Below are 1,100,740 nucleotides of genomic sequence, written 5' to 3'. Positions count from 1 at the left end.
GAATGTCTTCCTTAGCGATTTTATATTCTATTTTCCTTAATGCAGTGGGAGTCAGATGGCAGGTATTCCTGCCATCAGGAATCCTGAGGAAGTTCCTCAGGATTGAGTATAGAATGATAGAATCATTAAGTTTGGAAAAGACCTCCCAGATCATCTGGTCCAACCATCCCCCTACCACCAATGTCACCCACTAAACCATGTCCCTAAGCACCAGGTCCAACCTTTCCTTGAACATCCCCAGGGACGGTGACACCACCACTTCCCTGGGCAACCCGTTCCAATGCCTAACTACCATTTCTGAGAAGAAATGTCTCCTAATTTCCAACCTAAACTTCCCCTGGCGCATTTTGTGGCCATTCCCTCTAGTCTTATCACTAGTTATCTGTGAGAAGAGGCCAACCCCTAGCTCCCCACACCTTCCTTTCAGGCAGTTGCAGAGAGCAATAAGGTCTCCCCTGAGCCTTCTCTTCTCCAGACTGAACAACCCCAGTTCCCTCAGCTGCTCCTCACAGGACTTGTGTTCCAGGCCCTTCAGCAGCTTCGTAGCCCTTCTCTGGACACGCTCCATGGCCTCGATGTCCTTCTTGTGGTGAGGGGCCCAAAGCTGATCACAGTACTCAAGGTGCGGCCTCACCAGAGCTGAGTACAGGGGGATGATTGCTTCCCTGGTCCGGCTGGCTATGCTATTCCTGATACAAACCAGGATGCTGTTGGCCTTCTTGGCCACCTGGGCACACTGCCAGCTCGTGTTCAGGCGAGCATCAACCAACACTCCCAGATCCTTTTCCTCTGCACAGCTTTCCAGCCACTCTCCCCCAAGCCTGTAGCACTGCATGGGGTTGTTGTGGCCAAAGTGCAGGACCCAGCACTTAGCCATGTTGAACCGCATCCCATTGGCCTCTGACCATCAACCCAACCTGTCCAGGGCCCTCTGCAGGGCCTTTCTACCCTCCAGCAGATCGACACTTCCCCCCAACTTGGTGTCAACTGCAAACTTACTGAGGGTGTACTCGATTCCCTCATCCAAGTGATCAGTAAAGATATTAAAGAGGATGGGCCCCAACACCGACCCCTAGGGAACACCATTGGTGATCAGTCGCCAGCTGGATTTCACTCTGTTCACCACCACTTTCTGGGCCCAGCCTTCCAGCCAGTTTTAACCCATCAGAGAGTGTACAAGTCCAAGCCATGGGCTGCGAGCTTCTCCAGGAGAATACAGGTATCTCATTGATTAATAACTGAGTTTATCCTTTAAAAGCTCGATAATTTCCTGCAATACTTCTAATTGTGCTTGAAAGCTTTTGAAACCAGATTTTTACAAATTGTGTCAAGCTTCATGGTCTTAGAAACATACTGCATACATTTCTACCAATTCTATAAACTGTTTATGTCTATAAGATCATAAAGAGGAGACAAAATGATCATACATATGTAGCTTCTGCAGTAGATCTGTAAAAGTATTGTCGGATCTAAAGGGAACTGAGGTACAGCTTCTTACATTGATTTATTGCAGGTACTTGGATGCAAAGAACTTTTGAAATGTAGACCTTTCTTCAGTGTTTGCTAGATACAGACACAACAGCCTGCGTATAAGCATCTATTTCAAAAAAAAAAAAAACTTGCTCAGAACATTTTGAAATCAAATTTGGTTGTTTCAAGAATCTAAATTTATCTAACACTTCAGTCTAAAAGTTCATGGGAAACCATTTGTAAGTTTTTAATTGGTTCTTGCTCTGAATTGAATTAGAAATACTGCAAAGAAAACTTCTTGGTCTTTTCCCATGCCACAACTACTGTAAGAAAATAAATATAAAGAAACAGCAAGCTGCAGTCTTTGGAAAAGGTTTTAGTTCATTTCATCCAAAAGATGAATACTTCCCTAAATGTGAGGAGTGTACAAACTAGTGCATGCTAACTGTAATACTGAATCCAAGAGCCTTTCTGTATATACAATCCATCCTGTAATTCTTTACCTAAGACTTATTTTTACAGTAGAAATAAAAACTCCTCTAACTGCAGATTTCAGAGGAATTCTGCCATCTGCCTCACTAAGCTGAGTCTTGTGATCTGCCTGTATACAAATTTACAGTTAGTACTGGCTTTGCTTTTCTCTTCAATGATTTTTGAATCTTTCACCTGGCAAAATTCACCTTCCATCTAACCTTATGGAAAAGACTCCTTGCACACTTATGCATGTTTCTAGCTTTCAGTTTGAGAAATTGTTTTATATAAAAGTCCATATGAAAGGTATAGAAAGAATGTCAGGCAAGTGGCTAGATATGCTAAACATAGCTGTCTACCACATGGAAGATTTACATACCCAAAGAACCAATTGCTTGATTGTTGAATGAAAGGAGGGCATTGTCTGTAATTTTAATGTCTGAAGGTCAGTTTAAGTATATATACAATTACCAAATACAATACAATACCAAAATTTTAAATATATAAATATATACACCAAATACCAAATACAATTAGTTCCATTCACAAATGTAATACCCATAGTTAAAATAATTTTATTGATTATAAAATTTTGAAGTAAAGAGTTGCTTCTCCTCACTTCTTCTTTTCCACCTGTGCATTCTTCTGCAGTTTTGTACTACTCCTGTGCTATTCATGGCCTTTTAACACCTGACTTGCTGAATGCTAGAGGACTTACGTTTGCCGATGTCCAGGACAATTAAGCCTAGACTTCATGTGGCTTCTCTGTAAACATCAGTAACGCTAAATAGTTAATCACCTGAAGGGAAAGAAAAAAAAAATGAAAAAATCAGGTGTATGGTCTTATAACAAGTGTTATTAGAATTCTGAGTTCCTGAATATGCTGTTTTCACAATATTTGAAGTGACTTCTGCTTCCATTCATTTTTATTTTATTTTCCAAATGCAAATGCTAGTCATATAATTTTCTTGAACGGTTTTAAATCATTTTAGACTATTTTTTATGTAATCTATTGTAACTTATTTCTCACAATAAATTTAGATGGTGCTATTGAGGGAAATAAATAAAGTACCTGGATGCAAAGCTATTCTCACAAATTGACAGTTCCAGCTCTTTGGAAGACATTTTTGGATAATAAAGTATCAAATCACTTAACCAGGTGCCATTCTGTAAGATTTTATTAAATGCAGAAATTTGGGCCACAATGAACAGCTGTGATGTCTGTTAAAACACTGGCTTTAATTTGAAGTATACATTCTGTGGTGGTCATTATTTTGTGGAAACTAGATCTGCCCATTACCTTTTAAAACCTGTCTCAGGCTGTTACTTGCTCTCAGCTCTTTACTGCGTCTCTTGTACTTTCATGTTCCCAATTTCCTTCTTTCATATTTGATGTCAAAATTAAGGCCACAGCTAAGCCAGAAATTCAAAACACCAGTTTCTTTTTCTAATTTGTTTCTTGTCAGCCATCAGATTCTTACAAATGTGAACCAGGACAAGCTGCTTTAAGATTTCACAGCCCAAATTGTATTTGATGTGTTTTGGATCACTTCTTTAGCATATCTGATTTCATGCTTTTCAGGCTAACCCCTTGTTTCCTTGTGGTAATGCTGAAAATACTTGAACCTGTTCCAGCTGATTTGAAATCAGTGGTAGCTTTGAACTAGTCTTTAAACATTAAATTATGGCACATCTACTGAAAATCTGTTACCTCTCTGACTTTACTGGGAGCCAGGCTGCTGCTCAAATTACAGTGTAATATGGAGATTATTGATGTATTTATATGCTTCTGAGAACCATCCAATCAATATTTTCTCCATCTCTGTCACACTCTCAAGCCTGTGTCTTAATTTAGCTTTCCATTAGCTCATATAGGATACCTATTTTGCGTCAGTCTATGTTAATTATTTTTTATGTTAACATCTCTGTCTTCTTCTGGTTAGTTAATTCTGTCATTTGAAATGCCATCCCATACTTCTCACAGGTTCGAAGCCAATTACAACTGAAAATCTGAAGCAGCCCTAACCTTTGCAGATTCCTCTGCAGGTTTCCGGCATCTTTTCCTATAGATACCTTGGAGTATGGTCATGAATATGACAGCTGAAGGAGGCAGACTCTCTTTATAAAGATTTCTAATCACAATTGCTCTTTAGAGCGTGTCAGAATAATTTTCTAAATAAAAAGTAAAATCCTAGAGTAATTTCCTTGTTTTGCCTTCTCATCGCTTGTAATGTTACCTTAGCTTAAGTTAGAGTCCATCATAACGTCAAGAATTTTCCTGTTACAACAAGGCTTTTTCTACTGATACAAAGAGGTCCACTTCTGTGGAGAAGTGCTCGTTGCCTCATTGCTGATAAATGTTACAAAGAAATGTGTAAGGGAAAGGTATTCAGCACCAACCAACTGATCATCCATAGAGCATTTCTATTTTGGAAAATGAATATATATTTGTACCGACTATTTTCAGGTACCTGTAGATTTAGAAGACTTTCCTAGTTAGATTTTTGTTTTTCAAAGCAGTCAGTCGAGAGATGTAGGTTACATGAAATGCCTTCTAGAGTGCTTTCTGGAGTCTGTAGTAGAGGAGATTGACATGTTCCTCGAAACTGTCATCCTTATGCCATTTTGCTGACAAATCTGCAGGATCATCTCCATACGTGAAAATTCTTGTCTTGCATTTCAGTAGTAAGTATGATTTTTTCTCCATGACCTACTAAATTAAGCAAGGAGACACAACTCCAAATCCTATTAGCTAGAGTTTCCAAACTGGAATGCGAACTGAATCTATGGATCATTGCCACTGTGAATGAAGAATGGAAAATCTAAGAAAGGGAAAGATATAATTAACAACAACATCAGTTCATATCTACTTCAGAAATGGGGATTAATATAGGATATTAATCTTTGTTGCTGTTTTTGACAGATATAAGCTATCTGCTTAGTTCATCGTTGCCTTTTTTGGTACTAAGACAAGTCCTGGATAAATATATATATAAATGTCTCTCCCTATTCAGAGAATTGTGTCCAAACCTTTCTTTTAGATTAATAGAATACCCTTCAGGTTTGTCTTCTGATAGTTTAGAAATATCGTTGGTAAATCTAAGAAATAGAAAATAATGAGCTGAAAAGTGAACTACCTGAACTGAAGAAATAAAAATCTTATGAAAAGAAGTTGTGTCTTAAAACTGTTCAAATCGTAGATTGTTAAATGGATCATCTTAGTCTAGGTCTCTTAATTTAACAATGTTGTTGATATCTAACAACAATGTGCATACTAAGCCTAAGGAACTCAGGTAGCCTGGAATATCCTTGTTTTACATGTTATAATATTAAAAAGCTATATTTATATTTCTCTCCTGAGGGTGATGTCAGAATAAAAAGCCAGAATGGTATTCACTTGCATTTTTAAAATGCCAGATTTTTAAACATGAAGAGTCTTCTGTTAACAATTGGGCTCTAAAATCCAAATGAACAAAATGTTTAACATGAAACTCAGCAGTTTCACATTAATAGATCCTGGCTGACAGTATGAAACTTGGACATTATTGATTACAGTTCCAATGAGATGTACTAACTTTAATACAGTGTACTAGCAACATGTGCAGGCAAGCCAGATGCAAAACTGAAACATTATCTAAACAGAGTTGATTTCAAATGTTTCAAATGTAAATAACCCACTGGGTGGTCCTTGAGACTGTCAGCAGTCATTACTTTCTGCAGCATAAACAGGGCTGTCAACTAGGATTTCTGTCACGAAGATAAAAAGTCATTCTTCCCTAGTAAAGCCTAGGCTGTTGTTTTTAACTCAATTCATGCACCTCCATGATAGATGAAGAGTTCCTTTCTGGATTTTACTAAAAGTATTTTCTAAGCTGCTGTGAAGAAAACAGAGTAGATGTCAGAACAATGTAGACTGGGAGATAAGTAAAGGTTAATAGAAATAGCAGAGGAACAAGTCTTAAAATTCTGCATATTTTGGAATGCGTTATGGAATATAAAAATTGCAAATATGGAATATACGTTATGGAATGCATAATTTCCATAGATATGTTGTGTTTATTTTTTGAAGTTTTCTTCAGGTCGCAAAAGTTTAAGAAAGAAAATAGGTAATAACAGATAAGAAACCTATACCCTTGGATGAAAAAAATCACTGTACTTTTGAGCCTACTCTTTGAATTAAAAATACGAACAGTATCAGTTTAAGTGATCTAAAGTATTAGTTGATTGTAGGGATTTTTGGAATGGCTTTAAATCCTCTAATCTGATTCAGATTTTTCAGAGGAATATTATTACAGTGCCTGCCTCTGCTTAGTTCAATGGCAGCTGAGTAATTAAAACATCTTTACAAATCTGGTGTGTTGTCTCTAATAACAAAATTGTTTATATAGCACTATCTTCTGTATTAACAGTCACATCTTTTTTTTATCCTCTGAAATCTACAGGACCATTGACATTGGCTTCCATGGAAACATGGCTTTGCACAGTGGAACACAACAAAGTTTATTTCTGAAGTTGTTAAAGATTTCCAATTGATTTCCCAAAAGTAAACAAAATTTATAGATTCTCTTCAAGACCTCTTTCAGATTTCCTCCTGAAAATGGATTATTAAGTGTCTATATCTCCCTTCTGCAATTGTCCCGTGTAGTGCTCAAAAACAAGAGAACTTCATGCTCTAGTAAACTGCAAAGATGTGTTCTTCCTATGCAGGTATTTTCCTTATGCCTAAAGAACTGAATACAGATTTGACATTCCATGAAAAAGTAATCCTTTTTAGCCTGTATTTATGCTTGCTTACACGGTGCAATGAAAGACAATATGAGTCTTATCAACTGAAAACATTAACAATGTGGCTAATCCCTCCTGGTGCATTGACTCCTAAATTGGTATTGTGTCCCTTAGTAATTTTTGACTGAGGAAGAAAGGGAATTCTTCCTCTGGAGTGTGACCTTAAACCTGAACATCTGAGGAAACTATTGTACTTTTTAATGTGATAATGAAAATAGTGGAAAGCATTTGTCAGGGCTCCAGGGTAAGTCTGCTCTCTCATCCTTTTGTAATTGGGAATATCGTCACAGTTCCTTTAATCTTAAACTGGTCCCGTGGTTGTGCTTTTTTGTTTCCAGTTGGAAAGACATCTAACTAAGCTCTATTTGACACTGCAAAAAATATCCCTTCATCTAAGAACCTATGACCAGTGATGCACAGTTAGCTTTCTTCAAAGTCTCTTATTCAGTAAGAGATAAATGCAGAGAAAGTTTTAAAAAGCAAGAAAACTTTAATCATCTCTTTTTATTCTTTATTTGAATGTTCTGTAAATTCTGTGTAGCATTGTTTTTGTGCTTGTCAGATTGCCTACATACCTCTTTTCTTTTTCCTTCCCCACCCTCCTCTTTCAATATGCTCCCCATTTCATCTCAATCAGCCACGAGATATTCACTTCACCTTTCTTTCCCCAAAATATTTTATATGGTCCTTTTGACCCTTGTGTTTCTGTCTTGGAAAAATACCTGTACAATACGACTGGCATCCTGAAACAGCATTTTCTTATTTAAATTGAGCACTGGTACTTTGTCAAGTTTTCTATAGCAGGTTATCGTATTTTGTGCCGTTATCTTTTTCTTGCTACAAAAACTTTCAATTTGCATAACTGTATAAAATAATTCTTTCTATAGCCCTGTATAAAATAATTCTTTCTATAGCCCAGTACATTCTAGTGCTGAAAGGAATTCAATGGCCAAGTCTGAATGAGATCAATAAATTAGAGATGCCTAAGATAGTGCAGTGTCATTTATTGCATATTTTTATTTTTGTGTCAAAATTAACTTTAGTTCTAATGTCAATATATTTTAAATGGATCCTTAGTTCTGCAGATTACATCAGCACATTCTCTGAGGGCAAGGAAGCTGTAAGTATCCCATACAAGTTTCAGTAGGTACCAAAAAAAAAACAAAAAAAAAAAAACAGCCTTTAGTGAAGTGAGATGAAATCTTCCCAAATATCACTCAAATAATGGCCAAACTTAACTGAGAAGAATCTATTGCAAGACTTTGTACCAGAACAAGAAGACCTTAAGGAAGTATTGCACACATTGCAGTGAACATTGAAGGACTGCAATGGTATCTATGCTTTGTGAAACAAGTGAATATATGTTAGTGAAATGCCTATAAAATTCCCCTATTTATGTGGGAAAGGTGCATATATTAATTAATGTTTATTCGTATCTAGTTTTTCCAGGTTGTGATTTTCAGTTTAACGGCTATACAATTATAAAATCAGCGTACTATAAACATTTACATTAACCATCCACAGATTTTTTCCTTACATCACATCTTTACTTGAGCTCTGTCCCAAACTTACAGCTATGTGCATACTATGCGCAGACGTAAATAGCTAAAATGATGGAAGCAAGGGGCTCATCCTTGCATAAATACAAAGTGTTTAGAGGCCATTGTCCCACTTTCTGTGTCCTGAAAGGGGAATGTGCTCATTTCTTGGTGTGTGTTCTTTTCTGATTCTTTGAATCAGATCTGTCATTTTTGGTTTTTACAAAATTTTTCAACAGACTGAAATTTTCCATGAACTACTCCCTTTCACAAGAATTGCCCGTTTTTAAAACTACTTAAAATAGAATGTGTTTAGATTTACTTTTTTTTTTTTCAAAAATGTGAAAAAAGATTGAAGGATAATTTCAATAAAAACAGGGGAAAATAAAATTTTCTTTATTCAGAGGGTGGTGAGGCACTGGCACAGGCTGCCCAGAGAAACTGTGGATGCCCCATCCCTGGAGGTGTTCAAGGCCAGGCTGGATGGGGCTTTGGGCAACCTGGTCTGGTGGAAGGTGTCCCTGCCCATGGCAGGTGGTTGGAACTAGGTGATTTTTAAGGTCCTTTCCAACCCAAATCATTCAGTGTTTCTATGATTCTATGATTCTTCAAGTGTATATCAAATGTTCCAGCTCCCTGAGACTTCTTTTACTGTTCTCAGTTCAACAACATTTTATAGCTTAACTTCCCATCTATAAATTAACTCTGTTATCCTTGTCATTCAGTAATTTTCTTACATATTGCTTTTAGATTTGCGTTTATGCATTTCATGGACATTCAGAGCAAAGAAACATAAATAATCGTATAGAAAGGGATTGAAATCCCTGCAACAGAATGAGTATGTCATGAAATCTGTAAATGTGCTCTTTATAATTACACACCTTTCACTCTTTTTTTGTTCACCTGGCATTATTATTTCAGTACAGTACAGAAGCCCATTAATTGTCTATAGTCAAGAAAATTCTAACTTTCTCCTATGCACTACTGTTCTGATGTGTCCGTCTTGAATGTTAATGAAAAATACACTGAAGTAAGCTGAAACTGTGATTGCTGAGAAAGAAGATTTTTTTCAAATCCCATTCTTCAGTATCTTTATTATAAATATTCTTTGACTTTATTAAATTAGTGCCAGAAGTCTTTACTGCATAAGGAGGTAATAAAGTGGAAGGACTGGACAAGCTAAGGGTATATTCTATGTAGCAGTTTTTATTAGTGCCTCTGTGTGTGTGTGCATCTATATGTAGTAAGTGTTGAGGAGATAATGCTGGACTGAACCTCTTTCATTGGATTATATTGAGTCTTGCCCTTTCTATCATTATTATATTATTAGATGATGTTTATTTTAATAACCGTGCTTTCACTAAATCTGTAATAAATAAATAAATACATAAATTATAAAATAAAATAAAATAAAGAGCCTGCTTTGAAGTTCAGGATTACATTGTGCTGGGAATAGTACTTAGAAATTGGCTGAAATACAACAGAAGAGAGAAGGGGCTGAGCATGGGAATTCTAAGGCTGAGAGAATCAAAAGCCATAGATACTGTGAAGATCTGGTCTTGTGACCTTTAATAACATAGCTTCTCTTCCCTTGCACTCCACAAGCATGATTTACTTGCATGAATAAGATTTAAAGGATCAAAACTCTAACTTGATGCTGTTGGACATCTTGGCATCATTTGGTTTTGTCTACCGTAAGATCTAATTTTGCTTTGATTCTAAAGAGAAAAATTAGAAAACCAAAATCCCTACATAGTCACTGGAGAGGGGTAAGTGCTTCCAGGGAGGGCCACTTTGATAGTGTTAGTAAAATGGCTAAAGAAGACAAGGTAGATAATGTACTTGTTAAATATAACCATGCCATGGGGTTCTTGCCAGAGACTTGGGTGCATGTTAAAATTAGTCAAAGAAAGATAAACTCATGGTGGAGATCTTGCTAGTTTCATTTGGAATGTTAATAGCCCAAATTAAACATTGTAGAGTACTCCAAATACCAGAGCAATGAAAAAGTTTACAGCAATGATATCAACATTTGGAATATCCGTATTTTTTTCAATCTGTTCATTTCCCATGACTTTCAAAATACTTGCACATTGCCAAGTATAACACAGGGTGCAGATATGATTTAGGCTTGATTTTAATTTGAGCGCCTGGGTATAATTCCTTCACTGATGTTACCCCACGAATCCAAAATAGAACCAAAACAATATTGCTTTCAATTATAAAAAAGTGTATATGCCTGTAGATGAAACAAACTTCCAGGTTACTGTACACAGCAAGAAGGCCAAAGACTGAATTTGTACAGAAAAATTGTCCCTTTAAGAATAGTGATTTGGTAACATCAACATAGAAATTTGTAACCCCTGTTAAACTTGTATCTTCTTTGGGCAAATGGTAGGTAAGTTTGTTCTCAAAGATTGCCAACCTGTCCTTTTCGTCTACTGAATTCAGGTTTTATATGCAGCATTCACATCAGAGATAGTGGTACGAGATGAAGTGTAATCTCTTTAAGATCAAATCACACCTTTTTCATAAACAGAAGTGATCGAGAACCAGAAAGCCAAGACTGAGAAAATGGCAAAGCATCAAGGAGAGAGAAAAGTCTGGGAATTTGTGTCCAGTTCATGAATCTGCCATTTGTCAGATACAATCCCTTGTTTCAGCCAACCTTGCTACTCAGTCTTCCCCAAAAGCAATGTTAGGAACATGCTGTTTTTCAAACACTTCAAGGACTAATACATGAAAGAAATTGAGTGTAGGCACATTTAAAATATAGAAGTCTCTTTCTACAACACTCTTCTGTAGACACTCTTCTACATTCTCTGTGTTAGTAACTTGGTAGTAATGGTCAACTTGATACTTGAGTGCATTGCGTTTACAGGTGGTTCTGTGCTAGTAACTTCTTTAGGGCAGAGGACAGTAACACAATGAGCTCCTTGTAGTCTCCATGGTGTTGACAAAAGCAAAAACAAATGAGTCTATTCTAAGTTGTCCTCTGCAGTCAGGTTATGGAAGTAACTTTGACACTGAACTTCAAAACTGCGAGGACATCTACTGAAAGTGGTACAGGAGTACCACTCTTACTGCTGCACTAACTGAGCACATACTGGCAGACCTAAATTTCACAGGAAGTTAATTTCAAAGTTACAAAAGTTGTTATCTTACTATGCACCCACAGAATAACTGATACTCTATCCTAGAGAAGACTTGCCATCTTGGGTAAACCCCAGCTGTCCATCACTCCAAAAGCAACCCTTTGGCCCCTTTATATTTTCATAATTATATGAATGTTATCAAAAAGAAGCAAGAACATGGGAAAGGAAAAGTAAGTTTAAAATAAGCATTGGAACTGTGGGAACATGGTAGGGGAATAGTAGTGAAGGCAGTAGATCTCTTCCACAGCAGCACTGAGCACTGTGCAAGGTTGTGTCATGTACATGATGATTTTGTTATGAAAGGCACTATCACTTGGTTTATGTGAAAGACAACAGGAGCTACAAAAATAGGTCTTTCTTAGAGACTCCCAAAATGACCATAGTTTAGTGATTATTGGGTCCAAGGCCAAGAGAAGGCCAAGCCACGCAAATGCACCTTATAGTTTAGCAAGCTTGGGTGCTCACTGTTTGCTGGAGGGAACGATTCCTATTGTTGTTACACAAAAGCATCCTATCTTTGAGCTTAGAGAGACCTAACCTGAAACATCTGTGGAAAGCAGATTATTACATGAATCAAGTATTACATGAATGTGAAATCTAGATAGGAGGTCCTCTTCATACACACGTACACACACACACACAAAAAAAAAGGCTAGAAAGAAGCAGCTCATTTTTATTCCTTTTCCATTGTGGTCCTTAGAAGTCTTTTAGTGAATACTGAAATGCAAAAAAAGAGTAGAAACTAGATTAGAATAGCTCATACACTGAAAAGGTTTGATCCAATTGCTCTTGAAATCACTAGGAATCTTTTCATTAACTTTATATTGAACGCCTAAGGATATTTTTTCTTTTAAGAAATGAGCTGCCTCACTGAACTTATTTGAAGAGTTTGGGGTAAAGTAAAGGGCATTTAATTTACAGAGCTGTTGGCTAATGTGTTAACATCCATAGAGTTAGAACAGTCACAGCCCCAGGCAAATCACAGATGAAAAGATAGCATCAATGTCAGCAAGAACAGTGGTGGACTCTGTTAGCTCAAGAGTATAGGTTGTACCCATGTTTACCATCCACTTATCTTCTGCTCTGTTGGTGGTGTGGTGGTTTTTTTTTTTTTTTTCCTTTCTTTGATTTTGTTGTTTCTTTGTTTTGTTGTTTCTTTGTTTTGTTGTTTCTTTGTTTTGTTGTTTCTTTGTTTAATCCTTTAAATGTTCTAAATTAAATCAATATCATTGGTACAATGTGGGAAGCTGATGAAAGCTTCTTGAGATGTCTTTGTGAGACATACAAGATACTACTTCCCAAAGTGCCAGTTTCCTCACACACATTGAGCAGGAGGAGGCAAAGCCAAAGCTGTGTGGGACAATGGGAAAGGGGTAAGGGATATGGTACTACTGGAAGAAGTTCTTGTGGTTCCAGACAAACAGAGAAGATAAATAGTATCTAAGTAGCTAACACAGTTTTACTGGTCTGCTTCAGTCTGGTCTGCTGCCAAGGAGCTGCTGTCTTACTATCAGATGTCACTGGGACTTTTACACCAAAAATGTGTACCAATGTTTTGCAGTTGTTTTGTCAGTCTCATTTTATTTGGGGAGTTTTCTTTCAGATCTAGGAGGAAGACAACAAAAAAAAAAAAATGAAAAGTCCATTTTCTTCCATAAATGAAGGATAAACTAGAAATCTGTTGTTTTATGTACTTTCTAGTGATACTAAACATTCTTTTATTTCTCCTCATCCCCTTCCCACAAATCCAAAAGCGTATACACTACATTTGGTACAATACAGAGATTAGCAACCCCCCCCCCCAAAAAAAAAAAAAAAAAAAAGGCAAAGATTACACAGAAATCTGTGAAGACAGAAAAACTGTTAAAACTTGGGAACCCTGTCAAGAAAAATGACACCTCACATGAGGCGGTTTATAATTTTTGATAGCAAAACTTTCCCTCCCACAGATTATTAATGGCTGCCCCAATTGCTGGTTAGGGTGAGCCTGCCATGATAACAGAATGAACAGTAAATAGACAACATTTGGGTGTGAGCAAACATGTAGGCAATGGGCTGTACAAATCTCAGTGAATCAGTTCTCCTTTTGACCTTCACACATCTATCCCTAATGTGTGTGATTTACAGACTTCACCTGACCTAAATAAAAAAAAAATATTTCTTCATGTTTGCTGTTCTGGATTTTTTTCCCCTTGCTTTGGTACACCAGATTTCTTCCTTGCACAATCAAAGAAAAATGGGCTTTAAGCTCAGCACAAAATTCATCACATAGGCAAGAGATAGAAAGAGACATTTATTATTACTTTTCTTCTTATATACTTCTGCAGCACAGGACAGCTATGATTACAAGAAACATACCTAGATAATTATTTTTTTTTTACTTGCTTGTTTGTTTGTTTTAAGGAAAAGCACAAAGAATATCTCAAAATCTCAGATGATTCTTAAGTTACAGAAAATTGATGCAAATCATTTAAATGCATGTGTTTAAATTTATGTGATGTCACAATGGTGATGTTGGTGTAAGCTTCATAGATTTTAATATGCTTTTAATTTTTTTATCACATCATTAACTGAGTATCTGGGCCTCACAATATGGAATAAAGTTTACAAAGGAAATAATACGCAGAAGGGATAAAGTCTTCATAAAAGAAGCATATTTTGAGTATAGTTTGGCTGCCATTCAAAAATGCAGAATTCTGATGGCTCAGTTCATTTCAGTGGGAGCCTTGTTCTCAGACAGTCTAAACTTTGCGATCGTGGCAACCAGCAGAGCAATACCTAACTTGTCTTTTGATAGATGGAGCTTCTCGTTAGCCAGTTGGGTTAATGAACAGTTTTGAAAGGATTTTTTTATTCCTTGTTACATTGACAATACTTTCCATCATTGAAAGTTTGAATTAGAAAAGAATCCTGCATCTTCATGTTTGTATTCATACATTGCATTTAAAATAGGGTATTTTGGTTTTGATTCCTTTCATTTTCGTTGATCTAACACTTGTAATTTTTCTTTACCTTTGAACATACCATGTTCAAAACATGAAATGTTTTAGGATGACTAGTTGTTAAGTTTTTGCTGTTTATCACGAAGGTAAATATGTATCAACGAGAAAGGTTACAAGACAGTGACCTCTCTTGATCTTTGGATTATGTCCTGAGTGCTAACACCTAGCATCTGAAACAGGGAGAAGTAAATAAAGAAGGGTGTCTTGTTCACATTGGAGTCAAAAAAGCCAAGTTGATAGCAGAGTGAAGGTTGCTACACACTGGCAGTGTCAGCTGAAAACACACAATCTCATTCTGTATAGGTGAAACATGCATAGATATATAAGATTTCTCATTAGAAATATATTTAATGTGTGCTTAAGTCACAGTGGAATTCAACAAATATTTTATTTTATAGGGTACTTCAGTTTCTTTGATGAACTAGGGCATAATGAAGTAGTTTTATTTAAAAAAAAAAAGGTAGTCTTTCCTAGTCTTGATATTTTTTCAACTCTAATTGTCATATGGGAAAAATACACACACACACAATACTTAAAACAGAAATGGGGAGAACAAACGAAATGGCAAAATTTAGAACAAGAAATCACTGCTTATTTCCCATTTCTCCCTTTAGCTTTTAAAAGGTAAGCACTGTAGAGTGTGAAAACAGGAAGGATTAAAACGAATCAGGAGAGTGCATAAGGTTAGCAAGCAAATAAATTACCAAAAACAGCAGACTTGTACTGGTCCTTCAGAATGACATGTTGAAAAAATTAAGGGACCAGATGGACAAGAATGTTGAACTGGAAAAAATATTGAAGATAGGACCAAGAAAGTCATCAGCCTTTATTTTAAGTCAGTTAAGACTTTTTTTTTCTGCCGCTGTGGTATAAACCTAAAGAAAGTACTGACTGCCCTCACATTAATTTTTATAAATGATGTTTTTTTTTAGAGGTAGAACATTTTCAACTTGATCACACACAGTGTTTATGGAAATATTTGCTAGGAGAAAAGATAACTTTATCAGGTTACTTTTCATAGAGTTTTTTCTGCAGATCTACTAGGAACTCCTAGGTGTTCAGCATTGCTGAAAGATTTGGGGTGAAATCATGGCCAATGGGAATTTTGCCATCAACTTCAAAAGAGTAAGATTTCATTCTAGATATTATTTGTCTAGCAAGAAGGAGCTTATTTTTCTATTCTTTCTGTGTGTGTGTGTGTGTATGTGTGTGTGTGTGCAGGCTGTCAGCATTACATGAGAAAAACCATCCTTATTTCCAGAGGGCCTTTCAAAAGCCGGGTGATTGCCAAAATTGCAAATCCAATTTGTTCACAGATTGACCAGTGTGTGATCATTCCAATTATATTTGGCACATGTCAAGTGGAAGAATCAAACCTCCCTCTTTTTGGATCACTTATAAACACTTCAAAAAATAAACTCCTGATATAATTAGCTGTCAAAATGCTTGGCAGGTTGCCCTCAAAAAAATCCCCACCAGAAGGAAACACCCTCCTTTGATTCTTCCTGAGCATGTTCTTCAATAAACCACTCAGACCTTGTCCCCTGCACCTGTTTTGATTAGTGCAAGCCTCCCCACTGTCTGTGGATACCCCCAAACACTAGTTTTCCCACAAGTGACGTCCAGGAGCCGTGTTGCATGAGACCTTGACAATGTGGCAAGATCATTCACCCTCCCATTTTTACCCTACACAAGCTGCTGCTTAATCCCAGTTTCAATCTGAATGTATGCAGCAGCACTTGTTGGAACTCTAATCCTTCAATAACTCTGTTACTGGTAGATGTTGAGGTTTTTGGACATCAGTGAAAGGGCATGGCCCTACCTGTCTGAAATCCTGCATAGGAGCTATATTTTGTAACAAATGTCTGCCTTTTACCCCTTAAAAATCCTTGTCTTCTGCCTTTTGCATAATCCCACCAAAAGGAAAATGAAAAATCAGCAAGCAGGTCACTCATTTTTGCTGCTATCTTGAAACACAAGAGCCCTCACTCTTATTTCTTTATGGTTTTCATTTTCCTTCCCATTGTCATGAGAATAGCTTCAAAACAATCAGAAGCTCAGAAACAGAAAAAAAAATGCTACTGAAAAAAGGAAAGCAGAATAGCAGGTAAATATATAATGAAATGCAAGCTTATTTAGCAAAAAACGCATTTCTAAGAACAATTTGGCAAGAGAGAAAATTTTCTTTTGGACTTTTTAAAGTCAGTTTTTACTTTAGTCAGAACACTGGGGACCTTCTACTGGTCAAGCTTTAAAATACAGTACTTCTGAAAGCAATTCATACTCTTCTTGTGCTCCAACTTCCAGTCTGTGCTGTTAACTCCCACCCTATTTCTATAAATTCAGGTCTCAAGATCATCCAGATCTTGACCCTTTTTTGTGCTTGTAATGTTTCTTAATGTTCTGCCTTTTTAGCAAAGTTCATAAATACCCATTTTGTGTGCCAAGATCACCACTAAAAGTATTAAATCAGACTTATTTTATGACCAATCTCTGCCAAAAAAAAAAAAAAAGGAAAAAAAAAAAAACTTTTCATCTCCATAGATACCTGCTCAAAGCAACACATCACTTCTTCCCTATTAAGTATTTCCTTCCTGATCATCACTTTCCATTTACTTCATCTTCTCTATCTCAGTTTAGTTCTCATGTAGAAAATGATCAAAGGTTGCATCAAGTGTTTTAGACAAGTCCAGACAGATTGCCTTTGGTCCATCACCCTTTTCCAGGAATAGCTTATCGCAAAAGCAGATAGATAAGCCTTGCATAATCCATATTTGGTAAATATTGTTGCACTTCTTCCACATGTTTACTTGTGTTTTTCTTCAAAATGGTTCAAAAATCATGAATACTGACAAATGAATTGTTTGATGCCAGGTTCATGTTTTTCTTTCATTAAATATAGTTAGCAAGTTTATTGTTCTGTAGTCAAAAGCTACCACAATCAGTGTGATGTATGTATTTATAAGTTTCTACTAGACTTCAAGCTCCATGAGCCAGTTTTCTAACTGTTCTGGGATCATCTGATCCCTCCAGATGAACAGTGGTAAGCTAATTAAGACTGTCAGCCGTCTTGTACACAATAATGTTCATATCCATAAATCATCTCTCCCCATTTTATATCTACACAATCTTTCCATTGAAGACTGGTAAACCACTTTATTTTAGAAATATCTCAACAAGGGAAAATCAAATTTTGAATTTAAGTTCATGTACTCCATCTCAGTAAATTATATGAGATCACTACCCAAAGACTGTACTTTTGAGAAAAAAATAATTACACCTATAAGTATATGTAAAGCCTACAAGTTTTATGAAAATAGCTTTCAGTAATCCTTATACCTACTAAAATAATGAGATCCCCCTCACTCCTTTTCATTTAAGGAAAAGAACTACTTCCAAAGCAACAGGCTAAAAACTGATTCTTAACATCCTCTAGAAGACTGAGGGTTTTTTATATTTCTGCTTTTTAAGGCAGTGTAGCAATCCCCACTTGTATGAACGGTGTTGAGACACTCTGCCTTTCCTGTACAAACCTGCATTTCTAGATGTTTGTAAATCAGCCCCTCAGATCGTTCCAGGCAGAAACTTGGCTTCCAGACTCTCAACACAAAAGAAAAGATTCTTCTTTTCTTCCTGCATTTGACAAAACTAGATTTGATAGCATGTAAGCCATGCCACCGGAATGCAGTAAATAAATAAGCATTTAAAAGAGATATTAGCAGCCTCAATTAGTTTGTTTACCTAGTTTTAACTCAAGTGACCTCAGGTTAAGGCACAGTTCAGTTATTTAGCTGTACTGTGACTTCCAGAATCCTGCCCCCTCACTGAGGAAAGGACTTTGAGCAAAGAGCTTCATAACATCTAGGAGTAGGCAGGAACGGCAGAAACAGAGAAGCACCAAAACATCAGGACTATGTATCAGAGTTTGTATTGAATCCCACATGCCCGAATCCCACGTATTTCTGGTGAAGCTTTGCCAATGGTTCCTGAGTGCAGCGGGTACTATAGACGCTGCTTACACTTATGCAGAGTGAAGTACTGGGCAAGGAGACCTAAATCTCCCCATCCCAGAAGGTAAGCCACTGCTGTTCCATTTTCATACCATTTCCATAAGTGGGGGGAAATACAGAACATGGAGAAAGAAGGTAATAGACCCAAAATTCAAGAAATTCCCAATTATTCCCTCCTTTCAGGGGTCTAAAGCATCAGCATTGCATTTCAGGCCATAAAGTTCTCTGAGTACTATTGCTGAGTAACAGGGAGTATCTTCCATCAGAGTCCCTCCTGGGGTCAGTGCTATGAATATCCCTTCCAGCAGAGCAAGCCGAGGCAGGCAGCAGCCACAGATGGCATTTGGCTTGGAGAATGTTGAGTTATGTGAACATCAGCTTTCGCAATCTGATTCATAGCCTGAATGAAGGCTGCAAGTTTGCAGGCTGGTATGCAAACACATTCAATGGTAGGTTGCAGCCTTAGTAGCACTCATTTAATCTGGAGAGATTCATATTACAATGAACATAAAAGGCCTTAAGAATCCCCATTCCACTTAAATTTCAACCCTTCCTCCCCATTCCCTGTTCTTTTCCAGAAGGGTTTGGGAGTCCAAGTTTTAGAAAGGTAGTAAAGGAAAAACAAATAGTTGTGTATCGGTTGGACTTCCATGGCCTCATTAAATTGATTACTTCAATTCCCTGTGGAAGGAAAATACTGTCTGCTACTAACTACAAAGTTAATCAAGAGTCTTGAAGAAAAAGTCTTGTTGTAGAAGAGGGAAAAAATACCCAAACCCTATGCTCTCTTCTCTTCTAACTTCAACACTAAGATAGAGTCATCCAGCTTTGCTTGGACTTGTAAGTGAGACATCTGAGTCCCCTCCATGGTCAGACAAGGAAATGGATATCTCTAGGGGGTCATACTGGTAGCCTCACAGCATCTCAAGACATCAGGTTCTTAGTTCAGCTGATCGCCTAAAGTAAATTGAGGACACAGCTTAATGGAAGTGAAGGTGTGGAAAAGACTCAAAAGTCTTCTTAGTGAAGGTATAGGTAAATAAAGACTTCAACTACTTAAAAATTATAGAAGAAATCTAGTAGACAAGGCCACCATTCTGATCGAAACAACACAGACATTTTTCAGAAGGTCAGCACAGGGCAATAAGCAGTTTTTCCTCACTGGACCACCCCTAAAGCATCTTTCTGAGCTTTAATGACCGCCAGGGCAGCAGCCTCTTAAAGCAAGTTTCCCAGTTGTGCTGCTTCTGTTGACAACAATACAAATGATACATGTGGAAAAAGTCCCATAACTGCACTTCAAGCTGCAAAGCAAGCCAGAAAGCTCCCACGGTTTCGTGTAACTATGCTAAAAGCTAAAGAAGTCTAAATGTAGGTGGAATCACATTTTGCTTTGCCTGTGTTAGGCAGAATGAACAAAGGTTAGTGGTTGTATCTGAAAATACTTGGGTTTGTTCTCTTGTGTTATAGGCAATAGAAAATCTTGTTCCTACTAAACTTTCTCTTCCAATTATGTTAAACTTTTGTCTTTCTTTCCTTTCACTCCACTGGGACTAACAACCTTATTACTTATTCTCTTCTAAAATCTCCAACTCTTTACTTCTTTCTCTCAAATTGTGTAATTCATTAAAATAATTAACTCAGAGCAGTTGTTTTTTCTTAGCTTTTTTGTATCTGTTAATTATCTTAACTTCAAGTTTGCTGCTTCTAACTCAGACACCAAGAAGGGTTAATCATCCCAAGCATGCTCGTCTCACTTGCATAAAGGTTTGCAAAGTACCACACAACAAAGACCAGTACATTTTTTTCGATGAATGTCATTATTTTAATGGTACATGTTGAACAGACCTCTTGAATTATAAGAAAGATGTAATAAACAATATTAGCTCCTGTAATATATACTCTTGTTTTTCTTTCTTTTTTTTTTTCTTTTTTTTTTCTTTTTTTTTTTTTTTTGGCAGAACTGCCATCAAGTAGACAAAGTGATATTTTATGTCCTTAATCACAATACTGCTTCATTAAGGCAATTAAAAATTTTGCACCTTCTGTCACTGATTTTCAAAGATCTGGTCATGTGTTACATTATATGCAAAAATTGGTCATCTCCTCTTTTCAAATGAAGTCCTGTGTTTCCAAACTGCTTGTTTCATGCAGCATGAAAGCCTTTAGAGAAACTTTTCCCAGGACTTGATCTTCTATACTTTTTTAAGCCTGTAAATACAGATTTTTTTTCTCAAGTTGTATCCTTGCTTACTTTTGCACTTGTCATTTTTATTTATGTGTTTCTGTTATAATTACCTAGTTAAGACACTGGTTCTGATTTACTTTTTCTCTAAAAAATTCATAATCAAGCCCTCTTCAATTTGCTTCTTTATTTAAATTCTAATTACATTGTCACTATTTTGGAATATAAGAATTATGTCTATGTGCATAATTCATAACTTGGTTTAGTAGCTGACCTCTGAAATATGGGCTAATAAAAGTTTATGGCAAGCCTAAAGTGATTATTAATTCGGAGGTGTAAATGTTGGCAGACTTTTTAAAAACTGCTTTTGCTCAAACTAAGCATGAATCCAACCCAAAGCGATTTAATTCGTTTCAAATTATCCAGGTTTTATTATGATTGCATTTTCAATTGTAGTCAAATTTGAATTCATCAAAGTGCACCAAACTGGTATTCTAGATGTCATCTTACTGGAGCAACACTATAAATATAATATTTTGTTTTAAAGATGCATATTTGTGCTGCCATCTGAGACCAATGCTGTTAGCTGATTGGGCAGCCAAGGGCAGGAGTGATAGCCAGCTTGTCCTCGTTGTGTTGGAGCAACAGAAGCAGCTTCTTCTGCCACGAGATATTTTCCATCCAATTTGAAGCTGAAGACCTTACCTAGGACTCAAGTGGGTTGAACACAGTGTATAAGGAATTAGATCACTCACTTCCATGCTCTGGGAATCACCTTAATGGTTAGAGGCATATTACAGGACCTAGGATAGTCTGTACCAGACCAAAAATCGAATATTTGGCAGTGCTGTTATAGCTTTGGGGTCTCTGTGTCAAATAGATCCATGGGTGTAATTAGGCTTCCCTGTATTTTAGCTGTTCTCTCTGTTCTGAAACCAAACATTTTTCCTTGATAAACAAATAGAAAAGACTTCATCATGACTATTAACATATCCTGAACAGTATGAATTGCAGGTGTGATTTTCAAAAGCATTCTTTGTTACTCTAACTGTGACTTTGGAAATCAAAATGTTCTGCACCACTATTATTGATTTCAATGAAGCCACTTAAAAAACCTTTTTTTTTTTTTTCAGGCTACTGGCATTATGCCCTGGATCTGAAGTTAAAATTATGTTCATATTATTTTCCCAGACAGAGACCAGTCTAAGCATTTTTGAATCAATAATTTTCCTATCCTTCCCACATATAAAATGGTTCTGTTTTCTCTTTAGTTTCTCCATAAGTCTTAAGATACTGTCAAAATACAACACGATTTATATTCATTGTGCTTCATGTATGTTTCCCAAAGGTGCCAAAACAATAAACCCTGGATAATAGATATAAGCTATTGCTGATAACTCAACCAAGAAATATATGACAACTGTGATAGCATGGTTTGTTCTTAGCAATTATTTGTATTTTCTGAGAGATGGAAACTATTCCAGAGCTTGGGAGCATAAAGCCTCTAATCCCGCCATTAGGAAGAGAAGAAAGTCACTGCACGTGTAGGCTACGGAGATTGCTCATCTCTTTGTCACTGCATAGGGGCAAAGGCAATTATTTCTGTTGAGCCAGGGCACGGGTTTCTCTCTGAAGGAAACTCAGACTGGGAGCACTTAACTTCTCCAGGGAGAAACATAATTTATCCTATTCATAAGCAAGTAAGTAGGTTAGCAATTAACATAAAACAAGCCTGTATAAAGAAGATGGTGGAAGGCAAAAGAGCTGGAACCTCAAGTGTCTGCCAAACAACAAGACAAGGGCACGTGGATCAGTGCAGGCAGCCTCATGCCCTCTCCGTCTCCATCCAAGGTCAACCAGGCACAAGCTGCTTCACCAATGAAGGTAGAAGACAAGAGCTGTGTGGAGCAGAAGCATAATGTAGCCACTCTCAGTGGGGCTGTTGATGGAGCAGCAGGAGCTCAGGAAGGTGTGCACAACCACCTGGACCCATGGTGTAAGTGCTACTTAGGCAAGCAGTTCAGGAGAGCGACCACTGAAAGGTGGAGAAACCCTCTGAAGATGTGTGATATGAAATGTAAAATTGAACACTGTTATTCTATCAGCAAAATGTTTTTAGTACGAATGGCTCTTATAAGCACTTGAAGTAAATGCTCTCCAGAGACTAGCAGAGAAACTGTGGACCTGAATATCTCATGGAATGAAAGTCACTCGGTTTTCTCCCAGCAGCATAGTGTTACAGGCAACATTCAGAAAACATGTCTGAGTTTAAAAATAAAGCAAATAAACAAGCAAGAGCATTGCCCTCCACCACTCCCCAGCACAGATATCTTCCTGAGAAATGAACTGGCAGCAGAACTAGTTCTTGAGATTGCCAAACCTGCAACGTAGGCCAAAATTCATGCATTTTTTTTCCAGCTCACCTGAGCTCCCTTGATATTCAGAAGAAAGGCTGCCTCCCAAACATCCAAATCATGTTCTGGAGGAAACTATTCCACAACTGAGAACCACTGAAATGTTCTGAAACTTATCACTAATTTTGGGAAAGGGGTTAGATACGGACTCTACTGCTTAGTGCTAGGTCCTTTCGTGCATCTTCTCATCCTTTTTTCTATTTAACTAGTAAACTTCCTAGCAGGAACCGGTTCTTGCACTGTTACTGGGATCGTAGGTGCTGGCAATACAATTACTCTGACAGTGCAAGGTCCCACCATGTCAACACAGCTCATGCTGCTATTTAATCACAGAATGGCTGAGGTTGGAAGGCTCTAAAGATCACCTAGTCCAACCTCCCTGCCGAGCAGGATCACCTACAACACCTTGTGCAAGATGGCATCCAGGCAGGTCTTGAGTATCTCCAGAGAAGGAGACTCCACAACCTCTCTGGGCAACACGTGCCAGTGCTCTGTCACCCTCACAGTAAAGAAGTGCCCTCTCATATTCGGATGTAACTTTTTGTGCTTCAGTTTTTGCCTGTTGCACAATCCACCCTCATCTTCCTCCTTTCCCAGTAGGAGATAAGACCTACCCCTGAGCATGGACACATTTGCATTTACAGCACAGCTGGCTTCTTCACAAATTAATCCTAATTTTGGAAGAACCCTGTTATGAGAACTAAATCTCCAGAGTATTTTTTGTGCAGAGGAGTTTGACCAAAGTCTCTCTGGTTTTTGGTTTTTTGTTTGTTCGTTTTTCCATTCATTTCTGTAATCCCATGTGGGTAGGTAGAGGGGAAGATAAGAGGAAATTTTGGTAGAGGTGTTTTAGTTTGAACATACCTTGTGAAGAACACACCGTTGAAGACTTGGTCCTCAAGCTCAGCAGCTGCATCCCAAACGCCTGATGTCTAGAAGTACCAAAGGCAGGAAAGCAGCGGTGCCAGGTCACAGCAGATCAGCCACCACATACTTTCTCAGAGTTGTGGCAGGGGACTTGAAGGGTGAATTGAATTAAAAGCAAGGGTCAGATCAGGTGCCACCACTGACATATGCCCAGGCTGCCCATGCCCCCTTGCAGTTTGCAGTCAGCAGAGCTGCTGGACCAAAACAGATGGAGGTCCTGTTCTGCTCTGCACTGCACTGGGCTGGCTCTGGTTTACTGACACCAGGGTAAATAAGAGCAGCATTAGATAAAAATGTTTAATATAGACATACAGCAAAATCACTGGTGGTGCTGAGGTTAAATCCAAGGGTTAGTGGTCTTTATTATGTCCACAGAAAGAGATTGCTACTCTTAAAAAATCTTTTTTTTTTTTTTTAAATAAGCACTGTGTAAGTTTAATATAGATTGAATTCTTATTAATCCTTACAACATAGTACCACCAGTGTCTATATAGCAATGTTTTCCTAGTTTCTAACATCTACTTCATATTGCAGAATAGCAATTATTATTACTACAGGAATAACTGTAAATAGAATTTCCATGTAAAAGCAAGGCATTCGTGATAGTGACTATCTATAGGCATGTTCTATAAGCAAATACTTGGACATGAAATCTTAGCCCAGCAGCATGCACATGAAGCCCCAAATTCTTCTGCTAGCTGTGTTAACTTTAGAAGAAGATAATTCATCAGCCACAGAACTGTAATGTTTTATGAGTGGTGGTTTATTTCTATATTGAATAAATAAATAAATAAATTCAGTACTACTTTTGTCATAATACCCTAATATTTTAATGGCACTTTTTTGAAAATAAACCACAAATGCTGCATAGTGTGCAGTTCATGGGAGAAAAATGGTGTAAGCAGAGTTACAGAAATTTTCTTCTATTCCAGTCATAAACTGCAGTATCTCAGTAACTCAGAATGTTTCATTTCAAGTATAAAGTAATGCCTCAGCATTTATTTACGTCCACAGACCATGACCTATTGCATTTTTCAGTCACTGAGAAGATGAAAATGTCTATCTGCAGACTTCAGTGTTTACCACCATGGCTGAAAACCATGGTTGAGAGTTCAAACCTCGGATTGCTGGTTGGAGACACACGGAGATGCATGGTTTCCAGAAAATGCACTACTCGAAAATAGTCCCTAGATGTCACTAAATACCACGGCTGGTTTAAACACAAACCGAGAAGTTTTACACCAGATTTGTATTCTCACTCTGAAGATGCAATGTATTCCTACTGGATGGAAACTTATAGGTTTCAAAAACATTATATACATATATATATATACATATATATTTTAGAACTTCCATAGCAGTGGTGAAATAATTGCATATTGAAAATTATGGGAGTTGGAGTATAACAAGCTGCTCGAGCTGACAGGACGGGTGGCAGGACGGCTGGGTTTGCTCCTGAGCTGTCAGACCTCCCAGGTGGTTTGTGTCTCCTTCTGGAGGTGACATGGGGCTCAGTCCAGCAGCTTCTCATCTGAGAGGGAAAAATCCTGCTGCTTTATAGGGACAAAGTTAAGCCAGTGTTAAGTGCATCTGACAATCTCTCTTTTCTCCTGTATGAAATTACTTTTCCACTGCAGCCTGTTCACAACACATACACTGGTCCTTTTTCTTCCCAGAGGTGCCCTGAACCATAAGAGCCCCCCAGCTATTATGGGGTGGTGTGCATGGGACATGGCCTGTTTTTATCATTTTAAACCAGTTTAGGTGAGTTTTACACTCTCTTCATGACTGTGGTCATCTGATGCTCATCACTATTATAATGCGGAATTTTTTTCACCTCCTTTATTTCTGAAACAACAGTTCAGATATAACTCAATATAGGAAACATCTCAGTAACCAAAGTACTCTTTGTGGATTGTTACTGTTAGTCTTATTATGTGACGGATACAGCTTTCTACACTGTCTCCACGTCACTGAATTACACATGCTGGGACCACTCTCTGGCGCTGAAGCCACCCAGCATGGAGCAGCCCATGCCTGTACTTTCTGCTCTCTCCAAAACACTCTAAGTGCATGCAAGCTGCCTGCTGCCAGCAGCCTCTCAGCCTTTCCTGAAAATTATTTGGAATATTTCTGGTTGATCTTGGCCAAAATTATGTTAGACCATTCTAAAATATTATCAGCATAGGTAATTACATTGCTGTTTATGAGATTGTAACTTGGTGCTGTTACTTGTGTGGCTGTGGAAATGTCGTTTCCTTGTACTCTCTAAAAAAGAAATACATAAAATAGGGGGAGGAACGTTTGAATTATTTAAAATGTCAATTAAAGTTTTAAAGCCTTTCATTGTTTGGCATTTTAAGGACTTTGCATAACCATGCATGTTCATTATTCATATGTTTTCCATGTGTGTTCTCAACATTTCCTTTATTCAACAGCTAATCCTTGGTCTTTTGTGGTAACACTTCTTTTTTTTTTTAAAAAAAAAAAAAAAGCATGCTATGCTATCCTAGCTTAATTACATTCGCTGCGGAACTGCATCTGTATATGTTCTGCAGAGATCTCCTTGTTGTACCAAGAATTTTGGTTAAAAGGCTGCCTTTGACAAACAGCAGGACTATGGGGAAGGTTTTCAAAGGTAGGTATGGCAGGTGGTATTTTTGATCATCTGCCTTTACTTTGCATTACAGTAAACTGTGTGATACAGTGGTATAATCTACACTTAGTGATGTCTACCATTTCCCTGAACTCCCAAAGGGGAGTGATCTTTGTAGGATGAAAGGTATTAGTCAAGTGACACTTTTTCCTTACAGAAATGAAAAATACTTGCAAACATTAAAAACCCTCCCAAGTGGAAAAGAGACTCCACTAAAGGTGGAATAAAGAAGTTCTTTTTAATATGGAAAGTGAAAAGAGATTACATCTAAAGTAAGAAAGAAAAGCAACAAAAAAGTCTCATGTGGTTTGTGGTTGCAGAAGAGAGGCTGTAAAGCAGAAACCTGCTCCACCAGCAAACCCAGGCAGGTGTTGCTGTTGCTGCTACAAATAGCACTAGACAAATAGCTCTGCCTTGCAGCAGGAAAAACACCCGATTCTGAGGATTTATTCTCATGGACAGGACATCTGGCAACTTTCTATATGGTACATTAAATCATACCCGAAGTTATACTCTCCTGACTACTAAAGTGTTCTGTTCAGTGTACCGGGATGGCACAAGTTTAGCTCTATTTTAGCCTTTCTTCTTCATCCCTCATGGTAATTCAGTTATCTCTGATTGTGCTTATTTGGCACTGCTGAAGCAAATCCTTTGGGTTGTCTCTGCTAAGTCTGGGTCTAGATGGACAAAATTAGAGCAATTTAATATAGTTCTTGTATTATTTTGGTATTAAATTGAAAGAAGGCAATACAACAAACCACTGGAAAGAAGCAGGCATCAGGTGTACCACAGGAAATCAATGCTGCTAACATACATAGCTGTGGATTTACTGTAAACATCAGCACTATAAGACTGCACAAAAAATGTGACCCTGCTCGATGGCTCTCATGCTGTCTGTCATTCATTGGCACACTCTATTGTTAACACCATTCGTGATTGTTACAGTGATTGTGCCTAAGAACCAAGTCACAAGACTCAGCTGGTCTGTGTGCTCTATAAATAAAGGACAAAAAACAGTCTGAACCAATAAGCTCTGAGGCTTCCCAGAGGGGAAGAGAAAAGCAGGTGAGCAGACAAGGGGACACCACTCACCACTTTACTTCTCAGCACTGCAGCTGCTGTTAACACTGACAATGCACTGCTGTCACTGGTTTGTTCCTGGAACAACACTCACAAGGCATCTGAGGAGCAACATCTGAGGACAAGTGTGAGGGTGTTTCTAAAGGGTCTTGCTAAGGTGTGATGGAGACATCACAGGAGAAAGTAAGTCAGTGTTTGCTTTAACAGTACAAAAATCAGGTGTGATCCCCAACACTCTCTGGGTTTGTAAGCAACAAATCTCAGAGGGTGTTTTTCCTAGTCAGCTCTCTTAATATCTGTAACAAGAAGTTATCATCGAGGTGTTTTAGGAATCTCCTGGACAGATTTGTATCTGCTGTGTGGTATTCTCTGTTCATGTCTGGCAAAGTTGAAATCACCCAAAAGGATAAGGGCACTTAATCTAGAGGTATCTCTTAGTTCCTTATAGAATAATTTATTGGTGTCATCGTCCTGGCTGGGTGGTCTATAGTAGAACTCCACAATGATATCTACTTTATTTGTATTTCCCTTAATCTTCACCCAGAGGCTCTCAACTGTGTCATCACCAACTGCAAAATCCTGGAGAGTGATCTGAAAAGACCACCAGGCATTTGCAGTGGTCACCCTGGCATGTGTACATCTAGTTCTCTGACGACAGCCAGTCCACTTGAGTATGGGTGGAGACTTCCTTCTCATCCCCAGAACCGTTCAGTCTTTTACTTACTAAAAAAGACATCTTTTTTTAATTATTAAAAAAATGAATTATTAAAAATTATTAATTATTTATTTAAAAAAAAAAGGAAGATTAATCCTTGTTCTTTCATTGTCTTCTTTTGTTGTTATGTTGCACATAGAATCATAGAATATCCCGAGTTGGAAGGAACCCATAAGGATCATCAAGTCCAACTCCTGGCACCGCACAGGTCTGCCCAAAAGTTTAGACCATGTGACTAAGCGCACAGTCCAATCGCTTCTTAAATTCAGACAGGCTTGGTGCAGTGACTACTTCACTGGGGAGCCTGTTCCAGTGTGCAACCACCCTCTCAGTGAAGAACCTCTTCCTGATGTCCAGCTTATACTTCCCCTGCCTCAGCTTAACACTGTTCCCGTGGGTCATAATTCAGGATGCAAAAAAAATCAAGAAGTGTCCAAAATTGTTTTTTTCTAGCAGGTAATACACAAATATAAATATATTTCATATTTTAAATGTGGTACAATGAAAAAATAAACAAGGATGCAATATAGTTATGGCATAGAAAATGCACTGGATATAATTATGAAAATATGCAAATGATTATTGTATAGATAATTAATGAAGGTAAGTATAAATGTAAGAAGAAAAATAGATATTAAAAAAAAAGACAAAGGTTATTTTAATAAAGTGTTATTGGGGCAAGAGATCTTACCTCACTTGTGTAACTTTATGGATTTACAGCATCTTTAGATAACTGTATGAACAGTGCTGCAAAGTCAGCACTGGACCTTCTTTTTATTGCCTTATAGAGTAATATAAAATTATCTTAGTCTGCGTAATGTAAGTGGATATGATAATATTGTAAATCACTCCAAAGAAGTGAAAATCATATTGGTTGGCTATTTAAATATCAACTTGTTTTTCTGACTTGTTGCTCATAAAAAGCCCCAGATGATTTCTGCCTCTTATAGAATTCCCATGACAGCTCACTTCCTATTAACCTAACTAAAGCTATGATGGCACAAGATGCTTGCAGTGTTTGCCCACAGTAGCTGAATTACTGCTCATACTGTTACCTTATTTTAGCACTAATATTGCTTCCTCTGTTACCTCAAGGTGAATACTACACTTAAGTGTACTAAGAGTAAGATGAAATGCTGTGTCCACAACTTTTGCTGAGGTCTGGATGAAAAATCACCAAGGACAAGTAGCTACTATTATACCTGACTAATATTTAAGAGATATTATTTGAAATTTCAGCTGAATAAAGGCAAAATCACAATTCTTCATTCTTACATATTTTTGTCACTGTCTCCTTTCTGCACCTGACCAACATTTTCAATGAGCGTTTTCCAAAGAGCTATTTCCAAATCACTCTCTCTCATGCTACTAGGGAAGAGGGAATGAGGTATCTGACCTTAGGGATCAATAACACATCCTAGGAAGTATTTGTATGAAGCCCAAAGGCAAATTTCAGGTCCTGAACTGACACAGACATTGCCAGCTCCACAAATATAAGCGTAGCAATATATTACTATGCAGCAGTCCTACAAAAACAGAGCAGAGGTTTTAGCAGCAAACAGACCCAAGACAGTGGTGTCTTGCCATTGTAGGAAAAGCATACTCCTGCTTGGACAGGAGATTCAATGTACATCCAGGACATTGTACAATGTACATCCTCCAAAAGATTCAATGTACATCCAGGCCTCATCTGCAATGCTGGGTTGAAAGTTTAACTGTTGCACTTGGAGATAGTCTGTCCTTGGATATGGTCCAGAGAAAAGTGGTAAAAATGATGAAAAGTCTGGAAACCTATGCCCTATGAAAAAAAAAAAAAAAGAAAAAAAAAAGAAAAAAAAAAAGAAAAAAAAAGGTGGACTGTTTGGAATGAAAAGATACAACAACAAAAACAACAAAATCCATACTAATAAAGCCTTATTAGATTGTTACTTTAAATGGTAGTTCAAAACTTAGAATTCTAATTAGTTCCCTCATTTCAAAAACAAACAAGCGTACACACAAACAAAAAGCCTACACACCTTATCTGTTACAGTTATTATCTTTCCTCTTTTTCTACAAACAGGCATTTTCAGTGCTGCAACTTCCATTGATGTGTGGCAGTGAATTTAATGCTGGACTCCAAGTCCTCAAATGAAAACTGACTTTCTATGGGCAAGCTCAGCCATGACACTTTATGCCTGCTGATGCTGTGGGATCAAAGGCAAAGCAATGTGCTACCTTTACACCTGATTGCTAGAGCGACAAATCAGATTTGCCTTTCAGTCCCAAATTTACCATGCAAAGTGCACCAACATAATAAAAATTTCATTAAGCAGCTTTATTTTTTCCATATAACAAACTTCAAAGGAAACAAGAACTTGGAAGAAAATGTGTATGATAGAAGAAAAAAATATTCAACTCCAAAGAAATGATACCACAGAAAACTAGCAGGTTCCTTTGCATAAGTATTGAACGCTTGCAGCTGAAAATGATTCCACAGCACTGAAAATCAGACCAGCATTATTTAACCAAGATGAGCCATTTTCCACATATCATTTATCAGCACTAATGTGTAATAACCTTAGCAAAGAGTAACTAAGTGTGGAGTTTGGCCTTAAATATTCTGTTGCAATAATTTCTTCTTTTTATGGAGAAGCTATGTTTCCTTCATGATATTAAGTTGACACGAGTCCCTAATTCCTAATGGGATTGAATGATGGCAGAGATTAATTTGAAAGGAGATCATCTTGGAGCATTGCCAAGAATGACTGAATTTTTTTTAGATGCTAACACCCTTTAGTTTCCCATCAGTACATTACACGTGGTGAGGCGTCCCAAGAACTGCTCAGCCCCATCAAACCCTCCAGATGAACTCAGCTTAGTCTTTATGACTTTATAGGCATAATATTTACACTGATGTGTGCAATTTCTTTAAATCATGTAATGGTAGACTGATTTTAGTAAATAATTAGATTTCATCATATTCCAAATTGACAAAGGGCTCAAAATCTGAAATCCCTATTTATTCCGTAGTGTGTTTCATAGTGTAATGGCTATATCGAAAATTTTGTGCTCTAGAGGTTTTATTTTGCTTCACTTTCTATTTGAAAGTGAAGCAAAATAAACTTTCACACTTCCATATGAGAATATGCCATGCAGGCAAGTCCTGATCACTTATTCTCGATCAGTGACATATAAATTACAATTTATAAAATTATCCTTTTTCGGTTTAAGGGATATATTTTTTTTTTTGCATTGAAATAGGAAGCAATGTTTTGTTCTTCAATGTAATTTCCAGTGCATTTGTTCCACATGATTTCATGCATATTGAACAACTCAGAGTCTGTCTTGTAACCAGTAAAAAGAAGAAAACAAAACTAAGATTAAAAAAAAAAAAAAGAAAGAAAGAAAAAAGAAAAAAACAAGGTTAAACAAGCAAACAAACAAAGGAAAACAGACAGTATTTTCCAAAGTTTCCTCTCAAAAAGGGTAGTAGCTAATGAATATTGGTCCATATAATAACCTAAATCCTGTCTTTCTTGTCAGGACTGGCTTCTAGAAACAAATTAGATTCCAGTTAGCCTTTTTATATTTTTATAGTTTTGAAATAAGACATAAATAAAAGAAAGAAACAAGGTTTCATTTGCATTTTCACACTTCACTATTATTGCCTATACCTATTGCAAATCCATAGAATAACCATCTAAGGTTCATAACCATTGAACTTCCATCAAATATGGCATTTAAACTTCTGATTTTCCCCTGCTAAAATATTCACTTGATACAAAAACACAACTAAATATAAAGTATGACAAGGGTGGAAAAACTTGTGGCCTTGAGGCCTGAAAACAACCCATGACTTAATTTTACAAGACATGCGACTGCATGCTTCTTTCATACTATTACTTGTTAAACAATTGTGGTTAATATTTGGTCTAAAAATGAATTTGAAAGACCTAGTCAGCATTTGGCAAGGGCAAGTTTCCCCACCCTGAATACATTATATTCAAGTGATACTTTTTTTAGTATTCAGAAGCCCTGTTACCAAAAACTGTAAAAGAAAGCTTGTGTATTGCACAAGGAGTATCCATGATATATCTGATCACAAGATAGAAGAGAAGCAGCAGAATCCTAGACCCAAGAGATGAGTTAGAGTCATATATGGTTGCAAAATGTCTAGAGATACTATTGATCTTGTACTGGCCAGTGCAAGAGCTCTCTACAATGAAATCAACGTACCTTGCTTGCAGTTCAGGTTGGCACTTTGGATATCAATTTCTTTTACATATATAAAATAGAAGGCTTATGTTACATATAATACACATGGAGTGTAGTATTTACATATTACTTCATTTAGTGTTCCTGGTGAAAAAAAAATCACCTCTATGGTAATTACATGGGTTTCCAAGAATTTTGACCAAGCGTGAATTTTGTTCATTCAGCTTATTTTAAACATTGCAAACAGTAGTTTATGCATTCTAGTAGTATGAAGGAATTTGCGTTACCTCATCCATGAGATGATGTTGATACTTAGATTACATTTGGCCATTAGGAAATCTGATGTTCAGTCAGTAGCTTTTCCCTAAACATTGTTCTGACATGTGCAATACATTTTCTGCCATGCAACTCATGCGTCCAGTACAAGATAAGGAATCAGTTTTATACAAATTGGTTCCGGTCTGGTGAAAGTTTCAGTCTCAGTCAGTCAGGTAAGCTTGATTTTTAGTCAAATGTTATCCTTTTGGACTGTTGTCAGCCCCAAAGTTTCAAAAGTCAAGCTTTCCACCAAAAATAAAATGATCGATTTAACTAGGAGACTTTTACCAAGCAAAAGGTTATGGATTTGTTCTTTCTTCAATTTTTAGAGTGTATTTTGGTCTTATTTTCTTGTTTTTCTTTTAGGACTGTCTTAAACATTTCTGTTTTTTAATGAATGTTTTCTTCATAATCCTGTGACTTCTGGAGTTGAGGTTTAAGAAAGCTATCAAGTATCAGGAAACTTAAGATAAATTTACAAGAGTTGTTACCACTTCAGCTGCGTGTACAAAGAGGGACACAAGCTTGTCATGGATGACTGACTTCCAATTTTTCTAAAACTCTATTCCAAATTGACACCATATAGTTGCCTTTCAAACTTATCCAAAAGAATTATTTAGTATGGCCAGTCACCTGTAAGAACCATATTTGTTATGGGGTAATTAGTAGACTATCCATGAGATTGGCTCCTATCCTAAGACTGGCTAGAAGAAAGGGTAAATCAGAATTTTTCCTTTATGGATATTTTTATTTTATTCCACCTGGAAACTCCATGGTTTTACATTTTCATATGGGCTTCTAAGTTTGGGTCACCCATTCCTGTCTATATCTTCACTTTAGAGAGTTCATTTCTCCCTGCACAGTTCATGCTGACCTTGACATTTTGAACCTAACAATAGTTTACACTTTCTGCTGTTTGTTTTGTTGTTTCATTTAATTTTTTTTTCTTTCTGAAGTTCTTAAAAGTATTTTGCAACAATCATAGTGCTTCACTTTCCTGTATGAGCAGCAATTTAGTTGAATTCAGTATCATAACTGATAAGGCTAAGGAAGAAGAAAAGCTAGAAAAAAATATATCATCCCTTTCATGTGGATTGCTTCTTTTACAGATGTTCTTATGTTAATCATTTCCTTTAAAGCAATCCCTGGACCCAACAAAAATTGTCCTGCTGTGCAGCTTTGAAGAGATATATGGAGCAGTGGCACCCATCTCACATTCAGAGGATGGAGAAATGTGCCAAGTCTGGGGAGAGATCATTGGTGGTATGAGGAAGAGAGATCCCTTTTCCTTGAGAGGACTGCGGCCACCACGATCTCAAGGCTGCATTGTCCTTAAAAAATTTCAAAGGCATTCAGATGCCATTAATGCAGTGCCAGTTTCAAGTCATCTGCGTGCTCCAGAAAGAGATTCATGGCTGCAAGACAGCTAAACTTATGTCGTTAATAAAATGAGTGGCAATTGGGGGCAAAGAAAACATAACAGATACCACCTTTGGCCAGAATAAAAAATACTTTGAGAAACAATGGACTTCAAGGTCACTGCCCCTTGCCCTAACCAGCACAGCTACCAGATCATATAAGGAGTACAAGCCATACTGCTTAGATGTAGAAGAAATACTAACCAACACTGACAGCCCTGGTACCACACTACACATTGAGGAAATCTGTTCTTGTTGTTAACACAACTTTCTGAAACTCTGAGAGGACTTTCCACCCGAAGCTTTATATACTTCAGATTGTGAGTGCACCATAACATGAACAAGCCTTCAGGTCTTGCTCCACCTAAGAGGCAAGGTGGAATGGCTTCCTCTCCTCCAACCCAGGCAGTGATGGAGGGACAAACATTATTCTGCACGAAAGAAGCAGTAGCCTCCCAACTATTCAGACATTTGTTATGTTCAGAACAAAGGAACTATGAGGGTCATCTCACAGGGTTAGATGAGACTAGTTCTGTCATATTCTTCCTGAGATGGCATGATAAGAAATATGTGAAGAATTCATGATGGAAAGTGCCACAATGAATGTTTCTGTTTCATTCTTTTCTAATAATGCCTAATATGAAGCGTGCCTTTGCAATCACAGCTTAGCAGTGGGCTGAAATCTCAGGGGAGATAACCACAACATTTCCAAAACTTTATTTTCTGAGCAGTAGGAGCTCATTCAGAATCCACCACAATGCTTGTGTAGTTATTGATATTTTTCCCCATGTGAACTCCTTTGCATTTGCTGACATTTAATTTCATCCGTCATTTTGTCATTTAATATTGTGAGCTTCTTCAGTAGAGTTCTGCATTCGGCTTTAATTTTGAATCCCCTGAACAGTTTTGTATCCTTTTTGTATCCTGTTTTTGTATCATAAACATTCACCTCCCTATCAATGCCTATATTCCAGGCTAATTCTGAATGTGTTGAATGTTATAAAATTCAACAGTGATCCTCAGAGGTTTCTCCTCAGAGTAGTGATCTTGCCCTTTTTTTTTTTTTTTTGATTCTTATCCTCTCTGCTCTGAAAATTTTCTGCTGGCTCCCATTTTAGGTATTTGTAGATGTTTCTGCTCCATGGTTATCTTGTTATCTTCTGTGCTATTGTAGGAGAGCCTCTTTTGCAATGCTGCTTCTGAAATTCTTCCTGGTTTAATTCTGCCACTTCTCAAATAGCTTCATAAAAGTAGTGTTAAGAAAAACTATTTGCTCTCTGATTGAGAAATTGTATATCGTCTGATTGCATAGCATATTTTTACAACTACATTTTTAAAAATCAGAATAATAAGTTCACAATGATACTGCTGATAGAACTTTCAGTGCTGAAGCAGTAGGAAAGGCTGTTATGGGATAAGATATATAAAAACTTCAGATAAATAAAAGATTAACTTCTCTATGTGAGACTAGAATACAGATAAATGAAGTAATAAGAATGAACTGAACCTGAAACACATTTTTATTCCTCCAACTTGTCTGATATAGGGAAAATACTAAAGATCAAAAGATCAATATGATCAGTTTCAAGAATACTGCAGGGTATTTCTGATAAGCCTCTCAAATAAATTACTACTTTTTCGCTTCTTTTCAACTAAACTTTGCCTCCCACTTGGTGCCATTAGCCATGCTGATCCAATACTGCTTAGCTTACTTGCAGGAGTACTCTAAGCAACCATTTCAAACGATGTCCCAGTGGATTATCTGAACAATTTCCCATTGAAGGCAGTGAGTAACCACTGAGTGCTGAGGTAATATAATTTTAATAAATCAGCTCCGTCTGAAATGTCAGATAATGGCCAAACTAGATAATGGAAAATGGAATTCAGCCATATCCCTTTGTAGAACGCCAGTTTAATGTGGAATAAAAGCCATTCATCTGTCCCACTCCCTGAGTCATATTAGTTGAACCAAAGAAGAAATTTGTCAATGCTGAAATTAGGGTGAAGGCATAGATTCAAGGAAGGACGTGACTAACAGCAAGTTGGGTGGTGTGATACCTGAACCCTGAAGGGAATATGGATTACCTCTTTCCCACACATAGAGTATGGCCACTGCTCAGTAGTCTGAAAGATGTTGGCCCACTTATTTAGATATTGGTTTAATGGCTTAAATCATAACCATTGATTTAAATATCCAGTCTCTCCCCTTCCTTTTTCACTATGAGTAGAGGTCAAATAAGTCGTGTCGAACCCAAATCTCTGGCCTTCAAAGGGAATTCCATAAGCATCTGGTTGCAGTGTAGAAAACAGGGGTGAAGAGGCTTTCTCCTCTTCCTCGTGACAACTGTTATCACTGTCCAGTGAAGAGCACAAACTGCACAAAGAGGACAGAGTTATCAGAGGACTCCCTAACCTAGGGCTGTGTTAGGACACATCTTGGGAAGTGCTGGGTGCTGATGTGAGCCACCTCAGGTGTTGGAAAACATTAGCTGTACCCTCTCCAAGGCAAACAGCTGGGTCATAAGCTGCAACTGGACATGAGGTCGTGGCAGGAAAGTTTGGGAACCACTTCATGACACTAAGAGGACACACCTGCTCTCCCCTTCATCCAGTGTGGTAAAACATGGTTGGCTAAGGGCCAAGATCTGTCAGTGAGGGGCCTCCCAAAGAAATTATATTGGACAATATCTGCTTTGGGAGAAGGGGAAAAGAGAGTTGAAGATCTGCTCAAATGAGACATTTCAGAGCACTTGCAGAAATGAAAAAGAGTAATGAGCCCTCTGGGTGCTGTGTGGTCATCTTAGGTGTCTTTAGGTGTAGGGGCTTCGAAGTAGGGGTGAAGAATGAGGAAGGAAAATAGATTTGTGGTTCACAGGCTATAATTTAGGTATCTGAAAGCTGCGTAAGTGCTAGTTTGGCTCTCAACCCAAGCTATGCTGTGAATAACAATCAGGTTTGAAAGCTTAACACAGGACTTCAAGGCCTGAGATGACAAGAAATGATCTCTGTGGAGGCTAGAAGCCAAAGCAACATTTCAAGGCAAGAGACAGTGTTAGAAGTGTAGAGAATGACTATTTTGGTGGTACTCAGATGAGTAAGTATGAAGTATAAGGAAGAGACTGCAGTGTTCAAGCTGAGAGATCCATTTTGGCAGTAAGGATAAATGAGAAGAAACAGCTTTCAAGCTGAGGTTGGAAAAAAACATGACCAATATTTGACAAAGTCTTTTCTGTGGTGGGGAAAAAGAGACAACAGGCTTATAACAGTGATAACATTATTGTTACCTAATATGATCTCTCCTCTGTGAATATAGATGTTTGGAAAGAACAGCCCCATTATTTCCTAAGAGACATTAAAAACCTACTCAGGTAAAAAAAAGGAAAAAAAAAAAAGATTAGATTTAAAAAGTAAGATGATGTCTAACATTAAAATGAACATTCATTCAGACATCTTCTCATGTGTATAAAACAGGGAAAGGTTCAGTCTTGCAAGCTGATCTTGCCTGGAAAACACGATGATTCAGATAACACCATGGCTAATAATACAAAGTGGTCAAGGGAGCAGTGAGGGGATCTGTCATTAGGATAAACTCAAAGAGATTAACCCTCTGCCCTCAATACATTTTTAAGCACACAAAAGCCTCATTTTGCCAACTCAATGTATGGTTACAGACCTTTGTGCCATCGATTGCCCATTGATTGAGCTGGGATGTAACATGTACACTAGTGTAGCATTAGCTGTAAGAACTTAAGGGATTCAATCAGTGCCATCATTATTGGCTTAAAGTCAAATATGAATACGTGTTAGCTTGGAAGAGTAAACCAGGCATTTCAATATGCACAGGATGAAACTGCTCCCTCTGAAATTGCTCTGTGGGGAAGGCCGCAGCAGAACAAGGGAGCTTTCTGCAGTAGGAGGCATTGGTGGGTGGAAGGTTCCTATAGAGCATTCCAAATCCCACTCAGCTGCTTTTTCTTTACACCGTGGTGCAGAGGCTAATACTGTGTCAGATCCTGTAGCTTGAGTCAAAAATGTGCATGGCTGGAGCCAGAGTCTTGAAATCAGTATAAAAAAGTTTGTAGAGATGAATGAAAGCAGAATTTAACTTTACATCAGAGCTTTATGAACATTCCTCTTTAACACTTGTGTATTCTTAGCAAACTAATTGTTAGCCAAGAAAACAGGAAGTTCAGAAAATGAGAAGCACTAATCACAATAATTGATTTTAATGCATCTAAAAATAATAGACATAGTACTGCATTCAGATATAACATCTGAGAAACTGATTCATTGCACTTAATATAAAGGTAAAATACTGAATTAATTCTCAATGAGAAATGGGGCTAGGGAGGGGCATAGCCAAAAGCAGGCAGGATGATTGTAGCTTCAGGATGGCTGGGAGAACTGGACTTCTGTAGCACTGAAATTCTGCAATTAGTTGTGTTGTGTGTGTTCTTGATGTATTTGTTTGATGTTTCTACTGCTTGTGTGTTCCTCCAGCTCAGAGGCTAATTCAAGCTGCCCTTGGTTTTTCCACTTTTCCTTTCTGACAAAGGACAGACTAAAAGGGGTGTTAATTTTATTGCATCCCTAACTGTCAAGTGTCATGACATTCAATTACTTAAAAATGTTGACTAAAGGATTCTTAGAAACCTTTTCACCTCAAGTCACTAATGGAACAATGAAAAGGTCTTATTAATTCAGTGTTACCTGATTTTCTTCTGATACTTAAGTCTTACATATCAGCATGTTAATTCTCATTCAGCACAATCAATAATTATCTTCTGAAAACAAAATAAAACAAAAACAAACAAAACAAACAAAAAAAACCCATGCAAATGTTTAAGATGTCAATTAATCATTATGACAGTCTTCGGTATATGATTATTTCCTTCTTTTTCCTTCTCTCAGTGGAATTATGTCCTACATTTGGGATATAAAGAAAAAAATTAGATTTATAGAAAAAACTAGGTTGGAATAGACTTCTGGATGTCACCTGTTCAAGGCAGACTTTAACTTCAAAGCTAAATTGGGTTGTTCAGGGTCTTGAGTATTGAAAGGTTCTGGAAATCAGTGGATCACTTTTCTTCTCCCAAAATCTTCAGTACTGAAGGGGATCCCTGAAGTACTGAAATCAGATTTGAGAAAATTTGTAGGTGTATTCCAAAAGAATGCTGGACTGCCAGTGCAGGTAAAACCATAGAATATGTTACTTTGGATTCTATCAACAAATAATTAAAACTAAAATTGTAATTCAGAACAGTCAGTATGGCTTTGCAGAAGGTAAATCCAATGAAAAAGTCTTGTCTTTTTTGGTGCAGTAGGTTGTTAAAGAGAAGACAACTCATTTTTGCAATCTAATTTTATTCCTACAGCATAATATTTTAACCAAAAAGCTTGCATTATGTGGAATTAACAGCACAGACATCACATAAATAGAAAACATGCTCAGTGACAGACCTCAGAAAATAAATAGTGGATGGAGAGGCTAGCCAGACAGTTACTAGCAGAGTATCAGTTCCCTATCTAAAGATGTTTATATGACTGAGGTGATCTAAAATCATTGCTGGTGTGTTTGCAAATTACACAAAAATTGGCAAGGTAGTAAATAATAAGAATAAATTTCTGTTATATAAGGGTAAGAACTGTACAGTCAAATATTTCAAATTCCACAAAATGAATTTCAATTCAGTTATATGCAAGGTAATATCAAGAATATCTACAGTTTGGAAGACTGTTTTAGAAAGTATTGTTTCAGAGAATGATTGGATGTCATCTCAGATAACTGATCAGGGAGAGAAGCAATCTTGCCTCACACACAATAAAGCTATTCCTAGAATATTTCTTCCTGGTTTGTTTTTTGTGCTCTATGAATGATGTGAAAATAATGGAGGGAGTTCAAAGGAAGACTTCAAAATAATTCAGGGGCTCAAAAACTGATGTGGAAGAAAACACGTTACCTTTATCAGGAAAAAAAAAAAAAAAGCTGGATTGTGACTTAATAGGTAGGAGCATTGGAACAAAATCAGATTCTGGGGGAAAGAGCTTTTTGATCTGAAAAGCAGAAGCACGGTAAAATTATTTTTTGGCAGCTGACATTAAACAATTCATCGCCAGTGTTCCTAGATGAGAAAGTCATTAAGCACTGCAACACGTTGGCTGGAGGGATGGTAAGACTCTGGGGAGTTTGCAGAGGACCACAGCTATCTCCCTCCCCATGGATGAGTGACAGCCAGGAAGGCTCAGCTTTGCAGGAATTTCTGACAAATAAGTTTGGAGGGACATAGGAGACTCTTTTGTTTGCCTCTGCAGCTTGGTTCATGGATCCATGAGTTTCTCAGGTCTGCTCAACATCTGAACATCATGGCCAGCTCCCTGACAGTGCAGGGACTACAAACACCCATGAGGGTTTCCTTCCATTTTCTTATTTCTTAGTGGCTATGAGAATAGAAATACACTTGCTTAAGTCACAGAGGTCAATATAAATATTTGCCTGAAATTCAGTGACTCATAATAATTAAAAGCTCACACTGGATAATACAATAGTGCATTCTGGTCTTAAACTGCATGAAAACAGAGGCTAAAAGACGATGCCCCCTTAAGCATAGTATTTCCTTGTTCTTTCAGGAAGATATGATATTTCCTCAACACCGCTATTCCGCAGCCAGCTGTGGCCCTGCACAGAGTATTCCACTGCATTCACGGGTGCAAGTACCTCTCATTACATTGGGATTTGGTACTCTGTACTGTCACAGAGCAGCAGCTCGTTCCTCCATGTCCCACTGCCAAATGGGATCAACACCTGATGTTTCAGGAAAATATTTTTTAAAGAAAAAAAAAACAGACAAACAAACAAAAAAAAACCACACGTCTAACAAAGCAGCCGACCTGTTATGCTGAAGAAGCAGCAAAGAGGTTCACTATGGGAGATACCTTCTCCATGATCCAGAAGCAGAAGAGCCTTTTCATAACTGTCTTAATGACTCATGGGGAATAGAAAAAAGGCAGATTTCTCTATGCTATAAGGCCAGAGGAGGGGTCTGGGATCTGCACTCTTACTCCAGTGCCCGAATTGGGACTTCAGGTCTAGGCAAACCAGGTACAATGCCAGGAAATGGTGCTTTGAAATGGTTCTGTGTTTGATCAGAGTAAAAATGACTTCTTCTTGCTGAGGAAGCTCCAACTCTTGCACAGGGCTGGGAATAAGTAGAGCAAACCCACTGCAGGTTCCTTCCTCGGTGTGGGAGCAGGAGAGGTAAATGTCATGGTCCTAGACAGCCTCCTGGGCTCCCCTCTCTCTTCCTTCTCTCTCCTCTGTGAACTGAAGACACTATGTGTGCACTTTCCAAACACCAAAGTCACTCCCTTTGCTACTTCACTTTCAATCTTTTCCATAAGGAACAACCAAAGTACTGCTGCCTCTGTTTTCCTTCTGAAGTCATAGGGTTTCTCACAACCCTTTCCTCACCCTAAATGCTTTCTGGCCTCTGTCCTTGTTGTGTTTTGAGATCAGGGCACAAAGGCAGGGCTGTCTTTCATAAATCCACCAACTGGAAAAGCAATCCTGAAGTCTTCAAAATAGCTTTGAGCCTACCTTAAGGATTCCTGGTGTATGTTGCAGTTATACTTGCCCTTTGTTTTTATGCTGGATTAAAAATGAGATCCCTTCTCTCCCTTACTGAACGCTGAAATTGGGCAGAGGAAAATGCCTGTAAATCTATAGATGTTAAACGACAGTGAAGTTATATAAGAAGTTGTAATTTAGGAGGGTTGCATTTGCTGAAAGATTAGATGTCCTATAGTTTGTTCTCTGAATTGAGTGAAATATAATTGTCATGTTCTTAAAGAGACAAAAAGAAAAAAAAAAAATCCCTCCTTTTTCATAGCCAATGCTTTTGCTTGAGCATTATCCATTAGCTGATCAATGTGAAAGAAATTGAGAAAGATGCAAAATGGAAACATCCAGAGTACAGTCTTGGTGAACTAAAGCTGATGTTGACATTTAATTCTGTAGCATTTTTCAAACCATTCCAATTAAGAACCAAATCCTACGTTACCACATGTGTGTCAGTTGTGGATGTCCAAGTAGAAACACTGGGTTTTGCTGTTTTTAAGCCCTACTGTGTCCTTACAAAAGAAATGAAAATAATTAAAATAACTGAAAACTTGAATAATTTTGGCTGGACACTGCAAAATGGAGATGGCACAGATTAGTGTATTCCATAAAAAACTGTAGCCTGTAGGTGTGATTTTAGCACATACATCAAATTCCATAGAGAGAATAGCTTGTGGTTTTTTACCCTTATCTCTGGTAACATATAACTTCGGGTCATGCTCCAAGTTCCTACTACTTAAAACCCCAAATCATATGATAGTGGTACATAAAGTAGTGCAGAGTTAAAAGTTACTGCAGATAAAATCCTAATATTAATGAAGTTCTGATCACTTTAGACAACTTGATAAAAACAGATCTAAATTCCATATCAAAATTCAAATTTATTGACTATTCTGTTACATGTTGCTATTTGTGAAGCTCATGGAGTGCCATCAGCTGGTTTTTTTCCCTTAGTTTTGACAAGAACTTTCTTCAACATCTAAGAAAAGTAAATTATAGTAAATTATAGTCTGAAGTGATTTCCAGTAATCATAGTTTAATGATTTTTCTGTTAAAATCTGCTCTCTTTCCCCTTGGCTTCACCCCATTTCCTGTTGCTATAAACGGAATATCAGATCTTCTGAAAATGTATTTAAATGGGATTTGGATAACTCATATCCAAAAGTTTGACTGGGCTATGTTGATTATTATTTTGTTTTTTGACCCTGTGGTCCAGAGCACTTTAGGGAAGTATTTAGGGAAACATTTCAAACCAAGCAGCTGTTCACATTTGCTATGTAGAAAAAGAAAGTCCTTTGCTTTCTCTAACCATTCCTACTGGCTAATACTTAGCTAGTGAGAGTAGTCTGAGAGAACACAGGTATATATATTTTTTCAACTTCAGTTTTATACATAGCAGGTTTAACTGATCCACAGATCAGTTTTGATTTATTCTAAGCATTCATGGAAAGAGATGAATGACTTCCACCTCAGTACCACAAGTTTAAATAAGCCATAAATCACTTTTTGTTGGGGTTTAGATACACAATAGGTCAAACTGTCTTAATGTTTGTGTCAGTCTGTCATAAAAGCACTTACAAAAATCTGGAACCTTTACATACGTTTTCCCCATCCAAAATCTATATTTACTCAATAACCTTTTGTTCTTCTATTTGTTGCTTGCCCTTGTGATACAAAACATACGCAACATCTATTTTTAGCTCAGCCTTTGATAGAGCACAGTTTAAATTTGAAATGTTTAAATCAAGTCATGATGTCTATAGAAAGACTTAAATGCAAAGTGAATCTAAGGGATTTTTAGAACCAAGCAGTGAATGAATAATTTCAACTTTTACAGTATTTGGCAGTGTAAAGCCATGTGGATGGAGTCCATTGTCCATGGAAATACAAATATACTTTTTCCAGAGTTTTGTCGCCTTATAATTTTTATGAGATTTACTGGGTTAGGTAGCTGTGTAATAAAAATAAATGCCTGAAATTAGTAGTATTTATTTTGCTGTAAAGCTGTTTCAACTGTATGCAACTTTACCTTCAAAATACTTCTGAATTAACTGTTGGTTAAGAACTTGTTACCTATTATTTTTTTACAAATATTTTCTGTTTCACATTGTTAATGTAGTAAGTACAAATGTTTATTGCTTTGCTCCAGGTCTACAATGTGTAGCCCAGCTCACAAAACCTTTTTCTGACTTCAACTTGATTTCTGTTTGATGGAGAATAGTGAATTTGGCCATTAGGCAGATTTTTAGGATCAGGTGATTGCAAGACAGTACAATAACTTCTAGCAAAAATGTGTCTTTTTGATTAAAAAAAAAAAAAAGTTGCAATTGTTATGGTCTATATATATATGGTCTATCTATATGGTCCTATATATATATGGATTTAATTTTGTAAACAGTATATGGCAGACCAGCTCCTAGCACATTTTAGGAGTTCAAAGTTCAAGTTGGGAAATGTCTGTCAGCCTAGCATGCATGGAGACAGAAAGTGGAAACCTGGTTGTTGATGGGTAATAATCTTCCTCTTATTTTTTTTCTGAAAGAAAGCTGTGGTTAAATATATCATAGCTGCTGATGTCCCAAGCAAATGGAAAATATATCTTGAGGTATCTATACCTCCAGAGACAACGATTTTTTTTATTTGATCTTTCTTTTTTTGATGGAGATCAAGCAAAGTGGCTAAGGGGAATACCTGTCCCTCATGCCACTGAAGATGTGAATAATGGGCCAAACTTTATAAAGAAAGCTTCTCACTTATTGTGTAAAGAGAAGACCAAGATGAGCAATGAAGAGATTTGTTGATTGAATAAAGTTCCACAGGAGGAACTTAGAAAACAGATTTTGTTTCTAAAAACAGCCTGCACAGAGCTGACAGCTCCTGGGGCAAGGAACCAGTTTTCCCTCATTTTCTGTCCAATATGGCTCACCCTGTACCTATGACTACAGATTGATATATGGCCAGCATAAGTGTGTGCAATCCTTGCGTGAGCAGACCATCTCCTGTACATCACATGCCTTGACAGATCAGTTATGTGCAGTTCAACCCAATGACTCCACATTTTTGTGGTGTCATTCTTCCCTGATAGCCAGGCATGCGCCATGTTGCATCTCATGGTATCACAGCAACCCCCATCTTGTAGGACAAAAAATGTGAAGATCCTGGGATTTCAATAATGCTTTGATATCTTAATTTCTGTCAATGAAAAGATCATCTTCTGGTCTTACAGACCATTTTCCAACAAAAATAGAATTTGGTAATAACATATTTCTAATTTAAGAAAAAATAAATATTTATTGCACATACAATTTAATACAAATATATAATACAAATATATAATACAAAATAATATATTTAATAAAGAAGTGGTAGAATAAACATTGTTTACACTGTTTCTCTAAATAGATTTTTACAAGATTCCTTTCTACATTAAAACTGGGACCAGAATCTGTTTTGAAGACTTATTTTACTGACATGCACACACAGAGTTTAGCCAGGATATGAAGTCTATCTACATCGTGAAGACCTTTCTAACATACAGCCTTAAAATTTAAAACAACGGCAGAAAATACAGATAACACATAAAAGAAAAAAAAAAAAATACTGATTGGGCCCTACTAAATATATTATTTTGTTTGCTTGTGTCTGTCATTTATATGTATGTAGGATAAGAAAAAAAAGCCAAATCACTTTCTCTATTATGTCATTTCATAATATTGTTTCATATGTTGTACTATAATATATCCTGTGCTAGTTTCGGAATAACAATTAGTGCTGCATAGTACCTTAATTACTTTTCAGAGAACATTGCATATTTCATTTCAATAAAAACAATCATTTTGGTCCCAAGCAAGGTCACAAAAGATCAAAAAAAATTGATTTCAGGATAACTCAGACAGATTATATTGAATCTGGCCCTTAGTTATATATCTAACATTGTTAAGACAATAACAGTGTCATGGTGTGGCCTGTGTAAAATTCATGAGTAAACCAAACACCAGGTAGTGACGGCTTCTTCTCAGAGGTACAGCCAGTATTTGTTTGCTCATGGTGGAACTCCAAATGTGCTAGATGCTACCCAAAAAAGAAATATACCTGGAAGGTTTCTTAAGTTCACTAAAGTGGAGCTGAGAGAAGGAGGGGGAAGAGGCTGAACAACATAGTTGGGGTGATCGACATTTTGAGTAAGCAGATGAAAACCTATGATGGCCTGAAACTCAGATAAACCTTCAGAAGGAAAGAGGTTTAGAAGCCTGCATACCATGAAACCTGCCTCAGGTAAAGTCAGAAGCGCAAAGTCAGAAAAGTCAGAAGGTTCAAATTTGAACCTTGCATTTGCTGGCTTTGATTTTGTAAGGCAGACCTTTAAAAAACAACACTTGAGGATGACGTTCTCAAAAGGAAGTGTAAGTTCCTACGGATGCACCCCTGCCAGTTCTCACCTCATTGTACAGAAAGCCTGGGATGGAAAGACAAAAAGCATCCCATCATAGGTGCTTACAGTTACATGGGAGAAAGTTGTACCCCTTTTAGAGAAATTATAGGAAAAAAGACATAAATTTATTTTGTTTCCAGTCCAATCAATAAATATATCCATTTTACACAACTTGTTGACTTCATGCTAAGTGATACATCCAGAAAATCTGCATGTTTCCGATCCTGTGAAGTACAGGATGTCTGAGTTCATCTTTGAATGAGTGCCCAACCCCATACGTGACTTTGAGGTATAACAGAAAAAAAGAGATGAGTCAATTTTTTTTCAAACCAGTTTCCTCGCTGGGAAAATGTTCCTCCAGGTCACCCAGTCAGTGAGTACATATTTACTCAGTAATTACTATGACTAACATTTACAACCATGTCATTAATAACAGTGATTGACAAAGAACTTCCTCAAAACTCTTTAATCTCCAGACAAACATGATATATGTGTGACAGAGTACATTACAAATTTAGAGCCAAACACATACATTTGAAGTGGGGCTGGGTAGGGAGAGGTGGAAAAACTCATGAAGAACAATTCCTCATCTTTTTTCTTTTTTTTTTTTTTTTCCCTGCAGTCAGTATATGGGGCTCACTCATTCTTATTTTGAGTTCTTGTGTATTTGTTTCATTGCTTGCTGAGTGCCCTTTTTATGTCTTAAAAGATGAAACAGAAAGCAACTCCTAATTTGGGAAACTTGGGCAATTCTCTAAGCTAGAATTTGCTGATGATACATCCATTATTTTGTCTGTACTGAACAAATTAGATCATAGTTCTGATTGCTTTTGATTAAGGATCATTTTAATTTTCCATATTGTCTGAATGCATCCACTCCAAGTATACCCTACAGGAATTGTGAAGGGGAAAGGGAGACCTTGGCAGAAATAAATGCAATTGCTCCAGTGCTCCTTTTTATTGAAGCTATTTTGTATTTCAAGACTCTCTGCTGTTTGTGCCTTGTAATGGCTGTAGGAGTTTATATATATTAGTACCATACAGTTGGTGGTCTTCTTTTTAATAAAATGGTTTCCAGTTATAAAATGAACTTGTGTCCAAGGAGAGAATTTTCCTACTTAATTTGGAAAAAATAATCAGAACTAAATACATTTATTTTTCTTTTCAAATATTGGAGTTTTTCATTTATTTTATCATTTAGATTTTTTTCTTCATTTTGTACCATATATGGGTATGTCTTATACTATACTTCATGTTATGTAATTCTGACATTAATATTGACTGAAAAATTATTGACTAATGACTGAGAAATTTTATTCCAAGAAGACATAAGACATCTTATCCAAATTCTAAAAAAAATAAAAATAAAAATAAAATTGGAATGTAACTTACTTTTTCTGGCCATCGTTAATCCTTTCTTACTGTTGTTTGCAGCTGCTAGATCTAATAGATATTTGCAGAGAGAGAAGAAATAATTATAAATGTATATATGAATAAATATATATAAATATATATATATGAACTCCAGAGGCCTTCAGAAGCACCAGCCTCTTTCTTGATTGCCTATACAGAGAATTTGTGGACTTTTTTGTTTGTTTGTTTTTCATTTTGTTTTTTGTGTGTGTGTATTTTTGTTTACCTTTAGAGGTGAATTGCTTGATTAGGCATGTACAGTTTAAGTGAAAACTGAATTAAACAGTCAAATTCTGGCCAGCGACTGCAGTACAGACCTTGAAAACATGCTCTGAATGTGCAAAGGTTCTAAAGAGGAAGGCAAAACCAGCTTTAGGAATAAATCCCAGGACTGTGCCAACTTTGTGACTTTGAGGGTCTGGCTCCTGCTGTTTGAATACGTGGATTTGACAATGATGCAGAAATTAGCCATATATTTGCATCTTGCTGCATGCCTGGATTTCCTTCAGCTTTGCTTTTAGCAAAGCCAGCCCTCCATCAGTGGAAACACACTGGAGAGGCTCTTGACAAAGAGCAATATTTGAGCACACTGCAGATGTTGCTGCAGTCCATCAGGAGAAGCCACCTACTGCAGCTCTGGCCGGGGGACCAGGTACCCCCTCCCATAGAGCCGAGGTATGGTCAGAGTGGCCCAAGTGGCCCACATGTGGACATATAGCGTGTCCACCTTGAGGAACAATTATTCAAACTGTACCTGCACTTGAGGCCTTACAGGTGACAGGGTGATGGAAGTGTACAGAAACAAGTAGAGAAGTGGAGAAGAGGTGGGACGGGGGAACAAGAAATGGCTGGAGGGACATATCTGGAGGTGGGGAGTGGGACCCAGATCTTCTACTTGCACTTGGTGATCAGTCAATTGCACGATGCTGTTCTCTGGAAAATAAAAATGAAAAATGAAGCTCCGCGGGAGCCAGTGGCAATGCGCTGGAGAGCCACTAGATGTAGATACAGCGTTAGACTGTCACCGGTCCTGGGAAACGTGCTAGCTATCTTCAAGGGAAACTTACTTTCCAGTGCCAAGAGAGGGGGCAGGTGCTTCTGAACAGGGATTTAAAACCTTTTAAGTATTATACCGACCTTAGGATTCATGACAATGACAACAAGCAATGCGATGGCTAAGGGTCTTCTAATAACATCTTTATCTTGTCTTTGCTCTGCCGCATTACGTCCAAATGCTACCAAATTATCTCCCTAATATCACCGCCACCCCCCCCTGCTGCCCTCCAAAGCCCCTCTGCTCCATGCAGCATGATCACAGAGATTTGTTTTTCAGCTAAGCAGGGCAGTGCGCAGGGCTGTTCGTGCTGCAGGAGGCATTAGTATGCTCTTGGGGAGAGCAAAATATTGAGAAATAAACAGTAGATAAATAATAGCTCTGTCCTAAGGTAATGAGGCTCTTTTTCTGAATGCAGATGAGGAATTCATCAAAACGAGAAGGCTAATGTAAACTCCTAAATGTTTAAATCATCTAAATGGTGCATGAGAAAGGCTGCCTAGTTGTACTCTGCCTCAGGCACTAGGTCGGAGCATCAGTTCATATGAATCTGCCCGAGCTACTCAGGGTACACCAGCAAGTCTGTTTGCACGGGGCTGCCATGCTCAAGGAAAATGTCCCATAGAAAAAGCACTCTGCTTGCAGCAGGCTGGTAAAAAAGAGTGAAAGGTCTCGTTACAGCCTGGTGCACTCTGTTGGGGGAGCCACAAGTTATTCATATTCTCCATTTATTTTCCAGCGTGGTACAAAGTCAGTGTAGCAGGGTTACCCTGCAGCACTCTCCTAGCATCTGAAGAGCAGCACAAAAGAATGTCCAGAGGGGGATAAAAAATAAAGTCATTGGCCAGCTGGTAATGTCTTAAAGATAAGAGAGGGAACAAAGAAGCCAGGCTGCCTGCAGGCTGCAGTGTGCTTGGGAGAAATTGAGCATTTGGAGAGGCTCAGAATGAAGAAAATTGGTAATTTTCAAAGAAAGACAAATGTCAGATCCAACAGATAACAATGAAGCATCAAACCAAAATGCAATTAAAGTAGAACCTAATAAATAACTATTGAAGGGCATTTTTCAGTTTCCTTGCTCCTGTTAACACCTTCTGTCTCAGGTAGTCCTTCCTATCACACAAATATCAGGGTGTTTTAGGCTGTACCCACACTGCCAGCTAGACCAAGGCCAGGAGGCAGGTTTGAGCACTGGCCCACTGATTATACACAGTGTTTAACTGTTCACACCCTCCAGGCATGGTTTTGGTGTGTGCCAGACAAAACTCTCCCAGGTCCTGCCTGGGCGAGTTCTGGGCAGGCAGCATGGATGTGACTGCATCAAGCTGGCTCCTGCTGCTCCCTCCTCCAGCCCGTGCTGGGGCTTTGCTCCCACAAATGTCTCCACGCCACAGGTTCTGCACAACTTACCACCAGCCTCCTACTGCAGGGAAGAAAAAATTAGTTGAAAAAAACCTCAAATTTTTCAGTCATCTTTAGCTGAAAAAAATTATTCCTATAGAATAATCCTGGTGGCAGAGGGGCACTAGATGAGATGCTGAGGAGATACGGGTCCATTGCTGTGTGTAGTGCCCATGTTGCCTCTCAGCCTCTGGGCTGAAGACTGGTTTCCAAACGTGTTTTAATTTTACTTTGCAGTACAGGCAGAGCCTTAAATCCCAATGAAGGGATTTATTGCTGTTCTGTAAATGCCCCTTTGGAAATAAAACAATGCACATGAGTAAGTTGAGCTCTGTGCCACTGGCTACAAAGCAGAGGAAAAGAGTCAGGATTTCAGTAAGGTAGGTGAGTCTCTCTGCCTTGGGATGGTGGGGATGGTCTGTCCAACACCTGGCCACATTCAAGCAGCTGTCTGGCTGCAACACATTCATGGAGTGGAAACCTTTCCTCAGGCCTTGATTGAAGCTCTGCATGACACAGGTTGAAGGGCAATGTCTGGCTGAGATGAATGCACGGCGAAAGCCAGTTGGCATTTCCTCAGTAAGCGATTTTGGCAGGAATGGCTTTTTCACTCAACAAAACTCTTTGCAAGAGAGTAATAAGGTTTTTCTTATCTTGTAAGAGTGTTGAGATGCTTTGTTTTCATCTAATGTTTTGATGTACCGTTACCAAAATAGGTGCTAAAATATTTATATACTATAATTTCAATCACTGACAGATCAACGCAAAATAAATTAAGAAATATTATCACAAAATCATCACAAAACAAAAAAAAAAATACACAAAGAGAATAATAACTGTGATTAATGACAATTTAAGAGAAATCAGAGAACATAATTCATTTTGAAATGTTCGGTATTTTTGCACTTAACTCCTAACTACAGTGTCATTTTTTGACCAGCTCTCCTCAGACCTGCTTAAGGAGTCATCCACATGCTCAGTGTTCACTGTTGTTTTCAGAGATTATAATCACATTCATGCAGAGACTCATCTTGCCTGTTTGAAAAGCACTTGCACAACTTTGAATGCTACTAAAGTCAGAAATGGCATAGCCATCAACACCAAGATAATGCAGAAGATATGAAAGAAAAAGAATCAGTCTTCAAACTGCATGTGAGTGAAAATATGTTTCCAAAAAGGAATGAGATAGATAATATAATCTAAGATCCACGTAATGGTATAACTGAGTGTCTCAGCAAGCTCCAGGCCAGCTGTGCACCAGCATATTGTGCCTGTGCTTCTACCTGTGTGACTGCAGCATGTGGGCATTGCCCTGAGCCAGCTTTCCTCTGCATGCTGTGGGTCCATCACAGCAAGGAGGCAGCGGTCCAGCCCTATATGCTCTCCCTGGGGTGCTCAGGGTTCTGGCATTACCCAGAGCCCCTGCCACTGTGCTTTCCTTGCTCGTGCTGCCTGGGCTAAACAGTTTAAAGTCAGAACACTGCCTGCGGGTTGCTCCCTGAATAAGAAATAAAAACATAAAAAAGGTTTTCTCTGATGTAATGCACTTACTGCAGTGCATTTTGACCTGTATGTGCACCGCAGGAGGTGGGTAAGGGAAGGACGTTCACAGACACAAAACCTATGTTTGTGACATTTGTGAAGTTGTCTACGCCTTTTCCAAAATGTTTCAGGGGTCCAAAAATGAGAAAAGTTACAAACACCGGTAACAGGGTACATGTGTATGGCTCAGTGCTGTGTCAAGCAAGTGTATCAAAGAACTAAAAAGCACTAAAGCTGTATTAATGTCATACTGCACTTGGACTGATGCACCCTGTATCTCACAGAGGCTGGAAGCTAACTGGGCTACCTTGGTACCAGGAGCCAGGGAAGGGAAAAATATGATTTGCTTGGGACCAGAAGAGTACCAGTGGCACAGCCAGTCTCTCAAATGGCATCCGGATGACCCATACACTCTCTGCCTGTGTGTAAAATGTGGAGGGAGAAGAGGTCAGCAAAGCACCCAGCAGAGGTGACGAATAGATTTGATACCTGCTCTAAAAATTAAATAGAAATCACAGATACTAGAAAACAATGCCAATAATTTGATGAAGATCTGCTCAGTGCTCTGAACCCCTTCACAGATGTCATCCTTGGTGAGACCTTTTAAATCTGATGGCAAACATGTAGGGCAATTCAATTTGTAATTTCCTTTTGCTAACAAAATCCAGCACATACAGATCCCTCAGTAAGTGCTGGGAAAAAGTCCCTACACTTGTCAGTCATGTGAGATATACCAATGTCTTATCCAATACTCACAGCAGAAAGCATCCAAATGTCATTAAAGCTTTCCTTATTGTCCAGGGATAAGCATTTAATGGAGCAGGTCATAGAGACAGAAAGAGCTTGTAGAAATTGCCAGGCAAACAGCCAGGGATCTGATACTGAAGACAAATTTCAACTTGTGGTGTAAGGCATGCACAACAGTAGAGATTTACTAGTTTTGCTGAGACAAATAAAAAAGATACAAGGGATAAAAGTAAGGACTTCAGCAGAAGATACAGAGCAGAAGTCCAGAAGTGACTTGGTTTGGGCTACCAAGTCTGGGCAGAGGTATCTGCATGTGGTGGGTACTGCAGTCCCCAGCCCCTGGCTCTGGCTCAGCAGCCAGAGTTGAAATGAGTTTTTTGAGGTGAGGGCACGGTGTAAACCTCCTTCCACAGCTACACAGCAAGACCAGCTGCCGCGAGGAAGAGTGGGAAGTGCTGTTATTTTTCCCTGTGCCAGAGCTCATGCGGGGTGCCCCAAGCAAAGGAGAGGTGCAAGGTGTGCTGCAGAGAGATAGACAAGCTGCTGGCACCCACCTAAATGCTGCAAAGTGCCTCTTCACCAGGTGCTCGCACATTGTCACCTCATCACGTTTCAGAAAAACAATTTCCAGCTTGCTTTCTCCTCTGCCATGCCACAGCCTTCTAACCCCAGGAGTTCCACTTCCACAGGCAGTGTCATATGGACATGCGTTCACACCTCTGAGCTCAGCAAGCTGACAGGAACAATCTGTCTTTGGGCTGAGGTTTTTTTTTTTCTGTTTTGGAAATTTCACAGTGCTCTTCAGAGAGTGGCTTTTTCAAAAGCATGAAGGATACAAGGACTGGGTTATATCCACTGCAACCTACCACTGCTAAATGCAATTGACCTCTCCCACTCACTCCAGTTCCAAAACACACACATCCTGTTAGTTAGTATTTTATTTTATTTTTTGGCATACCATATAACAGATGTGGTATATAGACAAAAAAAAACACAGGGATTCAGCTTTTCCTGGAGATATTTCACATGTGGTGAGGCTGCCACAAGTCAGGTATTTAAAACAAACCCAACAAACTAATGCCAAGGTGGAAGAAAAATGACTTAATCCAGCCCTCCTCATGCCCCCAGAATGCTTGGACCTTCCCTCACGACCTTCACTGCTGCCTTCCTTCCATCTCCCCTTATGCCTACCCATCCTTGCTTTTCTTCATGTTGCCATTTTTTTTCTCTCCCTTTCCTGCATGATCTCTCCATGCTCTCCTTCATAGTGTCTCTCTTTCCAGTGCTCACTGTTCAGCACATGGAAAAAAGATGTGTGGGAAAACCCTGAAAGCAGAAGAAGCGACTGTGGACTGAAAGCTACAGGAACCTGCTGAAGCCACCAAGTCCTGCAAGCTGCCTCCACTAGTCTTAGCCACTTAATGGGAATCTTGGAGTAAACAGAGATTGGGTTTTCTAGGATCCTGTTTGCAGGTGAGAGTCCTTGTGTGTGTTCAAAATGCTGTTTTACCAAGTTGTACAGTACACTGAACAATGTGAGCAAACTGATTCTGGGTAGCGGGGACTGGCATCCTGAGAGCCAACACTACTAGTCACCAAGGTGTTAGGAATCACCAGGAATCACCACTACTGCAAAAAACACCACCAGAACAAATTGTTTACATTGCTCAAAAGAGAGAGAGAGAACACACAGGTGGATATAAAGAGAAAATAAACATTGTCATTCTACTGCCAAAAACTGTCTGGCACGTACTGTTTAATAAGTGCATTTTCCTTTGGATGAATGTGGCCATAAGTTCCCTAAAATGTTCCTGCATAAGATGAAACCATAACATGCAACACAGCGTGTTGCAGATGTATTAAAGATATTTTCTATGTTCCCCTTCTGTAGACAGTGTTTGTTTAACCTATCCTTAAAATAATTAACTGTTGCTGTTGTTATTCTTTTTAGCACCAATTAAAAGCTGTTCCGTTCTTCCTTGCCCATATATTTTTAACCAGCTCAGTGCTTAATACAAGCTGGTAACCTGCAGGCTCAAGTCCTGGGGAGACTTGTGCACATGAATAATTTATAAACTGAGGAATGGTGGCTATTAACATAAGTAAAACTACTAGAAAGAGAAAAGTAGCAGATACTTAAATTCTTTGAGGGAATTGACCTCAATTTGCTTTTCAGATTTAGACTGCTCTATTAGCAAGCTATCTTGTCTGTTTTTATGTATTTTATACAGGTGGGAAACACAGATTTTTTAAAAAGTCTCTAAACTCTATAAATCTTTGAAGTTAGACCAAACTTTCATGGAGGCTGTAACACTTCAGACAGCATTATAAACCAAAGGGTTCCTGCACCTCCCTCATTACCTTGATGTTCAGTAGTTGCTCTATGACTTGGAGGAGGTAGACGGGATGACTCAAATACCATTAACATTTACAAGATGGTTCTGCAAATCCTTAAAAGTAGGCACTGATTTCATTGGGGCTCAGTTGTCATCCTTTGCACTTGCTGCAGCATTTGCAGTGTAAAAAACAAATCCCTGAAAAAATAGTTACTTAGATTGTCTTTAAACAGAGAAGAAGCATTGAAAATTATAAAGGGCAATGAAACTGATACCAGCTGTCACATTCACAAAGTGTCTTACGTTCATCTTGCTCTTAAAAACTGTAGGAAAAAAAAAATCTAATAAGAGCAAAGCTCTTCCTGCTTACAAAGTAAGGAAAGAAATATATAACTTGGCTTACTTGTCACATCAGGGTGTTCAGCCTTATGATGAGTTTTGGTCATTTTACTCCAGAAAACGTACACAAATTTCACTGTATTCAAGTTGTACAAGTAGTGGTGAGGTGACATAGACTAAGGACTCTTTGACTTGCTGCATAGTAGAGAAGCATAGAAAAAAAGATGAACATTGTCCTCAGAAGTTAAAAATTTGCCAGTTGTGGTTGTGGCCTGCAATGTTTTAAGAGAAATCAGAACTAAAAGAATTTTGAAACCTTGTGTTTTTTTCTTGAGTCATCTACCTTCCACTTACCACTGTGAGTTGCCTGTGCACAGGGGAGCAAGACTTGTAACATTTACTGGTTGCATCATGAACACCCCTCCCCCTCTCCTGGAGTCGACAATTCATTAGCAGCTGGTAATTCCTGCTATTTTCACAGTTGCGGGGGACTACCTCCAATGACTGGATCATTGTTTATCAGCTCCACCTTACAACAGACTTGTGAGCCCTCTGAAATTTTTATGGTCTCCTCCTCTTAAAATGGCAATCCCATAATTTTTGATACACAAGCAACAAACATGGGATTCAAGGAACAAAAAGCACGTTTGGGACCTAGATCAATGTCTTAGATGCAGATTAAGAAATGTCATGTATTGATTGATGCATTCTTGCACTTCAGCCCCAAAACTCATAGAATCATACAATGATTTGGAAACTAACTCACTTAGCTTCTGATGGGGAAGAATATTCCTCACTCTCCAATACAGAAGATGTAACATTGGCAAACTCTACACAGCTCTGTCCATGCACATTTGAGGATTTTGCATCTTCATCTGTGTTGTGTGGAAGAAGCACTGTATGGTACATATTTGAAACTAACAGACCCAAATTATTTATTTTCTCTGTTTGTCTCAAATGTTTATTTGTAAACATTGCAGAAAACAAGAATGCAGCTTTACTTTTGTCTGTACCTTATTGAGGTGTCCTGGCCACTAAACTATTTTACTTTTCTGTCTGCGCAGTGGTCCTCGTTCAGCAGGACAAGAGAAGGGACAGATCTTCTCCCTGGGACAGCCAGCAGGGATTACCATGATGCTCAAAGGTGTAAAAGGTGCTTTCCACTGTCACCAGGCTCTTGTGGCCATTCCGGCTCTTCAGGACATTTTTCTTCTGTAGTACCAGCCTGGCATGATACAACGTAAAGGCACTGCTTAATCACATTTCAGAATAAGTCTTTTTCCTTCAGCTCACATGGCTTTAATGATCATTACTCTTTGTAGGCTAATAGTAGTTGTGCCTACATTGTACGCAGTCTGTAGCCATGTCTCAGGTTTTGGAAGAGATCCACACAATCTCTTTTCAGTATAATTAGGAGGTTTTCAAAATAAAATCTAGTCTAGCAGTAGTTTTTGAGTCAAGCAAGCCATTATTATTTTGAGTTTTGATCATACCAACACTTATAAAAGCCTTTTGGAGGCTGGATCCCACAGGGATGAAGGTACTTATAGTGAAACCCTGATTCAGGCTCCTAGTCAGTTATGGTACTCCTGCCCTATAAGAATTGTCCCTAGATGGCTTCTTACTGCATAAGTTTGCAGAAATTTTAGCATGTGCTGTAAATGCATCCTCAACACCCAGTTCAGCTAGTAGAGAACATGTTTTTGGAGCCAGACAGGACTGATGGTGAAGAGAGAGCAGAGCTTGCAGCCCCTGACTTACAGGTCCCTGGGGTCTTGCTATCCACTTGTTCTGTGCTCTTCTAGTGCAAACCTGACCTTTGGAAGCTTCCCTCTCCCTCTGTGCCTCTCCCTTCTGTCCCTCTGTGCCCCTCCCTCTGTCCCTCTCCATTCTATTTCAAACAGCACCACTACACTGCAAGAAGCAGGTGGGGTAGCCTTGTAAACACGAACCATCGGAGCATAGGTACCTTGAATAAACAAACTACAAGGAGATAAATGAATCCAGACTGACTTCTTGCATCTCTTGACGAATGTAGTATGTGCTGGCAGCCTGCACGTATCACGGCTCCGGAGGGATTAGTATGGTGTTTACCTGCTCGTTCCCAGGCTGGGCAAACTCTTGATCTTGCTCATGTGTTTTTGACAGTTGCCATAGCACAATGAAAACCTTCCCTTCTCTGTCATCATTTGTAACCTTTGAGAACTAACCAGCCAGGCTTTCTTACGGCACCAGAAATGCAGCTTTATTTAAATTAACTTCCAGGGCAAAAAGCTTTGATTACAAATGCAATTTGGTCACTTGCTGACTGTGTCAGATAATTGTCTGTCAGCAGGCTTCAGCTTTTTCTGCTCCCAGAGCACAGGGAGCTGGCTGGCTCTTGGGGAGCTCCATGAAAAGAGAAGGAACAGGAGGAGGTGGCACCCATGTGTGTGTGCCCAGGCAGGAGGAACTGGGAAACACTTCCCTCTTGTGTGGGAATCTAAGTTCACTATTATTTTATGTGTGATACTTAATACTTGCCTTCTGGCAGTGACTAATGCTCCATTGTGCTCCCGGGCACTTTGTATAAGGTGATATTTAAAACCACAATAAAAGAAAGATGCTGCCAAGAACACCCAGTGGCAGTGCGCAGAACAAAGTTAGGAAAGTTTCCTGGGACTTCACAGCTGGAATAGGGGTACACTTACTGCACCAAACAATGCATCATCACAAGCAAGTCACATCAAGGTCCTCAGTCTCAAATACACATGTCCACAGTAGTGATGTTTGTATCATCCTTTTTCTTCTTCACTGTATCTTAATTATGTCCGTTTTCCTTCATATACTTGAATAGGCATATACTAAATGGGATTTATATGGTTTAGATAGCACAACTAATGTCAGCTGATGTGATGGTTCAGCAGAAGTCATGTACTGTGGTCAAATGCCTTCTAGTAGTTCACACCACCTGCAGTATCAGGCTTGCAATATATGGATAGCAAATTCAATGAGTGAAAAGAGGTGCAGCCTGGAGAGCCCTCTGGGACCATGTGGTACTCCTTCTGTCACTGTGAGATGTGACCTCTGCTTAGAAAGCATGTCAGAAAATTAGAATTGTTGAATGAAATAGATCTTTGTTACCATTTTCACAATTTGAAGTGATAATTGTAAAGAATGAATAATGTAAAAAAAAAAAAAAAGGTAAATAAAAAATGTCCATGTGCTATTTTCAGTAAATGGTGCTGTCATTAAAATAACAGCAACACTGAAAGAGGAAACAGAAATTCACCAGCAGTAGTAACTCATGCTTTAAATGCTTCCACTTACCTGGATCTTATTTTGGCTTCACACTGTTGGTGTTGCTTTATTTCTCAAATACTAGCATCAGCACTTAAAGTTATCAGTCTCGAAGGACTATCTATTGAGATAAACTCAGCCTACCCAAAATGACAACATTAACAGCATTGATGGAGCCTCAAACAGAATTAGCAACTCCTTCCTAGCACTAAATAAAGTAACAAAAAGAAAGTTCACATCATGTCTGGTCATTCCCCATGCAAACAAACCAATTCCCCATGCAGGCCCTGAAAGGTTGGATAAATGGGAAACAAAAATATATGTCCCTGTTCTGTCACAGTTAACAGTCATGACATGGCTTAATATCTACCCTCACCCCTCACTCCCCCCAGCTCCCCCTTCAAAAATTCTGACATTCATTTTCTTAATTTGGGAGAGAAAAAAGGAGGGGAGACAGAGATAAGAATTGCTTCTGTTCCTAGTCTTTAATTTCCCTCTGGTTATAACATTGCCACTACCTCTCTGCCTTTCCACAACTGAGTTAAAATCCTAAATGAGAAGGAAGCCAGATGATGCTGGTTATTCTGTGATTTATCCAGAGGTACAAGCTGAGCCTAAGAGACCTCTCTGGGTCTTGCTGGGTGCCATTGGTCAGTTGGAGGGTACAATCTCTGGCCCATTTTGTTTTTCAGGTTATACTTTTGCTCTAAGGCTTTTATATTTGTTTGTCACTTTGGAAATTGTAAGATACAAAACAGGAATGAGAGATTCATTATATTCATGAAGGTAAGAGGAGAAGCAGGATTTCTCCTTTTCCCCTGGATTCCTAGAGAGCTCTACATTTCTTGAAGGAGTTGCCTGTCCTAGTCTCAGTTAATCATTGTATTCATAGCAACGTGCAGTCTACCTCACCTGGAACAGTGCTGTCCGTAGATATCCCATAAATACCTTACCAAGTAGCAAGTATCCAAACTGGCCAAGCCACCTTCTTATGAGCCATCTTATCATTGCCTGTGGCCCTGATACCAAAAGAAATGAATAAATTATTTAAACAGCACAACAGTGTTGCAAAAGCTGACAACGCTATCTGACTAGCTGACTTATCACTATATAAAACTGGATTCATATTCCTGTAGATGGTTCAAAAATACTGCCCTGGCTTAAAACTGGAACTGATCATATCATGTATTTTCTATAGTACTTGATTAAATTAGTTTCTTTTCTTGCTTCTGAGACACTCACAAAGGACTCCTGTTTTCTCTCAGTCTGACTTTTGTCCAGCTGCCAAATAACTTACAAAAACTAACCTGTTCGTGAACTGTTGATTTAGACTGGCAAACTAAGCTGCATGGCCTAGTTCCAAGCTGCTGACTGGAAACTTCTTATACAAGTCTTCTGTGACAAATAATAAATAACACACTGACATTCATGTGCATATGCTCAGACAATGACCAATATCTCATTTCATGACTGCAGAGTGAACCTGCCACTTGGACCTTCCTATGCTAGATAGGCTGTGCCAGCGGGGCCATTGTGAAAGTACTAGCTGTACTTTCACTTGATTTTATAGCTGACTTCTACAGCTTGCTCTAAAATAAACTACCAGTGCGCAACCTGTATGCTTTTTCCAACTTTGTCTTTTGCTAGCATAACTTTTTTTGAACTGAGATCTTATCCTCTAGGAGTCTGCAGTGAACATTTCTACTACAGACAAGGTTAGAAAACTCATTTACTGACACACCTTTTACCTTGTCTGGCTTCAATGAAGTAACATGTCAAAACAATAAATATTAAAAGGCTTGATGGGAGAGGAGAGATTTTTTCATAAGCAATCATTAGAAAGCATTCATAGAGAAAGGACTCCTCTTGAACTCTATGTCTCAATGACTATGAATTTTAACTTCTGAAATAACACCAGAAGATTGGTAGAGGCTCCTGTAGACACCTGTTATTTGTCAGAAGAACAAATAAAAAGGAAGGAAGGAAAGTAAGGGCATAGTAATGATTAGTGAAACAGCAGAAGCAGAACTGGGAGAAAGAATGCTTCTTGTAAAAGTCATCAGATAGATAGTTAAGAAGTTTCCACATAGGAGACTAGAAGATACCAGTGAGAAACAACTGAGAAAATTATGTACAAGAAGTCCAAGTAGTCCAGGCAACAAAATCTGGGAATTAAAAGTAGATAAAGATCTCCTTAAAATCAAGGACTGATATTAACAATTTGGAAAGATAAATCCTATAAAAAACAATATTATTAAGGAATGCTTTCAGCTTCCAAATACCAATCAGAGATCTAATTCAGCTATAAAAGTGAGGCCTAGATATCTAGTCTGGTAGCCAAGAAACTTGCTCATCAGTTTGTCAATTGAAAGACAAATTCCTGAACAGGAAAGAATTTGTCTTTGATCTAGTTAGAATATGCAGCTATTGTAAAATGCTGTCCACAGAAGGTAGCCTTGTTTCACGGGATGTTAAATTAACTGGAAGGATCCACAAACAGAGCCTGCATCAAAGATTTTCCAGTTTCAGAAGGGGAATCTTTAAGAAACAGGAAGTCCTAATGAGTGAAGTCACTGGCACAAAAATTGAATGACCTGGATGTTAAAGAGAGAAAACCAAACCAACCAACCAACCAACCAAACAAACAAACAAAGTGACTTAGAGCTTCATGCCAAGTAAAGGAGAAAATTGTGAAGAAGGGTCCTAGACTTGTTTACGTAAATAGTTACCTAAAAATTATGTTAGAAGTAAGTAAAAAAATATTAACACATGGAAAATGAGCTTTATCAGAATTCAAGGTTACTTAGGGATAAATCCAAAAGCTGAATTGGTAGCTCTATTTAACTGTTCTGCAGTGCTCATCACTACATTACATGAAGTCTACAGGTACCTTATAATTTCATTGTGATCTTTAATTCATTTAATGGATTTTCTGCTTTTCTCTTTTCCTGGATGACAGAAAATTTTACTGGGTGATTAAATACATCATAGACTCATTTTCACCTTACAAAACTTATTCAAATTGTTTGAGATGTTTCTTAGTTCTGTAGCTTCCCTTCTCTTTCATCCAATGGATGTTGGACAGAGCTCACATTCATTGCTAGGTATGACGGTAGAGCATACTGGTGTTTACAGCTTGTCTCAGCCATCCTTAACAAGCTATGATGGCATTCTCCCTCAACCAAAATGGGAAGAGAGAAAACAGATAAAAAGATGTAAGAAGCCAATACAGCTACAAGCTCAGGTGTAACTAAGTGGAACCTTCCATATTCCCTTTAAGACCTTTTTCTTTTCTTTGATATGTTGCCTTCTTCTCTCTTTACTATGTAATAAGGATCCTACTGTCTTTAAATATTACAGGTTTCTGTTGCTCTTTCAACAGTGCCCTGAAATTACAGAACAGGAGGATCACAGTAGCAATTTATGCAGACTGTGGAAGTGCAGGCTATAGTCCCCATTTTCTTTCATTTTCACTCATTGTTCAATAATTCATGTATATTCAAGATTTCAAATTACTTTCAAGTTCTATGACTAATTGGGTGTGGAGCTGAATGTACTCACATGAATGTTTCATAACTTCCTTTCCAGTAAATTTGGAGAAGGTATCTCAAAACCTCAATTCCCTATCATTTTGACAGGGCTTGGTGGTTGAGCTGAAATTTTACCTGAATTTAGCATGTAAGTTCTGTCCATCTGCAAAAGTAAAGAGATTGCATTGCCATTTCACTTATCATTACATTCCACTTACAAGAAGTGCTTCAGATGCATTTGGATAGGCTCCCAGTGCAAAGAAGGGCAAAATATAGGATGTGAAGCATCAATTATTAAAACACAATATTCATTACAATGGATATAGTCATAGGAAAGGCTAATGTTCTGAGAGATACATGTTGGTCTTGATTTATAGATATTAAGTCATGTACTGATATTTAGACAGGAGTTTTAGGTAGACAAGGAGTGGTATAAAAAAGCCCTCACTAAGGTTCAATGAAAAAAAAAAAAAAGGGATATATTAATATTTTATTTTCTGCCATTAGGGCTGCAAGTTTGAAAATCCAGCTCTTAGATTTTATCAGAAAGCCTTACCACTTTTGGCTTGTACCATCTAAATATGTGTATCCTTTCCAAAGTTTATTCTCCCTCCTTTTCTCCAGCTACTCCCATACTTCCATCCTCCTGTTCCCTGCCTAGAGTGGCCCTCCCCTTCCCAGAAAGACACCCTTTTGCTGTCACCATTCCACAGACTTGTGCATAATCACAGCAACATCAGCCCTGCTCTCTGGGTGGAACAGACACCTTACAACTTTTTCGGAAAGGCTGTGGTTGCCAGAGTTTATGTTATTCATGTGCACAAATCCCAAAATGCACGCAACCTATCCACACCCTTCACCAGCTGATGCAAAACCTCCCTGATTTCTCCAGCCTCTCACAGCTCTTACCCATGAAGACAGAGAAACACTTTGAAAGGCAGCAACACATGGGATGTTTTATCTTGTGTAGCTTTACGATAACTAGCTACAAGTCAGCATGTGAATGGCATTTCTCCATAGTTGCTGCAATGAAAGACAAACCCTGGGACCCAGCATATGCAGCCCAGTTCCCAGAAGAGATTGCCTAAGGAAGTGAAGGAACCACCAGCATTGTTTTTGTAAGAACAGGCTGGGTAAATAACTAACTGGATTGACAGAGGCAGAGATAAATAACCCTGCCTTTGGGCACAGGGAGGGATTTGAAGACACAGTACACTCCCTTTCTGCTCTGCTTTCTATCATTTGTGTAGGTACACTGATGTTGGGCACCTTTCCTAAGGCTTCCTGTCATGCCCACGCTAATTTGGATGATGGACCTGCAGAGATGTGCTGGAACAGGAATCAGGATGTGCAGGGCATGTTTTATTTTTTGGTATTGCCTTGCTGTTTGATCTTGAGCTTCTCACATTGCACATGATAGCCAAGACTGTGCATTTGTAAATAGATACCATAGCAATTTATCTGTTTCAGAGTTTTAAGATGATGACACTCAATATGCAAAAAATAATTTTTTATGTTAAAAGATTAATCACATGAAATACAAAGAAAATTTCTAACTTCTGTGAACAATTACTACAGCAAAATGTGAAGAACAGTCATAGAAATGTATGCTTACGCTGCTTAAAAACTGTCTGGGCTTGACATTTTGTATTTTCTAATGGAGACACTAACATTTTTTCCCATAAACTTTACTTTTGTTGGAGTAATCTGCAAAACACCTTCCAGAAATAGCTGGAAGACTCACAAGTACTAGTGAACAAACACCATCTCCATTAAATCACCTCACCTTGCAGTTAGCACTTCTGAAAAGCAAACTCAGAAAGCCTAAGTGGGAATCAGCTAATGAATTAGAATGAGAGAATTTCCATTCTGGGGTCTGAGCTTGAGCTCAGTTGGCCCCACTCTTGTGTCCTTTGCTGTTGTCATTCCCAAGTAAGCCCGCAGTAACTGTGACACCTCCTCCTTCAGTAGCTATTTCATTTAGTCTTCACTCATAGAATCAGAGAACATCACAAGTTGGAAGGGACCCACAAGGATCATCGAGTCCAACTCCTGGGTCCCCAAAAGCACCACCCAAATGAGTCCTAAATCCAAATTGTTTATGAAAACATTGAAGAGTATTGGTCCTAAAAAGGAGCCCTGGGGAACCCCACTAGTGACAGGATGCCATCCCAATGTAACCCCATTTACAAAAACCCTCTGGGCCCAACCCATCAGCCAATTGTTTACCCATCTTATTATGCTTTTATCTAACTGTATTCTGGTCATTTTCTCCAAAAGGATACTGTGAGAGACAGTATTGAAAGCTTTACTGAAATACAGAAAGATTACATCCTTTTGGTCAACTAGATGGGTGATCTTGTCGTAAAAAGAAATGAGGTTTGTTAAACATGACCTTCCCCTTGTGAACCCATGTTGGCTGAAGTATCTCCTGAGCATCAAGACTGTGTAGAGCAAGGAACCTTGATAGTGCAGTAACATTGAAAAGTGACTGACTTTTCCACATTGACTTCTCAAGATAAGGACTAAAATATCTTTGAAGGTAACATACTTCCCAGTGGAGAGACAATATCTTACTCCACAAGAGAAAAATGTTGACGACCTGGGGGAATTAAAAAGAAAAAAATACAACAAAACAACAACAACAACAAAAAAAACAGACATATAAATCACTTTTGGATGAAAATCCTGCTATTGGCAGCCTTGGCAAAAAGCAGGACTAGCAATCAGTAAGCAGAAATGTAAATTCAATAAACATGTCTGTGTGTACAAGCTGATAAAGAAGAACTGCTGTAACCTGGCTGTAAACAACAAGATTGTGCTTCAGGCTGAGTTAAGGGCAGAAGCAACTTATTTGCATTACTTTCTTACCACATAACCACACATAACCCTTCCATGTTCAAAAAAAATTACAGCCTAACAGGCTGAAATATATGTAGTGGTCCCAAAAACTGCACAAGGAGAAAATGTGGTTATAAGGATTTGTGGAAAACTGGACTTACCCAAAGTAATTTCCTTTATACATCTTCCTACATGTATTAATTTATACAGACACTCCCCTCCTCCTAGCATGGACCTGGCATACCACTGCGCACTGGCCCATTGCTAGCCTCCAAAGCCCTCATTCCCCTCTCCTTCCTCCGTATTGGAAAGGATCCCACTCAAAAAATGTGCAGATATAGTGAAAATAAGAGTGTTTCCAAGTGGAAAATGAAAAATGTGTAAACATCTGCCACAGCAGGAGCTCCGAAACCCATGAGGTCTTCACTGATTTCCATCCATTCGTGTCAGCTGCAGACCTGTCCCAGGCTGTCCGCTAGCAAGCTTCTACTAAAGTAGGATTAAGAAGTATATTTATATTGTAGTGTCATGTTATAAAGTGGAAACTTGGCTTGATTATTTTTTCAGAGCCAAATTTTGTATGTAGGTACTTTAGACTCAACATCTTTTCACAGCAGGGTTGAACAGAGGACACTAGCTTTTACTGTGTCACTTTTAATACCTCAAAGATATATTAAGTGCGAATGAAAATCATGACAAGCAGTGTGAACACCATTCACTCCAAAAGTCAGTATTTAAAGGAAGTACATTTTGCTGTTGGTCAGTAGCTCCAACACCCCCTACTTGCAAGGCTAAAAGTCAGATATGGAGTTTACCTGTTTTATCAGCTACATTTGAGGTACATATCTCCAACCACATAAGAATTTATGCTATTGAAACACTTGCAGTAAAACCAAAGGGTATGTTTGGAGCAGAGAGCTGATATATGCCCCATGTATATTCAGATGGTATGGAAATCTAAAAACATTAATATATTATCAAACTTTAAAACAGTTACAATACAGAATGGAAGGTGTACAAATTAAATATTCAACAACTACATAAAGTGCTATCTGTGTACAAATCTCCTTGTCAGGGAGACAGAAACTCACAAGTCAGTGTATTGAGCAGCTGTGAGCAGCAGCCTCCAGATACGGAGCCTTCACAGGTCCTGGCGTTTCTGTCACAGACATTTTAGTGGGCTCAGATTGTTCTTGGTACCGCTTGACCTGCCGAATTGAGATGCCCAGATAAAGCACAGCCTGTCTGCTGTGACACAGCTTGTCGTGCACATGTGAAAGCCATGGAGCTGCCCCATAGTACTGACCTGCCTATCTTTCTTATAAGGTGGAAGAAAAAGGGAAAAGTGACCATACCAAAGTTTTCTCCACGATAAAGATTTTTTTTTTCCTGAAAATTGCTTTGAGAAAAATAATAAAACTTAGCAACTAGAAATCACAGAGATTTTAGAGTTTGGCAAATGATCTGTTTCTTCTATAAATAAATAAATAAATAAATAAAAGAGAGAGACTGGAAGATATCTGTTCATAAAGGACACACTGACCCTGAGGGGATGTAGAGGGACCTGAAACTGTTTGGATTACCTTGAGGTTTACCTCTGGGTAAGACCAACATGGCTGGAGATCTTTCTTCTCCTTATGCTTCCTTTATTCTGTTCAAATTAGAAGATTCTTTGGTGTGACAAAATGAACTGTTTTCTTTCATTGTTCACCTTCATTTCTGCATTTCCAAAACCCAGTGTCAAGGTCTGATGGACCTGTAACCAGAGTGGATAAGGAAGGTGCTGGAGCCTCATGTGCAATATAATTAAGCACTTGTTTGTCAAGATTTTTCTTGCATATTAATCTTCAGCCTGGTTATTTTAATGTTGAAGGACAGAGAATGTTTAAAAATTTAGCGGTGGAAAATTTATTAATTGTGTCTTGAAATATCCCAAGGAATAAAGCACGCAAAAAAAAAAAAAAAGTTCATACTGTTGCACTGAATAAGCTATTTCTTGTCTGTTAAAGGAAGGAATAAAAAGCAAAGCTGGGGAGTAATGATTATTAAACAACTACTTTTCACCTTACCATCAGTCCTTTTGTGGTTTTGAAAAAGCACAGACATTTTCAATCCAAATTTCTTTACATACATCTTCTGAGATGCAAAAGCAATGCAAATACAATTCCAGAATTTGAATTTTGCATTGTGTTAAATAACTGGATCTGTCTTCGAGGCCCTGGTTTTATGTTCTTTTATTGTTGTTGTTTCTCTATAAATCCTGATGCTTATTCAAGCATAACTACTGAACTCTGTTTTCCTTTTGGTGTTTATAATATGTTAATCCAGTGACCATCTGCAAATGTAAGTCCTCCATGGTTCCTTTTACATCTCTCCTCTCTTTGGTCCCTCATTTCAATACGTGAAGCCTAGAAAATTTCCCTTCTGAAATAGAAATAAAGATATCAATTTAATTTGATTTGTCAAAATGATGGACTAGAAATAGACACCAGAAAATGTGTGATTTTCAGGTAATTTCTCTTCCCTAGAATAATTCAGTCTCATTTAAAACATTTGTTTAAAGCAAAAGTCTGATGGTGCAGACCATATTGTACATAGTATACTGGGCTGAAAGTGACTCTCTTAACTAACAAGAGGCAACAAACACGTCTGTCAGAAATCAATTTGTTGTTGATGCCTAGATATTCTGTAGCCTTAATGCAGCAACACATCACACTACAGGTAAATACTCCTATTTAAATGAGGAAATTCATAATGGAGTGTATAATTATTAAATACGCATAGGAACAAAGAAACATACTGACATTTTTTTTCAAGTTCTTGTGTGTAGGCATAATCCTACTGCTGATGTTTCTTTACCCATGCACGAATAGCCTAAGAGATTTTTTTTTATTTGCAAGAGCTGTTGGAGAACATTCAATTCCCTCTCCATTCACCTGGATCTCCTAAAAGCATTAGAGTGATGGCTGATCCTGGGATGGTTCTCAGACTGAAGCAAGCATGTTTATCCTTTGTAATGGCTTTCTCAGTAATTGCAGGAGGAGTTCTATTAAATATATATATATATATTTGGCCAAATAGAACAGATTTTCATCTGGGTGTAAATGTAGTTCAAAATTTTCTTTTGGAGCATGATTACTTAATCAAAGGTGTCAACCTACTTTCCACAACTGAAGGAAACTTTTATCTATACACAAAATGAAGATTTTTCAGCATTCTCTCATCTTACTGTATTGTGACCCAGCTGAGGAGAGTTTTCAGTGTTTCCTTTTTCCTCTGGAAGCTGACTCCCCAGCAGGACTTAATCTCCTTCTTCTACCTTTCATTACCAGGGATTTGATTCTGTGCATCCTGTGCATCCTGTTCTTTCCTTTAGCTATCAAAGAACAAAGTTTTTTTGATAGCAGTTTTCAGGGAAAGGATGTAAGATTCTCAGAGTGACCCACAGTGTGAGTGTAAGGATAATCACATGAAAGAGAGAGTTTCATACCTGCAACTGCTCTCCTTGATGTGGTCCTGATGTGCACAGTTACAGCCCGTGCTCCTTCTTTCAGATCATGATGGAGTTTATGATTCTCTATCTGGAGGAACTGCCAGGAGTGCCATGATGTACCTCTTTGACAGCCCTGGGAGGTAGATGTAGAGAAGATCCAGCCTCAGGCATGGATCTGCAGTTACTGTCAGGTACAAATTTCTCCAATTTACAATATCACAGGAAAGATCCCCTGCTGTGTGAGTGCACATATCACCAGCACATCTCAAAGGATAGGTAAAGTAACTCTTCTTTGGTGGACAATTTTATTCAACTTTCTTCATCAAGGACTGAAGATATAGCATGAATACACGTGAAGGTAGCATCAACGTAACAAGCTGAACATAGACTTGCTTTAGTGAGATGAATGTCGTCGTTTGGTTATGTTCAGTCATCACTCTCTAACCTTTCTAACCTTCTCTTCACATCTCTAGTTGCTACCATACAATATCACATTTACTTTCACGTGCTCCCCCCTACTCTCAGCTTTCCAGGTTGCTTTGTAATTTGTTTTAATCTTCCTGTAGGTGAATCATCCATCATGCTGGTGTCTTTTGCCAGAAATGATTTTTGGGTCCTAGTGCATTTTATTGAGCTGTGTTCTTCTAGACAGTTACTGATGACCCTAGTAAAACACAGAAGTGGTTTACAACCAGTAGGAAGTTTTATGTGACAGAGAAATAACTTCAAGCTCCATGACAGTTTTGGAGGACTCTAATGAATACAGTTTAAGAACCAAACAACTTGGGAAAAAACATGTAATACAAATATTATGAGTGTCTTCAATGTCACTTGTACTCATGGGGTATTTCTGGGAACGGTGCCAGCCAATGGTGGCATATACACCTATCACAGCTATGAGTGGAGTGCCAAGTGACTCCAGCTGGGGCTAGCTCAAGAGCTATAGCTCCTGCCAAATACCTTCTGAATAAAGAGATGGCTTGGATCAGGACAAACATCACTAGAAGATTCTGTGCAGGACTGGCATCAGAGAAAACTGTTGGAGTGACACAAGTAACAGCGCTTTTCTAGTTTTGCCTTTTTGCTGTAAAAGCCTTCTCTTCCAGTGACCATTTAAGTGCACTGTTCTCACAGGGAAGAAGTGGCATCAAGGCACAGATCCTGTTTGGGCTTTGCTCAGAACCAGGTCAAATTCCCCTGGAAAGACTGTCTGGGCCAGAACCAGACATATTGGCTGTGAAATCAATGTCCTGCAACTGATTCACGTGCAGTTAAGTGACAGCAAGCTGCATGAAGAATACTGCTCCCAGTGGGCCTGTACTAATGCAGTCTGCTCTCTGGAGATGAGTTCTTAGCTTGGGGTGGGTTGGGCAATGAATGACTTTAACTAAGCAGTGGTATTTACTCCTGATGGGGAGAAATGGTAAAGCACAATGCAGTGCTTTAGATGTGGGGTCATGGTCCTACTGACTGCAGGAGTTATGGGAGAAAGTCACTCCTAGACTCACTGAGCAATGGCACACGATAATAGGTTTTCTCTGTAGACTTAGAATTCTTGGATACTGCAGAAAACTGCAGTTAATCTAAAGAGCCCATAATATGGGATTCAGCCCACTTTCTCATTGGAATCCATAGCAGTGCTCAAATACTTGCTAAAAGATTCCCATTATTGTGAACCAGCCCTGAGAGGATGAAAGGCATGAAAAGTCCAGAGGTCTCTGGATACAAGCAGGAGAAATACCCACAGACTTGAGGTATCACAGAGCACCTCTTATTTTCCCCTTTTCCCTGAAGCTAAGTTCCTTTTAAAGTATTATTTTACATTTTTAAAGAGAGTGAGTTATGAATGACATTTTTATTAATTTTATCCATTGCCTAATTTAACATGCTAATTGAACATGACACTCATTGTGCGTACAAATAATCCAGTTAATGTGGTAAAAAAACAAGTCCATAGCTCATGTGAATCAATGGAACTAGATTGATCCCCCCTGTGCTGGAGAGCTTGCTGTACACTGCATGAACACTGCTGTCCTCCACCTCTCATACTGGTGGGCAAACAGTTAACAGCCACCTCAGATGTACCTGGAGCAGGAGCTGCATTTGAAAGTCTTCAAACAATAGTAAATTATATCATGCTATCATGCTTTAAGCTGTAAAGAGCTTCTGCTTTTCTTTTTTTTGAATGTCAAAATATAAAAAGCAATCGGATAGTCTTTGTATAGAGGAGTGGGTTATAAATAGAGCTGTGCTGAAGTGTTGACTCATACAGCTTTTAAATATTTTTTGTTTACCATCAGAAGATAATCTATAGAATAGACATTATTGTGACAAGACTTTCTTCAGTGTTGTAACTAGCAAAGCTATTTCAAGGATTGCACACTTGGAACTCTATCAACACAGGATGATCTTGTCCCTGTTTCAGAAGCTTACAGAGAAAAAAATGAAACAACAGGGTAAAGCTTTTGGGAAGTACTGGCGTATCAATAAGGTGCAGTTATTATGATATACAATGCACAGTGTGCTACAATGAACAGGCTGTCTTGCTGTTTATCTCACTTAGGGCCTCTCTACAATAATTGTTTCTTGGTAAATGGCATCTCCATAATCTTTATTATAACTGTTATCATATACAATTTTTTCCCATCTTCACCATTTAGCTGTTCTAGCCAATTCCACTTTAGATATGTGCATGTAATGCAATGTAACAGTGCTGCAAGAAGTTTTTTAACTATGTAAATCCCCGTATTGTACCGTGTCCTTCAGCTGACTAGCTTTGGAGCTGTTTCTGTCTTAAACAATGGCTTATTCCAGAACCAACTTTTTCTTTTTCTTTTCCAGTAATGTTTTGTCTCTACCTTTTGGGTACTATGCACATGCACATTTTCATTCCTGCCCTTGAGTAGCTTGGCATTCTAAGCATGCAGGAGCGGAGGAGTAGCTATCTCTTATTCTGTTTCTCTGATTCCTCCTCTAATGTTTTCATGAATAAACATATGAAACACTTTCAAAAGATGAGCTAAGAACTGAAATTCATAAAGTCATGCATTGACAGAGAGTTGTTTTTAATAGCACACTGCAGTATCCCTCTTCCTGCCCCCATTAACCTTCCCCTCTTCCTTAGGCACTGCATTACGTTTGTTGGTTTTGTTTTCTTTTCTTTCAGTGAGTGATAATCACCATCTTATCTAACATCCCCCATGCTACTCCAGAGGCTCACACTACCCAGCTACTCTCAGCTGTCCAAAATGATTTACATTTCTAATTAAATACAGAGAAACGAGGATTTAGCTCTGAAGCTTGCTGCTTCTGTTTTATATCCAAAGAAGGGCTTGTGTGCCTGAAAGCTTATCTACATCTTTAAAATACAGAAGTTGTTCTACTAGAAGATTACCCCTTATCCACCAGCCTTGTCATGCTAAATGTTTACAGTGGTAACAGGATGCAGAGGACAGAGATGAGAGCCAGAAGGAAGGTTCAGAGAAAGGAAAAGGCACATGAGGTCTCTGATGGGATGGGGTACTGCAGTGGCAATGCTTTTACTCACACTTTGCTTGATTATATGGTTACAATTAGCTCTGATAAAATTACTCATCTAGTTTGTGAGGGATCATAAAATGTCAAAAGTGAAGAATAACAATCAAGCAGCTCAGTCTAGGATTCTTCTCCTCACAGGTTTTTATCTGATGTTAACAAAGCTTTAAAACTCCAAGTTTATGAACTTTCCCCAGCAGAAAAATGTATATTTTTATAATGTTGACATCAGAATTCCTTCTTTAAGTGACTCAACTCCCATGTCTGAAGTTTGAGGGAGATAAAGAAAATGTTCCTTTGCAAATGCCTATTAGGCATGCTTAAAGGACTTCTGTTTTCTTTACCCCAAGAAAATGTCCATATTCCATGGAAGAACAAGATAAACTTTTCAAGGTGAAGATTATTTATGAATAGGCAAAAAAAAAAAAAAATGATTTTAGGCAGAGATCCTTTAAACTAAAAAAAAAAAAAAAAAAAGTGTTTCAGCCAACATGCTCATGTGATAAATATTGTACAATTTCCCTGTAAGAAACTGAATATCTGCAGTAGTTATTGACTTTATTTTGTGTGTGCAGCAACAACAAGAATCAGGTTTACATTTGCTGCATAAAATGGCGGGCTGAATGACCATAGATAAGTATGGATAAAAAAAGACTGCAAAAACAAAACCACATGCACACACTTAGACACAAGCTTTAAAAGCTTATTCTCACAAATTAGCTACAAAAACAGCCACTTGAAAATGACTACTTTTTATTTTTTTATACTTTAAAAATATTTGCATGGGACTACTGTCCCATGATGACATGATGTGTCCTGTGATGTCCCAAGAAAATGGAGTGGAAGATACATGAGTGCTTAACTAGCAAATCTTTATCCATTAAACATACAGCCTTCCAGGTCCAGTAAAATTTCAACAGTATCAGAGAGTGGCCATAGTCAAAGGGGAAGCAGGGCAAAAAACATGTTTGGGACCCTGCAAATTGAAATATCTCCAGTTAAGAACAGAGGGATTATAAATTTTAAGGCAAGATTTCAGATGATGGATGCAACAGAAAACAAGTGTTTACTCCTCTCCTTAAAGTTAATGGCAAAACTGATATGAACAAATAAATAATAATTTGTTTCCTGAAACAGAGTGAATCAAGCAGTGCTGGTTCTTATATTAAACCTCCACCCCTGCGCAGCACTTTGTATTCAGCAGGAACTCCATGATGTGTGAGCAGAGCAGAACAGGGTAATTAAGTGGCTCTTTCCTTTGCCAGAAAAGAAACAGCTCACTGTTCATATTTAAAGCTTCCTATTGCCTCCTTCCAGAAGCTGTGATATCTTCTTAAACACCCTGGTACAGGTGAAATTAAAGCGCTGGAGACTAAAATAATCTTTAGTTCCATATTTATTTCCAGCGTTTGATGCACTATATCCTGGGGCTGCTTACTTGGTTGTCAAAGAAAGGAAAAAGACTGTGTGCCTCCTCCTCTGCTTCCTCTGTCCCCTTCCTTCGGAAATCACTATTGCATCTCATATTTTTCCTATAACCAGTTCGAATGGTTTATTCCTAGTTTTCAAGATCAGTTGTTGGCTAGGGTTCAAATATACCAACAGCAATATTTTTGCTAGTGCAGTTTCCCAGAGCTTTGTTTCCCGCTACCCAACACTCCCTCAACAGCAAGGTCTTGCATCTCCCTTCCCTCCACCATGACCCCACCCTCCTCATCTCTCTTTTCCAGTCTCACACAATCCATTATCCATACTCAACAAAGTCCTCTGCTCTCCAGACATCAGCATGGCAAAAGGCAGCTCATGCTGTGCCTGGGTGTGAGGCCAGCGTGGGCCAGCTGGTTGTCTGATCCATACATGGAGATTTCTCACCCTCTGTTATAATTCAGTGGTCAAACAGCAGTAAGAAAGTGTCGTTTTCATTGGTTTATTTTCCTTTAGAAGCCAACCTAGAGGCAGGTTCTGATTTGAAGAGTCTACAGTGAGAATGCAGGAAAATGATCTGTGCAGGAACCATTCACAGTATCGAAATTAAAATGCCTGCCATTAGTTTCCGGAGTTAATAACCCACTGCAATAAATGGGAGAGGTATCATCTTGCAGAGTGACTGCGTATAAATACTTACGTGAGATTTCAGAAAAAAAAGCTGGTTTGACCTATTTTGTAAAAGGTAAGAGTAGCAACATGTGGCCAGACCAAAAAACAAAAACAAACAAACAAAATATATATATATACATTAAAGCTGACATAGAATATACATAAAAAGAAGACATAACAAAAACCTGAGAAATGCTGTGACATAAAAACAAGACAGTTTTACCATAATTACATAAATTATACACAAGGTGACTTTTATTTTGTGATCTGCCTTGGAGTAAGAAAGCCATGTGACTCAAACTGTTGGATCATTCTGCAGTCTTCAGATGTCCTATTCACTATCACATATTTGTTACATGTGATATATATTTATTCACTCAGAAAGTGAAAAAATGCTCATAAAGATGAGGTACCCTTTTTCTTGATTACGAGTTCTATGCAAACTTAAAAGGCTCCAGTCAGAACAGGCCATGGACACTGAATTTTGAGTTTCAGGAAAAACAAAATTAGTAAACTGGTGACTCTTATTTCTTAATAAAAATAATTTCATACAAAAGTAATTTTTGTATCCTCATATTTAAATGGAAATATATTTCTGATAAAAAACAAAAACAAAAACATTTGAAAAGTAAAGGTCTACAGTACCTTGGAAAAAATACAACAAAAATCACATTTTCAATTAGTATATAGATCTTTTAAAAACTTTTAAGTCTAGATAATTCAAATTTCCTTGATTTTTGAAATGAAAACAGTTTTTAAAACAGCTCTTAAGACCTTCTACATCTTTCTTGATATTTTGACATAAACTGTGTTTTCCCATTCTCTTTATTTCTTTCTACAGTGAATATAGAGAGTTATGCATATGCCCTAAGCAAACTAAAGCCTAGCCCAATTGAATAAAAAAATATACATAAATCAATAGATCTTTGTGATATGTATGTATCCAAAGCAGCCTGCAAAAATATAATAGCAACTTCCGTTGGCAAGCATCATTAGAAATACCTGAAGACAAATATGAACTTATTTTTATCCCTATCTATTATTTTGGAATATGAAAATCAGGAAGAATTGCATGTGGTTGTATGTTTGTTTCTGCATGATTCACATTTCCAGATTAAGAATTTGAAAGCCTTACTCAGTTTCCAATTCCCCTTGTCTAAGTATTACGCAATCCCAATGCAGCTCCTACCCTGAAAAATTCAAAGGCAAGAAGACTGATGATATAAGATGGCGAGAGCACATAATCCTGTGAATGTCTCTTTCATTTACCGAATGAAATATCAGGTTTCACAGCTAAGTAAATTATTACTACATTTTAATCCATCAAAGCAACATGAGTTTGAAAGCTGCAGCGTTCAATGTGTGGATGGGTTGCTAGAGCAGGGCTGTTGCAGGGCAGGACACCTTGCTCTGCCCTCAGTGCGGCAACTCGTTCCACCAAGAGCTGGCAACTTAATCAGAGTGAAGCTCTGACTGATAAGCTTGGGGGTTATCCAGGAGCATATCCTGTGCCTAGGTGCACAGTGGACATAGAGGACAAGGGATGCTTGCTCTGTTCAGATTTCTGTCCATAATTCATGGTACTCATTTTGGCCTTAGCAGCACAGGTGTGAGTGGTGGGCAATGAATCCCAGAGCAGAAGTATGCTGCTGGTAGCCTCTGGCAGAAAATCGAAGAGGCGGAGGGAGGGGCAACCAGTTAGATCAGCAGTGGCTTGTGAATTTGATGCTGAAAAGGCAGTGCAATATACAGAGGCTGGGTGCTGCATTATGTTTGATGATCCTGGGACCTTTCTTCTACATTAACCTGGATCTGTTGTGCCACTTGGAGTAAACATCTTTCTTTTCCCTTTCATTTCACACTAAATTCTTCAGTGCGCTTCCTCTTTGTCATTGGGTATCTGCACAGAGCCAAAGACAACAGGTCTCGGATCTCCTCCTGGCCTGTCTCAGCCATCACCACCTTGGCCTGCAGGTACCAGCAGGTCTGGGCAGCCACGCAATACTTCCACAGCCTTTACTTCTTCTCCCACCACACCACGAAGATTAAACACTTGTGACCTGCTGAGGCAGCAAAGGATTCATACACGAAGAAATTTTAATGGGCATAAAACCATACAAGTGCAAATCACAGAAAAAGCAACCTGTGGAAATACAAATTCATTTTGGAACCCAGAACACACACATACAAACAATAGTAGCATTAGCACAAAATGCTTCTCCAACCTTTTCTGAGGTTTCTCTTTCAACAGTGTATGCCATGTACAGTCATTTACTAACATTTGTTGAAAATCTGTAGGGAAACGTAAAATTAAAATTCACTTGGACTGGTATGCACCGATGAGAAAACAAGCTTTTGAATTTCAAATAAAGCTTGTAGGACTACAGAAGGCTCTCATAAACAATTCCCATATTAGAGGGCATCTTCCAGGAAAGCAATTAACATTCCACCTCCTGTATCGCCTCCACTGGAGAATCTGGATGCTGACAACTGTTGACATCTGCTCACTTACTTCATTTCCCTCTTGCACATTCAGCTCCCAAAGATGAGTGCTGTTTTCTTAACTCCAACCCTTTTATTAGTGATAATAACAATGCTTCAGCGAGAGCAATTACAAAGCAGCCTCTTGAGAGACTTGGCAGTCATTTCCCCTCATGCTAAATATGTCAGGATCTGTGTCACCAACAATTTGACCAAAAATAGTCTAAAAACTTTCCCACAGTGATATATTGTTCTGTCTATACCAATTAGCAGCCAACAGGATAGTGATAATGCTGAACGTTACTGGGTTTTTGCTGTAGGCCACCTAACTAAAGCTACCACTGTCCCTAACCACAAGACACATAACAAGAGTAGCTCATTTTCCCATCTGTGCTGTATTACACATTTCTAATTTACAGTGTAGGAAAACATTTGCACCCAGGAGAAAAGAGCAAAGGGGGAAACTTCCAAAATGCTACAGTCACTGGCAAATAGTTTTGCCTCTATGGGGAACTCTTACCCAACTGATCTCAAAATCTTTTTTATTAAACTAAGGAAAGAGAGGAGAGGATCATGCATCATTGCATTGTGTGTCAGTGGGTAGGTGTCAGCCACATGGGCTGTGGGGCTCCTCTGTGAGGAGAGGCTGGGGATGCCCCATGTCAGACACAGTTCCAGACAGCTCCAACAGCCCCACCGCAGGGCATGGCTGGGCCCAGCAGCCAAGATGGTGGCGACTCTGGGAAACACATTTAAGGAAGCATAAAAAATTATATGAGAGCGAGGAGTGAGAAAATGTGAGAGAAGCAGCCCTGCAGATCCCCAGGTCAGTGCAGAAGGAGGGCTGCAGGTGGAGTAGAAGTCCCCAGCCCGTGGAGGAGCCCCCCACACGGTGGAGCAGGTGGATGTGGCCTGGAGGAGGCTGCGGCCCATGGAGAGCCCCCGCAGGAGCAGGCCCCGGGCCGGAGCTGCAGCCCGTGGAGAGGAGCCCACGCAGGAGCAGGGGGTCTGGGGGGAGCTGCCGCCCACATGTGGGGGACCCGTGCTGGAGCAGTTTGCTCCTGGGGGATGGACCCCGTGGTACGGAGCCATGTGGGAGCAGTTCTGAAGAGCTGCTGCCTGTGGGCAGCCCCCGCAGGCTCAGTTTGGGAAGGACGGCATCCCGTGGGAGGGACCCCACGTGGAGCAGGGGCAGAGAGTGACCGTGAAGGAGTGGCGGAGACGAAGCTTCATAGACTGACCGCAGCCCCCATTGCCCATTCCCCTGCCCCATTGCCCATTCCCCTGCGCCACTCAGGGGGAGGAGGTGGAAGAACTGAGATTGAAGTTGAAGTCGGGAAGAAGAGGGGTGGGAGGAAAGTGTTTTTAATTTTGTTTTTCTCTCTATCCTACTCAGTGGTTAACTGGCAATAAACTAATCTTCCCCACACTGAATAAGTTTTGCCCATGATGGTAACTGGTGAGCGATCTCACTGTCCTTATCTTAACCAACAAGTTTTTTTAATTGTATTTTTTCTCCCTATCTTGCTGAGGAGGGGGAGTGAGAGAGTGACAGGATGGGCACCTGGAAGTTAGCCCAGGTCAGACCACCAAAATCATTTTATTTCTGAACATGTTCATTAGCAGAACATACATTTTCCTGGTCAATGGTAATTTTTCCTGGTCAATTTTCCTGAATAAAATGCAAGGCCTGGTGTTGAATAACAATTTACTGGAAAGATCTCTCCAAATAAACAAATCCAATGAGCATGGTAAAGTACAATTTTAGTTAGCTGAATAAATTTGTACATACCAGTTACATTTTTCCTTTGATTCTTAAAAAGAGCTACTCTCTCAAAAATTGTTTCAGTAAGAAAAAGGATTTGACTCTCAAATCCTAGGCTATATTGCAGATTTATAGGGATACTTGACCAAGACACAGCTATTATTTTGAGAAAAAATTCATCTTCTACAGTACTTAGCATTCTTGTACTTGTAGCAGGTTCCTTCCTTGTCCTTCTCTCCCTCCTTCCCTAAACACAGCTTCTTCCCTTAAAACATCACTAATCATTTTAATTAAGTTGCCAAGGTTTTTCCTTTTCTTTTCTCTAAACTCTGCTATGTGAATCAGCTCACACAGGATCAGATTAAGCAGCAGAATGTTTTAGTAAACAGAATTTATTCTTGACCTTCAGCTCCCCATCCACTGTTACAAACCAATTCTTCATTCCCTTAAGGCAGCATCTGAGCAAAAAGCCTCTGTATAAAAGACTTTCAGCTCATGCATACTCCAAGGGATAAGCTGTCAAAACAATGCACTGAAGAGGTTACATCCCATAATACTCATGCCTGTTCACACCACAGCAAAGTTTAGATTCTACACACAGCTCACATGCCAATTCTGAATGTTTTTTTGTTTTGTTTTGTTTTGTTTTTTCTTTTAAAAAACAGAATTTAGCTATTGTAACTCATTATTTGATGACACTTTAGGATATAATTTTAGCTACCAGGAAAATGAATTGGTATAAGCACCCATAAATTCAATAAGAGGTTCAGAGACTGCTGTGATATCCTTTATCATCCTCAGCAGATCAAGCAGTTATCTGCACTGAAATCTGACTCCTTTGCACCTCAAAGATCAATAGGGCTGTTTCACCCATGTTTAACAGCAAGAGTTTGGCCTTGTTCCCTTCTTACCACCACAAAGCTGTGCACTGTCTTTTATGTGCTATCATAATGGGGACAAATTGCCAAAAAAAAAAAAAATAGAAGCCAGGTCGACTAATAACATTTTTATGAGCTAGCATAGTGTAGGGGCATTCTGCCCTGATTTTGTATGTATCTGTGGTTTTCCTACAAGACAGGATGGGAAGTTATCCTTTGCTTGATTAACTTCTGAAAACCAAACAGAACCAACTCTAAGTCATCAGAGACACTAGCAAGTTAATCTATTACGGTCATATACAGACCAAAGTACCTTAGCATTGCCCTCACCAGAGTCCTTTCCCACATACATACTGTGGTTATCAATACCACAAATGTGGCAAATTATGAATGTGGTCCTTGTGGCTGGGAGGACAGCAAGTTCAGCTCCATGCATACGTGCTGCCTTAGCTGGTCAGCCTCGATGCTGGAAATAGGACACGTTTAGTTTGCTGGAATAGATGAAGCCCGTGAGTCTAAATCTCTTCTCTCTGGTTTTATATCCATATAACTCAATATATGAGATTATGATATGACACACAGAAAGTTCAGATTCTTCCAGCCCACTGGAACAACTCCAGTGTCTCACTTCCACGTAACAGTTCAACCATGTGCACAGGGAAGTTGTATCCTGAAAACTTGTTAGCCCGAGCCACTAAAATATTCTGCAGCTTTATCTTGTAGGGTTAGTCAACTTCCAGCAACAATGGGTATAAAAACAGCATCACTCCCAGGCTGTACAAAACTAATCCCTTATGCAGACCACAATTTAGGCTCTAAACTTCAATGAATTGATTCATATTGATACATACAAAGGGAACTGAGAAGGAGGAGGCCTCTCCCTTTGGTATTCCCCACAACACTTATTATTACTTATAATATTCCTTACAACTCTGGGGAATCCAGAGTGAAGAAGCCATCAAAGGAAAGGATGTTTCATGTAGTAACCTGAGCTGCCTTGTTCCACTGAACACTGGGCCCAGGACCACTGGTTGTGCTCCGACTGATCCACAGGACCTGCTGAAACAGACCTAGACCTGTAACTCCCCCATGCCCAGCACTGCCCATCTCTCCCCACCCCAGTATCCTCACTGAAGGTGGTAAATCTGTTTCCTGTAAAATCAATCTTCTCCTTTCACAGCTGTTCAAAAAGATATATATATATTTTTAATACTGAAGCTTTTATTTATTTATACAAAAGAAAGATGATCTCATTGAGCTGTAGAGTTCCTGAGGGCACGTAATGATATACTGATGACTGCAACCTGTGAAAGTGCCTATACTTGTTTAATTTCAACCACATGAACTGTCCTGCTGAAGTCAACACTGTGGGTAAATTTAAGTTCATCTGTTTTTTCAGGGAGAGGTAATACATTTGGAGCATGCACACTCATTTAGATGAGAGAAAATTAATATTTTCCTGCCATAGAGCAAAATATCTTGTGTGCCCAGGTACAATAAAACCATTGTTTTTGTAATGAGTATTCTCAGTTGATCTTTAAAGCTGGTTGTTCAATATAATACAAAAGTTCAAAACGGGTGGCAGCAAGTTATATAACACTAGGGAAAGGAGCAGAAGACAAGCATAGCCCTTCTACCATGACTCATTTTGGAGTCACCACCACCCAGAGAGGTGGACCTGAGGACATTTTCCATACTCAGAGGAGTGCAGAGATTATAATTGTTCCTGCAGCCTCTTCAAAAATAATAATAATAATTAAAAAAAATAATAATTAAAAAAAATCCATAACATTTAGGACGGGTTAGTTTAACTCCGTGGGTGCAAACTGACTAAAAATAAGAACCCTGAGGTGTGAGCACTTCCAAATTTCCTAAAGCAAATAACTTTTTTTCCCTGTGTATTGCTATCACATCCAGATATGGAAAATAATACAACACCTTCTTTGAATGTAGCAAAGATGGCAACAAAAATACATTGGCTCCTCAATCCAGACATCATTGTATATTGCACAGATTTTGTTCTCTGTATAAGCTCTGAGAAAGCTGAGAAAGCTTACTCAAGTAAGCTACAGTGGTACTTTTTGTTGTCATATACTGTTGTCCAGATCTTCTGGATGTCATGTAAATATAGTTTGAGTTATCCATTCCAGCTTTTCATTTAAATAGTGTAGAAATTGAGTACTGTGGGCATTTTTTTACAGTAGCAACTGTAAAATGACAACATCTTGCTATATATTGTTATTGCTCCATTTACCATCCTCAAAATGATTTCCAGTTTTATACAATCATTCAAGTTTTATGACCCTGGTGCCATTGTAAAACACACTGGTGTTTTCTCATATGCATTATTTCTAGAAAATGAAATAACCAGCAGTTAGGTGGTCCTTTTCCAGTGTTGGTCCTTTCTTATAAATTTTTTCTAAAATTCTACAGCAAAAAAAATCCTGTCAAGTACTTAATTACAACCCAGAAAGTAGTGTTGATCTAGTTAAAGGTACTACACACTTGGAAGTGTTAGTAATAGACAACAGTCAGTAAACATACATGCCACTTTTGCAGCAGAAATTTCATGCTGTACTAATACATATTTTATTAAAGCTCACAGATAAAATTTCACATCTTAAGTGTCAAATTATTGGAATTCTATATTAATGTCAAATCCCCACCATCCTACACTCCACAGCATAAAGACCTTGCCTTCTGCAATATTTATGTGCATCCCATAAGACTTTCTCTAAAATCTCTATTTAAGGAGTTATTACACATATTTCTCACCTATAGTTACATTGTTGTTTTGTTTTTTCCCCCCTCATATATATATATATAATTATTTTTGCTCATCTGATTAAAAATAGTGCTGCTTGGAAGAATTTCTGAAAGTTTCATTAAAATAAATAAATAAATAAATAAATAGATCCAGTTAAAGAAAAGCACAATGCAGGCAATCTGGAAATTAAAGAAAATGACCTATCCCAGCATCTGTGCCAGGTTCCTATGTGTGCATCCATTACTGGCCCCTGCCACCAGCAGGACACTGGGCTACTTGGATATTTTTTTTCCAATCAAGTACTGTCCTTCATATGTTTTTATTATTTATTTATATATATATATATATTATATATATAATTTATTATTTATATTTTATGTAATTTCCAGCTGCTGCTTCTCCTACAACCCATCCTTCTCCTGTATTCATTAAATGAAGCCTCCTACTTTCATGCAAATAATCACTTATGTGTAACTTATACCACCATTATATCGTTGTATATGACACCTATGAATTTGGCTGAGAAAGAAGCCTGGTTTTCATCCTACTTAATTATGAGATATATCATACATCAATTTTAAGCAACTTCTAGGAAAAATAGGGAAAGCTCTTTAAATATCTGACATCATGATATGATTTATGTATCTGCACCCTATTTAAAGGTGTATTTTGCCTTTGTATGTAAGAAAAGAATAAATGGATTCTCAGCGGTCATATCTAGTTAGGCTTCAGCTAAAGTAAAGTGAGGAATTAACTACCCAAAGAATGTCATTAACAATGCTGCTCAAATAAACCACGATTAGCAAACTGACAGCTCCTGGCATTCTTCTTTACTTTCTTGTGGTGTACATTCATTCAAAATGTCTAGGAAGATATTAATTGCCTCAGCCTTTTACCACCCAAATCTAAATTCAAAGAATTGTGGAGAGTTGCAAATGGTATGGTATGTGAAGAAAAGGACACCATGCTGACAGCACTTTAGGATCATTAACACATCATTACGAGACCCAGCTAAACAAATGGCCAGACATAAACGATCAGCTATCTTGTTGAGAAATGTAATTTCTCTTACATAGAGAAACCATGAAGACAGGAATTAATAGCTTAAGGAAGCAAGATGTAATAATGCATTTTATATCACATAGTACATATTGTAATCAGCATGATATGGACTTCTGAAAGAGTTTTAGCAGTATCTAGGATCAAACTAGCCTGAAGAGAAAATGTTATGCTTGAGCTCAAGGCAAAAGGTAAAATTATCATTGACTGTCCAAACACTCAGCATATTCAGGCAGCTATAATCTATCCTGTATTAAAGAGTAGAGTCCTATTAGGTATATGAGCAAACCTAAAAGGATAAAACATTGCTGTAACAAGGGGAAGTTGCAATAGTTATTGCTCAGTAATGTCAGCCACAATATTTTGCTTTGGTTCTGATGTATTTATCCTGTGCTACTGGTACTTGCTGTTAGGAATATCCCAAGTTTCTCAGCTAGGTTACTGATAAGAAGTGCTAGATTTAGGCTGTACTGTACTGCACTACCAAATCTCAAACCTTTAATAGTTATCAGTGATCTGTATAAGTATATATATATTATATAAAAATATAATTCTCCTGTGTTTGAAAACATGAGCACCAAATCATGGCAATCTATCCCTTTCTGGGTAGATTATGAAATCGATTGAGGTGTTTCAGCCCTAAAATAATAATTAATTAATTAATAATAATAATAATTATTACTGTTATTGTTATTGCTATTCTCCTTCATGTGCACAAAACTAAGTAGTGACACAATTAAAAGCAATAGCCCCTGGACTCTCACTTCCTCCAACTACCGATTTTAATTTTTTTTTTAATGTATTTGAAGCAAACGTGGATGAGAACACTGTGCCACTATAACTGCCATGTGGATAATACCACAAGCAAGAAAATTGCTGGTCACTCAGTAGTTGAAAGAGGGATGGCCGATGGGGCCATCATAGTGTTAGCAGCACCACTTTTTGAGGTTGAGTAGCCCTGCTGCTCTTGAACCCATCTCATGATGAAACTGAATAAGAAGGTGGAAGAAAGCCCATTCAGCATACAAGGGCAAAGAGAAAGAAATTAAGTCTTGGTGGTGGAGACGTAACAGACAGAAGAGAGATAGTTCTGTACTCACTGTCAGCGCAACATATTTAAAATATGCGTAACCCAAATACACACCGAGATTGTGATTCTTCAAAGCCTGCCATAGGTCTAGGCAGAGGAATACAAACTTCTCTTACATTTGCTGTCAGGCCCTCGCGATGAATAAGAAGGAATACCTCAAGCCCTTTTTCATGTTCACAAAATTGTTGACCATGGATCAGTTAGTCCTAAAGAAAAGTTATGCAGGAGCAGTCTTTTGACTGCCCCTTCATTTCTGAGACAGACACTGAATAAAGAAAACAAAATAGAAAATTTTCTTAGAAAAATTTTGATTTGGCCATTCAGGTTTTTGTCGTTGTAGTTTCTTTCTTTCCTTCTTTCTTTGTTTTTCCAATGACCTTGGCTTCTTGTTATTCCTACAAAAAGAGCATGATCCTTATAAATTCTCAAACACAGTTTTATTTTCTCTGAGGAGTCCTGTATGTCACTGACCACTAAGCAGAGTGACAGATATCTTGCAGAAGCACAAAGCCTGAAGATTTATTAGCAGCACCTCTCTTTATGAGGAGGTGGTCCAGAGTGATATATTTGTGCAGATTCTCAGGTGGACAATTAGCTCAAAAAGTTCTTTGTCTCATTTAGCATAGTGAATTTTGGAAATGAGTGAATATGTGCAAAGCTCACAGAATACATCCACACAGACTGGCACCTTAGCTCAGGCTCAGTACCTCAATAACATGCTTACACAAATTCCAGAGAAGAGCTAGTCTATGTCTGCCCTAAGCAAGTACAGACAGAGGGAACGAGGTGCCCACTGATCCCATCAGTTCAGACATGCACAGCATAGGGAACAAAATTGTGCAAATGGAGACACCCTTACTGTGCTATTCACACTCTAAATTCACACCTTGGTTTTCCATAGATAGCCTTTTCCATGCAGGCATAACCTTTAGATGGAGAAAAAAAAACACTAGAGGACTTCTATGCTGGTCAGCCATGGCTGGAAACACAGGGTGGAGATGGATATAGGCAGTAGATTTGAAAGGCCTCAGCTAAACGTTACTATTTTAATACTGACAAAGTCCATGGGCTGCAAGACTGTGTAAGAACTCAAAATGTCACTCCTTCTGTTTTAAACTCTGGATAACCCAGGACAAATATATATATATATATATATATATATATATATCCTCAACCATCATAATACTGTTGTTATGGTTATGTGCTGAATCTTACAGTCCCTGAATATATATATATATATACACATATATATATATATATATTTTTTTTTTTTCAGCAATTCATGGCAGGAGTGTACTAACCATGCCTGTGCCACACCCTGAGTGAACATGGCAGCATTATTAGTTGAGGACGTACAACAAAATTGCTAAAAGTCCTGGCCAAAGGGCAAAGTGTGGTTACATTACAGGAGAGTAGTGTGAGAGCAGGGTGTGACTCTGAGAGACTTCCTGGCACAACACCAGGGCTGCACCCAGCATTACCTTCTGCAGATTTCTGCACACATTCTTCTAAAGCAGGCGTATTCACACAAAAAGCTGCAGATATTTGCATACAAGCCCATCACCTGGGCACCTACGTTGCAGTGAAAGAGGTATTCCAAAATACATGTACTAATCAATTGTTTCAGACTATCCCACTCTGTCTGAAGGCTCACTGGAATACCATGGAGATATAGACAAAGACTAAGGTATGTATTTGCCCCTTAGTTTACATGCCAAGTTTTGCAGATCTAAGATCAAACATGCATCCCCTGTTCAGAAAGAGCTAGTTTGCACATCTGGCTTGACAACACAATATAACTTAAGTGGGTTTTGCACAAGTCCATCAGATATCACTTCTACTGGTTGCATTCCAGCAGAGCATACCACATGGATAAATAACGCATTGTTCAAAAGAGAATTAAGCACCTTCTGCTAACCTCAGCTATTTTGATAACAGTTAAGTGATAATCTAAATAAATTCAATTGCAATATTTTAACATTAAAAAAAAAAAAAGTGGCAGCAGACTTTTACACTTACTCCCTCTTTTACACTTAGTCCTTTCCAACTCACACCCTTGGGACAACTCTTTGTACTTGACAAAAATGCATTATTTCTTCTGGCTCACAAGGAAGCTGGGATCGGGCCATAATGCAAAGCGTTGAGAGAACCTGTGTCTGTGTCCTTGGTGACCACACAGCAAATGTCCCCCATGTGCTCTACAAACTGCACTAGAGGCTAAGGATGATCAACTTAAATATCCTCTGCTTGATGGTTGGACTTGATGATCTTGTGGATCTTTTCCAACTTAAGTAACTCTATAATTCTAAAACTTCCCATGCCATGTTTTTATAGCAGATCTGTTCCCTGGAATGAACAATCTGACAGAACTGAGTAAAGAAACCATCCTGAGGATGAACTCCATTGCAGCTGCCTTGAATGAGATGTTCCTGGCAGCATCCATCAAGTAGAGTTGGAACTGAGCTGCGGTGGTGTCTGGGAAGGATCTAAGATGCACACACACACAAACACATGTTTGGACAAAAGAGGACAAGCTCTGTCAGGAAGCCTGAAATTAGAGGCTGAAATTCATTTTTTTACTACCATCTTGGGGAAAGTCAGGCTAAGAACGTGCTGCTCCAGGGGACATTAGGGTAAGGTTAGTGAATAGGACATATACAGACCTGCCATCCACACTGGACCCGGTCCCATTGTCTTCCCATTAGTAGCTGGGATGTATTGTGCTCAAGTCTAGTTTTATCAAAAGGATGTAGTCAGGAAATCTAAGATCACTCTGCAATATGTATCAATGTGCAATAAAAGGAGATGATCAGGAGGAGATTTGGCTGAAAAACCCATATCTGAACTGCATTAAAATTGATGTAGACGCAGCAAAGCATTAGCACTGCTAACTGAGCTGTGTGGGCATGTGAGGGCACTAGCAAGAGGATATGGCTCTTTTCAGTCTGTGTGTTACTATTTTAAAATGAAAAAGCCGTTTTCGTAGCTGTCTTAGTTCTTTGCACTATTCTGCATATATTTTTCGATATAGTTATTGTCTGTTCCTTAAGGGTTCCTGTTTCAGACGCCACAACCAGGACACATCTGCGTGTTTTTGTTCCAAGAGACACAATGCAGGACGAGACTCTCCCTGCAAAGGATTCAGGTCAAGGACTCCAAGTGTCCCGGCCGCTTGGCACTGAGCACAAGCTGCTCCGTGACATGGCAGCGATAGCGGCCGGCTCTTCTCCACAGGGGAGCTGGATGAACATCTGCTCTCCTCCTGGAAAGAGCCGAGAGACACAGAAACGGGAGAGTGAGCCAGAGTCCCAGCTGGGAAGCCATACGCCACAGGAGAGCACGGAGGGGAAAGCAAATGCCTCTCATCAGGCCCCAATTAGCACAAGTGTGATGGGGGAGGCTGCTGGCCCTGCGGGCTCCTAAAGGCTTGGCAAAGGACAGTGGAGAGGCAGCGGCAGGGGGAAGAGAGGAAAAGCATCAACAGAGAGGGGAAGAAGAGACAGAGAAGGGAGTGGGAAAGATGGACAGTGCGGTTTATGTGCTCTGACATAGATAAAATCACCAGTGGCAGTAAAAGCATTTCAGCCTTCCCTGGCGCAAAGCTGTCATCCGATGACTTTGCCAATAATCTAATAGTCCTTACCTCTGCAGCCACACAGTGCAAACCCAGGGATGAATAGTGTTACTGGCAAAGAAAGCAAAACCCCGCTGCTGTTGTGTTAGTGAATGCAGCCCCCATTTCCATGAGCACTGCCATCATTTCTCGTGTTGAGCTACAAAGAACTATGCACTGTGTAAACTGTGGTCTCAGTCCAGGTTTCCAGCATGTGCCGTGTACACCATGGCTCTCAGTTAGGACAGAAATATTTCATGTATAGGGTCTGGGTATAAAGTGAAGGGGAAGGAAAATTCACATTCATGTTGGAGAAAATGCATTCTTCAGTGTAGAGGTCAGAGGTGCAGAGGTGGTTTTGGTGGCATTTAAGCCCAGTTTGGAAAGTAAGGTGAGACTGATGTGGTTCAGTGCCTTCATGTTCTGCCTTCTCAAAGAGGTAATTTTCATTAACGCTGTATTTATACACACTGACTGCAAATAACGAGATCCGAACTAGATAAAAGCACTTGATAGCAGAAGGATTTGGAACTGTCACCACTTCAGATTATGTGTAAAATGATTTAAGTGTTCATTAAGAACATTGCCTATTACCTTACTTCTTTGTCTGGAAAAGGAAAGATTTTGTATCTTTTTATTCTTTGCATACTCTGTGCAGCAGTATGGAATTGAAAGTTGATCTTGCCAGCAGACATCCTTGCCAATCACCCCTTTTCAATCCCCAAAATCCTTTAAAACATGTTAGGACAACTAGGTGAATGATGTCTAATCTCAGCCTTTTCAAAGAACATCATGGAAGCATGAAAGAAAGAAAGTTGACATTAAAGCTCAGAGAGGTAACCTAACTCTTTGATATCCATTTACATATTCAGTGTTAGAAATGCTTAGATAATATTTTCAAAATACAGACATCTCTCAAATAAGACAACGGTAAACCAATGTGTGCATTCTTTGTCTACAATATTTTAAAGCTTCTAAAAAGGTTGCATTGAGATTAAATTATTCTTTAATAATTCATTTAGTTTAAGTTATTTTAGAATATAAAATAATTACAATTAGTTAAGTGATAAATTAAGCTCTTTACAATACTGGTCTCCTTCCAAGCACCTTTGTAAAGGTTCAATGGGCATTGATATTTTTGGATAGCTTAACAGGATGCAAGTTATTTTTATTTCTGGAGTGATTGTATCTCTGAGCAAACAAACTGGCATGGTGCTACACGTCCTTATCTCTGACTGAAGACAGTAGGGAATGGAGATGTTGATAACATAAGAGCATGAAACGATACTTCGCAAAGTCCTCATTTTTAGAGGAAAAGCTATGAGGAGAACACACTGTAATTTTACACCATCTATAGCCTTTCTCTTCATCCCTGCCATGATCATATATTTTAACTTGGCTGAAGCAGCAGGCCCAAGAAGGAAGGAAAAGAAAACCCAGAAACATTTTGGTCTTGCAGATCACTTTGTGTTCTCAGCAAGTCTGTGCAAGTGTCAAGTGATTCACAAATGGTTCACCAAATGCTGGCTCTGCCGCAATCAGATCAGAGGGCAGTTCCAAGCGCCACAGGGAAGCACACGAAGCAAGAGCCAGGGCTGGATTTGCAGGGCTCTTCCTTCCTCCTGTACTCTGCAGGTGCCTGGCCCTGCAGCCCTGCTGACACATACCCTGGGCAGCAGTCACGTTCCCCTTCCTGACAGCTGGCACCCTCCGAGAAAATGGGTGCAACTGTTGGACTTTGCTGTTCCATCCTCAAAGGGGTTAAGCTCAGGAAAAGAGATGTTGCTAACCTGAGTACTGCACCATGCATCAGGAACTACAGCAGCAGATGCAAAGGGACGCTCAAATGTTGCATGATCAAGTGTGTCAGCACCCATCTACACACCATCTCTCCCCCCTTGGGAAAATGCTTTAGTTCAATGTGGATGGATGCTCTGACATTGATACAAGACTGGGAGGATCAAACTTGCTCTGTAAGTAGGGGTCATTGGGAGAATCCCACACAATGTGCATGAAGCTGCATGTTACAAGATCACAGAATCAGAGTGGTTGAGGTTGGCAGGACCTCTGGAGGCATCTGGTCCAACCCCTGCTCAAGCAGGCCCATGTCCAGGTGGCTTTTGAAGATCTCCAAGGAGGAGACTCCACAGCCCCTCTAGGCAACTTATGCCATTGGTTTGTCACCTACACAGCACAGAAATGCTGCCTGGTGTTCAGGTGGAACCTCCTGTGTTAAGCTTGTGCCCATTGCTTCTTGGCCAGGAAATTTAATTCAGGGCTTTGGGATTTTTTATTTTTTCCCCCTGATAATCTGAAATTCAAATAATGAGAAGGTTGGACATGGTGATCTTTCAAGGTCCCTTCCAACATGGGCTGTTCTATGATTCTATGAAAACTGCCAGTTCATTTATTACTTAGTACTGGTCTTAAACCAAAGGATTAAGAATTTTTCTATAACATGCTACATCAGATGAGCTTGTTTATTAATCCTTATTTTCTTCACTTTCCTAAGAAGTTGGATACAGATTCTGAACAAGTGATTGGATTAATTAAAATTTATTCTTGTTGTGTGAGAGGAAAAAAACAGTTTAATCATTACAGTACTTTAATGTGGTTTCCTTAGGGGGGGTGAGTTTTTTGAGAGGGTTAGAAAATGTACTTATGGAAGCTATTTTTGAAGAAGAAATTTTGTAATTTGCAGTTACTCTTTAACTTTTAATAGCAAGAAATGAGTTCTACTTGGCCTACATTATGGATCTCCTTCTTAACTTCAGTTGATACTAAAATAATTGAGATCTTCTATTCAAAACCAAAGAACAATAAACAGAGGTTATTTTTCTCTCCAGTGAAGGCTGACTTGCACTGGGGAGAAATAATTACTTTAGACTGTGAAAGTGGTATATCACATTTCTTTGAAAGTCAGTTGATTTTAATATTGCTATCATTTCTTTATTTTATGCCGAAAGACATTTTAGGTATTTTGCAAACCAATTTAGTATACAATGCGGAAACCTATAATTAAATTTAGAAAAATATAAGAAAGAAAAAAAAAGGATCATGGTAAAAATGAAAATGAAAAAGGAGCTGTTCAAGACCATCTCAAGTTATCAGGTATTAATTTTTTTTTGACTTATCCTTATTTTTCTGCAAAATCTGAATGGTCTTTGTATAATCTTCCCTTGCAATACTATTTTTATTTCTAGGCCATGACCTGCTCTGATCTCACAGCTGCCCCTGCTTTGAGCAAGAGCTTGGACTAGAGACCTCCTGACATCACTTCCAAACTGAATTTCCCTGCAATCTTATGATCTGTGCAAATTCCACTCTTTCTCCTTTTTTGAGCCTCCGTATGCTTGTAGGCTACATCTCTGCCAGTGAATCCCTCAGTTCACGGGGTTGTCCCCAGCAGCCAAGGCAAGAAGGTCTGTGCACCACCGAGCGCAAGGCAGACTTCCTGCACCCCCACTACATTTAAAGGCAGACAATCTATGCCTGTGCCATGTCCTCCACTCATTTGTGTGAGCAGAAGAGGGGTCATTTAGTCCAAAATATCTGAAAAGTGAGGGTCGTACTGTAGTCCCCCACGGTGAACTAGCCCTGCTTGACAGCACACCTCCAAGGGTGCAACGTGCAGGGCACCGAAGCCAGAGGGCAGAAGGAACCAGACCTGGTGCAACCCTGGCTGTGCACCCTCCAGCCAGCCTCTGGGAGTGAAATCTCCTTAGCAGAATCCAGGAGAAATGCCAGTCCTGGAGAAGAGCAGCTGTAGGCCCCTGAGATGAAGCCAACGTGGGGATGAGGCTTGAGCCAGCAGGTCACAGCACATCCCTTGTTCTACCTCTCCACTACCTTCAGCCTCTTTAATATTAGCTCATCATGCTGTGAGGCACATGCCTGCCCATAGCCCTTCCTCCTTCACAGCAGCCTTCACAGAAATCACTCTGTATCTGAGGCTTGATGCAGTGAAATTTCACTCAGTTTTAGATTAAGAGATCCAACAGACTTTCCCCCTGTGCCCTCTCTAACATGCAGCTCAGAGCCTAGTAAGACTCCAAAAGCCTTTGGCATCTACTTTAGAAAACTAGAAAGCTTTTCACTTTTTGCTTTTCTCTAAAAGTATGTATCTTAGAAACTCTTAAACATATGGACTTTTTTATAGAAAGAAGGCCATAAGTAAAGCTCCTGTGCCAACAGCACTTGCAAGATAGAAAATGATAAGAAATAGGTAGAAGTCTATTTCCTGGCAGGTAAATTCCTGGTTGGATACTGAATAGTCACATGGGATAAACAATTTAAATCTCTAATGCTTCCAGTTCCTTTCTGTGTATTGAATCTTCTGTCTCGGGGAAGGAGATAAGGTTCATGTGTGAATCCTCACAGCTCAGCAGTCCCCAGGCTTGCAGGACCTGCACTTTCCGTGAACTTTGGTCGTTACCACTCATGCTCACCGGGCAGCACGGGAGTGTTACAGGAGGAAGCAGCAGCCAGGTGTTTGCCTAACTTTCCCAGAGAAGTGCTTTCCTTTTGTTCCTGCCAGAAATCTGAAGTAGACATATCCCAGCTTAAGCCAGGGATGAACATCTTGATAGCACATGAGTTAATGTTTGTGGGTTAGGGGTGGATCTGTTTGCTAAATAAATTTGGACCACTGATTCCCACAAAACCCCTGCTGTATGAATAACTGTGTGAGCCTGTCCAGAGCAGTCGCTTCGACACCAGCATGATAAGAGCTGACTGAATCTGTAATTTTGTTTAATGTGGCTGTTACAACATAAACCTAACGAAGCTTGAATACTGGGGCTTATGTTTATTTGTTTTGTATAGCTTTGGAATTAATATAATTATACAGAACGGCTAAGCCATTTTGCTTTCATTATCCAAGATGTTATTTAATCTTCAATCAGATTAGAAGAAATCTGTTATCGCTTTCAAGATAAATTCCTGTAAATCAAGACTCTGTAGTCAGGTCATTTCAAGAGTGTTGGGAATCTTCTTCTGTTATTATTCAGAGCTCAGCTGATGCTGGATTGTATTTAGAAGGACTCTGAAATGCAAAGGGAAGGGCATTCATGAGCTTTGTTGCACATGGCCTGATTTCACAATGTGAAAAACTGTGTCAGAGAGCCCAATTACATCTATGGTCTCAGATTGACTGTCTGCTCACAAGACTAAAACAGACATGATTTGACCAAATCTACACTGTTTATCTCTCTTGTTAGCCAAACAAGATAGTTGGGAATGGTAAATTGCCTGTACTAACTCCCAAAGTTAGGCAAAGGAAACACAGCCTATATATCCTCTCTGTACATACATACAGATCAGACTGCAGGCTCCCCTTTAAGCTTGGAAAATATTTGGCCGTTATGTCTGCACTGAACAAAAACCCTTAGAAAATGAAAGGACAAAACACCACACCTTCAGAGACATCGTGACTGATGGCCATTCAATGCATAGGTTTGTCTTTGGCAAGGGAAATCTTGATAAATTAGTTCATTTTTCCCATCTAAGCTCCACAAGGAGCTCTTAAGTCAGAGAATTCAAGGAGCCCAGAAAAGTTGCAAGAACACAAGCACATTTATCAGCTCTCCTAGATTTGCATACTTCTTGTGCATACTACACTAAAAAGCAATCACCCTCTGGCGCCGTTAGATAGCCTGTACTTTAGCAGTCTCCTTTAGCTATCACAAGTCCATCAAAAACTGAACAGCTTACCCATATATTAAGGGAAAGACTTTAAGCTCTTTAAAAACATAGAAAAATGCCAAGCATTTTAGCAATGGCTACTTCTGTGGAAAGGTGACATACAGACCTTCCTTGGCCAGTAACTCTGCTAGAGAGATCATGCAAAATCTCTTCCAATTCTAAATTAATATATAGAAAGTACAGGTACAAAATTGTCTTCAGTCATGTCTTCATAGATTACATAAGGAAAGGGTCTAACGTTTCCAATCACTGATAAGAAAGATTGAGAGATTGCTAGCTACGTCTACAGATTAAGTATTGCATAGACACATAAAATTATCATCCAAATTATTATTATTAAAATCATAGTAAGAAGATGACAGATGTCACGTTACATATGCTCATATGGTACAAGTTCTACCTCTGCAGGTAATAGCAGTAGTATTTTGGTGTTTATCTGATAGATGCATTTCTTTAAATGTTAGGAGCTGTGCTCCTGTGAGATAGACACATTTATTCAGTTATGTATAAAAGAAGATCGATGTTTGGCTGTGGCTTTTTGTGTGTGTTGCTGTCTTCCTGCAACCAGACAGACCATGAGAAGCTGTCCAGCCCAAAGCACTGCTGGAGGTTATTAGATACTGAAAATGTAGAGTGTCTGCTGCCTTCTCAGAGATCCGTATGGTCATTTATGAGTCTCTTCCCCTGGAACTGGGAAGAGGACCTATGCTCAGCTGTGGTGGGAAATACTGCAGTGCCAAGGCTCCCGTGACCATTCTGTTAAGAAAAATGTGTCAAAACGTAGGCCTTAATATAAATATTTTGGGCTTAATCACCTGTTACTATAAAACTTTTCATATATTGTATAGAAAATGAATGACAAAAATAAGGCAAGGCATGGGATTTCCAGCAGTCAGTGTCTGAGCGAGGGAACACGCACATAAGCTGGTAGGATATGTTCAGATGTCCTGTAAAGCTTAGACTGAAATGGAGATTGTAGAATTCCTGTGTGTCATTAGGATTTTCAAACATGAATATTATCCTGTTGTTTGATTTCTAAATTTGAGCTTTTATCATGGAAAATGAGACTAGGAGAGACTATAACAGCCTGCAAAGTAGAAGAGCTGAGGTTGTATTGTGATTTGAACCCACATCTCCAGAGAAGACTTTGACCATTGTTGAAAGAGAGACTTTTTCAACCTTCCCTGCTTAGATACTTACACTTTGCATGAGTAATTGAAAATTCACTGGGGATCTCCCTCTTCCTAGATGCATGAGCTTAGGTTTTATAATTAATATCTTCTACTTACTATCTTTAGTAATTTTTAATTAGGCAAGCAGAACAGTTTTCAACAGCAGAATTGGAATGATAATGGGCTAGAGTAGCCATGTTATGGCTACTATGTTGGGAAGCAGGAAATCTCATTTCACGTCTTGGCTCCACCTCTGGGAGGAGAAAATGGCCTCTCACGCTTGCCAGCCGAGTACCCCAACTAGCAGGATGCAGATTATATATTACAGACACCTGCCAATCCTCTGTCGGACATCCAGTAAATCAATGACCTTTCATATTCTTCCTAATCTGGTATGTGCACTCATAGAGAGCCCAAGTGTTAGAAAAAGCAGAGGAAGACATGGGATGCAAGTATGTGCTGAGTCTCTCAAATTCTTGACCACACACAGCAAGAGATGTATGACAGTGTTAGTGTCATTGCTAGACGTGATGCACTGTAACAACAGAAATTTTGTACTGGTTATTTTAGGCATCTACATGGCAAGGAAACAGCAGAGAGGGTTTTGGTGATCCCAGTGACACGTACATGCTGGAAGTTCCCCAGAACATCAGGAGCTGTACAGCATTAAAACCTGTATGGGGTTTAGCCTTAGATAATATGTAAGGGATTTCCCATGAGTATGAGACCAGTCTAACACTACTTCCCTATAGGAAAACTGTACACGTAAATATGTTGATGAGTGAGAGATATTGCAGCAATGCTGCCTATACCTTAATTACTTAGAGAAGAGCACGGACCCATCCCTGTGTGGGGTGAAGTAGGAGCTGTGTAGGAGTTCAATTGGTTTGTAAAGGGTTTTGCAACCACTGAGGGATGCAGTTTCATAACTGCAAGCTATGACAGTGGTTACAGAAGAGTGTGGGAACATTTATCCCACTTACACGGGACAGAAGCAACGGTAGGAGACTTTTGCTGAGTGCAAAGTTTATTTTAACAGGTGTAGCATGCATTCATAAAGGCTTCCCTCTGCAACATGGTATCTGTATTTCATTGTGGATATTATAGCTTTTCCACATCCTTGTATACAGTACTCAGTGATTTTGATTCCTCAAACAATAAGTCATTTTTTTTAAATCAATATATTCAATCTCAACATTTTAACACGCAAGCATATTAGATACCAAACTTGGGGTTGGATTTTTTATTTTTGCATGTGTTAGTCATGCCAGAGGTGTCTGAAAGGTGTCTGCTGGTCTAGGCTCAGTTGCACTGCAGGGCCAAAAGGACATGAGAGGGGAAGCGAGCATGTCATGGCTTGTGTCTTCCCCATTAACACTGCCTGGTGTAGTATATGCTGCATTTGTCCTTCCTTTTGTCTTTTGCTCTCATTCTGCTATTCCATTACTTTTTTTTTTTTTTTTAAAGAGCTTTAAAAAGCTCTTTGTTTTTAATAAGTTTCCCCATACATTCAAATGAATTGATATGCTATTAATTGCACAGTCCTATTAACATTTGTAATGGTTCTTCAACCTAGCAAGTGGTCTATATAGGGTATCAAAAATAATTCTACTTAAATACAAAGACCACTAGTAACAATAGTGAACAAGCTGGATTGATTTTAGAAGGATGTTGTTTTCTGGCCAAGATGCTAGATTGTTTAATGAACCAACCAACCAGGAATTACAGGAGTGGGAAAAGATGCTAAGTGAGCTGGGACTGGCAGGAGAAGCTAAAACCCAGAACACAGGAGTGATGCAGGACCGTCTCTACCAAAATCTTTGCTGTCCTGGGACACAGCTGTCTAGAGGCATCTCCAAAGCTGGAGCATCCCATTTCTCTAGGATCTTGAGCTCCCCCTTCTTGTGACCTGTCTTCTCCTTGTTTTTTACCGCCCATTGCCGTTCTGTTACTGCCAGCTTCGTTTTTGCCCTTTGACCACTACAAAGGGTCAAAGGTGTGTCACTGCCACTGGGAACTGGGTGCGAGCAGTAGACAGCAATGACCTAAGCATTGCACGCATTATAGTTTTTACCTGCAGTCATATTGCTGCAGCTCGGATTTACTGCCTTTCCACTTGCCCGCAGCAGGAAAATGTGTCCTGCACACTTTTATTATTCATACAAGCAGAGAATTGGCTTGTGTTACCCCCCACAAAAAGACAAATTCAACTGCTTTGCATTTAGCAATAACTTTAATTGACATCTGACTTAGTGTTTTGTAAAACTTCCACTGAGTGGGGAAACTCTTGCTGTCAGATAAGGGTTAGGGTGTGCAGGATTTATTTATTTTTTTGCTTCTCTTGCCTTTGCTTAATGTATCACTGCCAAAGAGACAGGATGGCAGCTGACAGGCTGAGGGAAGGGGGCTGCCGTTTGCTTCCATTTTAGTGTCTCTATGCCTCTGCTGGGCCAGGGGCAAAGCTTGTTTGCTTGAGGCTCTTATAATGCACAACATCTTACTCCACGTTGCAGAAGGAAGGAACACAATGGCTCTCTCTTCTTTGAACACTGTGAGAGTGTATCCATAAATATAACAGCTAACTTCAAGATATTTAAATATTTCAAATAATCTTAACAATTTTTAAAGATCATAAACACGACCTAAACATATTTGAAATAACACATAGCTGTCTAGCTGCTATACTGATGTACCTTATCAAAGGGGAGACAAGCTCAAACAATTTTGTTGCTCACAATATTTCCTGGCCTTTGAAAGACTCTTCTCCCACTTTAAATGTCTTTATCACCATCTAGGATTCACAGCATGCAGGGAAAAGTATTTCACTTATGAAGAAAGGTGAAAAAGGAATAAGACATTTCTTGTGATGTGCACTTTTTGGAAAATCAAAACTCGCATTTCACTTATTTTCAGGCAGAGGGAGAGGAAATTCCTTGAAAGTAAAAAATGTTTCATCCAAAATATCCTGGCTTGTTTCTCATGTTCAAAACCTAAACTAAGCAAAATAAAAGGAAAATTTTCCCTTTTTTTATGTTTAAAAAACTCTTTTTCATCCAAAGCAGTCAATATTTTTCAATTGTGTTTTGTATGTCAATTCTAAACACAGAGCTATTGTCCAAGGACAAAAATGTGTAATATCTGCTTTTGCTAGTGGCTTTTGCATATAGCCAGTAGAGCACAGCAGAGTTTTAATAAAATCATGAATTGGAATTGCTTAATAAGACCACTTTTACTGATACTCATGTATATTCATTCTTCTCATTATTTCAAATAAATGCAAACGAATCAACAGTCTGAGATTTGTTGTAAGTTCTTAAAGCTCAGAGATACAAGGTACAAGAAATTGGTAAAAGAAGAAAAATAAACACCAAGATGTATGGAGGAATGTGAAATTATGTCGTTTCATTATATAGTCTTTGAACTTCAAATGAAGGAAAGAAAATAAGACAAAATTTGTCAATATGGGGACAGGAATGAAAGTTTAATCTCATTAATAAATTCATCACATCTTTTGGCTTCCTGCTAAGGTTCATTGTCAGAAGAAATAGCCTTCTCCATAAGCGCAGCCTTCCATGAAGCATTTAAATATGTAACAATATTAAACACACTCTTGCACATTTTTGCATGAGCTGCTTTAATAGTGAAGGGCTCCTTAGTAATCAGCTGTGCTTATACCATCATTACTGCCTCTTACTGTTGAGAACATTAATTTTTAGGCATGCTGGTCTGTGAGGCAGCTCTACCTGTATATGCTCATTCTGTATATCCATGAGAACTACTCTCAAAGCGATGTCAAAGTACAACATGAGTTTCAGTCATGCTTATGGCAGGCGTCTTTTCTGGGATTGTTGCCGGGAATAGGAAGAAGTTTGTGTTATGAGGCTTCCTGCGTTCAGATCCGCGTGTCTAGGGTCAATGAGGATGTAAAACAAATGTATGGAAGTTGCAAAAGCAGGTGCAGAGCCATGTTGGAGAGGGAATATTTCTGTTCACTGCTACTTCGAGCAGGTCTTCACTGAAGTGTTAGCCTGGGCTCCTACCCCAGGGCAACCCTTCCCTTGTCACAGTGGGAACATCTCACCAAAGCCTGCTGGCCTTGTCCAGGGCATTGGGCTAAAATGGGAGCAATGCTTTCAGCATGACTGGTGACTCGTCGCTTTGCATTGAGGGCACGGATGAAACCACTCCACTCCTAACACTCAAAAATTAGCATACATTTCCTGCACTGCCTTAGGGAAGTTGGACCGTGACTTAGGTGGTCCCTTGACTGACAGTCATGGTGTGGTTCCAATACTGCGCAGAAACTATGGGTATATCCCCAGAAAAGCCAGACATGCCCAGAGGAGTGCCGCTCCACTGAAAACACAGCTGCTCAGGTCACAGTTTAGTACCTCATAGTGGTTTATGCTTGAAGGAGGATAATGTTAGTGCCAGCCACATGGCTCGACCCTTTGGTGATGACACAGTTTCTGGGCACAGCCATCAGAGCGGGGCTCCATTTGTATAACACTTGTTTTTGTTGTTGTAAGCACAAAGGCTATTTCTTTCCCACCCCAAAGCAAAGCAGCCCCCTGTACCAGAGGTGCCCAGATCCCTGCTGTCTGCTTCCACTGGGTGCAGGAGGCATCCATACCCAACTCTTCACCTACGCTTCCTTGACATAAAGGGTGCCTAGTACTTCTTTTTTTTTCTGTATTCCATCTTTCCCTTTGCATTTCCAACATTTGGTGAGTGTAAATACTGAATATGAGTTGATCACCACAAAAGCATCCTGATATTATAATCCCAAAGGATTAATAGGCAATTTAGAATCATAGAACCATAGAATCATTAAGGTTGGAAAAGCCCTCCAAGATCACCTGGTCCGACCATCCCCCTACCACCAATATCACCCACTAAGCCTTGTCCCTAAGCACCACGTCCAACCTTTCCTCGAACACCCCCAGGGACGGTGACTCCACCACTTCCCTGGGTAACTTGTTCCAATGCCTGACGACTCTTTCCAAGAAGAAATTTAAAAAACAAATGGAAACAAAAAAAAAGGAAAAAGAAAACGAAAAGGAATAAAGAAGCTCTCTCTGAAAGCTCTCTCCGACTCGGTTACGAGCGACCACAGGGCAGACCCATCTCCCACCGGGCTCCACGAGGACGAGCCGTGCCCCCAGCCCGCCCCAGGTGACGGCCTCCACTTTCGCATATTTAAATCACAGCAAGCAGCTGCCCTGCCCGCTGGGAGCCGCCGGCACGGGGCGGGCGGGGGGGGGGGAACCCTGCCCTGTACTTCTGAAGGGCAAAGCAGCGCCGGAGCCTCTCGCCGCCGCGTCGCCGCGTCGCCTTATCGCTGACAGCCCCCCGACGGCACCGCGCACACCGGCCCCAGCCTCGTGGGGTCCCCCCACTGCCCCCGTCGGGGCCCTGCCCCGGGGCCGCCGCCGGGGCCGTGCCGAGCGCCGCTCCCCGGCGCGGCGGGGCCGGGATTGGCTGCGGGGGCCGGGGGGGGCCGGGCACGGCCGCGGGTGGGGGCGCGGGGGAGGCTGCGTGGGGAGGCGCAGCGAGAGCCCGCGGCGGCGGCCGGGGGGAGCCCACGGAGGGTGCGGAGCCTCAGGGTGGGTTTGGGGGGGGGGATTATTGTTATATTTTTTATACTTTTCATTTTATTTTGTTTTATTGGTGGTGGTGGTGGTTTTGTATTTTATTTCTTCTTTGGTGCCTCGCCCACGCAGGACGGGAGGCGGGGAGCCTCGCAGCTGCTATGCCCGCCGAGCCGCTCAGCCGGGCCGTGAAGATGCACGCCATCCCCGACCTGCACTCGTCGCTCACCGTGCGGCTCCTCAGCAAGGGGCCCGAGTACCTGCGCAGGCAGATGGGGGCCGGCACCCCCAGCAGGAGAAGTGCGGTGGAGAGGCTGGCGGCCGACAAGGCCAAGTACGTGAAAAGCCAGCAGGTGATCGGCACGAAGCAGGAACCCGTCACGGTGCTCAGCTCGGCCTCGGAGAGCGGCAGCGAGGCGTGCTCGGTGGAGAGCGAGAAGACCAACAGGGACTTGGGGAGAGGGAAGGGCGCGAAGCCGCCGGAGCGGGCGAAGGTGACGTGCTCGTGCCGTGCCCCCCTGCAGCACGGCCCCCCCATAGCCAGGCGCAGCACCCCCAGGAGGCAGGTGCGGCCAGACTCGCTGGTGATCTACCGGCAGAAATGTGAGCTGGGGAGAGGCCAGAGCCAGGACGGCTCACGAGGGAGTTTGGTGAGGAGGTTCTTCCAAGGGCCTGGAAAGGAGAAGCAGCTGGCCTCCCCCGAGATGCCCAGAGTCATTATGGAGGACGCTGCAAGCACAGAGAGCAAAGAGCCGCCCGTGGCAAAGCACAGTGACCACAAGCCAAGCAGCCATGGGGCTGAGCAGACTGCTGCTGCGAGCACCAAAACCCCGGGGCTGTGTACAACAGAGCTTGAGAGACCCTCAACATTGACTGTAGCTGCTGAAGAGGTCAAGGAGGTGAAGAGGAGAGGTCTCCATCGCTCCCAGTCAGACATCAGCTCTCGCTACTCCAAGTCTTTCGCTGAGTTTGATACGTTTTTTAAGTACTGTGGCCTGGAGCAGGAGGTCATTGAGGATCTGGGGAGAGAGAACTTCTCGGTGGTGTCTGACAATGTCTCCTTCAAGATTCGCAGCATCAGCGTGGCGACATCCGAGAGCGACTTCACAAGGCACAGCGGGGACGAGGGGCTGCTGGAGGACGAACTTACCGAGCAGGTCCCGAGCAGCACCTCCGTGATCGAGCGCAACGCTCGGATAATCAAGTGGCTGTACACGTGTAAGAAAGCCAAGGAGACTAACAAGGCGATCCAGGAGTTGGCATGAAGGCTTCTTTCAGCGTGCATTGCAGCCTGGCAAACTCAAGGTGTGTGCAAAGCCTCGCCCTGTTGATTTATACATTTATCTTTCCTCTTTAGCGAGCACTAGACTTTTCATAATTTATTTTAGTCTTTTTATGAACGGTGGTGGGAACCTGTATTTTGTAGACTACTTGTCACAGTACAGCATTTTTTCAAAGCAGAAATCTGGGGCATTGCAAAGAACAAAATGCAAACAAACAAATGAGTACAGCTCGCCAGACTGAGATCAGACCCCCTATGAGAAATCAAAGTGTCGGTGTCAATGAGGGCTGTCTGTCTTTTGCAGACTTCTACTTTGTAAATAGTTTGTTTTCTGCATTTCTGTTACATTAAGTGCTGAAAAAAAAAACTTAGAAAAGTATTCAACCCTTAATTACAGCAGCTTATATAACAGACTGAACTGAAACTATTAACAATTAGGAGTACACTTTATTTATACCGTAGTGCTACAGCTTCCCCTCCTTACTTTCCCTCACTCTCTCCTTGTTCCCTTCTTTTGCTTATATATAGGCACCCCCAAGTATCAGGCAAGCAAAGCAGAGCCAGTACTACTGCTATCAGTCTTCTTGCTGTGCGGACCATATAAGTTTGCTCCAGGTGATCCCCTAGCATATGTTATCTGTCCTGTTTGATTGTAGTGGATTTGGCTCTTCTGAAGTGGGCTTTGCCGTGTGGCTTGGTACCGGTGGCAAGAAATGAGTTGTGTGGTTTCTTTTGTATAGAGGGGTACTTGGCTGTGTTAAACTAAAGATAAGTTATACAAATGTGTGGCGTCGGGGTTTGGGAAACAATTACTTCACACGCAGAAGTAGAACAAATTTAGCCCTAGCGAAATCTGATATCCTGGTTTTAGTCAAAGCTGTGTTTATTTTGCATCTGATCTCAAAGAGCTGTGTTCCTGGGGCCTTTGGTACTGATGGTCTAGTAGACAGTTTTTTCTCCTTCCAATACGCGAAGCCCTTAGGACAAGTACCACAGTATGGTCTTTAAAAATTGCATGAACAATTCTCGATGTGAAAGATTACATGTATGTTTTCTGACAGTTTGTAATTGGTGCGTGAGAAGAGCATCGCTTAGTGCAGGTACAGCTGTTGAGGGTGAGTGTGGGCCTTATGAACGGGGAGCAATGACATGCTCGAGCCTCTTTCTTATGTGGGTGTGGGGCTGTCACTCCAGATTCCTGTAATCTATAAAATGCAGAAATCCATGTATTTACTTAAAATAGTTTTAATTCTGTGAAAAGTGGATAATTTTTAAAATTTGTATTTTTCTTGAAAGGATATTTTAGTCCTGCAAGTAGAGCAAGGAAGGAGGGAGAGACATTTTTGCACCACCATTTCAAGCTGCTTTAGATAAGAGCAGTTGTCAGGTGTCCGCCTGACAACTTAAAGAAGCGTTGTTATGTGACAGATCTTTTCCCAAATTACGTCAGAGAGAAGAAAGGGCTCTTCTGATCATTCCTCCTTGCTCATATCTCTGTGATAAAAGGCAAGGGAGACACACAAAACAAAACGGTGCAGGTGGCCAGTTGTGATGCTTGCTGCCACTGCTGGCCTCACAAAACACTGAGGACGGATGGCACAGCTCGCTCTCCTCCACTGCAAGCAGGAGCCACGTAACAAAACCAACCAAATTTCCATGAAGGGAAGCAAAATAAAAACCTGTCTGCTTCTGCATGGCCTTGCCAGCAGTAGGCACCAGGGCCAGAACAGCAGTCGTCACCACAGGACGCCAGAGCCTTCTCAGGAGGGAGCAGTTGGGCCTTTCCCCATCCATTTGCATGGTGCTGAGGATGTCCAGCACCGCAGCTGAGACAGGAGATGTTGGTGACCACCTCAAGGAGCATGCAGTCTTCAGAGGCTGAGGACAAGAGGGTGCTTCACCAGGGCAAAAGCCAGGGCAGGAAGGGGAAAGTTGTTATCCAGGGGCTGAGCTGGTGCAACTTCACAAAGGCTTGGTCGATGTCTATTTATTTATTTTTTTTTTAACACCTAAGACAAAATAACCATTCAGAAAGAGTGCTAGCCTAACAGTGTGGTAAAAAGACCTCCATGAAGTTCAAGGGACAAATATGAGCATTCTGCAGTAATTTTAATTTCTAGAAACCACATGTTCTAGGACAGATTTTCCTTTAGCTGTTCTGTACCCCTAGCAATGGTGCAGTCTCCCATTTAAAGTGAAATCAGAGTAGAGCACAAGGGAATGCTTTATACTGGCAGCAATTTTCTTTGGCACCAAAATTCTGGCAGTCTAGGAAACATTAATCCACAAGGTTCATATTATAAACCTAATTTTAAACATAATACTAGAGCTGACTCTCGGCTGATACACCTCAGTAGTAGGGCTATGATTGTTTTCAGGTTAATTTCTGGACGCTTTCTGAAAAAGAAAATACCAGTTAGGCCACAGCACCAGAAAAAGTTCAGAGAGCTCAGCTAAAAATACCAGGGCACAACACCTGGAATAAGGGACAGGAGTCACCAAGTTTTACCATATGTTAAATATTACAGTTACCAGGCAAAATTTAAGCTATCTTCATGTGATCTCAGGTTGAGTCCTCTAGTTATGGTGTTTACATTAATGTATACTCAAATGTTCATCTTTTCATTCAGTTCTACATTTTCTCTGACAATGCAGCATCAAGTTAGATACATACATTTTTTACAATATCCACATATTTGGCTTTGTGGCTCTGAGACACATTCTTGAAGGCACCTCATTTTACACAGAGGCTTGAAAAGTGTTACAGCTTCTTTGGAGAAAGAAGCAAAAGCTTGTTTTCCTAAAATCTAGCTTTTATTACATGTAAAACACCTCTTGAGAACCGCATAGCTTGTATGGGCCGGTGAGCACCTCATTCATATTTTATGTTCTCCATTTAATTTTTCATGAGCTCTCTGGAGCCTGGTGGGACACTGCATAAGTAAAACAACTACCTGAAGTCAGGTTCCCTGACACGTCTCATCAGAGTGATGAGTGCAGAGTCTGAACATGGGCTGTGGGCTTCAAAACACAAATTTCCTCAGTGAGATGGGCATTGCTGTTTCACAGTATGCCTGAACTGTTTCACAGTTGCCTGAATTCACCTCTGCAGTTCACTTCTGCTGGCTCCTCTCGCTGTCAGCCCTGCTTGACTCCAAGAAAGGGGTTCACAGGACATCCTCCTTCTTGGCTTGAATCAGGATTATTCAGCCTTGTGTTTCAGCATCATTCTTACATGAATGTTCATTATTCAAGTGGAGATCTCATGGGAGGGGAATTTACTATGTTGGCAATAACTGTAAGCAGCTGGACAAAAGCCTTGGAGTATCACCTAATGCTGTTTGATATGATAAATAATAAATTGCACTTTTTTTTTTTTTCTCTTTCATCAGAATCCTTGACTTGGAAGTTGAACAAAACCAGACACAGGAAGAAACTCTTCCCTCATCTGGCTCATGGCTATTTGGTCCAAGTATAGCATTTTCTTCTTGCCTCCTTCCCTCACCCCCATCCCCTGGCAGCCTCACTCTTGTCACAAGCACAAAGGGTGTCCGAGAGCATGACAACGAGCTGAAATCGTGAACTGTGCCACGGCGAGGAAGCAGGAAATGAAAGCTCCTGGCAAAGCAGAGCATGCTGTTGGCAGAAATATCCAGCATCAAGTCACCGCCCCAGGATGTCGCTCCAGGATGTGGCAGAAGGTCCGTGTCGTGCACCCGTCTCTCCCCAGCAAAGAGTTTGCCACCAGGGATGGGAGGAGAAAGTGGGGATGAAGTGGCAATGAGCCCCAGGTCAGACCTCGCCCTGCAGGCCGGCTGGCTCCACCCAGCCGCTCAGAGGCCCTGTCCCACCGGGGCTGTTTGACCAGGGCTCATCCTGACATCAGGAGACATTGTTTGCCTTGTTGGTGAGGACTGTGGCAGCTTTATCTGGTGTGCTTGGCAAACATGCTGTAAGCTAAATCCCTGCCAAGCCTCTCTTTAAGGCTGTTCATTGCACACTGGAGTACCTTTTGTCCATCTAGCTTGCTCAGTCGCACAGCCTCCTCAGCCAACAGGGAGGAATAGCTTCTAAAATACTGCCTGAGTTTTTTTCAGAAGTGCAGTTCTAAGAAACAGGTAGTCAAAAATTAGAGAGGGTTTGACATTGTTTTTGCCGTGCTGCAGAATTGTACAATTCACATTTACATGGGCTCCTCCACTGTGCTTGCAACCTATTTCTGACTCTACCAGAGAGGGTTTCGTTCCAGTGCTTGGCGGCTGGTGGCTCAATACCTTTTGTTTTATGCACCATGAGTGGGCTTACAGAACCACAGTAGGAAACTATCCTAGGCTATGCAAGGCCACACTTCCCTAGTGTGGGTCTGGAGTAGAGCTGTACTCAGGATGTGCAGGCCAGCATCCTTGCACTGTGACATCTCGCAAGAGGATGTGCTACGGCACAGGCACAACCATGCTAGTTGGATGTTCTGATGGGAAAAGATCCAGTGTAGACAGCACCTCACTCAATATCACCATTAAAATGCTTCATTTGAACTGGCCAAGAGAAACGTGTTTCAAAATCTGATAAAAAGTACTTTGGATCATCAGTGTAGGGAATGGTGCCTTCTGCAATAACTCATGGACCTTGCTGGCTATGTCCCAGATACTTAATGCAATCTGTCGTTACTTAATAGAGAATGTTTGAGACCAAAGCATTTCTTTGTGGATATTACAAACCACAAAGTAAAATAGAAACCAATGTAGGCCCATTGCCCTTTCAGTCACACCAAGGCCTATCTGACAGCTGCACAGCAAGGACTCCGATGGGGCGTACTGCAGAGGTTAGACATGTGTTGCCACAGGCATGGTGTCCTGCTTGCAGCGCCAGACTTCACCTGGCCCTTAGACCTGAGCTGTGAGGAGTCCAGAAAAAGGAGCTGTCATTCTCTGCATTCCTCTCTGCTGGCACACCGGCAGCTCTCGAGGTGCCTCTTCTGGCCCAAAACGGCTGCCAGCACAGCTGGGTGGAAGCAGAGCCCAAATGAGCACTTGAGCTGCATTTTTAAAGTGTTTGTTGCTCTTGGTAAATAAACCTGTAGGAGAGGAAAGGGCAAGAGTGAGCAGCAGTACTCCTAGAAAACATCCGATGTGGGAGGCCCAGTTTCCCATTTGAACTTACACAAACTCAGCACGCTGACAGAGTCACCCCTGAAGCCCTCATCAAGTGCTGCAGCTGACAGCAGTTAAATTCACAACAAGATGGCTGGGTTGCATTTACATATGTTTTAAATGTGCTTGTCAGTCACTGGATAGTTAGTTCTCAATTACAGCAACAGTTTGAGAATGCAAGGCATTTGTCTTCTTTTTCTAGTGTCATATACTAAGGACTGCGTGTCTGAAGTTGTCTAGATAGGCAGATAACGCTTACCAATACAGTAATTTTTGAACCTTTTTTAAACTTAGGAGGAAACCAAATAGTTTGCATGAGTGAGCTTCTGCAAATTTAGAAAGAAGCTAGCGCACAGGGATATCCTTGTTAAATAATGAGATTTCTGTGTGCTTCTGTTACATTATTATTTAAGGATGATTCTCAGAGAACTACAACCCAAGATGCTGCTAATATGATTTATGCACTGAAAGTGCAATTTTTAAAGGGACACAGACTAGGTTTATTAGTCCTGAACATAACCTGCTGTATCTGTTCTTTTCATGCTCACTTTGCAAAGTGTTCAGGTGCTTTTGTCAGAGATTGATACCTGCTTGCCTTTGAAAATATGAATTGACTGTAGATGGTTCAGAGCCCAGGAAAAATCTTTTGCATTACAAATCGGTGCCCCACCACAACACAAGGGAATTATTTTATTTGGTATCCAAGGAAGATTTTTAGTTTCATTTTCAAACTTCTGTTTGTTTTCACTTTTTCAGATGAGCGGCTCTCAACTTTGAAGTTAAGATTATAATGCTAGGAAAAAAAATAGAAGATGCATTGGTAGTGTGCTTTCAACGGTAGAAATGTTCAATTGGCTTGAAGGTACTGAACATCAGCTTTTGTCAAAATCAATGAATGTTTCTTGGCACAGATTAGTGAAACCAGAATTCGCCCCATTCTGAATATTTTTTTAATTCCTTATTTTTATCTTTGTGGACAGTTTAATGTGGTCGTGATGACTTTCCACATATATATGTGGCAAAATTTCCCTTGCTTTGTTCAAGCTTTGATAGGAACCCTGAGCCCTCTGAGATATCATTTATTCCCGAGAAGATGTGGACCTAACTAAGATCTTACCCTGGTAAGCTATGGATTCCCTTTATTTAAAAATATCTTCTGGATAAGCTAATAACCTACTTTTCCCAGTATGCCAAGAAAGGCAGCAGATGACAATCATTCTTTCTCCGTACCTCTTCTGAATGGATGATTTGGTGCTTATACCAAAGATTGGTACTTCATTCAGCTCCTGTTACTGTTACATGGGATGGCTTTTTCTTCCATCTGTTGGGTGTTTCACTCATATCCATCAAAATGAGAAAAAAATGCTACTGTTAGCCACTACCTGTCTTTTCCCAAAAGAAGTCTTCAAGATGTTTTTACTACTTTGCTATAAAAGACAAGATTTGGAAGGGCTGTTTTTTTCAACTTTAGTGATAAAGTGAGGTAAAGCAGGCCATTGAGGTAAATCAGAAGTTTGGAAATGGGTTTCTGTTCTTTTGGGAAACCTAAAACTGGGGCTGAGGACAAAGACAAATCATAAATTGAATGATTTTGTCAAATGGAGTGCAAGTGTGCAGTGCTAACTGCTATTTACACCCAAGTGTTTCAATGTGCTCCAACCATGTGATGGGACAATATCCGCAGCTGTAGCATAACGTGAAAGGTACAAAGTCTGATTTTTATGGCCTAAACGTTAATATTTGCAATAAAGACATCCAGTAGAGACTGTAATCCTTGCAATATATTGTAAATATTACTGTACAGAGATCTATATGTATCAAATACAGATTGTTCTATTATACATGTATTACTTTTCAAAGGGAGATAGCCCTCGTGTTTTGTGAATTTGGAGAAACATTACAACGATGGGCATTAAGCAGAAGCTTCCCTGGATGGAGGCTGACCTGTCATTGCCTCATATGAAGTTTCTTACATCTTTTGAATCTTGTGAAATAGAGTACTGGTCAGATTTGGTATGCAAGTTCCTACGTTTCTGTATTTATAGCCATATAAATATATTGTGTACTATTGAGTGCATACAAATAAAAATAACACACTGAGAGTTAATTTTGTTTTTTGTTTGTTTGTTTGTTTTTTCTTGAAGAAGTATCCTTTTATTTTCCTTTTTCCATTAGTGTACCATTATTTTAAAGCTAGTATCTCACTACCCAATTACTTTCTCTGAGTGAGGCTACAGGTGTGCTATACCAAGATCCCTGGCTGAGAACCAAGGGTTCTTGGTAAATTTGAAATACATGAGGCCAGGGTTGTTTCACAGTAATTTAATATTTTCATTCTAGAATATGGCTAAAAGATGCACCGTTTGTTTCTGAAGGGCAGTATTTTTTTCCAGACTTTGATAATATATTTGATTTTCCTCACTGTCAAAAACTATCGTGTGCTGCAGGCAATACCACATCCATCCCAAGCAAGCATGGCCAGTGCCCAAGTAGTGAGTCTGAAGTTCTGCTTAGAAAAAAAACATATCTCCAGAACCTTAACAGGTTTTCCTTTGACTGCATTCCGTAGGAAGAATTCAATGTATGTGATGTTAATTCCCTGTGCATGCATTCTGTGAAGAAAGCAGCAGAAATAATGATTGCATACAGTGAGCTTTTACCAGAGACCAGTATATTCCAGCTGTGTAATTATCATTTTGGCATGGCCTAACCTGCTCAGGTGGAAGTGTTTCATTGACAAGAGTTTGAATGCAACTGGAGGTAGAGCTAACTGATGCTCACTGTGTAGATTAAGCTCTTCCACAAAAAAAAAAAAAAAAAGGGGGGGGGGGGGGGGCGTGCATCATTGACATAGAGCCTTCACAGCATAAACCCTGTCTGACCTTTGTCAGTACAGGATAAAAAGCAAGTCTAGAAAAGGGAGACAATTTGTGCCTACCCCTTTCTATGTGGGTTAACCTCCCTTAGCAAGCCTTTGCCAGTATTGCTGCCTTTGGAAGGAAGGAGTCATCATAGCCCGTGAATATCACAGAAATCACAGCATGATTTGGGTTGAAAGAGACCTTAAGGATCACCCAGTTCCAACCTCTCTGCCATGGGCAGGAAAACCTCCTACTAGACCAGGTTGCTCAAAGCCCCATCCTGCCTGGCCTTGAACATCTCCAGGGATGGGGCATCCACAGCTTCTCTGGGCATCCTGTTCCCATGCCTCATCACCATTACAGTAAAGAATTTCTTCCTTATATCTAATCTAAATCTACTTTCTTTTAGTTTAAAACCATTACTCTTTGTCCTATCACTACAGTCTGATAAAGAGTCTCTCCTGTAGTCTCATGTACAGTCTCATCTTTCCTGTAGGTCCCCTCTAAGTACTGGAAGGCTGCTATAAGGTATCCTTGAAGCTTTTTTTTGCTAAGCTAAATAACCCCAACTCTCAGCTTGTCTTCATAGGAGAGGTGCTCCAGCCCTCTGATCATCTTTGTGGCCATCGTCTGGACCTGCTTTTAACATGTCCATGTTTTTCTTGCACAGGGGACTCAAAACCAAATGCAGTGCACCAAGTGGGGTCTCACGAGAGCAGAGCAGAGTGGGAGGATCACCTCCCTCCACCTGCTGGCCACGCTTTTTTGATGCAGCCCAGGATTCTTTTTCTGGTCTTCAAGTGCAAATTGCCAGCTCACGTTGAACTTTTTATCCACCAGTACCAGTATCCTTGGGCTACAGCCAAGCTTAAGAACATTGTTATTAAATGAAGACCCCTTCTACAGTCCTTTTTTACATAGGGCGTTTGTACCACATTTTGTGATGTCCAGTGGATTTCTTCGAGAAATAAGGATTTGCAAGCTCCTGTTCTTGGAGTGTCTGGTGTAAGTAACCTCTTAAAGTCCACAGCTTACTGATTCACTGCTTCTCTTTTGATTCATCTGTCAGTAGTAAACAGGTGTTAGGAAGAAGCTCTGCAAAGACTTAGAGACTGGAAAAAAGCCTCTCCAGGTGTCTTGTAGATGTTGGTGCATTCTGAACACACAACTGTAACCGTATCTGCAAGAGCTTTTGACAAAGAACTGTCTGTGTCAATGGCATCCAAACAAGCAAATATAGTGCTTAGCATTACCCTCAAAGAGATGCCTCTGAATACTGGAGGGGTTTAGTTATATTTACCCTAGATTTATCCTGATGGAGTAAAGGGTAATAGATCAATTGACCTAAGTGTAACATTGCAAAATGAGATTAGAAATGACCACTCTTCTCATCTGCAGGTAATGATGTAAGAGGCAGTTAAGTCCAGGGAGGTCTTCATGACAAAAGGCATTGAGAACTTTGATAATTTACACTCGCCAATAGAAATGGTGATATACCAGGGGAAAAAAAATAAATAAATAAACAAATAAAAAGCAAGCAAGCAAACAAACAAACAAAAACAGTTTCAAAGACAAAACAACTTCTGGATCAAAATAAGTCACATACATCTATATCCAGAAATCAGTTTAACTCCTCAAAGAATATAAAATCCTGTGAAATTAGTTTGCTTATTTGTAGGGGTGTTGGATTGCCTCAGTGATTAATATGTTTTAAAAAAAAATCTAAGAGCTTTGGTTGTTTGTATTTCACAGTTTGCCAGCCAACAGTCCCATGGGTGTACCAATTTTATATTCTTTTTCATTGGCTACAGCAAGAGGCAGAGGGTGGTAATCACTGTCAGCCAGCCACAAAAACACATTATTATTCATCAGATGATGATCAGCATAAAACAGTGCTGAACCAACCAGAGCCAAGATGTAACCCCTCGTACAAAGATACAGGCACAACTGAGCAAACTAATGGGAATGCTGGTCTTACTCCTTCCTGTCAACCCAACCTCTTCTTGCATCACTGTTTTTCTCCCTGGTGAGTAGGAGTCTTAGCAACTTCCACAGTTACTCACCAGTTCGTATTGCTCATCGTGTGCCTTCTGTGACGGTCCCTTTCTGTGTTTACTTTTCCACTGCTCTCATTCATGTGTTGATTATGTTACCCAAGGCACTATTCTATCTATCCTCATTCTTGTAGTCTTTTTTTTCTGAATAATGTTTCCAGTTACAATCTTCTGTTCAATCTTTATTTGCCCCTACCCCAAGGAACAGGAAACTAAACATGCAAACAGATGAGAAGTGAATAAGGTGCATAGTTAAGCAGCAACTTACTATGTTAGAGGCCAAGTCTGCCATCCATTTTCATGTACACAGCCCTTCTTGCGTAACTTGGCATATCTTTTCTTCATTATTTTCCCTCTTTTCGTCTTTGACATCTGTTTGTAACATCACCCTTGGCTTGTCTTTAGCTCACTTAAATAAGTTTCTCAGAGCTGTTGTGTGACATTTTATTTGTCTGCAAAGAGCTCTGAGTGCACCTACTGCAAAAGCAAATGGCAAATCACAAAACTTTTCAAGGTAAAATGTAGTCTAAACTTTCTAGGAACTTCAGTGTGGCCAAATAAAAATAAAAATAATAATTAGAAAAAAAAATCAGTCCAGTTCTGGCAAACTGGACAGGCTTTGCAAGAGTAGGACTGAAAGCATAAATGAACCTGAAGTGGTTCTGTTTGGGACCCAGTTGCAAGGTATCTTCTGAACTTGCTGGAAAGACACAGCTTGCCTCTCAGCAAAACAAGTGCTGACCAAGGACTCCTGATTTTAATCAACATTATTTTATGTATCTATCAGGGGAAAAAAATCACCTCTAATCTTTTGATGAAAACCTTTTTCATGGTTCTCTAAACAAAGTTATGATCCAGATCAAAACTATCCAAACATTTTCAACCGGTTCAGATACTGAATCTGGACAAGAAACAGAAGGATGCCAGTTGTCCACTTTACATTTTGCTTCAAGTCTGGTCTTCATCCAAGTTCATGGTTCAGTGGAGGATGCATGAGTGTTTCAAAGGACTTAGAGCACGTGGTGTGTCTGGCCATGGGCAAGTACTGTGTTTTGTTGTAGGTGTATATAGTATGTAGCATGATAAGGTCCTGGGCATGACAGCAAAACAAAAACATTGCTCAGTACAAATATCCTCTTTATTAAGAACCCCATGATGTTCATTTCCTGCAGCTTTCTCTTGTGCTTCTTTTTGTTGTGACTGAACTCGAAGACGTAGCTGGGGACAATCTATTGGTGGATGAATAATCAGGGTTACAACTTTGCCACTATGACAAAGTATGAAACATAAAGCGAAGAAAACAAATTCCATCAGAGGAGGAAGTAAATATGGGCAGTTCTGAGTGAAATCAAATGGAGAAAAGATGACAAACAGGAAACACAAAATATTCAACCAAGTGGATGTTGTCCATAGGGAGAAGTGTTCAGCGTAGCACCAAATCCATCAGAAGTAAGAGAAAAGACAGCGTAGATGAACAAGAAGGTGAAAACGAAATCAGTTCAATAAGAATTCTCAAACAGTTAAAAACACAAGGAATGAGGTGAACCAGGAAGCTCCCAGACTGTGGAAAGAATAAGACGTAGTTGTGGTGATGGGATTTTCAGTTGTGTGGGAGGATACAAGAAAAGTGCATCAGGGATAAAGCGAGAGGTCAGCTGGACTATTTGAATTCATTATAGATAGTCACGATGGGTCTGCTATTGTGCATGCGTTTGATGAGCTTCTGAGATAAAACAGAGCTGACGTGAGAAACCATTTTAATGAAGTCATAGGGACTAGACATTGCCTTTATATGATGTTTTGCTTCTCAGGCTCAAAGGTTTCCAGTGTGATTCACTAATTAATTAATGGTGGTACCTGCAGTTAGAAAGAGCCACATGTTACTGTGGCCAAGAGGAGGGCCGCTACAGTATTTGGTAATAGCCTGAGCTCTTTGAAATGGTGTAACATTTCAAAAGCACTCACAACCTTGCAGTCGTAACTCTCTTTATCGGAAGTATCTCAGAGCCACTTTTACAAACAGATGCTGGTACTGAGGGTTCAACCACATGACGAGGCCTCAGCAGTGCAACGTGCCAGCTCTTGTCCTTGAGCTGCCGTGACTGTCCAGGTGCTCCCATCGAGGAGTGATGCAGCCTAGCCTGTAGGCAGTTTACAGTTAAGGCGTGTTGCTTTGTTACTGGGGCAGGCTAACACAAACAATATCCAGCAGCACAACACATCTCACCTGTCTTTAACCCCCTGGCCTAGGCTACTCACCCCAGCCCTTTCTACAGTCAGTGACACATCCCATCTATCTAAAGATTAGGAATACTATTAGGAATGAATCATTTCTGGAGCTACCTATGTTTCATTGCTGATTGCATCAGGGGTCTAGATGACTAGATTAGACTACACTACTATCCTTTGGCAAGTTAACGTTAGACGAGAGGAATCCTACCCTCAAACGACATTCATAACTTAAGAGGTCATCATGAATTCAGTGTCTGAAGCCATAATGCTACTGGGATTTTTAGGGAGGGGTTGTGATTTGTTTTTTTCAGTCATTTATTGATATATAACTTTTTGGTCATAGTGGCTACTGTTTCTGAAAATCCCCATCAACGTGTGACTGGAAGTAGCCTGAGTATGGTGAACCCAAAATATTTCAAATCCAGAGTTCCCCAGAAGAAACACTGCAGAAACAGCATATTAATTAGCAGAACATCCCCATGTGGGAAAAGAAGTTGGGTTCCTCCCAGCTAGATGGGGCTTAGGATATGTGGGATAACAGTTGTACTTTGATGTGGAGAGGAAGTGTAAAATGCATGTGTACTTCCTTAGGAATAGACATGTTAGTTAAAGATAAACTCAACGTTTGGTGCATTGATTAACTTACAGAGAGTGTGGCTGTCTAGTACAACTTCTTCACTGCTGCTTTCAGTCTCTTTTCTTAAGGTCATTTTAAACTCTCAACCTGCATTTTAAGATGGTGCTAACTGAGCCGTGGTGACATTTGGTATATCCCTTTGATACAGCACAACACAGGAGACAAATCTGAAAGATCAAGTGGTTTGCTACTATCTCAAAAAAAGACCTGGGCCTTAAGCCAAAAAACAAAGCTATTGTTGGAAAGGCAAGGAAAGTCAAGGCAAGGATTGATTACAACCGTCTTTGTATTTTTCAGAATGAAAGAGGAAAGAGCCATTTGTGAAAACAATAGTAAAGGTGTTGAAAATCAGCAGGGGAAGGATGTGTGAGTCATTAGTGTACATAAATGTAGATATCAAAATGGTAAGGCTGATAAAAAAATCTTCCAACAGAAGTATTTCATTAAAAAATGTGAGTTGTACTGAGTTCATGTTTTTCACAAAAGTACTGAATAAATTTTCCCACCAAATTTTTTGATTCTTTCCCCTAAGTTACAAATCTGTGCAATCAATATATATTTGCCAGGAGGAACAACTGCAGGTCAAAACAAAACATCACAGTACATAGTGGAGGAAGCAGTACACCCAGAGTACATCCACCCCAAAGAGAAATACATTAATTTAGAACAGTTTAGAATGACGACAACAAAAACAAATCCCATTGAAAAGTTGAACATAATTTGTTATTACTTTTTCAAGTGAACTTCAAAGAACAATAAATATTTTGAAGGGGCATCCAATGTGTAACATTTTTTAATTTTTTTTTTTTAAGATAAGGACCAGAACTGCTGTGACAAGGGTTTTAGAGAGCTCTCATTTTCTCATTAATGCAAAAGACTGTACTACTGAGTGTAGGCACATTACCCCATTAGTCTTAAAACCTCAACATATGAATATACATTCTGTAGTCTGTTAATAATAAAGTTTAATATCTGTTAACATTCCAGTCAGAGAAATAACTTATAAGCCATTGGAGTGCTATATAAAGATTCATTTATTTGTCTCCGGGAAAATTTTATACTGCTAATTTCAGTGGTAATGCATTGAAAAGGAAGCTTTCATATTAACTCTAAAATTGGATAATATCTTAATATGTGAATGTACAACTACCACAGCTATTAATGTGTAACGAAGTGAAAGACACTTTGGAACAAAAGTCTTAAACTGTTTGCAGTTTTCACAATTGTACTATAGTCAAAAGGAAAGAAAAAAAAAAAAAGACAGGTCTTGTGATTTACATGTGCCATGATAAAACATGGTAGACACAGCTTGCATCAGACAGGGAAGTAAAGGCAATTTCACCTGTAGATATCTTTTTTTTTTCTAACAGGTATAACTCCTCTCCATAACTATTGCTTTATCCCTGCTTTTATGTCTGTCATGAAACACTCTTAAATCATCCAGGAACTTTTTAACTTCCCATCAGACTATTAGGAAACACTATCTTCATTTCCAGGTGGAAAACTGAGGCAAAAAGAAATGAAAACTACATCAAAATGGGGAAATCACATGCAGATGCTAAAGGGAAAATATTTGTATCCGCAAAAGAAATGTAAGGAAAAATAGGGGAAGAAAGAAAGTTAGAAACAAACAAAAAGCAACACTGAGAAGAAGGGAGAGAAGGGAGGGAGGCAATATCAGGCAATATCAGGCTGAAATAAAAGTGGCTAGAAAATAAAAATCCATAAAATTCTTTAAAACAAAGCCCATGACTTGTTGGTAGCTCAAGGGGTGTCATATATCCCGTTATCCTCTCTGGCAAATTGTACTCTTCTGTTAACATTTCCTAAAGTCTTACTTACATGATTTTCATAAACTGTTTATGAATCAGTTATTTTATGCTTTGCTCCTGAATTTGTCTTCCCCCAGCAGTCTTTTCCCTTGGATTATTTCATTGGGTTTATTATGAAAATAAAGCTGTTAGCAACATTATGCAATGCTCCCCATGGAAATGCTAGGCGCACCTGAAAGTCATGCACTGTATTTGCCTGAGGTATTAACTGCTCCTCCCATAAAGGGGCAGAGATTGCATCTGTTTGCAGATGAAATCTATATTATTGATTTCCAGCCACCAAGGTTCATGCTGTTTGTTGAAACCCCAAGGCAATGTATGAATTGCAGCACCAGAGAGACACCAGACAATTTTGCTTGCTTCTGCCTCTTCCTTGCACTAGCATATATATCTTTTATTTTGACTTTCTGCTTTGGAGATATGCCTACCTTGCATTTCATATAAATATGTTTTGTGTTCTGAGATTTCTCCTGCTCTTCTCAATGTAGTAGTGCACCTTGCTGTAGCAGTCGGTCAAAGGTGATCAAAGGAGCTGAGAGGAGATAATTTTAAAAGGGAGTTGCTGATCAAAGGAGTAGAGAAAAACATTTTGACATATGTGACATTATGTCATGTGAGGATTGGTACAGACAGAAGAATGGTCTATTTTATTAGAGAAATAAAGGCTTGTAATAATAATAGGCTATTAAAAATCAGTCTAATTCCTTGTATTATTGTCTAATAAGAATTAACCAGTGGCTTTCTGAGAGCTTTTCAGCTCTTTTCCTCCGCTCTTCAGACCTAAGGTTTCTTCTCTCTTTATTACAAATTTAATTATTTCTCTGAAGTCTTTTGAACTGGTTAATTTTGTAGTTTTCTTTTGTTGGCTTTAGAAAACCCATGCACTTTCTGAGGAAGAGAAATCAACTAAATTGGCAAAGATTAAAAGCTGTGAAGGACAAGACGTGTAACTGCAACAGCTTTCAATACTTTTGTGAATTAACCAGGCAGCCATCTACTTTGCACCAGGCTTTGTGCTGTGGCTAACATGTAAACAAAACTCAGATTACACCCAAAGCTGTAGGTTGCTGCTCTCTGCACCATGCATGCCTTGAAACCCCATGTCCAGAAGTACCCATGCTACTTGATGTTGCACAAATATGAAATAAAAATATATTTGCAGTGAAAGCAGTTTGTGTTCTATGAGATATAAAGTAATGACAGATAGCTACAGTAAAGCGAACAAGCACCAAGTTAAAACAAAGCCAACACTTTCAAATTACAGCTAGATACCTTAATCTGTAGTTGCGCAACTTAATTTCTCAACCATAGCCCTCATAAAAGGCATGAACTGTTGTGAAAGTTCTTCCAGTCCTGAAAAAAAAAAAAAAAAAAAAAAAAGGAAGGGTCATATTTTAGTGCCTCAATACAAGTGTGCGACAAAGATTTTTGAAAGTTAGCAGAGATTCGTAATACATGTGGTTGAGAAAGGCCAAATTCAGAGGCATCCGATGGCTCATTTTTTTGCAGAAATAAAGGATAGGACTCCTCCTTCTTGCAGTCTCTCTCTTGTAGCTGGTAGTTCAAAATCCTGAGAATTTTGGTTTGGATTCCTGATCATAAATACCATATGTGAATCTATAGCCTTAGATGCATTCAATATTTAATATTCTGGGCAGGCTTTCACTATTCTTTCAATGCTTCTGTATTAGCAGTGCTGGAGGGAAAGTACGCTATGTCACCAAACGGTTATATGGATTTGAACATAGCTTAAAAAAAAAAAAAATCAATAAGAGCACAGTTCACAATGACAAATATTTCCAGTCTCCTTCTGAAAAGATTCGTTCTTTGAAGAGATCCAAGCATGTAACAGAATTATGAAATGCATCAACATTTCTCCCCTTTTCCTTTATTACCTTTCATTTGTTTATTCTTTTTGGCAGACCCATTTGTGAACATGCATCCCTCATCCAATTTCTGATCTATCAACCAATAAAAAAATCATGCAATCTAAAAATACTGTAAAGAACCTGAAACAAAACACAGCCACATGCAGACTCTATTCCCTTCTCCAGAACTAGGAATACCTGTCACTTTGTTGCGGAGCAATATGGGATTGTGAAAGAATAGACAGACAGAGAGACAGACCGATAGATAATATTAAAACATGAATCACTTTCTAAATCATTAAATGATGCTTTTATCATGACTTTATAATATCTCTATCCATTCCATTGTACGCATGGCTCAGTAGGAGCAATTTATCTTCAGAATTCCTCAGTGACTTTCCTAGGAGAGTTTCACCACCATAAGAGAAAAGCAGACAGACCTATTACAGTATCATGGATTTCCCCTAATTAGCACTGTCTAGTTAGCAATTAAAATGAATATCAGTGACACAAACATTTCTGGGGATTGCAGATATTAATGATTTAATAATCACTTTGATATGTATAGCCACTTCCACGTGTTTACATAACAGAAGCACCAAAGCCAGCTGATGTGGAAGATGATCAGAGGAATGTTCCTAATTAGGCAGCAAGCCAAAGAGAAAGGTCACACTGATGAACTCTTCACAGTATTCATGTTCTTCTTAAATTACAAATAATCACAGGATTGCTAACTATTTGTATGGGATACATCACACTGGCAAGACAGTCAACACTTTTATATCAGAAAATAAAATATTCATCTTAGGAAAAGAAAATTTTCACCATGGATATTGAATGGATATGAACGGATTTTTATATTTTGTACAACATCAAAAAGCTAGAAACACTGAAATGTTTAGTTTCAATGATTTTGAAAGAATTGTCAATTTACAATCTAAAAAGTAGCAGCAGAGTCTGTGTCCACAGAGGCTGCTAACCCCACTTTATCACTTCAGCCAAAGGAGAAGTAGGACCACAATTTGATTTTTTTCCAAGAGAAATAAAAATAAATGCAAAAACCGCTCTCTGGAAGGGACAAAAATGACCATGACTAGGTGGCCTAATATTGGATTTTGCATTGTAGGGATCCCCTCGGTGTCCCATGAACTCAAATGAATTCTACACACTCACCAGCTGGGATGCTGGAAACAAAATGTTCAAAGGTCTTTTCTAGAGTCACACAAGCCATAGACCTAGCTAACAGTGCTCTTCTGAGGATGACTGATTTTGCTACAGCTGAGCTACCACGATTCTAAGAACACTAAGCTGTACAAACAGGTGCCAATCCTTAGTCTTTGGTTAGGGCAGAAAACGTGAAATGGGAATACAGCGTTTTAACTCCACATTTACTTGGTTGACAACTTCCCCAGTCCCTGGAAGGTGTCATCAAAATTCTTTTTTTCTCTTCTGAAGGGCTGTGGGATTTGATGTGCCCTTATCACAGCAAAATAAATAAATAAATAAATAAATAAATTCCCTGGTATAATAGGAAATGCATCTAAATGTCTGAGAATTTTGGTGTTTTTTTTGTTTGTTTGTTTTGAGAATTTAGGACATTCCAAAATACACTGCCAGTATCTCAAAATGATGTTTAAAAAATCCCTTTACTCCTTGGCATTTTTCTTAACCATTTAAAGGCGTCATATGTATATTGACTGTAAACAAGAAAAAACAACTATAGTACAAAACCTAGGTGCAAAGCCATACAGTGCTTGCTTACTATGTTAGATGCAATCATGTTTTCCTTTGAATTTTTAACTAAGAGGCGATATATCCTGATCTAACTACAACAGTCACTACATTTTGTATCCTTTGGGTGCAGAAAATTCTTCCAAAAACTTGAAACATGATGATCCATCACATTATCAGTGAAAATTCAGGATGCTCAGAACTTTCTGGCCTGTTCTTTCAATGCAGCTGCTCTGCTTCTGCTGATGCTGGGGGCCAGGGGCTGCCGGCAGGTATATGGCACAGCGAGCGAGCTGTGGCTGCATGTACCTGGAGCACATGGTGACTGTTACTGCAAACCTTTTGGTATGAAACAGTTGAGAAAATGTCCATTGGCAGAGGGCAAACACAACTAGGAAATATTTCCTTCAGCAAGATGATGGAGTTCTTGCTCAATCCTCTTGTTTTTCAGTAAAGTAGCCCTTCAGAGAAGGGATTTTTTTACTCCATTCCTGTGAGAAACTGGAAATATACAAATTCACCATACCCCACAGCAAACCTGGAGTCCATGTTATTTCGTTGGAGCCATTTTTAGCTACCACAAGGGAAAACATGATTTCATAATGCCTTCACTTATTCACTCTCTCTTAGCAGCCACGGCTCGTGAAGCAATTTAGGTCACCCAGATAGCTGCACTCAATCTCTCCATCAGCAGAGCTGGTGTTCAGGAAGAGCTCACCGTTAATCATGCCATGTATTATTCAGGTATGTGCGTGTTACAGTGCAGTCAGTGCAGTCCACAAACATGTGCAAACTAGTCATGGCTAACTAATAGGAGGCATGTAAGATAATTAAGAAATAAAATACGAGGCATTCAAATGTGATCAATGATATTTTGGAGTGTTTTGCATAATCTGGAAGAAATGACAGAGCCTTGAACAACATAGGGAGTGCAATGCTATTCAGAAGTTGCACTGTTAAATCATCTTTCATACCTTAGATAGAAAAGGATAAACGTAACAATTATGATCACGGTTATACACCTGTACTGATCTCTTAGCTGAGCTCCATGGACTGCACTGGACCCACAGGGACCCTGTACTGCCAGGCCTGCAGGTATCCCAGATCAGTTGCATGTTTCATTGGGTCCCCAAGCAGGAAAACCACACTTGCCCCAAAGATGTAAGCAGGGAGTAAAAGCTTTTTCCTCCACACAATTCAAAGCCTGAGAACTGGGGAGAACATCTTACATTACTGCCCCTGTGCCATGCCCTTTGCAGAAAGCACGTCACTTGTTGTGCTGGCACACAGAAGGAGACAAGCATGACTTCAGCCAGGGCACAGAGGGCATCCCCAAAACATAAATGACTCAGTAGGGCATGCGGGTCTGTGTCTGAGTGCCTCTGTGAGAAACGTGGCCAACCAGCGAGAACTACTGCCCCTGTAACATCCTCATCACAGCAGGATTGCTTCACCAAGGGTCTGGCAGTGAGTGCAGTTCAGGAATTTAGGTCAGGCAAACTACACAACCAGAAATTTATTTCCACATAGGCAGGTGTTTTTGATGAGAGTTGATATTAAGCAAAGACTCAAAAGTATGTTCACTCTATGTTATGGCACTGGATGGGGAAATCAACTGTCTTCAGTTACGGAGAGAGGACAGAAAAGTTGAGAACTGTTTGACAGTTGGGAAAAGTAGCTTGAAAGAGGTTGGAAAAGAATGGCAAGGAGGAAGGACTGAGTCTCAAGCTCATGTAGAAATACCAGTGTTAACAGGTGTAACGTGGTAACTTCTGTCTTGGAGTATGAGGGAAGCAAGGTGACTTCTGTGATGTACACCTAGATAGCACTGGTTGTCATCCGTAATGGACTATTCAATGCCCATCTCTTGCAGTACTCAGTTTGGAAAGCCTCTATGGTGTCCTCGGAGAGTTTTCTTCAATTGGTGTACACATTCTGCGTGGGGCAGAGAACCAGATGCAAGTCTGTGTCCTCTTCCTCAGACAATCTCAGCATCCATCACGAGTTTATTTCTGGAAACTAGCTTTTTGCATCTTATAGTTCCATAACAAAGATTGAATTGATCCAACAAGTGAAAGCCTCCAGAATTTCAAATGTGCTCTCAGTGTATTAGTATTGGTCCCTGACATAAGCACTGCAAAGGTCCTGGGATGTCAGATTTGTCTGTTCCCTTACCTAAAGGTCTTCAAAACAGCTGTGCTGTGTCTCACCCTTTCCCAGCTTTGCAAGTTCCTGTTACACAGGGCAGTTTGTGAAGCAAGCACCTGGGGCATGGGGCCAGTGCCAGAACAACTTTACTGGGAGTGCCAGAGTGGCTTTCAGAAAAAGCTTCATACCATGCACAGGCAACATGAATTATGCAATATTTTGCACCACTGTGCTGGATCCTTGAAACAAGACCCGAGGCAGGGAGTAAGGAATGTGGAGGAATCTACCATGCCTTCACCTTGCCTCCCTATCTGTGACCAGTGCCTGTAAGGTTTGCCTCATCGTCCTTTTCTGGGACTTCCCAGCAGAGATCTCGCTGCCTTTGCCCACTGAGGATTATGCAGTTCAGAAACAAGAGCTGAGGAAGGGAGGTGTTATTCTGGACCTCATGCTTACACAAGTGGAAAAAATACTTAGGAATGTGAAGGCCACGTGCAGCCTCGGTTATGTGATCATGAAATGGTGGAGTTCTGGATACTGAGAGGAGGAAGCGAGACAAAAAGGATCACAACTTAGGGATGCTGCTGGAGCATGCAGGGATGGGGTTAGGAAAGCCAAAGCTCACCTAGAGCTAAATCTGGTGGGGAATATACAAGGCAACAAGAAGGTCTTCTACGGGTATATCAGCAGCAGAAGGAAGACTAGGAAACATGTGGGCCTTCTGCTGAATGGGGCAGGGCAGCTGGTGACAGAGGGCATGATAGTCAACAGGATGAGATACTGAATCTCTTCTTCACTTTGGTCTTTACTGGTATTAGCTTTCAGCGATTCCAGGGCCCTGAGACTGGAGAAAAAGGATAAGCTTTCCCTTGCTGGAGGAGGATCATTTAGGAAACATGTAAACACACTAGACAGACACAAGTCCATGGGCTCTGATGGGATGCACCCACAAGGAAGCTGGCCAATGTTGCTCTAAGGCCACTTTCAATTGTTATCTTAGATAACTTGTCATTATCTTTCAAATGTCATTGCAATTGGGAAAGGTTCCTGAGGACTGAAAGAGAGCAAAAATATTACTGTCTTCAAGAAGGGTGAGAAGGAAGGTATAGGGAGCTACAGCCCAGTCAACCTCACCTTAATCACAGGAAAGGTGATGGAGCAAATAATCCTGGAAAATGTTTCCAAACATACAAAAAACAGGAAAGTGGCTGGGAGTAATCCACATGGATTTGCAAAGAGGAAATTGTGCTTGACTTGATAGCCTTCTACAATAAAAGAAATGTCATGGTGGTTGAGGAGGTAGCAGTGGGTGTTTATCTTGACTTTAGCAGGACTTTACACACTATCTCACACATCATTAATGACCCAGATCTTGGGACAGAGTGAACATTCAGAAATACTGAAGGAGGAAATGTTGATAGCAGTGTTGCCAGCAGACTGAGAGAGGTGATCCTTCCCCTCTGCTCATCACTGGTGACACCACATCTGAGCAGCGTGTCATTTTCTGGTCTCCTCAGTACGAGAGAGAAATGGACACACCAAAGAGAGTCCAATAAAGGGCCATGAAGATGATAAAAAGAGCATGTGCCCTAGAAGGAGAGGCTGAGAAGGCTGAGACCATTCAGGCTGGAGAACGGAAGGTTCAGAGGGATCTTATCAATGTATATAAATAGCTGATGGGAGGGTGCAAAGAAGTGGGAGGTCAAGCTACACACCTCCAGAGGTTCCTTCCAACTCATCTGTTCTGTGATCCAGAAGGAGAAAGCAAGTGCAATTTTTAGTCTGTCCACCTGGAAAATAAGAAATTAGAATTCCAGTTTTCATGGTAATGTCTAGCCAATTAGTTCATCCATTGATTTTAGCGTAATGCTCAGAAGAACATGTTTGGCCCATCATTCTCAGAAAAGTATTGACTGTCACTTCAGATCTCTCAGGCCTTTCCACTGCTATAATGGAAATGACACCACTGAAGTGGATGTGACTATAAAATAACTGGTGGTGTGCTGCTCTGCATGGAGGAAAATAAAGCAGTATTTTAAAGAATAATGCCACTGAAAGCTGTGATAATAAAATTGAAAATACTTTTTATAAGAAACATATTTGAAGAGAATGCCAAAGAGGGGCTAAAAATGCTCACTTAAATAAGTCTTGTCTCACTCTGTGGTATTTATCACCTGTGTCATCCAGTGCATCATTATACACTCTGAAGGTCAAACTTCAAAGTCCTGCTTTAGGTTCTTTCATGTGCTCAGAAGTGTCTGGTCTCTATACCCTCTCTAGAATTCCCTCCTGCAGAAGTTTTATCAAGCATTTATGAAATTTATATTTGGCCTGTAATTTTTCTTTTCTAAAGCTGAGGGAGATATGAAAGTCATCTAATTTTGATTAGTACTTTAAATGGGTCATTATCATATCTGAAATATCTGAATGAGGTTCTTGGAGCTGGCACATCTTCTCAGAGGGTGGCATATTCAGATGCTTTACATGACGTGGTTACAATGAAAGAGCGAGCTCTATAATTTTTCCCAAGCTGGTGTAATGCAGAAGGCTGCATATTAGATGAGAACTCCCAGGGGAGATCCTACTGAGGAAGAAAGTGCCTATCACGTCCACGCATTGCAAAGATACTTATGTTTCTTCGCTAAATATGCAGAGTGTCAACAAAAGATAAATAAATAAGAGGACAGAGGCTTGGACTTGTGCCTCCCGCCAGAGGCTAAGACAGAGCTCTGTTGATCTCCTTTGCAGCCACCAGGAAGGAGAAGCAGTCGCCCCAGTTTGTTGCAGAGGCACAACTGAAGTCCTAGCCACCTCCTTCCAAAAATGACTTCTTATTACCAGTAACATACAGCAGTGAATAAACCCTAAAGGAAGCAGCCCTAATAGCCTTTTCGTATTCCTCCTGCACATTGCATGTGTTTTTCTTCTGCTCCTTTTGGCCTTTTCGTGGTGTTTGGTCTTTCTCACCTTCCTGCTCTCTGTAGAGAGTTAATTTTCTGTGCCAGCCTTTGCTGAGGGTTGGACTGCTTTTCAAAGTCCTCCTTCAAACACCAGGCAGTAAGCAAGCAGCATCAAGGCTGATGGTTATGCCTTCCTAACATAGCCTGTGATGTCCCTTTGGGAAGCTAGATCCTTGCACTCTATTTTTTTTTTTTTTTTTGCCCATGTCGGATCCCCAGCTATGCAGCCAAGAAGGGTTAAAAATGAATGGGGAGACTCGGTATCAGTGTAGAAAACCTTCCGCTGCTTGACTCCTGCCAGGTCATTTCGTTAAATGAACAGTGCGTTATCCCCCCATGGTCTTACAATATTCTGCAAAGAACAAGTAATTTTTAGGTACAAGAACTTATCTCATGTTTAATTACTGGGTGGCAACCTCCAATATAATGTGTTGCCCCTGATAACACAGGCCAGCAAGGCTGCATACAGACAAGAGTAAATAGTCTGCTTAGTACAGTCCCCTGCAGCTCCCTGATAAAAGGAAACGAGAGCAGAGCTGCACCTTGACCAGCTGGAAGCTCGCAATGTGTTTGCAGGAGCTCAGGTTGCAGCCTGCATAAAAGCTTTTCTTGTGTGGTGCTTAGATCGAGCACCAGTGGTTCACTGGTGCATGTGAAATTAAAGCTAGTGACAGGTTAAAAAAAAAAAAAAAAAAGAGAGAGAGAGAGAGAGAAAACACATGGGACAGAGCAAGGAACAAGGGCGCTGTTGATGTTATCTCTCAGCTGGCAAACAGCAGGACTGGGAGAGGGGGAGGGCTGCTCGTCCTGGTTAATTCAGTGCGCTGCAGATTCAGAGAAGCTCTGCTTTCCTTTTAACTCCAGTTCCCAGAACAGTGAAACAAGGAAGAAAAACAAATGGAAGAGAATTGGAGGTGAGCAAGGCAAAATACAGCAACGGCAGAGTGTCCTAAGTGAGTGAGGAGAGGAAGCCATAAAGCATGCTTTTACTCAAAACAGATGGTCCATTTTTTGCCTTGGACAGCAATTACCTGTTTCTTTCAAAACAAGTTTAGTGGCATTCATGTTAGGGGTGGTATCACCTTCAGCTTTCTCCACATTTACCTGATTTAGAATATACAAGACTAAATAGTAATTAAGATTTCAAACCTGAACCCAGCAAAGCACTTAAACACAGCCTTAAGTTGAGGCACATCATCAGTCCCACCAAAGTCAACAAGCTGTTGATTTAATTTAAATTTCTCAGGTACTTGAATGCTCTGCTAGACCGAGATCTCCCAGACACTTTTATTTACTGATTCCCCAAGGTGCTTAACAAGTCACACGCCGTGTCCTCCTCCCAGGCAGGGTCTGCCTGCTGATCCGTGTTCAGGCTCTGTGAGACATCACGCACCTATATCCGTACACCTCACTACGGGAACACATCCTCACCTGGGGGTTATTGCCCTCTCACATCATGCCCGTGAGAGCTCCCTTCTACCTATCACAGCTGAAATGAGCCAGGGTTGACCCGACCAGTTTAAATACAGAAAGGGCCTTGGTGAACCAGCTCACTTTGACTAATTGAGGTCACAGACTCAGCACTGAGCTAACAGATTAAGGAGGATGGCAGCAGCTTCTGTCTTGGCAAGGGTGCTGGAGGTGCCAGCATCTCCATCCCATGGGTCTGAGCCAGCAGGGGATGAGCCCCAGGGAGGGCCGTGTGAGCTGCCAGACTGAAAACATCTGTGGAAATATTTAATGTTTGTTTGATCTGAAGGTCATGGGAACAAAACACAGATCATTCTTTCTCGTGGGTAGAGAGCGCCTTCACCCTGCCTCATAATTTGTTTTGTGTCACAAATTGGCAGTAGCTCCTAAAGCACAGAAAGGGGATGTGGGTGCCCCCTCTGCAGGTGTACAAGCAGGAAAAAATCTCCCCTGTCAGAAATCTCCCCTTTGGAGTTAAGCCATGAAACAGAGCCATTATTTCTGTTTCTTCTGAGATATTTTAATGCTCACATATAACAAACAAATAAAAAAAAAAAGGAACATTCCCCAACCACAAGAAAATTACTGTAGGTGCGGACAGAAACTGTGAGTCCCATTAATTCACAAGGCTGCCTGTGTATAACTAAGCTGTACGGTCCCCTTAAGCTATGGGTGTCCTGAGCTTCAAAGCACATGCAAGATACACACCTACAAAAACACATGGGTTTCTGAAGCCTCAGGTTACATATGTAATACATGGCTTATTGACTTGGCGTATTATGCTCAGTCTAGTAATTCTGTACCATGCTATGCAATTAAAAATGTCAAGCTGATAGGGGAAATCTAAACTATCCTTCCCAAAACAGTACTCACACTGTGACTCAGAACTGGCTTTGGGTAGGGGCAAAGTAGGAAAGAAGACTGCTGGGGAGGTAAATCAGGGGTAGTTTAGCCATGTATATAAACCAGACTTGAAAAATCCTTAAATATGGGCTGAATTTTAGATGTTTTGGTTAGGGTGAATGAATCCAATCTTACAGCAGATGTCATAATTACTTGTCTCCAGTGACTATACACGGATCTGGGTTCTGGCACTCTGGGCAAATCTCTCAGCTCTCTGCTAAGCTCAGGCACCCCAAATTGCACTGCGTACATCTGTCTTGTGGAAGGTGTGAAAAATTGCTGTTGAGGGTGTGAGGATGTGGTAAGCCATATTTGTAACTTTTTTCAAGTAAGCAATCAAACAGAAAAAAAAATATCGGTAGTTTACTATGAAACTGTTGAGAAAATCTGGATTGTTTCTCTCTTTGGCTGTTAAACTTGATTAATATGGTCGAGCAGAAGCAAAAACAGCAGTAAAGTGTTTAAAAAGTACTGTTCTCCTTCTCTGTCATTTTCCAAATTACTTTCTTCCTTTCCGATTGTATTACTCATTAGAGTGTATTTCAAAGACCACTAATCAGCCTAAGTGCCTGTGGCTTGCCCGGAGAGACGCGGTGTAGGAAGCACACGGTGTACAAATACATTTCAACAGGGAGATGAGGTGGGGCATTCCAGGTGTGAGCACATCCATGGCTCCTCAACAAAAAACACATGCGTTTCTTTACATGCTTACTTTAGAGCACTTGCACAAGGCTTTTTGGCAGGCAGAAAAGGCAATCCTGGACCTCATGGCTGTTCCTTCTCAAATCAGACGCTGCCAGGATTAGAGGTGGGATTGAAGAGAGCACAAAGGGGAGTACGGACCTATCTTTGCCCACCAGCCCCGTGGTCTCTAACCTCACCGTTGCTGTTGTGCCATCATTCATTCAGTGGTCCAGTTCCCATAGCAGCAGGTGCTATAAAGGTAGAGGTGTGTCAGGGATGTACAGAAATATGAATCAAGACAGCTTCTTTAGCTTTTTTCTTGCAAGTCATATCATGATACAAACCATTGTGGAGCAGACACACACGGAAGGAAGGGTGACCTTCAGCCAGATGCCGCTCAGTCTGTTGCTTGCAGAAACAAATGCAAAGAGGGTTTGCTTGATGTTAGCTGTTTGCTTACCCAGGAGCTGTCAAGAACTGTTTGGACTGTCCTGTCTGACTGAAGTAGCCGTGTGCTCTGCAGGGCAAGATACATTAATCTTCAGCACTTCTAGGGTGCTCAACATTTTACTGTCGCTTCACAAATATGAGCTGAAATGCCGTCATAACATTGATATGTGAAGCAGCGAGCTGAAAGCAAGGTAAGATAGCCAGCGCTGCTTTCCCCTTTATACAGATTGATAACACGGACTGACTCAGAAACAACAGTATCAAAACAAGTCTCCCTGATCATAAATCTTGACAGTGGTCTGAATGCAGCATAATGGTTCTTTTTCTCTGGTAAAAGTCCCTTGGGAATAACAACAGAAACATGACTGTCTGTGGGTAAAATGACCTTGAAAAACAGAAGCCCAGTGGGTGCAGAGGAATATATCTCCCGAAATGCTTGCAGGATCATATCAGCCACGGTACAGCAACAAATGGAAGAGAATAGAAAGGCAGAGAGAAGTTCAGTCCTGCAAAGATATATGATGCACACTGGGGCTGGGGCTCTTCAAAGCTCCACAAAGGTGACTACGTCTGAATTTATCCAGCTTCTGCAAGATGTTATGTGACAGCCTGGCTATTCAGATGCAATTGTCGTAGGGCAGGAGCTAGGGTAGCCTCCTGAAGACCACAATGGCTAAAGGGACGCATGAATGAGAAAGGCTGAAAGATGAGAGTAAACACACTTCTGGAGGGTGCTAATGGGGACAGCAATGTGAGATAGATAGGTCCTTTGGGCCTCTCTCGGTAAATTCATACCTGCAGAATAAGCAGGAGCTGTAATGCCCACAAACAACCTGTCAGATGCGAAAGCAGAGAGAACTAGCTTAAATTTTGTGTTTTATTATTGATTAAAATAGCAATTTAATCATCATCTGAAAAATAAATATTTATTGTAGGCTTACTCTTTTCCTAATTTTAAGGGTATACATTTTTAAAGCTTTACTGTAAAACCATTTGACTAAGATATCTCCAGTAGCTCTGAAGAAACCCCAAAAGATATAGAATGAGGCAGACGAGAACATTATTGTAGAGCACAGTTAAAATCATTCTCCCCATGTCTGTGATACTGAACACTGCAGCAAGAACAGAGCACTTTATTGTCACTAAGTACACAAAAAGTCACGCTGCTCAGTAAAGCAGGCTGCCTATCCATCACACAGATCAGAAGGGATGCATCACATCTGCGTTTTGCTAGGATGGAGGTTTAATCTGACTCCTCTAAGAATGTCTAAATAAGCTTCTTTTTACTTGTTTGTTTACACTGCAAATGGAATATTCTTGTGTCAACTCAATTAATCCTTCTGTAAGTAAGTGTAGGATTCATCAAGTAGTCACTATGATCTGGTAGTGATTAAGTCCTGTGCCAGGCTCCTCATGAAATTAATCCCCAGTTCCTTAGGAGTTTCCAGATAGGATTTTGCTTCTGTTTTTTCTCATAGCAATGCTGGGCTGATAGGAAGCGAACAGGCACCAGTTCTTTATCTAAATCACATTACCGCTGCACCAGCATGCAAGGGAATAGTACTTGCTCAAATCAGACAAGCAGGCCAATTAAACCAGTAGATATTCCTACTTGGCAAAAGCTGTTACCAAAATTATTTCTTTAAGTCACAAGGCTATGTGCTAAGCGAGATAAGTCCGTCTAGGCAGTGGGTCTGCTTGTCCTGTTGAGATATCGGTATGTTGCTGTGAAAGCACGGGACATGGGTTCTTTTTAGCTCTTTTTAGCTCATTTTTCGCTTTGTCTCTTCCCTCACATGTAAGACCACTTCACTTTACTTGCTGGAGCATGCACTAGCTCTCTTGCAATTCTTGCGAAGGAAATAGTGTTGTCAGATAGCATGAACGGTATCACAATATTTAATGCTGTACTTAAAAACCCAATCCTCAAGTGATTGTGGAAATCTCAGCTCATTTAAAAAATAAATATTAGCTTAATCAGCCCTCACTGTTGTGAATGAAGGCTTGAAAATGATTACCCTAAAATTCAAAAACCAGGAAATAAGTAAAAATAATTCAGTCTGTGCTAGCTTGTGCTTTTTAAAAAAAGTATAAATCAAACCCAAAATCTCCATAATAAAAATGCATGCATTAATTTTTCATTTTCGAAGAAACCTCTTGAAATGCAAAAGTGACTGAGCCTAAAAACATGAAATACTGTTTTGTTTTAATTGCAAACTAGTAAGAGTGTCACGTGTATTCTTACACTGGTATTGCTACTCTTGATTAAGAAGTGAGGTGTGGCACTGGAAAAACAAATATCCACTAAAATGTTTAATGTTCTATTTTTTCCTTTCTTACACTTCAAAAAATCAGTTTATTTTATGCATATGTCTAGATTTTTTTCTCAAAAAATTAATTCAACTATCTTTTTTTTTTTTTTAATCCTGCAATTTAATACCATTTCCACTTTTGAAAAAAAATATTATTGTTCTTTATGGATACTCTGTTTCAGGGGACACAAGGAACTCTTTCTAGCTCTCTGTACAGAGAAGTTTGAAAGAGGCAAGAGCTGCCACAAGAAAAGGCAGGAGGGGCACATCTGTCCACATGCAGCTGTTCTCTGCTATGCCCTTTTGCCAGTTTACCTGGTAGAGATCCTGCCTTCAGTTTCAAATCTTTTTTCTTTTTTTTTTTTTTCCATATAGAGAGGTGTGACCATAGAAATGAAATACCTCTTACCAGAACTTATTACAAATCTTTTCTTCTACAGTATATTTTTCTCCAGACCTGACTCTGCAAATTTTAACTTTTTTTTTCTCCTTTGTTTCTTCCAGCCCTCTCACCCAGCACTTTTCACACATTTTAACATTGCCCAGTAGTAGCTGTCATCACAGTTCATTGGGCCCATCATGAGTCTTTAATTTAACATGGCCAAACTGCCTGCTTTGTGACTCCCTTTGTAGCCTTAGGAGCTCACATTTGCTGGTACCTGGAGCACATGGAAAAGAAGGCCGAAATCTTGTACTCAGTGTTAAACCTTTGATTAGTAACTTAGCTGGTTACTTGTGTTTAACGAGCCTGAGATATATATTGACAGTTGCCTTCCACAGCTGGTACCTTGACAAAAATGCACCTCAGGGCTGCTTTTAAAACTGCCTATATTTGGAAGGACACTAAAGGTGAGTGCAGTTATTAAATTCATTCTACATGGGCATCGTACCAAGGCATTTTGTTTTCTTACAACCACGGGTGACAAGTCAGCTCCAACAGCAGGTGACAACAGAAGACCATCAGGGAATGAAAACCGTATCACAAGGCTCAAAAAAAAAAGACAAGTGTAAAAAGGCATATGGTTGTCTGGGGAGGACCTTTCACACTCTCCTAAAATCCTGTAAAACTTGAACATAAATAACACGAATTCAACATCGTTGACATTCTGAGACAGAAAGTCACGCTAGTGATGCTAATCTCTTTTAAGGAGTTCCTGTTCTTTTTCCTCCCTGTTCCTTTGGTTTCACATAAAGATGTCTAGCCTAGGCAGGCCACAATTACCTTTAATGGGTGTCTTAGCTGCAGTTTTGTAAAAAGTACTCAGATAATTTAACACAGAGGTCAGCTTTAATAATGAATCAGTATGTCTGCAGAACAGTGAAATATTTGTGGTGAAAACCTGTTGTGGTTTGTAGTGGAAACTCTAGCAGAAATCCTGTTACGTCCTGCTCAGCTGCACATATGCTGTCCCTGCAGCAGGCCGATATATCTGTTGATCTCACTGAAAGCAAAACATGGGTTCCTTGTCCCTGATAAGGGTTCCTCATCCCCAAAATAGGCAGACTGTCTCCAGGTAAGTTTTTCCAAGCAATTATCAAGACTGGTTTGAAATAACATAAAATAATAATAATTAATAATAATAATAATAATAATAATAATAATAATAATAAATTTTTTAAAAAAAACACTTTTCCACAGAATTTCTTCCTCTTAAGGACTGCAGGTAGCCTCTCACCTCTTACCACTCTTACACAGTGATTTGTTCCAAGAGGGTCTCTTCTGCATGCTTACTTCTCCAACTCAGAGATGTCACCTGGGCAGAATGCAAAGATTCATTGCTTTTGTCCATGACTTCTGGCTGGCCCACCATACAGAAACCACAGAGAGGCTCTTATGGGAGGAAGGTTGCTCTTCAGTACTCATTCAAAAGTCTGTTTCTTTGGGTAGAGGGGTGATTTTAGTGCATGGACTTCACAGACAATCAGTGTTTCTGCTGTATATTTGACATGCTCAGAATGTCTAGCTCAAAAAGAAGAATCAGTGCCTGGTGCTGTAGGTTTGATACTTCCCAGATGTATTCAGGCCATTAAGTACATACTGCACAGAAGCCTACAGATATTTATGTCAAGAAAATCCACAGTCCTTTCTCTGGCACCCAGCACTTTCTCACAGGTCAGAGGCAAAATCACCTGAGAAAGCTGTCTCCACTGGGAGAGATGCTGAAGGCCTCACAGCAATTTTAACATGCTGGGAGGTAAGCAGGAGCCCTCCAGAGTTGTGTCACATTCTCCCCACCCTGTCCACCAAATGGGGGCAGCTGGGCAGAGAAAAAAGGGGTTTTACTCAGGTGCTGTCCTGAATAGCTTCATGAGGTGCCACGTCATTTTCAGCAGGCAAAACAAACCTGGCTAACCACAAGGTCTGTATAAAAATAATAATAATTAAAAAAAAAAAAAGGCAGACAAATGTCCTGGATTCTGGAGAGTTGATTAAATCACATGCCCTGTAATCTCTTATTATTATAATCACTTCTGATATGCACTTTGAAACACTCACCTGGCTTTCATCCTTACCTCTGTCTGTTGTTTGTGTCTGAAGAACAAGTGACATTTATTCTGGGCTAAAAGACAGCTTTGTTCCAGACCAGATGTCTCATTCACTGCACATATGTCAGCCCTGCAGGTGCTACAGCAGACTCAAGAAACAGCAAGTTCCGTAGCAATTTTCAAATAACAATGTAGTGTCAAGATATTACTTAGACAAAATAATAAAACACTTTCTGTGCCTCAGTCATAGCACTTTTTTCTTCCCAGACACTGAATTAGATTGTGCTTTCTTTTACATTGCTATAAATGAGAATAACTCCACTGACTTCAGAAGACAGTTTCATGTCTGTGCCACTAAGGGAAATTTTAAACTGGTACGTAGTTATTCTGCATGTCTGAGAGATTTGGCTGGTTTAGCACTTTTTTTTTTTTTCTTCAGGGACTTGGCTTCAGATTTTTCTGTCCCTGTTACAGTGAAATCAAATAAAAGCTTTCAGTGAGTAATTAATGATTCTCAGCATTTGGGAGACAATTTTTCCTCCAGGGTTTCACATGACCATTATATCATCTAGATATAAACAGCAAAAAGTGTCCTTCTATGGTTAATCCAGCTGTTACATCACATAGCATAATATATCTAGGCATACTGCTCACAGAGCAGATTATTCCTCTTCGTAACGTGTGTGACTGTGCCTGGGGCACTGTGGCAGGGTCCAGTACAGGAAAGAAATCAGTGAACTGGTGTGAGTTCAGCCCATGATGGCTGGGTAATGGAGTGCTTGTTCTGGGAGGAGAGACTGAGGTAGCTGAGCACGTTTATCCTGGTTGAGAGGTGGAAAAAGGAAATCTTGTTGCTGTCTGCAGCTATCTAATGCCAGGTTATAGAGAAAAGTAAACCAAACTTCTCAGAAGTGCACACTGATTGCACAATAGACATCAAGCACAAGTTGCTGAAAGGAAAATTCTTGTTAGAAAATTATTTATAGTAGAGAAAAAAGAAATCACCATTGCAGTGGTCAGTCACTGGAGCAGGTTGCCCAAAGAGGCTGTGAAACCTCTACTCTTGTTATTATTCACAATTCAGACGGACCAGGCCCTATGCTATGTGAGTCACAGCTGGTCCTGTTTTGAGTGGGAAGTTGGACTAGATGATCTTGAAAGGTCCCAGACATCCTCAGTTATTCCATGATTCAATAAAGTTCACAACTTATGAAGATCTAAGTTTTTCATGCCTGTGTCATGCCACGGCTTCATGTATAATTTTTATAGCTCCAAACCAAGTGCTAGTAGTTTGGAAAGTTCCACACCAGTAAACAGCACTGATGGTCCCAAACATGGTCCAAAGTATAAAAACCCATTTTCAAATGCCTGGCTGAGATGAAAAACCTTAAGCAAGCTTGGACAAAGTAAATCTTACAGTGAACTACTTATCTGTAGCCTATATTTTAGTACATTTCGGCTCTTGGTTGGCTCAAGGGAGCACTTAAACAATTAGAATGTACCTTATGATCGATAACTGGACAACGAGATCACCTCAAACTACCGAGTGATCAGGACTTGAAGAGCAGTTGAGCTTGGAAAGATTTAAAGATCTTCCTTGTGCCTTTTCCCTCTCACCCATCACAAAAGAACTGTAAGATACTGTCACCAACCCTGGAGGTCTTTAAAAGACATTTAGATGTAGAGCTTAGTGATGTGGTTTAGTGGAGGACTTGTTAGTGTTAGGTCAGAGGTTGGACTAGGTGATCTTGGAAGTCTCTCCCAACCCAGATGATTCTGTGATTCTGTGATTCCGTGATCCTCCTCTTTGCTTTATTAAGACATTTCAGATACCTGATGATTTTTTTTAACAGTGACAGCTTACTGTCATTGCAAATATGGGTACTTCTCAAATGTCAATTGCAAGTGATCCACTTGAATTTCTTTAGAAGTGGGAACTGTAAAAATCTTTGTTTATGGATCTGAGGCACAGGACAAAACAGTGCCCCTTTATAGCTGTGTTGCTGGCCCTGTGCTAGATGGAAAGTAAGATTTCTCTTTAAAAAGTTTTGTCTCCAAAATAACCATTACAGAACAACAAAAAAAAAAAAAGTCAAGAAAAAAATCCCCAAGCCCTGCCACCCACCCCAAAAGCCATAAAAACTCATAATTTATTGTTATCCTCTCCAAAGTGTTTTCCTCTTGACACAGAAGAGCAAACTGCTAATATTGGGCAATAAATCCCAGTCACAAACAGCTTTTATGGGTTTTTCTTTGGTTTGTAATCTGTTTCCACAGTATGTAAGTGGAAGAAGCAGATAAAACATTTTTAAGAAACCACAAATAAGTTTTTTTTTTTTTTTTAAGGCTTTAAAAAACAATCAGACTCCTGTTTTCTTCTGTGTGCTTATGTTTTAATTTTTTTGATCTCTCTTCACTTTATCTTTGACTACCAGTTTCGGGGAGCACATGGTGTTTGAAAAGTTAAGCCAAGAGAAACTCATTATGTGATACCCAGCACACAAATTCACAAGCCAAAAAAATGTGTCCACAGCCCAAACCAAGGAAGAGTTTATTTTTTGTCTTTCATACAAATGTTTAAAGAACATTTTACTTCACACATCATTAAATTAACAGAAATGTTGAAATATGAGTACAAACATATCATTTAGAAGTAGTTCACTTTTCTGAAATATGTACGTGGAGCTGGGATCTGCTGCCGGCATGGATCAGATTCTTCTGCCTCTGTTTCTCTCCAGTGGAAAATGAGGACATGTTCAGCCAAACAGTTATGTCCATAACTTTAAATTTTGACACATGAAAGAAAAAAGTATATAGCACAGTGAAGAGTGGACATACTTGTGCTGCCTTTAAACTAAATAACAAGGGAAAGCAGTAATACAGCCACTGGAGGAAATAAGGAGGAAAATATGTCATGTTCAATGACCACAGATGGTTTGTATTCTGTTTGCTAGTCCATACCACATTTTTACAGTTATCTTCTCTTCTCCTAGTAAAAGTAACTTCACTGGTGATTACCTTTAATTTAGATTGTCACCTTCATTTGCTGTGTAGTAGCCGTAGTAGATTAAGGCACGTGCAGAATGAAGTCTTTTCTGAATTAACACACCTGTGTAAGTAACTTGCTATGCACCCCCTGAATTATCTGAGTATCTGTCTATTCGTGCACTATGTTGAGATTTTTATCTCTAAACCATGTCTTTAAAATCATTGGGACACTTATTGCAAACAGGTACAATTTCAGAAATTCATGACTGCTATGCAGAGAAACAGCAATAGCTTTGAGTTACCCTTTAGTAGTGTTAAGGAGACATTTTATCCTCCACTGTGGATTAACAAATTATATAGCTCAAGAAATAGATAAATACCTACAGTTCTAGGGCTTCTAGTCATTTCCCATAGTGCAGATAGTCTCCACAGTCTGACAATCAGACCATTTCTTATTTCCAGGATTTTTTTACAGTGTTACTTACTCAAAAATTGATGAAAGATTATTTAGAAAGGACAACAGCATTATAGTTTGGAGACAGAATGCTTTCTGGACATTTTATTCCTTCTTTTAGGTACTTTATTTTCCTGTTCTTAGGAAACTTTATTTAGGTATTTTATTTCCTGGCTGAAAATGTCAAGGTGCAGAATGGTTGGTTAAAAATTCAACATGATGCAGAAATATTAAGAGTGTTTCTTAGAAAACATAACTACCTATTAACAACCTAAGATACCCACCTCTCCTGGAAAAACTAATTATTTCTGATTTTAATTAACAATTCTAAAACCAGCATTAAACATCCTAAATCAGCACACATTAAGATGAACAGTACATACAATTAGTTCAAATTCAAGCTGCAGAGCTGTAGGTCACACATATTCTTTATACATCCTTTATCCTATATATGTCTATAATCAGATGAAGGTCAAGGGGATCTGTACAAATCAGAACTTGCTAGAGCACAGCTTCGGGTTTTATATTCCTTGTACAACATGTATAAGACTTGCCACGTGTAATTACCTATAGTCTTAGTGGTTCAAAATGAGAGACGTAGTCATATAACTTTCATAACCTCCCAAAGTTGTGTGTAAATGAATAATTGGTACAATTGCCATGACACTAGCAAGTGATTCTGTTTCTGAATCTGGTATGATCCTGCTCTTCATGGGTTGGTAATTAACCAAACAAGCTTCCCACATGAAAGGTGAAATTCTAGCTGTACTGCAGTAAATGCCAAAACTGATGTCAGGATGGCCAGGATTTTATCTAGAAAATTGAATTTACTTTCTTAAAAGAGAACATATTAAATTTCCTTTCTTAAAAAACAAACAAACAAACAAACAAAAATTTACAGTACAAAAGTTATGTAACATGTAATATCCCATTCATCAAGACCTACCTGGGGCTACCTTACCAAATAAATACTTTTAAGAGGAAGGAAAGAGCTGAAAGCAACCCTTTGTTTGTGATGACTGTGCAACTGGAACAAGAATTAACAGAACACAGGGAAGAAAAACAAACAAATCTTCAGGCACATGACTGCTCAGGTACAGTCTGGGTCACTGAAAACTAGTTTTCATACTAAATCAGTCAAATAGAAGATAATGTTTCTCCCTATGAACCTTGACAGACTCATAACCTTAGACCATCAAAGCTTCTACTAAATACTGATAATAAAATTCATTGGTGTGTTACCCAAAGGTTGACTTAGACAAGGGAAGAAAAGTAAAAACAAAGAAAGAAAACACAAAACTTGTCACATAATACTTATAGGTTTCATCACATATATTTTAATGGAGTTCATTCACAGAGTGATAAAATTGTCTGGGGTATTTGTGTCAAAAAAACAAAACAAAACAAAACAAAAAAAAACACCTTCAGATTTTCAACCCCACTTGAATTTTCAGTGAATACACAACATGATGTTTATAGATAGGCACTTTGATGTGAGCTACAGACTGTATGTTTTTAACTAACTGCTAATGCTAGCCTTCCCTTCCCCCAAAATGTCACCAGCAAGAAAAGATATAGTCTCACTTCATGGCAAATAGTTATGTCTATTGCTTAATTTTGGTGGCATGCAATGGGCTTATCAACAAAATTCATACAAAAAATGAGAATTTCTCCTGATTTTAATTATTAGTTATGTTTCATTTAGATATTCCTATTGTTGGATAAACAAATATAAAATTTTAAAGTCTGCATAAAACACAGTTAAAATTATTGTCTTAGGAACAAAAGAAAGGTAAGAACAAACATCATCCATCAGTTAGTACTAAACAATGCAAGAGTCCAGGTCCTCTCCATCTCATCTTCAGAAGAAGAAACATACTACCAAATAGAAATGGCAATCCTTCTTTTTTTTTTTTTTTTTTTTTTTTCCACTGAAGGTACAGCTTCTTCTTACTTTGTCTGTCTAAGGTCCATTGACTGCTGAAAAGCATTTATCTTCTCAGGTAGGCTCAGTAAAGCCTCACATATTTCCTTTCACTCAGTCTCTAGGTAACCATGAAAAAACCTGTATACTTGACACTGCACCAGAGTTGTTTCAACTGCAGTGGAACACATTTTGTGCCATCTAAATTCTGTAGCATATCACATCTTGGAGGAAAAGGTGATTTCAGAGCTACAGGCCAAAAGTGTGGAACGATTTTCTGTAACAAGCCTCTACAGAAATTAACTCAGGGTCCAATACTGAAGAAAGAAGAAAGCTGAATTTCAGTGCATGCTACTGCAATTAGGATCAGGCTTTCTGTGCCTCCACAAGCAAACCAAAACTTTCTGCTTAATTTACAGAGTTCAGATCCAGCATTGATGAAATTAACAAGAGATGAAAGAAAACATTTTGGCAATTTCTAAAGCAAACAAGAAGTCACGGTTTGCTCTAGGAGGCAGACATACCCTCTTACTTTCACAACAACTTTACTCAAGGGAGAAGCCTTATGTAGCCAAATATGCGATCATACATGTTCTTTCCCATGCCTCATTCCAAAGTAACTGTGTATTAGATACATTTCCAAGTTGATACAAAGAGGCCTCATTTCAATTTCAGTGTTTTTATGAAAAATTGCCCTAACTTTTTTGGCAACATATGGCAATGAAGCATTTTCTTTTTTATTTTATTTTATTTTATTTTAATTTTAATTTATTTTATTTATTTTATTTTATTTATTTATTTATTTTATTATTTTTTTTTTTTAATATTTTTTATTTTTCCTCTTCCCTTCTCCTTTGCTCTTACCCAAAGTCACTGTATGTTGACAAATCCAAGCATTAGTGGTACTTTAGCTTGGAGAGAAAGCAGGTATTGGAGTACACTGACGAAAGCTGCTGCACAGGATTCAAATAACTTGGAAATGCACATATCAGGTTTATATTTACAAGGTATCACCAACTGAGGTGAGTATTTTTTTAAGTAAATAGACCACCACTGGGACTATGTCAGCACCACATCTGAAGTGGTTTCCACTTTGCATTATCGGACGCCACCATTCCCCTGTGTCTGAGTCTGATCCTTTCTTCTGCACTCCATGTCATCTGGACCAGAAATCAGGAAACAAGGGACAAAAATGAACTCAGGTTTCCTCACAGAGCACAAAATAATCCCTTTTGGGCCAACATTTAATGGAATTCATTTTACACAGTTTAAGTCATTTCTGTGAAGACCAATTTCCTCAATTATGTTAATAATAATCATCTAGAGTTCTGAGATGCAAAAAAGTGACTTTAATTTCTCCTTCATGGAGAAGACACTTTGGGGTTTGTTTGTTTTGTTTTGCTTTTGTCTCCTCTGGATTTTTTCAAAAGCTGAAAATTTAGCTGACTTGAAAATGCGTAAAGGTAAAGACTTTTAAAATACTGTTTTGACCAAAAAATAAGTGCATTCATCCTCAGTTATAAACACTAGCTTGCTACTAGTCATTACTCAGTGACATAAAGCAGTATTAACATTTCAACCTGGCCTCAGTACAATGCTGGTCAAGCAGCAATTACACTACAGTATAAAGTTACCATCAGGAGAAATACGGAGAGACGAAAAGAAAAGGTAAGAATATAAGACAAACTGCTTGACCTTGAGAGATCAAGCTGGAAAACATGTGCAGGAATGCTTTGAAAGTATTTCAAATGCTGGAGAACATTAATGATGCCAATATTTCTAAATGTATGGTATGACATGGCACCCTTTCCTTTGTATTGCAGCATAAATACTTGAAAGTTCTTATGGGCTGTGCTCTGTACACCAACACAATTCCACCAATGTTTGAACAAGATTTATTTCACTTCATCTTAGCTATCTAACCTGTCAACTACTTCAACCACCTAAAGTTCCTCTTCTGGAGAGACAAAGTCTTTCTGTAGTGGAAGGTGACAAATACTCATCCACCACCTATACTAGACAAGATGAGATCATCATTTTCTGGAGGTCATTATTCTTCTTTTTTGACTTTAAGAGGTTGCCTGCTTTTCTAGAGTAGATATTTCTCTCCATTGCATATAAAGGGAGCTTAGACAGCCAGCTAGGGGGAGATGACTGAACTATGTGAAGTTTCATCTTTTCATGTGAATCCCATCCTCTGTGCCTCACATCAGAGCTGTGTGACTGACCAGCGGCAGCTATCTGAGATTGACCAGGTGATATTCCTCCTCTAATGCCCAATCCATTTACTGAAAAAGTATTACAACACCATGGGAAAGCTTGCTGATATTTGCCCAAATAGTTCTTTTTGCTGCAATTTTCAGTGCTGATTCCCAGATATTCTTTCTGCTGTAATATTTATTTCTAGGGAAAAGGTTTCCTATAGATTTCCCATCTGTACCATTATCTAGGCTTGCAGCCATTATACTGCAACTGTCCTACTCTTGATAAAATTGCTCAAGGACAGCAAGAGTGTGAAAATTTTCAGAGAGGTCATCAAACAGTTTACAGTCAAATATTGGATTGTGCTTAAATGCTTAAACTTAAAAATAAGCCATTTTATAATTATCTTCTGCTTTTCCATATCCAAAATATTTTCTAGGTACACCATTTCCAGAGGGCCCTCATTAGATCATATAAATCAGCTTCATTCTGTATGCTCAACTTTGAGCAGCTAACAGCTGTTCTTTTGTTTAGTAGTCATAAAACCTGACTTTTTATCTTTAAGAGAAGGACAGATTGACTGTATCATAAAATATTATCATGATCACAAATTTCATTACTTCAATCTGTGCATATATTGTTGAATTTATAGTTAAATTTCTCTGACAAACAATTCATTACCATACAACCGACCACAAAAATCAAGCCATCTACATAAAACAATCTGCACTATTACAGTTAAATTGTGCAGCAGCTGGGAATGAAGGCAATTTAGATTGCCTAACAAATGGACAAATTTAATTAGTACAATAGCAATGGAACAATACCTAAAAAAAAAAAAAAAAAAAAGGAAGAACAGCAACAACAAAGCAGTTGTAATTCTTTCCATAAAGAACTCGCATTAAAGACAGTCTGCTCGGGAGTTTTGCATCCCTTTAAGCAGAGTCCTTTTGTGAAGTGCTGAGCAACCCCAGTTTTCAGTGAAAGCAGGAGGGGGCTCATGGAGCAGCATGGCTTAAAGTTCCCGTTGACTGCAAACACACACAGGTGCTCAGTCTGCTGTGGAGAAGAGCCAAAACGTATTTCTTTCTCTGGTAACCAGGAAGAATGGAAGAATATCTGCTGAGTTGTGGATTCACAATCAACTACAGCAGGACAAATGGCAAAGATTTTAATTCACAGACAGGACACAGCAATGGCAACATAAAATGCAACATGTGGAGATGTAGTTGAAATCCAGCCAGGCTGATATATAAAGCAGTGGCATCACAAATCAGCACCATTCAACTTGTACTGACAGGAGTGAAGTGATGAAAGGCAAAAGACGGTATAAATTTAACCATACATTACCCTTTTGCTTAAAAGATCAAATGCAAGAGTCAGTTCCCTAATTTGTACACAGTGTAAAGTCAAGCTGTGGGCTTTTGTCTTTTCGACCTTGTTCTTCTGCTAATATCCTTGGTTACTGAAGGGATCCATGAAGAGGCTTTAGCTAAGTTTAGACTCATTGAAAGCAGCTCATTAGCTGTGCTCATCCCTCACTGTGAATTCCCAAAGCACAAAAAAAATCACTCTGCTAAATTTCAGAGGTGTTAAAGATAATCCAGCCAGCCTAAGAGGCATTTTTCTTTCCGTAGAATAAAACAATGCAGTATAGCTTTTGTTGCTATGTAATTTATGGCAAAGCTACAGACTGACTCTGATTGCAAGGGAGGTCCTCACAAAGGGCACTCTTTTGCCAGCCATTATTGCCTTGCCCAGGACATGCTGCACCTGCAGTACACAAAGCATGGCAGGTAGTTCCTTAAAAAGGGTGCAGGCTTTCTACAGGGCTTCTGGAAGAAAAGGTATCATTCAGATCCAGCATAAAACTGCTCACAGCCTAAGCATTTATTACAAAATAAACCTCTAAAATCTAAGGCTACAAAGGCTCTTGGGCAGCTCTGTTGTTAGAGTACTGAAGCTAAAGTATCCTGCCGATATTCTTGCTTCTCTGGCTGTATGAGGAAAAGGGATCAGATGTTTGGCATCTCCAGCTTTGTCTGTATCGGTGAGTATGATGGGCCAGGGACTGTGGGCCCTGGGGCTAACTGGCAGGGCACACCTTGCATCCTTTGCTCAAAGAGTTTTTTAGGAACAGTCTCTGGCAGATGCTGTCGTCCAGATTGTGCCTGGGCGTTCCTTGGGGGAGAGCTAGTTGGTGCATGCCAAAACCATGCCAGGGGTTATGCGAACAGCAAGTTTGGGCAGTCATGTGCCAGTGCTGAAACTTGTGCCCTAGCCCTGTTTTATTTACCATTATAGCCTTAGTCTCCGTTTCTCACTGCCAACTCAATAATTGTGGATGCTGTTCTCTCCTCTAAATGGGATGAACCCTTTAGCAGATGGAAGACAGAGATCACAGGGTACAGCGCCAATTCTGTGACTAAATAAAACTAAAATCAGACTGTGAGTCAGTGCCAGGGAGGAGTGGGTACGATCTCCAAAAGCAGAAGGAGGCACCTGTGGCCTCGGCTGTAACACAGTCACCCGAGGCACAGAGCTGAGTTGTCTGGTTCCAAGTCTGCTCTTCAGACAGGGCAACCATAACTTTCTGGAGGTAATTTCAAAGCTCCTTCCCCTTCAGACATTTAATGTCTGCAAGCACTTGGGCAGAGTAGTGACAGCGAAGGCGTCAGTGCAGCATGACTGTCTGGAGCTTGTAGCTGCCAGAGCAAAGCAAACACAAGGCTACCACTGGACTGTCACCATTCAAAATCAGACCTTTCAGTAGGAAAAACAAAAAACAAAACAAACAAACAAAAAAAAAACACCTTTCACTGATTTCACTGAAATCAGAATCCCATCCCTCCAACAAGCCCTGAGCAACTGATACTTGAATACTCTTTTGTAAATAAGCAATCTGTTTATTGTCCAAATAAAACCATGGCTTGGTTGTTACTTTTTGAGCACCCAAGACCATGAGCTGGAGCAAGTTATAGCAGCTCACTAATTAAGGTATAATTATTTCAGACTACAATTACTTTAATGAGGGGATCACACTGCTCTTCTCCTCGCAGCAGTGCATCACAGCCATTAGTTTAGAGCTGCAAAAAGGCTGGTTCGGCAGCTCCTGATGCCCTGGGGACTTTGCACCATTTTGCAGTGCTGCGCTCAGCCCAGCTGAACCACCTGATGACAAGCAACAGGCACCGACAGTGAGCGGGCCTGCAGGGCATCCTGGCTTGTATCAGGAATTGTGTAGATGGCAGGACCAGGGAGGTGATCGTCCCCCTGTACTCTGCTCTGGTGAGGCCGCACCTCAAGTACTGTGTTCAGCTTTGGGCCCCACAGTACAGGATTCAAGGACATCAAGGCCCAGGATCATGTCCAGAGAAGGGCTACACAGCTAGTGGAGGGCCTGGAACATAAGTCCTATGAGGAGCAGCTGAGGGAACTGGGGTAGTTTGGTCTGGGGAAGAAGAGGCTCAGGGGAGACCTTATTGCTCTCTACAACTACCTGAAAGGGAGTTGTGGGGAGCTGGGGGTCGGCCTCTTCTCGCAGATAACCAGTGATAGGACAAGAGGGAATGGCCTCAAGTTGCTCCATGGGAGGTTCAGGTTGGAAATTAGGAGACATTTCTTCTCAGAAAGAGCAGTCAGGCATTGGGATGGGTTGCTCAGGGAGGAGGTGGAGTCACTGTTCCTTGGGGTGTTTAAGAAAAGGTTGGACCTGGTGCTTAGGGACATGGTTTAGTGGGTAATATAGGTGGTAGGAGGACAGTTAGATGAGATGATCTTGAAGGTCTTTTCCAACCTTAATGATTCTGTGATTCTATGATCCCATGTGCCGAATCCCAAGCCTACGTCACGGGCATGGTGGTGACAGCCCGACAGGGCATGTTTCACAAACTCACAGTAAAACTGTTAAGTTCATCTACTTGGCAGATCCTGTCTTGTTCACAGACGAGTGCGGATAACTCTGAGGTCTTTGGGCTTGAAGCTGAGCTGATGCTTGTGAATACTGCAGGCTGCCTCACTTGCTGCTCAGCACAAGACCAAGCCTAGGGCAGCAACCATGCAAACTTCAGAAGCAGAGCTTAAATATTTCATCCCCAGTAGCAGAGAGAGCAACCCATGGCACTGAGGACATGCAAGCAGACATTGCTTGCCACACAGCCGAGCTGGAATCTTTGAAGCAGAGCACTACCTTTGAAAGGCAAAGGATTCCAACTCCCTCGAGCATATTATCCTTCAGCTGGAAAACTACAGCCTGCTCAGTCATTTAGAGACTGCCAGCAGCTGCCTTAGCACACACACAGCGTTGCAGGCCCCTGCTCTCAGCCATATATGCTTATCACCACCTACCTGCTCTTGGCTGCTCCCCACTTTTTTTTGTCCTGAAAGGATGTGGGGTGGCCACACAAGCTAACCAAATTTAGGGTTCATATTCTCAGGTGAAAATCACCCGCTGTGACAGCTTAACCCCTGATTTTCCTAGCGCCCACCTGCATGCATTGTTATTGCTGCGGCAGCACCATCCTGAGGCTGAGCCATTTCATAAAGGTCATCCTGTCCGTTTGGCTAGTGAATTATTGCTATCATATCTTTCCTGGCACAAAACCTGCCTTTGGAACATGTTCTAATAACAAAGCAGCAACCAATCTTCAGAAAATCCCACTGCTAACATTTCTGTATGCCTAATTTAAGTTGCTGCATCCATATATAGTCGGTAAAATGAAATGGCCTGATTTTCAGAGATGCTCAGCTCCTCCATGTAAGTGCCTTTGCAAGACAGATGATTTACAAGGCTGTGCTGTAAAGCTTGTTAGCTGGTGGCTCTAAAGTTTAGAAGACTAATCTAACCTGACAGAAATAGGAGTTCTGTGGAGGGACCATCTCAGAAATATTTTATATGAATACACACCTCATGTAGAGAGAGATTGTTACCTGTCCTGGACTTTCGTTTTTGTCCAGGGTTTGGAGTCCTACAGATGGTTTCTACTGGACAGAGAAATTGATAAAGAAGCCAGACACTTCTTATATGTGGTCCCATTTATTCTCAACAGCAACAACAAAAATGCAAGCACAACATTGATTTAGCAGGGAAGCTAACAGACGTACAGTCCTCTTTCCAGTAGCCCCATCCAGTAAAACATGACCTCCCTACGACTCCAGAGGAGGAACTGCTCATTCCCCTCCATCACAACTTTGTCTGCTTTGGAGCCACATGTGTGAGGGGAACAAAGCTTCTTTTTCCTTGGCATCAAGCTTCTTTCCTGCCTGCTAGTAAGCCTTGCATATCTCTTTTTCATAGTGTCATACAATATATGCCTTTTTCTTGTCTTTTCTCTTTTTGATTTTCTTCTGCTTTTTTCTCACATAATCAAATATGTATCAGCATGTACTCTCTTTTTTTTTTTTTTTTTCCTGGAAACTGTTTATTTCCACTCTTATCTGTGCTCAGATCATAATTATTTGCTATCTGAAATGAGTGGTGCCCTTCTGCCCACAGAAATCATAAGAAAGGTTCTCACAAGCTTTTCTGTGCCCTAGATGAAGACCTCCTTCCAGAGTCTTCCTTTGTGTGAGATGCCCTTCTCCCACAGATTTCACAGGAAATAAATAAATAAATAAATATTCCGTAGCAGCTGTGAAACTGATTCAGGACCCAAAATCAGTGTAAAAACATAATTTTCTGATGAAGCAAGAATTGGGGAAAATATCATAAATCATTCAAAATTTCCATTTTGGACAAACTCTCTAAATCAGAGGGGAACGTAATAAAAAATATGGCTTGAGTGGGGTATTTATTTTTTCTTAACAGCTAGGTGCAGAGACTGATGTTGACTTTGTGATAAGGAACATTCAACAAAATACTGATTTTAGTTACTGATGTTACTGATGAGTACCTATTCAATACTGTACTTGCATGCTCTTCAAAATTTTAATTATTCCTGAGTAGACAGAATATAATTTACTCTTCCCATGAGACAGAAAATGAGCAAAAGACAGACAGCAAGCTCTGTTCTTATAATTCATTAATTCATTAATCTAGTAATCTACATCCCACATTTTTGCAAATCAAATTTTTCCTGTATAGTAAATATAGCCTGGCTAGACTTCGCTTGAGTATATGTGATTTTACAAATCTCCTTTCAGAAATCCTAGACTACTCTGCTTTTTTTCCAAACATCAAAGCAGAGATCATGGCAGCTGCCTTTTTTCTTTGCTAGGCTGGAACTGAAAAATCCCATGAGTATATGCAGTGAAATAGAGATGCTGATCTGACAGATTTTGAGATCCTGTAGCCACTGGAAATCTGGCAGCTCACATGGAATCTGTATTGCAGATCTCTCTCATAACCTCATTTTGGGGTGTATAATAATATCTTCCATACACATCCTTCATTAATTTGGTGGGGTTTATGTTTTTTACTTCCTTTGAGTCCCCTCTACAAACTATAATATCAGCCATTTACTAATGTTTTCAGACTTGTTAAGCTTCTAAATTTTCTAATAATCTAATGTGCATTCAGTGACAGTTCTTTCCCTCTGTTCATCCCATTATCCCATTAATGCTACACTTTTTTTGGGGGGGAGAAAAAAAAAAAAGTAAAGCCATTTTAAGGAAAAGTGCAGTTTCTTGCACTGCTGGTTATAGGAAACCTTGCAGCAATTGCTTGTGAACCCAAAAGCCTTTTCTTTTCAGTAGCAGCACACGTTTATTAGCAAAAGAGGCATTATGTTTGCCTGTATTCAGTGTTTTTAATCTGCTTATTCAGGAGCACAAATTGGCAAAAGAGCTTCCCATCAACTCAAAGAATAATATAGCACGTGTCAGGGTTAGGACACTGAGTATGACCCAGAGCTCCTACTGTAGATGTTCTGTGACTGCTGTGGTCACTGTAATTTAAACTACTTTAAACACAGCTTCAAATCACGCCAAAAATCCATTCACAGTCCAAACAAAATCAAGCCTTATACAGCCACATAAAAGCATTTCTTTTCAATTGAAGGCTCCATTTTTCTGCGTATGCATTGAAAGCACTACACATTTTCATAAACTGTCATCTAGGGAATATGCTATGTAGCTGGGTAGCTGATTATAATTAGCCAGCTATTTCTGCTGTGTTACACACTGCTCTTTAATCTTACTGTTTCACCTGTGTTTGGTATAGCTTAGCAGCAAATGTGCAGATTTAAGAATAGTAACTCTATTTTGTTACACAAGATGACTTCTCAATCAAACAAGAAACTTCAGACAGGACACTCATATAGTCAGAGGAAGCTGTTCAGTATGTCAAAAACTGAAATCAACCTTGGCCACAACATTTGTCTACAGACAATAATTGATTCAAACTTCTTTACAACTTACCATGTTTTTTCTACATTTCAGCTGCTAGGTTAACAGGACAACAACACATGCAAAACTCCCAAAGTGATATGAGCTTCCACGTATTTCATTTTGTATATTTCAAACACATCTTTAATAAAACTTCTTTTGGTGGCTTTCAATTTCTGAAAACAAAATTATTACAAAATAATAATAATAATACAGTATTATTAAAACAGATTAACTCAATCAGGTTCCATGTTAAGATAATCTAGAAAATTATGATTTCTGGACCTATTTTCAGAACTAGACAAAGACAAGAAGTTTATATTTCAGCCAGTGTTCAAAGCCCATGTGTTTACCATTTTTAGAGCCCTCCATACCTGACTTGCATTTGAATTCTTGTAATCAAGCAAGATGGGAGTAGTTATATGCTTATAGCATCTAACATATTGTGGAAATTGTCTACAAGCCATATGGAAAAGTTATATTCATGAAATAAGTAAAAGAAAAAATCTGCAAAATTCAAGATCCATGTGTTGACCCAGAGCCTAAGATATTTTCTGGCATAATGACTTCGTACTAGGAAGTTTTTCAATCCTCCTATTTATGAAATTTCTAGATGACTTTTCTTTATCATTGTATATATGCAGAAGTGTTAACACTGTTTGTTTATTTCATCTCCTGGTCTGCATTCAGCTTCTTCCAATATATCCTAACCACATGTACGATAGTTAAAAGGCTCGTGTGGATTAGCATTTCTTTAGACCATACAGTTGATGGGCTAAGGCAACAAACGCATGTAAATATATAAAGAATAACTCATATTGTAGTGTACCTTAGTTATTCTGCTTTAAATAATTCATCAGCTTTCAGCCTTCATAGGGGACTTCTCACCCATTAAAAAAAATATACTTTTTACCATATCTCACATTGGGCACCAACAGCAGCAGGCTCTCCGTGTAGGTAGAACTGGATAAAAGCTGGACTAGATTAGATTTAAAAGATAAAACAAGAATGGGAAGAAAGAGAGGAAAGATTAAAGGATCTAAAAAAGATACCATGGTAACTTGGGCAGAGAAGGTACCAGAGGTATTTTTGGCTTGTTTCATGTAAGTGTGAAAGTCAGAATAAGTCTCAGTTGATATATTCTTCCAAATAATATTTTGAAGTGGCCAGAACACCTCAAAACTCACAGAGAAGATGGATCTCTTAAAGGTCCTCCCGTCCTTCCCACTTTCCTTTCACTGTCATTCTTCTTCTCTTTCTTTCTACATCATATTCAGTTCAAAGTACAGATTTAGGTTCCAATTCAACTTCTGCTCATCAAATACAGAAAATGAGCAAACGTGTGCACTTTATTAGTCCTAATTTGAACAAGGATAACTATCTGATTTAGGACTGTGAATCCCTTGTGGAAAAAGGTATACTGGTATAAATCCACCTAAGGAAGAATTAGCATTAGCTATGTTGGTATAAGCAGTTTTAAATAAATATGCTAGTCTTTACTTGGACAAAATTACTGCAAGGAAACAAAACTGAAGTGAGGAAGCCTATTGATTTCAATGGCATTGCTTATGCGAGTAAGCTACTAAATGAGAAAACAGTGGAGCAACCTGTTGTTCAAAATGGTACTGCTTTCTTCTGACTAAAAAGAAATCATTGACTGAGTAGAAGGGTAATCATACTCACAAGCTGTCCTAATTTTTAAGATGTTAATGAAGTATCCTTAAAAATAAGGTAATGTCTCAAAGAAAATCCACTAGTGCTCTTTCTCTGCAAAACAGAACTGGATTATCTGATTGCTTTTCTGCTGCACTCTTAGCTCTTCTAATTCTAAATGAATACAGTTGTCTCCTGCACAGCAGCTATATGTCCTTGTGTTCCTAGCAGAAGCCAACACATTGCACTTAGAAAGTAGGTAATTAGAGTGAGTAAAAATATTCCCGGGAAGGTGGGGGATAAAGGGGGCACGATACACCACATATTTATCTGGATTTCAGTTGTTGTAAGCAATATTTTTATTTCCAGAAGTGTTATATGTGGTAGCTTATAACAAACAAATCACAATACCCAATATGATGGACTGTATGTAAAATAAACCAAAATGGAGGTACTGGCAAATTTCATGCCACTAATAGAAATATGTCTAGTGAATGTCAGGGTATTTCAGTTAAATTTGGATATAAGAAATAGTTTTCATGAATAGAAAACACTGTAATGTCACAGACAAGCAGAAACAGCAGTACTTATCAAGTGAAATGTCAGCATGTAAAGCATATTAGAATCATGGAATGGTTTGGGTTGGAAGGGACCTTAGAGATCATCTAGTTCCAACACATGTTCTATATGTACTGTGAACATTTATCTTAGAGGGTATCCATCCTGTTTAGATTAAGTATCTGGTGTTTGATTTGTGGAAGAAGATCACGTCAATAAAGATGTAAAAGCTTTCTACCATTTGTTCACATAACATTTTACTCCTCGTTGTCAAATTCTGGGATCATTATTTATAGATAAGGGAATCCTGGATTATCACACAAGAAGGAGAGAGTTCTTCATCTGTTCATAATTTATTCTAGTCCTGCTGCTAGTTTTGGCAGTTCAACCATTAGACACAGTCAGACAATAAAAGCTCACAGCACGGTGCATATCTGTAGAGTTTTGCTCTGTTTTTGCAATCTTGGCAATAACATTCTTCTGTTAAGTAGGGGCAAAATCCTGCGTACCCTGCAAACATGTTTCTAGGTCAGCTATGTGCATTACCTGTTGTTGAAACAAATATGAGCCACATATAACCAATGACAGAATCTGGTGTTTTATCTCCAAAAAGTTTATTTTTATTCAGCTTCAGAATAGTGTTCAGATATGAGATAATAAGCAAAACAAAATCCAACTTTTAAAAGACTAAATGTGTTCTACTCTCACATATTTTGTCATTTTATCCTTATAATCACAGCTATGCCTACAGATCCAAAAGATAATTAACTATGTATGTTAACCGACACTCTGACTAGGAGCTGACAGAAGTTATTGATTAACAGAAGTCATCACATATGCACAGAGGTTAACTTTGCCCTGTGGTTCTGTTGATCAGTCTACTTTTCCAGTTCCTTTCCTAGCAAAGGATTTACAGGGAAATTTTGACAAACTCTTTGACTGCCTCTGCTAAAACCAAGTAATTCCCATTTCCCATCTTCAAAAAAAAAAATCCGTGGTTTTTACCTAAGTCCCCAGACAATTTTTTTTCAATGGAGGGAGCGCAGCCTGATCCATCCCACTGAACAAAGGGATGGCAATGCAGATCTCAACGCACTACCTGACCGTGAGTACCGAGGCCTTGTGTCTGGGTGCTACCCATTACACTTAAAAAATGCAGAGCACTTTCAACACTAAATGAGAAATGCAACTTCTCTTCAGTGTTTACACACTCTTTAAAGTGGTCTAGAAATGTAGAATGCATGGGCAGGCTTGAAAAGTGCATCAAACTTTCATATGCAGCTTTTCCCAGGGGGGAAAAAATCTATCATTTTTGTTGGGACTTCTGCTGAGCGAGGCTAATCCTGCTGTGATGAACTTAAATGGCAGCAAGAAAAAAAGATTCTATTAGGCATTAGGGCAAACTTTTTAATGACAGGGATAGTAAAGCACTAGACGGATTGTCAGGGACATTGTTGAGTATCCATGATGAGAAATCTTTGAAAAACAAAAATCTGATGCCATGGCTGATGATGTCTTGGGGCAGGCAGCTTAAATAGATAATATTTTGAGGTTACCTCCATGATCCTCTGTTCCTTAACTTACTATGAGGACTGTGAGCAGAACAGGTCCCCTCAGCCTGGTTTAAGCATGTCCTTTGCATCTGACCATGTGCTGTGGACAGCATCACAAAACAGACTGCAGCAGTAATTGAGATGAGGTCCCCACAGGGACCTCAAGCAGACATGCAAAAAGTGTTGCAAGTCAAGATAGCTAAGGTGAATCTTCACACTAATGAGCGTGAGGCACAAGACACAGGGACAGATACAATTAGAGTTTAACAGAAGAAGAATTATGTGAGAGTCCCCTTTCTCAATCTCAAAAGGGGGGAAAAAAAGGACTGCCTGTAAGTTTTATAAGAAAGCCATTTACTTACTGTTAGCAAATGTTCTCTTTCTACACTTTCTGCACAGCCAGAGCGCAAAAGAGCTCTAGACTTTGTTTGTTTTTCCATCAGTTTCTTGCTGGCCTTATTCTAAAGAGGATATAGAATTAAATAGGAACAGCAGGGTGGAAGACATCTATTAGGACTGAAGAGAAGTGTTGACATTTTTAGGAGGAAGTGTGAGAAAAGCTTTGTAGGATGCCATGAATGAGTGGAAAGCCTGCATCATCCTGTGCGTTCTTCAAAACAGGCTTCAGAAAGTGCTTATTACATTTAAATATAATCATGAAGATGGCAACAGTCTTTAATTCAATACCTTTAGATACAATGCAGGTGACAAGTGGTCACTATCATGTTGAGAATATTTAGTCCTCTTCATGAATTACAATAACATGCATAATTCCTACTATTTGTGTATTTATATCCTGAACAGATGGATTTCCTTGCCAGTCAAACTGGTAATCTCAGTTAGGATGCCAAGATTGGAAAGAGCCCTGCTAGGACAAGTGAGTATCGCTGGTTGTTTGTTTGTTTGTTTGTTTTCATTTCTGCTCCAAGTATAATTTAAAAACAAATAAACAAACAAACAACAACAAAAACAGGCTGGTGTACATTTCAAATGGAATGAAAAGTAGAGGAGAGGAAATAATGTTTTTTCCACATGTGCTGCAAAAGAGAGACAAATAGATAGGGAGAAATATCATCAAATTTACATTGCCAAGACTAGACAGTAAAAACTTTTACAAACCCTGTGATACAGAACCAAAGATATTCTATAACTAATCTAATTTAGGCATCTAACATCTGAAGGGATAACAGTTTAATGCATTCTAGTTTGAATAGTGTTTGATTCAGACTATGGAAGGCACAGATGGGAGTTTTCAGTTTCTTTTCCAAGGCAGGGTTTCTGACCTGTCCAATGACTGATCCCAAGATAAAAGAAAGGATAGTGAAACAAGGACTGGAGTTGCATTTTACAAAAAGTGAAGGAAATTCTCAACACTAGCAGAATGCATCTTCACTGACCAAGACAGCAATACAGCTGTGCAGTGAAAGACTCATTAATGTATCAATAGCCACAGCATGTGGTTGGTTTGGTTTGGTTTGGTTTTGTTTTCCTCTTTGCTCCTTGTATCAGTAATGAAGCTTAAAAAGTACATTTCAATAAAAAGACAGAAAGCAAACATCTTTCAGTGTACTATATTCACTTTGGGAGGCCTGTAACCTTCCTGTCTTCAAGGTCAGCAGTCTCATTAGCTTTGCAGCGGCTGAGCTGCAGTGAATAAGCCAACTACACAAAGCCCTCTGAAAATGCAGCTGGGTACAGTACTTCAACACTTAAAAAAAAAAAAAAAAATTGATCAATAATTACTACTCCCACAGTAAGACAGCCATGAATTATTCTAAACTAACTAGAGTGCACTCAACTTAAATATTTATTTTTGCTGCATTCCTTTTGAAGCATCTAGAAGTTGTGTTGTTGAACAGAATTGGTTTATCTATTTTAGACTAAAAAAAAGCAAGAGAGAGAAAAAAAAGCCAACAAAGCATAATATATTATTTCTCACAGACTGCCTAAATTTCTCAGTTAGACAAATAAGTCATAAAGCTGTGTATTTTTGCTTTTAGGATTAGAGTTTTCTTTATGAACATGTGCGTGAAAGTACATTCATGCCTGTGATATTGATATATTCAGTTATACATGGACAACGAATAGAGATATATGACCTTAATTAGAAATGATGTAAGTCTAAATAAGTGGACATAATCTGATGTCAGCTGAGATCATGAAGATGCAGAGAAAAAAAAAATATCAGAAAAGATGGCAGAAAGTAGATCTAGAAATCTGGACTGATGGAGCAAAGTCTACTTGACATCGTGGACATCTTTTCTGCTATAATTTTATCCTTGTAATCCATATGGATGCAAACTTCATGAATGTACATCCTTATAGCCTTACTGGAACATACTATTTTTTTCATGCAGAGTTAACATCACTATTTTCTCTCATAATTTTCTTTTTGTTAAAGAATAGTGCAGTAGTGATAACCAGATAGCTTTCCAAACTTGTTCTCCAAAAAATTGTACAAGCAATTTTTCATGCCCCCCTAATAATAATCAAGAAATTTAAAGTCATCTTTAGCCTTCTCTTCTTATGTTTTCTCCTTTTTTCTCCCACCTTAGTTAACCCTTCCTCAAAGCCTTGTCTCTGCCTAAGTTGGTGCTGAGCCTGTCCTCCAAGTCTATGGCAGAGTGAGTCAGAGGAGATCTCTGCAGATCCTCTGCACTTGCACTGATGCTGACTCAGCAGAGATTTCTGCACAGCTAGGCTGCAAGACTTAAAATTCCATAAAATGCAGCAGAATATATCACTTCACAGCAACATTTTAATAAGAGTTTTAGAAATAGGCTAATAAACTGAGCTCCTAATGAAAAGAAGAGAGAGAGAAGAGGATAAAATTATATAAAAATTATCTTTAAATTTACTGCTTAATCATATGTTCAGCTGTTCATTAATCTGCTGTAATAATATATCGGACCTTTTCTGTTATTAATTCATGTACTTTATCAATGACAATGGTTATTGTCCATCATTATATGTACACATACAAATGAATAGAGAGATAGGGATTTTCTCTTTTTTTTTCATTTTGAGTTCTCAAGGCTTATAGAGACTGCAGTTTTCCAAAGACTGAGTTTTCAGCACTTTCAGCAGTAAGCATTCCTATCAGCGAAGGCTCAGAAAATGAGGGACTGTTATCTTTCAATGTCAGATCAACTTCTGTGGGCAAAACATTTTAGTCTAGAGCACAAGAAAGAATTATCGTGTAAAACTCACAAAGGAGTATGCAGGTGCTCCAACTCACTCTGCTAAATGCACATCCTTCATCAAGAGGAGGAGAAGGAATGACATCCTAGAAGAGTGATTGTATGGGAGACACCTGAGAGTGCATCACTAGAAGTTAGCTTCATGTTGTCTGGCCATACCTACAAATCAGCCAGGAAAAGCTGCATTATCCTGCTAGAACTGGAGAGGGATTCTCTGAATACGATTTCAAAAGATGATTTACTGAACTTGATACTGGATAATTTTCAGCCCCACTTTAACTCCTGTAAGACAAAACTCAATTTTGTGTCTGAAACACAGGAATGGAAGTGCAGAGATCAGGAAGTTCCTCCTGGATGAGCACCAAGGCTTTTGTGAAAATGACAAATATGGACATCTCAGGTGGAGTAAGAGCATTCATTCTTAAGATACCACAAAGAATTCATATGAGCTTCTACCATGGCAGAAGTTTTGCCTCTCTCTGTTCTCCACACTCAGCATATTAGCTCATGGGATGCGTGGCAAAGAATCCTGATAAAATCACATTGATTTTTTATGTACTAAGGTTGCCAAACACTAATCTGCAAAGTCTTTACAAGGGCATATAGTGATAGGACAAGGGCTAATGGCTTTAAATTGAAAGACATTAGATTTAGATTAAATATAAGGAAAAAATTCTTCATGATGAAGGAGGTGAGGCACTAGAACAGGTTTTCCAGAGAAGCTGTGGATGCCCCATCCCTAGAAGTGTTTAAGGCCAGGTTGGATGGGGCTTTGAGCAACCTGGTCTGGTGGGAGGTGTCCCTGCCCATGGCAGGGGGTTGGAGCTAGGTGGTCTTTAAGGTCTTCCGACCCAAACCATTCTGTGAGTCTACGAATCTTGGGATAGCATTACTTTCTTCTGCCAAAGCACTTAATCTAAATGCTGCTATAATTTAATGAAGAAAATGTCACTTTGAAGGGTGCCTGGAAAAGGGATATGTATAAATATTTATTCCATGAATCAGAGAGATAACAGTATGACAAAGCTATTCCAATAAAATAACTGCCAATTGTGCAACCATTTTTCCCCCAGTGGGATGTCTTGGAATCAGTAGAAAAATCCGCCCAGCTCAACATCAGGTAAGAAAATATGAAATCTTTAATTACAAAATTCCTCCTTTAGCATTTTGCTGAAATTCTTAAGGGATTTCTGTGAACTGCAGTTGTTTTCTTTGGCATGCAACCTGGATCTGGAGGTTTTATACTTCTTGATGCAAGTGGCTGTTGAAATCAGGGCAGAAATAATGAGGACTAAAGCACACAAGCTGTGGCAGGCCTTTTATTATTTCACTGAAAAATGAAGGGGGAGGCAGGGAATATATTATAAGTAATGTGTTTCTCAAGTTTTAAGAGTAAAAAAATAAAATAAAAATACTAGAAATATGGTGGGAAACACCATGGAAGATCACATCAGAATTATGAAAGCCACACAGCATTCTATTTTGGGGCACAGAAGAAAAAGTCTAGCTGAAAATAAAGAAAACTGCAAAATTCAGGTCCAATGACCCAATGGTAACAGCACAATCCAGAATGTCTGCTTTTTAGTACTGCCTGGTTTCTCATGCCAGCTGGGCTGAGAGGTGCACGAAGCTCCCCAGAACTATGAACGCTTTTTCTACTAAGCAAGACAGTACCCGGCAATGGTCCATTCGTGCACAGAAGCTGGTAGAAAAATGCAGTTCTGCTCCTGCAAGGCCTCTGTATGTGCCCAGGTCACACAACTTCAGATTGTCTTTATTTTTAACTTCCTTTATCTGTGCTGACCTGATTGTGTTCCTGCTTATATGCTGTCTTTGTCATAAGGCTGGAGGCTACTCTTCGTCTTACTCTGCCCCTGCCTGGATCCACCTCCCACCACCATCTCCCTTGCATGGAAGTTAGAGCACTATCTTGGGAAGAGGAACTACAGCTCATAAATGTCTCAGAAATAGATTTTTCAGTCCCTGGTGACAGTTCAAAACCCACCACCTCCCTCAACAGCTCCTTTTCAACAGGAGGGAGCCTCAGCCCCATAGGTATTCACCCTCCTTGAGAAGCCTTCAGCATCTAGCTCTTGCCCAGGCAGCAGCCCTGCATGCATTTGGCATGCAGGCTCTTGACAGAAGCAGGGCTTGTAGAATAACTTAGGTTGGAAAAGACCTTTAAGACCATCAATTCCAATCATCCACTACCAGGTCCATCACTGAACCATGTCCCTAAGCACCACATCCACACATCTCTTAAATTCCTCCAGGGACGTTGACTTCACCACCTCCCCAGGCAGCATATTCCAATGCCTACCCACCCCTTCTGTGAAGAAATCCTTCCTGATATCAAATCTAAACTTCTCCTGGTGCAACTTGAGGCCATTTCCTCATGCCCTATCACTTCTCACCTCCGAAAAGAGACCAACCCCATTCATACTTCAGAACAGTCCTTTCTAGTAGTTTCTTTATCCTGTGCTCATGATAAGTAGCGTTATTGAGTAATATATCTTTCAAGATTTCCAAACCTCCTGTACTGCCATCACTTCCCAACATTTTTGCAACCTTTAACTGAAACTTAATGGAAAATGCATTAAGGTAATGTTGTTCTTTGGTTTATATGTAGGCCTTCAGCCATGGCCTTGCAGACTTATTGAAGGTGGCAGTTTGGGAAGTCTTTTTTATTTTCTTGCAAGTTTTTAAATGAAGATTTATTCTTTCACGATTTCCCTGTATCACAGAGAGCAGCATGACTGGAAAGCCTGTAGTGTAATGTCTTAAAATTGAAATCAAATATAGCAGAAAATGAGAAGAGGGACACAGAAATCACAGCCCTGGCCGGTGGGCAGACAGTCACTTCCTGAGTAATGGCTGCTCTTAGGTCAGCCCTTTTCTTGCAGTCAGAAACTCCTGGATCAATGTGAGCAGCTTCACACCTCCTGTCAACAATGACTTTTTTCCACAGACAAATGTCTCTGCTAGAAGATGGGGCAGCTCAGCAACATCAAGCAGACCGGTAGAGAGCAGCAGCAGCCCTTTCAGGAGCATATGGTAGAAGCAGCTGAAGGCAGCATTTCAGCTGCTTGGCTGTGTGAGCCGTATCTCCATGGAGAGAAAATCAGTCACCCTCTAAGATTAGATCCACCTCTGCTAAGTATTCCTTGCACACCCTCTGGTGAACACACACACAAGGTGGCAAATTCCACGTGCTGAATTCACACACTCCTGTTTGAAAATAAGGAGACCGGGAATTGGGTGCACATGCTGACAGTGTTTATGGAGAACAGAGATACCATACAGAGATGACTGGGGAGTTCATCCATACACCAAACCATGGACAAGGGAGCACCTGCCCAGGAAAGCAGGAGCTTAGCGGTCCATGCCTCCTGGGATGCTTCTCTTCCAAGGCATGGGGACAAGAACATTTGGAAAGGCTACAGAGCAAAATAAAGGTGCAGAACAAGAACTGGCAGGTCCTGGTGATCTATAAGGACATCTAATTCTTTTAGTGTTCGTACTGCATGTGTTCTGCAGGCACCAGAATCACTCAGAAACACAAGGCTAGCAATCTCCACCACGACTAAGTACAACAATAGGAGACTTTCTGCTTTGCGGATTTTCCACACTGTTAACCAAACCTGTACAAAGTGATGCTGTTAACAAGTAGTTAAGTGTGTATTCTCCCCATTGAATGTCAGCTTCCCCCATAATTGCAATTGCTACAAAGCCTGCAACTTTAAGAGGTGCTATTCACTGTGCACAGTAGAGGTCAAACCTTACCCAAAATGATTTTCTTACCACTTTGTCTAAACCACCACTCTTCACTTCCCTTTACAGACTTGCTCTTTTATTGATGAGAAAGAAAACTCTCATTTTTAGAGTGACAACAGAACTATTTTTCACCCATTTACTGTAGTATTAACCTGGAGAAACTATTGACATCAATAATGCCGAACGTCAAAAGAGGAAAATCAGGCCCCAGTGGCTCACAAAGGATTTAAAGGGATCACTGGTTCTGAAAATGAGTAATTGAGTTTTCTGTGTCACCAGTGGTTTTACTTTTCCATCAGAAATGCAAGCTTCTTTTTCAAGACTGTTTTTCAAAATGTCTCTAAAAGGTCAGTATACTCTATGTTCAGCCATCTCCTGGTGGGTGCTAGTTAGCAGACACTTTAAGTCAAGCAAAAGATGTAAGGCAAATAATTTTGTCTTCTCATCTCCATTTTAAGAAAGGCCACTTAATTAAAGCTCTACTTATGAGATTCTGAGCAATCTGTAGATCACTAAATGCATGATTCTTTGGTCTGCTTATTTATGCAAAATCCTACTGATGGATTTCATGTGCTTAAGCAAAACCTTCCAATGGAACATTTTTAAACTGCTGTTCATATGTAAAAGTATTTCATGAGGAAAAAAAAGTAAGTTTTCTGGTTCACAGCATGCACTTGAACTCTGTTCTGAACTGCAGACTTTACAATAAATACTGTCCAGAAACACAGAAAAATTCCCAATAATTCCAGAATGAACAACACGCTGAAATAAACCCAGAGCTTCAAGAGCTGATATTAGTCATGTGTATTCTGAACAGCTGTCATATAAATCATTCCAAAACTTTAATCTTTAGTCCCACATTTTGTTCCTTTCTAGTTATTATTTTTTCCCGTTGTTCAAATTCCCAATAATAAAACCAAACAAACACGTCTTCTTTCTTATCAAAGCCAATAAATTTCTTGGCTTCTTGCTTCACATCTCAGCTGCCATATCACCATTTAACTTCACTCAGCCAATTCTAAATCATATAAGAAATTCATGACTGTTAAAGTTGTCTTAAGTTATTTATTGGAAGTGATATATTTACTGTGTGACTGGTTAATTTTTTTTATTTTTTTTTAACAATGTGATCACAAGCAGATATCAATTTTAAAAAATGTTTCCTGTTCATAAGCATTTGCCTTAAAAATGTATTAAAAGAACTTCTAATCTACTGGCCATTCACTAGCAAGGTACTTTGGCTATTTATTAGATACTATTCATATTAAAGGATCAGTTCCACAACTCATATTGCAATGTAACTTGGCTACCTACTGGCTAATTGGAATCCTTTCAAGAATATTAACCCTGAAGCTCAGGATATTCATATCAGCTTTTAGCTGCATGACATGTGTGCAACTAAACAGGCCAAATATAACTGTAGCATAAGAACTATGCTCTGAAATTTGTTTGACGTTTAGGATATAGTTTATTGACATATCTTTTAGGAAATATTTTTAAGCTTGATCATAATCCAGTTCATAATCAATCAATATGTTTATAGCATAGACTTGCAAACCAAAGTGCAAATCTACAGACCTCCAGCAAGCCATTATGTAAAATGGGATATATTCCAGCAGAATTTCTTTTTCATTTATGGTGCCATGCTCTACTCAAAGAAATCAGGTCCCTTTGGTTTCTGCATATTTAACCTCAGAATTTAGCTACTAATGTACTGAGAAAAAAATATCAAAATGTTAATGAGAAACCTTTTATCTTTTGGAACAGTAATTGTCCTAAAGGGTACAGAAACACTTGGGCTACTAGATCATTATACCAAAACTGTCACAATGTTTTTAGCTCCACAAAAAAAAACAAACAAACAAACAAACAAAAAAAAAACACTGATCTAATTACATGGTCTTTTTTTTGTGCTGTGGTGGTTTTCATTAGTGACTGTGCCAGGACTAAATGTATCTACATCTATCCACATATAAACCTGCTTGATCCTGTCAAAGGGTGCATAAATATCCAATCACTTAAGAATGAGAACAAGTGGTAAAAATAATAAAATGCCTGCTCTAGCAGAGGGGAATGGACCCAATAGATTGTTTTCTTCTATAGCCTTGAGCAAAAGCCATAAAACACTTTGAACTTCAGAATAACTTCCTGAAAAGGGACCCTCCCCTTCCAACCTGGTATTTCATAATGCCTCACTAAAGGAAGTATCCACCCAGTACTTCCCAGGCAAACGCCCACTGCGGCGGTCCTCACATTCTTCTGTCACTCACCCACACTTCAGGATGCAACACGGGTCTCCTGCACGCTATCTCAGGGCCTCTGGTTTAGACTCCCCTCTGCATACCTGCCTACATGCACACAAAGCCCACTGCCTCCTGCTCACATTAGGGGCAGAAAGCACACAACAGCCACCCTGTCCCTACAGAAGTACCTGCGTTTGCCCCTCTGTCATGGGCAGTCTGGAGGTGTTTGCATGGCAGCCAGAGCTCAGGCCGTGCTTCCCAGCCCCTGGTGGTTCATCCTGACCTCCTCACCTGCATGGGGTTACAATTTCTCCCCCCAATAGGGAGCACTAGCTCTTGGAAACACCCGTCTTTATCTTGAAAGGTATTGGAGTTGGTTCTGTTTCCCCCTTCAATAAATTTTGAGGCCTTTTTGTTATTTAACAGAGGCTGGGATTCAGTTTCACATCAAGAGATGCAAATATATGGGTGTTCAGCCAGCAGAGAGGCTCTCAGGACAGTCACTGTGGCCAGTGGACTCCAGCATCAGTCCAAACTGAGCAGGCCCTGTGTGTGTCCTTTGCAATACCCTGCAGAATCCAGACCCCTGCATGGGACTGGGACAGACATGACACAGGACTCACATGAGATCCACACATCCCTGGGGAAACAAGCGCTCAGCCAGGGCACAACACGATGTTTAAAATGACACTAAATATTTACACTTCTGCAGTTAAATTCTGCTTGAACTGTTTTGAGGGTTAGACGAGACATTCTTTAGGCTCTGCTGACTGAACTAACTACATCTTTCTTGACTATACTAGAGACTTTACAGACTTTGTGATATTGTACATATGTACAGGTATAACCCTATTTATAGATGTCTTAATGTCTGTACTGAATCCCAGTGTGAATACTTAGGAATAAAGTTTTGAGCCAAAGCAGTCCGATAATTATCTTAATTTATACCACTGAGGCCATTGACAAAAGCAGAATTTACCTTTAATTACTCTATTTCTGTAATGTGTTCTGAGATACTTTGAACATGTATAAAGAAATGCAGAACGCTTCTCACTCTTATTGTTGGAAATAAAATAAAATAAAATAAAATAAAATAAAATAAAATAAAATAAAATAAAATAAAATAAAATAAAATAAAATAAAATAAAGATCTAGGCCAAAAGCAACAGATTCACCCTACTTTTGTAAGGCAGCTATGCTAAGACCATGCTAAGAAAATAACCATGTTGTGCTTTGTGGTAAAGAACGGCCAGTAGAAAATGTCCAGATTTCCCATCCCTCCTGTATGAGTTGTAGGAGGTTACCTGAGAACACCTGCGCTCCTCCTCTAGAGTGTGTGGTTGTTGCTTGTCCTTGCTACAGCTGACCAAGGTATGTACCTTCAGGCAGATAAAATGTGAGTGATCTGCAACCTCCTCTGGCCCTCCCTTCCAAATGCTGCCTGAGATGGTGCCAGCAAGTCGGACTGCATCTCACATACTCTCACATACTCTCACTTCTTTCCTGATGAAACCAATTAAAGACCAAGCCCCAGCTTGCCAATGAAACCCAAAACAAAAGGCTTCACTTTATTTGGGCAGGAGCTGCAGCTGCTGTCAGTTAGGGAGCCAGTCGGCCGAGAGGGCTAGCCTTCAGCCCTTGGTGCCATTTGTGTTTACAGGAGAAGTCTGGAGGGAGACGCCGGTGGAGCCAGCCCTAGCCTGCCACATGTGCTTCGGGAAACAGAGCCCAGGCGTACACATTCAGATCTGACTGGTCTGGCAGAAAGCTTTCCATGACAGGACTGTTCTCTTCTGGGAATCTGCATCTCCTTTCCTTACAAAAGTTGATCAAAGGAACCATGATTCACTTAAGGTTTGTTCCACTGTAAATAAACCCAAAGCCATAACCACAAACACTTCACATGTGCTATTTAGCAGTATGTGAGCTATATTGCAGTCCCTTCTGGCTTTTTGCAACTAGTCCAGGATTCATTTATTACCATCCTGAGTGTCTAACTCTATCCTGCTGATCTATAGAAAAAGAAAAATAGTAATAAGCAACAACTGAATATTATAAAAGGCTCCCACTTTTGCTGTTTCATGCATTATCTGACTCATATATCTTTACATTACCACAAGGTTTCTGGAAATTAAAGTGTTGGAATGTGACTGGCATGGTACATGAGATTTTCTGGTAGGTTTACAAGATATCAAAGGATCAGCTCAAATTTGTATAAATTGTAAGTCTAATAAGTGGAAAAATGGATGTGTGGTTGTGTAACTGTTGACAGCTGGCACAGGCATGCCCTAATTTCACGTACAAGCACTTTGCATACTGCTGTCTCAGAAAAAGTAAACATTTGTCCTGTTTAATCTTAAGGGACAGTTCTAAACAGTCAAGTATCCAAACAAACAAGATGCAAAGAGAGCATTTAGCACTTCAGCATTCCATAAATTGGGCTGATCTGTAAGCAGACCTTAAATTTCAGTCACAGAAGCCAAGGTGTGAAGCAGAAAACTGCCAGGGCAAGAGGCTTCAGCTCCATGCCCACAGCCATGGCACCTGCTGCTGCCATCTTCACACATCATGCAGGAGCAGCAGGGCAGCATTTGCCAGATCTGCAAAGGAGAGTTGCCCGTAACCCCTACAAAACCCCTACAAAACTGGTGAACTATGTTCCAACGAGGTACACTTGATTTTGGAAGTAACTGCCAACCTACAGATAACGCTGAGGTCAAAGGTAAAAGATTTGCTACACTGTGATTTAAAATGTTTGGGGAATAATTTAAAAAGAGGCATTGAGTAATCAAATTTCCATTCTCCTTTTTTCTTTAGATTTTGTCATTACTAATTAATTAGAAACAAGTAATAAAAAAAAATCAATCGGTATTCTAATTCATTAAAAAAACAGAATTAAGTAAAGCCTTTAGAGCATCAACAAGAACGCCAGGATGCATCACATTGCATTTTAAGTAAAATGAATGCTAGAGTAAACTATTCAAAAGTGTGATGGCAATTTTACATCCTCAAAGGGATATCACTCAAGATCAATTAAATTTTCTAAAGATATCCTTGTGACAAATAAAAAGAAAATAGAGATTGGAATTTGGCATTTTGGGGAGCCATTCCAACAAATAACATAACATTGCTTTATCACAGAAAATTCTGGCTTACAAAATTATTATTTATGAAAAATTAAAAGATGATTCAAAATTAATGCTTTAAAATAAAATATTTAGCTGTTTCAAAGACAGTCTTAATGGATAGATTTGGGAAGAAGCAGGATGCTGTACACATGAGGAACTGAAGTACTTTCTCTAGTTTTAGTTACTAGAGGTACCTGTAAGGGACAAACAGACAAAACCAGCAAGCTTCATAACTCCTGCCTAGAAATCTGGAATACTTGCCTAAAGAAGTCTTAATCTTTCTGATGTTATTTTTCAATAAATCTTAGAACTCTGGAGAAATTCCAGACAACTGGGTGTCATCAGGAGTCAGGTACAAAAAAGGACTGACAAAGAAAGTAGACTACTGCTTCAGAGTAACGTAGATAATTGACATGGTGTTTTTTAATCAACACTTCAAAGTACATAGTTGAGCTTCTCAGGTGAATTTTAACATTTCTCTAATTTTATGATCCCCTTTTACCATTCTGTCTAGTATACTATCATCTTCAGATCTGAAATGATTTTTTTAAAGGGTAGGAAAACCAATCTTACAAATCTGGTCTTGACAATGAAGATGACTATTGGCCAATTTAAGCAGTTACCTGTAGCAGTGACTAATTAATTCACTCTGACAAGGGGGAAAAAATGATGTGTCTGAATCTTACCGCACTTATGTAATGTTGCCATGGTGCTTCTGCGCCCTGAAAACCAAATCTGGGGGAGTGATCTCATCCCAAACATACCATCAGTCCAAACCTGATTTACTGTCATCACTTCGAGACTCTGTCAATAACTAGTAATAAGGTGTTTTCATAATTCTCCTTTCCATGTTTATATTCAACATATTTCTGATGCATATGATATAAAGGATTGCACATTGAGGTTTATACCACTCCTTCACAGTCTGCAAAGAACATTTCACTCACAACAGTTAAATGATCTGTATATTGCCAAGTATCAAGCTACTGATTAGGCGTTGTCACTAATGAATGTTTTGTCTGGCCAAATGCTAACTCTCTCTGATATGCCCTGGGGACATCAGCTTTTCTAAATCATTTTGAAATCCACAACTTTTTGGAAGATGGCTTAAAACTGTTACTTTGCTTGTTAGAAGACAACCATGGGAACACATTCAATTTTGGGTGGAGTCCCCAGAGAAAAGGCTCAAAACAAAAAGGCATGATCTCAGATGACATTCTAATCCAGCCAATGTGATTGTGATAGTGGATGTTTTAAAAAGTCTGGGTCCCAGCTGGCAGAGCTGCATGACTATCAATCTTTTTGCCTAATGGAGGAGAGAATACCTTGGAGTTATTAAGCGAAGCACCAATTGCTAGAAGCACGAGGTTGTCTTCTGTGTACTTGCTTCAGATATACCAAGCATTTTGTGAAGTTTTATAATTTAACATGATAAACAGGTCATTTTGCTTTTACTTATGCTTTAAAAGCATTATCTATGTGGCACCTGACAGGCCACAGAAATTGCATTTGCAACAGAAACTGTCAGATGGGAATGACCCTTCCCATGTGACATTTGTTGACCAGTACCCTCTTCACATTGGTAATAATTTTAGGAAAAAAAAATAATAATAATTTTGATCTCCTTTAAATTTAAACAGGCATAAAATCCTGATGTTTGTCTGTTTATACCCAGCTACTTAAAGTCATAAGAAGCATGATGAAGTACCTGGGTGAGGAGTTTTAAAATCTTGGTATTATCAAAATAGTACTTTGTTTCTTATTTTGTTCTATTTGCTATCTGAATTTTGAAACTTGAGACATATAATTGAAACATTTCCCATGCAAGAGCTGGAAATATGCTCTCTTCAGTGTCACATATTCATGTGAACAGACGTTCTGACTTGGTTGGTGCATTTAAGGTTATGATATTCAAATAGATTTAATGAGGTGGGTTATTTTGTTTGTTTTGTTTAATTTATCATTATTATTTTGAAAACTTTTGACAGATTCTCTGTGAAAAATCTTTTCCTTGCTCTAAATCTTCTCTCCAAATGGACACCTCACTATTGTTCAATGGTGCCACGAAACATGCTGGGAGTTCTGTGGACTCTTAACCCCTCTTTTTGTTCAGAGTCCTTATGTATAGCTTAAGCATAAGAAACACTTAAGGCATCTTCTATGTTTCCACCTCCAGACTGCTGTTTTTTCATTTGTGCCAAGTTTTGCTTTCTGCTATATGTAATAAAAGAGACATTCTTACTGTAGTCTCTGGTGGAGCTTTTATTTTCTTTCATGTCACTTTCCTTAATTGAAATTAAAGAACCCGTAGCTTGCAAGAGCGTGATTTGTTCCTCGTGCATCAAAACATAATGCCCTTCTAGATTATCTCAGTGGGGTGCACTATGACTGCAATGCGCCAAAAACATTCTGAAAGTAAAAGTAAATAAACCAGCTGGTTTCCTGTTAAACAAAACAATGGAAAATTCCTATTAATATAAAAGAGATAGCTTGCATAAAAGATATGTTCCTTGTTCTTTGCCAGACTCACCACTTTCTTTTCTGCTCAGCAAGAAAAGAAGCACTGTGTTGCTTTTTCCTGATCAGTGACCGTGTTATCATAATGATGCTTTCTTTCCTACAATCATAAAATGTTAAAAACAAATAACTTAGAAAATTGGTAATATTACAGCTGCTCCTTGCAGTTGCATTCGTATCAGGATATATTGCTATTAGCCACTTAACTCAGCCTCAGTGTTATAGTGGAAATAGCACTTGCCTGAAATTATTACAAAAGTTTTCCTGGTAAAAGAGATATTTTCATCTCCCATAGCTGAAATCAATGTGATCACTGACTGTGACCAATAAAATGATCATTTCAACTTCAGCTGTAAACCTTTGGTAACAGGAAAAAGCTAGTATAATCCATTTACCTTCAAAGTGCCAACATGGACATCACAGCCATAAATCAGGGCTCTCATTGTACAAATAAAGAACAAAAATGATGATCCTTGCCTCTTTTTCTAAGTTCCTTGTACTAAGTATAGACATTACTTAGTGATGACAAATGTCAGGATGGCTTCCTATGTTCTGTATGTGATGCTCTCTAAAATATATAAGCATGCAACAGTGACAGAAACCACACCTGTCTTCAACAGGAAGCTCCTAACGTAGAAGATTAAATGCCTCAAGATTTTCTTGGAATCCCCACTGTTCCACCTGTGATTATTCCAGCAAGCTGAAAAAGAATGAAGATAAAATATATCACTTCCATTTATTTAAATCTCGAAAATTACCCCAAAATACATTTAGATGACTGGAGGGATTCAGAACTTCCATGCTGTTTAACCAGGGGCTTGCTAGTTAATCAAAACCCTATTTTCTTGACAAAGAAAGTGTGTTATCTGGAAGTTAGCACATGGAAGTTAGCACACACATGTTCTCTACCTTTATAGATTGGTTCAATGTCTTGAGAAAGTCCCGAGAAGCCTCAGATTTGGAAAATATTTTGCAGTCTAGGCCAGGCCAAGTCCTGCTGCAGTTCTGAAGGAATTGCAATGGCAATGGTAAAGGTAAGGGAATTCGGAATGAAGGCAGAAGTATTGCACATCACATTCACACCAGCATATGGAACATTCTTCCACCTAACTGTTCTTGTGTAGCTAATCCAGTGCCTCATTCTACAAATAAATAGAAAGCCTTATTGTACTTGGACGCATAAAGGGAAGGTTTCTTATCTTTGTAGTTTGCAGTTCAGCTTGCTTTCACCTAATGAGCCTTGGTAAAGTTTGCACCCTGAAAGAACTGAGTTAAAAATAGCAATAAAATACAGAAATGCTTGCTGAAATGCCAGGAGTTAATCTGTGCTTGCAGTATTTCTTATGAGAGGTTATCTCGCCGATCCTCCCTCTGACTTCTTTGACACCTGGTTGTGGCTGCAACAAATTCTTGAGCTGCACTTCAACATGCAAAAGGAATGCAGGGACCCAGCACTCCCAAGGGTGCCATAGCAACAAAAACACAATCCAAAAACACATTTTTGTGTAAGTTTCTTACCAGTGTGAATACTCTTAAATATAGTGTGGAAGGTGCTTCGTCTCCAGATAAGGACTGAAGAGAACTAGTCCCTGAGGCTGAGCACCAGGGAAATGACGGCCAAGTCCTCCTGCAAATCTCACTATAACTATATGAATTTCTTTTAGCAGTTACATCACATCTGGGCTGTCACAAATGTTTTAATGAAGTGCCTGCCTTACCAGAATCATTTCAATTTCTACATGCAGAGAAGTCAATTTTCATTAACCCTGGGCAAACAAATAAACCTTCTCAAAAGTGAAGTAATTCCCCGTGTTTGGCAGTCTGCTTCCCTGAAGAGTGATTGAACTATTTGGTGAGACGTAGAAGCCTCTTGTATATTGGGGAAGTGCACCAAATGTTGAACTAAGATAATTAAACAGGTTTAATGAGCCCAGTATTCTAACTCAGTCTAAAGTTCAATGCCAATTTATATTCCAAGGTAACTATGTCTATGTTAGATACTTAAACATGACTTAACATGCCTGAAACAAAAGAAGACATCTGTGCTAGTTAGAAAAATGAGTCCAGAGACAAAACCATACAGCAAGCCTTGCACCCACATACAGACATTCTCTTTCAGTTCAAAATGGGGTCTTAGCTGCCGGGCTGGACTGGGCTGTGGTGCTCCCTGAACTACACCCAACCACTGTTTGGGAAAGGGTTAGATGACCCAGGTCAAAACCACACCAGAGACACATTGAGAGTTAAACTATGTATGACAGAGCTGTGTACTGGCTTTGTACAGCTTACTAACACAGATGCAGTATATAATTTCAGGAAGTTCATTTTTAAATGAATCAGTCTGTTCATAGTGTTAATGCATAGCCACAGTATATGTTTAAGGCTTTCCTAGTTTAAGGTGTTTTACGCTGTGAAGCATGTATCCAGGACTCTTCTGTGGCTGTAAGTACCTCCAGCCTATGTCTATATTACTAAACTCTCTTACCCTCCAAAACACAAAGCCCTCATACAAATTTCTAACTTTGAACGAGCTGTGCTAACTCCTAAATTGTGCCCAGGAACTGTTTGAGAGAGCGCCGCTTGGCCTGGGTCAAATCTGGCCAAAAACATTCCAACAATCTGACATTAGAAGGAATCTAGTTCCCATATCCAAGGTTATCCTCTGATATAGCTTAGATGTAGTTAGAGTTTGCTTTTGTCCACAGGTATGTCAGTACTAACTACAGGCAGTAAAACATTACACAAGGCAGGCCTTCCTTCAGTAATCTTGGGCCATGTCCTACGTTCAAATCCTATAGAACCACTCGATCCAAGAATTAACTCTATTAAAAAACAGAGAATATCAACTTTTTCTACACATGTAGTTTTTATACCCAAGACTTTGTATTTACAGTGGCAAAATGACATCGTTTGTCTTTTTAAAAGCTAAATATTTTCTTGAACTTAAAAAAAAAAAAGAAAAAAAGAATCGTGTATGTGACATCTATCACAATAAAATATTTTGAATTCACTAACATATGAAAAGAACATAATTAACATTTGGAGGCTGCAAATTGAAGTCTAATGAAATCTGTGGGAAGATTGCTACATACTTCAGTAAATGTAGCTTGCAGTTCCAGCAATGTTAAATTTCCAGTAACTCTATTAACTAAGTGGGAATTCCTCCAGATTTGCAGAAATATGACTGAAAGCCAAATTCAGTCTAAAATATTTTTTAAATTCCACATTAACTATGTGGAGTCCTTTCCTTCCTTATTCCTGCCCTTAATCTTACTATCAGAGGAGGTAGCCATGCATTCTGTTTCTCATTGTATTGTTTTGTGCTTTAACACACAAAATGGCATTCGCTTGGCCTTATTTTATATATTTATCATTTTTGTCCAAGAAAACACATAAAGCACCTTTCTAGCCTGTCTTTAGCATGTGCCTTTCGTAGACTACAAACTGCAGTTCCAGAGGGCATGTTTCTCCCACAGTTTGTGTGTCATATATACAATGTAGAAGTAGAATAAAAAATTCCTGTGTGATCAGCAACCTAGTTTTGCGTTCATCTGCCCTATTTCCCAAGGAGGAAACCTCCTCCTCAGCCTGTTACTCATGTCTTGGATAATTTGGAGGTAGGTCACTCCACCTAAGTAACCCAGCTGTGAAACTGCTTCATGGTCCGTAAGAAATACAAATTATGATACTTCCTCTAGAGTGCAGACTTTGACTGAAGTGACTGTTTGTTTAGACCTGAGCTAGTCTAGAACTAACACAGGTCTATGGATATCAAGAGGTTGCTCTGATTAACCCCACTGGAAGGTCTGGCCAAAACAAAAGGAAAATAAAAATGACTTACAGGGTTTCTAAAACCTTAGGCTATAAACTATTTTGTTTGTGTTAGCAGTGCTAAGAAAAGAATTGTTTGTTACCATCTCTTAAAAACATTTCTTGTAGCACAGAAGCTTCTAGTTAGCTTTATGCATGGCCTTTATTTTGTGTTTTAATTTTGTGCTTTAAATTTAAAATATCTGGCACAAAAAGACTCAAGAAAAAGGAATTTCCTACCATTTGTTTAAAATGCTATATACCCTGAGTATAAGAGCATCTTACATAGTCTTTGGTTTTGGCATATCCAATTTTGTCCTGAGATTTTTAATAATTTTAATAATAAAAATATACAGTTTTTAGGCCAACCCATTTGTATACCATGTTGTATCAGTGAAGAGGCAAAAAATAAAGATATAAATTACAGAGTCTTGTTTACACATTTTGAAGTTTTCTGTAATAAATATTGTGGACTGAGAAGGGGTGCTGAAAGAGTCATTGGATCTCCTGACCCAGTAGAGTAAAACAGGTGAGAATTTACAAATTAAGAGATTAAACTGTACTGCATAATTGCAGAATTGTAAAGGTTACTCCTGTAATCCAAAAGAAACCAGATTATAATATACTACAGAATAATTCAAACACTGCAGTCACTAAAGGGGGTAGTAATCAATAATCACTTTCAAAATAAGAGGATGTATTGAATAAAACCTTGAAGCACTCTTTTCTGACTCTAGTTCTCTTCTGCATATGCCTCCTGGATATGCAGACTTCATAAAGCAGAATAATTTTATTTCAGGACAAAGCTGTAATCCAAAATGAATTTGACAAACTGCAGAAGTGATCTCAAAACACAGGTATAAGTGCAGAACATTACTTTTCAGGTGTAATAATCATTTGCAAAAATACAGATATGGGGATAAATGAATACATATTCTTTCAGTAAAAGGTTTGGCACTGAAGCCGATATTAAAATGAATAAGAGTTAGAAGTGTCAGGCTAGTGTGAGGAAAACCATAAAGGCATATATAAACTCAAATACAGAATTAAAGACATAATGAAATAATATTTCTGTTCTATTCTGTTTGGGGAGGACTTCAGTTGGATAACTGAATCTAATTCAGGTACATGCATTATAATAAAACACAACAAAAGCATACCGTAAAAGCTTTCCACTCTAGTTGCTCCACTGAGCTGTTTTTGTTTGTTTTTGAGTGTGATACTTAACTCTTTTTATTACCTTTATTTCATAGATATTTGCATGGAGGCTGAAGAAGGATGTTAAGAACACTCATTGTGTCAGTAATATTTACTTCTGTTCACCTCTTTTTGTTAGTGAGAGAAATAGTATAAACAGATAAACTTTGTTCACCAAGTACTTAGTCTTGAATTGACTAGATAATGTGCTGCCTTCAACAGGATAAGGCTAGAGCTAAAAAGGAAGTAGACCTCAAAACTGCTTTCATTAGCACCCAAACCCCAAATCCTCGAGAAACTTCCAACAGAACAATCAACATGAACTATGTTGCAAGTTCTCCTCAGCTGAACTCACTGCCCATCTTAATTTTTTATGTTCGCTTGTTATGCTTCCTTCAATAATTCATATTAAAATAGCAATAAATAAATAAATAATGCAGTTCCTTTGAATCCTGTTTCCGACATGAGCCGGATTTACCATTCTGCTTGGTAAACGAGCAGGTTTCTGATGGCTTTTTCTTTGTTCTGGGCTCTGAAGCACCCTTGATCCCTGGGGCAGGGATAAGAGACTCCACATTCTTACCTTTTGCTCCGTGGACCTTTGACAGCTTGCAGAGAGCTGGTTACAATGGAAAACACGTGTCAGAGCACTGAACAACTCTCTCTGTTGTACCCTCTTGAACAAGCCAATTCACTTGGTGTACAGATGTGTACAAAGGCAAGAACCATACTGTGTTATTAGATGGGCACAATTTTCTTCTGGCTTCAAATCTTCAGTAATGCTGTAAATGTCATTAAACAGCAGACAACTACTTCAATGAAGGCCAACTTTACTGATGAAGAAACACATCCACTGTGTGTTTGAGATGGAAATGCAGAGAAATACTAAGCTCTCTTCAGGTGAAGAGGAAGATTATTTGCCTCAGCTGCTGTCTCTTTGTTGGGAGTTTATGGATGCTTGGCATTTTTCAGGTTTTTGTCCACTAACGGAATGAATTGTGTAAATACGGTTCAGCGTCATGCCCATATTTGTTATGCTTTGTGTCTGAACATTAGACACACGGGAATCAGTGAACTCTGTGATGGCAGATTGTAACAGAATAAAATATGGTGTCATATGTATTCATTTCTCCTTTCTCTTTTTCTTGGTATTTAAATCAGCATAATAAAAGGACAAATTCTCCCTGCACTCTCGTACTTTTGCTAATGCATTAGCAGTTATAGAATCACAATAGTCATTCTTTTCTCACCATACACCTTTACAGGCAGATTTATTCAAAGCAAAACCAAATTCTGCCCTAAAATTCTCCAAAGCCACTCTGCCCCTAACTGCCTCTTCAAAGCGATGGGCTTGGCAGTGTGCCCTGGAGGCTAGAACTCTTGGATGTTTTGAACCAAGTAGCTTTTCCTGCTCACAAGATCCTAACTTATCTGGCAGTGCAATGACCTGAATGTTCTCATTGATACTGGCCAGACCCGCGCCACTGTCTTATGTAAACCGTTCCCACTGGAGTTAGAGGAAATGGTTACTAACCACTTGTTATTAAAACCTTAGCAAAGTGTAGGGTGTTTCACAAAAAGATGATAATCCATTAAGCTTACAAGTACATGGAAAGGCCATCATTTGCACATTTTGCGGAATGACGAATGTGAAGGGCAGAGTTTCAAAGTAATAAGCACAGAGGTTCACACACTCCCTATTTCTTTATATATATACATATATATATATAGGCTGATGTATGTGTATATATATATATTGGCAGGTGGATGGATATAAAGGCAAATTGCAGCCTTGCCACGCACACAAGTTAGATCTCTTAGGCTTGTTTAGTGCAATCCCCAGGCTCAGTCATATGGGAAATACTAGGATGCCTTGCAGTACCCTGAGCTTAATTGTGGCCACACGCAGCCTTGAATTATTTCCACCGCTGCATATATAAATCAAATACAGACACATACTGGACTATATTAGCAGGAGTATACCCAGCAGGTCGAGGCAAGTGATTATTCTCTTGTACTCAGTACTTGTGCAGCTGCATCTGTAGTTATAGAGCTCTGTGGTTTTGCTTTTAGTGCCCAGCACAGCAGTGATAAGGACAATTCAGAGCAAGGCCATCAACAGACTGCTGATACGGCTGAAGATCTGGAGCACTTGATGCTGAAGGAACCGCATTTGTTTAGCTTGGAGAGGAAAAGGCTGCAGGAGGGACCTAGTAGCAGTCTTCCATTTCTTCCATTTCTGAATTATAGATAAGATGGATATATAGATAAGATGGCTTATAGATAAGATGGAACCAGACTCTTCTTAGAGCTACACAGTGAAAAGACAAAAGAGGGTGTAAGCTGAAGTAAGGGAAAATTCCTATCAGATATGAGGAAAAAAATGACAGCAAGAGTAACTGGAGCAGGCTGCCCAGAGAAGTATGGAAACTCCACCCTTGGAGATAGACAGACACAGCCCTGCACAAACCTGACCTACCTTCATAGACAGCTCTTCTTTGAGTAAGAGTCTGAACTAGACAACCTGCAAGTTTCCCTTCCAGAATGTGCCTTCCTATGTGTCTCTGATTATAAATATTTACCGTGAAAATAGGCACAAGCCTAACAGCTCATTTGACTGAGCTACTGTGCAAAATACCTGAAGCAGAGGTCAGCAGAAGTCCTTAAAATTAATGAGGACAGGACAGAAGACAAAAAAAAAAAAAAAAAAAATTGGGAGCAGGTCCCCAGGGGAAGGGGACCAGGAGATGGGGCAGGTCCCCAAGGGGAGGCAAGCCGAGAGCCAAAGGCAAAGCACAGTCCTACAGCATCTGTGCCACAGTGCTAGCATTAGGGGGCATGGACAGTCTTGGACAAGGTGAGGAGGTGAATCAGGTCCATCCAGAAACCATCAGGAGATGAGGACAGAAATGGTGTTGGAGGCAAGGCTGCAGCAAAATTCCAAGATTCATGAGGTAAGAGTGGTTAGGGCCATTAAAGCCAGTTAATGCACTCAGAACCCTGACAAATTCATGCGTTACATGCACATCTTTCCTAAACCTACATGGCACCTGTCTGAAATTATCAAATCTTGTCAAGAAAAAATGCTTAGCAACTCTGAAGACCATTTTCCACAATGCAACACAAAGTGAAACATATTTATTCTCAACAGAAAAATAATGACTAAGTGTGATACGATCAAACAAGCTTTCCTACTGCTTAATAATAAATCAAACCATTGCGTCTAGGTTTAACAAGATTCCTAAATTCCTTTGTATTCCTTAGTACTAATGCCTACTGCATTAATAGTGTTATCTCACAGGTCAGACCTATAATATTAGACACCATTTGACATTCTGACTTTTTTTCTCTATTCCAGATTTTGCAGTGTGGTCACATTTCAGGAGAAATTGAAAATGCTGTCTGAGCCAGATTCATTTCACTGAAGCACACACAGGATAAACTTGACCAGCAGACATAGATTTTTCAACTTATTTTAGAATAACTTCAACAATGTTAAATAAGCTTCCTCAGAAACTGGAAACCAATTGTTATACTTAATATCAAGATTAAATGCTGAGTGCCAGCTTTGGAACTGTTTGGAAATGTGACTCTTACAGTAACCCCTACACGTCAAAAAATATGTCACTTGTACGTGCATGTAGGGAATTGGATGGGGAAGGCAGTGTGGGTTGCTCCTGCATTGGGAAAAGGCAAACCCACTCGTGGGATTGTCTTCATCCAAGGACCTGGGTACACTTGGTAGGTGATGCAAAAGGATGGGGATATCAGGTGCGTGCCTCAAGGAGATTTAACCTTGGGAGAAACTAACCTGTAATCTGAGTTATAGGAAGACACCGCAGAACCAATGACAGGTCATCTTCACAAGGAACCATGCAAGTGCAGCAACAACTTGAGCTAAGCTGGTACTGGTGTCCAGATATTGTGTTCCGCCAGTCCCGAGTGAACGCTTTGGCAGATGAGGCCTAAATCATCCATAGTTCTTATGGACATTCTGGAAGAGGCCTATAGAATGAAAAGCAGTACCTATAGATATATCTGTTAAAGGACAGGGAACGGTGGTGGTAAGAATACCAATACACTGAAGTATATAGAACCTGAGTGTGACACAAATGTTATGGAATAAGGGGTGGAGCTGTGTGCTGGGTCGGGCTGGGATGGATTTAACTTTCCCTGCAGCGGCCCATACAGTGCTGTGCTCTGCACTTGTAGCTAGAGCACTCAGCAATAAAAGGTGGGAAAGGGGAAGGAGAGGGGGGGCTCTCGTTATGAAGATATCTGTCCTCCCAAGTAACTGCTAGACATACTGAGGCCCTGCTTCCTGGGGCATGGCTGAACATAACTCATTGATGGGAAGTAGAGAATAATCCTCTCTTTGCTTCCATGCAACCTTTATTTGTTTTTCCTCTTCCTTTTCCCTTTAATGAAATTATCTTTATCTCAACCCACAAGCCTTTTTCTTTCCATCATATTCCCCACACACACGCCTTTCAGGAGAGTGAGTGAGAGAGTGCTAGAGTGTTGTGGTGGAGTTTATCTCCACATCAGGGTAAAACCACCACAGTGACGTATGTTAAATGCATCCTTCCTAGTGGTAGGAAATTCCTCCTGCCCCTCCATATGATACATAGATTTTCATAATCAGCGGGTACCTGAATCTGGTCTTCCAACGAGCAAAGCACTTCTCACTTTTTATTGACACCCTTGAAATTTGTGCATGCTAAGAATTTCCATGAAACAGGCTCAAACCTCTATTTTTATGCATGGTTCCTAGATATTACAAAATCAGTGACAGCACTCTCCCAAGATGTCCTGAAAAAAAATAATGAAAATTTGTTAGTTTGAGTCTATGCAAAACTTTTTGCCATGAACATAAAGCAATGCTTCCCAACGTAAGATAAAGTTATTGCCAATAAGAGTGCGCATATGGGTAATGAGCTCAGAACTGCTTGAAGTCTCCGCTTACATTTTAGCAACAGCTTTTGTATTGTTTTCTTTCAGCAAAGCTCACAAACTGAACCAAGTCTTCTGTGTTCTCAGCAAATAGGAAAACTAGTTTGTCACTTCCTACCTACTTAGGGTACTTAGGGCTCCACTCCACTGACTGCTGTTATTGTTGTTATTACCACCCCATGGAGCTGTGTGGCATACCACTGTTTTTCATCTCGAAGGTAGGTATGCTACTGATCTAGGGAGGGGAGAAGTCTGTGTTCACAGCGGGAGCCAGTGCTCCTGTTGAGTTTCTCCAGGTACCACAGAGCACGCTGGTTCTAGAGCCCCAGTGTCACAACTGCACAAGATCATTAATCAGGTGTCTGGAGTATGGTGCCTCCATGTCAGGCAGGAATCTGTTGACAGCGTGTCTGTCTGCGGGGTTTCCAGCCCCTCCTGGATCTCAGCAGCCAGCTGAAACTGTGGCAGAAGCTCTTCTCCGCTGGGAACGCTACACGCTGGTGCCGCTGCTGCTTTTCCTTCTGGGCTTCCAATACATCAACACGATATTCATTCACTAAAACACAGGGAGTTTGCAGCAGTGCAGCACAAGCCAAGCTGGCTTTTAATTGCTTAGTTTCTTGTGAACTGAAATCACTGTCTTTTGTGCAAAATCATTTTTCACTCATGCTTCCTTTGGGACGCTTTTTTTTCCTCAGTGCCAGCATGTTGTCCTTCTATGGTACTGGTATGCTGGAATCTTAATATCTACATTTATTTGCAAGAGCATTTGCAGTTTCCTAAGATCAGAACCCAAAGACAAATGGCCAGTACCAAGGGAAGGAGTCGTCATCCACTCTGACCTGGTTTCAACAAGGCAGCTATTCTTTGACTTCCTTCCCTAGAAAAGAAACACCTTATCTCAGTGTTACCCAGCCTTCTGAGTTTCTTTCCTGGTTCCTTAGAAATGGGTTTGTCAAATTTAAGCTTTTTTTCCAATAAAATCTTGGCTTATCTCTTGGAGAAATTTGTTTTCCTAGCATCGGGAACTGTCTGGAAAGCACAAATGAAGTCTACAAAAATCAAACAAATGCATTATTATTGTTACTGGTCTGACAGATTCATAGCAATTACAAAAGACCTTAAGTTCCTCTGTTCCACCCTTCTATACCATAGCAGGATCACCTGCACCTTGATTATTTCTGACAGACAACTCTCTAACCTCTTCCTGAAGTTCTTCAAAGACAGATATATGGCGACCTTCCCCAGGCAGCTTTTCAACTTTCCAGCTTTTCCATTTTCGAGTAAAGCTTTTCCAGCTTTACTATTCTTACTGTTAGAATACTTCCATGGTGTCTAACCTGGATTTTCTGATGTAATTTAAGCCCTTACATCTTGTCACATATATATATGTATAAATATATATATATATCATAGGGAGCAAAATATTTCCTTGATCCTCACTGAAGCCCTTTTCGTATTTGAAATCTGGCACTCCTTTCCCTGTCTTTTTCCCCTGACAGTCCTCCCTTGTTTTGTCTAAATAACCCTAGCTTGTTCAGGCTTCCCTCACAGGTCATGTTTTCCAGACCTCTGGCTCTTTTTGTTGATCTCCTCCTGAATATCTTCTTTTCCTCTTCCACAAGCTGAAAACCTCTGCTTCCCCAAAAACCTCACTAATGCTGAGTAAAGAATAAGGATTACTTGCTACAGCTTGCAAGCTGTATTTCGTCTTCATCTGAATGAGATATATTAAATATTTAAGTATTATCTGTGTGTGCAAGCAAATAGCAGAATAACAAGACACTTCACCGGTCTTCTTTCATTAGATCTTTCTTAGCCCTGGGTTTTTCTAACATTCCATCATTTGAATTATGAAAGAAAAACAGAGTGAAGCCCTGGACAAATTCCAGTAAATATAAGACAAATTGTAGCACTTGGTATTAATACAATTGTCAGAGGTTATTCTAAAGCCAGTACCAAGGAGACATGGAGAGGTCTGAATTACAAAGACACATTCATAACTTCAATTTTTGGCTTAAAAACATATGAAATTTAAGTCTTAAAGGTGCCTGTTCTCTTCTGGCTATGTGAGAACTACATGCATGCAGTTCTTCTAGGAAGGTACTAAATCATTACAGCTCCAAATGAAATTTACTGGACTGTGCACCTGGCTTAGGCCCTTTATTCCAGTTCATAAGAAGGGGAGTTACCTGAACACATCATTCCCATGTGACTAGAAAAGTAAGCCCTTAAGATCTGGTAGACCAAAAGAAATATTGCTAATGGGACTAAATAACCAACAGTAATGACAGAATTTTTGGCAGCAGTTGAATACAATTTGCAAAATGAATGTTACAAAAAAAAAAACACATATCTGGCATTATTTTTGCCAACTTTTTAATTAAAAATGTGAGTCATACTTCATGTAAATGTGCTTCCCAATTTTACTGACTCACTGGATTCTGTGAGAAGGAAAAGAAACCCGTTATCTGAAAAGTGCACAGACTCTTACACTTTGGTCCAAGGCCCATGGGCCATACTCAACAATGGATACTGGAACCTAAACATTTGATAGCAGGTCCTGGAAATGGGAACCCACATTTTACATTTTGATTCTTTATGTAGAGAGCTAAATGTTTATAAAGGGGATTTAAAATGAAATGCAATTGCCTACAGCTAATCAATAGGACTCTGCTGGAGCAGATTTTACGTCTCCCCTTTTCTGGAATTGGATTCTTGGTTGAGAACCACAGGGATGTAGTACCAGCAATCCACAGCTCAGTACTGTCTCCTAAACATAAGCATTTTTCAACTACAAAGCAGTATTTACTAGGCAGTTTTCTTTCGAAGCAAAACCAAAGGAGGAAGGACCCGATGATAGGGCCCATGTGCCCGGAGATAGGACAAGGGGGAATGGGTTAAACTTGCACCAGGGAAATTTAGGTTGGATATTAGGAAAAACTTCTTTACCGAAAGGGTTTTTAGGCATTGGAATGGGTTGCCCGGGGAAGTGGTTGAGTCACCATCCCTGGAGGTCTTTAAAAGACGTTTAGATGTAGAGCTTAGCGATATGGTTTAGTGGAGGACTTGTTAGTGTTAAGTCAGAGGTTGGACTAGGTGATCTTGGAGATCTCTTCCAACCTAGATGATTCTGTGATTCTGTGAAGGGCCCAGAAAGCAGAAAGCCTGAATACAGGTCCATCCCAGTGGAGTGCTGTAGGAAGGAGGCTGCATTGCCTTGCACATGAAAAATTCCTCATATTCCAACTCCCAAGAGAGCAAGAGGAGTTCACCCAGTGATAGTCCTACACCCACCAGAGAACCAGTGCTAGCAGCAAGGACTTAAACTCAGGACTCATACTCCCTTATTCCAAGTATCTTTTATTACTGAAAGATATAAGATACAAAGATTACTGAAGAAAATGCCTGTGATTATGTGCCTAAGAAAACCATTCCCAATTCTGGGGTGCAAGCTACAGTCCATAGACAAAAATCCCAAAGATATATATTTATAGTTAGTTCCACCCAGAAGCATGAATTTGATGTAGCTCAGGCCTATGTCTCAATACCAACCCACCCAATAATGAATGCTAGAGGTTTCCATTTCACTCTGACTTTTCATCCAAGGTGGGGTACACACACTTTTTGTGTACTGGAATCAAAGGAGAGTTATCAAGACATATGAAGCTACATGAGATATTTCTGCTCTTCTGTGCAAATTCTGGCTAATTGTTATCCAAAAATGTTCCTCCATCCCTCAAGCTATTCATGAAAACATTTTAAATGCCAAACCTAAAACAGAATTTTGGAGCTTTGATTTAGACTTATAGCTGAGTATTTGAGGTAGTCCTATATTCTCCTACGCAGGAAAAAGGAACTGTTTTTTTCTCAGAGTACTGAATCCAAAGTGGCTTTGAGAGACAGTGTTGCATGCCCTTCACAGAGACCTTTCACTGATTAGCTTAAGATTTTTTTCCTGGGATACTGAAGCTTGATGATCACTTGATTATACTGTGCCTGTCTTCTCTCTCAGTGTGAAAATATCAATGATGGATATACTTTTTTAGAATGAAAAGTAAGTCTGTTTCTCTTAAGCTATTGTATTCATAATTAAAATGCAAAACATGTTCTGATGGATGTGGGCCTGTCCCCACATATTTTCAGGAAAGAAAAAAATCATCTTAGGTAAAAATAACAGCATATCCATTACAATGCTATTTCTAATTTTATTTGTGATTTCCTTTTGTAAAGATTACATCTTTTAATTTTTTTATGACAGAAAAATAAATTATAAGCCCATTTGCAATCACCAAGAATACCAGTCACAACTTAAATAACTGGCTAATAATACTGAAATTGTGAGGGGAAAAAAAAAAAAAAAAAAAAGAGGAAGAAAAATTGGCTACAGGAAAGGAAATTTATTTTTAAGGAACTGGATGGAGGCTCAAGAAATTAGAATTTTGAACTTGGTTCTGTTACTGCTTTGGTGTTGCTTTCAACAAGCAGCTTAATCTTTTCTCGTTCCATTTCATTGGTAAAACAAGGACAATAACATTTCCTTACTTTATAGGAGTGTTAATAAGGATATGCATGCTAGTAAAGAAGGCTATTGTAATACTAAGTGATATGGAAAATCCTTGAAGTAATGAAAAGAGAATTTGTATTTATTTTCTTCCTTTCGACTAATGTTTAATAGTTCAGTTGTCAGCAACTGAATATTTGTCAACAAGTGAGATAGCAAACAGATAAAAGAAAATACTTTAAATTCCATGTTCTGCCTCCGCTTTTGCATACTCTATACTGCTTAGCCAAGAAAAAGTGACTGATATGAAAAAAAAAAAAAAAGGAAAAAATTTGTAGAGAACTTCTTTCCTGCTTGTGAGGAAGCATTATCTTTTTTCCAAACACTGATTTTGCAGGAAGTGAAAGCTGACATGGGGTGTATTTGCCTGAGTTAACTTGGCAAGCGTCAAGAAGAAGGTATGTTTTGCTACCTACACTTCCTGCCCTGCTGCATGTGCCTGAAGTGTAACCAGGCTCTACTTGTCAAAGGCTGTAACAGAACAAATAGCAGCAGCACAGGGATACTCCTGAGCTGGAACTCAATGACTCTTTGGGAAGACAAAGTGCAGAAAATTGAAGGTAAAGATGAAAGATGCTGTGAAGATGCCTTTATCCTCAGCTAGGTCTGAACGACTCAGTAATGAATGCAGTTCTTAGCATACATCAGAGCATCCAAAAGATGCTGAAAGTAATGATTTCCTTATTTTTCAGCCTTCAGTAGGCAAGATACCACGTAGCTGCATATACCATAAGAATTCAACTTTTATTCCAAAAATGCCCTCTTCCCCAGCCCCCCGGCTTTACCTGACTGCAAATGCTTTTAGAAGGTTTTACATTGAATATAACTTTTTTTTACCTCTCTCTCCCCCCATCCCCTCTCCTCTTTTTTTTTAAATTTATTTTTCTTTTTAATATTTGGAAAAAAAAAAAAAAGTAGAAGGCATTGACCAGACTGGGGGAGTGGGGCTTTGCAGTTCCTGAATTTTCACAGAGCAATGTTCAGATAGGAGCCTTCTCTTGGACTTTTGATCTCAGAAATGAAACAAGTGATGTTTAATGGCTGAGTGGGTAATGGTGAAAAGATTGGTTGAAAACCTGTTTCTCAGCTACATGAGATCTCTACATGGTTGAAATTATCTTTTTATTTTCATCTACCACTGTCACTGGAAAAAAAATACATATATATATATATATACATGGAAACTCCCATTAATAATGCAGGGCTCACACTACCCTGTGTTCAGATGTCCCAGAACCAGGGGGTAAAATAAATAAATAAATAAATAAATAAATAAATAAAAAAGTAGGTCTTAATCTTCTCAGAGACAAGCTAACAGAATGCATTGAAGCAACTATCTTTGTTAATTTGAAATTTCATAAAAAAGACAGGGAAAAAAGAAAAGGAACAACAGCATTTATACAAGGAAATGGAGTAAAGACTGTGACAGTAGACACTGTAAAATTTTAGATTGGTAATTAATATATTCTATAGTCAATGTTATTTCTGTAATCCTGTATTTTTCTACACTCCCTTAATATCTAAGCTGACATTTTGACTGACATTTTCATTTTCTATTTCACTCTACAAATGGAACTCACTGGAAACTTGGTTCCTGATCCATCTAAGAAATACCATTTCGTTTTTGCTTTCCCCATCTTTATTAGTAATGGTACCTTTACCAAACAGGGAGGTCTTGCAGTCTGCTTCAAAGGCAGTCACACTGTCTAATCTCTTCTTGCTTCTCTGTTAGCATCAAAGCACAAGGAGATTTAGAAAATGCACTGAAAATACTCTACTACATGTTGACAGTTACTGTAAGCAATAGCTCAGCAGTGCAAACAGCTCAAAGAAAACAGGATGCCCCCAGCCTATTGTTTTTGTGACAGATCTGGTACTGTAAGAGCAGGAAAGGGAGTAAAACTTTTAAAGAAGATAAAGAATTTTTCTATAATGGAACAGCTTGGGTGCACCAAGATGAAACTATAGCCTGAGCATCAGAGCAATTCTGTTTTATCAGAGTGTGTGATAAAAATCTTGCAATAATCAACCTACTTTAGTACTGAGACTTGACTTCATGCAATAGAGTTCTAATCATAGCAAATTTTACCTATAGTAACAAAACCAGTACCAACAGTGTGACATATCTGTTTCCATATTGTGTGGATAACATTATTAAGCTCTCTGGTATGTCTGCTTTAGCACAACGTTTAATTACATACTGCATACAGTTCTTCCCCAGCTGTGCTGAGGATCAAATCAAGGCAGATTTCCCTTTTGGCTTCCAGCCTCCCCCCAGTTGTTTTCTTACTTTGTTTCTTCCACAGAGCTCCTGTGTGATGCCAGGCTTCCTTTTAGGTAAGTATTTTACAGATGATCACTGTGTTCTTATTTTCTGACTATCTTTTTTAAGAGCTGGAGGCTTGACAAAAGTCTTAAATGCCCCTTTGGCCCATTCCTGCCAACCAACCTGCCTCAAAGACATAAGAACTTTATACTTTTTTCAGACAGAAAAAAATGAAGAAAAAAGAAAAAAAAAAAAAGTCTGACAGTGTCTTTTACCTTGGGAAGAGGACTATATTTCTCTTTTCCCCTGTTCTTTGTAGAAAGTTTCTGTGTTTTCACTGAAAATTTCCAAACAAACACAAACCAGCAGGTGGCTATCACTTGACACTTAGGCTATGACTGTATTAGTAAATAAAAAACTCCAGAGACAGTTCTCTACCGCTTCTCTAGCCAAGTATCACAAACAGCCTGCAGGCATACAGCTAAATTTTCTTATGTCCCAAAACAGAATATCCACAGCCTGACTGCCTCCCTGGCTTGTGCTGAGCAAACTATGCCCAGGCATCACTGGGAGGCTGCTGGTTTTAATGGGACAAAATTTTGCCAGGCCTCAAGCTAACCATTAACAGGATAGGCAATGGAGTGTCCTGGCTGTATTTAGCCTCATGGTGTAGACATAGTCTGGAAGTTTCAGCTCTGATGGGTGTAAGTAGAAACACAATGAATAGCCAAGAATACTGCCTGATCATAGAAGTACGATAAATCCATAATAACAGGCAGTGATGAAAGTTCTGATCATCCAGTCCTAACTTTCATATTTGCTGGGGGTCTTTTTCTGATGGCATTTTTACATTCGCTTCATGAAGTTGATGATTTATATTGGTTACAAATTTATAGTTCAATACCAGTATTATGTGAAGGATTTAATCCATGAAATCACAGTAAAGCTATATTTGTATTAAGAACTTTATTAAATCCCCTTCTGAAACATCTGATGATTAAACATGGTAATAACAGGATAGCAGATTTAACACTGTTTAAGCAATTCCTGTGTTGCTCTTCTTGATACACAAACCATATCGACCTACCATAATAAAAATAACACTCACCTAAACAGCACTTTTCTCTGTGAAGGATGCCTAAATATTTTATGAACTATCCATCATTCTTCACTACAGATATAAAGGCTTTCTGGAATTGCCTCTGGCATTTGATTAATGGTAACAGCTCAAGCCAGTCTGATAAGGAAATAAAGAATATCATACTACTCAAAACAGGCAACAATTTACATAGCCAGGATAAAGTCAATGGAATTAGGCTCCAAGCCATTCTTCGTAACTACTATTTCAGCTTTTTCAGAAAAACATTTGGATTATTTCACAAGTAAAGATATTTAGGACTACGCTTTTTATCAGCCGTTCACCTTCACTTTCACTGGCACAATGGCCTTCCCCTCATTTTGGGGTTCTCATTCGCTGCTAATTCTTGGATAATCTTACCACTTCTGTGTTGGAGATTACTCAAACCTAATACCTGAATTAATGGCTAATGGACTTGCGCTGATGTCTGTTTCATGTGAAGGACAGCAGGATCAGACTTGCACAATCACAAGCACTATCTACAAGACTGGTTTCTTCTCAATGAGCTGGGTGGATGTAAGCCACTTGCTTGCTGGGATTTGTTAAGAGCTCTTTCTGAAGTGTCTTGGAGCAGCTGCAACAACAAAGTTACTCAAAAAGATAGCTTACATTACTTTAGAGAAATATTTTTTAATTAGTATTTAAATCTTTTAATGATAATTCCTAAGGAGTGTAAAATGCTTAATACATTGCATTATGCTAAAATGTTTATGGGCAGATTTTATAATGCTTATAAGAAGTAACATTACTATGAATGCACATATGTAAGTTCTCCCAGAGAAAAGGTAGTTTTACAGCAGAATACCAATGCTAGGACAAACCATGTGATGGTGACCCACAGAACCTCAATTAATCAAGGAAAGTCATTGAGATAATGGCTAAATGAAGAAGAAAATATGACATTATAAGTATGTTAAATGTGAACAGTGATAGTTCAAGGATGCTAGTTATGCAGTTAGCTATATACAAATAATTGATTAAGGAAAAAACAGTGTTGTTATATTTTTCTCTGTAGTAAAAGTGGTCCTGGGATGCAGCATGTAATTTTAATGAAAAATATGGGACTTCATCTATGATATAAAAATAAAATAAAATCACACTTCGTTAAAAGTGATTTTCTGAGGATATCAAGCTAATGAGCTATGGTATTTGTTTGTAAACAAAAAAGCTTGTACAGATTTTCCTGTTAAGTATCTGTATGAGCTCATGTCTGAAAGTGAAATGAAAACCTACTAACAACACAGAAAGCTCTTTTTTTTTTTTTTTCCAGATGAGAGAACATGGTGGGATTTTTGTCTGAGACATCAGTCACCACAACAATTAATGGTGTCATTTCAGAGGTTACCGAATCTGGATGACATTTTACTAGACTTCTTTCATGTTTGATGCTTCCTTGTGAGTGAGGTTCTGTGCAACAACTTGCTCCAGCAGTGACCTCGAGGAGAGTGCCTTTTGACTTCAAATCCACATGTTCTAGAAACTGTCAACCAAAGTGATCCAGCTGATCTTAACAGATGAGAAAGTAAATAAAGCAAAAGGAGTCTCACACTTAGAATGGCTTCATTGTTATTCCTCACAAGCAATGAGAGTGCCAGTACAGAGTGTAAGTGAAACCTTTCAGTTTCAACTATATGCTGGAAGCAGCCTCTCCTCAGCACTTTTCTTTCTTCAACAGAGAAGTTCAACAGTGGCACAGCTCAAGAGCAGATACTGCATTTTGTTCCCTCTGCAGAGACCTGCCCTCTCAATAGCAAACTCTCTGAGCCAGTTAAATCTATGCAGAGAAACAACCCTTGAGGAATATAGAACTGCCACAACAGAAATGCTCTGTACCTCGTAACTCCTCACTTTGGAGTTCAATTTACATTATCCGTGCCTTCAAGTACAGCAGTATATTTGGTTCCATGATATAGCCAATTAGACAATTTGATGTTAGGACAGTAATCTTAATCTTCTTTTGTCTTACCATACCTCATCAGTTCAAGCATGAGGTGTTTGTTTTTACCTCTATTTTACTTTCAAATCATCATATTGTAAGCGTTAGTCAGATGTGTTAAGAAATATCCATGATACTGCCAAAATATTTTCCTCTTGTTTTACCATAAATATTACAGTCCAAGTCCTCAGGTCCCAGCACAGAGCCTTGGGAAGCCAGCTATGTCCTGCAGGTTCTGGGAAGTGGAATATTCTCTGCAAGTTGTAGAGCAACGTTAAAATACTGCCATGCAACTAAAGGCTTCAGATAAGGCAGGTATATTAGTTAGTATATGCTAAAATCCCACTGGCATCTGAGGACTTTGCATGTGTTTTATGTTTAGCATGCATTCTGTTGAATCACTGTCCTCTGAGATGTATGAGCCTAAGAGTTAATGTGCTGTCTGCACCAAAGAAGAGAGGATCTCATGTAGGCACGTATTCAGCGGGTCTGCCCTTGTTCAACCCGAAAATCCCCTTCTGTAGAGACACAGAAAGAGTTTCTGGAACATAGATTTACAGTGCCTGGAAAAGTCTTTCCGCTCTTCCCAGACATCCTAGGTTCTTTACCTTCCCTAGCAAAAGGATCATTTGAGCCTCACCTCAAGTCCTCTGCTCTGGCTGTTTCAGGAAGGGTGATGAGGCAGAATCTGTCTCATATACAGACACATTATTCAGCAGACAAGGACAAGAAAAATGTTCCTATCTGGAAGACAACAGAAAATAAGCAGATGTTATCATTCAGAATCAAATGGAGATATGTCCTGAATACAAAAGTTTACATAAAGTTATTTTTTCTGTATATGTGCATTGTTGCCACTAAGAAACTTACCATGCCTTTTAAATACCTCAGAAGGGTGGAAAAGAGAGGCAGTATCAAGAGGCTGACATGACTGCAAGATCATTTTCACAGGCTTTGGAAACTATACTTTATAAAACAATAATAATAATAGGATTTGTTTATTTTTAGATAAAAGCATATCCAAAGACAGTTCTGGGATGGCAGGGTTGACACAGCGCAGTTTTACTGGATTTAGATTTTAAGTGCTTTGAACGTGAATAAATGCTTATAAGAGTTAAGAATGATTATTACTGCACATTCATAAAAAAGCCCCTTCCTTCTCAACAATACTAATAGCATCTGCAGTGCTGAGAATCATAAAGCATTACTGTTGGCTTTTAGGATGATTTATAGACCTATTGTAACAGAGAGAGGTATCTTAGCATAGCGCTGGGAGTCAGCAGTTCCTTCCTTCTGATCTGGGCTCTGATACAAAATTTTCTTTATAGCCTTGAGCAGTTCACTTAATCTTTCTGCCTCGTATTCCACATCTGTGAATTATGAAGTTACCATATTCACCTAACTGTAAAGAAAGGTCATTATTTCTCTCCTCCAAAAATATTTCCCTTAGGACAAACCTCACCTCACAGTCACATGAGAACTGGAATTTATCCTGTGGATTTTAAACCTTCGAGACTGGGTTAAAAGTTTGCAAGTTCTCAATGCTACAGAATTTCTCTCCACAGAATTACCCACTGGCAAGCTCAAAACTGGAATCCTGGGTACACACACTGTCTGACCATAGCACAGACCTGAATATAGATAAAGTGGGTGCTTAGTGAGCTCTTGCTTGAAGGTAGAAGGAAGACTACACTTGAAAGACAATATAGTCACAGCTCTTGCAGTTTGGAAGACACCCTCAATGCCTAAATTCCAGATCGTTACACTGGTGTATGATTTTATATCAAAAAAGCAGGTAGCTCACAAATACACACAAAAGGACAAGCACATATATATATTATACATATATTTAAATATATTTTTATGTTCTTTCATTGTGAAGCCATGAGCAGGTCTCTGGTTTTAGTCCTGCAGAAAATTCTGCAGTATGCTAATGCACTCAGTGCCCACTTTGTTCTACAGGAAACTTGTCTGTAGCCCACAAGAACATTCTACCAAAGAAATAGGATTTTTTTTTTCTTTCAAAATTTTAGCAATATTAAAAGCATATATTTTTGCATAGACTAGAAAGTTTACTCCACTTTTTGGTAATCCTTAAAGAGTCATTTCTTCTATTCCATAATCTTCCTAAATTCCCATTTACTGCAGAGAATTATTGTGCTATCACAAGCTAACGGCTCATCAGCAGTCATGGGGTATTGACAGCTATGGGATGCTCCATAAACAACACCATTTGGAAATGCTCAAATGACAGTATACTGGGCCTAGCTGGGATGGAGAATTTTTTCCAAAAAATCACCACAATGAGAAAGATATATTCAGAGAAATTATCCTTAAACCAAGGAGCAGTGAGGAATGCAGAAGTTTCCCCATCCAGCTGTGAAGTCCCATACAGGCGTAGCCATGCTACCTCCGCAACACGGTATCCCAAGTGCATTGGGAAAGGAAAAGGAGCTGCCAGCATCAAAAATTCACATCCTTCTCTTCCTCTGCACTGGCTAAAGACAATGGCCAAACAAAAAGGATTCAATCATTGTGAAAGGAGAAGTGCAGCTGTGATCTCTCCTCCCAAACTAATGCCATGATTGCATTTCTCTACAGCCTTTCCGTCCTTCTAACTTTTTTTTTTTTTTTTAATTAAATGAGTCATACAGTGTACTGGCTACTACCCTCTGTTTCAGAGCTGGACATGAAAATTTTTAAATTCTACAAATCTATTTGATCATAAAACTGCTCTCAAGCTTTATGCATACTCTGATTTGTTCAGAAAGTTGGGGAGCAAAAGAGTGGAGCCTTTGACCTTCAGACCCTCGGTAGTCATCCAGTCAGTAAAAGTTACACGTAGCCTTTGTTTAGAATGGTGAACCTGCAATAAATATTCCCTTATGAGGGGGCAGATTCTAACTCAGAGGTCCCCAAACTATAAGCTTCTCAAACATATGTCTACTGGCTTTAGATCAGAAGTTTTTTAGGTTCTCTATCTTGCTAGAGGAACAGTAAATTAGTCTAAATGTGGTTTAATTGTTTTTATAATTTAATTTAAAATTCTGTTCTAAAAATAATCTTTATTAGTCTCTTTATTCTACTTATTCTACTCATTCTTTATATTTATTTTTACTGTTTGAGAAAACCATTATTTCTAATGTGTACTGTTGCCATCTAGTGTCAAAAATCAGCAGTGTATTTAAAGTTTTTGATTTTTATGAGGTTAGGTTAGGTTATTTGTATGTCTCCACAATTTTTTTAATTAGTTTGATTCTCCTCTGTATCCATTCTTTTCAATTTATCAACCATGTGTGATAAAGACCACCCAACTTCCACCATGTCTACTGCATAACATCTCCAAGGCCAGCTAGGAATCAATGCCTGTGGTTTCATTTCTGCCACCTAGTCGTGGTACACCATTTGGGAGCTATGGTGGGAACTGAAATTGTTCCTCAAGAACTGGGACAAACGTGATCTCCTGCAGGTGATCACAGAGGAACTAAATCTCACCTAACTAGATATGTTTACAAGGCAGATATTTACGTTTTAGGCTCCCTCTCTAGTCATTGGAAAGACGTAGGCACTCTCAAAGACCAGTTCATCTCATCTTGGAGTAGAGATGTAAAACAGGTGAAATTATTGATGTGCCTAAAAATTGCCTATTTCCCCCCACTACATACACAGCTACAGATAGTAAGCTCATAGAATCACAGAGTATTCTGAGTTGGAAGGGACCCACAAGGATCATCGGGTCCAACTCCTGCCTCCACACAGGACCACCCAAAAATCAGACCATGTGTCTGAGAGCATTGTCCAAATACCTCTTGAACTCCAGCAGGCTCGGTGCCATGACCACTGCCCTGGGGAGCCTGTTCCAGTGTCAAAGCTAGTGTGAGGATACTTAGAGCAGAGGTGGCTAAAGTCAGATAAGACAAACCTTAACAGACCTTAACTCACTCTCATAAGGTCTGGAAAAAAATTTACTAACCATCCAAATTGGGACTTAGGTCTCTCATTTAAATAGCCCTGTTCTGAATATTCCTTGTGAACGGTAATGAGATTTTGGAGTTATGTGCTCACTGAGGGCACCTCGTATCCTCTAAATCTTTTCTAATCATTTCAAGAGAGATCTATAGAGCACTGGCAGAGGAAGAACAATTTGATTACATAATTGATTAAAGTGAAGGTACAGCAAAGCTGCCAAGACAATCCTGTTAGGCCTGGAACCCTGAAGCACAACACAATCCAATAATTCATTATAATGGCAAGTAACTGGAGAAAAGGGATCCAGTTGTGGCATTTTCCTGTAATGTTTAGAAATACAGCAGAATAGGTTTTTTGTCTTTTTAAGCCAACATTTTTCATAGAATTGAATCCACATTAAAAGAGAAAATTTGGCTTGCCATAGTCCACTGGAGACTTGCCACTGATTTCAGCGCGGTCAGGACTGCATTCTCAGTGTTACTGCTGCCTACTCTATCAAGTAACTAAAACTTATGGAGCACAGTGATATATGAAGGAGCATATGAGGTGAAAGCTTAAGCCAAAAGAGAGAGTGTCTTGGAAAGAGTAAGATTCAAGGAATGTGCAAATTTTTCCTCTCTTTTTGTGAAGTGTTCCTGCCTGACTATTAAATGTACACTCCCAGGTCTCATAATTCGTGGGACTCTCCAGTGCTTAAATTTCTGTGATGCAGTTAGCTGTGCTTCCATATGGCACAGCAGTGGCACTTAGTTGCTGTGATTAACTCTAAGGATTGGCTTGGAAGGTAAATGAAAAGGCACGCTTTCTGCTGAAGCAATTTGTCGGTGAAGCACTGCAAGCCATATGTTTCTCCATCTTCTTCCAAATATTTGTGCTGATGTTGCTAAAAGGCGATTTCATCCAAAGAAAAGGAGATGCATGATAGATTGTGCTGTGATAGATTAGTGAAAGTATATAGCACTTGCCTAATGTGTTTCCATCCTCCAAAATCTGTGCTTTACAACCACTGAAGTGCTGCTGTCGCTGGAATTCATCAGTCTATTCCTTCCACCAGTACTGCCAGTACTGCCCGTTACATTCCTGCTGTGTTGGAAGCTGTGAAGGTTCTGCTAACATCTCTCTTGACGGACTTTATGCTCAAAGCATGTATGTCTTACATAAAATAGTTGTTTTTTTTTTTTAAAAAAAAAAATCAGTTCAAAAAATAAATTCTCCAGCCTGGTCCAGACTTATTTGAAAAATCTTCTCTTTATCACTTCATAATGAACCTGATTCCTCTCTTTCTACCACATTTATATTGTCTCTGATACAATAAAAGATGTGGATTAGGATGCACTGGTCTTAGGTGAGGAGGACAAAAACAGAACGTGCTCTATCACTTGTCTCATTCCTCCTTCTTCACCCAGAGGAAAGTTTTGCCAACTTCTGGATTCTTGCTATGAGCAAATGTGCATGTAGGTCAACTCCCTTAGCATTCAAGAAGGCTGCAAGACCAGAACATGCCAAGTACCAGGCTTTGCACCAGTCCCATGCTATATTACTAGCCATGCCATATTACTAGCCATGTTGACTACTGAGGGCAAAACTATGGGTGGAATCTATCTTCAGCATCCTCATAGGAAAGGCACTGGACTTTGGACAGTTTTGTCAGTGCTGGTTTACTTCCTACAATCTTGTGAACAGTACTTAGAGGTGGATGTTCTAGAATTAAGGGTGACTGAGCACTGGCACAGGTTGCCCAGAGAAGCTACGGAGTCTCCTCCTTGGAGATCTTCAAAAACCGGCTGGACATGGTCATGGGGAAGCTGCTCTGGGTGGACATGCTTGAGAAGGGTTGGACAAGATGGGCTCCAGAGGTCCCTTCCTACCTCAACCGCTCATGTGATTCTGTGACACCATGAAGTGCAGCTGCTGCAGGAGCCATGGGATGTGATTGAGGCTGAGCTGACAAACTGATGGGAGCTATTTGGAAAATATGCAGGCTAAGTCTCCTTGTCCCCACATACATAAATGTTGCACTCTATAACCTGGGACTTTGACCGATTCTGTGTGCAGATATTTTGGCAAATAGCTTTTCCAGTGTGAAAGAACCATGTTATGGAATAACATAGCCTGCATCCAAGAGATGAAGCTGCTCCTCCTTAACATCTTATAGAATAAAAGTACCTTGGGGCCAGTCTTCACCCTGCCAACTTCTGATCAAAGTTACTGAGCCCAGTTCATCTCACAGATGTAATCTCTTCAGCATCACTTTTTTCCAGTTAAGATTAACACTCCCTAACACAGGTAGTATAACAAGCATGCAAGTGACTACTAGAGGAGTAAGCATCTAAAATGGTAGTTAAATCCAGATGAAACTTCGTCTTTCACTATAGGAACTCAACCTAGTACAGCTTTAAGGGTGAAAAAACACTTCTTCCCTTCCCCTCTTCCTTCCCCAACTCTCTGCTATGCCAAATACAATTGGTAGAGATCCCAACTCTGGAGCTGAAAGATCTAGCATCTACAATGTAAACAACTTCTTCCCTCATATTTTTTATTTAAATATATAAAATATCACTGTGCTGGAACATAGAGACACAAAAATAGTACATGGGATGCGTTTACACTTTAGTACTGTCAGCAAATTTAATCAGGAAATCATCTCTTTAATATAAATGAATACAGGAAAACGATTAACTTTCTAATTTAGCAACAACAAATTTTAACATCCTTCAGACATGTAAATCAGAATGATGTGATTGCTCTCCTGATCGATAAGTAATTCCTGTATCCTCCCAAAGCTGAAGAATTAACATAAGGGTAGAACTTAACAGCAACAATTAATTACTAGTACAATCATAGTATAGTACAAACATAAATATGTTATTTTAAACATATTGATATAAATGTGATGAAGATCACCCAGAACAGAATTCTGCAGTGTGCAATCCTGTTGCCATTACTTAGGCAAAATTCTTTGCAACTTCAGTTTAATTTTCACAGGTGCATGACAAATGGGACTTTATATGTCACAGATGATAAGGGATGTGATTGGGCCACCTTCGGTCAAGTTAGCTATATGTTTAATCAAATTGGCTACAACTCTTCTTCACTTCATGTTCTCCAAATTCCAGTTCTTCACATAAACCTACTGTTAGTAATAAGGAGTGACTGCTAACTTGCCCCCTTATTTAAATTCTTCAGCTTTGGCAGGGTAAAACACATACAGACTATTAAAGACAGCATATCTGTCTGATTTACATACTGCCCTCACATGCAGCTTTGCATACTGGTTGTTTTCTATAAAGGATCCTTAGGAGTTTTCCTTCAGGTTGTCTTTTCTACCAGATGCCATCATTGCAAAAGCTGCTGGAACATCCAGAGGCTGCAGAGTGACAGATCCAAACAGCGGGTGATGAGCTCTGCAGGGTGCTTTAAGTGCTGTGCATGCCCAGAGCTTCCTTTGGGGGATACTAGTGACATTCACTACAGAAGATCTGAGATGCCTGTTACATTGCTCTGATGTAAAAGGTGCCATTTTGCCAAGAAATTAATTTCCCAGGATGTTTCACATGACTGTGGATACAGCCATCGGGTACTTTTTTTTATTATTATTATTATATTTTTTTTTCCCCCAAAGGCCCACAGGATGATCCAGATGTGAAGCGCCTTATTTTCAAAAAAGCAGATAATGACCCAGTCTGAGGTGAAAATACACATCCTGGGCAGCTTTTTTCTCAGGTCAAAACTGGGAAAAGCAAAAGCCTCTACAAAAAAAAAAAAACAGAAGCCAACTGAAAGGTGATAGCCCACGAGCCTATGGTGATTTACTGTGTGTGTGCAAGTCCTTTGCTTTTTATTGAGGAGCAGCGTGAGACATGCAGTGCTGGAAAACTGGTAAGTCAAGGTAGGAAGAAAAAAGCAGAAGAAAGCAAAGAAAAAAATTGAAAATCAAGGAACTGTGGTTCTTGTTCCTTTCTCAGAGTTCTAAAAACATTTATTTATCCTTTAGGTGCAAATAAGTTGATCACTGCTGTGTGTTCATTTAATTAGGGTGCTTGCAGGAGAAAGATATATAAGTGATTCTTGCCTCTAGATGGTGGGATAACCGTACACCTAGCTATGCAAAGTCAGTCTAAATAGCATGCCTGATGCTATCAGCAAGACTATTCACATTGTTTATTGGTATTTGCTAGCATAAATTTCCAACTTGAAAGGCTCATTGCTCACTTCCTGCTGTTTCTCTAGGCTAGTATGGGTGTTAATGAGTCAGTTTTATCTTAATAGGCTTTTTAAATGATTTAATTCTTTGCATATTGCTTGTGTTTCAAATAATGAATGAAATCTATGTCTCTCAGCCCTATGTGCTTCTGACGATGACAATGCTTAGTTTAATTATAATCCTCCCTTTTCTATCAAACTACTTGTGTAAAAAAGAATTTTGCTATGCATAAGACCTTTGTCTGTTTCCTAAAAATTGCTATACCTTTCCATAGATTTTATACTTAAGATATCTATAAAATCATAACCAAAGTTTCCAAAAAGCAAGTGAAGAAATGTATACTCAGAATTAATAGTTCTAAATCTTGCTGAGATCTGGATAAAGTGACTGCTAAAGAGTCCTGCAATGTGCAATAGAATAGTCTCAAGAGAAACCTATTTGTGCCTCCGAATAAAATGTTGGTTTTTCTTGTTTCTTCTTGCAAGGAAAAAGAAAAGGAAAATGAAAAGAAAAAGAAAAAAAAAAAGAAGAAAGGAGAAAGGAGAAAGGAGAAAGGAGAAAAAAAGAAGGAAACCTGATATTTGCCCAGATCTTTCATGACTGTTTCTGGTACTAGACTGGCTCTGAATTTAGCTATAAAGTTTACAACTGTACTGGCATATATGCAGTTGCTTTTTTCATGTATAAACAAGCCTGATTCATTTCCTTTGAAGTAAAGGTCAAAATCCTCCTTGACTCCACTGGGGTTTGGATGGCACTTAAAAAAAGCTGTCATACAAAGTGTTGTTCACACTAATACAGTAAGCAAAGAACAAATAACCAAACGCAGGAAGTTAACCCCACAAAACTTTATTGGAAAAACTCACAGTAACAATAAAAAGCTAGCACTTCAGATTCATTAGACAATGTGAACTTAGGGACCGTAATTAAATGGTGAGCAAGACTGTGAATAAGGACCTTAAATGTATATCGTGCTTCAATTTCACAAGTTACATTACTTTTCAAGGCTTTCTCCGTTTAGTACTTCCAAAGGAAATGCTTTACAACCATGGATCATTAGCATTACTAGTCATGAGGACTGCTAACAATGAGGTATAGAATTACTGATCATACACTAATCCCTGGTAGATTGCTGAGTAGCTAAATTACCCGTAAATACAGCAACCTATATAACAGTCAGCCTTCAGGTTTTACTTTTATTCACTAGAATTCATATCTTTCCCACAAAGGCTAAAATAATTCCATAACCCATCAATCTTATACCTTACCAGCTATGGGCTTTGTCAGCTTGCTCGCTGTTTCATCTCTGGGTCAGACTGAAAATCCATTGTTGTCACTCTCGTTCAGCAAAACAGCAAATCGATCTAACAGAAACAAGGGACAATTTGTTAATTATAACCACAGTTTATTTCTCATAAAAGCCTAATAGGAAGGCTTACATACGGACTAAGAAATAAATAAATAAACAAACAAACAAATAAGCTAATTGCCAGCTGCTAGGAGAAGGTGATGAATTTTAAATATGACAGTGACTCCCTCTGGCCAAAGCCAGGAGCAGCCTTGAGCTCAGGAATTAACAATGTTTTTGAAGAGAAAGCCATCATAACTCAGAACCTCCTGAGAAAAGAGAGAGTGAAAATGGGAGATTTCAGAGTCTTACAGGACACCTGAAAGGGATGAAAGCATAAACTGTATCCATCTATTTGTCACTGCTAATGGCAGCAATAACACATCCCAAAGAAAGTAGCTATTAAAAACCAATCTGATACACAAAGAGTCTGCGATGACTCAGTGCCCCAAAGCCACCAAAACATTGCTTCCTGTCCCAAAGTCACATGACTTTGTTCTTGTTTTAAATCTTAGAATGAGGTAATAAACATAGCCCAGGGCACTAACTACCTTTGTAGTAAAAAATGAGCATCAGGGCGGAGCGTGCATCCCACAGCAGCAGGCATACTCCCCAGCAGGATTTACGATGCTCCAGTGTTCATCATCTGATTATCCCCAAAACCTAATTCTGCTCTCTACCTCTACAGAATTAGCTGTTTTCATTTCAGAAACTCACATTCTTCCTCTTATCCCTATCTCTTCCTAGACACCCCCCTCCTTTACCTTGTCAAAGTTGCAAGTACATGACACATGGAAACTGAAAAATATCACAAAGTCAAGAAGTTAAGCCATCCAACATGCAAAATTTCTCAGAGAAAATCTCCAGTAGGAACAGAAGATTATTCAGTTCTGAAAAATAGCATAGGTATAGAATCAAAGTAGTTGTAGTAAGAAATTTTTTACCTTGTTTTAGAAATTAATCTGTAGTCTGCTTATGTACATGGAAAGACAAATTGACTTCATGGGTTCTCAATATAATTTTTTCATTGTAAAGGACCTTTTTTTTCATTAATATGTGCATGCAATTCACTTCAGAAAGCAAATCTGAAATGGAAACTTTATTGAACTGGAACCACATTTCATTGACAACAGTGAGCTAAAATGTACTAACTGTGTGTATGTGCAACCAAGAAGACATTTAGTTTTATCTTGAATTACTGTAAACTAGGATTCTGCATCTCATGTGGATGAAATATTTAGATTAAAACATTTGTTGTCTTCCATTAGATTTTTTGATAAATCAGAGAGACTGAGTCTGTCCTAACATTACCACAAGTAAGATAACATAAGCTGACTACCACAATTATTATTTACGGGTACTTCACCTGTATAAGCAAAAGCAGAGTAAAGCTCATTAACTTTCTTTCTTTAAAATGATTTCTTTTTTACTTCCTGAATGGTCCTGTTTTTCTGAATAATGTTACTGTTCTACCAGATACAGCTTCTGCTGTTGAGAGAAAGACATCTCACAGCATTAGTAATTTAAGATTTTTGTTTGTATCTTTGTCTTATTTTGGTTTTAATGCAATTCCATTAAACAGTGGCTATTTCACAATTTTCTAGACAGAACAGAAGTGTAATATGGGCAGACAATTTAATTACGACTAGATATATACAAGAAGGTCTGCAGGGAATTTTGTTCTCTTTTCCAGAACACTTCTCCAAGGTAATTTTTTATCCTTAGCATATCCTTCCACATTCTTACAGATCCTCCCATATTCCTATTGTCTACCAGTTGACCATGCATACACTATTCCATACTTCAGCTTGCTAAGGAGAATATGTTAATTCCAGATTTTTCCATTGGAAGTTGAAGTTAAATTTATAAACTATAATTTTTTGTTTCTTTTTTTTTTCTTTTTAAATTAGACGTACCGTTTGTCCTTTTGCAATATTTCCCCAAATCTTCCATGTTTTCTATGTAACTGCTGGTATGTTTGAGATTGCTTACTGTCTGCACAACCCTATTTATCAGGTCCAGCCAAGCTGGTGAGCATCTCTAAAAACTCTCTAGTATCTTTATATCTTTTTCTGTCTCTGTCTTCCTATGGAAGCCTACCCTTTGCGGCTAGCAGTTCTGCTAGCTATCGTCTTTAGTTGAGGATTTCTGTAAACACCAATGCATATCACGTAGAACTGTAGAGCAGAATTTTTCTTAGTCTTCCTGTTACCTTTAGTAGCTCTCATTCAGTTACCGGCAGTCAGATTCAACTACATCACATAGCCCCTTTTATATACTGATTAAGCTTTTCTTTAAAATTAATTAGGTAACTTTGTTCCAAGTCTTCCTATGGGAAAGCCTGAGAGAGAGGAAAAGGAAGGAGAACCTCTCTCCTATACAGATTAGATGTCTTCACATTTCTAGATTAATTTTATATCTATTTTAATTATGATAACATTGTCTTCAGCTTTGATTTGTTTCCTCCTTGAGCTGTATGTCCCTAGCTTTTGCAGCAGCAGTCACTTTCTCTTATGAACGCATTTGAAACCACTGATCTAAAACAAATTATTGTTTTTATGGATGCAGACAAATACAGTAAAAACAGCTGGTGAGTTACAGAATCACAGAATCAGAGTATTGTAGGGGTTGGAAGGGACCTTGAAAGATCATCGGGTCCAACCCCCCTGCCAAAGCAGGTTCCTTAGAGCAGGCTGCCCAGGTAGGTGTCCAGACGGGCCTTGAATATCTCCAGAGAAGGAGACTCCACAACCTCCCTGGGCAGCCTGTTCCAGTGCTCCGTCACCCTCACTGTGAGGAAGATCTTTCGCATGTTGGTGCGGAACTTCCTGTGCTCCATCTTGTGGTCATTGCCCCTTGTCCTGTCCCCACAAACCCCTGAAAAGAGGTTGGCCAAATCCCTCTGTCTCCCACACCTCAGGTATTTATACACATTGATGAGATCCCCTCTCAGTCTTCTTTTCTCAAGGCTGAACAGACCCAGGTACCTCAGCCTTTCTTCACAGAGAAGATGCTTGAGGCCCCGTATCATCTTTGTGGCCCTCCGCTGGACTCTTTCCAGGAGATCCCTGTCTTTTTTGTACCGGAAAGCCCAGAACTGGACACAGCACTCCAGGTGAGGCCTGAGCAGGGCAGAGTAGAGGGGGAGGATAATCTCCCTTGGCTTGCTGCCCATGCTCTTTTTAATGCATCTCAGGGTGCCATTGGCCTTCTTGGCCACCAGGGCACACTGTCGTCTGTGCCATAATGACCACACGAAGGCCAGGGTTCGTTATGGATCCATAACTTCTACAACTTTATTGAGGGCATAACTTCAAATCCTCTTATTGAGGACAGGCTCCCTTCTTATACCATTTGCTCTACAGCAGTACTTTTCCACTAACTGTTCATTGGTCAACATCTTTGCCCGGCAACAACAAACACCCAGCAACTTCCATGTCTTAACGGCTGGAGAACAAGCAGTCCGAGACAGCAAGGCGTCTCCTGAATCACCCTTCTTTGTTCCTTCTAAACTGTTTACATTCCTCATGGCCTCCTTGTTAGGAGTCGATGTTATCACCAACCACGGGGCTTGTCGACCCCCATGGCCACACTCCCACAGTTGTCCGCCGTGTCCCCATGGTCCTTCTCTGCAGAATTCCTCTCCAGCAGGTCAGCCCCTCACCTGTACTTATGGTTATTCCTCCCCAGGTGCAAGACTACACTTGCTCTTGTTGAACCTCATCAGGTTCCTCTATGCCCAACTCTCCTGCCTGTCAAGGTCTTGCTAAATGGCAGCACAGACTTCTGGTGTGTCAGCCAGTCCTCCCAGCTTTGTATCATCAGCAAACTTGCTGAGGGTGGACTCTTCCTTCGTTCAGATCATTGATGAAGATGTTGAACAAAACTGGATGCAGTACCGACCCCTGGGGAACACTGCTAGTTACAGGCCTCCAACTAGACTCTGCACCACTGGTCACAACTCTCTGAGCTCTGCCAGTTAGCCAGTTCTCAATCCACCTCACTGTCCACCCATTTATCTGACACTTTCTAAGCTTCATTACAAGGATGTTGTGGGAGACAGTGTCAAAAGCCTTGCTGAAGTCAATACACATGTTACACAGAATCCACTACTCTCCCCTCATCTACCCAGGCAGAGATGACATCATAGAAGGTTACCAGGTTGGTTAAGCGTGATTTCGCCTTGGTGAATCTATGTTGACTACTCCTGATAACCTTCTTCTCTTCTAATTGCTTGGAGATGGCAACCAGAACAAGTTGGTCCCTCACCTTTCCAGGGACGGAGATGAAGCTGACTGGCCTGTAGTTGCCTGAATTCTCCTTGCCCTTTTTGAAGACTGGTGTCATGCTGGCTATCCTCCAGGCATCTGGGACCTCTTGCATTCTCCAAGACCTTTCAAAGATGATAGAGAATGGTTCAGCAATCACATCTGCCAGCACCCTCAGCACATGTGGGTGCATCCCATTGGGGTCCATGGATTTGTAATTTCTGTGCTAACTTTGCCTGAGTATTTCCAAGTTTCCTTGCTACAAATTCTAAGATTCTGCATTGACAGAGGAGAGAGACTTTCATGACTTCATGATAAACGATAACTTTTTTTTTTCTATTTTAGGATAATTCAGAGTTTGTACATAAGCAGCTATTCCTAATATTCCCCTGCTTCACAAAAGTATCACCATCATTTTTCTATGACTTCAGTCCTTCTTTATGGCAGCTGAAACACAATGCAGGAAAGTCCATAAGTATCTGAAAATGAAATCAATTTCGTGTGTTTGAACTGCTTCTAGTTGGTTGTATATATTCTTCAGAAAATTAGAACAGTATTTGGAAAAGCAGAACTTTTTTTTTGGTAAATGGCAGTTCTCAGAAGTCCTAAATGAATCTGAAAAAAAAAAAAAAAAAAAAAAAAACAGAAGGAAAAAGAAAAGGAAAAATAAGGAAAAGATAAGCAAAGAAAACAGAAAAAAAAAAGTAAATGAATAATAATCATTTTGGGGGGAGAATTAATCTAGATATCTTGGAAGAGAGAGAAGAAACTGTCTAGCTGGACAAACCAAACCAGACCCAAATTCAGAACATACCAAACCAGGGGTAAATAACCAAGCAAAACCAAATAAGAAGTAAAAGATTTAGACAGAACAATATTAAAACAAATGAACACAGAAAAAAAGGTATATTAAAAAAAAAAAATAAGACAGGGTAGTGTTCTCTAAAATGCACCAGAAAATCAGCATAATTAAGAACATATATGACCTAGAACAACTTTAGGGTTTCAAGGTAACAAAAGTTTCCAAAACAGGAAGAAAGAAGCAACTCTGAATTATTCTTTTGAGTAAAAGTGATGCAATACAAAAGACCAGAACAGTAGCAATAACATTCACTGCAAAATTGTTGTTTGAATACAGATGTGTTTTATCAGCCATGCTGACATTAGTAAATAAAATGGACTGGATACTATTCCCTAGACTTGAAGCCAGCAGAGAGGGTATGGTTTGCTTCTGCAAATTATGACTGAACTCTGCTCCTCCCCTGAGTGGGACAGCTACATTCCATGCGCAGTTTTGCTGCTACAGAGATAGCCGATCTCATCGGAAACTCTTCTGAGACATCAGAAACTCTGCTTGCAGATGTTAGAAAGAACCAAACATCCCAACCTCCTGGCCCCTGCCCCAAGAAGAGTCCATCTCCAAGCTCTAGAGAAGGACTAGCTCCTAGAGAGACTGGGTGCACAGGACAGCAAGAGGGCGAGCACAAATGGTATGTGAGCGTGCACGAGTGAAGGGTGTGTGTTAAATTGGACACCAAGTTCTTTCTGGGAGAGGTTGTGCACCAACAACAGATTCTGCCCTGGGGAGTCTCTGGACAGTCTTTTGGGGTAAGCAAAGCCGGGATGCCAGCTTGGTTGCCTTGGTTTCCATATGCTCACAGGTGGAGACGGTAGTAACCTGGACACTGTGGACTGATTGTGTGCCCATAATGCAGACAGGCAGGTTAAAAGGCGGCGCTTCTTCCTGCGGCCATCACTTCTTGGAAGTGAGATTGTGACGGTCAAGGTAGGATGAGGCTTTTCTCCAATGCGTACTGTGAACTGTCAATCAAGCTTCATGTTCGTTAGTCAAATGAGACCAGTGAATAAGAGAATGTTTAAATTTGCCTTCCTTTAAACAGGCACGCATTGTGTGCAGCGGTGTCACAAGAGGAAAATTCAACTGTGAAGAGCCAAGCGGTAAGATTCGCTCCTTATGAATACAAGAGTTCATGCATTTTTTTTTGGACATAGGTAGTCTAGTGCAAAGCCTGATACTGTTCATGTGATAAGTGGGTGGGAGGGGGCAATAGAAAAAAAATGAACTGCTGCAGATACACAAGGCTCTGTTTATCTGCAGAAGCAATTGCAAGCTCTTCAAGTGACGGTGTCAGAAGCGTGCAGCTAGCTCTCATGTGCACTGTCAGGGAGTCTTTAGGGGGGAAGAGATCCTCTAGTAACGTGGCCAGTGAATATTAGTCACCAGACAGAGGGAAGAATTGAAGCAGCTTCTGGTCCTCTCTCTCATATCCCTCTGCCTCCCTTCCCAGCATGGCCATAGGAAAAAAAAAAAAAAAAAAAAAAAAAGCAGCCAAGCCCTTAGATTTTGCCTTCCTCTGGGTCCTGGGGTCTGGACTGCAGCAGTTTGGAAGATGCATCGGCTTGAATGAGTTACAGCCCCCATGGGCAACAAGTTGGTCCTTCTCTCATAATGTACATACTTTGCTGTCCCCTTCATTTAAGCAAGATAACTTTACAAGTGGCCAGCAGAAGTTAAGAAGTACAGTCAGCAAAGATGGTATGGAATGCTAAAGGCCATTGAAGCCCAACTCCGAATCTCTTTGGGTTTTCGTATACCCCCAATTTTCTTCCTGCATTTTTGTAAAGGCTAAGAAGGCTCTACGAAGCTCAGGAAACAATTCAAATTACTGACAGTTTCAGATGTGCAGTCTCCATCAATATTTGACTTAAGAATGAATTGCCATCAGCATTCTGTAGTGATTTAAGCGACCATGAGCAAGTGGGGAAAGTGGCTTAAAGACAGGCTGAGGCCTAAAGTCAAATTCTTTGCTGACAAGTGCACATGTCACAATGAAATTTCCTTCAGGAGTACCCTTGGACTGCAGAAACTTAGAGCTTCTCCTGTGCTTCTTCCTCCCCCATGAACTACTGCAGACCACTCAAATCCTGGTTAAATATTTGTCTCAAAACAAAGCAAGCAAATACAAAAGTCGTAACAACCCAACAACGCAGACTGAAGATCAGTCCGAAAGACAAGCTATGTCATGAGGTACCTGTTGCATTGGCAGGGCGCGATGGAGCTGCCCGACTTGACCCCACGGAAGGGCTCTGTGAAGCTCCTCAAGGAGAGATGGGAGTCCGCCAGTGCTCTGACACCCAGCCTGGCCTTCCAACGCCTGCCAGCCCCACGGTCCCTGGCACCAGAAAAAAACAGCCGTGGCAGCACCGTGGAGGAAGCCCTGGTAGACAGCGGTAGGGCGGACGTGATCAAGGAGGAGCCCCTGGGCAGCCCTCGTCAGGTCGAGACCTTCCCCATCACCGTCAAGGAGCTGCAGAGCCGCTACGAGACACTGGGTGGCAGGAAGGTGAGTACAGGAAGGTTATGCAGCTGAAAATGATTCCTACTCTCTCAGTGAGGACTTGTGATTCTAGCACTTTTTTCACCACAAGGAAAGCATGTGCACCTATGCCAAATAACCTTGTTTTGTAAGGAGACCACGGCAGATGGAAAGGGCAAGATACTGCTAAGCGTGATGGTGCGCTGAAATATCAGCTAAGCAGCACACGAATTCACAATTCACAGCCTGCAGTGTCACAGAAATTTACCCTAGAGCATTCTGGAGAGCACTACTGCCAGAACAGCACCCCCTTCCAATCTGCTGCCTCTTCACATCCTTTCTGCCCCCTGAAAACTGGCCTGCCTACTACCTGGCTCCTACCAGTAGCTTCTAACTCACATCCCCTCTATGTCTTCCAACAGGAAGCAGAAAGTGGGAGATGCTCACTGCCACCAGCACTGACTAGTCAGCCTCTGAGCCATACAGACATTTCTCTGATGGAGTCCAGTGTGAAAAGGGGGAGGGCAATCTTTGAGAAGATGTCCTCAGGAAAAGGACAGAACATCAACACTGAAGGTTAGCCTTACCACTTTGATCTGATTTCTTGCTTTAGTTCAATGCACTGTCTCTGATGTGACAAGGTGCAACCACACATCAGGGCAGCCCCCGGCTGCCCAGGGAGAGAATGTGGTGTTCTTATCAATGCAAAACAAGCTTTCCAGCTTTCTCCATTTGGTCTTTTGTATTACGAAGGAGTGTCTGATGCCTGTTAAATACCTTTTGAACAAAACACAGCAGAATGTTTTATGTTTTGAGAAGATAACTTTTGATGAAGATGACCCAAATCACAAATATGATATCAAAAATACGGGCAGCATTCATCAATTACCAAAAAGTGGTATCTTCATTTTCTCATTTGGTGAAGATAGTTTGGATTTGGCAAAGCGTTTCTTTGGTAACAACCTGTTAACTTTTATTTGTGGCTTTCTGGTTTCCACAAATCAAACACTCCGTACTTGATGTGTTGTAAAGTAGAAGTACGACACAGTTGCTAAAAAGTTGGCAATACCGTTCATTTTGCTTGCTGCTTTTCTTTCAAGATTTGAAACACATGCACCCATCTCCCTCTCCTCAACTATAACGTCTATTTGTAGTTGCAGTAGGTGGTTGCAAAGCTGCAGGAGGACTTCCAGAAGAGAGCCCTCTCAACACTGGCAACATGCTGACGGACTTTCAGGAGAATGTCTTCTTGAAAGAAAAAATGGCTCTCTACCAGGCTGCCGTGTCCAAGGCAGAGAGCAGCAACTGCTTTGCCAATGTAAGATACCGATGTCTCATTATCTTCTTAATTCTACCTTTGCTTTGCACAGGGACAGATCATAACTGTCATTTCTACAAGCAAGCTGTCAGATGGACCATAGAGTGGATCAAAATTTCAGTCTGAAATCAGGAAACCTACATAGCAAACATAGTCATCCATCAGTCTCTGTCTCTACCAAATGAGATTTGTCTTGCTATATGCCTTTGGTCTTTTGGGCAATCCCCATTAATTCATGGAAGTACCCTTCCTTTTAGTCCACCTTTGCCTGAACTTCATGTATGAAGACCATAAGCGGGAGAGAGATAAGCATCGTGGTTACCCTATTTGCTCATGATGTCAAAACAAGGCAGTTTCTTTATCACAACAACTATTCTCTATCGCCAAATAATAAAACCGTATTCAGGAGAGCAGTGAATTTAGAGCTCTTGCTGCTGAAACTGAAGAATTTGAAATTACCGCATTATAAAACAGTTCAGGTGTGGGTGCTCAGGTATCCCAGAAGCCACCTAGGGGAAGCAGCCACCAGCCACACTCACCTTCTGAGTCCAGGTGCATGCAATTGCTGCCCACCGGCTTCTTTATTTCCTAATTGCCCCAGTGTATTCGGAGCAGATTCCTGTGGTTCTTTGGGCCGAGAAGGTTCCAATTCCCTCCTCCCAACGCTGCCAACAATGCAGCCATTAGCTCTCTCTCCCCAGAAGGAAGGACTGTAGGAAGCCTGACCCAACCAAACCATATTGAGAACACGTGAATTGCTTCATTTACGCTCTAGACCACATTGCCCTTTCTTGTTAAAATGCCTGCTACATTCTTACTGCAAATGGAAAACACCTGGCCTTATTTGATCACTCTAGACTTCAGAGGAAATCAAATCCTGCACTCTGCCTGGTGGCCTGGCTGCAGTGAGGAAACAGTTTGAGAAAGGGCAGATGACCCCTGCAAGGACCACCTTTGCTCGCTCTGAGCACCAGCACAAATCTGCAGAGGTAACAATGGCATTTTTAATACTAACAAATTAGGTCTGCCCTGCTAAAGAGCTCAAGGGAAAAATACCGTTATTTGCCTTGTTTTGGGATTCACCGTCCCTGGGGGTGTTCAAGGAAAGGTTGGACTTGGTGCTTAGGAACATGGTTTAGTGGGTGCCATTGGTGGTAGGGGGATGGTTGGACCAGATGACCTTGGAGGTGTTTTCCAACCTTAGTGATTCTATGATACTGTGATCCTCTATGGTCCTCCTTAAACAGAGTAGACATGGAAAAATTTGCATCCCATTTTCTTTTCAACTTGCTAGGGTGTAAACTCTATACCTCCTCATGTTGTGTGGCTCTCTCAGCTGTTACACAGACACAGCTTGCACGTGTACGTCACGCTCTGACTTGCCCTCCTTGAGCCTCACCTAACTTTGACCAAACTTCTCGGTACATGGGATCCTTGTGGCACTTGTAACCCATTAAATCATCACGGTACACTGCCATAAAGGAACTGTTTGGGCCTACACCTCTTAAAGTAGAATTGTTTTGTGATATCCCTTCACAGGCAGAAACAAAAATCCAGGTTACTGTTAATTATGTGATTCTTTGTATTTGTCTTCAGGAGACCTCAAGTACCACTCAGCTCTCACTATCAAGCAGCACCAGGGAAGCTGAGTGTAGTGGAACAGCCTCCAAGGAAGGCCCAGTGGAAGCCTTTCAAACTCAAGAGGTAACTTTATCAATTAATAATTATGTCATTTGGCAGGTATACCGAGATGCCAATCCTTATTTGCTTTGCCTCTTACTCCAGCACTACTTGGTACAGCAAGATCTTGATGTTCTGCCAATAGCTACCCTCCTTTGGCAGTGCATAACAATGGTTTTAGGACGGTGTCCTATAGAGTGTTGTTTGACTGTGGTAATGAATGGGGCTTCCCATTCATACTTCTCTGTGACGTTTCGAAGACAGCAACAGAAATATGGAAAATTCTTACGTGTTGCTCTAAATCCTGCAGTAAATTGAAGGGTTTGTGCACAGGTTTCTCTTGGGGAGCAAGGAGTATTTAGCAGAGCCTGTAATTCAGCAAGCACTTCTACTATGTGACAAACACAATTAAAAATAGAACTCAAACACTTGTGCTTTTCCTTTCCTTCTCTGATGAAGGCAGCCTCTTCTTTCCTTGTTTTCAGTCTCTAAAAGTCTATGTTTTCTGTCACCAGTTTCTCAGATGCACAGAAACTGTCAACTTGAGGAAAAGTGAAGACAAAGGTCAAAAAGGTGTGGGTTATCTGGACCAGACAATTCAACTGGCAGAGATGAGGGAAACACTACACCAGCCCAAAAGCACAACGCTGTCTGCTGCTTCCAAAATAAGAGCCATTAATGCGATCATCAAGAACCACGCACATTCTGTAAGACGGCCACATCACCAAGGAGCTGCTGGTCTGCCAGTCCCAAATGTCGTTGAAGGAGAAAATCCGAAGTGTCAAAGAGGTGAAATCTGTTCAGAGGAGGTGCTCCCTAAGCCTACAGAGCCACAGATGAGGGAGCCACTGAGACAGCCCAAAAGCAAAATCAATTCTGCGGCTTCCAGAATTAAGGCTATCAATGAAATTCACAGAAATCAGAAACATTCTCAAAGACATCCAAAGCAGGAAGGAGCTGCTTTTCTGGCAGAGAATGTGCAAGGGTTCAAAACCACAAAATCCGACATAGAGAACAAAGACGCCAGCTTCACGGTCTCTGTGTTGTGCAGTAATGCACAACAAGTTTAAATAAAAAGGTGAAATGACTTAAAACTAATAGACTTGTCTGAACTTTTTCTGCCTGTCTCTCTTGCTAGGAGTCTCAGCAGTCTTCTGCCATCTCTCTTTGGCAAAGACATGTTTGAAAAGAAAAAACTAAAAATCACAATCAGGGAAAGAGCTCTGGATCTCCAAAGTACCAATCTGCAGGTCTTATATGCAGGCTACCATTATGTCAGGATAACAACAATCTGCTGCCCAGGAAGATTAATCTTACTTTGAATTCAGTAGACACTACAATACTATGCTCCTCAGAAAATCAGCTTACATTTGAGACCTGCTTTTCATCCCAAAAGGTGGATTCTTCTGCTATCAGAAAGGTGCCATTAAACACTGTCACCACCAGAGCAACACACAGACTAAATGGATATGTAGTTGAGACCAGGGGGAAAGGGGACCACTGTAGAACAATGAGTCCAATCGTAAGGTCCATAAACCCTTGCACAAGTTGCTTCCAGTCAGTAGAAAACTACCTGTTACTCCTCAACATCAGAAACCCTGCTTGCAGATGTTAGAAAGAACCAAACATTCCAACCTCCTGGCCCCTGCCCCAACAAGAGTCCATCTCCAAGCTCTAGAGAAGGACTAACTCCTAGAAAGACTGGGTGCACAGGACAGCAAGAGGGCGAGCACAAATGGTATGTGAGCATGCGTGAGTGAAGGGTGTGCGTGAGCATAAGCCTTTTCCTTTCCCACAGCATCCCTACCGGCACAATGCTAAGGAGCCTCTGGGACCCTGAGCCACAGCTGCACAAGTCTGGTGGTGCCCTGTGACGACAAGGATCACAGAATCACAGAATTGTATTGGTTGGAAGGGACCTTGAAAGATCCTCGGGTCCAACCCCCCTGCCAAAGCAGGTTCCTTAGAGCAGGCTGCCCAGGTAGGTGTCCAGACAGGCCTTGAATATCTCCAGAAAAGGAAACTCCACAACCTCCCCAGGCAGCCTGTTCCAGTGCTCCATCACCCTCACCATGAAGAAGTTCTTTCGTACGTTGGTGTGGAACTTCCTGTGATCCATTTTGTGGTCATTGCCCCTTGTCCTGTCCCCACAGACCACTGAAAAGAGGTTGTCCATATCGCTTTGTGTCCCACACTTTAGGTATTTATCAACATTGATAAGATCCCCTCTCAGTCTTCTTTTCTCAAGGCTGAGCAGACCCAGGTCTCTCAGCCTTTCCCCATAGGGGAGATGCTTGAGGCCCCGTATCATCTTTGTGGCCCTCCGCTAGACTCTTTCCAGGAGATCCCTGTATTTTTTGTACTGGGGAGCCCAGAACTGGACACAGTACTCCAGGTGAGGCCTGACCAGGGCAGAGTAGAGGGGGAGGATCACCTCCCTTGACCTGCTGGCCATGCTCCTTTCAATGCACGCCAGGATCCCATGGGCCTTCTTGGCCACCAGGGCACACCGCTGGCTCATGGTCAACCTGTCATCCACCAGGACCCCCAGGTCCTTCTCCTCAGAGCTCCTCTCCAGCAGGTCGTCCCCCAGCCTTTACTGATACGTGCGGTTGTTCCTTCCCAGGTGCAGGACTCTACACTTGCTCTTATTAAACCTCATTTGGTTTCTTCCTGCCCATCTTCCCAGCCAGTCCAGGTCTCGCTGAATGGCAGCACAGCTTTCTGGCATGTCAGCCACTCAAATTCAATTACCAATTCAAGTCTCCTCCTAAAACTTGTGTGGGCTTTTTTTTGTTTGTATGGGGTTTTGTTGTTGTTTTCTGAATAAAGGCTTCATATAGAAGGTTAGAAAATCTCTCACTGTCCTTCATTCATTAGCACAAAAGCAATGAATCTCACTTTTATAAGTCATTTCTTACTAATTTCTAGAGCTTGAACTACCACAAAAATTCTACCCCACACAGCAACTTCCTAAACTGATTTATTTCCTCTCTTAGTTATCTCGCTTATATAAGCAAAGCTCATATTTTCTGAAAAATGAAAATTTCTCCTCTAAAACTCAGTTTTGATCCAAACAGTCATTGATCAAACTGTGTAATTTCCGGTGGTGTCCCAGTGCTTTCAATCAAAGTTTTGTCTCAAGATATGGTACATGCTGTTTTTTAGATTGTTTCTCTGGACTTTAGCTAAAATCATGTTCTTCATCACAACACTGGAACTTTTATTTCTCCCTCAGTGTTATTTGCCAGTAAACTGTTAACTTTTTTTCCAAAAATAACTGCTAGTTTTCAAAACTCTTTGCCCTATACTACATACTGTTTCTTACAATCAAAATGTTTTCACAATCAACTATAGGTTACTACATAATAAAACACCTTTCATATTAACATTTGACATCCACCACTGATTGGTGAATTTCTGCTAAAAAATAGTTAACCTTTGAATGTAATCGTTACTAACCTGCTGAAAAATTCCATAAATATGAATTAATTTTTTCACTAAGCTCACATGAGATGATTCTTATTTCAATTCCCTGCATCACGGGGAGCTGGGAACTGAGAGAGATCCTGAGGCCAGCAAGGCCAGAGGAAATGGGGCAGGCTCAGAGGTGGTGGCCAGGTTCCACCAGGTCACCAGGTCCAAGGCCAAGCCAGGAAGCCAGCCTGGTCCTGGTTCAGCAGGTTACATGGCCAGGCCGGGCTGCTCCCAGCCCTGAACCTCTCGCTGCTGTCCCCAGAGGGAAGGGGGCTGCCCCGGGATGTGTCACCGCTGAGCTGGTCCTGAGCCCCAGCAGACAAGCTTCCAGGAAGGGGGATGCTCTTATGCATCTAGGCTTCCCCTAATAGACCTAAATGTTATTTTCTCATAATTTGGGAGAGTAATAAATGTAAGGAGGGAAGAACAGCAACACTACCTCTTGCTTTTGGCAGTACTGATGATAAATATTTAGGAAAAAAAAAAAATATGCCAGCCACAAAAGAGAGTTCTGAAGAACCGTATAATACAGTGGAAATCACACATTAAATAATAGTCAGAACAAGGAGGCCTTTGTCCAAGCTTTGCTGTTTTTTTACTAGTTGGAAGCTTTCCTGTAAAATGAAATTATAAGCAACTGACTCATTGGAAAAATTGTAACTGCTTGGATTATGTGTTCTTTTCCAGTTTTGGTTCACCTATGAAAGAGTATGACTTATGTCTTCATTATCATCATAAGCTCTCTTCTGCTGTCTAATCCTTTCATTGTATCTGCATCACTTTCCTCTTGTTAGCATTAAATGTTGCTAAGTAACTGAATCAGTCTGCAGTGTTCTTTGGCATAACTATTCTGTTCTTTAAAATAAGTATAGAGATCACTCAGCAAAATGAAAATGATTCTCCCAGAGGCAGAAAAAGCCATTTGCATCTACAGCAACCCTCATTCTGAGACGATTTCTCAGAAAAAAATCTGAATCCATTAAACATGACATATATTTCCAAACCACATGATTCATGATTCAAGAAACATTAATGCAGATGAAAAATTGTTTCACCTTCTCCATGAGGTTATCCTAGACTACCCTAGATAACACCATTTATTTTGCTTTTAATCAGGTGGGTCAGCTCTTACAAGCAAAATAACTTAAAATACTTTGCTCGTCTATCAGTACAATCTCATTTAGAGAACTCACCTTTGCTGTGGCATATTAGATAGAAATAATAATTTATGTAATTTTAATAAGAAAGAAATGGGAGAGACAGACTTTGCCATTTTATTTAGGTCCCTAATTTCATGTTAATGTGACAATGATCTAGAGGCCCTCATCTGTACTACTCACACAGACCTGCTACCAACACCAGGGTAACCATCCAAGCTGCAAAAATAGAGACCCTCCGAGTTTAACATAATTCTCATTTTATCTCCCTCTAAAATAATCAAAAGCAATTACAGTCACGCTGCAGACCAGTTTGTTCAATTTCCAGTACAAAAGGTTCAAACTGCTTTAGCATTAAATAAAACATAATAGAGAAGGTCCAGATTAGGTCTGTGGCACTAGAAAAGAAAAATTCACACAGAATTTTATGAAGATTGTCTGAAGCAGAACAGTATCAAACATTATTAAATTATTCAAGAGTCGAGTTGCTCATTGTTGGTTAGAATTGTCTTAAAAGTTTCCAAGTTTCATTACAATATTTTCCTGTTTGAAATTCCCCCAAAATGAACAACATATTTTCTTTTGTACATTTTTAACTTAGACATGTACTACACATATTTTTTAAAAAAATAATATATTTCTCAGTCTTGAACCTGAATACACCAGACATTTTTATAGGTAGGAGCTTGTACTCTGCAATCTGATTAACAACTATTCCTTTCTATATGAAATATATCTAAATTTGCTTCTTTGAAATATTATCAGCTTTATTGAAAAATAAGAATAAAAAAGGCAGATGGACAGAAAGCATACATAGTAAATATCAAAAAAAGGCTTCTCTTAGGGAGTAGCTAAAATTACACTTGCAATAGAGAGGATGGTACAACACTATAGGCAGTAATCACTACATCTGCTTGTCAAATTAGCCCAAGATTTTGATACATTTGGAAGATAACCATACATACACAAAATCTTTAAGTTATAACAAGTGACTTTGCATTAAATTAAAAATAAATTAAAAAAAAAAATCCACATTGTTGCAGCTCCCTCTAATGTGTAATTAATATAAACATGCTGAAGCCAGCAGGGGAAATACAATAATTACAGATGGCAGCTATGGCTTACAAACGACTCTTCTGCTACTTGTTGCATGCTTCTAAATTCCTCTAGCCCTCAAAGGCTCTGCACAGCAACAGCATCCACCGCTTGGCCGACGTTTATCTAAATCCTTCTCTTCTCCATGTTGAAGTTGTGTCAAATGGGACTGGAAGGTGCCAGGCTTCTGTATAGCAAAGCTTCCTTCTGCCATTTTCCCGTCACTGGAATTTCTTTAGTGGTTGCCTCCCCTTAGGAGGCAGCCCCAACGAAGCCGCAAGGTAACCATTTTATACCGTACTAACTTTATGGCTGCACTCCATACAACTCCTTGAGAGAAAATGGAGAAAGAACCTACAGACAGGATTTTTGCCCCAGTAAGAAGGAATTTTCTAGATCAACATGCAAAACAGCAAGAAGGGTTCTTTTATGGGCTGGGCATGCAATGTCCCATGTTACTGGCAGAGCAGTGTGGCTGAGACACGCATTTATGACAGAATCATTTGGGCCAGTCAAGGAGAGGATGACTGCAGGTAGACTCAACTGTCTTGCTGTGTTAGGCTGAGGGCTGCCAGCAGCCGCCAGTGATCTCAGCAAGAACCTAGGCTAGCAGAAATAAGTAACAGGTTGAGGAAATGAGAGAGGGGCACTAGCAAGGCTGACAGTAATGAGTGCATGACCCCACAAAAGGCTCGAGACCAGCATGAAACTCTTAGTATTGCCTCACGTTGGGAAACTTTTCAATAACTGAATTCACCAATGTGACCAGTGTGGACTATGGCCTTTTTCTGTGAGAAGCTGCTGCCTTTGCCATGGCTGTATTTGGCTCAAGATTACAGGGTCTTGAAAAAAAATGTCAAAAAAACCCTAGCTGACACAAGGTCCAGGTCTGTGCTGCTGGTAACAATGACTTCCATGACAGTTCTGGGACTTGACGTCTTTCCTTCGGGCAGCTTTTGAGAAGACAGGTGAGGAGAGACAGTGGGGAGCTATGTATGCCTGGTGTCCTGCGTTCCCTGGGGTTGCCTCTCTTGTCCTCTTCGCCCCTACCTGTCACTGCCCATTCTCACCACTGTCATCTGTCAGTGACTGTGTCAGCACAGCACCCATTTTGCTGGTGGAGAGGCAGCATCACTGATATGGGGATCTGTGGGTGTATCTTACTGATGTATATACATGTACATCTGTATGTTCATACATAAATACATGTATGGTCTCATAATATATACATATGTATGTATAAAAACTAGCTGTCTGATATGTAGGAATTACATTATGGCCAAATCATTTAACCAGCTAGGGAGCCACTTAGACGAATATCAAAACACCCAGTTTGAATAAAGAGAGACAAATCCTCTCTCCATAAAGTAGTTTAATTAGTAAAAGTGACATCCTGAGGACATACTAAAATCAAACTAGTCTCACAAAGTATATAACTTTTTCCAGCTCAAAGACAGAAAGGAAGCCCTTATAAAACATCCCAGTGTACACAAAAAAGCTGCAAGGGGATTAGGGGATGCTTCCACATAGGGATAAGTGGCAGCAACCACACTATTGCAATATTGTCAGTCCTAAACATTCAAAAAATTACAGGTTAACAATTTGTTCTACAGCACAAAATGATTGAAATTTATTAAAACATAATTCTGATATATTTTTTTTTATGGGGACATCGAGGCCCTGGAACATGTCCAGAGAAGGGCTACACAGCTAGTGGAGGGCCTGGAACACAAGTCCTGTGAGGAGCAGCTGAGGGAACTGGGGTTGTTTAGTCTGGGGAAGGGAAGGCTCAGGGGAGACCTTAGTGCTCTCTGCAACTGCCTGAAAGGAAGGTGTGGGGAGCTGGGGGTCGGCCTCTTCTCGCAGATAACCAGTGATAGGACTAGAGGGCATGGCCTCAAGTTGCGCCAGGGGAAGTTCAGGTTGGAAATGAGGAGACATTTCTTCTCAGAAAGAGCAGTCAGGCATTGGAACAGGTTGCTCAGGGAGGTGGTGGAGTCACTGTCCCTGGGGGTGTTCAAGGAAATGTTGGACCTGGTGCTTAGGGACATGGCTTAGTGGGTGACATTGTAGTAGGGTGATGGTTGGACCAGATGATCTTGGAGGGCTTTCCCAACCTTTATGATTCTATATTTACTCCACATTCTTAGTGGGGAAAATTACTGATTTCTAACTGAGAGCAGAAAAGCTCACACAATCCCCAATTCATGACCTAAAGCTTGCTCCCCGTGTCCCCCGGTCCTTGTTTTAACAAGGAGCCCGGCGTTGGAGGCGTCTCCACCCAGCTCCACAGAGTGCTGAGGGCACGGAGCTCCCCTGATAGGACCGCCGTAAGCCGGCCGTTGATCGACCGTTGGGCCGCCATTACACGGCTGTTGGGTGACCGTTGGGTGACCGTTAGGCTGCCGTTGGGCCGCCATTACGCGGCCCCGCCCCCTTCCCCCCTCCCCCCTCCGACCAAAACATTGACACGTGCGCCTCGCTCCCCCCTCCCTTCACGTGACGCGCCGCGGCTGACGTGGCACCCCGCCCCACCAATGGGGAAAGGCGCTGCCGGGTAGCAACAAGCGGCGGCGGCCAATCAGCGGGGCGGGGGGGCGGTGCCGCCATACTTCCGGCAATAGCCCCGCGGCCCAGGCCCTGTGGGGAGCGGCGGCGCTGTCAGGTAGGGACCGGGCGGGCCGGGGGGGATTTTGGGGCCTTTTTGTGCTTTTTTGTTTTTTTTGGGGGGGCTTTTTGGGGGCTTTTGGGGGCGTCGGGGGGCTTTTGGGGGTTCTTCCGAAGGGAAGGAGCGTTTCCAGCCGCTGGGGAATGCGGCCTGGGGGCGGTGTGTGGGGGAGCGGCAGGTGGGGCGGGGGGTGAGGGGGGAGCTGAGGGGCCGAGCCGTGGGTTGGCGTGGCGTGGGCTGAGGTGGGCGTTGGGTGTGGGGGAAAGCAGTGAAAAAGCACCTTGGGATGGAGACTAACCGGCCCTTTGACCTGTGAGTCAGAGGGCTGATAGGGCTGGCTCCCAGGAGAACCGGTCACAGCCTCCAGGAGCAGCTTCTGCGGGAGCTTGGGCTGCTGGGCAGGTACTGAGGCCGTCAGGGAAGGGGTGGCTGTGCTGTGGGGAGGCTGGGAAAGGAAGAGAGCCTTTGCTGTTCTCATCATGTTGGTGACAGTCTTGCTACTGAGTGTCAGGAATGGTTTGGGTCATAATTGTATGTTGCTAAGAACAAGGATGCATATACAGAAGACAACTTCTCCTGTACAGTCACAGGTTATTGGCATGTCTTGCTGCAGTTCTGAGTGTCTTTGTAGTAGTGTTTGCTTTTGTGGTGAGCTGCCTACCTCATGGAAAACAGAGCTCCCTTGCAGGTGGGTGAGTGGCTGGAGCAGTCACTGTAATCCCAAGCTGCACTAAGCCTGGCATAGACAGGTTTCTGTGCTGTCCCTTCCGTGCTTCTTTCTGGTGGCTCTTATCTCCATAGTCCTTTCTTCCGTGCTCCTTAGGAAAATATGTATGATGCAAAGTGTTCTTGTCCTTTTTTGGTTTTAGGAGCAAGTTAAACGCAGGTGGTGTATTTTATTAAAGCCCGGTTGTTAGGTAATGACCGTAAAATTGTGTAGGTGGGAAAAGATCTTTGGAATCAAGTCCAAATGCCAACCTGATCTATTGGGTCCAATTGCTAAACCGTGTGCAGCTCAGTAAGACCAAATTCCACTCAGTGAAGCTTCCTTCTCTTTTACGCAGCATCAGATTGATTTCTCCACAGTAATTTTTTGGGGAAAAGGAACAGGTTGCTCAACAGCAAGGACAGAAGTCGTTTTGAGTGTTAACGAACCCTGTGCCACTGCATTTTCCTCAAAATCTAAGTTTAGGGACTCTTCTTTTGCTGTAATGATAGTTTTAACAAACTGATATTAAATTACTTATTACTGAAGGTGTGCTCCATGGGGTATGTAAGCTCTTGAAAGCAAGCTCTGTTCTGAGAAGCCACATGCATGCGTTAGTGCAATGCTGTACTGGGAAGCAAAACTTGAGTGCAGGCAGAGCAAAAGCATGAATTTTTGTACATACCCAGTAATCAGCTGCTCTCTGAGGGCTATGTGTAGGAAAGATGTTTAGGACACACTATCTAAAACTTGGGAACTTCTCAGCAATGGTCAAATGTACATTTCAGTCCTATAGGAAGCGAAGCAATGGGATTTTCTGGTTCTAGCTGTGTATGTGCTGTTACTAAAAGAAATACGTTAGGTTTGGGTCCGAGGTACAACTTTCCATGTAATCATGGAATGGATTGGGTTGGAAGGGAGTGTAAAGATCAACTCGTTCCAAGCCCCTGCCATGGGTACAAGTCACTTCCTGGAGTTGCTACTCATGGGATACACTCTGAGTTTGTGCAGTAGTGAAACTATGTCTTGGACTAAGAATACCTGTTTGGGGAAAAAAATTAGGTCAACATGTACCAGTCTCCCAGAGTTACTGACTTTCTGTAGTTTTCTCCCACAAATTCTTAAGTTAAAGTTTAATCTGTGATTTTTCTAGTGGTGTTTCCTTGTTGTCTTTTAAAAAGATAACGTACTGAACATACCACACGTTTAGAAAAGCTATTTGTATCTCTTTATGAAACTTGTCCTAAGTACAGTTTTCCAGGATTTCTGCAGCAGATCTCGGTAGTCTTTTTATGTATACTTGCTGATACCACTATTTTGACGTGCTTAATGTCATTATTTGCAAGAGGGGTGATAAAAAAAAAAAAAACTCATTCTGTGCCGAAGCCTTGCAATGGAAGGCCATCAGTTTTCATTTTAAAGATCTGGAAAGTAGTCTGGTTTAGAGCATGTAAGTATTGAAGTGTGTTATTTTAAATGCCTCTGCAGCTCCACAGGAGGAAGTTACACATTGTACTTATACCACTGGCCTGATAGCTCGAAACCCCTTATTTCTGAAGTTCAAGGATTTCTAAAGCATACTAAGATTGCTATCCTGTAAAATGTGATTGGCTTCGGGCTTCTGCTACTGCCAGCCGCTCAAACAAAATATTGCAGGCTTTCTCCTGGTGTTTTCAGGAAGCTTTACATCTATCCTTATTTTTGTAACTTGTCCTGTTAACCTGTAACAATGCATGGTTCACCTTCATGCAAGTTGTGTCTAAGTGTGTGTGTTTCCTTTACCAACAATTCCTTATTGATTCATAATATTGAGTATTCTTAAAATGTACACTTTGTTAAGTAATCCCATTCAGCCTATAATGTTCTCTATGGATTTGAATTTTCTATAGTTTTTAACTTTTGGGGTAATGAGGTGCATCTATAATAGTGCTTAATTTTCATAGCAAAACTGCTGACTAGAAGTAGCTCATGAGCTCTGTGTCTTTAGACATGATTCAAAATTGTTTTATGTTCTGCTGTTTTCTTAGTCTCTTCCAGTTATTTTTTGAAATTTCAGGTAAACTCTGCTGATCTTATCAGAAGAAAATATTATTCTGAAATGCACTCATGAGCACCAACTATAAATTCTTGAAAAGACGAGAGGCCTTGATTTTGGTCTAAATGAGGCATTCTAAAAAACTGTGAGAAGTCTGTTATGATGCGTATCTCCTGGTAAGCAGTGAAAAGATTAGAAAAACAGATAGGCATGAATAGAGTTTGTGGTGGTTGGAGGAAAGGATGTGGTAAACTTTGGAAATGATTCCTGTCAGATTCAGAGGAAGGCTGAGTTGTGAATAGCAAGGGGACTTTCATCAGCGCTGAAGGCTAGACAGCAAGCTTTGTTTTGTGTGGTATGTTGTGGGGATGTTTCAGTCTCATTTTTCTTTAAATAAAAATGATGCTCTTGGATTATATCTCTTCAGGCTTTTTAGCCTTCAGTGTCTTGCCCAGTGCTAATATGTTGGACAGATGCTGGTCAAGAGTGCAAATGGGTAAATAAATTCAGTGATGTTTCACTGGTCTGGCCTAATATTTTTCACCTTGAAGGAATGTTTAGAAAACAGTTGCTTTGAATGAAGCTGTTGGTGTTGCATTAATGTATGTTTCAAATACGTTAATGCTTTTCTCCCTGTGCAGTCTGCACGTGAAATCTCTGGTTAAAACAAAGCAGAATGTATACATGATGAATGGGAAGAAGAGGGCAAAAGCTGGCAAGCTTGGATTCTTTAAAGCATAGGGAATTGCTCTCTCCAAATTCTTAGTATTCATATATTAAAAGTGATTTTCCCTGGTGAAAAAGGGTGACAGAGCACTGTAGAATGATATACCTGTGCTGTCCTGCGTGCTGTTGGTAGGAATTTCAGTAGTGAACTACTGATGTTATGTTGCAGTCTCCATTTTTGGGGGGTATCTAATAGCCTAGCTAGAGAGGTGATCCTCAAAAACAACAGAAGAAGTGTTTGGGGAAGATCCAAATTCCTTTACTGAAACGTAACTGTTTACAGTGCTACACTATCTCAGTGTTTGGAAGGCTTATAGAAAAATAAGAAGAGTAACACTGATTTGGGCTTACCAGGTTTGAAAAACAATCTGTTAGTTGGGTCTCAAACTGGTAATCTGTTTACATTCTGTAAGTGCTAATCTGCTCTGCAGTGGTCAGTCTCACTTGGTTTGGTATCATCCCTTTCCTGGACTACAGTGATTCTTCTGCATCTTTTTCTTGAAAGAACTGTGAAACCTACCTTCATCTAACAAATAGGAAAGGACATTTCAGCAGGAATTTTCAGAGGTTAGAGAATCAAAAATGTACTTGGGAAACCATTGAGCCTCTTAAGAGGATACTCTATAGGAAACTTTCTTCCTTTTCCTCATTACAGTTTTTTTAAGGTTAAAGAACTGAAATAATAAGTTTCATAGTTAACAGTTAAATCCTGCACAATCTTCTTGCTGCTTACAGAGAAACCATGCCTTTTTTGGGCCAAGACTGGAGATCCCCTGGATGGAGATGGGTTAAAACAGAAGATGGATGGAAACGATTTGAACCCTTCAGCCCTGCACTTGAGAACAAGAACAATCAGCTTAATGACATCAGTCACACTGTGTAAGTTCTTCAATAACTCATGCAGAACTACATTTATTACTGATTTCATAGCAGGTGGGAAGGCAAAGATTGACTTCACTTCCATTCAGACCGAGTGGGGTTGGCGATCTCTGCGTGCAAGAGAGAAGCATGCATGAGAGAAACTCACAGATGCAACCATGTGCTTTGTTTATTTAGGCAGAGACCCCTGTGGAGACTGTCTGTCTTTAGGCAACTCGTGAAACAGTGACAACTTTAGGCAGTCAGATCCCTTCCTATGCTGTGTGTTATTTTTAATGTTAGTGATATCTGCGAGTTGCAAATGCAACGAGCATATCGGAATGTTACCTGGAAACAAGTGAAACCTTTCTGGTGATTGTTGGATTAGGGCTATTTAGGGTACTTGCTCTAAATGCATGACTAATAGTAGTTTAAGGCAATTCTCTAACATTGTATATGATTATACGAGCCCCAGTAGAATGGGTGAGAAACATACTAGGTAGCTTGGGAGTGAAGTAACATAATATTGATGGCAGATGCTCACAGACTGATGTGATACAAATAGCTTAGTCCAGACAAATTCCTGCTTTGTGTCTTTGCCAAGAAGTAATTCTCAGGGTTAGCATTCTTGTTTATAAATTCCAGCTTAATGTGCTCATAATGAGAAAAGGGAACATTCAGTGTTTTGCTGTTAGTCTAGTAAATGATAAAGAAACTGATCTGATTTAGAGGGAATTTACTGGCAAGCCAGGACTTGTTCTACTCATACACCTGTGTTTTCTAAATTTGAAATGAACCTCAAGGGAGTAATCAAGCAGTGAGGAATTATTATTAAGCTTGTCTCAAACTACTGTTTTTTTCATGCCTTTACTTCTTGTGCTCATCTGCCACTGATAGTGGCTGTTTTTTTTCCCATACAGTCTGGCCCCTGTGGATAAGAAAAGCAATGTTTGTCTGCAAGGGTGTTCACAAAGCCTCCAACATAAGTTGCCTTAAATACTTCTGGAAAAATCTCTTCTTCCTTCTTTCATGTAGCTTTAATATAGTTGGAAAATGAAATCTAATTTAATTTTGATAGCTACTTGCACAGTTACTAAATTATATTTTGTAGGTTGTTTTATGTCACGCTTGGCAAACAATATTCATTAAATGATTGTTTTTTATCATTGTAAATGAGGACTCACTGTTCTGTTCCTAATTGGATGTTGATTTTTGTCTGTGCATACACTTATATATGTCTATATATATAACACAATCTTTTCTCCAGAGAGTGAGCTGAGACTGGATTTATTGCTTCTTCAAGCAAAAATGCTAGATTTTTTTTCTTAGTGTTGAAAGAACAATTTGTAGAGTTCAAGGGTATTGCTAGAAACAGATTTAAACAAGTCTTGCTTGGAAAGATACAAGAGTCTTAAAGTTCAGAATTAAAATAGGAACATTAATTTGAAGTGCCTGGCCATGAAATGCTCTGGGTAAAAGAAATATTTGTGATATCTGGGGTGTTGCGTGATCTGAATTTTGTAGGTTAGCTTCCCAACTTGTCAGAATCCCAAACTCGGGAACTACCCTAGCCTGTAATAGATGCCCTCACCTGTAGTGATTCCCTGGTTTCCAGTCTGCTGTCTCTTACTTCAGAACATGGTGTGCTTTGGCTGCATGTAGCCCTATTTGTTCTGCTTCTGTGTATTTAAGAATGTGTATTGTCCAAAATTAGACTGCAGAATTTGAGTTGGAAGTAGTGCTGCTACGCCAAGTACCAAGTAATTTCACTACAACTTGCAAGCTTTGGATCTATGAGTCCACTTTTTGCTGCTGAACACTGAGTAATGTCTAATCACCTAAAATACAGAATTCAGGTTGGTAAGGACCTCTACAGGTCATCTGGTTCACACCCCCAGCTCAAAGCAGGACCAGCTGAGATGGTTTGTAGGGCCTTGCCCAGCTGTCCTTTGTTTCCAAGAATGGAGATTCCTTTCTGGGCTCCTGTTCCAACTTCCATTATTTTCACTGTAGTTTTTTATCTTTATTTCCTGTCCTTTAAAATCTAATAGGAATCTTTTTTATTACAGATCATGTCCATTACTGCTTGATTTCTTAATGTATACCTCCTCTAATGTTACAGTCTAGCTCCCTTTTCTTTATACCCTCGTAGTAGATACAGGCATGAATCAGATTTCCTTCTTCCTCACCACCTGCTCTTAATACTGACCAAGCTTGTTCTCCAGTGCATCCTCATGTGTCACGTTGTGCTCCAGCAGTAATCATCTCAGTAACTGCCCACTGGACTTGTTCTAGTACATCACTCTGTTTGTTGTACCAGGGAGTCCAAAACTAGACACAGTATTCCAGGTGTGGTATCTCAAGTGCCAAACAAAGGGCAGTGACCACTTCTGCAGGGTATGGTGTTGCTAATGCAGCGCAGGGTGTGACTGCCTTTATTCAACACAAGGGCATGCTGCTGACCAGTGTTCGACTTATCTAGTAGGACTTTGGCTCCTTTTCTGCAAAGCTGCTTTCTGTCCTGTCTGTACCTGGCATATACTTGTGCATGGGGCTCTCTATCCCATGTGCAGGACTTCAGATGGAAATAGAGCAGCATACTGTGTCTTGCCGACTGAGTTCTCTGTACCATCTTAAACACTTGCTTCCAAATAGCTTATGTATACTGAATGGACAGCTCAGCTTAGGATATCTGGTGCTGTGATGTAGCACTGAGTAAGAATAAGGCTTTGTAGAATGCTTTCTTCCTTGTGGAAGAAGCATACAGTAAACAGTATTTACGTATGTATGTGTCTCTTAAGTTGTCACTTGAATAGGGATGATGATGTATGCCAGTCTGGCTGTTCTAATAGGATGTTATTTTATCACTTAAATGCAGTGTTTTATTCACCAAAATACTCCGTAGAAGTCTATGTAGCAGTAGTAGTACTTGAGTATTGTGTTTCGGTTAGAGTAGTTTTCCCTTAAAAAGAAATAAATTCAAGCTATATAGTTGACTTATCCCTGTTTACTATTGCTTGTATTCTCCTCTGTGAGAGAAAGCATGGATAGAGTTAATTGCCAAACTGTGTTCTCTCTCTTCCAAATACCTCCTGTGCAGAAGTTAAAAAGATCTACTTACCAGCAGATTCAGAAAAAGCTTCCAGGCGTGTAAGTAACTCTTACAAATTCAAGACAAATGTTTTCACTAAAACAGAACTTTTTCACCTTGTTCAGTTAGTCATCCAGTGCTTTGGTGAATCCAGCTGAGGAATTAGTCAAAAGCAATGAACATAATAATGATGCTCGAACAAACATAACTTGTTATCATGCAGGAGCAATAAATGATTGGGAATAATGCTCAAATGCTACACTTCAAATTAGTTCTGTTTATGAAACCTGATATGGAAAAAGTGAGGCCCCCAGTTTTGTAGCTCTCATTTAGATAAGTAATGAAATTTTTTTAAGTGAGGAGAGCACTGTATTCATGGTATCCAGTGGTGGGAAACATGGCTGAGGCAGAGCTCATTCCACCTGAGGGAAGCACGTATCTGTGGGCTGAGCGCTGGCCACAGCTATCTGCAGTTTGTACCTACAAACTTTAGTACAGCTGTGTGTTTCCAGTGCGCTGTGTCCTTGAAGCTTGGTGGGGAGAGAAAAGCCCAGCCTTACAGAATTGTATTTAAATACCTCTCAAGAGTAAAGCCCTCTTACATGTTCCTTTTGAGGTACAAGAAGGAGAATCCGTATGCAAGAGTTTCATGACCATGGTATGCCTTTTTGTGTGTTAGGTCCATATGAACTACCCAGGCCGGCAGGCCAGTCATTCATCTGTAGTCTCATCTCATTCACAAAAGTGCTATTAGTACTGGATTGGAGTCCTCAGATTTGAATCTAGTCTTAGGTAATTTTAGCATTTGACAAGTGTGGTGCAGGCACTTAACTCAGGGTTTTCTATACGTGGTCAAGCTGTAAATGGCTTTGAGTGTCACCTGGAACACTTAGTGTCTCTCCGTAGGTAATTGCATGACGTTTGGGAATTTCTTCTTCCACAAGAAAAGTAAGGGGATGAAGAACAGTCAGTTTGGATAGCCCTGTCAAGCCTTCCAGCATTTTAACTGTCATGCCCAAAAGGTTATTTACATACACCATTATGAAGCTGCTGTTTTGAAAGAGCTGAAATTCTGGCATGCTTTATTTATGTAGGGTATTGTAGCCTTAAAGTATCTGTAGGACACCAGATGCTTTGCTTTTAGAAGCTATAGAACAAATTTTGTGAAAGTGCTTCATCAAGACAAGAACATAAGAGTAGCTGTAAATTGGCAGTATTACGTATGTATTTAGATCCTTTCAGGTGCACTCAGATATCATGTGCTATTACAGTAAAAACATTCAAGTCATCTGTTATGCCATATGGCTCGTGTAGCACTTGATTCAGTTTCTTCTGTCTTAGCGTAACTGTAGTTTGGTGGTTGGGGAGGCAGGAGATGTTCTTGGTGAAGTGGCTTTGCTGATCAGGCAGCTCCTCGGATTTCTTAAAGGAACTTTAAAAGTTGCTGGGGGTGTACCTGTAATTAATTACCTTGGTTTTCCTAATAGCTGTGAGACCATTGCTTGCTTTCTCAGTAAGACTGGAAACACGTGAACCCCTTAAAGTTTATCAAGAATGATGCTGATAGTACAGGTGCACACCTTCCTTACACAGGGAAGGACTCCATGGAGAGTACAAAGAACATGAGAAGATGAAGCCTCATACGAGAAAATCCTCAGATTGTCCAATTTTCTTGCTAAAATGACATGAATTCCCAGAATGTCTCAGGTGGATTTGAAAGTCAGACTAATGTGCCTTGAAACAGCTCTCTGTGATTCCTTGTGTGAATTAACTGTCCTCCTTAGGCTGCCTTGCTTTTGTGTCTGATACTCGAGGAAGTGTGTATATGAGGGACTGGGAGGGGGAGAGCAGGCTTTAAATAACTTGAGATATGTTACTGCTCTGTGCTGCTTTCTAGGGACTCTTTCTCTTCAGGAACAAAAGAAGGAACCAGATTAACCTTCCTGTTCTAAAGCTGGCCTTCAGCAGTGCTGCCTGCCCTGCTTTGCTCGCTGCAAAACTGGTGTGGGTGTGTTTCTGTTCTGACGGGATTATATTGTATAATATCCTGTGTCTCTGTAGCCTTGTATCTGTTGCTAGGATCATAAAGCCAGAAGCTTTACTGGGGGGCTGAGCTCTATTTCTGATTCTTTAACAACTTGCCATGTGATGTGTTGATATGGTCAATACACTAAAGCATAATTATTCTAGTGAGTTTAAAAGGATTTCCTTCATGATGGTGGGTAGGAACTGGTATAACATGATATAATTAAAGTAACTTGTCAGCACTGATGTTTCACTTCCATCAGTTGCCAGTTCCTTTTCTCTGAACTCTTTTTGCTGTTTGACTAGATGTGATGTTTGGCAATATTGCATAGAATATTGAAATTGTGAAGTCTATCCTATGATTTAAAAATGTTAAGGCATGAACCAAGGCCCTCACCTTGAATTGAGTTCTACCTGAACACAGGTGTGGGCACTTTTTTCAGGGTTTAAACTTCAGGTAAGAAAAAATTTGTATTTTTGAGTCTTCTAAACTTGTGTATCTTTGAGCTAGTGTTTAGTGATTAGAGCAATTATATAAAAAGCTTTTTGTACCGTGGTGTTTAGTCATCATCCTTAAAAGATGATTCAGGCCTAAAAATTTTTAACTTTATTAAATAGTAGCAATAGACTAATATGATTTGCGTTCTTTTGCCATTTAATGCTGAAGTGCAGGTTATTTTTGAATGAACCAGTGATCTTCATTTTTCATGTTCAGATTTTGCTGGTGCAATTTGAAGTTCAAACTGACGTTGACGAATAGATTTGGCTGGCAAATTCAGATTTTAAAAAATGTAATGAATGGGTAGAGTGTTCTACAGCTTTCTTTTTTCTAAAAAAGATGACTATAAAAATGACTATAAAATAGTCTTATAGTTAAGCTTCACTGGATTACTTCGTTGGTTACTGTAGTTATCCGTACGATATTACTGCCGTAATATGAATGATCTCTCACCTGTACTAGAAAAATGCATATCCATTACCTCTATTGCTTTTGCTTAGAATTATCTACAAAAATGGAAAGGAGAATCTTTGTTGTATAGACTTACATAGCGCAGGTAAGGTTTTTAATGTATATGCACTTCAGAAAGTTTACCCAACAAACTTTAATAGCATGTCCATATGCTTGTATATAGTGTGTGTATATGCTATATACGTACACTTGGTAGAGGTGGTCTTTGTCAGGCTACATAACTTACTGTCAGAAGTGACAAAGGTACAGTTGATCCTTCTTGGGAAAGATGGAGGTGACTACATGGTTCTTGATGCCCTACAACAAGTGGTAGAACAGCATGGCAATACCTAAATTATGTACAGTGTTGTGATTCATGCTTTTATTTAGAGACTTTCTTCATTTGCCCCAAAGTTGACTGTGAGGGGGGGAGAGATGCCTTTTTGCTGGCTTTCTGCCTGAGTGGTTGTGTGGTAACTCTGCCTTCACCAGTGTGCTGCGGTTCCATAAGGCTTGGTCCATTTTGGATAGTGACTTTAGCATTCTAGAACACTGCAGACTGCCAATTGTCCAGCTAGTACAGCCACCTCAGTAATCCTTCTTAAATGTCACTAATGACTTACAAGAGAGCTATTAAGAAGATACTTGTATGCACTTAATCACTTTGATACAAAATTCAGCACCGCTAGGAAGGAAAGAGCAAGGCAGCTTCTCTCAAGATGTGTTGCTGTAGACCTTCAGGTAGACAAGCATTATTTAAATATATGATTTTTATTGCAGCTGGCAGGCTTTTAAATGTAGAGAACTATAAGCTATGTGCAGCTTAAATATTTAATCATTGCTGTTCTAATTATGTCTCTATTTCAGCATTTTAACTGGTGATGAAGATGAAGAAATATACACTACAGAGGATTGTGAATTAGCAGCCAAGAAAAGGAAAAAAGACCACTGTAGGAATAACACAAATTCACAATGTAAGTCTGGGTTATTTTCATTTAATTTGGATGGAAGACTGTTGTAGGTTCAGGAAGAAAAAATGTAGTAGCCATTTGTATATATGTATCTAGAGAGTAGCCTTCTAAGTTATGGCTACTTCTGTACTGACAACAAGTTCTGGTGTCAGAAGTGATGTATCTTAATTGGACTGTGGCATTGATCACCTACTGTGGGATTTAGAGATCCAAAGGTAATTCATTTAAGAATAACAATTCCTGAATAATAATTACTTTCTGATAAAAACTACTGGTTTTAGATGAAATTCTTGATGCTTAGGGCAGTCTTTGCTTATCAGAGCAGCAGTTCTATTTCTGATTAATTCAAATTCTAGTTACACAAATAGCTCTAGAGTTGGTTCAGAACTAAATATCATTTGGTGTAATACCTATAGCTCTTGGTAAAGACTTCAATGAATTTTTTGAAATTTCTCTATTGAAATACCAAAGCCACTTTTGTCATACTCCTTTTTTATAAAAGGACCTGTTTTAGACTCCAAGTGTGAGTGATAGCAAAATTTCTTGAAGTACAGAATTTGAGTAGGTAAAAATAGGCGAATTGATAGCAAATTTGGGGGGGGGTTCCCCCATTGATCTTGAAATTATGTTCATTATTTTGTACCTTCCTAACATTGTAACAGAGAGAGTCTTCGAGAAATCTGCAAGCATCATCAGGTTTGTGTGGGTTTAAAGTATTTCAGAAGATTCAAGTGGTTATATGTAAGAGCACACTTTAATCGGACAACATATCCAGACTTCTGCAAGCTGAATGTCTGTGTAAATTGCCATTATTGGTCTTCAGTAGTCCAGGATTCTTCAACTACTTGGAGCGAGTGGATGCAGATTAGGCACATTTACAGATGCAAATACTTTAAAAAAGTAGAGCCTTCAGGAACAAAAATGTTGCACGTTTCTGTACTCTCCTGAGCTAAGGAGCCCTGTGAACCAAAAAGTATCAGGGCTTTTAGGAGAAAATGTCTGCTGTTGGTACACAGTTAACAAAAGTTGTGCTACATCTGCCCACTGTGTCCCAGCTCCTGTGTTTGGTTTATAAAGTTATTTAACTTTAGTGCATGTTTTTAAAGTACACAACTTCTGAAACTTTGTAGTCATTCTCTTCAGTTGTAATAAACTTCCTTCACCAAAACTGCTATATTCTCTCTCCACTTATGAAGCATTTTGAGGATGGTCTGTTTTCTTCATCTTCCTAGAAGGCGATACCTAAAATAGAAGTTCAGAAAAGCTTATTTCTTTTTCAGGTTTTTATCGTGAAAATTGGATTTATGTCCACAAGGAAAGCACCAGAGAAGTAAGTCCTGTATGCTGTGGGTCAATTTCTAGCATCTTTGTGCTGCCTAACTTTTAAAAATAAGCCATTTGTCAATTTTTTGTGACTTCTAAAAAGTTGTATTTAACCCTCTCTTCATTGCCACTGTAGTACATCGTCACTTGCTGAGGCAAAGGCAGGTGACAAAGAGACTTATGTGAGCCATCCTGGCAGAGATGGGAGAACTCACAAGGATGGATGTAGTAGGCCTCTGGTACTTCTCCAAGCCCATTCGCCTCTGTCTCTTATGTATAATTACAAGGTTTTGAAAAAACATCTCCAAATAAAGTGTTTGCAGGCAGCTACTTGATATTTTGGGATCTTGATGTAAATTTGAATGTGAGTGAAATCTAAGGCCCAGACTTTGCTAAGAGGACCCTTCTATTCAAAGTTCAGATGCTTCTTCCTGTTTGGGATACAAATGGTATCATGTAACTGCAAAGGATCTTGAAATGACCTCCTGGAAAGGGAAAGGTGAAGCTGACATGTCCATTATATGTAGAGAGAAACTGTCTCAAAGTTTATGTTGATTCTTACGATTATCTGGGATGGGTGGAACTTGGACACCTGTGAGAATGCCTTTCATCAACACTAATGCCAGCCAGCAGAGAGGGGAGGAGGTGAGTCCAACACTAGCCAAACAGGCAGAAGCTGGCGTTGCATTTTGGAGCTGAGAGACACCTGAGTACTGTCTTCAGGAAGAAAGTGGTGTTGTAGAAAATGAAATCCTCCAGTCTCACCTCTACATAAGTATTTTTGCAGGGCAGTGACACAGGCTGCCCTTCTACATTTGAAGGGTATTACAAAGCCTTTCACCATTTTTCCATGTTTTTTTTTTTTTTTGCCTCAAGGAGGTCACTGTGGCAGTCTCCTGCATGGCTATACACTTACTCAGTTTTTGATCCCATGGCATTTCAGGCTGACACTACCACCCTAAGTAATTCGAAAACAACCTCTGAAACTTTTGCTTTTGCCTTATTATACCTGTGCAGAAGCACTAAAAAGAAAAGCTATTTCTCTTGCTCTTGGTATCTAAGAAAAGTGTGGTTATATTTCTAGTGCCCAGAAAATAAATTCTAGATGTTGACCATTTGTTCTTCCAATTCCAGGAGTAAGTAGCCATGTTCTTACCTCAAATGTGAATGTAAACTCAGTCAGTGTGTGCATATGGTTGTATGCTCGGTCTGCTGTCTGAGCAAGATGCACCTTGTGCCGAGGCAATTACAGAGCATGGTGGCCATGCAGTAGTGAACAGGTTCCGAGGACACATGGATACCAGTGATTACAGACTGCACAGTTACTATGAGTTTAAAGGTCTCACAATCGAGTAATGTTGCCTGGGTACCTATTAGTTCTAAATAGCATATCTGGCTTCTTTTGTTCTACAAGAAATGAAATCTTCAGGCCAGTTACGTCAGTTCTAGGAAGTGCAGTATGTATAAGCTTCAGTTGCATGGTAGAGTGCTTTTATATAGACCTTAGCAGTTTAGGGGGGCGGGGGGTGTTCTCTTGTTTGCTTCTTTCCATTTACAGTGTTTATTTCTCTTCTCAGAGACATGGCTATTGTACTCTGGGAGAAGCTTTTAATCGCTTAGATTTTTCAAGTGCAATTCAGGACATCAGAAGGTTCAATTACGTGGTCAAAGTAAGTTCTTTATTTTAGATAAGTCTTTTACAAATGTGTTTTCTGATGTGCCTATGTGTACAGAAAATGTTGCATTGACCAGTTTGTAGTTTGTGTAAATATTGTGTACATAATTCATACTGCATTAAGCCGCTGGGCTTCTATGTGAAACTGAGTGATTTTTCTGTGGTGAAAACTGGTTATATTGGTCTGTGAAAGCCTATAGCTTGAGAATGATGGTGATGGCCAGTATTCTGCTATACATTTGCAGTGAAATAATGATGGTAGTTTCAGTTGTTCCTCAGTCTGGGTAGTGAAACCTCTTTAAAGGAGAATATTTCCTATACAAACAAATAGTAAAGCATAATACATCTTAAATATAATTAAAACAGCAATTTCCAAAACAATATTTGATGTGTAAATATTCTGTGATTTCTTTTGCACTTAATGGGAATGTGATTCCCTGCACTATTTTTGAGCATATATTTCAGAGGCTTACTTTTGATAATATTCCTTAACTTTTTTGTATTCCAGCAATTTTATTGTAGATTCTTTTACTGATAATGCAGTGGCTTGAAGTTTACAGAAACAATTACGTTGCATTAATGTTATGATTCTTCCTCCTTGAAACGGCCCTTTCTCATTATCTTAGCTTCTGTGGGGTCAGATCTAGTCTTAAGTTGAGAATTAAGTGCAAGAAACCTGGAAGTTTAGACAACAGTCCCACCTGTTTTTTAAAACTCATTAACTTGTATTTCAAGGGAACCACATGCCTTAACCTCCTAGATGCATAAACAGCTTCTCATTTGGAAATGCTTGTTTTGGGAGGTATTGATCTGTCTTCAGACCCAACTATTTTGATTTAACTTGAGGTAGTAAAGTGTTTTACCCTACTCCTAAAGTAGCTCAAAATGTGAGACATCAGGCATAGAGCTCAACTCAGTGTTGAGGCCAATCACAAAATAGTAGTGGTTGGATAGTATTCAGAACTTGAAAAGACACAAAACATAATTGAATAACCCTATTGAGAGAACACCCTAACTACTGGAGTTACTATTTAGAGAGAAAACATGTTCTGCCCATCCTTATGAAACTGTATTATACCTCCAGAAAAACAGGAGTTATGGGACCAGAGGAAATGAGGAAAAAAAAAACTTGTTCCTAGGCTATTGGTTAGGGTACTTGGCTGTTTTATGTCCCCTCTAGTTTTTTTGGTATGTGCACACTATTTTTTTTAAGACCACTGTGTTCTACCTAACCTATTAGCCTCAAAGAGGGTGGATCAGCTGTTTACCTGCGCTTGTTTATAATATTTTCTTAGCTATTAAATGTCTGATACATAATTTGATATGGATGGCCTTTTTAGAAAGTGTTTCCATTTGAATAAATAGTTGATCCATTTGAGGCTATAATGCCTAATAGACAGCATAAGCCATTGCTATGCACTTAGCCCAAGAATCAGCTTGTTAGATCCTTGTACATGTGCACCTGCTAAAATTCTTGTCTTAATCCTTGCATATTAACCTTCCTTGAAAATGGAATCTTCATTAAAGTCAGCTGGGTAGAATTTGTTTCTTGGATTTGATCTGCAGTCTAAGTGACAGGACTAATTATTTTTAAGTTAATCAAGAGAAATGTACATTCTTGCTTGAATTGGCAAACTGCCAGAGACATCTAGGTGTTCTCCAAATTGTTAATCAAACTAAAAGGCTTTAAAAATGCCAAGAAAGAGGTCCTGATACCTAGTCTCAAAAGCTGTATAAATAGATTAATTGTATTTAAATACGTCAGGAGTTAATTCCTCCTTTCACAGTACATAATGTTTTGTCAGGGATCATGCAGAGAAGCCAGAAGGAGCATTATTAAATCAGGGAGAGAACAGGTGTATTCTCTCCTCCTCCAAAGGAAAATTAATGTTGAGTATAGTGTCAAGTCAGTGTTTTAGAAATGAAGATACAAAATAATTTTTGACAGGCTTAGTCTTTGCTCATCCTCTGTGCCAACAGTTGATTCTCTCCTACAAAGCATGGCTCTGCAGGCTGGTGTTCAGAGTACTCTGTAGGAATTGTGGTTTCTGCTCCCTGCTTTCCGTTTCTGATGCATTGAGAAATTTTGTCCTGCACTCAGTGTTATGAATTGCAGTCATAGAGCTTCTAAACATTACAGTGCTGTCATAATATTGAAGTCTCTTGTATTTGAGAGAGGTCTTTAGAGACCGTTTTCTGTTAGGGGCAATCCTTATCAGCTGCAAAGCCAAATCTAAAACAAAAGTGAATAAGCAGGACTTAACTACCTTTTGTATTTGTGAGCTTCCAAAACACACATTCTTTTATTACAGTTTACAAAGACCATATGCCATGTGGTCTATGATAGAGATAAATACATAAATTTTCAAAATACTGTACAAATACATTCCTCTCCATGAGTTGGTCATGGAATGCCACTGGCAATGCCTAAAGCTTTCTGCATTTGTCTTGCTCCATTTTCCAAACTCTGTAGCTTTATTTTAATGATATGGTTGTAGTAATCTAGGCTGTTATAAGTGAAATGTGTGTACTGAATGTGTATTTGAAATCATCTTTTACTTTTGTCTGTCTTAGGATGGCTTTGGTTGGAAGGGACCTTAAAGACCATCTTAATTCCAAACCCCTTGCTATGGGCAGGGACATTTCCCACTAGACCAGGTTGCCCAAAGCCCCATCCAGGGATGGGTCATCCACAGTGTCTCAGGGAAACCTATTCCATTGCCTCACCACTCTCAGAATAAAGAACTTCTTCCTAATGTCTAATCTAAATCTGCCCTTTTATAGTTTAAAGCCATTCCCCCTCCTCCTATCACAAGACTCCCTGATTCCCTCTAACCTTTAATTCCTTGTTTTAGCTCTTGCAGTTAATTGCAAAGTCCCAGTTAACTTCACTGAGTGGTGCAGCACAGAAGAACTACTTTAACATTTTGGACAAAATTGTGCGGAAAGGTAAGACCTAATATTATATAATCTGTTTTTTCAGATTTCATAGAAATATTTGCCATCTAGTATGAATGTTTTCTGTTACTGCATTTTATCTGTTGAAACAGATTGAAATTAAATGACAACTAAGTTCTGTTCAGAAACTGACTACTATTAAATTCACTATGAAATGTGATGAATGATGTGTTAGATGAAAGAATTGTAATAAAATTAGTAACATGGTTGTCTTTCAATTTGCATGATGTGTTTTTTCTAGTCATGGAAGACCAATATAATCCACGATTAATCAAAGATCTCCTACAGGATTTGAGTTCTACTCTTTGTATACTAATTAGGGGAGTAGGAAAATCTGTTCTGGTTGGAAACATTAATATTTGGATGTGCCGATTAGAAACTATCCTCTTGTGGCAACAACAGCTAAAAAATCTTCAGATGAACAAGGTATGTTGTTAAATTGTGCAGATGGTATTGGGGGGGGTGGAAGGGGGGAGAGTATATTGAACATTAGTTCATGATTTGTAAGTGGGCAAAAGTTTAAATAAGTCTTAAACAGATGAACTTGGCTGAAAGAAGTTTCTACTACAGGAACCTCACTGATAATGTGACTTACCTTGAGAGAAACAAGAAGCCCACAGTTCAGTTTTCTTTGGTTTTGGAGAAGTAACATGAAGTTACTGAAATGGAAACAGTTTTCTAATATTTTCATAGCTCTTCTCTAATAAGAACTAGTACAGTGCCTATACTCCTGCTTTCTGACAGATGCATAGCTGTAATTTTTCTTATCCAAGCAACTTCTAAAATGTTTCTTTTTTTCTGTCTACCTAACAGTCTACAAATTTTTGATTCTGAAGTAAATATTTTAGTACTAACAATACAACTTAAATTGAATTTTAGACATGGACCGGGAAAACAATTTTAAGTAGCAATTCCACAGTTGCAATAGCACAGTTGCCTTTTGTTTAAAAAAAAAAAAAAGGATGACTTCAGTGTCTGGACTCTGATTGTACAGCTTTATTCAAAGTATGTGGAATGATGTGCTGCTCCAGATTTTTTTTAAAGTGGAAACTTCTGAAGCAAGAAACTTGTGTTTTAAGGCTGATCCTGTCTTGGGCACTGCTGGATGAAATACTCCCAAGATGTTGCACACAGTAAAACTAAACAGCTATTTCATCTGTTTGCTTTCAGCTTTGGAGTTGGCCTTGCTGTGTGTGCTGGGCATCGGAAAGTCACTAGGTTCCTCTTTTTTTTTTCTGTTCTAAAGTTGATCTCAACAGTTTTCATGTGCCAAGCAACCACAGCAAAGAGTTTGAGGCACTGTGGTTACTGCATCTCTTTCCAGCATGCCACTTGCATCTAATCTGCTTTGTGTTGGCTGAAATAACTGATTAGAGATCTTGCATCTGTAGTACATTGCAAGCAGAATGGTCTTGAACAGAACGATAGTCTAAGGGATGTTTATAACAGTGACACCATGGAAAGTCTAGTCTAAAGTGAGATAAATGGTGGTGAGTAAACAAACTTAACCTAGAGTCTGCTGGAGTACAGCTGCTGTGGGGCCGGGTCTCCCTGGCAGGGCAGCTCCACTAGGTGGGGCAAGCAGCCTCCATTCTTCACCTGCCAGCAGGGACCATGCCTCCAACAAATTCTCTTAGAAATTGACATAAAATTGTCTGTATATTCTCTTAAGAGAAATTTTCATGTGCTGTTCTTAATAAAAATTGAGAAACTTAGCCTATAAATAATCAGTTGAAACCTTACTTTGATTACTGTGCTAATAATCAGTTAGCCATGGATAATACTCAATGGGTTTGTATGAACTAAACTAAGACCTGAGATCTCAAGATTTCTATTTGTACCTTTTACTATCAAGTTTTTGTAGCTAAGTCTTCAACTCTCATTTCCAGCAAGTCAACAATGGTCTTACACTTAGTGATCTCCCTCTGCATATGCTGAGTAACATCTTGCACAGGTTCTCTGATGGCTGGGACATTATTACCTTAGGGCAAGTGACCCCAACTCTGTACATGCTCAGTGAAGACAGACAGCTGTGGAAAAAACTATGCCAGTACCATTTTGCAGAAAAACAGGTAATAATCATTTGTATAAATGTGAACTGTCTTTGCAATACAGTATACAGATAGCATGTTGAACTCATCCTTTTGAGATAAAAATGTGGCAGCGTGTGGTAATATTTAGTGTTTTTTTGTGGTTCATACTAAAAATTGTATTCAACGTCTGAGTTTAGGGTAGAGATTAGGCCGTTTCCTTACATTATTTAAAACAAAAAGTCTCAAGACAAAAGTCTCAAGATTTTTCTTTACTATGCAGTCATGAGTGTGGTAGAGAATACCTTCAAGGTGTCATTATTTTCAGTATCTAAAATGTAATTTTGCTAATCAAGGTAAGCAGACATTTGATTATCAGATATTTGTGATAAGACATGAAAATATCTTAAATCTGACAGATTGAAGTGGTACCATTTGGTCAGTGACTAGCAAATTAGACTAGCAAATTAATTACTAGTATAATGGGAAAGGTAGAGGAGAAGATCAGTTAACTCTCATGCAGTTGACTCGAATAAAAATTTTTGTAAGATAAAAGACTTCAGGGTGAACTTTGTGGAAAATACAGCTCAAGGGAAGCCAAAAACTTTCCTGAGGCAGCTCGGGTGAACTCAAGGTAGGGTGAACTCAAGGTAAAGTGATGAAGATAAGTCTAATGGTTGAATGGATTTTGAGGGTAGGTAAGGTAAGGTCATCTGAACAGTGACAATAGCTAGGGAATAATTTATATTAAGGTAATGCTGGGGAAAAAGATCACTTAATCATTTCAGTATAATGAGCTAGTCCTGTGTCTTATAAAGAATACTTCTGCACAGTGGTGCCAATGTATTCCTAAATATTCACATCCAATTTTTATTAGAATAATCTAATACAAAGTAATTTTTCAATATCAATTTATCAAATGCTGCTCTTTCTGTTTAAGAATATGCTGCCTTAATAGCTACAGAGTGGAGTTGGGTTGTTTTTCCTCTCCTCTGCAGTATATTTGTTGAGCCATTGAAACAACTACAAAACCATACTTGATATCTGAAGAGCACTTTTGGAAAAAATAAGAACTTTACACAGGGAAACTATTATGAAACAAAGTGAAGTGTAGCTGAAATCACAAAGGCGGTGCTGTTCTCACCCATGTGGCAGTAGTCTTGTGAATGAAGAAAGCCTGTAATGTATTAGCATTTAATCCAGACAGAGTAGAATAAGGAGCCTTTTGCAAATACACTTAATAAACCTTTTCTGTGGATTAAGATGGAGGGAAATGGTCATTCTGCATTAGCTACTCTTTGCATGCAGATGTGTTCAAGTACATCATTCACTATTTTTGCTGTGCTTCTAGAAAGACCATAAGATGTGAAAGAATCATGTATATTTTTCAAATGGAAAAAAAAGTGTAAATCCAGGGTTACCATCTTACCAGAAATTCATGAAATGTAATGCACAATTATCTTATTCCCGACATAAAGAATTAATTATTTATGCCTCTAAATATTGTTTTTATTATGCAGTTATCACTGACTATAATTAGAATCATTTCAAGACAGTGGAGTTAGATCAGTTGTATACGACCTACTTCTTCTTGGCAAATCTGTACTCCTATTTTTAGTGTGTTAACTTTTTCTGTGGCTGAATCTCACTACTTTTCAGAGATATATGATATCAGATTGCCTTCAAAGAATGCCTGTTACAACACTTCAGTTTAGATACCTTCAGTTTTCTAGTCCTTTACCTGATTTGACTAGTTCTTTAACCAATTTAAAGGAAAGTATTTTATGTCCAGTTTTGTAGGCATTTGATTCTATCAGAGAAAGGCCATATTGACTGGAAGCTGATGTACTTTGCACTTCAGAAATGCTACCCAATAAAGGAGCAGTACGGAGACACCTTGCATTTCTGTCGACATTGTAGTATTCTCTTCTGGAAGGTAAGAGCTTTGAAATAACCAGAAATGGGTTCAGATAGTTACTGATGATTATCTGAAATGAAAGTTAAGATCATCTTCTCAGTTTTATCATGTGAGATGTGGTTGGACAGCTAATATCTAAAGTTCATATGGAAGCTTTATATTTTTTAATTAGTATTGAATTCCAGACCGGTTCCTGAATTAGCATTTTTATCTCTATATCTGACAATCTTAATACTTAGAATTATAAGGAAAACTGCCCATGGGGAAGAGTTGCAGTCTGTGTCTTCTTGTATTTCTTTAATATTAAGTGAAGTTACAAGCTTGTATGAAGTAACCTTCCATTTATGGCATCCTTCATCTAATGATGGCATGGCAATCAATAAAAGCCTATAGTAAGATATTACTGTAGCATTCCTACCATGTTGGTATAAAACTGTATTTTTAGTCTTGTTTCTGTTCTATATGAAGCCACGAGGAACTTGTTTCTGTCCTATATGAAGCTATGAGGAATGTTGGAAACTTCAAAGTGTATTTTATGTTGATTTTGATGTTGGCCATGAAGCATACAGGATGATCATAATTTCTGTTGAGCATTTTCCTATTTCACTCATGTGAACTCAAGTTATGAGTTTACTTTGTATCATAATTCAGCCTTCCAGTCAGTAAGGTTTCTTTAACTTTACAGCTCAAAAACCACATATGAGTAGTGCTAAGAGGACAAAGAAAAAGAAATATTTGAGAAATCTTAATCTTGAGAAGTATTTATCTTCTAATTCATAGAAATTAGTTGCTCTCATGTCTTCTTTCTATAACTTAAGAGTTGCATGTCAGTGTGAGACCTCATTCCATATAAAAATGAGGCCATTGAACAGAATAGGCCAGCCTTCATAGAAATAGCATGATATTGAATTACAATATTTTAAACTTGAGGGTTCTTCATATCACAGAAGCTCTTGCAGGTACTAGTATATTTCACTAAATTAATAGTAGGAAAGCAGATAGTGGTAATTGGTTTTGCATTGAAAAGCCTGGATACTTGCTGAAGAATGAACCTGTGTCAAGAATGACTGAGTGTTCGTTCCATTCCATTATAGTGGAGTAAGTCTTAATTTCACCCTACATATTAAGCAACATATTTTCTTTGAAAGATATTTTAAAGGTAAAGCATATAGTGTACATGCAGCTGGGTACTTCTGGTATCAGATTTGTTGGGTTGTCTGGTTTTACTGTTTTTTCACTTTACCTCTGTCTCATTCTGATAATTGAACATACAACACTTCAATATTATTGTTGACTAAATGTTTGGAGTTTGATATCAGAGACCACATGAGACAGTAAGAGGCAGTGAACCTCTGCAGGCAGATGTTGTTACCTTACCAACTCCATTGTATTACTGGAATAGTAGCACTTGCTCTGTGGGTTATATTTTTAGTGAAACACAACAGAATGAGCTGTTAAAGGTACTTCGTTTGGTTTGAGCAGTACCTGTTGATTGCTGTTGCAATGCTGACTGACATCCTGGAGATTTGGACAGGTCTTAGTGATTGTAGTTTAATTGTATGCTTCGCACTAAAATTCTGGAGGAGGTGGTTTGCAATTTTAATTATTACTGTGAGCATGAAAAACACATAGCTTTCTTTGATAAATTAATTTATCAGTGACTGGAAGAGGCATTAGATACTCTCAAGATTGCAGATACCTCCATTTTGGAGGGCACATTCAATAAATACACTGTAGGGCAGCTCTCTCTGTTAGAGGGAACAGGCTGGAGGGATGAATATGCTGATAGAAATCTCATGAATGAGGAGAAATGCCAGTGCCTGTACTTGGGAAGGAAGAGCCCCTGGCAGTGATCCAGGCTGGGGCAGGCCTTGGAGCAGCTCTGCTGAAGCCCTGGGGGTCCTGGTGAGCAGTGAGCTGGGCCTGAGCCAGTGGTGAACCCTGGCAGCAATGGAGGCTCTTGGCAGCCTGGGTGGGTTTCACCAGAAGGGGTTAGGGAATGGATCGTCCCTCTTGTCACTCATTAGACTGCATCTGGAATACTGCACCCAGCTGGGGGTCCCCCAGTATAAAAAAAAAAGCTGATAACACAGAATTCGGGGAAGGTCCAAATGGTCTGGGTGGCTTGAGGACTTGCCATGTGAGGAGAGGCTGGAGAAGACCACTTCAGAGGAATGTAAGAGCCTGCCACGAGGACAGCCAAGCAATGGAACAGTTTGGCTGAAGGGATTGTGTGGTTTCCATCCATTTTGATGACCTGAGCAATCTGGTCTGATTTCATAGCTGACCCTTCCTTCAACAGAAGGCTGGACTGGAGACCTCCAGCCCAATTGTTCTGTGAGCCTCAATTCAGTTTTGCTTCACTAGGCTTTAGAAAAGGACACGGCTTAGATTTTTAAAATAAATATTTGATCAGGCTGAAAGATTGTTTAAAGAATTGATTTCTGACCAACTGGCACCACTACTGGCAGAGGTTAATCACTAAGAGGTTAATCAGTGGTCTGAAAAACGGTTCCTCTGTTTACACTGGCAGGGCAATGTGAGTAAAGAACTGCTAGTCACAGTCACACTGAATTGTATGGAGGGAGAATGGTTCTGCTTTTTCAGGCACGTGTACCTATATCCTTTCCCAAGCTTTCTGAACAAAGATGAGAAACAAAGTGCATGTGTGGGGGAACTTTATCAGTTCTAGCAAAATGATGTGTTAGATGAATGTATTAATCAGGAAACTATTTCTGGCTTTGACAATTCAGAAGAGCTTCAGGCAATGAACTGGGCACACTGTGGGGTTGCCATAACTTTTTCCCATCATTCAAGAACGAAGCAAAACATTGGTGCAAAACATAGGTGCAGAGGAAAAGTTCTGAATGAAGACAGACAGTTCAGTTTCTTTAACTTAGCTGTATTAAATCTAAGAAGGAATGTGACTGCTCTCCAGAAACTCTTAGAGGAGGTGAATAAATGTTAGACTACTTAAGGAAATTATTTCAGGGCTATCCCTTAGCACGAGTTGTAGAAACTAGTTGTGGTAATATTTGAGAGCTTAAGTTTTTTAAGAACCAAAGCAGTGAGACCATGAAATATCACTAGTTATGCCTGTGTTTTATATCTGAGGAGAGCTTTCATCACTTTGTGAAAACGATAATATAAAAGCTGGCAACAAGAGAGGGTTAACTAAATCTTACCCAGGCAATTCGTCTGGTCCTTTATTTCATCCTTTTTAAAGGAAGATTTGCACAAAAAAGGGACTGAGGACTGGTGAATTGAGTTGGCAAACAGTTGAAGTAAGGGATTTTTTTTCATTTTTCAGTATGTTATGATAATCTTCAAGAGGTTTTCAAGCAGCAGCATTTGAGGCATGTGTTGCTGTATTTGTTTAAAACCTGTGACCATAGTAATGCTAAGTACAGTAAGGAGACTCCTAAATTCATCGCAGGGAGTGCAGTGGTATAATCATCTTGTACTCTTCTGTGTTAAAGGAAGGAATGACTGTAAGAAGCTCTTCATATTGCATGACTCCTCATTCACTTTGAGAAGTGAGGATTTTTCCGTACTGAAAGCGAGCAAAATATGTAATTCCAGTAGTTCAAAAAGGGCAAACTGATAAAAGTGTTCAGAGAAGCATAATGTATTACTATTTCTATATGCTATTATGCGTGCTCTTCATTTATATGAGTACTATTTCTGTTCCTCCAGGCAACGTTGCCATTGTGGGCAATTCTCTTACTTTCTTGGCCAACTCAGTAGTACATTACAGAACTCAGTAGTACATTACAGATATCCCAGGGATGGCCATAGAAGTTGAAAAGCCTTTTGTTCTTACAGTATTACATAAAACGCAGGGTGTACTGAAACTGTTTTGTATAAGTGGTATATTTCACACTTGGTTTTAGTAGTCTTGGGGCCTGTACTGATTTTGGTTCCTCGATTTGCTTGTGACTTTCCACAGGAATAAGACTATTTTTCTAAATGGCACATAAACCTTAGCTTCAATAAACCTTAACTCTGCTTCTTTCACTTTATGGCTCTCCTTCCTGCTTCCTTCTTCATGATCTCAAAGGACTACCATCTTGCTTTGTTACTCAAGGTATTTCTTATGTGTCTCATCTGTTTTCAGTGCTAACTGGTGTGTAATGTCAAAGTGTATAACATGTTCATTTCTTTGTTTTGATACTTGTTCTTGTTTCCCCACATCAGCAGGAATACTTTTAATTTCCATGTCCCTATCAGATAAGTGGTGGTGACTTTCCATCTCAGTTTTCATCTTCGTTTTTTTATTATTGCCATATTGCCTGTTATTGCCATTAAAACTGGGGACCATAATTCAACATCTAATGAACATGAGTACAAAATTTTGGTTAGATTTGCTAAGAAACAGGTCTGTGCACTCAGTGTTGGTAACTGTGCGCTCCCTGATGTATTTAATTCAGTATTGAAATCTGAAAAGAGTAACACAAACCTCACTTTCTGTTAAGCGAAAGTACTGCAATCTGTTTTATTCCACTTGGAATACTCATGTTCTTATAAAAGAGCCTCTCTGAAAAGAAATTCCCAAAATGGGCTACATGTGACTTGGGAGGGTGAGAGAGGCAATTATGTTATTTTCTGAATGAAGAGATGGTGGAAATAATTACACGGAAAAGGACTGTGGCTCCAAAGTTGTCATGGGAGCTTTGTAATTTGCAGTTGTGATAAAATCTGAGGAACAAAACAATTACATTTGTCAGTAAACATTTTTTCCTGGTGAATTCTCCTGTTAATTCAAAAGAATTGTTTTAGCTTTAAGTAGATATATAGAAGATCAGTGTGACTTGTTCATTACTTTTCAGTATTTAATAAATGTAATTTCAGGGAAGGAGGAATACTCATAATTACAGGAAGTTTGATTCTCCTCTTCAATCCACATCACTTTAACTGTAAAATTGTTGTTTCCATTTTAGCAACTTAAACAAGAACTGATCTTACCGAGATTGTTACTGGCTCTATAATTCCTGACTGAGCAGAGCCTTTTGAAAGCATTTTTATGATCATGCATGGAGCAAAGCATGTTACATTTTTTCCTAAAATATTTACAAGTATAGGTATAAATAAGCACTAAAGGAGAATAAACTAACTTTTCCCAGAATCTTATTTCCTGGAAACTAGGAAGTTCTACTCATGACAATGAGTAGAAGAGATATTATTAGCAACTACCTCTGGGAGTGTGCTTTTTCTGCCATGGCATCTCCCCTCCTTATAAGTGTCATCTCAAGATGAAAGCAGTAGAGCAAAAGACTGAAACGTGCACTAAACCTTTCTTGTGTATTTTGTCTACATGGACTGAACTCCAAGTAGAACTACCTATTTCTCTTCCTTTTTTCTTCCTGCTATTAATGTAACAGCTGGTTTTTCAAGTGATACTAAAGCAAGCACTAAAAGTGGGAGAATGAGATGTCGCACAGTATTTTCATATGGACATCTATATTTTTAATGAAAATTACGAATAATGTATCTATAGTGTAATGATTTTCATTGGAAAAGCTGAGTACCATTTAGAACATATGCTTGGTCTACTCACTTCAGTGTTGCAAACCTTTTGGAAGTGAGTGTGGCATCTCTGATGAACTCATGTAAAGAAAATAGTAAGAAAAAAAACTCCACTTCCAGATTCCTTCCTTCTATTAACTAAATTGCATATAATTTCATTTCCCATGGAAATGAGAGAAACAAAGACTGCAGTGGTCTGCAATCTACCTACCATATATTTACTTTAGCTTTCTCATCGTACACTGTGAATTCATCAACACTGGAAAGGGAGAGAAGCCCCTCAAAACCTGGGATGACAGTTTGAGCCTTGGACTGTTATTCATCAAGGTGTTTGTTTAACCTCTTCATTGAACTGTCTGGGGCCTTCTTTTCATTACAGCTCTGGCATTTCTTTCCTGTAGAGTGTTCCAATAAGGTACAAAACTGAACTTTCCACTATAAGATGAATTTGAACCTTGAATAATCAGACAGTTGTGCTGAGTTCAAGATTCTGTAATCTTAAAGAAAGCACTGCAGGTTTGGTGAACTTAGAATGAGAAAGTCTTTTCATTTGATGTCCCCAGTTCAAAAACTAATAGAGTGAAGAAAATTGACTTTTCACTATGCTGCAGAACACAGATCAATGATGTGTTGGATATCTGGCCACAACTGAATGCACGTACACGTAAAATAGAAGTTCATTTTAACTTGAAATGTTTTGTTATTGGGAAGTGAGAGAGAATGAGTGCTCTGCAGCTTCCTCTGTAAGACTGAGGAAGCTACATGTAACTGAGGCTGGCAGTGCAACAGGTTGTGATTACACAGCTTTTCATGTTACAGCTCTTGTATTTCAGCTTTAACTGACTTATTAAGCTGGTTGTATCACACAGTAGAGGACTGCTGTCTCCTAATTGTTTCTTTGTACCAGATACTAAGAACAAAGAAACAGGAGACTTTGCAGTGGAACGCTCCCATGTTTAAACTGGAAACCATTGCAAGGAAGGTTTAAGTGCTGTGTTAATCACTCAGTTCCAGAAACTTCACCTACCAATAGTCTGTGCTAAATGAAATCTTAGTGGGTAGAGGTGCAAATACTTGTTTGCTATCATAGAAATCTTTCTACATCTTTCCTCATAGCTTATAATTGCTGCCTCAGTGAGGGATCTATTCCATAATGGGCTTATGCTATTGATTCTCTCTATAGAGAGGCACGTGTGTATGTACATCCACCCCAATATAGCCAATATTTTGCAGAGCTGGTCACAACACTGCAGTGTTAATTTTAGAACATTAGAACCACGTTCTAATTTGTTTTTATATCTGCTCATTACATAAATACTCCTGCCAACTGATTAATTCAGGCCCTGACAGTCTGTAGCCCTAAACTAATATGACTTTACTATTTCTGGGCTGTTCAGAAAGCTGTACTTTCAATCATCATCCCACTGGTTGAATCTGACCCAACAGCTTGTGAACTCTACCTTCCTTGTTTCATTGTGCAAGATCTTTACCATGTCCTTCCTTTAGTCAAATCGTTGTTGGGCTTAATTTCTGTTCTGTGTATCGTTTTAATTACACCAATGGGTAATGATTTGAGGCAGTTCCTTCCTCTGCATGACTTTATACATCCTGTCCATCTTCTATATTCCTAACCTGCCTGGGTACAAATATCTGGTTTAAGGCAACAATTTCAGCCGGGTAAAAGGTAGGAGTGAAAAACGTGTTGGGAAGAGAGCAAAGGTAGAAAGACTTCTGTTGACTGGGACATCAAACATTCTGTTCATTTTTGGGGGGAATTGTCTGCTGCTCTTCACTTGGAAGACAAAGAGCTCATTTTCCCCTGAAGTAATATCTGATTTCAGTTTTTCATTGAACAGACAAATTAGGTTCAACAAAGCAGCTGTTTTTTAAATTACATTTAACAAAATGTACTTTTTTTTCCAAGAGCTCTGACTCAGGCCCTGTTTTTTGAGGGGAGGAGGGGTGTTTTTTCCTGAAATCTGAAGCATCTCAATACCACAGTCAAATGGGAAAGGCCTATTTTTACCTATATGTGTGTGTGTATATATATATCTGTATAAGTGGATTCTTAAATTATCAGTTTGCTTACAGTAGTAGTAGTTACATGTCCCTTATATGTGAATTCTTGCATTTTTTTAATTGGGGGGTAGAGATTGGGGATATAAAAAGAACTTACTATTTTCTCTCTCATTTTGCAGGATGGAGGACACCCCTGCACAGCCAGTGATCCAAACACCTGTCTTATGCCAGTATCTCCTCAGCATTTCATTGACCTCTTTAAGTTTTGAGATGTTCAGTAGCTGTTCTCCTGTGTTGTGGCCATTTTTGTGAGGAGTCAGGCAGGATCTGTCGTGCTTCTTGTGCAATATATTTAATTGTTATGTTTTGTTGTCATTTATAAAATGGATATGGGGGGACCTTATCAGACAGGTGTATTTGGAGTGTTGGTTTTCAGCAGAAGAGAGCTGAGGAGGAGAAAATACTTAATCTTTGTTAGGGAATCTGCATTGAATGACCATTTTAGTTGCGATTTTAAATACATTTTTGATGCCTTAATCAGTTAAAATAATCAGTTAAAACTATGTGGAAGAGTTCTGAAAATTTCTTGGAAGAGTTAAATTATTCTTACAGGGACCAAAGGAGTTTTTTTGCTGATTCCTCTTTCTTTAAGCCACTGTCTTCAGAACACTTCCATATAACTTACACCATTATAAAGAATAGGCCAATAATTCTCTTGGACTTGTATCAGTTACCATCAAGGCATTAATTGTTGTGAGTTAGTGAATAAAATATAGCTGTAGTTATATATCTGAATCTATAAATAAAGGAAATAACCAATTTTTGTATGTACATTATGCAAAAATTCTTATTTTTCTTAAGAGGACTTTATTAAATATATAACCGATCTCAGCACACTCTAACTCAGAGACATCTGGGGCTACTGGAAAGTGACTTTTGTAGCTACAGGTTTCACTTACACTGCAAATGCAACTGCATTAATTCATCTTCTAAGAAGAAGACATTTACCAAAATTTAATGAGAATGGAGTTGCTTGTTTCTAGACTGTGTCAGGACAATGCAAACTGAGGTTCCAACCTGACAAGCTATGGAAAATCCTGGAAGGTAGTCTGAGGTGAAGCACCTTCTGCTAGGTTAATCAGGTAACAAATTCTCCGGGAAGTTATCTTACTCTATTCTGTAAAGCAAAAGTAATTGCTGAGCTGCAATTTTTCCTTTACCTGTCTGAGAAGCGTTGGTATTGTTGATGAAATTTAACCAATAATATGTGATGTACAGAAAAATAAAACTTACTATATTCTGTGCTTGCTTATTCTGAATCTAGTTTTGCACAGTGTAATAAATCATGCTTTTTATTACTCCTTTAAGTCTGTCTTGCATAGATGAACCCATTTGAATTTTATCGTAAGATCTTTCTATAGCCTGTTCTTTGTAGTGATTCGTAACAGAATGAGGAAAAATGCAAGTAGTTCAAGTGCCATTGCTTTTCAGTAATTGGTTGTATCAGCGGTTGTATCAGCACATCTTTTTTTGAATGGGACAGTTAAAGATTGTTAATAGGCTGCACAAGAAGACACTATTAGAATTTAGAATATAGCTTTATTCACTCAAATTTAAGTCATACCAATCCTTTTCTTTTAACTCACTGATATGTGGATTTCTCAGTACAGGGATTTGTTGTTTATTTTTGTTCCCCTTAAGAAGAACTGTTAGTGAATGGTTACTGTAACTTTGAACTGTGGAGCTGTGACATCTCTTCATAATGTTGCTGCAAGCCTTGCTTGTTGGCCTGAGCATGGCTCTGGCTGCTGGATTTGTTGAGGAACCAGCAGCTCTTATTTAACGAAGATTTGCACCCATAACACTGCAAATGTTGTTTTCTGTCTATAGGAGCTCTTGTAACCTTGCAGTGGTTGAAGAATGCTGCTATTCATTCGTCTTTTTTTATCAGGGTTAGGGTTTTGCTGCTCTCCATGAAACCTGCTCTGTCTCTTGTACATAACAAGTTTACAGGAACGGTCCTAAGACAGCTGGAAGTGACTTCCCCTAGTATCTGAACTGAGTAGGGAAAAAAACAAGGGATTTTAAGACTTAAAAAGGGAAAAAATAAGTTGTTAATTCTAACTTTTATTATAAGTGTCAGATCATAACAGGCTTAATCTTTCTTTCTTTATAACTACTTGCTGTCCTGCTCTTTCTTGTGTAGCAGAAAGCCTTTGCCAGGCCCTCAAAGCCTCTCAGATGGTAAGTAGCTAAGCTGACAAGAAGCAGGACATGTGCTTTTAGTCCTTTACCCTAAGGATTTCACTGGACAACTGCAGACTGAGGTTGGAAGGAATGGCTGAAAGCTGTTTGGTCCAACCCTATGGCCCAGGCAGGACCACCCTGTCCAGATGGCTTTTAAGATGTGCAAGGAAGAAGACTCCCCTGCCTCTCTGGGCAGCCTGTGCCAATGCTCTGTCACCCCTATGGTAAAGAAGTGCTTCAGACAGTAGCTGCGGTGTTTCAGTTTATGCTTCTTGTCTTGGCCCTGGGCTCCACTGAAAAGAGCCTGGCTCCATTCTCTATACACTCTGCCTTCAGTTATTCTTAGACATTGCTAAGATTCTCGCCCTCAGCCTCTTCTCCTGGCTAAACAGTCCCAGCCTTTCATCATAGAAATGTTCCAGTCCTTTAACAACCTTCATGGCCCTTCACTAACCTCTCTCCAGTATGTCTGTGCTTTGGAGGTGGGAGCCAGGAACTGGACACCAGGCTCCAGCTGTGGCCTCAGGATACCATTAGCCTCATTAGCAGTAAAAGCATATTGCTGGCTTATCAACTTTTTTTAAAAAAATATTCTTTTTAAAGGTAGAAACTGGAGAAGGGAGATGTGCATATCACAGAAGAAGAATTTCAGTGCAAGGGTGATTGTTTTTTCTTTTAAATCATAAGACTGAGGGCAGAATCATACTGTCACGAGCAATGTTATAAGCTGTTATAAGCTTTTAATACAGCAAAATTGAGCTTTGGGAGTAGTTCCACAGTCTAATTAAATATTTAGTGAACATATTTTGTAGACTGGGCAAATACCATAGAGCTTGATTAAAAGTACATGGTGTGAATTCAGCAGCTGCATGAGAAGTCAAATTTTAATTGTGCCACCGAAGTAAAAAGCCATGGCAATGATTTTGATCAATAAAGCTGTTTTTTTTTTTTAAAGCTCTTCCTGAGATGTAAGGACTTTACCTTGAGGATAATGATCTTGGTAATCCCTCACCTGTAGTAAAGAACATATTTTGACAACCTGAATTAAATCTCTTATTCACGTAACCTTAAGTGTTGTAACCCATGAGATGCATTATGCCTTAAAGTAAAACATTAATTACGCTGTCCTCCTATATGCTGGCTATTGTATGCAAAGAAACACAGATTCTCCTAAAGGAAAGTATACCTTGAAACCTATACTAAATGACTACAGGGCTATTTTGCACCAGCATTTTTGTCCCAAGCCCTGGATCTATTTTTTTATATGCAAATATATATGTTGCACTAGTTGTAACAGCAAACCATATTCTAACCATGGCCTCTACATGGTCACTTGACAGTCTCAGGTGATTGGGGTTTTCATTCAGTTCTAGGCCAGAAAACCAGTCCGAAGCAACCACGATGTTCTCTGCCCATTCATAAGGAGCTAAAATCATGATTAAAAAAAAAAATGGGTTCCTCCTGTATCCCCACCACCTCCTGAACACACACTCTCTTACCTAACCACAGGGTTGTTAACTCTAAAAAGCATCTCTGAGCGATGCTAGCTGTTGTATTACATCCTCTCTGAACAGTTTTGTTCTCCTCTTTCTGGGGAAAGACACCATGATTATAAAAAGAGTAGATAGGGGCCTGCTCAGAGGGTCTGAGTGAGCCTTCCTACCCGCACATACACAGGACCCAGTCATTAGCTGGAAAAAGCAGGGAGCAAAACTGTGCCCTTTTTCTTTCCTCTGATCCCCAGCCCTGTGAAATGCATAACGTTTCTTTCAGGGAGAAGCTGAAATGCAATTAAAATCCTTGCTCAGAAAAGAGCCACATTTATGATCAAAAGAATAAAGGTATTTTGTTGTCTGGAAGGTAGACACAAAGCAGGCTAGCAGAAAAGAAGGGGGGGGGATGGAAAATAGTAGCACAAAGTTTAGGATTTGTCTTTAAAAGATAAGTGGTGCACATACCTAACATATTTACAGCTCCATCATTGGCAAAGAAAGAATTGTATTAGCTAAATGGTCTTGTATGTGTGTTTCTGAGCCAATAATAAGCATTAAAGTAATTCATGTAGTGTAGAGAAAAAAGGCAATGAATAAGAGGCAAAAATCCATTGATTTTGCACTTACGCTGTTGCTTTCAACTTCTTTGTCATATATATGCACACACAAATATAGATACATTTGTGTGGTGTGTGTGTGTATATATATATATATATGTACATGCACATGCATGCACAAAGAGAGGTAAGCCTCAGCACTTTAAGTCAGACAATGAGACCAGAAGCTGTTTTCACCAACCTTCAAACTTCACAAAATTGGTCGTAGGTACTTTAGCACCCAATACTTAGAAGTCCTGTAACCCAAATTTACCAAACCAATTTCTTCATAGCTTCTTAAAAAGATATGTGGAAACTCGGTGCCTAAGAAGGGCTGCCACAATAGCCAGAGAGCAAACACGATGCTAAGTCAAGCAGCAGGAAATAGTGAAAACAGCCTCAGGTGCTTGACTTTTGGGCAGAGAGAGACTTCTCTCCAGCTAGGTCACGCACATGAATCTTCTGGGAGCCTGCCACCTGCGTTCTTATTTTGAAAAGCTGAAGAGGGGAGCTCACCTCTTTCAAACTACGTCACGAGTTCCAGGTTTACCCCAAATCTTCATAGCTAAAACACAACTTTTGGGGGTGCCTTGTCCTGGAAGCTACATTTGAGATGTCAGTAAAACAAGCATCACAGCCCACGTCACCCCACCCAGCTCAGCAGCAGCCAGGGCTGGTTTCTCAGGGTCCCTACCTACCCTTAGCCTAGGCTTGAACCTCCCCATTCACCCTCCCCTCCCTCATCCCACGGCAAGCCTCCATGCAGTCAGCCAGTCAGCTCAAGGAGCCGAACCAAACACAGTGAGAAATTATTATTTTTAGGGATAATTTTCAGGGAACCATCCCTCCTCAGTCTTTTCTGCTGAACCTACTCCACTTGCATACAGTAATTCATTTTTCTAGCCCACGCTCAGTATTTAATTATTGGGCTAGATGTTCAGGTACTCATCTAGTGAAAAGAAAAGGTAACGCAGCGTGGCCACCTGTACGACCGAGCACACGCACATCAACCCGCGTCGCTAACAGAAGTGACTACGGGGGACTGCTACTTTTCCCTTCTGTATACTGGGCATTAGAGTTAGGCTTAATATCCACTTCAGACAGCCAATTCAATGCAAAGACACCAACATTAAATAAAGAAACTGCTATCCAGTGCTTGGAAATTGGTAATACAGTTGTGCCCCTTCTGTGCTTTCAGCCGCAAGGCTTGGATCCAAGTCCTTAGAAGGCCGTGGAATGTAATTCCTAACTCCTACAGATTTCAGCAGGAGAAAGGTGACCTTTAAAGCTTTTAACGTGTGCACCTGAGGACAGGAAAGATGGATTCAGGAGGAATGGAAGGATTCAGGAGGTGGCAGAGGGGAGAGTGCTGTTCAGCCTGGGTTTCCTTTCCAAGGCCCATTCTTTGTGCAGCACACAGACCTGTCCCGCTGTCTTTGAGACATGATGCCGACAATGCTTGTTTCCTGCAGGTTTATGTGCACATTCTTGTACAAATACAAGTAAAACACATGAAGCTTTATATTTGTTCCTTAGGTTCTTGACCTGAGGAACTCCTACCAGGCCTGAGTACAGGAAGCTACCCCAAATCTAAGGAATGGGGCTGGCTGCGTGAGGTCTTCAGCCCACTGCAGGTACACACATCACAGCCACAGGAGTACTGGACACACACATTGAAGATCTGGCCCCACCAGTAAGTCTGCACCTTCCGACTGCTCAAAACATCATGCATGGGGGCAGGAGCCAGGCCTAGGGCACTCCAACCACAGCCTCATCCATTCCGAAACAGTCAAGTCCCAGGTAACGCTTCCCAAATTAACAGATACACAGCCTTAGAGGCAAGAAAACAAAACAACAAAACTGACCTCCTGTCTGTAATTCATTCACTAGGAGAAAAAAAAAAAAAAAACACAACATCTATATCCCAGCACTAATAGGGAATCATCAAAATCATCTGAGACACCAAAAACTGTAAAGCAAATACAAATACTGAAAACAAGCTTAATCAATAGATTAAAAGCACGCGATGACTGAAAGTTAAATTAATGATAAATTAATTGTTGGGTAAGTTCACTTGGACAATAATCATAAAAAACAACAACAAGGCCAAATTGGAAAACATCCCACCCTTACTGAGGGTGAAGAGGTATTCAAAGGGAGTTTAATTGCTGAAAATTGAAGCAGAGAAGTAAAATTTGGGCTGTCTTTCTTGAAGGATTAGAAAAGTCATACCTGAGAGGAAAACAGGAATCAGAAAAATAAATGGAAAGCCAGGTCACACGATCAATACATGTGTGAGGGAAGAACAATGTCTCCAGATGAAGAAAACAGACTGCGAGGAGTACCCTGAAACCAGCTACCTGAGAGAAGAGAGGGAAGGATGGGGACAGCTCTTAAGCTTAAAAGCTCTGAGTAATCTGGTCAGAAAGCAGAGAAAGGGAGGAGGCCGAAAGTACAGTATGTAACAAAGCAGAATGCTGCATGGAGCAGCTGAGTTCACATAAAACTTCCACAACTTTCATCGCACCACAACTTAAGTCCTCATTGTAAGCTCCTCATATCCTGACTTTTGAGCCTGTGCTTTACAGCCTTCTACTACCTGCGCTTACCTTGTGCGTGTTTGATGAATTAGGTCTCATTTATGAGCACTGTAATGTGGCTTGGATCAGGAGAAGTGCTTGCCGTGAGTTATGCCGCACCAATCTTCAAGGCATCTTCATCCCTGAAGACATGACCAAAACCTGCGTTTTGTACCTACAGGAGACATCCTTTCCAATCAGTCACCACATCCAAAAATCGTATTCGTTAATGGGACAACCAAGCAAAAAAAATACTGGAACATTACATGTCTGCTACCCAGACACATCAGGAATTGAGTGACAGAAGCTTAACAGAAGCTGCTTATAATATAGCAAGCTGGAAAATCTGACAAAGACCCACAGGTACTTTTTTTCCCTCCTCCCAGCTGATTGATGAGAGCTTCTTTGGCTGTACCAGCAGACACGCAGTGATGCCAAAGGATTACAGGCACCAGCAAGGCCCAAATCCTGTTAAACCTCAATGAAGGCCTGAGACCACACAAAGGACAACTTTTAGTTTTATATATGCCAGACACTAGCAGTTAGTTGTACCATTGTCAAGCAATGGTAAGTTTACAAATTGAATAAAAAATAAAAATAAGTCTCTAATTTTCAAAATAATCCTATGTGAAGCATTACTGCATCTGGAGTATGGCTTCTGGCAGTTTTGGAAATCTTGTGCTTCGTCCTATCAAACAATAGTTTACTTCCTAATGGGAAGTGATGCTTGATTTGTTTTCCTTTGTTTGTCCTGTCAAATGTTGGCTGCCAAGTTTCTGTCCAAATGTTCAAAAGATAAACTGTTTACAGGCATTAAACTGAACGCAAGTCTGTCTAAAAATGGGTGTCCGTCATGAGGGAAACGGCAAAGATTAGGTCTTTACATAACCAGTGAGGTCTTTGCATAAGTGACAAAAAAATTAGCCTAAGTCGCTAACAAGGGACAAGCACAAAAAGAAAGCAAGTAATGCTTCGTATCAACTCTCTTGCACATAAAGACTTAGTAGCAATAAAATAAAATTAGTATACCAAGGACAATATTTGGACTCTGGATAAACGAGCCTCCCTTCCTTTCTCCAGCAAACACGTTTTTCTCTGTCTTTCCAACGCCAGAAGCAATTAGCAGTGTAATCTCGTGGAGAATTGCAAGTCTCCCAGAAAAACAAGATGTTCAAAGTAATAGCAAGTGAGGTTTTCAAGGAAAGATGAGAAAAGCTGAAAAACATTGCTAACTTAAAGGAATGGTGCTGCTTCAAATCTGAGTTATTTTCCTATACAACCCCAAACAATTAAAACAGCCAATTCTCTGAAAAGGTTTTAAACTCAACTGCTCGCTCAGTCTTCTCAATACCATGTGCTAGAGCTACCAGAAAGGAAGATATCACGATTATTTTCAGTAGTGGACAAACTAGGCTTACAAAACATAGACGTCATGCACGTTTCGCTACAAAGAGTGATTTTTTTTTTTTCCAATTACAAGCTCCTATTTCAAAATGCATTATTAAGCTTTCACTACTGTTATTTAGGTCTCTAGAACATAAAAATTTACATGCCAGCCAAGCTTTTACTAGATTATTCTGGACTTGTAAAGAATACAGTAGCTTTCTTGCATCCACCGGTATACCAGACAGAATAGGAGAATTTTATTCCCAAATACAGAACAAGTATTCCTTTATTCTGTATGAGCAGTAAGGTTTTATAAATATCTTACGGAAAACTTTCCCTTATACTTCACTTGGTATTGTATATTTATGTATATTGTATATTTCATATCATTTTCTATTAATATTACTCCTATCCTTACTTTATGATTTTTCTCCCTACTCTTTCTTACTTTGCAACCATAGAAGTAGCATTTTTTTTTCTGCTACTAAGCTGGTTGCCCTTACAATAAATGCAGTTCTGTCCTTTCCATTCCTAAACTTTGAATCACTGGCCTACCTGTCCAATTCCATGTCTTGTACGGTGCCAAGCAGTCATGCTGCAAGAAGTTTTTTTTGAGAGAGACAGGCTAATCATATAAGCCTTTGCAAATTATCACCAGTGACTAAGCCTTTTATGAAATTATTTGCATTCTTGATAAAAGCCTGTTTTGTTTCCCCAGACACTCGCACATTAGAACCCAACTAGCAGGCATTCAGAGAAAAAATAAAAATAATAATTAAAAAAAATGAGAACAGTTTAGATGTACAAAAACAGCTAAATAGCATGTGCATTCATATTCTTTACAGAGATGAGACATACAATAGTTCTGTCATCTGACATTCATGTATGTGAACAAGCATTTCAGAAAGTTTTGGAAACTGAGATGGATGCACTCAGAATTTGGCAGGCTCCTTGTCCCACCAGGGTCCGCAGATGTCCACCCCCCCGTTCCCCCTCACCTGCCCAGATGTGCAGCTGGCCCATCTGGCTACAGTCAGAGATGTCTCTAAATTGGGATTTTTCCCCCCAAGAACGCAACCTGTATGAATAAAATCTTCTCTTCCAGCTAATTCACCCGCACTGGTAAGAAGTGTTTTGCCTCAACAATCCCTCCTAAGTCTGTTTAGACAGCAACAAAGCCTGTAAACTCGAGAGGAAGAACGAGAAGCTGACAATACTCTTTCTATCTCCGATCTACGGGTACGAGCGGCTGCACCTAACTTTTGTTAGATGCAGCGAGGACGTTCCAGGACGTGCGGGTCTCACCTCGTTACGCAAAAGGATTCCAGGTCCTCCGGTTTACACACCGCTAGTGAAATCTTTAGGAAAAAATCCTGCTCTGCCCAAGCTTTTGTAACAGCCAATAAACTAAAAAAATAAAAATAAAACCTGTTTAAATCAATAAATACCAATTAAGCAAAACATTTTCAGTTTGTCAAAGCTAACAAATTCTTCCCAGTACGAAAGCAATGGGTGAAGCTTTAAATCTAGGGTGTTGCAGCTTCTGAAATGGCATCATTCACTGCGTTTGGACAAATGCAGCAATTACTCCCTTGGCCATGTTCTACAATCATGTAAGTAACATCCACACAGATGGAAGCAAATTCATACGATAAATAAAGAACAAAAAAAATCAAAGAGTAAGGCATTTCAGTTCAAACTAAATCTTTATTCATATGGAAAATACTATTTTTCTTTTTGCAAATGATGCTAATAAATAAAAATACTCAGAAAACTTTGCTGAGAGTTAAGTGACTCGTTACAGCCACACAAAGCTTTTAATTCCCGTTAAAACCACGCCAACAATCATGCAGATTGGCTACGAGAAAGCAATATAAACTATATTTTATTTTGTGCAATCTTATTATACAATCTTAATGCTATCTTCTTCTAAACCATTTCACATAGATTGAAATGCAATTTCAAAACAAATAGTAAGGGACATATTCTACACTTATTCCACATATGGAGCCGTGTATAGTTTAAGCCCATAAATGTATAATGTAGTTAAGCATTTAAAGAAGGTAAAAGAAAAGGGGACCCCATTCTGAAAATTCAGACTAGTTTATAACATAAGAGAAGAAAAGCTCACGCCAGTGAGTTCTCAAGACAAATACATTATCAAAGCATAACAATAAATTATATTAAATTTAATAATGTCCATCCTTAGAACGATTATTTCTGAGGAAGTATCACTTAAAAAGCACACCAAAACTTCCATCGCTAAGAGTCATATCTTAAGTTTACATATCTCAATTTCCCACTTAGATGCAATTTTGTTTTATGCTAGACTTCAGCTTTGTGAGCATGTTCTTTGTCATAAGTTTCAAAACAAACTGAAAAAATTTGCAGCTAAGCTGTGCATCAAACACATCATCAAGGTGAGAAACAGGCACTTGACAGTATAATGTGCAAGGCAAACCTTTACTGGTCACAGTAGAAACAGTTTCTTCAGGAGGGAAATTAAAAGTTCTCAGCCCACCTTTGAGAGCAAAATATCGAGGGCTGCCAGCAGATCTTTTTCTGTTCTTTTATGTCAGCACCAACATCCAAACTAAATACTAGCTCATGCCTTACTGGGTATTCCGTAAACTATAAAATGCAGCATACTTTACCCAAGAATCCTAATTCTTTCCTATAATTAACCTCAGCATATGTACTTGCCAAAGGCAAATATGAAGTTTACTCACAGACTAAATGATGCAGTATAAATGCTAACCCTTTCTCCTCTGTTAGTTTTTTTTTTTTTTAATATATAATGCCAATTTTATAAATACATTTACAAGATCCTGTTTTGTAGCGAAAACACCAACGTTTTTCTATACAAAATTAAGGACTATATCTTTTAACATCCTATTAAACAGAAAACAAACAAACAAACGAAAAGCCATTTTGCTTGTTTCCCTCCAGGCACATCTCAACAGGAATTTCCAAAGAATAGCTATGCAGGAGCCATAAGCCAGAAAACTACACATGAATTGGAGGAGAGAGGAGAAAGAGCGCTAAGAAAAGAATAACGTGGCAGTAACAGAAATGAGGTACAAGCTTAGAAGAAAATTGCATGCATCCCTTTTCATAAGCTTCTTGCAAAAATACATTTGCAGGATTTCCATTAAACATAAAGGTATGTGTTTCCTTCTCAAAATGCTGATTTTCTCTCCAATGGTAACTTGGTCTTCCTATTGTACTGGCCGTACTGCTAGGCAGTCAACAAGTTTTCAGTTCAGTTACACCAGATTAACAATCCGGAGAGAAAAGGCTTACTGTTTGTGTTTGCTGTGGGACTTTTGGTTTTATTTTCTTCCATGAATGCTAAAGTAGCGTTTCTATCAGTCATATAAATAAAACGGAAACCAACTTTGGATCTGACATTGGCTGCACTAATAATGAGTGAGAATATGCTAGAAAGAGGCACTTTTAGTATTCTATATACACGTCAAATCCCAAGGTCAACACTTCGCCCCCTTTTACCAAAACCGAAAGCATCAGTAGCTAATAAGACAGAGCTTTATAACAAAAACGCTTCACAAGTTGTGTGCATGCACATACCTGTAATGGCTCAGTTATCCCAAAATGTCAGGGTACAGTTCAGTCACTGCTTATGGTGGGAGGGATGGGGAAAGGGCAACAGCCAGTAGGAAACGAAAAAAGCTACTGTAAAAATGAACACGTTTGCCCTTCCATAAGAAGCAATTCATCCCTAGATTCAGGACTACAGATACTGAATACCGAGATCTTATAGTCTACCCACTACTGCTTTCCAAATTTTCAATATTTTTTTATTTTTGGTATGACATGCATCTTAAAAACTGGTAAGATTTGTCAAACAACATTCACTATAAAAAAAACTCTGGAAGACCCATTTGACCTGACTACTGGTGAAGTTCCTGTAATGGAAGGAATTACCTTAGAGTAGTATTTTCCCATTTCTTACACGGTACAGCACAGTGTGACAGTTGAGCATCTTGTGTGCACAAGCTGAAGCATATGCTGAGGCTGAAGATTTGGAAAACAGTCCACCAAGTATAAGCATTCTTCCTGCAAGCTACAGATCAGTATTCTTATTTAAAAAGGGACAGCATCAAAACTAACATTTTGAGTGACCCTCAAATACCAGGAAAAATCAGGACCTCGAGCTAGTGGAAGTTCCTACATAAGGCAGTCAAATTTACAACCAGTGTATACATTCACTAAGGAATTACTTCTTTTTTTTTTGGTAAAACCCACAATCCAACGTACTGCAGTCTGAATGTGAAATATAGGCACAAAATAGATTCTCTACTTTTTTCAGTGTGGAAAACATTGCTATTTAACAATGTAATAAGAAAATTTACTATTAGGCGAGCAAAAATTTGTAACAATCTGAATAAAACAAAGTACTGTATAAAGGTGCAATATTGAGCAGATTTGATTTTGGTTTAAACATACAAGTAAATCATGGAACCTTTCTCTTCTTATCTATAAAGTAATTCACATTACCAGTATCATTCTAGTTCTTCCCAGTTGTCAGTAAGGTTACCTTTGCTCTGACGTCTAATACTAACCAGCTTTCCAGCTGATTTGATACTCCACCTGGAACTGTTTCCTGAACTGGCCAGGTTTGTGTATTTTGTGGAGCCTTTGGTTTCATCTTCCCAGCCTGACCAGGCTGTATAGTCACTTAAAGTAGTTGCTGCGTCACTGGCAGAGTCAGCAGCAGTAATCTGTGGTGGTTCCCATCCCTCAATCTCATCTGGTTTCCTAGATTGGACATTCTGCTTTATCACCAAACTGTCCCAAAAACCTGTCTTCTTTTCTGACTTCATCTCTTCCTTTAACTTTAGGTTTGTTCTAGAAAATAATAATGATGAGGTGATTAATTTCTTCATTTAACAATGCATTCAACAGTTATTTATAACATTCAATTAATGTTTTATAGTAATAAATGCTAAAATATTGTTTAACCAAAAAGAAGCATCTTGAATTTTATCCAAAGCTAGCTCTGCATGTTCACTAAAGTAGTCAGCCACCACTCTATGACAGCGCATCCATAACTGCTGTCTTCAGGAAAAACACCTTCCTATACACGTAAGGCTAAGCCCAGCAGAGTCTGGCAGTGATAAATCAGAACTAGGCTGAGTACGACCATTTCCTATTATAATAAACCTCACCTACCCCATAATGAATTACCTTTGGAACTGCCTTTGGAAATGTATGAAGTATTTTAGTATGCATTAGAACTATTTAGGACTTCAGCCAAAACAAAGCAAGCACCAAAACCAGAAGTACGATAGAAGCGCTATGTAAATATTCTGTCAACCACCAGCTTTGAATACTGACTCACTGTTTTCCTCGATTTCATATACCTGTTACAACCTTTCCAGTTATACCTTATGTCCTAAAATATTTGATTTACAGTATTAAGACTTAAAGAAAAAAAAATTCCTGGTATCTATAAAGTCATGCACAGTACTTTGAAAAGAAATCCCCAAATTCCCCTCCCCAAAATAAGAAAAAACAACCTTTGTGTGGTTGTTTCCCAACATAACAATTCATACTGTTTCCCAATCCACACTAATTTCTCTCCCAGAGACATTTGAAAGGGTGTTCATTCATGATAATGTTTCTTATCTCATTAAGAACTTTCAACCTGAGTTATTTCATATTTGCAGTGAGGAGCATTTAAAGTACAAAATGTCAAATATTTATGCATACGTTTATGTACCAGGTTATGTATGTAACCAACAACAGAACACAAAAGGCTGAAACACACAACCTTCAGGGTTCAACAAGCTAAATAACAAATTGAAATAATTACCTACGATTAGCATACAAATTCTTTAGCCTCAAATAAAACAACCACTGAAATTTTATGAATATTTCTATTAAAAGAGCTTTTTCCAATTAACAAAAGCATAACATAATGATTTCGATACTATCATATTTAAGTAGAAGCAATACCTTTAAAATACCTTTAAAATGAGTTCTTCAGTGAATTTAGCATTTTCAGAATTCTCATATTGCTAAAACCAGTCATAGACTCCAACCACTCTTCTTACATTTTGTGGCTAGAGCACTTGAAAAGTTGCATTTTTCTTTAAAAATAAACTAAACATCAGGGCATACGGTTATAAACTTAAAATACAGCCAATTTTCATAGGAATACTAAAAATCTCTTTCCACATTTATGGGAAGTCGGTTTTCATAATGCATCTGCTTTCTTCACTGGGTTATTTCATTCTTATCCTCAGCATAAATTGCAAAGGATCCTTAAAGGAATTTAGCATCTTAACACCCATAAAATTGTACAGGGAGCTTTTGGGTAATTTAATCAAACAGGCTCAAAAGGAAATGCATGTATTTGTATTCTAAATGTTTTTATATCTACATGCATGTATCTACATATATACACAAACATACTGAAGTACACGTATTTCGATGTAAAATGGAAACAAAACATACTACGGCAAAGCTTTTATTTTGCTGGAACACCTGCACTGCTGGGTAGCATGTTTCTTCCTGTTTGTAACCAAGGTAATTAGGTAGGTGGGTAAAGCCGACATGTGCTGGCTGTAACAGCGAAATAGTCGATCCTGGGAAGAGGTCTGCCTCGTCAGGAACGTGCCCTAGCCACAGCAGCAGCAGCACTGCCAAGCGAACACTTCAGCTTGTGGTGGTTTTAGGGTGCTACGCAGCTGAACACCACAACCGCTCTCTCACTCCCCCTCCTTAGAAGAGGAGGGGAAGAAGTAAAGGAAAGAACAAGTCATGGGTTGAAATAAGGATAATTTAATTAAAGGGAAAAAAAAAATTACGGAAAGATTATTATTAATTAAACAATTTAACTAAAGAGAAAAAAGGGAAAGAGGAAAAGGGAGGGGAAAAAAAAACACAAAAAAAAAGTAAAGGCTATGTGGAAGTGCAGAGGAAAGAAATTACTCTCTACGTCCCACAAATGAGCGATGCTTGACCACGTTCTTGAAGCAGGGCCTCAACGCACGTAGCCGGTGTTCGGGAGGAGGACAGACGTTTTCACAACGAGAGCCCACCCTTCCCCTCTTCCTCCTTTCTCCACCTTTTCTTGCTGAGTGTGACATCATATGGTATGGAATATCCCTTTGGTTGGTTTAGGTCAGCTGCCCTGGTGATGTTTCTTTCTCACTTTTTTGCCCACCCCTTAGGAGGGTTAGAGAGGGTCCCGATGCTGTGCCAACACCGCTCAGCAGCAGACACAACACTGGTGTGATACCACTGCTGCTCCAACTACAGGTGCAGAGCACAGCACTGTATGGGCTGCTGCAGGGAAAGTTAACATCCCAGCCCGACCCAGCACACAGCTCCAACAGGGAAGGTTTGCAGAACCTGGTACAGCTACACCACTTAACCTCTTCAGGTGCAGACATGACTTCAAAGAGGAAGCAAAGCATTTAAAAAAAAGGAATTCCTAAGTTCAACTGTAATTAATCCTTAAGAGGAAAGGGAAACGTGGATGACCCTTTTACTCATAAACCTTTACTGTTCTACAGTAAAAAAAAAAAAAAAAAAAAAAAAAAAAAAGATGGATTACACAGCTAAATTCCCTCTTCTTTCTGACATACCTAAAAAGGTTAACAACAATATCCATCCTTTCCTAGTATAGCACGCACGTTAAACTTGCAATGAATAATTCTGAAATGCACATAAACCTTTCTCCATGATTTAAGTTTCAGGAGTCAAACACTACTGATTTTCAGCCTCCACCTTCACTGCTTTGCAGAGCTATTTTCTGTTCCAGTTTGTGTATTTTTTAGAGCAGACAGAACAATCAATTTAACTCACCCTTTGGATTTTGGCGACTTGCATCCTGCCAGCAATTGCTGTTCATCATCTTTATTGAACATAGACGTCACTTCCTTCCAGCCCCGGAAACTCGCGCCTTGAACCTATGCAGGGAAGCAGACACATCCATCAGTGTGTGTTACAGACTTCAGGCAGAGAGCGGGACTGCTTGGGTGGCAGAGAGGCAGCACCAGTCCTCCCTCTCTTGTGCTGTGCAGCTGGGAGCATGGAAGCTCTCTCATTTTGCACAAGAGTAGTTGGGTGTCTGCGGAAAGAGCCGTAGACACTTCCTACCTCTGTGTGTATCAGTAAATATGTACACAGCACTGTGATATTCCTTAAACATCTATCAATTTACAACTTCATGGTTCCTACAGTGGATCCACTAAACCTTTAAGACATACTTCCACCACTTATTTATTTGTGATTTCCAAAGAAAACACTGCCAGAATAATCCATATAACAGCATCAATGTCCAAGCAGAACATATTTTGCTAATACGTGGTACCACAGAGTCTGGAGTGAAAACATATTTTTGGAGTACCACTCCTTGGAGATCTTCAAAAGCCACCTGGGCATGGCCCTGGGCACTCTGCTCTGGGTGGCCCTGCTTGAGCAGGGGTTGGACCAGATGACCCCAGAGGTCCTCCCAACCTCAGCCATTCTGTGATTCTCTAAAAACTCACTGTGCAAAGCCTAGTGGATATAAAATGGACTATGCTGAAAGAACCCCGAGATGTGCAACAGTAAAACTGCCTACCACATTTAAGCCTCCTGTTCTAGATCTGCCCCCACTGGTGCTGGCACTCGGAAGCATCTTTCCACTCAACTGAAGAGGAGTGTACAGCTCACTCCCGGTAGTCTTCCCAGTGGTACCATACTACAAAATGCAAACCTAAGCAAAGGCAGGGGTGAAATACTTCTCTCCTAGTATAAGAAGCCTTCTTCTAGCTGCTAAACTATTGAAGACCGTGATCTTTCTTTTTGACCATGACTGTCATGCAACTGTCACCTACTGAAAAAAAATCTGCAAAACAGCCTGCTGCAATCCTTACAGCTGCAATAGTTCCTACTGTACCTGCTGGTAGGTACAACTCAGGAAAGAGATCTTGAAGCCACCATTCGCTGAAACCATTAGTTTGACATGCAGCAGCTTCAACAGTTTTGCAAAGTTATGCAAAATATGAAAATACACCATGGATATAGCCTTAAAGTATCAAGCCACTTGTAGAAGTTATTTTATTTTTATGATGTAACTGTCTACACAAAACTCAAAAGTAGTACTCCTACAATTTTCAGTCTCTAAACATAGCTGACTAGCTCATATTCTCAAACTTTAGAAGTACTTTTTCCATGAGTCAGTGGACACGTGTCCACTGCTCTGAAGTTCACAGGATCACAGAGTCCTTAAGGCTGATCTCTGGAGATCGTCCATCTAACTACACTGCTCAAAGCAGGGTCAGCTTGAGCTGGTTGCCCAGGATTTCGAACATCTCCACAGGTGCAGACATCACAACCTCTGGGCAGCCTGTTACAGAGCTTGACCGCACTCAGGGTGAGAACCTATTTTGTTTAAATGGAATTTCTTCCATTTTAATTTGTGCCCACTGCCTCTTGCACATTCACTGGACACCACTGAGAAGAGTCTGGTTCCATAATCTTCATACTCTTCCTGCTGCAGAAGGTACCTGCAGAAACCTCTCGTTGCCCCTTCTTTCCCTCATCAGATGTAACTTTAAGCAGGCTTTGGCATTCCTAACCCCATCCCTGCATGCTCAGATAATGTCTTTATTTCACCCCCAACACTTGAACCTTCTGCCAGGTCCTGAACACTTCCTTTTTATGCTTCTTTTCAGGAGCATCCCGTTCATCCACACAGGCCTTCTGTCTGTCACCTTTGCTTCCTTCCCTGGTTGACAGGATAGACTACTCTTGAGCTTGGAGGAGGAGATGTTTGAAAATCTAAGCTGACTGACAACATTAGAATAGCACTGAGTGTACAGTCAAAACTCTATGTTTAAAAAAAGTAAAAATTTATAAACAAAACAAGTAGACGAGTGAAAGGTCCGTAAGAGACTGCCGAGAAAACAGAGCACAACTAAGGACTACAATTCTAACACCAGATGTTAAAAAGTCTAAGCCTTTAGAGGACCAGGTTGGATGCTGCAGCCTAGCATTTTTCAAAAATGCCAATGAGAAACTTCTCAAGATGTCATTTCAGTATTATATGAAGCATGATTACAGACTGGTCTCATTTGACTATGAGAGCACAGAGTACCCCAATCAGAACAGCCACTAATAAACTTTCTCCCTTATCTTCCATTTTAGGTTGTGAAAATCTGCAGCACAATACCCTGTGAAATCACCTAAAAGGATCAGTAGAAGTGAAATACAGATGTAAATTAAACCATCAATTGGCAGACTACTGCAAAACCATCATTATCTTCTGTCCAAATAGGCATCTACAGGTCTCAAGCCCAGAGCACAGATTCTTCCCCTTCAGCAGAGTAAGTTCCAGCTTATGAAGTACTTTCTTTACCATGAAAAAGCTGCCATTTAATTAGTGTGTCTTTTGAAACTGGAGTACAAGTAGTCACTTCTAGAACATCGTGTAAAGGATGCAGTCTGTCTATCCCTGGTCCAACTGTCTGCTGTTTCTCCCCCTCACTCCCATTCCCTCCGCTTTGCTGACGCTTCAGTATCACTGCCCATCTGTCAGACTCCTGAAGTTTCACAAGATGGCAGATCTGGTCTACCAGACACTGCTGCTGGAAAGGGTAGACCCAGTCCATTACCTGCTCACATTTGTACTGCCTTCCTTATGCCATGGTTTGGTACTGCGGGAACCAGTTCGACTCACCAAGCCAGCAGAAACCCAGGTCATTCAGTTTTTGCATTCTTCTGGGTTAATGGTAAGAATCAGCTCATTAAAAGATGTCGGATCACCAGCGAACATGGAGATTAGGGGCAACAGAAATTTCTTTTTGTAGCAGCAACTACTCTATCAATTCAAGCACCCTTTGAAAATTGCGGTCATCTTTCTTCCACACAGCCTTGTACATACAGCGTGGCTTCCCCAGACTCACCCCCGTCGGTTCATTCTACAGACTCAACCCTTACAGTAAGGTTTTCCTGCTTTGCTGCCCATATTGACACAAGCGAATCAAATGTGTATAAACAAATGTCTACCTACAAACTTAATATATCAAGTACATCAGAAAGGGATAGGTCCCTTAAGATGGAAGTCTCCTGTAAACTTGAGAGACATTACTACAAATTAATGACTTTAAGTATACCACTTTTAACCATGCCAACAAATTCAGAAGATTGACATATCTCTCAGCCTCCCATACGAGGTAGACAGGCAATGAGTATTACATGAACAATCAAAGAATCCACTGGGAAACAGCAAAGCACCACTAAGATGACTTTTCAGTTAATTTTCCTGTCAAAAGCACATAATTCATAATTAAAGCTCCGCTAGATGGCAAGAAGGTTCATGAAAAATTAAGCTAAAAGGTGACAAATATGGAATACTAATAGTTGGTCATTCAGAGAAGTTGAAGAGTCCTAAAAGCAAACTGAAAAAGTATGTTGCAAAAAATGTATCTTTACATACAGATGAACACATACTGAAGAAGACAACTGTAAATTTAACTGAAAGCAGCTAAATGTACAAGAACACGCTAGGGGGAGAAGTGTAGAATTCAATCAAGTCAAAGAACAGTAGGAAGGATCCGGGACATTCTGTTAGAGGTGTATGATAAATGGTTAACATTTCATAGCAAGTGATTAGAGTATGTTTGAATATGACTCTAAAATGGTAGTGCTTTATGAAAGGGTACTAGCACTTGCAGTTCTGGTTAGACTTCTCGGTTTCTTGACTGCTGACCAACAAGGCACAGAAGTCACTCTCCGTGGGCTACAACAAGCCGCATGTCAAGAGCCTTAGCAACCAAAAAGAGCAATTTTGAGCTCTGTATACCTGCAGTGAGAATCAGCATGTTCAATGCCATTGTGTAGTTAAGCAGCTAATCCCTAAAAAGTCTCTGCTCAGCATGTACGAAATGAGATTTCCAGAAATTTATATTTTGGCCAAGTTTTAGCAGACCTTCACAAATATTTTCACACAGGATTGACAACTGGTGCAAAATCCTTCAGCAAAGTAGAGACACTCCACAAAATACTTGCAGATTTTTTTTATTTTTTTTTTTTTTTTATGTAAACAAGAAGAATGGATTTTTCTCCCAACCTTGACTGAGAAGAAACAACTGTTTGTTCTGCAGCTTCCCTCCCTCCTCCCCCTGGCAAAATGAGGCGAAAATTAAAAGCCAGAGCTGGAATTTTCCATATAAGTACTTTACAGTTCAATAAAGTTACAACTAAGTGTTTTATAATAAAAAATGTCAATCAATAATAAAAAATGTCAATCAGCTTTAATTAAAGAAGTGTTGTTCCCACATTATAGGAAGCCTATTCATAACATGCAAGAACTCAAATAACAAAGAATTCAAAATGGAAAAAAACACCCCCCACCCCTCAAAATTTGTCTCCCAGACATCAAAGCAATTAGAGAGGGAAAATTTCTCAACTCTGCTGGAGTACAGGCTAACAATTACTCTCTTCTGGGGTGCACAAGTTGAAAGGCTGGAATTCGGCCCCACTGGATTTCCCAGCATCTCCAGTTCTGTTATTAGCGATTGAATTTGTTTCTCAAGAACACAATTTGCCTCTTTTCAACAGCTGTCCTAATAACAATGGTAGGCGATGCCCCCATGCTTGTAACTCCAGACCTCAGCACTTAGGTTGGCCCCAAGATGAGCTTAGCCAAGGCCCAAGGGGCAGCAGCGACATGGACAGGGGTTCCAGCTTCAGCATTTCCCAGCGCACCACCTGAGGGTTCACAGCTCCTCAGATGAGAGGCCACGAGGCTTTCTAACTAGCTATGCCCACCCTTCAGGTGAGCTGTGAAGAGGGAAGGAGACAACTTTAGTGTTAGAGACAGCGTGTGCTTGCTACCAGGCAGGCAGCTTCCTGCACGAGCAAAACCAAGGCCATTTTGCAACCCACATCTCCATCCACGAGGACCAGCTCCCACTTGCGCACCTTCAAACCTAGGTCAGAGGCTTTTCTCTGGGAATGGGAACTGGTCTAAAAGTCAGGCTTTAAGATCCCATAAAGGTTATCTCCCAAAGGGGCAGACATACCAAGCTCGCTTCTCTTTTCCTCAAGAGCTTCATTGTTCTTCACTGTGCTGTTTCAACATGGAGACTGCTTTATTCATGAAACACACATACTGAAAAGGCCACACATATAATTCACCAGCCTTTTATTAACATATTAAAGATTTCAGAAGTTGTGGGACACCACTGTACCGACAGCTTCTAAGAAGACAGAACAACCAAATGAAATACAGAAGTGCTTTCAGAAACAACAATAAAGAAACAGAAGATGTGAAGGATAAGGAGCTTTTTTTGTGAATACATTTTTAAGACAAGGGGATTTTGCTTTACAACAGAAAAACACTGCAGCTCAGTGGTTTGCCTGAGGACTTTTTTTTTTTTTTTTTTGGAAATCAAAACACACTCTTAGCAAGACTTCCTGAATAACTAAGAAATGGACAAAAAAGTTCCAAGAAAAATTAGATTAATGTTAAGATTCTTCTCCTTAACATACATCATCACCTATAATAAAATAAACAGTAGTTTATGTTTCCATAAAAAAAGACTAAATTTTTTTCCTAAAAAGCAGAAAAAGATATAGTACAATTACACTTCCATTTTCAGTGAAAAATCATGCTGCATCTGAAGTAGAACAAGAAAGAAGTAACAGAGGCAGATGTTCACTTTATACATATTAATGTGAAGTCTTCTGTTACTCTAATGAAACTATTTTTAAATGCTTTTCTCTATACCTATGGAATTTCAAAACAAGCTCTAGCATATCATAACAACTTCCAGTTCTTTCATCTTCTACCAATGTATTTTAAGAACATAAAAAAAAAAGTCTTGGACACACATCAAGGGAAAAAAATAAAATAAAAAATTAACTCAAATGCCTACTTTTCTGAAAGAGATAGAAGATAGTCTTTAATCTCTTGTGGTCAGAGAGACAGTTGATTTACAAGTATAACTGAATACATACCAAAATTTCACCTACTACTTGTGTTTTCAACACCTGTTACAGCTAATATTTAGTACTTCCTTAGATTTCACTTTAGTTATTCCCGTGGATTCTTATTTTTGCTTTGCTTTTTAATATATGTGACAGAACAAAAATGGTTAAGGTACTTTTTTTTTCTTTCCCTAATAACAAAAGGAAATAAAGCAGCTTTCTAATTAACTACTACACTGCTATTATCACTTGAATGAAAAATCCACAACAGGATGAGGAAGGATAAAACATAATTATAAAATCATCAATAAAGTACATAAATATCCCCCTTAATTCAAGATGTACACGATAAACAGGTGAGTTCCTAACACACACAGAGTGAACTATGTATGACATAAAGCATGTTACACTTCCAAAAAGTATTACAGGTATTTATTTACCTTTGTTGCAAGTTGTGATACTGAAGACGGAACTTCATCATGAAGAAACTGGTCTTTATTCTCAAAAAAAAAAGAAAAGGGGGGGGGAAAAAAAGATAAAAAAAGAAAGGCCCACAGTTAGTTTCAGCTGGACAATCAGCAGTAACATATTTTATAGTATTCGTGAATGCTTTTATTCTATTCAACCCATCGTAATAGAAGATTGACAAAATATGATTGCAATGCAGAACAAAGCGAAGACCACTACTAACATACAAAACGTTATCAAACCTCCATCTAGAATGATGAAAAATGCTGTACCAGAAGTAAAAACGCAGAATCAAACCCCTACAAAACCAAAGAAAAATAAAAATAAAATGCCCAAAGGAGAGCTCAAATATACCCTCATACAATAACGATTTCCACACAATTAACATTTAAAATTTTAATTTGAATCTTACATTACGAGTTGTGTCTATATATTTTGGATCTACATTCAGCTATGAACACTGTCATAGGTGGTGGTCTATGCAGTGCCTATAGGCTGGAGTGGGGCATGTTCTAAGACATTTCACATTAAAAAGCATTACATTTCCTTAACTAACAGGCAAACCTTTGCCCACATTCCTTTCTCCTCAATTTTTAACTCAAGATTTCTGAACAAAACCAGAGTACTGAAGATGGCACTGAAGGCAATTCAATTAGGCAACGCTTCTGTCCATTTCTGAATTGCATTGGTATCTCAGCACACTGAAGCCATCATACTATCAACAGCTTCCTCAAGACAGGACAAGATCAGTACCAGGAATACTTTATGGGCCAAAGAAAGATATGTGGGGCACAGTATACAGGAATTACATGATTTTCAATATTTTCAGTTTGTGTTTTAATGAGAAGTTTTTATATATATATATATATGCAAATAGTCCCCAAGTACAGAATAAGAACAGCAATCTATAACTTAAATTATTTAACTGCAATTCCAAAGAAAACTGACAAAAATTACAACAGAACAGTTTGTGGAAAGCATCTTTGAAGTGACAGTTCCCCAGAATCCCCTGCAGTTACTTCTGTCCATTTTTTTTCTTACATCAGCCTAATACTGCTTCAAAAACCAAATCTGAGCAACTCCCTTCTTTTCAACTAAGCGAATGCTAAGGAGTTGATATGCTCAGTGTTTTTAAGGTAACTCCGTATAAACAAAAGCACAGACCTCTGCACGCACACATGCCAAGACACACAAAACGCCCAGCTCCATGACCGCGGTCACTTTGCATCTTCAGCATTGGGCAGAGGTGAGGCAGCCTGCAGGAGAAGCAGCAGCTATTTCTTGTCATGCCCAGATCCATCAGCTTCCTCTCTGAGGGACCACTTTCAGATCCCACGTGATTTTTTTTATGATATTAGGCAATAGTTCATATTATCCAAGGGACAAGGATGGCGTCGGCAGCATTTCTAGAAGCAGCACAAAGACTGTCACACTACAGCTCAGCAGTAACTCTACACTGGAAATCACAATCTGCAGACAGATAGCTTGACTTGTTGGGGCAGAACACAAAGTCAGGAACTCCTATAATCATCCAAAATGAGAATATTGCTTCCCGGAGACCTCACCAAGTTATTTAACTTCTGGATTTCAGCCAGCTGTCTTTGACACAGGAAGGTATTATTGTAGACGGGATACCAAACATGACAAAGTTCACATCTGTGCACAACTCTAAAATTAAACTACTTTTTTTTTTTTTTTTTTAATTTAAAAAGCAAATCACTGGGTCATTGGCAATGTTTTAACAGGAAATGCCGCCAAAAAAATGCAAAAGTTTTCTCGTTTCTCCTTAACACTGTCACCTCCCATTCTTTTGGATGAGGTCACAAACACGTCCTTAACGTGACGGTATCTCTGCTCCGGCACAGGGTTAAGAGCTAGAGAATATTTCATCTCATTTGTCCAAATTTTTACCAAAAAGAATTGAAAAGCCTCTATGAAATGGTAAGAGGAAAAATGATTTCAGACATCCAGAGCTGGCAGAGCCGCCAGCTGCAACAAGCACAAACCCCATCTCCAAAACAGACACGTTCGCACCTTCCAGAGGAAGGACACCTCTCACTTCCACTCGTCCAGCTCTGCAAACACCTTAGGAATGATTTTAAAAACATGACAGAGCATGGAGAAAAGATCAAGTGTGAAGGTACACAGCCTCCAGCAAGCCAGAGCATGAGGAAACACAAGTGTGAAGCAGCTTCCACAGCAAGCACCTCGTGGGGCTAGGGAGGCACCGTCAAACTGGAACGTCACCTTTGAGAAAAGTTGTAATTCACAATAAACAGTTGAAAATAAAAAAGAAGCAACCTTTTTGTCCGAGTGTGAGAGCTAGGGCTGTGTGTGTCTGTTAATACATCTGTGTGTTACTGCTCGTGGGCACGCAACGCGCCTCTCCTGTGGGCTGAGGCAGGAGCTGACAGCAGCGGCACGCACGCACGGCAGAGCTGTGTGTCGGAGGACAACGCCAAGTTAAACGATATGAAAGAGACAAAAAGATATGAAAACCTCAAGAAAACAACTGGCGAGAATCAACTGCCTAAAATACATGTCTCAGGGGCGGAAGACCTATCAAGAGGCCAGGGACCCCTGCAGAGGGTCAGGATCTTTTCAGACCCCTTGCCTAGGGGAAGAGTTGGCCAACTGGTGCGCATCTGACGTCCACCCATACGTCCCACGTGCTCGCAGTAACTCGCAACTGAAACCAATCGAGTTTCAATCAACCAGCACCAGTAGGTTTGAATTTAACCATCTCAGAGAGACGTGACTTCTACACGTTTTCTGGAAGACCTCTGGCTAGGGAGAAAAGAGGGAAGCATGGCAAGAAGAAAGCGTGGTGGGAGCACCAGCACGCTGGGAGACAGCCACAGCACATGCTGACTTGTGTGGCTTCATTTAATTTTCTTTTTTTCTTTTTTTTTTTCCCCCCTCCCCTAAGGGGAGGACTGAATGTACAGGTATTTGTAAAGAGTGAAGATCAGCTTGCTTTATGGCACTGCATAATGAACACTGACCCTGTGAACATTTACAAGCTACCCCAGCGTGTTTTAGTCTAAGTGGTTTACAATTATGACCATTCATTTTCTACCTTAACTTAAAAGAAAGACGTGGACTACATTACAGCGTGTGGTAATGAAATAGGCAACTTAATGCTAAGGCGAGTGGGAAATGCTGATCAACTTGAATAGCCTTCCAGTTCTGGCACGGGAAGGCTGGTATGCACAGCGTGTTTTCCTAAGGAAACAAGCGCCCTTTTGTTGGACATGCTGCAAACCATAAGGTACTCAAGGGATTAATTCAACTAGCACACAAACCTTTTTGTACAGAGATCAAAATCGTAATCTACTTCCCTCAGCTTCCTTTGTGGTAAAGTAATTAATTAGTCTCTTTAGATCGTTCGCTTTAATAACTCAGTCCGAGATGAGAAACGCTGGACATCGAATAGTTAAGGCAAATAATAGCATCACCTCACCCTGCATGCCCTTCTCTTGCTCTAGCACATGAAAAGGCACATTATCGATTTTCTTTACCCAGTTGTGGAGCCTCCCTACCATACACATACTAGTCGTCAAAGCTGAAGGCACGTAAGGATAAACAAGCCATTATTTTAAAAGTCGGTCTTTTCGGTGCAAATTATTGCCCTCCTACTGACCTGCTACATCCCCACGCCTACCACCACGTCTCATCAAGTACCAAGTGTAATTTAAAGGCTAGGTTATCGTGCCCATAAGTGCAAATTAGAGTATGAACCACAAATGTACAGCTTAAGTGGAAAAACAAAACAAAACAAAACGCAAGCACCACCTGAAGAGATACGTGCCGGAGCAGAATTTAACCCAACTCCCAGTATTCCACAACCCCCAAAGCAGTTCAGCAATAGGAGACGGCGAAGAAGCAAAAAACAAAAAATCACCCAGCAGATCACACACCTGAAAGTTAACCTCTGAAGCTGGAAAGATTCCCAAAGCACTGACTACAAACCAAGAGGAGAACAGCTTTGTAGACGTGCCCGGCCAGAGACGGCGGGCTCACGCTGAGAGAAGCGGATCACAGCACCAGATCGCTATCTCAAACTGCAGCTAACAAAAGCACCAGTTTCCTTGGGCTGGGGCACCACTTTGCTGCAACATCAAATGAAACAGAGACTAAAGCAGGTTATTAATGCCAAAGTTGCTCCGCTTATCTAATGTGGGATCTGAATCAAAACCAATGCAAATTGCTCTCCGGCGTAGGTAAGGAGGAAGTTATCAGCAGATAACTGTGGTGTTGGGACGCATTTTCTCTGCTGTGCATAAACACACCTGGAAAATTCAGTGTGTGGATACCCGCTTTCCACCCAGTAATGAAACTGAAGCAACCGTGATCATGTTTAGACGGACGGAAAAGCAGCTATGCTATTTTCTATGTACTCTTAACACAGCTGAGGGACAAAACTGCACTGTTTTAAAACTGAATCCGATAGAACTGAACCCGAACGCTCACCCTACACCGAACGTGCCCTCCGAGGAAGCGAGGTTTGCAGGCTGGGCAGCTGGAGGATGCACTCCTCGGTCACGCACAGCTTTCTTTCACACAAGGCAGCGTGTTCCCAACTCCCATGCCGAACCGTGAATTTCCTCTGCTCCTTTCTAGCAGAGCAAGTCTAGATTAAGATCGAGACTGCTTCATTAGTGCTGTCCGTATTTCATCTGCTGCTACATCTCACTCTTCCATTTCTGTGTCCCCAAAGCAAGCGAATGAACCAAACCAACCATCTGGGCAGCTGGTGCAAACTGAAAATTAATATCACCAAAGAAAAATCTTAAACCAGGCATTTCTCAAGAACTCCTTGATATTTTAAACTGTTTTATCTCCTCTCTGCAGAACACGTTGGTGCTCCCAACGGCTCACCAAACTTAGAAAAGCTCCCCCCATTACAACTGCCACCAGCCTCAACGCCACTGTGGCTGATGGCGACAGTGACTCCCACCCCGCGAGCCTCTTCCGCCACTCGGGGGCAAAATGGAAAGTAATTCGTCCACAAAGAAAACATCAAAACTAAGTCTGTTAAAGAAGTATACCTTCAGCTGTTAGTTCACTGCTCCTTGTTCCACGCCACTGACTTTAAGAGGTCCGGGTGACTATTTCGGATACGGCAGACATCCCATCCAACGTGTCCTAAGATGCTTTCTTTCCCCTGGTCCCAGCCTGCTGTAATGAACTATTATCCTCCACATTGACTGGGAGATGAAAAACAGATTTCCTATCTTTTCACCTTTTAAATTACTATTAAAACCGCAAGAATCCAAACAAAGATGATGTTTTCTCCTTCAGCATCCACAGCTGTCAAAAGCTTGTTTAGCATTTTCACAAACCGTTTCATTCAACCATTTATTCCTCAGTTATTGCTTTGCATTCCTTCACATTTTAAAACAGAATATCTAGATTATTTCCATATTTTTTCCTGTCAATTGATACAAATGGCAAGAGTTACTGGAGAAGATTGATTTCCGAATGTAAGTATTTACATAAGAATACTTTTGTAGTTGTGCATTTTATCAGCATTACAAAAAGAAATATCAGAGCAGCAGATGCCTGTGCTCGGTGTTTTTACATCAGTGCAGGAGGTTATTCCATTAGCTGTTCACATTATCGTGTATCTCCGTAATAAGTCATTATAATACATCTTACTCAGACTTTGCTTCTCATAACAGTTTTGGAAGGATGTCATTAAACACCTTAAAAGTAATTCAAAAAACTGAGCTCATTAAGAATTTACTTTTGCCCCACTTTAAATATTAAAAATGTGCTTCAAGAACTGCAAACAACTGTATTAAGACAGAAATGACGTGAGTGTCAAAGCCGAAATGAAGAAGGTCAGATAATCAATTTGACTCGAATTGCTGCAACGATTTGAATATTCCAATGAAGTTTTCCGTTTTAATGATGTTTCTGACTGGAAATTTCTCTGACAGTCATTTTTTTAACAGCTTGTCCATACCAGGATTTCATATTTGCTGTTTTCTGATCCAGAAAACGGACCAACCGGTGGTAGCTCAAAAGACATTATCTGACATACAATTTTTTTTATTCAGTCACGCATGGCATTTGCAATTAAATTACACATCCCCCCAGAAAAAGCTCTTGCATGAGTAATGGCAGTATTTCCATAGTATAGCTTCTGCAAAACAGGTTGAAGGCTTTATTTTTGGTTATACCGCAAAGACACTGCTTCCCTCTGAGATGCTGCCTTCCTCTCCGCTTGGAGAAATGGAAAATCTCCATCACCTCTGCTGGCAATGCCACAGCCCCGGCCTTGTGCAGCCTGACAAAACACTTCTAGTAAGGCAAGGGAAGAAACTGTAGCCTTGTTTTACTGGTAAAGATTGAAGTGCATCAATTCTTTCTCAGGAAGAACAGTACTTTAGTTTGTTTGTACGTTAATGGCACACGACCCCCGCACCTCCAGGAAAGCATGGCTTTAGCAACCTTGCAAAGCCATGTGAAGATACAGCAAACAGCTTCGGGATGGTGGATCTCCAGAAACAACGTGGAGGAGCAGACCGTGGCCGAAGGGGATAGATAATTCTGTGCCAGGCTCGCAGGGGCACAGACAGACCAGGTGACGACAAACTGAGGCTGTCACGGCTGGTAAGGCAGAACCGGCACGAGGAAAGATACAACAAGTGGTAAAAGTGCCAAATGGGCGAGAGGAAGGGGACGCGCTAAGAAAACCCTTGAAAGCACGGCCAGAAATCTGAACGTGAATGTCCTGAGACGAAGGGAGGCCAGCTGAAGAAACTGAAGCAGGAGGATGAGGATGATGGCAGCTTGATGCCGTGAGCGGCAGCACGAGTATCAGCGATGGGACTTACATGAACTGGGGGACAGGGGAAATGCAGCAGAGGTATTAGGGGCTGAAGGGGAAGTAATCACCATCAGGATGGGAAGTGGGGGTCTGTGCAAGAATTTCAGCTGTCTAGACAGAAAGAAAAATAATAGCAATTAAAAAAAAAAAAAGCTGACCTGGACTATACAGAGGAAGCAGCGGTAAAGTATTGGGCACGAATTCTCTTTTGAGCAATGGATGTAAACCACAGACAGCCTTCAGCTTACAGGCTTCGCTGAGAGAAAAGGAGGGACACTGACGTTGCCTGCAGCAGGAGGCCACCAGAAAATGGGTGCCTTGGAGGACTTCTGGCAGCATGAATAGACACGGGGCAGGAGGCGAGAAGCAGCAGCCCTGAGCAGGGTCAGTGGTGTGAGGCTGATGGGAGAAATCAGAAAGTGAGGTACCTCAGAACTGGAAAAAAATAAATAGAAAAGAGAGCCCAAAGCCCCACAAGACACTGCCAGCTCCGCAGGGCTCCATGACGGCCATGAGAAAGATGAAGGATCCAGTCAAGAAGCTGCTGAAGGATGAACGCGACCAGGAGGAGGAAAAGCAAGAAAGGCTGGCCAAGGGAGAGCCTTCGCTGCCGGGCCCACAATCTAATGTTCAAGAATGATGACAGAATACAGGTGATGGATGTCAGCCAGGAAAATGTCACCGAAATGTCACAAGAACAACTCTGATGAAAAGAAAAAGCAGGCTAGCATAGAAGAGAACGTATAAAGGAATTAAAAGAGTACTGCAGGCAAAGCCTGAGATGCATTTAAAAGGTTAGGAAGCGAAGGGAAGACATTGGCTGGATTAACATTTACTACTTTTTTAATTAAAAAACAAACACTGCCACCACCACCACCACCACCACCCCTTATTCAGTGCTCTAGCAGACCCCACGAAACGCTGCGCAGCTCCCACCCATTCCTCCGGGGCCCGTCTGAGTTCGCCTCAGCCCGAGATGAAAGCTGGTACTAAAACCGTACGGAGCCTCAAACGCCTTAATTAAAACAGATAACTAAAGATCTGCATACCCAGCTTTGAGACATCCCCCGAGCAAGTCTAAACAAAACTCAGCATCAAACGCGTCTTCGCACATATTCCCTTTGAATACGACCAAAAATACAATCGGAGGAGAGGGGGTCAAGGCTAAGGATCCGAAACATTTCACAGGAAAGGCAACACTGCCAAAAACCACAGGCAGTTTAGCCTGATACCCACCTGCCACCCTCACACACAGATATTTTCTACAGCTGGGCACCATTTTACGTAAGAGTTGCATGGGGTATCGACACATCATTGACATCTCCGAGGGCTGATTAGATTACAGCAGGCTTTAATCAAGGAGAACTCAGCAGGACTGCCAAAACATCGCCTTGCAGAAGTCACAACCAAACATTTTTCCCATTCCAGAAATACAGCTACAGTTCGAAACATAATGAGCATACTCCAAACTGGATGCAAGTTTGGCATGCATCACCGCAAGTTCCAAGCGTATTTTGGGAGAGAAACACAAGAGCCACATTAATTTCATTTTATACACGTGTACTATTTACATGTATTAAGTTGCCTTCTTGCATTAATTGTAACTCTAGCCAATAAAGAACCTTCACCGCATAAACGTAAAATATTTATGCTTGGGAGCATAAATTAAATTTAACTTCTATGATTCAGTCTAAAACTGTTTGATCTAAGAAAAAATATACAATTCACACACTCTTGTGCACAAGTACAGTTTCAGAACTCACTTGTCTTTCTTATCTCAGGAAGCAGCTTACTATTTTAAAGAAGTGTTAACAATTCAATACACTTCAATGTATGCAGAAACTCCTGCTGAAAAGTGGCTAAAGACTGACGGTTCCCTCCCACTGCAATTTTCATCTTCTGAAATTTGTTTTTGTTCTCCCCTGGAACAAAATCAAACCGCTCTGTAATCCAAAAACCCAGAACCATCAAAACTTCTGGTTTTAGATAATACTAAGCTTTCCTATTTAAGAAAGTGAGCTTACAAACTTCTACAAGTTCAAATATCTGCTTGAGTAAGCCCAGACCAGCCTTCCATATCTAAATACGATTACTAAAATTTCTGTGCAGCAACAAAGTTTGTTGTTTTTTCAGTTTCTGTAGCCTAAATCTCTGTTGCTGTCTGCCACTGCAATGTCCTAATTATGAGGTTGTACAGAGAGAACTCCTTCACTCTTCCTCAGCTTTGAGCAAACAGCATACAGCAGCATAAATCAGTCACAACGTGATGATGACAATTAGTCTTCTGCTTTACCAAATGACAGATCAGAACAGAACCTAGAGGAAATGAAATCAAGCAGTAAACTTCTGCCCAAAATCTAATGCTGGGCCTTCTTAATTCACTAAAAAGCACTCCAGCGAATTATTTAGAGCTTGCCCTAGAGACAGAAAACCGGGGAAGCCCTGGTTGCTTTCCTCCTTGATGAGGAAATCCTTCATTCATAGCTCGGGCAGGCTGTGCCACCACAACTTCAGCAGGGCAGAGGGGGCTGAGAGTTTCTCCTGCAGGGCTACGGCAGCAGACCGTGGCATCACGACTGTCCCCCAGGGCACAGCCCTAAGCAATGCACAGCCCATGGCTGAATCCCACTGCACTCTGCTGCGTCCCACTCCCTTGTGGGATCTGGGAGCAAAACCAGGTCCTGATGAAATGTCAAAAACTGCAAAGACCCATGAACCAGCTACAAGCTGAGCAAGTACGTTACCTTACTTTCCCCTTGAGACCCAAGCCGTGTTTTAGAAATACTGTACCTACATCCGACCTAGATGTTGCCTTTGGTAGATCAACAAGAATTAAAATGTTAATCAGGTGATCCTGGTTTTCAATATAGTCCAACATGCCTTAAAGTTTATTTAAACTCTACAATAACTACTTAAAAAAAAAATAATAATTCTGAATTTAAAAATGAAGCAGACTTGACTCAGACAAAACAACTAATAGCTTATGGTCTTCATGACAGCTTCTGGGCTAATCTAGGCTACAGCCTTGCTAACTTTCCTGAATCATTTGTCTTCAAGAATATTTCATTTAGTGCCTGGGAATGATTTATTTTCCACTGCCATCTCCTACACCAAAAAAAGCATCTTTTATTTCAGAGCCATTGGGAGCAGACACTGCTGGGAGGAGGAATGGAGTTTTATGAAAATTGATGAAAACTCAAACCTTTTGGACCAGAAATGATTGCCATTATAGTTTGAGACCTCCTGCTAATGAAGGAGAAGTCCATGCTGGTGAAGACAACAGGACAGGGCAAAATCAAACAAACCCCAAACAAGCCTCTGTTGCTAAAGCTGAGGACAAAATAATGGCAGAATTGTCAGGATGAAAGGCTGAAGAATCACCTGCTGCTTTGGTGGAGCTAAGGTCAGCAGCCTCAGAGGGGTTTGGGGGTATTTGTGCGTGCAGAAGAGAAGCAGCGCGTAGTCCAGGGGATTCCCTGGAAGCATTTGGTTGGCTTTGGCGGAGGAGACAAGGAGGCAGGAGGTAAGCAAGCCCAGGAGGGCTGTGGACAGCAAACCAGCAGCTTAGTGAAAGCAGGGGAAGTTTGCAAGCATCTGAGGATAGGAACCACGGAAGGAGTGAGGGGAAATGTGCGATGAGAGGCTGCAGGAGACAAATGGGGCCACCTCCAACCCCACAGCCCCCTTCACCCCTTGAAGGGATCTCTGAAATGCATCTCCGAAATGAAACTGCTCCTGCTACAGGAGATCCTGATTGTCTACGTGCATTTTCACAGCTGCTGTCAAACAGGCAGCAAGGGACAGGGCTCCTGTGGCCACAGCGCAGGAGAGAGGCCGAGGCTGGGCAGCAGCGGGGCTCACACAGCTGATGGGGGCTTCTGACGGAGTAACTGCTGGAAATGGGGGAGGCTGCTCCTCACTGGCAGCCAGCACCCCGAAACTCGGGCAGAGGATGGCTGTGCAGGTTCCCTCCAGCTCTCCCAGCAAGGCAGGGCCCAGGGTGGGTTTCCACAGACCCCAGCCCTGGGACGTGCCCGGGGCCAGCCCGGTGCCGACATACAGCCGGTCCTGCCAGAGGGCTGAACCCGCCGGCTTAACGCTGGGTGCAGGCTGGATGCTTCCACGTAAGCTCACGGCCAGCGAAGGGCACCCGGCGGCTCCCACCCACAGCTACACCCCCAAAAAACGCCGCCCCTGCCCCAAACTTCGCCGCACGCACCTGCAAAGCCGGGACCCGGCCGGGGCGGTGCCAGCCCAGGGCCCGGCGGGGGAAAACTGATTACTCATGTGGCCGGAGGGCCGGGCAGCGCAGGGCTCCGAGACCCCAAACCCGTCCCCGTCCCCGTCCCGGTCCCGGTCCCGGTCCCCGTCCCCTACCTGCGGGGCCGCGAAGGCGGCGGCGGGCGGGGGCGGCGGCGGGGGTCCGCGGGGCCGCGCCTCGTCCTCCTCGGGGGAGTCGTCCAGGAGAACTTTGCTGCTCTTGTTCAGCTTCCACATGGCGGGCGAGGGAGGGGAGGCGGCCGGCCGAGGAGGGGAAGGGGTGAGCCGGGAGGTGGCTCCGGGCCCGGCCGCGCTGTCAGCCCCGGGGCCGGAGGAGGAGCGCTGCCTGCCGGGGCCCGGAGCCCGGAGCCCGCCCCCAGCCCCGGCCTGGCCCCGGCCCCTCCCGGCGGCCGGAGGGAGGGGAGGGGAGGGGACGGGAGCGCCCCGCCGTGCCCCGCCGTGCCCCGCCGCCCCTCCTCACCTGCCGCCTCTCCCCGCCGCCGCTGCCATGTTGGCGGAGGGAGGATGGCGGACGGCGAAGGAGGGAGCCGAGCGGGGCTGTGCCGTCGCCGCGGTAACCGGGCCCGGACAGCGCCGGGAGAGCGCGGCCGAGGGGGCACGGCCGGCTCCTGGCCCCCCGCACCGGGCCGGAGAGGGACCCGGGGGGGGACGGGGGACGGGAACACGCCGAGGTGGCGGGGCCGGGCCCGGATGCTCCCCCCTTCCTCCCACGGCAGTCACCCTGCACCCACCTGCCCCATCTCACTGCTCCACAACACTGACCCTACACCCACCTGCCCCATCTCACTGCCCCACAGCAGTCACCCTACACCTGCCTACCCCACAGCACTGACCCTGTACCCCTACCTGCTCCATCTCACTACCCCACAGCACTGACCCTGTACCCCTACCTGCTCCATCTCACTACCCCACAGCACTGACCCTACACCTACCTGCCCCATCTCGCTGCCCCATCTCGCTGCCCTACCGCAGTGACCCTGTACCCCTACCTGTCCAATCTTGCTGCCTCACATCAGGGACCCTACACACCCACCCACCCCACCTCGCTGCCCCACAACTGCTGCTCCCCTCAGAGCAGATGAGGCTGGTGCACCCGGCCCCAGGCCCAGTAGCTTCCAGTCTGGTGTCCGGATGGCCCAGTGTGGATGTAGCGCCCTAGGCACCAGCTGCTACTTCTGACGGTTCTTGTTTTGTTTTTAAACAGACAAGGTAGCATTACTCTGTAAAAATCCCCGCCCAGGCACTCGTTTTTCCATTATTCTGAACTCCGAGTTAGGGTCAGGCGTCCAAAGAACCAAGAAAGTGCTCTAAAAAGCCATTTCCTTTTTTTCTGCTTGCTTGATGTTACTCCCAAGTTTTCCAGCGAAAGGCCGTAACCCTCATGCACTCCTCATGCATCACGGAAAGACGTGCAGGTCTTTCCTTGACTGCCTGAGCTTTCTGGGGGCAAAACGGCAGCAATTAGGCAACAGCAGTGCTTCACCTAGCGCATTTTTGGCTGCAATGTGCTCCTACCTGCTCAGCTGGAAAAGGGCTGACCTCAGGTGGAATGCCAGCTCCGCATGCTCGGCGTGCATAAGGGACATTGCTTCAGCTTCATCCCGGTGCTATACAAAGACCCACAAAGTCAAAGTTTGCAAATCAATAAAATAACACTCTCATAGAACATCCTTATCCTGTACAACTGGCACTGTAACTTCAGAGGCATCATCCTCGATCAGTGCAAAAATGAGATCGTAGTACTGATTAAAGATTTCTGTAATGACTGAGGAATGCCATATAAGTAACTATTACCTAACCACACAAAAGGCATGTGCTTCCCTTGAACCTGAAGTCACAGAATTTACACCAGCACAGCTCTAGCCCTCCTGCCTGAAAATAAACTTAGCAAAATTATATTTGCATGCAGAAAGCAAACATACCAATGTTGGAAGGATGGGAAAAGCCTTTAGTTTTACAATAGTTTTCTAAAAATCTTTATCTCATTTTCAGTCCCTTCTCTTGCAAGACTAAAAGCTATTAAAAATGAAGCCCAGATTTCCATCTTCCATCTTGCATTAATATTAACCAAATCACAAGAGGGTAGGAGACGAAACACATTCTCAGTTATTAAAGACAGATCAGGCTTAGCATGAGTTTCCTCTAGAAGGCCAGGTCAATTTATAACTAGTTCTTTATCTTCTAACTCCTTGTTTTATAAATTTATAAACAAAAATGTCAAGTAGGCAGGGCTCCGTGTTTCTAATTTACATTGACTCATATTGGGGTAACTTTAAGTAGTGAAGTATTTCCTTTCATTTCAATTCTGTATTTATACTCTTAAAAAAATCGAATAAGTTATAAGTCACCACGTGACCCTAGTATTTTAATCCATTGCCTTCCTTGTGCTATTTTTCTTACCCTTATCTGAATCATCAGCTCTACCATTAAGCTTAAATCCCACAAATACTTATGGCTGTGCTCAGTTTTGGTCTCATGAAGAAATCCACTCAGCTTTCCCAATACAACTATGCACACAAATAAAATTAACTGCATGCCTTTTGAGGGGTCTTTTTTTAGTTTTCTTAAGGTTTTGTGTTTGTTTGTTTGTGTAATTCTTATGTTTTCTCTTAAGCTTTTGGACATTGGTATGAAATCCTGGCTTTAACTGAGTCACTGAAAACAGGTCCAACTGACTTCAGAGAGCGAGCGTCAGTCCAGATTTTCTGTTTCTGTGAGACCCCAAGGCATGGCTGAGCACTAAAATGTTCTTCTAAACAGAATATTTTTTTCTGCTGATTTGTTCTACAGACTTTGTGCTTACAAATTTATTATTTCCTTTGAAAACTAATTACGCACATCTAACCAAATTTTCCAGAGTATGAAGATGACATCCACAGAACTGCCCGAGATGAAAAGGAAAACAAAACACTTAAATATGAAGTTTCTTCCTCTAAGCATCTAGACTGTGATGTTTTCGTAAGTGCTGTGGAGGGGAAGTCTCTGAAATCCTCTTTGAGAATCTTATTGGATGGTATTTAAAATGTTACGAACATCTTTGTAAATATCATTATGAGGAAAAATGGATGATTTTGCCTCTGAGCTCTCATCCCATCTTCCTTAAGGGAAACACACAAACAAAACAGGAAAAAAAATAAGGAGGGACGTAATAGAAAATACAACCTTTGTCTCTGACTCTCATTGAAGACTGAGCTGTTTTGAAAGCAAAGCCAGACAACATGTCTTTAGCAACCACTTCATCACCTGGCAAAACATTTTGCTACCAGAATAGTTGTTTCTCCTGTGCTCTTTTCATCCAGGCTCCCACCCAGCAGAGGACAGGGTTGCTTTGGCAGACTGAACCAGACTTTAAGGAGACAGAAACCAAAATGGGAAAGGTAAGAAAGAGCAATAGAGAGGTGACCTGCTGTGCCATACCATGGCAAGCAACTGCATGACACTTGGCAACTTCAGTGTACTTCAGTGACTCCAGGCTGCAGGCTGCCTGTGCTCCATCCATGGTTTCAGGAGCTCCTTCTACCTCAAGATCTCCCAGGGCTTGCCTTTTAAATCCCTGCTACTACTCATAGCACATCTCATTCATCTATGAGACCCACGTGCAGGGTCTATCACTCTTCATTTGGCAAGCTAATCCAGACTGTGGCTCCCAGTCCTGAAAAGCGTGCAAGCCGAGAGAAAGTGAACATAGCTGCAGTTCTGCTGCTCTAGAGAAGAAGCAGAAAGAAGCCCAGGGATGGCGAGCCATGTTGCATCAGAGACGACAAATCCCCCGCTGGTGCCACCACCAGCAACTTTGACACTCAGAGGGTTTAAGCAGACTGTTGGAGACGTGCATTTGCCACCGAGATAAGGCTCACCACTTCCCAGCAATGTTGGGCACACATTAGGAACATCCTCTTCCTCTAGCAGCAGCCTATACTTGGCCATTTTGTGGTGAGAGCCATCTTCATGGCTCCCTGCCAGGACGTAGCACAGGCTCTAGAGTTGCCACATAACCTTTCCTGGATTCCTACCCCAGGTTAGAAACAAGGGGTTTTCACTTTCTGGAAGGTGGTAGTGCCAGAGCCCTAGGGTGGAATTAATCTCATGAAATTTTGAACAACTAGATGTGTATTCGCACTCATTCTCCCTTTCCAATCAATGTAGAGAAATACTCTGTGGTTTTGCCTTTTTCATCGTACCTTCCCCAACTGCTTACTGTAGGCATCTAACTATAATCATAGCAAAGCTCATAAAAATAAGCAATGCCTGTGTTACCTGCTCAAAGCTGTAGAAGGGGAGGCGACTTCAGTGACTAGCAGTAAAGGAGTTCAGGGATGGTAAGGTTTTTCTTCTTCATGTTTTCCCCCCATACACTTTCTAGTGGTTCCCTAGCAATATTTTAAACTGAACCATATGTAATATGTATGAGAGAATACATATTGTGTGATATGATACGCAGTTTTTATGACTGTGAATTCTGAATGACTACAGTACATGAGTTCTGCAAGTCATCAGAGTGTGCAAATAAAATATTTATGTTTCACCCTCCTATACACAGATATTTGTCACATTTATGGCAGAAAAGCTGTTCTAGAGCAGTGCGAAGAATGTTGCGTTTTAACTTTTTCGGAACTTAATTATATAATTCCTGATTAAAACAAGTTGTAAAATATAGGCCAGAAAAAAAAAAAAAAAAAGAAAAGGGAAAAAAAAAGTCTAAGCTTATTTTCTACAATTTTAAATAACTATTTTAAGCCTTTCCAACATGAAAGTGAGGTCCAACCCTTTAAGGCAAAAGAAATCTTCTGTCTCTAACCAAACTCAGTTCTTATTGATAGAAATAAGGCTTTGAAACTAAAATGATCTGATTTAAAATAGTGAAATGTATCAGAAAGCTTTTTGTGGCTTGGCATATTACTTATTCAGTGTGTCCCTTTGTCCAAAGAAAATGTGTGAGGAATAAAAGCAAATGCTTCTGAAAGATCCACTTATTAAAAAAATTGATAGCTGGCTGAATTGACTGGAAGTCAGTTCAAGAAATACCAGAAGTTTTAGAGGAAGCAAGTTTAGTGCATGGAAATGCATACTAAATTAACTTATACTCTGTCATTGCAATTTATTATAGAGATTTTATGTCCCCAGGGATGACATAGCAAAAATAGAAGAAGACCAGAACTGATGACAAAGATTGTTAGACATGGAAAAACATTCTTATGAAGATAGATAAATACTATATTTTAAAACAGAAATAAATAAGAGGAAATGGAATAAATGCAAAGAGACAAATACTGACAAACTACTGAAATAGAATTGCCTTTTCTCACCAGACATATATGAGGAAACATCCATTTAATCAAAAGATAATAAATTTATAACTGACAAAATGAAACATATTTTTCAACCATGTAATTTGCACGCTGTGTGAACTCATTTCCAAAGAATGTCATTGAAGTAGGATTCCAGAAACAGGAAGTTTATGAGGATAACAAGAACATCAGGTAACACAAGTAGAAACCAAAAAAGCCTCAGATTTCAGGGAATATGCTAGTTTTCAGAAGCTAGATGTTAATACGAATATTATAAGAATGTATTCCACTATTTTCTACTGCAGGATTTCTTGCTGTAATGTAAATCAAATTGGCAGTAACCTCCACTGGAAATAGGAAATTAGACTGATAAAGCAGATGACTACCTGACCTCTCTGTTGTTACGTACCTTTTCCTTTCTACACATCCTTTTAAACAAACCTTTCTGGGCATAAAAGGGTTAAGATGCAGTGACCTGAATTAGTACTGTTCTCTGCAGTACCTGCACTGGATAGAAACTGCGCTCAGAAGATTGCAAGTGCTAAGATTTCATTGTCTGCGGGAAACAAATGTCAGAATCTTAAGTGGGTGCAGTTCATTTTTCTGCGGCATGGTGGTTTTTGTATTACCATGGTCAGAAAGAGATTTTCAAGAAATCTAGTGCATTTATGATTTTGAATTATCAAAAAATAATGGGAATGAAAAATTACCAGACTAACTCTTGAATATTGAAGCCACAGGGTATGGTACTCATGAGATATATTACCCAGTCTTATACAAGAACAGCAAAAATAATCAATATCAAAATAATAAAATCCTCTATTCTATTCAGATATCGAGTGGGCAGTGGAAGTACTAGCGTTAAGCCTAAAGAAACATCCTCGGCACTTTATTTAGTTGACAGTAAAACTTTGGTTCCAGATTCAGGCCTATTTTGCCTGAAATATGATATACCAGGAAACCCAACAGCAAGGCATTTTCTGACAGATAGGGCTTTTTGTTCTACCATTATCTGAACAAAACAAAGCATGTTGGGGTTAAAAATGGGTCTGATTTGCCTACACACTGATGTCTATCAATGCAGCTGGTCAGGCTCTGTACTATGGGGATGTGCCAAGATATAAAATCATAGGATCATTTTGGTTGGAAAAGACCCTTGAGGTCATCAAGTCCAACCATCCACCTAACACTACCAAATCAAGCACTAAACCACATCCCTAAGCACCACATCCACATGTCTTTAAAATAACTCCAAGGACAGGACTCCACCTGGGCAACCCGTTTCAATGCCTGACTGCTCTTTCTGAGAAGAAATGTCTCCTAATTTCCAACCTGAATCTCCCCTGGCACAACTTGAGGCCATTCCCTCTAGTCCTATCACTGGTTATCTGTGAGAAGAGGCTGACCCCCAGCTCCCCACACCTTCCTTTCAGGTAGCTGTAGAGAGCAATGAGGCCTCCCCTGAGCCTCCTTTCTCCAGACGAACCAACCCCATTTCCCTCAGCTGCTCCTCATGTGTCTTGTTTTCTCGTCTTGTTTGCTCTTCTCTGAACACATTCCAGCAACTCAGTATCTTTCTTGTAGTGAGGAGCCCAGAATTAAACACAATATTCGAGGTGCAGTCTCACATGCAATGCCTAGAAGGGGACAGTCATTTCCCCGGACCTGCTGGCCACGCCATTTCTGATGCAGGCCAGGATGCCCTTGGCCTTCTTGGCCCCCTGGGCACACTTCTGGCTCACGTTCAGCCGGCTCTCAAACAGCACCCTCAGGTCCTTTTCTGTAGGCAGCTTTCCAGACACTCTTCCCCAAGTCCATAACACAGCCTGGGGTTGTTATGACCCACATGGCAGAGGTGACCTGTTTTCTTTGGAGAGCAAACTTTTCCCTAAAGCTTTGGTCCAAATCTACAGCACAAGGCTGCAGAGCTCGCCTCCAAGTCCTCTCCTTGTTCAGAGCATTGTGAGGGGAGTCCTCGAAAAAAAAAATCTGAAAAAAATACCACAGACAGAACAAAGCGATTGACAAAGAATAACACTCCAGAAACATTGCAGTTCAACATTTCTTGTGCCAATTGACATCAGCAGTGGAAAGATAACAAAGGAACTACTCAGTGTGGAAGGAGAATCTCAAGGCACCTGCATATGACTCTCCTGGGGCCAATTATTCTGCAAGTATTTCTCAGTGATGCAGCGAGCACATAAGCTTTCACTAGACCATGCAGGAAGGAGCTCAGATTTTTTAATTAAGTCCTGTTTAAACTCTGTTAGCTGTCATTCTGCCTCTTAGAGCCAGGTGCTAGCCCAACCGTAACCAAACCTTCAAGCCCTCAGAGCAGAGAAAGGGCTAGGGAAAAAAATCAAATAAAATAATAAAAAAAAAAAAAAGGATGAGGTGAACAAAAAACAATTCCAGGGGACAAAAAAAAAAAAAAAAAAAAAAAAAAGAAGTGAAAAGGAAGGTGTGTGAATCAAAAATAGATTGAGAGGGAAGTGAAGCAGAGCACTCCTCAACATCATCCATCGCTCCTGGATTGTGCCCAGGGAAGCAATGGATGCTGCTCACTTCTTGGCTGACAGGAGAAGGAAGCACTGAAGCACTTGGCTGATAAGAGAAGGAAGACTGGAAGCACCTGGTCAGTTGGCAGGGTCTCTCCTGACTGTGCTTGCTTCTCCTGGTGGCTTGAATGGCTGCTTTGGCCATGATCAGGAGGAGGCTGATGAATAGGTCCTGTGTTTACCATCCCTTGTGTTACAAACATCTCAGGTAATCATTAACGAAAATGTGCTTGAAGAGTAAGCATTCTTTAATCTAGGAGGGACTGAAATGCTGTTGTGCATCAAGAAAGCCTGCTTTTTGTATGTCATGTGTGATTTAATGCAGAATTTTGTTTACTTGTAACTTCTATTCTTTCCTGACATTTAAAATGTTCCTTATTTGCCATAGTAATAATGGGCTTCTGATGTGAGAAAGCAAATTACATGCTTCCTTTATAGTGCAGCTTCAGTACAATGATCTGAAAGTACTCACTTATATATTAGTGAATTAATCCTGACAATGTATTTCTCAAATAATATCTTCATAGCTGGAAACTGCAGCTTATCTTTGTTGCCTCTTTTGCAAAGTTTGCTATTACCGGAATCAAACAACAAATCAAGATTAATAATAAAGTGCTATATATGCTGGAAGCCAACGTACACATATTTTTCTAGCAAGCTTTGTCAAATCGGTTACAAAGCAAGCGGCAATTTCCTGACTTTGCATGTTTACTTACTCGCTGTTTACTTACTAACCTGTTTTCTTTTCCAATACCACATGTACACTTGCAAGTATTGTTGCAGAAATGTCAATAAGTAGTCATGGATTGTATAACCAATCTATAAATAAATTTATTTCAGTGATCAAAAACTCAACTTATTCTCATCTGAGCAATACAACCTCCTCAAAGTCACAGAAGCTTTTATCCAGCCTGCAGCAGAACAGGATCATAGACATTGCCTCATTTATGTTTTTCCTGAGTCTTCCAGTTCCACAATGTCCTGTCCCCTCAAAGCAACTGTCCCATTGGAGTTTTGATTTCTATTGCTGTAGGATCAATGTGATATGAAATGTTCATATTTGAGAAATACTTTTTATTTTCTCCGCTGCTAGCCCAGATTGCGGGCAGGAAGACATTGCAGGCAGTGCCTCACATAAATTGGTAAGACACTTAAATACCATGCTTCTGTCTGGAAACAAAGAAAGAGCATGAATCTCCTCACCCTGGAGAGAAGGGAATGTGTAAGGCTATTTATGGTGCAGATGTAGGAATAACCACGTTTACGAACAAAACAGAGCAGATACAAACCCAAGGATTGAGAAGCAATATTGCTGAAAGACCAACATCCTGCTGGAACAGCAAAGGGATACTTGCATTAGGAGGACTGAATCAAAAGTCCATTTGCCCTCCAAGTCCATTTGTCCATTGTGTTGATCTGCACACAGCCAGAGTGCCCAGCACTCAGGTATGTCTTTACTCTAGCGGCATAGTGAAGATTTTCAGAGGAGGAGAGACCTTACCATCATTTAACTTCCTATTGCTGGCAGAGGATAAAAGTCTAGCCCAAAGTCTACTAAGCATTTCACATCTTACTGTCATCCTAAGATATGGACACATAACTACTTTATCCTTCAAACACTCCATAGTCTATGAGTATGAGGATGCCAGTAGAATGCTGAGCTCAGATTCAGAAATATATGCTCAGTTTCTAATTTACGGGAGTATAGAATTACATGCGGTATAGAAGTGCACTATGGAGGTATAGAATTTTACTTAAAAAAAGAAAATGCAATCAAATTCATTGAGAAATTAAGTTTGAAGAGAGTTGGGAAATGGTACAAGATACTAGCTAAGCAACTACACTGAGCCAACGGTGTGATAGAAGATGTTAGAGATATGGCTTGTAAAATTATATGCATATAGTTTTCATAGAGTTCTGCAGTGTAAGACTTGTCAGTCATGACCACTCAAAGTTCAAAATTATCTTAAAGCAAGTTATTATGACCTCAGTAAAACCACATGTGAATCTCCTATTCAGAATTAATCAGTTAAATTAATTTTGCTTACTATACTTCGAAAGTCTTTGAAAAGTAGACTAAATTATATTTACTCCTCATATATAGAGACTTGCTATTAATTTGACCTTGATTTTATTTATTTCACTTTGCTTCCAAAGTAAAGTGTGCAAAATTAAATTAAGGTGCCCTTTAATTCTGAACCAGTGTCCACACAGGATTAAAGGAAGTCTTATTAATCCACTTCAAAGTCACACCTGTAGTTAATTCAGATCACTTTCCCAAATGCTCCTACATAATCAAGAGTAGTGTGACACACAAATGTGGGAAACTCTGCTGTAGCCTTGGATAATGACAGAGTAAGGAAGAGCGCTATAAATATTTCCATAGAAGTCATTACTCAGTTTTGATTATTAATTACTTTTCTAATAAAGTATGCAGGAGCCAGTGGCATTTTCCTAAATCTGCCTAAAGAAAGTGCCATTCCTATTAATTTTCTTCTCATTCTAATGAATTAGCATGAAAAAATATGTTCCCATGCACAGGCTAATGATGCAAGACAGAGTTTCTTTTTATTTCTGTGCTTCAACCAATTTACTGAAATCGTGGCCTCACTGAAATTTTTGATAAAAGTTTTCATCAACTTTAGCAGAGATGTATTTTAATTCAAAATAACATTATATGAAAGGGAGAGAAAAAACCTACATGTGTATGTACAGCGTAGGAAGATCAATTTAATCTAACAGCAGATTAACTCTTGGTAAGACTTGGTAAGACTTTTCTCTATGGATAGATCAAGTTGTTTTTAATTTGAAATTTCCTAATCATGTTAATGAAAATGCTAGTAATACATCCATGGAGTTTTATTGTCCCTTATGCCTTTGAGATCAATATTAAAAATGAGATCTTGTTATCCAGTTAGAGTTCACAAGAGAAAGATTCGCTTCAGCTGCTTCAAGAACTAGTTAAAAGAGAATTGCTTTTTCTTCTCTGTTCCCTCTTGATGGTGGCAGTACTATCAGATACACAATATGAAAGGAAGTCTAGCATTTGCCCCATTTCTTCTGGCAGAGTCTTACCTAAAATTTTTCTGAATGAATGCTTGAAGTGAGGGATATAGATTTCAGCGGATGTTGGGCCAGGTCCCTAAATTCTGTTTTGCTAAAATTCAGATTCTTTGAAGTTATTTCCACCTGAACAGTTCTAAAGACTCTCCAATGGGGGGGTGAGGAACGCAACTGGGAAAAAAAAAAAAAAAAAAAAAAGCCTGTCCAAACACTGAGGCACCTTTCACTTGATCACAAGCTGGGGCTCCAACCCTCTGAAAACTCTGGTCCAGTCCTGGCAGATTTGGGTTTTATGTATAGTGCTGCAGACACAAAAAGCAGTCAGGCTCTGAGTCTGAAGCAGAACATTCAAATCACGACATTTTCATGATCTACACTTAGGAAATCTGGCTAATATTTGACAAGGCTGAGTCTTTGCAGACTTGCCAGTCTCTAACTTCACCTTCATTGAAAATGTTTTTCTTATCATTTAATCATTCCAAAGCCAGAGCTCATGCAAAGTGCTTCCAAAACCATAAAGTTTTCAACAGTCATTTTCTGTCCACCACTGTTCTCAATGCAACTAGCATCTAAATCCAGTGCAGATCACCGAGGAAACTGGAAGTTTGATACCTTACAGCTTTCTTAGGGAAAAGGTTTCTTATCTCCAGCAAGACATAGATCTACAATAATGTAGATTTTTCACTTTTTTTATGCCACTTAAAACTTTAGTTCCAAATAATTTTTCCCCAGGTGTTCAATAATAAAATGTTCAGTCATACTTACAAGAAAGGTCTACTGTGAGGTAGGTACGGATGAGCTAGTTACTCTCTGAAAACTTACAGTGGTTTGTATGTGTGTCTTAATGTAGGTCAGGTAAAAGAGACTACGTCCCTTACGTTTGGGAATAAGGGAATATAAAGCTTGCTTCAGCCACAAGGGGTTTAGTCCAATCTAGGAATTCAGTTTAGGCTAAAGCTGGAGAGATTTGTGCTGGCTGAGAATTTGCTTATGCTTAAGAAGCTTATTTTGATTTGGAAAGTTCAGAGATTTTAGCAAAGGCTTCAATTAGAAGAGTTTATCTTCCATGGGGGAAATTTGCATACCAACACTTATTTCTCATAAGAATTTTGTAGCTTAAATTTGCATACTTTTCATTAAATTTAAAACAATGTTATTTATTTTTTTCATAGATTTTCCATTCCTTTATTTTATCCACTGCTGATGAACCTACATATTCATGTTACAGTAATATTCTAAAATCACCAGCTTCTTTGAAATCCCACTGTACTTTTCTCCTGTCTTTAGTAGTCTCAGTAGGTACTTGGCATACATCCTTTTGCTTTTAAAATCGTGATAATTTACTGTCTAGAGCAGTTTTTCATTTGGTCATCAACTTACATTTATTGTTAGCAGAAAAATCAAAAAGCCTATCAGTTACTTGGGACAGAGAAATCCGCATGCTTCAGAAAGGTGTAGATCAATAGCAAAACCAGTAAGCTTGCATTTCCTATGAGGACAAATGTTTAGATGTACAAATGCCATTGAAAATAATTCCCCATTGTCTGTGGTGCTGTTGCACAGTGCTGTAATCTCATAATCCTGCTTCTGCAAACATGTTTTTAAACCTTCATGCTAGATTTGGCAATTAGCCTGTTGATCTTGAAGGTAAGCACACACCATTATGTGTGTGTGCACAGTCAGTCATCCTGCATTTTGCTCTTAAGAAATACCCAGTAAGTAAAGTTTCCTTTGAATTTCAAAGCAAATAACATCTGGTTTAGTCATCCTGTGCAGGGTTTCTGGATGAGTTCAGCAGCACAGGAGCCTGCACTTGATCAATCCTGCCACAGCCTTTAAAGGCAAATATGGAACTGTTTCAGATGGAGTAGGATAGCTCAGCTATCAAGCCACCAAATTAACCAATCTATACATGATGGATCTTAACGCTCCTCTTTTGTTTTCTTCTCGAATAGAGGTTTGGCATTTCAGTATAATACTGCGCCACGTCCTTCTGGTGTAAGCTGTTGAAAGCCCAGCTGTGAGGCCATTTCAGCAGGAACCGAGCACATCCCACTGACCTAGATAGCAAGCTGAGTACCTGTTGTCCAGCTGAAACCTGCTTTAAACACCAAACTCCCCAAACACGGGGCCAGGACGTTTGCTGTACTGCAGGAATCCAGCTTCCTCTGGGTTTACCAGCACCCATTTGAGGGGAGGAGGTCCGGCCTCCACTGCAGCCTGGTGCTAAAGAGGAAAACATCTTATTTCTGCTAAGCTTCCTCAAAAAAAGCTTTGGTTTTCTGGCCCACAGTAGGTCTTTGAAGGTCTCAGCAAGGGTGACACCATCTCTTGTTTACAAGGTGGTCCACAAAAGAGGTGTCTCTGCTGCTAGGATCCTGGGCATGGCAGCAGCCCTAGCCTTGCCCTCTTGCTGAAGCAAGCCATTGCCTAGCTGGAAAGAGGGCAGGTGAAGGACAGAAGGACAGAAAAGAAGAGCCTGGTGAAGCAGGAGGTTTTCTTAAAGCTGGAACGAATTATCCCTAAGGGACACTCCTTTGTGACTGTTGCAGCTACTCAGTTTCATGCAAAGAGCAGCTATATTCCAGAAAGCAGGGTCTGGAACTCTAATTCTCTCCATTCCCATTATTATTATTATTATTTTTCCTGCAGAAATGCAAAGGGGACCTGCTCCCTGCATTTCTACAGACACACAGATGGCAGCTGACCTTGTCCCTCACAGCAGATACACAGAGAACACTCTTCGTGTTTTCTCCATAAGCATCCTTTCAATGACTGTGGTACAATGCGATGAGATATAGAGAGAACTATCCACACAGATAGCAATGGAGAGATTATTTTACCATGTTAAAAAAAAAAATCTCCATTGCTAATAAATAATAAAAAAGGGATTTGCTCAGATTGTTTACCAAAATACTCCTCCAACAAATCTGCTGCAGCACGTGCAGACATGGATTGAGTTACTCAGTGTGGAGACCCAATGGTGGTGCATTGATTCCCATTTTGTTCAATGATCAGTGCCCCCATCTTAACCCACTGCCAGTAATCCTCATGCTGCTGAAGAAAGATCCCCAGCAGGCAGGATCTGAGCCAACCAAAATGAGGACATCCTTCCATGACTCTTTTATAAACCTCTGCTGCCTAGCAGAGGTAATGCAGCCTCTGTCTTAACCACAAGTGCAGGAAAGAAAGAGATATTTATAGAGAGCATGTACCTGAACATATATTGTTGCATATTTTTCTTTAATTAATTGAGCCTTGTGTTCTGGAAAGATCTGGATGCATAATTTTACTGTTGAATTTTGAGAACTTCACCATGACATTATCTTTGACAATAAGTATAAAAATAACTAGGCAAACAAAACAAAAGCTCTATACCTAATGACAAAAAAGTGCAAAGAAACTCAGCTAGTCATACATATATGCAGAGATTTTCTCCATTAAGCAAGCCCATGGGGAAATGCCTGAGTAAACAACTGAATTACACTAGCATATAAATCAATAGATCTAGTCAATAAAAATAGCCATCCCAGTGCTGACCCCCCTCTATGAAAAAAGTCACTGGTGTTTCTCCTGCGGGTCTTCAGAAAAATTAATATAGCATTAGCAAAGCCCAGCTTTTGTCTTTCGGTGCAGTCCCAAGCAGGGGTTGTAGTGCATGACGACATGAGTCAGAGAATAGATGACGAAGATCGAAAGATAGTTGGGCTTTTTGGTTGGTTGGTTGTATATTTTTTGTTTTGTTTTGTTTTATTGATTCATTTTGCTTTATGAAGGCAGGAGATGTTAATAATGTTCCACAATTCTTAGATGAGAAGCACCATGTCTAAATTTTGCAAACCCATCTGGAGGATGACTTAGTGACCACTCCTTACCCACCCGTATTGGCTGGGTAGTGGCATTTCTAACGGGTTTATTGCTAGATATGCCTACTAGAGATGGAAATTATCTGATTATTCTAGAAAGGCAGTACGGTCTAAATGAACATTGGCTCCTCATGGTCCCAAATCTCATGTGTTGTCTATTTGGGGTTGTTCCTCTTTATTCCAGTAGAATTTTATCACTCCAGGCACAATGAGTTTCTTGGCATGTAGGCATTGCTCTTGAAGCAGCATTTGTTCAGTCAGCAATGGAAAATATTTTTATTACAGGGTAAGTGTCCATTTTTACCAGTTTTACTAGGGAAAAACAAACAAACAAACAAAAAAACAGTTGCTTTGCCACTAAATGTGGCAAAGTGATATCGATAAAGTGATAAACAGCACCTTAGTCACGTGCATTGGCTAGTGGGACAGAATATCCATAGTGCCAAGGTGTAGTACCAGGATGAGACACTCCAGTTTCACTTCCTCGTCCAATTCTGCGACTACAGAACAGTGAAGGAGAGCTGTTGTTGCAACTATCTGAAATTTCAGTCTCAGAATGAACAAAACTCCTGTCCACAGTAAAATAAAGAAGGCACATTTTATATTTGATGGAACTCTTATTCATTTTTTATGCATGTGTCAAAATGATTGTTAGTGTGCTATTGTGCTATAAATCTGTATGTTGTTAAGTTTAAGATAATCTGTACAAAATCTGTCATGCTTATTACTATCTATCACCCTTGTTATCTGCGATCTTATCGTTCCCATCTGTGAATGATTAAGACATCTATGAGTAAGTAATGTTATAAAACGCAGAAATATTGCAAGAAAATACTTTTGTACTGTGGCTCACTGTAATATTTGTCTCCCATAAAATGGAAGTAAGTGTTTTTAACTTTGGCATGGAAGAATGAATTGCAGCACTGTAAAAAATGTGATTTTTTACAAAACGAGGATGCTCTTCATCAGGGGTAGACACTGGCATTCAAAACTTTCTTGCTGATATTTTGATTTTTATGTGCTCAGTGATGCTTCTGTGTTAGTTGAAATGTAAAAAGAGAACACTAATATAACACTACACTTATGTCTCAACTAAAAGACTGAGAGTAGAGCGCATATGCTACACCATCAGAAATAGCAGAATCCTTTATAATTATTTAGTTCAAGCAGAAAACAAACTCTTCTGTACCATTTGCTCTTCAGCTAATGAATATCTTGTGTGGTTGGAGGTGTTCCATGAGCCTATAGTAAGGTTTATTTCTCTTGCCTTTTACAGTGGTCAGTAGCTATTTCATTTGAAGCTATTGTATAGAAATCTAAAGCATGCGACTTAGCACTGCCAGTGCCTGTGGGGACGTTGCCAGGCTGCTGCAACATAACATGCGAGTCCTTCAGGGACAAGTTGTGTCTTGAAGCTATTAAAGTTGTGAATGAAAGCTGCAGCAAAGCTTTGTGCATTCTGATGGAGCTGGCATTGCTGATGTTGGATGTTGGATGATAATAATTTAACATGTGGTATATTAACACAAAAATATATGCAAATGTAATTAAGGTTATGGCATAAGCTGCAGAAAAGGAAAGAAGTGGAAAGGGCAATTTTATATTCAGTCCAAAATTGCTGTGTGTGATGTACAATGTGATGTACAAAGTGGCTAGCGTAACTCACTGAGGTGAAGATTTTGTTACATCTCAATTTAATGCAACAGAGCAAAGTAGAAATGTCAGATTGGTAAATCCTAGAGCTTTGTGTGGCCCAGTTTTTACTTGAATGTGGGTCTGGGCATGGACTGGATTGGTTAAAAAAAAAATGCTGTAAAAACTGTTCAATGGAAATCAAAGTCAGGGAAAAGCATCATGATGAAATCCTCGATATTATAAAGCACCTCATTCTGGTCTCCACAAATCCACCTGACAAAGCCAGAGCAAGGGAACAGCCTAAATCTAACCCAGTCTGAAAGAGTCCTTGCCTTAGTCCTGGGAAGACAGAAGGAAGCAGATCAAATAAACACACACGAGAGAATGAAAAGTTCGGATGACAAAAACAGAAGAGAAAACGTTTACTTGCTTGTTATTACTGCAGCCATTTATCTCCCAGTTAAATTTTGTTTCTGTTCTGTCCTCTTGCCGAGTGTTGGTTCGTTCTCTTGCCAGATGGTGTACCACTTACCTGGCAGGAGCCCTCTGAGCATCAGTGGGTTAGGTTCACCTCTGTTTCTTCTTGGTTTAATGTTTTGGGAGGGTTTTGCTTTGGTTTTGGTTTTGTTTGTTTGTTTGTTTTCAAGATTCCTGAATAAAAGGCATGGGAGAACTATAAAATATTGTTATTATTACCCTGAGCTTTATTGAGGTCATAATGGACCTGACATAATGGACATTTTGTGGGGAGGGACTCTTTGTCAGGGAGTGCAGTGATAGGACAGAGATTAATGGCTTTAAAATAAAAGAGGGTGGATTTAGATTAGATATAAGGAAGAAATTCTTTACTCTGAGGGCGGTGAGGCACTGGCACAGGCTGCCCAGAGAAGCTGTGGATGCCCCATCCCTGGAGGTGCTCAAGGCCAGGCTGGATGGGGCTTTGGGCAACCTGCTCTGGTGGGAGGAGTCCCTGCCCATGGCCTTAAAGGTCCCTTCCAACCCAAACCATTCTGTCATTCTATGATTCTATGAAATAATTATGGTGCCACACTTCTGTCTCATTCTGTATTTCTCACATAGGAAGAGTTTTGATGGAGACCTTGCAGGGCTTTGCCATAAATATGAGCATAAGGGAGGAATGTGTTAGCATATTCAAGGGGGAAAAAAAAAAAAAGGATAATAAATATCTTAAGATCTAGGTACTTAAATATTTATTTAGAATCTATGTTCAGACACCTAAAGATGGAATTTAAAGCTGCTGAACAATTCCAGATGTCCCCGTCTTCAAAGGATGCTGGGAATGCTGCAGCCCCCTCAGCACCGCGGAGCACCAGCCTGATATTTAACTATGCATTCGAGTAACCTCAGACATTCAGTTTGGAAGATGCTCTCTGAAACCTCTGGATATTTGAAAAAGCAACAACAATAGAAGAAAAAAATAAATCCTCTATTAGCAGCAGTTAGCCTTCCCCAGACTTTGGGAGATCTATGGGACAGCTTTCTGTAAATGCTAGCAAAAGCATGAGGAAACCAGTTTCTTTTCTGTTTGATGGAATTACAGCCTAAATCTCATTCTTTTGGATCTACAGTTGGCAATGCTCTTTCAGAACTACTGACTGCCAGCGTAAAAATGTTGGGGCTGAGTCAGCAGCCGTAGCACGCTGTAAATATTGAAGCTCGTGGAAAGAAGTGCGGCGTGGGAGTAACCTTTTCCTCCCTTCTGCATACTTCTAGGCACTTCATGCCCTTTTGCACAGTTACAAATGCTTGAACATGAAGCAAAGAGCTGTCAGAGGCTGCGGAGCCATGCTGGAGGGGGAGCACAGCTTGTGCCCCCATTCACTTGGCTGCCAAATCGCCCCCAAGGTGCCCTCAGCCGCAGTGCATGGAGGGGGGGTTAAATGAGATCCGTGCTCGTGCTGCCCGCAGCTGAGCAGGGAAGCTCAGTGACTACAGAGAGGTGGAGATTTGTCTGCTCTAAAGAAATCCCACGCTGCCCATTTAACCACTGCAGGGACAGCGATGGCTCGGGGACTCATCTGTGCTGGGTCGGGCAGCGGCGCTCGTGCTGCCTGGCAGCAAATCTTACGTGCAGGTTCGCAAAGATTTACACGCCGACACGTAGAAATACCCTTCTGCCTCACGCGAATGTCTGGGATTCAGCCTTTCCTTTCGAGGCGTAATGCTCTGCGGAGAACAAAAGAGCCAGTGAGATGTTTTCAGTGCCTGGCAGCTGGTGGCTGAGGAAGATAATGCCACCCAAATGAGCGGGTTGCATCTCCGCTCGCAGACCGCTGAATTAACAGCGGTTGTAAGACATCACAGGCACTCGTTTCCTGTCTGCTCGATGAGGAAATGATACGCATTTGCTGTAGATTGAAATACCACAGCGAGAGGTAACCCAAGCCAAATGGATCACCAAAATCACAGGAACACCACTAAAATGTATCCCTGTGACATCAAATCCCCTTGGTTTTAGCCTGGCCCTGTTTTTTGGGGTTTTGTTGATAAAACTTGTATCATTTTCCATAGCTGCAAGAAAGTGAAAAAAATAATAATAATAATAAAAAAAAAACTATGTTTTTGTCAGTATAATGTGTTGGTATAATTATTTAACTCTTAGAGATAGTATTCCTGACTGACATTGCCATAGCACAACCTTTTCTAGGCTCAGGTTTAGCCTTCTGTAGGCAACTGGGAAACAACAGCAGCTTTAAGCATGCTGGCATTTCAGCTGCGTTCCCACAGGAATAGGACATCTTTCCCATCACAGTACCAAACAGAGGAGCCGTTCTGGTGTATTTCAAGGCATGCAAAAGGGAGATAAAAATTCCAAAGCGAACACGTTTGGTGACACACACCAACCAGGTGTAGCCATTGCTTCAGGGCGTGAACTGAGTAAAAGCTTCGGGGGAGGTATGCAAGCACTTTGTATCTGAATTGCATTAAAGCCTGAAAGAGCATCCTATTTCAGTACAAAGGGTTTGGTTGCATCTAGGAACAAAAGAAAAAAATATATATATACATATAATAAGATAAAATGTTTTTCTTGTTTTGTTTTGTTTTGTTTTGGTAAAGGTCCACCGGATATCCTCCAGGGAAAATCAAAACCAGAGCTACAAGAGTGTGCAGAGAAGTGTGTGTGGTTTTACAGCAGGAAGGGAGAAATGAAAAGATATGTTCAGAGCATGTTGATCATTAGTGCTAGACAGGAAAGAACAGATTTTGTTTGTTTGTTTGTTTATTTTAAAGCAAAAAAAAAAAAAAAAGCAACCTGTATTTGCATTCCTGTTGTAGCAGAGCTCAAGGAGCCTCCCTCCAGCACCAAACCTGTCCCTGTCCCCAGAGGACCTCTCCCGGGGAGAGGGGCACCCACCAAGTGGTACAAGCTGTTGGAGTCCAGGACGAGAGCTCTGAGCAGACAAAGCCAAGGGTACAATTCCTCCCACGCCCAAGGCCAGGCTCTGCCCACCGCGAAGAGGGCGGCCATCTCATCACAGTGCGTTATCTCCGTGCAGTTGAATAACCAAGGTGTCTGAGCTGGACTCCAAACGCCAGCGACTGGAGGCCTCAGCCAGCTCTGAAAGGAAGCAGTAACCACCCCAGACACTTCACAGGACTCTTCTCTCTCTCGCTCCCCCACCGTATATAAAAAGTGTGTTGTCGTGACCAGGCAGATACCTTCTACTCTTCTGAAAACAGAGGTTTCTGAAGCAAACATGCATGCAATCATCCATATCCATCATCTCCAAGGCAGACTGCATGAAACACAATGGCTGGCTCTCTTCACAGTTACAGGCAGTAATTTTGGCATGTAAACACACACTTAAAGTGCTTTATCAAGGTTCTTATTATTTCTGTACAGCTTTGTCTCTGCACTATCCCACTATTGCTTTGGTAGGTGCATTTAGAGCAAGGGAAACCCCACCCCTATGACTGTGTTATCATCTCGTGTTTTTCAAAATTAGCTGTTGGTTATGCTTCACATGAGATGTGCTGTGAAATCCCTGTGAAAAGACGGATATTTGCAAGAGCAATGGACCGCGGAGGAGAAAGCAGAAAGATATGAGATCATTGGGTGCTTGCGGGTGTACATCTTTTTGTTAGCCAGTATATCCAGCATGAGAGAGGGCATGTGAGCATAGACTTTAAAAAAGAACCCAAACGCTTTTTGTATTAAATGCTTCTTTAGTTAAACTTGAAATGTATGAAATTTTTAATGAGACTTGTATGGGCATACCATAGGCACTGAGATTCCCTCTTTACCCATAATGTTGTAATTCATGCAATAACAACACCAGGGCACACGGTGTCCCACAGAATCACCTGGGGCCACTTTCAAAATCAGAAAAATGTTTAGCTTTTGGTTAGCCTTGAAGAGGTCAGGCAGTTGGACTAGGTGGTCTTGTAGGTCCCTTCCAACTGAACTATTCTGTTCTGTTCTGTTCTAATATATTTCAGCTTTCTGTGGGTGCCTCAAATGAGAAGGTGTTATTGTTTGAAATTACTCTGAAGCATATATTTCCCCTTCAGTGATCCTATACTACAGAATATGACAAAACCATTAAAAGCGTTTCTCCAGGAGATCGTGCAGATGCCTACGAGAAGCAGCTTTCGTCACAAAGATAAGAGCAGCTGCAGTGAGTCAGACCAAAGGTCTGTCCTTCTGCTGTCTGACAGCCTCCGGTAGCCGTTCCTCAGGGAAACGGGATTACAGTACAGAGCAGTGTTTCTCCAGACGCACTTTTCTTTAGCTTTCATCACTCTCCTGCTTAGGGAAAGTAGCCACCTTTGACAAAATATCTTCCTAAAAATTTGTCCAGTAGTTTCTTGAAGCAGTTACTCACCTGACTTTCACATCCAGTAGCAATGCATGCTAACATTTTGCTTTTCCAGTGCATGAAAAAGTGTTTTCTTCTTTTTTTTTTTTGTTTTTTATTTTCCAAACTTTGCCAGATTATTTCATTGGATGATCCCTAACTCTTGCGTCTGTGCTATAAATAAAAGCCATGGTGTTTTCTCATCATTTGCCTTCCATTCTGGTTTTCTGTGACATCATCATGGCCATGGGCAGATGTTGTTATAATAGAGGCATCATCTCCTGTACCAGGTTCTGTTTCTCTAAGGTGGAAACAAAAATAATATTTGATATTCAAGATGCAGCTACACCATGAATTTCCATGGTAGCCCTGATTTTCCCTAATTCTGCATTCCTGGCTGATACTTTGTTGCTGCTCTCCATGCTGACTCCTGTGGCTCCATTACCTCCTTTTAACTCTGGTGGCAAAACCTTGTGCATGTCTGTGCTGAGAAGAGCGTCAAGGAACTAATCCAGGCCAAGAACAACAGAACAACAACCTGTATTAGTATCTTGTTATCCGAATTATTCCTCTAACCTTGTTTAGCCTTGTTTAACCTTGTTTACCTTGTTTGCAGGTATCCACAGTCAACCCCATAGGATGCTGGTGGTGTCCTTGGAGCTCCTGGGAAATATCTGAAGTATCACACCATGGTTTGGGTTGGGAGGGACCTTAAAGACCATCCAGTTCCAACCCCTCTGTCATGGGCAGGGATAGAAGTAGCTACACGCAAACCCTCACTTTATTAATTTCTTCAAAAAATGACAGATACATTGTATGTTGAGCATAACTGCGTTAATAGATCGAAAGACTTCTACTCATCTTTAGGAAATAAGTATATTTTTATTCTGGATTGTGACAAATACAGTTTGTATTGCATTTATGGCTATGAGGTATGTAAAATTACTTACGTATATACTGTACTTGTTAACATATGTCTGCAATAGAAAAACAATAGAAACACCTAAAACAAGGCATGGCTATTGCTGTTTAGTAAAAACAAAAGTTATAATCATATATGTAAATAGATTGCATTGCTCTAGAATGAAAAATTGCATTTCTCTAAGAAGAATCCAGGAGAATAAACATGCAAATGTTTGATAACTTCATGTATAAATTTATTATGCTGTAATTAATGCTCAAATAATTATCTACTCTTCAGTCCAAGCAAAATATTTCTCAGGAAAGTTTTATTTCAAGTTTTCCTCACATTTCTGTGGCAGGTGAGGAAAGAGAATGGGGATGGGAAAAGGAAAACGTTTTCTCTGAGAACTGACTTCTTTTTCCAGACTCACAGATCTGTCTGGGACATCCCCCCCTTGCTGGTCTTTCAGAAGAAATATCTAAATTATTAAAAGATTCTTGTGCAGACAGTGCTGGTTCAGGCAGCTTTCGCCTTCCGCTCTTCCTCTGGCAGGGCTGGGATGCTCCTGCTCGCCCTCCCCACCATTCACACTGGGAACCGGGCAGGGGCCTGAGACACTTTTGGGGTTTCTCTTCTCATCCCTGGACTTGACAGCACCACAATACAAAACTTGGCCACCCTGACGCTGCTGGAAGACCTCAGATTGCCTGCCCTCGGGGCTTCTCAGCACTTGGAAAGTCTCTGAAATAGCAATTGCAGAACATTATCTGGGCACACGTCCGCTCTGGATGCTCCTGTTTCAGAATAGGAGTGCTTTTTTGGACTGGCTGTGATCCATATTCAGAGCTAATTCTGTAACAGCGTGGCAGCACAGAGACTCAAACCAAAATAGCTACTCAAAAATAATTGTTCTGGAATAATAATTACAACTCCTGTTTCTGCATCTAATACAGTTATTCAGGAATACCTCTTCCAGTGTGTGAGCCCCGAGTGTCCTGCCACCTGTTGTTTTCTCAATCAGGTGAAGAAAAATCCTTTTCCCGAAGTCCTGGGAAATAAAATAAAAACCTTGGAAAAAAAAATGCTTCTCTAGACTGCAGTTGTTTTGACAATAGATCAATCAAAGGTATCACACATTATTTTTGGTGCTTGAAGAGATGAATTCTGAGCTGTAGCTTCTGTTGCGTCATTGAGTTACTCACTGCTTTAAACTTAAATAAAGATGATTCATGGGCAATTAATGGCAAGGATGAGAAATGCCATTTCAGATGCTGAAGTGATACAGAAGTTTATTTATTTGACATGGTTTTTTGGACCGGGCTTTACAGGTATTGGCAACAGGTGCTCAAGAGGTAACCTCAAGCTAGGTCCTTGTAGCTGGGATCTCAAGATCTCATTTAAACCAAAAATGCTTCAAACTGTCCCAGTCGGCAGGGCCCCTGGTGCAAGCCAGCTTTCTTGTCAGGTGGGGAAAACAAGGCAGCAGGTCGGGACTGGCTCAAACCCGGGCTCGCCAGCAAGGCCGGGTGGGTACCACCCGACCGAACTACGCTGCCAAGGCTTGGGGAGAGCCTGCTGAACATCTGGGCTGGTCCCCAGGTGGTGCAGAGCGGACAGGGTTGGCTCTGTGCCTTGGGGCCTGAAGGACTGTGCCCAGGGACACACTCATGGCTTGTGCTCTCCGCGGTCCCCAGCCCCAGGGAAGGTGCCAGAGAAAGCAGAAGTGACACTGGATGGAGGGAGCCAGCCAGGTGTTTGCTATAGGTGTTGCAGTAAGGAGCACTACCAATCGAATACTATTCCTAGTAATAAAATGTAAAGATAGGGGTCAGAAAGCATGGGAGGAAAGGCATCGGTGCCTTGAGCTTATGGCACTTGGCAGTGGCAGCTCCTCTCTAACTGGTGGTCCTTCAGAGGACAAGTCACCACCAAGAGCTGCCACCAAGCTGAGGTGCTCTGAAGGCCTCGGTAGGAGGCCCTCACTCCACCACCTGTAAGGGAGGATTACATGGCTCTCAGACAGCCTTACAGTTATTAAAAGCCCTGCAGACTTCCAGGGCTGTAATAAATCCTATCACTGCAAAAACAGGAAGACTGAAATTTCTCCGTGTTCAAGACCCAGAAGATGCTAAGGTGGATGTCAGGCCGTTGTGTCTCTCATAGTTGCTGCTACAAGACCAAAGCATAGCAGATAAACACCAAGGCACTTTGTTAATTCCTTTACTAATGCTGGCCAGAAATAGGCCTCTGCTATTTGCTGCAAAGAGTTAAATACTGCATGAGTACTGAGGAATAAATTGCTATTATGAATTATGAGTTAATGGGTGATGAAAATGGATAAATTATAGACATAAAATAATTATACAAATTATATTCCTTCATCCGACCATTTATTTAGTGGAAACACATACGCAGTATCTTTGCAGAGGGACTGTGGTGGCGGAAACTGTCCCATTGATGTATAACCTGCAAGCGTTGGAAGTAAACAAACTTCTGTTATAAATGGCATGGTCTTCCTTTCAGGAACCTCAAAGCCATTAAATAACTCCTTAAGGTAGTCCTCAGAAATATCACAGGATGGTTGAGTTTGGGAGGGACCTCTGGAGGTCACCTGGTCCCAAATATATGGATGGACAATTGGAGGCAGAGAACTGGCAAGGGAAGTGTAGGATTCAGGGTTTCCCTTTCCTTAAATTTCATGTCCCAGTTTTACTGCTAGCAGCAATGCACGGCATGGCTTTTTTTTTTTTTTTTTTTTTTTAATTACACAATTAGGGACAGTTTATGCCCTTCCACTGCTTGGGCCCTGTGGTGCAGAGCACCGCAGGGTGGTCCTTTGCATGAGGGACTCCTCGGGTCCTCCCAGTAGTGAAGTGTCCCTTCTCCAAACACGCTGCTGCAGCATTGTTTTGCAGGAGGTTGGGTGCAATCCAGCACATCTATCTTTGTTTTTCAAGCTGGTCACATACAATCCTCCCTGGGTTTTATGGTTATGCCGGCTGCTTTCTATTCAGACTAAATGAGCAAACAATTAAATATCCCGCTGTTCAGTCAGACCTAAAACAATGGTAGTAGCTGCCAAAGGCTAGACTGAATGTAAACACTAACACTGGGAATTAATTAGCTCAGGGATTGTCTGTGCGTGCGTCTGTGTTATAGGAAGCAAGAACAGGCAGAATTTCAGCAGAAAGCCGCGCAGACAGGAAAAGTCACATTTGTAAGTCAGGAATAAAAAACAGAGGGCCACTTTTTGGACAGAATGCTAGTTGAAGGGCAGGTTTGGAAATATGAAAATGGAAATTGGCTCTGTATGATCTTTGAGCTTATGAGAACACCATTTGCCAATAAACATGACCGTATCCAAAAAATAGCTGACCATCGTCATTTTCTCCTGTTGACAAGAATGTAAAAGTAACTGTAAATGAGTTGAGCACTCATGACAAAAAGAGTAAAAGTATGATATCTGATCTCTGCTGTTATCCATCTTGGGTAATTAAAAGTTTCCCGTTAATTTGAAATCAGAAACTTGTACACCGACCTTGCTACCCCAGCTGTAAGCATTGCTGAAGCCTCACAGCACCGACACAGCCCTGGCTTTGGCACAGCTCAATGCACAGATTTATTAATCACTCAGCCAGGCACTGCAGGAACTTCTAAACACTTCTTTTGCTGATAGCCGCAGCAGTGAAGAGTCTTTTGCTGATAAGTGGGATTTTTAGCTGTGTTGCTTGCTTGTTGAAATGAAACTGCTGCTGATACAAAAAGCTTTCAGACGAAACTGGGATGAGGTAACTGGAAAATAGGACCAGATGTCCTGCCAACACCTGTATCACTTCAGTCCTGTGCATATAGCAGCTAATGGGAATTAAAGTGCGCCGGCTGTAAGAGACAGGAGCCAACCCCAGCTCCTGAAGGATCAGCAAAGAACCCTCCATTGAGATCCTGCCTCCTCACCAAGAAGAGCAGCAACCAGCCCATGGCTTGTTTGATTCAGTAGATGTGTTAGTCACTGAGGCAAGATATCAAACCACTAGCAGGTTACTATATTTTGCCATATTTGTATGCAAAGTGTGCTCATTAGCACAGACTTCAAGTGCCCTGGCCTCTATCATCCCCAGCCATCTTGACCTCATAAAATCACAACTCCCCTTGCAACAATTGCTTTTCTGCAGGGCTAGGCTGAGGTTAATCACTAGCTTAAAGTATACTGAGTAAAAAACAGGTTTCAGTGGGTTAAACAGCTACTGGTAGTTACTGTCCCTCAGCTTCAATGTGGAACGGCTGCCTGAGCACACCATAGAACAAGTGGCCACTCATTATTACGAATATATAACTTCAACATTAAGTAATAATGATGGCTGAATTGTTATTGCTGAAATGCAATGAACAACAGAGGATGTGTTTTCAAGAGCAGCATATATACGGTAATCCTAAAGTAATCCTAGAACAAGTATTGCCATGCAGAAGCTTTCGTTTTCTCTCTCATATTCCTAAATCTAATCATACTTTTTTTTCCTCTCCTCTTTTTCCCCATTCCTACTCTCTTTTCTCTCTATCATTCTCCTCATTCCCACTTTAAACTTTCTGCTTCCTTGCACATTTATTTGCAATAAATAGGAAGGAAGTGCTGTGGTCCTTCATTTTAGTGGCCCTTCATAGTGGAATCAAGATAAAATACAGAAGAGAAGGAAATAAGGAGACCCTCTTCAATTTCTGCTAACTTACTGCACGTCTGAAGTTCTCTCTGTGCTGATTTCCAGGGTTACTCTGTGTTCACATTACTGAGTGTCTGACATTTATCTTTCTCTTTGATTTACACACACTCTAATTAATACAAATAATAAAGGAGAGAACTCTGCTGTGAAACGACAGAGGTTTACAAGTTGCTGTTTATTACTTTGCTAAAACCTGGATCCTGTAATCAACTTCAGAGATTATTCCTTGCATTCATAATGCCCTACTGACAACAAAATTGAAAGAAGTGACAAAACAGAAGACAAATTATCTGTGGAGAAGATCCCAGTGTTAACATATGTCTGTGTTCCTGATGTCAGGAAAGAATAAAAAGCAATAACGTAAGTCTCAATGAGCAGTTTTTTTCTGCAAGTTGAAACAATATTTCTGATCAAAAATTGTATGAGGCTGTGTCCAAGGAATACGTTCTCCCTCAATTACTAATTGTTGCATGCGATACCCAGCAGTAGCAATCACTCAAGTGATTCAATCATGCAATCACTCGATTTCTCAAAAAAAAAAAAAAGTATAAAGTTATTCACTTTAAAAAAAAATAGCAGTGTCATTTGAGAAAAAATTATCAAAGCAGCAAACAGTATTAAGTGTGAAATGACAGTGAAGAAGAGCTTTCCTACTGCCCCCAGCAAGGCACAGGATCTGTAAGGAAGATGCAACATAAGGAAGAAGAAACTTCTCTACCTGATACTTTCTTTCTTCGATTAAAAAATAGGATTCTTTTTCCTCTTACCCAAGCAAAGATGGGATGCAGAAGACCCGGATATTAGTTTGTCACTTTTTTTTCACAGTCACTTTTTTGTCACAGTTTTTTCCACTTCCATATTACCAACTAGATGGCCAAGAGAAGTATCTGTCGTGGCAAGCTCACAGTACTTTTGTGTCTCTACACAACACAATAAATCTTCAGAGACTGCCAAGCCAGCAGTACCACAGGGACGAGAATTCTACTTTTCCCAGATAATTTGTAGTTTAAAGGTAGATCTTGCCCCAGATCATACCCTACACACCCTTTCTGAGCTGGCCCTGCTATGAACCAGCCTGGATCTATGCGTGCTGTGATGTGTTGTCAGTTAAACACGTAGAAAGAACATGTGCATTTTATCAGTTCCATGCGGGTCATCAGACTTTCCTGTGCCTTTACCAGTTCATACCACGATCAGAATTTCTGGAATAAGTAAACACGCCTCAATCACTTCCAGCTGTAAGAAATTGGTCTCAAGAGGATATGAGCATCTATTCCAAGTTCTTGAGCCCTGAGCAACAAGTTTAATTTGTTACTTGTCACATTAGATTGCAAAGCAATTTAGGCATTTATACAGAATTCCATAATAGGAGGAATTTATATGTATTCAAATCAAAACATCTTCAGTCTACCATGCAGCCAGGGAAGGCAATGCCTATTTATCATAGTCTCCTGATACTGGTTCAAAAGGCCATTGCATTATGGACAGAAATATAGATATAGTTTGTTTTCCTATCACCACAAGTCAGCAGCAATGACAGGCCCACTGACAGACAATTCAAGTATTCCCTTAAGTACTCCACCCTCAAACCAATATTTCACTGCTTCAGCATACCTATTTCATTGGTAGTATGAAATATCCAGAGGCTATTCAGGGACACTTTACAATGTCAAGCCTTTTGTTCAAAAAGTGGTCCCAGCACAGATCCTTAGAGCAGCTTTCCCATTGCATTGGGTCAGTAGCTCTAGCCTATGCTTTTCTGCTGACCTTCATTCTCCTCAGAGGCAATCAGGAGTATGTAGCCAATCTCATCCTAATAGCTCCCTGTTAGTGGAGGTGACACCCATTAACACAGTTCTTCTAGGTGTCTAATCTAACTTGCACATTGCTTTTGCACTCTCCAGGAGCTGCGCCACAGAGGGGTCAGGGTCTCCATGCAGAGCTGGTCGTCTTCCAGGAGACAGCCCAGTGTTGACTCTGGGGACTGCACCGACAGAAATCTTCCCCAGAAAAGAGTCCTATTGCAAGGTGAAAATTAAGACTTCTTCCTCTAACTGGGAGAGAATTTCAGCCTTGGCCATTCAACCCAAATTTGACATGGAGAGTTTTCATATGCCAAATACCCTGTGTTATGTTCTGATCTTACAGTTTTCTTGGGTTTTATACAGGTACTTTAGCAAATTACCCTCCAGTGTGAAACTTCTTTACTGAGTGCCACAACTGAAATACCAGAGTGCAGGCCAAAGCACCAGTCCACACAGGAAGGTTTAAGCAGGAATTAATCTAGGTAGAACAGTATTTGGACTGAATCCCAAGTGCAGGAGCTTGGTTATTTAGTTGCAGCACAGCTGTTCATGTCAATGCGCCAGAAGCAAAAAGCATCAAGGAGGCTGGGAGAGCACAAAGAGCACGGCCTCAAGGGGTAGCATCAAGGAAGAGAAGAAATGTATTTGGAAATAATTTAATAATTACAGTCCAACTGTAATCAGAAAAAATAAGAGTTTGTAATAGTCACAGCACTTCATTTGGCTTATATTCTTGTTTTAAGTCACTTTATCCTTCATGACTGCAAAAGTCAAGGGCAAGGACCCCTTGTGGATCATACATGTACTTCCTCTTGTGTACGTCATTGGAAACACAAGGGACAGCACAAAAGGTGTTCCTGATTCACACCACAGCAACAGCAAGGCCTGCCTGAATACGTCAGCCCAAGGCAATAACAACAGCTTTCTTTAAGGCAGCAAGATACAAGTGCTTCCTTTCAAATCAAACTACACTACTGAAAGATAGATTTCACCTGTCATCCCCAAGAGAACAAGCTCTGATTTATACCAGTGTAACTGAAGACATCAACACACCAGGGATTAGCAGGCTACTTGCATAATAGCTTAATAGTAATATCCCAAATACAATTCTCTGACCCAATGGGAAATACAGCCTAATTCCAGATAGGTTGCTTGCTTTCCACTGAGAATTGAACAACATCGTGTTTGCCATGGAGTAAAATTGTTCAGATTAGCAGTTGTTGTGCCATAGCTAACACATAGTAAATTTACAGGATAGCATGCTTACAGGTCCATAATCCGGAGAGCAGCATCATGCCCAAAGGCCTGGTGAAACAATAGGAACGAGTTACTCAACAGTTGAATTTAATTAGGATTCCAATCAGAGTGGAACAAGGGAAATAAACAACTAATAATCTTATGCTAAATAATCAGGATAATTAAGCTAACATTCATATTTATATTTAGAAAAAATGTGCAGCTGTGTCAGATGAGGAGGTTATTTTCTCCAGCATATTCTTTCCTGCTAACTATCCTTCTTCCATTGTAAACTTGCCCCATGGCCTGGGAGATGTTGGATGTCTTCCTCCTGGGATTGCTATGTTCATCAGAGAGAACAGGGTCAGCCAGAGCACTTTAAATAACAGCTCTTTGGTGACCTGTCCCTTGGACTGTGAGGGACAGGGGACAGGCAGCTAATGGAGGGGTCATGACTGGGGAGCAGAAGGTGGGGAGCCTCTCACCCTCTAGCTGACTTGCAGGAAGAGGTGTGCTTCTCCTCAAGAAGTCCCAGCTTTGAAGTCTCGCAGTAAGAAAAGGGAAATTTTCCAGAGTCTTTTTTCTGGATAAGGAATATTAGAAGTAGGTCCTACTTTTCCCAATCCCCCTTCTTTTCTGCTCCCTTGTTCCCCTTCTCTGCTCAGTAATAGAATACTCCCCATATTTGATGAGAAGCTCAACATGAGCCAGCAATGTGTGCTTGCAGCCCAGAAAGTCAACTGTATTCTAGCCTGCAAAAAAAAAGGAACCATCACCAGAAGGTCAAGGGAGACAATTTTCCTATTCTGCTCTCCCGAGACCCCACCTGGAGTGCTGCATTCAGCTCTGGGGCCCCCAGCACAAGGAGGACATGGAAGTATGAGAACAAGTCCAAAGGAGGGCTAGGAGATGACCAAGGAGCTGGAGCACCTCTTCTACAAAGACAGGCTGAGGGAGTTGGGGTTGTTCAGCCTGGAGAAGAGAAGGCTCCAGGGAAACCTTATAGCGGCCTTCCAGTACCTAAAGGGGGCCTACAGGAAAGCTGGGGAGGGACTCTTTGTCAGGGGGTGTAGTGATAGGACAAGGGGTAATGGCTTTAAACTAAAGAAGGGTGGATTTAGATTAGATATAAAGAAGAAATTCTTTACTCAGAGGGCTGTGAGGCACTGGCACAGGTTGCCCAGAGAAGCTGTGGATGCCCCATCCCTGGAGGTGTCCAAGGCCAGGCTGGATGGGGCTTTGGGCAACCTGGTCTGGTGGGAGGTGTCCCTGTCCATGGCAGGGGGTTGGAACTAGGTGATCTTTGAGGTCCCTTACAACTTAAAACATTCTATGATTTGTTCTGTAATCATGTCCTTGTGCTGGCACATCACTGTACTTCTGCCTCTCCTGCTAAGCCAGACCCTTTCCTCTCTGGGCTGTCATACATGTGGTGGGCAGAGGTTTGGCTGAGGTGAACCCCAAGAGGTGTGTGCTGGAGCAGCTGGTGCTCTGGCTGAAGGTCTGGAGGCAGCAGGAGAATTCCTTGTCTTTAGTCTCAGGCTCCAAGGGCTGTAATCATGATCAGTGGCATAACTATACACAGTTCTTGTTTTCATCTTTCTCCTCCTTCCTCCTGAACCTTCCAACACCTCAGCTGCAACCACATTATTGTTCGCGTTCAAGTTTTCTCTTGTTTTTATCTTCTTGGTTTTGTTGTTTGTTTTTCTTTTTTTTTTTCCCTCAACATTGCCTTTTTACCTTCTTCTTCCAGACCTGTTGAAAACACTTTTCCTCCAGGAGTTAAGTGCTACGGCATAACAGACCATACTCTACAGGGGGCCCTGCCAGTGGTATCATCTCTTCCTTGTACTAGCTAACTCAAGAAGATCTATATCCTGAAAGATTTTTTTAATACATAGGTGGAGAAATTGATGGTGGAATCAGGTGGCTTTTTGATGTGGCTGTTTTCCTGCTAACAGCAGGAATTACGGAGCAAACAGCAGCCCCTGTGCGCAGGGTTCCCAGCTTCTTTCCCTGCCCGGGTGCGGCTGAAACATTTCTTTATTTCCTCTTCTCAGGGTCACGTTCCAGTTCCTGTTTTGACTTCGGTTTCTCTAGGCTCCTACTCTGCTGTTTTTTCCTGTTTCCCTTCACCAAGCAGCAGCTCAGACATCCTCCACCTGAGCGTGCCTTGCCTGTGCCTTTTTGTTGTGGGCCAAGGGCACTCGACTCTCTGCTGCACTTTCTGGTTCTCGCTGCTACCTTAAACACAAGAGCATTGCAGCCGAAGCATGTCAGATTGTAGTAGCGTTTTGTTATATTTTGGGAGGTTGAATTTTTGTTTTTAGTCCTTGATAGTTCCAAATCCTCATCTCATGGCTGTTTGCTTGCCTTTTGATGACAGCGTTAGCAAGAAAATGGGCTTCCATTTTGAGCTTATGCATGAACTTATTTTATGTTCATGTGGGGGTATGTGTGTGCAAATATGTCTTCCAGGAGCTATATATCTGAGCTGTTGTTGATGCCCTGATGTTCTGGACAAATAACGTTAAATTACAACATGTAACTTGTCGCTTCTGGCTTGCTAACAGAAGAACCAATGTCGCAGAGAACAACAGAATGGCTTTGGGGGGTGTGTGTGTGTGTGAACGGAGCAGTTTTCATTATGTATGTAAGACCCAACTGGTTTGACAGAAAAGGCATGGATGATGAATGGGAAATGAATGTAAAAACTGGTCTTGCAGTGTTTGGGCTCATTGGCAGTTAACCTTTCTGGCTCAGCTGGTGCACGGTGGCTCCTTCACAGGAGCGCCCCGAGGAAGGATGCAATGTTTGTAAAGTCCGGAGTAAAATTAAGTTGTAAGTTACTATCTTCACTTCAGTTACTTTTTACAGGAGGGCTATTTACTGTAGGTGAAGTCACTGCTGAGGAGGTTCCTCTTGAAAGAATCTTTATTGTTGTTGATTGGAAGAAAAAGACTGACTGGACTCATTACATTGAGTTCCACCAACTGCATACCTAGTAGTAGGTATCAAATGTCCAAAATAAAAGATTAACCTGAGGTGGACAATGTAAAGCAATAAATATCACAGACTAGTGAAAGACTATTTCCAACGCTTTAAACAACCCCATATAGACAATCCTGATTCTTCCAGCACTGTAGTGGGAGCTTGAAGACACTGACTTTAACACAAAATCTGTTGCTAATCATTGAAAGAGTTTTTTTATAAAATAATACATAAAAATAAAAAGCATGCTATTTGCCTCAAGATTTGCCTAGTTCTATAACCAGTATCCAGGCTGTTCCTGGCTCTGATTTTCACAGTGTGAGGCCAGGACTGAGCTTTGCAACCCTGTAAAATTGGCTGCTGGAGACACCCCATGACATGGGTGGTCCTTGAGGTTTCACTCTTCCCCTCTTTTATCAAAAAAAGGATCAAGAGGGTGGCTGGTCTCCATGTGCAGGGTGGTGACACGTGTGCTCCCCAGGGCAGTAGATGGAGGCTCCAAGCTCCTCAGGAATGGTGGTGGGACAGGGCATGGGGGACAGGGGACTGGACCCACTTTTATGCCCTCTTTGAATTCACTGAGAGCGGCTCCTGAGGCACAGGGAGAGCAGAGGTGCCCTGATGTGCCCTGAGAAAGCCCTTCTGAAACTTCAAACTGAGAAATGACACTGTGGTATCCAGCTCTTGCTTCTTTTCATTTTAGTACCATTTCCCAGTGAAAATATTTACAAGCTAAATATGTTGGTGGTGATAAGAGGGCTGTGTAGGAGCTCTTTTAATGTTACCCCACCACTGTAGGATATTCCTGCCTCGACACTTTTGTCCAGATGCTTATTATTTTGTTTTTATGTACATTTTATGTACATTTAATTCCCAGGAAATAGCTCAGACAAAACTTAAATATTGTGTAAAGGTTTCTGAAGATGTCTCCTTTACTGAGAACAATGACTGGTAGGAGATTTCCCTGGGAGTGGTGAGATTTATATTGTGGGGAGAATATCATGTGCAGCTCGCTCCAGATATATGAAGCTACTTCAGTAAAAACATTTGAAGAGCCGGTTACCTAAAGCACTTGGAAAGTATTTACTGGGAAGAATGTGCCTTTTTTTTTTTTTTTTTTGTACTTTCAAAGTAATACGTATCATTGCATTCACTTCTTACTGAAGCAGAATACTCAGAATTCTCTAGTAAAAAAGCAACTAATAATTATTATGTGAAAGGGAACGTGGTGGTTGCAGAGACTTGAGACTGCAATTCTGAGAAATAGCTTTGGGCAATTCAGCTCAGGGAGAAATGTGTACAGACAGCCAAGAGGAGTGATTGATTTCCCATTTTCCAACCACACTGACACTTATCTGATCAGACCAGTCATATATATATGTATATATATATATTTAAAATTTTTCCTCTATGGCTTTCCACAGAACTGCTTTCAGTTAGCTTTTATGACAGAAATTCCAGTTTACTCATTTAAGTTGACAGGCATCCTCTTTTTTCTTTTTTTGAAAAGTTATCCAAAAGTTTGTAATCTTACAAACTTTTTACAAACGTGTAAAACATGGGTTACTAAACAACATATCTATTATTTTGTTCGTTGATCTTTCAGAAACAACTCTATTATAAAAAAGTCTGTAGAATCCAAGGGTTAAGCTCAAAAGTTTTAATGATATTTATTTGATGGCAATTTTGTGTGAATTTAGATCCTAATCCAAACCCAATGTAGTCAACACAAGGAGTATCACCACCACCAGACCTTCTCTGCTGTCTGTGGAGCGTTATCTCAGTGGGTCAATGCATTATTACCAATGAGTAATTGGTCCTTCCTCTCAGCACATTTAACTACAGACATAAAACCTAGTAGTAAGAAGCCTTCCTATCAATAGATACGTTTTTCCACTTTCTGTTACTTTCTGACTTATTTCCACTCTCAGTTTGGCTTTCAGAAGGTCAGATGGGTGGAAGCTGTTGCTCTCCACCTGAGCCCCAGATGAAGGTTGAAGAGTGGCATGACTTGCAATTAGAAGTACCTCTTGTAACGCTGACCTCTCTTGCTGTGTGGTGTGTGGTGCAATGCCCCGAGCTGATGCACTAGAACAACTGAGGAGGCAGGCAAATGAAGTGCAAAGGCAAGACTGAGCAGGCAGGATGGGCTACACATGAGGTGCAAGCAAGGCAAATATTAAATCAGTTTGGACTCTGAAGGACTGTCTTGTCAAATTATTCCCTCGTGTAACACAGCAAAGTGCTATCAAATGAAGTGGGATTGAATTCACATGAGTAAAATTTTATTTTTCCAGAGTGATGGAGTTACTTAAGACTGGGATGTTTTAAGATATCTGGTAGTGTTCATTCCATGAGCTGAACTGCCTCCCACTTCAGGCTTTGTGATGTCAGTCAGCTCTGTCCTCAATGGGATTTTATCTTTTAGCACCCCAAAACTTACCATATCTCATGGAGCCATGCTTCACGTTAGTTGCACTTTGTCAGAGAGACATCCTAAAGAGCAAGTTCTCATAGATTAATTGCAGAGAATTCCCCTCCCTTGTTCCCCAGGGTGTACCACTAAATAATGGGTTATGTATGTAGTTACAGACTTGCTGTACCACTATATATTCTGCATACTGATGGGTGTGCAGCCAAACCAGCAGCAGAACCTGCTGAGCAGAATCCCGTTGGCCAGCCCTACCACAGCAAGGAGCATCCCTCATTTTAACAGCAGAAGTTTGGTGCAAGACCAGTGTGTCCTCATGGGGACCGTCATCCCTGTGGGCTACATAGAGGGCATTTTTATGGAATGGTTGCTTTTAATGCTTCTTCTCAGGGAAAACTTCCCTGAGATAGATAGATAGAGTTCATGTTTTTCTTCAACACAGAGGAATTTCATGAGACTTCTGCTTCCATTGAGGGTGTTGTAGGGGGAAGTAACTGAGCTGTTGTAAATGTTAAAAGCAGCTAAGTAAACATACTGCTGATATAATTCTGTGTGCACCCACTTAAATCAGGACGGAACTACACAATCTAAATGTCCAGAATTGGATTGAGGACTCAGAGTGAAGGAAAAAACCAGCCCACCCCTCTTTGTACACTGAAGTACTTCAGGTGAATATTCACTCCAGAAATCCCCTCACAATCATTGTATGAAGTACAATGGTTGGCCTTGATGATTGTTGGATTTGATCTTAAGGGTCTTTTCCAGCCAAAATGAGTCTTTGATTCTAAGAAGGCTTTGACCTACAGCACTTGTGTATGGATGGCATTTAAAGAGTCGTTCACCACACCTCTAGACCTGATGTAATTTCTGTTTCCATGTATCGCAGTAGGAGCAAACTGGATCACTACAAATAGCCCAGCCCTTGCATTTGGTCCCAAGCATTTCCTACTGTGATAATAACCCTGCACGTTTCTTTGCATGCTCTCCACAAATGTATTAGCAGGCACAAGGAACCACTATGTATTAAACCAGCGTGGGTGACCGCAGCACAACAGAAAGAGCTTCACCCAGCAGCTTTTGCATCATGTTAACATCTTCTGCCTTCTTTAAAGATATTTAGAGTTTAAAGTGACAGAGATTGCCTTATTCCCAGTACAGTGTTCCACAGGGTGAGGCGTTTTTTTGGCAGTGATGAGAAGGATGATTCATTTGTCTAAACCACTCAACCTTGTTATACACTCAGCTGGTAAATAGAAGTCGCACCCAGCTCTGTGCTCACAGACTCCTAAAGAGGAATATATCTCATCGCTTGCAGAAAGGAGGAAAAATTAAATTTGCTAAGATTACAATTTTCACAGCACTTAAAATAATCAGCAGCTGGGGCTAGGAGTCAAATTATTTTCCTTTTCAATTCTCTGTTCTCTTCTGCTTCTTCCTTTATCTTTCAAGCACAGATACAAGGGGTTGACTGAATTCTTACTCACTGCTGTTTTGTGAAAGTTTCCTGGTTTGGCAAAATTAATGGTACATCAAAAAAAAAGTCTGTCTTCTTACATCTGTAAAGGCAGGAGTTTGCACAGGTAGGTTTATGAATATGTCCTTGTAACAGGGATGCTTTAAGGATCTCATCTGGAAATGTGTCCTCAAATTCCTTGCAGTAATGGATATTCAGATTCAGTTATTCCAAAGAGCAAGTCTACGAGTCATCAGAGATTACTTAAAATGAAAGATGCACGTCATTTTTATGGAGCAGTCTCGGAAAGCAACATGGAAAAATGATGTACAGTGAGTCAGACCGGATCCATTTGCTGAGGGGCCCGAGGGTCCGGAGCTCTGGGCCCAACGTGTGTCCGACACACCACCGGCTGCTGTGGGGTGGAAGAGCTCCTCCATGCTCCTCCACTTGGTATCTCAGCGGGGTTTGCATGGAGGTCATCCAGCAGGGCAAGGTTGTTGCCTGGCTTGTGCAACTGATAAAACGATGCTGGTTCTGGCAGCAAATGTTAAAGTTTCAGCCCCTCTGTCTGCAAAAGGTGACCCAGGATATTGCCAAGAAGAGTTTTGGCCTGGTGTTGGCCCAAGTTCTTCGGGTTGTCCTAGAGCTGGTTGAAAAAAGAGCTAGATTTCAACAAGAGAATAACAGAGATACGGAACTTTTCACTGAGTATTTTTATCTTTTTTTTTTTTTTTTGGACCAGTTCTATTTGCGCCTACATTTCTGAAAGAAATATCCTTTCTCTTCTCTCTTAGTCTTCATACTTCACCCACGCCAGTGCTGTGTGAACAGCTCAGAGCTAAGAAGGAAACCCACAATAACATTTTGTCTCTCGATGATCAATAGCATGTGAAATAAAAGCTCTGTTACTAAAAATAAACAAGGAATTTCTGCTTTCGCATTAACTTGACTTTACCTTAGGCATATAAACTATTATTTGGGTTACATAATGACGATAGTAAAAAAACAAACAAACAAACAAACATACTAACAATAACACTGGGCTGGTGAATTGGACCGTGAACAACAATGGCAGTAACAAGAAGAGGTACTTAAAAAGTCAAATGTTAGAATGGGGCATAAAATGGATAAAATGCTAAAACTGGGCAAAAACTCCAGAAATGGGAACTGGGCTCCTGCACCAAAGCTGGACACCAAACTCCCTCTCTGGTCAAGGGAGCAAAGTGGAGGCTCAAAGAGAGGAGGAGGTGGATGTTAAGTGCCTCAGGGGGTTTTGCCCTGTGGATGTGCAGCTGTGGCTGCTGAGACCAGGTCCAACCCTGAGACCTTATGGTCCAGCAGCCCCACAGTGCAAGGAGAAGGTGAGCATAGAGGTGAGAAACTTGCTGCTGTTCTTCCCACGAAGGGACCATGTGTGCAATTGCAGACCTACTCGATGGTGCAGTCTTGCAGTGCGATTCTCTCAGGACTGGGTTTTTCACCAGCGGTGAATGAAGTTTTTACCGCTTGCAAACAGTCTTAGAGCACAGACAGGCTCAGAGCTCTGTCTCGGAGATTATAACAGAAATAAGAATTAATTTAGCAGATTACTTTTGTTGAAGTTCAGTCAGTCTGTTTTTTGTGTGTGCTGTCACATTTCTTTGGGAAGCCATGGGAAGAGCAGGGAAGGCACTAGGAGATCCGTGACATGAAGATTTTGGCCGGGTTTCATACTCGAGATTTTGGATGATGTTCTGCTGCTGCTCACTGGTGTTCCCTGTGCACCACCTCCGCTGGAGCAGGACCCTGCCTCCTCCCCAGCCCTGCTAAAGAGGCCACAACAGGGGGCTGCCCGTGGAGATCCCGGTGCCACCTCCAGCCCTCCTCATCCTGGGACAGCCGCTTTGACCGCTGGGCTGCCAGGGCTCAAAGTGCTGAAGAGGGCTCAAATGAAAGACTGGTATTTTTGAGTAGCTGCCCTGGCCAGCACTGGTGTCCTACAGGCCTTCTGGGCTGCTCTGCAGATCTCCTCTTTCCTCCTACCGTTGAGGGGAGTGGGGAACAGGAGGTGCTGGCTGGACACCAGGCAGCACTTCTGTGCCGTGCGGGTGGCAATCCACTGGCACAGGCTGCCCAGAGAGGTTGTGGAGTCTTCTCCTTGGAGATCTTCAAAAGCCATCTGGACATGGGCCTGGGCACCCTGCTCTGGGTGGCCCCGCTTGAGCAGGGGTTGGACGAGATGGACCCAAAGGTCCTGCCAACCTCAGCCATCCTGTGGTTCTGAGCTGCGGCATCCACCTGACATGGCACTGCTCATTTCAGTGAGGTGAAGTTTTGTGATATCTGAAGAAAGCCACCTGGATTTGGCTTCAGTGCCTTTATAAATCTAAGCCAGACCCTTTTTTTCCTTCTTTTCTTTTTCTGTAATATTATGCACCCTTTCCCAGGAAGAGTGGGCAGAACAACAAGAGATTGACTCTGCTGGCACTTCTTTTACTAAATAAAATTGAAAACTGATGACTTCCAGCTCTGCCCTTGTGCCGAACAATGCTCGGTAGCACTTGGCAATGCTGCTGTGCATGTTGATGTGCCTGTATATCAAACTGCGGGAAGGAGAAGGTCTGAGATCCCTCAGTCCCCGCTTGAATGTTAGGTGGCATCCTCCCTCTGGTGATTCTCCACTATCAAGCACTGGTTGTTGTGTTGGCCACTCAGCCTGGGCTTGGTGAGCTTCTTGTCCAAATCAGCTTTACCCAGAATTAACACTGAGGCTGTCTGGGGCTGTGTTAAGTATCAGCTAAAATATCATCAAGCAGGATGGCCTTGGCTTTGCCAGAGTGCAGTGTGAAAAGCACACCAGCTTGGTGTGAGAGCCCTGCTCTAGATGTCCCCACGAGACCGCCTCCCGCCCCCGTGGGGGTTTGACGGGGATGACTTGTGCTGTGATTCACCCCATCGATCCTGTGCTCCTGCTCGTCCCGTGTTTGTACAGCTGATGCTTTTCCCCAGGCGTCAGGCTTTTTGCACTTATCCTTCCGGAACTGCACTGCGGGTTTGAGATCACCCTCCAGATTTCAGATCATTGTGAATTCTGCTCCTGCCTTTAGGCACTTGCAGACCTTCCTGGGTTGATGTTTTATGCATACCCACTTTCGTAATATGAGTCATTAGTAAAAATATCAAGCAGCCCCCGTTCACAGCAGCGTGCAGCAACCCATTCTGTACTTTTTCTCCCAGATACCCAAAGAATACTGTTCATTCTTTGTAGTTCTCAGACGAGATCTCATTACAGCAGCTCATTTAAGAATACATTTCCCCAGCTTGCTTACGAGACTCTTCTGCAACCATCTAACTTACGACAGTGCTTGCCCACTTGCTTGTTAGCTTGTCAGAGAAGGGAACTGGGCTGGTTCCACATGATTTATTCCTGGTAAACAAGTTAGCTGCCTTTTATCATCTTAGTTTTCTGTGGGTTTGCAGATAGCTATGATTATCTGTTGAGTACTCTTGAGCGTTTGCTGAGTGCTGTTGAGTTGCAAGCTCATCCTAGGCTTTTTAGGATATTTACCCTTTTTCAGTCTTCTGGGAACTCACCTGAACTTCAGATACAACCACTAATAGCTTTGAGTGCTTCAGCCAGATCCCAATGTACTCCAGAGAGAGTTTCCTTAGGTCCACCTGATAATAGCATAGTTATTAGGTGAGTGCTTCCTCTCTTGCAGCAGCACCTCTCAGGTAATGGATTTTGATTCTAAAATACTACTTAAAATAACCATACACAGATTATATTAATTAGACTTAACATCTAAGAGCACTGTTTCAGACTTTGTATATACAAAGCATCTGACACCTTGGCATAACTCCCTTTCAACGTTATCTAATACAGCGTGGACACTTTCAGTGAGACTGATGGTCTGAGCGATTCAGTTATTTCCTCGTTCTCTGTGCACAAGCTTATCGATGCCTTTCCCCCTCCTTTTATTAGGAGGCAGTGGCAAATAAGGCAGAAAAACATTCTATTGCTCCCTTTTGACTTTTCAGAAACTCTAACAGGTTGTCTGGGTGACCTGTCACACTTTGCAGCGTGCTCATTTGCATGGAAACCATTGGGGCAGGATATGATGTTTAGCTTGTTTGTGCGTGCCAAGCACAACAGGGAGATCCTTGGGGCCTCCAGCAGCAATTGCAACAGCAGTTGTAAACATCCATTCATTAAGGACTGATATCATCCCTGGCTGTACGACACTTAACAAGCTACTTATGCAGCTGGAGGAAGGGAAGACCGCTGAGTCAGTTGCTGATGGATGTGGAGCCAGATGACTTAACATCTTGGCAAGGTTGGATGTGTTCTCAGGAGGAGAGGACCTCAGGCACCCAGGATGCCATCATTTCTGTTCAAATTTTTTTTTATTTTTTAAGACAGAGACCATTATTTTCATCGCTGCATCTCTACCTGTGGCATCAGCTCGTTTTCTTTGCAGCAAAGACCAAAGATCTTTGGTGGCTCCGCCTGGCAGTGTCTGGAAATGGCCACCACGGGCAGAGCAGAGGCGTGAGGGCAAGGGAAGGCTGCTGCCTGCCTGCCTGCCATGGAAACAGCCACCAGCATCCCCACCGGACAGGCACGTAGAGCCTGACACTGCTCCCACGTACCCTCTCCGTTTCTCTCCCGTGGGGCAAAGTGGATGATTTGGGGTTCTTGGCACCACCTCTGCTCACGCAGCACAAAGCACACAGCACTTTTTTTACGGTGCAGCACGGCTCTGCCGATAACTCACCCTTGGCGATATTACACAATTACTTATAAACGCCTGCACTGGAAGCAAATGAAAATTATTATTTATGGAGAACTTCTCAGCAGTCCCTGGGATTAAAGAATGTAATAACCAGTAACATTTTATGCCAAACATTGTGTTAACAGAAAGAATACTATCATATAGATATCGACAAAAGAATATTTCATTGGAAGGGCTGTGAGACTGAGTATATGCAGCCTACCTTTAAAGGAACCAAGCAAATCAAGGTGGAGCACAACTCACTTTTTACTCAGGTCTCAGAGATGACAGTGAAGCTCATGAGCAGCACAGGATGGCCCAGGGGTGGAGGTGTTTCAGTGTTGATGTGTGTAAGATCATTTCTTGTGCTGCTTCATTCCCTGTTTGCATGCATTGCACTGTGCCAGGGTGCTGGGCATCTCAGGATGATGAGCATTAATTCTGCCTGAAGAGGACTGTGGCATTGCTAGCTTGGGACAAATGAGTGCCAACAGCAGTGTGCTTTGCTTGTGAGTACACATTTATATCTCCAGTGTAAGCATAACCTTACTCAGTGCTGCTCTAGGCTCTCTGGGTTGTCCAAGTGCCTCGGGTCAGTGCCCAGACCCCGCTTTCTTGGACTCTGCAGCTGAGCTGCTCCCTCTGAAAGCTATCCAGATCCTGGCAATCATGCCTCTGAATTTGCTAACTGATTATCTCAGTATCTAACCTCAATGGGAAATTACTGTCTCCCCCCCCCCCCCCCCCCCCCCCCCCCCCCCCACCTCCTTGGGCTTTCTAAAGGTGAGGTGCCCAGTCCAAATGATTTCTCTGCACAATTTCTGCAGTCATAAGGAGAGAGGCACATGTTCAGTGGTGGAACTGGCCCTCCTCTTCTGGGCACCTCCAGAGGGGATTAGTTGCTCTCTGGACATATCGATTTTTGGCGCTGGCTATAGAGAAAACCTACAGAAATAGCTTAGGCTGAACATTTAATATGCAGTGTCTGAGGTTTAGTGAGATAAAGGTCTAGCATCCTACTTCAGTGGCAACATCCTTGAGCAAACTCCGTGCTTTTTAACGTGTTATGCAGTGAAGAAATATTTTTGCTTTAGTGTGGGAGAGCAGCTATGAAGTGGAAGTCAGACGGCATGATTTAACAGAGGAAGGAAAACAAACACCAAACCCACAAAAACCTGTTTGTGACCCAGTATAAGCTGGTGGGTTTACATTCACCTTCCTGTCTTTTTGGCACAAACTTGCATTGAGGCTGTGGGAGAGCTAAACCACAGCTCAAACTACACAGGGCTCAAGTCCCCAGCGCTGCTAAATATCTTCAGGAGCTCTGGCTGATGGCATCCACCTCTGGCTCTGATGGATGTTGGGCTCCCTGCATGGCCCGTGAGGTCGGATTTACACCTCCCCTCCTCCTTCTGAAGGGATGTTTGCTCTTCTCTCTTGCTCTGTGCTGAATTATGCCCATCCTTTCATCGCTCGCTGCTCTGCAAGACGGGGTCAGACAAGGCCTCGGCGCCTTTCTGCTTGGCAAGGAGAAGGCCAGAGAGATGCAGGGAGGGACGCGAATACAAAGAGCTGAACTGTTCCTTATTGAAAAATTGACAAGAAGGAGGAAAAATACATTGCAGGTGTCTTCGTATGGCCAACACTGCCAGTGTTTCTGCAGTTTCCCCACTTGTTAGGAATATAATCAAATTCTTCTATAATCAAAGTCTAATTCCAGCAGGGGATGAAACAGTACAAACAACCCTTAGGTGGTGCTGGCAGCCTTGGAAGTGAGGGTAAAGCCGGGGTTTCCGTGCTGCCCCCCCCCCCCTTTCTTTCCCCATCTACAGTGAGGGTCTACCACGGTGCGGCTGGGAGCAGCACACACTCCTATGCACTTCTTTTTCCCTTTCCTTAGGGCAAAGCTTGCTCTTTAAAAAGAATTATGGCTCAGTTATGACAGGAAAGCCACACGTTGCTTGAGTTATTCCCAGCCAGTGATGATTCTGTTCAAGCCTTTATGCATTTTGGCTTTATGTGCCACCATCCCTTTTGGGCTGATAGTTTCAAGTTCCTGTAATTCATTACCGAAGAACACACAGTGGAGGACAAAACAATTTGTTATTTGCTATTTTTTTTAAAAAGATTCAAAATGTTTATCAGCAGCAGGATCACTCTCCATTGGTATTTCTCCCTCACTCTGGTTTAAATCACAGGAAGAAGATACACCCCCTTTCCCCAGTCAGGAAAATAACAGAAAAAATAAAATATTCTCCAAACACGAAGTAAATCCCTGTGCAAGGAAACCAAGCACGTTCCTTCAACTCATTTTAAAGTCCCCTCTGGCGGCTGCCAGGCCACAAGGTGGAAGTGGCTTCCAGAAGCCACTTTGCTGTCCAGCAAAAGCCAGCCTTTGCTGCCCACAGAGGGAGCTAATGGGACCCAAATTTTTGGTGGCTCGTGCTCGCTGAGATGAGTCTCCACCACAATTTCTGAATGGAAACATACTGAAGCAACTACTGGGAGTTAATCCAAATCCTCACTCAGTTTGGCATCAGACACATCCTTTAACCACCCTGCCTCAAATTTTTCCCTTGCAGGATGGATTTCATCTGGGGGGTGCTGTGGATTATATGAAGTTCCTACAAACTTTGGAAAAGGATTGGATTACTGTTTTCAAAGCATTTTGTCCTCTTAAAACATTTTCACAGACATTCTGCCATAGAGGTGGAGAAACATCTCTTTCTGGTCCTCCTTGGACTATTTTTATACTTTCAAGCACTCACTACAAAGACAGGAGAACTCTGATTAAAAGTCAATCCCATACCATAGCTCATGATTACATGCTTAGTTAAAACCTGAAGCGAACATAGCTCCAGGAAACATATTAATCTACTGTTTGATTAAACTACCTCTCAGCTACCTTATTAATTTGCCGTCTTTGTGGAAGAGTAACAAGAAAGTCCTATGAAAGACAAGACAGATTGAGGGGATTAATTTATGTTGTCACTGGCTACTCAACTAAGGGGAAAAAGCAATGATAAACAATGACATCTTTTTTTGTTTGTTTGTTTTATCATTGATGGGAAGTTTAATTGGGAATTGAAAGGAGATGGGGACACAGACCATACGGACAAGGATGCCTGCATTTTCATTGGTGTGTTACCATCACAGCAGCAACCAAAACCTCAGCTGAGGTCAGGCGTCCACGTATCTGGCACAAGCTAAAACGCAGAGGATGAAGTGAAGGGTTTCTCAGCAAAGTACCAAGGGTTGTGCAGCCAGAACAACCCAGAGCTATGCAGCAGCTCCCCTGAGGGCCAGGGCAGATGCTCCTTAAACAAGGAGATGGATGCCCGTTTTGTCCAACATGAAACTTCAGGGTAGCTGAAGGACAAAAAATAGCCCATCCAACCGTTTGGTTCTTCAGACCGTATAAGCAGGTGTGTACATAATTTAGGGATAGATGAGATCTTGTTTTGGTTTTATTCTCTCTTTGGCATGCAGATTAAGTCACAGAGTGACGATCCCGTTACCACTGCCAAATGAGTGACCAAGTGCCCGCTGACAGGAAACTGCTCGAGTCCTTCTTGGTCTGTGGCATATCTGGAGATACACAGTCTGCAGCTCTATACCCTCCGGTTTTATAGATCAATAATGCTTTAGAGTGGGAATTGTGATGCAGAAACATAATTTTCAGAAGCTCTGCAAAAAGATATCACAGGTGTTGCATTCGCTTTATATTTTACTTCTTATTAAATGAGTGTTATCTTGAGTAAATATCCCGGGCTGTCCATTCTGATGTGAAGAAGACAGAAATTCTGCTTTGGAGAACTCAGTATAAATAGGTGAAAGTTTTCCATTTCAAGTGAATTTAATGGACTTTATTTAGCTCAACAGGCCAAGCTTGAATGCTCCCTGATATACACTAGTAATGCCATTCCCCTCAAACAACTCTCCCGTCTACGCTACATCTATTTGAAGAAAATACCAAAGATGTTTGGTTTTCTGATTATTTAATACTTTCATTCCACTTGACTTTAGGAGGTGGACTCGGGCATACAAACCACGCAGTTACAAAATCTCCTGGGATTCCTTCTCAAAGAATAAAATAATTAGCTTGATGTATCGAGGCATAATTCAAACTAGAGAAGCGACTGCTGACAGAATTGGATTTGCTTAGTTAAAATTGTTTGGCATCAGGAGATATTAACCTGTATTTGCCTGATTTTCAACGGAAAATCTGTAAAGCAAATTTTATGAAATGGCTTTTAAAGTGTATTTGTGAAGAAGGTCTAATATTTACTTATTTAAACCCTACTTCTGCTTCAATATTTTTACAAGCTAGCAAAGGTAAAAAGTATTTCCTGGAGCATAATTCCGCAAACATAACAACTTATGTGCCAAATGAAACCCATTGCTGGTGTTTCTTAAAAGCCTTGCAAAACTAAGTAAGCAGCATTAGCCTCCCGAAGCTCACCAGGCTCCCAACTTTCATCAGCATTCAATTGCTGATAACTTGCCAACATTTTTGAAGTAAAATCCATATAAACAAAAGTACAAATATGTTTAAAATGTAAATGCTTTTTGGGGGAGATCAAGGAAGAGATTAAATACCTCCCTTTGGCAAAGGATACAAGGATGTTCCTTAAACGCCCCTTTGACTTGAATGAGACATAAACATGTGCTTGAAGTCTGGCTCTGGCGTGCTCAGAGCTTGAAGGACTAAACTTGCAGGCAGGTTTGGGAATTGCAACACTGAGCAGCACCCTGCCCAGCTTCCGGGAGCCGTCTCTTACTGGAGTCTGCGGGCTGAAATTAGGTGTCTATAAACATGGCAAACTTAGGTCAGGTCCAAGAACAGAAGATGACATGCTGGCTGTGGTGAGGGAAAGGAGGTGAACTATGTGAGTAAGTAATGAGGAGGAAGAAGTCTTTAGTTTGTCCTAATTCTGAATATAGGCCCCTTCCTGTGGTGGGTGCGTAGCTCTGAGAAGGTCATATCATGACTCTCCTCCTGTAGGATCAGGAATCCACAGGACCATGCCAGTCCTGCCAAGGAAACCATCTCAAGAGGAAGAAGGCACAGTGCCAATGGCTCATTTCTAAGAATCACACAGGTTCTACTTCTTCCTCTGCTCGTTCTTCTTCCTCGTTCTAACAAACAAGAGGACAGAAGGGAACAGGGGATGTTGTCTTCCAGCCATGTTTTGGGCAAACCTCAGTCTCCCTTTCAGCCACAGGGAGGACGAGAAGATGACCGTGTCATTGTGCACCCGTACAAGGTTTAATGTCCTCCTGGGCATCATGCCCTGGTTACCTGGCTGCGGGGAAGCCTGTAAGCAGATCTTCCAGAGAGCCTCAGCTGCAAAAGGGATGGGCAAGGGGATGGCCTTCATGGCCAGTGTGAGCTGGCAGCTGTGGCTTAGAAAATCTAAATTTTGGATTTAGATTTTTACTGCAGCAGATAGGCCTGCTATAGATGCCGACATCTTCTGCTGGATGGAATCCTAACTTTTCACCCAAAGATGATTTTCTGTCCAGGCCCAAATCACCATCATCAAATTCGAATGTATCCATTCAGTAACTAATTTCCATTTTACCTTCCTGCTGCTTCACTGTATGTTCCTGAGGCTCCTAAGTCCCACACCTTTGCTGAGTTCTCCACGGTTCAATTTGTCTATTGCCTGTGTTGTCCTTCTGATGGTTTCATTGGTCCCAAGTAAAACTTCCAAAACTACTGAAAGCAATTCTCATGGAAAAAATATGTGGTCCTCATGAGCTCCATTTCCATGATGCAGTAAGATGAAAATGTGTCACTGGTCAAGTTATCATTTATTTTAATTTGTTCTAGTGTATCTTCTGAAAATTATATTGTTATTGTACTTAAAATTGCATCATATTATTATACTGAGCTTTTATCTAAAAGAAGAATTCATATTAGCATAGTAATGGAAGTGATAACATGCTGATTTTGCATTCACCTTGCATGAGTGCAGGAAAAGTAGTTGTCAAAAACACAGCTCACCAAGATCATGTGCATTGATTAGAAAGTCATGAAGATTACACATAGAGGGGAGGGAGATGTCACTCCATGTATCTTCAGTCAATGTCATGAAATGCTTTCCAGCTATATCACTTTTTTCAAAAGAATCATGTTTTTGTTGCTGTTGTTGTCTGTTTTAATTTCTTGTAGGTAAAGGCAGAAGATGGAATATTCCATTACATGATAATTTTAATTTTAAATATAAACAGAAGGCTGTACAAGATGGAGGCAATTTGTGGCTTGGTAAATTGAAAACAAAAAAAAAAGACCTTGTAAACAGTGATTTTCTAATCTTCTTCAAATTAACCACAGTTGTGGGGAGAAGAGAGACATCTCTTGGAGGGGGTGAGAATGGAAAACAGGGAGCAGAACAATTTTAAAAAGAACAGGTAAGAATTTCAACCTTTTTCAATTTGTGCTTTGTAAAATTGAGCTGAACAATCTGAAGATTTCAAAACATTCAGCTGTGTAGGATGCCCCTTAGTGGTTGAATATAAATATTGTTGACAGAAGAAAGAACTTTAAACATTGAAAAAAAATGCATTTATTAACAGAGAACAAAGGATTTCAAACAATAACATATGTACAGAAGTGCCTACTAAGCCATGTTTACATAAAGCATCAGAAACAGCTGCAAAATGCTAACCAGTAGTAACAGAATATTCCTGAATAAGATATTACATTGAGTGAACAGAACAAGAAAACAAAAGAAAAGGAAGGAAAAAAGGTCAGTCTCTATTTTATTTTAATCAGAATGCATATTTTGGAATGACGAGTTTCTGCAGAGGAATAATGATCAGATGTTGAATTCTACAACGAAACCCAACCCAACATTTTTACTGATCCTTTCTAGAGTTTCTGTACAGGATTACAAAGTTATCTGGTCTGGTGTCACGGTTCCTTTCCAATAATGTACTGATGGTACAGCCTCCAGCCATCTCTGCTGTTGCACAAGGATATCAGCATGTGTTTCAATGCACAAACATTTCTACACAAGAGGCATCAAAAAGATGTTTAAGATTCAATAGTAAAGGTTACAGTGCACAAATTCTGTAATCCACATAAATGTGTATCTCAGCTATAACAGTAAAAATAGTCTATGAGAGATGACTTTTACCTAGTTTAACTCTTTTCATGCTTCCTTTTCAAAACCAGTCTTTGTATAGGAGTCAATGTGCAAAAGCTGTAGCAAGGCGATACTAAGCATGGCATCCTCATCAATCTGCTTACAACTACTCTGATTTTAACTGTATTTTATACATTCGGATGTCCCTTTATGTATGCACTGGATAACAAAGGAAATCCATTGTATTTACAGACAATTCTTGGAAATCTGATGCCTCCGTTAGTCCATTTTTCTTTTTTCTTTCTTGAAGAAATCTGTATTCTTCCATCCTTTCAACTCTGCATGTAGAAATCAAGGCTGCAAAGTGTCTCATTACCTCCACACTGGTAATGGAGACAGAAAAGCTACTCATCAGCACTCCTGACACATGCATTTATTTCTTGGGCCACATCCCAACACAGCTTAAAGGGTCACGGGAAGTTTCTTCTGTTGAGCCAACTGGTGTGTGCTGTAGCTGGAGAGACTGATCCCAAACATGCCCAGGAGCAAGGCAGTCCGTTGCAGCAGTATGTCCGATGAGTTGATAACTATTTTTCCTGCAGCTTGAGTCTATGGGGAAAACAGGGCCAGTTATACACTGATTCTGCTGAGTGCGACACAAAAGCAAGTCTCTGGAACCTACAAGGCAGTTTTTAAATTTTTTGTGTTATTTAATATAGTATGACTCTGCTTTCTGCTGAAGAGTGTTTGGCACAAGCTGTTAAATGTTTTGGAAGGGTTTTCTTTTTATCACTTTGTAAAACAAAGGACACATTTCTGATCTGATTTTTCTTTCATTTATAATTCAGTGATTTCAGTGACTGATTTTCAGTGATGGGGTTCCCGCTGGCAACTTGGCTGAGAGGGAGAGCTGAATTAAGCTTAGAGGCTTAGGAATAAAGGAGAAAAGACTTTCTCGTTCTGTGAAATAGAAAGGTCTCTTCCTTCCCACAGATTAGCTCCTAATACAGTGATGCCCCCTTAAATGTTAGTTATTAATTCAGGAAAGCAATGGATCAGTAATGTCTTTCATTAGCTCCACAGGTAGCACTAGACCAAGCAGACAAGCTTTAACGCAGGTTCGCTCTTCATCATGTCTGACAAAGCAGCAGGAAATGCCCATCAAAGTAAAGATAAAAATTATTTACTGATTATCTGAATAACAATAAGAAAAAAATAATTTACTGTTGTTTGCCTAATACAAGTGTATGATACACCGACCAAGAAGCAGAAGCACATTTGCATAGATTCCCTACAGAGCAAAACACAAATTCTTGCGCATATTGACACTGTGAGTTAAAACATATTGTGCATCTTTCTAGTTGTGGCGTTTCTTATATAAAATGATGACTAAGCCTTACACAAAGACTTCATTCTTCAAGCTCTCTCCTGCACTCAATGGATGGGAAGTATGGCACCACTGAAATGACTGACAAAGCTCCCATTCCAAGGAGCCTGATTTTCACTTCCAGATTCTGTAATGTTTTCTGTTTGAGCTTTAATAATCAGAGCTCAGTGCTCTGACCTTGATAAATGTGGCTGGCAGTGTGGCTACTTCAGCAGGAGAATAAACACAAAAGAAATTCCAAATAATATTACTATGTAATGGTGATATCGAAAGATAAGCAGGGATGCATGGACGAAATTGATTGCTAGGACTGAAACGCGGTAGTCTTAGCTCTGCCATGTCACTTCTCAACCACCAAAGGCTATGAGTTTGAATGCAGATCGCATTGCTAACAGCTGTGACATTGTCCAACAAAAGAACATACATTCTGTAAATATCAGAATATGGAATACAATAAGGAAGATGCCCTACTTCGTAATATCTTTCCTATGGATGTTTTATTCTCAATTACTCAGCTGATTTAAAATATTTTCTATCCATATCTTTATTTTTTCTTCATTTAACAATCAATATTCTGGACCCTCAATGTTCCAGAGGTCAATACTCTTTGAGGTTTCTTTATCATCCTTACGTCCTTAGATATAAAGAAGACATTCTTCACTCAGAGGGTGGAGAGGCACTGGCACAAGTTGCCCAGAGAAACTGTGGATGCCCCATCCCTGGAGGTGTTCAAGGCCAGGCTGGATGGGGCTTTGGGCAACCTGGTCTGGTGGGAGGTGTCCCTGCCCATGGCAGGGGGTTGGAATTAGATGGTCTTTAAGGTTCCTTCCAACCCAAACCATTCCGTGATTCTGTGATTATGATCATAGAAGTCAATTGAAGTGTTTCACTGACAACTCATTATAATTCCTTTGAAACCCTATCATTCTCATTCCCATTAAAGTTTCCCTACTGCCCCAAACACAAAAAACCACTGTAATCTAAAATGAGGGAGAAGGAGTTTCGGTTTAGGCACTGCAGATATACAAGCTTTGTCCAGTACTCTGCATTTGGTATTCCAGCATTATAACTATTATCATTATTCATTTACTTTTCAGCAGAGGCTTAATTAAGATTTCTTTGAGTTGTTATGAATGTTAACCCACCAGAAGCCAGGGTTCCCTTGGGCTGGTCATGTAATAATTTGAAACAAAATCAGTCTGAGGAAGAAAAATACTGGTATTTCAGAGATCTAATTAAAAGGAGAAAAAAGTCAGAATTTTCATACCTGCAACAACCTTATATACCCAGGTGTCATTCTCCGTAGAGGAATTACCATTATTTCTAAGTATTCGTAGAACTTCAGACCCTGCAATTTTAGAACAGAGAAAACATTACTAATTCCCAAGGATTTTTACACAGTGACCTCCAAATGAAACAGAAGATTAAATCTAATATGCTTTGTTACAGAGCCAAAGCACTCCAAGAAGCAACATATGCAAACATTTTTTCCTCACCTGGTGCTCTTCTCCTCGTAAGCCTCTTACATGCTAACGTCCTGCTAGTATATAAAGGCCAGTTCAGTTGCATAACCTGTCACATGTGATCTGTCTGCAAAGCTTAGGTGTTGGCAGAGGCCACAAGTGTCTTGCCTGGGGCTAGGTATGTCTGAGATATCGGGAGGCTCTCTGGGAATGTCTGAAGCTCATTAAGAAAGCAAAGCAATAGCTGACCTCCTTAAGGAACAAAAGGGCCTAAGCCTGTCTTATAGATAGAACTGGACATCAAAAAAGAGGTCATTATAGCATTTTGTATCGTCGAGTGACAATGCAAATAGGATTGGATTGCTTTTATGTGACTTAGAGCATGTATTTATATCCACAGGACAACCTGGCTGTGTAGGAAGCTTAATTCAGCCATGACCCAAGTTGAGAGGATGTGCTAATATAAGAAGGCTATTTGGAGGCACATTTAAAAAGAAGTTCTTTCTTTTCTGATAGCACTCTTTTTTACGCAGTATTATACATGTTATTGCCCCTTTTTCCACTGCTGAAACTTTACAGCTAGAAAATATGTAATCTAATATTTGTTATTACTATTATTACTACTTTCTCTTAACTGCAATTTCTTTTCACTGTAGAGAGCTTGGATTCAGTTCTGCTCCTGGGGTTATATAGTACACAATGTGAAAAATGGTAATCAGTAACTCTGGTCTACAAAATCAATTTCTCTTTCTTTAAGCAGTGTCCATGGACACACTGTGCCAAGAAAGCTCCTTTTTCCCATTATCAGTATATGCAACTTGAGTAACGATAGCAAGGCACAATTTAGCTCCAATTATGGTCACACTTCTAAACACAATAGGTAAATCTTCAGGTGATGTCAGCCAGCACAGCACCAGTGTGCACTGTGAACTCACATTGTTCATCAGAAGCGCTCAGCAGAACAGCACTGACTTTGTATTGGGTTTACATGGCAAGGTTTTGGTAGCAGGGGCTGCAGGGGTGGTCTCTGTGAGCAGAGCCCAGCAGCTGCCCCATGTCAGATCAGAGCCAGCTCCAGCCAGCTCTAAACAGGACCTGCTGCTGGCCAGAGCCGAGCCAGGGAGAGGCATTGGTTGTGCCTCTAGGAGAGCAGATTGAAGAAAGGGGAAAAAACACTGTGCAACGGCATCTGGGAGAGGAGTGAGAAAGTGTGAGAGAAGCAGCCCTGCAGCCCCCAAGGTCAGTGCAGCAGGAGGGCAGGAGGTGCTCCAGGCACGCAGCAGAAGTTCCCCTGCAGCCTGTGGAGAGGCCCCTGGTGGAGCAGGCTGTCCCCCTGCAGCCCATGGGTCCCACACGGAGCAGATCTCCACGCTGCAGCCCGTGGAGGAGCCCCCGGTGGAGCAGGTGGATGTGGCCTGGAGGAGGCTGCGGCCCATGGAGAGCCCCCGCAGGAGCAGGCCCCGGGCCGGAGCTGCAGCCCGTGGAGAGGAGCCCACGCAGGAGCAGGGGGTCTGGGGGGAGCTGCCGCCCATGTTGATTGTTGAGTGACATCCCTGTCCTTATTCCAACCCTTGAGCCCTTTTTTCTCCCCCTTTCCCTTTGAGGAGGGGGAGTGAGAGTGTGGAGAGTGTGGTTCAGCTGCCCAGCTGTGCGAAACCACCACAGACTTTCACTCCTTTAGTCTCTCTCTACTATGGCATTCTGTAGCTCTCAGAGAAATATTCTTGCCATAAAACAGCAGAAACACATAACGTGCCTACTTGGAGAAATACTCTACATTAGGAATTCCACAACGATACCAGTTATCAAGAATTATTATAACTCGTTAAGCAGGTGCCTGGTTAATGTTACATAAAGGAATGATGCTGTTTTATTCTGAGGCTCTGCTTTGCAGGCAGATCTTATTTTTCTTGTGCTGCACCACATTTATACCATACAAACTCTCTTGGCATCAGTGAAGTTATGTCTCATCCATAAAAAAGGTAGTTGAGTTGCACTAGTCCTGTAGCATCAAATACTAAAAGATTGGGAAACTGCTAATCTGGGCCTTTTTTTAACATGCATTTGTAAAATGACTCTTGCTAAACCTTAACTGCTGAATACTTCAGCTATAGGAAATACTGTATTAATGGGAAACATTCGGCATAAAATTTGGAGCCAGCTGAAATTCATGGAAAGAATTCTTCCTGATTTGGGTTCACATCATCCTAACAGGAGAAACCACTGAAACATAGCCTATTAGTAAATACAAGTTACTGTGCCCATACAAACAAGTTTGGGGTTAAAATCAATACTGGAAAAAGGCAAAAGTTTTTTTTTTTCTTGTTATTGTTTCTCAGAGTACTCCACATGCCAACTTTTCTGTACAAACAGAAAATCACCTAGCATCGCTGCCTGGAGCATGCTGCTAGAGCCTCTGAGTCTGCATTCTTTTGGAAATACACAGAATGCTGATTTTTTTTCCTTTATATTTCCTGTCTGGCTCATATTCAGAGCAAGAGATAGTTATTGCAGTATCAAAATTTCAGTAGCTTCAAAAATGTACTACTGACAATTTTTGTAATTGTGTGTGTGATTCTTTCAGTTCAGAGGATGGCAGCGGAAAGAAGAGGGGAGCTTCCTGGGACGTGGCATTCAGGAAAGGAGAGCTTTCCAAGCAAGCATCTTTGTGCTGAAAAAATAAAAGGGAACGGAACCAGTATGCCTTGCATGCCACAGCTGTCCTTAAAAGTGATTTCCTGGCCATGCTCAGCACAGTTAAACTGACGAATATTTCTTGTAATTGCAGGTGTTACCAAAATCTCTACGACTTTCCTGAGGGCTCTAAAAGAATCACATACACAAGTCATTTCTGGAGGACTTTGAGCAAAAGTCTGCCTCAGTTCCTTTTAAATCAGGACCCTGATTTAAGGAAGGTTTTGTAGCCCACACCAAGCCTTTGACCATTCCGATAGGCGTGCCTCAAATATTAAGGATGACATTACACTGTGATCATTTCTGGACTTGTTGCTTTCCCTATGTGCCCCAGAGTTGGTTAGCTTCTTTCACACACAGCTGCTTCTCCCATCATCCTGAATTAACAATCATCCTGCTGTTGTCTCTTAAAACCGGGCTCAACTTTCCTGGGTTTTATTGCTGTCTGTGCTCTGGTCAGTGATTCCTGTTTTCCAGCTCATTTTCCCACCTACTTTCCAGTATATTTACTTTTGTCCCCAAGAACAGGCATCTTTTTCAACATTTCCCTCTACATCAATACCTCAAATTTAGCGCCAGAAAATTCTCTTCAAAAGACAAACTTGTGCTGCTTTCGTCTGGTGGTTTGGGCTTGCCATTGCAGACCCTTATAGCTGCTGGTTTGTGGCACTTGAGAGAATCTGGATGGTAGGTGACTCTAAGCCATCCATTGCACGCTTTTTTTTTTTTCCCCGCTGTGCTTTGTTGTATCTTAAACATAGAACAGAAAAGCATAAAAACACAGAATGGTTTGGGTTGGAAGAGACTTTAAAGATAATCTCATTCCAACCCCCCCGCCATGGGCAGGGACACCTCTCACCAGACCAGGTTGCCCAAAGCCCCATCCAGCCTGGCCTTGGACACCTCCAGGGATGGGGCATCCACAGCTCCTCTGGCAGCCTGTGCCAGTGCCTCCTCACATCTTTAGCCGTCATGAAGCAGAGGGAGAGAGGAGTGAGGCAAGCTGGCAGGGTGCAAGAGCTGGGAGCACAGGCATCGTCAGCTGGTGAGAGCAGCTTTTCACATTTGTGTGGCAGCCCAGACTGCAGAGCTGCAGCCAGACGTGGGTGCTCTGCGAAGGATGATGAGTCAGGTTCACCTGCACGAGGACCTATCAGTGGGGTCTGCGGCTGCTGCCGTACCCCAAGTCTAACATGGAGAGAGTTACTCCTGGTCAAGAACAGAAACCAAAGAAGAAAGGGGAGGGAGAAGAACAGAGGAAATAAAAATGGGGAAAAGGGAAAGCTCAGTGGCCAGTAGGAAGATAAATGATGGTGCTCCCCAGGCGAGCAGCCTTCCCAGGGCTCCCCTCCAGCAGTGCAGGGTCCCCCCATAACACTCCTGAAGAAATAACACAGGTTTCTTTGGGACCTGCTCAAACTCTTGGTGGTAGTGATCACAAGGACCCACAAGGACCCACTGCGGCCACGTTAATGGCTTCGCTGGGGCAAGGACCATGAGGCCCAGGAGGGGAACACCCTGCCTCAGGGCCCTGGAGGACCCTTCCCTGGGTGGTCGGGGTGATGGGCACCCCGCTGCCACGGGAAGGAAGGCGCACACCTGCACACAGGAGGCTGTCAGCAACACAAAGACACCCAAGGCACTGTGCAATGTGGTGGTAAGTGTGCCTGCTCGTGGGCATCAGTTATTTGTGATCTGCCATATGCTCAAGTGACTGAAGCCAATGTCTCTTAGCAGCTGTCGCTCCTCCTACATGATAAGATAAAGACTGTTTGCAGGACATCCTCCATGTGCAGTTCCATTTTTGATCAATAAACTGGTTTAAAGCAATATTCTCTGCTGGCTTTGGGGGTCATTGAGCTTGCTTTACACTAGGTCTTCAAAACTGATAGAGGTGCAGCATTGTACAAGAGAATTCTCCATAAAGCAAATACAATTTTTATACTATACCTGGACAACAATAGCAAACTGCATCATTTTGAAGTCATAATTTTGAAAGTAATTACGATATTTAACTGAAGAAGTACTTTCCAAATTCACCATCCTTAGACAGGCCAGGGGAAGGAATATGTCCAGTATTCTGAACTTACAGATGATTTCAACTCTATGTGCAGGATGGGAGTACCACACGATACTGTCTGTCTGTGCAAACAAATTAAACAAACCATATGAATGAAACAAACCAGCAAATCTTCCTCTATACACAAGCATATGAAAACTGTGGGGCTTTTTGTACTTAAATAGTCCTTAGATCTGAGAGTACTTCCTCACAAATCATTACATGCGATATTTAAAAATGAAAGGTAAGCTAGCAGGAATTTTGCCTAAAACAGATGTAACTCGAAACACCAGCTCTTCAGCAGTAACAGGTTTGGGCACCATCAGCTCATAGAAGAAAGAAATGGTCCTGCCCCAAAGAGCCTACAATCCACGTGGAAGCAGATGGATGCCAACAGATGGAGGAGCACTGAGAAACAAAGAGAATATAGCGCTTGGCCTGGGAGGCAATGTTCTCAGCTCACTCACAGTCAGATTGTTTCCAAATTTTTGTAGGCGTTGCAGCAAAGTACAGTGTTAAGGAGGGATCTGAAGGTGGTTAATGAATTTTAAAATGATGAGACAGGCAAGGAACAAGAACAATGTTAGTCATATTGTTGCATTACACAGGAATATCTTTGTGGAGCACAAAATTAGAGAGCTGTATTGAAGCGTGCTGCTGGCGGAAGTAGGAAATACTGTCAATAAAAGAGGACTGGAACACTGTGTGGATGAGCGGAGGCATAGATTGACATTGCAAATAGTACAGTCCTCAAAGTCATCTAAGGTTATGGATAGACAGTAGCAAGAGACTGTGTTGTTGAGGCTTATGGAGTTACCAATGAAGTAGCTTAAACCACTCATTATTTCATGCTGAGAATTGACTAGTTCACTTCCCACAGCTCCAGTGTGAAGTGGTTACTCCTGTATTTGCAGCCAGCCTACCCACATTGCTTTGATGACATTGAGGGACAGAATAATAGAAACAGACAAAAATTTAACAGCAAAAAAAAAAACACATAATACCAGAAAATCAAGTTAATTTCTGCTATGGAGAAAGAAGAACTTCTGCTGTGAAAGAAGATTGTATGTTAGAAATTACTGCAGATTGTATCTGTTAGAAAGTACATAAAAACAAAAAAAAGGAAGAAAAAAAAGAATTGGATGTATATTTTCTCAAAAGAACTCTATGAGCCCTTACTGTGCTGCAATTGTGGAAATAGGAAAAGTGATCTTGGCATTTTTTTTTTTTAAGTATTTCCAAAGTAAAGATAGGTGAGCATTGCTGTCACCGGCAGTAGCACAGATATAGCACAAAGGCACTAGCACAACTCCTCTGCCATGTGGTTCTGGCCACTCAGGGCTAGATTCCTCCCCCCTAACTTTAGACCTGCGCAGTGTAGATGGCTGCCTCTGAACTAGTTGCTGTAAACCACCAATGTAATTTGCCTATTTTAGATATTTATGTTGAAAAGGCAAAGAAGTGACGATGGATAATACAGTGAGATAATAGAGCCAGCTCAGATGCAGACATCAATAACATAAACACAGTCACATGGATTGCACTCCATTGATTAGAACAAGAGAATTCAAAGAAACCTGGTACGAGGAAAGGTTACAAAGATGACTATTGCATATGAAAAGCATAAATCACCAGAAGTAGTTACAAAAATTTGTCTTGTTCAACCTTGCAAAATGAACACTGAAATGGATAAAATTGCTTCTTATAAATACGAAGGGGAACAAATACCAGAGAAAGGGAACTCCTGCTTAGGCCAAAGGTTCATACTGCACACACAAACAACTCCAGCAATGAAGAGATTTATTATGAAAATAAGGTGACTTCTGATGTAGAGTGGGTTTCTGAAACTTTGCAAAAGAGAAAGCAGATGAAATAGTTTTAACGTGTAACTTATAACTTAGCCTTTCTTCTGTGTCCCTAGATCTTATGCTATTGCATGGAAACTTCATCACATAGTGTAACGGTTGACAAAGCAGGTGCATAAATTCGTAGTAGACACCTGATTCCTTATTAGCTGTTTTAAATCACAGACACCAAGGGCTATATGACAAGAAGTAGATTCTTTGGAACAGTGCTACTCCTATTGTAGTGCCTGGTAGTAAAGAGCTGACAGTTTTATGGCACTGTAAAAGCATTCAGAGAAATTACTCTTAGACTCCTAATAACACAAGACGTAGTAATGAAATGACTCATCCTCATTCCTCTTTATATTACATTGAACTTTTACAGCACAGCACTCAATTGAAACAGTCCAGGTGGGGCTCCACGTACCGCTGTACTTAACTGCCTTCCTACTACACCTTGTAAACTGCTGTTGTCCAGGAATTTCCTAGGTGTTTGTTGCTACTGTAGAAAACACAGCTTTATTTTTAAGTTTTCTGCCTGATACCTGTGAGAGTTTGGAAGGAAGAAAACTGTTTCTTTACTTTTTGTGACAGGCAGCTGTCAATGATTAAATGCCTGCACATCCTGTCACTACTCAGAGAAGATGGAGACTTTCTTAGTTTCATTTAGTGTTAGTCTTTGAATGTGGAGGGTCTTTGAGATCCAGCCTTTCTCAAAAGGCCAGTACAAAAATGCTACTGAAGTTCTCCTTGTGGTGGTTTGACCCTGCTGGGCATATGAACTCCACCACAACCACTCTCTCACTCCCCCTCCTCAAAGGAAGAAGGGGAGAAAATACCGTGGAAGGGACTCAAGGGTTGAGATAAAGACAGGGAGATCACTCAACAATTACCGTCATGGACAAAACAGACTCCATGTAGGGAGATTAGCTGTCCTTCCCAAACTGATACTGACACTTACAAGACACATCATTACTCAAGAGCACATCCAATCCTGTGACTGTGCCAATTACCTCCTATTAATCCAAGGTGGTATGTTATTTGTTGCTCTAAAGGAGTGACATATAATGGCTCCTATTTGGCAAAGAAACAAGGCATTAGTCTCTTTCTTGTGAAGAGCCTGCAATTTCCCTTCCACTTAGAAGAGATGGAACAAAGAGAGGTGAGCTCCTTAAGGAACAAGACATGTCCCCTCAACACTGGTCTCCTTCCCATAGTCCACTAGATTCCATCTACATCAAGACACCCACCAGATATTGGCTCCTGTGCCAGGCTGAACATGTGTTCCTGGCTAGCCAGTCCTCAGTGGGTGTTTTGCACTGTGAGAATCAATACAAGAAATCGTATTACAATCTGTGATGAGAACTCTTCATGTTGTGTCCTTTGCTGCTGCTGAGATAAAGAGCTCGACTGTCAGACTGCATGGTCTCACAGACATCCCTCACTCCATCTGCAGAGAGTCCCAGATGATGAGAGGCTCCATCACAGTGTCCCACGTATCTTCTGCAGCTTGATACACAGTGAACAGCTATACAGACCTGCTGGGTTGTTACTTACCCAATACGCATATACACACAGCCTAAAGACTTTTGAATTTGAACCATTTGTATGAAGCTGGACAGATCATTCCCAGCAGTTCTATATTGCTGCTGTAAAATTTTCTCAACAGTAATTCTGTGCATATGAGCAGGTGCCTGTGCAGCTATTGAACAGGGTTCTTCCTCCCCCTCTTCCTCTACATCCCACACTGAAACATATATGCCAGATCTTCACAGTGAATCCCACAAATGAGAAGCCTTAAGAAATAGCCTTCTGACATGTAATTCTGGAAGTGCAGGCATCTGAGTATGGCAGTTGAGGATAGAAGGCCATGAGATCTCCTGCGATGCCAGACAATGACTGGGAGGCTTGTGAAGAACTGTCAGATTTTATGTATGAGAAAAACCCTAATGTACAGTACCCCGTCACCTGTAACTTGCTTTTCTCTTTAGCTAGGGACATTTTTGATTTGCCTCAGAGCAGAGCCATGTCATGGAAAAATATATGCAGTAAGGAAGTTTGAGGTACCAGGACTCTGGAATGGAAAAGGGTTCATTCTAAGAAGATAATATGGATATATTCAAAGCACGACCATAATTTTTGTTCTAATTCTGAAGTACTGCTTTACAACAAAAGTACACAACTCCAGTCAATCATTTCACTGGTACATTTCTGTTCTTTTCAAACAAATTTTTTAGATACTCAAAATGTGTGGGTTAGTATATTCCATATGGTTTTATAAATTGTGAGTCATAAATCCTACAATGACGGTTTGCTATTTTTTTTTCCCAAACTAAAACTTTAGGGTTTACACTTCGAAGCACCTGATCTACCTGCTGAAGCCTCAATAATCTTTTTGGAAGGGCTGGAACTTGTTCTACATGTGATCACAGTAAAAATGAACCTGGAGTTATTAACAAAATGCAGAATTTTATACAGATTTACCCTTACTGCATAAAGAAATGTGTATGAACATCAAGAAGTTCTAAACTATTCATCTGAAGTTTTTCTTAGTGGTCTGATAAGAAAGTTACTTACACTTGGCAATTATGGATATCTAGATCTGTAACATCCACAGACAGTTTCTAATTTGGAAAATGTAAAGGATTTGATCCATCCTTGTAGATATAAAAGTCTGAACATATACTGCTGTATGGTGCAAGTTTCCACTGCACAGGCTAATGAATTAGTCCGCCTAGAATACAAAAGGTCAGTAAATTGTCTTGTAAGACTTCAAACTACGATATAGTAAGACATAATAAATTACTGGAGCCCTCTAAGTATGACAGAAAATGCTTCAAAACTATAAACTAAATTACATGGTTTTAGTGGGAACTTTTCTCGTTGAATTTCTGTTCTTGCACACTTTCTGACACATTCCCTTGTTTTGTTTCCTTGTAATTCTCTCACATTGCCAATTACATACGGTTCCCATCCATTACTATCTGTATTACTATTTAAAAGTTCTAATCCCTTAATACGACTTCTATTATTTCTGGGATGGCATCGTGCCGGCACAGTTGTGGTACTTAGCATGATTGGTGATCTATTTTTAGGCCTAATCCTGAGTAAAGGTACATTTCTTATGCTGTGAACTCTCTAGTTGAACCCTAGAAGATTCTTTCATCAGGTTCAGCAGAGTGAAAAACAACCTATGCAGGAAATAAAGCATGAAAAATTCATTAATCAAAAGAGCAGCATTTCTATAATGTTTATTTTTTCATTAGGCAGTCTTTATTCTGATTAAGTGTTGTGGCTGTCTGACTGCGAGGCCAAGCAGAAATGATTAAAACAGAATTTAAATTACCTAGGAGCGGAAAGCAAAACAAGAGGGGAACAGTAGTGAACATCTGCACTTAAGCATGACACCCTGGACTTAGCACTGACTTCTCTCTTCAGAGACTGCATCTCCCACATCACAAGACTACGAGATCACTAGGACCAGATGGTATTCACCTAAGGGCTCTAAACCAACTGAAGGATGAAATAACACAAATGCTAACTGCGGTGTGTAACATCTCAGAGAATTGTTTCAGTATCAGAGGCCTGATAAAATGGTGGTAAAACAGCAAATTGTTACAAAGGGTTCCAGGGGTGATCTGACGAGCTACAGACAGCTAGCTGGTCGAGGGAAGTGACTGTCCCGCGCTGCTCTGCGCTAGGGCGGCCTCACCTTGAGCACTGTGTAAAGTTTTGGGTACCACAGTATAAAAAAGGACACAAAACTATTAGAGAGTATCCAAAGGAGGGCTAAAAAGATGGTGAAGGCTCCAGAGGGGAGAGGGCAAGACATGTGAGGAGTGGCTGAGGTCACTTGGTTTGTTCAGCCCAGTGAAGAGGAGCCTGAGGGGAGGCCTCATGGCGGCCTGCAGCTTCCTCACGAGGGGAGCGGAGGGGCAGGCGCTGAGCTCTGCTCTCTGGGGACAGCGACAGGACCCGAGGGAACAGCATGGGGCTGGGACAGGGGAGGGTCAGGCTGGGTGTGAGGGAAAGGTTCTGCACCCAGAGGGTGGTCGGGCACTGGGACAGGCTCCCCAGGGCAGTGGTCATGACACCGAGCTGCTGGAGTTCAAGAAGCGTTTGGACAACGCTCTCAGACATATGACCTGATTTTGGGGTGGTCCTTTGGAGACCCAGGAGTTGGACTCAATGATCCTTGTAGGCCTGCCAGAGTTTGGACAATACTCTTAGACATATGGTTTGATTTTTAGGTAGTCCTGCATAGAGCCAAGAGTTGTGAGTCCCTTCCAACTCGGCATATTCTATATTTCTATCATTCTATAAGACCAGCTAACCTGATGTCCTCATTCGGCAAATCAGTAATAACCATTGCAAGGAACAGAGCGAGCAGACACATGAAAAAATGCATTGGGCAACAGTCCATGAAGCTTCATGGGAAGGGAAGAGACATACCTCATAAGCCTATTATTAATTTTTTTTTTTTTGAGGAATTGGCAAATAAATGGTCAAGGTGTACTAAACTGGATTTTTAAAAATTGAAAAAAAAATCTCATAAATGGAAGTCTCATGGGCTATGAAGATCCTCATTTGTATGAATAAGCAATTAAAAGACACTAAAGAAAAGGTTGGAATGCAAGCGTTCCCACTGGAAGGAAATCACCAATGCAATCCTATGGGACTTTGTGCCGGGATCTGTGCTGCTCAGCAAAGTCCTAAATGACCTTAAAAAGGTGATGAATAATGGGGGAACACAGACTGCTGATTCCACTATGTTTATTACAGAGACAAAAATTGAAAGCTGACTGTGCAGAGCTGCAGAAGCACACTTTGATCATGAACAACTTGTGATAAAATGGCAGATGAAATTCTATATAGGGTATGGCAAAGGTGTGCATATAGCTATGTAGGCTGATTATGACCATTCAGGAATGAAATAGCATTTCTATGAAAATGTCAGCTCAGTAATGAGTAAGGGTCAAAAAAGCAACCAATTATTTGGAAAGGACTACAGAACAAATCAAAGAACACTTCAAAAACATGCGGTGAACCTGTATTTTTAATAACATGGGCAGTTTTGTTTCTCCATCTCCGAAAGGATGATGCAGAGTTGAAAAAGATACAGGAATGTGCAAAAAATATATAATCAGAAGTAAGAAAATTTTCTCTGTGAAGAATGTGTAAACAGGACTCTTCAAGTTAGACGTGTCCTTTTACTCTTCTTTCCTGCTTATTTTTTCCTACGCCTTCCTCTACTTCTCATGTTCCTACCAACATTTCTATAGCCTTCTCAGACATTCAGAAAAATAAATTTTTTTGAATATGGACTGGATTTTCTTTCCTTACCCTGAGTTCAAGGGAAGGGTTTCTCTAATCTTCCTGTACTCCTCCAAGGCAGGAATTGCATAAGGATTAACATCCCCCTCACATACAAAGGAAAAAAAGTATTCCTTTGAGATTTTTATCTCCTTCTTGCACCATAACCTTGTCAACAAGATTTTTACTGACTATCAGATGTTGATTTCTCCAATTTCAAGGCTGACGGGCTGCTTTCAGTGCAGTGCTGTCCTGTGAATTAGGAGCTGCTGTGCCACACTGTCTCACTCTGAAGGTAATTGCAGAGCTTACTGCAAACTCCTTCCATTTTACAGCACTCAGAAATATCAGTTTCAGCCAACTGCTCTTCCCTGATAGGTAGGTGGTATTACTAGCTAGGCATAGTTCAGTTTTAATTTTATTTGGAAACTGGAGTAAAGGCACTGCAATAGCCCGGGGGTGCAAATACCCTGGCTGCTTCAACTTAAAATTTAGTTCTGACCAGCTTTTGACTCCAGTGGAAAACTCACTCTAGCTTGAGAGACATATTCAGGGAGTCCCACTCATTTAAGCCAAAGGCAGGCATTGAATTAATGAGAAAGGCAATGCTTCAATCCTTGGCTCACACCATTTCAAAGACCAGTGCGTGGTTTGGTCCAGGAGGAACAGGACTGATGGGCTGCAGGCTATCCTTCATGTAAATTCCATGAAGACTTTCTTTGAGATACATATCAATTAATTGCTACACAATTTTTATTTTTTTTTAATTTTTACACAAAAGTCCTTTCCTACCAGAGATTGCTTTTTAAACTCATCTATAGGAAGTGTTCAAGGGATATAGATTATGCAGAATCCTCCTTTGCTTGGTTCCCTATCATCTGAAGCACTGACCTTGGTTAGCTTAGTGTATTTTTGTGAGCATTAAAAACTCAGTGGAAGGCTACTCTCAGTGTGGCAATGTGAGGGAAAAAAAAAAAAAAGCCAGTCATTATAACAATGCAAAGCACAACCAAGGGAGTGTGCTTTAATTTCAGACAGACAGCTGTAAAATTGCTTAGTAAAGACGGTTAGAAATTTCTGTTTGCATTTCTTCCCAATTGCAATGCAGAGGTGAATGGCTGTGTACTGATAGAGCCATCTGTCTTGTGGGTGCCTGGAGGAAGCCTCTGCACCAAAGCAATACTGCCAGTTTTACAGTTAACATCCTGGTGCACAATACTCTTGAGCTGAGCGTTGAGTTTCCACCGCGTGAGGGCATTGCGCAGAACAGAACACTCGGCTGAAATGACTCTTGCTCACAAGCACACACTGCCAGATTGGGAAAGGAATAAATATTCCTGCAGGGCATAGCGGCAATGCAAGCACACAGTGTCATGCACTGAGATAACATCTAGGTCCACGAACTCAGATTTAAACCAGAGAAGAAGAAGAACAGAAATGGTGTGTACGATGCCTTTATTGGGTAGGCTTTCAGGTGACTTGCTTATCCTGGACATGCACAGAGAATGACAAAAAATGCAGGGATTCAGAAGAAAGGTGACAGACTAGCCTAGTTTGTATTTCTAACTGCTAGTTTTATTCTTTTGTTAGTACTATAGGGTTCTTTTCAAACTTCTTTGGTTGGCTTCATCGAAAATCCTATTTAAGAGACTGCTGTACAAAGCATCAGTAATTTCTAGGTAACAGTAATTCTGATGATTTGGATCAGCCTTGGACAACTGGATAGGCATTAAGGTTGATAAAGAGGACCCTCAGTTATTCAAAAGACCAACAATCCTCTTAGAGGTATTTGCTCAAGGCCAGCTCAGGTTCATGACTTTTATGTGCCAGGTTTCCCACCAGTCCCATCTGAAAGCGCAAGCCTGAGGAAATTCACAAGGGTGCTGTTAAGCACAGCGCACAACAGCTCTGTGAGCCACCATCACAATCTACACGGGAAAAACCACAACCACACGTGCATAGCCCTATCTCTCCTTTCCTCCTGCTCACATCACCTTGGTAAGTCATCGTTGCCAGTTGCTTCCCAGGACCTTGCCGTGTTCAGACGCTCATCATGTGGTACCTGCAGGCAGTGAGACTGCTTTTCGCTCTGTGAAACGGGGCCTTACACATCCTGTGGGGCAAGGCCTTGCTAAGTATGGAGAAAGTGGAGTAGGCTTCTCGAAACACAGCAGTCAGCTAAGTATTTGTACCTCAGGTACCCTGACAAGGACACCTGAAATGTTCTTGGCTTGATGTTTAACCTTGACAGCTTTTGCTTATGCATGAGGGAATCAGATTGAAAGAATGTTCCCAGGACATATTGACAGAAACACTGCTTTTTGTTCCCTAGAAATTTTATGGGAGAGTTAAAAAAACCTTTTGGAACCCTAGAAGACATGTTCTGTGTTAGCACAGAGACAGAATTTGGGAGCAGGAGGCTGTATACTACTTGTTTGTATGAGGGGTTTATACAGCCACAGGTCAGATTATTGCTGGGGCAATTAGACTTTCCTCAAGTAAAGCTGCAGAACTGCATTCACCAGCTTTATTCACACAAAGAGAAGAAATCAATACATTGCTCTGAATCTCTCTTACCTTTGGCTGTTTTTTTTTTGTTTTGTTTTGTTTTGTTTTTTCAGTTTCTGGTACAAAACATTTAATTCTGCCTTCTAACTGCAGGCTCCTGCAGCTGGTGCTGGGGTGGTACGAGTTGTAAGTTGTTTCCTTTCATGTTTAGTGCTGGTGCTAATTGGCCTTACTGTGACTTTGCTGGTTGCTGTGCTGCTATGCTGTTATTACTCCGCTGTGTTTCCACTGTGCAGCTTTGGGGCCAGCCTGTGATACAGCCTTGACTAAAGGGAGCCATGAGGGTGATGAACCATTGCACTGAAGTGGGAATCCCACAGGCAGCTCGATCTCGTATAAGGATCTTCCTGAGTATTTGCTCCCGCGTCCTTCTGGCCTGTGACAGCTCTGGACAGAGTGACTGGGATTTCTCTATGCTGTTTCTAGCTCCAGCAGAAAATGTTAATGCAGCCTGCATTTTGATTCATGATACCAATTGCCTCTCCTCTGCAACTGGGCATTCCATGAGCAGTAGAAGCTGGGAGATAAGACGTTAGATGAACATCTCTGATGAATCCTCACACTGGTGTCCAACAATCGATGAGGGTGTAGACAATGTTTAGGTAGTTAATGCTAACACTGAGAGTTAAAGGTCTGTGCTATGTCCCTGGAAATCTGCTCAGAGAACTGCTTCTGTAAAAACTTGAAAATTTGCATGCCCCACTTCCCAGGCAAATTCCTAAGTCTCAAATCATATTTTTCATCAGTAGATAATGTGCTTTTTGCAGGGATCTTCCCTCAATTACCAGCTGCAACACAACCAATAATATATACACTAGACACCATCATGGGATTGTCTTGTTGAACACAGAGAACACTGGAATCACAACAGCGCACTGCATTTTGGTGACAGAACTAAAGTTATGGATCACATATCGCAGGAAAAGAAACAGCTACAAAATTTCCTTTGATGTTTAAAAACAAGGGATCTTTCAGAATAAACATTCTTAACTAACACAAACCATTCCCTGCAGAGCAGCAAATTCAAAATAAACACATAAGACAAAGTTGAAAGGCTATTTAAGTGAACACTTTTCACGTATTCTGCTTCCCCTTAAACATACTTTAAAAACAAAGATTTACATATTTTTGTAATGTGTCTTTAGTTTGGACTCTCATCCTTACCTAAAAAAAATAACGCTTGCTCTTGCAGAAAAATGAAGAAATACTTGCTGGGAGCAGCAGTCATTACACGTTGTGCTATTTAGACTCCTGTGGAGTTACCTAGTGCCACATGACTTTCTGATCAAAAGAAAAAAAGCGTACAAGACAATAAAGTGCATGTTAAATACATTAGAAATCAGATGGTCTGTGTTCAGTTTTCAAAAAGAAGGAAGAAATACGGCATCGTGACTGGATTATGTTATTTCTCTTTGGATCCCATAAAGAGTTGTACTAGATTCAACACTGTTCAGAATTTTTTATTAATGATCTGTAAGAAAACATAATCATCGCTGGTAAAATTTGCAGATGACACCAAGATTAGCAGATAGTAGGCATTAATGAAAGCAGTACAGGCACACAAAGCAATCTATCATTTACTAATTTAGACACAGTCAAAGAAAATTAATGTTGATATGACCACACAAAAGGTCAGACACTTGATATGACCACACAAAAGGTCAGAACAAGAAGGACACAACCAGGGACTATATCCTAGAAAGCAATAAATTTCAAGATGGGTACTTGTCTAGCATGGCAAATAATTCAACATGGACTCTCTACAAAATCCTATGGCAAAAAGTGGATATAAACAATGGAGAAAGTTGGCACTGCTGAGATTTTAAATGAAGTTCTATGTGCAGTTCACACACTTGTTCTCTAAGTGATGTAAAAAAAAAGGAGACAATGTGGAAGAGAGCCATAAAAATGATTTGAAGACTCTAGAAAATGCCTTAAAGCAAGTAATTTAAAGAGACAATCCTCTCAGGTTACCAAAAAGGAGGTTGCCTTGTAGCTTGATTACAGTGTTCAAATGCTTTTACAGACAAAATACTGGCTAGTGAGGGACTATTTTAATCTAGTGTAGAAAAGCATACCAAGAACTAATGGTTGAAAGTTAAATGTAGACAAATTCAAATAAAAAATAACACAGGTTTCTAACGGTGAGAGTGACTGGGTACTGAAATAAATGAACAAAGAGGCTCAGTCTTCATTTCTTGATGTCTTTAAATCAAGCTTGCCTGTCTCTGCACAAGACTTCCTTTAGCCAAAAAAACAAATTGTGCTTTTGTCAGAGTCAAGTTACTGGTCTCCATCCTGAAGTAAAAGGAGAATTTATGGCCTGATATCCAGATGGGGTCATAGAAGATAATCTCCTGTCCTTTTCAGCCTTAACCTCCATCAATCTATCAATTTACTGAGAGAATGCAAAGAAAAAAACTCCCTGAGTGACTTTTGCCATCTGTATAACAATGTGATTCATAGCAGACTGTAAATCACCCGGTAATAAGTATATGTCAGAAACTATCAAGATTAATATATTCTTGCAATGCCTTCTAATTTAAAAGTTTAGAGTTATTTAATATTTTACACATTAATTTTATACTGGGTAATTGAATTAATGTGGAAGGGTTAAGCAGACGGGCTAATGAAACACTGTGCCATGTACTTAGCTTAATGTGGTTGGAAAAATCGATGCACTTTGGTCTGTCAGTTAGCAATCAGAGATTTAACTGAATAACATGTCAAGTATTTTAAACTGTTTACCAATGTAAATAGAATCCAGCACTATAGTAATGGTAATAAGCTAAGGTGCTTTCTCTGAATTCCAATCAGATTTGAACATGACCTTCATTTTAAGCTCCTACCATGTCAGATTCAGATCAAACAGCTAACAGATCAAACAGCTATCACTACGTCTACAGAGCTTGGTGATTACTCCTATGATTTGACTCTTTATTTGCCATCGGTTCACTCTCTAAAACACAGGTAATGGGTAACCAGTTTGCTTTAGGCCACCTTGTGCATGAGTGCATAAAGGGAAGGAGAGGAAAAGGAGAAGTCCCTCTTCAGCATGCACTGGGTGAGTTCCAAGCACAGCTGTACACAGCTCTTTCTCTTCTCCCTTTTACCACCTCTGGACACTGGCTTCCCAGCAGAAGGTGTGAAAGCAGCAAGGAGTGGGGTCATGGCCCCAGCCAAGCTGAAGGAGCTTGCCACTACCAGACCAGCACCTGGAGCAGGTGATGCTTTAGTAATGCAAAATGTACCCTCCTGTCTCTTTCCCACTTGCAGTGAGTGCATTTTTTTCAACAAGATCCAGGTGCCTGCAATGTAGATGTTTCCATCTGACCTGCTTGTTTATGCTCCCATAACAGCCAACGTAAAGGCGTAAGTTCTTCTCTCTGTACCACTGTTCTCATCCTAAAATAGATGTCTAGAAGCAATCAGTTATACTGGGCTGTACAGGTATCTATTTCATCCAGTGATTGTAAAGGTTCTTAGATGGAAACATCTACACTGCAGAAATCAGGAGAAATGAATCCCACCCTGTGAGCCTCCAAGCTCTCCTTAGGAAGATGAGCGCTGCCTCCAATGTGTACATGGTGGAGTACCTCGTCCTTGCTTCAGTAGACAGATCACCTGTGCTGTATAAAATGATTATGCCATTTTTAACCATCAGCACCCTTGCTTACAAAATCTTCTAGCATATTCTTTATAATAATTTAATCTGTTACATTACCCTAGCACACTGCCACCTGAGATGTAATAGCATTGTGCTGGGTGCTGTACAAATTCACAATCCCTGTGTCAAATTGCAGCTAGTTTAAGAAAAAACAGATGAGAAAATAGGCAGATTGATGTGGGAGTATACAGATACAATAAGGCAACATTAGTCATCACAGTAGGCAGTTGTCTTAGCACACTACTGACCTAGCTGCTGCCGAGCTTTTGAGCAGCATTATGGCAAAGGACAGTTCTAAAGAAGGCAAGGAAGAAGACAGAAAGACTGCTCTGTAGAGGTCTGTGGAGAAAAAGCACACAAGTGTTAATCTGAAAACGTAACAAATGGGTGATGGAAGCTAGTACCAGAGGCTGAGGATGGAGGAACCATCTGTGCACTGAGGGACTGAGGAGACTGGCAAAGATCTTGAAAGAGAAGAAAAGCAGCCTCTAGTTGACGCAACCTATAGCAGCCTACAGTTGATGTAACAGAAAAGAAGGAATTAAACCACAGATTCATTCCTTCTCTATTTTTGTACAGTCCTCTTCAATCTTACATAACACTTTTTTTTTTTAAATGCACCCTAAAATGGGATGTAACAATGTAAAAGAGAACTACAGCTTGCTTATGTATTTTACAAATGTATATAGTTCATTAAGCTGAACACAGACTATTAATTCTACAAAGTTAAGCACTCAACTTGGAGAATGTCCTTATTAAAACTGTACATTTGGCCTTTACTGACTGTGGAGCATTTATACTGTTTTCAAATAATACATAAAATATACAGTTCTTCCCTGGATCTTTAGATGTAGGAAACATACACAGCATTTCTAAATTTCTCTTTTTTCTTGATATGTATGTACTGTGTGTTTCTGCCGTGGCTTTGTTCAGCGTATATTTGGCAGTTTAAAAATATAAATCTTCTTCATTTAAGAAAACGTATTAAAAATCGTGAAATACTCACACATTATAATTACCCTATTCAAAAAAAAAATTACTTGGATGCAGTGCGGAGGACCAAGTAGTTAACAATGAAGCTAAATTAGCTACACAAGCATATGCAATGCAGCCCTCCTTACGTACAACCTAGGGTTGAAGCAATTAACGACAAAATCTACTTAGCTACAACCTGAGGTTGGCCTAAATATCAGCATTTTTCCAGTCTTACAGTTTGTTGGTTTTTTTTTTTTTTTTCACTTCTACTCTATTGTTGACACACAGCATACCATACAAGTCTGATATACACGACTTTTCATTCTACTTCTGTGGACTGTTTTTATGATATACCAGATACTACTGAGTGAAGTATGTTTTCTTCAAAGACAGCTTAACAATTTTCTGCTTTCATGCTGCCACTCACCACTTTTTTCCTTCCGTGGCTTTTTTTGAAAGGCTTTTTTTTCAACATGGCATTTCAGAGATTCAGCCCACGGAGCAGCATCCCCCTGCACTGGTGCAGGGGAGAAAAGCCAGCTGCCACAGAAAACACTTTAGGGAATTTATAACCCTACAAGATTGCGAAGGGCTATAAAAATACTGCACCATTTAAGAAACAGTAAAACTCTATAGCAATAGGGACTGCTCCCCATATTAACTTATCCACAAAAGAGAAGAATTAGGACCTTACAGGCAATTTTGAGAATAAACCATGTACTTATATATAGCAATAATGGCTTTGGACTCATACTCTTGCATACAAGCAGTGACCAGATATTCACTACTGCAGAGGCTCAAAACTACTTCATCCTGTTTTCTTTGTACATGGAGTAGGGAAGGGACCGGCATCTACTCAGAGCCCGTCTTCGTCTTCTCTTCCACCATGCTGCTATTTCTCCCTTGCTATGTAACATTCAATTATGCAAACCAGAAAATTAACTCTTGAATCCACACGTAGGCTGCTTTCTAGTTGATCCTTAATTTTTTCCTACTCTTGGAGTCTATGTAACTTTTAAAAAACAAAATGTAAAGGTTATATCTTCTCAGAAATCTGAAATCTGTTGATAATAGTGTATGCAGAGTTTATTCTGAAATTCTCTGATGCAAAGTTTACCATAAAAACGCCTCAAAAATTCCACAATATTGGATGTTCAATAGACTGAATGATGTGCAAGAAGCAAAACTTCACGTCTGTCTCCTGTGCCATTTATAGGTTTAGCATGAGGATCCAAAGCAAAAAATGCTTCATTTCTATGTTGAAGGAGCTATGTATAGTGGAATGTAAAAACACACTGTGTTTACTGATGGATATTAATTTACAGTTTTCAGTTTTTGTATTCTGGATGTGTTGGTTATAACCCTGTTCGAGTAAACAATAAAAGGTATAGGGAGAATCAGCATCACTTCTTTTAGAGGAGCACAGAAAAGTGACTACGCATTAAAATTCTGGTGTGTGAAATCTTTTTTACTGCAAATAGAGTGTTAAAAATTGAACCAAATAATGCTTCTCCCCCCCATCATTTTTAGTACATTGCCTAACTGATACAATTATAGGATGGGTAATGTCCTTTTCTTTTGCTTTTAAACTAGATCTTTCTACTATGTACCTTCACATGTTGCTTTAAAGTGTCCTTCTGCTTCTTACAGTTGAGCACACCATTGTTTGGTGTGTTTGTTTCAGAAACAAGTACACTTGTGTGACTGCATTTATCTCCAATGACGATCTATGACGTATCTGCTTGGATTTGGTCCTATTTTCTAAACTCTCAGACATCTCAGATTTTACTTTATCCTTTGCTCTTTATAATCTTTGTTAGTGGTAGGTTTGATAACCGTAAGATTCAGCTTATATCACAGGTCATTTACAAAGACATCAGATATCACTGCCTCTAAGTTGCTATGCTCTGAAATGTTTCCCAGGCTAGCTTTGTTCGGACCAGTTCATTTCTGCACTAAATATAAGGCTTATACAGTGGTTGAAGTGAAAGGAAAAAAGAGAGACTGAAAGCAGTCTTTTCTCCATTATTGCCCCATTCAAGCAAAGAACATTTTTGATTTAAGACATTTTATTCACATTCTGGGATTAGACTGCTGATAGTACAAAATATTCCTGATTAGCAAAGATACCCATATCTGTTCCTCTGTATGCAGCTACTTGAAATTCAGCTTAATTAATAAATCATTTTAATAGTATGAGAAGTAGCTAAGCATTGAAACAGAAATAATAAAGAAAAATTCTTAATGCAGAATTCTGTTATACTAAGGATGGCATTCCACAATTAAATTATTTTACCACCCCTTCGAAAGGTCCTACCCACAATGAAAACCATAATAAAGTTAAGGTCCTACTATAATAAAATTGCCCAATAAACTGCAAAAGTAACTAAAAAGCAAAATAATATTTCAGCCCAGAAAACATGTTTATGTAAAATCTGGTAAACTGACCACTAGCCTACTCTCAGTTAATGTGTAATTTTTTCCCACCTATTATACATGTCACATATATACATACAAAACACGTTCCTATATCATCAAAAATGTATTTCTTTTGGGAATCCTAGCTTCTCCCAGTCCATAAATAACCCACAACCCTTAGCACTGTGTGTAATTAATTCTAGGAAGGCAACAAATAGATAGGAAGTAAATGGAGCATGACCCTATCTAACTACAGTATGTACAGGGACTTGTATGGGCTACCAACAGCACAGAAGGTTTTTCAAGTTTTTCTTACTATGAGTAAGAACTAAGGGACTTTCTGCACTGTTTCTTTTCCTCGTATGTTTGGGTAATAGCAACCCTTTTCTTGACATACACGGGTTAAAAAAGACGATATAGAAACTGCTTATGCAGCAACAAAATCCATTGCCTTACGTGAAAATAACATTACTAAGGTTACAAAGCCAGTCTGTAAGGGTATGTGGAATGTTCATTCATGTCAGATCAAGGACCTTTTCACTTCAAAGGGAATCATAAGTAACAGAGAGAGCAATAAACAAAACCCACAGCAAGCAATAACAGAGATTATAGTAAGGACTAAAGCTCTCCAGTCTCTAATTGATGGTCCATTAAGAAACTACAGGCATAGCTCTGGAGATCACCAATCTGGACTTTGTAACATAAGAAGGGGTAAAAAGATAAACTGGGTTATGGATACACAAGGAGGGCCTGTGGGACGATGCATAATTTATTAAGGAATGTTTAGGAGAAAGGCTAAAAGAGAGAAAAAGGGGGAATGGGGAGGAAAAAGCGGAGAATAGAGAGGATAAAGGCTAAAAGGGGCCAGTCACATGTAAGCAGCCACAAGTCAGACCAGTTATCTAACTGAACCCTGCCCCTGATCACCACAGTCCATCCCATTTTCTAATTAATCCTTTTAAACTATCTTTCCATGTAAATCTCATTCTCTGTCCCTTGTGTGAGTGCTGCAAATTCCACATACCCTCCAATGCAGAAGCTAGAGCAAGTGAACTAAGAACCAGCAACCAGAGAGACCTTGGGTGACAGCAGCCTCCACGTCTGTGGTGCCAGCCACTGGACTGAGCGAGGGTCTCAGCACCAGAAACCGGGGGGAACCGCATTTTTATTTTCTCCTAGTCTGATTTGTGTGTCTTTGTACATGTACAAAGCTTCAAGCTGGACTACTCAGTGAGTAGGAGGCTCAGGGTCTGGGCAGAGAGGCCAAGGCCAGGCTGATACCTGAAGGATCTGAGTGCTTGTGTGACGAGTGTGAAGGTGCGCATCTGTTGGATGGAGTGTGTCAGGCTGGACTAGCTGAGGAGTGGGAGACCCAACGAGCAGTTGAGAGGGCCCAGGATTCAGGCAGGGATATCAGACAGACTGAGTGCCCGTGCTGATATTTGAGGGATCTGCTAACGTGAGTATGCCTGTGCATCTAGAAAGCGAAGGCCTGTGTGTTTTCACTAGTGAGCTTTGGTCATAACAGGGCAGAGAAGATGATTGTCTGTACTTAGGTTTTATGTGAGGCTTGGCAGGGTTACACATGCGTGTTGTTAAAGACAGTGCCCTGACTGTGGCAGTCTGTCCGTCAGTCGTTGTTGTCTGCGTACACGTGTGTATGTGCACGTCTGTCTCCCTGGGATATGTGCTACGCCTCGCTACTGGCTGAACTTGGAAACATGAGAGCTGCAGTTGCATCCATCAGTGTGGGATGGAGGGACATCCAGGTCTCTAGGAGCACCAGGCTGGGCTCCAGCAGACAAGGAGCAGGAACCAAATCCCCAGGTCCTGGAGCCCACCAAAGGTAGCAGCCTTATAGCATCCCTTAGCATAGCCCCTCAAGTATCAGGAAACACAGGAATTACAGTTGCTTGCACATTTTACCTGTTTTGGACTTGTGTTTTATGATACTGTCTTTAATTACACAGTTTCATTCTATTTTTTCATTTTCACTGTACGGGATAGATGATGCTTACCTAATGAGCTGCTATATACCCTTTTTGTGCGGTTACGAGGCCTCACTTACTGCACAGCATTCAAACCTCAATCTGAGGATGAGGTGGTTAATTTCCTGTGGGGTCTGGCAATAGGGTACCTAGGTGCTTACATTCAAGTGATACTTTCTTCATTCTCCAGCTGTGGGACTGAGGGTCACAGCAGCTCAGTGGAAAACCACAGCTACAATTCAGTGCTTATGTGTTAGCAAGTCAGGAACTTTAAAACAGGGAATATGCTATTAGTTTCCTGTGTGCGAGGTCTGGTTTAGATATCTCTCCTAGCAGATACAAACCTAACTCAAGTTCTCTAGGGCTGCAAACACCTGACTGAGCCATAACACCATTTTTTCTGCACCTGCTATCCTTTGGCATGAGCCTTCTTTTTTTTTTTTTCAACTAACAAGAATGAGGTATGGTTGTATATATGAGTATCACTAAAACACTGCATTGCAATAGGATATACCAGGCAATATAATAAAAATTCAAAACAAAAAACATGCAATATTTATACACTACTTGCCAGTAATATATCTCCAAGCACATGTTGGCAGAGATAAATATGTTGCCCCCATCGTACTGATGAGGAAACTAACACATTGTGACATGAAACGGCTTCTCCTGTATCACCTATCAGGTGAATGACTCAGCTGAGAGAAGAGTCCTTCGCTTACAAAGCACTTTTTTTCAGGATTCAAAATCATTTTACAACTATGCCATGGATATTACTTATTATATCATCTACACAAAGTTAAACGCAGGTGCAGAAGGACTGCACAGTAATCAGTAAGAGAGCCCAGTTCTGTAGTTCTGCAGTCAGTGAAGCCCACAAAATTGTAACACAATTGAATTGTTCTGAAAATGCCATTAAAGTTCCTGTATAATTCCTACATGATGTAGGTGTAGAAATTTATCGACTTCCATAATTTATCAGTTTATTCAGCAAAAATACAGTCCTCAGATGCATTTTTGCTTCAATTTAATAAATATAAAAATACATATAAAAATACAATATTTCTATGTTTCAGGTAGACAGATATATATTACACATAAACAAGAAAAGTCAAGATATAAAACTTCCAGAAAGGAACTATCAATTAATACACATAAAAATTACTATACCTCTTAAACAAAATACTTGATACAAACTTAATCATTAAGGCCCATATCCCAAAGTGAAATATACATACTCATCCAGCTGAATATTCAGGCCATACAGCATATATATAATTCTTGACCAAGAACAAAAATCATATGTAGTTGTACCCTCTTTATTGTCTTCTGGAGTTAGTAACAATGAAAAATATTAAATTACCTGAAGGTGTAGAACGTATATTGACACTGTTCTTCCTGAATAATTGCTACTTGGTTAAGAGCTTGTATATTAAATTTTAACCCTGCACATATGGACACAGGCAAGGCTTTATTTCCTGTTCCTCACAGGAAGGATATCTGTAATCCAGTAGTGAAACAGAGTAATGACTGTCTTGGTATGATCTGAAACAAAGAAAAAATGTTTATCCTGAAATATCTCAATAACATTTTTGAACGTTAAAGAAAAACAGTTATGTGAACATCTGTTTCCATTTGATATCAGCATTTCTATAAAAACAATACAGACATTGGAGCTTGAAGGCTAATATATATGAATTCCTAAACAGGTGCATTTTCTTGTAAGAGGTCAGTTATTTGTATGAGATACAATTTTGGTTCTTTATTTTTGAATGCTTCATTTATTATGGTTCATTAATTCAGAAAAAAATATTTAAATGATATGATCCTATGGGTAAGGCTAAAAGAGTCCAATCTTCTCCATTTCTTTCTTTCTGGAGTGTAATTTCACACATTATTATTTACATTACAGTAGCACCTAGCAGTCGCGGTTGAGAATAAGTCTTCTTGTATTAAATCACGTCTAGACAGCTGTATTAAAGCCCCCACATTGCAGTCTTAATTCAAGGTTTATCTATTTAACTTTATTTATTTTTAATGATAAGAATTTCTATGGTACTTATCACATAATATCACATTTAAGATGATTCTATAATGTTATGCTAATATAACTTTCAGTTTAATTTCCTTTTCTTTGAAAGCTCATTTAAAAAAAAAAAAGTTAAATTTAATCATTTTAGGGCTTCTGTGTATCCGTATTGGTGCACAGTAATTCTATTACTTCTGGTTTGTGAAATGTAGCCCCCCCCCCCCCCCCCCCCCCCCCCCAAAGGAGACATATATAAAGGACAAATCTCCAAAAAATTACAGTTAAAAGAAGCTTCTAGCTCATTGGTGAGTGATAATTTCCTAGGCAACACAGGAAGAGTATATTTGAGACCTGATACTAACCAACAAAGGGAAAATGTTAGTAGATAATGGAATGAAGATGAGTAGAAACCGAATGAGTTCATAAATTAGGAGCTAATGACATATTTTTTAAAATTAGGTGATCACCTATGCTTTAATAATTCACGTGAAATGAGAATTAAGTAGCCCTCATTTCAAAGCTATCGTTTCCAACCAGCAAATGGGCATTAATTCCAGGTACAGCTCTTTGCTTTTGCCCACTGCAGTGTGCAGGATCATGAAGGCATCTGGCCACCCGGTTTCTGACAGACCAGCAAAGCTCCCATCACTAGAAATGTGTGTCTGTTAGACTTGTTAAGCTTTCTGTTCCCTGCATTTAGAGAAGACTGTAGGTGGAGCTATGTGTTTTTCATCAAGGACTACAAAATAAATGGAAATAGCAATAGGACATTGTTCCTTGTTTAAAACCTGAGAACAACAAAACTTTAGCTAACCGTTTGCAAACAAAATTTGTTGACCATCATCAATTTTGCATGATCACTGAAGTTAAGTACAAGGTAACTATTCAGATGCTCTGCAGTCTCCCATTTAACAGGTGATGTCTAGCCAGATCAACCAGTTCTCTTAATCATAGAGATTCTTGCTCTTTTCAAGTATGTTTTTTCCCTTCGATGAAGGGCTAAAGATAATACATAACTGTTGATCATCTCTCTGTTTCAACCTCTTTAGCAATTTACTCTTCCTGAAGAAGTTTTCCGACCCACCACCAACCTTCTTATACCTTTCTTTGACATGGCAAATAGTGAGATCTAAGAGCTGAAGATAAAACAGAAACTTTTATTTTATTTCATTGTTGCTTTCTTCTTTTGGCTGAACCATGTTTCCAAATCTGGATAACGTGCTAGGACGTGTGAAGGAAGTTCCAAAGCATGCTCTTGATGCAGTGGTTTTACAACTTGCAGCCTTCTGAAGACCTCGGGCAGTCCATAGCCTTACTCTAAAGCAGTGAAAAGTACTCTGAAAAGTAACTCAGAAAAGCAAGGCTGCCACCAGTAGGCATTACCTTGCTAAATAGAATTTGGTAGAACCAGTGAAAAAAAAAAAAAAAGTTATATAATGGTATGTTTACTTTGTAGTTTACTAATGGGGAATGTTTATTTATATGAGAAAGACAGATACCTTCTCACGGTTTTTTCCTACTCTTTCTTTCCTTGAAGTAAATTCAAAACTGGACAAAACATAGCACCCATATTCCTTCTTTGATGCTGGCACCTTAAGTAGAATCATAGCTACAGAAAAAGGATTAACATACTGCTTCTTGAACTACAGGAAATAAAATAGGTTCATTTTGTAAAAATAATACACCCTGCGAAAATTAAGAAAAATTGTTTTCTTTTCATTATGTTAAGAAGGAAGAACCTTTCCTTCTAGGACATCATGTCCCAGTAAAAATAGTCAAAACCAGAAAAAAAGGCAAGAAAATCATACAATCTTAAAAAAAAAAAAAGATTGCTATGATGTAGTGTACACTTTTATCTTCATAAACAGTCCTACTCTGCATTTCTATTAAAAGAACTTGAATTTGCTGAGACAACAAGTTTTTATAACTGACTATCACCTGCTCGCTGGGAATGAAATCTAAAATTTTAGAAACTGGGCAAGACGACCTATTATTGAGACAAAGATAGTAAAAATAAACGTATAATTAAAAGGCTAATTCAAGGTAAAATTTCATAGCATTATATTCTCATTCACTGAAATTCTTCTGTTACAAACAGAATGTATTGTTAAACTCTGCTGAGCTAAATTAATATCTAGCAGGTGTTCAATTATCCTTTAATAATTCATAACAATATATTTTCTTCTCACATTGTTGCACCTCATGAATATCAAATCAACTAAGTTACACCACTGTGAACCTGGCATGAGATTAGATTAGAGCCTGGAGTGACAACAGTTACTAGGAAAAAAATCAACAGGAAGAGTAAACAGTTTCAGGCTATACCAGCAGAAACATAAATGAATTTAAAAAAATCACTCAGAAAATTGTTTTCTGCTTTTTCAAGTGACAAAAACATCCACCTGAAAATCAGGGTAGTTGCATGGATTTGTTTCTAATTTGTTTCTGTTTTCTCTTCTCTCTTCAATTTGACATTTCTGGTATATAAAAGGAAACAGCAGCTTGCCTAAAGGCGGCAAAACCAACAGATTTCCTGCTGTATTCAGTAGAATTTGGATAAGGCCTGTAAGAAATATCATGACTGTGGTCACTTCAATGGCTCCACTTTGATTTAATCAATAGAAGCTGAATTAGGTCATTTAATAAAGGGCCAATTACCACTACCACTATTATTGCTGAGTCCTGCATAGTTTGCAAATGTGTATTAAATCCAGTGGGACTATCTGATAAGAATTAAGATCATAGAATCTAGGCTTGAAATTGATGGTTGAATGCAAGAAAGATTTTGTTCCAAGCATACCTGCATACTTCGTATCTATCAGAATCTATAAAACTTTTTTACATCTTAAAGAATCCACATTTAACTCTACAAAAGTGTCCTTTTCAAAATTTATCAGCTATGAGCTCTGCAGGCAGGAATTATCTATTTATCTTTTCTGTATTATAACAAAACACAGCATACAGTAGGCTTCAATCTTGACTGTGATCTTTGGCCACTATCATGTTGTAAATTATTTAACGATGTTGTGAACAGCAGTCTCTTCTCTGAATGTTATTGCTAAGCATCTGATAGCTATGATCTTATTTACTCTGTTACGACGCTACTACCATTTGAGTCATTACTTTTAAAAGAACTTAGAGGATGATCTGAAATGGTTGAGATTCTCTTGTGCCATAGCAAGTGCTCTCAACTCTGATTAAATTCCTTGGGAGGCAAGAAAATTCAGCACATCTTGTAGATTTGGCTGATGCCACCAACAAATGTACTAATGACAAGTATGAATGAGCATTTAAATAGCAACTGCTTCAAAAATGAATTATTATGGACCTTGTATGGGCTACATGCTCATCTCACAATCACTTGAGGAACTATTAACTGTCCAAGAAGAAATCTTACTAAAATTACAGGGGATATAATAGAGAACAAAAGGAACATGAGTTCAATCAGACTTGGGCCTCAGGGATGAAATGGTTTAGTAACATAATATTTTTTCTTTTTATGAATGACATTATTATTTATTATAGAGACTTTGCTTTTTTACATAATCAACAGTGGTTTTAGCAACTTAAAACTGACATTTATATTTAAATAATAACAAATCAGTAAAGCAAAATTAGCAAGAAAAATCTGTATGTTGAAGAAGCCAGGTAGGTAACCAAAACGAAATGAAATAATGGGCTTTACTGATTCATATGCATGTAAAACACATCCTAAACTGGATGACTGAAAACTCCAAGATAAACATGTTAATTTCAATGATTTAAAAAGATTATAAAGACAGCATATTAAAATATGCTTTAAACATGACTAAATATTAAAATAATTCAGATTTTAAAAAAAAGTGTTTTAAGAACCTTAATCATCTTGTACTCCGCAGTCATTGAAGAAAATGAAGTTTCTGTACTTGTAATGCCCTGTTTCTTGTTTGGTTATTATTATTTTTTCTGGGGGAAATATGGTTTCAAATCTTGTATAAGCACATATTTACCACTATACAATTATTTACAGCTTCCCTATACAAAAACCTCTGACAAATCTGAATTTTAATCCACACAAAAAAGAACATCAGTGAATGATCATGTCTGAACGGTACATACCAGGAGGCATCATGGAATGTTCTTGGAATTGTTTCAAAGCATCCTTCAGTCTGTCAATATCCTGTAGCAATACAAGGGATTTCAGCTGATGTAGACGGGTCACATCTGAGGAAGATATGTTGCGAGATTCAAGATGTTGTAAAAGTTCTTGGGTAGTTGCTGAATTTACAGCGGAATCCGTGCATTCTGATTTATCTGGAAAACGATGGGAAACCACATTAAAAACATTCAACAAGTACGGAGAATTTTCAAAAATAGTATCTTCCTTTTTAGTATAACTTACAATCAAACATCAGGTACTAAAAAGCAGTGTGTACAATTTTTCATTAATTATTTAAACAATAATAAGAGGGGAAAATAAATTCAAAAAGTAAAAAGGACAATAGAATTCATCATGACACGAATGCAAGAGGAATCTAAATTTGGTACGACGAAGAGACTGTACTGTAGACAAAAGACTTTCCTTCTTATACAGTACATATTACAAAAATGCACACCTGTGGAGGCAGGAAACAATTGTGTGGAACTACTGCAAAGCACTTCTGGAGGCATCCAATTACCTTGTTACTGTACTTTAATGTTTTTATTTAACAAGTGGATATTACAGCATGCGACACAGCAGAGAAGGACACACTTTGTTTCTACGGTGCTAAAGCATAAATTAATTCTCCCATTCTGGTAACAATGGAAAGTCTCTTTAACCAGACTCCCTTTTAAGTTATAATCTTATAATTTTATTTATTTATTTATTTATTTACCAGCAAACCAAGCGATAAGAATAGATTTTTCCTGATTCAGCTTTCTGACATAAGTACAAGAAGTATAATCCAATGTGACCACTTGAAAACCCTGCTAAAAGCAATGGCTTCCAATTTTGTCCAAAAAAAAAAAAAGGGGGGAGTGTTAAAGTCACTCAACTAGAAAAGGCAAACAGCATGATGCCAGAGCTATATTTAAACTAGGACTTGCCTAACAAGAAAGTTAGTCACACAGATTTAAGGATGTGAGATCTTACCAGCAGATGGCCCAACCTTCTGATCTGCAGGTTTGACACCGGGGCTAGGCAGTCTGTCTACCACTGCTAAAACCTGAACTCGATGTCCTAGGAAGCCGGGCAGCTAAATATTTTTTGTTAACATTCTACATGTCACACAGCTGCGGACAACTGACCAGTTTTCTGTTCTGGACCATGTGTTAACAACAGAATGGTTAAATGAGTTTACAATTTTACTCGGTTACTCCGGAGTTCCAATACTGCAAATGTAAAAAGCAGTGTAGTTTACATTTACTTAGCCATACGCTGAAGTAGTGAGATCCTTGTTTCTGGTGATGGAAGTACATTAGCCAGAAAGTAGGGTGGCTTTCAAATGCTAGACAGCGTATGAAGACCTGACACAGCGGAAATATTGTAACAGTAAGCATAGAAAATTCTGTATATAAATCTTAAGAAAAAAAATGAAAACTCTGATGTCACCCTAAGAGGGTTTTTAAAGTAATTCTGTAGTCTAGAGATGAATTTTATGGGAGTAGGGGCTGACAGCTCAGACTGAAGATGGACTCATACAGGTAGGTAAGCTGTTTAATCTTCATGTAGCTCCACAAAGACAGTCAAGGCCATGCACTTTGAAAATATTTTCACTGTTTTTTTTTCCAGTTTTACAAGGCAGTTATCATTTTAAAGCTATGTTCTGAGCTGAACAACTAAAGAACACTGCATCTTGCCTTTAAGATAGAATATTTAATTCCAGATGATACCAACATAAGCTGGTATACGTACAGATAATTTTATCTGTTTTAATTATCATTAAAACATCATTATTTCTGGAAGGCATTATGACATAAGCACCATACAAACAGCTGTTTTGGAGGGCAACAGAAGAAACATATTTAGCTACAACAATATGAATTTCCCTGATTTTAGTGTCCAGAATGAGTATTCAATAGGCCATTAGGGAAAATATCCATGTAATCCTATTTAAAGTGCTATGTAATGTGCATTGAACATTAGATGACATTCATCTCATTCACAAGTACTTTATGCCAATACCCTTTCCCAATGCCAACAGTATCTTCCTCTTTCCTCTTGGATGCGGTCTGCCTAGATTTCATTATACATTACAAATAAATCTCCCCCTGGGAAGAAGAGCTTTTCAAAAAGTAGGTTGGTTCAGAGATAGCAAGCATGACAGTAGTTTAGAATAGCAATTATTGCCCTCATTTGAAGCCTTTTGAAAGGAAGTAACCCTTCTGGATGTTTGCTTTCAGAGAAAAGAAGAATTTGGTCCATTTTAACCACTACACTTACCCAAGCACACTGGGATGTTTTAAAAATGAGAAAGGAATATTATGTGCGTTTTCAAAGACAGAGAAACAAAGAGATTAGGACCACAGTTTTCTACATTGATGTGGATGCTTTCATGTACACACCAGAACATGGGACAAATGCTAAGCATCTGCATCTCTTACGAATTCAAAAGATAATTCTCTGGTAGATTTGGCCCATTCTACAGAAATAAGAACCACACATCTATTTTCCTCAACGTGGTAATACTTACAAAAAAAAAAAAAAAAGGAGAAAATGATACATACTGTCAGCAAAATAAATTTGTTGTGTTGCCTGCAAGAAATCCAGGATGCTATCTGCCTTTTCATCTATGTCTTTTAAGTCTGCTGCTCCTTCTCTGTTGTTTTTGTCAGGCTGATATGTAAAATCCACACCAGTATTTTTTGTTAGCAAGCCAGCTGCTCTCATTTTTTCTTTCTGTCGCTTCTTTTTCATTTTCCTCTTTTTGTTTTTGCTTATTTTGGGGCTGTCTATCTGCTGCAGCTGTAAATTATCTTGAACAAGAGTCTCTTGCATTCCGGATTCTGTTTGTTCTCCATGTAGATTATTAGAGTTTTGCAAACTGTTCTTTTGTTTCTTCCTTCGAATGCGTTTTCTCTTGGTTTGTCCTTGATACTCCTCTGCAGATTCAAAAAAGAAATGATAGTTGTAAATAAGAAGATCTGTAATAAGCATTTTGGAACTGCATACAATGAAATATTACTCGCTTCAAACTCTGGGACGTCTGAGTGGCTCTAACCTTACTTTTATGATTAGAATGCCTTTCAGTGCTACAATGTCAAAGCCAACTTTCGTGAATGCAGAGAGTAAGAAAAGTTCTTTTCCCTTCTGCTTTCAAAAAAGACTGTACTGTCCTTTGTGCTATATACTTTACATCACATTTACTTTCTTAAGGCAGATACTGTGGTTCTACACAGAGAGTGAGGTCAAAAGGATTACCAAGGCAAAAACCAATATGGGCACGCTGGGGGACATGGGACGAGGAGCTCCCCCAGGAGGTCCACACAACCAGTTGGTAGACTTGACCAAGAAGGCAAGAATGCAAGTAATTCACAACAAAAGACTGATGCATCCTTCCATGGTAGTACCATGCCTTAAAAACACCAGTCTTCTATTTCTGACTCTTCTTCTTTCTCCTCCTTAAACATCATTTTCCTTTGGGATACCTTCCTGCTAGCTCAGCTTTGGCCATCAGCTTTACAGGTAAAGCACGCAGGGCACCAGTGACCTTGGCAAGCAATCTCTGATCTCTTTAGCAGCCTGTCTTGGTTCTGCCATTCCCTTGCTACATTCTCATTTCCTTACGAGCTAATTCTTCAAAAGGCTCAAATGTCAAGGGAAGGAAGTCCCTCTTGCTCTCCAAGACAGCTTTCATGTTTCTCTGTTCAGATCTTATCACCGTGCACAAAGCCAGAACTCTGAAGTCATCTCTGACCCTGAACTGACTTGCTCCCACACACACTCTCCTGTGAATGTAAGCCTTCCTGGCACTAGCAAGGGAAGGTTGCCAGAATCCATCTTGCCTTTGACTGCACTGCTGCTGAAATCTGTATTTATGCCTATAATAATTTCCTGTCTAATTAACTGAAATCCCCTCTTCCATAGTCTAACAAAATCCTCACACATTTAATCATGGAGCCCTGAAAGCCAGTGTTCCTCCAGTGCCTTGCTGCAGAAAGTTCAGCCATTTATCCTTCCCTCAACCTGCATGTTTCTAAATTCCTCGCAATGTGCTGAGCCCAGTGGGCTTTTTCACCTGGTTTTATGCCATTCTCTCGGGGTCAAGGATCTTTTCCTGCCCAACGCCGGAGTCATGCAGCAGACACCTGTAGCCCATCTCCTGTTTCCAAATGCTCTGCAGTGTCCTGAACTGCCTCTGACATCCTCGGCGTGCTTGGCTTCCTCATCACTCCTCCCCCTCCAGTCTTTGCCTCTATTTTCTCCGGAGTCGGAGGCCCTCTCTTTCATTTCTGTTTCTTTTTCTGTCTTGAACTCTGTCAGCTCTGAGCCACTTTCTCTCTTTAAATATCGCTACAAGACTTTTAGTTCTTTAGCTGACAGATGACTCACCGCAAAGCAATTTTCCATACTTTCTATGAAGAAGGCTGTGTAAAAATAAATCCGCTGTATTGTAATTGAACACCACGGCGTGTTAATGACACACCAAACGTCACCTTGTACCCACAGCGTGGAATGTTTTGCATGCATGGTATTTGAGCTAAATATCTTTATATATGATTTTGGGCATATGGGATGTGGGAAAGATAACGGCTGTGCAGTCCTGTAGGAATGAAATATCAGAACCGAAGGCAGATATGAATGGTGAAAGATGGTGTAAACAAAACATCAATGTTTCATCTTAAGATCTCCTTTGGAATTGCATGGGAGTATTTTGGTTACAATAGGTGAATTCCACTATGAACACAGACAAGGTGTTCCTCCTTAAAATCTCTCAGCCCTCCGTGAACCTGAACACGCTGGCTGCTAACACAGCTACTCTAATTCGTGCTCTCAGCAAAGTGGCCCAACATGCTTTTTAAGCATCGAAGACCCAGTAAATCACAGCAAAACTATGGCACGTTGTGCAGTCAAGCACCCTCTCTTGGTTTGAAACCACTTAAAAAAAATGGTATCCAAGGGAGAAGAGGGCTTAAGGTAATTGAAGTTTTGAGTCAAATCCAGAAGTTTCCTTATCCACGGTAGCTCAGGACAGCAGAAGGTCTCAGAGGGGGTGAAGCCGTCAAAATGCAGAATGAATGTAGTCTTCCCAAATATATGTTATTAAGATAAATGTCTGATTGAAAGGAAATCAGAACTGTGCTGAGCTTCCTCCAAGACAGGAGACAAATCAAACCCAAGACATTACCTAGTTCTCTTTAGGAGTTAACCTGGCAGTCCTCTAGCAGGTTGTTTTTGACATTCTTTCCCCTATATATCCCTTATATTTCCCATATATCATAACGTCTCTTCAGTAAGGCTGAAATTTTGCCTCGATTATTCCATGGTTCTCCCGGTTGGACAGTGAGTAGATTTCAGCCTCAACTACTGCCCCATGTGTGGGAACTACTAGTGATTTGGCATCAGGAACAGATACAATTAGATGCTGATAAATGCAAAGCAATGCACAGAAAAGGGATTAATTTGGACAACTCACTGCTACGGTCAGAGTGACCTGTTATCAATGCAGGAAAAGCAAAACAAAACCCAGACCTCCTCTCCATAGACTTGGTGTCACTATGAAAACATTCGTTCAGTGAGTATCAGTGATCAAATCAGCAAACACCTTGTTTGCATACCAAAGAAACAGTGTGGAAAATAACAGGAACAATATTACAAAGCTATTATATAAATCTGTTGTACTCTTCAGGCTTGTCACGCTTTATTTCGTAGCATAGTCCCGGCATAAGATGTTGGCAGAAGAGAACATGACTCTCACAGAAGTTATCAGAGACAGGCACAAAAGTTATTTATTATTTGACTTGAAACAAAGATTAATAAAATGGGCTCTATTTCTGCCTCCTCATGCACAAAGAAGGTGACATCTAATTAATCTGAGCAGTTTCACAAGCAAATAGAAAAAAGTAAACACTTAAATTCTGAACAGTACAATTAACTTATTGAATTCACATGTGCGTGGTAAGCACAGAAGCCAAGAGCTTAATGGGATTCACGAAATGGTTGTTTGTACAGGCAGCAAGGCTGTAACAGCTATGCTAACACATGAATAAGAGTTGTAGAAGAAATATAAACCACAATGTTTAAGTCACAGCCCTCAGAGTGACGTTAAATGAAATGTTCAGTGGGAGTCACCTCCTATAACTTGAGCTGCCCGAAAAGTAAATACTTTGTGCGTACTTAGACCTATGCTCCTGCTAACAAACCGAGAGGCTGGAAGCTTTATCCCTGGAGGTGTTCAAGGCCAGGCTGGATGGGGCTTTGGGCAGCCTGGTCTGGTGGGAGGTGTCCCTGCCCATGGCAGGGGGTTTGGAAATAGGTGATCTTCAAAGTCCCTTCCAACCCAACCCTTTCTATGACTCCATGATTCTATGAAGCTTCCCAAAGCAATCTGCCTCATCCTAAACCACCTGGGATGAAAATGCACCCTAAAGGTCTGCATCTCTCTCTCTCCCTCCCTCTCTTAATTACAGAAGAAATGTAGACAGGGAATTTGGACTGGTTGTTTTCAACAACTGAGAAGAATTAGTCTCTTTTACAAAAATTAACAATATGGAAGAATATGCTTCTTAACAAAACCCTGCTTTTTTTTTTTAATTTTTTGCTAATGAAAAAAATCACTGTTTTATGCACAAACCCTTTTGACTGATTCTCTACATTTCAAAGCAGTAGGGAGGGCCCGATAAAATTTCAGGAGGTATGACTTCGGCTGCAATAATTTTTCCCATGGACTGCAGATGCTTGCTGTGTCAAAGAAGCATAACTGTAACAACTACACGGCATGTATACTACACAAGCAATCTTAATAACACCTTGATTAGATACTTCAGTAACACTGACAGAAACATCAGCTTCTGGACCAGGCAAACCGTAACCACAACTGTATCGTCAGCTTGTCCTAAATCCACAAGAGCTAATGATTTGTTTTCTCTCTCTGATCCTTAACGGCCTGTCACCTCTCTCCAAAGACCCATCTCTGCTCCACAGGTGGCTTAATTTATCACATAATCTCATTACCTAGAAGCAATTGTCTTTAACCTGTTTAGCCTGGACTTGGTGCCCTCAGTCAGACTGAGCAGAATAGCTTCCAACCAAAATGGTCGTGAACATTTTCTAGCCATGGTCATCACAATGGGATAAGCATTTCTTTCAGCCTCAGTAAGAACACCCCCTTCAGGAACTGCTAAGATTTGAAAATACTTCTTTGCTTTTTTGTCCTGCTTTATTATTTTTAGCCTTCCCTGATGCAGTTTACCATGAGGCTGCAGTCACACTAATGTGCCTGACAGGATGCTGTGGAAGTGGCCATCGGTAGCCCGAAAAATGAAGGTTAGCAGCAAAAGAAAAAGTCATCTACTAACAACTTATCTCGTCTGGTGTGAAGCATTAAAAACTCTTCTCCATGCAAACTGCATGTCACTTTAACAGAAAAGAGGCACAGCTCCATCAGTAAACAGACTTGAAACGAAGACTTAGTTTATAAAAACTGCTTACTGAATTTTGATAATGAAAAGTCAGCACATCCAGTTTACGTCTTAAAAAAAAAGAATATTAAAAATCATGATTTACATTAGGACTTTGAGTATGCTGACTTTATTCATTAACTTCTATTATATTAGTGAGGTATACTATGTAATTCATCAGGTCAGGCAGGGAGACACAGAGATTAAATGCCCTAAGGTGAGCAAACTGCCTCTGCTGGCTCTATCTCCCACTGAGACTAACCATTAGTACGGGGACATTGCCGGCAGCTACATGATTGAAAAGAGCTTCCTCAAGTTCAGATGTGCTCTTTCAGTTCCTTCAGACAATGGCAGATGGAAACATTCAGGGAAAGAATCATAAGCCAACGAAAAATGGGAGACTATTTGCTTGGGGGTCTGCGAGTCTAAGGTATGCAAAGTCCCACATCATGCCAAACTGCAGTGTTTGGCTTTGAGTATCTGAGAATACACTGATGATGCTAAGGATTTTTAAGAATCAAATCCCTAAAAATATTATTAGAACATTCTTACGTTCCTTTAGAACGGCCCAGCAACCCCGACAGCCAAAAAAAGAAAAAAAAAAAGATAAAGTAGTCTGAGGAAAAGACAGTCAAAGAACATCCTCTGAGCTCCTCTGCAACGTGCTCATCATAACTCAAGTATGGCAGCTGGCTCTCCCGCTCAAGGACCAACTCCCGCAGAATGCTTTCCGGACGTTGTGCATGGTAATTTTGTTCTTTTGCTGAGATGAAACAGGATGTTTCTCTCTCCTTATTTTTCATCCAGTTTAAACTTTTCTCCCTGATATAGTAATGGATTTTCCACGGTGTACCAAGCAGCCGATGCAGAAGAATTTCATTTTGGTTTATGATTTTGCAAGAGAGAAAAAGTGTCATTTTTAGTGCAAATTAAAATACCAGCAGGCTGTAATTTGACTGAGACAGAAAACCTGTGGCCAACAAACGCAACAAAATGTAATGGTTCATTATAATAAAAGCAATATTGAAAAGATTTCAGGAGCACAGGACTTCACGTTAATATTTTCAGTCTCTTTTGTGTTATTTTGGAAATCATTTCAACCTATCATTCGAGATCTGAAACCCCTCCACTTCTAATGGTTTTAGTTAGCTTCAACCCTTTTGATGTTGGAGAAAACTGCAAAAGACTGGAAGCTGTTCATTAAAGGGACTGTCTTTTGTTTGTTCTTTCATACTGCTCTATGTTCTTAAACTCACAAATGAAGGGTTTTTATGAAAATGGGTAAATGCTGCATATACACTGCCAACAAGAGTGCTGCCTTTCTGATTTAAAGCAAATCCAACCAACAGTGATGACAACAGTACGTAAAGGCAGATACCACATTGTCTGCAGTGGGTTTGTATCCTAAATGTTTACCTGGCTCTATACACAGATGAATTTCTCTTATTCATAAGCTGTACTGATCTCCTGCCATTAGAGGTCACAACAACCTACTTGCTACTGTAACCTGTATCACTCAGTGGCCATACACAGCATTCAAGATAAGGTAAACATCATATTTATACAGTGATGTAATGATGTTCATTGTTTAGTACTTTTTACCCTAGTAATTCTTATCATTTTATTTATATTTTACTGCTACTGCATTTTGAAATGTTGTTTTCACAGAGTAATTTATCATACTGCGAAAACTTACTCTTGCTTGGCAACAGCCAGCTGAGAGCCCATCATATTAGAGGGGAATTTGGTTGTTTTTTCCTAACTGTATCACATGACAATTATCTGAAATGAGCTTCACCTGCCATTTTTGACAAGTCACTCAATCTGAGATGACGCTGCAACAAGCTCTTGTCTTCAGTACAGTTAACAGCTGTGCTTCTTTGGGAAACCTTCCGACTTCACCGTTCTCTCTTTTTACCTGACCAGTAATTGAATGCAAGCCTCCAGTTGTGACCTCCCTCTATTTTGAGAAGTGCTACTTTCTATTTCTGTGAATACCTACTCTGAGACTTTACCTTTTACATTATTTCTCAAAAATCTTTGCTGAAGAGCTTTATCAAAAACTTCGTGGAAATTTAAGGAAAGCACATCAGCTGTAGTACCACCCTTATCCACATATTTCCCAGCTCTTCAGAGAATTCCTGGATGTTTGCAGATTTCCTTTTTGGAAAATTCATGTTATTTGTCCCATGTAGCTTATAGTTCTTTGGGCATCCACAAATCTTATTTACTATTGTAATTTGTGCTGAACTGCCTAAGGCTAACATAAGGATTACAAACTTGCAGTTCCCTGGACTACACAAGAACCATTTTTAAAAACTGGCATCACGCTGTCCAGCCTCAAAGTCTCTGATAACAAGGCAACCTTAAGCATGGGGTTATGTGTTACTGTCAGCACTTCGAGCACTTCGAGCAGTTTTTACCCTAAAATTCTTTTAGAATTTTTAAATTTATTCTAAAAATTCTTTTAATAAGAATTCTTTTAATAAGAATTCTAAAATTCTTTTAGAATTTTTAGGTGAATCAAGTCTGGTACTGGTAATTTTATCATATCATTTGCTGTGTTCCATGATTGCTAAATCACCTTCACATATCCTTTGGGAAATCCGAATAAGGAATGGTCCAGCATTGGATTCTCCAGTTTCTTCTGCAGATAACACAGACACAAAGAATTTATTTAAGTTCTCTGAAACAGGTATCTCTAAGAATTACTTCTCCACCATGACCATTGGCTCAACCAACTCTCGCAGGCAGGTTGGTCCTGATGCATCAGAAGTAAGACTCACTAATTTTGATTCTTTGCACATTTTCTCAAACCTCCCGTAGCCCGCCCTACTGTGTTTTTACATTTAAATCTGTTTAAAATGTCATTTGGGTATGAATTCAGCTTTTTAAACGGACACCCGATTGTTTCTCACAACTTCTTTTACTCTGTTGTCTAGCTGTGCTGTCTTCCTTTTGCTTTTTCTCAAGCCTTTCAAAACAGGTGGTTGGTGCTGGCCTCGTATTTCACATATGGTGTCCTCAAGTAGCTCCCTCACCACCTGGTGCTTCCTTTGCTCAGCTGACATCTCTTAGGTTCTTCTTAGTAAGAATCTTTATTTCTGTGTGCATCACAGAGAAGTGGATCATAACTGTTGTGGTTTTGTTGTTGCTGTTTCAGTAGGATGTTGAGCCTCATTACATTACAGCTGCTGTTGCAATGTGCCTCTTCTGAACCCCAGAACCCATCTCCACTCAGGACAAAGTCCAGGGTCGTATTTCCTCTTACAGGCCCTCTAACCAATGGCTCAAGTATTAACAGCATCTTAAAACAGACTGCACAACATCCTGATTTGTGACAGTCACATAACCTGCACAGGGAGAAACTAAAGACCCCATCATTACTCCGTATCTGCTGCTCCTCTGATCTTCCAGCACACAGCAATGTGCATTCACCATCCCAGCTGGATACACGATGAAACAGACTCTGAGCTTGCTTTGCTTTTTGACATGTACACTCAGTACACAAACACATTGATCTAAGGCGTCCAGGAGATATTTGAAATGGTTCCAATGAATAAATTAATATTGACAATATGTTTCAGGCCTCCTGTCATTTTATGCAAAATGTGCTTTACGGAGGCCTTAATAAGTTTTCCTAAATAACAACCTAGCTGTTACAGTTCAGTGACATAACTTTTAAATGAAAACAAATATTTTGACCTGTTAATGATCCTTCTCATTATTGTTATTATTATTTCTGATTTCAGGCTCCCTGTCTTCATCCATTTTGGTTTTCTTGGGGTGATGTGCAAACAACCTGAGCCAGTCATCTTTGAAGGGAGGCATCACACAGAATTTCCTACATGGGATCACCTCAGTGGTGATCGCCAAGAACACTGAGAATGATTGTGTTGACTCAGTGAGAAACTCTTTGAGAAATTCAGTGAGAAAAATAGAGAACGAAGCAGATTCACAGCCATGAACGAAGAACAGATTCATTGACAACCAGTAACTCTTTTGAAGGCTACCAAATCAGAAATGCTCAAGTATCCTAAAGCTGCCTACAGTGTTTTTACAGTTTAGCAGCTGCAAAGACTAATTGCTTCTAAATACAGAAATCTTCTTAGTCTTTGGCTGATAAGATTACGTTTTTGTATTTGAACAGACAGCATCACCATGAACTGGAGGGGGAGATTTGTAACATTTATATTAAAAATGGGAGACATTTTAAACATTTGATGTTGCATGTACACTAAAAAACTTGTTCTTTCATCTAACTTTGCAGGCAACAACTTTACATTCAAATAATTTTCTTTAAAATCTTTTTTTTTTTTCCCAGATCTAGTTTCCAATGAATGCATAGTTTAAAGAATCCAAACCTCTCCTTTTGCTCAGAATAATATCAGAAATGATAAGAACAGCTGCAAGCTTAAAATCCTGATCAGCATTTAAAATGTTCTTTCCAAACATACCAGCTAAAATGTGAAGATGTTACTTAGACTACAGGACCACAGACTATTAAATGATAAGCAACCTAATGGAAAACTGACACTTAGTTTTCCCTTGTGATAAAACACCATCAAAGAGCAGATCTAAACTGCAATCTAACAGTACATGGATACTGGAAGAGCGAAATGAAGACACTCAGCAACAAAACCCAGACCCAATTTATCAACTTCATATCAAAGTAATCAAATATTTACACGTGGTAACTTCTTAATACAATTATTGCAGTATTTTACAACATTTCTTAACTTTTTATATAGCATGCAATAACCAATCACATTTAACATCACATATGAAAGAGATGCCACAACTACAATTTATCACATGCTTCTCTAAGTGAATCATATTTCAGAATACATTGGAAAAGGGAAGTCTGAAAGAATGTAAATCTTCCCTGTGTTTCATTTTGCATTATTTCCTTTATCCATTTGTCTTTGAATACTAACTCCAGTTTTAATTAAATTTCATGCCAAAGTGTCTAAGCAGGTTTGTAAATACAGGGATGCTTTAGAGTCTGGGTTCAGCTTATTTTTATCAATCACTCTGTAAATCACACTGTAGTGATAGTTCCCTTTTAACTTAACAGTTGAAAACATTCATGTAAATCATTTCTTAACGATGAACTGTTCTATGTTAAGCTAATCGTATACATAAATATGCGAACAGGTATGCTGTGATAATGAGAAATACCACAGGGAAGATCCTGAATAGTTATGCAAACCAGTAATCTGCCAGTCTGCGATAGTCAGGAATCTGGTGCCACCGTCTTTCCAGTGCAGTGGGTTGTTCTTGGTTGCAAGCTGCAGGGGGGTTCTCACCTGGCCAGAGCTCTGAGGTCTGACTGCTCATTCCTTTTTTCCACAAGGAGCACTCTTAAAATACTGAAATGGTTTTTATATAGGAAAGCTAGGTTGTACTAGAACAGGCACTAGGACAGGTGACTTTCTGGGGGTGAAAACTCAAAACAAGGCAAATCAAAACTAAACAATCTGTAAACACATCTCCATCTTTACAAACCAGTCCTCTTTACTCAGGCTTGCTCTCAGTCCAGCACATTGGTGACTTCCAGAGCTGCAGAAAAGTCTACACAATCTCCTTCGGATCTTGAGGAGAAGTCCCTCTACCATTTCTGAAGCCTGGGTACCTGCTGTTCTTAGCTGAAGTCTGGTCTCTGCTGTATACAGGCTTATTCCTTGGCCACCATCATCTCTCGGAGACCTATCTGCCCTTTACTCTCTATGGAGTTAAACTCTTTCAGCAAATGTCTCCTCATCAACTAAGGACTCTATCTGGGCTTCTCTCCTAGACAGCTACAGTGTTTCAAAGAATTAAATATGATACTATACTGTGATTACTCCTAACAAATTACTAAAAAAAAAAAAAAAGTGGTACCACCCTCTACATAAATGTTTAAGAAGCGACTGGAGTAATTTTGATGTTTGTATTTGGTTTATGTGGCAACGGTTTGGTAGCAGGGGGCTGCAGGGGTGGTCTCTGTGAGCAGAGCCCAGCAGCTGCCCCATCTCAGATCAGAGCCAGCTCCAGCCGGCTCCAAAAGGGACCTGCTGCTGGCCAGAGCTGAGCCAGGGAGCGACGCTGGGTGGGCCTCTGGGAGAGCAGAGTGAAGGAAGGGAAAAATAACTGGTGTGCAACAGCATCTGGGAGAGAGGAGTGGGAATGTGTGAGAGAAGCAGCCCTGCAGCCCCCAAGGTCAGTGCAGCAGGAGGGCAGGAGGTGCTCCAGGCACGCAGCACAAGTTCCCCTGCGGCCTGTGGAGAGGCCCCTGGTGGAGCAGGCTGTCCCCCTGCAGCCCACGGGTCCCACACGGAGCAGATCTCCACGCTGCAGCCCGTGGAGGAGCCCCCGGTGGAGCAGGTGGATGTGGCCTGGAGGAGGCTGCGGCCCATGGAGAGCCCCCGCAGGAGCAGGCCCCGGGCCGGAGCTGCAGCCCGTGGAGAGGAGCCCACGCAGGAGCAGGGGGTCTGGGGGGAGCTGCTGCCCGTGGGGGACCCGTGCTGGAGCAGTTTGCTCCTGGGGGATGGACCCCGTGGTACGGAGCCGTGTGGGAGCAGTTCTTGAAGAGCTGCTGCCTGTGGGCAGCCCACACAGGCTCAGATCGGGCAGGACGGCATCCCGTGGGAGGGACCCCATGTGAAGCGTTAAGGACTGGCCGCAGACCCCATTCCCCGCTCCCCTGTGCAGCTCTGGGGGAGGAGATGGAAGAGAGGTAGAAGGATGGGGGGAAGGTGTTTTTAGTTTGCTTTTAGTATCTCATTGCTCTAGTCTGCTAGTGGTAGGCAATAAATTACCTTAGTCTCCCTATTCTGAGTCTGTTTTGCCCATGACAATAATTGGTGAGTGATCTCCCTGTCCTTATCTCAGCCCCTGAGCCCTTTCCATTGTACTTGTTCCCTGTGGGGAGCAAATATGAGGGGGAGTGAAGAAGCAGCTGTGGTGAAGATGAGCTGCCCAGCAGGGTAAAACCCCAACAGTGTTCTCTCCACAACAGATCATACATTACGCATACTCTTTTCTCCTAGAGATTGATCCCCATCTACATTTGCTCTGTGTTACTAGATCTCCTACTTCTAGGCATAGCAAAACATTACTGGGATAACATGGATCAGTCAGTCTACCATTTCCAAGATTCCTTATGCTGCTTCCTATAAATGAAGCACCTAAAATGGCAATGTGAGCACATTGACCTGTCTTTCCAGCATAGTAATACGCCAAGTTCTTTTTAGTTCCCATTTAATTTGGTGAAAACCAAGTTGTTCAGCATCTCACTGAAGGATAGTATCCTTCTTTGAAAATGAGAGACTTTCTTACTGCTTTTCAGTTGTATGACATGATCTGTGAAATAACCCTGCTACGATAAAGGAATATTCGTTCACCTGCCTACACTTCACATTATATTTCATACAAATCTTAAAATCTTTCACCTGCCTGCAGAACACATTTTTTTTTCCATCATATATTGCATCCTCAGTACAGAATAGTGGTGATGCTATTGCTTTCTTTGCTTTACTTGGTGTATTGCCTGGCACCTTTACAAACTGAAAATTAATTTTTTTCTTTTCTACCTCATAGAACTTCAGGTATCAATAGTGATATATCATAGACTACACATAATACGGTACAGACATGCATAATTTTTCTTTCCCTTTGATATATCTACACATGTACTTAGATGCCTATTACTAACTGACTATCTCACATGCTTTAGTGCACTGCCTGATGTATGCTACTAATAATGCCTCTGGGAGGAAGGCAAATTCCCTTGCCATAAAAAGCCATCACTTCAGAAGAAGAATAAAAATGTTCTCCCAAAGAGAACTCATTCTTATGCAAGCACCTAACTTTAACCTATATGCTGGCTTTTGGGAAGGAGCTTCTCTCTAAATGAAATACCCAGGAGCAGGTAAGAAAACTGAGACAGAAAGAGAGGGGAATAAACCTAGGTCTAACAAGTCCTTCTCTAGAATCACCTTAGTGACTCTTCCTTTCTACATTTTCCACAATCTAGACAAGATTCAGGCAAAAAGATGACAACACAGGACATTTAGTAGCCCTAAGAGTTTATTGTAATACTGTGTCGCTGAATAAAGCCTGGGACACGTTAACTATGCTCCCATGTCTCTAAAATCCCTGAACCTCTAGGCAGGGGCTGGAGGAGCAAAGTCCCTCCCACTGTAAGTAAAGAGCAGGTTTGAGACCACCTGATGAAACTCAACAGGTACAAGTCCATGGGGCTCAATGACATACATGACATTTCCCAGGGCCCTGAGAAACTGGCTGATGGAGTTGCCAAGTCTCTCTCAGAGACTTTGGAGAAGAACTCACTGAGTACAGCCCTGCAGAGAAGGACTTAGGGTTCTGGTGGACAAAAAGCTCGACATAAGCCAGCAGTGCATGATTGCAGCCCAGAAGGCCAACTGTAACCTGGGCTGCAACAAGACAGAAGTGACCAGCAGGTTGAGGGAGGGGATTGTCCCCCTCTGCTCTGCGCTTGTGAGGCCCCACCTGGAGTGCTGCGTCCTGGTCTGGGGCCCCCAGCACAAGAAGGATGTGGGGCTGTCAGAGCAGGTCCAGAGGAGGGCCACAGAGATGATGAGAGGGCTGGAGGTACCTCTCCTATGAAGAAAGGCTGAGAGAGCTGGGGGTGTTCAGCCTGGAGAAGAGAAGGCTGCGGGGAGACCTCATTGCGGCTTTTCAATACTTAAAGGGGGCTTACAGAAAAAGATAGAGAGCAACTTTTTGCTTGGGCACATAATGACAGGACAAGGGGGGGATGGTTTTAAACTGAAAGAAGGGAGATTTAGATTAAAGGAAAGGGGGAAATTCTTCACTCAGAGGGTGGTGAGGCACTGGAATTTACTTGATAGATTTTTCCTGAAGAGATACAATTACATTATCAGGCTATAGCCCAGAAGCTTAAACTTTAACATGTGCACATAAATAAAAACACCCTCAAAAACCCCACTTCCATCCTCCTTGTCTGGTTCTGCCTAAAAATAATTTGATTTGTGGTGCAAAACTGTTTTTCTTTACGTTTGCAATTTGACACACCATTCTTTCCAGTTGTAGAGACTTTCCAGCTGTAAACATTTCTTTCCAGAGTGGAAAATATCCCGCATCCCACTTCCAAAGTGGGTATCTCAGCACCATTCCCATAGTGAGATACTCAGAACTTTGTCAAAAACTTTGTCTCAACTTGAGTAAGGGACTCAGTTTTCAATAAAACAGCTCTTCTGAAGTAGTGACAATGGTACAAAATCACATTATTTGGCAAAGTATTTCTTCCGCATTGGATTTCTGCTATACTTTAATTCAAACCTTTTCAAAAGCTGAAAACAAACAATATAGCATTTTTCCATAATAAAGATTTTGCTTCTAGTCTGTCTCATCTCACTTATACTTGTTTTCAAAAGGGTATTCAGGCTCACTACATTAACGCTGCAGAAATTGCTTCGACCAATACTTAGGGTAGCCAAGTCATAACTGATTTTCCCCCAAGATAAGTAGTATGCCACAGAAAGTTTTCTAACACTAAAAAATGTATTTTATATTCAGATCTCCATGACGCATCCCACACAGAGTTCTGTTTAAACTTGAAACAATGTAAAAATGATTTCTTCGTTTTATTTGTACAGAACAAAAAGAAGTCTGTTTATAGGCTCCAGTTACAAAAAATCTTCCCCTACATCATTAAGCCAGGTGGCATAAAGTGAAGGTGCTGGATCGAGATGCAAGGAAAATAGGTCTGAGAACGTTTTTTTTTTTTTTTTAGTTTAAACAGTAACAGCTTCCTGAATGTTAATTAACAAGTGCAAGTCCGGTGAAAAAAAAAAAAGTCATTGAAAATGCAAATGTTTTCCTGGAGTCAAAGAGTATAGCTTCATTTGGCCTTTTCTTTTGAACTTTCAGAACACAAACACTTTTGCAGCTGATTAGTCAATGCAGGCTGGCTAACTTGGTATCAGGAATTTAAAATGATCTGCGTGCCTCTGGAATAATTACATACCTTACATGATTGCTACTGTTCCTATCTATACAAAATATCCGAGTCTTTTACACTCTGCTACTATTACTCTTGTATCACAGGATAGATGAGATTAAAATTGCTTTCTCAACAATTATACTTTTTGCATAGAATTTCTGGGTGGTTGTATGCTTTATAAAAGTACCCCCTTTTCTAAATAAATTAGTGGGCTATGTTCTACACAAGTCCTAAATACACAGGTTTTTAGGCACAACTCGGCTCAGTTTCAATTCTTTCCAAAGGACAGCTAAATGAGTTGCAAAATGAAACCAGATCATGTTAAGGATCATCAGTCCTGTTCACTGATGAACAGCAACAAGCAGGATGGGAACTCAAAATAATTAAGTTATTTAAACAAAAACAAAATCCAAGAAATGCACAGTAAGATTACAGGCTACCCGCGCAGCTCACGAGCAAAGCCAATTTTCTTAAAGTTTCACTGGAATGCTGAGCTTGAAACCACACTCCCAACCCCTCAGAAAAGCTATCTTTAGTCAAGTTAGAAGAGACAACCCACTCCAGGTTTCTGCAATCTCAAAGAATTAGCAGCTTGACTTTGGTATCAGCTCTTGCATTCACAGGACTTATTTCATCCTGGAATACTGAAGAGTTCACAATAAATCTCACAGCAAGTGGCACAACCAACAAAATGCACCAATGGCTTCGGGCTCCCTAGAGATAATGGCCAGAGCTCTGACCTCTGTGAAAGCAGGACTGGCCACCTGGAGAGAGGCAGGAGGTGCTTGGCTCCACAGTTTTGGCTAGTTTTTTGGGTGGGAGAAGATCAAGGGAGAGTGCAGCCTAGATTTTTACTACTCACTCATTCGCTGAAGGAGAGATGTGCCAGCCAGGACTTCAGACAGGATTCACTTCTACCATTATCTTATGCGTAGCAAGTAGAGAGAATTTCCACTGTACTAACAAGGATGGTGACACAAAAAGCTGGCAGAAATTCACCAGAAAATAGACTTCAAACAGCTCAGAATAATTCAGAGCTTTCGATTTATTTGGCTTTTAAAATAAGCATTTCACTGTAAGGAAGTTTAACTGTGCAGAATTACTATCATTAAAAGAGAAGGCATAAAAAATTTGTAAATAAATTTGAACTAAGATTCGTAATATACAATATTACATTACAAACTGCTAGACACCATTTCTCTTTAGTACATGCATATTTAACCAATAATGTTTTTTAACAAAACAAAAATGCCAGATATAGAGAGAAAAGGAAAAGCACTGTAGTTGACAACTACAGAGCACAGTCAAGTAATTTAACCACTGCATTTTTATGTACACATTTCTCTACATACGCACAACAGTTCTTATAGCATCTATAAAGCTTCTGCTGAAGTTCTCAACACCATATATAAGGTTTTGAGCTAAACACTTAAAGTGTGATGTTTATTTTCAAATGTATTCATTTCTGAGTATTAGTGTGTGTTGTATATTTTTAATAATTATATTAAGCGCTATTTTTAATAATTATAATTACAATTTCTAGATGTGTGCCGAAGGACATTATGTATCAGAATTTTTCTATGGGAAAAGTAATTTCTAGAATTATTTAAACATAGTTCTAAATTCCATGCAGTCACTAAAATATCCTATAATCTATCTGAAATTAGAAATAGATATACATGTATATGCACTCATATGAAGAAAGGAAACAATATATATTATTTGATCATCTTTCATTCTTCCTTTATATATATATATATATTTTTTTTTTTAAGAAAAAAATCAAAATTATACAATACTTAGCATTAAAATATTCAACCCATCAAAACAATGTTCAGGATTATGGTTCCACAGTTTGGTTGAGCAGCATTTCAGAACTGACTACAGATGCCTACTTCACCAGGCATCTACATGCTTTAAGAACAGTCACATGCAAACATAGCTAAAGAATCACTGAAGAGTAGAAAAACTGAGAGAGACAGCAGATTTATTTTTTTTTTTTTTTTACCAGCTCAACAAAAAGTGACTGACTAGTGGAGATAAACGTCAGATGAAAAAAAGGAAGAGCTGTATCACTGTTTTATTACTTCAGGTCTTAAAGCCTATGGCTATGCATTGCCACTTCTTAAGGAGCTGTAAGACGCACAAAGTAACATTCCTCTCCTCTATGCTGTTCAAATATATACCAAGTGAAGTCCTTGAAAACAGAACCAACCAATTCTCTCCTCTGGCAGAACATGAGGAACGATGGACGTTATGCTCTTTTCAGTAAAAGTGCTACAGTACAGCTACAGTATTTAACTGAGATGTACAAGCTACCGCTACATTCCCTCCCCCTTCCGTGGTCACAGAAAAAGAAACGAGCTTTTCCAAATAAGCCTGATCCTAGCTAGACTTACACTTGTTGTAATGCCATTACATGCCTCGCTCTTCTGCTGATTATATGAGCAGTCTAGTAGGGCATTCTGGTGGGCTTCAGTGAAGGAATAAAGCCAGGTCCTTGCACGGATCTGTTCCACCAGTCCAGGGTAGGAAACTACGCAGAGACCAGCCCAGTACCCCGCAGCAGTTGCTCTCTCTCTGCGCTGACGTATCAACACGGTCAGGTTCAACCATGTTCCTGTACATATACTTTTGCTCCTGTCTTTGTGTGTTTGGGCTGCCATAGCAGATGTTTTATTACTTAATAATATATTGTTTGTGATATGCGTGTTGCTTGTGATAAGAAAAGTGCATTGATCTGAGCATTCGTTCCCTGGGAATGACTCTTAATTAGGGTATGCACTCAATTAAGCTACCTTGTCTTTAAATCCAACACAATTATTTATTAAAACAGCACCCAAAGATGTATGGACTCACTGTGTCAGTATCTATATAGACAATGGAGAGAGACACAAAGACCCAAGGTAACAGCTAAGACTGAAACCAGACAAATAAAGGATTTAACAGGAAACTTGACCCAAATTTACTAGTTAGTAGAGCTAAAGTATCTTTGCAGATCTTCCTAGTTCTTTTCATCTTTTAGTCAATATACAGTTGCTACACTTGAACACTAAGAGCTACTTGAGAGGTTTTCACATTATTCACCGTTTTCTTTAAAATACTAGCTCGCTTTTAATACAGAGTTAATACAGATGTCCCTATATTTAATGCTAGTCACTTTTCATAAAGTTTCACAGCAAATCCTTTTTCTATCAACTTTACAGATGCATGCCTTTGTCATTTTTGCAAATCATTTATTTACATATAGTTTTATAATCAGGATGATAAAGCATTCTGCAAAAACCATTGGCTCGTTCAACAAAGAGTATTTTCTCTCTAAAGGTATGGGTTTAGAAGATAACGACCAAAAAAATAAGATGAACTATTTATCTGTTCAGGCTGAGAAAAGATGTTTCCATTTGTAAATACTCAGGAAATGCTGAAATACTGATGGAACTGAGAGCATATTAAAAACATAAACATACTGGAATGGTCTGTGAAAACACTGCAAGCCTAAGCCATCAGATAAGCAAGTACTTCGATAAGTACTTGGATATCTAAGTTGTATTTAAGACAGCAGCGTAAAAGGAATTAGGCTCATGTATTAAGGAAGCGTGTTTTTTATTAGATGTTTCCTAGGTTCTCATTGAGGTGTTGCAATCATTAGTTTCATTTTACTTACATTTTACTTAAGATTATTGCATCTAGTCTATTGTTCACATTACCAAAATAAAGATTTTATCTAATTTTATATCTGGCATTGTGACAGTGCAACTGATATTTGCCAGTGAAAAACAAAGCTTTTTTTTTTTTTTGTGGCAAGCTGTGCAAGAGTGCTGATACCTGGTGCAGGGCTCTGCTTGCACCTTTATCCAGGTTCCAAAATCACACCACCACATCACCCACTAAGACTCATGTACTAAACAAACCTGAATTGACAGAATGTATTGGTACCAGTCAGGATTTTATGTCACACTGCATTTTTCATCCTGCTCTACACACCTTAAAGTTGGACTTATCAGTGAATTAAGCTTATATTGCATTCTCTCGATGTTTAACGTGTCTAAGTGGTACAAATTAACAGCTAACATTTATAAATACTGGTTTTAAATAATCCTTTATAAAAAAGCAACTTTTTCTTTTGTGCTTATTAAATTAGGTTGGTGGGAGACTGGTATCATCAGGCTAAAGAAGCAAAAATAGTCCTGTAGAACAAGTCCTGAGTTCTCTCCTTCTCCCTCAGCAGAAAGAGGCAGAGAAACAGTTTGTAGGGTGAGATATAGAGAAGTCCTTGCCAAATGTCATCAACCCACCCAGAAATAAATAGCTCTAAGACAGTACAGTAACTCATTTCTTATGAAAAAGTACAGGAGCAGGCAGAATGTCTATGAATTCACACAATTCCACCTATCATTACACCAGCTAGGCTAAGACTGGAGGCTCAAGACTATTGTTTACAGTATCTGCCTCAGGAAAAGATGGGAAGTGTCAGATGCTGGCAGTGGTCTGTGGGTCAGCAGAGGTCATGCCCCCCACTACAGCCACCCATTGTTCAGCTACTGTAAGCTGGCAGATTTGCCCACATCAGCACAGCAGCGCTGGTTACCCCAGCTGAGAATCTTCGAACACTCAGATTTCACGCAGAGGAGTTTGAGGTAGAGCATCATCGGCCAGCTACACATCATCCAGTACTGCAAACCAGAGATTCAGCTGTTGAAGAGATCCGCTCTTCATCAGGAGAGACTGCAAATTTGCCCCAAAGCCAGCTTGCGCAGTGGCTGCCAAAAGCAGCCTGGAAATGGAAAGAAACTAACGGTGCGTAGATCCAGCAAAGGAATACACCATTTTGGTAGCAATATGAAAAACTGCAGTAGCTTTGGTCAGCCAGAACATGCTGTCCAAAGCTACTGGGGATCCCTGGAATGCACTTAGATTCCTGGTAGTGCATTTTGGATAGATTACAGCAATAAATTTGTGTGCTGGTATTTCTGACTTTTGCTGTATCGACATAACTTCAATATTTTCAGCTCCCCACAGATCCCTAGGAAGTGAGAAGGTGAGTGAGACTGACCTGTGGCACATGCAATGCGTATCCTGTAACACTGAGCAATCACGAATCTAGAGTGAAGTATGGGATTTTCTTTATTTCCATTAGTCTACTATACATTTCCACAGAAGGCTCTGCAGAGTGCAAGTTACTAACAGGGCATGCTCCAATATGAACCACTTGCAGGACTAAGATTGAAGGAAGATTGCATGAAACTAGCAAACAGAATTATTTAACAAAAATACTGGGAAGACAAGACGGAGAGCAATTTTCAAAGCTTCCTTGATACAGGTTACAATTGTACAGAGGGTTGTTAAGTACTTTGAAAAGACTGAAACCTGTAAATTTTGTAAAGAACAGTAACCAAAGGCAAAGGATATGAGATTGGGAAATTTCCCAAGTGAAGGCTGAATGGAGACATGCTACTGAAAGCTATTTCAATGCATGGCTGTAAGCCTACAAACTGCCATAAATTACAACAGCTGCTATAACAAAACAGTGATAAAATGAAATCATTGGGTAGGCTTGTTTCTGGCTTCCAACAAGAGGCAGAAGCACTACCACAAGAACTCTATCAGCAGCATTTTCTGTACATTATACAAAATACTTACATAAAGCTGTTATGTATTAGAAGAGCCATGGTTATTACTATGCACACATTCTTTTTCCTGCTGTCTTCATTTCCCCCTTCATGTTAGAACCAAGCTTTCTGCTCTGCTTTTATGGTGTCCAGAGTATTTAAACAGCGTGGTAGCATGTAACAATAGAAATTCTGCATTGAAACCACTTTCTTCTTGCGTCTACCCCCTACCTTAAAAATTTGTGAGAATTGAAAACACAGCATTGAAACAAGTCAGGTTAGACACAGAAAGCAACATGAGTACTAACAGTGAGAGGATGAGGCAGGGTCACGTTCTTCTGCTTAGTATTCAGAAGTGCGTTGTCTGTTAGCAGATGTTTGGGTTTTAACATGCAGGACATCGACATGTTGCTTTGGTTCAATACTAACAGGTTCACAAGCTACAGCAGAGCAGAAGCAGTCCCCATTTTACATGCACCAACTATAGGCAGTCAAAAGGAAAATGCCACGTACATTAATGATAACCAACACCCTCTCCAAAATTTACAAAACAGTCGAATCTCCTGCTTTCACAGGTGACAAACTGAGATACAGAACGATGAAGCACTTGAGCAGTCAGAGACACAGATAAATCTGTAAATTTACTGACATGCCCTTCCCCCTAAGCCAGTACCCTACTGACTTCACCCTGCTGCTCCATGACAATTTACAAAAGCTTAGGTCTTGATTGTGTGTTCATTACGAAACAAGGAGGTGAAAGTAGTCAAGCCGTGTCACATTTCTGAAGTGCTGGGGGTCTGCTCAAGTGAGGCAGCAATTGTAACCATGCTGACTTTTTGCTTGGATCTAGGAAGCGTGGTGGTGGCCTGTTCTCTCTCTCCTGTTTCTTATCAGTCGCCTCAGTATGACAACATGGAGCCTGCAACACAGCTGGAAGCAAGGAGGGGAAAAGGAGAGCACACTCCAGCTGGGGGGAGAAGTGACTGAGTGGGTTGGGGGCAAGAATAGAAAAGCGGTACAGGAAGCTAAAGGAACACAGTCAGGAAGGGTAAAAAAACAGAAGGCCACCGTGCCTCTTGATTCAGTGATGCTTATCTATCAGAGGAGGGGATGCTCATCAAAAATGTTTGAAATCACTGTCATCTAAAGTCAAACAAAAAGCAAGAAAAAAAATGCCACAGAGATAAGCGCCCTAATTTTCTCTGCTTCACATACTGCCAGCTGATTAGCTGAAGCTACTTTAATCAAATTACAGACTTGTAAACAAGAGATTCAGTCTGAGACCCTGATTGTACCACGGAGGGTGAAATAAGAAACAAAGAAATGATGAAGGGCAAGTATACCACAGACAGGGAAGGTAACAAGCAGAGTAAACACGTCTCAATAAAATGCACTTGTTCATCAGTTCTTATTCTGCTTAAGCACAAGTTCCATCAAGTGTTTTTACTCTGTTGAAACGTAAAGGCGTACACCAAGATCAGGGGTAGCTTGTTTTCTGCACTATGGAAACACACAGCACTAAGGTTTCCTTTCAAAGGCACATTTTTGTCATTCAGGTACTTAAGGCTTTCTCAAAAGTATGCACAAAATGAATTAATTACAGCTCTCTCCTGAGACCCAACCTGGAGTACTGCGTTCAGCTCTGGGGCTCCCACAGCACAAGAAGGGCATGGAACTGTTAAAAGTGGGTCCAGAGGAGGGTCACAAATACGATCAGAGGGTTGGAGCACCCCTCCTACGAAGACAAGCTGAGAGTTGGGGTTGTTCAGCCTGGAGAAGAGAAGGTTCCAGGGAGACCTTACAGCGGCCTTCCAGTACCTAAAGGGGGCCTACAGGAAAGCTGGGGAGGGACTCTGTCAGGGAGTGGAGTGATAGGACGGGGGGTAATGCTTTTAAACTAAAAGAGGGGAGATTTAGGTTAGATATAAGGAAGAAATTCTTCACTCAGAGGGTGGTGAGGCACTGGCACAGGTTGCCCAGAGAAGCTGTGGATGCCCCATCCCTGGAGATGCTCAAGGCCAGGCTGGATGGGGCTTTGAGCAACCTGGTCTGGTGGGAGGTGTCCCTGCCCATGGCAGGGGAGGTTGGAACTAGGTGATATTTAAGGTCCCTTCCAACCCAAACCATTCTGTGATTCCACAGGTATATTCACTTACAGTTACAGAACTACCAAAGATCATATTAACTAAACCATTAACATGCAGCCATGGCTACGGTAAATCATTATATCACATTACTACAATCTTTGTTTTTCCTCAATACGTTTTCGGCCTTCCCTAGCACCACAAATTTCCACTAAAGCTCTGGGACAAAAATCTTTGCCATTAGACTTCTAATGACAACTTCCAGAGTGTTTTTTTTTTTTTTTTTAAATGGGCTGTCTAACAGCATCTATCTACACAGAACTACTGAAGACTTCAGCGACATTAAACAACTTCTAATCCATACCATACTGCGTAAGTTCTGTAATAAACCCGTATGTTTGTGGATATATTGGCATTTAGAAGATGTAAATAGTTATAGACAGGGAAAGTTAAAAGTGACTGGTTTGTGTATTTTATGTAAACCTTAACTGCATGATTCATAGTTATAGTTTAGACTGATAGCCCAATCCTGTGTTCAAAAAACTTCAGTGGGCAGCAGTGAATTTCATGCTCACCTTCAGGAGGTGCAGACTTGTTTGTTGTGAAATCAAGAGACATGATTACTAGATTCTGTCTGGCTGCTTGACAGATCACAAATTGCTTGTAATACTACTACCAGATACCGGTATCCTGGGGATGTTTTCTGAAAGTGACTGTCCAAGCCACATCCACCTCAAATGATGTCACATGTAGCACACTAAAAAAAAGCTACCCCTAAAGCAGTCATACTAGTCAGCTAGCTTTTGCAGCATGGTACATAAGCAAGCATTGACCTTCAAGCATATATATATAATTAGAATTCTGGAAGATACTTAAATCAGGTACTACGTTAAAAAGGAAGCCTCACGTTCAGATAGAACTAGGGATTTTTTCCCCCAAAACATCATTAGAGAACTTGATTTAAATCTTTCTTAACCCTGCAGTTTAATTCCAATGACGTAACTCAACTGGTAACTGTAAATATGAACCACTGGATCTACATTTACTTTTTTTTTTTTTTAATAAGCTTAACACAGCAATTATATACTTTATCTGAACTCTGAAAAAAACACATCCTTTTTAAATTTTTATCAATTTCAGAATTACCTGCAGTAACTTTAACTGTTAGGAATGTCGTTGCATCTGTCAACAAATATAAGATCTGCAGAAAGAGCTCTTTTTAGGAAAAAAAATCTGAAGTACAGAGCTGTTCAGGTATCTCAGATATCTCTGAACCCAACATCTCTACTTGTTTGTTGCATCTTTTGCTGTAACTAGTTCCAAAATGTCAAGTACGCTTAAGCTGAAGAAGAAACTGGCTGAGAAAAAAGTTACTTAGCCCCACAGACATCTCCCCTTTCAAGTTATTGATTAATCTATAAACATCAATATAAGCTTTTCCATAATGTTCTTAACAGCCTCAACAGAGTGTCATTATTGCTACAGCTTGCTTTCGAAGGACGACAAACATGAGAATGCTTGAAGTGGTCCACAGCTCAGGAAAATCTGCCTTTCACAAACGGTGAGCCATGCATTGATTTCTGTAAGGACGGAACTGACCTACAGGACTCTATCACCTATAACTTTGTCATGCATGAAGACATTGGTTTAGTGATAAACAGTGACATCTAAACTGGCAGAGAATTAAAACCAGAACATCCAAAATTAACTAGGGCAATTAGGGCATCAAACATTAATAGAAATTAAAAAAAAAAATTAACCTGCCTCCTAGTACAGAATCATAACATCACTGTTTTTTCCTTGTCAATTCATTGAAAAACACTCTTCCAAGCAGTAAATCTTCCACATTAGGTTATCAACCTACAAGTCCTTTATTCTATCTTTCCCTTCTAGAAGGAAAAAGACCCATGGTCTGAGGAAAGGAAGACAGAAACAAACATTATAGCAGTACAGTTTTAGAAATAGCTGAAATCATTTTTTTTTCCCCCAGCAAATTGTAGAAAAAAGTCAGGACATCTGCTTATAAATCATATTCACTTATTAATGCTATCATTTGAAATACAATAAGTGAATCTGTGCTTCAAAAACACTGATCATAATACTAAGTTAAGAGTCGTACTTGACAGCATTTAATTTACATATGTTATTTGGACTTATTTAATGAAGTCCTAAATTAGATGTTATTTTTATCTGCAAGTATTCCTTAACTAGTTAGCTGGTGGATTTATTATTTAATGGAACAAGTCTGGAAGGAATAAATTTTATTACTTTGTTTACAAATGTAGTATCCGCACTTCCAAATTTCCACAGTTCCCTCAAAATGTTTTGTTAAACACTTTGAATACTCAGAACACAGGGAGCTGCCACAGTCAGGCCAGTCAATCTAGGACCATCGTACCAGCCAACCTAAGTACAGCTTTTAGTCATAGATCAAAAACCAGATTCAGAAAAGCAATTGCATGCGTACTTAAATTTCTTAGACTTCAAGATAAGTGGAGTTTATTCCAAGTTCTTTCCCGAACTGTAATCATTTATTTAAAATTGGTAATAGTAGTCATTGCTGAGTACTGTTAAACATTACGATTTATACTTGAGACATACTATAAAGACGAGATATATTTTTAACACCAAGATAACTGTAAGCATGAATGGATTGATCAGCATTTAGAAGTGCAGGGATTTTTTAACGTAACTTCTTAACTGTCTTCTACTGTTATTTCTTTCAATTATTATTATTATTATTTTAAATCGATACAGTATTAGTTTCTTCAATGACAACTCTGGGAAATCTGCTGTTATTGGGATGTTGAAACTGAGATGCTGGGACACGTTCAAGTCATGTGGCATGACTCCTAGAATGACAACTGTAAGACGTGAGCTATTAACATATAAAGAAAATACAAATACTTACAGATTTGGATGTCCTTTCCTTATCAACACATACTACCTATGAATTCATAGCACAGAGATACAGTTTGAGACTGCTTAAAAAAAAATAGCTGCCAATGTAAAATTGTAATCAAAGCTTGGTTCTGCAGGGACTGGCAGGAAGCTCGCAGCTACTTGGCATTTTCATCAGTAATTAACATTAAAATTACTGTTGATAAAAAAAGCAATGAGAATAGGGAAATGATACATAAGTAGTACTTGGTAATATAGTCCTTAACAAACAAATGCTAACCCACACATTTTAACCACAGTCCAATGCAGCTGTTTATCAGAAACATTATCCAAGAGACTGACTTCTGGAATAACACAGAATCACAGAATCATCTAGGTTGTAAGAGACCTCCAAGATCACCGAGTCCAACCTCTGACCTAACACTAAAATGGCCAAGGTATCAATATCTCAAATACCACGAGGTCTTGGTGCAATGCTGTGGCAGAAAAACATTGATACAATTTCTAGGCATATTTATTTTTTATATATATAAAGAGACAGTAGTGGGTAGAAATACAAAGACTATTTTATTTCAACACATGGCCTTGCAGAAACCAAAAATATTTCAAGCAATACTGAGTTCATATTTTAAAGAGGATATTGTGAAAAAGGAGATACAGAAAAGAGCTACAAAAATAACTTGAGGATTGAAGTAAATATCTTAAAGCAACACACGATAAGTGAATGTTTTATCAAATCAAAAAGATTGATGGGTGACTTGATTACAGTGCTTCTTTGTAGGAAGAAAACACTGTTTAAAAAAGGCTCTTTACTCCAATGGAAAAAGGAAGAACCAAGCATTTTTCATTTATTTACTTATTTTAAGATAGAGTGAGGCCAATTAACTATTGGGACAAATGAGCAGAAAGTAGTGGAGCCTTATGACATCTTTGAAATGCGCATGGTATTTATTTATTGCTGCAAAAAAGCTGCTGAGCTTTGTATAAGACCTCTCTAGGAGGTACAGAGGATTAAATTACTTGGTCTAATGATCCGTCTGGTTTCAAGCATTATGAATCTTTTTGTAACTTTCTATTTCACAAGTGGTGCTACCTACCACTGAACAGGTTCACTGGCAGCCTTAGCCTTAAAACATATTGTTCCCTTGGTGTACTGAGTACATCAGTTCTGTAATGCATCAGATTTCCAACCACCTGCCAAGAATGTAAGTAGTCAATACACGATTCCAACTAGCATCTCCTTAACAACAAACAGAGGCTTTAGTAGTATTAAGCCTTCCTAAAACAGCTGACTTAAACCTTAAGTGAATCTGAAGACAGTACAGAAATTTGTCTTTTGCTGATCAGTAAGTTCAAACATTTTTGCCAGCAGAACCACGCTTGGAAATGCAGTAGTTTTTAGAAGGTTTGCTAAGGATCCCTCCAAAGCCACTATCCCTCATGCACACGGCTAGTAATTTCCTGGGATGCATCTTGTGCCTATGTTCAAATACTTTAATTGACTTGTGAGAGAGATCTCTAAGCTCATCGCCTCAGTTTAAACCTCTTACTGCAGCAGCACTAATTGAAAGAAATAAATAACAAAGATCAGAAGTCCAAAGCTCAGCTGCATTAACAACTGACTTGTATGCATCTCTCACATACAATCGCACTGCCCTGGGCCAACAAATACTTTTAAGGAGGTGAGGATACGTACCAGAGAAGTACCTTCCACATTATTTCAGACTTGTCAGCTTTCAGAAGGTAGAAGAAAATGGGTTGCTTGCTTCCATTTCTCTAACTTGACTTCTTTACAGCTTGGCAATGGAGTATCTGAGCTGGACTCTTTGTAGCTAAAACACTAGCTCATAATGGACCCATTAGGAGGTAGGACAAAGCACAGGTCTCGCTCCTTTTGTCTACATAAAAGGTTTCAGTAAAACTGGGTAGGTTATTATCAAGATAGAAACAACAGGATATCAGATGAATACTACACTGCAGTTCAAGAATATGAAGGAAAAATAAGTGAGACTTGACAAGAACAAAAAAGGGTTATGAAATTTAAAAAAAAATTACTCTAAAGAACACGACTCTTTGCATCCTCTATTCTTTCATGCGCCCTTGACTTTTGCATATTCCTGAACTGTTACATGCTATCTTTATTTTCCACAGTCTCTGGGTCAAGAATTTGCTCTGCCATGAATCTAAGAAACACCAAATACCACTTTGGGACTCTCTATAAAAATATCGATTTAATATTAAAACACTTCATAGAGAAATTATATTCCAGCCCAGTGCTTTGTGCACAGTAAAATTATTTTATGTTATATCCTATTATCTTAGCTTATATTAGAATGTTCAGGAAGAAATGTTGCTGGAGAAATCAAATGGTTATCTTTTAGAAGGAACACGGCTACACTTTTAGCATTCGCATTTTAATAGAAGATATAATATTTCTATTGTTTCACCTGTCTTAAAATAAATAGCAAGAACTCCACAGTTTAGCTTTATCTTATAAAACAAACTAAGCAAAACAAATCAAAACTAAGCTACTGCTTTGGAGTAAGTTAATGAATACATAATTAAAGTCTCCTGGATTCTCCTTACTTTGAGAACATCCTTTAAAACGTGGTGCATATTTAAGGGACTACTCCTGAAGAAATATTTCTCAATAAAAAGATAAAAATAAATAGAAGCAGAGATCAAAATTAAAGAGCTTTAAGCTACGAAAATATTGACTTCATGACCAGAATTTAATATTTATTTATAGCTCAAAATCACATATTTTTATGCCCCTGTCAAAAGTATAAAGTCTATCGCTAAAACAAAGTTGGCAATGCATTAATATGTACCAAAGCAAATACAAAAACCTTTGAAAAAGAAAATAAATTCTCTATATTATTTCTTCTCTTTACTATCTAATTCAATTCTATCAACAAGAGGTTGACCTGACCACACCATCATAGTGACTCAAATCCTACAAAATAATCAAGTCAAGGAAGTTCTTAAAATAGCAGAGAACACAGTCTGATTTATTGTCCTATGAACATAGGGTAAACTTTACTTTCACTATTTTCTCGAAAGACCAAATGGTGTTAGATTTTTCTTATCATTCTGAGATGTTCATCAACCACCAGCTTACACAAAGGAAGCAAACCTGAAACTTTATTTCCCTCCCTCCCACCTCTTCGAAATTACACAAAGAAGCCAAGACACCTCACACAACTCTAAAACCCAACTCTGTTGGGTCATTTATGTATGTATCACAAGGTAGTTGCATAAGGTCAGGGGCATAACTGGTCACAATTAACTTATTTGACACAACAGGGAAAAGTATTTGAAATGCTAAAAACAACATGCAGAGGCAGATAGAGAAAGACATACTGAAATATGCACAAAGACCAACTTTTTTGTTTTTCTTCTTAAGAAGAAAGTCTGGACAAGATTCATTTCATTATGACAAGACCAACCATAAAATAGCTACAAGCTTAAGAAGAAGAATGGACAAATACAAATTTATTTTATAGCCGACAAGAAATTAATTTATAACTGTAATTAACTTCAATTTTTAATAACTCAAAAACACGTCACAGATAAATTAGTGTAGTGACTATTTCATTTTTCCATGGATGAATTTAATGCAGTGAAATATCTGCCATGGCACGTCTATTCCTCCTGATAATCTTGTTATACTAATTTAGATAGACACAAATTTAGTTTTCTTAGTTTATAGAAAAGTCATGCAACAAATCTGCACTCATATGTAACTAAGTTCACAGAATGGCTGAGATTAGGAGGGACCTCTGGAGGCATCTGGTCCAACCCCTGCTCAAGCAGGGCCACCCAGAGCAGGGTGCCCAGGACCATGTCCAGGCAGCTTTTGAAGATCTCCAAGGAAGAGACTGCACAACTTCTCTGGGCAACCTGTGCCGGTGCTCCGTCACCTGCACAGTACAGAAGTGCTTCCTGATGTCCAGATGGAACCTCCTGTTTCTCATTTTGTGACCACTGCCTCTTGTCCTGTCAAAATTTGAATCCCAAAATAAGGTCAGAGTATTTTCATGAGATAGAAAATAACTTTCTCGTTTATTGAACCTGCTTATCTGAATTTCCACAAAATTTATTTCCCTTACTTCTAGGTCCAAAAGCTAAAAAAGGCTAGAAAGGCACTAGCTGCACCACATAATCTGTAGTAAACAGATGTGCACTTGAAGAAATTTAAAAAAGCACAGCCTCTCAAAGGCTTAACCTTGACTGACTTAAATGAACATAGACTGAAAGCACATTTGACATTCATCATTGTCACATTTTGACTGATCCACTTGGGTGTGTGAGGGATTTTGTTACATTTTTGAAATCCACACAGATTCTGACCTCAGAATCAGTCCCTAGGTACTTGCTTATATGCATATCTAGTATCAATGGATGGATATTTGAAAGTTTTTTGTTTAATTTAATTATTCCTAAACTGAGGAGTCAAACAGGAAACTCAATAACACAGTATCTTCAAGAAAGGCAACACTGCTTAGGTAGTAAGACCTCTGAGCTTTTACCATTACACACATACTAGAGGTTGAACTGTAACACTTTTCTGCTTTCCTGTGGGCATCACATCACATTTTGATGTATTTCCAACTATTCTGGTATACTACCAAATCTAGACCAGGAAACTAAATAATACATGGCATGATTTTTTCCATATTTTATAAGCATTGCCTGAACTTGCAGCCTTTGTCCCATTTTTATGTATATCCTTAAATTACATACAATAAAACACAAATACATGAGTAAAATTAACCTTGTTCTTCAACTCTGCAGGATTAGCACAAATGTCTAATTCTGTAATCCATATTCAGATAGAACAATTACGTGTCTTCAACTGCAGCAAGATCTAGCACATATAAAAGGACAGTGAAACACAAGAGCAAATGGAAAAAGGTTGGTAAGACAATCTTTCTTCCTGGAGGTTTTTAAAGAGCAGATTAGGAAAATGCCTGGGAAGAATGACATTTATAGTCAAGCTTACCTTGCAAAGAGAATGTAAAAAGCCTAAACAACACTTCAAACTTAATTTTTTCTTGATTCCATGATAACCTATAAAGTCAAATAGCAAATCAGCCCAAAAATGTGTATCCCAAAATTACATATGTGTTTGTTAACTGTTAAAGCAGAACCTTAAGTTCAAAACCTACTCTTACTGAATGAACTGGGATCAGCTGTAAGAGATCACCATCCAGCTCAGTACTGTCACTAAGTAACACCAGAGCACTACTTAAGTGCCATGGTGGTTGAATAGTATTTTTTGTTTGTTTGTTTTCAATGCTAGAGGAAAAAAAAAGATTAAAGCCAACAAAGAACAAATAAAGCCACTGTTCAATAATATATCCATTGTAAAACTACACAAATATTTATATGGCCCTAAGAAGGGACATATAATGCAACCCTAAATTCTATTCTGCTTTACTGCTATGCAATATATGACCATCTAACACGCACCATATATTGATTTATTTCAAGATTTTAAACAGTAGCTGAGTAACTCTACCACAAAAGTTCTGTACTGATACTTTAAGTATCAGTATATCCTAAGATAAGGGTATATCTCAGTTGTAGAAGTGTTGAGAGGGTTGGGCTCTAAAGTTGTATTTAGAAGACATGCAGGTCCCCATATAAAAGTGAATGTTATAGGGCTATTTACCAGCAAAGTATTACGAGACTTAATGTACTCATTTGCCAAACACAGAAGAAGGCAAGTGTTCCTCTAATGTCTGAGAGGAAATCACAAAGATTAAGCAGAGATTATACAACATGGAGGAAGAAAAAGACTGCTTTAATATCAGAATAAGCAGCATCTTAAACCCGAAATGCTGTAGAACCCAATGAATTGTCCAAAGATAACTACATAATTAAAACGGAAGGATAATTTAGGAACAGAATCTGGACTGAGTGTGAATCCTATCTTACAACAGGAAAAGCAAAACTTGCAAGTTGTGCACTGAAACACCTTCCTTACCTTAATCCTGATAGTATCAAGATGTACTGTTATATTACTCTGATAAAGTTATTTCTTCCCTAATCCAAGACAAAACATCTCTTAATTTCACAGTGAGAAAGAACATTCAGTGTGCCACCAGTCATGCTGTACACTGACTCTGTTGCACTACCCTCATATGCAGATTCAAGTATGTATCAGGCTCCCTTCATGGCATGTTTCCCCACACAAAGGTGAGATGCCTACCCACGTGTAACAAACACGATACTAACCACAGCCTATATCATGAACAGAGCTCTGAATAGAGTACAGACCCAATTTTTGAGATGAAAATTCACCCATGTGGGTACTGTTTTCAAAAGGCAAGGCACACTTCCCTTTCTATATTTGCAGGTTGAGTCTCAAGTTTTCCTTAGTCAGTTTCCAAGTTCCAAATAAGCAGTACTTGGTAAACTACTATTTATTAAATGTTTTACTTCAGCTGGCTTACCTAGATGTTTACTTTGCTGTTGACTGCTCCTAGTAGCTGTTAATAACATCATAGCAAATGACAGTGATACACAATTTTGAACAAACACATCCATAGAAACATAGCAATTTAAAAAAACGAAATGGATCTGTCTTATGTAAGCTTAGCACTTCTTTCTAAGACAGATGGAATCACTTTAATTGCAGCAAAAACATTCAGAAAACTATGTTTCTTATTGAAGTTCACTTAAGAGACTATTCCTCTACAGATCCTGTTCTGCTTCTCTTCTATCCTTTGACAGGTTCTGAAATTATCTGGTCACAACTTCTCCTCAGAAAACCTCTCAAAGCTTATGGATTGGTATTGATTTCCTATCACCTCCCATCAGGTGAACTTCTCCCAACAGGGAGAGGTAAGCCTCTGGTAACTCCCCAGAATATCAGCATTACGACTTAGTAAAACAGATGTTACCTAGCGTTCTTCTTAAAAATAATATGACTGTAAGCAGGCATTATATACATGTGGTACTTGAATGGGAGAAGCTGAAGACTTAGTCTCCAGATACACTTTATTTTATTTCAGCAAGGTCAACAGTACTGGATGGTTATAAACGAGCACTGAATCTGATCTTCAAACTAAAAAGGAAATGAACCCATAAGAATATACATCTCAATTTTGCTTATGTTGCAAAACAGTGACACCCACTGGCAGCAAGAGTTTAAATACTTAATTGTTGCAATTTGGATCTACTTGGTAAGGCTTGCTAGCAAGTTTCTCTGAGAAAAATTAATCACAGTAACAACCATACAAACTTACCTGTAGAGTCAGCACTATCCTCCGAGTTTTCAGAAACTGAAATACTATTAGTATCTTGAGTAACAGCAACATAACCCTCAGGAGGAAGATTCACCGTGTACATTCTCCTTGGAGGCAGAACTGTATCGTCACTACCTACAAAACAGAAAAACAAGGTGTCTTGCTATTGATCTTGGTAAAGATTTTCTCAAACATTTTGCCAACTAAAGCAATGGTAACAAGTAGTCTCGAAATCATTAAAGAGAAAAAGAAAGTAAGAAAGTGCCAGATGTGGAATACTGAAATTATCCTATGACAAACAAAATTGCACTGAATTCTGTAGCAGCTACAAATTAATTCTCCAGAGGTTAGTGCTTTCCATTAGAAACACTTTTTTTTTTTTTTGGCCATAGAATTCTTCTGCCCTAACTTAAGAAGCTTCCACTTAAAGTGATACACTAAAAGACACCACGTATTTCTCCCTGTTCAGCATGAGCAGACACTATTTTTGTAAGAACTGTTTCACAGAAGATGGAAAGATTAAAAGTGATACAAGTAATAAAAAAAAAATCACAGAAGTAGAATCACAGAAGTGTGGTTCGTCTATTTGCAGACTTTTTAAGATATAATCTAGGTGCAGTTGTAAAGGGCACAAAGATAGAGTCTGAAAACCACACTTGACTAAGCCTCAGCAATTACTGCCCAAGAGGGTTCACCTCCCCATCTCTTCTCAAAGAGTGCCAAGGGCCAGCTTCCCAACTATTTCATTATATAAGAAATACCATTTGTTACAATAGCAGCAGGCTGTTTTTGTAGAATTTCTTTCCCCTTTAAAGAGGTATTTAGAAATGTACTACCACTCTTGCGCAATCCTGACATTTGTTTGCTAGGCAAGAAGTAACTGTAGGAATGACTGATGCTTCTCTGTTCCAGTTACTTTTTTTTTTTTTTGTCTCTGTAATGACAACAGTAGGGATCAACTACAGAGAGACAAAAAGCCTATCCAGAAGACCAAGATGTTCAGGTTGTCTCCAGATGCTGCACTGTAATTTTAGACGGTTCAGCATGTTCTTTTCACATCAGCTTGCTCCATAAGCCAGCACCAACACAGCGTAAAGCTTCCCTCCTTGAGGGCAACTTGCCCATTTAAAGATAGATGGAAATGTTGTAAATATTGTAATACTACTTGGTGAAAAGGTCTTTGGCAGGTGCACAAAATTAGCCTCTTCACAGATGTGCAAGATCTGAGATGATCCGAGCCCATTACCAAGCTGTAGCAACAGGTAGATAAATACCTCAATATTTAAAATATAGTTGTGTCTGATAGAAACACAGATCCCTAACAAGAATTATTTCTATAACGAAATAGCTTTCACCAAGTTCTTTTCTATCCAAGTATGTAATTTATCTATACAGGTTGAAATTTCTCAGATAAAACACTTCAAAGAGTTCAGCATGACTGATCACCTTCGATATCTGTGATGATTACATTTCAGAATATTTAAGGCACTTTTGAAAAGCTACATATCACAGTGGTTTTTATTATCAGGATGCAATCTTTTTATTTTGATAATACATGAGAAAATAGTTGTTTTTCTTGAACAAGCCAAAAAATTTCAAACCAACATTGATGATGCTTCAAAGGATAATAAAGGAAGTTAAATAATTAATACAATATGATGAAGAGCAATTATGTGATTTGGAAAAAGATTAACTAAAATTAATTTTGAGTAATTCTTTTACAAGTCCTTTTTGCGAAGCTGATGCCAAATCACTGAACTGGCAGTACTTGCATTGTTCTCCCCCCATGTTGATTAATGATGAAGCGTTAATTGGTGATAGTTTTAAATTGCAAGTATGTGTAAATGTATTTTGAATTATTCCCTTCTGAATAATTTTAAAAAATTATTTCCCTGCATTTCACACCTTTTTCCCCTCCCCTTTATATTTGAGTTCTATAAAAACCATAGACAACTGTAAGACATTAAACTCAATTTGCAGTAGTCATGGCTAACTTAAACCCTTTAATTATACAAGAATTGGATTTATTGGGAGATATATTGACCTCCTAGGAGGAAACAGCTGAACAAAACCCAATTTGGGGGAAAATCTGTTAACACCTACTCTTGTGAAGAAGAACATTAACAACTGTTATTATGTAAAGGAGCAAGCACTCAAAAGAAATTTAAGAAATTTTTAAATGGAAGTCCCCATATTATTTACTCTATGTACATCTTGAAGTAGTTTATAAACCATGAATAAGGCATTAGTCTTTGTTAATCCTGTAGAAGTATGTAAAACCACACAGTTACCATATCTTAAAAACAGTCCGAGCACAGCTGTATAATCTCAGCACATCAATTGCTCAGTCTCAAACCATGAAGTCTGGAGTTTTCCAGACTGAGGCCAGTCTCCCTCGGCTAAGCAGAGACGGATTGATTATGAAGTCCTAAACACTGTTGCAAAGCCGATAAGCACATAAAAACATGACATTGTACTATTTTTAAAATATATACTTATATTTAAAACTAATGAAAATAATCAGATACTGGAAGTACTCAAATATGCTCTTCTTCCTACTAGCTAAAAGTCATGAATTCACCAAATTGATATTTCCAGTAATGAAACTAGATCAAACCAATTATCAGTGAATCTCTAAGTGATTTGTTGCAGCATCATTAAGAAAAGAACTACAGTTTAGAGGGAGCCACATTTTTGTAACTTTAAGGTGTTATGGGAAATTGAACAAAACTTATCCAAGAAGCATAGTGGGTGTTTTTTTCTTGTCTAATGCATCACAAAGAGAAAACTCAGAAGTCTTACTGTATTTGCACACAGAAAGTGTTAGGTGCTTATCCACAGGTAGCATAGGCAAACTGTTAACAGTTTCTGTGGTTTTATTTTATTCAATAAAAAAAGACAAACATTTAAAGAACGCTTAAGAAATCAAAAAAGAACAAATATTGTTCTTAAAGGTAAACTAAGAATACAGAATAAATATTTTGAATCAACTTGTCTCCTATTCATATTCCAGTCCACAACTTTCTCCACACAAGGCTCCTTTGCATATAAATCAACCTTGTGCACGGAGTGGGGAAGTGCATCTAAACCGCATCGTTACCAAGGTTACATCTGCAAGGATGTCAGCAGCCCGGCTAGCTATGTTATCGCGTGCTGCCCTGCCACACACAAGTACGGGACCTCTTAAGGAGCTGAGAGTAAAGCTTCCACCTCATCTTAGCCAAGTAAAGTTGCCAACTCTCAGTCTGTCCTCATTTCAGGTAAAGATAGTGTATTTTGTTTCAGGTTAATTTTGGAATCTTAAAAGCTTCTAAAGCCTTCTCCTACCTGCAACTTGGGAGTGCGGGTATTTCAGCATGGCTTCAGCCTGAACATCTTTGTGCTGTCACACCTGGCAACACTTTGAACATGTTCTGGCCACAGCTGCATTCATATGACCTCAGCCCTGTGCTTGCTGGTAAAAGTGATTAATCCCTGGGCAGTAATGAGGCTTCGTGTTTCTGCGGTGGGTTGGCCCTGGCCAGCAACCAAACTCCCTCCCAGCTGCTCGCTCGTTTTCCCCTCGGCTGGAGAGTATGGGGTGGAGGGAACTAACAGGGCAAACAGGCATGGGAAAGCTCCTGGGCTGAGATAAAACCAAGGAGATCACTTACCAGTTACTGCTGCGGGCAAACCAGAGTTCACTAGGAGAAGTTAATTTATTGCCAGTTAATATAAATACTTAATTACAGGTCCAGGTATTGGGAAACACAGTCCTGCTGTGGGACTATTTTGGAAGGAACTGGAATTAGCTGTTAGCTGTGGAACAAGACAGGGCAGCCCCTGGACCCTTCTCACAGAGGCCACCCCTGCAGCACTCCTGCTACCAAAACCCTGCCACCTCCACCAAATAGTTTCCCTATCTGTCTTTACTGGCAAGTGCTTTCCTGCAACTCAGAAAGCCTGGATAACCAAGCACTGTGTTTCCTAGAATCACAAAATGGCCTGGGTTGAAAAGGACCTTAAAGATCATCTAGTTTCAATCCCTGTGTTTCCACAGGGTGGAAGTAGTAGAGCAAATAGAGGACCCAGGACCAGTGGTCAGCCAGAACCTCTTGCAGACTTTTCCAAACAGTAGCCAAGAGGCTGTGCCTGGCTTTAGGAAGTTACTCCTAGGAAACACCCAGCAGTCACTTGGGGAAGTGCAGGAGAAGAGTTTAGCCTCAGAAAAGTTCCTTACAGAAAACCCCAGGAAGGCAGGGATTGATGCTGGATCAAAGCCAAGGTCTGATTAATCCAGTGACAGAGCTTTTTACAGAAGTCGATATTCTTCAGGTTAGCATTTACTGTAACCCCACCGCAGAAGAAAGGATCTTGACAAATGTGAGGCTCGAAGGTGGTCTGCTGTCTCCTTTAAAATGTTTGCATTAGTGCATTTTATTTGTTGAATATGACTATATTCTAGCCCTCATTTTCATTAAATATAAATTAGACTGAGGCTATGACATGAAAACTAGGACATTTGTTTTAGCCAAGTGACAACCATCACACTAATGGAAGCTTCGTGCTACTTTGCTAGGTACAAAGTCACTGTTGCAGGTGGGAACTTAGCTTTCACGAAGATAAGGAACTCCCTTACGAAGAGCTAATAGACATAATTTACTATCACGGTAATTGTTTTAGCTTGTTTAACACCTCTAAAGTGCCCAATCTTTCTGATTTAATTAATCCTTAAATAATTTCTCATCTGCAAACATTAGTATCCAATCCATCCCCCTCATTAAATGTACTTTATTGTTTAAATGAGGAGAGCCACTCAAGCCAGTCATTGGGTAAAGACACACACCTTCCAAAGATTATTCTTCATTTTCTAAATAAAAGTTAACTGAATGCCTTTCGGATATCTAATGATCTCAAGTTACACTATTTGCTATTGTCATGTATTTCAATGGCACCAATACCTGCATCAGAATACTGAAAAATCGTTTTCTTCTGCAGAGTATACTTCAGATTTACAGTTTTAAAGATGTCTGCTATTCTGTTTTGAATGATAAATTCCCTTGCTTGCCAGGTAAGATTTCAGAGTGTGCATTTTTACTCAAAGTTGTACAATTTACATAGATTCAAATAAATAAATAATGAAAGAAAAAAATATAAGTGCATACCTCCAGCTCAGAAAATACCCAGGTTGTGAACTGTTGGACAACATTATTGGGAAGCAGAAGCAGTACAATATGCCTACTTTATTCCAATACTCTTTTCAGCAACACCATTGGCCACTGCATAGCAGTTTAGATGGCAGTACTAAAATTTCTAGATTGACCTTATTTTCTGCTACAGTGGACACAGTTGTCTTTAAACAGAAAAGGTCTGCTATCCTTCAACATTCAAGAAATAGCATGTTTTTGCTTCACTCCCAAATTGGCAGTAGAAGCCTGGCCACGTTATACAAGTCTGCTCCCTGTTCTTAGGCTGTACACCACTTGTGCCTGGCAGCATGCTGTCACTCAAGTCACTTCGTTCCAACCTCCATCCTGACACTCCATGTCACTCTAAGCGACACTTCATTAAAAAGAGAAAGTTGAAGTTACAGGTGCTGCTCCCTCTGCTCAACTAATGGAAATGGCTATAACGTAAACAAAGCCAGTGCTTATGGAGTCTTTCCCAAGCATTCCCTTTATTTCCCAAGCATTCTCTTTATGAATTGGTGATTTAATACTTCAATTAAATAAATAAAACTAGGTCTTCTACCCACAGACCCTTGGCCCACAGCAGCTTGTGCAAGTTATCACACTGCTGGAAAGCTACCAAGATGGATGATCAGCAGCAGTTTCTCCTTCATCCTGCCTTAATTCCTTTGAGGAATTAAGACTAATGTATGACAATCTGCACCTGGTCCTCACAGAATCATAAAGGCAATCCTGGAAAAGACCTCCAAGATCTTCTGGTCCAACGGTCCCCCAGCCACCAATATTACCCACTAAACCACATCCCTAAGCACCACATGACCACCAAGCTTCTCAGGAGACTGGATGAGTACAAGGCTTCCCCAGGCAGTTCCTCTGGGAGATAGCACTCGCCCATGGCTTAACACAGACGGAAGGTATGGCTGGAACCAACGCCTACAGCAGCTCTCTCCCCACGGGCATAGTCACTCATTGGAACAGGTTGCCCAGGGAGGTGGTGGAGTCACCATCCCTGGGGGTGTTCAAGGAGAGGTTGGACCTGGTGCTTAGGGACATGGTTTAGTGGGTGACATTGGTAATAGGGTGATGGTTAGACCAGATGATCTGGGAGGTCTTTTCCAACCTTAATGATTCTATGCAAATTGGACACAATGGAAAAGGAAGAGGGTAACTGCTGCCCAGCCTTACAATTCGTCCTTTCCAACATCCTAAGACAATGACTAGATTTTTCAATGGAACTAGATACAACCACCCAGTGGCAGCCGTAAATTTGGTGGGACAGACTCCCAAGCCTTTTCAGCTAAGCATATTGCAATATTTTTGGAAAGAAGGGTCTACATCACATTTAAAAAGCTATGTTTCAGCCTATGTATTCAAGCACAAGTTTGATTAGAGGGGAAGGGGAATGGAAAGATGAATAACAGCACCCAAACTAACAATGATCCACATGCCTACCTTACATTTAAGGTCTCATACATCTAGAAGTAGTGCTAATGTAATTATTTTTGTTAAGCCCTGGCTACATTGGAAAAGCCATCTACTTTGGATTTTATGTTCTGCTTTAAAGTGTTTTGCTTTAATAAAACTGAAAGTTAATTTAAAATCTAAGGTTCAAACACCCATCACAGGTCATCTTAACACTTCCTTATTCAGATTCATCATCCAGCTGAGAAGTATGCAATTATAATGTTGTCGTTCAGCAGCACTGAGATCTTCAGTGCCTAAAGTGCTATTAGAGCTTATGCACAACTAAGGGCAAAGTACCCATTCTTAAGGACTTTAGAATAGGGCGTGTTTTTTTTTTTTTGTGGCAATTCACCCATAACTATTTCTCAAAGCTGGCTCATTATTTACGCCGCAGGCTCATTGAAGTCTTTCCCATTTATTAGCATTTTGCTGTACTGTCTCTCATGATTTCTCTGACTCTAAATGCTGGTAGTTTATTTCTACCAGCGTATTTGCACATCTCACACTTTTTATGGCCATGTATTTATTTTCACGTAGATTGCAGCTTCTATATAGTATAAGATTAACATTTGTTTCCACTGAATACTAGGCCTTATTATATACTCATTTGTATTAAAAGCAGGAATCCAATTTCTTTCTTAAGAGCTCAAACAGGTGTAGGATGATCTAAAAACTAATAAAGATTTTTTTCTTTTCCTATTTTAAAGTACACCACAGGTCATTATATAGCTATACAAAGAAAAAAAAAAACAAGGAACTGTTTTCATTTTTTTTTTTTTATTTCTTGCAAGCATTTTTTTGTAGCCAGAGAAAAATGACACTCTCATCTATAAGTTTGGATTAAAACACATTTGTAAACCATTTTGTTTCCTGTTAATATCTCCAACGGAATAATTGAAGAAGTTATCAATGAAAGTGACATCGTCAAACAAGGAATTTATATACCTCATTAGATTACTAAAGTCTGCAGGTTGAAGAAGTTTAATATAAGTATGCTCAGAGGACTAGAAGATTAAAAGAAAGCAACTTAAAAAAAAATCAAAAGTACTTCCTCATCACTGTCTTTTCCCTCAGCTTGATGGAAATCAAAAACTTCAGAAGGAAATTGAGGTCAATAAAGATATAGCCATTTTACAAGGCCCAAAGTTGGGATAGGGAATTCATAAAAAGCAAGGAACGAGAGAGCTCAAATTTATTTGCCTCACCACCCCCCACAAGTACGCTAACTCTTAAGATTTTATTTTTTTAGACATCAAGAAAGGCTGTATTATAGCTCATTTTATTGAGGATAGGACTTACTATTATTACCCAAACTCAGCTTCATTACATTAGACCTAGCAAACACTGCCACAGAGAAAACAAAGAAAAGTAGAGATGCTTCTTCCTCTTCCCACTCTTTAGCTATGTATGAACTATTGAAACACCAACATTCCTTTGGAAAAAGCACAACACAAAGTGAGAATGAAGTAGGGAAAAACCATGAACTAGGAAACCAAGAAAACAAATACTTTCCAGAACAGAATCTGACTACAGGTAGATGAAAATTTTAGAATTCTGAGACAGAAGAATAATAATTATATTTATATTATATACCTATAATATATATATATAATATATATATTATATACCTGTATACAGGTGAGGTATATACTATCAAAAAAAAATTAGCAGCTTGTACCACTTTGTATTCACTTCCTGAAAGCTGAATATCTGAGGTAATGATGAAACACTATATAGCTAAAGTATTAAGCTACTTATTTAACAGCTTCATTGTCTTGTATACATCCTAGAATATGATAATAGATTATATTTTGGTTATATGTCTAAGAAATCAAGTTGTATAAACACGAGAATAAAGCTATCTTAAAGATCTTCAGTTAGCACATAGCTCTATCATTTCTCCTAGTGCTGTAGATCTTATTTGTTCACACAAATATGAACACACCTTTCAAAAGCCAAATTCATACCACCTGTCAATCAATAGAATTTAAAAAATAATGTAGCAGCACTGAATCTAAAAGGCCATGTCTCTGTTGTAATTAGCTAATTGCACTCACTGATTAAGTGATTATGTTATTACTGGGACTTACCTGAAACTAGTCCAGGAAACAAACAGATGTGCTCACCAGAATAAAAGTAAACAAAGTTTAAGGTTTTAACCACTCCTTTTCCCCCCAAACCCACAATTTTTATTTCATAGTCATCAGTAAAAGTCCACTCTCATTTGCTTACAAAAATAATGCAACTCCCGGGAGTACAAAAAATATGGAAAATCCTTTGCCCTGAACTTAATTCAGTAACAAATTCACAGTGTAACACTTCCACTCATTTCAAGTAACGGTTAGAAGGTACATTTGGTGGGAAAGACAAGTAGGAAGCAAGCAGTGCAAACATGAAGTTTGACTGAATAACTACAATTTTGACAATGACAGCTGAAGTTCTACACTCACAGCGTACATGGGAGCATGAGAGGCATCTCGCACAACCTGTTTTGTCATTAATGCATTAAAATAATTTCAAATGGGGAGCCAGAGTGGACAGTGCAAATGCCAACACACACACGAACTACAATGAAGTTAGGTTTACCTCAGGATTGTCTGTTAGCCTTCCTCTAGTTGAAACAAGTCCATTTTATCGAGATAACCTTACACAAGCCATTTTCTGTTTCCTTTCTCGAGGTAATGAGCTTCCCTGCAGCTGGCTACAGTTAGGTTTAGAGCTTGTTTATACATACAGCTAAAGCTGGCATTTTCTACTCCAATTAAGCAACTGCTACATACTATTAGATGAGCTATTTGTTAAATTGCTTTCAGTTGTCACAGAAGCCAGCAGATTTCTCTATGAAAGCTAAGCTGTTTGAAATGAAGATGTAGAAGAGAAGAGCAAGTGTACGTACACATGCAAGAACACTGGAAAAGGAAAGAACGGGTCAACCAGCAGCAAAAAAGCATTGCTAGGGGAACCAGAGACCAAACGACAAGGCTGTTTCTGTCACAACTGAAGTTACAGATATTATACAGGCAGCCCACTCACTCTGAACAGAGACAGGATATAAATATCTTTTTCCTCCCCCAAGCCCCAGATCTTTACATTCCCTTTCAAGCACATAGCTACCAGCTCAGAAATCTGGTTGAACACTGTTTCCACCATAACCACAGGAGGTTGGTGTCTTCTGTCAAACATTCGTTTTTGGATATATTTGTTCCATTTGCACAGCATAAAGCCATTGTAATAAAGCATGTAATGAGAGAATTTATAGACTCTTGGGAGAAGAACACAAGACTGTGTGACAACACTTTGTTGTGTAATTATAATCTCCATTGCTCTTGAGCTTATTCACAATAGACAGCCTTTCTGAGCAATTTACCGCTGAAGTGATGCTGAACCAGTCCCTAAAGCTGCTCACTGCACTGTGTGCTGCTAGAGTCTGAGTCCTTAAGCATATGCACTTCAGCTGAAAGCCAGTGCTGACCATATACATATATATATTTCTTTGACAAGTGTTGTCTTCTAGGTGCTTCCGTCAATACAGGAGTAGAGCTAGTAAGGAGACAGTCCATTAATCCCAACTCTGATAATTTCTGAAACACGGTGTACTGACAGCATTAATAACTTTAAGGGAAAGGGTAAGGTGGACAACCCGCACAAGGAAAGAAAAGTCTAACAGCTGCATTGAATTTAACAGGAAATCCATACACGGAACCCAGCGATGCTGGGATATTCCACAGGTGGTAAGATTCACGTTTTTATTTTAAGAACATGGATTAAACTGCATTTTTGTCTACTCTGGTAGAATAATTTAGTATTCTCCCCCAATCCCCCGAATTAAAACTTTGAACTTTGGAATAGTAATATCTTCACATTTTTCTTCATTAACACTTCCACAAAAGGAATAAACAAAAAAGAATAGGTAGGATGTCTCCACAAGATCTCACACTGTCTAGGCCCTCTGCATTTTGATTTTGTTTCCAGAAGTAGGGGAAAAAAAGCCAAAAGTGAAACATGCATTGAAGGAAAAAAAAAAAAATATATATATATATATATTTCACCTGTATACAATTATTCACCTTCAATTCTTAGATTTTAAGTTTTATAACAAAGATGGTAAACATCAATCAGTAAATCCCAAGTCCCTTAAAAGATAGCTAGTAATTCTGGCCAAGAAAAAGACCCAGGATTAGGGAGGCCATTAAAAATTCAATTCGAAAGGTAGCAAGTCTGAAGTTTCTAGCCAGAAGCATGGAAGTCTATTTTGAATATGTACTATTAAAGGTTTTATGAGTAATTAGTGAGATTTTAAAGTATCAACAAAAGTAAAGAAATCACAGAATTACAGGTCTCAAGAGAAACATCACCACGAAATTAATCCTTGTTGCAGGTAGATCCTGCCCTAAAAAGGGTTGGAAATGAACAAAATCAATCCTCAAAATACAAAATTTAGACAAAGGCCACATTTAAGTGAGTAATTTATACTTAGAAACGCTTCCTTAGTCATCTGCTAGACACTTTTTCTTTTCCTTCAGCACAAGAAGTTTTTAGGTATTTACACTTGAAAGCATATTTGCAAGGTCATGGAAAGGACAGTTAAATCCCCTTCTTTGTAGGAGATTTCAGTTTTCCATTTGCTCTTTAATACTTTGGCACTCAACAAGGCTCAGGTTAATTGCCTTGATTTTAAAAGGTTTAAGGTAACAAAGCAGGCTGTCTAGAACCTCTTTAAATTTTATGTTGAAGCAAGAAGAACCTCTATTCACAATCCTCTGAAATTAAGAGCTGTTGCAATAGAAACTCTTGCAATAGAAAAAATCAGATTCCTGAAAGGAAGAAATGTTTACAAAGTCTTATTTAATTGTCCTAGTGCTAAATAAATCTTTTTTTTTTTTTGGTTAAATTAATTTTCTCACTGAATACTATAGCAGAATAGGGGAAAAAAATCGATTTAGGAAAATTAGAATCTGAAGGGAAAGTATACTCCCAAAATTTTGGCCACAGATTTATTTCTTTTTTTTTTTAAAGTCACTTAAAAATCTTTTTAAGAGTGAGATATAAGCAATTATTCTCCCTTTTGGGATTCAGAAGAAGAGTGGCATCTCCACATGTTTTCTCCACCCCTAACAGAACTACCAGCATCTGTAAGAATATGTAAATGTAATTCAGAAGATCAGTTTGTAGTCATAAAGGACAGTGTCCCTCAGAATTTTTATTTCATCTCCAACTATTCTGTAAGCTTCAGTTCCAGAACTGTGTGTGGAATTTTATGGGATAATCATTTCTGATACTAAACTATTAATACCTTTCAAGATTAAATGAGAACCAGCCATAAACACTGGTTCTGGTGTTTTGAATACTTCAGCATCTTAACTTTAACTTACATGATTTGAAAAGATGCATATAAATGCAAGTATTTACAGGATCAAGATTCAAAAGTACAATCTTAAAATTTTATGGTCATATTTCCTATTATACTTCAAGATACGCTTACAGCAATGCTACAAATGGCATTATAATAAATACGCGAATCTGGGGGGGAGGGGTTAGCTCGTGAATATTGGTAACACCATTTTCACAATTTGAAAGTTGGTGTTAAAGGCAAGCTGAACATCATGACAAGCTTTGTAGTAAAAGCTGTCACTTAATGCTAGAAAATAGTTGGACCTTAAGTCAAGTTCCTTTTATGGAAGTCCTCAATTTCTTACTGACACTAAATTTAATTTTTCAGTACATTTTTGTAGAACTGACAATCACTCTCAAACTAGGAAGGAGTTCATATCTATGCTAAAAATCCCTCTCATTTTCCATTCTCCATCTTGAACTCAGATTACTCCCCCTTAAACAGCCAGCTTTTCCATAACTATCAAAGCCCATAACCCTTGTTGTACTAAAAAATGAGGTTACTTAATATAAGATCAGAAAAATTGATCAATTTTTTTTTCTTTTTCCTTTATGCCTTTCTTTTTCCAAGACTACGCAGTCGATTGCTCCAAATCTTACAGCCTATCACTAAACATATACTTTGTGTTCAATGCCATAGAAATCACAACATGTAAATGACTACTCATGCAAGAGCTCTTATTAAATTTGAATGAAGCCATTACCAGAAAAGAATAGTTATCTACCGGCATCACAGCTGGTAACCGATTTCTCTTTTCCTGTGAGTTTATCCCTACAACCTGCTCCAAGACTTTTCTCTTTTTTTTTAGTAGACATTTATAGAACATCAATTAAGGCGGAACCCCTTTTGTAGTACCATAGCATTTACTTGCCTCCAACAGAAAATAAGCTCTGGTAGTTTGCTGCTAATTTAAAGGGCAGCCTTATTGCTTTACTGTGAAAATCCTAAATAAGGAGATAAGGAGCTGTTCTTTTTTTTGCTTCACCTTCTCTTTCCCATGAGCTGTATTTTACCTGCAGTGGGATTTTGGATAAAAAGCCCGTGTTTATACCTGGTTCCTAAAACAGTGTTCTTAAAGTTAACAAAACAGAGGAGTTGCACATCACGAGATTAACTAAGCTCTCCTCACCTGCCACTTCAAACTGGAATTTGAGCAGACCATAATTTATAAGGAACAACAAGCACTCAGTACAAATGAAGGCATTTTCAGCATAAGATGTTACCCTGTAGTTACACTTATTCAGTGTGTCTTCATCATAGGAAATAAACACTGTTAACTGTTTCCAAAGGACAATTCTTTCCAAATGCTATTAAATATCACTTTATAGCATAAGTTTAACGCTTTATCAGCCTTTCAAAATTGTGCCTCATTATCAATCAGCTTCAGAAAAGTACGGATCTAGAAAAACACACTGGGCAAAAACACGGAAATGCAACAAGTAGAGACTAAGAGGTAATGTTCTGTAACTTTAACAGGATGCAACACAGGACAACAGCCACACAAACCTTCAAAGGCAAATTCCATTATGGACAGATGTATGAAAGCACTGTAGCCAGGCTGTTACTAGCCATCCTCATTGCAGAAGAGGTGGAGGGTTTGCTTTTTTCTTTTCGTTAAAAAACAAAAACACAAACAAAACAACAAAAAAACCCCCACAAACACAAAAAGGCAACAGATGCATAGAACAGTGGTCGTTGGAAAGAACTTACAGAGGTCATCAGTCATTCAAGACTGATTCAATTAGATCAAGTTTCCCAGTACATTGCTCAATTTTTAGCATCTCCAAGAATAGAGATGCCAGAACCCTCTTCTAAGCAACCCATTCCAATGCTTGATCAGCCTCAAGGCTGAATTTTACCTGCCTCCCCACCCCAGGGAATCACACCTGCCTCAATGTGTTTGTTCTACCGTTCAGTCTTCTGTTTACTCCCTCCACCCACTTGGTAGCTGAAGTAAGGATATTTCCTCCTACTTGTCTCAAAACTTAAGGTAGCTCAATTCTCTCTGTCTCTACTCATACGTAAGGTGATCCAGCTCTCTGACCGTCATGGTGCCTGCCACTAGACTCGCTCTAGTTTGTCACTACCTTCCTTCTACTAAGGATCCCACTGGTCACAGTACTTCCAGTACGGCCTCACTCCAATACAGTCTCACCCAAGTAAGGTGCTACTCTTACTACATTCTCACAAAAGGTACAACTGCTTCCTTTGACCTACTGGCTATACTGCTAATACAGCACAACTTGTAGTCAGCCTTCTTTGCTGCAAGGATGCACTCTGCTGACTCACCTGGCTGGGTGTCCTCCAGCACCCCAGGTCCTTTTTGGTAGAGCTGCTTTGATCCCCAGCCTGCACTGTAAGTTACTCTGTGCCAGACACAGGGCTTTGCAGTCCAGTATTAATCCCCGAGGTACACACTAGCACAAAGGCATCTATTGAACTTCATATGGCTGATCACCAACTTTGACGACTGGCAGTCTATCCACCTATCTGATCATTCACTTGCCTAGCTGATATCTCACCCCTTTGGTGATGAGAATACTCACTGTGGTAGGCTGCGTTGAAGGACGTGCTAAAAATTAAGCAACATGTATGATGTTATCCCTGTCTTCAAGCCAGTCATGCCATCATAGAAGGCAATCAGGTTGATGAGGCACAACCTGCCTTTGTTAAATCAAGGCTTACTGCTCCCTGTCTCCTTTTAGTCCCTCCCATGCTTGGAAATATCTTCCAGAAGGATTTACTCTATAACATGTTTGCAGTTTCCCAGATCCTCCTTCTTGCCTTTCTTGAAAAATGGGTATAATGTTTGTCTTTCCTAGTCACCATGAGTTTTCAAAGATGATAGAAAGCAGCTTCACAAGCCAGTAGCCAGATTCCCTGGATGCACACCATCTTGTCCCACCAACATGCAATTTGCTTGAGTACTCCCCAGCCATCATCACCATCTACTCTGGGTAATGATTCTTTCCCATAGACTTTATCATTAGGCTCAGGGTCCTTGGAGGCCTGAGGACAAATCTTAACAGTAAAAACCTGAGGCAAAAGAGGCACTAAGCACCTCAGCCTTTTCCTTGTCTTCAATGACTAGTTCCTTGCACATTGAGCAGTTAGGTCACATTTCCTTTAGCCTTCCAGACGCTGCCCCGTTGCTTCTTGTTTCTTCCCACATCTCATGAATGCCTTACAAATGCATTTCACAAAAGCTAATGTCTGCTTTCCCCTTCTCTCTATTTTCTTTTTGTGCTATAGGGTCCAAGAGCCCTCTCCTACAAGCTTAGCTGCCTGCACTTATGGCCAGCTGTCGATCCAGACTGCTGTGAAGAAAGAGTTGTTTATGAAGATGTGTAAGCACCACCTCACTGGGGCCTCTCTTCACTTCACTCAGGAGCTGCCTTTCAAGCTGAGGCTCTGACCCTCAATCCCAGCCTGAGTCGGACTGCAGCATGCCTGCCCCTGGCCACATACCCCGACTGTGGCACACCCTGACTCAGATTTTACTCACTGGCTTGACCACAGACCTGGTGATTTGCCTTGTGTGACTGGACTGTTGGTTGAGCCTGGTTATTGTTACCACACCTGCTCTGTTCTGTTTTCAGGTACCGTGGGACTGCTTCCACAGTGAAGATACTGCCCCTGTGACTGCCTTGCAGTCCCAGCTAGCCTTGCCTCACCTTCCCTTTGCTGCTCCTGACATATCTAAGCTCAGTCAGGTACCCAGCCACACTTGCTCAGCTTTCTGCATGACAAAATGGGCTGTTATTGTGCTTCGAGAAGGTTATTCTTGACGATCAACCAACTCTCCCAAGCTCCTTTATATATTCAGACCAGTCTTCCGTTGGATCCTACCAAGATCCCTGAACAACACAAGTCTGTTCTCACATAGTACAGGTTTCTAATTCTGCTAGCCAATATACTCATTTCTTTTGGGACTTTAATCTCCTGTCCCTCACCATATCTGTGATCAGTTCTTCTCTGTTTGTAAGTAACAGGTCTAGCTAAGCACCGTCCCCGGAGAAAGCTTTTTATACTCTAAGGAAACGTGCCTTTGTATTTCAAGTCAAACAGTTTAATGACCTCTTTCAGTTACAGCAAAATTTGATTTTAGATGAGCTACAACACAAAGCAATTCACACTTGTTCTACATGTAAGCACAGAGCCTTTCACCCACAAGTAATACCACAGCTACTTCATTTCACAGCTCTGTCACCTTTTGGCAATAGCACCTATGTTTTACAACCATTTGAAAAAAAGACTTTAGCTTACCTGTCAAAATATTCACATCGCTTTCAGCGCACACACACACACTGAAAATAACGCTCTTTAGCAGGGCACGGATGTATTGCCTGAACTAGTATTTACCTTCTGTTGGGTTTACAACCACCTGGGGTTTCTGTTGCAACACAAGGGCAGGAAATTACTGCTGATCATTGTACTCCCTCCAATCTAATCCTTCCAAACTCTAACAGTTGAGCAGAGCTGTACCAGTATAATTAATTTTCTCACTGTTAAACAGATAAAAGGCATTTATAGAATCATAGGATATCCCTAGCTGGAAGGGACCCAGTAGGATCAGAAGTCCAGCTCATGGCTCCAGCTTCATATTAGCTACTGCTAGACACTGCATACACACATATACACCAAGGCTATTTCTTGGCTGTCAGAGGACTTATGCGCTGACTGCAAGTATTCTAGGTATCAAGTACCACTAGCACTTTTATTCAGATTTGTCTCCTAACATCAATTGAATGAAAAAAGTAGATACTACACTGTTCTCAAGTAAAGGAACTATATTTAAGAGCATATTACCAGAAAAAAAAAAAAAAAAGAGCATGCAGTCTCACCTTGAAATGATTTGCTGGGTGCATCACTTGATGTACTAGCAGCTGCTGACAGAGTCTGAACATTTTCCAAATCCTTTTCTCTGGATTTTGAGCCCGGATTTCTGAGAACCACCTCCTCCTCTCCACTCGAAGTATGCACAAGAGATGATGAAGTTTCAGGATAGAGACGTTTCAGTACGTTCCTTATGAACACTGTGTGGGAATAAAACATTTTCAAATAGAAAAAAAAAAGTGATTTAAAGGTGGTTGAAGACATTAAAAAATAAAAATATTCAGTGCAAGTCTGTCTTCAGCAGTCCCTATCTCTCCCATGTAATAAAATCAAAATTAATATAGTAAGTCCTAAACTGCATGAGAATAAACTAGCTTTAAAACCCCAGAGTTCACTAGTGACATGACATACGTTTGACTAGATTTTGGCAATAAATTAACACAGTACATTTGCAGGCTAAACACACATTAATTTTTAAATTTCTTCTAAAAACAAGCATCTTCCTACACAAGTGTAACAAGGCTGCTCGAAATACAGGTCTCTTCTGGCAGAGGCATTGCAATTGAATCGCTCATTAAAATCAGTAAGCTACAACTGCTTAATCACATGGAAAAACTAAAATTAGACAGTAGCAGAACACATGGTAACCCAATTATTTCCACAGAAGTAGCAGTATTCTTATACGCCTCTTCCTCTTATGGGCCACCTTCTCATGACACCTGCAATCTGCTACTACTTAATCAAATGATGCTTGCATTTGAGTAAAAAAAAGAAATATATGTAAATAATCTAGTCATCAACAAAATTATCATCTTTATATGAATGCATGCATGTTGCTTCAAGTGATTGAAACATGTTCTATAAAATTATAAAGTACCACTAAAACATTTGTCTATTGCAGAACATCCTTTGTTTCATAAATTCTACGTGGTCAACGAGATATTGCAGGATGGGGGGGAGGTGAGCAGGAAGGAAGAGAGATTTGGAGGAAAATAGGTAATCTTGATTCCAATTGTAAGTTTAACAGAACGCGTAGAGGCACCATACAAGTGACTTGGTGCAGATTCTTAAAGTAATCCTGCATGGAGACTGCAGCTTACAGAAGAGCGTGCTATCATCAGATAAGTCTCTTCAATAAGTGGCTTTCCTCCACAGCTAAGGAATCATCTTCACCAAGGTGAGAAATCCTTGAACCACCAGTCCTGGATAGAAAAGCTTCATCTTCCTGCCATCTCCCCACAAGCACCTTGGTGATGTTTCAGCGGTCATGTAAATGAATAGCTACTGGGGAGAACACCTTGTTCAACCTTTTTTGAGCTCCTACTAGCTTATACATAATCACTAACTCGTAGCTTGGACCCCATCTCTTGATTAATCATTGATCTTATCAAAAGACCTAAGAAAAGAGTTAAGCCTGAAGAGGTACTTGTGCAGAAAGCTTTGTCTACAATGCCTGAATTCATTTTTTCTACACTTATCCATCATAAAGTGACATGAAAAATCCTGTGACAAGAGACCAGAGACGTCCCCTTCAAGAAAGCACAATCCATTTTGCAAGCTAAGTGTTAAAACTATTGTTCCCAGAAAGAAAGGTTTCAACAATTGAACGTGTATTTTCTTTTAATAATGTTTCCTTGCCCAGATGTTCTACAGTTCGAAAGACAAAACCCACATATACTGGCCTTACAGGAAATTTAGAGAAAGTAGACAGAAATAAACAGCGTGGTAAGAAAAAGTTCATTGGTCTTTGCAGATCTCTTGAGTTTTAAGCAAGTTATCCAGCAGGTTTATTCTGGATCCTCTCCCTGAGTACAGCTACTAACACTGCAACGTTTTACTGGAATTCAGTAGTGCTGTTACCAAATTGACATTCAAGCACTTGTACTGAGGAAGCTCTTCTCCCAAAGCAAGTGCTCATTGAGATATTGATGAAGCTATATATGGAAATATGCTTTCTCCAAATCTGCTGAATAGAACCAACTTCCTAATAGCTACAGCGGAGGTTATGCTCCCCACCTTAAAATTGGATTTTTCTAGTCATCCATTCAAACACCCCCTTCTTTCATTTTAAAAATAAATTCCTATACTCAAATGCACATTAGCATTGCTCTGGGAAGCAATATGAGATCAGTTTTATGATGTTCTTATTCTCATGGGTTCTCCTCATCTGTAAAACCTATGTTTTGAGAAAGCAAGCTGCATAACACTTGCCTTTGGAGGGTACAAATATTAGGAAAGCATTATTTCTAAGCTAGAGGGATTTTTGTGAAACATGTATCTAGATCTTTAACAGCAATGGAGTTACTTCAGCAAAGATGTGGCTAGCTGCCAACACAAGCAGTATCCAATCTTACTGGTTTTCAGCACAAACACAGGAAGAAGAAGCTGGGTGCAAAGTGGGGGAGCTCTTTGTGGTATTTTCACGCGTGGCAGCAGCTCTGCGGTACTGAGAGGCACCTCCTCAGGGGAGTGACAAGTCCCAGTAACCACAAAACAATGGAAATGGGCAGCAGCAACACATAGCGCATGACAAGCTCCCTGTTTGGAACCAGACAAGGAACCACAGAATGGGTTGGGTTGGAAGGGACCTGAAAGACCACCCAGTTCCAGCCCCCCCGCCATGGGCAGGGACACCTCCCACCAGACCAGGCTGCCCAAAGCCCCATCCAGCCTGGCCTTGAGCATCTCCAGGGCCATTTGAACGCAGCAGGAAGGAATGCAACCCAGCAGCACGCCTTCCTTGGGAAAATAAAAAGGTAGTATCACCAGAGTAGCTGGAAAAAAAAAAAAAAAGACTAATTTAGTCTGAGATACTTGGAATCCTAAATATATTCTTGCCTGGACAAAACAAAGAAACCTGCCTGTGGTCCAAACCTTTTTGATCAAGTTTGTCCTGTGTATCAAGGAGCAAGGAAATTATGCTCTGAGGAATACCTATCCTGCCACGCTCAACAGCTTTACACATTTCAAAGAAGCAATCTGCTTTGCTTCTTTGCATCTCAGAGCTAAGCTACCAAAAACATTTTTCAGATGATAGAGGATACCATTTCCTCAGGGTTTTACTGCTGCAATTACTAAATAAATAAATAAAATCCTGTGATATCCACGAGTATTGGCTTAACCACAGGACGCTGTTCTTGCCTGATGCTACAGAACTTTTCTTCCCCATTCAAAACCCTCCTTAACCTGGAGGTTTTGGTGTTACGCAGCATCTGTAAACCTGGTACAAACTGCTCAGACCCTTAAAAATAACTACCTCTTGAAGGGAGATAGGCAATTTAAGACAATTCAAGGAAAAACATCTGCAATCAGAGATACGTCTAACTTAGCAGGGCTCCACAATGGAATAATACTCGCTGTCAGCATGCCGGTAGCACAGCTAAGCATGTGCAGATATTTATTGGGTTGTTTTCTGGTCAATATAAACAGAGGGAGGAACCGCAGATCTGCGTGCTCTTTCAAGAGCCCAGGAATACTTTTCCACTCTTGGTAGCAGACTTTTTTCAGAACAATCACAAGCAATTTGGAGATGTGGTTTTAGAACACCTCATGAGTTGAGTATAAAATACAGGAAGATGAAGAATGAGGTATTTGGAGTCTGAACAACAGCAAGTTGCCACACACATACAGCGCGGATGTGCAAAGCATCAGAGGGTTTAATGTTTTCTAAGTTTTGGAGGACGTTCTTGAACGTATTCACGTATAACTGTCTCTGGACAGCTCTAATTTTCACTAGGATGCAAGCAAGAAGATGCTTTCTGAGTTTCACAGGGAATGTATTCTGCAACGTGCGGAAAAATTTCCCCATAGTTACACATTAGTAAAGGGAGAGACCGTTCTGAACACCTGGTCACACAGGGACAACAGGGGGAAGCTCTAAGCCTCCAGCTTAGATGAACATGGCACAGGAACCCCCACATTTTGGGGTCCTGTGTCATCACGGCAGAGTTATAATTTTCGTTCACTGTAGCGTGTGGGAAGATTTGTCTATTTTATGTCTTTACAACCCAAACAGGAGCACAAGCAAAACTGCAAAGAAGCTTTTACCACATTTTTTTGTGCTCTTTCCCTTCTAGGAAGGTGACAGGACCTCAGCAGTGATAACAGGTAGATTATATTTTTTTTTAATGCCTTTGCGTATGCTGTTGAAACCGAGATATTGCAGACACGAAAAGCATTATTCTTTCCATAATCATCAGCTAAAGATGACTTTGCATTTCAAATCTACCTGGACGTGCCAGACCTCATACTGCACGTGCTCACAGGTGCATGTGGTGTGGAGGGTCACAGCTGTGCATGTTGTGCCAAGGTTGCTGAATGGACTGAAAACACAGTTCAACCCTGCAAGAGGGAAACTTCACAATATTACAGAAATGTTGAAGAGGCGGCACTGCACAGTAATAATATTAATGTTAATAATATTAACAGAAGGATCCAGACCAAATTCTAAGGGTTTGAAGAGAGTCTCTGCTCCTTTCCTGCATGGAAGGACTAAGCTAGACCGACACTGCCTCTGTTAACAAGGTTATAAAGATAAAAGAGAAAAATGAAGCCTTAAGGACTATATTTTTGTTGGTGTGGGAGGCCCTCCATGCTTAGGAAGACAAGCAAAAATTCCTAAGTGGAGATTAATAAACTGGAAATGACTACAGAAGAAAGCCTGTGTGTACTATCAATCACGGGAGAGACCCAGCCACTACCGTGATTAAAGTCATGTACAATGACAGTGTGATCCAAGACTCTGCCGGGCAAAATATTTTTTAATCTGAGACAGGAAAATGTACAACATTAAAATATGAACCTAGAAAGACCTTGCTGGAAACACTACATAGCCTTAAGTCTGCTGCACATAAGCTAGCTACTGAACTCAAACCAGGGCAGACAGAAAAGCTTCTACAACAACCAGCAAGACACGGGAGGATAAGGAGAGCTTTGGCTGTTTAACATAAGCAAACGAATGCCAAAAGAACTTTAAGTGTGAAATGGTGAGAAGCGTTACATAGCTCAAGGATAAGGTTGCATAAGACCATGTCACAAAACTATTAGAAACTAGTAGTGAGTAAGAGCTGCCAAACTAAATGCATTGATGAGCATCTAGAAGTTTATTAGAAGAAAGCTGAAAAACTAAGAGGTCAAAATAAAGTAGTTAGGGAAGTCACTTGCATTGAACTCTTAACTCCTACAGCAATGTTTCTAACAACAAAAACAAGGCTAGACCTGACTCCTGAAGATTGCATTTAACCTTGTGAGGAATCCTGGAGTGATCTAGGATGAACACTGAGTTATTGACACACAAAAAAAATTAAGCCAAAGCTCAGGTGTATGTGACCGCACTGCATCCTGCGTTTGTTAAAAGGAAATAGAAAAAAAATGTCTTGGTTATGAAGCTCACTAGGGAAAGCAAAGTTTTCCAAACATAATGGTAAAGCTACAAAAAAAACAACTTCTAGATTCATTAAATCCACTATCTGATAGACTTAGAACACGAAGAATCTAGAACAGGTCTCTGACATTAGAGCCAGCAAAAAGGAGACACAACACAAACAGCAGCAGCTAGGCTGACTTTCGTTAGACGCACTAACAGTGTACAAGGCAGACATTCTTAAGTAAGTTGAGTTATACCCACTGCACTTTTTATTTTTTTTAAGGGTAAAAGACACAATGAGCTTCATACAGTAATCAAGATCCTAAGTTTGGTTTGCACATAGTGCCCACCAACAGCACCTAAGGCACAGTCACATTTAAGAGCAGTAAGTAGAAATGCATACACACTACACTTAAAACATTAGGGTTAGATTTTGCTTCAGTTCCTCATATAAATCCCACTGGCATCAAGCTTTCCACTTAAAGAAAAGGAAGTGCAATGTGGCTTATGGTAGAAGCAGATACCAGTTTAAGAAGCCAACAGTGGAAGACAGACAGTCACTGCATTTTCATTCAAAGTATAACTGTATTTAAACACAGGCTGGTAATAAAGCTGTGAGGGAAGTTCATAAGTCATTTTACAGTGAAGTATGTGGCTTCAAAGAAAACAAACAAAAACCAACGGGGCCTTGCATGTTTGATGTAGAGCTGCAGTCACAAAACAAAGATAGCAGTCCATGTATTTCAGTAGAAAACTTCAATTCTGATAGACCTACAAATATATAAAAAAAAACAAACATACATTCTCTAGTATTGTCTTCTGAATTGGATTTCCATTTAGACTTCTGAAGTGAAATAAAATTATTTTCTTTCCAGACAAAGTTATGCAATGCTACCAAAACACCCAGCCTGTACCTTAAAGCACTGGATTTTCCTACTGCATAATGAAACTAAAGCAACACCCGAAGACGCATCTTTCCAGGAATTCCTCAGTGATGAAAACAAGCCAGTATTTTCAGAAAGGAGAACTTACAACAGGTACCAAACTGTTTCCACAGCTAATTCTTGACAACTGGTGTGTATAAACAGCGAAGTACATCAGAAAACTAAAAAAAAAAAAAAAAAGCACCAGGTGCCTAAAGTTTGACATAACAGAAGCAAAACAAGAACTCCAAGAAATAAAGCACTGAGTATATACTGGGTAGAGGTACAAATTGTGAACTTCCAGGAATTTTTCAACACAGCTGTCTAAGACTGAAGAGCCTTCCTTCAAATAGATGCGTTGTTTGGTATTTGAGTATTGAACTGACACCATTAGGTTTCTTGTTTTACGCACACGTGCAGACTGCCCACAAGTGCCAAGACAGGAGCAGCACTGCAGATTTATGACGGTCCCCCCCGGAGCTGACAGCATGACTGGAAACTCAGTTAACACCACGGGCTGTAACAAAAGCAGGATGAATAACTAAACAAATAAAGTTCTGATCAACAGCAGAAGCATTCCTGTCCGGCTGAGTGTAGGAGGACGCTGTCCTCAAAAAGCATTTCTGTGGAGAATGCTCGCCGCGTACTTCTGGCTACTTGCCACGTGTACTGTGAGCACCCCCGCCGCGTTCCTCAACTGGTTGCCTGCTGCCTACTCAAATGCAAGTTGGGCAGCAGGAATAAAATAAACGGCATCGGGAGTGCTGAACACAGAGCTCCGAGAGGCTTGTGACTTGCCCTACTTGATCTCTCTCTCCTACAGACAGGAGGGCTGGGCAACTAGGGAACCAGGAATTTCTTCCGAAGCCAGCTATGTGGAAGTTGTTTCAACACATTATTTCTGCTAATGCTGAGAAGGTATGAGTGCAGCAAGACAGAAGAGGATGGGAAGAGCTGATAACGATAATGCACACACAGAACTATAGACAAGGCTTCATTAAAACGTACGGTTCATCTGAACAGTCAGCACACAATTACTCTCTGATACTCAAGAGAATTCAAATCCTTGAAGTCCCTTTTGTTATGCAAGTATCATACATCTCCTATGAAGGCTTTGATGGGACAGTCACTTTACAGAATGGTCACAGAATGGATGAGACCTCCAGCCATCATCCAGCCTAACCCCAATGCTCAAAGCAGGGTGAGCTAGAGCAGCTTGCTTAGGGCCTTGTCCAGCCAAGTTCAACAATCCCATTACGTGGATACCCTGCTCTTCCTAACCACAGCTAGATAGTCAACTCTTGACCAGTGACACTCAAGGACACCACATGGAGAAGGAAAAAAAAAAAAGTTAACACGCTTGGATTTCAGTAAGATTCAGGGTGTAGAAGTGTTTTAAGAGACCACTGCGTACAGGAAATGTTAGCCAGACTGCCATTTTTTTACCAGCTAGCAGGTGGAAAACTGATGAGCACTTCTGGATATCAGCTGTTATCCACCTCCCCTTAAGCCATTTTCTACAAAGCTTACTTCCCCTTCAATCACGCAAGATGGAGTTTCATGTTTTAGGTCTTCTGGATTATTTCTGAAGGAGTTGCTCAGCTGGCCAAGCCGATGACCCTTGTGTTTGTTTGGCCTGACACACAGAGCCACGACCCAAGAATCAGTGCAAGTCTCAGAAAGACAAGTAGCACCTAGTTCACACTGCAGACACCAGGAACAAAATTCAGTTTGCAGTTACAACACCGAGTGATAGACACGTGCAAGGCATTATACTCAGATTAGACATCAGACACCCCTCCCGGGGAGCTGGTGTGTATACCAGACAGCAATTCAGACGGCCAGCCAACGGGCATCCAAAATGTTTTCAGTACAAACGAAGCTGTACCGAGTACATAGAAGGGCCTGGGTTGGAAAGGACCTTAAAGATCACCTGCTGCCAACCTAGATGCCCATGCCATAAGGGTGTATGTCATACTTCAGGGATGCTCTTGTCGAACTCAGGGGAAAGAAAAGAAAAAAGTTACAGTTTTCTTGCTACCAATGAGACCAGCTTTGCCAAGCCTGACATATTTCTTTTCCACCATAGACAGAATGTGTGCAAGCCGAAGCAAAACACTGGCGTAGGGTGACCGAACTGACCTTTCGAAAGGAAAAACAGGCGCAAGATATACAGAATTCTGGTTGTGGTCACAGTACAGTGTTACACATTTAGAAATGGGAAGCTTTCAATTTTACAGTATTTCACTTTATGTTCCGTCTATAAACAGCCCTCATCCTGCAGGAGAAGCTATGGTAACAGGTTCTTATGAGGGCAGCTAAAGGACAAAACGGGATAAAAGCAAGGTCTAAAAGAGCTGCTGCAGAAAATTCAGGCTGAAGCAGACAATCTCGTGAAAGAGCCCCTTGTAGGCCTCGACAGGGAGGCCAACAGATCTTAGATCTCGTGCTTGGTCAAAGCACGTGCCACCCTGCAGATCACCCACAGCACTCCCTGTTCCCATAATTCAGGCTTAACTACATCTATCTACAAATCAATAGCTCTACATATTAATTCTCTCTTTTTAATCCCAGAAAGTCCTTGTTTCTTAAAAGCTCTTATTTGCTGAAATTCTTTCTTGATGAATTTGCCAAGTAATTTTTTGGCTTCAAATTTCAGTATTGAGTTCACTTGCACCTTAAGGCCAGAAAGAGCACTAAGGCCACCTCATCCGAAGGACTGGAAGAAATAATTTTACACACCTACCCACACTGAGACCAACTTGTGTCTGAATACTTGTAACTTATCCCAACAGACTGTGGAGGCCCTTCAAGAAGTGGAAGCACTAAATAGTTCACTTAAGTTTTTTCTGCTGCTTAATCACCTCTCCATATATAACCTCACGGTTCTACTACCATGAATGACAGCTTAAAGGGAAAATTGCACATTTTTTGGCTGAATGTCCACACAAGGTGGGAACAGTCCTCTCCTCCAGTTTTACAATTTATCTCACTGATATTCCACACAGCAGGTAACTTTAGTCTTAAGAAAGCTATTATAACTTATTTAGGTGGAAAAAGAGCACACACTGCTTGGGTATCAAACAGAATTTACTTGTATTCAAGGTCACATGAAGCCTGTGCTTGAGCTGCTGGATGTCAGCTGCCTGCATCTCAGAACAGTTGTTAACCGTAACATCATGAGGAGCTGCATGAGAAGCTCAGATGTTGTCATTTTTAATCTACTGTGGAATACTAACTTCACCATCTTAAGGTTTGTCTCAAGACCTCAGTTGTTATCCTCTCCGAAACAACATCCATTAGCATTCCATGTCCCATTAGACATTAAAATCAGATACTAATTGCCGAGATTTTACTCATCCTATTCTTTACTACAGTTTAATAACTATATAGTTTAAAGAACTTCCAGCTTTGTGCTGTAATATAGCAGTCCATAAAAAAGCGTCTCCGTTTATCTTTTCACTTAGCACTACATTTTATTATACATGGAAAAATCACTTCTACCCGAAACTTCAGTAATTTATCATTCTCCCTTTCTTTGAGGCAACTCTTGAACGAGAGCAACTTATTTAAGTATATGGCTTAACACAAGTCACTTGAGGAGAAAGGAAGGAAAGGAAAAAATATAGAAGTGACTGCATACCCCGCACTTCTGTGTTCAGCTGAATTAAGCAGTAAGTCACAACAGGCAAGTGATTTACCAAAGGTTGACCTCTGGGCACCCAGGCCAACACAGTTCATGGCAATTGTAGATACAAAACAGTAAGATACTCCCTACAGAAAGCAGACATTTATTTTCTCTTCTTAGCTAAGATGAAACTGATTCAGCTTCACTAAGCACGATCTGTGTCACATCGCAGCTTCAAATCAGTAATACTGGCGTTACATCTGTCAGCGAGTTCTACATGACTGTGTAGTTCAATACGCCTCTGACTAATAGATCGTGCCATCCTGTCTCAACAAAGGCTTTAGAGATCTCTCAGTAGGCCACCTCAGTCGCGACCGCAGGCTCCCAGACATCTAATAAACTTGACTTGACATGACACAGGATGCAGATAATAAGACACGCAGCCATCACAATGAGAACATCAGGATTTTGTTTCAGCTGTTCGTAAGAACCCTGCGTGCCTCGCGGTGAAGCCTTGTTAAGCTGGGTATTCTTACTACAGTCCTGGGAAAACAAAGTATCTTCACCACCGTATCAATCCGTGCACGCTATCTGTGCTTCCAGGCGCCTTTCACAATACATTGCTCACACTGCACAACCAAACAGACCCCACTCGAAACAGCTAGAGATCTCACACACATTCTTCAGAAAGAAGCTCAACTTTGCTGATGAAAAATGATGATAATTTTTGCTACTCAAGGTTGGGCCAAGCATAAATCCTGGCATTAGGAGACATGACTTACCCTCTCTTCTCAAGAAGTAGATGGGGAGTGGGGAAGTGCAGGAGGAGGTGAGGAAAAAACATGAATTGCCCAAATTGTGCACTTCAACATCACTGTCCACCAAAAACAGCCCTGCCAGCAGAGGTATAAACTTTCTAGATTTCAGAAAGTTTAAACCCTACTTCGGCTAGACCACTTCAACTGAAAAACTCTTACCCTGCTTTAGAGATGCAAAGAACGTGTGGCCTGAAGCAAGCACACTGTAGCACACACGTGCTGGTTGAAGTTAAAGCAGTAGCCTTTTCCTTCTGAGCAACTACAATAAGTTTTTACTAAATCTTGTCAGGCGCTTGTTCCGTTCTAATACTGAAACACCTTTGGCATCATCAAGTGATCCTACAGTAGATGCTGCAGGTAACAGGGAAAACAGACCAGCGGTACAATAATGGCTTGAAGCACTGCTGTAAGAATAGCTGAAAACCAGTGAAAAAAAGCAATTCAGAGTTTAGATTGCTGAAAAGGAAGAAAAAAATCTGGAAATTTTAAAGCAAGCTTGCTCTCTTTGCTTGTAGGAAACGAGATGCCTAAAATAAAAGTATTTACAAAACAACCACTATCAGGGGTAGTATCACTGGGCATAAACCCTTATATAAAATGTAAGTACAACTGCATGTCTACATCACTATCCTCAGGGAGTAAATATACCCCTTTTTGCTCTGACTATTTGATTGTGACATAAGAACCAACAATTGCTGCAAATGTCCCCACACACATATAACAAATCAATATCATTTTAAATAGCCCATCATTACCAAGTACTGGAAGATTCAATGAGAGAGGATTTTTCTTTTCTTGTTAGTTATAAAGGGTACTTTAATACAAGCCATTAAGCAACCCTCGATAGAAGTGCACATTTCTAGACACATTGATTTCAACCTTTTGAACTAAAGACAACCAGAAAAATGAGAAATCATACACTGCCTACTGGAAATGACAACCTGGTGACTTTCTGAGGATTGCTCCAAGATATTCCATAGACTATCTGTCTAGATAGTTGGAAGTTACTAATTAACAGCTTAAAAGCTAGTTTTGTGGAATGAAAGACATCACATATTGATTGTTTAAAAAACAAGATAAAACACCAAGCCCAGAAATGACACCCCTTCCCCACTTTTACCAAATAACAGTATATACACTCAATCCTAACAAAAAATATCCCAGCATCTTCACACAGAATCATGTCTATCTCTCATGACCATTCTGAAAAGTACAGAAGAAATGCTCCAAAGTATTATTTCAAAAGAGTAAGCTATAAAAAAAAAATTAACCATACCCACAAAACTGGGAAAAAAACACCATAAAACCCCGTTACAAACCAAACAAACAACTCTCCATCTCATTTCAATCCCTATAAAAGTATGAGCTTCCTGCCCCAAACCTAAGACTTATCACAAAAAGACAGAGATGGCATTCCTCAAAGCACTGTTCACTGAGAAGTCTTTTTTTAAGCATTGCTGTTCTTGTAACTACCCAGATCTCAGACAGGAAGCCTCCTGTAGTATCACTTCTTACAGCATGCTAAGTTTTGTAGCACTTCTTAGTAGTGAAGGTCAGTGATGTGTAGGACACCTACACCCATACCTTAAGTCTACCCTCCAGCAGCTGGAGCAGCACCCTGTAAGCCTGTATGACAGCATCACCTTGGAACCACACAAGCTTTCAAGAACAATGATGATGTTTGAAGCAGCTCCCAACTCTCTCAGATGATGTTTAACAGCTATGAACTCCAAATTTGTCAGCGCAGTGAAGATAATCATTCTGTCAATAATGCATATAATGAGAAATGCTGGTTCATCTAGCCCTGCTATCTATCATTGGTATATGTGACTGAAAAATAACTAAAAAACACATACAAAACCCCAAAGCATTTGACTTCCTCAGCTAGGCCTGTCCAACCTAGTGCTGGCAAAGTCAATCCTACTTATATCTTACTTAGTACGCCAGCAGTGTAGGTACCTGTAAGTAATTTGGACTCTCTTCAATGACAATTAGTCCCTCAGTCTACAAGCTGTTGACCATCCCTTTCATTCTGTCTTCAAGAGTTCATTTGTAATACAGACACACACACACAAAAAAAAAAAAACCACACAACACGATCTATATACACAGGACCAAAAGAGACCTTAAGGAGATGCAAATAAACCTTTTTCAGCTCTTTTCTGAGACACTTTTTTCCCTTACAGGCATACAGTTTTACAGAATAGCAAGTCATCAGTTCCCATACATGCTATCAGCTGCCAAGCCTGTGCAGATAAAAGTTGTACACTGTTTCAACTTATTGTTTCACCCCAGGCGACCACAAGGCATCCCATCATCCTACTCCTTGCTGTATTTTATTCCCAGTCTCAAGCCAGCATCCTTTAGAGGTGCTGAAGAGGACAGGAGCAGTTCCTAACACTAAAGGCAGTGGCTCAGCACGATCGGTTTAGCTTTTTCATCCACCTCAGAGAGACAAGCAGCTCGCTAGCTGACCTTTAAGAAGCTGGAGCCCTTTGATTTGCTTTCCTTGCTCTCAGCCCTAAAGTCCCACGTTTACTTACAAGGGCACGAGCTCGCTGTTCCCAGCTCACGCTCTCCCACCGGACAGCGGCGCGCAGCTCTTCCACCAGGGCCGGGCGGACAGCAGGCAGGCACTCACCCCACCGGCCACCGCCGCGCCTGGCAGCGCCTGCACCCGGAGCAGCGATCGCTTCCCCGGCTTCGCACCTCCTCCAGAGCTGCCCCACGCGGCGGGCAGGCAGGCAGCGAGCTCCCGCGGCCCTGCCCCTCGCGGCCCGGCCCCCCCCCGACCCCTGGGGGCACAGGGTGCCCCCGCGCCCCCCCGTTTCCCCCCTCGCACGGGGGGACAGGAGGCACGGAGCCCCGCAGGGCACGAACACGCACCGAGCGGGCTGCCGCTGGGCTCGGGCCGCCCAGCTTTGTTTTCCCCCGGCGCTCCCAGCCCCACGGCCACGGGGGAACGGCGGCAGCCGCCTGGGAGCGAGCCGAGCTTATTAAAACTAAAAGAAATAACATAAAATATCAATAAGGGGCCGTGGTGCCGAGCCCCGGGAGCTCACAGCACGGACCCTACCGCGCTCCCTCCCCCTTCCCGGCCGCCAAGCCCGCCGGCAGGGCGAGGCGGAGCGGGGACGGCTCCCCTGTGGGGAGCCCTCGGCCGTTACCCGCCCCCCGCGACCGTTGCGGGCCGTTACGGGCCGTTACGGGCCGTTAGCCGCCATTACGCGCCCCGCCGCCGCCTCACCTTCCCTCCAGCCCAGGGCCATGGCCCCTCCGCTCCGCCGGCGGCCCCGCCCTCCCGCTCCCCGCCTCGGCCCGTCCATCAACAGCTCCGCGCCTTCCTATTGGCGGGCGGCGGGCTGGGGGGCGGGCCCTCCTCCCTCCCCGCGGGCTCCGGCAGGGGGCGCGCGGCCGCGCACACAGAGCCGCGGGGGCGCGCACGGGGCGGGGAGGGGACGGGAGGGGAGGGGGGGGAGCCGGCCCGGCGGGGCGCTGCTGGGTGCGAGGCGCTGCTCCTCCTCCTCCTCCTCCTCCTCCTCCTCCTCCTCCTCCTCCTCCTCCTCCTCCTCCTCCTCCTCCTCCTCCTCCTCCCGCACCCGCACCGAGGCGGCAGCCCCGCGCCCAGCCCGCCCCTGCCCCGGTAATAATGCACTAGAATGTCAGCGCTGAGAAAGGTACGGGGACGGAGGGGGGGGGGGGGGGTTGTGGGCAGGGGGCTGCCCCCAGGGCTGAGGGGATCGGGACGGGGCACGGGGGGGCGAGGGCACGGTGCCGCCAGGGCAGCGCCGCTGAAATCTGGGGGGACGCGGGGGGGTGTGGGGGGGTCGGTGCCGGGGGCTCACGGCCTCAGATCACCCCCGGGTACACGGGGTGGGCGTCCGGGGGGGGCGGGGGGGCGGGGGGCTGCTGTCGGGGATGTCGCGAGGAGAGGGCACGAGGGGTCGGCGGGTGTGCGGAGCGGGGCGATGCTCCCAAACCGTCCCCGGGTGCTGCTCCCAGAGCCCTCCCGGCGATGCTCCCAGTCCTTTCCCAGGTGATGCTCCCAAACCGTCCCCGGGTGATGCTCCTAAACCCTTCTCGGGTGATGCTCCCAAATCCCTCCCGGTGATGCTCCCAGACCCTTCCCGGTTGATGCTCCCCCTTCTCGGGTGAAAATCTCTCTCGGGTGATGCTCCCAAATCCTTGGTGATGCTCCCAAACCTTTCCCCAACAACGCTCCCAAATCCCTCCCGAGTAATGTTCCCAAACCTTTCCCCGGCGATGCCCCCGAACCCCCCGGCGATGCCCCCAAACCTCCCCCCCCCCCCCCGGTGATGCTCCCAGCCCCCTCCCGGCCTTTGCTCCCAAACCTCCCCCGAATCCCGTGGCGGAGCAGGGTGCCGTGACCCCCCCGAAGGGCCGCCAGCCCCTCACCCGGGCCGCGGGGGGCTTCAGCCCACCCCCGCCATTCCCCAGGCAGAGCAGGTAAAGCGGGACGAGTAAAAGTTTGGCGCTGCTGCGCTTCAGCCCAGCACTTACGGCTCCAAAAGCCATTCCCGGGTGGCTTCGGCGGAGCGTTTCCTTTCAGAATCGCAAGTTTTCGTTGTGCTGCACGCAGCTGCTTTTACAGGGCTGACCAGATTTTATCCTTGGTATTGGAAAGGCTGTGTGTCCTGTCCCTGTTCGCCCCCCCCCCCCCCCCCCCGATCATTTTTATATGCTTTTGAAACGCCCGGTATGTGGTTAAAACGGACTCGGGTTGTATTTAATACTTTCATGAATTACAGTGCTGTTGTGTGTTGGAGATTTAATTCTGAGTGCTGGAGTCAGACCCTGTGTGATCTGACACAATATTCCTAAGTTGGAGAATGCATTTATTATGCCCTTGTTCGGTTAAACACGAAGTAAAAACTAGGGCTGTCAAATAAATTCCTTGATTCTATTTTAGATTACTTCCAGCTTTTCGTTTTAGCACCGCACAGTGCTGTTAGCATCTAGTTACGCGTATATCTGCCCGCCCTCGGGGCAAAGCCGGGCGTCCCTCCTCCTTACCTTGCTAGATTTTGCAGCCCCTCTGAAATTGCCTCAAATTTCTGCCGCGAACGGCAGGTGCACTTAGAGGCGAGTTGGAAGCGCTCCAGGGAAGCGGCCGGCAGACGGACGGCTCAACGGAGGGGCTGTGGAGAGCGTGTGCTGGCCGTGCAAGCGGCAAAGCCCCGCGGCCGTGGCGGTGCTCCGAGCGGCTGACCGGCGGCGGGGTGTCACGAAGCGCAGGGAAACGTCCCGCCGCTGCTGGCGCTGAGGTTGTTGGCCATGCCAAGCTCCCAACGGCTGCCGAGTCGAGACAGAGATGGAGCGTGATGAGGACTGTTACAGCTAATTAATAATTCTTTCTAATAAGTATAAAGCAAGTTGCTCTAGTATAAGTGAGCAGGTGTGGTATCTCTAGGGGGAAATGTGTTCCTGTCCTGCCGTGCCTGGGCACCACGGGGCATCCCACCTGCAGCGTGGCCGCTGCAGCTCCCTTGAGCCTCCTGGCCAAGGGTACAGTAGGTTTTTGTCTGACAGCGGATGTTCTGGTAGGAAATATTCATGGACAGCCTTAACAACTACATTTCGGCTTGATCGAGAGCTTTATCTGGCTAAATTACGGAAATTGGAATAATTATTGGGATGGTTTTTGTGTACCTTAGCGAAGGTGGTAAAGCATTATTTTACACCTGCCTTTCATAGGCAGGAACTTTTTTCCCTGCTTGCAATTACACGTAGTCAAAGCAATTTCCCTGCGTAGCGATGATAATCCTATGAGTACTTTTGGTAATAAAAAGAACATTGAAATAAACCCTTGTTTTTTCGAAGGTGCACCATCAGGGGGCCCTTTCAAACTGCATCAGTCAAACAAAAACAGCTGCTTCAGTTCTACTGCGTGAACAAGACAATTCCTATTAGATGCTTCAGTTCATCACCGCAGCGAATTAGTTTATCTAACCACACGTGGTAAAGGGGGCGACCACTAATGCAGAAAGTTAGTGTTAGCTCATCAATTATGACTGTATTTAAGAGAGATTTTTGGTCCTTAAAGCTCTGCTGTACGGACCAAAACGTCCCACTCGAGTCCACAGTATTCTGTTTCCTAAATGGGTAGTTTTGTTTGGATAACTACGGAAAGGAATTAAATGTAGATGAGTTTGCTTTGCGAAAATTCATAGTCATCCACGAACCATATGGCTTTCTTACCTCTCGTAGAGAAATACATCTATGCATGGCAGATACAGTATGTCAACAGCTATGATCAAATATAAGTAGAAGTGGGCACGGATGATTCAGAATCTCCTTTAAAGCAGGCCTGCCTGAGACTACAACTTCTCATATTTCAGCCCATATATATCTCCATCATAGAATTATGCTTCCCGAAAGAGATTATAGTTCATCACAGCTACTTTCTGCTGTAGGGGCCAAAATGATTCATTAAAGCAAAGTACTGTTCCTATTACATTTTTTTCTTTTTTTTTTTTTTTTAGGAAATGTCAAGCAGCAGTTTATTCACTTAGCACACACTCAGTTGTAATGAGAGGCAGGGAATCACTGCAGCTAGATTTCTCAATCAGTGTTGCTACAAATATGCATGTAGAACACACACACGGAACAGCATGGAGAGCGCAGCTCTCGCTTTGTTCTTACCCATTTCTCACTGTGATTTCTTAACTACTTGCTTTGTGCACAGAAGTTGCTATGCGTTTTCCTTCCGCGTTTTCACATTTCTCTGTCCTTGCCAGTTCAGAAAAATGAACAACAAATAGCTTCCAGTATGGCATTGGCCCTTAGCCCTCTGATTTATTTTGTGGTTTTATAACCATATATTCTTACCATCCAAAAAGGTTTTCTTTCCACTTCTGGTGGTAAATGTGGTGTGTGTATGTGGTAATATGTATCTGCTGGTAAACGTATGAGGTATGCCACAGAGGGTGGCTTTTGTCTCACATGGGGAATCAGTGCCTGTTGTCTTCATTCAAACTTGTTAGTGCTATGTGTGACAAAGTAGATAAATTGATGGTAATGAAACAGGTCAACAATACAGTCAAATGTATGCATAAATCCAAGAAGGCAAAATCAGTAACTTAGAAACTCAGGTTTTATATATGCACAAATAATTTGAGGAGGACCATACACCAGAGCTTTCTATCTCTAGGTCCTCCTCATCCTTCACAGCTGCTCCCTCTCCACCGAGTCCTTCCACCGCTCTTAATCTTGTATCCCCCATTTTAAGTATTGTCTTTAAAAAGTACATTTATGTCAGAGGAAAGAAGAGCCTATTAGATTTGCCTGATACACTGAGCTTAGTTTTGCAACAACAGGTTTTCTTCTAGCAAATGTAAAGGTTAAGTCTTGTTAATGAAATTGCAAACAGAGTTAGGAAAGGGAGGCATAAAACTAAGGGACACAGATTTATTGTTGGACACCAGTTGCTTGTGGTCATTTAAGGTGCCCGTGATGCATATTTCATCCTGGACGCTGAGAGGCTGCTCCGGTGGTGTTCAACCTCTGGAGCACTGCCTTTAGGAGGGAGCAACTCTCCTGCATTGCCCTGGAGAGGTAGCAGGTCCGTACTGACAGCAACAATTCAAAATATTTTTTTTGAGCTGCCTCCTTATTATCCTTCTTCTGTTCTTTTAATTTAGGCAATATTGTATTTTCAGTAAACCCTAAGGTGTGGGTGAGAATGCAAATCAATTGTTTAAGCTTGTCTGCAATCTAATTGCCCTTAGCATGCGTGTTTTTCTTAAGATGTTGACTTCTTACATGCAATTTATTTTTGTGCATTGGACGTCAACTGAATTAGTTGTCTCTGATTCTTTACTTCTCGACAGTATGACTTGCATTGTAAAACTTTTTAATGCCTTAATAATAATATGCAAATTGCATAAAATAAAATATCAGCAAAGTTTCCAGCAACTCTGATAGTCTTGTCATTGGACAGGCTGGTGACTTTTCCTGAAAACAATATATGGACTTATTAATGGTGCAGATAATCAACTTAGCCTTTAAGGAAACTGCCCAAATCGTTTCACTGGGAGCTCATGCAGCTGCAGGGGTACAGAAGTGTGTTATGGTCTTGATGTGTGTTTTGCTGGCAGTGAGGAGCAGAAAGAACTTCCCCGCTTTTACGCCTTCCTTCTAGCTTCACAAGTAGCCCATAAAAATAACACAGAGCAAATGGCTTCAGTAGCCACAAGTGAGAGGTTATTTTTGACCTTTTTTTTTTTCTTTTTTCCTTTTTTTTTTTTCCTGAATGGCAGACAGAAGGGAGAAAATCTCACGATGTTACTATTTCTTTTATTTCTTCTAGAGTAATCTTTAAAGGTGGAGGGAAGGAAAAAACCCCAGAGGATCTTTCACTCTCACATTTTTATTGATTTATGGCTTAATAAGTCATTGGGATATAAAGCTACAGAGCATAAACACTCTTGCTCAATCGAATTTGTCTAAACGGAGCCCAAGTAAGATAAAGATGACACTTTCGCTTCATTCATGTGGAGCGAAATTCTCTCCAGAGAGAACCAGCACCAGGCCCACCTTGTGTCCTCTGCACAACAGCACATTTCACTCTAAATGAACAAATAAATTCTTGAATTTTAGAGATGAATAACAATCATCTTCCCTGATGAGCAGAAAGGAGGACATAGCTTGCTTTTCTTCCTTTCATTTACTTTCCTTGAGCTCACAACCTTTCAAATCCTGTCTGGTTGAAGCCACAGGAAGAACCTGGGCCTTTTTTTTTACTATAGAAAAGAAAATGGAAAAGCACGACTGTGTTTATTGAAAAATCTGTGCATCTGCCTGAATTATTCACCATTTCCGTAAACAGGCTTCCTGTAGCATGATGTAGATGAAATATGTGGACTTAATAATGAGTATTTGTCTTCTTAAATTTGGGCCATAAAGACATCACGTAGCAAGAAGAGTGAGTAAGAAGTATGAATGTCCCGTGGTCGGGAAGGCTTTGGGCTCTTATTGGCAAGGATGACCCACGTTCACCTCCCCTCTGAAGACAAATTCAGCCCCTCTGATGTTTCTCTCTCCTTCTCGCTGTGGGACATGAAATAGCTTTTCTCTTTGCTTTGATTGTGACTCGTGGCTTTGTCAATCCAGCCTCTGGCCCCTTTTTTTTTGGCTGTGTTAGGGTTATCTTTGCCATAGCATTTTACTGAAAGGTTAGGACGTTTTAAAAATGTAAATGTGTTCAGTGCTCCAGTTATACATTGTATACATTAGATTTTTACTTCAAACTAAGATTTTGATCTCGCTCATTTAAGGGTCTGTTTACAAATGGCGTCACGTAGGAATAGCTACTGTCATTTGTATTCGTACCACAAATGTCAAATAGTAGTTTTCAAATACAGGTTATTATTGAATTTAAGAGAATCACTCTGCTATTTAAGAGATTTATTTTAAAATAACTAGTGCAAGTGATGTTTTCTTAGCTCTGTAACAGAATCGTAAGTTTGCTGTTCTCTTTTGGGAATTCAAATGGGTAAATGGGACTGATGCTTTTCATCTGTGAGTTTTAGTAGGCTGAGAAATCAAAACGTTACACACAGACTAGATACAGTTCCTTCACAGCATGCAGTTTGTTTAAGCTGCGATACACTCTGATTTGTAGATTAGAGTGTTTTTGTCACGAGTATCTGCAGAGAGCAGGTTAGAGCATTGCATGCAGGTAATGCAGCAGTACATCTGAAAATGCAGCGTTACTTCTGCCGTCAGTCCTGAAATGCACTGGACTCTGTAGCATGTCTCATCTTCACACTACGTCTGTGTTTATTCGTTATGCCAGAGGTGCGTGTAAAACGCGAGCTGCTTCAAAAGAAGTTATTTTGATAACGTTAAGGAGGGATGTCATGAGTTATCATATCCTGTTCTTTTACAGCAACATGAGTTGTAAGCAATTTGATAAGTTTTCTTGCATGGTAATTTGGAATTTACCACTCCAAAATCATAACATATATGATGACACTTTTAAAAGAAAACTCTTCTCTGTACAATATTTTCAGCCACATTTCCCCTTTTGGAAGATAAAGCAACCTCATATAACACTGACCTTTCTTAGGAAATCTTGACCTATCTACACTTCGAAATTTCAGCTGCAAGAAGATTTAGGAAGTTATATATTACTTCAGGAATCGAAAGGCACGTGCGTTGACCTTTGAGAATAATGAAATAGATGGCCAAAGCATTATAATAGATTTAAACAGTTGAATCCAATAGTTTGAAGGTCTGTTATATTTCTTCTCCAACTGAGAAGTGGTATGGTAATTTTGGACGCTTCCCAAAGTTTTATCTTTTTCCTGCCTAGAAAATGTTTCTCTACAGCTAAAATAAATTGGTACAGGTTACATAAATCGGTGGAAATGTTCTTATGGCCATCAGTAAAAGATCCCCTGTAGTGATGTGTGTTCGTTCTTGAGGTCATTTATAGAGCGGTTAATGTTACTGGATATTGCTTGGTTTTGAGTTTTCTTTTTGACACACACTTCATTCTTCTCTCTTTCTTAACTATTGCATTTCAAAATAACATTTTCATTTTATGGTGCTTTTGGAGACTGTACATTCCTTAGTAAATGTCTCAAACATTATTATTGCTAACATGAAATGTGCTTACGATTTACAGCTGGGAGGTCCTTTCAGGGTAGAAGTCACTCTCAAGTACCCCTTGTCATGCATAAATTACGAAATGCACTTTCTTTCCTAACTGATGTCAGGTCTCCCATCATTTCCCTGTGAATTTCTGCTTCTTTCTGCTTTCCAAAGTTATCATGAATCGCTGTCCTAAAAATGATGCAGAAAGGGAAAAATACAGAGCTGAGAGCTGCAGTGTATACCAGGCTGTAGCGTGCTGCTTTGATCAATAAAATAGAAAAGTTTCTCCCATATAACTGTATCATATTCAGACTGCAGTCCCTTCCAGGAGATTTCTTAGCCTCTGCTTGTAGGCAACCTCCTGTTTAGTTGCATACCCAAGTAATGTAAAACATTTTGTGTTTTTTAGCCAGATAACAAATGACTTTTCATGACTTCTTCAGTATAACCTCTTTTTTTTTGTGTGTATTTGTTAATCTATTTAAATTACATTGTTATTAAAAACGATCAAACAAGCAAAACAAACAAAAAAAAGACAAACGGTGGTATTCTTCCTGTTTTGCTGTTTTTCTTTTTGTTTTTTTTTTTTTTTTTTAATTTCATTTAAAATGTTCTGAAAAATTTCCATCTGTTGCTCCCTGGCACGAACATGGACACTGAAACTTAGCAAACTAAATGTGGTGCCCGGGAACCCAAAGAATGTGTGAAGACTTACATTCTGACTACAGTGTTGAAATGAAAGACAAAATCTTGCTTCACTGCTTGCAAGATCAGTGCTACAAGTAAAGATTGCCACGTTAACGTTTCTGCTTTCCTGCACTTCTTAATGTTGCAATTTATAAGCCCCAGAGGTCACATATTAGAGCGAGCCCATGTTAATGTTGGAAAGGTAGCCAAAAGGGAAGGTGTCACAGAGGGGTTTAGGGAAGCATTCTGATATGGCTTGGGTCCAGAAGAAAAGGAGACAAATGATCAAGGATATAGGTGGAAGTGTATGAATGTAACAGGAAAACTGGTGAAGAGATCCTAATAGGGCAGTGCAGGGGTAGACTATTTTTGTTGTCTTTTTCTGGTTAAATGTAGTGGGCTAAGAATAGGGGAAAGGAACAAGCTGCGTAAACAGGAACAAGCTGCATAACACCTCGTTTCTGAGATACCATACACTCTTCACAAACTGCATCACGAAAGACTTAAATATTTCCGTGTTGCAAAGCTGCACAGATGATAGAAACCTTCATCAGCACTGGGTGCGTGTATGCATCTTGATATTGAAGGGGCTCAGCTGATCACAAGGTAGCTGTGTTTCTGCTGTTCTTTACTTGGAAAAGATGACCCATAAAATAGGGTAATTGCTCAAAAAACAAAACAAAACAAAAAACAGGGAGACATTTACTGCAAGTAAGCATTATGATGCTCTTAATTCCAGTTGCATAATTCCATATAATGTTGAATAAAACTTGTCTCTCTTTTTCAACACATTTCATGGGGTTGGCCCAAGTTACCCTGAAGAAATATCTTACCCATTATTACCATGACTTACCATGCAAGCTACATCCCTCCTGACCAATGGAATGAAATTTCCTATGTTTCTGATTTTGGAGCACAAGGAACAAAGTATTCTTGGCAGCCAGGCTGTTCCCATATGAATTCTCTTCTGAAAGACATCAGTGTGATCATTAGTCTTCATTTTTTCAGAGCAATACTTAAAATTGTCTTCTCCAGCCTGGCCTTCCCTTTGTAAATATGTCCAGCTCTTGTAATCGCTACCACCGGTGAGATCTCAACTGAAAGGTTTTCAAGAAATACCAAACTAAACAGCAATGTACATGCATGCAAGATGTTCTGGTTATGAAGGGATGGTGGATACACTGAAATATTACTCAGTAAAAGCCTCTGGATGCATTTCTTTAAAAACTTTATCTATGAAAATTTACATTGCCATTAAGTACAACTATTTTTTTTGGCTATAATTACTTGTATTGCGTGATTTGATCTAGACAGTTTTATGGTGTTCTTCTAAATTGCTTGATTTTTCATATATTGTTTTAACACAAATCTATGCAAGCCTATATACCATAAACCTATTAGAAAAACAGACTGTTTATGTAAGCATCAATACACTTCCCACATAGAAGAGCAGAGAAAGAATTTAGATTACAGCCTTAACAGTAACTTTTTCACATCTTTAGTATCCTTAGATTTCATGGAATTTAAGAGTAATTAAAATATTCCTGCAGAGAAACAAAGCAAAAGAAAAAAAAAAAATTCTAAAATAAATTACTAAAGTGTAATAAAATAAAACAAACTGGAAAGTCACAAGACAGTATAGAATTAACAATACTGAGCAATAGGTAATTAGTATTCATATAGTCATTATGAAGATGAAACTAGTAATAATTTTACTTTTATCCATATAGAAGGAGGCAGTTAATAGTTCCTAAGTATATGGAAAAAAATATGACCTGTAAGAGAATAACATTGATTCCTGTTAAAAATGAAATATGATAAAATATAATTTAGGGGTTATTTATGGGATTTTTTTCTTTCATATGCATGACTTGAAACTTTGACTTTTATTCAGAAATCATTTGAATGAATTTCCAGGACATTTGCATGTGTCAACGGGAAACTACCATACCTTTGTGTGCTTCCTTGATAAATGAATAAAATTTTAATATTTTTTTCCCTACAGCCATTTTCAGCAGACTTTTGGGAAATTTCAGCTGGTGCTGAAGTGATGTATTTCTGATTTCACTTAAAAATACCGTACACCCGTGTTTGTGCATGAACCTGGGCCTTCACTTAGTTTCTCGCGGTAACAGGGGCTGACTGAAATCTCTATTTCCATTTGTAGCTTGGTCCCTACAAAGTCTGCAGGCTTCCTCTTGCACACCATTGGTTTGTTTGCTTTAGCAGTGCTTGTTTCTGTGTCATTTGGATGGCTTGGGGATGAAAGAGAAAGCAGAATCCTCATATTCAACAGGAGGAAATGTTTTGATAGCACTACCTTGTGCCAGCAGCTGGATGCAGTTGGGCTCCCATTGAGGCCCCGTGTGGTTTGAGGTGCTTTAGCACCTCCAAGATGCTCGTGCAGACCTGGCTGGTGCAGCAGAGACCAGCTATGGCCTGGACCTGGGGCACCCAGCACCTCTCGAGGAGTATCAGCTGCCCAGGGCTGGCCAGCGGGAGCAGGACAGGCCTTTCCTGCCACCATCAAGGAGTTCTGGGCCACCTCGGGTGCTCTGGGGTCACCCTTCTGCCCCTCAGTCACCGTTCCTAAGGATCCCACGTAACCCGTGTGCCCTATCTACCAGCTCAATATGTGTCTGCTGACCTCAGGTATCTCACGGCTTCCCAAATAACACCAGGCACCGATTCGCAAGCAACCAACTCTTGCCCGAGGCATGCATTTCCATCTCAACACAGGGAGCTGTTCAAGAGGCTGTACCTAACTCTAAGCATTGACTTTGATGGAAACAACTTCACGGGGAAAACAAATCTAAAATGAACGGATCCTAGAGATTTATGTGTGTTTGTTATTTGATATAATAAATGAGCCCACATAAAAGTGCTTTCCTGATGTGCTTGGAGAACATTCTGCTGCCTGTGTGCAAATTTGAGCTGTCAGTTGCTCAGACTTCAGCTTATTTGTATTTAGTTTTCACAAATTAGTCTGTTTCCCCATGAAATCTAGCCATCTCAAATACTTGAAATGTTTGAACTCCGCCATTTCAGTTACATGTGAACAAGGAAGTTTTTGCAAACGCCTCACTGTGGTGCGGGTTTTGGTTTTAGTATCATATTTGGGCTGTATCATACTTTTCATTGTAGCTTTACCCAGAAAGAATAGCTTGAATATATCATCGTAAATATACTTTGAGCTAAATGTGCTTAAAAATAATCATAAAATTTGGTTGGACAGAGAAAACGTGCATTTTCAACTGATAAGACTGCTTAAAAGAGAAACTGTATTTTCAGCTCAACTGTGTTGTATACCAGCAAATAATCCATGTTCCTTCACTGAGAAACAGCATTTTCCTTCTGTTCTGGCAGTAGTCAGAAAAAAAGAGCAAAATGCCCCAAAACAGCAGGCTGGGATATCAACTCAGTGGTGACTGAAGAGAGAATATCACCAAGTATTCTGCTCCAGCTTCATAGTCCCCTTTGTTTTATCACCTCCCCGGCTGTCAGTAACCACTAAAGATGTGCCGGGTAGCCAAAACTTCACTGCATTTGGTGCCATAAGGGGGCTTGCTCAGCCTCTGTGCTTTCAATGGTTATACCACCTTTGGGGCCTGCAGCAGCTGGGAAGTTGTCTGCCAAGTGGGCAAGTCTATTTTTCTGTGGTGTCATCGAGTTGCCCACCTCACTGAACTTGCTCAGGGCTGCCTTGGTCGCCAGCACGGTGGGAATTCCTGAAATACCGTGGGCTGTTTGTCTGGAGTCAGGGAAACCTGAAGAAGGAGAGGGACCTTGGCTGTGGAAATGCCTGGGAGGTGGTGTCCAAAGGGCGCTGCCTCCTCTGTGGAAAATGCCATTTTCAGGCCATGCCAGCACGGAGCGCCATGTAATGTTTCACTACCAAACCACAATTACAAGCTCTATACCTTGCACCATTGCACGGACACTGAACACCCTTCAGGCTGTTGTGTTTTGGGAACGTCGCAGTCAGCATTCCTCTCTGCTGATCTCAAGTAATGACTGAAAATGCACGGGGACAGCTTTAGTGTCCACCCTGAACAGCGTCGTGTGTGCTTTTCCATCATTTTTACAGATTTCCTTTGAAAGAGCTGACAATGCATGATCTATTTTAAATACTGCTTCAGAAGATAAAATTATTTTGGTCTAAATTAAATCAATAAGCAGTATTAAATACAGCATAAGGTTTAAGTGAGCAAAAAATAAATAAAATCCAGTGACCCTCAGTATTTATCACATGTCAGGGCTGGTATAACAACCCTTAGCTATTTGGCTTCTCCTTTCTGTAAAGCAAACAGCTTACTAAAACCAAGAAACCCTTCTCACTCTGAAGCCCTTTCAAAGGCGTGAGTAGTAGCAGGTGCGCTTTTGGTGTCTCCTCCTTTATTCCAGGCTTCCCTTTCTTCTCTGGGGTCCCTATTCCTCAGAAACCCTGGACCACGTTCTCCTTTGATTCCACGTGTGCATCAGGAAATGTTCCCAAGCTTTTTCTCTGTAGCCGTCTGCAAAGCCAGGTGCTGGTGACGCCCTGCTTTGTGCCTCCCTCACCCGTACTGCCGCTTCACGAGCTGGCATGGCACAGTTGACCTCTCCAGGCTCCTTGCCTTACAGCAGCACCTGGCAGACACCACCTTTCCCCTGCCCCTGCTGTCACAGTCCAATATTGTGGAATCGATTGGATTTTTCCAACAGAGAAGCACTTTTAAGTTCTTAATAAAAATTAACACGGCTCTCCCTGGCTAGCTGTTTTCCCCTAATGCTCTCTCTTTGCTATCTTCTTGCCTCTCAATTAGAATTCTGATGTTGTTGGTTCCTTGATTTGCTGTATTGAAAATTTTCTGAAATAAATAAGAACATTGCTTACATCTGTGGATAATGCCAGTCCCATATGTATGGTACTCGGAAGTGTTGCCTAGCAAAGTCTGTGAATCTTGATGAAATGTTAGTTCCTTTTCATAACTTACATCTGTTATTTCTCACACTATTTGATATATTTTACATGCTTTTGTGATCCTGATTTTAAAAGAAAGTGAATTTGTGTCCAAATGGACTCGTGGACTCCCTTCTTTCTTTGAGACGTTTGTCACTGAACATGAGATTCATCTGATTAAACGTGTGGTAGCTGCCTCCACCTGAGCAGCTACTGGTCATTCGTGGTTCGTGTGAGGTGAGTGGGGCGAGATGGGCAGCCCCGAGGGATTCGGTCTCACCCTAAAGAAATTCAGCTGCATTGCCTCTGAAAAGTGCTACCGATCTCAACACTGGAGCCTGAGATCACTTGCTTAGAAAGGGATTTCTATCGTAAGGTGTATATGTTGGTATGGTGAATTCCAGCTGGGAAATGTACCGGTAGTCTTTGCTTGAATATCTTCCAGGAGAATTTTGGCCACACAATTAAACAGGTCTTGAAGGAATAACCTTTTCATATTAGCTTCTCACTGTTGGTAAAGATGCTTTTAAGATCAATATAAATGCATAAAGACATCAGAAGTACCTATTTTTTCATTGGTATAAGACTGCAGTCGAACCCACTGTTCTCATGCATTGAGTTCTACAGGAAGTTAAAAACTGCATCATAGCCCTCTGTTAACTTTGCGTTGCATGTCCTGCATGCACACCCACTTTTCATAGCAGAACAAGTCTGATCTAGAGTAGTTCCAGACAGGAGTGGGGCTGGGATTATTGCCTTTTTTTTTTTTTTTAAATAATAAATAAATAAATCAGTGAATACATTTTGCTTGGTGATTCTTTTCCTTGCTGAGCAACAGGAGGCTAAGACGAAGAAAAAAAAGCTTGTTTGGAGCCTATTTGGAACATGCCAATAATAGCAGTTGTTGGTAATGATTCTGTTCCGTACGAGTACATGACATGCTCCTTCTCTCTTGTGATAAAAGCTTTAAATGTGAATACCCAGGAAGTGCCAGCTTTCTAATTGCTCCCTGTAGTTAAGTACATAAAAATATCAGATGCATAAAATATTTTGGCATGAGAAGTAGATGGGTAAAGAAATAGGGTACACTTAAGAATCCAGGAATATAAAGCAGAGGCAAAAGTGTCATCTTAAAATACCTGACGTTGCCTTTGCCTGAAGCTGCAAATATTGGTGAGGGAGGTTTAGCAGTCTCGTAAGGAATGGGCTTGAGGTCTCTCATAAGCCACATTTGAACTGGAGACCTTTGATCTCAAAGCTGGTTCTTTTAACATAATTTTTCATTTTTAGTTAGTTGTAGTACTGATTTCAAAACTCTAGAGAGTGGAAAGCTTTATAAAGACCTGGAAACATGAACTCCATCCATATTGCTCTTAGGGCATATGCATCCTGTATTTACATGGCTGATATGCTACCAATTTTAGAAGAACTTAACCCAGAATTAAGGTAGAAAAACAAAAAAGTTTTAAAAAATGAATTGTAAGTGGTAATGAAAGGCCTTTTAGAAAAATAACTCAGTTCTCATTTTAATTCTAACTGAACTTATTTTGGCATTTTGTGAATTAAAACTGCTGCTGATTGTTGTAGTGTTAAAGAGAAAATTGCCATTTACTGTATGTTTAGTCAAAAAGTTATACTTCCATAATCCAGCTAACATAAAAGTGATAAATTGTCAGCATACATTATATACATCATTATACACATACCCATTATATCAGCAGATATATCTAATGATTTTCAAGGTTTATAAAAATATTCTAATTAAATTAAATAGATATTGGTATTACTCCAAATGAAACATCTGTAAGTGATCCCTTTCCTGCTGAGTTTAGCATCCTTAACAGGAACGTGTACATTCATAAATATGTTGTTCTTCTCTGTTGTTCTGTAAGCATGAAATCAAATCAGATTTTGTGGTTCTGTATTCAAAAGGTTTTACAATAGATCCCTAGATATTTTTATTACTGGAAATTCAACATTTTTGTTCCTCCAGACAGCCTATGTGTTTTGTGTTTAAGCTGCTTGGGCAGCTTAATTTTTTTCTGTGTCCAGCTGATTTCTAAATTGTTTTCTGTTGCTTTTGATTACTGAGTATTTGGTTTAGCTTAGTTCTGCAGTGCGCAGAGGAAAATGAAGATAACTGTGTAATACAATTATGACTATCCTCCCTCCAATCCTCATCAACACTGTCATGATCAGTTGTATACTGATAATGCAGAAATATTTAAGTAAAACTTTTACATTTTTTTATTCCTAAAATGAGGTAAATAAGTAGTTTATAGATATGCTTACTATACATAGATGTAATACATATCTCTAAATTTGATCTGAACATTAATAGACAATACTTTACAGGGAGGAAGACTAAGCTTTTTTACTTCTACATAACTGTAGCCTCTATGCATTGTCACCATTTAGGCAGCATATTCTTCAGTTAAAATATTTTTGTTTTCCTGATGAATTTTAAATTGCAATCCTGCACTTTATTTCCATCGTACAGAATTTTAAAGAACGAAAGTGGAAGGAAAGGTAAAAATGTTTTCATAGAATCATAGAATGGTTTGGGTTGGAAAGGACTTTAAGGATCATCCAGTTCCAACCTCCTGCTGCGGATGAAGATGCCTTTCCCTAGATCATGTTGCTCAAACCCTTTCCGACCCAACTTTGAACACTTCCAGGGATGGGGCACAGCTTTTCTGGGCAGCCTCACCCAGTACCTCACCGCCCTCATCACGAAAAAAAGTGAGGTAAGGTTCTAAACTTCTGTATGAGGTTTGTATCAAAGGAACGGTGTTTTCTGCTAATCTGTTAAATTTCAGTGTTGTACACACCGTCTTTCCTTACATCAGACCCTTTTTCAATGAGCAAAATGGTTAGTTTTGAAGAATCACATTCTGTATGTTTGATTGCTCTAATCAACTCTACCATCTAGCTCCAAATTCTGGGAGTAAATTTATGTCAGAATCTAACCATGATATTCAGTTCAGGATTAAGATACCTAAATTTAGTTGTCTGCCTATATATGAGGGGATTCAGCTGCATAAACTCAGACATCTAGCGCCTTTTCAGAAGCCCTAAGTTATTCTCTGTGGCTCTCAGCTAGGCTAAAGGGCTCCAGTCTTTCTTAGGTCCTGTGTAATTTTTCTCAGCCTTAGCAGAACTCCTGAGTAAACAGGCAGCCTCAGAAGTTATTAGACACCTGTACTGATTGATTGAATCACTGACTTGATTCCTACATGCCTAAGCTCCCACTGTAGTGCACAGAGATCCGGTCAGCACAGGGAAGGCAGCAGAGAAATTCAGTTCATCAGCCACCGTGTGTGCAGTAAACTTAGGCATTTCATGGTCTTTCAGGTGCTTTAGGTTATCTGGGACGTCTGCATGGGCTAGAAGGGGTTTGTAGGACCTACAGAGGATGTATGTTCTTTAGGAATGGCAGATGGAGGGTAGGCAGGATACCTGAGGGCACCTGCAGTGACGCGAGACACTGATATGTGAGCAGCTGAAGTGAGCCCTCACTGTGTGGTCTCAGGCTCCATTGAGACTAAGGGAGGCACAGGCACCGTGGTAACATTGACACCTGAATTTTGGTATTGTAGATCTGTGAGCTGAATTCCACCTTACTGAGGATTTGGATACTGATTTAGCATCTTTCTCTTCTTTGTTTGTCTTTGGCAACTCAAAACTTCATTGTCATGTATATGAACTGCTATTCTAGTCCATCAACTGAAGAGTCCCGTATAGGCCAAACCCATCTATAGGGTTTGGCCTATAAATCATATTCAAGATGCTCACTTAATGTCCGAACAACACCCTGTTATGTACATCTTCTGTGGCTGATTAAATCTTTGAACAAGTATCACTAATTTTGATGAACCAGCATCCAAGTAGCTAGGACCATGATTGGCAAACCATGCCTAGAAGCTCCTTTTCAAGTCCTTTGTTGACCTTTTACTACTGAAATGTTGCTTCAACTTAGTGAAGTGTAAAGTGTGGAAATGTGAGGTTTATGGCAACCTTCTCATCAAAGTACTGCTAGGAAGTATGAACAGAAGTCAGGGCCGAAGTCAAACTATGTAATAACTGCAATAGCAGTACCTCACACTTCTGGATTATCTAAGGATTTCAAAGTGTTTTGCAGACATTAATTAACACCACAACAGAGCGAAGTCTGTATTGTTAGCTTGTGCTCGTGTCTTTGAGTAGTGAATGAAAAAGAAGCTACAAACTCATTCTGAGACCTTGGGAAAATCATTCATACTGTTACCTTCTCCTTCAGCTGGATAGTAGTGCTTTTTCCGTATTCAGTGAGGAGCTGGGAGGGTATGCTAGTCCATCTAAAATGGCAACTGCAGGGGTGTTGTTGCAGCCAAAAATATTGCAGGCAGTACACGCGTCTTATTTACATTTATCACAATATGTGGAATTCATATAGTGCAGATGTCTCCATCTGAGCTTCTTGGATTTCTTTATAGTCAAGATCTAGTTATTGTAAAGTGCAATTAATCTCATTCTAAAGTAGGTGTCTGAACAGATCATACTGACTGTAAAGGATGCCTGGGGCTGAGTAGTTCAGATGTAGGAGAACTGAATCTCCTCCTACCTGTTCCGTGGGCAAAACTGCTATGATTTTGTCTTTAAAAATATACATTTAATTTTACTGAGCCACAGTTAGCACACCAGATGTGTGCTAACTCAGTGTCTCAGAATGTCTGCTCTAAGCATTTGCCACAGTGCTGTATCAGAATTTTCATTTAATTAAAAATACAAAATAATTGCTTCATCATTTTATACAAACACAAGGCCAATACCCATTATGTCTGTGTGGACATCTAGAGCAGTAAGAAAGGAAATGAACAAGGTTTTGCCTTGCAGGACTGAGGAAGATTTTTAGGACTTTTGTGCTCTTCCGTAAAGTGGTCTCTGAGCTTTGTTCAGTTTCCTCACACATCTCATGCAATCCTGTCCTCATGTACCCATGCTTATGTCCAGCTGACACTTAAGGAAGGTGTGGTCTTCTATAGGTCCTGCATCACACCTGTGATGATCACTGTGCATGCAACTTGGGTACTGGTGCCTGAGCGTTCAGGTGGCACTGGACATCCACATGTGGACAGTTGGTAAGATTTTCATCAAGACTAACATCCATAAACTTACTTGTCTACATGAAAGTGGGTTCCAGTGTGCTAAGTGGTTAGGTCTTCATGGTCAATTGATCGATTCAACTCATTACTGAAGGCAGTATGCATGCTCAGGAGATGGGGGAGAGGGTTATCTGCCTTGCATCTGCTGTACTGCTGAGGCATTTAAACTCAGGAAGTCCATCCACAGAGCAAAAAGTTAGCTTTGTCTCCAAAAACATCTCAAGCAGTATTGGAACAGTTGCATTTAAACAGTTGTATTAATTCCTAGATCTCACCTGAGAAGAATGGCCTTTCACCTAGCATGTCCGTAGGCATATTTGTGTAAACAGCTATATTTAGATCTCTTAAACACTGAGTTTTTCTCATCTAAAAGAAAATCACGTTCTATACAGTTTGCAGCAATGAGGATTTCAGAGGAAGCACAGGGCATCCACGCTGGAACTGCACAGATTTACTCATCTGAGTTCTCACATCCTAATTATGTATGGTGTCCTAGAGCCATGTTTCTTTCACAGTCATGCCTGATACTTCTACTAGGAAAATAGAGTAGTCTTTCAAAGTTAATGAGTAGGATTTACAGAATATTTATTGTTATTCTCCAGCATTATAGAATCATAGAATATCCTGAGTTGGAAGGGACCTACAAGGATCATCGAGCCCAACTCCTGGATGATTCTGTGATTCTATGAATTATGACATTTTTCTGCCAGCTTTTACTGAGGTCAGAAACAATGAAACAAACAAACAAAAATACCCCATCCCCCCAGAAACCTTGTGAAGCAACTTAAAACACTATGAAAGTTTTCATGTAAGATTTCAGTAAATTTGTATGTGTGGGACTTGCATCACTCCGTTACTGAAACGAATGACTAGGTTGATGCTGAATATCTTACAGTTTTGTTTTTTGAATAACATTATTATTCACATGCTGTTCACTCAATTTACTCGGAAATTCTTTGAAATTCCTCTCTGTATTCAGAGGCTAAAAAATGATTTAAATATGAAAAAGAAACAGCATGTTGCTAATTCACATTAAAGTGGATGAATATTTAAGCTTTACATTTGCTGTGAAACCACAAGTGGTGCATAGTGGAATATCCATAGTACTTGCAAAAGTATATTAAGCGATTCACAGAGTGTTTTTCCTAAGGAATAAATAATCTAAGTAAAGTCAGTATAGCCAGAGAACTCAGATATCCTCAAACCTACTCAAGTGCTGTAGCCACAAGAAATGTATTTAATATCTTGTATCTTAAAATTGATCATCAATTTTTAATATTTAAAGTCAGGAAAGTTCAAATGTACTTAAATAGGGAACGGCAAGTCCATTAGTACCAATCTGGATTTAGTATCAAATTCCAAGCCCTTTGTCTTTGCTAGTGAAAATGCCAGGCAAGAAGAAAGGCCAGAAGTGTGAGTAGTTTGCAAGTGAATCCACACAAAAGGGAAATGGTAAACTGTGGGAGTTACACGAGCATGAATCCTGTTAAGAACCTGTGTGTATCTAAGTGGAGCAGTGGACAAATGTGTATTTGCTTTGCCCGCAACTACTGCACGAAATGGAGGGGAGGTAAACCAGACTGTATAGGAATATCTCTAGTCCAAAAGCTGTGAAGCTGTGTGAGGGCAATGCTCTGTACAGCGTAATAAACCCTGCTGTGTCTGTGAATGAATGTGCTAATTCTTTTCAAGTGATTTTTCTTGTCACTTTTGCTGATGAGCATAAGGGTTTGGTCATCGTGTTTCTTGGGAAAATAGCAAGTCATCGTGTATATTTGGACATGAAATGACTGGCATTTACGCTGAGATAAATATTAGAAATTAACAAATATTTTAAACTGGCCATATGGAAAGGAAGCTTTCTATAACATGTAGCACCACTCCAAAATCTATTTTAAAACTTAAGTGTCTGTAAACTCATGGAGGTTTATAAGACTTCATATACAACTATCTTTTTGGATTAACCTGTTTTCTCAATTCAGGCACTGTGATTTTCCTACAGAACAATCCTTTTTTTTTTTTTTCCTTTTTTTTTTTTGTCTTGTATTTGTGGAGAAAATTTTGCTTGGTCAGAGGGTAAACAGGTTGAGTTGATAGTATATTATAGTCACCTTGCCCTCACTTAGAAAAGATGTAAGTAAATAACTAAACAGGATAAACTGAGATGTTCTGGTATGCAGGTATGTTCAATAATTTCTTGTGCCATTGGAGTGACATCAGAATCACAATGTTGTGATAGTTTTGCTGATATGTGAAGAGGAAAACTGTGTTTCAGAGGCTCTGAATTGGGAATTGACACAATAGTAAAGCTGCAGTCCTGATACTAATTTCAGTGGGAGCCTTGTTAGTCCGTACATGAATTTGCATTGTTATTCCAGCTCTTAAAATTTCTGTCAATCACGGTTGTCTTTCTCTAAGAAAAAAAAATTAGATTACTCCTCTGAAATATTGTAGCGTGCCTTTATGTGATTGCTTTTCAATCAAGGTGTTCCTGTCCTAAATGGAGAATGAAAAGCAGACTAGCAGCACAACCTCTTCACTTTCTATTCAGATTTTCTCTCTAAATTTACCTCAGGATAATAAGAACATAAAATGCAGCTTTTGAAATCTTGAATGGATATGTCTGTAGTAAAAAAATTACTCTGGAAGTGTTGATAGCTGTTGTAAAAAGTGAGAGTTGACAAAAGAAGCTTACAATATATGAAAGATAGGGAAGCAGTTCAAAATGTGATCACATTAATAAAAGAGCTTAATGCAGCACTAAGCTTCATCAAATGAGAGCTTATATTGTCTACAAAACCTTTTATTGTATGGTTTTTGGCTCTCTTCATCTCTTCCCCATTTTCCATTTTTATTTGTTTTATCATACTCCAGTCACGCTCTTAATCATCCAGCCGTATTCCGTTCAGTGAAAAGAACAGAATAAATAGTGCGGTTGGACGGGGCCTACAGAGATTAACAAGTCCAACCGCCTGACCACTTCAGGACTGACCAAAGGGGAAAGCATATTCATGAGGGCCCTGTCCAAATGCCTCTTGAACACTGACAGGCCTGGGGCATCAGCCACCTCTCTAGGAAGCCTGTTCCAGTGTTTGACCACCCTCAGTGTAAGGAAATTATTCCCAACACCCAGTCTGACCCTTCCGTGGCACAGCTCTGTGCTGTTCCCTCGCGTCCTGCCCTCGGTGACCAGGGAGCAGAGACCGGCACCTCCCTCTGTGCGTCCCCTCCTCAGGGAGCTGCAGGGAGCAGCGAGGCCGCCTCTCGGCCTCCTCTTCTCCAGACTGGGCAACCCCAGGGTCCTCAGCCTCTCCTCACAGGACATGCCTTCCTCTACTCTTACTGCTTCCCAGTCCTCATCACTTAGCCATGTCTCTGCTTCTGGGAATTTCTCTGTGAACAATGCATTTCAAAGCCTGAGTGCTTCGAGTTTCCTTAATCATTAATGATTTCCTTAATCATCCCAAGAGGACCTGCTATTGGAAACACAGTTCTTCCAGCCTTTAAGGACTTTAAGGACTTTAAGGAGTTATATTTTGGTCATTAATGCACAGCTATCATCATAGGTCAGATCCAAAAGATGGCAAGTGCAGAGTTGACTTAGGAAGGAACTGGGGAACCAGAAGAGCGGAGAACATGGCAAAATTCAGAAAGGTTCTTTGTACTGGACTAGGTTTTTACACATATAAATAGTTTCATTTATATAGGTTTTTTTTATTGATTTCTGTGTGTTTGCTGATCAAAAATAGTTACTTTACTGAACATGCTGACTGTTGAAAGCCAGTATATATTCAGAGAAGGATCATTTTGCTTCTTCTGTTTCCCTAAGTGTCCCCTGCTAACCATTGGTGAAATGAGGACACTAGTGGTACATGGACGCTGCTCTGAGCTGGTGTAGCCATTCTTGCGTTAATGTCTTAAGGACGTGGACATTGGCCAAATCCTGAGTTAGTAAATTTCTTTATATTTGCATTAAAGAAATTAAAGCACTTTACATAAATCGAGTTTCTGCCTTAGCATCTCGTATTTCTTTGAAAGTATCTACCATGCGTAGGGACTTACAGAATTTAATCCTGGTCTTTAGGAATGACTTGCATAAAAGAGCTTCCCAGTCAATAGTTTTAAAAACTACTCATCAGCAAGGAAAGTAAATTATCAAAACTATTTTAATTAATGTATCCCATGTAAGCCTTTCACTATCAGGTTTTGACTTTCTAAATCTGTAATTATATATTGTTATCCCTTTACAGATTAAAAGGTTATCCTTCTTTGAGCTTTTCAGTTTGTTTTATAGGAGCATAGAATTCATTTGATTTCCCTGGTAACATGGAAATATTTCTTTGCTTGCAGTTTCAGCCCCTCATGTACTTTGCAGTTAGGGCTTGGTGAATCTCTTCTGAGCAATTCTGTATGTGGCCTAGATGTTGGATGTTCTTGTGTTGTTTCATTTATCATGTTCTCTGAAGTAATTTAATGTCCTCTTAGGTGTATACCTAGTGAAGTATGGCTGTTATTATCCTTAGCAACAACAGAGTTTCCTTAATCATTAACATAGCTTTCTGCAGAGTGACAATTATTTTGTACACTTAATAAATGAAATGGGAGTCCTCCTGATCATCAGTCAGTCACTGTGTAATTTCAGTTTGCATCCTAATGCATATTCAGAAGTGTCCAAATAAAAGTATTTCATGTTCCCTGACTTTCAGGTTCCTGACTTTACAACTTTACAACAAATATTTCATTTTACTTGTCTAGATCCTTCTGTAACTAAAAAATGTTAATATTTTTAATGAATTGTGCATCACTAGCATACATACTAGCTACCATACTCTCTGTCACTCATGCTTAAGAATTAATTGATCCAATAGGAGCAGAAGGCATTTATTTTAGTTAGACCAGTCATGGGGAGAAGATGGGTGATAACTGGGAATGGTGGGAAATGCATTCAGCAGTATGCACAGGTATTTGGATGATTTTGAGAGACACTGTAGCTACATGGCATAGTTTTGCTGCATTTCTCATATTTTATTTGCATTGCAGTAGAGCATATGTCTAAAGGTCCTGACTGTATTTGCTTCTTAAAATCTGCATGAGTAACACGGTCTAAAACACAAGCGGTGAGAAAGCAAACATGCTGACAGAGATAGGTAGCATCTTGTTTAAGGCTGCAAAACAACAAGTGCCTTTTCCACAAAATGATACCATGCCAGATAAGACTGGCATGAGAAAAAGACATAAAAGATGCATCAGAAACATTTGATGATTTTCTTTCCTTTTTTTCCCTTTTTTCTTTTTTTTTTCCTTTTGACCTGACATGGCTGCTTCATTTTGTAATGGTGAAATACTGGAATGGGCGTGCCCCAAAAGCAAGAATTTCATTAAAAATTACCCTGTCAGGGATACAGTATCTAGGACTGAAAGGAATCACTTGGACCACTGAGATAACATCATCATATACCTCAATAAGACTGATTTAAGTCCCTTCCCTTCCCCTTCCCCTTCCCCTCCCCTTTTCCCCTTCCCCTTCCCCTTCCCCTTCCCCTTCCCCTTCCCCTTCCCCTTCCCCTTCCCCTTCCCCTTCCCCTTCCCCTTCCCCTTCCCCTTCCCCTTCCCCTTCCCTTTTTTTTTGCCCTCTTTTTCATATTTCGGAATGCTGTTCTAGATGCTTTCTGTTTTAAGTATTTAAAACAAACTAAATTTATTCATACCCATATCAGACAGCACTTAGCTTTCCATTTCCTTTGAACTGAATACTGTCAGGATGCTTCGGGTGTTTCCCTATAAAGTGAAAGGGCAGCATTCAATTCTTACTGCGAATAGAATTAGTGGCTTAACTTAATTTGCCTTTTCCACATCACTGGTCAGTGCTCAAGATAACAGACTATTAGCTGTTTTTCCCAGTATCACTAAAATAACTCTCTTAAAAAGTGTTTTCAAGAACCAAATATTGTTCTGAGTGAAATATATACGTTATGAAATTCTTCCTAACCAATATTAATTCTAAAACAATGTTTGCATAGTAGAAGTAAAATAGCGAGTAATACCACTGACAGCAGTGTCCTGTGGTATCTGGGGCGTGGAAGAGAAATGTCAGTGCTCTGTGATCCTCTCCAAATAATGTTTTTTTTTTTTTTTTCCCCCAAGACAAGGCAAAAAGTACCCCCTTGATTTATGTACCTGCTAAATTTTGAAGTATGAGAAAATTGTGGAGAGAACATTTCAAAGGAAATGGCAAGTATTTTGTAGTGGAAATTAATATGTAATTGATTTCTAAGGGTTACTGCTTCTTCCCTGTATCTCTGAGTCTACAGAATGATAGTACCCAATACTGCCAATACTTCCGTCTGTGGAATTACCCACTTAAATTAATTAACTGTTGTGGTTTAAGATAGTTTTATGTTTGCAGGTTGTATTGGGTTTATGTGGCAATGGTTTGGTAGCGGGACAGCTGCAGGGGTGGCCTTTGTGAGCAGAGCCCAGCAGCTGCCCCATGGCAGACCAGAGCCAGCTCCAGCCGGCTCCAAAAGGGACCCGCTGCTGGCCAGAGCTGAGCCAGGGAGAGGCGTTGGGTGGGCCTCTGGGAGAGCAGATTGAAGGAAGGGAAAAATAACTGGTGTGCAACAGCATCTGGGAGAGGAGTGGGAACGTGAGAGAACCAGCCCTGCAGCCCCCAAGGTCAGCGCAGCAGGAGGGCAGGAGGTGCTCCAGGCACGCAGCAGCAGTTTCCCCTGCGGCCTGTGGAGAGGCCCCTGGTGGAGCAGGCTGTCCCCCTGCAGCCCATGGGTCCCACATGGAGCAGATCTCCACGCTGCAGCCCGTGGAGGAGCCCCCGGTGGAGCAGGTGGATGTGGCCTGGAGGAGGCTGCGGCCCATGGAGAGCCCCCGCAGGAGCAGGCCCCGGGCCGGAGCTGCAGCCCGTGGAGAGGAGCCCACGCAGGAGCAGGGGGTCTGGGGGGAGCTGCCGCCCGTGGGGGACCCGTGCTGGAGCAGTTTTTTCCTGGGGGATGGACCCCGTGGTACGGAGCATGTGGGAGCAGTTCTTGAAGAGCTGCTTGCCTGTGGGCAGCCCCCGCAGGCTCAGTTCGGGAAGGACAGCATCCCGTGGGAGGGACCCCATGGAGCAGGGGCAGAGAGTGACCGTGAAGGAGCAGTGAAGGAGTGGTAGAGACGAAGCATCAGGGACTGACCGCAGACCCCATTCCCTTTCCCATGTGGGGGGGGAGGAGGTGGAAGAGGGTGGATGGGGGGGAAGGTTTACTTTTAGTTCTCACTGCTCTAGTCTGCTAGTGATAGGCAATAAATTACATTAATCTCCCAGTGCTGAGTCTGTTTTGCCTGTGACAATAATGGGTGAGCAATCTCCCTGTCCTTATCTCATCCCTAGAGCCCTTTTGCATTGTATTTTCTCCCCATTACTTTGAGTGGGGGGAGTGAGAGAGCGGTTGTGGTGGAGTTTGTCTGCCCCGCAAGGTGAAACCACCGCACAGGTTCCTAAGCACAGACTAAATGCTGCTTCAGCTTCCTCAATTTCACACTGTACCTTTATTCCTTAGCTCTCTTCAGGCCTTTCTTGCGTCAGATTTCCTCTCCTGGACCTCACGAATTATATCTTAGAGTCCTCTGTCACTTTTTATCTTTTCAAGCAGTTCTGCTGATATCTTGACAAGTCTAATTGACACTCAGTTCTCTTGGGCAGGATGCATCACTGAGGAAACCCTATTCTTCATATCCAGCGTAGTGTCATGGGAACTTTCAGTGTTTCCATCGTCACTTGGCTTTCCCTCTTCTCCTTTTGTAGAAATATCTTATCCTATCTATAAATTCTCCACATCAAATGGTGTTTCTGCTGCATATTACATTGCATGAGGCATGGGGGTGGCCTGCTCACCCTGCTTGAGGCACTGCTGTGGGGCAGGTGTAGTGGCCAGTTACACTTGTGGTCTAGAAAGAAGATGACACTGTGGGGTGTAGAGTAGAGCGTTACTGATTCATAGATTTTAGAGCTAAAAGTACTACTTTGAATATCTGAATTTGACTCCTGGATGTTGCTTGTCAGGGACCAGTGGTCCTCAACCCATGCTCCTCCCAAGACTGCCTCTTGTTGCTCATGGAGACTTTAGACTATAAAGTCTGAAACAGGCTGACAGAGGAAATTATGACATTTACCAGAGCTGATTACCAGGCTATGATTGTTACCCATCGGTCAGCAAAGAGTGGGAGGTTCCTCCTCTTAAATTGCATCCAAGATTTCCTGCCTCAAGTCATCAACTTCTTGGAAAAAAAAAAAAAAGTAAATTACTATTCTACAGAATAAGAGAGAAAAGGAACAGAGAAGACAGAGATGAAATGAGAGAAAATAGAGAAGGGAATTAAAGTAAGTGATTTCTTTTTCCAAACAGAAGAAATTAAAGCAGACAGTAGCCATGAAGTAGCAATAGAGGGAAGACAATACTGTTTTGGGGCAGAATAGTCAGATGAGTTTCCAGTTCTGAGCTTACCATGTGACTAATACTGGTGAGTTGGGTTTAATAACTCACCAGTCAGCACTCTTCCTTCACCTGTCCTACATGCCCCTTTCCTTTTAATACGTAAGCTGTAATTACAGGCAATGCAACAAGTACAGCTGTGTTCTGCTTATCTTTTCTATACGTTAACAGACATTAAGTATTACTAGAGGACAGCTCATGAATTTTCCACTGCTTTTAGCATGTCCTTGTACCATAGCCTAAGAAAAGAGAGGAGAGAGGAGTTTTACAGCACACTTTGAAGGTTAACAGACCTGAGCATTCAGAAACCCTGGGGGTAAATGAATCCCAAACTGAGACCCCATCACAAAAAAAATCTTTCTCATTTATACCATAAAAATACAGTTGAACATCCCTGTGGATCTTGGCTGCAGTATGATTTCACAGGGACAGAAGCAATTTCTCAAGTAATATGGTCCCAAATCACACAAGGCATTGTAGGTCGCAGCCAACATTTGGCTCCCACCTTGAAACATATTGTATTTTCATTATAGTATGTAAGAGACTCAGGTGCTTCCTTTCTTTTTATCAGAAGTTTCAAATTTAGGCCACAAGACTTGCTATAAACTCCTAAATGTGCCTGTTTGCTTGTGACAGGAGGTGCTTGTGTAAGACTTTCTTCTGCTGGGGAAGCAGTAAAGCAGGGTATTGAGATGGCATAAAGCACTGCCAGGTATTCATCAACCTTTTTATTCTGGGCTGCCATTTCATGCGATGATTTATAATCCCACTTCTAAATTCCCTCCTCTGCCTTTCCTGTTTTATCACACTGCCTTGGCTGTGGGTTTTGGAGAGGGACAGCTGTTGAGCCTCTCTTGCCGTAGGGCTGTTTGGTCAGGCAAAGGTGGTCTCAGATTAATTCAGTACCCTCAGCTCTGTGACCGAGATAATGAATAGTGTGTTTGCTGTGGAATTCAAAGTCTCAAGTGTAGCATATATTGGACACAAGCTAAGTTCCTCTGACGTCAGTGCAAAGTCTTCCACTGATTAGGATGGCCTTTGGATGTGGCCCAGAGCTATCAACTAAAATGGATGTAGCTGTGTTTTAATAAGCAGATGATTACAGGTAAGTATTTGCAATTAAATGAAAACTAAATAGGCTAAATTATTCTCAGGGGTAATTCTGTTGTTTTCAATGGAGTTATACCAATAACTGATTTGACCCAATATTTTGTTTATAGCAGGGCTCATGAAGTGCTAATTATATTGGTCACATTAGTGAAAAACAAACAGACCTCAGCTTTGTTTGTATGGTCAACCAATGTAATTATGAATGCTGGAACTGACAGCTAAGCTTAATGTGGAATACTGAGCACTAACTAAAAATGCATGTGAAACACTTTGTTGGGAGTACATACTGTACGGAAACTGGAACATATTTTTGGACAGCATCCCTGGCTTTGCAAATCAGATGCTAAGATTCAGCAAAGATGAGTCTTGAAGGTAAGGAACACTCCAGCAGAAAAAAAAAATCGTAATAGAAGTGTTAGTCATGGATTACATTGCACTGTGAATGAAGGTTCAGCTGAAATAATTAAAGATTAACAAAGATATTTAAGCCATCTCTAACTCAGAATATTGAAACAATTTACTGGTTATTTAATTTACTGTATGAGTGACGTGAATCTGAGCAAAATTGCCCATGGTAAATGTGGAGGCGCAACTGTAATTTTGTTTGTATTAGCCAAGTTGGCCAAAGCAAAATCCTCACAGAGTCCTAACAGAAGTCTATAGAAGAAAAGACCCCAGACAGGAAGAGAATTTAACAATATCTTGTATAACCAAACCATATTATCTTAGTTCATATCTCCTTTAAATCTGTTTTGTCAAGACTCTCTAGAGAGCTTGGTGTATAATGCACTACATGTACTAGCACTACACAATAAATTAACAAAATATTTTAAGATAAATCACTATTTGCATTTCAAAGGAATTCTCTTAATAGGGCAAAACGTTTTTCACTGTCAGTGCTTGAATGCAGGTTTACATTTAGGTCATTAAGAAGTTATTAGAAAATACTGAGGAGATAGTAATAGTTAGCTACGTGAAGATCTAGATGAGAAATGTGAAGTGGAACACCAAAACTGAAAATTTTTACTCTTTCAATTCTTCTGTTCTTATGAAAATGAGAAAAATAGGATTTACTGGGAGCAGAGGTGCTACACCATCTTTTGCCATCTAACTGAATAATTGTGTTTATTGCTGATACACGGCTCTGCTTTAAAAAAACCTACCACACTCACCAGAATTGCGATCAGAAATGAATTATGTGACTGCTGTTCTGGCTGATGTCCATAAAATGGGGGCAACGACACATTTCTCTGTATAGATTCCAATACGCACCTCCTAGATAGGCAGCTATTATATTCACCCACCAAGCCTCCTACTCTCTTATAATACACCTTTAGCTCACTGTCAAAAATACCTCTGGAGTTCAAGTGATTTATTTTTGCTCAGAAGGTTTTCAGAAACAATCGGGAGTTCTTTGTTTTTATTACACCATTTTTCTCAGTAACCAGTGGGGAAAAGATTAAAATATTAATCTGTGCCTCCTATATGAACAATTTCTAGTTTTTAGAACATCTCTTTCGGTAAAGGAGTATTATCTTTATTATTATATCAGTAGAGAGTATTTCAAGATGTATTACCATACCAGAAAATGGTTGGCCATATCTTTAAAGATGTAGGCAATCATATATATATTGTATAGACAGAGGACTAGAAGAATGAGATGGGTTTGTACAGTTCTGAGAAGTTTCTGGCCATAAGTCCTTGCTTGAGACCGGTGACACAGTTATGGAATTAATAGTATCTCTGTCCCATTTCTGGTCCCTCTGGAGCCAGTCCTCCCAGTGTCAGGTCTTACGCCTGTTCTGTGTCGGGATGTAAGCTCAGCCTTTAACCTACATTGCTACCAGAATCTAGGTGCCGTTCCAGCTCTGCTGTTATTCAAGTCTGCTTGAATGCTCCTGCTTCTTCATCTTGCTACTCCCCAGCTACTATGTAGGAAGCATTTAGCTAGTGAGACAAAACATTAAAGGAAAGTACTTGAAAGCCATAGTCAATTTGTATGTTTATCTGGTTGTATGTTATCTTATCCAGACACATTAGAGTGACTTCTCTTTTCAAGGGAGAAAGCGAATTCACGTTAATTTAAGAAGGTTACTTATTTTTAATGTAGCAGTTCCTAACATTTCTAGGCAGTTCTCGGTGACTTTGCATCCTCCTCTCCCCTTAGTACCATGTCTGCTCCTTCCCGCTAGTCACAGGTCCCCTTGGAGCCAATCCAGAAAGCGGCGTTTAGGTTAGCACCACTCCCGGCCCCACCGTTCCCCATCTTCCCTCGCACCTCTCCTACCCTTCCCAGACCTCTGCTGTGGAACAGAGGCTGGGAAGCTCCCCATCCCACAGCCACCCCCCGCCACGCCTCGTGGTGCTGCCTGATGGTCAGATGGACATCTCTTGTGTTCCAGTTTGTGCCCATTGCCTTTCTCCTGGCACTGGGCACCACTGAAAAGAGCCTGGTTCCATCCTCTTTGCACCCTCCCTTCAGGTGTTCGTAGACATTGATGAGAGCCCTGAGCCCCCTCTTCTCCAGGGTAAACAGTCCCAGGTCTCAGCCTTTCCTCATAGGAGAGATGCTCCAGTGTTTTCAGTGTCTTCATGGCCCTTTGCTGGACTCTCTCCAGTAGCTCCAGTAGCTTTTGTACTGCGAGGCCCAGAACTGGACACAGTATAGATGTGCAGCCTCACCACTGCTGAGTTGAGGGGAAATTTTGCATCAAACTTCCTTTTTTCCTTAGATGTCCAGTTAGTCTGTGATGGTTGTTCAATAGCTTGCCTGTTAGACCATTTAACATGAAAGGTTTTTGATTGCTGCTTTGTGTCTGGGACAACTATTTGGAAGTGTTTATTACTCTCTGATGTTCTAACTCATCAACTTATAGCTATGTTTTGGGCAGGGGTCAACATCCACTGTGGATGTGCCAGCACTTATGCAGGTGACTGCTAATACAGAACTGATTCAATCTGTTTGGTTAGGAAGTTTCAATGTTATTTCATTATTAAAACCATTTGGTCCATAGAAAGGTGACAGCTAGTCGTCGCACTTCTGAAAAAGTCCTTTTCCAATTATTTTGATTCATAAATTGGTTGATTTTAAAATTTCACTATGGACTGCTGTTTTATTGCTCCAGCCCAGAGAGCGTTGTTGCATTATTTTAATATTTTCTCAATAGTTTTCCTAGGCTGTATCTTTAAGACAACAGGAAACAAAGCTTTCCCCTGATTGATGCAACTGGCAGGGCCACTTTCAGTTTTCACTTCAGTAAGGTATATGAGGACAAACTTCAACCAATCTAGGCAATAATGTGATTTCCAAGTGATCTTGCACTCTTGTGCATTGCTTAAAATCCCTTTCAGCAATGATATTAATGTCTCAGGGGTGCCATCTCATTGCAGAAGCGCTGGTAGAAGGATAATGCTACTTGGTATTTTGTTCTCTCTTCTTTGTTCCTTGCGGCTCCAGTTAGTTTGTGGAAATTCATAGGCTAGAATGGAAAGTGTTGCTCTTTATTTTTGCTGTTCAGAGAAACTCATGTCCTTTCTTTCCCAAATCATTTTGAAGAAAGAGGAAAGGAAGAAAAAATCTCCATACTTTGGTGGGCTGGCTGGTTTCAAATACCAGCCACTGTTGCCCTTTCATTGGTGTTCAGCAGTCTTTGTGAGATTGTTTTGGAAGCCTCTCCAGCACATGAATTTGCAATCTGCTGATACATATGCCACAGAGTTGAAAGTGTTTTTCATTTGTGAGGAACCTCTCAGAGCATCGTTAGGTTTCCTGCACTGTATCAGGCCTCTGCCAGTGCTACCCCTACATTATTTCATCAGTCTTTGGTAGCTGAGGTGAGTCATTGCTGCTGCTCTATAACAAACTCATTCTGCAGATTAACTTGCTGTATCTATAACATAAAACATTTTACTACTTTCATAATTACAGCATCAAACAATTATTGTATAAAAGCTTGCTATAACATCGAAACCAGATTCAAATGTACATAAAAGGTTATACTACTACTTATATACTCACATTTCAGTGTCAATAAAATGTTCCCTTAAATGAAGCATTTCCAAATCATACCAAGGGCATGGTCTCCTTGGAGTCCGGAGATAAAGATGTGCTTATAAAAAAAAAAATAAATCACAGTGTGTTTAAGAGTTCTAGAACTTCTAAAAGTTGGTTTCTTTTAAGATGAAGATAAGATGATGTAAAGAATTTTATTTTTCAAAGTTGATATTTTGAAAACACCTTCCTCGGCTTCACTTCTCTTTATTACAAATGGAGAGCATCTTTGTATTCTTTTACAGAGTATTAAAAAAATGTTGGGGTGGAGACCATACCCACTGCAGTCTGAAATCTGCACAAGAAAAGGTCTCTCTTTTTGTCTCTCTTTCTCTATTTTTAGAAGTCTTACATTCACTTTCTCTCCTGAATAAATTGTCCACAGATATCACTTAGCAATTATACCATATTAATAATACCTAATTAAAGGTTTTCATGAAGTGTTCTACCTGTGCCTAAAATAACACTAGCTAATCCTTACAAACAATTATCAAATAAGTAAACAAAACAGGCATTTTAAAGTTTTGTTCCGGACCTGAGACACACGTGCAGAGACAATAGGTACAGATTTATAGCTTACAAGGGTGAGTGTCTTCCTTGATGCATGGGGATCTCCCACAATGAAAGAAAAGAGTTGTCGTAATTATCTTGAATATTTGTGTAATCTATTTGTGTATAAAATATCTGTGTATATATTACATGAATATTCAAGAGAATTACCTGTATAATTTGAATAATAAGGAAATAAGCAGGGAAAGCCTAAGCTTGTAAATTCTTACATTCTTCACATATGGTCACCCAGCTTATTCATCTGCAGCAGTGTTGCAAGCTCAAGGGATCTCACTTGTGAACAATAAAAATGTGCCTTAAAGTTTCCAAGGTACTTACTAGGTCTTTTTCTAAGTTGTTCATCAATAAATCCATTGAAGTGCAAGATGGCTACTTGAGCAAATGAGAAGGTAATAACTCAGTTTCACTATGTTCCAAAGAAAGTGATTTTTTTTTCCAACAATTAGCGGTTTATAGCTGATTTGTTTCTCACTCCAGCATGCTTCTTCTCTCGAGTTTGGATAACTTTTGATACCCGATACTTCCTTAGCCTGCAGTGGATCCACACATGGGTAACTAGACAGTCGAACTACTCTGTGAAAAGAACTGAAAAACACCTTCTGTATTCCATATTAGCAGTGAGGACATATATTTCCTGTGCCGACGTTACCACAAGTTATTGAGTGGAAGGAGAAAGCTTTAGTTCACAAGTTAAACATTACCGTTGCCTGTTTATGCTTGTCCCTCCTGCTACGTATTATCCCAATAATCCTCCTTTTGTAATTTTGCTATTGCTTGGGCCAAAGTCTAAAATAATGCCCAAATACAGAATCTACTTTGAAAACTAGACTGCAATGTAAACAGTGAGCTTATAAATGTCAATTTTTACACTAAATCTGGTAGTTGTACAACCCCATCTGATGATGAAATGCTTTCCCTTCCATTTATCTCCTGTATTTCCTACTTTAAAATTCCCCAAGTTTTGTGTTAGTTCAAAGACTAGTAAGCACTTTGGGTAATGCATTAGATTAGAGTAAAAGGAAAACATTAAACTGATGCATGCTGTCCCGCTCTTAGATGTAGTGGTTTTATTTGAGTTATTACATATCCTGTAGTCTTCATACTTCAAAGGATACTTTAGACAAGTGGCCCTCTGAAATTGCATCTATATTCTCCTGAACCATTGGGGGCATAGGATCAGGCATACACACAGGATATATGTATATATACACAGGACTGAATGAATCATAGGCTCATGCGAAAACTTTCATATAATGACTGTTTGGAGGAATTTAGGCTTGGCAATTTGGAGGAATACTAATTTAAGAACGCTGAGAATTAAGAACTGACTGTGCATATGCATATGAGAAAAAATTCCTAATAATCCCGATGGATTTTCCTAATATAGGACCCAAGTAATAGTAAGTCTATAGTTAAGATAAATTTGGCCAGACTCTTCTTTACACAAAGACACAGCATGCTATTCAGATGACTTAGAGTAGCGCACTCATTTTTAGGCACCTTTGCCAACGAAGCACTTTGAGAGATCTCAGGAATGCCACTGTGAAAGATGTGTGCACTCATCCCCAGCACTGCAGTTCCTTATTTCTGGTCCCATCTCCTGAGAGCAGAGTCCTCAGTCCTGAGATGAAGCCCATGGAAACTTTATATGGTACCTGGGGAGAAAAGAGCATTTCAGGATTGGATGTGAAGTGGCTAGCATGTCGAACAAGACAGCTCTTCACGTAGCTCAGTGTGAAGTCTTGTCGAACTAGCCAGAAGGGATGCTCAGTGTCCTAAATAGATGTGACCTAAATTTTAGACTTTTGCAAGATTTAGATGCATATGGTGGGGACCTTCCTCTACTCAGGCTCTGATAACATTAACTTCTCTTAAGCACATATTATGACACCCTTTCTTCCTTTTTTAAAAAAAAAATATTTTATTTTAAGGTTTTGTTTTGAAACAAAGTCAACACCCTGTTGTGGTTTTAGTCCTGTTCTGAATCCTGGGGTATTCACAAGAGGCATCTTCTTGCCCTGCCTGAGAGAAATGGCCTCTCACCTCCAAGTAGGGTGCTTGAAGCTATGGGGGCATTCTCTGGGCCTCTTGCAAGCATTGCATCTGTTTGCTTGGTAGCACGCTTCCTCCCACTGACCTAGTGTAGGTGAGAGTAAGGGCCTGTAATGCTAGAAAGTCTTCTTCTATAGTCCTATGGTACTGGAAAGTCCTTATTCCAAAAAGAGCCTTTGAAAATATTTTGGTGAATATACTGCTGTTTATATACTTTGGTGAGTTTATCAACAAAACTGAAGTGGTCCAGGCAAATCGTTAGTTTTAGGAAACATGGACTAGATTTTCAGTGATATTCTCAGCAAGAAGAATGTAAACTGTGATGTATGGTACTTATGATCTATGTTGTATATATCATATAAGGTCATGTAAAGTAGCCATTGCACCAGGCAGCAGTATGCTTCAAAGGCAGCTGAGTTCTAAGATGATAAAAATTTTCTGCTAGCCTTTGCTTAGCTTCAGGAGCAAGTAAGTATAACCAAAGAGTCCACTGTTTTTCTGCTTGCTGGCCCTGCACAAGGCGAGGAGCGGACAGAGAGGCTGATGCCAGGAGGGTGATCGGTCTCAACCCCTCCGCACTGAGGGATGGGGAGCACCTGGAAATAAATCCAATTTAGATAAACTAATTCCATCAATCCAAACCAATACAATCCAGTCCAATCCAAATGAATCCAGTGTGTTGTTCGAAAACAGCAATTAATGATATAAACAATGATAAACACAAGTAATATTTATACTTTTTAATGGGGAATTACTAGCTTCACATATATTTCTCATCATCCTGTCTCCAAGCTTGTCTCCAAAGATAGGGGAACACAGGTGGAGGAGAAGATTTTTAAGACCTTGGGGGTTCGCTCCCCTCCCATCGTAGCCATGGGTAGCACGGTTAGTCAATGCTGTTTTTGTCATCTCAGTGGAGTTTGGGATAAAATTCAGAGAAAGCCAAATTGCCACTTCATCCTGTAATGGTGAAATCTGTTTCCCATATAAGCCAGCCTGTCTGTTCTCTGTGAACCAGCGTACAGTGAAGCAGTGGGGAAATAAGCATTAAGCAAGAATGTAGACTACACTGTACAGACGAAAACTAGTGGGATGCAACGATGAATTCTCCAACATCATATAGACTGACTTGGTATGTGCAAATAGTATTTGTTAGACTGAGAGAAGATGAGCTGTAATTCAGTGTTCAGTGCTGACAGGCAAGTCAAACTAACATTTCATTTCTAAAGGCTATGGAAAAAATGATTTTACTGGCTTCTGAGTAGGAATTGTTTAGATTTGATTTGATTTTGCTAAAATAAAAATGCTCCATTTCTACTGTAAATCAAACCAAAGAGCTTAGCTCAGTTTTAAATGCCAGTGTATCTAACAAAATTGTTTATGGCTGTTTCTGTGCTGCTGTATGCAGCCTCAGGATGAGATGAAGGCGAATGCCGCTATGCATCCACATTGCTTGCCTGCAGGAGCACCCCCTGAAAGTAGCCCTGATGCAGCCCTGTATTTTGGGAGGAGGGAACTGAGATATCCCTGATATTAAAAGGTCACCATGTTCCTCAGGGTGCTTTTATCTTAGGAGTGAGTGGTTCCAGGTCTTCAGCTGTTGTATAGGTCTTCGGGGTGGTGTGGCTGAGAAGGCGGCTCAGTTTTCTTTCTTGCAGGGGTTTCTGGTCATGTCTGGGCATCATCCAGGCTCCGTGGGATTACAGGTTTGTAAGACAGCTCTTTTCTTAATGCAGCCTGGTCTACAAAGAATGCACATAAAGAATTAAATCTTAAAAGAACTCTAGGCAGGAGGTAGGTATACAAATCCAAAGCAAGTCCTAACAGATGAAGTAACAAGTTTTTGTTGGTAAGGCTCCACCTGCTTCTACATGTAGGAGTGGCCATATTTACAGTGAGAATTCATGGAAATATTTTATGGAGCACAAATCTTGCCACTACCAAGTCAGATTTCTCTGTTCATCTTTTATGAAAGAAAGGACATCTAAAGATTATGAAAGAAAAAAGAAAATATTTCCTAAAGTGGATCCAGGGCTAAGGGCTTAGTGCATCAGTCCCCAAAGAGAATGAAATTCCTCCCCATTGTTTTCTGGAAAGTGCTTGAATTCAAGAAAAAAAAAGAAAAAAAAGAAAAAAAAAAGTGGTAGCAAAATATACCCATCTCCATAGCCTGCAGTAGGTTGCTTTGGTGTACTGCCCTTGGTGGGACACATTGTTAGGTACCTCTGATTTCTCTGGATATGGTATAGGAAGCCTAAACACTGAGTAGAATAGAAAAGAATATTGAATTTTGGATGCTGTTGACTCGAGATGTCTGGGCATCCAGTTGGAATAGAGGTACTGCATTGCTTAGCATAATGGAAGAAAGCCAAAACCTTAATTCCTTGAATACTGTACAAATAATGGCATCTGAGGACTTGTCCGTGTCCTTTCGGGTCCAGGTTATTAGCTTTTTCTTCCTGTCTCCTTACTTTTTAGCTCCTTTCACAGACAGTTGGAGAAATAGCTGCCAATATGTCAGTATCCTAGCCCTCGCATCTGCCACCAGCTCCCAGGGAACTCCCTCAGGGCCACCTCAGTGAAGCTTCAGCTGGGGATAATCAAATTTTGCCATGAAATTCAGCTTCTGTTGTTTCATCAATTAGTGAACCAAGGACAGGGTGTGAGTATATAATGCAATGAGCCTGAACTGTGGCAGATTAGTAAGTTTCTGTTTGTCAGTTGAGTTGCCATGTTGTTCAAAGTGTCCCTTGGATATCCCTAGAGCTTTGACATGTATTGATTTAACAGCACTGTTGTCCAAACATGATCCCTGCTCATGTGTGGGTCAGCTCTTGGGGTACACACAATAGGTCTGATGACTTTCAAATACATCAGATTCAATATATAGTTTTTTCCATGTGTTTCTATTTGCAAATTTCTCATCAAAAATGAAACAATCTTCCCCAAAAGTGCACCTTCATGCTTTATCTATGCATCTATCTATCTGTCTATCTATCTATCTATCTATTTTTATGCCAATATAAAACTCGTCTGACTGCACAGGTGATTTTGTTGATTTGACCCAGGAGGTTCTGGGTATTAGTTAGCATCATTATTTTAACTCATTTTTGTTAATGACATAACATTTCCTTTTTCCATTGTTGTATCACATTTCTTGAGTTGAGTAGAGGAGGGTTCAATATAGTAATACATTGCATTTTCCATTCACTGGACTTCTATTACCTGTGCTTCAATGCTGATTATCCTAAACAAGCTCAGCTCTTTCTTTAATTTAATCTTTTCAAAAGATAATGTCCAACATGCTTTGTGAATGAATGATTAGATCATACAGTTCCAGAGTTTTGCAGTTTTCCTGTACCTTGCATGTAAAGAGCAAAAAGATTGCTGTAAACCTTTGCAGTATACTATAGCAAAACTGAATACATCAGAAAGGTTTTTCTGTAGTATGATTGTTGCCATGCAGTATGTGTCCCTGTGCTTCCTTGTTTCATGCTACATTGCTGTGCTTAATTGAATTAAAAGCTGCTTGGGACCATGTTTTTGGTTTTGCTCTGTGTGCACACAATATGAATTTAAAACCCTTTCCTTTTTTTTTTTCTTTTTCTCTTTTTTTTTTTTTTTGGGGGGGGGGGGGGGGTTGTGTGGGCTGGGGTCTTCTGCATTTTTTTATTGCATTTCCCCATTCCTATTCATTCCTTATCTTAGGATTTCTCATCCTCTGAAGCACCAGAGTAGCTACCACGAGTTCACCTACTGCTGCTACGTGGGAATGCCTGCAGCAGGCACGAGACTCACACATTATGGGGACATCTCAGGTACTCCTTTAAGCTCCTAGGGCAAAAGCCTTTATTTCTGGCAAAGACAGTGGGCTGAGAACACCGTATGAGTTTTGGGCCTCGGCATGCTGGTGGGAACAGCAAGGAATACTGACTGCCTCTGGGGTGGTGAGACCAAGAAGAGGTCATTGCTCCTGGGCAATGCTTACCACTCCCTTCGTGGTGACATTCCCCAAATTGCCCCAAACCCTCCTTCCTTGGCTCTCTGCCGCATAGAAACCCACCGAGCACTTTGTTAAAACCTCCCAGCTGAGACGGATTGCAGCTGAGATCGGTTTGACAGGGCTAGCTTCAGGGGGGGCTTCTGGTGGGGCTGTCTGTGGGAGCTGTAGGCCCTGCTGATGGATCAAAGCGGTTGGTGACCACTGGGCACCGACGGTGGCAACCAGAACCGCCCCGGGTGTGCCCTGAGGTGGTGCCAGCCGTGGGTTACTTGTGACACGTGGGGAGGACCAGTGGTAGCTTGACAGAAGTGGCAGGTCATGGCCCAAAGGGACTGGCTCGTGTCTGCTGACGGGCCTTGGCTGCCGGCAGCAGGCCCAGCGCAGTACAGCGCTTTCCAGAAAGCTCGTTGGCTGCTTCAGTGCAGTGAAGTTTTTATGGCTAACACTTCAGCATTGCAACAGCTAACAAACAGACCAATTCTGTTAAAAGTGGAGGCAATTAACATTCATGGGAAGAGATGCCTTGAAGTTGTCAGCTTCCAGGCTAAGAATATTACAGCAATGCCCTCTAGTGTTGCTTTCGATAAAGTGTGGCTGCTTCCCAGGCAAGATCCCATTGTACAGAAGACGGCTTTATCCTCCTCTGCTTGCGCTAGACACAGAACACATAAGAAAAAGATCAGATTCAGGGTACTTGACCTTCTCCTAGCAATATGAGAGTATGTGTTAGTTACCTATATTACTTTTAATTGACCGAATAATGTTACGGAATGCCCATAAATTTCTGGTGCAAGGTTTTCTTTCCCCTGAACTTAAAGCTCAAGAAATAAAAACTCTTAAGCCTTAAGTACATTCTAGATGCTCATGTGCTGCTGGGATTTGATTTAGCTTTATTACACTGAAAAAATCAATATGTTACTGTAATTCTGAAAATGCTTGAACTAAGTGGAGGCTTTTTTTTCTTTTTTTTTCTTTTTTTTTTTCCTTTTTTTTTTTTTTGTTAATAATTAATTAAGCCATGGTCATGTAAGTAGAAGAGTAGGACCTGAAATTGAATTTTGGGTTATGGTAGCTGGTGGTAGGGTGGATTATAAACCATATGAACTATAAATAACGTCAAGTATGGCACAATATACACCTAGTAGATTTTATACAGCTGTGTAGGTTCCATTTTCTCTGTGTGGTCATATCTAGTTGGTTAATATTTCTATAGTCTCCATGTACTATCAAAAGTATATCTAAAAATATGGATGAAAGCTTCATCTGAAAACTCTGATCACAGAACAGTTGTTATGCGACATTTACAAAGCCTGTTTAAGCCGTCTGTTTTCTAGGCTTTGACTTCAGTTTCTAATTACACAGTAAAAATATGATGGTGAGAAATGAATAATGAAAGTGAAGAGGTGATGGATACAGTACAAAACACAGTTTAAGTTACTTGTCTCACATTCTTTAAGAATATATTTCAGCATGAGAAGTGTTTCGTGAGGAATTAAAGTGGCAATGCAGGAATTTCATGGAGAGAACCTTGAGTATGCAAAAGGAAATTAATCCAAGCCCATCTTTTCCAGATACATGCCTCAGATTGTTTAAATCTTAGTATTTTCTTTATAGTATAGGTTCAGTAACTGTAAAATACTGAAGGCTATTAGTTTTAACAGCTCTGTTTGTGGTCAGCTTTGCAAAGTAAATTCTTGGCCATTAGTATGGGCGAGCTGCTTGAGATGTAAATCTGTGTCATTATGAGGAGGAAGATATATGTTATCATATAAAAAGTAACCCAGTAAGAAATACATTGTGAATGAATCATAAAGATTGTGACCTTTTCCAAGCCTAGCAATTTAAAAATATTGGGTTGAATATAGGGTAGTTATAATCTTGAAAGCTATCTTCTTTATTCCATTGCCTTCTTTTTTTTATATTTCTTTTATAGCCACTCTTGCTGACCTAGATGAAAATCTGAATATTTTCGGTGTTTTTTTCCTTACATGCTTTCCTACATAACAACCAAATGTTACAGGTTCTCTGGAGAAGACCAGTTACAAACATATGATGACCTCTAAAATCATGTTTTCAATACGCTATGCATATATGGCACCAGTGTACAGCAGCCTTTTAACTGTATTTTATTCAGTTTTATTTTTCAGCTTGTAATTATTTTCAGCGTGAAATACTTTATAACTGCAACTCTAGCAACTTATTTAACAAAACATCTAGCATCTGCTGTATTTGCATGTGGTTATCCTGATGGAGCCACTATGCCCAGCACCCACTGCTAATCAAAGCAATGACAAGCAAAACAAGAAACCTATGTCTCTGTAAAGGCTCAGCGTCTGGTCTGTGCTCCCTGATGGTGTAAGCTAAGTTTAAATAACTCATAGGTCTCCCACTCTCCCCTTGCTCGTAAACCATTTTGTACCAAAACCAGTGATTCTGAAGCTGTGTCACTCTAGGTGACTGCATATAATGACAGAGCAAGCTTTGGGGAATCTCCCCTTAAATGTTACTGCCTTTGCTAGTCTATTCCTAAGGAAAAGAAAGGACAATTTCTCCTATCTGAAATCTTTTTGTTCTCCTTTGGTTAAAGGATGTGGAGGAAGAGAGGTATAAATTACTATGGGAATAATTTCAGTCTCAGAATTAACAACAAAATAGTGCTGAAAACCAGAAATATGTTGTAACATAGTGCTTCCTTAGAAAGAAGGGCACCAATAAAACTGGGGACAGGAAAAGTGTATTATATTTGCTTTTGGTGAGCGTGGTACCGAGACTTCATATTGCAATCAAATGAATTTACTTTGTAAGAGTAATTTTTTGTTGCAGGGGAAGTGTATGCACATAAAAGATTAATGGGATTTCTATTTAAATATATAAATTAAAACTGTGTGCAAAGTGCTGTTTGCACATCAATAATTGCCTTGTGCCCAACTGCCAGCCGGGCTAAACAGCTCAACAAACACCGGAAAGGGACTTGATGGCTTTCTTTATCTCTGCTTTTACTCGTTGGCTACAGCATGTAGTTTTTGCTTTAAAAACGTGTTTTTGCTGCAGGGTAACTCACTGACAAAAGCCATCCTGAGATAAAGTCACTGTAGGAAAGCCCTGTGGGCTTTTCTCAGAGGGTAAAACATCACGAGGATCGGATGATAGCTCTGCCTGTGGTTGACCTGGCCTAGTTTACCTCATGATGCCCCTAAAGAGCTTTTTCTTCAGTGTAGCTTTATGGCTTATTTTTCAGTTACGTCCCAAGGTCAAATGATACCTTTTCTTACTGGGGAAGTAAAAGTTTACAGAAACTGTTCTACAAGAGCTGATGACACCATTGCCATTGAAAGTGGAGCATTAATATGTGTCTCATTTTGGTTAGGCTGCTGAACTGTGACAGTCTAAAATTCAGGCAGAAGCAGCTGATTTCCAGGACTATAGACATGGATGTTACTTATCCCCATGGTCGATACAAAGCACTTTTTTCCCTCAGGTGTGCATGCTGCAAGCTTAAGCTACAGATTTGTTTGTGTACTTCTTTTGTATTCAAATCTGGCCACACATAAATTCACCACTTATCCAAATTGTAGAGAAAACTAAGCCCATTAGTCACCAGTTCCTTTTAAAAATAAATAGTAATCAAGCTTGGAGTTACTCACACAAGACTTCAGGTCACACAGCGCTGGTAAATAGTGAGCAGCCATTTCAATTTTACCTAAGAAAGCTGTTTGCCTGATCTTGTAGAAGTGGAGAACACCAAAGAGGAAAGAAGAAAGAAGAAAGAAGAAAATGTGAAAGAGCTTCTGAAAAACCATTGGTTATATAGTTAAATATACAGAAATGCTTTAGATTGGGAAAGAAGCAGCTGAGAAAGGTCTAAAAGTTGCAAGAAGAAAGTGAACAAGGAAAACATCTCTTTCTACCCACATGGGGACAAGGGGTCATCAGCTAAAACTTGCAGGTGGCAGGTTCACGATATGTGAAAGGAGGCGGGTCTGTGTACAGCACATAGGTGTGAAGCTCCTTGCTGCGGGATCCTTCAGGTGCCAAAATTTTCAGAGCTTTCTAATCAGACTGATTTGGGTAAGGGACATACGTGAAGGTCTATTAAACACAAAGGGCTCAATTCAGTTGCCAGCACCTGTGTCTTTTGTTGTCATCTGAGATACTCGAGGGTGTCCGTGGCATCTCGTGGGGCTGGCCCTGGATCTGTGGTGGAGCTCCGTGCTTCTGCAGAGGGAGCTGGAGGCCAGGTGCGCTATTGCTGGGCACCTCAAATGGCTCGTGATGCCTGTGGGATACCAACCAAGACCCTCTAGTCTGTTTCAGACGAGACCATGCGGTGACAAACCTGCTGTCAATGACCACCTGTAGTGGTGGAGCACCGCTGGACAGGGTGCAGCACATTGCTGGTGAGCCCACTGAGGGTCACCTTGTGCCGGGAGCCTGGGGGACACAGGCAGCCCCTGGCGAAGGGAGAGCCACGTCCCCGGCTTCGAGTAGCTCCGATGAGATTTGGCAGGTCAGCTCAGCTGGCAAGTTGTTCTCTGGAAAGGTGATACGGTTGTTTCACTGGGGCACAGATAGCAAGTAAAGGACAATGTAAATAGCCCTAAAATGAAGCAAGTGCTGTCTTGTGACACGTACGGAAGAAAAGCTATTGAGTTTTGTGTCAGAGTGGTGAAATGAGGAGAAACGTAGAAGCCATAGGTTTTCATTTCCTAAGTATCTGTTGGGTTGCCAGGAGATGTCAAATCTCTGAAACGTTTTTTATAAGATTAGCTAGTTTTGTTGACTTGGGTCAGCTGTTTCTATTTTTCATTACAATTTCAATACTATTAAAGGCCTTTAATTGGGCAGCGTCAATGGTAAATTTTAAGTGGCTCTGTAGGTGTGTAATTCACCCTGTGCCAGATTCCTTGACTTCACAGAAGCCAGCATCCCTTCCTCACAGCCAGTGGAGCTCAGATGCAGAGAACCAGACCCTAATTTGCTTCCTAGTTCTCAATATGTGGTATCTTGGCTTACACAAGTATTTCTGGAGCTATTTTAGGGTTTTGCTGTTTTCCTTGCTATTCTCTTGTCTTTACCATTCAGCTGTTAAGTGTGGAGGAGAGAGGTGATAGCTTCTAAGTGATCACTCTGCATCAATTCCAACGCTGCTGCCCTGAAAAGATAAAATTTATGTATTGAAAGCACATAAACACAAAACACCACTTCAGCTTGCATTGTTGTTACTTCTTTTTGCGGGTAGCGTGCTGTTTCTGGTGGTTAAATCAGAACTTACCTTCAGAAAGCAAGCAAACACATCTGTCGCTAATGGCTGGCTACAGCCAATCTTACTCCTGAGTCCCACATCCTCTCTCACTGCTATTACTTTGTATTTACTGTGGATTTCATGAAGTGCTTTCTGAGCGCTGCACACGCTATGAGCCCCCTTTGAAAGTCACAAGATTTGACTGTTGCAACATTTTGTGAAATAAAGCTCTGCACAGGCTCTAACTAGTGCACACTGATACTAATATTATTTTAATGGAGTTGAAATAGATTGAAATGAGCAACTCCAGATATATGGGAGGTTTGCTGACTTTGCTGAGTCTGCCCAATGCTTTATAAACCAGTGCACGGTTTGGATCATATATACAATGACCTTGCTTTGCAATCTGAGTCGTACTCCCAAGTTTTGATAAACTGTCTTGTTATAAGACAGCTTTGACAACTAACTCATCCCATACACCATGATGAACTAGTATCCTATAAACTTGTTTATTCTAAACAAACTTGATACGGTCCTAAACAAACACTGAAGACAAAAAGTTTATGAAAGAGTGCAGTTTTCAACTTAAAGTTTATTTCTGAACATTTGAATTTGGTAACCATTAAGGAAAGTGACTTGATGAATTTATTGTAAATGGTCAGGCTGCACCATGTGTGCAAATAATGTAATCTAACAAATATCGTGGTTCCTGGTTGTTTACCTGCCAGAATTCGATGGTATATTTGCAGAGCTAGAGGTTAGCTTTGCCCAGTTAAGTTCTAGATAGGAAGCCTAGAGCTTTATGCAGGATAATTTAGATATCCCAGTTAATTACAGGTGCTAGACTGTGTAAGTGTGCATATATGTATAAATGTACATATGAGCATGCTGAGGCACCTGTCACAGAATTTACTACTGCTTCCCATGTATTTCTCCATGAACTGTCTTCCCCAGCTATTATCTAGTCAACAAATGTAGTATTTGATGTGGATTGCATGGTATTTTCTTAAGCTGCAAATAAGGAAATTAGTTCTGAGTGGGATTTACCACTGTGGATCAGCAGAAATAACTAGAGTATTTGTAAATATATTTCTTAGTCCTTTTTTTCTGACTTAAGCATGCTATATATGCTGGAAAATTTGTAAAGTACAGTTTGATTGCTATCTATAAATGGTGCCACTTATTTTATAGAACACTGCATTGTACCATACTAGAAACACTGGCTAGTTTTTGTGTAGATGAAAGCAAAGCAGATGTTAAGACTAGGTTATTTCAACAGAGTCTTGATGAAGTCAAGCAAGGAGTGTACAAATCCTAACAAGTGACTGAGCAAAAGCTCTCATGAAGGTTGTAAAAAAGAACAACAACAACCAAACAAAACAACACAAACATGCTAAACAAAATAAGAAATAATAATTAAAAAAATAAATCCTACTGAGTAAGTGCAATGGGAATCAGAAGGTCTGGGCTCCCTTCAGTCATTTGCTGGATGGGCACTCAGTCTTGTGCTGCTTGAGGAGGTCTCTGAGGGGAAGGGAGAACTACTGCTATATCACTTGGGTTCCTGGGGCTGCTGGGTTTGATTTCTGCACTGCCCTCTTCCTTCCCATGTTTGTACTGTGAGCAGCCATCCCCACACAACTGCACTCCAGCTGTGCTCTTCGAACACAGTTCCTTTCCATCAAAGCCCAAATTGCTTTGTACATCAAGAAAATGTGATAGAAACGGAGAGGTAATTTTGCAGCATCTAAGGGCTCCTGCCTAAATCCTAGAATTTGTAAAATACTCATTCATTTGCCTGTGGGCTTCATTCTGAGATGCTGCTTTCCCATTAGTAGTCTGCACAAGAAAGCATACCAGAGACCAGACCCCTTTTCCAGCAGTAAAACAGCTGCAGCATTGCTGGCTAGATGGAGTGATGTTTGGTTCTCTCTTCTGTCTGAAGGGACACAGGCTCCAGGCTTCCTGTAGGCAGTAGGGCTGACTTCCCTAGTTCCTCATCTTGGAGGAAGTCCTTTGGAGTTTCGTCTTTAGCATGAATAATTAAGTCTTACTGGGGAAAGAGAGAAAAAAGAGATGCTGAGGCTTGTTGTTGAGGATCCTTGTCTGGGCAAGGGAATGGCTGTGCTGTCTCTGCGAATGCTTACTACTCTGTACTCACTTGAATAGCTCTACTCACTAGAGGAGGAATTCATTTGCAGCACCCCCATCCTGCATATTTGTCCTGCTCAGGTCCAAAAAAAAGAAAAAAAAAGGCACTAATTAAAGAAAAAAAAAATCATGCATGATATAACAACTGTAATAGGGATCATGGACATGAAACTCCACCTTGCTGACAGAAGATGCTGGTTGTTTGAATCTGGTCAGCTGTGGCACAAATTTTAATCCTGTTTTTTTCACCTTGTGTTGGAGTTTGAAGCATTCCAGCTCTATTTTGTGGGAAAGAGCTGCTGTGGGCACCCACGTATGGAAGAAAATTCCAGCTGGGGAGGTCCAGCAGCCTGGAATTGAGTGCTTGAGAGAATTAGGATTCACCTCACATTGCTCCCTCAGTTATTTCCATGTGGCCTAGGCAATGCCCACACTCAGTGCTATGGTCTTGTGATTCCTGTTTTATGCAGCTGTTTTCACGAGTTTTATAGAGAACCTGCACTCCTAGGTCCCTAAAGGAGCCTTGCGGGTTGCAGCAGGCTACGAGTGAAGCGTTGAATCTTGCAGCACTTGAGCCCGTAAATGACTCTCTCATTTTGTTTCCTTATCTGTTGGTAAAACATACAGCACTAAGTGAGCAGTAAATACATAGTATCACAGTTATGCAAAATAGAGAGTTGCTATTTTGGGATATTATTCAAAATGTGTGCCCCGTCCATGTCCACTGAGGGACAGTAGAGGCAGAGAGGCAGCAAAGAGATTCCTGGTACAGGTCCCTGGAGGCACAAGTGTGGAGGGAGCATCTCTTGTCATCCACAGGAGCTGGCAGCAAGTGGCTGGGCTTGGCCATGCTGCCTTAGGGCATCTTGCAGGGGTTTCTGGGTTTGTGTCAGTCCTTCTCATCAGGTATGGATGCTGTGAATACTCCCTCATCTAGTAGACTTGAGGGATATATTGGTGGTTCTGTACTGTCCATTACAATTAATGCTCTTCTGATGATTGCTTACCTCCCTACGCTTTATTCTGGACATTTTTTCCCCATAAAATACTATCACTGAGGACAACTTGAAAAACGTCTTATTCATTAGAAAGTAATGGTTATTGCTAAAGAAGCACGGTACACATAGCTGGCTTGATGCACTTCTCATTGCTGCCTGAAATTTCACATTTCTTCTGTATGCACACCACTCAGCTGTTCTGTGTAGGGACTGCGTGATTCTGCTTTTTTTGTGATAGTCCTTTTAAAAAGAAAAGCTCTGGACACCCTGAGTGAATGCACCTTACCTTGTCCATGCTCTCAAAGCAAAATTTTGTCCAGGGTAGGACACACTTTCAAAATAGTCTTTTGCCTTGCTTCAGTGAGGCTCACTTTCCCAGTACCTTGTAGCTTTCTTTTCTCTTCCTTCCATCTCCAACTTGCGTAAGAGATGTCAAGAGCATGATTTAATTGGAATAGGTCTGCTCAGAGTGAATGAGTGAAATAGGCTGGCCACCAACTTGCCAGTGAGAACACTCTTGAAATACAACATGATCACAGCTAGGATAGTCAAGAAAAAGCTCAAATTCAACTGTCTGAAATGCTTCATGCTAAAAAAAGAGGCTGTGTTTCTAAAAAAGTCTTCTTGGAAAGGGAAATGAGCTGATTAAGGATCATCTTTTCCTTTGAAAATGGGTTAAGCATTATAAACTCTGTAAATTTTCCAGCAAGTTCCGATGTACCTTTGTGAGTTCTTCCAAAATTTGGCAAATAAAGATTATTTAAAGTGTGATATGTTATTTTTAGCTTTTACAAAAATAAGTTGCTTAAAACTTAGAATACCATAATAACAAAATAGTCTTTAACTTGTACAGGACCATTTTAATGGAATACAGAAACAAGAGTTATTTCCCTATTTTATTTCATAATGGAGATAAATTAAGAAACTAATTAAAGTGCAGCTAAATTGGCCACAGTTCAGAAGTTTTTGAGGAAAAAAAACTTTTTTCACTCCTTTAAAAAACTGACATAAAATATGGGAGGGTATTTTAAGCAAAAGTGTTCTGAGGTAATGAATTGAATCAAATGGGTCTCTTAATTTGCTACTTTATTTTTATTATATTTCAAAATTCATATTCTGGTTCAAGCAGAGATGGCCTTTGCAATTTTATACTCTCTGAGAATATTGGAAAAACTGACTGTAAATTGGAATTTGCACAATGAACTGTCAGTGAAATTTAGCTTTGTTCAGAGATCTGGAATAAGAATTATGCTACATGTAAGTTGTATTAAGGCCTCTGTGAGAATCAGATTGTACAACTCTAAGATAATGCATAATTGATTTTATCTTGGAAATGTATATTATTCCTCTTCTTTGTATAAGATGAATGAGTCTGACAGACAAAATACCTCGTTTAAAAGACAAAAGACAAATCCTTGTCCTTCGATTTCCTTCCCGTCCTCATGGTAACATCTAAATTATTTCTCCTTATTTTCTTCTACTGTGACTCTAGTTTGGTTTCCTCATTTTCTTCCATTGAATGTATGCTTATTAGTAGTTGTAGTAAAAGCTGTGTAACTAGCAGTACTTCTCAAGAAACCAATCTGGAATTGTGCATGTTCTGATGGAACTGTGTAGACAGGTAGCAATGACAGAGTGGCAAGTTCTTGGTCTCTTTGGTTTATAATTTCGCTAGTTATGATTTTATTTAGAAGAAAATGGCAAAATGGTAATAAACGCACGCAACAACTTATATTGCTGTGGTATATGTATGGCTATACTGAAGAAAACTGGTAGCAATATAAATTACAAGCTGTGGATGAATAATAAAACTTATTGAAAGTGCCCATGAATCTCAATAACCAACTACCCAGTTAGAGCACTTTTCGAACGTATATTGAGAGCGAAGAGATCATTGGGTCATTTCAGTGCACGGTAAGAAAAAAAAGTAAGACACAAGTTGGGTCAGCTCTGTCTAGAGGTCAAGCAGATGGTTTAAGTGCCACAAAAGAGCCGCTGCCTTTAGGCTCTGGGTATGTGATGGCCATGGAAAGCTAGATGGGCTGTTGGTGATGCTGTGCAGCCTCTCCAAGGCTGGGCTGGCCGTGTGCACCCCAGCTGCTGAGGAGGGGTGCATAGGAACAACAGCAATGGGACCAATAACCCTGACTCTTCAGGGTGTCCCCTGTTTATCCCCAGCTCTGCCTGATTTCCTTCCCTTTCTGTTTCCGAAGTGGCCGAGCTCTCTCGTTGTCTCGGCACAATGCAGACAGCTCTCTGTGAAAGCTGTGAGCCTGCCTCAGATGATGGAAATCTTCCAGGCTCTTCCAGGTTGTCAGTTCTGGGTAATTTGCTCCCAAGAGTTATGGAGAAAGTAGCTGAGGCAACTTCTGAATCACCAGTGTGGATCCTGGGGAGCTAAGAAAATTTCAGAGAATTGGAGGAGTGCTAATGCAGTTCAAATGTCTAAAAAGGGTAGAAAACAGGACCTAGAAACTGACCCCTTGTATGAATTCAGATTCCAGTAAAATGCTGGAATGGTTACCTTGGAAAGGATGGTTAGAAAATACAAATCATATCAGTCAATATGGTTTGATGGAAAGGGAATCTTGTCAAGTAAATGTGTTATCTTTCTTTGACAGGATTATAGATTGGTTGATGGAAGCAACTGTGTGGATACAGAGACAATTTCATTTCTCCAAGGTATTTGGCTTGGTATCGCAGGGTACTTTGATTAAAACCTGGAGATGTGTAAGAGGGATAAACAACTGTCTCATTTGCAGGTTTGATCGTGTCTTTTCCTTGAGTGGATCTGCAGAGACCGGTTATTGAATGAAAGCTATTCCGTGTTTTCGGCAATGGTCTGTGTGAAAACATGGTTGGTAAAGTTTGAGGAAGGCACACAGATGTTGGGAAGTGATGTGAGTTCTTCTCTAAACAGTTTCTGTTCAAGGATTTGTTGTGATTAACCCAAGTGCCACGTAAGGAATCGAGGACAAGGAATGAAGGCTGTTAGCAGAGAAAGGGAAGGGCCGTCCTGGGAGGCAGTACGGGGGGGAGGCCGTGCGGTTGGTGTGGAGAGCTGCCTGGAGGTGAGCTGAGGTAAATGTTCCAGCTGCGGAGCTATTGCTTTCTTGAACGTATAAGGGAGGGCGATGAGGAAGAAGCTGAGAAAAAATTTTGTCCCGAACTGGCAGGACTGCTGACAGAGTTCCGTGGTCTGCTGTTGGCCTTTCACAGCAGGTTTGCAGGTCCTCAAGAGATGTCCCAGCACTGGAGCTCGGTGAGGGCAGTGCCAGGAGCTCCAGCTGCTCAGACTGAAGGGGCCGTGGAGGGGACACCAGGTGACAATATGAGCACTCGAGCAGGATAAAGGTGTCTGACAGGAGCATGTTTTTCTGCCTTGCAGGCAAAGGCACAGCAAGAACCTGGGGCTGGAGATTAAGTTAAATTAACAGAGTTGTGGTTTGGGACTTGGGGATTTGCCCAGAGCTCTTCGTGTGGAGCTTGCAGTGTGGATATCAGCCTAGGTAGAAATGCAGAATGGAGCAGCTGAGAAAGCAGAGAGGAGCCACTACATTGACTGCTCTTCACTTCCAGCCTGTGACTTCTACGATTACAGTTTTCTTTCCAAATGAATGTATTAGTCTCTAACCGTGTCCGTCCAAGAGATGTGTCTTGCCCTACAGGTAAATTGTATGGCATTTCTCAGTGATACCGTTGCTATTCCAGCTCCTAACAGAGGGGAGTATTATAAAATAGAAGTGAGCTTGGCTACCTGTGTTAATAAGGTAACACAAAGTCCAATCCAAAGCCCACTGAAATCACTGCAAATTGATCGCTGCACAAGAGCCCAGCAAAATATAAAATGGATTATGCCAGTCTATTGAAAAAAGCAAAAATGAGATGTATGCAATTATATGCATTTGAGATACAGCTTATTAAAAAGCATATTGTAAATCTCTCCTAGCACTCTTTCAAATGTAAATATTCATATGTAAGCTTTTTTAAAAAAACAAACTTGATGGTGAAGACTTGCAGTGGAATTTAAAAAAGTCTTCATGTTTATGTGTATATGTAGGCTAAATATACACGCGTGTGAATATATTTATAATTGTAAGTATTATAATACAAATCTATGCCTTTTATCATATAATATAAAAGAAGCAAAACATGAAACTGACTGACAGGTGACTGTGGTATTTAAACTAGCAGGGATAAGTGATTTGTTTTCAAAATTCAGGAGCCATAAAAATCCAGCATTATGTATCGAGCGATTTAAAAAATATATCTATAGTTAGTCTAACTTTGATGAAATCCTTTCAATTTATTTTCAGCGGCAGAGTGCACTGCTGTGGATCCTGTGTAGTCAGCCTTTGCAGTCAATGGAGGGAACAGACTTTCCGAGATGGCTCATCTCTCTGCCATAGAAACCCATCTGGATCACTCTCTTAGGGTGCCTGCTTCTTTCTGTTGCCTATGGAGAGTATCCAGGGTGACAAACCAAGATTTAGCCATACTGCTTTCTGACAGCTGAACAGAGTCTGAATCCCAACCAAGCAGATATGAATCCCATCCGATGTTTCTACAACACCTATCCAGCTGTGGTTGGTTGGCTTTTTGCTGCTCGCAGCCCTTTTGGCAGCTCTTTGAGCCTGTCTGTTGCCTGCGTGGCAGGTTCTTGATCACCCATGGGCTCCCATCTCATCCCCAGCTCCACTGCTGCTAGGAGAGGAGCTCGCCCACTGCACACCTTGGCCTAGAGCCTTTGCACTGTGACAGTGCTGGTTGTCTCCTCTTACGTTTTCCTTCAGGGCACGGTCACTTATTTTTAAACGATACGTTGCTTGTGCTTCAAGGGATCTAAACCCATCATGGACCGGTGAAGGAAGGTAATCATAGAATCATAGAATATCCCGAGTTGGAAGGGATCCATAAGGATCATTGATCCTTTGGTAAGTGTGAAGGTAAGGGTGGAAGTATCCTGGCAGTTCTCAGCTGTAAAATGCACACTGCTGGTTCTGTGTGATGACTGCTTGTAATTTCTTTTTGTAGCACAAAGCACAGATCTGGTAAAGGCTAACAGGTTTTCGGTGAAGAACATTACTTAGGGAGGCTTCTGTGGTCGCTTTAGAGGCTGCAGAGCATGCAGTCACATGAGGCGTGGGGAGTAAAACAAGGAGGAGGTCATGGTGGATGCCAGGCAGCTTTTTGTGAGGTGTCATGCAGAGTGAAGTACAAGAATTCATGTTCATGCATAAAGTTGTGCCTTTTTTTTTTTTTAAATTTTCATTTGATGTCCATGTTTTACAGTTTTTGAGAGAAGACATCAGCCAGATAGAGCTAATAATCACAAGGGCAGAGCATTTCCTGGAATAAAAGAGGTTCTTTATTGATGTTAGGTTAGATCATTGGTGGGAACGTCTCCTCTGCAGGATGACACCAGAGCTTGCTGCACCAGGCAGTGCTCTTGGGCTACTGCTTCTGTAGCAGTGGCATTCTCTGCTGTCCAAAGTTCCCCTTGTAACCTTCTAGTGCTGAGAAGATCTGGTTCTCCTGGACTCCCTGAGCTCAGTCCAAACCCTTGGAGGCCCTGGCCTGGCCCTTGGCAGCACCTGAAGACTCTTGAGGATGCAAACGCCAAGGCTGATGTCTCCTCTGGAGAGCTGAGCTCTGTGGTGCAGTTCCTCTTGCCCTCCCGAGCCGTGCTGAGACTCTCCCAACAGCTTGTGCACAATTTCTTCCTGTTCTCCCATGTCCATATTCTGGACTGCTGTTGCATTCATTAGGGACTGTGAAAGTTTAAGTTAGGGCTAAGCAGGATCCTGGCAAAGTTATTATTACATTAATCATACTTAGGCAAAATACAAGAGGGAAGAACATGCAAACCATCCCTCATATATCAATATCTCCTTTCCTTAAAACAAAACAAATGATTCAAGGGTGCAATAAAAACCATAAACAAGGCTACAAGCTTGCAAAATGTTCATGAAATAAAATAGAAATGTATGAGTTCACCTAGGCAGATCCACAAACTGTCATATTTAATGTCTGCTATTAGATCAGCATGTTAGTTTACAGGCACCTAGGGAGAAGTGAGCTAGGTGGGAACAATATGAAGCAGTACAATGTAAACACATATTCAACAGTTATGAGTAGTTAGAGCAAGTGGAATATGCAGGATGTGCTGTTCAAAGTCTATTTGCCAAGGCAGAATAATGAAGATTGATTTCACTCTAATTTTTGCATGTTTTGCATCAAAAATATGAATGGCTTGCTTCAGGAAAATAGATGCATAGAAGCGTTCTGGATGTTAAAAGCACCCTTGAAAATACACAGGGCTGTTCTGTCAGTGTGTTGGCAGTGCTTTGCATAGCAAGCTGCTCTTTGCTAGTGTTTACAGCAACTTCTGTCCACCTGATGTACGTGCTCTTTGTTTTTTTTCCCTGCATGACACATTGTTAGGCCTTTTAGTCACTGACTCCTCTGCCCCCCTCAAACATATTTATTTAAATATGGTTTCCTTTGTGTGCTTTCACGCCTTTCTATATAAATATTTCTGACTAAACCTCACACTTGCAGATAATTAAGAGACGATGTCAACAGAGGTAGAAGGCTGTCACCAGAGGATGATCTCCTGCAGCTAGAGTGCCATAGTTAATGTTCAGGCATTTTTTAAAAATATAAAGTGAAATAGACAGGCTGTGAATCCAAAATGTATCCTGTGACAGTACTCAGTTTCAGTGACCCTACTCCTGGTTCTCACTAAGGGATTCATTTTGCTGACACCCCTTCCCCTTCCTGTGCACACTGCGACAGCATTTTCAAAAAGCTGCATTGCGAGAGCAGCTCATGAATGAGTTTGTGCGCTTCGGTCACCCCCAAACCCCATGGAAATGTGAGCTGCTCTCCAGCCGGAGTAAGAAGTGGAATATCTTTCCTATCTGGCTGACAGCTGTGAAATACGTCCCTCTGTCTTTCCCATTTAGCCTGTAATTTCCCCTCAGATTTTAGCATCCGCTGCAGTTACGCAGCACCTCAGACATTCCAGCGATGGCTGATAGGTGACAGCCTCTATAGAAAGCCCTAATACAGAAGGATCGTTCAGCCTCATTCACTCAAATTTCTTGGTTTTGCTTGCTTTGATTTGACCTTTGTTTTCAAATAGTACATTTTTTGTTGTTATTTGTTTGTTTCTTTTTATCCCTAGGGATATGGAAGCTTCCATACAGGATCAGACTAGAGATCCTGCTAATGTAATGTCCTGTCTATATCATGTTCTTCAAAAGAAAATTTTGCCATTTGGCAGACTTGTAATTAAATATGCCTTTGCAGGAAAAAAATCTAAAACTACTAACAACCCTATTTAATTTTAGATAAAGAGAATATAAATTTTAAATAAAAAGTTATAAATTTTAGATAAAGAAGTTATAAAATTGCATGTTTGTTAAATTTTTAATGAAGTAGCTACAAAAATGTGTAGTGCTTCTTTTCAAAATTTGTTTGTTTTCTATCTTCCCAAGTCAACAAATTAAGTTCTGCCACATCCACTATATTTCTTCTCTTTAAGGAGCTTCTGAAATTCAGAAGTCGTCCTTTTTCACCATTTTTGTTCTGAGGGACCTTAGCTGTTTGAGCAGCATCAGCACCTGTAGATGGTTTAAATTCTATGAATGCCATTTTGCTATGAGCGATGTTTCAGAAAAGAATCCATCTTCTTGTTAGGACACAAAGTTGGTACTGAGCACGCCCTAAATGTGCTTCCTTCTGCTGCCTGTTTAATATCAGATAAGATAAAAGATTAGCAAGAATCCAGCTGTGAACTACTGCACACTAACAAGCGATCTAATCAGAAAACCCACTGAGAAGCCAGGATTCAGCCCTGTTGCTTCCACCTGCCTTTGAATGACATTTTCTCTGCTACTTCAATTCTCTTTGTTTTTACCCATCGTCATCTTCCATGGATTCCACACTGTGCCGAGGTTTAGCTCTCTGCAGCCAGCTGACCACTTGTCTCCTGACTCATTTGTACTTGCTTCCCTCCTTCCCCCACGTATTTTCCTGTCTGGTGTGCAGCATCACTGCAGTCTTCTTTCAGTCAGTTTTCACTCTCGAATTTTGCTTGCTGAACCCTGCACATCCTTCCCTGTTCCCTGTGAACGCATTGCTTAAACGCTCTCCTCTTATTGGGTCTATTCCATATTCTCTCCTGTTCGCACTCGCTGCTGCAGCTGGTAGCATTATGCAATACAAATAAAATAACTGATTAACTGATTAGCTCTTTTCTCTCTTTGTGAAGCAGTTATATAAACTGATTCTATTTGTTGTCAATTTATGCATAAGCCTTTGCTGAGTAGTTGAGATACATATTTGCTAGTCTGTGGGTACTTCACAAACTGCTTACTTTGATTATTAGCTTTTCAGTGTGTGATTAGTCATCTAAATCACAGGGTATCAGTATTGCCAACTTTAAACATTACAAATCATGAGTCAGTCTCAAAAAATCATGGGATTGTTTAAAAATGATGTGGCTTTTTTTTTTTTTTTCCTTTAAAAATACTTCTGCAGTTTGTTTTTCTACTTGGCTTGTGAGCCTTTGGGTTTCATTTGCTTCATGTTTTCAAGCTTTTCTTTGCAACTGTGGATTAGAAAACTTTTTAGTTAAGAAAGTTATGTTTATTTTGCAATCTCCTGGTTTAATGATCTGGATCTTCAAGAAAAATAATGGGAAAGTAAAATAAAATCATGAGTCAGCAATCTTACTGAATGAATGAAAATTTCAGCACAAGAAATAGGGAATACTAAAAAAGATGAATAGAGATAACATTTTTCCATATTTATTTAAATTCAAATAATTTAAAGCCTTCACATTAAAATGTGAGATGTGCTAGGCTTCAGTTTCATAATGTTGTCCCTACAGCCCCCTTGGGGAGGGGGAAAGACTGTAAAAAAAGTTAAAAAATAAAGGCTAGCTAACTCATATGGGCAATAAATCAAGCCACAGAAACCACACTATTAAAGAACTTGACATCAGCCTTTCATATGCATGAGGCACATATATATGTGCAAATATAATCTTTGTAGTGATGGGCTGCCATCCTTCAAAAGTTAATTCACTCAGGCATATTTCTGCTTTAATGTGCCTGTACAAGTCTCCTAGATCAGGCGTGACCAGCCCATGAGCTGTGTGTTACCTGTTGGGGCAGCTCACACCACCCACATCCCATAGCCTTCTTTTGATGGTAGTGTGCAATTGATTCATCATTGTACCAGGCGTTCATCTTGCTTCGATCTGCCCTGTCTAGCTTCTGTAGCCCTCAAGTGAGAAATGACCTTCATGGCCACCAGAGTGAGCTGTCGGGCTCGTGGCCCACCTTGGTTTGAAGGCACCAGGCAGGACTTCTGGGTTTCTGGTTCTGAAGGTACCAGGCAGAGGGTTTTGGGATTTGTAGCCACTTTTTATCTTCCTTGGGCTCCACACCACTTCTTCAAGCTGCTGATGCTGCTAAAATTACCAGCACCTACCTGGGGAACAGTGGAAGAGCACAGAAGGCAAAGTCCACTTTGAGCAAACCTTTTAAACACATCTGTGAGGCAGCTGGCAGTTCTGAACTCTTAACATTTTGGCATTGCTCATTACAAATCATAACGTTTTCTTTTCTAGGAGAAAGCTTGTCTATACAGAGTCACTCTTACAGCAAATAATCTAAATAAAAATGATAAAAATTTGTATGAAGGCAAAGTAAATGTCATGATTATCTTACATTCCTCAAAAGCAGTACCAGGTGCAGCTTAGCTAAAGGCACAAATCCCAAGATGAACAGCTTAAATCCCATGGAAGACTTCATATCATATTCTATGACATCATGATCTATGATTCTATAATATCGGTCATTGCTGGCAACCTGGCACTAAATCCTCTGACCCATGCATGACTCCCATATCAAACTGCCCTTATCTTGAGCCAGCATTTGCTTTCAAAAACATTTTTTTTTCTTCTTACTATCTATACGTTTTAGATATGCTGCTTTCTCTAGGAGATAGACCACTGAAAATTCAAAAAATAAAAATAAAAATAAATTAGAGAATGCTTGGGAGTCAGCTTTGAAATACCTTGTATACTTTGTACTGGAAATATCTTGTACTCGGACTCAACCTCAGAACTGAACCTAGTTTTGAGACAGGCCAGGAGCCGTTTCTTCACACCCCGTTGACCGTTCCTTAGCAGAGACATCAACAAGAGTCCTTGTAGGTAACTCTATCAAGAGCTCACATCCCAAGGCCTTCTTTCTACAACACTCGTCTGTACTTAGCCATAACAACCTTTCAAAAGATTTGTATGTCCCTCTATTTCTGGCATTTGTGTTAGAGCAAATTGTGGCCATGCCAGTGCTCATCACCACCAAGACATGCAGCCTAACATTTCCACAAGCTGAGAACTCACTAAGGTGGCAGCAGTCCTAAGCAAGTCCTTCAAAGCCACATTTCAAATTTTTTGCCAGTTGGGCAAAAGCTGACGATTCAGCTTTAAAAGGTAGGGAGATACAGGTAGGTTGCTCAGTTCTTGGTGGTGGTGTTTAAAGAGCAGCAGATGATACGTTCCCTGTAGCACCTTTCTTGTCTTTACTTTTAAGACACCAGACTTTAAGGAAAGAAGAAAGCCAGCACCAAGGCATTGGGCAGAGCTTATGCGGGAAAGCCTGCACTGTGTTGGGACTGTGCTCCCCTGAGAGGCTGCAGAATTTGTCTTCCCTTCCCAGCCTTCTCCACACCCTGGGTCTGTCTCCAGATCTTCCTTTGCTGCTTGATCTGGTCATCCTCCAGCAACCACTGTCTGTTTTACAGCTCTCAGGGGGCAGATCCCTGCTATGTTTGCACCAACCTCTGCTGCACTCCCGATGGCTTTGACGGAGTGCAGTGTCTCTTGGCACGCCTTGCCTGGTTGCTGCTTGACGTGAAAGTCGTGGGATTCCCCACGCTGCAACTCGTTATCTCACCGTGTCACAGGCACTGCATCACAGGGAAAAGGAACAAGCTGGCTGTCACTGTACTCCTCCAAAACTAGCCCTAGGGCGGCGGTTCGAGCCACAGCAGTGCTGGAGCCCTGTATGCCACCTTCCTCTAGCACCTGAGCTAACTGAATGAGCTATAGCAATATGCATTGTGGATGCCTCTGAGGTTGTTTCTCTCCTTCTTCCTCTCTCATCAGCTTTGTTTTCTACCGTGCCTCAAAATCTTTCTCCCCGTTACTCCGCACGGACCAGATATCTCCTCCAGACCTCTTGCTGCCAGTTGCAAATGCTGTTGTAGCTTCTTATCCACACCATTCATTTCTTCTTGGTGTTTTAGCTCAGCAGCCCCTCCACGTAACCTCCCTGAGTAGCTCATTTAGTAGAGTTCAAACAGCAGCAACCACCACAAAGCAAGTAGCCAAAGTACCTGTTTCTAGCCCTTCTGGAAGGCGTAAAGATGCATAGGTTTATAAAAACATAAGGTCAGTGTGATGCAAATGTCAGTTTCATTGTATGGATTCATCTAGCTTCCCTTTGAAATCAGTGTGAGATGTGTTTCAGTCGTGACTGCATGAGATGCTAAAAGTAACAAATATAGCCAGAAGAGCTTCTCTGGGCACATCTGAACTGGGGGATTTTGGAGCATTTCCCAGCACCTTCAGCTGAGTACTCAGGCCAGACCGTCACTGTTTGTTGGACAGAAACCCAAACACATAAGTAGAGAGTGAGCCATCATGCTCTCCCATCTGGAGCATGGGATTGGGACTTCTGTAAGAGCTCCACAGCATTTCTGAGGGGAAAATTAAAAAAAAAAAAGAGTAGCAAAGGACAAGTCTACTCAATTCTTCTCTAGAAAACATGCATTAACAGTTCAGTTGCCAGTGCTTTGGATGTGAACTACAAAGGACCGTTGAAGATGCTCTAAAGAACCGTTGTTCATTTCCTCTTCCAAGCCACTATCTGACTAATAAAAAGAAAAAGGTTTTTAAAAGTGAGTCGGTGTATTTCTGATTTTAATGATGTGTTATTGCTGTCCTCTGCCATCTTACACGGGATGTTGTAGAGAAATAGGCACCAATTACATTAGTCTTTTGTAACTACAGCCCTTGGTTTCTGGAAAACAGAAAAGCCTCAGGAAAGAACAGAGATGCAGCAATACATGATTAGACTGGAAATGGAGAGATATAATGCTTTTGTTGCATATTTAACAGCCTGTTTAAAGGCATGAGGGAGCCTTGTAAATCACTGGACATGTGGAAGATAGCACATTAGCGTAAGGTCATAATGATAATCTATAATGACAGAATGAGAGATCAAATATATTCATTTTAATATTATAATACTTATACTTAGCACACAAGAAGATTTCTTGAGGCCAAAGCACATACAGCAGAATGTTATTCCATTGCCAGAATTTTGTAAGATATTGTGAATTTATCTGCAAATGGGTCCATATGCTACAACATCTAACATTAAATTCAAGAGCAATCTGCCTAAAGAAAAATGATCTTTGTGTGCAGTACAAGAACAAGACCTGCTTTGGAGCAGCTGACTAATGAAAAATGTTAGATAAGTGCAGTTAGGGAATGCAGTTAAGACTCTCGGGTCCAGATCTGAAAGGATCTTAAGTCAGGTGCCTGTCTCCAGGAGCTGAATTCACAGGGTATATCTTAGCCCTAGCTTATTACAGAGTAGTTTCCTTCCCTGGCAGCTGAAGAAGTCTTATTTTCAGCCCTTGGAGGTTTAAACATGAGTCATAATAAGTCTTGTAACTGCTATAGGTCATTTTTGAGAAGAAAAACTCTGTATTGCTTTTCTTTTGAAATGTAGCTGCTCTCCGGGAGGAGATAAGGAAGATGCAGCTGTCTGCTTAGGGCTCTCCGCTGGCAGCGACGGTGTGTGGTTCTGATCCCTGCTTCCTGGGCTATCTCGTGTATTTGTGTTTTGATAGTCACCGAATGAAATGCAGAAGCTATCCAGGGAAATTTCCCTGCCTCACATGTTCTCTCTGAAGAAAAATGCAGCGAACTGCTCTACCCAGTCATGCCTGGTCCTTCACCTGCCTTTTGCTTCATGATCATCTTACCTGTATGGATGTCTTCAGGGTGTAATAATCTTTCACTGTCCTGGGAGTTACCTAATGGAAATGTTACCAGAAGTAGCAGGTTTCACATGCATAAATGTTTTCAGTGATATGGAAGTTTTATAACCTCACATACATTTTACAAACTGCACATAAATTCCGTTGGCAATCTCAGAAGAAGTATCTACATAATTTTTGAGCTCCTATAATGCTTACAGAACACAGAAGAGTTTTTCACAAGAAGGAGTCATTCACATATAGCAGTTTCACTGTCCTGGTGGTTTGAAAAAAATCAAATACGTTTGAAGGAAAAAGAAGGCAAAAATGACAGCCACAGTGTTGGGCACAGATAATTCTCTGGAAACCTGATTATTAGTTTGTGATTTTGATTATTTATTTTTTTAAATTGGTTTTGGCTATATCAACACTATGAGATATGACCTTTGTTCTTATCAAAGTGTAGCTGATGGTGTAAGGGCTCCAACGTGGGTTTCCCCTAGGAGGGTTTGATACAGCCAGGCCCGGTGCCTGCTTTTCATCATGCTAAGCAGATTTCAGCTGAAAACTCTTCTGACTACTCCTGTCTCCAATTCTTGCAGAATTTGCTGTTTTTCTTTCCTGTCAAGTTTCGATTTTTTATGTTTAAGCTCTTTCAAGTTTTCTCTTGAAGGGAGAAGAAAGGTTGTGATCTGCCTCAGCTGAGCCAGGCAGGCTGAGGCCCTGGGCTGCCTCCACGTGCTTCTTGCCTTCACTCCTCCTGCCGAGGTCACTGTCCCCTCAGATCTAGGGCTGTCTCATCTAAAGGACTCGGTTTAGCTTTTAAACACCTAACAAAAGGGTTTGCTGTAAAAATCAGCACTTGGGGTGAAGTCGGAGGGTGAGCACAGAGCTCATGTCTGTCAGGCCGCTGGCCTGCTGGCATCAGGTGCGGTGGTTCTGCTCCATCTCACCTCCCCTCAGCCAGGGCTGTGTGGTCCTGCCCTCTCCCTGGAGGTGATCTAGCTCAGTAACCAGCAGAAATTAGCTTACTTTTTTATTAATTTATTTCTGGATTTGTTTTCTGCCAGCAAAGTGAATGGGCTCAGCATAGGCCTGATAAGCAGCCAAATGAGCATAAGAGAAAGTGTCGGGGCAGCGGGTGGAAGGAGTGGGATGGCCTCTTCTGCTACCGGCAACATTGGCTCTCATCCCTTTTAATCACCTTCCAGAACTCCATGCTGCAAGCAGAGACAGCTCAGCAAATACTGCTTGATGGTCTGATAGCTGAGCTACCTCCGATGTGGACATGACTTCTGTGACGAGGACGGTGTGGGTAGTGAGGGGCAGGAACCTCAACAGCCGTCCCAAAGCAGACAGTCCCCTAGTCTGCATGTGAACCCGTCTTTGTTTTCTTTTGTCCCATATACCTAACTCAGGGGGATGAACAGGTTTTTTATGGACTTCCCCAAACCAGCAGCCACAATAAAGCCAACACTATAATCACAGATCCCAGATGCTACTTTGGATGAAACCAGCTATAGAAGGATAATTTTGGAGAAGGAGAATGAGCAGGTGAACACAGTGAAGATGTAATGAAATTGATAGACTTAATTATAGTATTTGCTGCTGTGAAAGCTATAATGCTGTCTAATCAGGTAAAATGTGGGAAGACTAAGGAGTTGCTGTTTTGTCTATTTACTCTGCTATTTTTAGAGTTTATTGAATAACATACCTAGGATACCATGTAGGCTGTAAAGGTGTACATAGAAATATATAAGGTAATTGCCTGTTTGGTAAAAGCACAAACTAATAATGCTTTTCTGAAGTACAATAGCACCCAAAATTCAGGTGGTTCAGGCTGTACATTCACATTTTCTGTGTTCTTGTTTATCTGATCACCCCTCATTGAAAAAAAAAAAAAAACCAACAAAAAAACACCTCTAGTTTGTTGTGGTATCATTCACTATAGTACATCAGAAAATGTCTGTGTAAACTAGAAGAACAAAAGGTTATTGCTCCTAGCTGTTACTATAACAAATGCTATTAGTAATGTACTGATACTGTGAAAGACTACTGCGTTAATTTGAACTACAGCCAGGTTCATTTTTATGGTCTAGCTGTTCTGTGATACTTCAGCAATGATTGTTTTGCACCACTTGGTAGAGCCAAGTTTGACCATTGAACTATTTAAACATTATGGCTTTTGCTTCTTTGGGCTTGTGGTGCCAGGCAAAGCAGCAGGGAGCAAAGCATTATGCCCCAGATCCCAGGAATGGTTATGCACACTTTCTTTCTCATTCCTACATTGTTGTAGCTCTTTAGAGAGTAGTGCCAAATTCTCTTCTAGTTTGTATTAGTTTAAAAAAAAAAAAAAGTAAATGTAACCAGCATTAGTTTAAAAATGATAAATAAGCCAATTACAGAACAACACAAATTAAGAACGAGAAAATGCAAACTCTTTCATTTTACTAACATTGTATGAAATAAAAACTTTAAATTTTTAAGTACAGGAACATACACTATATATCCCTGTTTTGCTTATACTGGTGGCAACGCCTATCTTCTCAATCCAAACCCACCTGCTCCAGTGTGACTGAGTCAACAGAAGTGGTGTTGCTGTCCTCATGGGACTGCCTCTGATATAGTGAATGTTTTCATTGTCAAAGCAGTGCCTGAAGGATCAGTTTTACTCTTAGACACTAAAACAGGAAAATACTGACCAAATCCTTCAGAACTTACATTTACATTTATGAGTGAAGTATCCTTAAATGAAAGAACGATCATCATACATATATATTATATATATATGTGACACTAATAATTAGAAATCAACAGTGTGTTCTCCTAATTTGCTTCTGCAAAGAAAGTCTGAAATATGTTGAGTATTCAAAGTAGCCATACTCACAGCCCTGTTTATGGATTCCATAAGCCAAAAAATAGCCAATTAGTTGTCATCTTCTATTGTCCAGTGTGGTCTTTCTCAGCGAAAGGCTCCAAAAGTATCAAAGGTGTAATAAACCATGCTCAGGACTACCATGAGATGGGCTGGCACCTATAAGGTGATGCAGGGGATGCAAAACATAGGGTATAGATATTGATGTCAGCATCGTAGCTGTATTAGATCACAGATCATAGATCATAGAATGGCTTGGATTGGAAGGGATCACCTAACTCCAACCATCTAACATCTAAAGATCATCTAACTCCAACCCCCCTGCCATAGGCAGGGATACCACCCACTAGATCAGGTTGGCCAAAACCCCATCCAGCCTGGCCTTGAACACCTCCAGGGATGGGACATCCACAGCTTCTCTGGGCAACCTGTGCCAGTGCCTCACTACCCTTACAGTGAAGAATTTCCACCTAATGTCTAATCTAAGTCTATCCTCTTTTAGTTTTAGGACCATCCCCCCTTGCCCTGTCATTACCTACCCGAGTAAAGAGTCCTTCTCCATCTTTTTTATAAGACCCCTTTAAGTATTGAAAAGCTGCAGTGAGGTCTTCCCAGAGCCTTCTCTTCTCCAGGCTGAACATCCCCAGCTCTCTCAGCCTTTCTTTATAGGAGAGGTGCTCCAGCCCTCTGATCGTCTTTGTAGCCCTCCTGTAGACCCACTCTAACAGTCCCACTTCTTGTGCAGGGGACCCCAAATCTGGATGCAGCACTCCAAGTGGGGCCTCATGAGAGCAGAGCAGAGGGGCACAATCACCTCCCTTGACATGCTGGTCACAGAATTAAATATTATCTAAGAAATGATAGCAAATGAGGACAATTGTTTACTTTTGGCATTACGTTGTTGTGCATTAAGTTTCTCAGCTGAAATACTCATTGGCTTTAAAGTTATGACCCAAACATGTATGTAGTGAATGTTACTAGTTTCACTAATTTAAATATTTATTAATTTAATAATACATTTACTATTAATAACATCTATGCTGTGTCCTAACAAAATGCTAAAGCACATACTTAAAAGTTAAGTGTGTGATTAAATGTGGAGAGACTGCTGAATTGGGACTCTAGTAAGTGACTCATGAGAGGATACTAATCTCAGCAAAATACTAAACTGCAGTGAGCATCTGTGCTCCAGCAGGACATCACTGCCCTGAGTATAAGAGCAAGCACACCTTCCGCCAGTCACATGTCAATTTTCGTGAATCTTACTCTCTGCTGACATTACTGTGCAAATATCTTAAACAAGCCTTATTGCTTTGTTTCATCCCTGATGCCAGTTGTTAAATCTTTAACCTCAGTCTGACTTTCGATTTTTCATGCTTTTAAGTGTCTGATTTCCTGCAAAGGATGCCAAGTGTTTGCTTCCCATTACAAATTGTTCTAAATCTTTCTTATACAAGATGACAAGCGCACAATACATGCCAGCGAGGATTCCAGCACTGAGAAGTGGACCAGCATTCATGCTATTTTTTTTAGACTATGACATACCCATTAACTTGAATAGACTGCAGCAAGAAATATTTTTTTTATAAGTGAATATGAGGGAGGTCTTCAAGTATTTTTCCATTAGTATCCCAATGTATGAAAAAATACAAATGACCACATTTCCTTATATGATCATATACATAATTTTGCTGTTCCTCTTGCTCCCTTTCTCTTACATGTAAATAAATGGTCAGGAAATAGCAGGTCACCTTTGACAGGGAATGTTTATTCACCTGCCACAAAATTCACTATGGTATTGGAAGGAGCATCCTTTCCTAGAGCTAAGTCAAAGGAGAATACCCGCAGTATTAAAAAAAAAAAAAAAAAGTAGTTTTTCTTAGAAAACTTTGATTCTATTTAACACTTATTTTTTCACATTTGCACTGATACGAATTTCTTCATTATGTCACATGACAATAATGTTTCTGCTCTTTCTCATAAATACAATTGTCTCCTATTAGTGTTATAAACAGAGAATTCAACAAAATGAGTTGTCATTACTGCTGTGAGATAATATAAAGTAATCACAGGAAAATCAGAAAGGATTGAAAATTTTCAAGATTCTAGGGTGATATTTTGAAACGTCCAAAGATTCCTAGCATTTGACTGCATACTGTTTTCTGTAAAATCTGTATTGATTGCAACATACACCCTAGTTTTCATAGGATTTACTCCAAGCACTCTGGACAGCCAATTACTTGCAGTTACCTCTTGGCTTTTTGTGTATTTAAATAACAAAAACTGGTCTAAGGCAGTCTGAAATTTTTTTGAGACATTGCAATAGTGCTTTCCTAAGCTGTCAGAAGAGTCCAGGTGTGTACTCCCTGTTAACTCTGAGTGGGCAATATTTTGAAAGATTTTATATCATTACAACCTGCAAATATAGCAAGGATTTTTTTAATGCTTGTCACGCATTCAGAAACCACACAAACACCTCTGTTGCACACTGATTTACCAAAATGCCTTTCAGAATATTTGTGTAAATAAACAGGCCACTTACCCTTTGGAGTCTTGGCTGGTATCAGACCAACATTTTGGGTAACTTAATAGCATTTTGTCTTGAGTAAACAGTAAGAATAGTGTGTAAGAGCCCCTTTGTATTTTTGTCAGGACCATGTTGTTGGAACAGGCTCAAGCAACTTCATTGCTAATTCTAGATTCAGGTTTGAAGAGGCAGAATTCCATTCTTGAAACAAAACAAAACAACAAACAAACAAGCACAAATTGCTAGAGTTTACCAGGGATGTGGTAACGTCAGTGCAGAAGTGTCTGAAGGTCAGATGACCCATGAGAATAATTAAAATGCTGAAACAGGAGCATATGCCAATGGAGATGGTTTGTCTACTAGTCAGTTACTTGTTCTTCAATGTTTTCAGCAGGCTAGGCTTGTCAAGCAGACTGATTATATATTTCAGCATTACGTGTCTTAACCTTTTGTTCTCAGGAGGTGACATTTCCTTGAAAGCAGCACGAAAGGAAGAATTAAAAATAAACAGATTGAAAACAACGTATTTTCAACTGGATAGCCAAGAAGGAAGGGGAAAAAAATCCCTTTAAAACTACATTTATTATAGCCTATAGTTAAGAAAGAACATATATAAAAGCTGTTTTTCCACATATGTATCTACAAACAAAAATGTTTCCCTATCTTTCCACCAGTTCTTGTACTTATTTCTCTGATAGAAATGAAGGCTCTAGAAGCATTGCAAAAGAACAGCAAAAAAAAATTGTAAGAAAACTAGAAAACTGTGCAGCCCCATTGCCCCTTGCAAACTCCCAAAGCATACAGAGCTGAAGGAAATAGTAATTGCTTATTTTTAAAGGTGTACTTTCCGTGCTCTTCTGGGATATAGCTGAGACAGGTCCGAACACTCTGCTTAATTCAAAGTCAGGTGTCCACCTTTGGTCTTCTTTGTTCTTGGGAGAGTGCTCTAACCCACTCTGGTACTGGATCACTGGGGACATTTCACTGGACCCCGTGAAAGTAATTCTTCATTGTACAAAACACCTAAACGACTGTTAGCAAAGAGGCAGGAACTTGCTTTTTTTTTAGAAGGTCCTCTGACTGCTAAATTGTAGAGCCCTTTGTGATCTGAGTAACATTTTGCTAATTGTGCAAAGTGGAGGAAATCATCATCCCAAAAGGTGCATCTCATCTCGCAATAACGGACCATGACAGCCTTTTGAACGCTAAGAGCCTAGCATCTCCGTGTGGCAGATGTTTGACTTGCAACTCAGTCGCCCTGATTGCGGATAAATTGTGCCTCCATTGCGTGTTCCTCAAGAGGTGAGGCAGCACTGTCATCTCCATCACCAGCTTTGTTGACGCTCTTGGGGATTATCTAGGATCTCTTGGCTCATCCCACAGTGTTGGAGAAGTGTCACCTGCTGAGGACTAGGCACCGTTAAGTTCAGGTGAGACCTTTGTGCAGGTTTTTGATCTCTCTTTTCACCTTTATAGGCATCAAAAATAACCTTTCTATGGATACATCTTCCGGTTTTCTAGTGGTACGTAGACCCTGAGCTGATAAAAGATTAGAAAAATTTATGGAAGCAACACAGTTTTAACAGCATGGTATCATCAGCTCACAGATTAAAACTGCCCTGCTGCTCTTCCCATTTGTATTCTCAAAACCTGACTGCACACATTATGCACTCCTTCTTCAAAAATCCACACCAGAAGAAAATCTGTTCATCTGGAATTGAAAAAATTATACCCTGCTATCTGAGACCTATCCTTGCTTTATCTCACCTTCAGCAAAATCTCCCCAGATGACTGGGTCTTGCCGTAACCTGTCATATTGTTCAATATTAAATGAAACATGGGTAATAAAGATAAATTTTGTTTTTAAAGAGAAAGCTGTTATTTCCATAAGAATGCTTGCTTGTTGAGGATGGAGGTATGGGCAGTCACTTCGTGTTTTGAAATCTATATCCTCCTGTACCATCAAACATTGCTAAGGGCATGAACAAGGCTCAGACATCCTTCTCTGTTTGCTGTCTTTGCATGAAAGACTTGTGTAACCTAAATCTATGAAATAAGTATTCCTAAAAATAACCCTTCTTTCTCTGTTTTTCTGCCGTCACTTGCAGTTGTCCATCAGGAGTGAAATGCCCCAGTTCCGTGTATGCATGAATTCTGTAGTGTGCTGCTACCTCAGTATGCTGGGCCAAAAGATGATAGAATGGACTTGGGTAAACTATGCCTGCTTTGCAGTTCTCAGGCCATCTTTCACCTGGCCAGAGGAGACAGCTAGATAAAATTGCAGACACCTGATTCATCTCTGCCATTGTCCTGTTGAGGAAAGAGAGTGCTCCAAAGTGGCAGAATTATAAAAGTCACCTTTGAAGTACAATACCACATAATTTTAACAGGTATACTCTGGTCCTAATACAATGGGGACTTCAATTTTCCCACTGTGTGTAGATGGAAATATGTATAGGTGACTTCTATTTCTCAGCTATAAATAAACGGGAAATTAGATACAGCAAATACCTTCTGAAAGCAACCATATGTCATAGTTATACCAGTAATAAATTATAAACTCTTAGGGGACTTCGTTGCTAGTTCAAGTCATGACCCACCACTCACTTCTGATACATGCGTTGTGATTCGATTCACAGTGAGAAAGGTCTCTGAAATCAGTACCATAAATGCAGGTAAACAGGATTTTTTTTTGTTTGGTTGGTTTTTTGTTTTGTGTGTGTGTGTGTGAGTTAACTTTTATGCTTAAAACAACTAAACAACTTTGCTCATCTTACTCATAACTTCTGAACTGAATTTCTCTGTATATATGTGACTCCTACACAGTAGAATAAAGCAGGCCATTGGGAGAGTTTTGTTGCCAAGACCCGGTACAAAACCATAAACTTTCATTTTTAATGAAGATTACTTTCCTTCTAACAAAGATGCAGGGGAGGACTTTTACTCTGTTTTATGTGTTTAATGGATGAGCTTCTCCAGTGCAAATACAGGTATCAAAATCTTTAGGATCCCTGTGCTTCACATGTAAATCTTTACAAGCAGAGTTCCAGAACAGCAAGGAGGAATAACACTCAGGGTTCACTGGCATTTGTCTTGTATATATTATTATTGTGTAAATAATATGTGCATTAGAATCTCATAATTTATTGAAGATGTGAATTAAAAAGACTTTTGGTAACAAGCCACGGTATAAAGGCATTCCACAGCACTGTCCCAGACAAAAACCTGAGGGACCAAGTTACGGCTGGCTTTGTGGTGTGTGGGTGAGACGAAAGCCAGCAGAGCGTCTCAGCTTTCCTCTAACAAAACCTGGGGGGACCAAGACACGACTGGCTTTGTTCAGCTGTGCGTGGGCGAGGTAGAAGCGGGAAGATCATCTCACCTCTGCTCTGACAAAACCTTTGAGGGGTTAAATACTGCCCACTGAGGCACCACAAGCACGATGCATGTTGGTACCACCAGGTCCAGCCCTCTCCTCAGTTGCCGAGTGCTTCCACATTCTCCAGCACTGTTTTTGGGGTGTTCCTGAGTCGGGAAGGTTTTTTTCCCTCTGTGTGCTTCTGTCGCAGGCTGCTGCAGCCACAGCAGCATCCATGTCTGTCTGACAGCGATGCAGCTCCGAGGCCTGTGAGCAGAACAGGTTGCCATTTAGGATCCAAGGTGACTCATGATGAGGACTGTGACTTCTGCTCGGGAGAAATGACCGAGGAGACCAGAAATCTCCGTCGCGGGGACTCCGGCACCTGTCTCTGCAGCGCGTGTGCATTCCCACGTGCGTGCAGCCCGTCGGCCGCCTTCAGTGCAGGAGGAGCGCGGGGAGGTAGCCAGGGCCTCTCTGCTGAAGGGTTTACAATTCTCCAGGCTGACATCATTTACTGTGGTGTCCTGTGGCCTTGCTCTGTGCTTGCTTTTATCTGCACCGACCACGCTGGGGAACCTCACAGCACCACAACGCCAGGAACAGCGGCAGGGCAGGCTTTTCCCCTGGAGGACCGCTTTCTCTCACACGACATCATCGCTTATCTGTACCCCTGTAGTACCGTAATCTCCAACTAGGAGACCTCACAGTCTAGGCATTGCAAAGGACTTGCATACTTTGTAGCTAAATAGATTAACGCGGAGGGAAAAGGGATTACTGTTAGCATTTTTGCATTTTAGCGAATGAAAATGAAGTTGCTTTATCTGGTCAAAAATATATATGCAAGCACTAGATTTTTTTGTTTGTTTGTTTTCTCTAAACAGTCAGATGCTTAAAGATAAATAAATCATAATAACTCAGTCAATTATTTCTTTAGATAAGTGACTTCTGCCAAATAACTCTCCACATTTTACCCTTAAATTAATTAAACAATTGCAGCCCTGGGGTGACTACTTTGTAACTTCGGAGGGAATAGCTGTCTTTAGCTGACTCCTAAAGCTGCTGTGCTTCTGTACGGCTTTTGGGTTTTGGGTTTTGCATGTAGATGTGAATGTGCTCATTATTCACATTTAAGACTCGTTAGTAGAAATAGAAATTGCATTTGTCTATTATACATAAATTTGGGGGAGGATGGAGGAACTGTTGCGTTTTAATGTATATCATACGGTGATTTTTGACTCCATTAGTACATTAAATCTAGTATATTACAACTGTGGAGTAATTTGGGTCGGAGGAGACTTCTAGAGGCTGTCTAGTCTCACTGTCTGATCAGCGTGGGGCTGCTCTGAAAGTTAGAGCAGGTTTCTCAAGACTTTGTCTATCTCAGTTTTGAAAATCTTTTTTTTTGAAATTTGAAAAAGTATGGAGATTCCACAGCCTCTCTGGGATTTTCTTTTTTTTTTGCTGTCCAGACAATTTCCTTTGCTGTAACTTGAAACCATTGCCTTGCATCCCTTCACTGTGCACCTATGAGGACAGTCTTCTTCTGTCTTCTCCATAATGCTTTCAGTGCAATTAGATCCCTCTTTAGCTTCCTTTTGTCTTTCTCAGGATCCCCCCAGTCCCTTACCATGAGAAGGTCACCACCTTCCAAAGACAGCAGAACAAGGACTCACACTCGTCACTGTATCCCACCCAGCTCTATGGGCTTGCCATATCCAGCTGGCCTAAGTGATCCCTTCCTTGATCCCCCTGGACACACAGTTCAGGAGTGATGCCAGGGGATAGGTAAACCTCTTCCATTGCTGTAGGACATCCAGGATGTGGACTCCAGGCAAGCAGCAAACTCCTGAGACAGCCGGTCTGGTCAGCAGATAAGTGTCGTTGACTCCCTGGAAGAGAATATGCAGCTGTTATTACCCATTGCTTCCTTTCTGTGACCTATGGATCAGGCTCATTCCCCTTCCAAACCCTGTAAGTGACTAGCTGCCACCCTCCACCACTGTGGGGACCTTTGTCAGTCCCTTGACAAGGGGAGTCTGTTGCCCTCTCTCCTTCAGAAGAAGATGTTGCTTGGGTTCATGCCTCTGCAGATTATCTGTGGAGAATTGTGACCAACCTTTGGAGTATTAGTGGTCTGCTACAGTTATTTCTGACCTGTGAATCATCTGAGCCACACCAGAGAGTAGGATATCCTGCATGTAGGTATTGCCACTAGGTAGGAGATGCTACTGCTGCATATGGCGGTAACAGATGAAAGAAATATTTGTGATTTCTAGTTTACACCAAAACCTGTTTCTTGGGTCCAGTTGCAAGTGCAAGTGAATTTGTTTATGTCACTTTATATGTAGTGCAGTGATTGTTCTTCTGAGTTTGTTAGAAACACATCGTTTGAAGGAAAGTTGAAAATATAATTGCTCTTGTCCTGAGATTTATCCTCCTCTTCATTTGCTTTTGGAAAAAGAAATTATAGCATCAATTGAAAAGTCTTGGTCTTTTCCTCCCAGCAGTGTTACTGTGTCCATTTGGGGGCATCATCATCTCTCAGATTCAGAGCACTTTGACATTGCAGATCCAGATTTTTGAAGGTCTTAATTTGGACAGCAGTGCAATTATTTTGACACCAAACTGATGTGTTCCCAATGGACCTGTGTTTATCACACTGTGTTTAGTCTGAGGCATCATAAGTAATCTGTAGATTCTCTTTTAAGTGCAGTCAATTACGGTAATTGGACCTGGAGTTCACAAATACATGGGTCACTACAGCAAGGTCTTGGTCTGTCAGGGAGTAGTGTACTCTTCTGAAAAGTGAAAGATGTAAAGGAGGTGTTATTGTTGCTAATGTACTGTTCTCAAAGAGTCTAAATACTGAAGAAGTCAGAAAGCAATAGGTTTACAGGCTCTTGCTACTACCACCAGTTATTTTCCTATATCATTAAATCATTAAATATAATGATATAGGGAAAAGGCAGTTCTAAGTTATTTAATTGGGTCACTTCACAGCAAGATGTGCTGCTAACTTTTGGAACACATACATTTATTTTTTTCCAGAGACTTGCCTAGTTCTCTGTTTAGTGTGCATATTATATTTTTATGAGAACTATGTGAAGGGAGCATACTTTAGATGATAACTTTTAAAATATTTCATGTTTATAAGTGCTTGTTAAACAAAGGACAATTCTAATTAGTTCATGCTAATGCAAATGAATCTGAAATGTGTCATGGTGACAATAATATTTTCTTTCCTGGGCCGTCAAAAAATGATCAAACTCATGTTTCAGCTTGACTTGCCATGGTGACTTCAATAAAAGGAATAAAAAAAAAGATAGTGTATGGAGCTTTATAACAATACAACTTTTCTTCTAGTGTTTCTTTCCCTTATTTAGTTTTGATTCAGATGTACAGAATAGATTATGCAGTCAGTGGGTTCCTCATTACTTAAATGTCTGTCACTTTTATTTGAAAATTCTGCTACAGAAACATTGCTTCTGTTGTTGGTATCAATACTTCCTTTAATTGTGGAAAGGGTTTTAAGAAAAATCCATTTTCTTGAGATGCAATACAATCTGAAAAAAAACACCAACATATTAGTATGGATATTGTAATGTTTTCAGAAAAATTCTGGGATACATCTTCCTTAACCCAACATTTATTTTTATTCAAAATCAAAAGGAGACAATATAGGTCATTAAATGTGATTTGATATGCTATGACAAATACATTAATACAACATAAAAGTATTTGATATGTGGTAAATATGATTTGTCTTTTTTTTTTTTTTTCAATATAACTTGTCCTTTCAATAAACGTGTTTTCTTTATGTTCTTGGTATCTAACTGGGAATGGTAGACTAAGGTCCAGGATGGTGAGAGAAGAGAATGCTTTCACTCCAAAGAACACAAAGCAGATGAATCATTAGCAACTTCTGTTTTGGCATTAAATTAGCGTGAAAGTTCACCAGTGAATATGTGAAATTGGATATTGGACAACAGCAATCTAGTGAAGCCTTGAAGTAACATAATTGGACAAGCCTGGGACATCTCATCAGAATACAATGGAATAAACTGACAAGACAGCCTTCCTACTCGAGCCGCAGTGGGTGGGAAACATTTTGGCACAGCCTGTCTTTGCAGCAGGGTGCTGCTCATCAGAAGCCATGGTGAAAGGTTGTTTCCTTGGGAGGGCAGAGGAGCTGACAGCCAGCAGGGAATGATTGAAAGACATTAAAAAAGCTTCACTGTTTTTCAGCCACACCAGATACATTAAAAATTGAGTCAATATTTTCCATGTGAACAGTGATCTCTTCCTCTGGCTTTGCCGTTATCATAGAAACGTAGAATATCCTGAGTTGGAAGGGACCCACAAGGATCACTGAGTCCAACTCCTGGCTCCACACAGGACTACCCCAAAATCAGACCCTATGTCTGAGAGCATTGTCCAAATGCTTCTTGATCTCTGGCAGCTCGGTGCCGTGACCACTGCCCTGGGGAGCCTGTCCCAGTGCCCGACCACCCTCTGGGTGCAGAACCTTTCCCTAACCCCCAGCCTGACCCTCCCCTGTCCCAGCTCCATGCCGTTCCCTCGGGTCCTGTCGCTGTCCCCAGAGAGCAGAGCTCAGCGCCTGCCCCTCCGCTCCCCTCGTGAGGAAGCTGCAGGCCGCCATGAGGCCTCCCCTCAGCCTGCTCTGCTCTGGGCTGAACAAACCAAGGGACCTCAGCTGCTCCTTTTACATTTTCGCCTCCAGACCCTTTGCCATCTTCGTAGTCCCCCCTTGGGCACTCTCTAACAGTTTTATGTCCTTCTTATATTGTGGCACCCAAAACTTATGAATGGGGTTGGTATTGCTCTGGCACCACACACGCACATGGTTGGGTAAGAGCTGGAAGGGCAGGGCCCTCTGGTCTTGCCGCTCTCCTCAAGAGCTAGATGTTTCAAGGGCTGGTTTGTTGAGTAACTTGGTAGTGTTGCTGATGGCAGTGTGGGTTGTGTCCATTAACCGCTTCAAGAGGTACTTAAAAAAGAGCCACTGGTAATCTTAGGTTGCCTCTGAGTACTTACAGGAGCTGAAATGATACCATTATACTGTGTTGATGCAATCCCTAGATAACCCTTAAAAAGCATAACAAAATCTAATGATGCTTGTGAGACCGGAATGAAGTGCAGATTCAGCTTCTTGTAGGTTGAACCCACTGCAAACAGTTATAAAGCATTTCCATTTCAGCACCTGGTTACAAGTACCTGACTGGTTTGAAAGAAGAAACAGAGTAATGCTGTAATGATAACCCTTTAGCTTATGATGGTCCATATCACACAACAGCTTGTGAACATGAAACCTTGCCTACTTCTCATGCCCTGTCTGAGGGCAAATACCTTTACAGACTTGTTGGATAACTGGCTGCTTGTTCGTTGACTGCTAGGTCAGGTTGATTGCTGGACTTCATGATCTTGAAGGTCTTCTCCAATCTAAACGATTCTGCGGTTCAGCAAAAGGCTGAATCCTGAACACTTCCTTTTTGCTGAATGAGAAGCAGGGAATAGGTTACAGATGAGTAGGACCTTCTCCTTTTAACAGTGCCACTGACAATGCAGATGTCTAAAATCCTCAGGTATCAAGTCCAAAAGAGAGAAACAATAATAAAAAGGAAACCCAAATAGATTATGCCTCTGCAGTGACAAGAGACAGCAAAAGACCTTCACAGAAGTGAGAGTGCAGAATTTCAAATGTTTATAAGATCTAGTTGTTACAAACACCATCTCAAAACATCTCTGTAGCAGCTGATGAGGAAATCTTGCCTAAAACATAAGTTCCAAGACAAATATAAGGAAAAGCAAATACGGAGATATAATGGATAAGATCCTTAGAATGAACAAAAATTACAATTCCTTCTTTGCAATTTGTGCGGATTGTAGGAAAGAAGCAATGCTTAGCATTGAGCAATGCAGATAGCAATGCCTAGGGGGTGCCTGACTTTTTTAAAAAAAGTGACACAACATTCAAAACACAAGAATACAGGAACTCACTGGTTCACACCAAAACATCTAAACTCTATTCTCTCCAGTACAGTACTGCTTCCAAATAAAATGCAAAGGACACTTTATGAGATGGCTCTGCCCAAGGACCCTTTCTTTGTAATCATCAATGCATGAGTAAAGATAAAATTTCGTAATATGTTTTCTCAATATTTTTGTAAACCTGTATGTATTTGCCCACCATATGTGTGACAGATTTTCTTCTGAATATTACCATAATCTTGCCACTAAAATGTTTCACATGCTAACTATAATAGTCTGCTGGGGGAGGGAGGTTAAGAGGATAGGGATTTATCTCAGAGGCAGTCCGTGGCAGAGGTCGAACATAAACATAAGGACCATGTAGATGGCCAGCGTGGTTGGCATGGCCAAAAGGTGATATTCTACCTTTGCAATCTTTGGGATCACTGGATTTCTAGGACGTAAAAAGCAGAGACAAATATCCCGTCACAGTTTGGGACTTGAAAATCAAGCCGATGTTCTTCCCTTCTGGAAATGTATACACCGCCCTTTAACTTCTGCCTTGAGTTTTACTCTGATTTGGGAGTTCTGTAATGTTGGACCTAGGAAACCGTTTATCTTCATTTAACTTACTTTCCAGCAATACGTTTTAATTTAGTAAACAAATGTGAATAGATGAGAGAAAATAATACACAGTTTACTTTCCTATAGCCATTTTAACAGTATAAGTGGAGTAGAAAGCAATCAGAACATCTTTATCATTCAATAGCATTGAAAGGTCTGAACATACTCTTGCAGCAGATCCTTTTAAGTGAGTAGGTATCAATTTCACAGAGGCATTTTTTCATGGTAGAATTATTTTACTTCATGTTTCAGCTTCTCTGTAAGGTTTTCTTTCTTCCTCTCTTTCTTTCTTCCTCTCTTTCTTTCTTTCTTTCTTTCTTTCTTTCTTTCTTTCTTTCTTTCTTTCTTTCTTTCTTTCTTTCTTTCTTTCTTTCTTTCTTTCTTTCTTTCTTTTTCTTTCTTTTTCTTTCTCTCTCTCTCTCCCTCCCTCCCTCCCTCTTTCTCGTTCTCTCGTTCTCTCCTTCTCTCTTTCTTTCTCTCTTTCTCTCTTTCTCTCTTCCTCTCTTTCTCTCTTTCTCTCTTTCTTCCTTGTCTTACGAGGAGCGGCTGAGGGAACTGGGGTTGTTTAGTCTGGAGAAGGGGAGGCTCAGGGAGACCTTAGTGCTCTCTGCAACTACCTGAAAGGAAGGTGTGGGGAGCTGGGGGTCGGCCTCTTCTCGCAGATAACTAGCGATAAGACTAGAGGGAACAGCCTCAAGTTGTGCCAGGGGAGGTTCAGGTTAGAAATTAGGAGACATTTCTTCTCAGAAGGAGCAGTCAGGCATTGGAACAGGTTGCCCAGGGAAGTGGTGGCGTCACTGTCACTGGGGTTGTTTAAGGAAGGGTTGGACCTGGTGCTTAGGGACATGGTTTAGTGGGTGATAGTGGTGGCAGGGGGATGGTTGGACCAGATGATGTTGGAGGTCTTTTCCAACCTTAATGTTTCTATGATTCTATGATTCTTTCTCTTTCCTTTTTGAAACTGTGTTAGGTGTTAGTACTTTCCAAACTTAAACAGATTTTGTAAGAATTAATTCTAGTCCTTGTTAAACCACACTAAAAAACTATTGCACAGTGAACACGCAGAGAACTCAAATGTCTTATTTTTGTGAAATGAAAGAAGCATACATATAAGAATATTATATAAATATATGTGAATACTCTCTGCTGCTCTGAGAAGCTTTCTGCATATCTCTATTGCATTTCTATATCTATAGGTGATCTATATATTATTTTGAACATTGTGTTAATTTGAACATTAATTATGGCGTCTAAATATGTGTGTGTATATATATATACGTACACACAGCTGTAATGAAAACAATTATGAACAGGTCCTGACGAATATCCACTGACATCAATTAGAAGTTTTTATTGAATCTGAGGAAGTTTTTGCACTGACACCATGATCTAAGATTGCTCTCTTGCTACACGATTACGTAATTGTATACTGTGGGACCAGAGCTAATCTGGCTACTGCTAGGGAAGCACCTTGGTGATAAGGACACACTACCTGCTGTGTTATTTATTCTATTTCTGTGTCTCTGCGTCCAGTTTTAATTTAGTATTGCAATGCCTTAGCTTCCAGCTGACAGCTTATAAAACAACTGAAGGTTAAATCTTCAGCTTAATGCAATTGATACCTGTTTTTTTTTTTTTTTTAATTTTCCCAAGGAAAAAGAAGCATATTCAAAAACAATCTTCTATTCTCTGTACATTTTTTTTTTTTCTGCATGTGAAGCCCTGCTGTTGCTCCTATGTTCTGACTTCTTTATCAGAAACCACTCCAGGTCTGGTTGTGGTTGTGGTTGAGATTGTCACTCAGATTGCACCTGTTCAGGTAAAGTTTCAAGCCACAATAATAATAACAACAACAACAATAATAATAAAATATAGTGTCTACCTATGAAAATAAGGAAAAAACTCTGAGAGGTAAGGGCATTTTAAGGAATAAGACAGGCATTGCAACATTCAAATGAATGAAAAGCAAGAATCAGGGGAAAGGAGAGACATGTAGAGAGGGAAAGGTGACAGTTTTGCTGAGGAATGCTCATGTCATTTTCCCTAGGGAGGAGAGGAACGGAGTGGGGAGAAGGTGGGAGGAGAGCAGTGTGAAGAGGCTCTTGGGTACCATGGAGATGGGTACAGTGTAAAAATCTGTATACTGTAGATAAGTAAGTGGGAGGTTGATATCAAACTCCTACCAGCCAGAAATGGGCTTTGTACAGGGTAAACATGTTAAGGGGTGGGGAGAAGGCAGCATTGTTTTAGCCTCTTCCATGCTGGTTGCCTACTTAACACTTAAGACAGCAGAGGGAAGGGAAAAGCAAATGTTTTTCAAGCTTGTGCCTTTCAGTGTGACTGTTCTCTTATCTGTATCATGCCTACCAGGAGTGTAAAAATTACGTTCTAGAGCTTTTCTTTTCCCAATGAAATTGTCTCGCTATTCCAGACTTGCTTTTTTTCTGTCTCTTCTTTTCATTTCAGCCTTAATTTGATTAACTGGGTGCTCATAATAAATTCATAATGCTTCTCCATGATTCGTGAATGTGGGGAAAAAAAATGCGACAGATTCACTAGGAACGAAGTGTTACTTTGTGTCTGAGTAAGACAGGGTGTTTTCAAAATTCAGTCTTTGTGTTACACTGCTTTGAAAGACTGTCTCTGCTCATTTTAGGATTCCTTTGTTCTCTGGTTCTAATTTTTATGCTTTCAATGCCTATAAGACTATGCTGTTATTTATATCCATGGCCATAAGGAAAATGCAATAGTTTCTAAGTGTTATGATGCACTCCTAAGAATCACTGGATTTTTTTATTTTTTAAAGTTCAAGAAACAGTATAGAATGATGTATAGTCTACTAGTAGAATATTGTTATTTGTGCTATTGATTCTTCTTAAAATACAGGCTTCCTGCTGTCTGTAAGTGTGGATAAGGCAAGCTGATACTTTGGTTCAAGTCCTACCTACTCTGTTCCCTTAAATAGTCCTACTTGAAGCAAGCAGGCTAGTTTTGTGACTACTTCAAGTGAGAAGGATTTCTGCTTAAGGAGGCAATGCTGAAAGGTCTTCTGTATACCGAAAGAAATGAGAAGGGGCAGTATTTAGCTGCATACAGAAATTTGGGAGTATCAGCTCTCAAACATGCACATGCGTGTACAGCTTTGTCTGTCTGCGGACAGTAATGACTCTAACACTGAGTGCTTGAACTTGCAACAACATTTTTTGATAGAGCTTCCTTAAATGGTTATTTTTTACATGCATCCAAAACAACCTTCCCTTAGACTGCAGGGGCAAAAGGATGTGAGTCTGCTCCTGAAGCCCTGTGGCTCAGAGGCATGGACCTGGCTTTGGCTCTGAGAGCATTACAGTAAGGGCAGTGGGACCTCTTTAAACAGGGTAGCAACAGAATGAAGTAAAAAGAGCAGTACATGGCTCAGAAGTAGGTAGCTGTAAGCCTATCACAGAATCACAGAATGGTTGAGGTTGGCAGGACCTCTGGAGGCATCTGGTCCAACCCCTGCTCAAGCAGGGCCACCCAGAGCAGGCTGCCCAGGCCCATGTCCAGGTGGCTTTTGAAGATCTCCAAGGAGGAGACTCCACAGCCTCTCTGGGCAGCCTGTGCCAGTGCTCAGTCACCCTCCCAGTAAAGAAGTGCCCCCTCATATTGAGATGGAACTTGCCGTGCTTCAGTTTGTGCCCATTGTATCTTGTCCTGTCCCCTGGGCACCACTGAAAAGAGCCTGTATTTTTCCTCTTTGCACCCTCCCTTCAGGTATTTACAGACATTGGTAAGAACCCCCCTGAAACTTAGGTTTTCCTTCTGCCATCAAATTTTGTGGACTTCCAAGAGTGGTGCTGGTGACCGATGTCATGTCTAGGGAAGGGAGCACTGGCCTGGCAGCCTTCAGAAATCCCGGCAGCTACAGCCCTGCGCCTCTCAGGGACAAAAGCACACGTGTGTATGTTTGCAAGAGTGAGCTGAAGGAGTCTGAGAAAAATAAGCTGCTTAGCAAGCCAAAGGTTTACAAGAGGTGCTACAATGTGGTAAAGCCCCAAATGTGAGCATAAATTGAATTTCCAACAAAGCAGTGTCCTCATAATCTGTTGGGGGGATATGCTGAGAAGTTTCTGTGGATCTGACTTGATTACTCTGTGCCTAACATCCACCACTTAAACCCACCTTGCTTTCCCTTTTATCAAAAAGCTCATCTTTAGAATTATGCCAGATTTATTTTTGCAAAAGCTTATATTTAAATGCTTTGTTTTCAGTAGAGTTTGGAGGAGCTGGGGGGGGGGGGGGGGTGGAATTCCTTCTCACTGCAGCTTTGTGTTCAGGACAGCTTTCTGCCCTCAGACTGGCTCTTCAAGTTAAAACGCCAATAAAAGCACAATTTCGCAGTGGCGGTGCCACTGCATGTGTGCATTCAGGAGGAAGCATGGTGCAGCAAGTTTCTCAAGACTTTAATTCGTTGTGCTGGAGGACAGAGGAGCCGAGGTGTCGGTCCCCCAGGGGTTATCAGCGTGTGTATTGGACAAGGCCGCAGGGAGGGACGGGGCCCTGTGGTGTCGCCGCAGGGCACTGCGTGTCCAATTCCCTCATCCCTAGCTGTTAACCTTGGCCAAACTGCAACAGCAGTCTGTGATAAAAGGTCCCTAGGCCCTAAAGTATCTTCTGTCATGAATTTCTAAAACTTAACGCGAGCTGTGTGGTGTGCCTAGGGTGTTCTCTGTGGTTAGAAGGCCGGTATTTCCACGCAGTGGTTATGCTGGTCTCCTGTTTGTAGAAGCTTTTTTTTTTTTTTTTTGAGCCTTTCAGACTTTAAAGGGTACAGGTTGACCCCTACGAGACAATTTATAGAGGACATCTCAGAGCATGGCTTTTAATTGGCTTTTTCTCTGAAACAGCAAAGGAAGAGCCATTAAACTTTAAGCTGCAGTTTTACAGATGCTGATAGCCTTGTAGAGGGTGTTAATTCTAGATGTAAAAGTCAGACTAAAATAGGTCTTGGGTGCTTCAAGTATAGTTTGCTGCTGGTAGGAGCACCAAAACAAGTGACTCCAGTGTATAAACCTGTGAAGAAATGTAGGTCCCTACCCAGAAGAAAGGGCCAGCGGTGGTGGGAAGCTTCTTCAGCATTTCTCAGTGGCTGCCAGTGGCAATCAGCACAGTGGGTGTGGTGAACCACAAGCACAGGACCTCATCTGTCCGCATTCCCTTGAGTTTCCTTCTCAGACTTCTGTGGTTTTGTGTTAGCTACTGGAAATGGGCATCTGAGAAGTGAAGTGCTGTGATCTGGAGTCTGATCCTCAGTGATTTATGAAAAGCTGAACCTCGTAGCCCCAGGGCTAAACGTGCAAAATAAGGAATAGCAGCAGCATTGACTGATAACATGCTATCTTTCTAAGTTGAGCACAATTAATTGTGTGTTTTTATTATTTTACTCAACTTTTCAATATTGTAGTCTATGGGAGAGGGTAACAGTACCTTTACCTAGTAGTAAGCAGCTAGTCTTGTACCATTCTTCTCAGTGTGTGGTTCCTAATGAGTAAGGTTCAAATTTGCACCGTACAACAGTTAATTTGCATCGAGAATGAAAGCACAAAGCTTGATCAGATATGCACTCTGACAATCATCAGCTCTTCTTCATGTGATGTTGAAAATATGTTTATGTTAATGTCTGCTTCTGTGTTTCCACAGGTTCTGCCTGGCATACTGCAGAAGCATTGCTGTATTTTGCCTGACAGGAACACAGGTAAACTTTTCTCTTAATGAGTTAATATTGGATTATGGTTTGGAGAAATACAAACACAAATTGGATTATATGGAGAAGTCCTGTTTGCTACTTAGAGTCACTGAAGTCTGTTCTAGTTAGCGATGGACTGGGTACTTAGCTTGTTTAAATCATCTGCTTTCATATGAAGATTTTGTGTATTCTGTCAGCTTTCTGGAGCTATTGCTTTTGTAGAGATTGCTACCAGGTCTTGCTTATAAGGGTACTTGTATGAATTTCTGAAGTGTCTCTTGTTAATTATAAAGTTACAGTTCTGGAGAGAAAGGAGAAAGAGTCTGAAATCCGGTCCTCTTGACTCACAAAAGTGTTAAGCAGTAAGTCTTATGCTAATTCTGACTGCAGATAAATGCTTGCTTTGTGCTTATTTTTTAGATACTAAGGGGTTAGAATATGACACAGGGTGTATCATTAATGATGCCTTGCTATTGTGCAGGAGGAGACTTAAATAATAAGTTTGTGACCAGAACAAATCAATTGATGAGAACAATAACATGGACAAGAAGAAAATGATTAAGTAATTTTACATTCTTTTATTACAGGGAAAACAATTTCTTCTAAAATAAGCTTTAAAATCCTTTTTAGAATGTTATAAATTGGGTGAAACTGACAGAATATGGATGGAATTGTGAGTTTGATTTAACAGACTAATTTCAGAGAGGCAGAAGAAAAAACACAGCTTGTTTTCAGTACCTGTTTAATAGAACATATATGAATGCTTGCAGCTCTTAAGACTTCTTCCCTCTTCTCCCCCCCCCTTTCAGTAGCGACAATTAAAACAAACCGGTTTGTTCCCTGGCTTGCTGTTGCTTGTATTTCAGGTGCAGTTTGCGCTGAGCGTAATTGCATAGAGAACTTGACTATTGTGTTGAACTGTAGTGCGACTTGTGGTTACCTGCAACTCCTCAAAGAAAAGTTAAAATCTCATTTCCATTTTCATCTGTGAACATGGGAGGAGTACATTATAGTAAGACAGTTAATAATACACCTCTTCTGGAAAGATTTTGAGAGTTTGTAATTAGTGAACAGATTGCAGACAGATTTTGCCTTTGTATTTATTTCATGGTTTCCTGAAAACTTTGCCAAGGAGACACTGTATAATGACCAAAGCCTGTTTTGTATGCTCTTGTGTTAATATCCTGTGCTGATTACCTTTTTAAATTTTATCTGTAGTAGAAAGACTTGATCCAGGTTCCATCGATGACCAAACTCTTCTTGACTTGTACAGAAGTGCAGCAAGTAGAGGTCAAAGCCAGTGTGATAGCCTGCTGTTGGGCACTGAGAATCTGACCGTTTGGCTAAACAGGGTGAAATTTGCCTTCATAATCAATATCAAGAAAGCCATTTATATAAAATACCAAGCACCTACTAAATCCCAGTCACTTTCGGAAGTGCGTTCATTTGGGCATGAGAGAAGCTTGCTGGTAAAATTGGTATCGCTGGTATTGTTTTGAAGATTTTTGACCTAGGCTCTTTGAAGAAGAATCCTATCAGTTTCTGGCATGTAACAACTTCTGTACAACTCAAGCACACTTAGGTATGAAAATAGTTGTCATTTCTACTGCTTCTATGTGACTGCTACAAGTATTTTTATGCCTACCTACTGTGTAGTTGGGAGTTGCCAGCAGGTGCAAAGTAGATAATGTCTGTGTTCCATTTTCCCTGTTTCCCTCATTTATGGTGTTTAAATCCTTGGCAGAAAGGAGGAGAAGAAGAGTTCAGAGAGAATGTGGGGGTTTTTCAGTTTCTTCCTGGAGGAGAGGAATGACTGAATTTCTAGCAGGTTGCAGGTGCAGTTGTAGGATCCCAACACAAAAGAGGTTAAACAGAAGTGAGACGATTACTAGTGTATTGTCTGAGCTACAAGCCCTCTTGCCAGGATTTTGTGGGGGTGCATTTTGTCAGCCTGTTTTCAACCAGCGGAGCTGTGCCCTCCAGGAGCTCTTACAGGTGGAGCTGTGGCCTTTGCAGGGGGGTTTGCCCTCTGCAACCCTGAAAAGAAGGGCTCAGTTTGCGTCCCCTTCCATTCACGTTTTCTCATGTAACCCAGAGAGAGTAATTAAGGCTGTCTGCCCTTTCTTTGCTCCTTCCTGTCTTCTGCATGTCTGCTTGATGGAGGCAGCTTGGAACTACTTCGCGGTGGGGGATTTACATTGCTGGGACACTGAGTTTGGTTGGTGGAGTCAATCAGAGATAGGTGAGCCATTTTCCTGTTTGATTGTGTCAGAATCCATGAGTCCACACTAAGAAGAAGGCATTCATTAAGTTTCTGTAAACTTGGAAAGGGCTATTTGAATTCAGACATGTACATTGTATATAATCTTGGCCAGCTCTGTTCTCATTGAGTCTGGAGAAACAGCCGGATTGCAAGCTTCAGATCTTTGTGTTCAGTTGCTGGTGTTTGGAGGAATTTAGGAATGTGCAGAGCTGGGTGTTGTTCCTAATGAAAAGGAGAGAGGGAGAAAGAGATGGACGGGGGGATGGGAGAAGAAAGAGAGGAAGAAGCATAAAACTTATTTTTTAAACAAGTAAAGCAGTTACAAGATCTCAGTGTCTGAGTTGAGTGCTTGCATTAAGCTTTTCTAATAGATGATGACGTTTCATTTCTGAAGTGTTAATTTATTTGTGGCTTTCCTTTAATCACAAGTATATTTTCATTACTAAATTAAAAAAAATTCATATGGCATGTATTGGCATAACATGTGTTCATTACCATGTTAACTGGTATCCAGAACCTGCATTTGTCACGTAACCCATGTCTCCAGAGGCAAAACATCCCAGGTCAGACACCTTTATTCTGTACTTCCTTCTTGTTTGCCCTAAGCACAACAAAGAGCTTCACTGATATCCCTTCCTGGATTCTTTCCATCTCCTTTAAGTTAACCAGCCAGCAACAACTGGGGTGCATTAGCAGGTATAAAGTTAATTGGAAGAAAAGCAGTTACATGCTCTGTACAGGTGTCACTAACAAGTTCATAAGGGGAAACAGTGTGAAGGTACTATTGACCTGGCAGGGAGCAGCTTGCTTATTTCCTTGAATTATATTCCTCTCTCTTTCAAGCTGCAGCTGGAAGAAATAAGCCACTCCTACTGATGGACACCCACCACCCTCGGTGCATGCATGCAGCCGGTGCAGCCAGCCATAATTCCCTTTACAAATATTTCCAGGAATGATCCATCCCCAGCCTACTGGAACTCTTCAGCCAAGTCAGAAGTCCCTCTGTTGCTGTATGAGCACTTCTGTAAATCTTAAACAGATGCCAAGGCTGTCGTTTCCCTTCTCCCCTTAGCAAGGTTTGCAGTTATGATGATGGTTTGGAGAGCTGTTTGTACAGTACGAGCAGTGCGTTTGGTTTCTACCCTTGAAATGAAGATAGCCTTTAAGTACAGAGTATCTTGTCATTCCTTAAAAAAAAAATAAAAAAATTAAAAATTGAGAGGCAGAAATGCAGCTTTGAAAAAGAGAAGTCAGTGTTCAGTGATGTGGATTACTTCTTAAAATATTTTTTTTTAAATTGTTTTATTTCTAGTCTTGTTTGAAGTAGAGCTCTTAGGCAGTGCATGTGGGTTGTTTAGCTATAGATACTTTCACACAAAGAAAAAGAGGAAATATACGTGAAAGCTTATGCTTTTGTGTATGCTATGTTTAAGCAGGCTCAGACTAAATCAGTGAAATATTTGGAGTTTGATTTTTGCCTGTGCCAGGGCTCCCAGCATTGTGATCTGGCCCTGTAAGTGATCCTCAAGGTGAGTACAAATATACCTGGTATAGCAAAAAGGGAGTTATCAGGGGGACTCATTAACAGAGTGTGCTCTGTGCAATTTCTACTGTTGCTGCAACTGTTAAATGAATATTCTCGCACCGCAGAGATGCTGATGGGTGTATGCTGTGTCTGCCGTGGTTGTGCTCTTGAAGCACAGTTATTAGTTTCCTGTGATGCAAGAAAATTGCACAAGCAGCTTCTGTACTATCCTTTTCCGTCATAGCTGTGAGTTTGATATGTGGTGGACTGCTAAATTTGGGCTCATTTTTTCCGCTGAAGATCCCAGAGGAAGTAATGAATCAGTAGTCAGTAACAGCTTCTCGTGTTGATTCGTTCTCTGGTGCTTTAAGCTTGCATTTCCTCTCTGATGGGAAAGGAGAGCGGAGGTAAAATAAAGCACAGCCACACCTATCAGGATGACTTGATTCTGATAAATAGCTCTGTTAAACTTTAAATAACACTCTTCAAAAAAAAGAGAAAAGAAAGATTTATGTTGTCTCAAGTTTCTTCATCATCCATTTTCAGGTCAGCTCTTGTGTGCCGATACTGAACTTGCCCAAGACATTACATCCTTCGTTACAATCGTTCTGTTTTGTCCATTATATTGGCTGAAATTACATTGACACAAAGTGGGACCAGTGTTCTGTTCTCTACAAAGAATGAATAATATCTGTTTGAGAAAGTGGTAATTGCTTTAGATACAAAAGCAGGAGTTTAATAATAACCGATCTCTTGTTTGGGTAAAGCATAGCCCAAGACAGTAATGTTTCATCCTTCTTTTGTTTGCTTTTCTTCCTGTTGCTTGAAGAGCAAATATTGAACCGGAGAAAAATCTAAGATGGTATTAAAAAGAATTCCTCTATGAAACTTTACTAAAATGAGTAAAGAAGTTAACATTGCCTTTTTTTTATTTTTTTTTTCCTCCTTAATATGTACAACTGGGTTGCCCTAGTAGCTTTTATAACACAAGGAATGTGGAGTGGTGCTCAGAACCAATGTGCTTTATAGCTAGCAAATACATTACTAACTTTTAGTGTTTTTTTTGTTGTTTGTTTTCCCATATATACATTTGTTAAACTGCAATGGATGTTTATGAAAAGAGCCATCCATATGACTGGGCTCAAAACACACGTGTACGGACTGGGCAGCAGCCAGTTTGATTTCACAGAAGGAATTACAGGACAGTGTCTGGAAGCCAAAGCTCTGCTACAAATATAAGTTACCCTTTTTGCTAGTATATCATCCTCCATCTGAGCGTTTCAGGGTACTTAATTAATTGTGATGGATTTTTGCCTGGTGCAGCTGAGATAAAGAAATATTATCCTTACATTTTACAGAAGATGAAGTCAGATTAGCAGCTGTTGCAATGCAAGAATATTTACTAGGGTTACGTGTAATCCTGCTTAGAAGTCCTTTGCCTGACTCGAGGCTGTCCTTTTCCTTTCAAAACGCAGCTATAGATTTTTAGGCAGCTCCTGCAGGCTTCACCTGCTGCCTGCTTGCTGAGTTCAACACGAGCACTCTCATTCAGATGTTCAGCTGCAGGCTGCCTGCTGGTGCTTTCCAGCCCTGTTTCCATGGAAATGAGAATTAGAGGGGTGAAAATAAAGCAAGAGTAAGTATTTTCTTAATCTTCTGCTTAATCCGGAAGTTCTCATACCTTGTTATCAAGGTTGTTTTGCTTTTAGTTGACCAGCTGTGTGATGCTAACCTTTGCAAAATAAAAAATAAATAAATACCTCTCATTTAGAGCTGTTGAGAGCAATTCCAGGTACCATAACTCTGTAGAGGTGCATGGGGTCACCAGTAAAGGATAGAGAAGGGAGAACTGAACTGGACTGTGCAAGAATAAACAGATGAAAGGGTGTGAAGTGATACCCATGGCAGGGGTGATAAGCTGTGACAGAAGTTCTGGTCAAATGTAACTCACATTGTGAAAAATGTTGACAGCAATTAATTGGAGAATGAACCTGGGGGAGGAAGACATCCTGGCCAGAGAAGATCTAATTTAAATGCTCCAGTCTGAGTGTGAAACAAAGAATATCCTTAAAATGCGTTTGGAGCATAATTTGGACTCCTTATTTCTCCCTAGAGATTCCTGCTCTCCAGCCCCTTTTCCCCTGCATAACTGACCTGACCTGACCAGCAGAGCCAGGGCTGCAGAACAGAAGCTGTGTGAAGGGGTGTATGGGGGAGTGAATGTCCTAGTTATTGCAAGCAACTCATGCTTATGTTCACTCTTCTGCCCTTTCCCCACTGGCTGAACCTCAGCCAATGTTTAATGTTAGCCTTTCCTTGGGAAGAGGAGGTCTGGGCTCTCTGGACTGTTTTCCTTACTCTGCCAGCAGTGATCAACCAAGCTAGCAAGGAGGCAGGAACAGGAGGGACCCAGCCTCTGCTGTGCCCAGAGAGGATCAGTTATACCCACATCTTTCCTGACAGATGTCTGGTAGCCTTTGCAGGCCTTTTTTTCAGGTTCCCTGACCTTACCACTGAAGACTTTTCCTTATTCATAACCCATGTCTTCCTTGCTGCAACTTGAGCTCGTTAATTCATCTGGACAATAGGTGCCTTCTGTTCCCCAGCTCCTTGTAGATACCCTGTCTGAAGGCTTTATTCTGTCTTCCCTCTCTTTAGATTTTATCATCTAGGCTAAAAAATTCCCCTTTTCCCCCTCTTCCATGTATGTTACACTAGCATACATCTAAAACTGCCTTTTTTTTTTTTTCAATGAGGCTTTTTTATTCCCACCTGGATTTGTTTAGAAAAGAGTGCAGACTGTAACTGTTCTCTAAACGTGACATGATTGTTGATTAGCTCATGTCTAATTTTCCATTTTTACTTTACATAAACTTTCATATACTTTTGTCTGTGTCCTTTCTTCTTCCAGAAGACTTGATTGACTTGGCTGAACATGTTAACACGGGCTAGAGACTTGGAAAAGAAGGGTTTTTTTTTATTTGTTTTTCTTCTGGAAAGATGATCTGATGGTAGGAATGAGTGAAATTTAAATAGTTAAAAATCAGGAGGTTTGGGTAAAGATACTGAACTTTTTTATTTTAATATTCCTGAGCAGGTGGGATTTCACTTCTGGATTTCCTGATTCTCTTCCCCTCACCCAGCCCACAAGGTGAATACAAGCCTATTACCTCAACTTGGGTCTTCAATCAGCGTTTCACTCTAGCTTTTCTAATACCTACAGAGGATCAGCAGCACAGGGAGAACGGCTGTAAGGGACCAGGGTGCTGGTTCCACTTCTCGCAATGATTCAGCGTGTGGATAAGGAACAACTGGCAAGAGCTGAAGAACAGATAGTTTGCAGTCATGTCAAGCGGGAGCCAGCAGGCTGTGTAAGAAATCATTTTCTAATGTTAGTTTGCATCCTTTGGGTCATTTTGACCTCTTAGTACTTCCAGATATCTAGCTAGAATAAGGAACTGAGAACTTGTAGTCTCAAACCAGACAGAAGACTACCCTGTCGTATTGGATTTGGTTCTACTTGTGACTGTCCAGTTTAATACACTAAAATCCAGTTTCTGTGTGGTGCAGAAATACAGGTGGTTTGGTGTAGACTCAGACTTCAAATGGGACAGGGCTATTATCTCAAGGTTGGTAGGGCCTCAGGCTTCGGTATCTTGAATACTTCAAGTTCTTCAGTATCTTCACGAAATCAGAGAGAGGTTGAAGTTGGCAGGAACTCTGGAGGCATTTGCTCCAACCCCTGCTCAAGCAGGGCCACCCAGAGCAGGGTGCCCAGGCCCATGTCCAGGCATCTGTCAAAGATCTCCAAAGAAGGAGCCTCCACAGCTTCTCTGGGCGACCTGTGCCAGTGCTCCAGTATTCAGGAACCTTGAATACTTCAATGTCTTCAATACTTTCAGCTTTAGAGCTAATTAAGATTTGTTGTTCTACATACAATAGTTGGACAGTTCAGGAGATTCTGGATATGTGTGAGGATAAAATTGTTTAAGACTCTAGCTGGCACAGATGTCTGTGCCATTTGGTTTATGAAGCCAAAACCACCATCTTAGCACAGTGCTCTACTGCTTCAGCCTTTTCATAGTACCCTAGCTGGCTGGAAGTCCTTTTCGGTGTTCAGCATCCTTCACTGTGCCCAGTTCCTCCCTCCTTTCTGATGTTTTTTCCTTTTCATTACCATTATTGGAAGTCATGATTGTGTTTCACCCCAAACTACGTAGTCCCCAAACCAAAACTGAGCAAGCGAGTTCGCTGATGTTTGGACGTCGTATTACATGTTTCAAGATCAATACAAGATCCCCTGAAAGGCAGGGCTGACTAGCCCTGGTGCTCTGGGGACTAAATATAACCCATGAGCTGTAAAATACCACTTTCACAGCGATCTCAGCCTCATGTGCATTGACGAGGATATGTGTGGGGGGAGCAGGGGCTGAAGAAGGGGCTCTAACTTGGTAAACCTTACTTCTAGAGGCAGAGATGTGAGTGGGCATATGTGTTTGCCATCTCTTTGTCTAGCATCAGAAGAGCTCTGGTGGCTGAAGGTGTGTAGGAAGGAAATTCTCTTCAGAAAACAGCATCTCTTGCAGGAAAGCTTACTTGACCTTTATTTCTGAGAGGTTTTGTAAAGCGTTCCCAGTGTGTACGGCTCGGCTACCAAAGGAAGAGATAACAAATGTACATCATAAACTCCATACAGCTCTGATAACCAGTCATGTTAATAATGTGGCTAAGCATTGCTAAACGAAAGCAGTGAGTAGAATGGCTGATTTCTATATGCCAGAGGTCAGGATTTTTATTTTTCAGTGCTTCCATCTATTTGTGAAATGGTTGCCCAGGCAGTATATGAATCACGTGGACTGAGGGGGTGTGTATGTGTCTGTGAGTGTACTATACACAGGCATTCTCTTGCGGAGGAATACAGTTTTGAGGTCCACTGCCAAAATGTACGGTGTTGCCAACACAGTGCAGTGTGTGGGTAGAGGTAAAGAGCATGTAATTGAGCAGAGAAATCGAAAGACAAATTTCTACTCATACTGTAAGGTAAAATGTGCTTCTAAAGAAGATAAAATCTTAGTACTGTTTTTTAGAACAACCGCCAATTAATGGCGAGGAGCACAGGGAATTCATATTGCTCTTGGAGGAATATAGCTGTAATGCAGCTGGAGGAGTCTTGGATTCATTGGTTTCGTATGGATGCAACAGGCCACGCTGGGACTTCGTTCCCACTGGAGGATCTGGCTTTGATTGTGGGCCAGAAGAAACTGTTCCCTCACCTTTTAAAGGTCTCAGTGCCTACGCTGAACTATCTGTGCTCCCTGTTTCATTAGTGTCATGTCTCACTCAGCCACTGTGAGGCAACTCGAAAATTAGGACAGATCTCTTGGCTGGTATGCATTAATCGTTCAGTTGTGCAACACGCAGAAGTAACAAACACATTTTTATTTGTTGCCAGTTCATCAACATTATATTCTTTTTTTTTTTTCCTTAAATTTCAATTCAATTTTTCAACTAGATTGTTGTCCTAAAAATATATCGTTCTTTGATTTGGGAAGAATCCCAGTTCTGAGAGGAGGAAGTGTAATGGAAACAGCATCGTAAGTGCCCATTAGGCTCTTATCCCAGACTCAGTTCAGTTCTACGATAATCTCCATTTTTGTGGAACCTCTTTTGAAGAACAAGACAGTCTTTCTTTTTTTTTTTTTTTTTTTTTTCAGGGAACATGGGAATAATGGATATTAGCTAAAAGTTTTCTTGTAAAAAGGATGTAAATTAGAAAAAATGAGGAATAGATCTCACATTGATAACTCCTAAAAATATATATACATATATTTCCAGAAATCATGTTTGCTTTGTTTTGTCCTTCCCCTACCCCATTTTTACTAGAAGAGTGGGAGAGTATGGGGAATTGGGTCCTGTGTCTGAGATGCTCAGTGTTAGGTAACTTTTATTTTCATAAGATGCCCGAGTGATGCTTGGTTTGCTCTAAGGCATGGTGCTTAATTTGGAGTAGTCTGCCAAATAGGACTTGTATTTAACTCCTTAGGATTAAATAACAGACTTAAAAAGCTGTGGCATACAAGCCTCTCCATGACAAAAACATGGGCTGTGCATTTTCCAGAAAAAGACATCCCACTTCCACTGATGCACTGGTGGAGACTTCTGCCAGATCTACCTTTTTTCTTTCACCTGACTTTATTAATGTACAATTTTTCCCATCCTCCTTTCTTCTTCTTCTATTAGCTGGGGGGGGGGGTGGGAGTACTAAAACTACGTTTTGTTATCAAAACATCAGAGCTGTTCATGCTTTCCATTTAAAGATAACCTACAGTGATATTCTCTATGCTTAAAAGGGTTGTTCTATGCTAGAATGGTTTTATTTGTAGTAATGCTGCATGACGTGGTTCTCCTGTCTTTTGGGATACTATAACATAATAGGCACTATAAATAACAGCTGCTAATGTCTACAATCGTGCACAACAGGCAGTAATTTAACCACTTGTCTCCTTTCTGTCATGATGGGAAATATCAAATGTTTCTGCACCAATAAGGCATCCGATCCCCGAAGCTGCTAGTGGTGGTTATTGTAGAAGTACATGACCGGAGGCAGCTCTGTGGCCTCTGCACTTGAGATTAAAACGTAGCAAATGCTTCCATGGATGTGGTTTAGGTGTCTCAGTGTGACTCTGCATTGGACAAGACACTCTCCCAAACTGGCAGTCAAGAGGAGGAATGCTGTTGAGCAGGGAGGAAAAGCAGATGAAGAGCTCAGGAACAGCAAAAAGTGTCCTGTTAGCTTATCTCCCTTGTGGCAAGGATCACCGGGGCAGGGAAGGGGCAGAGAAGGGAAGTGGCATTTCTGTACACCTCTGTGAAAGTAATTCTGCAAGACTGGATGCACATTGTCATTTGTAGATGCTATTAATTTTATTGAAATATATTAGTCTGCTAGACTTAGGCAGTTAACTGCTTAAGTGAGGAATTGAGAATTTGTAGTTGACTAAGAGGGTGCTGTGAACAAGGAAAGAATAAGGGTGTTATTCGGACGTGGCTTAAAATCAGGGAAGAGGCGATGGGCAAGAGCGCAGCCCCGCAGAAGCCACGAGAAGCATAACTCACAACAGCGTTCATCTGACAGCAAACCCTGGGGATGAATCATCTGAAGATTTTCAGTGGTATATATAGGAAACCTAAACTTCCCAAAGAATAACGATGGCATGACAGAAAGCCATGGGGGCATTTGCAGGCTGTCTTACATTATATAATGGCTTCTTGTGTCCTTTGTAAACTGAGGACTGATCCTCTGTACTGTACCATTAAAACTTCTTGTGAGCCAGGAGCCTCCATACTGAACATGGGCAGAACAATGCTGGAGGCTTCAGCTGACAGAACTTTAATTCATGAACCACCTTCACAAATATATTTGGAAATGGTGAGTCACAGAAGTCAGCCCACAAGGCACAAGAAATTACATCATGGTTAAACTGTAGGTGATTATAAATGTAGGGGGTAAGATATCACATAAGCTTCGGGGAAAGGGAAGCATATTTTGAAAACGCCTCAGTACTTTTTGCTCCTGTGCTTTGTTTGGAGGGCAATTGGAGGAAGCAACACGAAATTGAAAAGCCTAAAGAGCAGGAACGAGCATGGTGTGGACTGTTATTAATGTGTTAAAAGGAGCGATCTTTCTCTTGTTGCCACAAAGACTTAGACATCCTGTACAGTCCGGAGCACCTCTGCATTAGGACTGGTGATCCGTGTTTCATATACCTGAATATAAATCTTGCTGATGTGTTCTGTGTGCACTAAATATATGCTATAATGATTCTTTAAAAAAGATCATTAGAATTTGTTGCCCGGTGCTGAAATTTTCGAACTCTCCCAGTTTCTATGGAAACTGTAATAGTAAGAAGACACAATAAACAAATGTGCTGTATTATAAGCCTCCTCTTCAGTAGGACATTCATTTTATTAATATTTGTCCACATTATTCTGGTGGCAGGTATTGTGCGTCTGACCATCCAAACAGTGATGTGTCTACTTCCTTTTCACTGAAGACTTCCCTGCTACCTTTGAGGGCTTTTGCTTTGGTCTTTAATCATTTTCTTGAACCAACGGTGGGGTGGTATGTGCCAGTAGTTAGTGCATTACTGCTGGTAATACTTGCTTAGCTCATAGAGTAGTGGGTGCTTAATAACATTTAACGTGCTTCAAAACCAGGAAAATCTTAAAGTGCAGAAGTAAACTTGTCACTTGCTAATGACGGGAACACAAAACTTCCTTTGCCTGGGGTTCTTTTGAACCTGCTTGTTGTCTTCCAGGGGCGTAGCTGGAAAGGTCTTGCTTTCTAAGAATAACCGGTACGCCCTTCGTGGAACAAATTACATCTCATAAAGTGGAGTGTTGCCTTCCGGAGCGATGCTCCGTTGCGGTCCTTGAGGCATTCTGTGCAGCAGGGAGAGCTGTGTGTGTTCTGGACTGCTAAACACCACAAAGATGGCGAGGAGGCTGGCCTCCACCTCTGCCTGGCAGCACTGGATCAAGGAGCATGGAGCATGAAGCATGTCCCCTGCCATGTTGAGGGCCACGTGTGTTGCAGGCACACGTGCTGAACCAGGGAGTTTGAGCTGAGGAGGCGAATTCTGTACGCAGTGTTGATACAATGAACTTCCTGCAGGATTACTGATCTCGCCTTATGTTTTAGGAATGAGCCTTCCCCTGCTGCTGAAAGAGGTAGTCAGACTTTTAAAGATAAAAACTGTGGTGAAAGAATTCAAGTGGCTTAGTGAAATCTATAGTAAGAGTCAGGGTCAGACTGAACAGATAGTGCTATATCAAAAAGATGACTTTGCTAGATTCTTTCACTTTTCATGGATGATAAAGAGCCTAACTCTTCAAAAATGTGGAGATCTGATGAATGAAAAATGAGTAAACTAAACTGTCATAGCAATAAGTTACTTTCATTTAGGCATCCTCACCAAAATAGGACATTTTCTCCCTTTTTAACTTTGAGCAGGACCTGTGCTTGAGTGGTTTATTGGAAATGAAGAAGTCAAAACTGAAATACCTGAAGTTAGGAAGGGGTAAGCCTCTTTGTTTTTGGTGTGGTGAAGAGATTGCTGGCACTCAAGTTACTGGGAACTTATTCTGAACTCTTCTGTCACGTAGGATTGCAATGAGGCCGTTACCTTTACTTCAGTTTGTAATATTAAATACATTTTAACAACTTACAGAGAATTGACATCCAGTAAACAAGATACTTCATATTTTTCATTGCTATGGACAATGTGTAATGCTTAATTCATTGAAGAATGGCTGTGTTAGTATTTGACAAAAACAATTGCTAACTTTTAGTGGTATTTGGTTTTGAAAATGCAGAAGAGAAATTGATGTGGATGATGGGGCTAAGGAAGGATGTTGGTCCTTTCCTGAGAAACACAAATCACAGCTCAAAACCTTGCTGTTCTCCTGGTGGCAGTAGTGAGACACCAAAAACCCAATTTTTAGGTTTATTTTTTTCAGATTCTTTAACAGTATTATGTTTATTGTTGTTGTTACTTGAGAAACTTTTTGGATACAATGGTGACCAATGCAACAGAATCCTTTGATATCCAGTAAGAACTAGGCTGTTGGATGGGGCTAGAAATAGGTATCTACTTCTGCCCATAAAAACACAAGTATCTTGGTATCATCCAAATGAGACAGCTTCTTTAGGCAGGCCATAAAGTTCGGCAGAAACTCTTCAGATACTTTCTGTCACTTCAGAGAGACTAGCTGTGTGAGGGAGCCCTCATAACTGATGAACTCAAGGTGCTAATACAAGAACATCAGATTGTATAGGCAGAAAAAGATGATTTAGGAGGAATGAGAGTATTTTATTTTGCTTGTTCTTTTTTTTTTTTTTTTCATGGAAGGTGGACTGTAAGCCTGCGATATGATTGTCTTTCCATTTCTTATATTACCTTGAAATAGTTTGCATTGTCCATTTTTTAGTTTTGATTAGACTTGATGTCATTGGGAATTGAAGTTCAAGAAAAGGTAGATCTGAAATAGATTTGATTGCTTGTCCTTTTAATTGCATGAGATTTGCCTTCATTGTGAAAGGCAGATTTTGCCCTTAAGGTGGACTTAATCAAAACCCCAACCTTGTAGCCGCAAAGATACAGTTCTGTTGGGAACCATTACAAGTAATCGTTGCTGGTCTGTATTCATTGTTTTCTGCTCCAGCTAGTCTCTGACTTGTTTACTCAAGTAATTTATGTGTGGGGAGGCTGTAGTCATCTTTCTTCTTTTCAAACTCTATTGTATAAGTCCTTGTGGAAGACATCCTATGTCATTTCATTATTTTTATTTTGTTGAGTTGTAACTCAAGAGCATCACAGATCACAGATATATTCTCTGATGCTTTGTGTTTTCCTTTTCCTTTAGGGCCTTTCACAACTCAGCATAGTCAATAACTCCAGTCTTCTCCCTTGTTGGTAGTTCTTCTCATCCTTTTTTATTTATTTATTTATTTGTCAGCTTTATCACTTTATTAGATATTTTGCTGATTTCCATGCCTAATGTTTTGTGGCTCCCTGTAGGTTTTTTCTCTCTAGTTTTGTGTCCTTCTTTTTTATCTGATTTTGTTCTTTGTAACTTACCTATTTTTTCTCACTTTTTTTTTTTTTTTTTAAATCATGTAAGAGACACTTCTTAGGCTGATATTCAGTGTGCTTAAACTTAAGTAATTTACTCTTTGGGGCTAGCACATTCTTAACTATTTGGCATTGGGTAACACTGGGATGATTTCTCCGAAAAAAAATCTTTTAACATAGAGTCATGCAAGTTATTGACAAATTACTCTCAACAGTAAACTGCAGAGCATCTTTAACTCTCGCTGACATCTCTGCTTGGCATTTTAGAAGACATATGGCTTCCTGAAAAACTATGTTGTTATTTGTCTTGAATTTTGTTGCCTCACTGTTGGATCTTTTGAATAAGGTATAAAAGCTGCACCATAAATATTTCTTTTCCCATTTAAGGAATCTGATGGAAGGCAAGGCTTAACCTTAAGCTTTCTAAGAGAACCTGGGAGGTTTTGCTTGCACTACACATCTTTTGGTGTTTCTTGGTTATCCCCTTCCCCCTGGCATTGGGCATGGATGCACAGCACAGTAGGTCTTGAATTTTGTCTGTCAAGACATGTGAGTAGGATAGAATGGGAGTGCCAAGAGTCTGTTCATTTTGCAAAAGAAACAAAAATGTGTTGCTGTATTGTGTTTCTTTGTTTTTGTGGGTGGTCAGTAAAGTTAAGGATGGAACTTGGATCATCCATGCTTATGTTCACTGGCTTTTCTATTTGCACCCTGGCCAGCCATAGTGAAGGCAGGTCAGTCATGCCACAATGTTGTTGCTCTTTAGATTGAGTTTTCAAACCCCCACAAGCAGCATGTCTTCTCTAACACAATAGATTCCTATTGCCTGTGATTTGCTTTTCAGAAATATTCTTCCTTTCCAAGAATCATGGTTTGCGTTTCCTAAATTCTAGATAGGTGATAAATAAAGCTTGTCCATAATTCAGACTCTCCGGTACAGTTTAGTAATATCTCTATCTTTGTCGTCATGAGCATGTTCTGTACTGTCACCTTTGATATTTTCCTTATGGGTGGCGACTGTGAACTTACAGTATAATCTGCCTATGAACACAACTTCTTGTGGAATTGTTGCCTAATTCTGTACAGAATCATGGAACAACCGCTCAAAGCCCCATCATGGTTCAACGTGGCTCCAAACCCCATCCAACCTGGTCTTGAACACCTCCAGGGATGGGGCATCCACAGCTTCTCTGGGCAGCCTGTGCCAGTGCCTCACCACTCTCTGTGTCTGTGCGAAGAATTTTTTCCTCAAACCTAATCTAAATCTCCCTTTTTTTGTTTAAAACCATTACTCCTTGTCCTATCACTCCACTCCCTGATAAATAGTTCCTCCTCAGCTTTCTTGTAGGTCCCCTTTAGATACTGGAAGGATATAATTTTATATATATATATATATAGTGTGTGTGTGTGTGTAAGCTATATGTATAAAGTTTAATGGCAATGCGAATGATAATTTCTCCTCGTGTGGACTATCTGGAGAATGTGAAATATACAAGAATTCTGCCTAATGGCATATTGTTTAATCTAATCTAAAACTTACTGTAGTAGGAGAAATTAGGTATCTTTTTTTCTTTTTTTTTTTCATTGTAATTGTATCTGATCTGATGGCTTTTCATGGGTTTCCCATGCTTTCCATTTTAACTCATTCAGCTGATAGATCATATAGTCTTTCATCCTTCACTAATGCAAACTCTGTACCCGCTGGGAGGTCACTCCTGAGGGCTGTGTAGCTTAGTGTGGGTTCCACGACTTTCTAAGGCTATGTTAGAAAGGTCCATGTTTGGTTAGCCTTACAATTAGATATTGTGCAAAACACTTCAAACTGAATGTACCCTGTTGCAACTTTAAACCTACTGGTGTTTGTTCAGTCCGTCATGGACACAGAGGATAGATGAGTACTTCTATTTTTGCAGTGGTGTTTTTATGTACCAGGAAACTTACCCTGCATTTGAGATTTCTCTTTTCCAGGAAAAAATATTGAAATAGATTCTTGGCCCTTCACTGTATTTTCTAAACCTGATGGGAAAAGGTAAATCTTGCATTCACAAAGTCCTTTTCTCGAGCGTGATATGATTGCTCTTTCAGTGGGAACAAAATGTGACCAGAGTTCATTGATTCCAAGACTGTCCTGTAGTTATTCAGTGTTTTTGTTTGTTTGTTTGTTTTTCTGTGTGTATATATGTTTGTTTTGTTTTGTTTTTGCCCGAACACAAACTTTTAAAAATTTTATTAAGCTTTGCCTCTGTTCTGACACTAATTGAAAAGCAAATGATGCAGGCCAACACAGCAGCCCAGCAGTATTAATGCTTCTTAAATTATGTGAATTGGAAGCGTAAAAAGAAAGTCTCAGTTTAAAAGCTCAGTTTTAAGAAGGCCGTTGTATGTTCATTTATAGATTGGTTCTTCATTATCGAATATATCCTCTCTCCATTCTTGCCTTCCTGAAATCCTCCATCTGTGGTAAATCATGCCTTCTTAAAAAGAATTCTTGTTTCTGTATCCTTATCCATAGTACTTAGTTCATTCCATTGAATTAATTTAGAAGTGATCTTTGCAGAAAGCCAAGAAAAACATTTAGCATGTTCTCATTAATGTCAGCATTGGAATTTTTAACACAAAAGTTTAATTTGTGCCGTAGTTACTGACTTTGGGGTGCACAGATAATATTGCATGTTCACCAGTCAATGAGTAAGTGATACTCAAAAATCAGATGACTGACTACAGTGACTTATTTCTACGTTCCATATTGGCATATTTTTATAAAATAACTACCATCCCAGTGGTAATCTGTGTTTTCTTTACTTAAGTATTTTTAATTGAATATGTTCACGTTCAAATTACACAATAAGAAGTAAATATGTAGGAGTTTAATCGCTCTGTTTTCTTATGTTATACAAAATATACAAATTCAGTTAGGCATCTTGCTGCAATAATGATTTTGAACATTAAGTATTTTATGCAAATGAGTTAAAGATCATATATGTGTGTAGTAAAAGCTGCATAATTGTCTTCCACCTAGGTTTTTTCCCCTGCAAATTTCTTAATATTGAAACATTTTTTTCACCTTGTGTGTGCCAGTTACTTTTTTCTAATGAAGGAGTCTGAAGAAACTGTAGCCCAATTATAGCTGCTTTGGGTTTTTTGAAAGCCTTTACTTAAAATCTTATTTTTTTTTATTATTATTATTTATTTATTGCTTACAGAATTTTAGTTCCAACTATTGCTGTGCAAGTCAAAAAATAGCTTTATATTCTGTCTGGGATGTTCATTAATGTATCCGGGAAGTGTGTTAAAATAATGTTTTAAAGTTCGGTGAGTTTGTCTTTGTTGAGGATCGCATCAGCCTGGTTGTCAAATGCAAAGGTTATTTCTAAATATGGATGTGTAAATTAAAATGATGCAGAGCTGGCTTCTGGGCTTTCTGTCATCACAGATAGGAAAGTTTCTGTAGGCCTGATTTCTTCCTTGATTAGGACCTGATACAGCAAAGCACTTGAAAGTGTTCATCATTTTCAGTGAGCTCAAGGGCATCAGTGAAAAGTACATACTTGGTAGAGAAAAGTCTAATTTAAAAAAAAAATAAATTAAGAGCAAAAAAAAAGTTTTAGCAGAGGAATAAGCCCATCGTAGTTGGAGAAGGTGGCAGATGTTAAAAAAGGAGTCAGAGGGTTTCAATAAATTAGTCTATTCTGTATATGACTTTAGAGGTTGAAGGCCTTGTATTATGTTAGTTGTTTAGACTGTCCACACCAGTGCTATTTAAGAAAAATGTTAGTATCTGTAAAGTCAGGTCATTTATACCTAGACATATGAAAAGAGTTATTTGAGAAAGTTTTCTGATTCATTATTAATACTGGAATATTCAGAGAGAACTGAGAAATATCTATAAAGGTAAACGTCAGTGTTAAACCAGCATGCCCAGTAGCAGTCAGGATAGTTCCAGAAACAAATGAGTTTCATTTGGTACAAAAACTGAATCCTACCTCATATTTTTTGTTAGTAAACAGTTACGCTTTTAGACTCTGTAATTTTTTCATGTTTCTTTGAAAGTAGGTCTTGCCAATGGATTTTTTCTTTGAGGTTTTAGTTCATTTCAGCCAAATGTGTATAGAGTGCTGTAAGCAGTTTGACTCGATGCAGACAATTTTAAAACCATTGTTCTATTTTAGCAGAACACAGACTTAATGGGCTGGATGCTGGTTAAAAGACAGACCTCAAATGTTGTCGTGACTGCACTGAAACAGGGTTGTTTGTGGAACGGATGTACAGCAAGTGCCATCAGGTTTAACCATATTCAGCACTAACCTGGAGGTAAAGATGGGAAAAAATATCTTTTAAAGTTTGTATCTGAAATGAACAACTGGAACACCATGAATAGCTATTAGAGTAGCCAGTTACATAAATCAATCTCATATGTGCCTAGTAAGCTGGACACCTTCCAACAAAGCTGCTTTGGTTTAGGGGAAAGCGAAGTGGTCCATTAGGACCAATAAAGGAAGGTCACAATTCTAGTATTGACTACAGCAGCATAATAAAATATTTTTGGAAGTTTCAACTTTTTCTGTTCTGTGGTGATGGACTCAACACGTTTTGTGGGAGTTAAAGGTCTGACTTGCTGGTAGGGTATTTAAATAGAGAACTAGGGAATAGGAAGAAAATTAAAAATGGAACTCTTGAATTGATATTAGAACATTACAGGTTTCTGGTGTGCAAGTGATCTTGGATAAACATGGGGACATGTAGAAAAGAGAAAAAAGACAAAAAAACACCACACCTTAAGATCTGGGTGAAATGCCTCACAGTTTGACTTAGAGCTTGATCTTTGGGTTTTCAGAAAATTAGGTGTATTTGGGTTAAACAAGATGAATATCACTCCAGGGTGAAAAACATTTTCTAATACAAGGTTCTTCAATCTGTCTGGAAAAAGTAGAACAAGAACACAGACAGACTGCATACATTTTTATTTATTTATTTATTTATTGATGCTGAAGATGGTTAGCCAGTGGAATGGCCATTTCCCATAACAAATTGTTCATTTCTCCATTTCAGATCTGTTTTGTATCACATCTATCGTACCTATGGAATTTGTGTTTGACCCTTTCAGCTCAGGGAGATCAGGCCTGTCTAGTCAGAGGTGTATTTATAGAATATGCATGAGACATGCACCGTGATTCCTATCCAAATGTTAACCCTTCCGAATACCAGAATCCTTAGCCTTTCTCACCTTCATTTATTGGCAATTGCAAACTACTTGTCATTCAGATACCTTGCTAATGTGCTTCAGGTAAATCTAAAGATCTTCATCTGTGCTGCTTTACTTATTTACTTGTGCAACTGAGTGCATACACTGATTGCCATTAAGACTGTAATTACTGTTTGCCAATTTGGCTAAATATAAAATTAGATATTAGCTGCAGTGAGGTAACCACTAAACTTAAAAAAAATAAAAGAAAAATCCTTCCTTCTCATTGCTATTCCATGTAGACCAATTTTTTTTTCTTCTCATTTTTATTGCATGTTGTTTTTTCTGAAAATGCTTTGTGCCTTGCAATTTCAGTGGTCAAGCTGCAGGTGCTGGTGCCAATAACACGATTACATGGAGCTGATGAGTGCCTCCAAAAGGTTATGTTTTAGACAACCAAGTTGTCTGGAGTTTTTGTGTAAAATGTAGATGTCTTTGGAGAAATAGACACTGAGCGAGATGATTTAATGGTCCTTTCCAGGTCTTTGTGAAACAATGAACTGTATGTGAGTGGTTTTTCCAGTAATTAAGGGCTCCAGAAGCAGGCCCAAATTCTTTCTTCATCAGAGCCTACTACCTGTACAATGCAGCCTGTGTATGCTCCTGAAAATTACACTTAAATTACTATCTTATTCCCAGCTGTCTTTAACTTCACAGCTCTTAACTTTCATCTTGATGCTATCATGGATAGAGCTTTCTGTCTTTAAAGTGATCATTAGTTATGCAGATGAACAACCTGAAGAGCAGTTTTATTGCAGTACCTCTGAATGTATCTGGCTGTTAAGTGTAACACGGAGTAACAGGATGCCAAGCTGTGGCTTGCTGAGGGGTACATGCATCCACTGGAGCAGTCTTTCCCCAACAAATACTCAGAAACTTTCCTAATCTAGTTCTGTACACAAATAAGTGCTGTATTCAGCATCTAACTGCTGTGTTCAAAGTCAAATTTTAAAAGTCTGAAAACTTTACATGCTTATGATGTATATGATGAATGTGACTTGTGTGAGACTAAGTGCGGATGCATGTTTCTCAAAACATTGGAAAGTGTTTCTTGAGGAGAGCAGTGCAATATTTTTCTTGTTGCATGTGCGAATTGTGTCGTTGTCGCAGTGGGACGTGTACACGTCTTTAAATAATTCTCCTAGATAAAGGAGGGCTCAAGCTGTTGCCAAGTTATTCATGAATTCAGGTCCAAATTTATTTTCAAAAAGAAAACCCAATTCTTTTAAAAGTATTTTTACTACATAAGTGCTTTGCCTACACAAGAGAGAAATTAAGCAATTTCTTTAAAATACCAAGAACGACAACAAAAAATCACAATATCAATGCATTTTAAATTTAAAGGAAAACATCAATCCTAATATGTCAGAAGCACGTAAATTAATTTAATCAGCTGTGATAGCAAAGTTTTCTATGTTAAATAAATAACGGCATCATTAGAATTTCAAGCAGTGGTTCTGCAAACATTTCTCAGGGACAAGCCATGCAAGCGAGTAAAGTTGTACTGATTTTAAGTGGGTTCCTGACAGGTTACAGCATGGGAAATGAGGAGAATGTCTTATTTTCTGTCAGAGGGGAGTTACTTTATTACTTTATTGATGTGATTATGTTTTGGAAGCTTAATGGCTGCTGAGTCACAGAAGTTCAGAGTCTTGTCATAAAATTGTAGTTTTGCCACGCACACCCAGAGTAGAAAACCAGTAATTCCCACAGTTGGATGAATTGGAAAATAAATGCATAATGCTCCTGGGTTTTAAGCATTTTATAACATATTTCTTTTTCATACAAATACGAAGACAAGTTCTGCAACGAGTTCTTATAAGTTGATGAGTCTGTTGTTTAGCAGTGAATCTACTTTTGTAGGCTGGAGACATTGGCAAGACATGCTCCACGTATCATGCACTGCAAAAAGATCAATCCAAGAGCAGCGCAATCCAAGACTGTTGACAACCTCTTAACTGAATTTTGTAATGGGAATGATAATGCTTGCTTCAGAGAGTGGAAATTTTAAACATTATTAAAAACTAAAAGCAATTACAGTGACTCAGAAAAAAAAATAAATACAATAATTGAAACTAGAAAAGACTATAATGAGATTATAATGGTACAATAATAATAAAAACAAATAATAAGCAAGGGAAGATTATGCTATCAAATATGTAAAGCTCCTGACAATAGCTAGTGAGCAGAATGGGTAAGATGGATGGGGAACATTTTGGAAACTTGATGAGGCAGTAATTATCTGCGAGCTGTGCTGCAGCATTACTAGAGGTGGTAGGAGATTGCCCTCTTGGAGAATCGGTGGGCTTGCCAAGCCTGAGCGCTCTCTGTATCTGTGCTGGGAGCACAGCAAGAGTAGGGCAATAGGGGCACACAATCCACTTTTTCGTTTGCGAGGCTGAATGCAGGACATGTCTTGAATGCTTGCTCATAAATTAATTTCCCACAGTGCCAATTCTGGCCTGTGGTACTATCCCATTTCAGCAGCGATATTAAAATTCAACAGTGAGAAATTAGGTAAGAGAGAGATCAAAATATCATTCTTCCTTGTACTGTGGTAGCTCCCACAGGTTTTCTGGAACCTCAGATTACCCTTATTAATATTTCTGCAAACTTACAGGTGAGGCCACCATGAACCTGGGCACACATTGCTGGAGTTACACGTGCAGGGGCACTGCAGGGAGGTTTGGCTGCCTGTCATCACCCTACGGTCCCCGGAGGGATTTACGTTGGTGAGAAGAGCCAGTCCTGATCTTGGCTGACCAATCCTAAACTCCCCCACTGCCAGGGCTGTGGAAATGTCCATCTGAGCACATGCAAAGAACCAATCCAGATGAAAATTTACTTTTTTAACCTCCATTGATTCCCAGTTGTGCAGCTGCAGGTCCCATTACAACACCAGAAGAGCCAAGTGGTCAAATGTTGGGGTGGCAGAGCTGCCTTGAGGTTTCCAGCCTAAGCACTCCTAGATCTGTAGGGTTAGGTGCAGAGAATTATTTCAAAGTAAAGAGTTAACATTTTTTCAACAGCTACTCACTGAATTTCCAAAAGATTTTTTTTTTTTCATCACGTTATGTCTTCCAGGTTTGTGTGCAGATAATAATGTGTTTAGCACTGAAAGGAGTATTTTGTTCCTATCTAGGACTGCAAAACTTCATTCTGGTTGCAGGATTTTGTTTTTACAGGGCTGGTAGCTAGATATTTGTGTTCCTCAGAACAGTTTGACATGAGCTCTTCTTCTTGAGAACAGGTTCTGCTTAGTACGTTTTAACGTAGATTTTGTGTTGATTGGCTTTTCAGATTGTTGCTTTGAGCTCTTTTTTTCTTTTTTTTTCCTTTTTCTTTCTTCTTTTAAATTAGAAATTATGGATACGATTTCAGCCAGACTGTAAATAAGGACTGAGGCTACATCTGCACTAGTAAACAGAACCATGCGGTGCGCAGATCTTCTTATTGCTCCATGCAAAACCTTTGTTAGCATAAGTTTTTTTTTTGGCACTGGTTTCTTTTTTGATTGGGGCCTCAGACAATGCCTAGACATGGGCAGGTGGTGGCTGAGGCTAAGGAGCTGCCCAGTGGGAAGCTTCTTGGATGCAGCCGCTTTATTTTGGGGTGTAAGACAGCTGTGTGGAAAGGCTGTGCATGTTGGCATCATAGTGAGAGACTGTTCCCTGGTGAAAGTTATTTACTGGTATTGATGGGGCACAGACCTTTGTGAACAGATATCCAGACCAGGTTTTTTTATAGTCTGTGGCCTGGGAAGCACAAATGGGATTCACAGGTTCTTGCTGTGACCCTAGAAAAATAATGTTGAGTATCCAGAATTCCTGGTAATGATCAAGGTTATCCCTTCTGTCTTCCTATTTCCAACACCTTGGTGGTGGTTCTGCCCCTTAGCACTGCTCTTTTTTGTCTCTCTTTCTCAGGCTCCCCAGTCTGGGTTCACTTCTTGCTGAGGAAATCTGAGTCACCACCTTTTAACTTCCCATTGCAATCAATACTGGTGTTCCCTGGATACCAGACGTACTTTGAACCCTGTGTCTTAGTGTGGCTGTTCTTACGAAGAATTTAATTTTTTCTGAGAACGACTGTGAGCTAGTGATCTGAGCCAACTGAAGCAAAGCAAGGCTTCAAAAGTTTGGATCAAGGCAATAAATGACATATATTCTTGCTTTGGTCCTCACATTGTACTGAAAGGCTCTTTGAAGTTGACAAGCTGTGTATCTGTAGAAAACATAGTGCCTGGAAGTAAAAGGTCACTGCTTCTTGGTAATTGCATACACACGTAGGAATAATAATGGGCATTGCTCATATGTGGGCATTCAAGTCTATCAATAAATCTCTTAAAATATAAGCAAGATATGAATATGCCCTGATTCAGAGAACTGCCTTCAATTGTTCCTGGCCACAAATATCTGAGTTCTTCATGTTTACCCCAATAAAAAGGTGAATGAAGTAGACAGTGACCTATTTTGTTTAAGAATGGCGGCTATATTATTCTAAAGGCCCTTTTCAGCTGGTGACTTTATTAATGTCCTATTTTCTGTAATATTCTTTGAAATTTTCTTGTCTCAGCCATTTTTGGGTGCTCTTAGCAGAAGTTGAGTGCTTTCATCTTTCTCCCTAGTACTTGAATGCTCTTGCAGCAAATGCTCTTGGCACGTTGATAGTGCCTCTGCTGGAGCTGGTGGGAACTTGGGATTTGGAAAGGGCATGGGTGCTGAATCACCGGCATCTTGCATTCTGATGAAAAATAGTAACAATGACTTACAGCTTGCTCTCATCTAGAAGGCATTTGCTTAAATGTTAGAATGAAGGTAGTAATGCACTGGCAGTGTACGTGAGAACATCCGAGGATGGACTAGCAGGAGTGGGAGAGGGTAGGGTTAGACCCCGCTACTGTCCTGCCAATGTAGGGGTGTCCCTTGCCCCAGTGGTCGCTGCTGTGTATCCTCCAGAGGTTTCCAATTCTGCCAGCTTGTTCCGCAGCTTCTGCCCATTAAGCTTGATTAGAACAGAAATGCACATTGTACGGCGGGGCTATATATAACTACCTCTATCATTCCAAGCAAAATGGCAAAATTACACATAGACAAATGATTTGGAGGAAGCGTAGAGGCAGTAATTTTTCCACAAGAAGATTGGTTGTTGCAAAGGGGGAAGAGGATAACCATGCCACCCAGGCTAGTGACACCTGGTAAGTTGTTCCTGTGCCACCACTGAGCCAGTTCTGTGGCATGGAGCAGACCTCGAGGATCACCTGTGACCAATAATTGTGATCTGACATACAAAACTATAGAGCTATGTAAAGTGAGAGACCTGTGTGCAAAAAGGTTGTGCCTACAGAATTTTAACTTTTTAGAGTATTAAGAATTTTCTCTTGATTATAATTTAGAGAAATGTAATTTACAATTTACAGACATTTAATTAGGCTATTAGCTTGAATTATGGTGCAAACAGGAAATACATTTTTCAAATTTGTTGAATGTACAAAATCTTTCAATGAAATGTTAACATAAGAATATTTTTCTTGCTAACTCTAGCATTACTTCTTTGCTACCTGGGCAGATTAGGAAAAGGAATTATAGTCGTTATTCCAGTTAAGGTCTCATACACATTCTTCATGGCAGCACCTTGTATTTTGAATATTGCAAGGTAAATGGAAATAATTAGTTCTTAATCTCTCCTGTTGGGTCTATGCCTAAAAGCCTAGCCCATGCAAGGAAAACACCAAATGTAATTTTCTTTCAGTGAAATCTTTAGGTCTGAGGAAGAAAGAATCTTCCTATTCTCACTTTCCTCAGTTTTGTCAATTAATATAAATATTCCTCACCATTGTTGGAGTGAATTGTTGAGGTCTCAATATTTTTACAGCATAATTCTAAGGAAAATAAATTAAAAAAAGAGGCAGAACAGTGTTCGCACCAATTTGAATGTTGAAGTAAGAAAGGAGGCAGCCTGTGAGGAAGACAGGCTGAAGTTTTTTTGTCATTCACATTAGGACTGCAGCTACTTTACCACTTTGCACCCATTTGTTATATATGTAAACAGTTGGACCACAGGAAAACTCTGCAAGGAGGTCTGGTTGGGCATCTCCGGCGCAGAAGAAAACATTCTCTTTAATTAACTTGTGGCCCCGTGCAAAATAGGAGCCCCATGGAGAGGGTGAGTACAGTGAGGTTATAATTAGCAGAGCTCAGCTGAAGTGAACATCAAGCATAGGAAAATACACATAACTGACTGAACTCAGCATCTTGAAAATCAGGTTTTTAAAACAACTTAAAAATCAACTTTAATATCTGGGAATCTGATGTTTAGCTATCGTCAGTTTCTCCCTGCCATCCCCACCCGAGGCTGATAGTTTATAATTTTTGCCTAAAACACCTATTCTGCCTGCTGTTCCTGAGAGAAAAAGTGTCCTTTTATGATATTTGATGGTCATGTTTGCGAACTTTAATACTGAAACATGATGAAATTCTCTTCTGTGTGTACTACTCCCAGCAGCGCTTCCCTGACAGTATGCAGAACGCCGGAGTGGAAACGCCCCAGCTTCACTTCAGGAGTAGTTCTCGTCCCAAGTTTTCCACTTGCTAGCACAAATGTCAAATGGGCAAATATCTCTAACAGGTTCTTTTCTTTCTCCTCCTTGCATTCTGCACAGCCCTTTATCTGTCTGCTGGTTGACAACAGGGCACACTCAGGAATGCTTGCGTCCAGTTTGGCCATGCTGTCTCTCTTCCTTGAAAGTACCATGATGGATTTCCTCTACTCCATCCTCTTCTTGTCTCTCCCTCTTGCAGCTGCTGTGTGTTAGTGCCAGGCCCAAGCTCTGACTTAACCTGCCCTCTGTGACAGCCTGAGCCATGCTTGCTAGCAGATCCTGACTGCTGCCTGCACTGACTTGAGAAGTTTGGGCCCTTGGGAATCCCCTTGCTGAAGTATGATGATTTTGGCCTGGTGGTCCATGCAGCGGTTACTTGACGTTGCTCAATGAAGCAAGAGCTTTAGAGGCCAAAGCACTGCTCCCAGCCATCTCTTCCTTTACGCAAAGCTGTGGGCACAAATACTTTTTCATCAATAGTAGGAACATCCTTTAGTTTTCTTCAGTTTTGTATAGACACAAAATTATCTTCTTGGATCTACAGCCTCAGTGCAATGCTGTTTCATTCAAGGGTATTAGCAACAGCTCTGTTGTCCTTCAATAAAAATGTGGCTTCTTTGGGTTTCTGCTGGAAACCTAAATTAATGCTAAATGGGTAGCCAGCATGATTACAGTCAGGATAGTGCACAACGAACAGGCAAATTAGTGAAGATAAGGCCCAGTACACAGTCTAAATGAAGCTGTTAATCTTTGAGAATACTGTATTAGTAAAAATAGGTCAAGCATGTAAGTATACTACCTGGTGACCATGCATGAACTTCCTACAGTATAAAAGAAAACTGGTGTTGGTTCTGCACACTTGGTCATTGCATGGCCTTCCAGCCTGGAAGGTATTCAGTACATCACTAAGCAGTTGCTGGCTTTACTGGATGAAAATCCTGAAATAAATATTCCCAGAACCAACCCTTCAGCATTCAAACTGCCCTGGTTTGGCTAATGTCATTTTGCACAAACTCCCTGCAGGCTGAAATGAATCAAGACGTTAGGATGAGCTTGTGAATTTAACACATCCACACAAGAGGTATCCATCATACAAATTTTCCCGATAACAGAGCCATCAAAAACCTTGCACATAGTGAGATATAACATCCTTTATTCAGTGCACCGATTAGCCTCAGGATAAATTCTGTGAACTACTTTTGTTGGTCCATGTGTCTGTCTCGAGGTTTGCTTTTCCTGTTTTGGACCCAAAGTATGCTTCTCAACACGTCTCTGCTCCCCCTGCACACTTGAATAATTGATTAATAACAGATTCTTATGTCTATCCGTAACGTTTATTTTCCTAGTAAGACTTCATTTGTTGCCTCTTTTTAGCTCACCAATAGATGGTGTAGAAAGTGACGATAATTCTTTAAAGATTCATTCAGATCATAGCTTTATTGTGGATTAATTCTGGCTTGAAATAAGTTATGCAATACACTAGCAGTTTTATAATTGGTAAATAAAATAAAAATACATTCAAGTGCCTTCACCAAACAAGGCATTTGACAAAAAGACTTCCTTTTGCCTCAGCCATTCTTTGGTATTCTAGCATTAAAGAAAATTTTTTGGAATATACTATTGTACACAGCTGTTTGGTAGGAGGAAGTGGGGGTGTCTTCAGTGAAACACATAAGTTTTGCATGCAAAGACTACTATTTTTATTGTGCATTAATATTCAGTTTTGTTCAAGTTTAAGTGAATCAAGAAGAAACAAGTGTTGTGATGAACAGATTCTTGACAGTTAGCAGTTCTCTGACAGTGATTTCATGACTAAGTGTCCTTGTCTTAGTATATAGCCTGCAAAATTAATGGCAATGGGTATCTCTCAGAGAAGAAAATGAAACCCATTAGGATGCAGGGATTTATTGTTTTTTCCTTTCTGCTATTATACTGTTATGCTTTATTATTCCTGAATCTCTCTGTCATGAAATGTGAATTAGATTTGTTTGATTTTATCTACTTGGCATTGTTAAGCTTTGTGACACAGGACCTAAAAGTTGAATGTAAATGTTATTTATGTTCATTTGGTACTTTAGTAAAGTAGTCTTTAGTATTTAAAGAATCAAGCTTACCCAACAGAGTTTGGATGGAGCAAATAATAAACGTATGTTTTCTTTTGAGGTGAAATGAATAATCCCTTGCGTAGTTTAGTAATCATACCTGTCTTGTGCTTACCTCACCTTTCTCTTCTCTATTCTGTCAAGGATTGTCTTTCTCTAAGGCAGTGATTTGGTCACTAGTCCACTAAATAGCTTTCTTATAATTCCACTGAAATCTGGGCAATATATAAGCAGTTCTGGAACTATTATGGTTTGAGCATTTAAGCTACCCCTTATACTCTCACTTCTTTCTGTCTCATTTTCCCTTTCCCTCTTTCCCCTTTTTCCTTTTCTCTTTCCTTTTCTCTCCCCAGAATTAGAAATAATTTGGTAAACACTGGCTTGAAAGTTCTATTAAAGCAGAAAAATTGTTATATTTTAACTTTTCCTCAAAGACTGAAAAACTAGGAAAAAAAAAAAGTGGACTCCACTATGGGTGCTCCTCACTGTCTCTTTCTTAAGGGTGCTGGGGGGAACCTCTCCAATCTTCCTTGCTCTACATCAGAATGGAGTTCAATCATAATCACACAACTACATTCAAAGAGGCCCTAAAAAAACCAAACCAAAACAACAACAAACATACATACAAACAAAAAACAACCCAAAGCCCTGGTAAGGGCATTCGGTGAGGTGAAGGAGTATAGATATTTAGTTTAGCGTGCTGCTTTTTTTGTTGGCGTGAGTTTATGGCATGTTCCAAACATCAGATAAGCCCCGGGCATGTGTCATCCCTCTTGAACACCAGTCGCGGGCACATGAGGTTGACAAGGCAACAAGTGCTATGTGACCCTTCCTGAAGTTAGAGGAGCTGAAGGATTGATTTGAGCTATTGATGGAATAATGTTCCTGGGGAGCTTATACCAGCTCTGTGACCCTCTCACCTGCCCAGACATCATGTTCTGCTGCGTCCCTCTCATCTATTGCAGCAAATGAGGGTTTGGTGGTGTTGGGGGGACCTCTAATGCTAGAGTAATCTTTCTGTGAGCAGAAGGCTTTGTGAAGAGTTCTTCCTTTTCCATTTGCAATCAAAAGTCTTACAAATTGCTCTGTCTGAGGGCAGAGAAGTGAAGACCTCTTACCAGGGACTGGGGTATCCGCTCCAAGCCTGCAGAGGTAAGCCAATACACCATTTGGCTAGAGGAAAGCAATATTGATTAATGGTACAGGCAAAAGGATCTCAGTCTTTTTAAGCACAGATAAGCAAAAAGTTTTCAAAAGAGCAACGTATGTTCTATCCTGAAGCCCTTCTGTAGGCAATCTGAAAGTACTACTGTGCCTGGGCATTTTTCTTTTTTTCTATTGTTCAATTATTTATGATAACTGATAATACAATAGCATCAGTAAGCCATGATTAGCCAAGTCCCTTTGTATCACCCACAAGAAAGATGGTGCTGAGTTAAGAGTTAAGTCTCTGCTCTGCTGATTGTTGCTGTTCTCCCCACTCTCCTTGAACACCACGCTGAGTGATGTTTGCATCCATTGTAAATAGTAATAGACCTGAAGGGAATTGCCTGTACCTGCATTTGCTTTCAAAAAAAAAAAAAGAAAAAAAAAAGGAAATAACATTTTACTGAGGCACGTTTCTCCTGGCTGCTTGGAACAGGGGTCGGGTGACTCATGTTTGTGGTTGCTCATGCTTCAATCTCTTCTGCTGCTTACAGCTTGGTCTTGCTGTTTGTTTTGCACGTTTTGCCGCTCTCCTACTTGTTAAACATTTTATACCAGACCAATGAATAACAGTTGATGTCTGTCCTTTTCACCCAGCCAGATATGACTGTAAATAAAATACCTGCTCTGAAAGAAAAGAAAATTGAGAACTCGAAAACAAGTCAGTCTTTCAGCTGAGCAACAAACCGCAGTCATATGCTTGAGGACAGATTTTAACCCCAGTTTTGAGCGACAATTAATCTATATTTTGGCATGTTCCCGGCAGTGGCTGGATAAGGAACATCAGATACAGGTTCTGAAAGAGCTCTTTTGCTGCTGGGACGCTTGCAGTTCTTCTGGCAATGACCTGAGGATCCTAACTGATCATAGCTCCCGATAGCTGGACTGGTCATTTCACAGAACTAGGACAGACTTAAAGATTTTCCTTATGCTATTTTCCCTCTAATTTAGAACCACTGAGTTACCCTTTTTCAATGATATTTTTTTAAAGTCTTAACTGCTTGCAATTTTATTTAATAAGCTAAAATGTTGCTTTTATGTTACATTTTAACTTGCAAATAAGTCAGTCCAGATTTCCGATATGCATTTTGCACTCAGGGTAAAATATGGATATCAAGATGGAGTTGCAGGCTTAAAGAAATAATAATAGCAGTAATTCTGTTGAGTATGAACCCAGAAGGTCTATTGCAATTGCTTTGCCTGATCTTCTATATAAAACAGTTCAGAGGACTTCCTTTAAGTAATATTTATGTAGAGTAGACTGTATTTTTTAGGGGAAAAATCTGATTATGATTTAAAAAAATACGGTAATTTTAATAACAGCTGGCCTTTTATCATTGTCTCCCTAATGCACATCTGAGCCACATCCTTAACAGCGGTTTACTTTAAAGCCATTTCAATTCCCTTTAATTTTTTTTCGATATATCTTATTGCATGAGCACAAATAATACCTAGTGCCTTTACAGGACTTCATATTAATTAAGCTGAAATTATTTCTTATTCCCTGATCTAGAGGTTGTATAACATAAACTCAGGTTGTTGTTTCTCTCTTTGTATTTTTATTTGTGTTTGGATTTCCTGAGAATGGCTTTATTTTGAGTAACAAGGTTTTTACTTTTAAGAAATACAGGGCAAGACACAAATCAGTTAGAGAGTTGTTGACAATATTCAAAAATCTTTTATACTGAAAAATGTGAAATCATAAAATTTATCATACAGTCTGCAGTTGAAAGCAGGAAAGAGGGTGCTGGCTAGATACTGTATTCAGGACTCCAATGGAATAGTACAAATAAAAAATCAGTGTTTTCCAAATAAAATAGTCTTTAATTGTTTTTCCCAGTAAGGACTTCTTCCACCTCCACACTAATAAGTATTCTTCTGTGCTTCAACTAGCTACCCACTCACTTTCTCTCTTTAAAGACATCGGCTCTTCCAATTACCATTGAGAATTTTCAGTCTCTCATTAAATTTGGAGCAGTAGGCAATTTAATCAGGTGGTAATCAGTGTAACATTACAGAAAATGACCTTTAGAAATTGTATGTTAGAAATTTGGATACTCTGTTCTATCATACACATTCTTAGTGTTTAGTTAGTTTACAGTTCTCTTTGGAAAAAAAAAAGATGACTTGTAGACAGCACTGGAATATGGTCAAAAGTAGAAATAACAATTTTCTTTATACGTCGTCTTTGATTTTATGTGCAATCTCCTATAAATCAAGCAAATATTAAATTTGGTTCCCCCCTTATAAAGCCCTGTTTGTACAGGCTCGAACAAGCATGGAGCTGACAAGGAGTCTGGGATGTTGGTTACAGCATCATTCCTAGGACAAAATCCACTTTTTGGCTGTATATTTTTGTTTTCCTAATTAAAGTACCATCTCCCTTTCCTTGCAAAGAAGAAACCCTTTTGCAGAGGGAGGTTTTACATTACAAGGTGTGATTCAGAGAGTGCTCGTGAGCTGTGGAAGTGGAGCTCACGGCGCCTTTGGGAGCAGCAGGGAAGCAGAGCACTGCAATCGGCTGTGGGGCTTGGTCTTCTCTGCTGTGGGGACAGGGGCCAGTGGCTCCAGAGAATCCTTTTTCATATCCCCCTAGAGACATAAGGCATCACTCTGTCAAAAAGTTTGCTTAAACAAGGGCAAATAGATAGAATGGGAAAGCTGCCAGCTCAAAATGAGTGGTCTGCTGGCACAGCATGGTTTGGCATGGCACAATTCTGATGAAGCATGCTAAGCCATTCAGTACGATTGCTGCCTGTGTTCATTACAAGTTGGCAAATTGTAACTACCCTCATACAAATAAACCATTGCAAATTTGGTTTTTAGTTAAGCAAATTTAGTTGGGTAGTAGAACCGAGATCCAAAGCAACTGCCTGTCCCTTGCACTCAAATCACAAATCAATATTTTTTTCTCCCCATTCATGACATTACAAGCATATGTAGTCCTTAAAAATTCTGGAATTTGCAGCTTAGTCACAAAATTCTACACCCCCTCCGATACGAGTCTTTTTATGTGTGATCCAGACCAGTTAAAGCTGTGCACTTGTATGCTGTTTGGAGGCTGTCTATGTAATGCCTGCATCATACAAGGTGAACAGAGAAGATTTGACTTTTGGCACTCTTCTAGCACTGATGTGAATTGGGTGTATGGTCTGGGGTAGTAGACCCCGTGCACTTTGTGTTTCTTGCACACTAACGTTGTCTGAGGATCTAAATATCTTTTTCATATTATATCACATTAAGTTATGTTATAGAACGCTATTTAGCACTGCCAGCCACAGGGGAAGATACGTCATCCTCTTACACATCTGTATCATAAATACAAAAGTATTTATGTTAAGAAAGCAGGACGACTAGTATTTCCTAAGAGAAGTATCTTAAAGGTGTTACTGTCATAGCAGTTCTGCTTCAGTTTTGGTGATGAAATCTGCATCGGCTCCTTGCAGGACAAGAATACCAGTTTCACGAGATTAGAGTTAATGAAGAGGCACCAATTTCTCCCCTTGGTGGATTAGAGAAATTAACAAAAAAACAGCATGCCAAAATTGAGCATCCCAGTACTATCCTTACATATTTCCTGAGTACACATCCAGGAAGAAAATTTGACAGTGAAGCAGTGTTTAATGCTCTTTCTTTCACAGTTGGTGAATAACAAAAATGTTCAGCAAAATGAACCTCAGGAGAGAGGCCAAACTCAAGAGCAACTAAGTGGAAATTAAAAACCATGAGAACTTTCAATGGCTACTTATCAAAAGAGAAATGGGTTCCCTCTGCTGTCTTCTGGACTAAAAATCTCTTTTACGAAATATGAAACGAGAATGTTAAAATACTAGCCACTGATACACAATACTGTAATTTGTTGAATATTTTAGGATTCCGCTTTGAGTTGTTGTCTCTAAGCAACACGTCAGTCAGTGTTGCACTGTTTCATATGACTACAAAATATATACCTTTTTTCTCACCTAAATAGTGGAGATTGTTAAAACCTTTGAGGACAGCTATGTTAAACAGTGGATTAGTTGGTAAAAGCCAGAAGATCGATATTTGATTGTTTTGACTCCTCACTATAGGACTCAACTGGGAAAGCTGCTCATCAAAAACACATTGAAATGGAGACAAAAAGGTAAGATTGAGAAACAGAATACTTTTAATATCTTATCACACCACAAATTATCAGTAAGTTAAGAAAAAATAAAAACATTGTGTATAGTAGAGCATGGTTTTAAGGTCATACCTTTATCCTTATTCAGAGATATGAATTACCGGGTGTGTAACGAGATTAATTGAAGAAAAGTCTGGAGGGAATTTTACAGATGTCCTAGTCATGAGAAACTTTGCAAAAAGCTCGTGAAGCTGCCCACAGATTTGAAGCTGTGAGAAATCTGAAATGCCACAGATGACTATGACGCTACTTAAAATTGCTGAGGTTAATGGACTGCATGGTAGGTATTATGAGTGTCACTTAACTGCACTGCTTTTACAGAACATAGTTTTCCTCTTCTAATAATGTTAATTATGAAGCACACATAATCTGAGACAACATAATGGATGCTATTGTTCCATTTGTGAAAACACTTGATGTTTATCAGTGCTAGTGAGGGATAGCATGCTGCATAATTCTGCTGTATTTAATTTTATATTGTACATAATATGACACTACTGCAGATACGCTTTTTTTGCATGCCAGTAGAACACCACAGTTTTCATCTTCACATTAGAATATGCAATACAAATCTGTTCCCACTTTTATTATAGTAAAGAATTCAAAGTGAACCTCATCCAATACATTCATTATTTTAGAAAATGAGTGAAGATTTTCTTCAGCCTAGTGAGTATTCTTTCCTAAAAAAATTTAGTCTGGTCTTCAATACCTGAACATTTCTAATTAGATTTTTTTTTCCCCAACAGGTCTCCTGCCTTATCTGCTGGAGAACTACTTTGGACTGAATCAAGATATAAACAAAATTACCAAATATCATGAAACTAATGTCATGGGCATAAGAGCTGGTAGACAGCAACAGCTACAAAGAGTAGAAGTCTACGTTCAAAACAGTCTTGTCAAAAAAAGGTTTTGAACTTTAAGCCCCTTCCTTTCCTTTTCCTCTGGGAAGTGTAGATGACAGCATTTGAATTTTATCCTGGATATACAAATATGTATGTTGTAATAAAGTCCTGTGAACATTTATACATGTGTTTTTGTATTTTGTTCTTGTTATGAACTAATGAGTCCAAAGGACAAAGACCTCTTTCATATGTCACAAAGTGCTTTCTACAGATTGATAAACTTCATCAAATATTTGTTGCCTTTATACAGAGAGATATTATTCCGCAACTTGAGTTATTTCTAGAAATTGTACCCCCTCACTTCCATACGTTTAATACTGATTGTGTGGGATGTGTCATGTCCATCTATCACTTGCCCCATAACCTACTTGCAATTAAATTAAACATTTGGGATTGGGAAGGATTTTTCATTTACCATTTTGATAGCAAAATTTAGAATATAATTGAGATTGACTATACCCTAGTATTTCCGAGCTCAAGATCTCATTTTTCTGTAATGTGTAAATCCTCTCAGTCTCTGGCAGGTTCAGAGCTTAAGTGTTTTACAGATTCTAAAAGTATTGTCTGTTGAGCTGCATTTAGCCATTTCTGAAGTATGGCAAATGAAACATTCCCTGCCTCTGCATTACAAGTAAGGAAGCACTGATTTGGAGAGAAGTTCTTGAAGATATCCTGTACTGTTCATAGCTCTGAGGTACTATGTTACAGAAATTTCTGTAATTTTCTGCTCTGTCATACCCATCCCTAACAAACTGTTTTGTTGAAGGCTTAAATTAATAATATTACAACAATAAAATTCACAGCTGTTGTTCAGGTCTTTATTCATTTGCTTTCTGTCCTGAGTACTTCCAGACTTGATAAGGGATAAAATTGTTTCCCCACACTGGTGTGGCAAAAAAGAGCACTCTGATCACATATGCTAACAGATTGGTTCAAAGACATACCTCTCAAAAATAGTAGGTATAGAAAAAGTGAAAATAATAGTTCAGTGAAAAACATAGAAGTTGTTGATATTAAGAAACAAAAAGAAATGTAAAAAGTTCCATCAGGAGGTCCATATGCTTGTCTTCAGTGAATGTGTGGTTTTGTCTTACTTTGAATCATCTGTTTATAAAGGAAAGCACCAAAACACAACTTTTGTGTCATGAACAGAGAAATATCTTTGAGCTTTATGCACACGTACCTTTGGAAAATGTCTTTTTAATCCATAGTTCTAATTTGGCTTGGACTTAGTCTTCGGTGACATGTTTTGAGTTAGAAATAAGCATACATACATATATATATATACATATATATATACATATATGTATATATATAAGCTCAGTACTGGCTGAAAATTATCTTATTGCTGGTTTATGTGAGATGAATCCAGTCCTTGAAAAACGCCACTGTAATGAACAGAAAACTATTCAATTTTATTATTTGCAGCAAAAGAACATTTTCTGAGCCCAGTAAGTCCTTCTCCAGCCACATCATTTAGAAAGGTGGCCCCATTAACACTCATGGTATTGGGTGTTTGCTCATCTATGAGCAAAGCCTACTGCTACTGTCAGTGCTCTGTCAAATAAAAGACAATTAACTGCTGAGAATCCCAGTCTGGAAAATGCAATGTTAATGTCCATTTCCCTTTCATTATTATTGTAAGCAAGCACATTCTGTAATGGGGCTCTATAGGGAAAAAATTTGCTTTCCCAAATCCCATTAGCTCTGCTCAGAGCTGCTGCATTGCGGATACACGTATGCCCGCAGCCCACACCTTTGGACCGGGCCATCACCCTGTGGTCTTTAGCAATTATAACCAACACTTAACTTGTATGATTTCCTCTTCAGCTCCTACAAGCCAACAGATTATGGCTAAAATTCTCCTCTGAAGGAATGAAAAGGCAATTATAAAAATGTGGGAATAACAAAGCATTTATCAGAACTCTGTGCTGTAGTGTGTGATTGAAATGGTCGTATGTAACCTTTATTTTTCCTCCCTATTGGCTGTATTGTCCGTGCTGTCACGGGAACCCACATTCAGAGGATACATAGTGCACTGAATGCTCCACAGTCACATTGCAGTCATCACTAAGAGACGGACCCTGAAAGTTTTATATGATTGTCACTGAATTCCTGATGGCTGTGCTGGGCCCAGGTGTGCCTGGTGTTTAGGCCAATGCCTAGGGAAAATCCCATCAAACAACCTGCTGTCTTGAGCTAAGCAGTAGAAACTATTAATGTTAAATGTGAGAATTCAGAAATGAATTATGTTTAGGAAATATAGAGGCATGCCTATGCATTTAGTAGTTTTTGACTGCTCAGAGATTAAACGGTGAGAAAAAGATCAAGTCCTTACTGTTATCAGCACATGGAGTATAGTATGCCATTTATATACCAGATTGAGAGGGTTTTCAGAATTTCTGTCTTAAAAGCCTATGTTATCAACCACTGTATAGTCAGCTTAAGCATACTGACACTAGACTTTGTTACCTTGGGTACAGAAATCATCCAGAGTCACCCAGGAAGCATCTGTCTTGGGTCAAGAAGCTACAGAACTTGACTTCCATGGTTCTTGGAAATATGTGGCCTCTCTGAGCATCCGTCTCCCCTCTTATGAAATAATAATAAAAAGAATATATTCACAAAGATACTTTAGGAGTTAAATAATTAATGTTTTGAGTAGCTTAATGCAAAAGCACTTTGTATGATTAAGTACCGCTTTAATTAATTAGTTTAGGAATTTGATAATGTTCTTTGTGGGCTCCTGCAGCGTTTCGTTTAGAAGAATGCTGTTTGGTCTTCCCATGGGAGTATGCAGGACGGTGCATCTAGGACACAACCACAGACCTTGTCTCTGTCCCTCCAAATGAGACAAGACTCACTGTCTGTTGGAGAAGTTCAATTTCTTTGTATCTCCTCCTTCAGAGAGCTCCTTACCAAATACGAGTTACTATGCTGGGGTGGGCAAAATTGTTCTTTTTTTTTTTTTTTCTATGAAAGTATTAATTGGAAGGGCTTAAATTAAAATGTTGGAACCCCAAGTATTGGTACTGTTCAACAGGACTGTGTGCATAGAATCACAGAATGGTTTGGGTTGGAAGGGACCTTAAGGATCATCTAATTCCAACTCCCTGCCATGGGCAGGGACACTTCCCACCAGATCAGGTTGCTCAAAGCCTCATCCAACCTGGCCTTGAACACTTCCAGGGATGGGGCATCCACAGCTTCTCTGGGCAACCTGTGCCAGTGCCTCACCACTTTCATCATCAAAAAAAAAAAAAAATCTTCCTTATGTCCAATCTAAATCTACCCTTTTTCAGTTTGAAACCATTATCCCTTGTCCTGTTACTTCAGGCCCTGGTAAAAAGTCTCTATCTTCCTTATCAGACCCCTTCAAGTACTGAAAGGCCATGATTTAATAGCAACTGCCTGTTTTACTAACACTCCTCTTGGATCCTTGGGACTAACAGATCAGATACCTTTTTTAAATTATCCATGCTATTATACTTGATGTTTGATATCCTGAAATATGAGTTTGGGGTGATTCTAGCAGGTATTCTCAGCTGGTCCATTGTAGGCAGTTTGCAGTTTGTGCTACGTGGGAGATGTCAAAGGGACACAGTGAGAGGCCCAATGCCTAAATTCCCATCTCACTGCAGAAATAAAAATAGTTATATGTGGTTGTGCAAATTCGTACACCCAAACAGTAATGGCTTCATTTTCCAAGCTGCTCTTCCCACTGAATATTGCAGATAAAGCACTCTTTATTTAGAAATGCAATTCTGACTGTGATGGGTATAATGGCTAGTACTAATGCCAACGGCAAGCATGGAGCACTGGCCTTTTACATTTCAGGAGAAAAAAAAAAAAAAGAATTCTTTTACAAACATATCTGATCTGTTCTTCAATAAATGACAGAATTGCAATCTTGTCTTATGATAAAACCAAATAATCCAGGTTCACGCTAAGCACAGATTTCTGAGATGGCATCCTTCAGTTTTAGGGGCATATATACATTTGAGTGGGAAAAATAGATGGGGAAGTACTTTTTTGGTGGGGAAATAGTGCCTGCCCTGTTTTTTCTTCTTCACCTTGAAGTGAGAAGGGAGAAGAGAGATCATTTCATGACACACTGCAGATGTATCTCTTCTTCCAAACTGATAAGCTTCCACAATGTTATTGATCTGCACATTGAGACCACCATGCTTACAAATGCCTTGAATATTTAAGGAATTTTAGCCAGAGGGATAGTTTCCCAATGTCTGAAAACATCTGCTGTCTAGCTGTAAGTGGACAGTCGCCTCTGAGTGCTTTAGCCTATTCATCTGTGCAAATGCTGAAACTCAGCTTTACTTTTAACTTTCCTCCACTTTGCATCAGTCCATGTGCTCTCAGCTTCCCTTGCTAGCTCTCAGCCTGGTGGCTAGCACGGTGGAGTCTGTTTCCAGATTGTGGCTTCTAGATGCTATGGAAACAGAAATAAATATTTTTAACATTTTTTGTATTTCAGATTATGTAAGTGCACCAGTAACAATGCATGGCAAAGGGAGTGCAGTAATTGAATGTGCTGTGAGAGATTACTCTTTGTTGCTTAGCAATTAAATGTATGCACGTAGCAGCAGCACTGACAAAAATGCTAATAAAAGGTGACAAGTTATATCTCCTGAAAAAATTACACGATTAAGTAAAAAAATCTTTGACAAGATACCAGAGCAGCAGCAAATGGTACATACTGATAGATCTTGTCCCTCCTGAAGGCAAGATCTTCAGGTACTGGCCACTAGAGGGGCTGAGATGATGGGAGTAGAAGGGATCCACATTTATAGCATGGGCTACAGACACACAGTTGTGCAAACATCATGGTAAGGCTTTTTGTTATTGTTGTTGTTGTTCCTTTATTATTTGTACATATTTTTTCTCTGTAAAACGTCTAGAAACATGTTCTGTTTTCTCTGTTTCATTTTTTTCTCCTTGGTGTTCAGGTTTGCCGATTTTTCAGAGCATCTCTTTCAACCGAATTTCTGACTTTCCTAGCAGATCCTTGAGTCACAGTAAAAGATTGGATTTATATAACATGATGCAACCTGTCGTCTTAATGTAAATAGATTTATCTATAAAACTGGGTCTTTCATAGTACTGAACTGCTCCATTTGTTTTCTTAATTTAGGGCAAACATGAAGCAGAGGAACTGCATTATAGGCTGTAATTCTCAAAAAAAGCCCAGCATTTACAGACTCCTTTCTTTCTGTGATTTGTATGTTTAACCTTTCACTCTTCTCTCATCCTTAGTCTCCTTCAAAAATCTCGTCACCTGAATTTTGCTCAGGAAGTGCATTGCTACTTGGACTGGTTAATACTTATTAAAACACTTGCTTTGCTGTGGGTAAACATAGTGGTCAGGGTTATTTTGGAGCTTTTTCCAAACCGGCTTGACACACTGTTGCATGAAATTCCTTTCACTACATTGAGTAAAGGAATTGCTTACGGGCTGGAAATAATTGCTCTTAAAGAGTTTGTTAATGTCTATGGTATTTAGCAAATATTAGTTACATGCAGGATTTCAAGAGTTTTTCTTCTAGCAATTCTTTTTGTGTGTGGTTTTTGTTTTTTTTTTAGAGCTTTCCTTCATTAGCTTTCAGCTCACCATAGTGCTGATTCTGCATTTGACAATCTGCCTGCATAGTGAATTGCAGGATCTGGGCCCAATTTTGATCTATTTATATTATAGTCCATTTCATTTTAACTGAATGCAAGTACTAATTTGGCCATACTTCCTTTCAGTGTTATCTCAAGTTGTGCCAAATCATCAGACAGTCCATTTGGAGTTTGGCGGGCTTTGCTGAAACTCCTGCGTTTTTGGTCAAGTGCTATTGAAAAATACTTCTATTTATCAAACAAAAGTAGCCTACCTCTTGGCTTGGTTCAGCAATCCCAATTTCCTATCCAATGAATTAGAAAATAAGATACTACGGACCCTGAATCAGTGCAGATCAGATTGTATTCTGTGTAAATAATATGAATTAAACTATTTTTAATTCATGTACTATACCTCTTAAGAAATAAAAATGAAAACATACAGTAAAAATAATGATGGCAAACTGAAATGTTACTGGTCTCCTCTTCCCTGGCTCCTTTGTAAGTATATTGATAGAAGAGTAATTGAGATAACTGCACAGAGAACAGTGCTGTCGTATGATACAAGGAGCTAAAGGCTATTCGGAGAGATTTTTCTGACTAGTCAAGTTCATGTTCACTTCACTTCTTAAGTTTTCCCAAAAAGGAATTTTTTAACAAGTGTTAAGCAGGTAGGAATTATCCTATACAGATGAAATTGTACCTAGACCCCAAGCCAGCTAGGGTAAGGAAATCAGAGGTCAAGGTAGAAAGACAGTAGAAGAGCAACAGATCATTGTGCTAAAATATTTTGTGTGCTTTTGGTTGTGATCTTTTTAATGAGGTCGTTTACAACTTGTTCGGGACATTGAATCAAACATCCAGAAAAGGAAAGATATGACTCCACTGGGTTGATATAAAAAACAAATTTCCCTGATTTCTCGCTTCCCTCTTCCCCCTACTCCAGTAAATGTTATCTTGGCAAAATGTGCTCTGAGTGAATCAGTTTGATTTGTGAAATACTCTTCTCTGAAGGCTGCGTTTTGAAAACTACTTCCAAATAAGTGTATGCTATCCAAAAGTATCAGAAATATTTCAAGCCTTAGAAATAGTTTTAAAAACATATTTACATATTTCTTTCTTCTCGTATTACCTGCAATGACATGCAAATGCGGTTTGTGCATGTGTGTATTTACATATATGTGTGTGCTTATGGGATGGAATATGAAAAAGCAAATGCTTTTTAGAAATGTCTATTTAAATGTCTGCCTGGAAATGCATGCAGTATGTTCTTTTTTAAGTAGCCTCCTCCTGGTGGTACCTTCACTGAGATTCTCACCAGTTCCCATGTAGTGTTCTGTAAATACCCTGTGAGAATGACTAGCAAGGAGGATGATCTTGCATAACAGGCAGCTGACTAATTTAGACCAAGAACACTGATCTACAATGACTGAAATAGTCTTAGTCTTGTTTCATTTTTGACATTTGAAGTTTTAGCATTACACTCTATACCTCTGTAGTTCGGTCTGCGGAAGTCACTGCTCATATATTCAACCATTTTCGGGTAGAGCAAGAAAGGGATAAACCATTCTAAATATCAAAGAAAGGGTAGGATTTTGTGTGTTGTGCATATTCCTGACACACAGAGAAGGCCGGGTAGTATTTATGTAAATGATCTCTACCCTATACCACTTCTTTAGATAAGTACCATAGTAGACCATCTTGTCCATCTTTCTGAGCTGGCTACTTTGCCCTCCGTATTTTATTCACCTTTCACTGTACCTTGACCTAAGCTGTTCTTCTCTTTTATCCAGCTAGATTAATTCAGGTTTTAACAAAGAGACTGCCTCCAAAAAACAAACTTTGTTGTCCATCTCTCACCTGCATCTTCTTCAGTTTTGGACCACGCATGTAAAGACTGGGGCAGTGAGGTGTGTTTGTGAGGTGCACTGGTGGTGCCGCCTCTGTGGCCATTTAGCCCACTGAGTTTGGAGATACTAGTTTCAGTGCAGCTCTGACAGAGGCTGCAAAGAGGCAGGACTTGCCTGAGCACTGGCCTGGTCTGGGTCTGAAGCCAAGGGGTGAAGCTGAGATGGAACACAAGTCCTATAAGGAGTGGCTGAGGGCACTGGGGTTGTTTAGTCTAGAGAAAAGGAGGCTCAGGGAGACCTTGTTGCTTTCTGCAACTACCTGAAGGGAAGGTGTGGGGAGCTGGGGGTTGGCCTCTTCTCACAGGTAACCAGTGATAGGACTAGAGGGAATGGCCTCAAGTTGTGCCAGGGGAGGTTTAGGTTGGAAATGAGGAGACATTTCTTCTCAGAAAGAGCAGTCAGGCAATGGAATGGGTTGCCCAGGGAAGTGGTGGAGTCACCATCCCTAAGGATGTTCAAGGAAAGGTTGGACGTGGTGCTTAGGGACATGGTTTAGCGGGTGACATTGGTAGTAGGGTGATGGTTTGACCAGATGATCTTGGAGGTCTTTTCCAACCTTAGTGATTCTATCACTGTATGGCAAGGTGGGAATGTTTTCGAGTGTAAATGACTGATGATCAGTATAGCTGCTTGGAGGTCCACTCTGGTGTTTTCATGTGATTGATACCCATCTCTTGCCATAGGTGTTTATACAGGTTCAGTGCCATTGAGTAATATGTGGTATTTACATAACCATCTGAGTCCACTGGGTGACTGAAATTTCTTTGCCACCATTGACTCTGCTGTTCATCCACGATCTTGAACTTTTGTTAGAAAAGACCTTAAAAATCTTCAGATGCACCAATCTACATTTGATACACAAAAAGCCATACATCTCATATTCCTTGCTACCATAAAAATGTGACTCATCACTGCAACTAATTTTGTTTCGAGAAACAGTGAACTGCATCAGAATCCCTAAGGTAGGAAGAAGTCAGGGAAGAAATGACTTTGTAGTTTGCTAGATTTGTTTTAAGTGATGGTTTCTAAAATCCGAATCCCTTAAAAAGATAAGAAAAGAGTAGCCAGTAGTGTGAATAAACTTTGTAGGAAAAGGAGCAGTCATCTGTTTTTTTTTTCTTTTTTTCTCCCAAGCATGTCTTGTGTACAGTCATGAGCTCAGCAGTTTTAATCTTAAATTGGTTCACAGCAACTGCTTATACCTAGCTTACAGAATATGTCGTTATGAAAACTTGTCTGAGTTGAAATTTTCTTTCTCGCTAACAAACACAAGAAGGAAGTGATGGGTAAAATTTAGAACACTATTGTATAATAAATGAGTAATCAGAGGAAATTTAATGCATGGACAACAATCTCGCTTTGCAGTTGCTCAGATACACAGCTTGCCTGAATCTAAATATATTGATTTATAAAAGGTGCATATTTGGTGATACATATCCTGTAAGCCTGCAAAACAGTGACTAAGAAGAATGTTGGTATAACTGGTTGGCTACCTAAATAGGCCCTTATAGGAATATAGCAAGCTACAATGGGGTTAAGCTTTTAAAATTACATGGTGATACAGGTTTGGGCCTGCAACAGGGAGAAAGGGGTGTTCAGAGACATCTACTCAAGGGCTTTGTAAGTCCTGATCAGTGCAGAAGAGAAGCTGCACGGTGAGAATAGCCTGGCACACAGCCCACATCACGGCGATGGAGAGGATGAAGTTAAACTTGCATATTAGCATTTTTGAAAAGTGGGATTTGATGCTTTCAGGATTGTCAGACTCCTTAAAAGTCTCCATGCATGTTGCTGGAGATATTTGTTAACTGACTGATAGAAAAAAAAGAATTGTTTTTCGTTATTAAAGAAAGTCTTTGCAACGGAAAGGATTATAAACATTCTCTTTGATAATCTCAGCATTTTAAAACATTTCTTTATCTTGATATTAACTACTGATGCTCAGTTTGCTACTGAATATAGATGTCTTTATGAATACATTAGTGAGAAATAGGTTGGCTGCCTATTTCTTCAGGGACTCAAGTGGTAAGGTGTTCAGGAGTCTTTTGCCTTCGGGCTCCATGCAGTTCCCCAGGGTGGGAGTAGCCTTCAGCCTGTGGCATTTTATGGATGCCGCAAAATCACGCTAGCAGGCTCGGTGTTGGAGACCTTTCAAATGAAGAGGTAGGTTTCAGGGAAAGCTGGGTTTTATTTTTGGCTGCTCAGACTTTGCAGAAGGTGAGGCAGCTGAGGCTTGAGGTTAGCCCGCGTGTTCCCGCTGGAGATCGCTGCCAAGGGAGCGGTGCTTGGGGTGCTGTTTGGAGTACGCGCTGACCTGTGGATAAATAAAAGACATTAGAAATGCAATTATGCCATTAGAACAGCTGAGGGAATAGTTGCCCTCTAGATGGAGCTGTTCCCTTGTGTTATAACGGAGTTGACTCTAAGCATGAGGGTTAAAGAAGAAATCTTTCTCCTGGAGGGCTGGGTGGCAGAGCCCTGTTGCCAGCAGATGCCCTGCTCAAGCATGACAGGGGAGAGCAGTTGCAGACTTCCCTCTGCCTCTTGCACAGATGTAGGTATGGTACAGCAGGCTGTGGGACAGATTTCTCTGCTAATAGCAAAGCCTTTTATCCCAGTTCCCACCCCAGGCTGTTTTCTCTCAGGCTTCCTGTACTCCCCTCTCCTTGTTCACTTCTTGCAGGTCACTTTGTCTCTTAGCATCTTCCAGGCCCACAAAAGCTGCCATTTCCTCAGCATCCTCACTGTCTACTTAAATCTAGCTGCCAGCTGTGTATGTATGATAATGCCTTTTTAATAGCTGTATTTTCTTTGTACTGTGTACTCAATTGCTGTGATTGTGAATGGGCACTGTATTTGCCTGTGCTTTAGGTAAAGTGAGGGCATGTCTTCTGTGTGCTTGTAACTTCACTTGGAATGCTTTCTAAAGCATAACTCACAGCTTTATAGGACATTTCATTGCTAAATTGGATTGAATTCATCTGAACAAGGTCTGTATTTGCCTTAAATATTGTCTCATTGTAGTTTAGCTTGTGCATGGAGTAGGGTATTCTGTCATTTCTGGTCCCTATCTTGTAATGTTGTAGCTGAACCCCTATATTAAGCCATATTTAGGGCTGACTACTTAGGATCTCAAACAGCTGGGGCTGTGAATTTTCATTGTGCTGGGTATGTGTGTTTCTGAACAGAAGAAAATGTGCTTATGTGCCAGCCAGCCTGTAACATATTTTAAGTAGCACGATGTGACATACTTAATGGTTAGTATACAGAGGTCACTTTATTTTTTTTGTCATTTCTCTCAGGAAAGAAGATGGTAGCACAAGTATGCAGGCAATAATAACAGAAAACAGCTTAAAAGTCAGAGTAGCTCTCTACTAATAACTATAAGCCTTTTGGGAAGCTCTCCTTCCACAATTACCCAGCTTTTGTAAACTCCCACTAAACTGCTATTCTATTTTTGCTGAAGCCCGGACACAAGTCCATTTATTTAGTAAGACTTCATCAGAAGGAACATTTTTCTCATTCTCATTATTATTACAACAATTTTCTTCAATATCATTCAAACCAGCTTCTATTACTCATATAGATACTGATGACTTCTACTGAAGGCATGAAGTAGTTGTGACATGTTTGTCCTTGGAGAGTGGAGATTTCAGGCCGTGGATTAAACTCTTTTAAATGAGCAGCTAAGCTCTTTCTAGGAAGTACCTTCCTCCCTCTTTAACGTATGAATTAATGTATGCCATGAATGGAAATTATGAGAAAGTGGCCACAGCTGGTTTGTTGTTTCATGTGACACCTAATGCATTGCCCAATATTTTCTATTCTGAAACTGAGGGATTACAGGAAAAGTTTTTGGTTTTCTATTGGAATAAGAAAGTAATGGGATGACAGACAATATTCTTAGTTCTTACAGGTTGGAAATAGAATCATAGAATGGTTAGGGTTGGAAGGGACCTCAAAGACCATCCAGTTCCAACCTCTCTGCCATGGGCAGGGACACCTCCCACCAGATCAGGTTGCCCAAAGCCCCATCCAGCCTGGCCTTGAGCACCTCCAGGGATGGGGCATCCACAGCTTCTCTGGGCAACGTGTGCCAGTGCCTCACCACCCTCAGAGTGAGGAAGAAATCTGATCTGAGTACACCCTACCTGCTCAAAACTCAACATCAATTGCGATTTGCATATCCATCTTGTAAGAGTGTTGGTGATTATGGGAAAGCTCTGTGTGTGGCTGTCTGGGGTGGTATTGTCTCAGTATTTTTGGCTGGCAGAGCTAGAAGAAATTAAGTGAAACTGGGTGTTGTTAGAGATTGTAGATCGTGTATGAACTGGAGCTATAGTCCGGTGCAATTCCCTCTGATGATTTCAAGCATTCTGCCTGCATTTTCTGTTGCCAGTGAGCACTCTGCGCTTCCTGTAAAAGAGGGAAAGGTTCACAATGAGACCTTCACAGAGGACCTCATTGAGGATATGAAGAGTAATATTAAAAGCTTTCACCTAAAGTGATCATCAGCGAAATGAGATAGAGGGGAAATGAAGGGAAATAGCTGAACTGATAAAGAGTGCATTGATCCACCTCTGCCAGAGGGGTCACTTGGTGACTAAAGGCAGCTAGCTGTGAGGAGGTATTGAGGGGAAGAGAGGAGAAATGAGTTACCGGGGTGTCGCAGGAGTGGGGACGGTGCTTCAGGCAGCTGTGCGGAGTAACAGAGTAACAGACAATAGCAGTGAGCAAAATCTCTTTGTATGCCGGGAGGAACTTGAGTAGAAAGCTACCAGCAGTAAAAGAATAGAAGTAGGAAATGGGGTTTCATGGCTTTATGGTGTACCAAATGACAATGAATTGAGGAAATGTAAGGCTTAGCCAGCTTGGTATTTATGTAAGAATACTTGATAGGAAGAATCATGCTGATTGCTATAAAATAAAGCAAAACAAACAAAAAAAATTAGTTTTTTACGTGTGGCTATTTTTTATTCCAATGGACAGGGAATCTAATCAGGGAAGACCAACTTTTAATTTTCTTAGAAACGGAAAGATTTACAACAATGCTAAGTGTATTCCTCTGACTTTGGCTGGCTCAGTCCCCAGCTAATGCTTTTCATCTGGCACCCGCTGTAGCATTTTCTGGGTTTCAGCTTTGCGCTGGCCAAGAGCAGCGAGCTGCTCCGCACACGCTGCTGAAGCTGCTGCCTAATGAAGCATTCCCACCGCAAGGTTGCTGCTGCAGTAATTGTCCCCATACCCAGATGCGTAATAATATGCCTCAGCTAAGGGTCTCAACTTAAAAGGTAAAAGCAGCACAGCTAAAAGGCTGATAAACCAAAGAGATTTTTTTTTTCCCCTGTCTGAATAATTTTGGTGCATTTGGTGAATTTTAATGCTTATGGAAATGAAAGATTTTATTGGAGGCAAAGCAAGTGTAGGCAGTAACCATAGTGACTTCTACACATATAAGCTTTGCCAGTGTGCTTCAGTTCTAGTCTGCAAAATCCTAGTTATCAAACAGTTGTAGGGTCTTATTGGGCAATTACAATGAAGGGTTGATGCAGGGGGGTCATTGTCCTTTACATACAGGGCTACAGCCACAGAAACACAGTGGTCTTCTGCCAACCGCCTCGCTGAGGTCAATCCTGAATTATGAAAGCGTCAAAGGTTGCCGCTGCGAATATTAATGTTATTGCTGATGCTTTTCCTTTGCGTGCTGGCAGGGTTAAATCGGCAGGTATCGGTGATACCTGCTTTTTTGTCGTATTGTTCCCTGGCCCTCAGCCACACTTAAGGAAGAGCGGGTGGACAGTTGTATGGTAATATGCTTTCCCGAGCTGCTGCTAGAGGATTTTACCTCTTGTTCCTTACCACTGTTAATAAGTAGCCTTGAATCCATTGTCTTTCTGCAAGAAATGTGAAACTTAACAGGAATAGTCTATTGAAAGCATATTTCTTCTATGTTGTTTGCTGTGTCAGAAATAACTTTACTATTTTTAGTAGACCTGCTAAACAGTCCTTTCACTGCACATTTTAACAGCCACAGCTTATGCTAGAAGCCTCTAGATTTATTCAAGATTTTTAAAAAATGGATTAAAAGTTGTAGTACGGATCATCCTGAGAACTTTGTTTTGGGGTGGGAGCAAGGTTCCCTGCAAGGAAAATGTAGGCTGGTTGGGGAGGCAGAAGATGTAATTGCTATTACTTCAAATTACCGCGTATTTCAGTATTGAATATTGTAATACTGAACATTGTATATAATTTCATGAAAGTATTCTGGAGGTTCCTTCATTACAAAAACATAGCTTCCCTATCCCATGTTGTGAATATATATATATATTTCCCCCCAAAAGAAGCATTTAAAACAATTCATTTTAGTTTCAAAAGGAAAAGGCAGAGTCACTGATAAAATAGGCCTCTTAAATACTGTGAGAAGTCAGCAAACACTATTGATTATTTTTATGTTGTCATATACACAGCTGTTTACCTTTATTACTTTAAGTTAAGACATAAGATTGAAGAGTATTTGTATCAGAATGTTATTTTTAATGCATATTGTGGGACCCACTGCACCACATTTCCTCCCATAACCACTGTACCATGTTTTTCCTATCTAGCTTAGGTTTGACACTGGGGAAAACTCATTTAAGCGCTGTAGGTTTTTCTGCCTTTGAAACGTTTGCCGGTGGTATGCGGATACTTTAAAGTTTGACTTCTTAAATTTATAGGGAATGAAAACAGCATTTTGTCAAGCTGATGCATATATTCAGTATGAAGCAGGGCCTCAGAAGAAAAGCCATTCAAGAGGGCTTTGTAAAACAGTCAGAAGCAGTCCTTGCTTTGAAGACCTCTCAGTTTATTTAAACAAAACTAAAAATCTTTCTTTTCCCGATTCGATTTCAAGTGGATGTGCCAAGGCATTGTTGTGTGAACTCAGTTTTCTTGAGGTTTAATATGCTCTTCTGAGATGCTCAAAAACAGTGACAAAAGTACTGAGCCCTATATTTTTTTTCCTAAGAGCTAAATCATTCCATCTCACTTAACTAATGTATTGATTGCCTTTATCGAGTCCATAATAGTTCTGAGTTTATGAGCTGTGAGGCCTGGAAATGGATTAGTGCCAGTGTCTGCGATGAGATATGGCCAGAAGACAACTATTTTGTCTCATGGCAACCTTTGCGGTTAGAGAACTTGACTTTATTTCACCTTCAGAAGAAAGTTTGTCATCTCGGATCACTGTGTATCAGCTTGAATGAGGACCTGAACACAATGTCGATCCCTACAGTATGTTTACGCTTGAAAAGCCCCAAACTCTGGTGCTCTAGCACACATTTAATGTTAGGCATACATAGTAATCATATTTGTATGCTGGAGGTAAGGATTACGTGAAGAAGAGTTGTGTTTACCTGTCGTCTAACCCTACTGGCCATGACCCAGAGCTGGTGCTTCCACAGGAGAGCCCCATCGGCAGGGGGCTCCTCTGGCTGTGCAGGGCCTTGAGAAAGCCTTTCAGCTCTGCAGTTGCCGTTGTACCTCTCTCTTCCCCTTCCTCAAAGCCTTGTTTATCTGCTTTTGCTTTTCCCTGATTCTTTCTCCTTGGTTTCTTACACAAAGCCAGCTCTCCAAGTCATACTCTTCATATTCCCTGGGCTACAACCTCAGATCCTCTTTTTCTCTGCAAGCAGAAGCTAGGCTGGTATTATAAGCGTTCCTTTTTTTCCAGTGCTTTTTTCTTTATTGTGATGTAAAAACAATTAAACTCAATCCAGAGGTAAGTAGAGGAAATCTTTTTCACCATCATTTCTATGACATTTTGGCTTCAAACTGTATGACTGGGTGAGATCTCAACCAGGAGCTTGGTTCTGGTGGTTTTGCTGCTTACCAATATCTTATCAATTCTACTTCTTAGAGTGCCATCTCCAATCTTGTCATCAAGTCTACTGTTCACTCCTCAAAAACACTAGGAAAGTGTAAAATGCAGAAACTGACGTGAAAACATTGTCTTGCATCACCCCTTAGTGGGGGATTTTTCACAAAAAGTCCTGCTCACAGCTGCATCTTCCACCTAGGTGATATCAGAAGAATACAAAGACCTTCTGACATCCTTACCCGCAATAACCTTTTTACATGTCACAGATTTACGATCAGCTTTGCTGGTCAATATTAGGACCATTCTAGATTCCTACAGGATTGAGGTCTATGGAAGAAGAGGGTACATTAAGCAGCATTTTGCACAAATGATTGGGCCATAAATGTTTCAACACAATTCTGTTTCAGAACAGTGGGGACTTATACTGAGGAGACAGTGACTTAGTAAACTGCACAGTTTCAAAAGGAAAATTGCATCAGACAGAACTTTTTAACAATTTCTTCCAATCTCCCAAATGATGGTGATTTATATAAGAGGGTCAATAGATGCAAAGTATGGTAGTTACCCTATCGATCAAACACTGGGCTATCTTGGCTTTGAAAAAGAAAGGAAAGCCCCCCCTTAAATATTTTAAATATTTCTGATCTCAATTATTTTATTATTGATATGGACATGAAAATTATGTATTTTCCCATTAGAAAATGTCATTTTTCACTTTCTAGATATTTTTACACCTGTATTTCTAATGGAGTGTGAAATTAAAATGAACATTCATGTTTTCTTTGAGGTACCAGCACTGCAGCTGGTGGTGTAGAAATGAGCTTATGAACAGAGTTTTTTTTGCTGATTATTTTGTCTGTTAAGCAACAATATATTGGGATTGATATTCCTGAGAATTCATTTAGGTCTGATATTGACAATTGGTAATTCTAGGTTTTGTTGGGTAATAGGATTTTGACAAGTAATTAAAACCCATAGATTGTTCTTCACATCATTATTATATTATGCCAAATTGCATTTGGCTTTAAGAGGTTGAAATCCCCCTTCGGAGTTTTCTGTGGTCTTGTTAAAAAGCAGTAGTGATGAATCTCAAAGAGATTTAAGGAAGAATGTTTGCTTAGGTACAGCAATGCAATACATCTTGTAGTAATGTCTGTCCAATGTGCCCTGTCACTTAGGTTCAAATACTCAAGAGATTTTGGGCACAATAGACCTAGCTAAAAGAAGGAGGATTCACATTTTAGCTTTTAGTGTTTCTGATCCTGACTGTAAATATTAGAAAAGGATAGCAGATTAAACTTTCCTTGTCCAAGAGCCTTGTTTAATTTTCCTGTTTGTTTGCCACAGAAATGAGTGGAGGTGCAAGTTCTTATAAGGCTTTTCTTTGTCTTAATTTGCATGTTCCTCGTTAATTGACACAAACAAGGGCAGGCCTTACTAACACAATTAAAGGAAGCATTGCACAAACTGCAGTAACTGTTGTCCTACTCCATGTCTGCAAAACGATGACATGTAAGATACACTTTTTATTGGCACTGATTGTTGGTTGTCTGCAGTTTAAAGAGGAAGGCATTGCATTTTTTTTAGTATAATTTTTGATTGTCTCCATGTTTTCCCACTAGTTAATAAATGCCACAGTGACACTGGAGACGGCAGGGTTTCTTGCTACTCAAATAAGCAGACAAAGCTTATTTAACTGAAGCAGTTTCTTCCATCTCTTCTTTGAAGATACTATCTACTAAAATATCAGTAGGTGTTTAGAAGCACGGTGCTAATGGTGATAATGCGAGACGGTAACACCTTGCTGTCTCTTCCCTTTCAGAATGGAGTTGCAAAACTCCAGTGGTATTTTATTACTTGGGTCCCACTTCTCATTAGTGGAAGGTCTAAGCATTTTAAAGAAAGTCCTATCTGCTTATTCTCTGCCCGGGAACGTGCAGATTTATAGACTGGACCGAATGTCTGGAGAGATTTCATTTCCAAGTGTGCTGGAAAAGAATAAGCCCAATAAAAGGAAGACAGTAGGAAAGTAGGAATTTCAAAGGTACTCTAAGGACATTCCAACTTCTTCGTTAGGGTCTCAGTTCTTTCATTATGATCCCAAATGTAAAGCAAAGATACAAAGAGGGGCAGAATACTGTCTTGTGTGGTCTGCAGTTTTGTTACATGTCCACTGGTTGCTTGCTTAACATTGGATGTTGTGGCTTATGGCAGTTTCCCCTGTACCCAGTTCAGCAGCTTTCCTTTCTCAAAGTGACTCTTTTCAGTAGAGTCTTTAAGCCCATTCCTAAAACACTAATAGGTTTGGGGTATTTTCTCGCAATATCTTCCAACACAAATGGGAACTACTTGGCAACCATGTCCCACTCTCTTTATCTCCTATAAAGTCCACATGTCTTTAAGCAAAGATCAGAACCATCAGGGTATCTTCCACTGGACCATGTTTAACATCCTGCTCTGTATGGGAAAGCCATTCTTGCTCATTACTGCATGTTTGATAAGCTCAAAACTAGGTTAATGAAGAGTAGCTCAGATGCTCAAAAATATTCTGCTTTAAGAAAATTCATGCTTTCCTAGTAGGGTCTGGAAGAGCCTTATAAGTCTTTGTACATTACCAAGAAAATCTGACAGTTGGCTTTTCCCAAGGCAGGACCAAGTTTGATGGAACAATGATGAATATTCTTTTAAGCTATTTTCTGCCTTTTTTTTTTACCCTCACTCACATTTCATCATTTTTTATCTAGACAAGAGAGAAACTTCTGGACCATCAATCTCTGTTACACTCTCACATGCTTCCACTTTCTAACCATTTCTTGTGTTATCTTTATCTTTTGTCATGGAAACCTGTGGAAAATATTTATGCCATCTGGACATGCAGAGTATATGCTTTTCTACTTCCACCCAGTGCAGAAATGAAGGGGTTATGATCCCCAGAGTCAAAGCAACATTTATGGCATCGCCAAGACAGCCTATCTAGGGAGATCAGCTAGTGATACCTTGAAGATGAGCACAGTCGGGAGGGAGAAGGAAAGCACCTGCTCATGTCTAAACTGCTGTTCAGTCCTCTGAAGTGGTTTTCTCCATTGATTTTTGTCTCTGAGAAAGGAGTTCAACTCTTTAGGGTGTTTTCAGAAAATCCATTAACTTTTCTGTTTTGACAGCGTAGCTTTGTCTTGAAGCCATGGATGTTGTGCTCAAATTTTGCTTCCACCCCATCTAGACCTGATGTGAGTCACTGTGGCAGTACTGCTTTTATTATTAACATTTACACCGCTTGCAGTTGGGACCCTCTCTATTTATCAAACAGAAATTCAGCAGAAGATGGCCCCTGTCCCAAAGATGCTATGAAGTGAACGGAAGATATTACAAGCACTGAGCTCATTGGAGGAGCTGGGTTTTGAGAAGTGGACCCTGTTGTGATGGAACCACATCAGGCATACAGACAAGCATCGCAGTTTCTGGGCTTTTAAACTTTAAAGTTTTCTACCCCAAATCCCCAGCTTGACTGGGGTTCTAGTGAGCGTTGTCCAAACAGTAACGTGGGTGGATCATGTTATGCCTGTGTAGTAAAAAGGAGCTGTTTGGATGCCATGCCCCCTGTTCAAAAGGACTACGTAAACCAAGATCTGTGGAGATAACACTAAGAAATGCTCTCGTATTGTTTCTTTGAAACTGGGGGCCTTGATTTGAAGTTCTTGCCAACTTCTGCCAAGAAAAATATTCCATACAAGGTTCTTCAGCAATTTCCTTTAGCCACTAGGAGCAACTGAGTCCCTTGGGGAAAGGGTGGGGAAGCCAATGAACCCTGCATCACCTTAACCTCTCCTCAAATGTCCATGTGCTAAAGCAGGCAGACGGAAACTAATTTCTGCTAATTGTGAGTATCATAATATTTCCCAAATTCATGTATTTAACGGAATGATTTTTCTTACGAAAACAGTGATCTGGGAAATTAAATCCATGCATGATCCGCCCAGCTAGAGCATGAAGCAAACCGGTCTAGCAGACTGGATTTCAGTCTGAGGAGATTTTGTTACAGAGTTCATATTCCAAGCTACTGTGACAAGCAGTTGCTAATTCTAAAAATATTCCCTAAGAGTGGGCTAATTTGTGCATCACTGAAGCATCGGTCCTTTTTGCTGTCAGTGTATATTTTGCAATTGCAAGGAAAGAGTATGTACAGTCTTTAGGATCTGCTAAAAGGAAACTGGCAGCTGCACTTCTTAACTGAGAGTGATTTTGTTCATATCTACCAGTAGCCTTGTGAGTGCATGAGGCATTTGAAAAGGTGCCACTGCTGTGTGGTTATGCTTTATTTGCCTTTACTACCTCTCCAGTTCCTTTTAAATTTATTTATTTATTTATCTGTAATGAGCTCCACCAGACAGGTTTACTGTTTCTCTTCATTTTCAGCTTTTTAGATGATTCTGCAGGTTTCGTGAGATCTCATCAGCAGAAGCTGCTGTAGATTGATGGGACCCCATCAACCACCCTGCCCACTCAATATTATAAAGATTTGTGTCGTCAGTGGTCATGACGTTTGGTAGGAAGTTGCCCATTTATGGATACTAGAGCAAATGATATCATCACAATAGGTGGCTCCTGTCTAAATAGGATCATTTGTGAAATGAGATTACAGGCATTTATCTGGGAAACAGGAGACAGAGGCACCTGCTTTATGTAATTGATATCCTGGGGAATTATTGTGTACAATAATCAAGAAAAATCTTCATTTCTAATTCTATTATGTGGGAAAAAAAAATCTCTTTTTTCAGCCTGCATAAAACAAACCCCACTTCCACATGGAATAAGCTCCAGACCATGTTTTCTATTATGCTTGAATATATGGGACATGCATTGCAATCCTATGCTTGCCACACTGCTGCAGTATACTTGTTTTGCAGAGCTCTGTAGCAGGCTAGTCAAAGCTGTGACTAACCAGACCCTTGGATACGTACTCTAATCTCTGGCCTTTATTTTTACAATGAATGTGATTCGTTCTTTGACTGCATATTTTTCTGATTTGTGAGAAGCTTCATGCTCTGTATTTGGATGCTGACTGCAATACAGCAATAGTCTTTGATACGGTAAGTCAAAGATGACTCATTTCTTACTCTTGTGCCTTCAATTTATACTTTCTACAACACTATCTCATCAGGTAGAAAATTATGTGTTAATTAATGTTGAAGTAGTTAATTTTCAACAGATGCTCTTCCCTTCCCTCCCCCCGGTACTTTGCACCATGTTTTTTTTCCTCCTCATGAAAGCAGTAGGTTTGAACTGTCTTTAAGTAAAATACTCTTGTTCTATTATTTTTAATAATATATACAGCGTTTTGTCCTATTCTTTAATTCCAACAATGAAGAAGAAAATAGATCATACACACAGATCTGGAACTTCACATGTGATGCTAGAATACGATAAGTTCAGTCCAATATTAACCTTTATTACAGCGAGTACGATTTGAAAGGCAAGAATCTTTGGGGGATTTATACTTCAGATAAAGTAGAAGGGTTCCAGTTTTCATTTGAGAATTCATACAGTCAGGTCTGTACAGTTACAAGAGCCTTTATTTTCTGTGCAAGCAGTGGAGAGAAAATGCCTTGCAAAAAGACAGTTTTCTTTGTAATGCAGCGTGCAGAAGAAGATTCAGTAGTACCCCTTATCAAGTGCACTACATGAGATAAGAGCAAAAAAACCCACATATTCACTGCACAGCAATAGGAACCTCTATGTTACAGAAACGTGGCTGACAAAAATGGTATCAGGCAGAAATATTCTTTGAAGAGCTTTAAAATAGCACTGTGATCACACACATGCACATAACATGCACTCTTTCCAACAGCTAACATCAAGCATACAGAAAGGGTAAAATCTGGTATCAGAATTTTTTAGGGAAACAACGGTCTGAAGCAGAGGTCTGAAGGATCACTGGGTTACTAGGTCTCCTTTAGTGAGATTCATTCAGCCCTGGCTTTAGAGCTGGGCAACTTTGCCGCAAGTGAACAGTGTTCAGATGGCTTGAAATGTGTGGATTTGGGCAGTAGTCTCCTTCTCTCTCTCTCTGTCTCTTTTTTCTTCCATGTCTTAAACTTTCCGAGAGTAGAGGGTTAGCCCTTCTGGTTTTGGATATGCCTATCAGTCAACCAATCAATAAAATCAATACATTTGCATTTGCCAGTATCGGCTTCCGATGTTCAAGTAAGATAGATGGCTTTTTAAAAGTTAATTCAGGAACAGAGCCAAGAAAGGGAAAAAGAAGTGAGGTCTGTATGAAATAAGAACAAAGGTAGAGGCTGACTGTCATCAGTTCACAAGTTGTAATTACCGTGGCTTTTCCACTTCTGCTGAGAAGTTTTCGGGTTTGATTTCTGTATTACCAGTGTGATAATTTTACAGGCATGCGTTAGTGTCAGCTCTCACATTTGCTGATAATTAGTTCCTGGATCCATATCTGTCATGTTTCCCTGTCATTTGAGACAGCCTACATCCCTTTAATTTAGCAACAAGTGATCGACATGATCACGAGTGCCCAGCGCAGCGCACTTTAAAATGTATCTTCAGAAACGTACAAGCAGTTAAACAATATGTACTAGGTGTACAAAATCTATGTGGTTAGTCAATTTTGTGACTACTAGCATCCTTTTTTGAATGAAACATCCTATTTTAAAATGCTAGAAGGCAAGCGGAGGTGCATCAGCACATGAGCATATCAAACAGTAGCACTCTGCCAGACGTTATCCTTTGCTTTTGTCAAAAAAAATCCAAAGAACAACACTGAGTACAGGCTATTTTCTTCTCAGAACTGCTTAATTAGATCTGCTTAATGTGTTTCATGGAAGTTATTTCACTGCAAATGCCTCTTAAAGTGATCTAGAAAAATGAAGACATTTCCACAGATTTCATTTATGCATGTAAAGCAAAAGCTGTAGGAAAGTGGCATGTACTGGATATAGAGGCCAAATTACATGCTCTGTAATTCAGGCATACAACCGCTGGTAGCTTAGCTGATCAAATTTCAAATATTGAGCGGTTTGCAGGGTGCATCACTTAGAGAATAAATGTAAAGAAATGATTGTGTAGTCATTGCTTCTTGTAGTCCGCCTACTATTTTAATATTTTTTTTTAATTGCATTAATAATTTTCTGTCTATTTTGCATCTGCCACACGATTTTCCATTAAAGGAAAAGACATTTGGCAGCATTTTTTCAAAAACAATAAAATAATTTTTAAATAATAGGAAAGATAATCAATATAATTAGACTCGTAAGCACACCGAATGACATATAAATAAAAGCATTCCACCCAATGTGTTTAAAACAGTATATACAGCTCTTAGTTGAATTTAACAAATATAAGGAAGGAGGAATGACTGTAGAACAGAGCATACAATGTTCCACTTTTGCTTTATCTAATAAGTTCATAATTGATATATCCAGGAGTCGTACAACAGCAAAACACAGATAACATTTATATTAGTTATGCTCCATAAATTTTCCTTATAGGTATTATTTGTTTAATTCTTATATTACCAATATGTTATAAATCTCAGACATTTTTCTGAAAACTTTTGGATCTATATGCTTGGAATTCCTGTTCTTACATACTTAATTTTATGCTCTAAGCTTCATCACTGCAATAAGTTCATATAGTTGATAATTTATTTTTTATTTATTTATTTATTTATTTATTGAGGAGAAAGGCTAGAATTTGAGCTGGAGCACATCAGGGAAAATCAAGAATTACTGCACTTATGTATGTTCAAGTTTCATGAGTATAGTGTAAGTGAGATCAGATGTCTCAGACACGAATGTAAAGGGAGTTGAGTGTGCACACAAAGGAAGGAATATGAGGTCTACATTCCTGGCTCTCAAAAATAAAATCCTAGTAAAGTATTCTAGAGTCGTGAGGAAAACCAACTGGCTTTTTATGCTTGTTTTAAAGGGAAGTTGTGTTCACTGACAAGAGTTTAGTATGGCACGGGGTCTGTCAGTGCCAGCTTCATTTTCTCTAAATACCACAGGCAATATTTTTTAAAATATATATATTTCAAAAATTCGGCTCAAGGTCAGTGCAGAGGGCTGGATTATGTGCAAAACCACACATCCTTGACTGGAGACCCCGTGGCTAAATCAAATTGAATGGCTTTTAGTTTCTTATTGTGTAATATAAAATATTCATACCTGCAACAACGAAAGGTTTGCATGGATTGGTCCAATACAGATTGTGGCTGTCATATAATTTAATCGTCTTTGACAGATACACTTACAAAATTGATATTAAAGCCCGAAAATCATACAAGACAGTGTGAATACCAGCAAAGTATGCAGAAAGCAGCAAAGTCGTTCTGCTTAGCAAGCTATTAATTCCTCTTAACAGCATATTACCAAGGTACAAATAGGGTAACAAGTCTGTTACTGTCACGCAACCCGCACAGGAGAGCAGTTAGTGGTATAGAGAGAAAACCACATAGTAATTCAAAGATTTCTTTCGCTGAAGGAAAGTGAAGCTGCATCAGAGTCACCGTTAACATCCTGAGAGATGCAGTTTGCAATTAATAAATGTTACCACAGCGTTTGCGGTAGAAATCTTTATTTGCTGTATCGCAGATTTAAAGGTGACCATTGGCCATCAACAGAAAGATAGAAAGAGATCCGAAGCAGAAAATCACGTCAGGATCATACATTTCGATGCAATTTCTGAGAAAGGTGTTTGTTACCAGGCTCAAGTTTTAGCTGATCTGTATAGTAATGTGTTGTGAAAACAGCCGTGTGTTGTCTGTCCTCCCAGTCCTTACCACTCTGTCTCTCGATACGAGAGCAACACCATCCTTTATAAATTTCAGTTCGTTTTCTAGGTGACCTGCCATCATCAAATCCTTGGTACCTGGGGCTTGAACACGCTTCTGCTGAAGCTGCTGGCAAAACACTTACTGGCTTAACTGGGACCATGATGAGGGCAACCCACCGTTTAATAACACAGGCCGGAAGATATCAGGCTGCTCTTCCACTTGTCAGATGCAAGTGCTATTCTTGCAGGCAGAAACCTCCCACTGCCTCAGGAGGAGGACAAAGTCCTCCAGACTTTGTGTGCTTTGCCCACGGGGATAAGGAGGGCCAGGGGCAGGCCGGGCAGGCCCAGCCAGATGTTCCTGTAGGACTGGGCTCGCAGTGGCACCACTGGTGCACGCCTGGCTTGGGGGCTCCCCGGGGGCACAGCTGAAGAACCTCAGCACCCTGCCGCCAGGACCCCAGTGGAGTCCTCTGCTTTCAAAGCAGAGGATCAAAAAGCCACACTAGCGTTCATGATCAGATGTTAATTCAGCACAAAGCGGCTGTAACTCCCTTGCTGTGGCTCCTCCTGTAGGTGACAACAGGCGAACCCGAGCAGAGGCAGTTCGTTTGCTGCTGGGTTGGAGGGGGCAGTGGGCTTGGCGTTGCTTTGAGGACTGGGCCTTGCTGCGATCTTGTTTTTTGGTGGAATTGGACTTCTGCTGGGAGGCTCTTGTTCTTAGAAAGCCCTTTTTGTGCTCTGCTGCTGGAGACGAGGATTCAGTTAAACACCCCTGAGCCTCACATCCCTCCCTGCTCACATCAGCTAGGAGAGGGCACAGAACTGGGGGGCTCTTCTGTACATTTCTTCAAGAGTGAGTTTTTAGACACAGCTTTCTTCATGCATTTTTAATCCTGTAAATTTTATCAGTATCTCTTTAAGTGTGGTGTTGTCATCCCGACAATCTTTCTCACATCTGATTTATTTTTCTGCTCCCCCTGCCCAACTGCTGGTAGAAGTAATAGGCAAGAACTAAAAGAAATTAAAGGCATATTTTTTCTGTTCACTCGGTGTGTTTGACAGCATTTTGTATCTATTCAGCCTCACTGTTTCCTCAGTGCAATCATTTGGCTCCTTCCCATTTGTGCAGGCTTAGTAGCAGCTGAAAGGAGAAAACATCTTAAAGCAAGAGGAATAATACTGTAATGTCAAAAAGACTGGCAGGTAAAGTAGCTGAATCTCATAGGGACTCTCGCTATTATTGATTATGTGGAGTCAATGGTATTTTTCTGATAAATACATAATCTGTATACCTCTTGATAGACATAATAAAAGCCTAAATTACGTCTTACAATTAGACGATTTGTGCTATTGCTCTGAACAGCCCGCTGAGCATTTATCTCCCCCCTACTTTAGCTTAAGCTGTGGCACTATTTCATTCTTCCTTTAGCAGAGCCATCTGAAGAGGTTCACATCCTGCCCACAGACACTTGTTCTTTCCCAGTCCCTGCCCAGAGCGCCCACGGTTGTGCTGACTCGGCTCTTTCCGGGACCAAGCTCCAAACCACAGTGGCTTTGAAGTGGCTGGCTTTTTCGAAAGCACACAGAGAAAGGCTAAGTGGGCCTTTAAAAAATCTTTATTTCCTTTTTTTTTTTTCTCTCCTTTGCATAATTCCATTTTCTTTGAATGCACCGTTTCACAGTTCCACTTCCAAGCACAGCAGATAACTTGTTGATCAGCACAACGTGGGGCCTTTGAGGCTGGTACAGGAAAAGATCTGGAACAGGCAGCAAGATCAACTACCAGTAAGAGCCTCTTAAATCAGATGTACAGCCAAAGAAATGGTAACTAGCTTGTTAAGTTTACCTGATCTAAATGTTGGATTCCTAAAAGGAATAGAATGGATAACCAATTAATAACCTCCAGTAAGGGGATAAGTATCTGCAAGATTTTTGCAGCCAGTTCCGATATGGTGTTTCTCTTTCATATTCCTGCAAAACAGGGTGACTTGGTTATAATTCCCATTCTAACAGCACCTATAATTCAAACGAAGGATGAGGACTTCCTGGCACAAAGCACCATACGAGTACAACCTTGCTTTCATAGGTGGAAGCAAAGGCAAGCAGTGTTCCTTAACGTTGACAGTGCGGCTGTCAAAATGGGTTCAGCAGGCTGATGAAACAGACAAAACCAGATTTGGGATGTCGAGCTAACAACACCAGCACACCTGCTGCAATGTAAAGATTTTTAAGTAATGTGGCTGAGAAGTCAGATGCCCCGAGACACTTTTTGGTTAAGGTATGCAGTAGCATTGTGCAGTCTTCTGGGTGCCCTGCAGGCTTCCTGCATAGGTCCACGGCCATGCTCTGGCAGGTGGTTGTGGAATTACATCCCACAGAGTTTGGTGCAGTGAAAACCTGCGTGTAGCTTCGTGGCAATCAGTTATAAGGTTGTTAATCTATTTGTGTCAAAATTAGCGTTGTGTCCTGTAATGCAGCGTTGCCTTATAAGAGAAATCAGCACCGGTGTGAGTGCATTGTAGATGAAAATGAATGTGAGCTTCCCCTTGTTTTTAGCAGGCTCGGGGATATGGCCCCGTGGGAAGAAGGAAATGCTTTCTGACATAGGAAACCCCTGTTCCCAGAACTGTGCACATCAGCTCAGCCTTTTGTGTTCGGTCTCCCTTGAAGCTAGTTGCAGCTCTGCTTTGATGGATCCCTCCTGTGCCGGTTGTGCAGGGAGTGCCTGCTTCTTATCATGCTCACGATTGCCAGATAGGACAAAGCTGTTGAGACTCTAACTGCCTTGTATTAAACCCCTCAGTGTCTGATTTGAGCATGAGGCTTTATGGATATGAGTAAGCAAAAGAACAGATATATATTTAATATAACGCGATCTTGAGATTCACTTCTTGAGATTCACTTCTGATCTCTCTTGTTCTCTTGTTCTCCTCGGATCTCATGTTCATGTACACAAACACGCTTTCAGTTAGAGAAGCAGACAGAGCAGCGTGTGCCTCCTCCAAGGTACTGCCAGGTAGCCTGGACCATGACAGCCAGATGCCTGCATGCACCCTGCAGGCTTGGGTTCTGCACCTAACTTTTAAACGCGGGCATGCCATCCACAGATAAACCCTTTCAGCAACTGTTCACATTTTTAATAACCAAGTGAGTAAGAGATAGGTTTTGGACTGATAACTGTTGTATAGTGATGGACTTCTGAAGTGAATAGGCTTATTGATAAATACATTTTCCACTCCTAATTGGTATATGAATAATTAACAGCCTCATCCAGACCCAGGGCTGCAAATTAACCAGTTCATAAATACTTCAGTCCTCACCGTTTCATGCAATGACACTGTTTTTTCTGATCTTTTCAAGTTGGGCCCCTGGGAAACCAATACATGATTATTTTTTTTTTTCAGAAAAATAACAAAATAGTCATATTGTCTCTTTACCAGGTTAATCCCTCTCATTCAGGTATTTTTCCTTCACTTACTTGCTCGTGACATTAACGGCAGATAAAACAATGAATTAATACTCAAATATTTGGTGAAAAAAACCTCTGGGATGTATGCGTTATGGCTGATTAAAGAAAAGCAGAAGGAGCTTGTCAGGCATCATAGTGGAAGGTTGGAGATATGACCATGCTGAAAACATTTTTGGTTGTTAACAAGCCATGCAGTTTCTCTGCAAGTCAATCCTCTGTGAAGTAGGGATGGTAATTCTTCACCAGGTAGCAGAAGGCTGTCTTCTTTGAGATAAATGCGCAGGAGTTGGCCACTTGATATATTTGGGAAGTGCTGCCGACATAAATTGATAGAAATTACATCTGATGGTGTCCATAAATGTTTCTGTCTATGCTGAGGAAGGGGAAATTATCCTCACAGAAGGGCATGCTTTTCCATTGATTTGCTCCTGTCAGTTTGCTGGAAGTCTGGTTGAAAAAGTCCAGTGAAAGAGACTTGGCATGTAAATGTCAGTGAAGACACCAAGGGAGCCTGGCTGCTACTGTGCTCACTTTTCAACCTCTTCTTCAACCGTATTTTTGCAATTCTTTAGATTTAGGAGTAGTCAAGCAAGGACAGGCTTAAAGGCCTAATAAATAATCTAGGTTTGAGTTAGCTTCCAAAAGTAAAGGTTTGGAAATTGAAAATATACGAGACGTGGTGCCACTGGTCTGAGTTGGTTGAAGACTATTGTAAAGAAGTTCTTCTAAATGCAACTTTTCAATACATTCTGCATGTACTTGTATTTTAGTACTGAAGCATCGAGAAAAGCAGATAGCCCCAAAGGCACCATGTGTGTCCTCCTGCACTGGGCATGAGAATGAAAGAGGAGAGCTGATATGCATAAGTAGCATTCAGCCCTGGAATTCACCCCAGATATCTGACATTATGTTTCAAGAGTATTGCCATAATGTTAATTTAATGGCACAATTCCTATTTTATTGATTTAAGTTCCAAATACTATTAGCAGCTAGTTGTCATGAGATCGACCATTTTTTTTTTCTTTTTTTTTTTTTTCTCACTGCCAGTTTTCAGAATACAATATGAACATTTTTTCCCACTATTCCCCAAGGGTGAAATACTATATTTTTTTCGCTTTCTAGAATTTTCACTCATGTGAAATGGTCGTAACAAGTAAACTTAACTGTCTGCCTTCAAATGGATTACTTTGAAAATAAAAGAGGCTGCACTTGAATTTCCAGGTAGTTTGCCATTAAGAATCTGTTTTGGGGTAGTCAATTGGTTTTGAAAAGATGAGATTTCCATGGAATTGCAGGCTGGGGGACCGCATAGCTCCCAGACACGTGGGTATGGCACCTGTGCCCCTGCTCCAAGGGAATTCAGACAAAGCTGACGTGCTTGGAATTTTTTCAGAGACATTGAAATCTGTGAACAGATCAAAACCGTATTGGATATTGGCTCATAGAGATTCCTCCAAACAAAACGTTTTAAATCAATGTTTTCATGCTTAAATTTAAGTGGTCTTTTTCGTGCAGCTGTGATGTGTCATGAACAGAAAAATAATTGAGAACAGGATTCCTAGCGACTGTTTCAGACACAGAAGGGGACACTGTGATTACCTTGCTAGCAGCTGTTCTCTTCAAATGAAGGACACTCTTATGGAGAAGTTGTACAGAATCTGAGAGGAATAAAATCAATATATGTAAAGGGATCTGAGGATCTACTGAAGCTCCCCTAAATCTACAAAATTGGTAGTCAGATTCAGGCACCTGACTGAGTATTCTACAGATTGTTTTCAGAACAATGTTACTGTGATTTTTGCTTACTCTTTAGCAAAAACTTATAGACCTGCTCCATCAAATTAGTGGGGTGTTAGGCAAAATCTGATGCAAGAGTAGCCTGATGTTCACCTAGAAGATATGAACTTGCTTCTTTCTGCTCAACACATTGCCATCTTAAGCTACGACTTTGGCCTTGAATGACTTATGAAAAACATCTCAGCAATCATATTAATGGGGTTAGGGAGTAAATGAGGAAGCTGTGGGAATCTGTTAGCTGCTTTTCATATATTCAAACCAGGTTAGACATAATAGTAACGAAGACGCTGATGGAAAGCTTTAAAACTCACTTGGTTTTCCTCACACACTTTATTTATGGAGGCATCAAAAGGGACCTGGGCAAATCAGAATTACAACAGTTGTGCATCAGCTGGAGAGGTTTTCTGGAGACTTTTGTATAGCTTTCTTTCCTCTCTACCAAAACAAGAATAAAACAAAAATGGTGATGCACTGGTAATCACAGTAGCAACATTAAATGAAAAAAAAAAAAAAGAACATGGTTTAGGATACTGCAAGAATAAAAGATGTTGGACAGATGTATTGTGGTAATAAGAAAGAAGTAGCATATGCTGTTTAGAGAGGGAAAAAGCAAGCCTTTTGCTCAAGAAGCAAGCATAAATCTGAATTGAGAGCTGAAATATCCTTATTTTCAGCAAGACAACGTTGATTCGTGAACATCAATAAGAACATGCTTTTAAATCATCTTCTTGTAAAACCTGCGATCCGTTTTGGTGGAGGGGTTAGTGACTTAGCATTTTATGAAGCAGATTATCTTTTGAATCACAACAGCATTAGTTTAAATTATTCCAGTTTACATCACTGTAACTAAGGTTTAGTCTGGGGAGTTGATTTGATTTCCCTATGCGTTAGCTTGGACTAGATTGCTTATCCCCAGAAAATGGTCCATTCCCCACCTACTCCGCTCATGGTATTTTTCTTTCACTTGCCTCTGATGTACTGCAGGGGTTAAAACGTGCCATTTCCAGTGCCAAGATCAGTTGTCTAGGCAGAGCGTTGGCATCCCTGTCCCTACACTGCTATCAAAACTTGCCAGATAACCTCCAGCAGAAGAAGGCTTCCACAGTGCTCAGTCTGGAGAAAGCAACCAGGAGCAGTGCATTTTCCACCAAGTTATTTAACAATTTTATGAAATATTGTTGCTGTAAAAAGATAGATAAACATTTATCTGTTAACCTCTTCTGTAATCCTGAGCTATAATTACGAGCCTCTACAATTCTAAAGTATGTCTGTATTGATGACTTAAAACAGTGCTTTTCATTTAATTAACAAAATATCTGATGTGATGCAGTGCTTAACTGCTAGAACAGTGTATATTTCTGAGTTCAGTGCTGGTGGTGGGCTGACCTGGGCCAGCTGCCAGCCGCCCACCCAGCCACTCTCCCACTCCCCCACCTCAACAGAATGGGGTAGAAAATAAGATGAAAGAGCTCGTGGGTTGAGCTAAAGGCAGGGAGATCACTTACCATCATGGGCAAAACAGGCTCGACTTGGGGAAAATTAATTTAATTTACCGCAGATTAGAAATAGGTTTGGATGGAGGGAAATGGGGACAAATTAAAGAAAACCTTCTCCCCAGAGTCTCCTTCTTCCCAGGCTCAGCTTCGCTCCTTCATTCCCACCCTCAAGCAGTGCAAGGGGGAAGAAGAATGGGGGCTGTGGTGGGTCCATGACAGCTCCTCTCTGCTGCTCCTTCCTCCTCACGCTTCTCCCCTGCTCTGGCGTGGGTCCTTCCCACAGGCTGCAGTCTTTTGGGATAAACCTGCTCCAGCCTGGGCTCCTCTCCATGGGCTGCAGCCTCCCTCAGGACACATCCACCATGGCACGAGGGAACTACCTGCTTTACATCATCTCTCCACAGGCTCCAAGGGAATCTCTGCCCAGGAGCCCAGAGCACGTCCTCCCCTTCCTTCTCCTCTGACCTTGCTGTTCACAGGCCTGTTTCTCACGCTCTCACTCCTCACTGCCCATGCAGCATTTTTGGTCCCTTCTTAAATACCTTTTCACAGATGTGCCACCAGCTCGGCTGATGGGCTCAGCTGTGTCCTGCAGTGGGGCTCTTCTGGAGCTCTTGGTTTCTTCTCACAGAGGCCACCCCTGCAGCCTCCCGCTGCCAGCACCTTGCCACCTACACCCAGTACAGTGCTTTTTTCGGAAATGTTTAAAATATAAAGTTCTAAATATATGTGATTTTCACAGTACAGAGCAACAATTTAGAGTCTTAGGTAATACAAGTGATGTGTAGGTAATGATGTGTAGGCAAACTAAATAGAAAATTCAGTATTATAAGCTTTTTCTGCAGTTGCATCCTGCCTTTCTCTCATGAGAGAGAAACAGTGTAGGACAGACCTGGATGAAAAATGAACCCTGATCTGAAATTTCAAAGTTGTCCTGAATTTCTTCTCTTTAAAACTTAATCTGTTTTATTCTGATGTCTTTGGAGATTTTGTTGCACTGGTTTTTAAAAGCGTCACAGGAAATTTTCAGGTGAGGAAATCCATTTTTTTAGTGAAGTGAAATATTGCATAACTATTTTGATAGATTTCGTAGTGTTTCAGTTCATAAAGGTGCTCTTTTAGGTACTATTCCCCTGTACTTTTTGCCAAAAACAAAACAAAACAAAACAAACAAAAAAAAAACACTCAAGTTTGATAGCATGGATCAACTATTTAAAAAACTTTTCAATATGAGGAAAAATATATTTAAAGAAGCAAAGAGGTTCATGTTGTACTTTGTTTTTTTTCCATCTCCAACATGACCCAGACCCTGTGAGGCAATGCAGCATTCATCCAGCACTGTACAAGTCAGAGCAGTGCATGTGGCCCTGTGTCCTAACCTCAGCCCACAAACAGTTCATCCTATTTAGCGGGGAGATAGATAGATACACCATCCAAAGAACCAGTTACACATGGTGATTCATTGTGCTGTGGTTCTGAAATGCGAGGTGGAGACATGAAATGTATTGTGCCTGTTTTCAGTAAATGGTTTTCCTTTGTAGGTGTCCTGATCTGTCTAGATAGCATTCTTTTGATTATTGTTAACGAATAAGTAATCAGCATACAAATTCTAAAAAATCTCTGATTTTGCTGCAGATTTGTGCAGTTGCAATGGGATTGACCACACTGTTTCTTACTGCAACTTTTTATTAGATGCATTTATATATATAAAAATATATATATATCCCCTTTCACCAGACATAACTCCAGTATTTATTACAAGGAAGGGATAATAATGAGGAACACAAGAGAATGAGGTCTGCACTATGGTGCAGTGATGTCAGGAGATGAACATGTTAGCTTTGGAGAACTGTGGTCCACACCAAAGGAAATTTTTGAGAACCTCTGCCTTTGACAATTCAGCCAGTGACATAGTACTGGTTTGGAGCCAAAATTGTTTTTATCTTACTCATCGGCTCTGGCTTCAGGCTTGCTCAAAAGCCTCAAGTTACCATTGATTGGCTTTAATTTCTCTGATACAGTCATCTTCATTTAGCCAGAACGCTGCAAAAGAAGGAGGAGAACGTTAAGAAAAGTAACTCCTGAAGGTAGACTAATAGCTTATATACAGACAATTAAACTTACAAGGAGATGCACATGGCGCACACTTACTCTTGCCAAAGTTTCGCAAACAGGCACTTCCAGATTCTGGACCAAAAAAAAGTTGCACCATGCTGTGTCAATCTGTCTGTGTCTGAGGCTGACTGTCTCTTGGATGTATGGTTATTCTTCAGTATCAGGAGCTTTACTCAGGCAGAATTACTATGCAACATATTGTGCATTGCTGTGCCTTGCTCAGAGTGCTTAGGGCTAAATGCAACTCTGGCAGGAAAATTAATGCGTCCCTTTTCTGCTTTATTTTATTTTAATTAAGGGAAGTAGTAAAGTTGTTCAAAGAAGCTTGCATTAAAAATACAAAATGCAAAAGCCCAAATGAACCCACTTATATATGCTCACAATCAATATGGTATATGCCAAAGTGGTAAAATACCTAAAGGAAGAATATTGCACTGTGGTGTCCCCAATGGATTTAAGAGGCATATTGTGAAGATGTTTATATTTACAAAATCATCTCCCCTTCTAAATAAGAATTGCTGCTTTCAAATTTTTGGGAAAGCACATGAAATTGGGTCGTTTATCTAAACTCACTCTGTGTGGTCCTTGACATCGTTCCATTACTGGAAATACAGATACCTGTGTGTGTGTGTGTGTGTGTGTATATGTGTGTATATTATATAAAAACTAATGTGAACCTGTTTCACACTACAACAGCCTGCCTCAGTCTTCATCTGAGCAAACGTCTGAAGTGAGGAAAGATCATTATCCCTTCTTTAAGTATTAAACGAAGGCTCTCTAACTTCCCTCATATCTCTTAAGAAGCCCTTGGCAAATGATGGAACTAAACCCATTATTTACCAGTCTCATGCTACAGCTGTAACCACTGACCTAAGAGATGGACACAGTCTTCAATCTTTCATAAATTATTCACAATTTTCTTACCACCTCTGATAGCTGTGTGTGTCCAAATTCTATGACAGCCAATGTGGTCAATATTTTTCCTCCAGTAACTGTGCTGCGACTTCATATATCCTGTGCTGACTCAGCCAGCCCTGGCTACTCAGCTAATTGGGATCTCTGGAAAATTTGGATCTGTGTGCATCTGGAATCTGACCACAGAAGATCTGGCACGTATCTTTGATCTCATTGTTCCTAGAACTGAGAGTAGGAAAATTCAGCTGTGTTCCCTCAGCATTGTCTCTAATACAGTCTTGGGAGCAAACAGCTCATTAGGGTCACTGATGTTTGCTACATAAAATCAAAACATTTAGGTTTGGGAATAGATTTGCCTCTTGGCTGAACTAGCGAGAGTGAGAGTGTATGGGATGATCATTTCTAGTTTCTCCAGTGTGCAAGTTGTCTTCACACATGCATGTAAGCATGATGGGACTAAACAAATTGAGTCATTACTGGGGACACGATGTATACTGCTAATGTCAGAATCATGCTTCAGTTGCATCAGTGCACAGTGCAGATATGTGCTTTTGATGCGATAAATCTCTGATATCGAAGAAAGCAGCTATAAACTGTGATGGATAAAGCATTTATTCAGATGGTTTGGATAGGCTACTAGGAAGTATCATACATAGTAAAAATAAGCGTCAAGCATACTTCACAGATAATAAAGACTTTATTGGTTAGGCTATAGCTAATTTCCTCATGAGCTATGTCATCACAATTCCATCTAATTTAATTTGGAATTGCAGTAATACACGATCATGATGTAGACATCAGCAACCGTGTATCAGGTGTTAAGGCACCATAACTTTTCCTTTCTGAGTGCCATTTCTTAGTGTCCCTTCAATCTGACTTTTAATAGTAAGTAATATGACTAGTGACAGTGTTAATCATTTCCCTTTTTAATTGACCTGTTTGGAAAATGGGTAGGAGGTACAAGAAATAGAAAAGAAACTTCATACTAGTATATCCTTTCCTCATTTTACATCAGTGCCTAAGAGTAAGACGGAAGGATAAAGCTGTGACCACTGTGAAGGATGTAAAGCTAGAATATTAGAGATCACACAGCTCTTTTGCCTGTTTCTTTATACGAAAAAAAAAAAAAAAAAAAAGAAAAAAAAAAGAGTTTAAGAGATTCCTTAAATGTGCAGCCTAGCACTGAGTCCTTTGAAACAACATGGTTTTGGTGATATCTTTTATTCCTTCTGTAAATTTTACTTGCATAAGAAATGGCCCTGACATCAGTAAGACAGATTATTTGGGGAAGAACGGCACATACAAGCAAAGGCATAGGGTGATATAGTGGCGATCAGTGATTATAAGAAGCCCCAAAAAACACTGGCAAGGCCTTTTTATTGGTCCTTATAAGAGTAGAAATAAATCCCAGTAATTTGTATTTTTTATCCTCCTTAGAAAATATAGGTGACGTTAACTATTTCTCGTAATCTTCCAGGTCTTTTAAAATACTTTCCTTTTGCATGTGTACCTATCAATTTTCACTTTTTCAGGGATATTTAGCTGGAAAATGACCCTATGCAGGCAGCAACGTGCTTGTGATCCTGTCTGTGAAAGACAAGTGATTGTAAGCAAGTAAAGTGCTTTCAGCTCTAGTGCATGGATTGGAGAACATGCACATATTCTGGTAGCGTAAGTGAGTGTCTTTCCCTTCACGCTTCTCTGTCATATAATAGCAAGGATTTTTGACTTTTCACAAATGTTGAAAAGCACAGCTGGACACACCTGAGCCACAGTCACTCGTACTCCCATTTTTGTGCTTTGAACTGAGTGGAATATGCCATGTTTTATTAATTACAGGCATGTGTCTGTTCTTGACTGCATCCTGCTGCAAGTTTGTAGAGGGCTAGAGAATCATTCTGCATCCTGTGACAGAGCTCTACTGCCTGGATATTTGTGATGAAAGCCAGAAACGATAAAAAAGACGTATAATAGTCTCCACTTTGTCCTTTGAATATCTCTGCTAACACGGGTGCTGTGTACAGAACTTGGCTATGTGACATGCACACCAAAGTACCCCCCAAATAACTCTTTTCAGCTTAAACCTTCTTTTTTCCTTTCCACTGACTGATACATCTTTTTGGAACCCTTAATTCTCATTTGCAGATGGGAAATCTCATGCGTTTCATCCAGTTCCTTAATCCTCGTCTTTGTGCCTAAGCTCCCTTGAAGCAGCTAGTTGTCGTGGGAGGGTTGGACATCGCCGTGGCATGGTGGCACGCAATACCACCAGGACAAGGCCTGATTATTCAGGAGGACCTTTTCTCTTTTGGTGTCTGACATGCCCTCTCTTAATGCAGCCCTCAGCAAGGCTCCTAAACTTACCATGACCTCCAGTCAAAAGTTAATGGCTGTTGTTCAGTTCAGTTGGGTTATGCAGCACGAGTGGAGTGAAGATACTTCAGCTGTGGCCCAGGGCGATGGAGGCAGCCTGACAGCCTTCCCGCTCCTCTGTGAAAATGGAGCAGGGGCGACCTGATGGGTAACTGCTAGCTGATTTCCCTGGTGTTTCAGTTTCAGCAGTAACGGAGGTAGAGTTGTCTCCGGCTCCATGGGTGAGAAACATCTTTAGGAGAGGAGGCCAAGGGTGGTGAGGCCGGTTCAGCTGGCAGACTGTTCCGGAGGCTGCCGCAGCCAGGCCTGGGCAGAAAATCAGGGAAAAGCAACCCGGCTTGTGAAGCTACCAGCTGGCTCGGGTCTCTTGGTCACATATGAAAAACCATAGCTTCAGGTCTGGCATAAGGAGATGAGCCTTTTTTAACCCATCCGGGGGGGGGGGGGGGAGGGTTTGGATATCTTAAAAATAGTCACTGCAGCTGCATGCTGCGAGCCTGGAAGTAGGAGGAATGCTGAGTAGGTCTGGAGCTTAGCATCATACTGAAGCAACCTCTCCCCACTGCCTTTCATCTTCCTGGGGACACTTTTTGCAGAGACCACGACAGGGTCCTGCAGATGGGCCGGTATTCAGAGCAATGCATAGCAATGTGTCTAAGGCAAGTGTGAAAATGGTACCAAGAATTAACAGCACACTGAATACAGCTTTCAATTATTCATTGAGAGCCTACTTATATTCCTTTTTGGTGTTATACTTAGAAGTGTAACCATGCATTTGCTACAGATTTTATGGATTAGAAAATCATAGGATTAGCCAGTCCATAAGTTTATCCTGATGTATATTAAGTAACTCATCGAAGAAAACGGATGCTTCATATATGGGGAATGAATAATTAATTTTGTTTTCCCGGTTAAAAAAAAAAAAATCCCTTAGGTGCTTTTCTGTTTTCTGCTGAAGCTGAATTTTTTTAGTCCTTTGACAATGTCTTACACCCTCCAATATGTCTTGTTTCTATGGAGACACCAATGAACTGCAGCTTGCATTCTTCTGCATATCACAATACAAGGTTGCTTCAGAATTTTCCCAACGCTTCACTCTCTTCCCTTTTAATTAGAAATTAATCAATAGATTCAGTGCTCTTGTCTCATACGCTCACAAATACAAGCACATAAACATACGAAGCCTGCGAGTGAGCCTGCCTCTAAACTCAATGTATGCTTTCAAAGTTTTATCTTAGAGAATAGCACATGTTATTTTGGGGCTAATAAGACTATAATCCTGAGCTGTATTGGGTAGCAGGGTGGGAAGATGGATATCTTGCATGCAGTAGGCTAGATGGGAAGATGTTGGGATACCCCATGCTTTTTAACGAGTGTGGAGTTCTGACATGGCCTTAAATATTACATGAGTTTTTGTTTAGCCTCAACGAACTCTCATAACTTCTATGTGAATTTTCCCCCTATATCCCTCTCAACCCTACTTTTGAATTATCGCATGATGATTCTTTACATTTAATTCTCCAAGCTGTGTTCTTCCTCCCCGGTGTGCACATGGCTTCTCTTCAGGACAGTGGCTGGTAAACACGTGTGCGGCAGAACACAATGTTTGCAAGGAGCACAAGGGAAAAAAAAAAAAAGCACCACAAAATAAATTACATTGTTTCTTATTAAAAATACATTATGAAGTAAATGGTATTGTTAATTATCAAGAGTCAGTGAGCCTGAAATGATGCCAGACTGGAAGATGTATGTTACTGTTAGTGAGCCCTTTGAAGTCACTAACCAGCCTCTTCTTACTGCAATGTAGTCTGAATTTTTCCCCCAGTTAAATTCAACAGGTAAAATAGAACCTGGCTTTGCTGCTACCATGATGTTTTTGTTATTGGTTCATATTATATTGAAATAAATTTCCAGAAACAATTCGAAATAGCATTTGCAGGGGCCTCATAACTGATATATGTTTACACAAACTACCTGATGATGGCAACAGAACATGTCTAATGCTCAGCTTATGTATTCATGTGCTGTGATGTATTCTGAGAAACTTTTTTTCCCATTTTTTCTTTGTGCTACACAGCTGTCTGTCTCCTCCTGCTGTCTCATACTTTGATTGTAGTCTCCTCTAGACAAAGACTGTATTTTTTTCTTCCATTTTTTGCAACTTCTTATGGACTACTGATGTTGAATGTAGTTCTTAAATGCTACAGTAATCAGTAATCCAATGAAAAACAAAGAGTTTTGATGGTATGCTGATGGCTGGTATTTCTAGCCAATATGTTTACATGTGTATTTCATAGAATCATAGAATTGCAGAATGGTTTGGGTTGGAAGGGACCTTAAAGATCACCTGGTTCCATCCCGTCTGCCATGGGCATGGACACCTCCCACAAGACCAAGCCCCATCCAGCCTGGCCTTGGACACCTCCAGGGATGGGGCATCCACAGATTCAGTGGGCAACATGTGCCAGTGCCTCACCACCCTCTGAGTGAAAGATTTCCTCTTAACATCTAATCTAAACCTACCCCCAAGCCATTACCCCTTGCCCTATCACTAAACCCCCGACAAAGAGTCCCTCCCCAGCTTTCCTGTAGGCCCCCTTTAGGTACTGGAAGGCCACTATAAGGTCTCCCAGGAGCCTTCTCTTCTCCAGGCTGAACAACCCCACCTCCCTCAGCCCCTCTTCATAGGAGAGGTGCTCCAGCCCCTTGATCATCTTTGTGGTCCTCCTCTGGACTTGTTCTGATACTTCCATGTCCTCCTTGTGCGGGGGGCCCCAGAGCTGAATGCAGCGCTCCGGGTGGGGTCTCATGAGAGCAGAGTAGAGGGGGAGAATCACCTCCCTCAACCTGCTGGCCACACTGCTTTTGATACAGTCCAGGATACGGTTGGCTTTCTGGGCTGCAGATGCAAGCAGCCTAGAATGTATACACACATAGATACATGTATAGGTACATGCATGCACGTATATGTAAGTACTTACCTTTTGTTACCCTTTTTGTTGCTAAACTGAAAAGCGAAAAATAAAATCTAGCTTTTTTTTATAGGACATTTCAGAAAGAATGGTTTATTTGAACTCTGTGAACATTTATTGCATTCTTGATTCATTTTAACTATTCAGTATTTTTGTTAACATACACAGAGAGCAAGGTTTAACCTCTAAATGGACCAAAGAGCATTACTGCTTTCTCAAGAATAATTATTGTAGCTATGCAAGCTAGCACATAACAGTTAAATATATCCTTGCTTTTGACAGAAGCTAGTGGAGCTGGAACAGAGATGAACATAGCTTATTAAATATAGCTCTTATGAAGACTGCTCTATAATTACTGTGATTTTTCTTTGTATCATTATGATCATAGGCTGATCGAAAACAATGAATCGTGTATTTTCAAGAGGCTAAGAACTATTCAACCATATAAAGAGATCATACCTAGAGTAACAGCCCTGTTAGTTTTCTTTGAGTAGTCTGTGTAAATAATACACTATAAAGGTTAAATAGGTCCTTTCACTGATGGTCCCTCTCCCACCAATAAGATTTAAAAACTGAGAGGAGAATGCTCCAAGCAGGACCAAGAACTCTTCGTTCCATGAAATCTCATACATATCCATGAGCAAACCTTTTGATACTCTCTTTAATTGAAACCAGTGCTCAATGTATAAAAAGGGATCTGCTGATTTTTTTTTTTTTCTGAAATGAAAACCTCAGAATGAAATGACCTATATACCCAAAATGTTTCAAGAACAAAAATGCCCAGTTGTCCTTTTGCTATCAGCTCTGACACTCCAACACATCCAGAATAGATCCAGGGACCTGGATTCAAATTTTTTCCATCTTTTCTGACCCATGAGAGACTTCCATGCTTTCTGGGGCTGAATGGAGAGCAAACAGCAAGGGTGTGTTCTTGTGGCCTGGATGGTTTCCTATTTCCCAGGTGTGTGCTGATACACCTGGGGAGGCAGCAGACCCCGACACAGCTGCTCTGCACCAGGCAGGAGGAGAGAACTTGAGCTTTTCAGCAAAGACCTTGGCCAATACAAAGGTCCATTGTTTTCAGGAGTGCCCTTGCTTGTGAAGCTTTTCCCTTTGTGTAGTCACTGATAATTAACGTTTGAGGTGCCAGAATTCTGGCACTTAAAATTTTAGCTGCTACCTTCCACCTAGTATAAAGAATAACAATTTTATTGTCCTATTTTAGATTGCAGGCAATTTAGGTGCATCAAAGATGTGCAGTATTAATTTCAGGCTTTCAGTATGAAGAAAAGGTGCTTGCTGACAATCAGTAATTTCAAAGAGCAAGTTTGGTTTCAAGATTTGTTGTTATTTACTGCTGTGCTTGTGGAGATGATGGGAAGACAGGGACAGGCATGTGTGAGATCGGGGCTGGGAATGCTGCTGTTTTGAGCAACCACTCGACAATTCCTTCCCTGAACCAATCCAGCTTTGTATTAAAGACATTAGTTTCGTTGCCTTGACTACATGTATTGGAAGACTTATCTGGAGCCTCACGTTCCTGATGGTTGTTATATACCTTCTCATTTCTAGCCTAATTTATTCCCAGTTAGTCTGTTTGCAGGCCACCGGTGACTGTTAGGTAAAATCAGTCTTTTCCTTCTCTGTGTTTATCTGTTTTTAGTGTTTAACAGAGAGAAACCTCTCATGCTTCCCTTAGTTACGCTGGAAATGTACTTGGAAATGTTTGTGTGTGTTGTACAGTCATATATATTCACACTATCTGTGTGTCTATTGAAAAAATAACATTACCTTTATTTAATATTGTTTGTTAGCATGTATCCTTCTGTACAGCTTTTAAGCAAGTTAAATTGTTTTATCAATTGCATGGAGTTAATTGAAATATCTCAAATCTGTAAGGGTAAACTATGGAATGAAACAGTGAGTGTGAAGAGATTAAATAGAAAGGAGAACTGAAGCAAACAGCAGTTTAAATCCCATTCTTAACCCAATCCAAACTTTGCTGTAGGCTTGGTTTAACCAAGAGCACTTACATAAACAGTCAGCTTTTCCATGCTAAGGTTTCCCAAACAGCTTTTTGGTAATGCCACGATTAAACAGCAGTCAATTCTATAAACAGTACCTTATTGAAAGCAATTACAAGGAATGATTTTGAGAAATGGGCCTGTAGGCCTTGTTGCAGAAAACCTGGCTGATGACACATCCCAATTGTCCAATGCAGTACCATCACAATTGGTCTCTGTTTCAACCTTATTTAACAGATTCATTAATAGTATTAAAGAAAGCAAGTGAACAGCATGTTAATGAAGTCAGCAGATGATGTAAACAGCAGGAAACAGAAAATAGAAGATACTTAGAGATTAGAAACATGAGCGAGAGGGGTTATCAGTGTATCATATTCAGATTGAGAAGGAAGAGAAGCTAATGTGTCTGGGATAAATGAGTTCAGAACTGATTTTATATGGCTAATACATATTAAGTATAGAGAAATATACACACTAAAATATGCTAAAACATTTTTTTCTGGTTGACAAAGGACCAGTTTGTGATCAGTGTAATACCTCAAAGGGCAATACTGTCTTTGGAAGAATGTGGAGGTACTGTCAAAGAGCACACAAGTAATTGCTGAATTTGACACCAACAGGAGCAATTTGCTGTTGTTCAAGCAACAGCAAATAAAAATCAGTGGTTTAGGAGACTGATTTAGGAGGAAAGACTGAAATGTCTTCGAGTAAGCAAGGAATGGAGAGGAAGAATAAAACAATCTGCATCACTGAAATATCCGTCAGCATTTAGGCAAAATATGATTTATTCAGCATTGCCAAGAATTTGATATAATTTCAGGAAAAAGTTCATTACTGGGCAAAAGCAACCTCTTGCCATGTTAAATGAAGAATTAAAAAATGAATACATTGAGGCTGTAAAGCACAACCTAGCGTCAGTAAGTGTAAGCCTAAAATAGGCTGTAGGCTGCTGCTCACTAGCTCCTGGAAATGCAGAGTGTCTTCAGCACCCCTCGGTGTGAATGTGCATTGCAGAGGCCCTAGCTCGTTATATCTAACCTTTTTTTTTTTTTTTCCCCCAACAATATCCAAATTACAGGAGACTTTCCAAGTGCTCCATTCAGCAAGCCCAATCCCACACAAGCTCTAAAATACTTCCCCTTCCCTGTTGCGGTGACATGCACACTGCAGGCAGACTGACAACCACCTCCTCCAGTTAGAACATGTAATCATAAATACCCTTTTGAGCTCATTGAAAATGTGACTAACTCAAAGTCTCAGCTCATACATTGTCAAATCCCACTTGGTGAGTCTTGCTCCCGTTCCAGCTGGAGATGGGCCCACGCTGGAATTTGGGAATCTGGTTTTCATGTTCCAAAACTGAACAAAGAGACTCATTTCTAGCCTCAGTCTCCTAAACTGCAGTCATGTCTGTAAGTAAAATGCTGAAACATTAGTTGTCTGGGAAAAATAAATGAGTGATGATTTTAAGAGATGCTGTGGCTACTCAGTGCAGTAGCTGCAAGCTTTTTGGTGCTGTTCCCAGAAATGCTTCAACCATGGTGAGGAGCTCAATTCTCTAATTAAAAAAAAAAATTGTATCAAATATTTTTCAGCTTTACACTCTCAAATTAAAGCTTAAAAACCTCCAAGGAAGGAAAGGAGGCCAGATTGGAGGGGGAGGAGGTGAGAGGAAGGAAGCGGGTGGAGAAAACCACTATATTCCCAAGATGCAAGGAAAGTTGAAAAGTAGAAGAAAAAATATATTAAATCAGTGTAAACTAAGAGGTAAGTTTAAGGCATTTTTTTTTACATTGAATGTATGTTTTGTTGGGGTATTTTTAGCAGTAAAATTCGTTGTACTTTAAAAACATTTAAAATACATTAAAGTGAGGTAATTGCTTTTTTTTCATTTTGTGTGCTATAAACTTGATCTATATTTTTATTAAGACCTATCACAGGATGTGTTGTGCTGGGATTTTGCTGCATTTTTGCTGTTGCTGGTTAGAACTGTCTATTACCTCACCAATGACCTACATGAAGCGAAGCAGCATCCCACGGCAGCAGGCAGGGTGTTTTGTTGTAGAGCTCAGCTGCGAAAGTTAATTGTTTATGGAGATTTAATGGGCATCACACTCCTAGTTACCTACAGCACTGTAATTCAGCAGTGTATTGGTATAGCTTCGGAAAAGAGGCTCTAAAGTAATAGATTTTGGTATGGTTAGGGAGAGAGTTGACCTGTGTTCTTAAACGGAGGTCAGATCAATGCCTTATATTGTTTATTAGTGTTGTTGGTGTTATTGCCACTTGGTCTGCTGCCTGTACAGGGGTTGTATAAGTTAAGTTTTGATCAGAGACCACATGCCAGCAGTGGAATAGTAAAGTCTGGTGCACTTAAAAGCTCATTTATTACTGGAATGTTTGTTGCTATACTGCCAGGAGCCTGCCAGAGAAGCAACGGAATAAAAATATTGCTGATTAATACGACTGTGCTTGTGTTGTAACACCATGTGATACTAAAGACTTTGTCACAGATGAGTTTAGAGAGGAAGGAAACAGAAATCTGGAAAAAGTGGATGAAGGTGTAATGAGGTTCTTCATCGATGTCAGGCAGCTGGGCAGAGTGGGGAGGCACAGATGTTCCTGCAGCCTTTGGTACTCACTGCATGTATAGAACAAGTTATTTGCATTATTTTTTATCTTTGGAACTTGGGAACTGGGTAGAGCAAGTGTGTGACAACTGCTGTGATGGGAGAGACCTGAGATCTTGGTAGCTGATGGTGAAGGTGAACACAGGAGAGGGATTTCAGAGAGATTGCTGCTGCCTTCCTCTCTGGCCCTCGTCTGGCTTCTGCTGGGTCAGATCTTCTTGGGCTGTGGATCATACCATGTTTCAAAGCTTCTGGTGTATCAATTGTCCATAAATTTATCCAACTTTTTTTTTTTTTTTTAACCTGTTTACTTTATTGGTCTCAGAAACATGTTCTGGAAATGGGGTCTCTAAATTAATCACATTTGGTTTAAGCCTGCTGTTTGAGGGTCTTATTGATTGCCTCAAGTATATTTACTGTGAAAAGTGGATAATATTTCTCACAGAGATGCTTATCACTGCCACTTTAAGCTGTCTAATTGTAGGCTGAAAAGATGTGGTCTCCTTATTTTTTTCCCCCTGTTCCATATCTCTGATCATGCTTGTCCCTCTCTGTACATTTCTTCAGTGATTCAGATGAAAAGGTTTCCTGCCTTCTGAAGCCACACCTATCTAACGGCTATCTCCCCTTCCTTGCTCTCACCATTTAGCCATCCTTAACTTTTCTAAATATTTTTTTTCGGAGTTGAACTGAATGCTTAAATATTTCTACGGATAGCAGTTACATAAATATATGCATGGCAGCTGTGCACTTCAAGATGAATATATTATGGATGAAGAGCTTGAATTCCACAGCATTTGTACTATTTTTATTCAGGCACATCCTAAGAATTTAGTATCAAATGGCCTAATTCTGCTCTAGCTGACACTAAAGCCAGTGAATTAAACCAGAAACTCCTACACGATTCAGTAGAATCAGGGCTTGTCCTGTCTGCTGGAGAACAGAGCTTGACACCGCTTTTAGAGCTGCTCTGAATTGTGCCTGAATCTGGGTGTTAAGAAGTGCAGAAAAGGAGACCTGGGAGAGAGGTAACCGCAGTTGTGGAGCAGATGTGATTGTAGGATTGAGGAGAGCTAGGAGATGGCGGTGGATGAGCAACAGGAGCTGCGTGTGAGGCAGGCAGCAGAGGCAGCTGCGGACCCCGGAGGGTGGCCGGGTGCCATGACGTGAGTCACAGACTGATGTCAGAATTTCCTCAGGCATCCCAAAGGCCTTGGACACCCAAGTCTTATCAAGGTGAATGGGAATGTGGCATCCGAAGGCAGCTCTGTAGTTTTCAGCCCTGAGGTGACTCAGCGGAAGTCAGAGGCGAGGTGGAAATTAGGCTTGAGGACGGACTGCACAGCTGATGGCTCTAGCGGACTTTATTTTGTTCCGCATAGATTAATGAAGAGTATTTTCCTCCAACATTTAGAAGTCATGACCTATATTTTAAACAATCTTAAATAATTAATATGTAAATTTCATCACAACTCCATCATTACACAGAATTATCCAACCAAGGAATGAATCATAATGACGTTCTTCCCCATACCTGGTGTGTGTTCTTGTTCTCCCCCTCCTGTGGAGGTTTTGAAGACTAAAGGGTCCCTTTCAAGTTGATACAGTTTCAGAGAGGAACAGAAGAAAACAAAAAATGTTTAAAAGAGATTCTGCGTGGAAAATTCCCTATTTTGAGATTTTTATTAAAGTCAGATACCTTTGATTGCTAATAGAACAGAATAGAAGTAGCTGAAAGATAGTCTCAAAGAGAGCTGAGGTTGCTAAAAACTCCCTATATAAAAACGAACCCTTTCAGTTCAATCTAGCAGCAGCCCTTACAAGTCAATGTGTTGGTATTAATATATTATTTACCAGTTGCATTGCATCAGCTTCACTTCACAATGGATGTAGGATGTAGAGTGCTATGAAGAAATCCACGCTGGAATTAATAAAGCTATGCATGGCAGCACTTAAGGAAGAAAAGCAGCTTATTTGAGAATTTATCCAAACGTGCAAACAGAGTGAATCTAGCCAACTAATAGCAAACTGGAGTAACAAACAACAAATGCTTTCTTTCTTCTATCAGGTGTCAATGTGAGCCTTACTTTATCCTCTGACTGCCCTCTTTAAACAGGTAGTACCTCTCTGACTTACACAGGGCAAGTTTTAGTAATGTTTCAGCCCTTTGTACACTGCAGGGCTCACCCAGCTGCGGCTGGATCAGATTGAATGGAAACGAAATGTAGATAGTAATTTAAGGACTCTTTGACACGAGTTTTGCCAACAGTTCTGCTGGTAGCTGGAAACACTGGAGGCTTTCTTGCTGCACAATATCTCTCTCTGCCAAATTCTGTCCCTTTCCCCCCTCCCAGGTTGTGCCAACAGTGCACCTTCTCCTCTTGCGCCATGTGTCCCATCTCTTGCATTAAGCATTCACAGATGCCTGTTTGTCTCTGTTTCAGCAAGATCACTAGGGTTAGATAATAGATAAACATGCGTGATGGTAGAGAAAAGGACTGAGGGCAAATCCTTTTCTTTTTAGAAAGTCATCCAAGCTGGCAGACTGGTTCCATTATTTGTGTCCCTCCCCTTGCCAGGCAGAAGGCATAGCAGATAAAATTTCACCCACGACAGAAAGATTTAAATGCTGAGTAGACTGGAGTTAACAAAGCATCATCTTCTTCCTTCTGAGGTGCTCCAGCCAAAAAACAAGAAAGATCCTCTATCCTCCATATATCCTCACTTATATCCCCTCTGGATTATAAATGGACCCACTGGTCCCAGGACAGACCCCTGAGGGACACCACTCATCACCGGCCTCCACCTGGACATAGAACTGTTTATTGCAACTCTCTGGCTGCAGCCATCCAGCCAATTCTTTATCCACCAAATAGTTCACCCTTGAAATCCAGATCTCACCAATTTAGAGATCAGTGTGGGACCAGGTCAAAGGCCTTAAGAAGTCCAGGTATATGACATTGGTTGCTCATCCCTTGTTGACCGATGCAGTCACTCCATCATAGAAGGCCACCAGATTGGTCAGGCACGATTTGCCCTTGGTGAAGCCGTGCTGGCAAGTAACAGGTGTTTTAATTAATAGCTTTCATTTATGCAAGAGGGGTTAAATGTTTAGATTTAAACTGACTTCCAGATTTTGGGGGAACATACTATTATTTTACGTGTTTCAGATGCTGGAACTTACCTATCAATTTTAAAAGATTAATGTCAAACATCTTTTCTGACTTTTATGGCTATTTAAGAAGTAAGGAAAGGGAATCTTCCTCACACACAGCACTCTTGTGAGCTGTTGTGAGCTGTACGTGAACAGGAGAATGACTGGCACTGTAAGTTAAACCAAAGGACAAGGAAGAGATGGATCTGAAAGAAGTTCTGCATCTTGATTGCCTGGACATCTGTGCCCAGATATAGATAAAAGAAGGAATCTGCTCTTGCTTTGAAGTGGTGAAGCGGTACTGGTCCCCCAGAATAAAGACAGAACTAAGTGTTGGAATGGTTTCTATCCTCTGCATTGTGGCTAATCATACTTCCTACGGGTAGACCTTAAGAAATGGCAGACCGCTTCTGCGAAGGTAGCCTGTGTAGTGAAGCAGGAGGAAAATATTTTGATGGAAAAACAGGTTATGCACTATTATTTCATGCTTCCACAAATGGAATAATAAAGCAGTTCTGAAATATCTTTCTGACCATTCAGTGACCTCTAAATCATATGTGCAAAACTGGGTTATTTCAAACACTGGCCAATTATCTCACTCCAGTGTGGCATTCAGTAAGAGAAGGATTAGCCAGGGAAAGAAGTAGACTGAGTCATCAGTTAAGAACGATCTTTAAAATAGTGAATATAAACTTACTGTATTATTACCACCTTTATTTAAAGAAATTGCCTAGACTGGCAAAGTTTTGTTTCATTGCAACATTTTCTTCACAAAGCTCCCTTCTGAACGCAACAAAACCAACAACTTCGGTGTAGGGTAAAGCCTCAGATTATCAGGCTAGAAATGCTGTAATAACCTCCAGTGTCAAAGCTGTCTTTGAGCTCGTAGATGTTCAATTCTCTTACAGGAACATAGTTGTGATCTCAGTTTTTATGCTGGTAGTGCATTTTCAGCAGGTGGTTTACAGTGGAATTATTTCATAGAATCACAGAAATCTTTGAGGTGGGAAGGCATCCCTGGAAACCGTCCAGTCAAACCCCACCTGCTCTAAGCAGGGTCCTGACTGGGTTGACCACAGCACTGCCCTTGTCAGTCAGGTTTTGCATCTCTCCAAGGACAGAGACTCCACAACCTCTCTGGGCAACTTGTGCTGGTGTTTGGCCACCCTCACAGTAGTTTGTTTTTTCTTAAGTGGAATTTCCTGTATTTCAATTTCTGCCCATTGCTTCTTGTCCTGCTACCAGATAGTAATGAGAGGAGTATAACAGAGGGACAGAGTTACTCATTCGTAAACTGTAGAAAATTCCATTACTTAGGAAACCATGGTGGTTTGAAACTGATGAGCGGCCAAGCAGTAACATGCTGCTTTCTCACTCCCCCTCCTCAGAAGGGCAAAGGGAGAAAATATGATGAAAAAAAAGAAGCTCATGGGTTGAGATAAGGACAGGGAGATTGCTCACCAATTACCATCACAAGCAAAATAGACTCAGCACAGGCAGATTAGTGTAATTTATTGTCTATTGATAACAAACTTGAGCAATGAGCACTAAAAGCAAACTAAAACCATCTTCCCCTCATCCACCCTCTTCTACCTCCTCCCCCCGAGCAGCACAGGGGAATTGGCAATGGGGGCTGTGGTCAGTCCCTGACGCTTCGTCTCTACCACTCCTTCACTGCTCCTTCACGGTCACTCTCTGCCCCTGCTCCACGTGGGGTCCCTCCCACGGGATGCCGTCCTTCCCGAACTGAGCCTGCAGGGGCTGCCCACAGGCAGCAGCTCTTCAAGAACTGCTCCCACACGGCTCCGTACCACGGGGTCCATCCCCCAGGAGCAAACTGCTCCAGCACGGGTCCCCCACGGGCGGCAGCTCCCCCCAGACCCCCTGCTCCTGCGTGGGCTCCTCTCCACGGGCTGCAGCTCCGGCCCGGGGCCTGCTCCTGCGGGGGCTCTCCATGGGCCGCAGCCTCCTCCAGGCCACATCCACCTGCTCCACCGGGGGCTCCTCCACGGGCTGCAGCGTGGAGATCTGCTCCGTGTGGGACCCGTGGGCTGCAGGGGGACAGCCTGCTCCACCAGGGGCCTCTCCACAGGCTGCAGGGGAACTTCTGCTGCGTGCCTGGAGCACCTCCTGCCCTCCTGCTGCACTGACCTTGGGGGTTGCAGGGCTGCTTCTCTCACATTTCTCTCTTCTCTCTCCCAGCAGCTGGGGTGCAGCAGATTTTTTTCCCCCTTTTCTTCAATCTGCTCTCCCAGAGGCCCACCCAGCGTCGCTCCCTGGCTTGGCTCTGGCCAGCAGCGGGTCCCTTTTGGAGCCGGCTGGAGCTGGCTCTGATCTGACCTGGGGCAGCTGCTGGGCTCTGCTCAGAAGCAACCCCTGCAGCCCCCTGCTACCAAACCCTTCCCAAGTAAACCCAATATGTATACACAGGAATATATAAGAAATAAAATTATCATTATTGCCTTCACGCTATTCATTAGTTTAAATCTGGAACAATAATCTCATTTCAAAAAAAAAAAAAAGAAAAAGAAAACTGGAGTAGATAGAAAAGAGATGTGAGGAAAAATCAGAACTTGATGCTTTGCATACTTCTTTATGCCTTTGCAAAGAGAGGTCAAATCAATCCTTCACTTTCAACGTGCTCTCTAAACAAGTTCAATGGATCCCTGTCCCTCAATTGAATTCAGTGCTGTTCTAAACCAAATGACTTGAAAGACTGAAAATCAGATACTGTGTAATTTTGGACTGCTGCAGTATTTTTCCTTTATTTCAGAATAATTTAAGACCTGGATTGTCCTGGTAGCTTTGTTAGAGTAGTAGTAGCAGTTGCCTATATCATTGTGCTTCAGTCACAAATATGTCTTGATGCAAGAGGGTTAAGTGGCAATTTTCTCTTGCAAGTAAGCATTGGAAGTTGAAGATCTAGGACAAAAGCCTTCAGCTGTGCTTTGTGACCCAGGAGTTCGTCGCTAGCATGATCCAGGCTGATACGTAGAGGAAAGCATGAAGACAACTACAGTGCATTATTTACAGAATATTAATACCTATAAATGAATGAAGATTTTTGGCTGTCCTCTGGTACCTATTTATAATGAATGTTTTACTAGGGAGATTATTTAGAATCACATTTCTTCTTCTCCACAATAACCTCTTTCTCCACTTTCTATTATGAAAATCAGCCAGCAGTTTTTGATACTGTAATTTACAAGTTCAAGTCATTCTACAAGGCATACATAGTGCAAAAGATGAATATCCAGCATGGTTTCTGTGAGCATTTTAACAGCTGTCAGCATTTTCATCGGAGTAGTGCTGAATAATGCTTCACATATGTGGATGGCTTGAAGCCATTATATCATAATCCTGGGATGTGTGATTATGAAAGTGTATATGTCAGTGGGTTTGATTGCTGCCTATAAGAAACTCTTTTTTTTTTTTTCTTTTTGTAACAGATTAATAATTCCTTATTCTTTTAAGAAGAATTTAAGATTATCCTATGCTCACACAATAGGGTGAAGATAGAGAACAGTCAATATTTATTCCAGGTAAATTTCAATGCTTTGCTTAAGATGACAGAGGTAATAGCTAGTTTATGTTTACCTCTGTCTCTCCCTAGTGGTGGTAGAGGCATGGAATGTCTCCAGCTTCCATTTTACTGAAATGCTCAAGGTTATGTGGAAAGAACTGAACCTGTATAACAGACCGATAATCTTGGTAACTGATACAATCAAAATACTCACGTCACTCTGTGAAACTTTCTGAATGGAAAGGTGAGGTTGCGCTGTGCAATTTTAACTACAAAAAATCTGTTCATGTGTTTGCAGTTCCACTGAATGTTAACCCCATCCTGAACTCAGGTGTAAGGAAAGGTAGTGTTCAGCTCTGACAGCAATGTCGAGTAGCAAAGATGGGGCTACTATCAGGCAGAAATCTCTGGAAACAAAAAATGGCCTAAGGTTTTATGATTTCTGTTGCAACAGCGATAGCAACAGTAAGGCTTTTTTTTTTTTTTCTAAAAGCTATTAATACTTTCTAAAATAAGTGAGGGAAGCCGGGGCACTCTCTTCCATTAGAAGTATTGTTTTGTTTTGATTTGGGGGGATATGAGTCTACTTTAATATTGAATTTATCTCTTTCACTGCACTTCACAAGTTATGGTTCACAATTGTGTTCATCCTGTTTTCCTGAACATAATTTTTCTGTCACAGTGATACTGCAGTGAGTGTAAGTCCTCTTCATGTATGTCTTTATTTGACTGAAAATTTAATGGCAAAATATACATTTTTGATACCTTTTTGTACTTAACTGTGCAGCTGTACATGTATTAATGTCAGATTTATTCTGGCTCATTCACATCCATCCAGAACGGCTTTCTTCCTGATTCAGATCTATCTTGATATCAGTGCTGCAAAATGACATCCAAATGTATTTACATCTGTTTTATGAAGCCAAATGTCTAAAAAGATTGAATTAGATCAAATTATCAGAAATGAATTCTGTGAATATATCTACAAAAATATAAATTCTAATTGCATGCCTTTGCATGGGAACATATTTCTGTGAGTCTGTCTGTTGTATGAAATCGCTGAGCAGTGAGATTATGGTGGCTACATCCTATGAGCTGTTGCATACTCATATGGAAACATTGATTCCATCTCTGAATGCAAAGAAATACTAAAGGCCTGGAAGTTAAATGTTCTCATGTCAAAATAAATGCTAAACTCTATTCTGAAGGCCCAAAGGTGTGATGTACTGACATATCATACTAAGGCTCCTTCCTGTACACTATAATTCATCTTATTCATTCTGGGGTAAGTTTCATCTAACTGAAACATTTTAACTTTGGTTAAATAAGGTGAATCAGAAAGATAAAATGAAAAATAAGACCAAAATAATTTCCTGATTTTATGAGAAATATCTTTACGTGATTCTTTTTAGTTTTAACTGTCACAATAAGACAGGTCTTTTTAATTTGTCATACAGTATGTTTTAAGACTGTAATAGTAATCGACATTTTGCTTTTTTTTACATTAATACCTTTCTTATTTTTTCTCGAACCTGCGAAGCTAATTTTCTCTCGGGTGAATAGCTTCCACTAGTTCCTTTATAGGTGGACTTTTGCTAGATTAAAAATGTCGGTGAAAACAAAAGCAGTGCTCATTCTAGCTGTAAAAGAAAGGAATTATCTGTGAGAGTGGGAAGCTTGAACATGTTTTTTTATCCAGTACTTCTTAGCATATTTTGCTAAAAAGCAGATGCTTCAAATGTGTGAGCCCAAAACCACACTGTCATGTGACAGAAACTTGAAAGAACGTTAAAAGCTGTCAAAGCCAGCAAAACTATATGAAGTATACTTCTAAGCATAAGATGAATTCATGCTTTTCATGCTCTCTCAACAGTTTAGACATGTCCCTACTGGTCTACCCTTTATCATTTTTGAGTCTCTATTCATGCAAAAATGGCAACAAAAGACCACTGGGGAATAATGGAGAGTAAACAACCTTTAATCCTGATGTTCATCATCTTTCCTTCCAATCTTATCAGCATTTGACTAGAACGATTGGCATAACCAGAATATAGCTTTAAAATAGCGATGCTATAAAATATTTTTTAAACAACTCCAAATAAAGAAAGATGTTTATGGTAAAAGTAAAACAAGTGTACACAAGATAGATTGCAAGCAGGTACTAGAGGGCTGATTAATGGGAGCAGTAGATAAAATAAGCACTTAGGTTCAATGCTTCCATATTTCTTATAAGAATACGGACATATGGAAAGTAGGCAAAAGAATTCACAATAAGGTTTAAAATAAAATCAAAGCAAAGATGTATTACTGCATATGCTGTATAAGCACAGATGCTCCTGGGAAAACAATTGCTTCAGCATCATGGGTTCAGTCAGTCAATGGATATTCTAGACAGTAATTCAGTGGAGTCTGTCATTATTGAGAGCTCATTATGAAACAGTTTCAGAGGTTAGATGTAAAAATTTGTCATATGAGTTTAAGCGAGCAGTAACTATTAACTTTTCAATATTCATCAAAAGCACAAAGACTATATTTAGTTTTCTAATGTTTATGAATAAATGGCATTTTTAGTAGTTGTCAGGCATAAACAGCAATGTAACAATTCAAGCCATAATTACAATTTGTTGATGACACTTCCTGAATACTGTACTGGCCCTGCAGGTTTACATACACATATTTGCTCTGGAGCAATGATAGATTCACGAATCTCAAAGGAATGTGTGTGCTGAGAACATGAAGGTATGAGCTGACCGGTGGTGGAGCTTCAAAGATTTTGGGGACTTAAGTTCAAAGGAGGTAGACTGTGAATCTGGTAATTCACAGTTCAGAGAGCACTTAAACCATCTAATCTCTTACACTGCAGTACCAGAACTGTCAGCCTAGCATGTTTTTTTAATACTTTATACAGTTTATACATAGGCATCTAAAGATTTCTGTACTTTTATTTAGAGGTTGTTTTATAGCTCAATGAATTCCACTGCTAAGTGGCTAAAATAATGTCAGTGCAGCTTCTTGAAAAGGGGGCAAAGAAAAAAGAGGAAGAGGACACAAGTAAAAATATCAGTAGACAAGTGACCTCTTGCCTTCAATTAAAAAAATGGAGACCAACTTCAGTGTTAGACCTCCACATATATTATATTTATTAGAAGCACTGACATAAAATAATTGATTTATTTCTATTCATGTCAATGGTCCAGAGTAGGGATGCCTTTCATGAGGATTAAAATGCTGGGAAGTACGTACCCGTATCTTTCAGTGTAGCAGAATGTGACTGTACTCGCTTCCACATGTTTGTATTTCTGTGTTCTCATGTGTCCAGTGTTGTCTGTGCTACTTAAGCATCTTAAGTTTGTGTGTTTTAAGTTTGTCTTATAGTTTATGGCTGCCAAGAGGAATATTTTGGTAAATTTAGGATAATACACACTTTCCAGTTCTCTAAAATTTGTTATACTCTGTGTCAGGTTTCCTTATGATAACCAATTATCTTTGACGTGTATCCTTATCAAATTCTTCTTGAAAAATGCCTACTGTCCACGTCACTCTCTTATCTATAGCAGCAGCATTATCTTCAAAGAGTTCTATCAGCTTAGTTATGCAAGACATTCCTATTATACATTCATATTGGCTGACTCTAATGGAATTAAGCTTTCCTTAGTACTCCCTTGCCAGTTGCAACAAAATTGTTTTCAATATATATTAAAAATGCTAAGCCAGCTGGTGATTATACATTTTGCCCTATCTCATGGCTTCCTTGAATAGTGGGCTTGGTCTCAACTTTTTAGTCCTTCAGGAGCTAGTTTTGCCATCACAGAGTATCGACTGTGAAAGCTCAGTAAATGCTTTGTTAATTGGAAAGCATTAGTAAGCAAATCATGCTCACATAGTTAAATGACAGAAATACTTTTCTGTAGAAATGTGCAAATTTCAGACAGTGCAAAAAAATAGCTAATTTCAGACAGTGCAAGAGAGGAGGCTAAAATTCAGGAAAAAAAACTAGAAGAACGCTAAAGGATATTAACTTTATGATGCTGTAAATATCACACCTTCAAAAAATAAGGTCCTGGAGGCTTGGAGAACTTTTAAAAACAATGCTTTTGTTTGTTTGTTTTTTTTCCAGTTGGAAGGGCTATGTTAGTTCCTCATTTTTTTTATTTTTTTATTCCTCATTTTTGTGCCATGGGCATAATTGCATATTAATACTTGAATTGCATTTATTAGTAGATTATCAACTTAAATACTTGCTTTGGTATGACATGCAATATAGAGATATAAAACTAGATATGTTAGCTGTTTATTAATAATGTATCTTCAAGGCTGTTACCAGAATAACAAATTATAATAGTGAACAGTAGAGTTGAAGGAAAAAATAATACAAAATAGGAAGTGAAAACAGACTTAAAGATACAGTGAAGGTAGTAATAGTTTTTCTATCTATGTGAAGACAGTTTATTACCAATACAGGTATTATATAGCAGAGCAAAAAGTAGTAAATGGTAGAGATATTGTGTACAGCTAGGAAATGGAACTTTACTCTTCCATTTATCTTGAAGGGAAAAAATAGGTCAGAAAAACATGTTTTGTTAGAAGATAAAATAGAATATTATGCTAAAGGTCTTCTTCCAAACAATCTGAACAATCTGCAAAAAATATGTTTTTTTTGAGAGGTTGAAATACATTTTTTTTGAATATTGGAGAAATGTTGTTTCCTAATGGCAACTGGATCTATCATATGTGTGAATTTAACCTCAAAATAAAGTAAGCAAGAGTTTAGCACTCTGTATATCACCCATACTATGAAGCACTGGGAAATAACCCATTGATTATGTGGTGGGAGTGTGGTTAGCTACTATAAACTTAATTAATATTTTAGTGAAAACTGGATATTGCTGTTTTGCAGAACTTTCTCACTAGACAAATAACCAGTTTGTCTCCTAAGCAGACAACAAAATCATTATCACACAGCTGAGTGCTGGAACTTTAGCAAATTATAGATCTTTTCTTCCTTCCAACTTAAATCGATGGGAATTCTGATCTGCTGAGGTACAGTTAGTGCTGGGCTCAGAAACAAGTTATGCTTAGATTATGTAGGCACTACAACTAAGACAAACCTAAATTAGTTACAGGTACTTAGCTACAGTCCCATTTTGTCACTACTTTGGAACTGCAGACTTATTCTGACATTATTTAACATAGCCCCCAGATGAAGGGCTAACTAAGCCAATGGAACATGACTCTTTGTTAATTTTTTTCTCTGTGAAAGAGGATATATATCAACCAGGTCAGAAGATAAATCATTTCAGTAGAAATCTCATTAGTTGCTTGGAAGTAGCATGTCATCTGAAGAGTTTTTACTCAGATGATTTTTTTTTCTTGCATTGAGTTGACCTCTGCACTAAGTGAGGGCCCAGGAAAGAAAGTAAAAAGAAAGGCTATAAAACTCCTATATTAATTATTTAACAAATTTGATAATTATACATTTTGAGCATATACTAGTATTAATTCTGATTGAGTCAGCAATATGCTTTCGGATCTATGTCATGTATCACCCAGACAGTGGAAAAGTGGTGATGACATAGAAGCTATTCATTAAGTCCAGATAACGTGATGAACGTTGAAGCAGCTTTCTTCCTTTTAGTCCTTACTAGTTTGGCTTAATAAATACATAGATTCGTTTATGCGTGCCTAACACGGCCAGAATACTTTTAAGGGAAATATTTCATTTATTGTAAAAATCTATGTTTTGTTTCAGTTTACCACCTTGTGTAAAAAGAATGTAGAAGGTTCATTGATAATAATAATGTTAGATCTTACATGGGCAGGGAAAAATTGATTCTCGTTAGCACCTTATTTAGTCTCAGGAGTTATCTTCTGTGTAAATGAATGTAGTGCCCCTGGAGGAAGCCAGGCTGACAGTGCTCTTTACTCAAGTCTTCCCTTCAGGCTATACACAGCATAAGGAACACCTTTGCAACTGCCACTCCTTCGTCCTGCCGTGAAGCAATGAAGGGCAAATCCCCATGTCCATGTTGCCTTTCGTCTTCTCCCTGGATTTTATTTTATTTTATTTTTTTTTTTTCCCCAGGGAAATTTAAGATTAGAGGCGATTTGTCAAGTTATAGCTCTTTGAAACAGGAGGGAAGCTAACCCATTCTTTTTCTTGTGAAAGCTTATTCCTTCCTGCCTTACTTCTTTGTGTTTTGTTAACATTAAGGTGTCACATAGCGGGAAATTTCGTCTTTCTGAATACAGAAAGACAAACATTAGTGGTTGGATCAACTGGTAGGGAAACTCATACTTCACAGATGTCTTTGCTCTGGATATGAATTTTCCAGTGCCTGAAAGTTTTCAAAGAGGGAGATTCTGGTTTGGAGTTATGTGCACACCATACATTGAGGAAAAACAAATTCTGTCTTCACAATAAATTTATTGGTGAAACTTTAGCAACTTGTTAGCAAATGTTTTTTTCCTAATAACTTCATAGAGTTCCCTTCTGCACTGTTATTATTATTACATACACATTTATGCAGACAGAATGATTTTGCCTACCATCTGAGTTAATTTTGGAAACAGAATGGGCCTCCAGCATCTACCTAGATAGGAACAATAATTATACTGTTTTAATTCTATGAAAAGCGTTTATTTCTGTGGTCGGATAAAACATCAGTGTGAAGTATCTAAAAATTAGAGTGGTGGTACAGCCTTCAGCCATATTTTAATTCAATAATCTGTTTAGTTCTTACAGAAGCTTTTGTTTACATTGTTACAGTTTAGTTGGATATTAAGATTCAGATCACTGTTCTGCTTAGTAAGGAAAAAGCAAAAAATACTTTAATGGTTTCTATTATTAGAGTTTATTTATTTACTACAGTTTCATTATTTATTTTTGAGAGAAAGGAAGAAGAACAATGAAAGCATTTGTATCAATACTTCTTCCATTCATTGCTCACTTCTGGATAGAGAGCAACTCTTGTAGCTGTTGATGAACTGTAAGAATCCATTTCGCTATAACTATTCTTTAGCGTTAGCGTTTGGACAAAATTTGTTAGTATTTAAATAGCTACATAGCTATTAACATAAGGAAAGTCTTTCAGTTAAAATCTTAATCTTGGCAATGGTACAGATTGTTTCAGGTTTCTTTACAAGAGACATGCAAAAACAGGTTAAAAGGCAGCCTGCACACTCATTTAGTCAGAATACTCCCTCTGCTCCCTTATTTGACTTTTATAGCAAGTGTACAATAAAACACGCTAAGCCTCTAAGCTCCTCACCAATAAAACAAGCTAAGCTCCTTACTCAGATTACCTTTTTTTTTTTTTTCTTGATTTAAACTTTGTTTAGCTGTGTCAGCTCTTCTTACCTAGTCCTTTGATCTCTGCTGTCTACCTTGTTTTAGAGGGAAGACAGTTACATCTTTTTCATCCTCTTCTAGCTGTGGTTTTCGCCTAAATCATCAAGAACATTGTAATGGCCAACGCCATTTCTGTGAATAGTGATGAAGATTCAGAAGTTCCACTGAATAGGTATTAAGTCAATGGGAGGAACAGCAAGTGAAAACTATGAAATTGAAGATCCCATCAATTACTTTGAGTTTTGCCTGTTGTCTAAAGACGTACCAGTAATGGCTACTTCCCTTCACAATCTCCGTATCTACCTACTATAGTTTTTTGGTGTCTGGCAGTGACATTGTATAGATGGCATCGTAACAAACATTCCAAACTCCAACTTTGGAAATCAGTAATTATATTCTTGCTGTAAGAGTAGGTTGAGGAACATGGTATTGCGTTAGAAACTAAGAAGTTTTCATTTTTAAGATTAAGTTGATGATTTTAGAGGTAAGAAATGTGTAAAATTAGCTGCAAATGCTGTTAGAGCACTTTCTACACCTTTTCATTAGTTTTAATGGAATTGAATTTACTCTTATCACCTTCAGTACCAGAGTGGATATTCAAAACCAGGTGCCATTAGAAATACATGTAATGTCAGGAAAAGGTGGGGTAGCCATGATTTATAACATGACGTACAAAGAAAGAATATATATATATATTTTTTGCCAGCAAGACTTCTGTAAATATGTTAACATGAAGTGCATAGCATTTTAAGTATGAAAACAACAGCATATTGTGAGAATGCGGCTTCAAAAATAATACATATTTTAGGAGCCATGGATTTTCCCCATTCCTTTGAAGCAAAAGCCCTTCAATATGAAACTGTTCATGTATTATCCCTACTTGCCTTCAAAGTTTTCTCAGGATTTCTGTTGCTAACACCCATCTCTATTAATCTTTAAAATTATCCACACACTCCAGGCATAGAACATAATTGGTAGCACTTACCACACAACACTGTCCTTTTTTTCTTTTTATTTTTTTTCCAAAGGACATAGCCATCTGTAAACAGTTTAAAATAATTTGCATTTGTATTCTAGCTGTGATTCTCCAGGAGACTTTCTCCAATCTGTAGGGCTCTGTGCAGAAGCACTGGGTTGTCATCAGATGGGATGCCATTTGCAGGATTCAGACCAGAAAACAAAGCTGATGTAAACTGAATTCAAGGGCCTTACTGAGAATCAGAAATTTGATGGTCAAGGTGCTGGCCCTAAATGTGAGGTTCTGAGTTCTATCCTAAGAAGGGTCATGGTCAATATGACACTGATCTTAGTCTCTCTATGCTTTTCTCCGACCTGTAAATGGGGCTGAAAAGAACCCAAATAATGCGGTCACAGATGCTGGGTAAGCATATAAAATAGAAAGTAAGTGCCATCTGTAATTTTTAAAGACACTCGCAGACATCAAGGAGTGTATTATTTTTGAATCTGCCAATCTGCATCACAGATTTTCACTGAAGAGTTAACTTATTCAATACACATATGAAAATAATCTCCCTTCAGTACAACATTATTTAATTTCATCTTGCTTGGTATGCTTGAAGGATTTGTAATTGTTTTAAATTACTTTGTACATTATTTTGACATATTCACCTATTAAAGGAGCTTTGTAAAACCTGTGCAGTATTACAATATCGCTTTCTTATGGTAGCAATCAATAACTGCACCAGTGCTTGAGGACATTGCATTTCTCAAAAAGACACTCCAGAAATATTCAGGAATACCTCATTTTTTCCATTCAGAGTTTTGTTAAGCAAATGCATCTTTATCTTCAGAAGAACCATACATTCGCCATTCTCTAGATGTGATGCACATCACTGGTAGAGAGGCTTAGAGAGTTTGTAATGAAAAATCAGAATGTGTTTTCTATTTATAATGTTTTGAACAAAAAAAGCAAAATCTTAAAGCCCTACACTATCAATTGTATTGAAAGCTTCTAAATTTGGGAAGAAGAAGGTGTTCCATCTTATGGTTTCCCCTATCTAATAAAATAAAATCCAACAGTTTATGCCTCTGTAAAGAACTGGGAAATCTATAAGTAAGTACAATATATGAGATATACGTATATATTTTTAATTTTGTGTTCATCAGTGTCTCATTAGTAAAATATTTTTACTAATATTTTACTAAAATTATTTTTATGAAGTTTGTGATGTGTGATATGTTTCATGATGTGTGAATGGAAAGATGTAGTGGAGGAGCAAAGCCTTTGTTGTTAATGTAGTGTGGATAAGCTGGTATGAGGAGATCTAGACAGCCTATTAAAAAAAAAAAAAGAAGAAAAAAAAAAGTGGGAAGAAATAGCTGCATATCTTACATTAACTTTGTGTTTTGATAGAGCAATTGTTTTATATGTCTACTGTCAACTCAGGAAAACAGCTTGTCATCCATTTTGCATATCCACAAATTCAGATCACATTCATGGCCTGTGAATTTTGTGGTCCCACAAAAAATAAATTAAAATTTTGCCATCTTTGCTGTCATGTATTGAAGCAATATTTATTCTGTAGGAAAAATAATGCAGGAGTAGAAGAATTAGTCACAGAATGCTTTCTACCTCTTCATGAAGGTAGAAAATTTCAGTACTGTGACCTTTCAATACTTAAAGAGGTCTTATAAAAAAGATGGAGAAGGACTCTTTACTTGGGTAGATAATAATAGCACAAGGGGGAATGGTCTTAAACTAAAAGAGGATAGATTTAGACTAGACATTAGGAGGAAATTCTTCACTGTAACAATAGTGGGGCACTGGAACAGATTGCCAGAGAAGCTGTGGATGCCCCATCCCTGAAGGTGTTCATCCTGGCTGGATGGGGCCTTGGCCAACCTGATCTAGTGGGTGGCATCCCTACCTATGGCAGGGGGGTTGGAGTTAGATGATCTTTAAAGTCCCTTCCAGCTCGAGCCATTCTATGATTCTATAAAAATGAACTGGTTTTTGCCATGTGGTTGAGGATCTCAATAGCCTCCACCACCACTGCTGAAAGGTAAAACAATACTAATCGCACAAGGAGCTGTGAAGAAATCTGTCTTATTGAAGGTGAATGAAATTGAATACCACTTTGTACCTTACTCTAAATGACTCTGTAAATTTAGGAGCAGAATAAATTCACAGTCATTCCACAGTGTATCACTTTTCAATACCTGATAAGTTTTCCTGAGCCAATCCCAGAAATCTTTAAAAGGCTTTGAGTCAGTTTTCATCAATTTAATTCCCAAATTGAACAGCCACTGGAGAAGAATAAACCCTGAATATTTTTTTTTACAAATTCTCCAAAGCTTTGAACTTAAATGAGAAGTTTCTTATCAGTAACATCAGAATACTGATTAATCCAGCCTGATACTTTATTTGTTCTACTAATATGCTGGTTGCCCATTCATAGCGTTAACGGTTTGAATATTTTATAGTATTAATTAATCCAAATATCCTATTTCATCTTTATAGAGAATCTTTTCTCAGTTGATTTACTTATTTATTTATTTACTTATTTTTGAGCAGGGGGAGTTATCTGCACATCTCCCTTTACAGAATACGTGCAACTATATTAAATTCCAAATGCCAGTGTTAGGATATTGCTTTATTTCATTTTAAAAGAAATAACTTTAAAACATTGGACCAAATTTTCTGTTCTCCACAGCATAAATCTGACAAGCAATTTGCATGACCGAGATCAAGTGAATTTGTCTATAAAAGGATATTTTTCATTCCTATTTTCTGTTATCCCTAGAAGCATATATATACAAACATATAACAGTATGTTACTGCTCAGCTGACAACTTCCAATATTATTGAATTGGACTTTTGCAACATTCTTCTCAAACACTGCTTTATATTTGTGTGACGTTTTACACCGGCACGTAGTAAGAAGGCATGTCAAGTCGGCATCACAGTAATTCGATTCTCTAAGACTTACTGCAATAATCCATAACATCTAGAGTTGATGAGGAACCTGAACTCTTTGATCATGGCAACATTCTCCAGAATTTTAAAGTAGATGTTTGGAAATTAATGCCAGTTATGACAGCCTTTATTGGGTACACTTCAAATAGTTTCAGGTTGACTTCCCTCCAAGTGAAATGTTCATTTGTTAAAGACCAAATACTGTAAAAGAAAATTCATACCAGAAAGCAGCATCTAAGGCACTAAAGTACTGTTCTAGCTGTACAAATGCAGAGATTGGTGGCACAATTACAGGTGTCTGTGTTTTAATGTACTGTTGTCACAGCTTGGGCTCCAGCTTCACAGGCAGTTTACTGTAGACACTTGCAGTGCATTCATCTCCTGGACTTTTTGTAACAGAGATACTGCTGCATTTCTTTCCTTTTTGAGAGTAACAACATGAATGAAGAATCATAATGGCTGTGTAAATCAAATCTGTAGGAGATACAGGACATACTCAAACAAGTCCTTTATGTTGTACTTGTCAATGGTTCCATTCTGTAGTTTGTTAAAGGCATTATGTTCCTTATGGTAAAGTGTACTTTCTGTTAAGCTTTCATTGAGAACTGAGAACTGTCTGAGCCTAAAACTGCCAGAGCTTTGAGGTAGTGCTTCCTGAACCTTCTCCTCATAAAGAACTTCCCGAAGAGGATCCAAATGACTTTGAAATTTAAAAAGCCAGGTTCTCTTAGGCTATGAACTGGAATAGTTTAAAAAAGCTACAGAGAACTTGAAGTAGCCTGATGAAGCAGAATGGAAAGAAACGAGGTTCATAAACCAGTGACCCCCTTTTCGCTGTGACCTTCCAGCACAATCTTTATATTCAGTCGGCTGCTCACTGCTCAGTTCCCACAAACTATGACCGTGCTTATTGGTCCTTGGTAGTATCTCCTCTCAGCCTCCTTGTAGCCCTTTGCTACTCTTAGCAATCATTCAGCTCTCTTTGAGCTGTAGGATCTGGGTGTGCTCTTCTCTCTGCTCTTTCTGCCTCTGCCCCGCGGTAACTGAGGCTGCTGAATTTCCCAAAGACATGTACCGTTTCTGCCACCTTTTAGTGGGTGTCATCAGCCTGTCACTACTTTTAAAGGTATGAGAACAGACAAATTGAAAGAAAGAAGCATATTTGCACATCAAACACTGCACATGTATATTGTTAGTGTAATGACTGAGATTCCCTTTGTGCGATCATACAATATAGCAAATGTGTTAGGTGTATGTATGCATAAATAGTGTATGAAGTTTACCATATATGATTATGAGTGACCAGAAGTGATGCTAGTCCATTAGTGTGTATATTTTATATGGACATTAGGTAATTTATTCTGTTGGGTGTTACTGTGAATCACTTTGTATACATAGAGATGTTTTGAAAGGATATCAGAGATTCAGAAGACACACAACATCCTGGTAGATACACCATTAATTCCTCAAAATGATAGTGTGGCCTGGCACATTATTTTCAACTAATTTCACTCAGTATCTTATCGATTAACATAATTACTGATGTGGGCATTGAGAAATGAAGAAAACGATTAAACAAACACTTAGGGAAGACACCACTCCTTGCTCCTCCCCCGGGCCCAAATCCAGGCCAGACACTTCTCCTCGCCTCCTGGCCCCCACAGGCCTTTCGGGTGGCACAGGAGGGTGGGCTCAGGGTGTCATGGTTTCTTCCTGTGACTTCTTCCTTCTTGCTTGGTTCTTCTACTCTGGTGCAGGTTCTTCATGGGCTGCCTCAGAGGTATGAGCTGCATCTCCTCCTGCAATCCTGCTCCTGGTGGCTGCCATCCCTTCCTCGCAATGACTCTAAGGAGGTGCAATATCCCCCTGAGTAGCTGATGCTTTGGGCAGGGTGGGGTGGGTTGTAGACATGCTTGGAGACCAGCTGGGACTGGACTGGACCAGCTGGGCCAAGACAGAGACCTGCACAGCTGCCTGCCACACACTGGTACTGGGCAGATCCTGCAGCTGAACCCTGCTAGTTATACCCAGTGAAGTCTTTATATATATTTTATAATATATATATATATATATATACACACATAAGTTAATCGATATATATAGATAAGTTATATCTAAGTAATATATATAAGGTAACATATATCTAAGTTACTTTAGTGACCATTTAGTGGCAGCCCAGTGGCTCGTAAGTGATCACCTCTCAAGGCAGCCCATGTTGAAGCTGAGGTGGGGTGGATGGAGTTGAAACTGAAACCCAAATGGTAGGAAACTTGCATGGACTAAACTCTTTTAAAGGTATGGTCATTTTTATACTGAAAATTTGTTTTGTCTGACTCACCCAAGAATTTCTCCTTTATTAAAAAAATACTGAAGGTAGCATGACCTGTAAAATGTACTCAGAAATAACTGAGTCCTTGGAAAACCAAGCTGGCATTGATCCACTGCTTACTGCCCAGGAAATTCATGTTTCCTTATGTTTCACTGAAACTGTAATATGAAATTGCAGTTACAGTAAGGGCTCATTCAGACAGGATTAAGTTACATAAGTAAGCAATATGAATGTCTGTCATCAATTATTATTTCTATATTGTTGTTCTTTCAGGCCACCCTTAGCATATATATCCCTTTTTAAATGGGCATGTCTAGTAAAAACAAAATAGGTACTAAATGACTAGAATTTATCCATCTATCTATTTATTTATTTATTTATTTTCAGACAGGTCCAGGTGGCATTAGTGCTTTGTTCCATAGACACAGTTTGAAGGATGTCTCTGTTCTTGGTCTTCCAGGCCAGTTGCTTACAGCCCTTTGCCTGTGCACCATCCTCAGCAATTCTGCTATCTTCATTTCTCCTACTGGAGAGACATTTGTAGGTTTAGGCAAACCAACTTCAAATTCAGCACCTTCTGTCTAGAAAGGGTGAGAGCACTGTACAGCCACATAAAGGAAACAGTTTTTGGCTTCAGGTTGGCAGGATGGCTAAGAAGCAACATGTGATATGTCACATAGTGTTTTCTAGGCTTGAAACGGGAGACCTCTTCTTGAAGCAGATACTATGTGTAGAAAACATCTACTCTGGCCTATTTTTTTCCCCTGTTTTATGTGTGGCTATCAGTTCAACTATATGTTTATGAATGAAACAAGTTGCTTGATGAATTTAAATTCCAATTATTTGAATATCTGAATTGCACAATCTGTATAGTCAAATCAATAAGCTAATGTATGACGCAGAAACATAACTGCGTATTTGGTCTCAGTATAGTAATCAAGTCATATATCCACCCAGTTGGCCAGGGTGTCCATTTGTGTGACTCAGCAGAACTCTACTGAAATTTATGAACTAAGTGAATAATAATAGCTCAGAATTACCACAATTGTTCGATCAACACAGAACATTTTAAAATTATTAGTACTATCTCTTATTTTGTCAGTTAAACGTATAAATTTTAAAAAATGGAGTAGGCATTGCTTTATTGGAGGCATAGCCTTACTTTTCTGGTCCAGTGTAAGGACCAGTTGTCTTAGCACTTTCTAGTCAAATACTCATTTTTTATAGGCATCGTATATTGGTTTATGTTCTGTGACAGGTTTCTTACTTCTAGCATGATAATTTCTCTTAGGAATCCTTATTTACTGAATCAGACTCGAATTCTCAGGTGCACTGTTGTCCCATTAAATCCAATTGAACCACTTAGGGCAGATCCTAACACTTGTTGTTCATTGATATGCATGAGCTCAAGGCAATGGAGTGCAGATCCTCTGGGTGCTGAGAGCCTTCTATTCATGTGGAAGGCAACAGAAGTGTGAAAGGACTTATCACATTGTAAGTCTGCAGACTTTATCCACATGTACGCACACAGTTACAGGTTTCCCATTTTTTACTTAGTCTTACACAGGGTAAGTAAGTTAATTGGTTTCCTGACCATACTTTCAGCAGTAATGCACACATAAAGAGTTTTCTCTGCTATTTGCCACCCTTTGGTAATATTTACCATAGCAACGTTTCTGGCTATTGCAAATTTTGTCACTGTGTTGCATTATATTTATACTGTGCAAAACACTGCAAATATGTTGGCATTATAAGATGATAAAAAAAATATTTTTATGTAGCCTATAATTGTCAGCAGTAGTAGGTTGGTTGTTCACACTTCAAACCTTGCATTCAGTAATATGTGCAGCTTTAGATAGTTTCATCAATATTTTATGCTAGCTTTATAGTTAACTCTTTGTAAAGCAAGTACGTTTAGCTTCTGATAGAAACCAGTTTCAAGATCATATCTAGAAGGCTTCTATCCTTAACTCTTTTCAGCAATATCTGTACAAAGATATCAAAAATCTATTAATTATTTTAAATTAGAAATAATAACCAAACAAAGGAAAAACAATAGACCTTTTCCAAAGTATGCTCCTAACCTTAGTGGTTACTTCTGTGGTGCTCCTTTCTCTGCTCTCTGACCACTCTGTGCATTGGCTACTATCATCTGCTGTGCAGTAGTAGAAATTGTATTGGCAGTCTGTCTGCATGGGGCTTGACTTTTCCCAGTCTTTTGTAGAACACAAAGTATACCTTTCTTAGTAAAATATATGTGATGATGAATTGCTCATTTATTTCAAAGAACCAAAATAGTATTCTTAGACTGTAAAGGTAGGATTCAAATAGATTAATTCAGAAATTGTGAGTATTCTCTGTAAGACAGAAAACTATAATAAGACATGATAAAGATTTAATAATTGGATAGCAGGAAGTAGAGATGGGAGACCACTTAGAAGAGGTGAAGTCAGATAAAAAAGTCTTTAGCATAACTGTATATACTTGCAGAGAGGAAGCACACAAACAAAATCCAGCTTGAATTATAAAATATTTATTAAATAATCAGTTGTGGCTGGCAGTGTTTGCTTTGGGCATGATGCACTCTTACCAGATGTTACTCATGAGAAAGGTTTAACAATAGTTTAGAAACATTTGGGCATGCAACTTGTTACGCTCTCCATGCGTGGAGAGCATAGGAGTTGTCAATGGAGATCGAGGTTCAGCTTCCTAGTTCCACTCTTAAACAATATAAAATAACCTGGTGTAAGTTATATTTATACTTATTTTAAAGCTTCCTTGCTGCCAGCGTGGTACAGTGGACCCCAATGGATTTGGAAGTTCAGGAATAAGCTTATCCAGTATGGACTTAGCCATTCTGAGCTGGAAACTGAACCTGGAAACATACAGAATAAAAGAAAAGTCTTTTTATCTAGTTGTCAAGAAAAGAAAATCCTTTATCTGCTTTCTAGGCAACCGTATGTTAGTCATCTATTGTACAGAGGTGCAGCAGAAGTTCACAAAGTATCTGCTTTCATCAAAAGTATAAATCAGGTTTTAGAGTAAAGTTTCTCCCAGGAAAGCCTGTTACCACTTTTTCTGTTCTTTGAAGAATGAATTTATATGACTTAAAAGGAAAAAGATTTAGTGTAAACTCAATATTTTGAAGCAGAGAAAACAGACATTAAGACAGGACACATTTGAGAGAAGTGTCCTCAGGAGAAAACATACTAATAGATGTTCCAATAAGAGAGGAAAGTTGGCCATCCATGAAAGGGACCATAAATAACATAATATTTCTTTTTTGTCTTCCACACAACCTTCTGCTATATTACTTCAATATCTGTCGTGCAAATCCAAAACATATTTTCTCTGTTGGTTGTTCATGATCAGCTAAGAGATGTTTATTTTACAAGAGAACATAAATATCACAAGATTGTCAAGGCTAAAGGTGAAGACAAGTGTTTTATGAATTCATCTAACCCTGTCAGGGTGAGATTGCATTCTTACAAATATCTTCCATACAATAGAGACTAGTAATTTTGTTCCATGTTTAACTATTGTTTCCCTGTGGTGTTTAAAGCTTATATTTCATGTTGTAAGTATGAAAAAGGCAATGAATTAACAGTGTAGAATGCTATAAACTCTAAAGTGCCTGCCAGGCACTTGTGGTTCTTTGGGCATCTCTTAAAACCTTAGTTCTAATTAACACAAGGAAAAGAGTTGTTTCCAGATGCTTAGGGAGCAGCGTCTCTTTCATAATGGGTTGCTTCAATGGAAGAACAGTAGGAGCATATTCTGAATATATTTAGTAACAATCTTGCCTAATAAAGTATTTAGTCATTAATATGGTAGTTAAAATGTTGCCTCTGATGTTCTGAGATGGTAAGCTAGCACTTAATTCTGAAGCAAACATCATAAAACACTTAAATTGTAGTTGCTTTTTCTCAGACAACTTTCTTGTAAATAATTACAAAGAAATCATTAAGAAAAGATATTTTTAAATTAGATTTAAATATCTCATAAAATAATACACATTTACCAGTATGAGTATCTTCACCGTTTTGGAAGTTTCTGTTCTGTTGTAAACTGGTATCCCAGGAAGTTGCAGGAAAAAAAAACCACCACAAAGTGACAGCATTCTGACAGATCTCTTTAAGATGACCTTGGTGCCATATGGGCACACTGATCTCAGAGAGGACTCAAAATCTAATCTTCATTTTTTAGCTAAGCACTACTCTCACAACTAATGTAAAGTTACCCAAATTTGTATTTCTATAGTCCTCAGATAAGGCTGTATAATTTGCCACAAAACTATGCCAGAAGGATGGTAACCTAGATTCTGTATGTGCTATGCTCTGTTGAAGGAATTTAGTCTTAGAATAAAATTGAAAACATTATATTAAAGCCTCTTGATCTGAACTCAGCTCTGTTTTGGGGGAAGTGATAACATCTGAGAGTATAAAGTTTCCTGCTTATTCACTGAAGTGTTCTTATTATTCTGATCACTTATTCCAAAATATAGCAATATGAAAAAAAAAAAAAAAAAAGACTAACTTGATATCAGACCAAGCTTTATTTGTTTTAAGAGGCATGCACAGTTATAAATATGTAGAACTTAATGGAACAGTCCTAAGATGCATCTGCAGAAGCATAATCCAGTTTGCTCTTTGCACACTCCAAATACATACACGTAAGTAAAAACACAGTTTTTACACAGTTCCTTTTCAAAATAGGACACAACTTTTTCCTCCCTTCCTTCCTCCCTTCCTTCCTCCCTTCCTTCCTCCCTTCCTTCCTCCCTTCCTTCCTTCCTCCCTTCCTTCCTCCCTTCCTTCCTTCCCCAAAAGGGTCCTCATATGTCTCATACTTTAATGTAAAACGCTCCTGATGTTTGTGATGAGTAAGAAGAAAATCAGCCTGTGCGACATTCAATATCGACTGGTCATAACAGTGAACTGAGTAGTTTTTCCTGTCTCCGTTATCTGCAGTATGACTCTGTTAAAAATAAACTCCAGCAAAGAAAGCATAAAATATCTATATAGTAGAAATTGAAATGGTAATTTTCACTTCAAAACATAATGATAGTTTTTAGACATTTTGGAAATTCTGAGACTAACGGCACTCCCCAAAGGAAAGTGTATGTTTCTCGAAGTCTGTAAATGGTCCTTACTTAGTGTTTTACATGTAATGCTAGGCTAGGTGTGCAGGGATGAGGGCAGAAGATGTCACATTTACTGTCCCCACCATGAGCCAGATAGATGCGTGGGGTAGTTCAGGTCACATTTTAGTGAGAGTGTGCAGCCCAGTAATCCACACAGCATGGAAGAATGTATTTACTGGGCTGCAGCACCATACGTTACTCCTGGAGATGTGTCTACCTGCATCTGTTAATCCAGGATAATGTAGCTGTCTGTGTCAGATTGTAGGGGGTTATATAAACTCATACCAGAAAAATAAGACCTAATCCCAGAAACTTCAAAAATATTAGTAAAGCTCATGGGTAGAAAAGAGCCAACAGAAGACATGCCCAGTATTGACAGAGTGCCTCATACTCTGTCTGAATCTGTTTCCAAGGTTTCCACATTGTAGCTCCAGATATTGAAATGGACAGAGGCTAGCTCATATAAAACCAGGGAGCAAGTGTAATGTGAAGTATGGGAAAACTTGTGCCAGTATCAACTGATGTATTTGGTCAGTGTCTTTGTATGAACACATTAGCAAAAATGAAACATAGATGATAAACGGAAATGTAAATGGGGTCAAACACTCAGTGCTGCATTACATATTTCATATGTGGTGAGGGGGAAGTCCGTTCAAAGCTGAGTGGTTTATTTCAACTCAAGATGTAGAATAGATGGGATAATGGAAACAGAAAAAGATGTACCATAGCAAAATCCCAGAGACAAAGGTAAGTATGAAAATGAGCAATCAGCAACATGGCAACTTTGTAACATGCTCCAATCCATCCCACAATAACTCTGCAAAGCGAGAGTAACAGGAATGCACACGAGTTAAAGGCTGCCTCTCCTTGGATTAGCAGGCTCAGTGAGTCACAAGCAGAGCGGAGTTAGATCAGGTGGGAGGCATCGCTGCGAACTGCCAAACACTCCTCAAACAGCCCGCTCATGGGAGCGCATGGGCTCCTGACTCACGGCGCGTGTTGAGGTGCCTGTAGCAGAAAGGCACTGCGGATCCTGCAGCTGCTCCGAGGTAAGAAGCCTGAGACTGACCTCACCTCCTGAAGGTACCAGACCATCAGCCATCCCCCATTAACAGCCCCCATTAACGTGTCCCTAGCTGTCTCTGTCCTGCCCAGTTGCCTGGTAAATATTTGTTACGCTGTGAACAGTTCCAGCTCTTTCATTCCTGCTCCCGGTTGATACGAATCGCAGCTCTGTTGAGTTGTGCTCTACCTGTCCTTGGCAGGCGCTGTTAATGAGGATGGCTTAATGACATCTCCCTTTGATACAGTCACAGTGTGCTCTGTGTAATAGTAGCTAGCTGTGAATCTGTCTTCAGAGTAAATTTATATTGATGATGCAGTTGCCTTAAATTATGTTCCTCAGCTTTAGGTGTTCTGTTTGTCCTCACCTCTTTTGTTTTGTAGCCTTGTTTTTGTGCCCTTGTTTCCTAAGAAGGCTAGGTTTGTATGATCGCTCTGTCTAGCAATCTCTTCCCTTATCATTATGAACCTACGGCTGAGATTGGCAGAGGAATGCCTCACTCACCAAGGCAGGAGAAGGTGGAGGGAATGCAAGATGGGGGCCACGATGGCTCAGCCAGAATCATTTCTACTTGTGAGCACTCAACTGAGTAACCAGCACATGTGTATTGGCTAATACTGTGGACAGAGTATCTTGACCTGATGTCAAGGCTGCAAATATTGATGGAAGGGATTGAGGGTATTGCAAGAGCTCTGTTTTGGGGGAACACACAGACCACAGAAATTAAATGGAGAGTCTGTAGAGTGAATTTTGGAACAGGAGCAGTGTACAGTGTAACGGGCGCTCCGAGATGGAGGTGTAAGTGGGGAGGTGTGGAAGAGTGGTGTGCATCCTAAGAGAGATGAGAGAGATTAGGGATCATGGTGGTGAGAGGCAGGCTGCATGGAGGATGACATGTCAAACCTTAGGCTAGGTAATTGTTTGGGTTTTGGATTAAAAACAAAAAACAAAAACAAACAAAAAAAACCACAACACAGCACTTGGTTATCATTTCTGATCTTTCTTCAGGTAGCTACAACTGAAAGCCAGTAAAAGATTCAACAGATGAGTAAATGCATTACACACAAAAAAAATAAAAAAAAAATTGCTTGAATTTTGTGACCAAATGTGTGGAATAAGAAAATCAATAGAAATCTTGTTCTGTGTCCCTCAGTTTTAACTTCTCAGTATTAAGCATGGAACTGTTACTGATAAACAAATATAGAATTTAATAAGGTTAGTATTGTGATCTAAGTGACCCTGTAAAATAAATAAGATGAGGATTAGAACTACTTCCAGGAAATTTTATTTTTAGTTTGGACTCAGAGACACATTATTGCACTTGCCATGTGTATTTTGAATACACAGATATGCATATTTTTCTGGTTACTATTTTGATTGTGACAATGAACTCCCTCTCCTCTTCCCCATTACCATTTTTGAAACTCAAACAACTTCATGATTTACTTTATGACGATAGGGTGCATGACCATCTGCATCATTTCCTAGTCATCATTGTCATCAGTAGAAGTCCTAGGATTCACCGGCTTGGAAGTCTTCCGTCAGCATTTTTGCTGATCAAGACCACTGTCCCCTTTCCTCTCCCTGAGAAGACGGAGTCATATCTCAAATAATCTTCAAGATTCCTTTATTCTTTCTTGGACCCCCATCCCACGCCAGCAGCTCATGTGGAAAAGGGAGGAATCAATACCTATTGAACCTGACTGACACAAGTGCTGAAAAATCAGAATTTGAGTTCATTTCTGTCAATTCAGCCTGCCTTGAGAGAGAGAAGTTAAACTGAAAAGTAACTGAGAAAGTGCACCAAAGCGATTGGATTAACTGCACGGAATAGCTGAGTCAGGCAGGGTGATTTTTTTTCTGGGAATAGTCTGTTTGTTGGGAGGGGAAAAAAAAAAAAAGCCAGTTTCATGGAGTTCAAAGCAAGCCACTCATGTGAGTGGAATGTATTTGTTTGCAGATCTCTTTGCTTTGCTTGGTCCCTAAAACCACTGGTGTAGGTGAGGATGATGGTGCCAGCAATTTGGTTCACCCACTTGCCCTTCTTTTAGAAGAGTTTCAGAGTGGGAATTTCCATCTCAGACTGAAATGTTTAAGGTTACTTCTCACGTGTAAGCCCCACCATCAAGCTTCTCCAGTCCTGCCGTACTAAAAGCAATGACTGCCGTAGGGGCTCGTAACCTCAGCATCTCATCTTCTGGCCGGTGGTCTGAAGAGACTTTCTTCATTTTTCTGTAGCTCCTCAGCCTCCTGTTGCGGTTCAACAGGAGAAGTTTACCCATTTCTTACCCCGATTCCTCACTGCTGTAGTAGCCAGAATACCACCAGCATCTGAGCTTTGATCCTCACCTCCAGATCAGAGGGCTAGGTGGAGTTTAAAGCAGTGCTTCATTGTGAGACTTCTGTGCATGGAGAATGGCGACAAGGACTTTTACCTCAAGCTAATGCCGTGCATTATTGATTGTGAGCATGAAATAGGAAAGTCACACAATTTCTTTACTTTTTTATTTCTTATTTTTTTATCTGAGCTAAAAGAAATGTTATGAGGATTTGTCTTGCTCTTGCTAAAGTCAAGGTTAATTAGTAAATACTTTTTTAGAGCACTATTAAAATCCTTAGATTAAAGGCTCCAAATACTGTAAGTAAAAGGCATTCTTATTTATTATTCATTTATTTTCATCTGCTTCAGGATATATGTGAAACTCTTTTCTAATTTAAAAGACAATCATAATTTGGGGTGCAGTTTTTTTCATCTGATTTTTTTTTTTTTGGTGGGGAGTCATCTTCCGAGTGAAAAAGCATATGCAAAAATTGCAGCGGGAATGAATGAGCACAGTTTTATTGATATTCAGATCCTCTACAGGGAAAAAAAAAAAAAAGAAAGAAAAGGCATTAAAAACAATGCTCTCTTACAAACTCCAAATTAAAAATAAATGCAGCCTCAAGCTTTATTCCTTGTTTTTAACTCATCCTCTTTTCCTGGCACTGGCAGTCTTTCCTCTGGTTGAGCAGATCTAAGCAGGATGCTGAGGAGAAGAGGGGTGGCAATGCATCATGCTTGCTTAGTCTGGAGTTCTGAAGAGCAGGAAGAATATTTCCAGCAGTTGTCTGGCCTGAGCTATTCAGTGGCCTGGATCAGGGAGTAATCAGCCTGGCGTCCTTTTTCCTGGCCGATATCTCTTTGTCCCTGGGCAGGAGAAGCCTAGGGTTGAATCCTCTGTCTTGGGTGGCTGCTTTCTGTCAAGAAATAGCCGTAGGGGACAAGTTCTGGACCATGCTATTATGTGTTAGGGAGATTATGAAATGAGGTTTATGGGCCTAATATTTATTTTATTAAAGTTTTACAGCTCGTTTTTAAACATCATTATAGAGTGTCAGTGTTTATTAGAGATCTGTGTGTGTTTCCAGAGTGCTGATTGCTGTGGTTTCAGAGTACTTGAGGTGCCGAAGTTATCAATTTGACTGTGAAGCTAAATTAGGCTGTAATGCCCTTGAGTATGTTTCCTCCAGATCAGGCAATAATCTCCATGATTATGGGCTCTGTTGTGTATTAATTGACCATGACTTGTTATGCATCCTAAAGTGAAGATGCATAACCTATTTCAAGGTCAGTTATTTCCTAGTCAAATGTCTCAAAGGGGTGAATATTGATGAATTTCAGTGCTAAAGACAGCCTTCCCTTTAAAAAATGTAACACTGCTCTTATAGTGCATGCTTTTATGTAACATATCCAAATCTTGTCTTCCTTAGATCTTTTTAACACAGACACTTGTAGCAAAATTTTCAGCTTTTTATAATTAATGAAGAGAGACAATAAATTATTAACTTTAGAAGTATGACTAAATGCCTTTGCAAATAGTTGTTTGCTGGGAATGCGCAATGTTAATTGTGCTCTGGTAAAGTTACCAGGGAAGCTGTGGAATATTATCGTTGTAGTGCCTGCATGGAGAGAGAGAAATTGTACAGTACCAGCAAGAAGAAAATTCTGAGTGCTTAAGAGGATTTGAATTAGTGTGCACAGGAAATCAAGCAAGCTGTTTGCATTATAGTCTGGTGTTTTAATCCATGTTAAGGACCTAAATGTTGTGGGTTTCCCTGTGTTAAACTCACTGACTGAATGGGAATACTCTAAAAAAAGGACAGACAACCGGACCAAGTTCATTGTGTATCTCAAAAAACAAAAACAAACAAATGAAAAACAAACAAAATAAACAGTTTGTGGAAGATATGTACGTGGAAAGAATAAAGAGAATTTGATTCACTGAACATCACTGCATATGAAGCTTTTGAAGTCATTCTCAAAAAGGCCCTTAAGCTGGTGATTTTGTAGGGGTTAATATATTTTCCTATTTTACTGAAACATTTTGTAGAAATTTAAGTTTTCTGTCATCATTTGGCTTTAGCAGATAAGAAGTTTATACTATTCATACTATATATGTGTCTGTTTTTGTGTTATTAAAATGATCTATATTTCCCTAAACCTTGCAGTCTCTATATCTCAGAGGTCTTGATTAAGGTGACCTAATGACCTAATCAAAGACTACTAAACAGAAAACTCAGAATAAAAATATACCAACTTGACAGAGTCTGAAGAGGAAACTGGCAAGGGCAGTAGAATCAGCACTCAGTAGTCCTGCCCTCAGCCTATTCTCTTTTTAATACAACTGTGTCTTGGCAATGACTTGAAGCTTGTGAAGCGCTTTGTCACTAGCTCTCAGCACTGACTCAGACGTTTCCTAGCCGTTTTAGTACCGGTATATTGCTTAGCACAAGAACAGTCACTGGAATCTAACTTACTACCAAAAATACATATAAATATATAAGAATATATATTTCTTAGACAAGAAAGGAGCCAATAAGCTTAATTAAAATAATTATGAGAAGGTCATAAAGTAGTATGTCAGGGTTATTCCTTTTTTTTTTTTCCATTTACAAAAAGTCACTTTTGAATGATAAATTATTCAAAGGTTTTTCTGCTGTTGCAGCTGAACTATAACTAGTACTTCAGTATATCTTGTGAGTAGCATGGTGCTTCTTTCTAGGAAGAAAAGGACATATAGGAAGATTCTTTTATGCTTTTGACAGATGAATAACATCTTCCATTCTGAAAGCTTCATTTTTCACAGTTCCATTGCTCATTCGGTATTTGCTGTTGAAAACTATGCCCCGTGCCTTATTTAAGTCATTATGTAGCAACAACACAGAAAAACCTCACAACATCACAGCTGGATACCTGTGTTTACTAACTATATTCAGATATGTCAAGCCTTGCTGCTTTCTACAATATAAAACATAGTGAGAAGAGCTAGAAAACTATATAGGGCCTATATAGGGATACGCCATCCATGTTCCGAGTAGTGCAGACCTGATGCTGTGACTCTCTTTGCTCCCCCTGACACACTTTACGTTGCCAGCACAAGTTGAGCCAGATGCTGAAAGAGACTGCAGTTGAGAATAAGGCTGTAAGGCAGAAAGTGAGAAAGGCAGTAATCTCTGCTATTATTCTAAAATTTTCTTGAAAGAAAAGTTTGTTGCAATATATAGCTCCATATATTAGTTTTCCTTGTATTCTAATTAAGACCTTGCAAGGTGGATAAAAATGTTCCTTATAATCTAAAAAAAAAAAAAAAAAAGAGATACCTGAGAAGAGCTGTTTCCCTTATATGATTCAGTAGTCTGCTCATTTTGAGGTATATTGCAGCTGGGAGACAAATTGTGTATTTTTAGAGAAGGAGGTAGGAGGTAAGCCTCGTTATTTTATCTGGTATGTTCCTCATCCCCAGTTCTAAAATTAAAACCCTGGCTGGAATTTAAGCTGGATGCCTGAAGCTAGCTATAAAGACCAGAATTTTGTAGTCCCTCTGGATGGATTTTATTTCAACTAATACTGGTATAATAGAGATGTCTATTTATTGAACTGATCACCTCTCCCTTCTTGTATTGGACGGTGAGAAATTGGTGGTTTTAGCTCTGCCTTTTTTCATGTCTCTTGCGTGGGATGAGTTGTGCCCTTAAAGTGACCGTGGAGGCCCAGGTAGCTTACATGCAATTCAATGTAGTTGTCCACATTTGATTATATGAATCCCATTCTATAGTGCTCGCTGCATGATAAAAAAGGACACACCCCAGAATAAATTCAAAATCAAGTAGACTAGCTTAGAAAAGCTGTTCAGTCCAAGGTCATTGCTGCCTGATTTAACTTCTCTTTCTATATACTGCCTGTCTGGTCTAATGTACAATGTTTAGCTGTCCATTAGTCTTGCAGAATACATTGCTCCTTTTTTTTTCTCCCTTTTTTTTTTACATTAAATATCACATTTGTAGATAATAAAAATGTCCACATAAATATATAGTCTTAGAAAAATGTTTCTTTCTTAATGTGGTCAGATATTTTGAATCTAAATTTTCACAGCAGGATTTCAAAATGGATATGATTGCTTTTCATCAAAAAAAAAAAAAAGTCAGATAAATACAGCCACAGCACAGTCATTTGTGGTTAGGGGAACTTCTGTCTCTAATCTCACTGTATCATTTATCTAGAAACATGAGAAAGGCTGTGCATATAAGAATGCGTCTCATCCTGACAGATCCTATACATGAACAGAGAGTAAGTAGAGAAGTGTTTTTTGTGTTGTAAATAAAAAGCTTAAAATTAATTCTGTTATAATGGGGATTGCATGGCTTCTAAGCCATTCAGGTCTATGATGGGATGCTTCTTTAGCAGTGTGGAGAATGGAGTCGTATGGCTCAGTTTTCCATGGGATGTGGGCTAACCAGCAGGCCAGATGGTTTTGTAGGGGAGTAAGCTGAGAGGAACATCTCCCACATCTCCCTCATGTGTTCTACAGCTTCTTGACAGGCAATTTAGAGTTTTTGGACAAGGGTCTCAGATGCAGTGTCTTCTGCCATTCAGGGAGTAAATCCTCTCCCTAGATAGAGGGATGGACGATTGGCTTGCCACATCACTGCTGTAAAGTTACCATTGTTCTGGTAAGGAAATAATGGAAGAGTACTAAGGAGCAAAGGGAGTCCACGGGCAGAGTGGAGTCAGACATATCAAGAAGGACACTGGAAGCCAGGCCTACAGAGAACATGAAACTCATGGGTGGCCTGGTCAGGAAGTCAAAATTCTCAGATTGTTACTTTTTATTGGAGCAAAAGTAAACTGGATGTTTCCCTTTGTGACTGTAGGAACATGCTGGTATATTTCAGAGATCAGTGAAATAAGGCAGCAAGTACCACTGTTTCTGTAGTGACTGAGGGCCTGGGCTATACCTATCATCTGGGCAAAGGACTCCTATATATCCTCTCTATTTTTTTCACTGTGATGTTCTGTAGTAAGATGAATTCTCCAAAGTCCCACAGCAGTGTTTGCTGTCAGAGGATTAGCTGGGGGATAGTATACATTAACAAGGTTGACTGCAGGGACAGGAAAAAAGATATTTCTATTCCCAAGTGAACGTCCTTCTAACAGATACAGAATCATACTGCATCTTGTGTTTAGCTACACACCCCATGATTTTTTCATTATTTACTGTCCAATGCAACAGTTCCAATGGGACCATTATTCCCACTCCAGCCTTGCCTCCAACCTGATCGTTGGGTCACTTTCTTGCGAAAAGAGAAGCGTGACAGAATCCTACTTCCTAGATAAGGCCAGCTCTAGGCTGGTATAGAAAAGATGAAAACAATTCCCTTCCTTCTTACTTGCCACCCTTGGGTTTTATCGATATCAGTTGCCACTGATGCAGAGATCTTATTGCTGAATTAAGGGCTTTTTGTGTGCTAGACAGGCTCTAAACCTCTCTACCTGAGAATGCCTACCTCTGAGCCTTCGAAGGGAATGTAGTTGAAGAGGTACTGTTGTAGGGGCTCAAAGATGGCAGCAGTTTTAAGAATTTGAGCAAAAATAATCTTCTTCGGGTAGCCAACTCTTTCCATGGTAGTCTTACAAAACTGCTAATAAAATGGTGAGCCATGTACATAGTAGGATATTTCACTTTTTGTCTGCTGTTTGCATTTCCTCCTGTTATGCTAATTCCATTCTTCTAGCAGAAAATCTGGTGAAGTAGGACCACTCCTATTTTCTCAGATATAGCAAGAGAAGTTTTTATACTTAGAAATCATAGACTCAGAACAGAATAATATTGTCTTGAAGTATAATGTGTTTATTGTTAAATGCCAAACAGATGTTGTTCACAAGTAGCTAATAGTAGCACATCCTCCTTTTATTTCTGATAATAAAGAACATGAATACCTCAATAGTGTTAATCACATTTAAATGGTGAATATCAATATTACAGTCATGACTAGTCTGAATAGGTCCCAATTTCAGCCACTGGTTGGACCACATCACCCCAGAGGTCCTTGCAATATAAAAGATGATAGGCTGTACCCACTGCAGAGTATTTTGACAAAACTTTTAAATCACTTCCCTTTTCTGGATTTTTGTGTCTTTTTTATTTTTATTTTTATTTTTTTTCCCATTGAACACACGTATCCCATCCCTTTCTCATAAAGTAGCTCTTTAAACTTGGTGGATGATTGCTTTATTTCCAAGGCAAATCGCTGGCAGCTGTTCCAGAGTGATTCATGGTGTCTACATTTAAACAGTGATGCCTAATCATTATAAAATGATCCATCTGGGTTTTTATTCTACAGAGGGGACTTTCTGTGCTATGAAAAGACACAAAGCATGTGACACAGGGATATTTTAGTATGAGAACATAACAAATGCTCTGTCTTACAGCTTCCTAGATTCTTGATCTTCCCTTAAACCTTAAACACAGCAGCATATAAAGCTTACTTATGGAAACTGTAAGTTGCTGACACAACTGTCCTGTTCTTTATTTAGGGTAAGATTGTGCCTATTGGCATAGCCTCGAGCGAGAGGCAGTGTGTGAACTGCATCCGTGTAATGCCAGCCTGGGGAAGTATGGTGACTCAGATATTCCTCTGAATCACATTTTCTCTTCTGCTTCTTCCTTGCTCAGAGGGAATAGTAATTTACTTCTGGAAATTAGTATCTCTCTGCAGTGGCGCAGCTGTTCTGGCCAAGAAGTCTGGAAAAAGACTTTAATCTCCTCCCATTCCCCCATCCCTCTCTATCTTCCTTCTGCCCACCTGTTTCAAAGAAGATATAGCTAGGTAAATAGTCTGGTTTACTCCTACACACTCGGGCCTAACATTTGGGTAGTTTGCATAGGGCTCTATCGCAGGGTTCCTCCATTCTCTCTTACAGACTAAACCTTACAGAGATGACTCCGGATGTGATACAGCAGCCTAAACAAAATAAATAACATTTTATTTTGGCTCAGTCATTCATGTAAAACAGGAGTGACAATTTGGAAATTGTTTACCAATCCATGGATTTATTTTTTCTTTAAAAATAGATTTATATTTAGCAAATCGATTCAGTCCTAATGCAGTCTGAAACACTGTCTATCAACATCTCGAGCTGTATCCCCTCCCTGACTCTTGCCAGTTTGAGTGGAAGCTTCTTGACATTTTTACTCAGTGACGTCAACCCACAGAGGTTTATTCTGCCACTTCTGAATACGATTAGCACATCACACGTGGAAGTGAATGGGCATGTTAGACCCGATACAATTGTAGGAAGGATGGCAGGATAACTGGGTGCCTGTTATCAGCACTGATAAAGCTATAGCTGCACTGAAAAAAAATATATTTTTCTATTTTAATATGTCAACGCAAAACTTCTCCAGTTCAAGTCTAAATATGATATACTGTTGCATCCAAGTTCATTGTGATTTAGTGCCGCAGTATCAATCACCTCGCCATGTGGGTGAGCATTGGTAAATAAAACACACACATGCTGTTCTTTAAAGTTCTGATTTACTTAACACAATTATATAGTAGCCAATAATATTTCATACACAATTTCTGAATTGCAGATGCAAAATGTGGTAAAGAGCAAACCAAAAAGCACTTCTTTTCCACTTTGGAGGGGGCACAGGGGGATCAGGTTCAGCATCCTTTACCAGGGGGATACCGCTGGAGCAGTGCGCTCCCTGTTTTCATCTGTTATCATTGTTGTATGGGCTATGATCTTCTATACTGTTTTGTTTTCTCCTTTGAATTTTCACCATAAATAGCAACTTTTACTTGTTTGTATGGTGTTGTGTTTTGTTTGTTTGTCTTTTTTTTCTGCGGGGGTGTCCAAGTTGCACTCCTCTAGTGGCCAGGAACCGACCATTGGCAAGATGTTCTTACTCCCGTGGGGTTCCCTGTGTTACCTGAGACATCTGTTGTCATCCTCTGCTTTTACTCTCAAGGACCCCTCCTACTATGCAGACCTCATTATGAGGGTCTTTTATATATATATATATATATATATATATATAATATAGACCCTATCACCCACTGAGCACTTACTCTAACAAAACTCGGCAATGTAGCTGTTGACCACAGCTGGTGCTGTCATTGCCAAGGTCGATTTCGTACTCTTAATGCAGGGGGGGAATCTGCTGCATTTGCACATACATCAGTCTAGACCTCAACATTGTGTCTTACGCTGAATAGTGATTGAAGTTTTTATGTTTTGTATAGATGAGGAAGGATAATGTTTGTTTTACTAAAATAAGAAGAGGAAGCATAAAAACATGGAGAAGCCTTTTGTTAAGAGCTACAGGAGGCCTGGAGGGATTAAAAGCCCCTACAGTAAAAATGCCCTGCTTAGTGTCTCCAGTATATCTGAAGCTCGATAACCATTCGAAGAATAAACTGAATGCTACAGTAAATTGTAATGCACTTTCTACTTTGTTTGCCAAATATACCTGATCCAAATGCTGTTTCAGCAGTGCTACATTTTTCTACTTAACTGTGTTACGTATTTTTTTCTCAGTTTGAGGTCATTACCCTAACGGGGAATCAGAAGGAACAGAGAATGTTCTGTATTGTATTAAGAGAGTTGTTATGAAAATCTGTGTGCTGATGGCAGGTATTTTTTATAGAGTATGCTGTGGTACAGTTACCCACAAGAGGTTTGCATGAAGCATCGTACCGTATAATATGAGTGCACTACTACTAAGACATCTCCTTCAGTCCTGCAGCCTGGTTAAAACAGTTTAAGTGTGCTGGTCTTATTGTTTTCCCCTGGGCTTGCTCTAGATTATAGCTTTCCTAAAGGGAACTGCCTTTTAAAATATAATAACCTTTGGAGGGGTTACTAGCTCAGGAAGCCAAATGACTGGCACCCTGTCTTAAGGCATCACCTATTAACAACCTAGAAGGAGGCACATACTTTTTGGGAAATTGCACTGATGTTACTGTTTACTTTGTGTTCCCTGTTGGCACCTAGGTTTCTATCAGTCAATTCTTGCCTGTAGTTCCCCTCATGTATTTATGTGCATGATTGCTCCTTTCTAGTATCAATACTTTACCTGGTCTCTATTCAGTTTTGTCTTCTGAATTTTGAACTCACTCCACTTTGTCAAAATCCTTTTGGATTCTGACCTTGTCTGGCAAAATAGTTTTGATCCCTAGAGAGGTATGAATGCACTTCTTCTGCACTTGTGTAAATCATTGTTGAAAATATAATATAGACCCAGGCTTGGACCTGCACTGAAGATGTCCTCCAAGTTTGGTGATTCCAGGTTTGATGACCAACAATTGATAACGGCAGGAATGCTTTGTTTTCTTACTATTACCAAGATGTTTTATAGAAATTTGCAGTAGTAATGCCAACCGTATTAAAGTCATCATTATATCATATTTGCTGATCAGCAGGCAATTGAATTGGCTTTACTATGCTTGGCAAATTCTTACTAGATATTTAAAGATTGTCTTTTATTATTCTTTTAACATGTTTGTTTGATACTATTTGCAATAATTTGACTTTCCAAGTTAGATTAATGTGTTGAATTGCCTCAAGTATTTCTTTATCCCACTAGAGAAAGGCGCTGTGGTTGCTCTTCTGCTACTTCCTCCATGTGTTCTTGAAGGTAAAGTCTCTGTTGAGAGACTGCTCTGGCTAGTTAGAAAAGTTCTCTACAATGATCCAGTCTCCAAAATATATGTCCGCCTTCAGCTTTTTCTGCTTTTCTGGTCTGCTGTTTGGTAGCTAATTTTAATTAATGCTTTCTATGTATGAAAACTGAAGCAAGGTGTTGAATACTTTAGCCATCTCTCTGTTATCGTCCATATTTTTGTCTCCTCTCCAATTAAATAATGCTCTCTTCCTTTCTTTTGCTTTCCCATTACTACTTAATGTATTTATAGACTATTTCCTCACTGTGTTTTATGTCTCTAGCTAATTGAAACACATTTTGCACACCAGCCTTTTGATTTTTATCCATATGGAAGAGGTGAGCTATCCATTATGCCTGTCATTAATCATGTGCTCTTGTTTCCACTTGTATAATGATCTTTTTTTTCTTTCTTTCTTTTTTTTTTCTTTTTTTGTATTTTCAGGTCATTAAAAACTTTCAGGTCATGCAGTTAGAATATTCTCTTCATATTTTTCCTTCCTACACTTCAAAAGGGGTCTGCTTTTGTGTATTCAACATAATTTCTCTCAGTATGTTCTGGCTCTCATGTGCTCATTTATCCTTTAGATTATCTTCCTAAGAGATCTTAATGTGGTGTTTTTCTTCTTTCTCTCTTAATAAACCTGTTTTTTAACTCAGAACAAGAACTTCATTATTTTTTTCATATAGTAAACTTCATCATTTTGTCATGACCCCATTGTAGCCCTGGACTGTCAGTTGATTCCCCTGTTAAAAGCAAATCTAATATAGTTCCTCCCCAGTATTTTTTACCACCTCTTGTAACTCACTGAACTTTTGCAACGAATACTTGATGAGCTCTGAGTCCTAAAAAAAAAAAAAAAAGTCTCGCAAGCCCATTGCCACTTCTTGGCAATGACTTTGCTTGCTTTTGCTGTATAAACACAGAGACATCCAACAGGTTATTAGTTCTTCCTGAATTTCAGACTGAGTGTTCTAGATATGCAATTCAACACCTCCTTACCTGTGCTGGCTAAAAAATCAATTTATTTCTATGTCTTTTTGATACCTACGGTGCTTATAGATGCTTTTATGTTTTCCTTACTATTACCCTAATATCTGGCTTTTATGGGAAGGAATATTCAGATAAATTCCGTTATTCTAACTTTTATTCCTCTTATTGCCTTATTACATTGTCTGATTTCTAGATTTGTATTTTATGATTAAATCTCTGTTTTATAAGGCTTCTTGCAACCATTTCCTCTCATCATACCGAAGCAGCACAACCTCACCCAGGTGCCCAGCATCCCAACTTAAAACTCTCTTTGCTTCCCCTCAGGTACTATTAGTTACCCCTGTGGTCCTTATGGTGGGTCATGAGATTCCATTTCCAAAGGCTTATAAACTCTCGAAGTTGTGAAGATTTTTAGGTTTTGTAGGAGCCGCTAGTTAGCAAGGGAAGGGAGAATGACCCAAATTGGGTCAGACTGCCAGAAGGACTTCTCTCTGAGCGCAGAAGTCAGCCCGCGGCACAGTGCTGGCACGCAGCTGGGCAGCAGCTGGGCAGAGGCCTGGATCTGCTTTAAGGAAAAAAGTGAATATAAAGAAACTGCAATTACTACCCAGGGAGAACCTGGAATACAGTAAGGGGTATGTAAGGACTCAGGACATAGTCAGAAACAAAACCAACAAAAAAGGTTTTTTTTGCCCCTGTGTATGGAACATGTTTCAATCCCCATGGATTTCCTCCGACGCGTTTTTAGGTGAAGGGGAATTATTTATTTAGCTTCCTTTTTCCACAGTGAATCATCCTAGTCTATCAGGAAAGCAATCATCACAAACTTTAGACTTTAACTGTGATAAAAATACCATTTTTTTCCTTGCTTTTCTTTCAAACTTTATCTGAAAATTATTTCTATTGTTCTGACTCGGCACTGATAAAATATCACTCTTATTCTCACAGAACTAACATCATCTGCAAATTATCTCTTTTGTTCTGATGTCTTTTCCATATAATGTTCACTGACTTCACTTATGACAAGCAATCTTTGTGTCACTCATTTGGGTAAAGAATGTAGTATGTGTATATCACAGCTCCAGAGCTGTTATTGTGCAGATCCCAAATGAAATTTTCTACTGTCCTCTAGTGTGCTGTGTTCACAAAAATAAAAACAATTAGCCAAATAAATGTTTCTTGTCTAATCAAGCATATTTGACTTAAAATCCAGCTCATCCTATACGTGTAATTTTGGCAAATTTCAGTCATTTGTAGTCATAGAAAACCTGGTTTTAGACTACTGGTTACCTGCTGCCATAAGATGAAGTACTCGTGACCCCATCTAAACCAGACAAATAAGAAGGTGGGAGCCAGTGGTGTTGATTCATAACGTTTTGACACTGCTGTGGTTATGAATAATACCTTTGTCCCTGCTGTCTCACCTGCTGGCCTTGGCAGCCTTGCCATCTGCATCTCCGCTCTCTTGTGGCCTGCAAAGCCCCTGTGTTTTTGGCCTTTGTGTCGATCAGCTCAGAAATACTAGAATTAGAGGACTGAAAAAGACCAAAACGTAAATGTGCCATCCAAGCAACTTGACACAGCATGGAACATCACTCTGACTTTAAGTCTTTCCCTTTTAGCTCTTAAAATAAAGAAAATTGCAGTCAGAAGCACTTCCTAGACACCGCCATAGTTGCTTTCTCTTAACCCTTTACAGACTGCTTTACCTCTTTGTTTCTAAACAAGAATCAGCGTGGTTAAATCCCTCTTAATTTTCTGCAAAGCTGTAGGTGTTCAAGTAATTCTCCTTGATTTCTTTGCAAACTGTTTGGACAAATTCCTCTGTTGTATGTAAGAATTGCTGAAATGTATTACTGAAGTAGAAAAAAAGAAAAAAAGTTAGGGCATATATATATTTTTCCCTAAACAATGTTGCTTTTTTAATATTTATGTTTATATAGAAATCATTTTTTTTTTTTTTTACCTTTTCTTTGCTATCTCAGTGTGTTGCAGATGAGCACAATGGCTCAATATACTATTGATTTTTCAACAAACAGAATTGGTTTTGATATCTATACAAATGCAGTTTCTCCCATCTATATTTTCCCCAAATTTTTGCCTAGGAACTTCTTACGATGTATGGTAAAAAGTGTAGTAAAACCATAGGTGATATACTGTGAATGCAATATCTAAATATTGTTGTCAGCTTTTATGTTGAAAGATTAATGTATATTTACACAGAACACTTGTACCATCAGCATCACGGTGTATTCCTCTGTAGACTATATATTAAAAAGAGAAAAACCACACACAGCTTTGAAGTCTCTGTAATATACTGAGTAAATGTGTTAGGATTTTTTTAATATATATTCCATTGTCTTTATAACTGAAACTACTGAGATCTGACTTAAAATGATCTAAGCTAGCTTTCTGTACAGTAGCAACAAAAAAAATATCTCAGTTTTAAGGGTGGTTTGTGAGACATATGTTGGGATGCTCTGAGGAATGTTCACTTCCCAGTAACATGAAGTGCCATTTGCTATCTCGGTGGGAATTGCCAGATATTGAATGTCAAGCCTGTCACCGGTTCCTTTGTACATTTTGGACCTTAGGATAGTGTCATATGGGGGAGGAACGGAAGTGAGAGAATGGCAGGAAAAATGCACTAACAGGAGGGAAAATACATGTCTCTAGAGATGCTGCTATATTTTTAATTGCAGCTGTTAAAAGCACTTGTCTGGAATGATGGTTTGGCATGCTGCCTTGCGCCAAGGAAGGCTGGTTATGCCACGTCCCCGCCAACCTGAGAGTGGCAGCGGTGGCTGCCAGCACAGCCTGTGCTCCTCGTGCCCGTGGGGCTTGGGTGACTTGGTCGTGCTGCACAGCTCCTTGCCACCTCTGCCACCTTTTGTGTATGCGTGGCACCCTAACCCTGCCTCAAGGACGCCGTCGCCCATAGGGTCACTGACAGCCACCATCTTGCTCTCAATAGGCAGTGAAGGAAGGATCGTTGCATGTGCTCTACGTCAGATAAAGGAGAAGAGAGGTCATATTAGAGTGGGAATATTTTAAATAGAATTGTTTGTCCAGCATTGCTCTGCTAACCCAGAGGAATCTGAGCTAAATCATACGAAACTTAAACAGTAGTGCCTATCCATTTTCTCACAAACCTTATATAATTTAATGGCCTTTCTATATGCCATTTTAACAAAAAATCAATATCAAAATTCCTGTTTTATGAATGCCTACTTTATTCCTCAGCTACTACAATTTAATATATTAGTATGGCCTCGGTTGATTTGTAACAGTATTGTTTTAGCTTTATAATGACAGATTAAACAAATAAATTTAATAAGATTACTCTTTTGGTGCAATTTTCCAGCAAACAGGATTGTGGAGCTAATTTTCTAAAAAAACGTATGCTGCTAGCCAGCACATCAGTTTTCTTTTTGCCCCTTTGGAAAAGGAAAAATGCCACTAAAGACATAGGCAATGAAGATAGAGAGACCTAACCTGTACTCAGGGAGCAAGAAGCCCTTGTGCAAATTTGTTAATTATCATTAAAATAATTATTAATCATTATTATTTTCCTTCCCTGGGCAACGATAAGTGCAGAAAATATTTATTTCTAACACCTTTGACTGTGCTTTTGAGATTAGAAATGAATAAACACCACTGTTATCAGGAAGCTGAAGGAGGAGTTTTACTTTCCAGTATTCCCCTTAAGACACTGTCACGCCTGTCCTGTACAGGGTTCAGCGAAATACCATTTACTGGCAGAGTCTTTCAGTTCCGTATGAAAATGTGTGTTAGGATGCTGTGACCCATACCCATGTGCTCGTCACATTTGTATCCCCCAATGGCCACTTGTTCACATTCAGAAAAACCATGGTCCTTTCTCTAACTACTTGTTGAACAATAGACTGTCAACGTGAAAAAATAAACTTGTTTGATAATAGTACCCCCGGGGATAAAGCAATGGAAGCACTTAGAAGAACCTGTGAGCACAAGGCATTATTACATGATTAGATTATAAATGCACCAGAGTTTTGTAAAAAAAAAAAATACCCAACACTTTCAAGCACAGTGCTCTTTTCTCCAACTTCATACAGAAAGGAAAATGCAGCTGCTTTTTGGGGGGAACCTCTGTATTAAGCCTGGCTGGCTGGCTGCTGGGCTGGTAGGCAGCGTGGCAGCATTGAATGCCCAGCAGAAAAGTTACACTGATTACCCAGACGAAGGGTCAAAGGGAGACATAACAGATTTCAGTAGCCTTTCATAGTTTATTTTTTGATTAAAATGGCATACTTCTGTTTCCTTCTTCTCATTTTCTACCTAAATATATATACATATTTACAAAAATAACAGCGTTGCAACAAAAATAGTAATAAAAATATTGATAGCATTGAGAAACCTTCTTGTTGGTTGGTAAAAACATGAATTTGCCTTAATAATATTTAACATAGTGCAGGTTTCATAGTGCCTGTGGTAGACTCCTTTATTAAAAGTTGATTTTTGTTAAGAAGATCTATGTTTATTGCACATTTCATGATGGAAGAGAGAATTTCCTGCCAAATCAAAAATTGCCAAACGTGTTGAATTCTGTTGAATGTGACATAATGAAAGGAATCATTTCCACATCAAGGTGGATCAGCCACACTAACAAGGTTGTGCTGTGTTGGAATGCTTTTCTCTGCAACAGGCACTGAACTGCACAAACTTGTGCAGTTTAACACCTTTTATGAAGTCCTTCCTTGTATCTGTGCTCTTTTTATGGATCAGGTTTCCAGGACTAGGCTCTCTCCCATGATATACATAGTCCTGTGTTTTCATAGGAGCTAGACGGCATCACAAGAGTTACCCAGTGGTTGGGAAACTTGCTTGTCAAGGTGATAGGAGGTCTGAGAAGTGGGAGCAGCACAACAGACTTTGACCAAACTAAATCATACAGTAACAAAGAATATTTCCTTTCTCTTTGATAAGCCAAAGTTAAACATTTCAGCTTAAACAGGAGAACTTTGATCTACAAAATGGGTTGGCGTTTTGGTTTTTCTCCAGTTGGGCACAAAAGCAATTGCTGAAATGTTGAACTTCACCATCAGGTAGAAATTCTGAGCCCTGTTAACTAACCTGCCCTGGACGTGATGCTAAGTACAGCAGGTGTTAGTGAATTAGAATGTCACTTTAAAGCTAGTCTTAATTTATACAATAACTATGCTATTCGCAAATAAAAATGACAACGTAATTAATTCTATGCAAGTATATGAACCTAGGAGCATCCTGGGGATGAAGTCTCTTTGAGGCAGTTTCACTCCCATTGCTCCAGTGAAGTACTAATCAGACGGCTGACAATAACAGAAGCAAAGTGCCACTTTACTCAGTACAGGTAAATTTGTGGTTGCATTGTTATATGCAGATAAGACTGAATGCTTCCCACCTACCTGGTAGAAAAGAGGAAGCAGGTTAAAGAGCAAGAAAGAAACAGTTTGCGTACAAAAATGTACAGTAAAGGTCTAGTTCTCTCCCGTAGATGTGGGTTGAAAGCACTCCCAAGGACAGTCAAGCTCTAGGAAAATGTTCTGAAGAACAGTAACTTAGAGATTCTCTGTTTTGTTAAGGTTCTTTACTGTGATTTTTCAATATTGATTAAAAAGTACTTGGATATCACCAACTCCGTGCAAGCTTAAGGGACACAATTAAGGGAAACATTTATAAATGTGTTCTGTTCTGCGATCAGACCTGCTATATATCAGTCACTATATTAAATTTCTTCTGCTGAATACCTTGGCTCTGACTTCTAGTAATTTACTAGTTCAAAATTAGGTTTATGCTGAACACTCCAATGCCACATGAACAAAGTCACTGTAATTGGAAAGTAAGCAAGTGGTTTGATTGATGCAGGAACTAATGATAGCATCTAATGGATTCGTGACCTACGTTCCCGTGTTATGGTAGCCCAGTCCTCTCTCCTCCAGTTCCTTATAAATAACTTTCCCCTCATCCCAAGTAGTATCTTCGCTTCCTCTGTAACATCTGCTAAGCCTCCCTGTTCACAATACGCTTGGCTCTCTCCCATGTCCCCTAAATCCCAGCTGCTGGGGAAGAAGCAGCTTGTATAATAGCTGATTTCAACATAATACTTGTGCTGATTGGGAGACCGAACAAATCTGATAGTTGCTGAGTTTGTACGTCTGCCTTTACAATGAGGGGGTCTTAATTTGGGTCTGTTTCCTCTGCCCAGATGCTAACTAACATTGTCAGATTTTTTAGCAACTTGTTTTCAAGGCACCAAGCTCCCTGTTGAAATGCAGGACAGTGGGCGCAGGTTGGGGGGAATACTGCATAGAAGAGTCTCAGAGACCTGCCAAAGGGCGAGGGTCATGGATTTAATTTCCTTGTCAAAGCAAAATTAAAAGTAGAATGAAGTGGGAGCAAGGGAGTAGTCTGCATGTGTGCGTTCCTGTTCTCGAGTGGACTCCTGATTAATGGCCTCCATACTGCCCCAGAGCCTCCCCAGCAACTCCATTCCTCCCAGCCCACCTGGAGCTACCCACACCCCTCTCTGACCCTGAAAATGACTCCCCCTACCCACACCCAGTCACCTATCCCCTCTCCCATAGTGTCCCCTCTCCCTCCAAAACCCTGCCCCAGCCTTGGTCCAAACCCCGGCCTCCAGTCCAACACTGACCCTCCCACTCTGCGGTCTCCCTCTTTCCGCTTCTCCCGCAGGGTGCTCCCAAGCTGAGAGCTCCATACCCACCTCTTCTTACCCCAACCAGGTCCAACTGATGCCAATATGTCCGAAATAACCCCTTGCCCTCACGTTCTGGGGGTGTTCCCAACAAGCAGCCTCATGGGCTTGTTGGCTGCCGCGGCAGCTGACTGTGTCCCTTTCCTGGGGCTCCTTGCTTGCTAACACATGCCGACGTCGTAAGAGATCCTTGCAAGCACAAGACCTATTCACAGCAGAAATCTGCACTGGAGTAGAAGTGTGCACTTGAGCTTATAGGGCTACTGTGGTGATCAAGAAAGTGGAGAGCTTACTTTACAAGAGAAAAATGTAATGTCTTGACAAGTCTTACACAGCAAGAGGAAGGCCAAGAAGGGATATGATTGCTCTCTATAGATACATCAAGGAGGTAAACAGCAGGAAGAAAGAAGAGTGATACAGCCTAAATGATATTGCTGCAATAGAATAAACCGGCCATGAATAAATGGAGGTTGATGGTTTTAACCATCCAAGACCGAGGCTCTGAAACTACATTGTAAGAGCAGTGGGAACAAAAATAACATTAACTGGGTCTCAGGTGGAATTTGTCAAGTCATGAATGAGGCTGGGAGAGGCTCGTTCTCCGTAGCCCTGGGAGCCTGCAACGCAGGGAGTACCAGCAGCACGCCAGATTTTCATCCCTATTGCACTGCCTTGCCACGCAGCCCCGCGCCTGCAAGGCCAGGTGGAGCATTCTAGATGGTTCTTACTTAATAAGTGCCTTGAACACTAATAATATCGCTTTACTTTGTGGTGTATCCATCTATTAATGTAACCTGCTATCATCTCTGCCTTCTTTTTTTTTTTTTTCCAGCAGCTGTGAAATGATTTGACGGTTTTAATTATTTTTCATAATAACCCCCAAATTCCTCTCTTGATTAGCTTGCTAGATGAGATTTCCACTTAGTACATATTCTCTAACTTGGTGTTTGGTTTCCCTGCTAATTATCTCACATTTTTTCTGTGTTAAGCTGCATTTGCCATCTGCTCATCCAGTCACAAAAAAATAATGGAAAACCTTTTGAATCCAATTGCATTCTCCTAATTACTGGCTCTGTCTCCAGTTGTGTTATTACCCACAGATTGGAAGATCTTGGGCCAAATAATTGATAAAAAACAGTGAGATTCCTTTGATTTTTGGCTGAGCCATGGTGACACATACCGAGATCCTGATCTTTCACTTCCTACTGTTGTATATTTTAAGTTCCCCGTCTTTCAGAAAGAAATAAACGTCTGAGTCATGCTTCTCTCAATTTTCACGTACGGTATTGGTGCTGTGTTTCCCACACTTAGACCAAGCTCCTACTGTGAATGAGTATTTCATTTATCTGTACTCTGAGTGTACTCTCTCCAGGGAATTCATAGGAAGTTAGTAGTACTTCCGCAGAGCCTCATTGTTTCAGTAAGCATGAACTCTTTAATGCAGAGCATTCATTTGTAGCTATGCATATGTGAACTTCTGCAGATGTTTTACAATGCCGATGCTTTCAGCATTTAAAACAACAACAACACACTTAATTTTCATCTCTATCTTTTCTTTTTTCCCTGCATCTATTGATTGTTTTTCAGCCTTTCAGTGTTTCTGTATATGATTTTGGTGTAATTGTTTTAAGCCTTCAGCTGTGGTTCGGTGGTGCTTGTTACCTCTCGGTACTTGCTCTCTTACTTGACGACAAATATGTTCGTTTTGCAAGTTGGTCTCTTCCATCCTACATTCTTGTTACCTAGCTTTTTACCACAAAGCTCATTCTTGTTCTTTGTTCCTGTCTGTATACTTGCTGATCTTTTGCTAAATTTTACATGGGAGAATCTGTTTCTTTCACAATAGACTCTCTTATTTCCAAATCAGATAAATTGAATTTGGAGTTATTACTGTAAAGAGATCTCCTATACAAACTATATAGAGCTGTTTCTTCCCACCGTGAAAAAATGTTTCATATAAGTGTAACCCTTGCAAGTCATTAGTTTGGGCAGAGTGACTGAAAAATCATGACAAGGACTTAAAATCATTGTGAATCCAGGTTTATTGCAACATTTGATCTTGAACATCAGCGATGATAATATTTTTTTCTGAAGGTCTTCTTAAAAGCAGAGCCTAGGCTTCCAGTTAGTTAGACAAGCAAGCCAAAGAACTGTTTAAAAATGCCTGGATTTCCTCAGAGTTACCAGTCCTTTTGTATTCCTAATTATTGTTTCAACAGCAAGATGTCACTGCTCTCGATGTTTCCACTTAACAAAAAGAAATAACAGTTGAATGGTAATTGTAAGCATCATAGTCAATGTCTGCAACATGAGGCAATGCTAATTTAGGAATTTACCTGAAGCTTCGTGTGAGAGATTATTTCCTCTCCCCTTTCCAATGCAATTTAACTTTTTCACGTGTGTATTTCTCCATTCCATTTTTTAATGTGTTTATGCCACAACTTGATATTATATTAGCATAATCAGAATGTGTTCTCTCTCAATCGACAAAGGTAAGGAGGAGGGAATGGATATTCCTTCATTTCCTTCACATTTGGTTTTGCTATATGGACATTCAAGGATCTCCTAATCTGGGTCAATTTCAAAGTAGACAGATTTATAAAATACATAAAGGAGTACTTAGTTCTGATGAAATCAGTGTTAATAAATTGTGTTTAAAATTCAGTGTATTTAGCTGTTTTCTTCTGTAGGTTTGGCGTTCCCTGCGTGTATGTGAAAGCATGTAGTTTCACATCCAGAGTTTTATCTTGTTTTTATAAAAATCAACAACAACAAAAAAAACCATTTAATTAATTAATTTTTGCTATGGGACCAGATGGAACCAAAATCCCAAAGTTAGTGAAAATTTTGTGAGCCTTCAGAGCATGGAGAGATCAAAAATATATGTGAAGCTATGTTTTATGAATAATCTCCAAGGAAAAATTCAGATACCTCCAGGTAGTTTAGCTGCTAAGTGAATTTTTGTTATATTGTTATTTATATCATAGAACAAGGCAGGACAATTTATACCATAATACTTCACTTAATCCAAAGCATTTCTAAGTCTAATGGATAGATTCGTGTTATTACTAGCTCATCATACAATTAGATCATGAAGATTATATGGTTATTAAAGGGGCCTGAGATTTTAATGAAGAGCTATGTATATTGGGAAACTTGTTTACATTTGGACTCCATCTTAGCCAGTGTTATGCTTTACTGTTTTTCAACCAAATCTGAGGCTCAATTGTTTCTTGAAGACAAATGGTACTTGTCTAAGTACATCACCCAATGATTGAAAGATTTTAAATAGGAATACTTAGATAAATAGTGCTGAAAAATAGCCATGGTAAATCATGTTCCTTTTATTTATTTATTTATTCCAAGGATGAAGTATTAAATCTGGCAGACAGCTAATTTCACACCTGTGTGTGTCTGTTTTCTCTTGATTAGTAATTCAGCAGTGTTTCTGTGATTAAGAGAATTTAGCATTACAAACTAGTAGTTTGTGACATTTATTTATGAGTAACTTGTGTATAATTATTTATCATTTTACTGTTGAAAGCTGGATCTTAACTTTTTCACTGTCTCTTGCAAGTAATTCATTATTATATCTTTGGTGATAAGAATCCCCTTAGTTTCAAATTTTCAGTCATTTACCCCTTAGTTACATCTTGTAAATAATTTGGTGGAGGCCAGTAACGCCATGGAAATCACATAACTTTTGGGTTTATCATCTCTAAATGCATGCCTGGTCCTGCAGATAACCTCACTTAAGAGGCTATTGAGGGGTCAGTTTGCAGAGAATAGTATCGCTATCTAAAAGAAAAGCTGCATTAAAAACAACTTTTTTGTGACTGAAACAAATTTTCTCCCATTTAAATATTCAGACAGAAAAGAAAACTGAGGGTGGCAGTTTCTTGGCATAGTCTGTGAACTGGATCATGTATCTTATAAGACAAACTGCTCAGTTAATCTGTAATTTTTTATTTTTTCTGTAGACTTGCTTCCAGTGTCTAGTATGGAAGTAGAGAAAAGTTTTTATTATTCTAAGATTAAAAGAGGTGTTCTCAGTTACAATAGAAATTTTATTTAATGATTTTGGGGAAAAAAAGTAGAGATAAACTGATTTTGTTGCAAACTCAGTTGACTAATCTGAGAATTTACAAGCACTTAATATGGACTAGTGTCTTTTAATAGTATTAAAAGTGATGTGTAATCGTACAACTTCATTTTATATTTGACACAACAAAATGTTTTATTTCCAAAATGCAATAACATTCAGATGGGGCTAGCAACAGTATCCTACCCCTAGGCTGTGCTTGTCAGTGAAAGTTTGTTCCAATTACGATAATACCAATGATTTGTACTTAATTAGGTGAGTATTTATACAGTAATTTGAGCTTGAGAGTTTTATGAATGTATTAATAACAATGTCTAAAATACTTACAAGGTTTATACCGAGGTTCTAATTTCAATGATGTTTAATAGTCGGACAAAAGCATCCCATAGGAGTTTTGGGTGTTTGCATTTCATGTTCCCCAAAGTTTCTAATCAACACATGATGCATGATGCTTAGCAGTTACGACTATGGCATAGTGCATATTAACAAGTCACACAATTTTTATTTAGACCTTCGGGCTCCTTTTGATGAATGTGCTCTGTATATAGACTTCTAACGCTGCAGATCTGGACTACCTTGTAGCTAACTATCAAAGAAATCACCAGACCATGACAAAAAATGCTAAGAATGTGAAGGTCAGATCAGTGACAGCAAATACTGGTTGCTGCAGGAAAGTAAAAGGTGAGGTTGGCTGGAAAGACGTATCCGTTATTGTCTACATGATGTATTGAAGAAAGAAAAAGAACTATTCACATAGTTAAAGAGAAATAATAACTTTAAATCTGTTGTTTCAACCTTGCTTTTGGCTATTTAAGGCTAAACTTATGAGTGTTTCTGAAAAAAAAGACTGTCTAGTTCCTGAATTCAAGGTCTCAGTTGTAGCTTCATGAAATATTTTTGGACTCTCAACTCCTCAATTTTAAATCTTTTTGTCAAAGAACCTATTTCCAGTTCTTATTAATGTTCATTTAGTTGCAACTGGAATTTTGGCTTGTTTTCACTTATGAATGATGAGGAACGTTCGCTGTGGAAAACTTCATGCATAAAAAATTTCCAGATGTGCCCAATTTCACAATCTGTTCCAGCATAGGGGTTCTGGACAGGGGACAGGTGTGGAGCCTCACTGCACCAGAACAAGTTATAAGCTTGGAGCTAAAGTTAGTAGTTGTTTTGTGGAAAATGACAAGCTTTTTTTTTCTCTTTTTTTTTTTTTCTGTTTAAGCCACTGGAAAGTTTATGTTACTCTGAAGAAATCTTTAGTTTCTATTGTAAATGTCAAATTTAAGCACTCTTGTTACTTTGAGCTTAGTCTGAGTTCTGCAGTGAGCTCTCTGTGCTTTTGTAATGGTTATGGTAGTGATCGTTTATAAATCCAGTAAAATGGAAATGTTTGGACTCATCTACGGAGCAGACTCTTGAGAATGTTCAAGAGAAAAGGAGAAGCATATTTTAGTCAGTTCATTCTTAAATTTTTTTCCATACTATGTTTATTAACACTTATTAGTTTGGTGGCAAAGACTATACAGATTTTTGTTTGCTTGTTAATTAAGTTTAATGTTTCACACTAAATTTGTGTTTCTTGTGTATTTGCTCAATCCCACCAGAAGATAACATCTCTAATGGAGAGCAGAGATTATATGGAAGCTCTTCTAATGAGTATGCAGATTTTATTAGTGGTGCCATTAGATGCCAAAAGACATTATAGTCTGGTCAAGACAGAAATCCTTACAGAGGATTGCTCTGGCCTCATATAAACAGGCTTTGTTTCCACCCAGCCTGTACTGAAGAAGGAATCCGTAATGGATTCTTTCTTAGGACAGTATAAATGGCTTATATGACAGGTCAGACGTTGAGCTATGGTCTATAGCTGTTGGGACACATTGCCTGGCTCATTAGGGTAACTGCTGTAACCTCCTCAAGTAATCACTTAGCATGTGAGGTGATTTGGGCCTGGACCAATTCAGAGCTTTAGTTGTATATCACAGTCCTTCCATGTTTAAGTGCCCTTTTATTACAATCTCAGCAGTGTGTCTTTACAGCTAGCAGGTTGAAGGAGGTGATTATTCCCCTCTTTTCAGCACTTGAGATGCTGCAATTGGAGTAGAGCCCAGATCTAACCCCTGCCCAGCTCCTGCGCCAGTAGAAGACATAGCCAAACTGGAGTGTGTCCAGAATACAGCCACCAGGATGGGTCGGGTACTGGAGCTCATGGTGCACAAGGAGACGCTGAAGAGACCTGGGTTTGTTCAACCTGAAGAAGAGGAAGCTAAGAGGAGAGCAGAGCTAATTGCTGTCTTCAGCTGCTTAATGGGTCAATACAGAGAAGGTGGATCCAGACAACAGATGGAGCCAGACAAACAGGGAGAGAGAAAGGATGAGAGGGAAGGGACAGATGTTGCAGCAAGGGAAATTTCAATTAGACATGAGGAAAAAAATCTTCAGGGTGAGGGTGCTCAAACACCGCAACAGTTGACCATTGAGATTGTTGATTCTCCTTCCTGGTGAATTTTCAGGGCTGGACAAAGCCCTGAGAAACCTCATGTTACTTTGAAATTGGCAATGCTCTGTCTTGAGGGGTAGACTCAAGAGATCTCTTCCAACCTGTGTTGTTCGAAGTCCATGTACATTGATGATTTTACGCGAAGGATATCATTCCACAGTCTTGGTGAGGAGACTTTCTCTTGTTCAGATGTGGATACACCTTGAACTTCATCTCCTTTCATTTTAAATTCATTTTTACCACTCTAATGGTTACATCATGCACTTTCACACTTCTTGTACACCCTTGGTATTTCAAATGACCTCCTTAAATCCATTTGTCAGCTCTCCACCCCATTTAAATCCTTTTGAAATCTGATTCCAATATGAGAGATAAGAAAAGAAAGGGGAGATAAAATCAATTTAACCTTCAGAGTACCAGAGTATCAGACTATGTGATCTAGTCTATAACTGTTCTGTCCCATCCTATATTTTTTGCCATTTGTCTATCTGGTTCTTTGTTATATCATGCTCAGCTTGGATTTGTACCATTTTTACTTGTTCTTATGAGGCTGTGAAATTATTGATGAAATCTTTTAATGTAAGCTAAGTAAAAGAAGAGAGAAAAGACAGAGAGGGATGAATGGTGATAGATAGCCTAGCAATTATTTGCATTAGTATGCTGTTGAGGTTTGACCCCATGTCCACTGAATTCCGATGAGACTTGTATTGGCTTCAGAAGGGTTTGGAGCAAGCCTGTGGCACAAAATGCCTTCAGTTTGGTGTTTCATAGCACTCTCAGGTATCTATGGTCTCACAATCTTTTATCATCAGTCTTCCTCTACTTGGTGCTTTTCATAAAGACGCAACAGCGTGATTAGGGGTTGGTGAGTTTTTTTTCCCTCAGTTGTGAGGAAGATGACTCACTATAACCACAGAATGTCAAATACTAGAAAATGAATAGAAAAATGAGAAAAGCATGTAGATTTGCTCTTTATAAGCACACCTGATTTTTTTTTTTTTTTTGGATTCATTCAAGGATATTTGAACTCTCCACTTCAATAGTGTGCATTTGAAATGTGTGTCAGAAATGTGCTAACGCACATCCATTTTATTACTGTTTATGGCTGCTAGTCTGAAAAGAAAGTATTTGTGTTCAAATCATCAAGAGAGAAAACATTAGATTTTTTTTTTGAGTGGTTTGTATTTTGTTTTTTATTGCTTCAGTTACTTTTGTTTTCCTATGAAAATATTTGATGGCCTGGTCTCATCATTCTTTTCTGAAATATCTTTTGGCTTGGTTAATGCACATGTAATGTGTAAACTCCATATGGAGAAGGATCTGATGTGCAAGTGCTGTGAATAAGTTCTGGCATTGCTTTGAGCATGAACCTTATATTTTTATCTGGGGAAAATAATGGGCTCTTAGTACTTGCTTTATATATTTGGTTGGATGTCAGTTCATTTGCTCAAAACAATACAAAATTAGCTGCCAGGTTGGTTGATTTTCTTCTGCTTTAAGCTCATTCTATTTTAATAATGGCTATTCTATATTCTATTTTTATTTAAAGTTCTTTCAGTCTCTTCCTCTCCCAGGGCTACTTATTCCCCTTGCTCTGTCTTTCCCAATATAGCCCAACTGCTAGTCTTTCCCAGGCAGTGTTTTTTTTGGTTTGTTTGTTTTCATTTTTGGTTTGTTGTTGTTGTTTTGTTTGTTTGTTTGTTTTTCTATTGTATTTTTTCTGTTCTCCAAAATGCAGAAATAGTGATACCCAAAGAGTGCCAGTGGCACTCTTAGAAATATTAAAAATATGCAAGAGTGTAACTATTCTGCTCTACCTGGCAGCTGAAGGGTTACAGTATTGTACTGTTTTCAGTGTCAGGAACTTAAAACTTTGATTGGCAAAGTTGTAAAGAGTCCAGAGGAGAACAGCAAAGATGAGAGGATAATCGGAAACCGTGACTGGGGAGGAAAAATTGAATGAACAAGATTTAGAACAGAAAAAACAAGACCTGAATAAAATAAAGAGTATCTGGAGAATCTGGAATAGATTTATGTATTTATTTATTTATTTATTTATTTGGTAAGTGCATTAGAGATTTTATTTTCCATCTGCATAGTTGAAAACAGTGTCTGCTTGGGATGTGTGTGTGTGTGCATATATATATGTATATATGATTTGATTTTAACATTAAAAACTCCCCATCTGGAAAGTAACAGAGATGGTTTACCTGAAGAGGGTTGTATTTCCTGTCATCAGAGATTTTGGGGAATATTTTAGAAAAAAAATTCTGTAGGGAAAGCTCTAGTGTACTCTGCAGAAGGTTAGACTAGATGGTTTTTGTAGGTATCTCTCAACACCTTACCTACATGGATGACTGAACACAGAGTGGGAGATGTCCAGAGGATTTGCTCTGGTTTCAGTGTCAAGCAAGAGGATAACTGTGAATGAGAGGTTCTTGGCAGACATGAGAAAATATATCCTATAGGTCTGTCACATCAATATTTCACCTGATGGTATTGTGCAACAGTGAGATATCAACAGGAGAAACAGACACAGATAAGGCAAAAGGTACAGGGGAAAAAAATAGACATGTAAAGAGAGAATGAAAAACATTGCTCATAATACAGTTGGCTTTTATTGCCACTATTATAGCCATGTTTAGATACAAATATTGGACTAAAATCTTGAAAATGATTAGAAGTCCCACAGCATAACCTTAACTTATGCCTTGCTTTTCAGCTGCCCTAAACCTCAATATAATGCATGGCTACTCTATGTCTCTTTAGGTGTTGTGGAGTTTCCTTTCACTGGCATCAGTAAAATGATGTGAAGAGACATTGATGGAATATGCCAAAAACTGTTGCACTTCTTGCCGTTGGAACCAGTGAAATGAAAACCTAAACCATTATCAGCTAAACCTCCTTACTGAAACTCGATCCATTTTTTCACTGCTTTTTTTTTTTTAATTATTACTATTAGCTTGCATAAATGAAAAAGGAAAACAAAACAAAGCAAAAACCTAAGGATTGTTTTCGATGAGCCCAAATTATTCTTGTAGTTAAAATTTAAAATAATATAGAGAAGGGTGCCTGCAAAGGGCTTCTGAGAGACAGAAAAGACTGTTAACAGCAATGAAGTGGGGATACAAGCTGGATGTATGGTATTGTTCAAGAGGCAGTCAGAAGGGCTGACCGCATTGATTTCCAGAATGCCGTGCTGAGGTTATCCTTAACTCTGCTCCTCACCTTGCATATGATTTCTTGTTTTACTGTCACTTCTGTACATCTTGGTCAAAACTCATCCAAGATAGACTCTTAATCTGGGTAGACCCTGCTGAGAGTATACTGTATTTTAAAGTGTAGTTAACTAAGAAATACAATCCACTGTCTGCTTTAAACTGATTTCGAATATTACTAATACTGTTTTGTCTTAGTCTTATTACATTACATAGCTTGCACAGGTCTTTTGAATTGTAATTTATTCATAATGGCTATTCCGTGTGTTTCATTTGACCCATATATTGTATTCTTTATCATAGCCCTTTATAGTGAATTTTATTGTATTTGCATCAACCATACCAAAAAAAGCTATTCACAAAGCAAGGAAGGGTGCACATGTTTAGCAGAATAATTTATCTTCAGTCTAATTTAAAATTGGATACTGAACTCACCTATTTGGAGAAAGAATGTCAGCTTTTACATGTCTGGGCTTATGAACTTTAGTTTTACTTATTACTTAGGTTAGACAAGAAAAACTATCAAAATAAAATAAATTTCATATTATTTGGGGAAAAGAAAGAGCTTGTGTCTTCATGATAAATTTGTTTCTTCAAAAGATCCTTCTTATGACCTATTTTGTCAGCAAGTTCTTATATCTGGGGAAATTATTTCTGCTGGCTAGCCAATTTCAAAATGATAGAGTGAGATTAATAATATAAATACAGGTTTTCCTTGTTCTATTGATTTATTGGGTCCCAAATCTCCAAACACTCGCCCGTCTTAGTCATTTTACTTTTGAGAACAATGACAAAGAAGTTTCTCACATGTATGAGTGTTTGCAAGAGTGAACATCTTTAAGTGAAGCTGATTAGCAATGTATTAAAAAGAGAGAATACCTCCTGTGAATATATCATCATAATACTTCAGATGAATCAGATGTGTAGAGGCATAATCCATTAATAGGAAATGGCAGAAAGAGATGTTTAATAAATATTCTTGTCTGAAATGTTGGAATGGGACATGTCACTGTTTCTATTCCATTACAATGTGCCGTAGCTTAAGCATTTTCACTTTAGACTTCATTTCATCCAGCATGGTCATACAACAGCTGTATGCCTGAGACTGAGATTTCACGATTCCCTGCAGCTGATCTGTGGTCTGGTGGCTCCTGAGAAGAGCAGCCTTGGTCTGCCTATGTTTGGCCACGCGCTCCCTCCCTCTCTTGTGCCATACATTAGCACTGCTATGATAGACGGCTGACTTGGGTCAGGGGACTGTTCTCACTAAGACTTGATTTTCTTCCTTTTTTAATTTATTTCTGAAGGAAGCAGGTTGCATATGGGCCAACGTCGTTCTCCCATTGCAAATAGTTGAATAGTGCGGTGTGCCACAATGCGTATGATCAGTAGATTGAGGAGATGGTTCTTTCCTTCTGCTTGGTGCAGGTGAGGTGCACCTGGAATGTGTGCTCAGTGTTTGGAGCTCCTTGCTTCAAGAAACATGGGGAGAAGTTGGAGGGGGTCCAGCAAAGGGCCCTCTGGTCAGGGTACTTGGCCTACAAGGAAAATAACTGAGGGAGCTGGGCTAATTTATTCCAGTGGAGGTCCAATAGCAGCCTACAACTGTTTGAAGGAGAATTGCAGAGGTGGTGGATCCAAAGTCTTTTTGGCAGTACCGGGTGATATAACAAGGAAGAAAGGCCACAAACTGCATATTGAAAGGTTCAAGTAGCACAGCAGGAGGTTGATGCAGCATTAATGTAGGCTGCCCACTGAGGTTGCCACTCCATCCTTGGTGGCTTTCAAGACTTGTCTGTCAGAGCCCTGGCTAAGCTGAACTTGTGGTGACAGCAGCCTGTTTCAGTGGGAGGCTGAGGTCTTTCAAGACCTCCAGATATCACTTCCAGTGAAAATTTCTGTCTTGCTATAAATGTTATTGTGAAGACAGAGCTTACATCTAAGACCTGTAACAACATAAAAAAAAATAAAGGAGTGGGTACTTATAAAAAGTGATTTAATTCATGCTAACATAGGTGTCCACAGCAGGTTAGGTGTTTCTTCCCTCTAATTAGAAAAGTCTATAAGGGCTACTTTAGATTTGGAGCATTAATGCTGAGCTACCCATCCTTAGCTTAGGTGCATCTCAGGCTGAGTAATGTCACTTCAGCTGATCGAGCGGTAACTTTTTCCACTGTTGTCATGTCCTTGATTGCTGCCATCCCATCTCAGAAATTTAACTGAGATTTGAAATAAATTTCCAAATTAATACAGGAATTTAGTATTGACCTATCTTCCAGAGAGATCATTTCTATCAAGATGCAGCAACTTCCTTCCAGAGAAAGTCAGTTGAAATAAGTTTCAAGACACATCTTTTTTACAGGATTTTAAAGATTTATGTATTTATGTGTAATGTAAATGTACAAATATCTGAGTGTGATATGCAAGTTTTATATGATTTTTGGGTTAGAAACGTTGGACATAAAATCTTTCAACAATTACCATAGAATAGACTTAATTATTTCCCACATTAAGTACAAATATGTCTTTTAACTGGCATTCATAGTAACAAAACCAGTGTGGTCTTGATTTTTTTTTTCCTCATCCTATGGTGTAGCTATAATCGCTGAGATTTTCAACACAGGCACATGCACACACGGGCTCCGTGGGAAGCAATGCTCCGTACATCCTCCCTGTCATGTTGTTCACGTGCCTAGCACAGGGAGTTGTGTTTCTGTTTGGCGCTCGATCGTATGTGTCAAGCACAACAAAATGGGTATCTAGTCCTCCCCCACAGCAGCAGACTATGGGGAGAGGGGAATTTGTAAGCACAGGATTACTGGTGAATCATCCACGTCCACAAAGTCTGCTTCTTACCAGCGCTGCTGTCAGCTTGCAATGATTCCCTGCCTCTGGAAGGATACAGTGATGAAGTAAAACAAAATCCCCACATGAACTTTCTCCAAGCATGTATATGAGGTAAGAGAAGAAACACCTGGCCTGCCCGCCAACACAGGACCTTAAACAAACACCTGAAAGAAAGCCAAAAAAAGCAGCTGCCCGTCAGGGATAAATGCTGAGAGCTAGCTTTTGGACAACTTTCTGGCACCAGTCTTATCTGTAAGCCTTATTTCGCGGTCAGACTATCTGTCCTGCTCCAGACTGCAGTAGTTCTGTGGCAGTGTATTAAGGGACTTGAGAGCATCCAGAGGACAGCAAAGCTGGTAATAGGGCTGGAAGGCATGTCCTGTGAGGACATGTCCTGTGAGGAGAGGCTGAGGACCCTGGGGTTGCCCAGTCTGGAGAAGAGGAGGCCGAGAGGCGGCCTCGCTGCTCCCTGCAGCTCCCTGAGGAGGGGACGCACAGAGGGAGGTGCCGGTCTCTGCTCCCTGGTCACCGATGGCAGGACGCGAGGGAACGGCACAGAGCTGTGCCAGGGGAGGGTCAGACAGAGCGTTAGGAAAAGTTTCCTTACACTGAGGGTGGTCAAACACTGGAACAGGCTTCCTAGAGAGGTGGCTGATGCCCCAGGCCTGTCAGTGTTCAAGAGGCATTTGGACAGGGCCCTCATGAATATGCTTTACCTTATGGTTAGCTCTGAAGAGGTCAGGCGGTTGGACTTGATGATCTCTGTAGGTCCCTTCCAACTGCACTATTCTATTCAAGTATTGGCACTAAGGTATGTTGGTGGGAAAAGAGGGAAGCTAATAATTTGTGCTGTTGAATGGGGACCTTTGGAAAATGGCATTGAGGGCTGCAAAAAATGTCAAGCAGACTCTTTGGACTGTAGCAAGCCACTGAAGTGGTTGTTAGCAGGACATAGAGGATCAGCAAAAAGCCAGGAGTTCAGAAACCAAGTCTCAGTTTGTTCTTCCTTATCAATCAGGATAATAAAGTGCACATAGACAGGCAGCCCCTCTCAGTCAAACCTCAGAAAGTCTTTGAATTAAAAGTGAAAAAAATCTTCTGAGCTGCTTCCTCTGCATCACTTTGGATTGTGGCAAGTGCATTTTTCATTCAGCCGTGGAAAAAACTGTCCTGTGATATCTGTGACTAAATTTTTTATGCTTTTCGTTGGTGGGTTTTCCCAAGCTTGCCACTGGAGTGTTGTTTGCAGTTTGTCAGTTCTGCTGGGGACACCAATGAGTCTATCAAAAGATCATTCAACTACATGCTTCACAGTGCTGACCTGCATCAAAATTAATTTCTCTTTTTTTTTTTTTTTCAGGCATTTTATACTGTTTTAAAACTGTGATCCACCTAAGAGCAGTAGTAGAGTTGCCTGAATTAACATAACTTTTCTCATTCCTTTCCATCATGTATACTACAGTCTCTGACAGCATTAAAAAGCAACAACTAACATTTTTAAAATAGAGGGAAGATGTAGGGTCAAGGACCATTGCAACAATGGGTTATTTTGTGATAGCCTCTTATCTGTATGGAGGAAGTACTTCTAAATAACTGGCAGTGTTACAGAAGCACTGTAAAGGTCGATCAACTCAGTGTATGCATTTCATATTTTAGTTTCTGGTTTTTTTTTGTTTTGTTTTTTTTGTTTTTCCTTAAAGACAAGATCACAGCTAAAGTCCAATCTTCTATTTGCCATTTGATAGAAAAAAAAATATTAACAGGAGTTAAGGGATTTGTATATAACCAGGAATGTTAAACTGTTTTTTTGCACTGAATTTGTATAAAGATAGATGCACACATAAGTGTGTGTGCGTGTATATGTATTTTTTTCTTCAGCATACTTTTCGCTGTTAGTTGTCATTTTTCATCTGAATCTTAAAATGGAGATTCCAAAGGTTTGTTATTGAAACATGTACTGAACTGTCTTGAACAAGTCTTTTTCTAGCACTATCAGAATTATCTGCCAACTTGGTTACAATCCCTGTGATTTCAGTTGATTCTGGTGTTTGGATTCTAAATAATAACTTTGTTTGTCAGCTTGATATCAACACCTGAAGAAGCTAAATCTCAAGCAAGGGATGCTTTAAATAATTTCATGTCTGTGCAAATATTTGTACATTATGCCAAATAATTGACAACCAACTTCCAAATAGTGATGTATGAATAAAATAATACTTGTAAATTTGGAGACCCTGTGGTTATTAAGATGGAGTTGTATTTTCTTCATTTCTATACTTGAATACTTCGTATAACAGCACATTGACAATTTGACTTATTTCATTTGCTTGTGAGGACTTGGAAGTCTTTTATGACAAAGAAATGTAACAACTTTGTTTCTGTTATTGTCTGCTACCTCCAATGATAGAATATTAGGAGGCTTAAACTTTGAATGGCTGTTGTCACTTCAGTGTTGTACAGCCACAAATACAAAACAAGTCATGTGGAAGCAAAAACTCCTGCTAACTGAATTTGTTCAGCTGGAATCTGTGGAGATGATAGTTACACAAATATAACTAGAGACTTACATAGTTCTATTTAGAAAATTCTTCCAGCAAAAATTCTTCTTTGAAAGTTATATTGCAGCTGTTTAAAAAGAAAAAAAAAAAAAAAGGAAAAAAAAAACAGTTGCTGAAAATAGAAATACATTTTCCATGTTAAATTTGAGTTCCATAAGGTTTGTTTTATTTGAATGTAATTATGATTTCGTAACTCTAGACCACACAGACCTTAAAAACAAGAAATTTTTTCTCTTTTTCTTTGCAGAGTCACAGTGTACACTCTGTGGGGAGCCTGAAGGTGAGCATATTTTACTCTTCATATTTTTCAAAGCAACTAGTGATGAACGCTTGACTCAAATGATACGTGTGTACAATAGAATGGAAATGGTATCTGAATGATGAGAACCAATGAAAGACATTCTTCCTTATGTTAGATACCAAAAATGAATTGAATTAAGCTGAGTAAAGCACAGTACATGCTCCAGGCAGGAAATAACTTAAAGGACAAATATTCCATTAGAGCAAAAACGGAAATATTTACTTCTTATTCTTTTGTGTGTTTGTCAAACTAATCTGGGGTAAGAGACAGTGTGAAGAGACATTTAAGGACACCACTTTGAGGATGGAAAACAAAGAGATTAGGCATAAAAGAGAAATGAGAAAATGTTTATATATTTGATATGGTTTACAGAGAACAGAGAGGCTAACACTTTTTAGCAGGTGAAGTTAATAAATATTGCTTCTGAAATAAGGATAATTAAGCAATAACTGTTATGCAGTGCAAATATATGCCCAAGTGAAGGTGTATGCTCTTTTTTTTTCCAAGTGACTAATTAAATGCCAAGGTGAGACCCACAATTTACCTAAATAAACATTGCAGTAATGAGATTATGATTTTCGAGGTAGGCCATCATCGAAGAAAATCTCTCTGTGTCTCTCTCTCTTTCTCTTTCTCTCTCTCACACACACACATATTGATGCTGTTTTAAAGAAAATGTCAAAAAAAAACTGACCTTAGTTTCAGATCAACCATCTGGAGTCTTTCTAAGAAAAGTAGTCTGGAATAGCAAAAGTAACTGCTGAAGCAAAGTATATTCTTCAAAAAAACATTATAGATTCTGAGCTGTTCCCAAAGAGATTCAGCTTTGTATCTTGAATAGTTTCTGAAACACAGTTTAAACTGTGTTTCTTTAAAAACACAGTTTTTCTAAACTGTAACTTTTTATAAATTTAGTAGGGAGAAGTTAGCAGGGGATGAAGTATAGAAGTGAAAGGCTTTGAGACCTTGCATCTCGTGGAACATAACTCAGTAAATTAAACATCCATTATCATCTTCTCCTTTGTAACCTACTGAAAAAAATAATTGTTTTAGAATTGGTTTTGACTTTGCATTCCTTTTATAAACAGTCAATTCTTGATTAGTTCATGCTCGTTGTCTTTTATTCGATAAATTTATAATAGCACAGATACACATAAGTAAAGTTAAAATAAGACAGGTGTTTATTTGCCTTTCACGAGATATTTCTTCCATGATAGGGTGGTCTAACTTTAATGTTAGACACTGGATTAGTTCTGTTTTCTTGCATGCTATTCTTGCTTTCTAACAAAAATTTGTCTTTCTTTTCATTACTGCACTTTCATAACTATTCAGCATTGCAAACTTTAATAAATGTATAAAGACTGTTAAAAAAGTGAATTCCAGAAAAAATATGTAATAAAAATGTTTAACATTTATGTGACTAAAATCTCACAATCAAAAGATAATTATCTGTATTGCCGTAAGAACAGTTCTCAGGAACATAATGTTTAGTTTTCAGCTGTGTAGAAATGAACTTCCCCAGTGAATGTCTCCTGGATCACCAAACTCTGCACATTGTTGCTGGAATGCTACTTATTAATTCTCTGCCTCAATTTTAAAACATTGACAATGATGTCAGCTTAGATTAGTGACAAGATGTAGAATCTTAAGGTTTTTCTTTGTCACATTAACACAATCTCTAACCTAATGCTGAACATCTGCAGAAGTTTTGTATGTCATTTTGTGATGAAGAAATAGTTGCTCAGTAGATATAATTTCAGTTTTTAGAAGGCAATTCTAAAAGAAATTTTACATCTTTGGTGTATACATGGAAAATTAAGAAAAGAAAAAAAAAACTAAACCTCAAAAAATATAATTTTCCTCTGGAACTATGGTATGGTCTCATAGTAAACTAACTGAGTTGCTAAGAAAACTAGGGAAGAACTCAAAAATCATCTTTTTGAAGTGTTTTACTTGGAATTTATGACTTTTGTCTGTAGCTTTCTTCAGAAATTTGAGATACCCTGGGGCTTGTAGTTTGAATTTTTGATATCTAAGAAATTTTCAAAAATATCAGCTAATCATAGATACCATTTGCCTCCATTTTTTTTCCTTCCTTATTACCTTAAGCGCATTAATTTACTTTAGTATATTAAGATGAATTTTCAAAATAGCAGGACGGATATGACATGGCATAGGCCTCTTCTATTAATTTCCAAAATGTTAAGCAGAGACTCGTTCATGAAATAGCAGGTAGATGTGGAGGAAGTTCCCTGATTTGGAAGAGAGGGAGACAAGACTTCACACCTTACCACATCTGAATTCCTCTGAAGCTGTTTATGCCATTTATTGAAAAAACTACTGGCTGCTAGGGGTGAGTTTCTGAACAGCATCTTCCGCCTTGTATAAGAAAGTTGGTTCCTGCTAGGAGATGTTCTTTGTTCCTCCGCAAGTGAGTGTGACACGTTACAGACACACGTCTGACTGAGTCTTTGTGACAGTCAATGTTAGAAGGACTGGTGTAGTCATGAGATGTTTCAGCACAGTTACTTCCATTAATACTCAAGCAGATGTTGTTTCTGTTCTTCCTAACTCCTGTCGATTATTCACAGAAGTTCACAAAAGGGTTATATTAACAAATATATTTTGCTATATTACCAAAATGGCAAACAAGTTAATTCTGTGACAGCTAAGATTTCGGTAGACCACTCTGTCCTCTCAAAGACTGTGAAAATAGAAGCTTTCTTCCAGACCTGTTTTATATCCTTCACAACTCCAGTAGTGACTGCTCCTATTTGTGGTTCTTTTCTTCAGTATTCTGGTATTCATGGTTCTTTTCTTCACTGCTCAGTATGATTATTCTTTTCCTTTCCTCCTTAAAGATAAATGTGCAGTCCTGTACAATACCAGCATTTTCAACATTTTAATAAAGAATCACCTCTACTGATTCTTTGACAGCACAAGCTTTATCTGGAAAGTGTGGTGTTAAAGAGAAATACCTCTGCATGGAGCCATTTCTAGTTAAGTTTGAGGATTAATACAAATTCCAGTTCTGTCCAGGCTATCACCCGTTTCAGCAGAAGAAAATACTGATAATGATTCATCTTGCCTTAGGAAATCTTTAAAGCTAGTGGAAACTAGAAGCTATAGGTTGCTGGATTCATGTAAAACGTCATTGTATGCTCTGCTTCTACTTAGACACTTCTGTCCTAAATCTAGGAAGAGCATGGAAAAATATTTTTCTCCAAGTATCTGCTGCTGGCAATCACGGAGGACAGAACACTGGGAGCACTGGCCTTTGATCTGACCCTGTTAATGTTCTTACAGGCTTGTCTTCTTATCAGTTTGAGTTTAAAGAATAGTGGTTCTGAATGGATTTTTTTTTTTTTTGATAGCCGTGGAAGAGAAAACCTGTGTTAACTTTGCTGTAGGTATTAAGCTTTCTCCACTGTTACTGTGATGGTGATAGCACTTTCCAATTTATTTAGAAGTATTACATGATGTAAATGAGCTTCTCTGTGTAGAAGCTCCTGATGCATTATGAAAGTTATAGAATACTCTGAGCAATTATGCAAAGGCTGTGGAGTAGGTAGTAGGCAGTTCAACCTATTGTTCTCTCTGTTATCTGGTACCTCTTGATCTTGCAGTCTACATACAGGCTGTAATATGCATATCTCATTCTACTGCACATATAATCTGGCAAATATCCTTTCAATTCCACAGCACTTAGTAATCAAGTCTAGCTCTCCAAAAAGATACTGGTATACACAAAGGCTATGAGTAACAGTACTTCTGTACTTTACTGTGATCTGCTTTAAAAGCATAGAAAGAAGACAACTTTCATTATGAACAGTTCAGTGAAGACGTCTAATTAAGATGGTAGTTAAAGAAAAACAAAATATTCGTATTTGTAAGGAATGAGATGGAGAGTACAATGCAGTACATTAAAGCACCACTTGTGCACATTAGAAGTACCCTATCCTGAAATACTGAGCTGAATCATTGCTGTCGTCCCCCCCGCCCCCCCAACAGAAAAGAATATAGCAAAGAGATTAGGAATCTAGATATAGTAAACTTGGTAAAATATGTGAGGAGCAGTCCCATGTGAATGAACATCAAGATGGTTTGCTCTGTGTAATTTAGAGAAAGTACCATTAAAAGAAAGCAAAATACACCTACTGCATGTTTCTGATAAATGATGCATCCGTCTTCCATGGGATCATGAAAACCATGCGTTCCAGTTTTGTAATATATCCTGAGCAAGAAAATATTCAAAAGCAGAACAAGTATAATTTAGAAAGACAAATACAGCTGTGGAACTTGCTGCCACAATGTGACTTCTGAGATTGACTTCAAGATCAGTTAGCACTGGATGTTTCAGTGAACAGTAAGAACATTCCTATGGATCTGGGATAGGAAGAAGTCTCATTATTATCAGTAATGGTTTTATACAAACAAAATAACTTCTCTTTTAATAGGTAAAGGATATGCTTCCCCTAGGGGTAGGTTATTGTTTCATAAGCCATTTATTCATCTCTGGTTTTGATTAATTTGTGAGTGACTGTAGCCAGAAACTGAATGCCCTACTGGGCCTGCTTCACTGTGGAAATTTTTATATCACTTCTATGAAAGGCTTGTGAGTTTCTGAAAGCCAGCCTCTGGAGAATGAACTGGAAAGATTCCCCCTTTCCTACATCATCTCGATGAGTGGGTCTTCTTAGGTATGTTCATGCTGTGAGGCAGCTGTTTATCCAGAGGATATATATTGACTTGCTGCAGTTGTCTCAACACGTGCTAAGGTTTCCACCAAAGGATACAAGGATGTTCAGAGAGGTCTTGCTCTGACATGAGAAGAGGAGACAGTCTTTGCACCTACCACAGGACCAGACCAATATAGTGCTGCATGTATTGCACACATTGTGTGTGTGAAAAGCCAATGATATCAGGGCAGATAGACTGTGATGTTCTTAGTATTTCCATCCTTTGTGACCAAAGTGGCAGCCAGAACTGGAGTCTTACACATTATCCCAGCTTAGAGGAGCTAACAATGAAGTTAGGGATTGCTTAACAGTCTCCCGTAGGCTTGCAAGGAATTAGGAAGTCCTGGGCAAAGAAGGGTTCAAAGCAGGAGAAATTTTCTTTCCCACAAGTAACCATCTTCTCATATTTAACACTGTAGATCCAAAGCATGTTTTTGCAAAGCTCTCCTAAGAGAGAATCTATATACTGGCAAACTCTGTCAGGCACTTCCTGGTGCTTTGACTTCTTCCTTTCTCCTGTATGCTCTTAACCTTCAACAGTTTTCCTAGGAGTATGTCCGGATAGTTCAGATTATTCCTCAGTGTCTTACATGCGTTCTGGGCTGTGGTGTGCACCTAGAGTTTGAAGTAAGGTCTCCCGTTATTTCTTGCAATTAACCAACACAAGAAGTCACTGCTAGACTTACTGGCTTCAAGCTTGTGATACCAACCCTAGAACCCTTTCTGTCAAATGATAAAATAAGTGTTCCATGTAACAGGACAGTCTAGACCTATTTCTTGATTCATCTCAAAATGAATATTATTTTTTTTCTGTATGCTTTTTCTTTTAAGTTAACCAGTTAATAGTTTAAACAGCCAGTGCATAGATAATGCATGACTCCTCTTTAGGACAAAAATAAGTAAATTCAAGTATCAGGAGCTTAAGATTGCCTTTTGCTGTTGATTTATGTTTTCAAATTAAGATGTCAACATCTTAGTTTCAATCAACATTTTCTGTTGGTGAGAAGAAATGAGTTTGTGTAAAATTTGTAGCAGTTACAAGAATGCTAGGGAGTGTGTGACTCATTTACCCATACAAAAGTTTATGTCAATTAAATATATAAGGCTTTTTAATATGATTAAAAGTTGAGGATGCAATTAAGTAATTATTTTTAGTAAAAGATTTTTTAATGTTTATTATTAAAACAAAGGGTACTGTTGTATTGAGTGAATTTGCTCAGAAGATGTATAAATTATTCAGTGGAATTTGGGAAATACAAGAACTTTAACTTTTGATTGTAAATAATTGACAGGAACAAGAAAAACCTCTTTCTTTAGTGAAGGAAAACTTGGCTTTTTAGGATATGTACATGCAAATGTCAGTATCAGAGTGGTGGATTTGTTTCAGGTACTGCCAGCTTTGGTGCCATCTGTATTCTGGTTAATTCTAGTGTATTGGAGATTGAGGGGAAATAAATCTGGTTTGTTTGTTTGTTTGTTTGTTTTTTCTTAAGATAAAGAATTCTGGCCAGTAGGCAGTTCAGAAAAGTATCTTAAAATTGGTGATACATCTTAATATTGACAGTGCTCCATCTGGGTAGTTCTGGCTCCAAATATAAACATTTCCCTTGGTATCTAGTGGAAAACTGTTACAGGCATATTAATAACTCCAGAGAATTTTGCTAATCTTCATTCCACTAATCTTAGCATTCAGTAATCCACACTGAAAACTGGCAGTTTTACCAATGTTAGCAATGACTTTCGAGAGTCCTGTACTCTTTAACATTTTTATAGTTGTGTTGTATTTATTGGACCAACAATTATTAGTAACAAAACCTGAATTTTTTACTGGAAGCAAATTATGTTTCACAACACATAATCCTGACATTTTTAAGGAAACATAAAATCCACTTTGCCTAATTTTAGTATTTTTGTTTACATATTAATTATAAAAATATTTCATATTATTTGTTTAAATTAGAGTTTCTTTTTCTGTATATGTACCATTAAAATAGATATATAGATAAATGTTCCTGCTCTCAACCTAATAATAATTCATAGTTATTACTTGAATAGATTGATATAATTCCACCTTTATTATGTCCTGTATGAAAGATTTTACAAAAATACAAAGTCATGGTCTTAAAGTGAATTTTGCTTTGATCCATTTGCATGCCAGCTCCTTGGTTTTCAGGAACAGTCACATTTGTATGCCTGTGTGAGCTTCACTGCTAACATTTTAATAATAGGTTCTGGTAAAATCTCTGACTGTATAAAACTCACTCCTGATCAGAGTATGGCTGATATAGCTGTCTTTTATTTTTAATGCTTTAGCTACCTCTCTCAAAGCAGAGTAGTTTGATTTTTCATCTTCATGGAAACCTTTTCAAGTTGCATAGAAATGTATTGCTATCATTCTACATTGTGTAGTCTGTAGATATTAAATCTTTTTTTACTCGTAGAGCAAAAGGAAATATGCAAGTTATGCTAGACATTTTTTACAATAAAATGATCTGCAAAATCTGGAGAATGTACGAACCTAAATATCTTTCAATCTCTTTCTAACTAGGCTAATGTGTCTGATTTTACTCATTAATTTCTTTAGGATAACAAGTTGTAGTATATTCACAATGTGTATTATGCTTAAAGTATGCTAAATTTAAATATAAAACAAAGAGTTGAGATGTGTATCATGATTTTTAGGAAAGACTGAAGTCAGGAATGGGATATTTAAAGGACTAGAACCTATATAAGCCAGCTGTGAGGTATGATGGTCTCAATTTTTATATGTTTCTTTAATGGAGCATTTTGTAGTAACTTAAGAACAAAGTTTTAAAATAAAAGGAAAAAGTTCTCAGGTTTCTTTTAAGAAAATAAATTATTTTCTTTAAAAAGTGTTTTTGAGGCCTTCATTTGTCATTTATATTTCAAATAAATTAAATTCATTTTTCAGTGTTTTATTCTTTCTTGTATGTATGTGAAACAGCTGTACTCAAAACAGCATGGTTGTCCTTGTTTTCTTTTCATCTACCAATTCACTCTCCTGGGTTGTGCAAACAAACAAACAAACAAACAAAAAAAACACTGATTTAATTTGGACAAATATGATGTAATCCCAAATGCAGAAAGTATTATCTGTACATTCATTTTACATTGTTGTGATTAAAAAACAAAACAAAAGCAAACACAAGAATCATCTCATCTTTCCTGCTCCATTATGAATGAATAAATGGAAAGCTCATTTGATTTCTGTGTGGGAAGAGCTGGTCTCAAAGGTTATTGTCAGTGCACGCTTTAGGTTGCATGCAGCATTAGTAACGTGAATATTCCCTCTGATAGCAGTGAATGAAGTTACACGTGTTTTTTAGTCCTATAGAGGTCAGAGCATTTGCAGGAATAGGAACCAATATAAGCAAAGTGAATGCAGCATAGAAAATGCTAATATTTTAAATTAGCCTTGTAAGAGAATTATATATGTGTATAATATACATGTGGGTTTTTTTTGTTTGTTTGTTTTCATTGTTCTTATTTTGCTAACTGTTTAGCATGTTTTTATATTAAATGACATGCCCTGTTTGGAGCGGTCGTTGTTGTATGTCAGATGTGTTTGCTGTATGTTAATTTCTGCCGTAGCACATTTCTCTTAAGGATGTTATTTTGGAATGACGTATCATAAATGACAGCATTTATCTCATATAGTTTGAACTGTCTGTGTTTGACAATGATTTGCTTTCCCTTAGCATCTAATTTTTATGCTCTGCAATGCTTAGGGTTTGTGTATTTATTTAACTGTAATACTCCTTTGTACATATACATAGCTGACCTCTTCAAATTGAGCAGCGATGTCTCCTGAATATTGCATGCAGCTTTTAGCTTACTTTATGTTGTAAAAAGATTCTTTTGTGTCTTTGTAGGATAAGAAATGTGATGGATTTTTACCAATGCATAAGTTTGTTTGTTTGTTTATAAAGGAGACATATTTCAATATTAATTTCTTATTTAAGTCACTCAGGACTTGACTGAGTAGACATGAAGCAGCAGATGTTACTGGTCAACTTTAAATTCTACACTGGATAAGTTGGGGAGGATAGATTGCAAGATTGATTTGATGTTCACCAAATCACTCCCTGGATCTGTTCTTAGTCCCAAACTCAGGGCATGCTCACATGGTCAGTCTGGCCTCTGCAGACAACTGGTTTGTAAGGAAAGCGAGACCTGCCTTAGCGTGCAGCTCAAAATCTAGCAGATTGAAGAACCTTGTGCTACAGTGGAATCATCAATATATCTTCCTTCTTCTAGTGAAGCCAGTTCTAGCAGTTGAATACCAGGGAGATGCAAAAGTGCTGTATAGTATCAAGGGATCTTCTGTATGCAAAATTAAGTTACAATTTCTCATTGTTAAATTCTTCTGGGTAAGGGGAAAAACCTTGTTAAGAATCAAATGTTGTAAGGTTTGAGAAGTACAGTTGTAATAAAAAAGCAAAGAAAAACTTCCTTCCCTATCACCATACACAGTGACCTTCAAGCCTGAATATTTCCTATCCATCTTTAGAAACCCATACCCAAATAAATTATATGATTATAATTGCACTCATGTATGCATTTCATTCTGACGGAGCAGATCATGACTGATTTTTTTCTTTGATTCTGGGTCATCAATCTGAAAAGTCAACAAACAGTCTGCTAGGAAAAGGAATCCTTTCCTTAAGCCAAAAACTGCATTAATTTAAATGAGACTTCCATGCAGAAGGAACACTGACTTCTCCTAGAGTGTGTTTGCATAAATCTTAGATAACTTCTGGCAACACTCACCTCAGTGATGTATGAAAATCCTGAGTTCTTATCCTGTGCAGAGCTACAACTGATATTAATGGAAGTATTATGTAGGAAAAGGCCAAGGACTTTCACAGCAAAGAACTTCAAGCAGAATGACTTAGCCTTCTGTACCTAATGATTATTTTCCATCAGGTTTCATCACAGGTTTAGTCACTGGAATGGCCATACACCTTATAAAATATTAAAGCCAACATTTGTCTGTAATAATAAGTGACAAAAAACAGCTTTGGATATGTAGTTGGAAATACTTTCTTGTATCTGCTGACTGAATCGCCATGAAAATAATGAATAACATGATGGCAACAGCTGTATTAGTAACAATTAGCTTGTACAATTGAATGTTAGGCAAGCTCTTCAGCGCTTGACTCTGAAAAAGATTTCCATAAAATCTTCGTATTGTTCCAGTTTCTTAAAAACTTGATTTCTATGGCATTGTTCCGGTTTCTTAAAAACTTGATTTCTATGGTATTGTTCCAGTTTCTTAAAAACTTGATTTCCAGGTGTATCAAGAGGCACCTCCACAGTGAATTCCTACCCCAGTGCTGGTTTTACAGGTTTTAACCCCACACAATAGAACTGAAACATGAGTCAGTGTGGGTTCTTTTCTCACAACTTATTTGCCTCAGTGATGCAAATTAATAACCTTTTCTTTTCTTTCTTTTTTTTTTTTATCCCTTTTTAGAATGGACTAGTTTTTTAATTAGAAAGTTCTAGTGTTGCAGTCAGTTTCACTAATGCCCATTATCAGCTTCCTTTATGAGATGAACTACTTATTAAAACCTGGAAATCATTTATCTTTCAGAATATGTAGGGATAGTAAGCTCTTGGGGTTTCTGTTTTTTAAGGATTGCATTTTCATTAAGCCATTGCATTTTTTGACTGTTAAGTATAACATGGCAGTGTCCTTTTTGAGAACTGAATGTCTGTGTTTGCAAACCAGATTCCATTCTGGAAAGAAGCTTCTCTTTACAGTGCTTCTCAACTGACATAAAAGAGTTAGTGTTGATATAATTCCGTTTTAACAGGCTTTGACGTGCTTTAACAAGAGAATCCAGAACTAGTAATGGAACAACGTTCTTGTACATTATTGTAAATTATGGATTTCATGAACTGAAATAAGGATCTAAATTGACTTTAAGACATTTCTGTGTGGTCATGAACTGAAGTATAGAGCCTGTACTTTTGCCTTTTTCTCTTCAGCTCATCATACTGATATAGAAGAAAATGAATTCCCATAGTACCAACAAAGAACACGTGGGTGTTTTCTTCTTCCTGTTGTTTTCCTTTGTATTTACTGTATAGAAATTGCTTTAAAAATAGTTTTGTGCTAGAGATACTGATTTTCACTTTCCTGGCAGTGGTGAAGCAGCTTATTAAGGGATTGTTTAACCACTTCAATATTTGCCTTGTATCCCAGAAACAGCACAGAGATGCTGGAGTATATTCTTGAAGCTATGCCAAACTATTCTGCTGTTTTTGGCCTATGTTAGCATGCTAGGCACTTTAAGATCAAGAAAAGTCCATGAAGTTCCAATTCTGTCCTTTTAGCTCAATCTGATTCTTGAAACTGTAAGGTTTATGTGTGTATTATGTTTTCTAGCTAGCCAGCTGCTGAGAGTTTACAGCCAGCCTGGGAGAGGATTTCTTGGAATGATTTATTTCATATTGTAAAAACGGTCATAGAAAAGAACATGTTATGACCGTCTCTTCCATTAGAAATTCTTTGAGGGCATCACTATGTAACTTAGCAATTCTGCTTGATACCAGAGGTTCTCTGGTCTTGTTTATACTTGGTATTTCTAAACGTCTCTGTATTGATCTAAAACCTTAAAAAAGGTAACAGAAAAAAATATTTCTTTATACAGAAGACTAAAAATGGAGGTCTGCTAAGTTTCAACAATCAGAGACTTAATAGTAGCACCCACAGACCAAGACATACTGCCGAGGATAAACTCAGTTTTGAAATACGCATTCCACATGTTTGGTAAATAACCAACAGAATAACTGGCTGATGGAGAACTTCAGGAAACGAAGGGATCAAATTTAGCTTAACAAAGGAGAAGCCACCACTGTGAAGTAGAAGTGAGGTTTTAGATGTGCCTGCATTTGTGCTCTATTCCCTGCACTATCCTTCCTATAGATCAGCCTTTGAATATAAAGACATATAAAGACGTTTGTAAGCTGTTGGTTACTTTATAGTAAGTTTTAGCTAGACATTGACAAATTATTCATTCCAGCTCACAGGGGAAGGAAGTAGGTAATTTGTTACTGTCTCCAAGAATGATGGAGATAACAGAAGAATTGGAGGAGGATCCAAAGTGGGACATTGACAGAAGCAGAAACAAAATACAGTCCTAGCTGACTGTGTAATCAGCTGCTATCCCAGCTGACATGTCACAGGGTATTGTGATCAAAGTACACTTACTACTTGGCTCTAAATAACTAGCATTTTGTAGCAAACCTGAATTATACCCACAACTGAAAATTAGATTACCTATTAACATTTGAAGAGTTGTATTTTCAGTTGAATATTCAAAAAGAACAAACTCTAGAGACATAAATAAATTACTTAAAATTAAAAAGAGATAGTGAAGTTCCATATTGTGTTTTGGGGCACTGCTTCTGGTCCATTGTTAAATATATATCATTATAGCTAAAGAAAATAAAAGATTACAGTCACTCTTATAAGACATTCAGTATTTCTGTTTTGTTAGAGGGTATTTCCTCCAAAAAAAAAAAAAAAAACTTCTGCCAGAGAATTAAGTGGTTCCAACTGAGAACTAGAAAAAAGAAATCAGCATTTGGATGGCTTTTAAAGTTTAAACACTATGGTAGTAAACAGTGCAATTAAACACTGCAATTTATTACTGAAAAATATTTAGGAATCCCAAACAAAGATATTTTGTGGGTTTATAGCCTGATTTGCTAACAAGGGTTCTTTCGGAAAACGTGCAAATTGTTGTTTTTGTTTGTTTGTTTTGTTTTGTTTTTTAATCCGAATATATTAAAAGGTCAATGCTCAATCTTAAGCTATTGCTAATTGGCAGTGATTACATCACACAATGCTGTGCTATTCAATAGGCTGACAATGATCACAGGAGGCTCTGAGATTGAAGCTGATAGATATAGCTAGTTTTAGATACCAAATGTGTATGCACTGGTCAGGATTTTGTGCTTCTGTTGTATTTGTTGGTTACTAAATTACCAATTTCAAATAATGTCTAAGATGTTTTGGTTGAGTTCACAGAGACCCACTTAATAAACTGTATGATCTAAAAATGGATCAAATGTACAGAGAAGCCAAAATAAATTTGTGAAGTGAAAGTGACACTATTTAGCAGAAGCAACACTTCAATGTAATTTGAAGAAATGAATGATAATTGTTTTCACACTAAAATGTGGGAACACAGCAGGGCAATTCCAAGAAGTACCAGGATCTTTCTCCCTTACTGGCTTAGAAATAGATAAATGCATTGTAATATTCACAGCTTTGATGTTCTCTTCAACTCACCAACTCCTTATAGAACATTTTTCACTCTGTGGTAAACATCTCTCCTGTCTCACCGTGAATTTAGAGCCCTAAATTCCCACACCGTTCCTTCTGGTTCCTTGCAGCATAATGTATCATACTCTATTTACTGTTAATATATGCACAGTAGAGGATTTTGTTTCTTGTTTAAACAGGTAAATACATTGATTAATAAATACTGCATAATTTATTGGAGAGGTAATATGCGGTGATAAGTTAAGCTTCCCAGCAGTACAGAGCTTTTGCCAAGCTTCTAGTGTATGCCTTGTCTTTCCAACTGAAATTTCCGCGAAGTAAAATTGATACAGCATCTCTCCTCACTTGAGGCAAATAACTATAATTAATGTTAAAGAGGTGAACCAAAATTTTAGGTGGAGTTTCACTTTGAAAAAAAAGATCAGACTTGTTGAAAAGAAAACTTTTCATGGAAATGTGGGAATTCAGATGACTGTGTGCTTACTAATGTTTCGTAAAATAAATTTACTCAGTAGTTGATTGACAAGCTTGCATTCAGATGTGAGAGACCCTTCAGTCCCCACGTAATTCAGAAAAGTGACACTGAAGCTGAGAGCCCAACTTCCAGATGAATGCCTTGGTCTGTATTATAGCCTCATGTAGAACAGGTCTCTTCTGTGACTGCCCTATCCAGTGGCCTATATAATCAATCTTTCTTTCTTTGAGACAGTAGATGGTTGTTTATCCATAATGGTGCAAGAGAACTGGATAAACACATAACCAAAAACAGAAACAAAACTCAGTTGACCTCTTGTGATGCCATTTGTAAGGAATATAAATGAAACTAAGAAATTGCATGGAGATGAGCTCTGCTTCAGTGAGTTATTCTATTTTCATAGCAAAAACTAAACAATTTGAAGCTATTATTCACATTTTTCCAATTTAACAAATGTTATTGTGGATAATCATAACTAAAGTGTGGCCTCTTGGTATATATCCCAATACGTTTAGGAGACATTTGTTGGAAGATAACATTTCAGAGACACCAAGGAATGGATTACTAGGGGTAATGTCTCGGTATTTACAAAGGCAATTTTGCTGCATCTTGTTTGGAATAGTTAAAGGAGAAGCTAGTTGCTAGTTGCCATTAGGTTTGTGGATGAAGTTTATGATGGTGATTTCAACCTGTATGCTTTGGATTCTCCTTACTGACAGGCAGCTTTCATTTGTGTGTGACACTGAAGCCACTGTGCGCACTGAGGGGCTTGAATATACAGCCCTGGCTAAGGGGATGGGACTAATTAGTCCCATTGATCACCACACTAGCCTTGCCATATCCTACCATTCATCAGTTCCCAAGGGTTAATTTCGAACTCAGTCTAGAACAAGTGCCCTCCTACAACGACTGACTAATCCAAGCCTGACCATTTAATGTCTGATTTTGTGTTTTCAATGCATTTGAGAAACCATAAGAGAAGATAGTACTCTGTTCTTCAGCATGCTTTGTTTACTCTCAGTTTGTGTCTCTTACCATTTTGGTGAAACAGCCTTGATCCTCAAAACACATCTGGGTGTTTACATCAAGTAACAAAGGTAAGCTCAAAGATCTGCTGCCTGCGTGCAGATCATAGAGTAGGTTGTTTTTAGTTTTGTTTTTTATGAGCAAAGAAAAAAAAAAGGTGTTAATGCAAAGAAGTAAATTTTATAATTAAACATATAAAAGAATTAAACATAATCCTGAAACAGAACAAGCAGAACATCTCAGTTTCTTAGGTAAGTTTGACACCCAAATCCATTTCTGTATTTTCTTTCTTTTATCAAACTCATGTACAAAAGAAGGCTGACTAAGTCCACAGATGGTTTCCCTCTCTTCCTTCAGTGATTTCCTGTATATCTTATTTCTACCAAGTAAACTTGTAAAAGTTTAAATCAAATAACAGAATGTTAACACTTACTGCTTTGATTACTAACTGTTGTTTTTTTTTTACAGTGTTGTATACTTAAGGGACAAAATAGCTGGAAAGGTAGACAGGGAGGAAACTTACCACAAAACAAATAATAAATTAAGACCAATATATAGTTCTTCTCTCTTGTATAGAAAAGTGTCAAATATTTTGAAAAATAATTCAAATCGTTCTCTACTTCCGCTGCTTCCTCTCCCTAAATGTCCATGAATTGCAGTCATAACAACACCACGAATGTCATAGGCTTGTAAGTACGATGCTTGACAGAATTGCCCTGGAGGTTCAATTACTTGGGTGTGTGATGATGAATGAAAACTGCTGCGGCTCTCAGAAGATCTGCAACAGACTGGCAATTGTTTGATCAACTGTGGCATCCCTATTAAAGGTCTGGTGGGACTGAAGTGTTTCAGTAGTTACAGAATACAGGCATGTCAGAGCTTTGGCCATTCCCAAAGCACAGCAATGCTGTGAAGGAGGCAAAAAAAGCTCACTTGCAGAATTACAGCTGAAGTGCTCTGTATCTGGAATGCATATATAACCCTAAGAATAAATATTTCAGTAGCTGAGGATAAGCAAACTGCCTACTGACACCTTTACTAGAGGAAGGTGATAAAAATCTATTCTTGGAGAAAATCCAGAACTAAAGAGGTAAAACAAAACAAAACAAACAAAACAAGAGAGGAAGGCAATGCCATGGAAGCGGCAAAAATATTGCTGATGCAGTATTATCTAGCAGCTGGGCTTGTGAGTTCGTTAAAAGATTATTATCACAAGACACAAGTGCATTTGACTGTTGACCTGTCAGTTTCCATGAAGAAACTGAAAACAAATTCTCAGCAGGATCTCAGGAGATATTCTGAAGTACACATTTGTAAGGTCTTGAACAGTACATGCAATTTTACATATAAAATTCAACTGTGAAATTGCTGGTTAGTGTCAGGGAAGAAAGGTTAATACGTTATTTATTTAGGTGTCTATTCAGCTGGGCAATTGAGCACATGCTTTTTCTTAAGCAGTCACGTTTAAACATTTCATTACATTTCAACAATAAGCAATTTAAGCCCATGCTGTCTTTTTTGTTGAATGAGGTATATTTGATTGACGGCTGTGACAAAAGAAAGGTTATTTATTTTGCGGATCAATAGGACTGCTTCACCTGCCATTGAATTCTCATTGAAAAGTCAGTGTTGGCTAGGCTTATAATTGTTAAGTCAGGCTTAATTGTCAAGAATTCAAGACTGATGACTACAGTGACACGAAGTGAGATGGGGTGGAAACGTGGGGGTTCAGGACTACACATTGTGCATTTCAAGGGTGCTTGTATGCATCTCATCTCTGCTGTAATTGCATAATCAAGTTAATTACAAAATAGAGCTGAAGTAAAGCATGTCTTGGTAAAAAAAAAAAAAAAGATCTGAAATGTGGTCTATTTATGAAATATTTTCTGAATGCAAATCCATATTTTAAAAGCCTACTTTCCATGAGAACATTGCTGCTGTTACTGACAGTCAGGATGCTTACATCTGTGTTATCAAACAAGTGCATTTTCTATACAGAGGTATACCATGACACCTCCGTTGGTTACCTTATACATCATAAATGCAGAGAATGAAGTTTAATTTGCTGTTGAACAAACTCTCCTTTCAGGTGTCTTTGTTGTTACAAAAGCAGCTAAATCCCATTTTTCTTGCAAGAGGCATTCAGCCAAAAATGTATGTATTCAAAATGAGCATTTTCATCACTGTAATCAATTTTGAGCCTAATATGTTTAGTGTAATTTAATGTAAGGTGAGAAGTATGAACAGTTAATGACTTGCCAAACTCTTTCATTTAACTGTAAATTGTAAAAGCATTTCACGATTAATTTAATTCAATATGTCTTGAAACTTAGCATTCTGGGAATATTCTAGCATTTGATAAGTCTGCTTTCCATAGGTACATGAAATTATTTTGTGCATTCAGCTGAGCCCATGATTTTTATCTGTGAATCAGTGAAATCAAAGTCTAAGTCACCATAAGATAAGTGGCCTTAGATTTAATCATCTTAGTATAAAAAGTTATATTCTCATTTTAGATTAAACGATGTCACAGCTTCAACTATTAGATTACTTCAAGTTGTGTAAATATTTACATTTTCCTGTAACATGGTGAAACATCTGGGGAAAACATATTTTTACTAGTTATCCTACCATTTGTTACCATGTGCTATTTCTTATTAGCGTAGATTTTTCACTAAGTTTCTATTTATTTTTTCATCAATCCAATATCCAAGGAAAACATTATGGGGAAACAAGTGCACTGCAAGGGGAACAGCTCAGGATTATCACTTCTGTGTTGTTAGTTGTAGATTTTTTGTTTGTTTTCCATTTTGTATACATTTTTTACACCCATCCATCATGTTGCACTTCTCCTCTCTAACATAAAGCAGTTCCTAAAGAATGGGCTGTCTGTCATGAAAGAGGCGAATGTTCTTTGTTTGCTTGTTTTATATTCCTAGTCCCAACCTGTAGAATTCCTGGAGAGCAAAACTGTGGAACTTTTTTTGATGTCATCTCTACAGACATTCATAAACTTCTTCGTAAACTCATTTCCAGAAAGTAGAGCATCTCTTGCTTACTCAGATGCTGCACAGTTCACCAGTGACAGAATTAAGAAATGGACCAACTTGCTTTAAAATGCAAATATGGTCAGTGACCTATATATGAACCTTAAAATATGGTTCAAACGGATATTTTGTTTTTGATGTCTGCAGTAAAGATAAGGACTGAAAAAACCATGCAAACCATGCGCACCATTCCTAAATATGTCCTGGGTGGGTTATATATCTCAGCCACATGCTGACAGGTAACACCATCTCTCTTCCATCCTGTACACCCGTCATCTCTCACTGCTGTGGGCTACTAATCATTTTCCAGATACAGTTACTGTCCTTTCTGCCCCAGGCACATTACCCAGCTCTTCTCTCTCTCTCTCTTTTGTTTTCTCTTCTCATTCCTTAGCAACTTCAGATTTCCTCAGACTCACCTTCAAACCTCTTCTGTCAAGCCTGCCTATGGCTTGGCTCACACTTGGCCCTGCTGTGACTTGTTTACTTTGATTTAATTAAAATGCACCCATCCAGAACTCTGGGCGCGTTACTGACTGCCCGCCTTGCAGAGCCTTTAATTTCTGCAGTATTTTCACATTGCCTGGAACAGCCTCCTTCTTCAATTACAACAAGCAACCTAATATTTCTCCTTCAAAACCACCTTTTGAATCCTTGCTAGGACTTAACTGTCAAGCCCCTATTTTTACCTTCTTTAACCAGGCAGGAGTTTTATTTATTTCAGTCACTGAAGAAATAAAGTACTGCAGTTAGGAAGGTGTAATCCCAGCTCAGCTTTTCATTCACTATTTATCTGTGGATTTTTTTTTTTTTCTTCCTGGTGGCATTAAGATTTTTATGTGTCAGGAGAGCAGCCCTATCATATGAACACTAATTTCTGTGCAGAGGATGAACAAAAGCAGTGTGTTGTCCTCTGTTATCTAAGTACCTTTCTGACCGACAGATTTAGCAAGGTGGAAAAGTGTGTCAAAAGTGTTTTAAGTGAGGCAGTGGTTAATCATGTTCACCCATTAAAATAAAATTAAAAAAAAAAAAAAAAGTTGTGACTTTCTCATATACAGAGGCTCAGCTTTATTCTTAAGTGTCAAAAACATCAATAGCACTCTGTAAAAAATGAATAATTCAAGTAATTAGGAACCTGAATAAGTAGAATTTATTAACCTTTTGGATGTGTTTGTTTTTCAAGCAAGGGAGCTTTCTTAGCCCTCTTTTCTTTATTTCTTTCCTTATTCTCTGTTTCTAGTTCTCTCCTCTAAAGCTTTCTCATTCTCTCTTCCCACTTTATTCCTGTACTACTCTTTCTCTCTGCATGTTGTTCATGAATTCTGTTTTTTGTTCAGTTTTGCTTTTTTTTATACCCTTAGCCATAATCTAATATCCTTCACCTTCCTCCCACTACAAGCAACAAAGGGAAATACCCATGCCTCAAGTCTTCTCATCTGATCTTTTTTTTTTTAAAGATGTCTCTGAGGTGAGATGAATCTTCACTGATTATAAAAGCAATGACAGAAACAGACACCACAGAAACTCCATGTGTCAGCTCTTGGTCAGATGAATTCCACCCCCAGTAACTGCTCTGAAACTGTAAGAAAACTGTAAGTTTTCTTTGAAATGTGCTCTTGCAAGGCCTGGATCATTTGATACAGCAGTCTGTGAGTCATTCAGTCATGACCTGTTGCTGTCTGGATTGCCTGGTTCTTCCTCTGGAGCTTTCGTGGACTCCTAATGCTCTCATTTTGTGTTTAGAGTGGAGGAAATTTTTCTTGCTTATATATTGCAGGGTGAAGAGACTTATCACTGCTATTGGAAGCCTAAGTAGCTGGGTTAGTATTAACAGGCATACTAGGACCTTAACACGGCACTTCTGATTAAATAACATGTCCTTGGAAAGACCTCAGAGGAATAGCAGAAGTTTCATTCTTGAACCATCCATTCTGTGGTTCGTGCACTGCTGTTCTCAAGACTGCAATTAGTCTTCTGCAAAAAGGTGGGGAGACCTTTGGCAAACCTTGAATTCTTTCAACTGGTGGTGCAGTTACTAGGAAAAGGCTTGGAGAAAAACAGGGGTTCAGGCCAACATAGCACTCAGGGACCTCAGTGTGAGAGTCTGAAGATTCCTAGTCACAGAGTTGTTGTAGAAATGCACTTTTAGAAAGTCTTTCTTTGGACAAAGTCTATCTGTACATTTCTAAAACTCCTTATGCTCCTGTAGTACCATTTCTGAGAAACATCTGTTTTGCTTTTCCATTAGGAAGTATAAATGTGTTATTGGTACTTAGAACAAGATATTTATCTGAAAACATTATATAGTTAATGAGAATCTTGAGACAAGAGAAGTCCTTATCTGGACTTTAAAATCAAAAGTGTATTTTGGCTAAATGTCTTCATTTCTTTCATTAAGTTAGCTTTAGTTTAGGTTTCTATTTTGTATTTTTTTCCAATGATGGCTGCAAAAGATACTACCAGCTCAACTTCATTCAAAATACTTCATTTTCTTCTGTAGTCCAGGTTCAGTTTTCATGTTTTATTGTTTGTGAGTATACAGAGTATTGTTCTGTGAGCTTCACATTACAATTTTGTTACTCTCTGCTTTAACACTAATTTCAGCCCCAGAAAATCAAGCATTACAGGACCTTATTCTAACTCTAAAGATGGCTAAAACTGGTATAATACTCAGTTGAGGAAGGAAAGATGTTGCTATACAAGTAACATTTTTCCTAATGCTTCTTTTGTTGTGGAGGTCTTTGGAGTGTTCTTCTGAGTTTTCTAGTCAGAAACGCTAAAAAAATATTTAATTGTTTTCATTTTCATTTCTTAATTTAGGAAGACTTTAACTCATGATCAAAATATTTCATTATCCTCAGCGTGCAAAGTTCAATATTATTTCTAATGGGAATCACATTTCTTCTATTTATTCAAATATGACTTTTTTATGCTTTTGAAATGTTTTGTTGGAGCTTTTTGTATTAAAAACAAAACACTTTTATTGTGTTTGAAACCTGTGTGACTGAAGAAGAAATTTTACTTTCATAATGGAGTATATAATATATCCAATTCTGGTGAAAAACCCATAGAAAATTAGTTTCTGAAGACTGCTAGCCAATGTGATTAGATGAATAGATCAAGATCAAAGGAAAATGTATTTTTAGCAGTAGAGATTGTGCCCTTATGAAAGTTCAAATTTTCAGTGCATCAATTCTAACCTACTTGGATTGGCCTTTTCCTTGTTTTGTAATTAAGCACAATTTCATTAAAATATATCTGTCCTTTTTAATGCAGATGCTTTCATTTTGAAATGGAGAGATTCTAAAACTTTGGCTTGATTTTTTCTTGACTTGCAAGAGAACAACATCATTTTTCTTAAATGTTTTCTAATTATTTTGGTATCTATATATGAGGGCTAAGTAAAACAATTCCAAAGAAGTTGAAAGAATTTATTTCAGAAGCAAGGGATTATTCTTGCTAAACAATACTGACCATTCCAGTCTTTGACTTGAGCAGTCAGTTCCTCCATATGCAACCCTAGCTCCACTGCAGCCGTAGGTTCTGACATTCGAAAATACAGGAGCAACTTCAGAGTACAAAATAAGTTTGAATTATTGAAATTGCATAATATTTCAGATTCTGCTATGTGTGTTTGCTGCATCAGCATAGATTATATTTACATTTATCACATGACTACAGTGCTTCATTCCATTATATTACTCATCTGCCTTATGTTTGTATCTACAATTTTAGCTGAAAGTTTAACCAAAGTAACAAAGTGAAAATTTGCTATTTAAGTCTATCAAGGTCTTAAAAAGTGTATTGGACTAACTCAATTTCAGAATATGTTCTGAAATACTTTCCATTTTATGTAATTCAGAGTTTATATTAATATGTTCCATTGTGCATTCAGTTGCTTCTTATTCTACAGTTGAGGTTATTTCATTTTAATGTCTTCTTGCTGGATATAATGCTCGGTGCCAGTATACACTGATGTGCCGTTGAGCATGAGTAAGACTTCAAATCTACTACACAGGATCCTCAGTGTGGTCTGGATTAATTGTATCTGTTGGAATACATGAGTTTCTTTGTTAACTAAGGACGCAAAGACAATAACTCTTACTTAGCCCTAGCAGTGCTAGTGCCAGTAAGAGCCCTCCAACACTACATCCTGAACATATGATTTGAATTGTTTTACTGAATTCCATCCTGAAGACCTTTTATGTTTCTCAGTCTACATGAGTAGTCTATTTCTGCCAAAAGTGTATTCAAGATCACAATCTTTTCTTTTTCTCATAAATTTCAATGTAATATCTGGCCTAGTGTAAGGCTATGGTAATTAAACTCCACTCTGAAAGCTATGTGTGTCATGGATCACTGGATATGCTAATTACCTTTTACTAGCACTATCACTAGTATTTATGTTGTAGTAAGCAATGGAATAATTTTATGTACTTGGAAAAAATTATAAAGGTATTTTAAATGTCTTTTATTGATTTAAAACAAAGCAGAAAAATCTGATAGTATTCTTTCTCTGTACTCCGGCTAAATGAAGCCAAACATCTAAAGTAGGTCTGTTGAGTCTTCTGTTCTCTTAATAAAGTGTATTTACAAGGTATGACATGTTTTCTATTGCAGTCAGTTTTACATGTCCTCTTACCTTTCTCTAAATTGGAACAAATTGTTCAAAGCTTGAATTGGATAAACAGATCTATGTTGTATAATTCGGTAATTGCTGATAGATGGTTCATATTGCAGAGGCTGGGATGTTATCGATACCTTTTCCCTGCCATGGTACAAGAGTGCTAATTCAGTGTCATGGAAAAATGGAGTATCAATTGGATTGTAATAGTTTCTCATGAAAATCAGCTACAATTTAGAACATTAGTGTTCAGGGCCTTCTTTAATTTTATATTCAATTTTATTATGCATTTTTAATTAGCTCTTACCTATAATCAGGTAAAATGGACAATGGAGTAAATCTGCATGAACGTTCACTTCAAATGTAGCCAAATTCTTGTTTGAATTTTATCTCACCATGGCATAACGACAAATGTGACTTCCTTGTCTCTCATTCATAGCTAGCTTATTTTAAAAAAAAAAAACAACAGTTGATGGAGTCTCTTGCAAAATGAATGCATGAAATGCACAGGGAGATAAGGAAGCAGTCTTGTAAAGTAGGATACTCATAGAGACTTCATGGAAATAAACCAAAGTTTTATAGACGATAAACACAGTAGATGAAACAGCAACTAACAATATTGTATTTATTGCCTAAAAGTTTTTTATCATTTCAAGAGGAACAATCAAGTTACCAAGTAAATATATATCTATATATTATTTATCTTTTTATTTATTTATGTTTTATTATATATATATATATATATATCAGATGGCATTTTGGCATGTTATTACACTTCTGTGTGAGAAATAATCATTTTCTCTCTAAGGAAGTTCCTGATGATGTAGCTATACCCAGATGAATGTCTCCACTTGGGTTTTGTGGCTCTCTGTTGGGTTGCTGAAGAGTGGATTCCCAAGGACTGGCTAATAAGATCTGTTCCCAAATTGTGAGCGAGTTCACTGAGGATGCACATAACAAAAAGTGAAAAAGAGGAACTCAGAGCAAACAAATGTTTTTCGTAGAAAAGGACTAAAAGAACAGTAAAGGCATGTGATGATTTTCTGATTCCCGTTTTGTCTGCTTCAAAAAGCCATGTTAGAAATCACAAAGTTCTTTTATATATATATTTTTTTCACTTGAGCATAGTAACAACTCAACTCATTTCTCGCTCTGAAAGCTAGAGGTGTTCTTCAGGACCTAGAGGTGTGCAGATTGTTTATCTGTTCAAACACAGGGCTATGATTGAGGTAACAATGCAAATTCTGAACCAAGGTAATACTCTTTATGTAGCACTCCCCTAAGAGTAGCAATATATCTTCAGAAGGACGTAATTTAAAAATGAAATCCCACTTTATTTATATTAAAAGAAATGTCTCTGGTGATTTCCCTGGGAGAGACGATGACTTTTTGGTTGTAGCTGCACTAAATCTGCTTCTACATAAATTAGAGTGCTTTGAGTATTGTTAAGATTTTATAACTTTTGATGATCTTTTAGAGTTTGTTTTGTTTTGTTTTTATTTCATGTTGCATCATATTGTATCTACCAGCATGCCCTGTTTTGTTTATATGTCATTGTTTTCTGGTAAATGAAGCTATTTATTCTTGCAGAAATGTTACATATGTAGTGAAACTGATGGGAGTCCCTGTTTTTAACCTTCAGGTTGCTGTTCTAAATTGGGTTCTGGATGAATAGAAATCTTCCCCTGTACCTTAGTACACTGCTGTGTAACTTAGTAGTTAAGCTTATGTGAAATAATAGCCTGAATCAGGGGCTGGATGTCCTCATAATATTTCAGGGTAATCAGTGTCATGCAGAAAGTCTCAGCTTATCTAGACTGCATGGACATCAGAATAGAACTGTATTATCTAGAAGGGGTGTAGCATATGGGGAATTCTGGTTTAATTTTGTATCACACTTCCTTTGTCAGAAAATTTTCCCGATAACTGTCTCAGGAACTTAGACGATGTTAAAATTAGTAACCTTTTCATAGTTTAAAGTGATGGGTGGCACAGTCCATTCAATATTGTAATGGTTCCAGTACCAGCCTTGTCATGGGCACAGAGTCACAGAGTGGCTGAGTTTGAAAGGGACCTCTGAAAATCATCTGGTTCTACCCACCTACTCAAGTAAGGTCACCTACAGCACATTGTACAGGAATGGATCCAGGTGGGTTTTGAATATCTTCAGAGAAGGAGACTCCACAGCTGCTCTGTGCAACTTGTTCCAGTGCTTTGTCCCTGCACTTGCCTTTGTTGAACTTCATGAGGTTCCTCTCTTCCCAACTCTCCAGCCTGTCCAAGTCCCTCTGAATGGCAGCACAACCTTCTGAGTGCCAGCCACTCCTTCCAGCTTTGTATCATCAGCAAGTTTTCCAAGCGTGCACTCTGTCCCTTCATCCCGGTTACTGTTGAATAAGTTGAACAAGACTAGACCCAGTACTACTGCTGGGGGACGCTGCTATCTACAAGCTTCCAACTAGAGCACCTGCTGATCATAACCCTCTGAGTTCTGCCATCCAGCCAGTTCTCAATCCATCTTGCTGACATCTAACTGACACTCATCTAACTGACACTCCCTGAGCTTACCTATGAAGATGTTCATCGACAGAGGCATGGCCAGCAGGTTGAGGGAGGTGATTGTCCCCCTCTGCTCTGCCCTTGTGAGGCCCCACTTGGAGTGCTGCGTTCAGGTCTGGGGCCTCAGTAAAAGAAGGATGTGGAGTTGTTAGAGCAGTTCCAGAAGAGGGCCACAAAGATGGTCAGAGGGCTGGAGCACCTCTCCTGTGAGGAAAGGCTGAGAAAGTTGGGGGTGTTTAGCCTGGAGAAGAGAAGGCTGCGGGGAGACCTCATTGCAGCTATTCAGTACTTTAAAGGGGGGTTATAGAAAGGATGGAGAACAACTTTTTGCTCAGGCAGATGATGATAGGACAAAGAAGAATGGTATTAAACTAAAAGAGGGGAGATTTAGATTAGATGTTAGGAGGAAATTCTTTACTCTCAGGGTGATGAGGCACTGGAACAGGTTGCCCAGAGAAGTTCTGTATGCCCCATCCCTAGTTCAGGTCCAGGTTAGATGAGGCTCTGGGCCACGTTGGTCTAGTGGGTGGCATCCCAGCCTATGGCAGGAACTAGATGATCTTTGAGGTCCCTTCCAACCCAAACAATTCTATGGTTCTATGATATGATTCTATGTTCCAGGAGTGTCAAAAGCCTTGCTGAAGTCAAGCAAGTCAGCAGAGGTTTTCAAAGACACTCTAGTATTATCTAGACGTTATAATCCTCCCAGCAATTAATTGCCCGTTTGTTTAAATACATACTTCAGCTATTAAGTTGGCATCACCAAAATAACGGATTCATCCCAATGATTCAAATAAATTAAAAGCTTGAGGAGACTTCATCAGAAATCTCTCATATTGATAGTGGTATATATTAATTCCTCATACTTGTTTAATCTGTCATGGTCAATATCAAATGACAGATTCAAGTAGATGAGATCAAGAGGAAAAGTTGAAGAGTCATTTAGTCCAGTCTCTGAGTTCTGCCTGGCAGGACCGACTATACCTAAACAAACTGTCACAGGAATATATCTGTTCTTAAAAACTTCCAAAGAAATAATTCTCTAATATTCCTATTTTTTTCCACCTTTACAACTGAAAAATTTCTGACTGTAGTTTAGAGAGTGCTTATTCCAAATTACATTGGTTCTTCTCTATCCTATGGTGACTACTTTGTAAAACAGATCATTGTTTTGTTCTTAACACACTTTTACATGTTGGAAGAATATTAGTGCACCACTGCTCAGTCTTCTCATTTTTAAACTAAGTAAATGATACCTCTTGCAGGTTATGTTTTCTTACTCTTCTTCTAAACCCTTTTACTATTCCCTGCAATTTTGTCTCCATTTTCCTTAAACTGTGGTTGTGAAAAGAGGACACTGCATTACTTGGATCTCACTGGTGCTGAACTGAACACAATTATTGCATCTTTATCTGCTCGGCTGCTGCTTACCCTGTTATGACTGTATATTTGATTGCTGTTTCCCAGGTGTAACAATTTGCGCTTGCCTCTACTGAATTTCAGCTGTCTGCTGAAATTTTAACCCTTAGTCTAAAAATAATTTTCATTTCAGCATCCAGGGTCCTTAAAACCCCTCCTCAGTCTAATGATCAAATTTACTTTTGTCTATGCTGATACTTGTGGAACTGATGAAAATGCTTGGTAGATCTCAGCCCTCACAGTCCCCTATCTAGTTCCACTTGAAATTCTCTTTCCATTTGACAGCAAATCATTGATAATTGTTCATTCAGAGCAATTTCTCAACTGGTTGTCCACCCACCTGATGGTGATTACATCTCCTGCCTTAGCTTATTTATGAGAATATTATATGGAATACTGTCAGAAGCTTTAATTAAAAGTCAGGATATATCATATGCACAACTTCCCCTTTATCCAGTTAGCTTGTCAAAGAAGGAAAGTAGACTGGCTTGACATGATTTATTTTCTTGAGACATGAATATAGGTTGTTTTACTATCTTGTTTTCTAGGAAGTCATGGATATAATGTTTAAAACTTGTATTCTAAATTTATTAAATTGGTGGCTTTCAGTTAGCCCTGAGAATTTGTAGGACTTCTGTTGTTGTTTGTTTGTTTCTTCTCCTACAGGTCTTTGATAAATAATAATATTCAGAATTCCAGTGGCTGATTACCTAAAAATTCCAAAGTAAATATTTTCAGTCTCCACTCCAATGCTCACCTTTGACTGAAATGTATCTTTTCTGCATGTTTTCTCCATCTTTTTTTTTTTTTTTAATATGCTTGTTAAATTAATTCTGTTTAGTGGATTTTCATAATTTATCTTTTGTGTGGAAATTTAGGAAAAGGGCAATTAACAGGTTACCCTTCTTTTTATAATCTGTAATGCAGTCTCCATCCTCTTTTACATTCTTTTGTTTTCATCATTCAAGTAGTTATGGACCCTTTCTGTTACTTTTTTTTTTCTTTTGCATACTAGCTTTTTTGATTTCTTTTCTCATGAATTTAAACTATTCTATTATGCTTAGTGATACATGTTCATTATCATATGTTTCTGTGAATCCTTTTCTGCTTTCAGATCATTAAAGAGCTTCTGACTCAGCCAGAAAGATGTCTAACTTCTCTTCCTCTGTTTCCTTCACATACACATAATTTGCCTTTGTGCATTTGATAATAAAAAGTAAATCTTGCTAATGTGAATGTTTCGGAACTATATGACTCTCAGATTAGTGGAAATGTGTCTTACTGTGTTCCTGTAGTTACTAGGATGTATTTTTTGAATAAGCTACTAAATATACTACTGTGTGCTTTCAGAAAAGGACAAGGCAAGACAGATTGTGAAGTGTATATAGAAAGATGAAAAACTTCTCATGGCATTGAGGGTAGTGAAGTAGCAAAGGATTCAGCTTTCAGCAAACCAAGTCACTTCTATTAGCAAGTTCTTTACGGTTTGAGGTTTTTGTGTTGTTTTGTTTTGTTTTGTTTTGTGGCTGTTTACAAGAACCAAGAGCAGTCAGCTCTTCTGCACTTCATGTTTTGGTCAGGACTATTTCAAGAGTAGCATAAGCAATTGGATTGCATTTTTTTTTCCCCCCCAAATGTTAAGGGTAAGTCTCAGCAGGAACTGGAAGATACTGCTCCTCAAAGAGACAGATGCTGTCAATCACATTATCACTTACAACTTTCTTTTATGCAAGATAGCAAGTCTTGCCAATTGCAGAGCCTGGGATTCAGCAGGAACCAGCAGTTGGATTGCCTCTGACGATGCTGTCACTCCTAGTTCTTGGTGCCTTGTTAGCCCTGTTTCATAGCACTACTTATGTACCTCTGCTGTCTTCAGCATCTCTATCTTAGCTTGCTTATGCCAACTTTGATTTTATTTTCAAGAGACATTTGAGGTTTTTGAAGTCCATTATCCCTATTTATTTTATTGAAGCTTCCAATTAATTCAAGTAGTAACTATAATAGCTGTTTTCCCTATTAATTTTCTCCCTCTGGATCCTCAATCAATTCCTCTCTATTAATCAAACTTAAAACTAACATAGCTGCTCACTGGATCGATTAAAGGAAAGCCTTGTTCATCTTCATTTGCTTCTTAGACCTCCTGTTATGGCACTGAATAAACTAGCTTCTTCCCTCCTCCTGAATTCAGAGGAGGCATTCTTGTTATGCAGTATAACACTTCATTTTTTGCCTGCCCTTACAAAACTAATCATAAGTTTCAGGTCAATATTGCAATTCTGTGAATTGTCTCAACACGAAATCGTGATAACGGTTTTTCTGTTACTTTGGTTGTTTAGTAGGAAAGATAGAATGTTCTGTCTTAAGAGAAAATGATTTCACAAATAATTCCAGAGTACAAGTATGTACCAGGCTCTGGTAGGACTGTAAAATACAAGCAGCAACTTGCTTGAGTCAGGAAATAATCTGAAAGCTACAGAGTATGGGCACCAGTTATTTTTTAGGCAGCTGAAACAGTTTCTTCTCTATAGGAAAAATGTTATCACGCAGCAGCAGACACCAATACATTTTACTTGAGAATTTTTGTCAGATAGTGTTATGTGGATTTCCAAAGCTTTACATAATATCTCACCGTTTGTCATGGAGCTGTTTGCAAATGCAGTAAAGTCAGAAAGCAGCACTACAGTATTTTGTATGAACTTATTCTTTCACATTTTTCTGAGAGCTAATCAGGAAGAGTGAATATCACTACTCTGATCGGGTGGCTTCATTACATCCAGTCTGCACTTGTTTCCAGAAGTGACAGTGTTTACACGGGACATGAAAGACGACACAGATATGTTTCTTCATAAGAAGGACTCAATAAGTTTTGAATCTGCAAGCCTTAATCCCTTATATACTCATTTGCATGTATGAGGAACCTCTTTGAGTCTACTCGTGTGAATGAGAGATGCATATATTAGTTTACATGTAATCTTACCAATGGAAGGAGAGTTGCTTAATATAAAATACCTTCAAAAGCAAGAGGGAACATTGTTAGTGATTTCAGTGCCTGAGGAAGAGGAGGTGTTCTAACCATTAGGGGGTTGCTAAGCTACTCTGGAAAAAACACTGGGAAGAAAACAAAATCTAGGAAGATTTTGTACATCTTGCAGTTCCTAGATGATACTCTTTCACCATGCTTTCTACAAGGGGTCACAAATACTGTGTTCCTTCTTTCCTCACACCTGGCTTGAGATCGTGGGGCCTGCTGCAGGGGAATGCTGAGCCTCCTGGGCCAGGACAGAGGTCACTGGGAAGGCTGCTTTGAGTATCAGATGAGCTACATAAAACTAAACTATCTGAAAGATTGGCTCCTAGGCAGTTCAGAATGGACATTCAATGTTAGTTAGAAGCTTCTGACTTTTTTCTTTTTTTTCATGCAACATCTGGGACATAAAGAAAAATCAGTTTGTGAAGAGCTCTTAAACTCTGGAGTTGAATAGTCTGTGACAGTAATAATAAGTACAGATGTCATTTGATTGCTCATTGAGACAATAGAATATTGTACAGGTGCAAGTTAAATGAGCACTCACCATCAGGAGTTCTGAGTGAAGCCGGAACCCTGTGCAAAATAAAGCCAGGGTGGCAAATTTAAGGACCCCAGGAAACTGTAATTCTTGCACTTCCTGACCATTGAAAGGATCACTTTGAAAATAATGCTCTTCAATGCTTTTTTTTTTTTTTTTGGTGGGCATGTGTGTATGTGTATAAAATATATTTGCTGCTGGTTGGTTATTGTTTGTGATTGAAAGTCTAATTAATTGTTATGTTGCCTACTACTTTTCAATGGAAATTCCGTTTTTATTTTTATTTGTTGTGCAGAATGATATCTTTTAATGCCTTTCCAGAATATCAAGTTGCTTGTCCTAATTTTCACTGTGAGCAATAGATTCTGTTCAAAGGAGCAAAAAAGACAAACAAAAACAAACAAACAAAACCCCCATGGACGTTTCAGTAGGAGGTGCAAGCAACAGCTGTAGGCGCTGTACACATGCTTGAGACTAAATGCTCCAATTTATGAACCTAGGAATACTTGTAAACTTTCCTCTGAAGAAAATGCTGTATATAGAAAGGGATGCCTTCCCTCAATGTCCTCTACAAAGGGAGCTGTAGCTTGTATTTGTCCCAGCTTAGGAGTTTTGGTATTTGGGTGACCGTGTACAACTGCCTGGACCACAGGACTGTGTAGAGCAAGATGAGATTCTCTCCACTGCTTCAGTTAGGAGCATAGGCTGTTTCCTTGGCATCTATTACCCTGTGGGGGAACCATACACACTATAATCAGAAAGAGAGAAAGCTGCGAGAGCTGCACTGTGGAAAACCTGCCAAAATGAAATAGTAGGACTAAGAAATGTTCATCTCTCATAGCAACCTCACTGTGATATGTGTGCAGCAAAAACCTAAGCCCAAGTATGTCGTTGTGCACAAAATAGCAAAGAAACTGAGAACAGAGGCTGTGGGAAAGTGTCAAGGGTATGCTTCAGAAAGCACAATTTATTGTATCTCTTGCCTCTGACAGACTGAACATCCCCCTTTTCATAAGCTATCAAACACTCTAGAAGACTGAAACACAGATCAGAAGTTGGTCCAGTGAAATCAACTGCTTCCTGCAACAAAGCAGTGCAGAACAGGAGCCATCAAGTTCTTATAAAACTTCTTGTTAGAATCATTGCCCAGATTCCTCTGCAAATGCAAGCATCCAGAAGATTTCCTACTGGATGGAGTGGAGGGATGTGTGATAGGATCTCATTGTGTTTCTCTCATATATTCTTTTCCCCCAGAATGGACAGATGGCGTTTTTCTGGCATGTCAGTAGTGGATCACTTTCTTTCCAATTCATCAATATATGTCTTGTATTTAAATAAGTATTAACATTTATTTATGATACTTCAGATTTGAAGTGTGGGCTCACCTATGTTTAAATATTCACTTGAATTTTTACACATTTTAAAATATTTAAGATATGTCAGCTGTGGAGAGCTAGAAATAGTAACTTCAGAAGCTATGAATATTATGTACTATGTTGGAAAATCAAAGTTTACCAAGACCTTTTGTGCAAAGTAGTTAAAGTGCTAAGATTGTCTGTCTTTATTACTGTAATTCTGATCATTTGAAACACAAAGTGAAGAAATGCAGAAAAGGGGACCCACGTAGCTATAATCTCTCTGAAGCGAATTATCTATGAAGGTCATGTTCCCTGAGGGAGTCCCATTTCACTCTCATGACTGGTGGTTTCCCCTTTCACATATTTTTTCCTTTCTCCTATCTCATCATAATAGTTCCACACTGTCCTTATCATGCCAAATGATTTCTACCTTTGCATTGGCTTTTCTAGTTATGTAGCTAATCTCTCTCCTATACACTAAATGTGTTGCTGTACTGCCTTACTTTTCTTTTCCCCCAGAAACATCACAAATTTCTTCATCTGCTAGGTTCTTCTCATTCTTTTTTCTCCTTTCACCAGTACTTTTAAGGTTATGCTTCTGTCTAAAATTTTCACTTTTTTCCTTCCTCATTTTCTGTCAGTACACCCTAAACAATCTAGCTTTCTCACCACAGCACTGTGATCTTTCCAGTTACTAGAGTGATTCCTTTTCCAAAGCCATCTACATTTGGTTACTTTTCTCTTTTCCAACTCAGATACTGAACATGTGTATGTTGATGTCTGTGACTGTAGACATTCCTAAGTTCAGAACCTTTGATTATTTGTTTTTGATGCTACAAGAGGTTACAGAATCTGGTAGCCCAATGGTTTATGGCTGCTATGGATCCATGTCCCCAGGCTCAGCAAAGCTGGGCACATATTTCTGATAGGAATATATACATATGTGCATGCATATATATACATATAGATATACTATATATAGTGTATCACTATTCACATTCATACATATGTGTATGCATGTATATATAGACAAATGCAATAGAAATCTACAAATCACTTTAGTAACTGGCATTAGACACTCAACTTACCCACCATTTTGTTGCCCATTTGATCCCAGGTCTTCCCTGTTGCTGGCACATGGACTTGAAGCATGCAACCCTGCTCCAGTTGCTGTTATTCTTATCCTACTCACTACCTGGTCCAGATTGACATTGCTAGCATTCACCCATGCCCATTCAGAATAGAACATACATCCATACAGAAGTTAGGTAAAAATAGGATTTAATGTGTGTATAGGATAGATTGCAAGCACAAGGTATAGTCAGGTGGGGTTATTTTACCACTGTCTCTTTCCACTTGCTGACCCCTTTCATCCTATTTCCCCTCTGTGTTCCAATTCTTGTTCCTCCCTGAGACACCTAGATACCTCGTTTTCTGTACTTGCAGTCCGTCCTTTAAACATCCCATAATAAATTTCAAATATTCCCACAATCACCTTAAAACATCTCATGTCAGTACATCTCGTGTAAGTAAATGTAAATTTTACAGTCCCCAGATGTTCACCCCCCTGCATCCCACAGTGAGTCTCATTCCCTGGTAGCAAACCATCCCCCTCGGTGTGGAACATGGCCATGCAGGGGAGTTTCTTCCCCCAGGTCATCTCAGGGGGTTTCACCCCTGAGACTGGCCTAACCAGTCTCCTTGGTGCCCCTAGGGAGCCGTCAGTTCAGCAAGCCCCTCACTGCTTAGGTTACTTGGGTTCCTCTGCACGGCACTGACCCTCCAATCCTCACTGGGGTCTTTGCATCACCATGAGGTGATTAACCTTTGATAATACAACTTAACACACTGGAAAAAAAAAATCCACCTTATCCACCACAAGTAAGTAATGATGCTTTGTGGAAAAGGTTTGTGTGTTTTCGTCCTTTGAAAAATGTCAGTATGCTTCTGGGCTGAATTTGTTACTAAAACCTAATACTGAAGACTGGCCTCCTAGCACAGAGAGCATTTTTCTGAAGTGTTTTAGCAATCCAGAGTTGATGAGAAGTATTAACGCTTGCTATCTAAGTTGTATCTAAGTTACACAACCTAGACCCAGGGAAATGATGTACATTGTGAGTGAGAAAAAAAAATGGGAGAAGGGAGAGAAAACAGCTTTGAATTATGTGCTGTATCACCTATCATGCAGTGACATTTCAAGGCCCTTTACACAAGGTGTTCGTTCATTTAATAGTGTGGTCTCTAGTGCTGATCAAAATAACTGAGAGCACAAAGGGGAAATGTGAGCTTTCAGGTCTGATTTAGGACAAAGGATTTTTAGCATCCCTGGCATGGTTGGATATGGAGCACAGGAAAGACTGGGAAACCTGGTGAAGAAATGACAGTAAATCTGGACAGACAGAGTAAATCTGGTGCTAACAGAGAATGTTAAGTACAATCAGGCCTATGCAAACTTCATTAGAATGTTAAAAGTGGGCCCCATGAAAAAGACTATAATGAATTAATAATGAAAACCTTGGAAGGCAAATACGGTGCGTACATTCAAGAAGAACAAGCATCTGAGCTGGTACTGTAACCATAACAACACTAGTCATATGTATATGCACACTGTATATATATGTATCATATATATCACATATATATTCTTATATACATACATATATATAATCACACACATACAGTCATATACTGGTGAAAACGAAAACTTGAGAATTTTTAAAAATTTGAAATTTTTATTCTGATTTCTAAAAGTAAATATTTCTATTACTTCTTGTGAAATGAATATTAAGAAACTGACTCAATTTGTAAAAAAAAAAAAAAAGTAAATGTTCTATTTACTAGAACATATTTATTTGCATATTATTTATTGACACGTCCAAGCTATGAAAAAGTACACTTCTCCTGGGATGTAAAAGTCCACCTAAAGCATAGATACATGCGTACACAAACACTAGCTACTCCTTACATTTATCTTAATGTTAATAGTTTCAATAGCACATCCAATATTTTGTAATAGAAACTGGCAGCAATGCTTTCAAAAATGACTCCAGGTTTAAGAGTATGACATCTGTGTTTTTCTTCACTTATTTTTTTTTCTTTGCTTAAACTCTGTGATATCAAAACTTGTGTTTTCCAAAAAGATGTTGTTAGCTTGAAAATACTGGTATTGAAAATAAAATATTAACAAAGAATGGAAGTATAAAGTGGAGAATAACTCCTTTTGTATTCAAACTCTTAAAGGCAGTTCATAAAGCAATGTGTTAACTACAATTGCAGCAGAACCAGTACAGATATGGGAGCAGATGGGAGCAATATGTGTATTAGTTATATATGTATGTTTGTACACACTTGTTCTATGCTATCTCTAATCCATGTAGAAATGAGTTCTCTGTGTCTGTTGTGATCAAATTATAAATCTAATGTATCTATGAGAAATGAGGCTATTTGGGTTTTGGTGTTTTTGAGGTGGTGTTTGGTTTTGTGGGTGGTTTGTTGTTGTTGTTGTTTTTAATATTTTGTGGTTGAATTTCTGTCAAAAGCTTTAGTGCTTACTGTAAATTATTCCTATGTATTCAGCACTCACACCTGACTTGTGAACTAATGCAAAAAGTTTTAGTTTCTTTCAAACATTTCTTTAGTTTATAGGAAAGCAATATTTACTCTAGAAAGCAACACTATTGCTTTACAAACCATCCTTCACAAGGAATATTATCATAAGATGCTCCACATAGAAATCCATAAACTGAAGAACATGAAGATAAATTTTACTGTGATTTATAGAAAGACATGAACTTATATCAATTTTACAGGGTGACAAAAGCATAAATCTGCAGTGGAGAAGAAAGGATAGTAAAGAGACCATGTGTAGTAAAGAGATGGGAATTCTTTAGATGTGATTATGAGATGGCAACAAGTCAGTGAAGTTGGAGGGGAAAAACCTTTGTTTTTAGGAATAAGCAATTTCTAAGCATTCGGGAAGTTGAGAAGGATGGAAGGGTTCTAGGAACCTTTAAGAGATGGTGGATTAAAGAGATACAGAATGAATGTGTAAGTTAAGGATGAGTTCTGTGATGGTTTGGAGCCATTTAATAGGTTTACAAAACACATAAAAGGAGAAAATTCAAAATCTAAATACCTGTAAAAAATCTGGTCTGAAACAAAGGTGTGGTATGTGTGCAGGTGTTTAGTGCGGAAGAAGCTGGAAGGAATTAATCTCATTTAAAATGAGATTTTGCAGTTTGGATTTCTGTATGGGGATCAGTTGTTTGAGGCAGTCTTCATAACCAAGGCAGAGAAGTAGGCAATTGCTGACTGTAATTCATCTGACCTCAGCTTTAAGATAAGGTAAAATTATGCCAGAGAATGGCCTGTTTGTCATCACCGACTTCAAAGGGAACCTGGATGACCAGAGTAGGTAACATTTCTGTTTTGAATATCTATATTTGGTCAGGGAAACATTCTATTCCTTCTTATACTGTCCTTCCTATGCTAATTTGAGTTTACGTTGCTCACCACTTTGTAACCTAAGGAGAAAAAGCGTGTGAAGATAAAAGAATACGTACTGAAATTTTCATGTAATTTCAGTTCTTTAATGAGGGCAGTCTATATCAAAACAGAATATTACACTGTCCAAAACTGGTATCTTTAGGAAAAAAAAAAAAAATGGAGTAAAACAAGACCGTAATCTGCTCATACATCTGTGGGCTGAATCCCATGTGAGAAGAGAGCCATCTCCTGTCTGCCCTTCCATTTCCTGAGCAGGGAGCACAGAGCCTGTTGCAGGAATACTTTAGGCTCCTGTCTGCTGTTTTGTGTGGCTCTGAGGGGTTAGGAATAAACTGAAGAAATCAAGATTGCGTTGTCAGTCCCTCCACAGTGTACTGAGCAAAAAGTCTAACTGTGTCTTTGCCAAACTAGAATAGGGTGTAACGTCTAGTGATGAATTCATGTACATACACATACAACCACATGTACAGCCTGCCAAATAACCTTTACATGTAGTGTTATTCATACGCTATTACATAACATGACTGTTCTGACAGACTGAAATTTGAAATGGGCTGTTAAAAAGTTTGGTAGTAGTTACAATTTATACTAGTTTTTATTATCTTGCATTCTGAAATGGATGTCAGAGCCTCTTGAGTAGAAGACTCCCAGCCCCTTTCCATCCCCAAATTTTCTGTTTTCCCTATCTGTCATGTGTGCCTCCTGCTGTTCTTTCAGATTATTTCTTTTCTCACACATTAACTTAAGAGTATGACACCACTGTCAGTGAAACGTGTGGAGAATTAAGAGTGGCTGTGCTTGATAAGCCCAGATGCTAAAAATATTACCCACTTATGCATCCACACTGCTACTTGTTCTTCTTATTAGCTTAAGGATATGTGGCTTTGCTGTCACTGTGGTGCAGTGTAATGGAGACAAAAGCTGGTCCTCCTGCCCCAGTTAAATGAAAAAAAATTGCAGGTAGTCAATTCTGAAAGCCATTACTGGAATGTCCAGGTTGGGATTCAGCAGAGATGCTGGGGACAGCGTCAGGGCAGGGCTTCAGGACAGGTAGGGACTTCTCCACCTGGCAGCCTTCTCCCCTGTGTCTTGCAGCATGTGCTGCACCGCGTGGCGGGGCACGGACTGGAAGGGACCTCCTGACTGTGGAGCCCAGCAGCCGTGTCACATAAACCAATACAGGTGGGCAGCTGTGCTGCTAGCCTGGGACAGAGCCTGACTCAGACCTGCTTTGTGCCACGTCCGGTGTGGTTCAGGTGCTGACTGGAGGGAACAATGAGTAAAAGGCTAGAAAGACGGTAAATTTATTCCTAGAGTAACCAGGAGTGAGAAAGAAAGAGGCCGTGGTGGGTGGATTTCTTGTTTGTGGGCAGCACTGAAAGCACAAGAGCAATGCACCAGAAAGGTTTGCCTTGGCAGAGAGCGGGCAAGGTGAATGTATATGGAAACCTGTGAGCACGTTCAACTTTGATCACGGTTGCAGACCGAATGTTTGTAAATATATTAAATTACTTACAGTTTATACATGACTATTCAACACTTGCAATGGTTTTGGATGGTATGGTTTTGGCAGGGTATTTATCAGATCTTTTTTTGCACTTGGAGTCACAGTGATAGTTCTATCTTATTGGGAAGTTTTTGGCAATATGAAGTCTGAACACAGCATTTAGAATCGTACCTTTTAAACATAGGAAGAATATGTTCCTTTTCATCAGTTTTCACCATTTAGCTCAGATGTATCAAAAGCCCCACGAAAGCTAGAGCTCATCACTACAGATAAAAAGAAACTTTCTTTTATCCTAGCATCTCACCTAGTTAAATTATCTTTAGTGAGGTGCTTCATATGGAGATAAGCCTTCCATACACGGTGTGCACAAACAATAACATTAACTAATGGTTATCATCAACCTTACTACATTCTAGCTGCATACTTTCAAAAGTAATATTATTGATTTCTCACACATCTTTTAAAGATGCTTAGTAAGTTGTTAATTTTTTTCTGTGCTTCGAACTCTTAATTGTTCACGTATTCCAGATAAAAAATAGCTAGCATCTTCATTGTATGAAAATATTTATTATGTAATGAGTTAAACCTTGCTTTTACCTCTAGACAACCACTATCTTTCCTGAAGGATAATGCACAGAAACCTCTTAAGTATGAAGAAAATCTGTGTTTAACAAGTGCTGACCACTAGTCAAGGCCTTTTTTTTTTTTCTCTTTTTTTTTGAATGACCTTTCTTAGTCTAGTAATCTGTTCTTGCTGTTGGATTTGTATAATTTGATTCCCACTGATCATGAACTTAGGGAGTACTTAAATACATTTTATGGAGAGAAAAAAGCCAAAACTGGGCTTCTGAGTGGTTCAGTGTTAATGTAGTAATCGTACAACCCTCTGCCCATGTTCTGCCTAGTACACAAATGTTAAGCTCACTTGAAACCATCCTTGAACCATCTGTTCAGTCTTTCAGCTGTAAAACCAATGCACAATTGCGTTTTATCTTTCTCTTGAGGAATTCTCTTAAAATTGATACCACCTGTGTCTTCCTAAAAAATGGCTTTCCATTTAAAAAATAAATATTTCATTGATTTTTTTTTCTCCTGTTTTGCAAAGAGGATTGAAATGTAGCACTGCTTCTATAACAGTATTTTTAAACATGCCAGTGTGAGGCTGTTAGGAATAACTAGGTATAAATATCACTAATGAGTAAACAAGTGTTTAATCCTGTTTGGGGTAGGAAATGTCTAAATCCTAAAATAATAATAATAATACTAATCCAACAAAACAAATATGAAGTGTGATACTACAAATATGTTATTTTTCCTATGTGAGCTATTTATTTCCAAATTGTTTGTCACTAATCATATTATGAATTTGCCTCTTTTGAAATGCCAGAATGTTGAAAGGGTACCAAAGGTGATAAAGTAGGAGAAAATACTTGAGATGAAGGAGGCAGTAGTGTTCATAACAGCTCTCTCTTGTTTACAGCATAAACATACGAGTTTCAACTCAGTTTTTTTTATTTGTACATCTGTTGCTTAAATCTACATAGGAGAAGATCAATACTGTTCAGAGGCATAAGTTTCTCAAAATGGGTAATATGGTGTGAGGCACAGGATTTAGGATGGGTTCCTGCTTGTGGGTGATCTAACCCGAGTTTTTCCTTGTGTATATTACTTTGTCTCTTTGCCTTTACATTAACAGCAGTTGTGCACAGCCATGTAACCTGTGAACTGTTCATCTGGATTCCCTGTGGTCTGCAAAACCCATACCTAGAAGCTGAGTTCTGTTGGATGCTCTAGGTTTATCCCTCCCTGTTCCCTTTATACCTCAGTCCCCTCTTCAGATTTTTTTTTGGTGTCATTATGGGGTTTGAAGAAAGACAAGTCTGAAACAATCTCATGATTTTGAGGTCCTGACTTCTAATTATTCCCTGCTCTTCTTTTTTTTTTTTTTTTTTTCCCGAGAGATGTGTGATTGATTCCTACAAGGCCCCGTAATTCACACAAAGAGCACAGAGATCAGCTGCTATGACAACGTGCTGTAGTACCAAGGAAAATGTAGAATCCCAGTTCAGCTTTGAACTTCCACAAACATTTCCATAAAAAAATTAATTTACAGTTTGTCAAGTACTTTTTAGCCAACCATCCCTCCTATGGAAAATCATGAAGTAGCAATATTTTATTTCCAAAAAGCCAGGTTTACTCTGAAGAACTCTGAAGAGGCTGGATTTCAGACTAGGTTCCTGTTTCCTTGTATATAACCTTAGGTGGGTACAAGATTCTCATAAATTATGTTGTCTCTTGGCTATGTAGCTATCAAATTTGCGATGCTTTTATTTATTTATTTTTAAACTAATGTAAGGCAGTCTAATATTTCAGATAATGTAGAATGTATGAGACTTTAGAGAGGTTAAGTTTTTTAATGGCTTTCGAGGATTTAGTTCATTTTAATGCTGCCTCATTTAAAGACAGAAAGAAACTATGGAAATGGTTTGAAGCAACACCTAAGAGACTGAAGGTGAGACTTAACAGAAGAATATTATAAAGACCAGGACCTACTCTGTTTTGTGTGCTCTGCCTGCGCCCCACTTGCCTCTTCTTTGAAGTGCATCGTTCATATGGGCAATACAGCACTCAGACATTACCAGTATTTACTAAAATATTTCTGTTACAAACTTAATGAATGATATACTCTTCCCTAAAGATCACCCTCTTATCAGTCTTAAGCTTCTAAAGTGTGAGTGAAGTTCTGGCCCCGTTGAAGGCAATGGGGATTTTGCTGCTGGCTCATGTGCCTATTTGGAAAAATTCTTACTTTTTGCATAGGCGATCAGAGTTCGGTCTTGAGCAACAGTGAGACTGAGAAGGTGATAGCATTGCCGAGGCACTTGTGCTGTAGCCTTTTGAAGAACAAGGACTCACAATTGTTCCTTTTAAAATTAAAAACAGTAGAAAGTATATTTGCAAATATATGTTATCAACAAATGTATTTTTCACCAAAGAAGCCTGGAAAATGTCAAGCCCAAAGGGTGAATATTTTAAAATGAGGATGTGAAAACAGGAACTAAATTGGAAAGTACTTTGCAACCTCAATTACAACAGATTCTGCCATTGCAACACGATAATAATTTGCAGATATTTCATTCTACTATTTCCTGCTCTGAAGTGATTTCAACAACAGAATGGCTAATTTTTTTTCTCCTGTGGTACGGGAATACCACACTAGACGAGTCTCTCACCACTGAACTGGCCATTTGTCAAGACCTTGGCTTAACGATGTGGCACTCCAAAGGTGTCTGTGCAGTTTATGGTGCATTATAGATCGCTCTTGCAATTGACTGTTACTTGCCCTGATGGGCTGGAGAAGTCATGAGATGGGGTAGAAAAAGGAAATAAGTAAGATAACAGGTAATTTATGTAACTAATGATCCATTAACAACATGTTAAAAGATTCTATTTACAGAAAGATTGTAGGGCCTGTGATTACTTTTTTTTTCATATATCCTACTTAAAACAGACTCTGCAGGCTCAAAATTGAATGAGGCAATGCCTGTATTCTTTGATGACACTTGTGATCACCTTTCTCATATCTTTGCTCATTGTTTAACAATCACAACTGCAATCCAACCATCAGGAGGTGATTAATTCTAAGGGATAAATTATCCTTTAATTTCTGCTTCTGCAGCCCCCAACACAGAAGGACATCAAATAAAAACCAAATAACTGATGTTAATAAAGACTGATAAAACATCCCCACATTCCATCAGCAACATCCTGCACTGGCAGATATTTTCAAACTTCTCTCTTTGTGTTCCTTTTTCCAATTACAAAGCAAAAGATAAAAGGCATGATAGTGAAATATGGTAGGACCTCGGAAATTGCTGGAAAAAAAATTATTGCTTATTTCTAAAATGAAATGTGAAATAAATAATAAACAGGAAATGGTATGGTGGGGTGCATTCCAAGAAATGCAGAATTGCAGATAAAAAGTGAATATTTGAGAGGGAGACTGAAAGGAAAAAAATGCCTTTGAATAGTTTTACAATATGTTTGTAAAGCACTATGTGTATACCGAATAGCTATGGACTCTTATTTGGTAAGGGCTATTTCACCAAGGTCACCTTGCTGTGTTTTTTTTTTTTGCATTGCATTCTGTTGTGTTTGGGGAATATACTACATTATATTTACCTGATGCATAAACTTTTGCTTTCTTTATCATTTATAATTCTGCTGATAATATCAGCATACAAAAACTCTGACTTAGCTACCATTGTAAGGAAGTTTAAAAGTAAGGCTGGAAATCTACTGTGATGTAAGAATGATAAGATCTAAGATGTAAAATCATGGCTGCACTGCAGTCATTAGATACCTTGTCTGGGACTTAAGTGGATGCAGGATTTATTACCAACTTTTAGCTGTCATTCTAAATGCATTCAGTTTGGGGACAGAGACAAGAGGGGGTTTCACTGATGTACTCTGAGTGCCATTAGGTGCTTTGCTACTGACAAGGATGGCTGATTCATACAGGTTGAAAGTATATGTAATGATAAATATATTTATTTGTTGTTTCTTTTAGAGACCCAATCAAAATCCTGCAATTCAGCTGAAATCCAGATTTTATCCTGCCTTGAATATTCAAAACCTTTTTTTCCAGGATGCAGTAAATAATTTACAGTTTTGGCTGCTTACTTTTAAAATTTGGTATGATATTAAATATAATTAAAACATAATTAAAACTTCATTAACGCTATTGGATTAAATGCATATGTAATCATTAAATACCAGTTTTCAATATCCATTTTGCAAAGTATTTTATATAGCTCTGAAGTCTGATCATAGTTTTCTTACCAGCTCTTCCTAGTTTTCTTAAAGAGTAGCTAGCAGGTTACTTACTGTCAAGATTTAAGCCAAGTTCTGAATTGCATTGATACGTGAATTGTCTTCTGAAGAGACACAAACACTAATATTGCTGTTAGGACTGACATCTAGATGTGGGGCAATTCCCTGGTACGTTGTTCTGACATTATTTCTTTGTACACCTGTACTGACTCCCTAGTGGGTTGATGAACTGCACAGCTGCTCTCGTGTGCTGTTAACAAGACTCTTACAGAGTTTTCTGTTTTGTGGGAGATTGCTAGATTTTCATCAGTGAGTTTTTCTCATCTCACTGTTAAGTATTAATTAGCTATTTTGTTGTATTTGTATGCAGCCCTTATCTCAAAATAAAATGTTGCTTGGCTTTATTTTTTTCCATTTTTGTTTGGTTTTCTTTTTCTTCTTTTTGTTGTTTGTTTGTTTGCTTTATTATTTCTAAGAGATCATCCTTATTTTTGTTCCAAGGAATAAATTTTGTTAGGTGACTAATAACTTTATGTTTAGAAATATGTTTCTTCATTATCCTCTCTCAGTCCTTGCTTTGTGGCAGATGATATTCTAGACCCAGCATGTGCCCTGTGTCCTGTGTGACTGCCAGCTGCAGCACAATTTTTTCTCCTTTTATTTAAACAATTTTGGTCTTCCCTGGTGATCAGTTTTGCAACAAATGCATGGCATTGTGCCAGGTTGGCATAGACCAGTGTATTTCATGATTCATGGTTAGAGCAGAGAACTCCAGGGCTTTCTGCTGTGTTAGCAATATGACTCTTCTGTGCTGTTGCATGGCATGAAGATTGTTACTACCCCATATATATGTCCCCATCCAGAACTCTTTTTAGCAATATTTGAGATCTTGTAGAAGGAGACAAGATGTCTAGAGCATTGGGAAAAAGGCAATCACAGTGCTTGACTGTAAAGAGAACAAAGAGAACAATCTGGCAATTGTTGGCAGTTAACATCAATCCTCAGAAAAATTCTAGAGCAAGAAGTCAAATAGAGTAGAGGAGCAAAGCACTAGCTGTCATGTGTCTTATATTTGATGCGATACATTGTCTAGGATCCCTTTATCAACAACCTCAATGATGGAATAGAGAGTGAGTTTATTGTATCTTCATATGATCCAAAACTGGGAGAGACTGCTTGTACACTAGAGTATGAAATTAGAATTCAAAATGATTTTGACAAAGTGGCAAAGCACGTGAAATCTTAACACAGGAATTATTTATTGCAGTGATACAAAATGAAGACAGCTGCTTTGGTAGCAGTTTTTCAGAAGAAGCTGAGTATGAACACACAGTGTTGTGAGAAAGCAAGCACAAAGCAGAAGTAGAGCAAGACAGATGCATGAAGGAATCCTGTACTCAGGAATAAATGAAGTCTCTGGTAGACTAGCCAGCTAGACGACTGCAATTTGGGGAATTGTACTGGAGAAATACATGGTCCAGTGGACATAGTCCAGAAGAAATGAGATAGATTTCAGTTCTGAAAATTGTGACCTATTTCACTATTGGAAAACACTTTTAAATGCAAAGTCAATGAAGCACTGCCATGGATTTCTTGGTAAATGATGGAACCTCCACCACTGGACATTTTTAAGAACTGCTCAGGTAGACAGGACTTGGAATCATAGAAACATAGAATATCCTGAGTTGGAAGGGAACCACAAGGGTCACTGAGTCCAACTCCTGGCTCCACACAGGACCAACTCAAAATCAGACTATCTGAGAGCATTCTCCAAACACTTCTTGAACTCGAAGGCTCGAAGATGTGACCACTGCCCTGGGGAGCCTGTCCCAGTGCCCGACCACCCTCTGGGTGCAGCACCTTTCCTTAACACCCAGCCTGACCCTCCCCTGTCCCAGCTCCATGCTGTTCCCTCGGGTCCTGTCGCTGTCCCCAAAGAGCAGAGCTCAGCGCCTGCCCTTCTGCTCCCCTCAGTCTGCTCTTCTCTGGGCTAAGCAAAACAAAAGGCTTCAGCTGCTCCTCATATGTCTTGCCCTCTAGAACCTTTGAGAACCTAGAATCTATGTAGCCCTCCTTTGGACACTCTCTAATAGTGTTATTTCCTTTTTACACTGTGGCAGAAAAACTGCACACAGTGCTCGAGGTGAGGGCACATCAGAGCAGAGAGGGACAGTCACTTCCCTTGACCACCTAGCAATGCCATGCCTGATGCACCCCAGGGTACAGCAGGCTCTGTTGGCTGACAGGGCACACTGTTAACTCATGTTCAACTTGCTGTTGACCAAAATGCCCAGATCCCTTTCTGCAGGGCTGCTCTCCAGCCTCTCATCCTCCAGTCTGTACCAGGGATATCTATAGCCAGGGTTGCCCCATCCCAGGTGCAGAATCTGGCTCTCACTCTTGTTAAACTTCATATTGTAGGTGATTGCCCAGCTCTCTGATTTGTCAAGATCTCTCTGGACGACCTCTCCACCCTTGACAGAGTCAACAGCTCCTCCCAATTTAATATCATCTGCAAACTTACTCAAAACAAGTTGTTTATGAAAATACTGAAGAGAAGTGGCCCTAAAATGGAGCCCTGAGGAACCCCACTAGTGACTGTCTGCCAGCTTGATGCAACCCCATTTACTTCAAAAGTTTGAGCCTGACCCATCAGCCAACTGTTCACCCATCACGTTATGTTTTTATCTAGCTGTATGCTGAGCATTTTGTCTAGAAGGATACTGTGAGAAACAGTATCAAAAGCTTTACTGAAATCCAAGCAGATTCTGTCAACTGGCTTCCCTTGGTCAACTAGATGGGTGACCTTGTCACACAAGGAAATTTAAGTTTGTTAAGCAGGACATTCCCCTTGTGAACCTATGCTGGCTATGACCAACGACCACATTGTCCTTCAGGTGATTTTCAGTACCTCCCAGAATAATTTTCTACATAATTTTACCAGGCACTGAAGTGAGACTGACATGCCTGTAATTACAAGGGTCTTCTTTCCTGCCCTTCTTGAAAATTGTAATGACATTTGCCAGCTTCCAGTCAGCTGGGACCTCTCCAGATTCCTGATGTAACATTGGAAACAATGTAGATATCATTTATCCTTCCTGCGGGCTAAGTAGATAAACTTTATAGTTTATCCCATAGTTCTTTCAAGACCATTTTTCTATTATTCTGTGATTATTAGAACATAAGTTCAATTTTGAACATAGCTGAATTAGATACCAAATAGGATGTTAACATTTTTTGTTTAGGGATTGTTGCATATATAGCGGTTGATACAGAATCGTCAGGGAGCAGGGGGCTGGCTGCTTCTTCAGGGCCAGGGAACCAGGGAGATCCAGCAGAGTTTGCCCCTTTATCCATGGGGTGAAGTCACACAGGGGCTGAACACAGGCAAGACAAGCAACGAATCGAGTTCAGGGTGTGCCTTGAGGCTCTAGCCAGGAGTAAGAGGAGACAGGGCCAGAGACGGGGCTATAACATTGGTCCAATGTCCACGCAGGAGCCAGGTCCAAAGTCAGAACTGCAGGCAAGTTGCAGCATATGTACAAAGGGCCCATGGATTAAATGAGTTACCAACAGCTCAGGTCCCAGGCCTATAAAGAAGACAGAATTGGAGACACACACACTTACAACATCGCACAGGCAGGGACCAATGGCCTGGGATTGAGCAGAAGCAGGGGCAGGGGATGGGGCAAGGACACGGGATGTTGGGCAGGCCATAAAGGGCTGTTAGTGCTCTCAGTGGCCTGACGAAAATGGTCTTAGAGGAGTGCATGTGATTTCCATTCATTCTTCTTGAGGAACCTAGGCTTGGTAGACACTGAGATGCATTGTAATTATACACTCTCTTCAGAAGCTGGGCATTTGAATTCCAAGCATGCAAATCTGCATTGTGTTCATAACTGATTTTTATTTTGTAAATTAAATTATGAAGTTAGAAATATTTTCCTAAAAATAAATAAGCAATAATGAATGTTGAGAACTTTTGTTTGACTTAGTTTTGGCAAGCCCAGTATAGTTATCCAGATGGAGTTGTCAGTGGTACTGGTGTTGAAAAATTAGCTACTATCTGTAATAGACACTTGTGGAGAAATTAAAATTATTCTGTTGTCTTCTAAGGAAGTCACTCTTATAGTTTTTTCTTATCACCTGTCCTTGTTCATATCTCCATCAAGGAACATACTCCAGTGTGATTGTATTACTTATTTTAAAGATGGGTTCTACCGATGTTTCCCCATATTAGCATATAGGTTTGATGAATAAAGGAAAAACTAATGTAAGAGCAGCAGAATCAGGACCTTGTAATAATATGAGTGACAGAATCTCACATCAACTTGAATTTAATCTGTTCTCCAGTATACTAATGTTTTTAAACTCTTAAAAACATGATAGTATATTATTTTTCTCCTTGCTACTGAATCTGTGCCTCCCATGTCACAGTGGTGTAAATTCCAAGGTAGTCTTTGAATTTTATTCCTTTAAATTTGTACTAAATATTTAAACAGAATATACAAGTTTTCTGTTGGATGATTTGTATTCAGCTTGAAATACTTGGTAAGTGTCACCTTAACGATAAAACTGGGATAGTGTAACAGGTGCTTATTGTCTTGTTCTTCCTCATTGTTTTTCAGATGTTATGTTTTGGCATATGTTAGTGACTGTCAAGGGGATATTATTGATCTGCTGAGACATCTGCTCTACTCACATTAATTTGGCTATTCTTTAGTGAAAGATGAGTTCCTTATGACTTCCCATTCCTACCACAGTAATAGTGACCAGGTCTTTGCAGATGGAAAATGACATTATTTTAAATGCACCTCTAAATTACATACTTTTTGTTTGCTTCTAAATGAGCAACTTTTTTTTTTTGAATTATCCCATCAAAAACTATCTAAGGAATGAAAATCTAAAGACAAAAATAGTTAACTTTACTTTTTTTTTTTTTTGGGGGGGTGGGCATAAAAGAGTCTTTAGAATATTTTGGGAGAATATTTTAGGGAATAACCATAAGACAGAAAAGAACCACCTGAACGTCTTGAAAGAGAAAATGAATGAGTAGATCCAGGCAATACTATATTTTCAGTCATATTTCTAAAAGAAAAATCTGATTGTTTCATTAACTTGAGGAGCAGAGGGAGCAAAACTCAATAGACAAGTGACATACGCAAGAACAGAAAAACTGGCAGCCATCAGTTAAGCTAGTATCCAGAACAGTACTTCCAGTTTCCTTCCTTTAATTTAATTTGTGATTTAAAAAAGCCTTTCATTTCATCCAACTTGAAAATGCACATTTATCTTGAATTAATGCAATAGAAAGAGTATAAATTCAAAAACTCACAAAGACACAACAATCATAAAATCCAAGTAACCTAACTTCTCTCTTTCTCAAGCTAGCAACTGCTGTGTTTGATTTCACTACAGTATTCTTCATAAAAGTCTTTTAATTTGTGTCTACAAATACATTTTAGTTTTAGAAATGAATGTAGCTCTGTTCTGAATATCTGTTCAGCATTTCTCTCTAGTTACCGTATTCATACTCCTATGTATCTTTGAAGCAGTAAGCAGATTAGTGAATAAACTGGTATGCTTCCTGTGCTCTAGTCTGCATGGGACTAAAAAACAGAAAACAGAACTTGGTGGAACTTTCCATTCACTCCTCTTATCTCACCTACCTCATTAGGTGGCTTGTGACTACGTTATTGCTCACCTGTTGTGGAGAAAGATGTTTCTTCTAGAAACTAGCCATCCTTTCATCCTTTCTGGTGATTGCCTAGCAGCAGTCAACTATTATACTGACCTGTATATAAGACCTAAAACATATAAAAAAACTTCAGTACCTTTTGGTTTCACAGAAATAACTGAGTATGAAACAGGATCGAAGAGGAAGAGAATTAGGGTGTATGTGGAGGAATGTGGTAAAACAGAGTGTGAGATTAGCAATTGTATTTTGATGGCATTAAAAAAAATAAAAATAAAAAAAGAGTAAAAAAAAAGAAGAAAAGAAAAAAAGAAAAAGCAGTGATGATTTTGAAAGGCCTAAGCTTTTGGAGGCAGAGAAACAGTGGCCACAGATGCACGACTGAGCAACCATTTTAACTGGTTTTGTAAAATGCTGCAATCTACCTCTACATCTTTGTGACAATTATGAAATTCCTATGCTTATTGCATATGACATGATTTCTGTAAGGTCTTGTACCAATAAAACTGTATTGTGGAAAGTTGGCTAGCCAATTCTTAAATTTGATTTTAATCCTTAAGAGAAAGAAAAGACAGACCTTTTAAAGAAATAGTACTCAATTCTGGAATGGAAAAAGTGGTTTCCATCTCATGGCAGTGGTATCGTCTCTCTGGAAAAGTGTGTTTCTGTTGACCTTGACAGAATATGACAAGTTAAAATTTAAAAATGTTCATGAATGTAATCTAGTGTTACATCTCAGGTGATAACATTCTGAAACAAACAAACAAAAATATTTGGAAGGCTTTGGAATATAATATATAAATCCACATATATATATGTATTTAGTTAAGTAGATAGATGTATTTCATTAGCAGAAGTTCTAGGAGCTCAAGAGAGGGTACGTCATTTTTCTATCCATGCTAAACCAATTTAACTATGCTATTTACTTTTCTATCACTGAAATTTCAAATTATATTAGCATAATTATGAGTGCACTGTATAGGATCTGGTCTTGCTTCTATTGAACTCAATGGCAAAATTTTCATTAATTCAAATGGCAGCAAGGACGATCCCCAAATGTTCCTATTGAGCTGTTCACAAGCTGTGCCTTCTTCATGTTAACCATCAATGAATTTTGTTTGTCAGTGCAGCTGATCATTCCACATTAAAATAATAATAAACAGATGTGATAACAGCCTGCCATTTTTCATTCCTTCAGTCAAACGATTGACGGACTGTGTGATTTCCCCATTTAATGAACTGCCAGCTGAGGATGCAAAAGCTGTAACTGACACAAATCAAGAATATTGTCAAAGAAATCTTTAATATAATTTCAGAAATGCTTTTAATGAAAGATTATTTGCTCATTAATTTCCTTGTTCAGACAAATAGCTTGTTGAGTTCTATATGCTTAAATTTAATCCTGTATCTTTGAGAAAGGAATGGAAGAAGGAGGAGGAACACATTGGGTTGTTTTGGGCAATGCAACCACATGGGCTAAATAAATAAATCAGTACACAAATTCAAATTAATAGAGCGGCATGTTTCCTTTAAAATATATTAATCCCAAAATCACAAACATCATTCTGCTCTCCTTCCTAATTTGCATGTATACAAGAGATTTTATTGCATCTGTAGAATAAGATTTCCACTATGTCCAAATTACTGTCTCCTCACCTGTGTAACTGTAACCTGTGGAACCCTTTTCATATTCAGGCATGGAAAAGAGAAAATCATCCTTTTCTTCCATGGTGAATAGTACCTAAGGCTTTTTCCTACTCATCTTTTGACCTCTTTTTTCACCTTGTTGCTCTTGAAGATGCTTAGCAAGCTGTATTCATTTCTATTAACCAACTGTTCAGAAGCAAATGACAAGGAAAAAGGCAATATTAATGTGACATGACAGATTATTTTTTTAAATAAGTCTACTGGCAACTAACACTTTTTTCAAATGGCCAACAACGTTCACTGTCATTTTATTTTTACTCTTTTTCAATATCAAATTCTGGTATATATTTGGTATATAACTAACTACATTATGTTCTTCATGGATTCTTTCCTGTAATGCATTCACTTAGAGTAAAGCCGTCTCTGTTAGTGTAGAAGACACAAAGAATCTGTGTAAATGGAAGAATAGCTTGAAAACAGCCAACTAGTTGAAAAAAAAAAAAAAACGTTCTGTGGAAGCATCCACGTCTGTGCCCTTTCCCAGTAGAGACAATGCACAGTTTTAGACGCCATGGCATTTGATGCATCAATATGACAAAAAAAAAATCACTGTCTTTCCAAAAGACAGACTTACTGGTGTAGATCTCTAAGTCCTACCAGTTTCTCTAAGGCCCTCAAGTTTTGAAGGAGATTCCTACATAAAAGACAGGGAACAAGAGTCTGTCCTGCACCAATGCCCTGCACACAGACAGAGGGGATAGAAATACAGATTCTGAGCGCCATTTCTTTTACTTTCTGCAACAGTTGTTTCTCAGAGAGAGAAACGTAAGTAGAAGAGGAGGCATGCTACTAATAGGTGATCCAGTATCTTAGAGGAACTATAGTATATTGCTTTTAAAGGAAAATGTGTTAAAATTTTGTACATACATGTGAGATCAGGTTAATCATTTGTGTTTTGCTGTGCAGTATTAAGGAGATATGCTCACTGAAAACAAAAAGCCTATGTTCATGGTAATTCCAAAGTTGGTGTTAATAGCAGAATCTGGCCCGCTTATTTTTCACTGTCACATCTTGTAACCTTGGCATTTCTTTCTGAGATTTAGGTATTGTCATGATAACTCTTAATTATTATAAATATATACTAAGATCACTTTGCAATACAAAAATTATACCTGTAGGTTTTTGCAGGAACACTCATAGCTGAACTGTGACTTACAGCAATGTACTTCTAAAGGTAATTTTTAGTACCACTTTTCAACACAACATGCTTCATTGTTCAGACACCCATCCTTTTACAAAAGAGATTTCAATACTTTTTTTTTTTTCCTAGCAAGTAGCAATTATTTTCTTACTAATTCCTGAAAAGTTCTCAATATAAATTAGAATAAAAAACTTACCTAAGAAGACCCACAAAACTTAGACCCTTAAAAATCTTCCTCAGTTCAAGCTCCAGTATATTGCTGCTCAACACTCAGCTAGATGAGCCAGAAAACCTCATTTGTTCAGGTAACAAAAAGTGACCCTGAAACAGTGTGTTGTGATTGAGTAAGTGTAGAATGGCACCCTCTTGTTTTCTGGCACGTTATAGATAGATTTATTTTTTCAGGAATACTAAAATGTCATCTTTGGTGTTGTGACTTGATCAGTTTATTTTTTTTTGAAGGATGCAGGAGAAATCTGCTCATTAAACTTGCTTTTCATTTTCTAGTCACGTTTTTCCTGAGAGTGTTTTCAGAAAAGGCAGAAACATCGATCCATAGCTGTTTGACAACACAGACTGACACCAAAGAATACTGCACATATACTACAGCAAATACTCTATATTGTATACATTGAACTAATAATAACTCTAACCTGGAAACATACAGCAGTATTCCTAGGACCTAACATTAGACTTCTAAGTGCCTAAGTTAGCTATTTTCATTATTCTTCGAACATTGTCAAGAAATAGAGCTGGTTTCCTAGAGGCTAGGTGGAGGACCCTAATTCAGGTACCTATTTTTCTTTCGATCAGTTTAGGAAGTCTGGGTACCTAAAGACATCTATTGTGAATACTTCACAAAGGTCCAGTTGCAAACTTGACATTTGACAAAAACAAGAGAATTATTTGCATTGCTTTCAGGGTAAAATAATTGCCTTGTAGTTATTGTTGTGGTTTCTGAGGAGCTTTAAAAAAGGAGCTTTTTGGCTCAGGTATTGTGGTAATCCCCATTTGCAGTTACTAACACCTCCATATCTTTTGACTGAGGATCTAGGTGCTGTTCAGGTATGATTTCATAGTTATGATGCAGATGTCACTATTCAGAGCAGTAGGAAGTCCTTGGATAAATAGACTCCATAAGTAACCCAACAACATTATTCACCTGTTGCATCCCACCTTACTATGTTTCACTGCCATAGTATCAATTACTTTGTCATGTGGGAAAATTGAAGCAGAAAACAGAGGCACACTCCTCTTTAAAATTCTTGTTTGCTTAGCCCAGTTATATAGTAAAAGATAATACAGCATACAATTGCTGAGTTGGAGCAGTGAAATGTGGTGAATGGCAGTGCTGCCTTCTCTGCCACAGGGGAGGGAAGACCTCTGGGTGCTGATCAAGCAAAGCAGACTTAACTAGGACAGGCACTGCTGGAGCAGTTCATCTTCCCTCTTCTTCTGCTCCCGTTTTTGCAGCCTGTTCTCAAACATTCTTGTTACCTCCATGTACTTTCACTAAACTTAGGTTGTTTGTGTCTTGGATGCATCTTCCTTGTCTTCTGTTAGGGCCTAAGACTGGTTCAGCCCTGTTCTCAGAGCTATATTCCTTCAGTGATCATTAATTTACCATTTGTGCTTTGTGTTCCTACCCTTGGGCTTTTTCATACCACATTGTGCTTGTCTTTTAAGGCTTTTGCTATCCTCCTGTGCTTTAACCCTGAAAGGCACCTGCTATAATCATGATTGCTCAATCAGGAATAGACACCTGGTAGGTATAGTTCTATTGTAAAAATACATTTTCATGTTTTTCACTCTCTCTGACACAATCCAGAAAATTCATGACATAGCTAACCTGGTGATGCAGAGTGACCTCTAAAGACAACCTCCAAATATCAATGGATACTTTTTCCTGACAATTTCCTAATCTGAGGCTCTATATACCCAGACTATTATCAGTCTTCAGAACTGTTTTCACACCACAAACAGGGCATTGCCTTTGGTTATCCCATTAAACCATCCTAATTTTATACATTTAAAATTGGTAATAGACCTCAATAATCCTGCCAGTGATCCAACGGATAATACGTAGGATGAATCAATAGTGGTTGGAAGAGGTATGGAAGGTTATATTGTGCTCTTAAAAATGTGGCCATGTTTCTCTGTTCATTATAGTAGCAATTGTATTACATTCAGAGGACTGCATTTTTTCGAGGTGAATACATAAGACACCACATAGACCTTCAAATAATTCCTCAAAACCTCCACATACTCACATCTTTTTCAGATTTTCTTCAAGTGTTGTTTGGTTAGAAATTCATTTTAGGCAAAAGGAGGCTGTTTCTGCAGGGTGTTGCGTAGTAACATTAGACACAGTTCTGCTTAATCTTCCCTCTGGTACAGTATATACTGCATTAAAAAGACTAAGATTTTTAAATACCTCTATCATGTGTGTGTTTTCATTGTCTATAAAAATATTTGAAAAGTTCCATTATGTGAGACATTACTGCCTCCCTGTACTTCTTACTGTTTTGAAACATAAAATGTTCATAAATAATGGTTGGGGTTTTTTGTGTTGCCTTTTTTTTTTTTTTCCTTCAACATTTTTTCATTGGCATAGCATGGTTTGGGTTGGAAGGGACCTTAAAGATCATCTAATTCCAATTCCCCTGCCATGGGCAGGGACACCTCCCACTTAGACCAGGATGATCAAAGCCCCATCCAGCCTGGCCTTGAACACTTCCAGGGATGGGGCATCCACAGCTTTTCTGGGCAACTTGTTCTTGTGCCTCGCTGCCCTCTGAATAAAGAATTTCTTCCTTATATCTAATCAAAATCTACCTTATTTTAGATTAAAGCCATTCCTCCTTGTCCTATCACTCCAGTCTCTGAGAAGAGTCCCTCTCCAGCTTTTCTGTTGGTACCAGTACCTTTAGGAATATCTATAAGGTATCCCTGGACTTTTCTCTTCTCCAGGCTGAACAACCCCAGCTCCCTCAGCCTGTCTTCATAGGAGAGGTGCTTCAGCCCCTTGATCATCTTTGTGGCCCTCCTCTGGACTCACCCCAACAGTTCCATGTCCTTTGTGCACATATTCCATGTGCTTTGGGCCCCAGAGCTGGACACAGCACTCTGGGTAGGGTCTCACGAGAGCAAAGCAGAGGGGGAGAATCACCTCCCTTGCCCTGCTGGCCACGCTGCTTTTGATGCAGCCCAGGATACAGCTGGCTTTCTGGGCTGCGAGCGCACGTTGCCGGCTCATGTTGAGCTGTTTGTCAACCAACACTCCCAGGTCCTTCTCCTCAGGGCTGCTCTCAATCCATTCTCCACCCAGCCTGTATTTGTGCTTGGGATTGCCCCAGCCCAGATGCAGGACCTTGCACTTGGCCTTGCTGAACCTCACAAGGTTTGCACAGGCCCACCTCTCAAGCCTGTCCAAGTACCTCTGGATGGCATCCAGTGTGTCAACCACAGCACACAGCTTGGTATCATCGACAAAGTTGCTGAGAGTGCACTCAATCCCACTGCCCATGCCACCAATACAGATGTTAAACAGCACTGGTCTCAATACCAGCCCCTGAGGAACACCACTCATCACTTGGACGTTGAGCTGTTTTTCTTGCAGTTTCACAAAAATTAGTGGAATATATTGGCAGAACAAAACTTGTGAAATTAGTCTGGTATAATGCTCAAATTATTGATAAGAACCCAGTATTCTGTTTTGTAAGTTCCAGTGTTCTTTTGTCTAGCCAATTGTGAAAGGCAATTATATTCTGGGAGTTTCTGTCTTTACTGTCTTATCCCATGGCTTTATTTTCATAAATTCTTAATCCTCAGAACAGTGCTACTTCGGTTCAGTTGGGTTTTCAGACTATTGAAGGCTGTGTGAAATACCATTCAAAATATTCAGCCCTAGCTGACTGAATATTACATGATAAGTAGCCTCATTTTCTTACCCCAAGGAAAATAAAGGTTCTCATCGACTGAGAGCCAGCTGACTGTATTTAAATGCCTATGATTTTGTTGCCTACTTGTAATTTTTATGGACCTTTTTTTTTTGAACAGTGGTTGTATAACTCTTCAACAGCTTGGTGTGAAATGCACTGAACTTCCAAGATTTGGACTGGGGCAAGAAATTTTTTTTGCCACAAGGGAAAAAATTGTCATGAGAAACATTTAAGAAAAAAAAATAAGAACAATTCAGAATATTAGTTAATAAATACACGGTGCCAATGCTAAAATATCTTGGTTTTGTTTTCTACTTCAGTGTTTTAACGAGAGCTGAAATTTTTGCAATAATACAGTTCATTATACTGGTAAATAGATACACAGTGCCAAAGCTAAAATACCTTGGTTTTTGTTTTCCACTTTTTTTTTTTTTTAGGAGAACAGATTTGTTTGCAATAATAAACTTCTGATTAAGAAAATAGTGTGAAATAGTTAGTTAGTAGTTATTACTGCTCCTCAGTGTTTAGCCTCACACGACGATTAAATTATTCGGAGTCCAACAAATACTTACTCATATCAGACTGAAAAAAAATCTTTCATACTGAGAAAGAAAGTGAATTAAAACAAGCAAGCTACATAGAATATTTTTAAGTATTTATATTTTAGTAGTCTCTATTAAGGATTCCAGAGAACCAAACTGTGCCTGGTATTAGTTCTCCTAGTGTAGTTACTCAGCTGTTTTGTTCGCCTAATTCTTCTTCTTTCCATAAAGTATATTCAGGGAACATGTGGGGGAGTTAAAAAGGACCACCGCATGCTTAGCTTGTTTACAAGATGTGAAACTCCCACATCAGTTTAATTTTGGGCTTCTTCAGGCTTTCAGGTTGATGAAGGGGGAAAAAAAATAAAGATTGTCTAACATATATAAGCCAAAAGGCAATAAGCCAAAAAAAAAATACCAAACGCAAATACATTTCTAGGTATGATAAAAGGGCAGGGTGCAGCAAGAAAAAGATTTTATTGCTCTGTGAGTTTTATGATCAAATGCATGTGAATACAGTAGCTCTACATCTTCAGCACACATGAATGCCATACCCGCAGTTCCAGCAACCTTTATGCTTCTGAATTGCTTCTCAAAGCTTCCACCTCTCTCTTTTCACAGTGTCTTTCTGATTATTTTTTCCAACAGAAAATAAACAGAATATGGCATGACCTTCCTTCTTTCTTTGGCTGGCTTGTTCTTCTCCTCTTCACCTTTTCATCATGTTCAGAGAAGTTTTTCCTTTTCTTTTTCTCTTTCAGCTCTCCACTCCTTGAATTCCTATATTATTCATCTCTCTTCTGTAAGCTCATACCTATGCTACACCTAACATTTCATTCCCTTAGCAGAGGTTGTAAGAGATGAGGCTTCTGCTGGTGAACAGAGACCTTAGCTTCTAGCTTATTGCTAATTCTTCTTGAGTCAGCCAATCTAAGGTGTATCTGCACTTCAGACTCTGCCATTTCCTCTTAGCTATAGTTCCTCTGGTGGGAAGCTATTCATTTAGAGGTAGTTAATAGGAAAAACAAGCACCAGAGCATTGACTGACTTCAGGCTGTGTGGAGCTGGAGCGATGTGTGTAAATAGGATATATTTATTACTGTCCTCTGCTGATATTTTAGGACTAATGCATCTTTACTTCTACAAAAATACAATCCCTTTTAGAAATCTGATGAGCTTTTTCCACTGCAGTGTGTGATTCACATATAAACTATGTTTTTCATGTGGGCGTTTAAACCTGGCAGTCTGCATGCAAAACATCTCTGAGCCACGAGACATCTCTAAAAGCACATAAAAGACACTGCTGTAGTCTGAACATTTCATTTCTTCTGATGAGTTACTACTGCAGCCGTTTGAAAAGAAAATACACGCGCATATACCCATTTAAGATCTAAAAAGAGTACTGCCATAGAACAGTGTCATGCCATTTCTTGAGTGAAGATTAAAGAACATCCTAGGTGACCATGATCTGTGGGTTATCCAACTTAACCAAAGGAAATACGGCTGCGGTAGCAGGGCTCAATCCCTCGTAACCCATGTAAAGGGCTCACACTGCCACAGGGTTTGTGAGACTAGCATTATTAGATTTGTTCTGAGCTAAACCAGAAAATGACAGAGCTCCTCTTGTTCCCTGTTTGAAGATCAGGCTCTGACAAACAGGGTGACAAATGAATTCTGTCCTTTCTGTTACATCGGGTTTCAGCACTGTTGATATCTAAAGATGTGCTGAAGACTGATTGTAATCCAACCTCTCAGTTTCATTTATCAGTGGGATATTTTTTCACACAGTTTTGTAAAGATAATTAAAGGGTCTTCCTTCAATTGTTTTAAAGCTATGATAAATAAAGTAGAAATAAATCCTTCATAAAAATGCCTGTCATAAGCAGTAGCAGTTTCATTCAGCAAACCCGATTTTCTTTCCTGTGTTATAAGAATAAGAAAATTTCTGATGGGTTACTTGACGGGTATGAGGATAAATGTGGAAACATTCAGAATGGCTGTTCAACTGCCAGAATACTAGATAGTTACAAAATCCTATTGATACATTACGCCAGAGAATTAATTAATGTAGTTTGTAAATATTCTGGAAATTTAGAAAAATATTTCTACTTTTTCCACCCATTCTGTGAGTTATTATTGACATTAAAAAGCCTATAGAAGAAGCAAACAGTAATGAACAAACCTATTACTGGAACAAAAAGTGAACATTTAAGATTTCACTGGACTAGGAGAAGTGATACCTGGCTTAAAAATGAATGTCTTTAATAAAAAAAAAATAAACTAAAAAAAAAAAAAGTCAGTAAAGGAAATCACTCATTACTTTGATAGGATTATTTCCTTTTTCTCTCCCTTCCTTCCTACCATGAACAATATATGGTATGAAAAAAAATATGCTTTAGCACTAGTTTTAGATAGATTTTGACTGTCTTCTGGTACCTCAATAACATGGTGACATCTGAACTCTGTTATCAAAAACTTCGCTCGTTGCTTTAGTCTTTATCATTGACCTGGCTTCTGTAGGGAATAAATTAACACAGGTGAACTTGTAGCACTGATTTTTGTGACTAATTTATGAGGATATTTTGAGTAGGGAGAAATTTGTACCTTTGTCCTGAGTGTTCATTTCCCCTTTCTTACCAGTAGTTCTTTCCTCAGTGTATAGTAAAAATTCTCAGAAGAAGATCAGTGGTTGGGAAGGGTTCACTGAAGTAGCTACAGGCAAACATTTGTGTGCATGACCCTATCTTGTTTTAACATCTAGTACAACACAGTTAACATAAGGATGATAATTTCAAACAAAATCAAAAAAGTGTTTTTTGAAAGGAAGGAAAATTGTACTCTGAAAATACGTTGCTTTAAATTGAACAACAGAATATTTTTACACAATGTTTGTTTTTTCATAAATTCCATAATTATGTGATGTATGTTTACAACAAGGCTTGTATGGATTTCAAGAAGGTTTCAATTTTTCCATTTGTTATCTCTAGTTATACAAGCTAATCTTTTCCTAGGAAATCAATGCTTCAATTGTAAGAAACCCACATGCGGTGGTACAGGATGCAAACTAGGTCAGAATAAGTAGATAACATTTTGTTCCAGGGTTCATGAGTCTGTCTAACCCCCTCTGGGTACAGATTATGTTTCAGGACATTTGAATAACAGTATAAAAAAATCAGTTCCCTTTATAGCTAAATGAACTATGAATTAAATTTGTTATCAGATGACCAGTAGCTGCTAAGCATTTTCCAGCTGAATAAGCTAATAAACCTATTTACTCTTTCTGCACGAGCAAGCACAGGCCCATTAGCTGCAGATGCCTTCAGCAATATTCTTTGACATATAGAAGGTCATTCTCCTTTCATTGTCTTCATATCTTTATAGTTTAATGGTTAGCAAAAAGAACAGCTGCAATAGTTTTATTAAGTAGCTAATTAGTAATTTAAAACTGCAGTTGTAGGATTTTTATCCCCTTTAACCTCATTCTGATGGATTAGTGCTTTATATGCATTTACTTTGAAAACTCTGGATTTAAACTGAAATCACCTGTAGTAATTTAAATTGTCAGAGGCTTTATTAAAATGTGGTGGCAAAATACCTTGCTTATTAAAAGACCTCTTCTTGCTCTTCTTTTCCTTGCTACTCAACATCTGAGTGTTTGCTGGCAAGAACTCTGTCAAGGGATGGATTGGGAAGAAGCTAATGGGTGATTTAATTTGCCATAGGCTCTGACAAGTACTGCATACTTTCCCCCTTTGTGACAAGATAGCAGGACGGGTTCAGTTTTGTAATAGACTTTTCAGGAACTGTTGCACCTTTTCAAGCTTCTGCAGTCAGGATTACTGAAATGAGAAGGCATTACTATCAGTATGACCATGTTTTCTTTGGTGATTATAGTTACGGCTGCTCTGCTTGCTTTCTATGCTCTCTTGCAAGTATTTCCCAGAAGGACCGTTCACAGCACGAGTTCATGTCACAAGAAACATCAACGGGAGAAAAAAAGAACAGATTTTGGTTTTGCTTTTTAGGAGGGATAAACTTTTTGATGCTTCTTGTTGAATCTATGGAGCATTGCTTCTGGACCTATGAGCTGTTCTGCTTGATCGGAGCAACAGTCGTTTTAAGTCTGTATCCTACAGCAGGGAGTAAGAGGTACCTGAAGGAAAACAATATATTGGCACCCACTCCATCTAGAAAAAGCTTTTTTGTGTGCTCTTCTCCCTACTAGAGAGTTTATTATCCTGCCTAACAATGCACAGTTGTTCCTATCACTGCCTCAATTGTCTTTTTTTTCTCTTTCTTTCTTTTATTACTGTGCTAGGTAAGCTCCTCAAGCTTATAAGAGGGATTTAAATGTCTGCTTACATTTCCTTGGGTTTCTCAGTTTTCTGTCACACCTCAATTTGCTTAGAATGATGTCAAAGTTTCTACAATGCTAATAGTATATATGTATATATTTAATTTTAAGTAGCGATATTTAAACTTTATTTTTGATAAAAGCTACTAGAAATACCCATTAGTTAAATGACAGTAAATCCCCATTTTCATTTGTTTTTCTGCGTTCTTCAGAGATACATAGCTGTTCATGCTTTAGCGGGAAAACACCAGAAATAGCATGAAGTTACCGAAGTACTAAATGAAAATTAATATCAACAGGAAACTTTCTCACCAACTATGTGAGACATTGTCAAACCTCCTACCTTAGGGTGACCTATTGAAAAAATGTGGCTGGTTATATTTTTTCTTGTTGCTGGATCAGTGCTGGGCCTTGCTGTACATCAGGAAATCTTCACCTTGTTTAGCCTCTGTTTGTGTTGACTTCGTAGAGCAGAAAGGCTATGCTGTCTCGGAGCTTTCGGCATACTTGCTTTTGTTGTGGGTAAAATGTGATCCAGATCTTTTGTGTTTGCTGAAGGCCTCTTCCTGGTGTTAGTACGATTCAAGTGGCTGGTCTTGGACAGGTCCTTAAGCTGTTTTTTCTAGATTCTGCAGGTAATGCACGTGTTGGAAGTTACAAGCTCTTGTATGGTATGGCAAAGTGTTTTTTCAATGCCTTTGAAGTTCTTATCTCAAAACTTCTGAAGTATCACTTCATTTCCACAAATGTTTGAGAGTTTGAAGAGCTCTTATGTATGAACAGTTTTATATATAAATACATAAGACCAGATTGTGCTAACAATCTGCTGATTTCCACACACTATCTATTTACATTCTCTGCAAAACTGACCTCCAGATGCAGTATTTGAAAGCTCACAGTATTAGAGTTGTTCTTCCAAACCGTTCATTATTCTGTTAAACAGCTATCGCGGATTCTCATTGTATTTTCTGAATGTGGTGACCAAGGTGACAATAAATAATTCTTCAGTTTCTCTACATCCACAGTGAGCAGACAATCCCAGAAATTCCAAATAACTGAGAACATAAAAATCCTTGTTCACACTGGAGGAGTATAGTTATAGTAGAAACAAAACATTTGAGATATATATAATATACATAAATAGTATATATAATATATATACTAAATATAAATGTATATATAACATACATAAATCACAAAACCTAACATAAAACATGGTTTTAGAATAAGAACAGAGCTTTAAATAGAGGCACACTACACACAACTACAATATTTTTTGTCAATCTTCTCAAAGAAAGTACCTTTCTTTTACTCTGGAATTTCATGTAGAGAAATTTACTGATGCAAAAAAATAGCTTTTACTGAAGTATATGTATAACCTTGTAGCTTCTTAAGCAATTTTTCAGAAGAATGCTATCGCAAAATCAGTTGGAAAAGGAAAGGGAGAGGAAAGATTCAGGGACTTGAGTCAATCAGACCTTTTGCTGTGTACCTTGTGACCTATACTGCACCTTTAATGGGAACCTCAGAAATGCTGTCAAGGGTCTTGACATTGTAAAGCTAGCTTTCTCTGACCTGATATTAGAGCAAACAGCATTTGAAAATATAAAAATGTCGAAGTGATTTGACTGAAACAAATGGAGTTCCCAAGCTAACTTCCCTCCTGCTCCAATGGCCTTGCAGGTGGCAGGGGTACTTTCCTTCCATCTTGCACCCAGGCCAGGAAATATTCAGTTGACTTCTGCACTGTAGCAATTGTGTGCCGTGCCTTCTTGATCCCTGGGGGGTCTGTTTCCTTAGGGCCTGCCACAATGTCTGTGCTCTGACAGCCATAGCTGCCTGAGGCCTAACTACCGTCGGCTGTTAGCTGACCTCACCGCGTCCGTCTGTCCCCCTTCTGGTCCCATGCTGGAAGCCTCTCTGTGCTCCCCGGGGAGCAAGTCCTGCCCTTGCTCCATGCTCTTCACTAGGTGGATAGTGCAGCCACCAGAAGACAAACAGGAGTTTTCTTCCATCATTGCATCTGCCCAACCAAAGTCTTTTAAAAGAATGTAACATTGCATACAGTAGACAAATAAAATAGGCATTGTCCGTTACAGTCAAATAGATTTTCCTTTCTTTAGGGAAGTTCAGCAGATGGTTTGGGGACCAGACTCTGAAACTGAAAATCATAGTATGCTCTCTTCTTTGTAATTAATACACTGACCTTTTTAGGATGATCCTAGGTTGTCTTATGAGTATAATATAATCACAACTTCTGATTCAAATTCCTTTTTTTTTAAAGTATCTGAGTCCCGTACTTATAGGCAACAGAGAGAAGCATGTGTCACTGAAGACAGTCCAGGATTTTACCTCTTTGACACTATCTATGATGCTTATTTCTAGATGGATGATTCACTAGGTGGAAATTAGGGAGCTATGCAGTGTTTGGTTTTCCTTGGGGACCCACTGGAATTAAAGCCACCCCTCCTCACCTGAATGCTTCATTTTGTCACAGTACTATCAGTCGCTGTCTCCTCGGTTGTACCAATCAACTCTTTCAGCACAAAACCTCTCAGTTACCATCTCTTACCAGCTTTGCTGTGTTTTAGCAATTAAAATAATAACGTACTTCTGAAACATTTATACACGGGTTTCATGTGAGCTGTTCACACAGTTTCTGTTGCTGGTAGGCGTGGTCTCAAAGTCCTTTCCAGTCAGAAGAATCAGCACAGTTTCTGTATGCTTTTGCAGGAGCAGTGAGAGGCTGGTGAAATGGGGCTGACTGGAGTGTAAATGTTGTGAGCAGTATCTGAGTTCTTAGCTCAGTGGCATTAACTGTGATAAAAACAGAATGTAAGGTTGTCCTAGGGAGAAAGTTCTTCATCCTGTACCTTATTTTCATGGTACCTCATTTTACTAAAATTGTCTTAAATATTAATAATGTGTATTTTTAAAAGTGTTAAGCTTATATATTTTAAGGGATAGCATTCCTGAATGAAATGCTAGTGGGTGTCCCACTGCTGTCCAAGCCATAGTCCAAGGGAGGAGGTAAATAAATTATCTTGATTTCTTCTTTTCCCTTCAATCCTGTTACAATTCCTCAGAGTTCTGTTTTTCTTCCATCATTTGTGATTAAGGGCTGCAAGGAATACTACCCAGGCAGAACTCCCAAGGAGAAAAGAAAAAACCCTCATATTTTACCTAAGTTCTTACTACAGCTTTTATCATGATGATCTTTACAGTGTCTTCCTTTGTTTTAGATAAACCAAAGAAGGACATCCTAATAGCTGTTTTTATTGCTCACCTTAGGTGAAGACCACCCGTAGCATTCCAAGCTTCACTGAAACTTGGTATTTCTAATAAGTCACAGTTGCATTCATTGGGAATAGAGAAACTTTCTAAATAAAAATAACAACAGTGGTGTGCTCAGAAATAACATCAGTGATGTGCTTAGAAACAAAATTATTGTGTTAGTAGATGCTAATCACTTAAGGCCAATGAAAGAGCAAACCAGGGCTTTATTTCCACAGCCTGTCTATAAGCAAGGGATAAATTGCATTTCTATTGTTATCTCAGTCAGGTCTAAGCTTATAAAAATAAAATGCAGAATTGCACATACAAAAATCTTTTTTTATGTCCATTGCTTTTGCTGTGGTATTAAATTTTTTATCCAACATTGCTCTTTTTGGTCTCACGTTGCTTTAACTTTAATAGAGAGTTTCAAGTAAGCATCATGCTGTAGTCTGTAAATGAATCTTTTTTTTTTTAAACAATGCAGGTACTTTATTTAGGTTTTGGTGTTTTCCACAGTGCTCGCTGAAGTTCATTATTGCTTGTAATTATGATATTCCATTTTCCTTTTTAATTCATTTGGTCTAATCTGAACCAGCACAGGAATTGCTTGAATATGTATTGCATTATGTGTCCTGAAATATTCCTTCATGAGTTCTTTAAGGGACCTTTTAAACTTGTATTTATTTTTATTTTAAGCTATTTGTACTGCATTGAGATTCCTCTTATCCTGATAAACTAGAAAATACATAGATTTGTAAACTAACTAATGAGGACCAATCTAACATTCATTCACAATATAGCTAATAGATCACTGTAATGAACAGAACATACTCTTTCAGAAAAAAAACAAGGCAAGAAAAGAACTGCACAGAACACCCAGCTTGTCCCCTGCCCCTACAGGGTCAGCGATCCTGAGAAGATGTTTACTTCAACCTGGTTTTCAATTCTTCCAGTGGAAAAGTCATAAGATTACCTGCAGGTCTGTTCCTCTGTTTCATGATCTTTAGTGTTAAGAAGTCCAACTAATGTTTGACCTGAGTCTTCCCTGTTTCGCAGTAAGCTTATTATTTTTTTCATATGAAATCTGAAATAGTTTATTCCTTCCCTTTAGCAGCACCTTTTGTGTGCCTGTGTTGTGCCCTGTTACTCTTATCTTTTTAAAACATAATGGAAAATACCTCTTTCAGTCTTTCCTCATAGGTCATGTTTTCTAGATTTCTGATCACTCTCTCCTCTGTACTCTCTGTACATGGAGAGTTGAATCTGTACACAGGTGTGGCCTTAGCCTTCACTGGATGTAGAAGAAGAATGACTTTCCATATCTTATACCTTATGTTCTTGTTTATACATTCCACTAAAGAGCTTATTTTTTTTTCCACAGATAGCATGATATTGTCTCATATTTAACTTTTGGTATACTGTAGTAGCAGATCACTTTTCTATAGAACAGATGCTTTAGGCAGAACTGCTGTGCCTAATATCTTGCAATTAATTATTCCCTGAGCAGGCCAGTAACAGAGAATTCCTTGATCTGGCCATTCTATATTTTATATTGTTGTTCCTTTTACACTGTATTACAAAGGAGAGCTTCAACATGCTGGTAAAATCTCAAAATTTGTTGACCTTTGTTAAGCCTATGCATAGAATTTTTTTTCTCCTCCAAGACTGAGGACTCAAAAATATGGGTAATGTTGAATGTAATGGAATATAACAATTTTATTTTTAAAGCTATTTTTGATTCCAGCACCAACTTTAAGTACTAGGTACCAAATTACCAGATACCATTTTGAAAACTGCCCTCACAGTTAGACTTTGAGATAGTATATATTAATTATACTAATGGAGATCAATGTGATTCCAGCTTTTTGAAGTTCTTTATATGTAACTGATTATACTTTTTATTTTTTTCCTATTGGCCAATGTGGAACAAGGTTATTGGAGAGAAAAAAAAGGGGGGGGGGGAAGGTCATATGAAGTATATTATTTTCTCATTCTCTTATTTTTAAGTATTTTGTCCCTTGTTCTTCAAAATTGTTTGACAGAATATTTGCAAAGCCTCTCAGCATTCCAAAGGTTTTTATATGAATTTTTAGTATCTTGTGTATAAAGCAAAACATAATCAAATAATTGCTTAAATGAGGTGAATCCCTCCACACAATACCAAAGATATTGCTAAAAATTAGGAAACCTTATGAGGAAGAGAATTAGGGCACATATCCTTCAGTAGAACCTAGGGGCAGAATGGAACAGAGAGAGAACCAGAAAGACAAAATGGAAGGGGACCTCTGGAGGCATCTGGTCCAAGCCCCTGCTCAAGTAGGACCACCCTGAGCTGGTTGCCCAGGACCATGTCCAGGCAGCTCTTGAAGATCTCCAAGGAAGGAGACTTCACAACCTCTCTGGGCAACATCTGATCCATTCCAGGATTAGTTTTCCGGGGAAGCAGTCTGAGCTGTATGTCAGAAGCCGCTGTTCCATCACTTCAGCTAGTCTGTTACTCACATTACCGTAACACCGAACTATTCTCTTTCAGGCTTAGCTCTCTTAAGACCTGGGTGGGCTGCCCACGTAGCTGAGACTTGGAGAGAAACCTGATGAATTGTCAATGTCCTAATATCTATCTGATGAGAAAAGAAGTGTGATTTAGAAGTATGTGTGAAGAGGAAGAGCAGGGGCCAGGGACTAGGCACAACCTACCAGGGAAGAGGAACAACAGAAGTGCATTGTGAAGAGAAATGGGTGGGGGCAGAAGGTGTCTGTCTCTAGGGACAGGAGCAAAAAAATACTTTTTACTATTGATGCTCTTAATGGCTTAGATCCCATTTTGTTTGTTTTAGTACAGAGCTGAATCTAGTGAAGAAACTTCAGATGCGATAGGGATATTCTCAACAAAAGTTTAAAAAAAAAAAAAAGAAAAAGGAAAAAAAAAAAACCTTACCAGTTTTAGCAAATTCTTGACACTGCCTAACATGGTTGGCTAAAATGCTGCTTAAATTAATTCAAAATCCGTTCAAAAATTGGAAAGCTGGAAGTTTTCTTCAGAGTATGGAAGGATTTGAAAAACAAGTTTTGTAGTGCTGCCTCAGAAAAGAAGGAAGAGGTTAAAAAAAAAAAATCAAACTCTTTTAAGGTTAATCGTGTCTCTTTTGAGATTGTAAAGCCAGTTCTGAGAAACTATCTTGCCTGAGGCTGCTGACTTTAGATTTCTCTCATCATTAATCTCTCTTACATTGCGTGTCATATTCAGTTGCAGTAAGACAATTAAGCTAAGAAATGTGGAAGAAGGATATTATCCTCTCCACTTTACATCAGTGCAATAGTGTTTCTAACAACTAAATCACTGCAAGATTTGTAGGACACACAAAATATAGCTCCCTTTCCTGAAAATAATTTCATTGATAATAAGTGCCTGAAAACAATTGAATCTTTTTGAACAAGAGCAGTAAAAATTACATGTTTTATTATATTAACAACAGGCCTTCTCAAAGAACGTAATTGTATCAGGTTAAATGCACAGTTTAAAGTGAGGACAAGAATCAGCAGTTTTTTTGGCTGTTTTTCTCCTTGTTTTTATTTCTTTCTACATTTTTATGTTTTAACCAAAATTCCTGACAGGCCCACTATAAAATAAAATGAAAGAAACATGCTACCAAAGTCAGTTACCATTGCCAATAGAAGCAAGTGTTGCTATCCTTAACAATCAACTTTGAAAATGTTTATTCATTTTGGAAAATCCAGAATTTGTTTATGGCTCACCTCCAGAGTTGTAGATCTATTTTTTTTGTTTGTTTTCTTTTGGTTTGGTTTTGTTTTATGACTGTCATGATATGAAAATTAATGTTACATGAAATTTCATATTAATAATATACCCAGATGAAAGGACATTGCTTTTATGAAGTTTATCCAGTTCATTGTGGAGTCAGATCTATTTCCATATCAGAGTTGTTAAAAAAAAAAAAAAGGAAGTTTTCATTATTATTATTTTAGGTGTTTTGTTAAGTACAGAACATATATATTTACGTATAACATAGACGTGTAGTTTTACATGAAAGCCTTTGTCGTTTAGAGAAGGTGAAATCAAGTTACATACTGCAGACCAGGCTTGGCCTTCAAATAGTTATTTTATAATACTCTGATAAACCTTTTCCTTCCATTTGAAACTGCTGATTTTTCAAGACTGCCTATCCCATACAACAAAGCAGTTGCAGTGGCATTTTCCTTGGAAAAGCTTTTTGAGGACAAAATGGAATTAGTCAAAGTGAAATGGACCCATGACAATTTGGCTGCTTGCCTATTTGCATTTCATTGCATTAATTATTCATTAATGTGCATCTCATAGACATATATCCTGGGTTTAGGTATGATAACATGATAACTGTTTGCCCTGTTTTACCTGTGAATCCATGCAATTTATAGTAACAATCAGAAGAGTCATACCCAGGATTTAGGTTACTATTAAATAGTTATTTCATCTAATGTTTGATTTCTACAGGTTTTAAATATTCAACTATTTTTGATGGTGATCCGTATCCTGAATGGGAATAATTCCACTGACTTCACTGAGCTATATACTGAAATCATTTTTTTCCTCTGGTTATATTCCATGTGAGAAAACGTTGAAAATATGCTCGCACAAAACTCAGCTGAAAGAATGCTAAACCAACCGAGTGAAGCAATCAAATCTGGAAATGCCTATGGGCAAAAGCCAATTCATCCTTAACTTTGTTCCCTTGTGCATAGAGATTTTAATTATATTATCACAAACTTTTTCCCATGAAATCCACTCCCGTTTCATTTTTTTCTTTCTGAATTCAGTGCAATTCTTACCCTTATGAAATCAAAGGGAGTCTTGCAGTCATTTCTGTTCCACCTCTGGCATCCATCACTGGAAACATTGACAACTTTCTTAACTCACCACTTCAGAAGCTGAATATTGTTCAGTGAACAAGACAGGAACAACACACTGTTGTGGCACTCATTGTGTGCTGCTTTGCATTATAGGTTGTTGACCCATTCCTGTAGTCCTTTTAAAAATGGTTGTCGTCCCTTTGTCTCTCCATTCTGGTTGTGGAAAGAGGTCAGTTAGTTAAGAAGGCAAGTTCTGTGATTATTTATTTATTTATTTATTTTAATTTCAGTAGAGGCTTCCTCTCAGGGTAAGATATGCAAAGAAAGCAACAGCTTGGCAATATAAGGACTTGTCAACTCAGGCCCTGAAGCACTGTAGCTATGTTCAGATGGCATTGGACTACAGCTATTAATCTGGAAATGGCTTATTGGCTTGGATGCACTGTGTCATGAATGTACTACTTTATGGTCAGTATGTGTGGAGCCAAAGGGGCTCTGCAATGTGCTTGCTTTTGCTCCTGTATCCGGTGTTAATAAGCCAAGGCACGCTCGTGCTTCTTGTACACTGCCACATACATTGCTTGGAATCAATAAACTCTCCTAATTTCCATTGCTTCCTTTGACAGCTTGGCTAATTCATACATCTCTTTGTTGCATGGAGTGAATCGGTAAAACGGAGTAGCTTATTTCGTGTTCTGAAGTTTAGTGGTATGTGGCTTTTACACGGTTCTTAACTCCTTCTAGGCCCTTTATGCTCCTAGCAGGGAAAAAATACATTGTCTTTTTTATTATTTTTTCAGTGAAATCATAACAATTTTACAATTAAAAGTTTCTGTAACATTTTCCTCCACAAAGTTGTCTTTCACAAACCTATACCACAATCCATCTATATCTTGAATACTGTGATATGATAGGACACGAGGAAAACCTGTACCTGCTGCTCTTCTTATTGATGTCACTCTTGAGAAAACTTGATAACAGCAGGACTGTGGCTAAACATTTTCAAAGATTTAATTAATTTTAACACAAGCTCTTCAGACATTGCCACAGGCTTGAAAAGGTTTAACTAAATATAAAGTTTGAAGAAGCAGTGAGCAGTAAAGAGAACGTAAAAACAAAACAGCAGTCACCATCTTATTGCAGCATGATCTTTTAACATCTATGTCAAGTGATAATTTTATAAATATTAAGAAAAAACATCCTTCGTTTCCAGAGTGCACAGAGCAGTTGCCAGAGCATGCTAGTTTTCTAAACGAAGATCCAGGTGAGAGATAAATACTCAGTTTGCAATGGAAGCTGACTTCATGCATGTGCACATCATACAGCTGGACCCCAAAAGGATGTTCTTCTCAAAGAAATGAAGTCCAAGTATTTATTGACCTGACATAAACTCTAAACCTCCTACAGAATACTAATTTTAAATAACAAAATGATCCACTTTAGCTTCAATGATTTAAAAGCCCTGAGAGATCTGTGCAATTATTCTTTCAAATAATGTGGAAGCAGAATTAATGCCAAATAGCATTACTTACATTTGTGTAGTTTCACTAGTGTAGTTCTCAAATTATCGGTTTCAACTCCTGTACCATTTACAACAGATTTCTTATGCTTTCAGTTTCAGTCCTTAAGTTCCTTAGTCCTTAAACTGGTGATAGACTTGTCTTACATGTAGAAATTCAGAAAATTTGTAGGTTTTTTAAATTAATATTGAACAACTTTTTTTCTTTTTCCTTTTTTTCTCTGTATGTCTTATGTAGAAGCATTCCTCTAGCACTAATCAGTCTTTCTAATATACCAGTTTTGCACATCTCAAAAATATATGCATAGACTGTGCCAAATTTCTTCTGACTTTTCCTTCTGAAAAGACATTATCTGTTGGCACACTCCTGGGCTTGCCTCATTGAAACGCTTCATTGCCTACACTTTTAATGATTTATTTTTTTTTCTTTGAGTACTTAAGTAGCTGATTTTTATTTTTTTTTCCTACTGACTTTTGCAATTCCAACATACTTTGAAGACTCAGCTTCTTTAGTATAACAGGAATTACCATAATATTCAGTAAATCACTGAGCCAGCTGTGTCATATAAGTCTGAAGTTGATGCTTTACATGTCAATTTATAAAAATAATTATTTAGTCCCTCTGAAACCAGCCAGGGCATCAAAAGCTTGAAAGAATAACAAGTGCTTGGTTTAATCTAATGAAAGGAAAAAAGACAGGAGAATGAACATGAAAGAATACCCATGGCTTGGCCAACAGAAGATAATGAATGATATATGAAAGACCAGGACAAGCTGAGCACAAAGTTGAAAGTAACCAGACATGAGTTAGAGGAAGGGCAGTTGATGCTGAGGTGAAAATTAGAGAATTATCTTTTGGTTAGAAATGGTTGCTGATTGAAGAGCTTACATTTATATAAATTTCAATGAAAGGAAAAAAAAAGTCACTAAAAACAGGGAAGTGCCAGAGAAGAGGCATTTCTAGACGACAAAAAAAAAAGGGGGGGAAATAAGAAACTGAAAGAATCTGACAACGCAAGGAAGCACCTTCTGAAAGACATGTCAGAGTGTTTGACATGAATAGCAGCATGAAGTGGAACAGTTGCATTTCACAGGATTTCTTGCCTTCCTCATGCAGAAAGCAGATTTAGAAAGGGTCTGAAATAAAACTGAGCAGATATATTATTTTCCGGTTTACTTCTCAGGAAACCATTTTTTTATTATTGTATTGTTAAACCTTTGTGTGAGATTCCTGCCTCCAGAATTTCATCAGAAGATTTTATAAACCTCTTAGTATTTATATGAACAGATGAGTTAATTTTTTATTTATTTTTTTCTTTATTTTAATTTAACATGTTTTTTTACTTAATCTGTTACATGGTTTTCTGGTGTGGAAAATTTAATAGCTTGATATTTCTGAAAGTCAAAATATCCTCATATCATGATGTGTATAATGTCATTGCTTCTCCATGGTCATGGAATGCATATATTCCAAGTTAATGCAAAAAAAAATAATTACATTTTCATATGGGAATAGAGCGTGATTGAATGCATAGGTCAGATTCACCTAGACTCAAAACTCTACCAGCTATTTGCTGTCACATACTGAAACTCCACCTACAAGTAACAATTTCTCAAAGGTTAAACGAGTGTAAGTAACCCACGGCTGTCTGTTAGCAGCCTCCTTAATTTGGAAATTGTGTTGTGGGATACAACACAAAGGCCCGTGTGGTGGTCTTTAGACAAATACGGAAGGGTTATACACGCCCTTTCAGGCAGTGAGATAGAAATCAGCTCAGACCTGAAGTTCAGGCTTAGGTTATTAGCTCAAGAATAATGCTGTAATGCGTAACCACTGCACCACAGATCCTGGATGTGTTCAGATTTTCAATTTGGCCTGACTGCACCTACTTTACAAATGTCTTTAAAATAACTTGGTTAGAATTAAGCCGTTCTCAAAAGTCAGTTGTTAATTGTTCAATGATCAGCTGTGCATCGCTTCAAAAGTCTTACTTAGCTTAAAAATGTTTGTAGACATGGTAAAAAATTAGTATACATCAAGAAATTAATTCTTTCACGTCTTTCATGCCTATACCAGCTGCATGAGAGGAAGGGGAAAGTGCAAATATTATTTTTATTGATGTTTCTGAGAAACTTTTTTGTGTGGGTGTTTGGTTCACAAATTTACGCTGCGGGCTGGAGCAGGCTTTAGGAGCTGTAGCACTGGCAGTCAAAGCGTGCCTTCCTCAAGGCACTGGGTTTATTACAAGTGGTGAGGATAGCACACCTCTTGTAGTCCTCTGGCTTGACACAGGGCATCCGTGGTGAACTGTGGGGGGTTCCAAATTACAGTACACTTACCACGGGTGATACATGTCCTCCATCGCTGCTATCTAAATGCTGCTGAATGCTGCCTAAATTAAGTAGCTCTGCAGCAGGGCGAAGTGGGTGCTGCTACCACAGCACACAGCACGGCAGGAAAGCAGGGCTGGAATTTCTGCCGTAATGTACTCTGGGTTTCCTGGTGAGAGCTACTTTGGAAAGCATTAATGTTCAGATCTGGAGATGGCTGTATGCAGCTGTAGGTTCTACAACATATTTTAAGATGTTATTTTAAAACCCTGTATGGAGTTTGGATAAAGCGGTCCCGAGGCCATGATTATACTGGGAAGCAAGAAGTAAGCAGCTCGCTTAAGATGAGCAAAAGAAGAAAATGGATTAATGATGGCTTTCGGAATATAAGGAAATGGTTTTTGTTATTGGTGTTGTTTTTCTTATTTTTTTTGAAAGTGAGACAGAGTAAAGAACTGAGGAAAACAGAAGTTGTGGAGAAAGACAAGCAGACCACAAGCTAGTTCAACTGGCCAGGGTCAGTATATCCGCCCTCCCCCCCTTTTTTTTTCCTTCAAAGTATGTTACCCACTATGACCCTACTGAAGGAGCTCAGTCAAGACTAATTAGACTTAAGATATGTTTACGATCAACTCTGTCCACTATTCCAAATATTTTTGGATGTAATCTTTTTTTTTTATGAATGTGATATGAACTTTTATTCCTTACAGAAGGTGGTGGCATTTTAAGACAAAATAATAAATACAGTTCCAAGAACACAGAAATTAATTTATTCTAAGGAAACTAAGGACAATACATTTAATTAATACTTGTTATCCAATGGAGGAGGATGCCAAAAAGTTAACTGTATTTTAAGAGAGCATTTGTTTTAATAGGATGCTTTAGCAAATCTGGAAGTGTATTTTCTTCATTTATCACGTTGTTTTGAATAGAATATTTTTGAGATATTTTGCCTTTGGTAGTATTACCAGCTCTTGTGATTTTTCACAACTCCTATATTTGGATAGGTTTGCATCTGGAATAACAGGATTTTAGCTCTGCCACTCGCTGCTTCTGCTAAAGCATATTGCACAGGATGGGAGAGGCTGCATTGCCATAAAAGTGCCTTCTGTGTGAGCTTGTGTGAATGGTTTCTGTAGATGCCTAGGTGTATGGAAGTTACCAGGAAGTTAGTACGATGCTGTGCCTCGGCACAAACAGCTGGGGTTGGCCTCCCAGCCATGTGCCAGTGGGTAACTGTGGATGTGCAAGTGCAAGGGTGAACTGCGTGAGTGAAGACACACATAGGCAGTGTGGAGGGTTACCTGCTATTAATGATAGCGGGTGGGTTCTGTTAATAAGAGCTGCTTTACTAAAAGCTCTTCTAATAAATATTGGCTGTGACCTGTCTCTCTCAGTTCAACCCCCACATCAGGAAAAAGGAATTTACAACAAAGTAGACATTCATTTCTTGGTTCTTTCAAAATTGGTGTTATTTCAGAGAATCACTGAGTTTGGAAGGGACCTATGAAGGCCATTTGGTCCAAGCCCTGCTCAAGCAGAGCCACCCAGAGCAGGGTGCCCATACCCATGTCCAGGTGCCTTTTGAAGATCTCCAAGGAGGAGACTCCACAGCCTCTCTGGGCAGCCTGTGCCAGGGCTCTGTCATCAGTACAGTGAAAGTTCCTGATACTTAGACAGAATCTGCTGTGTTTCAGTTTGTGCCCATTGTTAAAGTTCTTGCTGCAATATTAAACTAGAAGGCAAAATTTAAGACTACAAGCATCATCCTATATAATTATCCCATGATTTTAAGAACCTGGAGAAAATGACTTCTGCTTCGGAGGCTGACAGAACAGTATTTTTTATTGTTCAGGACTTTTTAACTAGCTATTTCAAAATCTGCAGCTATCTGATTTACCAACAGCAGATCAGCTAGAATTCCATGCCCAAATTATTCACATACTGTACTCATGTGTCTTAGTTTAGAAATCCTTGCTTAAAGATATTCTCATGTTGAGATCCAGCTCCAAATACTTACAGTACAGTAAAGATTATGCAAGTAGATGTCTGAACTCTCACTATTTAGAATTATTAGAGATCTTATCAATGACCAGAGCTGTTCTAACTCTTCCACTGACCAAATCTGATTTCTAGCTTTCAATGTAATGAATCGACTGCATCTCAACTATTTCTTCATTGAAGCTAATGGAAGCTCAGATACTTTGCTGACATGTTGACACCTCTGTTGAGGAAATGTAAACTTGAACCTCACTCTTAATGATATCATGGAAAAGAAAATAAACCTTGGTTAATGTTGTAGGTGTGGTCTACCTGTCTCAATATGATGCAAATTTTAATCAATAGATTAAAGGTTGAATCAGAGAAATGATTTTTTACCTTTTTTTAACACTATACTATATCTTCATAATAATATGTTCATCTGTTTCCCTGTATTTTTCTTTGAATTATCTCCAACAGTAAAAACCAGTTCCAGCAACCAATGCAAGGGAGAAGTGGTGTTGTAAAATGGTGACTGTACGATTATGAATTCCTGAGTGCAATCTTTAAGCTCATCCCTTTTTTCATCGTTGGGAAATACACATAGAAAAGGTTATGTTCACATTAAAATGATAATTGTATTGTTAACAAGATTAAAGGCAAATGAATGCAATAATATATCAATGAAAATAAGCAAGAGCTGAAAACAGTTTTACTGCAGTAGGCTGAGGGCACAGTGGCCAGGTAATGTAAGCAGTGCAGATCCCAGTCTGAGCAAGGAGGCTGGATAAGAATTGCTTTACCTTCGCGAACAACTTTGTAGTGAATAATGCACATAAATTTTGAAGTGGAAGGGAAGTTTCCCCCTCTAGAGGCTAATGCAAAGAACTGCTTATCTACTTCTAGTTCAGCCACTGGCTTTAGTTTTGGGTAATGACAAATTAAACCTGGACACTTCCAAACTGACAATCCAATTCAACACTAGGTATTATATGTCAATGTTTTTCACCGAGCTAATTGTCAGAGCTACACTTGCAACTTGTGATAAATGGAAACCATCTCACATCTTTACCCACTGCAGCTGCATGTCAACTCTCTGCTTTCTTCTTTGTGATCAGCCTGTTTATTTTCCCTCCTTCATATCCTCAGTTTTATGAGGGGCTGGACTTCTCAACTCTCTTCTGGTTTAAAGAAGACGCAAGCTTTGCAGTATTCATGGTCTGTGTGTTCTGCACTTCCACCATGGCTCCCAAGTTCTGCTGTCCAGTTGTGGGTTTTCAGTGAAATAAGGTTTGAGTCCAACTGCGGAAGCTTAGCAAAGCAGAGTCATTCAGTTCCTGCTGGCAATATATCTGAAACACTTAGAAATAAGACGATTTTGTTTTTGAAAGAACATAGTTTAGAGCTTCTCCTAACCTTTATAAGCATGTACCAGTTCCCAGATGTAGTTTGTATTTCATCGTCTCCCTGACAATCCCATGGAGAGTCTTTGATGTTAAGTGACTTAAATGTGCTCTGTACCTTAAGTATGTTTTCCCTTGTAACTTAAAAACTGTCCATCCCAATTCTTTTGTGTTCATACTCCCCTGATGCCTGTCAATGGTACTGTTGTCACAGAAGGCAGCTTCACTGTGCTTTGGTATTTTGCTGTAAGCACAGCGCTAAGGGTACCATGCAAGTGGAAGTCAAAGGTTGTGTGCTGGATGATTGTGCAGTGTATGTTGTTTTTAAATAGGAGGAACAGGACCCTGGAGGCAAAACATAGACAGGACTTCATCTTTGCTAATCAGCGCTGAGAAAAAACAATTAGCTTATTGGCATGAAAAGCTTGTACCATCTCCAATGTCTGTTGCCCTGAGCTAATGAAATCACTGTGGCATACCAAAGATACAGCCTGCTGAGAAGTACATCCTCTTTCCCTTTTTAAAAAACATGCTATATAATATAACTGGAAGACAGCTTTGTCTTCAAATCACTGCTTTTTCTACTTATATAAATGATTTATAGTATGAATCAGGTATGGATCGCATGAATGCAATTCATTGCTAATTGCTACTGAGGACATGGTACCTATTTTTCCCTAAAAAGGGGATGGAAATGTGTTTCGTTTGCATGTTCTCCATTTCCATTTCATATTCCTGCTCTTTGCTTAGAAAATCTTATGTATGAAAATAAAATTGGATGATGCAAAATCAGGGCAATTCATTAGATAAATGGAATGGAGGAAAATTGCATTCCACCTGACCAGACTTAATTGAAAATCAGTTCAAGAAACTGAAAAGCCTTCAGAACAATTACAGGAAATGTTGATTTTTCTCCCATTCTTTGAGTGTAGAAGAGTAGAAGAAATCTTATGGCAGAGACTGAATGCCCCAATTGTTTCAGTCACAGCAAAGGTTTGATTCCATTGTAACTGCAGTAATTGCGTGCACTGAAGTCTAGCAGGGAAATGTTGCACACTGTATTTGTCTTTCTATGGGAAACTTTACGTGGCCTGCCTATGCTTTGTCAGCTCATATCAGTCTTAGTGAAATGCAGTGATGGAAATGGGCCATGTGGACCATGATTTTTGAGTTCAATATCCCATAAACTTGGTTTCAGCTAGTAAAGTAGGTCTGATTTTATTTAACAGTTCACATAGGACACGTGCTTGGGTTAAAAACTACCTCATTTTCACCTTGTGTTGGTTAACTTGTAAGAAATCAAACACATCCACAATTCAGATCTTCAGCTTGATGTGTAGTGTTATACAGGAGTGCTGTTTTATGCTGGGACAAGCGCTTAAATAATTTACATTGTCACCTGCATTATTTTCAGAATGACATTTTTGCAGTGATTTCTTCTGCAAGTCTCAATATTTTCATTCACTTTTAAGAAATAAATCCCACTTTTTGTTGTTTTTGGTTTTCTTTTAAGTCCCAGTGTCTGAGTAGATATTACTCTACTGCTATAGGTAGACTATATTTTTTTTCATGCTTGTTTTCCTAGATTTTTAACGTTTTACACTGGGGCACTTGCATGAGTAAAATGATATAGAACAGATGTTTTTAAACACATTAATGCCATGGCAGAATGTGCAGCCACAGCACGTGCGCGGTGACAGCAGTTTGGGCAATTCAAGTATTAAAAGGTTGTTTGGTATGGCTCAGATTTGTGTGATGGCCACATCCAGTCTCAGTACTTACAGACAGCAATCACCTCATGGCTCCATTTACTCCGTTTATGCATAATCTGTGTTTTTATGGGGCCACAACATTATTTTATCTCAGGCTCTGGAAGGAAAAGCGCTGAGATTTGTTCTTCTTTTAGCTTAGGTTAGGATAAAGTTTGACATGATAAAGCTTGTGACCCCACGTGCTTGAGTGTTAGATAGTGCATTGTGTTCACTATCTTGGAGTTTGGAAAGTATATTTATCACATTTTGGGTTGTTTTTCCCCCATGTTCACTTACAACATTGAGCATGTTCTCAGCCCTCAGGAAATTTATCTCATTTGAACGCTTATAAATTATTAAAGCCAAGCACACGTCCCTCCTGCCTCAAAGGATTCACTGGTAAATACTTTCTCACTGATATTCAGAATCAGTAATTGTATTACAAGAAATTCAGGATTTCTGTGGAATCAATCAGTAACCAAGAATCTTGATTCTGTTGACTGTTCCAACAAGAAATGAAAATCTTTTGGTTTAGTTTTAGATGGTTTAGTGTTTATTCTGGTTTAATGCTGGCAGACAACTCAGTACCACACAGCCGCTTGCTCACTCTCCTGGGGAGCCAGGTGGAATGGGAGAGAGAATTGGAAAGGTAAAGGTGTGAGAACTCATGGGTTGCGATAAAGACAGCTTACAAGGGAAAGCAAAAGCCACATGCACAAGCAAAGCCACACAAGGAATTAATTTGCTGCTTCCCATCAGCAGGCAGGTGTCAGCCACTCCCAGGAAAGCAGGGCTCATCACACAGAAAGGTTTTGTGGAAAGACAAGCGCCATCTCTCCTCTTCGTGGCAAGATAAAATGCGCCCCCCCCCCCCCCCCCCCCCCCCCCCCTTCCTCCTCCTTTCCCCCAGCTGTCCTGGCTGTGTCCCCTCCCAGCTCCTGGTGCACCCCCAGCCTGCTCGCTGGCAGGGCAGCAGAAAAGTCCTTGGGTCTGTGTGAGCACTGCTCTGCAACAACTGAAACAATTATTTTCATTAAAAATCCCAAACATAGCATCATAGAAACTGGTATGAAGAAAATTGGCTATTCCAGCCAAACCATGACAGTTTAAAAATGGTACAAGAAGTTTCTAAAAAAATGCAGAGGTTGCCCAGCTACTTTTTTCCAGGCAGTGCTTATAGATACATTCAATTCCTACAAAAGTCAAGTGAGCTCATGTATACATATGTTAGGTTAGATTGGTAAGACACGATCTGCCTGTTGTGCTCTCCCAAGAGAACCCAGCAACTGCATCCCTCTCCCATCCTGCTTGTGAGATGGGAAGGAGCAGAGTCTGAAGGTCACACATGCTTTATCCTGTCTTGGTAAGCCAATTGGTTATTGGTGGACTGCTCCTGGCTCCAGAGCTTGGTTTCCATGTAAGTACACCACCTAACAAAGTTTCTTTGGATGCATGTATCTAAGAATTAGTCTTACACCTTCGTTATGAAATAGCAATCCTAGCTGATATTGTGAATGTACCTTATTAGAGCTAACAACTCTTTTAGTTCTGGCTATAGATTTAAAAGTGAATCTCTGAGTATAACTCTTCAAAGTTACTAAATATGTCTCTGGTAAGATCATGGAATGTCAAAAGGTGGGGCAGCGCACTACAAAGCTGCAGTTCTGGTCCCAGTGTGAGCTGGGGAGGAGCTGTGCTGGTGTCACTGGTGTGCCTGCCTGCTCTCTCTTCAGGTGAGGTCAACTAGTGAAGTTCTAATTTATGTTTTTTTGGGTCAGTGGGAATGCCTCCAGTTCTTTTTTCTTTAATGCTCCTGCTTTTAAAACGGATAGTTTTTGGAAAAAGTCTGAAAGAATGAGCAGTAGGATAGACAAAATGAGGTTTGTTATTTGTTACAGACAAGAAAGAAAATCTTCCTTTCAAAATGTATGATTTAAAGAGCTTTCAGCAGATTTCTAATTATTGCTCATATGTACAACCTTAGAACAAGTGCTTATACTCATGATATAAGCTTCTGAAAGAACAGGTTCATTAAAAAAGTGTAAAATTGTCAAAAATCATTGTCTGTCTTATAATAGTAAAGTAAATTAGCTTCTCATAATGTTCAGGACTTTCAGTTTTACCTCCTATTTTACATCTGTACTAAACTATGGAGAGGGAAAATTCCATATTCTAATGATGACTGTGCTACTTTTGGTTTTCATATATTTGATTCAAATTTGATATTGGTGATAATGTGATATTTGGTGCCAGATTTGATTGTGGATTTGTTTTTTTAATATTAAATTAAAGATTATTTTTTCATTGTTTTAATTTCAGATTTGGATTCTCTAACAGGGCATGCATTTCCAGGTAACGTGGACAGTTAGATTAGATTATGTTAATGTCATGTTTTAAAATGAGTTTATTCAGTTTATTTGGGGGGATTAAAATTTAATTGGTGTGATTCTTACAGCATTTTGTTATGTCAAAATTGTCTTGATAGTTGTTTTTTAATTTCAGATAAATGTAGAAGAGAGATATTACATGTACTAGTTTTAAAATTAGAGTTGAAAACCTGCTTTAACTACCTGTTAACTGTAGTATCTTTAATCTTAAACCAACTAAGGGGGTAAAAGCAATGATACAAAATATCAAATTCCAATGAAAATTTTATAAATTTATTCAAACAGGCATGTGATTCTGTAAGGAAGAATAAAAAACACCCTATAATGGCTAAGCAAAGCTAAGATTCAAGAATTATAAGACACTTTCAAGTTCTTTTACTAGAAATGTATAGGAAACAGGTTTTGAACAGTAAGAGCATCATTTTCAGTAGAGAATCAAGAACAGAGGATAATGCAATTATGTTTATTCTCTTAATTCTACTGTACACATCCATTTTTTTATGCTGTGTGGAAATTAACTTTAAAAACAGTCCACTCAGTTAATTAAAAACTTTAGATTCTTGCACCTATAATGACTTAAAAACTTCAAAAATTTTGAGTTTGGAATTTTTCAGCAGAAATACAGGAAAGGAGAATTTGATGCTTAGTGATCATGTGAACTTCTGTGTTTCTTGAGTCAAAGTTGTGGACAGGAAGAACATAAATGAGCGCTCTTTGTGATAAGTCTCATGTTTTGCAAACATGCAGATGCTTTCTGTACTCAAAATTCTCTCTTGAATTTCCTTGAAATGAATAGGTAGTAAAAACTAAAGCATAATTTTCTTTTTCCAATGAGTTTTCAAAACAAAATTTGTGAAGATATTTGTCATTACAAAATTATTGGTCTTTATTATATAATTAGCTTCTAATTTGTCTACTGCATAATATGATATTCCTCCTTCAGTTGCCCTTTAAACAGTAGTCTATAAAAATAACAGGACAGTAGCTGTATCTGAGGTTTTCCAAATGTTTCTGCATTGTAGGCATTGGGTATGCTGTAAGAATCTCAGTAGAACAAATGATCCAAAAAAAAATAAAATTAGAAGTTCATCATGACATTTGTTTGCAGTGTGGACCAGATCTCAGTACAGTCTGTGAGGGCTATTTGTACTCAAATACAGCAACAGACCAAGTGAAGTCTGTTTGAGAAATCTGAACTCTGTAAGTGCAGATTTTGCCATTTTCATCCCAGATGAGGAGACTATTATTCTGAGTCTGGTTTGGTTTGAGTAAGGATGCTCATGGAATAATGTACTGCTTAACATATAAATCTGATCTTCATGACTGCTGTCAAATATGCATGTGTCACCAAGAGAGACATTGAGAGGAGCAGCATGAGTGCATCTCTTCTTTCCCCTCCTTTTTTAAAATTGAGTCTGCTTTCGTTTTTATTTATTTATTTTTTTTACATAAGTATTTTATGATACTAGATAGTGCTATCATGGTGTGTGAGATTCTTACTTTGAAATACAGCAGTTCTAACATAATGACCAATCCTGACAACAGAGCCTTACACTAAGATGTATACTAGAGAATTATGGGAAAGAGAAATCGTCTTTATTCTATATGGAAAATGTCCTGAATTAGAGGATAGGAGAATTATATTCCTGCATTATATTGCAGGTGTAGCTGTGCACAGCTCCATCAAATGGCCCATTGGCTTGCACAGACAGAAATATCTTTGAATCTAACTCTTTGTCACAAAGGGATGCAGAAGAATACTAGAGGTAGCTGTGAAGAATAAAAGCCTGGAAATGCGGATTTGACTTAAATAGATCTTCACTTGGAGACTCACAGAGTGAACATGCCACTGTGCAACTCACGGAAATCACTAGAAGAACCATTTCTCATTTTCTGCTTTGTTTGACAGACTTGAGACATACTCTTTTCACACAAAAGTATAATAGCAGCAGAATGTCCTGTCTTGTCTTCAGCTTTACTTGCCTTTAATAATTAAGTCATGACAGTATTCTGCTAAAATAGTGAAGATTGTGTGGTTACAGACATAACTAAATTAAACACCAAAAAGGATGCCTAGGTGTCTAGTTATAATGGAAATCACAGACCACTAAATTCATCCTGATACCTGTGCATAAGTATTATAACTAGTTAGGCTAAAGCATGTTAATTTTCAGGAGACAAAAGAGATCAAGGTGTTAATTACACTTCTTCAATATCAAGGAGTTAATTAGATGAGATATGCCCAGATGATCTTAGAGTATTAACATATGATTTGGATCTCACGCTGAACAAACACAAAATAAATTCAGTTGAGATTTCTATTTATCTCACCTTGGGGAAAGCACTCCCTTTGAGCCAGTCCAATAAGATTTATTAACAAGACCTCGAAGGGTATGGTAAGCCAATAGTTTTTCATTTGACCCTCTGCCAGTCCTCTGCAGTGGCCAAGCATGAAGCGGCTCTTTTCCAAAAGTCACGTAGCTGCGTTAGCACAGTGTTGAGCGGGAATGAATGCCAAGCCCTTAGCTGGGCACACAGATTAAACCTGGTCTGCACTGACCTGATCACATAGTTCCCAGTTCAGAGGTGGTTTGCATCCAGATGGCTTCAAATTCAAACAAAGTGAGCTCACATTAGGATATGACTGCTTGGACTAAGAAAAAGTACTTTCCCTATCACCACTAGCCACTACATCAGCTTCCCCCGTGTTTTCTGTAGATGTGGGCAATCTCTGTTACTTCAGAGACAGATCAGGACATAAGCCACACCAAAAAGTTTGTTTTTTTATGTCAAGGGAAAAATAAATTCTTTATAACCCTTGCAGTTGATCAGCTGAAACCCTAAAGTACGAGATTTGATTATAGTCATTGTCTTAATGCAGAGCTGCAAGTGTTATGGGCATGTTGAGAACTTCCAGAAGCTGGATTAAAGCATCTCTTTTACAATGATATCTAATCTCGTCCTAAAGCTCCAAGCAATGGCGAGTCCACCAGCTCCCCTGGTAAGCCGTTCCAATATTTAATTACCCTTAGTGCTAGGAAATTGCATTGTTGTGGAAAGGTTGCATTTGTCTAATTTCAGTTGCCAGTCTTCCTTTTGCTATGCCTTTGTCAGTAAGACTGAAAAGTTTCCCTTTCCCAGATATGTTTGCTGAATAAGTGTCTATGAAAAATTGATTATTTGCAGTGACCTGTTGAAAAGCCTATGTGCACAGAAGCTTGTGCACCATTTTTGACTGTGCCATCTGGCCTCATGAAGTTACTGACCTACAAACCTTGCATCTTCCATATCTTTGTACAAACACAATTTCAACACCCCTACTACAACTAAAATTTTATATATAGCAATCAAGGCACCTTTCAACTTTTGTTTTGCTAAGTTATGTTGTACTCTTCAAGGCTCACACTGTAAGACTGGTTTTCTGACAGCTGTCCTAAAAGCTTTGTGTTTTTTTTTCAAAACCTATGAGAACCATAGAGAATCTATTCATGTAGAAATTTTGAAAATGCTGTGTATAGAAGCAAAGTCATTTCTTTTTTGTACATAATGCCTCCTTTCTCTCTGCCCCTTTTTAGGCATTTAGATACAGTTCTGAACTGACAGCTCAGGTTGCAATGACTGTCTCTGTCAAGCAATCCAGTGTCAATCCCAAAATGTAGCTGATAGACTAGGAACGAATGGTTTTCCCTCCAGTTTGATGTGGTTGACAGAGATCAGAAGTGGAAGGGAATGTTTACTGAAATAAGCATTCTTTATATGAATAAGCAGCACATGAGAGTAAAAAATTAGCAGCTTTTTCCAACCTGCTCATGCCTATGGGGGCACTCAGCTTTGGGTGGTCATTAATCTGAAGAGGAAGGACGAATAGCCAGCATGGCTCTAGGGAGGAGGATAAAAAAATGACAGAGACTTCAAAACATGCAAGAATATGTATTCTTACTTTAATTTTCATGATCCTGCTAATCAGAAAATATGGTGCTGTCAATCGACTATAACCAAAGGCTTTTCCTGAGTGTTCGTACCGAACTACTCAGGTAATTACATTCCTTCTTAATCCCATAATGCCTTCACAGCAGAACCATGAGAGATCTGGCTTTCAGGGTTTTCTATCCAAATGGTAAATGTGCCACAAAACTGACCAGATTATAATGACCTTACACCCTTCCTCTGATCTTTACCTCCCAGAGCAGAATCTCCCATGCTGTGTGTCTAACCCAAGTCCTTTGTTGTCACATTTTCTCAGTCTTCTGTTTGTTTGCTTTAAAACACATTTTGGTGGCAGCAGCTTGTCCAAAGCAATTATTTGCTTTCCTTATGACATTTTTTCATGGGTAGTGAGGAAGAAACAGTTCGGATGACTCTGTTTCTTACTTGAAGGATAAGTTAAGTAGTTGGTATTGAAGTCTTCAGATAAGTACATAAACTATGGTGAATATAAAGGTAAAATTGATGCATCCCTGACTCACAAGGGAGTGTCCTTAGGAGTGGACTGCTCACTCAGAGTATGTCTGTGTGAGTACAGATCTCGCATTCCCTTTCTGCACAATAGCCTAATTCTTTACGTGAGATGGAGAATGGCTCAATCCTCTTGTAGACAGAGGCAGCAACAACAGATATTAAAGGAGAAAGGTTGTGTTTCAGGTCTGTTACTTTTGCATATTCAGATGTGAACTCAGGCCCTTCAAATTGTAAAGGTACTGAGGTACTTATTTCTACACTAAATTATGCCCTAGTTCATACACATCCCTATACCTAATATCTTGTACTAGTTCACTTAACAGATTATTAATGTACCTTTAACACATTGGAGAGGGAAATTAATAGCAGTTTTCTGGTTGCTTTACATTAGCTGTGAATGAGCCTGTGAATTCATATTCTGAATCATGTATGTATTAATTGGTTGTCCGCTGAATTAGGAATCTGCAGTAGTTAGTCAAAATGTGTCTTCTACCTCTCTGTTGCAGTTTATTTTAATTCCTCTTTAATATGTCTGGAGTGTTTTCTTCTTTACTTACTAGCACCCCAAACTAAACCTTCAAAACTCTTTAGTATGATCCACAGACTTTAGTTTTCATTGTCTTAATAATAAATACTATTTTGTTGCAATCCATCTAAATAGACCTGAAGTTTCATAAAACACTTCAGGAACAAAACTTTGTCTGGTTATTTATTCTAACAGTCCTTCATAGTCGTCAATGTAATGCTACAATTCAACTTCAAAATATTTCCTTTTTTGATTCTGAGAGTCATTTCATAGTCTGAGGAAAATAATGTTGTCTTCAGCGCTGTTGGTAGACTTAAGTTAGAGCCAAATGGAATTAGTATTCTCAGGTCTTTGCATAATAGCTTGAGCTATGGTAGGAATTTGGCACATGCAGTCCTGCAGAAAGTGTTTAGAGAAAGAGGATCTCAAATGCTAATCGAGTGTGAACACAAAATATCCATTCTAATTCCTGGGTGTATCTGATCAAGGAAGTTGGTTGGCGACCTGCTCGTTTTCCAGAAGAAGTAACACTTTGACCATATAATGAGCATCATTTCACAGGTTAGTTAATTGCCTACTGAACTGTGCACTTTCCTATTCAGAGATCTGCTAGGTCTAGAAGTTAAATGGACATCTCATTCATTATACCAGTACTGGGGCTTTGTGTCTGAAATCAAAGCTTATTTGAAAATGTCTGCTCAGCCATATTATTTGCAGTTTCTGTAGCATTCAGTCAGAAGCACAGAGAGTCCTTACCTTGTTTATCCTTTTTCTCTACCTTTGCCCAAAGCACGTTTAAAGTTGGATAGAATATTAATGAAGAATGGGTGTTTTAGAACAAATAACATTGAATGGAACCTAGTCTAAGAGTATCAATAACAGAATATCAAAGTTCAAAGTTATTTGATTAGAGGTGACATCTTAAAAGAACAAATTTGGAGAAATTATTATTTCAGAGATGCTTTTGGCTAGCTGTCTTCTTGATTTTGTCCAGGGAGTTGTCTGCCCATTGAACTGAAGGCTGTCTGCATGACTTTTTTCCTGACCTTTCTGCTGAAGTTTAGTGCCACTAGTTTTGATTTGCATCGAGTTCAAAAAGAGCAAAATATTTCTGCTTAGGCTGAACATAATCTTGATTAAAAAAATAAAACAAAATGAAAGCCATCAAGCCACAGGGAGATGGAGCATGGTAAGGTAGTAAACAAACAAACAAAAAAGTCATTCACAGTTGAGCTCCCTTTGTGCTTCCTGTTTTGTAAAATTCAAGGACAGGTTCTCAAAGAAGAAATAAGCCTTCTTTCACCTATTACACTTCATCTGGTATAAGTCTTATCTGGCTTCATAATTCTTCAGTTCTGTTACACAGAAAGTGTTCTTCTTACACTTCTATGTTTGCCCCTTGACTTCTTGGTCTCAAGTGAAAACAGTGAGGGGAAGATGTGTGTACACTGCACCTCTGTTGCCTCGAGTCTTGAGTAGGATTTAACAGTGCATAGTCCTGCTGCTCAAAATATCGGGCTGCCAGATGAACCTGCAAACAAATTTTGCATGAACATGCCAGATGAACCTGCCAAAAAGAAGTCTGATATGAGACTTTGCACAGGGGAGGGAAAGATAAAAAAAAAATATTTCAAATTGATTGAAATTTGAGATTTTCTTTTTTCTGTTTCCAAGGTCTTTCAGGCTCCTGGTCCAACACAGCTGATGAGTTTCCCAGCTGGGTTGCTCTGGAGCCAGCCTTTTATGGGTGATGGAGCAAGAAGGCACCAAGCAAACCTTCCCTGGGATTGGGGTGTGCACTGGGACCTGACCTGGGATGTGCACAGCATGGTGTCATGTCCCTGCTCCAGAGTTCAGGTTTCTATTAACAGAGACAGGAAAACAGTCAAAAATGGTTAATCTTGCAGGAACCTGACAGTTGTGTAGATTTCATGGCAGTAATTAAATACTGACTTTTGTGCCCTCAGTTTTAGCTGTTAGTTTCCGTCTTAAATATGGGTAAACAGGCAAATGAAAAGGACACTAACTTTTTTTTTTTTTTAAATTAGGTAATTTCAGAATTAGAAGGACCTATATATACATCCTTTAAAATGAGGAGTTTCAGAGAGATATATGACACAGGTGCTTTGCTATATGGGTTTATTTTACTCTTTAGGTTTATTTGGACTCCTTTTTTGGTTCTTCCCTGTTCTATATTTTTTCAGTAAGAACTATATAAGTAGCTGTTGGTATAGAGGTACAGATGACTTTATTTCTTAACCATTTCTATAACATTCATCTTTATGAGATTTTTACAATTCTTGATCATGTTTAATATCAAGTTAAGGGTTTAATTTTTAGTTGTACTTTTAGTTTATTCTTTTTTGATATTTTATTAATTATTGTTTTGAAGTGCTCTGGGGAACAAAACTTCATTTAAGGATACAGGATGAATCAGAGTAATTATATACTTCATTCATTACCACCAAACAGAATTAAAAGGAAATAAAATGAAGAAACGAAAATAAAAAAAAAAAGATTTGGACTCTGGCTACCAGTTACTGCAGAGCTGCACAATGTATCTCTGATTTACAAATACATAAATTCATGCCTTGATTCTTTTTTAATTAAACATTTCTTCTTAGAAAAAATCTGAAACATAATTATTTGAGAGCTACAAGGGCAACAGTAATTATGATATTGGGCTTGTCACATTATCCCAAACAGTATATTAAGGCAGAGATTTTTCTAATCTGTCATTCAACTATTCTTGCTCTCTGTTTAGCCTGTGATGCTGCTGGAAATTGTTGTGAACCTATTATGCTACAGAACATCTTAAATAGCCCCAGCACTTTATAATGTTAAGAGAAACAGGTCAAATGAAGCCCATGAAATGTTAAAGTCTGCTAAAAGAAATATATTCAGATGTTTTAAACTAATTCTATAGTCCACAAGAACTCATATGAAGAAAGTTATTAAATTGGAATTATAGCCATAGGCAAATCCTTAAGGAGGATAATTTAGATTGTGAATTGAAAAGAGGACAACCATGTTGGCTCAAGGCATAAATTTGACATTAATCTGCCAAAATGTGGTGTTTTTATAGATTCTGACAGATCTATGAAGTCCTGTGCATAGCTATTGAGCTTTCCATTGTAGTTACTATTAAAATATGTCTTGTTCTAATTTTGCAGTAGATCCTACGTTTCTGAGAAAAACTGTTGGCTATTTTCTCTCTAATGCTGTCAGGAAATAAAAAGAATTGTCTTAAGTTTGGAACAGAAGTCTAACAATCACAAGTTAAAGCTTGACTTCTTGTGATCTTTACCTCCTCACTTAATATGTTTTTCCTTTAATTTTCTCATATTCATAACCTGTTCAAAACATAGCTTTTTCACAGCTAAACTAAAAGTAGTTTATCTTACAGTTTCTGAACTGCTTGGAAATTTTCAGGTGGTAGCTGCTTAAAATAGACAAGTATGAAATACTGCAGTGACGATGTTTCTAATTAACTGTGATTACATACTTTCCAATTCTACTCCTTAGTCCTATGTTTAGGCCAACCTGAAGCAGCTGAAGGTTATGACAAGAATATTTTACAAAATAAGCAGTTCATGTCAGTACATATTATTCTATGGTATGTATCTGTTTTCCAGGACACAATGTGAATCATGACCACTATGATCCTCAATGATCAATTAAGTAATGAAGTAATGCATCTTAATGAATTTTAGTTGTAAGTTTATGCAACAACTTTTAAGACTGCACACACTATTATTAAAAATTTAATTTACCTTAAATTAAAATTGAAGGTAAATTTTAAAATAATAATTCTATATTGTAGTTCTAAAATGTTTTTTATTTTTTTAATTAAATTGCTTTCTTAAATATTATTTTCCCCAAATCAGTATTAACTCAAAATATTTTTTTTAATTTGTAATTATAACATTTATTTAAAATGTTGAGTTTTTTACTTCTTTTGTAATTAACAGTCTCATCTGTGAATTACTAAGGCTATGCTAAGGAGAATAGATGTTAAAGACAAGTCAATGCAAACCAACAAAATCTGCATATGTTTAATGTATTGCATAGATCATGAGTCAGGTTTTCATTGCTGTTACAAGATTTTTGACGAGAATAAATCACAACACTGTATAGGCTGCTTCTTCTGAAATTATTAACTGACACTAGTCAAAGTTAACAAGTCATGCACTGTCCTTACTATTTCCAAATCAACGTGATGTTGAATGTAAATTTTTCTTTTGACATCTTTTCAGTTTTGGATAGTTCTAGAACTCTTTCCTAATTCTGATCTCAGCACTGGTAATCATAGAATCATAGAATATCCCGAGTTGGAAGGGACCCATAAGGATCATCAAGTCCAACTCCATAATGACCCTAAGGATCAGAGATATAATGGCTAGAGTTTTTCCATAGTTTACTCTACCTCTGACTTAACATAGTTGTGATTCATATAACCAGAAATTTTGATTATGATAGTGTTAGACTTATCTGTCAAGATCAGGGACTTGTATGTGAGTGTTTGATTTTAATGAAAGACCTAGCACTGCCAGTTAATATGGAGATGGCTTTTTTTACAGCCCTGGTTGTTACCACTTCATCAATTTTTGCAGAAGAAGGATATTTACTATTTTTTTTATTTGACAGGCACACACAACCTGCCTGGCAGCTCAAGAACATGAAATTGCTGCAATGAAATCTGTGACAGGGGATTGCAGAATTTGTACTGTAGGACAGTAAATGCTAATGCACTATTTGAGTAGAGTAGCCCAATGCTACTTATTGTATATGTTCAGATGCAGGATAAAATTGCAATAATTATTGTGGTAGGTGTAATGCTTATTTTTTATTATTTATTTTTTAAATGGTCAAACACTCACAGCTTCATCAAGGTGCTGTATCATACACTTTTAGTTGGTATGAATGAAATAATAGGCAGGTTCTGTATATTTGTTTGGATGGATGTGGAAGTAAGTAGAGGATTATTCTTCTTTGTCATAGCATCTTTGTCTGGAGAAAGGCATGCACTGTGTTGTAGTTGGAAAAAAAAAAAATAGCTGCCATGGTTACTCTTTGCATTTTTGTAGGTGAACTTCATGAGTAGCATATATTGCATCTCACACGTTGATGCCTGAATTGCTCCTGTCAAATTTTCATGTTCCCTACCCTCAGGACAGATGATTGTACTCCAGCACCACAGATGCTTTTCCAACTCCCCGTGTCAGCCTTTGTCTTTAGTGCACAGCCCAACTCACCAAAATGAGAAAATACCTTCAAAGTCAGATAAATTATCTGCATCCTAATATCATGCATAAGTAATTCTCAGCTGTGAAGTTAACCACTTAGTGCTTTTATCTTCCATATATTTGTTCAGGAAGGAAGATCTGTGAAGAGGTAGGTGCCTTAGGGTCCCTGTCAGGGGCTCAGAACAGGAGAACTTCAGAGACAGAGCCAGCACTTCATTACAGAGTCTATCAAATTCAGTGGCCAATACAGCTTGCTTTCAAAAGCATCAGTTACCCATGGACATGTGGTGATTCACTTGCTGACATCGATTAGATCTCTCCTCCAGAAGGAAATCTTCCAGCCTTACTGAGAAAATAGTGTGAGACATTATTCTTCGCAAGGAAAGGAATGCAGGCTGGCAATGCTAAACTTCCAGTAGATAGAAATCAATGGTGCTCCCCCTAATCTTTCCATTTGGACTGCAGGCACTTAAGTGTGAAATTTCAGGGTATCTTTAATGAAAATATAAGTTCTGGTGTCTCTTTTAAGTCATTTAATTGAAAACTGTAGAGCCAGATGTTTTAAAAAACACTTTGAAAAAAACACTTTATTCAGATTAATAGCAAGATTCTCAGAACCATTGGGGAAGCAAAAGACCTGCGGCTATGGGAGTGTGTCAGCAGCATATTAAATTAGTAACTCTGTGTAGGCTCAATGCAAGGCTTAACAGGTGCCCCAGATATGTTGTGCTGACTCTGTGCATTGAAGTGAATCTTATTCTGGTAACTGAGAGGAGGAAGGGGAGAAGGAGGGAATCTGCCAGCAAAGAAGCTTCTGCTCATTCTAGAAAGAATCAGACTAATGTAGAGGCAGGCCAGCATCAGGTGTCTTTCACTGGATCTCCTGCACCGTAAGGAGAACTAAAGTACTACATGATAGCTAGAGGATGGTAGAGAATGCTATGAAATACGGGTGATGTGAGAAAGAAACAATCTATTAGACTGCATCCGAAATGAAAACTATACCTTCCTCAACAGGTTTCCAATGTTTTGCCTGTTTACCATGTCAGAGTCTTAGAAGAATTACTTTTGTATTTTGTAAACTGCAATGACAATGAAGTCCCTAGAACAGAAAGCAGTTATGTTAGCTAAAATATGTTGCCTGTTACTATGGGAACAGTAGCTCACAATTTTTTTATATAAGCACTTGAGCTACAGTTTTTATGACATCTTATTCTAACAGAGAAATGTTTATACTTCATCCAGCATCAGGTTTTTGCTTTGTTTTAAAAATAATATTGGGCAGTAATCCCCAAGAGCAAATCCTGAAATAATATACCATTCCGTAGAAATATCTTTCATAATCATTAACTGAGCAATTTTCCAATTGCAACATAATCAGGAAGATACCAACCCTGAATTTTATTTAAATCTCCATTGCCGATGGTTTAAACGTGTAGATACAGAAGAAAGGAAGAAAAAAAAAGAAAATCAGTCTAAGAAAGCATTGTTTATTTTGCATGTTGCAATTAAGACTCTGCCTGCCTCCTGTCCCCTTTACATCATTTTTGTCACAAGTTGAGGAGTACCCCAAAATAATCAATATTAAAAAAGCCTTCAGAAGTGTAGCCCAATCCCTCATGAGTTTTAACCAGAACCTAATTTTGTATTATCTTACAAGACATTCTCATTGAATACAGCCAAACATTTGTTTTTTTTCCCTGAAGAGAATTACCTACATTCTTGTAACACACTTCTACACTGCGCAAGATACACAGTAGCTGTTCATTTCTTGTTCGATAAAAAATGCTATATTTGTTTCAATATCAGAAATTGAAATTTGGAACTTATACTTTCCCCACGATACTATTTTATGACATTATGTAGTTGCTAAATAAACAGAGGATTAGCTACCTGCAAGAGACCAGAAACAAGCCAAGCAAACAATATTTTCCCCGTATTTGTAAAGCATGTGATTCAAGTAAAATAGATAAATATTATGAGAAGAAAACAATTTTTTATGAATATGGAGATACATTCACTAACACACTGAAGAATCTAGGAAGCATTTTAACCTTAAAAAGTATACTATTTTTCAGTCATCTTACAATGTGGAATAACCCCATTAAACAAAGCTTTTATTTTCTTTAAGCTCTTCATTTTCTGTTTGCCTTGATATTTTTTTCTTGATGTTGCAGTTGTGCTGTCTTCACCTCAAAGAAACCCCAGAACAAATACATTCCTTGGGCAACTGAGGTATCCACTGACACAAGACTTGCACAGTGTGCCATCAGTTTTTTCTTCATTACTGTTTTTTCTTCATTACTTTCCCGGATCAAACCTTCCTTTTTCCTTGTAGGTATAATTATCCAACCTTTCCTACTGTAGGACTGGGTCATCCCTTTTGTGCCTGTCGGTTCTGAGTCCCATGTACCCATTGAGTGGACCATACCATTCAGTGTATGGATTACCCCTGACTAGCAAGATACAGCAGGCCAGGGTCTAAGTCTTCTCATTGCTGTGAGGCCATCTGTGTAATTACAGTGCTAGCATACTACTTGAACATGTGTCTCGGCATGTTTCAAGAATTCAGGTAGGCCAAGCATCTGTCCCAAAAGACAATTTTGATGCAGGCATCTTATTTGTAGAAGACAGACGTGTCATGATTTCAATGACACAATGCAAGCAAGAGCTGTGTTGTGTCTGCCTGTCTCAAGGCCAGCATGATGTCCCTGGCCCATTTTATTTGCAAGCATGAACAGAGCCAGTATTGATATTCCTGAGGAACAGCTTGTACTTGTACTGACATATTCTCTCATTATGACTGTTGCACTTGTTTCTCCTGTGGCCACCAGATAGCTAGCTGAGTTTTCCTTCTTTGGGCCTGCATAAAATTGTGGGGCAGTTCTTCCTTTGCTATACGCTACTGTGGCACCTTTGAGCTGAACTGAGCTATGGCACTATAACCCTATTCATACCCACTCTCTAATTCCTGTGGAGTTTTCTAGAGATACATTCAAGATCAAGCTCAGAATAGCCTGATTTTTTAATTTTAACTTTTATTTTTTATTTTTTTTAACAGAAAAGCTTTAAAGGTCTTCCTACACTGCCTTGTAAACAACTTTTCTAGTATGATCTGCTTCTTGGGTCAGGATTTGCTTGACTTCTGCCAAGGTGGATTATAGCTGTGTTTGGTGATTGTCACACCTTTTTAATGATATTAGAGAACTTTGTGCTTTGAATAGATGTTACATTATTCACTCCTCATAAACTCTGAAAAGTTACAGAAAGTGTGTTCCTATTTTTGTGTTTAAGATCATAGTCTGTGTTTTCTTGACCGCTTCTACTGTATTTTAATGCTTAGTCTTTAAAATATTACCTACAGTTTGCATGACCTTTTGCAAACCTCTCCAACATGGCATGCAATAGGAAATATGTCTGCAGCAAAAATTATGGAGATAAAGTAACTGTTTTAATCTTATTTGTATTTTCAAAGTCATCTTATTTATTTTATGAGAAGAAAGTACATTTTATAAACAGAAACTTTCTCAAATGGATAACAAAATCATACTTTATTTGCACAATAGAGAAAATATTTTTTTTCTTGAAATAGAGGTGTGCTAAAAGATTTTAGGAATTTTTTATAGTTACTCGGCTGAAGTCAAATCTATTTTTCCATCAGTGCTGGATATGCAAAGAATGCTAGATAAGGTTTTGTACATGTTAGGACAAGATATAAATACAAGCTATAGCTTGTATTGCTATTAACCTGTTTTCCTGGTAGCACACATATTCAAAAAATTCCTTTAAAGTATGAAAAATAGAAACGTTACACGTCTGCAAAGGCTCCTAACCAGCCTTGGTACAACTTCCATCCAGACTGTTATGGCAACTGGTATTATTCTCAAACACTAGGACAAAGTTCAAAATTCCTGAAAATTACTTTGCAAGCTTGCCTATGTTTTTATTACCATACCTTGGTATGGAAGTATGAGAATAGCTGGGGCAATTCTCAGGACCTACCTTGGAGCAAGTAGTTGAGCTCTGGAGGCTGATTTCCTTATGTTAGGCAGTGGAGAAGTATAGTCTTTCGCTTTACTTCTATGAAGAAAAAAAAATCACCTGAGATTTAATGAGATTTTTCTGTGGGTTTTTCTTTTGTTTTGTTTTCTTGTTAAAGAATTTTACTACTGGCACTTTGACATCATTTAGTTATGCATTAGCTATCTGATTCTACACATGAATTTCAAAGGTGACATTCATTTCACCTACGTATTTACACTACAGGTGTGTGTGTGTTAAAGGTAGTTGCCCCAGCCTCACTTTACATTAAATGGAGAAAAGCAAGTACTTTCAGGATATGATTCATCTGACCTATTTAAGATGTCTGGTTTAGGATTAGATGAATAGCACCCTAAAAGCACTTTGTCTCCACATTACCCACATATGGACTCAAGACACTGCTAAAACTCATTTAGGCAGTTCAATCTTGCTGCTATTGAGTCAAATAAACATGCAAGAAAAATTCAGGAAGTAAGGCTTTTAAAGGACTTGAAAGCATGTCAGTATTTTGGTAGAATTCTAGTCAAGTAACATACATCTCTTTGTTTGTTTATTTGTTTGTTTGGTTTTTGAATGATAAATAAATTTATTTTTCCATGAGCTACTCTTTGTGAAACTGGTAATGTATTTATTGTACAGGCAAGCCTTAATTAATCAGGATAATTGATGAACAGGGTAATCTCCACAAAACAACTCCTATTTAGACAGATAGAAGTACTGAAGGCTAGTTCCCAATGCATTTGTGTTCTGTCTGAATTTTCATCCCTTCCTTCACCTTGTTCCTTTATTTCCCCACATAACAGCCCATACAGAAGCAAATCTGTCATTAACCTGGAGCTGCCTGAGCATTACCTTACTAATACCCCTGTGCCATCTGGGCACTGGCCTTCCACCAGCTCTGGTATCATGGCTGAGTTCTGCCTCAGTGGACACGCTAACTTGCACATCTCTCCTTTGCACATTTTACGACTATCTCTGTGAATTCTGTTTCTCTTCTACATCAGCCCTTGAATTCCTTGAGTCAGTCGGAGACTGCCAACTGCCAGACAAATGGACTGCCCAATTACACAAACCAGATCTTATTATTCTGTGCTAGAAGTACAAATAAGACATATAAATAAAGCTAAAAGAATCCACAGTGAAAGTGCGGTTGCAGACAACTAACATTAATAATCCTGTGGAATATGAAGTACAGATATCCCTAAATCACTATTTAATTGATTAGATGATGTGGCTCCTGCCCACCTCTGTGCTACAATTAGTTAACTCAGCAGACTTCTGTCCAATTAGCACCATCCCTTGCTTTACCCTGCTTTTCGAGATCTTTGTGCATACTAAATTTTACCTGGCCAGATATATAGTCCTTTCTCACACAACACGTTTGGCAGATCCATGGATGGATTAAGAGCCTTGTGAGTATGAAAATCAAGTGAGTTGGGTCAACTTAAGGTGGCTGAGGCAATACCCTTGCACTGTATTTCATATTTCTTCTATCTGTCTATACTTTTAGTCATGCATGAATTCATTCTGCTCAGGCTCAGAGTTGGTCATTCATGAGCAAACTGCAGGCCAAAAACCATGTAGCCATAATTAGTGTGATACAATATAGAGCTAATAAAGCTCTGCTGAGAAGTGAGATGAAGTCCAATGCTGTGCTAATGACAACTTGCATGGCTTTTGCATAGAAGTTGGCTCACACATCATCAGAGCCCGTCTTTTTGCAGAAAGCTTTTTAGAGACCCTCTGTACTGGTAATCTCATGTTGTATTTTACCTGCAGCTTGTGTGAAGGAAGAGCTGACTGAGACATTAGTCTAACTAATAAGCCTTGCAGAGGCACAGGATTCAGAAAACACCATTAAAGCTGATGATAATTGTGAACAGCACCTCTTCAAATATGATCTTTAAGACTGACTAGAGTGCCACTTAAAATGCACTTTTAAAAAGCAGGATCTGTATCCAGCTGCCTGCGAGAAGTCTCACAAGCACTTCTACAGCTCTAATCATGACGCTGTGCTTTTCAGGCCTGTTTTTTTGCTGATCCTGGCTTAAAAGGTCAGACAGTTCATGTATCATTCATTACTTTGACCTAGCAGCATCAGGCATCTGTAGCAGTTAACTCTGCAGCTATTATTCTCTAACCCCTTGGAAGTGAAGGCTAGAAGCCTCAAAGCCCTGAGCTTTGAATTTGCTCATGTTTCAACAAAAAGATTTTGCTATTGAAAATGACAAAAACCATACCTCAAGTACATCAATAAGGCTATAATGTGGGGTGGGAATAGAAGAAGAGGAACTGACTGCCAGCGGTAATTCTTGCATAACTAGAATATACAAGTGCATATCAGAAACACCAGATTTAGGATGTGGGGTGTTTCTTGTATTTATTTGTTTGTTTGTTTGTTTATTTATGGAATAATACCTGTCCCTAAGGTTTAGTGAGGTGTTTCTAATCTGTAAGGTATCAGGCTGAATAAGAACTCACATTAGATATTTTACTTTTATTTGTCTCCATAGAAACTGAATGTTCAAATGTGTTAAGTTATTTTTGTCTTTGGAGTCTTTATGTACCTCAGAATTTGGACATGTGTTCAGAGGGAAAAGCTGTGAGATCTCAATTAAATTGCGTTGCTTTATGTACCATCAGCAGGTGAATGAGATGTTTTTGAATGGCTGGTGTAGGAAAAATAAACTCTGGAAAGAGAGAAATTCAGAACTCACGACTGTAAATGAACTGTCTGCAATGTTTCATCAATTTGCAAAATCTGTGCAGTGACATAAGTCCTATATAAAATATCGAGAGCCGGCAATCTTTTGCTGTTGCCCCTTTGAAGTCCAATTGAAACAGGGAGGGCTATTGAAGGATGGTTATCGTTAATGGCTGTGTGAAATTTAATCTCTGTTGGTACTTTGTTTCTCAGCAGAGACATTGTAATTCCTCAGAACCATGGGGAAACATCACTGCAGTTGAATTAAAGCTTGGTTTATTTGACTTTTTAACACAAAGTTTTATTAAAGGAAAACTGGTCCAAAGTATAGAGCTCAGAGAATGAAGAGTTTCACAGGGATTGCTTTCTTTCAATCCTACTTCTTAAGAGTAAACCTGGTATTTATTTTCATTGTTTTTATTTAGAAGCTGGTAATGTCTGAAATGAAATTGCTGGGTGGTGGGGAAAGTTTACTTTTGTCAGTACTGAATTGGTGGATACCAGCATTAAAGGATCATCACCTCCTAGAGGGTTTCAAGAATCACCTTTTTTAAAATTAGATATATTTTTCTTGTGCAGAGGAGAATTAGAATGAGTGACGGTAAAAACAACAGCAACTATAAACAAAAATGAATACAATCTGAAGTGACATTCATTGTGTCAGATAAAAGTTAACATTCATTTGTTGCTTTCTGTTGCAAGACAGAAAGACAAAAGGAGACAAAGTAGAGAGAAACCATAGGAAGTGCAGGAAAGATGACACCTAGAACATGGTGTCAGACAGGAGGAATACCATGCAGAGCCAGAAAATTGTCAACATGCAGTAGAGAACAAGCTTGATATTTATACAGATGCTGTGACAAGAACACAAGTGCATATTATATCTCCATAGCAAAGAACTTTGCTGCCTCCAAGCTACCACACAGTAGAGTCTCTATTTTCTCTTCAAAGGCTTCAGGTTAACTAAAATGCAGCCAAACATTTAGTATGCAAGTAATAAAAATCCATGGGGTGCTAAAAAGCAGTTCTAAGGAAAACAAGGGAAGCAGAGTTTCATGGAGAGGTACACTGGAAAAGAGGTCAGTTAGCAGAGGAAATGAGTACAGTAAACTTTTATTTTCTAGGTAACTGTGTATGCTCAGAGATTCATCCTTTAATTGCATGATACAGTCAAAAAATGCCATGTTTTATAAACTAAATCCAATTCTTCAAGGGATTTTTTTTAGAGTATTCAAAGTCATTTTTAAAAGACAAGTAAATGTGTTATCAAATGAACAGAAGGCAATCTATTTATTAAACAAAGAGCATATGCTACGAATGGTGTGCTAGCTTTATGCAGAGGGTAGTGAACTAAATCATATTAAACAGACGCTAGCAAATATCTTGTTAGCTAGAAAATATCTGTCTTAAAATAAACTGTACTTTCATTGTGTCAGTGTCAGGCTTGCAAAATTATTTCTTGCTTTAAGAATGGCAAATATGCCATCTTATTTTGCTAAAATGAAAATTGAAGTGGACATCAAACTACACAAGAATACTCAAGCACAATTCTGTTGCACCATAAAGGATGGGTGTAGTGCATAACAGAACTAGTACTTTTGTAATCTTTGGTATTAAAGTGTAGTATTCCATATTTTTATGAGCAGGTAGTTAAAATCTAGAATCATAAAATTGCCGGGGACCTTGGTAGAACATCTCATTCAGCTCCCAGTCAAAGCAAGGCCAACACTGAGTGGTTGCTCAGGTCCTTGCGGAGTTAAGTTCTGAGTATCTCCAAAGATGGAGATTTCTCCAGCCTTTCTGAAAAGCCTGCTGTAGTTTTTGACATCCTTCAAAGGTGCACTGTTGAAACACATTCAACTTGTTGTCCACCAGGAACCCCTACTCCTTTTCTACAAAGCCTTGTAACCAGTTGACCACCAGCCTCAGCTGTGGCACAAGGTTATTACGTGCCAGGTGCAGGACTTGGCATTTGTCTTAAATGTCTTGAATTTTGTATCAGCCTGTTTCTCTAGCCCTCCTGGGTTTTTCTGGTTAGCCGTCCTTGTCTCCAGCATGTTGACCTTTCCCCTTATTCTGAGACCATTGCTGATGGTGGACTCTGTCTCCTCATCCAGACATTAACGAAGATGTTCAACCTGGTTTTAACCCCTGGAGATGCCACTAGTATCCAGATACCAGCTGGAATTTTTATTACTATCACAACACTGCAAACTCAGCAGTCCTGAGTGTTTTTCCATCCACTACAAGGATAGACTGTCCACCTATCCAAAACCATGACAACAGATGTATGAATAGGGGTTAATGATGCTGATAATATAAGTGATATTCATTAATATTAATGCATTACATTTGTGTCATTCTCACCAAAAACAGTCTGTTTCAGTTCATTATTAGTATTTAGTCAGTACACTAAGATGTTTCTGGTTATGCAGCTGTTTCCACTTCAACTCAAAGTGTCTTTGGAATTGGGTATTTCGGATACAGATATTATCTTACTCCGTGTTTGAGTACTGCTCCAGATGGACTGATAAGAGATAATTTCTAGAGGCAGTATTATGTGGCTAAATCTCTACAGGCCTGATCCCAAGAATGCTGAAATCACTGAAAATAGTCCAGTCAATGTTTCTGGGTGTTAAATGAGACTCACTGAATTCCCAAGTTCATTTGTTAAACAAATGAACTTACATTACTGAGGAACTGGTGAGAACAGCAGAAAAGCAGAGTATAAAGGAAGCATCCTAAGAATGAATACCTGTAGTTTAAAACTTAATCTATATGATTTTGTTAAATTTACAAGAAGATTTCACTACAAATATTCATGTCGCCGTACAGAATTTGATAGGAGGTGAAGGAGTAATGCTTTGGGCCAGGATACCAAACAAGATGCTCAAAAGAAATTTGGAAACACATCGGATATTTAAAATATGCATTATAAAAAGTATGAAGGGAGACTTGGTTCCTTGTCCTGAAATGTCCACTCATCTCTTAGTGCAGAGAGTGGGTATTGTGTTAGCATAGAGATATTATAGTGAAAAAACACCAACGAAGTATAAATACATGCACACAAAGATAAGCTCTGGTGCTCTGAGAAATATCCAAGAACAACAATTTTGCCTTCTGGCTACCTTTGCTGTTTGGGGGAATTATTTTTCCCTTTCTCGTCAAATTGGAAACTTGCTCACAGCAAATTTCACTCCTATAGGACAATATCTTTCAGAAAGAATCTATAAAAACGTTTTTATCTGCATTTTAAAAATGTGTGCTTGTATACATTCACCTAGAAATTTGAAGCTTTCCTAGTAATATAGGATTAGGGATGCTTCTAGAAGTTTTGAGTCACATATAAACACTTACCTGTATGTGTTAAAGCAAATATAGTCCCGTTCCTAAAGCCCAGCTGTATTGTGGAGAAGGATTTATATTCATTCATACGCTCAAATTTCAGAAGTGATGTTCTAGTTGGAATCACCCTAAGATATATATATATATATATATATATATATGTATAAAACACAAAATAGAAGCTAACGGTGGAATGACTTGATTAAAATAATAATAGGAAGAAAGAGAGAAGGATTTTAAAGGGTCCCCGGACTAAAATGATTCATCCACCTTTTCATAAAAGAGATGCATATTATTTACAATAACTATACCTCAAAGTCTGTTATCAGGTCTAGTATTTATCTAGGCTTTCTTTTACACTGTTACTTTCAGTTGTCTTTCATGAATCTTTTAATTAACAAGCGTGACTCCTGATACACTATGTAAAGGAAGGTGAAGCAGACAAATGAAAAGCCAAAAGAGTTATTTCTCTGAAAGGGCTTTTGTAATCATTTGAGCCAAATCCACGTATTCATTTGGTCAGTTCTATCCAGGTTTCTGCACCAGAAAGCAGGCTGAATAACTCAGGTCTGTGCAATTCCTTACAAGTTACTTATTACATTATACTTATACAATTTGATAGTCTTATCTTAAAATACTGTATGCACCCACAGACAGATCAGGCCAATAATCTACTTCCTACTTTGTTTCTGGTGTTACAGTGCAATCTTGATTTTTCAAACGTTGCAGTTGTTCTTTCTTCGCTGTTTGAAATGGTCCCCGCTAAGAAACACCGCCACAGCTGAGGGATGACGGAAGGTGCTGCTTTCCTGGAGAAGTTCAGCATTGAATGTAGGTCACTGTAACTGCACTGAGTGGAGGGAATTTATGGCAGTGTGCACACACTGGCTTGGCGAGCAGTCAGCACTGTCAGGAACTGATGATGAGGGCACTGTGTGGTCATGAGAAGGAGCTTCCTCCTCGCTGCCAGCTACAAAAGGCAAGCTGAATAGCGGTAGCACAAAGCATCCAAGAAATGTAATCAGGACCGTTACCTGCCCAACGCTGCCAATTTTGCTTTGGGAGAGTTATCACTGTTATGCTTTTGGTTTTGAGCAGGAGTAGCATTTGCTTTGTTGCTGATAATCGTTGCTTAGACTGCAGTAGCTCCACATAACTCTGGTAGAGAATTATTCCCCATGTTCAGTGGGGAAAAAAAAAAAAGTAAGAGAGGAGAAATAATCATGCTTTCCATAATAACCAGTCTAATAACTTCTGTATATCGACTAGACCAAATTTGGATTTTTCTGTGTAATGAAATACATCTTTCACATCTACCATCTTTTCAGAGGTACAGAAGGTACATTGAAAGATTACATTGTACGTGGGTCTTTTAGGATATTGATCAGATTTTTATGTTTAAGTAATACTTCTGTAGATATGTCATCTTGAGACGAGATTAAAGCTCTTTGTATTGCTGAGGTAGTGGGAAGTATATCCTCACACAGCTTTTGAAGCGGTTATTCATGAGCAATCAGCTACTTCGAACACTGCAGTAGAGAAAGAAGTGTGACATGTTGGTATTTTGTAGTTCTTATTATACTTTATACATGTATTATTAATAATAAGATAGGAAAAAAGTGAAGATATTTGTTTTGGGTAGGTGTACTTCGTTGCTTTAGACTGTCACAATTGCTTTAATCTTTTCAGATTTTCAATTTTCTTGAAGTCTGAACGTAAACTGAAGTTATGTTATTAGAAAACTGTCAGATCATACAAGATCTGATACTGGATTATGAATATCTCTTAAAAATTGAAATGCTGCAATTCCACAGAATTACATAGGGAATCATACAAAAAGGAAAGGAAGTAAAAGAGATTTTGTAGAAACATGCCCTTTAGTTGAAATCCCAACAAATTCTCATACTTCTCATTTAATTCTTTTCTGTTTCAAGTTGAAGCAAATCCCACATTTGTCCCGATTTTTTTCCTAGTTGTCTTCACACAACACTTTAAATTTCAGCTAGCTCTGGAGACATGTCAGAGGTTCCCCACTGTTTGGGCTTTAGCTTAGGAGGTTTTGGGGTTGGGAGCAGGAGTGAAATCTTTTGGTGTGTGTTTTCTTAAATTGAATGTGTGAGCTTTCCATTTATTTCAGTGAAACAGTTTACTGTTTATACTCCTATTTTGTGCAGCTTATACAGCATGGTCCTAATCCTAAATAATAAAAATAATTTTCTGTGACCTGTTTTTGATTTCTGCTGAATTCAAAAGATAGATTTTTCACTTTATATAGTCCTTAAAGAGAAATTAATTCTGCAGATGAGAAAGAATAAGGCTATTAAATAGAAATATGAGGAGGAGAATACATGTGTGGAGTCTAGATACTTTTCTCAACTGTAGTAGAAATCATAGGAGCTACAGTCCTCCTTTCTAAGGTTTCGCTTCATCTATTTTTTAATTCATGTGAAATAATTCCAAAGAAACCACATGTAAAATATAATAAAAGAATCTCAGGATGAACGCAGATGTTGGGACATGGTGACATCGAGACCTCTGCCTCTCCACCTATTAACTAGTCACCTTAAACACTTAACGTTGTCTGGTTTGGGCTGACAGCCGTTTTTTAATCCATGATGTCTTATTCCTGTCTTCTCATTTCCCACCAGTTTCTGATATGACAGCTTATCAAATGCCTAGGTGAAATACAGACAGATTGCTTTCATCACCTTTCTATCATCTATTTCCTTGGTCACCCTTTCAAGGAACTCATTTGGATTTGTTTGGCAAATAAATGTAAGTTGGAGTTTGGGATTTTTTTTTTCTGTCTGTCATCTGCAAAGAAGTAGACCCTGTTTTCCCTAATGATTGATATGAGAGGTTTGTCTAGGGAATAGGTTGGTCTGAGTTGCATTTTTCAATCCTGTTCCTTTCTTGAATGCAGTGGCTAATATATTTAACCCTTTTCAAGTTACTAGTCTGTAAGAGCATAGCCTTCAGCAAGACAGTTCACCTCTGAAGGAGAAGGTGTATGCCACCATAGTACCACAAAGGAGAAAAAATAAAAAATTTTTAGAAATCTGTTCAAGTCTACTGCTGTTCTTCTAAGCTGAAGTATCACCTGCTGTAGCAACTTGTCCAGCAAGAGCCCAGAGACCTCCCTTTTGCAATTTCAGCCACTTAACTGTGCTTTGCAGCTGGTTGCATGCTGTTGGGCTTTGTAAGCATAGCCAAGAGAAATCAAATGTTAGGCTCTATTTCTGAAAGGTTATAGTAAATAACAAAAACTGAAGCTAGGGCTGTTTCACGGAGTGGTGATTTTTATTGTCGGTAGCCTGTATGTCACTAAATGTAGGGACAGATTCCCAAATGGCAGTCCCCAGCAGGAGACAGGCCCCCTCAGCTCTGCAGGGGGTGGGTGTCACCTTCACTTTCCCTGTGGTTGCCTCCAGTGGGAGGCTCAGAGAGGAGGTGGAAGGAGTGCGTGATGCTGCCAACCAGCTCCCAGCTGATGAGGATTAGGATTCCTGCCTGTTGCAGGACAGTGGCGTGCTGGCGTGCTTTGTGCCGCACCCCACACTGTCCACGTGCGTTATCATGAGTGCCTAAAAGATCAAGCCCTAGTGGAAATTCAGACAGAAATCAGCTGCCTGGCCTGTGATTTTTAGATTGTGGTGGAGCTCAGGAAAAATTCAGAGGTCTGGTTCTCTACCAGTAACTTTTCAAAAACAGTAATACATATCATGAAGGGAATTTTCTGAGCAAGCAAGAAGTTACCAGTGAAGAGCAGGAGATGCTGGATAATTTCTGGATCTTCCTTAGCAGATGATTCTACTGATGTCCATATTTAAGATTGCCTGAGTCTTGAATCTGATTTCTAAAATCCAGGTGAAAGCAAGTGCCACATAAGACATTCATATGCACATTCAGTGGTTTCTTTCCTTTCAGAGTCTCCAAAATCTTTATGATGGACATTTCGTTGGCTAACTCTTTCAGGGACTTTTGTCTGCTATGTGTTTGCTTCAGTTCTGTAAGACTGCTAAGCACATTTCTGGAAAATTCAGTACTAACTTTGTGCAGAACAGGGGCAAAAAGCTCTAGTGCTGAAATATTCGCCTACTCACCCATGCAGGGACGACAGGTCATCTGGCTTTCTTAGGTATGGATCTCATAACAATGAAAGCTTGATAATACTTCTTTGACATTATGCTAATGAAATGTTTTACTTTAAAATTAATTCTATAATACTGTGCAAGTGTGTGCATCATTAAATAATTCCAATAGTGCAGTCACCAATCAGAGTCAATCTATTAATTTCCATCACTTTATAACTGAGAAAAAGATCTATTATTTTATTCTTTGATTACACATCTATTTCATCTTGTGGAGGACAAAATTTAATATTGCTCCTTAGATTTGAATTTAAATACAGATATGAGCTGGCTTAATTAATCATCAGGGCATATGACTAAACCGTATAATACCTACTAAACCAACAAAAAGATAGCTAGCACTGTCAAAGCAACTTGGAAATATGTAATGGGTAGAAAATAAGAACAAAGACGTAGTGCTTGGCCTGTAGAGCTTCTGTTGCTGCTTTGCACGCCTGTTTTCACAGGCAGCAGGGAATGCACAGAACACCAGATGATACAATGGATAAAAGAAGGATGCTGTCCCATCCAGCTATTGTGTCATGAACAGCTGAATTTTCCCAGAGAGATAATGTGAGTTTTAAGATTTCTACATACACCCAGTGCACTGTAGTCCTGTAAATATATATATATTAAAAAAAAAAAAAAAAGAATAGATATATAAAAGCTGTGTATGTTTTTATGTAAAAGGATGAGAATTCTAATATTCAGATAGATCAAAGTCTACGTCCCATGTTCACATCCTCAGCTGGTTCTCTTTCCATTTAATTCAAAAAAATTACTTTGTCTTTCTACCCTCTTTGCTTCGTGACAGTGGCACAAATAAAGACTCACTCTTTCTGTGGGTTTTAGTTTCATACAATGACCATTCTACAACGACCATTAAAAGCTTCAAAAAAATAGTGGAGAGGGAGTGAAAGAAGGACAAAGGGATTCATTATCCTGTACACATTTTTTAACCAACAGTTGCACACAGCTTTGGTGTCATTAGATTTAGTGAGTCTGAAAGGAAAGTGACCTTCATATATTTGTACAGGTTTCTCCGGTGTCACTTCAGCATGACAAGATTTACTGTGCTGCTGAAGAACAAAATTCAGGAGTATCTTTCGTTGTTAATTAATTGCAAATGTTCCCTTGCAAATTCTGTCAAGGAGGGATTCTATTTGATTCCAGTTGCTATGTAAATAAATAAAACAAAGATGAAAAGACCATGCTGCATTCCCCCTGAAAGTCTCATTGAAATTGCATATTTAAAGAACTGGCATAAGCTGCCTTTGTATCAGGTAAAAAAATGTGATTTAATTGAGGTAAGTGTTAATTCTGCTTCAGTGGACATTTCAGCAATGAATCTCCAGGGAAATTCAATCCCAAAAGCAACAGAATCAGCTGCAAATGAGGTTCAGCTTTTTACTGTGCTTTTCAATAGACAGGCTACGCTTATGCCCCAGGTTCGTGGCATCCGGTGTGCTAGCGAGCCGTGCAGATTTTACATACTGCATCATGCTACCATTCAGAAATAAATTAAATAAATAAAGTGCAAACCCTAGCTTCTCGCCATGGCAACTGCTGCATCGCTTGAGCCTCGTGCTACCTCCCGAAAAACTGCACATGGGAAAACAAGCCAGCCGCCGGCACAGAGGAAAAAGAATAGGGAGAGGTTTACAAAACCTGCCCGGGCGGTCAGTCATGGACTTTGTGTAGACTTTTTAGGGCTATGCACTTTTAAACTCTGTTTCATTATGTTTTGAAGGGTTTTTCTAGGTAGTCCTCACCATAGCATGGAAGGTGGGTGGCCAGTGGGAGAAGTGAAGTCCAGATAGTGCAGATCCTTCTTCCCAGCAGCAGCTGCATGCCACAGTCTGGCCCCACTGTGGGTCTCGTGGGCAGGGAGGAAGGACAGACCTCCCTGGGTCTTCCCAGAGCTGTGTACCAGCACCAGCTCACCCCAGTGGTTCTTCCCAAAGGCATACTTGCATGCTCCACTTGAAACCAAGCTATAAATGAAAAAGGCTGTTGGCAGCAGGTAGCATGAATCCCTGAGCAGAAGACCCAGGTCTGCAGAAGTTATCAGCTGTGCCTGACTTCTTTCACTGAATCCTTTTTAGTAAGTAAGATGAGTGGCTGAACTCCCCCTTCTCAGGGTTATCTCAGCCAAACTGCCCCAAAAGACGGGGCCCAAAACATGGCTGGCTGTTGCCTGGTGAGATACCAGTTGGGAAGGCTTAAGCCCATGCCAGCAGAGTGTTAAAAGAGTTAAATCCCATGAAGGTAGCTGTAACAATGTTTACCTGTCTGCCCCAATCCTCTTCATTAGTTTTCAGATCAAAATGTTGGAAACGAGCAGACTCCATTACGTCTATGTGGCATAAATGGGGGCTATGCATATTTTTTTTTACAGTTTTGCACTTTGAGCAGAAACATTGAAGAGATGGCAGAGTGAGCAGCTGTAAGTGGTGTTCATCGCACCAATTTGAGTAGGAACATGTTGTAGCCATGTGGCAATCTTCTAGCAAACTTTTTGTCTTACTTCAGGATGTGATTCTTCTAGCGTTCTTGATACTTTTCCTGCTTAATAAGGTTCAGAAAGGGATTAAGTGTGATGTTGCCTCCTGCAGGAACAGAGATCAAATTTCCTGACCCTCAACACCACCATATGGATGCCTTTCAGATCTAACAGGCTACCCTGTGAAAGCATTCTAGATATTCCTCAAGATTAGTTTTTCGGCACTGGTAACATGAAAGGCGGAAACTCCATGTACAGACACTGAGTAAGCATACATAAGTGTATGTAATGTACACTTTATTAGTGTGTATATATCCACTTTTCGCTAGCCCATTTCCAAAACAAATTGTAACAAGGATTTTGGGAGTAATTGTTCTAATACATTTTATATTATCAGAAATATTATTCTGGTACCTTCTACAGTCTTTACATGCACACATTTTGTTACACATTGCCATTGTGCTGCTTAGAGACTTACTGACTTACCAGTAGTGTGGCAACCCACAGTAGGTGGTTATTGAGAGAATTAACACACAGGTGGGGAAAAAGCACAAATTTCTCCTTTTTGTTAGGGATGACTTGCTTGTAAATGCCTTTGAAGAATGCTTTCTTACCAGATGAACGGGTCAATTTGCCAGGTGAATGCCCTAGTCACTGGATTGAAGAGACACACTTCATGGGTCACTAGATTCTTAATTATTTAAACAAGATGGAACAGCTCCAACTGGAGAGAAAATAACATTAGCCTGGTGGTTAGGGTACTCAGCTGTCACTGAGAGATGTAGAGTCAAGTCCCGACTTCAAGGCAAGCAGAGTATAGGCACCAAGCTGGGCATCTGACCATTTGCCTTTTGGCTGTTCTCTAACACCAGTGTTTACATCTCATGTTCCTCATGACAAATTTTGAAATGTTTTGATGTTGCTCCAATGAAGATTAAAATTAAGACCCAAATCTCATTTAAAAAATATTATTTATGAAGAAGAGACACACTGTTCAGAAACAGTTTTAAGTGATTTTTTTTTTCCTACTGAATATGCAAAATCTGGTGGATTTAGTCAATTGAACTTATTAAAGGGGTGTAAGTATTTGAGTTCGTGACTGGAAGAGCTGCAGGGGGAGAATAGGGAAAAATGTCATGGAGAGATCATCCAGAAACATCACTTTACTGACGCCTGTGTCTAGCAGGTGTTCTGAAATTATTCTTTCTCATTTTAGAGGAATGTCCTCAGAGCTGATAATTCTCTATAGCCCATTTCCTATTGCTGAACTTTCAAGGCTTTGCTGTTCTACCATTCCTTGTGCAGGAGGTGCTCTCTGGTGGATGATCAGCGACTCTTAGGGTCAGTCAAGGTCTTTTCTTCCTTTCTGGAACACCTGGAGACTCAGGTGAAGTGGTAGCCTGTTTGGGAAAGCAGAAGAAACAGCTGAAGGCAGCACTTAAATCTCTTCCCATTATCATCGAGGGTTATTCTGGCATGTATCTTCATAGATACAGGTCATAGCTGTACGGTACTTTTCTACATGTAATCAAGTACATATGTTATTCTTAATAGAAGCATTTTAGAAAGCTGTGCTTTTTCAGGCATATTTTGGCTTTGTATCTTCAGGCTGGCTATGGAAGCTCTTTGCTACAGCAAAACTCTTGAAAGTTTTTCTAACAGAATTTCTTGGGGAATCAGAAAATACCTCGATTACACATAATCAGGGAGGCTCTGGAGAGATCTGTGCAATAGCAGGCTCAAGATCTGGAATCTTTTCCTTTGATTAGAGTGAGGACCATATATATGCAGCTCATTGACTTCAGCAAGAGCTGTATTTTTATGCCCAAAGGTGGATTTGAGCCTTCAAGACAGAGTTTATGTGTGTTATCCTCATATGGTTCCTGGAAATGGCCGTAATGGGTGCTTTACAGAGATATGTGCAAAAGCTCAAAACCACTTCAAAGGATAGTACTCTTTGAAGTCGTCAGCCAAGACTAATCACCTTATCAGAATTTGAGGTCACATATTGAAGTAGTCATTTGGATGCTACATCCAGATAATAAATGTTCAGAATGAGACTTTGTATGTCTGTCCTACTCTAACGCTTCTGCAAATCATGTACCCGTCTTGAGACTTCAGTACTTGTGAAAGTGGTTGTTTTGTAAGTAGAGGTTGCACAGCAGCTATCCTAGGCTACAGCTCTGTGTGGCTTTACTCAGTACACCTGCAGCAATGCACCTGCAAACGCCAGCTTAGGGGGAGCTGCTGCTGACTGCAATGCAATCAGAAACTTTGTGTGAAGCTGACAGAGCTGACAAAACAGTTGTTGGCTGTGGGTCTAAAAAGTGTTTTCTGGATACAGCAAGCATGCTGTGTCCTGCTCCAGGACAAATGAAAGCTGCTTGAATGTGTCTAACACCATGCTGACCCTAAGCTAATAATATACCCTCCCTCACAATGGGTGTATTAGCTCAGGCTCATCACCATGCTAATTGCTTTTTGTATCTCACAAATATGAGCTATGCAGAATGGACAAGTGAACATGTCTGCTTATAAATAACTGTTCAGACACTGAACTTTTATGGTGGTAATGAGATTGAGACACAGCCACTTCTTGAGCCCAACTGTCTGCTCTGGTTTTCCTATAAAAGCCTAAGTACTGCATGGCTCAGATGAGATGTGAAAGGGAACTGGAATGCAGAACTACCTTAGCTGAGTTTCCCTCTGCTGCTTTTTCATCTCAGTGGAAAGCATCCCAGAGTCAGGTTTCCGCCTGGCATAAAAACCTTTTGTGTGTTTTGTCTACGAAGAAGAACTGTCCCATCAATTCTGTCTTTAATCATTCTCTTGTGTTCGTAAATTTTCTCAATAGCGTCTAACCAGGGACTCAGGAGACCTGGTTCTTAAAGTAGCCTGTTGCATGACTTAGGTAAAAAAAGCCCAACTTCTTTTTTTACTGTTTCACAGTACATAAAATGTGAATAATCACCCCAACTACCCCATAAAGCATTCTGAGATGTACTGATGCACAGATGAAGAGAGGCACATACTAGGAAGAGGTATTATTATAACAATTATTTTTTTCTTGGTTCACTGAGCAATAATTTTTGGATAATATTTAGTGCATCTTAAGTGTTAAAATAGGAAATTTTATAGATATCTTGAGAGGCCTCTCAGTGCATTAGGAACAGAGTTTGAGGGAGTGGGCAAAATGTGGAAAAAAAAAAAAAGCCTGTCTTGTGTGTATCCTGAAGGGGCCTGTGTACTTCCAACTCACTACCTAGCACAGGGTGTTTGAGAAGAACACAGTTAATGAAGAAGTCTTTCATTCTGAGGGAATGTTAGAGGTAGCAACTTGATAGAGAGATGGTAGATGAGCAAGGATCTCAGATTTAAACCCTTGGATTCTTACTTAGGCATATAGACCTTTGTTAGACGTATAGGTAGTATTTATATGTATGTATTCAGACAAAATTTGAGGATCTAGATCCTCTTGTAAATCTAGCTCTGAAAATGATTTCTCTGTTTGAAGTAGATCTTTGTCAAAATGATTACTTGAATTCTCACATCTATACTAGTGCCATAAGAAGGGTCTGAACCAAATTTCTTTCCAGAATATCACTAATTATAAGCAAACATACGAACTTCATATGCGTAATACAGATGTATATACAGTTGTGCATAGAGATGAAGCAGGCAGTAATTATTGCCTGTAGAAAAGGAAACTACCGTACAGATAGTATCTGAGACCATTTTCATCTCCCTTGCTTTTAGTTTTGCATTTGTAGTAGAGAATAAAAGGCAAGAATGAAAAACAAAGAAGTGGAGGGTACATTTTGGAACAGTATGTAATTTAGCACAGCTTGCCTTTATCTTCATGTTCATAATGTTTTTCACACGTGAAAACATTATTTTTGGTGAAAAGTTAAAAGAAAATCCAATAAATGAAGGTTAGGGGAAGAGGGGGGAGAACTGCCTGATTTCTTCAGTGATAGTTTGGTAACAGCTGTAGCACAGCTGAATTCTCCTAAGTGTAGGGGGAGGAAAGCTACACCATTAATGGTAGAGTATTTATCTTATGTTGTTCTCCAGGCTCTGAATATTATCTAAGTACTTTGTGCCAAATGTAATAAAATGGCCAGGATTCTCATTATAGAAAGCATAAATTGCTGAAGGCAAATATATTATGAGGGAAACTGTCAATGTGATAATCGTGCACTCCTGTCACTAAATTGCATAAAATATATGTATTTATGAATATGCTAACACTCTAAACCATTTACTGGTGGAATAACTGGAAGATTGTCCACTGGGAATATTTTATTCTTTTTGTCATTTTTTATTGCTGCATAGCCTATGGAGATCAGACATTACACTATATTTGAAAAGTATTATAAATAGGTCAGGATACCAGTATTTGCCCAGTCACAGTCAGACACTTGTAATAATATCATTTTAGGAATTACAAAATCATTTGAGCAATAAATTAACTTGCAATTCAAAGGAAATGAAAATCAGTCATGTAAGTTGGGCCTTTGTTAAAAATATAAAATCATCTGGTTTTACTAATGGAACGCATGCTTCTCAGATATATAAATCTTTTAAATGCGTTGGGTGATAGTCATCAAAGAAATACTGGCTAAAATCATTTTAGCAGTTTAATAATTACAAGTAGCTAGCTTTCGTACATCTGAATTTCAAAAGTAACTTCTTATGAAAATCATTACATTTAGGTATTCAAAAACAGCACTTGTGTACTATGAATAACTTGGACTTTGAAACTTTCCATCCTCAACAAAAGGGAGAGAGGAGGGGGAGACACATAGAGTGACCTGCTTTTCCCATGCCCTTGTTCCTGTGCAATATGGAACATGAATTCCTGGAATATGCTCTAGTCGAGTCATAAATGAGAGACACATCTGAGCTGATCTATACACCCTAAGCTGCCTGCCTTTAATGTTGGCCAAAATGCTGGAGCAGAGAAAAAGGAACAAGATTTCAGGTATAAATTAAAACTATGTTTTGTTGATTTATCTTTCCGGTCTCCAGTTTCACTTACAATGCTGAAATCAAGGACATTATTCTGCTTTTCTAGTGCCCATATGTTTAGAATGACCTCAGGTAATGCTGGCAAACAGGAATATTTGGGGCAGAACTCATTTCTGAATTAGAATGTCAAATATAGGTATCCACATGTGGGCATGATGTCTATGATCCCATTATAATCTGTGAAGGACTTGGTGGTGGAGCATCGGCTCACAGTGCTGACTCCATTGACCATATTGAACAAATCTCCTTTGAGTATATGGCAGCTCAGATGCATCGCACACATGTAGACACCTACATTAAGTATGCAACTAGGAATTAAGTCTCATCCATAATATCTTCCAAAAGAATTAAGTATGATAGCCAGATATTCAGAAGGTGAATGCCTTTATTTAACATGGTCAGACAGCTTGTCAGAGCCATTTGTTGGCCTTAACATTCAAGCATGGGGTAGATACTGTAGCTACATGCATTCAGGTAAACTAAACATGCCCAGGAATGGTGCTGGGCAGTTATGCCAGCTGGCATAGCCTGACCTACCTTTTGCTGGTAAATCTGTCAGTCTCCACAACTTGTCTGTGCAAATGAATGCTTGTATGCAACGTGTTTGCTGGGCATGGAAGAGATCTGCTAGTCTGCAAGATTCTGATTTCCATACCTATGACAGGAATGCTTTAGAACTTTTTTTTTTTTTCCTGGGTAGCACAAGCAAAAGGCATGCCATAGACCAATCTAACAATTTATCCATATAGCTGACTACACACCAGAACCTGGAAATGTCCCTGGCAATTGTTTTATTTGTTATTGTAGTTACAGCTTGTAGCTAGCACTTCTTATCTGTATAACTTGAACACTTTTCCTTTGTATCCCACGTGATATATCTGGTCTGGAAGAGTGTCACAGTGCTGTGAATGAAATGTAGTGATTTGGTTATCGATGTAGGGAAAAAAAAAAGAAAAAAAAAAAAGAAAAAAAAAAAGACAGACACTGATCCAAGAAATCAGGGAATAAGGTTCACCTTCCCACAGTTTATAATGATGACTCGGTATAATGATGCAACATTTCTCAGGATTTTCTAGCAACACACAAAGAAGTAGTATGGGAAGATGAATGGTGCCATGGAAACAGAATTTAGACATTGCCTTGAGCAGGATGGCACCATAGTATAGGACCGAGAGAGCATATGTAATAATTATGTTAAATATAGTATAAATTTGAATGATTCTTACATGAAAATACAGCTTAACTCACTATGTTTATGTTAGCCTATTTTCTAAAAAATATAAATAAAAATAAAATCAACCCCTACAAAGATATAACTCACAGGGCACTGAAATATGAGTTTATTACTTTATAGTGCTGTGCCTATTGACTTTTAGAGGTAACTCAGGTATTTTTGTATTGTATTTGAATATGTTCTCCAGTGTGATTTCTTCCTATTATTTTTACTGAAGGAATAATACAGTCAGCTTTAAGTGTGCTGAAAATCTCTCTCATCACCCACTTCAGTGCAAACTGAAATTATGACAGCAAATAAAGAAATAAATTCAAATGATCCTATGCAGACAGCCTAGTCAAAGGAAAACAGCTAGCTTTTACAGTAAAATATGTATTTGGTGAATAGCAACATTTTTTTTTAATACCTGTGTTGCCATCTTCTCTTAAAATTACTTCAATTTAAATGAAAAGCAGATTGTTTCCCTTATTTCATTCTTTTGTTTGTTTTGCACATGACTTTTACGCCAAGTGTTGCTGAAATGTTGCAACTACCAACAGATTTAGGTGTTTGCATACTGTGCTGAGTCTTTATATTTCACTGTCTTTATTAACAGTATAATCTACTCCTATATTTTTGAAAATCTTACTGCCATTCTGATCTGTAAATAGCAGACTGGTGAAATAAAATTCTATATCCAAAAGAATTGTACAGGATTTATGCTTCTCTCCCTACTGCTTTTGGATGAGGTGTAATAGTATGCTAGGATACCCAGTGTATGTGTGTTTTAGGATATAGGGCACAAAAATGAAAACACAATGCCTGACTAACAGTTACTTTGGATTTTGTTTTATAACCACTATATTTGCAACCGTTATATTTATGAACCTGTGAGCTGGAGAGGGGCAGGCAGAGCTCGGGGAGGTGCAAGGGCAGGAGCTGTCTGGGTCTGTCCGAGCAGTACAAGAACAGACGGATGTACCATCTTGGTACATGAGCACCATGTACTCAACTCCATCTCCTCAGCAGTGCTTTTGGTGGGCCCATCAGAGCCCCTTTGGCAAGGAAGGCCTGAATACAGTCAAAAAGAGAAACTTGGAAGCTGTTTTCAAAGGGTACAGCTGTATTTAATGTTACGGAGATTGAGTAGCTCAGGCAGAACGACTTGCCCAAGGTTTCAAATCAAACCAGCAGCAAAAACAGTAATTAGGAACCAGGAGTTCCTGATTCACAGCTTTCACTCATTTGCCCAGATGCTGCCACTTCTCCATTCCTTTAGCTTGCTTTTTTTTTTTTTTTTTCTTTCCCCAGAAAGTTAACTGCAGTTGTAAATTTTAATTCATCTCCCTTTGAAAGACCAGAGCATGAGAGCCTCAACATGCGCTGGAAAGCATGAGCAGTGGTACTAACCTGTCTCTTGAAAATTGAGAATAGGATATTGAACTCAGTTTTGCATGTTAAAATGAAATATTTATCACACAAAGTTTTGGGAAAAAGATACTGAAAGGTCACTTTTTCCAGTGTGGTCTAGCAGCAGAAAGGACAGCACAGATTTTCAGTGAATAGCTAAGGCAAAAATGTTGCTTCATTCCTTAACCTTGCCATGCAGATTCTTCATTTAGTCCATCGAACTGTGTCCTACTGCCATTCATCCCCTCAACTCCATTGTAATTCACCTCCAAGAGCCATGCTTCACATTTCCTACTTATTGTTTTTCTTTTCATAAATTCCTCGTGCTTGCAGATGTGCCTTTCTTGCATGCCCAACAGCAGTTCTGTGGAAGTAAATTCTCTGGACAGTGAAGGGTTATCTAGCTTCTTCAACTTTCCGATTCCTTATCCAGAGGTGATCTCTTAAAAAATATTGTGGGAATCTTCCACCCATTCCTACTTGATAAAAGTTAAAACTTTCCTGGACCCCATTTTGCCAGCTGATTGTCTGCCCAAACCCTGCAAAATGTGTTTGTTTTTGGTGTTTGTTTGATTGTTTTTTTGCAGCTTTCCAGTTGCTCAGACATAAATAAGTTAAGCCTTCATATTTGTTATCATTTCAGACTTGCGGTCAGTGCTTTTTTTGACTCCTGTCTGTCCTTCCCTTGCATTTTGGTCATTATCATCATCTTGTATTTGTTTCTAGAAATGAAAGAAAACCTCAGCATGAAGGAAGAGATTCTCTTCTACAGCAGTGTACTCCCTCTCTTGGATTTCCCTTCACATATTTCTATACCTTACAAAGCACAATTAATCTTTTTTATCTTCAGGACTTTGTAGTTCTCCTTGTCCTTCTTGTTGTTATCTGCAGAGAGGTAACACTCCAAGCCTTGCATCTGATTCCTTTTGCACTGAGCACCCTATAAATGTGGAAAATCAGCTCCCCGTTACAAACACATCACTCTCCAAATAGAAGACCCAGAGTGAGAAGTGATGGTATGCAGTGCAAACAGCATGATGTTCAGAAAGCAAAAAGAAAAAAAAGAAAAAGCAAGTTGCAGCTGTTTTAGTGTAGTGGAACCTGTACGAATCATCAAGAGGAATACCAGAATAGCAGGGGGAAAAGAGTACAAAATGAGGAAATGGAAAAGAAAGATGAGCTGACAACATTTCATCTCACTTAGTTTTTAACTTTGATGCACAGTGCTGGCAAGTTGCATGTAAATATTAACATTTTATTATAGCAGGAATAGGCCCCAAATAGATAGTGACTCAGATCGAGGATACTCTGGAACATAGTTTGAGATCTAGAATAGAAAAGATCTATTGTTTGTCTGGTGAGTCATTGCTAATGCAGAATATTATCCCCAAAGTATATTTTTCCATTGACTTAGTTACTTGGAATACAGTTTAAGCAAAGTTTTTAAGTTTTTGAAAGCTTTCTTTTGTTTTGTTTTGCTTTGCTTTGCTTTGCTTTGCCTTTCTCACAAGGTTGGCTTTGCCTAGAGAAATACAAAAGTTGGCATATCTGGAGGGAAAAGTTTCAGGACTCCAGCCATGTAGTAAACTAAATTCTATTTTTCTTGCTAATGATTAAAAGCAAAAAATAAAAATAAAAATCAAAAAGCAGGTGATAACACTGCCTACTGCAACTTTGTAACCCACACAGATGCAAAATGCAAATCAATTCATATTAATTCATCAAGCAGAAGTCATTGTCAAGAGTAAACAATGACAGGTTCAGTTTGGCCAGAAATGTTATTTTATATACGTATTAGAACATTGATACTAAAAGTTACTTGAAACTGATTAAAATATAAATAAGCTTTTCTGTAAGTTTTTTAAAAGTTACTTTTTTACCTTAAAATGCTTAACTGAGTATTGAGTTGGGAAGTCTTTGCTATTGTCTTCAGGTGGGCTTTTAATAATTAAAGGAAGAGGGTAATATATTGTCTTTAAGTAGTCATCCAGACAAATAAAATGGGACACATAAATAAGACCCTCTGTTCTTTATATCAGGCTGGATTCAGTTACATATATGTCTTAGACACCTGACTGTCCATTTGCATTTACTTTTTGACTCCGTGAGAGGAGATGGACACCTGTACATCTTGCTATGGTACAGGCTTATTATTATACAGACTAAAGAGGTAAACTGATGTCTCAGTCAAGCACTGAGTTATCATCAGTATTCAAATTCTGCTGGTTAATGTCTAAAGAACAATCATTTAAAACGTCTTGAGTCATTGGACTTATACCATTTCCTTCTAAAAGACATCCTTATTTGAATTCTGCATTGCCCTCTGCCTTCTATTTCTAGGAATATTTTTCAATTTCTTTTCAGAAAAGCTCTTCTATTTTTTTTCCTTTCCCAGGAGGGCCTTTTTTTTCTTTTTTTTTTTCTTTCTTTTTTTTTTTTCCAAACACAGTCTATTTTTTTCAATAAGTAAACACTGTAAGTAGACCTAGGGATCTATTCATGGAGGATTTTGAAATTGCATTTAATTCTAAATCAATGTAAACCCCCCTTCCCCACAGATTTAAATTCTTCAGATGGAAGAATTCTAAGAGATTGGGTAGTTCCCATTGCGAGCCAGTCTCAAAGCTTCAGATGCCACCTGGTGGCTCTCTGGGCTGCAGAGGGAGGAATTCAAGAGAGAATTAATTTGTTTCCCCTCCCGAGTTCTGTCAGGACCAAAACATTGCCACAAAACATTTTGACTCCAGTGAACAGGAGCCAGAAATTGCTGATGTTAGCCAGATTCCTTCTGGGTTTTGACATGAAGGCTTGGCTTTATCCAAGCTCTTAATCAGTATGAACCTTTTAGTCTTTCTCATCCGTTCATGAACTGTCTTTCACCTTATATGCTATACTTTTAAAATAGTTCTTGGACAAATGTTGGCCTTTAACCCATTCCAACTAATCCAGACAAAATAATATTCCATTTAACTTTGCTGGTGCTAACATTTTCTCACCAGTGGCATATGCATGGCCAACAGCTGTAATAAGTGTGCTGGCTTTTGGGGTATATTGATACCTCATGTTATGGGAGACTCAGAATGATAAAATTTATGTGAGATTAATGGGAAGAAACAAACAACAGTGTTGATAGTTTATGAGAAAATCTTGAACATCTTTAGATAAATAATCACTGATATAAAAAATGCAGTTTAAATGCCAGGGAACGTTAATTACTTACAGTTTAATGAGGAAATTAATTAAGGCACGGCATAAGTACAAAGTAAGAATGCCTGTTGTTTTTCTCAGCAGATAATGGATAGGTTTGAAATACTGAGAAAAGTCGAGTTTGAGACAAGCAAGGCTATTATAAGGACTATTATTTCATGTAGAGGTGAGTTGTGAGCAAGTTTTGAGAAGAAAGTTAACTTCAAAAAGGAGACACCAAGAAGAATTTGGAGCCATAAGAAAAAAATCATAGAATCATAGAATCATTAAGGTTGGAAGAGACCTTCAAGATCATCTGGTCCAACCATCACCCTACTACAAATGTCACCCACTAAACCATGTCCCTAAGCACCACGTCCAACCTTTCCTTGAACACTCCCAGGGATAGTGACAACACCACCTCCCTGGGCAACCCATTCCAATGCCTGATTACATGTTTAAAAAAATCTAAGGAAGCCAGTGAAGTAAGTGGTGCATTCAGTGAAATGCCAGCAACAAAAGGAAGTTGGACATGTAATTAGATGATGAAAGACCCTACCAATTATCTTCTGAGAGGTTAGCCCCCTATTTTTTGACCTCATTGCCAAGGAAAGTGCAGAAGATTGAACAAAACATGAGACTTCTTCAAGTGAATTACCAAAAATAGTAGAAATATGTTCTTGGCTTAAAAAAAAAAAAAGAAAAAACAAAGAAAAAAACACTTACATGAGGTAGTTGTGGATTTGTAGTAGTTGTGGCAAAGGCTCTTAAGCAGCATCTTACATATACTTTACAGAGGGATGTCTTAAACATTTCAGATAGGAACAATTCTAAATGTGATGCTCCTGCTTATTATACTATTTTTACACTTTGCATTTGTCAAGCAGGCAGTAGATGCCTCCCACTATACCTGGAAAATATATGTCTCATAATCTGTAGAATTACAATGTAAGAAAGTTTTATTTTTCAGTCAGATGTTTTCTTTCCCATAGATGTATGTTATTTCTCCTAATTATGGTCAAATTTGTAGTAGGGGAAGAAAAGTGGAAACAAACAAGGGAAGCATCAGTGGCTTCTTGTGAAAGAGCCCCTGAGATAGTTTATAATAAAATACTACATAATAAAAAAGCAAAACAAAAAATCTGCAGTACTTTCCACAAACTACAGATTTAAATATAAAAAAAAAAATAAAATACTTTTATTCATTCTTATACATGTTCTATTTAAGCTTAGGTATATCTCCAGGGGAGGCCAAATTCATGTAAATGGAAATATATATGCCAATTAATCATGGCCCTTGAATTCAATACAAATTGACACTGCAGTCCTACATTGCCATTTGATTTACACGTCCATTTACTTAGTATTAATGGTAAGTTAGTGAGTTAGTTTCTAGAAATCTAACATGTATATCATCAAAATGTTTACTTTCCAGTTACATGAATCTTTGTCTATGCAAGAGTTAATTTCCTACTTATTGCACCCAAGTGCTTGCTTCTTTGTTGCTTGCATTGATTTTTCTAATGCTGTTGTTCAGCCCTGCCCTGAAGTTAGAAGTTTTCATAAGAAAGACCAGGGTGAAAAATTCTACAGTTGTAGTGTTTCTATGCTACATCAGGCTGCCCTAACCTTCATTTCAGAGCCTTGCTGTCCCAAATTGTGCACTTTCTTCATGCACTATTGTCAGTACTAATAATTTTTCTACTACTAGCAAGTACTAGTAGAATGTCTAATACAAATTGGTCCTATTATTCCTTATGCATTAAGTCTGTCATTGTAACATCGGGAGACCATGAGCTGACCAAGGCACAACTGTAAGGATGTTTCAGATTTGGAAGACTAGTACCTATAATCCATAAGCCCAAGATAAGCAAATACAGGGAGAAATTACTATAATATGCAGACCGAGTCATAACTTGCAGATATCGTGATAATTCTATGCCTGTGAGTTCTTTTACTGGAGTTTTACTTGTTATTTATACATTTTAATTGGCATTTTGGGAAGAAGAGAGGTGTTGCTAAGTGAAAAAAACAAATCAAAACACTTGGAGAAATTTGAGAGGCTTCTGGGTCTGCCCCACCTATCTAGAACACCAGTGTGGCAAAACAAGCCCTGTCAAGCTGTCCTGGACAGTATTATCCCTGGACATATTTATATTGCAATCAAGTGTGATTTCTGTTGATTAGTTTTGCAGATTGGTTGATGTAGTTAACTCCAGTACTGATGGTAATACAGCTGTGGCTATTTAGGGTTCATTGAAGGTTTTGCTAGGGACCCTTTGTATGTTCTTGGTGGCTAAAGCCTGAGTTGCTATTGCTTAGCAACTGTTGATTTCTAACCAGATTATAGTTGCATGTGCTGTAATCATTCTTAATAGAAAGACATATGATACTGAGCAAGTGTGTGCATGTGTGTCAGAACAGAGAGCTGAAAGAGATGGACTAAAACAGTTAATCGCATATGGGAGATGGAAAACTACAGAAATGAACTTGATGACATAGGAGGTCTTGCCTTCACTGCCTATATGATGCAGTAAACTTGTGGAAAAAAAATGAATTGTAGAGTAAAATTTAGTGTCCCTTTGTACCAGTGAAATCATTCAACCAAAATATGTTCCCCATTTATCCATAAATCTGAAAACTTTGGATAAAGGTCTCTGGAGAAGAGACCCCTTCTCCCTACATTTTATAGAGTGAACTGTAAAATATACCCTCATATTTGTGCATTTGTGTGATGCAAATAGTGGTAATGCAAAATAAAAGCAAAGGATATTCAGACGGCTACTGGTCTTATGTGAAGGACTGAACATTTGCTTTGCACTGGTCTGAAGAGAAAGCAGTTTTCCACTATCACAGGACTTGTTGTGATTGCAGGTTTTCAGAATTGCAACAACACCGTGGGGTGGGTTGAGCCCAGGCAGCAGCCAAACACCCACACAGTTACTTGCTCACTCCCAGGAAGGAAGGCGAGCACACTCGGGGATCGACATAATCAAAGTTCAATATGTAAAGCAAAAGCTGCAGGTGCAAGCAAAGCAAGATGAGGAGTTCATTTACTATGTCCCATTGGCAAGCAGGTGTCCAGCCACTCTCTGGAAAGCAAGGCCTCAGCACCCATAATGGTTGCTTGGGAAGAGAAATACCATGACCAATGTCCCCATTTCCTTCTTTTCCTGAGCTTTTATTGCCAAATATGATATCATATGATGTAGAACATATCTTTGGTTTGTTTGGGTCATCAGTCCTGGCTGTGTCCCCTTCCATAAGGGGAAAAAGAGAAAGACTTGGCACAGCGCAAGCACCATGCAGGAACAGGCAAAACACTGGTGAGATACCAACCCTCTATTAGCCACAAATGCAAACCACAGCACCCTGTGGATTGGCATGAACAAAGTTAGCTTCATCCCAGCCAGACGCACCCAGTACACACTGAAACTTTTCATCATTTTTTATTTCTTTTGTTTTGTTTCATTTTGTTTTGCTTTTAATAACAAGCAGAAGAGGGATATGGCCAGTGGTGACAGTATGGGAAACCCAAATGCCATCTTCTGCTTTTTAAAATTTTCTTAGCTTTACTTGATTTTTGGCATGCTGTATTTACCACCCTATGTCTTACTGAATATTTACTCATTTAAATTAATTCAAATATCTCCAACAGAAGAAACTAAGGAAAACTCAAGGGCAGACAATAAAGATATTTAAACACTTGATCAAAGTGTGGGGGACTTACTTGCTAGCCCCAGACCTGACTCTGATAAACTAACAGCTGACAGCTGCTTCTCTGAATTTGAACCAGTATCAAAATTAGCAAGTTCTTCTGAGGCAGATTTCCTTCTCTCTTTGACTGGATAGGAAACCTTCATCAAAAATTGATGCATTCCTGAAAAAAATAAATAAATAAATAAATCAGGTCTCAAAGTGTTGGTATTTTCTAAGGATAGCAAAAAGGGAATTATTCCCTCAAGGAATAAGTCATGTTAAAAATTATTCAGGAAATCCAAGAAGACGGGATGTATACAATAAGGCATGCTATATTTTGAATAAGAAACTGAAATTGTGTGTACAGCACAGAGCATAGCTCTGATCATATGAACTGATGTCCTATGGGAGATTATTCTGTGTTTAAGAACAATGGATCCACTACTCAAGTTTAACCCAAGAAACACCTTCAGTGTTAGAAACTGATGGTTGTAAAGTCATTGATATATTCTGTTTATCAGGATGATGTGATTGTGCTGTATTTAGTTTTAGCTGCTTCTTTCACACAGTCGTGTTCTTCTTCTTATGTTTAAATACATGGTGTACTTTCAGTGGCTTTGGCATTTTCCTTTGGTCTGACTCCAAATAAAGTTTATCCAACTGAAGGTCTTGTATGAAAAGACTGCATAATTCAACTCAATTTGGCTTTTTGCTTACAGTCCAGAGAATGAATACAAAAAGTTGTATTACTTTCAAAATAAAGTCATTAGTAATCATTAAAGCAGCAGTCAAATTCAGACGGCACTACAGCTGCATAAAAAAAATTGGAACTGGAAGTCAAACATTACTACTAATCACTGCCATTGTCCTGAAAGAGCAGAAATTAAATACAAATTTAAACCCATTTGAAATCCCATTACTGGGAGACCAAATTTGCTAAAAATGTGGAGGTCTTACTCATGGATTTCTGCAGAACAAATACAGTTTTGCTTTCTGAAGCACTCTCAAATGTCCTTAACAGATACCAGAATGACAGCCTAGGAACCATATCCAATTACATGGGTGAATAATGGGTATGTGGAGGCAAGATTCCCAATACCATCTTGCTGATGTGACTTGACTCTGATGGGGCGAGAACATGGGGAGCTGACAGGTTATTTTATTCCCCTTGCCCTTTCATTCTGAGACAACAAAGAGGAGGTGAAAGTTTTTTAGTGATGGACATGTCTCCTGTGGGAATTGACAGAGTTTGCTAATTCATTTTCAGCCAATGACTTTGTCACTACCAGCCTGGGCTTGATTTGAGCAATGCACCAGAAATGAAACTCTCAGTTTTCCATTTGCAGCTCCCTGACCTTTCTGGTGGCCCTATTTATGGCTTTGAATAAACAAAGACATGAAGTAAAATGGGCCCAACAGCAATTATTTGTTTTCCTTTTGTAATGTGAGCTTGAAGACTCTAGGACAAGCCTTTCTTCTTCCCTGGAACAGGCGTCCCTTAAACGCAGCCCCGGCTCAAATACTGCCCATGTACTGCTACTATATGTAACATCCCAGCAAAAAATGGGTGTCCTAAACAGATTTAAAGCAAGACTGCAATTCAACGATACCATGTTAAGGTAACAATACTGTCCAAAATGTAACTATAAATTTGACAATGTACTATTTTCCCATATATTTTGTGCCTATGATTACCAGATTGAAGTGAGGGCCCTGCCACACCATAGGGTTGCTGGAGCTGAGCAAGGGATCTTGTGTCTCCCAAGCCTTTGTAACTGAACTTGTTTACACCATTGTACTACTAGCAAATACGAGCTAATTCCAGCTACTTTTACTGCCATGATACAGCTTAATGAATTTGACTTACTTTACAGGCAGATGGATAGGTACACCAAATATGACCTGATATACCGAAATACATTAAACAGTCAGAATTTGATCAAGTGTTTAAGCCTATATCACTGAACAATTATTTTCTTGAGTTTGTCAGCTGTGTAAGCTTCTCCAGAGAACAAGCTGGACATATTCCTGACCATGCATTGTTACCAGGGCATTAAAGGGCCACACCGACATCTGTCGAAAGTACCTTTGGTCTATTACAGATATAGGGAGCGGAAGAGCCCAGGAATGTACATAATGCCAGGAACTTTGGCTCTGCATGGGTAGAGGGTCTTGCATGGTCTTCATCAGAAATTCTTATATTAGCAAGGTCTTGAACCTATTTTGTATGCATAACTGAAGTAGGACTAGCAGCATGTAAATGTGGAAAAAATTTTGGTTTCCCCCCCACAAGTATAACAGCTTCAAATACAAATGCAGACATGAAAATCTGCAACAAGGTCACCCTCGGAGCCTTCTCTTTATCAGGCTAAACAGCCCCGGCTCTCTCAGCCTTTCTTCATAGAAGAAGCACTCCAGCCCCTTGATAATCATTGTGGCCCTCCTCTGGACCCGCTCTAACAGCCCCACATCCTTCTTGTGCTGGGGGCCCCAGACCAGGACGCAGCACTCCAGGTGGGGCCTCACAAGGGCAGAGCAGAGGGGGCAATCACCTCTCTCAACCTGCTGGCCACTCCTCTGTTGGTGCAGCCCAGGATGCAGTTGGCCTTCTGGGCTGTAAGCTCAAAATATCAGTGTGTCTGTGTATGCTAAGTGATCACAGAAATACTTCCTATATAGTACACAGTTTCTAGGGCAACCAGTGAGGACCTGAGGAGGCTTGCACCCACTGTGCGGAGTGCTAAACAAGTGCATTAGTGAGAAAGCTCACCATGAGGAACCTGGCAGAAGCCTTTTCGTTGTAAAGTGCAACCTCCCTGAAGCTGGTTTATGGGTCAGTTCCAAACAAATCCCTTCTACAACTGAAAATGAAGGGGAAAAAAAAAAGATTTTCAGTTGTCAAAACTCCCTGTTTTGATGTTTTTAAAAGTTCAGTTTTTTTCCAGCTTGAATCTGTGTTGCTTCTGATACCCTGTACCTCATGAAAAATGTCAAAACTATATGTAGTTATTTCAAAAATACAGAAGTTGCTTTCATTTGAGACTTTAACTTTAAAAATTTATTAATTTTAAGTTGATTCTAAGTTGGGATTTTTTAATTTTCATTTGAAAATTGCTATGGGAAGGGGAAACATTTTCTCTGCTGTTTCTAAGTATTTGCAGTTCTATGTTAAAGACCCTGAGATACAAATAACTAGAGTAGAGCAAACAGTTGGGAGCATGCATGCATGAACAAGATATTCAGGTGAGCTTTAACAAGTGACATATTACTTGCACTTCAACAGTATTGCAGCTGAAATTGGAAGGTAAATAAGAGAGATCAGGAAAAATAGAAAAGAAAGAAAAAGAATGGTGGGGAAGTATTAAAAGGAAAAAAGAAAAAAGCAAAGCAGACCTCTGAAGGAGATGGGGAAAAAAAAAAAAAAGAAAAGAAAAGAAAAGAAAACAGGGATATGGGAAATGGAAAAATGGAGCTGGTTAAAAGGGGAAAGATGAAAGGAAGCAGATGAGAGAGCAAGATTTGTGTTACAAGAGTACTGGGGGGTGAAGGGGTAGAAATGAAGACCAAACACTAAGAGAAGATAGTAAGTCTGGGGGATGAATCTGAGCTGCTGATCATAACTTCAGTAATATCCACGGGACAATGAAAACATAGGACAACAAATCCCTATCTGTCAGTCTTTGCCTGCTACAGTTGCTCCAGACCTGTGGTGCTTTCTAGGAAGTAACCTTGTTTTGGTTATTGCTATTTTTAAGAGGAAAAAACAGCTCTTTCAAAAGATACTGGCATTCTGTATCTCCTTAAATTGCCAAAAGAAGCTGCATATTACAGTTTATGTAATCATATTTACTAAATAAAAAACCATGAGCTGTCAATCATACCACCCCAGCACTTATGTATTCACAGAAGTCCTCACTAAAATTGGTTTGTGTAGGAATGAATATAGGAATAAATATATTTGAGCCCTCCCTCTGCTCCCCTTTCAACCTTTCACATAGAGGAAAACCCATACTCATTCCGTCTCTGGTAATATAGAGCTTCATCACCCAAAGTCAAAAGGCCTTGCTGAGGGTTTTCACAGCTGCAGCTACTGACAGCTAATTTCAGTCTCCAGTGGAAGTGCTGACTATGCCTTCACGTCCCAGCAGGGTCACAGGTTTTTCATGCTAAATGTCGCCCACGTTGGTAAACCGGTGACCACTCTGACTTGTCATATATCCCAGGTCAGTGTAATGAATGCACTGGTCTCTAATGTTGAAAGATCTTATTTATTGAACATTTGGAAGACAGGGACAGTGCTCAGACATTTTGCCCTACCGTAAAACAAACCTGTAAAAACACGACACCAAGACCAGCTAGTAACAATTGTTGTATATCTGACTGTGGTTTTTACCAAGTAGTCAAATAAACGTGGTATGAGCATACTGTTTCTCTAGGTTTAACCTGAAAGTGGAAAGGTCATAGAAAATGTGCTCTGACGAACATAGTTTTGCATTAGAGATCTCGGTCATTTTTAAGGAGAGTCTTAAAGAAATGCTTTTCATCAGAAAGCATTTGAAATACATTTAAAAGACTAATTGTTGCATCTACAGTGTTTTCTTTCTAAATGCCTGTTGTATTTTCTATGCATATGCAGATGATAGAAAGAAGTTCATTAAGTACCTACATCTGTCCACTACTAAAAATATCCTGTATTTTCTTATCGCAAACCAGGAAAATCCAGGGACATTTTTTTGCATACTGCTAGGAGAGGTATAAGCCAAGTTATGTGACTTGTACACTCCTCTCTAACTACTGAACCATGTCCTGCACTTTGTCCTGGTATTATTCCTCCCTTTGGTCTCTTTTAAGTATGTTTTCATACAATTTCTTCAGGCATTTTAATAAACTCAGTCATCCCCTTACCTGTCTGACACCACAGTGAAGCCTTAGGAGCTGGCAAAATCATGAAAACTGTGCTCCTGACCTCCATTTTCTATTACTCCCTGTGAAGGCCCAGGAAAGACTTCTTGGACCTCCTCAAATGTCCACTGCGGAGGCTGCTGCAAGTCTTTCCAAGAGCTGTCACTGTAGGTGGAAGACAAATGCATGTAAAAAAGGGTGGATTCTCAAGAACTGCAGGCAAGAAGAGCTAGAGATTTTTTATTTTTTTTTTTTTCCTGAGATATCTAGAAGTCTTGGGCTTGGGATTAAGGGGTTTTATTCACAATAATTAGATAATATATTCTTTAATGTTCTCACTTTATAATATATAAGATTTGGGATTTCTCTCACAGATCCTGAAAAGCAGTAAAAGGTAAATGGCTCATTCAGGAACATGACACAGCCTTTCAGCTGTGCAAAATCAGGGAGGAAAGGGCTTTAGGAATTTCCTAGGCTGTTTGAAGTGCATGATCATAGAGAACTGTGTCGGAACACAATATGTTATCCCTGTCTCTCTCTCTTTGCTTGAAGACATTTGTAAATTTTGATAAGGAGAGATACAGTTATTTAACTGAATTAATCATTTAAATTCCAGCATGACTGAAAAATGAACCTAATACTCTACAGCATCATCCTACACCTTTTTGCATTTATTGTTTGGAGATGGGCAGGGAAGAGGGAGAGGAACCTGCAGATCTCCAGGGTAAAAAGGGGTAAGGCAGCTCAGAAAGCTCCTTCCAAGGAGCTAAAGGATGCTGGCAAGCTCAGAAAAGGCTGCTGTGGGGAACCAAAACCTTTCAGGGTGATCACCACAGTATTGCTAAGGCAACACAGGTTTTGTGGATAATTTTCAGCTGCCAAAAGCCAGAGGGTGGGAGCTGGTGCTGCCAAGACCGAGATGACCCCTGGCAGTTTCTGTGATTCCCTGCAATATATTTCATTTTACGCTTTTTTAGAGATAGGACATCAGGGACACTGCCAGCTTCCCCTCCTTGATTTAATAGGCTGTGTGCCTGGCTACTTTCTCTGACATCCGAATCCTGGTTTCACAGTCCTGCTCTCTGGCACTGTGTTACATAAAAGAGGACAGATTCAATGAAAGCAAGAGACCAGGAATTCCTCAGTCCTGCTCTTCTGGAGGCGGCGGGGGAGGACTGATTGTTGGGTTTGAGCAGTCTTGTTAGTAACCCAAGCTAAGTAAAATGCCAGGATTCTTCAATATTTATTAGAGTAATATATAAGAGAAATGTGTTTGTGTTTGGAAAGCCAAACAAATTGTCTCTCTTGGGCACAACTTAATATGAATAATGAATTCTCTGAGTTATGAAATGGGCAGAGGAAAATATTAAGAAAAAAATTAAAATAAAATAATAAATAAAATTTTAAAAAGCAAAGAACTACATCTCACGACTGGAAAAATACATACTGTAAAGCCAATTACATTTCTGGCTGCTGTGTCTGAAAATGACATAGCAGAGCAACAAAAATGAACAGAGAAGAGTGAGAAGGATGATGAAAGATTTAGAATGGCTTCACAATGATAAAATACTAAACAGATACATTCCTCAGTTTGGAAAAGAGATAGCTGAGGCAGGGATATGACAGATGTCTACACAATTATAAATGATATAGACAAAGTGAATAGGAATCAATGATCCATTATTTTCCATCACAGAAGAACTAGGGGCACTTAATTAAGTTATCGGGCATCCTGATAAACAAACAAAAAGGAAATTCTTTTTCAAATAACGCATAATTAAATTGTGAGGTGCATTGGCACAGGATGCGGTAGAGGCTATCAGTATAAATGGGCTCAGAGAAGATTAGATGAATCCATAGAGGATAGATCCATTGGTAGCTATTAAAAACGATGATCTAGATTAAACTTACATCTCAGGAAGTCCCTTAAGTGCTGATTTCAGGCAGTTGGAAAGGTTTTCTAGGCAATCTACATATTTGTCCTGCTCTTACGCTGTTTTCTCTGACATCCACTTTGGACCAGTGCTGGAACCAGCTTCTGGGATAAATGGATCTCTGCTGGATCTATCAGGGACACTTTTATGTGTGTGTAAGAAAAAATAGAAATAACCAAAAAAAGAGGCTGTGATGAGAAAAATGAAAGCAACTTACTTAAACAATGACTTCTTTTTACTGTTAATGTTTTCACACAGGCCTCTTGCAAAGGAAATCACAATAATCTTAAACTGCCTAATATCATCTTTAATTTTTACTTGAATCAGAATTTACCTAGCTCTGCTATGCTTCTGTGTATTTGCTCCTTATCAGCATGCTATCAAAAATAATGACAAGAGTATTCTACTATTTGATAATACTGCCACCTGGACTACATCTGTAATAGTCAATTAAATGTAGCCAGGACAAAGTCCCAACAAACAGGAATTTGATTATTTACAATGTTTGTTAGAGAGGAGCCCCTGCCTTCGTTTTGTCCTTGGCCAACTAATTTGCAATCTCTCAAACAATTCCCAGGCTTGACTGGGAAGTTAGCATGGGCAAGGGACCATTCCCAACACAGTTTGGATGGAGCCAGCCTCTTATAGAAGATATGACATGACCATGCCCGTTAGCTTGGTGGCCAGAGAACGGGCCTTCCCCATGCTTAATATACTGTATAGATGTTGTAGAATTGTATGGATGTGAACCCTTGGAGTCTGGGCTAGAAAAAGTTTGCCACAAAGGACTTTGGCTACCTGGGGAAGGTCCAAGCTGAGCCAATTAGTTATCTCCCAGGTAGGGGCTGCATAACAATACGCGGGCATGCAGGCATTTGGTCATTTCACTTAGGTCAGGATGAGAATAATGACAGTTCTCAGTAATACATACCCTTTAGCAGATTGGGGATATCTTTGGTTAGGGTCAAAGGACAGCGACAAGAAATGCTTTAATTGGATAGCAGGCTACTGGACTTTGAGATACAGGAGGTTTCTTTTCTAGGTATCCAGGTATCTCTAGTCTGGAGGATGTGATTTGGTTTTCTCTGATCATAGAGTGATATGGTGAGAGTCCTCTATTCATACTCTGGACACATTTTATGCTTGGTTATTATGTGATCAAATGAAGTTGCACCTGCTTTTTAATCCAGACATTTTCTTTCATCCATTGTCAGAGTTAATATGCCAGGTGCTATATAAAATAATAATAATAATAATAATAATAATAAGAAGAAGAAGAAGAACAGCTAAGATAGCGAGCTTACAGGCTGAAAAAAAAAAAAAAAAAGAGAGAGAGAGAAAAAGATCAGTGGGAGGTCCAGAGAAGGCCAATAACAAATAAATTGAAATCCAATAAACAGAAATTCAATAGCAGTTGTTGTTCTGTCTTGCTCTCATATTGTGATGGAGAAGACAGTTAATTGATTATAAGTCTTGCTGATGTGGGCCTTCTAAACTATGTGAACAGCAAGTCTCTTGATACTGGGGCCTATTTTGTGGATGGATGGATTATGGAAGAAGTATGTTCTGGAGATGGAAACAGCATGACTGTTTTTAAGGGCAGAATGAATGCATAAGAAATGAGGGCCAAGATAGAAGCATATCTTGGTACAAGAGTTGGAAGGTGAAAAAAGCAAATTTAAACTGATATGTCAGGTTCAGAGAACAGATCGAAAGGTTAAAACTGAGATGATAAAATTTGGTGGATGGATAAGGTGATTATCAAGCCGAGAAAAAGAAGCGATGGCAGATGGCTTCTGTGCAGGGCCTGTCAAAATGCTCACTTAGACCACACGCAAACAGAAGAGAACGGGGTAGAAGAGACAATACCTCTGTTAGCTCATACAGAAATTTCACTTCCCCGACATAATATCCTACTGACTCACAGTCCAGTACCAAGTGCAGTTCAGGCACAATGAAAACTTGACCGCAAGAGATCAGCTGCATCTCCTTTACCCAGGTCTTACATGGGTGTAATTCTGTGCCCTTCAGCAGTTTTATTTTGGACTTACATTGTACTGCAACCTAATCTCTAGACACAGAGAAGCAGATAGAAGAACCTAAGGCTAACTCTGTGCTTGATCACTCATCAGAAACACCCTGCACTGCCTGAGCAATGGCACACAGTCATCCCCACCACGGCGCACTCTTTTGCTCCTTTGGCCCGTGTCAATGAACGTTTCCGAGGCAGTGTCTTTTCAGCAGGGTGAGGAAAAGCTGGAGCTGAGGCACTTTCCAAACAGACATCCAGCCTTTTCTGAGGAAAAAAGCTGATTGCAAGCACTGGCCCATTTCATTTCCCACTGTAGTTGTAGTAGCCTCAGGGTTGAATAAGCAGTCTGGATCTGTCAGGCTGGTTCCAGCTCAGCAATGTCTCCTGATATTTTGAAGCTTAAATCTGGAGAACTGCAGCTGTGAAAGCTTCCTATCGCAGTCTCGAGTGTCATCTGTGCAGTGTTGCACTGGAATGCATGACAAATCCATCAAGTTTTTCAGAAAGAAAAAGAGATATTAAATGTAAACGACAGTGTGTGCTCTCTTCTTTAGGCAGATCACAACATCATTTTACTATATATCCAGCTTTCACAGAAGCAGATATCTCTATATTTTTAAATCCTATCATTTTTGTTACTATTTTGAGCCCTGTTGAGAGTGAAGACATTTCCCACTATTTTTCATTTTCAATTTCAGACACAAGTTTTTGCTTTCTATTTAGACCAGTCTGTGGTGCAGCCATTTGTACATGTAGAAAGGATTTTAGCTAGTAATTGTGGCCCTTGCCTAGTGGCTATATGTTCTTCACATTGTTTGAAACCTTAAATTGTAAATCATCCTATTTTAGTAATCTCATCTTTCTTTGCAATTCATTGCCAGTCAAAATACTCCATAAGACCATCATTTTTACGCATATCCAGTGGTGTAAAACTTTCCACCAGCAGAACCATCTTGACCAATTGGCAAGCTGAAATACTATTGATCTATGAGGCAGAGGAGGTGAATGACATAAAATGAATACATGCATTTTATGACACTTGAATTTTAGCATGCATGAGAATTCTGTGATGATATGCCTTGCTTCATTGCCATGAGATATGAAGGTTACTGCAGTGCTCATGAGTGAAAGATAGGCTTTTCATTTCTATGGTCCGTAATAAAAATGGTAATTCTTAGGGAGAAAAAAAAAAAAAAAAAAAGTAAGCTGAACAAACAAAGACTATGTATGTCTGTTACTGAAGGAATAATATGACTTTGAAGTACAGTTCAACCTCACACAAAGATTGTCTTTATAATACTGCAAGAGCCACTGAGATTAATTTATGCTTCATAAGTGCAGAATACAAAAACTGAATCTCTTCAAGGGCTGAAGGCACTGACAGTAGCCTTTTGAAAAGACAGTCTAAACAATGAATTAGTGATGTGAATAGGTATAGTCATAAAGTATAAAGAAATAAGAACTCCTCATGTTTAGGAAGTAAACTAATCACTAAGAGCTACTCATATCCGTCATGCAGATTCATAAATCTCAGTATATCACAGGGGAATTCTAAGTTCCTTTGAAACATTTATGATTGACCCTCTACAAAACAGAATACTGCTTTTTTGCAGAATGGAAGTTCTAACTTTTTTATGTTCCCTATAGGCTTTTTAGACAACAGATTCACTGACACTAACAAATGTGTTCATACAGGATAGCTATCAAAAAGAAACAAATTATAAGCTTAATTCTACAGGATAACTGAGGCAGAAATAATGACTGAATTGTCCAAATTTACACAGGAGTCTTACAGCAAAGTCAGAATCTGAGTTATGGATCCAGTTGCGTGGCCTTTATCTTTCATTTTGAAAATGAAATTGTGTCTTTTTCTCAAACATATCAAACCCATAAATATCTACTCTAGCTTAGACCATCCCTGAAATTTTAGTCTAGTTTTGAACACTGTTTGTGAGAATAATGCTGACCTCTGGCACAGGAGAAATAATGTTATGCATTTTATTTTTTTATTTATTTTTTATTTATTTTATTTATTTATTTTTAGATCATTCTGTAAGTGTTTCTGAATACATTGTATAATTTTGGAATGAATCAATAGATTCTTTTTCAAAAATACAAAACTATTGTTTCAATGTAAACAATCACAGTTTATTGTGAAGTTATAAGTAAGATTAAGTTACTTACATGAATGTAAAGGATCCTTCCGAATATTTTTTTGTTATAACTTTCATTTGATTCGTTAGTCCTGTGCAGCCAAATTAGAGGATAAGCATATGAGTTATACAATATAGCCAAATCACATGAGCAAAGTCTCCATGGAAACTGCCTAATTTGTGCTTTTATTTAATTAGAGTTGTCCATTACCTCTCAAATTGAAATTTAATTTGAATTCATATGCCAGTCATTTTTTAAATTGTGTATGACTTTTTATCCATCACTTAACGAGATCTCTAGTAGGCTGTATTCTAGCAGAGTGAGTTTATTTAACAAGTGAGTTTATAAACAAGATGTTTGTTTGACAGATCAGCTTTATCAACTTTCTTAACATCCTCAGGACTTGTTTTCTATGCATTATCTATGCTATATTTCCCATTGGTATCTATTGTATATTCTTAACCTCAGGAACTGTCTAAACCAGGAACAATATTTTGAGTGTCTACATGAGTATATTCAGTCATTTTGCTTTCAGTGACATAATTGCCAAGAAATCGTAATATAAATAAAAAGTGCAACCGAGACCAAGAAATATACAAAATGCATGTATTTGTCAAATGGAGCAATAAACCAGGCAAAATGGTGTGTCCTGTAAGCCAAACCAAACCAAACAAAATAAACCGGGCAAAACGGTTTGTCCTGTAAGCCAAACCAAACCACACAAACAAGCAAACAAAAATAAAATAAATAAATAAATAAAAAGTCTGATACAGAGATTGAGGTATTCTTTAGAAAAGTTTGAGTTGGTTTAAATTTGCAGGGATATCTGCCTGTGAGTTACTTAGAAGTCATCAGTCCTCAGTCGTGCACGGCAAAACCATGTTCTGTGATATGTGATTTTGCCTTTCTTTGAGGAATTGCTGGTTGAACATGTAGTGGTGGACTATGGAGTACTTCATTCTTTCACTGCTCTGAGGTATTTGTGCTTGTAGCACAGACAGAAAGAAAGAGTATAGCGGAAGGCCATATGAATTATATGAAACTACTTCCATTTGGCTAAAACACTGGTAAATATGAATACTGGGGCAAAAGCACTGAAAAATGATAAATAAAAAATGTGTTTTTGTGTGCATACATGAAACATATTACTGTGATATTTTGCATCCTAATCTATATATTCTCAAGCCATTCTTGTAACCTAAGTGTTACTGACTCTGTTATAGCTCCATGTTAGAAATAGAAGATTTAGATCCAAATTAATTTGTATGCTAGCATGATGTGAGTGAAAGGCAGAGGCAACAGGCTGCAATTCTGAAAGCTGTATAGGCAGGGTAGCTAAGAGCTGCACTCAGGCCATTTAGTGGGTTTCTGTGCACCTCACGGCATTCATACAGCACAGACATATTGTCTGGGCTTGAGTCACTCTTCGAAAATTACAGAATTTGCCTGTGGCACAAAAGTAAATGTTACTGATAGGAGAAAAAAAAATGCAGAATCAAAAAGGTGGTGAATAAAAAGTAGAGAAAGAGGCTTGAGAATCAAGAGTGGCATTATTGTCATCAGAGCTGGGAAGTACTAAAGGTACAACTGGAGGACTTACAATGATTCTTCCTGAAATAAATACATTTTATAAAGAAAAAAAATAAAAGGTTAAAAAAGGTTAAAAAGAAACAGAACTTAATGTGACTAAGCAAAGCTGAAAAGAACAATTAATAATGGGAAAAAAATCTGGCAAAATTTTAAAGTTCAAAAACCGCTAGAACAAGTGGCAAAAAAAGATTAAATACCGCAGCTAATAGCACCCCAACAGCATCACAGTATCAGAGACACTGAATGGTAAGAGGTATCATTGGGATGTCAAAACCAGCGGCGAGTTTATGTCTGGATAAACAGAAATATCAGAATTATTAAATAGCTACTTTGTTTCTGTCTTTTCAGAAGAAGAGGGTGGCGATCTGCTCAAGTCGGGCTTCAGTTTTCCAGGGACGCCAGAGGAGGAGCTAGGTACAGATCTCGTCTCTCAGGTCACTTGTACTGCTTGTACCCCAAGGCTGGGTGCAGCCGTGGGGGTGAGGAGGCAGGAGGCTACTCTGTGGCACAGCCTTCCTCCAGCCACAAAGCCCACAGCGAGCATGGCACCAGGCGGTGTTAATGAGAGTAGCCAAAAGCCTCTCAGCCCCGTCCTTCCAGGAGTTTCTCACCTGCTACATAAGGTTAGAGAATCGAAAGCAGAAAGACGTCAACTCTGGGTAACGTCCAGGCAGCAAATTCAAAAGAAGGTGTTCAAGGAAATTATCGGCTTTCCTTCTTTTGTCTTTTCTCTCTCTACCCTCCAGACAGCATAATAATTACAGAAAGAGTTTTTTAATGTTAACATTTAAATTTAAAATATAACAGAAGCATAAAGAAAGTAGAAACTCTTAGAGGTCCTAAGTGAAATCTTGATACATCTGTATCTCAAAGCTATTAGTAAAATACCCCGTTGGCTTCTGTGCAGCCAGTTTGATACCTTTTATGTTGTGCAAAATTGAGTTTCTGTTCCCAGAATTTCATATTCAGATTGTTACTGTTTTATGTGAATCCATCAAAAATTGTTTTACGTGCAATTACTTTATGTAGTTATTTTTGGAATAGAACTACAGAAAGTGTTTTCTGTATGATTGCTAGTTAAAGCTCCCTTTATTCAAAGTGAGCAAGCTTACATTTTAGAACATAGTAATTTTTGTCCTCTTATGCATATGTTCATGTTAATACGTTACAACAGTTTATTCTGTGTTATTATTATATCTTTGTATATGAAAACAATGTTGTAGACTCTCACCTTGACTTTAATGTTGCATATTGATAGGAAGATAAATCATACTTGCTATATTAAGGGGAAAAAAAAACAGTTTGAACAAGGAGCATGAATTCAGACAAGGGATGTCCGTATGTTTAAATAAATTCTTTGAACAGGATTTTCCGAAACAATTAGTGTTGCCATGACTCAGTTACACTCACATCAGGGATTTCTGTAAACCTTTGGTGTAAAAATATCTATATTGGCCTTGTTTATCCACTTAATATTAAAAAGTAAGATTAAAAAAAAAAAAAAAAGGGGGGGCGAGGGGGTTAACTTCCAAAGCTTGAACCAAAGGACGTGTTAAGGAAGAGACTGGAGATCATTCAGTTTGGCAAAGGTTACTAGTTTCTCAGTTTCCGTCTAAATTATGATTGTGAAAGAAGGAAGATATAATTAAATGTGAGGCTCCCTAGCAATGTCACAAATGAATCTGATGGAGAAGTCACAGAAAGTCACAAGAGAAAGTGTCTCAGTCTTATTGTGTTTTTTTTTTTTTTTTTGTCCTGCTGTCCCATTTCACAGGACATATGCAGAAGTTCAGATACAGAATTCATTGCCTCTAACAGCTGGAAAGTAGTTCAGGTGTAGATCTAAACGGTCGATATCTGGACTTCCTTTAGAGTCAATGAAGAGTGATAGACTTTTCTAGGACATAGAAGATTTGACCTACTTCAGAAGCTTAACATAGGGTAAAATGAATCATGCCCTAGATGTACGTCAAAACTGTTCTCCTTCCCAATTGTTTAAGAAAGAAATGGAGGATTTCTGAAGCCAGAGCAAATATAAGTCAATAATATTAAATGTTAGGTGTCTACAGAAGTAAGGAGCCTCATATGAAATAGTTAATCAAAGATTAACACAAAGATATATGCTAAACTGATCAATTATCCAGCACTCATTACAAAGCAGAGGGGAGAAGAGTCAAAAAAATAAGGAACAGGAAAGTGAAAAACAAGAACGAAGTCTTTCTACAAAGAAACACTCTACAAACAAACTAAACTGCTTTAGAAAACTTCAGCTCTCCTGAAGTTTCTGGCCAGAGGACAGAAAAAATGCACTAAAATCAAAGAAAGAACTATCTTTGCTCCTAAATGTTGGGTCCCTTTTAATGTCCTCCATTAGTAAGTGCCAAAGTTCACTAGGTAATGAATGGAGAGAAGTGAATACCTTTAGTATTTCTAGAAGGAAAATACTGTCTTCCCTGCTTAACTGCAAAACTGCAGATGTCCAAAATAGGTGGACTGGATCCCATCAGTTATGTAAAAGCATATGATGTCCCATTCTCCTTTATAAAGAACCTCTGTTAAAAAGGAGCATAGTAGGGAAGATGGAAATTGTGAAGACCTTTCTGAAAGTTCTGGGATAGTCAGCTGAGTTCAGTATAGATAAAAGCAGCTGTGCTATTGTAGACAGCTGAGACTTAGTTGTCTGTGTGTCTCTTGATGTTGTTACCTGAGAGTTTGACTTCAAATCCATGATCTGAACCATTATTAGTGCCCAAGATACCAACATGTATAAAGATAAGTATTCACTGGAGAGAAATATGAATCTGTGTGTATGCTGTAATCACTGGGCTATGGAACAGGTCTCTCTCTTTCTATCCAAGTGACTATTTAATATTTTTTTGAATGAACTGTCTCAGTCTCTCAGTCTGAAGGACTGCTAGAGAAAAAAAAAAAAAAAAGAAAAAAAAAAAAGAAAGGGCTTTCCTTGAGAAGTACAGTAATTGCCCCAAGTCAAGGCAGAGTAGAGATGATATCCTTTATGGTAGTTCTAACTGCAGGGCCGTTCATTATGTTGGATTCTTATGCCTGCTCACTGTCTCAGGGATCTTCAAGCTACAATCTCTCTGGTACTGAAGGATCTCTGGCTCCAGGCCCTTATTTGTAAAATAGGCTTAATATTTCCTACTGAGGTTTCTGGGCTTTGGTGGGAATTAATTAGTGTTTGCATAGTATTTCACCAGAGTGAAAATGCTGAATAATCACTAAATAATATTATTAATACAATGATCCACTGCCTTAATTGGGAAAAGGTATCAAGGGATGGGACTGATCTCAACTGTTACATTATTGATTCTCTAAAAGAGCTCATTAGTTAATACAGGCAGAAATGCAATGGATTCTTTTAAAAGAGCTTACCCAAGCATTCATAGTCTTTTCTCAAGAACAATATTGTGCAGCTTTTCCATTACCATTTCTTTAACAGAGGTCAGGGTGATAAGTATTTTCATGGTTACAAGGTTCACACTCACCAAAAAATCTTGTTCTTTTCGCTAGGAATGTCTGGAATAAGCAACCTGGAATGTCTGGGATAAGCAAATAAGGTAGCAGGGCATGGTAGCAGGAGGAAGAGCTCTGACATAACATGATCTCAAGCAACTCACTCTAAGTCAGTGAGCATGGAAACTGGATTTCTTCCAGTTCCAAGCTTTCTTCTATTTGGTAGTTATAAAATCTGAACAATGTCACATATGGAACTACACTTTGCTGTATAAACGGGAAACTTCTCGCAATCTTATTCATTTTAGGCATGTGTAGGGAAAAGCAACAATTTGCTTTGGGTGTCAAAAACAAATAGTGCAATCTTGGCAAGAGGCATATGGAAAATGTGCCATGTTTAAATGCTATTCAAATAGAATAAAAGCGACCAACATTGGAACATGGAAGATAGGATGAATTTTCTGTAAATTTAGATTTTAATTGGTACTATACGCACACAGTACAGAGGGAAAATAGATTATTGAAAACATATTTTGACTCCTTTTTATAGGCAAGAAAAGCATTTATTTTACAAGAGTTAAACATTTAGCTTCCAGTGTTATGCAAAGAAAGAAAATTTGCATTAAAGGCTTTCTGCTTCAGTAAATTTGTTCTGACTTCAAGAAATGAAAGGATATTGAGTTGATGTTAGGTAGAAGGTTAAAACCTATAAAACGGGTTGCATTTACTAATAGTGCTCTTAACCTGCCCTAGTTGCAAAGTAAACTGTAAGGGAGTTTAGGAACGGGTTAGAAAAATGTATTTTTATTTCACAGTTGTTGCAGTCATGCTTTTGATTAATTGGTATGGTTCAAGTGTCAGCCAGTAACTCATGGTTATTCAATCACTTTTGATTGCATGATCATGCCATTATGACCTTATGTGTTGAAAGGAAAAAAAAAAAAAGATATAGCCGTTCTTGAAATCAAAAAATAAATAAAGGCCTGACTTTCCAGTTTGTCTGTCTTTCTACCTAATTATCCAGCCTTGCTCAGCACAGTCAGTCTGAACACTGTCCACTTTTCCCACATTTTAGTTTCTTATAACAAGCATGACAAGAAAATTTCCCAAGGACAGACGAGCACTCAGTTATCCTCTGTGCCAGATCCACACCTCAGTTCACTTTTCCTCAGAGCACCCAGGGATAGTTAAACAGGTGTAAACTGGGCATGGAACTGATGGGACTTCATTCAGTCAGAAGGATTGGCCACACAGAATAAACTGCTACACAAACACTTATCCCAGTAATTAGGATGCATAGTAACAGGTGCTTCATCTTAAATACTTACTTGGGCATTATACTTAATACTTAAGTGAACATATATATATCAGTGGGCTGAACGTATCTCCACTCTGACACTAGCCCTCAGAGGTACTGAGACTACTTTTATACTTGTGCTAAGGAGAACTGAGGTAGGGAGTCTGCAAGAGATACCCACAAAGGCTGGCTTTAACCTGGTGAGGCAAGGGCAAGCCTGTCTGTAGCTGTTGTCATCACTTCCAATGGCCCTATCCCAGACCACAGAAGAAAAATCATAGCTGGACTGTAAATCCTGGCTGCAACTTCCCCAAGTTCTAACCACAGCACTATTCTTCTTCCATCTAATAAAATTATTTCGACAGAGAGTTTGGTATAGAGGTATGGAAGTCTTTTAAATTTACGGGTGGGTTTAAATATGAGACACCCCAACACCTGTCTCTTGTTTGCTCATTGAGACTAGCTGAACAGATATTGCAAAAAAATCGCTTCTTTGTTTAATACTCCAGCATATTTCTAAATAATTTAACATCAGATCCTCGCTTTTCCTATACCCAGAAGTTGTAGTGTAGAAAATTATGGATGTGATGATCAAGACCTCAGAAAATAGTGGGGAGTGTTTGTCAGAGAACAAATTTTGCACTTATGCTTGAGAGCAGATTTCTGTGAATTACTTTCATTCCCAGAACAGAATCATATCATATGGCCTGAGCATCATATACAAACATACTAACTACTGTGCGTTTTAATTATATGCTGTTGGCAACAAATGATTCTAAACAGTTTACAGACCAGAAGCTATTTGTAGAAATTAAACACCTCACAATATCAGATAACTCTGCAAAAATCCCATTAGGCCCAAGGTCAATTCACAAACACAAAAAGATATTTGTAAGGGTGTAAGATTAATCAAATGGCTTATTTGCTATGAATTATTCATCCATTTCTACTACCAAATACAAAAGAGTTTACATATTTGTTACTTTGCCAAGAAGCAAAATATTTTTGGTCTAAATGAGTTATGCATTCAGACAGGACTGGCCAGCTGAGGAGGCTCCTAAGTTCAGTAGCAGAGGAAATATTTTTTCCAAACAGAAACTTAGTCCAATTGTTAGACCACATCTGGAATACTAACTCCAGTATCTGCACTAGAAAGAATGAAAGACCTTTCCAAGGAAAAGAGAGAGAGGGGACATGAGAAGGTGACGAAACAGTTTGAGTTATATTTCACACTTGGAATGTGGGATGTTAGCAAATGAGGGACTTTTTTTCTCTTCCTCATGCTCTGCTGACCTCTGTAACACCTGGATATACAGCTGATCCTCAGCACTTACTTTTCTATAGACAAAAGCACTTACTTTTCTACAGACAGAGGAACAGCCCCAGTGAAGATAAGAGAGTGACTCATCAGAATGCCTCACCGTGCTTGCCTTCTCCACTGAGTGTCTTCCCTTCTTTGTCTCCTTTTAACATGATAAAACGTGCAGCTTTTTAAAGGTATTCCCATGAAGGGCAGTTTAAATGATGTGCTTGTCAATCCCCCAGAAAAAAAAAAAAAAAATTACCATGCTCTGCATCCACACATTTGTTATGCGCTGCTTAGACTCCGTCTAGAGCAAGACAGTTGGTATTGGCAAAGCCAAGGTGGTGGAGGTACTTCCAGCATGGATGTACATGACCATGGCTGTGTCTCACAGTGCCAGCCACTGATTCAATCTTTCTTCATAAGGTGCTTTGCACTACTGTGACTGTAGCAGGATAAACACCAGCAAATACTGTTTATACAGTCCAGACTTTCACTACTGGGTTCTTTTTCACCTTTCACAACAACTTTCTCGTGCCATTCCATTTCATTTTTATACATTGCTACAAAGTCATTTTCTCTTTGTAAATAACCAGCCAGCATCATAATAAGATGTCTTGTCTCGTATTTGGTATGGGTGTGTAGTACTTACACCACCACCACCTCATTCCAGGAGCAGGGTTCACAGTTGGACCCAACACAGTTGGACCCGTCATTCATGGGTGCTAAAGGCTGCAGGAAAAGGCAATGAATATCTGCAATGTTTCTCACAGAGCCAAAATAGAGCTTAGTCAGGCAGAAAAAGAGACAGCACCCTGATTTGAAAAACTCCCAGTCTGAAGGTTATGGAAAGAGGGAGATTGTCTGCCTGTTACTATGGCAACATGTTTAAAAGGGAACTTGTCACCAGGCTGCTGTTTCTTCCTGCACCCCATAGGAAAATCAGGATGAGACCTCCTCCATCTCAGTGGGTTGAGCAGAGCAGAAAAGTTCACAATACAATGACAAAGCAGCAAGAGGCGGCACCACGGGTGTACAGCCAAGCAGATGATGATGAACTCTTAAAAGTGAAAAAAAAATATTGTTTTAGGTTAAACCAAGGCTGAAACTTTGACATTTTTGGTGAATATAAGGCTACAAAGAACTGATGATGAAACAAACAGAAAAACAAATAATTTTCTTAATAATTTTTCTTCTGTTCTGACAATTTAAAGGTTGTGTTAAATGTGTTTTGGTTTGTTTTTTAAGTAAAGGGTATTTTGAAATAGAAAGGTATTTTAAATTGAACAGCCGTATGTTCTCTGACAATAATCAATGCTTCTGAGAATTAATGCTTATGTTATTTCTTTCCCGAAAGAGCTCTCGACAAAATAAGTGAATCTTTAAAATACGCTCATTTTTTATGGAATAATAGAAGCAATTTAGAAGGAATGTACGGTAAATATTTTTGCTTGGATATAGAAACATAAGTTCTTGCAGTCCCCTCAGAGAGTGGTACTACAGAGAATGGTAAACTTCCTGTCATGAATAGTCATGAATAAAGGACAAATTAAGAAGAATTTCAGAAATACTAAGCCAAAAAAAAAATCATTCAAGGAAGAAGTTCATAAATACCAGCATTATTTATTATGTTTATTTTTCATCTAATAGAAAATAAACATTGGAAATTTGGTAGGTCCATTCGGCTGAATTGCTGGTCCAAGTGGTTTGGATCCTTGGGATTACATCTTGGTCTCACTGACATCCATGACAGGATTCCAGAAGAACCAGTTTCATACGAGTTTCATACCCCCATTCCATCCTTTTTCCAAATGGAGATCCTTGCAGGCTTTTTGTACATTTATTCCAACCCAGGATGAGTTCTGCTTTCTATGATACAGAGCCCTGATCAGAGGTGATCCTTCTCAAGTGACGATATTCATGGGTAAACTAAACAAGAACTTTTCTCAGCAAAATGTTTAGGACTAACTCCAGTCCCAGTGAAGTTAATGGGAGATTTGTCATTGCCATCAATGTGACAAGGATTTCCCCTTTTCTTGTAGAGTTATGTGCAGATTCCTCTATAAATCCTTGAGCTCCACTACCCAATTACTCTAGTTCTCTTTAATTGCTTAGTTGCATAGTAAACACATTTGTCAGAGTCTCTGATGAGAAAGTGGTTGCATTTTAATGACACAAAGGGAATCTGATTGTCCCCTACATTTGAACTAATAACTAGAAGTACCAAAATTTTCTATTTTGGGAAAATAAGTTTGTAAAACCATGTACAAGAAGGAACAAAAGAAGTTTAATGGTGTTGGGCTGGCATTTCTGGTCAGTATTTGGAATCATCATAGACAATTTTCTTATAGCCTATTTTTAAATAGTACTCACATAGTGAAGCCCTGTTTGACTACATACAACTGTATTTCTCCAGATTACAGGAAAATGTTTACACGTTAGTTAGTTTAGACCAATCAAATTCTGATACTTTATATTTTTGTCAATCGCTTCAGTGATCACAGTCTGTGAAAAAGTGACAGTCATGAATCATTTTGTGGGCTTAACTCTGTCACAGCACTGTTGTAAAAGTGAGTAGTGGTGATGTACTTTGAACGTGAAAAGCACTATGCAGATCTGTATGTTACATACCAATCAATACTAGGACATCATATACTTCAAGCCAATGGAAATTAATTTTGCATCACTCTGAGGGCTCCCTGCGTTCCTCCACTTCAACCCCTGGAGCTTCTTGCAATTCCCTTATTTACTCTCTGGGATTTCTGTCCTGTCCCTTGTTGCAACCTTGGAAGCAACATTGTGCCTCTCATTTCTCCCAGACAAGTCAAGGTCCCGTTCTTCCACCTGTAAGAAGTGGGTATGGTATCAATCTACGTTTCCTTTCTTTTCTTTCATTTCTCCTTTTTAACTTAGGGCATGCCCCATTCTCCATTCTAAGGGGTCTGTTTTGTGACCCTGCTTCAACACATCCCTGGTCGCAGCTTTCCCCAGTGATCATGGTTGTTGGTGTTTATTTCCTACCAGTTAATACTACTTTGTGTTCCCCAAAATTCAATATCTCACCCCCCTACCCTATAACCACCATCATATCAAAGATACCATTCTCACTCATGGACAGTGTTACTGTGCACTCCTTTAATATACACCCTTAGTATCTGAGAAATAAATCCATTGGTCTGTTAGTTTGCCAATCTACTAATCTCTATTTGAAAGATGGATGGAGGGATGGAGCTGAAGTAAAAGAATTGTTGTGCTGAAAGATATAATCGGGTGCCATCAAATATTTGTTCCACCTGCAGGTATCTGCGTCAGTGCTCAAAACTGTGAATGTACTAAATACATGGCAGCACTCCACATGCTCCTTATTTTTCCCTTTGGGTTTTCTGACTTTGCTCCAAATTATTATGTTCTGGTCACTGATGCTGTTTTAGGAATAGAATTTGCATGTCCATTTTTATCTAACACAGGAATTATGAAAACCATCTTATCCTTGGTCATTATTCATCATGTGGTTCCACTGAATTAGCTTGGGCTGTCAAATCATTTTCCATATTTTAGCATTAGATGTGTGCTTCAGATCACCTAACTTTAGATATTTATGATGTAGTTTTCTGCATTGGAACCTGTCACCCACATCTTTCCCTATAGTCAGCAGAGATAAATATGTACTTGAAGGATGGTATTCATCCGACATTTTTGAGACACGTAGTTCAGGATGAGATGAATCATGCTGGTGTCTCACATTCCAAAATAAAATCACATCCAGATGGCCTATTTGCAATAATTCTTGGCCTGTGCTATGCTTGAAATCATATCTGCATTTTGGTTGGAAAAGTCCTATTTACATTGTCCGAAACTACAACGGCAACCATTTAACTATGGACTGATCACCTCTTTTAGCTCTTTTTAGTCTACTAATATAAACACTGCCATATGTGCCTACCACAAAGACCACTCAGGGTACTGAACAGAGAGGCGTTTATTTTTCAGGCTTGTTTCAGGTGCCTAAGTGTCAGAACAAGACAGGAATTCAGATACAGCCTGTGACTCATGTTTGTTTGATAGCCTTGAGCATTTTGGCGTTTGGCTTTACATCCTCAGAACTGCCTACTTCTCTCCTTTGACTGTACAGGAACATTGGATGCATAGACGACCTTGTTGCCATAGCCCTGGTAGAGCTGATTATCTATTTTTGAGGATATGCTACCCCTCAAACTTCGATATTTCAAGTAAGCAGCCTGAGGTGTTAAATGAGAAGTCACAGATAGGTATTACCATGTGCTGTGCAAATGCATCAAGCCAATGTAACAGAAAATACAAGCCATCTTCTAAAGCTGGAGGTTAAAGCCAGGTAATCACCCAGTCTTTCCACCTTAATGTAAATTTCATATGAGGTATTGTGCTACACAGATAGGTTGGAAATCTCAGAACAGGAGCTTAGGGCATTTCCAGAATTTCTTCCTTGCGCTTGGCAGGTTAGTCACTCATCTCAATCCCTGAAAGTGTTCCTTTTCATGGTTAGACTAAAACAGAGAAAAATATCACAACAAGTTAATGAGGAAACAGTGCTCATCTAATTCTGGGGACAGCAGTCCTTGGACAGACAAATCTCCAGCTAACACATTTTATTTATGTATTTGTAAGATGTAATATGTACTTATTTGATTAATATACTTGATTTTACAACATTCAATATTTGTATTAGTTATAGGTTAGGCTGTGAGGATTTTTTTTCATAATACATTGCAGCACTAATTAAACTGAGTGAAACTGCACAGTGCAGCAGTCCGGGTCTCTGTACCACATCTATTTCAGAGCTGGATTAGGTAGCCCTTTTCAGCACTGTGTTTTATTTGTTACACCATCCTAAAGAGCTGTTTCTTCACTGAAAATAGCACAAATGTTTTAGAAGCAGTTTGCCAAGCCTTATAAATTTAAAGCTATTTAAATTAAGTTTTGAATAAAAAGAAGTGTTTTGAAAAAAAAAATCAAAAAGGTAAAAATCAGGCACCATTTAGTAGTTCCAGGTATTATTATGATGCCTCACAAGCTTGCTTTCAATGCATAACAGACAAAAAAGATTTGTACCAAAAAGATTTGTGGAGGCATACACTTGTTTTGAAAGTCAGAGATTCCCAGTGCTTTTGCACTGATTCCTTTTAGCAAAGAGCAATGTTCCAGGAACTCAGAGATGCAAAATCTAATTTTTCATTGCTTGAAGTTTTTTTTGTCCCTTTTGCCCTAGCACATTCACATGCAGTCTAAATTCATCATTTCATACAATATTGTTGGTCATTTTATCTCTCTTTTTCTCCTTGATACTGCCTGACACAAGGAAGAAGCTTGAATGCTCTATAAATTGTGACCAGTCCCTGAAGACATAAAACTAACATCTGCCTTGAATAGGAGAGCAGCTGTTTTAGCATCAGAAAGTAGACAAGAATAACCAGGAAAAAAAGAGCAGAAGAGGACATGGCCTAACAGAGAAAGAGGTGTAAGAGACAGGAAAGGATACAGGAATCCTCGAGTATGTCAAGGTTAAAGGTTTACTTATATTTGTGCAGTAGTTTCTGGAAAGAAGGGCTTTGAGGGATTTTCAGGATTTTGGAACTACTGGATTCTCCATGATCGAACCTGAAAAAAAGAGCTATTCCTGTGCCCACATGTATTTTTATTTTATTCCATTCCTCTGTTTGCTTGGAGTTATGTTTTCTTGTTCTTCTTTGTTCCTTCAATTCATTGGTTCAGATGGTGGCAATTTCTTTAAGGTACTAGACACATTAGTGTCCTCAGTTACTTTGGTATTTTTATAGTGATTGCCCTAAGAAATTATAGGAGCTGATGTAAATAATAATAATAATAATAATAATAATAATAATAATAATAATAATAATAAATTTATACATTACATATATTATTATCTTCAATAAATATGTAACATTCCAGTCATTGTCCAATCTGTCATTACTGGATTATTCTGGCATTTATTAATTTTATACAAAATTTTATGATCTTACCTTTCTCTTTAAACAAATCAGGAAAAAAAATATATTAATATTGTGGCTTTACAAATTTTTATGAATCAACTGAGCTGTGGATGTTGACCACAGACACACTTTCAGCCTCTTACAAATGTTAGAAAAGCATGTTAGCTTAATTGAATTTTAAGCTAGCACATTTTTCTTTGTGTTTCTGGCAGGCTAAGAGCTACCACATGGTCAATTACACTGGCCTGGTACCATACAGTAATTCATTCAGCCATAGCTCAACTGTTTCTCTGAGCCCTGAAACAGACCTCCCAAACAAAGTTGAATGAATAGTACAAAGCACGGGTGACTTGACAAATATATATATAATAATGCACAATTTTGAATATTTTAAGAGGTTTTATAACAAGAAGTAAAGGTGTGTAAAACCAGGTTTGATGTCCCGAACAGATCCCAGACTTAACTGGAGCAATAAATTTAGAAGGTACACGTGTAAGTAGTTTGAGACTTTAGTCTTAACTAGACTTAACTAGTATCAGTTACTCTCCCTGGCAGATTTTAGAGGCAAAAATTACTTTGGAAAAGTACCCCTTTTTAATTCAGTTTTTAATTATTTCGATTATGCTTATTAAATGCCTATAGCACTTTTCAGCTACTATATCTCAAGCAAAAAAAAATCAAAATATCCATGAGGCACATAAAATGCCATACAACTATGAAAACAACTTACAGAAAATTGTATTTTTTCTATAGTTGCTCTGTGCTTGAATCATCAAGAATCATGAGGGATGGAAAAAGCTGTTAGATTGCCCATTGCAGTGCAATCAAGTTATGCTGTATCACATTGCTTGGGATGTATCAGGATGAAAATGTTCGAAGTCTTCTGGGCTGTGTTTGATGTTGTGTAAGGCCAGTAGTTCTGTTCTGGAGAACTCGTTTAAATGAGTTCTTTGCTCCTGGCTAGCTCTTTCTTTCCTTCTGCATGTCTGCCATGCCTTTCCTTTTTTGTTTTGAAATGCATTGGCAATTCACAGATGTAGTGCAAGAGTTACCTTCATTCGTAGATGTGCAAGATGGTGATGAAAAGGCTTGGGGATGGCTCTTGTGTGTCACTTTGACGGAAGAGCTTCCTTCCACCTCTCTTTGACTCATACAACTGTGAAAATGAAAATCAGCAAATCCACAAGCATTTCGGGAAATGTTGACTATGTTCCAGTTTACTTTCCTGTAAAAGGAGAATAGTGCCTTCCACATCTCATAGGATTGTAAGAGCAAATGCAGTAATTTCTGTCAGGTGCTTTGGAAACCCTTTGTGGGAAGTAAAGTCTAAGTTCAACACATTGACCATTATTATTCCCCTGATAATGTCTGGTAATATGCTGGGTTAAGTGCCATTTATTACAATGCTGCTTATGTGGCTGAATCCCAACACACTGTTATAACTTACTGCTTTGTCTCTATATAGCTGTACTTCTAATTGGATAATCCAAATTATGTTATTTCAGGGAAACAGTTATATTTCCTTTTTGTAACTATATTTATGCCGGGTATTATAAGCTGAATAGTACAACAGATTGAGTAATGAACAGTAATGAGTTTTTATTTTAATGTGAAAAATTAAGTAAAATAAACTGTTATAAAAACAAACTAGAAGCAGAAAAGGGTATGTATCATATACCATGATAAAGTCTAGAGGTGAAATTTGGACACAAGTCCATATTTAACTTTAGCGTAGCAGGATTGCACCAAGGATGAAGAATATTTTATTGTTTATTAGTTTAATTCTACATTCATTTTAAAACATTATGTGGAGCTTTTTTGAAAATAAGATGTAATAAAATTAATTAAGCATCTACCACTATAGGAAATGTATAGCATTTAGATTATAAGATTGAATGCTGAATAGGTTTTGGTTTGTTTCAGGACAATATGCAGGTGTTGAGCTTTCACCAGCAGTGGGAACTTTTAGGACAGATTTTATATATGATTAGACATCCCTCAGAGTGCTCTTTGGCTACTGTGTTGTCTCTAGAGGTTGGTACTCAGTGTCAGGTTATATTGCTATATATAACAACATTCTCTGGTTTCCATTTTGGTCCAGACCTTCAAATTCTTTACATCAGGCACCTGCGCAAGATTGCTTTTTAGAGTAAATTTACAGAAAGACTGAGTTAAGTGGGTTGTAAGCATAAACACATATGCATCTGTCTGATCCTCTAAAGGATTGTCATGCATCCTATATGTTTGTCAGATTTTGAATTGTTGCTTAAATAAGCTGAAATTGAAGAGGGAAAGTGTTTGATTTTTTGTTTGTAGCATTTGACTGCTGCTAGAAATTTCATGAAAGAAAAAAATATCAAAGGCTCAAGTATCCAAATCTTTACTTACAAGCTACATTTATGGAATAATCATGCCTGTTTAATAACCACAGCTTGAAGCGCATGATCCATAGGAACAAATAATCTAGTATATAGTAATCAGTAGCTTGTACCTAAAGATATTTGTTCTATCAGGAATAACAGATTTTTAAAATAAATATTTTGTAGTTTGGATAACAAAGGAAAAAAATCGTCTAATAGACATGTTTGTACATGTCTGGGAATAGTGATAATAGATCTGGACGAATGATAATACATGTTCAAATAGTATGAAAAGCTTATTCGTAAGCCATTTATTGATATAAAAATTGAGCTTGATTTCAGCATGTTCATATTCTTTTTCTTTGTACTGTTTATTTTTTGTGTTTATGAACAGTGAACTTGGGATCCTGAAGCTGAGATTCGTTTAAGAAAATGAAGCTGTGTGTGATAAGGAAATGACTCTTTACGTATCTTTAGGTTAATATATCCAACTGAGGAACCCCAGAAATAGAAATCAGACCCACATTGTTTAAATGACTAGACACAAAGCTTGACATATGAATTCCAAATATCAGATAATAAACTGAATACTTGAGTGTATCCATTAAATGCATTTGAGTAAATTTGCATAATGAATAACTTCATGATATTGTAAAGCCTCTACCAGACAATTTTGCAGACAGGAAGGAGACTGCATTCACCTCATAAATTGCTTATAGTGAGTAATTTTATCATTTTAAAATGGTGAATGAAATCCTATGAATGATGAGACCTTCCATTAAGTTTATAGAGAAAATTAGTTTAGTGTTGCAATGTACTTGGATTTTGCAAGTTAATCTTTTAATCAGACAGATAACATACATTTTATGTGTTCTCCTGACAGACCAGCAGTACTCATGGTCGCCTTCTCAGCACTTCAATGAAGAAAGATACTCTCCTGCTCCGAGGAATATGAAAGGATTATCTGGCAGTCGCAACCAACCACAGTTATGTTCAGCTCATACTTGTGGCTTAGCATCCCCTGAAGACTGCGAACACACCCACGACCATATCCACCATGGGCAGGAGCCAAGGCAATCGTATCTTCTCAGCCCCACGGAGAGTTGCCCGATGGACCACCATCGTTGCTCACCACGCAGCTCCATTCATTCTGAATGCATGATGATGCCCATGGTAATGGGCGATCACATGTCAAGTAGCACTTTCCCCAGAATGCACTACAGCTCTCATTACGACACAAGAGACGACTGCGCCATGTCTCACGGTAACCCTAAGATTAACCGTATTCCTGCAAATCTTTTGGACCAGTTTGAAAAACAACTTCCTCTTCACCGGGATGGGTTTCACACTTTACAGTACCAGAGGACCTCAACAGCTGCAGAACAACGCAGTGAGAGCCCAGGAAGAATACGCCATCTCGTTCATTCAGTCCAGAAACTTTTTACTAAATCTCATTCTCTGGAAGGATCATCCAAGGGCAATGTTAATGGAACAAAGGGAGACAGTCGAGGGGATGACCATCATCATGGGCACCATTCCAAGCATAGCAAAAGGAGTAAAAGCAAGGAGCGAAAACCAGAAAGCAAGCATAAATCTGGAATGAGCAGCTGGTGGAGCTCTGATGATAATTTGGACAGCGATAGCACTTATCGAACCCCTAGCGTGGTAAATAGGCACCATACGGATCATATATCCCATTGCTACCCTGAGGCACTCCAGGGACATTTTGGGGATCTCTCATTGAAGACTTCCAAAAGTAACAATGACGTGAAATGTTCAGCTTGTGAAGGGCTAGCAATGACCCCTGATGGTAAATACATGAAAAGGAGTTCTTGGTCCACGCTTACAGTAAGTCAAGCTAAAGAAGCTTATCGCAAATCATCACTGAACTTAGATAAGCCTCTGGTTCATCAGGAAATCAAACCTTCCTTGAGGCCATGCCATTACCTTCAGGTAAGAGGAAGACTTTCTTAATATTTGTAATGGAAACAGAAACACAGCTGATGTCATAAAGTCATTGTAAAAATGCAAGAGTCCTGTGTGTATCTCTCTTAAGTGTATCTGTGTGGAATTCAAACATTCCGTTAAAGTGAAAAAAGATCTTGCTTTAGTCTTTGTGCATAAGGCACAGGTAAAAACACAAATAAAACTGGTGTGATATAAATTAGGTTAAGGTTAGTAGATTTGTTGTCATCTTCAGAGTTCATGTTGCACATCTCAGTAAAATTCATAAATCAAGCTGAAAAAGGGGCAGTTCTCCCAAAGTCTGGGGCTAGAAAAAAAATGTGTCAAATACAACTGTAAATGAGTGATTTTAAAAATGGGTTATGTGGAATCCTGTTTTTGTGTTTCTTTTCTCCAGGTTAAGTAACAAAATAATAGATTTACTGGCTTACTCAATTGCTTTTTCTTGATGATAATTACTCACAAAATATCCTTTTAGTGACTGGGTCATCCAAAATCAAGTTGAACTGAGCTTCTTTTGAGTTCGTATTATAAGCTATCTTTGTTGAAAGTTACACGAGTACCTTGGGAAGAGAGATATCTCAGGTTTGGTACTCAGACTATTTGTGGTCGTGTTCTACACAAACGTTTTCTTTAGCAGTTCCCACTTTCTCCTACATTTAAACTCAAACTGCTGCTTGCTGCCATGTGCCACCCCAAAGTCATGCTAGTGTAGCCATTTATGATGCTGCACAATGATCTGGATCTTGAAGTGATAGGAGCTTAAAAAAAAGTTCCAAAATAGGTCTTTTCAGATGTTGACATCACTTACATGGCCTAGGTCCAGCACAGTCCCTTGACAAGTGTCATTAGCACATCAGGCTGTACAGAGAACTGCACTGGGAGCAGTACAGGAAGGAAGGAGTAGCTAGGAGGGTAACTTCTTCAGCTGTCATTGCCATTGGGAAAAAAAAAAAAAGTATATTATACAAATATTCCCTCTGGTGTTTTTAACAAGCACAGCCTGCAAAGCCAAAGTTGTTCCGAGTGTCTTCTCTTTTTATTTCCTTTTAATGAACTCTTTTCCAGAATTTAACTGATTCCCACATTAACGTGGGCAAATCTCCACTCCAGATCTATGTATTTAGAGATGTCCGATTCCTGTGGGCTCTGCAGAAGCCAACAGACACGGACTGTTGTCTACCTCTATGTAGAGCTCTCTCCCCTCTGAGCAATAGGGAACCAATAGTAATGAGTCACACTTGAATGGCCAAATCTTTTCAAATGCACATGCAGCCATCCAGGGTCAATCTCCTTGCTGAAAGAGGAAAAGTTCCTCATTGCAGAGAAAGGAAAATAATTATTTGCAACCCTCATAGCATTTACATGCAAATTGATTCCAATTTAGTCTGACAGCAATGATACTTTTTCATATCCAAGTACAGTTCTCATCTGTGTGAAACAGCCTGCCCTTCCCTGGAAGTTTTTAATCTAACTCAATGAGCTAGAACTGGAAGTGCATCCTGTGCAGAGACTTCCACTTCTGTCTGTGTTACAAAATCAAGGGTATTAAAAAGAAGTTTACATTTTGCTGTCTTTTTTCTTACCATCCCATACTCATACTTCTACACAGAGAACTCTGGGTCCTCTATATCTCTGTTGGGTGTCTTGCTCTCCTTTTCATCATGTTTCATTGTTTCTTCTTCCCCCATCTTTACACCTCATTTTTTCTTTGTAAACCATTTTTTACTTTTCATGAGCCTTGTCCTTACTTCCAACCTGTATCAGCATCCTCAAGTGAATGTGAAACACTGAGTTCACAAACTGTCACTATGCTTTAGGTTAAGCCCAGTGGGGGGCCTAGGGAACATAAAAGCCCTTTTTTATCTTTTCTTTTTTCTTTTTTTTTTTTTTCCAGAATTCTTTGTTTTATCCTTTTGGTGAATTTGGGATAACTGAAATGAATTAGCACGTTTCATCAGCTAGTAGGTTCAAGCAGCTTAAAATCTAGGAGACGTGAATTTAAATTTTTGCTGCTCCAGTGACTTCATCCAGCTTTAACCCTTTTAACAAATTGGATAGTAATCATTCCCCAATTCACAGAGATGCTATAATGGCAATCTGTCAAGACTTAATTGCTCAGTTACTACAGTAAAGAATCCAAACCTGTGTCCAAAGCAGTAATACCAGGAATTATTTATCAGGAATATTCTCACTACAAAATTTTTAAGTAAAATACAAGTTCTGCAGAATCTGAATATGCCGTTCGGAAACAGATATCCTTCAGACTGAGTGTCTGGCTTACTCACTAGCCCAAGGTCAGCAAACAAATGAAGGGACCCCATTCTGTCAATGTTGTAACTACATGCATTGTTTTGAAACTTCTACTTTGAGGGATGCTGCACTGTCACAATGTAATCATTAAGACCCGAGATATAAGACCCATTATTAGCTCTGCCATGAACTTTTTCTCTGACCCAGGAAATGTAATCTGTTAATCACCATACGTTTCAATTACTCTGTCCGCAAAACTGAGGAAAGATATTTAACTTTTCTTACAGCAGTGAAATAAGCATCAGTAAATAATGTTTGAATGAAAATAATCACTAGGTTCAGAAACTGAGAATGGTAGAGTAACATCTCAGGATCCCTAGCCAGAAAAGTTTACTGCCAAGCTCCAGAATATCTGGAAATGAAAACATTCAAGGGATTATGGAGGTGATTGTGTAGCAGCAGATTTCCCTGAGGTGCACAAGTGAACAGATTAACATAAAACCCTTGGGCCTTTGTAGGATCTCTGTGTTTATAGAATTAAAACACTAAAAAGCATTTCCCCTTAGTGATGTCAGCTATATATTTTTAAATTCTTTTTAAAGCAAAACAGTGACATTGTAGTCCTTCAAAGATCTTCTATATGAATACATGTATATACTCAAGCATTAAAAAAATATTTTTTATGTTTATATATTATCAATGATTACTATATATATAGTTCTTACTCTGCTATGTATTTATATGAAGATTCACTGGATCTGACTCACTTTTCTATCCAGCAGTCTTTTTCTTTCAACACCTCTATAAAATATTGCTACTTCTGTTTTCTATTGGAGAGTTCAGGAATACAGAGTCCCAAACTGTAAGTGCATGGCAGTGTCTTAGGCCAGTACTTGAAACCGTGTTCTCTGTTTCTGAGCTTCCATTTTGTCTTCCGTAGTAATTACTGAGCTGCATTTTCCTTAAAACTTTTGAAGAGTGAACAAGGTAAATTTCTTTCTAAGAAGTGAATTTCTACTGGATTCACAGTTGATGAAAACAGGAGATGAGAAAAGAGGTTTTGAAAGCGTCTGTGCATTATATGTGCAAGTTATGTCCTAGACTGGAAAGCAGGTATTTCTTTAATCTGTTCAAGCCTGGTCTCTGGCTTTTTTCTTAGGGTTTCTCATGTCCCTGCTCCTCCACAGCCCTCATAGCTGGGGGAGCCCATTGCTTGGGCAGTGTGCTGGTGCAAGTTAGAGGTGTTTCAGCCAGATGGCCATGCTGCTATCCACGCCACCCTGCCATTTGTCTTGTTTCAGAAGAGCTGGTCACCTAGTCCTACAGCGGCCAGTTTTGTAGAACTAAATTGGTAGACATAAATCTGTATGAAGTAGTAATTATTTTTCTGATCTAAAGCTCAGTACCAGACCAGATTTGCTTCGTTCCTTCTACAGTGGAGATGGTGGGAGCTTGCAGAGAGAAGGGAGAGGGGCTGAGTGGGAAGCCCCTTTGGGCTCCAGCTAGTTAAATCAGCTTAGCTGCAATGTGAACCCAGACCAGATGCCTAGCAAGCCAGTCAGTTCAAGAGCAGAGAGCAGCCGTTTCGTAACTGTACACTGATTTATTAAACTTTTGTGAATGATTAGCAAATTTTTACCCGTGGGCCTTCAATTTCTGTTTTGAATGTAGACAAATGCATTTCTGAGCACCAAACATTTCTGTCATTTCACTCCACAGGCATAATAGCCCATGGAGATCACACATGCATTATAAGCATACTTTTTAATAGCTTTACGTACAGTGACTGCTACCGCTTTCCATAACATTGTGATTTTAATATAAAATATGTAACAAAAAAGATAAATGAGTTTTGAGATCTATTTTATCTTCATTGGTTGTTTTGGCTAATTAAGTTCAACAGATATACACTACAATGACTGATTAATTTTACCTTGACATGAGTATTAGTGAGGATCAAAGATTTTCAACAGGAAAAAAAATGGATATGAGCTAGATAGCTGTACAAAACTTATGAATACAAGAGTGTCGCTTACAGTTTCCAGGACTGAAAAACCTGTGAATGCTAGTTAAGGAAAACTAATTCCTACAATAACACCAAAAGACAGGCAAGAGCATAGCAGTCACCATCACTGAAGTTCTGGAGCACAATGCTACGTGTCCCTGATTAATATTCCTCCCTCAGCCATTCAACAGCCTGTGAAGCAGCAAGCAATCAAGGTAAACATACCACAAGGTACAGTGAATGAGTCAGCACTGAAAAAGAAAATAGCATGTTGTTCTAAAAATGGCTTCAGCCCACTCCTGTCTTCCTAGTGCATTTAAGTACTAGCGTCATCCGTTACAGCACTGGCACTGCTAAGCATGTGGGTAATAATGTCAGCTGTGTACTCTACAGAATGAAAGAAAAGCACAAGAGTTGGTCTCCTAAAAAAAAAAAAAAAAAAGAAAGAAAAAGCAGTTTCAACAAGGTTTTTTGCTGGTTTAAGTTGTGCCTACATGGAGAAGAGTTTTGAGGAAAACTAATGGAGTAATTGGCATTAAAGCCTCAGATGCATTTTTCCAGGAACTCTTCTGGGGAGAGGACGTAGTCCCACAAACTAGACTCTTGCCCCAGAGAGGCATGCAGCTGATCTGCACTCTCAGCCTGGTTTGCAAGGATGGATTTGAGCCCAATGCACCTTTCTCAGCACTTCATCTTTGTGAAACTAGGTTATATCTGTTAGCTTGACATAACACCCATATACGAACTACAGAAACAGCATCCCATACTCTACCAGGCAGTGCTAGCAGAGTTCTGATACTAGTGTCCAAGCCACTTTCACCCGCGCTACCTACACGATGATTTATGACCAACCTCCACTCCCAAATTAACTGGGTTGCCTCCACAGCAGGAAAAGCATGTATAGATTGCAGGGCGGTCTGCATCCTAAGTCAGCATGGCAATGTGCTGAACTGCTTTCACTTCTGCAGCCCATTACAGTCCCACAAGGATGCCTCAGCTAGCCCTGTGCCCTGCCAAAGCCCCCAAAAGAGCATGTGCCAGAGAGGGCTGCGTAGCCCGGACACTAAGGGCAGGGGTGGCACAGCTCATGCCCTGTGGCAGTGTTTGTGTCCACCTGCAACAGCTGGTGCAGCACCTGGGGCCATTCTGCACAGGTCAGTAAGGGTCTCATCTTCCCATGCAGTGCACTGAGCTCATCTGTTCATAGCTGCTCCCTCTACGCATCGTATCTCTGAAACATTGCACTTACGTTTTTAACAATATTAAATAAAAGATTTTTACATAAAGTTGGTGCTTGCCTGGATTTACAGAATGCTGAAGGTTTTGTATTTCACAAGGATCAGAATACTTCATAAGTACACCTTCCAAGGGGAAATAAATAAATAAATAAATAAATAAATAAATAAATAAATAATGGTGTAAATTCTGACCAAACTGTTGTCTCAGATTACTGGTGCCTTGAATTACTGCAGTAACCAGTGATATCAGCAGTGCACTTGCCTCCATGTCCCTTTCTAGAAAGCTCATATTGGCTTAAATAAATTGCTGAAGCTTCTTTTTCCAAAGAGGAATAGAAAGATCTCAGAGTTAGTATTTTCTTAAAGCAGCCAAAATAAGTCCCTATTACAGTAGAAACATCAAACCTAGGAGTAGAAAAGCGAGGCCATGATCTCACTGCCCTTTAATCAGGGGGAATTGTCCTCCTTTAAAATGTTAGTACTGTGTGTTGCCAAATTGTTTTTCAACATTAACCTCAGCAAAGCTGAAGGCTGACCTTTGCGGTTGTTACTCAAAGGTGTCCTTGGGTCTGAAGAAATTTTCAGCTAGAGGTAACTTAATATTTTATACACCTGGGCCAGTCACATCTGTCAAACGAGACTGCCAGGATTGCAGGCTTGGGGCTGTAATGACTGCACACTCTCCTATGTAGCTGGAGTGCTGCCTTGGGCACACCTGGCTCCTCTCCTGAGCAGCCAATGCCATTTTTCCTGCAAGAAGGTGACTGTAGAAAAATGGTGAAGTAGTCATTGATCATTTGATTATTTTTTTATTATTATTATTTTTTGTCCATCTTATGGTGTTGTACTTAAAGGTTGTGGGTTTTTACGTGGAGTTGCTTGTGTGTTTAAATGGCTGAATGTCTACATGGACAAGGTCCCTGGTACTTCTGGCAGGGGAATTGATCTTTTCAAAAGTGTACAGATAATAAAGCATTACATAGCAGCTAGACAAGACAAAACTACCCATTTCACTTTGTAAGCTAAATAATTGGAGTCATTTGGAGCTTACTGTTCAAAACAATCACTTAATAGAGAAAAAAATGGATAAAAAGCAAATATATATTTTGTATAGTCTTTAATATTATTCTAAAGACATTTAAAGACTGTTTTTTCACTATTAGCGTTATAATAAATAGAGAAAGAAGTGGCATCATTTCTTGCTTAGATTAAAGAAGTCACTGTTAACTACAGGTCTTCTTTTAGGCCAGGCCCGGGGATGCTGGCTTTTAAGCTCTTCTTGCATGTCTAGCTTTATAGTTGGTCTACAAAGTAGGAGTCCTCACTATATCTGTCATCTCTGTGTTTTGGAGATGCTGTGTGTTTTAAGTATGTGGGGAGCACCTCACCTTTCCTTCCTTTAAGGTCTTTTTTCTCTCTCACTCCACACTTCAGTGACCATAAATGGTCTTTGGGGCCTTGCCTGTGGGTAACGAAAAGGTAACAACTCTAAATTTCCTTTTGCATTTACACTGTTAAAAGCAAAGATGTTTCCAGAGGAACCTATAGGTGGTTTTGGCTGATACTTCATGCGGTGTAGAGACTCTGCATTGAATAGACTGATCATGATGCTTTATCTTCTTATTTCTGAATGTGACAAGAAAAGGATATAGCAGGAGGATGAACCTCATGCACTCTGGAAGTCTTGTCTCCCCAAATTCATCAGTCATGAAAAACAGGCTGCATGCTGCAAACGCACTTAGGTCAATTGGATTTTTCTAGAGTGAATGTTCTTCAAGAAGAAATTGACTGTATTGCTCGTTAAAGCCCCAGAATTCTTTTTTTGCATCAGTGCATGTGTAGCCAAATCTATTGTGTGGGTTTCCAAGTCAGCAGAAAATCAGGCCTATCTGTTTTCCCAAAGCCCATTAGCTGCAGTGGAAGTTCTTCATAGCTGCATCTGAGGGCCCTTCCAGGACTTTGGTTTAAACAGTAGCTAAGAGGTAGCTTCCCAACAATAAACTTCTGTTTTTCTCACTTCTTCTGTCTTGGATTAATAGGGAAGATACAACAGAAATCCCACAAATTAGGTTTTATCATATATGAAAGTCTTCCACCCTGTATGCATTTTTTCCCCATGCACATCAACCCAGTTTGGACTCCACACAGTCCAGAAAAAGGGAAGAGACAGAATTTCACATGACAGAAGAAATGCCCTGCAGCTCTTCACGGAAGGTTAGTTTCCACTCAGGTTTTCTTTAGCTCTGCTTAATGTCTGATTAAATTGCAGCAACAAAATAGAAGACCTTTTCCTTCCTCTTCCTGGAGACTGTGATCTTAGAAGCACATGGAGAGCAAATAATATGTAACCAGCTCATAATTCTGCAGCACCATATCTTTGTTTATTACTTAGCTGAAATACTTTATCATTCCTATACCCTCATGAATACTCATGGTCATGAGTTTACTTTATTAATTGCCATAAACTCATCTTAGAGCTTTCTCTTTTTTCTGTAATTTTTATTCACTGTGCTGTGCAGATAGCTGAGCTCCACCCACTCTGCAAAAGTATTACGGCTAGCTCAGTCTACTTTTTCCAAAAATATCCATCAGGAAAACTTGTAGTTAGCTTCAGTTGCTGACACTGTGGTCCCCTGGAACTTCTCTACTGCCTTGCTAGCAGGCATATGCCTGGCTCCCTTTCACCTGCAGTGAGTGAGGAGCTTCATTCCAGTTTAGTTATGTAGCACTTTGATGCTTGGTTTTGCTGGCTTTAGCAGGATTTGCATTGTAGCTCAATTAATTCAATTCATAGAGAAAGATGTGAAGGAAAAGGCAGCAATAACTGGCCCAACAAGGCAAAGAGATAGGAAAACAAACTCTGGGTGCATGACTATGGCAAATTAATTGGCAGCAATGCTCTATTTTGTGGAAGCATGAGAAGTTCCAAGTTTCAGTCTTTGGTGCTTCTGTGGCTTCTGCATTTTTAAAATACTCGCTACCTTAGACTACATCCATACTAGCAAACTGAATAGTGTAAGGAAAGATTCCTTGGCACTGCAGCCTGATCTTCTATACTGTTGTGTTGCTCAACCTGTCTCAGGCAGTTTTGATCCAAGCCATCCATTATTTCCTTAAACAGATCCTTGGTACAGTTCAGGACTTACCGCAGGTCAGGGACCATTCCTGGTAGTCACGCTTCTTTGGAGGCAGATTACACAATAGTGTGGATGTGGGATATTGCAGCCCTGTTGGCCTCCAGGCTACGAGTGGGTCTTCATTTACTAATGAACACACAACCCTAAAGTAACCATCACGCCATTTTTATCCTTCTCAGTCTCTCTAGTACTGATGATTCTGCAGCACCACAGCAAGTTGTAGCAAATCACTGGTTCAGCTGAAAATGTTATCTTTACTTATCTTTATTATTGTTGTTAGGGTTATTTTCCAGCCAGCACTCTAAGTCACTACAGTTATTAGGGCTGCTGGGAAAGCTGAATATTGTTTAAGGAAAACCTGCCCCACTTATGTTGATGGTAGTGTATTTTTAAAGCAGCTTAGACTGACCATGAAGCAGCATCCCAAGACACTTACCAAAGGAAATACATGGTTGTCCAGAACCTAGGTGTCTTGGTTGAATCCCTACAATTTTTGTATCTTGTATTGACAGGCTGTATCTACATTCTCATTTAAGCACAGGCCAAGCCCTCCCTTCAGTCCAAGCTTATCTCACCTACGCTCTTAGTGAGCCCCAAGCTTAGCAGTGAAAAATCACTTATAGTGGGGACAAGCCCACCACTGACATCTGACTGCACCTTGCTTCACCACCTCAGCATGGTGGGGAGTCCAGTGGGTCCCAGAGGGACCCAACAACAAAGCATAGGTTTTGCAGGTGGCTGAACAGCTGGGCTCTTTGTGGGTAGTACAAGCACAGGTGGGCATTTGCCCCACATTCCTCCAAACAATATAACATTGCCAGACAGTCCTCACAACACTGTTTACAGCTTTCAACCATCCTTGGATTACAATTCGCAGAGAAATATTTAGGAAACATAGTGTTGGTTCATTTTTTTCGAGTTCATCACTGTTGAGATAAGTATTATTTTAATAAAAAGAACACTGTTCTGAAGAAAATACAAAAGTGGTGATTAAACAATCCTGACTGCACTGGACTTAAGTCTTCTCACCACGAATCATTTAGTGGAACCTTTCTTGGGACTACACATGAAAAAATAAAATCAGCCAGTAAAGAATGCTGGTACTGCTTTGCCTATTTGAACAGCTTCCAGCTGGAGTATTGTGCTTGCAGTTTGTGATCTGCATGGGTATCCATCCATTCCCAGATCCCAGATTCCTGAATTCATGCTGTTGTTTTCAACCATTGTAAAGCCTATGTTGTTTGGTATCTACGTGATATTCTTCCTCTTCCTGTGGTACTGTGGCAATTCATATCAAAGTCTGGAGAGATTTGCTGGCAAGACAAAGACGTCTCTTGCCTTCTCAGATTAGCTCTTGCTTTGATGGGTGGTGTTGACTAACCTGTGGGGAATGCTGAAAGAACTTACCGTGCGTCTGAGTTGTCAAGGAGTTCAGAGAGTAGGGGATGGCATGTGAAAATTAAAGCTAATTAAGAGAATTGGCGTTGTTATTGGTGAGGAGGAGTCCCTGACATATTTTGTAGAGATTTTTGAATGGGTTCATTGTATAATTCATAGTTTGAACAATGAATCAGTACATTAAAAAAAAAAAAAAAAAAGGAAAACTAGGAAAACTAGATAAAATTGTGCACAGAGAAAGCTGTTGAGATGAAACAAGGCTTTATTTTCAGACAGCATGCTCTTCTATCCTGTAAAAAGCCAATAGGTTTTAACATCCACAGCCAGTAAATAATGGAATGCCATTAATGTTGTTAACTTCAGAAGAAAATTATAGTACAATTGGTCAGCATAGCCTCTTCAGCAAAATTTTTGAAAACATGGGAGATCCAGCTCCTAACTCCCATTATAATATCAAGGAAACTTTTTACCATGCTTAAACCATGTCTGCCTTGCAAGATCGTCATCTATTTTCACCTATTTACAGCTGTGCCTAGAGACTGTTCTAAGCTACTCAAAGAAGACCTGACTTAAGAGAAAATCTCCTACCTATATTTCAGATTTGGTTCTTCTTTTTTTGGGTCACCTTCTTGACCAGGCAGAGAAAGCATAAAAATATAACAACTATGTATCTACCATGTAGGGTTTCAAGTCTTATCCTTCTTATTATCATTTATAGTCTGATTTCACGCACAGACAGCTTCTGCTTCTGTGAAATTTATATTGCTAAAATAAGATTTAGGTCAAAATGAATATTTTGGTGCATTTTACATCTGCATGCTAATTAAATTTCACAGGACTCCTCTGAGGAAGGTAATCCTCATTTTAACCTTTTAGAATGAGAAATACGAAGAAGTGATAACTCCCTCAGCTGAAACCATATATCTACAAGTGTTTCATTTTAGATAGTAAAATGATATGCCATATTTTAAGCAGATCAGCAGTTAATGGTGGAACACCTTTAAAACTCGTGGATTTGGGAGCAAATGCCACTGAAGTGGGTGGAACAACAGAAGCAGATCTATTTTGAAATGTCAGTGGCAGTTGCTGATTTGACTTCTTTAGCTAAATCCTAAATTGAAACTCGAATTAAAAATAGTCAAATTCCAGATGAATGAATAATTCATTGATTCTTCCAGTTTTGACATCAGTATTTTTTAGATACAAAGTTGGATATTCACACTGCTAACAGGAGTGCATGAATGGGAGCCTGGATTGCCTGTATCAGATTAGATATAAGGAAAGACTGTCCTACCATGAGCATGGTCAAACACTGGAACAAGTTGTCTGCAGAAGTTTTGGAGTCTCCATTCTCAGAGACATTCAAAACCCAGCTGGACGTGGTCCTGGGTAACATGATGTATGACCCTGCCTTGAGCTGGAGGCTGGATTAGAGACCTCTGAGGTCTCTTCCAGTCTCAGCAATTCCATGATTACAAGATTTTTCCAGATACTTGGTAAATTCATCCTTGTTTTCCACAGAAACATGCTTCTGCTTACATATGCAGAATTTGTGCAATTTGAGAATCAGGAAACAGATCTACTGTGGAATTTCAATCCGACGTCCAAAGCCAGGCTTTCTTCTACCCTCTTCTTCTGACAGGTCTAAAATATGTAAAACCAACATGAAGGACTTCTGACAAAACACAAGGGTAGTGGCTTTTCTTCTATTAGAGGGAAATATGAGAAATCGTAGTCTAGAATCTCACAGTTAAGCAATGAATTGAGTTTCTTCCTGAGCGTGCATCAGTTCAAACCTACATCTTCCCAATTCTCCAAAGAGCATTCTGAGCAGAAGATTATAAGGCAGTCTGGAGTGAGCACTTATTTCTTTGTTACGATTCTGCACAGTTTTTATCTAAAGACCCTTGCACATAAAATTCATGTGAGTGTTTAGCCCAGGGACTATAACTAAGCTCCCTTTTACTAGGCAAGAGCCTGGATCATGAGGCTGCAACACACCCTTTCTTGTATACAAAGTCTTCTTCTAAGCAGCCCTCCCCAGGCAATCTGCGAGCATTTCATGAAAAGGGGATGGTTTACAAATAGAGGTCAAGAGCATGTCAGTTTATCTATCAGCCCTAAGTCTTCTACTTCCTAAGCACTCCAGCCATTATTAATTAAGGAAATAGTTTGGTTTCTTTTGGATGCTATTTTGAAGGAGCTAACTCTCCTAGATACCTTTTATGGCAAATTTAGGCTCCTAGTTAAGGTTCTGGAGTTCACTCCCAGGATCATCTGCATAAAACATAGTGAGGTAAGTTTTAACTACCAGGTGCTGTAATATCACTGGCCCTAGGTAACTAACCAAAAATATCACAGTGAATCAGCAGCAGAACAATTAAGAAGTCCTACATTTCCCGAACCTCCTTGTGCTCCTCACAGCAACAGTGCATAAAATTTATGAAAGAGACTCATCATTTTCCACAGTAGTTATAACCAAATCAACAGCCGGTGACAAAATTAAATGAAAAGATCTAGACCTTGTCAGCTCGTTGTTCTTACAAAAGGAAATTCATATGGTAATATGCAGTCTAACTCCTCTGTGGATAAAAACTGCATATACAAGGATTCATGTTAACATCCAGAACAGGAGGAAGGCTTTTTAGACATTATAAATATCAGCACTCATTGCTATATGCAAGTAGATAATTAGGGTAATTATTCCCAATTAGCAGCTGCAAACCCTGCAGATGGGAATTTCAGGGACTGGTAACTATTGTAAGAAAGTATTTCTGCAAGCTGTAAAGCACTTTTCATGTTTTGAAAAATATACATGTAATGACCCTCGCACTCACCGTAAAACACTTTTGTTAACACTTCAATATAAAGAAAGAACTTTCCCACACTATTATAACACTTCAGCTTTTCTTTAAAGCTATGCTGGGCTCTGAAATGGCCTGGATTTTTCCAAGTATTAAACCAATCATTTAAAGTGAATGATGAACCAGTGCTGGCCAAACTAGGACTCAAATTTTGCTTCTGTTCTCAGACCATGAGGAAAAACAATGTCAAGGGCCTTTTCATTGGCTTCTGAAGACAGCAGAAGGACTCCAGATGTTTTCGTAGGCTCTATATGAACCCTGAAAGAATGTGTTGTGAAACTTCCTTGCCAGGCTCCAGAACCATTACCCCTGTGTTCATTGGGTTCTGCTCCTTTGAATGGCTCAAGGGTAAAAAGTATACATATTTTAGTTGTAAATAATGTTTCTTTCTCAATCATAAAGGCTTCTAAGACAGTCAACCAGTTAGACAGTCAACTCTGGTTGGAAAAGAATTCTTGGTGCATTTGTGCATACAGTGAGTACATCACAAGCACAAATGGAGCAAGGATTTTTCAGTTCTTAGGTTTCTTCTGAATTCATTTAAGTTATGAATTCAGAAAGTTAAAGAAGTGTAATCAACAAAAACAGGCACATAATTTGTTCTCATAAAATTGTTCTCATAAAGCTCATAAAGCTCTATCACAGTAAAGAAACTTATTTTTTAAATACTTTAATGTGAAAAATCATTCATCCCTATCTTTTAAAATAAGATTTCAATGTCAAGCAGCAAATAATCTGTGTTTATTCATTTAAATCCAATCCTTATCTGGTTATTTGAATGTGGAATTTCAGACAAAAACGTTGAGAAACTAATCGTTTTTTGCATGAGTAACTAAAAAGTTGCTGATCTGTCTTTTTAAACTTTCTATTTAAATATCTTTGAGCTAAAATGAAAGAGAACAAATTCAAGCCAAAATAATTATTCTATTAAAAAAAATATGTTTTTTTAAAAGAAAGTATTGAGATTAAACATAATAATTCAGCTTTAATACAGAAAATTGCACAGTATAGCTCACTCATCTAGCTGTCCATAAAAGCTTTTCCAGCATTGGGATCTTGGTTTTAACTTTGCTGATACTGAGGTAATAAAGAAGAATTAAAAGCGAGAGCATGTTTGTATGATATCAATTAATTTTTCTTAATATAGTACTCTAATTCAGATTTTTACAGTTACCAGTATTGCTGGTTGTGAACAACAAAGCTTAATAAAATATATTTATTTTATATATTTTAGGAGTCTAGCTACTACAACAATTGTTACATGTAAATATCTCTTAGGTCTCCCAGAATCCCCAAAATCCTTCCTCTGACATGAATTTCATATATATTAGGTTTTAGAATAACAGTTAGGATGATGTATCATATTTACAGGTTTCAAGTTTGGGAAAATTTCTCGTTTCCCTTCCAATCACCATCCAAAGCTGAATAGTATTTAAGGTTTGTTTCCTTGCATGATCTACACTGTATTTCATTTATATACATGCTCCATCTTGTTATTTCATATAAGAACATAACTCATAATATTTCTGTGTGATATTTCTCTCCAACAGTTTTCTGATCTTTGTGATCTGTTTCATCTCAACTAATCTGACAGTATCTTCAGTCCCTCTTCTCTCCCGAGCTTGTTTCTTTAATATCTCTATCTTTACTTGTTCACCCTCTTTAAAAATTTCATTTTTCCCTTTGAGTCCCTTTTTGGGGCTCAAACCACCAGTTCTGTTCATGTGGTGTGTGGCTAATTCATGTATCTTGAAAGGGCTGTAAGGATGGCAGGGAGATCATGTTAGTTCTTTAAATCTGATTTCCAGTGCTGCTGAAATCAATGGGAACATTTACTTTAGCTCCACAGTGAACTCTCTCTGTAGGTCTCCAACTTATTTGACTTGAAAATCTTTATTTGGCATCCTGCTCTGCAGAAACTCCTAATATATGTTTAACTTGAAGATCTGATTTGTCGTATTGGTAAATAATGCCATTGTACGGTGTAATATATATGAAGTCATTATTCTGATAAAGTATTTGATGCTGCCAAGTGCATCAACCCTGGTCTACCAAAGTGTTCGGTTGCATCCTTCTTTTTAACCATGAGTCATTATAATGGATTTGAGCGAGTTGCTTATATCGTTTAAGTTAAGTAAATGCTTAAATTACTGGATTAGGACCAGAGGAGTCAGCATCTTGAAAGATTAAACAAAAAGCAAAGACTATGCAATATTGACAGAGACAGACTTGCTGAGTTTATCCATAACTCTTTAAACAAGGCTAATTTCACTGGGGATTGGAAATTCTACTCCTGTTCAATTCATTGCCACTACAGACATATATACACCTACCAGATATGGATTATCTGACCACCAGCTTTACTATTTGAAAAACCACCTCAACTGTATGAAAGCAGCCTCAGCCTCAGGTTCAATGTATTAATAATTAACAGACTACATTCCTGATATGTCACAGTCTCTATGAAGTATTTTGCAGTTGCTAAATAAGAACTAAATAAGAAAAAAGACAGATTGCCACATTTGCCTTTTTTTTTTCTGGAAGTTTGCCCTAAATCACAGTCCTGAACATTTATGCAAAAATCATGGCTTAGCTTAATTTAAATGCTTCATCCTGAAAATCTGACAAAGCCCCATATTAGGAGAATGGACAAAATACTATAAAGCATTCAGCTTTCAGTTTTATGTCTGAGACACGTGATCAATCTAATGTTTATCAGATGAAAATCTGCGTGCAGACTTTTAAGAGGTTAAGATTTCCTGCATTTTACAGCATGTGTGCAAATAGATATTGTGGCTGAGCTTACAAACAATGACTCGCTTGTCTCCTAGGTCCTAACATTTATAGATTGAACATTTCCCATCTTGAAATTGGACTTAAGTACCAAATCTCCTGTGGGCGTTAGAATTTCTTTCTAGGTGATTTATTTCTGAAGAATACAAAATCACAATTTGTCAGTGTAAAATGAAAAATTGAAAGCATATTTAAATATATGAAAAAATGCACATTTTGCCTATGTGTTTGGTGATCTCTATTAGGTACCTCAGGATGAATGGGGAGGATACCCTGCCAGCGGGAAAGATGAAGAGATACCCTGCAGAAGAATGAGAAGTGGGAGCTATATTAAGGCCATGGGAGATGAAGAAAGTGGAGACTCTGATACTAGCCCCAAGACATCACCAAAATTAGCAGTTCGACCCGAGTCATTATTAAAATCCATTGGACAAAGACCACTGGGAGATCATCAAAAGTGAGTTTTATTATACCATGTTATAAACCTTTCTGAAAATTGCTATGACTTTGGCCATTTTTCTTTGTGTCTTATTGGCAGTGGTCAGTATCCATGAGAGAAGATAGTAGGGAAAAAGCTAACTATGTCTTACTTCATTTTAAATTAACTTAATTAGTGGTTTAATTCTCTTGATTAGTGGATGAAAAACTGCTGTCTTCCCCCATTCATGTAACAATCATGCTATTTAAGAAAGAGTTTATTATGTCTACTAAAGGAAATATATCCGTCTTTACATTAAATCTTTAGAATTCTGAATATTCTTTAGCAGAATTATTTTATTATAATTCTTTGTTATTTTATGGCTTTCTCTGAAATAGAAAGTACACTATTCTATAATAGCTATAATAACAAACAGATAATTGTAGATATACTTGGCATCTTACGTCCTATTTATCCATACAGTACTTTCAATGTGTATCAGCTATACTGTATCATATGCATTTGACACATTGGGTGGGGGGGTGATTCTTTTTTTTTTTTTTTTTGCATTCATTCTACCTGCAATACAACCTATTAAATAACTAATGCAAATTTTAAGACTATAGGAAAATGTGTAGTTTTATATGTTTTCCAATAGATCTTTGTTTTTCTCTTTTCAACCTTTCAATATATCATTTTTGTAAGTAAGCTGTAAGTGTACTTAAGAAGACAATTCAAAGATAGTAGCCACATTTCAAATCTGCTTCCATTAATGTGATTGGGTGTTTTTCACAACTTAGAAAATTGATCTTTTTGCCTGGAAGAAATACATAAAATGAAGAAATTAAGAGTGAAACCTTTGATTGTTGTTTATTGTTCTGTTGATAATACCATGCATAGTATACCATAGTGACTCATCCTTTCATAATATAAAATGAAATGAAACAGAATCCTCAGGCAAAAAATCCCCCTGGCTTAATTAAATTGAATTATTTAGCTTGCAATCTAGAAGAAAAGTACCAACTTTCACTGTGGAAGAGAACACTTAGCAACTATATTGTTTTGTGTAGCTTGCTTATGCAACTCTGTAGGCTCCATTCAGATGCATAAAGAAAGACATTCGTACTGTGAGATGGTGTAAGATTTCTGAGACATCACGAAACAAGACTGCTCTTGATAAAATCCAGTCAGGATAGCACCTCAAAAGGTGCCAGAGGCCTGCATTGAGGCAACTGAACCAAATTCTGAATCTGAAGGATTTGCTGAAATATTAGTTCCAAAGATGAAGCATGGCCTATACCATGAGTACTGCTGTCAGACCTTTACCTGGCTGATTTGCAAAGATCAGAAGACGAGCTTTTAAAAGCAGTGGTTGGAATCAATACCAAAATCTGTGATACCCTCAGTCATTGTATCTGGGTTGAAGTTGGTGTTTGAGGCACACTGGACGTATTGACTGGTTCAGTCAGGGTTTATGAAAGTCTCTGGGAATCAAAGAGGATGGTTTATTTTCAGTTTGTGAGTATATGCCAGTGGGACAGCAGAAGTCTTCCAGTATGAGGAGCCCACATTTTTCAGCAATGGCAAAGGCATATTTCATCAATACATTGGTCCTCAGTTTTCTAAGTGACTGTGAAAGCTGTGGGTCCTGCAAAAGGGCAGATATCCCTGTGGGATAAGGGAGAGTGATCTAATGTCTGCAGCCTGCTAAGAGTGATCCTTCTGAAGGCAATGGGGAAAAAGGAGGTAGTCTACTTTCTCAGACTTTCACATATCAACCAGGTGTATTTCTGCTAGTAAATTAAAGAGTGCCAGAGCAGAGGCCTGAGCACAGAAACCTGACCACATAGGCTGACTGGGTTTTGGTGTGATCCCTTGGCAGACTTGTCATCTGGGCCTCTGGGCACTGTCCCAACCACTGCCTGGGCAATGCCTGGCTAGTGGTGTAGGCCAGGGATCATTCGCAGAAGGCAGCTCGGATGCAGCCAGCCTGTTTTGGAGAGAGCATGATTAAGAGCATGGTCATGGCTGGACAACACCAGCTGGCTTCAAGGCCAGAGGACAGGCACTGGCACTGGTTAATGTATTTAACAGATGTGGCCACTGAGTCAGAGGAGAATAGCAAGTACCCCACCACTTAGATCCCAAAGTGTCAGGGAACACTAGTGTTATCTAGTGACTAATGTGAAAGCCAAGCATCCATCTAATCTTAGCTTTGTGTTCTTGGGTCTGCCTTACTGTGTGCTTTCCAAGCATTGACAAAATAATCCTTGTGTTGCTTTAGAGTTGACACGTGTCTATCAGTGGTACTGCATGGTGATATAGGTTATCATGTCAACAGGTTTAACTTTTAGAGGTGATAAGGCAGCAGGATCTGCTAGATTGGTGGGTGGGCAGATGGTTTGTCAGCGAGCAGGTGGATTATGGAATCCAGCTCCAGAAGAACTGGAGACACGGGTGTGCTGTCAGGGATGGAGGCATTTGGGAGACTGTACACAATCTCAGAAGATGGTTCGTTCAGAAACCTTGCTAGCTAGCACCACATCCATGAGCTTTTTCACTAGGAACACAAGCTAAAAGCTTTGCTCAGAGGCAGTTCAAACTTTCCAAGTTTTTATTTAAACCAAATAAAATATTTTCCTATTCCATTCCTTGTTTTGGGCTATGGAAGGGCCCTCCTCCAGGCTAAGGTAGGTAAAAGCACAAACTTTTCAGTGAGCAGCAGGTATTGGCACCTACCCTACACCCGCACAGCCCAAGAACAGATCCAGGCTGGGTCTCAAGACATATATATTTTAAAAAGTAATGTTTGAAAAGGAAAGTGTTTTTTTTTTTTTTCTGATCCATTAAATTCTGAAGTCAGAGGTCAATGTCAAATGGTGTGCCTTCTGTCATTTTTCCATGTTACAAATATACCACTCAAAATATAGCTGATTAAAAACCCAGTGCATTGCTGTTGTGGTGTAGTGGGGTTGACAGCTGTGCCTGTTCCTGGTCCCAAAATATTTAATGGCATATTTACCACTAACCGCAGTAGGAAAAGGACACTTGTTGTGATGCTGTTATATACTACTAGGGGATCTGTGGAGAAATTTATTGTAAACACTGCACTAGTAATAACTGAGCATCCAGCCTGTCGCTGACATATCTTTAAATCCTTAAACTGAGGGACAGTACCTTGAATCTGCCAGCCTGCCATAGACATTTTTTCAAGTGAACTTCAGACAAAAATGTGACAATTATTCTGGTTCTTGTATGTCTGCCTTGCAAAAACCTGCAAATTCCAGAAGCCCTTAACATTATGCAGCTCTTTGGGCAAGCAGACAGACAGAAAATTTCTTGTCTCACAGAAATACAAAGTGCTGATGCTAAACCCGGGTTTTCACCACAAGCCATCTCCTTCCAGTCCTTCTGTGTCTCACTGTGGTTACCTGTTAAGTCTGAAAGATTGCTATAAAGGGTATATCAAGGGGTGATGGTTATGGAGCCTTCCTCCCTCCTCCCACTCGGCTCAGTAATCCCCCTTGCATGCTGAGTGCCCTTTGTACTGCTGATCATGCTGCCGAGCCAGAAGCCAAGATTTTGAACAGCATTCCTGCATGTATAGCAGGACTGAAGAGCATTTCTGGCATGTATTATGAGAAATTACATAATTCGAGATGTCAGCTGCGTTAGCTGGCTTTTTAGCTTGTTTACTAGGGTGGAGGGAGCTAATGCACAGAAATAAAATGGGGCTTTTAGTCTCAAGCAAGTCCTTTGCTTGGGTGGACAGGATAGCTCAGAACCGGGGTCTGACAGAGCACCAGCAAACCTGTAATATGAATACTGATAGTTTCAGTGGTATAAAAAGATGCATTTGCTGCAATAGGCGGGCTTCATAAGAATGTGCCTAGTTTTCTGTCACTATCCTGAACAGGATAAAATGGAAACTAGAAAAGTTTTCACTTAACCTTCAACAGAACTTTGATATACATGCATGTTTCTCCTCCGAGCTTTATCAGGTATCTTTTCAAGGAATTTTCACTGATTTAATTTCTGCTTCTATTTTGACAAAAGTAAGCCCCTATTTTTTTGGTTCATGTTGCTCGAAGATTTAGCAAACTGAACATTAAAAAATCATAAAAAATAAAAATGCATGTTTGTATGAGTAAATAATTTTGTTTAACAACATACAAATAGGTAAATGTGATTTAACAGAAGCATTAAAATTCTGAGATCTTGTCTTTAAGAACACTTGGAAAGGAGAATATTTCCCATGTAAAGTGGGAATTAAAAAGAAATCCAGGGCCTGCCCACCGGTGTTTTATGCAGATGGCAGTTGCAGGGCACGTACTCAAACACTGCCATCTGATCCCCACCTCTGTCACACTGTTGGCAAAGCCAGCGTGATCCCTGGCCCACTTGCGGTCTAGGCCACCTGGCTCTCTGCTAGGTAGAACCCAGGCACGTTTCAGGGACTAACCCTGTTGGATCCAGCCACCCTCTCTACTGGATAAGAAACTTTAACCGTACAGATAAGTTAGCCGAAGGGGCAGAGAATGGAGCTAGGCTGTTTCTGAGCAAAAATATAGTCTAAGTGACTTAAATTTTGCCAGAATTTTCAAAAATTAAATGCATCTGGATATCTATAGATTACTCACTGAAGATAAATGCATTTCAACTCTTTCTTTGTGAATATTGTTTCAAAAGAATTAGTATGTCACACTATTTGCTACTATAACATCAAGTCAAAGGCCAGTGTAATTTATTATTATTATGAAATTGCATTTGAGTGAAATATAATACAATAAGGCTTGCTGTGCTGGAGACAAGACACATACTTGAATCTGCTTCCTTTCCAACTTTTTCCTTTCTTGGAATAGTGCCAGCAGTCCCATTTATCGTGGAAATTATCTAGACTCACATTTGTCACAGGGAAAAATATTAAACTTTTTGTTTGTTTGTTTGTTGGTTGGTTGTTTTGTTTGTTTTTTTTGTTTGTTTGTTTTATGATTAGGCATACAAAATCTTTTGGATGTCAGTTTTGGTATCCTGTGAACAAATATAGGTGTTTTAGAGGTAAAATGCAAGCCTTTTTGTTCCATTGTTTTTTGCTGTGCTGTGATGCTACTGGGGATGGAGTTAAACTGTGATGGTAGGTAGTTTGCAGAAAATAGCTTGTAGAAGGTACAACATACCCATGTTGCTAGGTATTTTCATTTATAATAAAGGTCAAAACAGATGAGCAGTTGATAGAATGGTAGCTGAAACAAAGGGAATATCCTAAACAAATTTTGAAGAGAGACTGACCTACGTGATTTGTAACCTAGTAAATGTCATTTTCCTGTATTTGTGACTAAAACAAGCAAAGCTGAGAGATAGAAGCGTCAGACACACTGAGATCTGGAAAGGAAAGCTGAAAAGAAAACAAGACTTTTGGTCTATGTGATTAAAAAAAAAAAAAAAACAGAAAAAAAAAACTGTGACTGAAGGAAATGTTCCAGTTATTTGATGCTTCTAATATTCAGGAAAAGAGGACTTAATATACTGATTATGTAAACGCACAGGATAGCACTGTAGAAATAGCAAGTTCCATTTTCAGTATCTCCTTTTTGAAGTGTTGTGAAAGACTCTGAAAACTGTCTAACCATTTAGTCAAAAGGGATAACAATAGCATTTAGCCCAAAGTTAACATGCTCTGTTTGAAGATCATACAGGTATCACTCATGCAAATGTATAATTGTGCTGTGCTGAAGTTTTCCATTATGCTCTGAAGTGACTCTTGGGAAACTGGATGCTGCATACATAAAGGTGAAATAGATTAAACTACAATAAAATAAAAACAGTGACAGCAATGTGTACTTTTGTTCCCTGATCCTCTAATGGCAGACATTATTGTGGCAGCTGGTAGTCCTGATACCTTAAGATGATGGGTGAGCAGACAGAAAGGCATGTAAACAGATAGGTACTATAAAGATGTAGTGTTTCAGTGAGGAAGGAAATCTGCCATAGCACAAATTATTTGGTAGACAACCACGGTACAATATCAGTGGTGCTTTATTTTCTCTTGGCTATATTCTCCGTCTATTCTCCTCTGCAATCTTTTTGCCATTTATGGAAGTGAGTGTCTCATAAATCGCGTTTATGGAGAAATCATGCTTACAGAGAAAACAACATTGTTCCACTCAAATGTATCGGATGTTATTAAAGTTCACAGCACACTGGAAGACTACTATGCATGTCTACATTTCAGCCACTTCACAGTCAGATACCTCAATGCAAAACAACTTTATTCAGTAATTTAAGCTGATATGCCTAAATCTAACCTGAAATGGTTGACCCACAAGTGTTCAAGGGGCTCAAGGTTGAACCTAATTAAAGCAGTGGTCTGAGTTAAAAAAAAAAAAAAAAAAAAAAAAACACTTTCCCTGCCCTTCCCTTTTTCAGAGTGAGAGATCGCATCTCTCAGTGGTCATAATGATTTATGCTGACTTAAAGAATATCTGGACTATGACGCAAGGCAGGTCCATACGTTCTGTTCTGCAGACTCTATTTTGGCAACAAAAATATTGTCAAAGTAAAGAGAAAGGGGGTTAAACTGCAACAAGATCTGACAGCGCTTATCTGCCAGAGCCCTTGGCTCAGCAGAAAACATGGAACACCTCTAGGACATGTGGGAAATCTCTGTTAAAAAAGAAATATAAAAGTCATACCACTTGTAACCACTTGTGCTAACGACAGCACACATACAACGTAAGAAAGTGAAAGCAAAAGAAGTTTGGAAGCTCTGCATTAGACCAAGCCTCTGTCCTTTCATCTCTCTTTGCCCACGACAGTGCCAATGCCATGCCCTCCAGTGATGGACAGATTTGTGAGGGTTTCTCCTAGAGAAATATTGTTTGGTAGGTGCACAGAGAGGAGTCTTGATATTGCAGCCTGTGGATAAGTGTGCACATGTGGAAAAGTCGGGGTGCTGCAAAAATCTTCACAGACTGAGAGTTTTAGCACAGCTTCCTTGCTAGAAAAACGTCATATTTCTATGGCATCCATTGCTGCAAACCACTGCTGCAAGCCTCTTTCTTTTAATTTTTAAAGGTAAACTTCATTTTACCCTTAAATCCTCTTCTGCATTTTAAAGTAGGAATGGCTTAGAAGCTGTTCCTGAGGTATGTTTTGAAAAGAAGAGATGAGAAAAATCACTAGAAAAGTAATCCTCATCTTTTATATGCTTTTTATTTATCTTTGTGTTTTTCCTCAATCTTCTGACTCTAAAAAGCCTCATTACACACTTCATTAGCAGCTTTCTGAGGCCCTGTAGTGTAGTAGCATCTACTCAGAGTCTCTGAGGGGTGAAATTGGAGATTTACTGAGGAGAGTTTGAGGCCTAATTACAAAGCCTTATCAACTAATAATGCAATCAGTGGGCCACTGGCACAGCGACAGTGTTCTCTGCCACAGTCAATAAGATCTGGGTTAGATTAGTCCACAGGGTTAAGAGGGAATGCTGATGAAGGGCAACTAGTCATCTGGCTACCTAGGAGGCATCTTTTATGGGGTCAGAAGAAGGTCCCTACCCTTTCTTCCTCTGCAGAATAATAGGAAATTCTCTTAAGCAGTGTAAGACACCTTGTTCTCTTAGAAGTAGCACAGTTGCCTTTCACCAGTGTCTGCTTGAAACCCAGGAAGTAATTGAACCAGATCTCCTGCCTTATTGTAGCGGATACCAGCTTTATGTTGTAGGGCTGAAACCTATTACCCTGGATTAGGGACAGAAAGGGGATTCGAAGGGTCTGAACAAAGTGCTGAGTATTCTCAAGAATAAATCAGGCTTTTGTCAGAAGGATGCAATTATGTGATGGATTGTGATGAAAATACAGTAAGATTCGGGTCAGTCTCACAAGCATAAGTACTCAGACCCAAAAGAAAATATGTTTCTGGTTTTTCATTTTGTTTTGTTTTTATAGGAGGGTGCTTATCCATTCCTGCTTCCAACAAATACGTTACTTTTATTTTCATTTGTAAAAAATGATTCAAGAACAGCTTTTTTCATTTGTATAGTTTTTAGTAAAAATAAATTATAAAATGTGTGTGTAGAAACACTTCAGGTAAGGATTTAAAAAATAAGGTTCTTTTTTGTTAAAAAGCAGAAATTATATATATTTCCATTTCTCCCAATTCTCTGTTTTTTATTGTTGTTTTGTTTTGTTTTGTTTTGTTTCAGAAATTATGTAGTCTCATTAATATCCTAAACATCAGCATGAGAAAGTCACTTATTTGCTTAAGGCCTATTGGCTTCAATGGACTTACATGTGTGCTTAACTTAAGCTCATGCTCAGATGCTTTACTGAGTCCTGATAGTCTGTAGTTGGCATTTGTTTTGCCTAATTATGATTTCATGCATGTGTACACATATGTGTACAAAAAGCAAATAAAAAAATAAACAAAGTGAAATAGCTTCCTGAAAGAAAAAAAAAAAAAAATCATGAATATTTCATTCCATAATGGGATTTAGGAACACACATCCAACATTTAAGTTCTGCTTACATCCTCAGACCCCTTTACTAAACTGCTACATGATGCTTTAAATGCCTTTAAGTTTTCATTGTAGCATCTGCCTGAGTTTTGTTGTTGCTGACCAGTTTGCTGCCTAATCCCTAGGGCAAGCTCAAAATAGGATGCTGGGACAAGACTTGTAGGATTAGGTATATGTGCACATCAGTCACCTCTTATAAACAATAGCTTTGAGTTTAGATTTCCACATCAGACTTTTTTTATTACATCCACATGTTGTGAGTTTTGGAGTACAGGTTTGATCGAGCCCACATCCTCTGAATCTTTGCAAAGAGTGAGAAAACTATCAGACTTTTTAATAGTACTGAATGATTTCCTCTCATTCTGTTCTGGTTCTTATTGTACAAAATCCCTAAATACTTACTGGGTTCTCTCCTTCCAGTGATTAGTGGACATTTCATAAGGAGAGAAACAGCAGTCTCCACCTCTTTCCTACCATGTTCTTGTAATAAATCAATTGTTCGATATCTTTCAGACACCTTTTTAAAAAAGGCTATGGGTCAATGATGAAATATATAGGCCTCTTAAAAATTTAATTTGGCCCAAATTCTCATATCTATCACTGATCAAAAAGGAGGCTGTTGTATGGCAGAGATTAGAAAAGAAATTCTGCACTAAATTCTCCAGATTTATGTGTACTTTCAATTTTTCAAAGAACCAGACTGACTGTGCTATTCCAAAGGGAGAATCAGACTTAATGTCTATACTCCGAGTTCTCCAATGGACTGCATACAGGCACATCTGTGCCCTCATGCAGAGCTCTATTGACTTCAGCAGGGATCCGCAGAGACACAGTATGACTCACAGCTGCTATACAATGGCACTGCTAGCTAAGCTTAATCATTAGATTCTGGTCGATGAGTTATTTCGTGTACCTACAAAGAGATAGTTAAGATAGATCCGGATAGAGAAATGAATATCCATTGAAATGCAAATCTCTTGATAAAATAGGTTTTGATAACTTATGTTACCTTGCTAATCCTAATGCACCTGCCTTTTCAGTGCCCAAGATGAATTCTTTTTACAAATTTTATCTTTTTGTCCCAGAATGATACTTCTGAATTGAAGGTACTGATTTAAACAGAGGCGATTGTACCTTCTTTAATGTTCCCATTCATTCTTAGATTTTTTGACAAATGCAGGAATAATCATGCAAATATAAAGATGTGATTCTAGAATATTACGATTCCAGAAATTAATTCGACAGAAAATGGATTTTCTTTATATCCAATGCTCTCTTAATAAACCTGATGATAAGTCCTTTCAGAGTGAGAAAGCGACTTTCTTGCTGCAACTTTTAGGGGCCCTGGAAGATGTTAATTCACCTTTGGTACCTCCTTGACACGGGGTTAACTGGTAGCTGAATATTTGGCAGAAAATAGGTGTTCTGGGGAGTGATCACTGTTTTGAATGTATGTGAGCATATCAAGTAGTGGTCGTGGCAAGTTTACCACATTTGCTGCATTGTTGACATCATGTTCATACTTTTGTAAAAAAAAGTTATTAGGTTTATGACAAAGTATACGATACCAATCACTCAATAGAAAATAATATACAGGCAAACAAAACACGAGAAATAGGGTGACAGAGATCTCTTTCTAATTGGTTTGCTTTCACTGTCAAGTGCTGCTACCCAGGAATCTGAATTTGCTGGGAGAAGTTGGGGAGTTTGTTACTTTTGCTTGGACTCTGGCGTAGCTATGAGGTGTAAGACCACATCAGCCACTAAATCAGGAAGTTCAGGGTGTCCTAAAAGGTAAAACATGTTGTTTTACTATTATATGTGCCTTTTAACCAAATAACCAAAATATGCATCTTCTGCAGAACATCCAGTTGTTATCTAAGTCACAGCACACTACTGTGTGCTGTAATTCCAGTTTACAGTAATGTTAGTCATAGAGTGATGACACAGGCTTCAGGAAACAAGCCGCCAACTGTCCTGGGTGTTCATCAGCATCTGAACTCAGTGATGACAAAGCATAGGCTCAGCACTACACAAAGTGACTAAGTGAGTTCTGCAAAGTACTGTGGTAAAGACCACAGAGGGAACGCCTGAAATCCCCCAGCACTACATGCTGAAGTTGTTCAGCTGCTGTTCAGCTGCTTCAGACGCATGCGGTGTGTATTTGTAGCATTATTGACAAGAACGAAAGTTCCTTGAGCGATGGATAATGATATTTGAAGGCAACTTTCTGTAACTTTTGAATGAATAACATTTTGATTCTGGATCGTGGTTATAGCACAATCATAATTTTTACTATGGATTGAGACATTTATCCTAGAGGATTAATTTGAGTGTATATCTTAGAAATGAAAACTAATCATTTCTTTTTATCAGGAAAGAGTTCAAAGTATTAATTGAATGGATGTGAAATTGCTTTTACAGCCTAATATGTGTAACATTTATTTTGCTACAGTCCTTTGAATAAATTTCCCTCCTCTGATAAGTGAAAAATTATTTAACTATCAGGTAATGTCCAAACTCATCCATCAAAACTCAGATGTTTAGCAGTACCATGGTATATTGGGCTTCTTCCTTTAATAAATTATTTCTTTAGAAATTGTTGGTTGTATTTAATGATAGCAATACCTCAGCAGGAACCCATATCTCCATAATGAAATGCTATGTTGTTGAGCATTGCTTAGCAAAGGAGCCAGTTTAATTAATTTCTAAGCAGTTTATAAAATAATTATTTATAATTTAATTCTATTGACCTTTTCTTTTCTTAATGTGGCCCATGTTTTAACAAAGAAACCTCAAATACCTCTTTCACAAACTGCTTCTGAACTCAGAATCCAACATTTTGCCACCTGATGACAAGCAGAGGGTCCAGAAGGGACTCATCTAACTATTTTGAAAAGTACTAAATTAGGAATACCAGACAGATTTAGTAAAGCATATGCAAAGATTTAGGATGATACAAAGCAGGTGACAATCATCAGCCTGCTCCCTGTAGAGAAAAGGAGGTTTAGTTACATACAGAAACTAAATATAGATAGGGAGGCTCTACATCACTTTGCCTAGTCTATTATATTTGTCTTCATACCTATGGGAACAAAAAAAATGCCGCTACTGTTCTTGTTTTCATCACTTAAAACCAAATTAGACCCACTATCAGAGAGCTATCTTAATCTGCAAATCACTTTGACAGTAATGATTTAATTAACCTATGTTCAGAGGCATGCATCAATCTCATACATTTTCATTTCGGTTTTAGCAGTTATGGCATAGTTTACCCCTGTCTTGACGTTACAGAAGTATTCTATGGAAGGCATCAGATAAAGGCAGGAAGTAGAAAATGCGTCGAAGAAAATTTCTTAAGAATTAAAAAAAAAATGCATGAAATTTATGTCTTTTTTTCTTTTTCTTTGAAGAAGAAGAGGAAAAAGGCAGCCCATTTTAGAGAAGCAGATAGCCTAGCTGATGCACTGAGGGAGTAAAGCTATGTCTGCGTTGACCCCGAAATGACCACGGCAGGGATAACAACACATGGAAGTGCTTGAGAACAGATCTCCCAAGTGGAAGGTCAGGGGGTCTATAATCCCATCTGCTCTTGCAGCTAGAGGTGTGGGGGACATTGGGTTGTCTTACATGCCTGACATGAAAGGAGGTGGTCACACAGGGAGATGGAGCTCAACGCTACTCGGTCCTTTAGTCAGCACCATGATAAAGGGCCTGAGATTCCTCCCTGAGTGCTCCTTGTGGACTGCTTCCAGCCCAGCCCAAGCTCACTTAGCAAGGAAGGCTGATCAGTCCTTCCTCGAGCACTGGCCTGTGGTCATGCTCAATGTTTCTTAAATATAAGCAAGGTCATGGTTCGTTCTGCTCTTCGCACCAGGAATGAAACTTGTTGCTTTCTCATTTGCTGAGTGGTCTGGTCCTTCCAGAGAGGAAACTTCCCCTTTCGGGGGAACATGCCCTGGCACACATTGCAGCCACTGCTGAGCTGGGTAACTGCCAACTTGGCCTGAAATAACTGTATTGCCCATACTGATAGGCATTTAACTGGTGCAAATCCATTTTTCACAGAAACTGCATTTCTGTTAAAGCTACCTTTAAGGAATAAATGTAAGAACTGCCTCTTTTCCACATGAAACTCCAAATTTCTGAAATATTCTTTAATTTGTGCACTCCTGTTTAGGGAGGAACAACACAAGACTCCTGAAATATTTTTTCAGACTTTCTGAGAACTCTGGTAGACCTCATTCACATGTTTTTTTTTAAACTTCTGCATTCAAAATAAAGCACAGTTATTTTCTCAGGCTTCCTTTATTTTCCTGGAATGATAAATGAACAATATATTTGACATAAAACATGAAGACTAACATGCCCCTGTAGCGAAAGCATAGTGAAGGGGGCTCAGCATTGTGTTAGGGTCCCGGTCCCCTAAACTGGGAGATGTGTTGTAAGAAAAGCATTTATAAAGCTTTGTGCAGGGGTACCTTATTATTCTTTTTTTCTTTTTAACTGAACACAGTATTTTGATCTTTTGCTAAAATGTATCAATCCTTTGAAAATAAAAGGTCTCTTGATGCCTAACACCTTGATGAAGAACAGATGACAAGTAACAGATTTTATCTATGAAGAAACATTCTGGGTTACTTTGGTTTATGCTTTAGCTCTGCCTCTTGTTCTTGTTCACCTAGACATTCTCTTTTAGGAAAGTTCAACATTAATAATCAGGAGGATTGATGATGTTTAAATATGGTAAAGATATTTAAAATTTCATAGCATCCAGGTGGCAGAACTGCAAACAGATTCCCTGCTTGTGTTAAGGCGTTTGACTACACGAGATCTATGCTGTTCTATACCAGGAAAGATTTTTGACCCTGGGAAATGGATTTGTGAGTCTCAGCGAATTATTGTCTTTAGTGTCTTAATTGATTCCATCTATAGTTTTATACCCTTTCCTTTTTTCTTCCTCTTTCCTTTGTAGTCAGAGCTACCTTCAAACTGCAAGTGACGTGCCTGGGGGTCACAACCTGGATCCCTCTGCAAACTACAATTCCCCAAAGTTTCGCTCAAGGAATCAGAGCTATATGAGAGCAGTGAGCACACTCAGTCAGGCCAGCTGTGTTAGTCAGGTGGGAAATTCTTGTTACAACTTTTCTTATGGGTTAATCACAGATGCAAGAGTTGTTACGAGTGGATGGGTTTTGTTTGTTTGGGATGGGTTTTGTTTGTTTGTTTGTTTGTTTGGTCATTTTAACTAATATCAAACTGAGGATGTGAATTGTCAAAGTAATTCAGTTCTAAAGAATTTTACCTTTGTTCATAATTTAAAGAAAAATATTGAATGCTAGAAGCACAGGGACACCATAACAGACAATATTTTCCTTTTTTTTTTTTTCCAGAAAAAAATGTAAGTACTAGTATTTTTATTTTCAGTCTACAGTAAATATTTAAATGTTAAGAAGAAGATTCAGATCGAGCATAGGGTGGCACACTCCTACAATACTTATCTTCTGGAATGATGTATTCTGACTCAGAAAATGTGGGTTGCCAGCTTAAGATATCTCTGAAATCAATCCCTTCACTCTTCTGGAGTGAAAGAATAAGTCCCATCGATTATTCTGTGTACAGGAACTTCTGAAAAGAGACATTTTTACATCCTGCTGGTTTTATATTTGTTATTTAGTACTAATTCATGTTGAATCAGGCCTGAAGAACAAATAGCCTTATCAAGTATGTGGATATTCTGTTTAATAGAGGACCTTATACAAATTTTCCAATGTTTCTAATGTTCGTTGGTCATAACATTTTTTCCCTGTGTTGCTTCATGACATCAGGACCCTCCTCTCTTCTCAGACGCGTACTTTATTTTCCTTTGAGCATTCAGTGGGGCACCTAAGGATATAGTAGCTAATTATATGAGATGCTTATGATTTAAAAAAAAAAAATCTTTTTAAGCATTTTGTATTCATTGACATTCAATTTGTACTGCGTGGCTATTCAGGCCTGGATTCAGCTCATCTAACTTGAGGCTTTTAACTGAGGCAACAACTAGCGCTTCCTCTGTAGTTAATGGAGTGAAAGAGTTTCTTCCAGGACAATGCACATCCTAAGTGAGCTGAGAGCCCTCTGGAAGTGCTTGTCAGTCTTCACTGACTGTAGAGCATTGGGATGTACTACTCTCCTGACAAATGCCCCTCAGTCAATTTCCTTTATTTTTGTGGGACAAATCTAACTATAATCTTGTATAGCACACATCAGAATTAGAAACAGACAGTCATTTTCCAAGCCTTTTATAATTTTTCATAAGCTTCCTTGTGAAATCCATCCCCAACATTTTCATGCCTTGGTTTTCATTACCCTGGTTTGCTTATTTTCCATTTTTATTACTCTGTTTTTGAGAAAATTTGTCAAGAAATAGATCCTGCATTCAAAGCATTCAAAGCAAGTGCTGTTGGCTGTCAAAGATAATGCTATAATATAGAACTAGTCTAACACCTTCTGCCTTTTTGACCATCTCTATGTATGGAAATGTTCACTGAGCTGTCCTTAATGACTAACTGGTTTCAGCAGTGGTTCAAATTCTTCATTCCAATGCACATTACCTGCAAAGATGTCCACAATAGATTTCATTTGCAGTTAGATTGCTCAATTGGCCAGATTAATTAAGTCCTGCTGGATATAATTCCTTACTTTCTTTTTCAGTCTTCAATAACCCACATAATTTTATGTCAACCACGTACTTTCTACCTCACTTTCCGGTTGTTTCCAGATCAGTAATAACTGCATTTGGTAGATACTATATGAAGTAAATGTATTAAAATAACACGTTCTGAACCTTTGCTGTCTCCTGTTATTTTTACATGACACCATCACCTTCCTGTCCCATCTATGTAATAGCAGTTTGTATGATTTGTGATATTTTTAATGTCTTTTTTTCATGAGAATTTTTTTTTTCTTTTTCACTCTTTACCAAAGATCCAGTCAAGAAAGATGCTGGATTCCATAGTTTATATTTCTAATTTAAGTTCTAAAACTTTTATTTTTCTACTGTCAGTGACCTTAGTTTGAAAGAAGTGGTTAGGACTGACTGTGTTTATGGACTACATTACCATAAATTTCCTGATCAATGATGTATGCAAAATATTTCTGAGTAAGATTTTTTTAAAAAATCTTTTTGAGATTGCATTAATCTACTTAACTTTATTAGAAGCAAATTTCATGAAGGGTAATGTAATTCCTTTCAGAGAAGATTTAGTAGCCAAAGTGTCTTACATGAAATTAAAATATCAGTTATTCATTATCATCAGAAGTTCTGTATGAAATTTCCATTTACTTAATCAAAATCCTAAAACATTTGAAACATTTGCACTCACTCTATTTACATAATGAATAATGTGCTAGGAACAGTAATAATGAAAACCGCACTTAGCACCAATATAGAAAAAGTAAAATCAACTGGATGCACCGTTTAGTGGCACTACTAATTTCACTTGGTATTTATACTGATTCTGATTTCTAGCACTCTCTTTTAAAAAAAAAAAAATATCAGAAGCAGTTATCAGGAGGTCATGTGTTTGTCTGTCCAGTGTTTAAATGCTTCCTGTCTGGTTTCGGATAAAGATCATTTTATTGTTATTATTATGTTTATTAGAGATAGTCAGGGCTGACCTGTTAAAAATGGTCTAGGAAGAATTTAGGCACTCATTTCACAACTGCAATTCAGTTGCCTGCAAAGACATTCCCTAATCCAAGCCAGCCCATCTAAACCCTCTTAATCATGAAAGCTTCCTCAAAATGTACAGTTTTGTCTCACGCCCAACCTGCAGGGTCAGCAGGTAGACACTGGCTTCTGTCCAAGCCCTGAGAGGAGCTGGAGGGTGGTGCTGAAACCTCTCAGAGGGACAACCTGGTAGGTGGTGTCACGGCACATCTAGCGTGCTCTGACAGGCAGCAAACATGGTGGTGGAAGTGTCAGACTTAAAATAATGCTGCTGAAGGAAAGGCAGTAGTGGCGGCACCTCATTTTTACATGGTAGTAGAATGGCTCACAGGTAACCAAGAAATGAGAGTTTAGTGTAGGACACTTCTCACCTGAAGGTGGTCCAAGCATTACTTTCTCATCTGACCACCTTTCACACTATTTCAAAGAATGGTTGTTCTATCACATGCTTCACTAGCCACAACTTTAGATGCAATACTTCTCAAACCTTTCAGAAGCATCACCTCCTTTGAACTCGCAGAACCAAGTATGAGATACCTCCCTGAGCTCCTTTGTAATGAGAGGAAGAAAACAACCTGCTGCACAGGTTGAATGTCCACACAAGTCTTAACCTTGCTGGTTAGTGAGGAGCCCAGGCAATCCACCCTCACCTTTTGGGGACTAATATTAGTGCAGATAATTTCTGTTCTCTGGTGCAGGCAGAACATGGATTTCTGCGCATAGTGACCTCAGATTGGTTGGCTACCACTAAAATCATGTATTTATAATCTTCTGAATAGGCCAAAACATACTAATTGTACAATTAATTGTATGGCATGTGTAATGTACTTACTATACACATATAAACAGCTGATGCAAGTAAAAACAAAATGTGAATGTGATCAGAAGGGATTACTAAATTTTAACTATTTGCTAAAACAGTTCTTCATCAATGTACAGGTGTCCATTTGAGATGTTGAGGCCGTGATGATCACAAAAAAAGCAAGTCAAAAATCAAATGCATTGTTGTTGTTTATTCAGATGAGTGAAGCAGAGGTTAATGGGCAATTTGAATCGGTGTGTGAATCAGTGTTTAGTGAAGTTGAAGCTCAGGCAATGGATGCCCTTGACCTCCCTGGATGTTTCCGAACAAGAAGCCACAGTTACTTGCGTGCCATTCAGGCAGGCTATTCCCAAGATGATGAATGTATACCTGCGATGGCATCTTCCAACATCACCTCAACTATCAGGTCAACCACAGGTAAGCAAATCTACACTGATCCTTCCACTGTTCTGCATGTTAAAATGTGTAGTCTTGTTTTGTAAAAAGATGTTTGATACTGGAAACAATTTCCTGTGCAGTGATAATATCTGACACCAGTATTCTTAGGTTTTTAATACTAAGAATACATTGTGGCTGCAGCTTGGAATAAGCTCCTTCTGGGGAGAATACGGTGTGCATAATACAATGGAGATGAATTTCAGCATAGCCATAATTTGACCTCTCTTTGCCCTGCATTCAGGTTTCCAAGCACAAATAGTATTGCTTACTTTAGAAAAGGCATAGCCAGTTGCATCAATATACTGAATCATGAACACTGGCAATCTTCATGCATTTGCTATTATATATATATTATATACTCATCAATAGCCTTTAGTATTCGTTGTTACACCAGTCATTTTTAGGATCTTTTAACATTCTTGTAGCAACTTTCCTTTCTCTTATTGGTTGCTTAGCAAATATGATATCTTTATTCATTTTAGACTATCAATACAATAGAGTACTTAGAATTGAAGTACTGGTAGAGAAAAGATTGCACAGATAGCAGTGAAATATCTAAAATGAAATCTATTAACAAATACATAGAATACATATTCCTTGCTAAGTGATCCAAACTTACTTTTATGTATGTTTCCAAATACCTTAGTATCAGTTCCTAATTATGGTATTGTCCTTGCCACGTACATTGCAGTGCAGGCTGCCCATCTACAGAAGGTAAAAGCATAGCTCAAAATGTATCATGCAAAAATGCTTTTTAAATTATTTGCTTGACACATGTGCTGTATAACAGACCAGTGGGATCTTAAAAAAGGAGTTAAACCCAGGCCAAATAACAGAAGTTTTCCATAAATATTCCATAAGTAGTATAAAATATTATTTTATCTTCAGCATAGCATTTTAATTCCTGCATGTAACTTTGCATAAAATCAGGAGCTGTGGCTTACTGTGACAAACTCTTAAGGATGTTTCTAGCCCTTGTTTAATAGAGATGCTGTCATGATATAAAATGAGATTTTATTGCTACCTCAGAGATTAATGTTTCATCTTTGTCGTATAGTACTGTGTGATTATCATGAAGAGACCTTCTAAGGCAAGGGACAGTACTAAATATCTGTTTTGGTATCTGACTCCAGGTACTGAATTGGAACACTTTCAGAATTATTTTGGTTACCAAGTTAATTGGTTTTCACCTAAGCTGTCTTGAGTTTATATGCTAGATGAACCCCAAATTCTCCTCTGACAGGAAATTATTCTCTCTGGAGTAACAAAGCCAAATAATAGAATATGTTTGGGAAAATAACTAGATTAGGCAATAAACATGTTTGCATCCCAGTGTTTTCATACTTAAGAAAAATGTTTTGCATTGATTAGCAGTCTGCTGGCTAAATAATGAGGTTTTGAAAACTCTAACCTTCATTTCACTCATGGCTTCTGTCTCATCTCAGGAATGATTTATCAGATAGATTTTCTTGCCCAAATATGTAATCTTTCTTCTTTGTTGTGGTGAGGTGATATTGGCATTGAGGAGAAAAAAGATTTATTTATTAAAAAAAAAAAAAAAAAAGGATTTGAGATGTATTCCCAAGCCAAAACTGTGATTCAAAGCCTATGGACTATATACCTGAGTGTGATTTTGTATTCAAATTATTATCTCTGTGCCACTGTCCTCAGCTTTATATAAGATAAATATTTGAATTAGAAATATTTATCTGATTTACAAGAAGAGTAAGGGTAATGTGATTCACTATTAATTGAAAATTTCAGTTGCCAGATAAGTTCTTGTTTATAAAACCCTAGGGGTAAACTCTTCAATATTTCTCTCTTCAGCTCTTGTAGCATGAGAAGGAGATGCTTCATTTCCTATTATTACTATAATTCAAAATTCTTACTTCTTCACCCCTCTCTGAAAATTGTAAAAGAAGCAGTTGTCTGAAATATGAAAATGGTATTGGCAGATATTTAACATTTATACGTGCTTCCTTCAAGTAAATGTCAAAAAAGGTCAAAGTTTTGCATCAGCCTTCAATTCCAATTCAGCTTTTGAATTCTTAGGAAAATTGCATTGCATTAATTCCTTTTCAGCTTCTGATGTTACAAACTCTTCTTGGCAAAGAAACTAAAGCAATTTCTTAGAAAATTAGCAGGCATTGCAATTTAATGATTCCTTGAAATTTTAGTGATATAGGTCATGACTGCCTCTTATCGATGTTGTAAAGCAATCAAATCATAATATGCAGGCTTAGCTAAAAATTAATTCATGTAACTAAAAATGTAAATCTAAAATAAAAATGTTAACATTTGATCTATGAATTCAATTATAAAACTAAAATATGTATTTACAACACGCATTTTCTTAAAATCTCCTTAAATGCATGTACAGCTAGCAAAAGGTAGGAAGGTTGCAAACATAATGAGCATTATGTGGGACATTGCTAATGGACTCTGCTAAGACAGCTTACCAATAGATGGAAAAAGATTTACCATTAGCTCTTCTTAAGTGCATACAACTTCATAGAGAAAGTCAGATGGTTCATCGGTAATATCCATGGTTCTAATGAACACATAACTTTTGCACAGACCCACGTAGTTGAGCTATGTGTGGAACCAGGCTTTCCATCTCTGATGGAGACTGTGTGACAAGGTATAAGGCACTCACTACCTGTTGCGCCAGGTGTAAATGAATGAGACAAGTGTCAATGCAGTGGAGGCAGCCGACATTGTGGGCATGCTGGAAGCTGGACCAGACTCAGTGTGAACCCTGCTAGGTCTCTTCATATTTCTCTGTGGTTAGGACATTTCTATCCATCCTGTTTCATTCTGTAAAGAGATAATGAACCCAGTAAAAAATACTTCATGTTAAAAGCCCTGAATGATGGAGTATCCTTTCTGTCTCTAAACTGTATTCAGTTGCAGCTGCCAGATGCACAGCTGAGAAAATACAGCTCCAGCTGCGTTTGCCTCCCACCTCGTCCCTCCATCACAGACAACATGTAATTTCCTGAATGAGAAGTCACAAAGTGCAGTAGTCATCCTAACTACTACCACCTTACATCTTGCTCTTGCAAGCAATGCTTCACTTTTCAGGAGCGCATAAAGCCTGGGTCGCATTTCCAGGCAATACCAGCTCAGTTCCCTGCTGCGCGGGTATATCTGGATGTATTATGCATTTCGCTGTCAGCGTGGAAGGCTCCTGCCTGGTAATGTCTGCCTAGTGCAGCAGAGTGCTGCAGGGAAGCGTGCAAGCTACCTGTGGTAGCGGAGCTGGATCACCAGCTGGGTGCAGAATGGGTGCTGGCTGTGTAACCCTGTTGAGAAACAGAGCCTGCTAGCTGGGAACAGTGCCACAGAGCACTTCATCCCACTTGCAATACCTGTCTCAGTGAAAAATAATTCAAGTACCGTTGTACAGCATAGATTGTACTTTGAAACCATAGCTGACAAGAGGTGTGGAAGATCTTAACCACTCTCTGGTTGTTTCCCCTTTGTCTGAAAAGGTCACCTTATTTATGTTACATGCTCTGTATGTAGATAGAGTCCTGTATAAAACGTCCTCTTTAAATCATATAATATTTCAGGATGTTTGCTCTGTTTTTCCTGTTGATATTGTTGATATTGCTTGGTTTTGCCATGAATGTTGAAATACGGAATTGCAATGACATTGGAGCTAGCAGTTAGGATCTTGTGTAGCAAAGCAGAAGAACATGTTGAGAGAGTAGTTTGGAACTCACACCTCTGGCCATCCAGGTGGACATCCCAAACCCCAGGTCATTGTAGATTCAAATGTGAGGGACAAGCTCACTTTCTCCTGGTGGCATTTTCATTTTATTGAGACAGACACTGTGGCTCTAGTCTGCTCCTCAGGACATTCTCCTGTCAGGTGGGATATCTGCTCAGTGAATATTGCTTTTATAGGCAAAGTAAAACAGCTTCAACAGAAGAGACTGTACATATTCCTGCATATTCTTTATGCAGGAATTGAAGTACTCCATTCAGGTAGGAAATCATTCTTCCAGCAAAAGGAACTGACTGTGTGGCCTAAGTTCTTTAGCTTTAAGGTGAATGAATAAAAGGGAAGCATCATTATCAGTTTCTTAAAACTAGTTCACATTTTCATGTAATCCAAGTTATTTGGCAACAACAAAGAGTGTTTTTTGATGAATGGTTTAATAACAAAATAAAAAATAAAAACCTTCACCTAGCTATGGACTTCAGCACAATGGGGATTAGCTCATCGCACATAAAGAAATCCTGAATTTATTCTCGTAATGTTAAGTGTCAGTCCAAGATTACTTCTTCTCCAGCTTCAGGGATTTTCAGAGAGAAATTTTAAGGACTGCTAATTTTAGGGCCCAAAGTGGCCCTAAGTTGTCAGCACACACTATTTCAATCACTTGCCTCATTTCTCTAGAAAATGTAGCATAATACAAACCTTTCGGATCAGCTGTATAAGCACACCCTTTCAGCTAATTCACTCTGGGTAGCTCTACTAAACTTGTGGTTACTGAAGAGATGATACTGAAAAGGATCAGAAATATGGAATTGTCTTTTGTGCATTTTACTTTTCTCAGCCAGTAGGACTGTACTTGGCAATGAGTAAATGTTAGAGGATTCCACATTCACTGAACTATTGAGCACTAATTCCAAAACCAATTAATTCAAACAAGGTCACATTGCATGAGGGAGTTTTCAATTACAGCTCATACTGTTGCTCAGAATGCCTGAGGAATTGCAGGTTTCCTTTCTGGCTTAAAGCTATTTTCAGCTTTCCATTTTCGAAATAAGGGGCTATGCAGGGTGAATTTTTATAGTGCGTGTTTGATATTAAGCCAGAAAATGTACATTGTCACTAAAGAGATTGCGTAGTCATGTACCTACAAACATGAGAGCATGAGAATGTAATAATTCATCTGGAGGTCATACTGTTTCATAGTACGGAATCCAAAAGGACCAATTCCCTGGTTGCTATCTGAACACTAATGACAATAGTTATAGAAGTGTGTTTGGTTGGTTGTTGGTTGGTTCAAAGATATGAGGATAGGCAAGCGTAGGCAATGGTGAAGTCATGGAGCTGCTACATGTGGAGCTACTTTATAGAGTCCAGCAAAGGGCCATGAAGATGGTGAAGGGACTGGAGCATCTGTCCTGTAAAGAAAGGCTGAGAGCTGGGACTGTTCTGCTCTGGGGGCATCTTGTCAATGTATTTTAGTATCTGAAGACAAAGTGTAAAGAAGATAGAGATAGTCCCCTTCCAGTGTTGTCTAGTGACAGGGCAAGAGGCAATAGAAGCAAACAGAAACACAGGAAGCTCCATCTGACCATTAGGAAACACCTTTTTTACTCTGATGGTGACCAAACCCTGGCACAGGTTGCCCAGACGTTGTGGAGTCTCCCTCTTTGACGATCTTCAAAGGCTGCCTGGACACAGTCCTAGTCACCCTGCTCTGGGTGTCCCTGTTTGAGCAGGGGTTGGCCAGATGACCTCCAGAGGTCCCTTCCATCCTCAACTGGTCTGTGATTCTGTGCCACACTGATTTTGACTATGCAGTGCTGACTTACTGCAGTGCAGCTGTGGTCATAATACTCCATCCTCAAGTGCTATCTATATATATTCAAGATTCGAAAAATGCACTCTTCAGTTCCTAAAAAAAAAAATGCTTTATGATCTATAAATTCATGATTTTTTAAAAATTTTCTCAAGAATTAGATACTCCATTAAGGTGGCTGTTTAGATCTTCTTAACCCAATGCACTGTCTGGGAAAACCTAGCCAAACGGGGGAAAACATATGCATGAATTACTGTGTCCACAGTTTCTGTTTTCTCTATACTGAGAATAGAAATAAACGCTGTGTCTTAGGGGTTATTATTGGTAACCATTGCTAGGTGATAGCTTGCAGTGATGTCCACAACAAGTATATTTAAAACTTCACACAATTTTAAGTCCAAATAAGATATAGAAGGCTGTTTTCTCAATTATAATTTGCCTATTGACTTTGCTTAATTACTGTTGGGGCCCCATGGAATTATCTGGCACTCTAATTCTCTGCAGGAAGCATACCATATATCTGTGGGAGCACTTGAGGATCCTGAGTTAAGACTTTGATGCTGTGCCAACTTGTGTGCTTATACTGTGAGAATAAATCTTATACTAACAAAGAATGAGCCCAGTTCTACACTTGGATATACACACATCATTTTCATTGCTCTGGGTTTATCTGGGGGGAATAATTAGTCTTTAATTCTTTTAAATATATTGAAGTTCTGATGCTATGCTGACACTGCCATTTTATAGCAGCTCTACATCACGAAAGTGGCCCAGGGAGTCGCTGGGATGAAGGTGACACAAGTTCTTTGGTTTGAGGAGTTCAACAGGGGATGGCCAAGGCGTCGCTGCAACTGTTTGTAACTCTGGGATTCCGTGAGACTGGAGGAAGGCTGTGCTAATCAGGGCCGCCTGGCTGCCTGGCCTCTTCAGGCTGATGAGGCATGAAAACAGTTGGAGCAGTAGCCAGCAGCTTTTTATAATTTTCATTCTCCTTCGTACAGATGAGCTGCAAAGGCAAAGATTAAAAAAAAAAAAAAAAGTCCCTGCCTTGCATCTATGGTTAGTTTAAAAAATATGTAATGACTGTCTTTCCCTTGTTCCTGCTGTTCTGTGCTTGACATAGTTCCTCCATAACCTATTAGATTTGCCAGACAGCTGTTTTTTCTTTTATTAAAAAGGCCACCCATGCCCCCTTTCCTGGCTGAATTTGGTTTCAAAGCTGTCTGTGGGATGAGTTTTCATAGTTTCCTCAGCTTCATTTTCTGAATGGTATAAAAAAAGAAAAAAAAAAAAAAAGGAGTGGGTAAGAAAGTAAAAAAAAAAAAATCATGCAAGGAAGGTGATTCACTACTCAGGTGTTTGAAGCCTTCCTGACATGATAGAAGCTAACAGTGGCAGGGGTAAATCTCAGCCCAGCTATTTAGCTTGATGCTGGCAGGAGGTTTTGTCCTCAGGTGTGTCTGTGCAGCTGGGAGAAGCTTGCAGGATGGGTGAGCCTTCACCAGCTGAAACTGGTGCTGAATACTGCTTCTTTTCACTTGTAGTAAAAAGGAAGGCAGGACCCTTCTCCTGGCAGCAATTCTCCTTCTGCATTCCTCAGTGAATGAATAAAATCCCTCTAATGAGCCTTCTCGGAAGCTCTGCATATGTTCAGTCCTGGGTTTTGTTGAAGGCATGTATGTCAGGAGCCAGAATGTGCACTGGAATTAGCATGCTTTCTGTGCTGGGTATGGAGAGGTCACTTTGAGTTCTGACATTTGAATTTTCACTAGCTCGCATGCAGTATTTCATCCACTGGGGGCCTTGGTCCATCAGCTAGTTTAATAACTGTATTCAAGTTGACCACACTTTGCTTGCAGGCAAACCGGCCCTCAGCTTTGTTATGCCTTCAATACAACAGGGATGTGAGCTGTGTTGTAGCTTCTTTACGGTACATACAATCTTCAAAAAAAAAAAACAAAACAGTGTGCAGACACTGGGGAATTCCTCTCCTCTGGGCACTAGCAAAGGTACGGGGGCCTGTAAAGGATGTGTGTGAAGTGACAGAGCTGCACTTCAAAATTATGACAAGCCCTTTAATGGCAGGGCAGGTCTTGCTTCCGTAGGGTGCCTTCTGCCACTAGAATGTCCATTGGCTAGTAAAGCTATTTCTAAAAACGCGTTATCAGACATTTAGGGAAGCGAGTTTAGGTGCTTTCACTACTGTTCTGCTTTACGGTGAGGGTGTTTTGATTAATGCTCACCACTTACAAATGTGCTTCTCCTGAGGGATATTATTTCTAACTTGTAAAATTGCCTTTTCCAGGAGAACAGATTCCTAGTGGGCAGCTGCCACTCAAATCCATCTTAGTAACAGACAGGCATGAAGGTAGAGGCAAAGCAAGTTCTTTGCTATTTAAATAAAGTTGTATCTAGATTTGAGTAGAGAGACACAGAAGTAAAACAGAAAAGCTTTTATAGTAACATTTAGTTTTACTTCTAACAAATTCTCTGTTTTGTTAATGTAAAAAACTTCTTGGGATGCTTGCACCTCTCTGCCAACCCTTCAGCAACTCCCATCCTCTATTTTCATCTCCCTCAAATGGAGTTTCATGAAAGCTCATATTTAAGTCTTCATTTCTGTGCCAGACATTTTGTTCAGACTTGAAACAACCCTGGAAGGGCAATTGGTAAACCCAATACTTTCATTAAAAGTAAAGATGCTATAACTGGTGACATTCCCAGGGCATAACCAGACAGAATTTGCCTTTGGCCAGACAGGTTAGCTGGATGAAGGGGGATTTGGCTCCAGATCAAGTCATATAAATGTATGTACTTTAATGCAAACTAGTTGTCTGATCCCATGGCAAAAATAATCAGATTCAGTTCAAAGATAAGTGGCTTGTACCATTTGGGACATTTACATGGGACCTACAAGAGAATTGCCTCCTCCTGGACAAGCTGCTGTATGCTAGGCAGAAGAGCCTAGGACATCTAAAAAGGTATTAGGTATCTATGTTAGGTGAGTTTGACTCAGACTCAGTACAGCGTATGGACCCTACTGAGCACTAACAGAGGTGTCTTACCTAATAGCATGCTGATACTTCATAGAATCATAGATATCCCAAGTTGGAAGGGACCCATAAGGATCATCAAGTCCAACTCCTGACACCACACAGGTCTACCCAAAAATTCAGACCATTAAGAACATAATAAAATTAAGACCATACTTACCAACAAACACTGTACTCTGTAAATGAATTGTTCCAGCACGTGGAAGGGGCAAACCTTAGTCTCAGCAAATAACCTGGTATGTAAAAACCATATACAGTGGAAACCACAGTTTAGACAAATGCCAAAGCAATCCAAGCTGCTCATTACTGCTCCTCAAAGGCAACTAGAAGACATCCAAACAAGTCTGAGGAAGATATTGAGTTTGAAGTGAGTAACCTATCACTTGCCTTTCTGAGACTAAGAACACAATACCAAAGGCATATCAATGAGTCATGACTTTTTATATGCATTTCTTTTTCTTATATTAAATACAAATGAACCTTTGGGGATAGTTCTTTGTCCGGAAAAATATGTATATTCCCACTCCTAGTCTCTATCCCCCAGTAGAAAAAAAAATAATAATAATAATAAAAAATAAAATTTCAGACAAAAATTCATCTCACCTAGTACGTATATCTAAAATGTAGCTAGCTGTCAAATGCAGTGACATTAATGTCCTATTATACTCAATGAAATGTGATTTATCTTCTTTAGGATTGGTATCTGTTATGAGATAAGTTGTTCTCTGGACGTCCCTATTTCTCCCTGTTGCCTATAAAAATAGTCTACAATGATGACATAGAATGGGAGGTAAAAGTCAGCCCTATTCATATTGCATTATAGGATAAATCTAAAGATTAAATCCTGGTCCTGCTAAAATCAAGAGTAACTGACTTGGAGAGAGCATGCTCTGACTTGCAGAGTTGAGAGCTCAAAACCCAGTAGCATCATTTGCTGCACCTAAATATAGGACCAGTAGGCTGCAAGTATCTTTCTGAGCATTTTTTTTCCACACTGACACCAACTCCAAGAGTATCTTGGGTAAAACGATTTCTTGGTTTGACTATTGCCTGTATTGTTACCAGTCTCAAAAGAGCTTTGTCCAGACTTGCAGCTCTCTGTAGATTAAAAGAATGATTTAAAAGTATTAAATTATCCTTAATTAAAATATTTTGTAATCATTTCAATTCTTTAACACAGGGCCATTATCATAACACACTGTTAAAATTATTCTACTGTGCAACACTTCCTTAAGGTTAACTGAGCAAACTGTTTTTCTCGTCCTACTCAGTTTGGAATTCCTTTCTGAAAGTTAAAGAAAATTACAAACTACATATAGCTACTGTAAGAATGTGAACAGAAAATATACAAACAAAAACAATGATAAGCCTACGTAATATGTCTGTGAGTGCATTTCAAGAGGCTGCTGGAAATTATTTGACTTGAGTGATAAGGGTATGTGGGAGGTCAAGAAAAGAGGTTTTTTTTTAAGTACAGAATGACAGCAATATTGGTTTGAATCTGTTCTACTGAAAAACATTTACAAAATTTCTATTGCTCTCAATGTGAAAAGAGTAACCCGGTAACAGCAGCTCTTAGCTTTTGGAGCTGTTTTTTCTCTTTGCTTCTCACTGTTTTGGTGGTGTGACATGCAATCGGTATTCCAGAAAAGCCTCACATGCATTCTATAAATTAGAGTATAGTTCAAGGTAAGTTTTTCCTTCCTGCAACTGAAAAACTAAGATGATGTTCTTTAAGGCAACTTCAATATTTTAGAGGCACATAGGAACTGTTTAGAAGAGCAAAACAGCTGTCAGCACTTTGCTTTGCCATCTACAGGATGCTGGTTAGGCTATAATTTTTCACTAATTAACTGATCTAAAATAGAACCCTTTGCAACTAGTCCATCAGCAATCCATGAGGTTTGTGTTGCCCACATCTCTTTTAACTTTGGCAAAGTCTTACAGTTCCTGACCTTGATGTCTTGTTCGATTTGCATTTCTGTTTTGAGACTAACATTAATTACACTGTCAAAACAGATTTTATCGTTTACGTAACATGGGCTGCCTACAGACCTAAGTTTCCTCAATATGGCGGTAATGACTTACGCACTGAATTACTTGATTACACTAATTCCTTTTATACCGCTCTCCTCCAAGTTCTAACTGGGAGATTGCAGTGTGTTCTTAGACTCCAGCTTTTTCCAAATTTAATGGTCACATTTCCACTTAATTGTTTGTTTCCTGTACAAAATCAGATAGATGTACAGAACTTAAGCCTAAAAGGATCTACTCTGATTATTGAGTCTAACCTAATGCACACACAGATTTATAAAAATATAGCATCCAGTAATTTTGCCTTAAGCTGGTAAATTGTTATTGAGGTTATGTGTCATATAAATGATTTCTTTTCTTCACAAGTGCTATATAGGTTCTATTTGGCAGAGACAGGTCAAAACCAGATGCTGCATAGAAATAACATTTTATATGGGGTTCATATGACTGCAGTTTCTCAGTGACATGTCATTTTGAAAAGCAATTTAAAAAAAAAAAAAAGTAATTTATAAGAAGCACGAACCGTGCCTGTATCAATAATACATTATGATAAAGGTCCAGATCCTGAGTTTGTGTGAATTGGTCTGATTACACTGACTTTCAATATCAACTTCAGCAGGGCTAAACAGCATCGTCTGGCCCAGTGTCTAACACTGTACAATCAATTTTAAAACAATGGAAATACACAGGGTTTGTTTTTTGTACTTCTGTGAAGCTTCTAAGGGACCTTGGGCCAAACCATTACTAGCTGCTATGCAGTAGGCCCAGAAGAAGGGTTTGGAAGCTGAACTTCTTATCATTTAGGACAGCTGGATTAAGAAATGTAATGTAATTCAGATTTGGCTAGACGCTTAAAATCAAATTCCACACAGCCTTGCTTTAACAACAAGCTCAAAAGGGAGCAGGTGTGATGAAGCTCCCACCTTTCCAATGAACACAGGTAACAGAAGACAGGAGAGATTATGTCCCAGTGCATGCCAGAGTCCTACCGGTGCCTTCATAGGGACAGAGTGGCTGGATGGAGCACATAGGTTGGATCTCAGCTATGTAGGCATTTCAGAATTGTCCTGATTTGAGCTGGTTGTCCCTGATTCTTTTTACCTGCATAAAATGATTCATTGCCTGGTAAAAATAATAATAACAATAATAAAAACATCTAAGATGAAAACAGAATTTCCCCCGTAACTGCTTATTTTTCTCCTGGGAATTCTAAAGAGATCAGACAACTTAAGAGTTGGATGACTGTCTTTTAAATGGCTAATGTGAGGTGAGATGGATTCCACTTCATAGTTCTCACATACTGACTGTGTCTTCAAAGTATGATAAAACCGATTGCTACTATAAAACCCTACTTTAAAAAATGGCACAGGATAAATGCAGTGCTTTGCTCCCATGGCCTATGGCATGAGACCATCATGTTGAGACATAGCAATGTGAGATCCTGATCAATTAACATCTGACTTTAGTGTCTGACAAATATCCAAGTTTACCTAAACATAATACATGTAAAATACCCATCAGGGAGAAAAAGATAAACAAAGTTATAATAATGTTACAATAAAGTTACAATAATAATGTTATAAATGCTTACCACCCAGACAATGCCTTGCTTTATGTAGCTTAAGCAAAATGTAGCCCATCAGATAAAACATGCTGGTAAATCTCATCTGGGTGCAAGCAGTCTTTCTGAGAAAATATCTCATAAAAATATCATCATAGATGTATCATCTGTTTCTTACTGCTTGGTCTGGAAAGCAAGAAACAGGATTCTTTTCACAGATATCCAAGCATAAAAATATTTTATCTCAACTGAGATGGAAAGATTCCTGGCTCCTTTATTGGCTAGGATTCACTGCGGAGGACAGAATGGGAAAAGGCAGAAAGCAGGAAGATACAGTAATAAAAACAAAGTAACCCTCTGATTGTGTTTGAAGGAAATCAACCGTAGATTCCATTAAAATTATTAATATATTTAAAAACAAAATTTTCTCTTGAATTTCAAGCACAGTATGACATCGGTAAGTTTTAATGACTATTTTTACAAGGTTTGAATCTCCTTACAGTTCAAAAAAACACTCTCATAACCTTGCAAATGGAGAAACTCTTGAACATGAAAATCCTTCAGAAATGGCAGGATCTTTCACTAGCAAAGCAACAATCAAAAGTGTGGATCTTCCCAGGGAGCAGCAAAGAGAAAGGCTGGAGAAATCAAGATTGTACTGGAATGTGGCATCTTCCTTGCCCGCTCTACATTCACATGCAGCTGTGGTTTCAGTTTAAGTAAGAAGTGGATGTGAGCTTGAAGGACAGTCATTTACATTCAGTTAGCACTGCCTAGGGTCAGGTAATGGAGCGAGATGTTTTTTTCTGGGTAGAGCCTGAGCACATCCTGCTGCAGCACTGGAAAAAGGAAGTAACCCCCAAATCAAAGGTGTAGGTTTTGAGGTAGCCACTGATGGCAAATATCTAAAACGGCAGACTAGGTACAGACTAATTTATCTTAACGTTTCCCCCTCATTGTAGCTGATCACTTTTTCTTAATTAAGTAACAAGGCACTACAAGTAACAAAACTAAGCATTTCTAAATCACCTCATTTGGAGTGAACTTTAAAGGTACAACTAACCCAAGAAGGAAACCCCTTTTCTAACACTTTAGCATCTGACTTTAGGAAAAGACAGACTGTTTTTGTAAAAATTAAACTGACCAGTGTGACACCTCATTCTGCTTTTAATTATATTTTTCATCAGAAACCAGTGTATAATGGGAGTTGACAATAGTCACAAATAGGAAGATGTGTCCCAACATCCTCTCTTTTCAATAGAGTCTTGTATTCTTATTTTTGACATGCATGGATTAGTAGAAAAATGATCAAACAGTTTATTCTCTTAGTGTGAAATTAACTCTTTCAGTGGATGGGATGTCTTTTCTCAGAAGTCCTGTTTCGTTTCTTGATGGTATTGAAATGTTCATCATTCTTTGCTTTGGGAGGTAGCTGTTGTACATCCACAAGTGCCTTTTTAGTTTAAGAGCAGATCAGAAGTCCTGATGACCATGATGGCACATAATGAAGGAACTTCGGGGCATTTGAAGAACAGCCATGTTATCTGTGACTGTGAAAACCTTCGCCTAGAACAATGTTCAGCATGGTCAAAAGGCTATACCGACAGCTGAGTAAGCTTTTCATGCAGGGTTAGATTTAACTGTGGCATTTCATTACAGAAAGGTCTCTTTTTCCTCTTCTGAGATGGTTGTAGCATTAGCATTCACCTTCCCTGTGTGAAACAGAAGACCTAGCATTAGCCTAGGAGCCCTCACAGTGTTTCCCTCGGTGCTGTGGTTCCTCGGAGAAATCCTGTCTGCCTGCAGCAGTGTGCCCCGGGGAGCTCTGCCTCCAGGGCAGCGCCGTGCTCCCTGCAGAGTAATTATCCTGCTTCTGAATAAGCCTCCTTGCAAAACTAAAAGTACGGTTTACTCCTGCCATGTGTCATAAGGGACAACCGTTTCCTTTAATTGATGGTGCTTTTATGTAAATTCATCATCCAGTTAACTTTGTGATCTCAGCCTAAATAATGTTATTTTGACTAAGTGCTTAGTGGTTATATTGATTTGTGAAAGCCCCTCAGGTGATTATATCTGGCAAATGGACCAACAGCAGTGATTTATAAAAAGGCTGCCTTTTGAAAGGTGTTCTGAATGTCACCTACAGCCACTGATATTTCATCAAATGTATCAAGTCTCTCCTTCTCTCTTTTGTCTTTAAATCTCTATGGATAACCTGAAGTTATATCTGAATTGAATCATTTTAGTCATTTTATTTCTAGTACAAGCTGTGTTTGCACTGAAATACAGGCAGCGTAACTGACTGATTTCTACAGCTATTTCTACAGTAGCAACAGCAACCTTAAGCAAGTTTAGTCAAATGCAGTGCAGATTAAGAGGGATATTCTGCTCCAGGTATATCAAGTAAATAACAAAACTTCCAGTTAATTAAGAACTATTGGGAAACTTTCCTTGCAGTTCTACTGTATATGTCCAAACCGTTAGTTCTCCAGTGCTGTGTTTGTCCTCTTGGTTACTGCTGTTTCCATAATACCTGATTCTCTGCTTCTGACCGATGCTTCCCAGCTGGTATCACAAAGAACATAAAAGAGATTAATGTGTTTTACAGAGCATGTCACTTGTAGCCATTGCTGTGCCAGATTCAGCACTGACAGGGAATCTTGTGTATGTGAGGGGGGAAGTGGTCATCTGGCCGTTAAGGTATCAAGCATAACTTGCGTGCTGGGAGAAGATAACTGGAGCCGACATAAATGGGCACTGCCCTCTTTGCATAAAGGCAATGATCCTTACGAGAACAAATTGATGTGTTACACCTTTTCCTGCCTGAGAGCCAAATTAATGCACATTATGCTGCCATGCTACCTAAACAATTTATACATGGTTTTCATCATCATTTAGTCTAGCCCACCATGAAGCAGCACAGAACCATTTTGTTTTCTCTCCGTCTTCAAATGTTCTTTCCTAAAGGAAGATCCAATGGAGCTGATTGCATATATTTATACTGAAGTGCAAGTGCCTGAACAGTTAATGCTTTGATTCAAATGGAAGTCGGAAATAGCCATGCAGTTAGAATTAGAAGAATGTTTTTTGACAATTTTTATCTTTTTTATTATTATTATTAGCTAACAGATGGAGACAGACTGTATCCTTTGATTTCCAAAAATAATTTTTCCTGCTTTATTAAAAAAGACCAAAAAAAAATCAGCTTTCTATATTAAGATTGCCTTTGAATACAACAGGAAGGAAAGATTCAATTTCTTTTTCATAATTCCTTCTGTGTTCAGTTTAAACATTAAAAAGATATATTTTCCTCTCGTGCTGTCTACTCTTTTTCTCTTTGCATTTCAGAGCAGCTGCAGATTTTACAAACTGATTAACAGTGTGACAGAATGGCATTGCTTTTGCTTTGCTTGAGCCTCATTCTTCAGCAGCTGGATTGGTGAAATATCAGGAGTGCCCAGCATGTGCACACCAAAACTCCTCAGAAAATAGTAATAAAATAAACAGAAATCTCAGGTCATGTTCTGTGAGCCCTGTAAAAAAAAAAAAAAAAAAAATTATCCAGGATTTATGTTTTGCATGTCAAAATATGAACCATGCCTCTACTTATGCTGATGTCCACAACTTAAATCAGTCTGAAGTTGTACCGAGGCAGCTCTGCCCTCCTGATGCTCTGCTTTTGCATGTCCCCATCCTTGTGCTATATCTCCTCTGCAGTTGTTGTGCTGGCTCTGACACCCTGCTTGTCCCCTGACACCCTGACTTAAGACTAGGATGCTCCATCCCCATTTATCCCAGTTCAGTTTTCTGCCCCGACTCCCTGTAAGGCCTTGGGCACTGCCCTTGGCCAACCCTCAGTGCTGGGTTTACAAAACCCACCACAGCTCTGGAGTTTGTAGGCTGATGGACCAAAACATGGGGAAGACATGAAGCAACACTGGGGAGGTTTTGTATGCTTACTTTGAACTAAAAACCACTAAGACCAATAAAATTTGCAAAGTAGCAAATCATGCAAAGCTGACAGGGGCTTCTCTCCACCAGCATAAGAAGGGGATGAGAAATGAAGAGGAAGTTCCTTTCCTATTAGGAAAAAGAAATGTTTCTTCCAATATATGGACTTCCCATGGTACTTATGTCCACTGGGGACAAGAATTAGAGCTGTTACAAACAGACATTACTTCTGATAACAGGAACGTTCACTGAAGTAACAATTAATTACAAAAATATTTGAAAGTGACATAAAATTTCATGCTTTGGATCTTAAATCAACACTTATTATTAGAGACCTAAGACCAAGAATGAACAATAAAAATATGGGTTTGATGGTTACTTTCCTCCTGTAGCATATTCTTAATTTATTACAGTTATCTCTTAAGTCAGTAACACATACCAAGATTATTTAAGACCAGTCTCAGTCACATTATTCATTTAAGTTAGCCTATTTACTTCCCTGGAACAGCTTGAGTGATTAAAGCAAATAGAATTTGGTGGTAAGATTTGCCTCGTAAATCCACGCCTCCATCCTCTTACCTGATTTTGTTAGTCTCCAATTAGTCCCAGATTTCTGTGGCTCTGAAACTGTTGGTCCATATATGAACTCATTAACTGTGCAGAGATGGATTTGTTATTCCCTGCTCTACATTTGATCTCTGTGATTGTAGCTTAGAAATTAACTGGATTTCTTTCTGCCATATTTCACTGTGAATATGCATACAGTTTCTCATCAACTTTCAGTCTTTCTACTGTTTACTTCTCCTTGTCGAATATGCTTGTGGCTTTTTTGTTTGCTTGTTTTAATCTAATTCCTTTTTAGTGTTCATGATCAAATGCTTGCCAGAATACCACAGTAACAGCAATATTTTGTGAATCTAAGATGTATCACCCCACTGAAAAAAAATCGGGAATTTCCAAAATTCATGTTCAATCCTTGGTAGAAAAAAAAAAAAAAAAGAGCAAGTGACTGTTTTGCTGTTTGGTTTTTCCACATGGAGAATCAATCTTTTTTAAAAATGTGAATGAAAATGAAGTAGCTATGGAGTGTTGCCACACAGTTTTAACACTTTTAACACTGATGTTAATTAGATAGAAAAAAGTGATCTGCTACCAGAGTAGCAGGGATACACTTGCTTATGGTGTTTCATTATCACATTCACCATATATTTCATTATTCACTGGATGAAGATAGTTGGTAAAAACAGTAAATTAGTTATAACGGTGATAACCTGTCTCATGCTATAGATAAAAGTAGCTTTCATATCTGGATTTCACTGACTCTATTTTTTCCCATTTTCGCTATTCCTAATGTTTCCCAGCATTTTGATCACTTGCATCTACATTTGCAGGGGGAAGTGAGGGAACAGTATTGTGACAACTCCTTTAATGGAAACATTACTTAAAGGCATTGCTTAAGCTCCTAAGACACTGTCATAATTTCCAAGCATTACAGTCTCTCCCTTCTTTCATGAGCTTCTTGTATTCCCTAAAGCAGTTGAAAAATATTGGGGTTTTCTTTCTTCTTAACTGCTGGTTACAAAACTGACAGGAGATAAGATTTGTGATAGGACAACAAAACTGCACTTCAGAAATGCACACAGTCCCTGAATCTGAAGAGCATGCTTTCACGTGTTTCCCTCTGTTAGAGCAATTTAGCTCAGAGCAAGACTCTGTTTAAATCTCTACCAGAATTGAGCTACATCAGTAGTAATTCAAAATGTGCGTCAAATGAAGGTTTTCACTTCCTAGCTCTGCCTCACTCTCTTTTATTTATGAACACTGCTTTATTTATGATTATCAAGAATCAAAATTTAAGAACAGCTTTCTCTAGGCTCGCTTTTCTATTATGCTGGCCTAGTCAGTCAGGCTCAGTGGTCCCAAGTATTAGCAAATTCCTAAACCTGTCTCTTCCCTTCAGAGAGCTGCAACATAGACTGATATTAAAAAGCACAACTGGAAAGGTGTTCCTTGTGACTGCATTGCTTATCACATCATGTCTGTATAATGAGAAGAGGAACATCTGTAGGATCTCTGTTGGACTTAAGTAACCCCAATTCCAAGGTTACCAGAGTCACCCTTGTAATGTCCAATACATTTAAAAACACCTGAAAAAGGCAAACCTTTATGTTAAGTCATTCTTTATCCTGATCTCTGCATGTATATAATATGCTATTTCAGGATTTTTGATACAAGAAAATATAATAATTTTCTTTATGTTCCTGTAATTATATGGGATATGATTTGGGTTTGATTTTCTTCTACAGGAATGTAGAAAGCTATATGACAATGCACTTTTGTATCAGTCAATAATTTTACAAATTTGAGTATATGTTCTTGGGGGAAAAATCACTTCCACAACAGAAATGCTTATCTTAGTACAAGAATAGTATAGAGGGCTTAAGCAATTAGATAACTGAACTGTGTGATATTAATCACTAAATATCTATCTCTATGAAATCTCAAAAATTTTATAAGGACACAGTACTGGCAGAATCCTGCATCCTGTAGAGTTTTCTTGCATGTTTTATTGACCCTTTTTCTCCAAGACAAGATCCACATCAAAGCAGCCTCAGACATTTTCTGCTCATCAGACTAAAATTCTTACTACTACTCATGTGTATCCAGTTCTCCTAGTGTTTCAGACCCATTTTTATATCTGTATTTCCATATTATCTGCATTTAAGTATATAACTCTTCGACGTATGTTCTAAGGTTTAAGGCTTACTACAAGACAACAGATAAAATGTCACTGGTTTTGGTATTATTTATTATTTTTGTTGTTGCTATACATGTATCTAGTAGCTTTTCATATAATAAAATATTGCATGCCTGAAATTTCTTGTGTTAAATATATTGTATATTTTTAAAACAGAGGCTTCTTGTGTAAGTAATCGGTCCACCTGGAAGTACTTCTAGAGGTTAAAGTGTGGCATGAAGTAGAAGTTTCTGTTCTGTTCCAGTATATTGACATTACTTTCTTTAATACACTGCATTGATACCAAGCCTACAGTTCAGATTAATACAAGAGAATAAAAAAAAAAATCCCTTTATTTCTCTTATCAGCTTTACCCCATGCAGAAACCACCTCAGCAGCTCTAGCATGTACCTGCCCGGCCCTAGTCTCGAGGCTTAGACACACACACACAAATCCTCACTAACTCCCTTTCATCTTCACCATAATCTGGGACTCCCATTTCCACCCCTTGCTTCCTGGATGAAATAAAATGTTGCTATGGATACCTGTCTGACTCTGAGAGATGCTCTGAACTAACGGCGAGGTTCACAAGGAGCACTATGTTGTACGGTCTTCATTTTCAAGTAGCATAACCTTAACGTTAAGGTGAAAATGTTGTGAGTTTTCCACCAGACTAATCTTGATTTCTCTCTCTTTTTATTTTTTATTTTTAATTCTTTCCATAGCTGTAACTTACACAAGTTACAAAAAAACACCGCCACCGGTACCCCCGCGTACCACGTCCAAGCCACTGATCTCGGTCACGGCCCAGAGCAGCACAGAATCCACCCAGGATGCGTACCACGACAGCCGGACTCAGAGGATTTCCCCGTGGCCTCAGGATGGGCGAGGGATGTACAACTCCACAGACAGCTTGGACAGTAACAAGGCCATGAATCTTGCCTTGGAGACTGCAGCTGCGCAGCGCCATGCGTCGGAGGGTGCCTCCATACGAACCAGTGACAAGGCCATCCTCGTGACAAAAGCAGAGGAGTTTCTCAAGAGCCGGCGTTCCTCTATAGGGATCCAGGTAGCCTATCATTAGCATCTGTTTTGTGATGAATTGCTTGCCTTCTTTCTGCAAATAGCATAGAATGAGTCATTCAGCTTCGCTGGCTCTAATAATCTAACAAACAACCCCTGGCTGCCTGGCGTTAATTGTAATTCACATCATGGCGACGTGGCTGTGCGGGGAAGTCTTCCGCTAATATGCTGTACCTGGAAGAAAATGAATGAATAAATCTCTAGGGAGGTTACCTGTCATTAGCACTTGATATGAAAATTATACTGCAGAGCTACAGGTGAACAGCATGTTCATCTCCTTCCCTCCATGAATTCAGTCCTTTTTATAGAATTATGCCTGCTTTAAAATGCTTCACTGTATTTTTTCCATTATCTTTTTCTTTTGACCTTGGAAAATGTGTGGTGCTGATGGATCCTCAACAATTATTCTACCTAAAAAGAACATCACCACCCTGCTTTCAGTAACAGGTGTTCTGCTAGGGAGAAGGTACCAAGGAAAGGAAAGGAACTTACTGATATAGCTACAGCATGGCCAGTAATGAAATAACAACAACAAGGACAGCCTTTGAGTATTCACCCATTTGCCCACCATGTAACCATATCTTGCAAAATGTCTGTCAGACTACGGAAAGTTCAGCAACATTGTGTTGTGTCAAGGGAATGAAATGATTCCCAATGCAGATTTTGCATATTTCCTCCATTGAATGGGAGGCACTAGATAGGTAGTAGTAATAACTTGTTTAAATATCTAGGAAATATCAAGTAGTAATAAAAATCAGAAAGTTGAACTCTCAGAAAGTTCATTCTGTTGAAACACAGAATGTGGATGGAAATTAACGTTTCTGTTCTACTTTTACTTAAACACGTATTTAATTTTATATATGTGAATATCCCCCTTTACATCATGGGGTTCGCTTTTGTGCTTAAAAATCTCTACTTTTGCCAAATCAGTGATAATGTTATGTATTATGGCATAGCTACAGATATAGTAGAGATGGCAGCATAGATCTTGAGAGCGTGATCTGTTCTCTCACTGGGCCCATGCAACTAAGCCCAGTGAGTGACTGTTCATCTACAAGGAAGTGCATAAAAGTTATTATTATTTTCTTAAAAAGTGAGTATTCTGTTTCCATTAATTTCAAGATTCAGTCAGAGAAAAATATGTGGCTTAAGCATGTCACAGCTACCGATTGAACATCACTCTGTAGTATAATGTTGCTGTTCCACAACGTTAGACTAACAGGAATACCTAGCCCCTGTCAGCAAGCTGCTTGTCCATTTCTCATCATAAAAAGTGTTGGCTTCTGCTTCTTTACATACAGAAGAGCAGAATGCAATTTAAAAATTACAGCAATGGTAAAATATGCAGATGGCTACTATTAAGATGTTTTAAAAAGTAATTAGAGTATCCTATATTGTTCAGAGAAGGGGCTTAGTAGATAAAGGTGAAAAGCTCAAAAGAGCAGGAAGTTATTTTTGGTACCTTTTAGCCTCTGACCTGAAACTTACTCTTCAGAAAGGAATTGTATCTAGTGTTGTTCTTATCTCTTCAGCAGCAATATTTAACATTAAGAGTGTCTTGCTTCAGTCCGTCCTGGTATTTCAACAATTAATTCTGAAACTTTGATTACATCACTTGATCCTGTTTCATACTGCAGGTGATGACATCCACTTCTCACTGGGTTCTGACCCTTCTTGTTTTTTGGTGTGTTTAAGACTAAGTGCTTCTAATCTGCAAAAACATCTGTGCAATGATTTCCATGGAGGCAGAGGATCTTCTGTATCAACCCATCATCTGATGCCTGGCCCATAATGCTGGTCCTCAGGTGCACACACTGAAAGTGGCAAACGTTTGCAACAGCATGTCATAGAAGGATGTGCTGTTATCTTATGAGAAGTACTAGCTCCTTAGTTGCAACATTTGACATTAAATAAGGTTAAAATTGTGAAATTACTCTCAACGCAGTATCCTGGTAGTGTATTTTAGGGCTGTTCGGTTTTTTGTGTGTCTTTTTTTTTGTTTTTTGTTTGTTTGTTTTGTTTTGTTTTGTTTTTCCTGCAGTGAGTTTCAAGCTTCACTTAGAGTGAAAAATATCTTTCTGCAGCATGTCTAAGCAGAAAATACATTTTGTCATATTTTTGTTGCCTAGTTTGTATGGAATAAAAACACAGGTTAGTATACCCTTATTGCAAACTACATAAACAGTAACTAATATCCCAAAAATACAGCAGAGGTATTTCTTTTCTTTTAGACTTCTGCATCAAAGCACCTCAGAAAAGGATGGTTTTTATTTGCATATTTCCTTGATTGACTAAATGACTTGTTTTCTCATTAGCATGCCATGCTAGGGTAATGCATTTAATTTGCATTAATTTGCATTAATTATTTTGCTATCAGGATGGTTAATTTGTGCGTTTTTTTGATGTTTCATTCCTTTAACATATTGGTGTGAGAATGTTTGCCCACAAAGTTTCATACAGTAGCAGAGAGGCACAAAGATAGAGAATGACCAGTGCTGCCTCTGAGCGTAGAACTGCTATGGACACAGCCTAGGGCTGCCATGTCTTTGGGAGATATGATTTGTGTACTGTGCATATTGTTAACAAATGCCCTTTATAAAAGTCCTAGCACAGTATGTATGTGCCATAGGATTGGTATGCACATGCACAGGGAGCCCAACTCTCTAGGGGAGCATTGGATTTTCTGTAAATTATCAGTAGCGTCGGGTTTACAAGGACAGAGAACAGTACAGCCATGGTAACCCAACTCATGGTATGTTAGCCCTATCTAGCTGAGAATTTTGCACACACAAAAAAAGCTTCAGAAACAAAGTTTCCCCCTCAAAAAATACAAAAAATAGCTGTTGGTCTTAGGTTTGATTTTTTTCTTTTTTTTTGTTAACACCCATATTTAAATCAAGAGGAATATTGTCAGACATATCAGCAGGAATTTGAAAAAAAAAAAAAACAAAAAAAACCTGTCAATTCACATATTCAAGCAAATTGCAAAATACTGATTCTGGGATTAAAAATATAGTTGGTATTTTTAAGAATATATATATAATAAATAATTAAACTCTAGTGACACCAGTAACACTAATCTTTATATCTGTCTTCTTTCATGACAGCTGAAGGCTTATCAAAGTATTTGAATTAAAATGGAGGGTGGAGATTTTCTAGAGTAACCAGTAAGTCTAGAGCAAGGTTATTACTGATATACTTTTTCAGGGATTTTTCTTTGCTCTTTAGCATATCCTTGTATATATGCTAATGACTAACATTCAAAAACAGCTCTAGCTAAAAACCATTTCAAATTAAAAGCATTTGGATTGTAAAAAATATGAGAAAACACGTCAAGAAATTAGTTTCTTGTTTATTACAAGTATTTCAAAATATGTAGTCCTTTGTTTCTTCTCTATTTAAAAGACATCAGGACTTCTCCAAATGATGAGAAATCCTGGAAGTAGATGATATGGGAACAAATGTTGTAAGTATGGAGACTGATTCATGATGATACTTTTGGAGATGAGTACTAATTGTACCATAGAGAACGGACTCTGTCATCTTCATTTATCATCAGGAGATGGATCTTCAAAGTATCTAGGGTTGTGGTGTTTTTTTTTCCCTCCAGGATCTTCATTGAATAAATTGTTCTAAATCTAAGCTGTATTCAGGAGGAATGACAACTTGCAACAACTTGCCAGCTTAATTTTTTTTGTCATAAGGTGATCTTTGAATATATATATAATTATCATGTATATTATATATATATAATTATCATGTTATGTTAAAAACTCAGTTCAAGAAATTCTGCAGCCTCAAACTGGAATGTACCATTAAGGCAAAGCATTGTACACCCACATAGCATACTTACCAAGATGAGTATCTTCATTTTCTTTGTACTGTTTAGGTTGTATCGTCCTTACCAGTGCTCTACTGCAGTGTACACATAGCAATCAAAAGAAATATTCCCATTGATTTCACTGGTCTTTAAATCATAAATGATCCAATCTTTTAGAGGTAAGCATAAAATCTTTGAGGTTTTCCTAAAATCCTCCTCAGACTGCTGCTCTGGGAGACAAGTGTGTGAAGTCCTTGGCCTGTAGAAGTCAACGAAAATTTTGGTAGTGCATCCATGGTACAGAGGCTAAAACTTGACTTTTGAAGTTAAGGTCTTTGGTCTTAAGTTTAAAGACCCTTATATATATATATATATGAGTGAGAATTCACAGGCTTAGCCAGCTAGAGGAGTTCCCAGCCAGTGGCTGCCTTTCAGCCTCCTTTAATGTTAAGGAGTTTAGCAGTTGGAGTAGTAGTTAAAACAAAGCTATGGTTATTTTAAAGACATCTAATTTTTTACTCTTTTCACAAATTACTGTTGCTCATTTTGTTAACTGCCATTTAACATAATGAGACTTTCTAAGTGGGGAAAGCCCAGAAAGTTGCCTTGCATAACATTTATTGGTTCGGAACAATTTACCACATAGCATTGTGGAACCAAAAAAGTTACGAGTAATCACTGCTGTGTGCATCACTCTGTTGTTACTATCTCATATAAGCTTGACACAGACCCCATTTCTAAACTCTGGCAAGAATTTTTAGCACAAAGCACTTTCTTAAAAGATCCTTGAAAGTTTTCAACCTGTTGTATGATGTATTGTGTAATTAGCACTTAACCATTCCATGAAAGGTATTTGACCTGTCCAGATGCTCTACTAGAGTATAGAGTACTAGAGTACTAGAGTAGCAAAATTGTGCCTTGTGGTAAGACAAAAAATCATAAGCATGCAAGTGTGGGTATAATTCGTGTGTTTCTAAAAAAAATATTTTGAAAGAGTATATGCTTTTTGGCTGATGAAAGTTTTCTTTTAGTTAATTAAAGCAGTAGAAGTTAGTACTGTAGTTTTATTTGAAGTATTTTTCCTGCTTTGAAATCACTGCATACAAATGAGATCTCTTTACCTAAGAATGGTTTTATGCATTCACAATTGGATTTACTTGATCTAGTATCAAATGTAGTGTTTTCTTTTTTTTTTTTTTTTTCTCGTTACCACTGAGAAGCCTATGCAAGAGAGGGAAGGTGAATTATTTTCCTTCCTGTGCATCATCGGAGAGATTGTTTATTAAATTCTAATTATAGAACACATCAACTACAGCAGTGAAAACCCATTGAGGGCAGTGAAGTTGCATGGGGAGAGATAATGTGGCCTGAAGGACTCTTATTACTGACGCTTATGAGAGAAAAGCAAAAGATACCAGGTTAAAATCTGTTTCCTTATGTGCTGCATATATTAACTTTGAACTTCCCTCAGAGACAGTACGTATTGAAGCTTACTTAGGCTGTAATTTTTAGGACACTGCAACGCTATGTTGCAGTGCTCATGTTTAAGAGCAGAATAATACTTTAACACAAAAGTAAGGATTGCTTTCACACAGCTAAAAATTGCCAGCTAGGAAAGCTTACCAAGAATTTGTGGAAATAGTTTAGTCAGTGTGTACTTCCTTTACTAGAATGAGTGTCTATAAACAAACCAAGATTGATTTTAACAAGTAAGTTATGTGCAATACTGATGTGCACTTATTCAAGTAATTTGGTGTAAATATAATTTATTCGTGGGTCATTTATTACTGAGTCAGTGCCAGTATCTGTTACTTAGCTTTCAAATTTTGAGCTAGATCATTCAGTAGTGACTGGTCACAGAGGTTTTACAGTGTTGTATGCTCCATGTGTTGATAGCAAAACCAGTGAAGAGGAGTATTTGGTCTTTGTGAAAGGTAAAACAATTAAGACAGAAGTTATAACAAAATGCACCAATACACCTACTGTGAATGACATACTATAGCCCATAAAACATTTTTCAAAGCATAAGAACTGCATTTTAAAGAAGTTTTAGTTCTTTGTTTGCAAGAAGAGAGGAAGATAATCTGATAGTTTAGATGTACTCCCATTCTTCTGCTTTGGTCAGTTTCTGATGATCTTGTTGTTTCCTCTTCTTTGTGAGACTCCCTGTTAACCAGATGGACATATAATTTGTCACAATATTTTGCTTTGCTGAGATCTTGGCCCAATTTTCAAATATTAAGGCTTTTAGAATACATGTGATGCATGCAAGGCTTTTAGAATACAAAACAATAATGAGTCATGGATACTAACAATAGATCTATTAAGGCCTCTTTAAGTTTCAGGAGCCGCACAATCAAACCAAACATATGACTTTTTCTACTCTGTTCATTTGAATCTAGCTTGGCCAATCTGATTTAACTTAAAGAGTTTCCTGCTGTGTTCTAGCAGTGGTCTTTTTACTATCTGTCACTCAGAAATGCAATTTATTTATTCATTTGTTTCTTTGTGAGTGAATATTTTTATTTCCCATTTTTACTTGCATTGGCATTTGCTTCCTTTTTCTAGATTTTTTGTTTTGATTGTTACAATATTTGCAGTACTAGATTGCACACACACACACACACACACACACAAAAAATGTTTGGCATTCTCCTGCTGTTACAAAGCACAGAAATGAAATGAAAGCATTAAAATATGAAAGCAATCGTCAGGTCATTTAGTCAGTGTCAGTCTTGGCAAACTGGAGGGAAGGATAATTCGGTAAGTATTTATATTTATAGGTATCCAATGCCATTTCTGTTTTGGTACCTGGACCATCACTTTCCTGATAATATTGTTTTGAATAAAATTTTAGAGTATATTACTTCCATTATTCTTGTAATTCCAAGTGACAGTTACATATTTTCTGCAAATTATTCAGGATATACTTCTAGGTGAAATACAAATAAGAAAGCACTGAAAAACAGGTAAATGAGAAGGACTTTTCCTGGACATGTTACATCAATGGAAAGACACCAGCCCATCCCAAATATAAAAGGGAAATTGGCTTCCACACATCAGAAGAAGAGTTCAAAAGAAGACATGCTATATGTCACTAAACCAACGTAGCTGGCAAAAACAGATATGCTTTTGCTATGCAAAATGAAAGAAAAGTGTGTGTTGCCAGTCTGCCTGCTTTGTTCTGACAATATCAGTTGGCCAAACTGATCTTCTCCATATGGACGTTTTCTTGTTTACATCTTTGGACCATCATGTTTCCAACAGCATTATGTATGAGCCACTGAGACATCCTTGTGGAAGCCAATTTTTTCTTTGTCTATTGACCTCTACAGTCTGTTACTAGCTGTACCTTAGCCCCGCAGGTATGATACTACTGACCTTCCTTAGACTACTTCCATTTCCAGTGCTCTGTCGCCCACCTCATCCCACAAGACTCATTCAATAGATCTAAGGAGTATGGTATGCAGAAATGGTCATCCTGAGGGCATCCCCCTGTGAAGGAGGTGCAGTGCTTTAGAAGGAACGGAAGGCACAAGACTGCCAGGTGGGAAAATGTCAAAGTCTTTAACAGTTAAAAAAAAAAAAAAAAAAAAAAAAGCACAAATAGACAAAGGAAAATGATTTACCATATTTTGTACACATAAGTGTTTTCTCACATCATCACACCAGTTGATACCATTGCAGAAAATGTGGTCACTGAATCCTTTGAAACTATTAAATGAGTTTTGCTGCTGTTCCTACAGGATGAGCCTTGGGCCATAATTTCAGGACAGTTTCCAGTCCATTCCTACAGATTTCTGATGCAGTGGATTAGACCCAATGAGCAAAATTAAGGCCTCCTTGCCATAAGTCGGCTTAGATTCTTGGTCCACTTCTGGCTCCCAGATTCATGATCCATTCAGTTCTAGAAGCATACCTGAATTTTTTTGTAGTGTACTTTTACCATCTTTCCCATCAGAAAAATGGGAAAATGACCATAGTCTCACACTAAACTCTTCATTTAAAGTGTTATCTCCACCTAGACTACACTACAAAAGACAGTGCTAGAGAGTTTATGAGCGTATGGGTAAAGAGAAAACGGCAGGCTAACATGGATGATACTCTTGTGAGTGTTTGCTACAGGTCAACCTGATCAGGACGAAGAAGTTGGTGAGGCCTTCTATAGACAGATGGAAGTCACCTCATGATCACCAGCCCTAGTTCTCATAGAGGACTTCAACTACCCTGATATCTGCCAGAAAGACAACACAGCTAGGTACAAACAGTCCAAGAGGTTCCTGCAGGGCACTGATGATAACTTTTTGACACAGGTGGTGGAGGAGCCAGTGAAGAGAGGTGTTCTGCTGGACCTTGTACTAACAAAGAAGGACTGGTTGGAGATGTGAGGGTTGCACCTGCACTGACCATGAGATGCTGGAGTTCAGAATCTTGCATAGAGAAAGCAGGGCAATAAATAGGATTACAACTATAGACTTCAGGAGAGCAAACTTTGGCCTTTTCAGGGACATTCTTGGAGGGATCTCATGGGTTAGGGCCCTAAAGGGCAGGGGGGTCCAAGGGACCTGGTTAATATTCAAGCTTCACTTCCTCTAAACTCAAGTGCATCACCATTAGTCAAGCAAAGAGATGGATGAACAAGGAACTCCTGGCAAAACTCAAACAGAAGAAGGAAGTATATGGAATATGTAAAAGGAGACAGGCCACTTGGAAGGAACACAGGGGTATTGTCGGAGTATACAGTAATGCAACAAGGAAAGCTAAGACCCATTTGGACCCATCCCTCCCAAGGGATGTCAAGGACAACAAGAATGGCTTCTCCAAATACATCAGTAGCAAAAGGGCCTATGGGCCTGCTGCTGAATGGGGTGGGTACCCTGGTGACGTAGGATACAGAGACAGCAGAGTTACTGAATGCCTTCTTTGATTCAGCCTTTACTACTAAGATCAGCCCTCAGGAATCCCAGGCCCTGGAGACAAGAGAGAAACTCTGGAGGAAGGAAAACTTTCCCTTTCTTGAGGAGAATTGGGTTAGAGATCATTTAGGCAAATCTGACACTCACATATCCATGGGCCCTGATGGGATGCACCCATGAGTGCTGAGGGAACTTGTAAATGTTATATCCAGGCCACTCTCCATCATCTTTGACAGGTCATGGAGAACAGGAGAAGTATCTGAGGACTGGAAGAAAGCCCAGTCTTCAAAAAGGGAAAGAAGAGAACTACAGTAATCTACAGGCCAGTCAACCTCACTCCATGTCTGGAAAGGTGATGGAACAGCTCATCCTGGATGTCATCTCTAAGCATGTGGAAGAAAAGGTGATTGGGAGTAGTCAGCATGGATTCACCAAGGAGGAATCATGCTTAACTAGTATGATAGCCTTCTATGATGGGATGACTAGCTGAGTAGATGAGGGGAGACTGTTGGCTGTTGTCTTGATTTCAGCAAGGCTTTTGACACTGTCTCCCACAACATCCGCAGGTAAGCTCAGGAAGTGTGGGTTAGATGAGTGGGCATGAAGTGTATTGAGAACTGGCTGGACGGCAGAGCTCAAAGGGTTGTTATCAGCAGCACAGAGTCTAGTTGGAGGCCTGTAGATGGCGGTGTCTTGCAAGGGTCAGTACAGGGTCCAATACTGTTCAACTTATTCATCAGTGACGTGGATGAAGGGATGGAGTGCACCTCAGCAAGTCTGCTGAAGTTACAAAACTGGGAGGAGTGGTTGACACATCAGAAGTTTGTGCTGCCATTCAGAGGGACCTTGACAAGCTGGAGAGTTGGGCTGAGAGGAACCTCGTGAAGTTCAACAAAGCCAGGTGCAGGGTCCTGCACCTAGGGAGGAGTAAACCCATGCAGCAGTACAGGCTGGGAGCTGACCTGCTGGAAAACAGCTCTGCAGAGAAGGACTTGGGAGTCCTGGTGGACAGCAGGTTGACCATGAGTCAGCAATGTGCCCTTGTGGCCAAGAAAGCCAATGGTATCCTGTGGTGCATTAGGAAGACTATTGCCAGCAGATCCAGGGAGGTGATCCTCCCCCTCTTCCCAGCCCTCGTGAGGCCACACCTGGAGTGTTGTGTCCAGTTCTGGGCTCCCCAGTACAAGAGAGACCTGGGGCTCCTGGAGTGACTCCAGAGGAGGGCTACAAAGGTGATCAGGGGGCTGGAGCATCTCTCATATGAGGAGAGGCTGAGAGATCTGGGCCTGTTTAGCTCAGAGAAGAGAACAGTGAGAGGGGAATATTATCAACTTATACAAGTATCTAAGGGAGGGTGCCAAGAGGGTGGGGAAGGACTCTTCAGTGTTGCCCAGCAATGGGATAAGAGTCAACCAGCACAAACTGAAGCACAGGAAGTTCCAACTGGACATGAGGAAAAACTTCTTCATGGTGAGTGTGAGAGAGTACTGCAACAGGTTACCCAGGGAGGTTGTGGAGTCTCCTTCTCTGGAGATGTTCAAAAGCCGTCAAGATATGATCCTGTGCAATGTGCTGTAGGTGAGCTGGCTTAAGGAAGGGGGTGGAACCAGTTGATCTCCAGAGGTCCCTTCCAACCTCAGCCACTCTGACTGTGTGACTGTTCATTGGTGTAACCTGATGTGCATACCTTTGGTGTTATTCATTTGACAAATAATAACAACTACTCTGCTAGTGAAATTCCAGGCTTAAAAAATGAAGAAAAGTCCATTCAGGCTTGCACAGTGAGAACTGAAGCACATTTCAGCCCTTTCTTCCTTTAATGTCTTTCAAAAGTTTTCTCAGCTCTCCTATGGACAGAGATGCTTACATAAAATAGGCTTTAATAAAGAAACTCTTTTAAAAATAGATGTTTTAACTATAGATGTTTTCTTTCTCAAGTACCCTTTTCCTTTCAGAAATTCAGCATTGATTTGACCAGTTCAAATACTGTATATGTCCAGGTTTATGCCTAGATGATTTCTGAATAAAATATACTTCTCTAACATAAACATTACCAACTCTGACCATTAATCCAACAATCTAACCTGCCTAATCTAAATCAAGTTAGTTTCTTATGTTCTTTTATAAACTTAACATTAAATATACTTTAAACCAAAATTATTTCCATAATGTCGTACCAGAACTTGATCTTTGGGTAATAAATACCCCTACTGTAGTTCCGCAGAAAGGCATTCACAGAATTTACTGAAATACAGATATCCAGTTCCATAGCAGAAATTTATAAATAATGATAAATGACTAAAATTAACAATATCTATCATGCTTCAGAAAGCTGAAGAGGGCTAGCAGCAGTAAAGCTACTAGAAATACCTGATCAAGCTAAGCCAGCTTATAGTGCTCTTTCTGAATAAATAAGAAAAAAAAATAAACATGAAATGGTTCCAGTTATTTTACAAATTGAAACTGTATTAAGTCACTAAATATTTCTACCAGTAGGCAAATACTTTTGAAAATTTATTATAATTGCTTTCTATTTTCTAGCTACTTTTTGTATTCAGGCTGTGTGTGTACTCCCAAGCACCTGAGACTAGAGAAATCTGCAGTTCCTGTTAAGGGCACTGTCAAACCACAGTCTAATTCATATTTGGCACAAGAATGGGATGCATCCCACAGGAGGATGCATCCAGCAACTTCTCTTTCTTTTTTTTTTTTTTTCAAGCTTTCTGTCAAGTTTTTGCCTTTTTTGTAATTTCTCACATAGACGGTTTCCTTGTTTTGACTTCTCTTCATTTAGTCATGGAGCATCCACATCCTTTTCCCATTATCTATCTAACTAGGATCTCTGTGTTTTTGTGAATTTCTGCCACTGACCCACATGCCAGACATGGCATTAATTTCAATTAACAGTATATCTATAATAGAGATATATAGTATTTACATCTAAGGTAACACCCTAGATGTTTCCATTGCAGTCAAAGGGGAGGAATGGACCTAGTATCTAATACATTGTCAGTGTCTCACTATTGACCATAATGTCAGTCTAGGTCACTAGCTTTGGTACACTTTTATATGCATCTAATCAGAAGATCCTTAGAAATGTATTTTTGATGTTCTTTCTGCCGATCATTTAAACTCCTTTTCTGAAGACAGAGATGCCCCAAAATATCTTTTGATGCAGGCTGCTATCCTCTTACTTTTGTCTGACTTTGGCCAGACAAGTAGTGCCCTGTCCCTCCATATTAAGCCATGATGTGAGCCCTGAGGAATCTTGTCTTTTTTTTTTTTTTTTTTCCACAAACGACCTACCTCTGTGATTGAGTCTATTTTTCACTGCCAGTGTCAAGAGGGACCTTTCTTTTTATACAGACAACGCCAAATCTTGGAGACTGCTACCAAGACTGATAACTTACAAAAAAAAAAAAAAAAAAAAAACTGTTCTGTCACTGTGCTGCCTGTCCAAGTGAATGTAGCCAGCTTCCATGCAGTTCCTGAGGTGGGAACAGTCAACAGAGTGTGCTTTCGCTAGAACTCATGCAGAATAGGTGGAATTGCTGGAAAATGTTTCCTTGATACTTACCGTACTGATATGCAGAGCTTTTTGCAAACCTGTGCCTGATGCTACACTGTACAGTTCAAACCTACTGTAACATTTACTAGAGGCTTTCTGCATTAGCTGTTTTTGTAAAAGTCACCATCACCCACAGCCAGGTAAATATGAATGTACACTGATTACTGGCTGGAATTCCCTTCAGTGTGAATTTACGTGGAAATACCACTTGAAGATTGAAAGAGAAGTTTCAGCAACTGGCTTCTTCAAGATGTAGAGTCCACGTCTCGCATCTCACCCTCCTTCCACCCTCTCCCTGCATCCTTCCAGAAACCTAGTGGGATTCAGACTGTGCAGCTAATAAGCAGCTAAAAAGGCCATTGGGCACCTCCCAGGGGTGCCTGTCACTACTGCAAGAGGAAAAGTTATCTTATTTTCACTATAGGATATAGTCTTTTACTGCACCCATGAATTGTGCATGTGGAAAAACTGGTTGCTGATAATATATGTATATATATTTAATTTAGCAGAGAAAATATCATTCAAAAGGAAAAGTCTGTTCAATTCTTTCTTTTTTTTTCCTGACTCCTTTGATTCAATACAATTTGCATACTGCGGCACTCATTATGTCTGTGTCAAAGACTTGGGGGCGGTGTGGTGGTGGGGAGTGTTATATAAAATCCCACAGAAATTTGCAGTAACTATGTGGTCTCAGTTATGAAGAAAACTGTACTGTTATGAAGAAAAATGTACGTATTTTGTTGAGTGTATTTCAGGTGGGAATCCTATTAAAAGGTGCATAAATTGCTTGATGTAGCATTTTGGGGACCATGTTATTAAAAAAGGTGAGATATGGCATTCTGATGTATCCTTCACGTCATTTAAATGGCTTTATATTTGTCAACACAGCTGTCGATAAAATTTCATTGCAGTATTTCTTTTTATCACTTGCAAGTTTATGGGGCTACTTGAGTTTTTATTTTATTTTGTAAATCATGGACTATAATGAGATATTTTTTTTATAATAATTTAAAAAGGGACAATCCTGTGCATTCCTTGTTCTAACAACAGCTCTTCCAGGCCACCCTGCTTAACTCCCTGCTTCCACTGACCTGAGTAATTGAATCTGCTTAGGTCTGAAATAGGGAACTGCACAGTGAAACAAGTAGTTGTGCAGAGCTTTAGAAAACACAGCACCAAACCAATGTTAACAGGCTGGATACTTATTTAAGTTATGTATTTATTGCTGGGTGTTTTGTAGCAGTAAGAGAGGAAATATATAATTTATTTTGAGTAAGTGCAGGTAATGCTGAGTTGTTGGTGCTCACTCTGTGGATGTATCTTTTGTGTTGAATTAGGTGGAAACAGCAACCGATTCGGATACTGAGAGCAGAGGCCTACGGGAATACCACTCTGTTGGAATACAAGTAGAAGATGAAAAACGGTAATTCAAGCACATACAAAAATCTGTAGGCTTTCGCAAAACAAAGCGCATTTATAAACAGTGTTAATAACAAACATCTGGCAACTTCTGTCCCTAAATAATTCATAAAGCCAAATTTCTTATATGCATGCTGGTCATTCGGTAAAATTTGTAGAGAATACTTAGCAGTTGCTTAACATTCAGTTAACTTTACAGCTTTAATTGGAGTGAAGGAACTGAAAGATTTAAATTAGTGTATTAATATCCTTTCATTAATTGCAGAACAAATACAAAGAGATGTATATTGGGGTATTCTTTGTTTGATAGGACATCGCATACCGATCCAGGCCTTCCCAGGCCTCCTAGGGAGCTACAGTGGTTAGCTAGCATGGTATCTTTATCCTAAGCTGGAATCAGCTTCTATGCTCGTTCAATTTTACCTAGTTTTGTAAAACTGATGGCCGATGCACTAACCCACTGGTTGGTTATCCCTGGCAGGCACTGCCTGTTAAGTACCGGACTGGGACCATTATCTCATTTCACGGCAGCTGTCAGACAGTATCTGTCTGCTAATTGCCTTTTACCAACATTGACTAGAAGTAATTTGAAACAATAGACCTAGATGTGAAAAGATTTCACAAATAATCTTTGAGCGTCTATCTGACTTTATAACATAAATCTTTTCTAAAATGTCATTATTCTTGGCATGTTACAATAGAAAATCAACATTTAACGGTCATCCTATGAGGCTAGTAAAAAAAAAAAAAAAGACTCTTAAACCTGATGCTATTTTTCTTTTTTTCAAAGAATTCTTAACAGTCCTAACTTAGCAGATTTTCACATTTTATCTAATTATGATCATTAATATTTGGATTTTTTATACATATATTTAGCAGTCTTTCACCAGGAGATGCAACCCTGCAGTTCTTCTAGTTATTTCCAGTTCATTTAGTAATGATACATGGTATTTTGTAGTACGAGAATAAATCAATATTTGCTTACAGAGATAATTTAAATGGTTTTCTTTTGTATCTTTGCTGAGATCAATGATGCCACTATGCTTTTTGGTTTTCCTCTCTGCTGTTACTCACTGTCTTATTTTAGTGGAATATGCACAAAGAAAAAATATTTAGCGTAAAATATAAGGAGAAAACCAAAATCCATCCACTGAAATATTATTCTGTGCCTAGTATAAACATATATGCCTTTATATGACTTAATACCTTTCCTTTCCTCCTTCTTTATCAAGACATGGAAGATTTAAGCGCTCAAACAGTGTAACAGCAGCTGTCCAGGCTGACCTGGAGCTGGAGGGCTTTCCAGGACACATCACCATGGAGGACAAGGGACTTCAGTTTGGCTCGTCGTTCCAGCAGCACTCGGAGCCCAGCACCCCCACCCAATACAGCGCAGTGAGAACTGTACGGACACAGGGACTGTTCAGTTACAGAGAAGATTACAGGACCCCCGTTGACACCTCAAACCTTCCACCACCAGAACCCTGGCTGGAGCCAGCCATTGAGACAGTAGAGACTGGTCGAATGTCTCCTTGTCGACGGGATGGATCTTGGTTTATGAAGTTGCTGCATACTGAAACTAAGAGAATGGAAGGATGGTGTAAAGAAATGGAAAGAGAGGCAGAAGAAAATGATCTTTCTGAGGAAAGTAAGAACATTTTGGTATCTTTTCTTACAGATGTTTGCTAAAAACTGTTAGGATAAATTGATGGTGTGTTGTTTTTCCTTACTCATCTTGCAGTACCAAAGACACTCTACAGAACCATTAGATATAGGCCCCCTGTCCTGCTACTAACTGTGCAAGTTGGTCTTTGCCAGAGTAAGGTTTTATGGAAGCAGTTGAGGAGCCAACTGCATAGAGTCAAGTGCAGGATCAAAGCCTGGTGTTAGATACAGTTTGAGTGGGGCAATAGCTCCATCTGTAGCGCCAGCTCTGGCACATTCTTCCCACTCACTTCTGTGGCTCTAGTGCTTGATCCTTTGCCACAGCACACAAGGTGGTCTTTTGTGAAGTTTTTTTGTTTGCCATTTTTCTGAATCCTGAGAATCTGCCTCTTACTTTGAACAGGCATTTTAAACATGTTTTCATTCCTTTATAGACACTTGAGACTATCATAAAGGGGCCGTTAGAAGAACAGGAAGGAATAAGCAAGAGCAGTAGTTAAAGTACTTCTGCAGCTACAATCCCACATACTTCAGCAGCATTTTCTTATTATAATTTTGTCAAGAATCATTATTATTCTCTCAATTCCTGTGGACACCTTGAAAGAAGTGATGGGAAAAAGTGAAAAATAATGTAGACTATTTTGGAACAAGATCCAAGCCAGCACTAATGATAGTAATACATCAAAGTGGTCCTAGCACTCAGTAGCCAGCTCCCTGTGATTCCCTCTGAGGTCAATTATCCTTGTTCTCCGGTCTTAGTTTTATAAATATTTCAATCCCTGCCAATCTGAATTATTGTCTCAGTCCAGATTTTCTCAGATCACAAATTAGTTCATATTAAGTTTTCTTACTAGCATCTTTTCCTACACTCTCACAACTCTCACGCATCACCTCTGAATATTCTTTCCCAATTGTCTTCTTTCCCCCTCAATGAGTTCTTGTTTATGATCTACCCCCAGGTCTTGGGCCAGGCCTGCATGGTCACTAAAAGGCCAATTTCTATTTCTTGCACTGACCTTTTCAGAAGGAACTTCTGTATTTTTACCTCGTTTTCATTTTACAGTCATATTTCTGCACTAGATTGTACACAAGTCTGCCATTAACAAGATAGCTTTTGGGGTGGCAGAGAGCATAAGGCTGTTTTTCTTCCTTCAGCCTCCAGTGCTTTCCGGAGTTTAGCTTTTTGTCATCATTTTCATTATGGCAGATATGAGTTGAGAGTTCTCTCTTTGCATTGATAACATGAAGACTTTAATACCCTCCTAGGTGCTGTTTAAGTACAAATAATAAAATGTTTTGCTTTGCTTAGGTTGTGTTAAGATTCCCAAATGTTGTTTCATAGTGGTTATTTTTAATGCTTATTTTTACCATATACATCTTATTTTTGTATTCCCCAAATCTTTGCACTGCTAAATGCTGATATTTCTCTGCCATCATTAAATATCCCAAAGCACGAGCTTTCAGTGTTGCCTGGTACTGACGTGGGGATATCAGTGCTCATGATCATTTGTTATCTCCTTTCTTTGCAAGCTCTTCCTCATGCACAGCCATAAACAAATTTGCAACCACCTGAAATTAGCAGTAGAAATGTTCTCGCGTCTTCCTCACTCACAGACACAGGTAGGGAGTTAGTGGTGTTATTCTCTAGAATATGAAGCTGTCTACGTATTATGTTAGGAAAAGTTGGAGGAACTGATTTTAATTGACTACCAATTCCTGGGTGCAGAATGACCCTCCCTTCCACCATGTAAAGCTACACTTGCACTTCAGAAATACCCTTAAACACTTTGCAACAGCTAGGAAGTTTTCAAAAATTGTAGAGAAGAACTTGAAGGATAAGACATGAAGACAAATTGGACTTTGCTAATTTTTATTAATATTCACAGTTAGTGAGACCCTTTTAACCTAGAATCATTTCAGAGAAAACAAAACGGAATTTCAGTATTTTATTTTGCCTAATTTGCAGAGTGACTCTGTAAGAGAAAAAGAAAGGGCAATTCCCTGACATATAGATACTGAAATACAACTGAAATGGACTTCTGCAATTCCCTTTTTAACTTAACCAAAATAGGTTCATTTTCTATGTTTGGGGGAATAATCTGGCCTCCCTAATAGGTTAGAGTAGGAAGTATAGAATAGATCTATATAACATAAATGACATAAAATGCTTGTCTGGTTGTAAAAAGTGACACACAGACTTCTGCTTTTCCATCTTATGTGATTCATTTCAAGAGATTCTCCTGAAATCATTTCTGAATTACATTACCTTTGAAATGGTATCCCTTCGCTTAATATAGCTAACATCAAGCAAAAGGAGGTTATCAAAGAATTATTTTCACCGAGGGAATGAGCATTTTTAAATTTCTGTGTGATTCTTTTTTCCTGTTGAGTCTCTGACACATTTTGTATCCCCTGTTTAAACTATGTAGGTTGGAAGGTATGTATCCATAAGAACTCAAGTTTAATGATATCCCACCATGAAATGTAACTTGACATATTTAAGCATTTCTCAGTTCCCTGAAGAAAATACTCAGAAATACAGAAGCCAGAAGCAACTAAATATGTTTTTTCCATCTTCCAGCAGGACTACTGTTCCCATAACACTTCACGGAAAAGTTTGCACATTCAAACTGTCGTTGTTAATGCTGAATCATTTTTTCTTTTTTTTTTTTTTGTCCAGGGTATATTAATTGTACCTGAAGAACAAATATAGCTTTGCATCTCATAGGAGAAGGCTGTCTTTATGCTACCACTTCTATTTTGTTTTAATCAAAGGAAGAGTTAAAACAGAGCTGCATTTTAGAAAACAATTTCATTTTCTGTGTTAGCACAATAGCCCTGAGATCACAGAAAGCTGTCTGATTGCTGTATTGATTTTTTTCTTTCACTGTAGCTTTTCTCCCATAATGTTGTTTTAAGATCTTCACTCATCAGGACTTAGAAAAGGAGAAGATAATCACTGCAACAAAAATAATCTAACCTCTCACACTTTCTTTTTGCAGACAGTATTTTTTCATTTGGTCAGTTGCCATGAATCGTATTTTGGAGTCTCTGTAAAGTTCAAGTGTTGTCCATGTGGGCAGTTATTTGTGTTCTCAGTGTTTATCAGAATATATATATATATATATAATATATATATGGCTGGAAGTGTTCCCAGGGTAAGCTATCTCATCATTTGCACCGGCAGGGTGCCTTCCAGCAAAGATATGTGTTTCTCAAGGGTGCTGACTGGCATTTCAGTTTTACACCCTGCAAATTGTATTTGGCTATTGCTGGCGTGTAAGTGATGACAAGAAAAATGCTCCAGGTTGTCACACCACTACTGAAGACACAGAGGGCCAAGACTCTGCAGCCCAAGAGCTCAGCTTTTTGCACTGTGTGATGGGAGCAGGGAGACTTGCGCAGGAAGGAGCAGAGCCCGCAAGCCCAGAGGGGAGCCGTGACTTACAGGGTCAGGCATGATGTGGCAGAGGGAAGCAGAAGACATCACAGGCTCCCAAACGCCACAGATTCCTCTACTGAGATATTTCACTACGCAGGTCAAATGGAGAACTGCCACCCAGACTTTACTCTCATATAAAAATCCTAAGATAACACAGCACAAAAAAATTGTTTTTTTAGAACAGAGTCTTTAAGCCCAGTATAAACCATACCAGCACAAAGATGGTTTTTGCTAATATCTTTCTTCTGCATCATTTTTAGGAGCTCTGCTGGTACAGTTATGCCCTATTGAAGTAAAGTGATCTCTAGTGTATCAGGCATTAGAAAGAGAGATCAAAATATCACCTTTCTCTCCCCTTACCCCTTCACTCCATGGATGCTGAATTGTCCTTGCTAATCCTCCGGTTGGTGTTTCCAAAGTACTGCAAGGGCTTTAGTAACACAGAAGAACTGTAGCAGAAAAGGTAGAGTTAAATCTCCCGTACTTTGGAAAAAAAGAAGTCTCACAACCAATTTATTTCAGTACATTCATAGTTTATCATCCATAAAAGCTTTCTTAGGTATTTGACCAAATACAGGTTATCCTTTAACCAAAGAGAGATTACTGACATAATTTCCTAATGTCTTTCACAACTCTATCCTTCAGAAACTATTGAAATTGACATTTGGAGTGTTGTAAACGACTACAGAATGTCTTAATTTCCCTGAAACGGTAGTTAAAATCAATACAGGACAGTCCCATAGTGAGGAACCCAAGAATTCCTCCTAACATTTGTATTGCTGAGCTTAAATTTTCTCTTCTCTGAACTCATCTCCATTCGGGTAAAAATTGAACATGCACAGGGGCTGAGGGTTCACAAGGATCCCATTGCCATACCTTCACTCCAGAACACTACACATTGGTGGCTGTGCTGTCCTAAAATGTCATCTCACTCCAAACATTATGCATTTATTATTATGCCTGCCTGCTATGTTGCCGGTGGAAAAGATATATATTTCATACAGATTTAGGCTTAGTTTCAGAAAAATTTGGGTTTACAGATTGCACAAATATTCTGGTTTACATGTTAGGATGATGAGCTAAGTGACAGAATATTTTTCCAGGCATACTTTCTCAGATTGTGTGTAGAGCAATTTATTTACAAGTTTAGGAATAAAAAATAAAAGGAAAAAAAAATAAAAGCAATCAAGGGAAATGAAAATTTAAAACTAAAACACATCATTTAAATAACACTAATACTAGAAGCAGGCTGATTACTATAGTATCTCATTGCAGTGGTGCAACTGAACAAAGCTTTTAACCTGTCAAAAATAGAGTTATGGCATCAGACTATGGTCTTGGTTTGATCAATATAATTCTAACTTTTCTTCCCCTGCCTTTGTGATGTGAAACTGTATTCAGTTATAAGAGTCTGTAGCGTTCCTCACACAATACAACATGTATAAATATATATTACTTGCAATTTTCTTGTAATATGCTTATTGCAGGGGAAAAGACACCATTTTGTTAATTTTCCGTGTTGTATACAGGGAACTTGTACAATCTTTATCCAGGATATAAATCCTGAGTCTGCATCTACTGCAGTCGCAGTAAGAGTTTTGTCTGTCTTCAGAGTAAAAATCATACAGGCCCACACAACAAAAATAGAGTGCTTTATATGCTTCAGGGAGCAGAATTAAGGTGGTGTGACTCTTCCCTGACTTTCAAGTCAATATAACATTATCTTAAGGAGGGGAGAAGGTATAGGAATTATATGAAAATTATATATATTTAACTACGTTGGTTGATTTTATCATCATTTATTTACAAGCAAAATCTTTGAGGCATCACCAAACATCTCAATCTCTCCAGTCTCTAACATTCATCATTCTTTCATGGAGATAATCAATCTGCACTCATCAGAATAATTCCCCAATGCATGAAATTAATAACAAGGCTTTGGCTGTCTATTAATATTGTGCTAAAGATTATGAATTGAAGTGTTTTAATACTTTAATTTAATTACAGCAAAGCAGAGTAGCATGAATATGAGAGATTCTAAGTTCTATGTTTTATTAAGTCTGATTTACTTATTGAAATGGAAATAGAGTTAGATCTTTAGTAAATGGTAGGCCTGTAATTATACATGTGTATTCATCACTGTTGGAGCCTTTTTGAAAGACTGCTCGCCAGTGCTATATGCTGCTTCAAAACTAACCTTATTCCTGGCACTGGGGTCCTAGTTCTGCAAGTTGTTTAAGTCTGCTATCTGTAGAGTAGCTCTGAGGGAACGAGGTTTGTTTAGCTTGGAGAAGATGACTTAAATCAGGGGTTTAATTACAGCTCTCCTAGTGGGTACAAACTGAGAAGGTGAAGGCAGTCTCCCCTCAGAGGTACACACTGAAAGGAGGAGAGGCAGTGGGCACAAGCTGCAGCAAGGGAAATACCAACTGGACAGAAGGAGAAAGCTCTTCACCAAGAGGGTGATCAAGAAACAGGCTACCCTGAGAGGCTAAGGCTTGTCTTCCTTGCGGGTTTCCAAAACTTGAGTGGAATAAGGGTCTGACCAACCTGATCCTTGCTGACAGCTTTAGGCAGCTTCAGGTGAAGTCAGGGAGAGGAACCACAGGCACATATTTTACTCTGGTGGTCTTTTTCTTGGGCACAATGGGGAACCTCTGTGCTTCATGAGACACGAGCATCACCCAGCATAAGGTTGCTTCCTAGGAGTCTTCAGCTTGACTTGGTGACACATGCAGGTAGCGCAGAACCCCAGTGTCTGACATCCCAAATGGAGGTGTACCACTCCAAAACACTGCATGGCCAGTGCCTAAAGTATTGTCTGGTCTGCCTGGGCTTTAAATTACAGATGCCTGTCAACATGATCCTTCACGATAATGAAGATCAAGCAAATGTTTATTTAATTTGGGGTTTGGAGTAACCGCAAGATTCACTAGAAAATGTCAGTCAGATATAGATTCTGTCAAGACCTAAATTTCTGTGGTAGGGCCCAAACCAATGCATTTTCCTCAGGCTAAATACTTGAGCTGTGAGCTACAAAATTCAGTGGAGGAAACTAAAACTGAGCTTTATTCCCTGTGAGACAAGCACTACAACCATCAGCCTACAGAACCATTGTCACTCTTTTTCTGCCTGGTGAGTAGCTGAATGGAGTGTGGAACAGCTTCATAAAGGCAATGCCAGGAACCTGCTACAGCAGAATTCCTCATCTTGGGAAAGAAGGGATTCTGACCCCACACTGGGAGTTTGTCCTATGGCCTGTGCTATAGAGCATCCAGGGACAAGGAGGATACAAGTTTGGTTGACACTTACATTTTTGCCTTTCCTAAAAATGCTGACAAACAACTGAAAGTGATTTATTTCAGATCGAGTGAAACAATTCTTTTTAATTTAGATTTCTGTGTGTTTGTTTGGGTTTTAACACCCAAAATGTTGCTTTTCCTAAGCCAGTAGCTCCATAGAGGAAAGCGAGGGGTTTGGTGATCAAAAACCCCAAACCAATTAAAATGTTTTGTTTCATTTGGCCAACTAAACAAAAACAAAACCCCAGTGAATTACTAATGCAGCCCTGAAACACTTAACCCTTTCACAAATGGGTGTCACAAGAGACAGATGAATTATGCATATTGCTGTTTAATTTAGTGTTGTGGCACAGCTGCAAACTGTTTGTCTATGAGAAAACAGAATAGCGTTTGAGAAATAGCTTTACAAATTAATGTATGCTTTTAAAGTTATGAAATGCATATGTTTTCACAGAAACTGAGCCTAAAACTTCTGGTTCTCTCTTACTGCTTCTTGTGGTTAAGCAGATGTTTTACTGGTCTAGAGTAAGCAGAATTAAAATGTAACTATTACCAAAATATTTTTTTTTTCATATACCACTCAGAGTCTTCTCCTCTGCTTGTTTAAAATAACAACAAAATTTTAAGCCCTGCAAGAATTTCATTTTTTTATAGCTCATGTTGCAGTTCAGTTTTGCTGTACTATTATAGCTTCATTCTACCCTATGCATCTTATTTAAATTGTCAATTTGGTTCCCTCAAATAAGCAGACTGTTTAAATTAAAAGATGCCAGAGTATTTATTTATTATGTTACCCCTATACCTACCTCTATCATTCCCCTAAAGATTATTTAAAGATCAGGAAATTCTCTGGAAAACTCAATCTTGCGTTGAAACCCCAGCTTATTATGCTTTTTAAAATGATGCTTTTTCAGCATAGAGAAGGATGTTCAATTTGGTGTAGGAAAGTATATTGCTACCAACTGAAGTCTATCCCAGCTAATGTGGGACTCTAGGAGAAGCTGGTTTTCTCAGGATAAGCCAGTCCCCTAAGGCACTCTAGTCAATAGAAAGAGACATCTTCAGGAGGTGATTCATCATGTCTTAAAACAAGTGCCTAACATGGGTGAGCTGATGAGCTGACTATTTCCTGTCTTTGATTATATAACATACAGAAATTTTGATTTAGAGAGCTAGTTCTTGGAAGCAAAGTGAAGTAAAACGAATTGGGTTCGTTTCCCCTGTGCTTGTGCACACTGTAAATAACAAGCACACTGACTGGGCAAAGCCCAACAAACCATGCGGGTTGGTCGTGATTCAGCAAAATCTTGGAGCACTTGCTTGCATCCCACTCTGTCTGAATCTCCCATGCTCAGGTCTTCATGTATTTTCCAGGATAGACATATAAACAAATGATGCTCCTCGATCAGGTCTGTCATGTAAGTTTATTTTTGTTAATTGTGCCTGATGGTGCTTAAGAGATAAGTCTGGAAAAGCTAATAGACTTAAATTTTGGTGATAACTTAAAGAGAGCTTTAAGTTTGGTGATAACTTCCTAGTTTCAATGTCAGTAGACCTATTGAACCATTTGCAGTAAATATTTGTAGTTAAGTGCTTTGTTAGGTCAGGATTAATAAAAAATAAAAAATCTGGATGATAATGCTTATCACTGACTTTTTATTTTTGTTGTTATTTACTTTAAAATTTAAGATTGTTCTCAAAAACATATGTATATATGCCTACTTCAGGAAGCTGTCTGTGTTCCTTTGATTTTTTTCTACTTTCTTAAGCAAACAGTCTTGGTTGTTCTGAGTTATTAATATATCATTTACTATTTACAAAGGGGAAGATGCCACAGAGCTTTCCTATATCTATATCTTTTCAAAAATATTTTATGTGTATAATCAGAAGCAGCAAAATATTTACTTCCAGTATAAACTAAGCTGTGATTTCAGCTACATATTCTTTGAGCTGGCATTTACATTTACTGCCAAAACATCTATTGGTAATAACCTCTCTGTATTGCTTAGTCCTAGGTAAGATCCGAAGTGCTGTTGGAAGTGCTCAGCTCCTCATGTCTCAGAAATTCCAGCAATTTTATTGGCTCTGTCAGCAAAATCTGGTAAGTCACCACATCTGGCCATTCTTGAAGAGTTTATGACTACTCATACTTCCACAAAATGTAACTGTAAATTTTAGAATTGAATATCTTTACTTCAAAGGCAACAACAAAAACTAATGTAGTGTACCCAAAGAGTAGCATTCTGAAATGTCATTTTCATGTCTCACATTTGTCTTATTGTTCCTTTTTTTTTAACTTAATCTCTAAGTGTAGTGTTAGTACATTTTTTTATTAAAGCCAACATGTAGTTTCAGTAATTTTAGTCTAGTTGGGTGTTGTCTTTTTTTTTTTTTCTTTTGCTGTCTTTATTTAAAAAAAAAAATGAGAAGGGAACAAATGCAAGTTTTCTGAGACATAATATTATGGCTTATTTTTGTAAGACCCTAAAATAGTAACTGTATTTCTGGTAAGAAAGGAGGAATTTTTCAAATTACAGTAGGCAGAGAATAGTAGGATACATGATGCAGCTTTCTACCTACCTGAAAATAGGACTGATGTTGGAAATGGGAATATTCATATTGTTCATGAAATTGGGTTTTATGATTTGCATTGCCAATTATATATAAGATGTCCTAGGGCTAAAGGAACAGATGCAGTATATTACTTGTAGGAGTTACTGCTATTGTTCTGGAAGTTCATTAGACACTAATTTGATTCGAAATGTTATCTTCGTTAATATGACAGCACTCATCAGTGATGTAAACATTGTGGCAAGATGATACTAAGCAATAGAAGAACATATTGCTTCTAGCTAAGGCTAGTGGTACAAAACCTACTTTCTTTGGCTTACTTGAAAACTAAGTGTAACTTTCACCTCTTGACTGTCCCTACACATCATACATTAAATGTGTTGAATTTTGTTACATGCAGGACAGCAGACATGACCTATATATCTGGTTAGATGCATTTCTTTTTCTGTTAGTATTTGCTGCACAATTTTTAAGGTAAAAGTCATTCTGCAGAGATCTATATACTACTTTCCATCCTTAAGGTTAAATATCCAAAATTCCTGAAACTGTAATCAAATATTGCTGAGAAAATCATGCCAAAAAGTCCCACCTTCTGATAGAAAAGGTTAAGATATATAGTCTTCTTTAGGAAAGAATCCAATTATCCACTTCAAAGATTCTGTCAAAACAAGAAATTTAATAGCTATCACAGAACGACAGAGGAAATATGCAAAGTCAGGCAAGCAGGAGGTGACCACATTTGTAGTATCAAATATACCATGTGTATTACTGTTAATGCATTATTTTTTTTGATAGTGAAAGAAGGAAATCTTCATCAATGCCTAGAAGTTTCTTACTGCAAATTTCAAAGTGTCTTCCATTACCTGATTGATTAAGCTATGCAAACTAAGATTTGGAGAGCCTAACCTCCATTCCACTTCATTTATCTTTGAGTGGGTCCAACACTTGTGCTTGAGAGCATTGCCGTAATAGCAAGAGCAGCTCCGGCTCTGCACAGCCATCGGCAGTTTGGAAGCGCTGACAATTCGTTACTGCAAAAGCAGTAGGAGAAATCTACCGCTTTGCAGATAACATGACCAAAAAATGGCAATGTTTTCTCTCCTTCTCGTTTGGATAATAAACCTTTGAACTCCTTAATGGCAGCTTTACCCAATTCTGGATATTTCAGCTCTGAATATTCTTCAGCGTCATTAAATCAGCAATGGGCTCTGCAGAAAGCAGCAACTGTAGAACCGGACTTCTAGCTCGTTCATGTTTTGAGGCTTTTCTTCTTATGCTTAATGATAGAGGGTGGGTTTTTTTTTGTTGTTGCTGTTGTTGTTAAATAGTCACTTAGTGCTTATCTACAGCAGGCTTTACATATTCTCCGAAGGCAGCATCTTGGTGCCCCATGGGAATGCTGGCAGATAGCAGCCAGTTTATGAAGTCCCCCACTGGAGAACAACTAGTGCTTACAGGGCTACAGCACAGCAGTTTCTGTAACAGTATTCAACAACAATAACCATAAATGTACAACAGAGAACAACAGCATCTACTTTTGCCAATACAAAAATGCAGCAAAGTTTTAGGAACAGGAACGTACTTACTCAAACTGAAATTTAACCGTTGCCTATGGATGTTTCTAAAGGGTCACAGGAACTTCAGGCAACATATTTGATGATGCTCTTGGTTAAGATCTCTCACTCAGAGTAAATTCGTACAACTGGACTTTTTGTCAGGGAATGTAATGATAGGACAAGGAGTAACTGTTTTAAACTAAAAGAGGATAAGTAAGATATTAGGAAGAAATTCTTTGCTATGAGGGTGGTGAGACACTGGAACAGGTTGCCCATGGAAGCTGTGGAGGTGTTGAAGGCCAAGTTAGATGGGGCTTTGAGCAACTTGGTCTGGTGGGAGGTGTCCCTGCCCATGGCAGGGGTGTTGGAACAGGGTGATCTCTAAGCTCTCCTCCAACCCAAACCACTCTATGATTTTCTGATTTTTACAAGAATCTGGCTGACTATCTCTTACAGTATATGGTTCCCAATAGCTACTAGAAAAATAATAATAATAATAAATTAAATCACTGATTAATGACTACTCCCTGATGAATTATTCACATTATCTCTTGTAATACCCTGCTTTTTCTTTGAAGTGTCCTCCTCCATACCCTAGTCAGCACAGATCCTACTCAGCTCTTGAAATCATCTCTCGGTGTGTCACGGTTGCAGGCAAAAACAGAGCATCATGAGCAGGGGCCAGGTACTTTTTGCTAGCTTTAGGCTTCCCTCGGAAGGAGGCTGCAAAGCTGAATTCCAAATACGATACAAATAAAAGAGCCACTTCTGAAAAGAAGCAGGTTTAAGCCACTCTTTTCAAAACCCAGTTAGCTGTAATAGTAATCATTTTTGCTAGCGTTTATCCACGGGCTGCGAATCCATAAATGATAGCAGCAGGAGGCAGCCCTCTTGTGTCCGCACAATGCACTGCACGCTCCTCTCCTCCCAGCTGCTCTGGAAGCTGTGCTCTTCGGCATCAGGGATGAGCAGAGCACAAAGGTACAGGAGAGCAATTAGCCTTGATTCAGAAGGCAATGACATTTCAATGAGTGGCATCATTTTGTGGCTGTTGAGGAAAGTGGGGAAAAGGACCGAGGAGACCAGGCTGGAGAGAAGAGATCGCAGTGCAAGACAGATTGCTGTGGACTGTCCTGACAAATTTCACACGGGGAGTTGGTTCTTGAAGCCTCTGATATTGACCTCTGTACAGTAACTAATACCACTGACACGCACTGTAAATAGTTTTGGAATAAATTAGGATCTACCCAACGCAGACATTTTCAGTGAACACTAATCTGGAGTTGCATCATGTTTGCCAGAAGTCTGTTATAATCTGTACTGGAACTTCTGTTAAATCCCCAAACTCCCTATGAAATGGAAACTCTTCTAGCAATGGTTTTGAAGTGTACAGGCTTTTAGGCAGGTGTTCTTGGCCTGGGTTCCCAAAGGGGTTTAGGTACGGGTGACACTGCACGTCGTCATGCCCAGCTCCAGCCACTCAGCTCCCACAGTGGTCTAAACCCAAATTTAAGTAGCAGTTCCCAGTGTAATACCCCTAGGAATGAATAAAATTCTTATTTCTCTCTCTCCCAGGTTTTAGATAACTGTGTGGAGCTGTGATCATTACCTAAAATGTCTTCGCCCATTAGATTCCAAGAATATAGGGCACAGAGCCTTGCTTCATCAATAACACCACAGTTTATTTTTTACTCAGTAAACTAGCCACTACAGCTTTTGCCTAGTGAGGGGGAAATCATGTGCTCCTTTGGCCTGATTTCAACTGCATCTCTCCCAGCTCCATTGCAGAGACCTTCTTAACTACTTTCTCTTGCGCTGGGAGATTACTTCTCCATCATCTTCATAGAGATGTTTACCAGTTAAGCCCTATTTCACTAAAGTGACAAACCTGTCTTCTTGAACAGTACCAGTTCTCATAAAACAGGAGGTACAGAGTGTACTGTATGCTACCTTTTAATGCAATTTTTATCCAGCATTAACGTTTGGTTAATAACCAGGTTATTAGCGCCACCTAATGCAGTACCTGGGAATAATACCTGCCCAGTTCCTGAGCATGATTCGACCCCGTGGAGAACAAAATCCTAACATACCCATCCGGATTTTAAAGCTTACACACATATTTGAAAACCCAAGACAATGTAAACACTGAATCCAGCACAAGTTGACAACTTCCTCGTCGTGTTGCTTTGTCTTCTCCTCAGCTATCGCTGATGTAATTTTTAACCAGAAAGACTTCAGGCTTCCTGGAATACGAACCACATCCCCATTCCCTTTAATAATCAGCAGAGAGAGGTTGTCAGCATGTGCTACATTTTAGAAATGCAGGTCAGCACAGCAGATGGTGTTGAGGAGCTCTCCGTGCTGCACGGATGCAGAAAGGCTAGCGCAGGACATGTAACTCGTTCGTGTTTGGGTTGTGTAGGAGGCACAGCTTCCCAGGCACAGCTCCCAGCTGCAGAGCATGTGTAGCCTTAGCCCTGAGCAGCACTGCAGCAACAGCATCCGGCACGGCTCCTTTCCTGCCTCAGAGCACTTTGTTTAAAGCCTCCTGCTCTATTCATGCTCTCTCCTTTGTGCGTGACAGGACCCGAGTGCCATGCCGAGACCAACTTCCCAGGACCTCGCAGGTTTCTGGGACTTATTGCAGCTCTCGATTGAAGATGTCAGCATGAAGTTTGATGAACTGCACCAGCTGAAACTCAATGAATGGAAAATAATAGAATCACCTGAAAGGAAGGTAAGCAGACCATGGGCAATACCATTTACTTCCCACTTATAGTACTGTGGTCTCCCTGTGTTAAATCCAGTAGTGAAGCGTAGAAGGTTTCCAGCCCAAAGATAGAAAACACCTAACTGGTATGGCCCAATTTATACATGGAAACCTTCATCAGATGTGAGGGGGTTTTATTTTCTTTTAGTAATGTTGAGCTGAATTGTGTAACAAACAAAATGGATTTTGCTAAGTCCTGTTTGTCTGCTCTATAACATTTGTGTTGAAATTATTTGGATTCACATTAAAAAGGCTACAACTGAAATATGTTCTGATTAATTCAGACTGAGGACAATAGCCCAATTATTCAGTCAAGGTAAACTGCGCCATGCTGCTCCATTTGGGCCAGCTCAAACCTGAGCATTATGGTGCTTAATCCTGCCCGCAATGGATGGCTGATGCTGGAACACGAGTGAGACAAAAGCGTATGACAAAGCACAGCGCTGGTCAAACTAAAGCTTGGCTATGAAAGCTTGGGGGAGAATTTCTGGCAAACTGCCTGCACCTCTGTGGTGCAGCTTGGGAAACACCCCTGGCCACCAGGCTTCCAGAGCAGGTGGCACCATGGCCACGAGCACAATGTAAACCTGAAACTGCCTTTCCCCTTCCCAGAGCAACTCCCAGCCCCGCTCCCAAATTATCCCACTGCCCTTGCTGATTATTATATTAGTCAGATGAAGGCAGCATTTGGTTTGAGTCAGTACTGTTGGCCTCAGGTGAATACTTGTTTGGTTTGGGAGGAATTAGGAGGCATTTTGACAACTCTTTCATTTCTTCATGCTCCTCTTGGATTTTAATTTTCAGCCAACTGATTGGTGGATGGTGAGTTTGCAACTCTTGCTTACTAGTGACAATTGGAAGTAAGAAATTATTGTAGTGACAGCAACAGTGGTGTTCCTGAGAGCGAAATAATTAAAAGTGAAAAAATAATAAGATGGGACAGCAGGAATGGAGCCCTTATGTTCCTGTCTAAAAACAGGAAATAAAGAAAATAAAGGCTGGAAGAGCTGACTGTCATGGAGAACAGCATTCTAGGCTGCTGCACTGTTCTTGTTGAGTTGAGAACATTGAACTATGTTCTTAAATTTAACTCTAGTCTTGGCTAATGCATTTTGGTAGTAGACTCAGAATTTAAAAAAAAAAAAAAAAGTAATGATGATTCTGCAAACCACAGGTGTATCCGTTCTTTTTTTATTATTATTTGAATCCTGCTGTGCCTCAAATTAACTGTGTTCTCCATAAGGAACAGCCCATACTTTGCACTATTACAACCACTGTAAGTGATCCAGCAGAAAGATATATCATAATAACCGTACAATACATATGAAGTTGTGGAATCTCCATCTTCGGAGATATTCAGCCAAGTATTAAATATGATGACAAAAAACGTGTTTTAACTTCAAACTTGAGTCTAATTTCAAGTGGGCTTTGAATAGAGTATTGTACTGAATCATCTCCAGAGGTCCCTTCCAATCTAAACTATTATATGATTCTGTGAATCTGCAATATCTTTTTAAGGTCCTTATGTGATATTCCACAATCTATAATGGAGTAAAATATCAATTTCATACTTCAGAAAAGTTCTTGATATAAAACCTGCAGAAGCCATTTACAGCTACGTTGGTAGCAAAATCTATTGACTCTCACTTTATAGTTTGCTAATTCTTCAGTATAATTTTCTTTAAAATGGTCCAGGCTGACAAGGAGAACAATCAGCCCTATGTTCTCTCTCTGGTTGGTGCTTGCATGTTTCCATTTAGCAATTCATAGAGGAGAGTAAACTAACAGACATGTATACACAGCTGCTATCTCATATCCAGCTGAGGCTAAACTCAGTATGATTAATTTAAAAAAATTCTGTCCTGCTAATCTTAGACAGTCTTTTCACTTGATCAAACCACACAGATGCGCTGAATTCTTATTGGAGAGCCAGTGTGTGTTTCTGTTTATAATGAATGTAATAGTGTGTAAGCTAAAACTAAATAAATTCATGTGAAAGCGAGGTATGTAGACTGCATGTGTAGGACACCTGTAAGTACAGTAAAAGGAAGCGTAGCTATTTGAAAGCACAGGACGACCGAATTTGTGCTGAAGTAATGGTTTTCTGTCAGTGTTTCTAGAATGGGTAGCACTTCACATAATCCATTAATCAGCTGATCTGAGAGCACAAAGTGAGCATGCTTGATGTATGTAATGAGTATTTTGCTTTGTATGTCTTCAGTTTGCATGTTCTGCTGATGGTATCTTCCACACGCCATTCACCTTGAACTCATTCACCTCCTGTTGCAGGAAGAAAGAAAGGTTCCTCCTCCTGTACCAAAGAAGCCCCCAAAAGGAAAATTCCCCATCACAAGAGAAAAATCTCTGGACCTACCCGACAGGCAGCGACAAGAAGCCAGAAGACGGCTCATGGCTGCGAAGAGAGCAGCATCTTTCCGGCAGAATTCAGCCACAGAGCGTGCAGACAGCATCGAGATTTACATCCCAGAGGCTCAAACCCGGCTTTAAAGACAGAATGCTGCAGAGTTCCTTTTTTAGACAAAATGCTTGTACAGTTTGTCAATTACCTGGTAATTTTTGTCTCATTCTCTCCACTAAATATGCCCTTGCTGTTGTGTTCTTTGTGCCATAAGCACAGTGGAATGCTTTTGATTTCCTCAGAATTTGCTGAGCTCACCGCAAGAACGACTTCTTTTGTATTTATTGTCTGACTTACAATCAGCTACAATGGATAGGGCTTGTCGAGACCTGACTTATCCAGTATATTCTCAGAGGACAACAAGAAACACCTCTTGAGATGGAACCCAGCTTACTTTTTTGTTATTTATATTTTTATAAAATGTGTGATAATTAGGGATAAGAATAACAAACTTATAAATGGGTGCATCTCACCATTCACTAGAGGCATTAGCTAATCCAAGTAGAAGGTGCTACAAATGTAAAGAGCAGGAAAGAAAGAACCCATTTATCTCTCTGACCTCCAGTTTCTTTTCCTAGAACCCAGCTAAAATATTTACCCATGTGCTCTGCCACTCTCCTCATCTTTGTTACTGCAAAATAACATTAGGCCTCTCATGTCATGTCAAGTTTCTGGAGATGAACAGGGATATCCAGCCACTAAAACTCCAAAGTTCATCAGAAACCAAGAAGCATACAAGTCTGGTGGTGTTGGGAATGCCCACTGAGAAACGTTTGCTGTTAGCAGTGTAACAACACTCTGAAAACTAAGCAAAATTGTAATGCAAGAGGACTTGAGTGATGGGTGAAAGGAAAATGGAAGCCTTAAAAAGTTAGATCTTCTGTAGCAAGATGTGTAAAGAAAAAGTTATACTTACTCCTTTGGAACACTCATCACATTTTTAACAGTTCTTTTATGTGTTAACGTTTATTTTATAAGCCTTCTCTCTTTTATTTCAAGAGCTGCGCTACATGTAATATTTCAAACTCTCAAAATGTTATATCAATTGAGTTTCCAGGGTATCCTTGAGAAAAAAAAAAAAAAAGAAAAAAAAAGAAAAAAAAATCTTGCTTGTTTAAAATGCCAGTTGTGATGTTGTAAACAGTTTAAGAAATATGAATGTGAGTGGTAAGTATATCTAAGTTTAAATGGTTATGTTAAGGTAAAGGTGAACTGTGGTTTACAGTTGTATTTTTTTTAGAACTATTTTTCTATGCAGTATCACTTACAGCAAGAATAAGCTTCTTGCTTGCTTCAGACGTAACAAACATGACTCAAGAGAAAACTGATTTCCAGCCATGGAATATAAGGAAAATAATGTATTTTCAAGCCTCTCATTATCAGAAGATAGAAGTGGTGACTCCCACAATTAAGAGGCTTTAAATCAAAACAAATTGAGATAGAATTATGCCACTTCACCTACCTTCCAGAGCCAAGTGAGCAACCCAGCACTTAGAAGTCTTCAGGTGAAGACGCAATAAGATAAATAACCCACAGACTCCGACTCCAAGGTTGGAACACTACTGAATACTACTTTAGGTCAAAACAATATTAACACAGTGAGACAGACAGTCCCATCTACTACATTTCCTGTTTACCTGCTTTAACAAATGCAATGTATTTAGCCATAGGCAGAACAGCTATTAAATTATACTCTAGCACTTTGGTTCTTCACCTGACAAGCACTTTAAATCCGTGTCCCACACACCCTGCAGCCTGACAGATGACTGAAAACATGAATTATCATAGGTTATGCAGATCTGACATTGCTTCTAATCTGTTTTGGTTTGGTTCTGCTTTTTTATGTTGTTTTTCTTTTTCTTTTTTATCTTTTTTCCTACAGTGCATAGTACTAAGCATGAGTTCTGTCTTTGGAGCACAGCTAATAAAGCACGTTTAGCTTCAAGATAGGAATCTTTAGAGATGAAGTTTTGAGATGTTTCTGTGAGGAGAAAGCCCTGTAAATTGAGCCTGATATCTGGTATATACTTTGCCAAATAGCCTTAAACTATATTTGGAAGCAAAAACCAAGACGAATGTATATCCTTCAAAAATGCAAAAAAAAAAAAAAAAAGAAAAGAAAAAAAAATCCCTGAAATATTCTTCTATAGATGAAAACATTATCTTTCCCATCCCTTGTGTTTTCAAGGCATTTTCTATTAAGGAAAGAGCTGAATTCTGGGTAGTGTACAATATTGATACTACTTCTATATTTGTTGTACTATTTTAAATACAAATGTACTTGCAGACACTGTCATCTTTAGTGTCGAAAACTGATATATTATTTAATGTGGAGCTGCTATTTAGAAATATCCACATAAAACTAAAGCTAGTGTCTTTCCTAGTTTTAGGAAATACAAAATCGGCACACACAACTAAGTATATAGAGCTGTTATATACATATATGGCAGCTGATACATTTTCTCTAATTTCCCTGTACACTTCACACTTGACTTACTCTTTTGAAAACTCCCATCTGCAGGGACAGCTCACGTGATAAGACAAGTTGCATTTGATCCTGCCACTAATCAGACTTTAAAAGCCTGACAGTTGTAAAGACAAACTGTAAAAAAAAAAAAAAAAAAAAAAAAAAAGATTACAGATGTGCTTAGATCCCGGTTGACCTAATAATGCTTACTTGGGGCAGTCCATCTAAGTTTTTAATTTAGAATCATATTTTCATTGTTTTTTTGATATGTTACAATTTTAATGGATGTTCTCAGGCAAAAATAGGCCTGCAAGAATGATGCCAACCCTGTATTTTACATTTCCCATGCCATTATAAGCAAATGTTCAACATAAATGTTGGATGCATATGATTTCTGTTTGTTCCACCTTTGTTCCAAAAAACAAGAATGGAAAAAAAAAAGTATCAAAGTTTAATTAGATGCCTACTGAAAGATTTGATAATATGTTATCTGTGCATGTTATATTTCAAAGTGCAATATATTCAATTCTTGTACAGGTAACATTCTATCATAGAAGGCAAGAAAGCCATTTCTATCTACATATTGTACATCTTGTTAGTTTAGAAAAATAACATTATGCTTATCATACTTGTGTTGCAAATAAATCAAATTTTTTCATTCCCTGACATGAGAAACACAGCACATGGTACCTTAACATAGAAACAGATCAATTGTAATCTGACCCCACATCATAAAAATGGAATTCAGTTATAAAAACAATGCAGGAGGAGCATAAATAAACATAAAGATAGAAAGTAGAATACTTTCTACTTAGAGACATCATGGAGTACATCCACACAGAACAGCCAGATATAGCAAAATGGTCTAGTATTTAACTGAATACTAATTGGACTAATATTTATTTTAACTGATAAAAATTATAGAAAGTCTCTGTTCATTGCTTCATTGCCTGTAGAACACAAGTATAATAAACAGAATTGTGAAAAGTTAAATAAAGAAAAAGACCTGACTGGTTGATATCTGCCATACTTATTTTTTGCTTTGTATATTTTTTTAGATTTGAAATTCTTTGTAAATTGGTGAAGTATATTATGGAGTGTTTTACTATTTCTTGTTGACCTGATCAGAATGGCCTTTGGCAGTGTGCAAAGATTAATAATGTTGTACAGTTTAATACCAAAAAAAATACATTTTAATTCATGCTTAAACCTTGTCATGATGTTAGATTTTAGATTAACCAGGAAGGAATTAAAGCGTGCATAGGAAGGTGTGTGGATTTCATGTCTATATAATACATTTCATATAATATAAATTATTTGTTTTAAAATAAGCCCATGTCCTGCTGTATCAGTAAATTAATACTCTACTTTCTACTCCTTTGGCACTGCATCTAGTGAGGGAATTTTTGGTCATTTTGTGGTTTGCAAGGAGAATACTTTCTTCCTAAGTGATTGTGTGCCATAAATGACCTGCGGTCTCTCCAGGCCCTACTGCGATCGGTGGAGTGGCATCCTTCCAGATGCACTCATCTCAGCTGTTTGCATCCAATATCTTGAGCTTGCCTTGGCTGGCCGGTGGGTTTGATGTCCTTCCTCTTTGGCATTACAGGCAGGGTACACATCAGAGCTTGACCGAGGTATGGTTTGTGCACGGCCATTCGAGCGCTTGAATTTGAGCTGGCAGCTCCAGGTGCCAGGGTGTGTGTGCTGAAAAGCCATGAAATCCTGTGGAGCGGGAGCCTTTGTATTAGGCAGAGAGCTGAAGTGAAATGCGAAGCAGTGTTACTCCCATTGCTGTTCCCAGAGCAGATGGCTTTGAGGTGACACCATGGCAGGCTACATTCAAGGTGAGGAGCAGCAGTAAACTCGTTAATGCCTAGAGAGGTGCTTCCTGGCATATCGCAGGTCGACTTACATTTATACAGTGCCTTTCATCCAGAAGGATCTCCAAGCACTTTATTAGCTGACATGCAATCCCCAGGCCTGGCCCCAGCTGGTGCCGGGACGGTGGTCACCCTGCCTGCAGCTGGACGCTGGCCTGGGGACCTGCAGGGACAAGGGCTCTCCTGCCTGTCCCCATGCTGCCGGGGAGCTTCCTTCCACACCACCCTCCCAGCACCCAGGGAGGACCCACACGGTCCACACCTGTGCCAAATGAGTAGGGAATACTTGATGAAGCAAGAGGAAAACCTGAGCAAAGCAGGGGGAGAGGGTGATGCTGATCGTGTCCCTCCAGGATGTAGGCAGGGATAGAAAAACATCAAATTACATTTTCAGAACAGTCTCTGCCTTTTCTGTTTGTGACAGCAGCGAGGTCCTGGCGATGAAGGAGCTCCACCAGGAGGGCACCTTGGGGAGCCAGGAGAGCCCTGGGCAGTGGTGAGCAGAGGAGCTGAGCCCTCTTGCTCAGAGATCTCAGCAAGTCTCTCCTTCACAAGCGCATCCCCCGTGGCTTTTTCAGCCAGAGAGATGGATCTGGGGCACGTGCTGCAAAAGCAGCCACCACGAGTTGCACAACTTCAGAGTGCCCTATTCTCTCCCCTTCTTCCCTCTAGCCAAGATAGCATGAGGGATAACATGGAGCACAGGACTTAGGCATAAGGATTATGCTTTGGTTCAGGCAATTGCTCTGCATTGAGAGTCGGCTCTAAGCCTAAGGGTTCTTTGTATGACGGAGCAATGGGGACACCTCTCAGCACTGGCAGGAGAGGCAGATCAGAGGCAGCCATTTCACACTGCAGATAACAGAAGGAGGATTTTATACATATATACATTATAATAATTTTTCAGCATCACAGTTCCCAGACTGTCGGACCCAGGAAACACAGTCAAGGCTCATGTTCTTGCAGGCTGTGTGGCTTCCTTGCAGCTGAGCCATGCCACTGCCATGTGCCGGGCCAACTGTCCCATGCAGTCCCATGGCCCATCTGCAACTGCTCGTCATGTTCACCTCCAGGGACCATCTTTTGGGAACAGCTGTTTTATGGCATATTCATATGCAGATGCAGACTCCGGGCAAAAATTAAGCCCTCTGTATACATAGAAATTGCTTAGTTTTTCTCTGTAATGCAGCTACCTCTATGGTGTAATGCTGCAGCTGTTTAACCACATAATAGGCTGTTCGGGACAGCAAGTAGAAAACTGAAATTGAAATGGAAACTTGCCCAAAAGAGAATTTGGACAGAATATTTAGGCTGATTCAGCTCCCCTTAACAAAATAAAGTTCTAATAGCTGCAAGAGGCCATGAGATTCATTATATCTAAAAATCATATTCCAGTTCCCTTCTTATTAAATGTATATCACATCTTATAAATGATGATCACACAAAAAGACTGCATGTTCAGAGACCCTCCTTTCCACACATGGGTGTTTCTGCCATTACCATCCATTGCTGACACAGAATTGGGCTTCTGAAGTCACATCATAGATAATACAAATTAGTGTGTCTACACAGTTTGCGCTTGAACTGAGCAAACAGAACAGTTTTCATCAGCTGGCAATTTAGTTCTCTATTTTATTAAGGCCAAATTGTTATTTTTCTAAATTGGTGTTGCTGGAGGGGATTTTTTACTTCTCTAATATAAAAACATGAATATTTTCACTAACATTAAATGAAGTGGAGGTTTATTTGAAGGTATGGTCGTTATTCACCAACACATCCTGTTAAGTAAGAATTTTTCTTCTTCCCTTATTCTTCTCTCATTCAGCACAACATTCCCCATTCTTAAAGATGAACTATCATTAAAATGTCTTATTAGTGAGATGAATTATGGCAGAGCTTTGGCCTGTGTTCTTATCTCAGTTGCATTAGAGAATATATAATTCTTCTTAGAATTATATAAATGAAATCTGAAAGGTCAGATTTGGACCAATAAAATTCAGGTCAACATGTAACTCAGCAAGCCCTGCTGAGGTAGGAGGGACTTACTGCGAGTGTTAGCTACTGCACAATGGTTTTGTAGGATGTGGTTCTTCTTTTCAAGTCAGTCACAATCAAGCAGAGGGCTTGCTAGTAGGTTCAAGTCTCTGACCATAGTTCTCACAAAAAAATATTAGCTTTGTTTATAGTTAGCAGTGGAATCCACATGCTCATATCCATGCTTTGATTTGTGCTCTGGAGGTTGAAGAGTATGGCCATCTCATTTTAAAAGGGCTCCGCATGTATGTATTCTTTAGTCCACTTTAGACATTAATTTCCTGAATTAACAAAATTTCCCCTTCAAGAAATCTGACTTATACTGCTCTAGAACTGTTCTTTCCTGAAGAAAAGCCACTATGACTGTGCAGGATTTTCTGCACAGAGACAAAACACGTATTTTCATTTGCCCTGTGACATGCCAAAATAAACAAATGTGTGGCCTAAGGACTAAATTAAATGCCTCCTTTAGAATTTCAAGGAATGTTAGAACCAGGAAACTAGCTGTTTAGTTATCATTAAAAGTATATATAAATATATATAAATATATATATACATAAGAAATCATATCAACAATGAGGATGAACTGAGTGCCAAATATTCACCATCTGTATAAAGCTACACTTCACTAGAATTAAACTATTTTATGTAATTCTCTTTCTCATGCTTTTATGGTTCTTTTGATAAATTCTATTTAGTAGCATGCAGGATACCTAAATTGAATGTACAGTATGTTGTTTCATTGCTACAATAATTTCTTGCTTCTCAGTAATATCTTCTTTACCAGAATGTTATTTGTTACTTTGAAGACATATTTGAGAATTGTTTTATTATTGAGTTATTCTTTTTCATGGTTCTCTACTCACCTCCAGCTGATTGTAAGAAAATGTGCTTCACTATTTTGCCCCATGGCTCTTTTATGAAGCTGCCTCTTTCAATTGGTTTATGTATTGTTTATGTTCATCTCCTGTAAATAATTCTGCAATTAAATTTTTTGAGAAAAATAGAGTATACTCTTTATTATATTTAAAATTTCACATTAGTTAAAATATTCCATTTCCAATTAGGCAATTTGTAGACCACACTAAATTATTACTTTAGCCACGTTGAATTTTGAGTAAAAAAAAAAAAACTGTAAATTCATTTTCAATAAAATATTTTGATTGGGTTTTATCTGAATTCAAAGGAAGGCATTTAAAATCTGAAATAATTTGGCAAATAATGGAATCAGCTGTGCGACACTATCAATACATTTTGATTAACACTATCAGCAGAGAATATCATGCAGTGGTTTTAACCATTGTGTGTCATTAACAGAAAGAATAATAGTCTCTTCTGTGTAAAATATCTGATATTGAATGTAAAGCATTTGTTATAAGGCAGAAGTAACTGGAAGACTGTTTTGGAAGGGTGAATCCTGGAGGGTCTCTGTATGTTTTTTTGTTTGTTTGTTTTAATAGCCAAAAGGAACTTTGAGCCCGTTTTATGTTTTTCAGCTCCCTCTAGGGCAGACAAGTCTCCTTCGGGGAATGGCATAAGCGCCTTAGCAGAAAATGTGATCAATGCTTTGCATTGGCTACACTTCTTGATAGAAGTGACAGAAGTGGCTTCTTCACAGAAGCCATGGTAGGCAAAAAACGAAGATGTGGGGAGTATCTGAGTCTAAATAAAGGAGGTACAAGAAATACTATGTCAAAGTGTTTAGTTCCTTAAATCTTAAGATTTTTTATTGCTCAGTATATACTCATATGTATATGCTCATATATACTACCACAACACTTAGGATCCTTAGCTGTGGACCAAGACAACACTGTACATTTGCAAAACAAAAAGATTTCCCTTAACATGAAGAGTTAACCTAGCCATTAGGTAAGATGCAGCAGACAGAAAGACATAGGAGAAAAAAATGAGTGAAACAGTGAGATGCTGTTCGTTAAAATGAGGGGTGGAGGTTGCAGCACTCCAGCAGCCTATCAGTTGTCAATTGTTTCATAGCTATCAGGAAAAAAAAAAAAAAAAAGAGGATAATGAAGTGGGTTGGAAGCTACCCTCAGGGATCTCTACCCCAGATGGAAGGGAGTCCAAGAAAGATGTTTGTTTCAGATTTAACACAGAGATGATGAATTTTGGCATGAGTCAACTGGAGGTAGAAGCTGACATCTCAGTAATTAATGAATGATGCTAGGTACGCTGTGGACAGGTGGTATACGAAGAAGCTGTGAAAAGTCTTGGCAGTAAAGACCAATAAAATTAAAGATTCTGTACTCTGCTGGCTCATTATTTGTATAAAATAATTTTCATCCTTAATACCTGTCATGGAAGTCTCAAAATTTTCCTGCTGTATGTAAGCAATTCTAATGAAAACAAAACTTCTTTTTGTCTGTCTCCTAGCAGTGGATATTAGGACCTAGAGCATCAGTCCTGTAGTGATATTTTACAACTAAGAAAGACTTTGATCACTTCTAGCTGAAATTCCAATGATGATTTAGCTTGTCTTGCCTTCTTGACTTCCCTAAAATAGGGTGATCCTTTTTTTTTTTTTTTTTGCAATCTGGAAAGGATCTCAAGACTAACAAGCAAGCTGTTTCTTGTACAACAGTATTACAGATGGTTACACATCAGCCTTAGCATTATAAGCATACCCGTATACATGAGGACAGTTGTTGCTGATGAACTAGTAAGGTCAGTAAAGCTGGAGCATGGATGTGGCATATTTTATTTCAGTTGCTGAACCAAATAATCAGGTGCAGAATACATGTTCTGGAATTAGCATATTTATTCCAGCTGAACTGCATTGACACTGGCAGTGGGTTTGCGGAAGGCTGTTATTGTTTTAATCGTGGCAGCACAGCTGAAGTGTGAAAATTTTGAAATGTAGACAAGTGCCTTACATAACCTATTGCAGCTTTAACATAATCCCCAGACAGATTCTGCAGTGAATTTTTAAACAAACAATTTATAATGGCCTAATGGATTAGGTAAAAGCAGTAGGTTGTGATAGATCTTCATTTCATTAAGGCTTTTGATAAAGGTCCAATGTAACATTTTAATAGAAAACTAGAAAAATATTATCTAAATGGAGTTGTTGTAAAATGAAATCTGATGCAGCTGAAAATACTATTTTAATTATGTATATATCCTTGACCCATTTTAAAATCAGAAGTGGGAGCAAAAGCAAGAATCCTACAAAAATCTAAGCTGGTAACAGTCCTAGGCAGTAATTTCACTGACAAATTTGATGAGGGACTAAAAAATGTAACATTCATTGATGCTGACGTGGGAGAGGTTATAGTTGATATAGAGGATATGATCAGTATTCAAAGTGATCTCCAAAAAAATGGACACCTTTTCTAAATCCAGTGTGATGAAATTCAGTGAAGAAGTAAATGCAAAACTCTATACCAAGAAAGTTGTGATCAAGCTCAGAGGTGACAGAATATATGGTTTAGAAAAAGTAGAACAAAGATGTGCTGTGGTGGATCACAAGTGAAATCAACATGATGCTAAATCAACGCAAGCTCTTAAGGAAAGGGGAAATCTAATAAAATCTAATAGTGAATGCATTTGCATATCATTAAATTAGTGTGGCTTAACAAATTACTTTGCTGTGTAATCATCCTTGTATACACAAACTTAAATTGCGACGTGCACACATTATTGGACTTGACATTGCAGACCAAGTGAAAACAAATTACCCACAGAAAGAATGAGACTTCAGAGACAGAAAAGTCAAACTTGGGTAGCTGAGGCATGCCTTTTCCTCTTCCGACCAAGCTGCTTAACAATAATCTCCATGGCCATTGCATTTTGCTGCATGTCAGGTGTCTAGGGACTTCTAACAGGCTAAGACTATTTAAGGAGTGAGGTAAAAACTAAGCATATCTCTGTCCTAGGCTTGAAACACAGTGGGGCTGGGGCAGAGGGCAGGGTGCTTTCTGTGTGCTTGCATTTAGGAACCAGGCTGCCATGTGTGGGCAGTGGCAGGATACAAACTTTCTGAATCCCACTGTCTTCAGCATAGACACTTCCACTCAACTCCTCTCTGAAGATTGAAATATCTGAAATTATTGTTCAAATCTCAGGCAAAAACTAATACAAAGCATGAACTAGTGAGATAGGCAGAAGCACATCAGAACATCTAAAAGTGATACTGAACAACCGAGCCATCAGTTATGCCACTGAGAGAGAGGCAGGTTGAATTCTGGGGCTGTAGGGACATCCTCTGTATGCTACAGAGAAGTGCTTGCTTCCCTCTTTTCAACACTGGCAAGGTTTTGGTTAGAGTATTAAATGCTATTTTGGAGTAATTGAGAAGCACATTGAGAAAATTCAGAAGAAAGCATCAAGTATTGTAAGAGGTTTAGAAAGTATGGCCTAAGTGAACAGAGTTGAGAAAATGGATCAAGAAAAGATTGACTTGTTTCAACACAAGAAAGGTTTTTATGAACTGTTAATACAATTGTTTCCCCCATCCCCTGAAAGAAGGTTATTTTCATAATTAACATAAAAATCTAGCTTTTTTGTTTGCTTGTGTAAGAGTGGTGAATCCTGGAAAAGACTACTTAGTGCATGGGCTCAGTAATACAAGGCAGCAGGCATACCTTAGCCAACCTTGCAGACGTGACCACATTTCAGAATCCCCTGGAGAACCATCAGGGCCACCATGCAAGCTCCAAAGGGGAAGCGTCCTGAGTGCTGGTCCCCAACTCTCACTTGAGCTGAGATCCTCTTTCTAAGCATCTGGCCATTTGCAGGTGTAAAAGAGGTATTCTATTCACCTGCCAAAGCTGCCAGCGCTGCTGAGAGAGCTGGTCTCCCCATCTCTTCCCAGAAGGAGAGGGTGACCAGATGGGTGGATATCAGAAGCTCTCCTGGTCCGTGGCCACTTCCAGTCCTGCAGGACCACCCTGCTCACAGGTACCTCAGCCAGGCTCAGCACTGTGGGATGCTCAGGGCCAAGGCCGGATCCCTGACCCTTTTACTGTGTAGCATGGGTCTCTCAGGTCATGAAGGAATGAAGCTCAGCAGCTCTTGGATAAAAGACCTTAACGCTAAATAAAGAAATTATAGAAAAATTGTAATAGTAGCTGAATCAGTAATGTTCTTTCCTCAGTGTTAGGTTCATATTACTTTTTTTTTTTTTCCTTTCTTTTAATAGCTTGCACTGGTTCACTTGAGGTGTTTAATTAAGGGGAAAAAAATCAAAAGAAAGTTTCCACTTCCCATGAGAAGTAACACCACCTCAGCATTTCCCCCTAATGGAAGTTCAGATCCTGATCAAGCTTGGAACTAATGAACTTGCTTAGCCAAAATGTCTTAGAAGGTCCTTGTGGCTGTTGTGTGGTTATTGTATTCCTCGTGACTCACACTAACTCATTTGCATAGGTGTGAGCTATTTAAACAATCCGAAAAAAAAAATACAAGGGGTCTTATTTGTCTCTGGCTGGTTCAAGAAGAACTCATTGCAACTGAATCTCATCCTACTCACTGCAGAACTTGGCAATTAAATGTTTGACAAGGATGGGACTTAGGTCAATGACATGGAAAATAATGACAAATTTAAATGCAGATCCTGGAGGAGTATATCATAATAGACTGCTTCAAACAAATTTAACAAGGAAATTAGCTTTGGTAAAAATCAAGGATTCTAAGTATTAAAAAGTGACATAAAACCAATCATAATAGATGTGATAAATCAGTTTTGCCAGACAGGAAATAAATCACAAGTGAATAGTGAGGGAAGCAGATGAGTGTTATGCTTTGGGATTTCAATATGTCAAAGTAAATTTTGTAAAATATTTATAAATTTATGAAGCATTGACAACATCTTAGAAAAAAAATCTGGTATTTAGAATTCTATGGATGTTTATATATTTGTATGAGTTTATGTGGCTTTGTTTGTGTGTATGTATATATATATATACATTTGTATATGTATATATATATAATATGTATGTACATATTTATCCATATGGAAATAAACCAAGATCAACTGTAAATTTTATATACATTTACTTTCTTAAAAAGACAAAACTGTTTATTTGGTTTGGTTTTGTGTGTCAGCTATCTGTATATTGGGATGAAGTCATTTGTTTGTCCAGGTCACAGGAAGAGGGAGATGAAAAGAAAGCTGAGGAGAATACGGCTGAGGAAAGGAAAAACCCATAAAGAAAAAAAAAAAAAAAAAAAAAGTAAATCACTGCCATGAAACATCATTTTTCCATAATTCTGCTTCATGTGAAATAGCATTTTGGGGTTAATTCACATGACATCTATCTCTACAGACAGATCCTAAATCAAATACACACATACTGTTCAAGAAATCAAACAGTCTGTGCATGAGATGAGCTAAATCATGAATTTTGATACCTTCCAGCCTGAATTAGAACAGGTAGATGTGCTGTTTTGGGACAAACTTCTACATAACCAATTCTTGTATTCCTGCACCCAGGCTCACTCCATTGTCCTGAGAGAATCTTTCCAAAAGACATTTTATCAGCTGACTTATTTAACGTGACATGGAATAAACAAACTTTGCTAAAGCCTCCTCTTTTGTAGTAATGAGTAAGAAGGGACAATTCTCCATAGGATTTTACTCTCTGAAGGTACTAAACCGAAGGAAACAGGCTAATAAAAGATAAATGTGAATTTGGAGATAAATGTAAATCTATATCCTTTCATTTGGAAGGACCACGTAAGGCCATGAATGTACTAGATGTGACAGCATGTGCAGAGGAACTTCCACGTGTGTGTCATTTCCCCACTCACTTATCTTCAAATATCAAAGTAAAATACATGTAATCACAATGCTGTTGTAAGTCGGGAGTTACAAAGTTCTCCTTTGAATTAACCGGTTTGGAAGGGGATGAGGCAATACCATGAGAGGACGTGGCATGGGCCAAGGAGGTGCCAGAGAGCAGCACTTTATGGGACTCTCTTGGTCCCTCAACAGACTTGGTGTAGGAAGCCTCTGGGACATGTTTACCATCTGTGACATGAGTTTCACTTCGATGACATTTCCATTGTGGGACCTAACAGGTTGTGGCCCTTGTTTGGTTTCTTTCAAGGACCAAACTCTCCTCTTCTGGAAAGCAGATGGAATGGGTGACCCGTGAGCTGCTTAATATTTGTCTTTATTGTCACAAATGAAGCTTCTGCAAATGTCTTCTGCAATGATCCGTCCTGTAGCAGCGTTAGATTGTACATGGGGACTCAACTTTTTTGAGGAAAGATTAAGTGTTTCCGGTGAAGCTGCTGTTGTGTTTTCAGCTGTCAGGAAAGGCTAGGTGAGGTCAGGGACAGGACGAGTGGTAACTCTGAGTCAACTTATGCAAGGGTGTAGTTTGCAAGGTAAAATATACAGGCGAAATCATTCCTGGGGAAGTGGGTGGGACATGTCACAGATGGATAGCAGGGAACAATAGCTGCTTTTCAGTCACAAGCTTATTTCCAGTAGCTAAAAATGAACACCTATTATAACCAAAATAGGATCTAACTTGCTATAGTTCTCCTTGCATTAACTGACACTTCCCCAGGGAGATCAGGATTTCAGAAAGCATCAGAGGGGCTGACAGCCATTTCAGCCCCTGTCACACCACAGCGCTCTGCCTGCTAATCTGACCACCTTTCTGGAGTTTTCAAAAGGCGTAAGTGCTATTTTCCTTTTGCCCTAAGCAAATAGACACTACCAGGGTCCTGGGAGTTCCCTCCATGAGCAGCTCTGGTTAAAAGCAAACCCTAACCCTTGTCTTGTTTTATTTTACCTTTTTCCAGAAGGACCCTCACTATTTCTTACATTTAGCTAAATGAAAGGCACCTTTAATATGGCTCTACCAGACACAGTATAACATAGAGCGGGTCAGGAAACAAATGCAGACACAGGTGGATTGAGAACACTGCATGGAGGGACAGCCTGGCGAGGCATTAAAATCTTCAGCTCTCTTTGGCAATGTCAAATGGGAGGGAACAGGTATTCGGCAGTCCTGGTTTTACTCCTCTGGAAGATGAGAGCAATGAGAGGACTGCACCAGATCCCTTCCCCAGCTTGCCCTCCAAAGGCAGGCGGCGTGCTGCAGAAATGCAGCTAGGCCACAGGGCCGCATGGCTGCTGGCCAAGAGCTCCTGGCGGTGCGTGCAAGCCCAGCCAGCACCGCTGAAACACGCTCTCAGGCCTGCAGAAGTTGATACTGCCACCCACTGCTGCTTCTGAGCACATTCCCCCTCAAACTGAGAGTGAACTGCTGGCTAGAGTTTGTTCTCAGTAGCACATTTCCCTTTCTGGACTCACAGCTCTCCCTGCAAACGGGTATATTTGGGAATAACAGGAGCTCTGAAGTGTGCCGGTGTAGGTTGGGGTGGAAATGCTTTTCAAAGACAAGGATCAGTGGAGCCGTTGGATGAATTTTCTGTGCTGCTTCTTCTCGGCCAAGAATACTTTGGCCCCAGCTTTGTGCCTTTGCCACAGGCTTTTTGTTCCAGATGTTGTCAGCGTGTTGCAGTGGTGCAGAGAAGAAAAATTCAGGTCTTCTTAATGTCTGAGGCTGAACACCCATTGCCTGACAACAAAACACATTTCACCACGTAATTGGAAGCAACAGCACCTGCAGGGCAGGTGTAAAGGGAGCCTTGACTCCCATAAAATGAGGTTAGAAGAAAAATTTGGAACAGCGTTGGTGCATCTGGACCATCAGTGTATGTTGCTGTGTAATCTGTGATTTTCTGCAGACAGAGCTTGGAAAAAAAAATGTATCAAAACAATATAAAAGTGGTTGATGCAATACAAAGTATTTTCTTGAATGGTGTTGATCTGATTATTTTCGAGAGAGTTTGGGGGATTTCAGGTTGTCATACAGTTTTGCCGATATTTCCTTGCACCATGCCTGTGCCATTGAAAGAACTTTGCTTTAATTTTAATTCAGTTTCCTCCCTTCAGCTTCACCTGCCATAACAGCTATGCACATCAGGCATGCATCTGTGTGCACAGACACAAACTAAACCCCCTTTACCAAGTGCTTCTTGTTAAACCAATTCAACCTCAAATTTTCCATGCCAGTTGTCAGCATCTGATGAAATTACTGGCAGGATGTTTTCAAGCAGAAGAATTCATTTCTATAAGTGATACTAGGAAGGAAATGTGAGAATCATTTCACCAGTGCCATACTGATGAGGAAGCCCATAGTATGTCTGCAACAAAGCTCAGCTCAAGAAAACAAACAAACAAACAAACCCCCACCTGTTCCTCATCCAGTAAAGAGCAGATTTAATACAGCTCTACCTTAGGCTAAAAGGGCTGGTGGAAGGCAGAAGGACCAAGCTCAGCACCTTCCCTGCATTTTTCCACTGCCACTGTTGCCGCATTATAAGTGAGTGTGAGAAGCTACAGGTAACCACAGGGCTTTGTAATACAGCAAGAAGAAAAATACATAACGAAATTAAACCAGGTTCCTACCTGAGCACAGAGGAGCTTCAATAATTTTAATTAATGGCCAGCAGACACATTGCAAATTACCAGACAAGCAAAGACGCATAAATGAATAAATAAAAACATCAAGAATGCTGAATCATAGAATACATTTTTTCTCATTTTATTTATTTGTGGGTGGTTTTTTTTCATTCAATTTACAAAAAATACCCCACTCAGAGTTCTACATGATATGCAGTTCTTGTCAGAGCTTGCAAAAAAATAAAATAACATATCAAACTCACCACAAAATATCACAGAAGTAATTTAATTTCAGAAATGCATAGTAAGTCATGGTCAGTGAGAGTCAGCAGTATATTCCCTGAACATAATGGAGTCTCAGGTATATCAAGTCTTATGAAAGCACATAGTCACTCAGACTGCTCTGGAGAACAAATTATCATTTATTTGACTGCATGAGGATCTGTGGCACAAGCATTTGTGACATCTTTCTGAATACTGGCAAGAAAAGGGGAAAGAAAAAAAAAAAGCTATTTTAATTCAGGAAGAAAAGGGTACAGCTTGACAACATTTATGTGCATTTTACATTTGTGGTAAAAGCAGGATGACCAAGATAAAAACTGTCATGAGAAAGCGTCTTCCTCCCCAAGGCTACGAATGCCCCCCTTCCCTGCTCCAGCCCAACTCTATAGGCAGTGGCCATGCAGAAGAATCACTGAAGGCAGCTTTGCTCAGTCTGTGCTGAGTAACGTTTCTCTAATGAGGAAAGTAACATCGTTTAGTGTATTTGGGGCTGGGAAAATTTTCTGTCCCTATTCTTGAAATATTAATTAAATATTTGTCATATTTATCCACTTAGAGAAAAGACACGGAGCACTTCCAGATTTACTTTAATGGGCTACAGATGGATTTTCAGAGCACTGATAAAGGATGATTTACTGGAGCCTGATGCTACGTGGCAGAGGACAGCTTGAGTCAGAAGGAGTCAAAATGGGGCAGCCAGGGTGCTAAGAGACATCCTAGTTGAAAGCAGAGATGATAATGGGTAGGTTTTATCTTATATGTAATCCTCACAGCAATTTCTTTCTATAAATAGGCTTCTCATGCACTATATCGGGTGAATATAGTAGCTCCATTGCTATGGATATTACTATTACTTTCTTTGGGTGAATGCTGTCTGCACAAGAAAGAATTGTTTCTTTCATCAATCATTGAGAAAACAAAATCATTTTGTCATTGAGAAAAATCATTGAGAAAACAAAACAACAAAAAGAAAGTCAATTCACAATGAAATGTCCAATCCATTACTAATTTCTTCCTAAAACAGCCCGGTTTGGTACATCATCTCAGCATGGATGAATAAGAATATTCTGATGGAAAGAAAAGAATGATGAAAAGAAACAAGTATTTTTAAACAGGTATTAGAATGTAAAACAGCTAGGAAATGAAGTTCAGCTGGAATTAGGCATAAAGTAATTTCTTTGATGCATTTGTTAATCTATTTATAGTTGAGATACAGTCTTTAAAAGACACTGGCAAATTTAGAGTCTTGCAAGTTATTCTTGAGAAAATGCCTCACAGAATGAACGTTAAAATAATCTATTCAATTTATCAAAAAAACCACCCTCACACCACCAAATTAAAAAAAAAAAAAAAAAAGACTTAAAAGACTGGTATGTCATCTGATTACAATATCTGATTACAATATATCAGTATTTTCCCAGGGAGGAAATACTGAGAATGAATAGGTTTCTTAATCTAGCCAGGAAATGTGTTAGCAGCAATGCAAAAAGAGAAGCTAGACTGCTTCACACTGCAGAGAAGGCATACATTTTAAGGCTGAGATTAGTCACTGGTGCAAGCTGCTAATAAAAGCAGCAAATTCTTCATTTCTTTTGGCCTTCAAAAGCACAAAAAATGGCTTTATGAAAATAAGCATTAGTCAAACTCTGTGATGAAGCCTGATAAAGGAACAGCTGAGAATGGTAAGGGCTTGTGATGTGCGGGAGGTTAGATTACATGCTCCAGTGATATCATCTGTCCTTAAACGCTCTGAGTAAATACCGCATTGTACTAGTTTCCAGAGTAATGATCAGAATTCAGCAAATCCACCTTTTTCTCCATTTTATACATTTTTCTTCAGAAAACAGGGAGACAATTACCATTTGCGTCTCTATGACTGCTTTGCTATCCTATATGCTCCTAAGCCTCGATAAGAAACCGAATTCATTTTATGACCCTTTGACACTAATATGGCATTAACACAAACTAGAGCTGGGGCCATTGCATTTATCACAGCAAAGTACACCAAAATAACATCCACTGTGCGTACTGTAGCCTCAGGTATGTGGGATAAATGGCAAGATTTTAGGGACTCCTTGGGAGCATCAGATTTCATGTCATTACTAGCAGCAAATGAAACATGACAGATGTTTAAGTAAGACTTTGCTTTAAATAAATAAATAAATAAATAAATATCAAAACGATAAGAAAATATAAATTCTGTGGATTTGTGTCATGCGTGTTCCCACACCAGCCTTCTGCCTACTGTATCTTCTTAAGTGATATTACCAGATCTGTTTGCAAAGCAACACCCCACTGTATCTTCCACTATTCCACTCCTGAACAGTTTCTAGCACTAAGTTAAGATTAAATGGAGAGTGGATTTGCTATTAGTAATGTGAGTGAGAAGTGTTGAAGAGAAGCAAGGAAACAGAGGATCAAAAAGTGCCACTGCTACCATTTACTTGGCAAGCCATTCTTCAGGTGAAGAGTTGTGTTCCTTTACAATCGGTTCTCATTTTGAATATGCATGTGGTGCATTTTAAATCCAGATCCCAGCCCAGTGGTGTTGCTGCTTAAATACCAGAAAACCCCTCCACGCATGATTCTTGGTACCAGGGGATGCCACGGCTGCCCCGCCACTTCGGGGTGCCAGCAGAGAGCAGGGCACTGGGCAGCAGCACCCCATCCCCAGGTGGGTCAGGGGAAGTGCGGTGGAGGAGATGGGTTATATGAGCACAGACACAGACATGAGGTGCATCAGCTGAGAATATTATGGTCTGGAGCTTTGGTTTAGGCACCAAAAGGTTGGTCAGCAGTGCTGTGAAAGACAAGTGTGAATTGTGTTAGGAGCCTGGGTACCACTAACAAATATGCCCCTAGTTCACATTTGGGGCTGCTATCGTGTTGAAACAGGTAACACACTACTTTGATGCTTGCTGGGAGAGCTTCCTGTTTTCTTTCTTTCCAACAAGCCAGGATTAATGTTCAAACACGAAGAGAGAGTGTTGTCATGCACTGCCAGTCCTCTCTGCCCCTGTACATACAGAAAAGTGGCTTCTGCAGAAAAAAGCGCATAACTTTTAGGATTGCTGAGCTTTAAACACATCTGAGACACTGACAAGCCCATCATAAGATGTCGTCAGACTAGAAATGCTACCGAGAAGGGGAAAAAAAATGGCAAGACAAACAGATCTCCCTTCCCAGTTCAGCCTTTGTACAGCAGAGCAGCAGCAGCAGCAGCAGCAGAGCAGCAGCAGCAGGAGCAGCGGCAGTAGGAGGAGGAGAAGCAGCAGCACGAACAGCAGCAGCAGCAGCAGCAGCAGCAGGAACAGCAGCAGCAGCAGCAGCAGCTCGGAGCTGCCCCCGGAGCCCGGCTGCCGGCCGCCTCCGCCAGGGGGCAGGAGCAGAGCGGCGGCCCCGGGGGGAGCGCCGAGCCCGGGGGTGCTCGGGCGGAGAGGACTTAAAACAGTAGGGAGATGTGGCAGGGTAATTCTTTCCGTGGGAGATAACTATTTTCATGTTTATATTCCATATTTTTAAGCAAGGAAAGAAAAAAGAAAAGAAAAATGGGAGTGCAGGTGACTCCTTCAAAAAGAAGTAACTGGGTTACTTGCCAATTATTTGCCAAAAAGTGATAAATCCCATGAAGAGTGCTACAAAAAGGGCCAGACATTTGTAACCAAAATACCACATCTGAATTCCCATCTAAAGGACAACATCTTTTTACATTGCATTTATTGTGAATGCCCCATTACATTACATTTATTGTGGATGCCCCATCCCTGGAGGTGCTCAAGGCCAGGCTGGATGGGGCTTTGGGCAGCCTGGTCTGGTGGGAGGTGTCCCTGCCCATGGCGGGGGGGTTGGAACTAGGTGGTCTTTAAGGTCCCTTCCAACCCAAACCATTCTGTGATTCTATGATTCTATTTTACCCTTTAACCTCTATTGCTATGGTGTATTATAATGCCACTTCAAAAATGAAGTGGCCATAATCTTTAGCATATGAGATAAAGCAAGTGCCTTGTACACAAAATACTTCGAAAAAGCACCCAAAACTTCTGAGCAATGAATTTCTGAGCACGGAAACTCAGGATAGTTTTAGTCTTAAAACTTGCTTTCATAAGGTAACTACAGCACTTTTACTATGAAGCTTTGGAAAGCTGTTTTGATTATGAAGCTTCTATTACAGAGCTCACTCCTGTCCTGTTCTTAACCTTATTTGTCATAGTGCTATATCATGTACAAGGATATATAATTTAACCTGATAGTGGATAAGGATAGTAGGGCAATAATTAAAGTCTTTCATTGTATTTCTTATCGGCTGCTTTTAGACTACATAAGATTGTAGAACAGACTACAGTAAGAATACAGTAAGAAATTGTAGAGCTCATGTACAGGGATCTAATCAGCCTCTTCCAGGGAACACTGCATTACACTTTTGAAGAGCAAAACGCTGCTAGTCCCCATGCCCATCCTGGGCTCCACTGACCCTATTGGCTTCTTGAAGATCTTTATTTATGAAAGAATCTGATTTACATTATTTGGGGCTGCTGCAGTAGTTTTAGTGAGTGTTTTATTTATCCTATTTTAATTAAAGAAGGCAAACAAAACTGTGGAAAACAAATGTTAACTGGAGCTGTTTCCTTTCCAGTGGAATTCCAAAGCTTCAGCAAAGCCTGCTTCCATATGGTGCCTCAGGGCACACAAACACGTCGATATGGGAAGATAAAACCTCCTGACATTACAAAGCCAGTTGGTCAGAAGACATGCTCGCTGACTGCCAACGTTGGACCCTCTCCCACTGTGGGCACAAAGGCTAGGACTATGAAGACATCTGTGTGCACTGTGTCCCCGTCTGTCTCCCATGTAGCTGAGCCCCTTCTTGGTGAGTTATGGTCTCCTGGGGCCCTGACAACCACAGGAAGAGCAGGATGGAGTCATGGTGGTCATCCATCTCCATTGCTCCCTTCTTTGCAGAGGGACTTCTCTGGTACTAGCTGTGCGCTGGACCCTGGACTCTCTGCCCTCTGTTCACAGGGGAGGTGCCTGCCCTCTGCACTGCTCCAGGCCAGGGAAAGGCAAAAATGAGATCACCAGGGCTTCAGAAATCCCTGAGGAGATAAAAAGAAGTACACTATTTCAACCAAATAAAAATATTTAATTAATTGAACAAAGTTGTTATTTAAGAGCATTGAAGTGAGCTATCTAAGAGGCTATTGATCTTGCACACTTTTCTCAAAACGCTTCTGTAAAAAAGGGTTCAAAGGGGGTCCCCTTTTTGCCTGTCATCTGGTTATGATTTGCCTAAACTTTCATGATCTCCAAGGTCATGTCCTCACCCACCTTGCACTGGGGAGCCTTGGGTTGGCAGGGCCTGGTGCTGGCGCACCACCAGAACGTGCTCACTCGCATGCCACACGGGATGGCATACTGCTTGTGTATCGCATGAGCCTGAGGCAGCTGGAGGCACTCCAGGATCAGCACTAGTGACCTGCAGAGCTGCAGTGGTCTGCAGGTTAGTCTGCAGGCAAAAAGGAACTGGTCTAGAAAAAGTGTGAGAAGACGAGCTCGTATGATATACCCCCGATATCAAAGGTATGCCATGCTATTTCCTTGATCTGTCTTTACTAGTCTGATTTGAGTAGATTAAGACTGTTCTGCTGCTTCAAGCTGTCTCTGTAAGTAGATGGGGAAATTGAGGATGTGATGGAGTACCAACTCCACTGGCTCTGCAGTTGATGTGCCCCAGTATGTTCCCATCCAGAGAGATGGGGGGGAAGGGGGTGTGGAACACACCTCTCTTTCTCTCTCTTCATCAGCCTGGTTAAGACACCTTTCTACTCCATGTGAAGCTGACTTATGCTGATTGCAACAGCATCTCCATGCAGATGAGTCTCTACATTTTCAACAGCTAAGCCCTCAGGAGAGTTATGGTCCTAGAAGATAGCAACCAAGGCCCTCATGTCTTTTGGGTCCCAGATCACACTGAGAAGCACTCAGCTGCTGAGAAACGTTTCCTAGAGGAGACTAGTTCTCTGCATCAGCTAAAGAGGGAAAGTGGGGAGATAAGATTCATCAGACTTAGACGCCATGAATGCCCTTTGTACTCTGTTATTTTTAAGATCCAGCTCCTCCCTGAAGACTTCTGGGATTGCATCCCTTTTCTTCTCCACCCACTGACTTTCTGAAGACCAGATTGAACTGTGAGCACTTGTGACACTTTTTCCTTCAACCCCTATTTCCTAAATAAAGCAAATACCTAAGTTACATTTTGTTCTGTTTTACATGCCTGAAGCTTGCATTCAAATAAGAGAGATCCCAAACACATCTACTTGTGTTTCCGTGTGTTGGGTGTACACCCACAGCTTGCCTTAAGGAAAATTACATTTTTTATTAAAGCAACCCTGTAATGCATCATCAATGCTTTGTTTAGAATATATTTGTTCAAATGAACCAACACATACTGTAATCAAAACAGCTGAGAGATATTAGGGAAACCTACTCTAGAAAAACAAGTGGCTGTTAAACAATGTTCTAACAAAATTTAAGCAGACCTAAAGCGTTTAGAAATAAACATTTTGTAACATTATCTTATTTGGCATGTTTACTAAATCACAACAAAGAAATGGAAAATCAAGTCTCCTTTAGACACATCAATGAACATAATCTAAATTTTTAACTATTGTACAAAATAAGATTGAGTAATAAGGCATCAAATCGCAACACTGACAAGGGTGCAAAATCTCTGTTTTAAAGTCATTTTTCATTTGTTTTCTAACAGCAGCCAGGTTTAATATAGACAAATAAATTTCATACAGAAAATCCTCCAAAGTTCAAAAATAAAATTTCTACTCTTCCTTTTATTTTTCAAATGTTTTCTAGAATGTTTCTTCACCACCAGAAACAGAAACATTAAATAACAAAAATTCCTGCAATGGGGCCGTCCACTATAAACAAAGTTCACATATTTTAAATTGATATTTGATTTATTATGCCCCAAATACATTTATAGCTATTTTTTTCACATAATCGGTTTTGTCTTTTCTCAGTTTTTCCCCCTTTTTCCTCTGCAGACATTTTTAATGTACTGAACAGAGGAGATGTTCAACACTACACATTAAACATTTGCCTGACAGCCTGATGACTCTACCACATTATCTAGGCTCACTGTTCACTATCGCTGTCCTCTCAGCTATAGTCTCTTCAAATATTGACACTACTCTTCATACACAGAAATGCTCATATTTAAATTATTCTCCATGCAAAATGTCCCTGAATTTTACAGGGCTTATTTTCTGTCCTCTACTTCAGGCAGTTGTGAAACGTGTGATGTAAATCACCTGTGGCACAGCGTTCATAGTCCTCAGATGGTGCTTAATGATTGCACTGCACAGCAGCTCATAAAACTGGGCACATAAATGTTTTTATGGCTATGAACTTGTATGGGCTCAAATTCGTATTTCTTCCCAAATTTAGTACATTTCTGCTGAATTAGCTCCCATTCCCTTTTGACATCTTATTGCACATCTAGCAAGAGGTCTGGGCTAAAAGCAGATAAGGCGTCAAGCCATTTGTTCCTTCAGGGTTTCAGCCCCCAAAGAAACATCACTCAGATGTCGAGAAATGCTGAATAAGAAATACAAGTAAGGCCTCACTTTTGGCCTAGCTTAAGTTTTGTTCTTTGTGTGAAGAAGGAGCTCTTTTAAGCATTAATTGCAGAATAGTGAAGATTTAGTTTCAAAAGATTCCCTTCGGACCATCTCAAGTTGTTATCCTGTCAGCACAAAAGCAAACATGCTACCAGCAGAGCTGTCATAACCTTGTTCTAAGAAGCAAATCTCTAACCCACTCCTTCTCTGTCTTTTAAAGAAGTTTTATACAACCTGACCTGTCAAGTGTGAGGAGGCCAAAACATAGGAAAGGAATACCGGGGGTAGGTCAGGAAAAGGACTATGGTGTGGAGATGCTGGGAGAAGGAGACCCAGGAGCATCCCCATTGCTTTGGACTAAGGGCCTTGTAAGATAATAGATTGGTAGTTTGACACTTTCAAGAGCAGGGAGTTGTGGATGGGGCACAGGGAAAGGAAGAGGTACAAGCTGAGCTATTGTTTTTGTAGGGAGGGAAAAGAGACAATGAGGGTGTGTTCTTCCTTTGCAGCAGCAGAAGAAAGTGGAGGTGGACACTGAAGTGAGGTGAGAGGGATTTGAGAATTGGGCCTCAGGGTATTGCAAAATGGAAGACGGGAGTGGATGTAACAGGAGTATTTACTAAACAAGCCTGATGACACTAACCATTGTCAGTGCAAACACAGGCACAACCCCCATCCCTTCTTTCTGAGCAAGCCGTTACCGACAGGGAGTTGGTGCACATTAAAACATGCTTGCAGTAGCAGATTAACTGTCCTTTTTTGCTGAATAATCACTTTTTGTTCAGAAATAGCTAAACCTGTTGTATTCCAGGATGCACGTTTTCTGTTGAGTGGCTGCTGCACTGTAAATAGCTAACTGTCTGTGGCTGCCTAGTGGTAGCATGGTGTTGGTAAGCTGAAGACCCTAGTGACCCACCTGGTTAGCTAAACCATCTTACTCTAAATTTAGCTGTAGTATTCTTACTGTCTGGAGTCATCTGGGTGAGACTCACACCAAACTTGGAACAGCAGCCTGTTTCACATTTTTTCTGCCCTTCCCAGCTCTTTTGCTATGGATCTGGCACATCACATCATACTTCTTTCTTTGGTTCGTTTAGCTTCACTCGTCTAGTATTTGTCTGTGAGCTGCTTTCTTGAAAACAAGAGGGTTTTCATTAATATCATCTTAAGAAAGCAAGCTTTTCTAAACATAAAGTCTTCTTTTTAATAAAATAGCTATACCACATTTTCTTGTCCAAAGGAGTGTTGATAATACTTGTAAGTGTAATTTAATGACTTAATTTAAAAATGCATGCATGTATAAAGACACTTGTCTCTAAAAACCATATCTTTAACTGCCTGTTTGGATGTAGATAAGTAAGAATCTCTATGCTGTGTCAAACCAAACGTCCTTTAATAATGGTTTCAGTTCACCATCCCGTCTTCTGGGAATACACTAAAAGAACTCACAAAGAATTACGGATGAAGAACTTCTCAGCTACAACACCCCAGTTAAAAAATGCACTCAGATGAAGAGTATTAACACCTACTAATGTGTCCAGCAGGAATGCAAACTTGACACATGAGCAGGCTTTCAGTGAATTAATGGGAGATCAACAGCTTGAGCACATAGGGAATGTCTGCACAGCTGTCCTAGGTAAGCTGTTCTAGAAGTAAGGCACAAAGAACGTAGGACGTACCACCATGATAGTGTTCAGGAAACAGGAATGTGGAAAGAAATTCAGAGGTCATTTTGGTAATCCTTGAATGAAAAAAAGTGGGTTAGCAAACTGAAATAACATTTTCTTATTATTTGCCTTTATGTTACTGGAGAAACAACTACTAGAATACCACGTTCAAAGAAAGATCCAAAAAAACAGTTGTAGAGGAGAAATACAAAACTTGTTACAGATTGTTTAATCATCCTAAAAGCTTAATCTATTTAAACAATCAAAGTTTAAAGTTCCCTTGATCACAATTTACAAATGCCAAATCTAGCTGTTGAAGCTATAATAGGATTCAATGTCTGGGAGATGAAGCTAAACTAATTCAGACCATAAATAATGCTCTCATTAGTTATCTGTGTGCATATTAACTGTTGAAATAATCTGTCAAAGATTGTCCATCACTAAAAATAATTCAATCACCATCGGACTTTTATTCGGTAGACACGCTTTAATTCAACAACATCTATTGGGCTTGAAGCAAATGAATTAATAGATGTCCAGTGACTGATGTTACTAAAAGGACTGGAGTAAATAATTGCAAAGCCAATATTAATCACTGAGTTCTTTAATTTATCTACCGCAAATAACAACCTCATAGCTTGGTTATGTGTTGCAAGGTTTATGTCTTGATTTGTTTAGCCTAATCACAGTATCAAGATATCCTTGCAGAGGATATCTCCTTTCTCCCACAGCCAGCAACGACCATAAAATTGATCATTAGAACACATCCTGTCCTCTAAATCATATTGCCACCTTTGTCAACAAGCCCTTGCAGAGGTCACAATGAGATCACGTAAGGACATTTTCACCAGCACTCTTGTCCAAAAGGATTTCAGAGCAGGTGACATTATTTGGGGCTGTAACTATATCCTACCGAGAGAGGTCCCGTGACGTTTCTGTTAGTGTTGCACCTTTTAAAATGCATTGCAGCACAGCCTAGGAACAATGTGCTCATTTGTCAAGATAATACACATCTAAGTGTGCCTCTGTTAAGCTCGCAGTCAGGCATTTCTGAAACCTAATCATCGCTCTGCCATTTGTTGGCTGGGTGTGATTCACTTAACCTCTCTGTGACTGTGTGTCAAATGACAATAATAATCTGCTCTCTGGGGGCTTGGGAGCATTTAGGTAGCATTATGTGGTGCTCTGTAACCTGAGGTTACATGACTGGCTCCCCGTCTCAGCATTTCACACACAACAGCACAGTGACTTGTCTCTCGCCTGTATCAGTGATGAGTGACCAAGATGACTTGATGTGTGTCAAGAACCATCCTAGACAACTTGGCTTTATTCTAAGTGACATTTCTTAGCAGTAAAGGTATATCCTGCTCTCATACACCAAATGAAAAACTGAAGCTGTAGGAACTGGACAGACATATTGATATGGCTCACCACACATACCGTCATTCCATAATGTTTGTATCAGCTATTCTCATTAGTAAAGTTTCACACAGCACCTTGCCATTTCTCTTCCATTACTTACTTGCTAACACCTACCGTCTTCACATCTGGCATATGTAGATAAAAAGAACTGTATTTTCAGGGAGAAGATTGTTTCAATTTGCTTAGCATTAGCCAAATTATATGCATTTGTGCAATGTGCCCTTCCTTTTGCCAATTATAGCCACATCACACAATGGCTATGGTGTACGGATTAAGGTCTATGGTGTATGGATTTGCTCAGGGATTTCTTTGGTGTAAAGCTCTTACAGTCTTTTTCTACCGTTAAGGGTTTATGTTTTATGAATCTTTTGCATACGAAATTGTGCCAAATGGCAGTTGTGGAATTCACCACTAATTGTAGAGAGCCAAACAATGGACACAGATACTTCTCCAGCAGCTGAGTCTGCCAGTTAAAAGGCAGATGTCTCTCCAGCTAAATGTCTCTCCTGGCAGATGCTATAGTTCCCTCCAAACTGCAAGCTGAGCTGATAGTGGAATAGTTCCTTACCTGCTTGGAGCTAAATGGGAGTGGTCAGAAAAGGGTCACTGTTCAAAATACCAAAGCTCACTTTGGTGGACACAGAAGCTGCTCAGGAATAGAACAGAAGGGGCAGCAACCTGCAACATGGATGGCGGGAGAGAAGAAAGGTGATCAGGTGAAGACAACAGCTTCTGTGAGCACAGCCAGATCTTGGAGTGAACACGTACGTGCCCCAGCCTTAGTTCTTGATTTCTCATCTCTCTAAAATAAAGAGCATGATAGGAAAAAGGATTTTCCTCTGGCAGTTTCTACCTACCCCAATGTAATCTGCGTGCTTCTCCTTTAATGAGGAATTGTAATTTGCCCATGGAGCACTCTAAAAGCTCCCTTCTTTGTTCTTATTCACTTCCCACTCACTTCTAAAGACACTGGTCTTGATCATGTTGTGACTTCTGTTATGCAGCAGTACCACTCTAATTAGTACTTGGACATATTCCTGTTACTTTGGATGAAGCTGGAGGTATTTTCTTATTTCTATTCTTCAGGGTCTGTTCATGAAAAAGTCACCTTCTGTGATAGACGATGACTTTACAAGTCATAATAACTCAAGTCACAAAAACTTAATTTAACAACTTGCCCTTAACAAGTGATTTGTTGCTTATGAACAATGTAGTCACTTCTTTCATGCTGCTTCCAACTACCAGTCCCAGCTCTGCAGTAAAAACAACATGGAGAACAGGGACCATATAATTACTTTTAAAAAAGGGGTAAAATAAGAGGAGGGTATCTGGATCCTTATGGTCGGGCTTCAGGCAAAGCTGGTATTTTATTACTTATTGCTTTTGCAAAATGCTGCTGAAGATCAAATTTCCTTAGAAATCTGTCATTCTTAGATACTCACAGTATTTTTTTTGTCTTTGAGTTTATCCTCTTCTGCAGTGGTAATGATTAATCTCATTCTCTTGGCACACAGTTTTAAATCCAGTGACTTCAGCAGAATGAAACTATAACCCTAGCAAATGGGAATCTATTGCCTTGTCAGAGCAGAGTCTCTTTATACGTGCTGAGGGCTTGAATGCTCAGCAAACTCTCCTAAAATGATTTCATGAGCACACCTGCTATCTACCTGGTACTCGGTTTGATTTCTGGTAGTGTAGGTAAAAGAGGAAATTTAGGTTTCATTTTATAGCATAAAGTGAGCTCACTCCTGCCGAAAAACCTTAAGGGAGCTTTCATTCCCCACAACCATTTCACTCACCCCTTTCTGTTCCTGAGCTGGAAGTATGTTTCCTGGGGGATTTTTTATTTGTCCCTCAGGAAACTTGGAATTGCCTCAAGACCAAATCAGAATGAGAATTATATGTCAGATAAAATCTAGTTTCTGAGGATAACCTATCAGCTGGAGATGCTGCAATAGCAAAGATCCTGCTCCTTGCTGCTGTAAAAACTGTCTCCCTACCGTACAGGTTTTGGCTAATTAATCAGCTGCTTCTGCCTACAATGCGTTCTCTTTTTCTTTTCCAAGCATTTATTTCATTTGGATTCCTTCATATATATGATAAGACTGATGTGGAGGGGGGTTGTTTTTCTTTTTCAAGTAACTGGTGAATAATTACAGACAACCACAGGGTGGTTGGGGTTGGAAAGGTCGTCTGGAAGTCAACTAGTCCAACCCCCCTTCTCAGGCAGGTTGCCAACTAGAGCAGGTTGCCATTGATCAGGGCCACTGACTTCTACAGTTTGTCTGAGTGAGTACAACTCTTTATGTCAATTCACAAAAATAGCAACTTTAGTACAAAGTTCAGTACAGACAGTCACCTTTGTAGTGAAAAAAAAAAATAGCTCTGGTTACAGTGAAGACCTCTAGTATAAATCCTCTGTGTTTTTTTTTTCTTTTTTTTTTCTTTATTAACATAGTTGATTACAAGAAGATTTGCATGGAAAATTTATATAGAAAGACTACAAACTAGTTAAAACAAATATTTATAAAATGGAGATCCTTTCACAAGCACGAGAAAACCAGGCTGACTTCATACACAGTCATGCTGTGCAAATGAAAAGACAGTCTAGTAAAAAGTTTTTCATTGCACTGAGGCCTGCTTCATTTAGATGTCTCCATCAGCTTAGAACTGCAAAACGACAGACTATAGCTAATTTGCTTTATGCTCTCTTTCCAAATACCTAAGTCTTCCAAAATGAAAGGATGTAACAAGCAGTAACAAACATCCATGTCAGATATCCTGTGTGCACCTAGCAAATAGATAAAGCGTTGTGCAGTAGCATAATCATTTTTTGAAGAAAGAAGAATGTGTATGTAACTGCAGCACTGCTCAGTCTTTGGACCACTAAGAACTGGACTTTCCATTGCCTGCCAATTACCAGTGGGGCTATGCTGCAGCCCAATCCTTTGAATGGAAGGAAACACTTACACAAAAATTAATAGATTGCACCCTCATTCCACAAAGAATTATTCATGTTTTTCAGTGTGAGGAATCCCAACAAAATCTTTAAAAAGGTGGGTGAGAATTTTTCTAAGAACTAGGCTTGAAAAGCCGCTTAATGCTTCTGAGTAGCCATCACCAATCACCAGATAAAATTGTTCTGAAAAACAAAGCAAAGGAAACTTGTTTCCTGATATTTCTCTGCCACACATTTCTCTCATACTTCCTTAACATATTACTCTCATCTGTCTTCCATGGTCCTTAACAACTTGCAGACTGATGTACTCCTGTGGCTGGTTCTGCTTTTGTGGCTAACTGTGAAGACTGGTGGACCTGTAGCCAAACAGAATAGAGAACTACTGTTTCATGGTGCAACCTTTCTTTTCATAGGGTGCTAGTTTGGAGTTCTTTTCTGCTGTTTTTTTTTAATGTACCTTTTAAGAACATATTTACTTTGGATGAAACTGGAATTGGTTCAAAATGTACTATGAAAATCTCCTATGGCCTTACGCACAAAGGGTAAGATTACATAAAATCTCATTTCCCTTAAATTTTATCATTTGCTAGTTGTGTGGCTTTTTCCTTTAAATCTTCTTAAAATCTTCTAAAGGCTACTATAATGAGTTATATCTGTATTCTGTCATGGTTTATTTTGGTGGGGTTTTGATTAAGGTTGCAAGAAATGGGAGAGAATAACTTGGCAGAACGTTCTCTACCACATTTCTCTTCCTCTTTTTCTCACTCTTGAAATATATTCTTTCCTCTCTGTGGGTAAGACACTCGTAAATGGAAGGCCTAAAATTTTACTTTTCACATTAAACTGTCTGAAGAAGCTACTGTAGTATGCAAGAGTCTAGCGAAACACTGTGAAGGCCAGTCTACATTTTACTGAAAGTGAAAATTCAGGAAGTATGAAATACAAGGAAACGTAAAAAGCCCATACAGGGTCTGACCACGTGCTGATACAAATCATTTCAGTGGTCATGTGCTGGATGATGCCCCCTGTTTCTGTACACCACAGAACTGCTGTAGTACATATAGCAGACCATGATGAAAACTCCAGGGTCATTCAACACTGATAGATTTGTGGCAGAGATCAAATGCTTGACTCTTGACTGCTGGGTATGAACCTAGCTTTGGAGAGGAAGGAGGCATTAAAAAGGTTGTTCATCATCAGAGGCTTAGATAAATTACAAAATGTATGAACAATTAAAAGAGACAGGATTACTGCTGTTCGGGTTAGTATAATTTATTTTTAGGAATACCTGGAGTACATAGTTAGAATCTTCTTATTCTAAAGAAATTTAAATATATTACATATAAAAGGATCTCCATCTTTTTCAAGTCAAGAATAACCTGCCATGAAAGAAGCTCATTCTCCCTGTTTTAAACACCTCTTATGTTTCTCCCAACCATATCTAGCAATCTCTAATTTTAATAAACTTCCTTTTTCTTTTCATTTGTTCTCCATTTTTTGAAGTTAATTGTTGCTTTGCTAAATTTGGATACCTGCCTCATTCTCAAGGATATCAGCTTTATACTGTTGTCATTACTGCACAGCACTGAAAATTGCGAAATGCCTGAGTGTCTCCAACTGGATGAAGTTGAAAATAGAAAACAACTCATCACCTTACAAACTCCTTATCACTTACGGACTATTTATTCAGAGAAGTCACCTAAGCTGTTGGAAACCTAGTCCATGTGGTGGATTTGCTGGCATTTTACTGAAATCCCCAAGAGTAAACTTATTAGATTGGTGACTGAGGCCACAGAAATGTTTGTGGTTTCCACCCATCATTACCAAGCTTTAATTGTAAAGCCCTTGACTTCGTCTCAGATAGTTTCCATAGGAACTGTTTGAAGCTGTGTACAGACACAACTAAAAGATGGTCTGGGGTAGTAAAGTGGGATCAGATCCTTGGCAGAGACCCGCATCTAAGCCAGCTACTGACTGCTCTGTTTCTAACTTGGCAAACATTATTTTGTTTCCTGGTGAAGCCCCTAGTTTCTACTCAAGTGAGACTATCTGGAGCTAAACAAAACTCCAAAAGGATAAGCATATAGTCCATCAGGCAGATACAGGATTTCTTTTGATTCCTGAAGAGGCAAACGAGGTACCTGCGTGAGAAATGGGAAAGAAGGGCTAGAGATTCTGGATAAACCTGAAACACCAGTTAGATCACACTTCGTGACCACAGCTGTGAAGCAAGAACCTAACTACTAATGCAGAATAACTTGTTCCTGTTAACATTGTTAAGACATGTGGATTTGTGAGGGAGGAATAAAAAGGTTCAACTGGAAACCCAAGCTTGTATCATCACATCATGCTAGTTACCTGAAGCCAACCAGAAGCAACCAAGGAACTTGCATCCAGGACTGGACACAGTCAGTATTATTCTTATTTATTATTTGTATGGGAAGTGGTTATAGTGTCATGAGTGATGCTGGGCACTAGCAGGTGAAAATCTTCAGGGAGGAGCATAAATCTTCAGGGAGGTACTGACTGGCCACGGCTGTCCTTCTCAGAGCTGGGGGGAAGAGAGAGGAAAAATTACATGATGAAATATATGTAAGTAATGATTTAAAAGACATGTTTATGATAAACAGAACATAAAGAGAAGCTTGCAAAATAGAAAAAAAAAGAAAATTTTGGAGTGAGGTGTGAACTTAAGGAGACGAAGAAGAGGTGAAGCAGCAACACCTTAGGTATTGCAGATTAAATGCAGGACTAAAGGGAGAGAGAAGCTGAGATTTAGAGAAGCTCTTGAGAGAAATGATTGGGCCAAGCAGAAGCGAGGTTGAGAGTGTGTCTTTCATCAAAATGGAAATAAATAGGGATTAGAAGGAAAAGGAGTAGGCTATCTTGTCTTGAAAGGAAGTAAAAGAATGAGAAGGGAGGAAAGGCTGAAAGAATAATTGCCCAAAGGTTGTACTTGGTGAGGTTCAAGTAAGCAGTGGACTGGCCAGACGTCACAGGGTCAGCAGGGGCAGGGTAAACATCCTGAACTGTGTCTACTCACCTAGTAGAGTAGAGCGCTACTCAACAGCGGTTGTATACATCCATCATTTTCATAATGTGTTTATAGGGAGAACAGAAATGGGTGATAATCTTGAGAGGGATTGTGCCAAGAATCTCCAGTTCTTCTACATTGTCTGAATTATCTGGAAAGATGTAAGCAGGCTGAAACGGTTAATTCCAAATCTGGATGCTCAGCAAATATGAATTTTATAAAATTTTGAGACTGTCAAGTACTTCATAAAGACTATTATCACTATCTGTTCTGAAGCATAAGGAGTTAAAGTTGATTAACTCATTTTAAAATGACTGTAAGTAAAATAGAGAAAGAGTGTGCAGAAACTCCTGCTGATCTACAAGTACTGAAGAAAGCAAACCAGCGTGGGCAGATGAATATGTTATGCAATATAAAGACTTTCTGAATCCTTTGCACACATGAAAGCCTTGTAATACAGGTTTTCTGGAAGAAGTTGAGTACGGTTCCTATTAGCTAAGAGGCAAAATGCCTTAAACAAGCACGTTCAAAGTGCTCCTTGGAATAACTGTAGTTTACATGTAGGAATACTGCATAAGCACTTGTTGGACAAGAATCAGGAGAACTTCGAGTGTATGTGTAAAATATTAACAAAGTGAGATTACACATTTGGTATTGCCACAGAGTTCCTTCAGGCAGGGTGTATGTGGTACAGCTCCCACAGATTTGAATGTAGACAGCAGATTAGCAAGTGGTAAAAGAACAAATTTTGGTTTAAAAAAAGAATACAAGAAGCATGCCACTGAAAATATATGATTATGTGACAGGTCAGCAGAAGTTGTTTGTGTATGTACATACTTGTGTCTGCAAATAGACAGCCTTTTTCTTCAGGAAGAGAGGGCTAAAACCTTTTGAAAAGTCAATGGGGTCTTGACTTTTCAAGTAGTAGTACACTTTTAATCTTCTATGGGGAAGATTGCCAGCTCATGTTTTATTTATACTGATAGGACTTAGTTCTACATATAGTACCACTGACTACAGCTATTTGGTATACTGGAATTTAAAACTAAGAGAACCTAAGGCAGTAACTTTCAAATGCTACTCAGAGAGATTTTTTTTTTTCCCCTCTCTGTTCATTCATTAATTCCATTCTCTCAGGGAGCCAGGGTTGAGATTTTTAGACATCACCAAAAACAGTATAGATATGAAGAAAAAAAGACTTTGTCCGGGACTCATCTATACCGATCAACAGCACAGCTCTTGAGTGCTGCCCCAGAAAGACTGGCCAATTTTCAAACATTTCATTCATATTCATGCTGCAGGCTTAAATATGACTGTCAGAGAGCACAAGTCATGTTGAGACTGCAACACACATAGGACAGTCTTCACCACAGATGTAATACCAAATTTTCCTATCCTCATCAGCCAAGTTTTTGTGGTTCTCCTGAAAGCATGGTCTCATTTGAACCATGTATGAAACATGAACAAGAGATTAAAGGTCCCATCTGTTACTTAGTCTAGCCACACTGATATTTCTGCACTATTTTTGATTGGTCACCACCTAAAATACGCTGCACAGCATTCCTGCAGCAGGGCATATATGACTTTTTTACCCAGTGTTCTTTTAAGGGGTTAATGATTATTAAAAATAATATAATAATATAAGGCTCTTGCCATCACTGGTGATGTTGTTCCAGTGGGAACTTAAGGTAGAGCTGCAGGGTTCCCTAGAGCTGGACCCATAGGGAACTCTGTCCTGGTCCCAGTTCCTGTCTCGTATTTGTCAAGTGTACCTCCAGTCAGAAGAAAGCCTTGTAGCATTGGCTGTATGGTGGGCTCAACAAGAAGCATGAAGCATGCCATCAACAGTTGTGGCAATATGATGGAGGTCACTGGCAAGCTATAAAATGATCAGAGACCCACCTCATCAGGCAGGATTTCTTCTAATATATATTCCTCATATTTTAGAAGGGTATTAAAAAGACGGAGAGCAACTTTTTTGTGTGGGCAGGTAATGATAGGACAAGGGGGAATTACTTTAAACTACAAGAGGGGAGATTTAGATTAGATGTCAGGAGGAAATTCTTCATTCAGAAGGTGGTGAGGCACTGGAACAGGTTGCCCAGAGAGGTTGTGGATGCCTCAGTGAGAGGGTACTAGTCTGCCTCTGGGAGCAAAAGGACTTGGAAAAGGACATGGAACTGTGGCACTCTGATTTGCAGAATGAAGAAGAAAAAAATGATAAAACTAAAGACATTGTTAACCACTATCGGATATCTGTATATTAGTAAATACAACAGAGGAGCTACTGATTCATTACTGCATGCAGTATTCAATTATCAGCATGCTGCCTGGAAGAATTTTGGCCTGTGCCAACTTGTACTTCTCTAGACAGCTCCTGGTTTGGGGCATTGGTCCCATTTTGAGCAGAAGCCTGGTCAAAATGACCTCGGAAGTCAGAATTTCTATGGATGTTTTGGGGGATAGCTCATGCCAAAGTCATATTCAATGGGCAGTTTGGATGTAGCTGCCCTATTTCAAAGTAACAGGCAGCCCCTACATGGACCTTGACCTTCTTTATCTAGTAGTATAGATGTAGCCACTGAGGCAACAAAACATGAATATTGTGCAAAAAATACTGTTCAGTTCTTGACAGCAAGCAAGCAGTACCCTGCCATTGTAAAGAGGCTCCTAGCTACGATGGGGGGATCATCCAGAGTGTATGTGCAGGGCTCCCTGCCTGGAGGTGCTCTTTGCTCCTCCAGCAGTGGCATTCAGAAGATGCCAGGAAAGTCACCTAAAACCAAGACAGCGCAGACAGTCAGGAAACTGAGCTTTGAACAGGGCATGGTGTAGGATCCACCTCGATTGCCTGTAAAAGGGAGGACTGAACATGACATAAAATGGAAGATGAGACTCATTACAGGAAGAACTACTTTGAAATACTTGAAGTGATCATAATTACCATAATGAGACAGCTATTAAAAAGTTGTCACTAAGTAGGGTTGTAGTATCAGTAGATTGAGAAAGTAACGCTAAACTATTACATCATGGCTAAGACTGGTAGCCCTTAAAAATAGATTTTGCTTGAGAATAGCAAGAAAGGCAGCAGAGAAGAAAAAAAAAAAGCTCAGAAAAACAACGTATCTGTGACCTTATTTTTACAGTATGATCACAGCAACTTACATGTACGTAAAACTCAAATCTCCTGCCTCAACATGTTACAATTTAAAGGAATTCCTTAAAGACAATGATGAGAAAAATAAAGTTAGGGGAAGTCAGAACAGCAGCCCGCACTGTGACAGCTCCAGCAACCCACCTAGTTGACCAAGGAAAGCAAGCAGATGTAATCTTTCTGGATTTCAGCAAAGCTTTTGGTACTGTCTCCCACAATATCCTTCTGGACAAAATGTCCAGCATACAGCTAGACAAGTGCATAATATAACGGATGAACAATTGGCTGATGGGTCGGGCTCAAAGGGTTATAGTAAATGTGGTTACATCAGGCTGGCAGCCAGTCACTATGGGGGTTCCCCAGGGCTCATTTTTGGAGCCACATCTCTTCAATGTTTTTATAAATGATCTGGACACAGGAGTCAAACGTACACTCAGTAAGTTTGCAGACGACACTAAATTAGGAGGAGCTGTTGACTCTTTTGAGGGTAGAAAAGCCTTGCAGAGAGATATTGACAGACTAGAGGGCCAGGCAATCACAAGCCACATGAAATTTAGCAAGAATAAATGCAGGATTCTGCTCCTGCGATGGGGCAACATTGGCTATATGTACAGACTGGGGAATGAGAGGCTTGACAGCATACCTGAAGAAAGGGATCTGGGGGTTCTGGTTGATATCATGTTGAACATAAGCCAACACTGTGCCCTGGCAGCCAGAAGACCCTACTGTTCCCTGGGGTGCATCAGGCATGGCATTGCTAGTCAGTTGAGCGAAGTGACTGTCCTTCTCTGCTCTGTGCCAGTGTGCCCTCACGTTGAGTACTGTGTGCAGTTTGGGGCACCACGGTATAAAAAGGACATAAAACTATTAGAGAGTGTCCAAAGGAGGGCAACAAAGATCGTGAAGTGTCTAGAGGGCAAGATGTATGAGGAGCAGCTGAGGTCCCTTGGTTTGTTCAGCCCAGAGCAGAGCAGGCTGAGGGGAGGCCTCATGGCGGCCTGCAGCTCCCTCACGAGGGGAGCAGAGGGGCAGGCGCTGAGCTCTGCTCTCTGGGGACAGTGACAGGACCCGAGGGAACGGCATGGAGCTGGGACAGGGGAGGGTCAGGCTGGGGGTTAGGGAAAGGTTCTTCACCAAGACGGTGGTCAGGCACTGGGACAGGCTCCCCAGGGAAGGGTTCACGACACCAAGCTGCTGGAGTTCAAGAAGCGTTTGGACAATGCTCTCAGACATAGGGTTTGATTTTTGGGTGGTCCTATGTGGAGTCAGGAGTTGGACTCAGTGATCCTTGTGGGTCCATCCCAACTCAGGATATCCAGTGATTCTATATCACTTAGTAATGCAACATCTTTCAACAATAGCTCACTCAGCTTTTGCTTGTTCTGCTTTCTCGTCCTTTTTTATGTTACCCAGGACAGGACTGGCATCGGTAGGGGAACAGAGGTAATTAAACAGATATCCACCACCAACTGGAAAGCACTTCCCAGGTGACAGCTCCCCCAGATCTGCTTAGCATCCTTCAGGCTCTATGGCCCTTTTTCCCCATCAGGGTAACCCTGACAGTATCATAGATCTATAGAGCCAAAGAAGGTTAGGAAGGGACCTTAAAGATCATGCAGTTCCAACTCTCCTGTCATAGGCAGGGATGCCACCTGCTAGATCAGGTTGTGCAGGGCCTCGTCCAACCTGGCCTTGAACACCTCCAGGGATGGGGCATCCACAACCTCTCTGGGCAACCTGTTCCAGTGCCTCACCACCCTCTGAGTGAAGCATTTCCTTGTATTATCTAACCTAAATTTCCCCTCTTTTAGTTTTAAAACCGTTCCCTCTTGTCCTGTCATTGTCTGTCCAAGCAAAAAGTTGCTATCCATCTTCTTTATAAGCCCCATTTAAGTATTGACAAGCTGCAGTAAGGTCACTCCAGAGCCTTCTCTTTTCCAAGCTGAACACCTCCAGCTCTCTCAACTTTTCTTTATAAAAGAGGTGCTCCAGCCCTGTGATCAACTTTGTAGCCCTCCTCTGGACCTGTTGTAACAGATTCTCATCTTTCTTGTGCTGGGGGCTCCAGACCTGGATGCAGTACTCCAAGTGGGGCCACAAAGCTTTGCAACAAATTTGCTGTATTTGCAAATTTCCTATTGTGCAAAGATGAATCCTTGTACCTACAAGAGAAACTTGCCAATGCATGTCATTAGGATCTCTGTCATTTGATCATGACTGTGCTCTCTGTACGAAATAACTATTTTAGCTGAAATCTCTTGGCCTTGACTTACTGCTGAGCCTGGGCCTCTTGGGCAGGGATGAGGTTGCTCGTAGTGATGTGGCAGGAATGCTCCAACACGTGACTCACCAAATGACACATAAATAGTGTCTGGGTGTGTGGGCAAGGCTTCCCGAGACTTCAACCAAAGCCTGGTGTCCCTTGGGGCTGTCTATAGAGGAGCTCAGAGAAGGGCTACTGGCAGCTTGCAATGCCTCACACCCAGCATGTAGAAGGCAGTAGATTTTGTTTCTGGATTTTTCATATGAACAACCGAGGATGGCTGCTCATGTCTAAACTCTTGAGGTGGCACATAAACAGATTTAACTTTTCAGAAAGCTTGGGGAGTCCATCAGGGACAAAGTTATCACATTAACAATTAAAAATACATGAACAAGAAAAAAAAAAAAAAAAAAAACTCCTCCCCAGATATCCCTCTACTTTGGCAGGACCCAATTTTCCACCACTAACAGCAGTACTGCTTGCCTCTCGGGCTGGAAGCTGAGCACCAGTCAGACTTCGATGACTTTTATTTCCTAGGTGTACTCTTTCACCACAAGCACACCCAGCTTAGGGTTTCACCTGTTCTAGACTAATTTTCCGTGTAAGGGAAGTTGTGGTTTGATTTTTATTTTTCAGTGGAATCATGTGGTCAGCCATGGGACTGAGCTTCCCCTTGGCAAAACCCTCAGCCAGCTCAGTGACTTGTGTAGAATCATAGAAACATTAAGGTTGGAAAAGACTTTCAAGATCATCTGGTCCAACCATCCCCCTACTACCAATGTCACCCACTAAACCATGTCCCTAAGCACCAGGTCCAACCTCTCCTTGAACACCCCCGGGGGCGGTGACTCCACCACCTCTCTGGGCAACCCGTTCCAATGCCTGACTATTCTTTCTGAGAAGAAATGTTTTCTAATCTCCAACCTAAACCTCCCCTGGTGCAACTTGAGGCCATTCCCTCTAGTCCTGTCACCGGTTATCTGTGAGAAGAGGTCAACCCCCAGCTCCCCACACCTTCCTTTCAGGCAGTTGCAGAGAGCACTAAGGTCTCCCCTGAGCCTCCTCTTCCCCAGACTAAACAACCCCAGTTCCCTCAGCTGCTCCTCACAGGACTTGTGTTCCAAACTGAAACCCAGACATGGGTTTGCACCACTGCTGAGGAAACCTCCGTGTGTGGTTTCCCTGGGCCCTCCCGTGTTGCTCTCAGAACCAGGCAGCCTGAGTCACAGGGATGACAAGATCATTTTTGACAAGTATGGAAAGAATCATGTAGCAGCACTCTGTGACATCCCTTTTATAATTTGCTGTCTTTAATGAAATTGGATAATTACAGGTAAGGGTGCTCGCTGTGGCATCGGTGCTGCTTTTTTTTTTTTTTTTTTTTTTCCAACAGGCATCTAGTAAATACGATTAACTTTTCAGCGGTAGTGAGGAGTCTGTTTCAGTGGGGGAAAAAATGTAAACAAGGCTGTTTTCAAACTTAAAGTGGAAAAAACAAAACAACAACAACAAAAAAATATTCCTCCTCATGGATCTCCTCTGAGGAAAATCGCGAGGCTGCCTGCTGCTCCTGGAGCCCCTTCTGTGTCAAGACGCCCCCGGGCCCTTGCAGACCGGTTCCCCCCCCCCACCGGGTGGCAGTGGTACGGCCGGGCCCTACCCGCGCGGCGCAGCACGGTGCGGTTCGTACCACCGGGCCGGCACGCGGGGGGGGGGGGGGGAGGAGGAGGAGGAGGAGGAGGGCGGTGTTGGCGCCTGCGCGCTGGGTGCATGGCGCCGGCGGAGCCGAGGCGGGTGGTGGCGGAGCCGGGCCGGGGGGCCGGGGGGCGTCTCGCCGGCCGCAGGCGGCCCCGGAGCCGGGAAGGGCCGGGCCGCCATCTCGGGCAGCGCTGCCGGCGAGGAGCGGCGGGTGCGAGCGAGGTGTGTGTGCGCCGGGGCCGCCCCTGGGCTCTTAGGGGCGAGGGGAGGGGGTTTGGGGTCGGTGCCGCCGGGCGCTGTCCTGCCCGTGTGGGGCCGAGGGGCTCGGGGCCCCTCTGGGGCTGCATGGGGACGGGGGAGCTGTGGGGGGAGCAGGTCCCTGCAGCGCCCAACACCTGGCCCCGGCCCGTCCCGTGGTGGGGGCGTTTTGTAGGGTGGGGCGAGTGGGGTGCAGCTCGCTGGGGTCTCTGAGCCCCGAAACCTTGCTCCTGCCGCGCTGGGGTCTGCGGGTGGTGGTGGGGCTGGTGGTCCTGCTGGTGTCATCTAAATTGTAAGTAACATGAAGTGGCACTCGCATATTTCCCTCTTATCCCCTCCCCACAAGTCCATGATCGTCACCTACGGTGTGTTCAGGAAGTTTCAGCTGACTTGAGGTGCCTACTGCAGGACTGTTCAGTTAATTATGATAATACTGCTAATAATACACATTAACGTTGCTTGTCTGCATTCCACCTCATCTCGCATTTTTGGAATAGATTTTCTGTTGGAAAGTTGTTTAATCTTTGGAGGCTGATTGCTAAGCCTTGTTTTGAGACATGATCTTGAAAACCCTTTTCTTTGTAAGCGGTGTTATCCCGTGTGAGTTATCCCATATGTTATCCCATGTGACTTATCCCATGTGTTATCCCATGTGACTTATTTCATATGCAGGGATATCTTTTCATATTTTTATGTGCCAGGTGTGTCTGTGAGATTCTGAATCGTGCCCAAAGCTGTAAGAAGTTGTGGAAAATCAGTGAGGGAAAAGCAGAGGAGCAGAAGAATAATGGTTAGTGACAGCCTGTTGCTGTTGAAATGTGAGTTTCGTGAGTAAGAAAACAGGATTTGCTTCTTGTGTTTTCTCTTCCTCTTTCTTGCCTTCCTTCTTTGCCCTCTTCTTCTTTTGCTTCAGTGAATTACTTTGTACTAGTAGAGATTTTCCAGGCCAGTTGTTAATCTTAAAAAAAAAAAAAGTTTGTTTTTTTTTTCATTTATTTACTTGTCTTTGGGATGACTGTGCATAATGGCAACAGGACCAAAGTCTTACTGCAATAAAAGTGAGCTTCATGTAGTTCAGGAGCTGTGTATACAGATGACTTATTAAAAAGACTCAGTTTTTTTTCTTCTTCCAGATGGAAAAAGAAGAGTTCATGGTTTCTGGTTTGCATATTAGCAGAGGCTGAATAGGCATAAAGGAGACAATAGTGTGGGTAAGAAGTGTCCAGCCCCCTGCAAGACTTTGATCTATTACAAGGAAAAAAAAAAAAAAAAGAAGAAGAAATGAATCCCACAAATGATGATCCAGTGTTTGGGACCATTTTTGACTGGGACTACCTCTTATGGGAAGTTCGTTTGACCTTTTTAGCTGCTGGTTTTTTAATCTACCTGGGAGTATTTCTTCTGTCCCACTGGTTGTCTTCCTGGATAAGTACCACTTATCGTGCCTTGCATGCAAGGGAGAAGGTGTTTTGGAATATGGCAGTCACACGTGGTGTGTTTGGACTTCAGAGCTGTGTTTCTGGCCTATGGGCTTTGCTCATAGATCCCGTTTTTCATGCAGACAAGGTGTATTCACAGCAAAAGTGGAGCTGGTTTAACTGTTTAATAGCTGCTGGATTTTTCTTGCTTGAAAATGTAGCTGTTCACATGTCCAACATTGTTTTTAGAACATTTGATGCATTCTTGGTAGTTCATCACCTACTTGCTTTTGGTGGCTTGGCTGGTCTAGTAATCAATGTAGAATCTGGACATTATCTACCTTTGATGGGAATGTTGCTGGAGATGAGCACTCCCTCAACGTGCATTTCCTGGATGCTTCTAAAGGTAAGAACTTGGTAATTTCCAAATTATGTTTGTAAGAACTTTTGTGCATCTCACTTCTCCGTAAATAATCTGTATGGTTTGCCTAGATAACTTTGCAGCAGGGCTGTTCATTTAACTGACATCCATGTTATTGTGATACCTGTTTTTGTCAGGATCACGTTTCTGTAGTCCTCCAGACAGACTTCTGTGTGATGGTGTCCGTGTTTGGGTAGTGGGGTGGTTTGGAGTTGGGGCTTAGGATGATGTATGTGTGGAAAAAATACCATAGCTCTACATGAGAAAACGCCTTATCTCTATGTGAAAAAATGCCTGAGGGGGTGTGTATGCAAAAGCTGGGTGTTTGCATTAGTTCTAGGGATTCTTTGCTTCCTTATCTTGAAATAACAATCTCACTTCTGCATACTTCCTGTTCTTGTTTTTCTAGGCTGGCTGTGCAAATACCTTTTTTTGGAAGGCCAACCAGTGGGTGATGATCCACCTGTTCCACTGCCGCATGATTCTTACTTACCACATGTGGTGGGTGCTCATTTTCAACTGGAGTTCTGTGATAGAAAATCTGGGACTTCTTCATTTTGTTGTTTCATTCTCTGGATTATTTGCCGTCACACTAATACTTAACCCGTACTGGACATACAAAAAAACTCAGCAGCTCCTCAGCCCAACTGACTGGAACTTTGAAAGTAAAGCGACAGAAAATGGAAAATTAAATGGTGACACACATCAAAAGAAGATGTAACACTGAAACATCTGTTTCCTAGTATGATATTAGCATACAGCAGAAAAAATACACTGCGAAGTAATCTGCCCATGAAGTAGAAGCTTTTGCAAGAAGCTCATTAACGAAGTCATTCCTTGCTGTTAGTATTCTGTAAGCATAAGAAGTATTTAAAATCATTGTCTGTATTTCATATATACATAAGATCTTCAACATCTTAGTGAAGAATTACGCCAGCTGTTTTGTCAGGGTGGACAGTATTTCATGATTTAGCAATTGGTATTTCATGATTTAGCAATGACATGCTCTCTAATGGTATCTTTTGTCCTAATGCTTCTAAGTGGCTTCTAAGTGGCTAGTTAATTTGTCCACTGATCTCTGCTTGAATCAAGTTTAGCTTGATTCCCGTTCCACCTGTGAAGGACATACTGATACTGAAAATCACGTTCAGAAGTTTATTAAGATCAACTGTGGCCCAAATGAGGTATGTGTGGGTACCTAGTTCCTGTGTGCTATTAAATTGTTCCCGGTGGTTGAATTGGTCATGTGGCAGAATGTAGTTATGGCTGGATTTTTATTTTTGTTTTTTTAAGTGCACAGGATGAAAAGGAAGAGGGGGTTGAGTGCTTGCTGTCAAAGTGAGTTGTAGTTTCCAGGTTTCCTTTTGTATGGGAGTTCATATCCACCACAAACATGTATGTAGTAAGGAGTGGGAGTGTCAGTTCGTTATGCTGGTGGTCGAGCTAGGTAATCATGGTGCTCCTTTCCGGACTTGAGATAACAAGAATCAATGACAAAACCTTTGGCTGTTTAATCCTTGAAAAAATTGCTGGTTGACTGGTGAGATTATCTTCTTTGTGGGTCCCAAATGAGTAGTTGTGCAATTAGTTCCACTAGTACTCCTGTTATAGTTCCTCATATTTTTGGAAAGCCTCTTAGTTATAGAGGATTTTAGAATCTGAGGTGACTCCATTTTGGACGGAAGCCCATACCACCTCTTTTAGAAGTTCTGTTGTTTAGTATTTTTAATGTTTTTGTTTTACTTTGAAGAACACTCAAAGTGAGACTAACAGTCCTTTGCACTTTATCTACCACATCTCTAAATCTTTCCTTGACCTAGGGAACAGAGCTGCTTTTTAGATTGGGGCTTAGCAAATTGTGGTGGTTTTTCTCCCGCTGATAACACTCAGTCCTGGATGTAATTTTGGACAGCTGATCAGGGTATAGAGATCACGATAGAAAAGAGTGACACCTAGTGGCAGGAGAGTGACAAATATGCTTAATTACTGCTGCATTGAACTATTGAAACTTTGTCATCTGCTGTGACATTGCTGCTGCACAGGTTTACTTTCCAAAGTAATATGACTGGACAAGCCCAGGCTGTGAAGAATTTTAGGTTGAGGCTTTGTCTGCTGATCCGTGGTGAAACATACTGTTTTAAATTAAGGTGGGGGAGGACTTTTTGGTGTAAACAAGCCCATTGAATTAATTTTGGCAGAAATATCTTGGATTTCGTTAGGATGAAGGCAGGGAAACTAGTGTTCAGGTTGCTGTGTTCCCTAATTCACTTTGAATGAGCACAGAATTGAAGAGCTGCTCTTGCAGGGGTAGGGTGAGGAATCTTTCTCTGTTAGGTCACAAATTTATATCCAGATCTTGATAGTGATGAAGTGGTGAGTATCTGAAATTGCCTGTTCAAAACTAGGCTGAGAGGATCATCGTAATTTTACACAGCAACCGCATCTATTATCTTGCTGATATTCAGTACAGAAAATGTAAATTTTGTGCTATCTTCTTATTTCTGAGCAGGCCAGAATGAGGTCGTAGTGTTTTGGCAGTATGGCCTGCCTGGATGTCATGCTGTAGAAAAAAACAGAGTTCTCTGAAGCTAGAAATTGTGTACTTCTCCTGAGGGATTACGTGAGAGAGAGTAATAATGAAAGTGCTTTAGGAGAAAGAAGAGGAATGGATTCCTCAGAAAGAGAACTGAATCACAGGATGGCTGAGGTTGGCAGGACCTCTGGAGGCATCTGCTCCAACCCCTGCTCAAGCAGGGCCACCCAGAGCAAGGGGCCCAGGACCACGTCCAGGTGGCTTTTGAAGATCTCCAAGGAGGAAACTCCATAACCTCTCTGGGCAGCCTGGACTCTCTCCAGTATGCCCATGTCTTTCTTGTACTGGGGAGCCCAAAACTGGAGCCAGCACTCTAGATACATCTCTCCAGTGCTGAGGAGTGGGGAAGGATCACTTCCCTCAACCTGCTGGCAGCACGCTGCCTAATGCAGCCAAGAATGCCATCAGCCTTCTTTGCAGCAAGGGCACATTGCTGGCTCATGTTCAACTTGGTGTCCACCAGGGCTCTCAGGACCTTTTCTGCAAAGCTGCTTTCCAGCTGGGCAGTCCCCAGCAAACGTGATCCAAATGCGCATCATGCAGATTACGAGCCTGGGGAAGGGGGATGCTAAGTCACTAGGCATCAAGGTGATGGTGCGCTCTTTGTAGCTCAGAATTTAGAGGATTGGATTCAATAAAGCATGGTAATTACTAAAAGTCCTAGCTACAGAAGTGTGAAGAATCCTAACAGAAAATTACCTTCGGAAAAGAAGTAAGTTTGGGCTAAGTGCTCGGTTTTTACAGTGGCTGGCTAAAGGAAGTGAAATTTTTATGTGCTAAAATAAAACAGTTTCAAAGGTTGGAATTAGTGAATTTGGGGCTGAAAAATAAGGTTAGGTGTGGTCAAGGCAGACAGGTGGATAGTAAGTCAGTGACACCAGACTTCTAATGCTTAATATTTGTATTATTAATTGACGTGTTAATAATTAAGTGGACTTTAAATCTTTCATTAAAAGTATTGTGATCAGAATAGGGCAATCTTTTAATATGCATCTTTGTGCAAGTTCTTTCCATGTAATGACCACCTTATAGTACATCTCTAAAACCTTTTGCATGTTTTACTATGTAATGAATAATACCTAAGAGCGCCTGCTAACCTAACTACTGCTACACCTGCCAGAGCAGGAGAGCTATGCAATAATACAAATGACAGCATTCACTTCATGTTTCTGTTGGTTTGAGGGGTGAAGGGATTTTACATTCCAGCTAGAAATACAACATGACATAGAAATACAGACAACCTTCCTTCTCCATCTTGAAGGGCAGCAGGTGGAGTTATCAGTTCTATTACACAGAGCCTCTTCTTTTTTTTCTACCGAAGTGTTTTCTTTACTTCCTTTTTCTTCTTTGGCTGTTCCCTTCAGAAGAACCGTTTCTGGTTTATGACTGTGAGTGGCTGTCTTACTGCTCTGAAGAAAAGGACTGAAAAAGAATTCTTCGAAGGTTCTTTTTAATTACTCTTATAATTGAGTGCTTCATTTCAACCCAAAAAGGAGTTACAGTTTGTTTATAAATTTTGTTCATATGAAATTAATCCCAGTCCTTCTTGGGGCTCTTTTGTAAGGTCTCATCTGCAGTCTGATGTAGAAAACATTCACTATCAACTTCAGCAGGAACAGGATCAAGTCACAGGGGGTGCCACTGCCATGATTTGGAAACCTTTGGCATAATTTTTTTGGGGTGAATTTTCTGCTTGCCAAGGTAACTGTTAGACACTTCATCCCACTTTCTTTTTGGGCAGGCTTACCCAAGGAGTGCTGTTTGTGTCACCTTTTTTGGGTGAAGTTTTTTTTGAAAAGATAACCTGTGTTTTGGTTTGTGGTGTTTTTTATTGTTTTTGTTGTTTGTTTGTTTTGGGGGTGTTTCTGTTTTTTTTAAAAATAAAACAGACAAGTGTCTGATCTAAGGCGCCCTGGCCAGACATCTGGTCCTGGCTGTGTTCATACAGCCTCCCTAAATCACAGTTTGTTTTCCTCCGTTTGTGTCATACATCCTATGTATTTTTCCAAAACCTGTTACATTTACTCTTACCTGGTCATGATCCCGCAGCAGTCACGGTACCACAGCGACGTTTTTGGCTAACAGTTTCCAGCACTTACTGTTGATCTCTTCTTCTGTTAAATACCTAAGTCCAAATCTTTCAGGTTTTTGGCTTTTTTTTTTCCTGATAACACTGATTAAATATTGATGTTGTACAGTTATGAAAGACACCCTTCTTAACCTCAGGGAGATTCCCGCTTAAAGTGAATTTAGAAATGTTAATGAATTAATAAATTCAAGTCTGTTCCTTGTACAATGCAACGTTTGTTGAATGCATCTTTACACTGAGTGCATAAATAAAAGTATTTTATTGAACGTTGTCTACCATGAGTTTTTTACTGTTGAAAATAGTGCCTCAATTATTTTTACTTGCTATTTGTAGCTGATACAGTCTGAAATATATGTATTTAAAGATGACTTACTTATTTTGAAATACTCTCCCAAACTTGATAAGGGTGATGTCGTACCTATGGCAATAGCTCTAAAGCCTTGTAAACTAATGTCCTTTCACAGTCATTTTTAACATTAGCATGTTTGGGTTAAAACTCTAGAAACTGCCCTGTGTATGTGGGCATGTACTAAAAATGGCTAAAAAGTATCATTTAGCAACTCTTGTTTGTGTATTTGAAGCATGCAATTGTTTTTTTGCATTAGGCTGTAACTATGAAGGCACTTCATTTGGTGCCATGTTATGCTTCATAGTTTAGCATCGCTTTAAAAAAAAAAAAAGTTTAATTTCCGAGTAGCAAAATATAGTTATAAACTGTAAAATACAGTTATAAGCATTGAACATGCAAGTCTTGAGTGGTGCTCTGCAGGACTTAATGCCTGATGCCTTTTAGCATTAATGAGCTAAAGGGAAATATTGCCATTACTGGCATTTCAACTTCAATAAGAATGCACTGTACAAGCAACTGGCTGGCATAATTTTGGTAGCTGCCTCTGCAGAGAAGTCTTCAAGATTCATTGAGGCAGAAGCAGAGATGTTCATGTGCAAAGCTCCACTAGCTGTGGAATGTGTGTGGGCACAGAATGGGGTGAGGAGAACAATGCTTGTATGAATAAAGTCCTTCCTTGTAAACAATCTGTGGAAGGAACATGTTGCTAATATTTTGCTACTCAGATGTTCTCAATTAATAGATAAATGTATTTTACTTTGTAGCTCTTGCCATATTCCCAGAAATGTATTAGCACACAGTTATGCTGACAGCATTACTCAGCAGTCGCAATCTTTTGATCTCGTGTCGTGGCACTGGTACTTAAGTTGATAATTTGGAACAAAAAAATAAGTGAAAGTCTTTAATTAAGAAAATTATGCCTGTTGCTTTAGTTGTCAGCCCCCAGATGGGTTTGCAATGTTGGAAGAGACATTGCAGGCTCTGATCTGATCGACTAATTAGTGTGTTCTGCTAGTGGTGGTGTCACAGAAACAAGCAGCACATTGTGCCTTCCTGTTTTCCCTGAGCAAAACAATGCTGAGTGAGGTGGATGACAAAGATAATAACGCAGCGAACGTGTACAAGAACAGCAACGTTCAAAGTGGCAGAGACGAGCCTAACTTGAGAGGAGTGGGACCTGCTCACGTGTGCGTGAAGAAGAAATGCAGGAAATTGGCTGTGCAGTTACTTGCTGCCATGTCTGTGCGTGTTCGGGTGAGTCAGCCAGGGTCACTTCTGGGTCCTTCAGGGCATGACCTGAGCAGAGGGAGCGGAAGTTCAGTGTGAGATTCATCTGATACAGTATGCATTACTTCTGGCCTGGAATATTTGGTTCCTCACATGATCCTCTTTTTAGCTTCCCCTGCTGCTTTGAATGCTCACGTCACATTAGAAGTGATGCTGTTTTCACCAAAATGTCTTCTGATATTTACTTTAAAGACTTGTGAGCGTGTGCATGGTTTTAGGATTGGTTTGATCAGAGCAGCTCCAGCTGCTCACCTGGGCCTGTTTTTTCATATTGTAAATGCTGTATAGGTCTGCAACTTTTCCTCTCCTCTTTTGCTATTTCTGCTGCCAAAAACACTTCGCCATGTGAACACTGTGTTTTGTCACCAAAACAGTGCTCACTGAAGTTGAAGTATAGGGCTTGCACCAAGTGGGGAAAAAATATACCAGAGAAAGGACTAAGTTTGCCCTTGTGATTGTACATTCATTTTTTTTCTCATGTATAAGGTAGAGGGTTGACTTTACTGCATTTCTGGATTGTACAGTTCTGCTGGCCGAATCTTTTAAGAGAAATCAAGGTGATAACTACAATACCTTGAAAAGCGAAGCCATGCAGACAAACTATAAAAGTAGGATCAAGTGGTTTGTGTAGAATGGACAGGGGGCATCTAACGAGCTTGATCAGTCTGTCTTAAAAGTTGTATTTCCAGGGCAAACGTGTATCCTTGAAAGCAGCAGCATCCTTTTTGAGAAGTCATAGGGAATAAGTACGAAAAAAATTAAGAGGCTTTGGATGAGATTGCTGAGACCAGTTGTTGTGCTATACGGTGCTGATCAGGTTGCAGCTGGGTGTTGAATAAGTTGGTTGTCTGATGCTTTAACTCTTTTTTTTCTCAGCAGCGTGTTTTGGATATCAAAACATATATTGGATGAAGCCAAGTTTGAGGACTTCTTTTAGGACATCAGAACTCTCAAGCATGTATAGCCCAAGGCCAAAAGAGCCTACAGTGAATTCTAATTCATAATAATTCACTCTTGTACTATCATTGCCTTTTTATCTTACATTATTAATTTTACCCCTGGAGGCTCTCTTGCATATTCATGAGAACAAAACAATCTGCTCTTTTATTTTCCTGTCTATCCTGATACTTATTATTTGCCACTTTTCCCACTTGAATTCCTCTGAAATGTTGGTGGCTTTGAGTTATACATAGTTTTTCATATAAAATCTTTTCTTTAACTTGTATTACATTACTATTTCCTTTCCCTCACTGAAAATGGCTTTGTTTTAGCCCAAGGTTGCATTTTTCTTTCTTTTACATTTGTATATATTTAGTTCTTCGTAGTCCTCCCACAGCAGCTAATTCATGCCACCTTTTTCCTTCCTTGGTGCTTTCTCCATGGTAAACATTCCAGCTAAAAGAAACATTTTTTCTTAAGTCCCTAGATGTGAGACTATTCCACATTTCTCAGTCTTGCCCTGTTCCTAGAAATGTTTACAGCTCAGTCAGATGGATGATGTCAGATATCCATCCTCGATATATTTAGGGTGTTGATGTTTTTTTGCTGTGTTAGGACTTTGGCATGGCTGGGCCCAGCAGCCAAAATGGCAGCACCTCTAGGGACAACTAAGAAAATGTTTAAAAAAAAAAAAAAAACACAGGCAAAGGGAGGAAGAAAAATAGTGAGAATCAGCCCTGTGAGCACCAAAGAAAGAGAGGAGGAGATTCCCCTGCAATTGATGGAGAAGACCATGGTGAAGGAGGGAAAAAGCATGAGGAGGAAGGAGCAGCAAAGAGGAACGGCCATGGACTGACCGCAAACCCCATTCCCTATCTCCCCTGTGCTGCCTGGGAGCAGGAGGAAAGAGGAGTTGGGAATGAAGGGGTGAATTTAAACCTGGGAAAAAGAGTGAGGGAAAGTGCTTTAGTTTTGTCTTTTTCGCACCATCCTACTCTATTCTGTTTGAACTGGCAATAACTTTGATTAATGTTCCCCAAGTTGAATCTATTTTGCTTCTAATGGTAATTGGTAAGTTGTCTCCCTGCCTTTATCTCAACCCCCGAGCTGAGCTTTCCATCCTATTCCTCACCCCGTTGAGAAGAGGGATTGAGAGAGCAGCTGGGTGGGGTCTGGCTGCTGGCCAAGGTCAACCCACCATGGTAAGTTATGGCATCAACTGTCCTGTAACTCTTGTGCCACCCTCGGCAACAAGGAGCCGATGTCACAGGGGTTCTGGTGCTGGGAAGTATTAAAATTTATGGAAATGTGTGCCTTGTCTGTCTGAATTGGCAGTCAGAGAATTTGACTTGCAAAGACTCCTCATAAGCAGAGAGCTCCTGAAGGCATTCATAAAGAAGGTGCTGGTGCTGGTAAAAACATCACGGTATTATAAAACTAAATTGTTAGGGTAAGTGCTGGTACGCTCAGAAATAACAGATTGTCTCCCAGTAGTAGTGCTGATGCTTCAGGGGGACCTGGAAGACTGGGCAGCAGCAGGCATCATATCAGAAAGATGAGCAATGCTGTTATTAAACCAAATGCTATTCTGATGTAATAGTCTGGATTTAAGATTTTATTTTTTAATATATATACATTTCATCACTCGTGTTTGGTAAGGGAAATGGAGGGGAGCTATATTCTAGGAAGCTCCAGCATGAGTTCTGCAGGTGCTCAAGTTGAGCAGGGCTGTTGGGTGTCCTGGCTCCAAGGGGTTTCTGGACTACAGGTGACATACAAACATACATTCTTTGTGGGGAATGTGGTTAAGAGCAACAGGAGAAACACTTTCTGAATTTTCAGTGGATGAAAACTGTGTAAGAGAAATTGCCTGCTATGTCATCTGGTAAACAGAATGAAAAAAAATGAGAAACTACATAATGAGAATGGAATGAGTTGCATTATAATTATTGACAACTAATTATGGTTAGATAAATAATGAATTTGTCATATAGACAAATACATAGATAAATAATGAATTTAGAATTAGATGACCACTGCTTTTAGGAGATTGCTGTAGAAACTATTAGGAAGAGAGGAAGTTATTTTGGAATTTAGTGTCTTGCTTTGTTATACTCAGGCATCCCCAGCAACTTTTTTACTGGAATCAGAGAAGTATATTTAAGCATGGTCACCAGAATCAAGGAAGTGGTTGTCAAAGGTCAAAAGGGTTCAGAAAAGAACTATGGGAAGGATTTGAAGTTTGTCACTCTAACAGTGAAACATACATGCAAAAGGGACAGGTAAATGCACATGGATTATGAGGTGGCTGCCGAAAGAAGCAGCTTGTTGCTAGTAGATGGTATTTTTAATCACGGAATTCAGCAAGTTGCATGTAATCTAGATATATGCCTGTTCTTTAGCGGGGCCTTTAATGACAGTACTTACTAAACAGTTAGCTAAACACAGATTCTCTGCCATTTCAGCTCTTCAAATGGTAGCTGGATGTGAGTGAAATACAGCATGTTTTAAATGTTACAGAAATGACAGGATAAAATGGTCTCTACTGGAAATTGAACTGAATGCCATAATGGGATTTCTGGCCTTGACCTTTCTATATGGCCCAATTTTCTCTTCTCATTTTCTTTCTCATAGAGGGCCTATAAAACTATGTGAAAACTATTTTGAGGTGGTACTGTAACAAATTACATGAAAAATAAATGACTTTGTAAAAACTGAAACATTTTTGAAAGTAATACTTTCAATTATTTAATTTGGAATTCAGTTTGTATGGATCCATATGAACGCACGGGGCAGTCATGCATGTACCTGCTGTTAGACAGTCATACAGACAAATGAAAAATGTGGGAAAAAGGTGGAATAATCAATTTTCCTTTGAAATGCTACCATTTTCTAACATAAATGGTAGAAATAGCATAGTGGTTTCCTGTAATGGTAAGGAATTTACTATATTTGAGCATATTTCATGACTGGCCGTAGCATGAATGCCCTTAAATAGGCTAGGGTCATCACTGTGTGATGTGTAGATCTTTGAACAACATTTAGTTTGGCATTTTCATGCTTAAAACTCCTCCAGAGATTTTAAATAGTGTTTATCTGTATTAAATACTGGCAATTGATATCAGGGATTGAGAAATTATAATGAATTTAAGAACACTTTTCACCCCGAGGTATGATGGTACCTTGGATGTATAGTACGTACGAGGCACATGGATGTATAGTACAGTATGTTTTCAAAATGATTGTAAATTATGAAGGGGGTGCTGACTCATATCCATGTGAGCATTCAGAGGGTTAGCTCGGATGGATTACTTTTGGGATAAGCGTTACATGCCTGCACAGCACAGCCTGACCAGTGACTTGGTCAACACCGCTCTGCAGTGAGAGAGGAGAGGGCAGCGAAGACCTGCAGGTTAAGGAGGACTTGCCAGGATCTTTAGGAAACCTTTATTTTGGTATGCTTAAACAGGCTGAATTCCACAAACTATGCAAGATAAATGAGATGAAGCTCTAAAACAGCCACGGTGGCCTAGCGCACACCAGCGGGCTCCTCCTGAGAATGAGGTCGGGGGGGGCGGAGGGGGGGCGTCAAAAAAAGTCAATTTTTGTCCCGATTTCTCCATCCCGGCCGTCCTGAAGGCCTGCGGCGAGGCAGCCGCCTCCTCCTCCCGCTCCCCCTCAGCCCGCAGGTGCCCCTGACCCATGGCTGGAGGCTGAGGCAGGAATGAAGCGGTGGGGCCGGGCCCCGCCTCATGGCGAGCGGCGGGCCGCTGCGCCAACCGGGCGGCCCCAATGGCGGCGGGGCGGGGAGGAGGAGGAGGACGAGAACGAGGAGGAGGAGGAGGAGGAGGAGGAGGAGGAAGGGGGCTGCAGCGGGGCGGGGGCGAGCGGCGCCCCGCCGGGACTCGGCGGCTGCGGGCGGCGGTGAGTGCGAGCCCCCCGGTCCTCGGTGTTTTGCCCTCGGCTGGCAGCGGGAGCCATCGGGCGGGGTGGGCAGCAGAGGCGGGGTGTCGAAGACAGGGTGCGGGCGGACCCCGCGGCGGCTTTCCAAAAATCCCAGCCCCCAAATCCCAGGATTTTGGGGTGCGGGCACCCACGCGTGGGGGTGTGCTCGGGGCCGGGGTGCGCAGGGCTGCGGAAAGCCAGGCGCTGGGCTGGGCGCTGCCTGGAGTTCCTCTCCTTCCCCCGCTTTCCTTGTTTTAAACCTATCTATTCAACACCAACTTTATAATCAGCGACTGAATTGGCTTTCTAGAAACAAGGGAAGACGCTTTGGCACCGCTCATTTTTATTTCCTTCTCAAAGGAGGTATTAAAATCGCGCTCGATTTCTTTGTAGTTAACGCTTAAACTATCGAAGTAGTTCCCGAGTTGTCTGCGGTGATCCCGGACCACGTAGCTGCTCCTGAAGGATGCCGGGTGCTCGCAGGGTGAGGCGAGAAGAGCTGTAGGGACGGCCAGGCACCTGGTGAGTAGGTGAGCCTTGGCAGTGGCCGACGCCAGGTGTTTGTGAAGACAGGTATTGATAATCTGTCCACTGCATGGGCTTATTTTAAAGCCCCTCAGGTGGTGCTTGGTCTTTGACCAAAAAGATTTTATCACCCTAGATTCTGTTTTCTTCCATTTAAGCCTTTATTCAATCCTATCTTATTTTTCCAAAGCTTCTGAGGTCATGGCTTTTATCTCATGGTAGCAGGTGTGAAGTTGTTTGATTGCAGCGTAAAAGTATTTTCTTTTATTTTCAGCCATACAGTTTCACTGTTACAGTGAAAAGGTTTGTATGTGTATACATCTTGCTGCATGAATCACAAAATAAGAAAGATTTGAGTTAAGAATAAGAAAGATTGGCTGTTTAAAAACTGTTCAATGCTGAATAAATATGGAGAGGATGTACCAACATACATTAGTTGGTGACTATTGTCAAGAAAATAAATGTTTTCCAAAAGCCTTTGCTCTTTACTAGAGGAACCTGGTGAGCAATCTGTACTGTTGTAGAAATGAAGTATTGCATTTTTTACATTTTCTGTTGGCACTTAGGAGGGACAGATTTATTGCTTGAGCACGGGGCGTGTTGGGCGTCTGTAGTTGCAAGCCCATTATTTACGCGGGAGTTCTGGCTCTTCGGCTCTCTTCTTCAGTGGGCCCTTCCTTCCTTTCACTTGGGTGATCCGTTTGATCTTGATAATCTCTCTGACTTGCTTTGTTTAATCCATCTTGTCTTTTTTTTTTTCTTTTTTTCCACCCTCAGGCTCGGTAGCCCATGCACTAGTTACATGTGTTTATCTGGCTATGAACAGTAGCTCTTCAGACACTATCTTGAAATTTGATATTTCCGAAGGCTTTACAGGGAGATTTCAATGCAAGCTGTGGACATCTTGATTTACCTGTGGGGTGGATAGTACGTGAGCCATGACATGTTGCAGGTGTCTTGCAATGGAAAGGCAGCGGGTGTCCAGCGCACGGGGCTTTTGTGGCTGAAGCCCACGTGTGGACGTAGGGGCACAAAGGGTTGTGGAAGCAGGTGGGTGCTTGAGGAGCGTGCTGTCCGGCAGCTCCTGCTGAGCACACTGACAGGGCAGGATCCCCTGGATCTGGGAGTCTGCATGCAATGGGATACGGAGCAGAGCCGTGGTGCTGTGCAGTGGGTTGGTGTTGCAGCTGTGCAACATTGAGAGCAAACGTGCAAGTCTTGGATTTGGCAGGTCAGTGGTTAGTGCAGCACAAGGTACAGGAAATGGTCTTTCCCTTGTAAAGAGATGCTCATCTCGTTCCCTCTCTGACCAGGATCCACAGCTCCTCTCTGCAGACAGGGTATGGTTCTGCTCATCAGCAGCTTCCTGGCAATACTTTCCTTGAGTGGAATACTATGCAACAGACTTTAATGTTTCTTGAGCCTAAGTTCAAAAAAATCCATAGTATTAAGTAAATAGTATTTAAGTTCTCATCTTTTATTATATTTGAAAAATAAATCAAGGGTCTAGGTTCCTCAGCATCTTGGCTCGTCTTTTTCTGCTACCCTGTTAACTTCAGTGGAAGTGTGCTGATTTACACCAGGTTGAAATACTAAGTCTAAATACTTATTTTAGTCAAAATCGTAGTCAATATGTCAAATATTAAGTGGTTCTGATTGTCCTAAACCCAGTATCTCAATGACATGTCTTAAGTAAAGATTTCCAGGATCCAAACTTTATAAGGTATGCAGCCTTAGTTTTGATTAGGCTGAATTTTTAATTCAGACATCACAGCGTTTTTAAAATGTTTTTGGTGATTTTTGGTATCTGTGTCTGTCAATATAAGCTGCTTTTGTCAGCATTGCTTTTTTGCTGTTGTTTGCTTTCTGGTTATTTATGCGTGTAAAAGCTTGTACTGATTATTTCTTTTTGCCAGGACGTGCTACTACTTACTCCTTCATGGGGAATGGGTCTCTTTTGCTTTCCTTTTTTTTTTTTTTTTTAATTTTGCTTGAAGATATTTAGTGTCAGCATTAATAAATGCTGTTTTGAAGAAATACCAGCACCAGAGGACTTCTTCATTTGATTCTGAGCTGTTCAGGGTTCCTCGCAAAATCTATAAACATTTGAAGGAATAACAACAAGCTTCTCTAAAACCTATAAAGCTATTTTCTAACTTCATAAATGTTAATGGAATTTAATGCAACTGGGAATAGTACATTACTCATTTGTATAACAGGAAGTCTTTTAATTGCTTCTATATAAAGGAGAAATTATTTTTAGAATCTGTTGTAGAAAATATATAAACTTCAGTGTATTTCTGAACAAGCCAGGAAACAAATTCTGCAATCTGAAGGAAGAGGAATATTTTTGATTCAGTCTTTGACATTAAAGTTTGTATACTGTGCGGAGCTGCAGTCAGTTTATTCTTTGTACATTTTTAATACTGCACTGTTCTCAGTTTTGTATGTGAGGGAGAAATTAGCAGTGCATAGTATTTACTTTTCTTCATCTTCGCGTATGTCGATCGTTATTTTGTTTCTGCTTTTGTCAAGTGATACCTGTTTCATTTTTGACTTCTTTAATCATGTCTTTCCATTTTTCAGTTTTAGTTTAGAACTGTGGAAGGGCTATCGTGGGGACAGTTGTCGTACAGTCTCTAAAGTTAAAGGCACTTTTGCAATTTACTTTTAGTAAGTTCAGCTTTCTGATGGCTTTTTGAGCTGCAATTGCATTTCCATGCTGTGGGTGGATGCATCTTGTGGAATATATGTTGTGACAGTTGTCCCCTATAGAAACTTCACTTGGAGTTACAGTGTTAAGTGCTGGGAACATAACTGTTGAGTGCATCATACTTTCTGAATGTTTTATATGTTCTAACGGGGCAGTAAATGAGGCTTCAATGATAGTGGCATGAATTAGTCTTTCAGTTTGTATGTATTCTACAGAATGGGAGTGAGGCATCTTTTTTTTTTTTTTTGTCTTATCCAAGATCTTGTTTTGTTAAAATAGGAACTCATGGATATTTTTTCACCCTTGTTCCTATTTGTATTAAGCCCCCCTTTTTACTACGCTGTTAGTGGAAAATTAATGTTGGGAAATTCTTTTCTGACTCTAGAAGTAGTTTAAAGAGTAGAAAAGTGCAGGAGAGCCATACCTCCAAAAACCTACCAACCTGGCAGTTATCAGGAATTTATGAACCAAAGCCCGAGAATTAGCTAGGGAGACTGCAAACACGATCTGAGGGGCTCTTTGTGATGAGGTAGGGATGTACGTTAGGCAGACAGCAAATTTCTTGTTGCGGTCCTGTATGAAACTATGATTTAATATTCTTTCTGTTTTCCCATCTTTCTGAGTAATGTCATTGCATGCGTATGTGGTTTGAAGAGAGCAGGATCTTGGGAGTCAAGAGCTGTCACATCTGTGGAAGGAGACTGCTGCATTAGGAGCATCTTCCGAGATTTAAATCACTTGGATATTTTCTTATAATCAGGAATCTGGCTTTTACTCTCATCAAAATACTTAAGTTGATCTCGAAACCAGAGTCACATAAAAGTACAACTTGTTTTCATGGGGAACGATGACAAGTAATGCTAAACAAGATCTGAAAAATATTTTTGCAAATCTGTGGTTTTAGATCAAAAACTTGATTCATGTTTTTATTCTGAATTGCCCGAATCAGCAAGACTGTGGGAAGTGATGCATAACTGGACAACATTGATTCATGTCCTACACGTTAGTTGCTCGGTCAGAAAGCCTGAAGCTTAATGTCAAATGTGTGGGTGAAGCAGTTAACCAGAGAAAAATAAATTGTTCTACTTATGCAGTGGTGAATAGGGGCATTATCTTGGGGAAAATCTGTTTCAGTGACTTACTGTACTGTACAATACTTGTTACTTGGGACTGAACCATGAATCCAAGCTATTAGGACCCAAGCTCAAGGTCAAACATTCACTCTCATTTCTGTTCTCTAATCTGCTTTTTGGAAATGCTTTTAAAAAAAAATGCAAAAATCATATGGATATTGTTTTCTGGCAAAAATGTGAGAATATGTGAACGTTTTCTAAAGTTTCAGTGTTTTTTCACGTGATCGTCTCATTAAAGATACATAACAAGTATGCATCTCAGAAATTTTGAGTGAATAAACGTTATTTCCTTATCTGTAAAATGGGATCATAAGTTATTAAGAACTAGACAGCAATATGTGAATCTCCTTCTAGGAGCACTGAGCCTTGAGTTTATGGCTCTTGACTTTGTATTTTATGTATTTTAAGGCTTTGTATTAAAGCCTTCTGTGTGTCTTATCCAGTATGTTCCTCTGTCTCCTTCTCTTCCTCCTTCTTTTTGCAAGCTAAGATTCATCTGGAGTAAGAATCTGTTTTCAGGAGGGGACGCTTTCCCTGTGACAAAAATATTTTACATGTGAGGCTGATCAGAATTACTAGAGTAAATGCGTATTTTGTAATAACATTTATAAAGTCTCTAATAATTCTATGTGTATTATAATAACATGTATACATGTAAACCATACATAAATTTGCATCGCAGCTGAAGAGTTATACAGGATGTGAGGATCTTCTCTGACTTAAAACCAGAAATCTTCATTAGGATGTTTCCACTGAATGTTATGCTCGATCTCCAATATTGGGAGAGAATAATTTGAAGGAATGTTGAAAGTGGAAATTTTGGAAACAAGATTACTTTTCCCAATGAAGTTAGTTACTTGATTTTAATCAAATTTAGGGCAAATTAAGAAATATTCTCCTAATATTAATGTATTTCCATTTTGCTTGTGTGTGTGACATAGTTCATGGTCCTGAACCAGCAACAACAACCAGCAGTCTCTGTTTTGTGTGGCACAGAACAAAGAAGTCAGTCCTTACTGCAAGGTGGCACCAGCATTCCCTTTTAGCTCCTTTGGTGCTTGTGGTTGAACTGACTTCCAGGATGGAATCCAAAACCCAGGGTGATGCCTCTGTTTTACCCGTGTGCATTCAAGCTGTTGCCATCAGAAGAGACAGAAGCAAAGGCTTATTTAGCAGAAGTGAAATTCCCTAAGAGCATGCTCAGGAACCTATTCCGCTTCCTGGTTTCAATTACTTTTCATCCATACTCCCACTCATTCCATAAATATTTGTAGGTCTCAGCTTTCCCATCTGCACACTGAACATAGTGCTACTGAGCTTAATAATGTTTCTTAATGTTTGTGTTAATGTTTGTTTTGGATTGAGCAAGGCCTTCCACAGAATAGTGTTGCGATCTGGGGGGAGGGGGGCGGGTGTACTACTAGAAGGGTGAAAACTGACTGGATCACTGGGTTTAGAGGTAGTTTTTGTTGTACCCTCTTTGGGGGCTGGTTACAAGAGAAATGCACCAGTTGTCTGTTGTTGGATGTGTCTTTTTAGCATTATGTGTGACTTGAAAGGTGACCAGCCATTGTTTCTGAAGTTTGCAGGTGACACCAGACTGGGGGAAGAGGGGAGCAGCAGTGGATGTTCTTGAAATCAACAGGACCTGGGCAGGTGGGAAGGATGGGCTGACAGGGGCTGAGTGAAATTCAGCAAGGACAGGTGCAAGGTTGTGCACCTGGGGGGGAATTGCTCCTGAAGGGGGAAGGATTCCCTTTCACTCAGCACTTCTCAGACCAAACCTAGGATATTGTGTCCAATTTTGAGTCCCCACCTCACCCTGCCCACTACAAGATGTGGATAAATGGGAGGGAACTGGGCACCAGGCCGCCATGATGGCTGCAGGCCATAGCACTGCCCTGTCAGGAGAGGCTGAGGGAGCTGCGCGTGTTCAGCCTGGAGAAGAGAGACTTCGTGGGGGCTTCACGGCAGCCTGCACCCACCGGCCGGTAGGTTATCAAGACAGGAGAATCGGAAATGATCATAAACTGAAACGGGAGTAGTTCAAGCTAGGTATGAGAGCAGTATTTTTCTCTAGGAGGACAACCAAGCAGGGGAACAGGTTGCCTGGTGAGGTTGTGCTGTATCTGTCTTTGGAGGTTTTCAGGATCCTGATAGATGAAGCAGCCTGGTCTCACCTGACAACTGACCTGGCTTTGAGCAGCAGGTTGGATGACCTGGCCATCTGAGGTACCTGCCAACCTGAATGAATCAGTGATTCTGGTTTGCCTTGTACTAATGTATCCTTAGAGTGAAATAAGAGTGCAAATATTGACATGTCTGTAGTGTTGTGTCATGGGTAGGAGTCCTCAGACAAACCTGCAAGTGGAATCCTTGTTGTCTTCTGCTTTTTGCCTTCAGATGATGTACTGGGCAGGAACTCTAGATGAAGAAATGTTGTCTAAAAAAGGGGGCAAGAGAATACCAATCTTCAGCCATGTTCTTCGAGTGTCCCTGTAGATTGCTTCTTGTTCAGTGCTTGCTGCTGTGTTTTCTCTAGCTTTGAGCAGGATGTTGCTTGGTGTGAGAAAGGGTGGTAGAAAAAGAAATGAGGTGGCTTTCAGGCAAGTGGATTCCGTATGCGCTCTGAAAAATGTCGGATCTGTGGATCTGCTCTTGTTTGCATTGTAGCTGGTAAGAAAATTTCACCTGGCTTTAGCTGAGCCAGGCATTAGGCTTCCTATAAATAAATAAATATGTACACACAAAAGAAATTTACCTTCCTCCTCCTGGATTATTTTCTCTTCTTGCTTCTCTGCACCCCCAAAAGAGGCTATCCATCAAATTTCAGGAAGATTTACTGAGTGGGAGTTCTGTAGTTATAGGTTGAATAGGTTGAAACTCAATTGGGCGTAACGCAGCTGTATTGAGTAGGTGACAAGGGCACAAAAGTATTTTGGACATTCACGGGCTTTATCTTCACAGTTTGGTTGTTTTGTTTTAATTCAATTTTTAGGCTTGCACACTTTCCCAGAGAAGTTACTTTGCTGCTTGCCTACACTAAGCACTCTATGAATCACAGTCAGTCAATCTTTGAAATCAATCTCCTAGCTTCATCTTTTCTGGTTTTTATTAATTTTATTAATGCTCACTGGCTCATTCTTTCTGTACCATTAAGAATAAAGAATCTTGATGTCGCTGAAGATATAATGCACATTCCTTAAAGAAAATATAATTTTTGTAGTGATAATAATACAAGTTGATCATTACTTGTATGCTGATGGCTGAAAACTGGTGGTCAATTGTTTATCCCACAGTTAGAGGAAATTATTGATGCACAGCCTCAGCTGAGATAATCCCAGCAATGTCACAAGAGGGGAAACTGAGTCAGAGAGGAATACAACTTTCTTCTGTAGCCTTTGGACAGGTACAAAGGTGCCCTTGTTTTCTTTGCTGAAATTGCTGTTGGCAGTGGAATCAGAACTTCAGTTTTATGGATGTCAGGCTGCTGGTCTGTGTTATAGAGGTGTTGCTGCTCCTGAGATTGTAAGGGCTGAGGTGGGACATTGCAGGCTCCCATCTCCTTCCATAGTGGCTTTTGTGGTCAAAGGCGAGCACTCCTGGTGGGAAATTTGAAATAAGCATTGAGAGCTGGCCTTGGAGACACACTCGGACAATTTTGTTTTCATACGTTTCTGGTTTGAGTTCCATTCCAGATCTGACTGCTTTCACTGCATATTTTTTCTCTCCATGAGAAACATCACCCCAAAAAATCTGATTTTAATGTGGTACTTTAAATATATTTATATTTTCTTAAGTATCAATTTACCAAGTACATCATGATGTCAAAATTTTGAAGTGTATTGTGGTGTATTAAGGCATATGATTCTTTTTCTTCCAAAATACTTGCATTTAACGTGGCTATTAATTTTTAAAGATAGTCAAATTTACAAAGTTACTAGCAAAACTTCTGGAAAAAGAGCATGCTGCACTGCTACAAATTTTGTTAATAGCACTAGTTAGGCTGCTCTTAGGTTCAGAATATTTTCTTTGTGTAGATCCGCTTGAACCATTCCAAGTGGAGAATTAAACTGGGAACTTACAAAGTTAGAAAACTCCCTTCCCTCTTTCATTCTGTAAATATGAACATTACCTGTTGCGCATAACGGTTTGAGAGGAGAGGACCAGGTGAGAATACGAGAAAGCAGAGAGTTTTTTGGCCAGGAAGGGTCTCCTGCCTTTGTGAAAGGATGTGCCTTGACCTTGTACCCTGTATCTGTTGTACGTTGGGGCACACAGGGGAAATGCGCAGAAAGAGATGAAAAGGAGGCAGTCAGCAGAGCACCACCATGGTCCACAGCACCCACTGCTACCTCTTAACCTGCACCTGAAGGAAAAAAGGTGATGGGTGCTGAGTCAGGTGAACTGTTTGGGCAGCTGGAAGCCAGTGGGAAATCTTAACTTTTGGGCTAGGTAACTTCAAGAGATTCTTTGTATCCCTGTGTTTCTGTGATTTCGGTGAAGCCTGGAAGGAAGCGGTTTGAGTAATTGAGTAATTAGTGGTAATACCGTGCCTGAGAAATCAATTTTAAATGAAAAAAAAACAAAAGCACTGTATTTTGGTACTTTGTCATACCCAATATTACAGGCCAATTGTTCAGCTATTCAGGTACATAATTTTGTAATGTGATAAGCACGAATATAATAGTTCATGTGTTTCATGTTTGTTATACTATTTTTTCTATCTGCAATTAAAAAAATACCTTTGGAACAAATTTGTGGTATTCTGTGGTTTAAAAGCACATAGTTCAGTTTCTTGAATGATTTTATGTTAAACTGACGTAACATCTACTCAATGCTTACGATCTTACTCTGAAATGTTTGGTTTGAGTCACCCAGTATGAGTAAGGGACTGGCAAACTGGAGCTAGTCCAGTCAGGGCTGCTGCCCTGGTTGGAGCATTGGGCCAGGTCAGGAGAGGCTGCAGGAACAGAGTTTGTTTAGCTGTAAGAGGAAAGGGCAGAATCCTCTTAAGGCAGATAGAATCTGCTCCCAAAAGAAGGGGTTGCTGTGAAGAAGATGCAGCCAGATTTCATTCAGAGGTGCACAGCGAGGGGATGAGAGCGGATGGCCACAAGCTGCTGCAAGGGTAATTCCAGCTGGATGTGGTGGAGAAGTTCTTGCTGATGTGTCTGGGGAAGCACAGGAGCAGGTGGTGAAATCTCCACCTTTGGGGGCTTTCAAAACTTGCCTGAACGAGAAAGAACCTGATCTAACTTTGAAGTTAGACCTCTCTTGAGTGTATGAGAGAACATTCAGCAGTCCCTTCCAATTTAATTCGTTCTTTGATTTCTGTGATTGTCCTTAAATAAGTATCTACACAGTTTGAAACTTCTGTTGGTGGTAATGGTCACTGGAATCAATGAGGAAAAAATACAGGAGCTTACAAATGCCAAACAGGTTGTGTACTCCTAGCCAAGTTTTGCCAAATTGCCTGGCTTAATCTTGATCTAAATCCCTTTGATTTGAGTTAGCTCCTCTGTCTCTCAGCAGAAGAGTGAAAAAGTTTTGCGTATGGTGGTGTTGGAAGGCGTTCCATGAATGCTGGCATGGTTATATCTGGCACATGAAATGGCAATTATTTTACTTTTATGGAGGGTATTACTGGAATTCACAATGCACAAGCTCCCTTTGCTGCTAGAACGTTTTTCTCTGTATCTAAAAAATAGATAAAAATCTGTGGAACTTGGAGATGAATTAATGCAACATATAAGCCAACCCATAAGGCAGAGAAAGTCTGTCTGTCTTCTTGTGAATAACTGCCGTGTTCGTATGGGAGAAAGCAGGTCAGTGGTTAGGGCTCGGACACTGGGTCTGTGACCTTCGTCTACACAGTTCTTGGGTAATGTGAAGCGTGTCGCTGAGCTGGATCAAAACAGAAGGCAAATTGAAAGCTTCCATAGCTCAGTTCTGTATGCCAATTCTTAGGATTTGCTTGTGAGGAAGACGATTATTCTCAAAATCGTTGCTGAAGTAAGTTCCACGTGTTTGAAAACTAACAACCTGTTTAAATATATATTAAAAAAATAAAAATGGAGGGCCTTTTAGCTCCCCTTCTAAACATGCATTTGGCAGAGGAGTTGAGACAAACTTCCAGAGGTTTACCATTTGTTGCACGTTTCAGATTTGAAAACCTATGTTCCGGTGATGATTCAACTTTAAAAGAATAAAGAAAATGGAAGAATAAAGAAAAAAAGCTTTCTCTTCAAACTATTTTTTCCCTTATTTTGCCTGTCAGTTTTGGTGTGGCAAAATGCATTCCAGACATTTGTAAGTAGGAACACGCCTTTGAGCTCTACAGATACAACTGATAAGGAGAGAGGCTTTAGAGGGGACGCTGTGTAGCGAAGGCGTGTCGTGGAGCATTTTGTGTGTTACAGACAGATGCGTGTGTGTGTGTATGAATCCTTCCTGAGCCCTGGCTCTGAAGTTACTTGTTCTTGTCCTGGACTCGACTACCTTCTAAGGTTGGATCCTATTTTGAGGCACTTCCTTTCATCCACTGCCAACTTCTCTGCAGGTGGCAAATGAGTTGACCTCCACATCCTGATTCATTTAGCTGATTGTTTCTCTGCTGTTCCTGAATTTCGCCATCTCCTTCAACTTACCCTTTCCATACCTTGGCTGTAGAGTATTTCTAAGGGCTTTGAGCTATTTTGCTCATCCATGGCGAGGTTGAAATGAAGTGGCTCGAAAAGAGTTTTTTAAGATAGTCCTCTCCTCTCCTAACGTAGAACTTAGGATTTCTGATTCCCAGATGGAGAAAGGGATCATCAAAACTTCTGAGCTTCCTAGAATTCCTTTCCTCCCATTAAGATTTTGAAGCAGAATATGTGCCACAAACAGACGCTGAAATAACATGTTTTAATAATCTGTTTGCAATTGTCACAGTGGGACCTGCAGAATATTAAACAGTTTGAAAACTTCATCTTTATTCAGCTGGCTTATTGAGATCATTACATGAACTGGCTCCAATACTGAGGACTATGTACATAAAAATTTGGACTAGATGTTTTCTGAAGCAAGAGACCAAGCACATTTCCTCTCTTCCATAATGGAATTAGCTAATAGGTTTGAGCTTGGCCAAATTGAAAAGGAGTGTCTGTATATTGGAAAATCATGTTCATCTAAAAAACATTCTCCCTTTATTTTTGCAGGGTTTTTCAGTCTGCTGAAGGTGCAGTGGATACACTAGGATGGACACAGAAGAATTCCCTCCCCCACCTCCAGAAGGTAACGGAAATAATTTTTATTGTGGAAGTACTTTCCTAGTAACAATGTGGTTATATTTTAAAAAGTATTTTTACCTCCCCAGTGCTCCCTCCCCCTATATCACCCTGGGGCTTACTCCTGCAGGTATTTAACTGTGTCCCCACTGAAACGTATGTGCCTGCCATCTACCCTGATTTATTCTTGGAGGTTGCTCACTGGTGTTGTAAGAGGAAGAAACAGGGACAGAATTGGTCTTTACAGTTCAAATCTGTAAATAAACGTTTTCTAAGGCAGCTTAGGCTGGACCATATCATCACACCTTCACCTTGTTCTTCGTTGGCTATGAGCCCTCCAGCACGTGCTGCCCTGTAGAGAACAAACAAGCAAAGACTGCAGCATGGACAGGATATTTGGGTCAGTGTCTTAAATGCCTGGACAGATTTGGAGTCTGAATTGGGAGGATGGAGGGGGGTGAACTGTTCTCTGTTAGGGCATGTGCTGCTTCCACAGGGCCTGCTTAATCAGGACGATGTCTGCTGAGGGCTATGGACGAAGGACCTTCGGATGCTGCAGTTCTCTAGCCCCAGATCTTCAGTTCTGTGCTCAGCCAACACGTGTCCCCATGGGAAGCAGAGGGGAAGCGTGCGTGGCTAAATCTCTCTGTGGTCAGAGCACATGAACTTAGGAAATATTATTGTGTATGCTGGGCTGTGGAGCCCTTTCTGTAAAGTTAGCCCTTGGTGCTACTTGGCTGCTGTGTGCTGGCAGCCATATGGTTGCTAGTTCAGCCCAGGTTTCAGAGGGCACAAAGGCTGGATTTACAAAACACTGTATCATTGTCTTATCTGTTTTTGCTTGCTCTAAGAGAATATTGCCTATAGCTGTTTTTCACCTTGTTTGATTTCCTGTAAACACACCTTTGAATGTCGTTTGGTGTTAATGTATTTTAAGTCTTGAAAGGATTTGGCTTTTAATAGTTGGGTGCTGGGAGCCTTCTTAGGAGGAGCATTGTATATGCTTGTCTTTACCTTGCTCTTCCCAAAGCATTAATTCATGGAGACATGGATTATGTAGACCTGTGGCTGAACCCAGTACAGCTGTTCTTATTTTGGTAAAGTTGCCAATACAGTTTGTATAGATAGTGACTTTCTGCAGTCTTCCCATGAATTTCTGCTCTGTCTGTCATATTGACATTGGACTTGCATGTTCAATGAGTGATAACATGTATATGAATTCATATGGTAATGTATATTATAAAGTATATGCTAGCACATGTATATTAATAATACACGTATAGGTCACTTTAAATAAAATGTCCAATAAGCATATTATTGTTTATTCACAGACTAACTCATACCATAGCTATATGAACCTTTTTAAGTATGAAAGAGGGTTTATCTTGGTTCTCCTCAGTCATAACTCTTTAGGAATTTTGGAATAAACATCCTAGGTCAAAATTGCTTTCCCACTAGCTTGGACGCTGCCACGGGCAGAGGTCTGTTACTAGATACTACCTAGGAAACTGGGAATGTGAGAGAAGCAGAGAATTGTGAAATCAGCTTTTAATGGGTTAGCTTTTTGAACAAAGTTGTTGATAGTTTTATTTATGCTCCAAGATACCACTGAGATTATTGCTGGCAAAATGCTTTTCCTGTCCTTGTACTAATCCATTGTGGTCAGGACTCTGAATTTAACTCTGTTTTGTTTAGTGACAGTTACTGTGAAGTTGTCTTTTATCAGATAATCTATCTCCAAAGAAATGTAGTGCTGTGGAGAAGGAGTCATCTGTAAGGAATCAGTATTTCCACTCGAGCAGGAGCTGCCATTGTTCGAAGACATCTAATAATTGTGGCAACAGCCCTAACTTCGTACAGATTGTCAGTACGTGGGGCACTCTGACAAAAATTCAGGGCTACATAGTTCAATATGATTCCAAAATTCAGCTGCAAAGCTCTTCATGACATGTAGAACTATGTATATCATGTGCTTATTTTCAGACATGTTTCTCCTTAATATGCTGGCATTGGGCTTATTAACATAAATTGAGATTCTGCTCAAGGTACTGTTCTGCCTGATCTTGCATCAGTGGATGCTTTCCCTGTCATTTGAAAAAGCTTTGTCCAAAATTATCAGAATTAGAATTATTTTTTTTTAACTTTACCAATGCAAATTCTTTTTAAAAAGCATATTTATAAAGGGTATATCAGTGAACGCAAATTTTAATTGCACTAAAATACACTTTAATTCACTTTTTAGGTAATTCTTATAACCCGTTTTGCAGGTGGGAAGCAGGTGAGAATTTTAGGGCCAAGTACAACTGCAAATTCACCTACCTGGATCTAAAGAATAAAAGGTATAGAACTGGTTTATAATGGTTGAGGTTTTTTTCTTGGTGTGTATATACACTGCCCACCCATGGGGTCTGCTCAGAGGTGCTGAGCAGAATGTGGGCGGATGGGTGGGATATTGTGGTTCGTAGTGAGGATGAGGTTTCCATGGTGTGCTATGTCCAAGATACTCTGCAACATCTTTTAGCTTTATCTTTTTAGCTGTTGCATAACTAAAGTCCTGAACTGTGGCAACAGATCGAATAGTTTGCTATCTTCTTTCCAGAAGTTGAAAGTGATGTGGATTCTTTTCTACTTAAGTGTATACCCTATACTATAAATCTCCTTTTCTTTCTTATCTAATAGGTTTCCTGTGTTTTTGGGCAAGTAACTTCCACAAACTTATTTGTATCAATCCTTGTGGATAAAAAGGGGTAAGATAATGGTAAACCTTCATCTTCGCAATAGGGATGTTGTAAGAATGTGTGTGAAAGCTACACAATTAAATTCATGTTAAATAATGTCTTCTCTTTTGCAATAATCATCTGAATCTCTACCTCATTTGAGAAATGTGAGTTCAGGTGCAGTAAAGGTCAGTAACAGAGCTTCTTCTGCCATTTCTTGAAAGGAAAAACCTACGTATGATAGGAAAATATGACCACAAAAAAAGGGAATTTAACCTTTATTTATTTCATTTATTATGCTTATGCAACATAGCTGCTTATAGCTGTTTGGACATTCCATTCATGCATGGTTAATTAGGCAGTGACAAGTTTGTGCTAGTTAATTCCTTTACCCCAGAGCAAATTCAAGTACTGAAGAACTTTAGGAAAAAAAAAATCCTTATGTTCCTTCCTCCAGAATGTTTTTTAAAAGTAATTCTTTTAGCTATGATTAAAAATTCCCTGCTATTTTTCTTCATACATGTTCTGAATGAATGTATGTGTTAGTAGCTGGGGAGCAGTTGGAGGGGAGTAGATGCAAAGGCTTCCTTGGCTAAGAGAATAACCTGGAAGCTATTTCAAAATTGATGCTTGAGATGATAGTACTAGCTTGCGTTCACTTCTTCAATGCCTATATGCACAGGAATTTCCCTGGCTATTTTGTGAAATAAAACAGAAATATTTTTCTTCTTTAAAATCTGAACCAAAACAAATTTTATCATGGCTGTAAGTTACAAGTATGTTTTTAATTGATTGCTGTATTGGTGTGCAGTTAACCAAACCTGTCCCTACAACAAGGATATGCTGTGGGCTGCAGAGTCTGCAGCTAGGAATTAAAGCGCTTGTAATTCTCAGAATCGGGAACCACATAGTGTTTCTCCTGTTGAGAAGTCATCTTCATGCTGAGCGGCGACTTGAGGTTGGATATTGAATGCTAGAGTGGTGTTCGCTTATGGCAGTCTGTGATTATGCTATTATTTTGGGAGGAGATAAGGTCTCTGTCTGTTTATTTCTTTACTTGAAAAGCATCTTGGGATCTTGCAAAGTGAAAGCCTTATCCTTTAAGTGTTTGAGTCTTTATCAGACCTGTTTCACAAGGGAAGGCATCTCTGTTAGCCCCAGGGGATGGACACCTGAGAAGCTTTTTGCCTAAGGGAAGTGGGGCAGGGTAGGTACTCTGTGTCTGACAGGCTCCTGGTTTTGCACTTTGTTCTCTGCATGTGTCCCTTCTTCTTTGTTCCCATATTCTTCACATTCACGTGACATGGTCTCATGTGATTTCTATGTGAAAACTATTGGAAAGTATTGGGTGTATTTCGTGAGTATGCTTGTCAGTAATTCATCCCAGTCATCCTAAACTAAGTCGCCTTTTGCAACAGTTTTAAGACCTATGCTCTGTTCTGTAATTAATTGAGTCTTTCAAGGTAGGTATATGTATAGTGATGAGGCTTGGAGCATGGCTCCATTGCAGTACAGTTCTGGAGTCAGGAGCAGATGGTATATTTTGCTTTGTATTTATAGGAGATTAAAATTATTTATGTTAGAATGAAATAGTAGAATTTCAGTATTCAATACAAGGACATCACGAGAATGAATTTCTTGGAATCACAGAATGTCTTGGGTTGGAAGGGACCTTAAAGACCACCCAATTCCACCCCCCCTGCCATGGGCAGGGACACCTCCCACCAGACCAGGCTGCCCAAAGCCCCATCCAGCCTGGCCTTGAACACCTCCAGGGATGGGGCATCCACAACTTCTCTGGGCAGCCTGTGGCAGTGCCTCACCACCCTCTGAAGAATGAAGAATTTCTCCCTTTTATCTAATCTAAATCTACCCTCTTTTAGTTTAAAGACATTACTGTGTGTCCTATCACTGCACTCCCCGAAAAAGAGTCCCTCCCCAGCTTTCCTGTAGGCCCCCTTTAGGTACTGGAAGGCCGCTATAAGGTCTCCCTGGAGTCTTCTTTTCTCCAGGCTGAACAACCCCAACTCCCTCAGCCTGTCTTTGTAAGAGAGGTACTCCAGCCCATTGCACATTTTTGTGACCGTTCTCTGGACTCATTCTAAACCATCCACGTCCTTCTTGTGCTGGGGGCCCCAGAGCTGAATGCAATGCTCCAGATGGGGTCTCACGAGAGGAGAGAAGAGCAGAGGGGGAGAATCACCTCCCTTGCCCTGCTGGCCACACTGCTTTTGATACAGCCCAGGATACATTTGGCTTTTTGGGCAGCAAGCGCACATTGCCGGCTCATGTTGAGCTGCTTGTCAACCAACACCCCCGGATCCTTCTCAGGGCCGCTCTCAATCCATTCTCCACCCAGCCTGTGTTTGTGCTTGGAATTGCCCAGGCCCAGATGCAGGACCTTGCACTTGGCCTTGCTGAACTTGAGGTTCGCACAGGCCCACCTGTCAGGCCTGCCCAGGTCCCTCAGGATGGCATCCCTTCCCTCCAGCGTGTCAACCGCATCACACAGCTGGGTGTTATTGGCAAACTTGCTGAGGGTGCACTCATCCCACTCTCTGAGATGTTGAACAGCGCCGATCCCAATACCGACCCCCTGAGCAACACAACTTGTTACTGATCTCCTCCTGGACATTGAGCCATTGACTGCAACTCTTTGGGTGCAACCATCCAGCCAATTCCTTGTGCTTCCACCCATCACATCCATGTCTCTGTAATGTAGAGACAAAGATACGGGGGACAGTGTCAAATGCTTTGCACAAGTCCAGGTAGATGATGTCAGTTGCTCTTCTGCTATCCACCAATGCTGTAAGCCCGTCGTGGAAGGCCACCAGGTTTGTCAGGCAGAACATGGCCCTTAGTGAAGTTGTGTTGGCTGTCATGAATCACCTCCTTATTGTGCAAATTTCCATGTGCAAAACTCAGTTGTGTAGTCTTCATATTAATGACAAACACTTTTTACCTGAGAGGCAATCGTCTGTAACTCTACTTTGTTTGGGAAACACGAGGTGCTGTTAAAGCTGGGTGTGTGTTCTCTTATCACTTTTACTGACCTACACCGCTGTCTCCAATGCTTTGAGTAAAGCCAGGTGAGAAATTTTGTTCTGTTCTGCCAAAGATTGTGGATTGAAGTGTTCTTCAGTGGGTTGAAATAGAGACATTTCCATGTGTCTTTTAAGCTGAAAAAAAAGATATGCTTTCACAACTGGTGTCTAGGAGATTTTATACAACTTTATATGTAAACCATCAGCTCTCTAGGGCTGCAAGTGGGATATTTCTTTATTCCCATTACGGCAAGATATAAAGCGAGGAGGCCAAGGGCTTAAATCTGGATATCCTGTATGTGATCAAGTGCTGTGATTGTGTCTTCCTGCTTTTTTTTTTGTTTGTTTGTTTGTTTTCCTGCCAGTGCTGGAACACTAAAATAGTCGTCATTCCTCTGTCCCCGACAAGGAAGTCTGCCTCAAATCTCAGTGCACTCTCCAGTAAGACAGAAGTAGAAATAACTGTACTTTCATGAAAGTTCCCATTGAGGTGACTGCATATTGCAAGGAAAAAAAAAATTAGAAGAACCCTTGAATAAGGATTAAGGAGCAGCTGAGTAGCTGCAGTGTTGTACTGTAGAGATAACTGTATTTCTCTGCTAGAAGAACTTTTCATTCTGTGAAATATGTATTTATATATTTATATATAAAATCATTTAGATAATTCAATTAACTTTTGTCCTCTTTAGTGAAGGATTTCATAGTTTATTGAGGTTTTAGCTGTTTTAACAAGCTGATTTTGTGACTGACACAGAAATCAGAGGCAGTTAAACTGGGGCTTTTGTCAAGAAAATCACTTGTCTATTTTACGGTTTAGTTTATGGAAGCAAAGAACAGTGGGGAAAATGTGCTTGTATTTCAGACGAGAGTAGGACAAAAAGATGTTACTTAGCATGATTGGGGGATTGAAGTAAGAACATTGTTTAAATTAAACAGCAGCTATAAAGGGAGTTGGTCTTAGGCTAAATGGCATTGTTTGTTAGATATCTATTTTCAGCATGCAGACAGTTACAAATGATGGTAAAAGGGGAGCCAAGATTTCAGGAGAATGAGAACAGAATATGAATTGTAGTTATGAATGGTCCCTTGTTTTTGAAGCCAGCAATAGCTTGCTGGTGTCTGACATCCCATTTGTAATAGAACAATTTATTTGTTTCTAAAGATCACGTTGCTCTCAGTAAATAAATGAAAATGCACTGGTTAAGGTAAGGATCAATTATTTCGTGTGACAGTTCAGACAAGCTGTGTAACAAAGAGTAACAAGAATATTTCCATTGCAGAAATGCAGTTACAGTGTCACATGTCCCTCCTAATTACGTGTTTTTCTTCAAGCCAAACATGGTTGAGAGTTGGGGAAAAAATGAAAAGAAATAGATTAATTAAACCTGTTACTGTTTTTATTATATACAAAGAAAACAAAATTTAAGATGTAATTACGTTTTTTTAGAAGTAATGCTGTAATTTTTTTGCTGGATGTTTATGATTTGTTAGATGAAGTGTGATTCACTGTCATGGAATTGAGAGGTTAACTTTGTCATTTTGATCATATTTAGTGCTTTATTTCTGAGTAATAACTTATAGGGTGTATTTTTTTTTTCCTATTAATTCAGCTGGTTTGTAATACGACTTCACATCTGGACTTAACTTGCTCAGCTGTGTGTAGGGAGAAGGCCCAGATATCCTGATTGAAAAGGACAGTTGATGAAGAGATAAGGGGGTTCTAGGGGATGCCAACAAAACTTTATTTTTTTTCCTGGGGTAATTAATATGCTTTCTGTAAAAGATGAAGAAGCAGACTGTAACGGAATTAGGGGTATCTTGCAAGGGGTAATTGTGGAAGCCAAGTTCTAAAATTTTAATTTCAAACAGTGAGCCAGCATACAAGTAAAGTTATGAATTATTTTTTCTTTGCCTCTTTTGCCTTTTTGGGATTTGTATCTAGTGCTAACTGGCCAGGATAAATTGCGGCCAAATAACTGAGGGATTTTTGTTTGGCTTGGTTTAGTTCCATGTCACAGATCCCAGTAAATATTCACTACCCATGCCTTATACTGCTGCAATGATTCCATCTGTAGAGTTTATGTAGAGATATTAGCTTTTTTCATACATTGTTAGAATTCTTTTATCTTGTGTATGAGAGCCAGTAAAAAGTTGTTTGCGTTACGATATGTTAGATAAAGTGTTTGAATTATTGAATGAAACATTTATTAGGTGCTGCTTACTTTCTCTGCAGAGAGGAACTGAAACTATGCCTAGAAAATGTACTTAATGAATATTCGGGGGAAAAAGCCCTACAACCCTCCATACAGTTTCTTCTTGGAGAAGAAAATGAGACCTTGTCATGGTTTCACGAAATACAGAAGATGATTTAGGCAGCTAAAGAAGGGTCTTTGCAGGAATACATCCCGTTGTTAAACAGTCTGTTCTTGCTCAGTAACTGATTTGGTGAAACCATGAAAGTTCCTGAAAAATATTCTTAAGGTCGCACAGGTTTTGCCAGGGACTGGAGGAAGGATCTTTGTGCTGCTGGGCCATGGAGATGCACATATTGAGAGGTGGCTTTCCCTAACTGTGTGTGGCTGTCGTAGGGAGAGACAAAGGGAAATTCAGGTGCTGACACTCGAAGTTCTCCTGGGAGCATTGAATTGGTTCAGTGAAAGTGCCCAGAGGGTCTTTGCGGTCTCTGGTATTTCAGAGTACGGTGGAAGAAAAATTAACTTTGGCTGGAAGTGTTCTTACATACCTGATCATCTGTTTCGGTGACCCTCTCATGTTTGCATATGAAGAATGTTTGCCAGCTAAGTGCTTAAGATGACTCTTCATGTTGGAAGGAATCCCTTCGTGATTTCCCAAGTGGACTGGCTGCAGCAATGAAGCACGAGGTTTGATTATGTCAGCTGTCTGTGGCCAGTTCTGGGGCCAAGGCAGAGCTTTCTTTCCCTTCCATAGCTGATGAAATGAGGTGATGAGGAGGACTCTGATGCCAATGGACTGTAAGATCCCAAGGAAACACCATCATTGCCCAGCTCAAACCTTAATATATATTGAGGTGATAGAGTTTCTGGTGGAAGCTGTGTTAAAAGGATATTGTGAAACAGAATTTTGGAGAGTTTGGTTAGTGAATGTGGATGGTAGGAATTGCTGTTTTTTCATGAGTTTCCTTGAATTCTACAGGTGTGCTTTTTGACTTACAGCAGAACCTTCATATGTCAGGGCAAAGAAGAGCTCCAAAGACACATTGAAACAATACTTAATGGCAATGCTATAAAATTCGAGCTTGGCAGGCTGTAGCAATCACCATGCCCACCTCAGTGAGCTGTGGTAGCCAGGATTTGGGAGCAGCTGGACTCCTGCTGACCGTGCCTGGGGGAGTTCCCCTACTGAGCCTGTAAACCAAAGCCAGAGGTCAGATGATTCATACCCATGGCAGCCTGAAATAAAGCTTGAAATCAGGCAGGCAATACTGCTGATCCTTATTGTTAAAATAACAAGGTAGAAAAGAGCTTAAAAACGGGGGATTAAAACTCTGCATTAATGTTGACTACTTATTCCCCGTTAGTTTCTGGGATAATGAATTTATCATTACTTCAGTGTGTGTATTAAACTTTGTTTACGTGTCAGTTTATCTTTTTAGTGCTCTGTAGGCTGGGGGAAGAGAGAACAATAGAAATTAGCTGAGAAGCCAGCTAAAACCCAACATATTTCCAGTGCTTTTCTTTAGTTTACAACACACAACCGTTCTGTCCTAGCACATACGTTTTTCTGTAGTACCAGATGATAGTTTCTGTGAAAGATGTGTTTCTAAAGTCTTTCTTTGTTTAGAGTACACTGACGAGAAGATACAGGTTGCCTGCACTGCTTTGAGAGCGGTGTTAGGTGGAATTATCTTTGGGGAAAAGTAACCCGTTGCAATGTGTTCAAAAGGACAAATCGATCCCCAAAGCAGCATGCAGCTTCTGGACCGCACCTCGGCCATTACCACGGAAGGAAGGAGGCTAAGTGTGTGAACGCTTCCAAGGAAGGTCAAGGTTTTTAGGTGTTAAAAGCTCTGCTTTTGGGAGTGACTGCAAATGTTTCCGTTTTGACATTGCTGGATAAAGGGTTGTTCAGCCCTGGCCTAATGATCCAGAGTACAGATTTCCTTTTGCCTACATCACGTGAAGGCATGGTGCTGACAAAGTAGGAGAAAGAGATCTAATCTGAAGTTGAAGGCAAATCCCGTGCTACTTCATATCCAAAACGTGTCAGCCTGGTGGAAGGATGTTGCTAAACATGGTCCAGGACTTAAGGTACTTCAGCTTTTGCTTTGGGTGGGTTCCAGCTCTTTTTAGTATGATATACAGTTTATGTACCTGAACTGTATGTTTTTTTTCTGTGGAAGTGGGATCTCATGGTCCACCTGCTTTTGGCCCCTAGGATAAGTGACACTGCCTTGTAGGACTCCCGAGTCATTTCAGTTCAAACTATTATTAGATGACGCAGCAGCTTCAGAAAGCTAATTAGAGTTAAACAGGCTGTATTAGAGAAGGGCATATTCCTTAAACAATTAAACAAGAATTGCTTCAATGTAAAAGTAATCGTTTGGAAAACTAGATATAATAGATGAAAAAAGTGGAGAAGTAAAGGACAAGCCAGATTATGCTTTCTTGTGGAGATATTAAAAAAATGGTTATTTTCCCACAAATATATCAACTGTGTGGTCAAAAAGAGTTTTCCTAGAAAATCTTAATTTGTCTTTCTTTCTTCACATGACACTTGCATCCTGTGGTTAGCTAGCATGCTCTTTCCCTCCTCTTCCAGAGCTGGATGCTTCATTTTTCCCAGTGACTTGTCCTTCTGCTGTTTGATTTCCGTTTTATGAACGCTCACTGTTTTTTCCATGCATGGGCTGTGCTTTTGGCAGCATATTGCAGGGCGAGTTCAGCAATTCATATAAACGGCAGCCTTGGCTGTGCTCAGTTACACGTATCACTAGCAACAGCCATGTCATGCTGCATGTGTAGTTCCTGTGTGTTGATGTCTCTTCCTCGTGTTAGATGAGGTGGTGTTTACATGGATTCAGTCCCAGTGACCACAGCAGTGTGATGTGGTGGAACCCCTTCGGTACCAATGGAAAGTCAGTAGCATTTAATACTGATGGATGCTTTTCAGTGTAGATAGGGATTTATCATGTATTCATGCAGACTTCAAAATATTGCCCGTCCATACTGTCCTAGCAGCCCCTCATTTTAAGGACTTCCCTCTCTGTACATCAGGGACGTTTCTTGGTGAAATGTTAATGGCAGAATCTGCAAATACACTTCTGAGGTGGGAAAAATGGCCCTTCCAGGGACCAGGGTTCGGCTCCTGGCAGCGGCACTCAATACCAGTGGTTATCAGTGCGCAGAGTATGAAGGCAGTTAAACAGTCACGAAATGCTGGTTTTATGTAGCAGCCTTTGTAAATCACAGAATCACAGTATTGTAGGGGTTGGAAGGGACCTCAAGAGACCATCGGGTCCAACCCCCCTGCCAAAGCAGGTTCCTTAGAGCAGGCTGCCCAGGTAGGTGTCCAGATGGGCCTTGAATATCTCCAGAGAAGGAGACTCCACAGCCTCCCTGGGCAGCCTGTCCCAGTGCTCCGTCACCCTCACCATGAAGAAGTTCTTTTGCATGTTGGTGCGGAACTTCCTGTGCTATATCTTGTGGCCATTGCCCCTTGTCCTGTCAAAATATAAATATAGTGTAGCCAGCATTGAAACACATCTTGTAGAGTCAGGGAGAACAGGTCTGCTTGTGTTGCTGTCAGTACTCTCTGGACAGCCTAGTTCATAGTTTTTGTTTTAGCCCATTGGTTTTTGCAACTCTTAATTTTTAGCTAACTTCAAGCTTAATTTTTAGCATTGTGAGCAGTATGTGTAAATCTTTCCGAACATCTGCTGCTGTTGGTAGCAGCCTCTTTCTTAAGCTTGAACAGGCAGATTTATCGTTCTTTTGACTTGAGTTTGAAGTTTGCGTTTTATCCAGAAGAGTAATTTCTGTTGTACATGCTTGACAGTGTAATTAGTATGTAATTTGTATATTTATGAAATACCAAAGAGGGGTTTTTACTTATTTCTTTGTTGTTTATTTGAAGGGAGAGCCTGTTCATTTGTGTGGTTTTGCTTTTGTTTCCACCACTGGAAACGCTCCTTGTTCTGAATGCGTACTGTTGGTTTTGTTATTTTTTTTCGTGACTGTTTTCTGTAGAGACCTTTAATGCTCACGTTGTGGTCATGCTTTGGATGTGTGTGTGAGCTTTGAGTAATTAGCAACGTGTTTATGCCGCGGGGACCTGGGTTTCCTGTAACGCCAGCTTAGCACAACTGCGTGTGAGCGGGGAATGAAAGCCTCTGGCTCCCATCTGCTTTCCAGGGAAGTAAGCTGAGGGGAGCTCACGTGTTTTGGGGTTTTGGGTTAGACTTTTTTTTTTTCTTTCCAGCAAAGGAGACACTTTCCACCTGTGTGACTGTACAAGGAGCTAATTTGTGGGTACTGGTGGTGTGCCAGAAAAGTGTAAGAAGCACCGCCGGGGCACCTGTTTGTGGAGGGCCTTCCTCCACAACCGCCATCATGGCTGACCCCGTGCCGTGGCATGGAGGGTGCTCAGCTGTCGTGGTGACACCTTGTCGTGGTGACATCTTGGCAGGAACCAGAACAGGCCTCAGGGCTGCTCCTGCCTGCGCTGTGGAGGAGCTGGGGCCTGGAGTTTACACACAGGGAGAGGAGGAGGCCACGCACCGCCATCCTTTCCACGGGTGCAGCGCTGGGAAGGCAGGACTGAGGAAGCGGATCTGAGTTTGCTGAGTCCTGACGTGACGAGGTAGCTCCTGGATGATTGTTCCTGGATGTTTGTGTCTTGTCAAAGATGTCTTGAGTAAAAATGCTGTTACAGTATCTCTACAGCCTGACTTTATCCTTTAAAGCCACACTCAGCAGTTGGAAGTGATTGTGCAGGCTTTGAGCAGTGTGGAGGTCGGTGCTCAAGAAAATTCTGGAAGAAAATTGCACATACGCATGCCCAGAAGGACATACTTATGGAAATGGTCAGTCAGTGGCCTTGAAGTGTCAGTAAATAGTGGTTCCTGAAAGCCAGCTGTCCTCTTGTGCCCTTAGGTTCGTTTAAGTACTAATGCAGTACCTCAGAGGCTGCCGTTGCTTTTGCTTGCTCTTAGCGCAGCATGCTCCTGGGGATCTTGAATGGGCATTAGAAATTCCAAACGTGAAAGTTACTTGAATAATTTAAAAAGTTGTGCTTTTTAATTTTTTTTTTCAATGTGGAAACAGGTTTTCATGGCTTGACTGCCTATTATTTTTAAAGGAGTTGTTGCAGTGGTGTCTTCTGTATGAGTCCTCGTTTCTTCTGCTGGTCCCAGGCCTGTTCTTGCCCTCTGGGCTGCCCCTTTCCACCCGGGTACCACCCCTCCTTACCCACAGAAAAAAGTGCTGTCTCCATCTCACCCAGAACTCCAGCTTCACCAGTCACCTTACTTGTCTCCATCCTTCCCTATCCAGCTATTTAGCAAGTTGCATGTGAGCCAGCTGGCTTTCTTCTTCACCTTTCTCCCTGTATAGGTGCTCGGGGACGAAAGCAGGAGAGAGGCACTCAGGCCAAGTACCACAGCAAAAGAATGTTTAAGTTCAGTTCTCTCTCCTGGTACTGAAGAAGTCGCTGTCTCAAGTGGGAGATGTGAGCAGCTAGAAAATATTTTGTTGCTTTCTAGCTGTAGGAATGCGATCTAATCAGCACTGAAAAGCTGTGAGATTAATCGAGTGGTGACCGAGTCTTTTAACACCCTTTTAGAAGTTTCAGCTGAATATGAATCAGCTGCAGTTTTTCAAAGGTTTGAAGTTGGCCAAATTGGGAAAGTTCTGCAGGAGCAATTAAGGTTCTTCCTTTTACTTCCTAGCATTTTTCAGGACAGACGAGTATCAAGTCTCTGCTACAAAATTTCACCTGAAATAAAAACTGAACTTCTCTAGAGCCCATTTGTCTTGGAAGCTAGTCAGCATGATGTATCTGGGCCCAAATTGTTAGTTTTGCAAAAGTGATAATAATTTTAAAAACAGTTATTTTCTGTTACAAGACTCTGAAAAGAAACAGAGTTCGCAGCTCTACCTTTGTTAAGAAGAGATTATATTCATTATTATGTGCATTTTTTCTCTTTCTGAAGCTGTAATAGTAGTTCTGGCTTGAGGCTGGCTTTGAAAGAGACAGAAAAATAAGTATCTGCTTTCATCTATTCCTGCTTATATACTTACCCACATGGGGACTACAGTTTCTGGAATTGTTTTCAGGTTGGGGGAGAATAATTCTTTTTCCTTCTGGAGTCAAGATTTTTTTATATATATCCTGGAATCAAGATTTTTTTTATATATATCCTGGAATCAAGATTTTTTTTAATATATATATATTCCTGCAGAAAGTTAAATTTTGAGGCCTTTCATTATTTTCACAAAGATATTTTTACTTTTATTTATTTCAGTTACTTTAATGAAGAGCACGTTCCCAGTTAGAAAACAGCAAAGCACTAAAATCTGCACAGTTCCATTCCTTGTTTCTATGCGGTGTCTTGTAGACTTACATAAGGAACTGGGCAGACTCTGAATACTGAGAAGTAAGGGTTTGAAATAGCAAACATATCTTTCAGTTTAAAAGAGGGCTGAAGAGAACATCTCTGGAATGCATCAAGGTTAAATAATAAATACTTGAATTGTTTTGCCTGGCTGTTTGCTTTGATTTGTAAGCTTCACTTTAACATTTTATAATATCTAAATGTATTTGAGCTAGTAAATGATTTTAGTGAAAGCTTTTCCCTATTTCAGGATACTCAAGAATTTGTAGCAAGTTAAAGGATTCGTGGAGTTCAGTTTGAAGGGAGACAACAGGTCTGTGTTGTCTTAAATATCTAGTGGCAATCCAAATTACATGAGTAGAAAAGAGAAATGTTTTCAGGTTGCATATCAGAATAAGGACAAGCAGCTTCTTCCAGTTTGCTTTAGCTTCAACTGCATTAATATTTTTTCACTAAATGACATTTTCCATCTGAAGCAATGTCTACTTTTCTTCATTACGGTCAGTGTAGTTGGTGATATGATAAAAGTGACTAAAATATTTATCATTTAGAAAAAAAGAAAATTTGACGTTCAGTGAATATGTGAGAGAGACTACAGACATTCCAGAGGCAAAATTGAGAGAGAAAAAAATAAAAAGTGCATTGGAAGAAAACTGCTTGCTAAAGGGAAAAAGGAAAAGTAGTTTTCCCTTCTGGCAACATGGATATTTACCATGTCCTGAAGTCTTTGGGCCGTTCTTTGTTGTGGGCTTTTTCAAATGTAGTAGATACATTTCCTTGTTTTGTTCCATAGTTCTCTGCTAACCTTTATGTAAAAACAAAACAAAAATACCTACAACAGAATGCAATGACTACATTCCTGATTATGTAGAAGCCTTCTTTCAGTCTTCAAAGGCACTGTTAAAACCTTAAAACAGATATGTTCAAATGCAAGTATTTCTGATGGCGGTGTCTTCTATGTCCAGGGCTTCCAGGGTTATCGTCACAGTGTCCCAGACTGCTGAATTGTTCCTGCTTAGGATTCTTATTTCTTCCTTTATTTTGCATGAAAAAAACCTCAGCTGACTTCTTTAAGATCATCTCTGATTTACGTGATTGCAAGGAAGGGCAGAGTTTTACTTTTGTTTTTCTTTCTCCTTTATTTGCACTGTATTCAAAGTGTGTTTGCTTCACACACGTTCAAAGTGTAAGTGCTGATCTATTTTGTTTTAATTCTGTATTATCTTTAAAAGAAAATTATTAGTGAAGCTTCACTAGCCTCATCTCAGCTTTAAAATTAATGCCACTCTATTTATCTAACTATTTATCTGTGCTATTAAAACTATAAATAGTTTAAGGGAAATGAATGGGAAAGCAGATGGTGCCAAGAATGTTTCACAATTGGTAGAACAAAATAAAATTGTTTAAATTTGCTTATGTCCCAGCAGGTCTCTATAAACGTAGCCTAAGTTAGCTTGTTTTTGAAGTCAGCTTAAGAAAAAGTAATTTCCCTGAATAACATACCACAGAAAAGTCATAAATTCATATGCTGTGCTAACAATTATGAGAGTATTTATTGCATCTTCTAATTCAAAAATCACATTTTTACACTTACACTGAAGGAAACTTTTTTATTTCAGATTTCTTCTTTTTTTTTTTTTTTTCCCAAGTTTTAAAACTCCAAGTATAGATTTTAAGGAAGATCAGTAATTCCTCGCAGAATGGTATTGGCATAGGATGAAGAGGTTTAATCAATTATTGTATTCTCATTGCTCTGGCTGGCACTCGTAAAGTTAAGAATGTAAGTAGTAGTGAAAAGGCAAATTGGATTTTTAGTAACCAATGTAATTATTCAAAGTAATTTCAGGCAGAGTCTGTAATGCCAAACGATTATAATTTAGGCCAAAAAATAATGAATTTTAAAGTGATGTTAAAAAGTTGTCATCTTTGGACACCACTTACCACATTCCCCTCCCACCCCGTATTTTTCTGCAGTCACAATTGCCTGGAAATCCACTTTCTGCTTTACACCTAAAGGATTGGAGGAACTGTAACTTTCTTCACAAGCATTACATTTTGCAAGATACATGTTGTTTTTTTCGGTAGTCAGATTCAGGTCAAGCTTAACTATGTTTTGTGTCTTCCTAATTTATTGTAGAACTTCCCAGGAGCAAAAATATGTTTTCCTGTGTGTGCTGTTTTGATGTAACACAAACAACCGTAGAAACAGTACATATTTTCAAAACTGTAGTTACTCAAAATGTCTTTTTTGTGTAACAGTCTGTATTTATCTGCGGCACTGAGCAGTTCTTCACTTGAAGCAAATAGAAATCACCCCCATCCTCTGTTTATTTTTGTTACTAAAACACGTTTCCATAAAATGAAACAGTATTCCCTGGAAATTAAAAGTTCAAAGCAGAATGCTTTTGCATATGAAACTGGCAGGATCACTAAGTTCAAAGAATTAACGTAACCTGCAGGATTAAACAAATGTGGAAGTGATGCAAAGCTGAAGTACAGTTTTAAAACTAGCTGGTGGAAGGTTATTTATCTCCAGTATGCCATCGCTAAAGGACGTGTGATCTGGAAAGGAGCTTTACTTCTTTCTTTTTTATGTCTTTTTTTCATCCTAACCCGCCACTGATACAGTTTGGGGGCTCTTTCCATCCTGTAGTGCCCTATTACAGAGTTCTGCACCTTGTTTATTCCCAGTGCAAAGTAAATGTAAACACGACACGGCAGCATTAACAAACATGACAGGAAAAAAAAATAAAAATCAGGTAGTACCTTTCAATTTATTTATTTTTTAATCTAAGTTGAGAAACTCAATTCTTTATTAGGTTTTCTGCCCTCAGTTGTAACGTATGAGTTGGTTGGGTTGTTGGGGGGGAGATGGAGAGGAAAATTGAAGGGAAATAGCACATCAGTTGACCAGGGTTTGCTCCTGGCTCCTGAGTCATTCCTTTTGCTTTTAGTGTCTCAAATTACCTTTTTTTGCCAGTGGCAGTTTTTGTCTATCTCTGACAAATGACACTGTGCTGGATTTGTGTGCCTGGGGAATTGCATCAGTGTGAAAGTGCTGGAGCAGAGAATAACCAGGCATATGATACCTAAGCTACCTTTATAGGCCCTAAGGAAAAAAAAAAAAAATTGATCCAGAAGCTCCGTAACTAGCAGCCACAAAACTTCGTCTTGCTTCCTAGATGTTTGCCTGCATGGTGTGGGTATTTCATAAATTAAATGTATGTATTCTAGAGCTGACCTCTGGTGAGCAGGTGGGTTCCCTGCTCTTCCTTCAGCCCTGCTCAAGCACCACTCAGGTTTTGAGTGTGACCTAATCCTGTAGAAGTGAGCAGAGCAAGTTTAACCCTTGCTGGTTATCTCACCTTCCTTCTCCTCCCACTACACAAAATGCAGAAGAGCTTTTTTATGTGTTGGTAGGGTTTGCTGCTGATGCTCGCTTGTATAGAACAGCAAGAGGAGTGGCCCGTGGCAGCGTGTGCACACTTTAAGTTGTGATATTCTGGCTGTTACCAACTTCTGAGTGCCATCTACTTACTTGTCTGCGTAGTCTGGGTGACTAACCACTATTCCATGCGCTGGTAATCCCAAAAAAACGCTCTACTTGGAAAATACAAACCTGTGAAATACTAAATTTGAACTACAGAGAGAAACTGAAAACCTTAAAAAACAAATCAAAAACCCACCGACAATAATAAAACCCTTTCCTCTCTTTTTCTCCCTTTCCTGCTGAGCAGCAAGCAGTACAAAGGCAGTCCAGGTGGATGCTGAATCAGAAAGAATTCTGTGGTTGTCTTCAAGTCGCTTGGAAGAGCTCAGTAGCGTTTTTTCATCTTTAAGAAGAAAAGTATTGCTAATGGCCAAAAGCAAATATGAAAAGCCTCAATCCAAAGGCATTCTGACAAAAGGGTTTTAAAAAGCATCAAAATTAAACTGAATGTCCTGCTGCCTCAGCCACAAACCGTGACCGTAAACGCAGGGAAACCCCTTTTTTGTTCCTTAATATTTTTGCAATTAGTTCACTTTCTCTCCTACAGAGAGACTGCATGAAAGATCTTGTTATTTGCGGCTGTGATAAAATATGCTGGCTCAGCCTGCCCGAAGAAACAGAAGCCTTGGCAAGAATGCTGATTACCATGACAATCCAAGCAGTCCTGCATGGCAGAACAGCTGATAAGCGTCCAGATTCAGGAGATCCAGCCGTCCTTGCATGACTTTGTTTTTAATATCGTGTTACCTGAAGGAGGGGGAAAACCCTATGAACTTCATTTATCTGTTTATAAAATATTTGTGTATTTACGTTATTAAAATATATTTTTGTTTTTGTATTTCCTGTAACTATGTGCTTTTATTACATTTTAATGCATTGTTGAACTCCTGTCTAAGAATGGTTTTGGGGAGGAGCTTGGGAGGTTAGTTGGGCTGAAGAATTTCCACAGATGTTTCTGCACAGAGACCTCTGATAGCGAGTTTTCTTTCCAGATGGTAGTGGAGCAGCTGTGGCAGGTCTAGAGAGGGAGGGGTGGAGCCCTTTTGTGGAAACAGAGGGGTCCGGGGTGTTTGGGCTTCCTCCCTGCAGCTGCAGTGGCCACCCCTGCTCAGCAGAGCATCTCCAGCAGAAGCTTTGGATCCTGCCCTCAAGTTTCATGCGATGCAATTATGTGGTAAAAAGAGCAGTAGATAGATAATGCAGTGAGAAGTTTAAAATCCTCCTGGGTTCTTCATGCTCATGTGGATAAGAACGATAACACTGAGGGAAACTGCTCAGCTCTTCTCCTTGCTCCCCACCCCTGCATGGGTTAGCAAGGGTGTGGTGCAGGTTGCTCATAAGCAAAGACAAAAATAGCCCAAATGCTCCAGGTCCCAGCCACGTTCGGATGTACTTTATTTAAGCTGTTCATTTTTCAAAGGTAACCCCCCCCCCCATTCCAAAATGTACCTCGATGACTGAAGTGTGTGGTAATGGGGTTAATAGATTTAAACCAATGACCTCGTGTAACATACCGTCTCAGATTGGGGTAGGGAAAACAATCTGCTGCTCTTTAATGATGTGCGTGAAGAAAGTTACGGTCGCTGTCATTTTGATTCTGTTAAGAAAGAATAGGCATGGAAAATTGGAATTAGAAAGGAAAAGTGATTTGATATAGAAGAGTCCCTGTCCAACTACATTCGTTTGTGAACTTTTCTAGCTTAAAGAATCAGCTGCTTTAATGTTTTTGTAAATCTTGTTTGCTTTTGCCATAATGAACTAGGACAAAAAGGTAGCTGTATTGTCAGTTTCTGTTGCTTTCTGGGCAATTTAGTTATATTAAAGGATTTCTTGTAAACTGCCAGAGGGTATCAACATGTTGAGAAATCTCTATTCTGTTCCAGTGACGTAACATTTTCGGGTGTCATTTTATGGGCTTCATTCATAAAGTAGAGCACCTGCCTAACATCTGACATCCATTATTAAAGAGCAAAAAAACAAAGCATGTCTTTCTGCATAGTTCTAGAGCAAGAGCCTAAAGCCACGGGTACAAATGATGAAGAGGAGGACGAGGGAGAACAGTTCGACTTCGACAGTGGAGATGAGATACCAGAAGCAGACAGGCAAGCCCTTGTGCCACCTCCTCCTGATCCTGGAAGTAACGCAGAGCACCAAGAGGCTAATGGCACCGGTAAGTCACCCCGATGGGCTCTGCCTCCCTTAGGCTAAGTAAAGAGGCAAGACTGATGATGGAATAAAAATGCTTGTAAAAAAGAGAGATCCATAGAATAGCTGTGCAAATGTTTTGATTATTTGTGCTAGCTGGACTTGTGGTAGATTTGACAAGGCAAGTTGTCAAATCACACATCACAAATCACATTGTCACACGCAGTTTCTCTCAGGTTTCCCATCCACATCCAACGTAAAGCAACGTGCCAGTCTCAGTCCTAGTGCCATGCTACAGGAAAACCTTTACTCCCTTGCAGCTGTAATAGCATGAAGATGGCTCGAGATAACCTGCCTTCACAGCTAAGCTTGCTGGTTGCTGATCTTATGATGTGCATAAAAAAAAAAAAAGTCAGAATGTAAAAATCTTGTTCATAACAGGAGTCTTATTTTATTAGACATTAAAATATTTTTACAATGCTTGCAGATGTTCCCAGTGCTGAGGTATGTTCTGGAAATCGCTGTATTCTACTCAAATTGACAACAGCTGATTTTGCTGACTTTGATCCAGTTTCCTTTTGTAAACAGTCATTGTGCTCATGGCAATGAGAGACAAATAACTTGTCAGGTGACTGAGCAGATTGACAACCTGGAACTTAAAACATGGCTTTTCCCTGAAAAATTCTTGTTTGCTCATCCTTTTGTGAAGACATGCTTACAGCTTGAAAACTTCTGATCGCTTGGGATCCAATTCTGTAGCTTGCTTCAGAGTAGCCTTTGGTTATGTTGTGCCCCAGCTTGTCTCTAGAGATACCAGGAAGTTTGTGTATCAGAAAATAATTTATTTTCAAGGAGCAAAAAATGAAAAGTTATTTTCTTTCCCCTTTCCTTATCAGAGCATTTTCAGGACAGCTCTCTGAAGAGCATACCTCCAGTGAGCTTTTTCTTTGCTCATGGCTATTCCTAAAATGTTTCTTTTATTTGTGTATATAAGACACAAATTCCTCTAAAATATGACTTGCAACTTGAGGGCTTAAGATGGTTTTTAGCTGTGTGCTTATGGCAAGCAAGAGGGGACCCTGGCCACTTGTCAGAATCCTTCTTATCCCATATTTAGGATCAAGTTATTGTTTTTCTATAGGCATCCTTGTAACCCAGTTGTTTTGCTGCCGTTGCATTCTTGATCTGTAAAATGTGGAGGAGAGCATTACTGTGTGGGAATTTTGTGTCATAGACTGTAAGCAGATTGTATAGTGAGGATCACATAAATGTTTAGGATATTTGCAAAGAGCAATGTTAAGCAGCTTGAACAGGTATAAAAAATAAAACTTCGATTATTTTTTTTTAACTAAAGGGGCTGATACCTTAGAAAGAAATGGGGAACTACGAGCATCAGAACCTGCTGTGGAAGGCATTCCAACAAAAGTAAATCCCTACTCAGTCATAAATATTTCCCCAATGCAAGAAAAGGATCCATCCTCCTCCCCAGAACCAACTCCTCAAGATGAACCTCCAAGTCCGAATGTGTCCGGTGGCTATTCTGTCCCCGTGCCCTGTGGCTATGCTGTGCCATCCAATTTACCTTTGATACTGCCAGCATACTCCAGCCCTGTTATAATACGCAGTGTTTCCGTAGATGAAGAAGGTACTGTATTTACGCAGCTTATTTTGTTTGATGGGGAATCCTTGTTTAACTTCAGATACCTGTGCTGCTTTGTAAATGCTTATGTACCACTCAGCCTTGACATCTCTGGGGGATTTGGTGTCAGAATAACAGCTCTGTTGTGGGGTGGGAACTAAAATTTTGCTGAACTTAAAAGCATCGGTTTATTAAAACAAACAAAAAGACAGGGAAAAAGAAAACATTTTAATGGGACTCTGCCATATTAGGATTGAGATAGTTAAATTAAGATGTCTAAGAAAAAAACTAATATACGCAGCCAGTTCTTTTCCAGCCTTTTAAGTCCATGATGGTTGACCTTTAGTTTGCTGGCACCGTATCACAACATAAAGCACAAGTCAGGACTCCTGTCTTATCTTGCCATTAAAAATGATTAATGTTAATTCCCCCTTAATGTCATGAAATAATTTCCAGAGTAATAATTCAGTGCTCAGGCCAAGTGATTTCTTTGCAAACCCTTATTGTGCTTGATCTAGGTCCTGGCAGAGTTCCTGTCCCTTTTACCTTTTCTATATGCACTTCTGTTTGTTTTGTTTTGTTTTGTTTTGTTGTAAACCTTGTGAATTTAAAATTGCTGTGGGATTTTTTCCTTGATAATTTGGTGAATTCTCTTTGTCCTTTAGCATGATTGTAAGATGGAAGAGGAAACTGGAAAGGGGAATAACTATGGATTATTACAGAAACAGGAACAGTCCCCCTATTTTGTAACCAGAATTGCCAAAGTTGACAGCTTAATGTCAAGAGAGCAGAAAGCTTTCCATATCCTGTCTTTTTTTTTTTTTTTAATTTGTTTTGCTTTGAATACACTACTCTTTAGCTAGGAGGCAATTCTACTGTAATTCTATCTACTATATGTTTTTTGCAGCCTTTGCTATCTACTTCCATTTGGCATATAGGAGAGTAAAAGCAAAATTTTTGTTGTTATTGCCTGAAGAGGAATATATGATTGAGAGATTAGAATTATATACATCAGATATTGTAACTTCATTTTAGTAGCTCTTATACCAAATTGCTGCATCTGTGTGAATTCTTTCAGTTGCAAAAATAGAAAAGGTAGTGTGAAGAAACTCATACTTTTTTTAGACATACTTAAGAATAAAAGCATTGTGTGGAAGTAGATTATTTATTAACAATATTAGTAAAATCAGCTTCTTATACTAAAGTGTACCATTTGAACCTCACTGACATTATTCCAAGCATTTTATTGATTATATGTTTTTTTTTCTACTTCGCAGGTATGCAGTCAGCAACTGAAGAATGTCATTGTAATTCTTTAAACTCAGAGGAACCCCAAAATAGGTGATTGCCAGTTCAGCATGTTTTAATGATCTGTAAAACCTCAATTTCTGAGAAAACTTGCATTTGATAAATCAAATAGTTCATTTTTCATGTCTGATGCTTCCATGTTTTGTTATTTTCATCTTCTTAAATCCATAGCTCTGCTTGTTTACCAAAATCTGCACTGATTGAGGTCTAATGTGTATAACCATGTGTGACATTTTTGAAGGAATAAGATATAATTTTTGTAGAGTCATAACAACTGCCACAGAGTTGTGGAGATCTTGTAGCCTGCTTCTCTCAGCAGGACCACTGCCAACATGAGATCAGACCAGCCATGGCACGGTAGCTGTGAAAACCTCCAACGATGGAGGTGCGGCAGCTTTCCAATGCAATGTCTTTCTTGCTGCACTACCCTTTACATATTCTTCTTTCTTCCTTAATATCCAAAGCAAATGTTGCAATATGTTGACCATTCCCCACTTCTAAGTCATCTGATACTGCACACAAAAAAAAAGTTGGGCTCCATCACCTCTGTAGCTCTCTTTAAGATTGTCGTAGCTGCGGCTGAATCACTCTTCTCACCTGGCTAAGTAAGCTCCCTGTCTTCAACCTCTTTCTTGCAGGGCATGAGCTTTGGTCCCAGACCACTTTGGTAGCCCTGTGCTATACTCCAGTCAATTTCCCCACATCTCTCTAGAAGAGAGGCGTGCCAAAACTGGATGGGCTGCTGCAGGTTCAGCCTCACCTGTGGCAGCCAGAGGGAGGATAACAGCCTCCCCCAGCCCAATGGCTGCATACCTCTTCATATTTTTACTCTTATTTACAGTGGAAATGCTATCTGAGAGTTTTGTGTTCTAGTAAAATAAAAACAAAAGCATTTCTTGAGGTTGGAAGGGGAAGTGTTTTCAATTTATTGACTAAAACTGTCAGATAGAATAGATTATTAAATCCTAATTACATACTAAAGCAGTGTTTTTGAGTAAGTAGCAACCTAAAAGTGAGAACTGGAAGGCAGTGAGATGTTTTTATTTATTGACTTGGTTTCATGGTTGTTTAAAAGTATTGTCTTGTAGTTTTTAATGATTTTATGCCCTCCCTGCCCCCCCCCCCCTTTTTTTTCCCCTCAAGTGAAGATAACCAGGTCAAGAGAGAGGATGATGCTCTGGCAAAGTGGGTTGCAGATCCTGCAAACACTGCATGGATGGAAAGTAAGTAGCAGCGAGTTCAGAGCTAAACTGTAGAAGAAGGTCAGTTTTAAGTTGTGATAAACAGTGTATGTAATGTGTACGCACATGTATGTTTTACGGGAATGTCCGTGGTCACTTTTATTGTGGTTTTTCAGGCATGTTCTGGAGCCCAGTTGTACCCAGTTAAAATATTCAGTAGCATAACAAAATGTTGTATTTTAAAACAAAGTTAACATACACTTTTACATGATTCTGTGTTTTCCTTTAGAAAGTGATGAACTATTTCATATCCTCCAAAAAGCACTTCATGGAAAAGGAACCAAAATTCTTTGTTGCTCCTGTTCAGATTTTGGGTGATTGCTCATGTCTTTTTTGTTTTGTTTTTTTTGTAGACCCAGATGAAGTAATTTATGATGATGTACCAAGAGAAAATTCAGACTCTGAACCAGGTTTGAAGTCTTTGTAATAGAGACCATGCATATTTTAGTTTAAGTTGAAAGCAATGTCATATGGCCTGTGTGCATGTGTAATGAATAGATACATTAACTAAGTTCCATGTAAACAGAATTAGAACTCTGACAGTAATCAATAGGTCTTACAAAGTTCAAAATTAAAACTAACTTTTAACACGGTCTTGTCTCATCAGGTCTCCTACACCACTCTGCCCGTAAGCTGAATTCTGCTTTGTTTTATAGATACTCTGGGAAATCCCTAAGTGGTTGTGTTCTGTATATTAGAGAATTAAGTTGTGGGTGTTGTAGCTGTAGTGACCTAAACAAAGCAAAGTAGGTAGGGAAGGAGTGTTTTAAAGAGTTATCTAGTACAATGCAGCATTATCACAGTTGCACAGAGAACTGCTCTGTTCTTGGAAGTACCCCTTCACATAAAAATACCTGTTAGATGGAAACATGTTCAGCTCACTGAACGTCACTTGAAGAGGAGGTTCAGGGCAGCTATTCACCTTTCTGGCTTTGACTCTCCAGAAATGTTTTTTCTTCAGCTTTGGAGTGGTCTAGCTCCTTATTGTGCAACAGTGTTTGGAAGAGGCAGAATAAATCTTAAAGTAGTAGCTGAAGCCTAGATTTTACCTTTACTGGGTAGGAATAGTGGAGTTAGGGGGTCAAGAAGGCTGTTTAAACAAGTTTTTGGTCAGCTTTGTTGGGTGGTTTTTGTTCACAGTGTCTGTGCTTAAGGCTTGGTTGCTGCTAACAAACTGTTTGAATGGATCTGCTTATTGGAAACTCTACATCTACTTGTCATGGATCTCAGGGTACAGGCATTTATTTGATTCTGAAGTTGGCTATAACCATGTTAATGGTTCAAGAAAACACTTGGGACTTCTGGTGTGAAGCACAAAATTGTCTTTAAAGCCTTAACTTACTCATTTCTTGCCCTTAGTGCTATCCAGGCAAGACGTTTCGCAAACTTTATTACTAACATTCATTTTGTTTATTATTTCAATGTATTATGTTGCATTTAATGGCATGAATACTTTTAGTACCGGAAAGTCCCATAGTGGACTATGCCACTCTGGGCAGAGATGTCTTTGCGCTGTGATTGCTTGGTCTGGAAGCACATAGACCGAGGCCAGAGGCTGACCTGAGGGGATGTTCGTGTCATGGATGCTCTGCTGAAGACCTCTGTCAGAATTTTCAGCTTATCCCAGAAACTAATAATTAAAATTTTGACATTCTATTTGTCCCCGGAGTTACTGAAAGTTTCTGAGAAAATAGGTAGCAGGGGAAATTTCATCTTTGTACGTTCATGATCTTTATGTTTATTGCTGATATATTTTGACAGGCAGACATTCCTGTTTCAAGAAAAAAAAATAAATCTATCTGAGCTCAGTTTACATTAGTATGTAAACAAGATACATCCACTAAATCACTGGGTATAGTGTGTCCCAATAATTGCATTGCAAAATTTTGGCCTGGTTAAGTCTTGAATTATTTTGATTTACTATGATAATTCTTTTAAATTATTCATTGTGCTAGTTTACCACTAAGATGTGGTCCTTCAGGCAGTCTATTTTAAAGACAATCTTGATATACATGGAGACAAAAAAAAAATACATTTTTATTATTCCAAATGAGAGGAGATTCTTTCGTGGTAATTCAAAATAGTTTAACTAATGCTAATATTGGAAGATTTTTATTGGTCAAAATGTATTTTTTTAAAATCATAAAATCCTAGGATCAGCCAGATGTGTAGAATATGTCAGCTTTTCTTTCAAGTATATATTTTTTCTCAATTTAAGTAAAACTTTAATCTTAAAATAAAAGCATGGCTTTTGTTTACTGAATTTAATGTGAGACAGTTTTAAATGCTAAGTTATAACCTCTGACAATAGGGATTCCTGGCAGAACTGTCCATACTTTTCTACTTGTATTAACAAAGGATTCTGCATGTAGGGTGCAGTAGGGTGCATGCATGGTTGTTTCCTGAAAAATATTTGGCAATAAAAATTTTCCATTTTGTTTTGAGGTACTACATGTCTGTGCCAACTAAAACAGCAGCTGAGGTAACGATGGAAAGCTTAAAGTTTAAAAAAAAAAAAAAAAAAAAAAGTTGCCCAAGAAATGTGATTATTTGTAGTATTTTTTTCAGTAACTATTTTGGAAACATTTTTCCAGTGACTTTAACGGGTGGTACTTCGGTCAACCTCTGAAATAATAGCTTCCTAGATCTTGAGAAGGTTAATATTTCAAGCTCTTAGACTTGATGGACAAGGTAAGACAGGAGAGAATCCTAGTCACGGCAGGAGTGCCATTGTAGCTGCAAGAATGATGAGTCATAAAATACCAGAGTTTTGTAATGTATTTTTTGCTACTTTGGTCTGTTCTGCTTGAAATAGTGACATTTTCATTTGATTCTCAGAGTGTTTTAGCTTTTGTTTTTTTGATCATGAAAAATTCTTAGCAAGCTTGGAAGTTTACTGCTCAGTGCAGACATCTTCACAGCTACAGTTTGAGCTTCCATTGAATTTCTTCTAAAAAATATTGTGACATTTGGACAGAACAGCATAATTTGAGCATGGCATGTTTCTAAAGGTATCATGGTATGTACCCAGAACACCAGTCATGTGTCCTGTTCTAGTAATCTGTTACAGCAAATTGCCAACAAATTGCCATTTTGGATGTTTTGAATTTGGGTTGCTTTAAACATGTTAAAAAGTGCGCATACAAAAGTCTGCATAATTCCTTATGGTACATCTGAAAAAGGTTTTTGTTGTTTAAACAAAAAGGTATTTCAATGTAGCTTTCTTTTATTTTGGTTTAATTCTTACAGAAGAAATGATTTATGATGATGTTGAAAATGGTGATGATGGTGGAAACAGCTCGCTGGAATATGGGTGGAGTTCAAGTGAGTTTGAAAGCTATGAAGAACAAAGTGATTCTGAGTGTAAGAATGGAATGCCCAGCTCCTTTTTGCGAGGCAACCACAAAAGACATGTATGTATCCTGCAGTGCTGCTGTCATTGAGGTTATCCTGATTTTCAACACCTGCCTTTCTCACTTCTTCTGTATTTCCCTTCTTCTCAATCCATTTTCAAATACCAACATCTTTTTAAAGGAGACAGAAATCTGTCTCCTTTAAAGAGACTGTCGTTAAAAATAGGATGAATTTTCTTTGTGGGCAGTTCCTCACAGTTTCGGTTTTGCAGCTACTATATTAGTGTAAGTGGTAAATGTGTATGGAAAATAATGTGAAGAAGAAATGGGATAAGTCTGACAAAACTTGAAGTTTTGGGATCCTTTGGGCACTCAAAAGTCATAAAACTGTGCTAGTGTTCCCTACCTTTTTGTCTTAGGTCACTTTGGTTCTGTTTTCATTCACTTTGGTTGTTTGAAGGTGTGAAAATATTTTTGTGTGTGTGTGAAAGAGAAGTTTGTACCATTTATTAAGGGGAGAAGAAAGGTGGTGTGGTTAAAATGCTGTGTCTGTGACATCTCTGGTCCATGCCACAGGAGCCAGGAAGACACTGACAACATGGGTATGTGCCCTCCCTGCATCTTTTTGACTGCATGTCGGGAGGAGACCTGGACTCCTGTGCTGTCTCCTTCAGCTACCCTCCTTTTGCCCTCATGCCCTTTCTGTGAGAAGAAAGTCTTGTGTGGGAGCTGGGGCAGCCGTCCCGCTGCCAGTTCCCTGCTCTGAGGGCTTGGAGGATGCAGGCACGGTGCAGAGACTGGGCACAGCTTGTTTGAGAAGGGGGACGGGGTTTGGTGCCTGGAATCACTGCAAAAACCTCAGGGCTTCCTGGGCATGTGCTAACCAGTAAGAGATGCTGTAAGCTACTTCGTAATTGAGTATAGTCAGCATGCAAAATGCTCCAGTGGCAGTAGGATGTAGGGAGGCTGCCATGGCTGGGGTAGCACAGCAGTAGGAAGAGGAAAAACCAAAGGCTGGGGACTGAACCTGCCCATTCTGCTTGTTTTCTCATTAACGTAGGTGTGCTTGCTTTCTTTAGCTGCATTCTGCTTTTGGCTCTACATATTTTTTATCCTGATTTAAATACTACTACTACCACCTCATTTTACACCATTCTTCCAGGGACTGCGGCCCCAAGTACACTTGCACTTTCAAAAAGAAAATGTACAAGAACATTAGGGAACTTGCTCAGCACTTGTTCTTCCATGGCACCCTTATTTTGATTTTGCAGGCTTCTTATCTTAATGAAAACAAAAGCCTCACTGTCTTTGTCTCCCTTCGGTACCCCTTACCTGCTTTCCCCTGACCTCCATCCTTGCTGCGTGCCCTTTGGAAATCAGGGAGTGAGCAATTAGCTGGAAAACTTGATCCCACTCAAATCAGCACTTTGTAAGCTGAGTGCTGATGTTGTGCGTTTCAGTGGTTTTTTTTTTTTTTGGTTTTGTTTTTTGACCTGACTAGAAAGAACAAGTTCAAGCTATTGCAGCAGTTTCTTTCTGGGGAGGTGTTGGACTAGCCTGAAGAAAACTGAGTTTGGTTTTTGAATACCTTTGGAAGAGACTGAGAATTACTTTGCACTTGAGCTTGTAAGTCTTAGCATGGCTGTTGGTTTGTTCTTCTGAGGATAGGGGTGAGGAGCCTAGGAATAAATTTGCTGGTGGATGGAGAAGTTGGAGAGACCACCCACACCTGTATGGGTGTACTGGGAGCTGGAGAAGTCAGGAAGCTAGAGAAGGGGTTTGGAGGAGGATGAGGAAAGACTGAAACTTTAGGATTGTTAAGATAAACAACCAAGCCCTTGCATCAGCATTTCAGTAGTAGGCAGAAACCACTCCCCTTTATACCTGTTCCCTTTATCCATTCCTTTGACTAACTCTCACTTCTCCTCAGGTCTTGTGATGGATGTTAGCAGTGTTTTCCCAGCATGTCTCCTTGTAAAGTCTTTTAGAGCCTGTGAGGGACTTGTCTTACTATTTTTTTCTGTTGGTTGAAAAGCATGGGAAGGTTGGAGGCATGATTTTAATTGTAAGTGGTGGTATGACTTCCCTCAAAGTCACTTTTATTATAAGTTTTGAATTGTTATCTTAAATTTTATTTTTTAAGAATAGAAAATGTTTGTACTATCAAATATTTCTCAGCTGTGAACTAGATTCTGTTCTTAATTACACTGCTGTAATGCCAGAATCATCGTGTTGGAGGTAATTGCATCCTGACCCAGCCTAGCAGAGCTAAATGCTGGACCTGCCCCTTTGTTTTCAGCTCAGCCGGCCTTCTCTTTCCTGATGCTTTGATTGTGTGCCAGATAATTCTGTTGACATCAAGCTGAGGGTTTTTCCATTGGGCTTCTTTTCTGTTATAAGGCACACAAAATATTTTTTTCTGATTGAATTTTTGCTGCTTTTATCTTGCTTTCTCAAAATGTTTAGTGAGGATTAATTAGTACTCCAGGGTATTTCTCCGTGAGAACTTCCTTACCTTGCAAGTGCTTGTACTGATGTACAAGGTGCTTATGCCTGCAGTCATTCAATGAGGCTGTGACAGTGCAAAGATGCATGCTTCCCAACTCCCACACATGTGGGAACTACAAGCCTGTGCATCCTCCCTTCTTATTTGCTCCTTACCCAACTTGCTAGTACAGTAGATCTCCATTTTCTCAGGTGCCACCAACTTCTGCAGCTCCTTCAGCCCTTGAGAATTCCTCTGATTTGCTGTTTTGAGAGAGCCAGAAATGTACTGGCAAGGGGTGCTCTTCTGAATGATGAGCTTGAAACTGATGTGTCATTTCCAAACGGTTTGTAAGAGATGCGCACGGTATAAATAACATGCAGTTAGCTTAGACTAAGTGACTTTGTCCCTCTCTTTACATAGCTGCCAGCACAGCGCAAAGGTGCCTGGCCGACTTTTGGTAAGTCCAGCGATCTGCAGCAGTAACGGTCCACTCGTCGGGCTGGAGCTTCCCTGAACGAACGTTTTCTCAGTTATCTGTGTGTCAGGAGGCAGACTGGGCAACATGCATGATGTATTTGAGTACTTTAGCATAACATTTGCACTACAGGCTTTTTGAAAAGATTGTGTCTTTTTATGCACTGTAGCTTTCTCATGACCTAACGCGTTTAAAGGAGCATTATGAAAAAAAGATGAAAGATTTGATGGCAAACACTGTGGGAGCAGTAGAGATTCAGCAACTAAAGCAAAAACATGAGCTGAAGGTAGTGTAGTTAATTTTTGTAATTAGCTATTTTTAAATGATTGCTTTTCCATCACAGACAATATTGTCTTTTAATAATGGCTTGAAAAAGTGGACAATAATTTGTTTAAAATAGTTCTAAATGTGCTGGATTGCTATGTAGTTTGTCTTAAAAGTGCTTTGTCAAGGACTTTTTCTCATGTTTATTTGTAAATTGTAACAGTTTCAGAAGATCAGGTAGGGCATTGGCCTGCCCTTATCCCAGAGTCTGAGCGAGGAGTGAGCCCTGGTGCCTTTGTGAAACCCCAGTGAGCTCCACAGGGCGAGCATGACCCTGGCGCTCTGTCCGTGTCGAATCAAATTGTAGGACAGAGAATCTCGCTGCTGGCCATTCTGAATGGAGCCAGCATGAAAAGGCTGTTTTTTTGCTAAAAACTTCAGCTCAGACAGAAAAAAACTGCCTGAGTGCAGCAAGACAGCTTTGTTTGTATTCTAGTGCAACTGATGATGTCAGCACGGTTCTGGCAGTAGTGGGTTTTTATTTTTATTTTTTTTTCTTTTTTGCCTTGGCAGCATTTAGGAAAGGAAGGGTACAAAGCAGTTTTTAATGAACATATTCTAGCAAAGCAGCACTACTTTTTTTCATTAAACTTTTTTGCTGTAGTATTGTACTTCAAAATATACTTAATTAGATCAACTTACTGATTTCTTCAATTACTGAAATTATTAGTTGTAACATTTTCTGCAAAACACAGTGTTTATTTAAGAATATAGTTAATACAGAACCGAATTTTTAGGTCAGAAATACTTCGGCAGAGTTAGTAGAAGATGAATAAGAACCCTTACCATTAGTGATAAGTTTTCAGTGTTTATATATTGTAAAGTCAAGCTTTTGAGACTATTCTAAGTTCAGATGTTTGAAGCAGAAGGGTTCTTAAAGCATTCCTGTTATATTGGGTGTGCATATGAGGTTGTCAGAAAGTGAGACCCTTTCTCAAGGTTTGATTTGATTAGGAAGTACAGATGCTCAGATCTGTGGTTTGAGGGATTTGTGTACTTACTATAGCTATTTCTTTGACTTTGGGCTGTATTTATAGCCTAAACCACTTGACAACATTCTTTTAAGAGATATTTGGATCAAAAGCATTCTGCATGTTACGCTCAAGTCAGTTGCTATTATTCGCTGAACATGTAGACTGTATTTTTTATCTTACAGATGCAAAAGCTCATGAGAGCTGCTAGAGAAGGTACCAAAGATGGACTTGAAAAAACAAAAGCAGCTGTGAAAAAGGGTCGTTCTTTCATTAGAACTAAGTCTTTTATTTCCCAAGGTATGTGTGTCGGTTATACTGTGCTAATGTTGTTTTTTTCTAGTCATTTCTGACAAAGGAAACAAATAGCCTAGCAGTTTCTTATACTAGGAGCTGAGTACTGGTTGCATCAAATCATAGAATCACAGAATGGTTTGGGTTGGAAGGGACCCTGAACATCACCTAGTTCCAACCCCCCTGCCATGGGCAGGGATGCCACCCACTAGGTCAGGTTGCCAAATCAGCTCTGTCAGCAATAGTGTAACATTCAGTTCAGATCACAGTACGGTCAGTGCATCTTGAGTAGTTTTATGTTTGGGGTGCAGGCCTCAGTGACCTAAGGAACCTGAGGACAACACAGAAGGGTCCACTTAAAAAATAACGGTGTCATAGATGCTAGGTGGATACTGGTATATGGGGATTATAGAAATCAATGTTAAGGTACTAAGCCTGTCCACTTCCCTACATCTAATAACTCCTGAGTGTCTGTTAGTAAGAAATTCTGCTGTTATGACCTGGATTTCAGTGGAGTGATAGCTGACTATTTACAATGTCTATAACGGCCAAAAAGGATAACAAAAACTCTGTGCCTGAGAGTGGAAGCAGGGAAAGAGTCTTCTGCTTTATCAGTTTGCTGATTTCTAGCAAAAGCTGGGTTTTGAGTTGGGAACTGTCACAACAGAAGAGGATCTAAAATAAAAAAGCTAGAAGTATTTATGTTCTTCTAATTTAAAACAGACATCAGTCCTGTGTCATGACCCTCAGCAGCCACAGTCCACAGCTACTTTTTGCATGTGGTAGTGACTGTACACAAATTTATTCTCCAGGATAAGTCTGAGAGGTAGTCTGTTTTTCTGCTCAAGTTTCTGCCCAACTAATTAAACGGTTGTAACTTCAGAGCTTCTAAAACTACAGTTTTAAGAAGCCAAAACCACAAGACTGGAACAAGATGTTTTTAGCAAGTGAGCTAACATAAAGCTGCATCCTATCTGTAAGGACTAGTGCACATCTCATCATGGCCTCTAATAACTGGCTCTAAATTTAGATGAGTCACAGCCATAAAATAGAAGATTATTTGCAGAAGCTTTAATGATCAAAAATGTATCCTCACCCTCTTGCTGTTACACAGGAGAAAATCATCTTCGTTAGTGTTGCAATGGACCCAGTACTCCTCCTTAACGTTTCTAGAGATTAGGTAGCAGATGCAGGATATCTGTGGAAGATTTAATCCTCTAGCCACTTACCAAATCAGCAGGGAGCATGTGACAAATTTGTTGATAAATCTTATTAATTCCGCTAGCCAACAAAACTGTTTCCCTTAATTCTCTTTGTGCGCTAAGCCACAGTTTCTCACACAGTTCCTTCTCTCTCCTCTGCTGGTGTCTGGCTGTTTTGCTGGCTGTGTACTGCCACCTATCAGTGCACTTTGGTGGTGCTTTTCAAATGAAATCAGTGGCTTTGAGAAGTCCATAGGGACCAATGGAGAATTCCTTATTCTCATTTCTTTTGAAGGCCAATAATTTGATATGTTTGGCTACTGTTCTTAGTTCAGTTAATAGAAAGTTGTATGAATTTTCTGGCACTGAGTCATGTTATGTCTGTGTTTAATTTCATCCCAAAGGTTATTTGTTTTAAAACTGTAGGCCCTGGAGTTGCAGAGCTTTAACCCTAGTTGTCATGTCCTGCAGTCTGGGCAGCTCTGTGCTCCTAGCTGTAAAGAGAAAGGAGAAATCATGCAAAAGATGCATAGGATATCTCCTGCTGTGTGGATTTTAGGACTTTGAGATAGCTTTTGAAATACGCTCTGTATTAGAGCGCCTATCAGTGCTGGTATTTTTGTGATTTCACAGGTAATACAGAAATGCTGAGAAAATTACATTTGTACAGTAAGTGAAAATCAGGCTACGTTGTAAATACTATTCTTGGGTAAAAGTATCTTTGTCTTTCAATCTCTATGTTGTAAAAGCTGACATTTTGGTTATTCAACTATTTGTAGATCATAGATCGTCATGTCTGGAAGAAGAGGAGCTAAATTTATTTATTGATGTGGACTGTATGCATGCAGAAGCAATCATGACCCCTATGCCTGAAGGATTATCGCAGCAGCAGGTAATAGGCTTTTCAAAACCTGGTCTTTTACCTCTTTTTTTGCTCCCCCTTCTTTGCATCAGTAGCTCTCAGGTGCCTTCCTCTTCAAACATTCTGGCATATAATATAATATAAACTAAAGGCAGATTAAATTCAGACCTGAATAAGTAGTTTTTTGAAAATTGGTGTGTGTGTGTGAATTGTATCAATCCAGAACTCAGCCAGAGGTACAAAATGTTTTGCATTATAAAATTAGGAACTACAGTAATTACTTCATTTTACTGCCTAAACACCTAAAGCTGAATGTGGTGGTTTGGAGTAAAAGATAAGAGTTTAAGCATTTTTGCTGAGTCAGAACACATTGCTGGTGCTCTGGGAGTTCTCTTTTAAATGCAGAGAACATTCTGCGTGCTCTCTGCATCTTAAGATTTCTCCTGATCTAAAAAACTTGTCCACAATAAAGTCAAGTCTACAGAACAGTATAGTTTGCTGTTCACCACCTCATATTCTATGGTCACTGTGGAAACCACGTCAGAAGACACTGAAATCAGCATAGGTTTGAATTTTTGGCTGAAAATAAATCCTGTGGGTTCGTGTTACTGTATTGTTGTGACAGTTTAATAACTGTGTGAGAGTTTTTAGTATCTTGTGGTGTGAAGTCATGAGTTGGTCAGTACCTTAAAAAAAAGAGTGGCAAGGCTAATAGTATTCTTGAAAAATAAGGAGCAGTTGAAGAGTGGTACAGGCATTTGTTTTGCTTGGTGAGTTCTGTTTTTCTAATGTGTTTAGCACAATGCAGTGCTAGATCTTGTAACGATACAACTACCAAATGTATTATATTACTGTAACATCCCAGCATCACCGAAAGCTGTATTTTCTTTCTTTCCAAATACGGGTTTGAGTGTTTCACTGTTTTTTTTGTAGGTAATTAAAAATGGTTGTATTTTCTTCAGGAAAGATAGAGAGCTCTTAATTTGGAGTAAGCTGTTAACTGCTGTGTAGATCATGATATATATTGTGTATCTACCCATGAAGGGCAGCCCAGCTGAGCAGGGACGGAGTTAGGAAAGCCAAAGCTCATCTGGAGCTTGAGAGATGGGAAGGACAGCAAGAAAGGTTCCTTGTATGTACACTGACAGCAAAAGGAAGGCTGATATAAATATGGGTCTTCTGCCTGATGGGACGGGGGACCCTTGTGACAAAGCATACTGAGAAGACTGAGGAAGTCAGTGCCACCTTTGCCTCAGCTCTTACTGGTAAGGTTTTTCTTCAGGCCTTTGAAGCGCCAAGCCTAGAGGCAGCTTGTGTTAGGGTGAAGCATTACCTGCAGTGGAAGAATCATAGAATATCCCGAGTTGGAAGGGACCCATAAGGACCATCAAGTCCAACTCCTGGCACCGCACAGGTCTGCCCAAAAGTTTAGACCATGTGACTAAGTGCACAGTCCAATCGCTTCTTAAATTCAGGCAGGCTTAGCGCAGTGACTGCTTCACTGGGGAGCCTGTTCCAGTGTGCGACCACCCTCTCAGTGAAGAACCTCTTCCTGATGTCCAGCCTAAACTTCCCCTGCCTCAGCTTAACACCGTTCCCACGGGTCCTGTCACTGGTGATAACGGAGAATAGGTCACCTGCCTCTCCACTCCCCCTCGCGAGGAAGTTGTGGAAGATACAGTTAAGGTGTACTTTGGCTGGATGGACGTGTACCTGTCCGTGAAACCGGGTGATACATGTTTAGTGGTTCTGAAGGTATGGTCTTGATCATCTAAGATCACAGTGATTCAAAAAATTTAGTTATCACGCTCATCCTCAAGAAGGAGGGCCTGGGAAACTAGGGTCTGGCTGGCCTTATCATTGTCCCTGGGAGGTTACGGAGCAAATCCTCCTAGTAGCTATTTCTGAGTTTGTGAGGGACAGAAGGATGATTGGGAACAGTCTTCAGGAAGTCCATTTGTGCCTGACCAGCCTTGGTGCCTTTGGGATGACTAGCTTGTGGGTGGGGAACATGGAGGGTGTCATTCCACTTTTGCTTTAGGAAGGCCTTCAGCACAGTCTCCAGAAGTATCCTTGTAGCTGTGTGTGTAATATAATTCGTACAGGCAGACTATAAATTGAGTGGAAAACAGGTTGAAACACCCTGCTCAGAGGGGTGTAATCAGTGGTACAAAGTCCAGCAAGTGGCCGGTGTTAGTGGTGTCTGTCCCTCAGGAGGTGATACAGGGCCAGTGATGCTTAATGTCTTTATCAATGGTCTGGGTACCAGCTGCAGTGCTCCCATCAGTGTGTCTGCAGGAGAAACCAAATTGATGCGGGCAGCATGTACAATGCTGGAAGGTAGGGCTGCTCTTCTGGGTGACCTTGATGGCTCGAGGAGCTGGGCTCACAGCAAGCTGCAGTGGTTCAACAAAGGCAAACACAAGTCCTGGCTTTTGGGCAGAGTATCCCTGTGCCACAGGCAGGGACAGGAGGCTACACAGCAGCCCTGGGGGTCCCAGTTGGACTGGGAAGCCCCTTCCAACCTGAATTACTCTGCAGTGAGTTGTCTTTATGGATGTTCTTGCTTTAAACGGTAGGTGGCATGGTAGCTTATGTTTAAAAGCAAGCTCCTGTTTAAATACTATGTCCTGCTTCGGATCTCAATCGTGTTAGCTTTTGTGTCATTTTAAGACTGTGACTCGAATTCTTATTTTAAGTTGTTTATGTTTATATGCTATTTTTACTAGCAAAAATGCTAATATAAATGTAAGACTTCCATGCAAGCCTACTGTAAGTTACATATATCATGATGACCAGTAGGCGCTGTTAAACATTTATTTTCTGTATTGTACAGCCTGAAAAAACATAATTCAAAGATATTTATTCTTTTCAAATGGGTGAACTGTGACTAAGAGTAGCAATAGTATCTTTTATTAGAGCAGCCAATATGTTACACCCAATAAAAAACTTAAATCTAGTCTAAGCACAAATTAGACACAACGAATTTTACCATTTATGTCTTTAAGCAAGGCCTCAGATAATTTTGAAGTCTTCCTTTGAAATGCCAGCACTTGAAAGAAAATCCTTACATGACCTACACATAATTTAATAATATGAAATTCAAGTGTGAAGAATTAAAGGCAGCTGTGGAGAAGAAAGCATGAGGCCATGGGGTACAGAAGCAGAGGAGTTTCAAGAGAAGCAAGTCTGAGATGTGAATTTCATGGTCTTTTAGGCTAGCTTAAAGTAGTAAAAGAAGCAGTTTTGCCTTTCCTTGTACTTCTGGGGAAGTGGCGTGTTCCTGCCTTCCTACCGTCTTCTCCCTCAAGCAGAACACCGCTTTTGAAAGTTGGATTAGGAAGTGGATTTGGGTGAAGACAAATCCTTAAAAATAGCAAGAAATATAATCCATAGCAGTTGGGAGTTTTACTTTTAAATCAGATCAATTTCTTTGTCCTTCCTCTCATGTTACCTGCACGTGTATACGGTATGTTTCAGCTAAATAACAGAATTAGGGAGTGAAGAAGGATGTGATGAATAGCCTGGAGTTTGTAAACATGAAATATGATAGTATTTCCTGAAACTTACAATTCTGTTGATTGGTATAAATATAGATAAGGTTTTCACTTTAATATCCGACCGCGCCCCCCCTGCCCCCAAAAAAATCCCAACTAAGATACTTTCTCATAATGAATAAATCGATACATCTAAAAATAAAAGATGTTTCAAAATTAGAGCTTGAAATTGGAACAATCAGCAAATATTATATAGGCTTACAATAACTGTTATTGTCTTAAACTTACTATTACCCTAAAATTATTTTTAATGACTCTTGAAGAGGTACAGTGTTTATGTTATGGCAGTGCCAGTATTTAAATTGCTTTGTGTTTCTTGCTTTTTATCAATGTGAGATTTTTACCATGAGCATTTCCAATTATGATGAACGTGTTACCTGATCAGTTTCAAGGAAAACTTTATTTCTTCAACAGGTTGTGAGAAGATATATTTTGGGCTCTGTAGTTGATAGTGAGAAGAATTATGTGGATGCTCTGAAAAGAATTTTGGAGGTACCGCAATGACTTTTGCATTCTATTGCTTGGAAATTCGAAAATTAATCAAATTCTTAAAGAATCTGTAGCGTGACTCACAGGTTCTGCTACAGATGCTTTATGCCAAATGTTCAGAGAGATTTTGTACGTATGTACTGTTATGTAATTTGTTTGTTTTTTCTATGTATACAAGACCCCATTTAAGGCGATTTTAATATATTTATGTATCTTTTTTTTCCACAGCAATATGAGAAGCCCCTGTCAGAAATGGAACCAAAATTACTGAGTGAAAGAAAACTCAAAATGGTCTTTTACCGTATTAAGGAAATTCTTCAGTGCCATTCAATGTTTCAAATAGCACTGGCGAGTCGTGTATCTGAATGGGATTCTGTTGAAATGATTGGCGATGTCTTTGTTGCTTCAGTAAGCAAATGCATCGGAACAGATAATCTATTTTTATTTTAGAATTGTTATTCAGTCTCCATATCTTTCTGTTTAACTTGACCATTTTATTCCCATGTTCTCCAATGCCTGCAGCAACTGTCAGAGTATGTATGTACCACCCTGGTAAGGAAGCTGACACCAACAGGTGTCTTCAGCTAGGTTAGCAGATGAGAAAGCATTGTGGCCAAAATTTTCAGGCCTTGATCAAGCTTTGAGATACTTAAGTAAGCAGTTTCTTTGTCAGATGAGATAGATTCAAAAACTCACCATAATTAAGATGAGATTGAAGCTCAATTTCTCTTAAAAAGCAGGTAGTTTTATGTATGTGGGACTTTGCATATTTATTGGGAATAGAAAAAAAAACAAACGCAGTACTTGATGTCCTGAATTCCTTAGTTTGAACTCAGCCTGGAGCACCCACAAAGAGTATTTGTAAATCCCTTAGTGAACGTTCATCCAGTGAAGAACTGAACTAGCCACTGGCTTGAATTAGAGGAAACAAATAGTTCCAACGGTTGATAGAAAGACGTTATTCCCACAGCAGGTGTGTGGATGGAAAAGGCTGCCTACCTGCTGGTTTGAGTGTTCTGCTTTGTTGCTACCCAACTGCTGGAAACTACCGCCCTTTCATTTCAGCTGAAAGAGAGCAGGGATGTGCAGTTTGGAGTGCTTTGACCCCATTTCAGTAAAAATGAAATATTTACTAAAGATTCTTTCTTTAAACCAGATGTGCCTTGCTTTGACTGAAGCAAGTTGGGGCGTACTTACTAGACGAGCTCTGCAGAGTCTTTACTTAGGAGGCAATGGGCAGTGATCTTGCCCTTCATGTGGCTGTTTGCAGGCCACAAAACCTGCTTTCTTGCTAAACATCAGCTGCAGATGGGGTGTGTAGGCTTTGGGACTTGACTTGTTCATTGAATCTGGAAGATAGGCAGCAGTGCATTACCACCGTGAGGTGGTCATGGGATTCCTCCAGCTGCTTTGAATCTCAGTGGAGGCCTCTTGATTACCCGGAGTCCCCAGGCTTTGCCCTAGGATTGTAGCCAAGGTGAAGCTATTTCTGTAAATCTACATTTTATAATTCATAGCTGCTACATCTCCAGATCTCCAACCTGCGTTTTACAGAAAAGTTACTTTGGGTATCATCAGTATTTCTGTAGGTCCAGCACTAGGCCAAGCAAAAGCCTTTAGCTCCTAACAAAGTGAGTCAGGGCTGTAAATAATACTGTCAGGCATCCTTTGTGCTCATAGTTATGGTCTACCTGTTTATGTTTTTAGTTTTCCAAATCTATGGTATTAGATGCGTACAGTGAATATGTGAACAACTTCAGTACAGCAGTGGGGATCCTTAAGAAAACATGTGCCACCAAACCTGCCTTTCTGGATTTCTTAAAGGTGAGTTCACTCAAGCTTAAAACAGCTGGACATGTGATATGAACGAGACCGTATAAATTACAAGGGGGAAATCAGACTATAATACTGTACATTGTGTGACTTTTTATGGACTTTGATTTTATGGCTTAGGCATATAAAGTCTACAGAGAATTCACTTTCACTCCTTTGAGAATAACTTGATTTTAGATCCTGGGTGTGTTTGGAAGTGTTGTTCAGATCAGTTTATTGGTGTTTGCATCACAGTACTTGGCAAAACATTGGGGTTCTTTCTTATCACGTGAGCTTCAAATAATAGTTCACCATCTGAGTCCTCGTATTGGGGATTTATTTTATTTCTAACCTGTTTATTCTGTTGTGCAGAGTCATATAGCTATACTTCCATTCCACAAGAATTTCCTATTATTTTATATATATATATATATATTTTTTTTTTTTTTTTTTTTTTACAATTTGGGTATAAAATTGTCATTTTTTGTGCAGAATGTTTACTGCCCTGATGAATGTGATAATGTTCATCGTGAGTCTGGCACATGCAGTGGAACTGCTGGGAAGCCTTAGGGGTGATGCCCTACAGAGGGTATGCAAAATCTATTGCAAAGCTTTTAGGCTGTTATACTGCTCAGAGCCTGGAAGCTCAGTTTGTCCCATTTTCCTGAGAGTCTTGGATTGAGTTGTGCCTCTCAGAGCTGTCACTCTGCCAGGTCTGCCACAGTGGTCCATCAAACACTGAGGTTGGGTGCCCTTGGCAAAATAAACAGCGAAGCTCTTAGCTTGCCTAGAGGACTGGGAAGGGGGTGGCGGGGGGAGCTGATTCCTAATCTGTCTTCAGATCTTAAAATTAATTCAAAGCATTTTGGAAGTATGGCAGCAGCAGTACACAGGATAAAATTCTGGAAGCCTTAGGCACCACCAAGATGAAGCTCTGTAAGGTTACTTCTCACACAGGTAAAAGCCCATTGTTCCAGCAGTGGCATTGTTTGCACTCTTGTCAATCCTTGTCAGTACCAACTCTGGTGCTTCTCCCAGGTAGGGAGTCACAGTTGACCTCTTAGGACAGAGTAAATTTATGTACCTTTTTTTTTTTTTCTTTTGTCCAACTGCAACTAACAGACTTCGTGCAAGAATTTTCTCTACCAGTGGTTGGGCAAAAAAGTGTTTGTGGAAATGTAAGCACTACACAAGTTTTATATTGTTTGCTTGGTTTTTAATATGGAGTGTTTCTCCTATACTTCTTTTTTTGAATCTTCTGTGATTCTGATCAAAATATTCAAAAAGTTGAAATATCTTAGACAAACGGGGCTTCTGCATGTGCAAATGAAATTTGTCTGTTCTTATCCCCCCACTCCTGAAAACCAAAGTAATGGATTCTGATATTTTTCTTTCCAAGCATAAATCAATGATCTTTTCCCTAGTTTCTTCTAACAAAGAAAATGGAAGTCTCTTTTTGTTTCCACAATACTGAGACAACAATGTTTTCTTCAGATTTCCTCTTAAAAACACATTGGTTTTTACACATTTATGGTCTCTTAGGCCCAAGATACAGATCAGCAATAGTAAATTGCAGAGTATAAATTGACAAATCACTTGGATTTACAGATTTAAGAACTGGAACAACTATGTTCATCGTGTTGTACTTGAAGTTAAGCAGGCGTTTCATTGCACTGCTTATGTAAACAAAAACATGAATGTGGTTTATCACCGTATACATAGGTACCACGTTGCTGGTGAGGCTTCATCGCAGCTGCAGCTATTTAAGGAGGACATTTCAGTTTGGTGATGTACCATCATCTTAATAGTGATTCTAAAAAAATTTACTACTTCTGAATGAAAAGAAGGAATCTTTGCGGTACCGCTGTTATAATGAATGTAAACAATACAGAATATTCACAAGAGATCTTTTCATTCTGTAACTGATGGAAATACACTTATGGGAGTAAACTGTGTGACTTTCTTGCATTGCAGCAGTGCCAGGAGTCAAGCCCCGATCGGATTACGCTGTATGGTTTAATGATGAAACCTATCCAGCGCTTTCCACAGTTCATTCTGCTATTGCAGGTAAAGAATATTTACCAAACGGATTCACCCAATAAGTGTTCTTGCTGCATTCTCACGTGGCTTGTTTGTGGGATTGCTGGGTAGCTGTCTTCTGCTGGAAGACTATGCTGCAGTGGCAGCGACCACTGGATCCAGGGAAAATATCAATGAAAAAAAAATGCAGTGCATTATTACATACTGATCTCTGATTGCATGGGCAGGCAATTCACCGTAATTCACAGTTCCCCTGTGTAGACCTGCTCCAGACCAATTTTCAGTGTTTAGAACTCCTTCCAGACCACGTCAAGTCTATCCCAGAGAGCGCTAGAAGTTAGCTGTGTTTTGCAGGTGTGACACAGGACAGGTTTCAGGATTAACGTCCAGGAATTAATGCAGGATAAGGTTTGGAGTTTTTTTGTTTTGTTTTTTTTTTGTGGTGGGAGCTTGTAGGTAGGTAGCTGTGGCAAGAGCTTTTGAGACAGCACAAGAGATGGAGTTTGCAGGAAGATGTGGCAGGAAGCCATAGTGAATACGTGGTGGTTTTTAAGTGCTGTGGGGAAGGAGCAAAAATTTCATTCAAATTGTTCCAATGTGTGCCTACAAAAGGGAAGGGTTTTTTTAGCAGCTGTTGTAACCTCCGTAGAGTAAGTATGATCTCTTACTTCAGTATGATCTTGCTGTCAGTGTATTAGTGAGGAATAATAACAGTAATAAAGATAATTGAAAATTATTATAATAGTAAGTATAAGAGAAGTTTAAGTTTAAATGATTGTTTAGACACCTACATATTGTAATATTGCTTTTCAAATCATTTTCTATTGTGTGCAACTTCCGCTAATCTTTTTCTGTTACATTTGGAGGTTTTACATTTATTTTCATGTTTCTTTTCTGTACTTTCTTCCTATAAACTGTATGTGACCCCATTCAATATCTTTTCTTTTTAATAACTATTAAGATATTCAGGAAAATAAGTGATGCAGTCTGAATATTCATTAGATGTTCATTGGTCTTATTCCTTAGTAGTATTCAGGTAAGGAATGTAGCAGTAACTTCTGCACACAAGTCCACAGCACATCCTGTAGTCTTCTGAACTTGAGTTTGGAGTTAATTCTGACTTTTGTTTTCATTTATCATTTCCCTACAGGATATGTTGAAGAACACTAATAAGGGACATCCTGACAGATTACCTCTGCAGATGGCTCTTACAGAACTTGAAACACTGGCAGAGAAGTTAAATGAAAGGAAAAGGGATGCAGATCAACGCTGTGAAATAAAACAAATAGCAAAAGCAATGAACGAACGTTATCTGAATAAGGTTAGGAAGTAGAAATGTGTGATGGAAGAGTTGGTATATTATCAGTTTCCAGGTCTTGAACAATATTGAGAATGGACTCTGAAGAGACACCTGTGGGTTTTTCTGTAGTGCTTGACACCATGGGGTTGTTCTAGTGGTAGGTGTGAGATGTGAGTTACCTTCAAGACAGAATGGGTTCACTGGTTTAAACCACTGTGTGCTGGGGTGGGTAAAATGCTGAAATAGCAGTGGCAGTGCTGGTATTTTGTGGCAGTGTAGAAAATAATATTTTTTTTTTTCTGTAGCAAGTTTACATGCAGATCTTCTGCATGAGAAAATGCAACTCTGAGTTTACCCTAGAACCAAGGAATTAGTCCTATGTAAAGGAAGGAACCAGTTTCTTACACAGCAGTGCTTCCAACTGCAGAGTGGTTGGGAGTGTGCTATTGGATGTGTCCAATATCTTTCTTGTTTTGAAGAACACCCCAGTCTGTTTCATTCATATATTTAGATCATATAATAGAAACATTTTTGAAGAACTGCAGAAAACATTCAGTGAGGGGGAAGTAACAATTTTCTTTGTTTGAGTTTGTTAGTAACTATCTGTACTGTAGATATATGTATGCTTATTTGCATCATAAATGCCTCTGTTTTTCCCAATGCTTCAATTATTGCTTTCATGAAGTTATAGATGATTGTACTTATCCTGGCATGGAGTAATGGCGGCATGCTAAGGGAGTGCAAGGAGTGCTTTTGTTTGTGATTCATAAAAACCCTGGTAGTTTTAAGGACAGAAAGTAGTCAACCAGACTTCTACTTCTACTAAGCTATTTATGAAAAAAGGAATACTGAATTTATTGTCATCCTGGCATAATATTTCCATTCTAAGTGCATTAAAGAATGGGCTCAGGTAATTTACTTTCTTTTCTAGTTCTTGTACTCCTGCTTTTTGAATTAGCTACTAATGATTATCTACAAGTGACTCAAGGAGTTAAAGACACAGAATGTGCCTTTTAGGAGGTGGTCCAGATTTCCTTTTATCAGTTGATAGCAACTGTAAAGGCTTACGTTCTGTACCAGGAGATTTGAGATCTAGCTGCATAGTCACTTCATATCATTTAGCGCCTTGTACAACTCGTGACTTAATATTTGCTTATACAGATTGAGACAATGCCATTATACAATGCCAGGCAGGGTGAAACAGGTGGTGAAGGAAATTGATAGACAGGAAATGGGTGCATTGTGGACCATTTTTTCTCTGCCACTATGGAGATGTATTTGACCTGTAAGGAATTGGTTCATGCTTGCACGCAAGGCTGAGCCTCAGCACTTGAAGGAAAATTGCAGGAATAGTTTACATGTCCTGCACCTTTTGTACGTGTCATGTTCTTGGCAGTCTGTGGAAATATGCCAGCTGCACTCCTTTGCTGGTTTTGTAAGCCAATGTAGACAGAGAAGCTAAAAGCATTCTTCCACCCACTCTGACTTGCCCCTTTGGGACGACTGGAACCAGGTGTAACATTTAAATGGACTATGAAAGAAGAGGTGAAGGAAGGAAGTAATGGAAACTGTGGAAGCTATGACTTTTTTTTTTTTTTCGTTAGAGGACCTTTATCAGTATGGAAGACTTTCAGAGCAATTACATGTTCCATATGAAGAATGCAAACCCCTGCAGGACATATCCTGGGGTTATATGTTACTGCTGCAGGAAATGAAAAGCAAATCAGTAAAGACACTTAATTCATTTGGCAAATTCACTTGTGAGCATTTGTAGTCACACAGCAATATTGCATTTTTGTTGTTGTTGTTCTGGATGTTAGATGTACAATATATAATAGATGGTGTTGATTGTTTTTAAACTCCAGCTACTTAGCAGTGGAAACAGATACCTTGTACGGACCGATGATATGGTTGAAACAGTTTACAATGACAAAGGAGAAATTATCAAAACCAAAGAACGGCGACTTTTCATGTTAAATGATGTGCTGATGTGTGCAACAGTAAATATACGGTAAGACTTGATTAATATTTTTTAAATTATCATTCAAGTTTAAGCTGGAAAAAATGACAGTGAAAAGAGTTTTTTTATTGTTGTTTTGCTTTTACTGTGTCTAATGATCTCTATCAGTTGCCATAATGAATGGACAGCTGGCTTTTATACACTCTTCTAAATTGCCTGCTGATATTTTGAAGTTCCAGAATAAATTTGTGTGTGAGCATATACACGTGTGTGTGCATATATATATATATATATATCGGTTGGAAATTGCAGTTAGAAATGTGCTCTGCTGTAGAATTATCAGTGTGCATTAGGGCGGAGTGGAGTACAGATATACCACTGTAGGATTTTTTTCTCTTCTTCCTTAAATTCGTGCTGTCACACCTCTGTAACTTGACATGATTTGGAAGTTAAAACAAAACCAAAGCTAATGCATGTAGCTAGAAAAAAAAAAAAAAAGGAACTCACTAATAATGAAATTCCAGCTGAGGAAGGGTTTTTATCTCTGAGACCAAATGTTGAAGGATTAAATTTGAGGTGCTTTGAAGAAAGCATTTATTTTAACATGCCTTCTGTTTTAGTTGGCTGTAGCTATTACTGTTACTATAGCACTGTGTATGCCAAGGTCACACTCACGTTCCAATGTTGCTTGTATCATGAACTGCTTTGTGTGTTGGTACATTCTGACGGAGAAAACGTAGACTGTTAAAATCTTCCAAGAGCAGCTTTTCTTAAGTGTAATATGAGTTGATATCTTAGTTTGTTGGTGAAGTCTGAATGCAGTACATGTTTCTGCAGTAGTGTGAATGCTTGGTCTCACGTTAGTGAGCAAGAAGTACATTTTCTGAAGAGCAGTTATTATACGGCAAAAGCTTATATTCAGTTATCCCAGGAATCGCAATTCTTTTCCTTTACAATTTATTCAGTTCCTTAGTAGCTTTTGACCACTTATTTTATCTTTTTCCATGACATCATTGTCTTGGATTTTTTGTAGTTGGCCCTGAAGTGGCAATGTGCACTCTGTTTTCATTTTCCATGTGAAAAGTTCATGATTTTGCCAAGTCTCTGGGTTCCTTGTTAAGTCAACAGCTCCAGTTATCACTAATAGCACTGTTGTTCTTGACATTAACTGTTTCTTCAGTGCAGAAGAAATTACCTTTGTCATGCAAAATATAGTTAGGGACTGAAGGAAATATTATGCTAAATTTCATAGATCACACCAGTATCCAGTCCAGAATTTTGGGTCCAAATGAACTGTATTTGTTTTTGTTTTAGCTGTGTAGAAGTTAGGCATCTAATCTAAGCTAGGCTTCTGTTACAGGGGTGGTTTTCAAACTCAGCTTTGTGCACGTCTACCTATTGACCCCTGGAGGTGTAAACTTCAGAGAATTTCCATGTACAGGTAGCAGAACAGCACGTGTCAGCTCAGTTTTCCTAACCACCTTTTGTCAGTCTTTACCGAAATAGTCAGACATCCCAAGAGCCTGGGAGCCATTGGTTCCAGAACAATATTCTGTAGCTGGCAAAAGACACATTTCTGCAAGTCCATGACCCTCAGAAGGTCCTTCTTCACATGTAGCCTAGATGACCGGCTCAAACTGGAGACCTAACTTTTAAGTAGCAGGAGTTGGACAGGGTGGATGCTATCCCTAGCAACTGAACAGCTGTGTGTTTTCTTTCTTTTTAACTAGATCTAGAGTTCATAAATATTTCCTTAAGTTGTGGTACTTTTGTTTGTTTTTTTTTTTTCTGTTCATTCTTGTCTCTCCTTTGAAACAGAAGTATGACTGTGTGGTGAATAATTAGCTGACTAGCTGAACGTTGGTGTCCAGATACTGTTCTCACTAAACACTCCGGGCTGATTTCTCCAAAGCTTTTATTTTGCTTACTTCAGCCGTGCTTTCTGTGAAGGAAACATTCCTGTTTCCTTTAATATCTCTTTTGTGCTTGATAGTAGATGTTTGTTACATATGCTTGAATGTGTGAATAACAGAATGAAAGAAACAAAGGAAAAGGAGCCAGTGAATACCATTTCTATTTCAAGTAAGCTTCCTCAGCATGCTGTTTCCTCTGAAACGCCTGTTGTGATATACACTTCCGTGAGCAGCAGCTCACATGTAGATTCCTCTTAGAAACCACAGCAATTGCAAGAGGTCTGCCGTAAAGAACATCCTGGGCTTTGGACTTTGCAGAAATGTTGGCTTGTCAGCATTTGAGAGGTTGCATTGACCTTCCTCCTCCTGGTAGTCATTTGAAGTTCCCGTCATCCAGGCTTTCCTGAATGTAGCAGTTACTGCTTTTTAGCACTGTTTCAAGTACTGTCCTAAAAGATGGTACAAGCAAAAAGAATTTGGAAAAAGTGGAGCCATAGTATCATCTTAAGGACTTCTATTAGGATGTCAAGATGCACATTGATTTTAAAAGATCATAGAATCATAGAATGGCTCAGGTTGGAAGGGACCTCAAAGATCATCTAGTTCCAACCCCCCTGCCATGGGCAGGGACACCACCCACTAGATCAGGTTGCCCAGGGCCTCATCCAACCTGGCCTTGAAGGCCTCCAGGGATGGGGCATCCACAACCTCTCTGGGCAACCTATTCCAGTGAACCACCCTCTGAGTGAAGAATTTCCTCCTAACCTCTAATGTAAATTTCCCCTCTTTCAGTTTAAAACCATTCCCCCTTGTTTTGTCATCTGATTAAGCAAAGAGTTGCTCTCCATCTTTTTTATAAGTCCCCTTTAAGTACTGAAAAGCTGCAATGATAGAAATATAGGGTATGTTGTGGGGCAGTCCTATGCTGTCTGTAAACAGGATTATCTGCACCTGCATAGCTATCTTTGTACTCACAGCAAAGGTCAGTCACAAAAGTCATCCTGATGGATGTATTTCTTTAAAGTTTTGCACAATACTCAGTCTGCTAAGCAGCAGATTTTCTGAATTAATAAATAGAATGCCATAAAACATGGTGACATGTCACAGCAATAATTTGTGTGTGCGTATCTTCCAGCTCATCCTATGAAGGCAGTGGCGCTGTGACAACTGGCCAGAGGTATTTATTAAAATGGAGTGTACCACTGGGACAAGTGGAAGTCATAGAGTATGGCAGCAGTGAGGGCCAAGGAGAGAACTGCAGGTTTCCACCCCAGCACTCTGCTGAAAATGTCATCATTAATTCTAAGCCAAGTAAGTGACAGCTGTTACACATTTACAGATTTCATTTTTTTGTTAAAATACATATGTCAATTGCAGCGGGCTACAGAATACAAAGCATTTGGTGCATGAAGAATTCTGTAACATGGACAGAAATATAACCTCTTCCTTTGGAAACTGAGAATCCATCAAGTGATAAGACAATCTCTTGCATTGCAACATGAATTACTTGTGTTTGTCCTATTTCAGAGTTTTATGCATGAATGCATAAACAATTCTAGAGGTTTAAAGCATGAATACGTAGGGACATGCAGAAAATTTTTCTTGGTGTGGTATGGCAGTTATCCAGTGGTAGCTGGTTGTACAAATGTTCTTATCCCATAGTTAAAGTGAGGAATTTTTCTTCAGTAAAAAGATGACAAGCCACCATGTTGCTGTGGCATAAGAGTCTGGCCACGAGTGGTTACTGAAGGACAGAAGTTAACTTCTCTGACGTCTATAGTATCCTGCCCTTCAAGCACAGTAGCAAGTTCTTCAAGGAAGAAAAAGCAAGCACTGTAATATTAATTTTGATGAATGTTTTTGAAAAATATGTCAATGGGTAACTAAGTGGCTGAGAGAGCCCCGACCTCTCTCCAAAAATGACCTAAGGCTCTGAAATTTGCAGGTCCTTTCTGTGCTTATTAATCCCTCCTACAAGCTTGCCAACTGCCCTCAAGAGATGTATAAATTTCAAGAGTTTACTCAGTAGCTAGCCTTTTATATAGAATGAACTATATTTATATATTTTTTTCTAAATACTGTATTTGTAAGCATATTTAATATATCTAGACTGTGAACCATGTTAATGGATTGTAATTTAGATTGGTTTCAGTGCTAGCTCTGGGCATTATTTCACACTACGTTTATTTAATATTGCTCTCTTGGCCTCATGAATTTTTCCATAGTTGTTCTGTAAGGAGACATAAATACTGTGCTTTAGAACTGAGGTGTGGCTGCAGCATTTAATACCCCCCTTATTCTCAATGAGAGTGTCAGGCCTTTTTGCTCCTCCCTTTGTAAATAGCATAAGAACATTTTTATAGGTATTTATGACTCTTTTTCAAGGACAACCTCATTCTTTAAACTCCTTTAAAACGTTAATGGTCTATTTAGGCAACGAGATTAGAGCTCTTAAACTATAGATTAACAGGTGCTGTATACATGACCCCAAGAGGAGTGAGTACAAGGGAGCGTATAACTTAGAATTGGGGCTCCCCTCATAAGAATATGTAGGTGGAACAGCTTATTGAATATTACTAGCGCAACTTTATGCAGCAACTTCATAATTGATTATATCAAGTCCTTGCCTGTCAACAAGATCACATAGGGAAGTGGAGGATGAAGGGAGAAAGAAAAAACCCTTACTCAAACTATCCTGTAGAACCTACTTGAATTTCTTGGTTTTGAGGTTTGTTTCATGATGTGTGGTAACATCATAAAAAAATAGGACTTTATACATCATTTGTAGTCTCATACTTTAAATTAAATGGTACTCAATAGATAAAAGGCAAGGTGAATTTACTGTTAGCTTACTAAGCTGTGATCACTGCATTAATTCAGTCTTCTAATAAAAAGGATTGAAAGGTAATAATTAAAAAGTTTATGAAGGATACCGGTTATATAAATGAATAAATCTTCTCTCAGCTTTAATCAAGCATTTCTCTGAAATGATCCAACTAAATCAATTATAATCAGTCATGAAAGAGATGAGCTTAGCTTTGCTATTTGCATGTAGTGCTGTGTCAGCACTAGCTGTTACTCTGAATGCAGACTTGTCCGAAATGACCTGTATAGACAAGTTCGAAGAGATGCTTAATTGTGTTAGTTTTTCTGTAGAGGTGCTCTCTTAGTTCCAGTTTTCTTGGCTTCAGAAGATTAAAGAAGCTCAGAAAATATACTTCTTGCAGAGAGAAGGGATTGGTAAGACTGTAGTGGTTCACTGTTGCTTATTTGTACCTACCAAGATACCATATTTTATATTTGATGATGATGCATCGTCATTGTAGTCTTGTATTATAGCTTATCATTTTGGTCTTGCATAGTCAGTGAAATTTTTTGGGTGTTTAACACAAATGGCAAAGCATTACTGGCAAAATATTCAATCATTGCTTGCCTGAAAATACATCACTTTGTAGTCATTATAAAGTTATGTTATGTTTCCCTCTGGTTTTGAAGTATACCAAGGAACTGCTGTGGCTTCATAGAACGTGATTTTAATCTGTCCAAGAGCAAGACAACCTAAACATCTAATGATCAAGAGCAATTTGGGATGCTACAGGCAAAATCCTGGCCTCCATGAAGTAGAACCATGTGTAGGTCTGTGTTTTCACCTCACGTTTCTCTCTGTGGAAACTGGAGAAGTGCAGAATAATGATGATTCTGTGTAAAAGCAATAGGGGGTCACCTCTTCCATTTCTGGAGAACTGAGAAAAGAAAGTTTGTGTCTGCATCTCCTAGTGTAATATTTAACACTAGGTTAAATATTTCTCCCATTGAGACTCTTTACTCATATTACTGCTGTGATCAACAAGAATTCTGTATAGCTTCTGGTTGTGTCCTTGTAAGGATTACTAGTTATTATTTTTTTCTTATCATGGCACTTTTTTTCCCACCAGAATCCTTGGATTCTATGACAGATGACAACTGTCATAAGCGTAGTATCTCACTAGTATTGGCTAAATGCAATTGGCACCCTAAGCTTTCTACCATGCTGCAAGAAAAAATATTTTAAAGATGCAAACTTTACTTTGGGTGCTGCAGAGAAAGTAATAGCTGAATTTGAATTAATCCTGGATAGGTTGTAATTTGCAACTGCTGAAAGGTTGAAAGGTTTTGTTAGTACCTATAAATCAAGGGCGTGCTTTAGTACTGTTCTAAGTAGAAAAACAAAGGTTGTGGGAACATTGTTTTCAGTTAGCAAAATCATAAATTTGCAGTTTTCTACTCAGTTCTGCTTTGTGTACCAGTTGTTCCTCTCTGAATTTTAGAGGAGAATCCATTTAGGGGCTGTTCAGTTAAACATTTTTTTTTCCAAAGCTTTCTTGTCTCTTGCCAAGAGATACTGTGTGGCCTGAGGGTGTGTGTGGGGAAAGCAGAAAAAAATTCTGAGCTTGTTCTGCTGTGATCCTTCTGTCTTTGATGTGCTTTTGCCTTATTCCTGTTATTCTCCCCTAGCACCATAAGTAGATTATGAAATCTTTTAATTATGAACATGGAGAAAGATTGAAGTCTCAGCTGTTTGGCAGATTCCTTATATTCCTACAGTACTTGATATTGTTTTGTCATGGAGTACAATTATAACTTGTGTTTGCTTCCTGTAACAGTATTTAAAGCACAAAACATTTCATATTCTCAGTTTTCAGGAAAAACAATCAAAAAAAAAGCCCCATCATGTTTATGGGATCTCATTTCTTTGGCATAATCAGGCAGAGTCTTGTTCCCTGTATTGGAGTTAGTCTTTGAAAGTCTGTGAGTGTAAGCCTCTGGCACCCTGACCAGATGGTTCCTGGAGAAATAGCTACCTTAACTTTGTGTGACAAAGAGGTCTGATGTGTTGATTCTCTTCAGTGGAACCATTTGCAGCAGGATGCAAGACGAAGTTCTTCCCAAGTAAATCCACATACTGTTTGTGGTAGGCTGTTGCGATTCTCCTCTACTTCCCAATCCTTTTAATGGCGTTGGTTCATGCGAAGAAGCATAGACACATTTACAGTGTTGAAAAATTGAATTAATTTGGAAAAAAAAGAATGTTGTTATCATGAACAGGAAGTTTTGATTCACTTGTGCTGGAAGAATTGTGTTTCATAACAGATTTCAGTAATTGGTATTTGAAGTATGTTTTAGGTGGTTATGAGAGCATTTGATTTCTTTTTATGGTAAGATATGGAAGATGCTATAATGCTAGGTGAGGTTGTGGAGTGCAAGAAACAAGAACTGTGATTCAGGACCCAAAAGGAACTTGGCAAAGGGATCGTGTAATGTGAGGAGAACCCTAGGTAATAAATGGTTGAAAAGCTCAGAAGAAGAGACACTTACCTTAATTACACGTCTTCAATACTTAACGTCAATTAGTGAATTCCATTCTTCCATACAGTTCTGTTGATACACGCATTGACTTCACCTCCTCTATCTGCACTACTGATAGTGACAGATTCAACGTTCACATCTGGACTACTAGTTTGATTTGGTTTGGTTTCCCTTTCTTTTTCTGCTTGCTTTTGTCCAAGACAGGTATGTGCTTATTATGGTCCTGAGGGAATGAACATCAAGTTTAAGAGCTCCTGAATGTTAATATTTGCTCTGTCTGTTTGTGGGTGAGTCTTACTGTTCTGTGCGTTGGTTTCCTCACCTATAAAATGATCTGTAGTCTGGGTGGGAGGCCTAAGCACTCAAAGTATCTCAGGCATGTAATGCATCTTGTGCAAATCTAATGGAGACCACAGTTCACTTAAAACCAACCACAGGTAAATCAGTATCTTGGATAATTGTATTATCTCATAGAAGAATGGAAAAAGTAATCCAAGGCTATTCAAGTACCAGGTATTGCTAACCTGAATTTCTGTCTTTTTTTTAAATGTTCTAAGCATCTAAAGCAAGCAATAGATTTGTTCTGCCATCTTTTTTCACCGTTACATGCTGCTTTGTCCTGAATGATCCTTAGTAGTTGAAAGGATTTATATGTTGGCTATTTCCTTGTTTTCGTGTTTATTAGATTTTTTTTTTCTGTTGGCTTTTGATGAAGTTTACTGCAGTGTTGTATCCTAATGAATGATATTCATTCAATCAAAAAGGAAAAGCCAACTGAATTCATAGAAAGAGGGTGGCAGGTAAGTTAAATACTACTTATATTCTTGTGATGAAAAAGAGGGTGGGTGAAAGAGCAGTGAACACAGCTTGTTTTTTAATCCAGTTCTAAATATGTCTCCAAAAGTTATAAAAATATGGTCAAAGGCAAAATTTTAACTTCTCATTAAAATGTAATGTATTCCACTCTAGAAGAATGAGAAGTTGACCTTCACTTGCAAATCACCCTTCTGTAAATAGAATCACTGAAAAAATATATTTCACAGTTCTTTAAAGGGGTATATAGGAACGATAGGTAAATATACTCTCCAGAGTTTGTTTCTTAGACCCCGGCATGTATTTTTATGAGTTTGCAGTTTCTGCAGACTGTTGACAGGTGGTGAAATGTGGGTTCTGTGCTGAGATGAATTTCTGTTTGGTGCTGCAGTGACAGCGACCACCCTGAGTTGTCTGTTTACTGATGCTCAGGGCAGCTCAAGAACAAACAGCGTGAGCAGTAAAAGTTTTACACAGTGTTTTATTTAAGAAGACTGCATTGTAAAGTCTCAGAAGCAAAGAGAGAGGCCTAAACGTACTGCTATCACTGAGTGAGAAGCCTGTGCCTGTCAGCAGCATCTTAGCTTTCTGCTGCTAGTCATGTTCATTAGGAGTGATATACAGCATAGGCTATTACTTAAGCAAAGAACCATTTAATTTTAACCATATGGCTAAAAGCTGAAAGAGAAAATGAGCAAGACCCATCTGTACAATATATATCATGCAGTGATGAGTGTGGGAGATAACAGTAAAAAGAAAGAAATGATTTAGCACGTTTGAGTTTATGGCATAGTTTTAATTTTTTGTTTGTTTCACAGGTTTTCAGTTCATAGCAAAAATCAAACCTCATCTTTGCTAAATTGTGTTTTTTTTCTGCTTTCCTGATCAGTCTCGGGATAAATTTGTACTCCATTTCTGCTTGCTTATGGTCTTGATCTCTGTTGTTTTTGTTTGTTGTCAAGTGTAACACAACACTGAAGTGCAGACGTGATTCTTCTGCGTTTCCTTCTGCTTTATGCAGTCAATTCATGTAGGTCTCCGAGTGTTACCAGGGAAACAGGTAGGGGTGCTTGATGGGCTACAGTGTGTGAGCACTTGTGTTTCTGTCAGTGTCTTCTTATTCAATGGAAGAACAGTTTTTCTCAAAAACAGAAATAATGCTGCTGTAAAAGCCATTGCCAACGAAACTGACTTTTGCTGCTTTGTTTAATGAGAAATATGGAGTTAGGGGAGGAAAATAGTAGGAAGGAAATAAAGCTGCTTTGTCATCACTTTCAGGCTGAACAATTGTAATACATCATTTAATACTCAGTCTTGCTTACTCTGGACATTGCATCAACTCTAGTGTTGGTGATAAGGTTTTAAAATGATGGTAATGGCATGAATTGCTAGGTGACCTAACTTTCATCTCTGGGATGTATGTATGGACTAACAATGTAAATCTTTGTTTCAAAACTAATGAAAATAATCTGTATACTAAAGTAACATGTTCATAAATGTAAACTATTGTTAATATATGTGAACAAAAGACCAGAGATTTTAAACAAATCTCACTCCAAACGCAGCCTGTTCAGCCAAGCAAACCTAGAGACATTACATAGTTCACTGGTTAAGCAGATATGTGTTTTCAACTGTGGATTATGCATAGATTAAATTAGGTGTTATATTTTTATCTCACCCACTTAAGAAGAGACTTTTTCCTTTGCTTTTCATATGCTTTTTAGTGGTTGTAGGGCTTTGACATTCAGCTCGCAGAAACCTTTTCCTGGCTTGGCAGAGGTCTTATTCACATCTTGACACAGAGTAGTAAAATGAGTAGAAACTGAGCAAATGAGTATGAAAAAGGGAGGTTGAGCTCCCTCACAGTACAATTTCCACGAGTTATAGATATTCTAGTCTGAAATTCAGTGGAAACCACTGGCAGCTTGGCTAGCGTACGGTTCCTTGCAGACCTATCTCAAGATCGTTCGTCGTTGCAGTACTATAATCATGGAAGTACATTCAGACATGCGCTTTCACTGCTTGTTCATGTCATTGTTTATCTTCTCACATCTAGTTGTGGTAGTTTCACCCTGATGGTCAGCTGAGCTTCACCGCACTGCTCTCTCACTCTTTCTAAAACAAAGGAGGGAAGAAAATACAATGAAAATGGCTCAGGGGTTGAGACAAGGGCAGGGAGATTGCTCGACAATTACTGTCACGGACAAAACAGACTCAGCACCGGGAGATTAATGTAATTTATTGCCTATTGATAGCAGACTAGAACAGTGACAAACCAAATATCAAACCAAAACCACATTCCCCCTATCTACCCTCTTCTACCTCTTCCCTGTGAGCAGCGCAGAGGAACAGCAATGGGGGCTGCAGTCAGTCCCTAATGTTTTGTCTCCTCCACTCCTTCACGGTCACTCTCTGCCCCTGCTCCTCGTGGGGTCCCTCCCACAGGATGCCGTCCTTCCTGATCTGAGCCTGCAGGGGCTGCCCACAGGCAGCAGCTCTTCAAGAACTGCTCCCACACGGCTCCGTACCACGGGGTCCATCCCCCAGGAGCAAACTGCTCCAGCACGGGTCCCCCACGGGCGGCAGCTCCCCCCAGACCCCCTGCTCCTGCGTGGGCTCCTCTCCACGGGCTGCAGCTCCGGCCCGGGGCCTGCTCCTGCGGGGGCTCTCCATGGGCCGCAGCCTCCTCCAGGCCACATCCACCTGCTCCACCGGGGGCTCCTCCACGGGCTGCAGCGTGGAGATCTGCTCCATGTGGGACCCATGGGCTGCAGGGGGACAGCCTGCTCCACCAGGGGCCTCTCCACAGGCTGCAGGGGAACTGCTGCTGCGTGCCTGGAGCACCTCCTGCCCTCCTGCTGCACTGACCTTGGGGGCTGCAGGGCTGCTTCTCTGCCATTTTTCACTCCTCTCCCAGCTGCAGTTGCACAGCAGTTTTTTCCCCCCCTTTCTTCAGTGTGCTCTCCCAGAGGCCCACCCAGCGTCGCTCCCTGGCTCAGCTCTGGCCAGCAGCAGGTCCCTTTTGGAGCTGGCTGGAGCTGGCTCTGATCTGACCTGGGGCAGCTGCTGGGCTCTGCTCACAGAGGCCACCCCTGCAGCACCCATGCTTCCAAAGCTCTGGCAAGTAAGCCCAATACACCAGTTCCTCGCATATCCTTTATACCCATACAGTCACACTCCAGAGGCTCCATGCAGCTTCCCTCTCTTCTTATGAGGTGGAGGCTTCCAGGTTCCTTCTGCCCTCCCTTTGGACCCTGCAGGAGGAAAGGGTGAGGAAAGCTGTTAACACCTCTTTGCTTTCATTCTGCAGTCTCTTTGCTTGCAGGGTTTTCTTTCCTCATGGATACAGAGGCAGAAACTTGAGGAGCTCTGACCTGTACCTGCAGTCAGTAGGTGGCCCAGGAAGGCACTTTGCAGCCGTCTCCCGCTGTGCTGCAGAGGAACTGGGCTGCGGGCTGAATGTCATCTGTCAGTCATCCTGTTTCCCTCCCTCCTCTTCCCTACTGGCATAGCTGTTCCTGTCACTAGGAAAAATATTTATGGTGTTTTACCTCTAAAATTCCCTGCACTGTCAAGATTAGCTGAAGTTTAATGTAATCCCTAAACCATGCTCACAGTGTGTGAGCTACTTCTCACCCTCTTAAAAAGCTTTGCTTGTTGTTCTTGCATAATTTTACTCATGAATGGTATAGCACTATAAATTGCTTGCATTTAATACCTTGCACAGTGTTTGCAGTTGCAAGCTGTTGATTTTATCTGCACGTTACTCAAGCTGTGTGAATAAGCACTTTTGTGGTTGGACAATAATTTTTGTGTGACCTAGTTCTTTGGTGTTCAGATCTGATAGATTGAGCGTGTATTGAGGCAGGTCTCAACACTCATGCAGTTACCACTTAAGAGCTGACAGGGATGCAAAGCATGTTAAAAATACTTGTCAGAATGAAGACTTGGGAGATTTGTTTTCCAGTTCTGTTTTATGTGTACTGGGTGGCTTTGGGGACTTGGTTCTTTATTCAGTGAGAATAAATACGTTAAAGAATTTTAGAAACTCAGATTATCATATTCAGTAATTTACCTCTGAGAAATTACCTGTAGGTGCTTACATGATTAAAGTGCAGTTAAGATTTCTTCCTTTGCAGAGGTTAGCTTGAATAATGTCTCCTTGTGTTTATGATAATGCTCTTCACGTTGGATGATGATGATGGTCTGTCCTGACAGCACTGGTAATTAGGTTTGCTTACCCCATGTCTGACTTTAATAGTTTATGTTCTACTGATCTCAGGGTTTTATTGCTTGTCACTTAATACTATGTATATGTTTGTGCTGCTTCTTGCCTGTACTACATTGTTAATAACGTTAATAAACCTTATTTAGGGTTGTGCTGAAAAGCTACGTTGAGTACAGCTGCTTACCCTTTCGTTGATGGCTGCCAGCTAAGCTTTTGTTTCTTGAGATCATTCCTCATTTCCTATTTGCTTCAACTTCCCAACCTAGAGACCAACACTACCCTGTAAATATTTATTTAGTTTGGATCTGAGAATTTTATGAAACCTAGGGTGAACTAGGTTTGAGCAACAGTCAGTGGCTTAGGTTTTTCAGGGGCATGCGACTGTTGAGATCATGAGTTTGATTTGGCATGAAGGAACAAATGGGATCAAGACAAAATTCTGCTTTTCTTTTATGAACTTTAAATTTATCTTTAGGCATGTTTGTCTTCAGATTCCCTCCCTGAAGCTGGGTTTTGGTTCCCAAGACTACTTTTTTGGGTATTTTACTGGAATTTCAGTTGGCTATTAAAACACTCTCGTAAAAGAAAAAACAGAAAACAAACCCTACACACATGCTTTCCTGAGGTGCCTATGGAAACAGGAACAATGTGTGTAAGCAAGTCGAAAGACACAAATAGGAGTGGTGCTGTGTGGGAGCTGTCAAGTACTCTGCTTACATAACAGCATGTGCAGGAAGCTTGTAGTTCAGCATCTAAAAATCAGATCTCATCTGCTTTGTCACCGGCCTTAACGTTTGTGAAGAATTTTCAGACAGAAGGAGCTAGAGCTAAGGAGGCACTTCCCTTGTGTGCAGCTGCTGAGCTCATTTGGCATGTTCTGTACAGGGGGCAGGTTTAGGAGCAGCGGGGCAGTTGTCTTCACCCACCTTCCAGTGAAAGCTAAGTGTTTAATGACAAAGGTTTTTGCAAAGGGAAGGGGTGTACTGTTTAGCAGTGGGCATTAGTATTAATTGCTAAATAAACGACAGTATTCCCAGTATTCGTAATCTTTTTGCCAACTCTGTTGATCGGTTCTCAAACAGATGGCTTATGTCTGTAAATGTCACGTGAAAGTCTTCTTTTTCTACTTGCATCAAGAAAATTAGTTCCACTAGACCATCTTAGGGGGAATGTTTTTTTCTCTGTTTTTCTTGATCTCTTACCCAGAGCAGCTATAAAGGGTTTGCCCTGTGTATTTTGCATCCCAGTGTATCTGTAAGAGCAGGGTCCCATACCAATGTAGGGGAAGAATTTCTGAATTGCAGTAATTGGACCTTATTAATGCTTTCTGGCTTTCCTTCTTTAAATCAATTCTCAAGATTCTCAGAGAACAGGGAACTATTTTACTTCTGATGTGATTCTCTCTCCATTCTTGTCCTTCTTGAAGGTTGGCCATCAAGAACTGAGCAATGTGATCCTCTCAGCCCACTGTTCCTTTATGAGAAATCAGTGAAAAATTTTCCAGGATAGTCACAAAGTCACATTTAAAACAAAACAGTGGGACAGTTCTGATAGCACTGAAATAGTTTTAAATATATTATTGCTACATCATCATCGTTAACAAGTTCAGGCTAAACTGTCTCAGACATCTGTCCAATTTATTATGAGGTGATCAAGAACTCATCTGTTATCATGATGATTTGCTTTCCAGCCCAGTGCACAAATTTCTCAGTGTTAATGTAGACTTAAATGTTGTGGAAGAGGCCTATTTTTTGTTATTTGTTCTGAGTGCATGGTTCTATACGATTACCAGTTTGTTATGCCTTCCTCAGACACAGCAACTTTTAAAGTTACCTCCCACATATATAACTTCTCCTCAGATCCCAGATGATTTTTATGCTCAAGATGAGGATTGAATCTTTTCCAAATTTCTTTCCTTCATAACACTTGACGTTTCAGTATGCTGCCTGGATACACACAGATGGCTCAGTGGGAGGAAGCAATTTGAGTGCACTCAGCCTCAAAGACCAAATCACAAATGGCAAGTCAGATTTGGGATTTATCAGCCTTTCAGCGTAGTCTGTAAATCTGGCACGTTCTTCAAGTGTACCATTAACTTTGTGTTGCCCCTCAATAAAGCTGCAACTATAGTTGGGAAAATAGCCTTTCTCTGGCTTTGTTACGTGAGTATTCATGAACTTCCATTCTGTATCCTGCATAGTCTGACTTCAGGGCTCTGCATCTATCAGTTGAAGTAATCTCTCTCAGGACCTTGAATTTCTCTGATGCATCAGTTCTCAATTCATCTCAATGTGTTTTGTGTTTTTTTTTTTTTCAAAGCACATTGTATTGACGTGTTGTGTTTTTTGAACCATATAGGGGAAAAGGTCATTACTATAATCGTACTCAAAGCAGATCTTGTCAATATCGGTTACTCTGCAGTAAAAGAGATACCCAGGAGTTGGACTCGATGATCCTTGTGGGTCCCTTCCAGCTCGGGATGTTCTGTGATTCTGTGTGTATCTGTTAACCATCTTCGGCTTAATATGACACACAGTTCAGAAATATTTTCAAGAATACTTGTAATTTTGAGACTGTACTTAATGAAGCTTTTATTTTATTTATATGCCATTTGGATTTATGTGATATTACTTTGAAGAATCCCCCTAACTAGCAATTAAACAGGAGTTTGGAATTGGAAAGGACCACCTGAGCCATTATGTCTGCTTACCCAGTCATTGATGCTTAATTTATAGGTATCTGCATCTACTCTAGGCTTTGTAACTTTTTTTTCCCCATTTAGCAGCATAAATCTGTCATAAATTAGTAAGTCACAATTGAGAATCAGAACACAGCAAAAGCTTGTGGAAGAATGCGTACAATTAACACATCACCACACTAAATAAATCTGTCCCTTAGTAATTCTTTGAGAGCCAGAATGCGTGCTCCGTTCGGGATTAAAATACCCAATATGCTCGTGGTGCCCGTGAGAATTGAAAATTTAGAGGAACCGCATAGACGGCGATCCCCAGGGAGCGGCTGTGCTGCCGGTACCCATTAAGGCAGCTGCTGCTGTGCTGGCTGTGCGCTGGAAGAGCCGCAGCTGCTGGCTCTGCTCCCGAGGCAAACAGCGTGCGGCCAGAGCTCTGCCGTGCCGTGCACAGGGGGCAGATAGGGCTTGTGGCAGGAAGGTCGGCTGCTTTGGGAAGGGAAAACCTCCAATACTGCGAGAGTTGTGAATTCAGCTCCTGTTTCCTCTTGGTCCCAAAGCGTGGCATAGATCCTCTAAATAAAGATGGTAAGGGATTGTTTCCCCCTCTGCCCACACCCAAGATACTTCTACGTGTGTATTTATGCACAGCCTTCCAAATCCTAATTTTGCCTGAGCCAAACTAAGCAGACTTTAACCACACCCAGGGAGTTTCCTGCAGGCTTTGTAAATGGCTTGATGTAAATGGGCTAAAATAGCTTCTGCTACAGTTACAGGAATTACTTCAGATCAGGCAAAACTGGTGAGTTTAAAGCTGTGGTCCTGAGCATAAGACTGAGATGGGAGCAGGTAGAAGTGTTTAGTATTATATTCAAATCACAGAATATCCCGAGTTGGAAGGGACCCTAAAGGATCATTGAGTCCAGCTCCTTGGACTCAATATCTATATGTGGGCTATATCTCAACTAATGATCAGTTGTTTTAATAAAGCATTCCTGCCACCCCAGTTTTACTTAGAGCAAAATGAATTTAAATGTTAACCTCCTTTCTTCCCTCTAAAATAAGTGGCAGGTTTTTCCCTTAAATCTGTCCTGAATACCTTTCAAAATAATGCTGAGCAAGGAGCATGATTTTTTTTTGCGTGAATTCCTGGTTGTTGGCACTAAACTTGCCTGTTGCAGGGAGGCACGAATTCCTCTGGTAAGATCTTAGCAACAAAGGAGTTGATGAAAAAAATTCCTGCTAACTTGCATGTGGCCAAGATTTCACCCTTGGTCTGTAGGCGGAATGCAAAAAGCTTTGCCTCCGAAGCCATACACAGGGTTATTGGCTACAGCGCACGGCATTTTCTCCTAACTCCATTCTGCATGACACGTAGGATGTGTAGAGCTGGGAAGAACTTTCTCTAGATTCCTGCTTTTTTCCACATCGGGAAAAAAAATGTTTTGGAACTTGATAATTAGCAAGAGTGGTTTAGAAATGGGAAGGAAATGACTTTATCGTTTGTAAAACTTTTCAAAGTACAAAAAAACCACCCCCACACAACAGCGTATCATCTGCTTTGGAATGAAGCCAAGAGTTTATCTGTGCTCTCTGTGGAAAAAAGAAAGAGCAAACACCCACCCAAACCAGCCAACAATCTAACAGTCAGGGAACATGTGGAGGCTGAAGTGGGCAAACCTTTGGCTCTGACCTGAGGAAACACATCTGATGAACAGACTGCAGTTCTCCCCATCACGGTCACCACCTACTTCACCCAGGAAAAACACTCAGACAACTCTCAGCTAAATCAACTGATAGTTAATACATTGTTAGCCACCAAGGATCCAAGTAAGCTAATCCTATTTTAAAATTCATTATGAGTAACCCTTACAGGACCTGATGCAGAGATGAAGTTGCTGTAACTTGTAACTCAATATCTAGGCACAGATCAAGTGGTAAATTCTGAGAAGATTCTTTTCTGAAGTTTATATTGTTAATGATCTCAGTTATTTTTCCCTGTTTCAGTTTGTGCCTACTAAGGACCTTCAGGGAGAAGCGATGATAGCCACGTCTATTGATCTCTTCCTTGGCTGACCATTAAAATTTCTTCTTAATGTGACCATTTGTCATGCATGAATATCAGAGGATGGAGTCAGGCTCTCTTTAATTATTGATTGGTTTGGTTTTTGGCTTTCTTTTCTGTGCTAAGAACTTGGTCTTTAATGAATGAGCCTAAACTGACTTCCGTTTGGCTTTTCTAAATGGCATCATTTCATATGCCAGGTTAGTTTATTTGTGTTGACATTCTCATTGCTTCCTTTTTAATCTTGATTTATTAAAATTGTATAAAATATGCATGATGCAAACAAAATAGATGGCAAATAGTGAAGGGAATTGAAGCTTTATGCCTTACTCTTAATGCTGGAACTAGGATATCTATAAAAGCATTTGAAGCTCCAGGAAGAGGACTGGAGAGGACAGCTGCTTCCAGGTGTGGTGGATGTAGATGCTGCACAAGGGAAGTCAGTCAGTGTAAGTAGTTAAAGCTTGCTTTATGGCCTTAGTTGAAGACTATGGCACAAAGTCCTGCAGTATCTAAGAGCTGCCAGATTGCTTGCTCGCTGCCTGATTTGTTGCAGGTTAGTGTCCTGTCTCTGACCTGCTTTCGGTAATAAAACGAAATCTCAGGTAACTCTGTCTTTATGAGTCTACAAAGAGTGATCCTGGCTTTTAAACTTTAGTAATAGCATAGCTGAAATTCCCTCGAGTGAAAATATCCATCCTATACAAGTGAATTCTCACAAACTTTCGGCTTTTCACAGCGTGGCAGTTTTAAATTCTCTCTTGGATCAGACCCACAAATATAAATTTTGGAAATATCTGTGGTAGGTTTTTCAGTGCAGCAGTTTGGTTTGTTTGACTGTGGGATTTATAAATGACAGGTAAGCGAATGGACTGCTGCCAGAAGCTCAGCTAACTGCCAATTACTTACAATCACTCTAAATTTTGTTTTGCAGAAGCTAACTTTTTGTTACAGAAATTTGGGGCTAGAATGGTTTCATTTGTGTTCTTTACAATGACAAACATGTTACCATGGCTTCCAGCCAGATTTTACCAGACTTCTAACACTGAACAGTCCTTTTCTTTACAAGTAGCCCCACTGAAATCAACAATTTGATGTGTCTAGGAACTAGCGATTCTGGTGCTTAATAATTTATAATTACTGTAGACATTAGTTAGTAAAAGGTTTTAAGCTAGCAGAAGAGGGATATAAGGAGAAAAGAGTTTACAATTTTCAGATATTGGTTTTCTCAAGTATTTGGATTGCAGAAAGTGAAAATACAGCTTAATGAAAGTATACAGTCTGCTATTCCAGAAAAGTATTAAGTTTTTGTTTTAAACAAATCATTTCTCAGCTGAAGGTAATCTTAAAAACTCTTCCTCTGAGGTCTACTTTGGAATTATTTCTTTTCGTTGCATACAATGAATGTAATAATATTTTCTTACAGGCTGATTTGTTTGTGAGGATAAGAAAGACTATATTGTACTTTTAATTAACATTCAGAACAGCAAAGGAGGGTGGATGAAAGTTGCATCTATTCTCTGGTTGGGTAACTAGTAGTAAGTGCAGTCATTCCCCTGCTTAGTGCTCAAGGGCAATACTCCAAAATCCTTTCATTTGTTCAATTTGCCAGAACATCTGAAGGCAAGGGAATAACTTGCAATTTTCTGGGCACGCATAACATCTTCAGTTTATGTTGCGCTTTCCTGCAGGGGAGAATTCATAGGTAAAGTAACCTGTAACGTTTTCCTTAGGCCTTGTAATTTTACCCTCCAAGAGCATCTTCGTGGTCTGCAGTCCTAGGAATAATATCCATGTAATCCTTGTGCAATGAGTGTTTGGCACTACTTTTAGGCAGAAGCTGTCTATAGACTGGGCATACGTAGCCAGAATTATATTTAAATCGTGTTCTTGCCAGCGCAGGGTTGAAATCCTTCTGCTCAGGGTAGTTTGCTGCCCATAGACTAGCTTCCAAAATTGTGGCTTGGTAAAGGAGCCATAGTTCAGATAACACACTGCATGAGCTAAATAATCTGCAGGGGGTTCCTGGGAAAAATAATCCAGCCTGATTCCTGTCATTCAGCTAACGGGAAACATGCTGCCTCTGTATGAGTCAGGGTATGGGGTTTTGGGGGAGAGGGAGAGCGTTGTTTCTGCAAGAGCTGTGTAGCCATCCTTCTAGCACATCTGGGAGTCAAGGTGCTAGCAGGGCTTTGAAAACATTGTGCATAGAAATAGGCAGTTTATTCCACTAGTCAGAATATTTTTCTGAGGCAGTGTTACTCTGTGAACGTGCATACTTTTTGATGGCTAGAGCAAAATATTGCTGCTGCTAAGACTTGGTGCTGTTTTCACATCAGCTCCTTTCTCACTTTAGCACGATTGCAGAAACGTTTCAAGTGGTTCAGTGAAATTGCAGGTTCATGCTAGAGTTGGGATGTGGGCATATGATCCTGCATTCTCTTGCTCTCAAGATAAAACAAGCTTTGAGTTTTAAACCATCATAGTGAAGGCTACAAATATTTTTTTTTTGCTTCATCACATGATGAAAAGCAATGTTCGTGAGGGATGTTCAAACTAATGTGTAACAGCAAATTTAGTGGTCGGTGCTAAGCAAAAATTCAGTATTACCTAGAGGTTTGGGAGCCAGTGAAGCTTTGATATTTGTCACAATTCTCATGCATGCTTTAAAGCTACAGATGATGCTCTTCTTCCTAATAGATGAGCAAACTGAAAAAGACAACTAATGAACAATCAGCTGAACTGAAAGGAAATGGCTGTGGTAACACCTGTGTATATGCGAAGCTAGCATACAATAACATATACTACTACCTGTAATTTCCAATGACGCATTTTACAATTGTCTGTCATTAAGAATACTGGAAGCACCTGGAGCAACAAAATGAAATGGCTATGATAACTAAAACAACGAAGAACCTACCTGCACATTGATGCATTAGTTGTTTTTACGATCTAGGGAGAGCAAAGCCTATTTAGATAAGCCTAATTTTCTTAGTGTTAAGAAATAATGATATATGTTAATAGTATTATCTCTGCCGTGCTTTTATCCTTTAACTGCAAATTACCTCTTTTTATTATATATAACCTTCTGTTCTTATTCATTTTAGACAAGCTGTATATGGGACCAGGGCAACTATACCATGATCTGCAGAACCTTTTGCATGACTTGAATGTAGTTGGTCAAATTAGTCAATTAATAAGCAGCCTTAAAGGAAACTATCAGGTAACAAACAAAGCTGGCTTTATTTTCCAAATAAGTTCCTGTTGTAAAGTAGCATAATTGTTTTTCCCTAGGGTCTGTGCAAGACCTTATGTAATTCTCTCTGTAAAGAAATCATGTTTAGCTCCAGTAATTCATTTGCTTTTGAATGTTTAGCGTTATAAGTAGATTACAACTGTCTTTCTAATATTGATTTACTTTATTGTTTTTAAGTGTAGGTGGATACTACAGTTGTCTGCATTTCCTCAGTAGCTGATAAGCTTATATGGAAACAGAATTAGGTTTTGATCTTAATAAATTGGATTCTTACAGTTAGACAGTGTAGTAGGAGGGTGGTTTTTTGGAGGAAGCTCTTGATGCTCATACAAGCTTATAATCCTAGCTTTCAGGGTGGAATTGTGTTTTTAAAACTGAGTGCAAATCACAAAAATATTAATGGATTTTCAGAGGAATTTTGAAAGCAATTTGCTTTGATTTTTGTTCACATCCCTTTCATTTAGCTTTTATTCTGGCAAGCAGATACAGCATGTTAACACTGAATTTCAGAATGTGTTCTCCATTCTCCACATTCTTAAGACTTAATAAATAAAAATTGCTTTCTTCTTTGCCTTCTGTTTTATATGTTTTATGTATGCTTAAACACATTTTAAAACTCCTACCTGCCACTGTAGGCTGTAAATAAATGTATGTGAGTATGTATATGAAAATTGAGTTTCTTGGGCTATCTTACCTTCAGAATCGAGGGCATTAAATAAAACACAAAACTTTGTGAAAATGTGTACTGTGAAGGACGTTTTTGGAAGCAGTACATTTGGACAAAATTTCACCAGGATTTGGAGGTGAATTTCAGCTGCATTATTGGAAGTATGTATATCACAGATACTATAGGAATTTCACGTGCTAAAATATACAAAACCTCTCCACCTATGCTGCCAGTCAGACCCAACTACCTTTTAAAAACTAAAAATGGGATCAATGTTTCCAGGTTGACACACGTAAAATAATTAGGACAGTTTAGATGAGGTCAGCTTCTTTATTTTTAAAAGATACTTGAATTTTCGTAAAATTCTGACTATTGGCATTTCATGTGCTCTTGTGTATAAATAGCTCGTTACTATTGATGCTTTCAGTGTCACTCAGATCTGCTTGCCCTCTGTGACTGAACACTGAGGTTGCAGAGGGTGGTTGTTTCAGCATCCTACCCAAGCAGATTGCAACTACACAGAGAGCTTTCATGATGGCTGTGTAAAAATACTTTTGCTTCAAAGATTTGAGGAAAAAAAAAAAAAAAACAAATATTGGAAGTATGATTTATAGAGGTTTTCTTGAGAACAGAAGTTTCTTTAGAAACATTTGAAAATTTGTGGGTTCTTTGTAACTATTCATTGAAATGAAGTAAAAGCGTTGTGCGTGCAATAGATGTAAATTCACATTTCTTAATCTGACAAATGCTTGGGAACATAATTTATGTATCATCAAACTCTGAACAGTGTGAGAGTAAATCATCAGGTAAAATATGTTAACCCTTTTACAGATATTTTTACAGATATTTTTGAAATGTGTTTACAAATCTGGCTAAATTATCCATGATTAAAATGAGACCCAGGTGCCAGGAATTGTTTGCTGATATGTGGAGATTACCTTAGTTAGCTTATTGGAAATAGGTCAGTAAGTGGCTGTTGAACCTTACCATTTTTTTTATTCTTTCAGAACTTAAACCAATCAGTAGCCCATGACTGGACCTCAGGTTTACAAAAACTGATCTTGAAAAAAGAAGATGAAATCAGAGCGGCGGATCGCTGTAGAATTCAGCTGCAGCTTCCAGGAAAACAGGACAAGTCAGTAGTAACCTTATTTGCAAAACTTTCTAAGTGGGCAGAGATGTACCAGGGAGGATTTGGGAGTCTTTAGGTCTTCCTGTTCCTCTCTCTGTATGGTTAGCCTCTCACTTCTGCTGTCATGCCACAGTGTTGGCAATTTGCATGTTGCAGGACAGCACTGTACTTTTTCTCTTATTCCTCAACCTTATGCTCTTGATGCAGGATGAACTTAGGAGTTACGGCAATGACAGTTAACAGGGAATAGACCGTGTTATTTCGATTCACCAAGGAGGATTGTTCTTTTCATACCATTTCATGTGAAGGGTGGGAACAGGGGCATATGGCATATCATGGCCTGCATAGTCTCTGTTTCTATCAGAGCTGTGTCTTTGTCTAAGTATTAGAAAATAATGGAATTTCTTTTTGCTCAACATTTCTAGCCTTGACTGTATCTCATAGTGCATTTAGAATGGCCTGTTTTTGTGTGTTTTTTTGTTAGTTTTTAATTTTTTATTATTCATTTATTTATTTATTTGTCTTGCAGGTCTGGGCGGCCTACTTTCTTTACAGCTGTATTCAATACATTTACCCCTGCCATCAAACAATCATGGATCAACAATTTACAAATGGCTAAACTAGCCCTTGGTAATTCTTAGTTACTTACATTTCCTGACAAGATAGTTCTCAATGTACGGTGCAATTTTTTTCTTAGATTTTTTGGGGCAAAATTCTATCTGCAGATGTTAAAATTTTAATAAAGTAGATAGTAGAGATTTTGTATCATTACAGATTAATGATGATCTAGGCATCAGGGATCCATTAGGACACATTAGGATCTGGATGTCATTGTCAAAGAATATAATTTCTACAGTATTTTAATGAAATCTATGATAAACATTTCTAATTGGTATATCTACATCAAAACAAAACATACTACAAGACAGACAGTTGAGAAATTTACTTCATTGTAAATTTATTTTTTCAGATCTTACAAACTTTTCAACCATATGCCTTTCAGTTCAAATTCCTGTGTTTTAGCTCAAAAATGATTTTAGCTAGGAAATGGCAGTAAAGCTGTTGGGTTAATGTTTAGCATTCTGAGCGTGAAATAACATTTATGCAATTTTAATAAAACATTTCTCTAGTTGGATACATGAAGCAAGTTTTTATTTTGAGGCCAGGGTCAGTTTTTAGTATAACTTTTACTCTTCACTAAAGAAATTATCACTAACAGGTGTGATCTAAGTGGGAGCAATAAAGAATGTGCTGTCCTGTGTGGTTAATAGTTTCCTGTGTTTCCACAGGGCGCTTAAGTTTCAAAAGTTACCTGGGATGTTGAATGTCTAAGTTGAGAAACATCAAGGATATGCAAAATAGAAAGCAACTTTTGCCAGCATTTCCTCAAAATATGGTACTTCCATGATGTTTCACTGAGGGCAGACAAAATAATCAAAACAGGAAGGGAAAGTGGACACCTCCATAATTGCAGAATGTGGATCCTTGTAATTATGTTGAATATTAGATGGTAGTAATGTAACTTTATACCAATAAAAGTATATATGTCATGAGAAGAGTCTGGTCATTATTAACCAATTCTAGGAGAATTATTTTTTAGTTCTGTAGAGAGGTGTAAGCGATTATTCAGTAAAAGTATTGTGTATTTTTGTTGTTTTTTCTTTCCATTACAGCGGAGGATAACCTGCTAGGTTGGTTCTGTGTAGAAGATGATGGGAATCAAATCAAAAAGGAGAAACATCCTCTCCTTGTTAGACACATGCCAGTGATGATGGCTAAGCAACAGGAATTTAAGGTGAACAGAACTGATATGCAAAATTACAATTGCCTTTCTTCAGTGATATTTCTTCTAAGGAATACTATATTGTAAATATATATATTAGTTCCCTTAATTTACAAAGTTATTCTTGGATGTAAGACCAATAGCAATATAAGGTCCAAGAGGGTCACAGGAATGAACAATACCTGCAGTATTCGAGACTTCAGAGAACATAGTATTTAGTTTTATATGATACGAAATTTATTTTCAGCTCATCACTCAATGAAAGCAAAATTGGTAGGAGTTTTGAACTTATCTTGAGGTTTCCAAATGTTTATTTGAAGCTCCAAAGTAAACCTCAGCTTGCAATCAGGGCAGCAAACTGGTCTCCATGTTAGCTGTCCTGTACTGGTGTAACTATGCTGACTCCTGCTCAAATTTCTAATCTGAATTAATGCACAGAGTATAAATTTTAAAATATTTTTTAAAATTATGTGTTATGGGGTCTTATATAAAAAGTAGTCCTGTTCTGAAAGGTGATGCAGAAATTGTCTTGATGGCACATTTTCTAAAGTAATCTGCTTGAAGTCATATTGACCACTGACTTTAATGATGAAAATAAATACAACATGTCAAAGCTAGTAGATGAAAGGGTGCTGGATACTCTTTTTTCCTGTGCATCAGCAGGATTTCTATTGAGTATCAGTTAGTTAGGCTTGTACAAAGACACCAATGGAGATAAAATAATGTATGTGTGGCCAGAATGACAGTGTTAACGTTATAACATGAGTACTGCTTGAAGCCTGAATAAGTCTGTAGATTCTTGTTGCTTGGACAGTCTAAACAGGAAAGAAGTTTATCTGACAGCTTCACTTCGAGCATGAGTATGCAGGGCTGGATGTTAAGGGGCAAATTGCTACCTGGACACGCATTTGAAATGTATAGCAATTCTAAATGGAGTCATGCCTATTATCCTGTTATATCAGAGCAGAGCTGCACTTTACAGCAACCAGTCTGCTGAAAGTCTCCAGTCTCCTGTACAGCTGCAGTCATTCATATCTCACTAAAACCTAAGATTTATCTGTATTGAATACTTTCTAATGTCACCATAGGTAAATAACCAAAAGAATTGATTTTTTTTTTTAAGGAAATGTAAAATACTTACGTTTCCTTACTGCTAGGCATTTGCAAGTTCTGTAGGTCCATGCCAACTATCTTGAAGGCCCAGGTTCAATCCCTGTAATCAAGTTACAAGAGGATCTATTTGTTTTGGAAGGAGGGAAAGGTTAGTTGCCCATACAGCTGTGTAATGGTCTTTGCTATGGTCACCTCAGCAGAAGACAGCGCATGGCAGAGTTTGCCTGAGCTTCAGGTCAGCTCTACCAGTTTTACAGCTCCTAAAGAGAACATACAAGCCCAGCTGTTAATATTGATGCTCTTAAGGCCTTGATGTTACTGGATGAAATCATGTAAGTATTACTTACGCTTCAGCTGCAGTTTGGATGTAGGCCTACAGGTGAGGTAGGAAGAGCCCTTTGCTTGGCTGACCCTGCTCTTAGCATGCCCAGGCTGTAGTACAGGGAGTCTGCAACTTCCATCAGAGCAAATTTACACCCCACACCATCATTCTCTAAAGGGCTTCAGTCAAGATGGAGAGCTAAACTACCAGGATTTGACTGAAAAACATCATCGGTTTTGAGTAAGACACGAAGTGACATAGAGAGGTAACAAACAGCCCAAGAAATACCCAAGCAGCAGAATTCTTATTTCTTTAGTGATGTAATTAGCTGTCACAGTTACGGAAAATCAAATCACCATTGTGAGTAGATAGTTTCAGTGTTTTTTAAATGAGACATGCTTAAGACTGGCATAGATACTTCTTTGCTTCTTTTTCTGATCTTTCTGTCTTATCCGTGTAGTATATTGCTTTGGTGAATACATACCATTATTTTTACTACTGCTAGTCACTTGGTGATGCCTGCTGACTTCATGGAGAAGTGTGAAATTGTGAAACACCTTTGAAAATTAAATAAAGTGGGAATTTAGAACTCTAACTTATGCCCACTCTTGTTTCCTTATTTTTTTTTCTAAATTATTCATTGTACTGAGATGATGATGCAAGGTTCTGTTGAAGTGTATAAGTTAATACTAACCAAATAGTGTGCAGAACCATGAGCAATATAATCATAGTGTCATTGGTGTCTGAGACAATAACGTTAGCGTGAATTGTAGAGGATCTTGTCTAGAAACATAATATCACACCTCATCAGGAACCTTTTACTCTGTATGCTATTATGAATTGCTTGAATATATTTTAAAGTGTTTACATAAACTTTGTGCAGCTCTTCCATGGATATTAGGGAAATCAGGGAAAATAGAAATCCATGACTGCTCATAAAAATGCCTTTTTCAGAGGCTATGTATTGGTGCTTGAATGATTTTCTGAGGTGGGACAGACTTGCATAGATCTTGAGTCTGGTGTAGCTTTCAGGTTTTTTTCATTTTCTTTTTAAATGGCCTGAATGATAAAATCATGAGTGTGGTTATTACTTCACTGACAGTGATATGATGACATGCAGTTGGGAGTGAGTGAGAGTATTTTGGAGCATAGCATTATCATTCAAAATAAGTAGAACACCTGGAGAAATAATCTGAAAAAACAGAAATAATGAGGATGATAGTTACTAGGACAGGCACGTGTTAGGTATGCTCAGGTAGAAATAAGCAGCTTCACAAGTTGATATTGAGGAAGTGGTTGAGTAGAAAGTCTGTAAAAGTAATTTTTAATAAACCAACAATGCAAAAATTGGTTAAGAATGTAATATTGTTACAAAGAGCAAATAACCAATGGGTTCACACAGAGTTCGTAAAAGGTACTCATTATGTAGTGTTACTAATGGTTCATCTAGAACAGTGTGTTCAGTTCTAGAAAGTTTTGCACTTTCAAATATTCAGAGCTGATGGGGAGATGCCAGTTCTAAAACAGGAATCATAATCAAGAATTTTATAAACTAATTATAAAATAAAAACAAGATTTGTATAAATAGTTGAATGATTTAAGCGGAAATGTTCATTTAGCATAAAGAAGAAACTCAGGAGGTTCATAACATATAGCAGCCTTATTTATAATAGAACACTGCTGAGGTGAAGGAAATATGTAGTGGCTAACATGGGAAGTAAAGGCTAGCAATTACATAAAGGGTGTTTTTGGGTTGGGTGTTTGAAAAAAAACAAAAGTCATGAGGCATTTGAGCACATCAGGTATATAATTTGTAGTCTTAATCTTTAATATCTGTAAAAGTAGATAAAGAATGTGCTAGGATTGATGCACATGCAGTTGACCCTGCCCACTGGAAGCTGGTTGAGCTAGACTGACTTCTTGCCTTCTCTTCTGTCATTGTGATATCCTTAAATGCTTTAGTTAATTACAGACTAAATTAACTAGAATCAAGCATATCTTTTTTTAATGTGTTAACTGTTCTTTTTTCTTTGTTTGAAGATTGAATGTGCTGCTTATAATCCTGAACCGTACCTCTCTGGAGAAACTGAGTCAGATTCCTGTTCTATGGAACATGGTTTTCTTTGGGTAAGCTTAGCCTTACAAAGGGGTTTGTCTCCTCTTTCTTGAATTGTTTTTTGTGACTCTTAGTAGCATATGGATCTGAAATTATTGTTATTGTTACCATCATGTTATGATGGAATTCTGAAAAGGATAAATAGTAATTTTGTCCACATGATCTCATTGTACTCTGCAGGGTTTCATTTATGTGTATGTGATTTGTTAGTGTGGCACAGAATGAATTCCAAAGCGCTGAGCACAGTTAGACATGAGTTATGTGCTAATTTCTAATGAGGGCTACTTAAACCCATATGAGCTCACACTGTCCTTTTGTCTGTTTCCATATTTTAAAAATGTTTTAGCCATAAATAATCTGTTTAAGTTTGTACATAGGAAATAGTTTTATTCTGACTTATTATTGCAACCCCAAATATGCTGATATTCCAGCAGACAAAGTGACATAGCCAAAACTTTTTTTTTAATGATTTCAGTAGATTTTCTTCTTACTACAATACTAAAATTTTAAGGGGCAATATTCTGGAACCTTTCAGAGTTAAAAGTTTTTGTTGGCAGTCATTTTCAGGATGACTTGTGTATTTTCTTTTTGTCTTTGTAAACAGTCATCACAAATACCTGCCAATAAAGCCTTTCTACTAGTGCATAATGTTCTTTCTTCCCGTTTGCCATGTTTTTTTCATTTCATATAAACATAAAAAGTATGTTATAAATTAAACATACTATGTAAATGTGTATTGCTGCCCAGGCAGATAATTTATTTTTCCACGCTTCCCAGATCCCTAAAATATACCAATTTGTGGATATATTGATATTTAGAAGTTTAAGAGCCTGTATCAGCAAGTTTACAAAAGGGATGATATTAGTAATCCCCCTTTCTGTTGCGGTAGAGCATTTATTTGTAGACCTGTTACTGTACAAAGGACAAGCCCCAGCTATATTATTGATGTCAAGTGTATTTGAGATAACTAAGAACACTGGTTATTAAAATAATATATTGCACAGGTACTTTCTGTAATTGCATTACTTTCAGTATGTACATATGCATATGAGTTAAACATCCCAGATCATAATATTTGTCTTCAAAGAAATAAGTGTTTTTGTAAGTATATGAGGGAATTCCGTGTTCTTATGTGATCTTTAAAAACATATTATGTTTGTGCTGAATTATTTTCTTGTTCAACTAGAGATGCACTGTTTAACTTTCCAGTATTCCTTCTTGTTAATGATGGTCTTGCTGGAGACAGTTATCAGAGTTTGTCTTTTATTTTATTTTTTTCTCCCCTGATTCAGATTGGCAGTTGTACTAATCAGATGGGCCAGATTGCAATAGTCTCATTTCAGAGCTCCGGCCCTAAGGTTATTGAGTGCTTCAATGTGGAATCACGGATTCTTTGCATGGTCTACATACCAGAGGAAGAGAAACTAAAAGAACGCAATACGTCTCTAGATTCTGAAAATGTTCCTGCAAAAGCTTCTAGTGTGCCTACTATTTGCCTTGGCATGGAAGAAGGAAGGTGATTCTCATTTTTAGTATACTATATATGATTAGCTTTACTACTCTGTAGCAAAAAGGTGTGAGATACTTTCTAGAACGTTTTCTTTTTAAAAATGTATTCATGAATACCCAATGACCTCAACTTATCATTTCCACCTAAATCAAGACAAAATACACTCCACATGATTTTGAAATATACTTTGTACTATATAAAATGAAAATAATACCTATATTTGATGAAAGAGGCTTAATTCATTGTACATCATGTCTGAACAATATAAATATTTTTGTAATGTTGTAACCTAATTTTTAGGTATTGTAAATTTTTCCCCTAGCATTTTGTTATATACTCTTTGGTGCCTATCATATTAAGAACTAAATAAAATACAATTTTGCAGTTTTATTTTTTTCTTGTTTCTCTTTGTAGCATTTCTGTTTACAAAAGTTGCCAAGGTTCAAAGAAAATTCGACTTCAACACTTCTTCACTCCTGAAAAATCAACTGTTATGAGTTTAACATATATGTCGCAATACTTGTTTGCTGGCTTGGTAAATGGAAACATTGCAATCTACACAAAAGCAGAAGGTAACGTAGTGATATGATTTGATAACATCCTGAGGAACTTGCATGTCAGTATATTTTGGCACAAGCAGTTTTCCACTACTATATTGTTTCTCTCTGTAGAACTGCTGAAGTAAGGTTACTGCAGTTATAGGGGAAAAATACTTATGAAAAAATATTTCACACTTTCATTTCTTATTTTGAAGAATACTACATGATTTGATACTGTTCTTTTTATTTGGTACTATAAAATACATATGAAAACTGATCAGTGCTACAGCTTAAAACCATAGGTATTGAGTGTCATGACTCACTATATTTGATAACACTTTTTGCTGTATTTTACATAGCACTGTTCTAATTCCACTCTACTTCTCAATATCTGTGTTCCTGAAAGACAATTTCCTAATGGTAGAGATTTCTGTATATCTCATTTGAAACGATGAGTCAGTTTTTATTTTTCAGATGAAGTGTTTCCTGTTTGTGCATTTCATGTATTTCCCAGTAGGACTCATTTTTCATCGCCATTATGGCCATTTGTGCTCTGTCTAGCTAAATATTTGTCCAAAATAATCTGAGTAAAGGAGAATCCCAGGTACCACTTCTGAACTAGAACTGGCTTCTTCAGAGCTGACAGAGCTTCAGTGCAAGTCTGTGCACTTTGAGGATTTCTCATGAACTTTCCTGCAGTACCGCATACACGTACAGTTAGTTCAGCTCAAAAGCAGTGGAGAGCAGCGACACCTGAGTTTTTAAATAGCTCTAAGTGAGATATTAGCACAGACACACCTAACCTTGCGAAGTGCAGAGCTGGCACTACTACCTAATACACCTTGTTAACTTGAGGTGCATAAGTGTTGTTGCTGTGCTTCTCTAATAAGACAGGTGCTGTGAACAGTACAGCTGCGTTTGTGTGGCACTACACCTCAACTACTGAATCCTGCCAGCCTCTAGCTGGAGAGCCAACTTCACTATCTTAAATCTGTGGAACAAGTAATATGCCACCTGTCTTGTCCAGTGTTAGATAATACGAAGAGTTTGGGAAATACCTTTTCCAGCAAGAAAGAATCTCAAAGAAGTGTTGGGAAAGAGATTTTCTTTCACCAACTGCCATCTTCAACTCAGTGGGTTTCCTCATTCCTTCTTGAGCTGTCTTCTCTTATCTGAAGCCAGACGTTATGTTTCAGAGCCTTTAGGTTTTTTTTCCCCACTGAATAGCAAATTTCTCCTTGTTTCGGAGGCAGAGGATTCTTGATCCTAGTCTCGCAACATCGTTTTTTGATGTGTCAGTTTCTGTATGTGCCTGTGTGGGGTAGAAAGTGCAACTGCCATCTTCTCTGAAAGGGATGGGTGTGCTGCAATTGCTGTCGCTTAACTTCTTCTGAAAAAGACCATTGAAAAACAAGAGTGGCATCTTTAGCAGTATAAGTAAGAAAGGGTGCATGGGTTGCATATCTACAGAGCAAGATAAAAATGGGGCAGAGCTGTTAATCAGACAGAATTATGAGCTGGAGGATTGACCAGGATCATAGTGACCCCATCGTCTAAGACACTGGTTTTATGCAGCTGAGTGTTCAAGGAGCTTGTCACATTCTGTTTCGGGATAGCTGAAGCTCAGATGCAAAATGTGCATTTGTTTTTAAAATTTTTTTCCCGATTCATCCTGTAGTGCCTTCCTTTGCAGTTTGGTCTATGTTTGTTATTTCAGTTCTCCGTGCCTCATGAAAGTAGTGCAAATCAGCTGCCCCCGCATTAGCATTCGGATTCCTTATAGCTCACTGCTGCTGTCATGTGATCCTTCAGCCCTGAAGGGGTGTTTTTATGAGCACTGACCTATTTTACCAAACAAAGGAATCTGAGCAGTGAAATAGAAGGGACAGAGAATGCAGCCTAATAAGAGCTTTGTGTAATTTGTCAGTGTCGCCTTCTCTTCTACAGAGGCGGTTACCTTCCAACCATATAGGAACCAGCTTTTTTTTTTTGGTCTGGTAGCATAAAGGAGACTAAGGCAAAAATTAAAAGTGAAAGTGAAATATAACCAACTGCATTATAAGACATCCTGATTTGAAGCCTGTGTTCAGATAAAGACAAATGCTTGGGGATGCACAGGTAAGATAGTTGTACAGCCTATTGTGGTACTTCATGAGTAAAAGGGAGTAAGTAATCTTCCAGGGTGAAAAATCCATCTGCCTGTTTCTATTAGAATTATAATCCTTGTTTCTTCCGTTATAGATAGTGTTTTGTGGATCAGTTCAGTCACTGAAGCTCAATGCCTGCACATATGTAGTCAGAGAACCGTGACTTCTGTCATTTGGTATTCATTACCCAAAGAAGTCTAATTGCTCCTGTTGTTTTCAGATGGCTTAATACCTAAAAGCATCCAGCTTCTTGTAGAAATAGCAAGTACTCTATTCCGACTTTCTTCTCAAGAGAACTTTGTCCAGTTGACAGCATCTGCAATGCTCTCTGGCTACAGAGAAGTCTTCTCATGGAGAAATTTAAAACGGGAACTAAAAAGCATGTATAGTGAACTGAAGAACACATGGCATGGTAATGGGAGAGTTGGAGGTTCACAGTGTAACTTCCTCCTTCATGGAGGGCGCTCATGTTTACGCAGACACCTCTGTGTTGGTGGGCTTTCACTCATGGGTTAAAAAGTATTTGAACCTGAATGTATTTGAAAATAAATTAAAAGCAATGAGGCAGTAATATCTTAAAATCTACTCAGTTCCAAAATGTGAGCTAGCATGGTGATCTGTGAAAATGTCACAGAAGGTCTAGGAGGCAGGTGAACTAGTGTATTAATCCTAGAAATAGGAGTCTTAATAACTATCTCTAGGCATGCTTTATTTTTTTTTGTGGGTGAGAAAGCTAGTTTGAGAAACCATAAAACAGCTAGTGCATTAAATGTTTATATGGGAATGGTAGTGATGTGGATTGTAGTGTTTATCTGACACTTTGCATGTTGAGAACTTGTTTACAGTGCTAGGAAGTTTGAACAGTTATCGTTCTGAAATATTGTATATTCAGTGTTTGCCTCAGGCCAAATTATTAGGAATATTTCCAGGCAAAACACTTTCAGATGAGGTTAAGGAAAAAGTACGTTGCATTGTCTGTGTAAGAAATGTAACAAAAACGTCTTTGTGCTGACTGCAGACAGACCAGCAGATGTGTTTTCTGAGTGACGTAATAGCAAAAAAGGTCAGCATATGTTTGACTTCCATTCAAAAAGTATCTTAGGAAAAGGAAATCACAATCTTTATAAAATGTAGGTGTATTGTCCCTGGTGTACTGTAGCCAGTTCCAGGTACTTCCTTTCTTCAGGACACTGATGCACATTTCCTTCCCATGAAGACTTATAATAGATAGAAACAGGAAAAAGGAATAAAATCTCAGTATGACTGTGGCGAAGACTAGAACAATTAATATATTAGTAATTTTGGCAAAGACTAGAACAATTAATATATTAGTAATTTCAGAAAGAGTTTGGTTCAGATGAGAGAATGGATACACTAAAAAGACTTACTTGCTGCTTTGATTACAGTGCCTAACTTCTGAGCATGCAATTGCAGTCTGTAGCCTCTCCCTTCCATGTGCAGTACCTGCAGCCAGCCCTTGCACGCTCAACCCAAAAATGAAGTTCACAGCACTCTGCATGCTCAGGGGTCCTTCTGCTCTGCTCAGTGCTGGTGAGGCCACACCTGGAGTACTGTGTCTGGTTCTGGGCTCCCCAGTACAAGAGAGACATGAACTTACTGGAGAGAGTCCAGCAGAGGGCCATGAAGATGATGAAGGGATTGGAGCCTCTCTGCTATGAGGAGAGGCCGAGAGAGCTGGGACTCTTCAACCTGGAGAACAGAAGGTTCAGGGGGGATCTAATCAATTTACATAAATACCTGAAGGGAGGGTGCAAAGAGGATGGAGCCAGTGGTGCCCAGGATTAGGACAAGAGGCAGCGGACACAACTGAATATCTGAACATCAGGAAACACTTCTTTGCTGTGTGGGTGACGGAGCACTGGCGCAGGCTGCCCAGTGAGGCTGTGGAGTCTCCTCCTTGGAGATCTTCAAAAGCCACCTGGACATGGGCCTGGGCACCCTGCTCTGGGTGGCCCTGCTTGAGCAGGGGTTGGACCGGATGCCTCCAGTGGTCCCTGCCAACCTCAGCCGTTCTGTGATTCTTTGAGTAATATCCAAGCAAGCCAATGAAGAATTGAAGCAAGGCCTTTCTTAATGTCATCCTCCTTCCAGGTGCTGCGGAGCTAGAGAAGTGCCAATCTCCACTTGTGATTCACAGTGGAGAGCTTGCATCTATAATTAGTTTTTTAAGCTGGGGGTGAATCATTCCTCTTCTTTTTAAACAGGATAGGAGAAAGAGGACATATAGTCTTTCGTATTGTATCCTAATGGCAAAGGCACTAAGCTCTCAAGTGGAGAGATCTCTGTTTTATCCAATGATGATTTAATACATGAACTGTATTAAATTGTATTTGTTCTGTTGCCCTCTCACCTTTTTTGAAAAGTGGCTCAGTTTTAACACAAAGAAGACACTGGGTCTGCTGCCATTTGCATTTTGAGTGGCGCTCACCCAGGTGGCTAGAGGTCTCTCCTGGAATCCAGAAGATGCTGACTTGAATCTTCTTTTGCCGTAGCAAGAACTGACCCACAGATCTATAAGTGGAAGCCTCATATATTTTAATGAAAGCAGTGTTTGCCAGTGGTGTTTTTTTCAGAGCCTGTGTAGATGTATGCTGCTAGGTTCTGGCCCTGAGGTTTAAGGAATAAAGGAAAGCTCAGCTTTGAGGATTGCAATTGAATGTTAATGTGCTGTGTAAACAAAAACTGAGGCAATTCTGGCCGTGCACGGGGCAGAGTTTTACATTCTTTAGAAAGACTTCACTAGGAAAAATGTTGGCAGCTCTGAAGTTAGTCACGAGTTTGATGACTTCCCTGTCTGAAGAGGCCTCAGGACACTGATTAGTTATTTTCAGAGGATTAATATCAAAGAAAAGGAACAAAATTAAAAGGAAATATAAGAGTAGGGGGAAACAGGTCAAAAAGTTAAGGGAGAGCAGGTCATTTCATTAGCAAAGTGGATATCTTGCCAAGTTGATCAAGGTATATGTAGTTTGACAAATGAAGAAAGGGGGAATATGTGGAATGTAAAGGGTTGATATCAAACTTCAGAGCTTGGGTCTGAAGCACAAGGATCTAAGAACAGTTGCAGTGTGTCTGAAGAGTGTGGTTCTGGTATATGATCAACACTTGAGGTAGAAAGTGATGAGAGGTATTGCTATGAAAAGTAATGAATGGTACCAAGCTGTTAGGGAAAAGCAGTGATACAGAAAAAGAAATAAATACTGTTATCTTGACTGTGTTATCACTGTTAGCAATATTTCCAAATACTTGCTACCAGAAATGTGTTAACATTGCTATCAGTCTTATTTGGATATCTCGTGCTGGGGCTTCCAGTGCCTCCTCTGTCTGTAATTTTAGGTAGGGCTCTATAAGCTATATAGCATGAAGAATTTTTGCATATATATGAAAAATCAACTATATGCATGTGCAGCACAGGACATTCCTATTTACACCTTGTTTAGAAGAGCAGACCTGAGTCCTTCAGCTTATTTCCATGTGATAAGAAATGTGCTAATTTTTTTAGTTCTGTAGCTACTATCTTACTCCTCAACTCTGTTGGTTTATGTACCATGTGATAGAAAAAATGTTTGTGCTCCACTGCACAAATTAACCAACAACCACTGTTCCCAGGGCTGTGTTGGCAGCTCTGTCGAAATCATCAATAGTGCTGCGAAGCAAGAGAGGAAGTTACCAACAAAAAAGCGTGTTTAGTTCAGCTCTACTGAAAGCGTAAGGGAAGGGAAAACTACTACAAACTTTGAAAAGACTCTGAAGAAGTAAACTGTATTTTATCAGGTTATATCAAGACTTGAGAACACGCACAAGCTATAAAAGTATTAAAAATAATCATTTAAAAATTAAATAATAAACATATTTATAATCATCTATAAAAGTAATATTACTGCATTGGGTTTTGTGGAAACAAACCACAGAATCATAAAATAGTCGCTATTCTCTCCTATAAAATGAAATTTGTTTTAAAACTTTTCTTGCCTACTTGATTAAATTTGAGTGAGTTGCAGGATAACTGATTTTATAAAATACATAAAAATCATGAAACATAGCAAAATGCACTAATAGAAATAATGCCCTTTTATGTAAAGGGCTTAGAAACATTTTCTGAGCATAAGATATCTTACTTTGATGCAGCTAAGCAGCCTGATATGAGCATTGCAAGATACTGTTTAACTTTGGGATGTAAACTATGGCACATAACTGTTGGAAAAATATAATTTACAAAGTGTATTATAAACAGTGGCATAAAATATATTGGTGTGTGGATACAACAGTGCTTAAAAACTGTTCTCATGTTTTAAATATTAATAAAAGATACAAATATCAGAAGTTATCACATCTTATTTCTAGCAGCCCCTATAATAAATTACATATTTGACCCTGTATTCAGGTTTTGTAGACACATCTCATTCTTGCAAATAAATACCTTGCCTGCAGTCCGTACTGATGTCTTCTATTAAACTGATGTCTGTAAAGACTGTCAGAGACTGTCATGTCTCATGTACTAGCTATCTGATATAGCTGTAATAATAGTCGATACCTGCTTTGATGTGCTCAGTTTAACATCTGAGTCCACTAAAACTTGCAAATATGCTCATCTTTATGTATTGTTAATACTTTCACAGACTTTTCTCACAGAGCAGAAGGAAAAGTCCTCTCTCTTCTCCCACGGTTTCCCCTTCCTGTTTCCACAGGTGTCAGGCTCCCATCTTGTATTAGCTCAGGGTGCAACAACTGATTTTTCTACATGCAGACTAGCCTCTGGTTATGGGATAAATGTACTGCGTATTGTATCTCATATGGTATTTATATACTTACCCTGTAGGTTAAAGCAGAATTTGTTGTCTGTGGCTTTTTAGCAGTCTAGAGATAAGGATGACCAGAAAATCTTAAAACTAAAACAATGATTATTTAAAGAACAGAAACAAGAACAAATTCTGTTCATTGACTGAACAGAACTTTAAGCCACATTTCTGTGGACACTCTGAAGGGCATTGTCTAGCCAGCTCTCTGTGAGCTGCATTATATACATCTCCATTACTTATTTTTCTTTTGATCAGTTCCTGCTTTTCATGAAACAGTTTGGAAGACACTGCAAGAAGTCACGCTGGGAGCCTTGGTCTGGCTTTGTCCTGTCATATGCCTTGAGTTTTTACTGACAAAAGTTTTATTTCAGCTACTACTTTCTTATTTCCTATTTCTTTTTTTTTTTTCTTTTCCTTAAAAGGAAACCAATATATTAATTGAGTATCTAACCAAGTATTTATAACTTCAATTGAAGCCTTTCGATTTCTTTTGCAAGGGCTGTGCGTAGTTTTAAATAGATAGTGCCACTTACTGAGCATACTTACATAACCGCGTCTTGAATTTGCATCCATTTACGCAGGTGGAGGTAGTATTTCACTTAGATTTTAGAAGCAATGAACTTTGGATTAGACAGATAACATGAAAAAGCCAACATCAAACGTGAAATCTGTGCAGGCTAGTATCGAATAGAACCTGGTGAGATCTGGAAGGAGAGGCAGAGAGAGCAGTATGTTTTCTCAAAAGTGGGATTTTGATGGTCTTGAATCTATTTGTAAACTAGATTCGGACCTGTTAAGTTATTTTGGCTGGGGGTTGGGCAGGGGGTGGTGGTGGGAGTAATCTTGGTCAGCAAAATGAAGTCCTGACCTTGCTTTTAGCCAGGAGTCTGTGGTTAAAGCATTCACACAAGCGTGTTGGATTACCAAGCTTAATCCCTTGCCTTGCTTGAGAGGATTTGTACCCATGGTTCCAACTCTAAAGAGATTTCAACAGCCGTCACAAAATAAGGAGAAAGAAGCAAAGCTTAATTTCTCCTCCTGGTGTCATCCCACTTTGTATAATTAATTAAGCGTTCGTTGAGGCAGGGATAAGAATACAGTTTACCCATCATTTAAATCCTGTCCTCATTACCAGGCTAGAGAGTCTTCCCATTTGCCCTCTTTTCTTTTTTTTCTTTTTTTTTTTTTTTTTTTAACTTCGTCTGTCTCAGATGCTGGCTGATCTGGAGGACAGCAATGATTGCAAAAAGAAATAAAAAAAAGTACTGCAGAATAGCCTTATCACATATCTAGGGTATCTGGGTAGGGTGATACTGAGCTCCAGATTTTGCCTGGGTTGATGTCAAGTGGGATTGCTGTTTCTTTGCATAAAGTCATGGAAACGCAAAAGACATCAGGTCTCTATCTCACCTTTTTCTGATCCCCTGAAATCTTAAAAGTAACTGCATTGATAAAGTGTTATGCTAAAAGCACCGAGTGAAAATGTTTTTGAGAAGTGAGTTTTGATACTCATAATTGTTAAATCAAACATTCATAACGTTGCTATTTGTCAGTGACACTGAACTCCACCTCCTTACATTGTAGTAAGTTGTTTTTTTCTTTCAAAATTGACATCCATCTGACAGCAGTACTGATTTTCATTTTTACTCACAAACTACTGCAAATGCTAGATAATGATTTTAAATGAGACTTGATCGAAATTAATGAGGTGGCTTAATGCTAAGCCATCTGAGGAGTTGTACAAAATTTGAGGATGTTCATGATCCTCAATTAAAACAAAACAAAACAAAAAACAATAAACTTAGGTGATTGATAAGAAATTTAAACAAAATTTAAATCCCAGAGTCCACGGTTGAGATGCTGACAATCCCCACTCGTTTGTCAGTTTAGAGTCAACTACGTGTTAGAGTTAGATTGATGTATAGATTGAATGTGTGTAAGAAAAAGAGCTATTGAGTTCATTGAGCAGTTTTGTCTGTACATTAACGTGGTGTTCAGTGTGGGCTGTATGACTACAGCGAAAAAAGGTAGCTTGTTGTTTGGCATATCCTTCAGAAGAGACAGTAAGTATGTAGTAGAATTATCCTGGGTTTATCTCCGAAAAGGAAACGTGAGGGTGCTATGTACTAGATGCTGTTACAGCTTCTGCTCTCAGTATAACTGGCAATGAAAGCCAGGATAAGCACATGTACAGCTCTGTTCTCTGAAGTTCTGTGTGCACTGAACTGCACACAGTGGTTAAAGCATTCACAGGGTATGGGCAGCCTCCAGATAAGAATTTAATTTGAGGATTGTGTGGATGCTAGCAAATGCAAACTTTTCCAGAAGTTTCTTTATTGCTAATGGTACACATGAGTCACGAAGAGCATAGTGACTTTGCATTGCTGGGAGAGTTCACAGGCTAATAATTGGAAACATTCTTACTTGCAAGCTGAAATCATGAAAATGATTTTGACAGTCTGAAACTAAATGCCATTTTTGCAAAGATGCTTTCAGAACAGAGCCACATCCCGGGAATGACTCAGTGAAGACTGCATAATGCAGATGGCAGAAGCAATTAGAAGCACTCCAAAGCAGAGGCTTATCATTGTTGCTGTTAGTGTGAAGCAGATAATGCCTAAGCAGATAATGAAAGGTGGACTTGTTACAGGAAAAAAAAAAAAAATGTGCTCAAGTGCTTGACTAAAGATGTGCTTACCTTGGTCTTATAAATCAAAATTCAAGTGGCTACCGAGTTGAAACTAATGTAAGTAAAGGAAACAACATTTCTGCAGCTTATGCAGGAAGGCGGCTTTCAAATGAGGAAATGGGGCCTTTTCAATACATTTTATCTCAGTGTTAAAACAGATACATTATCAAATTTTGATAGTAATACTAAATAATGGACAGAAAGGTAGTATTCGAGAATGTTCAGTGAGTTCTTACAATAGATATAAACTCATAAAAGTATTAAAATAGTTATGGCAAAATGTATGTATAAAAGACAGCTGCAAATATTTCAACAGTATTGCTAGCTGTTAACTTTTTTAGACAAATGATCTGCTAATCCTTGTTTCAAAGAGATGTCAAATGTAAGTGACCGCAGCAGTAAGCGGTGGCATGCAGCTCTTATTAAAAGGTCTCTGAATAACTGATACTGCAACATGTGCTGCGTATTGTAATTTGGATCTGCTAAATGTGGTCCACAGAAAACACTGTGGATTATAGCTGGGGGGATGTCGTGGTTTAACCCAGCAGACAGCTAAACACCCTGCGGCCGTTTGTTCACTCCCTCCAGCCCACAGAGGGGTTGGGGAGAAAACTGAAAAATGCAAGAACTTGTGTGTTGAGATGAGGACAGTATACTAAGAAGGAAAGAAAAGGATAATAATATAATTTTTAAAAGCAACAAAAAGAATAAACAAAGCAAGTGATGCACAATGCAGTTGCTCAGCACCAGCCAACCTGTGCCCACCCAGTCGCACAGTAATGGCATCCCCCTGACCATCTTCCCCCAGCTTTTATTGCTGAGCGTGATGCCACACGGTGTGGGACATCCCTCTGGGCAGCCTGGGCCAGCTGTTCTGGCTGTGTCCCCTCCCAGCTCCTGGTGCACCCCCAACCCCCTCGCTGGCAGGGCAGCACGAGGAGCTGACAGTCCTTGGCTCTGTGTGAGCACTGCTCTGCAACAGCTAAAACTTCAGTGTATTATCAGCATTATTCTCATCCTAAATCCAAAACAAAGCACCACACCAGCTATTAGGAAGAAAATTAACTCTATCCCTGCCAAAACCAGGATAGGGGAATAACAGAAAAAGCGAAGATACAGCACAGAATTCAGTTTTAATTAAAAACAGCAACAACCATCACCAAAAAAACAAAACAAAACAAAAAAAAAAACACCTTCTTACATGAAGCATCTAGTGACAGAAAATCCATTCCCCATCAATATGCGGCTAGAGAGTTATTGGAGCTCATTAAAACCTACCGCAATAACCTAACTTCTTGAAATAAGATTCTGTCCTAGCTGGAATTTGATTTCAGCTGAAACAGTTCACTTGTGAGATCCTTCTGAGTTGGAGAAAACTGTGTCAGTTGTGGCTTTCTGACTTTACTTCCTCTGGAAAGAAAAGCGTTTATATGAGAAGAGCAATGTGGGGTTTGGTTCCATGTTTATCAATTAAACCAGATAAAATTTGTTCAATTAACAAATACACGAGCATTTTTTTTTTCCTCTTAAAACATTAAGGTAAGGGGATTACCCTTACAAACTTACCCTGGAAGTTAAAATTAAACAGATGTAAATCCAAGTGCGACTTTGCAAAGTTTTGCGCGGTAGGCTCTGTGGTATCACTGTTTCCATTCTTTGTATATTTACAAGTTTTCATGTTAAAGCCTGTGGATTTGTTTTCAGCTCCATTTCTGGGTGCTCTTTGGTCATTGTCGATAAACTGAAGCACGGAGTTTTCACAAGTATTTTATAATAATGATTGCAATTTTATTGTGCACATTCTTTCTTTTTTCTTAAAGATGGGACATGGAACACCGAACCTCAGAAGACAGTCAAGTTGGGGGTTCTGCCTGTCAGAAGTCTGCTTGTGATGGAAGATACCATTTGGGCTGCATGTGGTGGACAAATTTTTATAATCAGCACAGTGACACATTCCATAGAGGTAAGTGCTTTTGAAATTAATTATTATTTACATGCTATGCTGCAAGGTGTAAGTGGTGAAATTTAAACATTAAAATCTCTTTATGAAATGTGAAGATTTAGGAAGCGTTTCACGAACTATGGTTTCATTTATTGTGTTAAATCCCACACACTGCAGTCTGAAATTCTACCATGATGTTCTTTGCTGATGCTTGATTAGATCTAGGCTTGCTTCTTTTTCCCCCCACATTTCCACATAAAATGCTTGTAGGGTATTTAGGAGAAGAGGTTTGCTTAAAAATGAGATTGGAGGGAAAAGCACCAACAAAAGCAGCCTGTAGGAATTGCCTGTTGATTCCAGAAGGTTTTAATGCAAAAACACTGCCTCTGCATAGTTAGATGTGACTTCTACTTTCTGAGGATTTCTTAGCATATTTCGGATCACTTCTGTTTCTCAGTGGTCTACAGAAATGTCCTTTGTGTAAGAACATTTTCAAATGAATGATCATGCAAACGTCAGCTTTTCTGGAAGGACAGAAGAATGTTAAGGATTCAAACTCATATTTACAACCGCATTTTCCAAAAAGCATGAAGCCTTCAATTCTGATAAAATTGCAGCACTCCACCAAAAGAATGTCTCAGCGCCTGAAGTTTAGAGTTGATGAAATGTGAGCAATTAAAGCCTCTCCTTCAACCTACGGTACAATTATACTGAGTGCCATGATGTTTACAGCCATGAAATTCTTTCAGGCGGGAATCTGTGATGAGATCACAGCCTCCTTCTGTGTGTGCTTTGTTGCTGCTTTTTTTTTTTTCATTGATGATCCTGTTTTCTCCCAACAATTGTCTGTTTGGAACAATTGATTCTGTGAGTCATTGTCATGGGTTTGCAGGGAGAGCGAGTGTCCTAATTTCCTGTTTTTATCTGTGATTTCTGGGTGACTTGCTTCATCTAAGTAAATGCTAGAATCATATGTTTTCCTTCTTTGTTTTCTTTTCATTTTTATTTTTCTTTTATCCTTGTTTTGTTGTTAGTTTGGATGTTATGATGAGAAACAGATTTTGAAATGGTGACTCGGATAGGTTCTTGTGATGGACTTCCAATTACCTTAATTGTGGGGTGTGGGGTAGCCTCTGGGGCACCTGGAATTACTGTCCTATAGACATCTGTGAGGAATTCTTACTCTGCTCTGCACTGGTGTGACCTCACCTTGAGCATTGCCTGACGCTTAGGGCACCACAGAATAAGGATACAAAACTGTTAGCATCCAAAGGAGGGCGACAAAGATGGTGAAGGGTCTAGAGGGCATGATGTACGAGGGGCAGCTGAGGTCCCTTGGTTTGTTCAGCCCAGAGCAGAGCAGGCTGAGGGGAGGCCTCATGGCGGCCTGCAGCTCCCTCACGAGGGGAGCGGAGGGGCAGGCGCTGAGCTCTGCTCTCTGGGGACAGCGACAGGACCCGAGGGAACGGCATGGAGCTGGGACAGGGGAGGGTCAGGCTGGGTGTGAGGGAAAGGTTCTGCACCCAGAGGGTGGTCGGGCACTGGGGCAGGCTCCCCAGGGCAGTGGTCACAGCACTGAGCCTGGCAGAGCTCAAGAAGCATTTGGACAATGCTCTCAGACACAGGGTTTGATTTTTGGATGGTCCTGTGTAGAGTCAGGAGTTGGACTCAATGATCCTTGTGGGACCCTTCCAGCTCGGGATATTCTTTGATTCTGTGATCTTTCTGATCTCTCTGATTCTCACAAGATATTCATGGCAGTAGCAGTAGATCACAGTCAGATTGTTCCTGAAATTGGTTTTATAAAGCCAGATCACTGTAAATAATTTTGGCAGTTCTGGCCTGTTTCAATTACCAAGTTCTTCCCAGGTCAGGTGGTATGCCTGCAGGTGGGATTATGGTGTGCTATTTCGGCACAGAACAAATCCAGACAAGCTTGGAGGATTAAAGAACATATTAAGGTTACGCTACCAAAATACAGTATGGCATAGTCGATTACAATAGTGAAAACAGAAGTTCAGAGAGATACAAATAATATTCTGTCAATCTCTCTCAGACATGGTAGCTCCATTTTTTAGCTTTTACTTCAGGTTTTCCTACAAAAACATCCCAGGAGGTTTCTTTCCATTTCCCAGATGCTTTGTAAACTAACCCATCCGTTGTTTTCAGAGCCTAGATTGTTATAGATCCACTGACTTTATAGCTATAATTAACACACAAGCAATGAATGCTGCACAAGCAACAGATAAGAAACGGTGCAACTGGAAATGGTGTGTCTGGGTTGAATAATGTTTTTGCGGCACAGATAATTGTATTCAAGAATGTGATGAATTTTTGCATGACTAGCTGATGATCATGTTTATTTCACAGAAATACTCATACCATAGCATGTTTTCTTCCTCACAGACGTGCAAACAAATGATGGGTTTCTGTTGCTTTTTATTGATCCTAAGATATACACAGTTACTGATCCTGTTTTTATCATCTCACCAGACAAAACAGCTCACTACTTTTTATTGCTCTCCTCAGTTACCTTACTTGTTTTGATAACTTCCTGGTTTTATATTTCCAAAAGTTGCCTGCTATGATGCCCGTACCATATTTATTGGCAATATTGGTTTAATACACAAGGAAGTTTAGACACTCTCTATAGGATATATTTTAACAATATCAGAAACAAAATACATCTGAGCTACCTCTTCTGTACTGTGCAGAGCAGAAGCGTTCCTGTATGGAAGTGTCAGCAAAGAAATGTGTATTCTCCCTCTGTGTCCTCTCTTGAGAGGAGATTCAGTCAACAGTAAAGATTTGAGTCGAGAATTTCAGAGTCAAGTTCGGTAATATTCATCTTTGCTCTGTCAACAGGAATGCAGGTGTTGCCCAAGGTTCAACTGTTATTCTTCCCTTTGTACAAATCCTTTGTTTCTCCATATTCCTCAAGTTACTGCTGCTTTTTTCTTGATTGCTTTCTGTTATTGTGCATACATTTTATGTGCTCTGTGTCATTATAAACTATTTATAAAGGTACCTGACTACTTTTGAAGACCTTATTTATGCAAGCCCACAAGCATATTCAAGATCATTTCATAAACGCCTTCCTTGTAAGGCACTCCCAGCTTCATAGGTATTTCATTTAACTGTCCGTGCATTTCTAAGTGCAAAGTACATTATCCTCTGAACACAATCTCGTTGCACACCTCCCTGCTTCTTTAAGACTCCGATTTAAACTTTTTTTTTTTAAATTATTACCCAATGAGCAGATTTGGCATCCGATGTATTGATTTTGGGTGTTACACACTTTTCCTGCTTTTTTTTTTTTTAACACCCTTGGATAAGACTTTCAATTCACTTGTTTTAATGAAACGTTATTGTAGTAGTTGTAGTGTTTCAGGAAATCACTTTTATCGGCACGGTGCCCCATACTGGCACAATGCCTCAAGCTACTTGGCAAGGGATATGTGAGAAATACATCAATTGTTGTTATGTATTAATTTTATTTTCTGATACTCTTTCTATGAAGAAGAAACTTGTCCTCAGCCTTGACCCCAGGTCTGGCAGTTGTATTGCTGTTTAGTATGAGGTTTGATCCTGTAGAGTTCTCTGTGCATGTAGACCCTTAAGCTCTGCAAAGGTAGTCTGTTTAAAAACAACAACATCAACAAAAAAGCTAGAGAATTTAACAGAATAAAGTCCAGAATTGAATGGCATTCCATCCTGTTCTGTTTCGTCTTGTTTTTAAAACTTGGCTAACTATTTATGAGCTGCTCTAGTTTTAACAATGTATAAGTAGAATAAACCGAAATATTTAGCTGAATAAACTAAACAAATGAAAATCCCTATACCTGAGTGTGTGTTGCCCAACTACTGTATCTTCTTTAAAGAAGTAAAAACAATTTCTTTCACCTTGTGGACAATGATACCCATTATGCATCTCTCATTAACCTTGGACTAATGTGGTTCAGTTCTTGGCACAGCTGTTTGGTACAAGTGGGCAACCCCTCAAAAGAAACATTTCAGCTGTGCTCCGCGCTGTTGAAACAATAGTTAGCTATGTCAGACTCCACTTGCTGTGGCATCCAGAATGTGTTCTGAAGCTCTGGTGTTGCCATAGAGTTAGGAGAAGACTGCCTGAGGGGGGAAAAAGGGGGGGGGGGGGGGGGGGGGCTCTGAATAGAAGGCAGAGACTAATGTGTTTATGAAAAGTAAAATAGTAAAATGGAGTTCAATTCTTTTAATAACAAAGGGAAAGGGGCATTTTTGTCCTCTCATATCTGTATTTCCTGTAATGTATAAAAAAAGAACTTGAGGAAAAAGGGTGGCTCTTGGATTTCAGATAGACGTGTAATTGAAACAGATGTCAAAATTATCCTCTATACAAAAACTTGTGGTTTGTAAAAGAATATACAGGTTTGGGTATGTTCCTGCTTCATCTCAGAAGGCCCGTTGAATGAGAAGAATAGTTCTTTTTCTATGCTTCTTGTGGTGTTGACAATATTACAGTTTCCCTTTAAATGTGTCTGTTTCAACAGACAGCTGTACCAACTGCAGGGCAGACAAAGTGGGAGTATAATGAGTTAGCTGGTAAAAATGGAATGTGACAAAAATGCCTGTGCAAGTTGTTTACAGTTGCACTCACAGTATTGTCCTCTGTAGTCAGAAAACCAGAGAAAATTAATTTTTATCATCAGCTTCGTTTTTCTTCTTATTCCAAGCAGTGCAAATTGCTGGTAAGATTTACTTCAGTCGCCTTGGATTTGTCCCTGAGAAGTTTTTAAAAGTCAGTTGGTTACCATCGAGGCTGAGACAGCTGGAGTTGTTTAGAGAAGAGAAGGCTCTAGGGTGACCTTATAGCAGCCTACCAGTACCTAAGGGGGGCCTACAAGAAAGCTGGAGAGGGATTCTTTCTCAGGTAGTGCTAGGACAAGAGGTAACAGCTTTAAACCAAAAGAAGGGAGATTCAGATTAGATGTTAGGAAGAAATTATTTGCTGTGAGGGTGGTGAGGCACTGGAACAGGTTGCCCAGAGATGTTGTGGATGCCACATCCATGGAAGTGCCAAGGCCAGGTTGGGTGGGGCTTTGAGCAACCTCATCTAGTGAGAGGTGTCCCTACCCATGGCAGGGGGGTCGGAACTAGGTGATCTTTAAGGTCCCTTTCAACCCAAGCTATTCTGTGATTATGTGATCAGTGTACTGATGTATGAGTCTATAAACAAAAGTTCATAGAATATCCCAAGTTGGAAGGGGTCCACAAGGATCATTGAATCCAACTCTTGACTCTACACAGGACCACCCAAAACTCAAACTGTATTTCTGAGAATGATCTCCGAACACTTGTTGAACTCTGGTAGGTTTGGTGTCGTGACCACTTCCCTGGGGAGCCTGTCCCAGTGCCCGACCATCCTCTTGGTGAAGAACCTTTTCCTCACACCCAGCCTGACCCTCCCCTGTCCCAGCTCCATGCCGTTCCCTCAGGTCCTGTCGCTGTCCCCAGAGAGCAGAGCTCAGCGCCTGCCCCTCTGCTCCCCTTGTGAGGGAGCTGCAGGCCACCATGAGGCCTCCCCTCAGCCTGCTCTGCTCTGGGCTGAACAAACCAAGGGACCTCAGCTGCCCCTCATACATCATGCCCTCTAGACCCTTCACCATCTTTGTTGCCCTCCTTTGTACACTCTCTAATAGTTTTATGTCCTTTTTATACTGTGGTGCTCAAAACTGCACACAGTACTCAACGTGAGGCCACACCAACACGGGACAGTCACTTCCCTCAGCTGGCTGGCAGTACTGTGCCTGATGCACCCCAGGGTATGGTTGGCCCTTCTGGCTGCCAGGGCACACTGATGGCTCATATTCAACTTGCCATCAACCAGAATCCCTAGATCCCTTTCCATGGGGCTGCTCTTGAGCATCTCATCACCCATTATATATAGCCAGAGTTGGCTGTGTCCAGGTGCAGAATCTGGCACTTGTGCCTATTAAATTTCATATGGTTGATGATTGCCCAACCCTCTAATTTGTCAAGATCTTTCTGCAAGGCCTCTCCATCCTCAAAGGAGTCAGCAGCTCCTCCTAATTTGGTGTCATCTGCAAACTCACTTTGTGAGCATTTGACTTTCCCTTAAATGGAAACCTGTGGGATCACAATAGCGACTGGCTTCAAGCCTGGTGTAACCCCACTTACTACAACTCTTTGAGCCTGACCTGTCAGCCAATTGTTCACCCATCACATTATGTTTTTGTCTAGCGGTAAGCTCAGCATTTTGTCCAGAAGGGTACTGTGAGAGACAATATTGAAAACTTTGCTGAAATCCAAAAAGATTACCTCTGCTGGCTTCCCTTGGTCAATTAGATGGGTAAAACTATTGTTATGAAGAGCTGTCTGCAATAAAACATTTACATGCATTGTGAGAATATCAGGAAATCTAGTCATAAGATCTGTTTCTGGCTTTAAAAGACGTTGTTTGTGGGTAACTTCTGATGAGTAAATTGCATGATCATAGAATCACAGAATGGTTTGGATTGGAAGGGACCTTAAAGATCAACTAGATCCGACCCCGCTGCCATGGGTTGGGACACCTTCCACTAGATCAGGGTGCTCAAAGCTATGTTATTCGATTAAAAAAAAATAAAAAATGAGTGGAGATTGAGGAAAGCGATGAATATAAATGTACCTGTCAGGGGTGCTTACCTTGCATTCTGCAGTGTTGTTATTAGAAGAGTCAAAAAGTAATATAGTAATGCTCTCTAAATCTGAACTACTGCCTAACAGCTGGAGAGAAACTATTCATTTTTTTCTAATGAACATTTGAAGAATAGCATAAACAAAATTAAAAAAAAAAAATCACGTTATTTTTAAGCAGCTAATTTCTCAGTGGAAAGTGCTAATTTATGGATTATTTTGTACTGGTAAGTAATAAAATAAAAAACGGCCTCTAAGTAAAATATCACAAGTTAGGTTTTGTGAAAGCTTGAAGTTCTATTCTTCATCTGTGATCTTCATCTACTCATTGAATTTAGATGAAGAAATTGAACTATATAACCCAACTACATTCAAAACATAATCATCTTAGGCTTTTCCCAAGAAATTTGTAATTTAGATTTGCATGCAAAATGACCAAGATGTAACTTTTAATTATAACACATAGAAAACTGAAATATGCTTTCACTTGGAGCAACAGGGTACTTTTGCATTTTATCTGCAAATATAATATGTACTGTGAATATTAATGAAGATATTTATTTACATATCCTTCAGGTAGGGATTTGTATGCAAGGAACAGTTTACCATTTATTTAATCACGGAAGTCTTGTTTATCAGACTAGCTCTCTGTATTTGTTATAGCTGGTGCAACATTAAAAGGCTGTGTTTAACTTTATAAACAGTTTACTGACATGACAAAAAAGGAACCAAAAAATCTTTACTTCTTGTAAATGATTAAAGACCTTCACTACAACTTTATTTTGTGTGTTACACAAACATGTGTCAGCCTTCCTGGAGCCGCATAGAAGTCATAACTGTGAAATCACCAGATCAAGGAAAACAATTCAGGCACTAGATCCTGAAAGTCTGGCATTACTACTTTCTTCAGAAGGAGCATTTTGATCTTTCTAACAAGAAGCATCAATATTTTGAAGGTCAGGGATACAAAATAGCTAATACTTCTAAATATTATCTTCCAATACTACTACTAAATTCAGAAATGTCTGAATCAAAAAGATGCTTTCTTGGATATGGTGATCATGTGATGATAGAGTTCTCGATCCTTGGGGAAGCAAGAAGGGCAGTCAGCAGAACTACTACTTTGGGTTTTTGTAGAGCTACTTTTGGTCTATTTAGGGACGTGGTTGACGGGGTCTCTTGGGAGGCAGTTCTAAAAGATAAGTCCAGGACACCTGGACGTTCTTCAAGAAAAGTCTTGCAGGCACAGGAGCAGGCAATCCCTGTGTGCTGAAAGATGAGCTGATGGAGAAGACAAACAGCTTGGCTGAACAGAGAATTTCTTCTGGAACTCAGGAATAAAAACAGAGTTTATGACCTTTGGAACAAGGGGCAGGCAACTCAGGTGGACTACAAAAATGTGAGGTTATGCAGGGAGGAAATTAGAAGGGCCAAAGCCCAGCTAGAGCTTAACTTGACCACTGCAGTAAAAAAAAAAAAATAAAAAAAAAGTAAAAAAAGTTTTTTTGAGTGCATAAACAAGAAAAGGAGGACTATTGGATGTGAGGGGAATCATAGTGCCAAGATAAGAGGAAAAGCCCGAGATACTTAATGACTTTTTTGCTTCAGCCTTTATTACTTCAGCTAATTCTTCTCAGGGTATCCAGCTTACTGAGCTAGAAGACAGAGTCAGGGAGCAGAATGAAGCCCTTAAAATCCAAGGGGAAATAGTTAGCAACCTACTACACCACTTGAACATCCATCTAAGTTATGGTGAAGTTATTCTATCTTTAGTTAGAACTTAGGTTCAAAAGCTGAGAATCTTTACATACTAATGATGATGTATTTTCCAGAAAAAAAGGTAACAGGAAAAATTAATAGATCTTATACAGAAGATTATACTTATCTTGTTTTTCTTACAGAGCCATTTCGAAGCTCATCAAGAGGAGGGGATGGTAATCTCTCACATGGCTGTTGCTGGAGTGGGAGTCTGGATTGCCTTCACATCTGGATCCATGCTTCGCCTGTTCCACACAGAGACGCTGAAACACCTCCAGGATATTAACATTGCCACGCCTGTTCACAATATGTTGCCAGGTAGTTGAATCACACCATATGATAAAACATTTTTGTTTCGCCTCTGTCAATGTTATTTTCCAGAGTGTTATAGATAAGGCCAGAATCAGAACATCCGTCTCAGACTTTGATAACTGTCTTGTGACTATTTACTTTAGTCAGTCGCAGTCTGTTGCCTTCCCAAAAGAACAATGTGTGCAGTGAGCTCGTTGAGTAGCAGTTCTTCTCCTTTAAAGGCTGTAAATTATATAGATAAGCAGGCAGAGTATTCTGTTTTGTCCTTTCTTTTTTTGTGACTATAAAACATTAGGGCAGTGCAGTCTACCAAGAAAATGTGTTTGCTTTGCAAAATTTAGCATTTGCTTCTGGAACTTGATATCAAAGTACATGATGGAGTCAATTAGCCTAGGTTCCAAACCACCAAGGCAATTGCTTAATTTTAGTTACATCAGTATTCCCAGTGAAGTCAGCTGAACCACTCACATTCTTCCGTTTAGGAGTTTGTTCAGTGTTTTGCTGTTTGGAGCTGTAGTTTGCTGAATTAAAAGGCTAGTGTTACATATAGGCAATGATGGAACCTGTGGTTGTTGGGTTGACATTTAGCAGATCTTTACGTGTTCTAAGACAGAAGCTTTTTAATCATCCCAAAATCATCAGTGTCATAGACAGTTGCACTGGCCTGTATCAAATTTGCAAGTGAGTGGCTCTCTAATAACGTGGGAAGTGCCTAAGTGAGATAAACCTGTTTCTGGCACTTTTTATTTCAATTGCCGTGCACAGGTGTTATTACAGACTGATGTAGGCTAATATGATTATGGACTATGTAGTGCTGGAGGGTAAATGCTTTGGGATGTCTTTGGCTTACGCTGTACTAAGCAGATGCACATCATGTAGGGGATGTGAGAATGTTAGGAGAAGACAGAGACAGAAGAATGATACTGGCATGGCTGACCATGAGTTGTCTGTGAGGGGAGAAACATTCCTTCTGTATGTCCCTGTTTATAGACTGTAATGGACTGAGCTGCTGCAGTTTTTATTGGAATTTGTGTGCCAGCTTCATTGCTTTGCTTTTAGTAGATGTCAGTTCTTCCAGCACTGATATTATATTTATATTCTTAGGATAATTAGGTATAAATCTTGCATCAAAATGTTTCAGTTCTTCAGTCTCAGTCTTACCGTCTTTTCTTTAAGAGCACGTTAGCTTAGCTTTGCAATGAAGCTCTGTTTTAAATTGTGTCCATTTACAGTGTTCTAGCCTGGGTGTTTTTCACATGTGTTGTTTGACTGTAGCACCAACAGTGAACAACAGCAAATGTCCTGCCTTTAAATAGTTTTAAATAGGTTGCATGATTTAATTCAACAGCCTTATGCAAAGAAATCAAGATTAGATTTTTTAAAGATCAACTTCCAAGATGTTCTGTTGTTTATAGGGGGATAAAAAGGAAGTAGGGCCTCCCTTACACATCTTTCCTGCATATAAAAATCTTCAAACAAATTTAGCTTTAGTGTTCATTGCCATGGTAATAAAACTGCTGATGTAACATGATTTTTTTCTTTTTTTGTAAAAGAGTTTTAGCTAATTATATCTCCTTGGTGTCATTCTTACTCATTTTAGATTCTTAGTGTTTTTTCTTTTCCTTTTCTGTCTCTTCACAAAATGTGCTTCAGTGAATGGAAATGGAAATTTATTTCAGGAGTAGAACATTATTACAGCAAGTGTTCCAAGGGAAGACTCCATTCTATAAATGAAATGAATTTCAATTATTTAGCAGCACCTCTTGGGCCTTTTTATATGATCCCAATAATGCTGCAACAACAAAGGCTAAAAGACAGAGGAGTAGGAGGTTTACGTAATAAACAGCAGTAAAAACTTTTGGAACTAAAAGAAGACAAAGAATAAATCAAACTCTGTATAGTATATGCTGAGATTAAAAAAGAAGAAAAAACTGAAACAGAAGGAGGAGTGAAGTTGCTTCATAGTTAGAATTGTGTATCGCGCCTTTTCTGAGGATTTTTAGGGACTGAATAATGTTTGGAAGGGTAAGTGTGCTACAGGACATCTTTTAGTTTTAAAAGAAACAACTCTTAGTTTTGTGAAATCCAACAGGAGTTTAATATGCAAAAAGAAAAGATGGGTAAACATTCAATTTGTATTAAAATGAGACAGAAAAAAATGGTGTAAATATTTCTAAGGATCTTAAGAAAAAAGGAGAGTGCAAGATCATGAAATAACTTCCAAAAACCTAGCCTACTTTTGCCAAGTTTTTAGTAGGAGCAATGATGTGTAATATTTGCCTAACAGGCTACCTGAACAAGTTATCTGCATCTTCATTTAAAGCAATGTAAATGAGAAGAACATAACTACATTTACTTAATGAAATTATAATTATTGAGTTATTACACAGTAAAAGTAAAAAATTTACTGTCACTGTGTTAGGAATGGTCACTGTGAATTACAAAGCTATATTTAAAGGATAGCTGTAGTAATCAATTAAGACAGAAGAGTAGGAGGTTCTCATAACCTCAGTAAGCAGTTCTCATAACATTAGATTTCCCCGTTTTGGGGAGAAGACAGCTTTAAACACGACTGCTTTCTCTCCTTGTTCTAAAGGACGTGCCTCTTTTACTTTGAAAAAGGTAACTCAGCAGCCAACTGGGTAGGACAGAATAATGAAGTGTAAGTGAAATGTAACAGGAAATTATTGTCATTACAATTCGGCAAAGTTGAGTAATGTAGAAAAGCAAACAGAGCCACTGACCATGAACCAAAAGTAAAATATTTTTTTCTAAATCCACTGTTTTATCATGGTTCATTTGTAGGGATCTCTTACACCTTTTGTTTACAAAGGTCTGGCTAAGGAAAGATAGCTTGACTGGGAAAATGCCCCCAAGTTATAGATCAGATTACGGTTATGTTCATGTCATATATGTCAGCTAAATGGCTTAAAAAAGACCACAAGGAATCTGCTGAGACATCTGAGCGGGTATTAAACAACTACTGAATCCCGGAACTTCCTCTATCAACCATGTCCCTGCAAAGCTTACAATACAGCGCAGTTGTGCTCAGTCATTAGGTAGTCCATGTACACCAAGGGATGTAAGTAACAACCCTGGTCTGAGCTCAAGCCAATGGTTTCTGGAGTTACGGGAAGTTTGTATGTAGGAGCAGAGGACTGGAAAGTAAACCTGGGTTGCTGAGGCAACTGTGGGATGTATGTTTAGTACAGAATGCTCCACAGAACCTTTGCTTCATACATCATCAAAAATACAAGCCATAACATACTTCCTAATAGTACATAACAAGCTTATGTTCTATTAAAACAAAACAGCAGCAACAACAACAAAAAACACCAGAAAGCACAAATGCAATGTGAAAAAACAAGATAATTGTTGAGCTGAAGAACATCATCATCATTATAGGTCACACAACAGTACAGTACAGTGAGATTGATTTTAAGTGGCGCAAGCTGTCTGTTAGCTGGAAAGGGGACGTGCGGAGTAAAAGAAACAAATCTGTGAACGTTCAAAATCAAATAGAAACACCTCGCTAATGAAATCTGCTTCATCTAGCAGGGCAAATTTATGCTTAGTATTTATGATCAGTGGTGGAAATTTCAACAAAGGCAACTTTTCACCCACCTCCATCACTGTTCACATAGCCTGGTTATTAAATCAATCAATCAATTGTACAGAACATGGGTATGCAGTCCATTTGTTATTAATAGTCTTGTGTTTTGTCTTCATATTCAATATTTCATTATTCAAAAGTGTCCTCCAGCATGCCTTTTAAAAAGATTGCTGTGACCTTGATAGACGTAATTTCTTTGCTCATGGGGATGATGAAGGATTACCTGTTTAACAAAGAGGTGGTTTCTGTTGATGTTGCTGTGTTCTGTTTATATCCATATATCCTCTGATGGCACATGTGTGTTTCCTGGAAACAGATGGAAAGGGCAAAGAAAAAAATATATCATTTCCTCTCTGCAAAAAACAAACTATACTTTGAGGCTCATAGCTTTATTTTGACCCCATCCCACCAGGTGCCACACCATAAAACGTGGTTGCTTTATTATTTTACTCCTGAGAAATGATTAAAAGATGGGTGAAGATTTGAGGTCAGCCCATTAGATTTGTGCAGTGTGTTTTTTAGACAATTTTTTATATAACAGGAAGAGCAAGTTCTTGTAAGAGGATAATGCACCATTATGTCCTTGCAAGTACCTAAAGCTGAATTCAGATCTCTGTGGAAACCCATGAGGATTTATGTGGTTGTTTGGACTGGGTCAGAAGTTGCGACCTGAGAAAGATTGAACACAGAGCAGAAACATAGTAAAACTATTTGTCTGTGTGTAAACTTAATTGTTGGCTTCAGTTCTTGGTAAAGTCAAGATCTTGGTAAGATTATTTCATGAGTTTAACAATTGCATCATTGCACTGGGACAGAGTGAAATAAAAGTTTTCATATAAAGATAACAATACTTGGTTTTGGCATTTCTGTTTATGATTTTCCCTTGTTGTTGATTTCTGTGCTTACTGCTTAACGCTTTCTGGAGAATTGGTTTTACATTTTTTTCTCTCAATTTGAAATCTATCAAAGTAAGTCACAAAATAACAAAGAAAAACATGAGTTAATCCTTGGGTAACAGTTAAAATAGTATTTAAAATTAATATCTATTTTAATAGTTTATATATTTTTTTTGCTGCTATTATGTGCTGTTTCAAAGGATTTTTTCAGATGCAGATGTTTCCTGCTCTTCCCAGATTTCAAAGCACACGTTACTCCTTTTGACCTCACTAGAGATGTTTCGTGCTTGAGGCTGTGCTCGGCGTTTAAGATTCTGAGTTGCTGGCTGTAATTTGCTCTTTTCACCTATGGAAACAGTAATGCACATTACCAGTTATCACTGGTAACAATTACTTGTTGGAAGTTGCTTCAGGGTTGGTGTATAAAATCATGCATATTATTTTATATTTCAAACATTTCCAAAAAAAAAGCATTAAAGATCAATTGTTAAAAATGTGAGCATCTTGCTTCTGCAAGGGGTCTGACAGGCAAAAGTACAACTGGTGTTTTCTACAATATTAAAAAAAAGTACTTAATTATTTCTGTTTGTACTTTGTAAAACAAGCTGTAGGCGAAATGCAGTGAGGTTAAGCTAACCTGCAGTTACCTTGCATTTGCTGTGACACAGGTTGTGGGAGATCTTTGAATATCATATGTAACTTGAGCAGGTTTGAGCTTTAAATCACAAAACTCAAGACTTGATTTTTGACAAATCCAATATGTGGAGGGTTTTTTTTGACCTGTTATAAAGGTAAATGCAAAATTTATATTAGCAAATGGTTGAGGACAGCCAAATGGTTATCATCTCTTACATGTACAGCTTTGAAAACAGCACAAGCAGTCTTTTGTTTTTATTGTGGGGTTTTCAGTGTTTTTCTTTCGCTCTCAGGGCTGCCATCTGTGTCATCACTCTAGGCTTTGATGTGGTTTTTGGTACTGTGTGGTTGCCGTACTGTCCCTCACCCTCAGACTCCTGAGGTAGAAATCTGTGTCTCCCCAGAGGGCTCTCCATCGAACCAGTGTTGAAGGAATGTTTCTATGTACTTTGTTTTGGAAACTAAATTAATCTCATTAATTAAAAAAAAAAAAGGGGGGGCTTCAAAAGGCTTGTAATTTGTCTATAGACATAACCCATTTATGCTTACCTACCTGAAGAGGGATGATGCCGTCATACCTGCATAAATACCTACAGTTTATGGAAAAACACAGGTGTCTCTGCTCTAGTCTGTTATCAATAAGCAAAAATTACATTAATCTCCCTTATGCTGAGTCTGGTTTGCCTCTGATGTTACTTGCTGAGGGATCTCCCTGTCCTTACCTCAACCCACAGGCTTTTTTCATCGTATTTTCTTCCCCTGTTCCTTTGAGGACAGGGAGAGAGAGAGCAGTGTGGTGGAGCTGAGATACCTACTGGTGGGAAGCCAGTCTCTGAAAACCTGCATGAGTAGATGGAGCCTTTTCAACTTATTCATGCTTGTTACACCTGCCGAGGGTGATCTAATTGCCTTTAGGGTATTTTAGAATGTGTTTTCTAAGCCGAGGTTCCAGATCAGGCCCTGCAGCTGACGTGCGCCTTTTACAACACACCATTGCTGGATAAATATTTTGGTTTTGTAAAGTTCTGTGAGGAAAGACTTGGACTGTGGTCCACCTGCTGCTTTCCAGCTGAGTGTTTTAACCTTTGGGCTGCAGTCAAGCTGCTCTTCCCTGCTTTCCTACCGGGTCTGTGATTCATATGTTCTTGGCTGTAAATTGGCTTAGCTTCAAGAGAAGAGATGGAAAATGCATTAATTTGTGATACACCGTAATTAAGGTGCTTTTCCAAAGTGTGGAACATGTAGATTCATCAAAGTTATATCAGATGTAGAATCCAAATTCCTTGCTTACTGATGACGGTGATTAACAACTTGAGAGCTATGATAAAGATAGGAATGACTGCTTTCCCAGCATGTAAAGTTATTTGTAAATCCAAAAACGTGTAAGCTTTGAACCTTGATGACTTTAGCAGAGTTCAAATGCTCCTCAGAGTAAACTTGGGTCATGGCAGAAGTTTGGGCAGGCAGTATTTTCCATTTATGCAACTTGTCAAGATCGTTTTGAAAATCCATCTACACTGAATCAAACATACTTAGTACTCATTGTAAGCAAAAAAAAAAGACTTTGTTTTCATAAGAAAAACATCAGTCCTGTCAATAATAACCTGTTGCAGAAAACTGTAGAATTATTTTGGTTGGACAAGACTTTTGGAGGTTGTCTTGTCTGTCTTCCTGAAACAAGTCAAACTGCATCTGGTTGCACAAGGACTTGTCCAGCCAAATTTTGATTATCTTCAGGGCTGGAGGTTCCACAGCCTTTCTGAGCTGCCTGTTCTAGTGTTCAGCCATCTTCATGGTGAAGGAACTTCTCCCTACATTTAATATCAATTTCCCATGTCCCAGATCTGGTCCATGGTGTCTTTTCCTGTCAGTGTGCACATCTGAGTAGTCTGACTCTGTCTTCTGTGTACCGTCCCATTAGACAGGTGGTTTTTTTAATCCCTCTGTGTACATTATTTGCTCCAGTTTCCTTATCATCTTGGTGACCTTCTGTTGGACTTATGCCAGTATGCCAATGTCATTCTTGTACGGGGGAACCCAAATGTGGATATGGTACTTTTGATAGTATTTCACAAAATAAAAGCTAGGAGAAAAAAGTAATTGTGAACAGGTTTGAGTCTCAAGTATGGCATGTTATAGTAATACATTATTGAACATTAGGAAGTGGAATGCCTTTCAGGTTTTTTGTTTGTTTTGTTTTGTTTTTTTTATTGAGAATACACATAGCATATTTGCAAAAGCGTACTTGGGCCCCTCGCTACAAGAAGGACATCGAGGCCCTGGAGTATGCCCAGGGCAGGGTTATGAAGCTGGTGAAGGGCCGGGAACACAAGTCCTGTGAGGAGCGGCTGAGGGAACTGGGGTTGTTTAGTCTGGGGAAGAGGAGGCTCAGGGGAGACCTTATTGCTCTCTACAACTACCTGAAAGGGAGTTGTGTGGAGCTGGGGGTCGGCCTCTTCTCGCAGATAACCAGTGATAGCACTAGAGGGAATGGCCTCACGTTGTGCCAGGGGAGGTTTGGGTTAGAAATGAGGAGACATTTCTTCTCAGAAGGAGCAGTCAGGCATTGGGACGGGTTGCCCAGGGAGGTGGTGGAGTCACTGCCCTTGGGGGTGTTCAAGGAAAGGTTGGACCTGGTGCTTAGGGACAAGGCTTAGTGGGTGACATTGTAGTAGGGGGATGGTTGGACCAGATGATCTTGAAGTCTTTTCCAGCCCTAATGATTCTGTGATTCTATGTCTACTTTTAGATACTGTGGTTTTGAGATTAAGGACAGACTATACAAGAAGTTCAGTTGTATTTAAATTGCCACGTAGTGACAAAAGTTCAATACCTCAACCCAGCAAAATGTTTGCCTTTCTGATGAGTGCTTTGCTGAATGAGACAGTACAGCTGATTGTGTGTTTGAGGTTACTTTGATCTAGGCAAAGATCATCACCCTGAAATAATGCAGTGCTTCCTAAACCTCACAGGGCAGCAGCGTGTTTCTGTGACCAGCCTTCTGGTGTGCCATGGTTTATTACTGGTTGGAACAAATCTGGGTATAATAGTAGCATTGCCAGTGCCACGCCTGCAGGGGATTCCCAAAGTAACTGGTGAGTGAAATTTCTCAAATGGATTGAGTAGAATGGTGTTATACTGAACATTTCTTTTTTCTTTTTAATTTTTTTCTGTCAGTAGTTCAAATGACTGCCAAATTACATGTTGAAATACTTATCAGAGCTTTGTGATGAAATTGTATTTGTCATTCTTCCTTAGCTTCACCACATATCCGGATACTTGCCTAGATTTCTCTCAGTTGTTTGAGTCAGGACAACTGTTTTTATTTAGGGAATAAGAATAGGATAGGCATTAATCCTGTTGGAGTATAGTAAAAATACGAGAAGGAGAAGAGAGTGTGGTGCAAACAATCTTTCTTCCAGATTTGGGGAAAGCATTAGGTTTAGATACATAGGTACTGAAAATGTAGTATGTTTTCTGATTATTCAGTAAATTGGTTTTGTACCCTTTCTTTCCAAAACTGAAGACTTGGTATATATGAGAACATATATTTTGGTTTTTGGACAATGATCAGTATTTTTGCATTGAGAGATGCTTTTGTTAGTTTCACAATGCCCTGTTTGAAATATGTATGAATGCTGCTGTATCATTTTGCAAGTGTTTAAGCTGCTAGCAGAACCAACATTTGTTTAAGTATATTTTATTCCAATTAAAGACCCCTTTGCCATTCTACATTTTGATTTCAGAATTCTGCCAGAGCTGCTGAGCTGTGGAGGGAAGCTGGCAGATTTTATGAGGCAAGCTATTTGTAACTTCCTTCAGGGGAGGAAAAAAAAAAAAAAAAAAAAAAAACTTATGTAACTTTTCAAAATGAAAACGTAATCCTCTGTGTTCAGCAAGATACGCAGCAATAATCCAGTATGACAACAGATGAATATTTCTTAAAAGGTAGAGAAGCAATATTAGAAATAAAAAAAAAATAATGCGTAGTCATAAAGTCAAAAAAGCATTTCATTTTATTGTCTCATTTTCTCTTTTGATGTGGTTTATGTCATCTGCATATTCTTGCATTTATTTTGGGTCAAGACTTGTCAGATTTCGCAGGTCTAGCAGCATTACATTTTTATAGTCTTCAGATACAGTATTTGGAATTTGAACCAAAAATGTCTGACTTTTTCCAGTTGTGCTTCCAGTAGTGATAATTCATCTTAATATCATTGCACTTTCTGTAAAAGCAGATTTTTTTTTATTATAACCTGCAAAGTATTAGGGAGTTAGGGATGGACAGAGTGATTTGTAGAGTTGTTTTTTTCCATGATAGCCTAATTCCTTTTTATATTGTAGCTGATTTTGTATAATGTGTGTGTGTGTGTGTGTATATATATATATGTATATATAAACCGTAAAAGTCACATACGCTGATGTTGGTTGAGCTTCTGAATTTAGCACTATACAATTTATTTTTCATACATTCTAATGATTTGCACAGTGTAAATTCTCTTTGTACTACCAGCATCCCACTGTTTAAATACTTTTAAAAAATAATTGAAATTGTTCAGCCATTTCCTTATGAATCTGCCATGGTAACCAGAAAAGCATTCAGTAGGATGAGCTTTAGTTCCTGCTTTATAGTGTGGAGAGCTCTATTACAATGAGACAGATGTTCGTATGCTATTCTAGAAAGGTACAGAGTTGCAGTAGGATTAATTGAAAACCACATATTTTGTTTGTGGACTACTGGAGAAAGCTCATGATGTTATATTTGTGTCAATGCCAAAAAAAAAAAATAATAATGAAGTTAGTAGAAAGTTTTTGTACTCACGCTGTTGTGAACGCAGCACAAGTCAATTTGAATTCATACTGTCACATTTTAGCTGATTTATTAACACAGTCCTAAAACACCTTTATGGCACAATAGGTGATTTTTTCTTTCTACATTTTTTTCTGTAAGTTGAGTACATACAAGGCAACAGACAGGCTACAGACAGACTGGAAGCATATAATAGAATTTTAAGAGTTATGCATTCCTGAGCAAATTTAATGGACTACCTATGGCAGAGTGCTATGTGTTTTATTTATTTATATATTCTTAATCCTTTAATTGTCTTTTTCTTTTGGCTCCAGGAAGAGGAATGGTCTCATATCATGCACACAATGGGCCAGTCAAGTTTCTTGTAATGGCTACGTCTATAAACAAGAAAAACAAAAACAAGTTGAGGAACAGCCTGCCTCCTGGCTCAGAATCTAAAGACGACGACCAAAAGAATGTTCTGCACAATGACAGACCAGGCTCTTCCCTTAGTAACAACCCTGATACTTCAGTTTGGCTGGGAGGTTCAGTAGGATCCATTGCACAAAAAAGTGACTTGTCTTCATCTTCAGGATCCCTTACTTTGTCTCATGGATCAAGTTCCCTAGAGCATAGACCAGAGGACAGTAACATTTATGAGCTTTTGAAGGATCAAAATTTCTCGCTTAAAAGTAAAAGACAGAAATCCAAGAAAATGAAAGCGATTTCAGTGTTAGTCATTTCTGGTGGCCAAGGACACAGAAGAGTGAACAAGAAGACCAAGCAGCAACGACAAGATGAATTAGTGTCTTCGGTGATGGTCTGGCAGATCCCACTATTAAATATCTGAGTGAAGAAAATCCAAAAAACTTCCTACTGTTAAACAAAGTCTGGTATCTTTTTACAGCAAATGCCAGCCTAGGACCCAAACCAGTAGACCTTACATACATGAGAGCAGTTTCAGTAGGACTGGATCACAGATACAAGGCAGAGTCTTCACATATTTAGAACATTCTGCAGTGTTAAGAGTATTGGAAAGAGTTTAGCTGTTGATTCTGTCTTTGATACTTAGAACAGAAAGGATTTGTTAGACACTTTTAAAGACTTTAGAAACCTTATTTATATTTACATTTATAAATATCATTATGTCCTATAGCACTTAGGGAAGGCAAGGAACATGTGCTCTGTCGCATGCCGTTTTCGGTTATGTAAATCAGCGGTTGTTTCCTTTTCCAAAGTGGCATATTGCATGGACTGTAGATTTTAACAAATTAGCAAATATTTTTAAACAATAAATATTCTAATGCAAGCTAATATTAATTTGGTAACTACCATAATAGTTTGTAACATCGTTCCATATGCCAGAGTTTGGTCTGAACAAAAGCAGTTATTTTAATTGACACGTGTTTATTTCAACGTAAAAAATAGATATTTTTTATTTCTAATGCTCAGTATTATTAAAAAAAAAGTTGCAGTATAAAAAGTGCATTAATTTTCTCAGTAGTTGCAATGTGTCTGTCACATAGAGAAAGTTCTAAGGGCAAATAGAAAATACAGATGTAGAACAGCTGTGCATTGTAGTGCTGGTAACACATTCCCTCCTGGCAGCTCGGTATCAAAGCTAGACATGGACTGTGCCATTTTTAATTAGGTGTGCATAACGAGTATATAAATAATGAGAAACACACTAACATTGCAATACGTATAGGAAGCGCATGTAATCAGTGTGGGTATTTGCCCTACGTCAGTTGATTTTTGCTACATCCTCAGGCAAACACCTATCAAATAGTGTCACTGCACAACTGCAGACAGCAGAGATATGGTCCTAACTTTTCACCCAGAGATTCAGCCAAACATGATCTCGTAAGCAGATATTGTGAAAATAGTGTGCACAGTTTCTTTGTGTTCATTCACTCAGTGAGGAAAGGTGTTGCTTTGGTGCTGTTAGAGGGCTGAAATCTAAACAGAGACCTAATTCATCATCTTTTCTTCATGAATCAATATATTTCCAAAGGGAATGTTGAATTTGGGGATTACTACTGATGTTGCTTTTTGCACTAGTCTCTGTGCATATGAAATACAAGACAAAGCCTTCAGCTCAGAAAGACATCGCAAAAAATGGTGATGAGACACGGCATTCAATCAAAATGCATTTAATGTGTGTTGAGTGAAGGAACTGGGAACATCCTTTTCCCTTGTCAATAGACTGGAAGATGCAGAGAAATCAGGACTCAAGTTTCATTAGGGTATGTTAGGAACTGTAATACTGTCCATCAGTTCAATAAAATATAAATTGTGTCCAAAGCAGAAAGTCTGCCAGATGTTTGCATTGACTAAAGTCAAGTGCAAGTTTTGACTGCTTCGGAACTCTTCTAATCCCAGTAAGGGGATGGATTTCCCTCAAATTATTTCTGCTACTTATAATACAAACTCCTTGATTACACCATGTTTTGTTTCAGTCTGCATAGTTTTAATCAACGTTAGCCGTAATTAGTTTTTCCCTGCACGTTATATTTCAAAGTAAACAGTACTAGGGACTGGATTAGTTTGTTCAATATAAGATAGTTTGTTTTTTTTTTCTTAAATAGCAGCAGCATTATAAGCGTTACTGAAATTTCTTTTGCTATTTTTCACCAAATTTGTATCTCTCTAAATTCTCAGTCTGCTCTAAAAAGCAAACCTGTATCAAGCTGACTCCAAAGTCAGTGGGTGGGCTGACTCACCAAGCCTGATGGAGCACCACAGTACGAGACCATCGTGTCTTCCTGCCACATGACACACAGTATGCGGGACAGAGGGAATGCTGCTGCGGAGAACCTTTGCCTGCTGGCTGGCACTAAAATAGACATTTCAAAAATCAGATATGCACGCACATTTCTTTTCAGAGGTTTGGCCCACATCCTACATCCTGATGAGAATGGGCTTCTTAAGCCATAATAACATCGACTTCAATAAGTCATGAAGGAAATTTCTTATGGGTTGGATTGTAGGTTTAGGTCCCTCCTTACTGTTTTGTGCTTTTACACTGTGTCTTTCACCATCTACATCTCACTGCTTCAGCTGGGTGTTGTCAGCATTGGTATGGGCTTAGCGTTGGCGTGAGTCCTTGAGCAAAACAATTTAGTGTGCCTCTAAGCCATCAGCCAGTAACATTTTCCCCAAATTTTCCTCCTCTTCCTGACCTAGTGCCTGGTCTTGCCTGAGGGATCAAGGCCGGTAGTGTTTTCTACACTCTTCCATAGCTATGGCCCTGGGAGTTGCTCTTTGCCCACTGTGTGGAAGTACTAAATCGTACAGTTTAATGTATGTATATTGAAAAACATGTTAAAAGATTCTTCTGTGTATAAAGCATATATAACCTAGTGTCCATTTGCTACACTTACAGCAAAAAAACTAAAGGTGTGATTCTACGTGCCCATCGGGTGTGGGCTTCCACATCCATGCTTTTGGGACTGGAATTACGATTATGCCCACTCTCTCGTGGTTCCTTATCACTGAGAAAGGTAAGCTGAGTCCCCCACACATTCAACTGGAAATCCATGCATGGAGCTATTACAGAATTTGCTGGCAATGATGCATGAGAGTTTTAAAATGTTAAGCAATATTAATCCTATCTTCCAGCTGAAATGTTGTTTTCTTCAGTTCAGACAACAGAACAGCAGAAACAAATCCAAATTTGCTCTTCTGAAAGTCCATCAATATTTTGCCACTGACTTCAGTAAGACCAGCACCACATTTACATTACACTGTTTTGAAAACAAACGTATCTGTTTGTCTTACTGAGTGGTTTAGAGAAAGAAAAGCCTTTTGCTAGAGACACACATTGTCTTGAACTGGATTTTCAGTAATGAACTGAGCACAACGTGCAATGCTTATTTTCTGATACACAGCGTACGTAGCAAGGTATTACCTTACTGTGAAAGCAGAGAGGAACCAAAGTTTATTTTACAGCAGGCAAATAACCTTTATAGCCGTTTCAGACTGCTGCTGGGTAGGTTGGATCTTGCTTTCTGATACTGCTTTTCTAGATTAATAGAAGTTATGGAAAATATTAGGGAAAAAGGGGAGCAAGTGTAACCACTATGATATACTCTGTATATGTTTTCTAACACATAGTAGGGTCTTTTATAACATGAGCCATAAAACTTATGTATTTATGTTCAAAGCATAAACTGAAAAAATGTTTAATAAAAATGTGATAAAAATTAACTTCACAAGTACATTTCTCGGGTCGTCATTTTAACAAGAAGGCTAGAATCCATGGCATGCATTAATGAGTAATATATATATATATAATAATGAAGTTATGAAAGGGAAAATAGGATATGTAATGAGGAAAACAGATATATTTTTGAATTTTTATAATTTCTAGGTTTTAAGCACCATCAAGTGCAATTTCTGCAAGTGATGCACACTCTCATAATAAGTTTGACCCCTGTATGAATAGACACAAATAGTACCCAAGCAGCAAAATTTCTTCTAGCTGCCTACAGGGAATATGAATCAGCATTTGGGCAGTGCATATGGTATAGAAAAATGAGATGCGTTAATGCTCCAAATGAGTATGGCAGAGCAAAAGCATTAAAAGAAATTAATTTTCACTTGGTAACTGGCAGTTCATTCTAATTAATCTGCCCTAAAGGATGCATACAGAATCCCCTGATTGTGTTTAAATTCAGAGGCTTGTATTCATCAGGCTCAGCAATAGCCTTTTTGTGTGTACCTGCACTGTTATAACTAAACAAGAAGAGAGTTATTGAAGTAAAATGAATAGCTATTAAAGCCTGCCTTTTTGTTCTTGTTCTTAATACCAGATCTATTTTATTTATTGTTCTGGAAAACACCAGCTTTTCATTCCCTCTTCTGAAGATCATAGGTATTTTCTTGAGTTTCCTTGCCATTGCTATTGCTGCAGTAGCAAAGATACGAAATGAAATCAAATTCCATGGGTGCAGGATATTGTAAATTCACACACTTCAGGCTGGATTCTGTCCCAGCTGGCATTTACAACTCATTTATGGGTGGGATGAGGGTGTTTAAAAGTGCACGCTACCCCTTTGAGACACATACGAGAATACGGGGAAAGATCTGAAGTGTGGTGCAGTGCTTAAACTTAATTTCTCCTCTCTCTCACGTCCAATTTGATTTTTGAAGCACATAAAGATGAATTACTTTTCATGAAATGCATTTGGGGGTGAGAAAAATCTGCAGTTTGAAAGGTGCAGTCAAGGGAGGGCTCTGTAAGAGTTGATCTGTACTTCAATGAGTGATACCGTGGGACTGATTCAGTATTTCTGATTGCTTTGTATATCTTCACAGCAATAATACTTCATGTAATAGTAGTGCTGTTAAGAATCATAGAATCATAGAATCATAGAATATCCTGAGTTGGAAGGGACCCTTAAGGATCATCAAGTCCAACTCTTGATACCGCACAGGTCTACCCAAAAGTTCAGACCATGTGACTAAGTGCACAGTCCAATCTCTTCTTAAATTCAGAAGAAGGTAAATTGATATCTGTAGCTTGGAATAAGCTGAGTTGAGAAGTGGCTGACTTGAAGCCTCATGATGAGTCTGTACAAGAAAACAGATTAAAGACATCGCTGCTGCCTAAACCCATGATTAGCCCTTTAAGCTGTGCCTCCTGCTTGCAGGCATCCCGCGTGTACGGCTCTTGAGCTGTCTGTGCTAGTGAACTGGGCAGGACCGGGGCCACAGCCTGAGCGCCACTGGCCTCTGGTCGTGTCCTGGTCATGGCAGGCTCTTGGGGGTTAATGCTTCTCCCATCAGGCAGCACTGACACTGCTACTTGGGTGGCTTGGGGCCGATTAGCTGCGTCAATCTCTTTGGTCTCTTGGTACTGATGAAGCTTAACGCATATCCATGTAGCCTGCTTCACATGGGATGGAACCTAGCAGCCTGAATGTTGAGGCCCTAAGTCTAGTACACATGGGGAATAGAAATAGGTGCACTTAGAGGCTGGTTCTTCCCACCGCTCTTAAACGTTTATTTTATGCCTTTATGATGGGAGCGTAGATATCAGCGTGGACTTCACACCTGCCATGCAGATAGCAGTGGTTGGTACATGGAGACTCAAGTGGTGTATCATACGCTGAGTGCATGGTGCCAGAGCTCAGAATTCAGCTTACTTCATTGCCGTTCAGACTGAGGATCTTTATGTGGAATGTATATTCTATTTTTCTTGCAAATGCAGCATGTGCTCTGCTAGATCTCTGTGCTATTTGATTTGAGAAATCTGGCTCAAGATCTTCAGAATTAGCTGATTTGCTGCTTCCCCACACTTGTACTTACTTGATCGTAACCTTTTGCTGAGAGGCATGCCCAGTTATCAAACTGCCAGAAACACTCATCGCCTTTAAGGCAAAAAAAAATAAAAAAAAAAAAATAGAAAGAAAATAGCAACACTGAAACAGTTCTGAAAGGATCTGAAATTCTCCCAGGCAAAGGAAGATTTACTGTGCAAGCCCATTTAAATGCAACAATGTGGACATATGACCAAAGCACTTCGAGTGCTTTGGCCAAGCTCCATAAACTGCTCCATAAGAGGCGGTTAGTCATTCACAGCACGACCTTCCAAGGTGTTCAAAGGGATTTTTTTCCTCCAGCAAAACAGGCCTTGACAGCAGAACTGCACATTCTGCTGTTGTGCGTATTGTTACACACCGGGGATAATCACAGTGATCATTAAAGTGTGTCCCAACCCGGAGGATGAGCCAGAACACCTAGGAGGAAGATGGCACGCCTTGGAGGAGATGAAATCTTTGTAAGCATTCACTGGAAACCCTATTTAAGGGGTATTTTGACATCAAAAGATTCAGGTGAGCCGCTAGCAGAGTTTTTACAAGTGCTGAAGTACCAAATTGCAACTGAAATCTGTGTATTTGCATGACTGACTACTGACTACAAGAAAGGTTTTAAATTCAAGGAATCAGACACAGCTTGGCTACACAAGGTCCAGGCTTCTCATTTTTGCTCTCCATTTGTCCTGATTGGAGAGAAATGCAACAGGTTTCATCTTGGGCATCAGGGTCACTTCAAACATTGGCACAAAAAAAATGTACTCACACTTCCCAAAGAAAATTGTGCAGGTCTTCTTCTGTGGACTTTTCTGTTTCCTTCTGCCGGCATCTCAAGCTGCAGAACGTGCCTGTCCAGCTGCTCTGAATGCTTTTTGAAGGTGCTCTTTTGAAAGGGATTTTTTTCGTGGAGAGTTGGATAGCACAGACCACGTACTTCAGTGAGAAGGATCCTAGTTCAGCCAAGATCTGTAAGTGCAACAATCTTTCTACAATGCTGCTACAAGCAGCCCGTGCTGCTCTTAATCCAGATCAGATGCAAGTGACACCATCAGTTAACGTCAGCTGCTTCCGTGCTGCTGGAGACGAGAGCACCTCAACTGTCCCTCGCACGTGTCCTGAGGCTGCATCAGGTGGAGTCCTCGTGCCGGCCCCTTCCCTGCATGAACCCAGCTGTCCAGGCAAGCAGCCGGTTACAGCCTCCACCTCTACCTGAAGATGTCTCACGGGAGTATCAGGATTTGGGGAGAAACCTGCTGATCACGAGGTGTTTTGCTCACACACTGTAGCGCCAGCCATGGAGGTACGCTGGAGAGAGAGGTGCCGTGACAGTCCTTGGTTGTGGCTGGGAAGAAACGCTGCCTGGATAATCTCCTCCTACTGTAAAGAGCACGGGTAGGCTTTAATTCTCTTTTTCAAATCCTTTGGTTTTTATTATCTTTTTAGTGAACTGGGAGATTATGTGCTTGTTTTCCCAACTGCTCATCTAAGTAAGCGCTGCATGTTCCCCATCTTTTAACCCTATCAAATGCTTTCAGTCTAATTAAAAGCTGTTCTACCTGTTCAGAGCATTGTTCCAGGTGACAAAACTCTCAGTAAGCCAGTCTCTTTTGTTCTGCCTTTTTATTTTTTTTCTTATATTAAAAACAATATTGATCTGTCTCTGGTCTTTGCTCTTTAAAAACAAAACCCAAAGAAATCTTTATGATCTATTTTTCCTTATGGCTAATACCACTCTGTCTCCCACAAGCTGATTACCCTTCCAGTAAGGGTAACTTGCCCTTTTTCTGCTCCTTTTTCTTTACATTCTCCTATTTGGGTGTATTACATGCATATAGTACACAAAGGTAGATCAGCTTGAGTCATCAAACCTACTGTTCTCTGAATACAATATAGCTTGTGTAACATACCTGCAGCATGTATACTTTTCATATTCCAGATATACAAGATTTATTTTAGTCATCTTTGGCTGCTCAGCAGAAATATAACGAACTGTTGCCCTGTGCCAGCAGTAACAACCAAACCAATGCTTGAGGCCTCCGTGTTATAGTACCAAGAAGCATTTCACATGGGAGTCTTCAGCTGTCAAACACAGGATGAGCAAAAGGAGTCATGTTTTCTTTTCTGTTTGTTTGGTTTGCTTACGTTTTGGCTTCTGGCAATGAACTGGATCTCTGGATACTGCAGGGACTGCTGATCCCAGCTACTGCCACTACCTGTCGGACACTTGCTCCAGCATGTGCAGGTGCAATGTTGCTGGAGTTTACCCAAGCCAGTTCCAGAATTCTAGTGTTGCTACATTTATTTGTCCAAGAGGCTCTTGGAAAAAGCTAGCCTGCGTGGGCTACACTCTGAGCCCTTTATCTAGGAAGGTTTAAAGCCTCTTGGTCTGTGGGATATGCACTGAGTATTTCATCCGGGTGAAAAAACGATTTTGTTAAATGATTCCTAACCTCCTTAAATGAGAACGTCAGGAGCTTCATTGGCTAGAAATCAAAGCCCCTGAAAATGAGATGATCAATTTTGTATGTGAACTGCTTGCTAATTTTACCAAAGAAGAGTGCTTCTGCCCATCTACCAGGGTAGCCCAGTGCTGCACAACGGAGTTGGGAATCACAGCAGTGCAGCTGCTATTGCAGCCAGTGGGAGAATGAGAAATGTGCTACCTCCTCAGGAAGACCAGAGCCCTGAATGGCTCTGGGAACACGTACATCTGTCCACATCTGGATGCTACCAGGTGTCCCTATTGTATTAAACAGAGAGAAGGGTGCATATTTTGTCTCCAACTTTATGTGCATAAGATGAAGAAACCTTCCTATTCCTATTTCTCCACCTGGATTTTCCTATTTTTATTCATTTAACCAGACAAGCAGCTGTAGCAAACGGTTCCCTTTTTTGTTACTGAGCACTGTTGCTGGTATATGAGAGACAGAGAGGAGGGGCTGTATGTCCAGAAGACTTAACTGGGCAGCAACTAGCTAAGGTTTCTGGGGCAGAGCATAGCTAACACCCAGCTCTTCCCTTTCTGCCTTCACTCACCTCACTGTCTTCACCACTCTCCAGGTGTTGCTCCAGGCTAATCGGCCCTTTCACAACATAGGTTTCTCCTCAAGTCCTGCTGGCCAGTAGCAGCAGTAACAAGCTGTCGGCAGCCCTGAATATTTGCTGTGTTGGCTGGGCTACAAAAATGCATGACAGGCACCAAATGAGATACCAGAAGAGGTGTGTGATACCTGGTTGCCTTTAGGACAGAGCCTTCTCTACCCTGGGACAATGATTCACCTTGTAATCCAGGTGTTTAAAATTAATCATCTACTACTACACCAGTATGACTTTACAGCTAATGGAGAGAAGCAGGCAACACCAAAGGATGATTCACCTCATCCTAAGATACAATGTCTAAGCTAGGTGAGAAATATGGCCTCGCAGACATGTTTATTGCTGTACGTTAATTATAAATGGAGCCTCAGTGAATTCAAGTTGCAAGGAAATGAGAGAACCAGAACCAGAGGGTGGACATTAGACTGATGTTCAGAAAGTTTGGGAATTGCAAACAAGGGCAAGTATGACCCACCAATACACGTAAATACACTGCTTCCTAGCCACTGATTCTCAATTGTCTCTCGAAACCATAGCTCAGACACCTCTGTGTAAACCCAGCCTGGAGTGTGATGTGACAGTAAAACCTGAAGAGGAGCTAAGCAAATTCAGCAGTGCTTAAAATCACCACATAGACAGAAAGCGTGAGTCAGAATGATCTCGGATATGATACTGTTGGCAGTCACGTAGCTCTCATTAATGTAAACAGAAGTCAGGCATCTCAGGGAGAGATAATAGTCCACATAGGAGCAGAACAACAGGGATTCTGAAAGTAATTTCCCAGACCTGTATTAGTTGTCTAGTTTCAGTGTCATCTTGAAATACACAGTATGTAAAGTAACACAAAATAGCAGGAAGATTAGTTCCTGATGCAGGAGAGATGAGTTATTTCTGGCAGGCTTTAGTGGATCTCCTTGTATCACATGGAAACTTCTTCCAACTAGCCAGGAACAGGACCGTGTACAGAAACCAACGCTCCAGTAACGTAATTGATCCGAATGAGGGAATAGCAGGAAATTCACAATTTTGCTGAAGACACGTGTTGCAGTCACCAATTATTCTAAGACCCCTACAACACTGCATTATTGTGGCCCCAGAAAGCATGCTGGCCTCTCTCAGCAGAGATGAGACATGACCTCAGCTTGAAAACTAGCATTCCAGTTAAGCACTCCACTTAAGTAAGCGTGTAACATGAGTGGAGCCAATGACTTCAAGTGGTTACACTTATCCAGCTTTGCAGGCAAGTGCTGTAGTGTATTAGGGACTAATTCAACACATAATGCGGTAAGACTTTTTGCAAACCAGAAGGCTGCAGAAGTCGGGCAATAGGACGAAATGGCTGAGAAGACACCCAGCCATGCTTAACCACCGTCACTGCGAAGCTGGAAGTTGATACAGCTGCAATGGTCACACTGCCACCAGAAGAAGAAATAAGTCAGGTTCACTGTAAGTGAGGAGAAGGGAGAGGCTTTGCCCATCTGCTTGGAGTGTCCCCACGGGCCAGGAGATGGGCTGCTGCTGAAGAACCAGCCTGACGGGACACCGGAGTGAGTGGAAAGAGGGGGAAAAAGAGAAAAGCTATAGAGGAATGATGCTCTAAGAAAGTGTTGCAGGAAAACTATGCATTGTGATGACAATATGAAATATTTGTGCATCGCTCATGGTTTGTAAAGGTTTGGAAAACATGGTATCGGTGTTTGGGAGGTCTTGGTGGAAGCCTGGCTGAAGCTTGCAGCGGGATATGAGGGATGGAGGGCTGCCTTCACCAGGAGCAGACCCATAGAGGTTGGACGTGGTGCTTAGGGACATGGTTTAGTGGGTGACATTGGTAGTAGGGGGATGGTTGGACCAGATGATCTGGGAGGTCTTTGCCAACCTGAATGATTCTATGATTCTACGTAACACAGCCAAGATTCTATGTAATACAGCCAAGGAGGTACCTGCTGTGGGGACACCTCTCCATGGAGGGACCGAGGGAGCAGCCGGGGGGCTGCGGCCACAGGGAGCCCCCCGGTTACCTCAGACCGCGCTGAGGCGAGGCCCCGGCGCCTCCCAGGGGGGAGCCTCCCCTCAGCGCTCCGGCTTCGGGCCGCCCGCCTCAGCAACAGGTCTGTGCCGGGGGCGGAGAAGGGGGCTGTGTGTGTGTGGGGGGGGGGGGACCCCGCTTCTCCCCGCGGCGTGCCAGGCCACCAAGCGGCGTGCCAGGCGAACAAAGGGGCCGAGCGCGGAGCGGGCTCCCGCCTTCAGCCATTTGCAGCGCCCCGCCGCTCCCCACCCCCTTCCTCCCCCTTCCCCGCCGGCGCAGGCTCCGGCTCGCCACGGAGCCGCCGCCGCCACCACCACCGCCAGCACCGCCACCACTACGGCGGGCCCGAGGTGGGGCCGGGCCGGCTGCGGGCTGTGGGCTGCGGGGCGGGGCGGGGCGGGAGGCGGGCGGGCAGCCCTGCGGGAGCCCTGCCGGGAGCGCCGCGCCGCTCGCCGCCCGTCTCCGCGCTGCCGCAAGGTAAGCCCGGGGCCGCCGGGGAGACGGGAGGAGGACGAGGAGGAGAAGGAGGAGGAGGAGGGCTCGGAGCCCCGGAGAGGAGCTGGGGAAGGGGCCGGGGAGCAGACCCCCGGGGGTGCTGAGGCGGCGGAGGGCAGAGCCGCGGCTGCGGCACGGCGGCATCCTGGCGCCCCGTCGGGTCCCATCGGCAGCGGCCCCCCTGCCGCCGGGGCTGCGAGCGTGCCCCCGGGCACCTCCCGACCCTCCTGCCTCTCACAGCCCGGCCGAATCGCACCTACGCCTTTGCTTTTTATGCGTATGATCTTTTCTTCCTCCTAACTCCCGCCGACCCATTGCAAATGCGAATGACCAGCGCTCCCTGCGCTGCTGCGTAGGGCTGTGTAGCAGCACCACCACAGTTGCTCCCCAATATATATATTATATATGTTTATGGCACGTTACCAAGAGCACACGGATGGGGTGAGCCCCAGGTGTGCACGCACCGCAGGGCTTGGCAGCGTGGAAGGTGGCGATGCCCCAGGAAAAGTCCTGCAGCTTTTGTTCCCCTGAAATCAGGAGGTTTTTACGCCTGGCCCTTCAAAAAGAGGCCACCCCCCAAACCCAAACTTACACATAGCACAGCACATGATGGTATTAAGTCCTACAGCTAATTTCTTTTTTCACTCATCGAGGAGAAAAGCCCTCTAGAAATAATATTCTGTAAAGCTTTTTTTTTCCACAGCAATTAAAGCGAACAATAGAAACTAGAACAAAAAGCTGGGAAATGTAGGACAATAAAAATTAGAAAAGCAATAAACTAGAACAATCCTTTTACATGATCTGAGAAGCTAAAGAGCTCCTCCATCTTTCACAGATTTAACCGTCTGTCTCCCAAGAAGGAATTAGATGAAATGTTTATAGAAAATAATAATTAATCTGTCACTAGTATAGGCAAAACAATATTTTTCTAAAAAATATTGCTCCGGCTCGTCACCTTTGCTGCCTGTTCTGTGTGCTCCTCTTCCCGGGGCCCATCACCCACCATCCATTCCCTCTTTAATTAGGACATCTGATGCACGCCAGTGGGATCCGCCAGCCATCCCATACTAATGGTGTTGTCTGATCAGGGTCTGTCAAGGTGCCAAGGTCCAGTCCCCGGTCTGCCCCAGCTCCCCTCGCTCCGCAGGGTCTCACTCCTGCCAGAAGTGGCACTTTTAGGGGTCAACTTTTCAATTTGGAAAGTCTGAAATCTTTAATAGCTTCCTTTCTTCTACAAACTCTTTCCTCGCATCGCTTTTCCGTGTAACAAATAGTCCAAATAGGTAGGCAAAACGATGGCTGGAAAGGTCAATAAATATTAGATCACCGTTGTTTGGCAGGCACATTCAATGAAAGCCATTAAGTGGCTTTACTGTAGTAAAGCGGGATTATAGTATTTAGGGCTGGCCTAGGTTACTTGAGAGACAGGGATGTGGTTAGATGACTGGATCCAGATCCTACTTACTGGGGGTTTCAGCATCCTGTAGTATCCTGTTGCAAGAGGATATTAGGGGCAGCTGGCTGCTAAAGATGGGTATAATAAAACATGAAAGGAAATTGTGCCATTCCTTTTAGAGGAGAATTAAACTTTTGTGGGGGGTTGTCTTCTTTTTGATCTTGTAAGATCCTGTATGGATTTTGCAGGGATTTTGCTGTTGATGCTTGCTGAGATTCTGCAGCATTGCAGTTAGAAGGCTGTTTCTTTCCCATCAGCAGAAGCTGAGAAGTCATTTTCTACCACTTTAGGTCCTTGGAAATACCTATTTTTAAAAAAAGAGCACATTTTCATTGCGTTTGATCTCAGTGTTCTGGGGACAGTAGTTAAGTCTGCTGTTTTACTTTTTAATGGATCGTCGTCATCTATTCTTTCTGTTTTGTTTTTGGTCTTGGTGTCGTTTTGTCAGAGAACAGGCGTGATTTACTTCCTTTTATTGACAAAGAATTACTTTACAGCAGTTCAGGATTTGGCAACCAGTTTAACCTGATCCATGACTGAGCGTTCATTGAGCAAGAAGAGACCTTGCTCCTTCCCTAGCCTGGACCATGTATTTCTGCCCTCTGCCTTGTGCCAGCGCCAGTGAGCACGTGATGATACAGTAAATGGGTAGAGATTTTGCCTTTCTCCTGCAATTACTTAAGCAAACAGTTTACATGTTCATGTATTATGAGTGGGGCTAGTCCTGTGACTAGCATTTAAATCTGCATTTAAATCCCTGCAGGACTGGGACCATAAATGCTGCTGTGCTAGGTTTTTTTCTTACTAAGCAGTGTTGGCAATCCTGTAGCCTATTCTCTGTCCTCCTTGGATGCTAACTGGCAGTTTTGGCTTTGAAAGAATAACAAGATTGGGTCAGTATGGTATATGTTAAGACAACTGTGTGGTAATATAAAAAGTGTTGGCTGGATGCTTTGTTCTACGAAGCACATTTGGTACTTTCCAGTTTCTTATACCTCATCAGTGAGGACAGCAGGAATTCACAATCAGTTTAGTCAGTTTATTTTATGCAAAACAAGCTGAAAAAACTCCAGTAGTTCTACGGATTTTGCAGCGTGCATCAGAAGGAGAAGAAAGATGTGTCACGTAAATGCTTTTCAGGTGCAGTGTTTCACGAGCTGCCATTGCTGTGCCTCTGGCTAAAACAGCCCAGTTGACAGCCTTGCTTAATTCACTTGGAAACGGGCCAGAAACCGCAACCTTTCCATACAACTCCACAGAAGTTGGACAAGCAGCTTCCATGCTGTTATGTTGTCTGTCACAACACGATTTGCATTAATTAATAGCATTGAAATTCTTTTGCACGTACACCTTCACAGATTAGCAAAAGCTGTTTGTTGTTTCTCTGGATGCTGATTCCCCCAGGAGTATTTAAGGAGCAGAGTAAGCTTTCCCGGTGGATTCCTAACTGCTGGAAGGCTCCCGGACCCTTCAGACTATCATTTCAGACTATCAGTGTGTTAGAGATCTGCAATGTTTTTTGTTTTTTATTTTTATTTTTTTCCCTTGGAAATGGTTCTGCTTTTCTCTCTCCCTCTCTCATAAGTAGGCTGGAGGAACAGAGCCTGAGCACTGGAGATAAGCTATGATTTCTGCGACCCGTTTTTTAAAAGTGTTAGATGGTAAGAACCTAAACCCGGCCCTTTGCTGTGGGAATGGCGTGCTAACAATAAATGTTCCGATTCAGTCAATCAAAGACAAATCTCGTCATGGGAGAGCTTTCCTCTTATCCTGTAGTTTTCTTTCATCTCCTTCGCTGCAGCTCCCTCAGTGGCCTCAGTTCAAAAAAAAGCTACTGTACATATTAGTACGTACAGCGTAGGAAATCCTGATGCTTGTGAAGTTAATGTGTCTGTAGCAGGGATGGGATTTAAAGTGAAGTGAGACCCTGCCCTTACCAAAACGCACCGTGAAACGTAGATAACGTGGGCAGTACTGAGACAACATGTTTCTTGTTTAATAACAACTGATAATAGAGTGCTGAAGGCTTTTGGTTTCCACAGCAAATGCCGAAGTGGTAAAGTAAATGTCACTCGAGTGTATTGTTTTGTCAGCTTTGGAGTCAGTTGCTTCCATGTGTCGCAAGATGTTTTACCCTGTGGTACAGAAAGAGGAAGGCAAAGACTGGTCGTGTACGTTCAGATGGTGACATTCACTGGTGCTCCTTCTCCTTGCTCAGGATGAGGTAGGATGTTCCTCTGCTCTCCTACTTCTGTGGCAGAGAACCAGAAGGCCTTTATGATGGGCAGCAGAGGTGCAAATATCTATTAGACTGTTGATGTGTCAGCCCAAAGCCAAGACAGCATCGTTGCAGCCTTAGAGGGAGGGAAATAAGTACTTTTATTACACCCCCAATATTAGGCAACTTTTCAGAGTACAGTGGCTGAATCCTTAATATCTACTTTGAGAAGATGTCATTGATATGTATCTAAAATCTCTGCCTAGACAGAAAAACAGCAAAACTTTAGACATAGGAGCCAGTGATCAAAATCTCAAAATGGTCAAGAACCGTAAATCAGGACCCCTGAATCTGTGCTTTTTCTCACACCTCCCAAATCCTAGCCATAAAACCAAATACCTCTCCTCACATCCTGATCCGATGGTCTTGGTTCTTACTGCACGTCCTGGCTGTCTTCAGCTCTGCCCAGATTGCTGCTTAACAAATGCAAGAGTAGCACCATGGCTGCTGCGTCTGATGCAGGCTTAACCGCGTCCATCAACGAGCCTTCATCCTGTAGTGCACGGAAGAGACACGTTTGTAACACAGGTTACTCAGTCACGCTACAGCCTTTGCTTTTCTTCTGTGTAAGGAACTCAAAAAGCAGACGGGACAATCCTGAGATAGCTGTGATCATCATCGTCCTTCGTGCTGCTGCTGCTGGTCTGCATGTCTCTTCAGAGAGAGCATGGATCATTTGGGAAAAACAGTGCTGGCAAGTCAGCAGGTATAAAAGTACAGAAGATGAAAAAGCGCAGTCTAAAATAAAGCATGGCATGTGTATTTCTTATCCACAGTGATCCATTTGACACCTGATTTTCCAGCAAGGTCATTAGCTGAAACAGAGAAACTGTATAGCTGTGAGACGGATGATTTGAACAGAAGAATGCTTTGACCTAATTCAACCAGACGTTATTGGCTGGGTACAGGAGTAAAATTCTTTCGCCTGTACTTGCAGGAATAAAATTAGATAACCAGGCAGTCGTTTCAGACCTTTAAATTCAGGCGTCTTAAATGTTAGTGATTTGCTGTGCTAAATGAAGAAAATATATTTATCATGAGAAATACTGAGTCGTTTGCACTAAATTTTAAATGTCTAAGTTGAGTATAGTCAGAGAAACCAGTGCAGCTAGAAGGCTTTTGCCTCAACACCCAGACTCTGCTTATGGAGTTCACATTAAAAAGAATGTTATGCATGAAATGCAGAAACGTGTCAGGCTGTGGAAATGGAAGTATTTTAGTAGGAACCTATTTTATTTCTGTGTCAGACTGGCCTGCAACTGTTCCCTTCTTGTAATGTTAGCAGCATGCATCTCATTCACTTTTTGTTCTTCCCTTGTTCAGCTCTGATGACGACGTGGGGTCGCCTCATACTTTACTCAGCCCTCAGTTACATCACTGCTGCTAAAAACATCCCCATTGCCTGGTGGAGTCGGTGCTGACAGCTCGCAGGTATTTCTGACAGGAGAGTCGTGCCGCAGAAGTACCTCTGACTCTAGCACGTGCTTCTGCTTCCAGATCAGCAAAGCCTGAAGCCTAGCAGGAGCTGGGAAGGACTGTACCCCAGGCAGCTTAACTGAGCCCTGCCCTGCAGGATGCAATGGGAAGAAATAGGTAAATTTCCCTTTCATCAGGGAACAGAACCCCACATTCTTTTTTCTCTCCCTCGGTAACATTTTGATTGTTTCTTTGGAAAGTACTGCAGCTTTAGACTGAAGAAGAGTTACCCTCCTCTCACAGTCCATAGCCTGATGGTTTGGGCAGCCCCCCAGTTGGCATCTGGGGGGTTTAAGCTTGTTAGAGAAAGGAACGAGCAGCAGCAAGATTCCTCTGGGGCTTGGTTGGTGCTCTGTTCACTGTAGAGAAAGGGGAGGTAGCAGCAAGTGTCAGTATTGGTATATTTTAAAACACTTTAGGTTTATTTTGGAGACGATTCTGGGCTAAGACACCTAAAGCAAGAATTAACACCTCCTGGTCATCCGTGTCAAGCATTTCATCGCCATAATCTTTATTTCTCCGCTGGCTAGCCCTCGGTAGCTCTCGTATGCTGGTTTTTGAGGATCCCAATCAACTGGCATGCAGCTGTGCCTACACACGGCGTGCAAACGTGTCCGTGTGCCCCAGATTCCAGCACAGGAGCTGGCTGCAGACAGATCAGCGTGCAGCGCAGCTCAGACACACTAAATCCGTTTGCCTCTGCCTCTGCGGGAGAACTGGGAGGTGCATCCCACCCACAGATCGGTGCTATGTGGAAATATGGCCCCAGGCCTGCACCATCTCCCTCTACCTTGGCCTGGTTTCCGCGAAACAATAAATGAAAAATGTCAGACTCCCATGAGTCACCTAAAAATTCACGGTTATAGGTCCAACAGCATATTCTACCAGCAGCACTGCAATGGCAGACGGGAGTCTCTGCAGGCTTTTTCTTTGCTTCCTTTCAGATTAGGGAGTCTGGGCTCTGTGCTGTCGTGCTGGGCTCTCCGCTATCTGATCTGGCTGTCCTAGGTGTATCTGCTGCATTGCCTCCTGCCATCTGTAACTGCCCTCAAAGTCACCCTTTGCTGAGACAAAGACGTCTCTCTATCTTTGAATCTGGTCCAAAGTCTGTGTAGAGATAATGTCTAGAGAAATCTGAAACTATTTGGTAAATCTAACTAGATGTCCTGTAATTTTTGGCTGTGGCTAGAGTGATTGTAATTCACTTCAATTGGAAAAAGTATCTGGGTAAAAATAGCAAAGAAACAATGTATGTTCTCCAAAAATGAGAAGGATGCCTTTCACTGCGTATCTGAAGGATGTCTGCTTTTCAAAGCATCACTTAGATAATTTGCCAAGAAATCAATGAGCCTGTTCAGTCTGGAAAAAGAAGTAGTTTTATTATTCCCTTCTTTAGAAGTTTTCCTTTTACTTTCTTTTCCTAGGCATAAGTCTCAGACAAATGGGATTTTGTTGGCTTTCCTTTGAAGTATATTGTTACTTCTCAAGTTCTTTCTTCCTCAAGCACAACGGTGACAGACTTTGACAGATTTCTGGTGCTTTCAGCTCTTTAATCTGTACGTCCGTTCTGTAATGAAATTAAAAACGAAATCCAGTTTTATCTTAAGCAAGGAATTTCATTTTGCCCATATATATGGACCCATTTTCTGTATTAAAGTGCAACACATAGCAGGTGTGTTGCAAAAATGTGGTAGGCTCTTTGAGATCAAATGTTCTTCTGTAATGCACACCAAAACCTGAATCTTCTTTTATTTTACAAAATCTATTTGTAGAAATCTTCAGTCTTTACCTGACTTGGCTTTTTGATGGATATTCTCCCCCTCCTTTATTATATCATCATTACCAAAGTGACTTTGAACGTTTGCAATTATTTGTTCACAACACTGTTTAATGGTGAAAAGCATTTCTGCCATCAATGCTAGGGCAGTTAACCACAGCAACACCCCAGCTGGGCCTTCAGTCATCACAAGCTGATGCCTTGCTTGATGCCAGCACTCCTGGTGTGCGGCAATGTCCAGAATTTAAGTTGGAAAGGATCGCGAGATCAACTAGTCTGTTCCTGTCGAATTTCATCCCCCCCAAAGAGCCTTCCAGCAAGGCTTGTGATTGGGGATCACCTAGAGGTAAAGAAGCTAGCTCTTCCCTTCCTCATTTATGTCAGATCTGAATCACATCAGAATAAGGGTCAGATCAGATGTCCAGCATCCTGCCTCCCTCATGGACCACAGTCCAGTATTAAAAGAAGAGTGCAGCAAGGTAAAAATGTGTTTTTCCTCCTGGGATGCTAATTTATCTTTGAATATTAGTACTGACCATTTTCCAGTTCAGTATCCTCCTAGACTGGATAGACACAATTTTAGTGTTTAGCATGTGTTCAGTCACCTTCAGCAGATTTCCCTTCCATGAGCTTGTTCTTCCCTCTCCCCATTGACACATGCGAACTTTCAGTATTCACAATATGCTGTGGTAGTCTCTTGTTGTGTTTTTTTTATTTATTTTTCTCAGTGGTGGAAGTATTTTGCTTCGTGTAAGCTTCCACCCACTGGCTTGTTTAGGCCTTTCTCCACGAGCCGCAGAAGGCCATCAGTATGCAGCCCGTTCATGTGTCTACACTTGTTCACAGTCATCAAGTCACAAAATAAACATACCAAGCCCTGGAGAAGTGTCTGCATGGCGTTTCTCAGGCTTGCGCTACCAGTTCTCCAAGCTGCTAGCACAAGCCACCTTCTCCAAAGGCTCGGAAGCGTGGCTGCCAGCTGGTGCCGAAGCTCGGTTCACCTTTTTGCTTGGGGGTTGGCTCAAGTCTGGCGTATGCTGCGGGGAGCCAGAGCAAGCCCCTGTCTGGCTGCAGAGTCTCAGTCTCTCCCTGAAGTGTTTTTTGATAGCTCTTAAGTCGTTTGGTACTCTTTATCCTCACAGATTTTTCATTGCCGCTTCCAAAACGTAGAGCATGCGTGTCCATCCATCCATGCGTGCATACACGTGCCATGCATGCTCACACACCCCATAAACCTACCGATGCTGTAGATGAAGAGGTATCCTTTACCCTACTGCTGCTCCTTACTTCCCAGTTCAAGGGCTGCCTTCATCCTTTTAGCTGTAGCGCTACGCTGGATGTTACGTACAGCTCAACCCAGTCATGGCCACATGCTCTCACCTCGTGTCTGAAGAGTAATTCCAAGGCCATAGCTAGATCGAGCAGCAATTCTCCATAAAAAAAAAAAAGGTTTGTTGCAGTCAGCGTGGTGTTGCCATACCGTTACCTCCTGATCTGTAGGGCACTAGTGCCAGACACCAGCCCTGGAGTTTTCCCGACGGGTATTGCAGTCATTCAAAGCCTCGTTTCTAACCCTTCTGTTTTTGTTAGGCTTTCTTCTAAGAGATGTTAGAGGTGGCTTGCACTTAACCTTTGTTAACTGTTGCTTTTGTGGGAGTGTTGTTTCCTTCTCGGTGTGAGAACTCCCGAGAGACACTGCTCCTTCCTAACTACTTCTGAAGAGTCCGACCTGGAAGGAACTCAAAAAGATATTTTCCTTTCTAGAGAATGTTATTCTCTACAGATGTCACTGATAGGAAGCCTTTTCTCTGGTTGTGATGACACTTCAAAACTTCTGTTTATTTTTAGTTTTGATTTGCTAGTTGGAATATCTATTCCATCAAGATTTTGATAACTTTTTTATTATGACTGATTTCCTCTCCCCCCGACCCTGCCCGATACGCACACATCCTTTTATTCCTCTGAGCTCCTGATGAGGAACTGCTACCCACATGTTTCTTGTGTGGTCTGTAATCATAAGCTGCGCTTCTTAAATGGTTGTTTTACATCCTGGTTGTATGAAAATGTTGCAGTTAAGAGATAAAAGAACTCATACCTCCGTTGCATGTTGTGAGAAAATCACAGCACCTTACGAGGTCACAGGGAAGCTGCGCAGGCGGCTCAAGTGTGGGTACAATACAAAGCATACATCCCGTAGGCAGGCGAAGGCACTGGCAGTGTATTGTAACCTCAGTTTTGAGCACTGCTAATTTTAACAAAGGAAAAGAAAAAAATCTACAATTTTCTTGGAGTGGGCCTTTGAAAGACAGACTTTTTTTTTTTTCTTGACAAGTTAGAGGTAACTCAAGTGGTTAAGATCTAGAGCTTACATCTGTAATAGGATGCAGGATTTCAGGTGCTGCAAGCAGCCGCTTTCAGAGAATTGGCATCTGCATTTTCCAGATGTCTTCTCCGGTAGGGAAGAGAGCATTTTTGTCCCGAATTTCACGGATCTGCTCACTGAGCAGGAGTGCAACAGACCGTTTTTATAAGTAAGCAAACCTCTTCACACTTGACTCAGCCCTCCAGAAGATTTTGCCTTCTCCCAGACGGAGATGGGTATCTTCAGTCTGCATGATAGTACTGGCCAGCTCTACTTTTAACAGCCTTCTTTACCTTTTTTTGTTTGTTTGCTTAATAAATACAAGGGATGTTTCTCTCTTTTGATGATCCTGCCTCTTTGGACTCCTTAATCGTCTCCATCGGATGACTCCTCTCTCCCGAGGGAATTCTCCGCTGGAGTGAAATTTGGCAGAACAAGTTTTTACAAAAGCATTTCCTGGACTAAGGTGGAGCAGCGTGGCACTCTGTCAGTTCTATGGTCTCGCGGGAAGGATCGCCTGTTAATGTAAATTAGAGCTGCTTACGATAGGGAAAGCACGGCTTTAATTTACCCCAACACTGAGTCAGAGCAGTTTCCACTTGTGAACTGGAAAGCAATAATCCAATTCCTCCCACGTGTGCATATTCCCCAGAGAAAGTGGGTCTTGCTAGAGGACAGGGTTTAGGTCAGAGGTTATTGGCACTGCATTCATAAGGAGAAATAAATAGGGAGAGAACAACGCAAAACAAGCATTTAATTGGATTTTATCAGAAGAACTGCCAAATGAATGCCATGCCAGGAAACTCTACCTGCAGGTCTTCCTTACAGTTCCTCTGTCAGAAAAAGCTTCGCCTTCTTATCTGTTCTCTTCCTAGGGCAACGTCTCACAGCATCTGAGGCTGGGGGCACGCATCCAGGACGTTGCGAGCGTGTCATTGCCAAGCCCATAAATGCAGCTCGTGTTTGTTGGCAGTTCCTCTGGCCATTAACATTACATCATCCCCAGACCAAACCCATGATAATGAAAACAGCTCCGGCTCATGTAATTTAGCTTCTGGCTTAAAAGTCCCTGGTATAAAAGGTGACATCAGTCCATGGATGCTATGTACTCTTGCTTCGTATTCCAGCACTTATCCCATTTGTGAGTTCTGAAAAGAAGTACTAAAGCCATGTTTGTTCTAAGCCATACTTTTCAAACTCTTCAAATCAGCCAAGTTATCAAGTGTCTTCTGTGGTTCTGTAATTTTTGAATGCTCTGTCAGCAATACAACTCTGATCGCTGTAGATAGGGAAAAAAAATGAAGAAGGATTTCAGTATTGTATTTCCATCTGTCCCTTCCAGCTTCTTCCTGTTTTACAATAAATCCACGACCTTTTCGCTGAGGATTGGTTGCGTTGCTCAGTAATGGAAAGGTTCCACAGCTTCTGTGAGTTGTTTTTTCAGCTTTATCTTTGTGTAATCCCTGCAGCTAGACAAAGGTGCTGAGACTAGAAGAGCAGCCATTGGTCTGTAATTTACAAAGTCCTCCAAGCCCTCTTGTAGCTTTCCCAGCTCTTCGGCTTCCCTGTAGAGTTCTTTGTTGACTAAATTGCGTGTGATACTTTGATTCCAATCCTCTTTATGCTCAGCATGAATTTCGACATATTCATGGTACTTAGCTGTAAATATAACAGAAGGTGGGTTTTTTTTTTCAGAAAGTGGGTTTTTTTTTAGAATTCTGCTGTTGCCATTAGCAAGCCGTACTACCAACCCTCCCCCCTCACTGCGACTGCTCAAGGGGATGGTAACGCAGGTGTTTGGTAGGACTGCGGTGGGTGGTTTCAGTGGCAGGTCAAAGTTCTCGGCCCAGCAGATATCTGTGTATGGGAAAAGGTTGATTGCTGTGCTTGAGGAGGACCTCATCCTTTTTCTTTTCATTACTTGAGAAAGTTTAAAAGCTTGCTTTCCTTGGATGCCATTTTTTAAAATTTCAAATATTTAACTGGTGATTTTCCTCGGATACATGACGCAGGAAATACATTTCATTATACATAGATAATACTGGTATTACAGATAACTGGTTTTGACTTCTCACTTTTATTCATGCTTTGTTTTGGGGAGCATTCTCTTTAGTCCTCCTTTATTGTTTCACTTGCAAAATCAAGCAGTAGGCTGAGAGCTTGAAGCTGCCTAAAGCCACTCATTCCTTCTTGTAGAGGGGGAATGTGAAGCCCGAGGAGATTTTGGGAGAAGTGACCGAAGAAATGAGCTGTCTGGATCTACAAAAGATCATAACGTTGAGAGCAGTGGGAGAAAGCATATTAGCACCCCTTAAATGTTAACGATTGAGGAGGTCAGGCTGTCCAGAACTGTAGCAAGGTACGGGCAGAATATCAGGGTGCTCAGCCCCCGGAGGAGCAGGGCAGACAAAATGTTTCACGTACTTACTTATGTGACATTGATGTTGTACTGGTAGCAATTTTCTTAATGTAACAGTACATCAGAGCTTGATATTCTAAGTGATTTTCAAATCATTTCCATTTGGCCTTTGTCATTTTGCAAGTATCACGTAGAGTAGCTGCTCTCCAGCAAAGCTGAAGGCCTGGATCAGAAAATAGATTAATCTTAATATCTACAGTATAATAAACTAAAATAAGTGGTTAGATAGTGAATTCAGTACTGTGGAGACTCACTGAAAAATAAAATCACATCAAGAGGGATGCTGCCCAGTTTTAAGTTATTAATGAAGCAATTTATCTCACACACCAAGTGCATGCAGAGGGCACTGCCTTTCTGCTCATCCAGTTAAAGCTGCAGAAAATAAGTCAGTAAAGCCTAACATACAGAGTTAGGGGCTGGACCTTGAAAACTTGCTGCTGGGACTATATCCAAAGTTCATAAAACTTCTTACAAAGTTCCGAAGTGCCAAATTTTAAAATAGCTAAATGAGAAATAAAAAGGTTGTGAAATCTGGTCTCTTTAGTAAGGAGTTTTCAAATGCTGCTGAGGCCTTGTTATGGTCTCAGGCTCAAATATCCAGAAATCAGACCTCAGAATTGATTTGTCATCTAATTGAATGTCCTCAAATGTAATAGAAAGTCCTTTGCAGGGCAAGTGCACAGAACAGAAACCTCTAAGAGAAGACTGATGCTACCATTTAAGTGAAGTTTGCTTGTGCAAGTTTGGGTTTCTAAATTTTACGTCCATGTCAGGGATTTACGGACAATGCCATCTACCAATTATGTTTTCATGTAAAAAAACTCCAGAAGCTTGACTCTTCTAACAGTAATTTAATAAGGTAAATAGCTCACCTCTACTGAAAGGAAATCACAAGCTGCATCTTACACAGAATGGAGCGTTCCTTCAGGACTCTGAAAAATATGCCAACAGGGATTGTAATGGAAATTACTGACCTTCTTAAAAATAGAGTCAGACCTGCAGGTCCTCATTATGTGAAGTTAAGTACATTTGGGCCATTTTTATATGTGATTCATCAAAACTTAAACCACACATAGGAAATTTATAAAGAAGTGAGTCAAAAAGCATTGTCTTCTGAAAACTACATTTGTGAAATGAAGATAAAGCTCAGTAGTGATTGTGCTGACAGGGACTCACCTACTTACAGCCGTGTCCTGTAGCCTGACATTTTCCCAGAAAAAAAACAACACTTCATGTTCAAATTATCTAATGTGATTTTTGCGCTCTTCTGCCTTATATTAGCAGAAATCTTAAACCTTGAATCAGTTCCTATGAAGTTTGATTTACGTTGTCATTCTAGCTACATAAGCTGTTACATACGTGTCAGATGGCTTTTGTCATAACAAAAAAATCCTTTGTTACATTTTGTAAACAATTAGAGTTCTACTAGCATAATTGTGGTAACTTCAGGATACTACTGATGTGCTGTTAATGGAAACGTAACTTTAGTATTCCTGAACTTCTGAGTGAACTGAGAATATATCTATTTTAAAACTGACTGTTTTTTTTACACTTTCTTTTCAATAGGTGGAGTGCATATAAGGAGCAGTGAGATGAGGAAACCTCTGTGATGTTCATGCCAAGGAGACTTTGGCTAGTGGGGAATCTCCTTCCAGAACAGATTGCAACCACTCTCTTCCCCTGAAATAGCTGCACACGGTGAACAAGCGATGATAGTACTCCTAACTCTCTGACTTCAGAGGACATTTCTTCCTCATTGCCCAGCACAGTGTGGGACCGGTTGTCACAAAAGGATGCCGCGCATAAAAACTGCTTAGCATTTTCATATAATAACAGGAAAACCAGAACAGCTTCTCAGGCTATCGAGCTGCGATATCCACACCGGGAAGAGGTTTAGGTTTTCACTGACAGCATCTGACAGGGGAGAAGGAAGCTGGTGCAGGCTGGGCCGCGGAGGCTCAGTGCTCTGTGCTGTGCCCCGCAGGTGATGGGCGTAGCGGTGCGGCCGAGAGCCGTCCCGTGCGGCGCTGCGCAGGGCTGGAGCAGCTAGCCTGGCCGTGGCGGAGGGCAGCTCCATGGAGGGCAGCGGCGCAGTGGAGGAGGAGGAGAGTGGGGCCGGGCCCGGCACCCCACCGCTCACCCTGGCCTCCCCTTGCGGCTTCAGCTCCTCTCTGTGCTTCAGCGCCGCTGTCACCGAGTGCGGGGCCCCGCCGTCGGCCTCCACCGGTGGCCGTGTGGTGGAGAGCCAGTGGGAGATCAACAGCGCGGCCTCCGAGTCGGAGGAGGAAGAGGCCGCCAACGCACAGGGGACACCAGCGGGCACGCAGCCCATAGGGCGGCCGGTGGAGGAGCCCGACCTGGTGATCGAGGTGTCGGGGCAGCGCATCCGGGCTCACAAGTCGGTGCTGGCGGCCAAGAGCGACTATTTCCGCGCCCGTGCCTCGCGGGACATCCTGCGGGTGAAGGGGGTGAGCTACGGGGCGCTGCGGCTCCTCATTGACTATGTCTACACCGCCCGCATGGGCGAGGTGCGCCACGACAACCTGGCCGAGGTGGTGAGCGGCGCCCGCGTCCTCCAGATGCCCTGCGCCCTGCACTGCGCTGCCGAGGCCATGCGTGCCCAGCTCCGCCTCGATAACTGCTACCAGCTGCTGTGCCTGGCCAAGAAGCAGCGGCTGGCGGAGCTGCGGGAGGCCGCCTACCGCTTCATGAGCGACCACTACCTGGAGGTGCTGCGGGAGCCGGGCGTCTACGGCCGCCTCAGCGGTGCCGAGAGGGACCTCATTCTGCAGCGGCGGCTGGAGGCCGGCCGGCGCTGCCTCTTGGTGGCCGAGGTCAGCGACGCCTTCGAGCGGCCAGGCGGCGGCAGCCGGCCCCAGAGCCGCGAGAGCAGCCGCCCGCAGAGCCCCTCCTCCGTGGTGTCGCTGGAGGAGAGCGGCTCCCTCATCCACTGCTACCACGAGGCCAGCCGCGAGTGGAGGGTGCTGACGCGCCTGCCCGAGGAGGCCAACGCCAAGGGCTGCGCCATGTGCGTCCTCCACAACTACCTCTTCCTGGCGGGGGGCATCGCGGCGGGGCCGGCGGGCAGCGAGCCCCGGGCCCGCCTCTCCGACAAGGTCTTCTGCTACAACCCCCTCACCGACACCTGGAGCCAGGTGCGCCCGCTGGCGCAGCCCCGCTCGCAGCTCAAGCTGCTGGCTCTGGACGGCTACCTCTATGCTGTGGGGGGCGAGTGCCTCTTCACTGTGGAGAAGTACGACCCACGGGCTGACCGCTGGAGCACCGTGGCGCCTCTGCCCAAGGGTGCCTTCGCCGTGGCTCACGAGGCCACCACCTGCAACGGGGAGATCTACGTCTCGGGGGGGTCCCTCTTCTACCGCCTGCTCAAGTACGACCCCAAGCGTGACGAGTGGCAGGAGTGCCCTTACAACAGCAGCCGCCGGCGCTCCGCTGACATGGTGGCCTTCAAGAACTTCATCTACCGCTTCGACGTCAGCAGCGGCCGCGGTGGAGAGCAGGGCCCAGGCGGTGGGACCAGCGGCGGCGTGGAAGTTTTCCGGTACAACACGGTGGCCAAACGCTGGAGCCAGTGTGCCAGCCTGCGGCCCAGTGGTGGCCCCGTCCAGCCCTTCCGCTGCGCCGCCTTGGGCAACACCATCTACTGTGTCAACCGGACCGGCACCCTCCGCTTCTGCTTAGCCCAGGATGGCGAGGTGGAGGCAGATGGCGGGCTCAAGGGCACCTTCGACGGGGAGCTTCTCAAAGCTCCCTTTGACGCCAAGGGCGTCCTCCTACCCTTTGTGCTTACCCTGCCAGAGAAGCTGGAGAAAGCAGGGGACCAGGAGGGCTCTCTCCCACTGTGAGGTGGCCAGCCTGGCTCCGGGCTGCCAAGCAGGGAGCTGGATTGTAGCTTCTGGGGGACCCACCATCTCCCTCCCGCAGAGGGGACCCCCTCCAGCATGTCTGCAGAGAGAAGGGGCTCCCCCTTTCCTCCTCTCCCCTCCCAAGGTGTTGGTCTGGAGCTGCTTGGTTGTTACTCGGTCATAATTCTTTAACGTTTGCTGTGCTTTGTGTGAAAAGCCGAGCAAACAAAAGGAAAAGCTGCTATAAAGGATAATCTCTGGATTACATTTGTGCCAATTCCTGATGTCAGAAAACTTCTGTACACCTGGATTCCTAAAAATTCCTGACAACAGTGTCGTAATGAGATGTTACTGTTAGTGCTGGCTGTGTGTATGCACATAGTTGTAATCAGGGCTGGAGCCTTTTCTGCCATTTGTTTTCTTTCCTCCCCTGGATGATACCAAGGGATAAACACTGCTGGCAGCATCGCTTAGCTGTATTCATTTTTATGTTAAACCAACTATTTCCTGTGTTAGGGAAGTACAGGAAGATTGTCTCAATTGCAGCCTTTCGTTGGCGGTGCAATAGATTGTTTGAGGAAGACATGGCACTGTGTGGTCCCAGGAATTTCAACCACAGATATTTAACAGATACCAGACTGAAAGGTTTTAAGCAACACAAATGTGTGCCACATGTTCATATTTGGAATATAAAAATAAAAATAAGGGGGCAAGCTACCTTTTTAAAATGTGGCATGTTATAGCAGATATGAAATGTCGGTATGTTCTTTATTTGAAAAAGGCAACGGTTTCTATATAAAAAATACATTGTTTTATTACTTTTTTATCAGAGATTTTAAATTATAACAAAAGTGGACTGAAGCTGTTTGGACTGTAACAGATTGACATGAGCATGTATACCACTAGAGCTGGGGGAAATATTTTGTACTTCAACTGCTCTTTAATTAACTGCAGGTCAAGGAAAATCAACCTAAACCAAATGTAAATGCTTTGAAACCATCTGTAGACAGCTTAAATGTTTCGCTTTATGTTCTGTACCCTGTGACAAGAGGCTTTTCCAACTTGGTGCAAGACCGTCAAAGGGGGACACAGAAAACAGGAATGTCCTACACATGTTGATTTTATTGTGCACTGGCATGGTGTTATTTCCCTGTCTTTTGATTGAGAGACTGCTTTATTTATTCTGATTGATTGCTGTAATCGATAAGCCCTTGTTGACTGCAGAACATGCTGATGGCACACGCTGTCATGGGATTATGCTGTTTGTGGAGCAGCGTCCTAAGGAGACACAGCCCGAGAGGGGTTCTTCCTGCCTGTGGAAAGTCGGAGCATGCTTTTTTTGTCATGTTACTCGGAACTGGAAAAGTGTAAACTGTCTACACAGACAAACTATATTGAAAAGGGCACTTGCATTTATTTTATACACTTTATATATAAAAAAAAATCGATCGGAAGACAAAGCAAATGTTTTAGCTTTACAGTAAACCACTGAGATACCTTTTCTGGAAAACAGAACCAATGCTTTTCCTATTAGTGATTCCGCCTGGAATTGGCATGGACTATGGAAGGGAATTGTTTATGTTCAAAGTTCTAGTAGAGATGCATATTTTAGAGAGACAGAGGGACCTTACATCAAAGAGCAGCAGACCTTTTTATGTTTTATTAAGATGTTTCCATTACCAGAACATTAGCATTCTTATATGTTATTGCTAGTTCCAAAGGAAGGCAGCAGGCTCTGTCCTAAGAGACACCTTTACAGAGGACAATAGTGAAGCTTATAGATACTTCTTTCTTTACCTTTCCTTCCCTTCTCTCCCCTTCCCTTCCTTTTTTTTTTTTTTTTTCCTCTCCATCTGTCCTGCACAGAGGTTTTAACACAGCAGATCCGATTAGCCATCCTTTAGCAAACAGTGATTCGGTCCTAAAAGTTCTTAGCCAAGTGAGCCCATTCCCTAGTGAGCTAATTTAGGCATCACCCAGGTGGGAGCTGCAGGTCTGCTGTGTGGTGTTTATCCTGGCCTTAGTACAGGTTGGTGCAGAGGAATTTAATGCCACAGATGGCATATTCATCAGCCATTCACAAAGAAACAATTTTTTTTTTCACTGAATGATGGACTTAATTCTCAGACAAGAATCCTTGGAAATACTGACTCAATGAAATTACAGCATTGTAGCTTGAGCAGGAAATAAAAATGATGTATTTGCCTTCAGCATCATTTTTTACATTAGCTGTAGGAAGTATTTCCATCCGGGTAGTGAAATGCTTAGGTGGATTCTTAAAGGCATAAGCACTAGGCCAGATTTTGAATTAGCGGAGTCACCAGAAAGACACAAGGAAATGTCAGTTTTATCTAACAGTACAATAAAATTTCCTAGTTCAAAATATTTTGTAGTATAGTTTTTATGCTACAGCATAGTGAGGAAGCAAACCAGCTTTTTCACTCCTATTAACTAATCATGAAGTAAGCATTTTCATTCGTATTAGTGCATGAAAATGTTGCTAAGTGACTTTTTGGAAGTCTCCATGATTTGAGCTGCAAAAATATGCCACAGGCTCTCAGGAAGGAATGAAACGTGTCCTTTCTTCCAAAATTTCTTGCTATATTCCATGAGGAAATACACTGGGGAATAATCTTTGCAGTACAAAGCGTTCTACAAACCTGCCGTGGTTTGTATTTTTGCTAGCTTACATCTTTAGCAGAGGTTGCATCAAGTGCCTACCCACCTGTGTTTGTTTATGCAGCGTGAGAGCGGAGCCTGGCCTCCATCAGTAGCTGTCCATCGAGGCTGTTGCCTCTGTGCACTCTTTGCATGCTCGCAGCCTGGTGACTGACAGCAGCACCGTGTTTCCGGCCACGTTTCCTACTTTCTGGCCTCTGTTTCCTCCCTGGTAAGCCTGAGGCAGGTTTGCTCTGAGTTTGCTTCTTTTTCCTGCCACTTGCATCTTCAGTGCAGCCAAAATGTAGTACTTGGGTACGAAAACCAGAATTTAGGCAGACTTCAGGTACTGAAGACCGAAATTATCATCCCAGAACTCTCCTGTTTAACTTAAACTGAGCAGCCCCTGTCCCTTTGGCTTGCAGAGGTGCTGAGCACGCCCCGCTCCAAGCATCCACCACTGCTCGTGTCTGAGCAGCTGCGCACCGACCTAGCTACTGCCTCAACTCCTTGGAAATGAGGTGACGTGATAGCCGGGAGCCACTGTTGAAATGTGTTTGCTTATATGGTCCAAACTGAAGTGCCAGGCCACCCTCAAACTGTGTTTGCATATGTTTCACTTCTAAACCAGTTATTTTATGTAATTGCCTGAAGGCTACTGCATTTGCATGGGAACACGGAGACAGTGTTTGCTTTCTTAGCCTGCAGTGATTTCATCCACGTCTCTAGAGGAGTGCAGGACCTCGTGGAGTTCATCTCTGATCTGCAAATATTTACGTATTTTGTATTGTGCATTAATTGGCTAAAGATCTCGGAAATCATCCGGGTTGGTGAATTCAAGCCTCCGTCCTCACTGAACGATCTGAAACTAGGTGGAGAGACATATTCCTCTCTGCTGATCTTCTTCATTAATCTCACAGTCCTCTTCTTTACCTTTTCCTTTACCAGGACATGTAGAAAATATTTTTTATGCTTCTTCCTCCCTAGGGCACTCCTGTTTTCAAGGTCATCTTCCAAAAGATTTAGGCTTGAATTCCCTGGAGGGAACTCAGGGTTACCACTTCATGTGTGTATATTCTCAAACCTGGATGACATTATTCTTCTGATATTAGAAGAATATTGGGATCACATCCTATAGCTCTTTTCCAGGGACGAATCCTTCCTGCATCCAAATCCTTCCTGCATCCAAATCCTCCAGCAGCACGTACAGGCTCCTGCACCCTGAGCGGTGGGTATTTTGTCTGTATTTTGGTTTGCCAGTCTGAGGTGAGGGGCTGGATGCCTGGTACCAGCAGACCAAGCAGGTAGTTTGGGTTCATCTCGGGGGCGATGCCGTGGTAAAGAGGCATTGCGCTGCCTGACGTGGAAATTCCTAGGGCCTTCGTTGCATCTAAAGCTAAATCCCTGCTTGAATAAAGAAACAAGCCGCCTTAGCAAATGCTAATAACAGATGGAAATGTACTATTTCCATCTATTAACTGGTTCTGTAAAAAGAATGTTAATTGCAGCAAAGCCATTTGTACAAATTCTGTTTACACTTGGAAAGCAAGTCAAAGGAATAATTGGCAAAAGAATAGCCCTATTTGATCAAAACAGGCACTGTTAAGCAACATGGGAAGGATGCTAATCATACCCTACTAAGGAACTAAATTGTGCAGTAGCGGATGTAAATTCTATCCAGAAAAAAAAAAGTAAAATCTTTGTAAATAAGTACCTGGTAAAATTTAAAGTGATAAAAGAATAAATTATTCATATGAAAGCTGTAACTCTCCTGTGCTGTTTGGCTGGCTCTCAGAGTGTTGTATCCCGAGTTGCACTATTCATGAGTGGCCTGTTGCTTTCTTGCTTTGCGGTAGCCATCCCATTGACTGCTCCACAGATGGGTTACCCTTTATTATCACAAAGCTTAACCGTGGTACCGGGCTGATTTGCTTTGTGTCTGGACTGACATGTAGTGCTTTCTACTTGAATGAACCCAGGAGATGTAGAATTATCTTTCCCTGGGCTTTTTTTTTTTTTCAGTGGTTGGGAAACCTAAGAAAGCACAAGAAGGGAAGCGGTAGTACCATTGAGCAGTTGTAGTAACAAGCATTTAATGATTTATTTTTGTGTGTGTCTGCCATTATTCAGCACCTCAGACTCGCCCTGGGCTGAACAAGAGCGTCTCTGTGTAGCTGTTACCAGTATGATCCTAAGCACCAATGCAGCAAAGTGTGTTTTTATTTAAGTATATTTCTGGCTCAACTCCTGCCCTGAGATAATTTAATGGGAGTTTGTAATAGTTCTGTAATTTGGTAGATTAATGGAACTATTCTGAATTTACATTACAGCTCTTAAAAGCAGAGATTGACACCCAAATTCAGTAAAATTGTGCGCTCAGAATATATAATGGCAGACTTTTCATTTGTTTTGGCCTAATGAATGCTGTTTTAAGAGCTGCTGGAATGAACCCATCAGTACGAGGAAGCAGCAGGCCATTTTGGAGGCTCTCTGAGCTTCATAAATTACTCAGTGGGAGGAAATGGGAGTGTGGGGCAGAGGGAGAGAGAGGGAGAAAGGATTTGGGACACAAAACCACCTACTATATATTCAGTAGGAACAAATAAATAGCGGGGAAGGAAACCAGAGTCGTACTTGAGACAGTGATGACTACATGACCAATCTATTTCAACTATTTGTGAAGCAGCCTGGGTTTTTACCTCTTCCATTATTATTAGTCTTATCGTTTTGCACCTGCAGTACATCTCAAAGAACCACAGTGTTTAATAAGCTACTTTTTTGCAGGAGTCTTGTGCTTTGCTTTTAAGTCTTAGTGGGTTAGCCTTTGACGAATTTGTGAAACTATAAAATAGCAATGTTGATGCTGCCACTTAAAACAGATTAACTAATGCAAATGCTTTAGACACTGTTCACTATTCAGGTGGATTACATGTGTAACTGATGTATTAACAGATCATTTTTGAAGTATATATAGGTAAGGTCACTGTAAAGCTTTTTATGTACTCCAACTTGTGCTGTAATGAAATAAATACATACAAAAAGCTTATGCTCCCCCGTAGGGATTTCTGGGTAACTGGTGTTTCTTTGTCATCCATCCGATCAGTAAACAACATCGTTGCTCTTATCTTAAACCCAACAAAATTATATGGGTTATCACAAAGGTAAAAAACTTCAGGAAATGTTTCTAATGCTATGCAAAATATATATATATATATATATATTAATTTCGCCATACCCTGAATATTGCGAATGTGAAATATTCTGGGGTGAAAGCACTTTCTTAAGTTCAGATTTGCATAAGCTCCAGTTCCGTTAATTTCTATTTCCTTTTATGTTCTTTTTCCCTGCCAGGATGTTTAACTGTATTACTTATTTACGAACACTATATGTAGGTTTTCACAGCATGCTCTCCTCTGTTGTGTCACACATCAGGTTTTTTACTAGAGCAGATTTACAGCAGTGTAAGTAAAAGCAGAAACAAACACAACTCGGATTCAGTATGTTGCCTCCTACATATTTTCTCATCAAATAGCTTGCTGAAATGAAGTCATACAACCTGTTTGAAAACTCCAAGATTCATAGAGAGTCTAGGTGGAGTTTGACCTGGTGTCATTCCCATCGTCCCATCCCCCTTAGCCACCCCAACAAGCAAGCTCCACCTATTGCAGCTTTCTTTCATTTTCTTCATAACAGCCAAATTTTGCTGTGGTTAAACCAGGAATAACTCAACCAATTTTTTTTCTATTTTTATTTTTTTTTGGTTGCCAGAAGACTTGTTTCATTCAGCCCCAGAGTTTAGTCTGATGTAATTTACTAGGGACCTGTATTGTAAAGGAGAAGCTGCTGGTAGATTACGACTCAGGCAATCACTAATTTGAAAATGTCTTCGTTTGCTTGTTTGTTTTAAAAACTTTAATTCCTTTAATTCCAACGTGAATTCCATACCATTTCATTTTTCATTTTTCTCTGTGCTGTGAACTAGACATTAGGAAGCGTGGTGCCAATGAAATTATATCTTAAGTGCTACTCTTCAGTTCATTAAACATTTGGCACCTGCATTCCTCAGGTTGGTTAGCCCATAGGCTCTAGCTTTGGTTCTATCCACAGACTGGTAAATGATGTGGTGGGATGCAACAACTTGTGTCATGTCACAGGATTAATTTTCCAGTTCTGAATCACTGAAACTACCGGTCATGGCACAAAGAATTTGGGTTTGAAAGCCATCCTGATTTGGATGCAGAGCGTCCCCTGTTACCGTCAGTGTCCAGGTATGATGCATGCTTTTAGCATGACTGGTGTCCATTTTTGGATTTCAAAAATCACAAAGGCATTGGTATGAAAACATCCAGAGACGTGCAGTGTTGTCTTGTATTCACCTGAAGGCAGAGAGGTCTTGCTGGAAAGACAAATTGCTTCTGGTCCTAGGCTACGCAAGCGGTAGAGACATGTATACCTGGGAACTCCCGTGACATACCAAGTAATTATCAAAACATACAAAACAACATCATCAAACATGAGTTTACAACCTATGGACACTGTGGGTGGGGATAAAGACGACTCAAATTAGTGCTCGTTCCTGCTGGGAACATGCCTAGAAATAACCCAGGGTCCTGGTTCGGGGTTGTGTTGTCCAGGCACCTGTAAAGAGAAGAGAAAGAAGCCACAGCCTGAACATAACTAAGTGGCTAAAAGTAGGTCAGGCAGCATTTATTACTCAGATACGGCAGTACCTGCAGGTTTGTTTCTGAAATGAGCATGAAGAGCATCTGCACCTCATAAATATCACCGGGAGCAACTCGGTGAGTGAGCTCCGCTGCCGAGGGAAGGGAGCGAGGCATGACACAACAGTGACACCTGCTTGACAGCTTACTCAGGCAGCAAAGAAGAAAAGAAAGGAGCTGATCGAGAGCGAGGAGTATCCTCTGGATGAAAGCTGAGCTGACAAGAAGCCCTTGCAAAGGAGGAAGGAAGCGATATATGCCTGGCAGCCTTACTGCTGGTCCCTCCATCGCTGTGCTCTCTGATGGCGCTAGTTCTCCGTGAGCAAGGGAGCAGCTCACACATGGGGAGCTTTGAAGGTGATGTCTTCCTCCCTCCTCTGCTTTTTCTTTCTCTTTTCTTTCTGTTTCATGTTCCTTTCTTCCACCACTTTTTTTCTCTCTTTTTCCCCTCTCTTCTTTTTCTCCCTTCTTTTTGTAGGTTGCTTGGATTTCTGTCGCTGCTTGCATATTCCAATAGGCCATGTGGGGGTCTGTGACTGTGGAAAAATTACCTATTGAAAGCCAATGAAACTCCTTTTCTTTTTCTCAGGAAGAACTTGCCTTCCTTAGCTTGCTATTTTTCCCCTTAATAAAGCCCTACATTTCCAGTTCAGGTGGGGAAGGCTTAATCCACCTGCTCCTGGGCAGAACGGTACAATAAAGCCAAGCTGCTTGCTTCTGAAGGAAAGCAAGCTGTAAGCAATTAAATTAGTCACAGTGCAGACTTAAGGCAGGAGTTTGACTCCTTTTGTTAAGCTCGCCTGTTCGTTATTCACTGCAGACTGCAGTTAGTGTTGGTTTAGCAGAGAAAAAGTAACTGCAGGATTAAAGTACTGAGCGAGTGGGAGGTCTCTGAGGAGCACAAACTGGTGCAGGATTAAGTTAGTTCCCGCACCTTCTAGAAACCATTGTCTCAGTGGTCAGGGCTTAATTTACCGACTTGTTAGTGCATTACAGAATAAGGTTACCCCCTCTCTCCCCACATTTTTTTTCCCTTTGCAGTTCTTTGTACACGTGAAAAATCATTGCAGAGTTTGCAGGTAGAAAATATGTAGTGATTTCTACCCATTTTGCCTGGGTAAATTAATCTCATCTGCAGTGATGGATTATACTTCTCTCCCATATTTTTCTAATTAAGTAAGATGCTGGATCTTGATTAGAATCAGAAATAAAAGCTGAGATTGAGAGTTTATTAACTTTAAGGAAATGAAATAAGACAATCAGTTTTTGCCAGCACTGCCTGTCTCTTCTTAGATCACAATGAAATTGTAGGCAGGCAGAGAGTCTTCTTAAAAATATGATTAAAACCATTAGGAAAATCTCTCAGAATTATGCATGTCCATGGGAGATGCCCTGGACGGGAGCAGTGCTGTGCAGGAACTTCCACAGACTAATGAGAAAGGTTTCACTTCTTTCTTTTAACATTTTTTCCTTTCCTAGTTCTGTGCTCCTGTATATCTTTCGGAAACAAACACCGACTCCAACTTCACAGTCAACTTAAATATGCTTTGTGATTTGATAGCATACCTCAGAGGCACTGTACTCTACCACTCTCTACTAAAATAAAAATGAAGTGTCAAAATACTAATGGAGAAAAATGAGAGGAGCACCTGAATTCATTCATATCTCTTTGTTAAGCACTACCTCAATTAACTAAGTGTTATTTTAATGCAGATTTTGGCTGTGTCCAACTCTGGTTTGCAAGTGTGATGGTTAAAGCGTGTTAATTATCATACGTAATGTCTGGTTGAAAAGTCAGACAAATTACTCTGTCTCTCATTCAGCTGGTGTTGATGTACTGAAGCCAGGGAGCACAACCTGACATTCAGGTCAACCTACGTGCTGGCACTGCTGGGTTCTGCTTTTCAAGCAGGCTGTCAGCGTGTAGGCATATATCGGTGTAGTTATCAGTATATATGCCTAGAACTTGCTTTTATCCCAGTCTAGAAAGAGGCATCGCGGACAGGAAGGAACAGAGGCTGCTCACCTGATACTCCCTGTTGTAAGCCACAACTGGAAGGACACAGGGAACAGAAGCCCTTCTGGCTCCCTCTGCTTTCCTGACCAGACTGCCTGGCTTGATGCCAGCCAAAAGGAGTGAAGCTGTGTATTCCCTCTCCCAAGAACAAGAGAGGAACAGCAGCTCAGTTGTTCCTCGTTTGCAGATCTCCAGGGAGAGCAGAGTTCCAGGCTTCCTCTAACTCAAATTACAAGGTAGCCTCTGATTCCTGAGAGCCAAAAGAATAGCTCAGATTACATGTGGTAAAAGAGAACTTCTAAAGGAAGTTATTTTTGAAGGGGCAATGAAAAATCTGTATTTTCACTGGCTGCTTTTGATGTTGCTACTGTATGTGAACCAGCTGGAATATCCTGTAGGTTTCCTCATCAGTCTCAGGCCTTCTCCTGCACAGTTTAAATGCAAAGAGGTTGAGGCAATGTGCAATTATTATTATTATTTTTATTTTTTCTTGAAGTTGATCAGCTCTCCGAAGCCACTAAAGAGGCAAATAAGCTCAGCCAGTTGGGACAGGGACTACCTGCATGGCTGTGCCAACACTGATGGCAGTGGAGGAGAAAGGGAGTGCGAGGACTGAAAAGAGGCTTAAGAAAAGCACTTTCAGCAGGAAGAAATCGTAGGTGCAGATTACCTGGGAAACAGTTCCCAATTAAAGTTTTTTTTTTTTTTTTTACTCCTACATCTTCAGTCTGAAAAAGAAAAAGGCAGAAATCTGTATGAGCAAAGACTGAGCAACTGAGTTATGTGGTGGTTTTTTTTTCTTTTCTTTTTTTTTTTTCCTAGAGCTCTTACAATAGGAAATATGGCAATGGGTTTTATTTCTTGTTCTGCCATAAACTTTCATTTATTACTGGGTACAAACTGTTTAAGCTTCAGTTTTCTTTGAAAAGTGTGTGGGGGAGGAAGAAGGTGATTCATCCCATCAGGTGTTGGAAATAAATTCATTTTTTTTTGCTTAAGTAAAGTACTATGGGAATATTGGGTGACACTGCACAGCACATTACTTCATTGTTCCTTTTTTTTTTTATGTTCCTTTTTTTTTTTTTTTTTTTTTTACTATGTTTGCTCCATATGAACAGAATATTTTCTTCCTGTGGAGCTGAACAAAATAAAAATAGTAGAATGAAACTGTTCCTACTTTGGTCCCTATCTGTGGCCTTTTGCAGCATCCTTTGTCTCTGAAACCAGGACCCCGCTGAGCTCAGAAAAGGCAGTGGGATGCCTGTCTTTCTGTTCACGTTCAGATGTCTGTGGTGGAGGAAGCAGGTGAGTTAATACATGGGAATAGGTGGTTTGGGAATGGTAATACTGCTCCTATCCCTCTACCTTCGCCTCTTGTATATTTGTAGGAGGATACGTAGTCTGGAGAGAAGTGGAAAGAAAGTGGGGTTCTTTCTCTCAGTCTTCCCCTTTCAATATTTCAGTATTCAGTATTCAGAAGTTCAATATTTCACAGTTTACATATAACTAAAGTTACAAATGTTCTAATTTGAACTTTTTTTTAAAAAAAAAAACCTTTATATTTTTGAGATTTTGGGGCTAATTATGTCTTTGTCTTACTTGTAACAGCCAAAACCACTGAGCAGTTCATCAGAATCCATCGTGTGAATACAGACAGGTGGGACATCCATTTTTATTCTTTTCCAGATGAAGTCCTATTACGATAAAATATTGTTAGAGCTTTGAAATGCTTCCTTTTAGGGACTGTAGAGAATTTAGAATTCTGTCAGTCAAAATAAATAATAAAAAAATAAATAAATAAACACCCTAATATTTGGGTTAAAGAAACAGCCAAACGCGTTTCCTGGAAAGGTCTGCATTTTTATTAGATTCCATAAGTCTTGTCAAGGGCTCCAAATCTGAATACAGAAAGTCAGCAGGACTGTGCTGATTTGTGCTTCCCAAGAATCTGCTTGCTGGGTGACTTTTGCCAGCGTCTTTCCAGGTGCAGATGCAAGGATCTGATGGTGTAAGGATATCTAAAATGCACTAGCTATCCGTATGCCTGGATTTTAAAAACTTTTGTTGGGGTAGTTCACTGGTTCAGTTCCTGGCTCTGCTAGCCAGATGCTAATTGCCACAGCACTTCTGGCTTAAAATTTCAAAACAAAATATGGGGCAACCCTGGCCAGTTCCCCTCAGCAACATGGGCAAGTCTGTCCTCATCCAAGCTGGTTAGCAGGGCGCTTTGCTCCGTTTCAAGGGCACAGCCTGGTAACCTACAGTGCTGCTTCCTGCAGTTCTGCTATATGTAGCTTCCCCTTCCTTCCCAAATTGGAAACTTTGAGGTCTTTTAAGCTGGGAATCCTCTGCAGATGCTGAATTTATCAAACAGCAAGTAATTGTTACACAGGGCACTTTAGCACCCAGAAGTAGCCTGTGATGTTCACTATTGCAAGCTGTTTGGGAGGAGGGGAAAACCCATGAAAAGGTGTTATAGAAAGAATCCTTATTATCATTTTCCCCTTATGTCCACTTTCCAGTGTTCTCATGGGCTGCTGGCCAACATAAAAATTAAAGCCAAGTATTTAAGCTTAGCTATGTTCTTTTGACTGGAAAAAAGGTATTTTCCTGCAGGATGGGGCTACCAGAGACATGGAAAAGAGCCTGCTGATCCAAGCGTGCAATTGTGGACATCACATACTTCAGGCTGATTATGGTTTCAGTAGAAACTCCACTTATGAAAACACAGAGCGCAGGTAATTGGAAACAGCATCTGGCACAAGGATCTTCCAAAGTTTTTCACTGGGCTTTGACTTTGTAAATAGAAAAGGCCTGTGGTTCTGCAGTAAAACTGTGGTTCTCCCAGTAAATTTCATAAAGGAAACAGAGACGCTATTGTTTCCTCTGTCCCCATGTAGTTTTCTTTCCCTTTGTTTCTCTCTTTCATCTCAGAAAACTACAGGACAGCTCTTTTAATTAGGGGGCAGTAGGCAGAGATTTGTCTGCAGGGCAGTGTTTGTGTTGACAAACAGAGCTAAGCCTAAAGGTTCTGGTTTTCACCACATTTTTATTCTGTTTGGAAAAGCAGGACACTTTTCACATGACCTTTTTAAGTTTATAATTTTCTTTAAAGGATGCCTGCTTGTTTGCTTGTTTCTCTCTCTCTCATCTGCGTACACTATATACAAAAGACAGTTTTTTTCTCTTGTATTCACTCGTGTTTTTATGGGCACAGCACCGATGGCAATAGCTCACACTGTTATACACAAGAGCCATAGATTTCACTTCTGTGTCTGTTGTTAGGTAACTGGGATCTCAACAATTTCCTCAGACTGTGTGTTGCTTCTCACTTTACACAGTTCTTCCTTTTTCTGCTTCTACCCAACTCCTTTTGCTACTATTTATGAAGTGCCAGATGTTAGCACAGTTGTAAGCAACCACATTTTCAGAAGAAATAATTTGTAATGTTTTATTTTACCATAGTCACACGGACAACTTCCCAGCTAAAGACAGGATTATTTGATTCGCCCTGCAAAACACAACTTGTCAAAACTCTCTGTGGCTAAACTCCTACTCGCTCAGCATCTCCTAGGTGACTGTGACTACACATGCTCCAACATATTTTAAAATAAAATATCCCATGGTTACAATTACTGGTTGAATTATGAGGATGATAGTGTGGTTTGATATCTAGCACAAAGAACTCCAAGAGACTGCTGGGACTGTGAATACCGTGCTTCCTAACCCAGCCCAAGAAGACACATGGGAGACAGAATTTAAAGTGCTGGTTGCAACAGTTTAATTTAGCTTGTGTGTCTGATCAGTGCAAATATCAATGGTACTGGTTTGGAGACGAGAAAAAAAAAAAAAAAAAAGAGGGGAAAAATTATTCAGAAATATCCCGGGACAAAGAAACACTATTTTGAGTCTTTTGATGAATATTCCTATGACTGTTAAAAAATCAAGTTCTTCCAGAAGTAAATTGCTTATTATGGAAAGAACAAAACTATTGCCTTACTACTAGTAGTTGGCATATAAATCTAAATGAAGTGAGCACTAGTAAAGCAAAAGACAGCTGAGACGTGCATAAACATGTGAACCCGTGGGTTTGATGACAAATAGTGAAGTGACACCGTCAGTGCAGGAGTGCTGCACACGCAGGAGGGATAATGATCTGTCACAGTAGATGAGACATGACTGCAGCATAAGCATCGAGGGAAGATAAGAAGAAATGTGTTCAGACAGAAGGCCTGTTCCTACACCCAGCCTTCAGTTTCCTTTACCAGCACTGCTAACTGCTACTCTGCTACCTAACTCCTAGCGCAAACAAAGTAGAGCCTTGAGAGTGACAGATGAAAGGTTTGCAGAGCGCCTGGGAGCGGTGCGCAGCTCCTGCTCAGACGCCTCGCCTGGGTCACATATTTGCCGTTGCTTATTGCACTTCCCTAAAATCATTTGTTGCATCAGAAGAAGATGCACCATTTGTATTTTTTGCCTTCAGATCAGGATAAGGAGAAATGACTGGAATGCTTGCAAAAATGTCTTGTGATGGGATATGAAGGATTTTGGAAGTGGGGATTTTGAAGGAACTGAGAAAGAAAAGGCAAGGTGGTGGGCTGCAAAAAGTGGGGTGATGTGCACAAAATGGCTAAGAAATGAACTTCAAAGGAATGTGATGAACAGTTTTGAGAAGAAAAAAAATAGTGTGGTAGGGACCTGCTGACACAATATTCAACCTGGAAACCGAACGTGTGGCAGTTTTATGGACGGTTTCACTAGTGGTTTAGTTTTAACCATTTCAAAGATTTGAATATATATATATATATATATATATATATATATATATTTGGGTGCCCTGACAAAACAGAGTTGTGTTATCTGTTGCAAGCTTATTCTAAATTCAGAAGCACTGGTGGCATAAAATACAGGAAGGTGGAATTTGTGTGGGAGGAGGGTGTCAAACCTGTACTGTGTATGCCTCAAGTCTATCCAAAGTGCTTAAATCCAGAGCTGAAGTGAATTACCAGACATCCCTCTGCGGCCACAGGCTCTGCTGCCACCAGGGCAATCTCTCCAGCAGCCTGCGATGAGCCAGGGCAGGAGCTGCAGCCTGCTCTTGTGTCCCTCTTGCTCCTTATGGCTTCTTCTGAGTGCATGGGGGTGCTGCTCCCGTCAGCTCCTGTGGCAGCAGCGGAGGGCAGGGAGCACTGAGGGGAGAGGGGATAGGTTGTGGTGGTGGAGATGTTGGCTGTGGGAGCTTGCTGGGGTGGCTGATAAAACGGGACTTATGGCCCTTGTTATGGTTCTGGTAATGTCAACATCCTATTTGCAGGACAGAGGAAACCTCTGAAGCCAAGCCCACTGGCTCTCCACACAGTTTCCACTCTCTGGGCTGTATCCAAAGCAAATTAACACCCAGATCAGTGTAAACTCATGCTAAAATGCCAAGAACGCCCAGTTCTGCAGAGCCTCATGAAGGCTGTGGTTCCCTGCTGTGTGGGCAGACCCTGATACCCTCAGTCCCTCCCAGCCACCTCCATCATTCCCACCTGTCCTCACAACGAAGTCAGTGACCCTTATTACGCACACACTAGATGGTGGTGTCCTTCCTAGAAGAACTCTGATGCTACCTATACGTGTTGCTGAGGGGTATGCAGGTTGGGTATTACCTTGGGTGGGCTCGTGCTTCACATAGATGGATGGTGGATGTGCTGCGATAGATCTCAGGAGCTGTGTGGTCTTCAAACTGGAGACAGCCGATTGCAGGAATGGCCTGCCGTGGATGGAGTAAATTAAACTGGCAGAAGGTTGTTCTGCTTGTGTTATCGATTCCAGTCCGGGGAAAAGTTCAGTGCTATAATTAAGAAGAGAAGGTTTTCTGCCAGGAAAAGCTGCATTTCACTCAGGGAAGCTTCATGGTAGAGCTAACTGGTAAAGCAGGTATGGGCAAAACATTACAGCTTAAGTCATCAAAAAGCTTGGAAATGTCAATACTCTGGATTATTTTTAAAAGATCCTGAAGGAGTCGCTGGGCATTTGACAGGAATGCATGTCCCTTTTCTCCCAGTGACTACTCTCCAAACTAGTCTATACATATGGTTATTTCCCTGTTACGGCCTATCGGGTATTTCATTATCCAAAGCCATGTGCTGCAGTTTGCAGAGAAAAGAGTGAGAAAATCTAGAAAACCTTTATGACTGCTGTCTGTACAAAGGTCTTGTGATGATAAGAGTTCTCATTTCCCCAGGTAGAGAAAAAGGGATAAAACTCTTATTCCCTCACTCATATTAGCTCTGACAACTTGCCTCTGACCAACAAGGCTAACCTCCCTCCCTGCATTTTGTGCAAAACATGATCCAAAATGTAGGTTCTGGGAGGTCTGGGTAAATGAGACCTTACAAGTGTGATGGGAGTATTTGGTGGACTTGGATGGCACAGAGAGATCACGTACATTCGGATCTGTGCAGTAGCGTTGTTAATTTTTTGATGGTGCTCAAGGGAGGCACTTAGGTTCTCAGGGCACTGACGAATTAGATTCACAATGACAGGTGTGCTACAGAGGAGGCAGTATCTTCCAATGAAGAGGAAATGTGGTTTTGTCTGAAATCTTTTCTCTCTCTGGAAGTGTTCCAGCTCACTGGGATTCACAGTGCAGTTTCACCCCTTGTGATAGCTGCCTAAAATCACTATTTGCAAGTGCGAGACTGGCTCTATTCCTTTAAAAATCTGTGGCAGTTGTGCTGCCATACCCTTCTTTAGCAGTTTCGTCACTGAGACCAATCCTAGCACCTTTTGTATTCACCTAGACCCTGCAGGCTGAAGACAGTTGCACCCCTCTTCAGGACAGCACCATGATGCTGAGAGACACAGGACGAGAGAGAGGCGACACAAGAAGCTGCCTGACATTGCACCCAGCTGCAGACAGGTCCAGACTTCTGGTCCCTGCTCTCAGTGTTGTTCAGCTGTTTATGCAGCACAGTTTTAATGCAAAAGGCACGAGCGCCCTGGGGTCAGGGATGAAAACCATCTTCCCTTGCTTGGCTGTGGGCCACCAGCGCTGCGGGCAGGGATGTCTCTTGCTGTCTCTGATCTCCTGGCACTTGCATTCCTCCCAGCAAAAGAGCCCGGTTGCTGCTGTGCATCTGTCTTGCTTAACAAGTGAAGTCAAAAGGAACCAACGCAGCGTGATGTGCATGCAGGAGAGCAGGATTAGACTTATATTTAACTTTGCCATGCTAGTTTTACTTCAGTTTTAATTCACCCCAGCTTCTCCACTGACTACCGTGGAGTTCCTCTGACGTTTCATATTGGCTCAGCAGTGTGGAGAATCGAGCACATCATTGGAAGCTCAGCACAATCATTAAAGCAGCAGCTGCACTTATTATTTGCTCACACAGATCTCAGCCCTCTCCTCTGCTGAGTCCTTTCACAGCACTTTCTCTTGCTGTGTCAGTTTTGTGGTAAATGATATTGGTAATCTTTCAGGCTGGGCCTCCGTATACAAAATGCTTCCTCTTTGCTGACAACTTGCCTGCGAGGGATTTTGTGCTGCAGGCCTTGGAAAAAAAAATATAGAAAAAACAGAAGAGATAAGTGTTCACGTCCCCCTTTTGTCTGTGTGTGAAAGTGAGTGTGTGGAGTTCTGCCTGGGCAGTCGCACAAAAGGGCCTTTCTCTTTGCTCGCCCTTGAAGCTGAGTTTCCTCACTGTTCCCACTGTTCTTCTCGCTGGATGCCATTCAAGGGACAAATTGGGGTAACCAAAAGTCCTCTGCTGTTCAAAGGGGTCGTTGCAACTTACATAAAATACACGGACTTCTTAAATCCATATCCAATTCCTCAGAAGGGTTATTGCTCTGTCACATCATCTTTTTTTTTTCATGTATTTGAATAGCTTTAATAACCTTAAAGAGTACTGAAAAGTAACATATACATGAATGATTTTTCTTCCTTAATAGGTATAAAATATTATTAAACCTTGACTAGAATAACCTTTGTATCTGCAAGCTATTGTGCTTATGCTTAGGAGTACTAAAATAGTCATATTGGTGAAATGCTGTACCCAGCTGAGTCAATGGAAAGTGCAAATATTTATTTATTTATATATATTTCTTAAAGTCAGGGGATCAGATTTCACCCAGGGGTTCAGTGGGGTTATTTTTTTTGAAAAATAAGCATATGCTCTAGGTGTCCCTGCCTGAGCCAGGGGGGTTGGACCAGGTGACCTCCAGAGTTTCCCTGTGTCCTTTAACCATTCTGTGGTTCTGCCAGGGACACCCTGGTGTCATGTTTGCAAAGAAGCACTGAGAGAAATACCCCAGGGATAAAATCTCATTTCATGATCAGTAAATATACTTGAATTTCAACTTTTCTGGAGGACTTCGCTTTAACATTTTAGGGCTAAATAAAATGCCTTGGCTTTACCTTTCTTCTCTTCCAGAATGGCTTTGAAAATGTAGGAAATTGCAGGATAGATTTGGTCAAGCTGACTGCAATTCTGTCAAGAGGAGGGAGCACAAAGAACATAAACAAAGTAAATGTAAGAAGACCTTCAAGGTATACCAACAGAGCACATAAAGTTTCTTAACCAGTGAGCAGTATAGAGTCTAGAATATTAAGAAAAATGATGTGAATATGTTGTACATGCAGATATTGCTTTTGCTGTCCCAGGTTATGACTGAAGTCATGCAGTTTTCAGGGAAACACATCTGAGACTGCCTTGCCTTGTACACAAAGTTCCAGGTGAGCAGCAAATAACTCATATTCTCTGTGGTATATTTGTTTTTGTAAGTGCCCAGCATGAGCTCACGCTGCTGATCTGATTATACTATTCCCCTGAAGATCTTCAGACTTTGAGTTTTCTTCCTGGAGTTCACCAGAACAATGTCCATCTCCTGGACATAATAAAGGGACATTTTTCTTGCATCCCATTCCCAGACTGTTTAGGCAATGTAGGGTTTATATTTTTTAAGTTGTTGATGTAATATAATGTTTCACGTAAACTTCCTGGACAAGGTCCTGGACACCTTATGTCTGCCTGCTTTAACCATTTGGTCTGTCTCATATTTGTCCCTGTCTTGTAGTAACAAGCACACCAGTTTCCTCCTGTTTCCTTTTCAGATTTTACCTTCTGCATCATCCACAGAGGGTGTCTGTGGCTTTTTTCCATATGTCGTTGCTGGCAATAAAAATGAGCTTCATGACAGCAAGGAGGAGTCTGCTCTTCACAGCTGTTTTATCACAGAGAATGTAACAGAATGCATTTTCTTTCTGATCTTCTTTTCTGGAGATGGAATCATGCAGCGAAAAGATATTGTAAAAAGCAAGAGGTCTGAAATCAGATCTGAAAACCTGCGGACTGTCCCTAAGTGGAGACAAAGTGAGGTATTTCCCTCAAAGCTTAAGCAAAAGTAATGAATGGCACAAAACGCTGCTCTTGCAGATGAGAAATTGAACGTGAAATGGAGGTGGGGAACAGCCGGCCAGGTGTCAGAATCCCACCACATCCTTCAGGGTGTTGTTGGAATGCAAAAGAAATTGGATTACAAACAGTGTGTCATACACAGTATAAGAAAGGAAAACAACAACAACAACAACAACAAAAAACAACAACAATTGCCTTAAGAAAAATCTGAACAGCAGCATTATTTGTAAAATGGAGGTTAATTTAACTTCTCTGCTTGGCAGGGGCGAGACCTGCTGAAATACTGCACCTACTTTCAGGCATTGTCGTTAGCTGGAAATGTGGACCCACCAGAGAGAATTTAGAGGGCAGCAAAATGAATAAGAGGATTAGGAAATAAGGGAAGTTTCAGAGCAAAGTGTATGTTTAGTCTAGAAAATGAAACATTTAGTCAGGAAGACGAAAAGTTTTCCATTATGTACAAGGTTGCTATTGAAGAAGATAAAGATCAGTTTTCTCATTGTTTCTTTTGGAGGTGCAAAAAGAAATCAGATTTATTTCTGCTTACTCTGCAGCTAAAAAGACTCGGGCTGGATACCATGGAAAGTATGTTGAACTAGTAATATTCCTATCAGGCTACCTAAGGATGCATAACATCCTCATTTCTTTATTACTTTGTTACTATAAATCTCAGTGGTAAAAGGTGTTTCGGATACACTAACTCTGCATGTTGTAAGTTTTTGAAGTATCTTCAGGCCAGGCAGGTCTGCTGAGTAGTTCCTGGATAACTTGAACAAAGAAGCCATACTCCAAATGATATGTGCTTCTAACTATCTGGAGAGCATTGTCTGAGTGGCTCACGCTTTCACAGTTAATTCTGCTGCTGAAATTTGGAGAGAGCTAGGCATGCTATAATCTAATCAAGGACAAAGGAAAAGTAACTTGGAAAACCAAAAACTCCTAAGGAAGTTAATAATGCAAACATGGGAAATAATTAATTAATTAAATGGTTAGTGAAAATAATGTCTGAAGATGCTGTGGGGAGAAGAAACAGTCGCAGGCATGTGGCAAAGTGACCTCAGCAAAGCTAGGCAAGCAGGTGATGAAGGAAAATCTTCCTGACAGAGATCTCTAAAAGAGATGGATGAAAATGGGAGAGTGGGCAGATCAAAGTAGTGGCAGATGAAGTGTAGGAGGCAGCAAAGAAAAGCTGCAAAATACATGGGGATGAAGTAATAGTTTTCCTTCCCACTTCTTTAAATTACTGGATAGGAGGTGGGGTCTGGTCTGAAAGAACTGTAAAGAAAACAGAAAACATTCTTCAGCCTGGAGGCGCCCTACACAGCTCCTGAGGAAGACTTAGTGTCATCAGAAACCACTGCCTCTTTCCATGCATGCCTATTCAGGCGCACTTTCCTATTTTTGACACCACAAATACTCAAGGATATCTGGAGCTCATGTTCCTTCTCCTGTACCAACCTACGTGGACACAGAAAAGAGAAAAGTCTGGTCTTTTTTGGTTTCTTTGTTCCTGTTGCATCCTGAATTTGCACTTCCTTCATTTTAATTTTGTCAATTCTGTTACTGAATATGTTTCTCCCTTGCTTACAGGTTTCCAAGTTTGTTGGTGACCTTGCCTAAATGTGCACAAGCTGCTTGACCATTGTACTCCTTCTGAGGTGCATATCTCTTATCCTAGACTCACTTGAAATGCCAATGTTGCTTAAAAGTTTTTCATTCTCAGCAAGTGCTCCATTTTTTAAATCCACCAGTGTCTGGACTAACCATATATATATATATATATATATACACATACTCACTAGCTGTATACACGCACACACAAATAAAATAAATAGGGTTATGTCTGTCGTGGCTGTTCCCTAAAACAGTTAGCATGGCCATGTCTGCACTATAAAGCTCTCTATGCTAGTAGAAAATGAGGACCACATCCAAACCTGCACGGGCAATGCTCCCTTGCTCATGCTGAAACCCACTTGTACTCAGGAATTGTTTGGGAAAGTAATGTGTCCTAGTCCAAAAGGGTGCCAAGGAGCACTTTAACACTGTAAGGGTACTGATGACTGAATTACCATGCCTGGGAATCTCCTGTTTGCTTCATGAGTAGCCACTGAGTTCTTCCTTCAGAAGTTGCTCTTGGTGAAGGCTGGCTCTCCAGGGTCTGAACCAGACAGACATAAACAGGATAGCAACTCAGCCAGCCCTGGTCTGGCTGCTGTCCATTTTGGCATGAGCAAGTAGAAGATGTCTGGCCTGCCCAGGTTGTCTTCACCTAAATGGCTGGTGGCCCCTACCACACATGTTGCTGTGCAGATCTGATATGAAAAAATCATTTTCTCGCAAGCTGATTAATGTCAGAAGCTTGATTTTTCATCAGAACAGAAGCAGACCATAGAGCATACAGAATTTTGTGTGCGGCAGTTTATGGTATTGTCAAATCATCATGTGACAACCTTTTACTGGAAAAATTAGCTTAAGGCTCAAGGTTTATGTTCTCTCCTGCATGAGGTTTACTGTGTTAATAATCTTCCACCCCACATTTTCCTAATTTCCAAAAAAACCTTTGAAGCTTTTGCAGTTAACACTTTCTGACTTTGTAACCCTAGGCTTAAAAATTTAAGTTAAAAGCAGAAATTCTGTCACTTCAGTGGGAGGCTCCCAGAAAAGAATCAGATGTTTTCAGGTAGACTGTTGTAAAGTTGGCTTACAAATCTGATGAACCTGAGGAGAGAAAACCTTGTGATTTTAATTAGAAAAAAGGCTACTGCGTGTGCTGTTAAATAAAAAGTTAAGAAAATATGTCTCCGCTGAGAAATAGGTACAAGGGCCCTTTTGCCCACCTCTAAGACCTCTGCAATTTTGACATCTGGGTCTGAACTACTTGCCTTAGATCAACCAATTTTAGACATTTATGTCAGAAGGGGATGAACTGCATTTGTGAAGTGCCTTTCTGCACTGGCAGTAAAGGTAGCCCATGGTATTGAGTTCAGGTATAACCGTAGGGATAACCTTTATAGTAGTAGTAGGCTATATTCACATTGTAGGAAAATGACCTAGCAAGGTGGCAAATCATCAGCTGGGGATCACCTGTGAATGGACTAAATGAACAACACTCGTGGGCCAAAGTGAATATGAATCCCGGTAATGTCCTGGATCAGTGGTAATGGCGCTGGCTGTGAAGCACGGATTTTTGATTCTTGTCCCCTTCTCTTGTTTTATAATGTTGAGACCAATATTTTCTGCAGGGATTTATCTATGAAGCAAAGGCCAGGCAGGGAAGCTGATGCATTTCTGCAAGAGGCTGGGTGCCTGTAACTGAAAGGCCTCCAAGGACTATTGCTTGTGGGGAACATATTTTCCTAAGGAATGCTGGCGTTGCTGTTGTCTGGACTACCAGGGAGGTATTACATGATGCTCTTTGTATCACATAATTTTGTTGATGTCCCCCATGTGGGTGTGTAAAACCTTAGTCCTATGTGGTCAGAAACAGATATATAAATTTTCTGTATTTTGTTGGTAAAATACAGGGACTTTGTATTTAAGGACATTGTTTTTTGTAGATGCTAGTCCCCTTATGAATCGAGTTCTGAACTCAGCTTGAGCTCAGTTTGCAGTTCTGCTATTTCAAACCGCTTTTTGCCTTATTTCTTTGGAAGTGCAGCTGCTCGGTGTGCACCCGGCGGTGTGAGCTCAGTTCTTCTTGCCTTAGGGCTCCATCTAGTGGGCATCAGCTTGCATTGAGCAGCAC

General features: G+C 39.7%; 10 protein-coding genes and 4 long non-coding RNA genes across 64 annotated transcripts; 9 read left to right on the top strand and 5 right to left on the bottom strand.

Annotated features, from left to right (window-relative positions):
* Positions 1–99,999: 99,999 nt before the first annotated feature.
* Positions 100,000–108,652, top strand: FAM110C (family with sequence similarity 110 member C). Of its 3 annotated transcripts, XR_010830582.1 has the most exons (4): positions 100,000–100,128; positions 100,246–101,418; positions 104,788–105,096; positions 107,302–108,652. XR_010830582.1 is itself a non-coding variant. In XM_066994842.1 (3 exons), exon 2 carries the CDS (start codon positions 100,275–100,277, stop codon positions 101,376–101,378), a length of 1,104 nt encoding a protein of 367 aa, XP_066850943.1. In that variant the 5' UTR covers positions 100,000–100,128; positions 100,246–100,274; the 3' UTR covers positions 101,379–101,418; positions 104,788–108,652. The 3 variants fall into 3 exon arrangements, 2 of the variants coding, with proteins under 2 accessions (XP_066850943.1, XP_066850944.1); XM_066994842.1 differs by having other exon boundaries at positions 104,788–108,652; XM_066994843.1 differs by having other exon boundaries at positions 100,099–100,113; positions 104,788–108,652.
* A 91,017-nt stretch (positions 108,653–199,669) lies between these two features.
* On the top strand, positions 199,670–207,900 carry LOC136790516 (uncharacterized). The gene is made up of 8 exons (XM_066994841.1): positions 199,670–202,130; positions 202,246–202,303; positions 203,413–203,709; positions 204,105–204,258; positions 204,837–205,000; positions 205,858–205,989; positions 206,597–206,704; positions 207,196–207,900. Exons 3-8 carry the CDS (start codon positions 203,419–203,421, stop codon positions 207,748–207,750), a joined length of 1,404 nt encoding a protein of 467 aa, XP_066850942.1. The 5' UTR covers positions 199,670–202,130; positions 202,246–202,303; positions 203,413–203,418; the 3' UTR covers positions 207,751–207,900.
* A 7,017-nt stretch (positions 207,901–214,917) lies between these two features.
* FBXO25 (F-box protein 25) lies at positions 214,918–245,189 on the top strand. Of its 5 annotated transcripts, none has more exons than XM_013172318.3 (11): positions 214,918–215,074; positions 219,280–219,423; positions 226,335–226,441; positions 227,719–227,768; positions 229,339–229,431; positions 232,292–232,385; positions 232,636–232,820; positions 234,284–234,466; positions 236,217–236,360; positions 240,403–240,429; positions 244,067–245,189. In XM_013172318.3, the coding sequence occupies exons 2-11, from the start codon at positions 219,287–219,289 to the stop codon at positions 244,154–244,156; spliced, it is 1,110 nt and encodes a 369-aa protein (XP_013027772.1). In that variant the 5' UTR covers positions 214,918–215,074; positions 219,280–219,286; the 3' UTR covers positions 244,157–245,189. The 5 variants fall into 5 exon arrangements, with proteins under 5 accessions (XP_013027772.1, XP_066850938.1, XP_066850940.1 ...); XM_066994837.1 differs by lacking the exon at positions 214,918–215,074 and adding an exon at positions 215,333–215,479; XM_066994839.1 differs by lacking the exon at positions 214,918–215,074 and adding an exon at positions 217,976–217,994.
* An 11,240-nt stretch (positions 245,190–256,429) lies between these two features.
* On the bottom strand, positions 256,430–278,457 carry TDRP (testis development related protein). 2 transcript variants are annotated; one of them, XM_048055021.2, is made up of 4 exons: positions 277,822–278,453; positions 266,579–266,638; positions 260,025–260,128; positions 256,430–257,057 (listed from the first exon to the last, which is right to left on the bottom strand). In XM_048055021.2, the coding sequence occupies exons 1-4, from the start codon at positions 277,939–277,941 to the stop codon at positions 256,712–256,714; spliced, it is 630 nt and encodes a 209-aa protein (XP_047910978.1). In that variant the 5' UTR covers positions 277,942–278,453; the 3' UTR covers positions 256,430–256,711. The 2 variants fall into 2 exon arrangements, with proteins under 2 accessions (XP_047910978.1, XP_047910979.1); XM_048055022.2 differs by lacking the exon at positions 266,579–266,638 and having other exon boundaries at positions 277,822–278,457.
* Positions 278,458–326,892: 48,435 nt separating this feature from the next.
* Positions 326,893–425,154, bottom strand: ERICH1 (glutamate rich 1). Of its 5 annotated transcripts, none has more exons than XR_010830579.1 (9): positions 425,009–425,154; positions 411,036–411,227; positions 394,168–394,302; positions 368,911–368,973; positions 361,434–361,808; positions 358,845–359,039; positions 354,081–354,262; positions 328,996–329,076; positions 326,893–326,950 (listed from the first exon to the last, which is right to left on the bottom strand). XR_010830579.1 is itself a non-coding variant. In XM_066994836.1 (7 exons), exons 1-7 carry the CDS (start codon positions 425,085–425,087, stop codon positions 354,189–354,191), a joined length of 1,113 nt encoding a protein of 370 aa, XP_066850937.1. In that variant the 5' UTR covers positions 425,088–425,154; the 3' UTR covers positions 353,720–354,188. The 5 variants fall into 5 exon arrangements, 2 of the variants coding, with proteins under 2 accessions (XP_066850937.1, XP_047910981.2); XR_010830581.1 differs by lacking the exon at positions 326,893–326,950 and adding an exon at positions 333,836–334,027; XR_010830580.1 differs by lacking the exons at positions 326,893–326,950; positions 328,996–329,076 and adding an exon at positions 329,083–334,027.
* On the top strand, positions 384,802–387,041 carry LOC106030466 (uncharacterized). The gene is made up of 3 exons (XR_001203763.3): positions 384,802–384,891; positions 385,468–385,571; positions 386,768–387,041. It is a non-coding gene; the product is annotated as an uncharacterized lncRNA (long non-coding RNA).
* Positions 425,155–425,275: 121 nt separating the features above from the next.
* Positions 425,276–892,513, top strand: DLGAP2 (DLG associated protein 2). 19 transcript variants are annotated; one of them, XM_066994825.1, is made up of 17 exons: positions 425,276–425,438; positions 463,132–463,241; positions 505,943–505,997; positions 646,277–646,309; positions 725,120–725,152; positions 779,640–779,705; positions 794,596–795,665; positions 811,611–811,822; positions 825,271–825,418; positions 829,030–829,249; positions 848,875–849,218; positions 862,874–862,959; positions 864,188–864,603; positions 873,374–873,465; positions 878,076–878,228; positions 879,066–879,083; positions 880,551–892,513. In XM_066994825.1, exons 2-17 carry the CDS (start codon positions 463,227–463,229, stop codon positions 880,767–880,769), a joined length of 3,180 nt encoding a protein of 1,059 aa, XP_066850926.1. In that variant the 5' UTR covers positions 425,276–425,438; positions 463,132–463,226; the 3' UTR covers positions 880,770–892,513. The 19 variants fall into 19 exon arrangements, with proteins under 19 accessions (XP_066850926.1, XP_066850925.1, XP_066850928.1 ...); XM_066994824.1 differs by lacking the exon at positions 463,132–463,241; XM_048051728.2 differs by lacking the exons at positions 425,276–425,438; positions 463,132–463,241 and adding an exon at positions 728,069–728,188.
* A 19,563-nt stretch (positions 892,514–912,076) lies between these two features.
* LOC136790514 (uncharacterized) lies at positions 912,077–913,650 on the bottom strand. Its single transcript, XR_010830577.1, has 3 exons — positions 913,511–913,650; positions 912,826–913,018; positions 912,077–912,608 (listed from the first exon to the last, which is right to left on the bottom strand). It is a non-coding gene; the product is annotated as an uncharacterized lncRNA (long non-coding RNA).
* Positions 912,851–927,661, top strand: CLN8 (CLN8 transmembrane ER and ERGIC protein). Of its 5 annotated transcripts, none has more exons than XM_066994822.1 (4): positions 912,851–912,875; positions 921,576–921,692; positions 922,008–922,698; positions 923,123–927,661. In XM_066994822.1, exons 3-4 carry the CDS (start codon positions 922,156–922,158, stop codon positions 923,432–923,434), a joined length of 855 nt encoding a protein of 284 aa, XP_066850923.1. In that variant the 5' UTR covers positions 912,851–912,875; positions 921,576–921,692; positions 922,008–922,155; the 3' UTR covers positions 923,435–927,661. The 5 variants fall into 5 exon arrangements, with proteins under 5 accessions (XP_066850923.1, XP_066850924.1, XP_047907707.1 ...); XM_066994823.1 differs by having other exon boundaries at positions 912,857–912,875; positions 921,576–921,664; XM_048051750.2 differs by lacking the exon at positions 912,851–912,875 and adding an exon at positions 920,665–920,838 and having other exon boundaries at positions 921,576–921,664.
* Positions 920,575–921,159, bottom strand: LOC136790276 (uncharacterized). The gene has a single exon (XM_066993211.1). The coding sequence runs from the start codon at positions 921,157–921,159 to the stop codon at positions 920,575–920,577; it is 585 nt and encodes a 194-aa protein (XP_066849312.1).
* Positions 927,662–933,739: 6,078 nt separating the features above from the next.
* On the top strand, positions 933,740–1,054,847 carry ARHGEF10 (Rho guanine nucleotide exchange factor 10). 8 transcript variants are annotated; one of them, XM_048051735.2, is made up of 30 exons: positions 933,761–933,894; positions 934,309–934,437; positions 945,486–945,561; positions 965,398–965,568; positions 966,898–967,188; positions 968,460–968,523; positions 969,634–969,713; positions 970,085–970,141; positions 972,981–973,144; positions 976,217–976,333; positions 977,528–977,642; positions 979,618–979,730; positions 983,672–983,749; positions 983,975–984,154; positions 985,454–985,570; positions 987,533–987,625; positions 988,749–988,919; positions 990,764–990,909; positions 993,907–994,082; positions 1,011,020–1,011,135; positions 1,012,843–1,012,970; positions 1,013,497–1,013,597; positions 1,014,641–1,014,762; positions 1,018,226–1,018,312; positions 1,019,594–1,019,817; positions 1,020,226–1,020,383; positions 1,031,827–1,031,969; positions 1,040,525–1,040,699; positions 1,048,811–1,048,933; positions 1,050,963–1,054,847. In XM_048051735.2, the coding sequence occupies exons 3-30, from the start codon at positions 945,525–945,527 to the stop codon at positions 1,051,475–1,051,477; spliced, it is 4,062 nt and encodes a 1,353-aa protein (XP_047907692.2). In that variant the 5' UTR covers positions 933,761–933,894; positions 934,309–934,437; positions 945,486–945,524; the 3' UTR covers positions 1,051,478–1,054,847. The 8 variants fall into 8 exon arrangements, with proteins under 8 accessions (XP_066850913.1, XP_047907693.2, XP_066850914.1 ...); XM_048051737.2 differs by having other exon boundaries at positions 934,309–934,445; XM_066994814.1 differs by lacking the exons at positions 933,761–933,894; positions 934,309–934,437 and adding exons at positions 947,822–947,893; positions 948,234–948,301 and having other exon boundaries at positions 945,524–945,561.
* On the bottom strand, positions 1,015,830–1,016,334 carry LOC136790515 (uncharacterized). The gene is made up of 3 exons (XR_010830578.1): positions 1,016,211–1,016,334; positions 1,016,056–1,016,123; positions 1,015,830–1,015,963 (listed from the first exon to the last, which is right to left on the bottom strand). It is a non-coding gene; the product is annotated as an uncharacterized lncRNA (long non-coding RNA).
* A 7,224-nt stretch (positions 1,054,848–1,062,071) lies between the features above and the next one.
* Positions 1,062,072–1,083,899, top strand: KBTBD11 (kelch repeat and BTB domain containing 11). Of its 10 annotated transcripts, XM_066994820.1 has the most exons (5): positions 1,062,444–1,062,546; positions 1,066,870–1,067,004; positions 1,067,622–1,067,729; positions 1,073,256–1,073,340; positions 1,075,899–1,083,899. In XM_066994820.1, the coding sequence occupies exon 5, from the start codon at positions 1,076,408–1,076,410 to the stop codon at positions 1,078,193–1,078,195; it is 1,788 nt and encodes a 595-aa protein (XP_066850921.1). In that variant the 5' UTR covers positions 1,062,444–1,062,546; positions 1,066,870–1,067,004; positions 1,067,622–1,067,729; positions 1,073,256–1,073,340; positions 1,075,899–1,076,407; the 3' UTR covers positions 1,078,196–1,083,899. The 10 variants fall into 10 exon arrangements, with proteins under 10 accessions (XP_047907705.2, XP_066850922.1, XP_047907698.2 ...); XM_048051742.2 differs by lacking the exon at positions 1,073,256–1,073,340; XM_066994817.1 differs by lacking the exon at positions 1,073,256–1,073,340 and having other exon boundaries at positions 1,067,622–1,067,891.
* A 1,896-nt stretch (positions 1,083,900–1,085,795) lies between these two features.
* LOC136790513 (uncharacterized) lies at positions 1,085,796–1,096,420 on the top strand. Of its 2 annotated transcripts, none has more exons than XR_010830576.1 (5): positions 1,085,796–1,085,931; positions 1,088,797–1,088,896; positions 1,089,200–1,089,248; positions 1,090,208–1,090,329; positions 1,096,012–1,096,420. It is a non-coding gene; the product is annotated as an uncharacterized lncRNA (long non-coding RNA). The 2 variants fall into 2 exon arrangements; XR_010830575.1 differs by lacking the exon at positions 1,096,012–1,096,420 and adding an exon at positions 1,091,057–1,094,891.
* Positions 1,096,421–1,100,740: the final 4,320 nt, after the last annotated feature.

Source organism: Anser cygnoides, chromosome 3, assembly GCF_040182565.1.
Source record: "Anser cygnoides isolate HZ-2024a breed goose chromosome 3, Taihu_goose_T2T_genome, whole genome shotgun sequence".
NCBI lineage: Eukaryota > Metazoa > Chordata > Aves > Anseriformes > Anatidae > Anser > Anser cygnoides.
Note: the sequence above shows the minus strand (reverse complement) of the source record. Positions and strands in the feature narration are given on the sequence as shown.

Coding starts and splice junctions, on each gene's coding strand:
- ARHGEF10 (XM_048051736.2), top strand. CDS start 945,525: ATGGACACAGAAGAATTCCCTCCCCCACCTCCAGAAG. Junction 988,920..990,763: donor ACGAACGTTATCTGAATAAG/GTTAGGAAGTAG, acceptor TTTAAACTCCAG/CTACTTAGCAGTGGAAACAG. Junction 990,910..993,906: donor TGTGCAACAGTAAATATACG/GTAAGACTTGAT, acceptor CGTATCTTCCAG/CTCATCCTATGAAGGCAGTG.
- CLN8 (XM_066994822.1), top strand. CDS start 922,156: ATGAATCCCACAAATGATGATCCAGTGTTTGGGACCATTTTTGACTGG. Junction 922,699..923,122: donor TTTCCTGGATGCTTCTAAAG/GTAAGAACTTGG, acceptor TTGTTTTTCTAG/GCTGGCTGTGCAAATACCTT.
- LOC136790276 (XM_066993211.1), bottom strand. CDS start 921,159: ATGACACCAGCAGGACCACCAGCCCCACCACCACCCGCAGACCCCAGC.
- TDRP (XM_048055021.2), bottom strand. CDS start 277,941: ATGTGGAAGCTGAACAAGAGCAGCAAAGTTCTCCTGGACGACTCCCCC. Junction 266,639..277,821: donor CCGCCTTCGCGGCCCCGCAG/GTAGGGGACGGG, acceptor TTTTTTTTTGAG/AATAAAGACCAGTTTCTTCA. Junction 260,129..266,578: donor TATCACAACTTGCAACAAAG/GTAAATAAATAC, acceptor TTCCCTGCATAG/GTTCAAGGCGCGAGTTTCCG.
- FBXO25 (XM_013172318.3), top strand. CDS start 219,287: ATGCCTTTTTTGGGCCAAGACTGGAGATCCCCTGGATGGAGATGGGTT. Junction 219,424..226,334: donor AATGACATCAGTCACACTGT/GTAAGTTCTTCA, acceptor TCTCTATTTCAG/CATTTTAACTGGTGATGAAG. Junction 236,361..240,402: donor GTAGTATTCTCTTCTGGAAG/GTAAGAGCTTTG, acceptor ATGATCTCAAAG/GACTACCATCTTGCTTTGTT.
- ERICH1 (XM_066994836.1), bottom strand. CDS start 425,087: ATGGACGGGCCGAGGCGGGGAGCGGGAGGGCGGGGCCGCCGGCGGAGC. Junction 361,809..368,910: donor TTCCCAAAGGATATGTGAAG/GTGATTTAGCAA, acceptor TTGAATCTGCAG/AGGAGTATCAAGGACAAACC. Junction 354,263..358,844: donor ACATTCCATGATGCCTCCTG/GTATGTACCGTT, acceptor TCTTTGTTTCAG/ATCATACCAAGACAGTCATT.
- FAM110C (XM_066994842.1), top strand. CDS start 100,275: ATGCCCGCCGAGCCGCTCAGCCGGGCCGTGAAGATGCACGCCATCCCC.
- KBTBD11 (XM_048051748.2), top strand. CDS start 1,076,408: ATGGAGGGCAGCGGCGCAGTGGAGGAGGAGGAGAGTGGGGCCGGGCCC.
- LOC136790516 (XM_066994841.1), top strand. CDS start 203,419: ATGGAGCTGCCCGACTTGACCCCACGGAAGGGCTCTGTGAAGCTCCTC. Junction 203,710..204,104: donor AGACACTGGGTGGCAGGAAG/GTGAGTACAGGA, acceptor GTCTTCCAACAG/GAAGCAGAAAGTGGGAGATG. Junction 205,990..206,596: donor ACCAGCACAAATCTGCAGAG/GTAACAATGGCA, acceptor ATTTGTCTTCAG/GAGACCTCAAGTACCACTCA.
- DLGAP2 (XM_066994824.1), top strand. Junction 779,706..794,595: donor GACGCCAGAGGAGGAGCTAG/GTACAGATCTCG, acceptor TTCTCCTGACAG/ACCAGCAGTACTCATGGTCG. Junction 795,666..811,610: donor GGCCATGCCATTACCTTCAG/GTAAGAGGAAGA, acceptor GATCTCTATTAG/GTACCTCAGGATGAATGGGG.